The 1,153,433-nt window shown below is 39.6% G+C and overlaps 13 protein-coding genes, 2 long non-coding RNA genes, 4 other non-coding genes and 4 pseudogenes across 60 annotated transcripts; 9 read left to right on the top strand and 14 right to left on the bottom strand.

Moving 5' to 3' along the window:
• The first annotated feature begins 13,707 nt into the window (after positions 1–13,707).
• PARL (presenilin associated rhomboid like) lies at positions 13,708–63,844 on the top strand. Of its 2 annotated transcripts, XM_004001479.6 has the most exons (10): positions 13,708–13,864; positions 26,838–27,033; positions 27,523–27,663; positions 30,280–30,328; positions 42,534–42,629; positions 43,890–44,039; positions 45,718–45,788; positions 59,896–59,997; positions 60,137–60,234; positions 63,517–63,844. In XM_004001479.6, the coding sequence occupies exons 1-10, from the start codon at positions 13,740–13,742 to the stop codon at positions 63,626–63,628; spliced, it is 1,140 nt and encodes a 379-aa protein (XP_004001528.2). In that variant the 5' UTR covers positions 13,708–13,739; the 3' UTR covers positions 63,629–63,844. The 2 variants fall into 2 exon arrangements, with proteins under 2 accessions (XP_004001528.2, XP_011284367.1); XM_011286065.4 differs by lacking the exon at positions 45,718–45,788.
• A 140-nt stretch (positions 63,845–63,984) lies between these two features.
• MAP6D1 (MAP6 domain containing 1) lies at positions 63,985–75,373 on the top strand. Of its 2 annotated transcripts, XR_006585213.1 has the most exons (4): positions 63,985–67,675; positions 72,536–72,653; positions 73,158–73,808; positions 74,762–75,373. XR_006585213.1 is itself a non-coding variant. In XM_023260360.2 (3 exons), exons 1-3 carry the CDS (start codon positions 67,299–67,301, stop codon positions 73,236–73,238), a joined length of 576 nt encoding a protein of 191 aa, XP_023116128.1. In that variant the 5' UTR covers positions 63,985–67,298; the 3' UTR covers positions 73,239–75,373. The 2 variants fall into 2 exon arrangements, 1 of the variants encoding a protein (XP_023116128.1); XM_023260360.2 differs by having other exon boundaries at positions 73,158–75,373.
• Positions 75,374–76,331: 958 nt separating this feature from the next.
• On the bottom strand, positions 76,332–192,038 carry YEATS2 (YEATS domain containing 2). Of its 4 annotated transcripts, XM_023260358.2 has the most exons (32): positions 191,851–192,038; positions 181,832–181,939; positions 169,892–170,009; positions 166,189–166,286; positions 165,549–165,641; positions 162,024–162,269; positions 159,513–159,628; positions 148,777–148,938; positions 143,555–143,666; positions 136,372–136,416; positions 133,473–133,653; positions 128,168–128,407; positions 126,522–126,680; positions 124,791–124,894; positions 123,055–123,162; positions 122,351–122,533; positions 114,259–114,517; positions 111,330–111,491; positions 108,985–109,157; positions 108,046–108,204; positions 104,525–104,701; positions 101,401–101,584; positions 93,855–93,983; positions 93,266–93,364; positions 87,450–87,552; positions 86,470–86,543; positions 84,615–84,694; positions 83,312–83,513; positions 81,546–81,772; positions 80,565–80,639; positions 79,521–79,594; positions 76,332–78,098 (listed from the first exon to the last, which is right to left on the bottom strand). In XM_023260358.2, the coding sequence occupies exons 3-32, from the start codon at positions 169,992–169,994 to the stop codon at positions 77,990–77,992; spliced, it is 4,236 nt and encodes a 1,411-aa protein (XP_023116126.2). In that variant the 5' UTR covers positions 169,995–170,009; positions 181,832–181,939; positions 191,851–192,038; the 3' UTR covers positions 76,332–77,989. The 4 variants fall into 4 exon arrangements, with proteins under 4 accessions (XP_023116126.2, XP_023116125.2, XP_003991918.2 ...); XM_023260357.2 differs by lacking the exon at positions 181,832–181,939; XM_003991869.5 differs by lacking the exons at positions 181,832–181,939; positions 191,851–192,038 and adding an exon at positions 191,657–191,792.
• Positions 192,039–214,644: 22,606 nt separating this feature from the next.
• On the bottom strand, positions 214,645–259,103 carry KLHL24 (kelch like family member 24). Of its 9 annotated transcripts, none has more exons than XM_006936229.5 (9): positions 258,949–259,103; positions 251,777–251,905; positions 249,879–249,941; positions 241,616–242,596; positions 231,670–231,854; positions 230,340–230,458; positions 225,979–226,167; positions 224,463–224,651; positions 214,645–219,750 (listed from the first exon to the last, which is right to left on the bottom strand). In XM_006936229.5, the coding sequence occupies exons 4-9, from the start codon at positions 242,533–242,535 to the stop codon at positions 219,550–219,552; spliced, it is 1,803 nt and encodes a 600-aa protein (XP_006936291.1). In that variant the 5' UTR covers positions 242,536–242,596; positions 249,879–249,941; positions 251,777–251,905; positions 258,949–259,103; the 3' UTR covers positions 214,645–219,549. The 9 variants fall into 9 exon arrangements, with proteins under 9 accessions (XP_006936291.1, XP_044893140.1, XP_006936292.1 ...); XM_045037205.1 differs by having other exon boundaries at positions 258,785–259,081; XM_006936230.5 differs by lacking the exon at positions 251,777–251,905 and having other exon boundaries at positions 258,949–259,092.
• LOC111556482 lies at positions 234,959–235,123 on the bottom strand (annotated as a pseudogene).
• Positions 259,104–284,711: 25,608 nt separating the features above from the next.
• Positions 284,712–502,594, top strand: KLHL6 (kelch like family member 6). Of its 11 annotated transcripts, none has more exons than XM_045037214.1 (10): positions 285,023–285,139; positions 285,575–285,730; positions 285,821–285,884; positions 336,254–336,369; positions 359,275–359,440; positions 374,786–375,235; positions 383,213–383,450; positions 388,566–388,768; positions 390,355–390,568; positions 392,158–393,289. In XM_045037214.1, the coding sequence occupies exons 5-10, from the start codon at positions 359,279–359,281 to the stop codon at positions 392,457–392,459; spliced, it is 1,569 nt and encodes a 522-aa protein (XP_044893149.1). In that variant the 5' UTR covers positions 285,023–285,139; positions 285,575–285,730; positions 285,821–285,884; positions 336,254–336,369; positions 359,275–359,278; the 3' UTR covers positions 392,460–393,289. The 11 variants fall into 11 exon arrangements, 7 of the variants coding, with proteins under 7 accessions (XP_044893147.1, XP_044893148.1, XP_044893146.1 ...); XR_006585214.1 differs by lacking the exons at positions 285,023–285,139; positions 285,575–285,730; positions 285,821–285,884 and adding exons at positions 397,915–398,025; positions 432,541–432,666; positions 501,735–502,594 and having other exon boundaries at positions 335,625–336,369; positions 392,158–392,908; XM_045037213.1 differs by lacking the exons at positions 285,023–285,139; positions 285,575–285,730 and adding an exon at positions 284,714–284,984.
• On the bottom strand, positions 315,161–315,534 carry LOC109503546 (annotated as a pseudogene).
• On the bottom strand, positions 327,144–328,447 carry LOC109503545 (annotated as a pseudogene).
• LOC111556463 lies at positions 389,283–389,386 on the top strand. The gene has a single exon (XR_002735935.1). It is a non-coding gene; the product is annotated as a small nucleolar RNA U13 (small nucleolar RNA).
• Positions 444,967–447,501, bottom strand: LOC109503547 (annotated as a pseudogene).
• Positions 447,950–448,084, bottom strand: LOC111556449. Its single transcript, XR_002735921.1, has one exon. It is a non-coding gene; the product is annotated as a small nucleolar RNA SNORA4 (small nucleolar RNA).
• LOC111556440 lies at positions 448,403–448,532 on the bottom strand. Its single transcript, XR_002735912.1, has one exon. It is a non-coding gene; the product is annotated as a small nucleolar RNA SNORA63 (small nucleolar RNA).
• Positions 448,898–449,077, bottom strand: LOC111556471. The gene has a single exon (XR_002735943.1). It is a non-coding gene; the product is annotated as a small nucleolar RNA SNORA81 (small nucleolar RNA).
• LOC101092708 (60S ribosomal protein L21) lies at positions 461,999–462,553 on the bottom strand. Its single transcript, XM_011286063.4, has one exon. It carries the CDS (start codon positions 462,511–462,513, stop codon positions 462,031–462,033), a length of 483 nt encoding a protein of 160 aa, XP_011284365.1. The 5' UTR covers positions 462,514–462,553; the 3' UTR covers positions 461,999–462,030.
• MCF2L2 (MCF.2 cell line derived transforming sequence-like 2) lies at positions 466,038–736,281 on the top strand. Of its 2 annotated transcripts, XM_023260362.2 has the most exons (27): positions 466,040–466,683; positions 507,070–507,153; positions 516,429–516,543; positions 556,460–556,550; positions 559,099–559,218; positions 579,140–579,256; positions 583,456–583,605; positions 594,166–594,290; positions 594,893–595,007; positions 595,733–595,852; positions 604,259–604,450; positions 606,845–607,036; positions 613,130–613,307; positions 619,866–619,942; positions 634,419–634,504; positions 673,241–673,307; positions 681,353–681,468; positions 682,623–682,692; positions 687,322–687,414; positions 688,412–688,504; positions 692,103–692,174; positions 695,473–695,598; positions 703,057–703,272; positions 704,169–704,261; positions 704,436–704,514; positions 732,630–732,718; positions 733,115–736,281. In XM_023260362.2, exons 1-27 carry the CDS (start codon positions 466,608–466,610, stop codon positions 733,226–733,228), a joined length of 3,066 nt encoding a protein of 1,021 aa, XP_023116130.1. In that variant the 5' UTR covers positions 466,040–466,607; the 3' UTR covers positions 733,229–736,281. The 2 variants fall into 2 exon arrangements, with proteins under 2 accessions (XP_044893143.1, XP_023116130.1); XM_045037208.1 differs by lacking the exons at positions 594,166–594,290; positions 594,893–595,007 and having other exon boundaries at positions 466,038–466,683.
• LOC101096162 (heterochromatin protein 1-like) lies at positions 495,284–499,897 on the bottom strand. Its single transcript, XM_045036442.1, has 4 exons — positions 499,807–499,897; positions 499,453–499,602; positions 496,081–496,230; positions 495,284–495,709 (listed from the first exon to the last, which is right to left on the bottom strand). The coding sequence occupies exons 1-4, from the start codon at positions 499,895–499,897 to the stop codon at positions 495,297–495,299; spliced, it is 804 nt and encodes a 267-aa protein (XP_044892377.1). The 3' UTR covers positions 495,284–495,296.
• On the bottom strand, positions 635,970–656,610 carry B3GNT5 (UDP-GlcNAc:betaGal beta-1,3-N-acetylglucosaminyltransferase 5). 2 transcript variants are annotated; one of them, XM_045037218.1, is made up of 3 exons: positions 656,136–656,610; positions 652,156–652,263; positions 635,970–640,893 (listed from the first exon to the last, which is right to left on the bottom strand). In XM_045037218.1, the coding sequence occupies exon 3, from the start codon at positions 640,570–640,572 to the stop codon at positions 639,439–639,441; it is 1,134 nt and encodes a 377-aa protein (XP_044893153.1). In that variant the 5' UTR covers positions 640,573–640,893; positions 652,156–652,263; positions 656,136–656,610; the 3' UTR covers positions 635,970–639,438. The 2 variants fall into 2 exon arrangements, with proteins under 2 accessions (XP_044893153.1, XP_006936302.1); XM_006936240.4 differs by lacking the exon at positions 656,136–656,610 and adding an exon at positions 655,335–655,471.
• A 35-nt stretch (positions 736,282–736,316) lies between the features above and the next one.
• On the top strand, positions 736,317–787,639 carry LAMP3 (lysosomal associated membrane protein 3). Of its 5 annotated transcripts, none has more exons than XM_045037217.1 (7): positions 736,317–736,442; positions 741,751–742,258; positions 758,762–759,492; positions 760,572–760,700; positions 770,261–770,318; positions 773,688–773,858; positions 777,727–778,855. In XM_045037217.1, exons 2-7 carry the CDS (start codon positions 742,228–742,230, stop codon positions 777,900–777,902), a joined length of 1,296 nt encoding a protein of 431 aa, XP_044893152.1. In that variant the 5' UTR covers positions 736,317–736,442; positions 741,751–742,227; the 3' UTR covers positions 777,903–778,855. The 5 variants fall into 5 exon arrangements, with proteins under 5 accessions (XP_044893152.1, XP_019695628.1, XP_019695627.1 ...); XM_019840069.3 differs by lacking the exon at positions 736,317–736,442 and adding an exon at positions 738,598–738,644; XM_019840068.3 differs by lacking the exons at positions 736,317–736,442; positions 741,751–742,258 and adding an exon at positions 750,837–751,047.
• Positions 787,640–793,995: 6,356 nt separating this feature from the next.
• On the top strand, positions 793,996–851,359 carry MCCC1 (methylcrotonyl-CoA carboxylase subunit 1). 3 transcript variants are annotated; one of them, XM_006936244.4, is made up of 19 exons: positions 794,018–794,293; positions 797,972–798,018; positions 799,505–799,644; positions 803,033–803,128; positions 806,918–807,039; positions 807,581–807,728; positions 807,817–807,938; positions 814,425–814,536; positions 816,308–816,389; positions 824,277–824,404; positions 828,044–828,227; positions 830,810–830,919; positions 834,622–834,838; positions 836,828–836,914; positions 843,068–843,117; positions 846,276–846,413; positions 847,728–847,835; positions 850,159–850,230; positions 851,006–851,359. In XM_006936244.4, exons 1-19 carry the CDS (start codon positions 794,205–794,207, stop codon positions 851,132–851,134), a joined length of 2,181 nt encoding a protein of 726 aa, XP_006936306.1. In that variant the 5' UTR covers positions 794,018–794,204; the 3' UTR covers positions 851,135–851,359. The 3 variants fall into 3 exon arrangements, 2 of the variants coding, with proteins under 2 accessions (XP_006936306.1, XP_003991937.1); XM_003991888.6 differs by having other exon boundaries at positions 794,026–794,293; positions 799,508–799,644; XR_006585216.1 differs by lacking the exons at positions 850,159–850,230; positions 851,006–851,359 and adding an exon at positions 847,131–847,254 and having other exon boundaries at positions 793,996–794,293; positions 847,728–847,825.
• Positions 851,360–853,903: 2,544 nt separating this feature from the next.
• Positions 853,904–854,818, bottom strand: LOC123380007. Its single transcript, XR_006585217.1, has 2 exons — positions 854,505–854,818; positions 853,904–854,383 (listed from the first exon to the last, which is right to left on the bottom strand). It is a non-coding gene; the product is annotated as an uncharacterized LOC123380007 (long non-coding RNA).
• A 20,160-nt stretch (positions 854,819–874,978) lies between these two features.
• On the top strand, positions 874,979–909,653 carry DCUN1D1 (defective in cullin neddylation 1 domain containing 1). Of its 3 annotated transcripts, none has more exons than XM_006936246.5 (7): positions 874,979–875,135; positions 891,110–891,326; positions 892,777–892,945; positions 895,179–895,309; positions 904,872–904,954; positions 905,414–905,510; positions 906,809–909,653. In XM_006936246.5, exons 2-7 carry the CDS (start codon positions 891,152–891,154, stop codon positions 906,886–906,888), a joined length of 735 nt encoding a protein of 244 aa, XP_006936308.1. In that variant the 5' UTR covers positions 874,979–875,135; positions 891,110–891,151; the 3' UTR covers positions 906,889–909,653. The 3 variants fall into 3 exon arrangements, with proteins under 3 accessions (XP_006936308.1, XP_006936307.1, XP_023116131.1); XM_006936245.5 differs by having other exon boundaries at positions 874,990–875,118; XM_023260363.2 differs by lacking the exon at positions 874,979–875,135 and adding an exon at positions 879,530–879,669.
• A 6,738-nt stretch (positions 909,654–916,391) lies between these two features.
• Positions 916,392–922,571, top strand: LOC123380008. Its single transcript, XR_006585218.1, has 2 exons — positions 916,392–918,361; positions 922,299–922,571. It is a non-coding gene; the product is annotated as an uncharacterized LOC123380008 (long non-coding RNA).
• A 29,303-nt stretch (positions 922,572–951,874) lies between these two features.
• Positions 951,875–1,077,424, bottom strand: ATP11B (ATPase phospholipid transporting 11B (putative)). 9 transcript variants are annotated; one of them, XM_023260365.2, is made up of 32 exons: positions 1,077,118–1,077,424; positions 1,048,474–1,048,590; positions 1,043,534–1,043,623; positions 1,041,844–1,041,924; positions 1,035,256–1,035,363; positions 1,034,937–1,035,065; positions 1,033,988–1,034,091; positions 1,031,030–1,031,077; positions 1,028,782–1,028,846; positions 1,025,658–1,025,739; positions 1,012,391–1,012,541; positions 1,011,076–1,011,273; positions 1,006,016–1,006,258; positions 1,005,261–1,005,436; positions 1,004,318–1,004,386; positions 1,002,976–1,003,049; positions 1,002,799–1,002,902; positions 1,000,281–1,000,462; positions 998,928–999,131; positions 993,942–994,095; positions 992,638–992,740; positions 988,523–988,668; positions 986,558–986,617; positions 984,863–984,990; positions 983,663–983,801; positions 976,296–976,319; positions 973,697–973,762; positions 973,059–973,162; positions 971,360–971,525; positions 968,839–968,924; positions 957,724–957,857; positions 951,875–952,908 (listed from the first exon to the last, which is right to left on the bottom strand). In XM_023260365.2, the coding sequence occupies exons 1-31, from the start codon at positions 1,077,142–1,077,144 to the stop codon at positions 957,755–957,757; spliced, it is 3,531 nt and encodes a 1,176-aa protein (XP_023116133.1). In that variant the 5' UTR covers positions 1,077,145–1,077,424; the 3' UTR covers positions 951,875–952,908; positions 957,724–957,754. The 9 variants fall into 9 exon arrangements, with proteins under 9 accessions (XP_023116133.1, XP_044893156.1, XP_023116136.1 ...); XM_045037221.1 differs by having other exon boundaries at positions 951,875–952,947; XM_023260366.2 differs by lacking the exon at positions 951,875–952,908 and adding an exon at positions 965,758–965,883.
• Between the last annotated feature and the right edge of the window lie 76,009 nt (positions 1,077,425–1,153,433).

Raw genomic sequence — 1,153,433 nt, forward strand, 5'->3', positions numbered from 1 at the left:
GCTAAAGCCTCTACCAAAACCCCCATGACTACTAGCACCCCCAAATACCATCCACGTACACCAAAACCACCAAACTGTCTGAATTTCATTGAAGGCTAGAAGAGTATTCTAGGCTACATGTGTAATATTTCAGTTGAGAATGGTTGCTGGCCTCGAGTAGCTCATGCTGCAGTGGGAGAGGAAGTGGTCAAAGAGTCTGGGCATATATAAAAGGAGCCCCAATGTAGAAGCTCCTATAAATAGGTCACTGGTGTGCTACGGAGGAAGGTTGTGCACTGTGGGACTGGGTCCCGGGGGCCACCATGTCCTTCTGTCAACGAGTCCACATCACCCAATGACACCTGAGGACTCTGACACTGCTGGAGACACCCAAAGAAAGGGAGACCTGGTACCCGCCTTTAGGAGCTTGTCATATTGTGGAAAAGATGGCGGAGGCACAAAACGTGGTCAACAGAGCTGAGGAGTCACCCAGAACAAGGCAAGGACCTTAGGTCCTTATAGGTGATGGTTGGCATGTTTAGCGAAAGTGGTGAGGGATTGGTGGGGTTGACTAGAGAAGTCTTCGGAGAGGTTAGTTTCTGAAACAATGTTATGAGGAAGAAGAACATGATTTATGGGAGAAGGGAAGGGAAGTTCTAACAAACAGGTAGCAGTTTTGTGGGAATGGCAGCAGTAACAAATATTGTACAAGCATTGTACATTATCCACACGTAAGGTCTAATCCCCCCATTCTGCCCAGTCCTAGGCAATCACTGATTTACTTTCGGTCTCCATAGATTTGCCTATGCTGGGCATTTCATATGAATGGTATCAATATCTTCTTTGTGACTGGCTTCTTTCACTTAGCATAGATTTTTCAGGTTCATCCTTGTGATAGCACGTATCAGTATTCCATTCCTTTTTATTGCCAAACAACACTCCCCTGTATGATTATACCACATTTTTATTTACCCATTCATCAGCTGATAGACATTTGGGTTGTTTCTACTTTTGGACATTACGAATAATGCCACTATAAACATATGTGTACAGGTTTCTGTGTGCTCATATTATCATTTCTTTTCCGTATATACCTAGGAGATGAATTGCTGGTTTACATGTTAAAACCCTGTAATTAATCATTTGAGGAACTGCTTCCAAAGAAGCTGCACTATTTTACATTCTCTATGGGATCACTCACCCTCCAGCTGCTAATTAGATTGACCGGAGAGTGAAGGAAAAGTGAGGATGGGGTATTTATCCCTACAGAATTGGCATGAACCAGCCGCATTCTTCTATCAAAGGCCAGAGCTCTTGCCAGTGACCCTCTCCACCAAGCTAGGGGCTCCAGGTTCTTCCAACATCCCTTTCCTTTAACTTAAAAAAAAATAGTAGTAAATAAGTCAGTCAGTCAATAAATAAATAAATAAATAAATAAATAAAATCCCTTGGGGCGCCTGGGTGGCTCAGTCAGTTAAGTGTTTGACTCTTGGTATCAGCTCAGGTCATGATCCTGTGGTTTGTGGGTTCGAGCCCTGCATTGGGCTCTGCGCTGACAGTGTGAAGCCTGCTTGGGATTCTCTCTCTCTCTCTCTCTCTCTCTCTCTCTGCCTCTCCCTTACTTGAGCACTCTCTCTCTCTCTCTCTCTCAAAAATTAATAAACTTAAAAATTTTTTAATGTAGTAAAATATACGTAACATAAAATTTACCATTTGAACTATTTTTATGTGTACAGTTCAGTGGCATAAAGTGCATTCACTGTTGTGCATTCGTTACCAGCAACCATCTCCAGAACTTTCCCATCTGCCCAAACTGAAATTCTGCACCCAGTAAACAATGTCCCTTGACTCTTTAAGCCTCAGGTGGAAAAGGCCCTTCACTGTGGCTAGCCCTGAGCACTGCTATGCTCTATGGTTCCCCTCACCCCTGCCCACACACCTTCTTGTAAACCATCTCTTTATTAAACTACCCTCAATTTACTCAACCTGAGCGTACTGTCTGCCTCCTGCTGGCACTGGTACAGGTATAGAGTTCTGTGAGGGCAGTTGGCTTTCTCAGTTGTACAAACGAGCATGCCCAGTTAAACGGAGGCTGCATAACTTGCCTGAAGTCACACACCTAGTAAGAGAAAAGCTAGGATCTAGACCCAGTAGTCCGGCTCCAGGACAGTTGAGACAAAAGCAAAGGCTGCAGAACCTGACGACTGATGAACATGGGGACCCCAGGCAAGGTAAGGGTCCAAGCCAACCAGAGCTTAGAGCTGGGTGGAGCGCGGTGACAGGGGGTGCTGGTGAGGCCTCCAGGGGGCTGCTTAGTGCCTGGTCAGAGGAGAGAAGGAACCACGAGCTCGGGTTTCCTCATAGCAGGAATAGCATATCCTGAAGGGAGACGATGCCACTCCAGGGGCTGCCCCCATCCCTCCCTGAGCATCAGACCCACACAGCCAGCTGAGACTCCCAGGTAGAGGCTGAAAGGAGGCTGACTAGGGTTGGGCTCCATGGGCCAGAGGTGAGGTTACTGTGAGAGTGAGAGTATCTCAACCTGCCTCAGACTGAGCAGCAGGGCCTGAGTGTGACTGGTATGACCAGATGGATTTGCTCCATTGGGAAAGATTCCGGAACTTGAGTCCCTCCACACCAATCCTCCGAGATACCACCGGCTGAGAGCGCTGGCATAAACGCTGAGGTCGGGCAGGGTGGGTGAGGAAGGTGGCCAGAGGGGGCTAAGAAGGAGGCTGGAATGAACTAGAAGCCCTGGGACCAGGAAGCAGAGGGGTGAGGGGAGGTGCAGGTCCGAGATGTAGCCCCTGCTCAACGGGCTGGCTTTACTCACGTTGGCCTCCTGCTCCGGAAACTTGGCACCTTCTCCTGAGGAAGGGCACTTCCTGCTGGTTCCCTCCCCTTCCCATCCTAGGAGACCTGTGGCAGCCAAGCTTTCAGCTGCACCCGGAGACACTGCTCCAGGTGGCAATTCTGTCCTGGATTGGAGGCCCCGAAGGGGTAGGCAGATGAGCCTCCCTCTCTCAGTCCAGGGACACTAGAAGGAAGGAACTGAGGTCAGAAACGTGGGGGTGAATCCTGCGGCCTTGAGCTTCAGTTTCTTCAGGGAGGGGATTGCAAAAGTTGAAGGTTAGAACTGTGCAGAGCCTACCTCCGCGCAGAAAATTCTGAGCTGGTGGAAGCCCGCTGCCCATGGACGTAACACAGCAGGGAAAACCAACAGGATTCTGCTCAGGAGGGTGCCTTTATGGATGGGAGGGATTTTCTGAAAAGCCACGTGGGATGAGGGCACACCCAAGAAACAACTCTATACTAAGCCATCTTCTAGGGTAGATGGATCTCATCGGTTGGAGGGCTTCTGTTATGTTAAGTGGGGTTTGAAATCCAAGCCAGAGGTGAATGGCTGCTGAGAACGATTCCCTTCCCCATGACAGCAGTCAGCCCTTAATCAATGTTGACTAAATACTTTTTAAATTTTTTTTAATGTTTATTCATTTTTGAAAGACAGAGACAGAGCACAAGCTAGGGGTGGGGCAGAGAGGGGGTGGGGTGGGGGGACACAGAATCCGAAGCAGGATCCAGGCTCCGAGCTGTCAGCACAGAGCCCGACACGGGGCTCGAACCCACGAACCATGAGATCATGACCTGAGCCGAAGTCGGATGCTCAACTGACTGAGCCACCCAGGTGCCCCTGACTAAATACTTTTTAAAGATTTGGTGGAGCATACTAGATGACAGACCCAGGCTTCTCATGCAGTGAGAAGAGCACTGCACTGGGAGTTGGCAAACCTGGGTTTTCCGTGGCTCTTATCTTCTGCTTTGTTGTTTGGCCCCTATTTTCTTCCTTCCTTCCTTCCCTTCTTTCTTTCTTTGTTTCTTCTTTCATTATTTTAATGTTTATGTATTTATTTTTGAGAGAGAGAGAGACAGAGACAGAGAGTATGGGAAGGGCGGAGAGGGAGAGAGAGAGAGAGAGAGAGGGAGAGAGAAAATCCCAAGCAGACTCCAACGCTGTCCACGCAGAGCCTGATGTCAGGCTCGAACTCCTGAACCGTGAGATCATGACCTGAGCTGAAATCAAGAGACAGATACTTAACTGAATGAGCCACCCAGGTGCCCCAGGCCTCTATTTTCTAACTCATAAAATGGAGATAATGATACCTACCTCAACACTTACACTTATGGTGGACTCATGTAATGTATGGAAAGTCCACACTGGACACTGAGCCCTGAAGAAAAGTATACTTACAATTTAACATTATCTGTAAAACGGGTAGATCACCTCCCAGGACTGTTGGGGTCCAAACAAGATGCTATGTGTTGAAGTGCTGGGTCCTGGCTATTCTAAGTGCACAGCTGGAACCAATGTGGACTGTGGGTTTGACTTGTGTGAGGAATGGGTTGGGGGTGCTCTGAGAAAGTGCACTTGAACTGAGTGTTGAGTGCAAGAAGGCAGGAGATTCACGCCAAGAGGAAGGTCCCAGGGTTGTTTGGGACCAGCTGGGCTTTCTCTACAGCCCTGGGACCCATGTCTCCACGGGGTTGGCTAAAATGGACATTGTTGTGGGTTCCAGCCTCAGTGTCTGGGCGTGAGGGGTGGGGGCTAAGAATTCACCATTGTGACAGGTCCCAGGCAGGGCTGATACTTCAGGTCCAGGGACCACATTTTGAAAATCACTGTTTAAGAATATCACTCTTGGGGTGGCTTAATTGGTGGAGCATATGACTCATGATCTTGGGGTTTTAAGTTTTAACCCCATGTTGGTGGGGATCACTTAAAAATAAAACCTTAAAAAAAAAACAATACCACTCTTAATGGCTGCATAACATTCCACCAAATGGATGTTTTATAATTCTTAACCCTTATTGGTGAACATTTAGGCTATTTGCAGTTTACGTGCCTTTAGCTTGGTCTGCATTTTGTATTATTTCTTTGGAACTGATTTCTAGTAGAAATGCCTATCTTGTTTTTTTCATTTGATAACAAGGTTAAGATAACAAGCACCAAATCATGATAGAGGAAGAGAGTTGTATCAAAATATTTAGGTCAAGAACACCTACTGTACATGTACATAAAACTTCAGTCTGAGCTTCCTTGGAGTCAAGGCAAAAAAAAAAAAAGAATCTCTAATTAGTTATAACCCTTATTATGAAGATCATTATTCACAATATCCTTTTGAGGGCCAGTGGACAATGTATTGGGTGGTGCCTTAAGTAGGAGTTTTTGAAAGATGCAGAAATATTCTTCAAAATAGTAGCTGCTTTTTATCTTAATACCTTTCAAGAGATAAAAGTTTAACATCAAGTTCAATACATTTCTTTTTTTATGTGTATTTTTGAGAGAAAGAGAGAACAGGTGCATAGAAGGGCGGGGTGGAGGATCTGAAGCAGCTTTGTGCTTACAGCAGCAAGCCTGATGCAGGGCTTGAACTCACAAACCGTGAGATCATGACCTGAGCTGAAGTTGGACGCTCAACCGACTGAGCCAGCCAGGCGCCCCAGTTGAATACATTCCTACATGAAGTCAAAAAATATGTCGTTGAGCTTTGTAGCTCTCTGGCAACCCAGCTTGAGACAGTCTCTATGCAGGTTTCTGACATGGGCTGGACAATAACACAGTGATTCCTGCTCTTTGCCAAGGTGTACTGGGTGCCAAGGGCTTTGCACCCACGATATCATCCAGTCCTCACTAAAGGATATTGAACTGTGCTCGGCAGTAACTGGCCAGCAAGTTCATAGGTTTGACAAATGTCTACTAGGATGTGAGGACAGGACCATGGACCGTGTCCTCAGGTCCTCTTGCTGTTGGCAGGTAGGAGGCCCTGAGCCCTGGTGGTCTAAAAGCTGTGTCAAGTTAGATCAAGTTAAAAAGGAGAGAATCAGAGTTCAGTTGTTTTATGCCACTTGGGATCAGAAATGTCCGTATTAAGAGCTCATTTCTGCCAGTTTCATTCTGGAAATTATTCTGTAACAAGAGCTCCAAGGAGCCATTAATAGCCTGGGATCGATACTGAGCTATTGCAACTTGGGTGGGAGATGCTTTCTGAAAGAGAAATCAAAGCTTGCCAGCAGATCAGTAAATGTTACAGGTATTCCTAAACTGTTTTTAACTACTCCATCAAGCCAAATGATAGCAGCACCAGCACGATCTCTAATACAGGGATGGCATTCAAGCCTGTCTTCTCAGACATTCTATTTGATTATGAGCTCCCAACTGTCATTTCCTGGGAAGAAGCTGACATGGAGTCCACAGGGGGTACCCAGCAGGCAGATGGCTCTGTAATTTGAGCTGCCCTTTCTGTGTACTGGATAGGTTATACTCTGGGGCTGTTCCATGAATTATGATCAGTCACTTTGCAAGGAATCCAGAATGTCACCCAGAACGGGAAATAACAAATTCGGGTGGAAAAGAGTGTCTTGCCAGGGCCCTCTGCATCTAAACATGATTATTAATAAATGTTATAATGCAGAAGTTCCTTCATCCCAGGTAGGGAAAACAGGGGGAAATTCCCAGGGCTGTAATTAAGAAATATATCGCTCACTCAGGCAGAACATATGCCTCCCAACGCCTCTGCTAAAAGCCATAGACCAGCCTGGTGGTTCAGATGGCTGGGGTTGGCCCCCCTCCCTTAAGTCTGCAGTAGTGCAACTTAAAAGAACAAATGAGGGGCGCCTGGGTGGCTCAGTCGGTTGAGCAGCCGACTTCGGCTCAGGTCACGATCTCGCGGTCCGTGGGTTCGAGCCCTGCATCGGGGTCTGTGCTGACAGCTCAGAGCCTGGAGCCTGTTTCAGATTCTGTGTCTCCCTCTCTCTGACCCTCCCCTGTTCATGCTCTGTCTCTCTCTGTCTCAAAAATAAATAAACGTTAAAAAAAATTTAAAAGAAGAAATGAAGGGGCACCTGACTGACTCAGTGGGTAGAGCATGTGACTTTTTTTTTCCTTTTTTAATATTTATTTATTTTTGAGAGAGACAGAGACAGAGCACCAGTGGGGGAGGGGCAGAGAGAGAGAGGGAGACAGAATCTGAAGCAGGCTCCAGGCTCTGAGCTGTCGGCACAGAGCCCAACACTGGGCTCAAACCCACAAACCATGAGATCATGACCTGAGCTGAAGTCAGATGTTTAACTGACTGAGCCACCCAGGCACCCCAAGAGCATGTGACTCTTGATCTCAGAGTTGTGGGTTAGAGCCCCACATTGGGTGTAGAGCTTATTTTTAAAAAGGGGAAAGAAAGAAAAGTGACTTCTGAAAGTACTGTTTACATCGGCTGAATTTCTGCATTCTTAATTTGCTTCTGTTTGGGATGCAGGCATCAAACTGCTAAGTTTTTTGTTTTTGTTTTCAACTCTAAGACACCCTTATTGAAACCAAAAATCCTATGGCTAATCCTCTGGCCTCCACAGGAGTGGCTAATTTAATTCTCGGGTGTTAGTTAAATGAGCTGTGAGTTATGAACCCTTCCTCAGAATCCCTGGAGCTGAGTGTCCCAAGTCCTGGATGCATGACCAACCCCATCCTGGTTCCACTTTGACCTTCCTCTTAGCCCAGGGCCACATGGTAAAGAGCAGAAGTCACCCTGTAGGGACACTTGGCTCCTTTATGCTCCCACCTGATCAGGCTGATTCTCCTTCCAATCACTCCTCCTTTGAGGTTGGAGTGAGGACTAGGCTAGGGTTCAAGTTCTCCTCTCCCCACCCCCCAAAAGAGTTAGGATTAGGGTTAGGGCTAGGGCTAAGTTGGGGTTCATGTTCTCCACTCCCTGGTCCTAAAGAGGGAAGCTTTTTGTCTCATCCCCTTTCCTCTGCCTCATCACTCAGTTTTTCTTTCTCTGCCGTTCTGTTTCTCCCCTCATCTCCCCCCCACCTCATGCTATATTTGTTGCCCTATGCAGAACCTGGTCCTTTTCAGTCATGTCTAACAGCTGCTGGCTTTCTCCATAAGTGACAGCAGTTGTGTCTCTAGATCTGGGCTGGGAGTCTTCAGGATAAAGACAGGTGGCCCTTAGCCAGGAAAGTAAGAGGCTCAGCAACTTCACTGATGTGAGCCTGGACAAAAGAAACCCAGAAAGAGATGCTGCTGAATCTCCTGGAGGCCTCCTGCCCCTGGGTCACTCTCACCAACACAATGGGTGTTCTCACAGCTCATTTAGCCCAGTGTCAGGGGTAGATGCTGGACCAGCTGACGCTCCTGAAGCCACACCAGTGTCTCTCTGCAAAGCACCATCATCTTGCCCAACCTGGTCTCTGTGCTCCTCGCTCCTGAGTGTTGGGAGACACCGCCCCCCCCTCCCCCCACCCACACACAACAGCTCAACCCAGGCCACTTATCAGACAAGGATGGAAACTTCCTGGTCAATGAAGCTTTCCTGCCATTCTCTGCAGATACTGGGCAAAACATTGGGTTATGGGTGGTAGGTACGGGGTGTGATGGAACAGCCACAGAGACAGCTGCCACCATCTAACCTTTCCCTCTGCTTCCAGGGCATCAAGTGTGCCCAAGGGACCAGCTGGCTCAGATGGAGCTCTTCCTGATGTTTGCTACCCTCTTCAGGACCTTTTGGTTCTAACTGCTGGAGGAGCCCAGGGCTCAGGCTGGACTACATTTGGGGCAGTTTGCAGCCCTAGCCCCCGAGGATCTGTGCAGTGCCCCATCCGAGCTGCCCTAGCCCAGGTCCTAGGTGGAGAGGGTCCGTAGCCAGCAGAGGGTCTGGAGACCTGTCCTCCCACAAAGTCCTTCCTCAGTCTCTCTCAGCTTCTGCAAAATTGTAGAAGAAAAGCAGGCTTTTACCCAGCTCAGCTGCTCATGGATCCCCTGATACAGGCTCTATGGAGTGACATTAGAGGGTAGACTTAATAAGGATTCTATAAAAGCTTCAGTAGCTCAGTCTTGGGTTAGTTATGCTTTGGCAGGAAAGGGTTTTACAAGGTTACTTAAGGTTTGGCATTGAATCATTTGACAAGATTAGCTTGGGGAGTCAAGACCCATAAGGTAGCAACTAAATAGGTTTAGAGGGAAAGACATTTGAGAAAAACTAAATATAATGCTGAGGGCAAATACTATGGATGCTGGCCCCTAAGAAGCCAAAGACTGGGCAGTTTATTTTCTGCCCTCTCCTGCCCTCTCCTGACCAAAGGGAAGAAGTGCAGGTCACTGCAGACAGGAGATCTTGTCCGTTACCAGGCAAAACCAGCGACCAATGCCAACTGTTCTCAACAAATTCTCTAGCAAGCACTCTCTTTCCTTCTCCCTAGCCCCTGGCCAAGTTTTGAAACATCGTGTCTCCAGACAAAGGCCTGTTTATTTTAAAAAGATTGACTTATATTAAGTAAATTCAAATTTAAAAAAATTTTTTTAACGTTTATTTATTTTTGAGACAGAGAGAGACAGAGCATGAACGGGGGAGGGTCAGAGAAAGAGGGAGACACAGAATCTGAAACAGGCTCCAGGCTCTGAGCTGTCAGCACAGAGCCCAACGCGGGGCTCGAACTCACGGACCGCGAGATCGTGACCTGAGTCGAAGTCGGCTGCTCAACCAACTGAGCCACCCAGGCGCCCCAAGTAAATGCAAATTAAAATAAAAATGAGATACCACTACACATGCTTTAGAACTGCTAAAAACAAAATCCTGACAATCCCAAGTACTGGAAAGGGTGCAAAGCAACTGGAACCCTCATACTCTGCTGGTGGGAATGAATGGTACAACCATTGTTTTGACAATCTCTTGTACAATTAAACATTATACCATAAAACCCAGCCATCTCAGTCCTAGGTATTTACCCAACAGAAATGAAAACATGTCCACACCAAGATATACTGTATGATTCTATTTCTATGATACTTTGTTTAAATATGAAATTTATTGTCAAATTGGTTTCCATACAACACCCAGTGCTCATCCCAACGGGTGCCCTCCTCAATGCCCATCACCCATTTTCCCCTCCCCCCACCCCCATCAACCCTTAGTTTATTCTCAGTTTTTAAGAGTCTCTTATTCTATGATACTTTTTAAAAGACAAAACTATAGGGACATAAATCAGGTAAGTGGTTGCTGGGGTCTGGGAATGGGGTTATGGGTTGACTGTAAAGGAACATCAGGTGATGAACATCAGGATGATGGAAATGTTCTGTATCATAACTGGTGATGGCTCTACATGGAATGTATTTGTCAAAAGTCATAGAACTATATACCTAAAAGGGTGGATTTCATTGTATATAAATCATGTCTCAATAAATCTGACTTCTAAGAAAGGCACGTCTTTTTTTTTTTCCTCCTTTGAGGTATTTAGAAGATGTACATATGAATTCATCAACATTTCAAGTTAGTAGGATATCAATCGTTGCTGCTACACTGAGCTGGGCGATTCCCATTAGAATTAAGGAAAGTTGATGTATTAATTAGCCTCTGGCCTTTTCGCAAGCAAGCTTACCAGTTCCTCTAGACTTTGTGAAATCTTGAAGCTTTCTCACAGACAACTCATTTTCTGTGTGGAACCATACCTATGGTCTGGAGAGTCCAGACTGGGCCCCACTGAGCATGTTGGGTCCCAGAAAGTAGCAGAAAGACTGAGGGTTTCCTGCCTGGGATGTTCTCCCCCATCCCTTCCTCAAGGTTGGCAGCTGTTTGTGGCCCAGGCAGGCTATAGGGTGGAGGAAACACCTAATCCAGGATCCCTAATCCAATCCCTTTTTGCCTCCCTCTCCTAAGCCTCTGTCAGTTCTTGCCCTGTTAGAGCCCCTCTGGAGTCTCCTGTTTTCTGCCAGCAACCAAACTCATTGGCTTGCAAATAAGGTAAAATGAAATCCCAGACTCGACACCTATGACATAGCCAAAGTGAATTTATTTTAGTTTCTCAAACAAATCATGCCCTGAAGGACATCACAAACACTATTCTCTGCCTAGAACATTGCAGTTCTTCCCTACTTTTGGTCACCTCCATCCGTTTCTCTGGGAAGCATTCTCCCTGCCACCTGTTCCTCCTCCCTAAACTGTGGTATTTCCTCCTTCTTCTAAACTCCCATAGAGCCTTCTGTTTCTTGGCTCATAGCACTTCTTGCAGTGTGTTGTAATTGCCTGTTTATTTACTTGCTCCCTTTTCCACCAATAGAGCAGGATCTCTGGGAGGTCAGAGATAGTGTCTTCCAAAACACATCCTAGTACATTGCCTGGTATACTGAAGGTGTTTAATAAATATGTATTGGATGAATACAGTGTTAGAGTGATAAGCATAAAGCAGTATGAAATCACAAATAGAGGTCATATAACTCAGAGTGGAGGTCTGAGAAATATCTCAAAGGAAGCCAGAATGTCACCCCAAAATATGTCTCTTTGACATAAAAATTATTTTGAGCTGAAGGCAATTAAGAAGAAGTAAATGCAGAAAAAGCTCCCCTTTTTCTGCCTAAAGGCAGGAAATGTCTCCTTTCCTCGAGACAGACTCTTAACAGCCCAAAAGCCAGAGACCAGGGACCGGAGTAATCTGCAAATAAACCTTGTAAAACTAACCCTTATCTTTAGGTGGGAAGGAAGCTAGGTAGCTAGCAACTACCTAGCCCTAGTTGGACTACCTATAATCTGAACTTCATTGCCAATTATTCACAAATTATTGTTTCTTTGTCTAAAAGATATAAAAATTTCCTGGTCTCTCCTTCAGATCTTTGTTCTATTGTGAAGACTCCTACGTACATGTAAAAATAAAATAAAATTTGTATGCTTTGCCTCCTGTTAATCTTTGTTTTTTAAGTTTATTTATTTATTTATTTTGAGAGAAAGAGAGAGAGAGAGCACGAACAGGGGAGAGGCACAGAGAGGGAAAGAATCCCAAGTAGGCTTTGTGCTGTTAGCATAGAGCCTGATACAGGGCTTGATCTTATCAACCATGAGATTGTGACCTTAGCTGAAATCAAGAGTCAGGTGCTTCAGCAAAGGAAAAAACAAAACAAAAAGGCAAACAACAGAATGGGAAAAGATATTTGCAAATGACATATCGGACAAAGGGCTAGTATCCAAAATCTATAAGGAGCTCACCAAACTCCACACCCAAAAAACAAATAATCCAGTGAAGAAATGGGCAGAAAACATGAATAGACACTTCTCTAAAGAAGACATCCGGATGGCCAACAGGCACATGAAAAGATGCTCAACATCGCTCCTCCTCAGGGAAATACAAATCAAAACCACACTCAGATATCACCTCACGCCAGTCAGAGTGGCCAAAATGAACAAATCAGGAGACTATAGATGCTGGGGAGAATGTGGAGAAACGGGAACTCTCTTGCACTGTTGGTGGGAATGCAAACTGGTGCAGCCACTCTGGAAAACAGTGTGGAGGTTCCTCAAAAAATTAAAAATAGACCTACCCTATGACCCAGCAGTATCACTGCTAGGAATTTACCCAAGGGATACAGGAGTACTGATGCATAGGGCCACTTGTACCCCAATGTTTATAGCAGCACTCTCAACAATAGTCAAATTGTGGAAAGAGCCTAAATGTCCATCAACTGATGAATGGATAAAGAAATTGTGGTTTATATACACAATGGAGTACTACTTGGCAATGAGAAAGAATGAAATACGGCCTTTTGTAGCAATGTGGATGGAACTGGAGAGTGTTATGCTAGGTGAAATAAGTCAGGCAGAGAAAGACAGATACTGTATGTTTTCACTCTTATATGGATCCTGAGAAACTTAACAGAAACCCATGGGGGAGGGGAAGGAAGAAAAAAAAGAGAAGAGGTTAGAATGGGAGAGAGCCAAAGCATAAGAGGCTCTTAAAAACTGAGAAAAACTGAGGGTTGATGGGGAGTGGGGGGGGGGGGGGTAGGTGATGGGCATTGAAGAGGGCATCTTTTGGGATGAGCACTGGGTGTTGTATGGAAACCAATTCGACAATAAATTTCATATATAAAAAAAGTCAGGTGCTTAACCCACTGAGGCACCCAGGTACTCCTCCTGTTAATATTTATCAGTTTAATTTTCAGACCTGGCCAGGGACCACAAGAAAATGGAGGAAAACTTTTTCCTCCCCTACAGCCTCCTAGAAAAGATGACAATTGAGGTTGGTCTGAAGGACAAGTTGGTTAGGTAGGTTGAGTAGGGAGAGAAGGGGAAGGTGTTTCAGACAGTGGGAATGGTATATGAACTCTGGAGAAGCAGGTGCCTTTAAGAAACTGCAAATCATACAGTTTGACTGCAGCTAAGGTCGGAGGGCGGGATGGAGTGGCAGGAAATAAAGCTGCCTGACAGGCAAGGTTGACTCATGAAGTTTGTATTTCACCTAGAATCCGGAGTTTCATTTCAGGTTTGGACTTTTTGTTAAAGATCAGAGGCACATCCTCTTAAGTATGTCATAACATGAAACTAAGAGATCAGAAAAAAAGAGAAGTAATATAAGAAAACTTGGGTTGCAATGACGGTTCCTCCACTCCTTTCTGAGCCTCTGTAAACCAGCGGTGATAATGGCCGCCTCAACAGTTTTGCGAGGATTACACGCAGTAACTTCGGTAAAGTCCCTGGTACGTGGCATTACTCAATGAGTGCTAGTTTTTCCTTTTTTCCTCTGGACCTCATGTGCAAACGGGGCGGAGGCCGCGCCGCTCTCCCGAGCGCCCGCGGAACCCTTGGGTGCGCTGGGCCTCCGCTCAGCCGTGCAGGGGCGCTCTAGGCTGCTCCTCGGCGCTCTGTGGTTTTTCCTCCGCCCCGGAAGTGGTTCCGCGGCAGGGGTTCGTAAGGTCGGGCCATGGGGGGGCAGAGGTTGGGAAGATGGCGTGGCGAGGCTGGGCGCAGAGAGGCTGGGGCTGTGGCCGGGCGTGGGCTCCGCCGGCGGGCGGCCGCAGCTACGAGGACCTCACTGCGGCCCTGGCCCCGCCGCGACTGCTCGGACGCAGGTAAAGATCGCCTCTCCTGGCTTCTTTCTCCTCGGTTCCTCAGCTCTGGCCGAGCATCCTCGGGGGTGCAAGCCGTGGGGTCTCTGGAGCTGCCTTCGCTCACCCCCCTCCTCACCCGTCCCTTCCGGTTTCCGTCCTTTCTTCTCTCTCCTCTGTCCAGTGCTCGCTTCTCGCCGCACCACTCTGCCCCGAGCCGGGGTGCACAGTGACCGGCCCTACTCTCCGTGAGCTCGCGCGGGCTGCTCCTTTTCCCATCCGGAAGGACGTGGGGGGAAGGGGAACTAGTCTCTGAGGGCTGAGGGCGTGCAACCCTCATAATCCCGCGAGGAAGTTACTGGTACCATATTTTTAAGTGAAGCGGTGACACAGGTGTTAGAATAGCAGAATTGAGAGTTTATTCTCTGTCAGTCTTTATAAACCTCTGTTCTACAAATTATTTTCTTTAGCGTTAAGAACTGAGGGAAGACGGGGTCAGAAGAGGGCATCCCTTTGCCTTCTACGAAGTCGTAGGAAAGGCTTTTTTTTTTTTTTTTTTTAAAGAATGGAGACCCTGGAATATTTTGTTTTCACATGATTTGGAAAGAAAACTACAGTACTGGTTTTCCCGAGTAGAAGCTGTATGAAGAGTGTTGTCTATCAGTGTTTGCTGCTTTTGTTTATTCACTTCTAAATTAAGAGAAGAGAAAAATCCCTCAGCTGCCCAAGATTTTGACGTGTATTTAACTTGAAATTTGTTCCTGGGTTTTTGTTTGTTTGTTTGTTTTGAGAGTGAGTAGGGAGAGGGGCAGAAGGAGAGAGAATCTCGAGTGGGCTACACGCGCAGCATGGAGCCCGACACCGGCTCGATCCCACTACTCTAGGATCATGACCTGAGCCGAAATCCAGAGCGGGAAACTCAACCACCTAAGCCACCCAGGTGCCCCTTGTTCCTGTTCTTTAATCCAGAGTTTCATCCTTCCCCGTTTGAGTTGGGAGTTGGTTCCAGATGCCTGGAATCCATCTGATTGTTGATAGCAAGGAAAGGTAGAGCGTTCAACAGAGGGGCGGCCAGTAGCAAATATTGAGGGTCCGTACTGGTAGAGCCATTACCCAATTTTAAGAATCACCCGGAGTGCTTGTAGAATGTATTTTCCAGGCGCCACCCCATCAACTCAGAAGGAGGGTAGGGAGTGGAAGAGCCTGTAGTTCTTACAAGGACTGCAAGTGAATCAGGATAGGGCTTTGTGAAAACTTGCATACACACTGTACTTTAACTTCATGATACACCTTAACATGGAGCTTCAGGCACTAATCTTAAACTCCTGGGGAGATGGAGAATGAGAAGGTCAGGTGGAGGTGGTAATAGATTTCAGGGGTCCAGGTTCCATAGTTTATCCCAAATCCCTATCAGAATTGCATGATTTGAGGGGAAAGAAAAATTAATATGGCTATTAGGAAACAACAGGTGTGTTAATATTAAAAATATGTGTAAGGAACGGAAAGTGAAAGACATTTTTGAGAGAGTATGCGTGTGCCCATGTAAGTAGGGAAAAGGGCAGAGAGGGAGAGGGAGAATCCCAAGCAGACTCCGTGCTGTCACTGCAGGGCCAAGGCAGGTCTTGACCCCATGTACTGTGAGCCTAAGCCAAGAGTTGGACTCTCAGCCAGTTGAGCCACCCAGGTACTCCTCATCTTTTTTTTTTTTTTCAAGCTTGCCATTTATTTGCAGAGTTGGAAAAGGACATTTTTATGGTTGTGTAGAAAAATGTGCATTACAAAAGAATATGAGTAAGCCTGAAATAGTATATATGCCTACTCACCTCTGGAAACAAGCACTTTAAAGTTAATAGGAAGAATGAGTTACCTTGTATGTAACTTTATTAGGTCTGCTTTGACTTCTTGTATTTCTAAGATTAGTATACAGAAGAATGAAGCTAGAGGTGACGTTAAAAGGCAGAGTTCTGGGGTTAATCCTTGTGATTCTGTTATGATAGGCCTGAAGCATGGCTGAGAATTTGCACTACAGGTAGTGATATAAAAGTTCTGTAAACTGGCAGGTCTAAGGCGGTCCACCAGCTAAAAATGGTTTCTACATTTTTAAAGGGTTGCAAAGCAAAATAATATGTGACAGATGTTTCTTCAACTAAAATATTTAGTCTCTGTTCCTTTACAGAAAAAGGAAAAAATATCAGGCTCTTCAGAAGGTTTACCATTTTCAAATTTCTGGCAGCACTTCTGAGAAATGGTTTAGTGTTGAAAGAAGCCTGCATGATTTCATTTGTATGGAAGTATCTAAGAGAATAGTTGGTTGTTCAATTATTTTCCCTGTTTAATTTACCATCTGTTAACTCAGGATAGGTTTTAAGAAAACAATTTGGTCATGCACGTGTTTATGTCAAAATCCCCTCTCCCCTAAAAACATTTATTTTTAAGTGGAATGACTTTATTGTGCGTATCCTTGGACACAAGCTGTCTCCATTTGAACATTAGGCCATTTCTACTCAATTTATCCATGAAAATCTTTAATAACATAGACATTAGTGCCAACTTGTACTTATATCCAAGTTGCACTGTTAAAACAACTCACAAGACAATTCATCATTATGCCAACTAATACATAGATAATACTTTTTTCTATTTAAAAGTTATGGGATCACGTTAAAAAATTGAACTATAACAATTATATGACCAGTAGTGACTCAGCTATTCATGAGATCTTCCCACTTTGAGTGCATTAGACTGCTTTCACAAATTACTGGTTATTGGCGGAAGGACCAAAACAGCAGAGCTAAATGGCAGGCATGTCTTTATGAGATGGTATATGCTTCTAATATCCCTCTCCTCCATTCCGCTCTCCCCTCACACCATCCATTTTATCATGTTTTTGTTTTCCGAATTTACTTAAGGTAAGTGATTTATTAAGTCATCTTTTCCATCTTTTGCACCGATGTGAATGGGTAGCACTAAAGAACCTAAGCTTGTAAATATCTCTAACATTTGCAATTGGAGACATTTATCATGCTTTTCCTTCTTGTTGCATTTTAAGAAATTTAACACAAAACTCCCCCTAAGGACAAGTGTACCTTGTCGTATAATGTGTGATGAAGTACTCTATCTAAAAGCATTTTTGTAAAAAAAAAAAAATTTGTACTAACAGAAAACCGTACTCTAACCAATCTCAGTGATTAGGGGAATTTATTGGTTTTTGCAGTTAAAAAAGTCCAGAAGCAGGACTGGTGAAACAAGATTTGGTGTTTCAGATTGCCACCAGGATTCCATTTTTCTTTATGGCTTGGCTCTGCTTCCTAAGTGTTAGCTTTATTCTCTCAGCATGCTGTCTCATTCTCATATCTCAAAATGACTATTAACAGCTCTTGGGACTATATACTTTTAGGTTCACATCCAGCAGAAAAATTTCTCCAGTATTCAAACAAAGTCTTGAAATTGAATTTCACTGGACCAGCTTGGCCTGATTTGAGATACATGCCCATCCTTGAATCCTTTGAAATTGGCAGAGAGTGGGGTGTGTAGGTTAGCTTAAGCTAGTCCGGAGCCTGGGTGCCTCCCCCAACCAAATGGCTAGAAATTCCAGGACACTATTACGAGAGGGGAAAAAGGGCATGGATGCTGGGGGTCAGTGAGGAATGCTCACTACTGTCAGCCCTAGTTAAATTGTTGTGTTTAAATTCTTTGTTACAAATCTGAATTTTTGTTAGTCCTAGTTAAATAGGATTAACCTATACATAACCTTTTTTTAAGCTTATTTTGAGACAGAATGTGCAAATGGGGGAAGGGCAGAGAGGGAGAGAGAGACATTTCCCAGGCAGGCTCTGCACTGATAGCAGAGAGCCTGATGTGGGGCTCGAACCCACAGACCGTGAGATCATGACCTGAGCTGAAGTCGGATGTTTAACTGACTGAGCCATCCAGATGCCCCTGTACATAACCATTCTAATTGAAGTAGAAATATTGTTAGGAGAGGGGGGGTTAGGTTCTAGCTCTTTGCTATTGAACGTGGTTTGTGAACCATGCTTAGGCATCTCGGACCGTGGTGGCAAAATTATTTTGTGAAAGGCCAGATAGAAAATGACCAGGCCACATATAGTCTCTGTCACATACTCTTTCTTTTTCCTTTAAATAACTCTTTGGGCCACCTGAGTGGCTCATTCTGTTAAGTGTCAGACTCTTGATTTCGGCTCAGGTCATAATCTCATGGTTCATAGGGCCCCACCTCAGGCTCTGGACTGACAGCTGAGGGTCTTGCTTGGGATTCTCTCTCTCCCTTTCTTCCCTTACCTTCACGCTCATGTGCCCTCCCCCCCCCCCCCCAAATAAGTAAACTTTAAAGAAAAATCTTTAAAAATTTAAAACTTAGCTGGAGGGCCAAATCCACCCTACAGGCCAAAGTTTGTCCTTTTGCAGGCTTGTTTAGAAATGCAGAATCTGCTATTTTCCTCACCCCAGGCTTACTGATTTGGAATTTGATATTAACAAGATCTCCAGGTGATTTGTATGTATACTGAAGTTTTTCCCAAACCTGTGGTAAATCCCAACCCTGGCTGCACATGAGAATCAGCTGGGTAGCTCTTTAGTGATGCGTTCATGCCACCTCTGGAGACGAATTGGTATGAAGTGGAGCCATGGTACAGTATTTTTTTAAATATTTTCGAGAGAGAAAGAGAGTATGCACTTTTGTGGGGGGGGGGGGGAGCAAAAAGGGAGACAGGATCTGAATGGGGCTCTGAGCTGACAGACAGCCCAATGCATGGTTTGAACTCACAAACCATGGGATCGTGACCTGAGCTGAAGTCAGATGCTTAACTGACTGAGCCACCCAGGCACCCCCATAGTACAATATTTTTAAGAGCTCACTAGGCAATTCTTATGTGTAGTATAGGGAAAGAAAAGCTGTTTTCCCTGTACCAATCTTACGCCCATTGGCTAGGGCCCTGTATAGACTGACAAAAGATGGATTTGCAACAGAAAAACAAGCTTGTGAACATGTGCATTGGACATACACGTGAGGGTACTCCCTGATGAATAACACAAAGTTAGAATCTGGGTTTATATAGCATTTGAAAAACAACAAAGTTTTAGAGAAATGAGAAGACAAAGGACAAGGACTTTTGAGTTTTTAGGACAGCAAACTGTGGGGAAGCAATATATGAGGGAGCTAATGGATATAAGGCTGTTAGTAGATTTTTCTGGTGCTTTCTCTGGGCACATAAGGGTCTAGAGTTGTCTCATGATTCTATTTTTCCTGGTAGAGGATAGTGGGTACACCTTTACAAATTTATATCCTACTTTTAGGCACATGGGGGCAGGGCAGAGTTTTTCTTATATCTGCTTCTCAGTTGCACTCAGCTCAAAACAGTCCTTATGCCATGGTGGCATGTTCTGCTCTTCAGGAGCCGGGATTGAGAATTACTGTTCTGAGACTAAGCTTTCAGTCATCGCTGCCTCTGCCGCAACTGATGGTAGATTGAAAAACATGGCAGCAGTAATTCACAGCTCCTGTCATCCATTTCTCTTATCTATTTCTCTATTTCCTGAAGCTGGGTTGGTCTTGTGATTTGTTCTGACCAGTAGCTTGTGGCAGAAATAATGTACAAGGTCCAGAGTCTGAGCCTTGAGAGGCCTTGCAGCTTTCACCTTTTCCCTCTTAGAACACTCCCAACTGCCATGACAGAAGCCCCCACTAGCTTGATTACTGAGAGACCATTTGGTGAGAGATGGCCAGCCGATAGCCCATACAGGCCCCAGGTGTGGGAGTGAGGCCATATTAGACTGCCCAGCTCCAGTTGAGTGCTCAAAGGACGGGTTGTGTAAGTGACCATAGGTGAGACCAGAAGGACTGCCCTCCTGAGGGCAGCTAACTTAGAAAGTCTTGAGAAATAATTATGGTTTCAGGACAGTTAAGTTTTGGGGTGGTTTGTGATGCAACAATAAACGAGAAAACTGGGGAAGTTGCTGCCAAATCAGGATCTGCTGACCCAAGTAAGAACTATGCTGCCTTCACCATTATTTTCGCTTGCAAATTGATGCCTTATGTCTTGCCTTCTTATTCAGTTTTGACTTCAGGTATTGAATAGGTATAACACTAATCAAAAGGACATCTGGAACCTAACTGAAAGGATACCTGGGAAACACACTTTTTAGGTTTCCAGCCCCTGTGGTGTATGAATATGTGCTGGGTAATAGGAATAGATGTTCAGTGAACCAATACATTGTACTTAATTCTGTCCAACAAGGTCTGTATGTCTAACTGTAATTCCCAATAATATGTTCTTTATGTGTGTGTGTACATGTACACACACATACATACATACACACACTTTTTTTTTTTTTTTCCTTTGATTTTAAATCTACACTCGTTGTCAGGCTCAAACTCACAACCTGAGTTGCATGCTCCACTGACTGAGCCAGCCAGGAGCCTCTGTGTGTATTTTTTTGTTTTTTTTTTTTTGTTTTTTTTTCTGTTTCACCTTCAAGATACATATATTTATTTTTTTTACCTTCTATAATTTATTTTTTATAATTTACATCCAAGTTGGCACTTGGTGCAACGATGATTTCAGGAGTAGATTCCTTAAGCCCCTTACTCATTTAGCCTATCCCCCTGCCCTCAACCCCTCCAGCAACCCTCCGTTAGTTCTTCATGTTTAACAGTCTCTTATGGTTTTGTCCCCCTCCCTGTTTTTGTATTATTTTTGCTTCCCTTCCCTTATGTTCATCTGTTTTGTATCTTAAAGTCCTCATATGAGTGAAGTCATGTGATATTTGTCTTTCTCTGACTAATTTTGCTTAGCATAATACCCTCTAGTTCTATCCACATAGTTGCAAATAGCAAGATTTTATTCTTTTTGACTGCCAAGTAATACTCCATTGTGTGTATGTGTGTATACACACACATCTTTATCCATTTATCCATTGGTGGACATTTGGGCTCTTTCCATTCTTTGGCTACTGTTGATAGCACTGCTATAAAATTGGGGTTCATGGGTCCCTTCGAAACAGCATACCTGTATCCCTTGGATAAATATCTAGTAGTGCAATTGCTGGGTGGAGGGTAGTGCTATTTGTAATTTTTGAGGAACCTCCATACTTTTCCAGAATGACTGCACCAGTGTGCATTCCCACCAGCTGTGCAAGAGATCTTCTCTCTCCACATCCTTGTCAACCTCTGTTGTTGCCTGAGTTGTTAATGTTAGCCATTCTGACAGGTGTGAGGTGGTATCTCATTGTGATTTTGTATTTCCCTGATGAGTGATGTTGAGTATTTTTTCATGTGTCGATTGGCCATCTGGATGTCTTCTTTAGAGAAGTGTCTATTCATGTCTTTTGCCCATTTCTTCACTGGATTATTTGCTTTTTGGGAGTTGAGTTTGATAAGTTCTCTACAGATCTTGGATACTAACCCTTTATCTGATATGTCGTTTGCAAATACCTTCTCCCATTCCATTGGTTGCCTTTTAGTTTTGCTGATTGTTTCCTTTGCTGTGCAGAAGTTTTTTATTTTGAAGAAGTCACGATAGTTCATTTTTGCTTTGGTTTCCTTTGCCTCCAGAGACGTGTTGAGTAAGAAGTTGCTGCAGCCCAGGTCAAAGAGGTTTCTACCTGCTTTCTCCTCGAGGATTTTGGTGGCTTTCTGTCTTACATTTAGGTCTTTCATCCATTTTGAGTTTGTATCTGTGTATGGTGTAAGAAAGTAGTCCAGGTTCATTTTTCTGCGTGTCGCTGTCAGTTTTCTCAGCACCATTTGCTGAAGAGACTGTCTTTATTCCATTGGCTATTCTTTCCTGCTTTGTCAAAGATTAGTTGGCCATATGTTTCTGGGTCCATTTCTGGGTTGCCTATTCTGTTCCATTGATCTGAGTGTCTGTTTTTGTGCCATGTGTGTATTCTTAATATATGTACTCTGCATCTGAATTTAACCCTGGAGCCAACTTGTGTCACATATTCTTGGTGTCCTTGGCCTCATACATATTTCTAAGGTGAATATTATTCTCAGCAAAAGGTCTGAGTTTGCTTCAAGTTTAGATTCCCGACCTGGTGTGTTTGTGTTCCTTTTCAAACATTGCACTTCAGAATTTGAAATAAGTCGATAAGCTGTGGAAGTAATCTTTCATTAGATCTGATTGAGTACGTTTCTTCTATTATACCATTAGAGATACAAAGAAGTCTCATTCTTCATCTTTCTTGGTCTAATAAGAAAAAAAAGTAATGCCAGGAAACAACGCTGGGTTACAACTTGTGGTCTTTAAAGGGAAGATATTCCTGTTACTTTATGTCACATTTTTGTTTTTTGGCCCAAAGTGGTGATGTTACTTTATTTATTAACCTAGCTCTGTGTTGCTTTGAATTGTTTAATAAAAATTAAATCCAGAGGCACCTGGGTTGCTCAGTTGGTTAAGTGTCTGACTTTGGCTCAGGTTATTATCTCACAGTTCGTGAGTTCCCGTCCCAAGTCAGGCTCTGTGCTAACAGCTGGCCTGCTTCAGATTCTTTGTCTCCCTCTCTCTTTGCCTCTCCCCCACTTGTTCTCTCTCTCTCTCTCTCTCTCTGTCTCTGTCTCTGTCTCTCTCTAACATAAACAAACATTAAAACATAATTTAAAAATTCAATTGTAGAGTGTTAACATTTGCCACCTAAAAATATTTTTAGTGTTTTGATTATTTTGAGAAGGAGAAAGAGAGCATGAGCAGCAGCGGGGCAGAGAGAGAGGGAACACAGAATCCGAAGCAGGATCCGGGCTCTGAGCTGTCAGCACAGAGCCTGAGGTGGGGCCCAAACCATGAGATCATGACCTGGGCTGAGGTCGGACGCTAACCAAACTGAGCCACCCAGGTGCCCCAATATTTGCCACTTTAAAGGTGTTGTCATGAATACATTTGACTGTAAGTAAATTTATTGTTTAAATGAGGGGGGTAGTTTGGGGCGCCTGGGTAGCTCAGTTGGTTAAGCATCCGACTTCAACTCAGGTCATGATCTCATGGTTCGAGAGTTTGAGCCCTGTGTCAGGCCCTGTGCTGACAGCTTGAAGCCTGGAACCTACTTCACATTCTGTGTCTCCTTCTCTCTCTCTGCCCCTCCCCCACTCACACTCTGTGTCTCTCTCTCTCTCTCTCTCTCAAAAATAAAATAAAAACATAAAAAAATTAAAAATAAATGAGGGGAGTAGTTTAAGTAGATGGAGGTAAGTGGCTACTGTCTGCTCAGTGGGTCAAAAATGTCAGTATTTGAGGGGCGCCTGGGTGGTGCAGTCGGTTAAGCGTCCGACTTCAGCCAGGTCACGATCTCGCGGCCCGTGAGTTCGAGCCCCGCGTCCGGCTCTGGGCTGATGGCTCAGAGCCTGGAGCCTGTTTCCGATTCTGTGTCTGCCTCTCTCTCTGCCCCTCCCCTGTTCATGCTCTGTCTCTCTCTGTCCCAAAAATAAATAAACGTTGAAAAAAAAATGTCAGTATTCGAATCTCTTGGCATTCAAGATGACTGCCCCGGGGCGGCTGGGTGGCTCAGGCAGTTAAGCACCGGACTTCCGGCTGAGGTCATGATCTCACAGTTCGCAACGGACTCTGTGCTGACAGCTCAGAGCCTGGAGCCTGCTTTGGATTCTGTGTCTCCCTCTTTCTCTGTCCCTTCCCTACTCACGCTCTGTCTCTCCTTCTCTCAAAAATAAACATTTAAAAAAAGATGACTGCCCCAAATCTAGGCATTTACATCCCCATTCAAGGCAAACAGAAGGGGCGAGGGGTGTGACCTTGGAGATATGACAGTTTTTATCAGATAAGCAAAATCTTCCCAAGAGGTACCTAAAAAATTCTTTTTTTGTTTTTTAAGTGTATTTATTTATTATTGGAAGAGGGAGAGTGTGAGCTGGGGAGGGGCAGACAGAAAGGGAGAGAGAGAATCCCAAGCAGTCTCCATGCCAGCAGCACAGAGCCTGACATGGGGCTCCAACCCACAAACTGTGAGATCATAACCTGAGCTGAAACCAAGAGTCAGATGCTTAACCGACTGAGTCACTCTGGGGAACCCCTAAAAAACTCTTCTCTCTCATTTTGTCAGAATTCTGTAATATGGCCACCTTCTGCCATAAAAGATGCTGGAAAAGTGAAGATACTTATCTTTTTTAGTCTCTGCAGAAAAAGGCAAGAGAAAAAGAACTAGACATAGATTTGGGATTAGCTATTTAACAGTATTTGCTAAAGGATATTCATAATTCTGGTAACAGGGCTCTGAAGGAAGTTCAGAGCCAGTCAGGGCAACATTGGCTTTGTTTGAATAAGCTCATCACTTTTCAAAATAGATTTCCTTGAAAAGAATAGCACTTATTTAGAAGTATAAGTTATGAGTTATTAAAGATTTGGAGGTAAATTACTTTATCACTATTGCCCACCCTCACTATGTGACTTCTGAGAAGTTGATTTGTGGAGTGGACTCAGAATTTTGAAAGAGCATACTAGGCAAGTAATAGTAATAATAGTCACTATGCCATTTTTCTGAGTTTCGTTTGTTTCCAGATGCCTACTAGACACCATCTAGGTATCCTACAATGCTAACAATACTTGATGTGTGTAAGTGTTAAGTGTATGGCCCATGGATTGTGGCAAATGTATACACCTATGGAACCATCACTGAAAGATAAACATTGTTTTGCTCAACAGTGTTCCTGAGATTGATCCATAATGTGTGATCAGTAGTTTTTTGTTGAGTAGTACTGCATTGTATGAATATTCCACAGTTTATCCTTTCCCCTTTTGATGGAAATTGAAGTTCCAGTTCTTTGGCTATTAGAATAGAGCTGCCATGACCACAAGCATTTTGAACACTGCCCAACATGGAATTTTTCATGTTTTATCTTCCAGTTTCCTATATTAGTGCTTCTGATTTCCCTTGTCTTGGTGAATACTACCATCTTCCTTTCAGTTATTCTTAATAGAACTAACAATCATTCTTGACCTCCTTCTAATATAATTATTGACCTTTGTTAGGGACTGGGCTTAGTGATAGAGGTACAGTGAATACAGAATTGTCCAGTTGTGGTAGAGGCAATAGTTGATGTAAGTAAAAGAGTCTATACAGGTTGCTTTGGGACTCTAGGAGTCCAAAGGAGACCCCCACTCTGGGCTTCCTGGAGGAGGAGATAAAGGTACCAAAGGGAGGTACCAGACAGAGGAGTAGCCCTGCTGAGTTTGATGGAAGAATGGAAAATTATTGTGGGGTTTAGAGCAGGAGAATGACATTACATTTGTGCTTAATAAAATGTGGAGGATGAATTGGAGTGGGACAATATTAGAAGCAATGAGACCTGTTAGAAAATAGTAGAGTATTCCAAGTCAGAAGGGATGAACTAAGGAGTTGTATTGGAATTGGGGAGAGATTTTTGGCCCTCTGAAGAGGCATTTGAGGAACTGTTGAATGTTTGAGAAAAAGTGGTAGGAGAAAAAACAGTATGTTAAGGTAAAATGTTTGGAGTTAAGTAAGCTGTTGTTGTAATCCAGGCATGAGGTGAGGGACTAAGAATGAAAAAAATATTTTTATTTGACAGAGTTTGTTTTTCATTGGATGGAAAGAGTAAAGGAGAGAGAGAACTCCAAAATGACATCTAGATTTTTTAACCTCAGTGATTGAAAGAACTGTGGTCTCTCCAAAAGATTGAGGATGTCAGCTATTTGCAACTATGTGGATGGAACTAGAGAGTATTATGCTAAGCGAAATTAGAGAAAGACAAATATCATATGACTTCACTCATATGAGAAATTTAAGATACAAAACAGGTGAACATAAGGGAAGGGAAGCAAAAATAATATAAAAACAGGGAGGGGGACAAAACAGACTTAAATATAGAGAACAAACTGAGGGTTGCTGGAGGGGGCTGTGGGTACGGGGATGGTCTAAATGGGTAAGGGGCATTAGGAATCTACTCTTGAAATCATTGCACTACATGTTGCACTAACTTGGATGTAAATTAAAAAAGAAAAAGAAAAAGATTGGGGATGTCAGAAAATGGAGCTGTTTATAGAGGCAGAGTTTTCTTTTAACACATTGGTTTTAAAGTAATTGGGAGCATATCCAAATGGAAATATTCAGTATATGGTTGGAAATACAATATAGAAGATGGAAGTTAAGACTAAAGAAATATATTTGAATCATTTACTTACAAGTCATCCAGGCCACAGAAATACATTAATTCTTCAAAGTTTTGGAAGGCCTTTCAGATTTCTGCTTTCAAGGAGCTTTGAGTCTGGAAAGATGGTATGTTTAGAGTACAATGGGAACAAACAGCAAGGGGATTCTACATTGTCTACTTAGGAGAAGTTAGAGTTTTACAAAAGAAAAAAAAAAACTCTTCATGAATTTGTATCGGTTGAATGGAGAGTGTGTAGAGGAACTATTGGAGCCTTTGAGAATATCTGTCACTAAGGGATAGGAAAAAAGAAGGAACCATGAGGAAAGTGAATTTGAAGAATAGGGAATGCAGTCTTACGGGAACTAGGCAGAGCTGGTAAGTATCATCGATAGTGTCAAATATTTTGAGGTCAAGCTATGAGGACTTAAAACAACAAAACCTGGGTGAGCCTGGGTGGCTCAGTTGGTTGAGCGTCCGACTTCGGTTCAGGTCATGATCTCACGGTTCATGAGTTCAGACCCTATTTCAGGCTCTGTGCTGACAGCTTGGAGTCTGGAGGCTGCTTCGGATTCTGTGTCTCCCTCTCTCTCTGTTCTTCCCCCGTTCATGCTCTGTCCCTCTCTCTCTCCTTCAAAAATAAATAAAAACATTAAAAAAAATAATAAATAAAGTTGCTATATTTTTCTAGAAAGGCACAGTTCAGTGTTTTGACTTAGAATTCTACCTGGGAGTAGGCATCTTGGCTTCTTTGGAGCTACAGAGTGAGAATGAACTAAGATGTTGATGGCAGGCCAGGGGTGAGGCTCATAGAGGTTGATGTTTCCAAGACAGTGCTCTTGGTAATCTCTTATTTTCCCCTTAAAGGTTTAACTTTTTTATTCAGCAAAAATGTGGATTCAGAAAAGCACCCAGGAAGGTTGAACCTAGAAGATCAGACACTGGAACAACTGGTGAAACATACAAGAGAAGTGCTTTGATTCCTCCTGTAGAAGAAACAGTCTTTTATCCTTCTCCCTATCCTATAAGGACCCTTATAAAGCCCTTGTTTTTCACTGTTGGGGTAAGTGCTCATGTCACTAGGAGTCCCCTAACTTGCTGCTGGTGTAGTGTTGAAGTACTGTTTGTCCTATTTGGTCTATCTTAAAGGCAAGTGGAGGAGGATTTAAAGGATCTGGGTATCTGGGGTCATGAATGATTACAGGAGAATGTGAATTTAATAATTACTATTAGAATCTGGTTCATTTATGTAAGCCCTGGAGAAGAAACTTATGGGCCTCTTATTTGGGGTAACTTTTCATGTGATACTAAGTTGATACTTTGAATTTTATTTGAAAATTTCTGGCTGTAAACAGGCTCCAGGGTACTGTGGAGTTAATAAAATGTGGGAACAGTTAAATATTCTTTTCACCTAATAGGTTTTACTGTGCCAGATGTTCCTGTTCCTTCTGTTGCTTTGTAAGAAACAATGAAAATGAAATATTGTCCTTGGAACTATGTGTAGATCTATTTCTCTTTTGAATTTATTTTGTGATATATTAATTTTATGTAGTTTACAGGCTGTGCATTTGGATCAGCTGCCATTTGGCAATATGAATCACTGAAATCCAGGGTCCAGAGTTATTTTGATGGTATAAAAGCTGATTGGTTGGATAGCATAAGACCACAGAAGGAAGGAGACTTCAGAAAGGAGGTAAAGATAAACATGGCTTTCTTCTAGTTGATCATAAATTTTGAAGTCTGGTTATTTGTGAAGTGTTTTTAGTGACTGGCGACCTTTAGATCAGCAAATATGTAGTTAGTGAATTTAATATTCTTCTTTAGAGTCATTTCATTGTGGTGAGTATTTACTTATGCTTTGTATGTCTGGCAATATTGTACTTGACAGTGTTCCAGGAAGTTTGTACCTCTACCCACATGTATCAAAAATCAAGTTGTTAAAAATTAATGTTGTGGTGTCTCTCTCAGCCCTACTAAAGTTGAAGGGCTGCTGTTTTGTATCACCTTGCTGGATTATTTTAGAGTCCATATTAGAATCATAAGCAGTTTTTCAAAACATTTATGCTTCAGGTATAGAAATATTATGTGGATTTTATTTTTAAGTAATCTCTACACCCAGTGTGGGGCTCATACTTACAGCCCTGAGATCAAGAGTCATATGCTCCACTGACCAAACCAGCCAGGCACCCCTATTATGTGGATTTTAAAAAGCTCGGTGACATGTTTACATACCTTTGATAAATACCCTCTGTGGAGTATTTCTAACTGCTCAGGGCATGAGGATGCAAGAAAAGGGTACAAATATAGAGCTTTTAGAACTTTTCATTATTTCACATGTAAGTTGGTGACCCTCTTTCAATTTCTTAACTGTTTTTTTTTGTTTTACAAATACTGCCTTTCAAATAAAATATGTTTATGTCATTTGGCAATACTTATTGAGCACTGAGGCCTTAAGTTAATATGTGGATCCAGGTTCATTTGGTTTTCAAGCACCTTTGGTTTTTTTGTGTGTGACACATGCCTCTCTACTTGGGAGAGAAAGTTGACGTCTGCTTAATTTTCTCCTAATGATAATTCAGCGTTCTTCAAAGGACAAAGAAGTATTCATTCTTTGTTTCCCCATAGACATGCAAGTAGCATGAGCCGTACCTGTTTTAGAGAGGCTGGTGTCAGAAGGACAGTGGGTGTAATATTTGCAGGTGAAAGCTACAATAGTTAACAGTGATTTATTTAGTACAATATGTTTGAGGAGGTAATAACACTGACCTGTTCCATAATCTTGGATTCCTTAAAATGCTATGGGTTTCCAGCACATGGCTGTATTATAAAGTTTTGATGGCCCAGTTGGTTCTTTAGAATGGTGAAAAGTGACACAAGCAATATACATAATCTTTTCCAAAGATGCATTTGTTTATACTAGGTAAACAAATGATAGGTTATAAAATATAAAATCCATGACCATTTAAGGAAATTAGAACGATACATAAATATAACATGGGGAGCAAAAGCCCTGGGAACCCCTGCCACACCACTATATATTGTAGGGAGTAAGGTCTGAAAGCTCATACACAATTGAATTATAAATACAAAAATGGAATCATTGTATATGGATCAGTATACATACTGATCTGTAACTTTTTTTTTTTTAACGTTGGATTTCTTTCTGTACAAAGTATGGTTCAATTTCATAGTTAGAATTTGTTTTTTAGGCGCACCTGGATGGCTCAGTTGATGAAGCATCCAATTCTTGATCTCAGCTCAGGTCAATCATGATCTCATGGTTGGTGAGATCGAGCTCCATGTTGGGTTCTGTGCTGATAGCGCGGAACCTGTTTGGGACTCTCTCTCCATCTCTGCCCCTCTCTGTGCGTGTTTTTTTTTTTTTTTTTCTCTCTCTCTCTCTCAAATAAATAAACTTAAAAAAGATATATTTTTTCACTTTAAAACTTTCGTCATGGAAAAATTTCAAACAGATATAATAAAGAAAAATATAATGAACCCCTGTCATCCATCTTCAGTGATTGTTGACACAAGGCCAACTTTGTTTCCCTTCTCTCCCCACCACAGATTATTGTAAAGCAAATCCTAGGCTTATTTTGATGTGTGTCTTTTTTTCTAAACCTCAAATTATCATACCTTAAAAGGTAATTTTAGAAAATATTCTTGGTTAGGATTCTAAAACTAGATTGGACCTTGGTGAATAATCACTTAAATTTGATACCTATCTACATCTGATAGCATGCTAGGTGATAGCATGCTAGGTGCTTTATGTTATTGATATTTCTCACAACAGTACTGCCACTTGTCTGTTTACTGTCTGCATTTCATATGTCAGATAACAAGTTTAGGAGTAATTTGTCTGATGTCCCAGAGCTAGACAGTCGCTCTGTAGAGAATGTAAGCTAGCTATAAAGCACCTGCTTTTCTGTTTTGCCACATTTATTATGTCTGTTTATTGGTAAGTTTAAAATAGTTTCTTAACGTTTATTCATTTTTGAGAGACAGAGACAGTGCAAGCAGGGATGGGGAAGAGAGAGAGGGAGACACAGAATCCGAAGCAGGCTCCTGGCTCCAGACTCTAAGCTGTCAGCATAGAGCCTGACATGGGGCTCGAACTCAGGAACTATGAGATCGTGACCTGAGCTGAAGTTGACTCTTAACCGACTGAGCCACCCAGGCGTCCCTGTTTATGGGTATTTTTACACATGAGGAATCTTTTTATGCACAAAGCTTTTTCTCTCTGGCTTTTCATTTTTCTAGCCCGAAAGTATTTACCATATGGTGATAGGCAATTTTCCTTCTGTTTTAGATTAACAAGTGGTGGAATAACCTAAGTGATGGCCAGCGGACTGTGACAGGTTTGTGTTAGCTTACACGTTTTAGCCATTCAAGGGAAGAGAAATCAAACCAAAAGGTACAGTATGTCACAGTCAATGGCTTTTGTACTCTGCTCACCAGTGGTTTAGAAGACAGAGTCTCTGTACCTTCAGGCTAATGTAATAATATAACAAGTAGTGTGGCATAATGGTATACATGATGCTGTGGGTCAATTGCTTTCTAATTTTGACGTAGTATGACACTGATCAAATAATCTATCTTTGTTGTAGAATCCTAGCTTGTGTAATAGGTTGTATTTATTACTTCCCTATTAAAGAAATTAAAGGGGATATTGATTAAGCACCTTCTTTATGCAGAATGCTTTATACACATTCTCTCCCTACCTCACAGGGTTGTTTACCGGGTAGTTATCTCCCTTTTTACCAATAAGGAATGGCTTTCAGAGAAGGAACTTTTCCAAAGGTCACACTGCTAGTAAGTAGGAGAGCTAAGTTGCAAAACCCAGGTCTGTCTCATTCTGAAGCTGGTTTTCTCTTTACCATGCTGTTTATAAAATCCTCTTTGAATAAATATAAGCATGCCATGCATGTCACCATGATAATTTAATTTTTGTTCTTTGTAAATTTTTATGACAAAGCTGGCTTTTCAAAGTAACACACAATATTTTATGGACTTAGTTACTTGAGAAATTTGGGGAAATGGATTTGAAAGTTTAACAATTGTACAGATAGGAAAAAAAAATCTTCCTAGAAAAATAGCAAAATACTGCTTTTTCTCAAATACAGTTAGTCTTAATGGTACTCCTAATTTTTTTACCTACCTAAGTGGAGAAAACGTGCTTATTTTCTTCCTTTGGACTCTTTCCTCTGCCTGGAAGGTTTACTTTTTCTGTCTCCTTGTTGGAACCTGAACGGGTTTTTTAAGCTTATGCTTCAGACATTTCTTCTCATAGGAAACGTTACTGGACTGAAGTGGGTCTGCTCCTTGCTGAGCTATAGACCGACTACACAGGTGGAGTTGCCTCACAAGGTTATCCTTATTTGTACAGATAAGGAGACCATGGGGAATAGTTTCCGAAGCCATGACTCTCTGACAGGGGCAAGCAGGCTCCTTTCATCAGGGCTTGAGATGAATATTGAGAAGGCACTTTGTGATTTGTCCGTACAGGCTTCCCCTCACATGTTTCTTCTCCTGTTACAGCAGTTCATTAGTATCTAAAAGATGAAAGTGACCATTAGGCAGAAGCTTCTGGGAGTTTCCTGAGTTCAGGGAGTCTTGCTGGTAACAGAAGTGCTTTCATTTTTTTGAACTCATTGCACTTTTTAATCATTTATAACACAGCCTGCCTTAGTAATTGTGCATGCAGCATCCTAAAGGACAACGGTGAGATTTTTTTTTTTTTTTTTCACTTTTTGTAGCAACTAGCACTTGTCTTGCACACACAGTAAGGGCACTTGATGAAAATCTGTTAAGTGAATGAATGTTAAATGGACTCTTGAATCAAAGGATTGAGATTTTTCAAAAGTATATTGCCATACTGTAGAATTGATTAGTCAGTGAGGTTTAATAAATATGATACCTTTCAAGATAGCTCTATACTAGCACATATCTTTCCATTGGGATTAACAGGAGAGTTTTGGTTTGTTTGCTTGTTCTCTGAAAGTAACCAAAATTAACAGTATTTCCTTGGGATAGCAAAGTTTTGATTTCCTTTGACATTTTCAGATTTTATGCCATTAAATATTTGAAGAAACTTGGGGTCAGAATTTAAAATATTTCTCATGCCAGGGGTGCCTGCCTGGTTGCTCAGTTGGTTAAGCATCTGACTCTTGGTTCTGGCTCAGGTTGTGATCTAGCGGTTCATTGAGCCCATGTTGGGCTGTGTCCTGACAGTGTGGAGCCTGCTTGGAATTCTCTCTCCCCTTTTCTCTGCCCATCCCCTGCTCGCGCATGTGCTCTCTCAAAATAAACATTAAAAAAATAAAATATTTCTCATGCCAGTACATAGCGTATTCAAAGAAATTGGTATTTGGAGATAACTGAAAATCAGAATTTCCCCTAGCTTTTTTCTTTTCTTTTAGTCTAATCATTTATTTGGCACATAGGATGTAGCAGTAGGAAGAGACAGATGTTTTTAATCTAACTAGCAGCTTGTATGTAAAGTATTTTGAACCACATAAACATGAGCAGTCATGCCAAATCCTTATTGTGAAGTTATCTAAGTGACTTTAAAAGCTGAGGAAATGCTCTTTGATCCATTCAGTGTCACCTCAGACTTCTGTTGTAGGAAATAATTATTTTGGTAGCAGTGAGTCTAGCTATACAACATTTGTTAGTAATGTTTAATAAGTTAACTATATACTAAGAGTCTCATGTTTATGTGCTATTCTCACGATTACAGTTACGTCTTGTCTCTTCAGAAGTGTCCGTTCATCCAGCTTCCTTGCTTAGCTCTCCCAGTTGCTTCCTTTGGGCTGATTCTAAATGAGGTTGGCTTAGCTCCTGATTTTATTTGAGGATTGATTTATGGGGTGACAGATGGACTCTGTACCACTCTCTTTCTTGGATAGCACGTGTTTTCTGTTGTTGTTTTGTTTTCCTTTTTGCATTTTGAAAGAACTTGAAAAGTCCTTTCAAAGCTCTTTGAGACCAGTGTGTTTCTTTGCTTTGTAGTATTCACTCCTGGGTAGTGGCAACATGAAAGCTCTGGTAGGTTAAGGATGTCTGATTGTTACATTGAACATTTCACATAAGGACTCCTTGCTGTCTGAATCTAATGAGCTCCTGAATTTGGATGGCAAGATTTTGGATATAGGAAGTTCAGGCACATAGTTGAGGCATAGGAAATGTTTGGTTCCCGAGCTTGAGATAGCAAGGGGTATCTCAGATTTACCCATATCTCTTTGGTTCCTAGGTTTAGATAAGAACAAATCATAAAGGATACCTGTAATTTATTGTTAAGGTAGAGTCCAGTGATGAGGTGAAAAACCTCCCTGCCTTAGAGTTGATGATGTCCAGTTTGGAATCCCTGGTTTTGACTCAATCTCAACCTGTCCCTGGGAATCCCTTTTTCAAGTGTGCTAGAGAACTGGTCTTGCTCCTTGTTTTTCCTCCCTGTTTGGTTATTTTGGGGATTTTTTTTTTTAATTTTTGGTATTAATCTTAATTACTACACAGAAATCTCTCCCCAAACTTCACATTTCTTTGAACAGTTTTTATATGTTCACTTGGTATTTGTAGGTGCATCAGATAGCATTCTTCAGGTTAGACTTGTGCCTGATGCTTTTACACTTAAGCTCTTCTCCTGTTCTGTTGCGTTGATCTGCAAGGCTTTTAAACCTGTACTTGAAGTCCCTAGGCAGCCTCTAAGGAGAGGATTTCCTCTACTTTCTAGCTTTCAGACACTTGCCGGGTTTTCCTGTTAACCCAGCAGAATGTTTACTTTACTATTTGGTAAAACTGAGAGAGAAGAACCTACCAAATTATTGTATCTGATGAAGGAGGAGACAGGAAGGAGGAGGATGGGAAGAGAAGACTGGAGAAAACAGTGCCCCGTCCATATCTATTGTCAGCCCCAAAGTTTAGGCACTGCTACCCTAGGGCCTTGACCCTTCTGCCCCAACTTCTAGAGTCTATTTTTTTTTTTTTTTTTAACATTTGTTTATTTTTGAGAGAGAGAGAGAGCGTGTGCGCGCACAAGCAGGAGAGGGGCAGAGTATAAAGGGAGACAGAGGATCCTAAGCAGGCTCTGTGCTGATGTAGAGAGCCTGATGTGGGACTTAAACTCATGAGCCATGAGATCATGACCTGAGCCAAATTCGGACACTTAACCTACTGAGCTACCCAGGTGCCCCTAAAGTCTGTTTTTCCTTTGCTTTCTGCTTCTACCAGGATTACTTTATTTTTTAGTTTCAATTTTCTTTCCCCTTATACCTTTCAAAGATTTTGAGCTATACTTCCTAGACTAAGGTCTGCTTCCCTGTTCCTGAAGTTGTTCATAAGGCAGTGTTTACTTGGTCTTCTAGTTAATCTTAACCCTTTAATTTGTCACTGTTTTTCCTGAAACTCGTGGTTTCTCAGTCTTCAGACAAGTTATTTTTATAGGGTAAAGAAAAAACTAATGGTTGAGTGCCAGTTAGGCTTCAAGTACTAGGATAGGTACTTTACATACATACTGTTATCCTTATTATTAGTCTTCATTGAAAGAGCCCTGTTAGTGGTGTCCTTATTGTTCAGAATGGGTAACTGAGGGTCAGAGAGGTTAAATAACTTGTCTGATACCACACAGTTTTAGCTGGAGATGGGGAACACACTCCCTTCTTAGTTTAAATAATAGACTTTTGATTACGTCTTTTCACTTTCAACTATAGCAGATCATCACTAAATTACCTTTCTGGTGAATCACACTGCCTACTCCCATCCCAGGTATTTGGGTGTTTATTGACAGCCCAAATTGCAGCAAATTGCCCCGAAATGGCAGGCGGGCATAGGATGGCTGGGATAAAAGGGAGCCCTTTTTTGGCTACTTAGATTAGTCTTTGCCATTGTAAAATGAATAAATGTGCATGTAAACAGATTAAAATAGTGGTAAAGAATATATAAAGTGAAAAATAAGTCTTTCTCACTGTAGACTCCCAGTGATGCAGTTTCTGTCCCCATAACGACCACTCCTTTTTAGTTAAACTTGTATGTTCTATTAAAGCATCTATTTTTTTTAAATTTTTTTCTTTTTAACATTCATTTTTGAGAGGTAGAGCACAAGTGGGGGAGAGTCAGAGAGAGAGAGACATAGAATCTAAAGCAGGCTCCAGGCTCTGAGCTGTCAGCACAGAGCCCAACGCGGAGCTCGGATCCACAAACCGTGAGATGACCTGAGCCGAAGTCAGACGCTTAACCGACTGAGTCACCCAGGCGCCCCAAGCATCTATTTCTAAATAGGCATTTATACTTCTCTGCACCTTTTTTTTTTTTATTCCCTTGATATTTTAAAGGACATTGTATCAATACAAGTAGGTCTATTGCTTCTTTATATTTTATTGAGGTATAATGTGCATAGAAAAACATGCACATTTCAGATGTACAACTAATTTTCACAAACGGAGTACATCCATGTAATTAGCACCTGATCAAGAAATGGAAATTACCAGCACCTTGGGCTCAGAATGTTCTTTTTTAATAACATTGTAGTAACTCATGGAAATGAATATTATGTAGCAAGTCTTTTATTAATGGATTTTTAATAGGTTATAGTCTTCTATATTCACTGCAGTGAATATCCTTATATAGAGATATTTGTACTCTTTTGCAAGTTCATTTTTAGGATGAGTTACTGGAAATAGATTTGCTGGGTCAAAGAGTATTTATGTTTAAAATTTTACGTATTGTCAGAGTTGTCTTGAAGTTGTATACCAATGTAAACATCCTCCATTAACATACAGAGTTTAAGTCCTTTATTTCTAAAAGTTGCTCACAGAGGAGGTTACATATTCTCATCTGCAGGGAGGGTGCAGAGAAATAACCCCTTTTGTGGTTAGTTTGTAAAGGTCTTTGTCTCCCTTATTGTGGATTTGCCCTATTCTTTTCATCTACCCCTATCAGTTTCTATTTGTCTCCCGGCAGGAGGATTGAAGATGGGTGGTCTTTCTGGATTTTCTCTTGACTCTAGAAAGCTGTGGGACCAGTCCTTAACTAGTTTTGTCCATACTGCCCAGGAAGAGAAATTGTAGTCACTGTGTGAAGCCAACAGGATGATCCCTGTGCCTATAGTCCTGGTTCCTAGGGACCCTGAGGTAGGGGCCACTTGAGCTCAGTTCTTTGGTTGTCATGGTTGTATATACGAGTCAGTGTCTGGGCTGGCCAGGTTTAGCTTCCTTCAGATAGAGAAGCTGTGGAGTGGTGAGCTGGCCCACCTCATCAGCAGAGGGGATCCTGTACTTAGCTACTGAACCCCAAGTGGGATAGTGGGTCCTTTTTTAGGAAAAGAGAAAAAAAAGGTTGTACTACCTTCGTTGGGCTAAGGAGGAAAATGGACTGAGATTATTGAACCAAGCAGGATTCCCAAATTAGTATATATTTCTTTTAATCAAGATATTATTCACATATCTTATAATTTGCCACATAAAAGTATGCAGTTCAAGTGGTTCTTATTGTATTCACAGTATTGTGCAACTGTCATCATCCCAGGACATTGTCATCCCGAAAAGAAACTCCATACCTATTAGCAGTCACTCCCCATTCCCCTCCTCCCCTCAGCCCTAGGCAGACAGTAATTTATTTTCTTTCTCTATGGATTTGCCTGTTCTGGACATTTCATATTAATGGAATCACATATGTGGCCTTTTGTGTCTGCTTTGTTCACTTAGTGTAATGTTTTCAAGGTTCACCCATGTTGTGGCATGATGTATCAGTCCTTCATTTCTTCTTGTGGCTGAATATTCCATTATGTTGTTTATTTATCTGTTGATGGACGTTTGAGTTATTTCCATTTTTTCGTTATTATAATGCTGTGGATTTTTGTGTATACGTTTTCGTGTAGACATGTTGTCATTTCTTTTGCTGATATACCTTGAGTGGAATCATAGGGTCATATGGTACTCTTTAACTTTTTTAAATTGTGGTAAAAACAAAATATACCATGTTAGCCATTTTTTTTTAAACATTTATTGATAGACAGCATGAGCATGGGAGGGGCAGAGGTGGGGGAGATACAGAATCTGAAACAGGCTCTGAAAAGTCAGATGCTTTATTGACTGAGGCACCCAGGCACCCCCATGTTAGCCACTAAGTGTATAATTCAATAGTGTTAGGTATGTTTACACTGTTATGAAACATTTGTAGAACTCTGTTTTGTTTTGTAAAACTGAAACTCTATGCCAATTACACGACTTTGCACCCCTCCCTCCCCCGCAGACCCTGGTAACCATCATGCCACTCTATTTTTACAAATTTGATTATATACCTTATTTAAGTAGAATCAAACAGTATTTATCTTTTTTGACTGGCTTATTTCACTTAGCATGCCCTCAGAGTTCATCCATGTTGTAGTGTGTGATAAGATTTCCTTCCTTTTTATGGCTGTTGGGTGTATCTCTTTATTCCATTGTGTGTATATATCACATTTTGTTTATGCATTCACTCATTGATAGACATTTGGGTTTCTTCTACCTCTTGGCTATTGTGAATAGTGCTACTGTGGACATGGATGTGCAAATACCTCTTTGAGACCCTGCTTTTAGTTCTTTGGGATATATACCCAGAAGTGGAATTGCTGCATTATATGGTAGTTTTATTTTTAATATTTTTGAGGAAGTTCCATACTGTTTTCCATAGTGGTTGCACCACTTTACAATCCCACCAACAGTGCATAAGAGTTCTAATTTCTCCACATCCTCACCAGCACTATTTCCTTTTCTGTTTTTTCGATAGCAGCCGTCCTAATGGGTGGGTGAGGTAACACACTGTGGTTTTGATTTGTATTTCTGTAATGGTTAATGATGTTGCACATCTCTTCATATGCTCGTTGGCTACTTGAACATTATATTTGGATAAATGTCTATTCCAGTCCTTTGCCTATTTTTATTTATTTATATTTTAATTTTTAAGTCTATTTTGAGAGAGAGTGTGAGCAGGGGAGGGGCAGAGAAAGAGGGAGAATCTCAAGCAGGCTCTGTGCTCAAAGTGTGAGATCATGACCTGAGCCAAAATCAAGAGTTGGTTGCTTAACCCACTGAACATAATTCAGTCCCTGTTATATTTTTGTTTTCATTCATCTCAAAGTATTTTCTGATTTCCCTTATGATTTCTTCTTTGGACCATTGGTTATTTAGGAGTGTGTTAATCTCTGCATCTTTGTGACTTTCCCTATGTCTTGTTGATTTGTAATTTCATTTCATTGTGATCAGAGAATGTAATTATATAATTTCAGTGTTTTAAAAATTTATTGAGGTGGCTCAGTCGGTTAAACATCCAGTTCTTGATTTTGGCTCAGGTCATGATCTCATGGTTTGTGATATCAAGACCCACTTCAGGCTGTCCTCTGTTGTCAGGCTCGTCTTGTGTTTAGTGTTTTATGGATGTCTATTAGGCGTAGCTGGTTTATAGCTTTGTTCAAGTCTTGTTTCCTTGCCAATGATCTCATCTCTTATTGCAAATACGGTATTGAAGTCTCCAACTATTATTGTTAAACTGTTTATTTCTCCTGAGTTCAGTTTTTACTTCATATATTTTGGGATTCTATTGTTAGGATCATCTGTGTTCTTTTCTTGTTAGGCTTGTGGTGTACAAGATCCCAGGAATATATTGAGGTTTTATAAGCTCCTATGGACATCTCATTCCTCAGCTTTTCCTTTTAAGATTTTTGTTTGGTTTCTTGTTTACTCCAAATATTATCCCCCACTGCAGGTAGCCATGGACTTAAAACACTTGCCTGTAATTGTTTTTGACAAGTGCCCCCTGGAAAAGGAATTGTGTACTTGAGCTCTCAGTCAAGTCAAATATAGACAGCCTTGCAAGTGGGGCTTTGCAGGGAAATATTATAACATCAAATAATAGTTCCTTGGGAATGACGCTTTGAAAGAGTTCCAGCTCCATTGTACTATCTCTAGTGCTTGCTAGGCTGTACGAGAAATGTGGATTGTTTTCATAGCTTATAGCTTCAACTTATAGCTGGAAAGTGGAGGATGGGACCAGGGCAAGCTAAAGTGCCCCAGAGTTGCTGTTCTTCTTGAGATTCAGCCATTTTCCTTAAATGTTGAGTTGCTGCAAGCTTTTAGCTAGTTTCCAGAACTGTGAAAAAGTTGCTTCTGACAGCTTTTTGCCAATTTTTCATTGTTTTGTGAAGGGGAGAATTTTTCAAGGTCCTTACTTCATTATTTTCATTGCCTCCCTTTTGGTAAAGGTAGGTGTTGAGCCAGCAGCAGTCTTAAATCAGCGGTGTCGAGCTTGTTCAAGAGTTGACTGAGTAGGGAGGAGGCAAGTGACACTCGCTCTAAATGGAGATACAAAGACCTTAAGCAGTTCTATTTCTCAAAGGGTAAGGAGGGAACCATTATGTGAGCTTCTGCATACTAGGCACGTGTGGTATTTTGTTTAAGCCTCACTGCAACTTTTGTAAGGTATACGAGGTATTTATCTTCATTTTACAAATGAAGCTGAGGTGAAGGAGATGAAATGCTTCAGACCACAAAGCTCTGCTAAGTGGCTTATGTAGGATTCAGACTGGAGAAGGCTGTTCCCTTTCTACCATAGTTTTCATTTATGGGTTTTCACCGTGTGACTGCTGCATTTAATTGTGCTTTCTCATTTCATCACACTCAACTGTTTAAGGTAGATTTTATTAGCCCTATCTTCCAGAAGAGAAAACTGAGGCTGAGAGGTTAGGGGCCTCTTCCCTAAGTTATAAGTAGGACAGTCAGTTCAGCTAGACTCCTTTATCCATGCCTTTAGGCAACGTGCAGTGCTGCCTCAGGCCTAGGATTACCTCACATCCTGTCCTATTCACTGGCTTCTGGGGACCAACCTGCTGTTTCCTAGATAAAAGAGCCCTTTGATCTGAAATCCTAGAGTGACCAAGGTCAAAAGAAATCCTATTGGCTACCTATGTCTGTGTATAATAGAGCCCTAGATTAGGAATTGTGGCTTGGCCACTGAATTTGGCTCTCTAAAAATTTATATCTCTTACTTAGAGCCTCAGTTTTTTCATCTATAATTGGCCTTCAAAATGGGATGTGCATCAAGGAAATTAACTACATTTTGCTTTTCTCATTTAAAATTTGTTAGTGTATTTTAGAATGAATTACAGTGATTTGTGTACATAATTTGGGTATGTATGTTCAGTTGTTTACTGATGGGATTCTTAACCGTAGACCACAGGTCTATGAAGTGAGAGTTTTTTGTTTTTTGGGGTTTTTTAAAGTTTATTTATTTTTGACAGAGACAGAGTGCGCATATGTCCTGGGGAGGTGCAGAGAGAGAGAGAGGGAGACACAGAATCTGAAGCAGGCTCCAGGCTCCAAGCTGTCAGCATAGAGCCTGACACGGGGCTCAAACTCGCAAACTGTGAGATCATGACCTGGGCTGAAGTCGGACACTTAACCGACTGAGCCACCCAGGTGCCCCTATGAAGTGAGAGTTTTAAGTACAGTGTGTTCTGGTGCTGATATTCTGTCTTAATTTACCAAAAAGGCCTCTTTGGGGTGAGAATTTGGCAATATTAACTCTTCGGCTACTGTTAACCTTGATATCTTTGGTTATCTCTCCCCTTCTCAAGGCTTTTCCCTAGTTGTAATCTCTTCAGCCAGAGACTAGACTCTGCGGTACTATGCTGCTTGCAGTTTCCAGAACTGTCTGCTGTATGTCACTGGTTTCAGAAAGTAGCCTGTGGAACATGCAGAGTAGTTGTTGCCATTTTTCAGCCTAGCAGGCAGGATCCAGGACCCCATTTTGCTTTCTTTGCAGTGTACCACAATTGGAGCAAATTGTATAGCCCCAATTATTTTCATGATCATGGCAGCCTGGGGCCAAACTCTTCTCAGGTCCTCCTTACCCTGAGATACCAGTCACTATGTACAGCAACCTAGACCTTAGAGGATTCTTTGGGTAATAAAGATGTTTAAATAAATCACTGCTCACTTTCATAGAATAAACCTGGTCTGTTCCTCTGTCTTTGGAGACTCCGCCCTTCCTCTCTCCACCTCCCTTGTTCCAGGGTTCCAGGCTCCTCATTGGGAGGTATACATAGTACTCTTACTTGCCTTCTTTATGACCCCTTTTCCCCATCCTTTCATGAATACTGTTCCTCTCACCATCTTTGAAGGAGTTCTAGTTGGTTATTTACTGAAAATGTATAACAGCTGTCAGTCCTCACTAGTAAGACATATGATAAAATTAATGGAATCAATTCAGTTAAATACAACAAAATACCATTTCATGTGCCACGGAGAAAAAAATGTTTCTAGCTCATCTGTGACATACCACCAGTTGTAAGATGCATCCTGATTACATATTAAAAAGGAGATGTCTTAGAATCTAAAAAATAATAGCTTCCTTTCCTACCTCTCAGAAGGGAGAGAAAAACTGGAGAGACTAGTAATGCCAAGGAATAGCTGAGAGCTAAAGATGTAACAGCTGGTGAGGATTATACAATGAATATCTTCTAAAATAAATCCTCTTACCAGAATGTTGCTGGAATCCGTGCTTATTGTCCTTGAAGGAGTTGAAAGGGCTAGTTGCCTGCTAGCAATTCCTTTAATTAATTCAAGTAGATGAGTGCCTACTATATGGTCACGGAGTTGTGGTACATTGCAATTAGTGTGATTTTTAAAGTTCATAGTTTTTAAGAATAACTTAGAATTAACTATTCAGTCACATTTTAGTGAAGAAACTATCATTAAATAATAAACCTCCGTTTAGTGGTAGTTCTAGCAGCATCCGTTCTTGGAGAAAAATGAAACCGTCCTCCAGCTCCTACATGTAAACAGTTTTAAAAGCAGTTGCAAAATTCCAGATTATTCCTGAATTCTTATCTAACATATATTTTCTCAGACAAGTGGATTTTTATTTACCCAGTTGATACGTAGGTGTTTCTATAAGTTTAAGAGGTATTTTATTCCCTATGGAAAAAAGAAGCAGGCTATGTAATAGAGCTTTTCTAGTCTTAGCCAGAGAACCCAATTCTGTACATTAGTTGTCTTTGGCTTGGCCATTTTCAAACAATAATTATAGATCTGATGATTGTTGGGTACAGTGTGAACCATTCTGAAGAAATAAGGGGGAACCTGGATGTCTCAGTCAATTAAGCATCCAACTTTGGCTCAGGCCATGTTCTCACGGTTCGTGAGTTCAAGCCCCGCATCGGGCTCTGTGCTGACAGTTCAGAGCCTGGAGCCTGCTTCGGATTCTGTGTCTCCCTCTTTCTCTGCCCCTTCCCCACTCATTTTCTCTATCTTTCCAAAAATAAACATTAAAAAAAAAAAAAAGTAAAATAAGGATCTGAGCGAAGGAAGTCAGCTTCTAGAGCATTTGCAATTTTCTAGGAATTTTCTGACTATACGAAGGCATAGTTTGATACTTAAAAACATTACTTTCCCTTAGCTCACCCTCTCCCCGCCCCAAGTATATAATACTCTTACATAATTGTGGTAGAAAATCTTATTCAGGTGGACTTTTGATCAGACTTTCCTTATTCCAATTTTTAACCTCCCTAAATTATAAATCTTTATTTTGTAGGTATCATAGCTGCGAATGTTTTTGTATTCTGTTTATGGAGAGTACCTTCTCTACAGCGGACAATGATCAGATATTTCACATCCAATCCAGCCTCAAGTAAGTCTACTTATGACTTTATTTTGAGATAGAGGTAATATGAAAGAAATAAGCTTTGTGTTAACTGAAATGCTATGCAGAGGATGAGTTGCTTGTCAACAGTTGTAAGTAATATCCAGAAAATAGACTATAAGCTCCCTGAGGAAAAGGACCCCATCTCTCTTAGCATTATATCCCAAGTACCTAAAATGTGCCTTGCACATATCAGATAAGTATTATTTTTTTAATGTTTGTTATTTTGAGAGAGAGCACCAGTGGGGGAAGGGGCAGAGAGAGGGAGAAAGAGAGAGAATCCCAAGCAGTGGGATCTGACAGTGCAGAGCCTAATGTGGGGCTCAATCTCACCAACTGCGAGATCATGACCTGAGCTGAAATCAAGAGTTGGATGCCTAACTGACTGAGCCACCCAGGCGCCCCAGTAGATATGTTTTTTTTTTTAAATTTTTTTTTTTTCAACGTTTATTTATTTTTGGGATAGAGAGAGACAGAGCATGAACGGAGGAGGGGCAGAGAGAGGGAGACACAGAATCGGAAGCAGGCTCCAGGCTCTGAGCCGTCAGCCCAGAGCCTGACGCGGGGCTCGAACTCACGGACCGCGAGATCGTGACCTGGCTGAAGTCGGACGCTTAACCGACTACGCCACCCAGGCGCCCCTAGATACGTATTTTTTAATGACGTAAGATCCGTGATCACTACAAGTTCACTCTTTGAGGAGATTATTATATACAACTTTGTACTTGAAATAATTTACTAATTCTTTTTTCTAACTTTTGCCACGAGGACAAGTTGCTTTCATTGAACTGAGAATTTTTATTGGTTGCTTACTAAGTAGAAGAGAGAGATTTAAGATAACTTTTTACCACTTTGAAAAATGCTATGTTTTAAAAATTTTTTTAATGTTTATTTATATTTGAGAGAGATGGGGAGTATGAGCAGGAGAGGGACAGAGAGAGATGGAGACAGAATCTGAAGCAGGCTCCAGGCTCTGAGCTATCAGCACAGAGCCTGATGTGGGGCTTGAACTCACAAGCTGTGAAATCATGACCTGAGCTACAGTCGGACGCTTAACCAACTGAGCCACCCAGGCGCCCCCAAAAATGCTACCTTAAACCATCTTATTTAAGCTTTTGAACTGGCTCTGTTTTTGTTTCCTATGTTTGAGTTGTTTCATAATAATAATGAAAAAAATCAAAATTAGATAATTTTTAGGTCATGGCTGTGTGTCCTATGGTTACCAGACTGTTTTTCTTTCTCTTGTAGAGGTCCTTTGTTCTCCAATGTTGCTGTCAACGTTCAGTCATTTCTCCTTGTTTCACATGGCAGCAAATATGTATGTTTTGTGGAGCTTCTCCTCCAGCATAGTGAACATTCTGGGTCAAGAACAGTTCATGGCAGTGTACTTATCTGCAGGTAATAAGCTTTAATCTCAGGATCTTTTGGAGTACGAGCACGCTAACCTGTCTGGAGAAGGAACAAAGGGAACGATCATAGCTGAATTCTACATATGAGGATTGTATGTAGGGAATTATACATACTGTCTGTAGAGAAGGACATCGCAGGCTGGTGGGGTTGTTGGCTTTCCTGCTTCTTGTTTCGCGATTTCTTCTTAGATTATTTAGGTATGTTTAGTTTTAAATTAGGATAGATGGGTTAAGATTCAGTGGAGAATTTAAGCATGTCGTTTTTATCTCATTAGGCCTTGGCTACTTTAGCTCAGGCCCACCGTTTTATAGATAAGTTCTTCCCAGACTTCCTGGCTGTCTTAATCATCTGGATCTTTGTTAAATAACCTTAGGCTCATTTCCCACAGTGTGTTCAGTTTCCAGAAAGCTTTATTTTAGACCAGAGCTTTGTAATAAGATCGTCAAGAATGAGTTTTTTCTCTTTTCTGAAAGCATATATCTTAGTCTGAAACCACTCCAGTTGTGGTCCTGGGGATATCATCGTTTCCTTATTTCAACTAGGAAGTGGTAGTAAAGGATTCCAGGTTCCTAGATGCTACTAAACTGGCAATTGGTCTGTTAAATTTTACCTCTCTATTTGCAAAATGTATTGAATTAAAAACCACATGGCATGAAAATTCGTTTCTGAAGTCCCTTCGTTTATTTTTTTTTTTATTAAAAATGTTTCTTAAGTTTATTTTTTTTAGTAATCTCTACACCCAACATGGGGCTCGAACTTACAACCCTGAGGTCAAGAGTTGCATGCTCTTCACACTGAGCCAGCGAGGTGTCCCTGAAATCCCTTTATTTAAAAAACAGTACATCATACTGTAGTCATATTGTAGTATGGAAAAAAAAGCACTTGAGAGCTTGAAGACAGAAGACCTAGTTTTACTGGATCTTATTTCTGCTACTTGCTGTGTGATACTGCAGAAAAGACCATAATAACACCTCTTTGAGAATAATGATACTCTCTCATGACAAGTGGTTGTAGAAAGGATTAAATAGACACATCTACCACAAGGCATCAAAAATGGGTGCTTAGTCATTGTTAATTAAATACCCATGTAGCTGGTCCTTCAAAACTAGAAACTGAGCAACATCTTTGGCCTGTGCCAGAAGTGTATAGTTTTTTTCCCCAAGCACTAGTTGTATTGTCGTAGGTTACACATGGGTCTGTTTCAGATGATTAATTCCTGCTCTACAGGAAGTTTTTTAAAATGAGCCACATTCAGCTTAGATGACATTGGAGCCAAAGGGACTTGTAAAAGAGCATCTAGTCTAAATTGCAGCAGAGTCATTTGGCAAGCTGGGTAAAATATAGATTCCCTGGTCCCGTTCCCAAGAATCCGATTTAGTGTTTGGAGTGCAGCCCAGAGGATTCCCTGACAGTTGGTGAGTTTAAAACTAATCTCTTTTATGTTATAGATAAGGAAAGTGAGAACTGAGAGGTAAAGTGAAGGACCCTGTGTCACTCAGTAAGTTGTGTAGTTGGTCACACTTACAAAATATCTGAAGTGCTAGGATAACTATTCATACCTGCACCTTGTACTGATCCAGGTAGAAATCCAACATTGTTAGTCTCTGTGGGGTGGAAACCATTTTTATACTACACTAAAATTATTGAAATGTGACTTATTTCTCAGGCGTTATTTCCAATTTTGTCAGTTATGTGTGTAAAGTCGCGACAGGAAGATATGGACCATCACTTGGTGCAGTAAGTATTTGTAATGTAAATTTTCTTAATTTAGTCTTTAACTTCATTTTGAAATAATTTTAGACTTATGGAAAAGTCCAAAATTATTACAAAGAGTTCTTATATACCCTTTACCCTACTGTTAAGTACAGAACCACAGTAGAATGATCAAAGACAGGAAGTTAACATTGAAACAATACTAACTAATCTGTGTCTATATAGAGTCTTGGGGCACCTGGGTGGCTCAGTCGGTTGAGTGTCCGACTCTTGATTTTGGCTCAGGTCATGATCTCATGGTTTGTGGGTTCGAGCCCTGTGTTGGGCTCCGTGTGGGCAGTGTGGAGCCTGCCTCAGATTCTCTGTTCCCCTCTCTCTCTGCCCTTCCCCCACTTGCGCTGTCTCTGTCTCAAAATAATAAAGTATTTACAATACTTTATTATAATAATAAAAAATTTAAAAAATAGAATTTATGGAGCCTTGTAAACTTCAGGCTATAGCTTTTAACCATTGGTCATTTACATATACTGTACTTACTAGAACAGACTGCAAATCAAGAGCATAGTCAGAACAGTGGGTATCCATTCCTCAAAACCAGACAGCCTAATCGAGCATTGGAAAATTCTCAATAATTACAGATTTGAATCTGGTACTATATCCTCTGTTTAGTCACTATTTGAGTGTCTTCTGTGCAGATTAGACTAGTAGGCACTGTAGTAGAAACTGGGGATATACCAGTGAGCAAGATGATCACAATTCTCTTCCTGAGCTATGTTCTGGATGCTTAAACAGAAAAAGTGTTGTTTTTTGTTTTTGTTTTTTTTTTTTTTAGTTTAATGGAAATTTCTAAGCACATGGAAATCTTTGTATAACATCTCTCTAAAGACTACACATTCATTTTGTACATGTTTAAACACTAATGCACTTAAATATATTCAGATAGAGAGTTTCATATTTAAAGAAACTAAGGTTTTGGAAGAGAAGTTTTGGAAGAGAATTCTTATGTAATCATCCCATAATGTGTGTGTTCCTCAGATTTGTGCATACTTAATTGTCCTTTTTTTATACTTAAATTTCCTAATGAGACCTGTATCTTGTCCTGTCACCTACGTGATTTCTTAAGCCCCTGTTTTTTCCTTCATGGAATGTTTTATATACAAGATTTGGTGCTGGTGTAATTTACATATTTCAAATCTTTTACCTCATTCACCGCCTAAGCACCTGTTATGTGAAGGCAACGAAGACCACGCTAAAAGGGCTGAGTGTTCTCTAGAGGACTTCAGGGGTTCTGAGAGTAGGGATACTTTTTTCATTAAGTGAGAGGATCTTGGAGGGCATTTTGATGTCCTACAGGTGTTATTCTCATTTTGCAGATAAGAAACTAAAGTCCAAGATGAGAAGAGTATGACAGATGGTATTTGGAATTAGGCTGGGTTTGAATCCAGCTCTGCCACTTATCTGTGATTTCTAAGACATATTACCAACCCTCTCTGTTTTTCTGTATAAAGTGGGGACAATACATCTCTTTCTGACCTGCAGTGCAAGTGTGTTTAGATGGCCTAGCATAATAAGGAGCATGTACTAAAAAACGTGGTAGTGGTAGTTCCTATTCAGTCATCAAAATTTTGTAGAGCCATGTCAGAATAAAATTATTATCCCCAAATATTTTCATTCATTCTTAGTTAAAATTAAAGAAAACTAAGTCACCAGGTATAATAATATTTTTAATGAGAAATCTAGAAACAAATACTGTTGGCAAAGTTATGTTAGAAAATATGAAGTATTGGTCTTACTGGCTTCCTCGTAATCCTGTGTTAAAGGATGAAGGGCTAAAGAATATTTGTCAGTTGACATATTGGCATTAGGGAGCAAGAATACTGGATTTTGGTAAGGGTTTTATTTAGTTAGAGCTCTGGATGTTCTGAATCTCATTTAAAAATTGTTTCTTAGTTATTGGTAGGAAGCTTTAACCTGCTTTTAAAAAATTTATTTTCTGTGAAATGTAACCCTTAATTTTGAGATGGCAAAGATCAATGAAATGTTTCCGGTAGGAAACAGCATTTGTTAAAATGTTAGAGATGTGTTTTTTGCTTGACGTATATCACAGGCCAAATTGAAGCTTGCTTAACATACAATAACTTGCTTACTGTAACTTCATTGATTTAAGTATCACTGATTTAACCTGTTCTTAAACTGAATTCTCTAAGGAAAGTATCTTTAGTCTCTTCTTACAGCATTGCAAGTAAAATAAAATGGTCACTAGAATGGATTCATTTGGAATTCCTTTTTTATTTATCTATCGTGTTTGGAGTATATCTCTTGTATAACTTTCTTAGTGGCTTTTCCAATATCTGTACTTCAGTTATCACAGTCTGCTGGTGGGAGTGTCATTTTACCAGTTTGAAGTGAACCTTACCTCCCTTTTCATCCCTGTGTCCTCCCCAAATTATAATATATAATTGTCTTAAATATTTCCACTGCGTGCATTTAGAATATTGGCTACTGTTATTATCATTTGTGCTTCAACCATTAAACATCATTTAGAAAATTCCAAAGGAGGAAAAGTCTGTTGTCTGTATGCATAATTTTTCTTCTTCTCCATTGTTCTTCTTTCTTGATGTTTCAAGATTCTTCCTTCTATCATTTCCTTTTTATTTAGAGAATTTTCTTTAGCCATTCTTTTAGGTAGGTATGACAAATTCTCTTTAAGTTTTTCTTGGAGAATGTCTTGATTTTCCCCTTCATTTCTGAAGGATATTTTCACTGGATAAAAAAGATTCCAGCTGACTTTTCTTTTGGCACTTGAAAAATGTTGTGCCACTTCTTTTTGGCCTCCATAGTCTTTGAAGAGAAATCCTTTGTTGTTCAAATAGCTGGACTGCAGATCATGATCTCACTGCCCCCATCAGACTCTGTGCTGACAGCTCAGAGCGTGGAGCCTGCTTGGGATTCTGTCTGTCCTGCTCATTCTACCCCCCACCTCCCTTCTCTCTCTCACAAGAATAAACAAACATTAAAAAATATATAGGGGGCGCCTGGGTGGTGCAGTCGGTTAAGCGTCCGACTTCAGCCAGGTCACGATCTCGCGGTCCGGGAGTTCGAGCCCCGCGTCAGGCTCTGGGCTGATGGCTCAGAGCCTGGAGCCTGTTTCTGATTCTGTGTCTCCCTCTCTCTCTGCCCCTCCCCCGTTCATGCTCTGTCTGTCTCTGTTCAAAAAAATATATATATAGCTTTTCCCCTGTAGGTAAGGTGGTGTTGATCTCTCTGAAGATTTTTTGCTTTGTCTTTAGTTTTCAGAAGTTTGACCCTGTTGTCATGGATCTCTTTATGTTGATCTTGTTTGGGGTTTGCTCAGCTTCTTGAAACTAGAGGTTTATGTCTTTGGGGAAATTTTCACCTGTTATTTCTTTGAATGCTTTTTCAGCCTCACCCTTCTTTTCTTTGGAACTATGATGACATGATGTTAATATAATCTCTAGGGTCTCTGAAATTCAGTTAATTTTTTTAAGTCTGCCTTTCTGTAGTGCAGGTTGGGTAATTGCTACTCTGTTTCAAGTTCACTGATTATTTTCTTTGTCCTTTCCATTCTATTTGGGCCCTATTGTTTTTATTTAGGTTATTGTATTTTTCAGTTCTAAATTTTACATTGTTCTTGGTATCTTCTGTTTGGGCCTTTCTGTTTCTGTGCTATTTTTTCACTCATTTCAAGCATGCTTGTAACTACTTACTAAAGCATTTTTATGATTGCTGCTTTAAAATACATGTCAGACAGTTTTAGTATCGCTGTGTCATCTTGTTTCTGTTGTCTTATTCAGGTTGAGGTTTTTCTGGTTCTTGGTATGTTGAGTGATTTTTAAATGAGACCTGGACATTTTGGATATTATGAGACTTTGAATCTTATTTAAATCTGTTCATGAGGCTGCCCCTGCCACTGCTTTGATGAGGGGAAGTTTGACCATTACTGTCTGGTGAGGTGAAAGTCCAGGTTCTTTACTCAGCCTCTTTTGATACCTAGGGTACAAGGACTCTGGTTACTAGGAGGCAGGACTTGGAGTTCTGGAAGTTCAGTCTCTTATGTAGACCTTTCCTGGCTAGGAGGAACAGGGTGCCTTGTTACTGCTGCCCACATGACCTCCACTGACACTACCCCGTCAGCGGTATCATGATGCCTTGTTGCCATCTGCAAGGGTAGAGGTCTAGGCTCTCCACTCAGCCTTTGTTGATGGGGATTGGGCTGCAAGCTTTTCTGTTGTTTGGCTGGAGTAGAGTGGTTATTATCTAAAAGCTGACTGTCTTGTTAGGCTACCCTTTCTTGGTCCTTTGGCTAGAGAGAGCATTTTGGGGGATGGGGATAGACCTATTATGTCTGAGTTCATTGGGATTTCCAGGTCATGAGCTTCTCCAGAGCCAAGTCTGAGCTGTATGAGGCCAAAAGAAAACCCAGGGGACTCACCACTGTGTCATTCCTTGGATCCCAGGGTTCCTTAGCCACTCTCCTTTTCTTTCTCAGCCTTTCAGAGTTGTCTTATGTTTGTTTTACATGTAGTGCCAAGGTTTTTGGCTGTACTTATGGAAGCACAAAACCCCTTAGAGTAAATTCATTTAAAATTTATGGTGCAAAAAAAAAATCATACATGTAAACAATGTGATATGAAGATTATATAGATATAGGAAATTATTTATGAAAATTATTTACTTATGAAGCACAAAACCCCTTAGAGTAAATTCATTTAAAATTTATGGTGCAAAAAAAATCATACATGTAAACAATATGATATGAAGATTATATAGATATAGGAAATTATTTATGAAAATTATTTACTTACGAAATAAGTAAAAAAAATTGTAGGCATATATTGATTGCAAGTACATAACCAGTGTACATAAATTGTTGGTGGAGAATAAAAGATCTTCATCTCCAACCAAGGAGGCAGGTGTCTAGAGTCTGTGTGAGTTGGGGTTAATAACTTCCTGAGATTGTACCTAAAACATAAATGAATGTGAAATTTTTCTGAGGAGAAAGGGTCCCTGTTCACTGTATTTTTAAATGCCCCTGACTAGAAAAAGTTTAAAAAAAAAAAAGGGGGGGGGGCACTTGGGTAGCTCAGTTGGTTGAGCATCTGACTCTTGATTTCGGCGGGGGTTATGATCCCAGGGTCATGGGGTTGAGTCCTGTGTCAGGCTCCATGCTGAGAGTGGATATTCTCTCTCTCTCAAAATAAAAACTAGAAAGAAAGAGAGGGGCACCTGGGTGGCTTCATCAGTTAAGTGTTCACCTTTGGCTGAGGTCATGATCTTGGATTTGTGAGTTCGAGCCCTGCGTTGGGCTCTGTGCTGCCAGTGCCTGTCGGGGATTCTCTCTCTCCCTCTTTTGGCCTCTCCCACACTCTGTCAAAATAAATAAACTTGAAGGAAGGAAGGAAAGGAAAAGAGAGAATGAATGAATGAATGAATCTGTGCATGGAGGTAGGCCCAAACATTTGTCGAAAAAGGAAGTTGGGATTTATTCAGATACATAAATGTTTACATTTGTGTAGGTAAAGGTCACTTTGAGAAAATTCTAGGACAATGGGATTGCCTTCTATCTTTAAAATAATGTATAAGAACAATAAGATATAGTTAGAGAAACTGGCTTTACATAGAAATGCACAGTAATGAGAATTTTCTTTCATACTAAAATATCTGTAATGAGCATTTTAGATGGAGAGCATAATCATCTATGGAGAAATAATGTAGAGGCACCTAACAATTTTAATGTTCTTCTTTCACATCAAGCAGTCAAACTCTGTTGACTTCATTTGAGGGAAAGTGTAATTTTATTGGGTTTTTTCCCCTCTCAGAAAATAAGGTTTCAGCTTGATTTGTTTGGAGTTTCATTGAATTGACATTTAAAAAAAAAATTTTTTTTTTAACGTTTATTTATTTTTGAGACAGAGACAGAGCATGAACGGGGGAGGGTCAGAGAGAGGGAGACACAGAATCTGAAGCAGGCTCCAGGCTCTGAGCTGTCAGCACAGAGCCCAACGCGGGCTCGAACTCACAAACCGCGAGATCATGACCTGAGCCGAAGTCGACCGCTTAACCGACTGAGCCACCCAGGCGCCCCTCATTGAATTGACATTTTTAGTTTGTTTAAAAATAAACCTAGGATACTAGAGTTGCTTATATGCAATAAAACCTGGAAGGTGATGAGCTACTGTTCACTCCAAGTTTACAATTCTTAGTGACATTGACATCTACTGTGCTTAATATTAATATAGCACGTGCTGATAGTTTTGGGGGGCGGATATTGATGTTCTAGGCAGAACAGATCTTTCAGAATAAATATAAATATGGCCAGTATAAAATGTTGTACCATGACCCAGCAAGTTTGTGAGGAAATAAACCTGCAATCTTCTGATGTGGTTCTGATATCCTGAAAATTTGCTGTGAACCCGTTTAGGACCTGGAGTAGGGAACCAGGGAAAGGTGAACAAGTTATGGAGGCTGTGTATGTGCATATGTGTGTTTCCATACAACCAGTAATTTCCCTGTTAAGGGAAGTCAGGATTTTGGAAGAACCTTGTGTGTTACAGTTAGACTTGTACAGAAGCCAATTTGGTCCAATATGCAGTAGCAGAGAGTTGATCTTAAATATAGAAAATAGAATGCTGGGAGTGTCTGGCTGGCTCAGTTGGTGAAGCATGTGACTCTTGATCTCAGGGTTGTGAGTTTGAGCCCCACATTGGGTGTAGAGATTACTTAAAAATTAAAAAAAATAAGATAGAATTCTGACTCCTAACCCCTACTACATAATTGCAGGTACCACCACCACCTGCCTTTACTATGCAGTTGAGGTTATTGTTTCCTTGTTGGTCTTAGCACTTTTTCAGCCCAAGGACTAGGGTTTTTTTTTTAATATTTAAATATTTTTATTTAGTTATTTAAATCCAGGTTAACATATAGAGCACTAGGGTTTTGTTTTGTTTTGTTTTGTTTTGTTTTGTTTTGTCTACTTACCTTCACTGAGATCTTTGGTTTTCCTTCCAAGGGATACTCATACTGTCTTTCCATCCTGCAGTTATCCCAGCCCATTCCTGGGAATGCAGCCTGAGCAGGTTTCCCTGTTTGGGTCAGTTGGCAACTGTGTATTAGGGATTTGGGATATCTGGGATCCCTGGGACTCCTAACACTTTAAAATATTAGTAATTACTAAAATGTCACATAATCCTGTGTTTTGAGTCAACCCTTTGTACAAATGGTGGTTAAGAGTGGTAGATGCTAGGGGCGCCTAGCTAGGTAGATGCTAGGTGGCTCGGTCAGTTGAGGTCTGACTGTTGGTTTCTGCTCAGGTCATGGTCTTGCAGTTGTAGGATCAAGCCTCTTGTCGGGCTGTGCACTGACAGTGTGGAGCCTGCTTGGGATTCTCTCTCTCCCCCACTCTGCCTTCCCCCAACAAATAAATATTAAAAAATTTAAAAAAGAGATGTTTTTTTTTCAGAAATAGCATTTTTAATACAAAAATGTAGGAACCTTTCCTTTTATTTATAGGGGTAATCAGTTATAGGACACCTTTTATAAAAATCATTCTTCTCTTAGAGGTCTTTTTTAACATCCTACTTAGAAATTATTTATTTATGTATTTATTTAAAGTTTATTTATTTTGAGAGCAAACATGAGGCAGAGAGAGAGGAAGAGAGAGAGGATCCAAAGCAGGCTATGTGCTGTCAGCACAGAGCCCAATACGGGACTTGAACTCATGAACAGTGAGATCATGACTTGAGCTGAAATCAAGAGTTGGATGCCTAACCGACTGAGATACCCAGGAGCCCCAGAAATAATTCAAATCTTACAGAAAATTTTCAGTACAAAGGACTTCTAAGTCTTTTAAAAAATAAAATCACTAGGGTTTACTGAGGTATAACTGACATGGAAAAAACTGCACATATTTAAAGTTTACCATTTCAGGACGCCTGGGTGATGCAGTGGGTTGAGCGTCTGCCTTCAGGTTATGATCTTGCCGTTTGTGAGTTTGAGTCCCACATTGGGCTCTCTGCTGTCAGCACAGAGCCCTCTTCAGATCCTCTGTCCTTCCCCCTCGCTGCTCGCTCGCTCGCGCTCTCTCTCTCTCTCTCTGAAAAAAATAAACATTTAAAAGATAAAGTTTATAATTTGGAAAGCTTGGACGTGTGGATCAAGATAATGAATACAGTCATCATCCCTGAAAGTTTCCTGGTGCTCCTCTGTAGTCCCTTCTTCCTGCTTCTAACCCCTTCCTGGGCAACAGCTTCTCTACTTTGTTATGATAATTTCATTTGTACTTATTTTCTAGAGTTTAGTATTAATGGAATCATGCAGCATATACTCCTTTTTGTTACTGCTCTGGCTTCCATTACTCTAGTTATTTTGAAATTCATCCATGAAGTTGTGTATATCAGTCTGTTCTTTTGTATTGAGCGAATAATGTTCCATTATTTGGATATGCCAGAATATGTATATCCATTCACCTGGTGGATATTTGGGTTTCTAGTTTTAACTGTTACCAAAAAAGCTGTTGTGAACGTTTGTGTATAACTGTTTGTGTGCTTTCATATGTCTTGGAATGGCCAGATCGTAATGGTAAATAAGTATTTAACTTTTAAGGAATTTCCCAGCAATTTTCCAGAGTGATTATAGAATTTACTTTCCCATCAGCAGCATGCGAGATTTTCAGTTTCTCCACATCCTCACCAACACTTGGAATGGTCAGTCTTTTTAGTTTGTAATCAGTATGTACTGATACCTGTGTAGTTTTAATTTTTATTTCCTGACTCATCTTTTCATGTGCTTACTTGCTATTCATATATCTTCTCTGAAGTGTTCAAATATTTTGCCCAGTTAAAAAAAGATTTTATTTAATTATTTTCCTTTACATAGTCTGGATACAAGTCCTTTATCAGATTTTTGAGATGCAAATATTTTCTTTTAGCCTATATCTTGCCTTTTCTCAACAGTGTCATTTGAAGACTGTAAGTTTTTAATTTATATGAAGTTTGATTTATTAATTTTTTTCTCACGGATCATCCTTTTTGGTCTCATAACTGAAATCTTTGCCTAACTTAAGGTCACAAAGAGTTTCCTCCTATGGCTTCTTTAGAAGTTTTTATTGTAGCTTTCACACTAGGTCTTTGTGTCACTTTGAAAGTGCAGCAAAATGCTCTTGAACCACATTCACCAGTTTTTAACGTATTGTCACATTTCACTTACTGTTTTCTCTATTCACGCTTTTTTTTTTCTGAACTGTTTGCAAGTAGGTTGCATATATGATGCCCTTTTACCCCTAAAATACTTAAGTGTATATTTCTGAGAATATGAATATTTTACTCTTTCCAGTTATCAAGTTCAAGAAATTTAATATTGATATAATACTTTAACTTATTAACATATTCCAGTTTTGTCAATTGTCCCAGTAATGTCCTTTGTAGTTATTTTTCCCCCTCTAAGATCATGTATTACATTTAGAGGTTATGTTCCTCTGGTCTCCTAAAAGCTGGAACATTTCCTTCCTTAGCCATTTTTATTAATTGAGGTATAATTGCCATAACATTGTATTAGTTTCAGGTGTACAACCTAATGATTCGCTATTTGTATATATTGCAAAATGGTCACCAGAGGTAATCTAGTTAACATAGTTAACAGTAAGACTGTCGCTGTGTATAGTTAATAAAATTTTTTTCCTTGTGATAAGAACTTTTAAGATTTATTCTCTCAGCTTTCACATATGCAACACAGTATGAACTGTGGTCACCATGCTGTACATTACCTCTTTGGCTTATCTATTTTAAAATGGGAAGTTTGTACCTTTTGACCCTTTTAACCCATTTTGGTCTCTCCACCCCCAACTCTGGCAACCACCAGTCTGTTCTTTCCATACATGGGCTGGCTTTTTTTTTTTTTTTTTTTTAAGATTCTGTACATAAGTGAAATCTTACAGTATTTGTCTTTCCCTGACTCATTTCAGTTAGCATAATGCCCTCAAGGTCTATCCATCTTGTCACAAATGGCAAGACTTCCTTATATTTTTGTGGCTGAATAATATTCCTCTGTGTGTGTATATACCACATTTTCTTTATCTGCTCATCCATTGTTGGACACTTAGGTTGTTTCCATATTTTGAGTATTGCAAATAACTGCAATGAACATGGGGGTTTATTTACCTTTTTCGGTTAGTGTCTTTGGAGGGATAAGTACCCAGAAGTGGAATTGATGGATCATGATAATGCTCTTTTTAATTTTTTGAGGAACCTTCATAATGTTTTCCCTAGTGACTACACCAGTTTACATGCCCATCAACAGCGCACAAGGGTTTCCTTTTCTCCACATCCCTACCAATACTTGTTATTTTCCTTTTGATAATAGTCATTCTAACAGGGGTGAGGTAATAATCTCATTGTGGTTTTGATTTTCATTTCCCTGATGATTAGTGACGTTGAGCATCTTTTCATGTGTCTGTTGGCCATCTGGATGTCTTTGGGAAAAGGTGCAGATTCTTCCCATTTTAAAATGGACTGTGGTTTTTTTGTTCTTGAGTTATATGAGTTCTTTATATCAGAAATTAATCCCTTATTAGATAGGATTTGCAAATATTTTCTCCCATTTGGTAAGTTGTCTTTTTATTGTGTTGATGGTTTCCTTTGCTGTGCAGAAGCTGTAGAGTTTGATGTAGTCCTACTTGTTTTTGCTTTTGTTGCCTTTGGTCAGCCTTTCTAAAATTTTTCATGGAATTAACAATTTTGGACAGTACAGGCCAGTTATTTTATAGAATGGTCATTGGTTGGGTTTGTCTGTTTCTTCATGATGAGATTCTGAGTGTGTGTTTTTGGTTGGAATGCTACATGAGTGGAGGCAATAATGTCCATTTGTTGACTGGTTGTTATTCAGCTTCTCTACTATAAAGTTACTGTTTTCCTTTACCTTTTAAAGTTAATATGTAATGTGTGAGGGGATACTTTGTGATTTATGTAAGTGTTGTGATCTCGTGATTTATGTAAGTGTTGTGATCTCTTCATCGACCCCTCTCACCCCCCTGAAATAGCATCCATTGATTATTGTAGCTTGACTCAGTTTTTGCTGTGATGGTTGTTACAATGGTGAACGTAACAATGCTGTGATGGTTGGTGGTATAGTACATCTCATTTGTTTTCCCTGATGTTAACATCTTCTATAGCCATAACTTATCAAACCTAGGAAATTAACATTGGCATAGCCCTTTTTTAAAAATTTTTATTTTAGAGAAAGAGTGAATGAGCAGGGGAAGAATGGCAGAGGGAGAGAAAGAATCTTAAGCAGGCTCCATGCCTAGTGTGGAGCCCAACATGGGGCTCTCCCACAACCCTGGGTTCATGACCTGAGCTGAAATGAAGAGTTGGATGCTCAACCGACTGAGCCACCCAGGCGCCCCAGTATAGGACTTAAACCGCAGACTGTATTTGGATTTCCTGTTTTTCCATGATGTTCTTTGTTTTGTTCTAGGATACCGCATTGCATTTAATTATCATGTCTTTTCAGTATCCTCCAGTCTGTGGTGCTTTCTCAGTCTTTGTCTTTCATGACCTTGAAACTTTTGAAGAATAGTGGGAAGATGTTTTGTAGAATAGCCCTCATGGAAGTGTTATATTATTACTTTTTTTTTTAAGATTTTATTTATTTATTTATTTATTTATTTGGGGGGCAGGGGGGATAGGTGGTGAGGGGCAGAGAGAGTGAGAGACAACCCAAGCAAGCTCCCCATTGTCATTGCAGAGCCCTACATGGGGCTTGAACCCACGAACCATGAGATCATGACCTGAGCCAAAATCAGGAGTTAGATGCTGACCTGACTGAGCCACCCAAGTGCCCCTAAAAATTTTATTTTTAATCTGTACACCCAGTTTGGGGCTTGCATTTACAGCCCTGAGATCAAGAGTTACACGCCTCACCAACTGAGCCAGCCAGGTGCCCTGGAGTTTTTTGTTTGTTTGTTTTTGTTCTTAATGTTTTTATTTTATTTTTGAGAGAGAGAGAGAGAGAGAGGCGGGGGGGAGGGGCAGAGAGAAAGGGAGACATAGAATTCGAAGCAGGCTCCAGGCTCTGAGCTGTCAGCATAGAGCCCGATGCGGGGCTTGAACCCATGAACCATGGTATCATGACCTGAGCCGAAGTCGATGCTCAACTGACTGAGCTACCCAGGTGCCCCAGTTTTATTATTTTTAATAAGTGACTGAGAACCGAGAATTTTGGCTGAAGACAAATATATTTAAAGCACCAGCCTCCCTTTGCTTTCCCACTGGTCTCCAGCCACCCACAGGCTTGGTTCAACTTGGTTTTCTGCTTGGAACACTCTTCCCATCTCTTCCCCTTTTACTTCGCCAGCGCCTGGTGACCCTTCCATGCAAAACTTGATGTCATTACGAACCCTGAGCTTCTATCAGCTCTCCCTTCCATGTGTTGCCAGAGCATGCCCTGCTTCATCATCATAGCTGATCATGTTTTGTTGTTACTTCTTCTCTGTAAGCTCCATTAAGGAAGGGATGTGGGTTTTGTTCTTTTCTGTACCCCCAACATTTACATAGTGCCTGGTGCAAAGTAGGCCTCAAGTATTTGGATGAATGATTATTGTGAGACTTAATATTAACTAGGGATTATGATCTAATTTTTCAAGTATTCTACCATTTAGAGGAAGTGGGATCATGTCTAACATTGAGTTTAAATTAGCATTATTTATCAAGATATTTCATAGCCATTATACATTTAAATTATGAAGATTATGTAGCAACCTGGAAAAACACATGATTAAAATAAAAAATACAGCCAGGAGCACCTGGGTGGCTCAGTTGGTTAAGCGTCCCGCTCTTGATTTTGGCTCAGGTCATGATCTCATGGTTTGTGAGTTCGATCCCTGCGTCAAGTTCCATGCTGATAGTGTGGAGCCTGCTTGGGATTCTCATATTTCTCTCTTTCTCTCTCTCTTTCTCTCTCTCTCTCTCTCTTTCTCTCTCTCTTTCTCTCTCTCTTTCTCTCTCTCTCTTTCTCTCTCTCTCTTTCTCTCTCTCTCTCTCTCTTTCTCTCTCTCTCTCTCTCTCTCTTTCTCTTTCTCTCTCTCTCTCTGCCCTTCTCTCACTGTCCCTCTCAAAATAAATAAAACTTAAATTATCATTATAATTTCAGTTATAATAAATGGATGATTGATTGTAAGGTTGTGACAATGTAGACATGTTTGTTTATTTTGGGAGAGAAGGAGAGAATTCCAAGCAGGCTCTGCACTGCCAGCACAGAGCCCAACATGGGGTTCGAACCCACAAACCATGAGATCATGACCTGAGCTGAAATCAAGAGTCAGACACTTAATTGACAGTCATCCAGTCACCCCTAGATTTTTTTTTTTGTAAATAAGTTCTAGGCCCCACGTGGGGCTTGAAGTCATAACCCCAAGATCAAGAGTTGCATGCTTTACCAACTGGCCAGCCAGTCACCCTGACATTTAGATTTTTATTGCCTCATCTGAGGCTGTTGGAGGAAGCGCTTCTCAGGCAGGTGCATGTGTGTCCCTGGAAGGATGCTGTGGGGGGTGGGTCATGCAGAGCCATGGGACAAACATGGCATGCTTTCCTGGAGCAGAACATTTGCTCAAAGGTTTTAAAGAAAACGCTTAGTTTTATTGTGAAGTAGGATGGAAATTTCATGTGAATTTATTTATTTATTTATTTATTTATTTATTTATTTATTTATTTATTTATAAACAGCATTCTACTTGGAAGAAATTCCACACGTCTGGGTTTCTTTGGGCAAATTCATGCACACGCTGGTTGAAATGGCTTTGCTTTGTGGGAATTTGAGAATTTCTTTTATAGTTATTAAATGATGCATAATCATGCTTAACATTGTCCCTGAAGTTCATTAAGCACTCACATGCTGTTTGCTACACACCTTGTTCTTTCCAGGTTAACTGTGTAATGGACTGGAGCCCTTTTGCCTGATACTTTGTACCTTAGTAACTAAAAACCTTTTAAGCTTTGTGCTAACCTAGAAATGTGTGGCTTATAAACTTTCTGGAAAAAGTATTGCTACTTCAGATTGTAGTCACTAAACGGTTGCACATTCAGAGTTTGACCTTTTCACGTGTGTTCATTTGCAGTCAGGCGCTATCATGACTGTCCTTGCTGCTGTGTGCACAAAGATCCCAGAAGGGAGGCTCGCCATTATCTTCCTTCCAATGTTCACATTCACAGCAGGGAATGTGAGTATTTTTATGAATTGAAATGCTGGGGACAGTGGTGATATTTTTACATTCATTGAATTCTTGCCCTTAAATTAGAAATGTCAATGCTGGAGGAATCAAAGTTGTACCAGTTCTGTTCTCTTTTGCTGACTTTCAGGCCCTAAAAGCCATTATTGCCATGGATACAGCAGGAATGATCCTGGGATGGAAATTTTTTGATCATGCAGCACATCTTGGGGGAGCTCTCTTTGGAATGTAAGTTTGAATATAACTGATTGCTACACTGCCTTCTTAGGTGCTCTCCATCCCCCCACCTTAGGAAGGCAGAGCAAGGCAGTTAACTGTGTGAGGGAAGCAGGAGCAGGTAGGGTTAGGAGGGTGAGAAAACTTCAACGTGGTTTGCTTTGGCCTTGCCCACTTTCACCATGTGAGGTGGGAGGAGAGAGGATCGGTCCTGCCCCAGCCTTAGTTGTTGGTAGAGAGACTATGCCTTTACTCTGCCCTTAACCTCAGTTTAGGATTGAGGTGAGTGGTCAGGATTCCTTGTGAGTGGTCAGGATGCCTAGCCCTGCTTGGAGACCGTTTCCCAGCCCCTGGTGTGTGCCGTCCTCTTCTTTCCCTGCTCTCAGGCCTCCTCTCTCCTGCCACCACTCACACCTGCCTGTCGGTGCTGGGCAGACAGAGAATGGACACTCTGCCTGTGGCAAGTGTGTAGGTGTGTGCTGTCTGAATTAGTAGAGGCTGGGGATCATAAGCCAGTGTTGACCACTTACTGGGCACCTTCTTCATGGCAGGCTCTGAGCTAGTGGTTTACATTCCACTGTTACTCCTTCCATTTTACTAATGGGACACAGGCCGGAAGTGATCTTTCCGTGGTCAAACAGCTGGGAGCAGAGCAAAGATTTAAACCCAGATCCAAAGCCCTTCCCGCCCCCGTCACACCAGATTGAGTACAGTAACATTGTGTTCACAAGATCTTCCATTTCTGCTTCAGACCACAGACTTTTGCCTAAAACATAGTAGTGCTGGAGTGACTGTCGCAGAAATTGCTCAGAACTCCTGGGGCCCATCTGACCATGAGAGTAATTGTCTATTCTGATACGGTGGCTCCCCTGATAGACTATCTTTTCCTGCATAAATGTTGCCTTTTGCCCTTACTTGATTTTTATTTTCTTTCATGACAATAGAAAACTGAAGTTTTTTGATTTAAAAAAAAAAAAAAGAAAAAGAAAGAAAAATCTATTCTAAGTGGAGCAGTTTTGCCCAGTAGGCGGTGGAACTAAATGCCATTATGCCATTTATAATTTTCAGTGATGATTAAAGAATAGCATATGTGAGTTCTAGCTTTAACAGCAGCACATTATAAATAGTAGAAACTGACCTGGTATTACAGTATGAGAAACATAAAGAGTTACGAAAAAGAGTTCTGTTTTATGAACTCTAAAATTATCTCTCTGGATCCTCCCATGTATACTTAAAGGATCTTCTCCCCAGCAGGTTTTTATTCTTCTGAACTATAATTAGATGACCTTTTCCGTTCTGAAAATAATTGGATCAAATGTGTTTTAAAGTCCATGATCTGAAAGGCAGAGGAATCCTTTCTCTTTGCTGTTTCTAATTTCAACTCCTTTCGTTTACTAGATCTCAGTCCTATCCAAAATTCATCTTTTCTAACATCTTTAATTAGACTTATAAAGCAAAAGATTTAGAAATCCTTAATAATGGTAAAGATTCCATTAGTTTCATCCTGCATGTTTCCTTGACTCTGTGTCCCTCACCAGGTATTAAGGTCTTCACCTCGTACTTTTATAATAATAAGAGCCAACATCCATTGGCTATTTGCTGTGAGCCGAAACCTAAGGCCTGACTTAATACTCTTAAGTCCTGTGAGGTATTCCATTTTATAGAAGGGAAACTGCTTTGAAGAAAGGAACTGTTGGAGGTCACACAGCTGGTCCTTGAAGAGTGGAGTTTCAGAGTGAACACTAGGCTGTGAGGCTGCCGCAAAACGGGGAAAAAAACCCAAAAACTTAGAAATTAGTCATTTTAAAGTGTTTTCCTAATTTTAATTTAGCCAAATGACCTATTTGAATTTCTAAGTATGATTGGAATAGTTTACCTGTAACATTAAAGTATTTAACTCTCTGCTTGAAATAAGTGGGTTACAGAGATTTGGGAAGACATTTTATTAATGGAGCGTTCCTGACAAATGATTCATTTCTTGCAGGAGTTTTACGATTGCATTTGAATCTTAGGTCATCCTTTTTCTGTTGTTCTAAGTTCCACACAGAATTTGACTAAGTCTGAAAGAATTTTGTAACATTCCTGATACATGTCTTTTTTTTTGTTTTTCAAAATTTTAATGGTGACTATTTTCATGTTTGTATTTTAACTATATTTAGTGAATATTAAGATTCAAGTACTGTATGGTAAACATACTCAGAACATTAAAAAAAATCAAAACATTAAACTGCTATTCTGATACTAATCTAAGCCATTTAAATAGAGCATTTTTTTTAGTCATTTGGGGAGATGCAAAGAACAACACAGTCTGGTCTCTGCCTCAGGGAACATGAAATCTGTTTGGGCAAAACAGGGCAGAAATAAAGGCTTCAGTCATAGTAGCTTTCAGTAACAGCCATTCCACATCAACCCCACCTCCTCCAGGAGGCCCCCTCAGCCTTCCCCTAGCCCAGGAGAAAAGGAGGTAGATGCCCCTGAGTTAGGCTTGCAGCCTGTGCTTCCCTCTCAGGTAGAGCTCCTGGTCTTGTAGTACCTAGGCCCATGGGCGTTTAAAGTCAGGCCCTTTTCATTGGACACTGAACTGTGTGTGCTTGAACTTACAGCAGGTGCTCCCTAGACTCCCCAGCGGTGGTCTGGGTATAGCTTTCAGAGGCAGATTTAGGTTCTCGTCTTAGTTCTGTTGATTGCTAGTTGTGTGGCCTGGGCAAGTTACATTACTAAACCTGTTGGTGCCTCAGCTCATGGCTTCTGGCTGCTGTGTAGGCAGTTTTTAACAGCAGAATGGGGATTGGAGCTATATTTTAAAAGGCGGGCAGAATTTGGATTAGCAGATGACCCTTTGTGTAGGCAGATGGAAGATGATGAGAAGCATTTAAACTATTAAAGCCATCATTAGTGAACTCTAATTCTGACATTTCATACACTTCATGTAGAAAAAAGAGTCCAGGCTTAGAATCTGTGTGACCTTCAGGTGAGTCCTTGATCAACCACTTAAAAGCTGTTAGCCCCTGAACCAGTTGCTTTTTCTGAAAGGAGGTGAGGCTTCATTGCAGTGGTGAATCAAAGGTAGTGTGTGTCACACACAGTCCCATCCCACTTCGACCTTTTACATATTCCATATTAAAGATAAATCATTGATCTCCATCAAATAAATTCATCAGCTATTTTAATAAGCAAGATAGTAAATGATAGTGGCATTCAGTTTTATATGTCAACTTGATGTCATCATTATACTTAACATTTGTATGTCCTACTGTTTGAATGTTGAATCTGGTTTGTTTTTCTTTTCCCCAGATGGTATATTACTTATGGTCATGAACTCATTTGGAAGAACAGAGAGCCTCTAGTGAAAATTTGGCATGAAATGAGGACTAACGGCCCCAAAAAAGGAGGTGGCTCCAAGTAAAACTGGGGTTGGATGATCCTGGTGCATGTGGCCCATGCTGCCTGGAGAGCCCCAGGAATACGTTGGCCCTGGAGTGTGACCACATCTTTGTTCCTGCCTGGAAGACACCCAGCATCTAGCTTTCCCAGTATTTTAAACTGTCCTCAGCACATGTCTTACTAGAAAGTGAATTATGACAAAGTTGTGAAATAAAGGTTTATATCTCTAGTTTGTAAACAGAGGGTGTGTGTCCCTTTAGAAGAGTACTCATGGTGCCCTGGAATCTTTGCTGTTAGTTGTTACAGTTGACATAGTTTAAGCCGTGGACTTGGCAGGAGTGCACAGGGAAAGACATGACATTCACAAATGCAGGTGTTTGTGCTTTGGCCTTCTTGCATTTCTGCTTACTCACCTACCCCTTTCTTTGGTTGGTCTACAGGTTTAAAAAAAAAAAAATGTTAAGAGTATCTCCTGTCTGGCTTGGTCTGAAACAACAGCTGTAGTATTTTCTACATTTTCCCAAGAAAGGTAATGTTTTCTGGCAGTGAGTGGCATATACAAAAAGCTATTTTTAGGCTTTGCTTTCTAGGTTAAAATTGTAGCTAAATTAAGAGTTAGAAGGAACTATCACGGATAACCCAGACTTGAATCTGAGCCTGACTGCATCTTACATTTGAAAACGTACACTCTTGAACTGAAGCATCTTACTGAAATAGACAGTGGTCATTGTAACAGCTTCACTATAGCAGAACTCTTGTTGCCCTCGTGATTGAAAATTACTTCTAAGAAATGCCTTTTGAATTTAAAAGTATTTGTTGAGAAGATTTACAGGAGAGTTTTCAGTCTTTCAGTGGCCTTGAAAGGTAATGCAAGATCTTGCACCTTGCATGGGAGAGGAGCACAGCCATCTGCATTGTGTGGTGCTGGGCATGGAGCATTGGGCTGTAGGGAAAGGAGTGAGTCGTGCCACCTCACGTGGTGTTGAGAGCTGAATGGCAGTATGTGCCTGCACATAGGAATTGTCCAGGATTGGGCGATTCTTTATATTTTTCCCCCAGATTCTTCTATAGTATGAGGTGCCTCTTTTTACCAGGCAGAAAGGATTCTATTCTAAACTAATATCACATCCAGGAGAGAGTTGTTTTTTAACCCAACCCTCATTTTGCCAGGAAGGAACCAGGGTGGCTGCATGTGGGAGCTGCTCAGGGTCACACTGCTGTGCTTTGACATTTCTGACTACATTATGCTAACAACCCTGTGACATACAGATGAGGCAAGAAGCATTTTTCAGAGTTGGGATGGGAGGCTGAGATCACATGGACATTCCATATGGAGTCCACAGTGAAATTTATGTCTTGCTGTGGGAAGGCTAGGAGCACAGGCCATGAAAACCTGTCTCTTCCTGCTTTGTCATGGTTAGGGAAGGAACACTGAGAAGGTCAAGTCCCTTAAATCACTTCTCTGTCCATAACATACCTCAGTGCTGGAGGCTTTGAACAGCCCAAGTGCCATTTTCTCCGTGAATGGCATTGTGAAGGGTCAGAGCCCAGCTCTGGAAGCCCCAGCCTTACTGTCTACAGCTTTGGCGCTGGTCCCTGCTCTTTGCCCACTAGGGTGTTTGCTCACTGTGGCTTCTCTGCTGACATGTGAGCACCCGAAGGCCGTGCTCCACCTGGCTCCTGTGCCTCTCAGGCCGTGCCGCCTCTACTGGTCTGGTAAGTGTGGTGTCCCTAGGGATGCAGCTCTCCTCTCCCTGCACTTCCCCTGGCTTCAGTTTTCTTCATGAGCATGTCTTCTGAGCTCCAGGCCCACAGACCACCTCCGTCCTCAGTACGTGCATCTTCTGCGTGCCAGGTATGGTTTCAGGTGCTGAGACCCCACTGCACAGGCTGGCACCTCAAATATCACTCCTGGCTTTAAGGGGCAGTCTCACCAAGTGGAAGCCAGAGACAGAGCCATTCTAGATTTCCTTCCCTCATCTCTTATTTCTAGAATCCAATGCCCCTTCCATTTCCAGTGCCTGTGCCTTAGTTCAGTCCCTTGTCTCTAACCTGGACTGTTGAGACTGTTCTCCAGCTGGTCTCTAAAATTTCCTTGTGTGTCTCCATCTGGACACATAGTGCTAAAACACTTCCGTCCTTCCCTTGTGTCCCCCGTGAAAAGCTTTAAGTATGGCTCCTGAGGCTTGCCCGGTCCCATCTCTGCTGCCTTTTGCTGAACCTCCCGACCCCCTACCCTGCGTTTCCACCCTGACCCAGGGCCCCTCATTACAGGTGGCGAGGCCAGCCTCCCCACCCTCTTTCCACTTGCCTTAATCCAGTTGTTGTTGCCCTACTACACTTAATCTTCTGGGGGCCCCCAGCATTATTCCAGGCACATAGAAGTGCTCTTGGTTGGTTGATGAATGAAGAAATAGAAGAGCTGCCTTTTTTTTTTTTTTTTTTTCTTCTTTTTCCTGCAGGATGGAATACTGTAGTCACCAAATGTCTCCACTGGCTAACCCCGGGCCCTGGAGCACAGAGGTCACACAGAGACAGCTTACCCCACCCAGGGAGAGCAGGTGTGTAACCTCCCAGTGTCTCCAGTGTGCTTCTCTTCTCTTGGGTCATGGCCTGGTAGGGCAGCTGCCCTGTCACCTGCTGTGACTGGAAGCTTAGAGAGGCGATGGTTTGGGAGAGGAGTCCTGACTGGCCAGGGCTGTACTGCAGTTCTCTTTTCTAAGGTGCAGACTGGATACTGTCCAAGTATATGCTTGAGATGGAGCTGTGGGTAATTCATGCTCTTTCAGTAGCTTAATTAGTCATTGCTCTGCAGTGCACGTTGAGGTCACAGGTCAAATGCTCAGGAAGTCTATTGTGTGGCCAGGGAGTTCGTTCTGATGCCCCGTCATGCTTTAAACAGACTGACCTTTAGCCTGAAGGATTACCCAAACTTTGCTCTGCAATAAAAAAAGAATGCCTGCAGGAGGGAAGAGAGTTTTTAAAGCACAATGATCAAAGATTTGTCGGCAGCTTTATAACACTAAACTCTCTGTTGCCGTGCTTTAAAATTCGGAATTTTAAAATCCAGGGAAAGGTCAATTGAGGGCTAATGCCAGTTCTCAATGAAAATTGAATTGGTTGTTACAAATTTAGCACCGTAAAGGCAAACGGTGACTCACTGGCCGATTCAAACACGTGTTCTCTGGGAAGCATGGCCCCACGTCTGCCCTGTGATCCCCGCATCGTGGCACCTCCGTTCTGTGCGCCCGCCCGCAACTCCCCGCGGAGCAGTCGAACACAAATGCAGGACCGCCACCCTGGCAGGTGCGGACTGCGGTCAGCAAGGCATCGTTGCCACCCAGCCCTCGCTCTCTGCGAAGCCAGGTCCGATTTAGAAGACAGCGTTAAAGGGAACTTGATTAAATTATGAGACCTTCAAGTTGGACGCTGGTAAATTCCTCCAGGCAGTTTCGGTTGCCTCCGCTCTCCCTTAACCCCCTCCCCGTCTCTGCGCCCATCCGACCGTGCTCTTCCGCGGCTGTAGCCCAGGCCAAGCTCTGTCGCCGAGCCCTCCACCCTCCCCGGACGGCCACCCCCAGGCCAGGGGGCGGCGCTGCGGCGGCGCGGGGAGGGCCGCGGGGGCGGGGACGCCGGGCGGGGGCGGTGCAGCCGGGAGCGCGGGGAGCCGAGCGGCGGGCACCGGGGCCGGCATGGCGTGGCCCTGCATCAGCCGCCTCTGCTGCCTGGCGCGGCGCTGGAACCAGCTGGACCGCTCCGACGTGGCGGTGCCGCTGACCCTGCACAACTACTCGGACCTTGAGAGCGAGGAGCCGGGCCCGGGCGGCGGCGCCTCGCGCAGGGGCCCGTCCCCTGCAGGCGCCCGGGACCCTGGCCGGGACGTGCCACTCACTCAGTACCAGCGGGACTTCGGTGTGTGGACGCCCGCGGGGCCCAGGGATGCGCCGCAAGGGCGGGGGCCCGGTGCGAGCGGCCGCAGGAGCAAGCCCCCCACGGCCCCCAGCCGGGGCGTCTACGTGCTCCCCATCGGCGACGCGGATGCGGCTGCAGCGGTGACCACGTCGTACAGGTATGAGGCTGCAGGCAGGGGAGTGCTTGGAGTCGGGACCCGGCGGTGGGAGGAAACAAGCCGAGAGCCTTGAGGACCACGTTGAGTGGGAGGGAGGAGGCGCCTGGAGCCCCCATCGCACACCACTCCGGGAGGCGGCCTCGGAGGCCATCCCCTTTGGTCCCAGAGCACGGGAGGCGTCGCCTTTGCTGCTCCCTGACCAGCCTGAGTGAATGAGCGAGCATCTCTGCTGACAGGGAGCTCACTACCTCGCTCACAGCCCGCTCTCCTCTCGGGCAGCCCTGTCAGAAATACCTGCCTTTGACTGAGTTAAAATCTGCTTTAAGTTCCACCAAGTGGGCCCCACCATAGGCAGGGGGCGTGCAGGCCAACTGCGTGAGCTCCCTCTGGCCAGTGTACTGTGGACTTACTGGTGGTGAGGACCACACGGAGCTCCCAGTAGGTGGTCCCCGGGATCTCATTGAGTGCCCGAGAGCCAGTGACTTGGCTTTCGCTGAGGACAGATCTGTGGGTCCACCCTGCCCCCACCTTAGCTCTGCCCCTGGACAACTGAGGGCTTCCTTTTTTCTTTCTCTTATTACAAAAGTAACATAAACTCACCATAGAAAAATTGGAAATTATAGACATTACAACAAGTTAATACTCCCTTAATCCTACCCAAACTGGTAGTTCTTTCTAATCCTTAACGTTTGAGTGTGTATATCCATCTGTAATTCTTCTATGGTTAGATCCTTACTGTACACATTTTTCCATCTATTTTGGGTGTCTGTGCATGTTACTAGATGTTCTTTTACAACGTGAATTTAATCGATGTGCAGTATTTTATCCTAGGGATATACTATCCACGTATTGATATGTCCAGTTATTACTCTGCTGTCGTATCATTGAATATTTGGGATGTTTCTAATTTGAGACCATTAAAAACAGTTTCTTTGACCCAGTACTTCGTTTCCAGGAGTTTTCCATACAAGTATCCTTGAAGGTGGGGTGGGAGCTAAGGAGTATAAGGTATGTTGCAACATTGTACCGCAGAAGATAGAAACAGTCCCACTGCCCTACTGATGTGTAGGGGCTGGTTAATTATAGCCCAGAGGATGGGCTACTGGGAGGCCTAGAATGTACTGATAGCAGAAGATCTTGGATGGGTATGTGTCAAAAAAACCCACAAAACCCAGAACAGTGTGCTTCTTATTTGTATTTTTAAAAAGGGTATTGATATATACTTATCTGCTCAAATAAGCATAGGTTATCTCTGGATGGATATGTGAAAAAACAGGAATCTTTGGAGAGAGGCAGAGTGGGGAGAAGGAAGGGATGTTGCCAGGGGTGGAAGGGCACTGAGTGACTTTTCATTCTCTGAAGAACTGTTTATTTTTAAACATGTACACATACTACCTTTTAAAAAAGTTTTTTAGAGGAAAAAATAACTTCTGTGATAAGCATCCTTATAGCTGTCTTTACTCTTATCAATTTCATTAGTATAAACAGAATTAAAGGGGCAAAAAGGTATGAACTTTCTCCCCTAGTCTGTTGTTGATTTTGAGAGGGAGACAGAGCGAGTGGTGGAGAGGCAGAGAGGAAGAGAGAGAATCCCAAGCAGGTCCATGCTGTCAGCACAGAGCCTGATGCGCGGCTTGAACCCACAAACTGAGATCGTGACCTGAGCTGATACCAAGAGCCCAGGCGCTTAACCGACTGAGCCATCCAGGCGCCCCAGTTTTATTATTTTTAAAATCAAAGGTGTTAAGGTAGAATTTCCATACAGTAATTTTCAAGATATGTAGAACATTCTGTCTCCCCAGAGGTTCCTTCCTGGGCGTGCAGTTTTTCAGGAACTTAATAGGGGAATGGTAGTTGCAGGATGGGTCTTGCGTTCACTGATGCATGCTCTAGCCAAGCTGCCGAAATTCACAGGGGAATGTCAGGGCAAACACGGAGTCCAGCTCAGGCCCTAGCCAGGCTGTGGATGGTTCTGACTGCTGTGTGCCAGGCCCGGCTGGAGGGGCCTGGATGGTGAGAGGTCTGGAAGGCCAGAGGGCCTGGGTGTGCACCCCTTCAAATGGCTGATGTTCCAGACCTGGAGCAGGACCCGGGGCAGAGCCCGTGGGGAGCTAGCTTCAGCTCAGGGAAAGGAAGAGCTTTCTAATAATTCGCATGGAAGGAGGGTGGTGTGAGCTGCCTCGGGTGTGCTGAGCTCCTCCTCACTGGGAACGTTCAGGCAAAGACTGGGCTTTTAGAAGCGGCCCCTCACTTGTCTTGAGCAGATGGTGGGTTTGGACGTCTTGCTGGGTCTTCCCAGCTCCAGTAACGCCAAAGGTACCAGTCGCTATTCTCTGCTTAGCACGTACCAGGCACCAGGCTCAGGACCTCCTCCCATAGATTATCTCCCCAAGACCTCACCCCCCAGATGTTGCCGCCTCTGAGCCCCTTAGTTTCTTGTGGTGTCCTGCAGTGGTGGAAAGGTATTGCCCGGAGTTGGGACTCACTGGAGCTCTGGTTTCCTGGGGTATAAACTTGGCGGGTCACTTGGTCTCTCTGACCCTTTCCTTGTTTGTAAAACAGAAATAGCCAGAGCTTGGCTCCCTAGGCCCCCATATCCCAACTCTGGCCAAGACCCACGACCACTGCTGAACTTGGTTTCCCCAACACCATGCCAGCTGACCTCTGGGACCCCTCACCTCCCCACTCTAGGGCTTGACGTGTGCAACTCCATCCTGACTCTTCCTTGTAAGATGCATGTTATCTGAGCAAACGGTTTGAAGAAATTCAGTAGGAAAAGTAACAGATCCAGGGAATCCAAAAATACCAGAATATTTGTGGCCACTCACCAGCCCCTGCTGCTCCTGTGAAAGCTGATCTGCCTCACTTGCTTGGCCAGATGGGTGCAGGGAATCTTGCTCTCACAACCAGCCTGGGTCTCTCCTGAGAAGTTCCCAGAGCCTCCCCTCTGGAATTCTCTCGGTGCCATGGGCACCTTTGGCCCAGGTTCTAGCTCCACCCACTCTAGAAGACCTCTTTCCTCAGTCATCCTCCTTTATCCTTCCTTGGTGAGTCAAAGGGCCAACCATTGAAGTGCCCAGCACGAAGTTTCATCATAACCTTGTACACGTGGGTCAGTAGCCTTTTTCATGAGGAAACTGAGGATCAGAGGAACGAATGGCTTTGAAGCCCTGTTGGGCTGAGAACTCAGGGCTCTCGGTGTTGCCACAGGTGGCCCCTGACCCTCAGTGGGACTGCCACCGCCAGGGTCCAGCTGAGGCCCAAACGAGCTGGATGGGAACGGAGCCTGGTCAGGGGAGGCGCACGGTGTATGTGGCTGTGTTCTTATTCTTTGCCAGAGCCATTTCTGCCTGCCTTCTCTCCCAGGCAGTCACCCGGTTTCTGAGGTCCCTTCTCCATCCCACTGCAGTCTTTTCTCACTGGTCTCCAGCACCAGCCTTGCCCCAGGAGCAGCCATGGGCATCACTCTCACTCCTGGCTCTGGTCACTTTCCATGTTGGGACCCCTGCAGCCACCGTAGGGTGGCAGGCTTAGGCTGCCAGGCCCAAGGCTCAGCTCAGTTTGGGGACAGAAGGGCACGCCCAGGGGAGGACCCGTTTCCGCAGGAGAAACAGAATGGCAGATGGCTCAGGCAGCTGGTCTTTGGAACCTTGCAGCTTCAGAAGCCAAAGTGATGTGATAGGACCCTGGCCCCACTTGCCTCCTGGCACCCCCAAGTGCTGACCGTGGCCAGGCGCAGCTGCTCCCTCCATGAGCGGCCTGCCCAGTGGTGCCCAGCTGTGCTGCTGCCACCAAGGAGAAGAGGCAGCTTTGTTGACTTCTGGGCCTGAAACCCAGCCAGGGCTGTGGGTGGGATGAGACAAGAATGGACCCAGCCCACATGTGGGTGCTGCCCCTGGCCAGCTGGACTGTCTCCTATAGAACATTGCCTTGGCCAGGTGCTCCTATGGACACAGGAGGTCTCTGCCTTCTTGAGCTTTCTAGCAGGGGAGTTGATAGAATTAAAGAGGGCTTTTTTGTATGCGGAGGAATTGAGGAATTAAATCTTTATCAAAAAATGGACTCCGGGAACATGGAGCTAATCTGTGCCTGCCTTGTTGCTTCTGTCCTGGGAGCCACCCCCCCAAACTCCCCACCACCTTCCTTCCCGTACGCAGGCAGATGTACCCATGTGCACGGTGCCATGCAAGAGCCAGACCGGCTTGTAGTTTTTTGAGTCACCCTTCCAATCTGTCCTGTCTTTGTAGGAGTTAATAAGACAAATTATTTAATTTTTTTTCAACGTTTTTTATTTATTTTTGGGACAGAGAGAGACAGAGCATGAACGGGGGAGGGGCAGAGAGAGAGGGAGACACAGAATCGGAAACAGGCTCCAGGCTCCGAGCCATCAGCCCAGAGCCTGACGCGGGGCTCGAACTCACGGACTGCGAGATCGTGACCTGGCTGAAGTCGGACGCTTAACCGACTGCGCCACCCAGGCGCCCCAACAAATTATTAAAACATAAACATGATACTCTTGTTTTTCCTTCTCAGTTGGAACCAGGTATGGAAGACTTTTGCTGCGCTGGGTGCTGTCTAGGCTGGCATCCTGTGGATGTAAGGGCCACCAGTGAGCTGGGGACCGACCATCATAGGTTCTGGGTGGCTTGGAGACAAAACAGGAAGCACTGAAGGAAGGGCTGGGATGTGGTTTCTGATGCCCAGCACCTACTAGGTGCTTGCGTCTGGATCCAAAGCAGGATTGTAGCAGTGGAGGTTGGCCAGGGCATTCCAGGAAGCACGGGGCAATGGCAGTGGCCTCTGAAGAGTCAGGAGGGATGACTGACATTGTGCAAGGGGGGTCCGTGTTCTCTGTTGCAGACAGGAATTCCAGGCTTGGACTGGAGTGAAGCCATCGAGATCCACAAAGGCAAAACCCGCCACAGTCCTCACAACCCACAGCTCCGGCTGGGACGGCAGCCCTGGGGTCAGCTTCCAGGTCAGGCTAAACTGGTGCTGTGGGGCAAGGGGCTGGGCTCCCGGCTGCACCGGGTGTGGGAACAGAGGCCTTTTCCCCAGGCTAGGGACTGAGTCAGATTGGATGGTGCAAAATGTCATTATAGCCACGGACAGCACTGAGCACCCAGTCATCCCCCAACAGAGAACCAAGATGGTCCTTTGTTGCCAGCCAGGTGGGCATCTCCCTAGTGCTGGCTTGAGCATCCCCTCCCCTCCTGAATCCATGTTACCCATTACCAGTGAGGACTAGCGATGAGCCTTCCAAGTCCCTAGCGTTTGTGTGAGAGGAGATGGGGAGGGAGGTGATTCAGGCCTCAGCAGAATGGAAAGTCCTTGCCCCCTGCATATGTTTCCCCTTGGACCCTTTAGGTCAGCAGTCTCAACTCTTGGAGGACAGGAGGAAGGAATTTTCTTCCTGGAACTGGGGGAAGAGGGAAAGTTGATGGAAAGGCACACTGATATGGGGCCACATTTCATTTTTCAGGCTACTGAGGGGAGGAAGAAGTTCACCCCTAACCCGTCAGCCATCTTTCATGCTCCTGCGCCCCGGATCCTCAACGTGTGACTGCCACCAAGGAAGAGTGCCATAGTGGAGTCGGAACACAGTGCTGCTGAGATGGGGAATGGGGTGAGATCTTGGGACTGGTCCCCTGCTGTCCCAGGGGAAAGGCCTGTCCTTTGCTGCGGGCACCACTCTCCCCCACTGCCACCCGGACTGCAGGCCTGGTGCAGAGCAGAGGCGCAGATGGACATGGCCCCACACAGCTGGGCTCTGGGCCTCAACCATCTCTTGTTCCTCAAGGCGAGTATAGAAGGCTTCAGATCTTTTTTAAATTGCCTCTTTTGGCCACCCTTCCGTTTTTAAATCTGAAGAACTTAAGGATCAATTCTGAACTGAATTGGTCCACGGGGGCTGAGGACTAGGGACAGAACAGTTGCTCGAAAGAAACCAGTAAGGTCCACCTTCTTGTTTTCCCAGGCTGCATGGTAACTTTGTAACCTATGGCCACCCACAGTACTGTCCTTGGATATTCCTACAAATGGCCCCACCATTCAGGTTGTAGAAGAAATCTTAGGTAATCACCTGCATGTGACTCATGATGATGCTGAGTAACCAGGATGACATTTCCAAAAGGTACAGAGTATCAGTTATATGGTTTCAATTTCAAAGACATATTTTAGGGCGAAGATGACCCTTACATTTTAACAAAAGGTTTCTTGTGCTGAGTGCTTTAAGTACTGAGTGAATGACATTTATCTTGGGGCTTCTGAGCCCCATAGTTTATTACTAATTCCAGTTTTTTTCCCTTAACAGTGGACTAGAAGGGAACATGGTACACACCTGCTAAGCATTGGGAGCTTTTTGGGGGAAGAAGTGTCATTAGCCTTACTCCCTGAGAGACTGTAGAGTGTCATCTCTACCAGCCCCTGGACTCCCACCCTGCTCTCTCAGTCACAGGGAGCTGTGAGGAAGCAGCTGTTGTCTTTGGAAAGCTGCCTCCTTTCCCAGTAAGTCCCAGCCCATGTGGCCACAGGGAGCCAGCCTGGCCCGGGTTTGCACAGCAGGTGGTCAAACCTTCGAAGGGGTTTCTGCCCCTTATAGATTAGGGTGCACAAGGTAATGGCAGTTGTGGGTAAAGGAAACTCAAGGATTTCCCTTTGGATCTTTATCCCGCTCCAGCCCCAAGGGGCTCTGGCGAACATTTACTTAAGCAGCCCGCAGTGGCACTCAGGTTTCACAGCCCCTGAGAGCTGGAGGGAACCTGGTCCCTCAGAGGGGCTAGCTCTGGCTGGCACAGCCTTCCCTCAGTCCTGCAAAGGAGATGCTCTGAATCATTTTAAAGCCAGAACCCAAATCATATGCTTACACAAAGAGTTCCATTATTTCAGACTTCATTGGTTTGCATGTTAAAGGTTTCTGAGGGAAAAGAGACTGCCTGCTGCTGTGCATTCTGTGGGAAATGAACAGATTAACCGTACAATCTGATTTTACTAAAATGAGAAAATGCACTGTTACGGTTTGTTATTTCCTTAATTATAAACATGGAGCACCTTCTCATATGTCTTTATCCTCCTCTTGGTAATAAGGACTTTATCAACTACTGCTGGTTGACCCTTGGAGGCTTGCAAATCTTAGGGACTCCCCCTTGGGACTGCCCTCCACACTGGCGTTGGATGCAGTACCTCACGGAGATCACCACCCTCCCCGCAGCCGAGCCCTGGTGCGGTACCTCAGCGGGGTAACGGGGGGGCCTGCCTCTGGAAAGCATAGTGTGTGCCCAAGGAACCTTTCTGGAATGTACCAGGACAGCTTTTCACAAAACCCCCAATCCAATCATCGTCCTCACCATACTTCATTAGTAGGAGATCTGGGTTCTGAAGAAGGAACTTCCTCCACCCATGCTAGGTCTCAGTAAAGCCTGCCCTCATGTTACTGGAGTGGCCTTCCAAAGCACCTGAGACCGTAGTCTCAACTGTGTGGTGTCAACCCCCAACATATGTCCTACACATCTATATCAACTAGATAAAGATAGAAAAATACATTGGAATACTAATGGTGGTTATCTTCGGGAAGGGGAATTATGGGTAACAAATTTTTTACACCTTGCTATATTTGCTAAAGTTTCTACATAAGCTTTTTTGTATTAATTCTGTAAAGAGCAATGTTTTTAAAAATAAAAAGTTCAATCTGTTAGCTAATTTCAGCCAAAAGAGTTCAGAATCAATGATTCCATAACCAATGTTAGCACTGCCAGCAGCCGCCTTGATCGGCCTTGAGGATGCACCATGAGGCCCAGCCAGAAGGAGGCTCCTCCAAAGTCCTCACCTGCATTTCGATCAAGGTCTGGCCTCTGTTCCGTGGTGCTTCAAAACTCAGAAAAACCCATCGCAAATGGGAATACTCTCACACCTGTACTAACACCAGGATTTTAGGCCAAACTCCAAAAAGCAGCTTTTGAGAAAACCTTGACCCTGCAGCCCACCCTGAGGAAGATGGGGGAACCTCCCCTTTGAGTGGGATCAACTCTGCCAGACACTTCACTTCCCTAGAGGCTGACAGTAAGTGAAGTCTGGTCCCAAGAAAGCTACGTACCTGGACTCCCATCACGTCCTTCCCTTCCAAACTTCTTGCCTTTGAAGAACCAAAGCTTTCAAAGCCCTTAGTTCTTACTAAGGGTGAATGTAAAAAGTGGTCAGTTCTGAAATATTTCTGCATCTTTGGTAATTTTTTTAGACATTCTGATAGCAGATGGTCACAGCAGGACTGTATCACAGGAGTAACTTCTTCCAGACCTCAGCATAGACCAATTCTATCTTTCCGGAAAATCCAGGCTGCTTTGTTAGACAATAGGAGCTGTTTTCCCTCTTGGCCTTGGCTTTGAGGAGGCTCTGAGCTCAATTAGGTAGTTTTCCTTTGCCCCAAAGCTGTCAGAAATAATTACTTCCACAGTCAACATGCATCTTCCAATTTTTTTTTTTTTTTTCAGATTTTTATGTAACTGTAATCCTTTATCTTGAAGAGCTGTAAATTCTTTTTGGAAGGAAGTGGAATAATTAATGTAAACCCACAAATACCTATACCTCTGCCCCATTCCAGCTCTCTCTGACTTAATGTAAGAACCCTACCAAGTGTAGTGTTCAAACTCCGAAGAACCCATCACAAATACTAAAAGATTTATTGCAGACTTCTGTTACACAATTATGTTACATGTTATGATACAAACACATTTGAAACATTAACACATATGGGAACTATTAAATCATTTAATATTTCATTTGCAAAAAGATAATTACTTTAGGCTTCCATACATGTACTAAATGAACCTGTTGCCATTTGGACCAAATCTTCCTGTAAATCTGTCACAGTCCACTGCTGAATAACTCTGTGCACTTGCCCACTCACCTTGCTTGCAGCAGTTCATGTATAGAGTACCTGAGCCTTTACGTACTCAATTTTTTTTTTTTTTTTTTTACTAAGCCTGGGCCTCCCACTGCCTTACCGAATAGATTTCCTTCTGCATCTGCAATCCTCAGATGTTGAATAAAGAAGTGCAGGTTTCTCAGTCACTACCCTGTCTTCCGTTCCTGACCCAAACGCCTACAGAACTCATGAAAATGTGAATTATGTTGGTTGGATAAGTTTGACTCACAGGTTTCAAACTTCCTCCAAGCAAATTCCCAGTAACAGAATAAATTCTTTCCTTTCCTTCGACACAGACTATGCTAGGAAGATTAGGACAGAGTATCTTTAATGGAACTGGACGTCACGTGGGCACTGCAAACCTCCCTTCTTCTATTCACCTCTCCCACCGAGAGGGCTCCACATATGGATACAACCTATTCTCACTGCTTCTGAGCACTGACATTCCTGCCTCTTGGCTTCGGCAGTTATTTCTCTTTAAGGCACTCAGTGTTTCCTTGAAAAGCTTTTCTTCTTTGAAAAGACTGAATGGAAAAGAACAGGACACTAAATCCACTGACAGGACTTATGGTCCAAGCAGGCCTGCCCCAGAGGCTGCCCCCCACCAGGCATTCAACATGGGCTCAGTGGCAGGTGCTCCCACATACCACTCTCCGCCCCGCACGCACGCTCGCAAAGCTGGTACAAGTCTGCCAGGTACCTGGAGTTTGTGGGTGTTCTCGATTACTAACATATTTTAAAAGCTTCCCGACTATAGCAAACCTCTCCCTGACTATGCTGGGATCTGTCTATCCCTGGACAGTTCTCTGAGCCTGGCTGTAGTAATGTTCCTGTGCTCCATGAACAAAGACTTCTGCTCAGCGTGCAGGCTCCCAGACTATCTTATTTTCCACAAGGCATTACTGCTTCCTATAGCTGACTGGGTCCTCTGCACCACGGCCACCGAGTGCCGAAGCCCAGTCTGTCTCCAGAGGTTACCAGGTAACTGCTGGAACTGCCTGTAACCTCAGAAAGGGTGAAAACCTCTGGTGCCAGTCTTATTCTCTGCCTACACTCAAGCCGAAGGTGCCCCTTGACGCCCAGAGGAGAGAAGGACCTGCTACACATGGCCTGGCCCAGCTCTGAGATTCTCTTTACAGAGAGTGAGCAAATGCCAGCTGACAGAGCACACATCCACTCACAACTTCATTCTAGAATCAGGAAACAAGGTTCTGTCCTGAAGGGATTTGACCTGGGACTGAACACTCTGGTGTTACAGAGAATTAGGTGGAGACAATGGTTTGGTAGCCATAATATTCTGAGGCACACAGAAAATAACCTCCTTCCCCAAAGAGGAGACATCACAGTTCAAAGCTTCGGCTACATCTTCAAATCCTGCTTTTCCAAGGGCATCTTCATTGATCTTCATTCAATATCCCCATGTGTTTATTTGTGAGGAAGTCCAGAAAAGGAATGTTGCAAATGGCCTGGTGGATGTTGCTTACTGTGATTTCTTTGGGAATCCTGTCGAAAAAACAAAGGATATTAGGTGCAATTTCCTCAGGCATTTAATAATTGAATTAATCCATTTATCAAGCAGACCACCCTGTACATAGGCCCTACTGGAAGGGGACAATGCTGACACCCGGTTTAGGGCCACATGGGGTGCAGAGAGGCCAGGTGCGTCCTCTCACTTGTTCTCCTTCCCTATTCATTTCTTTCACTTCGGCCAAGACTGGTTTGCCCTCTTCACTGCCAGCCCTCTTTAGGGCTCAAATCTGACTTCCCAGTCACAGGTTTGAGATGGATTTCAAGAACTTGGTTGAGTGGGGAAAAAAGACTGAGGATTGAGGAAAGAGGAAGGAAGTAAAGTGGACAGCACAACAGAATGTTTTTGTAATTCAATCTTAGACTAAAAGCTGAGTCAAAGGACCACAGTACCGTGGGCCCCTGTTTCTGTCTTGGGAAGATGGGAGGTGGAGTCCTGCCAGGCCAGTGTAATGTTAAATGTTCTCATCAACAGCGCCCAGGGTACCCTGTGTCTGCACAGCCAGGACCACCGCAATGAGCAGGGGCCGCAGAAGGCCCTCAGCCCACTCTTGGATCTCATGCCGGGAAAGGAGCATTCCAGGAACTCCCATTTCCCCTTCCTTCTTTTTAAAGACGTCTTCCACACTGCCCCATGCATTATATTCTTGTGATGTCGGACCTAACGGTCCTCTGATCTAGGCCTCTTCATGTCCTCAGACACTCATACATCTGTAAATTTTACAAATTTATGACACGCTTTAAGCATATATACTGGGATAAAATACTTGCTTCCTTTGAAAGGAATGACAGGATGTGGAACAAAGAAAAGCCTGTCTGCCATTCTTCAGGGACTAGGAAAAGGCAAAATTCCGTGTCCTGATCAGTGAAAATTAGGGAGGCAGCAAAGCAGTGGTGAGCCTGTGGGCTTTAGAGCCAGTGAGGTCTGAGGTGAATGTAGGTTCTCTATCACACATGTGCAGGGAAAGGCAGGGAACACTAACTTTCAATGCCCAGATTCCTGACTTCTAAAAACAGGGTTACAGTTCTCCAATGGAAAATAAATCAGGTAACATATGCAATGTGTGACTCCAACATCTGACACATAACAGACAGTATTATTATCTTTAATTGCAAAGAGCTGGTATTTGTTCAACCCTGTAGTGTTGGAACAGTGTGTCTGAAGTAGTGACTGGAAAGATACAGACCTTGGGGAAACAGTGAGCTTTCACAACGAGAGAGTCTCTCAAAATGACCAAGCAGACCCCTGAGCCTGTCTGCCTCTGAGAACGTCCCAAGCACGGCCACCTCCATCTCCAACTGGATTGATTTCAGTAAGTATAAAACCTTTGGATGGGCAACTCAACTGTCAGGAAAGATCTGTAAACCTAGTACCACGGACTAAAGAGGTAGAAGTACCTGTTGTGAGATGCTGTCTGGTATCCAACTGCCAAAGCCTGTCTCAGGATGTCGTTCACCAGCTGCTCTGTGGCCTATGACAGAAGACGTGATTACTTCAGAAACGGCCACCTGCCTGCTGGTAAGAAGGGACACATCTGACCCCGTCCCATACACAAAACTTGGAAAACAACTGTATCTCAGGATCAAAAGTCCTTAAGAAAAAACTCAACGTTCAAGTAACAGACCACGAATATTAGCTCACAAAAATAAAGCCCATGATTCTGAGAAATTTTGAATGGGGATAACGTTCATTAATCAGACACTGTTTTTTAAGGAAAAAACAGGTGAGGGTTATTTGTGAGTGATATCTGCTGCGAGAGGGGTCCATCAGGAAAGGAGCTGCTTCGGGCCAGGTAAGGAAGCAATTTTGTCATCCTCTTGCCCAGGGAGGGCACGGCTGTGGTTATTTCTCTGTTGCTGTGACATGTGGAGAAAACCCAAGGCTTTGCTTTGAGAGCATGCTCACATCAGAACGCTTCAAAAGGCACTAAGTATCATTAGAGTGACACCAGCGCAAAAACTCTTGGAGATGCTTTAACACTCAGAAGACCCATGATTTAGTTCATTTAAAAATCAGGAGGAGGGGGGGCACCTGGGTGGCTCAGTCGGTTGAGCGTCCGACTTCAGCCAGGTCACGATCTCGCGGTCCGTGAGTTCGAGCCCCGCGTCAGGCTCTGGGCTGATGGCTCAGAGCCTGGAGCCTGTTTCCGATTCTGTGTCTCCCTCTCTCTCTGCCCCTCCCCTGTTCATGCTCTGTCTCTCTCTGTCCCCCAAAAATAAATAAACGTTGAAAAAAAAAATTTAAAAAAAAATCAGAAGGAGGAAAAAAAGAGGAAATGTTAAGCCTGAATAAGATGAAAAAACACATCTCCGATGTTCCATTTCTGCCTTTGTCCCTTATTCAAAACAGCCTGGGACCCAGACTATCCTGCCTGGCTGGCACCTCAGTGCTTCGGCCTCTGGAGGCAGCTCATGGGCCCTCTGCTGCCAGCAGGCACCCACCTTTAAAATCATGTCCTCTACCACAGACGCATACACGTTCTTGTGAAGTGCCACGGGCTGCAGGGTGATCCCAATCTGGAAAAGGAGAAGAAAGCCATTTGTTCCTCCTTCTACCCTACAAAGAACATCTCTCCAAACAAGCACACTTCTTGGATACCCAAAGGGATGTCCAGTTGAAAGAATAACTCTCAAGCAATCTGGACAAAACTCAGGGGAAATAACACAAAATGTAACAACTGGAAGAATACGCTATCCTATTTCTCTTTGTTTCTGAGTGGTTGTTAAAAAATACTATTATAATCCTGCTTTTACCCCCAAATCTCCTTCATGAAGATCATGGTCAGAATTGCCACGAATTCTGATAGTAGGATTAAGACACTGGAAAGCCTGGAATCAGACTTCAGGCCCTGTTTGCAAAAGGTGATGAACATATACCTGGAAACTGAGTCTTGCCCCATCTGGCATTTTCTCCTGTAAAGAAAGACTCTTCCCCTCTGGGTCCCAAGTACAGGTGACAGATGCTGAAGAGCAGCTGAGCTCCACCAGAGGAGAGAGAACTCTCTCCAGTACCGCAGGGTAGTGTGTGTGCCACACCCACACCACAGGCAGGGCACGTGGGGGCTATAAGATGTTAGGGCGAGCTGACCCTCTCAAGTACCACTTGGCAATATTACCGCGTGCCTCAGGAGGGAGAGGTGCTTCTATACCGAGGCGAATGAGAGCAAAGATGAAAGTAGAAAGTGTCCACACCTAGCTGCCTCTGCTTCAGTTCCACGGCCAGCAAGCAACCTTTCCACATGTAATTAGTTTTCCTGCCCTGATGTAGCAAAGGGGACACCCAGAGAGCATAACCCAAGTCCATCAGGCAGAAGTGACTCACACATTTGACAGGAAAGTCTGGTTGTCGGTTTATAAAGCTGAGGGTCTGAGCACGAAGCACCTGGTTTGTGACCAAAAAACACAACAGGCCACAGCCCCTACCTTCTGTGTGATGTCACCAATAAATTCAGACCCCAGTGTGGGTGGCAGGTACAACTTCATTTCTTCCTGCTTCTCTTCCTGTTCTTTTTTGACGTTGATCTTTAATGGCTCTGGGAGGCTGAGGATATCCACCTCCTCTTCATTCTCTGGCTCTCTTTTCTGGAACTGCTGTAGGTCCTCCAGTTTCCGGCAGAGGCTGTCCGCAGAGGAGAATGACGACGGGCACTCTAAATGAGAGGTACTTAGTCTTAGGGCAGTTGTGGTGGCAAAAGAAAAGGACTTTCCATCTCTGTTAAGACCAACAGTCTGAGACCCAGAGAAGAAGGGATAAGTATCAGGGGAGCTGACCTTCTCTCCAGTTCTAGAATTCTATGGATCTGTAACTGTGAGAACTAGTGATTCATGAGACAGACAAGCACAGAGACCGGCATCTCGTGTTAACGTGTATGTGATGTGACTGCAATCTAAGACAAAGCAGACACTACACAATTCTGACTTACGCCACCCAAAACTAGGCCATCCCCTCAAGCCCCAAATGCTAATGAGTAACTGATTTTCATATTTTAAATCTGGAAAACTTAAAAGTGCACAGTGAAGAAAATAAAAATCACCCACATGAGCACCTCTCACTGCTCAGAGGTTAAGTACTGTTAACATTTTCATTTTTAGTTAAGTCGATTTACACAAAGTCTAACAAAGAGTATTAGAACTTGAAAGCCAGAAGAGGAGGACCTGGGAATCTTACAATGCATGCCTTTCACTTCAGGATAAGGAAGTGAGGTCCAGACCAGGCACAAGACGGGCTTAGGGGTGCCTAGCAGGGTGGTGGCAGGGCACCAGCTCCTGGCTTATTCTGCTTCACTGACTGAGTACTTACAAATTAATCGGCCATATTAACAGAAAGCATTGTATATGTAAAGTATGGCGCTTCGTGTATGCCACCAATGAGGTATGGAGATAATCAGTATGGTTTCTGTCCTCCAAAGAACTTAGATATTTCTTTCTGACAAACTGTGAAGGTTTGATACTAAATGCTGCTGGATTTCAGAGGAAGGAGAGGTCGTCCTGCATGAGGGCTCTCTGGAAAGCTTCAGGGAGAACACTGAACTTGTGTCTCAAAGGTCTCCCACACTGTCCCTGGACCCCAGTCTCCCTCAGACTGGGAGGTGGCACTTCTGCTTTTCTACACAAGTAGTGTAGAGCTGGGAGGAGAAAACAACCTTTCTTATTAAGGTGAAACTCAAAATATCTTTTATGCCCCGCTCCCACCCCATACAGCACAACTCTTGGTTTCTTTACCATAAAACAATTCATCCTGTCTGCAACATTATTAGTTGTTGAGCCTCCAATGCTGGGTGCTGCACTTCCTAACTAGGCCTGGAAATAAAGTAATGGATAAGGCAGCAACTCCATCTTCAAGGAGATTGGGTAGACTTGTCTATGAGTGGTTGCAAGGTTACAAAGGAAGGAGAAGTCAGTTCTATCTGGAGGAAAGGAGGTGGGTTAGGAAAGTCTTCAAAGAAGAAATGATCTAACTGTGTGCCTGCTGTATGCCACAGGCTGGAACATTCCTGGCTGGGGCAGGGGAGGACAGGACACACAGCTACAGGTGAGCAAATGCTCATGTTCTTTAAGGTGGCTCTTCAAGTCCTCTGGGGTTGAAGTGGTCCAAGAACCGTGGAGGGTGAAGGGATGAGAGCGTGTTCCACGGAAACACCTCTCGGGCTACTGATGATGGTGCCCAGTGAGCCCCACCGAAGGTGTACCTGGCTCACTGTCGATTTGGGTCAGCACATCCTCAATAGAGTCCCCGTCGCTCCTCAGTGTCTCAGGATCAGGTGGGGTGTAGCCATGGCAGCGACACCAGTGAGCAATGTGCTTGGTTTTAAGGGGAGTCAGGTGGTGAAATCTTGGATTCTTCTCCAGTATTTCTTGTAAGACTTTTCGCATTGTCATTGCTCTTTGCCACTTAAAAAAATATTTTTTTGAACCACAATTAATTTCAACTTAGCAATGTGTTAAAATAAATCATCCAACTGTAAATTACCATGCTAACTTGTTAGAATTATTTTTTTTAAATCTGATTGTGCTTTTTAAAAGTTAAAAAAATTTTTTTCTTTAAATGTTTATTTATTTTGAGAGACAGAGCGTGAGCAGGGGAGGGGCAGAGAGAGAGGGAGACACAGAATCCGAAGCAGGCTCCAGGCTATGGGCTGTCAGCACAGAGCCCGATGCGGGGCTCAAACCCACAAGTGAGATCATGACCTGAGCTAAAGCTGGACACTCAACTGACTGAGCCACCCAGGCACCCCTAAAAGTTTTTAAAGGAAGTAAAGGAGGGGCGCCTGGGTGGCTCACCCAGTTAAGCATCTGACTTCGGCTCAGGTCATGATCTCACAGCTCGTGGGTTCGAACCCCACATCGGGCTCTGTGCTGACAGATCGGACCCTGGAGACTGCTTTGGATTCTGTGTCTCCCTCTGTCTTTGCCCCCCCACCCCGCATGTTCGGTCTCTTATCTCTCTCAAAAATGAATAAACATTAAAAAAAATTTTTTTTAAAGAAGTCAAGGAATGTGTATCAAATGTTTATGAAATAACAATGAAACTCCTAGGCTTTTCACCTGGTCTCAACCCATGGTCTCCTACTGCCCTTTTCCCCCAGTCTTCCCCAAACCCATCACACCAACTTCCTTAGAGCATACCTTCACACATGCCAATTTCTCCTGTAACCCCATCATCTGGCATAGGAGCTGCTGCATTGGAAGTACTCAACAAATACCTGGTTTCATTTTAATATACTGAAATTCATATAAGATTTTTAGAAATTTTTACCAATGCAGGATAAACAAGTAGACCTTTCAAAGGCTAGCTCCAAGTGTTTAAAAAATGAGATTTTCAATGGAGGAAAAAAATTCTGCCACTAAATATTTAATAAAATATGTTGCAAATTTTGTCACTGTTCCAGAAGACAAGGTTTATGGAAGCAGCCTGAATGCACATGTGTTCTGGTTATTTTCTTCCCAGACTCAGTGGCAGCCTGTGTAACAAAAAGGCAGGCAAAGGATTACCTCAGCAGCTCTCCTCTTTCCAATGTTCCAGCCGTAATACTGCTCCACAGACTTCGCAGAAAAACAGCTGGCATCCTCACCTAGAATGCACATATCCAGCAAACTCTATGAATAAAGTTGCTATGATTTAAATCAAACCTTATCTGCGAGGGATATGTCCCCAAGTTTCTTTAGACCTATTTATTGGATATACATTCCTTACTGGGCAAAATGGATATACAAAACAACATCAGTCTCTGGGAAATCGGCTTCTTTGGCAGAGCAACCTTCATGGCAGTCGACTACCTATTAAAATCAGTGGAGATGGCACTCCACTAGGAACATGAGGTCTGAGGTCTAGCCCTGGCCTTGCCATGAACTCACTAAGTGGTGTCAGGCATCCTATAGCACCCCTCTGGCTTCAGTTCTCTGATCTGTAAAATGAGACCATTGGGACAGATAGTCTCTAACCTGCCTTCCAGTTCTAGTATTCTATATTTGTATCTAAGTTTTTAAAAAACATTTTTGGGGCACCGGGGTGGCTCATTCGGTTAAGCATCCAACTTCAGCTCAGGTCATGATCTCACAGCCCGTGGGTTTGAGCTCCATGTTGGGCTCTGTGCTGACAGCTCAGAGCCTGGAGCCTGTTTCAGATTCTGTGTCTCCTTCGCTCTCTGCCCCTCCACTCGTGTGCAGTCTCTCTCAAAAATAAACATTAAAAAAAATTTTTTTAAGTAAATATAAAAAACAGATTTCTAATTTTTTTCTGCCAGGCTAGAAAAATGTCCCTGAAAGTTTCCTTTGAACTACCTGAGAATAACCCCCCTGACTTCAACCAAGAAAAAAAGAGGTAATTTCTTTGCTGTTAGAAAAAAATAAGCAGGGCAGGCTGTACTTGGCCTGTCATTTTCATATTCCCATGAATGTAACAATGATAATCTATTTCATCCCTTCCCTATAAATGTCTGCAAGGTGCCTGGGTGGCTCAGCTGGTTGAACGTCAGCTCTTGATTTCGGCTCAGGTCATGATCTCACAGTTCATGAGTTCAAGCCCCGCATCGGGCTCTGTGCTGATGGCACATAGCTTGCTTGGGACTATCCCTCTCTCTCTGCCCCTCCCTCCCTCTCACTCTCAAAAATAAATAAATAAACTTAAAAAAAAAAAAAAAAAAAAAGAAGTTTAAATGTTCGTAGTCATCTTCCCCAAGAGCATACGCCTGAGTATCAACAGGCTATCTGCCCCCTAAAGGCAGCTGATTCTGTCTAAAGAACTGAGAGGCAAGTTTTTCAGTCTTGTTGACGATGGGTAGTGACAGAACAGACTTCACTGTTGGGAGTCTTGACAATTGTGCATTTGTACAAAGTGAGGGATAGTGAGGGATAAAAGATTAATGGCTTTAGAGTCAGACCTAGGTTAGTATCCTCCCTCACTACCCATTGCTAGTGATCTTTGAGTAAGTTACTTAGCCTTGGTTTTCTCATCTGTAAAATGGAGATAATACCACCCATCCCACAAGAGACAGTAAATGTACTGAGCCTGCACAGAGTCTGGCACATTGCAGGCAAAGACTAATCTGCCTTAATAAGCATTAAAAACTAATGCAGTTTTATACAACAGATTTACTAAGATTTACATACAACAAATGTAAAAAATTCCTTCCATAGATCATAGTGTTAACAGTAAGAGGCCAACTGGTTGACCAAGATATTATGAATTCTAAAATCCTGCAAATGAACTATAGTTGTAATTAAAACCTCCTAAGATAACTACTACATCAGTATTAATTTACACTACAATATGATTTAAGTTGACTCAATAAACCAAGTAGTTCACAGCTTTAAAAATGCATCCATATATTCAGTATAATTATCTTACTTTTTGCAGTGATTAAGGGAATCTTCTTTACCACTGCTGTTAAGAGTTGCTGGATAGTCTCTAAATGGTCTATCCTGAGAATAAAAAAAAAAAAGATTAAGGTAGTAAACACACACAGTGGTTTCTAGCCACATATATATATACACACATACGCACATACACATACACACACGAATTTATGTACATATCCTCTTTCCAAGGGAATTAAAACATAACCAATTGTACTAGGCAGGTCTTTCCTTTCATGGATAGCCTTTTAAACATAAACCAGATGAGACCCCAGGAATGGCAAATTACACAAATATGTTTAATTTTATGTTTTAAAATTAAATAATCACATACCTTTTTCAATTCAATGCTACTAGAGCAGAAAATTTTCTATATTCAAATGCCTATTCTTAGGGTTATTACAGCTCTTGCTGTCACCTATCATGTGAAAGTGTCTAAGTTTCTATTGTCCCCAGTAATTTGACATGCTTCAAAATACATGGGCAGAGGTGGGTTCCCAATTTGGAAATTAGAAAATCTCATGAAATGTTTTTAGAAAAAGCAATGACTGTGTATGGCCCATGAAAAGGCAGCTGTTTAAGTTAGGCAGGTGTATGGATACTCAGACATAAAATGTATACACACCTGAGTAATTACCCCACAGAAATTTCATACCCAAGGATTCAGCAAAGAAAGTACATGTTGTCAAGCTCCACTGGAGGGAGATCTGTACCACCTGAGGCTTCCAAGGCAACAAATCCAGTGCCTCCCACCCCTAGGTGACATCAGTGTATTAACTGAAGACTCCTGAGCTGCGCATCAAGCGGTAACACTTGTTCAACTGCACATGGACAGAAGGTCCCACCCATCAAGGGGCTTACTTCTATACACACACAACTCTGCACATACTCAGCTGTCACAGGAACGGGTTTTAAGAAGTATCATAAAAACACCAAAATCACAACTCCCTTAAAAAGGACTGAAATAATTACTTAATGACATAGTTTCCCAGTTCAGAACTTTCTTCTGTTTTCACTGGTGTCTGACCCTCCTGAGAGAGGCAGCCTGGCCCAGGCGTTTCTGGTTCAGTCTTTACTACAAGGGAAGAGCAACAAAAGAGAGCTGTAAGCCTTCAATGACGGAAGGACATGTGCAGGCAGAAACAAAAGCTCTTCCACTGAAACTCAGGGAGGAAACTGCCACAGCAGCTGCTGCAGAGACACAGCCAGGGGACTGAGATGGCACCCATCATCACAGGATCAGCAGACAAGGGAAGAACTGTTACCCTGGGTCTCGGGGGGAGCAACTCTAGGCTCATGACAAGGCGGGCAATAAAATGGCTTTTTATATATTTCTTAAAGGGCCAACCACACCACTATGTGAGATCCACCCCCCCCTTGCGTGCGTGCCCGTGCGCACACGCACATGCGTGCGCGCGCGCACACACACACACACACACACACACATTAAAAAACAATGCTGGCATGTTCTAATATCCTATTGGATATCATCTCTCCAGCTAAGTTTATCAACTTTCAGCATTAGTGTTCTGAGACACAAGGCATAAGCAAAATTCAGATCTGCTGTGCTTGGAAATAACCAAGCCAATCACATTAGGCTTTAATCTTACTAAATCTACTGACAGAAGATAGCAAGGTCTCAGGTGCATGTGTCTCCCTGTATTTCTGCGTCTTTTTGGTCAAAAAACCATGACCACACAGTTTCTGCTTCTGCATCAGCTTCCTTGCCTTCAATCCTTCCCTTTCAACTCACCTTGCATATACGGACCAGAAAATTTTCCTAAGTGACCTTTTTAGTGTCATTTCCATACTTAACATCCTTCAGTACTTTCCTATGTAACAAGAGTCTACAAATGAGATCTACTAATACATCTCTATACATCTCTCTTCCTTTTTATTGATACATAGCTTGCAAAAGATGTACAAATATTAAGGGTATGGTTCAATTACCTATGTCTACACCCATGTACACCACTCCAATCAAGATATAGAGTTATTTCTAGTCCTCAACTAGGCTCCCTATGCTTTTGGTAGTTCCTCCCTGCCAAAGATAATCACCTTTTGTCCACTTTGAATTTCACATAACTGGAATCTTACTGCACATAATCCTTTGCATCAGCATCTTTTTAGCTATTAAAAACAACAATGCAATGGACGTTCCTGTATATGTCTTTTGGTGGATGGACATATGTGTGCACTTCCTAGAAGTGTATTTGCTGGAATGGAGGGCAAATGTAGGAGATTTATTAGTTAGAATCTAATAAGATTTATTAGAAATCTAATCTAATTAGAAATCTAACCTAATCTAATAAATGTAAGATTTATTAGAATCTAACCTGCAGTTTGGCAGATCAGAAAATGTCAAACTGCTTTCCAAAGTGATTATATCAATTTCTAGTCCCACCAGCAGGGCATGTGAGTTCCAGGTGCATCACATCATTGCCAAAACTTGAATGGCCAGTGTTTTATTTGGTAATGTAACAGCATTTCACTATGGCTTTAATTTGTATTTCCTTGATGACTAATGACATTGAACAACTTTGCATATCTTTATGACCTATCTGGATATCCTCTTCAGTGCAGTGTCTGTTCACCGTTCTTTAAAGAAAAGTTAGTGTCCATATTTTTCATATTGATTTTTCGATGGTCTGCGTATGTATACTCTAGCTAGGACTCCTTTGTTAGATGTATCAATCACCACTATCTTGAGTATGTGGCTTGACTTTCACTCTTAATTTTGTACCTCTAATGAAGTGAGGTTCCCAGTGTTATGGACCTTTTCTTTTATGGCTAGTTTTCTTACCTGTTCTGTTTACAAAGCACCTTTGCCCAAGGTCATGAAAATATTCTCTTCTAGATGCTTTATTGTTTTACCTTTCACATTTAGCTCTATATCCAACTCAAATTAATTTTTGTTTATGGTGTAAGATTCAGTGTTTTCCCAAATGGATATATCTAATTAACCCAGCATTACGTATGGTAATGAACATCCTTTCCCTACTGAATGTCATAATCAGGTGACCATATACATGGAAGTCTATTTTTGGGTTCTCTTTTCCATTCCATTATTCTGTTTATTCTTGAACCAATTCAACACTATCTCTGCAGCTTTAAGTTTTTTTTTTTTTTTAATGTTTTTATTTATTTTGAAGGAGAGAGACCGAGCGTGAGCAGGGGAGGAGCAGAGAGAGGGAGACATAGAATTTGAAGCAGGCCCCAGCCTCTGAGCTGTCAGCACAGAGCCCGATGCGGGGCTCAAACTCACAAACTGTGAGATCATGACCTGAGCCGAAGTCGGACGCTTAGCCGACTGAGCCACCCAGGCGCCCCTATCTCTGTAGCTTTTTTTTTTTTAATTTTTTTTTAATGTTTATTTTTATTTTTGAGAGAGACAGAGACAGAATGCAAGTGGGTTAGAGGCAGAGAGAGAGGTAGACACAGAATCTGAAGCAGGCTCCAGGCTGTCAGCACAGGGCCCGACGCGGGGCTCGAACTCACGAGCTGTGAGATCATGACCTGAGCTGAAGTCAGACGCTCAACCGACTGAGCCACCCAGGCACCCCTCGCTGTAGCTTTAAAGTGTATATATATCTGACGTATCTGACGGTCCAAGTTCCCTAGTTTTTTGTTCTTCAAAACTGCCTCAGCTACTCTAGGCCTTTGCATTCCCACGTATATTTTAGATTTAGCTTGTCCATTTTTGGGGGCGGGGAGAAAGGATAACACATCATGTTTTTAGTAAGTTAACATAATTTATCATATTTGTAAGAAATTAGTTGAGGCCTGAACAACTTGCAGGAGTGGAGAGCCAACCCCTCCCCCCCAGTCAAAAATCCATGTGTTTAACTTTTGGCTCCCCAAAAACTTAACTATTAACAACGTACTGCTGACTGGAAGCCTTACCAAAAACACAATTGATTAATACATATTTGCATGTTATATATATTATATACTGTGTTCCCATAATGAAGTAAGCTAGAGACAAAAAAAATTAAGAAAATCATAAGGAAGAGAAAATATTTACAGTACTGTATTGCAAAAAAAATCTGTGTATAAGGGGGCCTGCACTGTTCAAACCTGTGTTGTTCAAGGGTCAACTGTATTTATAACTTATTATGTTTATAATGGAATATCCTCCTTCCATTTATTTAGGTCTTGTTAATTTCTCTCAGAACTGTTTAGTAGGTTGCTAGCACTTAATTTCCACATAAAAATTAAATTTTTATGTATTGACTTGTATCAAATGACCTTGCTAATAATTTCATTGTTGGCAGTATATATTCCCCCACTCCCTAGTGATTTCAAGACTTCAAGAAACAGAAAGGGGGTGCCTGGGTGGCTCAGTTGGTTAAGCGTCTGACCTCCACTCAGGTCATGATCTCATGGTTCGTGAGTTCAAGCACTGCGTCAGGCTCTGTGCTCACAGCTCAGAGCCTGGAGCCTGCTTCAGATTCTGGTCTTCCTCTCTCTCTGCCTCCCCCATTCACACTCTCTCTCTCAAGAATAAAAAACTAAAAAAAAAAAAAAGACACAGAAGGAAGTCTTCAGAAAAAGTTCTAGTTCTACAGGTGCAAGTACACTTATATTAATCTGGCCCTCAAACAACTATAGAATTATACTGTTAGCATTTTTAGGTTGACACAGCTATTCTACTAGAGAAATGAAAACATATGCTCTTAAAAACTTATACATAATAACTGTTAACAACCCTAATGCCCACCAATAGGAGAAAGAATAAACAAATTATGATGTATTCCTACAGTGTGGAATACTATTCAGGTACAATAAATATGAATCTGAAAAATATTATGGTGAGTAAATAAAACCAGACGTGGAAGAATGCATGTGCTCCCATTCATATAAAGTTAAAAAAAAAAAAAAAAAGCAGACACACTATTCTATTCTAAGGGAAATCAGAACAGTGGCTGCCTATAGGGGTTGGAAACTGACTGGAAGGAGCACAAGGTGATGAAAATTTCTGTATCTTGAACAGAAAATGGGTTACATGGGTTTATAATAAAACTCATCAAATGGTATGCTAATTATCTTTGCATTTCAATATACAATATACAATATGCAATTCAATATACAAATTCAATATATAATTAAAATAAAAACAGATGCCCTGACCCCAGTCCAAAATTAACTGAGTCAGGGGTGCCTGGGTGGCTCATTCGCTTGAGCATCTGACTCTTGGTTTCGGCTCAGGTCGTGATCTCACAGTTTCCTGACTGTGAGCCCCATGTCGCGCTCTGGGCAGACAGCATGGAGCCTGCTTGGGATTCTCTCTCTCCCTCTCTCTCTCTGCCCTTCCCCCACTTGTGCTGTCTGTCTCTCTCTCTCAAAATAAATAAACCTAAAAAAAAATTTAACTGAATCAGAATCTGCATGAGGAAGGCCTATGAAATATAACTACTACTGAGGAGAACTACTGGTCCAGACTAATCCAATTCTTTTATTAGCAATCTTTTGATCAGAGGTTGGCAAACTTTTCCTATAAAGGACTAACCAGTAAATATTTTAGGCTCTGTGGGTCATATGACCTCGGGTGCAACTGATTAACTCTGAGGTGGCAGAGCATCCACCGATAATATGTAAATAAATGGGAATGGTTGGGTGCCAATTACTTTTATTTAAAAAACAGGCAGGGGAGGGGCATCTGGGTGGCTCAGTCGGCTGAGCATCCGACATCGGCTCAGGTCATGATCTCACAGTTTGTGGGTTCGAGCCCTGCATCAGGCTCTGTGCTGACAGCTCAGAGCCTGGATCCTGCTTCGGATTCTGTGTCTCCTTCTCTCTGCCCCTCCCCCACTCATGCTCTGTCTCTCAAAAATAAATAATGTTAAAAAAAACCTTTTTTTAAAAACAGGCAGGGACTGTAATCAGCAAATCCATGTTTTAGTTGGTCATGCTGTAAGTAACAAATTCACCTTTCTTCAAGACTACTGTGAAAGATCCAGCATGCCTGAAAAGCAGACCTACTTCAAATTCTGACTACACCGCTTTTTAACTTTCAAGATTTGGGAAGTAGATACTTACTATCTCCAAACTTCACTTTCCTCATCTGTAATACGGGCATAATAGCTATCCTGAAGGACTGTGATAATTAGTGATATATATAAAGTAGCCAGCAAGGTTCCTGGTATCCTTCAGGCTCTTAACACATGGTAGCTATCATTATTACAGATGTTACAGATATCAAAATGTGTTGCTCTAACCCATTGCACTATCTCAATCTACTTAGTAGTCAGAAATGTCCCCCTTGCCAGCCTGCCAAAGTTTGGCCCCACCTAAAGCTCCTTTACAACGATACACCCTAGGTGAGTCCCCTAATTGGTTTACTTCCCCCAAACAAACCCTACTGCTCCCTCAATCTGGCACGCCCCTTCCCCCTCCACAGCTTAACATGCTTCACCCGTCTTAAGTCTAGGTTATAATCCTTGCCCCGCACAAAGTCCTACACCTCCACACCCACTCCACACTCCACCAACCCTGACCAGACATCCTAGACCAAAACACTTCACATTCACATTTTCCAGCTCACTTATCCTGGAGTTATCGATCACTGCCTGCTGTCTACAACTCAGTTCAACCTGATTGTAAGTTCTTGGAGGACAGAAATGCTGCTTTAAACATCTCTGCATTTCCCTCAATGTCAGGTCTACTCTAAAAACACTCTAAGTATTTCTGAAGGGACTGATTCACAGATGCTGAAACTTGAAGGGACCCAGATTATAGTAACACCTTGCACGAAACTTCTGGGCAAAAATACCGTGAGAAACACCTACCTTTTGTAACAGCTGCTGGAACAGAGCTGGGGACAACTGGGTTTGGGGCAGCTACAGGCAGAATGGCAGGTGATTTGCTGGCAGAAAATGACTGAACCACTAATAGGGAAAAAAAGGGAGAGGATGTAAGAAATACAGAAACCATTCTAATGATGATCTAACTCCCAGGTGATGGCCCCATTTTAGACTAAAGGCACAAGAACAATTTCAGTACATTAAAAAGGTCCTTATTAATACAGTGATGTGACAAGGTAGGGTAGGCTGTTTACTATTAGCACCAGGGTAACTGAGCTTTTATTATCTTCCACTGTGGAAATGGGGGCTTGTCACTAAGAAAATAAAAATCCAATTAGCTTGGAACTCTCCTGAACACTTAAAATGTTCCCCTGCTACTCAACTTTAGAAATGGGGAGTTACTTAGAAGCCGATGGGTCATCTGGGGTTTACGGTGTCCCAGAGTTCAAAATGCCAAGGACAACTCTGATAGCTAAAGGGAAGACCATATGGGGAGGGGAGCCTGGGAGCCACCCCCCAGACGCCCCTGCCAACAGTCCTGGTGGCAGCCGCAACCCGTGGGTGAAGGACTCACCTTTATTCACAGGCATCAGTATAGTCTGTACACCTCCAGATGTATTTACACTGAGTGGCTTGAGCTGGCTGGGGATCGTCAGGACAGCCTGCTGGGGATTGGATTGGCTGGAGTGAATCTTTAGCAATCCTAAAATAAGTTGGAAGATAAGGCCAAGCTGAAGATCAGATGCTTTCTGAAAGTCCTGCCTTCTTCAGCATTCACCTTTCCTCACAGGAGGAAGTTCTTAGGACATCTACCCCTTCAGTAAACGGAGAGCTGGAAGCAATGGATGTGACAGATTTCACAATGAAAACAATGCCGTGACAGTGATGATTTATTTTTGCTCCGCAATCATGAAGTAACAAATTTTTGGAAAAGCAACACTAATCAACAAGAGAAAACGTGAAAAAGTATTAAAAAAATTAAAATTAAAAAAAGAGAAAAAGTAGGGGCGCCTGCATGGCTCAGTTGGTTGGCCATCCAACTCTTGATTTCGGCTCACGTCATGATCTCACAGTTTGTGAGTTCAAGCCCCGCACTGGGCTCTGGCAGTATATAGCCTGCTGGGGATATTCATTCATTTTCTCTCTCTCTCTCTCTCTCTCTCTCTCTCTCTCAAAATAAATAAAACAATAAAAAAAGAGAAAAAAATCCCCCAAAGCCCAACCACAGAGAGAACAGTATTAACATTTTAAGACAGTTCTTTCCATGTTTGTTTTCTGTGACAATTTCTGTGTTTTGTATGTAGCTGTGACAGGTACAAACTGAATATAAAATTCTGTATTCTGATTTGGATAACTGTCATTTTCTTACTTTAAAACCTTCTCTGGCTCCTGGCTGCCCAGAGAATGTTTCCAAAATTAGTTTCAAAGTATTCAGAGTCCATTTTAAGCTCATCCCAGTTTATCTGCATCCCCTTCACACCATCCTTATAGATCAAATACTCCTATCTGTGTACTCACCATACCTTCTAATTTCCTACTTGTGTGCAGCTCTCATCTTTCAAACATCAAATATTCTCCACCTATTATTATTTTTAAGTAAACTCTACCCGCAATGGGGGGCTCAAACTCACAACTCCAAGATCAAGAGTCGCATAATCTACCAACTGAGCCGGCCAGGTGCCCCTCCACCTGTCATTTTAGAAAGGATCACCCTCTTCCACTTTCCTTTTAGGCTAAACTTCCATATTCCCATTTCCACTATTCAACTACTGGAGGCATTCAGAGGCCGGTAAAAACAATAGGCAGTTACTGTGAGACAGCACAAAAGACACAACACAAACATGCTGTCACACACTTAAAAACAGCAATAGGAAAAAAAAACAGCTTAGAGGCTAAAGATACTTTAAGACATTGGAAAGCAGAGGGTATGTATGTGTAAAAGGAAAATAATAATCTTAAAACCTTTCTGAAACAAAGCCTTATAAAAATCTTTCTTTGGAACAGATGAATGTCAAATCAGATAGTAAGTTGTTTTTTGTTTTTTTTTTTTTAATGTTTATTTATTTTTAAGAGAGAGAGGGAGGGAGAGCACACACACAAGGAGGGGAGGAACAGAGAGAGAGGGAGACAGGGAATCTCAAGCAGGCTCCATGCTGTCAGCATAAAGCCTGACTCAGGGCTCGATCCCACCAACTGTGAGATCATGCCCTGAGCCCAAACTGGACATTTAACTGACTGAGCCACCCAGGTGCCCCTAGGTAGTAAGTTCATACCGAGATGTACCCTCAAAAGGAACAACAATGATGTACAAAAACAGACACTTAGATCAGTGGAACAGAACAGACAACCCAGAAATGGACCCACAAACGTATGGCCAACTAATCTTTGACAAAGCAGGAAAAGACTATCCAATGGAATAAAGACAGTCTCTTCAGCAAGTGGTGCTGGGAAAACTGGACAGCGACATGCAGAAGAACGAACCTGGACCACTTTCTTACACCAGACACAAAAATAAACTCAAAATGGATGAAAGACTAAATGTAAGACAGGAAGCCATCAAAATCCTCGAGGAGAAAGCAGGCAAAAACCTCTTTGACCTCGGCTGCAACAACTTCGTACTCAACACGTCTCTGGAAGCAAGGGAAACAACAAAAATGAACTACTGGGACCTCATCAAAATAAAAAGTTTCTTCTGCACAATGAAGGAAACAATCAGCAAAACTAAAAGGCAACTGACGGAATAGGAGAAATTATTTGCAAACGACATATCAGATAAAGGATTAGTATCAAAATCTATAAAGAACTTATCAAACTCAACACCCAAAAACCAAATAATCCAGTGAAGAAATGGGCTAAAGACATGAATAGACACTTCTCCAAGAAGACATCCAGATGGCCAACCAACATATGAAAAAATGTTCAACATCACTCATCATCAGGGAAATACAAATCAAAACCACAATGAGATACCACCTCACACCTGTCAGAATGGATAACATTAACAACTCAGGCAACAACAGATGTTGGCGAGGATGTGGAGAAAAAGGATCTCTTTTGCACTGCTGGTGGGAATGCAAACTGGTACGGACACTCTGGAAAACAGTATGGAGGTTCCTCAAAAAAATCAGAAATAGAACTACCTTAGGACTGAGCAATTACACTACTAGGTATTTACCAAAGGGATATGCTGTTTCAAAGGGGCACATGCACCCCAATGTTTACAGCAGCACTATCAACAATACCCAAAGTATGGAAAGAGCCCCCAAAACCATCAATGGATGAATGGATAAAGATGTGGTATATGGAGTATTACTCGGCAGTCAAAAATGAAATCTTACTATTTGCAACTATGTGGATGGAACTAGAGGATATTATGCTAAGCAAAATTAGTCAGAGAAAGGCAAATATCATATGACTTCATTCATATGAGGACTTTAAGATACAGAACAGATGAACATAAGGGAAGGAAAGCAAAAATAATATAAAAACAAGGAGGGGGGAAAAACATAAGAGACTTAAATATAGAGAACAGAGGGTTGCTGGAGGGGTTGAGGAAGGGGGGATGGGCTAAATGGGTAAAGGCATTAAGGAATCTACTCCTGAAATCATTGTTGCACTATATGCTAACTTGGATATAAATTAAAAAATAAACTATTAAAAAAAAATAAACTATTTAAAAAAAGGACAATGACTTGATTTTTCATATTTTTCAAATTCTTATTTTTATCAAAATATTACATGCTTATCAGTTGAAAAGTAAAAAAATGCTGAAAAGGCTTTTAATTAAATATAGTCATCCTTTCCTCCACCTTCCTATCCTCATGTAGTTCCCCAGCAGTATCCACTTTCAACCATTTTGGCCCTGTTTTTTAATATATATGTCAGCATTTTATTTATTTATTTATTTATTTATTTATTATTTATTTATTTATTTATTTATTATTTATTTATTTATTTGTTTATTTATTTATTTATTTTTAATGCTTTTTATTTTTGAGAGAGACAGAATGTGAGTGGGTTGGGGCAGAGAGAGAGGGAGGCACAGAATCTGAAGCAGGCTCCAGGCTCCGAGCTGCCAGCACAGAGCCTGACACGGGACTCGAACTCACAAGCTGTGAGATCATGACCTGAGCCAAAGTCGGACGCTCAACTGACTGAGCCACCCAGGTGCCCCTATATCGCAGTATTTTTAAAAGAAAATGTATACTATAGGCCTTGACTAATTTTGATGTAACATTTTGATGTTACACATTGACTTATTATTAGTGTAGATCTGGGCATTTTAAGACACTTATAACCTTGTCTTTCCCTGTCCACCAAGAACGGTTCCCTACTGATTCAAAGAATACCATACAACGATTCCATTTTGTTCTCTGGTGTTAACATTTCCTCCTTTTTCAGTTGCTTAGCTCTCCTTCAAAATCTTACTAAGTCTTCCCACTTCCCTCAAAAATGCCATAAGCTGCTCCTTTACATAATTCTCCCTGCAGTCAAATCTCTCTAATGGTTCCATTTTTATAAGAGGTATCTTTTCTGAAGAGCTCTGATCTGCTCCACTCTGTTTCCTAGGCCTGCTGCACAGCTGTCATACTGCAAACATTCTTCACCATTACCCTGGGACTTCCCTTTACCTTCCTTCTATATCGGACCCTGTTTCTTCTTCTAAGTCTACACCTCTTCGCTCTGATAAAAAACATGTATTTTAGTAATGTCTTGAGACACGGCACATAGGGAATACATTTAGAACTGTGCCTGTCAGAAAATATTTCTGCCCTCACTCTCCATAACAATCTGCCTGACTACAGAATTCTGAACTGAAAATAATTTTCCCCTAGAATTCTGAAAAGCAGTATCACAACTTCCAGTACTGCTGAGAAGCCCAATGATAATGTAATTTCTGAGTTTTTCTACTTCTTCTTCTGACAACTTGTAAGATTTTCACCTTGTCCCTGGTGTTCTGATTTTGTGAACAAACTGTGCCTCTGTGTGAAGCACCTTTCATTCATTGTGTTGGACACTGTCTTTTGAACTTGGGAGTTTGTTCTTTTCAATTCTGAGATAAACTGTTTCATTTCTTGGATCATTTTCTTCCCACTATTTCCTGTTTTCTTTCTGGAACTCCTTTTAGTCTGATGTTGCCAGGACTCCCTAACACATCACCGAATTTTCCTTCTTAGTGTCTACTTTTTGGTCTGTTCTCTGCTTCTATCTTGTGTCCCACAGTTTAGTCTAAATGCTGCAGCCAGTGATTCTATTGAAAGGTAAGGCAGATAATGTTACTCCTTAGTTTAAAACCCTCCGATGGCTTCCCTTGGTGTAAAAGTCAAAGTTCTTAAGATCTTTTTATTTAAAAAAAATTTTTTTTAATGTTTAATTTTAGAGAGAGAGAGAGCGCACTAGTAAGGGAGAGGGGCAGCGGGATGGAGAGACAGAGAGATTGAGAACCTTAAACAGGCTCCAATGCTTAGCCCGGAGCCCGACACAGGACTCGATCCCATGACCCTGGGATCATGACCTGAGCTGAAATCAAGTGCAGACACTCAACTGACTGAGCCACCCAGACTCCCCTGAAAGTCAAAGTTCTTAAAATGACCTACACAGACCCTATGTGACTTGGCCCCCATCACTCTGACTCCCTTGCTCACTCTGCTCCACTCATAATGACCTTGTTCAGAACAGTCAATGTACACAAAAAATTGAATTAAAAAATTAATAATTATACCTCAGTTACATAAAGAGTCAACACCCAGGGGCACCTGGGTGGCGCAGTTGGTTAAGCGTCCGACTTCAGCCAGGTCACGATCTCACGGTCCGTGAGTTCGAGCCCCGCGTCAGGCTCTGGGCTGATGGCTCAGAGCCTGGAGCCTGTTTCCGATTCTGTGTCTCCCTCTCTCTCTGCCCCTCCCCCGTTCATGCTCTGTCTCTCTCTGTCCCAAAAATAAATAAACGTTGAAAAAAAAAATTAAAAAAAAAAAAAAAAGAGTCAACACCCACACAAAAAATTAATGAGCAGCAGAAAATAGTTTGATTACTTTATGAAAACATTATATACAGCAAATTTCATCAGCAGCATCCCAGGATATAAGAACTTAAAGCAGGAAGATTTCATTTATTTCATGTACAATACTTAATTAGAAAATGGGAGGGCATTTATTTCTCATAATAGCAACCCTCTATTTCTGTAATTTCTACTCCGGGCTTAACATGGTGCCTGCGAACATTCTATGAGCAAAGAACAGCACTCCCTGCACTAGAACTTTGTCAATGGTAACTGGCAGGTAGGTGGAAGTCATGGGAAACTCTACCAGCTTTAATCTTTTGGTCTTGAACTATCCAAAAAACAAAAGGACACAGGGGCTTGGTTTGGAGTTGTGTGTGGAATGTAGTAATAACAGCTATAAGAACAACAACATCCACAATCTTTTATCCAAGGGTACTAAGGTTATGTGTGTGCATGCATGTATTAATGTATATGTGTGTGTGTGTGTGTGTGTGTGTGTGTGTGTGTGTGTGTGTGTGTGTGTGTGTGTGTAACATATATCTCAGCGACAGTTTTTTCTGTCAGTGCAACCCAATAAGCTTTTATCAATCTACAACAAGGCAATACAAAAACTAAGAGTGTTTGGAAACTTTTGTAACATTGTGACATTGCTGTTGACATTTTTAAAAATAATTTTTTCAAAAAGTTTATTTGAGAGAGAGAGAGAGAGAGAGAGCGCGTGCGCAAGTGGAGGGAGGGGCAGACAGAGGAGGAAAGAGAGAGAATCCCAAGCAAGCTCTGTTCTGCCAGCTCAGAGCCCAATGTGGGTCTCAAACCCACGAAACTGCAAGATCATGACCTGAGCTGAAACCAAGAGTTGGACGCTTAACTGACTAATGTCACCCATGCACCCCTGCTGACGTTCTTACAGTATTTTACAGAAGTATCTGTATTAGATTGTAGAAAAACAAGCAGAAAAACTGATCTTTCAAGTTTGAGAAGCAATGCTGTATATTATATCAGTCCCCTGGCATGTGGGGCCACACAGTGTCATCCAAGCACCTTAGTATTTTTGTGGCAAAACACAAATTTTCATTTTAAGTTGCACAAATAGCCTGTCAATGAAGGTCAGATTTCACACTAAAATTAGTTATGCAAACAAAGAAACAAAAAAACACCTTTGGTTTTCACAGCTTTTCAGATCTTAAAATTAAAAGGAATGTGGACTACACAACATTAAACACGCTAATAGCAGCCATTATTTATATAACAGCTACTACATGTCAGACAGCATTCTAACCATTTACATATTAACTCATTTCATTCTCTCAACTGTATGAGGTAGGTATTATTATCAACCTGATTTTCAGCCAAGGAAAATGAAGCAAGTTATTTTAACTAAGGCAACCTGGCTCCAGGATTTATGCTGCAAGTTAACCAAAGAAGTAAAAGACACACTCTTCTGGGACCATTTAGTGCTGGCACAAAAAATATACACCTTACCAGGCCTCATACACATCACTCTAACTCTACCCAGTATACTAACTAATGTTAAAAATCATGACTTGGAGTCATCAAGGGTAATTTATATACTTTGTTTATGAAAGCAAAGAGTATGGATAATGTTTTGTAACATGTTCCATTCAGAACTGATGATGAAACAAAAAAAAAGATAATGTTACTTTAAGGAGAGTAAACTCTCAGTTCTCCACAAAATTACATTATGAAAGCAGCTAAAATACTCCAGAGTTCCAGATGGCTAAAGTTTTATTATGTCACTTAAAAGTTATTATTCAATCCATGAAACCAGCTCAGACTTAAAAATTCACATGTAGATTTTAGTTTATTATTATTATTTTTTTTTAAGTAGGCTTCATGCCCAGTGTGGAGCCCAATGTGGGGTTGAACTCACGACCCTAAGATCAAGACCTGAGCTGAGATCAAGAGTCCAATGCTTAACCGAATGAGCCACTCAGGCGCCCCATTGTGTAGATTTTAAAGAAAAATAAATTATCTGAAAAGCAGCTATGTGGAAAATGTTGCTGGGTTAATTTCTTTTAACTTATACAAAATACTGCTTAAGACCAAAATATTCTAGCGCAAAGAAGGGAGAGAGAAAAAATATTATGATACAACTGACCTGATACGGTGGCTTTTCCAGAGATTGTGTTTGGTGTGGGCACCAGGGACGTGGCACTGATGACAGAGGGAGCAGCAGGCTTGCAGGTTCCCACGGGGGCCTGGCTCACACACACTGGCTGCTGCCCAGAAGTTTTTATTACAGGGCCTACAGCAGATGATGAACTGGGAGCTGCTCCTTCTGACTGCTCACAAACAGGGCCGAAAATAATAGAAATTAAGAAGAAAGCAATGTAACTTACTCAGAACAGTAACTGGCAGATAGCATACTCAATACATGTTATCTATTAGCTATTCTATTACCTACCTATTAAATACCATGCATTTAAAAAGAGCGCCTCTCTAGTTTAGTGTTTCCTAAACTTTTAAAGATTTCACAGACCAGGAAAAGTTAAAAAATTATAAAACAAGGAGGCATCATTGTGTTATCACAGTAAAAAACAAAAAACAAAACAAAAAAAAACCTCAGCACCTACTACGTCACTTTATAAAAGGATATTTCAATACCAAATAAAGGAGGACATAATCTCAGAATATAAAAGTGGAATAAAATGAGCTTTATTAAAAACTCACTATAATGTTTGTCACATTCATTCAACCAACATCTACTTCATGGCAGGCACAGTGTTAAATCCTAAAGCCCAGAGAGAAAAACCCTCAAGGAAAACAGGTTGACTGACGAATGGTATAGTAGGCATAGGTACAAGGCACCATTAAAACTGAGAGGAAAAGAGATGCTGGGTGGCTCAGTTGGTTAAGAGTCCAACTCCTGATTTCGGCTCAAGTCATGCATGATCTCATGGTTCGTGAGAGCGAGTCCTGCATTGGGCTCTGCGCTGATAGTATGGAACCTGCTTGGGATTCTCTCTCCCTCTCTCTCTGCTCCTCCCTTGCCCATGCTCTCTCTCTCTCAGAATAAATAAGTATGCTTTAAAAAAAACAGAGAGGAAAATTACTATTTCTGCCTAGGGATCCCTGGGGAGAGGAGAGTATTGGGAAAAGCTTCATGTACAAAAATGGCACTTTAGGGGGATCTTCAAGATTCAAGACAGGAAAAGGGGGAAATGAATGTTTCATAGCAGAAGATAGTAGGTAGAAAGAGAGGCATGAAAGAACATGGTTATGTTCATGGGACTACATGCAAAGTAGAGTGATAACAGGCATGAGAGGTAGTAGTTGTAGGAGATGAAGCCTAAAAAGCAAGCAAAATCAGCTTCAAAAAAAGTCCCTGGGGTGCCAAGACAATTCAAAAGGGAAACAGACTTTAAATGATGGTAGGCCAATTGACTGTCTACATCCAAAAGAATGAAGTTTGGCCCTTACCTCACACCATATAAAGATTAACTCAAAATGGATCAAAGACCTATATATGAGCTAAAATTATAAAACTCTTAGATGAAAATGTTGGCTTAAATTTTATGATTTTGAATTTGGCAATAGTTTCTTAGCTATGATACCAAAAGCATAAGCAATAAAAGAAATACACTGGACTTTATCAAAATTAAAAAGTTTTGTGGTTCACAGAGTATCATCAAGGAAGTGGTAAGATGGACCACAGAGTGGTAGAAAATTTTTGTAAATCTGGTAAGAGACTTGTATCTAGAATAATAATGGCAAAGAATCTGAATAGACATTTCTCCAAAGAAGATACACAAATGGACAGTAAGTACATTAAAAGATGCTCACTATCATTAGCTATCAGAGAAATGCAACTCAAAGCCACAATGATTACCATTTCACACCCACTAGAATGGATATAACAACAAAAAAGGAAAAGAACAAGTGTCAACAAGGATGTAGAAAAACGGGAGCCCTCACACATTGCTGGTAGGAGTCTAAAATGGTGTAGCTGCCTGAGAAAACTGGCAGCTTCTCATAGTGTTAAACATAGTTTACGATATGATCCAGCAATTCCTTCCTGCAATTAGCCAGAAAAACCAAAAACCTATCATTACACAAAAACTTGAACATAAATGTTCATAGTAGCATTACTGATTATAAGCAAAAGGTAGAAACCACCCAAATGTCCTTCAACTAATAAATACATAAACAAGGGGCGCCTGGGTGGCTCAGTCAGTTAAGCATCCGACTTTAGTTCAGGTCATGATCTCACAGTTCGTGAGTTCGAGCCCCACATCAGGCTCTGTGCTGACAGCTCGGAGCCTGGAGCCTGCTTCGGATTCTGTGTTTCCCTCTCTCACGGCTCCTCCCCTGCTCACACTCTCTTTCTGTCTCTCAAAAATAAAAAAAACAATTAAAAAATAAATGTGTAAACAAAATGTGGTATGGCCATAAAACTGGATATCGACTATTCAGGTATAAAAAAATACTGATACATGCTACAACCTGGATGAACCTTGAAAACACTGTTAAGAGAAAGAAGCCAGACACAAAGAGTAGTTGCCTAGTACTGGGGGTAGGAGGGACTGCTACTGGGTATGGAATTTCTTTTAGGAATGTTAAAAAAATGTTCTAAAATAGAAAGTGGTGATGGTTGCAAAACCTTGAGAATATAATAAAAACTACAGAACTGTATGCTTTAAAATGGTAAATTTTATAGCATATGAATTATATTTCAATTTTTTTATTGATTTTTAATTTTTTTAATTTTTAATTTTTTTTAAAGTTTGAGAGAGAGATGAGGAGGGCAGGAGGAGAGAGAGAGGGAGAGAGAATCCCAAGCAGGCACTGTCAGCCCAGAGCCCAACATGGGGCTTGATCTCATGAACCCTGAGATCATGCCCTGAGCTACAATCAAGAGTTGGACACTTAACCGACTGAGCCACCCAGGTGCCCCTCCAATTTAAAAAAAATTTTTTTTAACATTTATTTATTATTGAGAGACAGAGGAGGAGCAGAGAGAGGAGGAGACACAGAATCTGAAACAGGCTGCAGGCTCTGAGCTGTCAGCACAGAGCCCGACATGGGGCTGGAACCCACAAACCATGAGATCCGGACCTGAGCCGAAGTCAGATGCTTAACCAACTGAGCCACCCAGGTGCACCCCACTCCAATTTTTTTTTTTTTTTTTTTTTTAAGTAGAATATGGCCCACTGGCATACTTGCTAAATACCTTAATACTTTTATGTTTCATTATGGTTTTCTACTGTTGTGCTAATTCTCACCGGCTGTGCAGGACCGTTTGCTGAGAGGGTCACAGCTGGGGAAGTGGCGGTTGTGATAACCCCTCCTGCCACTCTCAGCATTGTGGTTCCAGGCTTTGAGAGTTGTGAAGTGGCTGGTACAGACTTCAGTGTGCTATCAGATATTTTCATTAGTGATGCCTGTCCCCCAGGGGCTGCCTGCAGAAACAAAATTGGTTGAAGTAATAATGTTGCCTTGGTTTATAGGCACAATTTATTCCTTACGTACACAGGCCCCAAGAATTAAAGCACATCCAAGAAAGTCTTGCTAATCACAAACATAGGAGGTGTTTGTGCACCTTTCCAATAAACACTCAAGTTTATGACGTTTTACATACAAATGTTCCTTTACCTCTAATGTAGAACAAGTGAATGAATGCACTTACAAGTCACTATTTGGCAATAGTGACTTCAAAGATACTAGGTCATTTGTTATCAAAATAATGGAGTCTAAAATGCTCTTAAATATATGTGTAATCTTTAAACATGAAAATCTAAACAATATGGGCCAGATTTAAATGGGTAAGTTAAGTGCTCTAGGCTAGTACCTTAGCATTTTGTTATTGTTCAACAAATGTAGTACCATTAACAAATTATAGTTTTAGTGGGTTAAATTAAGGCTCAGCAAACGTTTCCTGTAAATGGCATTAAGCATTTACAGCACTGAAGGCCATATGGTCCTTGTTTCAACTCCTCAACTCTACTGTTACACGGGTGTGGCTGTGTTCCAGTAAAATATTATTCATAAAAATAGGAAGCCTTGGGCACAGTTCACTGACCCGTGGCCTAAATGACTGCTTACTGCCCAAAATTAATACACCCCACAAACAGATACCATTTATCAGTCCCTAGAACTGTGTGTCAGTAATGGCAAAAACACTTTCATGTATCTTATGTCAATGAATCTTTTCATAAACTTTATAGGGGAGATTTTAGTCCCATTTTATAGATGAAGAAGTTAAGCTCAGTAATTTTACCAGGGTCATACAGTTAGTAACTGGAAGCGCCATGATTAGAATGCAGAAGTAGTAGCCATTGGAGCCTGATACATACAAAAATTTTAGTCATACAAAAATGGCTAAAATTAAAAAGGATGACAGTCTCCCATATTGGTGAGAATGAACAGCAACTGTAACTCACATTACTTATGGGAGAGTCAAATGGTACAACCACTCTGCAAACCATTTGTCAGTTTCTTATAAACTTTCTTATTTTTTAAAAAAATTTAAGGTTTTATTTATTTTTGAGTCAGAGTGTGAGTAGGGGAGGGGCAGAGAGAGACGGAGACACAGAATCCGAAGCAGGCTCCAGGTTCCGAGCTGCCAGCACAGAGCCTGACTCAGGGCTCGAACTCACAGACTGCGAGATCATGACCTGAGCTGAAGTCGGACAATTAACCGACTGAGCCACCCAGGCGCCACCTTATAACTTTCTTATTAACATATACTTACCCTAGGACCTAGCTATTTTACAGTACAAAACATCTATACAAGAATGTTCATAATAGTATAGTTCATTAAAAAAAAAAAAAAAAAAGAGGCTATGTTTTAGAGTGACAAATGTTTTGTAACTTGACTGGGACAGTGCTTGCATGAGTTTGTACACTGGTCAACACTCATTGAGCAGTACACATATGGTCTATGCATTATTTTATGTAAATAATACCTTATTAAAAAGCAACAGGTGCGCTTGGGTGGCTCAGTCAGTTAAGCTCAACTCTTGACTTTGGCTCAGGTCATCAATTCACGGTATGTGAGATTGAGCCCCACATCAGGCTCTGTACTGATAGCATGGAATCTGCTTGGGATTCTCTTTCTGCCCCTCCCCCACTCATTCTCACCACCCCCCCAAATAAATATACTTAAAAAAAGAAAAAAAGCAACAGTAATTGTTCTGCAGTGGTATAACAGGAAGAAAGTCACTCCACTAGCTGCAACATAAGCAGGTAGGAAGAAATAAGCTAAGATTTTAAAGAACTGCCTAAAGAATTTTAGGGCCTCATATCGGTTTAAAATAGTGCATCTGACTCAAAGAAATGAAACAGTACTAATATGAAAAATATATGATGGAGAAAAAATTCCTTTTTTACAGACATAACCTACCAAACCTTCCTCAAGGTAAAACAAATAACCTGAATAGTTCTGTACCTACAAATAAACTGAAATTGTAGTTAAAAACCTTCCCAATTAGGAAAACTTCAGGTCATTATGGCTTCACTGGTGTATTCTAGTTAAAGAAAAAATAATACCAATTCTACATAAAATTTTTTACACAAAAAGTGAACGAGAGAAAAGTTTTTGTTTTCTGTTTTTAAGAGGGAAAAGTTTCTAACTCATTCACTTATGTGATATCACAACCAGACAGGAATTACAAAGAAAACCACTGACCAATAACCCTTACAAAAACTCTAAACAAAATTTTATCAAATAAAACCCAGCAATACATTAAAAGAGGATAACATGTCACAAACAAGTGGGGCTTATTCCAGGAATGCAGGGCTGGCTTAACACTTAAAAAAAAAAATTTTTTTTTTAATGTTTTTTAAGTAATCTCTACCCCTCAACATGGGGCTTGAACGCATGACCACAAGATCAAGAACACACGCTCCACCAACAGAGCCACCAGGTGCCCTCTTATGATCTTCTTAGTAACATTTTTTCTCTAGCTTATTGTAAGAATATATAATACATATGACATACAAAATGTGTGCTAGTCAACTATGTTATTGGTAAGGCTCTTGGTCAACTGTAGGCTATTAATAGTTAAGTTTGGGGGGAGTCAAAAGTCGTATGAGGATTCTCCACTGTGAGAGAGGTTGGCACTCCTGACCCCCACCCCTGTTGTGCAAGGATCAACTGTACATGGATACTGTGGATGGCATCACCTACTACACTATTCAGAATCTCCCGTACGAAGTTCCTCCAGAGACATTTTAGAATGAAGTATCAAGAAAACCTCTGTTTCTTCTAAGGAAATATGTAGGTATTGTTTTGCCTCTCACAAACTGAATTTTATAACTGATCATGCTTCTGATTTGCTTTGGCAAATTTTATTAATTATATAGGACATAGCTGTTTGCATATCTAATAACTCTGGCCTTATCTTCTCATTCTACTTGTATTTTCCCAAATTTCAAGATTTTATTCTTATTTTTCTATACTGTTTTATTATCATTTTTTTTTCTTAATGTTTATTTTTTGAGAGAGACAGAGAGATAGACAGAGTGAGAGCAAGGGAGGGGCAGAGAGAGAAAGAGAGACACAGGATCCAAAGCAGGCTCTAGGCTCTGAGCTGTCAGCACAGAGCCCGAAGTGGGGCTCAAACCCACAAGCTGGAGATCATGACCTGAGCCGAAGTCAGATGCCTAACTGATTGAGCCACTCAGGCGCCCCTTACTATTGATTTTTCTTGGGCAACCTTAATTTCTTTGTGGAAAAGGATAAGCTGTAAAAGTTTTAATAAATGCCATAACCACCTTGTATTTGGGGTATGTGTTTACTTACCTGGGTAAACAAAGTGGTTTTTTGTCCAGAGATGACTTTTAATGTTTGTTGCCCTTGTGCAGAAGATGTGCTGACTCCCAGCGTTCCTTGGACCACTGACCCAGTAGTCAGCTGTTTTCCAGATGTCTGGGGTGATGGCTGACCAACTAAAAATGTGCCCTAGAAACAAATAAAGACCTACTCAGTAATTATTAAGTTCAAATGACTTGGCCTGACCCTTTAAATCACAAGGTCCCATGTTACAAGCTACAATGCCCCCCTTGAATTCTCCAACTCAGCCAAAATAATTGTAAGGAACAGCTCTGCTCTCAGGGTCCCTCCCAAAAGCTCTCCCCACTTTTAGAACTCTGCACAGTAGCTGTGGAGCAGGCTGCTTAAAAACTCAAGTTTTACAACCGAGTCTTTAAATCTGGATTTAATTTTCAAGATTCATAACTATCCATCCTTAGTAAGAACACTGAGAACAAAAATTCTTAAAGAGGAGTCAAGACTTTAGCAATGAGGGGAAAGAAAGTAGAAACTTGTTACTAATCATGAATCCAACCTAACTCCAAATACCTTAACTTGATAGTACCTCTTTGGTTACTCCCTTCCAAGAGAAAATTTCCAACTGCACATGAACACTACTCACTAACTCATGGATTTGGAAGGCAAAAGCATAGGAAAAATCTTTCTTTGAGTCAGAAAGATCTGGGTTTAAATCCAAATTCTATCATTGGCTTAGCAGAGACATCTTGGGAAAGTTACTTAAGTCTTTCTGAATGTCTAGGACCTCTTGTCTCAACATAAAACAAGCCCAAAATAATATAGATTCATAACATAGCTAAAATGTTAGTATTGACTCCTGATCCCAGAGATGTAAAGATAAATCCACTATAATTAAAGGCAGTTATTAAGGAACCAAAGGATTTAAAAGACACCAGTCACAAACGATCAGACCTGAGGCGTTTGCTTCAGGATATAAGATGTGTAAGTCAGGTGCTGGGATATCCCTCCAGGGCCTGCAGGGCTCTGAGTTCCTCCTGTTCCTCCTCCTCCACCTCCGCTGCCACCGCCGCTGCCACCACTGCCTCCGCCACTACCACTGCCCGCAGCTGAGCCAGACTGGAGGTCTGAAAATACAATGAAATGACAGCAACATCAGAAAAGGTATTAAGAGGCTTAACAGAAAGATAGATGAGCCCAGAGGGATGTTTCCCTTACAGCGACATTCCTTCCCTTTTCTATTTTCTCCTTTCTTTTCTGTAATGTATCTATTCTGTGACAAGAGTGAGAAGAACATCCTAGAACTGAAGACTGATCTACTTCCAACTGAAGGACAGTTGACTAGTTCAGCTCTCGGTACAATGAAGAACTTAACTTTAATAAGAGTTTTGACTTAGTGTGGGACATCAAGAAAGTGTGATAGTGACATTTCTAACCAAGTGCTGACTGGAATGTGCTCAGAGAAGTGCTTATAAACATTCTGGCATCTCATTTGATTTCAGTGAAACTGCTGGAATTTAGTGTAATTTTACAGTACCTTTTCTGTTGCCCTCTGCCCCAGAAAAAACTGATTTTCTTCACATTTATAATGACTCCAGGGCCCCATTTTTTTTTTTTTCCTTTTAAAATTCTACTTTAAAGCCTTTGAATTTTTTTTACTTACCACTTGGTGACATAATATATACAAACTAAAACCTAAATAGCTCTCTGGGTGAATTGTGGAATACTTACATTGTCCTTTTCTTACATATCTTTTATATACTACAGCTTAAGTAGGAGGAAAAAATGCCAGGGTGAGAGAGCAGAAATCACCCATTATAGTTAGTAAACAAAATGGCGACTAGCTCACACACTACATTTTGGCAAGAGTGGCTAATTTTTAGTGAACCTATTATACCAATTATACTTGGGGGGGAGGGGCTTTTAAATCTTATTTAACATAATTTGTCAAACTGGCTTACATACAACACCCAGTGCTCATCCCAACAAGGACCCTCCTCAATGCCCATCACCCACTTTCCCCTCTTCCCTTGCACCATCAACCCTCAGTTTGTTCTCTGTATTTAAGAGTCTCTTATGGTTTGTCTCCCTCCCTGTTTAACTATTTTTTTCCCCTTCCCTTCCTCCATGGTCTTCTGTTAAGTTTCTCAGGATCCACATATGAGCGAAAACATATGGTATCTTTCTCTGACTTATTTCACTTAGCATAATACCCTCCAGTTCTATCCACAATGCTGCAAATGGCATGATTTTATTCTTTCTCATTGCCAAGTAGTATTCCATTGTATATATAAACCACATCTTCTTTATCCATTCATAAATTGATGGACATTTAGGCTCTTTCCATAATTTAGCTACTGTTGAAAGTGCTGCTATAAACATTGGGGTACAAGGGCCCCTATGCATCAGCACTCCCGTATCCCTTGGGTAAATTCCCAGCAGTGCTACTGCTGGGTCACAGGGTAGTTCTCTTTTTCATTTTTTGAGGAACCTCCACACTGTTTTCCAGAGCAGCCGCACCAGTTTGCATTCCCACCAACAGTGCAAGAAGGTTCCTGTTTCTCCACATCCTCATCAGCATCTATAGTCTCCTGATTTATTCATGTTAGCCACTCTGACCGGTGTGAGGTTATACCAATTTAACTTCTGATTGAGAGGGAAATAATTCCCTTTACCCTTTCCTTTCCAACACCAAATTGTTTTCTCTGTATGTCAAAACAAAAGTTTGTCAATCTAGATAAACCACCTAATTTCCTTGGGGTTTTAAGGCTTGTACACTAAGGCTGACTCTCTATTTCTCTTTCCATCTCCAAACCTAGCAAACTTAACATGCACATCTAAATAATGGCAGGCAGAGACACTTGATTCCACTCCTATTCCTATCCCCTCCAAAATAAATACAGGCTCTCAGCTAACTTCTCCACAGGTGTCACATTTCTAGATATCACTGAAAAGGAAGAACTCTTTTTTGTTTACAGTTCACATGGACAGGTTTCTCTCAACACACCTTCAGTAGCCATACCTCTCCAATGTACTTTGTATCTGATCCCAAACTCTGAGTAGATAAATGCAAAATAACAGTATCACCTCCTAGGACTACGATCATTTAAGCCTACCTCTAGTTAAATTGTATGTATGTTTTAAATCCATGTGGGCAAATACTACCATCATACCATCAAATACTACCATCATACACAGAGCTATGGAAATGCTTCCTGAAACAGGTAAGAGCTGCCCCTGGGTGGGTGAAATGAACATACCCAGAAGCCCAAGAACCAAAGATTTAATGATGGACTAACTAGCATTGTTGGTAGCTCGTAGGATGGCTCCTTGAGGGATCAGCAGCAGTTTTCCTTTTCCTGAAGGGTTCTTGCTGTTCGTTGTAAGGTAGAGTTTGGTGCCAGGAGGCAAATTTGCCAAGTTGGCCAGATTAGTGGCTGGTAGCTGTAATGTTGCCATTACTAAAATGGTAAAGGGGAAAAGGGAAAAAAAAAAAAAAAAAGAGGAAAAACAGTTATGATAAATTTGAACTGAGGTCAATGCTATCTCTAAAATTAAAACGACGTAGTAAGATACTTACTGAAAAACATCAACAGTAAACTCTACAGTTTTCTTAAATACACAAGGTGGACAGTCTTAAATATCTTGCTACCTAAAAAATAATCTGTATACTAGAAGAGCTTGCTGTAAACTAGAAAGGAGTATTTGTACATAAACAGGGTGACCATATGTCCCAGTTTGCCCAGAACAGTTCCAGTTTATAACTGTGTCCCAATGATTATTAATAGTAATTCTTGGGGTGCCTGGGTGGCTCAGTCGGTTAAGCCTCTGACTTCGGCTCAGGTCATGATCTCACAGTCCGTGAGTTTGAGCCCCGCGTCGGGCTCTGTGCTGACAGCTCAGAGCCTGGAGCCTGTTTCGGATTCTGTGTCTCCCTCTCTCTCTGACCCTCCCCCGTTCATGCTCTGTCTCTCCCTGTCTCAAAAATAAACAAACATTAAAAAAATAAAAAATAAAAAATAAAAATAGTAACTCTTTTTACTCTCACAAGTACTATAGTTTAGACAGTCAATGAAATAATCACCTTATTTATGGATGAATATATATTTCCTCCCAATTATTTAAAGCCCCTTCAATCAATTGCTAGTGATGAATGAATCTACTGATTTGAAACTAGACTTCTTATCTCTCTCACTTTCTAAGAACTAAGAAAATGCCACAGTTAACAACTGGCACATATACTATGAAACTATAATTCAGCTTTTTAAAGTCTTACCTATGTCAAAGAGCTTTCGCTTATCCCTTAGAATTTACTTCTTGATGCACAAGGCTGTAATCCTTTAAATGAGATTCTTAAATGGAGACTTACACATCAAAACTTCTGCAAATGCTCTGAATCCAAATCCCCACAAAATGAAGCATACAGAACCATGTGAGTTACCAGAGGCAAAGGACTCTCATGGCCTCCTCCAGCCTGCTGGACTAGTCCTCCTTCTCATTACTACTTCACTGTGCAAGGTTTGGGGAACCAAGAACCTAGAAGCTACCCCAAAACATCAGGGACTGATATTAAAACTGAGTGCCATTATCTCTCCACTACTGACAGAACTAATCCCACTTTACACCATATGCATCTGAGCAAACCTCTCTGGTCTGTCACCCGTACCCGGAAGTCCAGCCCCAAACTGCTCTCCATTCCTGATCTGAGTCCACCTTCTCAGGCCCTCCTCCTCCCCCCATCTCTTTCACCAAGCCCCCAGGAATTCCTGCTGTGGTCAATTACACCCTTTAGAATCTCCACCTCTTTCAACCTTAATGTCTTTTTGTGTACCTAAACACTAAAAGTCCTCTGAAGATAGGACTTCCTCGAAGTCCCTTAGCTAAAAGCTGGTTTTTTGTTTTTTAATCTTACCTCAGTGTATGAGGGCCAGGACTAGAAGAGAAGCCTTTTTGCTCTCCAGTTTGGCTTTCAGACCATTACCACCCCTCATTCCAGAGGAAAAACCTGCTGGCTCCTGTTAGGATCATGCATGGCTCTACCACCTTACCCCTTGCTTTTCTACTCTCATTTACTGAACCCCTAGTCACTTCCCCTCACTTGCTAAAGACTGACTCCTGACTCAGTCTTGCTGTATGCCAACAACTGTCATCCTCAGTGACAGCACTGCAGATGACCTGTTTAATTCTCTGGCTTCTCAGGTACTTCATTTTCTAAACTCCCAAGATCATTTCTTCCAATCTATCTCAAGCACTCTTTTTTTAAGGCCACAAATGGACTTTGTCATCACCAGCAATTCATCACCTCTGAAATCTTTATTTTGGACATCTACTACCTTCTTTTTCTTCTTTCTTATGAATCTTTTATATTTATTTTTTATATTTTTTCAAGTGTATTTATTTTGGGGAGGGAGGGGGGACAGGGAAAGAGAGAGAGAGAGGGAGGGAGGGAGTAGAAGGGAGCAGGAGGGAGGGAGGGAGAGGGACAAGGAGAGAGAGAGAAAGAAAATCCCAAGCAGGCTCCACACTGTCAGGGCAGAACCTGCTTGAACTCACGAACTGTGAGATCATGACCTGAGCCAAAATCAAGGGTTGGTAGTGTAACCATCTGAGCCACCCAGGTGCCCCTATTTTATTTTGAATATATAAAGCTGGTTCTGGAATTAGTTTTGGGTTTTTTTTTTTTAAGATTTTATTTTTACATAATCTCTACACCAAACGTGGGGCTCAAACTCACAACTCCGAGATCAAGTCACATGCTGTACCAACTGAGCCAGCCAAGCACCCCTATTATTTAGTTTTTAAGTTTTCTTTTTTTAATTTAATTTTTTTATTCAAGTACAATTAACATATAGCATGAGCTTCAGGTATACAATATAATGATACATCAGTATCTCAAAATGCTGCTGATAAATGACCATCCCAAGATTTTAAGTCTGAATACAACCCAAAGTGGAGAAAAGGTCAAACAAAAATTTTGTCAGACCAGAAAGCAGTTATCAAGAAAAACCCTCTATTTCTATTACTCTTGCTAAAACACACACACACACCCCTCTTAAACTACTTACAGATCTCTACGTAAAATGTAACATGAAGATTAACATATTTTTATATACTCCTTATAGCACTAACCAACAGGTTTTCTTAGAACCAAACACTGAATAAAATCACTAGCAAAGAACAGTTTAGAAAGAGCTGCTGCTGAAAGGGCCCCGCAACAGTATCAGTTACCTGAACCCTGGGATCCACTCTTCTGAGGGCCGGCGGCAGTGACCTGAGCCTTGGTTAAGGCTTGCACTGGCTGAGCAACAATGGTGCCTCCACCTCCGCTCACAATTGCTTTGGCAACTCCTTGGGTCACAACTTGCTTTGGACCAACAGCTTTGGCAACAGAAGAGCTGGCCTTGGCTACAAGGATTTGGCCGCCACTGATTGCTACAGCCTGTTTCACTGCTGAAGGTAAAGTGGACCCAACTGGCACCCCAACGACCTGTTGAAAATAGAGAAGAATCCAGCAGTGCTTCTTCTCAGTCCTTTCAAGGACTCTTCGAACAGAACAGTCACTCTGTTCTAGCAAAGAACAAAGCAAAGTCCTAGCTATGACTTTAATTTAATCCTCTAGGAATGATACCTATGATAGATGTGAAAAACATTTCTCACATTTTGGATAGTATTACAATAAAAAGCTACAGTTTTTGTCTTAACCCCAGCTACTATCTAGAACTTATTTTATGTGTTTTTAATTAAAAAAAAACTTAGAAAATACAGAAATACAAAGAAAAAATTTCTACTTTTCCAGATATAACCTATTTTTAAATTTTACTTATTTTTATTAATTTTTTTTTTAACATTTATATATTTTTGAGAGACAGAGAGAGATGGAGTATGAGCAGGGGAGGGGCAGAGAGAGCGGCTGACACAGAATCCAAAGCAGGCTCCAGGCTCTGAGCTGTTATGACAGCACAGAGCCCGATGCGGGGCTCAAATCCACAAACTGTGAGATCATAACCTGAACCAAAGTTGGACGCTTAACTAACAGGGCCACCCAGGCGCCCCATAAATTTTATTTATTTATTTATTTTATTTTATTTATTTTTTTAATTTTTTTTAAATGTTTATTTATTTTTGAGACAGAGAGAGACACAGCATGAGCAGGGAAGGGGCAGAGAGAGAGGGAGACACAGAATGTGATGCAGGTTCCAGGCTCTGAGCTGTCAGCACAGAGCCCAATGCGGGGCTCAAACTCACGAACTGTGAGATCATGACCTGAGCCGAAGTCGGACGCTCAACCAACTGAGCCACCCAGGCGCCCCAATTTTATTTATTTTTAAAGTAAACTCTACCCCCAACATGGGGCTCAAAATCACCACCCCAAGACCAAGAGTTGCATGTTCTATCAACTAAGCCAGGCAGATGCCCCAGAAATAACCTCTTGATATTTTTAATGTATTTGCTTCTAACTCTTTTTAATACACATTTTAAAAGATTTTTAAAATATTTATTTATTTTTGAGAGAGACAGAGCATAAGCAGAGGAGGGGCAGAAAGAAAGGGAGACACAGACTCTGAAGCAGTCTCCAGGCTCTAAGCAGTTATGACAGCACAGAGCCCAATGCAGGGCTTAAATTCACAGACCATGACATCATGACCTGAGCTTAAGTCGAACACTTAATCAACTGAGCCACCTGGGTGCCCCTTCTTCCAACTGATTTTTAAGAAAAGTCATCTTTTTCTAAATACTTCTAATGTTTCATTTCCTTAAAGGTCAACATTGGTTAAAAGGTCTAAGCAAGAATATTTTTTTAAAAGACCCAATACCCAAATTATGAAAGTTGAAAATATCTGGTTCTGAAAATATTATAAAGTGAACTCTTTCAAGTAAGAAAATACTACAGAACTCTTCAGACAAAGTCAATAGAGGATGTTAAATTACAAGAAACAATTCAATTAATGGTAAATTGGGGCAGGGTTTCCACTTCCCAGTTCTTTATTTCATAAAAAAGAACTTCTCACCAGGAACTAGTTGCAAAGAGACTTTTACAAGATTAAAAGAATACCCAAAGACCTGCTCTCTAAAAGTGAAAATGAGAAAGCATAAGTCCTTCTCACCCATCAGATTGGAGTCAAAAACTTTAAAGTCTGATAACACCAAGAAGTGGCTAAAGGGTCTGGGGAAATAGGAACATCTATCTGTTCCCTGATGAAAGAAAAGTAAGTTTGTACAGCCACTCCAGAGAGGTACTGGCATATCCACTAAAATTGAAAATTCACATACCCCATGTTGTAACAATTCTACTTTTAGAAATATATCCTAGAGAAATCTTAGACACATGCTCAAGGGAACATAATGTCCAAGATAGCATTATTTATAATTACAAAAAAACTGTCAACAAACTTAATACCTATAACATGTAGCAACATACTTAACGTCTACAGGTAGAGTAATGGATAAACTGTGGTATAAGACAGACAATGGAATAGCATACACTAGAACTACATGTATCAGCATCAACAGACTGACAGTACAAATCCTGAATGGAAGGGGAGCTGAAGAAAAATAGGAGCTGAAGAAAAACAGAATATATATATAAAAATATATTTTACGTAAATCTTCAAAATATACATTACATGTTATTTATGGCTATGGATTTATGCAATACAAAAGTATGAACTCGAAAGCTACACATTCACATTCATGATAGTGTTGCTCTGGGGAAGAACAAGTGGACTTCAACTCTGTCATGTTTTACTAGGAGAAAATATGAGATGAAATAAATATGAACGTGTTAATTTGGGGTGGAGGATACATGGGTATTGATTATATCATTGTATTTTACTGAAATTTTAGCATCTTTTTTCAACTAAAAATAACAGGATTACCTAAGATAAATGATAAACATGCAACTGATGAATGAAACTTTTAAGTTAAATAATTAATAAATCATACATGGTTTCTTTTCAAAGAATGTGAATACAGTAAAACACACTGGCCACATGCTTGGACAGTATGACTGATGTGAAGAAAACGGTCCCCTAATCAAGTGTTATAAATCACCGTGTAACAAAGAACAAAGAGTACAGGACTTTATAAGCAGTCAGACCTGTCTCCCAGTTTTGTTCCACTATTTTGTAGCTGGAAAAGTTATTTAATGTTTGTGAGCTTTAGCCTTAGACAACTCATTTATAAAATATGGATTTAAGATCATGAGGCATAAATGAGGATAAGTTTATCAAATGCCTAGCCAGTATGATGAACACAGTAAATGATAGCTGCTGCTCCCCATGGCACTCGTTATAATTAACTGAAGAACAGTAATCTAAGAGGCTACACGGAGATGCAAAGGATACAGAGTGCCAAATGGATAAGCATTTGGCTAGGGCAGAGGACCTTAGTCTTAAATCCTAGACTCATTTAGTCAAACAGAAATTAAAGTATAGGGGCGCCTGGGTGGCGCAGTCGGTTGGGCGTCCAACTTCAGCCAGGTCACGATCTCGCGGTCCGGGAGTTCGAGCCCCGCGTCAGGCTCTGGGCTGATGGCTCAGAGCCTGGAGCCTGTTTCTGATTCTGTGTCTCCCTCTCTCTCTGCCCCTCCCCTGTTCATGCTCTGTCTCTCTCTGTCCCAAAAATAAATAAACGTTGAAAAAAAAAATTAAAAAAAAAAAGTTAAAAAAAAAAAAAAAAGAAAGAAATTAAAGTATATACCAAGTGGTATCTGCTTTAAAATATCCTAGAAAGAGAAATAAGATTAGCAAAATGTTGATAATTGTTGAAACTGGGTAATGGGCATTACAGGATTCATTACAAAAGTCTCTCCACTTTCATGTAAGTTTAAGGCAGGATGGAAAGGAAGTATGGAAAGGAAGAAGAAAAGACTCAAAGACTCAACGGGGGAAAGCAAGTTAACTTAGAGAAGAAAAATCCTCCCAGCTATACTGGCGTGGTTAAAACAATCCAGATCTCTCTACTCTGACGGTATAAGCCTCATTCTGAATGCAACATGGAGTGTCGCTGTGGCCAGAGCTGGGCATAGTCACTTCCCCTACAGATGTGGAAGTATAAACTCTTTTTATTAATCAGCTTTTTTTTAAAGTTTATTTATTTATTTTGAGAGAGAGCGAGCAAGCACATGAGCAAGCAGGGGAGGGTCAGAGAGAGAGGGAGAGAGAGAATCTCAAGCATGTTCCACATTGTCAGCGCAGAGCCCAAAGCAGAGCTTGAACCCAGAAACCATGAGATCATAACCTGAGGTGAAACCAAGAGTCAGATGCTCAACCAACTGAGCCACTCAGGCACCCCAATCAAGAACTTTTCTGTGTATTTATGGAAAAAAAGTTTCTTAACATAGGAAAACATTTTTGGAATATGGCACAAAGTGCCAGTTGAATCCCAATATCCATTCTTGTTTTCTCTCTCACAGTAAGAGAGCCCCCAGTTTTTAGCTATGTGGACATGGTCACATAGAATATTTCCCAGCCTAGGGCTGGTCTTCTGATTTCTGGCTAAAAGAATAGGAAGAGAAGTGATGAGTGCAAATTTTGGGTTATGCCTCCTTACACCTCCTTTTCTCTTCCTGCTGGCCAGAAATGCAAACATGGTGGCATGAGATAAAATGGTTATCTTATTAGCCCATAACCTGAGAACCAAATTTTGAGAATGGCAGAGCAACAAGACATGAGTGTCTAGATTCTTGATGATTGTCAAAGCAACATACTAGAACTGCCTACTGGTCTTTTATGAGTGAGACAAAAACTTAGGCTTCTGGTTTTTGTATTTCTCTTTTATAGTAGTCAAACTTTTTTTCCCAAGAGTCTTCACATTTCCTGAATATATCAAATTTAATAATTCACTGCATGAACTAAATTACACATCATCTATTTTCATGTTCCTTTTTTTTTTTATTTTTTAAAATGTTTATTATTTTTGAGAGAGAGAGAGAGAGAGAGAGACAGAGCATGAGCAGGGGAGGGGCAGAGAGGGAGGGGAGACACAGAATCTGAAGCAGGCTCCAGGCTCCGAGCTGGCAGCACAGAGCCCAACATGGGGCTCGAACCTACGAGCCTTCAAGCTGTGAGATCATGACCCGAGCCAAAGTCGGCCGCCTAACTGACTGAGCCACCCAGGCGCCCCTATTTTCGTGTTCCTAAACCAACAAAGAAAGCAAAAAAATCTTAAAGGAAAACATATGGATTGGACCGATTTTCTTTTCTAAAACTCCATGCATCTTAACTTGCTTTTCTCAGCTGTACCAACCTCTATTCTCACTCAACGGCTTCAAAATTTCCAGGATATGACATATGTAATCTCTCCCAAGAGCTAAATAAAATGTGGTATCCCAAGTTGGCCACAGGAGGGCAGTTTTGATTAGCAGAGCTTATCCACTAGGAGCATACCACTGGCAAGATTAGCACCCCCCAACTCCCCCCATCTTGTTTGAAAAAAGAGAGAATGAGGAAGTCTGGAATTCTACTGGGGAAAATCCTACTCACAGCTGTCTACAGACATCATAAGGAAGACTCTTAAGTAGGTCACTATAACCTCAAATTAGTTTTTCTTTTTTTTTTTTTTTTAACCAATATAACACTTTGGCCTAGAAGGTGAACTTTTCCCATTCACAACACTTCTCTCTGCATTCCTAACTTCCTTTAGTGTCACAAAGCAGACACCCTTTGTTCTATATTGTTGTAAATATTTCACTTTGATTCATGCTCTGATTCAGTGTTTTTGTTTGTGCTCTGTACAGACCTTTGCAAGTCAGAATTTACTTTAACAACCAGAAAGTAAGAATTCTATGTATGCAATTTTCTCTCCAGACACTGAAGAGTATGGCCAATTATGATTTAGTACTTAATGATAAGTACATGGTATTCCTGCACATTTACATAGGATTTGTCCGTAGTCATTTAAGCTACTATCATTTATTAAGCGCTCGCTCTGTGCTAAGTCCTTCATGTACAATGGTTTCTAATTCTCCTATAACTCTGAAAGGCAGAGAAGGGTATTACTCCCTTTTACTAGATGAAAAAACAAAGTTTAGGAAGACAAACCTGCCCAGGTCACACAAGCAAGGAGTGGCTGAGATCTGGAAAAGGCTCTAACTCCAAAGCTCACATTCTTTTTACTATGCCACACTGGTTCTTTCTCACACGAACCCACTAAGTACTTAGCTGTCCCTTAAAACAGCACCTCTCTACTTTCATGAAAAAAGATAAGCTGTATTTCTATTGTGCCAAAGTTGAATGGAAGGTAAAACAGTATCATTTTGCTCACGCTTCTGCTTTCTGGGCAGGCATAGTTTCTGGGCAGGCACTTCAGCAATAACCAGGGACAGTCTGTACTTGCAGACAGCTCCTTATCTGGAGTCCAAAGCATACACTAAATTTCCTAGGTAAACAGGAAATGTCTTTTCTCATGGTCTTCTGCTTTTGCGCATTTCTTTCACACTCTTCTATGTTTTTTTCAGGTGCCCTTAAACTCTATTCAGGGCATTCTAGCACAAACCCATCCATTTTTTCTTAGTTCTGCATTGCCATTAAGTAGGTGGCAATGTGACAAGAAAGCCAATACAGTTGTTCAGCAACACGGAGGAGTGGATTTGCAAACTGCAAAGTGTAAAAAAGTGAAACTAATTTGCTCAGAGCTTCTGAGCATAAACAGCAATGCTATATTGACTCAAAAACCTAAATCAGACATTCCATGTATCTTTGGTGAAGCAAATTAGATTCTGCAGAACATGTAAAATGTGTCTGAGTAACAAGCCCAAATAATAGTAACAGAAAGGACTTTGCCAAAAGGCTTGCCCCTAAGGCCAAAAAAATGGAGCACTGGGAAGCAGTTGGGGGGTGCCTGTCTTCGTGATTCTGACTAGAGAAGCCCCAAAGTCAAATATGATGCTATAGCTTGGTGGTTCCTAATTTTGCCTAATCACATGAGTCAGCAGGATAGCTTAATAAAAATCCAGATTCCTAGGGCCCCTAAGAAGATTCTGATTCAGAAAGTTTGAGATGGGGGCCTCAGTATCTATATCTATACGTTTTAAAGTTAATTTATTTACTTATTTTGAGAGAGCGAGAATGCGTGTCCATGTGGGAAAGAGGCAGAGAAGGAGGGAGAGAGAATCCCAGGCAGGTTCCGCACCGTCAGTGCAGAGCCCAATGCAGGACTTGAACTCCCAAACCACAAGATCATGACCCGAGCTGAAGCTGGACACTTAACCAACTGAGCGTCAGTATCTATATATTTTAATCATCAGAGGAGTCATGACCAGATAAATTTGGGAAAGTGGTTAATGGATTCTTATAAATTTTAGAACCATACAGATTTTAGAACATGAATTTTTGTCTCAATTCATGTGTAGCTATCTAAACCAAAATATCTAAAACCATTTTTCTATTTTAAAGTACTCTTCTCAAAGCAATTCATCTATCCCTAGATAGGCTGGCTTTCAAGTTGAAAAGCACTTCATGTAATATTCTGGATAGCTTTACAATGTATCTGCCCCCAAAATGAGATAATTTAACTATGTTCTAAAAGCGTGTTTAGGTTCCAGACAATGGCTCACAAATTTTAATTAGCTCTGCAATGGAAGATTATGGAATCAGCAGACCTAGGTTCAAATCCTGTGTCACTTGTTAGCTATATACTCTTAAGGAAGTTGGTTGACCCCTCAGAGCCACAGCTTCCTTGTTTGTAAAATGGGGTTCAGAGTATCCACCTTACAAGGCTGTTTGAGAATTACAGACAGCGTGTGAGAAGAGGACACACACAGGCACTCATAAGCACAACCAATGCAGGAAAACATGAATCTACATGCAATTTTATAGTTCTCTCGATATATTAATTCCTCACATCTCCAAATTATAAAACAAATAAATTCTCTCGAGGGTCAAGAATCAGGAAAAAAAAAAAAAAAGAGTCAAGAGTCTGTAAAGAGATCACACAGCCTGAACATCAGAGGTGTAAACTGTAGCACTTGCCTACCAGAAATAAAGAAAACAGTAGACCTTGGTCCCGTGGCCTTTACACTTGAATCAAGTGGGAAGTTGTGTACATGAAGTCTATCACCTTTATTGTCAGACGACAGTGTCCCTTTGCCTCTTCAACTGTTCTGGGGCCCTCTACAAGACACACCCCTGCTCTCGTCAAAGATTACTGCAAGAGCAGATGGGTTTAACATTGACTGACTTGCTTCTCCAACATGGCTTCCATCTACAGGTTTTCCAGGAATCAGCAATCCTATCACCTGAATCTTGTCAGCACCTGCCTATTATTTAGGCAAATAATGTTCAATTACATAATGACCTCCCCATCCCTACCCAATTCAAACCTTGGAGGGCTGAATCTTTGGTGACTGGGATGTCCCTTCTCCAGCAGTTAGGACCTGTTTTTGAGGGGACACAGCTATCATGTGACCCCCTTTCACAGTCACATACTGAGGGAGTGGTGACTGGCTGGCAGCTCCTGTTGCAGGCACATGAGAGGCTTCACCAGGTTCCTGTTTGATGATTACCTGGCAACAAACATGATAATGACACTGAATAAACATTCCATGAAAAAAGCCACTAATATCTGAATCTATTCAGCTTGTAGGAATGAATGAATGAATGAAGCTCTGTAAAAATTGACCCCACCAGAAGAGTAAAACAAAAACAAAAACAAAACAAACAAAAAAACCCCGCTTAAATATAGCCCACAAGAGCTATCAAAAGGACCACAAGTAGGATTTGGATTTGATCCTGTATTTCTGCAACCTAGTCCATTTGTTCTGGATTTTGGTGGCAAATGGCAGAAGAAACAAACACACACAACGTTTGTGCTCTCTGGAGTTACCATCTTGCTGGACTCCAAAGGCTACCCTGTGGACACTACTGAATAAATGAAAACATGTTGCAGAAGTAAGATCTTAAGAATTAAGGCATACTAAAAAGTAACGTGTAGTAAGGTAGTGTCCGTCAACTCCAATATGCCACAAAAATTATTATGTAACAAAACCATATCAACTCATGGGATAATGCCCTAACAAATACTCACTTTTGTGAAAGCTCCAAGTCCTCCAGTTATAGGCTTGGGACTCTGAACCTTAGGGTGACTCCCAATTGGACAAAGAGGTGGCATAGATGCAAACAAAGAATCCTCCTGCTGTGTATGTAAAAATATACACTGTTCAATTATGATACAATAAGTGATTTCAGATATCCCAGTCACTTATATTTAACATAAATCTGTGACATCCTCTAGCAACATAACCAATACACAAAAGCAAACTAAAAGCTCAAAACTCTTTGGAGTCTTCCAAGCCCCCACACTTGCATTTTAATATTGTCTTAGAAACCAAATGCAAGGAAAGGCTATAACCTGGCAAGAACCTACTCATCTGTGCCCCTCACAGGCTGGAAAGACTCTTATCATACATTTGACTCTTATCTAACATTTGTAGACTCTTATCTACAATGTAGATACAATGTAGACTCTTATCTAACAATGTAGAGTCTTATCTAACATTTGACTGACTCATTGGTGTACATGTCTAGTCCCCTGCCAGGTCGTAAGCCACTGAAGAAGACTGACACTGTACTTTATTTCTTTTCTATCCCTAGAGTCTAGGCACTAAATAAATAAATGTAACAGGTGGTTAGAGTGTTTTAGTATTTATACCCTTTCAATAGTACTTACACAACTTGACTTATCTTTACTCCAAATAAATACCCAACACAGGCAGAAATTTTTCAATAAGTATTTAAAAGACAACAAAAAGAACCTGAAGAGTTATTAAATGCAAAAACAATGAAGGTCAACATTCAAAATTACTGTCACTTGTCTCTAATTCTCAAATACAAATTGTAAATTTCAGAGGCAATTTGCCATAAATTAGGGACAAGTAACAAAGTTAAGAACACTGCTTAGCTGTGTAATGAAAAGATCAACAAACATTAAAAAACAGACTGGCAGAGAATTACAGCCTTCAAGGCAATTATTACAATTTAGGCATTCATGTAACACAGTGCTCACAGACAGCACTGAACTCAGAAAAATGTCACCTTGGACCAGAAAACTATTCAACAGCATCACCATTAACTGCTTACATATAAGCACCATTAACTGCTTAGCACTAGTCACATAGGAGATGATCTCTGAATTCTTAGTTCTTTCTCACACATGAGTTTATACCTCAAAGTCTCTGGGCAGCCATGACCATGATGAGTAAGCTGAATAACTAACCAAACAGTAGGGACTATCTTTGCTAAACAATGAGCAGATACCTAGCACTCTTAGATGAACAAGTCAGAGCATACCTGAAGTTCTAATTTTAAAGGCCTTCTTACTCTGAAGAAGGCGGGGGAGAGGACAAAGAAAAAAAATTGTGGAAAGATAAGAATCATTTTCAAGTAACTACATGGCTGACACCTAGAAAAAAAGTGTATTTACTCCTTATTGGTACAAATATAGGAAGAAAAGACGTATACTGCCAGATGAATAAGGAAAAATTTTATGAGGAGAAATGTGTAACAAAACTGACCCCTCCCCCCCTCAAAATAGCTGCCTCCTCATCATAGTAAGTTTTCAAATAGATACCAACTGTCCAACTGATGGAAGTATTGAGAAAACACTTTCTACACTAGGAAAAGGTCAAGAGTAAGGTAGGGGAGTCTGGAGTAGATGGTCTTCAAGATTCTTACTAGCTTGAAGATTCTACTTAAATTCTTGCTGAGCTTGAACTTACTGTCTTTAGAAACTGGCAAAGTGTAATAATGCAATAAGAGTATTACCTTGACAGTAGATGTTACAAAACTGCTTCCATGAATTTTAGGAATAGGGGAACCTGTTCCTTGGGAGGCCTGAGAAGCAGTAGAGAGCTTGTTTGTAGGACTTCCTGATAAGCAAGGCATATTTAAAAATAAAGCACAAAGTAAAATTTACAAAATGTAACTTTAAAGTATTTTCCACCAACCTTCCCTTTTCTCCCAATATTTTTCATTTTCAAAGGTTGAAAACTCACAACCATGAAATTATTATAGAAAAAACACTTAGAGATTCCTCCTATGAAGTTGACCACCTCGTTAACCTAAAAATAGACAAGAAGCTAGTAAGGACATGTAGAAGAATAAATAAGTAAACATTATATACTCTGCTATTTAAATAGAGACACCAGAACATAATGATATTGGTTATTTAACAATGTGCCAAATGTATGCATTCAAGTGAATGCTGGCTCCATAAAAGTAGTTTCACAGGAGGCTAGACCTGTTCCAAAGTGCTGCCAACATTAAACATTTTATATTCCGTCTGTACAACTGCCTTTAGGTCCTGATAACAGTAAGTCTCATTATCTATAGCCAACAATAAATCAAGACCAAAATGGTATTTGATCACCTGCTCCATTTACCAAACTTGCCTACAAAGACTTTTGGCTGATTCCTAAAACTAAACACCCTCAAAGATTCCTATTTGGCATCTCTAAATACATTCAAAAGGCTATTAAGTAATTTCTGAAAGCCTTTTTTTTTTTTTTTTAAGTTTATTTATTTTGAGACAGAGAACACGCAGGCACAGGGAGCAGGAGGGAGAGAATCTTAAGCAGGCTCCATGCTCAGTGTGGAGCCCCGCATGGGGCTCAAACTCACGAACTGTGAGATCATGCATGACCTGAGCTGAAATCAAGAGTCCGACACTTAACCAACTAAGCCACCCAGGCACCCCTGAAAGCAGCATTTTTAAAGGAGCTCCACAGTTACAATCATGGTTAAAGGACCTAACTTTTCCAAAAAAAGTACCTGGAAAGACCCAACATATATTCATGTGTTAATTATGTTTAAAAAAAAAAAAAAAATCAGTCTCATTGTAGTCACTTCTCTTTTCACTATTTCTCTTAAAGCTACAGAAACTTAGAAGCATGTGTTTACATAGTTTAATTGAAGGGACTACATAAAATAATGTTAATGAAAATACTGCAAAAAAACCTGAAAAGCCCTCTGTAGTTATAGGTTATGGTGACAAACACAATGAATCCAATTCTTATTCTTCCTATCAGAGGTCCCTTTTTAGAACTGCAGAGTTCAATTTCCTTCCCACACACAAAATTTACCTTATTCACAGAAAAGTAGAGATCACTTTTTTACTTGACTGGTGAAACACATACATGGTCCACAAAGGTATTCTTTTTCTAAAGTTTAATTTGGAAAATAACTACATTGCTTGCAGGCCCAAAAAAGAATTATCCTCCAAATAAAAATAAAACATCTTTTTTTTTTTTAAAGAAAATTAATTATGGCCCACTTTTACTCTTTAGAAATTAAAAAGAAAAATTCCTAAAAAATACAACTTATACAAAAAGTACATCTTCCCTCAAAGAAACCGCACTGGAGTTACTATTCCAGATCCCCTCCTCTTTTTATAAAGATTTCATTACTCCATTACATGACTACTAAGTCCACACTAAGATTTCATCTTTACGAAAGACCAAACCTTTGGGATAACACAAAGACTGATCAAACGCACACCTGTACTGGGAGTGGTGGCTCCAATAACCTGCCCTGGCTTGTCCAGGATAACATAGGGATTATTAATGACAGAGCTGGCAGTGCCTTGCTTCACATGGACTGGAGTGGAAGTTGGGGTTCGAGGCAGCGGTGATGGACTTGGAGTTGATATGGGGGAACCTTTATTAATAAAAAAGAGAAAAGAGAAACCAAATAAACAAAAGAGATCTACTCAACCCATCTAAGGTGATGAAGATAATGCAAGAGGGGCAGGGCTACCAGGGAAAAGAGAATGGGACTGTGTATTTCAGACAATGAGCAACAGCAGCAGTGTAGCTGAGGCAAGGATTAGTGTATTTCCCTCTCCACATCTTTGCATCAGCAGGGAGCTTTTGAAAAACAGATTCTGAGATGCTAGCCGAGACCCACTAAATATAAATCTGTACTTTAACAAGATTCTCCCCCATACACCCATCCCAAGGCACATTAAAGTTCAAAAAGCAGAGCTTTATATAACAGCGTGAAACCACTGAATCCCTAAATAAAACTCTTAACAACTTGGGCAGATTGTTATAATTACGGTTACACTCAAAGACACTAAAATTAGAGGAAATAAGTAAGTGAACAGCCAGACTTACAAACCAGGCAGGAGTTTTGATTTACAATTAATTTCCAATAGGTAAATAGGAAATTCACCCACCCAAAACAAGTCTGCCAATACTATGTCAGAGCTACAATCCGGAGATACCTGTTCCCACAGAACACTCTCAAAGGTTACCCACGTATCATTAAATATCCTCAATGGTTTTTGTATCGATCAAATGTGTCATCCATGAATTTCTCTAAACTTCAAACCAATTTCTATGTCAGCCTATTTCACCTCTGAAGCAGCAAGTTCCAAAATGCTTCTAACTTGTAGGTAAAATTATACGTCCTTCACCTTTCATGAATTTCAAAAACTTAGATATTTCTGCTTAGTTGTCTGTTTTTAGCACCAAAGACTCCTTTTCTCTCCCTTCATATACAGAAGGCTCCCACTGCCTAGATATTTCTGCAGACTCTCTTTCATGTCTTTTCTGAAGTGGTACAGTCAAAACCATAAAGTATATTCCTACCAGAAGCCTACCTAACATGAGACTGTCATGAGACAATGGACAATTCAACTTTAGTGAAAGTGAAGGCTCAGAACTACCCACTGATAACAGAAATGAGTAATGTTCTGTGTGGTTAGAGAGTATAAAAGACATTTCAATCCCAAACCAATTCCCACCTTTAAAGCTTTAACTCCACACCAAAAGGCCTCTAATTTTTCTTTTTTATTACTAGTCACTCTGGTTTCTATATATAATCCATAACCTTAATCTCTACCTTAGTTGAAACCATACATCTTAGTAAACATTTTACCTGCACCAATTCCTGGAGATGAAACTTGACTGCTTTGAATTTCATTTCTTTCCTTGTAACTATTTGAATTTCATTTCTTTCCTTGTAACTATTTCCATATGAGATGACTTCTGTTTTTGCTTTGTGACAACTTGCTAATTAACAGCTCACTTGTTAAATTAAAAAAACTCTACTTAAAAGAACTTAAAAAAAGAAAGCCATAATACATTCTGTCATTCCAACAATTTTTATACACATCAACTTGACACACATCACCTATATACCTGAAACAATCTTGCAGCTCATGGTGATGGGTTGGAAGGACTTTCCAGGTGACTCAGGATTAGGAATCTGACTTTGTGGCACAATTTTGCAGCTTGACGCTATTGGCTGAAAAGCTGAATTGCCATGAGAACAAAAGGTAACCTTCTGGGATGTTGTCATTTTGGTGGGCGTCCGTTCCAATGAAGACGGCAAAGAATAAAATGTAGTGTGTCTCTCAGCTTCAGTGTTGGCTGGGAATCCTATTTGAAAGGAAACAGGTCAATGACAAGTCAGAAATTGCTTAGAAATCGTAAAACCTTACTATCGTGGGAAAAGAATGAAACAATAAAGATCCCTTATTTCAACAATCATCTTTTTTTTTTTTATATGAAATTTATTGACAAATTGGTTTCCATACAACAGCCAGTGCTCATCCCAAAAGGTGCCCTCCTCAATACCCATCACCCACCCTCTCCTCCCTCCCACCCCCCATCAACCCTCAGTTTGTTCTCAGTTTTTAAGAGTCTCTTATGCTTTGGCTCTCTCCCACTCTAACCTCTTTTTTTTTTTTTTCCTTCCCCTCCCCCATGGGTTCCTGTTAAGTTTCTCAGGATCCACATAAGAGTGAAACCATATGGTATCTGTCTTTCTCTGTATGGCTTATTTCACTTAGCATCTTTAAATCACTCACTAGTAAAAAACACAATTGGCATATGTACGAACCCTTTATACATTTTTGGATGAAATGTAAATTATGTTTAGAATCATTTTATTAAAATGCTTCTTTCAAAAAATTAGAAAATATTAACTATAAAGCATGTATAATATAAAAAGTACACAAGTGTATTATGTTCTGCCATTTTTTATATGAACTGAAAAACTATAAATTACAAAAAAAGAAAAACTCAAAAGAAAGCATTTGTTGGGGTGCCTGGGTGGCTCAGTCGGTTAAGCGTCCAACTTCGGCTCAGGTCATGATCTCGCGGTCCGTGAGTTCGAGCTCCGCGTCGGGCTCTGTGCTGACAGCTCAGAGCCTGGAGCCTGTTTCAAATTCTGTGTCTCCCTCTCTCTGACCCTCCCCTGTTCATGCTCTGTCTCTCCCTGTCTCAAAAATAAATTAAAAAACGTTAAAAAAAAATTAAAAAAAAAAAGAAAGCATTTGCTTAATCTAATAATGCCCTATTTTGCTAAATGCCCATGAAGAAGATGCAACTGAAATTTAAATAGTTAAAATTTATAAAAAGACTAAATTATTAACATCACATTAAAATATAGGCTGAGAGAGTAAATTGATGCCATTTAGAACCAGTTTTATATAACAGAAGTGATTTAATGATATACTTATATACTTATTAAATGAAAAAATACCGTAGTCAAAATACATTTGCTGATGATATTATATTTTTAATTCCAGTACAGTTAACATACAGTGTTCTATTAACTTCAGGTGTACAATATGGTGATTCAACAACTCTAAACATTACTCAGTGCTCATCACAAGTGTACCCTTAATCCTCATCACCTATTTCACCCATTCCCCTATCCATCTCCCCTCTGGTAACCATCAGTTTGTTCTCTATAATTAAGAGTCTATTGTTTTTGTTGGTCTCCTTTTTTTGTTCATTTGTTCCTAAAACTCCACATATAAGTGAAATCACATGGCATTTGTCTTTCTCGGACTTCCACTTATTTTTTTTTTTTTTATTACTAGTCACTCTGGTTTCTATATATAATCCATAAACCTAATCTCTCCCTTAGCTGAAACCATACATCCTAGTAAACATTTTACCTGCACCAATTCCTGGAGATGAAACTTGACTGCTTTGAATTTCATTTCTTTTCTTATAACTATTTCCATATGAGATGACTTCTGTTTTTGCTTTGTGACAACTTTGCTAATTAATAGCTCACTTGTTAAATAAAAAAAACCCTACTTAAAAGAACTTAAATACTGTTTAGAGCCATCCATGTTGCAAATGCCAAGTTTGAGTCTTTTTATGGCTGAGTAATATTCCATTGTACATATATAGCACATCTTTATCAATTCATCAATGAACACCTGGGCTGCTTCCTAATTTGCCTGTTGTAAATAATGCTGCAATAATACTGTATCTTTTCAAATTCATGCTTTTGTATTCTTTGGGCAAATACCCTGTAGTGGAATTACTGCATCATACATATGGTAATTCTATTTTTTAATTTTTTAAGGAACGTTCATACTGTTCTTTCCACAGTGGCTGCACAAGTCTGCATTCCCCCCAACAGTGCACAAGGGTTCTCTTTTCTCTACATCCTTGCCAACACTTGCTGTTTCTTGCATTGTTGATTTTAGCCATTTTGACCAGTGTGAGGTGATATCTCCTTGTGATTGTGATTTGCACTTCCCTGATGATGGGTGACGTTGAGCATCTTTTCATGTGTCTGTTGGCCAACTGTATGTCTTCTTTGGAGAAATGTGTGTTCATGTCTTCTGCCCATTTTTTTTTACCTGAATTATTTCTTTTTTTTGAGTTGTATCAGTTCTTCATACATTTTGGATACTAACCCTTTATCTGATAGGTCATTTTCAGATATCTTCTTCCATTCATTAGGTTGTCTTTTGGTTTTGTTGATGGTTTCCTTTGTTGTACAGAAGCTCTTATATTGATGTAGTCCCAACAGTTTATTTTGTTTTTGTTTCTCTTGCCTCAGGAGGCATATCTAGAAAAATGTTGCTACTGCAGGTGTCAGAGAAATTACTGCCTGGGCTCTCTTCTACGATTTTTATGGTTTCAGGTCTCACATTTTAGACCCTTAGTCCATTTTGAGTTTTTGTGTATAGTGAAAGAAAGTGGTCCTGTTTCATTCTTTTATATGCTGCTGTCCAGTTTTCCCAACACCATTTGTTGAAGAGACTGTCTTTTTCCCAATGCATAGTCTTGCCTCCTTTGTCAAAAACTAATTGACAATATAAGCATGGGTTTATTTCTGGGTTTTCTATTCTGTTCCATTCATCTATGTGTCTGCTGTTGTCCCAGTACCATAGTGTTTTGATTACACCTTTGTAACAGATCTTGAAATCTGAGACTGTGACACCACCTGTTTTATTCTTTTTCAAGACTGCTTTGGCTCTTTGGGGGTCTTTTATAGTTCCATACAAATTTGGGGTTTGTTCTAGTTCTATGAAAAATGCTGTTGGTATTTTCATCGGGATTGCATTAAATTGCTTTGGGCAGTCTGGACACATTAACATATTTATTCTTCCATCCATGAGTATCAAGTATCTTTCCATTTGCTTGTGTCATCTTCAATTTCTTTCATCAATGTTTTACAGTTTTCAGAATATAGATCTTTCACTTCCTTAAGTTTATTCCTAGGTATTTTATTCTTTTAGTATGATTGTAAATGGGACTGTTTCCTTGATTTCTTTCTGCTTATTATTATTATTGTTAGTGTATAGAAATGTTAACAGATTTCTGTATATTGATTTTGTACCTTGCGACCTTACTGAATTCATTTATCAGTTCCAGTAGTTTTTTGGTGGAGTCTTTGGGTTTTTTTTTTAATTTTTTTTTTTCAACGTTTTTTTTTTTATTTATTTTTGGGACAGAGAGAGACAGAGCATGAACGGGGGAGGGGCAGAGAGAGAGGGAGACACAGAATCGGAAACTGGCTCCAGGCTCTGAGCCATCAGCCCAGAGCCTGACGCGGGGCTCGAACTCACGGACCACGAGATCGTGAGATCGTGACCTGGCTGAAGTCGGACGCTTAACCGACTGCGCCACCCAGGCGCCCCAGAGTCTTTGGGTTTTTTATATATAGTATCGTGTCATCTGCAAACAGTGATAGTTTTACTTGTTCCTTACCAATTTGGATGCCTTTGATTTGTTTTTCTTGTCTGATTGCTGTGGCAAGACTTCTAGTACCATGTTGAATAAAAGTGGTGACAGTGAACATCCTTTTCTCGTTTCTGACCTTAGGGGAATTGAGTAGGATGTTAGCTGTGGGTTTTTTCATATATGGCCTTTATTATGTTGAGGTATGTTTCCTCTAGACCTACTCTGTTGAAGGTTTCTATCAAGAATGATGTATTTTGTCAAAAGCTTTTTCTGCAACTATTGAAATGATATGGTTTTTATCCTTTCTGTTGTTGATGTGATGTATCATACTGATTGATTTTCAAATACTGAACCACACTTGCACCCCAGGAATGAATCCCATTTGATCACGGTGAATGATTTTTTTAATGAATTGCTGGATGTGATTTGCTAATATCTTGTTGAGGATTTTTGTGTCTACATTCATCAGAGATACTGACTTGCAGTTCTCCTTTTTTTTTTTAAATTTTTTTTTTCAACGTTTATTTATTTTTGGGACAGAGAGAGACAGAGCTTGAACGGGGAAGGGGCAGAGAGAGAGGGAGACACAGAATCGGAAACAGGCTCCAGGCTCCGAGCCATCAGCCCAGAGCCTGACGCGGGGCTCGAACTCCCGGACCGCGAGATCGTGACCTGGCTGAAGTCGGACGCTTAACCGACTGCGCCACCCAGGCGCCCCTGCAGTTCTCCTTTTTTTGTAGTGTCTATCTGGTTTCAGTGTGAGGGTAATGTTAGCCTCAGAGAATGAATTTGGAAGCTTTCTTTCCTCCTCTATTTTTTAGAATAGTTTGAGAAGTATAGGTATTAACTCTTCTTTAAATGTTTGGTAGAATTCACCTGTGAAGTTGTCTACCCCTGGACTTTTGTTCGTTGGGCATTTTTTGATTACTGATTCAATTTCACTGCTGGTAATTGGTCTGTTCAAATTTTCAATTTCTTCCTGATTCAGTTTTGGGAGGTTTTATGTTTCTAGGAATTTATCCATTTCTTCTAGGGTGTCCAATTTGTTGTAATAAATAGTTTTCATAATATTCTCTTATAATCCTTTGTATTTCTGTGGTGTCAGCTGTTACATTGTACTTTAAATAATAGATACTTAACATTCAGTTTCTTGTTCACACAACTAGACACACAACCAAAAACTCTTCCTGTAACATATCAGAAGAAACCATTATAATCATCAAAAAATGAACATTTAATGTCTTTTAGTAAGTTTTATATTCTATAAAACATGTAGAACTTCATGAAAAAATTTTTTCTGAGAATAAGGATTTGGCTATTTTCACAACTGGACTGTATAGGTAGAGGCAGCATGCCTATTTATGGAAAACTTATTTTCCATACACTCCTCAGTCTCTACAGGAAGCAGTTCAATATCATATTATGCAAATGAGAGAAAGGAATGCCCCAGAGAGTGATTCCTCTGTACAAGGAAAAATTCATTTCCATACAAGGAAAAATGTATTACCTTTCTCCACACAAGTATCAGGTACTGGCTCATGTGACTGCTTTATCGGTGAGGAAGCTTTCACTGGGGCTGGAATGGTCAAAGGCAAAGATGGTGGGGCATCAGAGATGTCTGACTCGGAAGACTGAGGATAAATGGAGTCTTCTCCAAGAGAATGTCGGTGGAGCTCAACATCCACTACCTACACAATCAGGCAACAATTGGACTCATGAATCCATCATCAGTGTCACAGAAAGCCCCAAGCTTGTCTAAGAACGTGGTACTCTAAGGGATGTAACAAATGATTTTTAATCATACTTCAAAGGCAATTTCAATCTAAGAACTAAAGGACTTACCCCAGAATGTAATCTAGTTTGGTTTAATAGATAAATAACCCAGTGAAACCAATCATATAATTTGGGACTATTTGCTGTTTCTATGCCTTAGAACACTCTTCCCCCACAAATCCCTGTATGACTGCCTCTTTCTCATCAAGTCTCAATCAAATGTCACCTTCTCAGAGAGGCTTTCCCTAACCAACCTAGCTAAAGCAACTCCCTTGTCCCCCAGCTACTCTCTTCTTTATATCACTTATTTCCTTTTGTTTACTATATATCTTCTTCCCATTCTCAACACTATCAAGAATATAACTCTTTAAGAACAGCAGCTATCTCTCTATATCCCCGTTACCAAGACCAGTGTCTCCTATATAGTACATGCTCAATAAGTATCTTTATATCTTCTTCCCATTCTCAACACTATCAAGAATATAACTCTTTAAGAACAGCAGCTATCTCTCTGTATCCCCATTACCAGGACCAATGTCTCCTATATAGTACATGCTCAGTAAGTATCTTTTGATACAACAGAGCACATTTCCCTAAACAGAATAAGGTTTAATTGGCTAATTCTAACTATAATGGCTACTGCTGATATAGCATGAACACTACCAACAACAAAACAAGTGGAAGGAAGGGCATGGGGAAGAAGAACCAAGTTGAAGGTCTCATTTCCAGACTTTAAAACTTATTATTACAAAACTATAGTAATCAAAACCATGTGGTACTAGCATCAAGAAGACATATAGACCACTGGAATAAAATGCCATCTCATATATATGGCCAAATTATTTTTGACAAGAATGCCAAGACCACTGGGAAAAGGACAGTCTTTTCAACAAATGGTTCTGGGAAAACTGGATATCCACATGCATTAGAATGAAAGAAGACCCGGGGCGCCTGGGTGGCACAGTCGGTTAAGCGTCCGACTTCAGCCAGGTCACGATCTCGCGGTCCGTGAGTTCGAGCCCCGCGTCAGGCTCTGGACTGATGGCTTGGAGCCTGGAGCCTGTTTCTGATTCTGTGTCTCCCTCTCTCTCTGCCCCTCCCCCGTTCATGCTCTGTGTCTCTCTGTCCCAAAAATAAACGTTGAAAAACGTTGAAAAAAAAAATTAAAAAAAAAAAAAAAGAATGAAAGAAGACCTTTACCTCACACCATATACAAAAATTAACTCAAAATGGATCAAAGACCCAAACAGAAGACCCAAAACAGTAAAACACTTAGAAGAAAATATAAGGGCAAAGCTTCATGACACTGGATTTGGCAATGACTTCTTGGATATGATATAAAAAGCACAGGCAACAAAAGAAAAAAGAGAATCACTGGACTGCATCAAAATTAAAAACTTCTGTGCATCAAAGGACACGATCAATAGAGTGAATAGGTAATAATACACAGAATGATCTGATGAGAAATTAATATCAAGAATACAGAGAACTCCTAAAACTCAAAAACGAAAAACCAAACACCTGATTCAAAAATAGGCAAAGGATCTGACTAGACATTTCTCCAGAGAACATATACAAGCAGCCAATAAACACATGAAAAGATACTCAACATCAATAATCATTAGGAAAATGCAAATCAAAACCACAACGAAATACCACCTCACACTCATTAGTTTGGCCACTATCAAAATAATAGAAAATAAGTGCTGGAAAACAGGTGGAGAAACTGGAACCATTGTGCACTGTTTGTGGGAATGTAAAATGGTACAGCTGCTATAGAAAGACTGTGGCTGTCCCTCAATAATTAAAAACAGAGCTACCATGGGGCACCTGGCTGGCTTAGTCAGTGGAGTGTACAGCTACTTATCTTGGGACTGTAGGTTCAAGCCCCATGCTAGGTATAGAGATTTCTTTAAAAAATAAAATCTTCCAAAAAAAAAAAAAATAGAGCTACCATATGATCTAGCAATTCCACTGTCTTGGGTATGTACCCAAAAGAACTGAAAGCATAGACTCAAACAGATATCTATACACCCATGTTCTTAGCAGGATTATTCAAATAACCAAAAGATGTAAGCAACTCAAGTGTTCATTAACAGATCACTGGATAAACAAAACGTATACACATACAATGGAATATTATTCAGCCTTTTTTAGGAAGAAAATTGTGATGCACGCTACAACACAGATGAACCTTGAGAACATTTCACTAAGTAAAATGTGCCAATCAAAAAAAAAAAAAAAAAAGAAGACTGCATAATTCCACTTATATGATGCCTAGAGTAGTCAAAACTTCACAGAGACCCAAAGTAGAGGGTGTTTGCCAGGGGTTGAAAGGAAAGGGGAATGGTTACTGTAAATGGGTATAGTTTCAGTTTTCCAAGAGGAAAAGAGTTCTGGAGACGCATGGTAGCAATACATGCACAAAAATGTGAGTATATTTAATACCTCTTAATTGTACAATTAAACATTGTTAAAATGATACTTTATGTGCATTTTAATCATTTTTTTTTTAATTTAAAAAGGGAGAAGAAAAACTCTTTAAAAAATTCAGCACTCATTTTTTTCCAGTTAAAAATGAAGATCAATTTTCATTCTACTTATTCCCAAATAATACTGCAGGAAATACCTACCGTCTCTGCTCCAAGAGTCTGCAGGCCAGTGTAAGTTCTATCCAGCTATTGAAAGAGAAAAGAAGAGTGTAAAGTTTCACTAAGCTTACTTATAAATCTTAGCATACAATCTCATCTAAAACCCCTTTCACCACAAGTCTTCGTAACATAGGATCTATTTTTTCATAATATATCTATTCATCACTTCGATAAAAACCCTCTGAATTGGAGGGATGAGTAAAATTAATAAAAACCTCAACCATATAGTTATTATACCTTTAATATAAACTATATACTTCTAAAAACATTCTAAGCACTATCTAAAAATGGAGGAAGTTTTACACAAAATGGTGTTTACTATAGCCATGAACTGGAGACATAAAAGTCCAGCTATAGAGGAATGCTTAAGTAAATCCTGAACCATCAACTGTGAAGTATTATAGCCATTTAGATGGTGTTTACAAAGATGATGTAAAAAATGTAACATAAACAAAATTTACACCTACATACAAAAAGGCTCAGTTCTTATTCCTGTATTTTATTTATACTATCACTTTAAAAAAATAATCTGTGGCACAAAAACAGACACATAGACCAATGGAATAGAATAGAAACCCCAGAACTAGACCCACAAACGTATGGCCAACTCATCTTTGACAAAGCAGGAAAGAACATCCAATGGAAAAAAGACAGCCTCTTTAACAAATGGTGCTGGGAGAACTGGACAGCAACATGCAGAAGGTTGAAACTAGACCACTTTCTCACACCATTCACAAAAATAAACTCAAAATGGATAAAGGACCTGAATGTGAGACAGGAAACCATCAAAACCTTAGAGTAGAAAGCAGGAAAAGACCTCTCTGACCTCAGCCGTAGCAATCTCTTACTCGACACATCCCCAAAGGCAAGGGAATTAAAAGCAAAAGTGAATTACTGGGACCTTATGAAGATAAAAAGCTTCTGCACAGCAAAGGAAACAACCAACAAAACTAAAAGGCAACCAACGGAATGGGAAAAGATATTCGCAAATGACATATCAGACAAAGGGCTAGTATCCAAAATCTATAAAGAGCTCACCAAACTCCACACCCGAAAAACAAATAACCCAGTGAAGAAATGGGCAGAAAACATGAATAGACACTTCTCTAAAGAAGACATCCGGATGGCCAACAGGCACATGAAAAGATGTTCAGCGTCGCTCCTTATCAGGGAAACACAAATCAAAACCACACTCAGGTATCACCTCACGCCAGTCAGAGTGGCCAAAATGAACAAATCAGGAGACTATAGATGCTGGCGAGGATGTGGAGAAACGGGAACCCTCTTGCACTGTTGGTGGGAATGCAAATTGGTGCAGCCGCTCTGGAAAGCAGTGTGGAGGTTCCTCAGAAAATTAAAAATAGACCTACCCTATGACCCAGCAATAGCACTGCTAGGAATTTATCCAAGGGATACAGGAGTACTGATGCATAGGGCCACTTGTACCCCAATGTTCATAGCAGCACTCTCAACAATAGCCAAATTATGGAAAGAGCCTAAATGTCCATCAACTGATGAATGGATAAAGAAATTGTGGTTTATATACACAATGGAGTACTACGTGGCAATGAGAAAAAATGAAATATGGCCTTTTGTAGCAACGTGGATGGAACTGGAGAGTGTGATGCTAAGTGAAATAAGCCATACAGAGAAAGACAGATACCATATGGTTTCACTCTTATGTGGACCCTGAGAAATTAACAGGAACCCATGGGGTAGGGGAAGGAAAAAAAAAAACAGGTTAGAGTGGGAGAGAGCCAAAGCATAAGAGACTGTTAAAAACTGAGAACAAACGGAGGGTTGATGGGGGGTGGGAGGGAGGAGAGGGTGGGTGATGGATATTGAGGAGGGCACCTTTTGGGATGAGCACTGGGTGTTGTATGGAAACCAATTTGTCAATAAACTTCATATAAAAATAAATAAATAAATAAAATAAAAAAAAAATAATCTGTACACACACACACACAAATATTACTTAGCCATAAAAAAGAATGAAATCTTGCCATTTGCATCAGTATGGATGGACCTAGAGGCTATTATGCTAAGTGAAATAAGTCAGGCAGAGAAAGACAAATACTATAGGATTTCACTGATGTGTAGAATCTAAAAACCAAAACAAATGAACAAACAAAAACCAGAAACAGACCTACAAATACAGAGAACAAACTGGTGTTTGCCAGAGAGGACAGGGGTAAGGTGTTGGGCAAAATAAGTGAAGCAGATTAAGAGGTACAATCTTCCAGTTATGCAAGTCACAGGGATGAAAAGTACAGCATGGGGAATGTACTGTAGTACTTTGTAGTACTGTAGTAACCTTGTACAGTGACTACACTTACTGAGTTTCGTATAGAATTGTCAAATCACTATGCTGTATACCTATAACTAATATAACACTGTATGTCAACTGTATTTCAATAAAGATAAAAATCAGAAAAAGTTTTTGCTTAGCATAAACAATTTGTTACTCAACAGCATTTTTGCTTTTTGCAATAAAGCACTCAAACCTCCATCCTCACCAAAAAAAAAAAAAAAAAAAAGAGGATTTGTGGAGCTTATCAATATAAACATTACACAGTAAGATCAATGGGGGAAAACTATTAAGTTTGGTAAAAAGGAAAGATGATTTACTAATCAATAAATAGAAAACTCTAAGACTTGCAAAAAGTACATTTCAAGTTCTGGCTGAGGTCCTTAGCAGCCAACACAGACATGACAACTCAGTCATGAGAACCAGTTTCATAACAAAAAAGGCAATGCAGGGTGAATTCATACTCGTTCCATGGAGGAGATCTAGAATTTTAATACTTAAACCTTAGCCAACAGTATGACTGTTAAAAGGAGATGGGCGGGGCGCCTGGGTGACTCAGTTGGTGGGACGTCCAACTTTGTTCGGCTCAGTTCATGATCTCATAGTTCATGGGTTCGAGCCCTGCATCTGGCTCTGTGCTGATAGCTCAGAGCCTGGAGCCTGCTTTGGATTCTGTGTCTTCCTCTCTCGGGACCTCACCTATTTGTGCTCTCTCTCTCTCTCTCTCACTCTCAAAAAATAACCATTAAAAAAAATTTCTTTTTAATGACGTGGGCAATTTTAGGCTATGTCCATTTTCTTTTTTTTTTTTTTTTTTTTTAGTTTTTGTTCCTTTTTTGTTCCTATTTTTTTTAGTTTATGTTCATATTCTCCACAGCATGGAAATAATAGTCTCGCTGTAATCTGTAGTGGCCTATGTTTCACTCTTGGGACGATACTTTATGAGAGACATTGATAACCTAGGACTGTTATCCAAATGGCAAGAGAAACTAGAAAGCACTGTGTACAAGGAATGTTATAAGAATAGGTTCTGCCTGGGGGCGCCTGGGTGGCTCAGTTGGTTAAGCGTCCAAATTCAACTCAGGTCATGATCTCGTGGTTCATGGGTTTGAGCCCTGCGTTGGACTCTGTGCTGACAACTTAGAGCCTGGAGCCCGCTTTGGATTCTGTGTCTCCCTCTCTCTCTGCCCCTCCCCTGCTCATGCTCTGTCTCTCTCTCTCAAAAATAAATAAATGTTGGGGCACCTGGGTGGCTCAGTCAGTTAAGCGGCCAACTTCAGCTCAGGTCATGATCTCACAGTCTATGAGTTCGAGCCCCACATCAGGCTCTGTGCTGACAGCTCAGAGCCTGGAGCCTGTTTCAGATTCTGTGTCTCCCTCTCTCTGACCCTCCCCCGTTCGTGCTCTGTCTCTGTCTCAAAAATATATAAGCTTAAAAAAAAAAATTATAAATAAACAAATAAATAAATAAATGTTAAGGGAAAAAAAAAGAAGAATAGGTTCTGCCTGGAAAGGATTTAAGAAGAGCCATGAGGGCCGTCATTAAACATTTTTAGGATTCTTATAAAACAACACAAAGTCCTGTCCTGTGCTATTCTAGAAATCAAACTAGGACAAACTAGGACAGTTTTAGTTAAATTTATGAAAGAATCTTCCAAAAGTTTATTTACAAAATGGATAAAAGGGTTGTTTTGGGAATTACTGTGTTCCATGGTGATGGTTCATCAGGGATTCAGGATGTGGGAATTTCATAGATTCTGGGAACTTCAAATTTTACATACCTCTAATACTTGAGTACTTAGTACATAATGTAATTATTACAGTATCAAATATAGATTGTTAAGCATTCCAGCAGCATTTCAAAATACAGAGAGATCACTATGGGTTTAGTCAGGAAAAGTTACATAGGAATCTGAACTTGAAGAATGGAAAGAATTCAAACAGGCATTATTAAAAACAAACAAACAAACAAACAAACACACAAAAGAAGGAGGCCCAGGGCATTTCTGGGATGTGAATAACTGACCTGGCTGGAGTAGGATGTCCATGCAGGGGATTAGTGTGAGATAATGTAGGAAAAAAAGTGTGTTGAGTCAAAATGTGAGGAGCGCTGAAGAGTCAGGGAAGTCTGAACTTGAGTAAAGGGAATTCAATGAAGGTTTCTCAGAGAGGAACAGCATAATGGTTTTCCTATTTCAGGAAGACTAATCTGATGGTGCTCAGAATGGATTTAGGGTAAAGGAGACAGATTAGAACTAAAGAACTTAATCAGGAGACATTAGAATAATAGCCTTGGCAAGAGCAGGAAAGGAGAAGGGTAGAATCTAAGAAAGATGATGAAGAAAGAATAATAGTCTGCAACTGAACAAATATTTAGAACAAAGAGGGGAGAATCCAAGATGGCTCTGAGATTTAACACAGCAATAAAAGGGAAAATACTCCAATACAAAGATCACATGGTCACAACACAGTGTTTAAGGCCTGAAGGCCTATCAATACATAATAATAAAATTAAGCTTTCCAGAAAAGCCGATAAAAAAACTTAAATACTGTCCTTTTAAAAACACTGTGTCTTGGGGCGCCTGGGTGGCTCAGTCGGTTGAGCATCCGACTTTGGCCCAGGTCATAATCTCATGGTTCACAAGTTCGAGCCCTGCATTGAGCTCCGTGCTGACAGCTCAGAGCCTGGAGCCTGCTTCAGATTCTGTGTCTCCCCCCCCCCCCCCCGCCCCTCTTCTGCTCATGCGCTATCTCTCTCTCTCTCTGTCAAAAATAAATAAACATTAAGAAAAAAAATTTTTTTAAATAAATGAAAACATTAAAATAAAATAAAATAAAATAAAATAAAATAAAATAAAATAAAATAAAATAAAATAAAATAAAATAATACAAAACAAAAACTGTGTCTCAAACTTCCATCAGGACCTCTAAGTGATATGGACAATATAATAGTATAAGAACTATGTAAATAATTCCTTATATTTTAGAAATTAGGGCTGGGCCCAGTGCAATGTAAGATTAGTATGTGCAGTGCTTAAAATAAGATAAAAGGAAAGCAACTATTTTATACCTTCCTCTAATTAAGTGGGACCATATCTTGCCCCTCTGAACAAAGTGGCTGTATGTGCTTGATTCCATTCCAGTTCTTCTGCTAGGTTATAATGCAATCTAATCTTATAGTAATCTCTCAGATATAACTTAAACACAAAGTTTAACAGTGCTGTCACCAATGGAGAGCAAATTTTAGCCTTAAGGTTGAAAAAGTTGTATTTGTAAGGCACCTGGGTGGCTCAGCCAGTTAAGTGTCCAACTTTGGCTCTGGTCATGATCTCATCTCACAGTTTGTGAGTTTAAGCCCCACATCAGGCTCTGTGCTGACAGCCTGAAGCCTGGAGCTGCTTCAGATTCTGTGTCTCCCTCTCTCTCTGCCCCTCCCCAGCTCACACTCTGTCTCTCTTGCTCTCAAAAATAAACAAGCATTAAAAAAAAAAAGAAAGAAAGAAAAAGTTGTATTTGTAGAAGAAAGGGAATTCTGCAGATGTACCGACATTCATTTAGTTCAATTTTGGGAGCCAGTAATGGGAATAATGTGGTAAACCACAAAGTAAAGGTGCTTTGGGAGAAGTTTAATATTAGAATTTTATCTTATGTAGAGAAAATCTACATGAGACTACATAGAGGAACTAGGAAAACATTTTAAAAAATGGTCTTCCAATCATAAAAGTTAAACATGCTTATTATATAAAATTAGAAAAAGACAAAAACAAAAAATAGAAAATAAGGGCAGGAGAAATTGCCCACAATGTCATACTACAATTACTCCAACATTTTGGTGTATTTCTTTTGTGTTTTTTCCACCTATTTAAAATCACAGTTGACTTCATACTATACATACATATTATACCCTGTACTTTTCACTTGCCATAGTTGGTAGTTTTTCCCCAGGTATAGAAAACACGTCATAATATATAACTTAAAATGGCTGCATAATAAACCATGTGGATATATTAATAAGGGATTTCTTAAAATACAAAAGAATTACAACTTTGTACAGTACTTTCAACTTTCTAAAATATGTTCACTCCTGTCTTAATGCTTCCAAGATAAACATATTCTATTCTATATCCTTATGAGATAAACAGGCTTATTATTTGCCTCATTTTACAAAAAAGTATACAGGTTTTTTTTAATGTTTATTTATTGCGTAAGAGAGAGAGAGAAAGAGAGAATCCCAAGCAGGCTCCATGCTCAGTGCAGAGCCCAACATGGGGCTTGATCTAACAAACCAGGAGATCATGACCTGAGCCAAAATCAAAAGTTGGATGCTTAATCAGTCAAGCCATCTAGGCACCCCATAGATTTTTTAAAGATTTCGGTCACTTAGTCTCAGGTAACACAGTAACAGTGAGCTTTGATCAGAGACTCAAGTCTTCTGATTCTCTGACCAGTTCATCTTTTTAAAGAACATACATTCTGCTGTAGTGCAACTGCTCCCCCAACCTTCAGGGAACAAAGGAGTCTTGTAGCAGTATGCATCACACAATCAAAAATATTAATCCTGCTTCCACTGTCCTTAGCTACTTCTCTCAGGAGGCCTAACCCATTGCTTTAAGTAACCAGACACAAAGAGGAACTTCAGGGGTACCTGGGTGGCTCAGTTGATTGAGCATCCGACTCTTGATTTCAGCTCAGGTCATGATCCCAGGGTTATGGCACTGCTTAAGATATTCTCTCTCCCCCCCCCCACTTCCACCCCTCTGTCCCCCCCTCCCCCCAGCTCACACTCTCTAATTAAAAAAAAAAAAAAAAAAAAAAGGAGGTAATTCACTTCTGGGGAACAATGTTTTGTTACAATACCTTCAGATTATGTATGATATCTATCCGTTTGTTCTGGCTGTCTTTAAAGTGAACTTGAACTCTGACAGGAAACTCGCCCCAGCCTCTTCTGGTGAGGTGAAAAGGAGGCTCTCTAGGGAAAAGCAGGTATTAACACATTAAGCCACAGTCAGTCTCTCATTCTAGACAAGAAAATTTTCTCGTATTGGTAAGTCAGAAATTCAGAGCCTCTTACTATCGTTTACATTTCCTCATTTGAAGCTAAATCAATATGAATTTTGCTAAGATGCTAAAAGAAAAACTGAACTCAAACCTACATTAAACTTTCAATTACTGAATAGAGATATTTATAGTATATAATCCAGTATCATTATTTTCACAGACAGTGATTCAAGGTGATTTGTTGGATATCATACAGTAGAAGCCAGAATCTTTGCCTGCTACTTGACAGACACAGGCTGTGAGGTATATGTTCCTTACCCCAGACACTCATATTTATTCCTCCACTCTGGCAAAAACAATAGATCACAAATGCTCATCTGAAAGTGACAATTTATTTGAAACTATCCACTAACCTGATTTAAAAGATCTTATGTTCACAATATGATCTTCCCCAGTGATTATGATTTTAGTGGATAGAGAGAAATGTGTGTGAATGTTAACTGGATTAGAGAATTTTTAGTCAAAACAGAATTTGTGAAAGAAACAAAAAGGAAAGTTGGTGAAAAAACAACTAGCAAATTATTAATTGATGCTGGATATATAAGGGTTCAAGATACTCTACTTTTAAATATGTTTGGAATTTTCCACATAAAAATACTTTAAATTTAACTGAGAGAACTTCATGTACTCAAAAATAATATGGTATAACAGGGGAGAGAGAATGCTTTAAAGTGAAAATGTTCATTATGAATCACTACCTTGGAATTACTATAATGAGAGAAGATGCCAAGATGACAGGGAGGAAGAAACATTCAGCTGGATGTGCTTTTCAAAAACTAAGAAGAGACATGAATTCAGTAAGGGCTGAGTCCAAGAACACAACCTGAAAGGAGTCTAACAACGGATGTGAATTACCAAGCACAAGGCTACCAAGAAAGCTCAAGTCAGGAAAAATCCACGAGTACGAGAGTAGGATGGAAGGGAGAAAAAGCAATAGCTATGTTATAAAACAGAGAGAAAGAAAACTAGAGTGTCCTTGGTGGGAGAAACCAGTTGAACACCAGGTGAGTTATAGTAAGTAAAGTAGCTATGATGTTGGTATAGGTCCAGACAGAAATTAAAAAGTTTACGGTCAGGGCGCCTGGGTGGTTCAGTCGGTTAAGCATCCAACTTCAGCTCAGGTCATTATCTCGTGGTTCATGTGTTTGAGCCCTACGTCGGGCTCTGTGCTGACAGCTTGGAGCCTGCTTCAGATTCTGTCTCTGTCTCTCTGCCCCTCCCCTACTCACTGTCTGTCTCTCTCTCAAATATAAAAAATAAAACATTAAAAAAAAATTTTTTTTTTAAGTTTAGGGTCAAATGAGAAGATTGACTTGATATGGTAATTTGAAAAGGGATGAAGTGGGGCCAAGGCATGGTGAATGTAAGAATAATAATTAAAGTTTTATTGATGACATGTTTGGTCATTTAAATTCCATTAAAGCTAAGTAGATAGCCTAAATTCATTTTTCAATACATCAATTATATTGTTTGTATGCTGAATTTCTCTTACAACGGATATTGCAAATTAGCGGTGTTCCTCAATTTATGTACATTGGCTAAACTCTCATGAATGAACAGGAAGGACTGCTGCCAGAGAAGACAGACAAACAGCATAGAGGCCAGGAAAAAGGAACAATGCTTTTAACAGGAAATTTCTCCCTAACCATATTTTTGGAAGCAAAAAAAGGAACATAAGACTTACCAACAGACATTACCTATAGAAATGTTAAACTTCAAAAGATACACATATCTCACACACAAAAAGACTGCTTCCCTCAAACAGACTTTTTTTATTTCTGGATTCCTCACAGAAGGTGAAATGTATCAATGACCAAGAATGAAAACTCACAGAATACTGGGTTAAAAAAAAAAAAAAATGGCTTTACTAGATATATACAGCATGGAGTACAACTCCTTATCCAAGTAATTAATTCAAATGGTCAACCAGTCTTCCAAGGTCACTTCTAGTGACCTAAAACTCATTATTTAATGAGATTCTCTACCACATTTCTGAACAGTTCCATTATAAAAATATTTCACCTTTCTCCTACATGTTAGATCTACTATATGCCTTTTGCAATCACAAATTCTTCCTCCACATGACCTTCAAAAAACCTAAAACATCCCCTAAGTTTCTCTTTTTAAGATGAACACATTCTATTCCCTGCAACAGCAGCAGACACTTAAATATTTACTATGACCCAATCACTGTTTTAAGCCCTTCGTATCTATTAACTTATCTAATCTTCACAACCACACTATGAAATGTCCCTTCTGAGACACAGTAAGGTTGAATAACTAAGTTCCCCAAGGTCACACAGCAAATATGCAGTAGAGCTGAGATTCAAACTCAGGCAACAAACTCCAGGGCCCACACTTTAACCGCTAGTTGTCCACATCCCTGTGGTGTGAGATCTCCTTACTGTTCAGACGACTCTCCTCCCAGAGGCATAACACCATGGCTAGATATTGTCAGAATGCAGGGTAGAGCAAGTCTGCTTTACCTCTAATAAAACAGCCTAAGACTGAATTACCATGTGAAATGACCTGGTTTCACTTTTTTGGTTTTTACTTTTCAATGTGGCAATTAGAAAATTTTAAATTACTTATGTGCGTCATAATATTAGACAGTGTAGCTCTAAAGAGCGCCTATATTCAAGCTAAATGAAACAGATACAACAAACTTTAGTCACTCATGTACTAGGACCAGAATACTCTACTCAACTTCTCAAAGGAAGGAACCATGTGTTCTTCATCTTTGCAATCCCTGCATCAAGTCCTGGACCTAGAATGCATTTAGTGACTATCTTGTACCTAAAAGCAAAGTTTACTATCAGAGCCTTTAGGAAGCTGGCTAAGGATGGTCGTGGTAACTGAACCAAATGTCAAAAAGATGCTTCTTAGCAGAATCTACAAGTAATGTACTGTGATGAGGAAATTCAGAGTACATGAGAAACACACATTTGCTTATGAGCTACAGGGAAGATTAACCCCAAGAGTCTCCCCTACTCATCAAATTACTTTAGACACCTGATGTGAAAAACATCTTAAGATCCACGTAAAGAACATGAAGAGTTACAATTAAATCTAGGATACATGCTGGGGTGCCTGGGTGGCTCAGTCGGTTAAATGTCCGACTCCTGATTTTGGGTCAGGTTGTGATCTCACAATCCATGGGACTGAGCCCTGCATCCGGCTCTGCGCTGACAACGTGGAGTCTGTTTGGGATTCTTCCTCTCCCTGCCGCTCCCCACTCATGTTCTTGCTCTCTCTCAAAATAAACTTTTTAAAAATAATAAAATCTTTTAAAAATGTAAGGAAAAGATGGATCATTGATACTGGGACAACTATCATCCATATGAAGAAAATAAAAATCCCATTTCCAAGTATTTTCCCTTCTGACCATCTATCAATTCCTATCTTTCCAGCTCCATTCCTAATCCAACTATTGTTTGAACCCACTGGGAATTCCACTTCTTACCCATACCAATTTTCACTACCTCTCACTGCTCTTTATATAATTTCCTTCTCTCTTTACTCAGCCTATATTCTACAGTATACCAGTATCATAATAACCTCATTTAAAAAGTGAGGAAATCAATGAATTTAGAAATTAGGGTTCTGGGTGAACTGTCTACTTCCACGTCAAAGTCCTTGAGAATGACATCAACAGGAAACATCAGGACACTGGCTAAAACTGTCTTTGAAAGAGGGGAGTAACTGGGAAATTAGTAGATGTCTGCAACAAGGAGGACGATACAATGCTCCAAAGGAGCTGAGGGCTTTTAGGCAGAAAAGGGGAAAAGATGATCTAGAAGCCACAAATATGTGCAAGAAAGACACACACCTCACCCCTGGACCTAACGGTACATGGTATAAGAGAGAAAAAACAACTGTTGTTTGAAAGTTGTTCTCAGAAGCAGTGTTCTTAGGAGAGAGCCATGTTCTATTTTATTTATTTATTTTAATTTTTTTTTTTTTGAGAGACAGAGAGCAAGTGGGGAGAGGGGCACAGAATCTGAAGCAGGCTCCAGGCTCCGAGCTGTCAGCACAGAGCCTGATGTGGGGCTTGAACTCCTGAACTGTGAGGTCATGACCTGAGCCGAAGTTGGATGCCCAATGGATTGAGCCACCCAGGCGCCCCAGCCATGTTCTGTTTAAGAGTCAGGAGTGGAGGGACGCCTGGGTGGCGCAGTCGGTTGAGTGTCCGACTTCAGCCAGGTCACGATCTCGCGGTCCGGGAGTTCGAGCCCCGCGTCAGGCTCTGGGCTGATGGCTCAGAGCCTGGAGCCTGTTTCCGATTCTGTGTCTCCCTCTCTCTCTGCCCCTCCCCCGTTCATGCTCTGTCTCTCTCTGTCCCAAAAATAAATAAACGTTGGAAAAAAAAAAATGTTAAAAAAAAGAGTCAGGAGTGGAGAGAAGTTCTGAAGAGAGATAAGGATATAAATTTCACTGATAATAAACCAAAACCACTTCTACAATACATTCACACAATGAATGTATATGTGATATGCAACATCACATAAAGATGTAAAGAATACCTAAATGAAACAAATTTCAGAATAGCATATATATAAAATCAATCCATCTTCGTGAAATAATAATACCAACAATAACAAACTGTACTAGGTTAATATATGTAGAAAAAATATCACTGGGGTTACTTCTGAGAGGCTGAAATCATGGGAACTTTGAAAATTAAGTATTTCTGTAATGTTAGATTCCTACGTTTAATTCTATTATATTCTGATATAAAAAACAGGAAACTTTTACATTTCATCTGTATCTACATAAATAAGTTCAGCTATTTCCAGAAGGGAGGAGAATCCACTAATGTAATTCTGACAGGAGGAAATAGTGCCTTTACAGAGAGACAATAATCTGCATGAAGGAACCACAATTAAAACTACATTGTGACTAAAAGCCAAAACTAAGTAAATTATTAATAATAATTAAAGGGAATTTTCTCAAGTAAAAACACTCTTCTTCCACATCAGTAAATCTGTATTTCCTAAATTAAATAACTTAATTGTGCTTACCTAACTTCCACAAGGTCATTTGGTTTATAGCTGGGATGAAGAAAGAACCAAACTTTCTTGACAAAATGATTAATGCTGGGTTCTCTACGAGACCCTCGGACATATACCATCCACTTGTGGGTTGACTGGTCATTTTCTTCTCTCTTATCAGGAGGTATGTACCTGGAGGAGAAAAAAGAAAGAAGCCTGAACTCTTTTTTCCTTCAAAAACCTAGCAAAACATTTAACTCCTACTTAAAACAAGATTAAAAATCAATTATAAGAAAACAACTGGGAATTCACAAATATATGGAGATTAAAGAACATGCTACTGAACAATCAATGAATCAAAGAAGAAATCCAAGAGAAATCAAAAAATATCTTAACTGAAAATGGAAATACAACATATCGAAACCTAAGGGATACAGCAGGTTTTAAGAAGGAGATTTATAGCAATAAATGCCTACATTAAGAAAGATCTCAAAAGAATGAACAAAGCCCAAAGTTAACAGAAAGAAGGAAATAATAAAGATGAGAGGGGAAACAGAAGAAATGGAGACAAAAAGAGCTATTTTTTTTTAAAGGTAAACAAAATAGACAAACCTTTGGCTAGACTTACCAAGAAAAAAGAGAAAGGACTCAAATAAAATTATAAATAAAGAGGAGATGTTACAACTAATAGCACACAGCTCGTGGATGGCTCAGTCAGTTAAGTGTCTGACTCTTGGTTTTGCTAAGGTCACGATCTCACAGTTCGTGAGTTTGAGTCCCATGTCGGGCTCTGTGCTGGCAGTGTGGAACCTGCTTGGGATTCTCTCTCTGGCTCTCCCCTGCTTGTGAGCTCTCTCAAAAAAATAAACTTAAAAAAAAAACCCAAACAACTAATACCACACAAATACAAAGGATCATAAAACTATGAACAACTATATGGGCACCTGGCTGGCTCAGTTGGTAGAGCATACAACTCTTGATCTTGGGGTTGTGAGTTTGAGCCCCACACTGCATGTAGAAATTATTTAAAAATAAAATCTTAAGGGGCACGCCTGGGTGGCTCGGTAGGTTGGTCCAACTTTGGCTCAGGTCATGAGATCACAGCTTGTCAGTTCAAGCCCCACATTGGGCTCTGTGCTGACAGCTCAGAGCCTGGAGCCTGCTTCAAATTCTGTGTCTCATTCTCTCTCTGCCCCTCCCCCACTTGTAGTTTGTGTGTGTCTCTCTCTCTCAAAAATAAACATTAAAAAAATTTTTTTAATAAAATCTTAAAAACAAAATGTTTAAAAAAAAAAAAACTATGAACAATTAAATACCAACAAACTGGACAACCTAGAAGAAATGGATAAATTCTTAGAAACATACATGCTACCAAGACTGAATCATAAAGAAATAGAAAATTTGAATAAAACAATTACTAGTAAGGAGACTGAAATCAGTAATCAGAAACCTCCCAACAAAGAAAATTCCAGGATCAGATGACTTAAAGGGTGACTTCTACCAAATATTTGAAGAACTGACACCAATCCTTCTCAAACTTTTCCAAAAAAATACAAGAAGAGGGGACACTTACAAATTCATTTTACAAAGTTAGCATTACCCTGATACCAAACACAGACAACAATGCAAGAAATTACAGGCCAATATCCCTGATAAACATAGATGAAAACATCCTGAACAAAATATTAGCAAACAGAATTCAACAGTACATTAAAAGATCATACACCATGATCAAGTGGTATTTATTCCAGGGATGCAACATCTGCAGATCAATCAGTGTGATATACTACATTAACAAAATGAAAGATAAAAATCCTATGATCATCTCAACAGATGCAGAGGAAGCACTTGACAAAATTCAACAGCTATTCTTGAAAAAACTCTCAACAAACTGGGTATAGAGGGGACATACCTCCAATAAAGGCCATATATGACAAGCCCACAGCTAACATCACAATGGTGAAAAATTAAAAGCTCTTACTCTAACTAAAATCAAGGACAAGACAAAGATACCTACTCTCACAACTTTTATTCAACATAGTACTCGAAGTTCTAGCCAGAGCAATTAGGCAAGAAAAAGAAATAAAAAGTATTCAGACTGCAAAAGAAGAAGTAAAACTGTCTCTATCTGAATGGGATATTAAATACAGAAAACCCTAAAGACTCCACCTAAAAACTGTTAAAACTAATAAATTCAGTAAGTTTGTAGAATATAAAGTCGACATAGAAAGTCAATTGTGTTTCTATACACTAACAACAAACTATAAGAGAATTAAGAAAATAATCCCATTTATAATTGCATCAAAAACAATAAAATACTTAGCAATAAATTTAACTAAGATGAAACTGTACACTGAAAACTACAAGACACTGATGAAAAAAACTGAAGACAAATAAATAAAAAGATACTCTATGCACATGGATTGGAAGAATATTGTTAAAATGTTCATACTACCCAAAGCAATCTTACAGATTCAATGAAATCTTTATCAAAATCCCAACAGTATTCTTCACAGAAATAGAAAAAACAATCCTAAAATCTGTATGGAATCATAAAAGACCCCCAAATAGTCTCTTTTCTGATTAAAAAAAAAAAAAAAAAAAAGGCATCATACTTCCCGGTTTCAACTATATTAAAAAGTTATAGTAATAAAACGCTATGGTTTGGCATAAAAACAGACACATAGATAAATGGACTAGAAGAGAGCACAGAAATAAGCCCATGCATATATGGTCAATTAATTTATGACAAAGGCGCTAAGGTATACAATAGGGAAAGGACAGTCTCTTTAATAAATGGTGTTGGGAAAACGGGACAACTACATACAAAAGAATGAAACTAGACCCCTATCCTATACCACGTATAAAAATCAACTCAAAACAGATGTATGACTTAAATTTAGGACCTGAAACCATAAAAAAAAAAAAAAAAAAAAAAAAAAAGACCTGAAACCATAAAACTCCTAGAAGAAAACTTTTAAGGGTAAGAAGAAAGGTTACAGGGGCAAGCTCCATGACAGGTCTGGGAAATGATTTTTTGGATTTGACGCTGAAAGCAAAGGCAACAAAAGCAAATAAACAAGTGGGGCCACAGCAAACTATAAAGTTTCTGCACAAGAAAGGACACTACCAGCAAAATGAAAAGGCAAATGAGGAATGAGGAAAAAATATTTGCAAATCATTTATCTGACAAAAGGTTAATACTGAAAATACATAAAGAACTCACACACAATTGAATAGAAAAAAGAAGTCATAAAAATCTATTTAAAAATGGGCAGAGGAACTAAATACACGTTTTTCCAAACAAAACATACAAATGGTCAACAGGTACATAAACAGGTGGTCAACATCACTAATCATGAGAAAAATGCACATTAAAATGAGTTATCACCTTATACCTGTTAGAATGGCTATCATCAAAAATATGAGATAGCAAGTGTTAGCAAGAACATGGAGAAAAGGGAATCCTTGTGCATTATTGGTGGGAACATAAATTGGTATAGCTACTATGGAAAACAATATGAAGATTCCTCAAAAAAATTAAAAAAACTGCCACATTGCTGTGTATATATGCAAAGACAATGAAAATGGGTTATCAAAGTGCTATTTGCATTCCCATGTTCACAGCAGCATTATTTACAATAGCCAAGATATGGAAACATACATGTCCGTTAACATATGATTGAATAAAGATGTGAATGGACAAAGATGTATACACATATACATACAGTTAATCCTTGCACAACATGGCTTTGAACTGTGCAGGTCCACTTACATGTCATTTTTTTACAATACTGTAAGAGTATTTTCTCTTATGACTTTTTATTTTTTCTTTTAAAGTAAGCTCTACATCCAACATGAGGATTAAACTCATGACCCTGAGATCAAGAACCTCATGTTCTACTGACTGAGCCAGCCAGGCACCCCTTTACGATTTTCTTAATATTTTCTTTTCTCTATTTTATTTCTCTATTACTCGTCACATGCAAGATATGTGCTAATCAATCGTTTATGTCACCGATAAGGCTTCCAGGCAACGGCAGTCTACTAGTAGTTACTTTTGAGGAGTGAAAAGTTTTATGTGCATTTTCATGTGTGGGAGGTTAATGCCCCTAACCCTCACATTGCTCAAGAATGCTAAAGGGTCAACTGAGTGTGTGTGTGTGTGTGTGTGTGTGTGTGTGTGTGTGTGTAAGGGAATGTTATTCGGCCGCGAGAAAGAAGGGAATTCTGACATTTGTGAGAACATGGATGGATCTGGAGGGCATTATGCTAAGTGAAATAAGCCAAACAAATACTAACATAGAGAAAGACAAATACTACACAGTATCACTTATACATGAAATCTAAAAAAGTCAAGCTTGTGAAAACAGAACAGAAATATGGTTACCAGAGGCTAGTGGTAGAGGAAATACAGAAAATTTGGTAAAAGGGTACAAACTTTCAGCTTTGAGATGAATAAGATCTGAAGATCTAATGTATAACATGGTAACTACAGTAGATAACATTATAGAATTTGCTGAGCGAAAAGAACTTAAATGTTCTCACACTCCCCCCAAAAAAAGATAAGTATGTGAGGTGATGGGGCGCCTGGCTGGCTCAGTCATTGGAGCATGTGACTCTTTGAGGTTGTGAGTTCAAGCCCCACATTGGGTGTAGAGATTAAAAATAAAATCTTAAACCTGGGTGGCTCAGTCGGTTAAGCAGCCAACTCTTGATTTCAGTTCATGATCTCATAGTTCTGAGTTTGAAACCCACGTTGGGCTCTGTGTTCGGATCCTCTGTCTCCCTCTCTCTGCTCAGGCCCCACTCACACTTGCTCTCCCTCTCTCAAAAATAAATAAATTCTAAAAAAATGTAAAAAGTAAACATGAGGTGATAATGGATATGTTAATTAACTTGATGGCAGGAATCCCTTCAAAATGTATACTTATATCAAATTATAATGTACACTTTAAATATAATTTTGTCAATTATAGGTCAATAAGGCTGAGACCATTTTTTTTATTGAAGTATAGCTGACATGTTACATTAGTTTCAGTATACTACACAGTGAGTGATTCAACACCTCTATACATTAGGCTATGCTCACTACATCTGTCATCATACAACAGTATTACAATACCATTGACTACATTCCCTACACTGTACTTTTCATCCCCATGACTATTCATTCCATAACTGGAAGCATATACCTCCCACTCCCCTAAAAAATATTTTAACTTAAAATATTTTTAATTCTAGAAAGATTTAATAGCTCTATCCCCTAACCAATCAAAGTGAATCTTTTAAAAGTGTTTATTTATTTATTTATTCTGGTTTCTAAGGAGCATTCCCTTAAAGTTCGTTTTATTTTCTGATTATCATCATCCAATTAAAAAAAAATCAATTTTGCCTTTCCAAGTGGAGGTAGAAATGAGGTAGAAATAAACTGGCATATTTTATTCCTGGGCTAGGGTCTCTCTAGCTTTCGGGCTGATTTCATTTAGGTTTCAGAGTGCTAGAACTCTGAACTCTTCATTGCTGCCACAAAGCTTGCAACTGGTCTCTTGCCTTTTAAAAGCCAAAACAGGGGTGCTTATGTGGCTCAGTCGGTTAAGCATCCAACTCTTGGTTTCGGCTCAGGTCATGATCTCCCATTCGTGGGTTTGAGCCCCATGTTGGACTCTGTGCTGAAAGTGCAGAACCTGCTTGGGATTCTCTCTTCTCTCTGCCTCTCTCCTTCTTTCACACTTTTTTTTCTCTCAAAATAAAGTTTTAAGAAATAAATTAAGAAAAGCCAAAATAAACCATCCCCTTAAGTCCTGACCATGGTAAAACTAGTATCTTTAGCCCTCCCTTTATTTCATGAGGCCTTATTACATTGTTAGAAAATATTGTCATGGCCTTTTTTTTTTTTTTTTTTTTTTTTTGAGAGAGAGAGAGAGAGAGAGAGCGAGTGAGCACGCGCACACAAGCATGAGCAGGAAAGAGGGACAGAGGGAGAGAAAGAATCCCAAGGATCCCCCATGCTCAGTGTGGAGCTCGATGTAAGGCTAAATCCAACAACCCTGGGACTATGACCTGAGCTGAAATCAAGAGTTGGACGCTCAACCAACTGAGCTACCCAGGCACCCCAGTCACAGCCTTCTATACATTTATCTGTGCCTGTGGTTATCCTTAATAATGCAGCGGGCTAAGTTATATTGATTTCTAATGTTAATCCAAACTTGCATTTCTTGATCATGAAGTATTATCATTTCTGTATTTACTGAATTCAGTTTATGATTTTGTTCAGTATTTATGCACTTCTATTCACAACTGTGAATGTCCTATAATTTTCCTTTTCTCATGAACTGTCTGGCTTTATTTAAAAAGTTAGGCTATCCTCATAAGATAGCCTGATTAAGTGTTGTCTCTTTATCCTCAGAAGATTTTGGGGGGCTTTCTGGTTACTTTTTTCTTTTTTATTTTAAGCAATCTCTATACCCAACGTAGGGCTGGAACTCACAACCCCGAGTTCAAAAATTGCATGCTCTACCAACTAAGCCAGCCAGGTGCCCTCTCCAGAAGATTTTGTATACAACTGAAATTATGTGTTCACTCAGCCTGTAAAGCAATCTAAGCCTAGTAGTTTGGTTTGGTTTTGTGATGGGAATGTTTTAAAAATCAGTAATTAAAGTTACTTAGTAGTTGTAAGACTATTCAAAGTTTTTCCTTTCTTGAGTCATAAACAGTATTTTTCTAGGAACTCTCCATTTCACCTAAATTTTTAAATGTACCGGCATAAAGATGTTGGCATTATTTCTTACCTCACAGTACATAATTTGTAGCTATGTCTTTTTTCCTTAATTTCACCAAATTTGTGTATACAGGGTTTTGTTTTTATTTTTATTTTTTTCTAATTTCTTTGCATCATTCTAATTGAGATGGTTAGTTCATTAATTTTAAGCTTTTCCTCTACTGCAGACATCTAAGACTATACATTTCCCTTTAAATATTCCTTCGGTGTTATCCTACAAGTTCTTATTTGAGTATTTAGTTGTGAATATTTTAATGTGATTTTTCATTGACTTATGAATTGTTTGGAAGTGGTTTAAATTTCTAGACATAAAATTTTCTAGTTATCCTACTATCATTGATTTTTTTTCTTTTTCAACATTTTTGAGAGAAAGAGAGACAGAACACAATGAGGGGGGTAGAAAGAGATAGAGACAAGTATCCAGACTCTGAGCTGTCAGCACAGAGCCTGATGTGGGGCTCAAACCCATGAACCGCAAGATCATGACCTGAGCCAAAGGCTCAATTGAGCCACCCAGGCGCCCTACTGTCACTCATTTCTAACTTTACTGTAACAGTGATCAAAAACAGTAGTCTGGGGGCACCTGGTTGGCTCAGTCAGTGGAGCTTGACTCTTGATCTCAGGGTTGGGCTCAAGCCCCATGCCGGGTGTAGAGATTGGTTAAAAACAAATCTTAAAAAAAAAAAAAAACAAAAAACAGTCTGTATGATGCAAGTCCTTCAATATTTGTTAGAGCTTGCTTTATGGCTTATTATGTGGTCATTTTCATAAATGTTCCTTATGCTTAAAGATGTTTCAACTATTACATGTAATAGTCTATGTGTGTATATCAGATCAAGCTTTGTTAACTGACGTTCAAATCTTTTATATTCATATAAATATTTTGCTTGATCTACCAATTACTGAGAGAGGTGCATAAAATCTCTCAGTATACTAGTGCATTTAGAAACTTCTCCTGTGATTCAGTTTTGGTTTAGATACTTTATTGTCTAGTACACTGTTATCTAATATCTCCCTGTTGAATAGAACTTTTTAACATTATAGAATAACTCTACCTTTATGAATACTTTTAGTCTTAAATTCTATTCTCCCTGATATTAATATGCTACACTGGTTTTCTTTTGGTTAGTATCTGCCAGCTAAATCTCACTTATTTGCTTACTTTCAATTTTTCTGTATTTAGATGTGTAACTGATAAACAACAGAGAACTAAATTTTAGATGATTTTATCTCAATATAGTATCTTTTAACTAGATAACAATCCCTAGGCATTTTTTATAATTGATATATTTAGATTTGTTGTTACTAGAGTATTTTACACTATTTGCCTTGTTTTTTTCACTTCATCAAATCCCTCCTCCTGTCCCTGCTTGCCTTCTTATGGAATCAGGGTTTTTTTTCCCTTTTTTCATTCAATTTCCCCACCTTCCTCTTACTACTTTTAAAGTTTAAATCTCTAGGGGAGCCTGGGTGGCTCAGTCAGTTAAGCATCCAACCTTTAAATTTTTTTTTTTTTTTCATTTTACAGAGAGACAGAGACAGAGTGTGAGTGAAGGAGGGGCAGAGAGAAAGGGAGACAGAATCCAGAACAGGCTCCAGGCTCTGAGCAAGCTGTCAGCACAGACCCCAATGCAGGGCTCGAACTCACAAACCACGAGATCATGACTTGAGCCAAAGTCAGTCACTCAATCAACTGAGTCACCCAGGTGCCCTTAAGCATCCAACTCTTGATGTCAGCTGAGGCCTTGATCTCAGGGTCGTGAGTTCAAGCTACATGTTGGGCTCACATGCTGGGCATGAAGTCTACTTTAAAAAAAAAACAACAAAATTATATATATGTATATATACACGTATGTATACATATATATATAATTTTTTTAAGTAGACTTCATACATATATACATACATAGACATACATACATATATATACATACGTGTACATACACACACACACACACACACACACACACACACACACACACACACACACATATGGCTCAGTCTGTTAAGCATCAGACTTCAGCTCAGGTCATGATCTTGCAGTTCATGAGTTCAAGCCCCACACTGGGCTCTCTGCTGCTGATACAGAGCCTGCTTTGAATCCTCTGTCTCCCTCTCTCTCTGCCCCTCCCCTGCTCTCTCGCTCACAAAAATAAACCTTAAAAAATAAATAAAATAAAAACATATGTCTATTCTTTTAGTTATTATCTCAGATTAACAAGCATTCTTAACAAGTCTAAAATAAATCAATAATTTTTCCCTCTTCCACAACAAACAAGGACTTTCCAACTCTCATGTCAACCATTCCCTCTTTACCATAATTAACCATAGTTAACCAGTATTTTAGTTCTAGCTGGTCTTCAAAAGACCCAAAAACATACAAATTAAATGTACTTGTTTGAAATGTCAATGACTGTTTCTCCCAGTCTTCTTGTGGAATGGTGGGTCTATCTAGATTTCCAGTTTTGGACTTTTCTGAGCTGACTGGTCTTGTACTATTGTTAAGCCCCAACTCTTAACACTTCACATGGTGTATCAGTTCCCTTACCTAAATGCATACCCACTCTAATATCATCTATAAAACAGAAATCTAATTGCCTTAATCATATTTTATGCTTCCATTTATTTATTTAATTTATTTATTGAGAGTGAGTTCGGGAGAGGGACAGGAGGTAGGGGGAGGGAAGATAGAAAAAGAGAACCCTAAGCAGGCTCCATGCTCAGTGTGGAGCCCAATGCGGGGCTCGACCCACCACCCTGGGATAATGACCTGAGTCAAAATCAAGAGTTGGACATTCAACCAAGGTACCCCTTTATGCTTCCATTTAAATACTATCACACAGACCATTAGAAATCTTTGTTTTTATTATCCTGAGACTCTTTAATGTACTTGTTTGTTATTTGTGATCCATTAACTGGGGCTTGGAAGACTTCTCCCCCAATCTGATTCCCCCCCCCCCCCCAAAATAATTGCTGTCTGCCTGAATCCTTTATTTTCAATAACTGAATCTAACTACAATTTTCATAAATATATCAACTTATTCAACAATCAAATATTTACTGAAAATCAACTGCTATAAGGTACAAAACAAACAAGACATACTTTCTACCCTAAAGAGATTCCAGTCTGATTTGGGAAAATTATATAAAAACAGAAAATGATTATATGATAAAGATGACAAGAGAGCATAGGGAAAATATACTTCATGAGGGAGGAGAAGGGCAAATAAATACTTCGTGAGGAAATAACATTCTTACACTATTTGAAGATTTATGTCTATCCATTCCTAGATATTTGGCAAAATGATGGTGTTCCCACAAGACACCTTGAGATACTTATATAATCATATATATAAGTATATATAACATATAATCACATATATAACCATAATCATAGTTAAAGAGCTAGCCCCTCAGCTTGGAGAAATTCTGTCTTCAAGACATGCTCTGCAATTTTTTGTTAAAAATTTAAAAGACTTCAATTTGGGCAACAAATATTTTTAGCAATTAGCTAAGGCCCCTGAAAACAGAACTAGTTCATAGATCATAAAAAGTCAAAACTTCTTCCAATTTATCCACACTAACAAACTTGATAAAATACACCATTTGTATATGGGGTGCCTGGTTGGTTCAGGTGGTGAAGCACAAGACTCTTAATCTTGGGGTTGTGAGTTTGAGCCCCAAGTTGGGTGTAGAGATTACTTAAAAATAAAATCTTAAAAAAAAATAACACTCCATTTGTATAAAAGCTCATGTCTTAGAAATTTTTACCAAGCACAATTTTACTCTATGTCAAAGATTAACAGACACCCTGAAGCAAGAGTTTCAAGTCTTTAGACTCAGTTTACTTTTAAAACAACAAAGAGTTTGGGGGGAAAAAAATCCTTAAGGCCTCTTCCTACAGTAATACTATAATAATAAAAGTATGCAAGAGTATTAACATAAATGGACAGCTGAAAATGGGAGAATTCAATTGGATACTTACTTGGACACATTGCCCACTACTATTGTTTTCTTTACAAAAAGACGTGAAGTCTCATCTCCTGTAAGATCAGCATTCCGCTGCTCAGTTTTATGAGAGCCAGTAATACTAGCAATGTCCTGAAAGAAATCACAATCAATGTTTACTTTCAATGTGGACAATTTCCAACAGGCAGAAACCACAAAATCACAGAAGGTATGAATAGAGTAACTCAGATTTTTTTTTTAATTACCACATTCTCTGGCTTTGTGGTACCTCTCAGAGCATTAAAGAGTAGTTTTACTTGATCTTTTGCATAGTTTATGCTTGTTCACTATAACTCCATATGTATGTGTGTTTTTAACAGTCATACACCTCTGCTTCGTATATGCAAATAGGATATGGAAGGATACACAAGAAACTATTACAATGGTTACTCTTGGGAAATGGGAACAGGGAAAGGTCAATGGAATTTACTTTCTTTTCAACCTTTTGTATAATCAAAATTTTTTCAATGAGAAATAACATAGACATGATTAATTTAAACTCTGTAGAGATAGACTGCCAGGGTTTAAATCCTGACTCTTCCATTTACCAGATGTGAAATTTTGTGTAATTACTTCTCTATCAAAATTTCCTCATTAATAAAATAAAGATAACAGGGATGCCTGGCTGGCTCAGTCAGTAGAGAATGAGATTCTTAATCTTGGGGTTGTAAGTTTGATCTCCACATCGGGTATAGAGATTACTTAAAAATAAAAATCAGGGGCGCCTGGGTGGCTCAGTCAGCTAAGCGCCCGACTTCGGCTCAGGTTGTGATCTCAAGGTTTGAGCCCCACATTGGGCTCACTGCTGTCACAGAGCCTGGAGCCTGCTTCAGATTCTGTGTTTCCCTCTCACTCTACCCCTCCCCTACTCGTGCTCTATCTCTGTCTCTCAAAAACGAATAAACATTAAAAAAAGAAAATCTAAAAAAAATAATAAAAAATAAAGATAGCAGTACCTGTGCCACATGATTGTTTTGTACAGTTCTCAGAGAAGTGCCTGGTACATATGTAGTAAACACTAAATATTTGTTACATAAACATGAGCATGTATATTACATACAAGATGTTAAGTTTCTAAATCCTATGACCAGTATTACCTAAATTATTTTTAATTGAAACAAAAAACGGCATCTGACTTCGGCTGAGGTCTTGATCTCATAGTTTGTGAGTTCGAGCCCCATATGGGGCTCACTACTGTCAGCACAGAGCCTGCTTCAGATCCTCTGTCTCCCTCTTTCTCTGCCCCTCCCCCACTCTCCCTCTCTCACAAAAATAAATAAAACATTAAAAAATACACACACACACATATAAAAACAAACAAACAAAAACAAACAAAAAGGGGTGCTTAGCTGGTTCAGTCAGTAGAGTATATGACTTTTGATCTTGGGGTTGTAAGTTCAAGCCCCATATTGGGTGTAGAGATTAAAAAAAATCTTAGAAAAACCACACACATGTACCCAAAAAAAAAAAAATGCAGTATTTGCTCAGAAATAATAGTGGTTAGAAACAAGTAAATCCAAACATTAAGAGTTTTCATTTTTGGGTGGTGGAATCATGAATGACTTTTCTATTGTTTTTTACTTTTCTGTAAATTTTTCAACAATGAACACATACAGATTCACAATCAGAAAATTTTAATTTGATTTTTATCAAAAATAAATCAAATCTGGGGCACCCGGGTGGCTCAGTCAGTTAAGTGTCCAACTTCAGCTCAGGTCATGATCGCACAGTTTGTGGGTTCCAGCCCTGCATTGATCGGGCTCTGTGCTGACAGCTCAGAGCCTGGAGCCTGCTTCGGATTCTGTGTGTCCCTATCTCTCTCTGCCCCTCCCCCATTCGTGCTCTGGCTCTCAAAAATAAATAAACGTTAAAAAAAATTGAAAAAATAAATAAAATCCTTGATGTCTGAGTATGTGAAAAGCAACCTGGAGATTTCCTCTACCACAGAACCCCTGGCTAGGAAAATCATCCAGTAAGGGCTCTATAGCCAAATATTATATATACCAAGAAATTCAGAGCAGTTTGATACAGGAACTCAAATAAGAAACTGGCAGGATCAAAGAAGAATAAATGGTTTTCAATTCTATTTATTATTTGTCAAGTTTCCCCCAGTTTTTAAAGCATTAAAGTTCCACAAAGGAAAATGCTGAAAAGAAAATAAAACATGACAGAATGGAAAGACTTTGGACAAGGTCACAGAATTGCCAATTCCTCAAGGTTTCTCTCATATCTATGTGGATGGCATCTAAGAGTTGTGCGGTACACAGTTCTGATTCAGTTTAATTCTCAGCTTAATTAAGTTTAATTCTCAATTCTGATACTTGTGGGCAAACAGAACTTTAACCTCTTCAAGACGGCTTCCCCATCTCCAAAAGAGATATAATTGACTTATTTCCTAGGGTTCTTATGAAGAGAAAATGAAATAATACATACTTAGAAAATACTAGTTCCCTTCTCCTCTGACTCCCTCCCACCCATCCAACTATACCCTTCCAGTATTTCGACTTGGTCTCTGTTCCATGTTGTTTGAGAGTCTTTCCTCTATATCCATATTGCTGTTATTGTCTTTGTCAGATAAGAAGTCATTGTGTTGAGATAAAGAATCACTTTCTGAATGATTGGCTGATGGTGTTTCTGATCTCTGATTGGCAGGAGAGGATGACCTAGATGGTGATTCCAAAAATTTCTTGATAGCAGGATGATTAAAAACCATTGTATCACATGTTTTTGATCCCTGCAAAAATAAAGCAAGCAAATTAAACTTTTAATCTTTCTAAAACCTTATTTAGGGATCATGCTTGAAATTCTTCAAAGTCTCCCCACACCCATAAAACGAAGTCCAAGCTCCTTAACGTGGTCTGGGTCAACAAAACAAAAACTAGAAAGTGATAAATAATTGTGTGAAGGTCCTAACACTGAAAGTTAAAAATGCAAGTTCTCTGAAAATGAGAAATCAAGGTGAATAGGTAGTAACATATAGAAGGTAAGATCTGACTTTTAAAAAATTAGTCTCACAATGCTTTAACACAAACTCATCAACTGTCTAAATAAAACATTCCTGTAAGAGACATAAAGATTTTTTTAAATGTGTATGTAAAATGGCTCCCACACAGGAGTAAAATGTAGCATAGAATGCTGTAAAATGATTAATACTTACATATATTTGCTATCAGACCAGTACTGAACCCTGGAATATTTTTGTGTATCTTGTTACTTGGATACAAAATACAGTGTACTCTGCTATAATGTGATTCACTCTACAGTTCCTAGGCAGCACAGCTTTTAAAAACCGTGCTATTAAAATCATTTAGTGACAGAAAAGGAGTCAGAGACTAGGATTTCAAAGCAACAAAACTGCTGAATCTCAATTATAAAGGGTATTTTTTAGAGCTGTGATGTATTTTGTTACAGCAAACTAAAAATAATTAAATGGCAGATCGTAATAGACAAAAATACACCTAAATATCCTTGAATAAATCCTAATCAGAACAGCAAAAAAAAAAAAATCAGTGTACTTCTAGACCACCAAATAACAGTTCAGAACTGCTAATGGTTTAAAAAAAAAAAAAAAAAGGCAACAAAACATTAAATGGACAACCACCTCTTCAAACAGAATAACTACAAGCCCCGTACCATGCAGCTGCTAGCTTATAAGAAATGACTTTAAAATCTGCATTGAAGAGCATCTCCCAAAAATTCATATGCACCCTGAACTTTGAAGGTGACTCTATTTGGAAATAGACTCTTTGCAGATATGATCAAGTTAAGATGAAATCATACTGCTTTAGGGCCTACCTAGTTAAGAGGGAAATGTGGACAGAGAGAAACTAAGAAGATACACAAGAGGGAAAATATCCATGTGAAGATATACAGAAACTACAGTGATGTAGCCACTAGTCAAGGAATGCCAAGGTTTGCCAGCAACTGTCAGAAGGTAGGCGAAGGCAAAGAAGGATTCTTCCCTACAGCCTTCAGAGACAACATGGTCCAGCCAACACCCTGACTTAGCACTGCTAGTCTCCACAATCATCAGATAATAAATTCCTCTTGTTTTAAGCCACCAAGCTTGTGTTAATTTGTTATGATAGCTCTAAAAAAATAGCTCAGGGCCCCTGGGGTAGCTCAGTCAGTTAAGGGTCTGACTTCGACTCAGGTCATAAATCTTATGGTTCGTGGGTTCAAGCCCCACGTCAGGCTCTGTACAGACAGCTTGGAGCCTGGAGTCTGCTGTGGATTCTATGTCTCCCTCTCTCTCTGTCTTATCCCAGCTCGAGCATGTGCTCTCTCAAAAATAAACATTTAGAAAAAAAAATTAAAAAATAGTTTAGGCTCTAATATGCATTATGGAAATTCCTAAAGTAGAAGAAACAACTACCTAAGATTAAACTCAAATAATGCTTCAGATTTCTCCAAGACAATGTAAGGAGTACCACCAATGCCAGGTACCCTAAGCTCCACAGGATGACATGAAAGCCAAAACACAGCACCTCTTATCTGTAAAAACCATGGGGAACAATGCAAAGAAAGCAGTATGCCGTCGCACCTTCCCCAGCCCTGCCACCATTCTCACTGAGCCAGTACTGTCCAAGAGAATGATCTGAGAAAACTTATGAAAAAGAAATTTTAAAATGAAAAATGAAAAGCTATGCTGAAATTATCAAACTGTCAAACAAGAACTTCTGTTTCAGTTGAACCCTATCCCCCTTCCTTTATAACTGGACCAATCTAGTGGTAATCACATTAACTAAGTGGTTAAACTTAATATCTTTAACAATAGGACAACCTGATTACTATGTCACCTAATGTGATATAATCATGAGGTATACAGAATCACTTAGGAAGTATTATTGCCAAAAACCTCTAACTTTAATCAAACCTTTAGACCCAACTACCAGTTTGCAAAAAAATAGAGGGAATGAAGGAATAACCCAAGGGGAAAAAATAATAAACCCAAAATGTGGGATATCCTATAAACATAAATGAACTGTTCTCTTCAAATAAGTCAATCTCATGGGGAAAAGGTAAAAGAAGTATTTTAGATGAAATGAGTCTAGAGAAACAAAACGTCCAAATGTAGCCCATGAACCTTAGATCCTGTGTCAAAAACAAGCTTTAAAAGATATTTTGGGGACAGGGCTCCGGGTGGCTCAGTCAGTTAAGTGTTCAACTTTGGCTCAGGTCATGATCTGACAGTTCATGAGTTCGAAACCCGCGTCGGGCTCTATGCTGACAGCTCAGAGCCTGGAGCCTGCTTCAGATTCTGTCTCCCTCTCTCTCTACCCCTCCCCCATTCTTGTGTGTACGTGCACGCTTCTCTCTCAAAAATACACAAGCATTAAAAAAAATTTTTTTTAATCTTTAAAAGATATTTTGGGGACAACTGGGAAAATATGAATATGGACTGGTTATCAAATAATATCAGGAAGTCACAAAAGAATGTCCTTTAGGAAATAAATGATTTAAGTACTTAGGAGTGAAGTGTCATGATGCCTGGAACTTATTTTCAAATGTTCTAGAGAAAAATAAATAAAGCAAAATGTTAAAGTATGGAATCTAAGCATGCATAAACAGGTGTTTATTTCACCTCTTCAGTGTACTTGAAATTTTTCATAAAGACTGGGGGAAAAAAATCAGGGTTTCCTGAATAAGGTATATATACTGAAACTACAAATTGCTGTTCATTAGGAAAATCAATCTACCTATAATTTGCTCCAAAGCCGACCATAACCAAATGAAGAATAAGGCAAGAACAGGGTCTCATTCAACTTTGTATCTGCAAATCCTAGCAACAGTGCTGAATATTAGTTGGAAAAGGATTAAATAAAAAGGAAAAAATGTTACTTGGGATTATTGACAGTTTATGTATTTTCCCAGGAAGGGAGGCGAGGCTTCTTGAATTCTGAAGGCCAATACAAGATACGTTTCAAAGGCAGGAATTTCACATTAACACTGATTTCCCCTTCACACAACAAATATGGATGGCCAGAAATGATTGTATATGAGGAAAACTTACCTCAGAAACTTTTAGAAGGCCTGCAGAAGCATAGTAGTTGGCAACAATGCAGGCACGAAGTTTATCCATCATCCTTCTTGCCTCAATCAATCGCTACAAACAAATGTTAACTCATTAAAAAAATGGAAATGACAGAAGAGATACACTATAAAAATTTTCATAAAATAAGAAATACAAATGACCAAAAGCTCAATTTCTCTAATAAGCAAAGGAAAGCAAAAACATGACTATTTCTACCTATCAAACTGGCAAAGAATTGAAAAGAATGACAAAAGCCAATGTTTGCAAGAGAATATAGACATGTTAATATGAACATCTGTGTGTATATATGCATATTCACTGAGAAACGTCCATAAAGAAACTGGGCACAAGAGCAAAGAGGAATTATGTTTTGGGATGGAATTTCAGGTAATTTTTTTTCATTATGTTTTCCTGCAGTTTCATTTATAGAAAAAAAAAAAATGCCTTTTTTCCAGAATGAGAAAACTCTTTAAAAGAACGGCAAAGGGAAAAAAAAACATAATTTTATCTCAACAGATCTTTTTTAATTCATCATGTATAGATTTTTTTTGCAATAGCTTTGTTGTTTTTTTAAATTTATCACCATTTTTTAAATATATCACCATTATCACCATTATACCTGGTCGATGACTTCAATTTCGTGTTCCTTATTCTTCATTTCAAGTGCAAATTGTTCCTTAATAATAGTCTCAATCTTCTGCACAGCAGCATCTCGAGCTGCAAAAAGAACATAAAATAATCCAAGGTCTAATTAATCAGTGACTGTCTTGATTTAAGTCAGCATGCAACAGAACAAACCCAGAAACTCCTAAGTGGAGAAACCTAGTGGCTATCACCTTAATCAATGATGAAAAGTTAACATCACTAATACAGGGGCAAACTGACCTCATGTGTTTTCTAACATAATGCAATGTCATCACTCTATGCCGTTCTGGTGAAAAATGCTAAATCTAATCACAGGGAACATCAAACAAACCTAACTGAAGGATATTCCACACAGTAACTGGCTTATATGGTTCAAATATTAGAGTCAAGAAAGACAGAAAGGTTGAGGAGATTAGAGATATGACAACAAAATGCACTGTGTGATCCTGGACTGGATCCTGGAGAGGGGAAAACAGTTATAAAATACAATACTGGGACAACTAGTCCCTGTTATTCAAGTGTTGAATATGGACTATAGGTTACACAATGTAATGGATGAATGTTAAAATTTCCTGCTTCTGATAATAGTACTATGATCACATAAGAGAATCTCCTTAGGAAATAACACTGTGTTTACAGGTGTCCAACTTATTCTCCAACGATTTAAAAAGAATGATGTGCATATATACCTGAATGCATGCATTTGTGCGACTGTGTGTGTGTGTGTGTGTGTGTGTGTGTGTGTGTGTGTGTGTGTGTTTGGGGTGGGGGAAAGACTGATAAATAAGGCAAAAATATAAACAACTGGCAAATTAATCTGGATAAAAGACATGCAAGTATTCCTTGCAATTATTCTGTTTGGAATTGTATCAAAATAAAATTACTGGGGGAAAAAAAATGAAATCTATTAAAATTCCAGGAGAAACATTTGTTGACCTGTGAAAAACCACAGTCCAAGGACAAAGAAAATACAGTTAGCTAGAGGGGAGGCAGTCTGTGATATAAGAGCAGTTCATAAAAAGGCATGTAGCTTCCTTCTGTAGAGAAGGATATGGCAAGCAATTCAGCAGTTTCTGATCACAACTACATAAAGGAATAAGCAAATAAAGAATTCAAAAGTAAAGAAAATGCTTCTACTCCTGAAGCTAGTATTACACTATGTGTTAACAGGTATTTAGGGGTGCCTGGGTGGCTCAGTCGGTTAAGCGGCCGACTTCGGCTCAGGTCATGATCTTGCAGTCCGTGAGTTCGAGCCCCGCGTCGGGCTCTGGGCTGACAGCTCGAAGCCTGGAGCCTGTTTCAGATTCTGTGTCCCCCTCTCTCTGACCCTCCCCCGTTCACTCTCTGCCTCTGTCTCAAAAATAAATCAACGTTAAAAAAAAAATTTAAACAGGTATTTAAATAAAAACTTAAACAAAGAAAGAGAAAAGGAAAGAAAAAAAGAAAAGAAAATGCCTCTAAATGTGACAGAATTCAGATGATGACTACTCAAAATAATATGCAACTCAGAGTCTAAAATATCAGATACAAGAGAAAAAAAAAGAGCCAAATGACTGCTTGAAAAACCTGGAATTTGGGGGCAGCTGGCTGGCTCAGTCAACAGAATATACAACTCTTGACCTTGGGGTTGTAATTATGTTCAAGCCCCACTTAGGGTGGAGAGATTACTTCAAAATAAAATCTTTAAAAAGAAAAAAAAACTGGAATTTTGCAAAAGGATTCTGTGTTTATAACATGGAAAAATGATGTTCACCCATGCTTTGAAGTATATGAAAAATTGCAGAGAAAATTTGGATACTCTGATGGCCATATTACTTTCTCATTGTAAAACATGCCATTATATGGCAACTTCAATGTTGCCATTAAACTTCAATGTATACTAGTAATGGAATAAGAGAGCATTCTTGTGGATATGTCTGCATGGAAGCAAATGACTGATATTTCTCATCATGAAAAAGAAAAGTATTTTCTAGTATTATTATATATATGTCCTCGACTGTAGAAACCAGCAGATACTCTTAGGGAAGGCTGAAAAGTCAGAAACTGTGATCACTGAAGGCTATTTTATCATAAGCTCCTCAGAAAGAAACGCTTCTAAATTATCCCTTTCATGGAATAAATAAAAACACAAACAACAAACAAAACAATATAAGCAAAGGGAAGCATCCTACCAAATCTACTTTGAGAAAAATTCTGAAAAATAAAAACATGGCTTGGGATTAGGCAGAGAGTATGGACATCAAAAAGAAGAGTAGCAAACTGTCTTTCAGTAAGAAAAAACCATCCCTGCTTAGGCTGAGTATCTGGGAACTTACACTAGATTTAAACTGAAATTATGATGTTTACTAAAACAATCAGTTTTTCCTACTCTTAGTTTTCTTTAAAAAAAAAAAAAAAGTTATGCCATGTGATGCATTTGAGTAATGGATATAAGTTTCACATTTATTTGGCTTATTACGGAAAGGAAATGACTTTTCCTTATAAATAAAATTACAACTGAATGAGGGGAAAAGTTGCAGTGAATGAAATGGTTTCATTATTTGGAATTCAATTTGATAATTTTTGGCCCACAAAGACTTTCTGTGGTACATATGACTTGACTGCACTGAGAGAGACAGGAATTTTCTTTCACTACTTCAATTCTAGCAGCACTAATCTTTGTGGAGCTACAACACTTTATGACTTGGCTGCTTCTTTACCCAGGTGTAAATGTTAACTTACATGGACTTACTATTTAAATAAATGGTAATGAATTTCAGCAATAATTTAAGAACTCAAATTCAGGGGCACCTGGGTGGCTCAACTGGTTAAGCATCCGACTGGCTCAGGTGACGATCTTGTGGTTTGTGAGTTCAGGGCCCGCATAGGGCTCTCTGCTGTCAGCATAGAGCCTACTTTGGATCCTCTGTCCCCCTCTTTCTCTGCCCCTCCCCCACTCACGCTCTCACTCTCAAAAATAAACATTTAAAAAAATTAAAATAAAATAAAATAACTCAAATTTAGCAACTTTTTCTGAGAGAGCTTAAAACATTCTGGGTAGCTACACACAGTTGATGATTTGCTCTTCAACCAATTATATGATCTTGGGCAAGTAGTTTAATGCCCCTTAACTACTAGCAACTAAGTGCAGGAGTTAAACTAGATCACTATTTCTCAAATGTATATCATTCGTATACCACCTTTAAGTTACCTACACCACATCTGAGAACCCTATGAAACACCTAATTAACATAATTAAATAATATTTTTACATTATTTTAGCCTCATCCTAAGCAAAAGTAGTCACAAAATTACAAGTTTGATGAGACCATCATCTTTCCAATAGACATTAAAATAATATGCAACAATTATAATAAAAAACTTAACCCAATGTACCACCTATAATCATCTACCACACTGCAGTATACATATTATAGGACTTTATGGTTATACCTAACACACAACGATAACTAAAACTTACAGCCAGTCTCATTACTGACACTTCACTGTCTACCTGATTGTCTTCCTGGCCTCTTATGTCACAAATGGCGTATTGCTATTAACAGAGCACTTAACTAATCCCTCTTCAAATTATATACAGCAGTGGAAATGCATTTTGTTTTAGTTTCTGTAAATCTTATAGGGAGGCAGATCTCAACAAAGAAATAAATAATTTCCTAAGGGAGGTGAATTTCTACCTGAATTCTCAATTGCTTTATGCCGCTTATTTGGAAGGGCCACAGATACATCCTCATAATCGGGGTCGGTTTCTTTGATTGTCCGCTTGATTCCAGACATCATGACATTCGTTCTTCACTGTGAAGTAATAATAAATAAACAAGTAACACTGTTTGATGCTAGTACTTATAAATATATGTATACACATATATAAAGGGAATAAATATTACATAATTCTGATAATTCATAAGTCTCTGTAAACACGTACATATCCCTGTTAAAGTCAAAAGCATTAACTACCTTCAAAGGTTCACTTTAAGGAAAAAAGTCATCATCATCTGTTAGAAAGCGTAGGTTTGCCTTTCAAGAGAAAATCCTTTAACAAGGCAGCACACTACTCAGGCTTTTCAAAAGGGGCCAGTCTTTCAATGAAGGGCACTCACAACGAAAGGAAAGAAACCAGACTCTGATGACAACATGGCTAAAGCCCAAATAGCATCTTGGAATTCACAATGCATCCACCATATTACAAAATGAGAGGCACCTGGCTGGCTCAGTCAGTTAAGCATCTGACCTCGGCTCAGGTCATGATCTCACAGTTTGTGGGTTTGAGCCCCTCGCCGGGCTCTGTGCTGACAGCTCAAAGCCTGGAGTCTGCTTCACATTCTCTGTCTCCGTCTCTCTCTGCCCCTCCCCCGCTCACACTCTGTGTGTCGCTCTCAAAAAATAATAAAATAAAAAATTTCTTAAACTTAAAAAAATGAGCAATATATATAGTTAAGCTCTCAATAAATAATTTATCATACAAATCCTCTTTCTGCTACTTAAACGTGCCTGCTACATAACAGGTACTCAATAATATTGATCATTTATCATTATTCATAATAAACACAGACTTATATTAAGACAGCAAGTTTGCAATCTGGTAAACAAGTCCTATGTACACAGGTCTTTGAGTAAAACAATCCCATAAATCTTCCAGGTCTGCACTGTCCCAATACATTAGCAACTACCCATATGTTGCTACTTGGTGTTAAGTAAACTTTTAAAAATTAAAAAAATAAAGTTAGGGGTGCCTCAGTGGCTCAGTCAGTTAAGTGTCCAACTCTTGATCTCGGCTCAGGTCATGATCTCATAGTTTGTGGGTTCAAGCCCCACATAGGGCTCTGTGTTGAGGGTGCAGAGCCTGCTTGGGATTGTTTCTCCTTCTCTCTGCCCCTTCCCCTCTTGTTCTCTCTCACTCTCTCTTTGCCCACCCTCCCCCCACCTCCCCACCACCGCTCAGTCCCTCCCTCCCTCTCAAGATAATAAACATAAAAAAATAAAGTTAATTCAAAATTCAGTTCCTTTCTTCACATTTCAATTTTTCAATTTCAGAACTAGCCACATTTCAAGTGCTCAATAGCTGTCAGTAGTTTAGAGCTACAATATTGGACAGTGCAAATACAGAACATTTATATCACTGCAAAAAGTTCTACTGGACCCTGTTCCCCTTCTAAACTGTGTTTCATTGAGCATTTATTAATATTTCATGAGTTGATTTAGGAAATGCTGTCCACATCAGCACTGTCCAAAAGATATATAATGTGAGCCACGTATGGAATTTAAAATTCTCTAGCAGTCACTTTAAAAAAAGGAAAAAGAGGCGCACCTGGGTGGTTCAGTTGGTTAAGCATCAACCAAGTCTCTTGGTTTCGGCTCAGGTCATGATCTCATGGTTTGTGAGTTCAAGCCCCACATCGGGCTCTGTGCTGCAGGCGAGGAGTCTGCTTGGGATTCTCTCTCCTTCTCTCTCTGCCCCTCCCCTGCTCACTCACTCTCTCAAAATAAATAAACTTAAAAAAAAATTTTTTTTTTTTTAATGAAAAAGAGGGGAGCCTAGCTGGCTCAGTCAGTAAAGCATGCAACTCTTGATTCCGGGGTCGTGAGTTTGAGCCCCACATTGGGCTCAAAGAGATTACTTTAAAAAAAAAAGGGGGGGGGGGCGCCTGGGTGGCGTAGTCGGTTAAGCGTCCGACTTCAGCCAGGTCACGATCTCGCGGTCCGTGAGTTCGAGCCCCGCGTCAGGCTCTGGGGTGATGGCTCAGAGCCTGGAGCCTGTTTCTGATTCTGTGTCTCCCTCTCTCTCTGCCCCTCCCCCGTTCACGCTCTGTCTCTCTCTGTCCCAAAAATAAATAAACGTTGAAAAAAAAAATTAAAAAAAAAAAAAGGGAAAAAGAAATGGGTGAAATTAGTTCTAATAATATTTTTGCTTAACCAATGTACCCAAGTTTTACATTCTTATCTTTGTGCTAAGTCTTTAAAATCCAGTGTGTATTTTACACTTCTAGCACATCTCAGTTTGGACTAGCCACACTTCAAAGGCTTAGTACCACCTGTGCCTAGTGACTCCCTTACTGGGCAGCAAGGGCCTACTGATACAGTATACAGATTAAAAAAAAAAAAAAAAAACAGGTCTAGGGTGGTTACATGAGTTGCCATGTCATAGAGCACAATCCATGACACAGAAAAGAAAGAGCTCCGTGATTTCCAGACCTGTGTTCTACTGCTAATGGTTATTTACCTAACCAAAAGAAAAATACACAATATATTTATTGAGGCAATAAAAAGAGTGTGTTTTTTGTTTTTTGTTTATTTTACACAGAGAGTGTGAGCAGGGGAAAGGGGCAAAGGGAGAGAGAATTCCAAGCAGGCTCCACACTCAGCACAGGGCCTGACGTGGGACTCGATCCCACAGCACTGGGATCACAATCTGAGCCAAAATCAAGAGTTGGATGCTCAACTGACTGAGCCATCCAGGTGCCTTGAGGTAATAAAAAGTTTCAAAGTAAAATTAATAAAAATAAAATATTAACCCAAAGATTTTGACTCAGTTAAAATAGAAATAACAATTTACAAGTTTCTTGGCTTAGGGGTGCCTGGCTGGCTCAGTCAGTGGAGCATTTAACTCTTAATCTCAGGGTTGTGGGTTTGAGTTCCACATTGGGTGTAAAGATTACTTAAAAGTATTTTCCTAAAAAAAAAAAAAGAAAAAAAAGTTTCTTAGCTTAGTCCAGTTCTTTCATCCATCCCAGAGACAGGCTTACTTGAATCAGATGGGAGAGAGACCCATTATGTAATGATATATATTTAAAACCTAGATCTAAGAGATCATTTTTCCTGTAATTGCTACCTTGTGTAATATCACTAAGCTTAAAAATGTTCAAAAATCTTTAGCATTTATAAATATCCTGAATCAAGCCATTTAATGTTTGTTCACTATCATTACATAACTGCTTTAATTTAGGCTATAAATGAATCTTTACTTTTATAGAGGCCCTGAATCCAACTATTATTTTCTGTTTTTAAAGCTTATAGGGGCACATGGTGGTTCAGTTGGTTTAAGCCTCTGACTTCAGTTCAGGTCATGATCTCACAGTTCGTGAGCCCCACATCAGGCTCTCTGCTGACAGCTCAGGGCCTGGAGCCTGCTTTGGATTCTGGGTCTCCCGCTATCTCTGCCCCTCCCCTGCTTGCACTCTGTCGCTATCTCAAAACACAAATAAACATTAACAAAATTAAAAAAAAAAAAGTTTATAAAAAGTGACACATAATGGGGCACCTGGCTGGCTCAGATGGCAAAGCATGCGACTCTTGATTTCGGGCTTGTGAGTTCAAGCCCCACTTTGGGTGTAGAACTTACTAAGAAAAAATAAAACAAAATAATAATAATAAAACATTTCTTTGAAAAGTAAGAAGAAGGTCGCATTTGGTCTGCAACTAGTTTTAGACAACCTGAAAAAAATCTTGGGTCACTACATGAAGAATGCATTCTAGGGGCACCTGGGTGGCTCAGTCAGTTGAGTAGCTGACTTCGGCTCAGGTCACATCTCGAGGTTCTTGAGTTCGGGCCTCAGTCAGGCTCTGTGCTGATAGCTCAGAGCCTGGAGCCTGCTTCAGATTCTGTGTCTCCCTCCCTTTCTCTCCCTCCCTTGCTCATGCTCTCTCTCTCTCTCTCTCTCTAAAACGAATAAAAACATTAAAAAAAATTGTTTTAGGGGTGCCTGGGTGGGGCTCAGTCGGTTAAGCATCCGACTTCAGCTCAGGTCATGATCTCGCAGTTCGTGAGTTCAAGCCCCATGTCCGGCTCTGTGCTGACAGCTCGGAGCCTGGAGCCTGCTTCAGATTCTGTGTCTTCCCCACCCTCTCTGCCCTTCCTCTGCCTGTGCACACACACACACTCTCTCTCTCTCTCTCTCTCTCTTAAAAATAAACATTAAAAATTTTTTTAATAAAAAAAGAATACATTCTAAAAAAAAAAAAGAATACATTCCTAAAAATCAATAAACCTCATTCTTTCTTCTTTAATGCAGACGGGAAAAAACACACCTCCTATTCTTCAATAAACCTAGAAGCACAGACAGACACATCCCAGCAGATCTCCAAATCTGTTTCTGCACCACACCATTTCCTTGGTGACCACCTGTCTCCTACAGCTTGCCAGAGCCTTATGGGATTATTCTGTAAAGATGAGTGAGTCCAGCATCATCTTCACTCATCCATTCTATGGACTTCATAATCTGAATATTCTCCTCCTACTTCCCAAGAGTAATAGCGGCTCCTCCCCAGAAAGGCTGGGGATCCTTGAAGAAAACAATATTTTATTTCACCTTCACTTAAGCGATAAAGCAAAACTCTTTCACTTTTGCTCTAAAACTGGGGAAACAGAAGGGAAAAAAGAGAAGAATTTGTAGAGAGGTTGGGGTGGGTAAGGAAGAAACCCCCAATGAGTTAACCTGTGCTGCCAAGGTTATTCATATTTCATGCAGCCCATGTAAGAAAGCTTTTCCTGTCATATTTGGGCATAAATTTGGGCCTCCAATAACATATTTAGGAAGATTTAGGTCCACACTGGGCACTTTTTAATAATTCAGGTCTGCTTCTGTCTAGCAAGAGCAACACTCAAGTATACACATGCCACATTCAAGTATACACTAGCTAAGCTAGGCACAAGTGCTGAGGCATGCTCTCACCATGATGTAATGATACATGAATGGAATGTGTAACAAATGACCCATGGTCATATTAAGTTTTGGATTCTTGTCTGACTTTGAGATTTATGAAAAGAAAATTATGAACAGTTGCTAGATATTATCAGATTCAACTTAGAAACAAAATGTCCTACTAACTTTCTCTGGTTTTGAATCAGATGAAACTAAAAGAATAAGGAGATGTGAGAAACTAAAAGAATAAGGAGATAATGTGAACTGGTAAAAAAAAAAAATGTGTTACTGTTTATAATTTGACTTTGAGAAAAGATTTTCTCCATACCATGGGACCAACGCCAAACACAGAAACATAGAGAAACATACATAATGCTGATTCCTCTAATTTAGAATTTTTATCTCACTGAAACAGACTCATTATAAAAAGTGAACGTCTTTCCAGCGGGGAGGACCTCTCCATAAGAACATACTCCTCACAAAGGACCTCCTCTACTCATCACTCCTGGAAGAGAGGAGGAAGCACAAGAAGCGCCTGGTTCAGAGCCCCAAGTCCTATGTCATGGATGTGAAGTGCCAAGCATGCTACAAAATCACCATCCTCTTAGCCATGCACAAACGGTAGGTTTTGTGTGTTGGCTGCTCCACTGTCCTTTGCAAGCCTACAGGAGGAAGGGCAAGGTTATAGGAAGTTGCTCCTTCAGATGGAAGCAGCACTAAAAGCAGCCTGAACCAAGATGAGTGGAACACAATCCCAATAATCACGTTTTGTTTTGTTTTGTTTTGTTCTTAAGTAGGCTCTACACCCAGTGCAAAGCCCAATGCAGAGCTTGAACTCCCAACCGTGAGATCATGACCTGAGCTGAGATCAAGAGTCAGAAATCTAGGGGTGCCTGGGTGGCTCAGTCACTTAAGCATCCACCTGTTGATTTCAGCTCAGGTCATCATCTTGAGGTTTGTGAGTTTGAGTCCCACGTCGGGCTCTGCACTGACAGTGCAGCTGCTGCTTGGGATTCTCTCTCTGCCCTTCCCATGTGTGTTCTCTCTCTCTCTCTCTTTCCCTCTCTCTCTCAAAATAAATAAACCTTAAAAAAAGGTTCACAAAAAAAAAAAAAGTCAGACACTTAACCGACTGAGCCACCCAGGTACCTCAACAATAAACACATTTTGGATTAAAAAGAAAAAGGTAAACATTGTTGGGGCACCTGGCTGGCTCAGTTGGTAGAACATGTGACTCATGATCCTGGGGTTGAGTTCAAGCCCCACATTGAGGGTAAAGCTTACATTTAAAAAAAAAAAAAGTGGGGATCTAGGTGGCTCAATCGGTTAAGCACCCAACTCTTGATTTCAGCTCAAGTCATGATCTCAGGGTTCATGAGATCAAGCCCCACGTCAGGGTCTACACTGACAGCACAGAGACTGCTTGAAATTCTCTCTCTCCCTCTCTCTTTACCCCTCCCCCACTTCTACACACATACTCTCTTTCAAAATAAACTTAAAAATATATATACATACACACACACACACACACACACACACAAGTAAATGTTGTCAATTTAAACTTAAAAAAAAAAAATACATATTTTCCCCTACATACAATGTAAGAAAGCAAAACTACCCTATCATACCTGTTCAAATAACAAGTCTGAGTTCTTGAAAAAAGTTAAAGACCAAAAGCAAAACTAAACCTGGTAATGTTCTATCTTTAAATATGAAAGAAAAAATAATTTTAAAATGAAACTGTATAATTAAAAATACAACTATGTAATACAGTCACCAGAAATTCTTAGTAAAAGATCTTAGTTCTTATGTCAGAGTATACTCAGTCCTATAATCCTGTCTTGCAAATAATTTTACAAGATGTGGCCAATTCTGGGGAAAGGAGTAAAATCTTATAAATAAGGTCCTTGAAAAATTTGCAATGTACTTTGTGAGGTATCTTCTCAATATAAAATTCTATGATCCTCATGCATTTGAATCTCATCAGAACCCTGAATTTTGTGCTCACTCAAGGCCAACTTTTCGCATCTGATTTAAAAGGGGAGCCAGGGAGGAGCAGTACAATCATTTTCTACCTGATTCCATACAGACAGATGTTTCTAAGATGTTAATAATGACTTTATCATTCTTTGGCCCTATCCTTTCTAAATTCTTCATTTCAAACAAAATGTTTTCCCCTTTGTAAACAAGACAACCAATGTTTCTTTATTAAGTATCTGAAAGAGAGAATCTACAATCCATTCTTCTCTATTAGCCAAAGAAACATTTGAAAATGTCTGTAAAAAACAAAACGGGGAAAAAAAATTGGAGGGGCACCTGGCTGGCTCAATCAATACAGCATGCAACTTTTTTTTTTTTTTAATGTTTATTTATTTTTGACAGAGAGACAGAGACAGAGAATAAGCGGGGGAAGGGCAGAGAGAGAGGGAGACACAGAATCTGAAGCAGGCCCAAGGCTCTAAGCTGCCAGCACAGAGCCCGACACGGGGCTCAAACTCACAGACCGCGAGATCATGACCTGAGCCGAAGTCGGACGCTCAACTGACTGAGCCACCCAGGTGGCCCAATACAGCATGCAACTCTTAATCTTGGGGCTGTGATTTCAAGCCCCATGTTGGGCATATAGATTACTTAAAAAAAAAAAAAAAAAAAAAAAAAAAAAAAAAGGAGAATGGATAAATAAATTGTGTATACCCAATGAACTCCTGATCTAAGCAAGAACAGAAATGAATCTCAAAATCATCTTGGCAAGTAAAAGAAGCCAGACACAAGAGTACATATGTGAATGATTCCACTTATACGAAGTTCTAGAACAAACTAATCTATGGTGAAAGAAAAGAGAGTAGCTGTTCAGGTGCTGGTGGTGGGGACTGACTGGGTGGAGTAATAAAGGAACTTCTGGTGTGAGAGAAAATTTTTTACCTTAATAAGAGTATGGGTTGCATGGGCATAAGCAATGTGAAAATTCACCCAACTGTACACTTAAAATCTGTGCATTTCACTGTATATAAATTACAGCTCAATTTACAAAAGGGCTATAAAAATATTTAATCATGTCATCCCCTGCTCAAAACCTTCCAGTGGCTTCCCACAACACTTAGAATAAAATCACACTCCTTACCATGACCTACAAGATCTTACATGAATTGGGCCCTACCTCCCTCACCATCCTTCACCATTAGCATCAAGACACACTGGTTTTCTTTCTGTTCCTCAAATACACCTCAATCTTTTCTTAGGGTTTTTAGTTTTGGTTTTGTTTGTTTTTTTAATTTTTTTACGTTTATTTTTAAGAGAGAGAGACAGAGAGACAGAGAGAGACAGAGCATGAGGGGGGAGGGGCAGAGAGAGAGGGAGACACAGAATCTGAAGCAGGCTCCAGGCTCCACAGTGTCAGCACAGAGCCCAACACGGGGCTCGAACTCACCAATCATGAAATCATGACCTGAGCCTAAGTGGGACGCTTAACCAACTGAGCCACCCAGGCTTCTTTTTAAGTAAGCTCTACACCCAACATGGGGCTTGAACTCACAACCCTGAAATAATCATATGCTCTACTGACTGAGCCAGCCAGGTGCCCCTCCTTAGGGTTTTTGGACTTCAGGCTCCCTCTACCTGGAATGCTCTTTCCCCAGGTTAGCTTCACTAGATCTCAGGCTCAAATGCCCACCTTATCAAAGGCCTTCCTTAATCATACTATTCAACACAGCTTTCCCCATGTTCTCCTTCCAAAGTTCCTGGAAGCTCACAATAAATTATTTGCTAAATAAATAAAGGTATAACTTAAATATATGCCAAAATATGAATACCCAAGGGAACATACCTACCAGCCTTCAGTAACTTTTATCACTCTTGCCTAATACTTACAAATCTATTTGATAATGCTACATTTCCAAAGGTATTATAGCTAAATTTTAAAAATAAAGGGATGTGCAAATTTATTATACACAAGCACATCCAGATGAAGAGATAGCTGGCATGGCATGGTTAATAACAAATAGGATCATTTAAGGCAAAAAAACATTTAATATAATAAAGATTATGTTACTACTAAAGGACACAATCACAAAAATGTCATAAACTAACATCAAACATCAAAACATACAAAATAAACCTGAAGTACAAGGACAATTTAAGAAAAATCACAATCATTACAAAATAATCAGAACATATTTCTCTCAGAAATTTAAAAGATCAAGAAAACAACAGATAAAAATACAGAGTATACAGATAATGCAATTTACAAGCCAGATTTAACAGCTACATACAGTTCTGAACACAACAGAGAATACTGTTTAAAATATCTATAAAAATTCATTGAAATTGAATCATAAGATAGAACATAAAGAAAGTCACAATTATTACAAAACATGGAAATGTTATGGGGCACCTGGGTGGCTCAGTCGGTTGAGTGTCTGACTTCAGCTCAGGTCATGATCTCACAGTTCATGAGTTCAAGCCCCACATTGGGCTCTGTGCTGACAGCTCAGAGCCTGGAGCCTGCTTCAGATTCTGTGTCTCTCTCTCCCTCTGCCCCTTCCCCGCTCATGCTCTGTCTCTCAAAAATGAATAAATGTTAAAAACATGGAAATGTTACAGCCATATTCTCTGATCCTAACAAAATTAAATAGGAAATCATTAACAAGAACTCACTATGATATGGAGAACAAGATACTCTTCTAAGTTTGTTTATTTTTTGAGAGAGCGAGAATGAGTGAGCGCACAATCAGGAGAGGGACAGAGAGAGGGAAAGAGAGAATCCTAAGTGGGCTCCGCGCTGCCAGCACAGATTCGCGCATGCACTCACGAATCATGAGATCATGACTTGATCTGAACCCAAGAGTCGGATGCTTAACCAACTGAGCCACCCAGGTGCCCCAACAAGATACTCTTCTAAATAGCTCATGGCTCAAAGAGAAAATTAAAATAAGAGTATTTTAAAATTAGCAACAAAGAGAACATAATATTTCTAAACCTAAGAAGATGTGGTCAAAGGCATCAGCAGCGAAAAATGACAGACCAGTTTTCATTTGTGAACACAGACACAAATCCAATCCAGCAGGGTATTTAAAAAATAGAAAAATATGGGGCGCCTGGGTGGCGCAGTCGGTTAAGCATCTGACTTCAGCCAGGTCACGATCTCGCGGTCCGTGAGTTCGAGGAGTTCGAGCCCTGTGTTAGGCTCTGGGCTGATGGCTCAGAGCCTGGAGCCTGTTTCCGATTCTGTGTCTCCCTCTCTCTCTGCCCCTCCCCCGTTCATGCTCTGTCTCTCTCTGTCCCAAAAATAAATAAACGTTGAAAAAATAAATAAATAAAAATAATAAAAAATAGAAAAATAACTAGACTTATTATTTTTTAATTTTTTTTTAGTGTTTATTTACTTTCGAGATAGGGAAGAGCATGAGCAGAGGAGGGGCAGAGAGAGAGACACAGAATCCACAGCAGGCTCCAGGCTCTGAGCTGTCAAAACAGGGCCAGACGTGGGGCTCGAACTCACCAACCATGAGATCATGACCTGAGCCGAAGCCGGATGCTCAACCGACTGAGCCCCACCCAGATGCCCCGACTTATTTTTTTTTTTTTTTTTTTTTTTAACGTTTGAGAGAGAGTGCTCGTGCACACCCACATGAGCCAAGGGTTGGGGCAGAGAGAGGGAGAGAGACAATCCCAAACAGGTTCCACGCTATCAGTGTAGAGCCCAAGGCAGGGCTGGATCTCATGAACCTGTGAGATCATGACCTGAGCCAAAATCAAAAGTGAGACGCTTAGCTGAGCTACCCAGGCACCCCTAGAAGCTTTCATTACCAGCAATAAACAAAGTATTTAGGAGATTCAGAAGCAAGGTGATTTGCAATGCACATGTCTAATGTTGAACCTTTAGGAATATATTAATGCCACTAACTTTCAGTAATCCAAATATATATGATCCATTTCATAAATTATATATTGGGAATTAAATATAGCAGCTTTTAGGAGCACCTGGGTGGCTCAGTCAGTTGAACACCCAACTCCTGACTTTGGCTCAGGTCATGATCCCAGGGTTGTGGGATAGGGCACCTCATCAGGCTCTGCACTGAGCATGGAGCCTGCTTAAGAGTCTAAAATTAAAAAAAAAAAAAAAAAAAAGCTATACTGAGAAAAATTATTTGCATAAAGTCTTATAAAAAAATCAAAATAAAGGGGCATCTGGCTGGCTCAGTTAGAAGAGCATGCAACTCATATCTTGGGGTCATGAGTTCAATCCCCATGTTGGGTGCTAAAAAAATAAACTTAAAAATCAAAATATAGGGGCGCCTGGGTGGCGCAGTCGGTTAAGCGTCCGACTTCAGCCAGGTCACGATCTCGCGGTCCGTGAGTTCGAGCCCCGCGTCAGGCTCTGGGCTGATGGCTCGGAGCCTGGAGCCTGTTTCCGATTCTGTGTCTCCCTCTCTCTCTGCCCCTCCCCCGTTCATGCTCTGTCTCTCTCTGTCCCAAAAATAAATAAACGTTGGAAAAAAAAAAAAAATCAAAATATATTTCAATGTCAACTTAAATTTTTTCTTCTGAAGATTAGTCATAGAACTGTCATCTCTCACTGACAAAGGTAATTGAAAATATACACAAATAATTTTCTCCCCAAAATCATGTTTTTTTTTTTTTTTTTCCACAATACAAGCAATCTGAAGTAGCTTATACGAAAGACTCAGATCAAGGGAAATCTAAAAGGGAGAAGATTCGGTTCTGATTTTAAGTTGGTACTGACAAAAATTCTGTATCCTAATTGTTCTAAGATCTTTTACACAAGACCATTTGAATACACTCTCATTTCTTGGTCAACATAATTACTGTTTCTTCAACTCATCTGGTATGGGGGCAGGGGGGAAGGTCTTTTAAGTAAAAACGATCACAATTTTACACTGGACCAGAATGGTGGGGAGCTGATGGGAGGTCAGTTCATCGCATCATACTGACATGGGCTATTCCCAGTATAAGGGTCACCTGGCTGGCTCAGTGAGTTAAGCATCTGACTCTTGATCTCAGTTCAGGTCTTGATTTCAGGATCATGAGTTCAAGCGCTGTGTTGGACTCTCACACTCGGCACGAAGCCTATTAAAAAAAAAAAAAAAGAAAAAGAAAAAAAGTCCCTGGAACATGATCTTGTGCCCAGGGATATCTCCCAGTATGACATGTAAAGAGCTGAGCAAAATGGAAAAGCTAGATAGCTGAGCTCAAAAAAAATTATATTATTTAAGTATTATATATTTCCAGGTCAAAAACACATACTTTCCATTAATAAATGAAATTGCTAAAGACCATATAAGTTGCTATAAAGGTCAGCCCCAGGATTCATGCAGGCCAATACTTGGTCTCCAATGTGCAAAGCAATGTGAAAGAAAATCTAGAATAAAACAACTACTCTAAAGTATCCATGCCACTGCTTCTATCCATTAGTGCAACAACTGGAGAGCTGGCCTTAGGAAGCTTTACCCTTCCTTTACTCCAGGACTTCAACATACACTTTCTCTGGACAGAGTGACCTACATGAGCTGTTTAAAGGTTCTGAAATACTTAAAGCAAATTCTTAAGTTGACAGAAGGGAGACACCATATAGGGGTACCTGGTTGGCCCAGTTGGAGAAGCATGTAACTCGTGATCTCAGAGTCACGGGTTCGAGTACATAGTTGGTTGGAGACTGCTTGAATAAACTTAAAAAAAAAAAAAAAAAAAAAAGAGAAAGAAACAAGGGAGGGTACATAACCTTCCAATGACTTCCCTGGTGTCACTTTCAGACAAAGATCACTGGAATAGTCTGAAATGATAGCTGATTTCATATGAGAATCCTGTTTCAATTGTGAAGCCCTAAAAGTTTTTTTTCCAAAAGAAGCAAAAGGAAACAAAGCTGGTCTACAATTCCAGGTTGAAAAAGGAAGGGACTGGACCAGATCAAGATTGTGTCAAACTCTTGGACACAGTCACTAAGAATACATAAACTGAGCCAAATCTTGCACACTTCACTAAGTAGGGATTTTTCACTGGAGTTTTCAAATGGACAACGACAACACATTCTATGGGGATAAGTCTCATGCTTTTCCATGTGAAGCTAAGATTCTTAAAAGGAAACAAGCAACTTAAAAAGGGGACATTTTTTAGAAACTGGTTTTTTCTTTAAATCAACACTCTCTAGTCTAAAAAAACTATCTATTTATAAAAATCTACCTACTGATAAAAATTTTCTGGAACCAGACATAATGATGGCTGCACAACTTTGTGAATCTACTAAAAGAAAAAACACAGAGTTTTACACTGTAAACAGTGAATTTTACAGTATGTGAATTAGATCTCAAAAGTCATTATAAAAAATAACAATGATGGGGCGCCTGGGTGGCTCAGTCGGTTGGGTGTCCGACTTCAGCTCAGGTCATGATCTCACAGTCCATGAGTTCGAGCCCCGCATCGGGCTCTGTGCTGACAGCTCAGAGCCTGGAGCCTGCTTCAGATTCTGTGTCTTCCTCTCTCTCTGCCCCTCCCCTGCTCATACTCTGTCTCTCTCTGTCTCAAAAATAAATAAAAACATTTAAAAAATAATAAATAACAATGATGGCGTACCTCACTGGCTCAGTCAGTGGAGCATACAATTCTTGATATTGGAATTGTAGGTTCAAGCCCCACAATGGGTGTAGAAATTACTTAAAAAAAATAAAATCTTGGGGCACCTGGGTGGCTCAGTCAGTTAAGCGTCCGGCTTCGGCTCAGGTCATGATCTCACGGTTTGTGAGTTTGAGCCCTGTGTTGGACTCTGTGCTGACAGCTTGGAGCCTGGAGCCTGCTTCTGATTCTGTGTCTCATTCTCTCTCTGCCCCGCCCCCACTTGTGCTCTAGTCTCTGTCTCTCAAAAAATAAATAAATGTAAAAAAAAAAAATTAAAAAATAAAATCTTAAAAAAGACAAACCCAGGGGCACCTGGGTGGCTCAGTTGGTTAAGCGGCCGACTTCGGCTCAGGTCATGATCTCGCGGTCCGTGAGTTCAAGCCCCGCGTCAGGCTCTGTACTGACAGCTCAGAGCCTGGAGCCTGTTTCAGATTCTGTGTCTCCCTCTCTCTGACCCTCCCCTGTTCATGCTCTGTCTCTCCCTGTCTCAAAAATAAATAAAACATTAAAAAAAAAAAAAAGACAAACCCAATATATATTAACCTTAAACAAAAATCTATTTACAGATTATCCTTCCCCAAGTACATGAGTGCATGCTATATGTGCATTTACAAAGGGGCAGAGCCATCAGTGGGGTAATCAACATTAGGAAGACTAATGCTCACATCATGCATTAGGAAGCTCCCCTGCTCACACACACACTCTCCCTGTCTCTCAAAATAAACAAATAAACATTTAAAAAAGAAAATTTGTGGGATGATACATGTTTACGATCTTGATTGTGGTGATGGTTTCACAGGTGTATAAATAAGTTGAACCTTCCCAAATTACACATTTTGTGCAGTCTGTAGATGCCAATTGTACCTCAATGACACTTTAAAAACATACAACTTTCGAATACAGTCTGCCAGAAACACACATAAAGTATAAACAATGAGATCCCTCATTCACTGTGGGTGGAAATGTAAAATGGTGCAGCTGCTGTGGAAAAGTTTGGCAGTTCCTGAAGAAGTTAAACAGAACTGGGGTGTCTGGCAGGCTCACCTGGAAGGACATGCAACTCTTGATTTCAGGTCATGAGTTTGAGCCGAACATCGGGTGTAGCGATAACACAAAACAAAAACAATAAAACCTAAACTTAAAAAAAAAAAAAAAAGTGGGGTGCCTTGGTGGCTCAGTCAGATGTCCACTCTTGATTTCAGCTCAGGTCATCTCATGGTTCATGAGTTCCAGCCCCACATGGGGCTCCATGCCCTGCTTGGGATTCTCCCTGCTCCTCCTGCACTCTCTCTCTAAAAATAAATAAACTTTAAAAAAAAAAAATGTTTTTAAGTTAAACAGATTTACTATATGACCTAGCAACTCCATTCTTAGGTATATATCCAAGAGAACTGGAAACACATGTTCACACAAAAAGTTACACCTAAATGTTCATAATAGCATTATTCACAATAGCGAAAAAGTATAAACAACCCAATATCCATGGATTGATGCCTGGACAAACATAATGGGGTATATTCAGACAGGAGAGTATTACTAAGCAAAATAATGAGGTACTGACACATGCTATATCACAGACTGAATGTATCATGTTAAGTGAAAGAAGCCAAATACTAAAGGCAATGTGTTATATGATTCTATTTATATCAAATGTACAGAAACAGGCAAATCCATAGACTCAGTGTGGTTGCCAGGGGATGAGGGAAGAGGGAACAAGGACTGACTGCTAATAGGTACGGGGTTTCTTTCTGGGGTGATGGAAATACTTTGGAATTAGATGGTAGTAATGGTTGCACAACCTTGTAAATATACTAAAAACCATTAAATTATACACTTTAAAATGGTGAATTTTACATTAAGTGAATATGTCAATTTTAAAAAATATATGTAACCTCAAACTAATTTTTTATAAACAAAATAGAGAACAATCACCAATGTATTCATTAACTCAATGACTAAAAACATACAAATCAAGAGTAACTCCCCTTGGCATTCTCCTCACCCTCAGCCTTTATTACCAACACATAACACATCTCCCCCATCCCCATGCACCCCCACAGTTCGTTCTTCAGATAAACAGAATAAACAATCCTTGGCTGGAGAACTAGTTCTACCTCTCTTTGTCTGCAGTCATAAAAGTTCGCATGCCTGAACATCTCACAATTACCTTTCAATGGATTCATATTCACCTCTACCTTCTCTCTTGCTTACTGAAATGCTATTCGACTTTCAAGAAATCCAATTAAATTCCAACTCATCCATGAAATGCACTCCAGCCTTCAGAAACTTTTTTTTCCTAACTCCCACAAAACAGATGTTACAGGCACAATTTGCTTCATAAGCCTTGTTTTCTGAGGGAAAAATGTACCCACCACTTGGTAGCAGTGTGGAAAACAGGATAAAAGGGGGCAAGGTTAAAGGTAGGGAGATGGGGGTGAATTTAAGGATTGGCAGTGAAAATTCAAATAAAAATCTCTGGTTAAATAAGAAGAGAATCCTCTTTCTGAGAAATCTATCCTAAGAAACTGCTCTCAATTTACTCTCATATGTGAGCTGCACTTACAGATCTATAGTTTAAGTGTTAGTTCTCCTCTTCCTGTATATTTTATAATAAAAAATTGGTAGTAGTCGATGGCAAATTATAGTGCATCCAATGAATGAATACGAAGGGTTTTTAATATGGAGGGATATGATCTTATATGTAAAAACCCTAAATATTCCACCAAAAAAAACTGTAATAAATTAATTCAGCAAAACATCAGGATACTAAGTCAACACACAAAAATCAGCTGCATTTCTATACTCACTAAAAAATCTGCCAAGTGAATTACAAAAACAATTCCATTTATAACAGCATCAAAATGAATAAAATACAGTTGACCCTTGAACAATGCAGGCATTGGGGGCACCAACCCCACACAGTCAAATCCATGTATAACTTTTGACTCCCCCCAAACTTAACTACTAACAGCCAACTGTTGACCAGAAGCCTTACCGATAACATTAACAATTAACAAATATTTTGTGTAAGTATTATATGCTGTATTCTCACAATAAAATAAACTAGAGAAAAAACTAAGAAAATCATGAAGGGAAAACACATTTACAGTACTATACTGTATCCAAAGAAGTCCACATGTAAGTGGATCTGCACAATTCAAACCCATGTTGTTCAAAGGCCAACTGTACTTAGGAATTAACCAAGGAAGTCGAAGAGTAATACAATGAAAACTACAAAACATTGCTGAAAGAAATTAAATACAACACAACTGAATGGAAACATATCTCATGTTTACGGATTGAAAAATACTGTTTAAAACTCAGTACTACCCAAAGCCATCTACAGATTCAATGCAATCCCTATCACAATCCCAATGACATTTTCCGCAGAAATAGAAAAACCCATCCTGAAATTCATATGGAATTTCAAGGGACCCTGACCAAAACAATCTTGAACAAAACTGAAGAAGTCACTCCTGATTTCAAAACTTACTAGAAGCTACAGTAATCAAAACAGTTTGGTACTGCCATAAACAGAAATAAACAGACCAATGGAGAAGAGAGCCCAGAAACAAAGCCTTGCATATATGGTCAAATGATTTTTGACAAGCGTACCAAGACCATTCTATGGAGAAAGAATAGTCTTTTCCACAAATGGTGCTGGGAAAACTGAATATCTACACGTGAAAGAATGAAGTCAGACCCTTAACAACACATACAAAAATTAACTCAGAATGGATCAAAGGTTTAAATATAAGACTTAAAACAACAGAACTGTTAAAAGCTTCACAACATTGGATTGCCAAAGATTTCTTAGATATGACACCAAAAGCACAGGTTTAAAAAAAAAAATAGACAAACTGGGCTTCATGAAAATTTAAAAATTTTGTGCATCAAAAGACACTATCAACAGAGTAAAAAGAAAATTCACAGAAAGCTAAAATATTTGCAAATCATACATTCAATAAGGGATCAATATCCAGAATATATAGAGAGAACTAGTAAAACTCAAAGCAACAAAAACTTGACTTAAAATAGACAAGATTTGAATAAACATTTCTCCAAAGGTATACAAATGCCCAATAAGCACATGAAAAGATGCTCAACATCCCTAATATTAGGGAAAAAAGTACAAATCAAAACCTCAGTGAGATTATTACCTCACACCCATTAGGATGACTATCAAAAACAAACAAACAAAAAAACCCCAGAAAACAAGTGTCAGCAAGAATGTGAAGACACTGGAACCCTTGTACAATGTTGGTGGGAATATATGAATATACGTGCAAGCCACTATGGAAAAGTGTGGCAGTTCGACAAAAAACTAACAATAGCATTACTGTATGATCCAACAATTCCACCCCTGGTATATACAAACCAAAAGAACTAAAAGCAGGACCTTGAAGAGGTATCTGTATACCCATGTTCTTAGCAGCATTATTTATAAGAGCCAAAAGATGGAAGCAACCCAAGTGTTCATCGACAGATGAATGGGGAAATAAAATGGGATATAGACATACACTGGAATATTATTCAGCCTTAAAAAAGGAAAGTTCTTTACTAAAAGAAAAACACTGATTCAAAGGGAAACACGTGCCCCTATGTTTATAGAAGAATTATTTATAATAGCCAAGATATGGAAGCAGCCCATGTCCACTGATGAATGAAGAAAATGTGATATATATAAACACAATGGAATATTATTCAGCCATAAAAAAGAATAAAATCTTTCCATTTTCAAGGACATGGATGGACCTGGAGGTTATTATGCTAAGTGAAATAAGCCAAAGAAAGGCAAATACCCTATGATTTCACTCATGTGAAACTGTTAAGAAACAAATGAGCAAAGGGGAAGAGAGGAAGAGAGAGACAAACCAAGAAACAGACCCTTAACTATACAGAACAAACTGATGGTTACCAGAGGGGAGGAGGTGAGGGGATGAGTGAAGTAGGTGATAGGGATTAAGGAGTCACTAGTCCTGATGAGCACGGTGATGTATGGAATTGTTGATTCACTATATCCTACACCTGAAACTAATATAACACTGTATGTCAACTGGAATAAAAATTATTTAAAATAGGGGAACCTGAGTGGCCTCAGTCAGTTAAGTGGCCAGCTCTTGATCTCAGGGGTCCTGAGTTCAGCCCCATATTGGGCTCCAATGCTGGGCATGGAGGCTACTTAAAAAAATAAAAATGATTTAATTAATTAAAATATGTAATTTTCTTTTAAAGGAAGGAAATTCTGACATATGCTACAACATGGATGAATCTTGAGGGCATTACGCTAAGTGAAATAAACCCATCAGAAAAAGACAAATACTGTATGATTCTACTTACATGAGGTACTTAATGTAGTCAAAATCAATCACAGAGACAGAAAGAATGGCAGCTGCTATAGGGACTAGAAGAAAGGAGGAATGGGGAGTTATTGTTTAATGGGGTATAGATTTTCAGTTTTACAAGATGAAAAGTGATGGAGATGGATGGTGGTGATAGTTGCACACTGTTACAAATGGATTTAATACCACTGAACTGCACACTTAAAAATGGTTAAGGTAGTAAATTTTAGGCTATGTGTATTTTACAATTGAAAAAAAAAAGCATATATAGAAGTTAACCATGTATTAACTTGGGATCAGACATGTCTCTCCTGATGGAGCATATATAATAAACTCATTTATTCCCAGAAAGGAAAAATACTTAAGGGGGAAATTCTGCAAGCTCTACGTAAACTACATGTTTTCAATATCTAAAAGAACTCTTGACAATCAATTCCCAAAAGTGATAAACACAAAAAGATACACACAGGACAGAAACAGAAATTCACCAATGACCAATATATGTGAAAAATTTTTCAAACACACTAGTAATCAAGGAATGAAATACTAAACAAGACACCATTTTTCACCTATCAAATTTAGTTGTGGAGCAGATGGAAATAAGGCATCTTGAAGAAGGCCCAAGTTTTTGTAATTCACACTCATTATCTTCACTTACTCAAGCCGCAATCAATTATTCCAATCTAGTTTCCACCTCCTACTTCTAGAACACTGGATAATAATACCAATGACAAAGGGGGGGTGTGGGTGGCTCAGTCGGTTGAACATGTCTGACTTCAGCTCAGGTCATGATCTTGTGGTTTGTCAGTTCCAGCCCCACACCGGGCTCGCTGCTGTCAGTGCAGAGCCAGCTTGGGATCCTGTCCCCCTCTCTTTGACCGTCCCCCGCTTGCAATATGTGTGCTCTCTCTCTCAAAAACAAATAAATGTTTAAAAAATAATAATAATACCAATGACCAGGGGTGCCTGGCTGGTTCAGTCAGTGAAGCATGAGACTCTTGATCTCTGGGTTGTGAGTCAAGCCCCATGCTGAGTGTGGAGATTACTTAAAAATTAAAAAAAAAAAAAAAAAAAAGTAATACCAGTGACCAAACCAACAACTTCCAAAACCAATTAAACATCTCAGAAGCAAGGATGGACCAATTCTCTGTCTTCTGTGAACTTATTTTTCTTGGTTTCCATCACACCAGTCTTTTGCTCCCCTACCTACCTCCCCCACCCCCACCACCTACCTCACTGGCTATTTCTTCTGTCCTGTGTTCAATCTTCTTCCTCTACTACATCTTGAAGTATTGGGGGGACCAAGTGCCAATTTTCACTTCTCTATCTATACTTTTTACATTGGTGATCTCATACAGTCTATACCTTTCGATATCATCTATGTACTGAGTACTCCAAATTTTTATCTAACAGCTCTTGGCTCTCTCTTCCATGAGATCAAAACCTGTTCACCCAATTGCTTCCTCAACTACCAACTTCACAACTGATATGCATCTCACATTTAATACACCCAAAATAGATCTCATGATTTTTCCCACCTCAAACTTCTGTTCCATTCTTCTCCCTCTCAGTAAATGCCACCATTTATCATAATTGCTCAAAACAAATACCAAAAAGCAAAGAATTCTCAGGGAATGCAGCTGGCTCAGTGAGTAGTTGGTAGAGCATGCGACTCGATCTCTCAGGGTCATGAGTTCAAGCCCCACGTAGGGCACAGAGTTTACTTAATTAAAAAATAGATATATATATATTTTAAAAAGCAAAGAGTTCTCCCATTCCCTCATCAATCCACTTCCAAGTCTTGTTCATTCTACCTCCAAAATATTTTCAAATCTTTCTACTCTTCATCCCTGCCATGGACCTAGTCCAAGGTACTGCAAACAGCATCCTAACTGATCTCCCAGCTCCCCACTCTTGCCCTCTTCCTCCACATAGCAGTCATATTATGCTACCTGCCTTCTTAAAACCTTCAAAGGATTCCTATGAAAACTAAATTCCTAATCAGGGCATTATCTGCTCCTATCTTTGAAAGAATATACACAACCAAAAATATACAATAACATCTCTAGGCAGTAAAACTATGAATACTCTTCCTCATTTCGCTTGTATTTTTAAACTTTTCTATGATGAATACTTGCTTATTAAAAGGAAATGATATTGTTGAATACTGTGTATTACATCGCATTTTTACACCTTAAGGAAAAAAAGAAAATGGAAAATTGTAGGTAAACTCTAACTGTAACTGTTACAAGCTTAGATGAAAATACTAGCAAACAAACACTGTTAGAATGATGTGTCAGGGCTATGGGATTATCGGTGATATTTTCCTCCTCTACTTTCTATTTTATAACATAATTACACTCGCAACAGAAAAAAAGATTATGAGATAAACCTCATTCATTGTCTTCTGCAATCTGGCCACAACCCACCGAACCAGTCTTTCTTCCAAGTACTCACTTTCCCAAGCTTTCCACTCTAACCTCGCACTGTCTCACACATCTGGTGCTTTAACTCGGGCATATCCCTGGAAGATCCTCCAACCGTTTTAAATCCCACTCCTGCTTCACAAGGGAGGGGGGCGGTAAGGATGGCGACAGGTTGGAGGTAGATTTCACCGTTCTTGTTGGTAGATCCACAACTTGCTGGTACCGGAGCCAAATCTCATTTCCGATCCCATCACAGGCCACCAAGCTTAACATCCTGAAAGCTCCGGCCACTGGGGCTCAAGGGACCCCCATCCCCGCAGAGAGCACTGTGCCCCTTAGAAAAGGACCCCCCACACAGCCAAATTCCAGGTTGCCGCTTCGAAGACTCCTCCGACAGACACACTCACCGCGGAACCAGCCTGCCCCTCCGGTCCTCTTCTATCCGCAGTCACTCGCTCCCCCCCTCCGCTCCGCCCGGGACCGCGCGGCCAGCCGGGTGGGGGAGGGGAGCGCACGTGCCCGCGCCGCCCCCGCCCAGACAATGCCCGGGAGAGCGGGGCGCGCGCCCGGCCGGCCGGAACCCGCTCCCGCCAACACTCACCCTTGCCGGGTCTCCCGCCGAAGCGCAGGGCCCGCTGGGCGCCGCGAGAGGACACGAGGAAGGTGCGAAAGCGGGCGAAGCTCCGCGGAGCCGCCCCGCCACGAGGCCCCAGCGACCCCAGAGCCCGCGGAAGCACAAGGCTCGGCGGAGCCCGCCCGTCCCTCCCTTTCGGCCCCGCACGTCAGCAGCAGGGGCGGGGCGGGACGCGCGCGGCGGCGGCGCGCGCGCGCGCGCGCGCGGCCCCCGGGGCGGAACTTGCAGAGATGTGGGCGGGGCCAGGACTCCAGCTGGTGCTGGGGCCGAGGCTGGCCGGGCTAGAGCTGTGGTTGGCGGTGGCCCAGATTCTGATCCCGGCCGGTGCTGCCGCACTGCCTGGGGAGTATGGATGTTGGTTCTGGCAAAGGCACCATCATCATTTATCATTTTCCTCCCTAGAAGATGGCAAGTTCCAGCCTCAAGTTTGATAGAATATTCCTTCTGCCGGCATATGTGAAGCTTCTACAGTAGTAACAGTAGCTATGATTTGTGTATGTGTATCATCTTGTACCAAGCTTTGTGCTAGGTGCTAGGGATACAAATAACAATAGTTATTACTAACCTATGATACAGATGCAGAAATTGGGGCTCCAAAAGGTTGGGATTTAACTAGTTTACACAACTAGTGAGTGACAATCCATCAAGTATAGTTTACCTGCTAAATATCTTTTGAGCCCACCTTTTTCTTTCTCCCTGTACCGCCCTACCCCAGACCCCATCATCTCCTGCCCAAGACTGCTGTAGCCGCCCAACCGGTGTCCAGGGATCTGTTTCTGTTCCCCTTCAATCTGTTCAAGTCACTATGTAAAGATTTACCACTGGAGCTGAGGGATAAGTTTAGAGAGAGTTTCCTATATAATTTTTTATACTTTACATATGTTATCAATTTTTAATGTTTCATAAAAATGTTTTAAAGAGTTCACTCCTTTTTCTCCAATAACAAGCCCAGTGCATTGCATGTGGCATGCACTAAAAAAGTACTTGTTGAATGAATGAGTTAATAGGACCAGGAACTGACTCCAAAACTCTGTATGATAAGGAAATTGAGGGATTTATAACATGTCACCCCTGGCCCCCTGACCTTAAAGTCTATCAGGGGTAAAGACAGATTGACAATATTTGTTCAGCAAATTTTTTATTGCGTTTCTGTTCTGGCACTGTCTGCCAAGCACTATGTTAGGCACTGAGGATCAGAAAGGAACAAAACCGTTCCTGCCCTTGTGAAATTTACAGACAATCTGATCTGAAAGGCTAGGAAAGGCTTCTCTTATCCTGAAGCTAAGACCCAAAGAGAGAATAGGAATTGGGGAGGTAAAAAACAAATTTCATAGAGAAAGAAGTAGGGTAAGAGGTCAGCATGAATGGGTCAATATTCCCCTGATTTTGAGGTCTAACCCTGAGAAAGGGGCATAGTAGTGTCCAGCTGACTGGGGATTGGGTGGGGCTAGAAACCCACTTCCCCTAGCCCAGCTTAGAAGGCTGAACAATTCTGGCAAATGTCTCACATTGAGCAGGGCTCAGGAGTAGGGGTATTGGGGAGGGAGAGGATGATGCTGCTAGTTGTCCACACCTTGCAGATGGTGTGCCAGAAACCCAGACTTCTCTCGATGCTCCCTGACAGGCAAAATAGCATGGTTGAGAGCCATGGATGGGACAATGTGCCAGGGACTAGGTGATCCTAAGCCAGGGGCAGTGGTGGATTGAATGGCAGGGAATGGCTGGAGAATGTGACTAAGACCCCAAGGATGAGCAGAGCTGAAGCCTCCAGCAAGAGCAAAAGGGTTCCCAAGTCAGCTGATGAAAGGAGCAGGGATTGGAGGGGCTGGGGTGAGAAAGTGAGACATCTGAATTTCAAGGTGCTGAAGCAATAGATCATGAGCTTGCCAGTCAACAACCTCAGGGCTGTGGTGATCAGGAGTGACTAGGGAGCAGAAGCCAGTGAGGACCCTGGCTACAGCTCTTAACTCTGCACACAGATCTGAGACCCCTCTGGCCACTGCTTCTAACCTTCCCTTTGATCTTGCAGGCCATCTTGGGAAGTCAAGGTGTGGAAGGGAAAGTTCTGGCAGGACTGCAATTTTAAGCTGACAGAATATTTACCTCAAATGAGATCTTTTAAGACCAGATAACTTTAACTGGCAAGTTTAAGTTCAGCCCAGTCCCCAAGAGCAATGACAGCCTCTGAAAAAAAAGTTTGCCTCATTTAATAAGAAATAACATAGCTACAAATTTCTACACATATGCACTCAGTGTGCACATTTTCATGACAGAGATAAGCTCTATAAAGGAAATGGGCATAGTGAAGACAGCACAGCACAGAGGGAGCACATTTAATATGGAGGTAGAAAAGGCCTCCCTGAAAAGACATTAAGTGAAACCCTGAAGGCAGTAGAAGCTGTTTGGGCATGATAATAATGCCTAAGACAAGGTAAGAAGAAAGCCCAGGGTAACTTAAGCAAGAGTAAAATGGCTGGAGATGAGGCTGGGAGCAAGATCACACAGGAGATGGTGTTAAGATTTTGATCTTTGCCATAAGAACAACAGGAAGTCATTAAAGAGTTTTAAGCAGGGTGTAATGTATTTTATTTGCCCTTTTAAAAAGATTGCTTACCTTGGTGAATGGGTGGGGATGACTGGAAGGGTGTGTGAACAAAGAAGCCGCTAGACAGTTAGAAAGCAATTTGAGTCCCCCAGACGAAAAATGAAGATGGCTTACACTGAACAGCAGAGATGGAGGGAAGTAAATAGATTCAAGAATTGTGGACAAAATACCAAGAGACTTGGTAATGAATTGGGGAGAGACTCAACTCTGCTAAGTCAAATGCACGAAGAAAAACCGACCCAATCCTTTAGGCAGACACAGTCCTGTACGCTGGAGGTTGGATTTCAGGCCCCTCCTTAGCCAGGCCTCTTCAGCCCGCATTCACCTGCACAAGTGGAGGTAGGCCTGGGAGGAGAAGATCAGAAGGGAGAAAAATGGAGGGTGGCTCCCAGGTTTCTGGCATTGGCAAACAGTGGATTTGCTGAGATGGCTGAGTGCCATTTACTGAGAAGAGGGGCAGTGGAGGAAGGACAGATTTTGTGTGTTGGGGATTGGGTGAATCAATAATTCCCTTTGGGACATTTTAAGTATTCCCCTGACAAGATGAAACAGGCATCCCTACATAGGACCCTGGGGCTCAGAGGAGAACTGGTGGGTGGTGCTGTCAAAATACCATTTAACAGGTAGTTGGTGAGAGTTGGTGAGATTGCAATGAAAGTACAGCAAAGGAAACAATCAACAAAACTAAATGCAGCCTATGAAATGGGAGATATTCGCAAATAACATATTGGATAGAGGGTCAGTATCCAAAATCTATAAAGAACTTCTCAAACTCAGCACCCAAAAAACAATTAACCCAATTAAGAAATGGGTGGAAGACATGAATAGACATTTTTCCAAAGAAGACATCTAGAAAGGGGCACTCAGGTGGCTCAGTTGGTTAAGCATCCAACTTTGGCTCAGGTCATGAGCTTACAGTTTGTGAGTTTGAGCCCCATATCGGGCTCTCTGCTGTCAGTATAGACCCCACTTCGGATCCTCTGTCCCCCTCTCTCCCTCCTCTCCCCACTTGCTCTCTCTCTCTCAAAAATAAAAGAAGACATCCAGATGGCTAACAGACACATGAAAAGATGCTCAACATCACTCATCATCAGGGAAATACAAATCAAAAGCATGATGAGATACCACCTCACACCTGTCAGAATGGCTAACATTAACAACACAAGAAACAACAGGTGTTAGCAAATATTCGGAGAAAGGGGCACCCTCCTACATTGTTGGTGGGAATGCAAACTGCTGCAATCATTCTAGAGAACAATATGGAGGTCCCTCAAAAAACTGAAAATAGAGCTACCCTAGGATCCAGCAATTGCACTATTAGGTATTTACCCAAAGGATACAAAAATACAGATTTGGAGGGTTACCTGTACCTCAATGTTTATAGCAGCATTATCAACAATAGCCAAACTATGGAAACAGCCCAAATGTCCATCGACTGATGAATGGATAAAGAAGCCGTTGTGTGTTTGTATTATATGTAATATGTATATATAATATATAATGGAACATTACTCAGCCATTGAAATAATGAAATCTTGCCATTTGCAATGACATGGATGGAGCTAGAATGTATTATGCTAAGCAAAATAAGTCAATCAGAGAAAGACAAATGCCATATGATTTCACTCATATGTGGAATTTAAGAAACAAAGCAGACGAATATATGGGAAGGTGGCGGCGGGGGGGGGGGGGCGGGGGGAGAGGCTCTTAACAGTAGAGAACAAACTGAGGGTTGATGGAGGAAGGTGGGAGGAGATGAACTACATGGGTGATGGGTATTAAGGACGGCACGTGTTGGGATAAGCGCTGGGTGTTGTGTGTAAGTAAGGAATCACTGAATTCTACTCCTGAAACCAATATTGTGCTGTATGTTAACTAAATAAAATTTTAAGAAAAGTATAGTTTAGACGGGTTGCGCAGTCATAGCCTACAATGTCACACTTTGCTTTAAACAAGCCAACACTCTGAACGTTGAGAAATTTCACATAATAACCTGGATTTCCCTTTCTGTGAAAAACCAGAAGCTGTATAACCTGGACCCACCTTGGTACAATCAGATATTAGCTAACACTATGTATGTATCAAGCAGTGTTCCAAGCACATCACAAACTTAATCTAGATAACAACTTTCTTCTTCTTCCTCTCTATTAAGGAAGAGAAAACTCAAGCCCAGAAAGGTTGAGTAACTTGTCGGACAGCTAGGAAGTGGAGGAGCTGGGTTGCACACCCAGGCCGTCCGGCACCAGGGTCTGAGAACTTAGCTGCCACGCCATGGATGCAGCTGGAAAGCTGCAGTCCCATTTAGAGAAACCCTATGGCCTTCAGGGGATGGTCCCATCATTCCCCATTGTCTTCCTGCCCGCCCCCATTCCATACTGAGTGTCAGTTGCCCTTTATTGTTTTACTTGCGCTGCTGTTTTCTGATGTTAGAGAATTATTTCTCTATACCGAGTAGAAAGTTAAAAATATTAAAATTGAGATGTCTAACTTCTGTGGGTAAGAATTTAAAAATCATTTGTGAAATTTCTGTATGTTATCTGATCAGATAAAACGGGTAAAAACAGGTTAATATTCAGATTAAATATGTATGAGAAACTCTTACCTATGTTTCCATGCTTCTGATACAATCATACTTCAGAGGTGATCTCTTATTCTCAAGTATATAAGATTAAAATGATAGAGCCACGGCAACTAAAATGTTAAATAAGTTTTAAATTTCAAACAGTTTTATTTAAATCAGGCTGAGATCAGGGAGATCTTGACAATACACTTAAACTTATTTTCAAGTCTCAGAAAAAAATATAGTCAGTTTGGGGTCTTATAGCCTCTCAAGCGGGAAAAGCAAAGGTGGGAAAGGAGAGAGAGAAAGGGAGGTTGGTGGTTTAGGTTGCTCACTGGTCTCTTACTCAGTAAAAGTGTGGGAGGAAAATGGCAGATATGGATGTTTAATGTAAAGTATGAATTAAAAAAAAAAAAACTATTATTGAAGTTTGTCAAGTAGGTTCCAAGAGCATTGACACTGACCCAGGATAGTTGGAGGGGCCTTACTCTGGGAGAAGTGCCAAACAGCTTTGTGCAAGGCTCCAGTGGCAAGGAGCCCTATGGGCAGACTGAAAGCAGCAATCAGGGAAACAAGGAAAGTCTGAAAGGATGGTGAACTCAAAATTCTGCCTGAGGCAGAAGCTGGCTCAGGTGGAAAATTGTTGCTAATTTCTGACCCGGAGATTCAGGTATCCTGGCCTACTCCCTGGGAAATCCACCCACCCTTCCTAAAATTAACATGAGTGGAGCCCCAGAGCCCTTAAGGTAATGACGTTCCCTTATAGGTTGCAGATACTAATTAGACTTCTTAAATGAGAATCCCACTTCTTTACAGCCCCAAGCAAACTGTTGTTAGTGCCTGGGAATTACATTCAGGCAGTTAAAAATAAGTGATTATTGGGCACCTGGCTGGTTCTGTTGGTGGAGTGGGTGACTCTTAATCTCACGGTCGTGAGTTCAAGCCCCACATTGGTGTAGAGATTACTTAAGAATAAAAAATCCTGGGGCGCCTGGGTGACTTAGTCTGTTAAGCATCTGACTTTGGCTCAGGTCATGATCTCATAGTCAATGAGTTCAAACCCTGTGATGGGGCTCTGTGCTGGCAGCTCAGAGCCTGGAGCCAACCTGGGAATCTGTGTCTCCCCCTCTCTCTGCCCCTTCCCTGCTTGCGCTCTGTCTCTCCCTCTCTCAAAAATAAATACACATTTTAAAAAATGTATTTTTTAAAAAATGTGTATTTATTTAAGGAAACTCTACACCCAATGTGGGGTTCGAACTCATGACCCCAAGATCAAGGGTCACATGCTCTTCTGACTGAGCTAGCCAAGCGCCCCAAGAATAAAAAATCATTAATAAATAAAAATAAATAAATAAAGGACTATCCCCAAACAAGAAACCAAATGTCTGGTTGGCCTATTTGAATTTTGGCAAAACTACATCCCATCCTTTTAGATCTTATTGGACCATACCATAACCCAAAAGAAATCAGGTAGTGTGCTTTTTTTTTTTCAAGATTTTATTTTTACATAATCTCTACACCCAGCATGGGGCTCAAACTCACAACCCTGAGATCAAGAGTTGCGTGTTCTACCAATTAAGCCAGCCAGGAACCCTTAGTGCTTCCACTCTGTGTGGATTATGCAGTTACCATGGAATACAAACTTTGGGAATGGGGAAGATGATGCAAGACATGTTTTCATTCATGCAAAAAAAGGAAAAAAAATTTTCTTTTTGCCCTGAAAGGAAACTTTCTATGACTGGAACTGGTGGTTGGGTCCTCTGTGTTTGTTTCACATAAAAATAAAGCCTCTAAATGTGGCTTTACTTGGAACTCTAAATGTGGAGAAATTGGAACTCTCATACATTGCTGATGGGAATGTAAAAGGGTGTGTAGCCACTTTGGCAAACAGCTTGGCAGTTCCTCAAAATGTTAAACACGGAGTTACCATATGACCCAGCAGTTACTCTCCTAGGCAAATATTGAAAAGAAGTGAAAGCATACGTCTACATAAAATTTGTACATGAATGTTCATTGCAAATTTTATTGTATCTCAATAAAGTTTTTTTGTTTTGTTTTTGTTTTTGTTTTTGTTTTTAAAGAAGTCTCTGAGGGGTGCCTGAATGGCTCAGTCAGTTGGGCGTCTTACTTCAGCTCAGGTCATGATCTCATGGCCGGTAGGTTCAAGCCCTGCATCAGGCTCTGTGCTGATAGCTCAGAGCCTGGAGCCTGCTTCGGATTCTGTATCTCCCTCTCTCTCTCTCTCTCTCTCTCTCTGCCCCTTCCCTACTCACACTCTGTCTCTCTGCCTCTTAAAAATAAATAAATATTTAAAAAACTTTTTTTAAGTAGTCTCCGAGCATAGGTTAAAAATTTCTGACAATTACTTGTAAAGGTAAGGCAAAATAAATACAAAATTTCCAACCAACCAATATGAGTCGGTTTAGGTGGAATATAGATCATGTAAAAAGGGGAATGTACAAAATAGTTCTTCTTTTTTAACTTTTTTTTTTTATTCTTGAGAGAGAGAGAGAGAGAGAGAGAGAGAGAGCGTGCATGAGCAGGGGAGAGTCAGAGGGAAAGGGAGAGAATCCCAAGCAGGTTCTGTATTGTCCGTGCAGAGCCTGATGTGGGGCTCAAACTCACAAACCGTGAGATCATGACCTGAACTGAAACCAAGAGTGGGACACTTAACCACCTGAGCCACCCAGGTACTCTGCCAAAATAATTCTACTTGAACCTCAGGGCAAGTTTTTAAAGCCTGAAGACTTCTGGTTTTATTTTGGTTACATTTCCTTGTCTTTAATTAGCTTTTAGGTGTCCAGGTAATACAATACTGAGATATTTTCATTATTGTTTAATGTTTTTGAAATGAACTTCTGTACTACAGCTCTCTGTTATGAAAGATAAATAATGACACTGGTGCTGAGCTTATTTTCTGACAGAATTTTTAATAACCTTTAATTTCCTTGATGATATTGATGTGTATTATCCTCTGCTAGTTTTTATCAGGATGTTTCCTGGCTTTCTATTTTATGATCCATCTGTTCTAGAAATGCCCCCAAATGCCCTTAGTCAAGAGGTGTAATCCTGACTGTAAATAGCCCTCATCCCCAAATATAATAAGAGGCCTCTGGCGGCCTTGCCTGAGCCAAAACAAAGAATATTGCATATATCAGTTTTCAAAAATCAATTGCTGCTGAGAGTGCTATCCTGTTGACCCTGATGTTAGAAGTCTTAATCTGCCTTCACAATGGCAGATTTGGGGATGTTGCCCTTGTAATCAGTTCTCAGTTCCTCCAATGCAAGTGAGTGGGAGATATCAGTTGAGCAATTTCAGAAGAGCAATCTTCTACAAATTGACCTTGGCAGTGATACAAACCACATGGGTAATAACTTTTATTCTCCAAACATCTCCAATCTCTTATGTTGTATGACCATTATGTTTCCCCTCCTATGCTTATAAAATGCCTTATTCATATGTCCAGAGTAAATGCATCCAGATTTGGTGTTCTCCAACTAAGCAACATATAATGTCGGAACAGTCATAAATGTGCCTCGAGAGGAATTGTTCACATTATAAAAGGAACAAAAGGAGGAGAAACTGTCAGGGAATTTTCCCTGCTGTTTTGTATTGTATTCATTGTAGAAAAGACCAAGTGGAGAATCTGAGCAGAGTTTGTGTATAGAATGAATTCATGGCCCAAAATTCAGGCAGTCTGGTTTTTTTTTTTTTTTTAAAGTTTATGTATTTATTTTGAGGAGGGGGGAGGGCGGGAGGAGCTGAGAGAGAGGGAGAGAGAGAGAATGCCAAGCAGGCTCTGAGCTGTCAGCGCAGAGCCCAGCGCGGGGCTCTTACTCATGAATGGTGAAATCATGACCTGAGTGGAAATCAAGAGTTCGACTCTTAACCGACAGAGCCACCCGGTGCCCCCATGCAGTCTGCTTCAAAGTAAAAAAACAAAGCAACAAAACAAAACACGGTAGTATTGGGTATAATAGTTGGGAAAACTTTTCTTTGACCCTTAACTGTACACTGCTTGTACAATGTTTACATTTACATTTTGCACAAAAGATTTATTTATGCAACAACAAAGGCGTAAGAAGCTGTGCCTATCCTCTTCCCCTTTTGTCACCCTGTCTTCTCCTTCAGTAGATGGCATACAGAACAACTTAGCCGACTTCACATTCATTCCCTACCCACAATCCCTTGTCTTCTTCTATAGAAGCTGGAAGGTTGAACACTCAATTTTTTACCATCCCCTGCAGCCAGGAGTGACCATGTGGCTCACTAGCCAACAAGATGAATCCATAGTTCAGTGAATGAAAAGAGACTCCCAAAGAAGGAGGAGAGTTGTAGCTAGTTTTGCCTTTGCCCTTCTGTCCCTCTAAATTTGGATGTGATTCCTGAAGGTCCAGCAGCCATCCTTCAAATATAAGACCTTAAAAATGGTAGCACAGAAAGAAAGCAGGAGTCTGGGTCTGTAATGATAGTATTGAGTCTCTGTACCAGGTCTAGACCGCCAACTTGCTTTGTGAGAAAAATATCATTTGCTTAAACAACTTGTTGCCAGGTTTTCTATTATTTCTAGCCAAGGACATTCCTGTATGACACATGAGATTTCTTCAATGTGTCTCTTTCCTTATTCTCATCAACTTCTTTGATAATTCTTTCTCAATTTCTATCCCAACCTCCTCTTTCTCTGCCAATGCCTAAATACTGAGGTTTCTAGATCTTCTGTCATTGGTCTGTTCTCATTTCTTGAATACGTTTCCCCAAAGGTACAGGTTGAACTGTCCATTACATACCAATGAGTTTCAAATCTTGACCATGAATTTAGGCCTCTGTTCTGAACCTGGGCCATTATTTTCTTAAATATTTATTTTCAAGTACCTTTAAGACATTTCCCCTTGAGTAGCCCTGAAGCAAATTCAGTCTATCCACAGTTTAATTCATTTTTTCACTAACCACTCAGTTATCTAAGATAGAAACTTTGGAATCTACTCTGCATTTACCCTCACAGATCTCATCCAGTTGGTCTCCAGGTGTTACTGAGTCTACCTTCTTAATTCTTAGGCCAGGTCTCTCTTCTTTCCTCCCTCAGCCATCATCCTGGGCCAGGTCCCACTTTCTCTCACCTGGATTCCCACACCTCCTCACTGGTTGTGTTGCCATCTTGCTCTCCTCATCAAATGCATCTCAGCTGCCAAGCCAACTTTCTACAACACAAATCTGACCACCTCACTCTGCCATTTAAGGGGCCTCCCAATGCTTCACCCCCATTACCTTGGGCTAGCAGTTCTCAAATTTTAGCAATCAGCATTAACTGCAGGACTTGTTCAAACACAGATTGGTGGGATACACAAGATTCTCTTGTGTATCTTATTCCATAGGTCTGGGGTGGGTCCTAAAATGTGCATTTCTTTTTTTCTTTTTTTTTTTTTTCTTTCTCTTTTTAACTAGGCTCCACACCCAATGTGGGGCTTGAACTGAGATCAAGAGTCACATGCTCTACCCACTGAGCCAGCCAGCCACCCCCTAAAACGTTCATTTCTAACAAATTGGGGGATGATGCTGATCAAGGACCATAATTTGAGAACCACTGGCCTAGGTTAAAATTAAAACTCATTAGCATCAGGTTTAAGATCATTTACAATCTACTTTCCCAGTTTCTGGCTGCTGCTCACCACATTCCTGAAATTCTTTCCAAAGTCACCTTGCACTTCTATGGAAAGCTAAGGTCTTAACTCATTCTCTCTCCTGCCTGGAATGCAATCTGTCCTCATTCCTGGCAAATTCCCTTACCAGTTCTTCAAGGAAAGTCCAGCTCTGACCATCTATTTTCTTTTTCTTTTCTTTAAAAAAAATTTTTTTTAATGTTTATTCATTTTTGAGAGCAGGGGAAGGGGCAGAGAGAGAGAGGGAGACACAGAACTGAAGCAGCTCGAGGCCCTGAGCTGTCAGCCTGGAGCATGACACGGGCTTGAACCCACAGACTGTGAGATCATGACCTGAGCCAAAGTTGGCTGCTTAACCAACTGAGCCACCCATGTGCCCCAAGGCCTTCTATTTTCTTGAAGAAGTAATTAATTTACTGCTTCCTCCTCTATACTCTTTGGCACTTTATACATAGGGTACTTTATAGTCTTGCTACTTAAACTGGTCCTCAACAAACACTAGGAGCATCACTGGGAGCTTGTTAGAAATGCAGACTCTCAGGCTTCACCCCAGACCTACTGAATCAGAATTTGCAATTTAATAGGATCCTCAGGTGATTCCCATGCCTAAAGAAGTGTGAGAAGCCCTGCTGGGCAGGGCCTCATGCTAGGCGTTGCGATAGATGGTTTGATGACAGTATTTCCTCTGATTCCTTCAGCAGTGCCATGGCTCATTATTATTGCGCACAATTCGTAGAGGAAGTGGAGGTTGGTAGTAGGCAGAGCTGGGATTCAAACATAGGACCATCTGGCTTAAAAAAACCCTGTGCTTGCTGTGCTATACCAATTGTCTGTTACAGGTCTTCACACATAGCATTGTAATTATCCATCCATAGGTCTGTCTCCTTATCCATGTAAGGAAATGCTGAGCAGGGCAAAGTCTCTGGACTTCAAGGATAAAAACAAGGAAGAACCGGGGCGCCTTCGTGGCTCAGTCCATTGAGCTTCTGACTTCGGCTCAGGTGACGATCTCACGGTTCATGGGTTTGAGCTGACAGCTCAAAGCCTGGAGACTGCTTCGGATTCTGTTTCCCTGTCTCTCTGCCCCTCCCCCACTCTCTCTCTCTGTCTCTCTCAAAAATAAATAAACATTAAAAAAAAAAAAAGGAAGAAACTTTCTCACTGTCAACTCTAGTTCTGACAGCAATTTTGGGTAGGATGGGCTTCTCGAAAGAATTTATATAAATTTTAAAAATATGACAGCTTTGTTGAGATGTAATTCATATACCACATAATTAACCCATTTAAAGTGCACAATTTGGTGCTTTTTAATATATTCACAGAAGTGTGCAGCCATCACCACTATCAGTTTTAAAATGTATCATCACCCCCTCAACGAGCTGCATGCCCATCAGCAGTCACTCTCTATTCCCCCCCCACCCTGCCCTGCCCCGGCACCTCAACTCCAGGCCACCACCAATTTACCTCCGTCTCTGTAAATGGATGTTTCACAGGAATGGAATCGTACAATAGGTAGCCTCTGTGACTGGCTTCTTTCACTTAGCATAATGTTTTTATTTTTATATATTTTTTAAGATTTTATTTTTTAAGTAATCTCTACACCCAATGTGGGGCTTGAACTCACAATCCTGACATCAAGAGTCGCATGCTCTATTGACTTAGCCAGCCAGCCAGGTGCCCTAGATAAGAGTAATGTTTTATTATTTATTTAAAGGTCATTTTTTTTTTTAATTTTAGCTTTATTTTCTTTTATTTTTTGAGAGACAGAGAGAGAGTACGAATGGGGGAGGAGCAGAGAGAGAGGGAGACATGGAATCCAAACTGGGCTCCAGGCTCTGAGCTGTCAGCACAGAGCCCGATGCGGGGGGCTGGAAATCATAGACTGTGAGATTGTGACCTGAGCTAAAGTCAGACGTTTAACCAACTGAGCCACCCATGAGCCCCTTTAGGGTAATGTTTTAAAAATCAGCCATGCTGTAGCACGAATAAGTGCTTCCCTTCTCTTTATTCCTGAGTAAAATCTCATTGTATGGATATACCACTTTTTATTTCTCCATTCTTGAGTTTATAGACACTTGAGTTGCTTCCGCCTTTTGGCTCTTATTAATAATGTTGTTATGAACATTGGATGTATCAGTTCTTGTGCGGACATATGTTTTCATTTCTCTGGTTCTATGCTTAGGAGTGGAATTGTGAGGTTATATGGTAACTCTGGGTTTAAAGTTTTGAGGAACTGCCACACTGTTTTCTAGAGGAGCTGCATCATTTTAAATACTCAGCAGCAGCCAGATGAGGATACCATTTTTTCCACATCCTTGCCAACATTTGTCATTATTTGACTTTTTTAAAAAATTCAACTTATTTAAACTAAAAAGAACCTGTCTTTTTGATTATAGTCATTCTAGTAAATATGAAGTACTATATCATGGTGCTTTTGATTTTCATTTCCCTAATAATGAATAATATAATATTGAGCATATTTTCATGTGCTTGTTGGCCATTTGTTTATCTTCCTTGGAGAAGTATCTATTCAAATCTTTTGCCCATTTTTGAAATAACTTACTTTATTTTATTTTTAATTAATTAATTAATTAATTAATTTTGAGATTGATAGGGGGAGGGGAAGAGAGGATCCCAAGCAGGCTCTGTGCTATCAGCATGAAGCCAGACACAGGGCTTGAACCCACGAACTGTGAGACTCGTTGGGCTTGAACTTCCCCACACTTTGTTTAAAATAAAGTCAGTCAGTTTTACAAGCAGAGTGTTGGGCTAGGGTGTTAGTCTCTAGTCTGCTTGGTATGCCTTTTTTGTCATTGAAACTAACATACCATTGGAGGCTGGCTGGTTGAAGGGTGCCTTGACCTCTCGGTGACACTTACCTGGAAATTAGCCTAGGCAACTGGGATGTGGGGGATGAGGAATGCTGGTGACCTGCCCTTCCCAAGAAGATATCCTTGATTGGCAGCTGGGGTGAGCCCCACCTCTTGACCATACCCACTGGAAGTATAGCTTTTGTCTCATTGATTTGGGGGTGGGGGGTGAGTTTGAGAATGAGTGGCTTAAGTGCTACAGAATCTATCTGTTCTTACTAAATTTTAGTAGATTTTCTTGAATAAATGTTTCATCACTTGCTATATGCCCTTAGGACAATTTCCAGAGACTTTAGATGTTGTTGTTTTTCTTTTCTTTTTTTTTTTTAATTTTTTTTTCAACGTTTTTTATTTATTTTTTGGGACAGAAAGAGACAGAGCATGAACGGGGGAGGGGCAGAGAGAGAGGGAGACACAGAATCGGAAACAGGCTCCAGGCTCTGAGCCATCAGCCCAGAGCCCAACGCGGGGCTCGAACCCATGCACCGCGAGATCGTGACCTGGCTGAAGTTGGACGCTTAACCGACTGCGCCACCCAGGCGCCCCAATGTTGTTGTTTTTCTTAATCATTTTTGCCAATTATAGTTGTTTTGCTGGGGTGTGGGTCCACAAAACTCTTTACTATTCTGGGAGTAATTTATAACATTTTGATGAAAATGGGATCATTGCAGCTGTGGGGATAAGGATATTGGGGGGGGGGTAGAGATAGCAGTAGCAGAGTAAGTCAGGAATAGAAGATTGAGTGGCAATCAATTAGGACTTCCAGTTAGCATAACAAGTGAGAGACAGTAGCTGTGAACTAAACCTGGGGCCACTAAAGAATTTTGGAGGCTTTATAACTTCCCTATTCCTTTGCTTTTCAACTTACCCTTTATGCTTCGCATAGTGATTGTCAGTCATACATAAACATTCATTACCTACTCTGTGCCAGGCACTTTGCCAAGTCCTAGGAACAGAGTAAGGTTAATAAAGACAGACTTGGTCCTTGCCCTCAAGGAGAGAAGAATAAATCCCCTTGGAAAATCAGGAAAGGCTTTATAGAAGAGGCAGCATTTGAGCTGGAACTCAGATGCAAGGAAAGGGTTGCTGTAAACCTAAATTTAGACAGAAGCCCAAAACCTAATGATAAGGTCAGGGAAAGTCACTGTTATGTAGGATGTTAGGAAACCATTAGGAACATGATTTAACATATATTGATGAGATTTTTCAGCTCTAGGCAAATTCAAAATAGGTCCTTTGTCACTGGCACTTAACCTTCTTTTCTCTCTTCTCAATTTTCAATGACCTGGGGCTTTCCAACACTACCCACTAAGGCATCTTACCCCAGCTGATCCTTTCCCTTGGACTGGATTCTTGGCTAGATCCTTGGAACTCATCAAATAAGATATCGTTCCTAATTTTAAAGAGTCCATAACCTGGGAAAGGGAGGTAAAGTGTTAAATAGAAAAGTACCATGACAGAGATATATGAAGATGGTAATGGGGATACACAAGAGCTCATCTAACTCAGACTGAGGTGGGAGGAGGATGGTTATGGGAGTTCTCCTGAGGCAATTAAATCTAAAGTCTTTCAGAGAATGAGAGAGATAGCTGGAGGACAGGCATTCCAGGAGAAGAAAGCCAGTTCACAGAGATGGGTAAGCCCATGAAGCATTCCTCTCCGCTACCCCCTGTCCCCCAAGACTTGGGAATTCCATATTGTATTTATTTTGGCAAGTAGCAATGCCTTCCTCTCCCTAAAGAATTCAGATGTTTCTCCCTGGCCCTTAGCAGCCCGCTGGGTGTACGAACCAGTATCAATCAATTGATTGTTTCCACCAAGGATTTCAATCAAGGAGTAAGTGAGGTAAACATAAACCCGTTAGCAGTTGTGTTGGATGGGCAGGGATGTTCTATCCAGATTATTTCTGCTTAAAGATCATTGTTGTGTGTCCTGCTTCATGACTCTTTGGAGCTGCCTCAGTTTCTGCCTATTTTCCAAGTCTGATACTTGGTTCTCTCATTGATTGATTCTGTGAGCTTCTACTGCCTTCTGATAAATTCCTTATTCAGATAGAGTTGGTTTTAGTGATATGCCAACTTTGATCTTAGGCAAATCATTTGGGAGTCTCTTCCACACAAGAGACGATGAAGGCCTGAACTAAGACATTGGTATGGAGGATAGAAAGGTTGATGGATGGATAGATAGATTGAGATATCAAAGAGGTAGAGTTCCTGGCATAAGATAGGTACTCAATTAATATTTGAATGCATGATTGAATAGCCGAAAAAATTACTCCTAGATTTCTGGCTTTGAAATGCAGTCAATTTTGCTGCTATTTGTTGCAGAAGAGGGAATACAAGATAAATGAGTACTTTTGGAGTAAGAGATTCTAGAGTTTCAGTGCTAGTAGTCCCATATTAAGGATTCGGGTAGAATTTTTTTTTTTTAAGTGTTTGTTTATTTTTGAGAGAGAGAGAATGGGAGAGGGGCAGAGAGAGAGAGGGAGCACTGCACTGTTAGTGCAGAGCCTGATGTGGGCTCGATGTCACCAACTATAAGATCATGACCTGAGCCGAAATCAAGAGTCAGAAGTTTAATCCACTGAACCACCCAGGTGCCTCTCAAGTTGAAATTTCTTAAAAAAAAAAAAAAAATTTTTTTTAACGTTTATTTATTTTTGAGACAGAGAGAGACAAAGCATGAACGGGGGAGGGTCAGGGAGAGGGAGACACAGAATCTGAAACAGGCTCCAGGCTCTGAGCTGTCAGCACAGAGCCTGACGCAGGGCTCGAGCTCACGGACCGCAAGATCATGACCTGAGCCGAAGTTGGATGCTCAGCCGACTGAGCCACCCAGGCGCCCCTCAAGTCGAAATTTCTAAAAGACATTTGGATACAAGTAGGGGCACCTGGTTGGGGCAGTTGGTAGGGCACACAACTCTTGATCTTGTGGGGGTAAGTTCAAACCCCATGTTAGGTGAAGAGCTTATCTAAAGTATATATATTAAATTTTTTAAAAAGGCATTTGGGTACAAGTATATTGACTGAATATTTAGATTTAGAAGTCATTAAATACAGTCATTACTAGAGCCATAGAATTTACATTTATAAAATTACCCAGGATAATTATCTGCAAGGTAAGAAGAAATCCTGCTGATTGGGGATTTAGGGCAGAGGTGGAGGAAGAGAACATGAAGGAGAAGTAAAAGGGAAAGTATGACTACAGCCAAGATAGAAAAAATGTAATTAAGAACATCAAATTTATAGGAGTTAAATAAAATAGAGACTTGTGGATTTAGCAACAAAATGTAATTAGAACTCTTAGCAAGTGTGATTTCTGTAGTGGTATGAGCCAGATTGCAGTAAGAAATGAGGCAAAGGAGAGATTTAAATTTTTCATTTTTATATTTTTTAGTAATCTCTATGCCCAACGTGGGGCCTGAACTCACAGCCCAAGATCAAAAGTTGCATTCTCCACCAACTGAACCAGCCAGGCTCCCTGAAAGGAGAGATTTTTTTTTTATTTTATTTTTTATTTATTTATTTTTTTTAATATATGAAATTTATTGTCAAATTGGTTTCCATACAACACCCAGTGCTCATCCCAAAAAATGCCCTCCTCAATACCCATCACAGGAGAGATTCTTTTAAAAAAGAAGGTGTAGTTAGAATGGAATTGAGAGCTGCAGAAAGGATTTTAAATGTTTATTTATTTTTGAGACAGAGAGAGAGAGAGAGAGAGTGTAAGCAGGGGAGAGGCAGAAAGAGAGGGAGACAGAGAATCCAAAGCAGACTCCACGCTGTCAGCACAGAACCTGATGTGGGGCGTGAACTCAGGAGTAGAGAATTCATGACCTGAGCCAAAACCAAGAGTCAGAAACTTGACCAAATGAATCACCCAGGAGCCCTGCAGAAAGGATTTTAAAAACGAGAGAGGCTACAGTATTTTTAAATGCTATGGGAAAGTACTCAGTGAAAGAAGTTGAAAATCAGAGAGGGAGGTAGAGGGAAGTCCCTAAAATGCTGGACAAGGGGGATTCAGGGTTTAGATGAAGGACAGATACCTAAATCATGAAGGAGAGAGGATGGGAAATAAGTCTGGGAGGGCAAGATGTGGAGAGAGATTCTACTTCATGTCTTTCAGTCTTTGAAGGACTTCTTCAGTTGCTGAGAACACAAGTGAAGACAGTACAGTACTCCAGGAGAGTGGGGAATGAGCTGTTGCAAAGGAACAAAGAGAGCAGAGGAGCACTGGTTTGGCAAGAGTATCCTGCTCAGTTGAGGTTGGCAATCACATTTCAGAGGTATTAGTTTGTAGCAAATTGATTTTCTCTATCAGTACTCAGCAGCTTGGGAGTAGGAGCAGAGAAGGCCAATAACTGGGTTGATTTAAAGTGGGATGGGAGATCAAAAGGGTGAGCAGATTTTGAATGCTGGTGAGAGTGATTGGAACAACATTACAACTGTGGAATAGGCTGGGCAGGGAGAGTGGGCAACCCAGGGGCTGCATGAAGAAATGTTGGAAGATGGCGATCTGGAAAAGGTCACAGGAAAAGTCATGGAATGGGAGAGGAAGGAAGGGAAGGCGTGGCAAAAGACAGAAAAGCTTTAGAGGTTAAGGTTTCATAGGAAGAATAATTCTGGTGATGGAACAATCTAAGGCAAGGCTTTGTGAGTTACTGGACTGAGTGGGGGTGAAGATCTATTGACTAGAGGTCAAAATATTGTGAGGTGAGAGCAAAGGGACAGGTTCTAAATGCTGAAATGACCCAGGATAATGGAAAATCAAATGGAAATCAAAACAAAAGAGCAAGACCGTAAGTCAGATGCCAAATTTGCTATAAATAACATGTTGAATGGTAGGTATGTGGAAGCTACAAGTTAAGTGGAAAATGCAACAGATTAGGGGATTAGGGAGCACCGGGTTGGCTCAGTTGGTAGAGCATGAGACCCTTGATCTCAGGGTTGTGAGTTCAAGCCCCATGTTGAGTGTGGAGACTACTTTAAAAATAAAACAAAACAAAAACTAGGACATTAGTGTAATGCTATTTCCCTGTCTCAACAAGCAGCCCTTCCCTGATTGCTATGCATTTTCTCACTTGACAGAAAGCTTCTGGAGGACAGTGACTATCTTATTCGATGTATTAGTCCCTCAGCATCTTTCCCAGTGCTTGGCACAATTGGAAAGAAGAGACCATAAAATCTCTTTACCCTGGAAAATGATGATTCTTTATTCCCATTTACACAGTTCTCAGTAAGTGGAATGTCTGTAACTACCTCTATCACGCTATACAGAATTGATCTGTTCACATGTCTGCCGACCCTGTCAGTCTCTAAACCTTAAGAACAGGGACTGTCGGGGAGCCTGAGTGGCTCAGTTGGTTAAGCATCTGACTTTGGCTCCGATCATGATCTCATGGTTCATGAGTTCGAACCCTTCATTGGCCTCCATACTGACAGTGTGGAGCCTGCTTGGGATTCTCTCTCTCTTTCAATCCCTCTCTGCCCCTCCCCCCACTAGCTCTCTCTCTTTCTCTGTGTCTCAAAAATAAACTTAAAAAAAAAAAAAAAAAAAAAAAAAAAACAGGCACTGCCACATTCATTAATGCAATCCCAGCGAGGAACATTCTGCCTAATCTACATCAAGGATTCCAATGTTTGTCAAATAAATAAATGAATAAATGAATGAATGAAATCTCAAAGCTATTCATTACTAGCATTCCTGATTAAGCACCATTGCCAAGTACTGTGCTGAATGTTTTACATTCTAATTTATTCCTCAAACCAAGCCTAAGTGGGAAGGGGGGAAACCAAAGTTCAGAAAAGTTAAATATCTTACCCAAAGACATACGTGTAGTAAATGTTAAAACTGGCATTTAAACACGGTTGGTTTTAAAATTTTTTTTCACGGGGCGCCTGGGTGGCGCAGTCGGTTAAGCGTCCGACTTCAGCCAGGTCACGATCTCGCGGTCCGTGAGTTTGAGCCCCGCGTCGGGCTCTGGGCTGATGGCTCGGAGCCTGGAGCCTGTTTCCGATTCTGTGTCTCCTTCTCTCTCTGCCCCTCCCCTGTTCATGCTCTGTCTCTCTCTGTCCCAAAATAAATAAAAACGTTGAAAAAAAATTAAAAAAAAAAATTTTTTTTTCACGTTATGTTGCCACTAAGCCTAGTCTAAGTGTACCAACTAGCACTTTTCAGAAAACCAGGCTTAGTGAATGGCTCCACGGTACTAACTTTATCATTAGAGCAATGATTCCCAAGGCACTTTTTTCTATATATGCTAGCCCTGTGTCCTTTGAGAAGATAAGATCAAATAGGCAAAGATTTTAACAAAAACATGCAAGGGAAGAAATGTCCTGTGAGAGAAAACATGGAGAGTCATTAGGTCCTAAAAGCAAGTGAAGGAAAGGGGGAAAGAAGGTTGGATGGAAACATCCTGCATTACCATGCAGTCTAATGAAGGCTGGACAAATTAGAAGGGGAGTCATGGAGGCAAAATCCACCGTTAGGAGAGATCTTTTAGGAACACATGTGCCTCAGTAGCCCTGCCACAAGACATTGGCTGGGCACAGCTGGTGGGAGGTGTGGCCTCAGCACAAATGCAAGATGGATTTCAAAGCCAGCAGCTGTGGCACTATTCGGTCAGTTATGCTCCCTGTGGTTGGAGGTAGGTCAGACCCATTTCCATTGGCTGCCATGCCATGCTAGCAAGCTTCTTGGAAGGTGGCTTTCTGTTTTGTTTTACCTCCTCTGTACATGTGTGGACACTGAATGCATATCAAGCCCTACCATCTTTGGCATCATCCACCAAATCCGAGTAGAAAGGGGTATATGTGCATACTAATAAATAGGATCTTTTAAAATCCTCTTTCCTTCTTCTTCCATTTTACTCACTAAAATGTAAGTCCCCTCTGTGCTGAGCATATAATAATAAACAAGTGATTTGTGAGTCTTAATTTATAAAGGTGACTGGGTGACAATACAGAGAGGTTAATTCTATTGAAATAAAAGTTTAATGTTAGTCACAGTTCCTCTAGAAACGAGAAGCACAGTATGTCACTCAGGGCCACAGGGGAAGCACCAGTGTCAGGAGGCAGAAAGAAATGAGGGGAGAGCATAGTCTAAAGCCTTTCCTGGCTTTTCCATGAGAAAGTCAAGTCAAGGCAGGGCAGGGTATACAGTTTAGGATTGGCTAGTTTGAGTAATTACAGCAAGCTTTGGGACAGAGGAGCTGTTCTCAGTGTCTGCTACCTGGCCCTAGGGTGACTCAGGGCAGGGGAAATATTGGCTTGGTGTGTGAGTTAAAGGAGGTAGTTGGGGGCATGGATGATATATGAAAGGTAAGGCTCACCGACAAGTTGGTTACTGTTTCCAGGAATTAGCTAGTTCTAGGAAGAATAGTCTCTCTCTAGCCAGCAAGGTCCCCCAAAGATGTCAAGAAATTATAAAATAAAACAAAATAAAAAATAAATTAAAAAGATCCCAACAAAATTAAGAGGAAAACCTTGCCTTTTGATTTTCCAAATCTCCATTAATAGTTAACAGCAGAGAAGAAGAAGGCAGGTTTAAATCATTTTTCCCCATTCCATTATGAGTGCAGGTGATTTTTTAAGTAATCTCTACATTCAAAGTGGGGCTTAAATTCATGACCCTGATATTAAGAGTCATACGCTCTACCAACTGAGCCAGCCAGGTGCTCCAAGAGTGCAGGTGATTTTTTTAAAGAGAAAATTGAAAGTACAAGGGGCTTCTATTCTTTACTCATTGTCCATCACTTTCCAATTATAAGCTAACAAATACTTTTAATTTTTTCACCCCCTTCTCTGCTTTTCATATTGCATTTTTGTCCTAAAATAGCTGCATGGAAAAGGAACCAACATTTATGTTCTTTTCTTCTGTGCCAGAACTGTTCACCCTTGGACACACATCCCAGTAGCTCATCTCCTCACAATAAGCCCGTGAGGTGAGTAGCATGACCTTTCCTAAATAAGGGAAAGTATGGTTCAGAGATTAAATAGCTTTATGGAATAGAGCACTGGTTGGAATTAGGTCTGATGAAGCCCACGCACTTTCCAGGTGTGGATACAAAGGAATTGAGTCAAAGAAAACAACTTTAACATTTATTATTTAAGTAGCACGCTAACTTGCCATTTTCTTCTGATGGCACAATTTAAAAACTAAGCATAAAAAGCTAAGCCTTGCATATACTTCTGTAACATATATCTTTTCAAAATTTTACCTTGTTAATGTAAAATCAGACATTGCATCTCCAGTAAATAATATGCCCTCTCCCTGACACCTGAAAGAAAATTTCTTAAGTCCTTTACTCTTCATATTACTACAGGGGTACTTCTGAGAGCCTACTCAAAAAACACTAGAGTGTACATGTTACAAATAACTTTTCTGGTAATTAAAAATTTTTTTGGATAGGTGACTTCCATGTAGTTCAGACTGAAACATCGATTATATGCCTATTTATACATTACATACGATTATGAGTATGCGGTGGCATTTCATTTCTCTTTTTACTTGTTCGTTAGCCACCATTTCCTTTCCTCATATACACCAATGTTTTTAGTTTACCTTTCTAGTTACCTTATGGACATACCAGTAAACACTCGCATATATTAATATGAAATTTCCTCCATTCCTTCTTTTTTTGCACAAGCATTTGGATGTACTTAAAATAAAACAATGGGGCACCTGGATGGCTTTGGTCGGTTAAATGTCCATCTCTTGATTTTGGCTCAGGTCACGATCTCACAGTTCATTAGATCAAGCACCGAGACGAGCTCTGCCCTGATAGGGTGGAGCCTGCTTGGGATTTTCTCTCTTCCTCTCTCTCTCTGCCCCTCCCCCACTTGTGTTCTCACGTGAGCATGTGCACAGGCTGTCTCTCTCAAAATAAATATTGATGGGCATTGAGGAGGACACCTGTTGGGGTGAGCACTGGGTGTTGTATGGAAACCAATTTGACAATAAATTTCATATTAAAATAAATAAAAGAACATAAAAATGAATATTTAAAAATAAAACAAAACAACAAGTTTTTGGTAAACAAAATTTAATACAACTGTATAGTCAAATAATAATGGTTAAAAGACATTTTATTAGATACAACTTTTAAAAAATTAAAGAAACTATGCACAAAGTATATTTAAACAAGACATACACGAATTAATGTGCTACAACTGAATTGAGAACAAAGAAGTACAAAGCATTTTTGTTTTCACTGTGGAGATTCTGGAGCCTCTCACTAAAAGTGAATGACATTTGGCTGCCATAGGTCTGTACAAGTTGGAAAGCATATTATGCTTTTTTTCAACTCTATAATTGTGTTGTCTTAGCTCCAGAAATTCTCAAAGATTTAAATAAAGAAACTATGGGGAGGGATGATGGGGAAAGGAAGAATAAGAACTTTTTCAAGAAAGATAAAAGAAAAAGCCTGTAGGAGGAAAAAAAAAAAGTACATAAGAATGGAACAAAAATAAGTGTGTTTCCATTTTTGACATTAGATGTAGATATCGTAAATGACATTTTACAAAGTTTTAATCAGTGTTAGATGTTTGTCTGAATATCTTAGAAAGCACCTTGGTAACAAAAACAAACAATACTCCCAAATATAATAAAACTCCAAACACTCAACATTTCTTAACATTCTCATTCTGCCAAGCAACCACATGGTGCTCATTAAAAAATTTAAGAAGAAGGGAAGTTTATTTATTCTGTAGGAAACAGATATGAAACTCACTGAAGGTAAGCTTTGTTTAGAATGAAAAAAAAAAACCAAAAAAAAAAAACCCAAAACTGAAATATCACTAGAGAACTTAAGGCACATAAACAAATTCAGATGCAGTTATTTTGAAAACATTAAAACAAATTCTTTTCTTTGGAACAATATATAAAATAAGTTATGACTACTGCTGTTTTTAAAAAAATTATTTATGATGATCTTTAGCACTAAGTAAATTTAATATCTAAGGCCATCACACAAATGTAAAACATTCATAAAAACATTAAAAAATGTCTGAAGTATGTTGAAAATGTCTCTGGAATCATCAATTCACACTCTGGCTCAATGGTTTCTGGTGTCTAGCATTAGATGTGACAATAAGTATAGCTACCTAGTCCAACCTTTTAAAAAGGCCACCAAATTGCCCTCCTTCTGGTTACTTGATATGGTGAATTTATTTATTTAACTACAAAGAATAATGGGGTGAGGTGATGTAAACCTGCCTTTCAAAATAATGCACAAGAAATTCTAATAAGGCCAAAATCGTGTTGAGGTTAACTGGTGTCTTGAGTTTAGTAAAATAAAGGCTTCCACAGGAAGCCTTTAAGAGACATTATCTTAACACTTGGCACCACATAAATAGTTATCTCTTCTCTTTGAAAATACAGTCTGGAGATGTCTTTTCCACATACAAATCTCAAGACACAAAAGGCACACACAACTATTTAACCCCTCTCTTTTCATGTATGGGTTCTCACAGCAATTCTTTAAAAAAAAAAAAAAATCTATTTGCCATATCCAGACAACAGGGAAAAGAAACACACACACCTGGTTTGCATATTGACAAAAGTAGTATAATTGAACCTTTGTCTTTCCTGAGTTTCAAAAGGGTGTATGACAGTAGAGATACATAAACAATTCATATTCACTAAGAGAAAATGTATCAGTCCACAAAACATTTTCATCTTTCTAAATATAAAAGAATGAATGTTCAACCACCGCCTGTGTGAAGCCCCTTAACCAAATTAAATTTACTCTCGAATCATGAACTGAAGGTTATTTAGTTATGGCATTTTAAACACACCAAATAGGCAAAAATGACAAGTTAATACCCTCCCTGAGTATTTACATCATTTTTTTCCTTAACACCTGGTTTAAATGGAGTAAATATCTATATTTCAGTCATCTAGGGGGAAAAAAAGGTTACTGAAAATTCAATAAGCTACTATTTCATACCTGTGCAGTAGTCAGTGGGAAGATTAAAGTAGAAAAAGAAGGTCTTCTGTTGTAAAAATTAGACCACTTTATAGCTCACTCATACATAGGAAAACACATGTTCATGAACAAAAAACAACTATACTTTCCTGTTGATCCACAAACATACACTTGAATTCCTTTTCCCACTGAGGTATCACAGCTGGGTTTAGCAAACTCGTCTCTACCTCCAATTTGTTTTCTGATCTTGTGAAACTTTATGTATTATACAGATTCTGACTGTATGCGATTTATTACACTAACACTCATCATGTACTTTCAAACTCTTTTAAGTAATATCTACACCCAACGTGGGGATTGAACTCACAACCCCAAGATCAAGAGTTGCATGCTCTACTGACTGAGCCAGCCAGGTGCTCCTCATCATGTACTTTCAAATGTAAAAACGAATGATAGAAATGCCCAAATAAAAAAAAATCTTCTGGAATTGAATTTAATAAGGTCAACCAATTTTTACTTTATGTGCTTCTTTCTGATCATCACAAACTGATCAATTTCTTGGTGTTTGTATATATGTGTGTACATAACCATACTATCTATCTATAGACACATGTATATACATACATACTAACCCAAAGCTTATGTGAGCATCTCCTATCAAAAGAAAGCCTGTCAACTATGTGATGACACTATGAATATAATCCGTCACAATTTGGTTTATGAATCCCTTTTGATATTTTGATATACTAATTATACCCTAAAATTCTTTTTTATCAATGCTAACACCATTATTTATCAATAATCACTAAAGAAAGATAAACAGTTAAAGGATATTGAAATATCAGTTGGGTAATTTCAAAAATTGTTAATTTCATAGGATCCAAGCTAAGTTCTTGGTGGCCTACTTAGTTTTAAATCATGTAGAAAAATTAAATGATATTGGTATGAAGTCTATGTTTAAACAAAATTGTTTTCTAGAATTTCATTTCAAATTTAGTACAATAAACACATGGATATTAAAAATAAATGTAAGATGAAGTACAAGTAAATAGTTAACACTTTTACAATAGACAAAAGTACTATGGATACAAGTTATCTTGAGAAGATTTTTTTTGTGTGAAGTGTCTGTATTATGGGCACAACCTTACAAATACACATGAAAATAACAAGTATCATTTGTATAATCCTTAGCGTTTACAAAACACTTTTCTCATACATTATCTCATCTACCGCAAAGAATTTCTGAACTAAAAAATTTCCATTATCTACAAAAGGCATATTGCAGAAGTAGATGTTTTTTCTAAAAATCAAACAAGTGTCCCAATTATATGTACAATTGCCTTTCAACTAAAATGATAGAAAATTGTTTTCTGAATTGCTCTGATAATTATCTCAAAAAGGTACATATCATTTCAAATTATAATTTGAAAAATTAAAATTTCCTAAAAATTTGTAAGATCTTTAGAGCTTTTCTCAGAATTCAGATTCCAGCTAATCACTGAAGTTGATGCCGTATGATTTATTAGAAATCTCTGTATCATTCTAAGATGAGAAAACAAAAGTGGTTTATCAATGTTAGGTTTTTGATTACTAACTTGGTTATAATAGAAATCTGGTGACACTATAGTCACATATTTGCATCATCTCTCCTGTGACAGGAGTATATAATTATGATGTGAGACGACAATAGTGCCTGGGAAGTTGAAATCCAGCAGGCTACCTGAAACATCCCTGGAACGTCCCTCAAATGTTGTAAATTATATCTGTTTACCCAGGAATAACAGTAATCACTTTGCTACAGTTCCTGCCATTCCATTTGCCTTAGAAAAAAAATTTACATTCCTTTCTGAAAACTAGTAAGCTTATAAACTGGATGGAGTTGAAAAATCTAGACAAAGGCAACTTGTTTGTTGTATAGAAGCTTGAGAATGTTGACCAGTATTTTCCACAATGGGTACCAAATGAAAGATTTATCTTAAACTGCAAATAATGCTGCTAGTTTTTTGGATAGCTAATTTTAAAAGAAAAATGGACCCACTGATAGGTGGTCCCTGCTTTATCCTTCAAAGGCAACTTAACAGTGGAGACTCCAAGATTTTTACCTGTTCACAGGAAAGGAGGATAACCAGGGAAGAGGACCTCACCCAAAGCACCATACTAATGAAGTCAAACCCTACTGGGCTAGGGAGAAAATTTGTCCCCATTTTCCACAAAATAATCTTGCAATGTGGATTTCAACTCTTTTGCCGGGTTCAAGAAAAGGTGCTTCCTTAGAGGATTTGGAGATGATACGTAAATACTTTGAGAGCCACAGTGGTCATTTTCCCCTTCAATGGTCTTATATAATTTTTTTTCTTAGGAATAAACCTATAATTTTAATCCCCATTTTAGGGGCATTTGCATTTCTATCTCCTACCCAATGTTCTTCCAAAAATATGTTTAATACAAGACAACAATTCTAAGAAGTAAGTCATGATAATTCAGTACTTTATGATACTCAAATTGTTACTACATTTTTATCAATTACTGAAAAAACTTTCAATAAAATTAATCAGGTTGGATATTCAAAGATTTTTGAAACTGATTTCCCCTCTTAGAATGCATTCTAAGCATTCTAAGCATTATGTGATCCAACCTAAACGAAGCCTAAGTCATGCAGTTTTCTATACATAATATGACAAAGAATATATAGGTTTGCAGATAAACGTACATAAATGAAGAAACCATTCACAAATTCCTAAAAGTTATTCAGGCAGACATTATTTCCGACTCCACATAAGTTTCTTACAAATACTTACAAAGGTACACTCTCAAAACCCAAGCAATAACCACTATTACTTTCAAAAACAACAAAATTTTTTTCCCCAATTACAGGAAAGGCTTTATTACAGTTTGAAAGGTTATTTTGGGGGGAAAGGCACCACAATTATTATCTTTACTTTTTTTGCGTACATGGCACAAAGGAGATATGTCAAGTTCCCACTCTGGAGTTTTTCAAACCTCTCATCTTGGATTGGTGTGGCTTCTTGGGTGAGGTATCCCGGCTTTAGAGCTTAAAGCATTTTTCATTGTATCTATGAATAGTCACACAGCCATGATAGGACACTGGCCTGGGCATTGCAGCTACCCCTGTGATGATACTTGTTGCAGGATCATAACAGAGAATAGTGTCTGTGGCTTCTCCATTTTCCCGTCTTCCACCCAGGATATATATTTTACCATTACACACAGACATACCACAGTTTTCCTGTTCAACCAAATACAAAAAAAAAAAAAAAATTAATTCTTGAAGGTAAGGGATTTAGTAGCAAACTGAAAAATAAGACCTGCTTTAACAGACCAAAAAAAAAAAAGACACATCAAATAAGCTCCCTTTTGCCCAACTCCTGCTGTATGTATGAGTGCCAGATAATTTTGCATGAATGAAATGTTAAGATATGTTATTGGTTGGGGCCAAGATGTGGGAGGTGGAGTGGGGGCTAAGTGGACAGAGAGAAGGGTTTTAACTTAACAGTAGTTGAACAAAAATAGTTTTGAAGAACATGGCTTGCTTCTCCTATTACAGGAAGCTCCCTTATTATAGACAGTGGCTATTACATGACCAAGGAGTAGGAACATTATTCGTCAAATAGGATTACCCCCAAGTTGAATGAATGAATGAGAGAAAGAGTTATAAACAAATTAACAAAGCACTGTTATTAGGACTTTGGCTGGCACATAGAAATTTCCTAAATAATATTTTAACCTTGCACATAATGGGATTCTTAGCTAAATTTTACTCTTTTCTGTCAATAACATAATTACTCTAAAAAACAAATATCATTGACCTAAAAAAAATTCCACAATTTTTCAAAGGATGTTCTTGACAAGAGTTAAAAAGCAAAATATGTTTAAAATAGCAACTTGTAGCTTTTAGGAATCATGCAGAGTCAAGAGGCACGGAAATAGTAAGGAACAGAAAGAGAAAAAGGTTGCATTAGGCCCATTAGGTCTACAAAACAAAGAGCTCGTTTTTTTTTTGTTTTTTTTTGTTTTTTTGTTTTTTTGTTTTTTTTTTTAGCTTTTTTGCTACTTAACATTCTAAGCATTTAAAAAACTAGTCTGACTCAAATAACTGTCTAACATGAAATTACAGCTGATTTTTCCTTTTTCACTGATTAGCGTCAAAAGGGTAGGCAAACAGATGGTTCAAAAATTACCTATTAATAATGTTTACAAATATACACTTAGAAGTACTGGTAGTAAGAATGGACTGAGGAGAAAAAATAATCCCAGAAATATCATTATTTTTTGCTTCAAGAGATTTGATATAGAATACTTGATTTGGACTTCAATGATTTGTCTTTGTCATAATAGATTTAATACACTTCTTATCTAAATGTTTCTTCTTTGAAATTTCCAAAGTCAGATTATTCATTAATTAGAAAAAATGTGCCATGTTTGCCCCGTTGTTTTTTCATAGTTTTATCTCAATCATGTAGTTAAAAAGATATTCATTGTATGTCCTGCATTATACTAGATGTTGGCAATTATCTTCCTAAGTTGTTATCATTTTATATGATATAGCTAAGTTCTGAATGAACAGTTCTTGGTGAAAATGCATTATACTTTAAAATATTCACTTAATAAGCCAATAAATATTAGCTTTGATTAAAACATTTACAAATTAGGGCATCTAGTTGGCTCAGTTGGTAGAGCATGTGACTTGATCTCAGGATCATGAATTCAAGTCCCACATTGGGGGTAGAGTTTACTTAAAAAAAAAAAAAATTTAGGGGCACGTGAGTGGCTCAGTCGGTTAAGTGTCTGACTTTGGCTCAGGTCACGATCTCGTGGTTGTAGGTTCGACCCCATGTCAGGCTCTGTGCTGACAGCTCGCAGCCTGGAGCCTGCTTTGGATTCTGTGTCTCCCTCTCACTCTCTGCCCCCCTCCCCCAAATAAATAAACATTAAAAAAGTTTTTAAAAAATTTTAGAAATAACTGTAAACACTTGTCACACAGGTGAATATGACCATAATATGGGTTCTTATATGGTAAGGCACACTCTTACTTCTACAGAACTGGAGATTGTCCTTTCCAGTAGAGGCCACTGAGCTAGAGAAATGTGATTCATTTTACTTAAATGTGATACAAGAATGATAGATTATATTACCTCTGTACCATGAAGCTGAAGATACTATTATGTCCCTTTCATCAGTTGAGGCAATGTTATTTTGAATACATTACTAATTAGAGACTATACCTCAATGTCAACAACTTAAGAAAAATGGTGTTATACTCAATCCCTATTCATTATATTTATAGTCTATATCTGTTAGGGATATTACATTTAAGACTCTTAAAATTAGGTCCTTTGTTACTTCACTGTCTCATTTTTTACTTATTCAGTAAATATTTACTGAGCACCAATTAATACAAGATACATTGGGAAAGAGAAAAAACAGTATTCTTAAGAAGATGGAATTCCAGTACAGAAATAAACATCGATACTCATAACAGAATATATGACTGCCATAATAGAGGTATAAGGGCAGTGACAGATCAGATCAGATTAATTCTGAACAGGGAAACTTCAGTTTGTTGTAACATGAAGTGGTCCTTGAAAGAAGAGTAGTGTTACAAGTAGAGAAGGTAGAGGGGCGCCTGGGTGGCTCAGTCGGTTGAGCATCCGACTTCAGCTTGGGTCATGATCTCATAGTCTGTGAGTTCGAGCCCCGCGTCGGGCTCTGTGCTGACCACTCAGAGCCTGGAGCCTGTTTCAGATTCTGTGTCTCCCTCTCTCTCTGACCCTCCCCCGTTCATGCTCTGTCTCTCTCTGTCTCAAAAATAAATAAACGTTAAAAAATTAAAAAACAAAACAAAACAAGTAGAGAAGGTAGAAAAGGCATTAGAGCCTAAGAGGATAGCGTGAACCAAGGCAAGAACATGTATGATCTATATTGCAAATGCAAGTTAACAGATACTTAATGTAATTGGGATAAAGTTGCAGAAAGTGAAGCTAAAAAGGCAAGCAGGGCTCAGACAACAGAAGGTCTAGAATGAAGCGGGAAAACTTTTGGATTTTATTCAGTATGTTCCCAATCAGAGGAGGAATATAATAGGATTCGTTGGGAAATAATTGGTGGCAAAATGGGTTAGAGAAGCAAGACATTAAACACTAATTAGAATATTACTGTTTTTGTTGAGGGAAGAACTAATAAGAACTTGAACAAAAGCAGGAACCACAGGAATGTTAAAGAATAGGAAAAACTCTGGGGACACAGAACTGATATGCTGGATTGATTCAATTTAGGAGAAAGTGGGGGAAAATCTAAGAGGTAAGTCTCGGTGTGAAACAGTAGAAAAATATATATTAGTCTCTGCCTCCAGTTCCTGTCACAGAGCTCCTAAATCCCTTGGAATTTCCTGAGTGATAGGAATGTCTTTTGTTTTAATGAGGTGACTATTGGCTGGTTCCTGGATGGGGACTAGTCACCAAAAAGATCATGCCATAATTAGAATCTTGAAACTTTCATCCCCACTCCCTGTTCTTTGGAGAGGGGACAGGGGCTAGAAATTAAATTAATAATTACATAATGAAGCCTCCACAAAAATTCCCAAAGTATAAGATTCGAACAGCTTCTGGATTGGGGGAGGGTGCACCTCAACCCCAGAACAGAAGCTCCTGTGTGCTTTGGACCCTTCTGGACCTTCCCCTATGTGCTTCCTCATCTGGCTGTTCATCTGTATCATTTATAATATCCTTTAATATACAAAAAACCAAATAAACACAAGTGTTTCCCTGAGTTCTGCGAGCTGTTCTTACAAATTACCGAACCCAAGGAGGGGTTATGGGAATGTTAATTCATAGCCAGTGTGTCAAAAGTACTGGGGACAAGCTGGAGCTAGTGGTTGGCGTCTGAGGCAGTGGCAGTCTTGGGGACTAAGCTCTCAACTTGCGGAATCTGACTCTAACTCCAGGTAGATAGTGTTAGAACTGAATTGAATTGTAAGACACTCAGCTGGAGATGGAGAATTGGTTGGTGTGGCACATATCTGGTGCCAGACGTGCTGTGAGTGTGAGTAAGGAAGAAACAATTCTTTTATTTACTAGGTTGCCTGGAAACAGAAAAAGCAGGGTTGGGGAAGATGATGAATTCTGGTTTAAGATTGGAGTCATAGAACATCATAAAAAATATCAAATAGGCAGTTGGCAATTTGAGTCTGGAGCACAAGAGAGAGGTTTCAATGATGATAAAGACTTGAAGTGTATCAGTACTGGGCAATAAATGTGATCACTCAGGAACAGAGTAGAAACTGGGAAGAGGGAAGGGGAAAGAGGCTCAAGGAAAACTTATATGTAAGGGTTGGATAGAAAAAGTAAGAGTATATGAATGAAACTGAGATTATTAGTAATGACCTCTGGCAGTATAACACCTTAGAGTGGTATAGGTAGAGCTAGACTTCCAGCATCAGAACCATCAAGCATTTTGGTGGTAGAAAGAGGGAGGTTGGAGCCATGAATCAAAGGCTGAAGAAGGCTTTTGGGGAGGCACAGGGTAGAGGTGGAGTAGGAGTACAGATAGGATGAAGGAGACCGAGCACAGCCATTTCTTTTATGATAAAAGCCACAGAAGGAAAGAAACCAGTTTGGGAACATTTGTTTTCTTCAAAATACTTAAGAAATAGGGATAAGGACTAGAGTAGATTCTGAAAAAGGTCAAGGGAAAAAAGTCACCAGCTCAAGTACAACAGCTGCTTCACCATGGGATGGTAAAAATTAAGCTATTTCAAAAAAACAATTCTCTGGAAGGAGTTCAAAACGTCATACCATATGCTTAATGTGGAGTTTTAAAAGTTATGAAATAATTCAAGCACACATGAAATATATTAACAGTGAAATTACAGTATATTTATAATGGCCATGTCCTTGGTCCCTCGTTGGTTGATTTTTCTTTTGGACTGTTTTACGTTATTACCTGTCGGCTGAATGTATTCTGTACATGCATCCAGTAATCTTCAACTGGATCATAACAGTATATTGCCTTGGTCAGCCCACCAGCAACATATATCAGGTTGTTTAAGGATACGGCTGTTATACACCGCTTGGCAATTGGGATAGCTGCACGAAGTAGCCAAGAATTGGTTTCTGGATCATAAGATTGAACCTAGTAATGTATAGAAATATTTAATTAAAACTTCTAAACAAAAATGCAAATTTACTTAATAAAAAAGTCTACCGATACATAGAAACATGATTAAAAATCAAATCCTATTTATTAATTTACATTAATTAATTCATGTTAGTTCACAGAATTAAGAAAGGTTAGCTTGATAGGGAAATGTCTGAATTACAAAATTCTCAGATGCAAATTTATTACTATCAAGCAGAACAGAGTAACACACATAGAGATTATTTCCAGGATGACTGGCTAGGCTATCATGGTAAGTTTCTTTACTTATTTCCGTTAAAATTAACAGTTGGGGTGGCTGGGTGGCTCAGTTGCTTAAGCATCCAACTCTTGGTTTCGGCTCACAGTCTGTGAGATCTAGCCCCACGTTGGGGTCTGCACTGACAGTGTGGAGCCTGCTTGGGATTCTCTCTCTCTCTGTCTCTCTCTGCCCCTAACTGGCTCTTTTTCTCTCTCAAAATAAATAAATAAACATTAAAAAAAAGAAAATTAACAGTATAGATTAAAAAAAATTGTGTCCTATAGGATAACTATGCCTCAATTTAAATACAATTTCTTTATACTTTTAGGAAGTCATTTCTTCAAAAGAACACAAGTAAATTTCAATTCAGTGTACTTTGAATTACCACAAATTCTGTATTACTGAATTCTACATATGTAACATTTGACCACATTATATTACAATTCAATTTAAAAAAAGAATTGATTGACAAAATTCAGTAAACAATTGCTAAAGGGATTAGGTATTAGACATTTGTTTCCAGAATAAATACAGTATTTTCTGAGGTGTGAGGATGGCACATGTTCTTTCATCCCAGGAATCCAATGAACTGCAGCAACTTTGAGCTGTCCTCCATTTACGTTACAGAGGTTTCCTTTCCTCCTTTTTGTTCTAAAAAATACTTTTAAAGTACGCAGAGGATGACCCAGTTGGAAGCAGCATAGCTACTGTATCTTACCTACTCTGCTAATTCACTTCCCAACCGTGTTTTGTGTGAATAATTTTTTGATTCTGTAGACTACTGCAGTTAAGAGGTTTAAAACAATTTATTTAGTCTAAGATCCAAACTCTGAAATTAGTCTTATTTCAAAAAAATTAGATAAAGCTTTTTACGGAAAATTGTTAGATATATTAGGATTTCACTTCAGCAACTTGAAACTCAATGTTTTCCCCCAAAAGGATAAAGTACCAATTTTTAAAAGGTTTCTCACAATAAGGGACCTAGCTCTCTATTTGATAAGCCTTATGTAGTTTTCTCCTTATATACATCATTGGTAATTTCTATAAGACGACATGGCTTACCTTATCAGAACAAGTATTGTCATCAGGTCCTCCACCAATCACAAACAATTTGCCTACACAGCTAGTCACGGCAGGAGAACTCACTGCTTCCTTAAGGGGAGCAACTTCAGTCCATCGATTTGAAAAGGAATCATAACATTCCACGCTGCTAAGTCTGTTTTGCCCATCATAGCCTCCAACAACATATACCTAATATGCAAAATACATGGAAAAACCTTAATTGTCAAAAATCTGAATTTTTAAGTAGTTGACTAAGAAATTAAGGGATCTGTCTTTAAAAAGCCCTTGATAACTGTAATTGCAATATATTTAGCTCAGTTTCTGAAACTTTATTGGCACCCTCTTACCACCACCAATGATACTTTTCAGACGTTTTTTCATAATAGCCCCCTCCAATGAAGTTTTAATACCACAGATATATTGTATATCCATTTATGTACTGTATATATATCTGTGCTTTATATATGAAAGAGTACAATTCTTTTCACCCCTAAGAACTGATCTTCACCCCCTTAAGGGTGATACTGCTCATGTTGAGAATTACATGATTGCTTAAATACTCACACTCATAGATAATGAAAATATTTGATTCTTATGAAATAATAAACCTATAAAACTAAAATATTAGGCAAGGATTACTAGACTGTGAGATTACTGAAGGCAGGGTCTATCTTGTTCTTCATTTTAGTACCTACTGTGCCTAGCAAAGTACCTGAGACATAATGAACTCTATACTATATATACATTTCAATAGGTTTCACAAATATGAGGAAGGTAGGGAGAGTAATATCTTTGCGACAGGTGAACTAATCAACAAGCTATTTATTAAATGATCTATATGCAGAATAACCCATTAAGAATCATGAGATACACAAGAAACTTTTAACCTAAAGATGTTCTCCAGTTTAACATCCACAATTCCTTTAATGAACAGTCATTATCAACTCTTCCCTCCATATCTAAATAACTAGTAAGTCCCACTAAGTCTTCTTTCACAGCATCTCACATCTGTCTTTTCCTCTTGTTACCAATTGCCACTATCCTAAGTCAGGGTCCATATCATTTTATACTTCTCAATTAATCTCCTGGTCTACACTATTGTGCTCCCTCAACCACAGATTAATCTTCCTAAAATACCTCATCAATTCCTTTTAGTAGTTCAACAATAGATGCCTAAGGGTCAAGGCCAAACTTTATACACTGACATTCCAGTCTGCCCACAATTTATCTTTCTGTGCTCCTCCAAATTTCCAGAGCAACCAATGCTATTTTGTATTTCAATCTTACACTTCTCACATTATGTTAAAATGATCTCTTGGTGGGTTTGTTCTCTCAACAACATGATGTCCGGAGAAGTTAAGTAATTTACTCAAGGTCACCCAGCTGGAAAGGGTATGGCAACTGTGGCAAAATTAAGGGCATGGCTTTGAAGTCAAGAGAGGCAGGGTTCATATCTAGCATTGCCATGGAATGTAAACCTTGGGCAGTTTACCTACCCTCTGAGATTCAGTTTTAATTTCCTCAATTTAAAAATGTAGACAGTAATAATACCTATCACATATATAATTTTGAGCATTAAACTTTAATATCATTCCCCTTCATGCATAAATTAATAACATATGTTGTGAGCATCAAGATGAAAGGCCTCTAGATTAAGAAAACCTGAGTTTTGTTTTGCCCCTGCTTTATCACTTTCTGTGTAACCTTGGGCAAGTGACTCGATCACTCTGAATTAGGTTTATCAATTGAAAAAGTGACATGAAATATTCTCTAAGATTCCTTCCTATTTAGAGTCTATATTCCAAATCATCCTTACTATCCTACCTTAATAGTGACAATTTATAAATTTAAATAATTTTATAGGTTTGAATTCAGTTTATACTGTAAGTTTTTAGGACAACAGTTTCTATGAGTTGAATATATGCTATGTCAGAAAGACTCCTTTCATTTCTTGATTTACTGCTTCCAAGATTTAGGTAACTTCAAGTCAAGTATACTAACATTGGTCAAATAAATTATTGCTTTCCAATCCATACATGATATTTGAGACATCAATCATTTTCATTTTCATTTGCGTTTGTGTTTCCAGGCTAAATAAGTACAATTTTTCAGTTAGATCTCTTCTCTTTCTACCCCCTTGAATATTTTGGCTGCCCCTTTTCAGTAATATTTTATCATTCTTGACGCATGACTACCAAAACCAATACAGTAAGTGCTGGAGTGCCTGGGTGGCTCTGATGATCTGAGCATGAGTTCGAGTCTCGCATCAGGCTGCTGCTATCAGCACAGAGCCTGCTTCAGATCCTCTGTCTCCCTCTCTCTCTGCCTCTCTCCCATGTTCTCTCTCTCAAAAATAAATAAACATTAAAAAAATAATATAGTAGGTACTAACAAACTAGTGATTTTGGAAAATATTTAAATAGAATTAATATTTTATTTCCATTACATCTATTTCAAGATCCTCAATGTTTCATTGACTGTCAATAGCAGCAGCACAACAGATCAATACCCTTAGGAATAAACAGTAGCTTTCAAACTGTGCTTTGAGAAACTCTAGTATTCTACAGCATATAAATTTCAAGAATCCTCCATGGGGAAATAGGGGGAGGGCACGAGGGTGATGAGAGGCTGAATGGGAAGGGTTCCTGCACCATCTCAGTTTCAATTAGAGCAGTTCTGTTTTCTCATTGGTGGCTCTAAAATGTCTCCACAGGAGGACCTAAGAGGCAGCAATCTTTTTAGAAGGGGGCATCAGGGAACCAGTCAAAACATGAGTAACGGGGCGCCTGGGTAGCTGGGTCGGTTAAGCATCTGACTCTTGGTTTTAGCTCAGGTCATAGTCTCATAGTTATGGGATCGAGCCCTGTGTTGGGTGCTGCACTGGGTGCTTGGGATTCTCTCTCTCTCTCTCCCTCTGCCCCTCTCCTCTGCCCATGCTCTCTCTTTCTAAAAAACAAAACAAAACAAAACAAAAAACAAAAAGAACCCCACAAAACCCAAAAAACCCGTGTAAGCAAGTATGCTGCTTTTGCTCAGATTGCTCGTTAATTTGAGGTAGCTTTGGAGGAGCTGATAGAGGTGGAGGTAGTGAAAAGCTAAAGAGCCCTTGGTATACTGCTGTATTTTTATCTGTTCTACGTAATGGTTTTTATGTTAGATTTAACTTTAAAAAGAGCGTGTAGGCTCAGTCGGTTCAGTGTCCTAACTTTGGCTCAGGTCACGATCTCACAGTTTGTGAATTCAAGCCCCACATTGGGCTCGCTGCTGTCAGTGTGGAGCCCACTTTGGATCCTTTGTCCCCCTCTCTGTACTTCCCCGACTTGCACTCTCAAAAATAAATAAAAGCCTCTGTGCTGACAGCTCAGAGCCAGGAGCCTGTTTCAGATTCTGTGTCTCCATCTCTCTCTGACCCTCCCCTGTTCATGCTCTGTCTCTGTCTCAAAAATAAATAAACGTTAAAAAAAAATAAATAAATAAAAAATAAAAATAAATAAATAAATAAATAAATAAATAAATAAATAAAGTTAAAAAAAAAAAAAAAGAAGATGTAGCTGGTTTAAAAAAGTTTGGAAACCGCTAGTCTATAAGTGTTTCTCAAGTTCCTAAGGACAAAGAAGATAAATTATATACTTTTACTTTTTTTAATGCTTATTTATTTTTGAGAGAGACAGAGAGAGGGAGAGACAGGGTGTGAACGGGGGAAGGGCAGAGAGCAAGGGAGACACAGACTCCGAAGCAGGTTCCAGGCTGTCAGCACAGAGCCCAACACAGGGCTTGAATTCTCAAACTGCTTCAAGATCATGACCTAAGCTGAAGTCAGATGCTTAACCGACTGAGCCACCCAGGTGCCCCCAAATTATATATTTTTAAATATGTATTAGCTACAGTCAATAATCAGTTTTCTTTAAAATATGTTGCTGAATTTATCTTAACACTTACTTTAAACTTTTGTCCCTAACTTGTGTAAAGAAAAAAGATAAAATAACATCACTCTAGATAAATGTATCTCCTCCTGACTGCCAGCCAGCAAAGGAAAATGATTGCTTGGATTAGACATTGGCCTGTTTTTGTACTTGATGTAACTCCTTTATTTTCCAATGCTTCTTAGGCATTCAGACTCCAATGGAGCATAAAAAGAGAAATGTGCTTCACTGCCACAAATTCCAAATTGGGAAAACAAAATATCCATTCAAAAGTACAGTGTCAAATTGTTTATATCTGCAGTTTATCTACTGAGGTTAGAAATGGAAGGAAATACAATTTGAATCCAAAATACCCAGAGAGTGAGTAAAATGAAAGATTCAGCTGTGGTATTTATTTTGGAAATGTACCAGCAATAGTAATAAATAGTGGTTTCTTACTTTACCAAGGAGGACAGCCATTTTGTGACGCCATCTGCCTTTATTTAGAGAAGCAACTCTGATCCAAATATTTAACTGTGAGTTATAAATCCACACATCACGACCATTGATTCTTCCACCTTTAAATGCAAAACAATGTACACACAATAATATATATATCACTAAGGGATTTATGCTCAAGGCATAGATAATTAAAACATAGGATTTATTCAGTCTAAGAATTTGTGAATTCAGTTCAATAAATGAAAGACCCTCTTAAAATTTAATGGAAATAGTTCCACAGAGCAGATTTAAACTTGGCTGATTATCTTGAAAAATAATAATTATAGGCCCCAAATAATAAAATGCAGAATATTAATTTTACAAATGTATGAGACTATTAATTTGAATCAGACTTCAGAAGCACCCAAACAGAATTATTTAAAAAAAGTTTTTTTAAATCATCCATTTTTTCAAAAGCATACTATTGTACAAAATAAAGTATGTATTGTTACATTGTTCAACAGGTAGTAATATAGCAATCTGCAAAGCTGGTAAAATTATGAACCATGAACAGACTTAGGACCATTGATACAGTAGTTATACTTTGTATACGTCTGTCATTTTACGGTCTCTGATTTTAGATGTAACATCACATAAACGAAGTTAAGAATTTTGGGGCACCAGGGTGGCTCAGTTGGTTGAGCTTTTGACTTCAGCACGTGATCACGAGATCAGGTCACGATCTCACAGTTTGTGAGTTTGAGCCCAGTATCTGGCCCTGCTATGACAGCTCAGAGCCTGGAGCCTGCTTTGGATTCTGTGCATCCATCTCTTTCTGCCCCTCCCCCGCTTGCACCCTGTCTCTCAAAAACAGACGTTAAAAAGAAATTAAAAAAAAAAAAAAGAAGTTAAGAATTTTAAGGAAAATCATGTTTCATAAACTTTGGGAGAATTTCAGAAAAGCTGGGTGGATTGGAGATGCTTAATTATATGGGTATTTTTCACTTTGCATACTTTACTGTGTTCCTTAAAACAAAGTTAACAGGTAAAAGTTAAGAAAAATTATACTATATTCTATATGCATTTGATAACATTTAAAATATGATGATTACAGGCATTTTTCTAGTGGATCTCTTATAAATCATTCTAGATCATCCTGAGCTCGTTTTTAAGCGCAAAAAGTCACTCTTGGTTTTATTTGTTGTATAAACTGATCTGCCTAAAGTGGGCATATTCACTTTCACTGTCTGGTTTTTTTTTTTTTTTTTTTTTTTTTTGAGACAGTACTATTGTTTAAAACAGCCAAGCTATGTTCAAATTAAAAGTTGCTACAGTAATAATTCTTTACCTGAAACAAGAATGTCATTCCTTAGAGCACAGACCGCATACTCTGATTTGGTAAATTCTGGAAGCTTAGCCAAAGACTTCCATTCTCCTGTCACAGGATCATAACACTCAGTGTATGGAAGATTAAATCCTCCAACCCGTTCACAGCCTCCAACGACAACAATCACCTCAGAATAGCCAGTTGACCTAAAATAATTATTATAGGAATGTTTAAATAATAAAATACACGCAAGATCATTGGAAACTCTAAAGACATACCATTATCATTAAGAAAGCAGAACACGATTATAAAGTAAACAGTTTATTCTCTGAGCATGTGCCAAATAATACAGGCTGCCAATGACTTACTTTGAGAACGTTTATAAGGGATTTAGTGACATCATTTTCCACAGAAAATTTCTATGGGTACTTTTTTCTATGAGTTTTGCCTCAAAAATTGTAAAGCAGTCTAAAGATCCTACCTAACTCAACTGGAATCCTGGTATTAATAAGGATGATTTTCAAATGCAGTTTTGCAGCAATTCAGATGTGTATAATCACACCAAGGTAAGATAATGTAGACAAATGGTGCTTTTTCATCAGACTGCTAGTTCTAAAAAAACGAATTCATAGTATAAGTACCCTTTAAAGGAGTATGTGTACTTATTCAGAAATTATTTTTTATAATAATCTTTTAAAGTTAAGTAATTAAAGTAATCCAAAGCAAAACACTGAGCAGTCACTAAAAGAGTTTATAACAAAGAATGTTAATGGAAAAAAGCAAGACAAAAATTATACAGAAGGTCTCATCAATACTATGTAAAAAATGTATCTGGAAAGAATATACCAAAGTGCTAACGATAGTTATCTCTGGATAGCGTGGCTTCCTTCTATCAACACAAATTTTCAAGATGATAATGAGCACGGAGAATTTTTAGAGTGGAAAAAAAAATATTTAGAGCACTAAGAGAATCCTAAGGTTTATGTTAGTCACAGGATTCTTTTGTTTTGTAGTTTAAATTTAAGTTAGATACAGGAAAAACTAAAAACTTATCTAAGTTTTTTGTTGTTGTTGTTCATAAGGATCAATAGATAGTTTGGAATTTGAAAGTTATTTGGCTTTTATATTTTTTCACAAATATAACTGAAATGAAAAATGCACCTACATTTTATGGTTGTTATAATTTTAAGTCTCATGAAGCAAAATGCTAACAATCCCTCTTCTATTAACTTAAATATGGAGGGAAGATAGACCACATCAGAACACTGATTTGTAGTTTTAGTCATTACACTAAAGTTACACAATTACACTAGAAAAAAACAAAATTAAGCAATACTGGTATGTTCCTCTAACAGAAATACTCTATTCTAGCTACATTTACTCATAGCTTTTCCAGCTAATAATCATTCTCCTGTTCCATGCCAGCCATATTTTTCCATTATAAAATCAGAAAAATATATTGTAGAAAAGAATCTTGTTCATAGATGGAATAAAAATTACTTTTAGGGACACAGCAAATCATATAACCCTAATCTAGTACATAGTAAAATATTATTGGAAAGATGGAAATATTATTAATACTATTTTCCAAATAATTCCAAAATGAGACTATTAAAGTATTCCAAAATGAATGATTCCAACACAAAACTATTAAAAGTAAAGAGAATAACACCAGATACGTAGTATAACTATTAACTTCTCTTTCTTTCCATAAAAGTATCATTTCCCAAAATTACACTTAAAATACCTCTAAAATAAATCCATGTGATATTCCTCAAAGCCTTATTTATTGATTGATCAAAACAAAAGTTGATAAATACTGTCATTGGGGTCCAACCACTCCCAATTATTTTAATGTAAAATCAATACAACTATTATTACATTATAGAATTGTGCTTTACACTTTTCCTATAACATTTTATTTGTTTTATAGTTTCTCTTTGCTTAACCTTGCTTGCCTTTTTCAAGACTTCTTAGCCTAATAAACATATATTGTATGTTTTTGTACCTTGGGACAAGAGAAAATAGCACAAAAAGCTAATGGCCAAAACAATTAGTCCCACTAAAAAAAAAAACACAAAAACACAAAAAAACAATTAGTCCCAGTAAATAAAGGATCATTTCAGGTGTACTGGAATGTGTTTTTATTTGAAAGGATCAATAAACTAGTAATTTTGCCTGTATGGAAGGTCTTATTTGCAACCAAATGGCTTTTAACTTAGAGACAGGTCTAGTGTTCTCATTATAGAGACTGTTAACCCAATAAAAGTTATTTTTATTTCTTGAGCTTGGAAAACTTTTATCTATGGTAGGGAGATGATAGCCTTAATGGAAATAAGTTACTCCAGCTGATGATGGCAACTAGAACAAAAAGGCATTCAAGATGATACTATAGGATGAATAAAAGTCTGGATATCCAATTCAATCTATGTATGTATTTTTGAGAGAGAGTGTGTGCGAGCAGGGGAGGGGCAGGGGGAGAAGGAAGGAGAGGGAGAGGGGGAGAGAGGGGGAGAGAGAGGGAGGGAGGGAGGGGGGAGAGAGAGGGAGGGAGGGAGGGGGGAGAGAGGGAGAGAGAGAGAGAGAGAGAGAGAGAGAGAGAGAGAGAGAGAGAAAGAGAGGCAGAGAGAGAGAGACAGAGACAGACAGAGAGAGAGAGAATGAATCCCAAGCAGGCTCCACGCCCAGCACAGAGCCCAACTCTGGGCTTGATATCATGACCGTGAGATCATGACCTGAGTTGAGACCAAGAGGAGGACGCTCAACTGACTTAGCCACCCAGGCACCCCTCAATCTAATTTTTAGAGTGAATGTTACTTTATTTTATTAATATTTAATTAATTATTGTTATATATTTTATTAATGCTTTAAAATTTAAATTCTGATTTTTCTGTGATAAAATAACAAATATTTGCTGTTCCTGGGGATGTATGACAACCAAATTATCCTTTTTAAAAATTTACTGTGAGGGGCGCCTGGGTGGCGCAGTCGGTTAAGCGTCCGACTTCAGCCAGGTCACGATCTCGCGGTCCGTGAGTTCGAGCCCCGCGTCAGGCTCTGGGCTGATGGCTCAGAGCCTGGAGCCTGTTTCCGATTCTGTGTCTCCCTCTCTCTCTGCCCCTCCCCCATTCATGCTCTGTCTCTCTCTGTCCCAAAAATAAATAAACGTTGAAAAAAAAATTAAAAAAAAAATTTACTATGATAATTACTGTTAAAAAAATTGTCACCCTCTCTTATGAATTTAAGATCAAATTAGAAGATTACATTCTTTGATTTATGTGAAAGATAAAATAATTATAAATCCATAGGATATTCTCAACCTGATGAACAAAATGTGTAATAATTATCAGGTTCAGTTAAGAATCTTAAAAAGCAAAATACAGGACTTGTCGGCTAAAATAACAAACCTACTTATTATTAATGCCAAATATGCCAGATACTACACTTGATCTTAGCCAAAAAGCCGAGAAGCAATATTGCCAAATATGCCAGAGATAGGTGAACTGCCAAACTAACTCTCATCAACAAAAAAGGGATCAATGGGAATGGTTAATGGTTAATGGGAAGAATAGCTGAACATATTTAAAAAGCACAACAGGAAAGGCAGTGTCTCCATGTAGCAGGACATTGGAAGGGAGAAGGGAAAGATATTAGTAATATAATCTATTCATCATTCCAAGATTCAAAGATATCTGAAAACTGCTCCACCAAACAAAATAATTAACTAAAATAGAGATATGAGACTACATGGTTCTTTAGTCCATAAGGTATGACACTTACTAAACTCAATGTATTAATATATCTAAAAAAAACCCTACATATCAAAAGAGGGGTTTGGTCAGTTATAAAAGCAACAAGTAAATGAATGAAAAAGTATAATAATCACAGAGGCAAACATTTCCTGTGCTCATTCAAGTTATTTCTAAGGGAAAAAGAATCTTAGGTTAGCTAACTTGAACATTACTGGTTCTTTGGTAAGAATATTTTTGTGGTTGTGGAGACTTGCTCAAGCTATACTAGCTGAGAGGATTCTGATTCTAAAGATCTACTAACTCCCTTTGTTTGGATTCCATGCTTGCCCAAACAGCCTTTGAAAACCTTCCCACTTAGTGACCTGTCCGTAGTAAGAGAATACTCTAAACAGACTGACTTAAAGATCTATATGTGCTGATATAGAATAATCTCCAAGATACTTATAAGTGATAAAAACAAGGTGCAGAGTGGAGTGTATAAAAAAAATAGGCAGGTATGTGTGCATATATTCACATGCCCACTTCTATATGCAAAGTATATTTCTAAAGAGTTCAAAAAACTGGCAACAGGTATCCTTTGGGGAGAATTGATATATCAAGGGTCAGGTAGAGGGAGACTTACATGTATACTTTTATGTAAAAATGTTTGAGTTAAAAATAAAGAAACTAACATGGAGAAAAATGGTAAACTATGCATACTATAGTATAACAGATTATTATTCTTAAGAGGGACTGGAAAAAATTGAAAACACTGAATTTTAAAATACTCTTTCTTTTTTCTGTGAGAGAGAGAGAGAGAGAGAGAGAGAGAGCGAGCGAGCACAAGTGGGGGAGAGAGGCAGAGAGTGAGAAAGAGAGATAAACTCCATGCTCAGCATGGAGGCTGATGCAGGGCTCGATCCCACTACCCTGGGATCATGACCTGAACCAAAATCAAGAGTTGGATGCCCAACCGACTGAGCCACCCAGATGTCCCGAAAATACTATTTCTTAAAAACAAACAAAAAAAAAAAATTAAAAGATTTATGTATTTATTTTGAGAGAGACAGAGATAGTGAGAGTGGGGGAGGGGCAGAGAGAGAGGAAGAGAGAGAGAATCCCAAACAGACTCCACGCTCAGCACAGAACTGGATGTGGGGCCAATCTCATGACTGTGAGACCATGACCTGTGCCAAAATCAAGAGTTGGCTGCTTAACCGACTGAGCTACCCAGGCACCACTACCCCCTGCCCAAAATCTTAATCATATCTTTGTCTACTCATTGGTTTCCAACAGGAACTTGAACCTTGTCTTCCTTATGCACATAATTTTCATTATATAGTAACTGATTATTAGGCAAGATAGACAATTATTAGAAAAATACTTAAAACTAATTCCAAACTCAAAATGATAAGTTATTAAATCTTAGCTATCCCTATTCTTCAATGGAATGTGACAAAGAGCATCAAATTTTTCCACAGACATGAACAAACTATGCTTAAAATAAACCACATTAAGCATTTCTGTCTCTCAAACAATACTTCCTATTCTGTAAAAGTATAGCACAAATTTGTATTTTTATTATTCATAAAACAAGTAAAAACTTTTATTGTGTATTTTTGTGTCAAATACGAGCGTATACACTTTTCATATGGTATTTCCAATCCTCGCAATATTACAAAATGGCATTAGGTTTATTTTAGAGAAGAGGAAACTGATAGAGAAGTGAAAATGCTTTGCCTAAAGTCATGGAACTATTTGTACAGAGCCAGATCCTAGACTAAGCCTGATTCTGAAGCCAGTATTCTGAACACATAATGATGCTTGCACTTGTTTATTAAAAAACAGCATTATGTATTAGTACAGAGATTTAAAGTTACATAATATATATTAATAAAAAGACAACTATTCCTAAGCTTTATTCCTATGATTGGTCTCTATTGTTTTTTCTACCAGGGCTTTACAACTCGTAGTACAGATTATCAGAATTTACATGCTCTTAGATTGGCCCATACTTTCTTTCTAAGTACCCCTATCATACTGTTTTCAATATAATGTATGTTGGGGTTTTCTCTCTCATTTGAGAGACACGTGGGTATATATAGGTAGAATATCTAGTATGGATTGAGCTCCAGAGAATACTTGGCACGGATAAGCATTGAAGAAATACTGGCTGATGTGAGGACTATAACCTAACTGTACAGTGGTAGGAACAGACTGTCATCACCCTAATCCAGAGTTAACTTTTGCATCACTAAAGGTGGGACGACCAGATATACTATGTCTCTTAATGTAATGCCATACAATATATACACATTACCTAGGATGAATTCTAGCCAAAAATATTTAACTTGTCTCCATCAAGCTGGAGCTTGTAGAGCTAACTTCCAGTTTCCAGTAAACATAGCTAAATTCAACTAAGTAACACCATAAGGAAGCAACCTAATACAGAAGGTGCAATATTCTCCTGGGCAACTTGCCCATCAACAAGTTAAAATTATGAAAAAGAAACTGTTCTAGAATAAAAGACTTGGTGGAAATAACTACATGCAATGAGTGGTCTTTGACTGGATCAAGGTTCATTATGGAACAGTTTAGGGATTGGGGAAATACAGATATGGACTGGGTATTAGTTAATATGAAAGAATTATTATTGGGGCGCCTGGGTGGCTCAGTCAGTTAAGCGTCTGACTTTGGCTCAGGTCATGATCTTGCAGTTCATGGGTTGAAGCTCCATGTCAGATCTGTGCTGACAGCTCAGAGCCTGGAGATTCTGCTCCACATTCTGTGTCTCCCTTTCTCTCTGCCCCTCCCCCATTGTGCTGTTGCGCGCTCTCTCTCTCTCTCTCTCTCTCTCTCTCTCTCGAAATATAAATAAACATTAAAAAAATTGACAAAATATTTCGGCTCATGACCTGATCTGAAGTTAGACGCTCACTGACTGAGCCACCATGGTACGCCTATGTTATTGCTTTAAAGATGCATCCTGAAGTAAAAATAAACAAACAAATAATTTTTTAAAAATTGGCTGAATGAATGGATGAATAAAAGAAAGAGAGAAGTCTGGGCTGGAGATACAGGTTTGATAGCCAATAGCATATATGGTAATTGAAATGAAGAGAATAGATGAGATAACCTGGGAAGATGTAAAATATAAGGCAAGACAGACAGGTGTGAACCAAGGGGATGATCAACATTTCAAAGATAAGACATAGAACCATCAAATTGGAAAAGAGCAGCTGGAGAAGAAGACCATAAGGAAAATAGTGTTTCAGAAGCTTGTGGAGGAGAGAGCATCAAGAAAAAGTAAAACAATTGATAATGTCAAATCCTAGTGAGAGATCAAGGTGAATAAAGACTGCAAAGAAGCTAACAAATAACAAATAGAAGGTCAGTAATGACCTGATTGAGAGGAGTTTCAGTAGAGGGACTGGAGCAGAAGTCAGAGGAGTGAACTGTACTTGAAGTGGAGACATCACTCCTCTTTCAAAGAAGTTTGGAGTTTCTCAGAAAGATGAGAACCTGTACAAACAACACACATTGTTCAGATAATGAAATTCCTAGTGATTGGTACTAATATGCAGTAACAGATAAGTGAAAGAATATAAAGAACAGGAGGTGATGGTAGAGTTGTAAAATAAAGCATTTCTCTTTATATTCCTCATGTAATGACTACATAAAATAAATATCTTCTATTACATTTACAATATTCTGTAAATTCAATGTAACTACAGTTTGGTTTTTCCTACTTTTCCCTTAAATAAAGATGACATTACAACCTTATACAGATTATTTCACTGTATGAAATGGATTGATTCCCTTAAAAATTGGATGTAAAATACATTTTTACAAATCAAATAATTAAGTGAATTGGAAAATTATCTATTTATATTCTAAGCTTAATTATCCTTAGGCTGCAATTGATTTCATTTATGTCATATTTTTATAATGTTAATAATAAAATAACTTGGTTTGATTTTACAACATATATTCCTTGGTCCCTAATTCTAATCTTATGCGTATATAGGAGATATGCAGGAAAGGTATTATTAACCCTATGTGACCCAAAACCATTCTCTCTGCTATAAGGGCATTCTGTTTAGAAAAATACACAATTTTGGGGTACGTGGGTGGCTCAGTTGGTTGAGCATCTAACTCTTGATTTCAGTTCAGGTCATGATACCAGGGTTGTGGGATCAAGCCCCATGTAGGGCTCCATGCTGAGTGTGGAATCTCCTTGAGATTCTCTCTCTCTCCCTCTGCTCCTCTCCTCCGTGCACTCTCTCTCTCTCTCTCTAAAAGAAAGCACACGATTTTCCCCTTGGAGGGATACTGTGTATCTGGAAAAGTTCTAGAACAGCCCCAAAGCTGTTCAGCGTTTTTTTTTTTTTTAATGTTTATTTATTTATTTTGGGAGAGAGAGTGAGCACAAGCGGGAGAGGGCAGAGAGAGAGGGAGAGAAAGAATCCCAAGCAGGTTCTGCACTGTTAGCTCAGAGCCTGATGTGAGGATTGATCCCATGAACCGTAAGATCATGACCTGAGCCAAAATCAAGAGTTGGTGCTTAACTGGCTGAGCCACCCAGACATCCCCAGTGTTCTTAATTAATACATTGAAGAACCTTGGTCTTTTACATTTTTAAGCTCAGCCCAAGTTTCATAACAGTCCTTAAATAACAGCTTAAAAAAATCAGTATATTATATAATAAAATTGCATGTTCTTGTCCTTTGTTAAAAAACTGAGTAAAATATTTTATATTTCTTTCTTATAAAGCAATTACTTTTCATGAAACTCAGTTGACTTTGAAGAAAAAAAGTGCACTCTAACTCTAATACAAAGAAATATTACATTATTTTTTTGTAGTTTTAATTACCCAATACTGTATCCAAAAAAGTTCAGACTGGGAGTTTTCTTAAAGTGGGTCAGACCTATACTATACTACATAAGTAATAATAACTAATAATTTTTAAGTACTTCTGCACACCACTTCTGATGATGAGTACCTTAAGAGTTATTGCACTTAATAGTTAACTAAGTACTATTTAAATCATCATTCTCATTTTACATATGAGGAAAGAGATTAAATCTTACTATATCCAAACTAGTGTAGATTTTAAAGACATGCTATCTCCTAATTTGCTGAATTTTAATCACATATAAAACAATAATAATCAAAATCAAGTCTAAAAATTTGATTTAAGAGCTATGCTCTAGTAAATTTATAGGAAAAGTGGAGACGCTATGTGAAAATAAAAATAAACACCAGTTTCACAACAATGTGAATATATTTAACACTACTGAGTAGTACACTTAAAAATTGTTATGAAGGTAAACTTACGTTATATGCTTTTTTTACCACAATTAAAAAAAATTAGCTTTGTTAGAAAGATATTAGAAATATTTTTTACTGTAATATTTCTCACAATAGCTGTTTCTTGCTTATTCACAGTTTGGCACATTTAGTATTATTCCTTCAATTATTAAAGCATGGATATTATTTTTCTATAGTTTATGAATTAAAATCTATATGTGCTTTATAAATACACATTATAAGATGATACAAATATAATACTGAATTGAATTCCCACCTCCAAACATAAATTTCTAAATTCTCTCTGATGATACAATTTTTATATTCAGAAAAAAATTTAAAAATTGAGATTGACATTAAATATAGTAACCATGGCAATAAGAAGAGATCTGAAACATGGGTTTTACATCTAAGAATCCACTCAATATATAGCAGCTTATTTACTTCACATTTATATTTCAAGTTGTCTGTTTGGAAAAAAGGGAGTCTGTAAATTGGCCGATTGTTTTTTACATGTAGAGGCAATCCAAGACAGTCTACCAAAGTCTTTAGTCTACTTTATATCCAAAGGCCCTCTGGAAAGAAAAGTGAAATGATCTGGGACCCTATAAATGTTAAGAGAAATAAGTAGAAATATATTGAGATGTGCAGAGTTGTCATACCCTTTCATAGCTCAGAACAATAACAAAAAAATGTTACTGTTGAATCTAGCCTTCACTGGCAGAGACATTTTATTTTATTTTTGGGGGGAGGGGGGCATTTTAATGATTTACATAATCCATAACAAATCTTAAATCATATAAAGCTACATGTAGACAATACATAAAATGACTAACTGAGATTTCACTCAGGAGGTTTAAAAATATTAAACAAATAAAAACTTGTGTTGATTATGTTGTAGTTCATTTACAAACAGTTTTCTCACCTGCGTGGCCTAGTCCTTGGGGACATCATTTCATTCCCAAGTATGTGGTACCGTCTTGCTTCATGCAACAACTGATAACACTCAGGAGAATTCTGGATCAATTGGTCCACCTCAACTGTTTGGACAAAGTAGTTGGGATGCAACAGAGGGAGTCTCACATGTGTCAGGAGCTCATGTAACAGTGGTCTTCTCAGATCAACAGCACGATAGACCCAACGCATGACGGCTTCAAAAACCATCTCCTCTTTACCAATAACAAGTTCATCACTACAAATATAATCAATAAGTTCATCTTTATCAAGCTCAAGAAATTCTTCATGCTGGGACACATCCTCAAAAGTCTGTAATGCAAAATTCTTGCATTTTGTGAAGAGTGTTTTGAGGGAATGCGTATCAGCAAAGCGCTGGATTCCTAAGCAGTTACAAGGATCAAGTTGCTCCTCTAAGAACTTGGCACATGCATCACGGAGAACACTAATCTGAAAGAGGCTTGATGTTTCAAAGAGATATTGTACATTCTCTGTAGTGATCTTTACTTTTCCAGTATAAACATACTGCAAAAAACATTCCATGGCTTCAGCTAAAATACCATTAATCTCAACCAACATTTCTCTGCTTTCTCTGTGGTCGTTACAAAACATAGCTCTGAAATAGCTACTGCAGGCTGAGAGAACAGCTCTATGGCAAGGAAATTCTTTGCCTTCCACACAAATGATAACATCTGTGAATAAGCGGCTGTCTCGGAATTCATTGAATATCTGGAGTATGTTTTCAGCATGGGATGATCCTGAAGAGAAGTCAAAAAACTCACGGCCTGTCAGAGATTTAGGGTCCATTTCAAAAACTTTACGTTTAGTAGCTGGGGAATCACGCACCCCAAGATCCTCTCTGTTTAGTCTTCGTCCCAATATTAGTACCATTGTTACATCAGTTGACTATATAATTGTTGAGAAATGACTGTTAAGTATCTTCTTTATATGGCTACAAGTAAAAAAAAAATGAAAACATTTCAATATATAAACAGCACTCTACATAGTTTCATTTTGATGTAAACACTACGACAAAATCACATGATATATCTTATACAGGACATAGAATATGATCTCATTTTAATAAAAACTGCTAAATAAAAATTTGCATTATGGGTATAATTTGCAATAGTATTCCTTAAGCCCATCCCCTCTAAAAGTATTATGCAGTTTGTGAATTACTAATAACCTCTGTCTCCCCTATTACACAGATGGGTTCCATCTACTTACTGTAGAGTTAAGAAGGAATGCTGCAAGACAAAGAATTTGACTACATTCAGAATCCTAATATAAATGTTTTATTATCTTAATATATAGTATTGCTAGAGGGGAATTCAGCTTTATCTACCAATGGCCTTTAAGAATATGTATACTGGGGCATCCGGCTGGCTAAGATGGTAGGGCATGCAACTCTGGATCTCAGGGTTGTAAGTTCAAGTACCACATTGGGTATAGAGATTACTGAAAAGAAAAAAAAAAAAGGAAACTGTCTGACCATCAAGTCCCTTTCTAGCAATCTATTCTAAAGAAATAATCAGGAATATGTGGAAAGATTTATTTACAGGGATGTTCAATGATGTATTAATAGAAAATACTTAAAACAATCTAAATGCCCTACAATAGGAGATTAGTTAAACCACAGTACATCTTAAGGATGGAAGACATCTATGCAGCCATTTAAAATTATGTAGACTAGGGATGCCCTGGTGGCTCAGTCAGCTGAGTGTCTGATTCTTGGTTTGGGCTCTGGTCATGATCTCACAGTTTGTGGGTTTGAGCCCTGTGCGGGACTCTGCACTGACAATACAGAGCCTGCTTGGGATTCTCTCTCTCTGCTCCTCCCCCACTTGCATGTGTTCTCTCTCTCTCTCAAAATAAATAAGTAAACCTAAAAAACTTAAAAAAATAAAATTATGTGGACTATGTAACAATACGGGCAAGTATTTATTAGGTAGTATGTGGAAAGCAGATCATAAAATATATGCTAAAAAACAGAAAAAAATTATGTATCAGTGGTCTCAGGGAAAGAAAAAAGGAGACACATATGCCAAAAATGGTAAGCAATTTATTTATCTTCTGTTTTTTTCTATTTCCCCCAATTTCAACTATAAATATGTAGTATTTTGTTTTCAGATTTTTATTTTTTATTTATTTTTTATTTTTTTGAATGTTTTTATTTATTTTTGAGACAAAGAGAGACAGAGCATGAGCAGGGGAGGGTCAGAGAGAGAGGGAGACACAGAATATGAAGCAGGCTCCAGGCTCTGAGCTGTCAGCACAAAGCCCAATGCAGGGCTCGAACTCACGGACTGTGAGATCATGACCTGAGCTGAAGTCGGATGCTTAACCAACTGAGCCACCCAGGAACCCCTGTTTTCAGATTTTTAAAACACATGTATCTATGCCCTTCTCTCTTTTGCTAGTAAGAAACATCCCTAAACTTCTCTCAGAAATGACTATGAATAGGTAAACTAATGGATTGAGGCAGGGGGCTGTAGCTATCAATTCTTTTAAATTTTGATTTTTAAGGTGGTTCTTCTACTGCTACTTTTTTTTCACATCTCCATAAGTTAATATGTGATCCAAAATGTATTTGTAATTGGCCTAAGAGCACTCAGAATAACTCTCAACTATTCCCATGCCCTCATAATCTCATACAGAATTCTTTCTTCTTCTTCTTCTTCTTTTTTTTTTTTTTGAGAGAGAGCAGGCTCAAGTGGAGGAGAGGGGCAGAGGGAGGAAGCCGGGGGTGGGGGGGAGAGGGGGAGAGGGGGAGAGGGGGAGAGAGAGAGAGAGAGAGAGAGAGAGAGAGAGAAAGAGAGAGAATCCTAGGCAGGCTACTCACTCAGCATGGAGCCTGACATAGGACTTGATACCTTGACACAGGGATCATGATCTGAGCCTAAATCAAGATGCAGACGCTCAACTGAATGAGCCACCCAGGCACCCCATCATACAGAATTCCTTCTAACGGTCCCAGCTTATTTCTGAAATATTTCAACAGTCAGACATCCAGACCTAACTATGGCATCATAAAGAAGGCTTAAGAACATCAGAGATAACCCCCAAAATGAAATGCCATCCTACTTTCACAAGCCACAAATAAAGTCGAGACTTGAGATTTAACAATCTTAATTTAGGACTGTATATTATATACCCCATCACGTATTAAATTGTACCCCATTTTTAAAATCATGTGACATAACCAAGAAAATATGAAATATCAAAATCAAGAAGCAACTCATCTATTCCATTCTTTTTCATATTCTTATTCTATTTGCTTTCTTTTCTCCATCACTCTAATGACCCACATATCCTAGTTACAATATTCACTAGATGCTTCCAACTTTCATCAACTCGCTCACTGAGTTTTTTTAATTCTGTCAGTTCCATGTCTATTATCATCAACAAATACTTACTGTGTGCCCACCTTTGTCAGGATACTGTGCTACACCTATGGTTTTCAAAGATCTAAAGGTATTACTAGATATTGCTGTTGAAGTTTTTATTTTAAATATAGTTGAGACAACACATATTCACACAAAGATAAATAATAAGGGAGCATAGGCAATATGATGCCACACTGGTACAGACAGCACAGTTCCCACTTACAATGGGAATGTTTTTTACCTCTTCATATAAATTAGCATTTAATCTTCCTGAAGTCCAGATGATAGAATTTTCCCTGGGCAGATGTATGCCAGGCTATTCTGATTGTTAGGAAAAAGTACCTGGTTATAACAACATTTGAAGGACACCTAAACGTTTGCATGTACAGAATCTTTTCTTTCTTTTCTTTTTTTTCTTTTTTTTTTTAACGTTTATTTTTGAGACAGAGAGAGACAGAACATGAACAGGGGAGGGGCAGAGAGAGAGAGGGAGACACAGAATCTGAAACGGGCCCCAGGCTCTGAGCTGTCAGCACAGAGCCCAACGCAGGGCTCGAACTCACGGACCGTGAGATCATGACCTGAGCCGAAGTCGGACGCTTAACCAACTGAGACACCCAGGCGCCCCAAGTACAGAATCCTTCCAAAACGCTCCTCTCTTCATCTCCCAATTTTGCAGGGAAAGTCAGATAAAATTCAAGCAGTTTTATCAGTCAAATGGAATAAAGATGTGAGTAACTATTTTCATTTGGGATCAGCAGGTGGGGATTCAGAGGCAGTAAGCTGATAGGGAAATCCCTGCTGTGTTCACGTAGATTGTGTGGATTTTAAAAGTCATAAAACAACTGAAGAAGGGCCATTTTGGTCCCCTCTAAGAATTCTGGCAAAAACTGAGGAAGTTCTTGGAACTCTATCAGGTTAGGCTGTAGGAACAAGTAAGAGCCAAACCTGTGTAATAATGGTCTATTAACTGGTTTGACAATACCACGGGAGCTATATTTCTTTGTATGCATTAAAAAACAAAACAGAACAACAACACTAATCTTTTTTTTAAACCGCTTGCCATGTGCCTGGCACTTTCTAAATTCTTCATACAGATTTAATGTAATCCTCCTAACAACCCTATGAGGTTGTTATTACAATTAACAAAAAGTTGTTTTATAGCCTTAGGACTTTATATACAGGATTGAGACAGATTTTTCTAAATAGGCAAGAGCTATTTACAAAGTAAGTGAAAGACTGATAGGGATAAACTTTACCCTCACTTCTAAGTTAAAAAACAAACAAACAAAATTTTAAGTATTCAAATATACATGCAATTTATTTTCTAACTGTGTAACAAAGTTTATAATGTAATGAAACACTTATAGCCATAGAAACTGATGTAGAAGGCCTACTTTTTTTTTTTTTTTTTAATTTTTTTTTCAACGTTTTTTTTAATTTATTTTTGGGACAGAGAGAGACAGAGCATGAATGGGGGAGGGGCAGAGAGAGAGGGAGACACAGAATCGGAAGCAGGCTCCAGGCTCCGAGCCATCAGCCCAGAGCCTGATGCGGGGCTCGAACTCACGGACCGTGAGATCGTGACCTGGCTGAAGTCGGACGCTTAACCGACTGCGCCACCCAGGCGCCCCTAGAAGGCCTACTTTTTAAAAAAAAAAATTTTTTTTAACGTTTATTTATTTTTGAGACAGAGAGAGACAGAGCATGAACAGGGAAGGAGCAGAGAGAGAGGGAGACAGAGAATCTGAAACAGGCTCCAGGCTCTGAGCTGTCAGCACAGAGCCCGACGCGGGTCACGAACTCACGGACCGTGAGATCATGACCTGAGCTGAAGTCGGACGCTTAACCGACCAAGCCACCCAGGCGCCCCTAGAAGGCCTACTTAAATAAACAAGTAAAAATAAACCTGAGAAAAATATTTATGACTAACTGGTTTTTGGAGCAATGTCAAATACCAGATATTTAGTCAGTAAAATTAGCTTTTCTTAAATTTGAGAGAATGTTAGTTTACCCACATGTTATAGTCCAAGAAAGCTAGCTTTTGAACTGAAATCTCATTATGCTTTGGAGGTTTCGGGTAACAGATTTGCCTAAGAATAAAATCTTCATTTTGTAAATTCTAATACCTAAATGAATAACATTACATAGGCTTAAAATATTTTATTATCAGTTTTAAAATGTATAATCAAGAACCAAAAAAAACAGGGAGAGGTTTCTTCTATCTCTTTTGAGACTTTCCTGACTAGAGAGTTCACGTTTGCCTCCTTGCAGGTCACACAACTTCTTGGGTTATGGCTGCCCACGCATGTGTGTGCCATCCACGAACCCATGTACATATACATATACATGTACATATACATATACCATGTACATATACATATACATGAAAAACTCACTTATAATACATATAGTCACTTCCAAATGGACAGTAGCACATATCTCGAATATGCTTTTAATCTGAAGTTATCTCAGTATTGGTTCAATACACACAAACCTATCTCCCATAGATGAGAGATCACTACTGTGCCTGAATGCCAATTTTTTGTTGTTGAAACTGAAAAAAGTTCAAAGCATGTAATATCACAAGTGATAACCATTCAATTATGATAAACATAAATACGATATGGAATATAACTTATTTTAATCTTAATGCTTTACCAAGTTAAAGCTTCCCAAATCAAAAATTTATCTATAAATTTGCTTACTTAGTTTAAATTCTTATTGCATTTCAGATTCAAAAAATTCACAAACTGTTGTTTTTGACTGGTGATATAATGACTGGCATCAACGACAACAAAAATCTTGGACTTTATGCCTTTTCTGTTCTACATTTTTGTTCTCTCAATCTTTAAATGAATACAAAAACAATGCAACAGAATGCAAACAAAATGCAAAACAAAATAACACACTGTAAGAACTAAGAATTTCCTTTTGGCTAAAAGGGACAAGAAAAATGAAAAGATACTCTGCTTTCTGTATCTAGTAATCATACTGTATCTGGTATTTGTTAACTGGTATCTGTATCTGATAAATTTAGGGATAGTAGATTGAGTGAGTTAAGTATTAATATAAGGCTGATGTTACAGGAGTTAAGAAGGATTTGTTTTCTTATGCTATTTTCTGCCTCTTATTCTTATAGCTGGTTCCTTGACTGTTGACTGACAAGAGGTCTTCCACTGCTTTCACCCAAGGTAAAACTGAAAATCCCGTATTAGAACAGCTATAAAATCACCTGCTATTACAAAGTATTCAGCAGCAAGAAGATACTTGTTTACTGCTTTGTATGTAAGAGAGACTATCTCATAGATCTGAGCTGTTTGCTTCCAAGAAGTTTTGGCCTGGCTTTTTGCACGTCTTCACTTTCTCTAGACTTTCTGAGAAAGTCTCCCATTAACCAGTCTGCACAACACAAAATATAAATTCTTCCTATTGATGACAGGGTAAATAATTTACACAGGGGTCTTAGAAATATGAGATGCATTACAAAGTGAATCTTTTGGGCTTCCAGGTATACTTTAATAGCTTTTGTTTTCCCATTTTACACAAAGTGTTTCATTTTAACTAGTAATGGTTAAAAATGTAAAGTTACGTTTAATCACATCTCAAAGTAGAGTATCTAATATAGGTTCAAGATTTATAATAAGTGATATAATAAATGAATTCATACACAATCAAGCAAACAAAACATAAATTATAGATTGAATTCTAAAAACTGAGCAAATATCAAAGCATCATCATTCCTTTCAGGAAAAAGCAAGCAGCTAAATAAGCATCGCAGGGCACCTGGGTGGCTCAGTCAGTTGAGCATCTGACTTCTGCTCAGGTCATGATCTCACGGTTAGTGAGTTCGAGCCCCACACGGGGCTCACTGCTGTTGGGGCGGAGCCTGCTTTGGATCTTCTGTCCCCCCACCCACCCCCCTGTCCCTCCCCAGCTCACATGCTTTCTTTCTCAAAAATAAATAAATATTAGAAAAAAAAATAAGCATCTCTAGATAAAATAAGAGGGGAAGATGTTTGTTCCAAAGGAATATAATGACAGGAAGTTTTATCTAGATAAAGGTAGTGAATACAAGGGTGATCAGACTGCCAAGTCAGCAACTGACTGCCAGAGTCACATGATTTGTCTAGAAAAGCTAGATCCCTTTCTTTCTCTCCCTCATTTCTTCAGGATCTTTATTCCTGATGCTACACTTGAGAGACTTTTCTTAACATAAAGATTCTTCTGGTTAAAGGTACTCTAGCGTTGGGGCACTTGGGTGGCTTAGTCGGTTAAGAGCCCAACTCTTGGTTTCAGCTCTGGTCATGATCTCAGGGTTCATAAGTTCAAGTCCCATGTTGGGCTTCATGCTGGTGATGCAGAACCTGCTTAGGATTCTGTCTCACTTCTCTCCCTGCTCCTCCCCTGCTCACTCTCTCACTCTCTCTCAAAATAAATAAATAAACTTAAAAAGAAAAATAACTAAAGGTACTTTAGGGTTTTATTTCCAACTGTAGAACTCATGCATGTTGTAGACCTAGCTCCTGATTGCTAGGTAGATTTAAAATTATGTTTTTGGCCTATGTCACAGAAACATGAGGGGAGATAACTTATTTTAGTATTTGTAAGACTAGAGAAAAATTAGAAGAGGGGCTAAGGATATCAAGGAGGAGCTGAAACAAGTAGATAAATATTTGTTAACAGAAATGACTGTGACACTGCCTTCCTTTGATCTTGAGAATAGATATAATTTGTTCCCCATTACTCTGATTGGCCTAAGTAGTCCCTGGCTAAAGAAAGAAAAATGGTTTAGATTCTCTAATAGCAATGTTTAGGAGTTTATAAATACTATAAATATAATACCTTTTGAGCATTTGCTTGATCAAAGCCCCGGTAAAAATACTTGTGTTATTTTAATTTCCACACCTAAAATAAACAGAGAACAGCAATTTATAAATAAGATACTAATCACATCATGCATAGTTGGCATTATTTACAAATATATTGAGGGGTGCCTGGGTGGCTCAGTTGGTTGAACATCCGACTTGGGCTCAGGTCATGATCTCACCGCTTGTGGGTTCAAGTTTTTAGATTTTAGTTTCTGACTTTCACACAGTTTAAAAGTTTTGCATAGAAAGTCATTACTGAATAAAAATTCCCTAAAACAAATAAATAATTTTGTGCTATTTTACATATGCATTAGTTTCCTTATTTATCAGCTTCCTTACTTGACAATATTATCTTGGAGTAAAGTTTCTTGAAAGATGAGTAAACAAATATTTGTGTCAACAGTAAGCTAACTGGTGGCACTGAGATGACAAAAATATATATCCTGTGATAATTCTGCAATGGATATTTGAAGAGTGTCTGGTAATTGATGTTTCATCTGAGTTTGGGGCCAGTAAATAATAGAGGTGGTCTATCAATATTACAAAAATTGACAGTTTAGGGCTACCTGAGTGGCTTAGTCGGTTGAGTATCTGACTTCAGCTCAGGTCATGATTTCAAGGTTCATGAGTTTGAGCCCCATGTCAGGCTCTGTGCTGACAGCTCGGAGCCTGGAGCCTGCTTCGGATTCTGTGTCTGTCTCGCTCTCTGCCCCTCCCCCGCTTGTGCTCTGTCTCCCTGTCTCTAAGATAAATTAACATTAAAAAAATTTTTTTAAAAACCCAAAAATTGACAGTTTAGTCATTATGTAATATAAAACTATGGCATCAATTTGAGAAAATCAGAAAATTTCTGGTAATTCAGGAAAAAAATTTTAGTTTTTAATCCTTAGTTATCTAGATTATCCATATAGAAACTTAAATAATTATTTTAAAATCTTTTAATACAGAAATACATATTTTTTCTGCTTTGTTAAACCTTATAAACTTAGTACCCGTGGAAACCAACTAATTCAGCACAATTCTTTTTTTTTTTTTTTTTTTTTTGGTGAAGTGAGGGAGGAGAGGAATTTTCTCTTAAGAGAAAATACTAGAACCTTGAACTGTGCATGGAATAGCAATATTATTTAAACACAAGTGGTTCTGGTGTCTTGCCCAGATATCTACAAACAGAACTTGTAAAGTCTTAACAACTTTAGGCAAACAACAAAAGTTGATCATGAAAATGAAGAAATGGACTGTTGATTTATACACACACACACACACACACACACACACACACACGCCTGATTATGTTGTGATTGTGAAGTGAATGTTATTTTGAAGTTTCCTTACTCCCAGAAGTTAGTCTAATTTGTGTGTACCCTTGGTAAAAAATATTTCAACTTGGTCAAATTAGGGGATCATTAATCCTAGCTAAGTTAAGTGTTTTTTCCCAGTGGACAATAAGATCCTGAGCCAATGTTGGGATTTGGGTCAAATGGAGAAAGGTTTCTGAGCGCTTACTCTCTGTCTGGCACTTGAGTTGCAAATACTGAATTGAGATCCAGTTTAAGACTCTGCAGGGTTGTGGTCCCTGGCTGGCTCAGTCAGTACAGCATGTGACTCTGGATCTCGGGGTTGTGAATTTGAACTCCACATTGGGTGTAGAGATTACTTTAATTAATTAATTAATTAAAACAACAACAAAAAAGAACTCTAAGACTGACATTAAAATAGATTCAAATTTTCAGTGTTTCACCAGCAGAAAACACAGGTACAAATTGGAATAGATTTTTCTCATGACTGATCTGGTCTACAATTATTACCTTAAGGAGTAGAATCACAAGGCAATTCACTAGGGCATTTTGAGCAGAGTTTTAAAGTAATACTTACCACCCTAATAAGTAAGGGCAAGGGAAAGAGGAGGCCAATGTAAAGTCGAGAGCAGCTACAATATCACAGTTGATCTAGAGTGTAGCTATGCTGCAACCAAGCTTAATTTTCCTTTAGAATGCAGGAATCCTATACAAAGAAAGAAATTACTATCAGTCTTAAAGATAGTGTGGATTAATGAGGAGCTTTAAAGACTAATAAATACCAAATAGTAAAGGAAACCAATATTTTCACTAATGTGGTCTCTACAACTAGCAGTACTGACTTGCCACATACTATGCTCTACACTACTCCATTTTCTCAAATTTAACTTTGAGTGAAGAAAAACACAGCAGAGACAACCAGAAGACTAAAAAGAAGAGGTTTATCTTTAAAAATATATAAAGTTACAAAGTAAATCCAAAGAAGGAAAGCTTAGCACAAAAACAAACACTCAGATCAATGGAACAGAATAGAGAACCCAAAAATGGACCCACAAACGTATGGCCAATTAATCCTCGGCAAAGCAGGAAAGAATATCCAATGGAATAAAGACAGTCTCTTCAGCAAGTGGTGCTGGGAAAACTGGACAGCCACATGCAGAAGAATGAACCTGGACCACTTTCTTACACCATACACAAAAATAAACTCAAAATGGATGGAAGACCTAAATGTAACACAGGAAGCCATCAAAATCCTCGAGGAGAAAGCAGGCAAAAACGTCTTTGACCTTGGCCATGGCAACTTCTTACTCAACACAGCTCTGGAGGCAAGGGAAACAAAAGCAAAAATAAAAAACTTCTGCACAGTGAAGGAAACAATCAGCAAAACTAAAAGGCAACCAACGTAATGGGAGAAGATATTTGCAAACAACATATCAGATATAGGATTAGTATCCAAAATCTATAGAGAACTTATCAAACTCAACACCCAAAAAACAAATAATCCAGGGAAGAAATGGGCAAGACATGAATAGACACTTCTCCAAGGAAGACATCCAGATGGCCAACCGACACCCGAAAAAAATGCTCAACATCACTCATCATCAGGGAAATACAAATCAAAACCACAATGAGCTACCACCTCACACCTGTCAGAATGGCTAACATTAACAATACAGGCAACAACAGATGTTGGTGAGGATGTGGAGAGAGGATCTCTTTTGCACTGCTGGTGGGAATGCAAACTGGTGCAGCCACTCTGGAAAACAGTATGAAAGTTCCTAAAAAATTAAAAATAGAACTATCCTAGGACCCAGCAATTGCACTACTAAGTATTTATTCAAGGGATATGGGTGTGCTGTTTTGAAGGGGCACATGCACCCCAATGTTTATAGCAGAACTATCAACAATAACCAAAGTATGGAAAGAGCCCAAATGTCCATCAGTGGATGGATGGATAAAGATGTGGTATATACACACAATGGAGTATTACTCAGCAATCAAAAAGAATGAAATCTTGCCATTTGCAACTACGTGGATGGAACTAGAGGGTATTATGCTAAGCAAGATTAGTCAGAGAAAGACAAATATCATATGACTTCACTTATATGAGGACTTTAAGATACAAAACAGATGAACATAAGGGAAGGGAGGCAAAAATAATACAAAAACAGGGAGGGGGACAAAACATAAAAGACTCTTAAATATAGAGAACAGAGGGTTGTTGGAGGGGGATGGGCTAAATGGGTAAGGGGCATTAAGGAATCTACTCCTGAAATTATTGTTGCACTATATACTAACTTGGATGTAAATTTAAAAATAAAAAATTATTAAAAAAAAAAAAAGAAGGAAAGCCAGAAAAGTGCAACATAGTAAATCCATTATTTAAAAATGACTAGAGGGACACCTAGGTGGCTCAGTCAGCTAAGTGTCAGGCTCTTGATTTCGGCTCAGGTCATGATCTCCCTGTTTGTGGCTCTGGGTCTGCCTGGGACTCTCTCTTTCTCTCTCTCTCTGCCCACCCCCCACTCCTGTGTGCTCTCCCTCTCTTTCTCTCCAAATAAATAAACTTAAAAAAAACCAACCGTACACTTTTTATAAATTTCAAATATTTTCACCCTATTTTCTTAAAAGCTTATTTATTTGAACCATTCTATTCAATGACTTGTTAAAAACTATAAATTTACACTCTTGAAATTTTAATTTAAAGCTTTACTCTTGGAGCAGTGAGTGGTTCCTAAACCAACTTTTACAAATCCAGTATTTATTTATTTATTTATTTATTTATTTATTTATTTATTTTTAATCGTTTTTATTTTTTATTTTTGGGACAGAGAGAGACAGAGCATGAACGGGGGAGGGGCAGAGAGAGAGGGAGACACAGAATCGAAAACAGGCTCCAGGCTCCGAGCCATCAGCCCAGAGCCTGACGCGGGGCTCGAACTCACGGACCGCGAGATCGTGACCTGGCTGAAGTCGGACGCTTAACCGACTGCGCCACCCAGGCGCCCCTACAAATCCAGTATTTAAAGCCCAGTCTTAAAAACATTATTTTTTCTTTCTTTTTTTTTCCCCTGAGAGGAGGATAAAGGATTTATTTTACATAACTGAATGAAAAATAATTCAAGAAACAGTAAATAAACAATATATTATTTTCAACATTTCTAATTTCTTTTTTATTCTTTTAAAGTTTATTTATTTATTTATTTGTTAAAGTGTATTTATTTGAGAGAGACAGGAAGAGAGAAAGAACCCCAAGCAGGCTGTACATCCAGTGCAGAGCCCCACACAGGCCTAAACTCCAAAACTGTGAGATCACGTCCTGAGCCAAAATCAAGCGTCAGATGCTTAATTGACTGAGCCACACAGGCGCCCCTTAAAGTTTATTTATTTATTTTGAGAGAGAGAGAGTGTGCATGCAAGTGGGAGAGGGGCAGAGAGAGAGGGAGAGAGAAAGAGAATCTTAAGCAGGCTCCGTGCCATCAGTTCAGAGCCCGATGCAGGGCTTGAACACAGAAATCATGAGATCATGACATGAGCCAAAATCAAGAGCTGAAGCCTAACCAACTGAGCCACCCAGGTACCCCTAGTGTTTCTAATTTCTTAATGGAACCACCAAGAACACATTTACCCACCATAAGACACCAGAAACCAACTAACACTTAAATTTCTTTCTCTAGGTTTATAGCAATTAGGAATTATCCCTTGTTTACTAGAATTCAAATGGTCAATATGTTCTGACTTTGATTAATGAGAGAAAAAAAGTAAGAGGTATCTAATGATGAAAACTTTAGCAGTGCTTAATGTGTCAGACTTAACAATATAGTTCTATAATTAAAAAAGAATACCCTCTTCTCTCAAATCACAGAACAAAAAAATCAGATTTCTCCATTCAGTGTTTTTCTCCCTTGCCTTAAAACTTTTGGTTACTAATATTTCCCAACCCACAAAGGAAAAAAAAAATGCTAATTATCAAACATCACACCTAGGGCGCCTGGGTGGCTCAGGCCTTTAAGTGTCCAATTTTGACTCAGGTCATGATCTCACAGTTCATGAGTTCCAGTTTTTATATATATATATATATATATATATATATATATATATATATATATGTATGTATGTATATGTGTATATATATATACATATATGTGTATATATGTGTGTGTATATATATATACGTATGTGTGTATATATATACGTATATAAGTATACGTATACATACTTATATACGTATATATATACACACATACATATATATATATTTATATATGTAAAATCACACCTGCTATCAAGCTGCCTTATTGAGCCTACTCATGCTTCTCACTAGACTTAACATGTAAACTTAATGTCATTTGGTTTTATCCTAACATGTTTCTTTTAGGTATTTAATGCATGATTTTATTTTGAAATCAAATTAAATCTGCAAGGACCCTACCTACTGCTCTGCCACTCAAACAGGTTTGAGATCCAGTATTTCAAGCAACTTCTCTATGTATAAAAGTACTTGTAAGTTAGCGACTTTTATTTACCTTAGTGGTGACACAAATTATTTACAGAATAAGTTTTAGAAACTATTGAGTACAAAGCCTAATCACTTTTAAACATCAAGTTGGTAGACTTTAGGATGTGCCAAATGCTGAAAAATTATAAGCCCTTGGGTGATGAATTTACAGTGACAAACCCATCAATTAAAGTTAGTTCAGCTATTGTGTTTTTTTGTTTGTTTTTAACTTTATTTACTTTGAGAGACAGCATGAGAGTAGGGGAGGGGTAAAGAGAGAGAGAGAGAGAGAGAGAGAGAGAGAGAGAGAGAGAGAGAGAGAGAGAGAATCCCAAGCAGGTCTCCTGCTGTCAGCACAGAGCTCTATGTGTGTGTGTGTGGGGGGGGGGGGGGGTCCTAACTCATGAACCGTGAGAGCATGACCCGAGCTAAAAGCAAGAGTCAGACACTTGACTGAGCCACCCATGAACCCCAGGTATTGTTTTTAACAGGATAAAGAATAAGGGTTTTAAAATGTCAATAGTTGTCAGGTGGCCACATTTTGTTTTAATCACAACACAATCAGAATCATACAAAACGTATTTTTCATATATTTATATGGATACACTTATGAGGCTATTTTATTTACATTTTTCAGTATACAGTCCATACCTAAATATTTATTGAAAAAGGATGTCCCAAATTTCTAGGTAAAAGTATATACAAAAATAACTGCAGTCACTTAATAGTATTTATTTGTCATAGGCTTGACCTTTGGGTTTTAATGAAATGGCAGAAAAACAAAGAAGTTAAAAGAAAGTTTTCTGAAAAAGGATTAAGGTTTTAGCAACTTGAACAGAAGTCAAGAAAGTTTAAATTAAAGCTTATAGCCCTCACTCAGAATATTTCTTTTTTCTGTTCAGGTATAAGTCACAGGCTTTGTCTAGATATGCAAGCTTTTGAATGCTGATTTAAAGATTGCATTTTGTACTTAGATACGTTAAATGCCCTCAATGCACAAGTGATGAAGAGTGTGGGATTTCAGAAGCTGCCCTTCTGGTGTAGCCATCTCCACTTGAATTTTAAAAATATATTAAGAATGCATAACAAATGAGAACTGTTCATATCCAATTTCTGCTTCAGCCAGGGAACTCAATTTACCTCCTATAGAAATGCATTATTCTTGGGTGAATTCCTATAAACTTACAGGAAAAGAAAACATGATAAAACTCAAGTACCCTATTCATGAAATTAGGCAAACCGCATCTATAATACACTGTGGCTAACGTGATTGTTCTTGGAGATTTTATTATTGTCATCTTAATTTACACTTTTTAATGTTTATTTGGGGGGGGGGAGGCAGAGAAAGAGGGAGAGAGAGAGAGTCCAAAGCAGGCTCCGTGGTGTCCCTCCCAAGGAGGGCTAGATCCCTCCAACCATGAGATCATGACCTGAGCCAAACTCAAAAGTCAGAGGCTTAATCCACTGAGCCACCCGGACGCCCCTAAATTTACAATTTTAAAACAACATATTTGTAATTCACTCAAAATTTTTAATTACAATGGAGATAAATATAGGAGTGTGCCACAGTCCTCTAAACATGGAAAACAATCTAAACCGGGGTATACAAGGCGCTTAACTTTTAGAACGATATCCCTACGCTATCATTTATTTATTTATTTTAAGTAGAATTCTAATTTTAATCTTAGTCTATACCGGGTAGATTTTAAATCTATTTTACATTCCTAATAGAAATCAAGCTCGGGTGGTGGACCTAAAAAGCTGTAGCTGCAAATACTAAAAAGTAATTTTTTAAAAAGCTGCTTGAAAGCAAGTGATTAATCACTAAAATCAACCGTGAACAGTCACTGCCTCAGGGGTGAGTGAGGCATCCTAAAATATGGCGTTATGGTCCTAATTTAGCTACTCATACGTTGTTTACAGAATCAGCAAGCACAAATTCACATAAGGATTTCCTTCCCACCATCTCGGTAATAAGGCGACACTAGTTAAATAGGGCTAATTTTCCGGTCCTCCAAGGGCGCCCGCGCTGCCGTCCTCTGCAGTCCCAGAACTGCCTAAGGCTCTGGCAGAAGCTGCGGCGGTCACCGAGGGACAGTCGTGACCGCCGGGAGGGCTGGGTCTCTCGCTCCAGTCCTTCCGCGCGGGAACGCGCGCCGCTAGCTCCAAAAGGGCCGCAGGAGCACCGAAGCCGAGAGCGCGCGCTCCCGCGCGTCCTCCAGATCACCTTCAAGGGGGCGGGGAAGAGCTGCTTGGGCACAGCGACAGGACAACCGCCAATAAACACTCGGAGCTCGCCCAGTCGTCCCGCCTGCAGGCAGCCGCCGGCGCCCAATCCCAGCTGTGATAACAGTCAAGAGCCCCAAGTGTCCAGAACTTGGGGGGCGGGGACATTAGGAACCAAATTAAGAAACCGAGTCCTGGACTGGTAGGAAGGTGGGGAGGTTAGGCGGGGACTCCGCGGGCTGAACGCCGGCGCCCCCGCCCGCCCCGACTCCCCGGGGACAGTCGCTCCAGGGCTGGGTTCCCGGCGCTGGCTCAGCCGCCATCCGTGGTAAACAAAGGCTCGCGGGGGGTGGGGGTGGGGGCGGGGGTAACGGTCAGGTGACAGTGCCGAGCACATTTCGTAACCGCTTTAATGGGGCTTCTCTGGCCCGTTGCCCTGGGACCCACCTTGACCCCGTCAGTCCTCCCCAACAGGACCAACAGTGGCCCCCACCAAACGAAAAGACTTGACTTGAGACCTTCTCATTCTCAGTGCTGCTTTCGATTGAAAAAGAGCAGCGCCTCGTTCAAAGCCCATCAGCAACATGCGGGGCCCATCTGCCCAGCCCTGTCCGCCAGCTGCTCCTGCCCTCGAGGCGAAGGGGTGACCCACACCTGCTACCCCCAGCCCGGGCGGCCATGCTCCTCCCAACCCGCCCCCGGCGGGGCGCGCCAGCAGCGCCGCGGTTCCGGGAGGGTAGTGCCAGGAGGCGGAGGTGCCCTCCCTTCAGAGCTGCCGTTACAGTGCCGGGATTGAAGACCAACCCCCCCCGCCCCGGGTGCCCTGGAGACGCCGCACCCCAGACAGAGGCCCTGCAATACCAGCCTCAATCTCCCCTCAGGCCCCACGTCTGGCTCCGAGACGCCGGCCAACGCTGGCTTCCTTCTGCAGACACCCCAGTGGTCGCGACCTCGGCCGCCCCTCGGCTCCCGGCTCTGGCCGGTTCGTCGCCTTTCGGCTAGTCCGGAGCTGTCAACCCCGGTACCTCTCGACGAAGGCTGGAAACGGCCAGCAGCGGCGGCCCCTGCGTTCCCTCAGCGGCCCGCGGCGCAGCGCTCTCCCCAGCGCCGGCGTCCCCCTCCAGCCACCAGTGTCTGCTGTAGCTCACAACAAAGGAAACATGTGACCGTCCGGGCCAAAACACTGAGCGTCACCGACCCCTGGCCAATCCGAGTGGGTGCCCCCCGCCCTGGGGCACCCTGGGATATGTAGTTCCCACTCCTGGGGCGCCTTCCGGGCCACTAGGGTTTCCCGCTATGGGGGGGGGGGGGTGTCGGTGCCAAATGTGAGGAGACCCAATTAGCAATCTAAGGGTGCTAATTCGGAAATACTTTGTTTTAGGTAGAAACGGGTTAAGGAAATCCATCCGTGTTAGGAGCCTAGTGAGAAACCCCGAGTCATTTGTTTATTGCCACGTCCCCAGGCAAAAGCGCGTTGCCGACAATTCTCAGAACCTTACAGCGTGGGCCTAGGCATAGAGATCTTTTTTTTGACCCCTGTATACACAACCTGGAAATTTGAGGACCGAAGGGGTGAAAGGGACTAGCTCTGGTTGCTAGACAGGTCAGGGAAACTGCCTTTCTCTGCAAATCTGTTCGTTTCACTCATATCAGTCATATCAAATGCTAGGTTACCTTTTTTTTTTTTAATGTTTATTATATTTTTGAGAGAGAGAGACAGAACATGAGCGGGGGAGGGCAGACAGAGAGGAAGACACAGAATCCCAAGTAGGCTCCAGGCTCTGAGCTGTCTAGCAGAACCCCAGGCAGCTCAAACTTGCCTTAAGATCATGACCTGAGTCCAAGTCCGAGGCTTAACTGACTGAGCCACCTAGGCACCCCTACCTTTTATTTTAAACCTAGTGCAAGTGAACAACGTTGTCACAAATCCTTATTTTCTCAGGCAGATAGATACCTCAAAGGACAGCATTTTCTCCTTTTGTTTCTGCAAATATTTTTTCAACCACCTGATTTTTCAAACATTTAACTAGGTTTTGGCTTCTAATATTGGGATAACTTCTCTCCCTTCTATACTTTATGAATACAGTCATACCTTTTTGTTAAATAATGGAATGTGTTCCAATGACCAGAGGTGGAAATAAATAAAGAAGGCATGTTTCCAGTCCTTCTAAATATACTTTTTAGGCCTCTTTTCCATCTCTTATGAAAAACAAAAATACTCAGGGAGCACCTGCTTGGCTCAATCAGAAGAGCCCAAGACTCTCGATCTCAGGGTCGTGAGTTTGAATACCACCTTGGGTGTAGAGATTACTTAAATTTAAAAAAACTTAAAAAGAAAATGCCTGCAATTTATTATGTTTATATATTAAATATTTAATAAATATTGAATTATATTATTTACTAAGCTTCAGACTCAATGCTATGCACATCACATATATTCTCTAATCCTCATAATAACCCTGCAAAATAGGTGTTACTATTCCAATTTACGGATGAAGAAACTACAGATAGGATAAAGAGTTGTCCCCTGGTCACTCAGTTATTGAGTGATGAAGCTGAGGTTTATACATAGATACTTAAAAAGAATTTTTATTTATATTAATATAGGTACATAATTATCTTTCTAAAAAGCTTATTTACAAAGTTACATATTACAAGGCTAGTGGTAAAACAGCAGTCCCATCTCCCATCCTTTCTACTCCTCATTCTTTAGAAGCAAACCACAATTATTTGAGCTATTCCGGTTATTTGTATCTATATTTTCACATAACATGGCTATGTCTTAATAAGGAAGCTGTCATGCCTGTTCCCGCCATCCTTCTAATATTATAATTTCTGGTTAAATTGTTATTTAATGTTTATGTTATTAAGACTGTGTATTTATTATTCAGTGCTGACTCAAATAATATACAATTTCCTGTCTCATATGGCTTTTTTGTTTTTCCTGGAGTAGGAACCCATGGCTCTCCCTGCCTTTATAAAGTCCCAATTCCCTGGCAATGCATAAAAGATCCTTCTTGATGCACCCTGGGGTCTACCTATGTAGCCTGAACACCAGCTTCGATGAACTACCCACAGCTGCCCAAAGGACTTGCTCTGTCTCCAGGCCATTTGCATCCACAGCTTGCTCCCTATGCCTCTTATGCCACCTCCATTCCTTCACTGGGCTAACTCCTGCCTTTCCTTCCAGGAGTCCTGGGGAACTCTTCTTTCCTCCCCAATACCCTCTGGACTAGTTGTCTCTGCTCTGTCTTTCCACAGCAGCCCTTCCTTACCTCCTTCTTAGCAGTTAACACATTACTTATCCATGTTTATTTACATGTCTTTCTCAACTTAGACCCCTGAGGTCAGGGATCAAGACTTTCCTTTTTTTTTTAGATTTTATTTTTATTTTTTTTTATTTTTTTTAACGTTTATTTTTGAGACAGAGAGACAGAGCATGAGCGGGGGAGGGGCAGAGAGAGAGGGAGACACAGAATTGGAAGCAGGCTCCAGGCTCTGAGCCATCAGCCCAGAGCCCGACGTGGGGCTCGAACCCACGGACCGCGAGATCGTGACCTGAGCTGAAGTCGGACGCTTAACTCAGGCGCCCCTAGATTTTATTTTTAAATAATTTCTATACCCAATGTGGGGCTCGAACTCACAACCCTGAGATCAAGAGTCACATGCTTCCCCGACTGAGCCAGTCAAGTGTCCTAGGCAGGGATCATGTCTTAATTCATTTTGTATCATAGATTCCCTAGTAGATTTTCAACATGTTAACTGATGGAATGAGCTTTACTACTTGAGGTTATAGGGATCAGAGTGAAAAAATTGCATGGGCACCTGGGTGGCTCAGTCGGTTGAGTGTCTGACTCTTGATTTTGGTTCAGGTCATGATCCCAGGGTCGTGGGATGGAGCCCCACATAGGGGCTCTGCACTGAGCATAGAGCCTGCTTCAGATTCTCTCTCCCTCTACCCCCTTTCCCCATTCACTCACTCTCTCTCTCTCTCTCTCTCAAAAAAAAAAAAAAAAGATTTGTTAAAAAAAAAAAATTGCCACCAGACACCCTGGACTCATCTATATACGGAGGTCCTCAGACTCTGTTGCAGCAGTTGTGCAGGGTAATCTAATCAATCAGAGTTCTGAGAGTGGAAGAGATTGAGGGGACCCATAAAATAGGCAGCCCTGTAGACAGGAAGAGGCCTACTGGTGGGTGTGGGAGCTCCTCAGGCAACCAGAATACAGGTAGTTTCAGTATTGGTGGAGGGCCCTGGGAATTACACCTCTCCCACAAATCAATGAGCATGGCTGTCTTTTCCTCAGCTAGGGCTGGAATAGGAGCAGAGCAGAGATGTCAAATCCAGGGGGAATCTACTGAAGTTGAGTAAGATTAAGCTGAAACATGATTTATCTTATACAACGTTTACAATTCAGGTTGGCTTAGTCATTTGAAGGAGGCAGCTACGTGGAGTAGGGGAATCAGAGGGTCTTCAGACCTATTTTCTCTCCTTTCAGGGATATAGCATACTGTGCCATATTCTTTTCTTGCAAATACCCCATTTCCCTCTGTTCTGCTCTCCAGCACATCCACGACAACCTTTAAGGTATGGCCTATCATCCATAGTTCTTCCAGCATTCTTTTTTTCTCTCCAGCCTGCTCCATTTCTTCATGCAGACAACTGTCAGGACATAGTAAATCACCATTCTCTAAATAATATGAAACACTTTCAGACCTTTTTGCCTCCCCTCTTGGCCTCTCACACTTAAAGCCCCTGTGCACTATTGTAGTAGAAATATTGGTCATTGGTTAAGGCTCATCTCTGGTGCTACCTCTTCTGATTGTTTCCTCTCTCCTTGACCCGCTGTGAAGCCGTGAATACCTCTCAGGTCCTTTAGAAGTGACACTCACACTGTGTTTATATCCAGTCTCTGAATGTAGCTGTGTCCTTTGATCTCCCTTGTAACAAATCCCAGTTGCAAAGCACTGATGAATGGAGATTTTACTGAAGGTTTCATAAAGAGAAAATCATAAGGCATTTCACACCACAAAACTCCATAACAATTCCCTTCAAACATCTCTGCTCCCTCATCTTAGCTTCTCTATTGGTATTAGCTACTCCTCTTTTCCCCACCAGGCACCCTCTCTTTGGACCTCTCTCCAACCACAAACTTGGGCTTCCTCCCTTTCCATGTTCTCTGCCAACCTTCCTCCTAGATACACGCCCCCCCCCCCCCCTCCATCTCCTTTTCTGCAATTCGTATTTTCACACTCATCATCTTTCAAAGAGGAGAGTTCCATTCTTCGGAAGACAGAGAATATTGAGGCTCCTGGCTAGCTCAGTTGGAGGAGTGTGAGACTCTTAATCTCAGAGTTGTGAGTTCGAGCCCCACGATGGATATAGAGATTACTTAAATAAATAAAACTTAAAAAAAGCAGGGGGGGTGCCTGGGTGGTTCAGCTGGTTGAGTGTTGGACTTTGGTTCGTGTCATGATCTCATGGTTTGTGAATTTGAGCTTCACATTGGTCTCGCTGCTGTCAGCGTAGTGCCCGCTTCGGATCCTCTGTCCCCGCCTCTCTCTGCCCTCCCCTGCTCATGCTCTCTTTCTCTCAACAAGAAACAAACATTAAAAAAAAAACAACAAAAAAACAAAAAAACAAAAAAACACCTTAAAAAAAAAGACAGAGAATAGCATAAATAACAAACAATCTCTGCCCACCCCACTCCCACCCCATTTTCCTCCACAGACTATTTATTTAACGTCTTAGCAAGTCTATTACACAATACCACCTCGGAGTGTTGAGTGAAGGGGAGAGTAAACACAGCACACTATTTGCTCTTGGCACCTGAGTCTCTCCAGTCTTGAGGCCCACACCTTCCCTCCCTTTTTCTCTGGTGAGGTTAGATGTGACTCATCTCTGAAGTCCTTTGAATGCAGAGATCCGACTCTCCCTGGCTATATAGTTACCAGGAAAGGTTTGAATTGTCCTCTTGAGGTTCTTACTCCAATCCCAACCCAGACAGTCTAGTCCCACTAGACCAGTTAAAACTTAAGGTCAAACATAGAAGCATTAGGATTCCACAAGGAAAGATACAGCTGGAAATTTTTCCATTTTGAGATCTGGGAAAAGAGGTAAGTCTGCCACCTGGTAGGTGAGCTCCCTCTCCCCTTCCCTGAGTTTTCCCCTCATGAGCACAGTCTGCCATAAGGTGTCTTTCCTCAGAGCTGAAGCAAACCCATCTTCTGCTGGTGGGTGGGGTGGCATTCCTTGCTTTGTTCTTGAAACTGTCCCAGGTTGACGTCAATGAGATGCCAAGGGTTGGTGATCCTGTTATCAAACTTGCTACACTAGTGCAGATAAGGGTGACTGGTCACCGTGAGTCCTGGGCTCTGACTTCAGGGGGCTGAGGCATACTTGCACCCTCCCTGCTCTGTGATGCCAGTCCCTACTCTGCTTTTCATTCTATTGCCCTGAGGACATCTGATTTCACCTCCCTTTCTGCTTCCTTAATTCCTCAGTAGTGAGAATTCAGATGTTTCCTTTGGTCCCAGAGGAAACCTGACATTTTGGAAAAGTTTTGTCATAATTACTCCTGCCCTGATTGCCCTAGATGGACCTGATTCTCCAACGGACACCCCCTAGCACCTTTTCACATGACTTGCTGTGAAACCCTCTCAGGTATGAACATATATGAAAAGTGTTTTCTCTTGTTCCTGGCATCTGGTCCCATGCTTAGGCCAGTTTAAAAAATGACTCTTCCCACTTTAAGCTCTGCTCAGCAATCTGTCCCACAGATGACTGTGAGTCCATATAGAATTCCTGCTGCTGGCCACGTGGACTTTGACGCCATCTCCAGTTTCTTGCTACCCTGTGTGACATTTAAGAGGCATATATAATTCCAACTTGATCTTTCTCTGCGGTCCCTAGCACTGCTCTCCTTCCAAATGACTGCAGTTTCTAAGAGTGTCTTGTCCCTTTGTGGTTCCCTTTTGCCTGATTGGAAGCCTTCCCAGGAATTCTTCGGCAGGTATGAAAGGGCTGGACCTGCGCAAGAATATCTGCAGCAGACCATTCCTGTTCTTGAAAGACCCCATCCAGTTTCTTAAGAAATTGCATCTGTTGAGGCTGGCACACTAATCTCCAGCCTGAGAATTCTCACTTTAGTAAGCTCACTTGATGCTTGCTCATCAGATCCTCTGTCTGCAACATTCATTTTGAACAGTGCAACCTTGCCAAAGCTTTAATGCAGATCTCAGAGCAATTCCCACACGGTGATAGATAGGCCAGGGACCACCCTAATTTGTGCTATGCCATTTTTCACTCCTTACATAGGCTTGGCACTTTGCTGGTCATGTCCTCTGTCTCCCTATGAAGACTGAAAATCTAAGTGTTTCCAGTGGGGTTTCAGAGTTGGAGAGTCTAGGTTCAAAATTTATCTCGGTTTCTTAGTAGCTATATATCCTTGAGTAAATTACTTACTCTTTCCCAGTTTCCTCATCTGTAAAAATGAGGATAAAAATACCCACCTCATAGAATTATTATGAAGATGAACTGAGAAAAACAAAAACTATATATAGGGCCTGGAATATAGCAAGTGCTCAATAACAACCAAAGCTGTTACCCACCAATTCTAGCTAAGTCCTATATGCTTTGTCCTTTGATTTAAGATTAGGAGGGGTGGGGGTGCCTGGGTGACTCAGTCCATTGACTCTCTTGATTTTGGCTCAGGTCATGATCCCAGGCTCCTGGGATCAAGCCCCGTGTTTGAGATTCTCTCTCCTGTGCCCTCTGTCCCTCCCCTGTGCAAGTGTGCATCCTCTCTCTCCCTCTTTCTCTCTCCCTAAAAATAAAAAATTAAAAAAATAAATAAGGAAGGGTAAAGACTGAAAGAAAGGAAATGTAAAAGAACTTATAACCTCTGTTATCTATATTTGAAAAACAAGCCAAAGCAGCCTGTCTGAATATTCACCAGGGTCCTGTCCTCTAACTTCTTTTGTCTTTTCCGGTGGGTATTTGGAAGATTAAAAAATAGAAAGAGACTGACTACCAGATGTAGGAAAGCAGTTTGCCTCTGCTTTAAAATATCCACACTCAAAGGCCATGTATTTCCTCTGAGTTGCAGATCAAGGGGCTAGCAGTCAAGGGTTGAGGGAGATCTATGTTTTTTTCAGTAAGTTTTTGACACTAAGGAAAAAAAAAAAACTATGTACATATATACACTTGGCAAATGAAATAAAAATGTTTTAAAAAACACTTGCCTGACAAATGTGATCAAATAAGCTCCTGTGCTCACTACTGCAATCTCCTTTCCTTCCAGCCCCAGATCTCTTTGTAACTGGCCTAGAAACAGCAGGCCTCCTAGGTCACCAGTGCACAGGGACAGATACTCTTGACCCTGCTTGTGACAGCATCGCAAACACATGCCTGACATACCTTGGATAGCCAGTCTGGTTCTATTACTGGTACATGAAAGTTTTGCTCCTGCAGCAAATCTCTAAATTTAGATGCTTTTCAGGATGAACTCTGAATGATCTTTGTCCTGAAGACTAGTAAGGAATTGGAGGGCACCTTGCTTTTTATTTATTAATTCAAGTGCCAGAGTAAATGTTTCATAATATAAAACTTGTGAAGATCGCCATATTAATGGAAAATAAAATAAAACACAGGAAGTATCTAAGATTTCTCCTTTACAGTTCTCATAAAAATTTTACCCTGGCTTCCTTTTTTTTCCCCTTCGCTTGAGTATGCAAAGCATTACCATATTATAGCAATACACTGTAGTAATACTTTGCACACTCAAGTGAAATAAAAATAAGTTGAGGGCGAAAATTTTATCCTGGTAGCTTTATGAAGGTGTTTAGAAATAATACATTTTAGGAATTTAGTTCTCATATAATGTCAAGATGCTTAAATGTTGCCATTTTCATTAAAGAAAAAACAATTTCACTAATGAGAGAACTTTAGAGAATGATGAATTTACTTTAATAAAGGCTAGCCACATCAGAGTATCTTTTTCTTTTTTTGTACAGTCAAAGTATTTTTTAAAATTATTTTTAAATTTCTACTAGAATATATTTGATAATTAAAAATCATATAGGGGTGCCTCGGTGGTTCCGTTGGTTAAGCGTCCTACTTCAGCTCATGACCTCAGGGTTTGTGAGTTTGAGCCCTGCATTGGGCTCTGTACTGCCAACTCAGAGCCTGGAGCATACTTCAGATTCTGTGCTTCCCTCTCTCTAACTCACCTGGCTCATGCTCTGTCTATAAATAAATAAATATATAAATAAATAAATAAATAAATAAATAAATAAATAAATAAATAAATAAATAAAATTAAAAACAAATTGTATATATTTCAGGTATACAACTTCAAGATTTGAAATCATTGTGAAATGATTACCACAATCAAGCTAATTAACATATCTAGCACCTCAGATAGTTACCTTTTTTTTTTTTTTTAAGATTTTGTTTTTAAGTAATCTCTATTCTCAGTGTTGGACTCGAACTCACAATCCTGAGATCAAGAGTTGCATGTTCCATGACTAAGCCAGCCAGGCTCCCACTGTTTTCTTCTTCCTTTATAAGAACATTTCAGAGCTCCCTTCTTAGGAAATTTCAAGAATACAATAAAGTATTGTTAACAATAGTCACATTGTTGTACATTAGGGTCTCAAACTTAATTCATCTTGCAAAACAGAAACTTTGTACTTTGCTAAACATCTTCACATCTTCCCAGCCCCCAGCCCCTGGCAATACCATTTTGTTCTCTGCTTCTACAGCTTCAACTTTTTTTAGATTCCATATATAAGTGAGATTATGCAATATTTGTCTTTCTGTGTCTGGCTCATTCATTTAGCTCATCCAGATTCACCCATGTTGTTCCAAATGGCAGGATTTCCTTCTTTTTTGAGACTGAGTAATAATCCATTATATATATAGTATAGTGTTCACACACACATACACACATGCATCAGGACATTTTTATGGATATTCAAGAAGGTAACTTCAGATTCAGATGGACTGGGTTCAGATCCTGACTCTGCTACCTAACAGGGTGATGGTGGATGGTTTATTTAACTGCTTTGATGCTTTGTCTGAAAATGCATTCTAATAATACCTTTTTATTATGAGAATTAAAAGACAGCTTATAAAAAGCACATAGGCCTCAATAAAGGATGTTATTCAGTCAGGACATAGTGGTAAGCATTATTCGTCAAGATATTATGATAAATCCTATTATGACAGGAGCTAACTTTGTGTTGATGTATCCCGGCAAAGAAAGATTCTTCTTGTTTAACATGGGGTAGTAGAAAACAAATACACAGAAAAAAGAGGGATCATGGGGGGCCCTGCCATACCTTACCCAGTCACCCTGGACAAATCACCTAATCTCCTTGGGCCCCGGTTTCCCCCCTGCTTTTAGAAAAGCCACAGTGCCTTGCACTCATGAGGGCATTTGGCTAAACTGTTTCCAAAGGCTTGTCTAGTTTTTGAAGTACGGGAAGTCTGTGTTTTTCTTTGTTAAAAGGACTTCATTGGAAAAGGTCGTTTAGTTAAAGTAGCACCTAAATCAGAACATACCTGCAGGTACAAAAAATTCTTTGGAAAGGAATTGGTTGGATCAGAGGCTACACATGACCAGAAATCAGGTTCCAGGTCTGGGAGTAGGAAAGCCTGCTTGACAGGCTAATGAGATTGGGGAGGATAAACTGAACGTGGCTCCTCCACTGAACCTTTAAAACGACTCTTCCATTCATGAAGTAGTGCTCCCCACAAAGCCTCTCCAAGCTGCATCCCTGGCTGAGCACTAACTCCTTATGCAGTCCCCACTCCTAAGGGAGAGACTGAGCTAACCTTCCCTTTCTCTTAGTCACCCCGCTCCTGTGCCGAACCCCAGTTTGCCCCGCTCACAGCCTTTCTTGTGGGACTTGTTGCCTCCCCAAATTCAGCCCCCAGCTCTTATTATTTTTAGCTCCCAACTCAGGGACTTTTTAGAGTAAACAATCACATGCACTAGGGAATTTACGACATCACTGGCTTGTGCTCTCCCTCTTACCTTCTCGTTAAAAATCCCTTGCTGTAAAAAGAAGAAATGAATATTTTTTTAAAGTTCTCTTTTTCCCAATTTAAAAGTATTATATGCTGAGTAGACAACTTTAGAAAAGAAAAAGAAGAGATTGCTACCCAAAGATAGCTATTCTTAGCAATACATTTCCAATTTTTTACTTTATGTTTATATTAATACATCTATAGCTATTTATACATAGTTTTAAATATTTGAGTCAATACTATACATACAAAATAAACTCTTATATATCAACATTTAATATTCAGTTTTCTATTTCCTTCTCTCTAATCTGTTTTCATCTTCAACCTCTTGGCAGTCCCAATGACACTGACCTGTAGCCTGGAATTAGCTTGCATCAACATGTTATAACTAAATAATTGAGACCAGTTGGAGTTTTATATGTTAAAAAAAGATGTCTTTCCCCAAATTGAAGGTGATAAAGGCTCATCAACTCTGCAAACATGAAACCCATTTTTATTTTTGATGTTTTTTGAGTCTCCTATCATACAACTACTTTAGTGTTACCTAATATTTTCAGTTTTATTTTTTATTCATCCCTCTCCTTTTCTAGTAAGAGGGAAGTTTGAAATAAGATTAAAATCTTTCATTAAAATATAATTCACAATGTCACTATGCTATCAATACCACTATTTCACATGTATTTCTCACAGGCTCAGCATTTGTTTACATACTTACTATTTTATATATTTTTTTTCATGTAAGACTGTACTGGGAACATTTTCTATGCTTTATTAAGTACACTCAATTAACTTCATATTAGTAATGAAAACAGTAATGGCAACATTTTCTAAGCACTACTCTAGGTGTTTGTTAAATGCTTTACTTAAAGTATCTTGTTCAATCTCCATAACAACAGTACAAGATAGCAACTATTATTAGCTAACCCCATTTTACAAGGGAAAACTGAGAAACAGGAACATTAACTACTTTGCACAAAGGATGAAGTTTAGAAAATCTGACTCTAGGGTCTGTGCTCCTTCTGAGCCATTATATAGTTCTTTGTCCTTCATAATGTGCATTGGTAGCTGTGCCTTACTTTGTTCAATTATTCCATTGTTTTTGGATACTTATATTACATCTAGTTTTTTTCTCCCCCAATTTTGATAATTCTGCAATGGACATCTTTCTGCATATAAACTTTTACTTCTAGTGCAGGATATCCTTATGGTGGATTCTCAGAAATGTAAAAGGGAAAATCATTTCGTCCAAAAATTTTATTCAAGGGGTGCCTGGGTGGCTCAGTCCGTTAAGCATTCGACTTTGGCTCAGGTCATGATCCCCCGGTTTGTGAGTTTGAGCCCAGCATCAGGCTCTGTGATAAGAGCTCAGAGCCTGGAGCCTGCTTCAGATTCTGTGTCTCCCTCCCTCTCTCTCTCTCCTTCTTTCTCTCTGTCCCCTCCCCCACTTGCACACACATACACTCTCTCCCTCTCAAAAATAAATAAATGAACATTAAAAAAATTTATTCAAGAGGCACCTGGGTGGCTCAGTCCGTTGGACACCGACTCTTGATTTCAGCTCAGGTCATGATATATTAATACATCTATAGCTATTTATACATATTTTTTGCATATTTGAGTTAATACTATACATACAACCTTAAGCACATCCTACTTAAGATTCTCTCTCTCCCTCTCTGCCCCTTCCTGGTGAGTGTTTTTTCTCTCTCTCAGGGAAAAAAAAAAAAAAAAAAAAAGACTTGTTCTCTCTCCTTCTGCCCCTACTGCGCCCCCCCCCCCCAAATGTTTTTTTTATTCAAAAGGACCTTATTGGAGGAGCTGTTGGGAGAAGACAAGGAGAATTTATTCAGTTCTTTTGCCACACGCTCTGAGCTGAGCCCCCCAACTTCATAGTGTGGGGTAGGGGACATGGCACTGAGGAATCTTGTCCCTTTGAGGCTGTGCTTGGTGTCTCTCCTGTTACAGGACTTCCTATTGTCAAAACATTTATCACAGGCATTTTAACTTGTTTCATCATGTTACTCCCACTTAAAGAAAAGCACTGTTTGTTTTCCTTCTTTGTACCCAGGACTTAATGTCCTGTACATAGTAAGTGCTTTACAGACGCTTGTCAAGTGAACAAATGAAAAATAGAGAAAGAACTCTCTTAACTGTGAACTCTCAGTTTCAATGAAATTAAACTATGATAGTAAAGATCAATACCTCATTAGGGTATGTATTAAGTACTGAGGTGTCTATTAAGTGTTTTTATTTTGGTGCTTTTGGGGCTTTGCCTGCTAGAAGGTGCTGTCTCTCCTGGGGTTAGCAAATTCCTACAGATAGCAAACAACTCTTTTAGGAGAGTATCTTTTATATGTAAACCAACCAATCTAAGACCTTAACCCAACCAGTGCTTCTCACTGGGCTCTCACCTTTGGGTCATTGTTCCCCTGCCTTCATTGCCCCGGGGCTACGGGGCTACGTGGCTACGTACCTGGCTACTAGAGACAGCCCCAAAGTCCTAGAGTCTGCTGAAATTACTCAAACCACCCAATTCTAAATCTGCGTCCCTGCCTCACCTATTCCTTTCTGTTCTTGGCCATGTTTTTCTCTTGCTTCCTCTGCCTCCTGATGGATTCTAGTGCTTCCGCATGCGGCCCCATGTGGCACGGTGTACCTCCTTTGCTGGGAACTATGAGTAACTATTTTTTCAATGACAGTCAACTGCTCATATGTTGGTCTTGCTATACTTGAATAATGAAATCTACATCTTCCAGCAGAGTAGTAAAATTGACAATGACTGAGATAATGGCTGAAACATTGTGACAATGTAGGGGAACAGTAGGGCTGCAAGATGTAACTGACAGTAATAGTGGCATTGACTACAGGTTACCATGGGTAACAGCCAAGGAGAGGGCATGATAATTATGATAATTAGTAGCAATAATAATTTTATAATCTTACAGAGCACTTCAATAATCTCAAAACATAATAATCTCCCTGCTTTACACTTTCATACATAATATCTAATTTGCTTTTTACAACACGTATCTCCAGGTAATATTATTATCCTGTCTGATTACAGAATAGGCTAGGTCTTCTGGTAAGTTCATAGAACCAGAAATAAAACCGAATATCACCAGAACCTATCTCCTCTTTGTAAAATTGAAGAAACTGAGGCCCACGGAGGGTATGATGGTTAATTTTAAGTGTCAGTTTGTTTAGGCTATGGGTTGCCCAGATATCTGGTCAAACGTCATTTCTGGGTGTGTCTGTGAGGGTGTTACTGGATGAGATTAACATTTGAATCTGTACACTGAGTAAAGCAGAATATCCTCTCTAATGTGGGTGGCCTCATCCAATTGTTGAAGGCCTAAATAGAACCAAAAAGATGAAGAAAAAGAAAATTCTCTTTCTGCCTGATTGTCTTTGAGATGGGACCTTGGTCTTTTCCTGCCATTGGGTCAGACTCAAACTGAAACTATACCATTGGCTCTTCTGGGTCTCCAGCTTGCCAATTGCAAATATTGGGGCTTCTCAGCTTCCATAATTGTGTGAGTTGATTGCTCATTATCTATTTATCTCTCTCTCTTTCTCTCTAATGTACCTACCTACCTACTTTTTCTTATTGGTTCTGTTTCTTTGGGAAACTCAGACTATAACAGAGGGGAGGAAAGTCTGGCTTTGTTTGATTCCATCCCTCTGAATTGTCACCCTAGATGTCTTTTGCTGACTAAGCCTAACTTAAGTTAGGAGCCATCTCAGAGTCTGGCAGGAAACAGGACAAAGCCCTAGCATACAGTGGCTTGGGACCAACTTCTAAGGCTCCCTTCCTGCTGAGGTCTGGCTGACACTCCCTGGTTAGCACCCAAAGTCCATCCTTTTTGCCTTGGGCCAGAGCTGAGCCAAGAGCCCAAGTTGGGTCCTTTCACCTCTGCTCACAACATTTCACAACAGCACACATCACTCCTCTTGAGATGGTACCTGAGGAGGACAAGGCTCTCCTGTAAGGTAACTATCTTCAAGTTACTGGGATGCCAGGCTGGCTTGTCCTTGGGGACCCAGGCGGGGGATCAAGGTCGCTTGAAGTTTTTAAGACAGGGGCTTAGATACAAGCCATTCCCATTCTTGTAGTAGGTTCAGAATGGAAGCAGCCACCAGACTAGGATATAGAAGGCTGAATTATTAGTCCAGGTACCTCAGATTGCCCAGAAAGGAAATTTGCCCTATAGTGTAAGGTTAGGCTGGATTTGCAGCCTAGAAGAGGTAGAGTTTAAAGCACTGCAGAATAGGGAGCTGGGCAGTGCTGCTGGAGACATTTCCTTCTGCTTATTTCATAACCACCCACATTTTATTAAAAGAACCATTGGGGGGCGCTTGGGTGGCTCAGTCGGTTGAGCATCCAATTTCGGCTGAGGTCATGATCTCACAGTTCGTCAATACAAGCCCCAGGGTGGGCTGGCTGCTGTCAGCCCAGAGCCTGCTTCAGATCTTCTGTCCCCTTCTTTCCCTGCCCCTCCCCCGCTCATGCTCCCTCAAAAATAAACATTAAAAAAAAAAAAAAAGAAAGAAAGAAAAGAAAAAAAAGAACCATTGGGAGCTGAGGCATTTAATGTCCATTGATGGATCTGACCCCATTTAGAATCAGAGAACTTTTTTTTTTTAACCAGAGAACTTTTATATGAGACAAATTTAATGGTAGCAGCAAAGCTTGGTGGGAAAAGAGAAGCAGCAGCAAGTTCAGACAAAGAGAAATGGCAAAAATAGAGAGCACTCAAATTGTCTGAGCTGGTTTCTGTGCTATTAACTATAGCCAGGAGCTACTCTGACTCCTGCTGATGTCACCACCAGAAATAAGATCTGACTTCTCCTCTGGATTGCAACCTTCGCTAACGAATGTTGTGTCTATAAAATGTGCTGAAGACATGACCAAGAGCTGCTGCGAGGGTGCTGGCTCGGTTGGTGGCCAGCAGGGGCAGGGAGCAAGGAATTAGTGCCAGGAAGAGAGGCACGGTGGAAGCCAAGGGCTGGGTCAACAGGCTCAGACAGGATCTGGACAAGCGTTGGGCCTAAAGAGGTATCAGGTCAGTAAACATTCAGAGGGAAGCCAGGTTCTCTGGTTTACAAAGAGATTCTGGACCAGAGGAATGGAGAAGGCAGAAATGGAGGCTGGGGGACAGATAGCATCAGGTAATTTTCAAATTTCCCTGAGAGGAGGTCACAGCCCTATAGCTTTGGATCAGGTTTTTAAAAAATGAAATTGAATAATTTTAATTTTTTTGTTGAGAGAGAGAGAGAGAGAGAGAGAGAGAGAGAGAGAGAGAGAGAAGGTGCATGCACGCTGGAGCAAGGGAGGGGTGGAGGGAGGAGAGAGAGAGAATCTTAAGCAGGCTTCACTCCCAGCTCGGAGACTGATGGGGGCTCAACCCCACCCTGGGATCATGACCTGAGCCTAAATCAAGATTTGGGCGCTCAACTGACTAAGACACCCAGGTGCTCCCTGCCTTTTTAAAAGTAATCTCTATATCCAACATGGGGATGAATGCATGACTTCAAGATCAAGAGTCACAGCACTCCTCAGCCTCCTTGCTCTTGCCTGTTGTCATCTCCTCTCTGTGGAGTGGAGAGTCTGAGAGAAAGAAACATAGGAAGAGACTGGAATTTCCTTCATCTACCCTATCTGGTGCTGTTTGGTCAAGAGCCCAGCCCATGTTCTGATCTTGTCCTAATCTTTTATTTATTTATTTATTTATTTATTTATTTATTTATTTATTTTCAACGTTTATTTATTTTTGGTACAGAGAGTGTCCTAATCTTTTAAACTTGAATTCTTTTCCCTGGAAGCAGTAGGCTATAGAAAAATCTTTGGGTTCTGGAGTCAGAAAGAACTGGATTCAAATTCCAGTTCTGCTACTTACTAGCTAAGTGATATGGGACAAAAGTTGTTTGATGTGTCTGAACTTCAGTTTCCATATATGTGGAATGGGCAAGATAATAGGGACGCAGTGAGGATTAGATAAAAGAGAAAATGGTGGCGTGTGGGTGGCTTGGTTAGTTAGGCGACTGACTCTTGGTTTCTGCTCAGGTCATGATCTCATGGTGTGTGATTTCAAGCCCAGCATCGGGCTCTCTGCTGTCAGCACAGAGCCAGCACAGGATCCTCTGTCTCCTTCCTCTCTGCCCCTCCCCCACTCATGACCTCTTTCTTTCAAAAATAAACAAACATTAAAAAAAAAAAACAAAACAAAAAAACCAACAATGTGAAGCATAGGGCCTGGTGTACACAATGTATTTAACAAGTAATAGTCCTTCCCTATTCTTTTTTTCTATCATGAAGGGGTTAGATCGGGTCTGGAGTTGGCATCTCAAACGAGGCACTGGAATCATCTTTCTAATAACTGGAGTATGACTTGTATGACAAGAAGGTTACACATTTTCTCTACGCCTTTGACATTTTGTTCTGCAGCCTAGAACAGTGATTCTCAAACTTTACCAGGAACCAGAATCACCTGGAGGATCTGTTAAACAAATATTGGTGGGCCTGATTACCTAGAATTTCTGATTCTATAGGTCTGGTGAAGAGTCTAGGACCTTGCATTTCTAACAAGTTCTCAGTTGCTGCTGCTGCTGCTGCTGCTGCTCGTCTGGAAACACATTTTGAGAAGTGCTGGCCTAAAACATTTTATTACTCTCCTATCCTTCTGGTTAACTCCTACTCATCCTTTAAGTCTCAGATTTGATTTTTATTACGTCTAGAAAGTACTTTTTTAACTATTTTTTTAAGTAATCTCTATACCTAATGTGGGGCTCAAACTCATGACCCCAAGATCAAGACTCACATGGTCTACCAACTAAGCTAGCTAGGTGCCCCTAGAAAGTCTTTCTTTTTTTTTTTTTTTTTTCAACGTTTATTTATTTTTGGGACAGAGAGAGACAGAGCATGAACGGGGGAGGGGCAGAGAGAGAGGGAGACACAGAATTGGAAACAGGCTCCAGGCTCTGAGCCATCAGCCCAGAGCCCGACGCGGGGCTCGAACTCACGGACCGCGAGATCATGACCTGGCTGAAGTCGGACGCTTAACCGACTGCGCCACCCAGGCGCCCCTAGAAAGTCTTTCTTAAACCTGAAGTCCAAATTAGGCATTTATCCTCTGTACTTTCAAGGCTCCCTGGGCTTGCTTGCTCATAGGACTTATCACAACGTTCTGTAATTGTCTTATTACTTGTCTATATCTGTAATTACTTTAGAAAAGTGACTATGTCCGTCCTGTTCATGGTTGTATCTTCAGGGCCTTGCTCAATACCTGGTACATAATAGGTACTCAATAAATGCTTGTTGCATGGATGAGTGAGCTAGACCCTGGGTAATTGGAACCAGAGCCTAGTGACTCATGAGGGTGAGGCAGGTAAAGGGAATAAGTTCTAGTGGCCAATGGCCAGGCAAGTCTAGGAATTTAGTGCCAGGGAGAGAGGCAGAGCATTGCAGGAATTACAGGTACAAGTACTGGACCTGAGGAGCTTGGTTTACCCTCTGGGATATGGAGAACAGGGCAGAACCCCGTGTCATAGAAGTTGAGCAGGGACTAAAGCTCTATTTCTGATTAAGATGATTGATTTATATATAGATGGACCTCAAGGGTATTATGTGAAATGAAATAATTCAGATGGAGAAAGACAAATACTGTATGACCTCTCTTAAATGTAGAATCTGAAAAACCAAAACCAACAAAATAAAAACCCAAGTTCATACATACAAAAAACAGATTAGTGGTTGCTGGAGGTGGGTGGGGTGGGAAAAATGGGTGAAGGAAGTCAAAAGATAAAAAGAAAAAAAATGTATATATAATATGTGGCCATGAATTTGGACATTGTTATCTGGGACTTGGGACTTCCTATTGGTTTGGGCAAGAGATATTTGTGGTGTATTTTTGTGTTTAACATCATTTAAACTATCCAAAAATTTGTAGTATTTGGCAATTTAATTTTCTGTTGTATAGACAGAGTGACACAACATATGCCTCATTAAACTATGGAATTCCCCTCTCCCCCTAAAAAAGATGCTTGACCCAAAAAGCAGGATTTAAAATATTAGTGGTCCCATTATTGTTTGATAACTCAAACATACGGTCTATCTTGGTGACTGTTTCATGTACACTTGAAAAGAACGTATCTTCTGTTGCTGAGTGGTGTTTTCTACAAATGTCAATTAGGCCTAGTTAATCAATATAGTTGTTCAAATCTTTGATATCCTCACTGATTTTCTATTTACTTGTTCTGTCAATATTTGAGTGGGAAGTATTTATACCTCCAAATATAATTATAGATTTATCTTTCTTCTTTCAGTTCAATTAGTTTTGCTTCATGTATTTGGAAGCTATGTTAGCTGTAGACACATCAAGTATTTTTATGTGTTTTTGAAAAAATTATTACTTTATCATTATGAAATGTTCTTCTTTATCTCATTCTGAGGTTCTGAGGTATAATCTATCTGATTTTAATATAGCCACTCTAGGTTTCTTTTTAAAGAACAGCTTTATTGAGATACAGTTCACATACTACATAATTTACCAATTTAAAATGTACAGTTACTATTTTTCATTATTTTTAGATTGTGCAATCATCAATAAAATCTGATTTTAGGACATTTCATTGTCCAACTCTGTTTTGGCTAGTGTTTCATGGTATGTTTTTAATATTTTGGCTTTCTTTTTGTTTGTTTATTTATTTTGAGAGACAGAGTGTGCAAACAGGGGAGGGGCAGAAAGAAGGAGAGAGAGAGAATCTCAAGCAGTCTCCACACTGTTAGCTCAGAGCCCGACGTGGGACTCCATCCCATGAACTGTGAGATCATGACCTGAGCCGAAATCGAGAGTCAGATGCTTAAATAACTGAGCCACCCAGGCGCCCCTCTTTATTTTTTATTTTTATTTTTTAAAATTCATTTATCTTAGAGAGAGAGAGAGAGAGAGAGAGAGAGAGAGAGAGAGAGAATGCAAGCACAAGCGGGGGAGGAGCAGTGGGAGAGGGAGGGAGAGAGAGAATCCCAAGCAGTTTCCAAGCTCTGTACTAAGCTCAACTCGCAGCTTGATCTCAAGATCTCGAGGTCATGACCTAAGCCGAAAATAAAGAGTTGGATGCTGAACTGACTGAGCCACTCAGGCACTCCAATCCTTTGACTTTCTTAAAAACAGCTTTATCAGCTTTATTGAGATACATCATTTTACTTACAATCATTCTGTATTCTTACATTTAAAATGAGTTTCTTGTAGGTAGCATACAGTTGAGGGTTGAGTCTTGCTTTTTTATCAATGTGATAATCTCTATCCTTTAAGTACAGTGGTAGATAATTTACATTTAATGTAATATTTGATATAGCTGTGCTCTAATTATTTTTAAAGTTTATTTATTTTTAGTAATCTGTACAAAGTGGGGTTCAAACTCATGGCCCTGAGATCAAGAATTGCATGCTTTCCAGGCTGAACCAGTCAGGCGCCTCAGACATAGCTGTGTTTCAATCTACCAATATACCATTGATTTCCTACTTGTCCCATTTGCTTTACTCATTTCCCCCATCTTTTCCTGTTTCCTTTTGGATTAATTGAGTATTTTATTTCCACAATAAGCTTATTATCTACATCTCTTTTCTTTGGCTTATTTTTAGTGGTGTAAGATTTACAATACACATTTTTAATTTAGAACAGTCTATTTTCAAATAATATTACACTGCTTCATGTGTAATGTAAGAAACTTATAACAGTATACTTCCATTTCCCTTTTTTTGTCATTTGTGCTATTATAATACATTTTACTTCTACATGTATTATAAACTCTACAATATCTTGGGGAGTATTTTTGCTTTAAATAGTTAATTATCTTTTATAAGAATTAAAATATGAAAGAGTCTTTTATATTTACCCACATATTTACCATTTTTGGCATTCCTTATTCTTTATGTCAATTTAAGTTTCCATCTGGTATAATTTTCCTTTTGTTTGAAGAAATTTTTTTTTTTTAACATGTATTCTATGACAGGTCCACTGGTGGAAAATTCTCTCAGCTTTTGTTTCTCTAAAAAAGTTTTATTTAACTTAATTTTGAGGGGATATTTTCAGGGTACAGAATACAGAATATAGAATTTCCTGGATACAGAATTCCAGGTTGACTTTTTTTTTTTTTTTGCTTGCCTTTTTATTTTTAAATTTATTTAAATTTATTTTTATTTTTTTAAGTTTATTTATTTATTTTGAGAGATTGCATGCGTATCCATGGGGAAGGGGCAAAGGCAGATTGAGAGAGATAGAGATAGAGATAGAGAGAGAGAGAAAGAGAGAGAGAGAATCCCAAGCAGGCTCTGCATTGGGAGCACATACCAATCCCAAGAACCTCGAAATCATGACCTGAGCTGAAATCAAGAAAGGGACCCATAACCAACTAAGCCACCTAGGGGCCCCTTGCTTTTTTTTTTTTTTTTAAATTGACACACAGCATTACATTAATTTCAGGTATACATAGTGATTCAACAACTATATGCTATGCTTACAAGTATAGCTACCATATATCACCATAAAATGCTATTACAATAGTATTGACTATATTCCCTATGCTGCACCTTTCATCCCTATGGCTTATTCATTCTGTAACTAGAAGCCTGTGCTTCTCCCTTTCACCTATTTTGTCCATTCCCCTACCCCCGCTAACCCTGCAACTATCAGTTTGTTCACTGTATTTATGGGTCTGTTTCTGCTTTTGTTTGTTCATTTGATTTGTTTTTTAGATTCCACATACAAATGAAATCATATGGTATTTGTCTTTCTCTGACTCATTTCACTTAGCAATAATACTTTCTAGTTTCACCTACACTGTTGCAAATGACAAGATCTCATTCTCTTTTTTAATGGCTCAGTAATATTCCATTGTATATATTTACCACCACTTCTTTATCCATTCATTGTTCAGTGAATACTTGGGTTACGTCTACTTTTTGGCTATTGTAAGTAATGCTGCAATAAACATAGAGGTACATATATCTTTTCAAATTAGTGTTTTTGCTTTCTTTGGGTAACCACCCAGTAATGGAATTACTGGATTGTATGAGATTTCTTTCTTTCTTTCTTTCTTTCTTTCTTTCTTTCTTTCTTTCTTTCTTTTTATTTATTTATTTTGACAGAGAGAGAGAGACAGACACAGAGACAGAGACAGAGACAGAGAAAGCGCTCATGAGTGGGGGAGGGGCAGAGAGAGAGGGAGAAAAAGAATCATAAGCAGGCTCAGTGCTGTCAGTGTAGAGCCCTATGCTGGGCTTAATCCCACCAACTGTGATGTCACAACCTGAATGAAATCAAGAGTGGGATGCTCACCTGATTGAGCCACCCAGGCACCCCAAATTACTGGATTGTATGACATTTCTATTTTTCATTTTTTTTGAGAGAGCGAGAGAGAGAGAAAGAGGGAGAGAGAGAATCCCAAGCAGGCTCTGTGTTGAGCACAGAGCCCAACTTGGCCTGGATTTCATGAACTGTGAGACTGTGAGATCATGACCTGAGCTGAAATCAAGAGTTGGACGCTTACCTGACTGAGCCACCCTGGTGCCCCAGGTTCTCTGAAACTATTTTTAGTTCCCTGAACTCTGAAGCAATAGATTCTTTGTTGTCTTCTATGCTTTTTTCAAGCCCAGCGACTAATCGTATGACTATTATTCTAAATTCTTGTTCAGTTATATTGTTTATATCTGTTTTGAACAATTCTTTAGCTGTCATTTCTTCCTGGAATTTCTTTTGAGGAAAATTCTTCCATTTCATCATTTTGGCTAGTTTTCTGTCCCTTATGTGCTTCAAAAGCTTGTTATGTGTCCTGCTCTGCCTATTTTAAAACTGGAGTTGAGGGGCAGCTGACTCAGTAAGTTGTCTTTTTATTTTTTTGGTTTCCTTTGCTGCGCAAAAGCTCTGTATTTTGGTGTAGTCACAATAGTTTATTTTTGCTTTTGTTTCCTTTGCTTGAGGAGACCGATCTAGAAAAATACTGCTAAGGCCAATATCAAAGGGATTATTGCCTATTTTCTTTTTTTTTTTTTTAATTTTTAATGTTTATTTATTTTGGAGATAGAGACAGTGTGTACATAGAGGAGGGGCAGAGAGCGAGGGAGACAGAATCTGAAGCAGGCTCCAGGCTCTGAGCTGTCAGCACAGAGCCTGATGCGGGGCTCAAACCCACCAGCTGTGAGATCATGACCTGGGTCGGAGTTGAATGTTTAACCAACTGAGCCACTCAGGTGCCCCTGATTACTGCCCATTTTCTTCTAGAAGTTTTATGGTTTCAGGTCTCACACTTAGGTCTTTAATCCATTTTGAGTTAATTTTGTGTAGGGTGTTAGAAAGTGGTCCAGTTTCATTCTTTTGCATGTAGCTGTCCTGTTTTCTCAGCACCATTTATCGACGAGACAGTCTTTTCCTTATTATATATTCTTGCCTTTTTTTTTCATAGATTAATTGACCATATAAACATGGGTTTATTTCTGGACTCTCTATTTCTGTTCCATTGATCTATGTGTCTATTTTTGTGCCAGTACCATACTGTTTTGATTACCATAGTTTTGTAGTATATCTTAAAATCTGGGAATGTGATACTTTCAGCTTTGTTCTTCATTTTCAAGATTTCCTTGGCTATTCATGGTCTTTTGTGATTGAAATTGAAGTTTTAGCATTATTTTTTCTAGTTCTATGAAAAATGCTGTTGGTATTAATAGGTTGATTTTTCAAAAAAAATTTTCAGCACATTATAGATGTCTTAGTTTGTGATAAGAAGTCACTGGTCACTCTATTTTTCCCCCCTCTGGATAAAATGTGTGCTTCTTTGTCTACTTTTTATTTTTTATTTTTATATTTTTAAAAGTAAGTTCTACTCCCAATGTGGGGCTTGAACTCATGGCCCTGAGATGAAGAGTCTCACACTTCATGACTGAACCGGCCAAGTACTTCTCTCTACTTTTTTTTTTCTCTCTACTTTTAATATTTTCTTCTTTTCACCTTTTTTCAGCAATTTATGATATGCCTTGCTTTTATATATTTTTAAATGTGTGTGTATATAGGGAGGGGTTACTGTGTGTGTGTGTGTGTGTGTGTGTGTGTGTGTGTGTGTGTGTGTGTATTTGTCCTGCATGGGGGTTTGTTGGGATTCTTGGCTCTGTGAATTTAGAGTTTTCATTAAATTTGGAAAATTTCAGCAACTTTTCCATTTAATATTTTTTCTGTCACTCTCTCACTTTTTCCTCTTGTACTCCTATTATATATATATATATATATATATATATATATATATATATATATATTAGACTACTTGCTATTATAGGTCACAGAGATTCTGTTGTGGTTTTTTGGGGCCTTTTTCTCTCTCTGTGCTTTAGTTTAGATAGCTTTCACTATTATGTCACCAAGGTCACTGATCTTTTCTTCTGCACTGCCTCATCTTTTGTTAATCTCTTTCAGTAAATTTTATTTCAGATATTGTATTTTTCATCTCTAGAATTTCTATTTTGTTCTTCTTATATCTTCCATTTCTCTCTGTATTATACTCATTTTTATTTTAAATACTTGAACATAGCTATACTTGTTTTAGTGTACATATTTGACAAATCCATCCCCTCTGTTATTTCTAAATTGTTTTTAACTGACTGATTTTTCTCCTTGTCATGGTTCAATTTTTTTAAAGGTTTCTTTGCATATCTTGTAATACTTGATTGGATGTTGGACATTTTGACATTTGCTGAGCATGGGATTTTACTTTCTTTCTTTAAAGAATGTTGGTTACCAGCCTTTGTTCTGGTAAGCAGTTGAATTATTGGAAGATCAGTTTGATGCTTTTGAGGCTTATTTTATTTTATTTTTTTCAACGTTTATTTATTTTTGGGACAGAGAGAGACAGAGCATGAACGGGGGAGGGGCAGAGAGAGAGGGAGACACAGAACCGGAAGCAGGCTCCAGGCTCTGAGCCATCAGCCCAGAGCCCGACGCGGGGCTCAAACTCACGGACCGTGAGATCGTGACCTAGCTGAAGTTGGACGCTTAACCGACTGAGCCACCCAGGCGCCCCTGAAGCTTATTTTAAAGTTTTGTTATTATAGGTCTAGAGTAGCCTTTATTCTAGGACTAGTGTAGTTCTGCTTGTGAGATGTGACCCTTTTGGATTCTTTACTGAATGTCTCAGGTGTTCAGTGAGGCTTCTACACCCTGACTGATCAAAACTCAAATGTATCCTGGATCTGGGTAAGCTCTGGCAGTTTTTCAGGTGGTAACCACTGATTTTAATTTCCCAGGATTCTTGAGAGGATTAAATTAAGTTGTGCACATATGAAGACTATTGCAGGGGGTTGTGATTAGGAATGGGTACATGAGGGATTTCTGGAGTGCTAGCAATATATTTTTTGATGTGGGTGATGGTTACATGTTCACTTTATAACTATTTGTTAAACTAAACATATTCTTGCTGTATATTATACATCACAATAAAAATTTAAAGGAATAATGTAATAAAGTGCTGACATCTACTTAGAGCTTAATAAATGTTAGTCAGCCTGATTAAATGAGATAAGATATAGAAAATGCCGGCACAGAATTCAATGTATAGGGGATTCAGGATCCTTTCCTGTAAATAAACTTCTCATGCAGGTAAAACCTATATGAAGACGAGTACACAAAACATAAACACACAACTCAATGAGTTTTTCCCTATGTGAATACACCCAAGTAACCAAGTATGTCAAGAAACAGAACTGAATTGTTAATGTGCAAGGATATGGAATGGAATTTTTCTAGTGTCTCAGAAGTTTGGCCAAATTCCCAAAGCTGTGATAAGTACCTCCCGCTTTCTAAAGAATGTCATTATACATACCTTCAGAGCTTCTTAAAAGAAGACAGAGCTGGTGCTTTGACTATCAGCTCGCCCTCCATCTCCAGCCTCTTAGGAAATCGGGATTTCAAAGGTGGCTTATCTCAGAGTCTGCCTATGAGGGTGTGATGTGATTAAGTGATGGGCTGACAAGTCATCACAGCCCCTGTGCTTCTCGGCAGCCAGAGCTGGAGACTAAGAGAGTTTTGGGGGAGCCTGACATACAGACCCCGGAGTTCAGAGTTTGAGGGGGAGGGTGGTAGTGGGGTTAGGGGTGTTCCTAATGAAATAAACATTGGTGCTTGCTTGCTGCTGGGAGTATTGTGAAAGTAAGAGGCAGGCTAGAGCAGACGGTGATGGAGGGGCAAGGAGAGAGGGCAGCAGTTTGGTGGCATACGGATGTGTAAGGTCCTCGGCCAAACGGAGTGAGCGGAAAGCAGTGGGCTTTGAGCTGTCCTGACGGGGTCCTGTCCTAGAGGGCTATCTGCCAGGACTCTAGGAGTATGACAAAGTGGGGAGGGAGGTTTGCCTCCGGGGGTCAGGAGCCAAGGGGTGGATCACAATAAATTAGAGAGGACCTCATCCACATCAGGGAACCATGCACTGCCAAGGTACCACAGGGCCCCGAAGAACCCACAAACGCTTCCTTGCTAGAAGACCTAGTATTTGAAGTTCTCATCAAGTACTCATGGACGTGACTACGCTCTCCCCGGCTGGGCCTAAGCCACACCACAGGAGAGACGGCCATTCAGGCGAACGGGGCCGCTCTTCTCGCTCTGCCCGCAACCCCTCGCCTCTGCTCCCCGCGCATGGGCAGCCCACGGAAGGGGGGGGTGGGGCTGGGGGTAGGGGGAGCGTGTGGGGAACCCGGCGCCCTCCGCCTCCCCCCCACCTCACCGGGGGCCGTTGTGCTCGTTCGCAGCGCTCTCCCTGGCCTCTAGACCCTATGTCGACCTCCTGGCGGCGTGTGGTGGCGAGGGTCGTGCAGCCACGCGCGCAACCTTGGCGGGGCCGCGTGTTTCTCTCGGCCCTCTGTGGTGACCCCGAGCGCTTCGGGTCTCGGCTCAGGTGCCCCCCCAGCGAACGCGTGGTTTCCTTTTCCCAGCTACCCCTCCCCCAGGCGGCCGCGGCGATGCGGTGTCCGAGCAGCCGGGAGCAGTAAGTAAGGTAGGCACGCCGGTGCCGTCATCTCACTGCGCGCTGGGAGCTGAGGTGGCGGGCGCACCACGTGTCACCTTTGTCGGGTTGCACGCGGCTGTGTGAGCGATGGTGGTGGGCAGAGCCAGCCAAAGATGGCGCTTTGGCCATCTTTGGGAGCTACGGTGTGTGGCCGATATGTGTGTATGGTTCGCTTCCCTTTCTGCCGGAGAAGCGAACTTCCGGGCAACACAGGGTGCTCGGTAAAACTTCGAGGAGACGAGGGAGGCAAAGGGAAGGCCTCTCGCACCACGGGGCATCACGATGCCCTAGGCTTGCTCATACGGCACCCCACCTCCATGCCCTGGCGTCTCTGAATACCTTCCTGCCAGTGGGGGACAATCGGTGGCAGTGACCTGTGTAGTGGAGAGGAGGAGGGAGGGGAGGGGGGGAAGGAAGGGAAGGGTGGAGGGAAGGGGGACCTAACACTTGAATATCGGCTGATGTTAGTCAAGAGATCACAAACTGTACCCTTCTAAGTTAAAAGATCTTTCCCTTTCTCCCCCTCTCTCTGCTCCCCCCCCCCCCCAAAAAACCCCAAATAACTTAAAAAAAAAAAGACCCTTCCCTTTCTACAAGCCAATCCTGCAGGAGCCAGGAGAGGTGGATGAGGTAGCAAGAAAGAGAAATTGCAGACCACACATGCCTTCTTACCCAATGTGGATTCTCCAGCCACAAGTCAGACCTGAGGAGTGGGGAAAAGTATTGAGTTCAATGTGAGGTTTTTTTTTTTGTTTGTTTGTTTACTATGGACTGGATTTTTTTTAAGGTCCTCAAATGAAATTGTTCCTATAATCCTTCCACAGATCCTGGAAAACTTCCAGATCTTCCTGGGATGTTGGTTGTCCAGGGGCTTAAAAAGGAGATCCGGTAAGGCATGTTAAAAGACATTGTTAGACAAAGCCATTTCCTGTTTGTACCTCTTGAGTGCAGTCCAGTGTGTGTGTGTGTGTGTGTGTGTGTGTGTGTGTGTGTGTGCCCTTTGCTTCATCTAGGCTGTGGCAGAGTGTGAATTTCTCCTCCTCTGTTAGATGCACTTTTCCAGAGATTAGAAGTCACTAAGTCATGTTTCTCTCCTGTGGACAGCCCTAGGTAAATGCAGGTAGATTTTTTTCTGTCTTCTTGGATTTATCAATCATTGAAGTATTCTGTATGTGAAGTTTTTCCTGATGACACTGTTTAAAAATATATAGTTCTTTTCCCACCAGTTGCATTTTAAATTCATGCCTTCTCTATAGGGAAGGCATCCTGGGCCCCTTCATAATTGGTGATGCAATTAAATTCATTAGTAACAGATGTACAGGTTAGTGACCACATGATGGCATCATTGGTATTTCTGTATTTATCTCAGGATTTGTAAAATAAAACCCATGGAAACTAAATATTCATTATATTTCAGTAGAAAATAATTAAGTTTAGGGTGCCTGGGTAGCTCAGTCGGTTAAGCATTCTACTCTTGATTTCAGCTCAGGTCATGATCTCTTGGTTTGTGAGATTGAGGCCAGGTTCTGAGGCCAGATTTTGGTTCTGTGCTGACAGCCTCACAGTGTGGAGACTACTTGGGATTCTCTCTCTCCCTTTCTCTCTGCCCCTCCCCCTGCTCTCTCTCTCTCAAAGTAAATAAATAATTTTTTTTATTTAAAAGAATAAAAATTAAGTTTGTTATATGTCATTCTTCTCATCACTCCTGGTATGGCTGCTCCCTTGGATTCAGTCCCCTCTGTCTGGAAAGGTGGGGGGGGCTAGCAGTCAACAGTGGTCTTTTGGAGTTGCCAGATCCACCCCCTTCGGTATCTTTCTGTTCGGTTTAGCACTCAGGAATGGGCCTTCAGGATGACCTATTTCATTAGTTTTGAATTTTCTTTCCCAACTCTGGAGGGATGCACTTGGTTCTCTCCATGGCAGAGAGATTGGCCTCTTTGCAGGGGTCTTAGGGGGGAATGGATGGAAGAGATGAGAGAAGGCAGACTGGCAGGAATTGATAGAACAAGAGAAAGAGTTTGTGAAAAGGGTGTCAAGGAGACAGAAAGAAGATACAGGGAAAGGGTTTGGAAAGAGGACCAAGACAGGTGCATGAAACTTTTGACTGGAAGTGGTGTTACATCAATTAAAACACCAGTATTTGGGTACTTAAAAAGTACAGTGTTGAACATTTATATAATCACAATTGCAAATCTTTCCAGAAAGTTCTCTATAGGTGGCCAGTAATAGGGAATATAATTTTGATTACTGCATCTTTTGGTCTCAAAGGTTTATGTCTTCTGATTTTTTTTAATGAACTTTGGGGTTTGTCATATTTCGATCCTGCAATTCCACGATAAAGTGGAAGGAATTTCTGAAAGGTTTTGAAGTCAGACAGACCTGAGGTGTCTGTCTGCTATTATTAATTGCAAACTTCAGCCCATTTCATAACTTCTCTGAGCCTTAATTTCTCCATCCACAGCTATCTACCTAAGGTAGAAACTATTAAGCAATTAAATGCAAATACAAAATGGAATGCTTAAAAACACTGAGCACACTACCTGGCACATGGCAAATAAGTGCTTGATAGGTGGTTAAAATTGTAAATAGTGTTGTATATAGTATTAGTTTGATTAATTATTTCTGTAGCTGTAGTTTTTGGCATTTCTAAGGTTTTCAAGTCTTGTTTGTCTGAACTATTCAAAACCATACTACTATAAAAGCTTTTGCCCAGAATGCAAATTTCCTTAGTGCTATATTCCTAGAAGTGAAATGATTAGGTCAAAGGTGTAAACAGCTTTGTAGCCTGCTATGGTGCTTAGAGACCTTGGACCAATATGAAATGCAAATGCAATATCTGGGTGTATTTGTTTCCAAAGTCTAGTTGATAATGATACGTTTAAAATATTTAAATTTGTGATAGGTGCTGAAAACTTCTCTCGTATAAAAGATTCAAATCTTCATATTAAAAAAAATTATTTATTTTTGAAAGAGAGAGCGAGCAGGGGAGGGGCAGAGAGAGAGGGAGACAGAGAATCCCAAGTAGACTCTCCTCTGTCAACACATAGCCTGATGTGGGGCTCGAACTCACAAACTGTGAGATCATGACCTGAACCGAAATCAAGAGTCGGACACTTAAATGATGAGCCACCCAGATGCCCCTCATTTTTCTTCAGTAGTCATAAATTTATCTATCATACGTTAAAATAAAAATTTAAAAACATTTGGTTCTCTAACACAACTGCTTTATTATTATTATTTTTTAAAATTTTAACTTTTTTCTGGATTTTTATTTTTAAATTATTCATTTTTTTTTTTTTAATTTTAGCTAGTTAACATACAGTGCAGTATTGATTTCAGGAGTAGACTTCAGTGATTCATCACTTACATACAACACCTGGTGCTCATCAGAACAAGTGCCCTCCTTAAATTTTTTTTTAATGTTTATTTCTTTTTGAGAGCAAGAGAGACAGAGTATGAGTGGGGGAGCGGCAGAGAGAGAGGGAGACACAGCATCTGAAACAGGCTTCAGGCTCTGAACTGTCATCACAGAGCCTGATGAGGGGCTCGAATTCACAGTCCTCAAGATCATGACCTGAGCCGAAGTCGGATGCTTAACCGACTGAGCCACCAGGTGCTCTGCAAGTGCCCTCCTTAATACTCATCACCCATTTAGCCCATCTCCCACTCACCTCCCTCCATCAATCCTGTTTGTTCTCTATAGTTATGAGTCTCTTGTGGTTTGTTTCCCTCTCTTCTCTCTACCCCCTTCCCATATGTTCATTTGTTTCTTAATTTCCACATATGAGTAAAATCATATGGTATGTCTTTCTCTGATTGACTTACTTTGCTTAGCATAATACATTCTAGTTCGATCCACATCATTGTAAATGGCAAAATTTCATTCTTTTTGATGAATGAGTAATATTCCATTGACTATGTACTACATCTTCTTTATCCATTCATCAGTTGAGGGACATTGGAGTTCTCTCCATAGTTTGGCTCTTGTTGAGAATGCTGCTATAAACTTTGAGTTGCATGTACCCCTTTGAGTCTGTATTTTTGTATCCTTTGGGTAAATACCTAATAGTGCAATTGCTGGATCACAGAGTAGTTCTATTTTTAGTTAAAAAATTTTTTTAATGTTTTATTTATTCTTGAGAGAGACAGAGACAGAGACAGAGCATGAGCGAGGGAGGGGCAGAGACAGAGTGGGACATAGAATCCAAAGCAGGCTCCAGGCTCTGAGCTGTCAGCACAGAGCCCAACACCAGCCTCGAACTCACAAGCTGTGAGATCATGACCTGAGCTGAAGTCAGATGCTTAACCGACTGAGCCGCCCAAGTGCCTCTTTTAGTTTTTTGAGGAACCTCCATACTGTTCTCCAGAGCGGCTGCATCAGTTTGCGTTCCCACCAATACATCTGCAGCTTTAAACAGTTAACACTGGGTATTAAAGATTTATTAATCCATTTGCCAAGATTTATTAAATAATGTTTCATTGTGTTATTATTTTGTACGGTTGGTGCTTATGGTCTAGTATTTTGAGTCTATTTCTAGGAGCTTGATTCACTTTCATTTGTCATTTTTTCCCTGATTATACTCCCATATCACAGCTGATTATGATTGTCTATTTAAATGATAATATTCTTTCTAACTTTATTTTATTAAAATTCATTAAGGACTTTTAGTTTTTTGGAATATGATATTTTAATTGTTATCTCCTGCAATCTGTATTTAACTTTGTGTGAATGTTCATCCTATTTTTGTTTATCTGTATGTTCTAATTTTTTCCATAGTGAACATGGAGAAACAGTATACATTTAAAAATAAGAAAAATATGATATAAAAGATCTTTAGTGGTAATGAAATGCAAGAGGGCAGTAGCATGATTGTAACTTCATGACTAAGTGTTGATTTAAATAGGCAGAGAAACGTGGGTCATTGTCTCACTGGTTTCTGTACACAGATTCTCCAAGCTCTCCTGTTTGTTGAGGGCTGGTACATTTTATTGTTAACTACAACTCTCAGAGAATCACATTAAGACTTGCATGACCAGGAATAGTCTTGGCACAGTATAGGTAGTTTGTTTGAATTTGCTAAACACCTAATAATGCCATCTTGGTATTTGTTCTTTTCTTTTATTGTGTTGACTAATAACAAATACCATGAATTAAATAAAAGGGTGATTCTTGTCTGATTTCTTTTTTTTTTTTTTAATATTTATTTTTGAGAGAGAGAGAGAGATGCAGAGAGAGAGGGAGAGTGAGAGAGAGAATCCCAAGCAGGGATTGGGCGTGGAGCCCAATGCGGGGCTAGAACCTACGAACTGTGAGATCATTCCCTGAGCTGAAATAAGAGGCCATGTGCAACTGACTGAGTCACCCAGGTGCCCCTGATTTCTGTTTTTGATTGAAATGAGATGACTTTGCTTCCAGCCATGATAGAGTAAAATAGGGACTAGATTTACCCTCCAGATTTAAACAGCTAGAACTCTGGACAAAATATATAACAGTTTTGGGAACGTGGACAGCAGATAGAACAGATCTGTGATCCCTGAGAGAAGGAAAACAAATGAGATGAATTTTACAATTGACTCAGCATACTGCCTGGATGGACTCAGTGCAGGGAAAAGAAACTCTCAGGCTATAAATATAAATTGGAGTTCAGAGAGGTTAACGCAGCTAGAGTTTTGGGGCTTTGTAAAGGAGAGGAGGATACTGTACAAAGAGAGAGTTCTGAATATTTATAGAGAGACCCCTTTAAGTCTTTGGTTGAGTGGTCTACACATTTGTAAGAGGAAACTACTGAGGCCATGGAAAGGATCACCAGAAAGCAGTAAATCAAACAATTCTTGGAGCTCACATGGAGCTGGTAATAGTTGGTGTTTCAGCAGCCAGAGTAGAAAGATCTCATAATTTCCTTCATGGCACCAGGTAGACATCTCAGAAAGGTATTTCCTTAGCAGTAAGGCTAAATTAGTTAGCCCTAGACTAAGCTAAAGGCTGCTCTGGCTTCAAAGGAAGCTTTGAAAAGAACAAACTGATGCTAAGTAATGTGACTACACCAGAACACAATCCAGAACCAATTGAGGAAATTCAACAAAATCTAGCACTAAAATTCATAAGGTCAGGCATCCAACAACAACAACAAGAACAACAACAACAAAAACCAGGTGGGAAAATATGACTTATAAACAAGAGAAAAGTCAACCAATAAAAACAGTCTCAGAAATGACAGACATGATGGAATGAGAAAATGTTAAAACAGCTTTTATAAATATACTCCATATTTTCGAGAAGGTAGAGGGAAAACCTGAGACAGAAATTTAAGATACAAAATTGAAGTTCCAAATGGAAATTCTAGGGATGAAAATATATAAATGAAAAATATAGTAGATAAGGTTAGTTACTATACAAATAAAATCCGTGAATCTGAAATCATAGTAATTCAAATTCAAAGTGAGGCACAGAGAGAAAAAATACTGAAAATATATGAACAGATTGATTATGGTTTGTGAGATAGTATAAACAGTCCAGCATACATGTAATTGGAAGCCCAGAAAGAGAAGTGGGGAGGGGTTAAAGGAGGAAACAGGAAAAAATAATTGCAGAAACAATGGCTAAAATTTTTCCAAATTTGATGGAAACTATAAATAAACCTGTGTACAAAGAACCCCAAACAGAACAAATGTCAAGAAAACCACACCATGGCATATTGTAATAAAATTTCTGAAAACCAGTGTAAGGAGAAAAAAAAAAAAGCAGTCTTAAAAACTGGTAAAAAGGACAAATTACATAAAGAGGAACAAAGATAAGATTGAGAGTAAAGTTTTTATCAGAAACTATGCAAACTAATATCTGTGTAACTACTTACAAATTTCCTGTTGATCATTCCATTTAATAGAATATAATAGTTCTTCCTAAATTAAAAAAACAAGATTTTCCTTCTCTTTTGTGATTTTACTTACAAAATTCAGCTGACTTTGAAATTTGCTAATTCAAATATTGATGATTTCTATAGTTTTTTATTTCTATAGTTTTAAATTCTACTTTTTCATTTGCCTTAAACATTATTTTTCTTTACTTATTTTGATTTTCTCCATTTCAGTTTTTAAGAATATTTATAAAGTCAGTTTAATAAATTCTTGTTTTCTATTTCTTTTTAAGATTATTTATTTATTTTTTAATTTGTATTATTAAAAATTTTTTGTGTGTGTGTTTATTTTTGAGAGAGAGAGACAGAGTGTGGGTAGGGGAGGTGCAGAGAGAGATGGGGAGACACAGAATCTGAAGCAGGCTTCAGGCTCTGAGCTGTCAGCACAGAGCCTGATGTGGGGCTTGAACTCACAGACTGCAAGATCATGACCTGAGCCAAAGTCGGACGCTCACCCGACTGAGCCACCCAGATGCCCCCAAGATTTTATTTTTAAGTAATCTTTACATACCCAACATAGGGCTCCATCCCACAACCCTAAAATTAGGAGTCACACACTCCACTGACTAAGCCAGCCAGGTGCCCCAATTACCAATTTTTTTTTAAATGAGAACATTTAAGATCTTAGCAAATTTCAAATATAGAATACATAACTATTAACTATGATCATAATGTGCAGTACCTTCCTAGAACTTATTCATCTTACGATTGTATCCTTTGACCCGTATCTCTCCATTTCCCCCAGCTTGAGCCTCTGGCCACCACTATTCTACTCTCTGTTACTGTGAGTGTGGCCTTTTTAGAATCTATAGAAAGTGAGATCATGTAGTATTTGTCTTTCATTTTCTGACCTATTTCACTTCATATAATGCACTTAAGGCCAATCTATGTTGTTGCAGTTGGCAACATTTCCTTCCTTTATATGGTTGAATAATATGCCATTGTATGTGTATGTGTTTGTGTGTGTATGTATGTGTGTAGTGTGTATCTCCATTTTCTTTATCCATTCATTGATCAATGGACATTTAAGATGCTTCCATGTCTTGGCTATTGTGAATAAAACTGCAATGAACATAAGGGTGCGAATATCTCTTTAAGATGGCGATTTTATTTCCTTTGAATATATACCCAGAGGTGGAATTACTGGATCATATGGTAGTACTATTTTTAATTTTTTAACGAACCTCCATACTGTCTTCCATAGTGATGGTACAGATTTATATTCCCAGCAACAGTGCACAATGGTGCTAACACTTGTTACCTTTTGTCTTCTTGAGAATGGACATTTAACAGGTGTGAGGTGATACCTCACTGTGATTTTGATTTGCATTTCCCTGATGATTACTAATGATGAACATCTTTTCACGTACCCGTTGGCCATCTGAATGTCTTCTTTGGAAAAATGTCTCTTTGGGTCCTCTGCCCATTTTAAAATCAGATTATTTGTGGGTTTTTTTTTTTGTGATTGAGTTGTATGAGTTCCTTATAGATTTTGGACTTTAACACCTTATCAGATATATGGTTTACAAATATTTTCTCGTGTTCTATAGATTGCCTTTTCATTTTGTTGATTGTTTCTTTTACTGTGCAGAAACTTTTAAATTTTATGTAAGTCCTATTTGTTTATTTTTGTTTTCATTGTTTGTGCTTTTGGTGTCATATTCAAAAAGTTGTTGCCAAGGCCAATGTCAAAGAGATTTTCCCCTATGTTTTCTTTAGGAGTTTTATGGTATCAGATCACACATTTAAGTCTGGAATACATTTCAAGTTAATTTTTGTGAGTGACGTAAGATAGGAGTCCAGTTTATTTTTTTTGCGTGTGAATATTCAGTTTTCCCAGCACTCCTTATTGAAGAGACCATTCTTTCCCTATTGAGTATCCTTGGCTCTGTTGTCAAATATGAGTTGACTGCATATGTATAGGTTTAGTTTTGGACTCCTGATTTTTTAAAAGATAATCTCTGCACCCAAGGTGGAGCTTGAATTAATGACCTGGAGATCAAGAGTCATATGCTCTACCGACTGAGCCAGCCAGGTGCCCCTGGGCTCCTGATTTTGTTGTATTGTTTTGTTATGCATCTGTTTTTATGCCAGTAAAATGCTTTTTTGATTACTATTGCTTTGTTATATAGTATGAAATCAGGAAATGTGATGCTTCCAGCTTTATTCCTTTTTCTCAGGCTTGTTTTGGCTATTCAGAGTCTTTTGTGGTTCCATATGAATTTTAGGATTGTTTGTTCTACTTCTGTGATAAATGCAGCTGGAATTTTGATAGCGATTGCATTGAATCTGTAGATGGCTTTGGGTAGTGTGGACATTTTAATAATATTAATTCTCCCAATCTGTGAACATAGAATATCCATTTATTTATATCTTTTTCAGTTTCTTTGTTTGATGTCTTATGGCTTTCAGGTCTTTGTACTTTGTGCTGAGCTGTCAGCACAGAGCCTGATGTGGGGCTCAGACTCACAGACTGCAAGATCATGACCTGAGCTGCAGTCAGACGCTTAACTGACTGAGCTACCCAAGTGCCCCTGCAGTTATTTTTTTAAAATACTTTGTCCTTTAACCTTTATACTAGAGTTAAATGGTTAATACATAACCATATTGCCGTATTATTCAGAATTTGACTATATACTTACCTTTACCGGTATGTTGTACATTTTCATATATTTCAATGTTATTAATAGTGTCCATTCATTTCAACCTGAAGAACTCCTTTCAGCATTTCTTGTAAGGCAGTTCTAGTGTGATGAACTCTCTCAGCTTTTGCTTGTCTGGGGACATCTTTTTCTCTCCTTTGTAAGGACAGCTTTGATGGGTAAAGTATTACTGGTTGGCAGTTTTTTCTTTCAGCATGTTGAGTATATCATCCCACTTTCTCCTTGCCTTTACAATTTCTTCTGAGAAATCCACTGGTAGCCTTGTAGTAGTCCCCTTGCATGTGAGGAATTTTCTTTCTTGTTGCTTTTAAAATTTTCTCTTTCTCTTTCTTTTTTTTTTTTTAATGTTTATTTATTTTTGGGAGAGAGAGAAAGAGAGACAGAGTGTGAGTGGGGTAGGGTAGAGAGAGAGGGAGACACAGAATCTGAAGCAGGCTCCAGGCACTGAGCTGTCTGCACAGAGTCCACTGTGGGGCTCGAACCCACAAACTGTGAGGTCATGACCTGAGCTGAAGTCAGACACTTAACTAACTGAGCCACCCAGGCGCCCCAAAATTTTCTCTTTGTTTTTCAAATTAGACTGTTTTGTTATAATATGTCTTGAATAAAATCTTTCTGAGTTGAAATATTTTGGGGACGTATGATCTTCATGAACTTGTATGTCTAAATCTCTCCCTAGGTTTGGTAAGTTCTCAGTCATTATTTATTTGAATAAACTTTCTGCCCCCCCCCCCCCCCCTTTTCTTCTCCTGGGACTCCAGCAATGCACCAAATGTTTTCTTTAACGCTGTTCCATAGTTCACCTGGGCTTTCTTCACTGTTTTTCATTCTTTTTTTCTTTGTTCTTCTCTGTATAATTTCAAATGACCTGTCTTCTACTTCACAGATTCTTTTTTTGATCCAGTATGCTGGTGATGCTCCTTATTGTGTTTTCATTTCATTCATTGTATTCTTTTTAAACATATTTTTTTAATGTTTATTTATTTTTGAGAGAGAAAGAGAGAGAGACAGAGAGAGACAGAGTGTGATCGGGGGAGGGGCAGAGAGAGAGAGGGAGACACAGAATCTGAAGCAGGCTCCAGGCTCTGAGCTGTCAGCACAGAGCCCGATGTGGGTCTTAAACTCATGGACTGCAAGATCATGACCTGAGCTGAAGTCAGACGTTTAACTGGCTGAGCCACCCAGGTGCTTCATCATTCATTGTATTCTTTACCTCTAGAGTTTCTGTTTGTTCTTTTCTGTGATTTCTGTCTCTGTTAAATTTCTAATTTTGTTCATGTATTGTTTTCCTGATTTTGTTGAATTATCTTTCTGTGTTTTCTTATAGTTCACTGAGCTTCCTTAAAACAAATATTTTGAATTCTTTATTGGGCAAATCCCAGTTCTCCATTTCTTTGGGGTCATTTACTGGAAAATTATTGTACTTCCTTTGCTAGTATCATGTTTCCTTGATTAAAAAAAATTTTTTATGTTTATTTTTTTATTTTTGAGAGAGAGAGAGAGAGAGAGAGACAGAGTGTGAGCGGGGGAGGAGCAGAGAGGGAGAGAGAGAGAGAGAGTGAGAGAGAGAGAGACAGAATCCGAAGCAAGCTCCAGGCTCTGAGCTGTCAGCACAGAGCCTGACGTGGGCTTGAACCCATGAACTGGGAGATCATGACCCGAGCTGAAGTCGGACGCTCAACCGACTGAGCCACCCAGGTGCCCCTTATGTTGCCTTGATTTAAAAAATTTTTTTAAACTTATTTATTTTTGAAAGAGAGACAGAGAGAGCAAGTAGGGGAGTTGCAGAGAGCCAGGGAGAGAGAATCCCAAGGAGGCTCTGCACTTTCAACATGGAGCCGACATGGGGCTTGAACTCACAAACTGTGAGAGCATGACCTGAGTTGAAACCAAGAGTTGGGTGCTTAGTGGACTGAGCCATCCAGGTGCCCCTGTTTCCTTGATTTTTTAATATTTCCTGAAGTTTTGCATTGCTACCTTCACATTTGAAGAAGCAGTCACCTTCAGTCTTTACTGACTGGTTTTGGGAGAGAAGTACCTTTTGTCAGCCCTGTTAAGGATTTCTGAGGCTTTCTCAGATCTTTTCTATGGATATCCCTTTATTTTTTATTTAAAAAAATTTTTTTTAAACGTTTTTATTTATTTTTGAGACAGAGGGAGACAGAGCATGAATGGGGGAGGGTCACAGAGAGAGGGAGGCACAGAATCTGAAACAGGCTCCAGGCTCTGAGCCATCAGCCCAGAGCCTGACGCGGGGCTCGAACTCACGGACCGCGAGATCGTGACCTGGCTGAAGTCGGACGCTTAACCGACTGCGCCACCCAGGCACCCCACTATGGATATCCCTTATACACATTTCTTGTTCCCTCTTGGGCTTGGGTGGGATTCTTAAGATTGTGTGCGAAGCCAGGCTAGGTGCTGACAGCCTTCTGTTTGCTTTCCCTGGGGTGGTGCTGAATGCTTAAATTTGTTTGCTTTCACCTAATCCTGCAGAGCTGGCCAGCTTTCTGTGTGTGCTCACTAGCTCTCTGCAAAGGCTCACTCACTGCCCTTCAGGGCACAAACAGAGAGCTGGCCAGGGGGTGTGGAGCTTTGCAGGTCCCTGTGGGGCCAGTTGGGGGGCCTCAGGTGAGGCATGCCCAAGAGCTCACAGGTGGGTTTTTTGATGGAATACATGACACAATTAATAAAATCTCTGTCCCTTTGATGCTCTTCAAGAGCATCTTGTCAGCTGGCCTACCAGCTACTCTCTGATCCCCAGTCATTAGTACTCTTCGGTATTTTGGATGGGTGAGAAAGAAGTGGGACCCTTTAGCAGCATCATGCACAGCTGGGGACTCTGGGCACTTACACACTCACTTTCCCCTGTGGGAGAAATCATGAGCTGAATAGGTCACTCATGACACTGAAATGTGCTGCCTTGAGGGAGGAGTGGTAAAGAGAAACTGTTTCCTCTTACCCTCATCAGTGTGTCCAATACAGATATTTTCTTGCTTCAACCGTCTGTTGGAACTTCTCCATTTGATTCCTGGACTTCCAGAAAGTCACTCTTGTCCATGAGTGATTGTCAGAACTCCACTTCTTTAGAGGGGAGTTGTTAGAAAACTCTTATTTTACCATTTTGATTACTTCACTCTGTGTGTTATGGTTAGAAACATTGGAAAGCATTAGTCAACCTATATAGGTGCTTAACATATCAGAGAAAGAAAGAGCAGACCCAAGAACTCAGCAAGCATAAATTGTGGAAATTTAGTGTTAATTGTTGTTGCCAGTTGCCTTCCATAATTTAATAGGCCTTGAGGGCCTCATGATTATTTGAAAGAAAACTTACTTCAGAGTTCCAGAAACTCCCTCAAACTTGCATAAGCTAAAAACAGACACAAGACTACAAGTGTTTCATAGAACAAAAGGTTTAGAGAGAGCCCCAAGAGGTACCAGGTTGGATTCTGGAAAGCCACCAGAAACCATGCTGTCTCTTCCTCTGTACCTCTCTTTGTGAGGCCCCATAGCCTTTTAGTTCTGTTCTCTTTGAGAGCGTGCTTTGTTCTTTTCTTTCCTTTGCTTTTCTGTCTGCTCAGCCTCCCATCCATCCTCTTTAGTATCCATACAGCCTGATTAGAATGGCTATATTCAATTCCAAGTTTCCATAAAAGAATCTGATCAGCCCAGCTTGGCCAGGTCTCTGTCCTTGGACCACTTAAATGTGTCTGGGAGAATGAAATCAACAAGAACTTACCTATGGAAATTATGCCAATAGGAAAGAGCAGTTCTCAGAGGAGAATTCCCAAAGAAGTCTCTTATAATCATATATCATTGATGTTCATTACAAGAATTTATCATCAAGAGAAAGATCATTACAAAATAATTAATAACTGACTTTTTTTTATTTTAGAGAGAGAGAATGAGTATGTGAGCAGGAGAGAGGGGCAGAAGAAGAGAGAGAGAATCTTATGCCCCCTCCACGCTGAATGTGGAACCTGACATGGGGCTCGATCCCGTGACCCTGGGATTATGACCTAAGCCGAAATCAAGAGTCAGATGCTCAAGTGACTAAGCCACCTAGGTGCTCCAATAATTGCCTTATTCTAAAAAGGGATATGAGGCAGCTAAATCTTAAAGTATGCAAAGATGCAGACTTTAATATAGTAAGCCTGGAAAATACATAAATTTAGTATTAATATGTTTTACTCCAAAATCATTAAAAAGTTCAAGTGTGGCTTAGTTTAAGTTATTGTTGTTTTACTAAAGCCAGACAACTGGGTTGTAAAGTAAAGTTTTGTATTTTGTAAAGTATTGTAAAATAAAGTTTTACTCCCAGTGATTACAGATAAGTGTGGAGATTTTAAAAAGTGAGTGTTTGGCTGGTTTGTTTCTTTTTACTTAAACACAGTCTGTATTTTAGCCAAAATTATATTAGTAAGAAAATGTGATAAAAGGGTGCTGGGATGGTTTAGTTGGTTAAGTGTCCAACTCTTGATTTTGGCTCAGGTCATGATCTCACTGTTGTGGGGTCCAGCCCTGTGTTGGGCTCCCTGCTGGGCATGGAGCCTGCTTAAGATTCTCTCTCATCTCTCTCTCTCTCTCTCCCTCTCTCTCTTTCTCTCTCTGCTCCTCCCCAAGTCAAGTGAGCTGTCTCTCTCAAAAAAAAAAGTGATAAAAATAAGAACTAGTAAATCATTTTGAATTTAACAGAGAGAGCTGGTTTTAGATATTTAAAATATCTTGGTCAATTATAATGTTCTGGTTAACGAATTGTTGAAATTTCGTAAGGAAATGAAACCCAGTTCTCTGGCTTTACCAGGTGTTTCTATATTACTGTAGACTGTGGCTAATCGTACCCCATAGCATGAATATTAAATGGTTTAGGCTACATATCTTGTTTTACTGCCGAGTAGGGGAACTGAAATGCGGAACAGATCATTACTCTGGATAGGAAACAATAAAAAGGCAAATCAACGTTGTTCTTGACTTGGTCCTTTGCATTGTTTTTATACTTTTACTGGAAATGTTTTATAGAAATGCCCTTTTGGATCACCATTTAGTTAATCAGTAAATACATGTCTGATATAGTGCAAGCCCTGCCTGGAACTGAATGTTTCTTTTCCCCTGGGGAAAGGCCTTATAGCCTGAGTTCATTTGCATATGACTTCAGGTGGCTGGGAAAGGGAGAGAGTGCTGCCTTGGGGACCAGGCTTCCCACATTTGAAAGGGACTATATTCTCCAACAGGCAACGGGTGCATGCCCTTTTGTGCCATTATAATTAGAAGGTAGGAACGTTAAGGAAGGAGGGGGTTAAGTAACAACAACTTTATTATAAGCTCAACAAGTTGAGCTGCTTGCAATCGCTGGGTGAGATGGGGCTTACGGGTAGGCTCAGCTTGGGGCATGAACAAATAACTGCAAACTAGGTTCTTGGGTAGCTTAGCCTCTTGGGTCTCTATGTGAGGGGAAGTAAAAATTTGGAGGATTGGCCCTTCCTGGGGAAGAACCACAAGAGGATAAAAAGGTGGGCTCCTGCCAATTTCACTTGAGCTCAGAGTTCATCCTAAAGAGCCCAGCCCTGCAGGGATCAGCCATTGCCTTTTCTCCAGACAAAGAAAGAGCTCAGAGATGGCTAGAGGGATTCTGCCAATAGGGAGAGCAATAGGGAGGGAGCACGCAAGCAGTTATAGTCAGAGAGTAGAAACAATAGTGTGAGAATTGGTGGCTCTTCCTCGCTGGGGCATCAGCAAGATCAGTGAGGGAGACTCCCAGAGTGGCTGCGCATTTTAAGTGAGGCAGCAAGAAGATGCCTGTACCTACAGTTCTGCCCACTCCCCTTTCTACTGGATCATTCCCATCTACTTACAAACTGGGTACAATGTCTCCCATCTTTAAAAAAGTCTTCACTGACTTCTTCATCCCCCATCAGCTGTCAGACCATCACTCTGCCTTTCTTCCCAGAGAAACAACTCAAAAGAGTCACCTACACTCTGCCTTTAGATTTTTACCTTCCTTAAGCCTATTTTTTAATCTTTAGGATGCTTTTAGCATTAAATAACAGAAAACTCAGCATCAACGGAGTATTTATGAGTTTAAATAACAAGAACCCCACAGTGGAGCAAGCTTCAGGCATGAATTCTGGCTCTGCTTTGTGGCAGTTCTTTTGACTTTGCTCTTCTTTTTGGCATTGGCTTTATCCTCAGGCTGGTATCCAGATGGTTTCTGCAGATCTAGGTGTCACATGCAGAAAATGACAATAGCCAATGGAAGAAGAGGAGCTGTCTTTTCCTCATGTCTCTTTTTAAGGAAAAAGAGGCCTCTACAGAAATTCTCCAAAAAACTTCCCCTCACATTTTGTTACAACAGAATGATATCACACGCCCATTCCTAAACATATCATTGCTAGAGGAAAGTAGATTATAGTGTTCGACTTGGACCAGTCAGAATTTACATTGGAGCTGGCCACAGGATTCTGTTTGAGAGAAGGGGAGAACAGATTCTGGGGAAGTATCTAACATGTCAGTTTAGCTCTTGTCCCCAACACTACACTGAAATGGAAGAGCACAAGGCAACCAGATTTCAGTGAGCTTTTCTTTATCTTCATCTTCCTCCACTTTTAGCAACATTTGACTACTTGAGTACACTTTAACCTCTGCTACGTCATGTTATCTTGGTTTTTATTTTCCCTCTAGTTGTTTTTTTCTTGGTTTTCTGGGTCCACCAGATTGTAAAACAGGATTCATCTTTGTCTTCAGCTTTAGCTTCCCCTCACAATCAGATGATTTCAATGTTTCTTTTTTAAAAAGTATTATTATTATTATTATTATTATTATTATTATTATTATTTTAGTGTTTATTTTTAAGAGAGAGGGGTGAGCACAAGTGGAGGAGGGGCAGGGAGAGAGAGAGACACAGAATGCGAAGCAGGCTCCAGGCTCCGAGCTGTCAGCACAGAGCCCCACGTGGGGCTCCAACTCAGGAACCCTGAGACCATGACCTGAGCTGAAGTCAGACACTTAATCGCTTAATTGACTGAGCCACCCAGGAGCCCCAGATGTTTCTGATATTTCAAAGTGAGGAATGAGACTATTAGCCAGGACTTGTAAAGGAGGTGGCTAAGTATGGGCTTTATGTCCATTAGTTGATTACAAATCCAAACTTATAAAAGAGATTGAAGAGACCAAAGTGCATAGGAAATTGGAGAGAAAACTACTTTAGAGAGATCTGCAATATAACTTTCTCTCACAGTAGGGAGGCAGTGGGGATGCTTGGTCTTCTCTGCCAGTTTAGTGAAAGGGGCTTTATTGGGGAGCACTTGGAGAGTGGGGGCACAGAGGACTGGAGTTTAACTGTGGCTGGCTAGCTCCTCTGATAGCAAAGTAAAAAGGTGATGCTGTGTTGGGGATGGCTGCTCTCCCAGAGTTTTGGGCAAATGATGCTCAGGGCTTCCCATAGACCTTATATAGTACATATAGAGAGCAGGCATGGGGTTTTCTTAGATCCTGCTCCAGAGAGCTGCTTGTGGAAAAACACACAAACAAGCAAACCCTGGAAATATACCATTAGATTCTGGGGTGGTGAGGGGAGAGTTTTAAGTGACCAGCCCTAGGAGATGCATTTACTTACAAGGGAGCTGCAAGATTTCCTGAGCTGATGGAGCTCCAAAAAAGCCATAGAATAGTCCCAGGAGATAAAGAATAAGCTCTAAATACCTGCCAAGCCCAAGTAGCTTTGTTTAGTTCGTAAGTCAATTAAGATCTTTCCTTTTCTCCCTCCCCACTCGGCTTCAACCCTGGAGAAAGCAGAAGCAGAGAAATGGGACTGAAGGTTTTAGATGAGAGAAATAAAGAGCCAACTATACCCTTCTCCCACTGGAGGCAGCCAGGGTGGAGCACACCCAAGCTAGGGGGTGGTGGGGAAACTTCAACTCTTCATTGATTTGGAAGTTGTTATTACTTTGGACCACTTGTAATACTTACTGAAATGTAACTCTGTGTGTGTGTGTGTGTGTGTGTGTGTGTGTGTGTGTGTCTGACCAGGGGTAATTTGATGGCTTTTTATTAAGAATGTCAACAAAAGTCACAGAATTGCCTTTGATTTTATTCAAGGAGCAGGGCACAACAAGTCCCACCGAGGGGGGTGGTTTTAACAGGTAGTGGAGGAAAAGAATAAAATGGTTTTCTAATTATACCAAGTGCATCCCTCTTGCTGAATGTGTCATTAAGATAGACTTTTTCCTCTTTTATCCAACCTCTAAATGAGGTTGTGCCCAAGACCTGTCTTGGGTCTTCACCCTGTCTTTGTCTACATTTTCTTAATATGTTATCCCTTTCCATTTTATGGCTTTGACCCACTTTATGCTGATGACTTCCAAATGTGTACCAAATGTGTATCTTCAGCCCAAGCATTTTTTATGAGCCCCAGAATCACGAATCCAACTTGTTGCTTGTCTAATAGGCATTTAACATGCCCCAGATTTCCCTGTCCCATCTCCACCATTTGTTTTTCTCCAGTTCTTTCCTATAATTTTAAAGAGCATCACCTTTCAACCAATTGCTTAACCCCCAAATCTAAAAGTCATTTTGGATTTCCCCTTTTTCCTTATCCCCTACTTCTAGCCCATAACCAAGTCTTATCAGTTCTACCCAAAGAAAAATCCCTAGTCCATCCTCTTCTTTCCATCTCTACCATCATCCCCTCCTCCAAGTTACCGTCAGCTTTTCCTGGACTACTCCAAGTCCTCCTACCTGGTCTCTCTTCTTCCATCCTGTTCCTGTTTGGTCTGTTTTCTACTTCACCAGAGTGAATTTTGAACATTTAAGTCCAATCGTGTCACTGCTGTCCTTTCCTGTTTCATAAAAATAAAATCAAACTCCTAATCCTGGCCTATAGAAGCCTTTATGATCTAGCCTTTGTCTTCCTTTTTAAGTTCATATTGACCACCTCTTTGTTCACTGTGCTGCAGCCACTTTTCCTTGAATGGCCCAGTCTTCTGCTTACCTCAGGTACTTTGCACTTCTTGTTCCTTCTGCCTTGAATGCTTTTTTACTGACTCTGATAAGGCTGGATCTCTCTCAGACTTCATGTCTCTGCTCAAATGTCATCTCTTTGGGAAGGCTTTTCCTGAGCATCCCATCTAAAGTAGCTCCTTCTGAGTCCTCTGTTACTCTCTATCTGATCACTTAATTTCTTGGGGCACCTGGGCAGCTCATTCGGTTGGGCATCTGACTTTGGCTCAGGTCATGATCTCACCTCTCATGAGTTTGAGCCCCATGTTGGGCTTTGTGCTGACAGTTCGGAGGCTGGAGCCTGCTTCAGATTCTGTGTCTCCCTGTCTCTCTGTCCCTCCCCCACTTGCACTCTGTCTCTCTCTCTCTCTCTGTCTCAAAAATAAATAAACATTAAGAAAATTTAATCACTTTATTTCTTGCATCTATGGCACTTAACACAAATTTAAATGATCTTATCTATTTCCTTATTTTATTTTCTAGTTCCTTTACCCACCTGTAAATTTCATGAAGATAGAAACCTTTCCATCTTGTTCACACCCAATACTCTTGGCACCTAGAATAATGCCTGAAAGATAGAAGGTGCTCAATAAATACTCAGTGAATTGATGAATGAAAGGGGCAACACCCAACAATGAGTAGGTGTCCTCTGAAGGAACCAGATGGACCTGCATTAGAAGAGCCTAGAATGAAAGCACAGTGGCCCTAAAGCTTGTTCAGAGGGGAAGATGTTATTTGAAGCTGAGGTGTTTCAAGGTGAGGGCAAGGTGAGGCCACTGCCCCCACTCCACCGTGTTACTTGGAACAAGGGGTATAGTATCCTCATGGTCCAGAGAAGATAGATGTTAGAAGTAATTAGTTTTCTCTTTTCTGCAGCCAGAAGATGATAGAGAAGGCAACTTGAAGCTTGGGCAGACTCTCCCCAAGAAAATCCTATTAGAATGGCAAAAAGGGCAACCTTTTAACCATTCCACCCTGTAATGGTCATGCTGAGTCACAAATCCTTCAGTACAGAGGGTCCAAGTAAAGACCTCCCTCCTTGGGGATGGAGTGCTTGTGTCTTCTGGAGCCCTCAAGACCTCCTAAAGCTGAAAACTTATTTAGTGTGCACCAAACCAGTAGAGGATCCAAGGTGCTCGGATAAGATGCTGGGAGTCATAGAAGTGATGAGAAATTCTGGGATACCATCCTATTTATGTTTAGAACTTCCATCTCCTCCTCCACAACCAAATTCAAATTGCAAATAGCAATAGATGACAATGACCGTGTGACATTCCTGTGTGACAGAAAACACATGAGCATTGTGGGCAGACATCTGGGTTTGAATTCTCTCTCTGTCGCTCACTGGCTTAATGATCTTGGTCAAGTCACTTAATCTCTTTGAATCTAAATTTCTCTATTTAAGGAATAATTACCTTTGTTAAGTTGTTCAGGTTTAAGGGTCTGATACATGGAAAAGGCCTGACAAATAATGGTGTGATCATTATGGTGGGAGATTTTCTGCTTATAGCTCAGTGTGCTAAAACACTTCATAGGCATGATAAAATGCAAAAGCCTGCCTTACCTTTCTCCTACCATCTCTATAAAAAACCTTAGAGGATCTGAGTCTTTTAGTGAAGCTGAATGCTGTAAAGCAACAGTTGATTTCTTTTGGGTCAAGGTTGACATCCAGCATATCATTAGTATATTTTAAGACATGGAGACTCCTGTGATCCATGCTGGAAACAAAAGGCAATCTAATTCCAAGGGATAGGAAGTTGCCAGGAAGTAGCAGGGTTGAAAGGTGGCAGGCTGAATCATGACTTAAAAGATTAAGTCTAAACAAAGGAATGACATTCTAGCCTGGTTCATCTTCTCAGTAGACAAATGTAAACTATTTTCCAAAGGCTGTGAGACTACATTAATTACTCCACATGTCATTCAGGTTCCTCAAAGCCTCTGTTTTCTACCCATTTACCAATGACATCTTCCATATCCCCTCAAGCACTGGCATTGGATAATTGTTTGCCATGAGGGATTAGACAATTGTATATAAATGTGGGTGGTGGTAGCAGTCATGTTTTCTGTCATAAGGATGAAGAAGCTAAAAGAGCCAGTCTGAGAAAAATAATAAATCAGATGTTAAGAGAAGGAATGTTTACTGGTTTATTATCTGCCCTGGAGAGCCTGGGAGCATTCCTGGGCATGGGTTCAAAGTGATCTCTGTGTATCTGTAACAATTTCATTTTTCACACTTGTGTCAATTTGACTTAGGTTTTGTTACTTGTAACAGCAAGAGTACTATTTTTTCCCTCCACTTAAATAGCACTGTTTTATTGGTCCCAAGCGGGTACCATTTTTATAACCATTGTTACAAGTATTTGTAAACACTTCTCAAAATGCATTACAAAAGAGCTATCACATCCATTCTCTAAAATAAGACTCTTCTCAAAGTATCTTGCACAGAACATGCAAGAGTCCTGGGCAGTGCAAGTAAATGACAATGCTTGGTATATAGCAGCAGCTCTCTGACAAAAATGATTGCCATTATTATAACTGTTGCTGTTGGTACCAGTCCATGAAGATCATACCCTTAGCCTCATTGGGGGCATTCCTGAAGCTCAAATGTCAATGTGGTTCTCAGAGATAGTTTGGGGAGGGTGATAAATCCTGGCCCTATTAAATTAAATCCTTGCAGCTGGTTCTACCTGTGGAATAAACCTGTTCCTACCTTTCTCTCTCCATCCATCCATCCATCCATCCATCCATCCATCCATCCATCCATCTATCCATCCATCCATCCATTGTGTCATAAGCTAGGGAAATAATTTCCTTTTAGTCAAATCATCCAAGAAACAGGAATTTTTCAACCTTCCTGAAGGAGACCCCAGCAGAAGCTACTTGGGAGTGAGAGAATGGATCTGGTGGTGGGGTTCTATGAAGGAAGGCCTTGTTAGACCCCTGAAGTTAGAGTTTTCTTGTCTTTGGACAGTGTTTAGATGAGCCATTCCTGTCTGTTAGCCTCTAACAGCAGCTACAGGCTCAGGCTGATCCGTGTCCTGCCTGACCTCACATCAGCTTTCTGGCGTCCTCTGCATTTTCCCTGACTTTAATTACCCTGTAACAGCTGCTGCCTCCTTTCCTGGTGTTGCCCCAAACTGGGCCTGGCTTCCAGCTGGCTTCAGGAGAGCAGGCATCTAAAGAGTTGGAAGAAAATTTCTCCATGTCTCTGCAGAGGGGCGTTTGTCCTGATAGCATGACCTCTTTGAGTTGCAGAGTCTCTTTTTTGTAATCTTTGTTATTAGCAGTGGCATTTTCTACTATTTGAGTTCACTGTTGCCAGAGATAGGTGGAAATGCAGTGCATATCACATAAGGAATGTGTCCTTGGATGTGGATCACTTTCATTAGGCAGGGAACCAAAATGCCACTCAATTCTGTCTCTCCTGAGAGTCACGGTCATGAAAGCATACAATGCATGGAGAGCTAAGCAGCTGCACTGATATGCCAGAAAATGCCCTGCAAAGGCATCAGCGCAGGAAATAGCCCTGGGACAGTGACATCACATCAGCCAGTGCTCAGCCTCCAGGACTGAGGCCTCTTCTTGGACCTATGTCAGCAGCCTTGGGGTGTGGTACTGCTAGTTTTAAGGGGGTGGGACAGGGAACCAAGGAGGAGCAAATGCTCCTGGGCCTGGGACTGTGGATTCCTGGTGGCCTGATGCCATTCTTAGGACTGGAAATAGTCCTACTACAGGAGAGGGGCCAGGGCACAAGGGTCATAGGCAGGTCAGATGGGGGAGAGCTGTTGGCTTGAAGCAGGCTGTTGGCCTGAGCCCAGTGGCCAGGGTGGAGAATCAAAATCATCTCCCAAACAAGTACATAATCAGAACAGAATAAGGCGTGAAAACCGGGTCAAGGAGACTGGCTCAAGATGAAGGCTGTGTACAGCAAGTTTGTGAGGGAGTCCTCCTTCCCTGTGGGGCCTGTGTGATTCTGGGGGTGGGTGTAAGGGCTTGAAATAGCTGTTCAGGTGTACAGATGGAATGCAGAGCCTGGAACCTGGAGGAAGGGGAATCTTGCAAGTTCCTAGGGCTGTAGAACTGTGGGATTGATGGGATTCCTGATACAGTTGGCTGTTCTGACTATAAAGCTTTGTCTTATATGGATCTGTGGAATTTTGTTCATTTCCTTTGTCCATGATATGGACTGTTCTCATAGGAAAGGCACTTATGAAATTTGCAAGCCTATAAATAGCCTCCACTCTTTTAGGTGCTCTCTTTCAGACGCAGGATGAAGGCTTTGGTGTCTCCCATATGCTGAGTTATGGGATGCAGTCTTGCTAGTTTATAGGCAGCCTCTGTCCCCCTATAAACATCAGTGTGGCTTCTGCAGTCTGCTAATTTACAGCTTAGGTGCAAGTTTTTGGTTAAATGTCTTCCATCTTTTCTCTGCAGCTGCTCCCACCATGTCTTTCTGAAGTATTTTTTGTCATGCTGTCTAACCATTTTGTCCTCTACTAGCAGAAAAGGAAGCCTCTGAAAGTCTTAAATGTTTTTAAAAACTTATGCTTAAAAAAAAAAAGAGAGGCAAGTTAGAGAGAGCTGTGATAAACTTGAGAAACATCATATTACACACATTTTGAGGAATAATTAACTATTGGCTAAATCTGAAAAACACTAATGTAATGAAAACAAAGGGTCTAGTAGTAAAGAGGTCTCATTTGAGTCTCCAGTTAACAGAATGACCTCTGAAGTAACTTAGTCTTTTGGGGCCTCATGATCAAATGAGAGAGCGATCAGAGCAGTGCTTCTCAAATGGTGGTGTTACTACCTACCAGGTGGGTTACTTGGGATCTTACTGAAATGCAGATGCTGATTCAGTAGGTCTGGGTGATGAGACTCTGCTGTTCAGATTAGAATAGTTAAGGCTTAGGAGAACTTTACGGAGTTCTCAATCTTGGTTCTATCTCAGGATCTTCTTGGGAGTTTATTTATTTATTTATTTATTTATTTATTTATTTATTTATTTATTGACAGAGAATGTGAGCAGGGGAGGGGCAGAGAGAGAGAGTGAGAGAGAAAGAATCCCAAGCAGGCTCTGCACTGTCAGTGCGGAGCTCAAACTCACAAACTGAACTGTGAGATCATCACCTGAGCTAAAATCAAGAGTTGGATGGATGTTTAACCAACTGAGCCATGCAGGCCCCCTCTTCTTGGGGGTTTAAAAATAGACTCATAGAAACTACAGGTGCCCAGGCCCTACTTCCAATGATATAATTGGTCTGGGATGGGCCAAAGCACCAGTCTTTTTTTAAAAAAAGCTCTTGAGGGGCGCCTGGGTGGCGCAGTCGGTTAAGCGTCCGACTTCAGCCAGGTCACGATCTCACGGCCCGTGAGTTCGAGCCCCGCGTCAGGCTCTGGGCTGATGGCTCGGAGCCTGGAGCCTGTTTCCGATTCTGTGTCTCCCTCTCTCTCTGCCCCTCCCCCGTTCATGCTCTGTCTCTCTCTGTCCCAAAAATAAATAAATGTTGAAAAAAAAAATAAAAAAAATAAAAAAGCTCTTGAGGTAATTCTAATATACTGTCAGGCTTTTCTATTACTATGATGAACTCTAGGAGCCTATGAAAAAATGTATACACACGAACATACACATATATGCATATACACATGTGTGTGTATGGATGTATGTATGTGTATGACTGTACACACACAGTAAGAGTGTTCCTTTTCATTTTTTCAGGAATGTAGAAAATTACAATCTGCCCCCTTTCTGCTTGTTTTTTTTTTTTTTTAATTTTTTTTTAACGTTTATTTTTGAGACAGAGAGAGACAGAGCATGAACGGGGGAGGGGCAGAGAGAGAGGGAGACACAGAATCTGAAGCAGGCCCCAGGCTCTGAGCCATCAGCCCAGAGCCTGACTCGGGGCTCGAACTCACGGACCGCGAAATCGTGACCTGAGCTGAAGTCGGACGCTCAACTGACTGAGCCACCCAGGCGCCCCCCCTTTCTGCTTTTGATGTGTGAGTAGGGATGTCAGGGAAGGATCAGAGGAAAAGGCAAAATGACTGTCAGCCAAAGAAGCTACAAAAGTAAACAAGACCGGCCCTTTGCCTTGAGAAACCCGTCTAACATCTAGGAGTGCATGTGCCACTGTGTGGCAGCATTCCTGAGACAAAGTTTGTCAACCAAAGGGACCTGTCAGATCTTGGGCCATGGCCTGACCAAGATTTCATACTAAAACTCTTTGTCTTTAAGCCTAAGTCGCTAACACAATAAACCAGTAGGGCTAAACCACCTGCCAGTTGGTAATTTGGGAACTTTTTTCTAAGCTTGGAAAATTTGAATGCATTGACCGTAAACCAAACACCTGCAATAAAAAGGGGGAAAAAAGGTTTCCACTGTTTATTCAAGCTGAAGAAGTTCAAGTACCTGATTTCCATTGCATCATTCATTATAAAAGCAAAGGCCAAGAGAAATGGCTCTTTGAAATCACAACTGTCTTCAAGAATGGTGAATGTTGTTAAAAAACAACTATAAGTCAAGGCCTCTGTTCAAAGATTAAATGGCCCCTTTATTCAGTTGAGCCCCTTGAAGGGTTTACTTTAAGTTGGGCCTGGGGTGACTCGGAAGGAGGAGCTGAGTGGCTCACTTCAAACTGTGTGGAGAATCTGGCCCTAGGGTGTGGTGGTGACAGGAAAGCAGGGAGAGGAGAAGAGAGAGAGGCATGAGCAAGGCCAGGATGTCCCTGGCTAGGTGTGAGAAGTGAGATATGTCTGGTGATGAGTGTCCGAGAGACCTTTGAGAACAGGTTGTCTACATGAGTGTCAGCTGGTGTAGGGCAGCCCTGTAACCTCTCCCCACAGCAGCCTTGTGTTCACGTCTCAGGGTTCCAGGTGTAAGTGCTGGTCCCAAGTGAATCATATTAGGGCCAGGGTAAAAGAGCAGAATGCATGGCCGGGGAGGCTGGGAATTAGAGCTGAAGGAGCTATGAGAGCACAGTTCTTCCTGCCCTCTTCCATTTGCAGAAACCTCAGGAGAGCCTGGACTTTTCCACAGGCCCGGGATTGGGGCTTAAACCTGTCCTCTCTAGATCTCAAAGGGGCACAGCTACCCCAGCTGATATTAAGACCACATTTCAAGTAAGGTTTATTGAATGATGTGATGGAAGAAATGATTAAGATTTCGCATTTTCCTTATGCCCGTGCTTTGAACAATTACCCGTTTATGGGCAATTGGAAGTGGCTGAACCCAAAGGATACAAAGAGTGGGTTATTTAATTAAGTCAATTAATTGATTAATTTTTAAAAGTTTATTTTTGAGAGAGAGAGCACACAAGTGGGGGGAGGGGCAGAGAGAGAATTCCAAGCAGGCTCCATGCTGTCAGTGCATAGCCCATCGCACTGAACCATAAGATCATGACCTGAGCCAAAACCAAGAGTCAGACGCTTAACCAACTGAACCACCCAGATGCCCCCAGAGAGTGGGTTATTTTAGTATAATATATGGCTAGAATGAGGGGACTTCTTTTTTTTTTTTTTAATTTTTAAGTTTATTTATTTTGAGAGAGAGACAAAGTGAGCAGGGGCAGGTCAGAAATGAGGGGATTTCTTGACTTGCTACTCGAGAAAAGTGACTTATTGCGAATTTAAGTTCCGAAAGACTCAAAAACTACTAGACTGTACTTCTTTAGTGATTTGACTTTGGCAAGTTGTGGGAACACTGACCTTGATATTTGTCCAGAGAGGTGCAAGGCTTTAGTCCCAAACCACACAACTGGAGACTGTGCTCATTTTCCATTTCTGAATTGCTCAGAGCTCAGTGAAGTCACAGGTTTTGAAGAGTTACAGAGTTACTTGGCAGAAATAAGTTGCAATCTTGGCAAAAGTTTAATGACTTTGAATCATGTTTAACGTTTCCGTGGCTGCTGCATTTTAGGAAAGGATTTCCATACAGTTAAGTAATTTCACAGAAATGCTGTTTTCCTTAGTTATGATGATAATTTAAAACACATATAATATAAAAGCACTAATGCATTTTGCTCCCAGTGCATGGGCTGGGGAGTTGGTAGCAGAGCTTCAGCATGGGACTATGCTGAGGGGGCATGCTGGGATTGAAATCCTGGCTGAGTTCCTCTTACCCAGCTCTGCACCCTGAGCAGGGCTACATCTGCTGGGGAAGAAGGGATGCCTTTTTTAATGTGCCTGCCAAGGGTGCTTCATAAGCAGGCAATTGAAAAACCTTACTTAGCAAATGATACTGCATGACATCCTTGTCTCCCTTAGGCCATTCTGAGATGGGTTATCCCTTTGCAGGTGCCCACATTGAAGATAGGCAAAAGGAAACTTGGATGTACCTCAGAACGGATCCCTTTGGACCGATCAATTCTTAGTTGCCTTGGGAAAATTAAAATAGTTTAGCAGACTTGCTATTTTTTTTAATTAAAAAAATTTCTTTAAAATATTTATTTATTTATTTATTTATTTATTTATTTATTTATTTATTTATTTTAAATATATATTTTTTTCAACGTTTATTTATTTTTGGGACAGAGAGAGACAGAGCATGAACGGGGGAGGGGCAGAGAGAGAGGGAGACACAGAATCGGAAACAGGCTCCAGGCTCTGAGCCATCAGCCCAGAGCCTGACGCGGGGCTCGAACTCCCGAACCGAGAGATCGTGACCTGGCTGAAGTCGGACGCTTAACGGACTGCGCCACCCAGGCGCCCCTAAAATATTTATTTATTTTTGAGAGAGAGAAAGAGAGACAGCGTGAGCAGGGAAGCGGCAGAGGGAGACACAGAATCTGAAGAAGGCTCCAGGCTCCAAGCTGTCAGCAAAGAGCCTGATGTGGGGCTCAAACTCATGAACTGTGAGATCATGACCTGAGCCAAAGTCAGACGCTCCACTGACTGATGCCCCTCCCCCCTTTAAAAAATTTTTAATGTTTATTTATTTTTGAGAGAGAGAGCATGAGTAGGGGAGTGGCAGAGAGAGAAGGAGACACAGAATCTCAAGCAGGATCCAGGCTCTGAGCTGTCAGCACAGAGCCCAACATGGGGCTCGAACTCACAATCCATGAGATCATGACTTCAGCCAGAGTCAGTTGCTTAACCGACTGAGCCACCCAGGTGTCCCTGCGGACTTGTTATTCATTCTAGACAGCAAGTCTCCAGATGTTCCTGAATTAGCTTTGGCTTGCTTTATTAATGTATTGCATTTTTAAGAGCTTACAGATAAAAACGTATTATGCCCATGAGGCATTCTCAGAGTCTTTAGAGTTTCGGAGGTGAGGGGTAGACGCCAGACCATAAGCTCCATGAGGGCATGGGCCTGGTTCTTTCATTTTCAGTGCTGCATGTCTTGCTTTTAACACAGTGCTTACCATAGAGTATGCACTCAATAAATATATTTGGGGCGCCTGGGTGACTCAGTTGGTTAAGCATCTGTTTTCGGCTCAGGTCATGATCTCGCGGTTCGTGGGTTTGAGCCCCGCGTCGGGCTCTGTGCTGACAGCTCAGAGCCTGGAGTCTGCTCCAGATTCTGTGTCTCCCCCTTTCTTTGCCTCTCCCCTGCTTGTGCTGTCTCTGTCTCTCTAAAAAATAAATAAACATTAAAAAAATTAAAAAAAAATTTTTTTGATGTTTATTCTTGAGACAGAGACAGAGCATGAACATATTTTTAAAAATATATGTTTGAGTTAAGTATGAATGGTGCTCTGTGGAGGTAGACCAGGACAAATTTCATACAATGGCTGACCAGAGACAAAACCATATTTATTTGGGGACCCATCTAAAACAATGCCTTCTTTAAAATAACTTTTCAGGGAGCTGTGTTTTGTGTTAGTAAGAAGAGCTAAGAGTCAATAAGATTTTATAGAATTACATGTTTATTTGTATTTAACCCTCAACATTCAAGTGACTTTATTGATGATAGAGCTGCCTGAGAAACATGTGTGTAGGGCATTCACTATTTTATTTATCAGATTTTACTGAATATCGACTGTGCCTGACATGAAGGAGATACAAATATCCAAGACATAGTTTCTGCCCTCATGTTGCATATCAATATGTGTAATACAGGAATGGTTACTGTAATAGATGTTTCTAATAAAGGGTGTCAGGTGCCATGGCAGAAATGCTCCGGGTTCTCTGTGAACAAATTTGAGACACATCTAAGCCAGTCTGAGTAGGATGAAGGAAGGATTCTTGGAGGAAGTGGTGTTTTTGAATTCCTCCCAATATATATGGTTCCTTTGGATTGGGTGGGCTGTGGCTTTCCTATTTTCTCAGTCTTCAAAGGTGTAGTCCCACTAGAGGTTCTGTCCTGGGTTTGGCCACCTCTCTTTCCATGGAAAGCAGCTTACACCTGAAACTTAGACCTGAAAAACTTCACCGCTTACCCCCGCGCTGCGGATGCTACTTGATTTTGTGAAGGAGACCAGAATTGTACTTACATATCTTCTGACACTGGCCAAAATGTGTTGAAAAGAACCTAAGTAACCTTGTACTTAGGGATTTCTGAATGAAAAATAACCACTTATTTAAATGTTTCAGCTATAATGTTTACTGATTCTAAACTGGCCACATTCTTAGATTAAAAAATCGGATTCGATGTTGTAAAGTTTAAGATTCTCTTTTCAAGAATAAAAATTCAAATAACTTGTGTTCCATTCCTTAGTGTTAATTTTGTGAAGAACAGTAAAACAAGATGACACTACAAAAACTGGACCCTCTATCCTTTTTTTTTTTTTTAATTTTTTTAACGTTTATTTATTTTTGAGACAGAGAGAGACAGAGCATGAACGGGGGAGGGTCAGAGAGAGGGAGACACAGAATCTGAAACAGGCTTCAGGCTCTGAGCTGTCAGCACAGAGCCTGACGCAGGGCTCGAACTCATGAACTCACGGACCGTGAGATCATGACCTGAGCCGAAGTCGGCCACTTAACCTACTGAGCCACCCAGGCACCCCATGGACCCTCTATTCTTGGTGGTAGCAAAATAAAGAGCAAAAATTTGATTTGGGTTTGTCTCAATTTAAATAGAGTTTGTAGTATGTATGTAATTATCTATTGGTTGCACCCACGTCCTGTTCTCACTTAGGGTGCATTTTGAAAGGGGAGAAAATTTAAACTTATTGGTTATTAAAACAAGAGGCTAATAATATTCTAGATAGTAGGTGGTACTCAAGGCACTTATTGGTTGATTCATAGCTCCGCTGCTCGGTCAACGGTTGAAATGGAAAAAGATGTGATGGTTTGCAGTTATCTACAGATCATCTCCATCTGGATGACCCCTTTATACTTTAAACCCAACCCTAAACCTATATCTGAGCTCATCAGCTGCTGTGTCAACCCTGCTCTGCCTTCGTGCCCCCTGTCTTGGTAAAGGGTATCACCATCCATCTAGTTGCCCAAAGTAGAAACCTGGGCATTTTCCTTTATTTCTCTCTTTTCTTGTTTCTCTTGCCCCTCACTCCTTACTTCTCATTACCTACCAAATCCTGTTGGCTCTACCTTTCAGTTTTTATTGATTGATTGATTTATTGATTGTTGTCCAGGGTTTATTAAAGATGTTACAGCACAGCAGAAAGAAATAGTTCCATGTGGTATTTTGAAGTCAATTCATCCCAGCTGTGGGCTGGGTGACCTGAAGTTTGGATAGACTGCCAAAGTCTAAGTTTCATTTCCTTTAGTGTCAGGATCTACTTCAATGATTTCCTGATCCAGGACTGAGACCTCAGGAACATAATTACTTCTTTCTCTCTCCTCCTGCTGCAGCTTGATGGAGATACCTGTCACTGGGCCTCTCTGAATCCGTTTCATCAGTTGTGTGACACCAGCCTGCTATCTTGTTGCTGAGCTTCTTGCTGGAATAATGACGATCTCCTCTCACGCACTTGTTGGTGTGGAAGTCATTGCCCAGGCACGTGTAGTACTTCTCCATGATGACCTGGGCACCTTCTTCATGGTTTTGGTGCAAATGCAGCCCATGCTGATGGTTTTGGTAAAAGATCGGCTCTACCTTTTAAATGCTACTTGAATCCATTCATTTTTCTCCACCCTTAGGGATACATCCCTCAGACCTCCATCATCTCTCACTTGGCTTGCTGGCAGGTAGCAGCTTTCTCTTTTCCTTACCTTCCTTTTTACCTCACTCAAAGCCATTTTCCACATAACATCCGAGCTGATCTTCATAAAGTGCACATCTAATTGTCCCTCACTTGCTAAAAGCCTACAGAGGCCCTATACTGCCTCTAGTTAATGTCCAGGGTCCTGTGGCTCACAAAGCCCTGGAGGAACAGGTGCTGGGGGTCTTTTCAGCTTTGTCTGTTGCCCACCCCAATTTCCATGCCACAGTCAGCTTCCTTCTGTTCTTTGAATATTCCTTCCTCCCTCTTGCTCTAGGCTCCTCATGTTTTCCTTATATTTTAAGTGCTTACCAATCTCCTATTTGTGCTTCAGATTTCATCTTAAATGTGGCTTTTTCCATGAAAGCTTTTCCTGACTTTCTCAAGTCTACATCAGGTTTCCCTGTTAGGGGGCTCCTATACTTAGGGGGCTATATGTCCTTGGTCATAGCCCTGGTTGTGTCATCATTGCTTGACTGATTTCTCAAGTAGTTGATGAGACACTTGAAGATGAGGCTGTCTGTGTCTCAGTGTTGTATCTCCAGTAATTACCACATGGTTGGTGCTCAATAAATATTTGTCTGTAGTTCATGGGAATCTAAAAGGGATGATTGCCCTCAGAAAGATTTGATAGCAAATATAATAAAATAATTTTTTAAGGAATTTTATTCTCAACTCCATCTCTATTCTTTATAGTTCTGACCTCCAAATACTGTAAAGTTTTGACGAGTGCATGTAACAGGATAGCCTGCCATGGTAGAAAAAGCCCCAGATGTAGCCAACTTTTTTAAGGCTCTTACAACATGCCAGGCTGTGTCTGTGTTATGCACACTACACATATTATCTCATTTAATCCTCATAACAGCTTTATTGGATAGATATTGTTATCTTCATTTGGCAGATAAAGGAATTGAAGCACAGAGAATCAGACCTCTGTTCAAGTCAATGCTCTGTCACCTATTAGCTGTGTGACCTTGGTCAAACAACTTCTCCTTCTGAATGTTCATCTTCTCAGCCATAAAATGGAGAAAACACTCGGTGACAACTTGGCTTCCAGATTTTTGGTTTTCTTGCACACCGTGTATATTACACCTTGGCCTCCCATAGGAAGGTCACTGATACAGTGCTGGATGTCATTGAACGAATGAATGTGAGCTGCAGCATGGTGATGTTTCAGCCCACCAGCCATCAGGACAGCATTAGCAGCATAGCTAGTATGTTTGCTCAGTTAAATATTTTGTTGCAACTTTTCCTTACTATACTATAAAAATATATGGAAAATGAAAATAAAAGTTCTGATGCTAGTGATTAATAAGAATAGCTAACAGTTATTCAGCACTGTGCCAGTTATTAAGCTATTGGCTCTTAGCCTCAAACCCACTCTTCTATATTCTGCTTTGTGATGCAGGGACTGGGACTCTGCAAGCCACATTTTTCCTTTGCCAGCCGCTTCCTTTTAGGCTCTGTCAGTAAGCGACATTAGAGGGAGATTGCATGGCTAGATGAGGAGGAAGGGACTTACTCTTTCCTCTTTGCCTCTGTTTTTGTTTTTTTTTTTTCCTGGTTGGCTTCCTGTTCCTGACATCAGCATCCGGCAATGCTGCTTCTTCTGCTCTGGCAGAGGCAGTTCATTCCAGAACCAGTTTGCTATGGTTCAACTGTGTCCCCTAAAATTCATATGCTGTAGTTCTAACCCTCAGTATTCCAAGACGTGACCTTATTTGGAGATAGGATCTTTAAAGAAGCAATCAAGTTAACATGAAGTCATTAGGGTGAGCCCTAATCCACTATGACTGATGTCCTTATAAGAAGAGGAAATTTGGACACTGAGATATGCATAGAGGGAAGACAGTGTGAAGAGACATAGGGGGAGGAGGCTGTCTATAAGCCACAGATAGAGGGCTGGAACAGATCTTTTCTTCACAGCTCTCAGAAGGAATGCACCCTTCTGATACCTTGATTTTGGACTTTTAGCTTCCAGACCTGTGATACAACAGATTTTTGTTAGGTCATCCAGTCTGTGGTACTTTGTTATGGCAGCCCTAGCAAATAACATACAGTTCGATCTAGTTTGAGGTTTTACCATCTCACAAAGGCAAACTCATTGTATCTCTGCAGAGACACCAGCTCAGATAGCTGGCACCTCTTTTGGGAAGCCTGGGTCCCAAACCACTGGGGTTCTTCTCCAAGCTTCTGAGTTGTAATAATGACAACCTCTTCCCTTTGTTCCCCAAGCCCTGTGAACTGCTTCCTGCTGTTGCTACCTCTGTGATAGCTGCGTGTTCTTTTTGCCTTTTCATTTACTTAGTTGACAATTATATATTACCTAGTTAAACATTCTCTATTTAAAATTGACCTGCCTCAGGGGAAGGTTTGCTGCTGGCAGAGCCTTGGGGGCACTACCCTGGCCTGGCAGAGCTATGGAGGTGGGGCCCCAGTAGGTCTGGAAGGCCAGGCATCAAGCCTAAGAGGGTTTTTCTCCAGACTGAAGATCTAATGGCATTTACCTTGCTGGGTTTTGTACTTACTTGAAACCTATCCTTCCTTCCTTCTTTCCTGTTCCTCCCTTTGGAATGGGAATGTCTGTCCTATGCCTGACCCATTGTTGTATTTGGGAAGCACATATAACTTGTCTGGTTTCACAGGGTCACAGCTGGAGAGGAATTTTGCCTTGGGATGAATCACAATTCTAATCTCACTTATAATTGATTTAGATATTTAAATGAGAGTTTGGACTTTAGACTTTAGAGTCGATGCTGGGATGAGTTGAGGCTTTGGGGGTTGTTGGGATGGAATGAATGTATTTGGTACCCAATAAGGACATGTTTGGGAGGGGGGCCAGAGGCAGAATGCTATGGACTGAATTGTGTCCCCACAAATTCATATGTTGAAAGCCCTAATCCCCAGTATGGTTCTCACAGAGAGAGTGGCAGAGAGATCTTTCCTGGCACAGCCTTCTGCAGGCTGTATTAGGTAACTTTCCTCTGTTGCTAGAGACGAGAATCAAAGAACTCACAAATTTAGCACAATCGAAACAAAGATGGCAACTCTTAAGCAAACCGAAAGTGATGAATTTTGTTTTCATTTGAATGTTCATTGGACTTAAGCCTACTTGCTGAGAGTTTAATTGTTAAGGAAAATAACTAAACTGCAGAACAAAATAAAATGTTGAAAATATATAAAGATTAGGTCCAAATGGCCCCATAAAATTTAGGGTATCTTATTTTCTCACAGTAGCCTGTATGTTTCATATTCTGTTCAGTTTTCCTCTTCACATGCTGGCCTTATTAGGCTGGGAGCATCTTGAGGGCAAGACTGGGGGCTATTTAGTCACCTCTGTATCTCTTAGTATCCACTTAGTATCCAGCACTGTGGCTGGGCCATGCTTGACATTTAATGCAAATTAATTAAACTTAAACTTCAATTCTGGAAAAGGGCCTGTTTCAACTCCCCATAGCCAGTGTCTTCTCCGACCTGTTGATGACCCAGATCAGAATCCATAGATAAAGGGACAGGCCAGTGAAAGGGGTATACTTTGTCCAATTTAGACATAGAAATGACTTTCCGTTAAGGTGGGTTATTTTGAGAGGGTTAGACATGATTTACATGTCAGTCAGTCAGTCAGTGGCCAAAATGGTTCTCACGTCTGGAGGGAATTTATGTCTCTGCTTTTCTTTACTGAGGTTTTGAAACTTTCGTTACTTAATAATAGTTATCTATTTAGCACTACTGCATGTCAGGTGCAGTGCTGAGGGCTTTACACACTGATCTCTCCTTTAATAACCGCAACAATGCTATGAGATGGTGAAGCCATCTTACAGGTGAAGAATCTGAGGATCTGCAAAGTTAAGCAAATTGTCCAATGCCACACTGGGAAATGCAGTAATGGGGATTAAAATGCACACTAGAGTTTGGACCTTTTCCAGTGGTGTTCTTTGCTGCTCAAGCAGAGCCCCTCACCCCTTAGAATGGGATGATGGATTTCCTGACTCTCTCTCCACACCAGGATCCTTTCTCTAGGCATAAAAACTCAAAATCCCAATTATCCCTCTGAGAAAGTGATGGCTAAATTTTCCAACCCCCAGGTTGAACTGGTTAATACATCTTCCCCTTCTCACATGCCATGCTGGAGGAGGCAGTTTGCAAAGTGGCAGTGTGAGGTTCGGAGTGAGCAAGGACCTTTACTTTGTATGCACCCCGCACCAACATCTGTTGTCATCTCTGTACTTGGAAGGGCTGATATGATGACTAATTATGTTATAGATAGACTGCTGGTTATATAGGGCACATTTAATATTTTCTCTTTTCATTTATATATATCCACAGTGCTGAGCAGCAGCATTGTTAACCCAATACGGGGATCATGTAAAAGTCTTTCCTAAATGGCTTTGGAATGTGTTAAAATATTTCTACATATTTTTATTTAAAATTTTCTTTAAGGTTGATTTATTTTTGAGAGACAGAGAGACAGAGCATGAATAGGGGAGAGGCAGAGAGAGAGGGGACCCAGAACCCGAAGCAGGCTCCAGGCTCCGAGCTGTCAGTACAGAGCCCAACATGGGGCCTGAACTCACAACCCATGAGATCATGACCGGAGCCGAAGTTGGACACTTAACCAACCGAGCCACCCAGGCGCCCCAAAGTTTTAAAGAATCATAAAAGATAAGAGCTACTGGATCATATTTACTGTATCAGGTTTCCAGTATGTTAAGGCTAGAAGAACTTAAGTTAATTCAGAAATCTCTGGATAATGTGGATGATATACCCATAGATATACATGAAAGTTTCCCTTGAAATGGAGATGCAGAAAAAGTAGATTTTATTAATTCAATGTTTTTCTTATTTTTCACCTGTCTAAATGTGTATTGAAATTCTGTAGCTTGAAACTTCAAACAGACTTGATCACATTTCTTTACCCTGGGTGAAGTGTCTTAAGGGTGAGAAGGCCACCTGGCTGTTTCAGAATGACATTGATTGGAAGTCCCCGTTCCCCAACTCCTCTGCCCCAAGCTACGCCTTGTCTTATCATCAGCTTATCAGGTTCACACTTTAATTCTAATGGTATACCCAGAGGTAACCATCTCTGCTGGACTTATTTACTCAAGTTGAAGGTTGTTGTAAGACCGAATCCTTGAGGGAAGCGATGGCATGGGTGTGATGGTGGCATTCCATGCCCTGCCCCAGCAGTATTACTGCTGCCATGCTGCAGCATCCTATGCTTGGAGGGTGAGGAAAAGGGTGTCCTCACAGGCTGATCCTTCAGAGTGATTTTGAGCCTGTTCTTGTCTGCCTCTCAAGCATCATTCTTCTAAGTTGGAGATTTTGTGCTCCCCATACACCCTCCAAACATTTTAAATTTAAAGTATAGAAGAATAGTATGATGAACTCCCATATACTCTTTGCTTTATCTCTCTCTTTCTATAAAATATTTTCTTTTGCTGAACCATTTGAAAGTAAGTGGCAGGTATGATGCTTCACTCTAAAAACCACGTGTATCAGCTGAGTACAAGGACACTGTTCTGCATAGCTATAATGCTATTATCACATGCAAGAAACTTAACCTTGATATAAAATCACTGAGTATAGTTCATGTTTAAATTTTCCTTAGTCCTTAAAACATCCTTTGTAGCTATGTTTTTTGGGCAATGCAATCAAACCTTTAATACCACTTTTGTGCTAAGATGAATTCATACATAATTGGAAATGTCTTAGATTATCTCAAATATCCCAAGACTCAACTTTGATTAATTTTCTATTTCAAACCTAAGTCAATTTTCAATAGTGTTTGATCTAACAATATATTGAAACATGTGACATTTGATGTTAGTACTTTTGGAACTGTGGAATAATGCATGTGCAATATTCTCAATGTGTTAAAACTAGAAAGAAAACTTTTTTTTAGCTGTTTTTGTTGTTCTTGTTGCTTTTTTTTTGTTACCATGTTAACCATTTTTAAGTGTAGAATTTAGTAGTGTTAGATATATTCATACTGTTGTGCACCAATGTCCATAACCCTTCTCATCTTGCAAAACTGAAACTCTGTACCCATTGCAGAGTAATGGCCCCTGTGGGAGCAACACTTCTACTTTCTGTCTCTATGACTTTGACTACTCTAGGTACCTCACATAAGTGGAATCATGCAGCATTTATCTTTTTGTGACTGGCTTATTTCATTTAGCATAGTTTCCTCAAAGTTCATCCATGTTACAGCACATGATAGGGATTTCCTTCATTTTTCAGGCAGCATAATGTTCGATCCTATGTAAATACCACATCTTGTCTTTCCATTCATCTGTCAGTGAACTTGGGTTGCTTCCGCTTTTTGACTATTGTGAATAATGCTGCTGGGATTATGAATGTTGTTTTTCTATTTGAATCCAGGATCCAAACAAGAATTATGCATCCAATATTGTGTTAACAAATTCAATTTCTGCTAGAGATTAGCTGGTGTTGACTTATTGCTAGTCACCAGGGACTCAGACTCTATCCAAATGCACATGGATAGCATAGTATCTTATACGTGATTGAGCTTGATTTAGAAACCTGATGCTAAATACAGTAACTCATAGTGGGTGTTGGTGAGTGTGAGTGCACCTCACTTCTGGTATTAGCCTTTCACCCCTGGCTTTTCTCCATCTGTACATCCTCCCTCCCTCATTCCACCTCAAGGAAAATGGTGAGTGAGGAGTGAGGAGGTAGAAACTGTGTGTGCACGATCCAGAGTCTTCCTCTCCTCTTCCTTTGGTTTCTGGCTATTCTAACATGTTTTGCAATTCTGGGGATAAGATGGTGAGAGTGGGGGGCTGGCTCTGTTTCAGTGTTGCCACAACTGGGTAGATAATCTGTTGACTATACAGTTTGTCTCCCCAGCTTAGCTAGTACACAGGTATTTGGCCCACATCTCCTAACTCTTTGTTTTACTTGTCAGTTGGTTCATCTCCAGTATGAGGGGCAAAATATTTCTTTTTATTGGACTTCTTAAAATGCCTCAGTTATCAGGGGGACACCTGAATACCAAACTCGACCATCTATCTGCATACTGGACCTCCTTCTGTTGTATAAATCTGATTAGGACAACAAGTTACAGTTTGGAAGATGCCTAGATCTCTGTAGACCCATGTAAAAGAAATACGGTATTGCCAAAGAGTTATTAATGTTAAATTAATTTGACTTTCCTCACTCTAGAGACATTCCTGTTGAGGTTACTAATGCCAGTTATGAGAAGTAGAGAACTCCTCTTTGCTACAAGCACAGGGAAAATTTTACTCTTTTTAAAAACTCTGTTTAGAAAAAAAATATTTTTCATTGCTACAAACATGAGAAATGCAGAAAAGTACAAAGAATAAACAAAAGATACAAAAGCTTATCATCCAGAAAGAACCACTTTTCATGTTTTAGTACATCAGTTTTATCTCCAATCCACACTTCTCCTTTGAGCTCCAGACTCTGTATCAAACATCTCACTTGATAGCACATCTTGAATGTCCTAGAGTCCACATTCAGCATGACCAAGAATAAACTCATATTCCTCTCACTCAAACCTGTTCCCCTTAGCACGTTTCCCATATCAGAGTGTTGGTGTCTTCCAGCTGTTCACACTAGAAACCTCAGCCAGTCTGAAAGTTCTTTTTCCTTTACATTCCACATCCAATCCTACGTGAAATTCTGTTGATTTTAATTTTTCTGTAGGCCTCAGATTCTTTACTTGTTTCTATTCTCAGCACTACTCCCCCATCCATGCTGCCATCATAGGCCACGTGGATTATGATCGATTCCACACTGGTTCTTTTCTCTTCTAGCTGCCTCATGCTGGCCCCTCGTAATTTGTTCTCCATACAGAGACAAATATTTTCAAAGTGCAAATCTGATGATATCTTCCATACCCACCCTCACTTGTTTCCCCAGTCCCTCAGCAGTAAAGACTTCTGACCCTGGCATATAATGCCCCACATGACCTGGCCCTATTACCTCTCTAGCCCCACCCCACACCATTCTCTGCCCAGCTTGTTTTACTTCAGCTACATGGCCTTTTTTAAGTTCCTTATACTTGCTGTAGTCCCTCATACCACTGGGCTTTGCCCACACTGTAGTCCCTGCTGAGACAGATCTTTATGTAGGTACTGCACGGTCGTCCATCACAGCTCAGTCACCAGAGAAGCCTTCACTGACCTCCCTAACCAGGTCAAACTGTCCCTGATAAAGGTTCTCCACCAAGCACATCTCCATCACAGCATTTAGAATGTGCAATGTCTGTGTGTGTGTGTGTGTGTGTTTTGTTTGTTATTTAAGCTTTTATTTACATTCCAGTTAGCTGGGGCACCTGGGTGGCTCAGTCGGTTGAACATCTAACTCTGGATTTCAGCTTAGTTCATGATCTCATGGTTCATGGGATCAAGCCCCGTGTGGGGCTCTATGCTGAAAGTGTGGAGCTTGCTTGGGATTCTCTCTTTCCCTCTCTCTGCCCCTTCTCTGCTCACGCTGTCTCTTTCTCTCAAAATAAACTAAAAAAATAAATTCCAGTTAGTTAACGTACAGTGTAATATTAGTCTCAGAAGTGCAATATAGTGATTCCACACTCCATACGTGTGTTTGTTTCTTAATGTAGGTCCTCCCTCACTAGACTGGGAGCTCCTTGAGGGTGGGAAATGTGACAATATTTGCTCACTATGGTATCCTGAACACCTAGAACATACTCATTAAACATTTGAGGAATAAGCAAATGCCTTTCCTTCTGGTCTTCTATATACACTCATATTTGCAAAAATGGAAACATAGTCTATCTACTGTTTTTCCCCCTGCTTAGCAATAAGTGAACATTTGAGGACTATTCTTTGACAAAACCCACTCCTTGGAATTTTTGCTGTTTCCAGTTTATTCTGTGATTCTTCATTTGGAAAGTCTACTTTAGAGTTGGATATGGATAAAGGATCTGAAATAGTACTGGCCACAGCTATGACATCTGATCCTCTTTCAAGGCCCATCTCTGCACCTGGAGACATCTCTGGTCTGTGGAGAAAGATAGGACAGTCGTTAATGTGTGGGATCAGAGAGATGAACTTTACAGCACTGCTCTGCTTCTGTTCCACTGAAGTCCTTTTGGATGTCAGGAACAGTTTCAATAAAGTTACTTCAAGAAAAGTACGATCTAGGCAGAAATCTCTCTAAAACCCAAGAGCAGAGCCCTAACTAGGGCTGGAGGGTGGTTTCAGGATCAGCGTGGCCTCAAGGCTTCAGCAACAGGAGCCTATGACTTTCTACCTAGTTTCAGAGTGACCTGTCTCAGCTTCTCTCTTCATGTTGGCTTCAGTCTTCTCTTCGTACCTTCCAGGTCTTTCTGCTCTCTCTGCTTACTTACCTTCTGCATCTCTTCTGCTTTTCAGAAGTTGGCTTGAAAATGGCTTTAGTTTGGTTCTGACTCTATCATCTGGTATTTCTTTATGCTTCCTTTTACCTCCTATTTATTCTCTCAAATGGCAAACTCTATGTTTCTTATTTCAAATTAGAGAGAGTGTCTCTAATTGTCCTGTTGGATTTTTTTGAGCCAGCTCTTTGTGTCCCTAAACTAATCTCTATATACATTCTCTATGTATACCTTTGGATGGGTGCACCCACTCTAGTCCAAATAGCAAAGGGGAGTAGCAGAGTCACGTAGTACCCTAAATGGCTTCCTGGGCAACATCGGTCTGGGCTAGGAATTTTCTATTAAATTATGGCCTGGCCAAATCAGATGCTATAACTTGACTTCCCTAATACAGCCAGTGTAACTTGGGACAAAGTGCCCAACTTCAGTTTGGAGTCTTGGTTTCCTCAGGTTTAAAAAGGAGAAAATAATCTATTTTATCAAGGCATCAGGATAAAAGGAAATAGGATAACACAAAGCATACAGAGCATTTAGTCCAGTAACATCTTAACAAACGATGCTTTCTATAGTAATAGTGTCATCTATAGTGTATTAATATACAGTTGACCCTTGAACAACACAGGTTTGAACTGCGTGGGTGCACTTATATGCAGATTTTTTACAGTACAGTGCTGTAAATGTATTTTCTCTCTATGATTTTCTTTATAACCTTTCCTTTTTTCTAGCTTGCCTTATTGTAAGAATATAGTGTGTAATACATACGTATTATAATACATATAATATGAAAAATGTGTTAATTAACTATGTTATTTTTGTTTTTACTTTATTTATTTATTTTGAGAGAGGGAGAGGGAAACAGAGAGAGAGAGAATGAGAGCATGAGCAGGGGAGGGGCAGAGAGAGGGAGAGAATTCCAAGCAGCTCCGCATTGGGAGCACAGAGTCCAATGCTGGGCTCAGACCCACAAACCATGAGATCATGACCTGACCCACAACCAAGAGTCCAGACGCTTAACCGACCGAGCCACCCATGCACTCCTCAATGATTTATATTATTGGTAAGGCTTTTGGTCAACAGTAGGCTACTTAGTTAAGTTTTTGGTGGTAGTCAAAGTTATATGTAGATTTTCAACTGCACAGAGTTTGGTGTTCTTGATCCCCGTGTTGTTTAAGGGTCAACTGTATTTGTACTTAACATATATTAATATATTACATATATTAATATAATTGAAATAATATATTTTAAAATTGCCTCTGATTAGACTGGGTTACTTCTGGGAAGAATTTCCCAATGGATAAATTCTTCTAAGAATTGTTGTGACTCTGGGTAGAACAACATTTCTGATGCACAGGGTGGAGTATTGGGAATGTTTATTTCCCTGGGGAGATGGTGGTCTATGGGCCTCTCTACATTGACTATATGGAAATTAGCCAAGATAACATGGGGACAATAGATAGCCTGTAGGTTTTAACAAAGGTCATTGTACTGAAAGAGTTTTTGGTCTGAAGCCAGAAGCCAGATTTAGACTGAAATACACATACTTTCTTTTATATAGAAAGGTTTAAAAAATGTTTTTTTACATTTATTTATTAAAAAAAATTTTTTTTAATGTTTATTTATTTTTGAGACAGAGAGAGACACAGCACGAACAGGGGAGGGTCAGAGAGAGAGGGAGACACCGAATCTGAAACAGGCTCCAGACTCTGAGCTGTCAGCACAGAGCCCGACACGGGGCTCGAACTCAGGGACCGTGAGATCATGACCTGAGCCGAAGTCGGACATGTAACTGACTGAGCCACCCAGGCACCCCTTACATTTATTTATTTTTGATAGACAGAGAGAGACAGAGCACAAGTGGGGGAGGGACAGAGAGAGAGGGAGACACAGAATCCGAAGCAGGCTCCAGGCTCCCAGCTGTCAGCATAGAGCCCGACACGGGGCTCGCACTCACAAACCGTGAGATCGTGACCTGAGCCGAAGTCAGATGCTTAACCAACTGAGCCACCCAGGCGCCCCTATATAGAAAGTTTTGAATAATAATAACTAATGCTTACATAGGGCTTCATATATGTCAGACATTGTTTTAAAACAATCACATATATTCATTCATTTCCCCTTTTTCACAACACCTGGAGGTGGACACTATTGCTACCACCAATGTACAGATAAAGATATTGAGACATTGACCTGTTCTTAAAATCCTTTCAATAAACTGACCTTACTTTAACCTTATGCCTATCTCTAGTTCTTTGTCTTCTGGGTACCACGTTTGGTATTGCTATTCCTTCAGGGCTGGAGTCTTGCCTCACTCCTCCAGCTTATTTCCAGGGCTAATATTCTTCCATAAACTTCAAACCTGAGGGCTGCTGCCAGAGCCCTTAATACCCCCCACCGCCTTTTTTAAAACAGTCCAGAGTTTTATTTATTTATTTATTTATACACCTTATTACGCCATGAATTCATAAGGAATGGGTCCTAGAAGTTCAGGTTCCTTTGTGTTGATTTTTACAAAGTATGCTTCTCTGGTTGGAGCAGGCTGGCATTTTGGCTTGTTGGGGCTCCGGGAAGGTTGTACTAAGATGTGCTACAGAGGCATATTGATTATTCTGAATTGAAGTTACTTAAGAAACAGCCAGTGTGAGAGGAACACTCTAACCTTCTTTTGTCTCCAGAAAGCAGGAAATAAATCTATCATGTGGAAGGTAACTTCCCTGTACCCAGAGGTATAGAGACATCCGTACAGTCAGAGATTGGAAATTGAGGGCCAAGAAGGCTATGTAAGCAAACTCTGTTTAGATTCTCCACTAATTAATAACCAAACCTAAGTTTGCCTTATCAATTCATCAGAAATTTATTTCTTTGTCTAAAAAGTATAAAAGCTACCTGCCTTGGTTACTTCTTATATCTGTGGGATCTCCATACATATGAATTAAATCTGTTTTTCCCCCCTGTTTATCTGTCTTGTGCCAATTTAATTATTACACAAGCCAAAAGAACCAAACAGGCTAGGGATAAAATTTTCCTCCTCCCCGACAAGTTGAACCCAAGTACTTTTCTTTTTGGTTTTCTTCTTTCTCCGATCATACCCCTTCACACATTTCAGGAAGCTATCTTGGCTCTTAGAATGCTTAATTTGCTCAATGTATACATTAATTCTCTTGGCAAGAATCTTGCCCTTAACTTGTTTGCTTATATCAATGCCAGAAGTATGCTGGGTAATATTGTAGACTCCTGCAGTTTTACCATGGGAACATTTGTGGGGCATTCCTTTTTGAGCAGTGCTATTCCCTTAATGTCTACGACATTGCCCTTCTTCTATATTCAGATGTATGTGGCCAAAGGAACAAGTCCATGTTTTCTAAAAAGCTTGGAGAACACATAGTGGGTGCCTCTTTCCTTTTGTGTTAGTCATTTTGGTGAATTATTGGAATATGGTGGTTTGGGGAAAGAAAGAAAGAAAGAAAAGAAAGAAAAGAAAGAAAGAAAGAAAGAACCTCTTAATATCTTGAGCAAATTTGGCCAAGAGGCAAACTGGGACAAAAAACCATAATGGGGCAATGAGTGAGAGGTACATGAAGATAAATCGTTCAAAAATAAGTGTCTTTTGGGAAATTCTCTTTTTGAGAAAACTGGAATTGCCATGAGGGCAGGTGTAGAAGCTAGAAGGTACCAAGTTGGGCTGTAGATGTTTCCATAGTGAGTGCTTGGAGGTGAGGCCCACATCGGAGTCTGTGGAGGAAGGGTGGTATGGTGGTTAGTGTGTGGGTCAGACAGAAGAACATCCTGATATTGCTCTGTTTCTGTCTAAGCAAGCCCATTTGGTTGTAAGGAGCAGAGAGGCTCAATCAAGCTACCTTGAAAAAGGGGGATTTAGGGATATAGAAATTCAGAATTTCTCTGAAATTTGATAATTAGAGTCTTAACTGGAGCTGGAGAGTGGTCCAGATTCAAGGTCACCTCAGGACCTTGAATAGTCTAAAGGGGAAGGTGGTATATGTTTAATAACTGGATTTTAAACAAACAAACAAACAAACAAACAAACAAACAAACAAAAAGCCTCTGGTTTATAACACTTGCCAATTTCTATGATGTAAATACTCCCATTGTGGCCAATTTCAACCAACATAGTATCACTTAACCTGAAGTTGGGAATAAATAGACACAGCTGTCTCTAGTTAGTTAAAGTCTATTCCAGCACACCAAATGTTAACTTTAGTTTTTTTCCTGAACTTTCCAAGTTTTCAAGAAGGTGATTTATTATTGTTTTATTATCAGAAAAAAGTAACAAAAAATATTAAAAAATAAATATAAATATTTGGGATGTGGGCTGGCATATTAAGGACAAACTTCTCCAATTTTGCCATTTGTTGAGGGTCAGTCTTCACTTTTGCTGTTGGCCCCTGGGACCACCTTAGGGCTTGCAGCAGGTTTGGTTGGACTCACAGCTGCCTTCAAGAAGTCACTTCCAAATTTTGACTCCCTATTTTGTGGACATTGTTGCAGAAAGAGGTTACTCAGAACCACCTGGTGGGGTCTCAGGAACCCCTGGCCTTCCTTAAGTTCAGGTCTGCAAAGGACATTCCAGAGTGATGCTCAGGGACCTGGCAAGGTGGCTCTGAATAGAGTTTGGGAAAACTATAACCAATATATGGCAAGTCTTTCATTGTGTTGACTAAAACATACAAATTTAGACTATGGAAAGTGTTTGCTGTATGTGGCATTTGTAACAGAAAATGAAGCCTTGACACAGATCTTTTGAAAATAATCACCTCCAGATTTAAATTATGAAACAGTTGGTTCTGGGCTTGGCCCTGTACTCAGATTTTGGTTTCTGGGCTCCCCACTTAGATCAGCCTTATGTTCCTTCTCATGCAACCTTCCAACTTCCCGTTTCTGACTCCTGCAGCCCCCCAGCTCATTATTCTCTTATGAAAGCATTTATCCTTTGTTACTATTATGCTGGGACCAGGTTGTCAAGAGGAGTTGGCTTGAGGGGCCCAGGGCTAGGCCTCTGATGGTCAGGGGCTAGGGGCCTTGGGCAGCCTTGAATCAGGCAGGGAGGAGAGAGACCAAGCCATAGCGTCTGCAGGTTGGGAGTGGCAGAGACTGGGGTGCACCACCCATAGGCTGGGGATGCACAAGTGAACCTGACCTGAAGTAGAGGCTGTAGGTTCTCTGTCCTCTGGAACCAGAAGGAGATCACAGAACAGAAGGTAAGGCTACTCTTATTTGAGGCATAGGTGGACGTTCCAGTCACCTCCCACTTACAAGCACAAACATACAAAGTCTTGATTGTGCTCCTTGAGCCTGAGGTGGATAAAGCACTGGCTCAGGAGCTGCAAGTCCTGAATTCTTGCCCCATTTCAGCTAATTACTAGCTGACGTTGCCTGAGTCACATAATCATCTGGGTTTATTTCATGATCTGTTGTTTGAAGCAGTTGTAGACCAGCCGGGGATGACGCTAAGGATTTGAGAATTCTTCACATTGGACCCCAAGTGGCCTGCCTGTAACTCTTCTGTTGGGTCTTTCTTGATTCCCTGGAGTCATCCTCTACTTTCTTCCACCTGATGGCCTTCCAAATCCTGTATCAGAGCCCTTCTTTTTCCCTTTGTTAAATACCTACAGAGCCTCTGACAGATTCACATATAACAATGGTTCTCAAGGAATAGACCTGGGACCAGGACCAGCAGCAGCAGCACCACTTGTGGCTTGTTAGAAATGCAAATTCTCAGACACCACCCTTGATCCACCAAATTAGAAAGTCTGGGGTTGGGGCCCAGGTAATGCTGATGCATGCTCCAGTTTCACATTGCTGCCAGAGGGCATGGCTCACTGGCTTGCTCTCTTACTATTGTACCCCATTCTCCAACCCCAACCCCCTCACACACCTTGTCTTCTAGTTCTACCTAATGGTTTGTAGTTCTCCAAATACTCCTTGTTCTTTTATACCTCTGAGTGTGTTCATTCTTCCTTTCCCCTCCCCTTTTTCTCTCCTCACAAATTCTTCTTGTCCTCCTGGGTCAGCGCACACATTACCTCAGCCATGCAGGAACTCCTCTTAAGAGAGCCACTGGCTACCAAGGCAGAGCTCTTGTTCCAGTTTTTGATTATTCTTTCATCCAACCATGAAATCTGTCTATCCGCCCCATATTACTTGACTGAATCATATGTAACTGGGCTTGTGCCAGACTCTGGGATGTAGTACGACTTGACTTGTGTGCTCATAGCTTACTGGGGGAGACAGACCGTGAGCCAGACTAATGACAATACAGTGCTTTAGTGCATCTGCAGAAGCATGAACACACACGCAAGGCTTGCAATAAATGTAGGTATGTTGGGGAAGCTTTAGGAAGACAAGAGAGACATTTATCTTGAAGGATAAATAGGCATTTTGCAGGCAGCAAGGAAAGTATGAAGTCCAGGTCTCCCTTGGTAGCATTTAGACCCTGAAGCAAATATTTCTTTGTTCACTCTGCTGCTATCCTGGAGAAATCAAGTGAAAACGAACTCATGTTAAATGTGTATGTGTGTATATATTTCAGTTTTTTCTTCTGACAGGAAATATGAGGTCTCTGAATCAGAGAAAAGATCATTTATTACTCACAGATCATCTTCTTACCAATTCCCTGCATCCCTATCTCTTTAGATAATGTGCAGTGGGGTTGCACCACAGGAGACGAACACTGAAACTGGAAGACTCAGCTTATATAGATAGCACAGGTGGCGTGTGAGGCCATTTCCTCCTCCTCCTCCTCCTCCTCCTGAGAGAGAAACCTTTATTCTGGAATGTAAACAAATCCTCTCTGGGGAGGGGGCGAGCAGTCTCTACTTTTCCTTTTCTACGTTGGAATATATATAAGTGAGTGGCTTCAGATACTACACTTGATCTTAGCCAAAAGGCCCGAGAAGTGATAAGCAAATGGCTTCAGGAGGAAATAAGTCCCTAAAGCTCCCAGGGGCAATACACCATCTCTAACTTCTGAGGCATGTTTTTTATTGAATCTTCCTTCAGCCTGGTATACCAGTGCTCTTTGCTCAGAAAAGGAAAGAAGGGGTCTTCCCCTTCTCTGGGATACAACAGCAGAAGCAGTGGGTTGTTGGCAGTGGTGATGTTCAAGGAAGTGTGGCCCTGAAAATATGGCAGGCAGAGGCCCAGAGCACTGCAGGCGTAGCTTGTGATGCTTTGGTGCCATTGCAGTTGTGACTATTTCCTAAAAAGGTAAACACGGTCTCAACTGACTTTGTGAAGTCTTTCTGTCAGTGATGAGTTAGGTGCTTGAGCGTTGATTGAGGTGCAGCAGCAGACAGCAGGAGATAGAGCTGACTGGACATTGGTGGGGTTGGTGGAGAGAGACTCTCAGGTCAGGGGACTGGAAGGTGGGGTCCTCTAACTTTGATCAAAGTCACAGTTACACTGAAGTGTTTCTGGGAAAGCCTCTGTTGGAGATTATGATTCTACTGGGTCATTGGGGAACAGTGGAAGGTGAAAACGTTGGGCTTTAGAATCAGCCAGACCTGAGTTCAAATCTCAGCTCTGTCATTCAGTAGCTATGTGTCTTAATTTGTCTTCACCACAAAGTAGATATTAGGCAAGGACCGGCTACAGGTAGTTTATTTGAGAAGCACAGTGACAGGGTGGGGAAGTGAGAGGATGAATGGGTTACTACTATGAGCAACTAGAGCTCAGTGCTCTGAGAGTCTTATGATAGACAGGGTAGAATGCACTTCAGTAGTGTCCCATGAAGAGACAAGGAAGCTAGCGTTTTTATCTACCAACCTCTGGCTTTCAGTTGCAGGTCAGTCTGGGGGGCACCTCTGGTGAGCCCACATGCTCTTGTAGCTGGAAAACTCTCTCAGGCAGAGTGATGCTATTGGTGTGCTTCTGGGAACTTTCTGTGGGTGACCTCCAGGATGTACTGAGGGGCTATGGACAAGATTCTAATTATGTGATCTTACCTGTCTCCATGTCTCCAAAATGGAGTTCATAAAACTTAACTACACTGGATTGGTGGGAAGATTAAGCGCAACAGAGTTCATAAAATGCCTCTCATAGTTCTTGAAGCATAGTCGATACTCTATAAATGAGAGCTTTAGTAGCATTAAGTTAACATGACAGAACAGTGGCTTTTCCTTTGTAGCTGACTTAACACTTGTTTCTATCACGATAAGTTGTGTTAGAGAAGAAAGTTGACTGGGGTCAGAAGGGGCAATCTGTGGTTTTAGGAATAGAGATTTCCATTGAGTGAAGCTACCCATTTGTATGGAGACAGAATCTATTCCTTATAAGCATTATAAAGCCAACTAACTAGCCTAATAAGATATAATTAGATTGTTTTCCCAGTATTAAAGCTTTTGCCAGTGGCTTGTACATTTTGTGGCTATAAAGAATATCTATAAAGAATATTTGTCAGTTAATGCTAAATCTCAGAGCATATCCAGGTTGACATGGATGCCAAACTGGTTGTGTTTTTTTACGTTTGCACTAAATCTAATTGTAGGTATTACCACACCTATAGTACAAGTCTTTGAATACATCCCTACTAGGAAAATGTGGGGTTGGGGAAAAGGTAACAGTTATCTGCTTATGTCAAGGGAATGGGGTGGGTGGACTTGGAAGGTATGTGAAAAATAATAAGGGAGCTTGGTGAACAGGATCCATCATGAATGGAGAATTGAATTTTATTCTTATTTCGTTTTATTTGAGGGGGAGTTGGAATGGAGCTGAATATGGCCAGTGTTGTTCATACTTTGAGAGGTTCTGGGGGACAAGATGCCGTGAGAGAGATTGGGTCATGTGTTGTCCTCAGCTCTACCAGAGGTGGCGGTTGGAGTCATTTGGGTGAAAGTGCTGAGTTCCTCCTAGTTGAGGCCTGCAGGAAGAGTCAAGGTGTGTTCGTCCCTGTGATGGCCACAGGAGGTCAACTATGTACCAGCCCCTCCCTCTCCTCTGTGCTAACAGACCCTGATTTTGTTTGGCTATCAGGTATCTACTCCTTGATCTTGGGGAAAGTGGACTGGAGCCAGCAGATGAATCATGTTTGGTGCAAGCCAATCATGTTATTCCATTCCTATTTCCTAGAGTTTGATCTCTGGTAGTCTAGTGACCCAGGAGAAGCCTAATGGGGATTTTAGGAAATATTTTCTTTGTGGTAAAAAGAAAGAGATGAAGAAGAGGACTTCCCTTCTTCCTGCTTTTGGACTGGTTAGTATTGTGGCAGCTATTATGTGATCATAAGGGGACATCTCCGTCACACTGAGAATGTGACAGAGTGGGAAAATGGAAAAATTCTGTGTCATTGATGACATCACTGAGCTTCTGGATTAACCTGAGACTGCGTACATTTGCCTACTTATAGTGTGAGACTTCTATTGTTTAAACCACTTAAAATTTTTTTCTAATGCTTATTTATTTTTGAGAGAGAGACACAGAGAGCAGGGGAGGTACAGAGAGAGAGGGAGACGAAGGGTCTGAAGTGGGCTCTGCGCTGACAGCAGAGGGCCTGATGTGGGGCTCGAACTCACAAGCTGTGAGATCATGACCTGAGTTGAAGTTGACCCTTAACCAACTGAGCCACCCAGGCACCCCTGTTTAAACCACTTTTGATGGACTATTCTGTTGTTGAAGCCAAAGCATCTTGATTGACAGAGCTCTGGATAAAGCACAAGTCTGGTGGGAGGGGAGATATGAAAGACCCTGACCTTAGGAATAAGTATCTATGGAAGAGAGGAAGAGCTGAGGCAGAACTGGGACCCGTGGAGGAGGCTCAGTCACCACTGACCAGGGCAGAGAATGGATTGGGACTCCCTGTTGATCACGAGGACAGCCAGTGTTCCCCACTGCTAGAAAGTACAGTCAGACCAGAACACTAGTGTTGTCTGTACATGAAAGCAGGAGCCAGACAGCAGAGGCCACTTTGATTAGGTATTGTGGACTGGTGCAACCATGGCAAGCAAGCCCTACCATTCCTTCTGTGGGAGATGCGGGGGTCAGGACTAACATGATATTACAGCTCTGGGTAACCTGATGGTGGTGGAGGAAACAGGGGCTTTGAAGCCAAACAGATCTGGGTCCTGCCACTCACTTGGGCAGAACTTCAGTTTCCTTCTCTGTAAAATGAGGACAATCGTATCTGCCCCACTGGGTTCTTATAAAGGTTAGAATACATTAGAGTGAATTAACTTCTCTAGTCTATAATATAGTGGGAGTTTATTAAAAGATGATTATTATCACTTAATAGAGACCTGCAGAGGTAATGAAGATGCTTCATGGTGTACCACTAGATGCATGGCCAATAGATGCTGAGTGAGATTAGGCCAATTTGAGACTTGCTAGGGTAATCTGGTGTTGACCTACTCTGATAAGTCTTCTAAGAGAGAAGACCCTGGGGATGGAGTTTCTGGAGATCATTTGTTCTCTGTCCACACAGACATATCTGAAACAATAGACTTTCTTGGTAAGGGGGAACATTAATATTTGCAATGACATTGTTTTCCCCTGAGCAGGGAGGAAGACAAAGACAGAACATGTGCAATGCTGATATAAACAAGAATGCCAGCGATAAGTGGGTTTTCCAAAATTCCCAAGGGACTGCGTGGGGGCTTATCATGGGGTCCCACACTCCTGAGAAGAGGGAGGGGGAAGAATGTAGAATGTTCCCCGCACATCCTATCATTGACAACTTGCATTATAAAAGCACCAGAGGTATGAATGTAATAACCAGAATCAGAAGCTTCCTGCTCACGGATATGAGGGGGAGATGGACCAAAATAGCCTCACAGCACTAATAGCAGACTCTGGGAAGCCACCCCTTCTCCTCTGGAGCCCCTTTATACACACCTCTTCTAAGTAATTTCCAACCTTTTGTTGACTCACAAAAAGAAGAAGAATAGAAGTTACTGGCGTTTGTAGTAACAGGATGAGAAAGTACGAGACTTCCTGTTGTGTGTGTGACAGCTGGTGATAAGTGGAGGGCTCTGCACAGGAAATCCGCTCAACTTCTGCAATGTGACCTGCCTGAAACTTGGGCGCTCCTTCAGTCTGGATGTTGATGGCAGGACAGGGGGGCGCCTGGACCATGGGCGATGTGGTAGAGAAGAGTTTGGAAGGGCCGCTGGCACCTTCTACGGATGAGGCCTCCCAGAAAAGAGGAGACCTGGTAGAAATCTTAAATGGGGATAAGGTAAAATTCGATGACACGGGACTCTCCTTAATTCTGCAGAATGGCCTGGACACCCTCCGCGTGGAAAATGCTCTGACAGATGTCATCTTGTGTGTGGACATTCAGGAATTCTCCTGCCACCGCGTGGTGCTTGCCGCGGCCAGCAACTATTTCAGGTCAGCATGCCTAGGATTGCAGTCAGACTGGGTGCAGGTTGTAAGGAAAATCGATATTGATGTGATAACCCAATCTAACTAGTTGACTGTTGTTGCATGTACGTTTTGTGTATCTATTTAGGTTCATGTGTCTATTCCAGATACAAGAAAGGAAGCTGTTAAGCCTTAGATTTTAGATTTGTTTAAGGCATATTAAAAGAGAGATTGGTGTCATTTGGAAGCAATGTTTATATTTATGGTGAATCTTCTGTATATGTATCATTGTTTCAGAGGATGGAAAATTACTGAAGTCATGGGGATTTTTTTCCCCCTTGGTCTGACTAGTGTGTTGGAAACATGATGTTGTCTTTGTTCACCAATGTTGTGGCCCCTCTTTTGGAGTTATCAAATGACTTGCTGAAAATTAGGGGCATCTGGTTGTGCAGAGGGTGGATTGGAAAAGAACGTAGTAACAAAGGTGCTTTAGCAAGGAGAGGCTCCCAAATATAACACACTCTGAGACCTGGGTTCCATCCCTCTCTTCCCTTCCTGACAGTGAGACTTGAGGCAAGTCACTTCATGCTCTGAGTTTCTGTTTTGTTATCTGTACATTGGGGATAATGGTGATTACCTCTCCGGATTGTTGTGATAATTAAATATGGGATGGAAAGGGTCTTACACAGTGCCTAGGGTATAGTGGATACTCAGTATGTCTTTGTTGAAAATCTTCACCTCATTCTGTTTGGTTCAGCTTAGAACCATTTATTGTTTACCACGAGCAAATGCCTGGGATAGGAATGTGGGAAAATCAGGAACACAGTGAGTAGGGCTGGATCCAGAGATCTCCAGACCAATGTAGACATGGTGGGAAACAGTCCCAAAGAGAAATGGGGATGAAGAAGGTATCTAGGGAACTTGAAAAAGAAATACATTTAGAATTTCTTTTTTTTAAGCTAATTTATTTATTTATTAATATTCATTTGTTGTTGAGAGAGAGAGACAGAGTACAAGTGGGGGAGAGACAGAAAGAGAGAGGGACACAGAATCCAAAGGCTCCAGGCTCCAAGCTGTCAGCACAGAACCCGACATGGGGCTTGAACCCACGAACTGAGAGATCATGAACCTGAGCCAAAGTTGGTTGCTCAACCGACTGAGCCACCCAGGCGCCTCTACAATTCCTTTTAATGAGATTCTTCTTAACTCTTGGTTCTGAGGAAAGTAAAAACTATTTATCTATGTAAACATCATGAAAAGTATTTTATCTTTTTACTTTTTCTGAGATGCTTAGAGGGAAATTTTTACTTGGAATTCAAAGAGCAGTGTCAATGGATTGTTGTGGGATTGATTAGGTCCCCTATGTAAACAAGGCAAGGGGACACCTGGGTTTGTGGGAAGTAGCGCCAGCCATGTGCCAGACAGACATAGTATCTGATTTTGTTTTTGCAGCACTGCGGTGAGGTGGCTGATGTCCCCTTTCACAGATGAGGAAATGGAAATCCAACATTACAAATGTAATCGTTGCTGGAGTAGGGATTGGGCACGTTCTAGAAATCCTTGTTTTTACTGCAATAAAAATTGCCACTAAATTTGGGGCTCCATTCCAGAGGAAGTATATAACAGGTAACATGTAGGTACAGCCATAAAGTTGGGATGACAAAGATAAACATTTCTCACCCCACTGGTATTGGTTGTATCTTTCACATTGATCAACAACCACTTTCAGAAGTGAATGAAAGTCAACTTAGCTCAATGTACTTAGTACCCATTTTTAGATTTATTGATTCTCTTTTGAATCACTGGAAAATGGCAGTCATACAAATGTACGCCTGATTAGCAATTTAGTTAGTGGCTCAGCCTGCCTATGGAACAGGACCGCTGGCTGTGTGCTCTCAAGCACATCATTGATTCCTCTAGTCCTTGGGTTTCTCATTCTAAATGGAAGATGTTTAGGCCCAGGTCCTTCCCACCCTGCTGATGTAGGATACTTAGGGAAAGTGTGTACCAGCCCTCAAAGGTGGTGGTGGCCATGAGATGCTGGAGGCACCCACACAGTGTGCATGTGTGCCTATGGTTGAAGACTCTCTTCCAAAACTGCCTGGTCACGTAGGGAAATTCCTTCTTTTCTTCAGAGCAGCAACTTTTGATTCTTATCTTGGTATTTCCAGGATGACTTTCCTTCTATAATGAACACAGTCTTGGAGACAGAATTCTTTTTTCTGGTATTGCTATTAACTGCTATTAATAATAACTTCTGTTGTTGAGCACTTAGTGAGAGCAAAGCTCTGTGCCACCTGTGTCCCATACACCATCCCACGGCAGCCCTGCGGGGTAGGGAATTTTATGCCCATTTACAGATGAGGAATGAAAGCCCGGAGTGTCTCCGTGAATAAAGTGACCGAGTGGGATTTGGATTTCGGACTGACATGAAGTCTGACATTGCCTCACCACCCGTTTTGCTTAGTTTCTAAGGTTTTGAAAGGGCTAGGGAGCCAAGTTCCTCTTATGCTCACACTTAGGAAGGGTAGAGAGCCTACTCTGTCTGAGAGGCTTCTGACACAGCCCTCTTTGCTTTGGAGGGCCTGGAAGCTGGCTATTAAATTTTGTACACTTTTTCTTTATTCATTGAGAACATAAATATTTTCCATGGAGTGACTGAACCACAGTTTATTTAACCAGTCCCCTGTTGACAGACATTTGGATCGTTTCTAATCTTTTTTTTATTATTTTTTTAACGTTTATTTTATTTTTGAGACAGAGAGAGACAGAGCATGAATGGGGGAGGGGCAGAGAGAGAGGGAGACACAGAATCGGAAGCAGGCTCCAGGCTCTGAGCCGTCAGCCCAGAGCCCGACGCGGGGCTCGAACTCACAGACGGCAAGATTGTGACCTGAGCTGAAGTCGGACGCTAAATCGACTGAGCCATCCAGGCGCCCCTCGTTTCTAATCTTTTGCCATACAACAATGTTGTAATGAATAACCTTATACATATGTCATTTTTATATGTGTGCAGGAATACCTGGGAGTGCATTTCTAGAAGAGGGTTTGCTGAGTTAAGGAGAAATGCATCTGCAGTTTAAGTGGATATATATGCCAGATCCGCCTTTATAGGGGTTCAGTCATTTTGAACTCCTGACAGCTTGCCAAAAGAGGACGGCTTCCAACTTCGGGATTTTTCCCAGTATGACAGATGAGAAACAGTATCTCAGTTTTGTTTTAATTTGCATTTCTCTCATTTTGAATAAGCTCAAACGTCTTTTTGTATGTTTAAGGATTGTCTGTAGTTCTTTTCTGTGAACTGTCTCTTCACGGCCTTTCAAATTTTCACGTATATATATATTAAATGTTTATTTATTTATTTTGAGGGAGAGACAGCAAGAGACAGGGAGTGCATGTGTGAGCAGGTGACAGGTAGAGACAGGCGGAGAGAGAGAATCCCAAGCAGGCTCCATGCTCAGCACAGAGTCTGATGTGGGGCTTGAACTCATGAACCGTGAGATCATGTCCTAAGCTGAAATCAAGAAGTCTGTTGCTTAACCGAATGAACCACCCACATACGCCAAATTTTCCGATATATATTTTTTAAAATTAAAATTTATTTATTTATTTATTTATTTATTTATTTATTTATTTATTTATTTTTTCAACGTTTTTATTTATTTTTGGGACAGAGAGAGACAGAGCATGAACGGGGGGAGGGGCAGAGAGAGAGGGAGACACAGAATTGGAAACAGGCTCCAGGCTCCGAGCCATCAGCCCAGAGCCCGACGCGGGGCTCGAACTCACGGACCGCGAGATCGTGACCTGGCTGAAGTCGGACGCCCAACCGACTGTGCCACCCAGGCGCCCCTAAAATTTATTTTTATCAAAGTACTGCATGCAGATAGTTAACGAAGAGTCAAATAGTATTTAAAGACTTATAATGAAAAAACAAAATTTCTTTTCACCTCTTCTACCATTCAGGATTGTTCACCAAAAGTCACCATTTTTTGTGTTTAGCTGTTTCTTCTGGTATTATATTTATATTTCTTCAAAATATGCTTATGCTACTGTTTCTTGATTTCTCAACGTTAGACATCATTTACTGATTTCCTAGTATGTCTGATAAGGACTTAGCACTTACTCCTAGCTCCCTTATCATACACTGACCTTTACTACAATCTCTCAGTATAATATTTTCACATTTTTTCTGGATAAGTTTGTATTAAGAATTTGCATGATGTTCATGAAAACATTTTTCTTGTTGAACCAAGTTGTGTGAAATGATTACATTTTGTTTCATGTAAAGCTTTTTGTCTTTCCTGAAGTTAATAATTCATTGTTTTTTCCATTTGCTTAGTTGTGGGACTATCTTTTGCTCACATCTTCTCACCATGATCTTTCATGTGGTCTAGTGCATCAAAGAATCTACCAGTTCCATTTTCCCCCAGAATCTTCCTCACCGACATCATTTTACACATGTTCTCTGGACCTGCTGCCCAGCTATTGTCTACCTGCATATATAACCATGGTGGCTATAAACAGGGACTATATTAGTAACTCAGACAATGTAGTTCCCTTTGGGGGCCTATTTAGAAGTCTTGAGTGGAATGAGGAAGTTGGGAAAATACATAGAGTTGAGGCTGAGAAAAACGCAAGGGAGAATAAAGCTGAAAAAGTAGCTCGTGACATACATTAAATGTCAACAGCCAAATGTCAAGGTGTCTGAATATTATCCTAGCAGGAAAATCAAGGAAAGCATAATTTAATATTCATAGTAATTGTTTTTTAAAATGTTATAAAACTAGTAGTGTGTTTTAAAAGACCACTAAGGGGCGCCTGGGTGGCTCAGTCGGTTGAGCGTCCGACTTCGGCTCAGGTCATGATCTCGCAGTGTTTGAGTTCGAGCCCTGCGTCGGGCTCTGTGCTGGCAGCTCAGAGCCTGGAGCCTGCTTCCGATTCTGTGTCTCCCTCTCTCTCTGACCCTCCTCCGTTCATGCTCTGTCTCTCTCTGTCTCAAAAATAAATAAAAACATTAAAAAAATTAAAAAAAAAATAAAAGACCACTAAGAAAGCTGCCATTTGTGTTATGCCTTTGGACATGTCCCCAAATCAAAGTCTTTGGAACTGGTTGTGCATCCTACATGCTGAACGCACCTCCCATAGGATCTCTACCTAAACCAGTGGTTCTCGCCATTTTGGGGGGGCAGGGAACAAATCATTGCAGATATGGCACACTCCATAGGTGAGGCTGACCCCTGAGGGCAATTGTGTTGTGATTTCAGGGGTGGCTGAGGGAAGGAGTGGTGATGTAGGGAGGGATCATCAGGCTCCTCATAGTCCTACCAGATGACTGGCCTTCCCACATGAATAAAAGAGCTTCCAGGCTGAGGCTGAGTCGATAGCAAGCTCCTTTGTTGTTGCTGCTGCCCCAAATCTGCCTGGACCTTGGCTCCTGCTTGTACCTCAGTACCTTGGTCTTTGGGTCTGGTTCCCTGAGTCCATGATGAGGGGATTTTGACCACTGGCTACAAAAATCAAGCACAGGTCAGGAATGGGAATGGCATTCTGGGCCCAATCTATTAATATTATTATTATATATTAACTAATTACTGTATGGCAGCAAGTAGGATGAGAGGCTACCCTTTTTTTTTTAATATTTTTTTATTTTTGGGGCGCCTGGGTGGCTTGGTCGGTTAAGCGTCCGACTTCGGCTCAGGTCACAATCTCACACTCCGTGAGTTCGAGCCCCGCGTCGGGCTCTGTGCTGACCGCTCAGAGCCTGGAGCCTGTTTCAGATTCTGTGTCTCCCTCTCTCTCTGACCCTCCCCCGTTCATGCTCTGTCTCTCTCTGTCTCAAAAATAAATAAACGTTAAAAAAAAAATTAAAAAAAAAATTTTTTTATTTTTAAGAGAGAGACAGAGCATGAGCGGGGGAGGGTCAGAGAGAGAGGGAGACACAGAATCCAAAGCAGGCTCCAGGCTCCGAGCCTTCAGCACAGAGCCCGACGCGGGGCTTGAACTCATGAACTGTGAGCTCGTGACCTGAGCCGAAGTCAGACGCTCAACCGACTAAGGCACCCAGGCGCCCTGAGAGGCTACTCTTAAACCATGTGTAGAGGTTATAATCCTTTGCTTTTTCTGCATAATGGTGTAAGGGGTCTACAAGGGAGCAGACAAGCACAGGTGAGAGAGTAAGTGCTAAGGAAAACAAGAATGAGTTAGGGCCATCTGGGTCTGGATTAGAAATCTTGCTAATGGTGAAAGCATTGAGTATTGCTGTTGCCACAGTGGGTATGCCTGATCAAGTGAACTGGTGACTGTACTTCGAGCATTGGGTCCTGCATTTTATGCTTTTAGTCTTGTTCATTTAGTAGAATCAATGTGGTGGTTAATATTTAAGTACTATAGACCAGGACACCTGGGTGGCTCAGTCAGTTGAGCATTCGACTTTGGCTCAAGTCATGATCTCTCGGTTTGTGGGGTCAAGCCCTGCGTCGGGCTCTCTGCTGTCAGCTCAGAGCCGGGAGCCTGCTTTGGATTCTGTGTCTCCCCCTCTCTCTGCCGCTCCCCTGCTCGCACTCTGACTCCCTCTGTCTCTCAAAAATAAGTAAGCATTAAAAAAATATTTAAGTACTATATATCTATAATTTCTTATCAGCAATTCTAAAATCCCCCAAGCGCTGATAAATGAGAAGGTTTTTAGAACTTATTTGGCAGACGAATTTGTGACTTGAGCTGCACATGTCTGATGGAGACATCTGTCCTGAACTGAGAAGAGGCTACTTGGAGTCTGTTTATTCCATTATGCATATATTCATTGCTGGAGTACTAGTGCTCTGGATATAGGAATGCTGGCGCTGCTATATAATATACAAGATATGGTAATATTCAAACAATTCTGAATGTCAGAGCACATCTGACTGCAAGATTTTGGGGACAGGGGATTATGGGACTTTTCTGGTAAAGTTTGTTTTCGTTTAGGTGTTATTATTCTAGTTTCATATGAATATTTTACATACTTGTAAAATTAGTTTAGATACAGTTTTGCATCTTGCTTTGCATCTTGTTTCATTATAATCTTTCCCCTATAGTTTTCATAACTCTTATTTATTTATTTAGCTACCATTTTTAATAGATGCATAATATGAAAGTCATTCTCTCATTGTGAATATAGGTTACTTCTAATATTTTTGTTTTTATAAATGATGTGGTGATAAACATATTTGAAATAAGTATTTCTGCAGTTTGGGATCTGGAAAGGACAATATTTTTTGAGCACTGCATGCCAGGAACTTTGCTGGATTTCCACAATATCAACAATTAGGTAACAACTAGTGGATAGCATTGTCTCCATTTCACCCTGCAAGGAACTCACTTTGATAGCAAGAATGGTTTCCCCATTGGGATTCAAACTGAGAGCAGACCTTTCTATCAGGCAGAAATGTGGCTGTTGGGACATTAACTGTGCAAGACTATTAACTTTCCCTCTCTACCATTCACTAGTATAGTCTATGTAAGCTGTAGGTGAGGAGAAAGTGTAAAAGTTATTGCCTCCATGTGCACGTACACACACACACAGGCAGAACACTATGGGAACATTTCAAGCTAATTTGCATCTGGGGGCTGAGCTGACAGATCCCCGTAGCATTGAAGACTCAGCATGCCTTAGGGCACCAGTCTGGGTCAAAGGATTAAATAAGAAATAAGGAAGTAGGTCAGGATGTGAGGTGAAGAGACAGTATGCTTTGAAAGCATAGGGCCTCAAGAACCTGTAGGACATCAATTGGGGCAGGAACCAGTATCTGCTTGGTATAATGGAAAGAACACCATCTTAGAACCTTGTCACTGGCATTTGAGTCTATACCCTGCCACTTACTGGCTGTGTAAATCTTGGACAAATTGCTTGGCCTCTCTGAGGTTCAGTGCTGTTATACAACACAGTGAAGCTACTGATTTGTGTCTATCCATCCCAGTAAAGTTTGTGAAATACATGTAATAAAATAGATCATTTATGAATTTTTTTGCCTAAACATTTTATGCATGATAACAAGTCAGATTTCTTCATTCTAAGGAAGAACAATCAACTGGCTTTTTTGAAGATTTATGTAGGTAACTCACGGAATCCCTCAGAAGGCCAAACTCCGAAAACAGACAGGAGCCAGGGAGGCCAGGTCGTGGCCAGGACCACAGCTTAAAGCCACCCAGAACCCATCTGGGGAGAATTCCCCCACTGTTGCAGGATCCTGGAGGCCAAGGCTAGCACAGCTCTGGCCACTGGCACTGTCTCCCTTGCAATTCCTGGAAACTGGAGGCTGCTGCTTCCACCAGAATTGGTTCTCCTCTGTCTCTGCTTCTTTGTGTTACCAGCTCCCAGTTCCTAGCCTGGGGTAAGTTTATCCAATTGGTCAAAGCTGAGTTACGCATGTTAATGCAATAGCTGTGACAGAAGTTGGGAAAGTGTGCCTTGGGCCTTTGCAGCTTCTGGATCAGGAAGTGCTTCTGCCACACACCACATCTCATTTAGAGGGAGAATTTGCCATACCTTGGGAGGGTTTCAGATGCTGGGCAACCAAAAGCTGACAAGGATCCATTATATGCAGCTACTATGTGCCTGTCCTGCATTAGGTGCAGAGTAAGGGTTAAGGTATCATGAAAAATATACAGGTATTAGAGAATTCCATGATTCCTGTCTCATAGGCATCAGAGATAATGATCCTGAGATCTTACAGGCAAGAGGACAATTATTTTGCACTTTTACTTCTCTTCTCCCTTCAGACTTTGAGTGGCTCTGGTATACATGTGAGACTGTGTGGCATGTAAGCATCATCCATCATGCATGGTCTAGAAACTGGCCGGGATTGTGAGCTATTGGGAGGGTCCTTGACACCATTGCAATGGCTGACATTCAGCAGACACCTACTACATATTTGATATCCATAAAAACTTGACATTCCTCCTGAAGGTTCAGTCACTGATAGGCAGCATCCTGGTCAGAGCAGGAAGTCCTCACAGAGTTGGGAGGCTATTGCATAACTTTAAAAAAGGGAAGGATGATAAAGCGTGGTCATTATAGGAAAGATTTGAAGGATCAGTTAAAAATCCAGAATGCTTCAGAATGTTGTGGATTCAGCAGGTTACTCACATGACCATCTGGACACAAATGTGCTATGCCTACATAGAGACTCCTGCAGACCATTTTTTGTTGTTGTTGTTTTAGGATTGGAAGGTACTCGGCAGGAATTACTGCCTCAAGGCAGAAGTGCATGTAGGTCCTTTGAATTTTTAATAAAATATCATCTCTGTCATCTCCACCCCTGGTGTCTAGGCCATGTGGGTCTTCTTTCACTCAAGAATAGAAAGTCCATTCTTCTCCTGTTTTGAATAATGCTCCATGGAGCTCTCAACTAAAACACAACACAAATACTCATCATTGACATCTTAAGTTCTGAACTTTACCCCTATGCCAAGTACACAGATATGTAACTGTCCATTCATGAAAATGCCTTTGCAGAGTAGATTCTAATATAGCAAACACTAAACAGTCCATGAGAAGAGCTGCCCATATGAAGAACATGTATGTTTTTGGTAAAACTGCCTTGGAGCTCACCATCCGTCACATTGCTCAATGTTCCTATATTAGTCAGTGTTCTTTTGATGGCAAGGAATAGAATCTGAGGTCAAATCAGCTTTGGCAAAAGAGGAAGGTATTTGGCCACATAGCCAATTCATAGGAAGGGCTGGGATGCAGCAGAGCCCGGGGAGAAGAGGAACCAGGGCTTTGAATGCAGTCAGGGTGCTTTCTTTCGACTCTCACTTGGCTTCTTTCTAAGGTGGGATTTCTCAGATGTACTTCTGCCACATGGTTGGGGGTCTGCTCCTTGGCAGCTCTAAGACTCCCTCCTTTTCAGTTGGTTCCAGAGAGAAACTGAGGGGCTGGCTTCAGTTTGAAAAGCCCCCAGGAAAGACTCTGTTCCATTCTATTACCCAATCCTAGACCAATCATTGTGTCAGGGAGGTGGGGCACAGTGATCAGCCCAGTTTAGTTTAGGAGTTCAAGGTTGGCCAAAAGCAGGGGCGGAGGGCAGGGCAAAGGAGGGGAGATTGGTAAAAAGGTAAGAGCTTCTATTTGAACCACATGATTTGAGTGGGACTTGGGAGAGCATTTCCCAGAAAGGGAAGGCACTAGACAAAAGGAAAAATGAATGTACACTAAAGAGGGCTAATAAATGCTGGTTTACTTTCTTTTCTTAGCTAACTTATTGTACTTCTGCCTTTGCTTTGGCTGTCAGGACGCTTATGCATTAGCTTTCCTTAGCCTAGATTTCAGTGACATAGTCTCCTACTTTAATTACTTAGATCTTATTTTATTACTTTTTGTTGTTACTGTTTTGCATTTTATAATATCTCTGAGACTATAAGCCACCTTAAGTTATTTTGGAGAGGCTTTTTTTTTTTTTCTTTTTAAAGTAAGCTCTAGGCCCAGTGTGGGGTTTGAACCTATGACCCTGAGATCAAGAGTTGCATGCTCTACCAACAGCCAGCCAGGAGCCCCTGGAGAGGCCATTTTTGTGTAAGTCTCCTTTGCTCTGAAAAAAATATCATTCAGGCAACCTACGTATCCTCTGCTGTAAGGGTAGTCATTCTGTTATTATGTTTAACTTTTGTGGAAAGCTTTAAGGCCACAGTAATTATAGGAGTGCTGATATTGTTATGACTTTAAAACACAATCAAACCAAAAGTTGCATTGTAGCTGTTTCTGAGGAGATATTCAAGGATCTATGAAAATTACCTGCTGGCAGGTATGCATATAATAATTCAGGTTCAGGGTCAAGTAAGAGCTTACTGATATTCAGGAGATCATGTGTCATGTAGAGTAAGCTCAGGTTTGTCTGGGGTAGATATCAAGGGAATTTTGGTGTTTGGGGAATTAAGTGAGGGGCAGATGCCCAGTGAATAATTCTTGGAAGGTGGGGTTAGTGGACATAGCACTCAAGGTCAATTGAATGAATGTCCCCACTCTCTACCATGCACTGAGTTTACAAAGATTAATGAGTTCTTGTTCCCTATTGACAACAAAATCACAGTCAGTTAGAGGAGAAAGATAGGCAAATCAATGCTTCAGTATAGGGTAATAATATCAATGTTTCAGTATAGGTAATATGATGGAGTTCTGCTTACAGAAGGGGCATTAAGTCAGACCGGAGAAAAAAGGCAATCAGAGAGGGCTTCCTGGAAGAGTATAGGCCAATCTATGGTAGCTCCTTCTTCACCTTTGGCTTTAAAACTCCTCTCTACTCTCAGCTGGAGGATGTCTTATTTTTTTCCCCCTCTCCCTCTGGATCTGTGTCATAAAAGTCCAAGGAACAGGCCTGGCAGTCCAGATTCCTCTGTGGCAGCCAGTGAAGGGAGAAGTCTGGAACACGTATGTGATCACTTTTGCCCTGTCATAATAGGGATAACTTTTATGCCTCAACATTTGAATACCTTGGGTGAGGATTAGGACCAGTGCCAGTTCACATGTTTCTAAGTGATCAGAACCAGGGAATGCTCAGAAAAATCTCTAAGCCTAGGCTGATCTTTGACTTTTGGTTAATGACATGGAGGTCATAAGGAGGCCAGGATGGGCTCCTGTGGGTTGGGATGGAAAATGTTTGGAAAGGGGTGGTGATAAGGAGCCTTTAGGGAAACAGCCTGGTCAGGATGTGGCAGTGGACAGTGAGCACAAATGCTGACCCTGCTCGTGGCCCAGTGGGAAGTGAGAATCAGAGCAGACCTCATTGAAGAGGGAAGTGGTGTTTTGTTAGGGGAAGCCAGGTTTCGTCTCTGGCAAGGAGATGGAAGATGTGCTAAAGCAAATTAAGGTGGAGAACGACCACCATGTTTTGTACTATAACATCTCAAGTGGGAGGGCTTAGGGTAAATATCATGGGCCCGGGTTACCAATTTGGAGAATCACTGGATAATACAGTTCTCTATACACACACTTCATTTCAGGTCACTGGGTCTTGGAGCTCGTTGTTATTTATTCGCGTGGCAGTTAGAGGAGAAATGTAGATGTGGACAGTATGGTGTAAAATAGGCAAATCCTCTTGGCCTTCAGGACCAGGTACAGGACTGCACTGTATGTGTAGTTTCCTTCTGTCCACTTACCTATCCATCCATCCATCCATCCATCCATCCATCCATCCATCCATCTTACAAATATTAAATCTATACTGTGGGCCAGCAAATAAGAATTGAGAAATAAAATCTAGCCCTTGGCTTACAGAGTCTTATAAATCTAATACAGGAGAAGACTCATTAAAAATATGCTATATAGGGGCGTCTGGCTGGCTTAATCTCCAGGAGTTTTAAGTCATAGAACATACGACTCTTGATCTTGGGGTCATGAGTCAATCCCCACGTTGGGCCTAGATTTCACCTAAAAAAATAAGCTATATAGAGTGTACATAGAGAAGCCTGTCTGGCCCAAGGGTGTTGATGTAAACAGAGGCACACACCGGAAACTGCTAGTTGTTGGGCATAGCTGCTTCAGGGGATTTGGAAGGGGGTATTTAGACCAGACTCTGAGGGGTCTTGTATGGCAATATTGAACGTACATCAACATTTCCTTTTCTGGGCACTTTTAATACAATGTTCTTTAGCATTTCGGCCCATTTGTTATTCATTATTCATTTGTCTAATTGTGTCAGTCAGGACTGTGCACTGCAAATGGTAGCTACTCAGTTCAAACTGGGTTCAAGCATATCAACAAAAGAAGTTATTTGCTCACATTATTTAAAAGTTTAAGAGTATTGACTTTAGGTCTTGTTTGATCCTTGTGTTCAAATAATATCATCAGGACTGTTTCTCTCTTTGTCTCTTGTCTCTGCTTTCCTCTGTGTTGGTTACTCTCTCAGGGAGGATCTTCACAGATGGAGGCAAGAAAATATCCAGCTGCTCCAAACTTTTATTTCTCCCAGCTCAGCAGTTACAGCAGGAAGAGAACTTCTCTTTCCCAGTTGTTCCAGGGAAAGTTCTAGGATTCGCTTTGATTGGACTGGCTTCTTCCTATGCCCATCAGTGAACTGATCACTGTGGCATGGGAGACTAATGTGCCATGGACTGTGCTCACCCATGGTCTAGGATGTGGGACCAGCTCTATTCAAACCTTGCAGACTGAATTTGGAGGAGGGATAGTTTCCTAAAGGAAAATCTGGGCACACCTACTAAAAACATTAGGAATAATAAGAAAAATAAGCAAAAATAAGAACTGCTTATTATATCTTTGTAGTTGAATCATTGCTGAATCCTGGTCATAAGCATTTGCTATGACTGATACTCTATCCTTCTTGATGTAGCAGGACAGAACAAGCCCTTTCTATCATAAATTTGGATGGGCTGAGTTACATGACGTGCTGAGGCCTCAGCAATGGTCCAGTGGAGCTGGGAGGGACACTGGTGCTATAGAAACATGGCTGGAGTTCTGGTCCCCAAAGATGCCTGTGCAGTGTCCTTGAGGAGTGGTGAAATTGGGCAAAGAGCTTGGTAGGAGGCAGTTCTTTCAGGGCTTAATAATGTTTAGAGTCAGGTGGGGGGCAGCTCTGGGGTTCTAGCTCCTCTGTCAGTTTGGAGCAAAGACTTAGTCAGCAGCTGGGGGTTCAGGGAGCTGACTCCAGGCTCCAGATAGAGATAGCAGCATGTGGTTAGTCATGTCTCTTAGAGATGGCCATGAACCTTCAAATCCTTCTCTGAAGACTCCCCTCCAGGTGTGTGAGATTTACATGTGAACTGCGGGTAAGAACAGAGAATTGCACACTGTTTATTATTAATAGGGCTTTGGCACCACATCCTGTTTCGGAACTCCTAGCTCTAATGAACTGTGTTACTTGAATATAAGCTGCAGGGACCCCGTCTATACAGCTAATCTGGAGAAAGACTTATAAGGCCAGGATGAGGCCAGCTTCCATCTGAGCCTGCGTGCCCCACGCCCTACCCGCAGTTTGGGAGGCAGCTTTAGGCTTCATGGAATTCTAGGAGGGCTGAATCTCAGAAGGTGAAAGGGAGAATCTACAGAGAGGGAAGATTTTCAAGGGCATGTCTGCCCCAGCACCATAGCCACTTATTTCTTTGACGTAGAACTGTGTGCAATCTCCTCCTTCTCAGGGTGAGCCATAGGGGCTTGTGTTGGGAAGTGAGGTGACCTCTTCATAGGGCATTGGTACTTGAACATTGGTTTGCCAAAGAATTATGGGTAGGGGTTAGGGGAGCCTAGTAAAATTCATATTTCCAGCCCCATTGCCAGGGATTTTGATTCAGTAGGTCTAGGGTGAGTGGGGTTCAGGATTCTGCATTCTTAACAGCCATCACAGGAATTCCAAATGCAAGTGGTCCAGGGAACATACTTTGAGACCCACTGGCTTTGAGGGTGGACTGTCTGCAGGCCAGAAATGTGGGCAGGACTCCAGCGTTGGGACAGCGTCTATATCGTAAGGCTTAGGGAGCACCTTGAGGTCAGAAATGGGGCTGAGCCAAATGTTTATGTCCTTCCCTTGGTTAGGAAATGGCAGGTGAAAGGTTTTGGTGCCCTCAGCGTAGAGGAGCTGGGGACCATCAGGAGTGTTGTCATCCCATGCTAGGTCACCCCTGCATGTGCTCACTCCCTGCTTTTTTGCAGTGGAGACCCCTTTGACCATCCACATTGGGTTTATATCCAAATAATCTTTTCTTAATAATACTATTCATTGAGCAGCACATGATTACTAATTAAATTTTTTTAACGAATTGTATAGACATTAACATTTATATATATATATATATATTTTTTTTTTTTTTTGAGAGATAAAATGTGTGTGCAGGGGAGGGGCAAAGGGAGAGGAAGAGAGAGAATCTTAAGCAGGCTCCATGCCCAGCTCAGAACCTGACACAGGGCTTGATCTCATGACTGTGAAATCATGGCCTGAGCTAAAATCAAGAGCCAGATGCTTAGTTGACTGAGCCACCCAGGTGCCTCAACATTTATATTCTTAAATAGAATTTACTCAGTTAGTTAACCAATATTAGAGCTATTCAACACAGAGTATGTCACTAATGCAGAGGAGTTAGTTCCTGGTATAAATGGGGTGGTGAGGGGATTAGAGGAAGAACAGAACAGGGGCAGCATGGGTGGACCTAGCCTAGGAATGAAATAGTGGGGATGGTGGGTGTTGGTCTGTAATTGGGTTTAGAGGTACAGGAGGGAGGAGGTGGGTGTGGAGGCTCAGGGAAGGGGTAAGCCATAGTAATGTTGGGCTAGGTGAAAGTTTATGAATTGGTAATATTTAGGAATGGCAGAGGTCTAAGTGGAATGTTCTGGTGTGGCTGTGTCCTTTCCAAGCTCCAGGCCCTGGACTTGGGGGTGTGATGGGAGTTCTCTGTGGAGGTGGAGGGCTTATGAGGCAGGCCTCCTCAGCCTCAGTCTCCCAAGTGTGTTTGGTAATTTTGGAGGTGCTGATTCTTGTCAAAGCCAAACACACAGGGGTTAGGAAGGACATGTCATTTGTTCATTCATTCATTTTCTCCCCAAATATTTACTGAGTCCCTACTAGGCTCCAGGCACCATTCTAGCCCCAGGGATACAGTGGTGATTACAACGCATGCCCTCACTCAGCTCCCGTAGTGGGAACACAATTGTTAAACTAGTTAATTTCAGGTTGTGACAGGTTGTAAAGAAAAATAAAGGAGGTGAAGATGTTAGGGGGTGACTATATTGGGGGCAGCATCAGAGAGGGGCTCTCTGAGGAGACTTCTGAGCAGAGACCTGAATGAAGTGAGGATTAAGGCCGGCAGAACTCAGAAAAGAGTGTGGTCCAGGCTGTGTTTGGGGCCATGCCCTGACTTCATTCCAGAAGACTCTTAGGCCCATGGAAGTTTTCATGGCTATTGTGGGAGACGAGCTCACTTGCCCAGCCTCTATTTTGGGATTGGCACTGACTCACTGCTGAGTATTGGGCAACTGGCTCCCAGCTTGAGACTATTTCTACTGTAAAATGAGGATCTTAATAGCTACCTTTGTTTTACTAGAATCTCATGAGAATTGGTCAGTGTCTGTCTAGAAAGTATTTTTTATTACAAAAAATTGTATTTATCTTGAGTATAAGCTAAGGAGTAAATGGTTAGCAACTAACTCAGTTTTGTTTTTAGAGAGCAAAACTTAGTCCAGTTCACTTAGTGCTCTCACTCAGTTGACCCCCCAATGGTCCCCAATATGGCCTTGAACTTCTGCTGATTTTCTTGGTTTCAGCTCACTGTTCAGCTCTAGAATAAGAGTCCAAAACTAGATTCTGATCTCCATTCTATTACTGACAACCAGTATGGCTTTGGGCAATTCACTTAACTTCTACTTCTATAGTCTTATCACCTATAAAATGGGTATAATAATCAAGGAAGATAAGGCTGTTTGTCCTACAAAGTGCTATAAACATAAACATAAGAGATAACTGTTATTAAAGTGGATATCTAAGGGTGACCCACCTTATAAAGGTTATATACTGTTTATGGGGTCCCAACTTTGCCTCAGTGTTTCAATGGACTGCTCAAGAGAGCAGGAGGAGGCCTGGGAGTTTGGTCTTTAAAAAATATGTAGTTCTCTCGTAGTTTCACCTTGTCTGTATTCAGTATGATTGTGTCCCAGGAGAGTGTATTTAAGTGACAGAAAATCAGTGACAAAGTCTCAGAAGAGAGCAGATAAATGCTGGGATTTGGGGAGCCAAAGCAGGCAAAAAGAGCCTTAGAGAGAGGACTCTGTCTTTAGAGCACTTCCTTTCTCCTACTGTGTGACAGGCACCATGCTAATGTCTCTGGACCAGTCTGTGTGTAGCCCTAGCCTGACTCTATTCTGGAGGGGTTGTGGACAGCAGTGCAGTGACTCTGACACCCACTTACCTGATGATATGCACCAGGCTGAATGCTGGCAAGTCAGGGGTTGCAAGACAGAGTGTGATGGGTCTGCCTACTCCAAGTATCTACCGTCAGCCTGACAAGATTCCTCTGGTCTGGTCCCAAATGCCTTCCCTTAGTAAGTGCTGAGTATTGTGCTAACACCTTGTTTATATTATCTCACTCATTCTTCTCAACAACTCACTGGGGTGAGTTTTTGCTCACTAGTACAAAGTCATGTAGTGAGTTTGTATTAAAGCCTAGACTAGACCACAGCCCCCTTTGCCTTCCAACAGCCAGCACTGCAGGCTCTTCCTACTCCTAGGAAGAGCCCCTTTGTGCACACCCATTCACATACACAGAAAGCCAGAAGTGCCTGAGAATTTTCCTGCTCCTGGGGTGGCCCCTAGCTAAGACTGTCAGGAGGTGCTGGAGTATCAGACCAGCTCCTTCGCCACTTGCTGAGACGGCTCTGGAGTATATATTCTCCAGCCGTACCCTGCAGGGTTAGGCTGAAGTTACTTTCTATCCAACTTTTGTCTTGCTTGGCCTCCTCCCTTCCCCTGTCCTGCTCCTCCTATATCCCAAACACGTCACTAGCTTACAAGGGTCAGCTTCTGGGCAATCAAGATACCCACTCGGGTATGGGCTAAGCTGGAGCAGGATGTTATTCAGTGACTGATTACAAGAAAGAATTCGGAAGCTGTGTCTAGCAGTGACAGCCTGATCAAGAGTCCAGATGATCCCAGAGATCCCAATAATTGTGTCATACACAGAGACTTCAAAAGAGCCCCTCAAAGTGGAAGGCATTGAATTAGGGAATATTCCTATCTTATTTAATATTAAAACATCTATTAGACTTTTCCAGTTTTCATTGGCATGTTTGAGATCATACAGATTCAACAAAGTTCACCTTTTACTAATCTTAAAATCACATTGTACGTGAGGTAGCATTTCTCAATTGCACTTTGGTGGGACTCTGTTGATATATTGCCTCAGTTATGTGAAGCTTTGTGTGACCCCATCATCACTGCCCACCGTCTCCTGCTAAACGTCCTGTTTTCTGTGTATTGATCTACATAACATTTATGTGGGTGACATTTTTTAAAAAAATTTTTAAATGTTTATTTTTGAGACAGAGAGAGACCGAGCATGAGCAGGGGAGGGGCAGAGAGAGAGGGAGGCACAGAAACTGAAGCAGGCTCCAGGCTCTGAGCTGTCAGCACAGAGCCCAACGCAGGGCTCGAACTCACAAACTGTGAGATCATGACCTGAGCTGAAGTGGGACGCTCAACCGACTGAGCCACCAAGGTGCCCCTTATGTGGGTGACATTTACTTCACCCCCTGAGATGATTGCAGATCTGGGTGATACTCTAGAGCAGTGCTATCTAATAGAGTAGCCACTAGCCACATGCAGCTATTCAGCATTTGAGTTATGACTGGTCTGAATTGAGATGTGCTTTTAAGTGTAAAATGTCTATGAGGGATTTTGTAGTCTCTGTGGGAATAAGGATGTAAGTTATCTCATTAATAACTCATTAAAAATATTTATTACATGTTGAAACAACATTTGAGGTGTATTGGGCTAAATAAAAGATATTAAAATTAATTTTATCTCCCTTTACTTTTTAAAACCATGGTTAGTAGAAAATTTGAAATTACACATTTGGCTTACATTATATTTCTATGGGCAGTGCTGCTCTAGGGACTCAAAGAAGGGGAGGTTTAGCAAGTGAAGTTGTCCAAATCCTGGACAGGCTGATCTGGGAAGAAATTGTGTGGATGTTGTGATGGCAGGGTTCTTTATGTGATCAGGAGGCAGCAAGGTGAGTCCTGTGTGACACCACTTTAAAAGGCATGCGGTTCTGCAGATGACCATTCATCTCTGGCTAGGAGGATTTATGGCTGACAAAAATGGCTTTTAAATCGGTCATCTGCCCACATGACATCACTGCCTTTCTGCTTCCAAGTACTCTGCAGAATTTACATTTGTTGTTTTTCTTTCTTGCTGTCATATTCTTGAGGGAAAAGAGGCCAGTTGAAGGAAGAGAAGAGGAGGAGGGAGGGTGGGAGGATTACTGTTGATTAGAACAGGGATGGGGGTGGGGGGTGGGGGGGATAGGACACTAGGAGACCTTAGGGAGAAGATCTCATTGGCTAACACAAAAGGTTCAAAAAGTCAGCTAGTCAAGTGATTTCTCTTTTTCTCAGTCTCTTTCTTTCTGGGGACTTTTGATTTTTGATGTTTATGATTGTTCCTGGGAAACCAGAAGCAGGTACCTTTGTTTTGCAGATTAGGAAATGGGGAAAAGAAACTGATGGGGGATTCCCAGACAGAAATAGGAGGTGTGGAAAAGGGAGGAGGAGCAGGATTTAGGGATCAAATTCTCTCTGTGTTGGTATGGAAGTCCCACTTTGGGGAAGTGCATTCTATCATCAGGGCTCTACACTGGGACTTTCCCATTTCAGTGACTTACTTGGCTGGGAGATAATGATTCTCTAAGGCTCCTGTTCATGTGTCTAAAGCTCAGGACGTCCAGTCACTTAGCAGCATGGTGACTGCCTCAAGTAGTACAGTTTCTGGGACAAGGCTTTGGCACTGTCACAAGCCTCCCGGCTCTGTTTGGGTGCAATTAATGCTTTACTCCAAATGCATCCATCAGCAGCAAACTAAAGTGAGAACACACCTGTTAAAAATGTTCTTTTTGGGGCACCTGGGTGGCTCAGTCGATTAAGTGTCTGGCTCTTGGTTTTGGTTCAGGTCATGATCTCACGGTTCATGGGATCATGCCCCGAGTTGGGCTCTGTGATGATGGCGTGCGGAGCCTGCTTGGGATTCTCTCTCTCTCTCTCTCTCTCTCTCTCTCTCTCTCTCTCTGCCCTTCCCCTGCTCGTTCTCTCTCTCTCTCTCTCTCTCTCTCTCTCTCTCAAATAAATAAACTTAAAAAAAAAAGTTCTTTTTGAGTCCTGCCTCTGTTCATAAACCTTCAGTGGCTCACCATTGCCCACTGAATAAAAAACCTAACTCCTTAGCCTGCCTCTAGTACCTTCCACAGTCAGGACCCAGGTCATCTGTTTGGACTGATCTCTCCCCACCCTCTCTCATCACCCCTGGGCTGCAGCCAAACCATGTGCTTGCTAGATCCTCTGCCTGTCCCACACTCTTGCATCTACTTACCGTGTTTACTACCTGGATGTCCTATCCACAGTTGTCACATAGCAACCTTTTCCTTCTCCATGAGAATCACCCCTTGCCTCCACAGCACTTTATAAGTCTTTCTGACCCTTGTAGACTATTATTTGTGCAGATGTGTCCCTGCTAGATTCTGAACAACTAGGGACTAGGGGAGAGACAGGCTGTATTAGTCAGTCTGGACTTCCATAAAAAAATTGCCATGGACTGGGTGTCTTCAACAATAGAATATTATTTTCTCACAATTATAGAGTCTGAAAGTCCAAGATAAGAGTGTCAGTACGGTCGGTTTCTGGTGAAGACTGGCTTATAGACAGACACTGTATGCTTACACGGCAGAGAGAGAGAGAGAGTTTTGATGTCTCTTCCTCTTCTTTTAAGGACACAAATCCTATTGGATTATGACTTCACCTAACCTTAATTACCTCCTAAAAGCGCTGTCTATGTTGGTGGGTTAGGACTGCAATATATGAATTTTAGGGGGACTCAGTTAAGTCCAGAGACTGCCTGATATTTAAATCCCTTCCAGCTTTAGCCCAGTATTCTATGCAGAGAGGGTGCTCAGTAAATGTATGGCATATTGAAAGAAATTTAATTCCATTGCCTCCAAGTAATTGTTTTTATAAGCTGTGCTGTTCAAGCCTGTGGGACTGCTGGGATCCCACAGCTCCTGGGAGGGCAAGAGGGAGTTAACAGGTTTTTGTGGGAATCAGACTGAAGGAATTGTGTCAGCTATAGCTATTAAGGATCAGCCTCATGAATATACTGTTTCTGGTGGGAATGTTGCAAGGCTCCTGTCCATTCATAAGGGAAGTTCCATATAGTTTTTATGCTGAGAACAATAGTAATTCTCTGAGCATTTGGATTTGTTATATATAAAATTGTGTGATTGTGCACTCAGATATCACCTCACGCCAGTCAGAGTGGCCAAAATGAACAAATCAGGAGACTATAGATGCTGGAGAGGATGTGGAGAAACGGGAACCCTCTTGCACCGTTGGTTGGAATGCAAACTGGTGCAGCCACTCTGGAAAACAGTGTGGAGGTTCCTCAAAAAATTAAAAATAGACCTACCCTATGACCCAGCAATAGCACTGCTAAGAATTTACCCAAGGGATACAGGAGTACTGATGTATAGGGGCACTTGTACCCCAATGTTTATAGCAGCACTCTCAACAATAGCCAAATTATGGAAAGAGCCTAAATGTCCATCAACTGATGAATGGATAAAGAAATTGTGGTTTATATACACAATGGAGTACTACGTGGCAATGAGAAAGAACGAAATATGACCCTTTGTAGCAACATGGATGGAACTGGAGAGTGTTATGTTAAGTGAAATAAGCCATACAGAGAAAGACAGATACCATATGGTTTCACTCTTATGTGAATCTTGAGAAACTTAACAGAAACCCATGGGGGAGGGGAAGGAAAAAAAAAAGAGGTTAGAGTGGAAGAGAGCCAAAGCATAAGAGACTCTTAAAAACTGGGAACAAACTGAGGGTTGATGGGGAGTGGGAGGGAGGGGGGGGTGGGTGATGGGTACTGAGGAGGGCACCTTTTGGGATGAGCACTGGGTGTTGTATGGAAACCAATTTGACAATAAACTTCATATATTGAAAAAAAAATTGTGTGATTATGTAACTGACCAGATGGTCTCTCTTTTGCATTGGTCAAATGGGAGGCCCACCTATAGTGACAGTTCAGTGGCACTCCTAGTCTCATTCATAGACTATCTTCATGTCTCCACTCACATATTTAATCATCTTTACCCTGCTTATCATTTATGCAATCATTATATTTTAGATACCTTTTAAGTTTTCAAAACTCCAGAAACACAGTAGGACTTCAGTACATTTTAAAAATAAATAAAATTACTCATACTTTTCTTGAGAGGAATTGATAATTCAAATATCAATGTCCAGGTAGCATGATAAATTCACATATGAGCCTGGGAGGGGGTAAAAAAAATCTTTGTATTTCTACTTATCTATTAGTTATTGAGAATCCTTACATCAAACTTTTAAATGACTGCTAAAATTCCCATTATAGACGAGAAAGCTGAAGCTCCTGGAGATTAAGTAACATGTCCAAGTTCCGAGTTGGTGGATCTGGTTTTCAAATCTTGGTCCATCCCATGTCAAGATCAACATCTTTTCCATCTGTTCCCCTGCTTCCAGGATAGACACTAAATATCCAATAGTCTAGTCCTGGGGAGGGAATAAGCATAGCCAGAGGTGAGACAGAGTAATGGCCTTGGGGAGTTCTGTCCTATGATAAGGCAATTCGAGGCTCCCAGTTGGGAGACAAGCCATAGACAGGGGTTGAGCCTCTGGAGTGAGAGGTACTAGCAAGATCTCTTGTGTTACTGGAGGGCATTCGGGCCCCAGCTGGCCAGGCCTGGGTGTGGAGGCCAGCTTCCAGGACAGAGGAAGGCTTAAATGAGAACTGAGAACTGAATGAGAAACCCTGTTTTGGGGTACTAGTAGTTGAGAAGGCCTGGGCAGGAGAAGGGTGCTACAATGCTCCCAGAAGACTCTCCAGCACTGTGAGCCATTAAAGTAGTTCTTTGGGCCAATAAAGTAGTTCTAGATCCCACCAGCTTTGCCAGTAGGGCTCCTACTCTTCCTTCAGATCTGGGATTGCCTTAGGGACCACAGCTGGGTACAGCAGAGCAAGACACCTCAGTTAAGTAAGTATTAATTGAATGTCTGGTGTGTTCTGGGTGTTAGAGGAACACAGAACAATCATCCCAGGTCCTGACCTTAGGGACCTCGCTGTTCTGTGGGGGCAGATAGGTGTGAAGGGGGTCTGTTAAGGTCATGGTAGCACTCACATTCACACATCTCTCTTCCAGGGCCATGTTCTGCAATGATTTAAAGGAAAAGTATGAGAAGAGGATCATTATCAAAGGGGTCGATGCTGAGACCATGCACACTCTTCTGGACTACACATACACCAGCAAGGCGCTGATCACCAAGCAGAATGTGCAACGGGTCCTGGAAGCTGCTAACCTTTTCCAGGTGTGTGAAGAAATAGTCTCAGTGCTTTCCTCTGGAGCAGGGGAAAGCAGTGATTCCTCAGAGATCTGTCTGGACTGGCTCTCAGGCCTATACCTGGGACATACATACAACCATTCTCATACCCACACTTAGTTGGGCCTCTACTTACTTGAAAGTCAGAAGATGCTCCTTTGGAAGTTTCCTCAGAGGGGGTGAGATGTGGCATTGACTCCTTAATGCCATAAAGCCAGGGCAGCTTGGTGCCTGGAATCTATATGTATTTCCTGACTGCAGTAACTACAATTTGCAGAAGCCTAATTGGAGCCAGGGGTTCCAGTCACCACTTCATATTCATAACTTCGAATCCTTACTGGGAAGGAAGGGAAGGCAGTTTCTTCTCCCTATTTTACAGGTAGGAAGAGCAAGGCACAGAGAAGGGGGTTATTTGCACCCTGGGCCTTCTGCATCCAGGGGCTACATGCTTGCCACTAGACCCTACAGTCTCTCTGGGAGCAAGTGTCTAGACTTGGGGGGAATGCCCGACCTTGACTGGTCGGCACTTTGCGGTGGGTATGAAAGAAGAGCACTTTTCATGAGGGGTATTGCAGAAGATAAAAGACAACCCTTGGGATTAATTAAGTTTATTCATTTATTTTGAGAAAGAGAGAGAGAGCGTGCGTGCGCACACACACACACACACACACACACACACACACACACACACACGTGGGAGAGGGGCAGAGAGAGAGGGAGAGAGAGAATCCCAAGCAGGCTTTGCACTGACAGTGCCGATGCAGGGCTCAAACTCACTAACCTCGAGATCATGACCTGAGCCAAAATCAAGAGTCTGATGCTTAACCAACCAAGCCACCCAGGTGTCCCTAGGATTAAGTTTTATTGTTTCCTTTTGACTACGTTTGTTTCAATCTGACTACAAGTATATTTAGCTTCATTGACTAATTAGATCCATAGATTCTGTCAGTTGCATCCACAGTTATCATTGGGGCCCCATCCCAAGTTACCATCTTTGCCTAGGTCTAAAAGTACACCTTAAACTTGGTTTTGCCGGGTGAAGACAGACAGAGATTGTCTCACTGAGGATGTTGAGATTTATTGACAAACAGAGTCTAGGGACAAACCGGGTTGTTCCCAGGGACTGAGACAAACATCAAATCTTGTGCATGGTTTGGGACTTGGGGAGGTGGTATCCTTCTGAATCCTCAGTAGGTCAGTGGTTGAGGGGAAACAGGTGGGGAATGAGGGGCCCAGAGTCAAGACCAGGGGCTATGGGATTTTTTTTGTTGAGACTGGAGCCTAGGCAGGATCTGTGGAGTCCAGCAAGGAAGGGAGAGTAGAAAGAGGGAGGAGAGTCAACTATGAAACAGCACTGATGAGTTACAAATAATTGCCAATTTTATTGTCTCAGCTTCCTCAGGGTATTTTAAAGATACAGAGCAAGTTACTTCCATCAGGACTGGTCATGCCTTCTGGTGATGTGTCCAAGTCAGTTACCACCCCCACATACAGCCCTCCCCCCTTTCTCTGTCCTTACCTGCTTACACCTTTAGCCTTACTAACCGGCAGGGAAATACTCATTATGTGGAGTGAGGGACTCAGTAGCTATATTGTATTCCCTCCCTCCCCCCAACTGCTCCAACAATCTGACCTCAGCGAAATCCTTCCCAGGTCAGATAGGGCCTCTATCTAGTTCAGCTTTTACTTGGGGGCTAAAACAGAGCTGCATGTATTCTACAGTGGGTGTGTGGGTGTGGGTATATGTGCAAATCTTTATTTAGCCTCCTTGTTTTCAGTAAGATGTCCTCATGTGTCTTTCTCAGTTTCTGGTGTCCCTGAGTCCAGAACCTCTCTGGTGTGGTTTCTCCAGAGATAAATCTTTTCCAGCAGGAACAAAAAATCTATCTTTTGTTAGGTTATAAGAGGTGGGGGGGAGTCCCAGGAGGCTTAAATTCTTCTTAAACCCACCCTTGTTACCAGCCCCATCTGCCCTGGCCTTGCTATTTCCCTGGGACTTTAATATTTCTGCTTTCTGGGGTTCTGAGGGACAAACTCCTTTGTAGGGCACTTGGTCTGACCTCTCTTCTCTCAAAAAAAAATCACTCTCGAGTCTTCACATTCTGTGGTTTGGGGTTACTGATATCTCCTGGTTTCAGTGAGGATGGAGTTTGTGTTTCTGTTTCTTGTTCTCCTTTTCAGTTTTGGGTGATTTTTATAAAAACTCTTTAGATAGTAAAGACTGTTATCTTTTGTAATAATGTTGCAAATATTTTCCATTGGTTACTTGACTCATGATTTTTAGTAATGACTTTTTTTATATATAAAAGTTTAAAATTAGTGTTTAGTCAGATCTATTGATCATCTTCTTGATGTTTTTTGCCTTCGTTGTATGTTTTTAGAAAGACCTTCCCCATTGCTTACTTATATACTTACTCACTTCTAGTTTCTATTAGTTTTGTTATGTCCACCGCTTTGATATTTAAATCTTTAATGTATCTGGAAATCATTCTGGCATAAAGTTTCTCTGTTGTCTTCATTGTCGTCGTCCTCCTCCTCTGCCTCCTTTCCCTCCTTCTCCTCCTTCATCTCATTTTCTCTCAAGTTGTGAGCTTCAACAGAGATTTTGGTTTTAATGAGAGGTGGAAGGAAGAGGAAGACAGAGACAGGATAGAGATAGAGCACGTTCTGTTTATTATTGATTCCCCTATCCTGGTAATGCCTCACCTCAAAATTTTCCAAATCTCATTCACTTTCTAGGCAAAAAATAGTAAGTTCTCTCTGAGGCTATTTTACTAACTTTCCTAATGAGTGTTGATTCTTACGAAAACAAGAGAAGAGTGCTCTGGGTGTCTGGTTAGAAAGTCTGTTGCTTCTGGATAACTTGCTTTGGAGACTCAGATGTAGAAAACTGAGGATATCTTCATTCCTGAAAACACCACAAAGGACAGAGATTTGTAGGTTGTTGAAATCACTTTGTGGTCTTAAAAAAAAGTATTCTTTTGAATGGATAAAACATACCCTTGTTCCAAATTCAGAAAAACAGAAGGGGAGACAGTGAAACATTTTGCTATCTTCACTTTTAGTAGTATCTTGCTGTCCTTCGTATTCTTTTTTAAAATTTTATTTATTTATTTGTTTTGAGAGAGAGAGCACGCGTGCATGCTCTTGGGTGTGTGTGGGGGGGGGGGGGAAGGGGCAGAGAAAGAAGGAGAAAGGGAATCCCAAGCAGGTTCTGTGCTGTTAGTGCAGAGCATGACACGGGGCTCGATCTCAGAAACCATGAGATATGACCTGAGCCAAAATCAACAGTCAGATGCTCAACCAACTGAGCCACCCAGCCGCCCCTGTCCTTCATATTCTATGCACACCCCAGTGTATATGTGCATATATCATTCCCACTCTTTGCTTCCAGTTTTTAACACAAATATTGGTGCACTATACACTTTTTTTTTTTTGCATCTTGCTTTTTTTGGCTTCACAATATATTTTGGAGATTGTTATAGATCAGTATATACAGAGCCTTTTTGATGGCTGCATAATGTTGTTGGGATCTCCTCAGAAATGAAACATGTTATCTGTAATAGTCTCTTATAAGGCAGAATGGTGGATTAGAAAGAACATGGGTATTGGACTCAGACAGAACCTGGGTTTAAATCCCAGTTCAGTCATTTATTTGCTGTGTGTGTGTGGACAAGTTACTTAGATTGTCTGAGTCTCACCTTTCTTATTTGTGAAATTAGGATGATTATAATACCTACCTTTCAGGGAGAGTTACTGTGAGAATTAAGTGAGATGCTATTTGTAAAATACCTAGCACATAATACATGCTGGGTAGAATTTTCTTCCCATCATTTGTGCGTTAATTTTAACTTTACTTTGGATAATTTGTGCCTTGAATAAACTGACTGACATTGAGCTGTGAGGACATTTTCTTATGCTATCCCCCAAGTTTTGCTTTTTCCTGGATTAGGATTTTAAGAGACCGTGATTTAAAGTTTTGTTTCATCATGTTCATGTAACACTTGGTTAGTAGAATGAATTGGACTGGTGCTATATTTAATTGACTCAGAATTGTAGATGGAGAAAAGTGTGCCAGAGTTGGCATTTTATCTTGTTATTTTAGAACGTGCACAGAAGCTGATACCACCTTTCTTGGATGGAAATCAATGGGAACCAGATGATCTTGGTGTTTTCTACCCCATCTGGTAGTAAAGGGTTTTAGCTGTTACACTGTCACTGTGCATCAGCTGCCCCCTCCCTTTCTACTTCTCTTTTCAAGTCTCTTCCTGTTATCCGTTGATTCCTTCTATGCCAGAATTTCCTAGTCCAGAAAGAGATAATTTGATTGACCAAGCCAGTCACCGCTAATGCTGTTTGAAAAGACCTTTTCATGCAAAGCAACTTCATGAGTTGCTGGCTTCCTGAAGACTGATAACCCTGGGGTCAGCTACCATTACCACTGTCATTGGTCCAGTCAGCTGTGGCACAGGGTGGGACAGTTTCTTTTAGGAGGAAAGTTAGGGTGTGGCAGGTACTAAATGGACTGCCACAAGAGGAACTTTGCAGTCACTTAGCTGTGATTAATTAGCCAATTATGGGGAGAAATATATTTTCTCCAAGTAGTTTCTAGAAAGGTAAGAGTAAGAGAAGCACCTATGAGGAAAGGCCCAAGCGACCCTTCACAATGTGAGGCAGGGTTTTTGAGATGAATGTCATTCAGTGGGGGCTGCAGGGAACTTGCCTTATCTGGAACTTCAGGCTTCTGAGTTCTAGATAAGCAAGGCAGTGAGAAACTGTAGAAACTGTAGGTGTGGGACAATGGCTATAAGAACTTGGTAAGATTTTTCAGTTGTGGAGAACTGCCATGTTAGTTTGGAGAACTTCGTCATATTTGTTACTTTCATTTTTATTATTAAAAACTCATGAAAGAATAAGGGTTTGTGAGCCTATCTGCAGGGTAGCAAAAGATGTGAGGTCAGGGAGACCATGCTTACCCTTCATTTAGTCTTGGGACAGAAGATGGCTAAGATAACAGAGCAGCTGGTTAGAAGGAGCTTGGAAGAGAAAGGGAAATCAGGCTGAGACCTGAGGGGTGATGTGAGGAAAGAAAGAGGGATGCCAGAGTGGTGGCCTGGTCATCTGGCCTGGGGCCGAGAAGACCCAGGTGGGGCCTCCACAACAGCTCTGGGGCTGAGATCTGTATGGATGAGGTAGCCATGTAGTCAGTGGCTGACCCGGATGGCTGGGACTAGCTTCTTGGCTTACTCAATATCTGGATCATAATACATAAATATTTGTTGAATTGGTGAAGGCATGTGTCACTCTTGTCTATTACTAGCTGAATATGAGGACTGCCTCAGAAACTGCTCAATGCCCCATCAAAATTGCCTGACCTCCTTTAAGAGGACACCAAGAAGCCCACTCCTGGCTTTTAGAAATGTTGTGGGCTGGTAGAGGAGGAAGTATTCCACAGGTTCATACTAATAATTGCTTCATTTTTAAGCACCCACTAAGTGCCAGGCACCTAACAAAAGCAGGTCTCACTCATTACATTACGTCATTACAGATGAACTTGTGTTGTCATTGATAGAGACCCACAGACTGTGTCTACCCACCATCGTAATAGCCAGGGGATCCAGGCGAGAAAACCAGCCCAACTATTTCTTTGCTACTGTCTAGAGAAAATCAATCTGTTGACTGATGCATCCTCTCCCATACATTCCCTTTGTCAACCAATGTTGCTGTGTGGCCATTGTAGGTGCTAAGAAATTGGGGTTACTCTCCTGGGTCCGCAGGACAGTAATAGTTGTGCTTCCCAAGCATTCACAATGTGGCAACTGTTTTGCCTACATGGTTTCATTTGAAATGAGGTATGTATTTTTACCCCCAATTTTTAGTGATGTAAAAGATCAAGGTTTCATGGCTAATGAGAGAGGAGCCTGGATTTCACCCCTATCTGCTTATGCTAGCCTGTGTGTTCCCCACTACATACTGCGTGCGTCCCTCAGAGCAAGGCCTGGAGCAAGTCAGGATCCTGAAGGCAGCTGGGGCTGTTGGCATCCTCAGGGAGGGCTGCCCAGTGGAAAATTCTGGAAACCAGTGGGGCCCTGTAATTGTGTCAGCAGGTGAGACTGGCACAGCTGCCACCCCTCATGCCTGACTCCCTCTGGGGAAACCAAATGTCCCCATCTCAACAGTGAGCCTGCTGCTGTCCACACAGTGTCTCTTTAAACACATTTCTGTGTTTAATCTCAATGTTTACTCTTTTTTACTTTTAGGTATAACTTACGTTTAGTAAAATGCACACATCTTAAATGTACAGTTTTTGATTTTTTACACGTGTTTGCAGTCACGTAACCACCACCCAGATCAAGCTCCAGAACATCCTTGGCATCCCAGAATGCTCTCTTATGCCCTCCACAGGTAGTACCTCCCCAGGGAGAGCTATCACTCTGGCATCTGTCACCATACATTAGTTTTGCCTCTCTGAATTGCATATTGTTCTTGAGTTCTAATTAGTATAGAGGATCTAAATCTGAGGCTACAAATGTAGGTGTGCAAAGATAAAAGCATGATTTAACCTATTATTTTTCTAACATTGAACTTAATCTGTTTCCTGAGCTTCCCATTCTATCAGTGATAGAAATTGTAGTCAACCTAATGATATCTCATTTCAGGAAAGCTTCATCAGTTTAGCATCTGGTTTGCTTAAATGGTTCCAAGGGGGTGTTTACAGATTACCAGGACATTATAGAAAGAGGCATCTGGCCCAGGCTTACCATGGTTATTTGCATCATTGGTCTATGCTGGCACCTGCTGGAACATCTGTGTTCCCATTGGTCTCTCTCTGATCATTGACTCCTTCACCCGTGGCATCAGCTGGAAGTCCTCAGGCCCACCTGGTTCAGGCCCTCAGTCTTTGTGGGTCACTGTGCATTCTCTTTGTCCCGTTTGCAAGTCCTCCTCAGGTCTGCCAGTCCTCTCAGTGATTTCTTTGTCCCTCTCAGGAACACACAAGAAACTTCCATTTGCTTGCCTGTGCCAGTCTGGAACTATAGGGAATTTGGAGCAACTGCCATAGGTCCCCTTTGTCTAGAAACAACGCATTCCAGCTTCTCTTCTGCTTCCCCTATACTGGACTGCCGCTTTTCTGATTTCCTTTAGGAAGTCGAGGCACACATCCTTTTGCTCTCAGCTCCACAATCTCTAAGGAGCTTTTTGCTTTTCCTTTACTCTAGAGTTTGGCCTGGGTTGGGAGGCAGGGCATCATCTCAAGGACCCACACCTGCTTCTCACTTTATCGCTAGACTCTCCTCTTTTTTCTTGGCTCCGGAATCATTTTTGGAAAAGCTGGCTGCTACATTATCATCCATTCTCCTACGTCTGTTGCTTTGACATAAACTGTATGCCTAGACTCTTTGGTATTCTGGCTTTTCCAGTTCAAAGGGCCCAGTTATTACTACTAACTGGTGTTTCAAAACTAATTTTCTACTGTAGGTTCTGAAAGTGTATTTAGAAACTCAAAAATCAAAATTGTCTTCTTTTGTCTATCCTATCATTCTTTCCCTGGGTATTCAGCCCTAGTTGCTGCCCATGGGTGGTGAAATACAGGAAGTGGGATATGGGGTTTTTGTTGTAATGAAATTCATGTTACTACCAGATTTTGACTTTTACTTCTACCTAATTTCTACAAATTACTAACTATTTACTACATTCAAGGTACTTTGTAAGAAACTATCGGGGAAATAAAGACAAAAATTATAAATATTGATCACATTTGTTTAGCAATTTATTGTATTCTTTCCCCTGCACGATCCATTCTGATGTTGACAATATTTCTGTGAGTGGGCTGGCCAGGTAATTCCTTCACAATGAGACTGCAAAGTGGGCTTTATTATTCTCAACACTTTCCAGACAAGGAATCTGTGGCTCAGAGAGAGTTCAGCTCATCAAAGAGTTGAAGCCATAATCAGAGGCCTAAACCCAAAACTTCTGACCCCATACCTGCCTCCCGCCACTACCCCCAAAGCCTCAAAAGCAAGGACTCCCACTGAGCTTTCAAACCACAGGGCAATCCAGCCAGACCCCAGGGCAGAGTATAGGGTAGAAAAACGTTCTGGCCCTGAAGGAGGTGGCATTGACTTGGACTTCATAGAATAGGTAGGATTTCAACACGTGGCAGCTGGGTTGGGGGAAAAGTATTTAGGCAGAAGCAAAGACTTAAGTTTCCACTTCCCTACCTGATCCCTTACCTGTTGCAGCTGTCTGCTCATGGACCTGCTTCTCAGGACTTGGCTTTGCTTAGATGCCCTACTGCTTCTGTGCCCTAAATTTGCACGTGCGCGCGCGCACACACACACACACACACACACACATACACACACACACACCATATCCTGAGCATCAAACATATCCCAGACATAGTCATTCCATTTAATCCTCATAGTGGTGTCCCTTCTTGGCCTTCATCGTGTCCCTGGGCTGAGTCACTAAGCTCCAGCACTTGCCCCTTGACTCTTAGTATGGCCCATGTGGCTCCCTCATTGTGTGCTGCTGGCCCGTTGGGGGCCTCACTAGCTCCTCTGAAAATTCAGGGGCTGTCTGTTGCCTGAATCTTGACCAACCTTCCCACACCCTTTCCTTTCTCCCTGATCCCACTTCTGAGGTCAGTGTACCTCTATAGTTGCCTCAGTGCCCCAGAACCTGCCCCACCTTAGTGAGTGGACCTTTTGCAGGTCTTAGCTCCCTTTCCTGCTCACCCCATATAGTTTCCAGGAACCAGCAGACCCCTCAGCCAAGTCTAGAGCAAGGACTGAAAGTTTGGAGCAGAGGACATCCTAGGAGTAGGGGGGCAGCGTATGCCCTTTGGTCTGAAGTAGATTATCATCTGAGAGAGGGGGAAAGGGGCAGGGATGGAAGATTAGGATCAGTGGCAATTTACAAATTTGAAGTATGAAGATCCTTCTTTCATATCAATACACACCCCATAGAAAAGTTTTATTTTTTATGACTATTATCTGAGAAGAAAAATGGTGACAAAAAATATTTACTATGAATTCATAAACAGGGGTGCCTGGGTGGCTCAGTTGGTTAAGCATCTGACTTTGGCTCAGGTCATGATCTCACAGTTCAAGAGTTCAAGCCCTGTGTTGGGCTCTGCACTGACAGCTCAGAGCCTGGAGCCTGCTTTGGATTCTGTGTCTCCCTCTCTCTCTGCCCCTCCCCTGCTCATGCTCTCTCTCTCTCTCTCAAAAATAAACAAACATTAAAAAAATTTTTTAAAATAAATAAACTTAAAAAATGAATTGACACTTTCAAATAAATTTGAAGTTTTTAAATCTCATCAACAAATTATTTGCTCTTCACATACACTGATTTGTTGGGGCTTAAAGGTAAGAATACCAATGTCTTTATACACCCTTTGCAATAACTATAAGGTCACTTAGGGATTGTGGTCAATGGAATTATTGATTTGGGTCAAAATATGGCTTCAGTTTTTCTGGGGTGGATTTGAAGGCACCTCTAGGGAGATGTGGAATTACATTGGTTAAGTCTGTTAAGATCCCAGATTCTGGAGACCCTGAAGGGAAGCAGAGGAAGGACAGTGGAGATGGGGAGCAGGGTGTACATTCTCATTGAGACAGACACTTCTCATGGGAACTGCAGCTATGTCTCAAGTGGTTTCTTTGATTGTATTTTTAGTCCTTGTTCGAGGTCAGGTGCCTGACTGTAACCTTTTGCTCACATGTCCCCTCAAACAGGAAGTTGGCTGTCTGTTGCCATTATCTGTCATCGCTCAGCTTTAATAAACAAGTTCATGTGTCATTTGGACAGGCTGAGAATGAAAATTTACACTAGCATCTTAAATAATCTTGAATATGAAGAAATAAAAAACACATATATTTTAAAGAAAACAATTTCTTGTTCCCATGACTCCCCTGCCCATCAGCAGTTTCTCAGCCATTGGTTAGTATGCTGCTCTATACCCCTCATACTCAAAAGTATTTAGTGAAGCATATTCTGAGGGGAATGTAGACAATTTGGAGATCACCACTACCCTTGTTCTCATAGGGCCTCTTCAGACTCTCCTTGAATTTTGTTAGCTCAACAGTGTGACAGTTACAGAGGCAGTGTGATGCCCAATGAGAAGAGTGAGCTAGCCATGACCTTGAGCATCATCTGTACCACTTACTGGCTGTGTGGCCTTAGGCAACACACTCAACTCTTTGAATTCTCTACTTCTTCCTTTGTGCAAATGGTCTGTGCTAATACCTACCTTATTATTACTTGTTAAATAAAGTATATTTGTTAAAAAATAAAATTTATTCATTAAAAAATGGGTGGGAAAGTGTCTAGCATAGGTCTTGGTACATACTAGGTATCTGAAAACTATTTTCCTCCCCTCTCTTCTTTTTGGCAGAGTTTGTGCTAGGGGCTGTTAGAAATAAAAACACAAATATGGCCCAGAACCTGCCCTTGGGATGCCTGACTGTTGTACAAAGGAGAAATGTAATTGGTGCTCCACAGAGGGTCAAGTGAGTCGCTCAGTGGAGCACAGAGGAGGCAGGGATTGATTCTGTGTTGGGCAACTGAAAAAGCCATGAAGCAGGAAGTGGCTTTTGAGAAAGAACTTCATGAATTGGCAGGATTTCTCCATTTCTTTTCCCTTCCCTTATCTTTCATTTTCCTTTCTTCTTAAGCACATATTGACCCAGAATTAAAAATGTCCAGAGGCAGAGAAGGCTTAAAACACAGTCAAGACTCTCTGGCCTTGTCGTCCTGGCTCTCCTTCTTGTGTTGGCTTTGTCCTCAGGTGCATGGATACTACAGAGCAACTCACAGCATCTCCTGTAAACTCAATTTTCAGAAAACTGCCACAGGTGCAAACAGATGCTTGCACACTGTTGTAGGGGTTCACAGACTCTGGACCTCCTCCGTCAGTCCCAAACTTAACACTCCAAGTGAAAAAAATAACCTGTGTGTAGATGAGGCGATGGCCATGGTACTCCTCCCCCCCCCTTTTTTTTTAAGTTTTATTTATTTATTTGGGGGGGCGGGCAGAGAGAGAGAGAATCCCAAGCAGGAGAGGGAGAGAGAGAGAATCCTCTGTCGGGCTCTGCACTGTCAGTCGAACTCACGAACCGTGAGATCATGACCTGAGCCGAAATCAAGAGTCACTTAACCTACTGAACCACCCAGGCACCCCTCTTCCCCTTTTTTTGAAGTTAATTTAAAAGGGGCCTTCTCAGTTGAAATTGGGGTGAGCTATCCTGATTCCTTTTTTAAACAGTGAAGCTCTGGAGTCAAACTTGCCTGGGCAGGGAGAGCAGGATTTTAACAGAGTGATGAGAGAGGAAGCAGGTTCAGGCTGATGAAACAGCCTGAGCACAGAAAGGCTCTGTGACAGATAAGCTTAGGAATGTTTGGGGAAGGTGAATAGACAGGTCTGACTGTGGAGAGGTTCTATCAGGGAAAGTCCTGGTGACAGTGTACAGCTTGAGGGGTAAGAATAGGGCTGCCTTCACTTTCAAGCAGTGGAATCACCGAACTGTGTTATATAGCATTTATCACAGTTGTAATTTGACACGTGTGTGATTATTTGATTACTGTTTGCCTTCTCCACTCGTCTGTCAGGTCCAATGAGCACAGGCACTGTGTCTCTTTCTGCTCACCTCTGTTGTCCGATACTGACTAATGGCCTACTACATAACAGATGTTCAGTACACATTCTGGAAATTAACAGGTGGATGAATGGGGGAATGAATGGTGTCTGGCTGGGGAGGGACACTCTGGATCAATGTTTCTAACAAATGTGAGCTCCAGTACTTGGTTTGATTCTCCTTCACGGTTTCCTTCTTTGCTTATCAGTAGTCATGAAGCAGGGGTAGGAATTGGCACCTTGTGGGTCAAGCTTTCCTCCAGGCAGATCAGATTACTGGAGCTCTTGTTGGTGAATTGTGCAAATCATGGTTGGCATCTGCCAAGCCCTTGTCCTGTACACACACTGCTCGACCTGAGGAAGCTTGAAGTTGTCTTAAAACATGCATTTTTGGAATTAGATAAGACTGCTTCAAATTTTAGCTCTACCTCTTATTAGCTATAACTGTTTGAGGAAATCCCCTCACTTCTCTGGATCTCCTTTCCTCATCTATAAACCAGGAAAGATAATAAATATCTACTTTATAGTATTGTGAGGATTAAATTAGCTCAGTAATATAAAGGGGCTGGCACATCATAGGTGTTCTTTGTTTTATTTTTTACATTTTATTTTATTTTCTCATTGTGTCCTTGAAAATTGCAAGGAGTATTTCTTTTCTTTTCTTTTTTCTGATTTTAAAAGCAACTTCATGCTCAGTGTAGAACATTTGTTCTAAACAGCAAAGTCTAAAAGAAAAATTAGCAACTGCATTTGAGATAAACACGATTCGCATTTTGATGTGTTACCTTCAAGTGTTTTCGCCATTCATGAGAGACTTTATTGTAAAACAGATAATTCTGTCACATGGTGGACAATGCAAGGGAGGACATAAAGGTAAACAGTGAGAAGTAAGCCTTCCTCCGTACCCAGACCCCAGCCACCAGTTCCCCTCCTCAGAGACAACCACTGTTACCAGGTTCTTAGGTGGCCTCCTAGAGACAGTTTACATATTTAGAAAATCTGTTTTATTTTCATACCATCTTCTTCTTATGCAAACACTGGAATAGTGTATGTGCTATTTACACTAGAGGCTGTCACAAAAGTGAGTTCCCTTTTAGCGCTCATAGATATCTCTGTGGGCAGGGCCACATACGGCTCTGGTGACAGGTTCTGAGGGCTCAACAAGGCTTGGTCTCAGATGTATATTTTTACTCTTTGAACTGAAAATCTGCAGACAACTCAACAGGTGTTAGAGTTCTCAGTCTCAACCGTTTCTACAGTTGCTCATGCGAGGAGTAGATCTGCAGGCCATGGCTGGAGCCAGCTGACAGGGCAGTCTGAGGTAGAATTAAAGCTACTCCAACATTTCATTGAAAATTCAGTCAATTTTCTTAAAGTTTATTTATTGATTTTGAGAGAGAGAGAAAGCGGGGAGGGGGGGGGAGCAGGGGCGAAGAGAGGGAGAGAGAGAATCCCAAGCAGGCTTCATGCTGTCAGCGCAGAGCCTGATGCAGGGCTCGATCTCACAAATCTGTGAGATCATGACCTGAGCCAAAATCAAGAGTTGGACACTTACCCAACTGAGCCACCCAGGCGCCCCTGACCCTCGGTCAATGTTTTCTAAACTGACAATTGGAACGAGAGTTCTGACATGGAAAGGTAATATGTTGCAATTGGGATTGATCCAAAAATCAGGGATGTGTGCCCCCTAGAATGCACTGGACTGAAGACCAAAGCCCAATCATTCTAAGACCAGTCCTGCCCCTGCCCCCACCCTTCAGGCCCCACAACTCTGCTACCCTCAGCTCCTGTCACTGGAGCCTCTTCTCTGCAGGCTACATCCGTCCCAGTGCAGGTCTGTCCCATTCATACTGTCACTGGGCCCTGCCTTCAAATTGGCCCTCCCTGCCAGGTCCTCTCCACTCAGCCTCCCTCTTTCCCTGTTAATTCATCAACACAAGAACACTGAGACCTTGACTCTCCATGGAGCCCAGTGGATATGGAGTGGGGATAGGAAGTTGGATGTGTTCAAAGCTAAGCTCCAGAGAACAGTGAGTAAGAATGGACTGATACATTTGAATATCGTACACTTGAAACTAATGTAACACTGTATGTTAATTATATTGGAATTAAAATTAAAAATGAAAAAAAGAATGAACTGATGCATTTGAGACACCTCATCTGGAAAATGAATATTAAGTAATATAATGGATATGGCAGTGCTTTGTAAAGTGTTAAGTGCTATATAAACATAAGGGACTCATTTTTTTTTAAGTTTTTTTAATTTATCTTGAGAGAGAGAGATAGAGAGTGAGCAGGGGAGGGGCAGAGAGAGGGAGAGAGAGAGAATCCCAAGTAGGCTCCACGCTATCAGCACAGAGCCTGACGTGGGGCTCAAACTCACAAACAGTGAGATCATTTCCTGAGTTGAAACCAAGAAGGGACTCATATTTTTATGAGGATGATGATCATTTAAAACTAAGACACATAAACCAACGATTTTACAAATGAACTTTTAAATTGCAGAAGTGCTACTTCATTTTAGAGGATTTATAAAGTATGTAAAAAAAAAAAAGGAAGAGAAATTCTCAGAGTCTTATTAGAGAGTGTAGTACCTTGTATTATTTATACAGTATATTCCCTTTCTATCCTTATGGGACTGTTGGGAGGATTATTTTTTCCTTGACAACAGGTTTTGCCACGTGACTTACTCTGGCTGGTTAGGTGTGAGTGGAAATGGCATGTGCAACTTCTGAGCTAAAACTTAAGAGCCTTTCGGTAGCTCTGCTGTCTTTTTTCTCCTTCTGTCATAACACTGGCATATATCTCAGTCAAGGGCTTTTCAGTCATCTTGGAATGAAGACTCCTGTAGGACATATAATGTGAGTGAGAGATAATCATTTATTCTTGTCAGCATCTGAGATTTGGGGGTTGTTTGTTACTGTAGCAAAAATTATCCTAAGATACCTGGTCTCCTGAGTTATCATACCTGTTAATATTTTGGTGTACACACTTCAGCCTTTATTTTTATGCCTGTGTCCCATATTTTCAATAAAAAGTGGATTATAACATACCTATGGTTTTGTGAAGTGCTTTTCTCATTTCAGCTGCAAATGTTTTAGTATATATTTCTAAAAGACAAGGATTCTTCTTTAAACATAATCACAATACCATTACCACACTTAAAATGAATAATAACCTGAATTAAGGATCCCAATAAAGTCCATACTTTGCACTAGCTTGATGTGTCTCTTACATCTCTGTGCGTTTTCAGGTTCCTCCTCTCTGTCTCTCTCTCTCAGCCTTGTGATGTATTTGTTGAAGAAATTGAACTGGCTGTTCCGTAAAGTTTCTCACAGTCTGGATTTTGCTGATGGTATATTCCCATGGCATCATTTAACATGTTCCTCTTTCTGCTGTATTTCCTGTAAATTGCTGATTAAATCTAGAAGCTTGATCAGGTTCAGTGAACAAATTTTTAAACTCAGTACATTATGAACATTTTCTATGTCATTTAATATTCTTGTACATACTTTATTAATGACTACAGGGCTGTTGAAAACAAGAATGTACTATCATTTCTTTAGCTATAGTCCCCTATTGTCAGTCATTGGGATTGTTCTAATTTTTTGTTGCTACACACAACTCCCTGATAAACCTCCTTGGGGACTAATGGTTTTCTGGCCTGATTTGCCTCCCTTCTGTTCTCTTAGTTCCTGCGGATGGTGGATGCCTGTGCTAGCTTCCTAACAGAAGCCTTGAATCCAGAAAACTGTGTTGGAATACTGAGGCTGGCAGATACACACTCCTTGGACAGCCTGAAAAAGCAGGTGCAAAATTACATCATCCAAAACTTTGTGCAGATTCTGAACTCTGAGGAGTTCCTAGAGCTTCCCGTGGACACTCTGTACCACATCTTGAAGAGTGATGAGCTGTATGTAACAGAGGAGGCTCAGGTGTTTGAGACTGTGATGAATTGGGTCCGACACAAACAGGCAGAACGACTCTGCTTGCTCCCCTACCTCCTTGAGAATGTGCGCTTGCCACTGCTGGACCCGTGGTACTTTGTGGAGACGGTGGAGGCAGATCCTCTCATCAGACAGTGCCCGGAGGTCTTCCCGCTGCTTCAGGAAGCCAGGATGTACCACCTTTCAGGCAATGAGGTGAGCTGACGATGAGCGACACTAGCTAACCAGTGAGGTAAAGGAGTCTGCGGGCCTCACAGAAATATAGGTGAGGCTGGCTTACAGAACTTTACTTCACGGTGAAGACAATTGCCACACCGTCTACGGTTTGAGTCAGGCAGTTCCAGATGCCCTGGATTTCTGATCTGTGAAATGGGGATGATACTGCATCATAAACAGCTACTGAGAGGATTGAGTGAGATAGGAAATTGCTCAGCACCATGCCCAGCACATCCTTCCTCTACCCAGGGCTTAAGGGTAGAGGTTGGTGGGGGTGACGTACACAGGACAGAATGTGCCCTGTTCAGTCACCATTCCACAGGAGCACAGCTTTCCTAGTTTGCCCGCTCTGGGAACTGCGAGTCTCTTGGATATCCTGTGAATGTTACCTTGGTTCAGACTGTCGTTGTTTCCTTTCCGAATTTCCAAAAATTCCTCAAAACTCACCTTCCTGCCCTCAGTCTGGCCTCCCTCCAATTCATTCACCAGCTGGATAATCTAAAACTCAAGCCTCATCATTGTGTTCTTGGGCTTACCCTCTTCGTGGCTCCCCGTGACTCCCAGGATCAAGCCCACACACTTCCTGCCTGAGCTCCTGTTGCAGGGAGTATGGCCGGAGTCGCAAAAGAGGAGTCCGAAAACAAAATGCAGTTAAGTGAAGTTCCCCATACTCAAGTCGGAATGAGGCCCGACTGCAGAATGAAGCTTCTTTTTATTAGGATAATTGCTAAAGACTACGTGCATAAAGTCAGCTAAGCAAGTGTGTTAATCAGGCTAATGGTTTAGCTTTTTTCAAGGTTGAATTTTGAGTTAATTGGTTTCTATACCACTAGGAAGGGTCAGGTGTGAAGGACGATCTGGCCCTGGACAAATGGCTCTAGGTGTTCCTTAGGAGCCGCAGTCGCATTCAGCTGTGTAAACGTGTCCTAAGCCCTTGCACCTTCTCCAGCCCTTCCCTTTTGAAGTCTCCTCCTTTGAGCCTTCCCTCCTGCATCTCCCACATCTCCCAGAGCCTGGCCCTACACTCTTCACCTCCTGCCCACTTCTCTAGCTCCATCTCCAACCTCTCCCTTTCTGCTACACGCTAATGCTCTGCTTGCAATTCCCCAAAGTGGACGTGCCTTTTCACCCTCTATTGCAGGAGAATGAGGTGCTGTTCAAATGCCTTTTCCTCTCTCCATCTAATTAACTTTTACTCTGGCTTCAAAAAGTTAAAGCATCACCTTCTTCAGAGACCTCTCTCTTCTCATAGTTCCTGGTGCATTGCTCTATCGTAGCGCCAACCACTGCGTGGTAACCATTGTGTTCCTCATCTGTAAATATCTCTATATTGGGAACTTGTAATGGTAGGAAATCTATCTTATGGGACTTTTCATCTCCAGACCTTAGGAGAATCCCTGGTGTAGAGTAAGTGATTGGTAAATGTTTGTTGAATGAAGAAATGAGTACCAAGATGATGAATACATGTATCATTTGGATGTTCCTGGTTCTGCTTAACAAATTTCTGAAGAAATGTTTTATTCAAATCTTTATAAAGACAAAAATAGGCTTAGTGGAGAGGAACAAAACTATCAGGAAATAATACTATAGGGATAGTGTATTTAAAGCTTATATACATGAACACACACACACACACACACACACACACACACACACACACACAGACATATATACCACTGTCCAGTAGATCTGGGATAGGCTACCAAAACTTCATTAGGCCATTGATAGAAATCTAGCCACAGGTGGTTTAGAAATTGTCTTTCTGAGGCCCCTAGGAGCCTCCTTCTTTTCCTGTGTGTCCTCTTCTCATTCTTTGTTGCCCTCAGATCTGCTGTCATTGGTTCACTCTGCAAATATATCCTTAAATGTTTGGCAGAATTTACCAGTGATACTATCAGAACCAGGAGTTTTCTTTGTGAGGTTTTTAGCTATAAACTGTATTTCTTTAGTAGATATAGGGTTATCTATTTCTTCCAGAATGAGCTTTGGTAGTTTGTGTCTTTCAAAGAAGTTGTGGAACTTATTGCCATAAAGTTGCTTACGGTATTCCTTTATTATCCTTCTAATAACTATAGAATCCATAGTGCTGTCACATCTCTCATTCTAGATATTGGTAATTTGTGTCTTCTCTTTTTTTTCCCCCCCCTGATCAGTCTGGTTAGAGGCTTATCAATTTTATCAAAGAAACAGCTTCTGGTTTCATTTGTTTTTATAGTTTATTTCGCTTATTTGTACTCCGATCTTGATTATTTTCTTTCTCTGCTTGCTTTGGGTTTGATTTTCTTTGATTAAAAAAAATTTGTTTTAATGTTTATTTATTTTTGAGACACAGACAGAGTGTGAGTGGGGGAGGGGCAGAGAGAGGGAGACACACACAGAGATCTGAAGCAGGCTCCAGGCTCTGAGCTGTCAGCACAGAGCCCGATGTGGGGCTTGAACCCATGAACCATGAGATCACGGCTTGAGCTGAAGTCTGGCACTTAACCTACTGAGCCACCCAGGCACCCCTAATTTTCTTTGATTTTTTTTTAAGTGGGAGCTGAAGTCCTTGATTTGAGAACCTTCTTTTTTTTTTCTAGTATTGCCAGCAGTGCTATAAATTTCCCCCTAAGTACCACTTTAACAGCATCCCATATATTTTAATAAGCTTTATATGTATGTATGTATGTATGTATGTATGTTTGTATGTATGTATATATTTAGTTATTGTAAATAAGTCCTAAACACCAGCTATTTGCCAGATATGGCCCTGGGCACTACAGAAACAGTTTCTGCCTTATGAAATTGATGGTCTGTCAGCCAAGACAGTAAGCAGATGAACAGTGATGAGTACACAGATGTAGGAGTCTAGGCAACCATATGGGCCCTGCCCTATGCTGGATATGTGGGTCACTGGCAGATGGCTCAGCACCGGGCATTAAAGCTCTCATAAAATTGCAGACTGTGTCAGTCTCTGCAGCTGCTCTCAGTTCAGGGTCTTGATCAACTACACTTCCAGTATTCTAGCTATTTTTATTTCTGCTTCCTGTTTCCTAAGTCCCTGAAATGCAGGTGATAAAGGTTTTCCTCTTCTATAAAATATCTGTACTATGCCTTCTGCAAAATTGCTGCTCTGAAATATGTGCTCTGACTTCGGTGTTTACAGCGTGGGGGAGAGTGGGAGACAGAAGTCTTCTATCTGGAAGAGTTTCCAGTGGCAGGAACTTGGGCTTGCGTTTAGGTAGATCTGAGTTTTAATCTTGACTGTACAACTTACTGACAGTGTGACCTTGGGTAAGCTACCTAGCTGCTTTAAAGCTCTGTCCTGCCCTGTAACGTGGAGATAATGATGTCTACCAACTGATACCAGTTGTTTTGAGAATTAAGTAAGGTAATGAACGTGATGTGGTTAGCAGCGTCCGGCTCATGGTGTAAGACCCCACAGATGAAGACTGTTCTCGTTCTTCTGCAGTTCCTTTATGGTGCTCTGTCTCCCACAACCAAGCATTTTCCTTCTCTGAAGCTAACATTTCTCTTTTCACTGTGTCCTAGGGTTGCTGATTTATTGTCCTAAATCCTCCCCAGGGCACTTTCTCATTCCCATGTTACAGTCTTGCTAGCTGAACCAACCAAACACAGTGATCTTCGAATCAGGGTCTCATTGCCAGATGATTCCCTGAAACTCCCCGTATGTTTGCTGCCTGAATGATCTTGGGTTTACTCCTCAGAATAGTAGTGAAAGCCTGGAGGCTAGTCTCTGAACACACTTCTCCCCTTAACCTTCCTTTTCCAAACTTGAACCCTTCTTGCCCTATCATTATCTCTCCCTTTTAACCTTGTTCCTCCCCTAAGCTCATGGAGGTGGCAGCGGTGGGATATTTTAGAACCCTAAAAGCAGATGTCAATCCACATTTGATTTAGGGGTGGTAGCCAGTACCTTCACTGAGAGAAGTCTTTTGGGGCAGAGAAAGTTTCTCCTGTATTTAATTACCTCCTAAATTTCCTGCGACCACCTTGATCTGTACCAAAGACTGCTCTGACATGTGTGGTGTCATTCATTCCTGAGGACAGAGGGGGCAAAGGCTCAGCCTTGAGGACAGCTTTGTTGAAGCAATATGATCACTTCTGTTGGTCCTCTAGTACAGGCCCTGTTAATGAGTAGTCAGTAAGGTGAAACTGCCTGTTCTATTGAAAAAAATTTTTTAATGTTTATTTTTTGAGGGAGGGGGGAGGGAGAGAGAGAGAGAGAGAGAGAGAGAGAGAGAGAGAGAACGGGGGGAGGGGCAAAGAGAGAGAGGGAGACACAGAGTCTGAAGCAGGCTCCAGGCTCTGAGCTATCAGCCCGACAGGGGTCTCAAACCCACGATCCACAATGTTTAATGTTTATTTTTTGAGGGAGGGAGGGAGAGAGAGAGAGGGAGAGAGAGAACAAGGGGGAGGGGCAAGGAGAGAGAGGGAGACACAGAGTCTGAAGCAGGCTCCAGGCTCTGAGCTGTCAGCGCAGAGCTCAACATGGGGCTCGAACTCACCTGCTGTGGGATCATGACCTGAGCCGAAGTCGGACGCTTAAGGGACGGAGACACCCAAGTTGCCCCTGCCTGTTCTGTTTTTAACAATCTGAAAATAAACTGGTTAGGCCTGATTGTTGCATGCGATTCTTTGGCAAACACTTCTGTGTGTCTGCAACAAAGTTGCACGTCTCTGACTTCAGACAGGCATGTCTCATGCCTTTGGAGTTAATATTTTGCCAAATGTAGCTGTGTTTACAGTTTGATAATAGTGCCACCACTGAGGAGTCCTGCGGTGCCAAGTGATAAGGCAGGTCTTAATACCCAGCAATTCCATCAACTAGATGCCTGTATTAGTTTTCTATTGCGGTGCAACAAATTATCCAAAACTTTACAGTTTAAGACAACAAACATTTATTATCTCACAGCTGGCAGGAATCTAGGCTTAGTGGTTTAGTTGGGTGGTTCTGGTTCATAGTCTCTTACGAAGTTGTAGTCAAGCCATTAGCTGGGGCTGCGGTCATCTCAATGCTCAAGCGGGGTTGGAGGATCAACTTCCAAGCTCATGCATAGGATTGTTGAGAGGTGTCTGTTCCTTGCTGGCTATTGGCTAGAAGCCTCAGTTTCTGCCAGATGGGCTTCTCCATAGCAGCTGGCTTTCCCCAGAGCAAATGGCCCCAGAAAAACTGAGAGAGCAATCAAGATTAAAGCTATAGTGCTTTTGATAACCTAGTTTCAGCAGAGATATACCATCACCTTTGCTGTATTCTGTTGGCCCAGGGACCAACCCTGGAATAATGTGGGGAGAACAACATAAAATGTAAATATCCTGAGGTGGGGATTGCTGGGTACCACTGAGGAAGCTGTTTACAACAGTGATCTAGACTGGAAAAAAATATCTGTATCAGGTCCTGAGTTACCTAGCTCTCCTATTCATTCATTCATTCATTCATTCACTCATTCAACAAAGGTTTATAGAAACTCACAACCTCCAAGCACTGTTCTTGATGCTGAGAATCCATTTAAGAATAAGGGCTGTTCTTGCCCTCAGGGATCTTCTAGTAAATTACAAAGAAGTATGCAAAGTGCTATGATGGGGAAATTCAGGACTGTGGGAACATGTGTGGAAAGTCAGGAGGCACCTGGATGGCTCAGTCAGTTAAGTGTCTGATTCTTGGTTTCAGCTCAGGTCATGATCTCATGGTTTCATGAGTTCGAGCCCTGCATCGGGCTCCGTGCCAACAGTGTAGAGCCTTCTTGGGATTGTCTCCTCCCTCTCTCTCTGCCCCTCCCCCACTTGTGTGCGCGTGTGCGTGCACGCTTGCGCGCGCTCTCTCTCTCTCTCTCTCTCTCTCTCTGGTGCACCTGGGTGGCTCAGTCGGTTAAGCATTTGACTTCGGCTCAGGCCATGATCTCCAGGTTTGTGAGTTCAAGCCCCGCATTGGGTTTTGTGCTGACAGCTCAGAGCCTGGAGCCTGCTTCGGATTCTGTGTCTCCCTCTCTCTGTGTTCCTCCCCTGCTCCCATTCTCTCTCTGTCTTTCAAAAATAAATAAAGATTAAAAAAAAAAAGAAAGTCAAGAATAGGCTCTTGGAGAAAAGGACAATGGGACATTACAAACAGTGCCAATGACTTAAAAGGTAAGTGGATGGGGAAGTGGTGTGGGAAATCAAGGACAAATATTAGGTGGGGATCCCGATAGCAGGCAGAAATGCAGGGGTTTTAGTCAATTGGAGCAGAGTCTTACATAGCCCAGGACTCAGGAATGGGGTACCAGTCTGGGAATCAGGAGTAAGATCACAGTCGAGTCCCCTACTGGCCAGCAGGCTATTGAGGCAGGAAAGCAGTCACTATGAAGAAGATAGGGGGCTTTGGAGGGAGGCTGAGGCATGGCTCTCAGAGCTGGAATAAAGGTCACGTGGGGACCAGTTCTGGGAGGAACCCATTGCTGTCCTCCAAGCATTGCCCTACAATCCCTAATCCTCATGAGAGGTTGTGCTGTGAACCAGGGTAGATAGTTGGAAAGAAAATCACAGAGTGGCAAAAACTGTCTTTGGTGCTCCTCTCTCAGCTCCTGTCCTGCCAGCTTGGTATTCTCATAGTGCCTCCAAGTTCCCAGGACCACCCCTCCCACCTTTATCTCAGTTGTCTTTTCCACTGTCAATGCCCTCAGGTTCTGCCCATTGCCCCACACATCCTCACTTTCTGCTGGCCCCCAGAAGAGAGTCCTGCCACAGACTTTATGGCCATGAATTGAGGATGCAAAATTTACTGTATTTGACTCTTTGGTACAAAAAAAACGAAGTCTGTGATGGACAAGTAGAGGTTGGATTTGGCTGGCCTGATTACTTGTGACCATTGATTGGATTCACCACTTAGGGTGCAGTTTTTGCTACTGTAACTTGTTTGTTGCATCTGTGGTCAAGACTGAAGCTTCATAGTCTGTGTTAGGTCAGCTTGACCTTGCAGGAAAAATCCGCTTTGGTCATCTGGGAAATGGGTGCTGCCTCTCTGTCTCCCATCAACCCACCTGCAGAACCTTCCCCACTGAGCCTAAGGGACAGATGGAACCAGGAGGAGGGAAGGCGTCCCCTTTCCCTAAGAATGCCGATATGACATCTCCAGCTGCTCCTACCACCATGACTACCTGTTAAGGGCTGTGCATGTGCCAGGTGCTCTGCTCATCCCTCTACGTCATGACTTCATGAGTGCTCACAATGACCTGATGGCACAGAAGTGATGACAGGCATTTGCAGAGATTGTGTTGCTTCTCCAAGGTCACATGGCCATACGTGATGAAACCAGGGCCAAACTCTGGTGTGTTTGATTTACAAACCTCTGTTCTTTAAGCTGGGTTCAAATATCTGTGGTGTGGGTGTATTTGCTTGTTCAAGGCTCTGAAGGGTCATATCTTTGGTGTTGGAACCCAGTCCTCCAACCTTCCCAGCCACACCGTGCTCCCTTTTGGTTTTTCCTTCCTAAGTCTCTAAGTGCTCTTAGGTGCCTACTATCAGGACTTCTCTTTCAGAAGAGGTCGGGTGGTGAGCAAAGTCTGGGATATTATCAAGAAATTGAAACCAGGAGAGAGTGGAAGGTGGCCAAAAATGAAATTTCAGGATTCAAGCCCTGGTGAGGCAAGAAGTGCATTTAATGTAAATGGACCTGGATTTCTTAAGACAGCAGCAAAAGCAACAATAGGTAGCCTTTGTTGAGTACCTGTTATACACTAGGCCCCTTTCAGGCCAAGCACACCATGTGTATGATACCATTTAATCCTCACAACAAACCTATGAGGTAGTTACCGCTAAAATTCCCATTACACAGATGATGAAACTGAGGCTCAAGGAGGTGAGGTCACCTGGTCATATGGTGGCAGAGTTGGGAATTGGGCTCTTCTCTGTCTGGCTCCATAGCCTAGTCTCTGAACCTCTGTGTCATCCTGCCTTTATGTACTCCCGTTGCTTTTCCAGATCATTTCTGAGCGCACCAAGCCCAGGATGCATGAGTTTCAGTCTGAGGTATTCATGATCATTGGTGGCTGCACAAAGGATGAACGGTTTGTGGCGGAGGTAACCTGCCTGGACCCCCTGAGGCGCAGCCGCCTGGAGGTGGCCAAGCTCCCCATGACGGAGCATGAGCTGGAGAGTGAGAACAAGAAGTGGGTGGAGTTTGCATGCGTGACATTGAAAAATGAGGTCTACATCTCAGGTAAGCAGGAGCCACATGATGCCAAAGCAAGCCCCAGTGGCACAATGTACTTTCCTGAGTGAGAGCCAGGCCACCATCTTACAAGAATTACTGTGAATGGCAATGTTCTAACTCTGACTGGATCAGCATAGAGAAACCCAGGGGGTCTTATCTGGGAGAGCACATTATTACTTAATGGACACTAACCTGTGAGCAGTATTGTACTAGGATCTGGGGTAGCAGGCAGACAGGTCCAGTCCTTCATGGAAAAGGAAGAAGTAAACTGATACTAGAGTTTATTTGGTGTTTGCTCTAGGTGTAGGGTTCTGAGCTGGTCACTGGGAATACAGTAATGAATAAAAATGTCTGCTCTTCTCCCCAGACCTGAACCTCAGCTCAAGTTTACTGTCATACTTTTAGATGCTCCAGTAGAACATAGTACTTTTTCATTTCACACTTCTTTCTTTCTTTTTTTTTTTTTTGAGAGAGAGAGAGAGAGAGAGAGAACGTGCAAAAGTAGGGGGGAGAGAGGCAGAGGGAGAGAGACAGAGAGACAGAGAAAGAGAGAGAATCCCAAGCAGGCTCCACACTCGGCACGGGGCCTGTTGTGGGCTTGATACAACAACCCTGGGATCACGATGCCAAGCTGAAATCAAGAGTCAGATGCTCAACTGACTGAGCTACCCAGCACCCCTCATTTCTCTCTTCTAAGTTATTGGCTTAATTATTTACAATTACACTATGCCCCATTCCCATTAGTCCTTCACTTCTACAAGAGTCAATACTATATTGTCAGTACCTAGTACTGTGCCTAGCTACATAGTAAATAATAAATATTTATTAAGTGACAAAATCTGTACCATTTTAACAGCACAGTAGGTGAATTTTCACTTTGGTGGCATTTCATCATTTGCCTGTCACACCAACTCTGTCAGGTAGGTGATTTTAATCTCCAAGTTACAAATGGAGAAAATGGAGGCTCTGAAAGATTATGGAACATATCTAAAGACAGGTCATACCTTGGTAAATGTCAGACAGGGTTCCAACCCAGGTTCTGTGAGTCCCACCCTCTCCCAGTGACATCAAAAGTCACCCAGCTCTTCTGGGAGCCCCAAGGAAGGAGACAAGCATACCTTGTCCTCTCTTGGAGGCTTTTTCTAATCTGAACTTGTTTGGGGAAGAGCTTCTTTGCAGAACTGGCTTCCTCCAAAGTCAAGGGCAGGTCAGTTCTTCCCTGGGTATGTTAATACCATAGATTAGATTATAGCTTTCATTTATCTTGTAGAAGTATTTTTTTGATTGTTGTAGAAGATTCAAATAATACAGGGTGTAAAGTAAAATATGGCAGTTTCTCTGTGCTATTACAATCCTATACGTTTTAACTTTTTTACAAAAATAGTTTTATATTGGCTTAGAGTAAGTAATGCCAGCTGCTGTAACAAACACTAAATCTCAGCGAATTATGGCAGTAGTATGTGGGCACGGGGGGGTGTGGACCTCCTTCACTCAGTCATTCGGGGACCGAGGTTCTTTGCATCTTATGATGCTGCTGTTTTCCACACGTGGTCTTCAAGTTTGATGCATTAGAGGAAGAAGGAGACACTGAACAAGTTGAGAAGGCATACCTGCTCATAACAACCTCAGCCTGGACATGAGGCATCAGTCTTCTTGCATGCTATTAGCAAGAACTAGCCACATACCCCCACCCCTGCAGTCCCAGCCCCCATGCGGTGGGCTAGGAAATGTAGTTGAGCTGTGTGCACAGGAGGAAAAGACAGATTTGGGAACCATAGTCAGTCTTTGTCACATACACTACACATGTTGTTCTACAACTTGTCCTTCGCCTCACTTAAACTTGTTGTTGTCTATTTAAAAGCGACACTGGGGGCGCCTGGATCGCTCAGTCGGTTGAGCATCTGACTCTTGATTTGGGCTCAAGTCATGATCCCAGGCTCATGAGATTCAGCCCCTTGACAGGCTCCTTGCTGAGCATGGAGCCTGCTTAAGATTCTCTCTCCCCCCTGCTCTTCTCCCCAGCTCTCACGTGCATGCTCTTTCTCTCTCTAAAATAATAATAATAATAAATGACACGAGCAATACATGAAGTCATGCTTGTTATACACAGTTAAATCACAGAGATTTGTGCTTCAATTAACAGTCTCTTTTGGGCATCATCACGTGTTGACATAAGGGATCTGTCATGTGGATTAAGTGATGTAATATGTATTACATAAAGCACAGCACAATCCCAAGCACATAGGAGAGCTCAGCAGTGCTATTCATCATTATTGGTAGTGTTCTTTCCACCAGCTTCAGGGCAGTCTACTGATTGAATGAAATACAATTTTTTCAGCTTTTATTTTCCCACTGGAAAAAAATGCTGCAATAGGCATTTTAATACACATGTATTTATGAACTTGTGCTGCTCTTTGGAGAGATTCCTGGAAGTGGTCATGAGATGTGTCCATTTAGAATTTTTGTAGATGTTACTAAACTGGTACCAGTTTGCAGTTCAACCAACGTTGAATGACATGGCCCATTTTCTTCATCCTTGCTGACATTTTTTTATTATCAATTACATTTTTTTTCATACCCCAAAATGTTTATATTTACATTCTTGGATCATTAATGATGTTAGCATATTTTCATATATTTATTAGCTAACACTTTATTTTTGAAAATTATCTATTCCTACCCTTTGTTCTTTATTGGTTGTCTTTTTAGTAATTTTTTGCAGTTCTTATTCTATGTCCTTTGCTATTTGTATTGCAAATAGTTTCTCTCAGACTATGGTTATCTTTGACCTTCAATTTATATTTTATATAGTAACTTTCTTTCCTATGTGATTCTGCGTTTTGTGTCATGCTTAGAAAGCCCCTCCTCACCCCAAGATCATCAGCATCTCCCATATATTCTCCAGTTACTTTTATACCATTTACTTTTGAATTTTATTTTAACTATAATGTGAAAGAAGGCTCTAACTTCATTTTTCCCTAAGTAGTCAATTGTTCTAATACCATTTATTTAATGATCCTTATATCTTTCAGTCTGTTCTGTACTCTTGTTTTTCATTGATCAGTTTGTCTCATTTGATGCTAGTACCACACTGCTTTTATTATTGTAGCTTTTTAGTATATTTTAATATTTGCTGGGAAAATCCTCCTTGTTCATTCTTTTTTCAAAAGTTTCTCAGACATTTTCCCAAATTTACTCTTCCAAATGAAATTTAGAATGATCTCTTCAAGTTCCCTGAAAAGTCCTGAAGGCACTGAATGTATTGATGAACTTGGGGAGGGCTGACATCTTTACAGCCCTCGTCTGTCCTCTCGTCTATGCACATGTCATGCCTCCAACCTAATCAGGTCTTCTTTACATCTTGAGGTAAAACTCATAGAGTTTTTGTTTCCTTCTTAATACAGTGTGCATACATTACTTTGAAAGTATATAGTTATTTTATAACTTTAGACGCTGTCACATTGGGATCAATATCACGCACAGTGTTTTTAATAGAGACCTCTAAAATGCACACAACCCGAGGGAAAAATGGTTGAACTATGTGAACAGAAACTTCATGGAAGAAGAAGCTCAGGAAAAACCAAACCATGGTGTTATTTTTCTCCATCAGCTTGCAAAACAAAATAAGCCAAAAAATGCTCTTAATATATGCTGTGAGTGGGGTATAGGGAAAGGTCAACCAGGACAGCTCTGGAAGGCTCTTTGGCAACACCTATAAAAATTCAAGGTGTGCATGCCTTTCCCTTAGAAATCTCACTTCTGGGCTCTACCTTAGAGAAACATTTACCCAGGACACAGAGCATCATCAGTGATACACATTGCCCCACTAGTGCACATTTATAAGTCTGAAAAGTACATCTTTTTTTTTTTTAGATTTTATTTATTTATTTTTGAGAGAGAGAGAGAGAGAGAGAGAGAGCAGGGGAGGGGCAGAGAGAGAGAGGGAGAGAGAGAATCTCAAGCAGGCTCCATGCTCGCAGTGCAGATCCCAACGTGGGTCTCGAACCCACAAACCATGAAATTATGACTTGAGCTGAAATCCAGAGTTGGACGGTTAACCAACTGAGCCACCCAGGTGCCCCTGAAAAGTACATGCTTTGCTTTAAGTAGTTGGTGATACTCTATGCTGATGGGGAATAGAAACACAAAGCTGTTAAAATATTTTTATTAAAATCCCCCCAAAGATCTTGGTCTCTCTCCCTAACTGAATTATGTATTTTCAGAGAGTTGTCTTGAAAAAAATATTTACCATCTCATTCTCAAATTATCTATTGTGAGTATCTAATTCTTTTATAATAAAATCTTTTTTTTTTTTAATTTTTTTTTTCAACGTTTATTTATTTTTGGGACAGAGAGAGACAGAGCATGAACGGGGGAGGGGCAGAGAGAGAGGGAGACACAGAATCAGAAACAGGCTCCAGGCTCTGAGCCATCAGCCCAGAGCCCGACGCGGGGCTCGAACTCACGGACCGCGAGATCGTGACCTGGCTGAAGTCGGACGCTTAACCGACTGCGCCACCCAGGCGCCCCTATAATAAAATCTTTTAACAATAGGACAAACCCTACTTATGTTTTTTATATAGATCAGAGATTTGAACCAAGACAATTTTGTAAGATTTCTTGGTGATTTTCCCAGGTTTGTATTTGTCTAAATAAACAAGCAAACAGAACTTAAGGTACTTCCTAATTTGCCTGCCGGTCAAGGTCCTCCTATCCCCACTGCAGTGGTCCAACCTTACCTGTCCTGCTTTACTTCCTACCCCTTGGCTGCACAGACACTGAGTCCAGGTGCCTGCTGGCCCCCATCCACCCAGGCCACTTGGGTGCCACTTCCCTGGAGACTTCTCTGGACCCAATTCACTCAGCCACCTCTTTCTGAACTCTCACAGCACAGACGTGACACCTAGCACAGTCTGGTACACGATTCACCCCAGCCTCACCTGGCTTTCTCTATTCCCCTATGGTGGCTCGATTTCCCCATCCAGACCACACACACCTTCACGATTTCTTTTGTTTGGGAGTGACCTGGGGATATAGCATTTAAGGACTGTGGGAAATTATGGGGGAAGCTGTGTTTCTGATATATGTGGTGGCTTCTTAAATGCTCTGTATCTCTTCTAGGTGGCAAAGAGACACAGCATGATGTTTGGAAATATAATTCTTCAATCAACAAATGGATTCAAATTGAGTATTTGAACATAGGCCGCTGGAGGCATAAAATGGTGGTATTAGGTGGCAAGGTCTATGTGATTGGAGGTTTTGATGGCTTACAGAGGATCAACAATGTGGAGACCTATGATCCCTTCCATAACTGCTGGTCAGAGGTATAGCAGATTATTTCTATGAGTAATTTTGTATTATTACTTCAAAGCTTTAAAAAAGAAGTATGTGCCAATGTAGGTATATGGCTTTCTGATCTCTCTGCTCCCACTGAGAACATTTTTGGTGGCTCAAAGCTTCCCTCTTAATAGGAGCCATTGCTTCAGCATTGCTGATCAGGTCAGAGAAACAGCTTCCTTCCAGACGGGGAAGCTCTGCGTGGGCACCTGTCTATCCTGGCAAGAAGCCCAGATGTAGAGGGGAGGCTTGGTTCTAACCTCAGTCTGCGTGTCTGAGCTCAGAGTCTGTCTCCTCAGATGCCATCCGCCCTTGTTGTCTCCCCAGTGGGCATACAGAGATCCCTTTCCTACACTGTTTACTGATTCAGAGTCATTTGGTAGTGTTTAGAAGTTAGCCCTTGTAAATATGCTAGGTGAATAAACTCCAGAGATCTGCTGTACAACATTGTGCTTACAGATAACAGCACTGCATTTTATGCTTAAAAAGTTGTTAAGAGATATCCTTTTGTAGTTCATAAGTGTGATGATTGGGTCTTCAAACCATTGTGTGACATGTGCCGCCCTCAAACCTTGTTACAACCTTGGCACATTACCTGTCTGATGTGGAAAAAAAATTTGTTAAGAGAGTAGATCTCATGTTAAATGTCATAATAATAATAATAATAATAATAATAATAATAATAATAATGAGTAAAACAGTTTCACTTCCTGCATTTCCAGGTTATTCTTAATTACAAATTTTCTTTCTCCTTATGAGACTGTATGTCAGAGTATGTTCCATGTGGGGAGTGTAAAACATGGCCATCAGAGGCACAAGCAAAGGTAGCTACATCATCATGGCATCTAACCAAGCAAGACCTGTCAACCTGAAAACTGCTATATAGCCCTTCATATTTTATAGGAGTGTGTCCTACATCTTCTCAACTTGTCAAGTGCCATGACATAGCTGCTCCATGACCCAAGAGGGCCATGTCAAAAGGCAAGAAGCTCTTGGAAGTCCCCTTGAGTGCCCTGGGGTTCACAGGGTAGAAGCACAGGTCTGGCTAAATACCAAAATCTTCATGCTGCCCCAGAGTGGGAGTCTGCTTACCTATGGCCCCCTGAAACCCTTATATCAGCTTTTCTTCCTAGATAAAAGCAATAAGGGCAATGGCACATAGTAGGCACTCAGTAAATATTTTTTGAATGAAGGAACACATGAGTGAATAGAAATATGCATGTTTGAGAAAGTATTTTCCTCCAAATAGTGGCTGGTTTCATCTGTATAAGCACTTATTCCTATGTACACCTTCCCTCCCCTGATAGCTGGACTCTGGGAGAAACAGGCTGGAAACATCCAACACTGAACCCGTTCTAGCCTGTCCAGAGCCTGCAGAGAGGGTGGGAAATGAGTGCTTTGATCTCATGTCTCAAGGGGAGTCAAGCCCACAGGCCTTGTGACTTCAGGCACAGGATGCCCAGGCTTATGTTCTCGAGCTCCTGGCCTGTGTCCTGTGAATCACTGCAGCAGTCTGGGGGCAGTCTGTAGCTGTGTGACTGACAGCTTCTCCTGATGCCCTGTGCCTCTACAGGCAGCACCCCTTCTTGTCCACGTCAGTTCCTTCGCAGCTACCAGCCATAAGAAGAAACTCTATGTGATTGGGGGCGGGCCCAATGGGAAGCTGGCCACAGACAAGACTCAGTGTTATGACCCTTCAACCAATAAATGGAATTTAAAGTCGTCCATGCCGGTGGAGGCTAAATGCATCAATGCTGTCAGTTTCCGGGACCGCATCTATGTTGTTGGTAAGTAAATGAATGGCATCTTATTTATCTGAGGTCCGCCACCCATGCAGCCATGGGGGTAGATCAGATAAGGCCCTCCTGGGAACTCACATGGATTCCTGGGTGATGTGGGTGAGGTTGAAAAGGAAGAGAAGGGATTGGTCCAGGCCTTGGTGGGAATTACCTTGTAGTACTAGACACAGAGACAGCCCACGTTTAGGGTACATACAAAATAGACCGACAGTGGGGCCCAGTGGAGGAGCCAGAAGTTGCCACAGGAACGAAGTGTGCTGCAAACATTAGCAAATGTATGAAAATTGAAGTGTGCCCAGTACAGTAAGTGACCGGTGAATGGTAGCTATCATTATTTCTTATTTTGTGTTCATGGGAATTTTACTCTTCCCACTTGCTCTGGGGCTCTGAAAAGTTTCATTTAGCCACAAGGAAAGCCTGGCTAGCCGTACCACAGTTGGCATGGAATTGTTAAGGACGACGGATCTCAATACCAACTACTCACTAGAATCACCTAGGGAGCTTTTTACAAAAATATGCATGGCTAGGCCCTATTCCAGAGCAATTATATCAGAATGAGAGGGAGCACGTTGGTCTACAGTACAAGGTGTTTCTTTTTTTTTAATTTTTATTTAATGTTTTACTTATTTTTGAGAGAGAGAGACAGAGTATGAGCAGGGGAGGGGCAGAGAGAGAGAGAGAGAGAGAGGGAGACGTAGAATCTGAAGCAGGCTCCAGGCTCTGAGCTGTCAACACAGAGCCCAACGCCGGGCTTGAACTTGTGAACCTCGCAATGGTGACCTGAGCTGAAGTTGGACATTTAACTGACTGAGCCACCCAGGCGCCCCAACAGTGCAAGGTGTTTCTAATGTGCAGGTGACTTTCATGTGCAGCCATGACTGAGAATTACTGATTAAGGAGATGCCAAAAATATGTAACTTCAGCAAACAAGAACTAATCAGAGCAGGCTTCCTGGAGGCAGAATACAGGAACAGATTAAGGAAAACCCCCTTCTCTCTCTTGCTTCAGGTTTCCTGTGTGTTTATGGTCAGCCTCATGACTTCAAAGCTCATCTTAAGATGGGTAACTTGGGCTGGCGTCCCAGGTCATGCTCAGTCTACAAAGAGACGCCACCACCTCTAGTCACTGCCATGTATCGATAGCTTCTGTGTACCAGGCTTTCTGCAGGTGCTTTATGAGCATGGTCCTTCTGACATCTTACAACCACCGCAGCCTCAGTGCTTATGGTTACAGTAAAAAAGTGGCAGAGCTGGGGTTGTGAGCCGAGTGCCCCAGTTGTACCAGGCGGTATTTCTTCTAGGGAGCAGTCTTAGGATACATTTTGGCACCACGTGAAGCCAGTCGTCCTTGAGACCCTGATTAGCGCCTGGCAGCAGAGTTTAAGGGGCTCTGTGAAGTGCTTCCAGCACAGACATGCTGTCCCCAGAATCCATTAGAGCTTTCTGGAGAGCCGTGAAGCTCCTATTTCCATTGGCGAGATGGTAGATTTGACCTAGCAGAAGTGGGCTTTTTGTGGTTAAAGGGGAAGAAACCCAGAAAAACAGTGAGATGCCCACCGTGTTTCCCTTCCTCCTCAGGAGGGGCTATGAGAGCGCTGTACGCCTACAGCCCTCTGGAAGACAGCTGGTGCCTGGTGACCCAGCTCAGCCACGAGAGGGCCAGCTGCGGCATCGCGCCCTGCAACAACCGGCTCTACATCACTGGGGGGCGGGACGAGAAGAACGAGGTCATCGCCACGGTGCTGTGCTGGGACCCCGAGGCCCAGAAACTGACGGAGGAGTGTGTCCTGCCCCGGGGGGTGTCGCACCACGGCAGTGTCACCATCAGGAAATCTTACACCCACATCCGGAGGATCGTGCCCGGAGCCGTGTCGGTGTGACTGCGGGAGGGCGGAGCCACGGGGGCGCGGGGCGAGGTGCCAGGAGACCTCCCTCCTCACCTGTTGCCCGGGTTCGTCCCACTTCAGACAGCAGGCTGGGCTGGAGCTACAGGCCACACACCTGGGTTCCCCGCGGCTCCGCATGGGAGCTCCTTTTGGAAGTCACAGCTTTGGGACACCAGCCAGGAATGTTTGTGCGACCTACCTCAGGAGGGAAGAAGAGTAATATGTAACATTCAGGACAGACCTGTCCCCTGCCAGGTTCTGTGCCAAGCACTTTTGTGTATCAATTTGTTTAACCACCATAATGACCTGGTCACCGGACATTATCACTTCTGTTTTACAGGTGAGGAAACTGAGTTTCAGAGAGGCGAAGTACTTTGTCCCTGCTCACCCAGATTATAAGTAGCTAAGCCAAGAGGCTAACTCCAGGTCTTTTCAATTTCAAGGTCAGTGACGGTTCTGTCATGCTGCCTATTTCTGCATAGGAAAACAACAAACTAAACTGGCTCATTTTTTGTTTCTGACAAGTTTGCTGAAGGATTCACTCAGCAAGGTGGGGAAATAAAGTTTTTTTTTTCTTTCTTTTTTTTCTTATATTTAAACCACATGGAATCCTTGGTGTTAGAGCCTTGGGCTCCTTGTCAAGAGGGTTTCAAGTGTTGTTCCATCTGACAGGACCGGAAGATGGGTCTGGGAAGACCTATATGCTTTGAAAGAGATAAAAAATAACTTCTCACCCATCAAAACCTCTTTTTTTTTTTTTAAATTTTTTTTCAACGTTTATTTATTTTTGGGACAGAGAGAGACAGAGCATGAACGGGGGAGGGGCAGAGAGAGAGGGAGACACAGAATCGGAAACAGGCTCCAGGCTCTGAGCCATCAGCCCAGAGCCCGATGCGGGGCTCGAACTCACGGACCGCGAGATCGTGACCTGGCTGAAGTCGGACGCTTAACCGACTGCGCCACCCAGGCGCCCCCCTTTTTTTTTTTTTTTTTTTAATGATCACAGAGGTGCATTTTGGACTAGAACTCTTGTTGCCAGACACAATTGTACCTTCAGCAGAGTCCAGTGCCCCGGCCTCTCAACGTCCAACACTTGTATTGCAGTGTTACAAGGGGTTTTCCAGAGACTCAGAATACTGTTTTTGTTGTTGTTTTTAATGTAAACATCCCTACCCTGCTGGCCACTTCTTGACAGTATACTTTCTGCTTTTTAGACTGTGACTCGAGTCCATGTCCCTGAGACCCCACCCTCCTGGAACCTTAGTTTTCAGGATCCTTTCAAGCCCTTCTGTTTGGTTTTTGGTTCAGTTTGGCACAATTTTGACTCAAGGAGTGGAGTCTGTCCTTCGCTCTGATAGAGCTTTCCAATGAGCTCACTGGAAATTCATTCTAATCCCCAAGTTGGGGAAACAGATTAAGAGATCCTGTTTCATGTGCTGTACTTAAAGAGCAACAACAATGATAGCAACATAGTAACTGCATTACCCAATGCGTTTTATTTTCATCATATGATTTCAAATCTCTTTAATAGAGTTTTATTTCATGTCAGAGGCAGCACATTGTGCCTGTACTTCTGGAACAGTTTGGGCAGTAGCGGTTTTAGAGTTTATAGTGAGTTGAATTTTCATAGAAAAGTTATGGTTAGAAGAAGCTTAAAGTTCCAAGCTGATAAAAAAGGACTTGGAACATTACAAATGAGATTTCTGTGTATGCTTAGATCATTGAGGATAAATATAAACACATGTTGGTGTGTGAAAAGCTCTGTGCCTTAGAATCAGGTGTGACAGTTCAGCTCCCTGCTACAAAAAGTAGGAAGGGAAAATACAAACATATCTGGGGACATTTAGAACACATTACAGTACGTGATGTACTTACTCATGAGCACTAATAACCTTAACAAAGCTTTCAACTGAAACAAGTTAATCTAGTTCCATTCAGCAGACATTCAAGGAGTTCTTTCTGTTTGTCAAGACTTTGGGACACAAACAGGTAAGATAACCACCCCTGAAACATTCAATAAACAGGTAAACAGGCCACTAGTCAACATTGTAGTTTTTCTTTTCATCAAGTTAGAGAAAAATGATACATCTGCAAAGTTATGAGGTTACCCCCACTTCTTTATTGCCCTTCCAGTGCTCTTCTTGGGAAGCTGTGCTCTTAGGTCAATGGTGCGGCCATCGCTTACATACTTGACTTCCTTTGAGATAGTGTTCAGAAACCATTTATGAGTTATAGGAGCAATCATTTTCTGCAGATGATTTCAGGAAGAACTTCCAAAAAGTCTATCCAATGACAACATCAGTGGCATTTGCAGAGAGCTCCCCTCAGAAAGAGAGAGCTCCTTGTCATCGAGAACTTTTGTTAAGAGCAGTTGACAAATTTTGTGCCCATCAGTGGATCAGCCTTACTCTGGGAAAGTGAGGATTCAAGACCTCTGTGTTATAAATCTGCTTCTAACTGTAGGACCCAAGTTTCAGGACTAGTTCAGAAAATGTAAATGAAGTCAAGGAAAGGATTCTGTGTCATTTTTCATTAAATATTTATTTTTGAGACAGAAAGAGACAGAGCGCGAGTGGGGGAGGGGCAGGTAGAGAGGGAGACCCAGACTCCAAAGCAGGCTCCAAGCTCTGAGCTGTCAGCACAGAGCCAGAGGCAGGGCTCAAACCCACAAACCGGGACATCGTGACCTGAGCCGAAGTCAGATGGTTAACAGACTGAGTCACCCAGGTGCCCCAGCTTCTATGTCATTTTAATGTCACTAGATATGCAGGTCAATTGTAAAATCTCAGATGCCTGGCCCTCAAGAGAGATCCTCAATAATGGCATGGGTTGGCAGACAGATACACCTGTTAAGACGACACAGAGTCCTGCACTTAAGGCTGCCAGTCAGTAGCTTTTAGGGAAATAAGAGTTGAAGTAATTCAGGGAAACTTTATAAGCGTGTCAGGATTTAAGCTTCTAGGCACTAGCCAAGGATGGAAGCTCTTAAAATCTAATTTCCATTTACAGATAAACAATCAATCGAAAAATCTAGTTTGTGTGATTGTCGGACCCATACCACCATCGGGGGATGAGGCAAATTGGCACCAGATGAGTAAGAGGCAAAGGGCCCTAGGACTGAGGAAGGGTGTGTGGAACATCCTGGCATAACACAGTGGATCTTGAAGCAGGTCATGTGAATGGACAGAGCATCCTTGTCTGGGAGGAAAAGGATGAGGTAGGAGGAGGAAGACAAGGTCAGGTTTAAGGATACAGGTCTAGAAAATGATATCATGGTCCCTAGAGTTTGTGAGCATGACTGCATTCTAGAGAAGGGTAAGGGAAGAGTAAGGAACAGAGGTTTCAGGGAGTGGCTTCCAGGAGAAGAAAGGCACAAATGAGAGCAGGACTGGCAGCCAGACCCACTTGTTGGGGGCGGGGGTGCCTCTGAGCTTCGTGGCAGGGTCTTCTATTTTACTGCACTTAAAGAGAATGAGGCCCAGAGGCTCTGATGGGATGGAAACTGTAGGAGAGGTTAAGGGACCCTAGTTCCCACAGCTGATCTGAAATGGGCAGGGAGCTGATCTCACCTGAACATCAACAGATACATGTTCTCTTCTTAGCCTTCCCCACATCTTGCAATCAATGACTTCAGGAAACACACACACACTCACACACTCACATTTTGTCCTTGAACTCAAACCATTTCTCAGGGAAATACAAATATCATTTGCTTATAGCTGTGAAAGTATAGCTTTGCTATTTATAAAAGCACTTGAGGTACTGTTGTTATTTATATATCCTACTTGATTTTGAAAAAGAAAAGTACTCATTAGAATTTTCAGAGTGGGCAAATACTGCTGGAATTTCCTATATAAGGTCCTAACTTGGGATTGAAAGTTCATTTTTTCCTTTAATATTTGATTTGAGTGTTGTATTGGATCTCATAATCTGAAGAGTCAATCTTCATGGAAATCCACAAATATCTCAAGTATGGCTATTGCAAAACCAGTTTTGGCAGGCTGAATATTCATATTTATAGGTAAAAATAGTCAACACTTAGTTGGCTAAGTCCTTCAAGCATTTTGGTTATATGAATCTGTATTTTTTTAAATGATCAAGCTAAGGATATTGTTTATATGTAAGTATACAAATAAAATGTGTATTTATTCAATAACGTGTGTGGAATGGATAAGATTATGTTATATACAATCACTAGGTGAATTTTTTTTTTGCTTGTTTTGGCTGATATGAGTTAGTGGTATCTGAATAGAAATTAATTTATGAGGTGGAAATTTAAAACATTTCAGTTGGTTCAAGAGGGTTTCAATAAAATCATAGGATAGAATTGATCAGAGGTGGTCTATGGAATGGCAAAAATTAGATAGCTTTTACCTCCTTAAAGTCTCGTTGCCTCTGAGCATGCTTTTTACCAACGCACTTGCAAACCATGACTCTTATTTTGCCTGCCTTATCCCTTCTTACAAAAGCCACCTTCTAGGCTTCTGATTTATGACTCTTAACCCTGTCTTCACCAGTGTCACTGTGTTGTTTCTGAAGCCTTAACCAACCTGTGTGTCTCAAATCAGGGCACAGGGAACTTGGCATAAGAGACAGTGAGCTGTACTTTTCGGCCACTGGAGAATTTGTCATCAATTTAGTTTGTTTTGGATTACAACACAAAGATCCTATGCCACTGAAATGAAGAATCTGAAGTTTTAAAGAAATGTGGGGTCACATGAATAGCTTTAGACCGTTCTTCCTGGGCCTCCCAAGAAATAGAGGTTCTGGCTCATCTGCTCCAGGGACTCTGGGTGGAAAACCTTGGGAAGCATAGCCCCATCTCACCGGTGGGGAGTGTTCTAGAGTTAATCCTGGGCAATAGATCTAACAACCAGTGCACCAGCTGTGGGTCAAAATGGAGTTTTGACCTTACATTCACTGCTGATCCCTCCAGTTCCCCTGCTGCGTCTAAGTAAGTGGCAATCTGATGCCTGGGCATCCTGGCCAGGGCCTGGCATCTGCCCAACTCTCCTTGGCTCCTTTCCTGCTCTTGGTGTTCCCTGCTGGTGTGTGGCATCCTCTGGACCAGCCTCCTTTTCACTGGAGATGTGGCCTTCATATAGAATCTCTTCTCCCCTGCCTTCTATGGGCTCATGTCTCATTCTCTGTCCCCTTGGTGCTGGGAACTGATTTGGGTTAGGTCCCACCCACTCCCAAGCTGCCCACTATCAGCCTGCCTGATTACCAGTCACTCTGGTTTTCACTTCCATGTTTGTTTTGAACACCTAGGGATTTCCCTTTTCTTCTTGCATGCTTAGATGGCTTCTTTGTTTTGGTTCCTGCATGGCAGGCTACCTGGACACTCATGCCTGCCCCATCCAGTCATCCATCTGGGTCCCCAACGTGCTGTCTCCCTTGGGGTCTCCAAGCATAGAACCCTCATTACCCTTCTTGTGTTGTCCTCTAGCTATCCCAGCACCAAAGCATCTCTAAGGGTCTCCTGATTTCTGAAGTTTGGACAAAGAGCAAAAGAAGATATGAGACTTCCTGGCTACATATTCTTTGAGACGGTTTGTGGGTAAGGAAACTTTCCTTTTCCCTTAGTAAAACTAACCCGGATCCTCCAAGTTTGGCAGTGGAGGGAGAAACTCCCCGCGGAGACAGAGAGTTGGATCTCATAGTCCCAACTGGTGTCCCTATAAGGAAAGAGTCCTATACATGGCTCTGAATTTCCCAAAGGACATTGCAGACCAGGCTGGAACAGCTGAGTAAGACTTTACTGATGACTGAGAGATGATATAGGGAAATAAGCACAACAAGGAGCAACGCTCTGGACAATGAGGATAAGATTCAGCTGTCCTTGAAAAGCAGTGTTATCCATAGGAGGTGTGTGTGTGTGTGTGTGTGTGTGTGTGTTCGCGTGTGTGTGTACATGCTGTCAACAATAAAGCTGGACATAGTTAAAATGGAAAAAACAGATTTTATACAGTAACTACTGACAGTAGAGAAAAGAGCTGAGCCCCATTCTGATTTGTGCACAGCTGACTAGGTGCTTTAAAGGGAAAATTGAGAAGGGGAGGGGATGGGGAGCTGGTGGGCACCGAAGTAAAGGCCGGGATGTGAAAAATTACAAAACGTTGGTCAGTAAATGTGATTATTCCAGCCGTCTGCTGGCTGGCAGTGTTGAACTTAGGGTTGTATCCTCCCACAGAGACTGGCAGCCAGGGGCCCTGTACTTCCAGATTGTTACATTCAAAGGATGACTTTCAGGTCCTTGAGAAAGACATCATGGGCCATAAGAGATACATACTTATATCTCTCAAAGGAACAGAGGAAGGGTTTACAATCCTAAGCCCTTTTTAGTAAATGCCCTAAGAAAGGGAGGTTCGGGGCCTATCATCAGGTATTGGTTAGAACAGATGGCAAATTCTTTTGACAGTCTTGACCTTTTCCAGACAGATACACAAAAGGAGGGCTGGTTCACCCCGGGGATGTGTTCTTAGGCAGCCATGCTAGGGTTGATCAAGTCTGTTAATGCAAGAGTTTGAATGGAGTGTTCACGTAAAGAATTTTTGCCATTTTCAGTGACCCAGGTATATTTGCTTCATGAAAGAGATACAATTAAAGGAATAGGTGTGCTCACCACTTGTACTGCTGGTGGGGATATTTTAAGAGTGAACTGCCCGTTTTCTACAACTTAACACAAGCCCACTGTGAGACCAGGAGTGCCAAAACCCCTCCTTCTAGAATATTCTAAAGACAACTAAAGAGAAAAATAATACTAAAACTTCTTTCAATGTACATAGGCCAGAGTGGTGTTCTAAAACATTTTGGACTATGTCCCACAGTTTCAAAATGGAAACACTTTCAATATTTTCTGTTCTGTTTTTTAAGTTTTATTTATTTATTTTGAGATAGAGAGAGAGAGAGAGAGAGAGAGAGAGAGAGAGAGAGGAACTCAAGCAGGCTCCACACTGTTAGTGCAGAGCCTGATGTGGGGCTCAGTCCCATGAACTGTGAGATCAAGGGTCAGATGCTCAACCTACTGAGCCACTGAGGTGCCCATATATTCCTTTTTTTTTAAGTTTTATTTATCTATTTTGAGAGAGAGACAGAGCAGGGGAAGGGCAGACAGAGAGGGAGAGAGAGAATCCCAAACAGGCTCTGTGCTGTCAGTGCAAAGCCCAATATGGGGCTTGAATTCACAAACTGTGAGATCATGACCTGAGCTGAAATCAAGAGTCAGATGCTTAACTGACTGAGCCACCCAGGCGCTCCTATTCTATTTTCTCTTAAAATGCTGTTCACAACTTATTAAGGTAATTTCATCACCTACCCATCGGTCACAAGTCACAACAAGACACATCTGAAAAATACAAGGTGTCTAGGCACAAACTTAGACAAAGACAGGGCAGGGGTGAGGGAAGAGGACGTTGACAAACCCTTGGTTTAGCACTTACAACAGATACCAGAGGGAAAAATCTTGAGTGCATGAAGAAACCCATGAGACTGACTTTTGTAGGTAATAGTCTATTCTTTTATAACAAAAGTATAGTAATGGTAGCATCTATTGTGTAATTTCCCAGAAACATGGCACACAGCCAGAAATAGTAGATGAGACTGGGATAGTGACAAAACCAGTCTAGGAGGGAATGATGGGATTTTTTCATGATCAAAGTGCATCCTGGTAGAATGTTGCATTCCCAGAAAACTTCAACCTAGATACCTGGAGGAAAACAATACATTAGGCTTTGTTCTGGCTGAATCATAAATAGACATTGGTTGGAGGAAGTAATGGGGTTGGTCTTTGTGAAACAATGCCGCAAATGTTTATTGAGCACCTACTATATGCCAGACACAATTCTAGGCACTAGGGCTCTACATCCACAAATAAAACAAAGCTTCTGCTCTCAAAAGCTACCATTCTAGTGAAGAAAGGTCACAACAAAACAAGTATATAAGTACACCAAGTAGTGATAAATGCTGGAAAAGCAGGGTAAAGGGTACACCTGCTACTTTAAACAGGGTTAGCAGATGTGCTTTCTGATAGAGACAGTTATGTAGAAATTTGGGTGAAGAGAAACTGCGATGGCTGTGAATATCTGGAGGAAGCATGTTCCAAATGGAAGGAACAGAAAAAAAAAACAACCCAAAAAGCAAACAAAAAAACAAATAGAAGGAACAGCCAGTGCAAAGGCCCCGAGGCAGGAGGCTCAGTGTCTTCGAGAAACAGTAAAAAGGTCTGTGTGGTTGGAGTGAATTCTGAGCGATGATAAGGAGTCTCAAGGCCACTGTAAGCACTTTGTATATGATCAGGTAAGATGATTGGTCACAACACAAGTTTAGAAATACTAAAGATTCACCAATGTTACATACTCAAGCTTGTGGCTTACACATTCAACTGTGCTTCATTTACGGTGGCAGTTAGCAGCTAGGATCTGCTGAACGCACGGTTTTTGTGAATCCAGCAAACATTATGCTCTTTCTCCAAATCCTTGGTCTTTCTGATCCTGCCCTGTGCACTCACATCAAGGTGGGCTGGGCTGACTCTCGCAAATGCCTAGTTACCGGAGCCTGGGGGGTGGGGCTTGGGGAAAGCCACTCAAATAACTAAGATCTTTACCATTCCCTGCATAAATAAAAATGGCAGCACTCATGCATGGACATCCTGGTAAGAAGAAGACCACTGGTGATGATATTGGTGGGGCGGGTCAAGGGGGATGGAAATAAGAACTTTTAAAGTCAGTGGCCCCCAGAAAGCCTAGATGATATTTGAAAACCTCTCATCAGTAGCCCAAACTAATGTGGACTGTGATTCAGCACGTTTAAAAACAAATAAAAATCCTTAGTGGTTAAGTGCAAACCAACAATCTATTTAAAAATCTCTGTAAAATGTGTGGCAATTCACATTTTAGAAGTTAGATGCTAAAAGCATTCTTTCCAGATGACTTTAGAGATTGTGTCTTCCCAGACGGTGGCTGGAATCTTCAGTAGGAACCAAAGCTGGAGATGAGGTGCATTAGACTGTTCCAGTGTTGTCACCAGCCTCCCTGACTCCCAAGGGGAGATATCATAGAGGCTGGGTTTTGCTGGCCTTTGTAACTACAGCATCTTACATAGAACCTGTCGCCTGGCAGAAATAACGTACGGGGTCGGGTCCTGAGGAGTTGTCACCACAGCCGTTACCACCACCATAATGGATCACCTCCCAGACACTGTACACACATTAGAAGTTTTTATTAAAACCACTGATATCTTTTGTTTGGACTGTGCAATATTTCTAAAAATTGGCAACACTGGGGGGCACCTGGGCAGCTCAGTTGGTTAAGCATCCAACTTCGGCTCAGGTCATGATCTTGTGGTTCATGAATTCAAGCCTGGCATCAGGCCCTCTGCTGTCAGCGTGGAACCCACTTTGAATCCCCTGTCCCCCTCTCTCTTTGCCCCTTCTTCGCCTGCTCTCTCTCTCAAAAATAAATAAACATTTTTTAAAAATTGGCAATACTGGGGCCATATTTCTACTTAACAAGTGTCTGGAACAGAACAGGGGATGTTCTCTTTAGAAAGGGGCTGTGTTTTCTAGTTTACCAGACTCCACTGACCCGCTTGGCCCCAGAGGCATTTGAATTTGTAGTTTCTGACATATACTATCTTGTTTAACCCTTGCACCGACTCTGTGAAGTAAATTGGTGCTTTATGGATGTGAAAACAGGCTCAGAGATGTTGAGTAACTTCTCAGGGTCAGGGCTGGACACAGGTCTGTGAGTTTCCGAAGCTGGTGATGCTTCTGCTATGCCCACTGCTGCTTGTGAGGAGGGGCCATATTGAATGCAGTGATGACATGGGACCCATGTAACTCCATGATTGTTTGATTTGAGGATTTAGATCATGTATGTCACAATTCCAGAGTCACCCTGAAAAATATAGAAATCCTTATGGCTAACACACTATGTGGTCTGTGCAAAGCCAGAGACCTCTAACAAAATAACAAGGGATTGGAGATGACTTTTAAGTTGACTTCCAGCCCTGATGGACCTCCCTGCGGAGGAAGGACTGCACTTTTAAAAGGTGTCCACTTGGGGGCGAAATATGATAATGAATTCCTTAGTTACACCGTAGTGATGAGGCACGGCCAAAGACTCCCAGGGTTTATTGTCTCAAAAGGAAAGGTCAGATGGGAACTGCCAAGCCCCAAGTCTCTGTCCTCTCCTTCTAGTTCTCTGCCAGGCGTCCTGCCTCAGAATGAGCTCCCAGAGCGACCATGGCCTGTTCTCTCCTGAAGTCAATGAATCTAACACAATATTGATTGTAAGATGCCTCTTTATTTTAGACTACTCTAACAAAGGAAATATGTTACAATGCTTCAATGATAGAATTTCACACTGATTGCTCACACCAGCTTTTCTTTGCTTTGAAATTTCTTTTCTGTGTCTTCAGAGAAATGGCTGTTTACCCTGCCCTTCACTTGTATTCCTTAACCTAAAATTGGCAATCTTTAGCACATATTCTCAGTACTAAAGCATAACAGCATCATTTCCTTAGGTGTTTTACAGCAGTTGCTTGTTGCTCTGCAAGAAAAATGTGGGAGTGGGGTCAATCTCCCTCTAATGAATATTGATTTCCCTAATATAAAACGTATGTCCCAATGCTCTATTTCCTTGCTTTTCTGGACACGGTAACTTTTTGTTTCCGTGCCAAATCATAGCATTATTATCTTGAAGTCATTTCTTAGAAAAGCCTAGTTGAGATATAATTGGCATACAACAAACTGTACATCTTTAAAGTGTACTATTTGGGGGCACCTGGCTGGCTCAGTCGGTGGAGTGTGCAACTCGTGAACTCACGGTTGTGGGTTCGAGCTCTACATTGAATGTAGAGATGATTTTTAAAAAATCTTTTAAAAAGTGTACTATTTGATGTTTTGACATGTGTATACTTTCATGAAACCATCATTACAAACAAGGTAATAAAACCATCCACCTTCAAAGGTTCTCCTGCCCCTTGGGACTCCCTCCCTCTCACCCATCCCCATCTCTCCATCAACCTGTACAGGCAGCCAGTGATCTGCTTTCTGTCAGTGAAGATCAGTTTGCATTTTCTAGAACTTTATATAAATGGAGTCATACAACTTGTATAAAAAAAAAAAAGCTTTGTTGAGATATTACATGGGACAAAATTCACCAGATGTAAGTGTACAATTCAGTGGGTTTTAGTCCATCTACAGAGCTGTGCAAACATCACCAAAATCTGATTGTAGAATATTTTCATCATCCTAAAAGAAACTTCATGCCTCTTTGCAGTCAGTCCCTGTTCTACCCCAGCCCTAAGCAACCACTATTCTACTTTTGCCTCCATATGTTTACCTTTTCTTGACATTCCATACATATGGAATGATATAATATGTTCTGGCTGGCTTTTTAGATTTAGCATAATGTTTTCAAGGTTCATGTATGTAGTTAACATATATCATGTTTCATTCCTTTTTTTTAATTTTAATTTTAAAATTTACATCCAAAATAGTTAGCATATAATGCAACAGTGATTTCAGTAGATTCCTTAATGCCCCATACCCATTTAGCCCATCCCCCCTCCCACAACCCCTCCAACAACCCTCTGTTTATTCTCCATATTTAAGAGTCTCTTATGTTTTTGTCCCCCTCCATGTTTTTATATTATTTTTGTTTCCCTTCCCTTATGTTCATCTGTTCTGTGTCTTAAAGTCCTCATATGAGTGAAGTCATATGATATTTGCCTTTCTCTGACTGACTAATTTCACTTAGCATAAAACCCTCTAGTTCCATCCACGTAGTTGCAAATGGCAAGATTTAATTCTTTTTGATTGCCGAGTCATACTCCATTTTATATATATACCACATCTTCTTTATCCATTCATCCATTGGTGGGCATTTGGGCTCTTTCCATACTTTGGCTATTGTTGATAGTGCTGCTATAAACATTGGGGTGCATGTGTCCCTTCAAAACAGCATACCTGTATCCCTTGGATAAATACCTAGTAGTGCAATTGCTGGGTCATAGGGCAGTTCTAGTTTTAATTTTTTGAGGAACCTCCACAGTGTTTTCCAGAGTGGCTGCACCAGCTTGCATTCCCACCAGCAATGCAAAAGAGATCCTTTCTCTCTGCATCCTCACTAACATCTGTTGTTGCCTGAGTTGTTAATGTTAGCCATTCTGACAGGTGTCAGGTGGTATCTCATGGTGGTTTTGACTTGTATTTCCCTGATGATGAGCAATGTTGAGCATTTTTTCATGTGTCGGTTGGCCATCTGGTTGTCTTCTTTGGAGAAGTGTCTATTCATGTCTGGTGCCATTTTTTCACTGGATTACTTGTTTTTTGGGGTGTTGAGTTGGATGTGTTCTTTATAAGATTTTGGATACTAACCCTTTATCTGATATGTCGTTTGCAAATATCTTTTCCCATTCTGTCTGTTGCCTTTTAGTTTTGCTTATTGTTTTCCTTCACTGTGCAGAAGCTTTTTATTTTGATGAGGTCCCAGTAGTTCATTTTTGCTTTTGTTTCCCTTGCCTCCGGAGACGTGTTGAGTAAGAAGTTGCCATGGCCAAGGTCAAAGAGGTTTTTGCCTGCTTTCTCCTCGAGGATTTTGATGGCTTCCTGTCTTACATTGAGGTCTTTCATCCATTTTGGGTTTATTTTTGTGTATGGTGTAAGGAAGTGGTCCAGTTTCATTCTTCTGCATGTCGTTGTCCAGTTTTCTAGCACCACTTGCTGAAGAGAAATGGATATTCTTTCCTGCTTTGTCAAAGATTAGTTGGCCAGACGTTTGTGGGTCCATTTCTGGGTTCTCTATTCTGTTCCATTGATCTGAGTGTCTGTTTTTGTGCCAGTACCATACTGTCTTGATGATTACAGCTTTGTAGTATAGCTTGAAGTCTGGGATTGTGATGCCTCCTGCTTTTGTTTTTGTTTTTGTTTTTTTTTCAAGATTGCTTTGGCTATTTGGGGTCTTTTCTGGTTCCATACAAATTTTAGGATTGTTTGTTCTAGCTCTGTGAAGAATGCTGGTGTTATTTTGATAGGGATTGCATTGAATATGTAGATTGCTTTGGGTAGTGTTGACATTTTAACAATATTTGTTCTTCCTATCCAGGAACATGGAATCTTTTTCCATTTTTTTGTGTCTTCTTCAATTTCTTTCATAAGCTTTCTGTAGTTTTCAGTGCACAGATTTTTCACCTCTTTGGTTAGATTTATTCCTATGTATTTTATGGTTTTTGGTACAATTGTAAATGGGATCAATTCCTTGATTTCTCTTTCTGTTGCTTCATTCTTGGTGTATAGGAATGCAACCGATTTCTGTGCATTGATTTTATATCCTGTCAGTTTGCAGAATTCATGAATCAGTTCTAGCACTTTTTTGGTGGAATCTTTTGGGTTTTCCATATAGAATATCATGTCGTCTGCGAAGAGTGAAAGTTTGACCTCCTCCTGGACGATTTGGATGCCTTTTATTTCTTTGTGTTGTCTGATTGCAGAGGCTAAGACTTCCAATACTATGTTGAATAACAGTGCCAAGAGTGGACATCCTTGTCTTGTTCCTGACGTTAGGGGGAAAGCTCTCAGTTTTTCCCCATTGAGGATGATATTAGTGTTGGGTCTTTCATATATGGCTTTTATGATCTCGAGGTATGATCCTTCTATCCCTACTATCTTGAGGGTTTTTATCAAGAAAGGATGCTGTATTTTGTCAAATGCTTTCTCTGCATCTATTGAAAGGATGATATGGTTCTTGTCCTTTCTTTTATTGATGTGATGAATCATGTTAAATTGTTTTGTGGATATTGAACCAGTCCTGCATCCCAGGTGTAAATCCCACTTGGTTGTGGAGAATAATTTTTTTAATGTATTGTTGGAGCCAGTTGGCTAATATCTTGTTGAGGATTTTTGCATTCATGTTCACCAGGGAAATTGGTCTATAGTTCTCCTTTTTAGTGGGGTCTCTGTCTGGTTTTGGAATCAAGGTAATGCTGGTGTCATAGAAAGAGTTTGGAAGTTTTCCTTCCATTTCTATTTTTTGGAACAGTTTCAAGAGAATAGGTGTTAACTCTTCCTTAAATGTTTGGTCGAAATCCCCTGAAAAGCCATCTGGCCCTGGACTCTTGTTTTTTTGGGAGATTTTTGATTACTAATTCGATTTCCTTACTGGTTATGGGCCTGTTCAACTTTTCTATTTCTTTCTGTTTCAGTTTTGGTAGTGTATATGTTTCTAGGAATTTGTCCATTTCTTCAAGATTGTCCATTTTATTGGCATATAATTGCTCACAATATTCTCCTATTATTGTTTTTATTTCTTCTGTGTTGGTTGTGATCTCTCCTCTTTCATTCTTGATTTTATTATGTGGATCCATTTTCTTTTTGATCAAACTAGCTAGTGGTTTATCAATTTTGTTAATTCTTTCAAAGAACCAGCTTCTGGTTTCATTGATCTGTTCTACTGTTTTTTGGTTTAGATAGCATTAATTTCTGCTCTAATCTTTATTATTTCCTGTCTTCTGCTGGTTTTGGGTTTTATTTGCTGTTCTTTTTCCAGCTCCTTAAGGCATAAGGTTGTGTATCTGAGATCTTTCTTCCTTCTTTAGGAAGGCCTGGATTGCTATATACTTTCCTCTTATGACCGCCTTGGCTGCATTCCAGAGGTTTTGGGTTGTGGTGTTATCATTTTCTTTGACTTCCATATACTTTTTAATTTCCTCTTTAACTTCTTGGTTAGCCCATTCATTCTTTAGTAGGATGTTCTTCAGTCTCCAAGTATTTGTTACCTTTCCAAATTTTTTCTTGTGGTTGATTTCGAGTTTTATAGTGTTGTGGTCTGAAAGTATGAACGGTATGATCTCGATCTTTTTGTACTTACTTAGGGCTGATTTGTGTCCCAGTATATAGTCTATTCTGGAGAACATTCCATGTGCACTGGAGAAGAATGTATATTCTGCTGCTTCGGAATGAAATGTTCTGAATATATCTGTTAAGTCCATCTGGTCCAGTGTGTCATTCAAAGCCATTGTTTCCTTGTTGAGTTGTTGTTTAGATGATGTGTCCATTGTTGTGAGTGGGGTGTTGAAGTCCCCTACTCTTATGGTATTCATATCAATGAGTTTCTTTATGTTTGTGATTAATTGATTTATATATTTGGGTGCTTTCATATTTGGCACATAAATGTTTACAATTATTAGGTCTTCTTGGTGGATAGACCCCTTGATTATGATATAATGCCCTTCTGTATCTCTTGTTACAGAAAGTACTTTATTTTAAAGTCTAGATTGTCTGACAAGAGTATGGCTACTCTGGCTTTCTTTTGTTGACCATTAGCATGATAGATGGTTTTCCATCCTCTTACTTTTAATCTGAAGGTGTCTTTAGGTCTAAAGTGGGTCTCTTGTAAACAGCGTATAGATGGATCTTGTTTTCTTATCCATTCTGTTACCCTATGTCTTTTGATTGGAGAATTTAGTCCATTGACGTTTAGAGGAGTAATCAAAGTGATGAATTTATTGCCATTATGTTGCTTGTAGATTTGGAGTTTCTGGTGGTGTTCTCTGGTCCTTTCTAGTCTTTGTTACTTTTGTTCTTTACTTATGTTGTTTTTTTCACCTTTTCTCCCTTCAGAGAGTCCCCCTTAAAATTTCTTGCAGGGCTGGTTTAGTGGTCACAAACTCCTTTAATTTTTGCTTGGGAAATTTTTATCTCTCCTATTTTGAATGACAGCCTTGCTGGATAAAGAATTCTTGGCTGCATATTTTTCTGATTCAGCACACTGAATATATCCCACCTCTCCTTTCTGGCCTGCCAAGTTTCTGTGGATAGGTCCGCTGCAAATCTGATCTGTCTTCCTTTGTAGGTTAAGGACTTTTTTCCCTTCCTGCTTTCATGATTCTTTCCTTGCCTGAGTATTTTGTGAATTTCACTATGATATGCCTTGTTGATGAGCGGTTTTTGTTGAATCTAATGGGAGTCCTCTGTGCTTCTTGAATTTTGATGTCTGTGTCTTTCCCCAGGTTAGGAAAGTTTTCTGCTATGATTTGCTCACATAACCCTTCTACCCCTATTTCTCTCTCTTCCTCTTCTGGGACCCCTATGATTCTGATGTTATTCCTTTTTAATGAGACACTAATTTCTCTAATTCTTAAATTGTGCTCTTTTGCCTTAATCTCCCTCTTTTTTTCTGCTTCATTATTCCCCATAAGTTTATCCTCTATATCGCTGATTCTCCGTTCTTTTTCATCCATCCTTGCCACTGTGGCCTCCATTCGAGATTGCAGCTCAGTTATAGCATTTTTTATTTCATCTTGACTAGATTTTACTTCTTTTATCTCCACAGAAAGGGATTCTAATCTATTTTTGACTCCAGCTAGTATTCTTACTATCATGATTATAAATTCTGGTTCAGACATCTTGCTTGTGTCTGTGTTGATTAAGTCCTTGGTTGTCATTTCTTCCTGCTCTTTCTTTTGGGGTGAATCCCTTTGTTTCATCATTTTGAAGGGAGAAAAGTAATTAATGAGGAAAAAAATTAAAATTATATTAAAAATTAAAAATTAAAAACAAATACACACACACACACATTTGAATAAATGATGCTAAATCCTAGGTGTGTTTTGGTCTGGGTGTTGAAAGGGGCCTGATAGATTAGAGAAAAAAGGGGAAAGAAAAAAAAAGGAAATCGTTTGAAAATTTGAAAAAAATGAATACACTGAAGTAGACTAAAATGAAGTGATGGAAATAAAATAGAATTTGAAAAAATTTGCAGGAAAGTAAAAAATATAGCAGAAAAAATTAAAGAAAATATTTTTAATAAAAACTGAAAATAAAAATGAATTTTTTCTCTTTCTGTATTCAAGAAAAAGAAAATAAACGAAAAAAGGAAAAAGAAAAAAAAAGAAAATTTAATAGATGGACCAGCGAACGGACTGAAATACGACTGAAATTACTTCGTTTTCCCCTAGAAGTCAAACTATGAAGTGCTTTATAGTCCATAAACTAATCAGGTTGAGATATTTGTGTTCCTGAAGAGCGAGGTTGGCCCAGTTGGGCAGGGCTTAGTGTAACTGCTCCGTTCTCCACTAGATGGCTCTGCTTAGCTTACTGGGATAGATTCTTGTGGTGCTTGTAGGTGCGTTTGCTCATGCGTGGGAGCGGTGAAAATGCTACCGGTCTCTAGTATGGAAACTCTACCAGTCGCTCAGCTACCGGTCTCTAGTATGGAAACTCTTATCCTGGATCAGCAGTCGCACACCTGTTCTTTGTCTCCAGCTTCTGTCTACTCCCCGCTTTTACACAGTCCGTGACCGAGCCCCAGGGAGCTCCTCCCTCCTGAGTTTTGTCTCAGATGCGGCTGTTTTTCCCAACCCTTTACTTCTGAGGGACTGCGGCTTTGACCCGTTCTGCCCCTCTGCAGGAGAATCTCACCGAGCAATGGCCAGGTGCCGGCCGCACCCAGGAACATTTGTGGGTTTGTGCTGCTGCCGATGCCCACAGACTGTGGCTGGGTGCCAGCTCCCCCAAGAAAAAATTCACGAGATGGTATAGCAGCAGCGTTTCAGGGATTATGGAAAATCACAACACACATCTGGCACCAGGCTTCACCCTTAATGACCTTGTTCCAGCACCGGTGAATGTGGTTGTCTCCTGGGTCAACTGGGGCCTTGCCCTTGGGGGACCCACACGGCCTCCACCAGGTGTCCTCCCAGCAGGGGAACCATCTCTCCCCGTGTGGCCTGAAGAACCCCAGACCCCACTCTGCTCCTGGGGATTCGCCCTTCCCACCAGAGCACCGCCAGGTATGGGGCTGCAGAGTTGCAGCCTTTGCGCTCCCCTTGTTTACGGTCTTAATGGAATTTAAACCTTCTCCTTTCTCCTTTCTCCCTTTTTAGTTCAGTCCCTGAGGCTGCTTCCACTTTCTCTCCAGCTGCTTTTGGGGAGGGGTGCTTTTCCCATATTCTCCTCACTGTCTCTGTCCTCTCTCCGCACGCAAAGCACCTCCCTGCCCTCCGCGGCTTCTTTCTCCTCAAATTCACCTCTCCGTGCCATGTTCCTGCTGAATTCTGTGGTTCAGGGTATGCAGATTGTTGTGTTAATCCTCAGATCAGTTTTCTAGGTGTGCAGGATGGCTTAGTGTTGGTCTGGCTGTATTTCATGGACGTGAGACACACAAAAAACTTCTATGCTGTTCTGTCTTCTTGGCTCCTCCTTCATTCCTTTTTTTTTTTTAAAGTTTATTTATTTTGAGAGTGAGAGCATGAGCTGGGGAGGGGCAGAGAGAGAGAGAGAGAGAGAATGTGGCAGGCTCTGTGCTGTCAGAGTGACGTGAGGCTTGATCTCACCAACTGTGAGAGCGTGACCTGAGTCAAAATCAAGAGTTGGATGAGGCGTCCTGTCTGTAGCCATGCTGAACTGATCTGCCCAGGAAGTGGATCCTCCAGCCCTCAAGTCTTCAGATGACCACAGCCCCAGATATTGGCTTTACTGGACTCTCAGGAAAGACCCACCTAGAACCACTTAGCTGAGCCACTCGCAGAAACCATAAGATAATAAATGTTTGTTGTTTTAAGCTATGAAGATTTAGGGAACTTACAGCAAGAGATTACAATATATGGAGTGAAATGTGGAGGGCAGCGGAGAAACTGGCTCAGGGAAACTGGCTTCCACTGCCTTCCTCCGGATGTGACTCAGGGACATCTGCAGTAACGCCCAGAGGCTCCTCTTTAGGGTGGTCATTCAACACGATCCCCTGATGCCCAGAGCAGGCAGTGAGGACAAGGAATGGCAGTCTTGCTGAAAGGCTGTAAGGGAGGAATGGAGAAGACTTGCCCTTGACCACCTACCATGGGAACAGAAGGGTTGAGTCTCCAGGGGCTGTGGCCTCAGTGTCCCAGACAAAGCCGGGCCGGCAGGGCTGTGGTGGGTGAAGGGTAGTGGCCAGGGACCCCAGAGCCACCCACTGGGAGGCCAGGGGTGAGGCCGGGCTCTGAGGCCTCTGGCAGCCATGGAGCACTCAGGGCCTGGGGCTGGCAGGGCTGGGGGACAATGTGGGAACTGGGAGACCTGACAGCCAGTTCCAGCCACTCCACAGTAAGTGGCACCTGGGGTAAAGTGATGACCAGGCACTGGTGGCTGCTTTCCTCTCCCTCCTGGGGGCCCTGCCGCAGGGGGACGGGGTCTTCAGCCTGGCGCAGGGCTGGCACAGAGGACCTCTCACACACTTGGCCACACATTGACTGCATTATTTCAGGGTCCTCTGGGCCATTTCCTGCCTCCAGGAAGGATCTGTCTGAGCCTGGAAAGAGAATCCACCCTCCCAGCGCTGACAATATCCAGATACCCCCTCCCTGCTGGGGACTGTCAGCACACAGGGTACCCCAGGTGAGGGTGGAGGACACCCTCAGTTTAGTCCAGAGTTTTCCATACTCCTTAGAGATGCCAACATCACGTCCACACAGACTACATTTCTAAAAGGAAAACTGTTTGTGGAACAATATTACCCTTACAGGTATGATGTCCTCATCTGATCTATGCTATTATTCTATTCTACTTTATTCTATTGTGTTCTATTCTATCCCATTCCATTCTGGGACACAGAGGAGGAGAGGGGCTGTGGAGGTGGTGGGGTCACCCGCAATCCCCTCACAACAAGACCCTTCGAGGGACAGTTTCTTCTGACACAGCCCGCAGCTGCTCTGGGTGAGCCCTCACTCGTCTCCCCCTTGGGCCCTGGGACCTGTGGCAGCAGTGACTATACCCTATTCACCCAGCATCCCCCGCGGCTCCTGGAAGGAGCTCAGAATTCTCAGGACCCGCAAGCCTTGGAGAATGTCCTTCAGTCAAAGCTGGAAATGTGGGGGCCGAAAGTGCAGCTCACAGGATGAGTTTTGCTATATCTTTGTCATTTGCATATTTAATCCCTTCCTCCTGGATCCACTGGCCGTGGGCTCCTAGGGATCTTAGGTACTATAGCGGTGACAGTACTATGGAGACCCCAGAATCTTGGGCTCAGGGTCTGGCAGGTCATATGAGTGAATAAAGGAAAGACCCTCTGTCCAGTGGCAGGAGCAGGGGCTTTGGAGTCAGTGAGACCGAGTGCAGTTCTGACTTTGCCACTCACTCGCTAGCTGTGTGATCTCGGGAAAGCCACTTAACTTCTCTGAGCATCAGTTTATCTCTAAGATGGGGGGTGATACTACCTATTTGCAGGGTTGGGGTGAGGATCCACACTAACTAGAGGGTCTCAGGACCACTCTGGATACTTCAGGTGTGCTGTCATTACTGAGTTTTGGGGGAGATTAGGCTGCTATTGTTTTCATCCTAGACAAAAAGGAAATACTCATAAACACCCAGGGGAGGAAGCTGGTTATGTTTGTCATGAACAGCCTTAGTAATAAAAGGAGAGGAAAAACACACTCAGACACACACACACATACACACACACACACGCACATGCACACACACAAACCAAGAACGTGGGCCCTTGCCAAGCATTTATCCTGGTTGCAAAGGATAGTTGCATCCTTGAAAAATGAACGGAGTGACTCTGATCCTGGCCAGTGTCTGTCCAGCAGTCCGTAGGGAAGACATAACTCTGGTCTCTGGTGGAACTCACAGTCCTCATGCCAGAATAAACACCAAGGGTGCTGATAGAGAAGGACCAGATGAATGAGAATGGTGGGGCATGAAAACTCATGCTGGTAAGACCTGGGGAGCATTCTCTGTTTCCTAGGCAGACCTGTTTCATCACTGTGCAACAGGAAATTCAGCGTTTGGGCTTAATGTTTTAAGTACTAACACTGTCAATTTGCTTTAACTAATTGAATAACATCTCTTAACTAGTGAATATGATAGGAAATTTAAATTATCTTGATCATTTTCAGGGGCACCTGGGTGGCTCAGTCAGTTAAGCGTCCGACTTCAGCTCAGGTCCTGATCTCTTGGTTCGTGAGTTCGAGCCCTGTGTCGGGGTCTGTGCTGACAGCTCAGAGCTTGGAGACTGTTTAAGATTCTGTGTCTCCCCTCTGTCTATTCCCCTCCCCCACTCGCGCTCTGTGTCTCTCCCCGAAATAAATAAACATAAAAAAAATTAGAAAACACATTTTCAGTGAATTAATTGAAACATCATGACTAGGTTACTTTCCTCTAAATTTGTGTTTTCCGTAATTGTCCACTAGATGGCGGGATGAGACCACACTAGATATCACTAGCTCAGCGGCTGCTCTCACACAGTTTTAAAGTGAGGAAAACTATATTTTGGTTCCTTCTAATTTTTTTTTTCCTTTCAGAAAATAAAGGTAAACAATTTATGCACAACTTTTTAAGGACCCTCTCTAACACTTAAAGGGAGGTTTGCCGTTTCCCTGTCTGAAGCTCTAACCTCAGGTATTTTCCTCTTTGAGCAACAAACAGTTGATGGCACCAGTTAGTAATGAGTGAAAGCTTACCCTGAACCGCGTGCTGTGCTAGGAGCTTCATCTCATTTATGCTGCACAGGGAGACTAGAAGGTGTCACTTCCATTTTGTTAAAAAAACTCTATCATTTTGTTGCATGGACGTTGTGTAGGTAAGAGCTCTGATAGGAGAATTTCAAGTGTGACTTCATCAGCCAAATGAAGAATCTGTCTAGTGAACATGACCTCCAGAAACAGACCACACTCTTGGGTGCCATTCCTGGCAGTGACAGCAATGTGTCTTCTTGCACAAAGAAGGAAGAAACATCTGGATAAATGCATCAGCACAAAGCCAGTCCAGAAACAAAAAGCAGAAGCTATAGGACAGAGGAGCCTGTAATTATAATCACTAGAAGCAAAAGGGTTCCTTCCTTTCCAATCTGATCAAGTATCCAAATGAGTAGGTCCTAGGGCCCTTTCTTCAGCATCTACCAGGTGCCAGGCATGGTGCTAGGTGCTTTATTTATGATTTAATCCTCATTTACTCCTTTTTTTATTTTTTATTAAAAATTTTTTTTTGATGTTTATTTATATTTGGGAGAGAGAAAGAGTGCCAGTGCGTGAGCAGGAGAGGGGCAGAGAGAGAAGGAGATGCAGAATCTGAAGGAAGCTCCAGGCTCTGAGCTGTCAGCACAGAGCCCAACTCGGAACTTGAACCCACTGACCACGAGATCATGACATGAGCTAAAGTTGGACGCTTAACCAACTGAGCCACCCAGGCGCCCTGACTCCTTTTTTTTTTGAACAATTATCTATTTATTTTTGAGAGAGAGAGAGAGTGCTTGTGCGTGCACACACACAAACAGTGGAGGGGGCAGAGAGAGAGGGAGACAGAGAATCCCAAGTAGCCTCCATGCTGTCAGAGCAGAGCCCAATGCAAGTCTGTAACTCACAAATGGAGAGATCATGACCTGAGTTGAAATCAAGAGTTAGATACTTAGGGACCCCTGGGTGGCTCGGTTGGTTAAGCAGCCAACTTTGCCTCAGGTCATGATCTCACGGGTTCGTGAGTTCAAGCCCTGTGTCAGGCTTCTGTGTTGACATGACAGCTCAGAGCCTAGAGCCTGCTTTGGATTCTGTGTCTCCCTCTCTCTCTGCCTCTCCCCCACTCACACTCTGTCTCTATCTCAAGAATAAGTAAATGTTAACAAATTTTTTTTAATAAAATCTTGACTGAGGCCAGTGTTATGTCACTGTTTTTCATCTCTCTCGTATTCTAACCATCCTCAAATATTCGGTTCCAATCCCAGCCTTCAGTCAAGCTACCTCTTTAACAAATTCAGCCAGAATCAGTACCACAGACTTGATCTTGTTTCCTGCTCTAAAATAATACAATTCATTCACCAAATATTATTGATTTCCTGCTCTGAGCCACGCATAATTATAGGTGCTTAAGATAGAACCATGAACCAGACACACTCCCAGCCTTTAGTAGATTCTTATCCTAACAGATGAGATGAGAAAAAACTATGATAATGTAGAGTGAGAAGGTGATAGTGATATTTACACAAGATTTTACAGGAGCTGTAGAGACATCTAATTTAGCTAGTTGTTGGGAGTGGGGGCAGACGCTGGCTATGTTAAGTGTGCACAGTTTGAGCAGAATTTTGAGAAAAGCAAGGGAAGGGATCAGGAGGGAGCAAGTATGTCCTGGGCTCAGGGGAACAGCCTGGAGCAGGGAACAGAGGTGGGTGGGAGATGCCCACTGTCCCAGGAGTTCTGAGGCAGGGCTGGGCCAACGATGATAGGTTTATAGAATGATAGAATCAGCTAGAACCTTAAAGGCCATCCAACTCTTCCCCATCTTTTACAGAGGAAAGAACAAAGGCCCAGAGCTGTGAAGTGATTTGTTACAGGCCTAAGGCTTTGGAAAGTTAGAATGGAAATCGAGATGTCCTGACTCTCACTGATTTCACTGTTCTTTTCCCTGATCGTGATGTTTTGGGCCTGTATTGGTGCATATCTGAAATTCTATTTGCTGGCTATTAAATGAAACACAAAATGAAGCTGGTGTTATAAAATACTGAGATTCCCTAGTGTTTCAATTCTGGAACTAACCTACTGGAGAACCTCGAGCTGGTCACTTCTTCTCTCAGGGTCTCAGTTTCATTATGTGTCGAAGAACTGGGATAGATTTTTATGACCCCTTCGCAGTCTAAAATTATTCTATAAATGTATGTCTATTTCTAGAATATTTTACCATGTGGTCTTTGGTCTAATCACACCTTGCTTTTCGTTTCTGCTAGAAATGAAACAACGTTTGTAAGACTGTCAATTCATTCACGTCCTCAAGGGGCTAAATAGCCAGTGTGTAAATGGAAAGTGCACCAGGACAGCAAGGAGAAGGGGAATCAATGTGGGCTGGAGACGTCCTGGAGACGGTGAAATCTGAACTGTCCTCTGTAAGAGGTGAGGGCTTGGCCAGGAAGACAGAGGGCTGTTCCAGGAAGAAGGAAACATGAGCAGCGTCTAGGAGTTCTGGCCACATGTGGGCCTTGTGTGAACCGTGCTGCTGAGGCAGGGGCTGGATGGGGAGTGAAGGAGGTGGTGGTGGTGGGAGGGGCAGATGGAGAAGATGGTTGTCCTGCCGGGCTACACTGTAGACTTGATGCAGGAGCCCAGGGGAAGGTGCAGGAGATTCATTTGGCCTGCAGGGCAGACAACTCTCCAGGAACCCTTTTCATTAGCACAGAATGGGCCCTGAGGGCTCTGACTTAGGAGAAGAGTTTCTTAGTTCGACATCTTTCTTCTGTTTTGATTAGGTGTTCTGTAATTACACAATAAATTCTAGAACTGTAAATGATAGCAACATGGACAATGCAGACCCATACAGTGATCATGTTGAAACCAGTGATTTTTTAAGCATTAATTTAAAAAACCGATTAAGGGGCGCCTGGGTGGCTCAGTCGGTTGAGCGGCGACTTCGGCTCAGGTCATGATCTCACAGTCCGTGAGTTCGAGCCCCACATCGGGCTCTGTGCTGACAGCTCAGAGCCTGGAGCCTGTTTCAGATTCTGTGTCTCCCTCTCTCTGACCCTCCCCCTTTCATGCTCTGTCTCTCTCTGTCTCAAAAATAAACGTTAAAAAAAAGTTTTTTTTTAAATAAAAAAAAATAAAAAACTGATTAATATAAACACTTCCTTGTTTTTAGGAGGCTCACTGTTGAAAGTCTTGCTCACTTGCTCCTGTCATTGGTTCCTTTCCTTCTCTTTTTGTGTCTCATTTTCTGCCTTTGTGATCATTGGACTTGGTCTTATATTCCTTTTTTTCTTTTCCTTTTTTTTAAATTTAAATTTTAGTTGGGGCACCTGTGTGGCTCAGTTGGTTAAGCGTCCAGCTTTGGCTCAGGTTGTGATCTCATGGTTCATGAGTTTGAGCCCCGCATCGGGCTCTGTGCTGACAGCTCAGAGCCTGGAGTCTCATTCGGATTCTGTTTCTCCCTCTCTCTGCGCTCCTCCCCTGTTTGTGCTCTGTCTCTCTCTCTTTCTCAAAAATAAATAAACATTAAAAAAATTTTTTTTTAATTTAAATTTTAGCTAACAAACAGTGCAATATTGGTTTCAGGAGTAGACTTCAGTGATTCATCCCTTACATACAACACCCAATGCTCATCCCAACAAGTGCCGTCCTTAATGACCATCACCCATTTAGCCCATCCCCCCACCCACAACTCTCTGTCAACCCTCAGATTGTTCTCTATTGTTGAGAGTCTTTTGTGGTTTGTTTCCCTCTCTCCTCTTTTTTACCCACTTCCCATAAGTTCATCTGTTTTGTTTCTTAAATTCCACATATGAGTGAAATCATATAGTTGTCTTTCTCTGACTGACTTATTTCGCTTAGCATAATACACTCTAGCTCCATCCACGTCATTGCAAATGTCAAATTTTCATTCTTTTTGATGACTGATTAATATTCCATTGAATATGTACCACACCTTCTTTATCCATTCATCAGCCAATGGACATATGGGCTCCCTCCATAGTTTAGCTACTGTTGAGAATGCTGCTATAAACATTGGGGTACATGTACCCCTTCAAATCTGTATTTTTGTATCCTTTGGATAAATACCTAGTAGTGCAATTGCTGGATTGTAAGATACTTCTATTTTTAGTTTTTTGAGGAAACTCTATACTGTTCTCTAGAGTGGGTGCATTCCCGCCAACAGTGCACCAACAGTTGGCATTCCTACCAACAGTGCAAGAGGGTTCCTCTTTTTCTGCATCCTCACCAACACCTGTTGTTTCTTGTATTGTTAATTTTAGCATTCTGACAGGTGTGAAGCAATGACTTATTGTGGTTTTGATTTGTATTTCACTGATGATGAGTAATGTTGAGCATCTTTTCATGTGTCTGTTAGCCATCTGGATGTCTTTTCAAAAGTGTCTATTCATGTCCTCTGCCATTTCATAACTAGGTTACTTGTTTTGGGGGTGTTGAGTTTGATAAGTTCTTTATAGATTTTTGATACTAACCCTTTATCTGGTATGTCATTTGCAAATATCTTCTCTCATTCTGTCGGTTGCCTTTTAGTTTTGTTGATTGTTTCCTTTGCTGTGCAGAAGCTTTCTATCTTGATGAATCCCAATAGTTCATTTTTGCTTTTTTCCCCCCTTGTCTCCAGCAATTTGTCTAGCAAGAAGTCGCTGTGGGTGAGGTCAAAGAGGTTGCTGCCTGTTTTCTCCTCTAGGATTTTGATGGTTTCCCATGTTACATTTAGGTCTTTCATCCATTTGGAATTTACTCTTGTGTATGGTGTAAGAAAGTGGTCCAGTTTCATTCTTCTACATGTCACCGTCCAGTTTTCCCAACACTATTTGTTGAAGAGACTGTGTGTTTTCCATTGGGTATTCTTTCCTGCTTTGTCAAAGATTAGTTGACCATATAGCTGTTGGTCATTTTCTGGGTTCTCTATTCTGTTCCATTGATCTATGTGTCTGTTTTTGTGCCAGTACCATACTGTCTTGATGACTACAGCTTTCTAATATAGCTTGGTGTCTGGAATCATGATGCCTTCAGTTTTGTTTTTCTTTTTCAGGATTGCTTTGGCTATTTAGGGTCTTTTGTTGTTCCATACAAATTTTAGGAGTGTTTGTTTTAGCTGTGTGAGAAATGCTGGTCGTATTTGGATAGGGATTGCGTTAAATGTGTAGATTGCTTCAGATAGTTTTAGAATGTTTAGAACAAAAATTTTATTTAACAATGTTTGTTCTTCCAATCCATAATCACAGAATGCTTTTCCATTTCTTTGTGTCCTTTCAATTTCTTTCATAAGTGTTCTATAGTTTTCAGACAGATGTTTTATTTCTTTGGTTTGGTTTATTCCTAGATATCTAATTGTTTTTGGTGCAGTTGCAAATGGGATCAAGTCTTTGATTTCTTTTTCTGTTGTTTTGTTTTGGTGTATAGAAATGCAACAGATTTCTGCATGTTGATTTTATATCCTGCGACTTTGCTGAATTCATGTATTAGTTCCAGCAATTTTTTGGTGGAGTCTTTCAAGTTTTCTACAGAATATCAGTCTTATATTTCTAACTTTTTTTTTTTTTTTTACATAATAAACTACTTCAAATGCTCTTTGGAAGTGGGTAGGATATAAATAAATAATTACAATTTCTCTAGATCTATTTTCTTCAATATCTTATTATACTAATAATTATAAAATAGCTCTTCATAGATGTAGCCCTTTTGGACAGAGGACCTGAAGTCCTTCATAAACCCATGTTATTAAACAAAATTCAAATTAGTTTACATTTGTATAGCATTTTAAGGATTAAAAAAGGTGGAGTTTTTCTTGGTGTCCATTATTTTAATTGAGCCCCAATCCTGACAGTAGCTCTTTCATCCCCAGTACCTAGCACAGTGCTTTGACATAGATTCTCCATAAATGCTTATTGAAAAACATGAATGATTGAATTAAGTCAAAATAATTCTGTGAGCCAGAATATGTTCTAGTCATTATTCCTGTTTTACTGAAGAGGAAGCAGTGGTGTGGAGTCAGGACCATCTCGAGAGAGCCAATAGCATATATTTCTTCCCAGTTCAACTACCACTTAATGACTTCACCCCAGCAGCTTGAAAGTGGCCTTGGCAGGAATATTTACACCAATGAAATCAACAAATATTGTAAGTCAGCACCCTTTCCAACCCCCCCCCCCTCCATCCCTTGAGAGCAAGTTTTTACGCATTGGCCAGTGATGAGGGAACAACAGGCAAGTTGAGGGCAAAGCACAAATGAGCACCCAGCAACCTCTCCCCCCAGGTGGCATATGTGTGACATTCCTCAGGCACTCCTGGCTGGCTGCTCAGGAACAAAGGAAAGGGGAAAAACGTGGTTAACTGATAGGGATCACAGACACTCAGGACAGGAGTCTCCATCAGTTTGCAACTGTTTCAATGATTTATAAGAAAAAAGCAATCTTATCAATAGAAAAACCTCCAGAAACCTATAGACTTAATTTCCTCGGACCCTAGCATCACCCTCCCCTCTATAGGATAGAAAATCTTACATAGTCAATTACTCCTCACAGTTATAATGCAGCTCTTTCTGCCCACAGGTCCTGTCCTCGTGGTATAATAAAACCACCTTTTTGCACTGAAAACATCTCAAGAATTCTTTCTTGGCCATTGGCCAAGACAGCACACCACAGAAATCTCAGTTCTTACTAATTCAGTGACTCAACTGAGGTTAGGCTGTGGGCTAAGCAGTCAACTCCAATATCATACATCTGATGCTAATATAACATTTTATGCTAACTACACTGGAATTAAAATAAAAAAAAATAAGGAGGTCAGCTCCACATTCTAAGAAGAGAGACCATTAGGGAAACTGATGAGTCAAGGACAAGGGAGTAGCTAGCCAATGTCTGACTTTACAGCAGAGTTCTGTGACAGGGTCTGCACAGCAAGGTCACAGACAAGCAGGTTAGAGACAGGAGCCTGCAACAAGCACTCACCTGTGTATGCCTAGGATTTAAGGAACCTGGCCTGACTGTCAGAGTCACAGTGCAGCACACCTAAATCCAAACGCAGAACGATGTTGAGTGAGAGAGAGGTTCCTGGCATACCATGGAATACTACAGATGGGAACTATTGGAAAAACTATCGTTGGTTCAACACACAGGGGAGAATTGTGTTGGCAGTCCTTCCCAGCAAGAGTATCCAAGTAACTAAATAATCTTCAATAAAGAAAAACATGCTGAAATCATCAATGTGCTCTCATCTCGATTACGTAGAAGTAAAAGTAGATCCAGTACAAAAATTCTCATGGGTGAAAAACATGACTGTTTAATATTCCAGAAATGTTTAGAAGAGCCTGCTGCCTTTTCTACACCCATTTTCATCTTTATGGACCAGAAGGCAATCTATTATTCTACTAATTAATCCTCTGACTCCCAAGAAAATGTGTAGGGGCTGAGGGCATGCTGCTCCAAAATGTGCCACTTTGGCATAAAGATTCCTTTGAATTAAAAGTCGTAAATACTCAGCAGATGCAGGAAAAGCTCTCTGCCTCCCCCATAACTGCCTAAATTTATTCTGGAAGGCAGAGCCTGCAACAGGAAGGAAGAGAGCTAGTAACAAGAGACTCCCTTTACTTAAAGAACCTATCTGCATAATAGGGCAACCTGTTCTAAACATCTCCTTGCACCTTCTTGCTAAAGAGCTTTCTCCCCTTTGTGTCCTCAGACCCTCCCCCTATCCTAAGCTTTTCTAAGCTTCCTGTTGCCTCCTTGTTTTTGGAATCTCATGTCTGTGTGGATTCCTCCTGTGACCCGATTAAATTGGATTTTCTCCTGTTAATCTATCTCATGTCAAGTTGATTCTAAGTCCAGCAAGAAGGACCATAGGGTGGAAGGTCTTCCTTCTCAACAGGAGGGATACTGTTCACTGTTTCTAACACTGCTTTGCTCTAAATTTGCAGCATCAGTGAGGTGTTGTCATTGTGATTTGGACCATTTGACCAATCAGGACTAAAAAAATTATATTGCTTCAGGTTACTTGCATGTTACTTGTACTTTACTGACTTTTAAGAAGTGTTAGTATAATAAGAATATCTCAATGTGCAAAAAATACTTAACCAACAGTTTATTTTTAAAAACATATACACTATCTCAGTTAAGAAATGGGCAGAAGACATGAATAGGTACTTTTCTAAAGAAGACATCCAGATGGCTAACAGACACATGAAAAGACGTTCAACATCACTCATCATCAGGGAAATACAAATCAATATCACAATGAGATACCACCTCATACCTGTCAGAATGATTAAAATTAACAATGCAAGAAACAGCAGGTGTTGATGAGGATGCAGAGAAAGGCAAATCTTTTTGCACTGTTTTGCTGGGAATGCAAACTGGTGCAGCCACTCTAGATAACAATATGGAGGTTCCTCAAAAATTAAAAATAGAACCACCCTATGATCCAGCAATTGCATTATTAGGTATTTACTCCAAAGATACAAAAATACAGATTCAAAGGGGTACATGTCCACCAATGTTTATACCAGCATCAACAATAGCTAAACTATGGAGACAGCCCAAAAGATCATCAACTGATGAATGAATAAAGAAGATGTGGCATGTACACAGACACACAGACACACAGATACACACACACACACACACACACACACACACACACACACACACTGAAATGGAATATTACTCAGCCATCAAAAAGAATGAAATCTTGTCATTTGCAATGACATGGTTGGAGCTAGAATGTATTAAGCTAAGTGATATAAGTCAATCAGAGAAAGACAAATACCATATGATTTCATTCACATGTGGAATTTAAAAAACAAAACAGATGAGTATATTGGAAAGTGGGTGGAAAGAGATGAAAGGGAAATAAACCATAAAAGACTCTTAATGATAGAGAACAAACAGGAGGTAGGTTGGAATGGGTTAGATGGGTGATGGGTAATAAGGAGGGCACTTTTTGTGGGGAACACTTGGTGTTGTATGTAAGTGATGAATCACTGAAGTCTACTCTTAAAGCTGAAAAATAAAAACAAAAAACAAAACCAACCAACGAACAAAAATATCCACTATAAATTCCAGACAGACTTATAACTGCCATTTGGAATTGTTTTGAGTGGGATTTGAACCACATATCCTCCACAGTGAGTACTTAGTAATTATTAACTACCAAGAAAATGGACATAGAGAATGATATTCTAGTTGTCTCTTAAATATCAGCACAATCAAGCCTAATTAAGTACAAAATTTCTAACACAAATGACTGCATCTGGGCCAAGCATGTAGCACCCCCCCACCCACCACTGTAGCATAGCCAATAACTATTTTCTGAACATTTCCATGCTCTATATTTTTCTTCTTTTCCTCTGTACCACCCCATCACAGGACCCAAGTCATTTTGCTCACTTTAGATAGCTCTGGCAAGGCTGGTGAGTTGTCTTTTAAAATATAAGTGAGGGGCACCTGGGTGGCTCAGTTGGTTGAGTGTCTGACACTTGATTTTGGCTCAGGTCATGATCCCAGAGTTGTGGGATTGAGTCACGAGTTAGCTCCATGCTAAGCATGTAGCCTGCTTGAGATTCAATCTCTCTCTCTCTCTCTCTCTCTCTCTCTCTCTCTCTCTCTCTCTCCCTCCCTTTGCCCCCTTCCCCACTCATGCATGCTCTCTCTCTCTCTAAAGTAAAATAAAATAAAATAAAATAAAAGTGATAACCAGACAGCATTCAAGATCATCCCTCCACAAATGTCACTCATTCACTCAATTTGGATATGCCCTCCTGAGTAGGAGGAGGAGGTGGAGTGAGAGGCAGCCCCTTGGAACTTGCACAGAACCCCATAGGGCCCTGGGAGTGTGCAGCAGGTGTCAGATCTGCAGGTGGGGAGGGGAGAAGGAATGCTGAGCGATCCACTGTCAGGGAGTGGTACTGAGTCACTGTCACAGGGGCTGTCTGAGCATTGGCAGCATGGAGGGAAAACCTGTGCCAACCTCACTCCCACCCCCAATCCTCTCCCCGAATCCTTCCCCCAGTGAGGCTCACCCTATCAGCTCTCCTGGGCCAAGGAAGGGCCCAGAGAGCAGGGCCTGCCTCCAAGACTGTCCCCATCCCTGTGAGGCCCCTAATGAGAGGTAGATGAGCACATGAGAGATGCCCTTGTGCATTGATGTGGAAGGAGATGATCACTAGGGTCAGGGGGTGGGGGAGACTTCCCCAGTGCAGAGGAGGAGAGAAAGGAACAAGATGGATTCTGAGAATGGCCTGGGGATGAGAACTGCTGTGTGCCATCAGTTCCCTTCATCTTCCAGTTCTGGGTGTACCTACAATGGTTTCATCTGCCCGCCGAGGTCCTGGAACTGAGGGAGAATGCTGAATGGTGCCAAACACAGGGGCAGAGGCAAGAGCTTTAGGAAAGGCGCTAGAGTGCCTCCAGTGTCTGTGTTGAGCCTCGATGGCATCTCGGGAGCAGTACACCAGGGCCATTGTGTTGCTTCATCTTCTTGGAATGAAAGTTTGAACATTTGAAGAGTGTGGGATGCTTTAAGCAAAAACTCAACTTGATTGGCAGTTAATACGTATTCGCTCTGTGGCAGGCATTGTGGGAGGTTCTGCAAGGGAACTGGAGATGAGCAGGACATGGTTTCTGTCCTCAAGAGGTCTGAGGACTAAGAGTAGGGAAAGCAGATCCACACAAATTTGTTTACTGAGGAACAGATCACCAGAAGAAGCCAGGGGAAAGTACTTAGAATGTAGAAATTGAGGTAGCATAAATAATTTAGAGGTAATTTTATCTTTCTTTTGCCATCCTTGAACAAGAGTCAAGAATTGTTCTACTTTGGTGCTGCAAGATTAAAAATAAAAGATACAAAGCAGTAAAATTGAGGTTTACTGTGGCTTCCTAGGGGATCCTCATCAGTTTATGTTCATAACTTTTGAACCTGCCACTTTCATGTTTAATACTGATGATTTGAAGTGTTTTGAATATCAGATTGATTAAAAAATTTTTTTTAATTTACATCCAAGTTATTTAGTATATAGTGCCACAGTGATTTCAGGAATATATTCCTTAATGCCCCTTACCCATTTAGCCCATGCTCCATCCCACAACCTCTCCAGTAACCCTCTGTTTGTTCTCCATATTTAAGAGTCTCTTATGTTTTGCTCCCTCCCTGTTTTTATATTATTTTTGCTTCCCTGCTCTTATGTTCATCTGTTTTGTATCTTAAAATCCTCATATGAGTTAAGTCATATGATATATCTCTTTCTCTGACTAATTTCGTTTGGCATAATACCCTCTAGTTCCATCCACATAGTTGCAAATGACATTTAATTCTTTTTGATTGCCGAGTAATACTCCATTGTATATATATACCACATCTTCTTTATCTATTCATACATCGATGGACATTTGGGCTCTTTCCATACTTTGGCTATTGTTGATAGTGTTGCTATAAACATTGGGGTGCATGTGCCCCTTCGAAACAGCACACCTGTATCCCTTGGATAAATACCTAGTAGTGCAATTGCAGGGTCATAGGATAGTTCTAGTTTTAATTTTTTGAGGAACCTCCCTGTTTTCCAGAGTGGCTGCACCAGTTTGCATTCCCATCAGCTGTGCAAAAGAGATCCTCCTTCTCCACATCCTTGCAAACATCTGTTGTTGCCTGAGTTGTTAACGTTAGCCATTCTGACAGGTGTGAGATGATGTCTCATGGTGGTTTTGATTTGTGTTTCCCTGATGATGAGTGATGTGGAGCATTTTTTTCGGGTGTCGGTTGGCTGTCTGGATGTCTTCTTTGGAGAAGTGTCTATTCATGTCTTTAGCTCATTTTCTAATTTTCTAATATTTGTTTTTTGGGTGTTGAGTTTGATAAGTTCTTTACAGATTTTGGATACTAACCCTTTATCTGATATGTCATTTGCAAATATGTTCTCCCATTCTGTTGGTTGCCTTTTAGTTTTGCTGATTGCCTTCTTCACTGTGCAAAAGATTTTTATTTTGATGAGGTCCCAGTAGTTCATTTTTGCTTTTGTTTCCCTTGCTTCCGGAGACGTGTTGAGTAAGAAGTTGCTGCGGCCAAGATCAAAGAAGTTTTTGCCTGCTTTCTTCTCAAGGATTTTGATGGCTTCCTGTCTCACATTGAGGTCTTTCATCCATTTTGAGTTTATTTTTGTGTATGGTGTAAGAAAGTGGTCCAGGTTCATTCTTCTGCATGTCGCTGTCCAGTTTTCCCAGCACCACGTGCTAAAGAGACTGTCTTTTTTCCATTGGATATTCTTTCCTGCTTTGTCAAAGATTAGTTGGCCATACGTTTGTGGGTCCATTTCTGGGTTCTCTATTCCGTTCCATTGATCTGAGTGTCTGTTTTTGTGCCAGTACCATACTGTCTTGATGATTACAGTTTTGTAGTATAGCTTGAAGTCCGGGATTGTGATGCCTCCTGCTTTTTTTTTTTTTTTTTTTTTTTCAAGACTGCTTTGGCTATTCGAAGTCTTTTCTGGTTCCATATACAAATTTTAGGATTGTTTGTTCTAGCTCTGTGAAGAATGCTGGTGTTATTTTGATAGGGATTGCATTGAATATGTAGATTGCTTTGGGTAGTGTTGACATTTTAACAATATTTGTTCTTCCTATCCAGGAACATGGAACCTTTTTCCATTTTTTTTGTGTGTCTTCTTCAATTTCTTTCATAAGCTTTCTGTAGTTTTAAGTGTACAGATTTTTCACCTCTTTGGTTAGATTTATTCCTAGGTATTTTATGGTTTTTGGTACAATTGTAAATGGGATTGATTCCTTGATTTCTGTTTCTGTTACTTCATTCTTGGTGTATAGGAATGTAACTGATTTCTGTGCATTGATTTTATATCCTGTCAGTTTGCTAAATTCATGGATCAGTTCTAGCGGTTTTTTGGTGGAATCTTTTGGGTTTTCCATATAGAGTGTCATGTCTGCCAAGAGTGAAAGTTTAACCTCCTCCTGGCCTATTTGCATGCCTTTTATTTCTTTGTGTTGTCTGATGGCTTAGGCTAAGACTTCCAATACTATGTTGAATAACAGTGGCAAGAGTGGACGGACATCCCTGTCTTGTTCCTGACGTTAGGGGGAAAGCTCTCAGTTTTTCCCCATTGAGGATGATACTTGCGTTGGGTCTTTCATATACGGCTTTTATGATCTCGAGGTATGCTCTTTCCATCCCTACTTTCTTGAGGGTTTTTATCAAGAAAGGATGCTGTATTTTGTCAAATGTTTCTCTGTATCTATTGAGAGGATCGTATGGTTCTTGTCCTTTGTTTTATTGATGTGATGAATCACACTGATTGTTCTGTGGATATTGACCAGCCTGTACCAAATGTACTCCCAGCAGGGGCACTGCCTCTCCCTGTGTGGCCTGAGGACTGCTGGACCTCACTCTGCTCCTGGGGATTTGCCCTTCCCACCAGAGCACTGCCAGGTATTGAGCTGCAAAATTTCAGACTCTGTGCTCCCCTGTTTATAGAGTCTTAATTGAATTTAAACCCTCTCCTTTCTCCTTTCTCCCTTTTTTGTTCAGTCCCCATGGCTGTTTCCACTTTTTCACTTACTCTCCAGCTGCTTTTGGGGGGGGGGTGCTTTTCCCATATTCTAACCCTCTCCCCACCCCCACCCCCACCCCCGCCCCGCCCCATCTCTGTCCTCTCTCTGCAAGCAAAATTAGCTCCCTGTCCTCCGTGGCTTCTCTCTCCCCCAGTTCACCTCTTTGTGCTGCATACCTGCTGAATTCTGTGGTTCAGGTTGTGAAGATTGTTGTGTTAATTCTCAAATCAGTTTTCTAGGTGTGCAGAATGGTTTAGTGTTGATCTGGCTGTATTTCATGCATGCCAGATGCAAAAATACCCACAAAAAACTAGGTTGAGTTTTGATGAAAATACCAGTCTTATTTCCTAATTCATATGAAACTATTCACGCTGAAATAAGAGACCTAAAATATGAGTGTATTTCCATAGAGGGGATTTAGAGACATTAGGAGTGCAGGTTTTATTATAGTGCTTAAAAAAATCTTTTTGGGGGGCATCTGGGTGGCTCAGTTGGTTAAGCACTACACTTCAGCTCAGGTCATGATCTCACAGTCTGTGGTGGGTTGGAGCCCCATGTCAGGTTCTGTGCTGGCACCTCAGAGCCTAGAGCCTGCTTGAGATTTTGTGTCTTCATCTCTCTCTGCCTCTCCCCTGCTCATGCTCTTTCTGTTTCTTAAAAAAAAAATTAAATATTAATTTTTTTAAATTTTAATTTTATTTTTTAAGTTTATTTATATATTTAGAGAGAGACAGAGACCGCATGAGTGGGGGAGGGGCAGAGAGCTAGAGAAAGAATCCCAAGTAGGCTCTGCACTGCCAGAGTAGAGCCCAGTGCAGGGCTTGAACCCAGCAACCTTGAGATCATGACCTAAGGTGAAACCAAGAGCCAGACTGAGCCACCCAGGCACCCCTCATTATAATGCTTTATTTCCCTAACAAAGAGGAATGTAGAGTCAGAATGGAATGATTGAATGACTTAGCATTAAAAAAAACAAACATTTTTTAAAAAATTTAAATGACTTAGTTTTTTTTTCTAATAATCATATAGTATCTCCTACTTATAGTCCTCTAGTCTTCTCTTTGGATGACATCACCTCCTTTGAGGAACTTGGGGGTTGGTTTTTGTTTTGGCAATGATCCCAAAGGAAGAGGATGCCTTTACTGTCGGAGAGAACTTTGGTGCCCTCTACTGGTGGTTTTGGTTTCTTCAAATTGCAGGCCTCCATTTGATGGTTCATGGAATCCATTTAGTGGGTTCTATCAAAATTTTCTTAAAAAGTGAAAATGTAGATTACCATATAGTAAGTATAAATATTTATTTGTGAAACTTTGTTTCCAGTATGTATATGTGAATGCAGAATCCAGGTGATTTCCAGTTAGCAACATTTAGCACCTATATCCAGCAGGATATAGAGTTAGCATGAGGGGAGTGAGGCAGGGTGGAATAAGTGCAGGGTTAGATCCTATCTCTATTTAAAATTTTGAAATTTGGTTTATAATGGGTTTTGTGCATTAATTTTGATTTTAAAAAAGCATTGCTTTACAATAGTATTTATTTTGATTACTGAGCTTTTTGGTGCCCTAAGTGAGTGTCTCGCTTGTGTCTCTCTGACAGTCAGTGTGCTTTATGGAGGGCCTGGAGAAGGTGGGCCAGCCTGTGGAGCCGTGAATAGGAGGCACACGTGGGGATGAGAAGGGACAATGCGTGTGATGTCTTCTTCTGAGGTAGGAGTGAAGCCATCAGCAAAGAGTGAAGGACACAGGCCTCGGAAGAGGGGGAAGATTGAGCATGGCTGATGAGGGGACAGGAGAGGGAGAAGGTCCAGGAGAAGTGGAGGCTGGTCACACAGCATGAAGCCCTCTGCCCACAGCTAGATACTGCCATTGTGGCAACGCCGTCCGCATCTCCGGCAGCCACAGGTGTTGGGGAAGTAGGGAAGACAGGAGGGACCCGAGGTCTGGGGTTGTTGGGGTGGAAGGACAGGAACAGAGAGAGGAGGGCAAAGGTGCCAGGTGATTCTGCATCTGAGACAGGGAGGCAGGCGAGAAGGAAGGTCAGGAGATTGCTGGGTGGGGTGGAGTCTTAGGGAGCAGGCAAGGGGTGGGCAGAGGATTCCAGGTGAATATTAAGAGGCTGCGGTCAAAGAGTGAGTGAACTACAGAGTGAGTGGACTGGAATTCGAAATTTCAGAGGAAATGCAGTTGTAGGTGAAGCCCCTTAAACGACTCTCCCGCTGAGAAGTTGCCTTGAGTGTGTGAGCGGTCACGTGAACAAAATGGTATATACTCGATGACATAAGGGCTCCTGAGACTTCTGAGTATTGCGTGTCTACTAGGTAAGATTTAGAAATATAGTTCCTCTAAAATTAGATGGAATATAGATAATTAGATAATTAGATAATATATTACAACAATGGGCAGAAACAGTGGTCGAGAAACATACAGATAGATGCAAAAAGGGATTCATTTTGAATTCGAACCCCCTGGCTTTCTCTGGCTCACATTCCTCAGCCTCTGGGTCTCGGATTCCCTGTTGCTCCTCCTGGAAGATGACTCCTCTGCTCCACCCACCCCCATCTCTACCCTCCTGGCTCCCAGCATGGCACCCACTCTTTGCCCCATGGCTCTCTTCCCGCTCAGAGCGCCACCATGGGCCTTGTCTGTCCTGCCTTCTGGTGATCGCCCTCTACTCATTTGTTACCCCATCTCAATTTGCAATGAACCAGCCCTTTAAAATAGTTCCTTTTTAGAAGAAATAACTATCTGAAGTTTTACAGAATTTGTACAGTATTCTCTTTCATTCATCAAAAGGTATTATCTAGTCCTTGAATTCAAACCCGTGCACATAAATTGAGAGGCCACATAAATACATGCATGCACGCATACATACATGCATCCAGTAAAACCCGTGCATACCTCCATGCATGCATCCAGTAAAATGAGATGCTTCCTTTCTCTGTGCCTCCTCCTTCTCTCCTTCCCCTGAGTTTGCTCTCCCCCAGGCCTCTCTGCTCCTCTCTCACCCTGGGGGCCCACAGCTCTCCCACAGCCATCTTCCTTGCACTCAGAGTGCCCCCCACTGATCTGCAGTCCCGGCTATCTCAGGCCCCCATTGGACTGCTATATCTGCTGCCTCTCCAGCACCTCATGCTCAACACCAGCCCAAGCCCACATATGCTCCCTCCTCACCCCTAAGTCAGGAAGCCAGTTTCCCCTCAGTTGTCAGTAATGCTGGAAACTAGAATTCACCCCACCCCCACTCCTCCCATCCTAGGCCACTCCTCAGGTACTGCTGGGTGTGTTTTTCTCCAAAGGGTCTCCTGACCCCTGACTTCCCTCCCCACCTCCATCACCCCAGATGAGGCTCTCCTCACCTTATCCTGCTTCAGTACGAGGCCCTCATGGAGCCGGGGTCCAATCTCCACTGTCCCTGCTTCTGCCCTGCATACCACTGCTGCATTAACCCCTTTCACCTAATACATATGGTGAGGTTTTTTGGGGTCATAGTGGGGCTCACAAGGTCTGCAGCTGATGGCCAAGAAAGAATCTTTGAAGATGTTTTGGTGCAAAAAGCTGATTTTATTAAAGCACAGGAACAGGATCCGTGGGCAGAAAGAGCTGCTCTGGGACCATGAGGAGAGACTGGTTACATACTAGGAGATGGGGGAGGTAAAGTCCAGGTTAAGTTTCCCATGAGACTTTCATATGCTAAAGAAGACTCACAGGATACAGGAGGCCTTGACAGTGTCAAGCTAAGGTTTTCCCTCTAGCAAAGCATTAGCATTAAGACAGTAGGGAGTTCCTGGAGAAAGGTTTTACTCTACCTGCCTCAAGTATTTGCCAATGGGCTGCAGGTTATAAGGAAATTTAGTTCTATTTGCCATTTCCTTCTGCCTTTGTTTCCCATATCACTATGGAGGGGTGAAATTGGGGCTCCAGGAAACAGAGTCTATAGGTTTCTGGAGATTAGGCTATTGACAAGATTGCCTTTTTCTTGTGATTTACTAAAATATTTGTAAATAGATGGATCAGGTCCTGCAGGACTATGATCTCTATCAGTTAGCCATTTGTTTTTCCCCTTTCCTTTGTTCTTGGGCAGCCAGGAGTGCCTGAAGAATATCACACATATCCCCCCTGGGGGTGGGGGTGGAGTAGTGGTGCGGCCTGTCCCCTTGCCTTATACTCCCTCATCAGGAGTTATCATTAGAAGCAAAAACAGAAACTCCTGTGACTTCTTGCTGCCCTTAGCACACACTGACTCCTCTGCCTCATTTGCAAAGTTCTCCATCTCCCTGCTTTCAAATAACATGCCTGTGTCTCAGATATTAACCATACTGCAATTCTTTCTTTGGGTGAAACAAACTTTCCACAAATAATGACTCCGTCCAAACCCTTGCACTAAGACTTGACCTACCGTGACTTCTGGAAGCCCAAGTTTGCATCCCTGTGATGACCCAGCCTCCTTTTGAGTTCCTATTTGAAAAAAACTCAAGGAATGCATCGTTTGTCCTAACCAAGACCTGAAGATAGAGCTCTGACACACCTCTTTCTTGGAGCATTTACTAAAATAAGCTTACAGTTGTGTATTTTTCCTCTGTTCCTTTGAAATGTATACATATCTTCTACAACCTGGGAGTGTCTTTCTCAAGGACCCAAAAGCCATTCCTCTGAAATGTAATCCTCAGAAAGGACTGGACCTCTTCTGTCTGCCAGTCTCGGTGGGAGGACAGGATCCTAACTTCATGATTGCCAGCCAGCAGATACAGCTGGGCTAACCATGATTACACTGACACCCACTTCTTGAAAGTTCTCATTTCCCTGCCTCTATTGGGCCCCTGCCCACACCCCCTCCCTACTCTCTCAGTCTCCCTTTGAAAATGCCAGTCAGCTCTGCACAAATTGGGGTGGGCTCAGCTCTTTCCCCAACTGATAGGAGCTACTCAATAAAATCTGTTTCCACCACTTTAAGGTCTCACTTTATCTTTGACACCTGAAGCAACGATTGTGCCACCTCCTGTGACCACCTAAATCCTATTGATCCTCAGCCTCTTCTGAAATCCTGTGACTGATCCCACCACCACTGATCTCTGTTCTCAGGGACCCTCCATTTGGACTGCCATTGGGATCACCCAGTTCCAGCTGACCGGCCATCTGAACCTGACTGAGGTGCCAGTTTTCTGTCATTTAGGATTGAATTCAACTGGTTGTTTTCAATACTTCAAGGTAGAAGACACTCCTACTTTATTATTCTCCTTTGTGCCTAGTATAAATGTTACGGAGCCAGGCTGGAATGCTGGTGGAAAAACCAAGCGGCACTCAGAGATCTTGGTGGATCAGAGATTTATTTAACACCAGCGGGCTCAGAGGAGACTGTTTCTCCAAAGATCTGAGCGCCGAATGCAAGTGGGGAGGGTAATTTACAGTTGTCAGCTTCCATAAGTGTGGAGGTTTTCGTGAGCGCAGCAAACCAAGGAAGAACCCGGAGGAGTGGTCTCTAAGCTAGAGACCAGAGCTTGTTTTAGTCCCGTTGGCCATCTTTGGCGCAGTATTTTATTCATTTCTCTGACATAAGTACTTACATAGAAAGTACTCAAATACTAACAGGATGAATCGAAATACTGGAAATTGTTGTAGTTTAGTGTAAATTAAAATGCAGACCTCGATCACCTTAATTACAACTTCAATGGGTATGGTTGGTTTTGCATATATTTTAGGATCAGAAAGTAGACTCAACAAGGAAATGAGTTACTAGCAGGGGTGAGGCAATAAAGGAGAGGTGACTGTAGTAAACCGGCTTAGTCCAGAAAATATTAAAGGGAACTCGTTTGTGAAGAAATATGTTTTGAATAGTTGTGAAGCATAGCTCCCAGACTTGGGGTGGGGTCTACCACCTGCTTCTCAATATTCCTTTACTCTCCTATTCTCTTTTTCATCCTTCTGACCACTCCCCACCTATTAAAAAAGAGGATAGAGGGGTACCTGGGTGGCTCAGTCAGTTGCGGTTAACTGTCTGACTCTTGATTTTGGCTCAGGTCATGATTTCACGGTTTGTGGGTTCGAGACACATATCAGGCTCTGCGCTGGCAGCATGGAGCCTGCTCGGGATTCTCTCTCTCACTCTCTTTCAGCCCCTCCCCTGCTCTCTCTCAAAATAGATAAATAAACTTTTTTTTTTTAAAGAAGATATAAATCTGTCTCCAGTCCAAACACAAACCCAAGTTATATTCCAAATATTTGCCTATTTCCCTCTAAGCAGTTCTTTGTCCTGTTCTCTCTCATGGTCTTTCTTGTTTCCTATTTCCTGAAGCCATCTGTAATTTTTATATCCCCTCGGTAACAATACATGGACATTCACCCCTGGTTTGCAGATGAAGTCACCAAATCAGAGTGCAGTGAGGGTTGCCCGAGGTTACACAATGAACCTGGCCCCACGTGGGGGTAGCCCTGGAGTTTGCAGCCTGTGGCCTGGTGCCTGAGCTGGAACACGGGCACACAAAGGAAGCTGCAGGCACAGCGTTCTGCTGTGGATGGTTACTGAGCTCACATGCATTATTGGGATCTTTTGTTTCCTGTAAGGCCCAGCATTTTCTTTCTCCAGGTCAGGCAGGCCTGTGGGTTTCTCTGCAGTCTCCTCCCTTGCACTTGGAATACAGAAGCTAGAAGATATGCTTTATCTAGACAAGCTTTAAGATTGTGCAAACCAGGAGCACTGGCGGGGGCTCAGTTGGTTAAGCGTCAGACTTAGGCTCTGGTCATAGTCTCACAGCTCATGAGTGTGAGCCCCACGTTTGGCCTGGAGCCTGGAGCCTGGAGCCTCCTTCAGATTCTGTGACTGTGCAGACCAAAAGAGCTGGCATTGGTAATTTGTGTGAGTTTTTTAATCAGCAAAGCCAGGGTTGGGGCAACATCGTTTAGTTGTAATTAATGAATTTAGACCCTGAAAGTGCTTTTGCTTTTGGTTGGGCAAGCTTGCCTTGTGACTATGTTCAATTTGGGGAAGTTCACGTGTTCTTTTGTTATAAAAGAGAAGCTGTCACCAGCTAGACCCTAAGACCTGACCTTTACTGCCCACCTGCTTGTGCCCCTCAAACTTTCTCCCATAATTATCCTTAAGCTCTTCCTTCTAACTAATCTCTGAACACGGGCAAATGGAAGTCAAAATTGCCCCTCCAGCAATAGTGACTCCTGTGACAAAACCTGCAGCCTGCAGAAGCCACTTAGACCAGTTTGAGCTTTAACCACTGATTTGCACCTGTGCAGATGGACCATGGAGTGACCTGTAGAATGACCAGCAACTACCTCTATTTCATTATAATGCTGAAATCTCTGCCCAAGGAGGAGCACAAGCCTCATTTACATAACACACAATGAACATACAATGAATATGCACATAGGCATGTTTCCTTAAGGTGCATGTGTGACCTTATTCCTGCCCCTATACATGGTGATAAGACTTCCCTACCTACATATTCATCCTAACACTGAATAAAAGGAACCCATCCACCCTTGCTTGTGCAGTTAGACCTCCTTATTAGCTACAGATAAAATTTTTTTGTGTGTCACAACTCAACCTGATGCAGTTTGACTCAACAAGGAGCAAACTCACATTGGCTTGGTTACAAAGCTGGGTACTGCAACAGAGTAGTTAATCTTTTCTAATCTTGCCCTCATCAGATCAGTACTACCAGTGGGGTTTGGTTATAGTTTATGTAAATGGTGCTTCTGAGGATGGGGCATTTGGATTTGAAGACTTCCTAACTACCCTGAACTGAGGAGGGTGACTGTAACTGAACTCTTTTGAGTTTGCTTCTTGGTGAATTACAGGTAGGCACTACACTGGGGGGGTGGGGGTGGGGGGGTGGCGGGAGAGGAGGGTTGTTACACCAAGTAAACTTTATTTGCAGCAATTAAAGAGATCAGAGGAATAACTTCCAAAGCCATAACTCCCTGAGCAGGGGTGAGCAGTTTCCTTTTATTTAGGGTTTAGAATGAATATTCAGAAAGGGGAGCTTTCTCATTGTCTGTAAAGGTTGCACAAGCTTAGAAAACACGAAAGTTATGGTGTGTTAATGAAGCTTGGGCTCCCGCTAGGGCAGAGACTTTAACATTATAGTGAGGCAGAGGTAACTGTCAGAGGAGGGGAAGTGGCTAAGGGCAAGCTCCAAGAGCTAGTATAAATTAGCTGGGGTCTTGGGTTCCTTATCTTGGGAGGGGGCTTTAGGGCCTTGCTTACTTTTGAAATAGCACTGGAAGTTTTAACCACTGATTATTGTCTCTGATACAGTTAGACTATTTTCTTGCCTGGTAGAGACTGTTAGTTTTTGCACTTTCTTTGTTCCCTCAAAGTCCTTAACTGCTGAGGTTTTTGCATTGTGTGTGTGTGTGTGTGTGTGTGTGTGTAATTCTGACAGCTCCTAGGAAGTTCTGTAGGAAGTGTGCTTGGACAAGTAGGGTATAGATGGGGGGTGGAGGACTTGGGGTGGGGGTTGGGGTGGGGGTGAGGGGATGGGGATAGATGGGGGCCTGAAATGACTTCTTTTGTATCAGAAAAGCTGTGTCTTGACTTTCTTTTACTGGAGACCCCTAACTCCTGCTTACAAAACTGGCTGTTCCTATTTACGTAGCACTGTTGAGTTAGCATGGAAAGTCCTGTGTTCTAGGAAACCACTGCCCCAGCACATGAAAAATCCCAGCTTTAGACAATGTACGCTGAAGGTTGGGGAAAATGTATAAATCCATATGGCCAGCCCCCAAGTGTCCCAAAAGCAACACTGCTTTTAGTGTCAAATGGATACAGCATAGATTATCTGTCTTCCAGTGTTGGTGTTGCTGATGTTGGCCGTCATGATTTGCAGTTCACAATAATCGATTATTCATTCATGTATGACTCTAAGTGATGCAACTGAAGTCTGCAATCTCAGTGTGTCCTAAGTGTTCATTAGTTTAAAGAAAGATGGAAGGACACATACAATTGGATTAAGAAATTTAATAACCATCAGTGTTCTATAGTTTTCAGAGTATAGGTCTTTCACCTCTTTGGTTAGGTTTATTCCTAGGTGTCTTGTTACTTTTGGCGCAATTGTAAATGAGATTGTTTTCTTAATTTCTCTTTCTGGTGAAAGAAATTGAAGAAGACACAAACAAATGAAAAGACATTCCATACTCATGGGTTGGAAGAACAAATCTTGTTAAAATATCTATACTACCCAAAGCAATCTACACATTTAATGCAATCCCTATCAAGATACCACCAGCATTTCTTGTAGAGCTAGAACAAACAATGCTAAAATTTGTATGGAACCACAAAAGACCCCAAATAGCCAAAGCAACTTTGAAAAACCAAAGCAAAGCTGGAAGCATCACAATTGCAGACTTCAAGTCATATTACAAAGCTGTAGTCATCAAGACAGTATGGTGCTGGCACAAAAATAGACATACATCAATGGAACAGGATAGAAAACCCAGAAATAAACCCAAAACTATATGGTCAATTAATCTTTGACAAAGCAGAAAAGATTATCCAATGGGAAAGGACAGTCTCTTCAACAAATGGTGTTGGGAAAACTGGACAACAACATGCAAAAGAAAGAAACTGGACCACTTTCTTACACCATACACAAAAATAAACTCAAAATGGATGAAAGGTTAAATATAAGACAGAAAACCATCAAAATACTAGAGGAGAAAACAGTCAACAACTTCTTTGACCTCAGCCGCAGCAACTTCTTACTAGACACGTCTCTGGAGGCCAGGGAAACAAAAGCAAACGTGAACTATTGGGACCTCATAAGGATAAATAGCTTCTTCACAGTGAAGGAAATAATCAACAAAACTAAAAGGCAACCTATGGAATGGGAGAAGATATTTGCATATGACATATCTGATACAGGGTTAGTATCCGAAATATATAAAGAACTTATCAAATTCAACACCCCAAAACCAAATAATCCAATTAGAAAATGGGCTAAAGACGTGATTAGACATTTTTTCCAAAGAAGACATACACATGGCCAGCAGACACATGAAAAGATGCTCAACATCACTTATCAGGGAAATGCAAGTCAAAACTACAATGAGATATCACCTCTCACCTGTCATAGTGGCTCACCCAAGTTCATTCTTCTTCATTATCACTATCCAGTTTTCCCAATACCATTTGCTGAAGACACTGTCTTTTTTCCATTGGATATTCTTTCTTGCTTTGTCAAAGATTCATTGGCCATACATTTGTGGGTCCATTTCTGGGTTCTCTATTCTGTTCCAATGATCTATGTGTCTGTTTTTTGTGTCAGTACCATATTCTCTTAATAATAACAGCAGAAACAGACTCTTAATTATAGAATACAAACTGATGGTTACTGGAGGGAGATGTGTGGAGGGATGGGTTAAATAGGTGATGGGGATTAAGGAGTGCACTTGTTGTGATGAGCACTGGGTAATGCAAGGAATTGTTAAATCACTGTATTGTACACCTGAAACTAATATAACACTATGTTAAGTAAGTGGAATTAAAATAAAAACTAAAAATTAGAAACTTAATAATCAAAAGAGTACATTCTGCCCAAAGATAGAAAAGAATTTGGGATTGGACATTGCTATAGCTTGAATGTTTGTGCTCCCTCCACCCCCCAGCCCCAGCCAAATTCCAAATTCATGTGTTGATGAAATCTTAATGCCCAGTAGGATGGGACTGGTATGTTGGGCCTTTGGGAGGTGATCAGGTCATGAAGGTGAGTATTCATGAATGAGGTTAGTGTCCTTATAGAAGAGAATTGAGAGAGTTTTTTTTGCCTCTTCCACCATGTGAGGATATATATGAGAAGTCTTCAACTAGGAATAGGGCCTTCACCCAACCATTCTGGCACCCTGGTTTGAGACTTCCAAGTTCCAGAACTGTGAGCAATAAATGTTTGTTGTTTATAAGCTACCCAGTCTGTGGTATTTTGTTATAGTTGCTGAACTAAGACAAGTATGGTGAGGAGGGGGATGTGAAGTCATATATGGAGGCTAAATCTCGCAACTTGGATTAGATAGCCAAGTCCCTCTAAATCAATCCAAAATTTTACCATCTGCCAAAAACTATATTTTGAAAATAGTGGCTGCTATATTAGCTTGGATTGAATACATGAACACATGCACTATCACACCTTTGATTGCTTTATGAAACTACATAAAATTACAATTCCTGATTCAGAGGTGCCAACTAAAATGTTTTGTGGGTGAGCAAAAGGGGAAATTTGATAACAGATATCTTGGCCCTTACAATGTGGAGCCAATTTTGTCAGGTCTTACTACAGATGCTTTTTATACTAAATCAGAGAGTATGTCAACTCACAGCAACAACAACAAAAATGTTCCCCCTACTTCCTAGTTATTCGGATTTGAACAATGGAGTTTCAAATGGTCTTCTTGACTTATGTGGATATTTTAACAATGCTGCATAAATAAAAAGAACGTTGATATCTTGTCCAAATACAAACTAGATTTTGCTTATTTATGAACATATTTGGCAGATATTGTACATATAATTTCGGCAAATTCCATTCTGTCTATAAACTTCTTGGTAGAGAAAATGAAAAGATGCTACCTCCCAAATATCCTGCACACCATGTATACAAACACCATTAAAAGGGGTGTCATTGGCTTATTGTGATATTTAATGCAAGTTTTGATCATTTTTCAGTTTTCTCAAAATGTGCTACTAATGCAATTTTTGCCTTATAGAAATAGAAGGAGATAGCCTCTTCAGACACGTATCCACAAGACGGCTATCACTGTTGCTGGTCATATATTAATAGAAACAAAAGACTTGATTGGCAAACAGCTGGTCTACAAAAACAAGTCTGTAGATACAAAGTGAATACTATTGAAGAGCTAAGACCTAATTCCTACAAGTCTGAAAACCTTTTCTTCTGGTTTCTGGCCCAGCATGTAAGAAACTGGAAGTTGCCACTCCATCCTAACAAGAAGTAAAAGGCTGACCAAATTGAAAAATCAGCAACTCTTCTTATCCATGGGAGAAGTGAGGTCACAGGGCAAATAGCTGCCCTCAAATTGGAGAGACCCCCATGTGAATACAGGGAATCACAACTTACCTGACCAGAAGCCCGCAAGCATAGTTCACCATGGGAACCAGTTCCAGGGTAGGGAAACTTCAACTGTAATCGATGAATTCGTGGGAACTCAGTGTGGACAACTCTGAGAGTTAAAACTTCAAGGCGTATAGTTTCATCAATTGTAATACTCTAGTTGGGAATGGTGATAATGGGGAAGGTAAAGGGTATATGGGAAATCTCCACCTTCCCCTCAATTTTACTTTGAATCTAAAAATGCTCTTAAAAAAAGTCTTAATTAAAAAATTTTACTTTTAAACCGAAGAAGGACCCAATCATTGATGGCTCCATACTTTTGTATATTTTACTTCCAGGATTTTTTTTTAAATTTTTAATGTTTATTTATCTTTGAGGGAAACACAGCATGAGTGGGGGAGGGGCAGAGAGAGAGGGAGACACAGAATCTGAAGCAGGCTCCAGGCTCCAAGCTAGCAGCAGAGAGTCTGAAGCAGGGCTTGAACTGGTGAGATCATGACCTGAGCTGAAGTTGGCCACTTAATCGATTGAGCCACCCAGGTGCCCCTACTTCTAGGATCTTGACCAGGTTCTCACAGTGAACACTGAGGGAAAATCTCCTTATGTTTCCAGCAGAAGAGGAGAAAAGTCACCTTTTTGAAATAAGCCAGAGCATTCTGTTCTTTTTAACAAGGCTTCTCTCAGGAAAATATATCTACTCAGAGACTAACTGACCTGGGGGAAGGAAAGTACCCAACTCCAGCTCACTCTAGCTATACTATCACATCAAAGGGTAGGAGTTGTGGGTGGAGGGAACAACTGAGAAACATATGTGAAGTTCACAGCTGAGGGACACAGTCTCACTAAAACACTAAGACCTATTCATAGGATTGTAGAACACTTAAAAAAAAATCTCACCACTTCTTTTCAAAATCATAATGAAATTCCTAGCTAATCCAATAAGAAAAGAAAAAATGAAATGTATACAGATTGGGAAGGAAGATATAAACCGTTTTCTATTCACAAATGACTTAATCATATATGTAGAAAATCCAAAAGAATCAACAAAAAAGCCTTGAAACCAATAAGCAATTATAGCAGGGTTGCAGGAATGGAAGATTAATACACAAAAATCAATTTCTTTCATATATTCCAGTAGTGAATAAGTGGAATTTGAAATTGAAAACACACTACCATTTACATTAATACCCCCAAAATGAAATACTTAGGTATAAATTTAAGAGACTATGTACAAGATCTATATGAGGAAAACTTCAGAACTCTGATCAAAGAAATCAAAGAAAAATATAAACAGAGAGATATTCCATGTTCGTGGATAAGAAGACTCCATATTGTAAAAGATGTTAATTCTTCCCAACTTGACCTATAAATATAATGCAATCCCAATAAAAACCCCAGCATATTATTTTTGTGGATATTTAAAAAACTGTTTTGAAAGTTTATATAGAGAGGCAAAAGACCCAGAATGGCCAACACAATATTGAAGGAGGAGACGGAGTTGGAGGACTGATACCACCTGACTTTAATACATACAATACATCTACAGTAATCAAGATAGTGTTGTATTGGTAAAAGAATAGATGAATAGATCAATGGAACAGAATAGAGAGCTGTGATATTGTGATTTATAATAGGAAATATATATTTGTCTTCCACTGTTCCTGGCACATAGCTCCTAAAACCCTTGTAATTTCCTATATAATAACTATAGGAACATCTTTCATTACGATATTTAGTTTTATTCCCAGTACCCGAAATAACTCCAAAGGATAAAGGTGAAGAAAGTGTCTTTTGTTTTTCTTAATAAGTCCCTTTCAACCACACCAGCGTTTATATTAATGAGATGACTTTTAGAAAGCCCCTAAAGAGGGAGGCTGGTTGCCAGAGGAACCAACCCTGTGGTTACAGGGTTAGAACTTTAAGCCCCACCCTCTGACCAGAGGTTGAATGGGTCACCAATGACCACGGATTTAATCAATCATGCCTATATAACAAAGCCTCCATAAAAATCCCAAAGGACAGCATTCAAAGAGCTTCTGGGTTGGTGAACACGTGGATGTGATAGGAGAATGTTCCTTCCCTCATACCTTGCTCTATGCATCTCTTCCATCTGGCTATTTCTGAGCTCTATCCTTTTTTCTTTTTTTAATTTTTTAAATGTTTATTTATTTTTGAGAAAGAGACAGAAGACAGAGTATGAGTGGGGAGAGAGCAGAGAGAGAGGGAAACAATCTGAAGCAGGCTCCAGGCTCTGAGCTGTCAGCATAGAGCCCTATGTGGGGCTTGAATTCACGAACCATGAGATCATGACCTGAGCTGAAGTCAGATGCCTAACTGAGCTACCCAGGCACCCCTAGCTCTATCCTTTTAAATTGGTAAATTTTCTTGAGTTCTGTGAGCCACTCTAGTGTATTAATCAAACCCAAGAAGGGGGTCATGGGAACCTCCAGTTTATAGCCAGTTGGTCAGAAGCATAAATAACAAGGACTTATATTTGGCATCTGAAATGTTTGGTTAAGGGGTTATTCTCATGGCATCAAACACTTAACCTTTGGCATCTAAACTTATCTCTAGGTTAGATGGTGTCAGAATTGAGTTAAATTTTAGGACAGCCAGTTGGTTTTGCAGAACTGTTTGTGTGGGAAAAGCCCCAACATTTGATGACCAGCAGTGTCAGAAGTGTTGCGAAGAGTAGAGTTTTGAGAGCAGAGGAGAAAAATAGAGTTTCTCTTACAAGAGCCTAGAAGTAGACCCACATAAGTATAGCCAACTGTACTGATCTGATCTTTAGCAAAGGAGCAAAGACAATACAATGGAGAAAAGATAGTGTCTTCAACAAATGTGCTGGAATAACCGGACATCACGTGGAAATAAATGAATCTACATACAGACCTTAAATCCTTCAGTAGAATGAACTCAAAATGAATCACAGACCTAAATGTAAAATACAAAAGTATAAAACTCCTAGAAGATAACATAGAAGAAAATCTAGATGACCCTAGGTTTGGTGATGATGTTTTAGATGCAACACCAAAAGCAGGGAAGCCTTGTACTTTAGACTTTATCCTGAGGAAAAGGAAATCCACTGAATAACTTACATGTTTTATGAGATCATCCTGGGGGTTGAGTGATAAGTGGATCGGATAAAGCAAGACCAAGGGCGGGGAAACAAGTTTGGCGACTGTTGCCAAAGTCTAGATAAGAGGAGGAAGTTCAAGGTAATGGGAAAAGTAGCCCTGGGGCAAAATGAAAAGTTGGGTTTTGAACATGTGGAAGTGCCAGAGTCGTCAGATTGAAAACATCAAGGAGCAGTTGGTCTGATGCTTGGAAGGATATATAGGAAGCCAAAAAGGGTGTGGAGAGGAAGCAGAGGGCCTTGTGCAGAGGAGGAAGAGTGGAAGTGAGGTCCTGGAATGGAAGAAATGTGGAAGAAGGGGCAATGCCTTGTTCTAATGAGTTCAAGAAAGTAATCAAAGGTGTCCTTGGATGGAGGTAACAGACCAGCATGATCCTGAATACAATCCACATTAGACAGGGAAATGAAGGCCTTCTAGTAAGTTTGGTGGTTATACCTTTTCCAAATACAAGTTATGTTTGTTTTTTTTAAATTTTTTTTTTTCAACGTTTATTTATTTTTGGGACAGAGAGAGAGACAGAGCTTGAACGGGGGAGGGGCAGAGAGAGAGGGAGACACAGAATCAGAAACAGGCTCCAGGCTCCGAGCCATCAGCCCAGAGCCCGACGAGGGGCTGGAACTCACAGACCGCGAGATCGTGACCTGGCTGAAGTCGGACGCTTAACCGACTGCGCCACCCAGGCGCCCCAAGTTATGTTTGTTTTGATCTCACCTTTATGCAGTTCTTTCTACCTGCCTTCTAGTCTTGGCAGGGAATGAACATCAGAGTAAATATCATCCCTTCCATCTCATTATTTAGGATTTCCTTTTGCACATTGACTTACTGAAGGCAGTGATGACTTTTAATTGCTCTGATAACTTCCAAGGATTTTAGCCTTTGCCTTATTTGCCACAGCAGCAGTTTTGTGAAAGCAGCAAACTTGTATCAATACTAGGACTGAGGAAGGATGGGGGCTGTTTCCACCTAGAAATTCACCACCATATTCTTTTCTGTGTGATACCAGTCAAAACAACTGGTGGAATATTCACTGCCTATCAGTGGTTCTTTTGATAAATTATGAGCTGTGTTCAACGTAAAGATTGCTCAAGAAGTAATTTGTAAGAAAAGACCGGGATCATACTCGGTTTCAATCCTTCCCTAATAGGGCCTGTGACTCCATGTTATCGTTATGGAAAAAGAGCTTTACTGATTAATTAGCTTATTAACATAGAAAGCGTTGCTGTTAAATAGCTACTTTGCATATACCAGGAAATTTTTGCCACATGAGAAGGAGAAACCTTGCATTCTAATCCTTCTTTTTTGTCAAAGAAGCAGAGGGTGCTTAGCCGATGTTGCTGTTGAACATCTGCAGTTGACCAAGTGACTAGTCTTTGTGCTATGGCCAAACAGCAGCTAGCTTGGAACTATTAAAACTTTTTTTTTTTAATTCTTTTTAACGTTTATTTATTTTGGGGACAGAGAGAGACAGAGCATGAATGGGGGAGGGTCAGAGAGAGGGAGACACAGAATCCGAAACAGGCTCCGGGCTCTGAGCTGTCAGCACAGAGCCCGACGCGGGGCTCGAACTCACGGACCGTGAGATCATGACCTGAGCCGAAGTCAGCCGCTTAACCGACTGAGCCACCCAGGCGCCCCAAGGAACTATTAAAACTTTTAATGAAAAGCAAGGATACAGTGAGTGTATCCTTTGTTTATAATTCTGTAACTAGAATAAAATATTTATTGTAGTGTGCTGTTTTATCTTATCTTGGAAAATAGGCAATTATGGCAAAAAGCATAATTCTTTAAGGAATAAGGACCAAACAACTTTAAAGAAAAAATATTTGTTATTATAATTTATTGAATATTCAATATACAATACGGCAAATTTTCTGGGATTTAACCCTAGGATATGATTGTTGCTGGTGCTTATTAGTAAAAGGCTCCAGTTCATGCTTATGACTAGTAAAATGTTTTACTGTTGGAGAAGTGGATAAAGTACACCAAAGATGGCTGATTGGACTAAAACAAACTCTGGTCTCTAGCTTAGAGACCCCTCCTCCGGGTTCTTCTTTCTTTGTTTGCTGAGCGCCCGAAAACCAACCCCCCCCCCCCCCAAAATATGGAGGCTGAAAACTATAAATTACCCTTCCCACTCACATTCAGGGCTCATCTTTGGAAAAACAGTCTCCTCTGAGCCCGTCAGTGTTAAATAAATCTCCAATCCACCAAGGTCTCCAAGTGCCGCTTGGTTTTCCCGCCAGCATTCCAGCCTGATGCCGTAACATTACAAAGTAAAAACACAATACCATACAAAATGAAATCAAATACTTTATTTAAAAAAAAACATTTTCGAGTTTGTTTTATTCAGTCTAATGACTAACGCAATAAAAGCAGATAAACTAGTTTAATATAATTGGATGCTTTTTTTAAAAAGAGATTTTATTTCTAAGTAGTCTCTACATCCAACCTGGGGCTTAAATTTACAATCTCAAGATCAAGAGTCACATGCTCCACTGACTGAGCCAGCCAGGCGCCCCATAATTGGCTGCTTTTCTTTTCTTTTCTTTTCTTTTCTTTTTTTAAAGTTTATTTATTTTTGAGAGAGAGACACAGTGTGAGCATAGGCAGGGGAGAGGCAGAGAAAGAGGGAGAGACACAGAACTCGAAGTGGGCTCCAGGCTCTGTGCTGATGGCACACGTAACTCGTAACACAAATGGCCATCAGCACAGAGCCCAATGTGGGGCCTGAACTCACAAACTGTGAGATCATGACCTGAGCCGAAGTTGGACGCCCAACCAAGTGGGCCACCTAGGCACCTCAATTGGCTGCTTTTATACAGCACATATTGTCCAGTCCACAATATAGTATTAAATGATGGAGCACACTCAATATAACCATTTTTACAGAACTAGGAAATACATTTCTAAGAATAATTGTTACAACCCCATCTGTCATATCCAACTCCAATATTCTAATTCTGAAGCAGATAAAACCAATGACCATCATATGGGCTCACGAGTAAGAGTAGTGTTACCATCAAAATCTGTATTTTTGATCCGTTATGAGCATTGAGACGAGCTTCAAATATTCCCAAAGAAAGAAGCACAGTGGACGTTATCATCACCTATTCCACAACAGCGAGTGCTCCATTCAAAACTATCTCATCCCAGGAATTAAATAAGGTCAGTCACATTCATTGGCATTTCCTCCACTGTGCTATTGTAGAAGGTCTGAATGTCACAAAGAATCCACTTGTCTTCTTCAATGTTTATGGCCACAGTTTTCCTCCCAAATCAGCCTCCACTGCCAATTCTGAACAAACAAAAATTATTAATCGGAATATTGCTTATCAAGTACAATATGAACTACTAACAATATGAGCTACTTGTTAACCATCAGTGGCTGTTTATTTCCCAAGATTATATATAGAGTGATTCTAACTAGATGCCAATTACAATGTCTAGAGAGAAAAAGGATTTCTTTTGTAGTTAGTGGAAAGGATTCCTTTGGCTGCAAAATCAGATTCTATCAGGCATCTTAAGCATTATTATTTATAAAGCAGATGTTTGTGGTAGTGGGATTAAAGCCCATACCCAAGAGGGCTAGCCAAGAGCAGTTGTTGGCCTGGGACAGATGTAAACACCACAGACTAAACAAAAAGAACAATTACGTAATTCGTCTTGACACACTTTTGGAACTATAAAGTGCAACTATAAACTCTGGAATGTTAGCTATTGTTTAGGACTATGCAGTCTAATACAATAGCCAGTAGCTACATGTGGATATTGGAATTAAAATTAAATAAAATAGAAAATATAGTTAACCGGTTGCATGAACCACACCTCAGTAGCTACGTGGTGGCCTGTCACTTCTGTGTTGGGCAGCACAGATATAGAATATTTTCCTTGCTGCAAAAGTTCTATTGGACAGACTTGGTCTAGGACTTAAAAACTTTTTATAGTGTGTGTGTGTGTGGAAGGAACTTCCAAAGATCTGTCATGATAACCCATACTTATCACCGCTTTCTGCTCAGTTCACCTAAGACACCGTAACACAGATGGCTGAGATATATGTACCACCATGGCTCTATACCAAAACAGATAATACAGCCAATCAAAAATGCCGTGGCTGGAGCAATTTAAAATATCAAATAACCGGAACAAGAAAAAAAATGAATATGGAAATACTGACTCGCTCTTTGTCCAAACTACATGTTGTTTCACTCGTGAAACCATGTCCTAAATTAGGCCAGTGCCATCTCTGAGCACCATCTCATCATCTATTCTTGTTGACTACTACATTTTGTCTTTCTTTTTTATTTTAATGATTGATTTTTTAAAACAAAAGTTTATTCTTAAATGTACAACAGGATCTAAGACACTCCATTCTAGCTATCGGCAGCAACAGGGTTATGACAGGGAATCCAGATGTTTAAACAGGAATGGAATTAAGGATTACCATTGCCTCAGGCACAGGGAACAGTTTACTTTTTGCCAGATTTCTTAATTCTGCCTGTGACCAGGGGGCCCTTCCCTGCGGCCTGGTCTTGGCCTTTTAGCTGCTCCTCTTTTGGCTCCTGCTTGAACACCTTATGTTGGCCATCTCCTCGGCCTACTTCTTGGGCTGCTTCGGGGGCTTCTTCCTGCCCCCTTTGCGGATGGACATGGTGCCTCTATATCTTTTTAAAGTTATTTTTACATTAGTAGCAAGACATAATTTATTTAGTAATAAAACCACTATACCTAAGCCAGTGTCAATGTAAATTGATACCAGAAAATGCTAACAAAATCCCAATTATAGAGGAATCCCCAAGACAGCACAAGATATGAATAACACGACTAAAAAAAAGGACTCACGTGTAAGCTAAGGCAGCCGGATCTAACAGCATTGTTGATTTTTCCTTTGAATATCAATTGTACAAAATCCAAAGTCTGGGCTACATTTCACATGTGTTTTTCTACTATGTTCTGATCAACCATGAATCTCTCCAAGTAGAATTTAAATACATCTTACCATGTTACTAGATGATAAGATTGTTGTCCTCATTCATATACCTGATTTTAAAGGTTGTCTGGCTAACAGAATCACACTTGAACAACAACACATAAATTTATTTCACCAGAATAAAGGCAAATACTCAATGAAGATGACAAATATTCAGTTGAGAATACAGTTTCCACAAGTGGTGGGCGGTGCATAGTTTATAACCATAGATACCATTGTACATAAAAATCATGAGCCTGAGATCACGGTAGTATACGTTCAAGTTCTGATTCAAACAGCAGCTGCTGCACACTCTTCCAGGCCACAAAACGGCAATGAACCGCATAGAAATCATACAGCTCACTGTGGAGTGTGGGCTTTATTTCCCCACATAGCTTGAGCTGACAAAGACTGCTAAAAATCTTCCCCTCAAAACCAACTTTTGGCAGATGACTGTAATTAAATGAGGAATTGAAATACCAGTAAGTTGGCAGTAATCAAAACGTGGTCTGTCCCATACCTGAATTCCTTCCTGATAATGCCTCTTTCTTTTTCTTTTTCTTTTTCTTTTTCTTTCTTTCTTTCTTTCTTTCTTTCTTTCTTTCTTTCTTTCTTTCTTTCTTTCTCTCTCTCTCTCTCTCTCTCTCTCTCTCTCTTTCTTTCTCTTTCTTTCTTTCTTTCTTTCTTTCACTGTCACCACTTGCAAAATATTAATAAGGCTGAATTCTCAACAGTCATTCCTCAAGTCAGTGTTTAACTTGGTAGACATGTCTGAGACCACGCATCCCTGGCTGCTAAGCACCAGGGCAGACAGGGCTAGAAAGGTAACAGTTTTATTTTGAGCAGGGGTAAAGACAAGGCAGCACTTTACAGCTACATTGTAACTACATCCTGCATCAGTTTATTAAGAAAGTAATTAGATATTAACTGTGTCTTAACTGGCAATACTAGGGAAGAACTACTCTTACCACATCAGAGACTGAACTTCCTGGCATGCATTTTCTCAGAAGCCAGTCTACCCTCTGCCTTGTGTTCTGAAAAAGTACAGCCTGTGTACTGGTTGGTCTCTTGTATGCCACAAGGAGCATGTAATTCCAACCCTCCCCTCCCCCCCCCCCCCCCCCCCCCCCCCCCCCCTGGTATTGCAGAGAGGAAAATGTTAATACAGTCAGAAGAAAAAGCCATTTGATTTCTTACTCTCATCCCTGCCATTGCAAGGGGCAAGTTAGAAATTCATTCTATTAATTCTACTTAAATACAGATATTATTGTACCAAATTTTAGAACAAAGTATCCTGGACTTATGAAAGAGATTCAGCTCAGTTTTTCTATTATCTGGTATAGTTGTTTCTCTTCTTTTGTTTACTCTGCTGCTTTATTTATAAATACTAAAACACGGTTACTACTTTCTGTAATTTTAGTACAGAGCTTAAGTAAGAAGGTAAAAAAAAAATTCTGGCCATAATTTTTATGTATATCAACTACAAAAACATTACCCTCTTTCAAAAATATTATAAAATACTGGTCCTTTCAAGGATCAATTCTTCCTTCTTCATTAGAAGTTGAAATGGATTTCTCATGAACTTTTTGATAACTTCCAACATATCGATTGACATTAAGGCAGAAAACAACCCAACCTTAAAAGAAAAGACAGAGATAACTAATTATGTTGACACATCAATTAAGCAGATATAACAGTTTTCGTAATAATACATAGAGAAATGTTTGAGACCAAGCGTCCCTGTCTTACTATAGAATTGAGCTAGACAGAGATTGTAGGAAACAATTGCTTTCAGCAGGGGGAAAGGACAATATAGCACTTCACAGCTATACTGTAACAATTAACCCAACCTGCTAGCTATAGACAAATCACGTGCCCACCTTAATGCTTATATTTAATTTCTGGTAAATCTCATGGATTTGACCTTTAATCCCTTGACTCCACATTTTTATCTGCTTCATCCAAAACAAGCATCTTGACCCATTTTGGAAAGTTAAAAAAATAAATCTTACTTAAATGTGGGTTGTGCATGGGGACTTCCTTCCAAAGACTACATTACGGAAGGGGAGTGTAACTTTATTGGAGAAACCAATGAGGAGTAACTTTATTGGAGAAACCTAACAAACACCACCTCAGCCAGGGGACCAAGGTCAACTCAACAGTAATAATCCTTAATTTAATGAGATGAAAATGGCACTTTACTTCTGTGGTCTTCCTCCCCCAAAACCCATAACCCCAGTCTAATCTTGAGAAAGGCATCAAATTCCAATATAAGGACATCCTACTAAATAGCTGACTGATATCTGACTCCTAAAAACTGTTAAGGTCATCAAAAACAGGGAAAATTTTAGAAACTGTCAGAGCCAAGAGGAGCTTAAGGAGACATGACAATTAAATATAAATTAAATGGGTGGGATACTGGAACCAAAAAAAAAAAAAGGACATTAGGTAAAAACTAAAGAAATCAGAGTAAATTCTGGACTTCAGTTCACAATAATGTATCAAGGTTGGTTCATTAATTTTAACAAATACCACACTAATGTAAGATATGGGAAACTCCTTACAAAGTATATAGGAACTTTCTGAACTATCTTCTCAATTTTTCTGTAAACCTAAAATGGATCTAAAATATAAAGTTTATCAAAGGAAAGTCCTAGTATCATGTCTAGGAATTCATGCATTTGGCTTAAACAATGAGGCAAATTATTTTCCCTCCTGTACCTCAATATCACCAGTTTAAACATGCCCTAAGTAAAATATGGTGATACTTACAAAGATAGCTTCTATTTAACATATCAGACGCTCTCCCTGAAACACCGGTATGTGCTGCTTCAACTGTATGCTGTGCCTTTCACTTGGAACACCATTTCCACAATGCAGGCATGACAAATTGTCTCCTTACAGTACTCAAATGCCAGAATTACCATTTGGATCTAAAAGTTAAAGCTTAAATTATTATGTTGTAGAAATACAGGCTCCACCAAACCATTTCTGAAGCACATGGCTAACTGCTGAACTGCTCATATTTAGAATCTTAAGATTCTGGTCTGCAAACAGCTTTTATGCAGCACAACACAGAATCACTTCTAAGCTTACAATGCAGAATAATCAAACTGCTTCATGATAAAATCCCTTTCAGCATCTCATTTTTATTTTTATTTTTTAAAAATGTTTTATTTATTTTTTGAGAGAGAGTGGAAGTGGGGAGGGGCAGAAAGAGAGGGGGGCAGAGGATCCAAAGTGGGCTCTGAGCTGTCAAGCTGACAGCAGCCAGCCCAATGTGGGGCTTGAACTCATGAACTGTGAGATCATGCCCTGAGCGGAAGACTGATGCTCAACCGGCTGAGCCACCCAGGGGCCCCACAGCATCTCATTTTTGATTAGATTTCTGTGCCTTTACAAACTTGAGATCCTCAGCTTCCTAGAGAAACCAGTTAGATAATTAAAGAATCCAAACAAACATTTCGTACATTATTCTTCTATGTGCAGGATATGTAAGTAGTGAAACAAGTTCTTTATAGCTCCAAGACAAATTGTTGTGTTCTGTAGTCACTGATTATCAGTTACTTTAAAAATAAACCTTTCCAATGGGAAGTTATGCCATATAGCCTTGATCTTAATAAAGCCTACAGCTTGGTTAAGAAAAGCTTTATTTCATAGCTAGTAACAGTGAATTTTTTTTAAACGTGTATTTATTTTGAGAGAAAGGTGGGGGCGAGGGACATAGAGAGAGAGAGAGAGAGAGAGAGAGAGAGAGAGAGAATCCCAAGCAGGCTCTATGCTGTCAGCTCACAGCTGGATGTGGGCTGGATCTCATGAACCATGAGATCAAGACCTGAGCCAGAATCAAGAGTCCGACACTTAACCAAATGAGCCACCCAGGTGCCTGCAGTGAGCTTTGAAAAACAGATAGCGTGCAACAGATTTATTACAAACTACAAAGATTCCCAACTAATTACTGATCATTGCAGTTTTCATGTTGCAAAATTGCATTTAGACTTAACAACAATAACACAAAGGGCATGGATTCTGTCTACCCTGAAACAAAGACAGCTTTAGTTTCTCAGGCTGGGGAGATATAGCCCTGCAAACCATCTCTGCAAACCTAGTTTCTGTTTAATTTGAAACAAGAACTCTGGGATGCCTGGGTGGCGCAGTCGGTTGAGTGTCTGACTTTGGCTCAGGTCATGGTCTTGCAGTTTGTGAGTTCAAGCCCCACACCAGGCTCTGTGCTGACAGCTCAGAGCCTGGAGCCTGCTTCAGATTCTGCATTTCCCTCTCTCTGCCCCTTCCCAGCGCATGCTCTCTATCTCTCAAAGATGAATAAACTTTTAAAAAATTTTTGAGACAAAAACTATATGCTTGCATGTGGACAATAATAGAAAAAAAAAAGGTTCTGAATGGACCACTTTACACCAAATCTTAAGCTATTCTTCACTTTTGTAAAACCTGAAGTATCTGAAAATTTATGTTCCCCTGGGGGACAGCCATTAACCAATGACTGATGGTGCAGATGTAAATAAACTAGTGCTGGCCTCTTTGGTAAGACACCCCTGAGGACTGACTACACTGATCTCACAGTTCTTCTGTGGGATGGAGCCACCTCCAGGGCAACACCTGCTTGAGAGTAAAGCTTGCCCACCTCCGAATGCACTGAGATGAACACAACATCACTTCTGTGCTTTCTCTTCCCCAAATGGATAGCCTGAATCTATTTGGGGAGAAGTGTCAGAAAACAAACAAACAATGGGGGAATATTCTATTAAAAAACTGTCCTCCATTCTCAATGATTGACACCATCCTCTACTCACATATTTTTAGTACGCAGAGATCTCTAAGAGACATAACTACTAAATCCAACATGTGATCCTATATTATATTTTGGACCAGTAAAGAAGCCTTTTTTTTTTTTTTTTTTTTTGGTAAGATGTTCATTAGTTGAACAACTGGTGAAATTTGAATTAGGTCTACAGATTAAATAATATTGAATCAATGTTATTTTTTTATTTTGATAATTGTGTTATGATGTAAGAGAATGCCCTTATTTCTAGATAACACACACTGAAATATTAAGGGGTAAACAGGCATAATGTCAGTGACTTACTGCCAAATGCTTCAGAAAAACATTATGTGAGTATATGTGCAATTGTGTATATATACAGAGAATAAAACAAATGTGTTATAAATAGTAACATTTGAGAAATACAGGTAAAGAATACTGGAATTCTTTGTCCACTTTTGTAACTTTTCTAGAAGTCTAAAATAATTTCAAATTAAAAGTGTAAAATTCAAAATAAGAGTATCAAGCCTATTAACATAATTTACAGAAGAGAAACCACAGAAGTCTTAAACTGGCAGCTCATTTGTTTTCTTTGTTCTGCATAGTGTTTTAAACCCGAATTAGATGCTTTCTGAGGAAATTTCATATGCAAATCCAAATTTCCACCTTTGCATGAAAAGTCCGTAGATTGTAATCCTATTCCTTATCCTTTGGTGGCAACTAATGAGTGGCAACTAATAAGTCTGTAGGTAAACAAACATTCAACCATAGGATGGTAAAGCCAAGAGGAAATAACTCATCAATAAATCATGGGAACTTGAGGGCATCTGAATCTCCAGAGTATGATTTAGAAGGAGAAACCACAAGCCAGCCAGCTAGGGTCCCCGTGGCACAGCTGTATCTCCAGTCCCAGTGTCCAAGGAAGTGGCTGCAGATATGGAGGGCACAGCCAAGAGGACCATGAGGAGGAGCGAGCAAAATAAATTGGAAGGAATCAGCATGGGATGCAGGAAGACCTAGTGTGTGGATGAAAGAGACCCATTTCTACAACGTTAGTGGAATAAATTTAGCCTTTATGAATGCAAAGCTCTAGTTGGTAATAAAACATAACTGCAGAAAATGGTGTCAAAGAAAGAAAAGCAGGTTTAAGTGAGGCTTCAATAAAAATCCTTGACAATCAGAGGAAACAGAAAAGCATTCTGCACCTTGTGTCATGTCTGAACTCTGAAAGCACTGATCCCAGCTTTCTCCTTGAGGATAAGACCCAGAGCTTCCTGGCAGAAAGCTTCTCCAGCTGAAGCCCACAGAGGGGAAATTGATCACTCTGTTGCTAAATGATGTGTGTGTGATTTCTGGCTTCAAACTCTGGATGGCCTCACAGGTGGAGTAAGAAGCCAGTGTGATGTACAGGCCACAATCTAGGAAGAAGCACATCACAGTCCCTAATGAACGGGAGAATATCATTTTCAGGAAAAATGCTTTAGAGTCTGTGCTCTATTACATTACCATGGGACTACAGGACTCCAAAGTGAATTATGATATGACAATGATGACACAGGCAGCGGGGCAGAAACATTAATGTTTGCTGGCAGGAAGCTCAGAACACAGGGATTCTATTTCCTCATTAACATTGACATCATTTGCTGAGAATGGCTTGTGAGGGATGTCAGAGGTTTAAAAAGAATGAAGAGAATCTGATACAGCAGTTGTAGAAAATGAAAGAATGAGATGGCTAGAGAAACGCTATGGGCCTGCTGTGCAGTGCAAAACGACTAGGCAACGTTGACTCCCATGAATTTCTTTTACTATCAAGTCTTCTCAGTGCACAAGTTTCTCCAGCTCTTCTAGGAAGCTTGATGCAGGCACAAAGAAGACAAATAGTTGGATCCATCCACAATTGCAGTTTTCTCGGGTGAATAAATAGCTGGTAATAATTGACAGCATTTATAAACCTTGGGGGTGGAGACTCAGGTTTTTGTTATGATTTTACAAATAATCAAGGATCAGATATGATAAGTGACTTGTTTACAATCACTTGGGTAATAAACAGTAGTTGCTAAGATGAGAACTTCAATCTATGTTCTACATTTCTCTTTAGGTGGTGGAAAGGTTTTGTAGCTTTTTGAAGGAAAACTAGGAAAAATTCCCAAAGGAATATTAGAGAATAGTCTGCAATTAAACTATTTTAACACTGTAAACACTAAGGAAATAAAACAATATACAAAGAAATAAAAAACTCTTGTAAGGCTTGACCTTTGGCTTTTAAAACATACTAAGTCTACCTTACCATAAATAACCACTGAATGTAAACTCATTTTCTAGGTTTACCCATTACCCTGTAGTTATTTTCTCTCCCATAGTGGTTGGTAATGTTTCTTCTGTTTAAAACACAATGAAAATAAAAATAATATAAAATTATGCATGGGGAACAATGAATAAAACTGATACATAAATATTTTTATTAGCCTAGCTTATAGATATTTGATTTGGTAAAATTGGTGTATTACAATCTAAAATACTTGCTTTATCTATTATTGAACAGTACATTTCTTTTCACTGAAACTCAGATATCCATAACATTCTTAATTGTTTGGCCTTTTAAAAATTGAAATAAAAATTTAAAAGTTAAAAATATAGAATGTTATGCCAAAGATTCACTCTAATAGCTAATAGCTAATAGCTAAAATTACTTTTGATGTCCCAGGCACTTGACAATCCTATGAAGTGGGTACAATTATTATCATCTTTATTTTAAAGAAGAGGAAACTGAGGCCCAGAGAGAATATATAACTTGCCTACTGCCATCAAAGTGACAGAACTATGCTTTAAACCCAGGTGTGTTTCATTCCAGAATTCGAGCTCTTAGCCTCTACATGCCAAATGGACTTAATCCCTACTTTTATGCCAATGTATGGATTTTTTGCAATACATATGAGTATAACTTTGTCCACTGACATCAAAGCCAAATGATATGCCATTGTGTAGTCATTATAAAGTATACTTTAATCATCACAGAGCAAATCAATATTCCTTGACAGCTTAATACAGTTACTTCTTCCCTAAAATATAAATGCTGTAGAGGAGAACTTGAATATAAACTTATTCTCCAGCCCTCTGAAGGATAAGTGTGCTTTTGTTAACTGGATTAATTCCAACAATAAGAACGAACTCCCCAGGAGTCTTCTCCTGATGAAGGGCAGCAGAACTAAAATGGGTTTTTAAGGTGTTCTGGCCTCATTACCCACTAGTTGCATAACCTTGGGCAAGTCTTCTTCAGGCTTCTTCAGAACTTGGATTACAACAACACTCCCCACACGGGGACTGCTGTGAGAGCACGCTGTAAATGGTTAGGAGGTGTACAAGTATTAGTCTAGTCTAGGCTTGCCAGATAAAAAACAACATGCTCAGTTCAAAATTTCACTTTATATTGGGGATATATTTATAGGCAAAAATTATTTGTTGACTGAAATTTAAATTTATCCAGTGTCTCGTGTTTTTATTGCTAAATCTGGCAACTCCATGGCGAGGGGAGCATGGAGAACGGCAAGCCTAGCTCCACGGTCCTCCACCCCCCAAATGGAGAAACTGAGGCAGTCAGTGGGCTGAAGGGTGAACGCAGCGGGGGGGGGGGGGGGGGGGGGAGGAGAGGAAAGGGCTAGGTGTAAGAGGATGCCCTTTCGGGGGCGAGGGGTGGGGGGTGGGACTGAAAGCAGATTCCCGGGTCCCTCCAATCCTCCTCCCCCTCCTCACCTCCCACTGCTCAGGCAGGCCAAACATCCCCCGCCCCTGCGCGGGAAAGCAACCTTTACCTCGGCGGCAGCCGCGGGCTCGGGGGGCGCTCCCCTCCGGTTCCTCTCAGTCGCCATCAGCAGCACCAGCACCACAGAGGCCATGGCCACGTCCCCGAAGCCCGGCTGCTTGTTGATGTGCGACTGCGTTTCATATGTCACGCAAATCATCCCTCCATTCTTTCTGGAAGTCTCTTGTCCTCCTCTGGCCACCGTCCAGGTCAGAGCCAAGAAATGGACCAATCCAAGCAAGCAATTCAGGAGGGGGCGTCACCGCTAAAGCCAATCACAGAACAGAGCTGCGCTCCATGGTGGCGATTGGCCAATCGGTTTCTTTGCCCTGTAGGTGGTCTGCCTCGTAGGGAGGTGTCGGCCCTGTTGTCAGCCTTCGTAGGACCCTGGGTGTCGGCTAGGTGGGTCCTCCTGTGGTCCGGGGGATTCTTTCTCTCTCGTAGGCTCTAGGACAAGGAACACCCCACGACCTTTAAGCTTTAGAGCCTGAGGGGAAGAAGGGAAGGGAGCTGGTTTAGAATATAAAGGGATATGGGCTAAGAATACACAATTTTATGTTTTCAAGAATGTGAAAAACATATACTTACAAAAGCCCTCTTAATCGCCTCAAAACTGAAATCACAGACTTTTTAAATAGACTATTTTTTTCTATAATGGTATTTGAAAATATTGTGAAATAAGTGACACATCACATTGTGTAAGTTTAAGCTGTACAGTGTGTTGATTTGACACATCTATACATTGCAATATGATTACCACCACAGCATTAGCTAACACCTCTATCAAGTCACATAATTATTTTTTTGTGCATAGTGAGAACATTTAAGATCTAGTCTCTTAGCAACTTTGAAGTATAAAGCACAGTGTTGTTAACAATAGTTCACTATGCTGTGCATTAGATCTCCAGAACTTACTCATCTTGTGGTTGCAAGTCTATAGAGTTTTTAACAGAAGTTATAGGTTCATAGCAAAATTGACCAGAAGATACTGAGATTTCCTGTGTAACACATTGCCCCCCACATGCATAGCCCCCCCACCTATTATCACCATCACCCACCAGAGTGGTACATTTTTACAACTGATGAATCTACACTGACATATCATAATCACTGAAAGTCCATAGTTTACAATTTAGTTCATTTTTGGTGTTGTACTTTTACGAGTTCAGATGAATTTTTAACCATATATATCCAAGAGTAGTTTTACTGCCGTAAAAATCCTCTGTGCTCTGCATATTCATTCCTCTCTCCCCAATAACCCCTGGCAATCACTGATCTTTTAAATTGTCTTTATAGTTTTGCCTTTTCCAGAATGTCATATAGTTGGAAATGTACAGTAAGAAGTTTACAGCTTTCACGAGGTAATCACTTCTTTCAGATTATGTCTTTCACTTAGCAATATGCATTTAAGTTTCCTCCATTTCTTTCCATGGCTTGGTAGCTCATGTCTTTCTAGTGCTGAATGATATTCCATCGTCTTGATGTGCCACAGTTTACTTATCCATTCACCTACTGAAGGGCATCTTGGTTGCTTCCAATTTGGCAATTGTGAATATAACTGCTATAAATACCCATGTGCAGGTTGTTGTGTGGAAGAGTTAAAGAAGCAATTCATAATTTAGAAAACAGAAATGGGAGTACTAATAAATATAAGATCTGAAAAAAAATAAGAATAGACACTTGGCTAGCCTGAGGAAGTACAATCAAAATAAAAACAAGGTGAAATAACTTACACAAAAAATTCATAGAATTGTATGGGATCATGTTACTCACCTCTGTGTAATAAATTTGAAAATCTGGATAATACAGATGAAATTACAAGAAATATAATTTATCAAAATATCCCAGAAAAGATAGAAGCTAAGTAAACTGGTTACCATAGAATAAATAGATGTTGTCAGAGAACTGTATTTTCCCACACCTCCATCCACAAAAGCATCAGGACTACATTATTTCACAGGAGAATTCTGCTGAGAAACTTTAAGGAACAGATAAGTTGGTTGCTATTGATTCTATCCTGAGCACAGAAATAGAGACAATTCCAAATTCTATTTATGAAATGAGTATAACACTGATAACAAAATCTAATAAACCACACATATATCTGATGCATACACATACACAGCGACCATAGACATTCTTATCCAGTAATCAAGACAGCATGGTGTTGGTGAAATAATAGACTAATAGATCAATTGAACAGAATAAAGTGCCCTGTTATAGTCCCACCCAACTTTAGTCAACTGATCTTTGACAAAAGAGCATTGGAAATTCAATAGAAGAAAGACAGTCTTTTCAACAAGTGGTGATGGAAAAACTGGGCATCCATCTGCAAAATAATGAATCTAGACACTAACCTTACATTTTTAACAAAAATTATCTAAAAGTGGATATAGACCTAAATGTAAAACACAAAACTATGGAGCTTTTAGAAGAAAACATGAGAGAAAATCTAGGGGCACCTGAATGGCTCAGTCAATTAAGTGTCCAACTTTGGCTCAGGTCATGATCTCACAGTTTGTGAGTTTGAGCCCCTTGTGGGGCTCTGCGCTGACAGCTCAGAGCCTGGAGCCTGCTTTGGATTCTGTGTCTCCTCTCTCTCGCTGCCCCTCCCCTGCTTGTGCTCTCTCTTTCTCAAAAATAAGCTATCAAAGCAAAACTAAATAAATAAAACAAAAATTAAAAATTAAAAAAAATAAAAAAGATTTTTTAAAAAAGAGAAAATCGAGGTGACCTTGGGTTTGGTAATGATACTTATTTATTTATTTGTTTATTTATTATTTTTTACTTTAGAGAGAGAGAGAGAGAGAGAGAGAATGGGGGAGGACAGAGGGAGAGAGAGAGAGAGGGACAGAGAAAGAGACAGAGAGAGAATCCCAAGCAAGTTCTATGTTCAGCATAGAGCTTGATCCCATGACACGGGGCTCGATTCCACAACCCTGGGATCATGACTTAAGCCAAAATCAAGAGCTGGATGCCTAACTGACTGTGCCACTGAGGCACCCCTAGTAATGACTTTTAGATACAACAGCAAAAGCATGATCCATGAAAGAAAAAAATTGATAAATTGTTCTTCATTAAAATTAAAAACTTCGGCTCTGCAAAAGACATTGTCAAGAAAATGAAAAGACAAGCCACAGACTGGGAGAAAATATCTGCAAAACACATATCTGATCAAGGACTTGTATTCAAAGTATACAAAGAACTTTTTTTTTTTTTTAGTGTTTATTTATTTTTGAGACAGAGATATAGTGTGAGTGGGGGAGGGGTAGAGAGAGAGGGGGATACAGAATCTGAAGCAGGCTCCAGGCTCTGAGCTGTTAGCACAGAGCCCGACGTGGGGCTCAAACTCACAAACCGCGAGATCATGACCTGAGCTGAAGTCGAATGCGTAACCAACTGAGCCACTCAGGCTCCCCACAAAGAACTCTTAAAAACTTAACAATAAGAAAACAAACACCCTAGTTAAAAAGTGGGCAGACACCTCACCAAAGAAGATATACAGATAAGTGTACAAAAAATTGCTCACCATCATATGTCATTAGGTAGTTGCAAATTTAAACTACTACGACGTATCACAAATACCTATTAGAATGGCCAAAATCCAAAACGCTGAAAATACCAAATTCTGGTTAGGATGTGGACCAACAAGAACTCTCATTCATTGTTGATGGGTATGTAAATGGTTTTACGAGACAGTTTGTAGTTTTGGGACACCTGAGTGGCTCAGTTGGTTTAACATCTGACTCTTGATCTTGGCTCAGGTCTTTTTTTAATTTTTTTTTAGATTATTTTTAATGTTTATTTATTTTTGATAGAGAGAGAGTTGGGGGTAGCAGGGAGAGAGGGAGACAGGGACCTACCGTACTGACAGCAGAGAGCCCTATGCAGGGCTCGAACTCATGAACCATGAGATCATGCATGACCTGAGCTGAAGTCAGATGCTTAACCGGCTGAGCCACCCCAGTGCCCCTAGCTCACGTCTTGATCTTGGGTCATGAGTTCAAGCCCTGTATTGGTTCCACGTTGGGCTCTGCATTGATTGGGCTCCACGTGAAGCTTCCTTAAAAAAAAACCACACACACACAGTTTTAGTTTCTTACGAAAGTAAACATAGTCTTACCACACAATCCAACAATTGCATTCATAGGTATTTATCCAAATGATTTAAGAATTTAAGCCCACATAAAAACCTGTGCTCACTGTTTACAGCAGCTTTATTTATAACTGTCTGCAACTGAATACAACCCAGATGTTCTTCAGTAGGTAAATGAATAAACAGATACCTCTATACAACAGAATATAAGAAATACTATTCAGTGTAAAAAAAAAAAATGAGTTAACAAGCCATAAAAAGACATAGAGGAAACTTAAATGAGTATTGCTAAGTGAGGGTGGTCAGTCTGAGAAGGCTACATACTGTGTGATTCCAACTATATGATGTTCTGGAAGTGACAAAACTATGGTGACAGTAAAAATATTAGTGGTTGCCCCAAATCTGAAGGGAAGGGAGGATGAATCGGTGGAGCATAGAAGATTTTTAAGGCAATGAAATTATTCTGTATGATTATTGCAATGGTGAATACATACATGACATTATGCATTAGTCAAAACCCAAAGAACAGTACAACAGAAAGAGTGAACCATAATGTAAAATACAGGCTTTAGTTAATAATAATGTATCTATGTTGCTTCATCAATTGTAACATATGTGCTAAACTAATAAAAGATGCTAATGAGAAACTACTATGAGCAAGTGGGTTTATGGGAATTTTCAGTACTTTCTGTTCAGTTTTTCTGCAAGCCTAAAACTGCTCTAATAGTCTATTAATGAAAATAATGCATCAAATACACTTTGAAAATTCGAAGTGGTTGTGCCTATGGGTGGTGTAATTATGATCAATTCTCCATCTCTTCTTTTTCCTACCTCTTTTTTTTCAGTTTTCTGTACTTTGCTAATATGTTCTGAAAAGAAAATACATTATTTTGACAATAGATTAAATTTGAGAAAGGACATATATGGGGGAGGAGAGTGGAAGTACAGAGATAGAGGCAGGGGTGCTGTTCCCCTCCCCCTATATGCACTTGCATACTCACACGCTCCCTTGTGCCAGGGGCACCTGGTTTCAGGAGACACAGATGACAGTGGAATGACTGTCAGGATGGTGTGAGCCCAGGTGACTTTTCACTTTTCTTGGGTTCACCTCTCCGGTCAGCTGTGCAGTGAATGGCACATGGTGTGACCCCTTAGGCAAGAATCCCAGTGTGGTCTTATGTATTAGAACAGCTGGGCTCCTAGCGCAGAGAGGTTTATCCTAGCAGGCAGCACTGGGGGAAAGAGGCAACATTGCAATGTTGAGGCAGGTGCAAGTCCTTTGTGAAATGAGAAGCTTTGACTGATGGATGTTCTCTAATTCTGGGCTTGCTCCAGGAACGGGGGTTTACAGAGATGAATAAGGTATTTTCCTTGCCAAGTAGCCCAGGGTCCAATGGGGAAAGTACACTGAAGATCGAGTGGGATGTGGAGGAAGAAGCCTTTAGAGGGGTATTACCTTGAGGCACTTGTGATAACTCCTATCACCTCCCACAGTGCACTTCTCTCTGTCCTCCTCCATCTCCTGTCACCTCCCCACTCTCCTTCCTTCCTCTCTACCATCTCTCTTCCTCTTCTCCCTTTGTTTTCCTCGGCTCTGCCTTAGCACACAATTTTTCAAACAGCTGGCATCAGGGTCATAACAGCAATTGAGTAGGTCCAAACAATCATTCTTTTTTTTTTTTTTTTACAGTCTTGACGTCTTTTATTTTTTTTACATTTATCACGCCATGAATTCATAGGGAATGGGTTCCAACAGCTCAGGCTCCTTTCCATTGGTTCTCACAAAGTGTGCTTCTCTGGGTGGGGCAGGCTGGCGCTTCAGTTGAACCCAAGTACCTTTCTCCTTAGCTTCCTTCTTTTTCTGATCATTTTCCTTCACACGCTTCAGGAAGCTGTCTCGGCTCTTTGAGTGCTTAATGTGCTCGATACGTACATTAATTCTCTTAGCAAGAATCTTGCCCTTAACTTGTTTGTTTACAACAATGCCAACAGCATGCTGGGTAACATTGTAGACTCTTCCAGTTTTGCCGTGGTAACATTTGTGGGGCATTCCTTTTTGAACAGTGCCCATTCCCTTGATGTCCACAATATCACCTTTCTTGTAGATTCGCATGTATGTTGCCAAAGGAACAACTCCATGTTTTCTAAAAGGCCTAGAGAACATATAGCGAGTACCTCTCCTCTTTCCCTTTGTGTTGGTCATTTTGGCGAATTACTGGAAGATGGCGGTTCCGGCTGAAAGGCCCAAACAATCATTCTAAAAAACTTTTTATTATGAAAAATATTTAAACATGAATAAAAGTAAAAAGAATAAATAGTAGTAAAACAACCTATATGCCACCTCAATTTAACAATTATGAACATTTCCCAGTATTTATCTCATTTATTCTCTTTGCTAAGATAGTTAAAATTACAAACGGTGATGTTTCATCCCTAAAAGAACAAGGAGGTGCCTAGGTGCCTTAGTTGTTTAAGTGTCTGACTTTTGATTTCAGCTCAGGTCATGATCTCAGGGGCATGAGAGCAAGCCCAACATTGGGCTCCACGCCGAGCATGGAGCCTGCTTAAGATTCTCTCTTTTGGGGTGCCTGGGTGGCTTAGTCGGTTAGGCGTCTGACTTAGACGCCAGCTCATGATGTCACAGTTTGTGACTGTGAGCCCAGGCTGTCTGCTGTCAGCACAGAGCCTGCTTCAGATCCTCTGTCTCCCTCTTTCTCTCTGCACCTCCCTGGCTCATGCTCTCAATCTCTCTCAAAAATAAACATTAAAAAAAAATTCTCTCTTTCCCTCTCTCTCTGCCCCTCCCCCACTCCTGTGCGCTCTCTCTCTCTCTCTCTCTCTCTCTCAAAAAAGATAATAAAGAAAAGAAAATAAAAGAATAGGGACATTTTCTTACATAACTATAATACCCTGCTTTCCAAATGCAACTTTCCCCAATTTGGGCCATTGTTTTTTAAAAAATGAAGTTGAATAGAAAGTATTTCAGGGCTTCACAAGTAGTAAGGGAAAATAAATTGTTCATACAACTTTTGTTTTAATTATGTGTATATATGTCTACTGTGACATGATGTAAAATTTATGTCACACTGTGGCTTGCAGTCTAAGAAGTTTGAAGAGCCCTGCTCTAGGCCAGGGTGCTCAAAGTCTAGTCCTAGGACCGGCAGCATCAGTTTTCCTGGGGACTTGTTAGAAATTTCTCAGGTTCCATTCCACACTACTGAGTCAGATCTCTGGACATGGGGACCAGGAATCTGTATTAAAAAAAACAAAAAAAACAAAACAAAACCCAAACCTGTATTTTAGGTGATTCTGCTAGCTTGAAAACCACAAGTCTAGACCCAAATGGGTGACCCTGTGAGGCCCAGGCATCCCTCACCCTCATCTGCGTCACCCAAAGTGGGTCATTTTTCTTTCCTCTTCATTGTGAGGTGGTGCTGAGAGTTCACCAACAGAGGTGGAATCTACCTTGGCAGTGCGTGGAGGATGGTTTCTCTTTCCAGGCTTAGGCAAATCTTTACCTGAAGGTAGAGAATGGTCTAGGTTCATAAGATTAGTAACACAGTTTTGTCTTTGTACTAGCAACATCCGTAAAATGAGACTAAAGCCCTTAGAAGGTTGCTTTGAGGCTTGAATGATGTTTGTGAAATGCCTACCATTGCACCAGGCACAGAGTGGTCATTTAGTATATGGTAGTGGCAGTTGCTGTACTGGGCACTACCTATCACAACCCTGGGCATATAATAGATGTTCAACAGATGTGACTGGTTGCTAATTCTTTCACTGGAGGAGGCAGGTTATCCTGGCTTGTTCCTTGATTTTGCCAGTTATGGGAGCAATGCGATTTGTCAGAATCAGGAAACAGATCATAAATAGGAAGGAGAATAGGAAGCTCGGAAAGGAGGATGGTGGACAGGAAGAAGAGAACACGGCAAGAATGTCCGTATTCACAAGAGCAATGGAGACAGTGACCGTTTGTTTTCTTGGGGGAAAGGGGAGGCATTGAACACTATGCGGTCCTATCAATGGTAACTTCTTAGTTACAATTACAGGATTTCAGAACTGGAAAAGGGAACTTGGAGTTCACAGACCCACCTCCTCATAGCCCACATGAAGCAGTTGAGGCCCTGGGAAAGCATGTGTTACACATGAGGGGCAGAATTGGTTTCTGAGGACAGGCACTGCCTGCTACATCTTGCCATAAACTCAGACAACTCATCTCCATGGAAACCTTTGAAGACTGAAGGTACAGATGTGGGAAAGGACAGCAGCACTCTGAGTGTGATTTCTTTTGTATCCCCTTCGTTTTCTCCCTCATTCCTATTCATCAGCTTCTCCTGCCTCCTCTTCCTTAGCCCCTTCCCTATCTCCCTCCTTTCCATGATTCTGACACAGAAGGACCAGGCCTAACCCAGGAAGCTGAGGTCATTGGATCTGCAAAGTCCGGAAAGCCGCACATCATCTGTCTCCTTAGCAATGTGCTTGTTTTTAGTGATCAAAGCTCAACAGCTGGCTCTGACCAGACACCAGGCTCCTGAACCACTATCAAGAAACGCTGCATTTTAGTTCCTCGAAAATACTTGTGACTCTTGAATAGGCGGAAACCACCATGGAAATGCAATCCAAAGCTGCCATACTTCTTTGTGCCTTTAACCTTTTTCTGAATGTCTTGCAAGAAGTTGCTATGAAAATGGTTGCTCTACTTGTGCAGGCGGAGTGTAAAGAGACCACACCTCAAAGGAAAGAGTAACCTTTCACATGAATCGCAGGCCCTAGGTGGACTAACATCTCTTAGACACAGCCCATAGTTGTTACAGAAAGCATTTACAAATGTCCTCAAACCCCTGGGATGAGTGGCTACTACTAGAAATTGGATCCAGAGTGTTTGGGGTCTGACGTTTTACATGTCAAAGAGAAGAGCTGGGCTTCCTGACATCGGCTCAGAACCTGGGATGGTCCTGGCATTCTTTTGACCAGACAATCAGGCTCCCTCATTGCAGAATGGATTGAAGAACAACCTGACCAGATTCGCATTTGCTCAGGCTTTTGCCGTGGAGTTCTGCTGAGCTGGATTAGTCTTTTGCTACCTGTCTGGTAGTATCTGAGGCCACCTGAGGAAACTGCGTGACAGCGATTGCAGCGGGATAGCTGCTCGAAGACGCTCCGGGAGCTGACAGGGAGGAGGGCCCCGCGTGGGACTGGTGCCAGAGCCTTTTTAGGATGGAGCATTGGCGCGCCTCTCTGTGGCAGACGGAGCGGTGGCGCCCTGGAGTAGTTGCACAAAGGAAAAGGCCCACACGGTGGAGATGTGTGTCGCACATGCGTGCCCAGCCCTGTACGCGCACAGCCCGCGCTCCCGGCTCCAAGTGCGAGTGCGCCCAGTGCACGCTGATAACTGCGTGTGACAACCCCTGGGGCGGGGGCGCGAGCAGCAGCCCCTGGCGGGATGACTGCACCTCTCCCCGTCAGCCCTCTTCTCGCCTCGGCCGCTCCGCAGACACCTGGCGGGCAAGGAGAGGGGCCGAGGCCGGCGTTCAGAACCCCGGCACCGGCAGGAGCGCGGAAATTGCTGTCTCCTCTCCCCCACAGCGGCGAGGACAGACCCTGAGTCGCCCCCACTTCAGAGACCGCAGCGCGGGCTCCCGGCAGAGCAAGGGGCGCAGCTTCTCCACCTGGCAACAGATGGTGCTCGGGCGCGTGCGCGCTGCGGCGGGCGGGGAGAGGTGGGCGCGGAGACCCGAGCTCCGGGCGCGCAGCCGGGCGGGAGGCGGGCCGCGCACAGGAGCCGGGGCCTCAGGCAGCCTGTCGCCTACGCTCCTCCGCTGCTCCGCTCTTCCGTCCTCCGCGTGTGCCCGCCAAGCATCCTTCTTCCCGACCTTCCCGAAAGGCGGCGCCGAAGACCCGACCCATCCGGACCGCAAATCCCGAAACCTACGCGCTTCCTCGGCGGGGGAAGCCTGACGCGCGGTTACGGCGAGCTTTGGGGCGACTTGCTTTTCTCACCTCCAAAACTGCCATTTCCCTCTCTCTCAAAGCCAGACGTTACGTTTGCAAAGCTACTGGACTTTAATCTTTAAAACAATACCCCGCAGGGCGTGGCTAGCGGGGCTGGCCGAGCGGCCCAGGAAAGTTGGCCTGGGCTGGGAGTGACTCGTTTTGTGCCTGAAGAGAGAGAGAGGAAGAGTGTGAGGGCATCGCATCCTCGGGAGGAGATGCTTTTGAAACACCATCCGTTAGCAGCCATACAAACACTTTCCTGTTGCTTTGTTTTGTTTATACACTGAGTGGCTTTTCGGTGAAATGCTATTTTGGTTACAGGAAGAAATGGCCCCCCAGGAGCTCAGCCGGCGACTGGCCACAGTGATCACTCATGTCGGTAAATGGAGCTTTTTTTTTTTTTTTTTTTACCCCCCCCCCCTTTGCGTTTTATTAATGGAGGTGGGGGCGTAGTCTCGGGAGCCGGTGTCCTCCCCGCGCTAGCCCGCAGCCCCTGGGCAGCGCCCTCCGTGGGAAGGCCGTGGGGCGCGGGCCCGGCTTCTCGGCCTCGCTGCTGCTGCTGCTGCTGGCGGTGGTGGTTGTGGAGGCGGCTAATGCGGGGGTCATCCCTGAGGTCCCCCACGCCCGGCGAGGCCGGGGCAGGCCGGTGGCAGGTGCCTTCACCAGGCAGGTGCCTAGTCCCCCTTGGGGGCTGCTGGACTCTGAGGATCAGTTACCTGCGCAGACCCGGTCGGGGTGGGGAGTTGTGTAGAGGTTTTACGAGATGAAGAGAAAGGAGAGGGAACTTGAGGAACGAATGCCGGTGCTTTCCAGCAGAAAGTACTGCGAAGCGCCCGAGGCTCATTCCCAAGCTCGCGTAGTGCAACGCAGGTTAAGGTAGAGGGTCGCTGCACAGCCGGGCTCCCGGCCCGTTGGTAGTACCGCCTGGAGGTGTCAGCACACTCCTAGTGAACCCCAATGAGAAGCCTTGCAAGCTTCAAGGGACTGAGCAATGTTAACCCTCTTCTGTTGAGTTAAAAAAGGGCAGCTGAACATGAATGCCTTGCTCCTGAAATAAGGGTTGTGGTGGAAGGACAGGCTCTGTTTAGTAAAGAGGACACTGAGGCAGTTGGTGCGTTGATTCCATCTTAGCCTTTTCTTCCCCCACCCCTTCCCTGGGCCTCCCCAAATAAAAACACATTCAGGTAGAAATCCTTTGGATGTTGATGACTAGAATTATCGGGGTCATTCGCAGTGTTGGTCACTAACTTTGAGATCCTTCCATAATGCAAATTAGTTTTTACTGATAAAGTGAGGAAGTTTTTACCTCAGTGTTCCACTCCTTTGCTAAAAAGCCTTCTTAGCATTTGTATGTTACATATTGCTTCAATTAATGAACTGTCATTGCTCTTCGAGCACCCTAGTCCACTGTATTTAGTGCAATAATGATATACATCTTGAATGATACACATATAGGGATATACTTTGTGAAGATGATTTATCTGGAAAGACCCAGTTTTGATGATTCATTTTAAAATATGTTTCTGGTACCAAGGTGGCTGCTGCACTGGTTTTTCTTTAAGATGAAAGGTCAGTAGAATTCTACTGGGGAAGGTTGAATGTGAAATATTGCTGAAGGCAGGCTGGAACAAACAATTTGGAGTTTGAAATATATTGAATGCTGAAATGATTGTGCTTGAAATGGCACATGTGTGTGAAATTGTGCTGTAAGGAAAGAGCAGTGGACTGGGGGGGGGGGGGTATGGCCATTTGGATTTGAATCCCTCCTGGACAAGTCTTTGAACCTCACACTAAAAAATGGGAATTTTAATAATCCTTTCCCACCCAGCTCAAAGGCTATTTGTAAACTGATGTGGGTAAAATCACCATCTAAACTGTGACTGTGTTATTGGCCATATCCCCATATGCCACTAAAGATCTTGGTCAGATCACTGGGCCTCTCTCAGGGTAAAACTTCCCATTTGTTAAACAAGGAGGTTGACCTGGATGATTATCAAGGTCCCTCCTGTTTCTCTGGATAATGGGATCTTCTCGAAGATCTGGTAGGCAATATTCCTTGGTTAACACAGGCCCCTGGGGTCCAGGCTATGGTATTTTCTTGCCCACCTTGCTCTCTCCCTTTTTCTATACTTAGCTCTATGAAGGATACAGACATGACTTTTTTTTTTTTTTTTTTGTAGTTTCTGCTCAGAGAACTTCTAGCATTTGTGTGTCTTACAGCAGTCTGCATCTTCCTGTGTAACCTCACAAACCTGTGAAATAGATGGAGTATACATTATCATCCCCATGTTACAAATGAAGGAGACTTAGAAAGTTCATCTTTTAAGGTTTCAGAGGTAAAGAATGGCAGGACCAGAAGGCAGTCGTTCAGATCGTCTATTTGGGGATCTCACTGAGGGGGCAACCAGCCCTTACTATCATGGAGACTTACACTGGGTAGCCAGTGAAGCATCTGCTAGGGAGGATTCTGTCCAGGACATCTGGCTCTGTGTTTGATTGTTCTTTTCAGGCATTTTCTTGTCAAGCAGCCTCTGAGCCCTATGGAATTGGGGGAAGGCTGAGAAATGCTTGGAGCAAGACTGTAGGTTAGAACATTCCCCCAGTTCTATCCTAACCACTCATCTGGCTAATAACACTGTACTTCCATATTCACTCTGCCACTCTCAGTCCCCCCGCCAGCCAGTTCCTCCTCCAGCTGGGATTTCTGCTGTTTCCACGGTCCCTTAGATTTGCCAGTTCAGGTCTAGGGTTTGTTGATTCAATTTCTGAAATATCTCATTGGTCTCTCTCCAAACGCCACTGTGACCTTCTTGAGACCTGCTTCGGGACTTCATTTCTCGTAACCATTGTGCAAGCCTCCTGCCTCTCCCATGTTTGCCTCTAACTTATACCAGCAATAAACACCCACACCTATACACAGCATTTGTATCTTCTAACACCTTTAACAGTACCTTTGCATAGTCATTCTCTGTAGCTTAGAATACAAGTTCTTTGTACTTTATTTGGCACCCTTCTAGTTTTATCCCCCAATAATTGATAGTTCTACCTGTATTGTTGGTCAGCTTGGGCTATTCATTTCTTCAGCTTTGTTCCACCATAATGTCTGACTCTGTTTCCACCTCTAAACTTTTGCTTCTGCTTTCCCTTCATCTGGAATGACCTCTTAATATATTTCTCCCCACAAAAATTAGTACACACCCTTCATGCTCAACTCAATGCTTCCTTTTCCAGGTGCCTTTGTCCTGCCAGTGGGAAATAAAGACTCCTGCCTCTGAATTTCAAAGTAGGTTTTATTCTACTCACATGACACCTCTCATTCTCTCCCTTGTACTATGGTTAGTTTTTGTGAGCTTGTCTTAGCTCTGCTCCTAGACTCTACATTATCAATCTATCTATCCTAGGCAGTTACCTAACACAGGGCCTCCTTCTAAGGAAATGCAGAATAAAGTTCATTGAATAAATGAATGATTTCTTGTGCCTTGGAGTGGACTTTGAGTATTGAGTAATACCAGTAAATTGAGTAATACCAGTAAATAAATACCAGTATATATACATATATATAATATACATATATATAAATATAAATATATATAAATATATATAAATATATATAAATATAAATATATATATATATTTAAGGCATTAAAAAAAAGTTTCTTTATTTGTTTTTGAGAGAGACAGAAACAGCATGAGTAGGGTAGGGGCAGAGAGAGAGAGAGAGAGAGGGAGAATTCCAAGCAGTCTCTGCACTGTCAGCACAGAGCCTGATGCGGGCCTGGAACCCATGAAACTGTGAGATTATGACCTGAGCTGAAAACAAGAGCCTTAATTGACTGAGCCACCCAGGCACTCTGGAAATTTTTATATTTTGAAGCACAATTCTGAAGTGTTTGTGGATAACTCTTTTGCCTCCTAAATCCCATTTTTCAGGTAAACATTTAGCTCTTCAAAAGCTCTTCATATGATGTCTTTCACTGTGGAGACTTCCTTCTTTGGATTTTGTTAGTTTGTCAGGTACCCTCAAAAATATGCAGTTCACATGTGAGAAGTGTCCAGGTGTGTTTTACCCATGCAGTACACAAGTAGAACTATCCTTTACCCTTTATTCTGGACTATAGAATCACATTGTTCCTTTATGGAATTTCAGAATCCAGAAAGAGTGAAACACCAGATCACTTCACTGGCAAATTCTATCAAACATTTAAAGAAGAATTAATACCAATTACTCACAAGTCTTCTAAAAAATAGAGGAGCAGGAACATTTCTTAACTCATTTTAAAGGCAAGTGTTACCCAATGTCAAAACCAGACAAAGACATTACACGAAAAGAAAACTACAGGCTAATATCTCTTATGAATGCTGATACAAGAAGCCTCAACAAAATATGAGCACTAAATCCAGCAACATATAAAAAGGATTGCACACCATGATCAAATGGGATTTATCCCAGGAATGCAAGGGTGGTTTAGCCTCTGACAATCAATTGATGTAATACACTGTATCAATAGAATAAAGAATAAAAGGCACATAATCATCTCAGTAGAGGCAGAAAAGGTAATAGATGGAATTTCATACATTTTTGTGATTAAAAAAATACCCAACAAACTAGGAATTGAGAGGAGTTTCCTCAACTTGATAAAGGGTATCTTAAAAATCCACAGCTAACATCAGGGTTAGCTGAATGCTTTCCCCTTAAGATCAGGAACAAGACATGGATGTCTACCCTCACCGTTTCTATTCAGCATTATGCTGGATTCAGCATTACGCTAGCCAGCATTAACTGACTGGCTCAGTTAAGTGCTTGATTCAACTCAGGTCAGGCTCACAGTTTGTGAGTTAGAGCCCTGTGTCAGACTCTGTGCTGACAGCTCAAAGCTTGGAGCCTGCTTTGGATTCTGTGTCTCCCTCTCTCTCTGCCCCTCCCCCACTTGTACTCTGTCTCTCTCTCAGAAATAAGTAAACATTAAAATTTATAAAACAAAACAAACAAAAAACATGCTGGAGAGTCTAGTCAGAACAGTTAGGCAAATGAAGTAAAAGGCATCCAGGTAGGAAAGGAAGAAGTAAAACTATCTGTACTTGCAGATGACATTGTGTAAATAGAAAATCCTAAGGAATACATTAAAAAAGCTGTTAGAATGAATAAAGGAGTTGAAGGTTTCAGAATACAACATCAATATACAAAAACAAACTTTCTAGGGGCACCTGGGTGGCTCAGTTGGTTAAGCATCTGACTTCGGTTCAGGTCATGATCTTGCGGTTCGTGGGTTTGGGTCCCATGTAGGGCTCTGTGCTGATGCTCGGAGCCTGCAGCCTGCTTCAGATTCTGTCTCCCTCTCTCTCTGCCCTTCCCCTGCTTGCGTGGTCTCTCTCTCCCTCAAAAATAAATAAACTTAAAAAAAATTTTTGAAAAAATCCAAAAAACAAACTTTCTAAACATCGGCAATGAATAATCTGGAAATGAAATTACGAAAACAATCCAATTTACAATACCATAAAAAAGTGCAAAATACTCAGGAATAAATTTAATAAGAGGTGAAAACATGTCATCTAAGAACTATAAATCATTGTTGAAAGAAATTAGAAGAGCCAAATAACTGTGAAGACATGCCATGTTCACAGATCAGACTTATTATTGTTAAGATGGCAAGATTCCCCAGGTTGTTCAACAAAGACTCCGAGGTGAAAAATTATATACTGATTTCTTCAGTGAAAATTACTTCTCCTTAGAAGGCCTATTTAAACTAGATTTATTCTTGTGATACAACATGTATAATAGACCATGAACTTTTGTTGTTGGTGTTGTGGGATAGTGTTTTGCTGTTTCATTTATCTGTTTTTTAGGTAATAAACTACTCCAAAACTTAGTGCATTGAAACAGCAACCCTTTAATTATATCTCATAATTCTCTCAAGCTGTTGTAATCAGATGGCAACTGGGGCTGTGGGGATGGTTTAATGTTCCCTCATGTGGTCTCTCTCCATGGTGGCATCTTATCTTCCATGTCCTCTCCATGTGGTCCTTTCTCCAGGTCTTACTTCAAAGCTCAGGTCTCTGATAGGGGTGAAGCAAAAAGCTGCCAGGACTTCTTGATGACTGGGCTTGATGTCCTGTTAAGTCATTTTTTCCAAGTTCTTTTGGTCAAAGCAGTCCCAGGCCCAGCCCAGATTCAAGGGGAGGGGGCACAACTCCTTCTCTCAATGGGAGGATTAGCATGCCCACCCATGAGGCATGGAAATATTGGTTTCTGTATCCATTTTCTACGTGGCTATAACAAATTACCACAAAATTACTGGCTTAAAATGCCACAGATTCATTTTCTTAACAGTTTTGTAGCTCAGACATTGACACATGAGTTCTAGTTTTAACTTTCTGAGGAACCTCCATAGTGTTTTCCAGAGTGGCTGCACCAGTTTACATTCCCAACAGCAGTGCAAAAGAGATCATCCTTCTCTGCATCCTGCTAACATCTGTCGTTGCCTGAGTTGTTAATTTTAGCCATTCTGACTGGTGTGAGATGAGGTATCTCATTGTGGTTTTAATTTGTATTTCCCAGATAATGAGTGATGTTGAGCATTTTTTCACGTGTCTGTTAGCTATCTGGATGTCTTCTTTGGAGAAGTGTCTATGCAGGCCTTTTGCCCATTTCTTCACTGGATTATTTGTTTTTTGGGTAAGTTTGATACTTTTTTAAGATTTTGGATACTAACCCTTTATCTGTTATGTCATTTGCAAATATCTTCTCCCATTCCGTTGGTTGCCTTTTAGTTTTGCTGATTGTTTCCTTCACTGTGCAGAAGCTTTTTATTTTGATGAGGTCCCAATAGTTCATGTTTGCTTTTGTTTCCCTTGCCTCTGGAGACGTGTTGAGTAAGAAGTTGCGTGGCTGAGGTCAAAGAGGTTTTTGCCTGTTTTCTCCTCTAGGATTTTGATGGCTTCCTGTCTTATGTTTAGGTCTTTCATCCATTTTGAGTTTATTTTTGTGTATGGTATAAGAAAGTGGTCCAGGTTCATTTTTCTGCATGTTGCTCTCCAGTTTTCCCAGCATCATTTGCTGAAGAGACTGTCTTTATTCCATTGGATACTCTTTTCTGCTTTGTCAAAGACCCATACGTTTTTGGGTCATTTCTGGGTTCTCTGTTCGGTTCCATTGATCTAAGTGTTTTTGTGCCAGTACCATACTGTCTTGATGATTACAGCTTTGTAATACAGCTTGAAGTCCAGGATTGTGGTGCCTCTGGCTTTGGTTTTCTTTTTCAGGATTGCTTTTGGCTGGTCTTTCTTGTGTTGCCATCTCTATGGTTCTCTCTTTTGCTTCCCTCTTCTACTTTTAAGGACTCTTGTGATTTCATTGGGCTCTCCTTATTTTAAGGTCAGTTGATTAGCACCCTTAATTCCATCTGCAACCTGAATTTCCAGACCTACACAGTATCTGGGCATTAGGATGCAGATATCTTGGGGTAGGGTTAGGGTTTAAGGAGTTTTTCTGCTGTCACAGTTGCCTCCTTGGAGACCAGCTACCTCACTACTTCACCGAGCATTGGTAATGTATGCTGTGACTTATGCCTTTGAGTTGTCCATTTGGGGATGGTGAAGGAGAAGAAGTAGAATTTCAGTTTAATGGTAATTGAATTTACTCAGATATAATGTGGTGCTCTAAAGAGACTGAATGGATATCATTGTCTTTATGGTGTGAAATGCCAGCTTTGGGTGAAGGGTACCAAGCAAGTATTAACCAAAATGTTGTCACGATGATAACAACTATCCATATTATAGAAAATGGTCATTTGTTAAATTAGGATTTCTTAGTGTCTAAATAATATTGATTATGGAGGTGATCATCTTCTATAATGTGGGAAATATCAGTGACAAATCCTGCCTTTCCAGATGTGAACTAAGGCCATGCACAGGCTTTGCCAGAAAACAGCTGTGTAGCCTTTAGCACATCATTTTACCTCTGAGTCATGGCTCCCACATATGTAAAATGCAGATAATAATACTTCACAGGATTGGTAGAAGATGAATGTGTAAATGCTGCCTTGTGAGTCCCTAGTAACTGTTGGAGGGAGAAACTTGAGAAGCAGTGATAGTGAGAATGACTTAAAAAAATTATTTTAAACGTTTATTTATTTATGAGACAGAGAGAGATAGAGCATGAACGGGGGAGGGTCAGAGAGAGAAGGAGACACAGAATCTGAAATAGGCTTCAGGCTCTGAGCTGTCAGCACAGAGCCTGATGCGGGGCTCAAACTCACAGACCATGAGATCATGACCTGAGCTGAAGTTGGACACTTAACCAACTGAGCCACCTAGGAGCCTCAAGAATGACTTTAGATAAAAGGACAGCATCATCTCCTACTTTGTCCTTTGCTCTAGTACATCATAGACACCACCAATATTCTTCTCTTCCTCTTGCACCCCTCTGCTCCTTGTGGAAGTCTGTTCTAGTAGGGTTGAAGGCTAATCCTGAAATGCTGCTTTGGAGAAGAGTTTATGTTCTCCCCACCTGGGGTCACACCTTTGCTTTCTCCTCTGCAGTGCCAAATGCACAACTCAGAAACAGAGCCCAGCTGCCTGAGTGTTGCTGTCTCTTGGCACATGGGACACCCTCAAGGTCTTTCCACTGGTGGTGGCAAGTTATAAAAGCAGAAGAGAGGGAAATATTGCTGGCAACGAGTGTTCTTCCTCCTGGTTTCAGAGAGGACCTCCCACCAATGGTTTCTATTTCCAGTGTGTCCGTAGGATGTGACTGAGCTTATTACCCCAGGGTCTCATCGACTTCCAACAGATGCATTACTAAATCTTTAGTCCTCTAGTTCATTGCTGGCCTTCACACCAGGATTCTTCATTGTCTGCCTTTGAAAAAACCTGTGGAGTTAACCTATCTGAAGATGCAGATTTCAAGCAAGAAACCAGAAAGACCAACATAGATCAGTGGAACAGAATAGAAAACCCAGAAATGTACCCACAGCTATATGGTCAACTAATCTTCAACAAAACAAGAAAGAATATCCAATGGAAAAAAAGACAGCCTCTTCAACAAATGGAGTTGGAAAAACTGGATGGCAATATGCAGAAGAATGAACTGGACCACTTTCTTACACCAGACACAAAAATAAACTCAAAATGGATGAAAGACCTAACTGTGAGACAAGAAACCATCAAAATCCTAGAGGAGAAAGCAGGCAGCAGCTGCTTTGACCTTGTCTGGAGCAACTTCTTACTAGACATGTTGCTGAAGGCAAGGGAAACAAAAGCAAACATGAACTGTTGGGACTTCATCATGATAAAAAGCTTCTGCACAGTGAAGGAAACAATCAGCAAAACTAAAAGGCAGCCTATGGAATGGGAGAAGATATTTGCAAATGACAGATCAGATAAAGGTTTAGTATTCAAAATCTATAAAGAATGTATCAAACTCAACGTCCAAAAAACAACCCAGTTAAGAAGTGGGCAGAAGGGGCGCCTGGGTGGCGCAGTTGGTTAAGCGTCCGACTTCAGCCAGGTCACGATCTCACGGTCCGTGAGTTCGAGCCCCGCGTCAGGCTCTGGGCTGATGGCTCGGAACCTGGATCCTGTTTCCGATTCTGTGTCTCTCTCTCTCTCTGGCCCTCCCCCATTCATGCTCTGTCTCTCTCTGTCCCAAAAAAAAAAAAAAAAAAAAAAAAAAAAACGTTGAAAAAAAAACTAAAAAAAAAAAACTAAAAAAAAAAAAAAAAAAAAAAGAAGTGGGCAGAAGACATGAATAGACACTTTTCCAAAGAAGACATCCAGATGGCTAACAGACAGATGAAAAGATACTCACCATCACTCATCATCAGGGAAATACAAATCAAAACTATGATGAGATACCACCTCACACCTGTCAAAATGGCTAAAATTAGGGTGCCTGGGTGACTCAGTTGGTTAAGTGTCCAATTTCAGCTCAGGTCATGATCTCATGGTTTGTGGGTTCAACCCCCACATCAGGCTCTGCACTGACAGTGTGGAGCTTGCTTGGGATTCTCTCTCTTTCCCTCTTTCCCTGCCCCTCCCCCACTCATGCTTTCTCTCTCAAAAATACATAAGTAAACTTAAAAAAAAAAAAGAAAGGCTAAAATTAACAGCACAAGAAACAACAGGTATTGGTGAGAATGCAGAGAGAGGGGAACCCTTTTGCACTGTTTGTGGGAATGCAAACTGGTGCACCCAGTCTAGAGGATAGTATGGAGGTTCCTCAAAAAATTAAAAATAGAGCTACCTTACAATCTAGCAATTACACTACTAGGTATTTATCCAAAGGATAGAAAAATACAGATTCAAAAGGGTACATGCACTCCAATGTTTATAGCAGCATTATAAACAATAGCTAAACTATAGAGAGAGCTCAAAAGGGTACATGCACTCCAATGGTTATAGCAGCATTATAAACAATAGCTAAACTATAGAGAGAGCTCAAATGTCTATCAACTGATGAATGGAAAAGAAGGTATATATATGTATATACACACACACGCATATATATATATATACACACATACACACATATACATGTATATATGTATATACATAATGGAATTTTTTTAATGTTTGTTTATTTTTGAGAGAGAGAGAGAGAGACAAAGCACAAGTGGGGGGCCAGAGGGGCAGAGAGAGAGAGACACACAGAATCTGAAGCAGGCTCCTGAGCTGTCAGCACAGAGCCTGGCGTGGGGCTCAAACTCATGAACCATGAGATCATGACCTGAGCCAAAATCAAGAGTCAGACACTTACCCAACTGAGCCACCCAGGCAGCCCTGTGTACAATGGAATATTACTCAGGCATCAAGAAGAATGAAATCTTGCCACTTGCAATGATGTGGATAGAGCTACAATGTATTATGCTAAGTGAAATAAGTTAATCAGAGAAAGACAAATATGTTTTCACTCATGTGGAATTTAAGAAAAAAAACAGATGAATGTATGAGAAGGTGGGGAAAAGGCAAGAGAAGGCAACAAACCACAAGAGACTCTTAACAATAGAGAACAAACTGAGGGTTGATGGAGGGAGGTGGGTGGGAGATGGGCTAGACGGGTGATGGGTGTTAAGGAGGGCACTTGTTGTGATGAGCACTGGGTGTTGTGTGTAACTGAGGAATCACTGAATTCTACTCCTGAAACCAATACTGCGCTGTATGTTAATTAACTCAAAGTTTAAAAAAAAAAAAAAGAAAAAAGAAACTAGAAAGTCTAAGAAGAAGCATAAGTGTTTAAACTTTTACCATTTAGGAATATTGGTGGGTAACATTTATTGAATGCTAGGCCTTTCCATATGCCTTTGTATCTTTACAACTCTGAAAAGTAGGTGTTATTACTCTCATTTTGAAAGATGACAAAACTAAGAATAAAAAAAATCAAGTTCAGTAGCATGCTTAAAGCTATAGTGCTACCAAGTGGTAGATATCAGGATTTGAGCTGAGATCTGATTTCAAAGCCAATGTTCTATTATATCAAGGCACAAATTTTTACTACCGCTTGAAAATAATTTTAAAAAGCCTGGATATTTATGTTAATTTGGTACTGGGGAAGGGTTTCTGCCTTACCACCCCATTGTCTGCTCTCTGAAGGCAGGGAGATGTGTGATTCATCTTTCTATCCTTAGGTTTAGCTCAGTACCCAGCACTGTTCATGAAAAAGCTCTTTCTTTTGTTTGCTCTATTTGAATGGGTTGGAAAGCACCCTGTTTTGCCCACGCGCCCTGCCAGCCTCCCTTGGTCCCACTTTCTTCTGTGTAGGACCCATTTGTAGTTCCTTTCACTAGCGACACTCTGCCTGCCTATCTTAATCTCTGGGGTTTAACCTGAAATCTGGCCTCCCTACGAACCCTTTTAGAATGGGCCAAGCAGGCCCAGCCTCCCTCCCTTTTCTGAACACCTATAATAGTTGGTGTTCATCTCATAGACGTTTTTGAGCATTTGATTTCAGTCTAGCTTGATTTTTCTTTCTCTTTTCCAAATACTGATACATTGGTTGTTAGTTGAATGTGTTCTAACGTCTTTTTTAATAACATGACTGTGTCTTACCTAAGGGTAGAAATCCCAACTAATATTGCTTTATGGCCTTGTAGGCTAAATTAAACACAGTATAGGAGATCGAGAATCGCATGTTTAATTGAATGGAAAGACTTTCTTTATTCCCTGAATTTCCTCATCGCTAACATAGGGTGATAATTATGCCAGTCCCTCTGCTTATTTTACAAGTTGGAATGATACTATATAGTGGAAAGTGGTTAAAAAGAAATCCTTTGAGGACTATAGCAAAAGAGACTGTGAGTATAGAATAACTTCACTTGTTTGCCTTATGGACTAGCAAGAGAAGCATGAAAATGAGTATTTTATTGTCCCTCCAATCTAGTCAAGAGGAATATTCTACCAGTAGTCCTCTCATACTTAGTAGAGAATGCAGCATGAGCAGTGCATGCTTGCTCTGTAGGGCACAGGTCTGAAAAAAGGATGGCTTAAATGCCTGCAGGATGAAGCAGTGGGGCCAGCATGGCAGAGGAAGTGAGTCAGGGGTGGCAGAGGACATGAGAAGGCCTCTGGACTCTGGGCCTTTACTGGGGCAGCAGCGGGAATTGTGAAAGGCTGCCTTGAATGAGTGTGGAATAATCTATGTTCCTGCTGAGAATCAGCTACTGCCCTTAATTCTTTCTTTGGAATTAGCCTGGGGTGTCCTGAGCATGCCTCTCACACAGTGCACTTTGGAGATGGTGAAACCATTTCGTGGTTGGGGGCCAGTGTTCAATATTTTATCATTACTGTAGAGATGGGATAAATTCACATGAAGCATCAGATCTGGGGTGTGTTTGCAAGTGCTTTAAAATAATTTGAACCAGATTTTTTGGCAGATCTTCTTTGAGAGAGTTTTCTATGCCTCCCCCAGGAGTAGGGGTGTTTATTTGTTTTCTTTTAATCTTATCCAAGCTGCAGTGTCCAAGCACAAGCTTCACTTGTGCCCTGGAGTCCAGTTAAAGGGTTAGCTGCTTTCCCTCAGCATCTGAAGGCTTTTGTTCATAGGGAGAAATGTGCTTTTCCTGGGCACCTCCCCTCCTCCTGGTCTGCCCCCCGACTCTCTCCAGTCTCCTACCCTATACTCAGTCTAGGGAGAAGAGCCTGAAGGTAGTTGGGAGCTCCCCTTGCATTCTGGCTTATGGTGGCCATACTTAAGCCTTTCACAATTTGTTTAAAACTTTAAGGTGATTTCTTTCTTTTTTTAAAATTTTCAACGTTTATTTATTTTTGAGAGATAGAGAGTGAGCGTGAGAGAGCGAGCGAGCAGGGGAGGGGCAGAGAGACAGGAAGACACAAAATCCAAAGCAGGCTCTAGGCTCTGAGCTGTCAGCACAGAGCTCTCCACACAGGGCTGGAACCCACCAACCGTGAGATCATGACCTGAGCCGAAGGCAGGTGCTTAACCAACAGAGCCACCCAGGCACCCCTTAGGTGATTTCTTTTTATTTGTTTATATAGGTTCTGGACAGGTTATAGTTTTGTAGTTTATCTTTTTCTTGTTGTTAGGGTGAGAGTGAGCCTCTTTCCCATCATTGTGGGTTCCAGGGGAAAGCAGAATGTCTCCTTGGGTTTTTTTTTTTTTTTTTTTTTTTTTTTTTTTTTTTTACCTTGTGTGTATTTCACAGGGAAAATATGCTTCATTTACACAGCTTCTTTCCATTACAGTGTTGTTATAGGCAAGGTACTAGGAACTTTGCAAGCCATATTAGTAAAATGGGTCTCAAAATGTTTTCTTTGTGTTTTGCCAGGTGTTGGGGATCTTGAATGTTAAAAAACTGTAGTTCATGTTTAAGAGTGCTCAACTTGGGGCGCCTGGGTGGTGCAGTCGGTTAAGCGTCCGACTTCAGCCAGGTCACGATCTCACGGTCCGTGGGTTCGAGCCTCGCGTCCGGCTCTGGGCTGATGGCCCAGAGCCTGGAGCCTGTTTCCGATTCTGTGTCTCCCTCTCTCTCTGCCCCTCCCCCGTTCATGCTCTGTCTCGCTCTGTCCCAAAAATAAATAAAAAACGTTGAAAAAAAAATTAAAAAAAAAAAAAGAGTGCTCAACTAGATGAAAATGCTTCCTCCCACCTGTTATCCAGGAACCAGCTAAGCATAGGGATCTCTCATGCCAGAGAGTCATGGATGTTAGGCACAGTCATTGGATGCCTGCCCCCCTAACAGGGACTCCCTTGGCCTGCTATGGCCAAGGGCCTACCTTTGTGCTACAAGGCACGTCTGTGTTTCCTATTTTTAAAAAATGCTAAATAGACTGAAATTTCTGCTGAATTATACTTAATTAATATAGCTAGTGGAAAAAAATCTCTGCCAGGATAGCTGAAATCATTGAGGATCAAAATGGAAATGGCCCTGCTTATCTTGGAACTTTTCCTGAAGGGTAAGGCTATTGTCACATCTGCTTCCCTTTAGATGTTAGTGAGTATGGCTCAGCCAGGGAGGCTTTGAGCCTAGTCTGGCACCATGGAGTAGCTCTTCCCAAATGGATGTAGGTTCTTTTTCTGCTTGTTTCAAGAGGGAGGAATTGATTGATTTTAATGAGTCTAAAAAGGAAGGCTATCTCATTATCATAGACTTACTGAATTCAAGTACTTCTTACTAGCAGGCAATGATGATTATAATAAACTTTAGAGATTTTGGAATTTAACACATTGCTGTTAACAAATGACAAAATAGTTTGTTTTGTAGCACCCTGCTAGTAGTGGCAAGGTCAGGCTTTGAACCCAGGCAGATTTGGCTCCAGAATTTGAGTTCCTGACCACTAGTTCTCAAGTGCTCCACACTCTTTAGGCTGTGGAGTATGGGAACCTCAGAGCAGGAAGCTTCACTGGGCCTCCTCAGCAAGATGTACAGTCAAGAGCTGAGGTGGCTGTTCTCTCCCAGATGTCCTCTAGTCTCTGGTCTCTGCTTCTCTCTGGTGTCTGCAACGTTCTTCTGCTCATCACTGCAGACTGGCCCCCTATTTTTTTATCGGTGAGTATGAACCCAACATGGCCACCCAAACCATATCCCTTTCCCGATCTAGGGACAATCACTAACTGACTCTCAGTCTCTGGGTCTCTCTGTACAAATTCTTTCTCTAGAGAGCCCGATTGGACCAGCTCAGAGGAAACTTAGGCATTTCTGATCATGTCAACTGTGGGTTTAGAATTTGGTTTGGTCTTGGGATGGGGAGGAAGTCCGCAGAGTAGAGGTCTTTAAACTGTGCAGTCACCTATCAGAACAAGTGTAGTAACTTGGAAGGTGCAGGCTTTATGCTTTCAACCTTTAGAATCAGTAAGAGTGTGAATTCTTTGGGCAGTTTTAAGAGCTAGCCCTGGACAAAATAGAAACCATTCCCTGTGTGCAGTGTGCTGCTTCTTTCTTTGGGGTATACTCCAAGGCTCATTGACTATGTGGTCACTATGGTGCTTACACACCACAGCTATGTCAGGATACCAACCGGTCAATGAACAGATTTTTGGAGAGTGCCCACCATGAGCAAAGCTTTGTGCTAGATCTACAGACCATGAGCTGTTAGGGGGCTGAAGTTGTGAGCTTCAGCAATTCAAGAAAGCTGTATATTAGATGTATGATTTGAGCTGTGTTTGAGGAAAGGAGAGGATTTAGGTACGTGGAGAGGGGAAAGCTTTCTCATTGGGCAGAATAAGGGGAATGACCACTTTTGGCAACTGTGTTGGTCTTCCTGTGTTGGTTGTCCTGTTTATTCCATTCTCTGCTCAGACCTCCCTGGTTAGTGGACCTCTCCCAGACAACTAAGAAGCTTTAAGTGTTACCTTGAAAGAAGGAATGACCTCAAGCTAGAAGGCAGATCTATGTCTGGTGTCTCACTTTTTTTCCTTCTTCATTTAGATCCTTCTCTAGGGATTGTAGAGGCTAGAGGATATGGAAATAATATTAAGAGTGATGTTATCATAGCTACCATTTATTTTCTGTCTGTTCAATGTCACATATTGTGCTTTATACAGTGTTGATTTAATTAAATTTAGTTACAAGTACAGTCATTTTTTATGGAGGAGAAATTTGAGGCTTAAATAGATTAGGAAACTTGCCCAAGGTCATACTGAGTGGAATTAAAAGTCAAGTTTGGCTGGCTTCAAGTCCTGTGAGTTCTCATACTCGATTTAATTTCTCATTACAGAAGGGAATATAAACAAGTAAATGATAAATTTGTTATTAGTTTTAAAAATCTTTTGAAAAACCTAATGGAAGCTTAAAGCATTAGTCACCTGAGTGTAAGTATTTTACCAGCCACTTGAAGTGTTCATTTATTAATAGTCACTTTCTTGCAAAGAAAAACTGTCATTTAAAATGTGAGGATTTAGGGACATCTGGTTGGCTCAGTCGGTTGAGCATCTGACTCTTGATCTCAGCTCAGGTCATGATCCCAGGGTTGTGGGATTGAGCCCCACATCCAGCTTTGTGCTGACTGTGGAGTCTGCATAAGATCTCTCTCTCTGTCTCTCTGTCTCTCTCTGTCTCTCTCTCTCTCTCTCTGCCCCTGTCCCCTGTTTGTGCACTCTCTCTTCCTCTAAAATGAAAATAATAATAATAATAATAATAATAATAATAATAATAATAAATATGAGGATTTATTTTACAGTCTTTAAGCAAGCAAAAGTAACAAGCAAAAATAAATAAAGCACTTAGACAGGAATAGGTCTTTGTAAAGAAAGACATTTTTAGGAGTGCTGTCTACTTGCTCTTCCTAAGCTAACCACCAGAGCTTTAGGGGAAAAAAAGCCTAATAAAGTTATAACCCTCAGTCACAATGGCATTTTTATTTAGTATAAAAAAGTCCCTGTGTTTAGAGGACTTTCCTATGAGGGAGATTCAAGCAGAAAGCAAACACAGGTGCACAAACTACAGGTGCCCCAAATGCTTGAGCATGTTGGTCTTACCCGGTCTAGAAGAGTTACTTCTGGATTTCTTTGTCCAGTTATCTAAGCCCAGATGATGGTCAGCCCAGGTTTTGGTTTGTGTGTCTTGTTTGTTTTTATCTGTTATCAGATCAATTTAAGTTCATTTTAGCCCCTTTCTCTTTCTCTACCCAAGGAGGCTAGAATTAATTCAGTCACTGAGGGGAAGTTTCTGCCAGTTTCTCTTTATTTAAGCCCCAGTTTGAGACTAACCACATTTACTGAGGCCTCCACTGCCGGGCAGTAGGCCAGGTGCTGGGGACGGTGTGTGAAGGAGCAGCCATGACCCCTGTGAGGGTCAGAAACCTGTCGCTTCCACTGCTGCAGCCCTGTTGCTGCTCCCCAGATGTACTGGGGTCTGGGAGGAATGAAAGATGTCCTCCTGGAGTTTACAGTTTAATAAGGGAGGCAGATATTCAGCTGTAAGCTCCAGTTTCTCTCTCTTCTCATTGGGCTTCTCTTGTGGCTTTCCAGCCTCTCTGCTTCTTTTTCTTCCACATTTGCTGCTTTGCTTTTGCATTTGGTTGATTTAGTTGTGGAACTCAATTCTCCCTCAATATTTCAAAAGTCATGTACACAGAAGATCAGAAGAATTTTCTGAAGATGGGAGAGGAGATGTTTATGGTCTAGACAAACAGACACTTTGACATGGAGCTGCAGGCATCACTGTTTTTAAAATGTCCTCTTGCCACCCCAGCTCCTAGAGGTTTCACAGGTCCTTTGAGTCACCATTTCACTGGCTCCTTCCCTCCTCCATAGCTTCCTTCTCTTTTCTCTTTTTTGCTTCCTCAGTGGTGCGAAAGCTCTGGTGCAGAGCTAGAAAGATGACTAGACTAGACTAGACTAAACTAGACTAGAAAGATGGTCCTCCTGAGCTCCCTTACCCAAGCCCTCTACTTTTCATTCCATTTTGCTTCCACTGCAGTATCTATCCCTTCAGTAACCCAAAGAAGCTTTGCTTACAAAGGAAGAAAAATCCCTCAGGCCGTAAAGTAGTGCAGAGAAGAGAAGGAAAATTCCACTATTAAAATGTGATTTGCCCTTCAGGTGTGACATGAGCATTTTCTCCCTGAGCACCTGGGGAAAACCAAACCAGAATTTAAAGAGAAAGATAATGTTCATCATTTCCTATGGCTTTGTGGTATAGTCTAAAAAAGAAGCAGAATAAATGAGTGAAAATGAACATTATGTGGTTTTCAAAAGGGCTTTAAAAACTGTTTATAAAAATAATACATAGTCTGTGTTTAAGGTTTAGAAGAGTCAATATTCAGATGTCAGTCCTCTCCAAATTGATCTATAAATTAAACACAACTCCAGTCCTAAGTCTATCAAGTTTGTTTTTGTAGAAATCAATCACAGATTCTAAAATTTACAATCAGCAAAAGGTACTGCGGTAGGCAACGAGAATTATAATAGTAAATCTTTTGAAAAAAGAACAAAGAGGAGGACTCACACTACCTAATTTCAAAATTTACTATCAAGCAAAGTAAGCAAGATGATGTGGTGTTGGTAAAAGGATAGAAAAAAGAATCACTGGAACAGAATAAGCAACCCAGAAATAGTTCCACACAAATATGGTCAATTGGTTTTAGACAAAAGCATGAAGGCAATTCAGTGGAATAAAGTGTAAAGGCAATTTCAACAAAAGGTGCTGGAACAATTGCACATCCATATACAAAAAAAATGAACCTTGACATATACCTCACCCCATATACACAAATTAACTCAAAGTGGACCATGTACCTAAATGTAAAACCTAATGAGAAATCTGTTAGAAAACATAGGAGAAAGTCTTTGTGTTCTTGGTTGGACAAAGAGTTTTTAGGTTGACATCAAAAGTACAACTCATAAAAGAAAAATTTGATGAATTGGACTTCATCAAAATTAAAAGTATTTGCTCTGAGAAAAACACTGTTAAGAGAATGAAAACAAAACATTCAGGGAAAAAATTCTGTGAATCATATATCTGACAAAAGACTTCTATCCAGAATACGTAAAGAACTCTCAAACTCAACATTAAATGAAAACCAAACAACCCAACTTAAAAATGAATTAAAAAAAGTTGAATGGATACTTTCCCAAAGATGAAGCACAGATGAAAATAAGCACATGAAAATATGCTCAACATCATGGAAGTTGCAAACTTATTACAGTAGTTAAAAAAATGGCAATACCAAGTCCCAGTGAGGATGAGAAGGGTCTGTATCTCCCACACAGTATGTTGGTGGGAATGGAAAATGGTAGGGCCACTTAGAAAACAGTTGGCAGTTTCTCATAAAATTAAACATATACTTACTGTACAGTCCTGTAGTCCTACCCCAAGAGAAATGAAAACACGGTCATACAAGAATCTGTGTGTAAATGCTTATAGCAGCCTAATTCTAATCACTAAAAAGTGGAAACAACCCAAATGTCTCTCCCCTGAGGAATGGATAAACAACTTGTGGCACATCTGTACAATGGAATCTTCAACAATGAAAAGAAATAAATTATTGATACACACAACAGCATGAATAAATCTGAAATACATATGCTAAAGAAAGACACCAGACTAAAAAGGTACATACTAAATTATTTCATTTATATGGCATTTGGAAAAGGTAAATTAGGATGGGGTGGTCGCCCGGGGTTAAGGGTGGGGAGGAGGTGCCATGATTACAGGGGATGATGCAACTATTCCCCATCCTGATTGTGGTGAAGGTTAAATGACTCCATGCATTTGTCAAAACTTAGAACTGTATGCTAACAAGAGAGGATTATACTGTATACCAGTTTAAGAATAAATTTTAAAAAGCATTACCAAACAGAAAAATACAGAAAACAAATACATGCTTGTTGCATAATATTTGGAAAAGACAGAAAAGTACAAAGAAGAAAATCAACAATTCCATCTCCTAGTTACAGTCACAGTTACTCTTTGAGCATATGTTCTAGGTTTTTTCCTTTGGCATTTTCACATTCCTTTGGCAATTTGTATCATTTTACATGATATGATCTATCTCTCTTGATATATCTCATACATATTATTTATGTAATTATATAAATTCTATTCTGCTTTTTAAAGCTATACTACAAATTAAACTAAATTATATTACATTTTTTTTTTCAACGTTTATTTATTTTTGGGACAGAGAGAGACAGAGCATGAACGGGGGAGGGGCAGAGAGAGAGGGAGACACAGAATTGGAAACAGGCTCCAGGCTCCAAGCCATCAGCCCAGAGTCTGACGCGGGGCTCGAACTCACGGACCGCGAGATCGTGACCTGGCCGAAGTCGGACGCTCAACCGAGTGCGCCACCCAGGCGCCCCTATTTTTAAATATTGCCCTAGTGTTGGTCAGATAGGTTGTTTCCAGTTTGTCGGTGTTATTTTTTCAAAAATGCAAGAAGAATCTTTTTTTTTTTTAAGTTTATGTATTTATTTTGAGATAGTGTGTGCACTAGCAGGGGAGGAGCAGATAGAGAGGGAGAGAGAAAGAAACCCAAGCAGGCTCCACACTGTCAGCACGGGCCCACGTGGGTCTCCAACTCAGGAACCGGGAGATCATGACATGAGCCGAATTCAAGAGTCCAGTGCTTAACCGACTAAACCACCCAGGAGCCCCAAGGAGCATCTTTGTTCAGAAATCTTTGCACACATTTCACACATTCCAGATTTTTTTTAAAGCATAGAGTTCTAGCAAATGTTATTATTGGATCAATAATAGTATGAGTATGAGTATTGAGTTTTAAAATACATTTTGGTCAAATTACCTTCTGGGAAATTTATACTATTTTAGTGATGCATCAACAGAGTGTGGGGGTTCTTGATTTTACCAGATCTCTTTATCAGCATTTGGAATCATCTGCTTCCTCATATGTCAAATGGGGTAATGAGAGAACTTCTGGTATAGGATTTTGAAGTAATGCATGTTAAGTGCATGGCACAATAGCTGCAATGTAATTGTTAGCCCTTTTTGGTGATATTATTATTATTATTATTATTAATATTATTACTATTTTAAATATATTTTCAATGTTTATTTGGAGAGAGAGAGAGAGAGAGAGAGAGAGAGGATGAGACAGGGAGACAATCCAAAGCAGGCTCCAGGCTCTGAGCTGTCAGCACAGAGCCCAATGTGGGACTTGAACCCACAAACTGTGACATCATGACCTGAGCCAAAGTCAGATACTTAACCGACTGAGTCACCCAGGCGCCTCTAGAAGAGCTAAAAAAGCACTTCCCCCCCCCCTACCTATAATAGTAGTTTCTTGCTGGGGGGTTGGGGGAGGAGATGGGGGAAAATATTCATCTCCCATTGCTATTACTATTGAAATAATCAGCTTTTTTCTAAGAGTTACCTAGTACCCAGTTATTTCAGAATCTGTTGTTCAAAATAAAGAAAATGTAGCCCTTTCTTGGATATTTGATCTTGGTGAAATGATAAAGGTCAGTGCATGGAATATAGGATTTGTAAGATCTGTACAGCTTGTTCATATAAGAGATTCAAATGTAATAAAGAAAATTTCCAAGATTTTACAGTCTACCCTCTCCCTAGAGTTCTGTAAACTGCAAAAAATATAATTAAGGTCATTGCTGGGTGTGTGCAATTGCATTTACACTGCCATTGTGGATTTATGTGGTTAACAAAGATAGCTCTTATGTTCGTAGGTGTTGTGATGCTAGCCAAGCATTCATGGCTATTCATAACTGAATGAATGGGTAAAAAAGTTAATGTAGTAGGAGAAAGAGCCTCCATATGGTGACTCAGGCACTTTCTATATTGTTGGTGGGAATATAAACTGGCACAACCATTTTGGAGGGAAATTTGGCTATATACAACAAACTGTTGCTTAAAAATTGCCTTGTTTGCTGCCCTGTAATTAGGACTTTCAGACTTGGTGTTTAATTGGAGTTAATATATTCACAATACCTAATGGTGGAGAAAAAAAAAAGAGCTTTCATAAGTTTTAGCATCTCAAATTATATTACATTTCTTCCTCTTAATTTTTAGGTATTTTTCTTAAAGTACTTCACATGCAGTTAACACTAATAAAGAATTGGCACAGAGGATTATTAAACAGAGCAGCCTCTAATCTTAAGGGACTTTCTGGTATAACCAATTCAGGAAAACGTTTGGCAGTTTCTTTTTTTTTTTTTTTATATGAAATTTATTGACAAATTGGTTTCCATACAACACCCAGTGCTCATCCCAAAAGGTGCCCTCCTCAATACCCATCACCCACCCTCTCCTCCCTCCCACCCCCCATCAACCCTCAGTTTGTTCTCAGTTTTTAACAGTCTCTTATGCTTTGGCTCTCTCCCACTCTAACCTCTTTTTTTTTTTTTTCCTTCCCCTCCCCCATGGGTTCCTGTTAAGTTTCTCAGGATCCACGTAAGAGTGAAACCATATGGTATCTGTCTTTCTCTGTATGGCTTATTTCACTTAGCATCACACTCTCCAGTTCCATCCACGTTGCTACAAAAGGCCATATTTCATTTTTTCTCATTGCCACGTAATATTCCATTGTGTATATAAACCACGATTTCTTTATCCATTCATCAGTTGATGGACATTTAGGCTCTTTCCATAATTTGGCTATTGTTGAGAGTGCTGCTATGAACATTGGGGTACAAGTGGCCCTATGCATCAGTACTCCTGTATCCCTTGGGTAAATTCCTAGCAGTGCTATTGCTGGGTCATAGGGTAGGTCTATTTTTAATTTTCTGAGGAACCTCCACACTGCTTTCCAGAGCGGCTGCACCAATTTGCATTCCCACCAACAGTGCAAGAGGGTTCCCGTTTCTCCACATCCTCTCCAGCATCTATAGTCTCCTGATTTGTTCATTTTGGCCACTCTGACTGGCGTGAGGTGATACCTGAGTGTGGTTTTGATTTGTATTTCCCTGATAAGGAGCGACGCTGAACATCTTTTCATGTGCCTGTTGGCCATCCGGATGTCTTCTTTAGAGAAGTGTCTATTCATGTTTTCTGCCCATTTCTTCACTGGGTTATTTGTTTTTTGGGTGTGGAGTTTGGTGAGCTCTTTATAGATTTTTGGATACTAGCCCTTTGTCCGATATGTCATTTGCGAATATCTTTTCCCATTCCGTTGGTTGCCTTTTAGTTTTGTTGGTTGTTTCCTTTGCTGTGCAGAAGCTTTTTATCTTCATAAGGTCCCAGTAATTCACTTTTGCTTTTAATTCCCTTGCCTTTGGGGATGTGTCGAGTAAGAGATTGCTACGGCTGAGGTCAGAGAGGTCTTTTCCTGCTTTCTCCTCTAAGGTTTTGATGGTTTCCTGTCTCACATTTAGGTTCTTTATCCATTTTGAGTTTATTTTTGTGAATGGTGTGAGAAAGTGGTCTAGTTTCAACCTTCTGCATGTTGCTGTCCAGTTCTCCCAGCACCATTTGTTAAAGAGGCTGTCTTTTTTCCATTGGATGTTCTTTCCTGCTTTGTCAAAGATGAGTTGGCCATACGTTTGTGGGTCTAGTTCTGGGGTTTCTATTCTATTCCATTGGTCTATGTGTCTGTTTTTGTGCCAATACCATGCTGTCTTGATGATGACAGCTTTGTAGTAGAGGCTAAAGTCTGGGATTGTGATGCCTCCTGCTTTGGTCTTCTTCAAAATTCCTTTGGCTATTCGGGGCCTTTTGTGGTTCCATATGAATTTTAGGATTGCTTGTTCTAGTTTCGAGAAGAATGCTGGTGCACTTTTGATTGGGATTGCACTGAATGTGTAGATAGCTTTGGGTAGTATTGACATTTTGACAATATTTATTTTTCCAATCCATGAGCAGGGAATGTCTTTCCATTTCTTTAAATCTTCAATTTCCTTCATAAGCTTTCTATAGTTTTCAGCATACAGATCCTTTACAACTGTGGTTAGATTTATTCCTAGGTATTTTATGCTTCTTGGTGCAATTGTGAATGGGATCAGTTTCTTTATTTGTCTTTCTGTTGCTTCATTGTTAGTGTATAAGAATGCAACTGATTTCTGTACATTGATTTTGTATCCTGCAACTTTGCTGAATTCCTGTATCAGTTCTAGCAGACTTTTGGTGGAGTCTATCGGATTTTCCATGTATAATATCATGTCATCTGCAAAAAGCGAAAGCTTGACTTCATCTTTGCCAATTTTGATGCCTTTGATTTCCTTTTGTTGTCTGATTGCTGATGCTATGTTGAACAGCAGCGGTGAGAGTGGGCATCCTTGTCGTGTTCCTGATCTCAGGGAAAAAGCTCTCAGTTTTTCCCCGTTGAGGATGATGTTAGCTGTGGGCTTTTCATAAATGGCTTTTATGATCTTTAAGTATGTTCCTTCTATCCCGACTTTCTCAAGGGTTTTTATTAAGAAAGGGTGCTGGATTTTGTCAAAGGCCTTTTCTGCATCGATTGACAGGATCATATGGTTCTTCTCTTTTTTTTTGTTAATGTGATGTATCACGTTGATTGATTTGTGAATGTTGAACCAGCCCTGCATCCCAGGAATGAATCCCACTTGATCATGGTGAATAATTCTTTTCATATGCTGTTGAATTCGATTTGCTAGTATCTTATTGAGAATTTTTGCATCCATATTCATCAGGGATATTGGCCTGTAGTTCTCTTTTTTTTACTGGGTCTCTGTCTGGTTTAGGAATCAAAGTAATACTGGCTTCATAGAATGAGTCTGGAAGTTTTCCTTCCCTTTCTATTTCTTGGAATAGCTTGAGAAGGATAGGTATTATCTCTGCTTTAAACGTCTGGTAGAACTCCCCTGGGAAGCCATCTGGTCCTGGACTCTTATTTGTTGGGAGATTTTTGATAACCGATTCAATTTCTTCGCTGGTTATGGGTCTGTTCAAGCTTTCTATTTCCTCCTGATTGAGTTTTGGAAGAGTGTGGGTGTTCAGGAATTTGTCCATTTCTTCCAGGTTGTCCAATTTGTTGGCATATAATTTTTCATAGTATTCCCTGATAATCGTTTGTATCTCTGAGGGATTGGTTGTAATAATTCCATTTTCATTCATGATTTTATCTATTTGGGTCATCTCCGTTTTCTTTTTGAGAAGCCTGGCTAGAGGTTTGTCAATTTTGTTTATTTTTTCAAAAAACCAACTCTTGGTTTCGTTGATCTGCTCTACAGTTTTTTTAGATTCTATATTGTTTATTTCTGCTCTGATCTTTATTATTTCTCTTCTTCTGCTGGGTTTAGGCTGCCTTTGCTGTTCTGCTTCTAGTTCCTTTAGGTGTGCTGTTAGATTTTGTATTTGGGATTTTTCTTGTTTCTTGAGATAGGCCTGGATTGCAATGTATTTTCCTCTCAGGACTGCCTTCGCTGCGTCCCAAAGCGTTTGGATTGTTGTATTTTCATTTTCGTTTGTTTCCATATATTTTTAAATTTCTTTTCTAATTGCCTGGTTGACCCACTCATTCATTAGTAGGGTGTTCTTTAACCTCCATGCTTTTGGAGGTTTTCCAGACTTTTTTCTGTGGTTGATTTCAAGCTTCATAGCATTGTGGTCTGAAAGTGTGCATGGTATAATTTCAATTCTTGTAAACTTATGAAGGGCTGTTTTGTGACCCAGTATATGATCTATCTTGGAGAATGTTCCATGTGCACTCGAGAAGAAAGTATATTCTGTTGCTTTGGGATGCAGAGCTCTAAATATATCTGTCAAGTCCATCTGATCCAATGTCTCATTCAGGGCCCTTGTTTCTTTATTGACCGTGTGTCTAGATGATCTGTCCATTTCTGTAAGTGGGGTGTTAAAGTCCCCTGCAATTACCACATTCTTATCAATAAGGTTGCTTATGTTTATGAGTAATTGTTTTATATATTTGGGGGCTCCGGTATTCGGCGCATAGACATTTATAATTGTTAGCTCTTCCTGATGGATAGACCCTGTAACTATTATATAATGTCCTTCTTCATCTCTTGTTACAGCCTTTACTTTAAAGTCTAGTTTGTCTGATATAAGTATGGCTACTCCAGCTTTCTTTTGGCTTCCAGTCGCATGATAAATAGTTCTCCATCCCCTCACTCTCAATCTAAAGGTGTCCTCAGGTCTAAAATGAGTCTCTTGTAGACAGCAAATAGATGGGTCTTGTTTTTTTATCCATTCTGATACCCTATGTCTTTTGGTTGGCGCATTTAATCCATTTACATTCAGTGTTATTATAGAAAGATACGGGTTTAGAGTCATTGTGATGTCTGTATGTTTTATGCTTGTAGTGATGTCTCTGGGACTTTGTCTCACAGGGTCCCCCTTAGGATCTCTTGTAGGGCTGGTTTAGTGGTGACAAATTCCTTCAGTTTTTGTTTGTTTGGGAAGACCTTTATCTCTCCTTCTATTCTAAATGACAGACTTGCTGGATAAAGGATTCTCGGCTGCATATTTTTTCTGTCTAGCACCCTGAAAATCTCGTGCCAATTCTTTCTGGCCTGCCAAGTTTCAAAAGAGAGATCAGTCACGAGTCTTATAGGTCTCCCTTTATGTGTGAGGGCACGTTTACCCCTTGCTGCTTTCAGAATTTTCTCTTTATCCTTGTATTTTGCCAGTTTCACTATGATATGTCGTGCAGAAGATCGATTCAAGTTACGTCTGAAGGGAGTTCTCTGTGCCTTTTGGATTTCAATGACGTTTGGCAGTTTCTTACAAATTAAATATACACCTCTCCTTTGACTGAGCAATACCACTTGTAGGTATTTAGCCAAGAGAAATGCAAATGTGTGTCTACACAAAGACCTTTACATGAATGTTCAAAGCAGCCCAAATTGGGATAAAACCTGAATGTCTATAAGCAGGAAAATGGACAAACTGTGACCATCCATAAGACAGGATACAGCTCAGCAATAAAAATAAATGAACTTCTGATACACACAACATGGGTGAATCTGAAAAGCATTATCCTGAGAGAACCTAGACACAAGAGTATACACTATATGGTTACATTATATGAAGTTTTTAAAAAGGCAGGACTAGTCTTTATTGAAAAATCACTTTGATGGTTGCCTGGCAGTTAGGAACAAGGGTTGGCTGGGAAGGGACATGAAGGTACTTTCTATAGATGGAAATGTTCTATATCTTGAAAGGAGTGTGGGTTACATGGATGTATCCATTTGTCAAAACTCATTAAAATGTACACTTCAGATTTGAGTATTTCAATAATATTCAATTTTACCTTCTCCCTAAAAAATAAATATTTATTATTTACTTATTTAGTTTAAATTTTACTTTTTAAATGTTTATTTGAGAGAGAGAGAGAGAGAGCGAGAGAGAGAGAGAGAGAGAGAGAGAGAATGAATATGAGTGGGGGAGGGGCAGAGAGAGAGAGGGAGAGAGAGAATCCCAAGCAGGCTCCATGCTCAGTATAGAGCCCTCCTCGGGGCCCGGTCCCACAATCGTGAGATCGTGACCTGAGTGAAAATCAAGAGTTGGATGCTCAAACTACTAAGCCACCGAGGTGCTCCTATTTATTTTTTATGAAAAGTGTTTCCAGTTTCTCCTTGGCTAGTTGCAAGTCTTACTCAAATTTTATCTTGAAATATACAAATAAAAATTAGAAGCTTATATATAAATTTACTTATCACTTTTTGGATATTTCATATTGTGCCCTTTCCTTAAATCTTGGAGCATAACATTACTAAACAGAAACATTAAGCATGAAGAACCAAGATAAATACATTATGAAAAATCAGGCTCTTTCTGAGTGTACCACACTTGGCATAGCACAGTTCTGAAAGGTGAGCTTGCTTTTCTCCAAGTGGTAGTAAAGGTGGGAGGTCTTAGTCAGATCATGACAGACAAAAAACATCCTTCATTTTAGAATCATGATATTGTACTTGCACCTGATCTTTAGAAGTGGTTCAGGACACACTCTACATTCCTTCAGGACTTGAACACTGATCATTTCCTGTACCAACCCATGTTGCCCGTCTAGATAGTGACGTCTACTGGCTGCAGTTTTAAGTCTCTGTATTTTATTCCTCTGCAGTTTAGACAGGTTGGAAAAGAGGGAGGGGAGGATTGTGGCCTGGAATAATACACCAGTGGCCTGATGTATGTCTCATATTGTGATTCCTCTAAAAAAGAAAAAAAAGATTGATTCTCATTGACTCTAGGATTTCCCTCTCTACCCCACCTCCTCATCCTCCAGTTTCCCTTTGTCTCCAAATGAGTAAATCCAGTAACTATTGGGCCTGTAATCCTGTGAGCACTCACCAATCCAAAGGATAAACTCTTAGCAATGAAATGACCTTGAATGAACTTCAGTGAGATTAGCTCAGAGAAGGGATTAAACACATTCATGTGAGTACAGTGCTGAGAGGAACCAAGAGAGAGCAAAGTGGCACGGTGTCCTGGGATCCAATGGCCTCCTGGTGCAGGAAGTGTGGGCAGCAAGACCCCAGATACTTGCCTTACACCTCTGTGCGGATCACAGAGGCAGAGATGAGGGCTTACCACCATTTCCTGGGAAGTTGCATCAGGCTAGAATATATGGCAAAACAAGGTACTGTGAGAACACTGATGCCTTTCTTTTATTTTTGTTTTGTTATTCATCCTCATTCTCAGTGGAATAATGGTTTAACTAACAAATTTTACATTGAAAACATTTACTTGCAATACTATCTCAAGTTTGCTAAAAGGACTTTTTAAAATGCATTAATCAGCCATTAACAATATTGTAGATGGCTATTTATCAAAAAATTCATATTGAAGAGAGATGACCAAATAGTCTGAAGAAAATCAGGTTGTAATATGCAATGTGTAAGTATGAATCTAGTTTAAAAGCATATATGTCTTTTAAAAGCATAGGTATACATATATGAGATACTTATTTAATTTGGGGTGAAGGAGTGATAAGGAGTTTTATTTTTCTTGCTTTGGTTTAGTTGTATTTTTTATTTTATTTCAGATTATATTTATATTTATTTTATTTATTTTATATATTTATATATTTATATATAAATATATAATATTTTATTTCAGATTATATATACATGTATGTGTGTGTGTGTGTGTGTGTGTGTATATATATATATATATATATATATATATATATATGAAGCAATGAAAACAATTACCGAGCTTCATCTTCTGGGTAAGAATGCCAACTTAGTTTCTCTTCATAAAAAGCAATTGCAATTTGAGGACACTTCATATTTGCCTCTTTTGCCAGCACCGAGTGGACGTCATCTAAATCTTTCCGTTTCATGAGGAACATTAATTCTGCACTGCTGTCTGTGGCACCAATTATTCGTTCAGGATCAAGACCTCTGGTAAAGGCTCTGGGTTTCTCAGCACCATCTCTTTTCTTCTTTGACTTGCTATCATCAGATTCACTGTCAGATAAAGATTTTCTTTTTGTGCCACCTTTTTCTTTACCAGCTTTTCGGGAATTAAGAAATGCTTCAGGGGCGCCAGGGTGGCTCAGTCTGTTGAGTGTCAGACTTTGGCTCAGGTCATGATCTCTGGGTTCGTGTGTTTGAGCCCTGCATCAGGCTCTGTGCTGATAGCTGGGAGCCTGCAGCCTGCTTCGGATTCTGTGTGTGTCTCTCTCTGCCCCTCCCCCACTCATTCTCTGTCTCTCTCAAAAATAAACAACAACAAAAAAGAAATGCTTCAAGTAACTCTGGACAATCTAAATTTTCTTCAGGTTCCCAAGTATTGTCAGTATCTGTAAATCCCTTCCACTGCAGGAAATGCCCCGCCTTCCCATTCATTACAGGTCTGTCCAGTACTTTTTCCACCACAGATTCTTCAGGCTCTGCCTCTTCTACTCTTTCCTTTCTGTTTCATTCCCTTTTTTTTTGCATTGTGGTTTTACTGGAGGCCTTTTTTTTTTTTTTTTTTTTTTTCCAGACTTGAAGGGCTATTATTCACCGCCTCCGAGCTGCTCCGGTCCCGGGTCTGCGGCGTCCCCAGCCCTGACTCCTCAAGCCCCGGCCACATCCGAGGGGGAGGGCCGGGCAGCCGCTGGCGGGGGAGGGGGTGGCACCGCCCGCTCCGGGCGTCTGCGAGGAACCGTATTTTTTACTTTGAAAAATAACAAACATATGTTGCTTTTGTAAAATGAAAATATAAATCCAGGTAATGAAACTCATGGTACTGAAGAAAAGTGTCTGAAAAAAAATATTAAATCCGAAATGCTAAGATTTCACTGAAAACATATGAACTAATAACAGACTGGTGGTTTAAGAGTAGAAAAAAGAAAAAAACACTTCCCTTCAGTGGGCTGGGTGAGAAGGAACAGCATTTCTAAGTATAAGTACGCCTTACACGTATTTGGAAGCCAGTAAGACATTCTCTAAGAGCTGAAGCAACTACTTGTTTCTAAGACTGCTTCTTTTATGGATGGGCTTTTTTTTTTTTTTATAGTTACACCCCCCCCCCCTTTTTTTTTTTGGCCGTGAAAATGTTTATAATACATTCATTCCCCTTGGATCACAGGCTAGGAAAAGTGATTAAACAACTGTCTTTGTCTCCCTCATTACTCTTTACTTATATTTGGAACCTATTTCTTCAAGAGAGGGGAATTACAGAATAGAGATCATCATTGTTGCAGGATACTTTCTGAATTCATGCTTATACTATATACTATACACTTATATAGGATATAATACATATACTGTGTTATGAAAGGCAAGGGGTACTATGTATTTGCTACTTAAGAACGAACAACTTGTTAATCAGATTTTGCTTTCCATTCTTAAAACACATAGGTACTTGCCTGTGCATGCACACAAGTCCCACAGGGCTTGAATTCAAGTGTAAATTATTGCCCTGATTTTGTATTAAGGTTGAGTCATAAGGGCTTTACGGTTTTGTTAGCAGTGAGGAGAAGAAGTAACTTGAAAGAAGATTATGAAGAATTTCTGGATTCTAAACTCACAGCATTACATACACATTGTTGCTTTTCTTTTTGTATCCCCACTGTAAAAGGTTGTGAAATGCTTGCCTATATGCTTTAGCTGTCAATTATTTTATTCTGTCTGTGATTCAAGATAGCAATGAAAATTTGAGTATCTTAATGTAAGTTTTGGGAGTGTCTAACTGGCCTTTCTGACCATTACTGCAGTCTTACATCAATTCATTGGCTGTATTTATTCCATGAATTATCTGTTTTTAGTTTGTGCTTGTTTCATGTGGCTGCTATAACAAGTAAGCACAGATTTAATGCCTAAAACAGCAGAAATTTATTATCTCATAGTTCTAGAGACCAGAAGTCCAAAATTAAGGTGTAGCTTTCTAGGGGCTATAGGGAAAATTTATTTTCTTGTCTCTTTCAGGCTCTGGTGGCTCCAGGCCTGTCTTGGCTTGTGACTGCTGGATTCTAATCTCAGTTTCCATCTTTACCTGGTCTTCTCCTCTGTTTCCCTCTCTTATAAGAATGCATCTGATTGCATTCTGGGCCCACCCGGATAATTCAAAATAGGCACTTCCTCAAGAGCCTTAAGTTAATCACATCTGCAAAGACCCCTTTTCCACATAAGGTAACGTTCACAGGTACTGGGATTAGGACATGGCCATATCTCTTGGGAGGGGGGCACCAGCCAGCCCACTGTTGCTCTTTATGTTCTAGGAAGATAAGCCTTTATTACCACATGTGCTGTGAATTTTCCAATTTGTTGCTATTTTTTTGAGTTTGTTCAAGGTGTGTTTGCCCTGCCAAAGTAGTTTTTAAATTAACTTTATCAGTCTTTTCTTATTGGTATTTCTGTCATACTTTGGTAAGCTGTTCTAATTCCATTATTGTAAAAATACCCTCCTGTATTTTCTTCTAGTATTTTTATAGTTTAATTATTTAATTTGGGTGGGCTTCATATTGGAGTTTATAGTTTCATTATTTAATGTGACTGGAGTTTGTTCTTTTGGCAAGAATGAAATATGGATACACTTAAACATTTTGACAATAAGAAAATAACCTTACATAGCACTTACTATATACCAGGAATTTTTTAAAGCTCTGTAGCTATATTAACTACGTTCTTACAACAGTTATATCAGGTGGATGTATTATAATTTTCCCCATTTTCAGACCAAGAAATTAAGGCACAGGGAAGTCCAGCAACTTGCTTAAGATTAATCGACTGTAGGGGAGCCTGGGTGGCTCAGTGGGTTAAGCGGCCGACTTCGGCTCAGGTCATGATCTTGCGGTCTGTGAGTCCAAGCCCCGCGTCGGGCTCTGTGCTGACAGCTCAGAGCCTGGAGCCTGTTTCAGATTCTGTGTCTCCCTCTCTCTGACCCTCCCCTGTTCATGCTCTGTCTCTCTATGTCTCAAAAATAAATAAACGTTAAAAAAAAAATAAAAAAAGATTAATCGACTGTAAATGACAGAGCCAAGATTTGAACTTAGGCATTGTGGTACCAGAGGTGATGCTCTTAGTCACTAAACTTGATGTCTTTTGGTGGCTAGTAGATTGACCTGACACTACATGTTCAATAATCTCTCCCTGTCCTCATGTGAAATGCCACTTTTATCATATTCTACATATTTATATTTTGACCTAATTCTAATCTCTGTTTTGCTCCTGAGTCCTTCTGAACTCAAAACAAATTCTATCAGACTTATTTCACAGTGAAAGAGGAAGGTCAACAAGGGGAGTTCATGAGCAGAAATTCAAAGCAAACCACCAATGCATGGCAACAACATGGGTGTTTGTGAGAAACCTATTGTGGCATCCTTGGGATCATATAGCTCAGAGGACCGAATGGTAAATTTAATTAGCATCTATTGAATCTCTTATACACAAACTGTTTTCACATGTGATTTTAATTAGTTAAGTTAGAAAATGTATGTAAAACATGTAGCAAAGTGCCCAGTAGTTAAGTGTTCAATAAATGGTAGTATTAATCCTCACAACAGCCCTCCAATTTTTGTTCATTCCCATTTTACAGAGGGAGACCCTGAAGATGGAGGGACTGGGTAGTGTCAGAGCTGGGATGCAAGTCCAGTTCTTTTAATTGTGCTTCCACACCTGAATGAATGAATGAATGAATGAATGAATGAATGAATTGAGAGAGGAAGGAAGGAAATTTTGCCAGAGGTTCCAGGAGTTTTTCTTAAACAAAAATTAAATTGTTTATCCATCCTATTGCTAAAATTTCTCAAATCCTACCATTTTTATTTCTTTGTATTAAGATTTTTTTTTGTCTAGGAGCTTTAGAGGGAAAGTGGAGAAACGTTTGGAAGAATGCTATGTTAAATGATTATTACTCATATCACGTCTTCTCACCTCCTATTGTACCGTATTGTATTGTTTTGCCCAAGACACTGCTTCCAGACAGTAAACTTGCCTGAATCCAGGGATAGGAGCGGGTCAAGAACGAGAGGGTATAGGCATGAAGGAGCCCATCCCGGGCAACGGGGCAGGGCTTGAGGTGTGCTGGAAGGAGAACAAGCACGTTCTCAAGCCAGGGTTGGCTTCTTTCCCAGGGTACAGACCTCACAGTCAGCACAGAAGGGAAAATTTGCACCATCTGGGCCTCAGTTTCAAGAACACTTTCAACACATAGCGATGATTATTTTTATTGAGTGATAAGAGAAGCAGACAGCGAACAACCCAAATAAATACTTTTTTTCTCCTGACCTGCATTTTCAAAAGCATCAGGAAAGGACCAACCATAGTCTAAGGCCTTGGAATCAGTGTTGTGCTTGCTTCTCTGTTGAATCAGCAGCATCAGGAGAGCTTGTTAGAAATGCTTGGCCCTAGGCCTGCTGAATCAGAATCTGTGTCTTAAAGCCCGTGTGATTTATATATTGATTATAATTCGAGAAGCACGGCTGGGGGTGGAGTATTGATTAAAATGCAGGTGGGGGTACTTGAAACCCAGTGGTAAAACAGGAGAGCCTTATGGGAAAAGGAGGGATTAAGTATTTTCACAGATTTTCTGAATTTCCTCCAGGGCCTTGATTGCTTTTTATTCAGAATACCCCAGGCAGCAGAGCCTGGCTCACCTCTCCTCTAGTTATGAAGGGCTACGGGGAAATGACATCTCCAGCTCTTGTTGCTAAGGAAACTGATCACATAGAAACTTCCACCTCTGCAGTGCTTGTCTCCTACAAGGGTACGATGTGAAATGTCAGCAGAAATTAAGGAGTTTTAAAAAAATGTATCAACTTTGTGAGGGAAAGAAAAAGGAGAAAAGGGATTTGGATAAATATTAAAAAACAGAAATGCTATGCTTAGTAATATCTTACCAGTTTTCAAAGTAGTTTTAAACAGGCATTGCCGACAGAGACTGGGACAAGAGTACAAAAGGAGGCCCACGTGCCACAGTTAAATAAAACATGTTTTATTTTCCCACCTACCTTATAAACATACTCTCATAAGAACAAAATTAAAATGTGTAGAAAGCTGTGGTTTTTGTATGAGTAAAATTCAGAAAATAGCAAAGATGAAAAAAATTGAATTATTGTGTTTCTGAGTGTTGCATTGATGGCCCTATGAAATTTGGATGGGTAATGAAGATATCTGTAATCTGTAAATCACTAATTAATCCATAAAATATATATTCTTGCCTTTATGTTAGCAAAAGCACTGTTGTTATAATTGAGATTTTCACATAATTTGAGCTCTGTTGAGAGCAGTGATCTAAAATGTGATCTAAGTAGGGGGCGCCTGGGTGGGTCAGTCAGCTGAGCATCTGACTTTGGCTCAGGTCATGATCTCACACTTGTGAGTTTGAGCCCCACTTTGGGCTCTGCGCTGGTAGCTTAGAGCCTGGAGCCTGCTTCAGATTTGTGTCTCCCTCTCTTTCTGCCCCCCCCCCCCACTCTTTCTCTCTCTCAAAATAAGTTAAAAAATTAAAAAAAAAGTGATCTAGGGGCGGCTTAGTCAGTTAAGCGTCTGACCTCAGCTCAGGTCATGATCTCACAGTTTGTAGGTTTGAGCCCCATGTAGGGCTCTGTGCGCTGACAGCTCAGAGCCTGGAGCCTGCTTCAGATTCTGTGTATCCCTCTCTCTCTGCCCCTCCCCAACTAGCACTCTGTCTCTGTCTCTCAAAAAATAAAATTAAAAAAACGGTAAAAACAAATAATTAATTAATTAATAAAAAAGAACTCTTTTAAAAAAAAGTGATCAAAGTAAAATTTTGTAATTGGATTCAAGGAATTCACATTTTGAATATATGTATTTGCATCATGAAATAGAAAGAAGAAAGAAGAAAGAAGGGGGCCCCTGGGTGGCTCAGTCAGTTAAGCACCCAACTTTGGCTCAGGTCATGATCTCACAGTTCATGAATTACAGCCCTGCGTGGGGACTCCGTGCTGACAGCTCAGAGCCTGGAGCCTGCTTCAGATTCTGTGTCTCCCTCTCTCTCTGCTCCTCCCCCACTCATGCTCTGTCTCTCAAAAATAAATAAAAACGTCAAAAAAAAAAAATTAAAGAAGGGAGAAAGAAGGTTGATGATTGGTAGGACTGGGCAGATATTTCATTATATAAGAATCTACAACATTCACACCATGTGAGAGGGAGGATTTGACATGTTCATTAATTTGTCTTTTCTCTTACCTAAGCACTTCCGCTGCTCCAATCCTCCCAGCACTCTGAAACAGCGTCTGTCCCTGATACGAGCAGTGGCACAACCCACAAACCGTCATAGCATTGGATGCAGACGTCCTTTTGAGGATATAGATCAAGAGATGTGGAGAAGTATTTCCCTGGGTCTCCAGTGGTGTTAAAAGAGTAGATGTGTGGGGCTGCCCTGCCAGCCCCAAGCACTGGATCACGAGTGACAGAGCCACCCATGTGGTCGTTAACACATGTATTTATGAGAGGGAGGGCTGTGGAATGTGGAGCTCCCAACAGTGTGGGGTCTGGGGCAGGGGTCACAAGGAAGCTTTTGGGGTGATGGAAATGTTCCATATCTTGATCTGTTTGATGGTTATGTGAGTGTATATATTTATCAGAATACATGAAACTGTACACTGAGGATCTGTGCGTTGTGCTGCATGTAAATTGTACTTCAATAAAGTCCTATTAGCATAAAAAATAAAGGCTACCAGAGCATATTTTTCTGTACGTAAGCTAAGTGGGTAAGAACAATATGATTCCGTTACTCTAACACAACTATTTCAAGTATTCTTTTCTCATATGCTCACACACATGTGCACAAATACACCACGTACTTTCTTCTTCTTTTTTTAAACTTGTCTGCAGTCTCACCTCACATATAGTTTTTATGTCCTTGATATTATATTTTGAATCTTTTTCTGTGGAGATGGTTTTCACAATTATATAATGAATGCTTTCATCTCTTTACTCTTATAAATAGTATTTCCAGTCTACCTTTTTTATGTATAACATTTTAATTTTACTATTTTCTTGGCCTAAATTTCCAGGTATTAGATGAATGAATAAAAGATTATGAAGATTTTCATGACTGTGTATTGAAACTCTGTATTGCAATGGTTAAGATGTTGGGCTTTGGAGTTCAGAATGAGATGGGTTCAAATTCTGGCTCTGCTTGACCTTGGATGAGCTTGGATGACCTTGATTGATCTTGGATGAGCAAATCTAGTTCAATATCACCCTTAGCATTGTTTTGAGGATTAAATGAGATGCTGCATATAAAGGGTTTGGTATGTAACTACACAATAATCACTGGATAAAATATTGTGAAAACACTTTCTAAAAGGGATCTACCAGCTTCACACCCCAAGGTCATGTACATATATTAGTTTTCCAACAAAACCCCAGGATTGGGTGTTAGAGTCTCAGTTATTTTATGGATGAATGAGGTATTCTATTATTGTTTTAATTGCATTATTTGACTAGTGGGAAATTGGACATTTTTCAGTGTTCTTGCTATTAAAATTCTAGATTTCTCCTTTAAAAAAAATCTTCCATCTGCTTTTCACATGCCTTTTATTCATTGCTAATTTATAGACAAGACTTCAATACTAAGTCTTATGGTTTGGGTTAACCATTGCTCTCATGCAGGGCCCAGTAAAAGAAGGAAAATGGGTTTGTGTTATTTCTGACCTGGCCAATGAGAAAGAGAAGTGAAATGCGTGACCCCGTGGGATGGCCCTTCCTACCAGCCTGGCAACTGATTTCTCAGAGCTGTTGGTCTACAAGTGTTTTCCTGGCAGTCAAGTCTGGTCTAGTTGTGGGGGTGAGAGGGCGGGGTGGGTGGGAGGAGGTTCATTTTAGTGAAAAGGTGCATTCCTTTACTGTCATTATCCGACTGATTAAATGAGTTAATCTGTGAGGTGCATTGTCAGGGCCAGCTCACAGCTGGTGTTCATTAGTATTACTAGCAGAGAAGTGTGCTGCACAGAGACTGAGACTGGGGATCCTGGGCCCATTCCTAGTCCACCTAAGTGGCAGACTCTTCCATTTTTTTCTGTTCACCAGATTCTCTTGGCAAAGTAGAAATGTGGCAAGGTCCGTCAAAATTGGGGCTGCCTTCCCTCTTCGGTCCAGACCACACTTTGTTCCCCTAACTTACTTATTTAGCAATTTGGTTCTTTTTCTCTTCAGACCATACTTTTAAATCCCAGTGTGACTGAACTTTCAGAACAGCCAGAGTGGGAGGCTGAGGGTTTTACTCCCTTTATTCCTGATCAGTTGCAAACTCAGACTGCATAAAGCCGTTATCAGCAGTTCCCTGCCCTCTGCCGTGAGGGTGGGTGCAATCAGTAGGAAAGGTCCTGCCCCAGAGCCTGCATTGCTCTCTCAGACTGGGCAGTGGACGACACAGGGGTGTTGCTTACTGCCTTCCTAAGCTGAGTTTCCATGGGATGTACTAGGCTGTTATTCCACCACCTAGGAGGCTGTTTGTGCAACTTTGATGCCTTCTGCATCTCTGGAACTGTGGGTCCTGGGTAGCATACAATCTCACGCCTGTATACTTATCAGGGATAGAAGAGGGACAAGTTTTTCCCTGATCTATTTGTAACTTTGTGCAGGATAGAAATTGTGTTGATGTTGAATGATCACCTCCCCTTGCCTTATGAGGGTTGAAAGAGATAAGCTTCTGCCTAATCCATGTACATCAAAAATAGCAAGCAGCAAACAGGAAGCCTCCACACAGGACCAAGGGGCCAGGCAAAGTGCATCAGGGACCACCACTTCGGTGGGTTATCACTGCTCAGGCTCAACTGTTTCTAGAGAAGGAAAAGCCATTTCACAACAGAGGACACTGAGACTCAGAGTGTTCTTGCTCTGGCAGCCTAGCTAGAAGTTGGCAGAAACGGCCCTTCCCATGTGGGGGAAGGGCTGTCTGGGTTCTTTCCCACTGCAGAGGAAGGTTTTCCTTTAGACTAAAGAGCTTCCCAACCCCATCTATGCAGCAGTGGAGAGCAAGGCCCTCCAGCAGCAGGCCTGGTTTTTTATGTCTCTTTTGGGGCTGAACCAACCTTGACCCTGTTCCAACAGGCCCATAGATGTCAGGCATCACTAAAAGCTGGGTGTGTCTGAGGTCATCTCCATGCTCTGGGTCAGCCCTGAGTCTGAGAAACTCACATGATCTGTTGCAGCCAGCCAGATGGGGTCATGAAGCTCCTTTGCTGGGAAATCTTCAAGGATAACCCTATCCCTCCCTGGCTGGGGGCCAAGCTCTTTCAGCAAAGGCAAACCAGCTCATTTCTACGCTTGAAAAACAAATTCTAAATTTTAGTCCTGTTCATTTGGTAACCTCAGGTGGGAAAGGTCTCTGTTGAAAGGCTACCCAGACCTCTACAGATTCCCACGATGAGAGACACTAGTTATCCTCTCAGCAGTGGTCAAAGACAGTGCTCTGGAAGACCAAGGGTCTGGGAATCCTATCACAGAAGGCTGAGATTTGCCCTCTTAGAGTCAGGTGATCCCAGGCTGACCCCACCTCCATGCTTAAATTAGATGACCACAGGCAGGGTCAGAATCTCTCTGGGTCTCCATTTCTTCACTTAAAAAATGAGATGGGTTGGGGGATGGTTGGCTTAACTCACTTCTGTTGTCCATTTTCAGCTCTTACCTCCTTAAAATGTCAAAAGCACACCTCAAATATTGAGGTACAATAACGATATATGTTATAATCTTGGTTTTTCTTTGGGGTCATTATCTCTTAAATATGCTCCCTCAGGCATGAAAAAATAATAACTCAGCTCTATTTTTGAATATGCCACTTTCCCAGACCACTGGGAGATTATATTCTGAAAAACTCTTCCATTATGTAACTCCTATTTCTGCTTAAATTTTCTATGCTGGTGTCCATTTGTAACTTACATTTTGTTATGAACAATTTGAAACATATGCACAAGAATTATACAATGAACTCTCATGGACCCATCAACCAACTTCAACAATTATCCACATTTGTCAGTCTGGTTTCATCTCCCCCTCCCCTTGCCCCATACATTTTTGGTAGGGGGTAGTGCCTGAGCATTTTTAATCAGATCTTAGGCTTATGTTATTGTTAAATACTTTAGTTCATGTGTAAAACAGAGAAGGCCCTCCTTTTTTGCCAAGTAGAACTACAGTGCCATTATTGCATCCACCAAAATTAACAGTGAAACAGGAAATTAGTGAATTTTTAGTGAAATCAGGGTGGAAAGACGAAGGAGGGATAAAGGAGCTCTGGCCTGGGTTTACCTGCTTTCCTCCAGAGAGAGTGGTAGAATTCACTGAGAAGGGTCTTGGCATTTAAGTTGGCACTTGCCCCCAGTCTAACAAGACTTTCAGAAAGCATATATGGGAAAGGCCTTTCCAGATCAAGGGATATAACTAGCATTTGCTGAGCATCTACTATGTACATCCCATAAGTGTCATCTCCTTGAACCTTCACACAAAAGCCGAGAAGTGGAAACCAAGGCTCTGGGAGGAGCTTCCCTAATATAACCTTCTGATTGGTCAACATTGTAATATCAAAACGTTACCCCAACTCCAGGCTGAATCAATGGGAGATTCCTATTTAGCATCAGTGTACAAGACTGTTTGACTCATGCCTTAATCTAACTTGATGTTTAACTGCTGTAGAAACAATAACCAGTTCATTTTTTGAGATTCCCTAGGAAACAGTTAAATGAGGATAATAATATCTTAGGCAGTGAGAGTTGAAAATGCCTTTCTCTTTTCAGCCCAGGTGAAGGACTTCCATTCAGTCTTCTCCCTTCTCTAATCTCTTTTTCCCGAATGGATAGAATACAAATCATGGGGCCTATAGATCACTCTTAGGGTTAGAGGACATTTGTAGGTTTGTGCTTGAACGATTTGAATTTTTGCCTTGAAAATACGTACCTCTTTATTCAGTATGGAGCATCTTTAATTAGCAAAATGGGGAAGTGCTTCCTTAAACATGCTTGGCAGTGGGAAGAGTCCCCTTGAAGTATTCTGGAAGGGGAAAAAATAAAAAGGCATGGAAGTAACTAAGGAGGGAGGCAAAAAGGAAGGAATTAGGGAGGGAAGGAAACAAAAGCAAAGAGCCTTCATAAATCTCAGATTGATTTTATGACCCAGCTTGAGATGAACTCTGATGATTTATGTTGTTTGTATTTAAAATGTCCTGCAGACCTAAAGGAGTAGGCAGATACCTGAGTACCTGCCTTGATAATGAGACCATCCTAGCAGGTATATTGTGAAGCTACCTAAGCTTAAACTTCAGGGCCCCTTCCTTGCACTGGTCCCTCCTAAAACCTTGGGAGAGGCTCTAGAAGTGTGCTTCTGTGCTCATGGGTATAAGTTTCAAACCACACAAAACCCGGATCCATTTCTGCATCTCAGGAATCAAGTGTGCAAGAGAATAGTGTGCGTATAACCATATTTTGATAAGTCCCAGATTTCCTGAGTAGTGAAGCTTCCATTTCTTCCTTTTAAACTTCTCTTTGTAATTTACAAGGATTTAACCTAATTTGTATTTCATTTGTGCAGATGAAATCATGCAACAGGAAATCAGGCCTTTGGTGGCAGTGGATATAATTGAACAACTTCACAGACAGTTTGCCATTCTCTCAGGTAAGGGGCAAATTAGTTTGTATTTTAGATTTTGATGTGGGGGCAGGGGTCTTGTCGGGAGGGCCCAGTACATGCAAATCTTAATGAACCCTAATGAACAGTACACCCAAGTCTTAATCTTAAGCCTCTCTCAGACCTGGAATGAACTGAGAAATGTCCATCTGGAGGAGGGTAGATCTCAGAGATATCATTCCTGTTGCTGTTGGGTGTCATTTAATCTTTCCTAAGGGAGTACATTTCTTTGAGGTTGTAAAGAACAGAGCCAAAAAGATTTTGAGGAAGGAAAAAGAAATGGCTATTGATATCAGCTGCCATCATGACATTTTCCCAACATTCTTCTTGGATATTTTTCCAAGATCCAAACTTTAGAGAGTTTGGTTTTGAGGGTTCAAGAGCACTGGTGAGATTATTTGTTCTTTGAGAGATTTGTCTTTTATTCTTAGCTCTTATGGACCTAATTTTAATGCATTGATTTCCGTTGAACATTTGGGAATAAAGAGAGGCTAATGTTCAGAAGAGGCTAGAAATTTTCTGAGCCTAGGCACAACCCTGAGAAGCTGTCATTACCAGAACACTCTTCTTTCTTATTCACTTAGCTAATGGTGACATGACTTTCGTTACTGAAACCGGAGGTACATACCAAACCCTGAATTATATTTAGACCTGTCTTAGAAGCATGGCATGAAATTAGTTGTCCTTAGCACATGTCACAGAGGAATAGATGGCAAGTCACTTTCCTCATCTTTACATCTGTTCTGAAAAAAAGCAACAAAGCCACCTTAGTTCCATTTCGGAGAGTATGTAGTTGGTATGAATTTAACTCTACAACATGGGATGTAAAAAAAAAAGGCGCATTTCTTTCCTTTCGCTAAATCATATTTAATCTGCTCCAAAATCTTTATCCTACCGAGTTTGAGGGAAATGCAGTCTCCATTATTGGGATACCTCTCCCATCCATGAGTCACATCCTGGGTGGGGACATCTTACACAATCCAGACATTCTGGGGAATTCTCTGGTCTTTCCTCCACATTGATCACTGCTCATATGGTTACTGAAAGCTCCATAAGCAGAGTCCTCATTTTTTTAATTTCTTCCTGTATCACTTAGAACAGAGACTGTGGTATAATAAGTGCTCAGTTCAGAATTATCTGAGTGTTGGCCCTGGCGGGAGTGCCTAACCAGCCTCCTGAAGGTGCAGCCTCCTAGCTTCTCACAGTGAGCCTAGGACTCTGAAAAACAAAAGGCAGGGTGGGGACTGCCCTCTGGGTTTTTGGCAACTGCTGCTGTGGTCTTATGGCACAGAAGGCTGCAACGCTAATGGGCATCCAGGTCTGGAATTGATGAAGGCGTGAGGTGAAGTGGATTTCTGTAACCTTACGCCAAAACCCTAATGCCCCAGCACATGATTCTGGCGTAGATAATAGCTCATCTGGGGAAGAAGTCTAGTGACCAATTAATGTGTGCATTTAGTGCTCCAAAGTTACCTCCTTTGAGTGTTACTGAAGTGCTTCTCTCTATTCTTATTTCTTAGGATGACATAGGAAAACATAAATGGGTACCAGACAGCCCTAGATACGGATTTAGGTTCTGCTGTTGACCAGCTGCATCTCTTTGGCAACTTAATTCCTAAGCCTTACTTTCCTCACTTGTATAATGAATGGGTGGGATCATCATAACTTGGAGGATTAAAGATGCAGTGTATGAAAAATGCTTATTAGCATTGCAACTGGCAACTGTATGAGTATTTTCCCTGATATATTTTAATCCCATAAAAATGTTTATTTTAGGATTATATTACAAAGAATAGTTTTCAGTATGATATAGTTTGTATAAGGAACCAAAGCTATGCTCACAGTTGAAGTGGTGTATGATGTCACAACGAAGTCAGTAATAGAGATAATTGTCACTCTTTTAAGAAAAATTTTTTTTTAATGTCTATTTATTTTTGAGAAAGAGAGAGACAGAGCATGAGCGGAGAAGGGACAGAGAGAGGAGACACAGAATCTGAAGCAGGTTCCAGGCTCCAAGCTGCCAGCACAGAGCCCGACATGGGGCTCAAACTCATGAACCGCGAGATCATGACCTGAATCGAAGTCGGATGCTTAACCGACTGAGCCACCCAGGCACCCCTAATTGTCACTCTTTATTTTATTTTATTTTTTTTTAATTTTTTTTTCAACGTTTATTTATTTTTGGGACAGAGAGAGACAGAGCATGAACGGGGGAGGGGCAGAGAGAGGGAGACACAGAATCGGAAACAGGCTCCAGGCTCTGAGCCATCAGCCCAGAGCCCGACGGGGGGCTCGAACTCACGGACCGCGAGATCATGACCTGGCTGAAGTCGGACGCTCAACCGACTGCGCCACCCAGGCGCCCCTAATTGTCACTCTTTAATGTAGAACATTGAACTATAAACACGCGCATTGGACCAAGAGGACACCTCTGCTTTAGGAAAGTCACTTTGACTGTGGCAATGACAATCCTTTCATTTCCTAGCTTCTTTTGTCATGTTGTTGCCTCAAGTTTCCCCATCCTATGAGAGAGAAGCATGGATGAGCTGTGGTAGGATTTGCAGTATTGCAAGTCTGGAAGAATATCAGTAGCCAAGAATATCAAGTTCTCTGAGTCAGCACTTTCTTGGAATGACTAGGCCTGCTTTTCATCGTTACCTGTCAGTGGCAGCCAATGTCAGCAATGAGGCCCTTGTGGGTACCTGTGTAGCTGTAAAACAGAAATCTCTGCACTCAGGTCTTTTCTCAGCCCTGTGGCCACCGAGCTGTGGCCTCTGTTCAGGGTCACAGCAGTTCTCCTGATTCAGGCAAGCAGGGTGAGGATGTCCCAGCTGCAGACTTTGTGCAGATTCCACTGAGCTCTGGAAAGAGCTGGGGCCCCATCAACCAGGAATGGGAAGGACAGGATGGAGCTTCTTCTTCAGTGAGGCCCCAGTTGCCTGGCCTGCCGTGCTCCGTGAGTGTGCTCCCATGGCTGGTGGGAGAGCAGGGACTCACTGCACCATGGATGACCCAGATTTGTGGCCAGATGGTTTGCAGCCTTTGGACGGTGAGGTCTGTGAACAGGGGCCACCAGCAGGAATTGGATAGTGACCAGGGCTGGGCCTCTGCTGGCTCTTGACTTGAAAGACAACTGGCATGTTCCCAGTGAACTTGGGATATTTCTAAATTTAGGGCTTAGCTAGGAAACAAGAGAATATAAGCAGGTTAATGTGGTGGAAACACTCTAGGCTTTGGACTCAGATAATTCTGTGTTCACATTCCAACATGATTAGATTGTTGCTGTGAACCTCAGGCTTCTCATTGGTAAAGTGGGTTCTTTTAAGGAAAGTGTGTCATGTGATATCTGGCTATAAGAGAACCTAGCCTATAGGACTTGTTTGTTTGTTTTCTAAGCCACATAACAGAGGCCCAAAAGTAGAAATTCCTGGTATTGGGCCAGTGGCTCAATGACATTAAGGGTGCATCTTTGTGGTTCTCTCGATGTTTCTCTTGTTTTTAGTCTTAATGTCAAAATGGCTGCTGTAGCTCCACACATCAAGTCTGTGTCCAAAGCAGGAAGAAGGAAAAGGAGCAATGCTGGCTTCTTCTGTCCATTTTGCCAGGAGAACAAAAACTTTCCCAGAAGCTCTTGGTAGACTTCTGATTATGTCTCATCCTGGAATTGTGTCATGTAGCCATTTCTACCAGCAAGGAAGTCAGAAAAGGCAAACATTAGCTTTTAAATGGCTACAGTGGAAGGTGGTTGGGGAGAGGGGGTTGGTTATAAATTAGTCATTCATCAATCTCTACCGTAATACTTGGGATTAAAAGGAATCTAATTAAAAGAAATTACCGTTTTCTTTTTATTTTAATGGTTATGTACCCCCTTGGAATCATTGTCTGAAGTTTCCTCTCTCACATACCATCTTTTAGAAATAATCAATAATGAAGGCATAAAATACTCTTAGGCTTATGGAGTCCACCAGTGGAGCCTAGGGTTGGTAGAGGTGGAGTTCCCAGGGGCAAGTGGGAAATTCTCACTGAAACAATGGAGAATGTCACATTAAGAAACTGATCAGAGTCAAACTTATATCTAAATCAGAGACAGAGTTAGTAACTTGGCATCAAGGAAATGAGAACCGTGCAAGAAGGTGTAGGGGGCAGTATTTTTTAATAGAAACATAATGTGACTCACATATGTGTTTTTAAAATTTCTAGTAGCCATATTAAAAAAGCAAAAAGGAAATTAATTCTAATAGTATTTTTATTTAACCCAATATACTAAAATATTATTCCAACATGTCATCAATATTCAAAATTATTGTTGAGATGCTTTACATTTTTTTGCACTAAGTCTTGGAAATCTAGTTTGTATTTCAACGCTTACAGTTCATCTCAATTTGGGCTGGTCATATTTCAAGTGCTCAACGACCACATATGTCTAGTGGCTATTGTATTGAGCAGTGTAGACTACAGAAATGGTTCTCAATCATGTTGGTCCAAATCCTTCTTTTTATAACAAATGATTTGTATTGCCCCCACTATCCTGAGTTGAAATTTGTGGATACCATGACCTGTGTTAGTTAGGGTGGACTGAACAGCTATACTAAATAGACTCCAAGGTGCATAGTAGTTCAAACAAACACAATAGAAATTTAGTTATTTCTCTTGGAGCAGTTCAACATGTATGTTCATGGTCAGCAGATGATTTCTCTCCATCTTCATCATGAAGATTCCTTTCACTTTGTGGCTTATATTACTATTATCCATTTTATGGCTGTCTTATGATTTGTATCCAGAAAGCAGACAGGGAAAAGAGAGCATACTGCTTCTTAAAAGCCTCAGCTCAACAACAGCGCGCACTATACGCCATTGACTTGAACCTGGATCGCTTACGTAGATACATTTAATAGCATGGGAAGCTAGCAGTGTAGTTTAGTTGTGTGCTCACAGAGGGTGAATAGCTACCCCCTGTTTATGTATATACAGAAAAAAAAAAAGAAAAAAAATGTAAAGGAGAGCAATAAAGGAGAAATAAAAGGAAAATAAACTAGTAAAATAATATGTATTTCAATATGTATTTCTAGCTATACTAGAAAAAAATAATAAAGTAGTCAGGTGCTTGGTTAGCATGAATGTGATAGCTGTAAATGCTGGGGTGTGGTATAGGTGATCAGACACCCCGAGTAGCCTTACTGTAACGGTTTTCTGAAAGGGTAAATAATGGTTGATACAGTTCTGAACAAAGTTGATAAATTCTGAACAAAGTAAGTATTAACTTCCTTGAATGTGTAGGGTAGTTGCATTCTTGAAAAATTTAGTATGTATTAAAACAATATAAAAATAACTTCTTATTTGTGACAACATGGGTGGACCTGAGGGCATTATGCTAAGTGAAATAAGTCAGATAAGGAAAGGCAAATACTTTATGATGTTACTTGTAGGTGGACTCTTAAAAAAATGAACTCACAGAAACAGAGAAAAAAATTCGTGGTTGCCAGAGGTGGGGTGGGGGTGAGGAAAATGGAGGAAAGTGGTCAAAAGTACACACTTTGAGTTATAAGATAACTAAGTTCTGGGGATGTAATGTACAGCATGGTGACTATAGTTAACAATACTGTATAGTGTATTTGAAAAATGCCAAGAGAATAGATCTGAAGAAAAAAAAATTGTAAGGTGATTTGTGAGGTGATGGGTATTAGCTAAACTTATTGTGGTCACCATTTTATAATGTATACATATGTCAAATCATTATATGCATACCTTAAACTAATACATTGTTAATTGTGTCAGTTATGTCTCAATAAAATGGAAAAATATTAAAAAACCCTCTATTATTATGTATAAAACTGGGTTTATAGGATCTGATCACTATAAATATCACTATAAATGGATTTTTCACTTACATAGAGTTTCTATTAAGATATTCAGAAATCACACGGGATGTAGGACAATATTATGTAGGACAGATGATTTGGTATCCCAGGCCCTGAGTTTTCTAAAGTGCCTCCCAGGAAGTGGTATTGCCATTTTCCCAGCTGAAATCTTTTTTTTTTTTTTTCTTTTTTTTTTTGGCAGGGAGAGAAAAGGAAAATGGATATTGGAAGGCAAATAGCATTAACTGCCTCACTCTCTCTTTCATTGTTGGTCTTCATCTTCTATAGGATTTGCTAGCATTCCAAATTCTCCTCTATAGTAGGACAGAAGTCTCCGTGCCAGCCAACACTCAGACCCTCATAGGAACAATTTTATGTCTCTCAAGTACTCACTACTGTTTTCTGCAGTAAACCTAGTCCTCTTCCATTTAGTGAACAGGTAAAAGTTATACCAGGAGTACTGAAATTTATTTTATTTAAGTCACCATTTTACTTCCAAGTAATTTGGTGTTCTTTATTTTCCTTGAATAGGGCTTCTTTGGTACGCTTTCATCCTTTTGCATTTCCACATTTTCTCACAAGGTGGCACCAAATGCCTTGGTGCGGGTGGTCAATGGCTGTCTGGAGGCTTAGCTTTGTTTCCTTGGTGCTTCTGTCACGTTTAATGTTCAACCGCAGGTGGTGTCCCCAGTCAACCTTGGGCCTCTCTGGTGTTCAGTATTGGTATAAACCAAGATACAAGAACACTCCACCTATCTTTCTCCATTTAGGTGTGAAGAGCTTTATTTTATAATCAACAGTAAAAGACAATCATTAAATAGTATAATCATGCCTTAATGAATATTTTTAGGGTGTTTTGATTCCTTGAAATGTTTTAGCCATTTTCTTGGCAAATATTGGCTATGCAATTAGTACAGTGTTATAATGCATTTAAATTTAGCCTTACTGGAGATGTAAATTCTCTTAATTTGCATTCATCTAAGACTTCCTATGGCTGTATGACTGCAAAGAGGAAAAATATGAGGTGAAAGCTGATAGTATCCTGATTTAAGTTGTTTTCAGTCAGCATAATGAGGCATCTTAATCTCCAAGTCAAAGTTTGACAAACATTTAATATGCAGTTAACTGTTTTTTAAAATTTAAAATAAACGCGTAGAATTATTAAGGAGCTACTTCCTGGAGAAGAATGTCTAATCATCAGACAAGTCTCACACAGTTTCATTCCATTGTGATTGGTCTCTGAGAGCCTAATCCTACGGGAACAATACCTAAAAGAGACTGGTATAGAAAACTACAAGACTGATTTAATCTTTTCATGATGAAAATTTTTTCATGATGTGCTTGACAGCACATTTTTTGCCTTGGAAGAAATTTACATGGAAAGTCAGAGTATAATCAGAAGATACTTATCAGGTATGGACTCAGAGCAGCAGAGTGGATTGGATAACCTCAATGGTACTGTCATCTGGTAGACTGGCCTAGATTCTCATGATGGTAGGCCAGGTCCCTCCTTCCTTAGGATAGCATCATTGACAAGACATGACCTGCATTTGCTTCTCTGAGTTGCCCTTTTCTGTAATTTCTTCATTGATCCCACACCCTTCTTAATCACACAATTGTCATTAAGCCACACCCTGCCCTACCTCTTTCATTACATATGTGAAATACATGCAGTCATTTGTAGTTGGCTTCTCTTGGGAGCCATTATTTTTCTTAAAGTGGTTTCCCTCCATAGACATAACCTGGCAGTGCTCTCAGCAATTCAGCTCCTATCCTGTCAGGGAGGGCATAGATTCCCCAATTTACTCAGTTCTTGGTGATTAGTTTTTCAGTCTCAGATGTATATCTCAGTCTATCTTAGTATTTTCACAGTCTGTCTTGGCCAAAAGCAATACCTAACAGTTAAAATCACTTAGTAAGTCTGTATGTCCTAACAGTTTGGTAGCTGTTTGAAAAAATAATACATGTAAATTGAAAGAAAAAGTAATGTTTACATTTCATTCTTAGGTAACTACAATAATCTTGAATCTCGGAATGAGACTGGACATCACCACCTTTGTTTCCTGTTCTATATTAATTTTCATACTGCGCTTGCTTTTTATCTCAGCAGTCACCAAAACGCCAACTTCACAAGGATGCAATGACTTTCAGAAGAATGTAGTGCAATTTAATGTTGAAACTTTGAACTACCTCAAGCTAGTAGCATGCATGTTGTCTGATACATGCCAACTATTGCTGTTTCCCTCAAACATTTAAAATATTAATGATGTTCTTGCGAGTTCACCGTGGTTCCCTGGGTACCTGGGACACAATTTGAGAACCACGGGGCTAGAACTCAGTCATGTAGCTGCATCTAGCTGCAAGGAGATGAGGAAATATAATCCATTTAATTTAATCTAGTGGCCTCTGCTCCAATGGATTAAATACACAAAAACTTTTTAAAAATGTTTATCCAGTTTTGAGAGAGAGGCAGAGCATGAGTGGGGGAGGGGCAGAGAGAGAGGGAGACACAGAATCCAAAGCAGGCTCCAGGCTCTGAGCTGTCAGCACAGAACCCAATGAGGGGCTTGAACTTACAAACAGTGAGATCATGACCTGAGCTGAAGTCAGAAGCTTAACCGACTAAGCCACCCAGGTGCCCCTGGATTAAATATTTAAATATTAATTTTACATTTTTATTCTTACAGTGATGTTTTATACCCCTGTTGGTAAGTTATTGAAGGGCAGGTGGTTATTGCCTCCTTGTAATAATAATAAATATAATATTGCCTCCTTGTAATAATAATAACCATATAATGGTCACTATTTATTAAGCACTTATATGTAATAAGCACTCTACTAATGTGTTTTTCATATATGTTCTCACTTAATCCTCACAATACCTTTAGAGGTAGGTAAAAATATTATTCCTATTATATATGTATATATATTTATGGAAAATCCTATTTAGATGAACTATCTTTGCATGAAGTCACATAGAAATTAAGTGGCAGAGCAGGATTTGAACCAGGCTGACTTTAGGACAAAACTCACTTGACCACCATGCTTTAACTTTGACATTTATTGACTACAAAAATTAAGAACAATATTATATATTTGTATTGACATTACTTACTGTTCCACTTGTGCTGAAGTAATTAAATTAGTACTATCTTTTATACACTAACTGTCTTCAGAGGATTTAAAAATTGAATTCTCACAATATCACTTGAGCAAGCCTGAAGAGGAGACTTGTTCAAAATAGTTCCATGTCAGCCTTCCCACTTTCTAGTCTGAAATAATACAGATGGAAAAGGGGAAGGCCCGTATGTATCTCCCCACTTGACATTAATCAAAGTCGCTTACCTGCAGAGATGTGACATGAAAACATTTTGTTAACATCTTGACCACCCATTTTTGTTGCAGGAGGCCGAGGGAAAGACGGTGCCCCCATCATCACTTTTCCAGAGTTTGTGGGGTTCAAACACATCCCAGAGGAAGACTTCCTGAATGTCATGACCTACCTGACTAGCATCCCCAGGTGAGTTGAACACAGTGTTTTGTTGGCTTCCCAGTCACTTAGTTTATTCTGAATTTCCCATGTGACAGGGCTGGGTTGAGATGGAATTTTTGCTGAGTGCAGCCCATGCTGGTATGTACCGTGGCCAGTTTCTCTTATGTATCCCTCACAGACAAGGGATAGGGGAAGAGGCTAGAAAACAATGTCAGTTTTGGCTATGATTCACACATAGGAAGTACTTAGTAAACACTGTTGAGTGAATGAAACATTGGTTGAACATGCTAATGCTGCATCTGCCCCTTCAGGTTTATTGCAGTAGAATAAGGTGATTCTAGCTTCCTAGGGCCTGTCATCTGGGACATATGACCATTTCTCAAGGAGGTCAAGCCATATTAGGAGTTATTTAGTTTATCTTCCCTAAATAAGGAGGAATTCTCCATATTCAGATGGAGAATCTAAGGCACAGAGCAAGAAAACAAAGGCTGAGAATAAAAACTGTGCTTGTAGGTGAGAATATGACAGAGATGTTTTTGGGCATCTGCTGTTTCTCTAGCCCGAGCCTTACACCTTTATTGAGTTGAGTCAGTCAATACCCAGGCTTCCAAGGGGTGGAGTGTGGGACAGAGTTCATATTGATGAACCATTTTACAGACAAAGATAGAGCTGGGAATGAGGCCCAAACCCAACTCTTTGATAGTGCTGTGTCCAGTCTCCAGCCAGGAAAGGCCCTTCCCTCCATGGGTTTATAGGGCTTATGATGTCATCTCTTACTTAAATTGTTGTGAGGTTAGGAATTTACACAACGGCCATGTGTGTGCTGTTTAGCTTGTCTTCCATCTGCCTCATGTGATTTCGGGGTCAACACCAGCTTTGTCATTGAAAGGCCACTTGCAATTTCATCCCGCCTGTGGAGATTAGGAAGTTGAGTTATTTGCTTTAACCAAAGCCACTCTAAAAGATTTATTTTTGTTTTTGTTTATTACTATTCATATTTCCTCAGAGAGAGCTATGGATTTTATTTTTTAATGCACTTCTTCAAAGTTTATTGCTTAAATTATATGTAACCAATTCCTTTCCTTTCTTCCTTTGATCCCTGAAAATGGTATGTGTTATGCAGATGCGTAAGGATTTGGGGTTTTGTTGCTTTGAAGGAAGGATGCTGTGTGTGTCTCTGGGCTGTGCTCATGTGGTTCTCTCTGTTGAGACCTTTCCCATCCTTCTTGGCCTATCTAACTTCTACACATTCATCAGCCTTCAGTCTGACCTCATTTCTTCAAGGAATCCTTCCCCAGCTTCAGTTTCGCTCTCACAGACTCTTAATTTCCATAGACACCTGAGCTTAGCTCTTATATAACACTGTAGTATATGGAAATTGTTTCTGCCTTTCCCATTAGACTGTGAATGGCTCAAGAGTAGGGACCAAATGCTTTTGTTTTGTTTTCTTCTTTTTTTTTTCTTTTAGCCCTAGCTCTAGCACAGTGTGCCCTGCACATAGTAGGGTATCAGAAGTATTGTTGGTAGAATTTCCAGTTCTGATAGAATTCATTTCAATCAAAAAAAAGAGTATTTGCTATAGGGTGAGAAGGAGGCTGCTGACAGAGAGAGAGGAACTCAGTCCTCACTCCTGCCTTAACCTCCTTGGGTTGTAGGGAGTTGAACCTGGTCTCCCTCTTTGGCTCAATTGCATTGCAAAATAATGACACCCATCAGTTCAGCAACTTCTCCTTCCATGGGGAGCTGCAAAGGAAAGGGTTGAGCAGGGAGGTGGGCAACAGGTGGAAATGCCTCCACCTATTCTTATTATATTTGGTTAAAACTCACTGTTGAATTTTACTGAATCCCCGATGCAGTCATATGCTAAACAAATGGGTTGTTTTTGTCTTGTACTTGTAGCCTTTTCTGAGTCACACTGAGAAGCATACGTTGAGTGCTATTTGGACCAGTGTAGAGAGAAGCATAGAGGGGTAGAACCCCTATCTCCTAGATGTAGAAGATAAGACAAAACAAGGGGCTACTGTTTTTTTGGCTTGATGTCTTTTTTTCTGTTCTATATTCCTTATATAATTTCTGGCAAATAGGAAGTTTTTTAGTTTCCTAGAATGCTGTTTGTTTCTTGAGAAAGAATAGCTGTCTGACCAGTTATTCCCCTTTTCTCTTCTTGGCATTTGCTCATATCCACCCCTCTTTCTTTCAACATAAAGAGCCCCACCCCTCTTTCTTTCCACATAAAACAGAGACAATGGGTAAGAAGGCCCAAAAGGGGAATTTGACACGAACCTTGCTTTCCAGGTTCCACTTCAGGTTCCAGAGAATGAAACCAGCCTTGTTTTTTATGATTCCTATTGTCACAATATGCATCTTCCTAAGTCTTACAGTGGTAACCAGGCAACAGAGCCCTTCCCAGGTTGCAAAATGTTTTATAGGCAGTTGATGGAGGGCTCATGACACAGAACAAGAATTGATGTACTAGAAGAGGAGGATGGCAGGATACACAGGGTGGGGAAAGGATATCTCTGTGGCTGAAATTAATAAGGACCTCTTGTTGTGGCTGGGTTGGGTGAGTGAAGAAAGCTTCCCACGGCAGCTCATTCTTCACTAGATCTTTGCTGAGTGCCAACAGTGTGGTTGGTGTTATTAGGTGCTATAAAGGACCAACAAGGCCATAAGACAATGTCTTGAACCTCAGGAAGCTCATCACATGACTCTGTTGTCATGATAGCTTGTGAAATATGCAAACAAAGTATTATAGAAGATCAGAAGAGAGAAAAGTCACTTCAGACAGGAAAAACAAGGAAAGCTTTAGGAATGAAGGTGAAAATATAGGTAGGATTTCCACAGGTAGATATGCAAGGCAACATTCCAGAAAGAGAGAATAAGGTGGTGTTTAAGAGCTCTGGACACAGCCCAAATCTGGAACACAATCCACATTCTACTGCTCACTAGGTGTGTGATCTGGGGCAAATTATTTGACTTCTATCCAACCCCCCCCTGGTTTTTGAAATCTTAAAAAGACTGTGTTTGGGGAACTTTGGCCATCCAAGTTGATCAGAACAGAGTGAGGCTCCTTTTCAGTAGTGAGGAACGAGAGCTGGAAAGACATCTGGAAACAGACTAGGCAAGGCCTTTCCCACCAAGTTGAGTAGTTTAGACATAATGGGCAGGAAGAGGTGGCTGGAGGTTTTGAGGTGGGGAATGACAACCAGATTAATCTGGTGGTGGTGTGCAGAGTGGATCAGATGGAGCCAAGAAAAGGAGGCAGGAGACTGATTAAGGGCTTCTAGACTCGGATGGGCGCAAAGTGAAAGGGTGTGAGCTAGCGTGTTGACAGGAGGACTGGGTAGAAAGGGATGGACAGAAAGGACAGGCGTTGGGGCCAATTGGGATGGGGGAGGGGGAGAGTGAGAAACTAACGGCTTTAGGAACTGTACTACCAGACAGATCTTACTGCTTGTCTGGGCATGTGGGATTGAGCCCCCATTTTGGTTTTCATTGTCTCATCTTGTTTTATTTCATTACTTTGCCTGGCTCTTCCTTTCCAAAAGTATGCTAGGATGTGGTTCCCATCTTAGCTGCACATTAGCATCACTTGGGGAGTTTTAAAATATCCTGACGTCCAGACCAGACTAAAATCAGAATTTTTCAAGGTGTGACTTGAGCTCCAGTAGTGCTGGAAGCAACTCAGGTGACCCCAGTGTGCAGCCAAGGGTGAAACTCACTGTGCTAGGTGCTGATAGGGAGACACTGTGGTCAAAGGGAAGGAACACTTGAGGTGTGAGGAAGAAAATGCGGACTCAGGCTTAGCTTTTGGATAAGATGCGGTACTGGGGCATGTGGGGAAGTTAAAAGACAGAACGAGAGCAGCACCCAGTCTTCTACGTTTGCCTTTATAGTTCTGTATTTCTTCTCTCTAAATGCAATAAAAGCCAAAAATTCTATTTCCTGAGCTTCCCTGACTCTGGGGTATCTTTGTGAATTGTATGTAATACATAACCATTGAATTATAAATCTTCCCACATGGATCTCATGGTATTAAAATATATATAAAATATAAAAAGTATCATTGCCACATCACCATTATGTTTCCAATAACAACTGAGGGCTCACTTTAGCCTATCAGGTACCATCTGCTATGTATTTATACTACTAAGAGTTTTCAGAATCTATCTTATAACAGTAACAGGATAAACCTAGGAGTCAGTTTCTCAGAGGTATTACTTATGTAAGATATTGTCACTTAAAACATGTTTCCTGTGGCTACAGTTTGTAGCCAAGCAGTTTGAAAAGGCATTAGTAAAAACATTCTGAACAACTGAGAAGGTCAGCTATTTTTAGATCACAGTTGTTTTTCTCAAAATCAATATTTGTATAACTCAGCATGGATTTTTATTACTGAATTACTCTATTTAGTTTCTTTGTTTTAGTCCAATTCTGAGTTCATTATTTGAAAGGGATTGGGGGGGGGCGCCTGGGTGGTTCAGTCCATTAAGCCTCTGACTTTGGTTCAGGTCATGATCTCGCAGTTTGTGAGTTTAAGACCCGCGTCGGGCTCTGTGCTGACAGCTCCGAGCCTGGAGACTGCTTTGAATTCTTTGTCTCCCTCTCTCTCTACCCCTTGCCCACTCAGACTCTCTCTCAAAAATAAACATTAAAAAAAAAAGAAAGGGATTGGAGAAAGTACTTTTATTAGCTAGTACAACAGTCACGTTTCAGAACAGTGGTGAATTTTATGATTATTTACTATTTCTTAAATTTATTAAAAATGTTTATTTATTTTTGAGAAAGAGGAGACACAGAATCCAAAGTAGGCTCCAGGCTCCCAGCTGTCACCACAGAGCCCAAAGTGGGGCTCAAACTCATGAACTGTGAGATCATGATCTGAGCCAAAGTCGGATGCTTAACCAACTGAGCCACCCAAGCATCCCTGATTATTTACTATTTCTAAAGGACCTTTTCTATAATGAATTTGTTGAGAGACCTATTTAAGTTTGAAGAATTCTCCTATGTCCATTTTCCTCCCATAAAGTCTGATTAATAGTCTTTGAGATGAATCAGATCCTCATTTATGATATGCTGTCTGATAGAATGCTGTCTGGCATTTCTACTTTAGGGAAGGAGGGGAGAAGGACATTGCAACTATTTGCCTTGTGAATTATAATGAGAGTTTCTCTTTTGTATTAAAAGACTGAATGGGGCGCCTGGATGGCTTAACCAGTTAAGCATCTGACTCTTGATTTCAGCTTGGGTCATGACTCCAGCATTGTGGGATTCAGCCCTGTGTGAGGCTCCACACTGAGCTGGGCATGGAGCCTGCTTGAGATTTGCTCTGTCTTTCTCCCTCTGCCCCTTTCCCCTCTAAACAAACAAACAAACAAACAAACAATAAATAAATAAATGAAAACACTGAATGAATATAACAATTTGTCAGCTTTAGAAACTAGCCCCGCCAATGAAGTTAGTTCATTCTGGGCCTCTTACTTATGGAGGCAATAGAAAAGCACCTGTTTTTAAATGGCTTTGAATAGCATTAATTGGAAAAGATCTGCTTTGATTGAGTGGCAAGGGTGAGGTATGTTATTTCTTGGGCTGGGTGTGGCATTGCTCCTCAGAGTCAGGGAGATGGAATCATTTCTTTGACTTCTAAGGATAGGGGTCCAGGATGGGGAGTCTTGTTGGCCTGTTGCATTGCTCAGGGTGGGTGGATTTGCTTCAGAGCCCTCAGAAAGGATGCCTTGAGAGACCAGACCTTAGACAGCCAGCCAAGACTTGAAATTTGAGAGCACCCCATGGATTTGTTGTGAATAAATGGTAACACTGGCAAGTAAGTCTTATAGGCCAAGATAATTTGAATGAATTATTTTAGAGGGCAGAAAAAACATTTAATACGTTAGATTCTTCTCCTTCTCTGTGTAAGACTAGGAGTCTGACAGTATTTCTCACCAGTAGGATGAGTTAGTGTGTGCATAATGGCTTTTCTTTGTTCATTTGCTTTAGAATATCTTAACTATCCTGCATTGTGTCACCTGTCCTTTTCAGAGAGGAGCCTACTTTCCCTTTTCCGATATGTTCAATTTAGATTTCTTTAGACATTCAAAGCACAGCCTCTTGCTTGAATTTATGGGTGCTAATGGTTGTAAATATCTGGAATTTGGCCTTATTCAGTGGTATTATCAGTTATAAAGAAGATAATTGCCACAGTCTAACAAATAGGCTCATCTATTTATTATGTGATGTGGGTTGTTTTGGTGATGGGGTGGTCTGAAGAATTGAGATGAAATTGGGCAAGATGTTGGGTGTGGTATTAACTTTAAAATGTGAATGCTGCTTTTTTTTAAGCTTATTTATTTATTTCGAGAGAAAGAGATGGGGGGGGGGGTGGAGAGAGAGAATTCCAAGCAAGTTCTACACTGTCAGCACAGAGCCCGACTTGGGGCTCAAACTCACGAACCATGAGATCATGACCTGAGCTGAAACTAAGAGTTGGACACTTAACTGACTGAGCTACCCAGGCACCCCTGAATGTTGCTTTTTAAAAATCAAGCTTTTGGGGGCGCCTGGGTGGCTCAGTCGGTTAAGTGTCCGACTTTGGCTCAGGTCATGATCTCACGGTCTGTGGGTTCGAGCCCCGCGTCGGGCTCTGTGCTGACAGCTCAGAGCCTGGAGCGTGCTTCGGATTCTGTGTCTCCCTGTCTCTCTGCCCCTCCCCTGTTCATGCTCTGTCTCTCTCTGTCTCAAAAATAAATAAACGTTTAAAAAAAAAATCAAGCTTTTGATGGAGAGCAAGCAGCTCATCATGCCCTCTACAAGTCATTATGTGGTCAGTAATGTTTCCTAAATCTCTGTGAGCCACAGAGGGTGTTGACTTTTGCTGTTTATTTTATTTTTTATACTATTTATTGATTTACCAATTATTACATCGTTCTTTACTATTTATTACTTACTAGTTTAAGGGGTCCTGAGAATGATGGGGTAGGAGGATTCAGTTACTCCATAATACCTTATTAAAAATACCTTATTAAAATATTATTAAAAGACTCTAGACATTATTAGCACAAGTACCTTTCTGATTGAATAATCTTATACAACTTCACTGGGATGGTAAACATTGAATTGCATTTAGTAATGATGTGCACTCAGTATTATCAGTCAGAATATTCTAGGTTGAAGGCCATCAAACTTTTTCTGTAAAGGACCAGAGAGTAAATATTGTAGGTTTTGCAGGCCATATGATCTCTGCCTCAATGACTGAGCTCAGCTGTTTTTGCTGAAAAGCAAATATAGATAATATATAAACCAATGAGTGTGGCTGTGTTGCAATAAAACTTTATTTACAAAATGGGTGTGGAGTGGATTTGACACATGGACTGCAGTTTGTTGGCTCCTGGTCTAGATTAGTTGTTCCCAGACATTAGCATACAGCAGAATTTGGGGGACTTGCTAAAACACAGATTGCTGGTCCCACTCCAAGTTTCTGATTCAGTAAGTTTGGATGAGGCCACATAATTTGGATTTCTAACAAGTTTTCAGGAGATGCTACCACTGCTGGTCTGAGGATCACAGTTTGAGAACTATACATAGCTAGTGAAAAGTAAAGCCTAGGACTTAGATTTCTTGGCTCCTGGCTTGGTGCTATTTACACCAACCATAACGCGAAACTTTTAGATAATATTATGGTGGTGATGTCCATGGTGCTAATTTACATATTTGTTTTTATTTTTTGATTATCACCTTTAGACAATATCTTGTGGTTCTTTGCTATGAAAAGTGAATTTTGCATATTTATGATGCTTCTCTGTCCTTGCTCCCTTTCATCCCCCAATTTTTGTTAGTTACATTATTATTTTTAGATCATACAATGGTTACCATGATAAATTTAAATAACACAGTTAATTCTATCTGGTGATGCAGCAACCTTAGATAATATCTGTTGATTTTTTTACCATATATTTCCATCTTTTTTCTGTCTCTCATCTTTCAAGTTCTTCTACCTATATACCACTTTCTTTCAGTTGGTAAGACTTATAATGTATTTTTACTATATGTGGGTTTTTCTTTGACTCTAGTTGATTCTATACACAGAAATCAGTAAAATGCATTTATACATGTAATATGTTCATACCTCTAGAGTAAGAAATGTAATTCTATGTCATTAAACCTGTGTCACTCAAAGGAGTGCTACACATGTTAAGGTAAATAGGCTTTCTTTTCTAAAAATCCATGCCACAGTTTAATTCATTTCAGACTCAGGCAATGTCTTTTTTTTTTTTTCCCTTTTCCCTTGGCATTTCTTTTGCTTTTTTTTTTAAGTTTATTTATTTTTTTTGAGAGAGAGAGAGCATGTGCACGTGCATGTGTGTGCGACTTACTTTGAGAGAGCATGTGCACGTGCATGTGTGCACAGAGAGAGGGACAGAGAGAGGGGGAGGGACAGAGAGAGAGGGAGAGAGTATCCCAAGTAGACTCTGGATTGCTAGTGAAGAGCCTGACATGGGGCTTGAGCCCAGGAACCGAGATCATGACCTGAGTGGAAACCAAGAGTTGGAAGCTTAACCCACTGAGGCACTCAGACACCCCTCCCTTGACATTTCTAATTGTCTTTTTTTCTTGTTTATACAGTAGCATATACATATATTGCATTATTAATACCTTCCAGATTCTTTGTTATAGAATTTATGTAATACATATATTTTTTTCATGAAGACTTTTTTTGAGGCCCACTGGCCTACCCTTATAATTGTTGTTATCTGAACCTGTTGCCAGATGTCAACCTGGGATTGCTTTTTATCATATCTCTGGAAAGATTGTTCCTTCTTTTTTATTTAAAAAAATTTTTTGGGGGGGATTGTTTGGGTGGCTCAGTTGTTTAACTGTCTGACTTCGGCTCAGGTCATGATCTCAGCCCCTTCTTGGGCTCTGTGCAGACAGCTCAGAGCCTGGAACCTGCTTCAGATTTTGTCTCCCTCTCTCTCTGCTTCTCCCCCACTCACACTCTGTCTGTCTGTCTCTCTCAAAAATAAATAAACATTAAAAAAATTAAAAAAAAATTTTAATTGAAGTATATGTGACACACAATGTTATATTAGTTTCAGGTGTACAGCATAGTGATTTCATTTTCATTGGAAAACTTTCAAGTTGTTTCTTTTTCAGAAAGGGTGTATGGTAAGTGAAATGCACAAGATTTAATTTTTTTAATTTAATTTTTACATTTAATTTATTTTTTCAATTTACATCTAAGTTAGTTAGCATATAGTGCAACAATGATTTCAGGAGTAGGTTCCTTAATGCCCCTTACCCATTTAGCCCATCCCCCCTCCCACAACCCCTCCAGTAATCCTTTGTATGTTCTCCATATTTAAGAGTCTCTTATGTTTTTGTCCCCTTCCCTGGTTTTATATTATTTTTGCTTCCCTTCCCTTATGTTCATCTGTTTTGTCTCTTAAAGTCCTCATATGAGTGAAGTCATATGATATTTGTCTTTCTCTAATTTCCCTTAGCATAATACCCTCTAGTTCCATCCACATAGTTGCAAATGGCAAGATTTCATTCTTTTTGATTGCCGAGTAATACTCCATTGTGTATATATACCACATCTTTATCCATCCATCCACTGATGGACATTTGGGCTCTTTCCATACTTTGGCTATTGTCAATAGTGCTGCTATAAACATTGGGGGCATGTGCCCCTTCAAAACAGCATACCTGTATCCCTTGGATAAATACCTAGTAGTGTAATTTCTGGGTCATAGGGTATTTCTAGTTTTAATTTTTTGAGGAATCTCCATACTGTTTTCCAGAGTGGCTGTACCAGTTTGCATTCCCACCAGCAGTGCAAAAGAGATCCTCTTTCTCCACATCCTCGCCAACATCTGTTGTGGCCTGAGTTATTAATGTTAGCCATCTGACAGGTGTGAGGTAATGTCTCATTGTGGTTTTGATTTGTATTTCCATGATGATGAGTGATGTTGAGAATTTTTTCATGTGTCGGCCATCTGGACACTCCAAAGAAGTCAGAAACTTCTTTGGAGAAGTGTCTATTCATGTCTTTTGCCCAATTCTCCACTGGATTATTTGTTTTTTGGGTATTGAGTTTGATAAGATATTTATAGATTTTGGATAATAACCCTTTATCTGATATGTTGTTTGCAGGTATCTTCTCCCATTCCATTGGTTGCCTTTTAGTTTTGCTGATTGTTCCTTTCACTGTGCAGAAGCTTTTTACCTTGATGAGGTCCCAATAGTTCACGTTTGCTTTTGTTTCCCTTGCCTCTGGAGACATGTTGAATAAGAAGTTGCTGCCAAGGTCAAGGTCAAAGAGGTTTTTGTCTGCTTTCTCTTCGAGGATTTTGATGGCTTCCTGCCTTACATTTAGGTCTTCATCCATTTTGAGTTTATTTTTGTGTATGGTGTAAGAAAGTGGTCCAGGTTTATTTTTCTGCATGTCGCTGTCCAGTTTTCCTACCACCACTTGCTTAAGAGACTATCTTTATTCCATTGGACATTCTTTCCTGCTTTGTCAAAGATTAGTTGGTCATCCGTTTGTGGGTCCATTTCTGGGTTCTCTATTCTGTTCCATTGATCCCATTGATCTGAGTGTCTATTCTTGTGCCAGTAGAAATGTACAAGATTTTAAATGTCAAAAAAATGGCTGCACTTTGTCCTCACACTTGATTGGCAGTTTGTCTGAATATGGAATTTTTTTAATGTAAAATAGCATTGATGCATTGATTTCTAGCAGCCAGTGTTTAGTAATAAGAATGCTGTTCTGTCTCACATCTGAGTCTCATTCCTTCATAGGTAAGCTGTTTCTTTTGTAATGTAGGAAGCTTTTGGGTTTTTTTTTTTTCTTTAGGTTTTGCAGGTTTGAAATTTCATACTTTTTCTTTCATTCTAATGGACCTTAGAACTTGAGGTTCAAGTCTGTCTTAGGCTTAGAATTTTTTTTCTATTTTTCTGTTTTTTTTAAATTATATTTTCCCTCCAAGTCTGTTTTCTAGCTTCTGGAACTCAAATTAGAGGGATATTGTATCTTCTGAATTTCTTTTCTGTGTCTTTAACTTTTCTTTCATATTTTTCATCTTTTATCACTTGACATTTTTTTAATATAATCTCTATGCCCAACATAGGGCTGGAACTCATAACCCCAATATCAGGAGTCACATGCTCCACTGACTGAGTCAGCCAAGGGCCCCATATTTTATATGTATACATAGTCTATTAATGTCTTTGCTCTTTTTTCCATTGAGGTGTTTTCTTTTTTCTTTCTTTTTTTTTTTTTTAACCTTTATCTTCCTCTTCATTTTTAAGAATTCTTTATGGATTAAGGATATTAGCCCTTTATCTGTGATGTATGCTGCATATATTTTCTCTCACTTTTTATTGTCCTTTCACTTTGCTTAGGATGTTTTTGGCCGTGCAAAATTTTTATATCATCAGATGCATCAATGTTTCTTCCATTGCATCTGGATTTTGAATCATTGTCAGAAAACTTTCCTATACCTAGGTTATAGGGGAATTCACCCATGCTTTCTTGTAATAAATATTTCCTTTTTTACAGTCAGCTTTGATGCACTTGGTGTTTATTTTTGTGTGTGATATGAGATATAGATATAAGTTTATCTTTTTCCAAATGGATGTTCAGTTATTCCAGCACCAATAATTTTAAGAGTTCATCTTTGCCTCAGTGATTTGAGAGTTAATTGGTCTGTCTATTCATAAGTGAGTTACACACTATTTTAATTATAGAGAATTTAAGTATGGTTAGCATCTGGTAGGATTAATTCCCTTTCCCCTCCAGGCCCCTTAAGCTTTACTTACTTTTTTCATTTTTTCCCAACTGTTCTTGTTTTCTTTGTATGCATCTTGCTCCATTGAAAAATTAAAAAAAAAAAAAAAAAGCTTGCTGGTCTTTTCATTGGGACTTTGTTAAATTTATAAAGTAACTTAGGGAAAAGTGATATATTTATGGTGTTAAAATAATCTCATCAAGAACATGAAAAGTCTTTCCATTTGTTAGAATCTACTTTTGTGTCTTTAGGAGTGTTTAAAAACTTCCTGACATAGGTTTGTACATTTATTGTTAAGTTTACTCCTAAGTATTTCATCATTTGTTGCCATTATAAATGAGATCTCTCTACCATTATGTCTGTTAACTGGTGATTTTATTTTTGTACTGTTTTTATTAGGTGTAGGTATTAATGTCATTCTTGCTTCATAAATAGTCTTTTGAAGTTTTCTTTCAGTTTTTATGCTCTGAAACAATTTTTGTGGCATTGGGACTTTATGGTCAATGATGATTTGAATTCCCTTCTGAAATTCCTCTGTGGATCTGGGCCTTGATAACTTTCTCTATTTCCTCTATGGAAATTGGTCTGTTTAAACTTTGTATTTCTAATGAGATCAATTTTGGTAAATTATATTTTCCTAGGAAATTATTTATGCCTTGGTTTCTGAGTTTATTTGCATAGAGGTATATGTAAAGTTTCTTGAAGATTTTAAGTTTCCGGTGTTTCAGTGGTTATTTTTCTTTTGCTGTTTCTTAGTTTGTATAACTGTTCTTTGTCCTTTCCTTGCCCTTGATTAAGTTAGCTAATAGCTTATTTATTTTGTTAATTAAAAAATGGGATTCTGATTTATTAGTTAGATCTATTGCTTTCTTTTTCTCTACCTTTTTCATTCTGTCTTTATCTTTAATACCTTCTTCCTTGTGCTTTTTTTTTTGGCTTTTCTTTATTTTTTCTCATTTTTGAGTTGAAAATTAAATTTATTTTCTTTCTTTCATTTTATTGATATAAATGTTTAAGGTTATGAATTTTCTCTGATCACTGCTTTAAATATATTCCATAGATTCTGATATGTAGTATTTTTATTATCACTATATTTTAGAAATTCTGTAACTGTATTTTATATTCCCTCCTACTAAAGAGTTGTTTAATAGAAGGTTTTTAAATTTTTAGGTTTTTTTTTTTTTTTTGTGGTCCATATCATGATCAATTTTTGTGATGTTTCATGTGTGCTTGCGAGGAAGACGAATCCTCTATTACCAGGATATTAAGTTCAACACATATCCCTTAGATCTTACTTATTGATTATATTTGTTAGGTCTTCTATAACCTTTTTGACATGGTGTGTATTCTGTTTTGTGTTCAAACTGGTATATTGAATCCTCCTGTGTAAAATGTATTTCTGTCTCCTTAGATCTCCTATAGTTTCTGCCTTTAAAAAGCTGGTTATTTTTGTGAATGGTGTAAGAAAGTGGTCTAGTTTCATTCTTCTGCATGTTGCTGTCCAGGTCTCCCAACACCATTCACAAAAATAAACTCAAAATGGATAAAGGACCTGAATGTGAGACAGGAAACCATCAAAACCCTAGAGGAAAAAGCAGGAAAAAAACCTCTCTGACCTCAGCCGCAGCAATTTCTTACTTGACACATCCCCAAAGGCAAGCAAAAGGCATTTGCCCCAAAGACATCCCCAATTAAAAGCAAAAATGAACTATTGGGACCTCATCAAGATAAAAAGCTTCTGCACTGCCAAGGAAACAATCAACAAAACTAAAAGGCAACCAACGGAATGGGAAAAGATATTTGCAAATGACATACCAGACAAAGGGCTAGTATCCAAAATCTATAAAAAGCTCACCAAACTCCACACCTGAAAAACAAATAATCCAGTGAAGAAATTGGCAGAAAACATGAATGGACACTTCTCTAAAGAAGACATCCAGATGGGCACAGGCACATGAAAAGATGTTCAACATCACTCCTCATCAGGGAAATACAAATCAAAACCACACTCAGATACCACCTCACGCCAGTCAGAGTGGCTAAAATGAACAAATCAGGAGACTCTAGATGCCGGAGAGGATGTGGAGAAACAGGAACCCTCTTGCACTGTTGGTGGGAATGCAAACTGGTGCAGCCACTCTGGAAAACAGTGTGGAGCTTCCTCAAAAAATTAAAAATAGACCTACCCTATGACCCAGCAATAGCACTGGTAGGAATTTACCCAAGGGATACAGGAGTGCTGATGCATAGGGGCACTTGTACCCCAATGTTTACAGCAGCACTTTCAACAATAGCCAAATTATGGAAAGAGTCTAAATGTCCATCAACTGATGAATGGATAAAGAAATTGTGGTTTATATACACAATGAAATACTACTTGGCAATGAGAAAGAATGAAATATGGCCTTTTGTAGCAACGTGGATGGAACTGGAGAGTGTTATGCTAAGTGAAATAAGTCAGGCAGAGAAAGACAAATAGTATATATTTTCACTCTTATATGGATCCTGAGAAACTTAACAGAAGACCATGGGGGAGGGGAAGGAAAAAAAAAAAACGGTTAGAGAGGGAGGGAGCCAAAGCATAAGAGACTCTTAAAAACTGAGAACAAACTGAGGGTTGATGGGGGTTGGGGGAGGGTGGGTGATGAGTATTGAGGAGGGCACCTGTTGGGGTGAGCACTGGGTGTTGTATGGAAACCAATTTGACAATAAATTTCATATTAAAAAAAATAAAATAAATTGGATTATTTGGGGTTTTGGGTATTGAGTTGTATAAGTTCTTTATATATTTTGGATTCTAACTCTTTATTTGAAATGCCATTTACAAATATCTTGAACCATTCATTTAGCTGTATTTTAGGTCCATTGATTGTTTCTTTCACTGTGCAGAAGCTTTTCATTTTGATGTGGCCTCCAATAGTTTAATATTGTTTTTTTTCCCCTTGCCTCAGGAGACCTATCTAGAAAAATGTTGCTATATCTAATGTCAGAAAAGTTACCCCTGGGCTCTCTTCTAGGATTTTTATGGTTTCAGGTCTCCCATTTAGGTCCTTAATCCATTTTGAGTTTATTTTTGTGTATGGTGTAAGAAAATGGTCCAGTTTCTTTCTTTTGCATGATGCTGTCCAGTTTTCCCAGCACCATTTGTTGAAGAGACTGCCCTTTTCTCACTGGATATTCTTTCCTGCTTTGTCAAAGATTAATTGACCATATAGTTGTGGGTTTATGTCTGGGTTTTCTCTTCTGTTCCATTGATTTATGTGTCTATTTTTGTGCCAGTGCCATACTTTTGATTATGATAGCTTTTTGGTATATCTTGAAATTGGGGATTGTGATACCACAAAGTTTGTTCTTTTTTTTCAAGACTGCTTTGGCTGTCTAGGGTCTTTTGTGGTTCCATATGAGTTTTAGTATTATTCTAGTTCTGTGAAAAATGCTGTTGGTATTTTGATAGGGATTGCATTAAATGTGTAGATTGCTTTGTGTAGTATAGACAATTTAAAAATATTCATTCTTCCAATCCATGAGCATGGAATATCTTTCTATTTGTTCGTGTCACCTTTAGTTTATTTCATCAGTGTTTTACAGTTTTCAGGGTATAGGTCTTTTACCTCCTTGGTTAAGTTTATTTCTAGTACTTTATTATTTTTGGTGTAATTATAAATGGGATTGTTTTCTTAATTTCTCTTTATGCTACTTCATTATTAGTATATAGAACTGCAAGAGATTTTTTTTATATTGATTTTGTAATCCTATGGCCATATTGAATTCATTTATCAGTTCTAGTGGTTTTTTGGTGGCGATTTTAGAGTTTTCTTGATATAGTATCATGTCATCTGCAAATAGTGGAAGTTTTACTTTTTCCTTACCAATTTGGATGCCTTTTATTTCATTTTCTTGTCTGATTGCTGTGGCTAGGACTTCTAGTACTATATTGAATAAAAGTGGTGAGAGTGGACAACTCTGTCTTGTTCCTGATGGAAGAGGAAAGGCTGCCAGTTTTTCCCCATTGAGTATGATGTTAACTGTGGGCTTTTCATATATGGCCTTTATTATGTTGAGATATGTTCCCTCTAAACCTACTTTGTTGAGAGTTTTTATCATGAATGTGTGTTGTACTTTGTCAAATGCTTTTTCTGCATCTATTGGAATGATCGTATGGTTCTAACATTTTCTCCTATTGATGTGATGTATTTGTTTCATTTATTTCTGTTCTAATCTTTATTATTTTCTTTCTTCTACTGGTTTTGGGCTTTGTTTGTTCTTTTTCTAGCTTCTTTAGGTGAAAGGTTATGTTGTTTATCTGAGATTTTTCTCTTGTTTGAGGTAGGCCTGGATTGCTATAAACTTTCTTTTTAGAATCATTTTTGCTGTATCCCAAAGATTTTGGACCATTGTATTTTTATTTTCAATTGTCTTCATGTGTTTTTCAATTTCTTCTTTGATTTCTTGGTTGACACATTCATTTTTTAGTAGCATATTATTTGACCTCCCTGTATTTGAATTCTTTTCAGATCCTTTCTTGTGGTTGATTTTTACTTTCATAGCATATGGTCAGAAAACATGAATGGTATTGACTTCAATTGTTTGAATTTGTTGAAATTTATTTGTGGCCTAATATGTGATCTATTTTATTTTTTTTTATTTTTTATTTTATTATTATTATTTTTTAATATATGAAATTTATTGTCAAATTGGTTTCCATACAACACCCAGTGCTCATCCCAAAAGATGCCCTCCTCAACACCCACCCCTCCCTCCCACCCCCCATCAACCCTCAGTTTGTTCTCAGTTTTTAAGAGTCTCTTATGCTTTGTCTCTCTATGTGATCTATTTTAGAGAATGTTCCATGTGCAATTGACAAGAATGTGTATTCAGCTGTTTTAGTATGGAAGATCCTGAATTTATCTGTTAGGTTCATCTGGTCCAATGCATCATTCAAAGCCACTGTTCCCTTGTTGATTTTTTGTATGGACAATATATCCACTGATGTAAGTGGGGTGATTAAATGACTCCTACTATTATTGTATTCATATTAATTACTTTCTTCATGTTTGTTATTATCTGCTTTATGTATTTAGGTGTTCCCATGTGGAGTGTGTAAATTTACAATAGTTGTTTCTTCTTGTTGGATTGTTTACTTTATAATTATATAGTGTCCTTCTTTGTCTCTTTTGACAGTCTTTGTTTTAAAGTCTATTTTGTCTGATGTAAGTATTTGTACCCCAACTTTCTTTTCACTTCTATTTGCATGATAAATGCCTTTCCATTTCTTCACTTTTAATCTACATGTGTCTTTAGGTCTGAAATGTGTTTCTTGTAGGCAGCATAGAGATGAGTCTTGCTTTTTTATCCATTCAGTCACACTGTGTCTTTTGATTGGAGTATTTAGTCCATTTACATTCAAAATAATTATTGATAGGTATGTATTTATTGCCCTTTTTTTTACTTGTTTATGGTTGTTTTTGTAGTCCTTCTCTGTTCCTTTTTCTTCTCTTGCTGTTTTTCCTCACACTTTCCTGGTTTTCTTTAGTGATATACCTGGATTCCTTTCTTTTTATTTTTCACTTACCTATTGCTGGTTTTTGATTTGTGGTTACCATTAGGTTTGTTTAATAACATCTTCTGCATTTAACAGTCTATATTAAGTTGATGGTCACTTAAATTTGAACCCATTCTTTACTCCTCCCCTTCCCTCCCCCATGTTTTAGGTAAAAGGTGTCATACTTTATATCCTTTTATTTTGTGAATCCCTTGACTGATTTATTTTATAAATTTTATAGATTTTATAGATATATTTAATTTTACTGCTTTTGTGCTTCCTACTTTTCTTACTCCTACATGTGATCTTCCCTTTCCATTCAAAGCATCCCCTTTAACCTTTTTTATAGGGCTTGCTTAGTGGTGATGAATTCCTTTAATTTTTGTTTGTCTGGGAAACTCTTTATCTTTCCTCCTATTTTGAATGATAACCTTGCCAGATAAAATATTTTTGGCTGCAGGTGTTTTTCTTTCAGCACTTTGAATACAGTCTGCTATTCCCTTCTGGCCTGCAAAGTTTCTGCTGAAAAATCAGCTGATAGCCTTGTTTTCTTTTCTTTCCTTGTTTTCTATTTCCTTTTCTCTTGCTGCTCTTAAAATTCTCTCTTTATCACTATGTTTTTCCATTTTAATTACTGTGTGTCTTGGTATGGATCTCCTTGAATTGATTTTGTTGGGGGCTCTCTGTGCCTCCTAGATCTGGGTTTCTATTTCCTTGTCCAGATTTGGGAAGGTTTCAGATATTATTTCTTCAAATACATTTTCTGTCCCCTTTTCTCTCTCCTCTTCTCAGGTCCCTACAGTGTGAATGTTATTACAGTTGATAATGGCACTGAGTTGCTTAGGTCTGTTTTCATTTTTAATTTTTTCTCTCTCCTGTCCAGCTTGATTGCTTTTCATTATTCTGTTCTCCAGGTGGCTGATCCATTCTTCTGCTTCCTCTACTCTACTATTTATTCCATCTAGTGTATTTTTAATTGCAATTATTGAGTTTTTCATCTCTGATTAGTTCTTTTTTATGTTTTCTGTCTCTTTGTTAAGGTCTCACTGAGATCTTCCACTCTTTTCTCAAGTCCAGTGAGTAGATTTATGGCCTCCATTTAAATTCTCTGTCACACATATTATGTATCTCTGTTTCATTTAGCTCTCTTGCTGTGATTTTCTTCTATTCTTTCATTTAGGACATATTCCTCTGTCTCCTCATTTTGTCAAACTCTGCTTCTATGTGTTAAGAAAGTCAGCTATGTCTCCTGCTCTTGAAAGTAGTGGCCTTATGAAGAAGAATTCCTGTAGTGCTCTTCAGTGTAATGTCCCCTATTCATCAGAACCTGGTGCTTCAAGGATATCTTCTATGTGTGTTGTGTGCACCCTACTGTTAAGAATGAGTCACTTTTACCTTTAGTCCTGTTGCCCACAAAGGCTGTCTTGGCCTGTTGTGGGCAGGGTTTGTTCCCTGTGTTGTTAGTGGGCCAGTCTGGGACCATCTTGGGCTTGAGTTGAGTCAGACCAGGTGTTTGCACAGAGATGTGGTGGCATGGAACTGCAGGGTACTTTCCCTATGTTGTTTACTGAGAAGCTTTCATTAGTGGGCAGGGCTTACAGTAAGATCAGATGTCTGCCCCAGCCCACTGCTAAACCTGCAATCTGACTTGTGTGTATGGTTATCGTCCCCTCTCTTCAGGGCAGGAATCACTTTGGACCAGTAGTGCTGGTCTCTGTTGGGACTGCTTGCAAACTTCCAGGCTTGTGGCACCACTTTGGATGGGCTCTAGCCAAGGGTGTATTGGAGGGCACAGGTCCACAGGAGAACACCAAGTTGGAATGTGTGATATTAGCAAGGTTTGCGTAGGTCTGCTGTGGGAGGGGACCTTGAGTGCTTTAGAAATCACCTGTCACATGAGTGGAGGGGGGTAGTCCTTTGGAGAGTGTGTGGGCATGGTGCCAGCAAAGTCCATAGGTCTGCTTTGGAGGCTGGGTTGGAGGGGGTGTGTCTACACAAGTGTGTGGAGGCAGGGGTGCATTGTTAGTGAGCTAGGTAGACAGTGTTGATGCTGCACTCTTTACGGCAAGCGTCTCTGTATCTAGGTTGGCAGGGAGGGAAAGGATGCCCACCAGGTCTTTTGTTCTTGAGAGAGGTCTCTCAATGACCCCTACTCCTCCAGCACATACTCTGAGATTAGCAAATAGATCTCCTTCCTGTATACTCCAGGCATTTTTCTATGCTGCATCTCAGTGGGGCTGTTTGTTGTGCTGTCTCTTTAAGAATGTGGACTCAGTTTCTTATTGCTCTCTCTGTTCTCCCAGAGTTGAGCCTTCTGATTTTTAAAGTTCCAACTCTTAAGCCCCATTGATTATAAGAACTAGTGAAATTATGTCCCTCTGCTTTTCAAAGCCAAGTATTATGGGGATTCATCTTTTCTATGTGGGCTTCCCATGCCTTGGGTGCCTGGTGTGAGGGTCTGATCCTCTTCCCTCTCTGTACCCTAGGTGAACCTCCCTCCTGTGGACAGTCCTGAGGGGTCTGTTCAGCTCCCAACAGTGTCTCCACCTTTCTTACCCTCTTCAGTGTGGCTTCTTCTCTACATTTAGCTGTGGAGTTTGTTTTGCCAGACTTTGGGTTGTTTTCTGGGGTTATTTACACTGATGTGGGTGTTGTCTAGTCGTATCTGTGGGACACAGTGAGCTTCGGGTCTTCCTACTCTACCATCTTTCCCAGAAGTCTCTAGTCCATTTTAATTATTTTTTAATTTTATTTTTTATATTTTTAAATAAATATTTATTCATTTTTCTTTGAGAGATTGTAAGCAGGGGAGGGGCAGAGAGAGAGGATGACAGAAGATCTGAAGTGGGCTCTATGCTGACAGCAGTGAGCCCAATGTGGGGTTTGAATTTATGAACAGTGAGGTCATGACCTGAGCCAAAGTCAGACACTTAACCAACTGAGCCACCCAGGCACCCCAATTTTAAATAAAGACCTTAGTTTTTTCCTACAGAGAAAATGGGAAGCCACTTTCTACTCTTGAGGAGACATCAAAGAATACATAAAAGATGACAAAAGTTGAGGTTCTAGGTTTGAGGAGAAAGGGAAGATATAATGAAGAATTTGATATATTCAAAAGATCAAAATAAATTGTCCCCTATGTGTTCCATCCTTAATTTGAGATTACCTCATAATCTCTTCCAAACTCTAAAAATTATCCACTGAATTTGTACATCCATGGACCCAAGGACTTGAAGCTATTACAGTAAAACCTTGGTTTGCAAGCATAATTTGTTCCAGAAACATGCTTGTAATCCAAAGCACTTGTATATCAAAGCAAATTTCCCCACAAGAAATAATGGAAACTCAGATGATTCATTCTACAACCCAAAAATATTCGTATAAAAATGATTACAATAGTATAACACAAAATAATAAAGAAAATACAAAATATAAAGAAAATAAACAAATTAACCTGCATTTACTTTTGAAAACCTTCATGGCTGGTGTGAGGGAGACAAGAGAGACGAGGGTTATTGTGTAGGATGACTTTCACTATCACTAATGGATGTTGACTATAGGACAGTATTAATAAACTCTTGTCATATATAGTATTCAATGTGACTGGCAATGAGGCAACAGAGGAAATGGTCTATATCTTCAGACAGCCTAACCTAGAATGAAGCAAAGCATTCCTAAGCTTATTCTTGTATGGGAAAGCAAAGGACTGTCCATTGGTGCTTTGAAATGACAAAAATACACTAGTGCCAGTTGTGGGCAGCTTTCAGTGTTCTGAAAAATCACTGATTTCTGCCAAACACCATGGCCTGAGACAGAGCATTCAAGCATGGAAGATGATCACCCACAATCCCACAGTGAGAAAGAAGGAGAGAGAGAGAGAGAGAGAGAGAGAGAGAGAAGAACCATTGGCTCAGTTGTGATCATGTGACATTTGGCATCACATACTACTTGAATTGCAAGACATCGCTCATTTATCAATTTAAAACTTATTAGAAATGTTTGTTCATCTTGCAGAACACTTGCACAACAAGTTACTTGCAATGCAAGGTTTTACTGTATACAGAATTAGAGTCATAGAATGTTAGAGTTGGAAGAAATACTTGAGATGAACTTGTGCCAGCCTGCCATTTTACAGATATAGATGCCAAGAGAATGTTGTCAGGCTGAATGCATTATGAATCCTTTACTTCTGAATTAGAATAATACTTTTCAAAAAATAGGTTAATTATTCTAACTCCATTCAGGAACAACTTTGAGGGCTTCCATTCAAAAGAGAATTTCTAAAACTACTTAAAATCACAGGGTAACTGCCAACAAGCATAAATGGTCCTAAAAAGAAGTTTGATTTTCTCCAGTAAGAAGTCCCATGGGCAGTATGCCAATGGGAAGTCATATGCTTGGAATTAGGCATTTGAGTTAGGGTTACCAAGTTATCTTGGTTTTTCTGAGACTGTCTGTGTTTTAGCACTGAAATCCTGGTTCCCAGGAAGCTATTCAGGACACTGGGATAGTTGGTTACCCTATATTTGACTCAGTTTTTATGGCAATGTGGTAAAATTTCAGTTAACCAAAAATTTTTTATACCTAGCTTACTGAAAAAGGCAAATCATAGGAAAATATATTAACACCAGAGCTTAATTAGGGAAATAAATACCACATTCACCACAAAACTGCTTCAGTATTTTGGGATCAGACCACATTTATCCTAATCTCTTAAACTTATATATTTATATTTAGTCATGTTTAAAATGTCAGGTTTCACTCATTAAAAATTCAGTTCAGTTATATTTGTTACAGAGGAGTTACTAATATTGGAAAATGAAGAAATATAGTGTTAAAATATTTCCATACCAAGAGAGGATGAATTTTGTGGCATGAGCATTGGTTTCAGAGTCTGAAGACTTTGAATCTTGACTGTGTACATGGTGTGTGACTTTGGGCAAGTAATTACTATTTTTTTAAACATCTCTGAGGATTATTTCCTCGTCTTTAACATGGAGCTATTATTACCAACCTGGTTGTGAGGATTATATTGTAGCATTTATGCAGGTGTCTAGCACATCATAGGACCTCAGTGTTAAATAGAACAATGGGGATCAAAACAGCTAAGTGTTACTTAAAGAAATACACTGTCCAGAAACTCCATTTCCTGTGCATTTGGTTTAAGTTGAGGTTTTGGTGCTTTTGTTGAATCAGATAGGGTGGAAAAACAAAACCAAACAATCCCACAGTAGTTAATATAATTGAATGTTGTTTAGCATATTTATCATATGGGAGGACTGTACTCAAAATCATTGTCATGATTTATTATTTCTTCTTTCTGAACTGAGGTCTGTACACAGTTGTGTCTGGAGACACAGCCCATTATGTACACAGGTATTTTCCCAGGAGATCCCACCCTGTTTAATCAGATGCTCTGACCCTGGCACTTGATCTGCATGGAGCTAAGAAGAACCTTGTTGTGGGGCATTTGCTGTCAGTTTGGATGGGGAGGCCACACAGGTATCAGCTGCTTATTTCATAGATCAAAGGACAGTCTGTGTTTATGTGCTGTATGTATTTGCTGAGCCTTTCCCAACTCCACCTGGCTTATGAGCCCTAGATGTTCCCATATAACATTATTACTCAATGACTATTTGGTTTAAAGAAAAGAAAAACACTAGCCACAGCAAAATACACAAAATAAAACTGCCAGGGGCGCCTGGGTGGCGCAGTCGGTTAAGCGTCCGACTTCAGCCAGGTCACGATCTCGCGGCCCGTGAGTTCGAGCCCCGCGTCGGGCTCTGGGCTGATGGCTCAGAGCCTGGAGCCTGTTTCCGATTCTGTGTCCCCCTCTCTCTCTGCCCCTCCCCCGTTCATGCTCTGTCTCTCTCTGTCCCAAAAATAAATAAACGTTGAAAAAAAAAAATAAAACTGCCATAAGAATGTAAGCAGATCATCTATGAGAAAAAATTGAAGGGGAGCAGTGGGATGGGGTTAAGAACATGAATATTGGTATCAGAGAGCTGAGTTTGAAATACAGTTTTGCTAGTGTGATATCAGGCAAGTTATTTTATTTCTATCAGCCTTTGTTTCATCTTCTGTAAAATGGAGATAGCAATATTTACTGCATAAGATTAAGTGAAATAAAAAATAAGTGTGCTTGACAAATAATAGGAGCTCAATATACAGTGGCTATCATTATCTAAATTATTATTTTTGTTTAAGTTTATCTATTTTGAGAGAGAGAGAGAGAGAGAGAGAGCACTGAAGGGGCAGAGAGAGAGAGGAAGAGAGAGAGAATCCCAAGCAGGCTCCACGCCATCAATGCAGAGCCTGATGCAGGGCTGGAACTAACGAACTGTGAGATCATGACCTGAGCTGAAAGCAAGTCAGATGCTTAACCAACTGAGCCACTCAGGTGCCCCTATTTTTGTTATCAATCTCAGGTTTTTTTTGTTTTTTTGTTTTTTTTTGTTTGTTTTTTTTTCTGTACTCTAGAACAGTTTTGGTCATTCTTGTGTCCCCTTTGATCAGTGCTGGACACATGTTGGGCATGTGATAAGTATGGATTTTGTTCTTAGATTTTATAATATTTTTCCTTTCTCACAACTTGAATCCATTTAATTCCTTGTTTCTTTTTTTTTAAACTGAGTTATAATTTACATGTAGTAAAATATATAATTCTCAACTGTATAGATGAATGAATATTTCGCGTGGTTACACACCATGTAACAACCACCAACATCAGGGTTGTACACCATGTAACAACCAGCAAAAACCTTTAACCTGTCAATGTTCCTTTCTGCTTCTTTCCCATCAGTATCTGTAGCCTTACTTGCTCACTTCTTTACCCCCTCCCTCAAGAAAACCACTATTTTTGCTGGTCCATCTATTCAATTTTCTTTTGTCCTTTTTTTCTTTTACTTGAATACAGAAAGAGAAAAAATTATTTTTGTTTTCAATTTTTATTAAAAATATTTTTCTTTATTTTTTCTACTAATTTTTTTACTTTTTTGTAAATTTTTCAAATTCTATTTTACTTCAGTCATTTCAATTTATTCTATTTGATTGTATTCATTTTCTCAAATTTTCAAACGTTTTCCTTTTTTCCCCCTTTTGCCTCTGATCAATCAAGCTCCTTTCAACAACTAGATCAAAACACACCTAGGATCTAGTATCGTTTATTTGATTTTGTGTGTGTGTGTTGTTTTTAATATTTTAATTTTAGTTGTTTTTTACCTTATTAATTCCTTTTCTTCCTTCAAAATGATGAAATGAAGGAATTCACCCCAAAAGAAAGAGCAGGAAGAAACGATAGCCAGGGACTTAATCAACACAGATACAAGCAAGATGACTGAACCAGAATTAGAGTCACAAGAATAATAATACTAGCTGGGGCCGAAAATAGAATAGAATCCCTCTCTCTGGTGATAAAGGAAGTAAAAGTTAGTCAGGATGAAATAAAAAATGCAATAACTGAGCTGCAATCTTGAATGGTTGCCCTGGTGGCAGAATGGATGGGGCAGAGCAGCGAATCAGTGATATAGAGGACAAACTGATGGAGAATAATGAAGCAGAAAAAAAGAGGGAGACTAAAGCAAAAGAGCACGATTTAAGAATAAGAGAAATCAGTGACTCATTAACAAGGAACAACATCAGAAACATAGGGGTCCCAGAAGATGAAGACAGAGAAAAAGGGGTAGAAGGGTTATGTGAGCAAATCATAGTGGAAAACTTTCCTACCCTGGGTAAAGACACCGACATCAAAATCCAGGAAGCACACAGGGTGCCTGGGTGGCGCAGTCGGTTAAGCGTCCGACTTCAGCCAGGTCACGATCTCGCGGTCCGTGAGTTCGAGCCCCGCGTCAGGCTCTGGGCTGATGGCTCAGAGCCTGGAGCCTGTTTCCGATTCTGTGTCTCCCTCTCTCTCTGCCCCTCCCTCGTTCATGCTCTGTCTCTCTCTGTCCCAAAAAATAAATAAACGTTGAAAAAAAAATTTAAAAAAAAATCCAGGAAGCACAGAGGACTCCCATAAGATTCAATAAACATTGACCATCAACAAGGCATATCACAGTCAAATTCACAAAATACTTAGGCAAGGAAAGAGTCATGAAAGCAGCAAAGGAAAAAAGTCCTTAACCTACAAGGGAAGACAAATCAGGTTTGCAGCGGACCTATCCACAGAAACTTGGCAGGCCAGAAAGGAGTGGCAGGATATATTCAATGTGCTTAATCAGAAAAATATGCAGCCAAGAATTCTTTATCCAGCAAGGCTGTCATTCAAAATAGAAGGAGAGATTTAAAAAAAAGTTAAAGATAAACAAAAGTTAAAGGAGTTCATGACTACTAAACCAGCCCTGCAAGTAATTTAAGGGGGACTCTCTGAGGGGAGAAAAGACAGAAAAAAAAAGACCAAAGCAATAAAGACTAGAAAGGACCAGAGAACACCACCAGAAACTCCAACTCTACAAGAAACATAATGGCAATAAACTAATCTTTCAGTATTCACTCTAAACGTCAATGGACTAAATGCTCCAATCAAAAGACATAGGGTAACAGAATGGATAAGAAAACAAGATCCATCTATATGCTGTTTACAAGAGACCCACTTTACACCTAAAGACACATTCAGATTGAAAGTAAGGGAATGGAGGGGCGCCTGGGTGGCTCAGTCGGTTAAGTGTCCGACTTCGGCTCAGATCATGATCTCATGGTTCATGGGTTCGAGCCCTGCATTGGGCTCTGTGCTGACAGCTCAGAGCCTAGAGCCTGTTTCAGATTCTGTGTCTCCCTCTCTTTGCCCCTCCCCCACTCAGGCTCTGTCTCCCTCTGTCTCAAAAATAAATAGACATTAAAAAAAAATTGAAAGTAAGGGGATGGAGAACCATCTTTCAAGCTAATGGTGGACAAAAGAAAGCCAACTAGCAATACTTATATCAGTCAATCTAGACTTTAAAATAAAGACTGTATCAAGAGATGAAGCAGGGCATTATATCATAATTAAGGGGTCTATCCACCAAGAAGACCTAACAATTGTAAACATTTATGTGCCAAATGTGGCAGCACCCAAATATATAAATCAATTAATCACAAACATAAAGAAACTCATTGATAATAATACCATAATAGTAGGGGACTTCAACACCCCACTCACAACAATGGGCAGATCATCTAATCAAAAAATCAACAAGGAAACAATGGCTTTGAGTGACACACTGGACCAGATGGACTTAACAGATATATTCAGAACATTTCATCCCAAAGCAGTGGAATATAAAGAGCACATGGAATGCTCTCCAGAATAGACCACATACTGGGACACAAATCAGCCCTCAACAAGTACAAAAAGATCGAGATCATACCGTGCATATTTTCAGACCACAACGCTATGAAATTCAAAATCAACCACAAGAAAAAATTTGGAAAGATAACAAATACTTGGAGACTAAAGAACATCCTACTAAAGAATGAATGGGCTAACCAAGAAGTTAAAGAGGAAATTAAAAAGTACATGGAAGCCAATGACAATGATAATACCACAACCCAAAACCTCTGGGATTCAGCAAAGGCAGTCATAAGAAGGAAGTATATAGGAATCCAGGCTTTCCTTTAGGAGGAAGAAAGGTCTCAGATATGCAACTTAAACTTATACCTTAAAGACCTGAAAAAGAACATCAAATAAAACCCCAAACCAACAGAAGACAGGAAATAATAAAGATTAGAGCAGAAATCAATGCTATCTAAACCACACACACACACACACACACACACACACACACACAAAGTAGAACAGATCAATGAAACCAGAAGCTGGTTCTTTGAAAGAATTAACAAAATTGATAAACCACTAGCCAGTTTGATCAAAAAGAAAAAAAGACCCAAATAAATAAAATCAAGAATGAAAGAGGAGAGATCACAACCAACACAGCAGAAATGAAAACTATAAAAAGAGAATGTTATGAGAAATTATACACTAATAAAATGGGCAATCTGGAAGAAATGAACAAATTCCTAGAAACATATAAACTACCAAAACTGAAACAGAAAGAAATAGAAAAGTTGAACAGATCCATAACCAGTAAAGAAATCGAATTAGTAATCAAAAATCTCCCAAAAATCAAGGGTCCAGGGCCTGATGACTTTCCAGGAGAATTCTACCAAACATTTAAGGAAGAGTTAACATCTATTCTCTTGAAGCTGTTCCAAAAAAATAGAAATGGAAGGAAAACTTCCAAACTCATTCTATGAAGCCAGCATTACCTTTATCCCAAAACCAGACAAAGACCCCACTAAAAAGGAGAACTATAGACAAATTTCCCTGGTGAACATGGGTGCAAAAATCCTCAACAAGATATTAGCCAACCAGATCCAACAATACATTAAAAAAATTATTCTCCACAACCAAGTGGGATTTATACCTGGGATGCAGGACTGGTTCAATATCCACAAAACAATCGATGTGCTTCATCACATCAATAAAAGAAAGGACAAGAACCACATGATCCTCTCAATAGATGCAGAGAAAGCATTTGACAAAATACGGCATCCTTTCTCGATAAAAAACCCTCAAGAAAGTAGGAATAGAAGAAGCATACCTCGAGATCATAAAAGCCATATATGAAAGACCCAACGCTAGTATTATCCTCAATGGGGAAAAACTGAGAGCTTTCCCCTAACATCAGGAACAAGACAGGAATGTCCACTCTTGCCACTGTTATTCAACATAGTATTGGAAGTCTTAGCCTAAGCCATCAGACAACACAAATAGAAAGGCATCCAAATCAGCCAGGAGGAGGTCCAACTTTCACTTCTCTCAGATGACATAATACTCTATATGGAAAACTCAAAAGATTCCACCAAAAAAAACTACTAGAACTTATCTATGAGTTCAGCGAAGTGGCAGGATATAAAATCAATGCACAGAAAACGGTTGCATTCCTATACACCAACAATGAAGCAACAGAAAGAGAAACCAAGGAATCGATGCCATTTACAATTGCACCAAAAACTATAAAGTACCTAGGAATAAATCTAACTGAAGAGGTGAAAAATCTATACACTGAGGACTATAGAAAGCTTATGAATGAAATTGAAGAAGACACAAAAAAATGGGAAAAGATTCCATGTTCCTGGATAGGAAGAACAAAAATTGTTAAAATGTCAATACTACCCAAAGCAATCTACGTATTCAGTGCAATCCCTATCAAAATAACACCAGAATTCTTCACAGAGCTAGAACAAACAATCCTAAAATTTGTATGGAGCCAGAAAAGACTCTGAATAGCCAAAGTAATGTTGAAAAAGAAAACCAAAGCAGGAGGCATCACAATCCCGGACTTCAAGCTATATTACAAAGCTGTAATCATCAAGACAGTATGGTACTGGCACAAAAACAGACACCTGGATCAATGCAACAGAATAGAGAACCCAGAAATGGACCCACAAACGTATGGCCAACTAATCTTTGACAAAGCAGGAAAGCTATCCAATGGAATAAAGAGAGTCTCTTTAGCAAGTGGTGCTGGGAAAACTGGACAGCGACATGTAGAAGAATGAACGTGGACCACTTTCTTACACCATACACAAAAATAAACTAAAAATGGATGAAGGACCTAAATGCAAGGCAAAAAGCCATCAAAATCCTCAAGGACAAAGCAGGCAAAAACCTCTTTGACCTTGGCTGCAGCAACTTCTTATTCAACACGTCTCCAGAGGCAACAGAAACAAAAGCAAAAATGAACTATTGGGACCTCATGAAGATAAAAACTTCTGCACAGCTAGGGAAACAAGCAACAAAATTAAAAGGCAACGAATGGAATGGGAGACGATATTTGCAAACGACAGACCAGATAAAGGGTTATTATCCAAAATCTATAAATATCTTATCAAACTCAGCACCCAAAAAACAAATAATCCAGTGAAGAAATGGGCTAAAGACATGAACAGACACTTCTCTGAAGAAGACATCCAGATGGCCAACAGACACATGAAATGATGCTCAAAGTCACTCATTATCAGGGAAATACAAATCAAAACCACAGTGAGATAGCACATCACACCTGTCAGAATGGCTAACATTAATAACTCGGGCAACAACAATGTTGGCAAGGATGCAGGGAAAGAGGATCTCTTTTACACTGCTGGTGGGAATGTAAGCTGGTGCAGCCACTCTGGAAAACAGTATGGAGGTTCCCTCAAAAAAATTAAAAACTAGAACTACCCTACGACCCTAGTAGCAATTGCACTACTAGGTGTTTATCCAAGGGATACAGGTATGCTGTTTCAAAGGTACACATGCACCCCAATGTTTATAGCAGCACTATTGACAATAGCCAAAGTATGGAAAGAGCCCAAATGTCCATCAATGGATGAAAGGGTAAAGAAGATGTCGTATGTATATACAATGCAGTATTACTCAGCAATCAAAAAGAATGAAATCTTGCCATTTACAACTATGTGGATGGAACTAGAGGGTATTATGCTAAGGGAAATTAGTCAGTCAGAGAAAGACAAATATCATGACTTCACTTATATGAGGACTTTAAGACACAGAACAGATGAACATAAGGGAAGGGAAGCAAAAAATAATATAAAAACAGGGAGGGGGACAAAACATAAGAGACTCTTGGGGCGCCTGGGTGGCGCAGTCGGTTAAGCGTCCGACTTCAGCCAGGTCACGATCTCGCGGTCCGTGAGTTCGAGCCCCGCGTCAGGCTCTGGGCTGATGGCTCAGAGCCTGGAGCCTGTTTCCGATTCTGTGTCTCCCTCTCTCTCTGCCCCTCCCCTGTTCATGCTCTGTCTCTCTCTGTCCCAAAAATAAATAAACGTTGAAAAAAAAATTTTAAAAACATAAGAGACTCTTAAACATGGAGAACAAACAGAAGGTTACTGGAGGGGGTGTGAGAGGGGGGATGGGCTAAATGGGTAAGGAGCATTAAGGAATCGACTCCTGAAATCATTGTTGTTCTATATGCTAACTAACTTGGATGTAAATTTAAAAAATAAATTAAATAAAAATAAAAAAAAAAAGAAAACACCACAGAAATTGTCAGTCCTGTTGCTGGTCTTGTGAGGCATTTCTCCTTGTCTAGGTAACCACATGCTCCCAGGTTGAAACAATTATAACATAAAGCTTCAGTGTTTATACTGTACATGGAGTCACATGTATAGGGAACAGCTTTTCCTTCTTATACTGCAGTACATTTTATACTACAATGAAAGAAGAACAAATGACTCTAAATCTAAAATTGTAGCTGAATAACAAATAATCCTAAAATATGTGAGGAACCACAAAAGACCCTGAATAGCCAAAATAATGTTGAAAAAGAAAGCCAGAGTGGGAGACATCACAATCCTGGACTTTAGCCTCTACTACACAGCTGTAATCATCAAGACAGTATGGTGTTGGCACAAAAACAGACACACAGACCAATGGAATAGAACAGAGAACTGAGAATTGGACCCACAAATGTATGGCCAACTAACCTTTGACAAAGCAGGAAAGAGTATCCAATGGAAAAAGATAGTCTCTTTAGCAAATGGTACTGGGAGAACTGGACAGCAACATGCAGAAGAATGAAACTGGACCACTTTCTTACCCCATACACAAAAATAAACTAAAAATGGATTAAAGACCTCAGTGTGAGACAGGAAACCATCGAAAACCTAGAGGAGAAAATAGACAGCAACCTCTTTGACCTTAGCTATAGCAACTTCTTCCTCAACATGTCTCTGAAGGCAAGGGAAATAAAAGCAGAAATGAACTATTGAGACTTCATCAAGATAAAAAGCTTTTGAATTGCAAAAGAAACAATCAACAAAACTAAAAGGCAACCAACAGAATGGGAGAAGATATTTGTGAATGACATATCAGATAAAGGGTTAGTATTCAAAATCTATAGAGAACTTACCAAACTCAATACCCGAAAAACAAATAATCCAGTGAAAAAATGGGCAGAAGATATGAATAGATACTTTTCCAAAGAAGACATCCAGATGGTCAACAGACACATGAAAAGATGCTCAACATCACTGATCATCAGGGAAATACAAATCAAAACCACACTGAGATACCACCTCACATCTGTTCAGAGTGGCTAAAATTAACAACTCAGGAAACAACAGATGCTGGTGAGGGTGTGGAGAAACAGGAACCCTCTTGCAAAGTTGTGCAGCTGCTCTGGGAAACAGTGTGGAAGTTCCTCAAAAAATTAAAAATAGAACTACCCTATGACCCAGCAATAGCACTACTAGGAATTTATCCAAAGGATACAGGAGTGCTGATTCATAGGGACATATGTACTCCAATGTTTATAGCAGTGCTTTCAACAATAGCCAAATTATGGAAAGAGCCCAAATGTTCATCAACAGATGAATGGATGAAGAAGATGTGGTTTATATATACAATGGAATATTACTTGGCAATGAAAAAGAATGAAATCATGCCATATGCAACGACGTGGGTGGAAATGGAGGGTATTATGCTAAGTGAAATTGGTCAGTCAGAGAAAGACAGATATCATATGTTTTCAGTCATATGTGCAACTTGAGAAACTTATGGGGGAAGTTATGGGGGTAGGGAAGGGGAAAAATAGTTTCAAACAGAGAGGGAGGCAAACCATAACAGACTCTTAAATACAGAGAACAAACTGAGGGTTGATGGGGAGGGGGGTGGGAGAGAGGGGAAAATGGGTGACGGCCATTGAGGAGGGCACTTGTTGGGATAAGCACTGGGTGTTGTATGTAAGTGATGAATCATGGGAATCTATGTCTGAAACCAAGAGCACACTGCATACAATGTATGTTAGCTAACTTGAAAATGCATTATATTTAAAAAAATAAAATAATAAAAAAAGAAAACCACTATTTTCACTTTTATCACCACTGATTAGAAAAATTGCAAACTATTTGGAAGTTGAGCAACCCTCTCTAAAATATCTGTGGACCAAAGAATAAATCAGAAAGGAAATTAGAAAACATTATCACTAAACAATAACAAAACAGTATATCACTAAACAATAACAAAACAGTATATCAAAATGTAAGTGATATAAAGCTTTAGTTATAAACATTTTTATTAGAAGAGAGGAAGGTTTTAAATCAATGGTCTGATCTTCCACCTTGAGAAATTAAAAAAAAAATAATTACAATTAAACCCAAAGAAAAGAGAAGGAAGGATATTGTGAAAGAAACCTCTCCCCCACCAAAAAGCTAAATGAAATAGAAAGCAGAAAAATAACAGTTCCATTTTAATTCCACAGTGATCAGAAATACACCCTGTACAATTGCAGTCATTTAAAGATTTGTTGAAATTTGCTTTATGGCCTAGGATAGTGAAGTATTTTGATAAATGTCCTGTGTGTATTGGAGAAGAATGAGTGTTTTGCAGTTGTTGAATGTTGAGCTCTTCAAGGTCAAGTCTGTGTCCTTGCTGGCTTTTAGTTACTAAGACAGAAGTCTCTAACTTTATGGAACTTATCTATTTTTCTTTTAGCTTTATTAATTTCAAATTAATGTGTTTTGAAGCAATGTTACTGTATATGTACACCTTTAGGATTGTTATGTCTTCCTGATGAACTGACACATGTTCAGTGTGAATCACATGTCTCTGCCAATACTCCTTGTGTTGAACTGGCTTTCTTATAATTAGTAATTGCATGGTACATCTTTTATCATACTTTTTCTTTCTATGACTGTTCCCATGTTTAAAGCATAATCATTCTCTTCTAATCAAGTATTTTTATTCTAACACTCTATGCCTTTTCAGTGGAGTAATAGAGACCATTTCCACCTAATGTGATTATTGAGATTGGTTGGATTTAAATCTACCATCTTGCTATTTGTACCATTTGTGACTTGTTCTTTATTTCTCCTTTACTGCTATGTTTGTCTGCTCTGGCTACCATAACAGTTTACCATAGACTGGATGACTGAAATAACAAAATTTGTTTTCTCACAACTCTGGAGGCTAGAAGTCCAAAATCAAGGTTTTTAGGAGGGCACTAACCCTATCAGCCTTTATGACCTTATTTAACCTTTATTACCTTCTTGCAGGCCCCATCTCTAATTATAGTCATATTGTGAGTTACAACTTCATAAGAATTTTGGAAGGACACATTTAGTCTACAGCACCTGCTCTCTTTTGAGTTATTCAGATATTTTCAGTATTCCATTTAATCTCCAGTAGATTAAAATCCAATCCAATAGATTGAATTTTAAGCAATGGTTTCTCTAGTGTTACAGTATGTAACTTTTTACATATGTAATGTATTTAGTAATACTTAAATATTGTTTTCACTTTTAATAGGCAATAGTCTTTTAGTGAAAATAAAAAACACAGTTGATAATATTTGTCCACATATGTAATGTTTAGAATGCTCTTCATTCCTTTTGCAGATTTAGGTTACTGTGTGGGATTATTTCCTTTCAGGGACGTTCATTTACCTATTATCAGAATAAGCAACCACCACTTCAAATGAAAGCCTCTTCTAGTATCTGCTCACTATGGAAGTTTTCTTCGTCTTCAGAGTTCTCTAACATCTTTAAGGACAAATAGAAGTTTTTAATTTAGCCAGTTTGTTGTTGTTGCATCAACTGCTTTATAGACACCTATTGTCACACTGCATCCCATTAAATGTCAGTAAACCTCAGTGTTACAATCAATGTTTTGGGCAATAAAGAAAAGTAACTAAACTGAAGAGGACTCAGCATTCATGGTATAGCTCCTAACCTCTGCCCAGCCAGCTTCCATGAAGGTTTTTTTTTTAAGTTTTTATTCAAATTCCAGAAAAGGTCACATACAGTGTAATATTGGTTTCAGGTGTACAATAGAGTGATTCAACATTTCCATACATCACCCTGTGCTCATCACAACAAGTGCCCTTCTTAATCCCCATCACCTATTTCCTGTATCTCCGTCCCCCTCTGGTAACCATCAGTGTGTTCTCTACAGTTAAGAATCTGTTTCTTGGTTTGCCTCTCTCTTTTTTTCTCCCCCTTTGCTCATTTGTTTCTTAAATTCCACATATGAGTGAAGTCATGGTATTTGTCTTTCTCTGACTGATTTATTTCACTTAGCATTATACTCTCTAGTAAATTTTTTTAATAAGAACACACGTCTTACTAATCAGAAGCTGAAACTCCTTTTTAGGCTGTTTATTTTTCTTCCACTTTCATGCTTCCAACTTTATTCAGCCTCGAGGACATCCTTTAATGTTTCTTTTTTTTTTTAACGTTTATTTATTTTTGAGACAGGAAGAGACAGAGCATGAACGGGGGAGGGTCAGAGAGAGGGAGACACAGAATCTGAAGCAGGCTCCAGGCTCTGAGCTGTCAGCACAGAGCCCAACGCGGGGATAGAACTCACGGACCGCGAGATCATGACCTGAGCCAAAGTTGGCTGCTTAACCAACTGAGCCACCCAGGCGCCCCTCCTTTAACGTTTCTTGAAGTGAATGTCTGCTGGCAATAAACTCTCTCAGCTTTGGTTATTTGGAAATGTCCTTATTCCACCTTCATTTTTAAAAATGGATTTACCTAGGAATAAATCTAACCAAAGATGTAAAAGATCTGTATGCTGAAAACTATAGAAAGCTTATGAAGGTAATTGAAGAAGATATAAAGAAATGGAAAGACATTCCCTGCTCATGGATTGGAAAAATAAATATTGTCAAAATGTCAATACTACCCAAAGCTATCTACACATTCAGTGCAATCCCAATCAAAAGTGCACCAGCATTCTTCTCGAAACTAGAACAAGCAATCCTAAAATTCATATGGAACCACAAAAGGCCCCGAATAGCCAAAGGAATTTTGAAGAAGAAGACCAAAGCAGGAGGCATCACAATCCCAGACTTTAGCCTCTACTACAAAGCTGTAATCATCAAGACAGCATGGTATTGGCACAAAAACAGACACATAGACCAATGGAATAGAATAGAAACCCCAGAACTAGACCCACAAACGTATGGCCAACTCATCTTTGACAAAGCAGGAAAGAACATCCGATGGAAAAAAGACAGTCTCTTTAACAAATGATGCTGGGAGAACTGGACAGCAACATGCAGAAGGTTGAAACTAGACCACTTTCTCACACCATTCACAAAAATAAACTCAAAATGGATAAAGGACCTAAATGTGAGACAGGAAACCATCAAAACCCTAGAGGAGAAAGCAGGAAAAAACCTCTCTGACCTCAGCTGTAGCAATCTCTTACTCGACATATCCCCAAAGGCAAGGGAATTAAAAGCAAAAATGAATTACTGGGACCTTATGAAGATAAAAAGCTTCTGCACAGCAAAGGAAACAACCAACAAAACTAAAAGGCAACCAACGGAATGGGAAAAGATATTCGCAAATGACATATCGGACAAAGGGCTAGTATCCAAAATCTATAAAGAGCTCACCAAACTCCACACCCAAAAAACAAGTAACCCAGTGAAGAAATGGGCAGAAAACATGAATAGACACTTCTCTAAAGAAGACATCCAGATGGCCAACAGGCACATGAAAAGATGTTCAACGTCGCTCCTTATCAGGGAAATACAAATCAAAACCACACTCAGATATCACCTCACGCCAGTCAGAGTGGCCAAAATGAACAAATCAGGAGACCATAGATGCTGGAGAGGATGTGGAGAAACGGGAACCCTCTTGCACTGTTGGTGGGAATGCAAATTGGTGCAGCCGCTGTGGAAAACAGTGTGGAGGTTCCTCAAAAAATTAAAAATAGACCTACGCTATGACCCAGCAATAGCACTGCTAGGAATTTACCCAAGGGATACAGGAGTACTGATGCATAGGGGCACTTGTACCCCAATGTTTATAGCAGCACTTTCAACAATAGCCAAATTATGGAAAGAGCCTAAATGTCCATCAACTGATGAATGGATAAAGAAATTGTGGTTTATATACACAATGGAGTACTACATGGCAATGAGAAAGAACGAAATATGGCCCTTTGTAGCAACGTGGATGGAACTGGAGAGTGTGATGCTAAGTGAAATAAGCCATACAGAGAAAGACAGATACCATATGTTTTCACTCTTATGTGGATCCTGAGAAACTTAACAGAAACCCATGGGGGAGGGGAAGGAAAAAAAAAAGAGGTTAGAGTGGGAGAGAGCCAAAGAATAAGAGACTCTTAAAAACTGAGAACAAACTGAGGGTTGATGGGGGTGGGAGGGAGGGGAGGGTGGGTGATGGGTATTGAGGAGGGCACCTTTTGGGATGAGCACAGGGTGTTGTATGGAAACCAATTTGACAATAAACTTCATATATTGAAAAAAAATGGGTAAAGAAGATGTGGTGTAACACACACACACACACACACACACACACACACACACACACACAATGGAATACTACTTGGCAATGAAAAAGAATGAACTCTTGCCATTTGCAACAATGTGGATGGAACTGGAGGGTATTATGCTAAATGAAATAAGTCAGTCAGAGAAAGACAGGTATCATGTTCTCATTCACATATGGAATTTGAAAAACTTAACAGAAGACCACGGGGAAAGGGAAGGAAAAAAAATAGTTAGAAACAGAGGGAAACAAACCATAAGAGATTCTTAAATTCAGAGAAAAAACTGAGGGGTGATGGGGAGGGCAGAGGGGGGAGAGGATAATGGGTGCTGGGCATTGAGGAGGGCACTTGTTGGGATGAGCATTGGGTATGGTATGTAAGTGATGAATCATGGGAGTCTGCTCCCAAAGCCAAGAGAACACTGTATACTCTGTTAGCTAACTTGACAATAAATTATATATATGAAAAAAAACGCAAACAAATAAAAAATAAAAAAATAAGATGAATTTTCAGTTGGTGTAGGATGCTCAATGGGTCGTTTTTTTCAGGTTACTCCTCTAAAGATAACATTCCATTGGATTGTAGCTTCTGTAATTTTTGTTGAAAAGTCAGTGATAATTTTTAACATTAATCTTCTGGACTTAATATTTTTTTTTCACCAAATGCTGGGTTTCTTCTTATCTTTAATTTTGAGCCACTTGGCTCTGATATGCCTGGTGAAGTTTTCTTTGTATTTATTTTGCTTGGTATTAGAAGAGCTGCTTGAATCTGTGAGTTGATGCCTTTGATCAGATATGGAAAACTCTTCATTGTTATTTTTTTAAAATATTGTTTCTGTTCATGTTCTACTTCTCTTTTACATTCTATTACATTATATTCTTTCCTCTTTTCCCCCTCTCTGTGCTTCAGTTTGAGTATTTTCAGTGATGTTTTCAGTTTCACCTATCTGTGCTGTGTTCAAGCTGCTGTTAAACAAATCCAATGAGTTCTTAATTTCAAATATTGGTGTTTTGTAATTTTTTTAATGTTTATTTATTTTTGAGAGAGAGAAGGGGGGGAAGGGGCAGAGAGAGAGGGGGAGACACAGAATCCGAAGCAGGCTCCAGGCTCTGAGCTATCAGCACAGAGCCTGATGCGGGGCTTGAACCCACGATCCACAAGATCATGACCTGAGCTGAAGTCGGACTCTTAACTGACTGAGCCACCCAGGTGCCCCTGGCGTTTTGTAATTTTAGGAAGTTCATTTGATTATTATAGTTCCTGATTCTCAACTGAAATAATGCATCTTTTAATCCATTTTGTCTATGTGTATGGATCATAATTATTTTTCTTAACATATTGATCATAATTATTTTAAAGTTGTTGTCTGCTAAAACCAGGAATATCTTTGAGTCTATAGTTCTTGACCATTTTATCTCTTAATTATTGTTTTCTTCTTGTTTTTTTGGACTTCTATTAATTTTTTAATTTACCCTGGATATTGTAGATGATATGTTGTAGAGGTGTATTTATTTACAGAGAGCATTGAGTTTCAATCTGTCAGAAAGTTAAATTACTGGTAGATCACCTTGATCTTTTTGAGGCCTGGTTTTAGGTTTTCTTGGGGGCCAGTCCATTTCTGCTTTGTCCTTACTCCTGGAGTGTAGCCTTAATCACAATTCCTATGATGTTTCATAGAGTATGGCCTTTCTAGGGTTTCAACTGAAGGCCCAGAGTGCTCATCAAATTCTGTCTATTCTTGTTGGGCCCAATGCCAATTATCTTTCTCCAGAACTATTTAAAGTTTATAACTTTTCATCAGTTCTCACATGTGTAGTTGTTGTTCTCTGTCAGCCTCCTGGAATCTTGCCTGAAACAGTGGGGCCTCGGAGTTGGCCAAGCATTAAAGGAGAACTTCCATGAAGATTTCTGGGGTTCCCTCTCTGAGACTTTCCTTCTTCGCAGCCACCCTCCTAAAGTTCTGGCTACTTTTGCTTCCATAATCGCCAGTCTCTGCCTCTTTTACACACTGAGAACACCCCTCCTCGTACTGTGTCCTGGGAAATGTTCCCAGTGGGAGAACCTGGGTCATAGTGGAACTGTGATAAAACACAAGAAAACTTGTGTTTTCTTACAGTATTTGCTTAGATTTTCTGCCTTATTCACATACAGGCACTTTTTTAGGGTAAAGCTCATTGTTTACCCAATATTAAGAAGTTATTAAAGGTTTACTAGAGACCACCTACTTTTCATGTACTTGATCTCTTTTCATCACCATGACAAACACATAAGAAATAATCATAATATTAGTATAAATACAATGTATATATGCTAAGTACCAGGCATTATTTTGAGCCTTTTATGTATTTTTGTTATATATACTCATTTAATCCTCACATTGGACATACAAATAGGTACTATTTTTGTTCTTACTTTACAAATGGGACATTTTAGAAACTATAGAGGCTAAGTAACTCTTCTCTCCATCCCCATACACAATATATAAATGCTGGAATTCAAGCTTCAAACCTAGGCAGTGTGGCTTCAGAATTTATGCTTTTAATGACTTCATTATTGATGGTGTTATTTCCATTTTACAGAGAGGGAAACTGAGTTTTAGAGAGGTTAGAGGATTTCCCCAATGTCACAGTGCTGATAAGTGGCAGCACTAGGATTTGAGCTACTAGAATCCAATCCTTTGCTCTTTCCTGTATATCATAGTTCCTTCCAAAGGAGAGAGAAGAAACATGTTTTCATTTTTGGGACTTCAGCTTAAAAGAATTTTGTGGGGACTTAGGAGGGGCCAAACAACATCCTTTGGTTCTTAGTGAAGATATAATTTGTCAGTGGATATAATTTGCTGACTGTGTATAACCGGGCATTAGAAAGGGGTTATTTTTCCCACAGACATGCATTATTTCTGAACACCTCTAGGACTGACTCCTATGGAAGCATATTGATAGCTCCATGAATGTCAGTTTTGGGAGTTGGAAAGACAGCAGAGCTCAACCTTGAAGTCCTCAGCATACACTGGGACGTGTGATGCCTAACTGACATGCATGTTCCTTCTGGTATGAGCACATATGCTCCTTGGGTATTTCAGACACTTGCCAACCATAAACAGAGCCCTTGAGAGAGTCTGAGATGCCAAGTGTTTCTGTTTTGTTAAGGCTGCCAGGCTGAGTTAAGGAGAGGAAGTTGGTTCCTTTGTTAGGGAAGGACAATGCGTATGTTTACACATGAGCCAGGAGTGCCAGAGGCTGTAGAATGTTACTACTGAGGGAGCCACCCAGAACCCATGTGTCTCACCAGGTCTCTGATACTGACCACCCTTTTTTTTTGCAGTGTGGAGGCTGCCAGCATTGGATTCGTCATTGTTATTGACCGACGAAGGGACAAGTGGAGCTCCATAAAAGCATCATTGACACGAATAGCTGTAAATATTCATTTTTGTGATGTTATTATAAAAGTAATTTAAATTGTTCAAGTATTTCATGTCAAAGTCACAGGGAAAAGGCAATTATTTTATGCAAAATTTTGGGAAGGTCTCTGTAGCAGAGGCTGTGTGTCACATCCATGTCCCCTCTGCCACCTACCTGCAGGTCACTGCAGACAATTCCTGAGCATGTCCAAAGCTTCCTGAATCTACCTTATTGATCTCTCTGGTCACCTGGAGTGCTGGAAAGTTAATGCCCCAGGAGTGAGCAACTATTGAGTTATGGGAATTGATAGATAAATACCCCAGCTTCTGCACCCCCCCTGAGTGGGACAATTCTGAGATATGTACCACATAGTATCTCAGAGGATCCAGACCTTCTTGCTCACAGCAGTGCCCCCCTTGATACATTGGCTCTCTAGTTATCATGTTCTCATCTTCCCCCACTCCTTCACTATGTTTTCTGGGATCACCTCCTCAATAAACTCTATGCCCAGATCCTTGTCTTGGGATTTGCTTTGTGGGGTGAGGGGTCACCCAGTGTAAGCCAGTCTTCATTTCAGTATTCAGATTAGTTTTTCACATATTGAAAGACATGGGAAAAACCAGACAAAATACGACATGTGCTTGCTTTTGGTATGAAATTGTACAACCTTGGATGAATTTCCTTTTCCATCTAATCAGTCTGATTTTGCTCTCTCTGTGTTGCCTTTCAGCAAGTAGATGTATCCTTTCTCTCCTTAGGGACCTGAGACCAGGGAATTCAACCACATGAGCAGGCAGACACCTCAGAGCAGCCATACCAGCATTTTCACGAAAGCACGGGTTGCCTAAGGCAGTTGGGACTGGATGAAGAGGATAAGATAATAGGGTGGTAATGTGTGTGTAGAGGCTGGGATGAGAGAGGGACATTTGTAACCTCACTTAGGCCTACTTACAAAGGCAGTCACATGTGCAAACATGCACATATTACAGAGTCTCAGATCTAGAGCCTTAGCCAGAAACACAAATAGTGTCTCAGCCCATTTGTCTTATTATGACATAACAAAATAAAAGCTTCTTCTGTTTATGAGCTTGCATTTCTTTTTTTTTTTAATTTTTTTTTAACGTTTATTTATTTTTGAGACAGAGAGAGACAGAGCATTAACGGGGGAGGGTCAGAGAGAGGGAGACACAGAATCCGAAACAGGCTCCAGGCTCTGAGCTGTCAGCACAGAGCCCGACGCAGGGCTCAAACTAACGGGCTGTGAGATCATGACCTGAGCCGAAGTCGGCTGCTTAACCGACTGAGCCACCCAGGCGCCCCTATGAGCTTGCATTTCAAAGATGGGGGAAAGGAAGACTTCCTTCACTTTGTGCACGGATTGTTTTGTTCTTTTGGTTTAGTTTGGCTACAGGATTTATTTTGTGGTCCATACTCTGAGGATTTAGACACCTGACAGTGCCCATGACTATTTTAGAGGACTGACCTCAAGAGAATTCTAGTTTCCCAGGATCCATTGACAATCTTGAATAATCTAATATTTGAGCCTAATTTGTTCAAGAATTACATTATCACTTTATGCCTAAAAGACACTGTAGTTCAGGGATCCCCAAACCTGGCTTCTAATCAGAATTGTCAGGTGCTTGTTGAAAATAGATACGTGAACTTCATCCCCGTTCTAGTGAATCAGAATATTTCAGGGTAAAGACCAGATTATTTTTTTAACAAACACCTTGGGAGGTTGCTTTGGGGAACCACTAGAAGAAAAGGAAGCCACGAGCAATTGGAGACTTGGAATCTCATTTGTGCCATTAAATTGTTATATGAATCTGAGTTATCTTATTTCTTAGGACCTTGCCTCAAGATGAAGGCAATGCTTCCTGAAAACAAGTTGGCAATAATATGCATCAGGAACCATCTAAAATACTAAGTCTTTGAGTCAATAATTCTTTTGGGAAATTATCCTAAGAAAATGTTTCAAATGTGAATAAAGATGTTCATTTCAGTATTATTTATAATGATAAAAGTATGGAAAGGCCTAAATCATTAGCAATAAGGGATTGGTTCAATAAATTGCACACACATGAAAATTAATATTTCCAAAGAATTTTTAATAACAGAAATAAAAGCTCATGGTATAATATTAAGTAAAAAAGCAAGTTACAAAATATGTCTAGTATGAGTTCAACCATGAGAAAGATATTTCAGCAGAGAAAATAGCCTGTAAGTAATTAGACTGAAATATTAAAAATGGCTATGAGATCATGGGTGGTTTTGGTGGTTTTCTTTTCTTAATGTATACTTTCATCGTTTTCTGAATTTTTTCTGTAAGGAGTGTGAAATACTTTTATAATCAGAAATTTTTTGGTTTTTTGATTTGGTATGATTTTTAAGGAGGGGATTGTATTACTTGAATGTTATCTCTTTCAGCTCTGAAATTCTATAATGTATGTTCTAATTCTTTGGCATCTCTGGTGTCTACTTCAACTTTCCTTTCTGTGATCTTGGGCAAAAGGAGACCAATGGATGTGACAGTTGCCCTGACACTTTCCATGATCCTTCCAGGTAGCATTTCCAGGAAATTTGCAGCTTATATTCATCCTTCGTCCATCTCGCTTTATCCAGAGGACATTCACTGACATTGGCATTAAGTATTATCGAGATGAATTTAAAATGAAAGTGCCGGTAAGCATTACTTTTCATCTTGTCTGCTTTTGGTCAGGGCCTGTGGAGAAGATGGCATTTGGGCTGAGTTTCTAAGGAAGGTAGGACTCCACAGGCAGAGAGAGGAGGACATTCTGGGCAGAGGGAACAGCGTGTGTAAGGACATGGAGGCAGGAAGTACACACTTTATGTGAGGTCCCTGGGGAAGCCCCATTTTTGTTGGAATATATATAGGATAAGTGTTTGGAGGGAAAAAAATAGAAAACATGGAATAGGTTTTCAATGTAAGGACAAAAGGTCTGGATTTCATTCAGTAGGCAGTGGGGATCAGCGAAGGTTTTTCAGTTGGGGAGTGACTTGGGTAATGTGGTATTGGAGTTATATAATCTGAAGATGGTGCTCAAGACTGTGGAAAGTGGAAAGAGGAAGGGATATTGTAAGGGTATGGGTAAAAGAAAACAAGGGTCTAATACATGGAGTGACACAAATGTAGTTAACTATAGAATAAAAATAAAACCAACATGTGATACTCATCAAAGGAAAACAAATTAGAATGGCAAGGTTAAAAATTTTACCTGTAATTTTGGCTGAGATATGGGGGAAACAGCCACTTTCATACTTTGCTGATTGGAATAAAGTTGGTAATGATCGATATGAAGGACTAATTGGCTACATTTATTTAAAATTAAAGTGTACACACTCTTTGACCTTCCTATGAAAGTTATTCTATAGATATTCTCACACATATGCATAAATCTGCATATACAATGATATTCATTGCCAAATTGTTTGTAATGATAAATGCTTGGAAACACCATAATGACCAACAACAGGGGAGTGGTTAAATAAATAATGGTCTACACAATCAATTAAATACTTTGTAGCCATCAAAAGTGATAAGTCATGATATAACCCTAGTGAAAACAGGTGGCAACTAACATATACCTAACCTATGACCCAACCAAGAAAAGTGAAAACACATGTCCACAAAGAGACATGTACAAGAATGTCCATCAGCTGGTGAATGGATAAAGAAATTGTGGCATAGTCACATAACGGAATGACATTAAGCAATAGAAAGAATGAAGTATTGATATTTATAACAGCATGGCTACATCTCCAAAATATTCTCTTGAAAGAAAGAAATTAGACACTAAAGGGTGTATGTTCTGTGATTCTTTTTATACAAAGTTTAACAGGAGGCAAACCTAAGCTATAGTGTTAGAAAATCACAATGGTGGCTGCTGTTAGGGGTGAAGGGTAGTGAAAATTGATTGGAAGGAGACACAAGGGAACTTTCTAGGGAAATGTATATCTTGATTGGATGGTATTACATGTGTGTATACACTTGTCAGAGCTAATTGACTTATGCCCTTAAAAATCTGTGTATTTTATTGATGTAAATTATATCTCAATCAAAAAAGGAAAAACAAAAAAAGGGGAAAATAGGTAAGATGAATATACAGTGACAGGGAAGTTTCTAATACATAGTTTTGGTTTTATATTTTGTTTAGTTCGAATAATTTCAATCTCAGAAAAATTTCAAAAGTAAGATTGGGGTGTCTGGGTGTCTCAGTCAGTTAAGCATCCAACTCTTGGTTGAGACTCAGGTTATGATCTCATGGTTCGTGGGTCCAAGCCCTGCCTTGAGCTCTGCACTGACAGCACGGAGCCTGCTTGGGATTCTCTCCTTCTCTCTCTGCCCCTCTCCTGCTTGTGTGCTCTCTCTCTCTCTCTCTCTCTCAATCTCTCTCTGGAAAATGAATAAAATAAACATTTGAAAAAAATAAGATTAGTACAAAGGACATATTATGCCCTTTACCCAGATTCATTCACTTATTTCAACATTTAATCCCCATTTGCTTTATTATTTATTTACTACTTGCTTCTGTCTCTATATTATTATATCTGTCTATAGATATATACACCTCTCGTTTTCTCTCTTTAATATAGAAATATGTATATTTATCTCTATTTGTAATATATAGAGATAAATTTACATATAAAGGTATATAAATGTATGTATTATACATGTATGTGATATGTATATTTGAATTTTTATATACAGGATCTAGTTTAGAATCAGTGTATATAGTTGTCATGTCTCTTCAGTTTCCTTTTATCTGAAACATTTCCACAATCTTTCTTTGTCTTTTGTGACATTAGCATTCTTAGAGAATATAATCCCTTAAAAAATAAACTTACCTCATTTGAGGCTCATGTGATGATCTCTCAGGATCTGATCCAGGTTAGGCATTCCTAGCTCAAATACTACTTAAGTGATGTTATGTCCTTCTCATGACATCACATGTGGAGACACACAGTGTTCATCTACCTCCTCATCAGTAACATTATTTTGACCCCTTAGTCAAGGTGTTGTCCAATTTCTCAAATGTATTATGTTCCCATTGCAACTAATACAGATCTTTGGAGAAATACTCTAAGACCATACAAATATCCTGCTCCTCAAAAGATTCTTCTCTATATTTAATATCTAATATCTACTTAATATTTAATATCTATTGATAATTCTTGCCTAGAACAATATTTATTAAATTGATTGCAAAATAATGATTTCCCAGCTACACTCCCTGAACATGTACTAATCAGAAGTTGGTCTTCTACTATAAGCTAGAACTTTCCCTTCTCCCTTATTTATTATCATTAGACATAACATGTATGTCTTTCTCCCTTATGTACATATATGAATATATGTATTTATTCAAGGAATTAGAGAGTTCACACTGATACCTTAAGTTTTAGGTCATCATCAGTGATCCCATGTGGGGGAAACTTCACATTATTTGCATGTAAAAAATAATTTAATGTTTAAAATTAAAATGTTTGCCAAAACTCAGAAAGCATCCATCATGAATGCAAGATACTTTCAGTAAAAAGTAAGTTACAATAGTAGGTGGCAAAATAAAGAAATAAATACATTTTAAGTCATCTAAGACATATTTTTTCAGTGGGGATAAGAGCAAGGAGAAAACAGTATGGATAGTATACTTTCATTTGAATAAAATAGGAGGGGCATGTATGTAATTGTATTTGCATAGGTCAGCTTGAGAAGGCTGTGTAAGATATCAAGAAACTGGTTGAAGTGGTTGCCTTCCAGATGTAGAACTGGAGGTCTGGAGGTAGGGGTGAGAGGAAGACTATTTTCTATCTAGGTAGATTCTTATTCTGTTTGAATTTATTATCTCATACATATATTATCAGTTCAAAACAAATTAAAAAACCTCTTTAATTGAAATTGCTCTGAGAAAATATTTTATCCATCCCAGTGAAAACTGACCATCTCAGATAAGGGATTTTTCTATTTCTTTTTCTAACTCTCATTTTCCCTCTTTTGGTTTCATTTTGTATTACTAATCAAATTTCCTAAAATACTTTCTCCCTATACTTTGGGTGTTAACCAGACAGAAAATGTATTTCCTGTTCTATTTTAAATACTTATTTTGAAATATTTGAGTATTTAAGAGAACTGTGAGCCATGAGTTTCTTATTCTGTTTTCCTGAACTGAGTAACAATTAACATTGTGGAATAGGTGACTTACAAGAAATGAATGAACTTTTCATAATCCTCATAAGCTTCTTCCCCTTCAGAGATAAAGACTAGTAAATTGTTTCTTGTCACTCAAAAAGGTTTGGAGTTAGGAGCATTTGATCAAATGCCATATGTGTTTCTCTGGTTGTACATAAAATATACCTCTCAAAGAGATAATATGTAAACATATACATATGTGATTTATGCCCTCCTGTTCATTCGGTGCATCTATACTAAGGAGAGAAGGACCATCTACCTTATCTTGATACTATGTCTTAGCTACTTCTGTATGTGATAATGTATGTTGAGTTTTCACCCATCATTCTTTCAATTTTAAACTTAAAATCAACTTTTATTATTTTATTTTATTTTTTAATTATTTATAATTTTATTTTTTTCAAGTTACACCCAAATTAGTTAGCATATAGTGCAACAATGATTTCAGGAGTAGATTCCTTAGTGCTCCTTACCCATTTAGCCCATCCCCCCTCCCATCCCCCCTCCAGTAACCCTCTGTTTGTTCTCCATGAGTCTCATACGTTTTGTTCCCCTCCCTGTTTTTACGTTATTTTTGTTTCCCTTCCCTTATGTTCATCTTCTTTGTCTCTTAAAGTCCTCATATGAGTGAAATCATATGATATTTGTCTTTCTCTGACTAACTAATTTCCCTTAGCATAATACCCTTTAGTTCCATCCACGTAGTTGCAAATGACAAAGATTTCATTCTTTTGATTGTCATTGTGTATATATACCACATCTTCTTTATCCATTCATCCATTGATGGACATTTGGGCTCTTTCCATACTTTGGCTGTTGTCGATAGTGCTATAAACATTGGGGTACGTGTGTCCCTTCAGAACAGCACACCTGTATCCCTTGGATAAATACCTAGTAGTGCAATTGCTGGGTTGTAGTTTTAAAGATCTCTCAGTCACTCAAACTATAGGCACATTTAGTAGGGCATTTACAATTTTTTTAAATTTATTTTTTTTAATATATATATTTTAACGTTTATTTATTTTGAGACAGGGAGAGACAGCATGAACGGGGGAGGGTCAGAGAGAGAGGGAGACACAGAATCTGAAGCAAGCTCCAGGCTCTGAGCTCTCAGCACAGAGCCTGACGCAAGGCTGGAACTCACAGACCGTGAGATCATGACCTGAGCCGAAGTCAGCTGCTTAACCGACTGAACCACCCAGGCGCCCTAAAATTTTTTAAAATTTATTTTGAGAGAGAGAGAGAGAGAGCGAACACACGCGAGTGGGGGAGGGACAGAGAGAAGGGGAAACACAGAATCTGAAGTAGGCTCCAGGCTCTGAGCTGTCAGCACAGAGCCCAACATGGGGCTCAAACTCAGGAACTGTGAGATCATGACCTGAGCTGAAGTCAGACGCTTAACTGACTGAGCCACCCAAGTGGGTAAAGTTGGTACACCCACAGGAGGAAATGAGAAGGAAATGAGATGGGGGTCACTGCATGCCATGGAGAGTCACAGGGGAAGCACCAGGTTTTGGTCAGGAGGCAGAAGCAGGAAGAAGCTAGGCCAGAGACTTTATTGGGGTTTCCACAGGAAAAACAGGGCAGGGTAGGGTAAATAACTTAGGATTGGCTAGTTTGAATACTTCCAGTGGGTTTGGGGGCTAGGGGCAGTCTCTAGTCTTTTGATACTTGGTTCTGGGATAATTTAGGACAGGTGAAATATTGGCTTGGTGTGTGAAGGTTAGATAAGGAAGTAGTTGGGGATATGGGCTTTGGATCAGTTGGTTTGCATACAAAACACTTCCTCCCTCTGAGTCCTTTTTTATTTCTAAGAATGGGCTAGCCCTGGGAGAGACTTTCTCTCTCCATTCCAAAAATGCCAGAGCATTGAGAATGCAGAAAATAAGAAAATATAGTTAATGTAATTGGCCCTGTGATGAAATGATGCCAAATAGACAAACGCAGTAGCTAAGAGAACAGAGAAAAACTACTTTACATGCTCAGTGTTTTTAAAAATTTTTATTTTATTTTTAAAAATTCTAGTATAATTAACATACAGTACTATATTAGTTTCAGGTGTACAATATAATAACTGAGCAATTCTGTACATTTCTTAGTGCTCATTATGATAAGTGTACTCTTAATTCTCCTTTTCTATTTTACCTACCCCTCTACCCACCTCCCCTCTGGAAATCGCCAGTTTGTTCTCTGTATTTAAGAGTCTGGTTTTTGTCTGTCTTTTTTTCCTTTGTTTTGTTTCTTAAATTCCACATACGAGTAAAATCATATGGTATTTTCTTTCTCTGACTGACTTATTTCACTTAGCATTACACCCTTTAAGTCCATCCATGCTGTTGCAAATGGCAAGATTTCATTGTTTTTATGGCTGAGTACTATTCCATTGTGTGTGTGTGTATATATGTATATATATACCACTTCTTCTTATCTGTTTATTTATCATTGGACACTTGGGTGGCTTTCATAATTTGGCTATTATAAATAATGCTGCAATAAACATAGGAGTGTGTATATCTTTTCAAATTAGTGTTTTCGTATACTTTGGGTAAATACTCAGCAGTCGAATTACTAGGTCACATGGTAACTATTTTTAATTTATTGAGGAACCTCCATACTGTTTTCCACAGTGGCTGCACCAGTTTGCATTCCCACCAACAGAGCACAAGGGTTCCTTTTTCTCCACATCCTCACTAATACTTGTTTCTTATGTTTTTGATTTTAGCCATTGTGACAGGTGTGAGGTGATATCTCATTGTGGTTTTGATTTACATCTCTCTGATTAGTGATGTTGGGCATCTTTTCATGTGTCTGTTTGCCATCTGTATGTCTTCTTTGAAGGAATGTCTGTTCATGTCTTTTGAGTATTTTTTAATTGGATTATTTGGATTTTTTTGGTGTTACGTAAATTCTTTATGTGTTTTGGGTATTAACTCCTTACTGGATATGTCATTTGCAAATATCTTCTCCCATTCAGTATTTTAATTTTGTTGATAGTTTCCTTTGTTGTGCAAAAGTTTTTTTGAGACAGTCCCAATAGTTTAATTTTGCTTTTGTTTCCCTTGCCTCAGGAGACATATCTAGAAAAACGTTTCTGTGGTTGATGTGAAAGAAATTATTGCCTATGTTTTCTGTTAGGAATTTTATGGGTTCAGGTCTCACATTTAGGTCTTTGATCCATTTTTGAGTTTAGTTTTGTGTATCGTGTAAGACAGTGGACCAGTTTCATTTTTTTGCATGTAGCTGTCCAGTTTTCCCGTACTATTTGTTGAAGAGACTTTTTCTCCCATTCTTTATTCTTGCCTCCTTTGTGATAGATTAATTGACTATATAATTGTGGTTTTATTTTTGAACTCTACTTTGTTCTGTTGACCTATGCATCTGTTTTTGTGCCAATACCATAGTGTTTGATTACTACAGCTTTGTAGTAAATCTGTGACTGTGATACCTCTAGCTTTGTTCTTTATCAAGATTGTTTTGACTATCTGGGGTCATTTGTGGTTCCATCCAAATTTTAGGATTATTTGTTATAGTTCTGTGAAAAATGTTACTGGTATTTTGATATGGACCTGTTAATAATATTGGTTCTTCCAATCCATGAACATGGAATATCTTTCCATTTGTGTCATCTTTAATTTCTTTCATCAATGGTTTATAGTTTTCAGAATACAGGTCTTTCACCTCCTTGGTTAAGTTTATTCCCAGGTATTTTATTATTTTTGGTACAATTATAAATGGGATTGTTTTACCAATTTTTCTTTCTGCTACTTCATTATTAGTGTGTAGAAATGCAACAGATTTTTGTATATTGATTTTGCATCTTGTGACAATATTGAATTCATTTATTATTTCTAGTGGTTTTTTGGTGGTAACTTCAGGGTTTTCTCTATATAGTATCATGTCATCTGTAAATAGTGAAAGTTTTACTTTTTCCTTACCAATTTGGATGCCATTTATTTCCTTTTCTTGTCTGATTGCTGTGGCTAGGACTTCTAGTACTATGCTGAATAAAAGTGGTGAGACTGGACATCTTTCTCTTGTTCCTGATGTTAGAGAAAAGCTGTCAGTTTTTCCCCACTAAGTATGATGTTAGCTGTGGATGTTTCATAAATGACCTTTATTATGTTGAGGTATGTTCCCTCTAAACCCACTTTGTTAAGAGTTTTTATCATGAATGTGTGTTGTATGTTGTCAAATGCTTTTTCTGCATCTGTTGAAGTGATCATAGGGTTTTTATCTTTTCTCTTATTAATGTGATGTATCACATTGCTTGATTTGGGAATATTGAACCACTCTTGCATCCCCAGAATAAATCCCACTTGATTGTAGGTGAATAACCTTTTATTTTATTTTATTTTATTTATTTATTTTTCAACGTTTATTTATTTTTGGGACAGAGAGAGACAGAGCATGAACGGGGGAGGGGCAGAGAGAGAGGGAGACACAGAATCGGAAACAGGCTCCAGGCTCTGAGCTGTCAGCCCAGAGCCTGACACAGGGCTCCAACTCACAGACCGCGAGATCGTGACCTGGCTGAAGTCGGACGCTTAACCGACTGCGCCACCCAGGTACCCCTGAATAACCTTATAAAATGTAATGTTGGATTCAGTTTACTAATATTTTGTTGAGGATTTTTGAATCTATGTTCATCAGGAGTATTGGTTTGTAGAGTATTGGTTGGTAATATCTTTATCTGGTTTTGGTATCAGGGTAATGGTGGTCTCATAGAATGAATTTGTAGGCTTTCTTTCTTCTTCTGTCTTTTGGAATAGTTTGAGAAGAATCAGTATTACCTCTTCTTTACACGTTTGGTAGAATTCACCTGTGAAGCCATCTGGTCCTGGGCTTTTCTTTGTTGGTTTAAAAAAAATTTTTTTTTAATGTTTATTTATTTTTGAGAGGGGGGAGGGGCAGAGAGAGAGACGAAGACACAGAATCAGAAGCAGACTCTAGGCTCTGAGCCGTCAGCACAGAACCCAATGCAGGGCTTGAATTCATGAGCTGTGAGATCATGACCTGAGCTGAAGTTGGGTGTTTAACCAACTGAGCCACCCAGATGCCCTGGGATTTTTTTTTAAATTGCTATTCAATTCATTGTTAGTAATTGGTCTATTCGAAATTTCTATTTCTTCCTGATTCAATTTTGGAAGGTTATATGTTTCTAGGAATTTATCTGTTTTTTTTTCTAGGTTGTTCAATTTTTTGGCATATATTTTTTTAAATAAATTCTTATAATATTTTGTTATTTCTGTGGTGTTAGTTGCTATTTCTCCTCCTTCATTTCTTTTCTTTTAATGTTTATTTATTTATTTTGAGAGAGAGAGTGTGCATGAGCAGGGGAGGGGCAGAGAGAGAATCCCAAGCTGGCCCCATGCCATCAGTGCAGAGCCTGATGCAGGGCTTGAACACAGGAACTGCAAGATCATGAACTGAGCTGAAACCAGGAGTCAGACACTTAACCGACTGAGCCACCCAGGTGCCCCTCTCCTCCTTCATTTCTAATTTTATTTATTTATTTGAGTCTTCTCTATCTCTTTCTTTGACTAGCCTGGGTAAAAGGGTTTTTTTTTTTAATGTTTATTTCTCTTCATGCAATATGGGACTTAAAGTCATAATCCCATTATCAAGAGTCACATGTTCTTCCAACTGAGCCAGCCAGGTGCCCCAAGTCTGGCTAAAAGTTTAACAATTTTGATTATTTTTTTCAAAGAACCACTCCTCATTTCATTTATTGTTCTGTTCTGTTGTTGTTGTTGTTGTTGTTGTTGTTTGTCTCCATTTCATTTATTTCTGCTCTCATCATTATTTCCTTTCTTCTACTGACTTTGTCCTTTTTCCAACTCCTTTAGTGTAAGGTTTATTTGAGACTTTTCTTGTTTCTTGAGGTATTACTATAATTTCTTTCTTGGAACAGCTTTTCTGCATCCCAAAGATTTGGACTGTTATAGTTTCATTTCTGTTTGTCCCCATGTATTCATGTATTTTTTGATTTCTTCTTTGGCTCCTTGGTTGGCCTATCCATTGTTCAGTAGCAGTTTATTTAGCCTGCATGTATTTGTGTTCTTTCCAAATTTTTTCTTGTGATTGATTTCTAGTTTCATACCATTATGGTCAGAAAAGATACATGATACGATTTCAGTCTTTTTGAATTTATTGAGATTTATTTTGTGGCTAACATGTGATCTATTCTGGAGAATGTTCCTTATGCATTTGAAAAGAATGTATTCTGCTGTTTTGGGATGGAATATTTTGAATGTATCTGGTCCAATGTGTCATTCGAAGCCACTGTTTCCTTGTTGCTTTTTGTCTGAATGATCTATCCACTGATCTAGGTGGGGTGTTGAAATTCCCTGTTATTATTGTATTACTATCGATTTTTTCCTTTATGTCTGCTAATAGTTGCTGTATGTACTTAGGTGCTTTCATGTTGGGTGCCTAAATATTTACAATGTTATATCATCTTATTGGATTGTACCCTTTATCATTATGTCCTTCTTTGTCTCTTGTTACAGTCTGTTTTAAAGTTTATTTTGCCTGATATAATTATTGGTACCCCAGCTTTCTTTTCACTTCCATTTGCATGGTAATTGTTTTTCCATCCCTCATTTTCAATCTGTCTATGATTTTAGTTCTGAAATGAGTCTCCTATAGGCAGCATTTAGATAAGTTTTGCTTTTTTATCCATTCAGTCAACCTATGTCTTTTGATTGGAGCTTTAGTCCATTTATATTCAAAGTAATAGTTAATAGATACATACTTATTGCCATTTTGCTGTGTGGTTTACAGTTGTTTTTGTAGTTCTTCTCTATTCCTTTCTTCTTTAATTGCTCTCTTCCCTTGTGGTTTGATGGCTTTCTTTATTGATATGCTTGGATTCCTTCCTATTTATTTTTTGTGTGTCTATTACAGGTTTGTGTGTGTGTGTGTGTGTGTGTGTGTGTGATTGTGGTTACCATTAGGTTCATAGATAACATCTTATGCATAGAGCAGTCTATATGAAGTTGTTGGTCACTTAAGTTTGAACCCATTCTAAAAGCACTACATTTTTACTCCCCCACCTTTCACATTTTATGTAAAAATTGTTATAATTTACATCCTTCTATTTTGTGAATGCCTTGACTGATTTCTGTAGATATTATTGATTTTACTGCTTTTTTGTTTTAACCTCCATACTGGTTTTATAAGTGATTCATCTACTACTTTTGTTTGCATTTACTTGTGAAATATTTTCCCTTCATAATTTTCTTACTCCTAATTATGGCCTTTTCCTTCCACTCAAAGAATTTCCTTTAATGTTTCTTATAAGACTGGGTTAGTGGTGATGAATTCCTTTAACTTTTGTTTTTCTGGGAAACTCTTATTATCTTTTCTTATGTTCTGAATGGTACTCTTGCTGGATAGAGTATTCTTAGTTGTAGATTTTTTTCCTTCATTACTTTGAATATATCATGCCATTGCCTTATGGCCTGCTTTTCTGCTGAAAAACAAGCTGATAGTCTTATGGAGTTTCCCCTTGTATATAAGTGTTTTCTTTACTCTTTCTGCCTTGAAAATTCTTTGTCACTACTTTTTGCCATTTTAATTAATATATGTCTTGGTGTAGACCTCTTTGGGTTGATTTTTGTTGGGGGCTCTCCGTGCCTCTTAGATCTGGGTTTTTGTTTCCTTCCTCAGATTTAGGGAGTTTTCAGCTATTATTTCTTCAAATAAATTTTCTGCCTCCTTCTCTCTCTTTTCTCCTTCTGGGATCCATATAATGCTAATATTATTATGCTTAATGATGTCACTAAGTTTCCTTAAGCTATTCTCAGCTTTTATTATTCTTTTTCCTTTTTGCTATTGAGCTTGGTTGCTTTCTATTGCTCTGTGTTCCAGATCATTCATCTGTTCTTTTGCCTTCTCTGATTTGCTATTGATAACCTCTAGTATATTAAAATTTTTTTAATGTTTATTTATTTTTGAGAGAGAGAGAGAGAGAGAGAGAGAGAGAGAGAGAGAGAGAGAAAGAATGAGCAGGGTAAGGGCAGAGAGATGGAGACACAGAATCTGAATCAGGCTCCAGACTCTGAGCTGTCAGGACAGAGCCTGATGCAGAGCTCAAATTCACGAGCTGTGAGATCATGACCTGAGCTGAAGTCAGATGCTTAACTGACTGAGCCACCCAGGCGCCCCTCCTCTAGTGTGTTTTTAATTTTAGTTATTTAGTTCTTCATCTCTGATTGGTTCTTTTTTTATTTTTATTTTTTAAGTGTATTTATTTATTTTGAGACAGAGACAGAGAGAGTGAGTGGGGAGGGGCAGAGAGAGAGGGAGAGAGAGACAATCTTGACATGGGGCTTGAATCCACAAACCTGAGATCATGACCTGAACTGAAACCAAGAGTCGGACGCTTAACCGACTGAGCCATCCAGGATCTTCTCTGGTTGGTTCTTATTGATATTTTCTATCTCTTTGTTAAGTATATCAGTGAGATCCTCCACTCTTTTCTCAAGTACAGTTAGTATTTTTATGACCATTACTTTGAATTTCTTATTAGGCATATTATTTATCTCTGTTTCATTTAACTCTTTTGATGTGGTTTTGTCCCTTTCTTTCATTTGGGACATAATCCTATCTCTTTATTTTATCTAACTCCCTGGGTGTGTTTCTATGTGTTAGGAAAGTCAGCTAAGTTTCTTGCTTCTGAAGTAGTAGCCTTATGAAGAGGTCCTGTGAGAGCCCCTGAGAGGGTGGTTGGTGGGTGGGGCTGTCAAACCAGATATCTGCCCCCAGTCCCATCTGCTGGGACTGTAGTCACACTAATATGTGTAGCTATCTTCCCCTCTCCCCAGGGCAGGAGTCACTTTGGTGTGGCACTGGTCCCTGCTAGGGGCTGCTTGCAGGATGTGTCATGGCAGGAGCCATTTTGGAGGGATGTTGTGGAGTGAGGTAGGTTGGATTAGGTGGATCTGCAGGAGAATGCAGGAGTGGCATGTGTGGTATTAGCAAGCTATGGAGGAGTATTTGAGTTGGTTCCCATAGGTGTCTGGCTATCTTGGCTGGGGTAGGGGTTGGGGAGATGGCGCCCACCAGGTCTTTTGTCTAGGAAAAGTCACCTATAGATCTTTCCCCCTCCAGTGCAGGGAAATTACTAAATAAATCTCCTTCCCATATACCCCAGTTGCTTTTCTGTACTGTATCTCAGCTGGGTTGTTGGTTTGATGGCTCTTTAAAGGGTTGGGACTCTGTTTCCTTTTGCCCTCTGTGTCTCCCGGAGCCAAGCCTGCTAATTTTTAAAGTACCTGGAATTAACCCTTACTGATTGTACAAAGTCACAAAGTTAAGCCCCATTGTTTTTCAAAGCCAAATATTATAGGACTTTTCTTCCCAGTTCAGGTCCTCTATGCTTGGGGTGCCTGGTATGGGGTCTGGTCCTCTCTCTTCTCCATGCTTATGGTGTTGCTGCTGATTGTGGTTGACTCCCCTGGGAAATTTGGTTCCCAGTTGCATCTCTGCCCCTCCTACCTCCTTCTGTGTGGCCTCCTCTCTATTAACTGTGGAAGGTCCATTCTGACAGTCTTTGGGTTTTCTGTGCTAGGTACACTGATGTGGCATTTATCTAGGTGTGTCTGTGGGACAAGGTGAGCTTAGAATCTTCCTACTCCACCATTTTTTCAGAAGTTCTCTTGCCCATTTTTTAAAAAAAATTTCTTTCCAGGATTTTATTTAAATCCAAGTTAATTAACATATAGTGTAGTATTTGTTTCAAAAGTAGAATTTAGTGATTCATCACTTACATATAACACCAAGTGCTCATCACAAGTGCCCTCCTTACTGCCAATCACTCATTTAGTCCATTCTCTCAACCCACCTCCCCTCCAGCAACCATCAGTTTGTTCTCTATAGTTGGGAGTCTCTTATGGTTTTCCTCTTTCTCTGTTTTTTTATTTTTATTTTATTTTATTTTGTTTTTTTGTTTTGTTTTGTTTTATTTTATTTTATTTACATCCAAGTTACTTAACATGTAGTGCAATAATGATTTCAAGAGTAGAATCCAGGGGCGCCTGGGTGGTTCAGTTGGTTGAGGGCTGGACTTTAGTTCAGGTCATGGTCTCATGGTTCATGAATTTGAGCCCTGTGTTGGCCTCCTTGCTGACAGCTCAGAGCGTGGAGCCTGCTTTGGATTCTGCATCTCCCTCTCTCTCTGCCCTTCCCCAGCTCACACTCTGTCTCTCTCTCAAAAATAAAAAAAATTTAAAAAAAGAGTAGAATCTAGTGATTCATCCCCTATGTATAACACCCAGTGCTCATTCCATCAAGTGTCTTCCTTAATGCCCCTTACCCATTTAGCCCATCCCCCCACCCACAACCCCTCCAACAACTCTCAGTTTGTTCTCTACATTTAAGAGTCTCCTCTGTTTTGTCTCCCTTCCTGCTTTTATATTATTTTTGCTTTCCTTCCCTTATGTTCATCTGTTTTGTATCTTAAATTTCACATCTGAGTGAAGTGGTTAACTCCCCTGGGAAGTTTGGTTCCCAGTTGCATCTCTGCCCCTCCTAGCTCCTTCTGTGTGGCCTCCTCTCTATTAACTGTGGAAAGTCTATTCTGACAGTCTTTGGGTTTTCTGTGTCAGGTACACTGATGTTATTACCTAGGTGTGTCTGTGGGATGAGGTGAGCTCAGAATCTTCCTACTCCACCATTTTGTCAGAAGTCCTCTTGCCCATTTTTTAAAAACTTTTCTTTCCAGGATTTGTGAAGTAATGTGATATTTGTCTTTCTCTGACTGACTAATTTTACTTAGCATAATACCCTCTAGTTCCACCCAAGTTGTTGCAAGTGGCAAGATTTCATTCTTTATGATTGCAAGTAATACTCCATTGTGTGTGGGTATATATATATATATATATATATATATATATATATATACACACACACACATACATATACCACATCTTCCTTATCCATTAATCTGTTCATGGACATTTGGGCTCTTTCCATACTTTGGAGATTGTCAATAGCAGTGCTATAAACATTGGGGTGCATGTGTCCCTTCAAAATAGCACACCTGTATCCCTTGGGTAAATACCTAGTAGTGCAATTGCTAGGTCGTAGGGTAGTACTAGTTTTAATTTTTTAAGGAACCTCCATACTGTTTTCCAAAGTGGCTGCACCAGTTTGCATTCCCACCAGCAGTGCAAGAGACATCTTCTCTCTCTGCATCCTTGCTAACATCTGTTGTTGCCTGAGTTGTTAATGTTAGCCATTTTGACAAGTGTTAAGTGGTATCTCATTGGGGTTTTGATTTGTATTTCCCTGATAATGAGTGACGTTGAGCATCATTTCATGTGTCTGTTGGCCATCTGGATGTCTTCTTCAGAGAAGTGTCTGTTCATGTCTTTAGCCCAATTCTTCACTGGATTATTTGCTTTTTGGGTGTTGAGTTTGATAATATCTTCATAGATTTTGGATACTAACCCTTTATCTGATATGTCATATGCAAATATCTTCTTCCATTTCGTTGGTTGCCTTTTAGTTTTGCTGATTGTTCCCTTCACTGTGCAGAAGCTTTTTATTTTGATGAGGTTCCAATAGTTCATGTTTGCTTTTGTTTCCCTTGCCTCTGGAGATGTGTTGAGTAAGAAGTTGCGATGGCTGAGGTCAAAGAGGTTTTTTGCCTGCTTTCTCCTTGAGGATTTTGATGGCTTCCTGTCTTACATTGAGGTCTTTCATCCATTTTGAGTTTATTTTTGTGTCTGGTGTAAGAAAGTGGTCCAGGTTCATTTTTCTGCATGTTGCTGTCCAGTTTTCCCAGCACCACTTGCTGAAGAGACTGTCTTTATTCCATTGGCTATTCTTTCCTGCTTTGTCAAAGACTAGTTGGCCATATGTTTGTGGGTCCATTTCTGGGTTCTCTATTCTGTTCCGTTGATCCGAGTGTCTGTTTTTGTGCCAGTACCATACTGTCTTGATGATTACAGCTTTGTAATACATCTTGAAGTCCAGGATTGTGATACTTCCAGCTTTTTCTTTTTCATGATTGCTTTGACTATTCAGGGTCTTTTGTGGTTCTGTACAAATTTCAGGACTGTTTGTTCTAGCTCGGTGAAGAATGCTGGTGTTATTTTGATAGGGATTGCATTGAATATGTAGATTGCTTTGGATAGTATCGATTTTAAACAATTTTAACATTTTAACAATATTTGTTCTTCCAATCCATGAGCATGGAGTATTTTCCCATTTTTTTGTTTCTTCTTTGATTTCTTTCATAAGCTTTCTACAGTTTTCAGTGTATAGATTTTTCACCTCTTTGGTTAGGTTTATTCCTAGGTATTTTATGGTTTTTGGGACAATTGTAAATGGGATCAGTTTCTTGATTTCTCTTTCTATTGCTTCGTTATTGGTGTATAGAAATGCAACTGATTTCTGTGCATTGATTTTATATCCTGCAACTTTGCTGAATTCATGGATCAGTTCTAGCAGTTTTTGGGTGGAATCTTTTGGGTTTTCCATATAGAGTATCATGTCATCTGCAGAGAGTGAAAGTTTGACCTCCTCCTTGTCGATTTGGATGCATTTTATTCCTTAGTGTTGTCTGACTGCTGAGGCTAGGACTTACAATAGTATGGTGAATAGTAATTCTCTTGCCCATTTTTAATTGTATTTTTTTATTGTTGAGTTTCAAGAGTTCTTTATATTTTGTGGATATGAATACATTGTCAGATATGTGATTTGCAAATATTTTCTCCTAGTTTGTGGGTTGTCTTTTTCATTCTCCTGACAGTGTCTTTTGCAGAGCAAATGCTTTTAATTTGGACGAAGTCCAGTTTATCAATTTTTCTTTTATATGTTATGTTTTTGGTGTTGTATCTCAGGACTCTTTACCTAACCCAAAAATTTTCTCCTGATTTTTCTCTTATGTTTTCTTCTCCAAGTTTTATGTTTTACATTCAAATCTCTGATGCTTTTTGAGTTAATTTTTTGTATGAGATGCGAACTAAGGTTCCTTTTTTTTTTTTTTTTTTTTTTTTTGTATATGGACATCTAGTTGTCTTAACACTATTTGTTGAAAATGGAATTATTTCTCCATGGAATTGACTTTGCACCTCTGTTAAAAGTCAGGTTAGTGTGGGGCGCCTGGGTGGCGCAGTCGGTTAAGCGTCCGACTTCAGCCAGGTCACGATCTCGCGGTCCGGGAGTTCGAGCCCCGCGTCAGGCTCTGGGCTGATGGCTCAGAGCCTGGAGCCTGTTTCCGATTCTGTGTCTCCCTCTCTCTCTGCCCCTCCCCCGTTCATGCTCTGTCTCTCTCTGTCCTATAAATAAATAAACGTTGAAAAAAAAAATTAAAAAAAAAAAAAGTCAGGTTAGTGTTTCCCAAAGTTCAGAGATGATTGGGGGTGGGGTGTGACTTTAAAGGATAGCACAAGGGAGACTTTTGTAATGATAAAATGGTTATGTATCTTGATTGTGCTGGTGGTTATGCAAATCTACAGATGTGAGACAATGATATAGAGCTAAACATACACATTACACCAATATCAATATGGTTTTGTACTATAATTATGTAAGATGCAGCCATAGAGGGGAGAGACTGAGTGAAAGGTACATGAGACCTCTCTGTACTGTCTTTGCAAATTCCTGTGAACCCATAATTATTTAATTATCTCATAATTACTATAACTACTATAATTACTTCAAAATAAAGAGTTAAAAAATCACTTGACCATATTTGTGTGAGTCTAGTTCAGAATTCTCTAGTCTATCCCACTGATCTATTTGGCTGCCCTTTGCCATTAACACATTCTTTATTACTGCAGTTTGTAAGTCTTGAAACTTTATTCATTTTCAAAATGGTTTTATCACTTATCAAAATGGTATTTTGCACTTCTGTATAGATTTTAGAATTAGCTTGTCAATTTCTACAGCAAGTCTGCTGTAATTTTGATTGGGATTGCTTTCAATTTACAGATCAATATTTAGCAGTACTGAATCCTCTAATATCTTTCTTTCATTTCTAATTTTCACTTTTAGCTGTCAGTTTAAAATTTCTCTTGGTCCTCTGTAGCTAAAGGTGACATGGCAGAGTCCTAGCAAGCATGGAACACATGCCTCCCTCTCCTGTTCAGTTATGTGGAACAGAAAATGTGCAGCCTAGCAGGATCTGTTAAAACTCCAGGCTATGTGGCAAAGTTATTTCTGCCTAATACAACGTTCCATATTGGTATTAAAAAAAATCCAAGTATTACCGTAGCAGTTGTCTCAAGAAGCAAAATATATTGGCAATTTCTTGTTTTGTGTCCTATAATTTCTAATTTTAGAAAGATATTTTTGCAACTCCTAAAAGTGGTTTACAAGTTTTAAGAAGGAAAGGCATAGATGGATTTAGGTTCCCCCCCCCCAACTTTTCCTCATTTTATAAATGTAATTTTTAAAATTCCCGAGCTCCTGGGTGCTTGGCTGGCTCTGTTGGTGGAGCATGCAACTCTTGATATTGGGGTTGTGGGTTTGGGCCACATTGGGCGTAGAGCTTACTTTAAAAAAACATATAAATAAATAAATAAATAAATAAATAAATAAATAAATAGGTAAAATTCCCAAACTCATTTTCAGAAGAAAAGGAGAAAGGCAGGGTAACAGTGATATGTAGTAACCAAGTCCTACTAAACATGAGTGCCTTGAGGCAGGGCCTGTTGTGCTGTGTTCTCCTTCAGAGCCTGGCAGTTATTAGAAGTTCAATACATATTTGTTGAATGAGTAAATCACTTTTATTTTCACCTATAGGCTTTGGGCCCTAACATATTTTTTTTTAGTTCTGAAGTGGATTTAGCATTTGACTAATACTATATAATAATAGAAGAAACACTATATCCTTTTTTAAAAGATTTTATTTTTAAGTAATCTCTACACCCAACATGGGGCTCAAACTCACAATCCAGAGATCAAGAGTCACATGCTCCATCAACGGAGCCAGCCAGGTGCCCCTGGAAGCCTATATTCTTATGTCCTCTGACCAAGTTTTCAAAATATTAAACAAGGAGTGAAGAAATAGAAGGTCATTAAGTTAAAAGCTTAAAGGGGGACATATTTTAGAAATAGGAGTGAGGAGTCCTTGTTTCTCTTTAGGAGTGAGCAGGGGGTCCCTGAAACAGAGAGCCAGGATGATGTTCTGGTCAGAGCCACTGTAGTGGAGTAAAAAAGGACAACTTGGAATGAGTCAGCTTCCTCTAGGTGTGTGGGCATTTGTTCATCAGCATGGGTTTGTTCATCAGCCACATTGTTAATTTATAAAAACCCACTCCCTATTACATCCAAATCTCCACCATACTGGATACATTGGGGGCACATTAACATTCTTCACGGGAGGCATCAGTGTAGTAAATCTTTTTAATGCATACTTCTCAATAGGTCCTGTATTCTAATTTTATTTTGATATTCACCAGCCTACCCCTTATTGGGCTTCTCATTGCAGAATTTTAGGTCTCAATACAGCACTTGATTTTGTGGCTGAAGAGTAGGCTTTAGCCTGGGAACTTTTGACAAAACTTCACCTAGAGTAAGACCCGACTTCTAAGTAACTTAAAACTGAGTCCCCTGAACCAAGTCACCATTTTGTCACAGATTGTACAACCCTTTGGTATTCCTCACCTAAAGGGGATTAAATATAAAGGGGCTATAAAATGTTTCTCTGCTGCTACTAGGAATTTATACAAAGGATGCAGGAGTGCTAATTCATGGGGGCACATGTAACCCAATGTTTATAGCCCCCCTATCAACAATAGCCAAAGTATGGAAAAAGCCCATAAATGTCCATCAACTGACGAATGGATAAAGAAGACATGGTTTATAAATACAATGGAATATTACTCAGCAATCAAAAAGAATGAAATCTTGCCATTTGCAACAATGTGGATGGAACTGGAGAGTATTATGCTAAGTGAAATAAGGCAGTCAGAGAAAGACAGATACCATATGTTTTCACTCAAATGTGGAATTTGAGAAACTTAAAAGAAGACCATGAGGGAAGGGAAGGGAAAAAAATAGTTACAGAGAGGAGGCAAACAATAAGAGACTCTTAACTATAGAGAACAAACTGAGGGTTGATGGGGGGAGGCGGTGGGGAAGGGAAAATGGGTGATGGGCATTGAGAAGGGCACTCATTGGGATGAGCCCTGGGTGTTGTATGTAAGTGGTGAATCACGGGAATCTACTCCCAAAGCCAGGAGCACACTGTATATACTGTATGTTAGCTAACTTGAGAGTAAATTATATTTAAAAAAATGTTTCTCTGCTATTTGTATTAACTCTTTGTGTATTAAATTCCTGGTCAGGCAAAGTTCAAGTACTGTTTAAATAACAACAGAATCTAGATGAGCTACTGTTTAATTATCTGTGAGGAATATATTAATTTTTCCCCTATAGATCATTATGTTAAACTCTGTCTCTGACCTTCATGGCTACATTGACAAAAGCCAACTGACAGAAGACTTAGGGGGAACTTTGGAATATCGCCATAGTCAGTGGATAAATCATCGAACTGTAAGTACCAACTTATGTGCCCTTTTTATTGTTTTTCCTTATTTTCCAGTAGGCAAGGCAGTTGGAGTTGGGCATTCATTGCCCATGACTATCTAAGATACAGAAGGTTGGTTTTTCTAAGCCACAGGTAGGGGAGAAATGGGGCGGAAGGGAAAAGGCTGGGCTTGTCCTGCTGACTACCTTCACCTCACTTCATCGTCTGGCATGGGGGATTGGGGGAACTTGATTTAGAATGCACCTGGGGAGAATGCAAAATACGAGCACCATGCTAAAGCGGAGAAGTTAATTTGCTTGGTCAGGGATGGGTCTCAGACATTAGTGTTCCACACAACTCCCCAGATGATTCTAATGTGTAGACAGATCAAAATCCACCAAGTCAGAAGGAGCTGTATTTGACTATTGTCACAATTATTTACTGTCTGACTTTGGGTCAGTTATTAAACCTCTTTCAGCTTGTTTTCTCCCCTGTTAAAATGGAACTAACAGTGGTTTTCAGCTGGGGGCGATCTGAGACTTTTTTTGTAGTCATAACTTGGGAGGAAGTGTATTACTGGCATCTAATGGGTAGGAGCCAGGTATGCCGTGAAACCTCTTATAATGCATGAGACAGCCTCCAACAAAGAATTGTCCAGCCCAAATGTCAATAGTGCCAATGATGAGAAACCTCAGACTGCCTGAAAGTTTAACATGAGACCAGGTGATGTAATGTGTGTGAAAGCACCTGACGTAGTATTTTACTTGTCACTCTACTCACTCATAGCAAGGGTTATCATGCTAAACTAGAAGGGTCAGTCATGTCAAGAACAAAGTGGGATTGAAACTCAAATAATAAGTGTTTCTGTATAAATTCCCCTTTCCCCACTCTTCTAGCCCTAGCCCCTTGAAAAGACTGGGTTTTCTGAGCCAAGTCAGAAGCTTCCTTCACCACCCCAGTGACAACTGGCAGTGTCAGCCCACCTCTCTGTGTATCTGGTCACTTTGGAAACATGTTGCCCAATATTTAACCAATGAACACCTGAACTACATTTAATTTGGAAGGAGAATTCACTCTCCTTTAGAGTGTAAAGCTTTGTGATTTTTTTAAAGGAAATTTTAAGAACTAAACAAAAATAGATTTCTAGCAACACATTATATATGCAACATTTATTGCATTTCTAGCAACGCATTTATTTCAAAGCTATGGATTCTGATCCTTCCCTCACTTCTTTGTATGCCATGTAATTTTAAGGAAGACATGACCCTTCCCAAAACCTAAAGAACCTGGGCAAGAACCCTTTAAATTTCTCATGAGTTTTACCACAGTAACTGTGGCTCCTAGAGAATCTCAGGAATTAAAAAAAGGAATGGTGACATTCTTCACAAACATATTATTCTAAATAGGTCTAAATATAAAAGATACGGAGGGAAGCTTATGTAGAATATCACACACAAATAAATGTGATCAGGGTCATCTTATGTTGCAATTTCATTAAACCATATGAAAAGTGAAACTGGAGTGCTTCTAGGCTTCATTTCTTCACTTCCTAGGACTTTATTACATTACTTTAGTAATCAAAAGAAGTTAGTGTCCCACCCAGCCTTACTGCCTAGCTAGCTCTCCCTTTTCCTCTGATTTCTCTACCAATTCTTTGTTTTATTATGTTCTTCATATTTTTTCCAAGTTGCCTCAGATCTTTTCTGATATAACAAAAGTTTGCAGCAAATAAAGAAAAAACACAAATGCCCCTTGATGTCAAAGACTAGAATACTTCTCTACGAACTTAGAGAGGTAAAGAAGACTGAACCATGAACATAGATTATTTAAAGACATAGCATGAGCAGACATGTGCACACACTTTCCCACCCCAAGCCCAGTGCATGTGTTAAATATATTATGGTGAACTTTAAAAAATACAGATCTTTTTTGGGGGAACAGTGTACTTTCTGGTTGTCGGATCATTGAGACTCATTAGAACTGAAAAGAACCTTAAAGATCATTTATTTCAATTACCTTATTTTATAGGTTAAGGAAACTGACCTTCCAAGTAAAGAAGTGACTTATCCAAGGTTATACAGTTGAGTAGTGGTAGAGCCAAGACGAAGGCTAAGCTCTTTTTCATCACCCCATCAGTGTCAGGTCCTTTGTACCATTTCCAAGGTGATTGTTTGCTAATCAGATACCTGGAATCAAGTTAATTTGTTAACAGACTCTCCATAGGAAACGCCTGGATTTCCTCTATTTCCTGTATTTTCCTCTATTTCATCTGCAGGCCTGGCACCTGACTCTCAGGGTTGTTACTGTTATTATTATTACATTTGCAAGGTACTGTACTGTGCCCAAGTCCTTTCACATTTGCTATTCCTTTGATCCTCAAAAAAACCCCTGCAAAAACAGAGCAACCATTATTCCCATTTTTCGGATGAGGACACTAGGACTCAGAGTAATACCTGGCTTACTTAAGATCACACAGTTAGAGATCAGAATCTGAACTCTAATTCAAGTCTGAAACTCTGAAAGCCAAGATTTTTTGGTTGGTTTAATTTTAAATCTAGTTTTGTGAAATCTAGTTTTTATTGCTAAGGGGTGGTGTAGCATATAGTGCTTAAGATGGCTGGCTCTGGGTTCAATTCCAGTTCTGCCACTAATTTTTTATATGACTTTGGGGAAGTTACTTAACCTGAATTCACCTTAGTTTCCTTGTCTATAGATTGTGGTGATAATAGTAACCTATTTGAGATGCATTACAAGAGGTAGTGCATATAAAGCAAAATATTTAATATATTTTCTTATAAGTCTTCTGATAAATTGGATTTTTATATGTTATTCATTATAGGCTATTGGTGAATGACGTTGAGAGAGTATCTTACACAGATATTAGGTTATGTAAAAGTAATAATACTTTGATGTGCTTGAAAGATTTTCATAAAAGTTAGTGGTTGTCTGAATTTCCAGGCCAAAAGAACTATGATGTTCAAGATTGCAACTGTATAAATACTTGTGCTAATAGGGGAGATTCCACCAACAACAATAGGGGAGACTCATTACAGATAAGGAAACTGACCTTCAAAGTAAAGAAGTGACTTATTCAAGGTTATACAGTTGATGGTGGGTGCCTGGTTGGCTCTGGTAGAACATGCGACTTTAGATCTCAGGGTCATGAGTTCGACCCCCACATTGGGTGTAGAGCTTACCTAAAAAAATGGTTAAAGGACAAAGACTTCAGTTTCAGACAGTAGGCGGGGGTGTGCTATGCTCCGGAAGCCTTATAGCTCCAGCCTCAGCTCTGGCCTCTGGTGCAGAAAAGGGCCACCTCATGTCTGGCACATTCTTTATGATGAGCATCTGGGTTTTCAGAAATGTTCTCTGATGATATAAGATCAGAAGTAATTTTTTCCCAAGTGGAAATTAGGTTAGACCTCTTTGCTACTATCAGTTATCCATCTAGCAGCTGTTTATGGGCCATCTATTATGTGACAGGCATAGTACCATTTGCTGGGGTAACAGAGATGAATTGCGCTTGCCCTTCAAGGGCAAAGTTGTCTCAGGAGCAGAGGGAAGTGGGCATAGTAGAACCCATCTGGCTGAGTAGAATGATTTGTGGGATTCTTAAAAGCCACTTACTTTCAACTAAATCTGCTGATGATCAGCATCACTTTTTCTAGGTTAGGCCACATATTTACTGCTAAACTGTACTGAGTAAAATGCAGATATCTCACCTGGGATATGAGGTGTGAAGTTACTCATCAGTTAGTAGGTATTCATTTAATGGCAGAGTAGTGTCCTTAGTGAAAGGTCAATTTTTATAAAGAAGTGACAGGCAGAGGTCCCCAACGCCTTATCACATGTGATAAAAGTAACTCTCTGAAAGGTCACTAGCGACTTACCTAATCACTACATCCATCTTCTCCCTTGGGGTCAAACTTGCTTCCCAAACTTAGTGACCTTAGTTGAATCCTGCCTTCTTTCCTTCCTTACTGCCCAAGCAATACTACCTTGGGCAATTCACTTGACCTGTTGGAGCTTCAGTTTCCTCTTCTATAAAATGGAGATAAAATACCTTCCATTCTGGATTGTTGAGATGATAGACAAATGTATAGCACCAAGTACAATGCATGGCCCGTTGCAGGTACTCAGGAAATGGCAGCTAGTTGTACTGTCCTATTCAGAGAGAATATTGGTGAATGTTAAGCTGTCCTCATTGTTATGTCTGACCTTCCAGGCCATTGAAAACTTTGCCGTGACATTGAAGACCACTGCCCAGATGCTCCAGATGTTTGGGGCCTGCCTAGCCACAACAGAGCTGCCCAGGGGCGTGCTGTCCACTGAAGACCTCCTCATGTCCCACACAGGGCAGCGGGACAAGCTGCAGGTGAGTGGCCAGTGGCCTTGGAGAGAGCCAGGAGCAGAATTAAAAGTGAAGTCCTCTTCTTCCCCCTTTTCTGGTGACTTGGCAGCAGTTGATCATCTTAAATCTTCTAGATAGGCAGTATGTAAAGAGGAAAACCTCTAGAGACTGGTCCATGAATGTAAAAGGATTGTAATTAAGACCTGTGAGAAGCAGCCCTGTAAAGGGAAACTCATTCCACCATGTGAGACAGGTGTGTGAACCTCCTTTCAAGTGCAGCACCCCTATGATCTGTTTGGGACAGAGCAAGATATGATGGATATGACTGCAGTGAATGAAAGAGGGGTGGCAATTGTCTTTTGAGGCATAAGCTTTCCTGAGCCTATTGTGAGGTTTTGGGGCAAACTAATAACTAATAACTTTGGGGCAAACTATTGCTTCACTTTCTCAGGGATGTATCTTTTTATTTGGGGAGTAATTTGAGAAAGAAGACATGGAAGGTGCTCTGAACTGGGTTTAAGGAGAAGCACCTATTAACTATTCATAAAATCATGTCAGAGCCTGCTAAGAATGGAGGCTGGTAGATTCTTTCAGGTCATGCAGTAAAGGGAGGTGTCTTCCTGGGGCTTATAGGAAGGGTTTCAGCTCTTTTCTACTTCCAGAAGCATAAATGGACCAAACCCATCATTTCACCAGAAGACCAGAACACCATTGGGCAGCAAACTGGGGATCAGAAGGTCAATGCATCTTAACATTACATGTATTCTTGCTGCATGGAGCTTGAGAAGAGCTGACCTCTTTTATTTGTGGCCCAAAATTTACAAAAACGCTTTGCTAGGTGGTTGATTTGCTCATTTAGCCAGCATTATTGACCACCTACCACCACACGTAGGCAAAACAAACCAAAAAAGTGCAAACTTAAGGAACACATAGTTGAGTTAGGGGAGTCTCAGGGTCTAGCGGTTAAGGCAAATTAATTCTTCCATGTGTCAGGGAGCACTATTAAATTCTCTTTGGAAGGAGCTGGATATCCAAAAAAGAGTTCAAAATATACTTTCCACATTACTCTGAATAATTAAAAGATCTGGTTTGAAACTGTGAAAACCTGAAAACTTTCTAGAACTTTTCCCTGGAAATGTCTCTGATGACCTTGACAACCGCACACAACCTAGCACACCCTTCCTGTTCCCGTGTGTGCTTTTTACACCTGGATGGAAACTTAGGGCACATCTTCAGAGCACGTGCAGGCAGGTGTCCCAGGCTCTTTTGCATATTGGATCCTTCTCCGAGGAGAGCTTCTACTTCCTAAGTAAGGGTGACTTTGACAGGCTATGAGCTGTCTCTCAGTTTACAAACAGTATGCTGGCACTCACCCTGCTGTCACTAGGACCTTGTCTGTGCAAAGAGGAAATTCACTGAAATTCTATGGACTTCTACGGACGTTCCCAGAAGCGTGTCCCTGAACTCTTTCTGTAGCCTGAATGCTGACAGTAAAAAAAATTAAATACCCCAAATGATTAAGGAGGTTTTCTCTTCATGGGAATGAAAACTCCTTAAGCCCTTTGGACCGTGTGACAACTGGATATCCACGTGAAAAAGAAGGAAATTGGATGCTTACCTCACCTTGTCCACAAAAATTAACTCAAAATTGGTCAGGGAACTAAATATAAGTTCCAAAATTATAAAACTCTTAGGAGAAAATATAGATGTAATTTTTTATTTTTTTTATTTATTTTTTTATATTTATTTATTTATTTATTTTATTTTTAATTTTTTTATATATGAAATTTATTGACAAATTGGTTTCCATACAACACCCAGTGCTCATCCCAAAAGGTGCCCTCCTCAATACCCATCACCCACCCTCTCCTCCCTCCCACCCCCCATCAACCCTCAGTTTGTTCTCAGTTTTTAACAGTCTCTTATGCTTTGGCTCTCTCCCACTCTAACCTCTTTTTTTTTTTTTTCTTCCCCTCCCCCATGGGTTCCTGTTAAGTTTCTCAGGATCCACATAAGAGTGAAACCATATGGTATCTGTCTTTCTCTGTATGGCTTATTTCACTTAGCATCACACTCTCCAGTTCCATCCATGTTGCTACAAAAGGCCATATTTCATTTTTTCTCATTGCCACGTAGTATTCCATTGTGTATATAAACCACAATTTCTTTATCCATTCATCAGTTGGTGGATATTTAGGCTCTTTCCATAATTTGGCTATTGTTGAGAGTGCTGCTATGAACATTGGGGTACAAGTGGCCCTATGCATCAGTACTCCTGTATCCCTTGGGTAAATTCCTAGCAGTGCTATTGCTGGGTCATAGGGTAGGTCTATTTTTAATTTTCTGAGGAACCTCCACACTGCTTTCCAGAGCGGCTGCACCAATTTGCATTCCCACCAACAGTGCAAGAGGGTTCCCGTTTCTCCACATCCTCTCCAGCATCTATAGTCTCCTGATTTGTTCATTTTGGCCACTCTGACTGGTGTGAGGTGATATCTGAGTGTGGTTTTGATTTGTATTTCCCTGATGAGGAGCGACGTTGAGCATCTTTTCATGTGCCTGTTGGCCATCTGGATGTCTTCTTTAGAGAAGTGTCTATTCATGTTTTCTGCCCATTTCTTCACTGGGTTATTTGTTTTTCGGGTGTGGAGTTTGGTGAGCTCTTTATAGATTTTGGATACTAGCCCTTTGTCCGATATGTCATTTGTGAATATCTTTTCCCATTCTGTTGGTTGCCTTTTAGTTTTGTTGGTTGTTTCCTTTGCTGTGCAGAAGCTTTTTATCTTCATAAGGTCCCAGTAATTCACTTTTGCTTTTAATTCCCTTGCCTTTGGGGATGTGTCGAGTAAGAGATTGCTACGGCTGAGGTCAGAGAGGTCTTTTCCTGCTTTCTCCTCTAAGGTTTTGATGGTTTCCTGTCTCACATTTAGGTCCTTTATCCATTTGGAGTTTATTTTTGTGAATGGTGTGAGAAAGTGGTCTAGTTTCAACCTTCTGCATGTTGCTGTCCAGTTCTCCCAGCATCATTTGTTAAAGAGACTGTCTTTTTTCCATCAGATGTTCTTTCCTGCTTTGTCAAAGATGAGTTGGCCATACGTTTGTGGGTCTAGTTCTGGGGTTTCTATTCTATTCCATTGGTCTATGTGTCTGTTTTTGTGCCAATACCATGCTGTCTTGATGATGACAGCTTTGTAGTAGAGGCTAAAGTCTGGGATTGTGATGCCTCCTGCTTTGGTCTTCTTCTTCAAAATTTCTTTGGCTATTCGGGGCCTTTTGTGGTTCCATATGAATTTTAGGATTGCTTGTTCTAGTTTCGAGAAGAATGCTGGTGCAATTTTGATTGGGATTGCATTGAATGTGTAGATAGCTTTGGGTAGTATTGACATTTTGACAATATTTATTTTTCCAATCCATGAGCAGGGAATGTCTTTCCATTTCTTTAAATCTTCTTCAATTTCCTTCATAAGCTTTCTATAGTTTTCAGCATACAGATCCTTTACATCTTTGGTTAGATTTATTCCTAGGTATTTTATGCTTCTTGGTGCAATTGTGAATGGGATCAGTTTCTTTATTTGTCTTTCTGTTGCTTCATTGTTAGTGTATAAGAATGCAACTGATTTCTGTACATTGATTTTGTATCCTGCAACTTTGCTGAATTCCTGTATCAGTTCTAGCAGACTTTTGGTGGAGTCTATCGGATTTTCCATGTATAATATCATGTCATCTGCAAAAAGCGAAAGCTTGACTTCATCTTTGCCAATTTTGATGCCTTTGATTTCCTTTTGTTGTCTGATTGCTGATGCTAGAACTTCCAGCACTATGTTAAACAACAGCGGTGAGAGTGGGCATCCCTGTCGTGTTCCTGATCTCAGGGAAAAAGCTCTCAGTTTTTCCCCGTTGAGGATGATGTTAGCTGTGGGGTTTTCATAAATGGCTTTTATGATCTTTAAGTATGTTCCTTCTATCCCGTAGATGTAATTTTTTATGACCTTACATTAGGCGATGGTTTCTTAGATACCACACCAAAAGCACAAATACCTAAAGAAAATAAATAAAGTAGACATCTCCAAAATTAAGAACTTTTGTGCTTCAAAGGACACTATCAAAAAGGTGAAAAGACAACCCGCAGAATGGGAAAAAATATCTACAAATCATGTATCTGATGAGAGTCTAATATCCAGAATATATAAACAACTCTTGGAGTACCTGGGTGGCTCAGTTGGTTGAGCACCTGACTGGCTCAGGTTGTGATCTCACAGTTCTTGAGTTCCAGCTCCGCATGGGGTTTGCTGCTGTCAGCAGGGAGCCTGCTTTGGATCCTCTGTCCTCTTCTTTCTCTGCCCCTCCCCCACTTGCTCTTTCTCTCTCTCTCTCAAAAATAAATAAAACATTTTTTAAAAAATTAAAAAAATAAACAACTCTTACAACTCAACCTTTATAAAAAGACAAATAACCCAATTAAAAAATGGGCAAAGTAGGGGTGCCTGGGTGACTCAGTTGGTTAAGGGTCCGACTTCAACTCAGGTGGCTCAGGTCATGATTTTATGGTTGGTGAGTTCAAGCCCTGTGTCAGGCTCTGTGCTGACAGCTCAGAACCTGGAGCCTGCTTTGGATTCTGTGTCTTCCTCTTTCTCTGCCCCTCCCCTGTGTGAGCTCTGTCTCTCTCTCTCAAAAATAAATAAGCTTTAAAAAAATGGGCAAAGGATTAGAACAGGCATTAGACAGATAAATGGTTATTAAGCACATGAAGACATGCGCAACGTCATATATTGTTAGGGAAATGCAAATCAAAACTGCAGTGATATACCCACTAGAGTGGCACTAATTAAAAAGGTGGGCCATAATAAGTGTTGATGAGGATGTGAGGGAATTGGAACCCTCATACATTGCTTGTGGGAATGGAAACTGTCTGGTAGGTCCTCAAAAAGTTAAACATAAAGTTACCATATGACCCAGAAATTCTACTTCTACATATGTACATAAGAGATTTGAAAACATGTTTTATATAAAAAGTTACACATAAATGTTCATAGCAGCATAACACCCCAAAAGTGGAAGCAACCCACGTGTCAATAAGCTGATGAGGGGATAAAAAAATGTGGTATATCCATACAATGGAATGTTACTCAGCCATAGAAAGGAAGTACCGATACATGCTTTAATATGTATGAATTTTGAAATAATTACACAGAGTGAAAGAAGCAGACACAAAAAGCAACATATTGTACAATTCTACCTATATGAAATGTCCAGAATAGGTAAATATGGAGAGAAAGGTAGATTAGTGGTTTCCAGGGTCTGGAAAGAGGGAGAAATGGAGAGTGATTGATAATAGGAATGGGGTTTCTTTTTGAGGGTGACAAAAATGTTCTGGGAGGAAAACATGGACTTGTATGCATTGAAAGGGTGAGTTTTACGGGTGCCAGGATGGCTCAGCGGTTGGGCATCTGACTCTTGACTTTGGCTCGGGTCATGATCTCACAGTTCAGAAGATCAAGCCTGGCTTCAGGCTCTCCGCTGATGGTGCAGAGCCTGCTTGGGATTCTCTTTTTCTGCCCCTCCCCTGCTCGCGTGCGCGCGCATGCTCTCTCTCTCAAAATAAATAAATAAAACTTAAAAGAAGGTGAGTTTTATGGTACTATACGAATAATATCTCGATTTTTTAAAAAAGAAAAAGATCTGGGGCGCCTGGCTGGCTCAGTTGATTAAGCGTCCAACTTCGGCTCAGGTCGTGATCTCACTGTTTGTGGGTTCAAGCCCTGTGTCATGCTCCGTGCTGACAGCTTGGAGCCTGGAGCCTGCTTCGGATTCTGTGTTTCATTCTCTCTTTGCCGCTCCCCAACTTGTGCTCTGTCTCTCAAAAATAAATAAATGTAAAAAAGAAATTAAAAAAAAAAGAAACAAAGAAAGAAAAATATCTTTAGGCCTAAAATAATAATAAAATAACCATGAACCCTATACAGGTACGTGCTTTTCATACTGTTTATGATAGCCCTACAGACATTCTTTCTTAGCAAAACAGCTCTTCCTGTTGTCTAATTCCATGTTGGTTTTGGAAGCAGTTCACAGAGGCAGGCAGTCTTCCTTCTGAGTCCCAAAGGAGGTGATTCTCACCTCTTTGAAGGTCTTATTTTGGGGCAGAAACCCCAGGGCCTTGGCCTTATACTCTCAGATACTTAAGTCAACTGACACACTTTACCATGTGTCCAGGTAAATAGGGTAAGACTCTCGTATTTTGTTGTTGTTGTTGTTGTTAAAATAAGAAATCCAACAGGGCCGTAGTCCTTTTTCTCATCATGCAGGAGGAAAGTGCCAGTGGTCCTTTGATTATGTGATAGAGCACTCTTCTACAAATATGAATACTGTTTAGCATTTAGTATTTGTTCCATTCAGAATTTATCCAATTGTGTATTCAGAGATGACAATTCTATCAGCATTTCCAGGGTTACAAATAATCAAGAAGATAATCAGAGTAATAAGTGATTTTTTGTAGGCCCTAAAAATAATTTACAGTCTTAGGAGTTTTTAAAGACCCCTTTGTTCAAATTCTACTTGCAGAGAACATGTTAAAAATGCATAGGCACAGAGGTCTTGATTTTGCAAAGGAAGATGAAATTGCTATTCTTATGAATGTTTTCAGTGTTAATGCCTTAACAAATCAGGGTTTTGAACTAATTTTATACCACAAGAAGGTATCTCTCAGTATCTGCTGAAGAAAGGGGATATATCATCTCTTTTACGGACTTCTTTTTTCTCAATTATGAAGACTTGCATTTTAAAGGCCACATTCTAGAATTCATTATTCAGCATTATAAAAAAACCCAGCATGGTAGAGCTAACGTGTAGTGGCAGAAATGGGGTAATAAAAGCTAAGTAAGGAGTCTAAAGTATTAGTCATTCATATAATCTCTGGGCTCTGATTCATCCTTTAACTTCCTCCCCCACCTCCACCCCCAGCCCATGACACAGCCAAACACAGCACCTGGCATGAATAGTAGTGCTTTTAAATGTATTTTGACAGACTGACTGACTGAATGAATGTCTACATTTAGGCTTACCCTTGTCATAGGAAAGAATTCTCCCCAGAAAATTTAAATTCCTTTGAGCCTGAAGCAATCTGCTTGCCCTATTAAGTGGGTCTTTTGAACCAACTGCTTGTTTCCATAATAGTGGAATTGTAATGATAAGTACACACTGGGACAGCCATACCAGTTGTTAAATATTTATGTTCCACAAGTGCCCAACTTTACCTCTCTGGCCCATTTCCTAGGACCCATGAGACCTCCTCATGTTTCTGGCATCAAAAGGGGTTAACACGTGGACAGCAGTTGGCCTCAGCAATGCTTCAGTATTATATCTGACATCTGTGCTGATTGGTCAATGACTGCTCTAAACAGTTATTAAATATTTTGAATTGTTACTACTATGAACAAGGGAAAACTCCATTTTTGTCCTGGGCAACTTACCTTTTCACTTTCCAAGTATCATAGTTCCTCAATCTTTCCCTGTGTATTTATGGCAGATTTTTGTAACCCTGCTAAAGCTAACCCTGCTAGGCCATATATGGCCTAGTCCCAAAGCAGTAACCAGTCATAATTTTTCCATATATATATATATATATATATATATATACACACACATATATATATGTATATATATATATATATGTATATATATATATAGTTTTTGATACTGTGAAGGGGATACACAGTGAATGACATCGCTTGCTCAGACCCACGTTCTCTCTCTCACACACTTCCTCACACTCTGCACTTCTTTGGGTATATCTGTGTCCCAAGTTTCCCCTTCCAAAAAGTCTCCTTCTGCCCCAGCAATATGCCTCTACTTCTCTGGCCCCTCCACCCTTCCTCCCAATTCTACACACACACACACACACACACACACACACACAATTTAATGGTAATGCCAGAATCCTGCTGGAATTCTGGAATCTCAAGGACATTTAAGAAACTGAGAAAAGCCAAGACTCTTTTTAGAAGGTAGGAAGAGTGAAAGGTAAGAGCACTTGCTAATGAGTGCTTCCCGCCCCCCCTTCCCCTATCATATCCTATTTGTCCTTATTCATTTGCAACCTAATTTCTTTTAGACTATTATTAATTCATCCAACCTACAAATATTTAATGAGCATTGGTGAAATAAGAAGAAATGAGGGCTGATACCTGAGAATGGAAAAGAAGGGATGTGTCTAGTTCCCATGCAGGAGTACCAGCCGAGAGAGTGACTTGGGGCATTACCTGGAGTGGACAGAGCCACAGGGGGTGTCCAAAGAACGTGGGCCAGATCAGAAAAGTCAAATGTATCATCAGCCAAATCCAGGGACAAGTTTGAGGCTTCGACAGCAGAAGCCTGCAAGGGGATGAATAATACAGTGATATTGGAGACCAGGAGCAAAGGCATGAGGGTGAGCAAGCCAGTACTTGTGTGTGAATAGGGTGGAGAAGTATAAAACTCCTGCCACAGGGAACGAGCTCCATACTATGTGAAGGCTGGAGGTGGCTAGGCCTGGAGGAGAGATTCAGGGTTCATGTGCATACAGGATGTGTTTTTGTAACTATGGGCCTATTTTATTGCTCAGGGCACAGTAACCAGCATCCTGTGTGAACCATGCACCAAGCACCCAACTCCTAGAAGCAAAGTTCTCTGCCCGGCTCTGTCCCTTTCACTTATTTTGTGGTTAGCACTCAGGGCATTGACAGAAATGACTTGTGCTGTGTGATTAGAGGATTAGAGCTGTTGTATTTGGCAGGAGATAACCTGACATCTTCTCCAATTACAAAGCCCAAAATCCCATGTAACAGGAGCAGAATAGAGTTGCCTTGGAAGTATGACTCTTTCCATATCAGCCCGAAGTTGCTGCCTATCTACACCAAACTTCAGTAGTTGAGCAAGGCCACACTTTGGGGACAGGTAGAAGAAGAAGCAGGAGTCTATTGACAATACCAGATGAGTTTTTTTTCCTGCTTTTCTATCAATTATTACATTATTATTTCATGGCAGTGTCTAGCTTATTCAGTATCTGTCATTTTCTTGTTTCTGGTCTCTGCCTTGGATTAGAACCAGATTTTGTTAATTTGTTAATAAATTTAAAATTATTAATTAATTAATATAAATAAATAATATTAATTAAAATTATTGGTTTATTACTTTTACTTTAAACATACAACAGCAGCCTGAGATACCCACAAAATTTAAGAGTTGTTGCTTTGGAGAGGAAAAGTGGATGAGCAGAGGACAAAAGACTTATTTTTTCCAGTATATACCCTTTCGTATATTTTGGATTTTGTATCATGTATATGTATTACCTGTTAAAAATAAGTTAATAACCATATGATTCAATAATACCACTACTGTGTATTTACCCAAAGATAACAAAAATACTAATTCAAAAAGATACATGCACCCCTATGTTTATTCCAGCATAGTTTACAAAGTCAAATTAAGGAAACAGCCCCAGTGTCCATGGATAGATGAATGGATAAAGAAGATGTGATACACACACACACACACACACACACACACACACACACACAATAGAATACTACTCAGCCATAAAAAGGAATGAAATCTTGCCATTTTGCAATAACATGGATAGATCTAGAGGGTATGATGCCAAGAGAAATAAATCAGTCAGAGAAAGACAAATGCCATATGCTTTCATTTATGTGTGGAATTTAAGAAACAAAACAACAAAAAAAGAGACAAACCAAAAAGCTGACTCTTTTTTTTTTTCAGTATATGAAGTTTATTGTCAAATTGGTTTCCATACAACACCCTGTGCTCATCCCAAAAGGTGCCCTCCTCAGTACCCTTCACCACCCTCCCCTCCCTCCCACCCCCCATCAACCCTCAGTTTGTTCTCAGTTTTTAAGAGTCTCTTATGCTTTGGCTCTCTTCCACTCTAGCCTCTTTTTTTTTTTTCCTTCCCCTCCCCCATGGGTTTCTGTTAAGTTTCTCAGGATCCACATAAGAGTGAAACCATATGGTATCTGTCTTTCTCTGTATGGCTTATTTCACTTAGCATCACACTCTCCAGTTCCATCCACGTTGCTACAAAAGGCCATATTTCATTCTTTCTCATTGCCACGTAGTACTCCATTGTGTATATAAACCACAATTTCTCTATCCATTCATCAGTTGATGGACATTTAGGCTCTTTCCATAATTTGACTATTGTTGAGAGTGCTGCAAAAAGCTGACTCTTAACTGTAGAGAACACACAGATGATTACCAGAGGGGAGGTAGGTAGGGGGATGGGAGAAATAGGTAAAGAGGATTAAGAGTACCCTTACCATGATGAGCACTGAGTAATGTATAGAACTCTTGAATCACTATATTGTAAACTTGAAACTAATATAACACTTTATGTTAACTACCATGGAATTAAAATTGAAAAAACGAAAATAAATAAGTTAATTAATTTTAAAAAGCTGCAGCTCAACTTCTTTAGCATTTAATTTCCTAAATGAAAGATATACCTGATCTGCCATTCTCTTCACCTCAAATCTACCAAGAATTTGCTTTTGTTAGTTTCTTCTAAGACAAACTATATTTTCCTTTCTCTAGGATGAGCTGAAATTACTTGGAAAGCAAGGGGCCACATTGCTGTCATGCATTCAAGAACCAGCAACCAAAAGTCCCACCAGAAAACTCAATCCCAATCAGCTAGAGAATGTAGCAACCATGGAAAGGTGAGTGAGAGAGGAGAGGATATGTAGAACTCAATGATCAGAAATAACCAAAAACAGATTGGTACGGTTACTACTGGATCTTGCTGGAGTCAGGAAAGAATAATATTTGAGACAACAAAGGCAAAAAGATGGTATCCATCTACAGAGATCTTTTTGTAAGAATGCTGTCCTGCCCCCCCGCCCCGCCACGCTTTGTGCTATAACTTTCATCCCAGGATTTCAAGGGAGATGGTAGTGTTTATTTATCTTTATTTCTAAATAACAGTTCGTTGGGTGCTGTACTTTACACACCTATCGTCTCACCAGTAGAAAACGAAAGGCACATAGGTAAGGTTACCTAGGGACACATTTGAAAGCACAGCAGCTGCATCTGAAGTGAAGTTTCTGCTCCGTTCTGAGGGTATCCCTGACTGAAAAATGGAAAATGTGGGAGCCAGATGAATCATGAAAAAAGTCATAGGTGACAGACATATGTATAATAAGGAGATTCCCACAATTAATATCACTGACTGGAAACATAGGGGCTATCTACATAAGCCTACATGGACTCATGTGGAAATGGACACTAACCACAATATCACTTTCTCATTCTTTCTTGACAGGTTATTACTTCAATTGGATGAGACAGAAAAAGCCTTTAATCAGTTTTGGTCCGAGCATCACTTGAAGCTTAGTCAATGCCTACAACTACAACACTTTGAGCACAATTTTCATGAGGTGTTATTTTCTTGTGTAATAGAACTTCCTTTCATGGTTCAGTGACTTTTGGTTCTCTCTTCCCCCTTGGACTATGGATATTGAGTGTCCTCACTAACCCAGCCCCCTCCTTATATTCTTGCTTCCTCATTGATCATTCTCTTCTTCCTTTTTCAGTGGGGTAGCAATGTTGTAGAATCCCATTTTCCTGTTGACATACATGACATTTTGTGTATGGTTTATCTTCCTTTTTAAAAATGTTTATTTGTTTATTTGTTTGTTTATTTATTTAGAGAACACAAGCAAGCAGGGGGAGGGGCTGAGAGAAGGGAGGAGGGGCAGAGAGAGGAAGAGAGAATCCCAAGAAGGCTCTGCACTGTCAGCATGGAGCCCAATGAGGAGCTCAAATCCACAAACCATGAGATTATGACTTGAGCCGAAACCAAGAGTCAGACATTTAACTAACTGAGTCACCCAGGCACCCCAAGGTTTATCTTTCTTTTTGATTGATAACCTGTAAAGGTGGTTTTACTATTTCATCTACATGTATCTCAACACCAAACTCCCCTTTCCACCCCTGTCCCAAGCTTAATCTAAAAGTTAATGAACTTAAAAAAAAATGTATATGTAGATACATAAAAGTCCTGAATCCTGTTTGGATTTTCAAGTTTTCTCAGAGTATACAAACCTATACCTCCAGAGAGGTGCTCATGGCTTATTTCTGGATGTTCTAATGTGTCTTATAGGTTAAGCGTGCCCTGGACAATTTGTTGGCAGAGCAAGCAGAGTTTACAGACATCGGAGACAGTGTGATACGTGTGGAACAACTTCTTAAGGAACACAAAAAACTGGAAGAAAAAGGCCAGGTTTGTTTTTTGCTGTTTTTATGGACTGGGAAGGAAATTGCTGGGGACAGTGACAGATCATGTCCACTCATGATTGTTGGAAGGTCGCTGAAGGACACAGGAATGCCCAAATCCTACCTTTCCAGTCACCACACTGCCAGGTAGGGGGAGGGTTCCAGTAGACTTGCCTGCTGGTACAGAAGCAACGGGAGGAAAGGTCATAGTGGGCACATTATCTACTGGCAGGATGTAGGGGTGGGAGTTGGTGGTAAGGAGGGGAAACTTGAAAAGGGGAAACCAGAAAAAAAAACCAACTAGTTTTATAACAAGCAGAATGGTGAGAAGGAGGAAATTGCTCCACATCAGTTCTGCTGCTACACAGAGCTGGCAAAGCTTTCTCCTTTCAAATGCCCCCAAAGTTGTCAATATCAAACTTGTAAAAGAATATGTATTTCACAATTCTCATACCAGCATTAGACAGTTTCCCAGATCTGCACACAAGTCAGCAGGTAGGAATGATTCTATTTCAAGTCCTTACAAATTTGGGTTATTACAAATTAAGAAAGCCGAGTCCTCTCTTTCCAGAGAAGTTCTTTTCTGCTATTCTTAAATTAGATTCTCTATATTTTTGTCTCTTGGGGACTATGTCCTTGATGATTAGCACTTCCTTTCTGAGCTAATCTATATGCATGCTTTCCAGATGGTAATTTTGTAATATTAGAGATTTGCTTCAAAAAGTGTGGTCCTCTGGCCAGTGCATAGATGTCACCTGAGTGAGAACTTGTTAGAAATATGGAATATAAGGCACGCCCCCCCACCTCAGAATCAGAATCTGCATTTTAATAAGATTCCTAGGTGATTGACATGCACATTATAGTTAGAGACATACCCCTCCTGCCAAAGGAGAAGTAACAAATACAAACCAAGTTCACTCTGACCCTAAGAGCTATCAGTTGTGGATTCTGAGCTGGGGGTGCTTCTGCACATATGTGAATACATGGACCCACCTGTATACCCAGACTCTCACTCAGGAATCTCATCCTTCCCTGTGAGTACTCCTTCTGTTATCAGTGATCATTTGAAGCTAAACATTTTAGTGCTGTAGGCATGAGTGATCAGAAACATTTCTCAAGCAGTGGAAACATTGAATTTTGTGTATGTAATGACTATGTATCTCAGATTCCCCAAGGCAGTCCCAATTTTATGTAATTTCAGTTCTTTTCAAGAGAACTCATTATTTTACTATGTATTTTCACTTATATACATTCATATATTAGGGGGGAAAAAGCCTCACCAAGCTCAGTCCTTATATTTTGGGTTTGAAAAATATGGTCATAGCATATATATGAATGAAAGTAGCTACTGACCTGAAGGAGTTCATTCATTACCAGGTATTCCTTATCCTAGGTTCCATGGATATGGTGGCAAACCAGGCAGTTAAGACCCTGCTCTCACTGAATTTACATTCTGCTGGAGAGAGAGAGAGAGAGAGAGAGAGAGAGAGAGAGAGAGAGAGAAGTAAAAAGTAATAAAATAAATACTAATGTCAGATAACGACAAATGGTATGAAGAAAATAACAGGATATAAGTGACTGGGGGTGCTACTTTAGCCCAGGTAGTCAGGAAAGGTCTCTCTGAGAAAGTGTCCTTTGAACTGAGCTCTGGATAGCCTTGCAAAGATTTGGGGAATAGCATACAAGGCAGAGAAGTCTCAAGTATGAAGCTTTTGAGGCAAGAATTAGGCTGATGAGTTCAAGGAATGTGTCTGGAACTTAGTGAGCCATAAAGGAACAAGGTGAGAGTGATGATGAGGAGGATTGGGTTTTATTTCAGTGGAATCCATTGGAGGATAGTGTGGGTTGGGCTTTAAATCACTGCTGGGTTGGCTGGATCTGCATGACTGCAACCACTTTCTCTCTTCTGCCTACCTCCTTGGACTTGCAATCTTTGGTACATACTTTAGAGGCCGCTGATTAGAGCTAGGGGAGAAACCTATGGTCATGGGACACAGGAATGCTCTGTGAACCCATGATTCATCTTTCATGGGCAAAGTATCTGAACCAGGTAGACTAACCCACTGCAGATGACCTGCAGAGCCCGGGCACATTCGTTTTACCCATCCTGTGCCTTACTTATCCAGATTTTAACTTATTTTCCAAGGGATACAGTAGACCTATTTCTCTGCCTTTAGATGAACCAAAAAAGCTATCCTATCCTAACCAGGACCTTTTTAACTGTCTTCCCTCAGACTTCTAAGAGGCAGTGTTTCTTCAGATGATAAAGGCTTGGGTAGCCTTTCCATTTGTCCTGCAAAGTGTTAAAGGAACAAGGTGATGTCTGGCTAGTCTACCAAAACCTGCTTGGGTTTATCCTTCACTCAGTACTCAGGGGTCACCTTCCCTCCTGGCATAGCCACTCACTAATATCTGGGTTGTTGCCAACTTCCTTATTCTGTACAGTGATATCATCCTCATGGGTAACCTCTGAGCCAACTCACTGACCAGACTCCTGCCACGTGCTTACTGAACCCATTCTTTTACCTTTGTCTGGTTTGACAGTTTGGTAATCTTTTGAGCGCTCGTTTATAATTCTGAGAAACAGTGGTGGTTTCAGCCCCTACTCTTCTTTAAAAGTAGAATTTACTCCAGGGTTTTGGCTGTAAGGCACGTCGGGGCACTTGGTGGTGGGTCATCAGGGAGCAGACAAGGACAGGACAGGGGAACCAACCTGATTTCAGCCTTGACCTCTCCCCACACATCCAGGGGCCAGCAGTTACAGTACGTGTTCAAGAAGGCTTGGAACCCAGATCAGTAACCTTCTAGGGATATAAATCTAGCTGGAGGGGCATGGCTTTTTTTTTTAATGGAAATTTTCAAACACACACAAAAGTAGATCAACTAGTACAATGAACTCCCATGTGTACGCTCAGTTTGAACAGCCATTAACTTTCTGCCTTTCTTGTTTCATCTGGCCCACTTCTCCATATGTATATTCCATTCCTAGGCCATTATCTGTGGGTTCATTCTGGGTTCCTTGACACAGAGCATCACCCTTTCTCATCATTTTCTTTCACAGCAGACACTTTCATCTGTCATAGCAGTAGAATATGGGGAAAAATAAGCTGTTATTACAATAAGGGTTTCTGAATTATATGCTGCAACTTGACCATCTAGCATTCTGGAATTCTTGGCATCTCAAAGATGACAGGCTGGCTTGTGTTCAGAACACCAGATTTCAGCCATTTCTTTCTCATTATTTCTTTTACTTTGGTGGGTTTTCACCGGATTTTCTTCAGCAGAAGGTGTATAGACTAAAAAGCTGCAATTTGTGTTTGGGGGTGGGTTACAGCAAAGTTCTTTGAAGGCACCTGAAGGATTTAACAGTCATGGCTGTGCAGCCATCATTTATAGCACATGCAAGGAGGCCAAGAGGGCTAGGAGGCGACAAGACACAGGCGTTGGAGCCAGACAGGAGTGGATTAAAATCTTTGCTCTAACAACCACCAGTTGTGTGCCCTTAGTCAAGTTTCTTAGTCTTTCCGAACACATCCCCTCATCTTATAAACTGTTAATAATCATTCCTGTTCCCTGTGAAGATGAAATGAGGTAGAGATTTCATAAGGATTGAGTGCCTGGAGCATAGTAGATGATCAGAACCTGGAAGCTATTATTATTACCCATTCATTTCAGTACAGTGATCTTCTAGCCATCCAGTGTGGCTCCTGAGCTATATGTATGGATCTTTTCCCAAGACCCATCTGGACCTCCTATTCACACCTCTCTTCCAACATCTCAGTGTTTTAAGAACAGTTCTGAAGGGTGAGATGCTGCATGCCAAGCAAAGGGCAGGCTGTGATCAGTACAAAGCACTTGGGAAATTTCCTGTGGCAAAGTTTCCTAGGCCCAGAAAACTTGTGCTATTCTTTTTTTTTTTTTAAATGTTTATTTATTTTTGAGAGAGAGAGAGAGAGGGAGAGAGGCAGAGTGTGAGCAGGGAAGGGGCAGAGAGAGACAGACACAGAATCTGAAGCAGGCTCCAGGCTCTGAGCTGTCAGCACAGAACCCAATGTGGGGCTGGAACTCACAAGTGAGGAGATCATGACCTGAGCCGAAGTCTGAGTCTTAACCGACTTAGCTACCCAGGCACCCCAAATTTGTGCTATTCGTAATAAATTTGGCAGCTGGACTTTAAAAAAAAGGCAACAGACTTCCTTGCAAAGTTTTCACGTTTCTATATTTGACTAGAATCAGACAGGTTGATAAACCCAATGAAAATCAGAATTTGATCAGCCAAATGAGGTCTCTAAGCCTAGGCAGAACAAATGCAGCCATTTTTCTGTGTGTGTTGGTCAGAACTAGATTCTGGAGCCAGACTGCCTGAGTTTGAAACCTGGCTCTTCTCTTTCCTACATGGGTCACTTTGGACCATTTGTGCTTCTACTTCCCTTTTGTTAAACAGGGCCTATGTCAAAGGGTCTGTGGTAAGGAGTAAAAGAAACAGTCAACTTAAGCATTCAGAATAGTGCCTGGCCTATAGTAAGGTCTCCATGAATATTAGCTATTTTCATTAACATCACAGAGGTAGTGGGGCAAACTGTGCTACGGAATGTTTCCTATGTTCAACCTGCAGTGGCTGAGCAGTTCTAGTAAGAGTGTCTCATTCATTCTTCATTCATTTTGCAAATATTTGTTGATCTTCTACTACTATATACCAAGTGCTCTTCTAAGTTATGAGGACACTACAGTGAGCAAAACAGTTAAAAATCACTGCCTGAGGAGTTAGCACTCTGACCTTTTCTATGCAGTGGTGACCATCTGGCCTTTGCTGGGCAGACCAAATGCACTGGGTATTTAAACCTGAGTTCTTTTAAATAGCTACTGCTTGATTTGTGTCACTTTATTCCCATATCATTACTCAGTTTTGTTTTGTACAACAATCATTTATTCCTAAGTACCTAATATGTTCCTCATGGCACGTTTTAGGCTAAATAAGAGCTGGTTCATGCGCACAAGGGTCTGTGGCATTAGCCCAGGCAATAGATCAGTGATCACAATATAGTGAAGTATGTGCTCTGATCAAGAAAGGCACAGAGTGTTATAGGAGCACAGAGGAGAGGCATCAAAATTAAATGGTGGAGTTAGAGAAAGCTTCATGGAGAAGGTGAACTCTGATGGGTGAGGTACAGTTAGCTCCAGAGGAGTGTAGGTGTATCAGGAGGTGAGTTGGGGGGTTGCGGGGTAGTGGTGAGGGAAGGATGGGGCTTTCTAGGCAGAGGGAGCAAGCAGAGAAGGCATGGAGGCCCAAAGCTGCCTGAATATTTGGAGAACTATGAACAGGTCATTAGTTGGGTTACAGTTGGGGGTGAGGAGATGGAGGAGGGAGAGGCACAGGCATGACCAGGTAATGAAAGGCCCTCTGCATTGCTCAGAAGTTTGAACTTTTCTCATGAAGACTGTGGAGATCCAGGGAAGGTTTTGAGATGTTGCAGTGATGTAGACATGATGAGACGCTATAATAGAGTTGCTGTTTCATCAGAATTATGGAGCATGATTTGAAGGAGAGCCTGAAGGAAAGCAAAGAGACCAGCTGTCCTGGTCAGAAAGCAGGAAGGCAAGAACAGACAGTTCTTGCCCTGGAGAAGGGCTCAGAATTCGACGAAGTTGTTAAGAAGGATATGGGTTCTGCAGAGTTTGGTGAATGACTGGCCCAGGAAAGGGGCAGTGTTTTTGAGATTGTTGAAACCATAAACCACTGTAAGTTGAGAGAGGGGCAGGGTCATCACCTGGAGTCATCATAACTCCTTGTGTTACTATAAAAAGTTAAACTAGGGCAAATGCATCTTACTGGAATGCTTAACGTAGTCACGAGGGTGCACATGGCACATGGCACATGGCAGGTCTCAGCTCCTGGGGACCTTTGGAAGCATGGAAGTCATCTGTGTTGACTCACGGGTCAATGTTTTTTCACACAATTCCAGCCAAGTATATCACTATATCTTCTAGTTCACTGGCTAATAACATTTTATTGATCAAATATTTATGAGGTGCTTCTAAGTGTTTTCATGGAACTTACGTATTGGTAGTGGTGGGTGGAGTATGAGAGAATCATATGTTAAAGTAAACAAAGAAGATACTTTCAGGTAGAGGTCAAGTGCTGTTAAAAAAAAAGAAAACGAAGTGAGAGAGAGGGCCTGGGTGGATGTGTTGCCAGGAGTGACTTAGATTCAGTAATCAGGGAAGGTCCTGTGAGGAGGTGAGCCAACCTGGGAGAAGCATCCAAGGGAAGGACCCTGAGACAGGGGCTAGTTTGGTTGCCAGCCTTGTTTAAACCATCCCTCCTACCTGGATTACTACAGGAGACACCAGCTGGCCTTGCTGCTTTGCCTCTTCTCTGCTGTTCTCAACACTACAGCAGGAGCCATCCTTTTATTTTTTTATTTTATTTTATTTTATTTTAAAATTTTTTAAATGTTTTATTTATTTTTGAGACAGAGACAGAGCATGAACAGGAGAGGGTCAGCGAGAGGGAGACACAGAATCCGAAACAGGCTCCAGGCTCTGAGCTGTCAGCACAGAGCCCGACGCAGGGCTCGAACTCACGGACCGCGAGATCATGACCTGAGCCGAAGTCGGCCGCCCAACCGACTGAGCCACTCAGGTGCCCCAGGAGCCATCCTTTTAAAAATATGAATGAGATCCTCTCTTCAGAACCCTCCAGTGCTTCCCACATCATAATGAGTAAAAGCTGAAGTGCTCACAGTGGCAGCAGGGCCCTCCCCAATCCAGTCTCCCTCTTTCTTCTGATTATGTCTCCTACTTCTTTCCTGTTTGCTTCCTCTGTTCCAGGTGGCCTCCTCCTGCTGCCTGAATATGTCAAACATGTCCCTACCAAGTACAGCATGGATTGTTCCTCACCTCAGGCCTTGACTTTTCTGTGTCAGGGGTTCCCAGGGCCACACTCAGACTTGAAGATTTGCTAGGAGGACTCATAGGACTCAGCACATAATTGTACTCGTGGTTATGATTTATTACGGTGAAAAGATACCAAGCAAAATCAACATGGGAAAAGTGCATGGGGCAAAGTCTGTTGGGAATCAGATACAAGCTTCCAAGATTCCTTTTCCAATGGAGTTCCATCAGATGATCCCCCCAGCAAAGGATTGTGACACTATTGTGAAATGTTGTCTATCAGGGAAGCTCATTCGGGGCTCAGTGCCCAGTTTTTACTGGGGGCTGGTCACATAGGTATCTTCTGCCTGGCATATACCAGAATTCTCTACTCCCAGAAAGAAAGCAGGGGTTTAGTGTAAAGCATATTGTTTGTACAAATGGCACAGTGAGCCATTCTTATCAGGGGATGGCAGGAACCCTCCTGACATTCCTAGATGGCACCCAAGGCCTAACCTTACAAACAGGCCTTGCAAGGACAGCGGTCTCTGTCTTGCTATGCTAACGCTTTGGCACCACTTGGATAGCACCTTCTCAGTGAGTCCTTCTCTCACCATCCTACAAAATAACTCCTTACCAGCACTCCCTGCCCTTCTCTCCCGATTTGATCTTTCTCTATAGCACTCATCACCAATTAAGGTATTATATAATCTACGTATCTAATTGTTTATTGCCTATGTGTTCTATTAACATGTAAGCTTCATGAGGGCAGGGATTTTAGCTGCTTTACCACCAAACCCCTAACATGACAGTGTTTGGCATTTGGAAGGTCCTCAGTAATATGTGATGAATGAATTAAAAACAGAAAAACATGGCACACGTGGTTAGAACAAAGCAAGCCATGCAGGGAGAGGTAGGAGGCGTGGTTTCTGGTCAGATGAATTCAGAGCAGAGTGGGATCCTGTGAGTCACAGGAAGGGGTTTAGATAAACATATTTCTTAAAGTTTCATGATCCCTCAGAGTTGTCCAAACCAGATCTTTACCAGTTTCCCAAATTCAGCTAACTCTACTCTCTCCTCATGTCACATGTCTGATCCTTTTACTTTTCCATTTAGTTTACAGGAGAATTCAGAGTCTCCAGTTCTGGTCAGTATAACACTTCATGCTCTTCTGCCAAGAACTTATCACAGTTGTAATAATTGAATTACGGGTATAATTTATTTAATAATCTGAGTTCTCCATTAGACTGAAAATCATGGCTTGTTACCACTAGAGTCTCAGTGCCTCACCCAGAACTCAACAAACATTTGAATGAATGGCTTGCTCTTCTTCAAGGTGCAGGTGACCCTGGACTAGGCTAGACTTCCTGGAGACTTCAAACTGCCACAGAGCTTTCCCAGGTTCCCCAGCTCCGACTCTCAGCTTAAGACCTGAATCAACATCTCCCTAAGTTGTTCCTGATTTGGAGCACACGGTTGGCAGATATCAGCCTCACCATGACCTGGCTTCTGATGCTTGGTTTGGACGTTCACTTCACAGGAGCCCTTGGAAAAGGCCCAGCTGCTTGCAGTAATTGGGGACCAGCTCATCCAAAGCCACCACTATGCGGCAGACTCCATCCGACCCAGGTGTGTAGAGCTCAGGCACCTCTGCGATGACTTCATCAATGAAAACAAGAAAAAATATGACATTTTAGAAAAGTCCTTGGAGTTGCATAGACAACTGGACAAGGTGAGCACAGCAAAGCCATGACCTGATGTTTGCTAAATTTTCTGCAAAACAGTCTTAATCATACTCATCCTCCCTGCCCCACAATATTGCTGAGAGGATAATGTACTTCTTATGAAATAGTGCTCAAGAGGCATTAAAAGCTGTGAAGATTCTAGGTCATAGAGGCATTGGAGGTAAAAGTGCCCCCACCATCCCACCATATTCCATTAGAATGAACTAACATTCATTTTCCTCTGTATAGACCTGGACTTAGAGCGTGTTTTGGCCCATGGGACATTTCTTGATTCCCCTTCAGACAGAGAACCAAGCACTATATTTGCAAAGTGCTTCTCATATATAGGCATCAGATTATTAATCCTTTTGGAGAAACTGAAGTACTAATGACCATTATACACTCCTACCTGCCATTTATTGAGTACCTACTATGTTCCTGCCAGAAGCATAATTATGTCATCTATTTAATCCTCAAGACAACCTGTGAGGAAAGTATTAATGGCATTATTTTACAGAGGCAGAAACTGATATCCATCATGGTGAAGTCAATGGTTCACAACATTTAATACATGAGAATCAGTTTGCTATAATTGCAGATTCTCTAATGTACCATTCTGAAGACTCAGATTCAATAAGTCTAGGCTGATGCCCAGGAATCAGTATTTCTGCCAAGTCCCCAGGTGATTCTGGTGCAGGTGGTACAGGGACAACACCGAGAAACTCTGGGATAAGTGACTGCTTACGACCTACCGGGGGTAAAAATAGGGGATTGCAGATTTGAAGTCAGGACTGCCAAATTCCAAACCCGAGGCTCCCTAGATTAGATAGCAACACTGTGTGCAGAGGGCTCACAGGGAATGGGTGGAGCTCTGGTGCCCTTCAGTGGTGATCTCTGAGGCAGGTGCCCGGTCAGCAGGGGCAGTGACTTCTGGAGCCTTCCCTGTCAGCTGTTTGCAGGCAGCATGTGGCTCATGGCCATGAGTCAGCATGCTCCATTCCCATAACTGTTTCTCTCTGATGGCCAGGGGCACTCGCCCAGGCTGTTTATATCATCCCAATGCCAAAGGGATTTTAGTATCAATGAAATACAGCTGTTCCAGAAGCAAGTGGCTCCTAAGGGCCTGGTGCACAGTCTGTCCTGTGTGCTAAACTCTGCAGGATCAGCTGCTGTTTTTCTCACTCCATATCTGCTCTAGAGATAATAACCTAATGCTGGTGTGTGTGTGTGTGTGTGTGTGTGTGTGTGTGTGTGTGTGTGTGTGTGTCTGGGAGAGCAAGCATCTGCTGTGACTCTGCAGAAGACCCCAGCTTAATGTTTTCTGCAGATCTAGGTATGTTTTAAGAGAAAGTTTTCACATTATATATTAAAGCATGATTTATATTATTTTGAAAATCCAAAAATGTAGGAAGGAGAAGGAAAAAAGTTTCTTATGGGCATCTACACATGCCATCCCCCTCCTTATCCCTACACATTGGTAATCATTAATTTTTAAATATCTTTATTTTGTTTTGTTATTCTAAAAGTAGTACACATTCAGCATAAGGAATTTAGGGAAAAAATATACAAACTTAAGTTGCCTATAATTTTCCCACTTAGAGAGAACTACTCTGGAGTGCTCCCTTTTGTTCTTTTTCCCCCTGTATAGTTATTTTACATAGCTTTTCAGGTCACATGGTAAATGGAAATGCAGATGTGCTTGCACTGGCAGCCTCTTTATACATAAATATTCTGGCAGCACAAGGGTCCCTGTCTTTCTGTTTAAGTCTTTAAAAAATTAAATTGTTAGAATTCATCACCTATCTGACTTCATCCCAGCATTCTGGAAAAAGTTTGAGTATTGCTGTTGTGAGTTACAAAGCTTTGCATTCTTCGATGCTTCCCTAGGAAAGACAAATACCAGTAAATGCAAATGTGGACAGAGAAAAGTAGTGTTTTTGTTAAAAGGGATGTTTCCTTCCCTAGGAAGACGTGTAGAGTCCAGGTCTAATGTCTCATTTGTCACCCTATGGTCTCGTAACCAGTTAGGATGCACAATGAATGGCCTAGAATGTAAACCTGAAAAGTCATTGGTTATATTTCTCCACAGTTAAACCAAACTTAGGAATACCTAACTCTCTCCTTTTGGAGATGTAGCAATTACTGTCTGTGGAAGAGAGAAGAATGTTTATACGATTCTTTTTTACTGACTGGATGACTTTCCTGAAATGTGGACAGATGTAAAATTAGTTTGGGCTTGTCCACCTTGTAGTTGCATTGACAGTGGTTAGACCTCTGAAGTTTATGTTGTCCCATGACAATTTCCTGTTGTCTTAGGATCCTTCTAGACCACAGACGAGCTCAGACCTCCTGAGGGTTGTGGTCAGGCTGACTGCATAGGGCACTGTGTTTCTTTTGAAAAGGTCAGCCAATGGTGTGAAGCAGGAATCTACCTTTTGGCTTCCCAAGCTGTAGACAAGTGCCAGTCACGAGAGGGAGTTGACGTTGCCTTGAACGACATTGAGGCATTCCTGGGCACTGCGAAGGAGTACCACTTGCCCAGCCACATGGAGTTTTACAGCCAGTTCGAGTTGATACTCACCCTTGACCTAAAGGTAATGTTTCTGGGTTATTTTAATCTTGTGGTTGGAAAGAAGCACTGGGGGCCTTTTGACTATTGCTTAAGAAAGTCCGGGTAGGATGTACTGAGCAGGTTCACCAATTCCTGTGTTCTGAGGTGGCCTCTTAGACTCTTGGTCTGTGCTTCCTGGCAAATACCCTTCACGGTCTCACCCAAATATCACTCTCAGTCATTCGTTTCTCTACAAATACTCATCAGCATCTCTGATATACCAAATACTGTGCTGAGGGCACAGCAATAATAGACATTCTTTCATCTCTGATGGAACCTAATAGGAGAGGCTGACATTAATAAATGTCAAACACAAAACATAAGAATGTGTTACAGGTTAAGATAAGTGTTCTGGAGGAGGGATTTGGGATCCTGCTGAGCATGTGATAGAAAAACTTGACCTGGACTGAGAATACTTGAGCCATGGCCTGGAGAATGTGTAGAGATGATGGGGGAGCCTTTCCAGATTAGAAGTAACAGCATGTGCAGAGGACACAGGCCTGGAGGGAGTCTGTTACAAGTGCAGAACCCAAAGGTCAGGGTGACTGGAGTACAGAGAGCAAAGGAAGGGTGTTTGGGGTGAGATAAGAGAGGGGCAGATGAGGTGGGCTTTGTGGGCCATCTTAAGGAGTTTGGTCTTTATTCTAAGAACCGTGGGAAGCCACTGAAGGATTTAAGCAGGGGAATAACTTGATTGGATTTGCATTTTGAGAGGAGCACTCCTCTGTGAAGTCAGCAGAATTCTGTATGGCACACCTTCCTCTGAGATTCCCACCACCTTGTATGTATCTCTTCAGTAACACCTTCTTTACTTCTTTGAGTCACGGGCCTCTTTTGAGTCATGGAATCTGATTCATATACTTTCAGGACCTGCATACTCAAAGTGATTAAAGAGAGTTTGGTATAGGCATTTTTACAAAGATATGGCAGGATTTAGGGAACCCAATAAGGATGGTGAAGGTCCCTGGGGCTAGCAAGAAAATGGAAGCAGTTACCACCCATAAGCCTAAAGAGCAAAGAGGAACCCAAGAAGCACTGTAACTGTGACTGTGACAGGCACCTAGTAAGGGTTGTGGCCTTGGGCAGAGGAATGCAACTATTAATGGAGAAATATATATCCCTACTCTCCTCTCTCCCTCTCTTAGATGTCCAGGTAGTGCTTCCCTTTGGCCAAACCAACTAAAAGCCCATAGGCAAGTGAGCCTATCCAACAGAGTCCATACAGGTCAGCTTCCTGGGACACAAAGCAGGGAAAAGAAGACGTAGTAGAGTGACAAATAGGGAATATCCAGCATATGTATCTTTTATAATTAATTTTATGAGATGCCCTAAAGCCCATCCATGAATTCAGGCTAAGAGCCTTTGCTGTAACATGTTGTATACCACACTACATTCTACTTATTTATTTTAAAAATTAATTAATTTAATTTTAGAGGACAATTAATTTTCCTCTAAATTTTAGCGGGAGGGAGAGAGACAGCCATCAGGGGAGAGGGGCAAAGGGAGAGAGACAATCTTAAACAGGCTCCATGCTCAGTGTGAAGCCCGATGCTGGGCTCAATCTCATGACACTCAGATCATGAGCTGAGCCGAAATCAAGAGTCAGATCCTCAACTGACTGAGCCACTCAGTCATCTCTATTTATTTATTTTATTTTTCTTTAAGTTTATTTATTTATTTTGAGAGAGAGAGAGAGAGAGAGCAGAGAGAGAGGGAGAGAGAGAATCCCAAGTAAGCTCCCCACTTTCAGTGCAGAGCTCCATGTAGGGCTTGAACTCATGAACTGTGAGATTATGACCTGAGCCAAAATCAAGTCGGACATTTAATAGACTGAGCCACTCAGGCTTCCCATCTACTTATCAACAGTGTTGTTAAATAGATATGATGTACCCTTGATATGATGGATGAACATGGTACTTTACTTCCGTGGTCTTACCCCCAAAGCCTGTAACTCCAGTCTAATCATGAGAAAAACATCAGATAAATCCCAGTTGAGAAACATGCTACAAAATATCTGACCAATACTCCTCAAAATAGTCAAAGTCATCAAAAATCAGGAAAAGGTGAGAAATTGACACAGCCAATAGGAGCCTAAAAAGTCATGACAACTACATGTAAGTTGGTATCCTGGATAGGACCCTGGATGGAAAAGTACATTAGGTAAAACTAAGGAAATCTAAGTATAAAGTATGGACTTTTATTTAATAATAATTATAATAATTTTAATTATTATTATTTTAATTATAATAATTTTAATACTGAAAATAACATATCAATAATGTTTTATTAGTTGTAAGAAATGTACCATACTAATGCAAACTGTTAATAATAGGGGAAACTGGATGATCTATATGGGAATTCTCTGTACTATTTTGTAATTTTTTTGTAATTCTAAAACTATTAGAAAAAATAAAATTTATTTCTAAAACACTAGTACTCCATGTCTAAACAGTTGAATCTGTTACATTTAAGACATGGTAATCATCATGGTAAGTGATAAATCATGGTAAATCATGGTAAACTGCTGTTCTTGTAGCAGCCACCTTGTCTGTCTGAGGCTCTTCAAGTGCCTTTCTGCACTATCCTCTTGGTGCTGCTGTTTTGATTTTTCTCCCTCCTTTGCTTTCACTGCCCAGTTTAGGTAATTAAACAATCGCAGTAACAAGTAGTAAAATTCAATTCTTTAAATATTCACTGTGTGGGGCAGGGGGCACCTGGGTGGCTCAGTCGTTTAAGCGTCAGATTCTTGATTTTGGCTCAGATCATGATCTCACAGTTCCTTGAAATGGAACCCAGAGTCAGGCTCTGCACTGACAGCTCTCTCTCTCTCTCTCTCTCTCTCTCTCTCTCTCTCTCTCTCACACACACACACACACACACAAAATAAACAAATTAACATTTTTTAAAAAAGAACAGAAATTAAAAAAAATAAATATTCACTGGGAATCCAGTTTGTGCTTTATTCTGGGAAAACAATAATGAAAGTCACAATGCCCATGATGAAGGTGCTGGCAGTTTAGTGGAAGACAAACGTGTTCCCGCTAAGTGTGTGTTGGTCCAAGAGCATGTGGAATGGAAGGGATAGTGGGGCACGTAGAGGAGGCAAAGGTCAGCTCAGCCTGAAGAAGAAGAAGACATCATAGGAGAAGATGCCTAAATTTGGACCACATAGGAATTTTTAAGGGAGAAAAAGTAGAGGGAGGAAGAAGAGTTGCAAAGGCAGAGAGGCTGGAAACAAGAGCATTTGGTAACTGCCACCCCTGGAGGTGGGAGTGAGGGGTGGGAACTAGTGGAGGTTAGACTGGAGGGAAATCAGGGTCAATTAATGAAGGGCCCAGTGAGGAGTCATGGACTCCTCCATGAGGAGTCTGGACTTTGTCCTGAAGCAGTGGGACGCCCCAGCAGGGCTTTGAAACAGGGAAGTTATATGGTCAGACTTACATCCTGGAAAGATAATTCTGATTGTGGTATGGAAAATGGATTTGCAAGTAAAAAGAGTTAAGAAGAACGGAGGAGATGCAGTTGTTAATCTTGCACCGGCTCCCCTTCACCTGAGTTTAGGAATTTAGGGTCTCGTCTGACCACCTGACCATTTCCAGGGTTTACCCTGGGATCTTCAGGGAGAGATGCAAAAGGGCAAGGGTGATTCAGGTCCTGTCTAGTCCAAGTGGTGAGCCACTGGGCTCCAGCATGTGGCACTGACCTCACATCAGAGCTGTATACCATACATGAACAACTTGACATTCTTTCAGTCAGATTTCTTGATCTTTGTGCAGCAGTTAATGCCTATGTCTCAGTTTCCGTTTCCTCAAGCTTATCATTGGGTTGTCTCATCACCATCCCTCCAAAATGCAAACTGACATTGCTATCACCCTGACATAAAGGGATTTGGTTTCTTTTGGGATCTGGAGTCATAGCTGTGTTGTCAGAACCTCTAGTCCACTGTACAGCAAGCTTCCTGAGGCCAGTCACACGTTCTCTGAAGAGACCTTTTAAACACAAGCCCCACCTTAATTTAGATTGGGGGTCAGCAAACTACTGCCTGTGGGCCAAAGCTGCTTGCCACTTACTTTTAGAAATAAAGTTTCATCAGAGCACAGCCACACTCATTCATTTATGTAGTATATATTATCTATGACAGCTTTTATCGTACAATAGCAGAGGTCAGTAGTTGTAACAGAGACCAGTGTGCAAAGCCTGAAATATTTACTGTTTGGTCCTTTACAGAAAAATTTTGCTGATCCCTAGTCTAGACCAGCACTGTTGAATAGAAATATAACTCAAGCTCTCTACGTGACTTAAGATTTTCTAGGAGCCACATTTAAAAAAGCAAAAAGAAACTAGTGAAATCAACTTTAACAATGTCTTGTTTAACATATGTCCAAAATATTGTTTCAATATATAGTCAATATCAAAGTTGATAATGAGATATTTTACATTCTTTTTTTCATACTATGTCTTCAAAATCCAGTGTGTATTTTACACTGAGCACAGCTCAACTCAGACCAGCCACATTTTACACCCTACAAGGAGTAAGACCGGCACTAGACCTTGGAGTAGACATCAGCCTTGACAGTACTCTGAGGCTACAGCTGTTCCATAGCTGATGTGCCAGTCCTCCCTCAGGGCTCTTGGCTCTTCCCCTCAGAAGATGGCCCAGCATAAAAAAGACAAATGTAAGGGTGCCTGGATGGCTCAGTCGGTGAAGCGTCCGATTTTGGCTCAGGTCATGATCTGACCTGAGCCATCAGATCATGAGTTCAAGACTTCGTAAGTTCAAGCCCTGCATCAAGCTCTGTGCTGACAGCTCAGAGCCTGGAGCCTACTTCAGATTCTGTGTCTCCCTCTCTCTCTCTGAGCCTCTTCCTCTCACACCCTATCTCTCTCAAAAATAAATAAGCATTTAAAAAACAAACAAACAAAAAAGACAAATGTACTATTCCAGTTGCAAAATGTGGCAACCTCCTCCCTGAGTGTGCTGAGTCTGTACTTTCAGAATTAGGCACTCTGGAAGGCTTGTGGTAGTGGAGTTCTTCTAATTCTGGGTCCTTTCTTTGGTGGTTTAAATCATACAGGAGACGGATGTCATGACAAAGACTACCCACTTCCCTTGACCCACCAGAGCTGGAGGGATGTCATACTGGAAGCAAGGCCAGAAGAAACGTATTTTGCAGAATTTAGGCCTTGGTGAAACTCGGAGACCTCCAAGTCTTGTTTTTAGTTCTTTTGAACCTCTGTCTTAGAGCATATAGTCAGTTATGGGAATGTCTGTGAGTTTCATCTTTCCCCTGATTTTTTTTTCAGTTTATTTCTTTACTACTTATAGAGAAGGGGTCATACAGAATAAAATTTAAATGTTTATCCTTGGGTGGTTCCCTTGATCCTGCCTCAGGATGTAGCCAACTCTTTCCTCCAGAACACTTCAACTCTGTTCTCCATCAGGGCTTTTATTCAGGATACACCTCTTATTTTGAAATCCTCCTGTTTAGAAAAGTGGCCCGATGCCCTTCATTCATAGTCTATGGCATCCTCTTCCACTATTTTCATTCTTTTTTCTTAAAATGTTTTATTTATTTTTGAGAAAGTGCAATTGGGGGAGGGGCAGAGAGAGAGGGGAACAGAGAATCCCAAGCAGGATCTGTGCGGACAGTAGTAAGCCTGATATGGGGCTCAAACTCAGGAATCATGAGATCATGACGGGAAGCAAAGTTGGAAGCTTAACAGACTAAGCCACCCAGGTGCCCCTATCCTCTTCTACTATTAATGGACATGGCTTAGTGAACATTTATCTACTCAATATATATTTACTGAGCACTACTCTGTGTTGGGCAGTGTTCTAGGCATGGAGATATGGTGGTGAAAAGGATATGATCATTGCCCATAAGGTGAGAGATTCAGACTCTTAGAAGCATAATTCCGGTGCAAGGCAAGTTGTGCAATGATTTGCATATGGATGGAAGGGTCACCTGAAGGAGGTGGGGTTGGAGGAGGAGGGGAAGACAAGAGAAAGGGAATGCTTCATGTCATCAGACTCAGTGCAGAGTGACCTGGTCATGATTTGCTTTTTTTCCTGCAGGCCAAAGCCCAGGAAGTCCTACAGAAGCTGGGTGATGTGCAGGAAATATTTCACAAGAGGCAAATGAGTCTGATGAAACTGGCAGCCAGACAGACTCGCCCGGTGCAACCCGTGGCCCCTCATCCTGAGTCCTCCCCAAAATGGGTGTCATCGAAAACCAGCCAGCCCTCCACCTTGGGTAGGTTATTTGGAGAGGAAGCTTCGTGCCTTTATGTTTCATCAGTGCTCATGAGGGTTGAGATTGTGATTGCTTAAGATGCATAATGGTTGTTGTTTTGACAAATATTATTTAAAATAAACTACAGATGTGAAATAGTACAGGCATTGAAGACTTCATAGAGTTAGGTAAAAAAACTGAGTGCCTGGATACAAGGAGACCTCACAGTCTAGAAGAGGAATAATATACATGTGTAAACAACATCAGCATAAAATAGTCTTCATTAAGGACCTTTAAAATGCTTATAAGATTCTATTAGCAATGGAGTGGTAAAGTTTGGAAAGATAAAAACAATAGGTAAGTCCTTACACCCATCCTGCATGGTCTTCATTACTATAGCTTACTAGTAAGCCTTGAGATCAGGTAGGGTACATCTTCTAACTTTGTTCTTTTTCAAGACTATTTTGTCTGTTTTAGATTCTTTTTATTTCCATATAAATTTTATTTTATTTTTTTAATGTTTATTTTATTTATTTTGAAAGAGAGAGAGAGAGAGAGAGAGAGAGAGAGAGAGCAAGCGGGTGGTGGGGGCAAAGAGAGAGGGAGAGAGAGGATCCCAAGCAGTCTCTGCATTGTCAGCACAGAGCCTGATGCAGGGCTCGAACTCACAAAACATGAGATCATGACCTGAGCCGAAATCAAGAGTCTGCCCCTTAGGGGCACCTGGGTGGCTCAGTTGGTCAAGTGTCTGACTTTGGCTCAGGTCATGATCTCACCATTCATGGTTTTGAGCCCCGCATCAGGCTCTGTTCTGACAGCTCAGAGCCTGGAGCCTGCTTCAGATTCTGTGTCTCCCTCTCTCTCTGCCCCTCCCCTACTCATGCTCTGCCTCTCAAAAATAATGTTTAAAAAATTTTTTTTAAAGTCTGCTGCTTAACGGACTAAGCCACCCGGATGCCTCCCATTTAAGTTTTAGAAGCACGTTTCAATTTCTGCTGAGATTATGCTTGAGGTTGCACTCATTTTAGAGATCAATTTGGAGAGAACTGTTGTCTTACCAATATTGTCTTCCAATTCATAAATGTTGTTAACTTTCCATTTATGTAGGTCTACTTTAATTTCTCTTGGCAGTATAGTATTTTTTTTTTTTGTTTTTGTTTTTGGTGTGCTTTTTAAAAAGTTTTTATTTAAATTCCAATTAGTTAACATAAAGCATGATATTAGTTTCAGGTGTACAATATAGTGATTCAACACTTCCATGTAACACTTGGTGCTCATCACAAGTGCACCCTTAATCCCCGTCATGTATTTAACCCCCACGTCTCCACCTTCTCTCCTCTGATGACCATCAGTTTGTTCTCTATGGTTAACAGTCTGTTTCTTGGTTTGCCTCCCTCTCTCTCTTTTTCTTCTCCCTTTGCTCATTTATTTTGTTTCTTAAATTGCACATCTGAGTGAGATCATATAGTATTTGGCAGTATAGTAGTTTTGAGTATAGAGGTCTTAGCCACTTTATGGTTTTTTTTAAGTGTATAGTAAATGGAACTTACCATATATAACTATCAATAAGAATATATTTCTGCATAAAATACAATCAGGTCGTCTGTGAATTGGGACATTCTGCCTCTTCTGTTTCAAACTTCATGCTTTTTTCCTTTGCCTTATTATAATGGCTAAGACCTCCAGTACAATGTTAAATAGAAGGGGAGAGAGCAGACAACCTTGTCTTTTCCCAGTATTAGGGGAAATAATTCATTTTTTACCTTAAAGTGTGATGTTAACAGTAAGTTTTTCACAGATGCCTTTTACCAAATAGAGGAAGTTCCCTTCTCTCCCTCATTTGATGAGAATTTTCATCATGAATGATTGTTGACTTTTTCAGATGCTCTTTTTGGTGCATATATTGAAGTAATCATATAGTTTTTTCTCCTTTATTTGTTAATGTGGTGGATTGCAATGATTTGTTTTCAAATATTAAAACAATTGTACATTCCTAGGATAAACTGCTCTTGGATATGATATGTATATCATTCTTTACTTCATGTATTTTGAAACTGTTATTAAGCACTTACATGTTCATAATTGTTATGTCTTCCAGATATACTGGCCCTTTTATAATTAGGAAATATCTCTCCTTCCCTCCTTCAGTAATACTCCTTGTCCTGAAGTCTATTTTGTCTGATACTAATATAGCATTCCGGTTTTCTTGTGCTTAGTGTTTGCATGATATATTTTTTCCTTTCTTCTGTTTCCTTGTTTTTATTTAAAAAATTTTTTTTCAACGTTTATTTATTTTTTTGGGGACAGAGAGAGACAGAGCATGAACGGGGGCGGGGCAGAGAGAGAGGGAGACACAGAATCGGAAACAGGCTCCAGGCTCTGAGCCATCAGCCCAGAGCCTGACGCGGGGCTGGAACTCACGGACCGCGAGATCGTGACCTGGCTGAAGTCAGACTCTTAACCGACTGCACCACCCAGGCGCCCCAGTTTCCTTGTTTTTAAAGTATATCTCTTATAGGCAGCATATAATTGGGTCTTGGCTTAAAATTTTTTTTAGTTTATTTTTGAGAGAGAGAGAGAGAGAGAGAGAGAGAGAGAGAGAGAGAATGAGCAGGAGAGGGGCAGAGAGAGAGGGAGATACAGAATCCGAAGCAGGCTCCAGGCTCTGAGCTATCAGCACAGAGCCAGATGTAGGGCTGGAACTCCTGGACTGCAAGATCATGACCTGAGCCTAAGTCAGATGCTTAACTAACTGAGCCACCCAGACACCTGGGTCTTGACTTTTTAAATTTTTTTTTTCAACGTTTTATTTATTTTTGGGACAGAGAGAGACAGAGCATGAACGGGGGAGGGGCAGAGAGAGAGGGAGACACAGAATCGGAAACAGGCTCCAGACTCTGAGCCATCAGCCCAGAGCCTGACGCGGGGCTCGAACTCCCGGACTGCGAGATCGTGACCTGGCTGAAGTCAGACGCTTAACCGACTGCGCCACCCAGGCGCCCCTGGGTCTTGACTTTTTAATACATTCTGTTAACCTCTGCCTTCTAATTGGAGTATTTAGTCCATTTTCATACAATATAATTATTGATATAGTTGGATTTAGAACTATAATTTTGTTATTTGTTGTTTATTGTCTCATTTTTTTTATTCCTCTGTTCCTCCTTTCCTACTTTCTTTTGCATTAGCAAGTATTTTTAGTGCTCTGTTTTAATTCCTTTATTGGCTTTTTAGCATACCTCTTTGCATTGTTTTTCCCAGATATTTTCCTTAGAGATTATTATGTTCATTTATCACAGTCTACTTAGAGCTAATATTATAGCATCTTATGTAAAATATAGGAAATTTGCAACATTATAGCTCCATATGCTTCCTTCCATGCTCTGTGGTATATTCTTCTGTATAGTCTGTTATATTTTATATATATATAGTCTTTTACATCTACTCTCTTATTCAGGCATTTCCAGTGTTCTTTTTATTCCTTACTGTAGATCTGAGTCATCATTTTGTGTCATTTCTCTCCAGGCTGAAGAACCTATAGCATTTCTTGTTGTGCAGGTCTTCTGGCAACAAATCCTTTTTGTTTCTATTTATCTGAAAATTGTGGGGTCTTCTGATAATTCTCCATTTAGTATGATTTACAGTCCTCTGTCTCCTGTCACATATTCCACGTTTTAGAAGCAAGTCTTGACAACAGTTTGGTGCATTTATTTCTTGAATTTTCTGTGTGCACACACATACACACACACTCATAGACATAAATGCATATGCACACTCAATATACTTTTGCACACATCCTGCTGACACAAACAGACACTCACACACATGGAGTCATCTTTTTGGATAGCTAGAAACAGGACTTGGCTCTCCTTACTTCTCATCTAGGGCTCTTTCCCAAAACTAAATTATGCTCACTTCTATGATTTTTTTTTCCTTTGTCATTGTTTTAAGGGATATATGTTTGTTATAAGCAAATAAAGTGAGAATGACAGCTTGTTTCTCTTTCTTTTTCAAACATAAGGTTTCATAAAAGACAGTGACCCTTCTAGGGTAAACAGACTTTGTCATGTCTGAATGGATATCACTGACCTGGCAACTTGCTCATTCTGCAGAACAATTCTGCACTTTTGTTTTGGATAGTAACCACTGAGTAGGGATTCAAGCAAATCACTAATAGGATTTTCAGACACATTTGTCTGATTCCTTAGTAACTGCGTCTGTTCCAAGATAAATCATTACATTTCACAGTGTAAGGAATGTGAGGGAGCTGGAATCTTGACTGTGACTCTTATTAGCCGGGTGCCTTGGTTACAATATTTAACTTCTCTGAAGTTTATAAGGAATGTGAAAAAATTCTTTTGTGGCTGTAATCATAGCTAAAATTTACTGTTTACCATGATCTAAACACTTGGCATATATTAACTCATTAAGCCTCATAACAACCCTATACTGTAGGCTTTCTCATTATTTCACATTTTATAGACGAAGATGGTGAGGCACAGAGATTACTCTGATAATATGTGTCTTGGACAAGGAATAGCAAGACTTGAATGCCGGCAGTGTGGCTCCTTGCCCCTGCCTTTACCCTCAGCACTTTACTTACATTGTTAAGGGCAGGTACTCCTCAGCCGTGGGTGTTGCCGAATATAAAGTATTATGTGCTTCTAGCATCCAGTTATTATGCCTGCAATCACTCAGCTTACAGGGATCCTGCAGAGAGTGAGGAGCCCAAAGGAGTGTTCATTGTTATGAATTTTCTTCAGTGGTTATAGAACCAGGAGCAGCAAACAGTGTACTTCACTACAGATTTCAATAATATCTGTGAAAAATCCATAGAAAGCCCTAGCGGATTCCAGTTGACTCACAGAACCTGGGGTTGGGAGGAACCTCTGGAGGCCACAGTTTACCACAGATAAGAATCAGGGCGATATATTGGGGGCATTAGATGGATGGTATTTTGGCCATAGGACCTAGAAGTGCTCAAATTCTGTCCTGGGTTAATCACATGTATCCTGTGAGTTTTCCAGGGGAACTCTACACACAAGGTTGTTGACAGTGACAAGAACTCGAAGTACCATTTATTTATTAGCCTTGTAGCCATCATCCCCAGTGCAGCCTTCTGGCAAAGCTGGGTGAGAAAGCCTCAAGGCCTAACCAGGGCTTCTCCTCCACAAGTCCCATTCTTACTGCCAAATGGCCTTGGAGCCTGAAGAAAGGATGTCTCCCAGGTGTCCAAGAGCTCTGTGGAAAGGAGGGGAGGGTGATGGAGTGACAGAGAGAAGAGAACAAGAGCAAGATAGCCCAGTTCTGTCCTGACTGAGCTAACCAATTTTTCCCATGGTTGTCTCATCCACTAACAAATGCAGTTCCATCAGTTCTGGAATCCAACTGGTACATTAGCAACAATTTCTGGCTGGGCAGGCATAGACATCCACTTATATAATCATAGTATGATTATGTGAGTGTGGGTGTGGGGTGGGTGTGTGTGGGTATGTATGTGGAGAGAGAGAGAGAGAGGGAGAAAACATTTTAAAGAAGACTATAAAGTGGCACAGTCGATTAAGCGTCCGACTTCAGCCAGGTCACGATCTCACGGTCCATGAGTTCGAGCCCCGCGTCAGGCTCTGGGCTGATGGCTCAGAGCCTGGAGCCTGTTTCCGATTCTGTGTCTCCCTCTCTCTCTGCCCCTCCCCCGCTCATGCTCTGTCTCTCTCTGTCCCAAAAATAAATAAACGTTGAAAAAAAATTAAAAAAAAAAGAAGACTATAAGGAAATATACCAAATGGTTGTGTTTAAGTGGTAAGATTTCAGTATTTTTCAAAAATTGTCGATGATGAGCACAAAGTACCTCTGTAATGAAAAAATATATGTCCAATAAATGTGGTATTTGGAATTGAATCTGGTCTTTTAATCCAAAACAACATCAACTGCAATATTATACAGTACAAAGATAAATGCTAAAGCAGCAGTGCATAGAAAGATCCATCAAGGGTTTTTAAAAATGTGTTTATTTTATTTATTTTGAGAGAAAGAGAGAGAGAGTGAGCAAGCAGGGGAGGGACAGGGAGAGAGGGAGAGAGAGGATTTAAAGAGGGCTCTGTGCTGACAGCGGAGAGCCCAATGCAGGGCTTGAACTCACGAACTGTGAGATCATGACCTGAACTGAGTCAGATGCCTAGCCGAATGAGTCAAGAATCTATAAAGTTTTAATGTCCAGGAAGACTTCATGAAGAAAGTGACCTTTTTATGGAGACTTAAAAATGGGAATGATGGAAACTCTATCGTTTTTACCACATTGTATTTACTGATTTATTGTGGTTTGATGTTTCATGTGATGTTGTGTGTGACTTTTGTCTCTTTGAATCAAATGTTAAATGCCTGGGGTCAAGAACTATTTCTTTTCTGCTCTCTCCTTCACCTTCAATTTCATCTCCCACCTCACAAATCACCACAGCAGCTCAGTTAAGCTTTGTTAATCAGTTGGCCCCACACAGTCCAGGTGCTTGTCCAAGCCAGGCTATATACTGAGTTATTTATAAGCTGAGTTGACAAATTAATGGCAGGTTTTCTTTGTTTTTCTAGCTCCTCTTCAGAGAACATCTGAGGAACCTTGTACAGGGACAGTAGAAAAAGATGATAAAACTAAACTTGAAGTCAAGGTAAGATCATCTTTCTCTTTATGGATAAAAATTTCTGATATGAAAGAATATTGCTGCCATAATTACCAATAAATCAGATTCCCCTAACCCAACCCCAAAAGATGTGTCCATAAAGGCATGTAGCACAGATTAGTGCTCTCAAGAGCTGAGGTTTTGTGGGATTTCTTTCTTCTTAATTGTGAGTAGAAAAACTGTCTGGCCATGAATGGAATTCTTGGGAGATACTATGTTATTGAGGGAAAAGTCATTTTGTTCTTTCCTATATTCTGACTTCGTATTTAAAATTGGTAGAAGTGTGTGGTTTATGTACAAAAAAAGACAAAATTTCATAGAGCTACACATACACACGTGCATGTCTAACTGGCGAACTCTAAATAGGCTCTGTAGATTGTGCAAGCATCATGTTCTTGCTTTTAATACTATGCTCTAGTTATGGAAGATATCAATATTGGAGGAATTTGGGGGAAGGGTCCACGAGACTTCCCTGTATTTCTTTGCAACCTTATGTGAATCCATAATTATTTCAAAGTAAAAGTTAAGGGGAAAAAAAGCATGAGCTTTGCAATCAAGCAGACTTACATCTATGTAACATGACCCCTCTAAACCTTGGTTTCTCCTCTGTAAAAATGGGGATAACAACAGCTATTGTCTGAAACTAATTTTTAGCAGCAAACAAATATTTGAAAATTGCCAAGCACTGTATAATTGTAAAGTAACATTATATTTAAATACCCAAATACAATGAATTGTGAATATATATTGCTGCAAAAGCAGCCCTAGAAGGGGTCCCTTTTCTTCTGGCTCACTAAAAATGAGTATCTAGCTGATGGAATGGTTCTGAAAGCAGAGGCCAGTAGACCATGGGCTCACACAGTTTGGGTTCATCATCTGTGCCTAATGTGTCTGAATATAGGACCCCACTAACCATTATGAAGTCAGGCAGAAAGCAGGTCTCAGACTTTTCTTCCTAGAAGCAAAAACAATGTAGGAAGTAGAGTTCCCAGCTGACTTTTCTTAGAAAGAGAAAGCTGCATTCTTCTGTTTAGTCATCTTTTGTATTTGGGGCAGATTAGGACATTGCTACAGCTGTTTCGGAATCCCGTGTGGTTGGAGGAATTGCATTACCATATCTTCCAGAGTCAGGAAACCGTTTGCAGTTTCACGCAGTCATGATCAGCCATTTGAAAGAGTAAATAGCAAATTAAAAAAAAAATTTTTTTAACTTTTATTCAGTGTTGAAAGATAGAGCATGAGCAGGGGAGGGGCAGAAAGAGGAGGAGACACAGAATCTGAAGCAGGCACCAGGCTCTGAACTGTCAGCACAGAGCCCGACACGGGGCTTGAACCCATGAATGGTGAGATCATGACCTGAGTCAAAGTTGGCCACTTAACCGATTAAGCCACCCAGGCACCCCAGCAATTTTTTTTTTTTAATGGGCAACTGTAATGAGACTTCGCCAGACTGGACATCCATGAAGTCTGTGGAATTACTTAGTGACATAAAAAGGGTTTAACTGTGATCAACTTTAAAAGTGAGCATCATTCTACCCTTTTCTGTACCTGGGCTTCACAGACTTTTATCTCTGAAGGTGAGAGCTGTGGCAGGTGTACCAAAGCCCAGATCCAGCCCCTGAACTCATATGCTGTTGCCATTAACACACAATGTGATTTGAACTTACCTCATAACTCTGTGATTTTCTCTGCCCATATTGAGACAACATATTTATGGCCTACACACTTTATAAAGATGCCATAGGAGTTGTGTGTACATGGAGGTTCTCGTATAAAAGAATCCAAATTAGGGTGAATTATTTCAACAATTGTGAACAATAAAAATGAGTGCTATTGTTTAATTTGTTGGGGAAGAAAAGGAAATATAGTCAGTAAGCATAAAGCACCTTTTCTCAGGGAAGACCTGAAGATATTTAAGAAGAAACCATAAGCTACATTTATTATTTACTCCGATTTCATATGTTAGTAAAAATAGACAACGCAGGAACTATAGGGAAGGGTAAGAATCAGAAGCCTATAGGGTTGGGAAATGTTAAGTAGAATCCAAGAATCTCTGACCACCAGATTTTTCGTCTCTTCTTTTTTGGTTGTGCTATTTATTTAATCCAGACTCCAAGCACATCCTGCCAGGAGGCTGCCCCCCTTGTGTTTAGGCAGATCACCAACAGCATAGGTACTAGGAAGCCAGCACAATTCCATTTTACAATTATCCTGGGATTTTGTTGTTGTTTTTCCTTACTGTTGCCTTGTTTGTGTATTTAATGAAGGGCTTTTCCTGCAACAATATGCATGTTAACAGTCAAGGCAGTGGAGGAAGCAGGGTAGAAACAGGCTGCCAGACTTCCTCAGTTTGGGCAAACAGGAGCTGGTCGGACTTCTGCTTCTAAACACCAAGAGTATGAGCAGAATCTATACAGTTGTGAACAACATGAGTAGGAAGGAAGAGGATTTATGAACTAAATCCCCAAATGCTAGACTTAAAATTCAATTCAAGACCAATAAATGCAATTGGCATTTGACAAGGTAGGTAATAAAACCAGGGAAATCATCATTTCAAAATATGTAAGAAAACTAGTAGGAAAAGAAGACAGGTTAGGGAAAAAAGTTTAGGGGCGCCTGGGTGGCTCAGTTGGTTAAGCGTCTGAATTTGGCTCAGGTCATGATCTCACAGTTTGTGAGTTTGAGCCCCGCATCAGGCTCTCTGCTCTCAGCACAGAGCCTGCTTCAGATCCTCTGCCCCCCTCTCTCTTTGCCCCTTCCATGCTGGTTCTCTTTCTCTCAAAATAAATAAATAAACTTGAAAAAAAAAGGTTTAGATTCATGTCTGTGTGATCCATGGTTTATTAGAAGGGGGACACAGAGGTTGACTTACGTCAAGAACAATCATTTCTTCATGTGTTTTGTGACCACTGTCCAGGAGAAATGACCAAGATGGATAGCATCTGACTCTAGTGACAATTCTGACATCCTTTTGACCTTAGGCTAGACCTCAAAGATAAAATGAAACCACAGTGCAAATTGTAACATTGTGATAAATGCCCTTCTTTGCCCTCAAGGGTAAATGCTCACAGGCAAAAAAAAAACAAAACAAACAAAAAAAAAAAAACTATAAACCAAAACTGCTTATGATGCACTAGAGTCACTGATACTCACTACAACAAAATCATGCAACAAAATCATGATATGAATTTATCATCATCAGAAAACTCATTTCCAAAAAAGGCATTTCATCTTCTCTGGTGGGATGATCCTTACTTTACCTCTTACAAGGAACTAAGTTAAACTTGACAAGCTGGCTGAGGCTCTCAGGGCCATCTGGCAGCTGTGCGGCCATGTGCTAGACTTGTTAATGTGGTCTAGGAAAGCCTGTCAGTGGAGGAGATTCGCTGTGGTTGCTGGCAGTGGTGATGAGGCTAGTTCAGGTTTTTTACGTCACCAGCTGGAAGCTGAAAGCATGACTCACTGGAGCTGCTTTTATATCACAGCCTCTTTGGAGCTAGAAAGAAGCCAAAGGCTGATGAAAATTCCTTTTTCATGAATGTGAACGCTCAGGATAAAGGCAGAGAGCTACTGGCTGTGAGCACTAACAAACAATGCTCCTGGACACCTGTTAAAGGGGCTTAAAGTAGCAGAGGCCTTTTTTTTTTTTTAACTTTTAAAAAGTTTATTTATATATTTTGAGGGAGAGAGAGCATGGGCAGGGGAGGGGCAGAGAGAACGGGAGAGAGTGAGAAAGAGAATCCCAAGCAGGCTCTGTACTATCCATCTCATGAGTTGTGAGATCATGACCTGGGCTGAAATCAAGAGTCAGGCACTTAACCAACTGAGCCACACAGGTGCCCCTAGTAGCAGAGGTGCTTTTAGGCTTACAAGCAAACAGCCTCCTTCATAAAAATTAAAGAAAAAAAAAAGCCAAGGCTGTAAGTTGCAGAATGGAGAGATGAGGGAAGGGTTGCTAACACATTGTACTGGGTGCTGTATGTACCTGGTTTCATTACAAATTCTCAGTATCTTGAGGAAGATGATGAGGAAGGTGATGTTTCCCTTGTTTTATCCATGATGCTGTGGAGACTCTGAGAGGTTGAGTTTCCATAACGGTCACACAACCAGTAAATGGTGGAACTGGGTTTTGAAGCATGCAGTTTATTTAATCTAACAGTCACTAACATCTAACTTCAGTCTATTTATTTATAACCTGTTAGCTACTTAGTTTACCTAACTACCAGTTTACTTAATCTCTCATATTCTAAATTTCCTCTTCTGCAAATGGGGATAAAGTAATCTCACAGGTGGTTGATTAAAGGAGAAATATATGACTTCAATAATAATAATAATAATAATAAGGGGTGCTTGGGTGGCTCAGTCGGTTGGGTGTCCACCTTTGGCTCAGGTCATCGTCTCATGGTTCATGGGTTCGAGCCCTATGTTCGGGGTTCGTGGGTTTGGGCTGTCAGCTCAGCCTGGAGCCTGCTTCAGATTCTGTGTCTCCCTCTCTGTCTGTCCCTCCCCCACTTGTTCTCTCTCTCTCTCTTTCAAAAATAAATAAATAAACATTAAAAAAAATAATAGTGATAATAATGTCAACAAAATAAAAATAGAAAATTTTTAAAAATGAGAAATACATGGAAAGTATTTATTAGCATTATGCCTGACATATAGCAGGGTCTCGGTAATTTTAGTTTCCCACTTAATCCCATGTTTATAAATAGCATATTCTGTGTAAAAGTTGAAAAGAAGCTGAAGGAAGGTCAGATTCAGGTCTTAAATGGGATAGCTTCTCCTAATCTTGAATGTATACCGTTTTGCTCAATGATAGCAGATCAGGCCCCAATTCTGTTCCTTGCTTTCTCACGCCCACAGTTATCATTTACCTTTCTGATTCTCAACAGGAGAACTGTATGAACTTATAAGCTCATTTCAGTATTCATCCTCTATGATGTTCAAAGTCTAGTCATTCAGAGAATCCACCGAATCCTTGAGGCAGCCCCCAACCAAGCTTTCTGAAGAATTTCTAGAACCAAGGTTGTCATAGTTTCCTATGTATTGCAGCCCTGAGAAGCTTATTAATAATGCAAATTCTCAAGCTCTACCCTCAGAGATTCTGATTCAGTAGGGCTAGAAAGAAAACAAAATGAAAAGTTTATTTATTTGTTTTGAGAGAGAGAGTGAGAGAAAATATGAGTGGGGGAGGGGCAGAAGGGAGGGAGAGAGAGAGAGTCCCAAGCATGCTCTGTGCTGTCAGCACAAAGCCCGATGTGGGGCTCCATCCCACAAATCATGATATCACGATCTGAGATGAAATCAAGAGTTGGAAACTTAACCTACTGAGTGCCCCCAGGAATCTGAAGTTTTAACTTTTAAATTAAAAAAAAAAATTTAATTTGGTAACTAGAATGCAGGTGGTATAAAGATTGCATTTTTGGGTCACACTGGCTTAGAAGCTATATTTATAGGTCATGAAGACTTGGGTTAAAGGAGAACTCATTAAGGTGGATATGGATCTCTTAGGCTAATATAGAGTCCAATACTTAGTGAAGTGAAGGCATGATTATATTAATCTATGAGAATGTATTTTCACTGAGAGAGCTATATGACAAAGAAGATAATAACAGTGAAGGCCACTGTTGACTTTGCTCTTTGACAAATAAAAAACTGAGATGACTAAAATATTTGATTGGTCCAATCTGGGCATCCTATTCAACTTCATTTAATAGATCTCAAAGCAATTGCTATAGGTCGTACGGAAATTATTCTAACGTTGGGGCCTAAGCTTAAGGAACTTACAAGTTTCATGAAGGAAATAATGTATTTCCAGTAATTTATAATGTAGACTAAAATGGCATACCTCCAGGAAAAGGAGTATAACATGTTAGATGGCGGAAGACACAACAGTTCATAATTAGGAGATTGGGGATATTTTTACAGAGGAGATGGCATTTGAATTTAACTTTGAAAAATAAATACAACTTTGAAAGGTGGATAAGATGGAGAAGGAAAGCAAAGATGGGGAAGGATATAAAGTGTCAGAAGTCTGAAGGGCATAGGCTCTTCTGGGAGTGGTTTGAGAAAGATAGACAGATAGACGAAAACAGGTTGCTGAAGGCTTTGGTTAGGAGTTGTTGCCAGGAAGGGCACCTATGTATTAGAAAGATGACTCTGGTATGACAATGAAGAGTACACGGGAAGGCAGGCAGGCAGACCAGCTGCCAGCAGCTGTTACAGTCTAGATGAGACTCTAATGTTGAGAGCCTACTAATGACAGAGAAAGGTAGATGGGCAGAGCTTATATCTGTCAATCTAGATATTCTTCCCAGTGCCCAGAATACACTAGACTGTCAGACAAAGTGTGATGTATGGAGGAGTAGATCAAAGCAGAGAAGAAAGAGAAGAGATTATTTAATAGACAGGGAAAAGAAAGAAGATATTGAAAATACTTTGGGGTTTCCATCTTGGATTCCTCATTGGATGAATTTGTTGACTAATATAGAGCACTCAGAAGGAACAGTAGGAAGTGAGGACTTATGAAAGCTGAGTCCAACATCTGTAGGGTTTTATAGATCTGCAACAGCAACCCACACCTTATCTTTCTATTAGCTGTAGCCCATCCCCCTTCCCACCAATAAGAGTCGGCCAACTGGCCTTAAAGTTATGTGGAAATTATTTGTGAACTAGGTTAGGGACCAAAGATTGGTCTAATAAAGCACTTTACAAACTTTTGGTTTTATTCATGAGTTAAGATTTACAGACATATACAAATTAAGTTACCCTGACATTTATGCATTGAGGTTAAAATCACATGAAATCAAACAGCTTGAGGGGTGCCTGGGTGGCTCAGTCAGTTAAGCGCCCCACTCTTGATTTTGCCCAACTCTTGATTTCCACTCAGTTCATGATCTCACAGCTCATGAGATCAAGTCCCACGCTGGGCTCTGTGCTAACAGTGAAGAGCCTGCTTGGGATTCTTTCTCTTCCTCTATGTCTGCCTCTCACCCATTCTCATGCACACGTATTCTCTCTCCCTCAAAATAAATAAACCTTAAAAAAATTAAAAAGAAACAGCTTGAGAAAATTCAGGATATATGGGCAACTTCTTTTCAATGTCCTTGACACACTTATTTCCTTCACATTTTCTCGGTTTGGGAATGGAAGAAAGGTATCTTGCAACATGTTTCTCAATTTCTGGATATTTTAAACAGAACTACAGACTTGTAAATCATTGTTAAAACAATGTTACAGTTTTTTAAGAAGACACTCTTCCCATAAACAAAATATTATACACATTGTTTAGCTTTAGTCCATCCTTTAAACACCAATTTAAGTATTGAGAACATTGAACTAATTACTAACAAAACTAGCTGGGAAATTCAAGACCTTAGATAAAAGAGATCCTGGAAAATTTTTGAAATAAGAGAAGTTTGCTTTTGGGACCCATTCCCCTATCTTTCTCTAATCATTTCCCATTTCCACAAAGCCTCAGGACTACTCATGCATGTCTCCTCAAGCCTGCCCTTCTCCAAAGGGCATTAGTCTATAAAATGTGCTAAAACCTTCCTCTCCTCTCCTCTCCCTCTTGGAAGCCCCCTCCCAATGTAGCTGATCTGGACTAGAGGCAGGAGAATATCTGAATGAGGTAGTTCATAGCAATGCATGGATGATGAGTGACTGACAGTTCCTTGACTCTTCTGGAAATACTTGCCATTAAAAAAAAAAAAAAAAAAAAAAAAGACTGCCCTGACTGCCCTATTATCCAAAGGCAGTGAGTGGCTTCTTCAGGCAATGAAGAGTAGGAAGATGTGCTGGAAAAGGTCGGTGAGATAGAGCAAACAGGGCAGACAAGCCAGCTAGAAATCTGTTCCCAGGATAGATCTCTAAGTGGTTCCTGTTTTTCAAAAGTTCTTCCTATTCCCTATGTCAGAACCCACTGAATCTGGGGGGGAAAAAAAGACGGGTTCACCTTTCCCCAGAAGTTCCAGCAATGGAGAGGAAAAGGCATAGCTATCCCTTCCGAAGGCTAACGTTTTTCTCTCTGGGACTTTGTCTGTAAGACCACCCTGGACTGAGGCTGGAAGTTGAATGGCCTTTGGAGAGTTTTCCTTTTCCTTTTTCCCCACTGTCCTCCCCTACAGCCTACCATTGTATCATTTTTCAATAATTCTTTTTTTAAATTTTTTTTAATGTTTATTTTTGAGACAGAGAGAGACAGAGCATGAATGGGAGAGGGTCAGAGAGAGAGGGAGACACAGAATCTGAAGCAGGCTCCAGGCTCTGAGCTGTCAGCACAGAGCCCAACGTGGGGCTCGAACTCACTGACCGTGAGATCATGACCTGAGCCGAAGTCGGACGCTTAACTGACTGAGCCACCCAGGCGCCCCCATTTTTCAATAACTCTTACTTGTCCTACCTCTTCATTGATTTTCTCTGGTTTTCATAATGAATTTGTAATGCTGTAAAATGTTTAAATACTTCTTGTAATGATCACTGTTTATGTTTAAACGAAGAGGGTGGTTTAGCCCCTTATCTGCCTTATTTTTTTTCTCACACTGAAGTCAAGAAGCTTCTCTCTCTCTCTCTCTCTCTCTCTCTCTCTCTCTCTCTCTCTCTCTCTCTTTCATATTGGGAGCCCAAGCAGGTCCAAACTCTTGACCCTGAGATCAAGAGCAGAGCTGAGATCAAGAGTCAGATGCTTAACTGACTGAGCCACCAGAGTAGCTTCTCTTTTTAAGAAATGTGATAATACAGGGGCGCCTGGGTGGCGCAGTCGGTTAAGCGTCCGACTTCAGCCAGGTCACGATCTCGCGGTCCGTGAGTTCGAGCCCCGCGTCCGGCTCTGGGCTGATGGCTCGGAGCCTGGAGCCTGTTTCCGATTCTGTGTCTCCCTCTCTCTCTGCCCTTCCCCCGTTCATGCTCTGTCTCTCTCTGTCCCAAAAATAAATAAAAAATGTTGAAAAAAAATTAAAAAAAAAAAAGAAATGTGATAATACAAAAAACAATACTTTCACCTTGAGTTACCAGATAGCACCACTTTTAAAAAGTTGGAACTGAAATTGCTTTCCAAAAATCTCTAAAATCATACAGTGAAATCATTTAACTTCAGGGAAAAACTAATCTGATTCAGTTCAGATTAGTTGCTATCTCTCCTTTGGGGAAGAAAAAATATATTTTAATAATCAATTAAAAATCAACTATTGATACTTTTTTTAAAATGTAGGGACTTTTAAAAAGTTGATTGAGGGGCGCCTGGGTGGCGCAGTCGGTTAAGCATCCGACTTCAGCCAGGTCACGATCTCGCGGTCCGTGAGTTCGAGCCCCGCGTCAGGCTCTGGGCTGATGGCTCGGAGCCTGGAGCCTGTTTCCGATTCTGTGTCTCCCTCTCTCTCTGCCCCTCCCCCGTTCATGCTCTGTCTCTCTCTGTCCCAAAAATAAATAAAAAACGTTGAAAAAAAAATTTTTTTTAAAAATAAAAAGTTGATTGATACTTTTAAAAAGATATATTCTCCAGAGAAATTTAAATAAAGTTTTTAAATAAAATTCTTTCAAGCTAGGCATTTAGCCTATTTTCCCAGTTTTGAAACACATCTTTTTTCAAAATATGGAGGAAACAAATCAATTAGATTACATGTTTGTTCAGAGGACACAGGAAGTCATCATTCAAGGTGCTCCTAAGAGAACCTGTATATGGGTTGGTGTCACTTTGAAAAGAGGAGAGACTGGAGTAGAAATGGGGGTACAGGGAGTGATGTTGTGTCCAGGGCAGTTGGCAACCTGCCTGCCTTTAGTGCCACCCTTTTTCTTCAGAATAAAACGAACATAAATGGAGAGGGGCTTTTCCACCTGATTGGCTCTCTAATAGGGTCGCTAACGGGTCAATTCCCTTTTAAATCTCCAACTGGCTGAGAAAGTTACCCTCTTTGAGATACCCTAGGGGCAACTCCAAGTCAGGGTTGACTGAAGGGAAACAGGATAGGATTCCACAGGAGCTTGTTGCTCTGCTTTAAAAAAGCATCATTTTATAATCCAATGAGGTTCCTAAGGAATCTCTAACAAAAAATATAGCAGCAATGGGTGGGTTGGTCTGTGGTCAATTTTCTTGGTCCATTATTTAAGATAAAAGGAACAAAAGGGCCAATATCTGGGATAAAAAGCAAGCATTTATTTAAATATGTAGTCTTCCTTCTAGAGCTTTCAGGAAGCTTATGTTAATTTTTCTTCTCCAAAGTACTCTGGCTACAATTTAGCTTTCATCTCAAAATAGGAAGCAATAGCACCTATGTTGGTATTTGATATTATAAACAGAGGGATGTTTCATAGCCAATTTACACATCTCCCTCATTTTATACAGAAGAATATAGATGTCCAGGCAGCTTACGTGACTTGGCCAACACCTCCAACCTAGTGAGAAATATGGGGTCTGTATTACATGTGAGCAGGTAGGAACTGCCCAGGAATTACTGCAGGTCAGGTGTGCCTGGTGGTTTACATACATTACTTACTTATTTTAATCCCCACAAAGTACATCTTAAAGAGCTAACCATAAATGCCATTTATCAAGTCTTCTTTGTGCTAAGTACTTTAATTCCTTATCTCAGATCACCACGACGACCCTCTGATATAGATACAGTGAGCCCTCTTTTACAGAGAGAGAATTAAGGTGCAGAGAAGTCTTGCCCAAGGCCACTTTTAAATAAAAAGTAAATCAAGGATTCCCACCCAGTCTACCTCTCACATGAAGAATTTGTGTTCTTTTCACTCTGTAAGAGGTTTTTGAATTACAGGTCACAGTGGTGATAGTTGAACTCAATTTGGTGGGCTCACAACATTTAAAAATAACATTTAAAAATACAGCAAGGATAGCCTAATATAAAAATAGAGTGTATCACATCGGTTCTATGTATGTCTGGGGTGTGTGTGTGTGTGTGTGTGTGTGTGTTTCAACCATTACCAAGCAATTAACTAAATTCTGACACTATCTACCTAGACATAGCATCACATCCCACAAGTTAAGGGCTCAGTCCTATAACATTGCTCCCCCAGCCCCTTCAAAGGCCATTTGAAAAGTCCAGATTGCCATTGGTGCTTCTGACTGACCAGCTATAGATCAGTTTCCCATGACCCCCTCCTTGGGTTCAATTAATTTGCTAGAGTGACTCACAGAACTCAGAGAAGCATTTTACTTAGTAGATTACCAGTTTATCTTAAAAGGATACAATTCAGGAATGGCCAGATGGAAGAGGTGCATAGGGCAAGGTATAAGGAAGGGACATAGAGCTCTTATGCTCTCTGAGCAAACCACTACCCACCCCCTATCTCCAAATGTCCACAGACCCAGAGGCTCTCTTTTTGGGCTTTTGTGGAGGCTTCATTACATAGGCATGATAGATTAAACCGTTGGCCATCAGTAATTGAACTCAATCTCCAGCCCCCCTCCCCTTCCTGGAAGTGGGGGTGGTCAGGGGAACTGAAAGTTCCAACCCTCTGATTACGTAGTTGGTTCTCCTGGCAACCAGTCCCCATCCTTTGGTGCTTTCCAAAAGTCACCTTATTAACATAAACTCTAGTCTGGTTGAAAGGGGTTTGCTATACATAACAAAAGACACCTTCATGGCTGCTGTCACTTAGGAAATTACAAGTTTTAGATTTATACCCAAAACAGGACAAGATCAAATACATATTTCTTATTATAAATCACAATATATGTGATTTATGTATGTATATTTTGATGTTTTTCTTGAGGGGCATGGCCAGTCTTTGAAAGCTACTGCATCAGAACACAACTAATCTGTCTAAACCTTAGCAAAACTTTGGTATACATATAGTTAACTACCTCCCTGCAGGTTATTAAAGCAGTACCCAGATCTGCTGTGGATCCTTCCCATCACATTCTCAATGGCAACAGTGTTATATTTCATCAAAGTTGATTGACAGAGGACTCTTTCTCTACCCTGACACCAGCTGTCTGAGTCTATAAATCAGTAGGACATCATCATTCATTGTAAAAGATGATAGTCCATACCTACACACCTTGGGTCATTGTTATTTTTTGTCGTTAGGTTGTCATGAAATAAAAGACTCTACAGTCTACCACACTTACAATAGACCGAAAGAGTTGGATAGAGCACAGTTCATTTTATAAACAGTAGCAAATATACAGTAAGAGGAAGTTCTGTTAGTAATGGTGGTTACTCTTTATGCAGGTCCTATATTACATGTTGAGGATCCAAAGACAAATAAGGCTAGAGCTCAAAGTCCAGCAGGTGCTTCAGGCACAGTAACGTCACAGGGGAAGAACAAGAAATGGATGCAATGTAACATTAACCACCATAGTAATTAGTTCAACATTATATAGAAAATGTGAAGAAAGAGCTTTGGTAGTGTGGCAAAAATAACTAGATTGGTTTGAATCCAGGGACCGCTATTTACTTCTGTATATTGACTGAAATGAGAAATCTATACTAGTATCTGATCAAATATATGTAATAGAGGGAACTAAAAATTTAGATTCTTAGTGAAATGATATCTTACTTTAAAAGAAGATTCTATTATATATTTTTAATTGTTTAATGTTTATTTATTTTTGAGAGAGAAACACACAGAGTGTGAATGGGGGAAGGGACAGAGAGAGAGGGAAACACAGAATCCGAAGCAGGCTCCAGGCTCTAAGCTGTCAGCACAGCTGTCAAAGTGGAGTCAGCTTGGGATTCTCTCTCTGTCTCTCTCTCTCTCTCTCTCTCCCTCTCCCTCTCTCTCTCTCCCTCTCTCTCTCTCTCTCTCTCTGCCCCTCCCCTGTTCTCTCTCTCTCTCTCAAACAAATAAATTAACTTTAAAAAAAAAACCCAAAATATGAACTTGGAATTTAAGATTGCCCTTGTATTTTAGAGCTGAATGCAAAATTTGTATACCAAATAGTCCATTATTTTTTAGCTTGCTTTCTGGAAAGATTTCTCCCAGATTTGGGAGGACATCTATGAAAAAGATCAAAGATCCATGCTTTTCTTTCATTCATTCAGCATTTTTGAATTGCTGTTTCTGTGGATGGAATTGTGCATAATAATTAAAAAAAAAAAAAAACCCACCTTGACTGTTTTCTGTTAATCCAGAGAGAGACCTCTCTTCTTGCACGGTGAACAACTAGCTGAGAGCCTATCACTCTCACCTGTTTATAAGACTTCTCATCTGTTCCTTAGTCTGGGGAAAACTGTTCATTTTCCAGCTCTAATTTACATAGAATCTTTATGTTTACTCATTAAATTTCCTTGAACAATACTTTTGCAAGAGGGCCCTTTCAAAATCTTTCCCTTTTATGACAGTGTAAAATAATTCATTTAAACAGAACTTGGCAAGCAGGAAGAATTCAAATGCTGGCTAATTATCTACTTGTTTGTTATTAGTCAATACCTTTACGCTACACTGGTTGCTATCAGTATTATACAGATTTGCTTCCTTGTTAAAATGGCATTTTCTTGAAAGCAAAGTGAGTTTTGCCTCTTTTTGACAACTAAAGGTCTAATATTATTCTGAAAAAGAGCCACAGCCCTCTGTGGTGGATAGTGCCATGGGGTCCATGTTGTAGAGGAGGAAATCAAGCCAGAGAGGTTCAGTGAGCTTGCCCAGGGTCTCAGAGCTGACAGGTAGTGGAACACAGTTTCTGATCAGCAGCTGGCTTGGAGCCAGGTGACCAGTCTGCACACCTGAGGAACCACCTGCTTTATGACGCAGTGTGATAGACTGGACCTGCGATTACCAGCCTGTGAAAAGTGGACTCTGGGCTTACCTCATCTCTGTCTTTAAGCTCACTTTCTGGTCTTGGGTAGGTTGCAACTTCTCCAGATCTTGACTTCTTACCCCGAAAGGAAAAAAAAAATGGAGATATTGAGGCAAATGATCTCTTTACTGTTCCCTTTAGCTCAAACTCTGAATCTTTATTGCAAGTCAACTGGGGAGGGGAAGGAGTACAATATTAATGACCATACATTATTAAGGAAAAAGGATACTTGCTTTTGGTAAAGATATTTTTGGGGCACCTGGGTGGCTCAGCCAGTTAAGCATCTGACTTCGGCTCAGGTCATGATCTCGCGGTCCGTGAGTTGGAGCCCCGCATTGGGCTCTGTGCCAACAGCTCAGAGCCTGGAGTCTGCTTCAGATCCTGTGTCTCCCTCTCTCTCTCTGCCCCTCCCCCACTGGCACCTGTCTCTCTCTCAAAAATAAAATAAAAACATAAAAAAATTTAATATATATTAAAAAAAAGAAAGATATTTTTGATGTTTCTAAAGAAAGCCTGAAAGGCAAACTGTAACAGATCCACAGAGGGGTTGAGAAAAACCCAAGAAAGAAAAAGATGAGAGACTGGACATGGTGCCCATCTAGAAAACTCAAAACAAAAACAAACATAACAAATAAATTGGGGGAAAGAAAAACATAGAGCTCCCAAATAAGACAGACTATTTTACCAACGTTTCTTTCACTTCAGAATGAAGAAATACTGGAAAGCAGTCCCGATGGGGCAAACCCTGAGCCAGAGCAGCTTGACGGCCCTGCACATCTTTCCCCCTCCAGGTAAGATTCCAGATCCCTGGTAGGAGTCGTTTGAACCCCTAGAGGTGGTGGGGAAGGAGGGGAGGTATCCTCCGTTTTAAATCTTGTCACTCATTTTTCCCAGATAAAATCACATATAGTTTTCTGTAACCTTCACATGTGTACTGAGAATAAACCCATGGATCTCATAAAAGCAACAAGCAAGAGCTGAAAATGATATAAACCAAGTTCCAAGGATACTCAGTATTTTAAAAGATGAATTATCAAGAAAATAGTAAATGTAAACTAATGTTGATATTGATTGACTTCTTGGTTTCAAAGCATTTAAAGGCAATAGGTTCCCTAAACACACAATTTATACAAATTTAATGCTATGTTTGGACGACAGGAAAGTGTTCACATGTATGTGAATACTCAGCAGTTCAGAAAGCCTAAATTAGGGTGGTAAAGACCAAAAACATCATTTAAAAATATCTTTTTTTATACTCAAAATCCCATCATTAGCTCTATTCTCACAATCATCACATTGTTTATCTCCGCACCATTTGACTTACTGACTTATGAACCACTTTTATCCCTAGGGACTATCATAATGCTTAGCTCTTAGCAGGCCTCCAAAATATGCCTGTAGAATAAATGAACCAATGTCTTTAGGAACTTGCTGCTTGATTAAAGCCCATATTAGTTTAATTAGACTACTTTATACTCTTTCACTTTAAGGTGTACTCAAGGAAACATGTGGGCTTGTACTAATTGAAATGTTATCTCTGAGTTATGGCAAATGGCCCATGTCAGCATATCTGAAAGTATCTTTAGTTGGGTGGTCTCTGAAAAGCGCCAAGTATTGGCAACGTGTTCTGTTGTCCTTAAGAGACAGTACCTCTCTTGGGACGTTTCTATCACTACAACTCATGCCTACTTGTATGATTCTAATTTCCTTTTTCAAAAATTGTAATTTTACTCTTATAAGAATCTTAGTTAAATGGGTCCTTTAAGTTAATTGATGAATTCTTGTATTAATTTACAGTAGACCATTAAAGCATACTTCTAATGGGAAATATAAAGGAAAAAAGTTACAGCATTGAATGAAACAAAAATATCTTTATGATTCTTGCAAAAGAACTTTGAGAAAATGAAAAATTAGCTAGAGGGTTAAGCAGGGTGATAGGAGGGTCTAACATTACACTAATGGTTTTCCTCTACTACCAGCTTTTTATAAATCTTTAAGATCACTACTCTTTGATGCAACAACTGAATCTCTACATATTTTCTTATTCACTTCTGTTTTGTAGATTTGAGTTTTTATGCATAACTCATACAAATTTGTTGGGGTTAGATGATAGGTACAATGTGCCTGACACAGTAAGCACCCAGATTTTGTTGAATGAATTATAAGCTTTTCCAGAGTATAAGTAAAATGTTATACCAGACAGTGTCCACCACTAAGGGCTCTGAATAATTAGTCTCTTTTCGTATTTGGAATGACTTGCCAGAAAAATATTTCTTTATTATAGTTGAAAAATATATAAGAATTTTAAGTACAATGTGATAGCACTACCTTCACAACTTCTATTTTAGCCAGGAAAAAGCACATGAAACAATTAGTAGGTAGCACAATTATATATGTGATAAAGTATATATTTTGGGAGGAGGGCAGGGAGAGATGCTTAATTGAAGAGCACAGTTAGGGTTGGATTTTCAAGATTTCAACAGGAACAGGAGAAATGGTGTTCCTGGCAAGGGAAACCAACTTACACAAGGTATGGTCACGAGTGAGATGTATGATTGACGATAGTGGCAGTGGGGAAAATAAAGCTTCAGAGAATAAAGAAGGAAAGGAAAATTGCATAAGGCCTGGAAAACCAGGTAGAAGAGATTAGATTTGATGCTTGAGACAGTAAGGAGCCTTTGAGGTCTGGAGCAAAAAATATCTACAACCAAAAAATTCAGATGCTTCCAAGTTTTAAAAACATATATAGATTGAATCACACCATATCTTAGACTAAGAATTGAGCAGGAATCAGGTGAAAAGGAGATGAGAACACACTATGTACAAATACACTGAAGCAGCATTCAGACAGAAGCAGGCCTAAGAACATTCCTGGCATTAAAAGACTCGAGCTAAATTTGAGTCTACTTTCTGACACCTCATGATATCACATAAAAGGAAAATATGACCCTTTCAAATGACGTCTTACGGCACCATGGCTATAGTTTCTTATTTCATCCTTTCCTGAACAATCCATTAGAAGAGAAGAATTCCCCCAACTTAGACATTCCAGCATAATTCATTTAACAGACAAAAGAAGCATTTAAGTGTCCATAGCAGAGGACATGATAATCCTCTGTCCTGAGCACAGCAGCAGGTTTGAACAGCAACAGCATTAATGTTGTGTACTACAGGCCTGTCTGACATTAAACAGAACAAGTTGATTATACAGACAAATGGTGTTCACACGGGAGTTTTAAAAGTTTGTGAAAATACACAAACTTTTGGAAAAAGTTTATTGGAAATCACAGATTTATGTTTAAAAACTCACTAATTATTTTTGCCATACAAGAGCAAAATTCAAATAATATAAATATTTAACATACTGGTATAAAATTAATAATATGGAAAAAAGATGCAAACCAACCAAGAGGTAAAAAGTTTTTAGCAATAACACTGTGTACAACCATCATCTACTCAAGTGACCATCCAGGCTGATAGTTTATTTTCCCTTTGTTGACAATTTTTGAGACAGCCTTGCATTAGAGCACCAGAAAGTTTTTTCCTTCTTTTTTAAAAGGCTGGAATCCTTTTATTTACAAATATTCTTTTCAGTACTTTAAGTCTAATGAAGGAAGCATCTAGCAATTTCCTTCTGATTAAAAAAGGAAGTGCCTTCATATTTCCTTTAAATTTAAATTTGTTCCATTCTATTCTAAGCAAAAGATGAACACAGTTGAGGAGAGCTCTTTTGCAAATAAATAATTGTTTCACAAAAGTATTCCTGTAAACAAGATCATTTCAATGGCCAGAGAGACACTTAGTTTTCAACCAATGGAAAATTTAAACGCTGACAAGTATAGATACACAGGGTAATGTATGGCCCAGAGTCAAATGGTTATTAAAGAATCAACTAATAAAAATTAATTATAAAACACCTTTGTCAAAATGTGCTTTTGTTATCTACAGGTTTTAAAATTGGTCAGAAAATTTAAACCGTAATGATCTAAAAACACTGACCCTGCTCTGAAAATTACCTACAAACCTAGAATGGTCAACACTGTAGTTTTGACAGGAGTAAAAATTTTAAATTATCTGAGAAATCAATGTAAACAAGCCTCAATTTTCAAAATAGGAAAAAAAATAACAAAAGGATTTCTGTAAACATTAAAAAGCTGTCTGCAAAACATTACAGTATATGTCATCATCCAGTTGTGTTTACCAAAAATTCTTTTAGCTTTGTCTTCTTTTGCATGTTTCAAACACCATCGAATGAAATGAGACATCTTAGTTTTCCTTAACAAGCACCTCTGCAGAGAGGGGTTTCATAATCAGTTCAACTGCTTTTGCCAGAGTCACCATTTGGGCCTTTGTACGATCCCTCTGACAATAGACACCGTCTAGTTCTTTCTGTAGGGGGGGAGGCAGTCACATCCTGGCCACATTTTTATCCTGCTCTGTAAAATAAATGCAACTTACTCTTTTAGATCTCAGCCACCTGTCTTTGAATATGAAGCCCTTGCAGCTTCCCAAATATCTTAAACCTCATTCTGGTGACCTCTCTATCACTTTCATTCTGCTTTCACATTTGAAAAATTTCCAAGTTGACGATACCTCTGCTAGTTATTTTGATGAAATAATTGATTTTTTTAAGATAGGATAGCTTTGATCTGATGTTGAATACTCTCAATTTTAAAATCTGAACTTGGAACAAAGTCCTGTGGTTCATGAGAACTTCTTGGGGAAGGTTAGGCTAATCTTAGTCATCCTTACAATAATTTCCACACTAAGAATTTTATTTTATAAATTATAGAAAAGGGGAAAACAGGCTTTTAATGTTCTTTCTTTTTGAAGTCTTCTCCATTATTATATTCCTCTGTGCAAACTACTTTCAAATAGCTACCTTAAAAACAGACTGATAGTGAATATTTTAAAACCAGCTGAAAAATTCGTTAAATTAAAATTGGCTTATTTGAATTAGCAATGATTTCTCCCTAGAGAAGGACCCTGTGGGTAACAAGCTGCCCATGATTTGTGTCATTTCTAATAATCAAAAAATCCACATGAAGTACCAGTCAGGGCAGAGCAAATAACTTCTCAAATTTCACATTAAACTTTGAAAGAAAGATATAAATATGTTTTAAATGACTACCACTATCTAGGTAAATTAGCTACACTGATGTGACAATAAGCGACTTGGCTATTTTATAAAGAAATCGTGTACATTTTTCTAAATCTCCTGGAAGAACAGGAACTTTCTTTTACCAGGTTCAAGTATTTTCTCCTATGGCGATCTTCTCCTGCCTCTGTCTCCCCCTAGTCAAGTGCTCTGTAATAAAAACTAACTTGTAAACCTGGTCCAACAATATATTCATTTCTCCGAAATGTGCTATACATTCACTTGGTATTTTCCGAAAGCAGTTATTCTAAAACCAAGGCACCTTAATAACTTTTCTACACTTCAAATATACACGTGGCATGAAGTGAGAACTTGACTTTCCCTTTAGTTTTGTCTTCATAAACCTTTTCTATATATAAATTCCTTGAAATGAATTTAGGCAATGAAGTAGATAAATTCTACTGAATAGCTTCTAGAATCAAAGAAACATTCTGATAGACTGTTTTCAAAATATTTCTTTGTTGTTTTTTTTCATATTCATTTCACCTAAGGTATTGACAAATATCTAAAGGTTTTTCATCCAGGTTTGGCTCAGTGACAGTGAAAACACACAACATTCAAGTACTGTTAGACGAAGGCAGCCCTGCAAGGATACGTGTCCACATAGGTCAATTTGCAAAGGAGAACTATCTTAATTATCCTGCAGTATATTTGACCAAAAAAACCTTTTGAAATCATTTTTACTTTAGGATCTGTAGCATGCTTCCAAAGGTCCTGAAGGTCTTGTACGTGTCCATGAGATGTCATCATTTTATCGTAGATGCAGGGATGATAAGGAGTTTTACCTTCCCCAGAGAAAAACACATGGTGTTGTGGTACAATCCCCATTTTATTGGCACAGATGCCCATGAACACATCGTCTATGTAAAGACTGGACTTAAGTGTCTGTGATGCCTCATGGACTTTGGCGGCTACATCACTGGAGATCACATAGGCGGCTCCAGCAGTATAGTCAGGGTAAGCCGGCCACTGGTACATTTCATAGGGGACATAGTACTTGCTGCGTTTGTCTCTAATGGGAGGAGCACCGCGGTGAACCCGACCAATCCAAAAGTCCTGAACACCAATTTTTTCTAAACTTTGAAGGTATTCAATAAGATTTGGCATATGAATAAATATGTCATCATCAGCAGTCATAAGGAATTTGGCATGTGGACAGAAGCTATTTGCCCAACTGAACTGCAGAAGTAACTTAAGAGTAAGGTTATAGAAAGAATCAGCAAAGTCTTGCTGAATTATATCACTGTACATTTGATCTTCCCAAACCAGTTTTCTTTGCAGTTCTTCTCTTGTCAGTGGGTTAGAAGGTGTTCCTAAAGCAAACAAAGTTTTGATGTTGGCATTAAGTTGAGACTGAACATACTTCTCATTGCCCCATGTTTTTCTAATTGCAGAGCGTCGATCATAGTTTTCAGGAGCAGTCTTTACAAACAGTAAAAGGAGGATGTCTTGTGCTCGACACTTCTCCTTGTGGTTAATCAAGTACCGGTAGTGAGCAGCCCCGTCTGTGCTGTGTTTAAGAGACAGGCTGTCATTCACAAAGTCATAGCTATTTATGAGGTATCTGTAAGAGTAGGACTTCATATGGCTCACAATGTGATTATCAATTGGTCCCCAAAAAAACATGAGGCTTAGTATAAAACAAGTGGCAAATAACTGAACAAATTGCCATTTTTTTACTCTTCTGCCACTAACAAACATTCTGACGTCCACTCAGGTCTGTTTTTATTTAGGATTGGTTTTCAATGGGCGCTTGCTTCTTCGAAACCAGAGAACTTTGTATCTTGTAGAACAGGTGTCCATCTTAATACATGTTAGTCATTAAAAAAGTAGGAGCTTCTTGTTTCACAAAATACTTTCTTTCAATGCCATTTTTTCTGAGATTGTGAAAGAATGGAACACACTGTAGGATGAGGACACTGGTGTGTCAACATTTTTCCACACTGACATCCTTCATTAAGTTAGGTGATTGGCCTCACATGGCCATTCCATGTACTTCTTTTTGTGGAAGTGAAGCGGGACCTATCAGAGTCAGGAAGAGAAAAGATGACAAGTGAATGGGCTACAGTGTTACCAGAAAGAAAGGAACTACTTTTCATTCCTTAAAAACAAAATGTCACCTGCCTGATGTGGACAAAAGGTGAGGAGGCAGCTAGGCTTTAGCAGAGGCATACAGATATTTATTTTGGCTGGGGGGAGTACAAGGAAAGGGAAAGAACCACTCTCTCTACTGTCCTCCCATTCAGAATACGGAGACCCTCTTCTCGACCTTAAAAAATAAAAAGGCCTCCCAAATGGCTATCATCTTCCTATATACTTAAAGTTCAAAATCCCAAATGGGTGTGTCCATTGATTTGCATATTGATTTGCAGTACCGTCAGGAGGAAAGTAGCTGCAGGCACACCTTGTTTTATTGTGCTTCATTTTATTGCACTTTGCAGATACTGCATTTTTTACAAGTTGAAGTTTTGTAGCAACCCTGTGTCGAGCAAGCGTTGTCATTTTCCCAACAGCATTTGCTCCCGTCATGTCTCTGTGTCCTATTTTGGTCATTCTTGTAATATTTCAAACTTTTTCATTACTATATTTGTAATGGTGATCTATGATCAGTTGATTGTGACTCAGTGAAAGCTGAGATGATGGGTAGCATTTTTTGGCAAAAAAGTATTTTTTTAATTAAGGTAGGTACATTTTTTAGACATAATGTTATTGCATACCTAATAAATTACAGTATAGTGTAAACATAATTTTTATATGCACTGGGAAACCAAAAAATTAATTTGACTTGCTTTATCATGGTATTTGTCTTATTGTGGTAGTCTAGAACCAAACCTGAAATCTCCAAGGCGTGCCTGTATATAGTTCAAGGCAAAATAGACGGATGATGAAAAGAAAGTTCATAATAGTTAAAATTCATTAAAGTCTGCCCCAGACAAGGCAGGACTAAGAATAAGACTTTTTTTAATTTAATTATTATTTTATTTTTATTTTGAGAGAAAGAGAGAGCAGGGGGAGGGGCAAAGAGACAGAGAGAGAATCTCAAGCAGGCTTTGTGCTGTCAGCACACAGCCCAACGTGGGGCTTGATCTCAAGATTGTGAGATCATGACCTGAGCTGAAATCAGGAGTTGGATGCTTAACTAGCTGAGCCACCCAGGCGCCCCAAGAGTAAGGTTTTTGTTTTTTTTTTTTTTAAATCAAGGTTCATAATCAAGGAGTCGAGATATGTGTTCAAAAGCATAGTCCAAACTCTCACTAACCAAATGACATTGTGAGCCCCAAATCTATATCGTTATCTTTTTTCTGTTCTTTTTCATTTGGAAATGCCTCAAAGTTAGCATGTTCAAACCAGGAATGCCCTGTCTTTGTAGGCAGGCAATTTGAACACCAAGTCTGGCTCTTTTATTTTCCTGTATCATGTATCTAACCCAGAAGTCTGAAAAACTGGAATAACACCATTTAGCTCAGAGTCTTTATGCAAGTTAAATGGGAATATCCATAGATGTATACATAGAGGGAGGTAGGCAGATAATTACCTGGCACACAGGGGTACTCACATGCCATTTCTAGCCCATTTTTCTGTCTTCTCCACTAAAATCTGCTGTTCCCATTTTCTCTTTCTCTGTCTGACTGCACTTCTTGCATCTATGCCAGATATCTGAAAGTCGTCCTTTTCCTCCACTCCATATCCAGTTCTTTAACCCTGTGAATTTTTTCTGAATCTCTCTTCACCCCTTCATGTCATCATTTCTCACCCAGACTAGTGCAGCAGCCAAAATGATTCCTGACCCACGCAGCCTCTACCCTACAGAGTGACCTTTCTAAAACTCACATCTAACTTAACTCTTTTCCACTCTACTCTAGAGCATCCGGTCCACCATGACCAGCCAAACCAAAAGGTGACGGTACTGATACTGATATATCCTTTAGAGTAGTTAACCCCCTTCAGAAGCTCTCTACTAGTTGTCAGTACCAAAGTGCTGGCTGAAAGCTCAGCCATGCTTGCTATTTCATCCATGGCAGCCTTTTTGCCAGCAGTCCTGTGGCCCGGCAAGCCCTGCTCCCTTGCTAACAAGGCTCATAAGAAGTATACTAGTGCTCACTAATCTCTGCAGGCAACATTCTCTGGGAAACCTGAATTGAGGCCACACCCTCCTCCCACCAAAGATTTTTCTTATCTGTATTACCACAGCAATTCTTGCACCCATCTTCCTAGACTGACTTTTTATTTAACTGCTTCCTCCATTTACACTGTGAATTCCAGGATGTATGGCACGATGTCTTAGATACGCTAGCTTCAGGTCAGTGTCCGACACCTAGGAGGCATTCTCTGAAGGTCAGTGCTAAGAACTGTGGTGGGGTGGAGCCACTTTCACTCAAACAGCTGGTCACTTGGGAAGAACTAAGGTCAGGAGGCCCAGTCAGTCACATGTCCTCCCTTTTCTGACACAACTAGGAGATGGTACCGCCCTTCCTCAAGGACTCTATCCTCCATGCTTATCCAGAAGTAAGACATATCCTTTGCCTGAAGAAGTAGGCTCTCCCCTCAGGGGTGACATACCAGTCTCCTGAACTTTCAACAGACTGACAGGGAAAAGACCACACAAGCCCTGCTCAGTCCAGGCTGGCTGGGTAGCTGAGACCACATCACAAGCCCCAGGGAAAAGGCCCTGCTGTTGTGCCCAAAGGTCTCAATCTCAAGTCCCCTGCCCTTTAGCCCTGAAGTGAAACCAACTGCAGCACCGACAGCACCCTGCCCTGTTGGCCTAACCTTGCCAACTTTAGGCCTTTTGCATCCAGCTGTATTACCTATCTCCCAAGGTTACTTCATTGAGGGGTGATAACAGCAAAGGCCAGGCATGCAAAAGTCCAAGGAAATGGGAGACCAGAGCCAACCCTCCCTGAGACTTTGTCCAGAGATCATCGTCTTATTCCCTAGGGCACAGGTTTTAAAACTTGGGTGCCACTCAAGAAGTCACAACCGGGGTGCCTGGGTGGCTCAGTCTGTTAAGCCTCCAACTTCGGCTCAGGTCATGATCTCTCTGTTTGTGGGTTCGAGCCCCGTGTCGGGCTCTGTGCTGACAGCTCAGAGCCTGGAGCCTGCTTTGGATTCTGTGCCTCCCTCTCTCTCTGCCCCTCCCCTATGTGTTCTCTCTCTCTCTCTCTCTCTCTCTCTCTCTCTCTCTCTCTCTCAGAAATAAATAAATGTTAAGAAGTCACAACCAAGGGGTGCCTGGGTGGCTCAGTTGGTGGAGTGTCTGACTTTGGCTCAGGTCATGATCTCGCAGTCTATGAGTTCAAGCCTCGCATTGGGCTCTGTGCTGACAGCTCGGAGCTGGGAGCCTGCTTCAGATTCTGTGTCTCCATCTCTCTCTGTGCTCCTCCCCTACTCATGTTCTGTCTGTCTCTCTCTCAAAAATAAATAAACATTAAAAAAAAGAAAAAGAAAAAGAAGTCCAACCAATATTTAAGAAAGAAAAAGTAAAAGAAAGAACAAATTAGGAATGGCATAGTGTACTGAAAGTAGTGAGTATAAGTATCATTTTGTGAAACTTTTAAGTTTTATGTATATGTGCCTTCAGGTTGTAATGTAAAATGCATTTTTTGGTGTGTGCTTTACCATCAAAAGAGCAAGAAATACTACTCTAAGGGATAGATCAATATCAATATCAATATCAGTAATTTCCCTTCTTTGTTTGGCTGGTCATGGTGGACCAAATGCTCTAGAGTAGAGTGGAAGAGACCGTGGAAAACATCAGTTTCTGAGGGTGGCATCTGCCTAAACTTGCAAAATCACTTTCATTGGTGGGACAGGGTACTTCCTCTTGGTTTCAACAGTGCTCACTTAGATAAGGGACCATCTATAAAGGCAGATATCCCCTTCTGCCTCCTCCATGATACATATTAAAGGAACTGGAGGCTTAATGCAAAGCAACAGAGAAATCTTAAGGGCAGATTTTAAGACCACATACGTGTTTAAGAATTCTAAGTAAATTATCAATTGAAACTAATCTGCAGTTTCTATTCCAATAGACCCGGGAAAGGAAACAAAGAGGAGAGTAACCTTTGGAACCCCAGGCAAAACTAGCTTTCCATTTCTGAGCCCCTGTACTTGTAATATTTCAATGCCAGCTTGCTTTGTACCTATTCCCAGTTGTTTACAAGTCTGAGCTTCTTGCTAGACAATCAGCCCACAGGCCTAACTCCTCCAGCACCCACATGCACACTTGACTCACAGAGGCCCTAGTATCTCTCCAATGAATGGGGCCTATTACTCATCTGGCTAGTGTATTCTGTTGCTAACATGCATTTTAGCAGCCAGCCCATAGCATGCATTTTATCCCCCTGCTCCCCACCCCCGCCACATAGGTATTTGCTTTATTTTCCTATATTTCTTCAACTGTTCCCAATTGACCTCAAGGAGTCAAAACAGTTTGTAAAACATGACAAAGAACCTGTCACAGAGCCAACAATCCACAGTACTTACTTAGGTTCAGAACAGCCTATGAAATGCTAAAACAAAATTTCTCCAACCTCAGCAGCTTGAATTGTTTAGCCATCATTTATATCAGTCAAAACCAAACTCCATGGTAGTACTGATCTGATGAGGGGAAGATTAGGAGAGGTGAACTACTCTTTTACGGTACCCACTTGTCTTTTATAACAAAAGAGCACTCAAACTCAAACTCAAACTCCTCCAAATTGAACACAGTTAGTAGGCAGTCTCGCCCAACCAAAAGCAAAATGCACCTCCATGGTCTAAATCCATTAATTACAACCAAACAGTGTTGCCCCAGCTCTGGCTTTGCTGATGGATACCACACACATGCAATCGATGCTCACTCTTCTGGTTCACACGGTCTTTTTAAAGATTGTCTAAAGCACATCTTCTAGCTTCTGTATTCCAAGTGCAAGGGAGGAGACTGCAGAGAAACCCACAGGCCTGCCTGACCTGGAGAAAGAAAATGCTGGGCCTTACAGGAAACAAAAGATCCCGATAATGCATGTGAGCTCAGTTTAACCATCCACAGCAGAACGCTGTGCCTGCAGCTTCCTTTGTGTGCCCGTGTTCCAGCTCAGGCACCAGGCCACAGGCTGCAAACTCCAGGGCTACCCCCACGTGGGGCCAGGTTCATTGTGTAACCTCGGGCAACCCTCACTGCACTCTGATTTGGTGACTTCATCTGCAAACCAGGGGTGAATGTCCATGTATTGTTACCGAGGGGATATAAAAATTACAGATGGCTTCAGGAAATAGGAAACAAGAAAGACCATGAGAGAGAACAGGACAAAGAACTGCTTAGAGGGAAATATAGACAATCCCTGACTTATAATTTTTTTTATTTTATTATAGTGTGAAAGCCATATGCATTCAGTAGAAATTGTAGTTCAAATGTTGAATTCTGATCTCTTCCCAGGCTAGTGATATGCCATAGGATACTCTTTCATGATGTGGGCAGCAGCAGTAAGCTGCAGCTCCCAGTCAGCTAGGCAATCATGAGGGCCAATAACCAATTAGACAACCATTCTGTTTCTCACTTTCAATGCAGTATTCGATTAAGTGAGCTCTTCCACATTTCAGCATATAATACACTTTGTGTTAGATGATTTTGCCCAACTGATATAAATGTTCTGAGCACATTTAAGGTAGGCTAGGCTAAGATATGATGTTTCCTAGTTAGGAGTATTAAATGCATTTTTGACTTCCAGTATTTTCTTTTTTTTTTTTTTTTAATTTTTTTTTTCAACGTTTATTTATTTTTGGGACAGAGAGAGACAGAGCATGAACGGGGGAGGGGCAGAGAGAGAGAGGGAGACACAGAATCGGAAACAGGCTCCAGTCTCCAAGCCATCAGCCCAGAGCCCGACGCGGGGCTCGAACTCACGGACCGCGAGATCGTGACCTGGCTGAAGTCGGACGCTTAACCGACTGCGCCACCCAGGCGCCCCGACTTCCAGTATTTTCAATGTACAGTAGGCTTATTGGGATGTAACTCTTTCCTAAGTTGAGTAAGATTTGTATGCAAATCTTTGGAATATAACTTGGGGTTGCTTCTATTTGGATTGAAAAGAAGGAACAGATACCCTTACTATTCTCTTTCCCGATAGAAGTAGTCAGAAGAGTAAAGAATAGAAGTAGAATAGGAACATCAGAAAAGAAGGTTGCTGACCCTACCCCAAATGCTTTTCAGTCTGGGAGCTGTGCCCCACAGTTACTCAAGAATATTTCTTCACAAGACAGCTCTTTAAACTTTTCTGGAAAAAAAGCTACAGACTACAAATTACCCTAAATGACCCCTGATTTTTTTTTTTTTTTCTACTTTGGTCTTGCTGTTAACCCATTTCTTTGTTGAGTCTACTTTAGTGATCCTAAAATATTATGCAAAACCTGATACAAATTTTGAAGTTTTCATCAAGATGGCGGGGTCTGTACTTTAAGTTCGAGTCCAACAACCTCAGTGTTCAATGTTTCAAGAAATCCTACAAGTATGTGAGCATTTGCTATGGAATAGTTATGCCAAGCATGGTGGGAATCATGTATTAGTATTTTATGGCCTCCTATCAGAAAGCATCTACAATATATTTGAGACAAGACTCAGTGCCCACATGAAAACCCAGTTCCCATGGACAACAATCAGCAGATCACAGCAAAGTGCAGACAGTGTGTCAGCGCTAATTTAGACAATACCAACTACAGGCAAAAAGGTGTGTCCCTAATAGTAGAGATCAGTGACAGCTGGATAGGAGGGCCTGAAGATGAACAGGATTTAGGTGGTTACAGGAAGAGAAGCAATCTGTTTCAGGCAAGAAAGGAAAAAAATAACAATATGGCAAATACTTGAGACATAGGCATGTATTTGAAAGCAGAGAGATTGGGGCCAGCTTATGGAGAACCTTGAAAATGAGACAGAGGAGTCAGTGTGTGCCGGGGGCAGCAAGAAGTCACAGGAGTTTCTGTTTTTTGTTGCTAATGGTAACTCTCTTGGCCGTATGTATTAGGCTTTATGTGAAAGAGTTAATGCAGCAGTGGTATGCAGGGCAGAAGCAGGGACAGTGGAGATTGGACCCCGGCTCCATGAGGGCCTCGTACTGAAGCAGGATAAGGTGAGGAGAGCCTCGTCTGGGGTGATGGAGGTGGGGAGGGAAGTCAGGGGTCAGGAGACCCTTTGGAGAAAAACACACCCAGCAGTACCTGAGGAGTGGCCTAGGATGGGAGGAGTGGGGGTGGGGTGAATTCTAGTTTCCAGCATTACTGACAACTGAGGGGAAACTGGCTTCCTGACTTAGGGGTGAGGAGGGAGCATATGTGGGCTTGGGCTGGTGTTGAGCATGAGGTGCTGGAGAGGCAGCAGATATAGCAGTCCAATGGGGGCCTGAGATAGCCGGAACTGCAGATCGGGGGGGCACTCTGAGTGCAAGGAAGATGGCTGTGGGAGAGCTGTGGGCCCCCAGGGTGAGAGAGGAGCAGAGAGGCCTGGGGGAGAGCAAACTCAGGGGAAGGAGAGAAGGAGGAGGCACAGAGAAAGGAAGCATCTCATTTTACTGGATGCATGCATGGATGTATGCATGGGTTTTCCTGGATGCATGTGTGTATGCGTTGCATGCGTTTTAGTGGATGCATGTATGTATGCATGCATGCATGTATTTATGTGGCCTCTCAATTTATGTGCACGGTTTGAATTCAAAGACTAGGTAATACCTTTTGATGAATGAAAGAATACTGTACAAATTCTGTAAAACTTCAGATAGTTATTTCTTCTAAAAAGGAACTATTTTAAAGGGCTGGTTCATTGCAAATTGAGATGGGGTAACAAATGAGTAGAGGGCGATCACCAGAAGGCAGGACAGACAAGGCCCATGGTGGTGCTCTGAGCGGGAAGAGAGCCATGGGGCAAAGAGTGGGTGCCATGCTGGGAGCCAGGAGGGTAGAGATGGGGGTGGGTGGAGCAGAGGAGTCATCTTCCAGGAGGAGCAACAGGGAATCCGAGACCCAGAGGCTGAGGAATGTGAGCCAGAGAAAGCCAGGGGGTTCAAATTCAAAATGAATCCCTTTTTGCATCTATCTGTATGTTTCTCGACCACTGTTTCTGCCCATTGTTGTAATATATTATCTAATTATCTAATTATCTATATTCCATCTAATTTTAGAGGAACTATATTTCTAAATCTTACCTAGTAGACACGCAATACTCAGAAGTCTCAGGAGCCCTTATGTCACCAAGTATATACCATTTTGTTCACGTGACCGCTCACACACTCAAGGCAACTTCTCAGCGGGAGAGTCGTTTAAGGGGCTTCACCTACAACTGCATTTCCTCTGAAATTTCGAATTCCAGTCCGCTCACTCTGTAGCCCACTCACTCTTTGACCGCAGCCTCTTAATATTCACCTGGAATCCTCTACCAACCCCTTGCCTGCTCCCTAAGACTCCACCCCACCCAGCAATCTCCTGACCTTCCTTCTCGCCTGCCTCCCTGTCTCAGATGCAGAATCACCTGGCACCTTTGCCCTCCTCTCTCTGTTCCTGTCCTTCCACCCCAACAACCCCAGACCTCGGGTCCCTCCTGTCTTCCCTACTTCCCCAACACCTGTGGCTGCCGGAGATGCGGACGGCGTTGCCACAATGGCAGTATCTAGCTGTGGGCAGAGGGCTTCATGCTGTGTGACCAGCCTCCACTTCTCCTGGACCTTCTCCCTCTCCTGTCCCCTCATCAGCCATGCTCAATCTTCCCCCTCTTCCGAGGCCTGTGAGCTTCACTCTTTGCTGATGGCTTCACCTCCTACCTCAAAAAAAGGAGAAGACATCACACGCATTGTCCCTTCTCATCCCCACGTGTGCCTCCTATTCACGGCTCCACAGGCTGGCCCACCTTCTCCAGTCCCTCCATAAAGCACACTGACTGCCAGGGAGACACAAGCAAGGCACTCATTTAGGGCACAAAACGTAAAAGTCATAAAAGTAGAACTATAAACTAATGCTTCTTCAGTAAGTCAGTTTAAAAAATGCCTCAATACTTTAAACCTTTTATCTTTAAAGTTGTATTACTTACAGTCCCATGTGAGACAGTTTTGGGGGCCTGTCCATGCATAACTCAAAGGAAAGACATATAACATTTTCTATCTGTCTTTATGTGGCATTTTGTTCTACATTCCAAGTATTTCTTTCCTGGCTTGTTTTGATCATCTAGTCCCTATTAAACAGAGCTAGTACCAATCCTCAAGAGCCAAACTGCCATATAAAAAAAAAAAAAATCAGGCTTAACCCTGAATTTACTAGAAAGGCTATAATTTGATCTTCATACATTTTTCTTAGTTAAATTAGTTCTAGTCATTGGTGATGAATATCACAACTGGGTACTGTTTAGTACTAATTGCCTATTCTATTTGTTCAAAAAAGAAGGAAATAACCCAAAATTTGAATTTATAACTCAGATTTTAAGTATGAAAAATTAAATATTCCCCCACTTGGTATTTTGTTCTTTGACTCATATTTGAATGTTGCCAATACAAAGCTGGTAAAAAAGGAAGAATTCCACCCAATAGCTGCCTTTAGGTGTTTTTGTGACTGTGACTTTAGCTCTATTAAGCTCAAACCATGGGCAAAGACTAGAAGCCATTTGGAATCATTATCCTTTCACAAACAATACATTTACAGAGTTAGTTCTTGATTCAGTGTTAGTCAAAGACTTTAAATCCCAACTTAGCAAGGATGGATGTGGGATAGAGGGAAAAAGTGAGTTGTAAAACCTACAGTGTGAATCCAGTAACAAGCTCCCCACCTATATAAACTAAATTATATGTTCCTTTATAAGTTAAACATGGGTGTAGGTTTCTGTTTCCTGATTATGGGAAAAATAAAGACAAGGAAATATCAAATGAACAAACAAGTAAAGACAGTCCCTAAATAAAAACAGGTCCTAAGGAAACTGGTGATGACGGGCTACAGAGTATTACTATATATTAGAGGAGTTATATGAAAAGTCAGTAAAAATTTCCAATAACAGAATTCGAAACAAACAAAAAAGCAGAAATACAAAGTAGGTCTCAGAGAGGTCAAACACTTTCTCTTCTAAGCTTGGCCTTCTGTATTCATTCCTGAGGCATAGTCATTTATATTGACAGGGCTGCTTGCTCTTTTAAATACAATTCTTGTCAGTTTTGTTTTTGGCTAGTTAAGAACAAACTTCTCCTTTTGCCCACTCTGCTAACTTGGGAGAGTTTACTGTGCTCCTGGCTTTGTTCTGACTGCTTTACATCTATAGAAATGCACAGCAGCCTATGAGGAATAAAGGATCTCCATGGGTTGCAGAAGCAACTAAGGCACCCAGACATAGGGTTAACCATGTAAACTCTGAAATTCCAGACCCCGTGGAAGCTCAGAAGCAGCTGATGGGTTCCAGGTCCCGTCCCTGAGCTCTGCACCTGCCTTCCTCCCTGGCCCTGGCCAGCTGCTTTTCTTGGAGCTCCTTCTGTATGGGAGGGCAGGGAAGCAAGTGGGGCAGGGCCAGGAGACTCTATCCAAGAAGGCAAAGAATCTGCTTCACTTAAGTTTGGAGTCATTCACATTTTACTACCACCTGCATTTTGTCAGAGCCTGTTCTCACTCTCTTTATAACCTACCCCTTACTTAACCTCCCAGCTCAATTTTCCCTCCTTCCTTTTCTTGGTCCCAGTAGCAAGTAGAAAGTAGTAGTAGTAGTAGAAAGTAGATAAAAGTGACCTTGTGAGTTTGTGCCCTTTGGGTACCTAAAGTCATTCCTCCACAAAGAAGATTGGGGGATTTAAGGTGGAGATTCAAAGTGGCAGAAGGGGGTTAAAAATAGGTAAGAAGGACGGAAGGAGAGGAGAGTAAAAAGTCTAGGACTCAGAAAGGATGTTTCAAGCAAGTGTTTGATAAATAAGTATTGGATGAAATGAAAGGTACAGCTGAGGTAAAATTAGGATATGAAAAATAGTGATTTATAAATAGGGTGACAATATAACCTGGTATAAACCTGTTATGTAAGCTAGACATACAAGCTTCTTGTCCAATGGCAGTTCACATGTCCCACTCTAAACATTATATTTGGAAAGAGCATTTGATCAAGGGTTTACAGAGTACAAAAAATAACAGTGTAAAATGTAGGAGGTATATATAATATTTCTGTCTCAGTCTATCAACATTTTTTATAAGTTAACTATCATTTATTAAACACCTACCTATTCCAGCCATTATGCTGAGCAGCCCTGAAAGTAGGTAATGCCTACATTTAATTAACTCAGTGAATATTAGTTTACAACATACTGTGTAGTGTAGGCCACAGGCAGGATGCAGAGAAAGCTTCAGAGATATGTCCAGTGTAGACGGCCTAATGGAGTAAGCACATGTTCCGGTGCAGTCTGGAATCTGGACCTGCGCAAAGCACAAGGGGCGGGGGAGGGGGGACCAAGAGTTTTAGGACATGAACAAAAGTAGACTTATATTCTGTTGTTTCCATTTACTGGTCACATGAGCTTCACTTCTCTCTAAACCATGTACCACACAGTCTTTTCCAAGGATCATTTGAGACCATTTGTTTGACAAAGTAAGGTCCAAATCAGGTGTTCAGTATGCGCTGATTTCCCTTCTCTAGAAGTTGTTCATGCATCCGTACCATGACGGTTTAGTTAGTAGATGACTCGTATTCTTCAGGGGTTATTTTCCTTTCAAAACCCGATAAAAGTTTTTAAAAATACTGACCTGGTTGCTAAGGGCCACTTAACACATCCCAAATACTATTGAGACTGAGAACAGAAGTATCATTACTAATTGGCTGAACATGCCTTTCCATTATCTTTGACAGGAAAGAACAATATGGTTCCCACAAGCACTTAAAACATTTCCACGAAGATGACACAGCCAAAAGATTATAAGACCCTGTAAATTATGACCCTGAGCTGAGTCAACTTTTTAACTTACTTTGCCTATAGCACTATCAAAAAGTTGTAGAAAAAGTTGTAGGAAAAGGAATAAAGAGATAAAATGTGAAATCTTACATGGATCTTAACTTGTGTAATAGTACTTTGAACTTGGACTTTTGGTAGTTTAGTGTCTGCAGACATAGTAAAACATTCCTTTGTGTAGAAAACTGGCTTCTAGGGTTAAAGCTGTCACTATAGAATATAAATCTTAAAAATAAGTTACAGATGAAAGCCAGCCTTTCAATTTCCAGCATTAAAATGTAAAAAAAAAATCACTTTGGTTATTCAGAAGTTTACATTTCACCTGATCAAGTTTCTTATCTTTCAGTATGAAGATTCTTATACTTCCTACCTATATGCATACTGTAAGGAAAATATTCTGGATTTGCACTGTTCTGGCTAAATCTTTGCTGGCAAGGATTCTATGTCAAATGGAAAAGCTCTTGTAATAATTTGCTGTGCCTAAATTTCTGGAACCTAGACACAATATATGCAGCTTTTCACAAGATTATTCTAACAATGGAATAAAATAATGGCTATGGAAATATTCCAAAAAAGGTATTTGCTACAAAATGCAAAGCTTAGATCAATTCAATTAAGTATAAACAAAATTCCAAAAAGATAGGATACATTTTGTTACTTTGAGAAGAGACCATTTCCTTCTGAATTTCTCCCAGTTTCTTCCTACCGCATCCTATGTTCTATTATGTAGATTATAGAGCAGTAGGTCCTCAGAAAGAACTCTACATTTACAATTTGAAAGTCACCAAGTGCAATGATTCTCGCCAAAGTGACCCATTTTAAAAGATGACCCATTTCAAAACCCAGGAGTTCGTATTCAAGCTGTTCTATATTTAAGAATTAGAAAGTTATTTCACTTTCCTACAATCTCCTTATTTGAATCAGTCTTTTATAAAAGGGGAATTTGATCTCCATTTGAATGAAATATAATATGACACTTTTGCTTGCTACAGCCTGCACTTGGTTTTGAAAATTATTCCCTACCTTTTGAGGTTTTGGGGTTTTTTGTTTGTTTGTTTGTTTGTTTTGTTTGTGGGCAAGGTATTTATGTGTAATATCATTTATGCCTCCTAATCATCCATTTCTCATTCCTTAGAAACAGCTTCTCTGAGCATTAGCTTGAACTTTCCCTGTCATAATACTCATTCCCATCAGAAGGTGAGGACGGATGTGAGTTAAAGGGAGTCAGCCTCAGCCTTAGCCTCCCAGTGCTCAATAAATACTCCTGGAGGGTGCCCGTGGGAGCTGGGGAAGGGAGAGAGAGAAGGAGCAAGAGAGAGAAGGGTCATTTTAAGTATATAATGTAAGTATTTCAGGTATTGAATTTATCTTGCTTTAAAATAATAAAGAGTTGACCAAATAAAGCAGTCCCCCTCCCCCATAACAGGATATAAAATCCACCATAAGTTTCTTTGGAGAAAGTTGAAACCTCAGCTGCCAATCACCGGTCTCCCTTTCGAAATTTCAGGAAGGGATCTGTTCAGTGCTACCCCTGCACACCTCTACCTTTGAGCATCCTTTTCTGGGTCAGTTTCAGTTTCTCACATCCCTCTCCCTTCCCCCATAGGGACCAGGCAAAGTTCCCAAAATAAAGGCACAGAGGAACAAATCCAATTCTAATAGATGTACTTTCATTAGAGAATTACCCCAGATATGAGCTACAAGCCACCACCAGCCACTGTGCGGTTACAACATCGGTGTCTCTTTAACATGACCCATAACCTATGATAACCAACACTGGATAAGAAAAAATATGGGCTGTGTAGTTAGAATCGGATGAAAAGTTGCTACTTTGACCTTTATCGAATCTGAGTAAGCAACCGGCTGTCACTTCGGGTTACAAAATAAAATTCGGCAGTCAAAAAAGAGTGGCAAAGACCTACCGGTAGCAAGAGAGGTCTTCTTTCCCAGTTTCCCCTGCCTGCCCACTTCCTTGTCTTCCTCGTCTTCCTACCCAGTAACTCGCTGAAAGTTTCCCCACTCTGGCGGTTTCCTAATTCCCAATCAGATGCAGGCTTTCTACCCGAATTCACCCCTGCAGCCTAGGGGTGGTAGCACGGTTGGGGAACCCCAGCCGGAATCCGGGGACCGCAGGCGCGGCGTTCGCCTGCCGGCTCCCGCGCCCCGACCCGCCTCGGTATTCCCGAGGCGCGGCGACCGTCTCGCCGGAGCTCCCTGGGGAGGAGGAACGCGCCGGGCCCCGGGAAACTTAACCCCAACTGGAGCTCCGGGGCCCCCAACCTACCTGCCGCACCCGGGCGGCCCTTGGCCGGGAGTGTCGGCTGCCGGGCGCCCGCGCCCACCAGCCAGAGCGAACAAAGGCGCTCCGGAGAGGGAACGCGCCCTCCCCTTCCCCACCGCGCTGGCGGGCGGCGGGCAACCCTGCCCCGTGGCGGTTAGGGCCTCCGGAGGCTGGGCCGCGCCCGGTCCGGGCCAGAGCAGCGGGCCGAGGCCCGGGTGTCTGCTCCAGCCGTGCGCCCCAGCCCCAGAGCGCATTCCAACCTGAAGTCCTGGGGCCACCCGTGCGAACCGGCGGTGCCTTCCCCTCCTCGCGGCTCTCTTCCCCTCTCGGCCCTTCAGAGACTTCTCGTGGTCCAGAGAGAGCAAAAGGAGAGTCCGAGTCTCCTTTCCCGTAGCCCGAGAGCTGCTCCGGTGAGGAGGCACGGCGCGGTGGGGCCGCAGTGCCGGGCAGGGGCGGGGCGGAGCGGAGGCTGGGCGGCCCGGAACCCTCTCTGCGGACCGCGGGAGTCCGTCTCCCGTCCCCGGCACAAAGAACCAACCATCCGGGGAGCTGAGATTTATCCCCGCCAAGCGTGCTAGAACTTCCCCCATTCAGTGATCCGGAAGGGAAGACAACATTTCCACCCACAAGGGCCCTCGGCCCCCGTTAGGATGCGGTGGGCTGCAGAGCACTTTTTTAAATCGCACATATTAATTCCATATGAAACAACTGGTCTCAATACACTTTTCACTAGGAAGTAGAATTCGGTAAACTCATGATCCATTCGTGCAGCACACGCAACAGTTATACAACTACGGTGGGTAAGTTTTGACTGAGTTCTCTGTTCATCTTTTTTTCCTTGCTCGAACAAGAGTTCTAAGGGAGGCTAGTTTTTTAAAAGATCTCGTCATGCCACTTATGCCTTGAACTTCTGGGGCCTAAGTCACAAAGGAAGAAAACTCCAATTTACATCAAACTAAAGCTTCACCACAGCAGTTCACCCCGCCCCCCCCCCCCCCCCCGTGATTTTACTTACCTTCAAGCCCAACTCAAATTCAAAGAGAGCTTAAAACAAAACTCACCAAGTCCAAGCACAGCTCCTTAAACCCCCAAATCAGAGGTCGGCTCTCTTGCTGGCATCGGAGCCAAAGTCGGTGGTCTCAAGAACAAAATTTGCCCGCTTTAAACATCGGGCGAGGACTAGGCAGGCAGCGCGCTGGACTCCGCTACCTTCCCCGGAGGGCGCGGGCTGGAGCCGGCAGACCGGGGAGGACCCAATCAGGGGCTCCCGGCGGAGGGCGGGGGCGCGGCAGCCCGGAGCCTCCCCCGAGGCGCTCCCCGAGCGCGTCTCCAGCACCTTTTGGTGTCACTGCCAAAGCCGAGCCTGGCCTGCGCCTCTCCCACCAACACAGCATGTTGGTGAAGGTGATGGGTGCCGCCCAAATCTGTTCTTGTTGGTGCGCGACAACTCCAGGAAGTGCCCACCCCATCACCTCCTCAGTTAATCGAGATCATTTACTCAGATGATGGACTGTGAATCACAATCCTCAGGAATGGCCCATTTGAGTAGTTTCCCCCTTTCAAAATACTCCATGCATGTAACTGGACAAAATCAGGAGAATACAAATTTCTAATAAGGAAAGAGATTATAAAGTATAGGTTTGGTTTCCTGCCCCCCAAATGATCTGGCCTTCTCTTAATAGAACACACATTATCATTTAACAGGTAATATTTTGAAGGATTTTGTAATTGTACATATTTCAGAACACGACAGAAGACAAAAGATTAACCCAAATACTTCTGTAAAATGAAACCTTTGGGTTTTTTATTGTAAAAGGAATAAGACAGGTAATGGGTTCAAAGTAAATTACTGAATCAGAGTTTGAAACTGTACACACAACATTGTATTTGTTTCAAACTAGATTTTTAGGAAGTTTTATAATTGCTTCTTTAAGCCCTCCACCATATTTTCAACCACGCACCTCTTTTCGTATATTACCCATAGAGAACATGGCCCAGCATTGCTAAGAGATCACAGTGTCATATGCATGTCAGACCCCATACAGAAATATTAACATAGTGGATTTGTAAGGGAGTCACTGACAGTGATCCATATATAAGCTGATTGCTGTTATTACAGTGCAGATCACCTCCCTTCTTTATCTATGGGAAATAAAACCCTGAGTGTGTTCCACATACAATCTCTTGCCACCCCCAGCTGGCATATGTGTGTGTTCTATTTGTGCACAAATATTCAATTACCGTTAGATACCTTTCAGGTCATTTGGAGCCAGGCCCTTATACATATGTGTCAACACGTGTGCTCCATGTGTTGAAATACAAACTGACTCAAACATTGAAAAACACATATAAAAATCATATATATCATCCTATTTAGAGATGGACACCCCAGACAGATAAATGACTTCAAAAGTGAGTAGAAGGTTGTTAAGAGGATGTGTGGCTTGAGGTGAGGGCAGGGGAGAGGATGTGGGTGAGAGATGGGGCCCAGCAGAGTGACACCTGCCGTAATCCCCCTCCACCCCCCATACAGGGAAGAGGGCAGCAGCCTGGGAGGTTCTTTTGCCCATCTGGGAGGATTTCCTGCAGCAGGCTGGTTCCCTATCCTACCCCACAGGGAGAGGAAGAGGATGATGAACTTGATGATATAAAACAAAGTATTCATGCTTCTTTTATGAATGCATAAACGAAAATTCTGTGTGAAAATTCTGAAATTAGTTGTAAATAAAATGAAAAGATGCTGATTTGACCAGCACGAAGAAGGACAGTGTCACCACCATGTCCTCAGCGTCCACAATAACTGTTTGTGAACAAAGACCATTATGATTAGATTTATAAATGACTTCCAATCTTTCTCTCAGAAATGTGCTTTACAGAGCACTAGAGAACTATGGAAAATACTGGAAGAAGTACTGTAACATCAAGAAGGTAAACTTGGAAGAATTGCAATTTGCATGTTAGATTTTTTTGTTTATTTATTTATTTTGAGAGAGAGAGAGAGAGAGAGAGAGAGAGAGAGAGAGAGAGAGAATGCATGGCAAAGAGGGAGAGAGAGAATCCCACGCAGGTTCCATTCTGTCAGCACAGACTCCAGACTTGATCTCACAGAACTGAGCTGAAATCAAGAGTCCAACGCTTAACTGCCTGAGCCACTCAGGCGCCCCTGCATGTTAGATTTAGAAGGGGCAAGATAGGGCAGAGATAGTGCAGAGGGGAAGCAGATGTCAGAGAGAGGACCAGCGGATAGGGTGGCAGGGCATTATCATTGGTCACGTGTAGGGAAGACTGAGACGTGCGTTCAAGAGAACCTGGGGCGTGGTACAAGCAAAAGAGACTGGAAGAAGAGATGAGTATCAACTGAAATCACAAAAGCAGAACCATATTTGATAGCTGACTGGCTTAATGCCTAACACGGCTGAAGCATATGGACATATGCCAGGTTTGACTCATTCAGCTTAAATTTGTACCTTCTGGACTCCGTTAGACAGGAAATTTTCTCACAAACGCTATACAGATACTGTCCTGTGAATTCAGACACCCCACAGTCTGTGTGTTCAGAAACCAGCCAGGTTGTGCAAGGCCTGAGCTGCTAGAGAGATGGGGTGGTGTCCTGAATTCACTCCCTGCCTACCTCGGGATCTGAGCAAGTGACTCAACTTCTCAGCACCCCACAGTATTCCTGCTTGGATGGGTCCAGTGAGGACCTAATACGAAAGCAATCACGTGTGAGTGCTGAGCATTGGTCCTACCACCTGTACAGGCTGCCTGGACAGCCGTCATCCCCATACCCACCCCAGGCTGCAGAAAGCCCCTCTCCCACAGAGAACCAGCAGAGGCTCTTCTGGCTGCATCCCATAATCGCTCTAAAAGGAAATGCTTGTTTCCTTGACGTCTTCAGAAACACATTTTCTGTTAATACAACATCACCCATTAAAATAATGCAGCATCTCTTTGCTGCCTCTCCCTCCCTTACTGCCTGCCAGACCCCTCCCACCCCACACATATCCTTCCGGGTTTCTTTTCTCTCAACACTTGCTCCTTGGTGATCCCATCCGTTGCCTTTAATGCCTGATTTATATTTGTAGTCCAGATTCTGGGCTCCGAACTTGGATGTCTCCACTCAAATGTGTTACATAAGTCTTAAGCTAGGCATGTGTGAAATGGAATATCCAAATATATACTAATGAACTGGTGAATGGATGGGACTTGAATGCCCCAAAGGCCAGAATCCTCTTCCCTCCCATCAGTGGACCCAGCCTAATGAGTGACATGTTAATAACAGTCCGAGTGACATGTTAATAACAGTCCATGGCATTTTGTCTCTGTAGAAATTGTGGATCTGTTTTCCCTACTCTTAGTCCTCAGACCTCTTGAGGGCAGAAACCATGTCCTGCTCATCTCCAGTTCCCTTGCAGAACCTCCCACAAGGCCTGCCACAGAGCGAATACGTATTAACTGCCAATCAAGTTGAGTTTTTGCTTAAAGCATCCCACACTCTTCAAGTGTTCAAACTTTCATTCCAAGAAGATGAAGCAACACAATGGCCCTGGTGTATTGCTCCCGAGATGCCTCGAAGCTCAACACAGACACTGGAGGCACTCTAGCGCCTTTCCTAAAGCTCTTGCCTCTGCCCCTGTGTTTGGCACCATTCAGCATTCTCCCTCAGTTCCAGGACCTCGGCGGGCGGATGAAACCATTGTAGGTACACCCAGAACTGGAAGATGAAGGGAACTGATGCACACAGCAGTTCTCATCCCCAGGCCATTCTCAGAATCCATCTTGTTCCTTTCTCTTCTCCTCTGCACTGGGGAAGTCTCCCCCACCCCCTGACCCTAGTGATCATCTCCTTCCACATCAATGCACAAGGGCATCTCTCATGTGCTCATCTACCTCTCATTAGGGGCCTCACAGGGATGGGGACAGTCTTGGAGGCAGGCCCTGCTCTCTGGGCCCTTCCTTGGCCCAGGAGAGCTGATAGGGTGAGCCTCACTGGGGGAAGGATTCAGGGAGAGGATTGGGGGTGGGAGTGAGGTTGGCACAGGTTTTCCCTCCATGCTGCCAATGCTCAGACAGCCCCTGTGACAGTGACTCAGTACCACTCCCTGACAGTGGATCGCTCAGCATTCCTTCTCCCCTCCCCACCTGCAGATCTGACACCTGCTCCACACTCCCAGGGCCCTATGGGGTTCTGTGCAAGTTCCAAGGGGCTGCCTCTCACTCTACCTCCTCCTCCTACTCAGGAGGGCATATCCAAATTGAGTGAATGAGTGACATTTGTGGAGGGACGATCTTGAATGCTGTCTGGTTAGCACTTATATTTTAAAAGACAACTCACCAGCCTTGCCAGAGCTATCTAAGGTGAGCAAAATGACTTGGGTCCTGTGATGGGGTGGTACAGAGGAAAAGAGGAAAAATACAGAGCATGGGAAATGTTCAGAAAATAGTTATTGGCTACAATATGGAGGCTACATGCCTGGCCCAGATGCAGTTATTTGTGTTAGAAATTTTGTACTTAATTAAGTTTGGTTGTGCTGATATTTAAGGGACAATTAAAACATAATTCTCTATTTCTCTTTTCTTAATAGTTAATAATTACTAAGTGCTCATTACCTGCTTTATGGAACATATGGGGATCAAATCCCACTCAAACCAATTCTAAAAGACAGTTACAGGCCTTCCTGAGAATTTTATTGAGTAGTACTTAAAATAAGTGGCCCATTAATTAAGAGTTAGAAATGGTTTTCTTATACTGAGATTTTTCTTATAACAGCACTTCCAAAAGGCCAGTTCTAAAGTCCTTGATAAATCATTAAAAACACAAAACATACATTTCATGAGTTAGTCTTGGTTAGTCTGATGGCATAAGGTCATAAAGCCCAATATCAACACATATTTGACCCTGCAGATATAAGGCTAAGGAATACTGGAAAGAGAGAGCAATATCTCTGAGAGATATGTTTCTATCATATCAAATAAATAAATACATATATACATACATACATAGGGGCGTCTGGGTGGCTCAGTCAGTTAAGCATCCAATTTCGGCTCAGGTCATGATCTCACGGTTTGTGGGTCAACACCTGCACTGGGCTCCACACCGCACCTGCTTGAGATTCTCTTTCTCTCTCTCTCTCTTTCTCTCTCTCTCTCTTTCTGCCCCTCTCCCACTCAGGTTTTCTCTCTCTCTCTCTCTCTCTCTCTCTCAAAAATAAATAAATAAACTTTAAAAAATAAGTAAACAAACAAATAAACCCTCTTTAGAGGAAAGGGATTGAAAGAATAATGGGATATCTGCTAGGGAGAAACAGATAAGGATAGTTCTGCAAAAGAGGTACATAAGGCGGAGAAAGCAGTGTGTCTTTTCTCATTTTTTTTTAACTTTTTGATTTATTTTATACACATGTATTTTACCTTTGGGGATCTCTTTTTTGCAATAGACTTTGCATGAGGTAGAAGCTCATTAGCGGTCTCAGTTTTTGTCTTTACTGAAAATTATTGAGTTCCGTGGATATTCCTATTGAAATTAGTACCAGCACTACCCTTTCCCATGAAATAATCATGGTTTCCTACCAACAGCGTTCCAGGAATCTCCTTCGTGTACCAGAAATCTCCCACAAGATGTCTTGTTATGTTTGGATAGCAGATGTGCCTATGCACCATGGCTCTGAGATTTCTTGAATCTCACACATTAACAGATGATGGCCTGAGCCAACCCTTTTTCTCTAACCTGCTCACCTGTGTCCTCACTGTATGGGCCCTGTCATTTATGGAGCTATGCTGCAGAGTCAGAATATTGGGTACTATTTTAGTGGACTGACATTCACCCTTGGCATATCAGTTCCCCGTTACTGGTTTTAGAGCTAGAGGGCCTGAACTTGACCTCAGTGGCAGCACCTAGCCAGCAATTTGACCTCAATCAAGTCACTTAATGCTCTGAGTATCAATTTCCTCTTCTGTGAAATGAGAATAACAATTAATACCTACTCTTGCTCACAGAATTGGTGTCTGTTCCTCAAATCTACCATTCATCCATTCAATAAACATTTATTGAGAATTTACCTACTTATAAGGCAAGGGGACAAAGATAAATAATACAGGACAAATACCCTGGAGGAGCTCTTTGTCACGTGTTGAATGGATCAAGGAAGGTAAGACACACATTAAGGAAAACAAGTCTACTTCACACCCATTAGGCCACTTAAAAAATAGAAAATAACAAGTGTTGACAAGGATATGGAGAAATTGGAGCTCTGGTGCGTTGCTGGTGGGAATGTCAAATGGTATAGTCGCTATGGGAAACAGTGTGATGTTTCTTCAAAAAGTTAAAAATAGAATTGTCATATGGCCCAGCATTTTCACTTGTGGGTGTGTACCTAAAAGAACTGAAAGCAGAGATTCAAACAGAAAGTTGCACACCAATGTTCATAGCAGCATTATTCACAAGAGTCAAAGGTGAAAAACACCAAAGTATCCATCAACAGATGGAAGGATAAGCAAAATGTAGTATATACAAACAAAGAAAGATATTCAGCCATAAACAGGAATGAAATTCTGACAAATGCTACAACATGGATGAACTTTAAAACACTATGCTAAGTGAAATAAGTCAGGCACAGAAGGACAAACGTTGTATGTTGTATGATTCCATTTTTAAACAAGGTACTCAGGATAAGAAAACCCTTGGAGACAGAAAATGGAATAGAGGTTACTGTGGACTGGGGGAGGGAGGGAGAAATGGAGAGAAATGGAGAAACGGGAATTTTGGGGTGCCTGTGTGGCTCAGTCTGTGGAGCGTCTGACTTCAGCTCAGGTCATGATCTCATGGTTCATGAGTTCAGGCCCCACATCAGCCTCGGTGCTGATAGCTCAGAGCCTGGAGCTTGCTTGGGATTCTGTGTCTCCTTCTCTCTCTCTGCCCCTCCCCTGCTTGTGCTCTGTCTCCGTCTCTGTCTCTCTCAAAAATAAATAAACATTAAAAACAAAATAGATACACAGTTTCAGTTTGGGATGATTGAAACTGTTCTAGTGATGGCTGTGAATGTGATATACATTTTGAATGTACCTAATACTACTGAAGTGTACACTTAAAACGTGTTTAAATGGTAAATTTTAAACACAATTAGAAAAATTATAATCCCTAAAATGCTATACAAATGCAGGATTGTTATCTGGAATTAGCATTAATGAGATTGTGTTTATAATCAGTCTCTCTTTTAAGAAGTGCAATATGTGTGAAATTCCTTTGTCATTATTTATTATGTGATATCGAAGAACAAGCATCCACCCAGATGAACTTTAATAATAATTTATTTATGCCCCATCCTCTTCCAAAAAGAATTTGAGGTAGTATACTCTAAATGCATCAGAGTAATGAGGTCAACTCCAATGGACATAAGAAAAAATATACAAACAGATACAAAGAAGAGAGAACAAATGGCACTCAGCAACAGAGCAAGAGTCTCTCAACTTTTAGCCTTCCAGAAGCCAGGGAAGTGTTTGCATTCATCAGACCTTTTTTTTAATGCTTAAAAATCATTGGTTTCAACATGGTCATTATATGGGTCTATAGCGTCCATGTTGCTACCATTTACAGTTCTGAGAATGTATTGTATAATATGGAACACCTAATCGAAACAGAAGAAAGATGTCGAACTAAGAACATCCTCTCCTAAGTCAGAGCCCTCAGGGCCCATTCTGTGCTAATGAAAAGGGTTCCTGGAGAGTTGTCTACCCTGCAGGCCAAATGAATCTCCTGCACCTTCCCCTGGGCTCCTGCATCAAGTCTACACTGTAGCCCAGCAGGACAACCATCTCCTCCATCTGGGCCCCCCCACCCACCTCCCTTGCTCCCCATCCAGCCCCTGCCCCAGTAGCGTAGTTCACGCAAGGCCCACATGTGGCCAGAACTCCTAGACTCTGCTCATGTTTCCTTCTTCCTGGAACAGCCCTCTGTCTTCCTGGCCAAGTCCTCACCTCTTACAGAGGATAGTTCAGATTTCACCGTCTCCAGGACGTCTCCAGCCCATGTTGATTTGCCTTCCTCTTGCTGGTGCACTTTCCATTTACACACTAGCTATTTAGCCCCTTGAGGATGTGAGTGAATGGAAAGTTTTACAAGTTTTGTTTCATTTCTTGCAGCAATGAAAAGTGAGGTGTGATTAGGCCAAAGACCACATCATACATTTTATTAGAAATGATAATATATTTAGAAAATGATCTTTGAGAGCCAGCAGGGATTCTCAAGATTATCTAATTCAGCCTTTTGACACATAAAGAAATGGGCGATACCCTGGGAAAGAAAGTGACTTGCTCAAGGTCACCATCTATATTTGAGATCGAAATAGACTGAAAAATTTAACATCCTGAAACCCAGTATTTTTACAACAGTATGCTAGTTTCATTTTAAATTTGTGTTTTATTTAGTATTTAGTAATCAAACAGGACTTTGGATATACCCCAAACAGGTGAAGAGAGGTAGCGAAACATCTTGCGAAGAACATTGGCTTCACCAAAGTGGTGGGTCTTCAGCAAGTCACTTTGTGGCTCTGGGCCTCTTGTTTTTTCATCTGCAAAATAAGGATGAATTGGATGGTCTTTAAGCTTATATTTGTTTCTGCATTTTATGAACCTACTAGACTGTTGACCAGCCCCACCAGAGAATTTACAAGTACTGACTGAGCATACGTCTCTCACCTCTGCTTTCTCCTCTATGCTGTTCCCCTCAGCCTGGGACACACTTCTTCCAGACATTTTCCCTTGCTTGCTTTCTTTTTTCTTTTTTTCTTTTTTCTTTTTTAGTTTTTGCTTGCTTTCTTTTTTAAACTCAGCTTAAACATCACTCAACTCAAAATTGGTAGTAGTGTCTCCTGCTACCCTTGGCTTAATTTTGTCCTCTCCTCTGCACTTAACTCTTCTGACTATCCAATACCTTACCACACTGTATTGGAGTCATTGACTTTCTTGTCTCTGCCTCTACACTATGAACTAAGGCCTGGGACCATGGTACATTTCTTGAGCCCAAGTGCCTATAATGGTGCCTGGCTAATAGTAGGGAACTAATAAAGGATTGCTAAATGGATCTAACAGTTTTTGCTTGGGAATTGAGGACAAGACTGTGGCACCAATTTTATATGAAGCTGTTAGAAAGTATTTTCATGGAAAAGGGAGGATTGGAACTGAGTTTTCAAGAATCATTAGAATTTGACATGGCACCTGGGTGGCTCAGGTGGTTGAGTGTCTGACTCTTGATTTCCGCTCGGGTCATGATCCCAGGGTTGTGGGATCGAGCCCTGTGTTGGGCTCTCTGCTGAGCATGGAGCCTGCTTAAGATTCTCTCTCTCTCTCTCTCTCTCTCTCTCTGTCTGTCTCTTTCCCTCCCTCTCCCTCTCCCACCCACTTTGCATGTGTGCGCTGTTTCTAAAATAAAAATAAATAAATAAAAGACTTAAAAAAAAGAATGACTGGAATTTGAAAGGGAATGTAAAGTAATAACACTGGCCTAACTAATGGTGGGGGGAGGAGGTGGCTAAAAGGAGTGGGTCAGATCAGTGTTACTTATTTGAATAGCAAAACATTTGCATTAGATTGTCTGGGACGTTTGTGCAAATTACAGATTCCCCCTATAGCTCCCACCCATTACTCCCCATTCTGCATCTGTAGGTCTGGATTTACCTTTAGAACAAGCTCCCTAAGTAGATTCTTACCACGTGAATGGAGTCTTGAAATCCTGGAAGGAACACTGGCAATTGTGGGCGATTGGAAGGGATTTTAAGTTTTTGAAGAGGGGGAATGGTGGTGTGAAGAAAATGGAGCTTTATGAAAGGCACAGACTAGTGGTCTGCAAAATAGACTGAAGAGGGGGAGACCTCAGAGGCAAGGGGAACTTCCAGAAGTGCACCAAAGTATTTGAAGTGAGAGGAAGGGAGAGCTTGCTTTGTACTGGCCACACCAGAAATGGAGAATAAGCAGTGACTCCAAGAAGCATATTGAAAGATGAAATGATGAGGCTTGGCAACAGATTGAGTATATAAGCAATAATGGTAGGGAGCAGTTTGAAATGACAACTGTGTTTTAGGGACCCTACGAAATGTCAGTTCCGCTGATATACATGCTGCTTCTGTCTAATGAGTTCTGCTTCAGCTTGAGGTGATTGAGGTGTCTGGGAGACATCCAGGGGAGAAGCGTGTCAACTATTGGCAACATGGGCTTGAGCGTAACCACAGGTCTGGGAGGAAGATAATGACATGGGGTCAGTAGCATGAGAGAAGAGGAAGAAAGCCCTAGGAACCTGAGTTTAGACCTTTGGGAGCAGCAACATTAGACAGGAGGAGGAAGATGAAGCAAGCAGGGAATAGAGAAGAAACAGAGAGGTAGGTGGTGAATGAAGAGTAAATAAGAAAGAGAAACCAAAGGAAGAAAAAGGTTTAAGAAGGTGAGTATCCATTATGTCAGATGCTGTAGAGTTTGAGAAGGATAGGAACAGTCCTTTCAGAGTTGCCCAGGTGGCTCAGTCGGTTGAGTGTCTGACTCTTGATTTCAGCTCAGGTCGTGATCCCAAGGTCATGAGATCGAGCCCTGAATCAGGCTCCACACTGAGCATGGAGCTGCTTGGGATTCTCTCTCTCTCTCTCTCTCTCTCTCTCTCTCTCTCTCTCTCTCTCTCTCCTTCTCTTCCTCTGTTCCTCCTCCCCAGCTCTCATGCTCTCTCTCTCTCAAATTAAAAAAAATGAAGAAAAAAAAAGAACATTCCTTTCAACTTGGCAAAAAGGGTTTTAAATGAAAACTAACTTTTAAAATGTGAAAATCTATAACTCTTTCTGACATGTGCATTGTTAGCTATCATACCAGGAGTAAATAAAAACTCTTGATGGCGAATTGTGTTGACAATTAATGAGCAAAAATATATTTCTGACAGGTTGGTTTCCAAAAGGATGCTATTCTATTGGAGATATGGGAAATGGGGAGGTGGGAAATGAAAGGCAATGGTTAAAAAAGGGAAACAGGGGCACCTGGGTGGCTCAGTCGGTTAAGCACCTGAGTTTGGCTCAGGTCATGATCTCATTGTTTGTGAGTTTGAGTCATGTGTCAGGCTCTGTGCTATCAGTGCAGAGCCTGCTTGGGATTCTCTCTCTCCCTCTCTCTCTGCCCCTCCCTTGCATGTGTTCTCTATCTCAAAATAAATAAAAATAAAACTTAAAAAATAGTTTAAAAGGGGGGGGGGAAACAATATTAGGATGCATGGACAAAGAAGAAACTTATCAGGAAATCCTAATAACATTTATGTACTTTAATGATCTAGCTTACAAAAAAGGGTTGCATTGAGCTTTTAAAAATTTTTTTAGTGTTTATTTTTGAGAGAGAGAGAGAGAAGAGAGACAGAGAATGAGTCAGGGAGGGGCAGAGAGAGAGGGAGACACAGAATCCAAAGAAGGCTCCAGGCTCTGAGCTGTTCAGCACAGAGCCTGATGTGGGGCTCGAACCCACGAACCATGAGATCATGACCTGAGCCAAAGTCAGATACTTAACCAGCTGAGCCACCCAGATGCCCCCGCATTCAGTTTTTTAAAAAGGTTCCATTCTTAAGAGCCTAAATGTCCATCAACTGATGAATGGATAAAGAAATTGTGGTTTATATACACAATGGAGTACTATGTGGCAATGAGAAAGAATGAAATATGGCCTTTTGTAGCAACATGGATGGAACTGGAGAGTGTGATGCTAAGTGAAATAAGCCATACAGAGAAAGACAGATACCATATGGTTTCACTCTTATGTGGATCTTGAGAAACTTAACAGAAACCCATGGGGGAGGGGAAGGAAAAAAAAAAAGAGGTTAGAGTGGGAAAGAGCCAAAGCATAAGAGACTGTTAAAAACTGAGAACAAACTGAGGGTTGAGGGGGGGTGGGAGGGAGGGGAGGGTGGGTGATGGGTACTGAGGAGGGCACCTTTTGGGATGAGCACTGGGTGTTGTATGGAAACCAATTTGACAATAAATTTCATATATTAAAAAAAATTTAAAAAAAATAAAAAAAATAAAAATAAAAAGGTTCCATTCTTGCCCCTTGGTTACAGTGTCATCTGAAAAAAACATGAGGTGTCATACAGAATGGAAACAGATATCCAAAGCTCTGTTTTTATGCTAGCTTGAAATATGGCTTCAGAGGGGAAACAGTCCCTTAAAACACATTATCCCTCCTTTTCTTCCTTAAGGACATAGGGGTCAGGGATGGAGGGAGATCCACTTTTAAATGTGAAACAAAGTGCCAGAATATACACTAGTATAGATTACATTACTGCAAGCTGATCTGGCATGGTCAACTCCATTTGGTGCCCTAATTACAGTGCTCCATCCCTGGATAGATATCCATCAGGACATAAATTGCTCTAGGTGTTTAAAGGTTTTTTATTACTTGAGTACCTTCAATGTTTTCTGTTCTTCATCTACATTATATATACTTGATGACTTGAGATGTTAAATCCTTGGGAGTCTTTTCTACAAAGTTATGTGCTTTGGAATAATAAAGCAGGCAATCATCAACAAGAATCATAAATTTTCTCCCATTTTAGAAAGTTATTAAAAAAAACAAAGGAGAGAAAAAAAGAATGGCTTAACAGTGGTGTTGAAGGCTATTTAAAACCAGATCTGAACTGAAATCTGGGCTTATGGTGTTCAGGGGACTCCCTATCACTCTGGTTTTATCCATTGCACTCCAACAAGTAAAATGAAGCTACTGGATGAGATCTCTAGACTGTTTCCAAACTATAAACTGGGACATGACCTGATAAGCGATTTTTTTTTCTTCTGAGTTGTGAATATTTTCTTCTGTCAGGTTCCCCAAAACTCCTAAGAGTCTCTGAGTTCTTACGGAACTGTTGGGTGATTAAAATTGATTTCTGCCCTCCACCTAGTGTTATCTGCCTTCTGACTTCATTTAATTGTCAATACGTCCTTAAACAGACCTGCTGAGTTGTTTAAGCACGGTGCTTCATAAGGGCTTAAGAGACTGGCTGTACTCTGGTTTCTGTGAACGGTTGCTGTGGTCCTACTTAATGCCATGGCTCATGGAATAGATTGGTATTGAGACCTGTATTTCCTTCTGACATAGCAACTGCTGTCATTTTAGGATGACTGTAAAAAGCAAAAGAACCTCTTAGTGACTTTGTTACCTAAGTGTGATCTTAAAGTCTGTATACTTCTTGAAATTGTGTCCTCTGTCAGTGACTATCCTTTTTCAGTCTTGTCTTATAATAAGCATTTATAAATAGATACAAAAATTGTCATTTTAAGAAGAGATCATTGTTGAGCTATAAAACATGTAAATTATAGGTTTTATTTATATCTCTCTACTGGAGTTTATATGTCATAACCTCCAGTAACATTCATTTTAAAATGTCATGTAAACTATTTTTTAATTATAAAACTGGTAAAAAAACTTTTTAAATTAAAGTTTGTAGGGGGGTGTAGAGTAAAAGGTAAAAAAATTTCCTTCCCTTTTTTCTAGCCTTCAGTACAACTCTCCAAAAGCAATCACTATTAACAATGTCTTAAGTTTCTTTGCATGAATTTTCTTCTTTTTTAAAGTTTATTTATTTTGAGAGACAGAGAGAGTGGAGAAGAGGCAGAGAGAGAGAGGGAGAGAGAGAATCCCAGGCAGGCTCCGTGCTTTCAGCTTAAGATCATCACCTGAGCCAAAACCAAGACTCAGATGCTTAACTGACTGAGCTACCCAGGCGCCCCTCTTTGCATGAATTTCCTAAGCATGTACAATTATATATACATATATATATATGTATGTATACGTACTCACTTTTACATAGTAATACCATGTATATTGTTCTTCATCTTATGTTTTTTTAAGTTCACTTAATATACCAGGACTGTGTCATACCAGGATGACTCAGTCAGCCTCATTCTTTTTTTAAAACTGCATGCCATTTCATTATATATCTGTACCATAATTTACTGCTGAACATATAAATAATTTCCAATTTATATCTGGTTGTTGTGGAAGCGCAAATAATTACAAATAATGGACATTAGTAGGAATGAAGTTACTGAATCAAGGAGCACGTGTTTTAAATTTTGATGAGATAGTTCCAGGTCGTCTTGCACACAGTTGCACTTCTGTCAATATTCTCTGAGAGTGTTTCCACATTCTTATCTATCAGTCTCCCTTTGAGATTTGAAATTTCTACTGTTCTAGTAGTTGAAAATTGTAACTTCTTTTTACTATGCCTTTGTTGGATTAGTGTGCATTGAACATTTTTTTATAAGACTAATAGTCATTTTTATATTTGTGTAAATTGTGTGTCCTTTGATTATTTGTCCCTCACCACATCCATTATATGAGAGAAAAAGAAGCCCTTTACTAGGATAGACTACCATTTATTTATTTTTCTAATTTATTGTGGGTTTTTTGGGTTCAGCTCTATTTATTTATTTATTTATTTATTTATTTATTTATTTATTTATTTATATTTTAATTCCAGAGTAGTTGACATACAGTGTTATAATAGTTTCATATGTATAATACAGTGATTTGACAATTCTATACATTACTCAGTGCTCATCATGATAAGTGTACTCTTCATCTAGTCCACCTATTTCCCCCAAGACCTCCCCTCTGGTAAGCATCAGTTTATTCTCTATAGTTAAGAGTCTGTTTTTTGGTCTTTTTTTTCTCTTTGTTCATTTGTTTTGTTTCTTAAATTCTACATATGAGTGAGATCATATGGTATTTGTCTTTCTCTGACTGACTTGTTTCACTTAGCATTATAACTCTAGATCCATCCACGTTGTTGCAAATGGCAAGATTTCATTCTTTGTTATGGCTGAGTAATATTCCATTGTGTATATATCCATCTATCAATGGATGCTTGGGCTGCTTCCATAATTTGGTTATTGTAAATAATGCTGCTATAACATAGGGGTGCATATATTTTTGAATTAGTGTTTTCATATTCTTTAGGTAAATACCCAGTAGTGGGATTACTGGATCACATGGTAGTTCTATTTTTAATTTTTTGAGGAAACTCCACACTGGTTTTCACAGTGGCTGCACTAGTTTGCATTTCTATCAACAGTGCACAAGGGCTCCTTTTTCTTCACATCTTCACCAACACTTGTTTCGTGTCTTTTTTATTTTAGCCATTCTGACAGGTGTGAGGTGATACCTTATTGTACTTTTGATTTGTATTTCCCTGATTATCGATGAGTGATGTTGAGCATCTTTCCATGTGTCTGTTTTCCATCTGTATGCCTTCTTTGGAGGAATGTTTGTTCATGTCTTCTGCCCATTTTTAATTGGATTATTTGTGTTTTTTTGTGTTGAGTTGTATAAGTTCTTTATGTATTTTAGATACTAACCCTTTGTAGGATATGTCATTTGCAAATATCTTCTCCCATTCAGTAGGTTGCCTTTTAGTTCTGTTGATTGTTTTCTTTGCTATGCAGAAGGTTTTTATTTTGATATAGTCCCAGTGGTTTATTTTTGCTTTTATTTTCCTTGCCTCAGGAGACACATTTAGAAAAATGTTGCTATGGCTAATGTCAGAGATATTACTGGGATAGGCTACCTTTTATTTTTATTTATTTATTTTTTTTTAACGTTTTTATTTTTGAGACAGAGAGAGACAGAGCATGAATGGGGGAGGGGCAGAGAGAGAGGGAGACACAGAACTGGAAGCAGGCTCCAGGCTCTGAGCCATCAGCCCAGAGCCCGATGAGGGGCTCGAACTCACGGACCGTGAGATCGTGACCTGAGCTGAAGTCGGACGCTTAACCGACTGAGCCACCCAGGCGCCCTGATAGGCTACCTTTTAATAGATTAACCTACCAACAGTTCACAGGAAACCATAAATATATATATTGTACACATGATCACATGATCAAATGTATATATGGTACACATGATCACCTGTACAAACACTAACTCACTTGGAGGCCTGAAGGAAAGCCGAAAAAAGAAAGCGTCTGAGAAGAGAAAGAGAACAGTCTCTCTGGAGATAGATGTGGGGACTGGCCTCAGTCTTTCTATTAGTTTTCTATTGCTGCATAAAAAAAGACCACAAACTTAGCAGCTCACAGTTTCCGGGGCCAAGAGGTCAGGCACAGCATGACTGGCTTTTTGCTCAGGTCCCACAGAGCTAAAACAGTTAGTCAGCTGTGCACAGTTTCCTCTTCTAAGTTGATGTGGTTGTGGCAGAATTCAGTTTCTTGTAACTGAGGGACCCAAGTCCCAGTTTCCTCACTGGTTATTAACTAGGGGCTACTCTCACTCCTAGAGGCCACCTATGTTCCTTACCACATGGCCTCTTCCATCTCCAAAGCCAGCCAAGGACAGCCTCCCTTGTGTTATATCTTCCTCATTCTTCTAGTCTTTCTGACTTCCAGACCCAGATCTGATGAGTTCATGAGACTAGAAAAGCCCAGCCAGGTAATCTACCTATCTCAAGGTTAACTGATTTGGAACAAAACAGAATGGCAAAGTCCCTTGACAGCAGCACCTAAATTAGTGTTCAGTTAATTAACTGGGAGGAGGTGTGTGTACACACAGAGTCAGGAAACTGGGATGAGCATTCTGCCCACCACAACCCCCACCTGCTTTCCTCAAGGGAAGCAGACAGAGGTCATGTCTGTTGGCTGAGGAAACCAATGCTACTGAAACATTAGATGCCAGAGAAAGAGAGCATAACTGGAATCCATCTAACCTCATGCACAACAAAGTCCACCCATGTGGGTCAAAGACCTTGATCTGAGCAATGAGACAGCAGAAAGCTACAGAGAAAATCTTGGAAATCACACATACAGTGTAGAGGTCAGGTAGGCTTTCCTGACCAAGGATCCAAACCTGGCATTTCTGACTCCACAATCTCTGCTTTCTTGACCCCCACATGATGGCTCACCAGAAGACAGGTCATTCATTGGCTATACAAGTGGATTTACAGTCCTCTAGCCTTGCTTTTTCTTCTTATGCCAGTGTGATTAGAGTGTGGTTTTGTGAGATGCTGTCCTTGGGTGTCCAATAGAATAGAATGAAGTACCGCAATCTGAATAGGTAAGTCACTAAAGGGAACTGTATTGTTGAGAATATTAAGAATTCTAAAAAAACCTCTCTCCCCTCCCTCTCTTTCTCTTTCATATTCCCATCTGCTGCTGTGATCCAGACGCATTATACGTGACTTGCTTGAGACCGAAGAGATTTATATAAAAGAGATTAAGAGCATAATTGATGTAAGTAGATTGGGGGTAGTAGACATTAAGCATGTATTCAAACTAGAGAAGTTCTGTTGCACAAAGAGACTTAAGGTAGTTGCCACATGTCTCTAGAATCCCCACTGAGGGGACAGGTCTTACACTATCACAAGTATCTTTCCAATAGAAATAAGAACATTCGTTTGACTATTGATCCATTTAACCAAATAATTTACAAGGGACTGTGCCACTTCATATGATTCTAGCAGTGCCCAATAGGTTCACCCTATGGTTGTCAACAATGAGCATGATAATTTGAATGTTTTTGATAATTTAATAAAGGGGAATTGTTTCAAGTAGCATTTTTTGCTTGAGAGTGAAAATTAGAATTTTCCTATTTTCCTAAGGAAATAATTTTGAGAAAAAGATTATGTGTACAAAGTTACAATAGAATTTTTTAATAATAAAATATCAGAAGAAAAAATCGCCAATAAAATAGGGGGTGGTTAATAAATTCTGATATTTATGCTAAATGAAATATTATTCAACAGTTACAAAATAATTATTTTGGAGGATCAGGCCAATATGGCCGAGAAGTAGGGGGATCTGTACTTCCCGCATCTCTCAAACAAAGAAGGGCTGAAGCCAAAGGACTTTGAACCCTGAGAGACGGGGAGGAAAAGAGACTGAGTCTAACAGGGAGACACCGGAACAACCTGACAGGCTATAGATGGGTGATTGCGAACTGGAGGAGATAAAATGGGGCCGCGTGGGGCCTTCTGCGAAGAGCCAAGGGGAAGCGAAAGAGTGGCTGGGGAAGTGTAGGACTGCATCTGGACAAGAGAAAAACCTCAGACCCAGACGGAGAGGGATCCCATCTCTAACTGCGGGGCTTTCTTCGGACTGGGGCTGGCTGCCCTGTTCGTGCACCTGGGGAGGAGGGGAGCTACCCCCGGGTTCAGTGGTAGGTCAGGGGCACAGTCACAGTAGGAGAAAGAGGTCACCTCCCCGAAGTGCTGCAGCACAAGACAAAGCCTGGCTGCGTCTGCCACCCCCATGCTCGGTGGCTAGGTCAGGGGCGCAGTCCACAGTAGGAGAAAGCGACCCCCTCCCTGGAGTGCTGCAACATGGAACAAAAACAGCCAGGACCACATATCGGATGGCATAGAGAGGCGCTTCCCCAGTGCCAGGGCGCATGGAGTAGGAGTTTAAATCCCAGCCAATCACTGGGGCACGGGAATTGGTGGAGCGAGAAAGACTGCCCCGTCTGTGCCCATGGCACAGTGAGGATGACTCCAACGGAGTCCACCGGGTCAGAGGAGAGGAGACTGGGGGGGGGGGGGCGGGGGGGCCGGGGGGGGGGGGAGCGTTGCCATTTTTCTCCCCACCACCAAGGCCGGGCCTCAGAGATGGGTCTGTGGGGCTCACTGTGGAGGCGGGACCTGCCTGTACCAAACCACGCCCCTCGCGCGGGGTAAGTGGTGTCTACTGGAGCAGCATAGACCCTGAGGAACCAGACGGACCACTCTTCCAGACCAGTGCTTCCACATTACCTGGATTAATTCTAGGACAATTCTTATTATTTAGATACATTCTACCTTCCTTTTCTCCTTATCTCTTTCCTCCTCTAGGCCGGTTACTCCGGTTCTTGGTTTGTTTAAGCAGACATATTTAATCCATTCTCTTGATACATGTTCTACACCTCCTTCTTTACTTTCCTTTCTCTCTCTCTCTCTGGAATACTCAAGCTGTATAGTTTCTCTGTCTAGATAACTTTATCATCGTTTCTTCCCCCCCCCCCCCCCTTCTTTATTTTCCTTTCTCTCTCTCTGGATTAAGCCATTTAGTCTCTCTGCCTTGTCAGTGTTTATTTTTTCTTTTTCCCCACCCCTGTCATTTCTCTCTTTGTATGTGCTCTTCCATCAGCACCGCCTCCACCCTATTCTTTACTTATAGTTGGTGTTTTTGGTTTTTTGCTTTTGGATTGTTTGTTTTATTTGTCTGTGTGTTTGTGTGTTTTTGTTTGCTGTTTGTTTGTTTGTTTTCCTTTCCAGGGCTACTTCAAGGAACAAATCAAAGCACACCTGGTGGAGGGTCCAAAACATCACTACAAGTAGGGAAATAAAATAACCAAAGTCACAATAACGGAGAGCAAGTAACACCCTCCAAAAAACACCTCCTGAAGGGCCAGACCCTGTATGGTGTATGACCCCCCTTTAATATAGCAGTGCTCACAGGTGCAGAGCACGTAACAAGCTTTTAAAACTCATAAGGGACAGAAAAATTAGCCAAACTGATGACATGGAAGAATTCTCCTTAAAAGAAATTCCAGGAAGAAGTGACAGCTAAAGAATTGATCAAATCAGATATAAGCAATATAACTGAACAAGAATTTAGGATAATAGTCATAAAATTAATTGCTGGGATTCAAAAAGGCACAGAAGACAGCAGAGAATCTATTGCTGCAGAGATCAAGGAACTAAAAAATAGTCATGATGAATTTAAAAATGCTATAAGTGAGATGCAAGATAAAATGGAGGTGGCCACAGCATAGATTGAAGAGGCAGAGGGGAGAATAGGTGAATTAGAAGATAAAATTATGGAAAAAGAGGAAACTGAGAAAAAGAGAGTTTAAAAAATCCAGGATCGTGAGGGGAGAATTAGGGAACTAAATGATGCAATCAAATGGAACAATATCTGTATCATAGAAATTCCAGAAGAAGAAGAGAGAGAGGAAGGGGCTAAAGGTGTACTTGAACAAATCATAGCTGACAACTTCCCCAATCTGGGGAAGGAAACAGACATTGAAATGCAAGAGGCACAGAGAACTCCCTTCAGACATAACTTGAATCAATCTTCTGCATGACATATCATAGTGAAACTGGCAAAATACAAGAATAAAGAGAGAATTCTCAAAGCAGCTAGAGATAAACAGGACTTAACATACAAAGGTAGACACGTAAGGGTAGTAGCAGACCTATCTACTGAAACTTGGCAGTCCAGAAAGGAATGGCAGGAAATCTTCAATGTGATGAACAGAAAAAATATGCAGCTGAGAATCCTTTATCCAGCAAGTCTGTCATTCAGAATAGAAGGAGAGATAAAGGTCTTCCCAAACAAACAAAAACTGAAGGAATTCATCACCACTAAACCACCCCTACAAGAGATCCTAGGGGAGATTCTGTGAGTGAAATGTTGCAAGGACCACAAAGTACCAGAGACATCACTACAAGCATGAAACCTACAGACATCACAATGACTCCAAACCCATATCTTTCAATAACAACACTGAATGTAAATGGACTAAACGTTCTAATCAAAAGACATAGGGTATCAGAATGGATAAAAAGACAAGATCCATCTATTTGCTGTCTAAAAGAAACCCATTTTAGACCTGAGAACACCTTCAGATTGAAAGTGAGGGGATGGAGAGCTATCTATCATGCTACTGGAAGTCAAAAGAAAGCTGGAGTAGCCATACTTAATTCAGACAAACTAGACTTTAAATTAAAGGTTGTAACAAGAGATGAAGAAGGGCATTATATAATAATTACAGAGTCTATCCATCAGGAAGAGCTAACAATTATGAATGTTTATGCACCGAATTCAGAACACCTAAATATATAAAACAATTAATCTCAAACATAAGCAGTCTTATTGGTAAGAATGTGGTAATTACAGGGGACTTTAATACTCCACTTACAACAATGGACAGATCATCTAGACACAAAGTCATTAAAGAAACTGTGGCCCTGAATGATACACTGGACCAGATGGACTTGACAGATACATTTAGAACTATGCTTCAGTAAATCCTGAAGCAGCAGAATTTACTTTCTTCTTGAGTGCACATGGAACATTCTCCAAGATAGATCACATACTGAGTCACAAAACAGCCCTCAATAAATATAAAAGAATTGAGGCCATACCATACACACTTTCAGATCACACTGCTATGAAACTTGAAATCAACCACAGGAAAAAGTCTGGAAAACCTCCAGAAGCATGGAGGTTAAAGAAAAGCCTACTAAGAACAAATGGGTCAACCAGACAATTTGAGAAGATATTAAAAAATATATGGAAACAAAGGAAAATGAAAACACCACAATCCAAACCCGTTGGAATGCAGCAAAGTCAGTCCTAAGAGTAAAATTCATTGCAATCCAGGCCTATCTCAAGAAACAAGAAAAATCCCAAATACGAAATCTAACAGCACACATAAAGGAACTAGAAGCAGAACAGCAAAGACACCCCAAGCCCAGCAGAAGAAGAGAAATAATAAAGATCAGAGCAGAAATAAACAATATAGAATCCAAAAAAAAAAAAAAAAAGTAGAACAGATCAATGAAACTAAGAGTTGTTTTTTTGAAAAAATAAACAAAATTGATAAACTTCTAGTCAGGCTTCTCAAAAAGAAAAGAGACAGGACCCAAATAGAGACAATCACGAATGAAAATGGATTTATCACAACCAATCACTCAGAAATACAAGCAATTAGCAGGGAATACTATGAAAAATTATATGCCAGCAAATTGGACAACCTGGAAGAAATGGACAAATTCCTAGACATCCACACACTACCAAAACTCAAATGGGAAGAGATAGGAAATTTGAACAGACCCATAACTAGTGTAGAAATTGAATCAGTTATCAAAAATCTCCCAACAAATGAGAGTCCTGGACCAGATGGCTTCCCTGGGGAATTCTACCAGACATTTAAAACAGAGTTAATACCGATCCTTCTCAAGCTGTTCCAAAAAATAGAAATGGAAGGAAAACTTCCAGACTCATTCTATGAAGCCAGCATTACTTTGATTCCCAAACCAGACAGACACCCAGGCAAAAAAGAGAACTACAGGCCAAATCCCTGATGACTATGAATGCAAAAATTCTCAACAAGATACTAGCAAATTGAAGTCAACAGCATAAAAAGAATTATTCACCACGATCAAGTGGGATTCATTCCTGGGCTGCAGGACTTGTTCAATAGTCACAAATCAATCAATGTGATACATCACATCAATAAAAGGAAGGCTAAGAACCAAATGATCTTGTCAATAGATGCAGAAAAAGCATTTGACAAAATACAGCATCCTTTCTTAATAAAAACCCTTAAGAAAGTCGGGCTAGAAGGAACATACTTAAACATCATAAAAGCCATTTATGAAAAGCCCACAGATAATATCATCCTCAATGGGGAAAAACTGAGAGCTTTCCCCCTGAGATCAGGAACACGACAGGGATGTCCACTCTCACTGCTGTTGTTTAACATAGTGTTGGAAGTTCTAGCATCAGCAATCAGACAACAAAAGGAAATCAAAAGCGTCAAAATTGGCAAAGATGAAGTCAAGCTTTCACTTTTTGCAGATGACATGATATTATATGGAAAATCCAATAGACTCCACCAAAAGTCTGCTAGAACTGATACATGAATTCAGCAAAGTCACAGGATACAAATTTAATGTACAGAAATCAGTTGCATTCTTATACACTAATAATGAAGCAACAGAAAGACAACTAAAGAAACTGATCCCATTCACAATTGCACCAAGAATCATAAAATACCTAGGAATAAACCTAACCAAAGATGTAAAAGATCTGTATGCTGAAAACTATAGAACACTTATGAAAGAAATTGAGGAAGATACAAAGAAATGGAAAAACATTCTATGCTCATGGATTGGAAGAATAAATATTGTTAAAATGTCAATACTACCCAAAACAATCTACACATTCAATGCAATCCCAATTAAAATTGCACTAGCATTCGTCTCAAAGCTAGAACAAACAATCCTAAAATTTGTAAGGAACCACAAAAGACCCAGAATAACCAAAGTAATGTTGAAAAAGAAAACCAAAGTGGGAGGCATCACAATCCCACACTTTAGCCTCTACTACAAAGGTGTAATCATCAAAACAGTATGGTATTGGCCCCAAAACAGACACATAGACCAATGAAATAGAATAGACGACCCAGAATTGGACCCACAAATGTATGGCCAACTAATCTTTGACAAAGCTAGAAATAGTATCCAATGGAAAAAAGACAGTCTCTTTAGCAAATGGTGCTGGGAGAACGGGAAAGCAACGTGCAGAAGAATGAAACTAGATCCCTTTGCTACACCATACACAAAAATAAACCCAAAATGGATGAAAGACCTGAATGTGAGACAGGAAACCATCAAAGCTCTAGAGGAGAAAACAGGAAAAAGTTCCTGTTTGACCTACGCCACAGCAATTTCTTGCTCAACACGTCTCCAAAGGCAATGTAATTATCAACGTTTATTTATTTTTGGGACAGAGAGAGACAGAGCATGAACAGGGGAGGGGCAGAGAGAGAGGGAGACACAGAATCGGAAACAGGCTCCAGGCTCTGAGCCATCAGCCCAGAGCCTGACACGGGGCTCGAACTCCTGGACCGTGAGATCGTGACCTGGCTGAAGTCGGACGCTTAACCGACTGCGCCACCCAGGCGCCCCATCTGTCCAAAGGCAATGTAATTAAAAGCAAAAGTGAACTATTGGGATCTCATCAAGATAAAAAGCTTCTGCACTGCAAACAACAAAACTAAAAGGCAACTGGTGGAATGGAAAAAGATATTTGTAAATGACATATCAGATAAAGGGTTAGTATCCAAAATCTATAAAGAACTTACCAAACAAAACACCCAGAAAAACAAATAATACAGTGAAGAAATGGGCAGAAGACATGAAGCGACAGTTTTCCAAAGAAGACATCCAGATGGCCAACAGACACATGAAAAGATGCTCAATGACACTCATCATCAGGGAAATACAAATCAAAACCACACTGAGATACCACCTCACACCAGTCAGAGTGGCTAAAATTAACAAATCACAAGACTATAGATGCTGGCGAGGATGTGGAGAAATGGGAACCCTCTTGCACTGTTGGTGGGAATGCAAACTAGTGCAGTCACTCTGGAAAACAGTGTGGAGCTTCCTCAAAAAATTAAAAATAGAACTGCCCTATGACCCAGCAATAGCACTGGTAGGAATTTACCCAAGGGATACAGGAGTGCTGATGCATAGGGGCACTTGTACCCCAATGTTTATAGCAGCACTTTCAACAGTAGCCAAATTGTGGAAAGAGCCTAAATGTCCATTTACTGATGAATGGATAAAGATGTGATTTGTATATACAATGGAATACTACTTGACAATGAGAAAGAATGTAATCTGGCCATTTGCAGCAACGTAGATGGAACTGGAGGGTATTATGCTAAGTGAAATAAGTCAGCCAGAGAAAGACAGGTACCATATGTTTTCACTCATGTGGATCTTGAGAAGCTTAACAGAAGACCTTGGGGAGCAGAAGGGAGGAAAAACTCACAGAGATAGAGGGAGGCAAACCATTAGAGACTCTTGAGTACAGAGAATAAACTGAGGGTGGATGGGGGGTGGGGGAAAGGGGAAAGTGGGCGATGGGCATTGAAGAGGGCACTTGTTGGGATGAGCACTGGGTGTTGCATGGAAACTGATTTGACAATAAATTATATTTTAAAAAATAATAATTTTGAATAAATATCGCAACATTGAAAAATGCTTATAAAAGTAAAAACAATATATGTAGAATTTTACAAGCTTAGCCCAAAATGCATGTGGAAAAACAGAATATGAATTACATGTGATTACTGTGACTACAACCATATAAAATAAGCTTTTAAAAAGTTATGAAGGAAATATAATAAAACAATAGTAATTGTGTTTGGTTGTAAAATGATGGGTAAGTCTTTGGCTTTCACACTTGACTTGTATAACATAAACATTTTAAAAATACATTTTTTTCTTTCTATAAATTGCCGTTTTATTATCATTGCCATTTAACCATCTTCTGAAGATGGACACACGAAGGACATAATATCAAAAGAAAGCATTTGATGGAATGGGTTTCAGGAGATAACTGTCAATCAAGATGAGTCAAGAGCAACAAAGCCTGGAAAACAGCATTTTTCTAAACACCATATTTCCTAATTATTAGGGTTTTGGTCCCTGGAGTAGCTAATTCAGATCATCTCTCATATGTTCCTACCTGTAAAACCTACCTTGTTTCCACCTCTGCAGGGATATATCACTCCAATGGATTTTATTTGGCTGAAGCATCTGATTCCAGATGTTCTTCAGAATAACAAGGAGCTTCTCTTTGGGAATATTAGAGAACTTTATGAATTTCACAACAGGTATATAATAATTTATATTATCAGGAAAAATGGAAAGTAGAAGAACAATGGAAATCAGACTGATGGAATTTGGAGATGAACGTGCTTAGACATTGCTAGGCTTAAGCAAGTAGTTCAGAGTCCGTGGATTTGGTTGGGATGGGATGGGATGAGAGGGAGGGAAGAAGTGCCACAGATCTCTGAGGGAGAAGGGGAAAGGCACCAATGGAGCATGTACCAGGTGTCAGGCATTAAGGTAATATTTTTTGTATGTTCCTTTGCTTATTTATCTATTCATGCATCAGCATTTTATTGTGGACCTGTACTATGTCAGGCACTGTGTTCAGCATTGGGAATACAAAGATGAGCAAGACACACATCCACATACGTACTGCCATAGGGTAGTGCTGGGAGCTAGGGTGTTGGAAAATGCTAACTGGTTAAACAAGTTGTCCTTGTAGCCCAGGGCTGGTTGGGTGTTGAGTTTTAGAGAATTAGAGGAGGAAGGGACTTTAGAAATCATCTTCCCAGCCTTTCATTTCACAGATGATACTGTAGCTCGTTTACTCAATATAGTAACCCCAAATCACACATGTAATTGATGGAAAAGGAAAAGACTGCTTGGTGAATTGAACCACAGTTGCTTCTCAAACACGTCTCCTGTCCATTGGTCAGACACAAAAGTGAAATGGAAATCCCGTTTCTGCTACCTTCTCTGGAAAATTATTCAACCTCTATGTAACTCAGGTTTCAGATTTATGAAACCCTACTTTGCAAGATTTGGTGGATGATTAAATGAGATATTGTTTATGAAGTACTTAGCTTATGCCTGACTTACTTGAAGCTCTCAGTGATATTAACAATAGCAGCGGCAACAGCAGAAGTTCTTATTAATGTTATTATCATATAGCAGGGAGCATCATTGCATCTTGTCTATCTATAGCTAGTGCTTAGAATGATCAGGACAGCTGTAGGTAGTTTCAAGGAATCCTAGTAATGTCACAGAATGTTTTTTCTCCCAAATCGGTGTGTTGAAAATGAGTCAAGAGCAACAAAGCCTGGAAAACAGCATTTTTCTAAAGACCTCTTAAAACCTTATATGATTTTACTTTTAAAAAGTTTTAACCTGATACATGTAAAAAAATTAAAACATTATTATACTTTTCTTTCCCTAGGACTTTTCTAAAAGAATTGGAAAAGTGCACCGAAAACCCTGCACTTCTGGCACGTTGCTTTCTCAAGAGAGTAAGTCTGTGCTCCCAGTAAGTCGAAACAACCATGTGATTAAAGTTAACCCTTAATTTTCTGTGTATGAGGCAAGGGCAAATGGAAATATCAATGGTCTAAAGAGTTACACATGCCTTTTGAGTGCAAAGCAGGAGTCGGATGAGTCCAGTTTGACTAAGCTCATATGACAGGTGGGAGCAACTTACAAGCTTGGCCTCCTGTAAAGCCTGGTGACACGGAAGACTGCCCCCCCCCACCCCCTCCAAAGCAGATGATCCTGCTCTGAATGACTGAGCTGTTTTCAAACAAGAATCACACAGCAGGTTTAAATTCCTCACTAAAGTTGTATTAACACTCTCAAGAGAAGTACTGATGCTAAACTAAAAGTCTCGAAAAATGTATTTTCTTCCATTTTATTTATTTATTTGTTGGTTTATTTATTTACACAACATAGAGGATATACTTAGCACCCAGTTTATGATTTCCTGTCCTACAACACCATACTTCTGATTATTTCCCCTTCCCTGCTGCCACACCTCTTCCCTTTTGCCCTCTCTGCACCCTTCCTTTGGGCAGTGAATAGGCTGTTTGGTCCAGTGGTACTCTGTAAGCTGTCACAGAGAAATGTATTGCCCAGTACCACTCCCCGCCAAGTACTTTCTTCCCTTGGGAGGACTATGCAGATGATCCTCACGCCCTGAACTCTCAAAGTCTCCCATTTCTTCTCTCTCTCTCAACCAGCCCTTCTTTTCATTCCCTTCCTTCTTTTTCTTTGTGTGAGCCTGACACAACAGCTCAAACAGCTTAAAAATGTTTAAACAATCCAAATTATAGCTGATAAGTCTAAGAGCAGTACTTGTGATAAACTGACAGCAAGAAAATAAAAATCCCCAGGTTTCAAGGCCTTTGACATAATGGAGAGGCAGAGCCTTCAACCTTCAGCATTCCTAATGGCTTAGAAGGACCTTTCTTGGCCCGGTATCAGCTTTCCACCACAGCCTCATCATAGGCTTTTCATCAAGTGCCAGAATTCAAGATACACTAAAAATGATTTTGTATTCAATCTGATTAATTTCCTTTTTGAGTTACTTTTATAGCATTATTAGTGTTTTATACTTTTTTGCAATTTTGTATTCATCAAACCACCAATGTGAAATCTAGTTTCATAGTTTAGAAATATTTTATAATTGCTTATGTCATTATTGCAAAGACTTGTTTAAATTGTTGGATGAGAAAAGGCCAGAACCCTGTGGGGAGAAAGTGGATATTATTTTAAAAACTGTCCAAGTATAATGAAATGGTCAGGGAATTGCTGACAAAACATCTTTTCCTAGAAGAATTCCTCACCTAAAGTTTTGCAAAGCCTTCTATAGTCCTCCATTTTGGGAGAAACCTCAGAAATTATTCCATCCAGACCTGCATTTAAATGCTGCATATAATCCTAATGATTTATGATGTTGGAGACAGAATATAGGTAATAAATTCTTCCCAAGCACAAAGTTATTAGTCTGGGACAAATGGAGTAATTAAAAACCATGACCACCTATTCTTTGAGGCTCCTTGAGGGAATTGGCTACTGCTATGTACTTGTTAGCTAATAAGATGGGCCCCTCAACCATTATGTACCACAACAGTTGACCTTTTCTTAGTAGCATTTGCAGAATTCTGTGGAGATGAGTTTTGAAATATTGCTCTGTCCAAGTGTTTTAATCAGACTCTATAGCTTGCAGAATCCAGGAAGATCCTGCCCCAGAGGCCAAGCTCTATGTAGAATAACATTTGTCAGTAGTTTACTTGAGTTCCATTTGCTCTGAGATCTGACATGGCACAAAAGAGCGTGCTTTCAGACATGGCTGAAAGAGCACTGAGGTGGGAGTCAGGAATGTAACTTCTTGTCTAAGTTGAGCCACTTGCTATCTGCATGACCTCACATTAAATCACTTCAACCCTTGGAGTCTCACTTTCCTTCTCCATACAATAAGCTTAATCATACCAATATGTAAAGTTGTTGTGGAGATCTAATAAAATAGTGTATGCAGAAGGGTTCTACAAAGTACAAAGTGCTTTGTCAATAGCTACCATTTATTGGGTATTCTGTATGTTATATTGGGCATTTGCTGAGAAGTTTTAATACATCATCTCATTTAATCTCACAGCAATCATAGTTGACTATTGTCATAAACCCATTTAATACATGAGAAAACTGAAGTATAGGAAGGTTAAGGCACTGAACTTGGGCCATTTGGTTTGTAAGTGACAAAGCCAAGAACTTAATCTGGACACTCCACCACCAGAGGCTCTGTCCTAATGCATAAACAATCATGTGTGAATATGAATTTTTGGTAGCAATTTTTTTTTAGCCTCCTGATTTATTCTACAAAAAGGTGAGGGTAATCAGGCACTTTCTTATGCTGCTGGTTAGTGTATATCCTTTCTTTAAGGAATTTTGGATTGAAGAGCAAATTTAGGTCAACAGTTGTGTTTTGGTGTTTGAAGGCTTATAATGTTCTGCATTGCTCAAAGTGCAGACATAGTACATAGGCATAGGAACACAGGTTTCTGCTCAGCATCCATCAGGAGAACCATCTGCCTCTGTTACTGGGAAAGTTTGGGGAAAGGTGGCTGACTGTGGAGGTTGTTTTACTGAGTGGGGGGCTGGACCTCCAAAATCTCCTCCAGCTTTTAAGAATCCTCTAGTAGTTGGGGCACCTGGGTGGCTCAGTCAGTTAAGCCTCCAACTTTGGCTCAGGTCATGATCTCGCAGTCTGTGGGTTTGAGCCCATCGTTGGGCTCTGTGCTGACAGCTCAGAGCCTGGAGCCTACTTTGGGTTCTGTGTCTCCCTCTCTTTCTGCCCCTTCTCTGCTCTCTCTCTCTCTCTCTCTCTCTCTCTCTCTCTCAAAAATAAATAAACCTTAAAAAAATTTTTAAAAAAGAATCCTTTTGTGGTTAGTGTTGAAAGCAGTGAAACCTTGAATTGTTTTAGGTGCTAAAGGCCAGTGTTTTGTGCTCTGACGGACCCAATGTGGGTGAGATGCCTTTATCAGTTTGTAATATTTTATAAGCCTGACTTTTGGTATGGCACGAATGTTCCCCATGTGTAGGTTGCTCTGCTCTGGAAGCCGTGCCTGGCTTATCAATGGCACTCGGTAGATAGTTCTCAAGTGAATAAATAATGAACATATTGTTAAGCTTGGAGTTATTATTTTAGTTCCTTAACCTGTCTGAACAACATTTCCTCAAGGGTCATCTCCCTTCCATACACACACGCATGTAGTTTTTCCTGGAGAGAGTAGCAAAAGACAGAGTTGCTGAAGTTCTTGGAGTGAAGTGAAATGACCACTTACAATCCATCAGGAGAGGAGAACTACAGAAACAGAAAGCATTCACTACAGCAGTGTGTTTGGAAGTAGAATAGACCTTGGGGTGCCTGGGTGGCTCAGTCATTTGAACATCTGTCTGACTCTTGGTTTCAGTTCATTCAGGTCATGATCTCACAGTTGGTGAGTTCGAGCCCCACATCGAGCTCTGCACTGACAGTGCAGAGCCTGCTTGGGATTCTTTCTCTCTCTCCCTCTCTCTGTCTGCCCCTTCCCCACTCACTCTCTGTCTCTCTATCAAAATATATAAATAAACTTTAGAAGAAGAAGGAGACAGAGAAGGAGAAGGAGAAGGAGAAGGAGAAGGAGAAGGAGAAGAAGAATAGACCTAGCTAAAGCTGTGAGGGAAGAAATAACCTGTGTCCACATGAGGGACATCAAGAGTTGGCCTGAGAAGCATAGGGACACAGAAGTCCATGAGGATGCAGCTACATGGGCTTCTCCAACCAGAGTGGCACAGGCTTTATGACAAGTGCAGCTGCTCTGGGCCAGGTCCTACTGATGGAGTGGATGGAGCTGGCAAGCTGACTCCTTTCTATGTGGGCTGTTGATAGGTATGTGCCCATCTCTCATGGCCTTTGAGGCAAAAAGAAGTAGGCCACACAGCACTTGGAATCTTTCGTCTCTAGCCTTAGGATAGTCGTGTAATTTTTCCCATCTTGGAGTCTGGTGCTATAGGTGGAAGGTGATGTTGGAGGCAGAGCCTGCTCCTCTGAGAATTGCCCAAAGGACTTAGATCTATGTTGCTGTGTCCAAACTGCCATGTTTTCCTCTTGGGGTGTTTGTACCTTTTGGCTGTCTCTTGGGTTTTTTTTTTCCCTCCTAGGTTTGGCTCATGATGATCATAATAGGAAGACAGGGAGAGGGAAAGATGGGGCCATCAGCTACTGGCACCTTTTCTGTCAGTTTTGTCCCTCACTGCAGAGCTATTCTGGGGGAACAGTGATGTCCTGGGTAAAGAGCAGAGGAGGAAGGATGGAGATGAAAAACCTATCCCGGTTTATGAATTAACTGAGTTACCAGAGTCCTGTAGTTGCTCCCACAGCACCCTGTTCATGTCCGTGCTTAGTTCTTATGGCTGTTTAGAGCCCTCTGTTTGCCCTCCCATCACACAGTCACCCCAACGTAAGGTTATCACACACCCCCAGTTCCTCACACCATGAAAATACTCAGGCTTGTTGAATATTCGAATGAATAAACAGTATCATCCTATTCTCTTCCTGAAAAATGCCACCTGATTAATTTTTTCCAATGCTTTTCCTCTTCCAGAAAGAAGATCTTCAAATGTATTTTAAATACCATAAGAATCTGCCCCGAGCTAGGGCAATCTGGCAAGAATGTCAAGACTGCGCCTTCTTTGGGGTAATGTTGAGACCACAAAGTCTCCCACAAATTGCTTTCCCTGAGCAATGTTTGCATGCGCCAAGTCTTTAAAGAAATCAGAAGTATGAACAAGGCAGGGGAATTTGGCATTTGAATTTATATTTATTAAAAGTCTCTCCTGTTTTGAAATTCTGTGTTGGAAGTTTTGATGCTGCCTTGGGTCTCTATGGGACAGGCCTGTGAGGAGCAGCTGTAGCCTGGTGAGCCAACCAGAGCCCTCTTGTAGGATGGGGAATTTATTTATTCATTCATTCATTCATTCATTCATAAATATCATTTACTGTCAGGTTAGCTAACATACAGTGTATATACTGTGCTCTTGGTTTCAGAAGTAGATTCCCGTGATTCATCGCTTACATACAACACCCAGTGCTCATCCCAAGGGCCCTCCTCAATGCCCATCACCCATTTCCCCTCTCCGCCGGCCCTCCCATCAACCCTCAGTTTGTTCTCTGTATTTCAGAGTCTCTTATGGTTTGCCTCCTCTCTGAAACTATTTTTTCCCTTTCCCTCCCCCCATGGTCTTCTGGTAGGTTTCTCAAATTAGGATGGGGAATTTTAAATGGGCTCCCTGGAATGATATTCATCAGTCATCACATAAGTCATCAAGTCTTCCAGACTCAAAATGAGCTGAATAGACAACATCACCCCCAACTCAAACCCAGGCTGCATCTTTTTCAGGATTTGAAGTGCCCCACTGCGTTCTACCAGACTTGCTTCCTAAAAGAAATAAATGGTCCTGCTTCCCTAGTTGCATATACAATTACTAACCAAGCCATCCTCTTTTCCCTTTCTCTCATTTTACATACTGTTCCTGAGGGATCCAACAACTCAACAGCTTTACAAAGCTGGTCAACACGGGTGCACCTCTTTTCCACAAGGAGCCTGCTTCGTTTCTTGTTTTCAAATGTTGCCGCTTTGTTCTCTCTGGGTGTTGTTTGTTTTGTTTCACATTGTTTCTGTTTGGCTTTTAAAGGTGTGCCAGCGCCAATTGGACCACAATATCCCTCTTTTTAAGTATCTTAGAGGACCAAGCCAGAGGCTTCTAAAATACCAGATGCTGTTAAAGGTAAAGTCAATGAGACAGTGCTTTCCTGTGCTGGGAAAACATGCACGTGCTGTGGTGCTCTTTTCCTTAGACATGTAGAGCTATGACTGTATCTTCCCAATGTGAAGATACGTCTATCCTCCAGGCTTTTTCTGTCCTCCAAGCCTAAAGCAGCACACCTCAGTGAGGAGTAAGACCAAAGAATCAGAGAGTTGAAAGGGACCTGGAAGCCTGGCTAATCCGACATGCAGCCCAAGGCATGAATCTCTAAGGAGGCTGGTTTGGGGCTGGAGAGGTTCTTGGGAGCAAAGGGTGAAAGGAGTCCCTCCACACTGCTGGCAGCTGAGAGGGTGGGGAGGCAGCCAGAGCCTCTATTCTCATGTAAGACATCGGCAGGTAAGATATCGTCGGCTCCATTTTACAGATAAGGCAAGGAGCTTCAGAAAAGAGATGTGATTTTCCTCAAAGTCACAATTTTATGTACATTAAAGCAATGGAAGGGAGAAGGCAAAACCGGAGTCTTTTCTCCTTTTGCAACATCCACCTCCACCCCTAGATTAAGAGATCTTTCTCAAGAGCAACATAACAGAATGAATTCTGCTCTGCTGAACAGCTAGGTGGTTCTTTCTCTGACATCAGCACACCTGCAGGAGAGGACTCCCAAACACCCAAACAGGACAGAAGGAGCTGTCAGGCTGCCTCCCCATGTGTGAGCTGAGGGAAAGGTTCAGCCACTCCTCCATGTTGTGTTTTGAGTTAACCTTTATGAGCAGCTCTTGCCCAGTGGTTACCATCTCTTAAAAAAATACAAGCACCTGCTATTTACTGGGTACCTTCCCATATACATTTCTTATTTAATCCCCACAATCAGATGCACCAGAAAGTCTCTGGTGTATGAAGAAACTGAGGCTCAGGGAGGTTAAGCTCATTGCCTAACATCCTGCCCTCAGAAAAAGGTGCCCTTTTCAGTTTGCATCTGCAGCCCCAGCCGAGGCTGGACCAGCTATGCCGTCACCAGCTGTGGCATTACTGGACCTCTTCGGCCTTAGTTTTCTCCTGTGTGAGATACTGGAACCTCCTTCACAGGATTGGTGTGAGGGGCAAGTGGGTAATGCATGAAGAGAGCTCACTCAGTGCTGACCCCTGGGAAGCTTCCGGGAACACATAGCCATTGTTTTATACCCAGAGATGTCACACTGGTGTGGGAATGAGGGTGATGCCCACTGCCTCCCTCCACGAGTGGCATTTGTGAGTGTGTTTCAATAGTGTTCATTCAGGGCTTCACACTCCTGTAACCGTCCCATCTTTACTGTCATCTAAGCTGGACAAGTCTTACCACTGAGCCCCGTGAGGAAGGAGCCAGACAAGTGGGGGTCCTCACCACCTCCGTCTGGGGGCATTGGGTACCGAGGTGCTCAAGTTTTCCCACTGAAGTGATGCTGAGACAATCATGAAGTTCTGTACCATAGCCGGAGGACCACAGGGCACAGTAATTAGAAACCCAGACTGAGGGGTTAGCCATCGTGGGTGTGGATCCAGCTCTGACGCTTCCAGACTGCTTGGACTCAGGGAAATTACTTAACCTCTCTCTGCCTCAGGTTCCTCAACTGTAACATGAAGGTAGTACTAGTACTTTCCTGGTATGTTTCTTGGGAGCATAAGTGAGGTAGTCCAGGTGAAAAGTAATTAGAGAATTTTGTTAGTTCATTTCACTGAGGAAACAAGAGACAGAATCACTGTAAAATATTCCTTGGGGGTCTGCGAGAAACCATGGGAGGTTACTCAAGGCAAACCAGTTTTTCCCATTCGCTGCATGCTGGAAAAACAAGTTCAGACCACTGGCCCGCCTGTGAGGGAAGGAAGAACTTTCCAGTGTTCTCCACCCTGAGGGACAGAGCTCATTCTGAAAGGCCTACCATCAACTTCTTTAAGAACATGGATGTCTGACTGATTGTCTCATGGCTTAGAAAGGATCATGGGATCCTGGTCTGAGAAAGCTTTTCCCTAGTACAAAAATAAGGGAAAGAAATGATAGATTATACCATTAAAAATAGACACCTGAAAAATTGGGTAAAATATCATATAAGCAAGATAGATACATGACAGATGGTCAGCATGTCTAGTAATGAGTGCATAGAAGTTAATAATTTAAAAAAAAAGAACCAAAAAGAAATGATACCTATGAAATAATATCTTTCCTGAGATATTATGAAAATTAACAGTCAAAACAGAGTTTTGAGTACATAATGTACATAATGTCTAATGAGTCATGGCAAACTGATTAAAAATGTATTGTATATTAGCATATATTAAAAATAGATGCATTTAGGGACAACAGAAATTCACTTTTATTGAGCCCATGATTTATGTCAAATAGGCTATGTATGGAAACTATCAAATTTAATGTAGAGAATTTTTCTAGCCTAGATTTTAAGATATATATGATTTGGAAAATGGTGCATTATTTATTTACAGTACATTTTGCTTATTACAGGAAGAATGTTCTAGAATAGGTGGTTGTGCTGATTTCCTGTGTAATGCAAGTCATGCGATAATCATTTTTCTTCTTTTACAAAAATTAAATAGACTACTATTAGAAAAAAGAATTAATAGGGAGAGGCTGGTAAAAGGGTATAAACTTACAGCTTATGAGATGAATAAGGCTTGAGGATCTAATGTAAAACATTGTAACCGTAGTTGGTAACAGTGTATTTTATAATTGCAATTTGCTAAAAGTAGAACTTAAATGTTCTTGCCAAAAAAGAAAAAAAGAGATAAATATGTGAGGTAATGGAGTCGTTAATTAACAAGATGGAGGCAATCCTTTTACAATATATATGTGTACCAAATATATATACCATATATACGTTAACGTTATACTTTAAATACCTAACAGTTTTATATGTCAATTATACTTCCAAGTTGAAATAAAAAAGAAAATAATAAAAAAATGAACAGAGGACATAGGCAGTTTACAAAAGAATAAATGCTAATGGCAAACATGTTTTTGAAAGTTCTAACTCACCTGCTCTTTGAGAAATTCACATTAAAACAATGAGGATTTCTCTGTCGATTGAATTGATTAAATCACTTTTTGATTAAATGTTAATACTCCATGTATGGTGGGGCTAATGAAGCAAGCTTTCATATATGACTGGTGGGAACATAGTCCTTCTGTAAAGAACTTGGAAATACGCATCAAAACTTTTAACATTGACGATTTCACTTCTAGGAATTTATCCTTAGGAAAAATGCACAATGATTATTATTATAGTAAAAATTATTGAACCTAAATGTTTAATAGTAGGGAGATTAATTAATTAGGATTTATCTACAGAATGCAACAGTCTGCTACAATTAAAAAACATGTTTACAAAAACATAATGTCATGGAAAAATGTTTGTGATATGTTAAGTGGGAAAAAATAGGCTCTGGAAAAATGTTTCCAGTATGATTCTGGTTGTGGAAAGAACTCTGTGCCATTCTTTCGCTCTTACATGTGACACACAAACTTACATACATCCTCTGTTGATTTGGCATTTGCTGGAGATTGTTGACATGGTAGATTTAGTTGGCATTTTGCTTTTTAATTTCCAATAAGTCTTTTGGGTTAATGCAGGGTCTGCTGGACTTTGAGACTCCTAAGGATTGGGAGATAGACCCAGGAGACCAGGAAGGAGGTTCGGCTAAGGTACTGTATATTAAATATTAGCTTACATAACTAACTGTCAATGGTATCTGTCTCTGGTTGGAAGGATTTATGGCAATTTTGTTTGTCTTGTTTATGATCTTTATTGTTTATATTTTCTAAAATAGCATATATCCTATAATTTATAGTCACAGAAAAAACAAAACAATTAAAGGCAATTTCAAACTGAGGTTTGTAACAGGACAAGTAGTAATACATTTTCTTTCCTTCACATAGAAATATTTTAACAAGAGGTGTGCCTGGGTGGCTCAGTTGGTCAAGCTTCAACTCTTGATTTCAGCTCGGATCATGATGTCAGGGTCGTGGGTTTGAGCCCCATTTTGGGCTCTGCATTACTGACAGTATGGAGCCTGCTTAGGATTCTGGCTTTCCCTCTCCCTGCCCCTCCCCCACTCACATTCCCTCTCTCTCTTAAAATAAATAAACTTAAAAAAATGTTTTAACAGGAACACGAAATTAAGTGAATGTGTAAAATGCATACATAAAAGACTGGAAATAAATATGATAAAATCTCAGCTGTGTTTTTCCTGCATGGTAGGATTATGAGGGTGGCTCACATGAGGTGTGCCTGGGTGGCTCAGTCGGTTGGGCGTCCGACTTGGGCTCAAGTCATGATCTCGTGGTTCTCGGGTTCGAGCCCCGCATCGGGCTCCGTACTGACAGCTCAGGGCCTGGAGTCTGCTTTGTGGGTTCTGTCTCCCTCTCTCTCTGCCCCTGCCCAGCTCATACTCTCTCTCTCTCAAAAATAAATAAAACATTAAAAAAGAAGAAGAAGAGATGGGAGCCATACCACATACCACATTTCACAGGAAATTTGTGACTTACCAGTGGGGTTTCTTTTAAATTTCCTATAAAATATTCTGGTTTTAACAAGAAAAACATGAGGAGCAGTCATTTGTATGCCCTCCCTGCTCAGAATATATGGTAGGGACCCCTTCAAATTAAGAGAAGCTCAAGATACAGATAATAATTTTATAGCCTGGAGCAAGGGGAGCTAGGCTGAGTTAGTTTAATAATATTTGTAAGGATATTTCTGAGCCCTACATTATGCAATGTAAAAGTAACTACCTGCTGTGTTTGTGGGAGGAGGGTTAGTGGGAAGGAGAGGGAATAGGAGCAGTTGAGTTACGAAAAGGAAGTTGAGGGGTTTTTTTCCTGATGTTTATATACATATATTTTAAAGGTTTATTCATTGTCAGAGACAGAGAGACAGAGCATGGGGGGGGGGGGGGGGCGGGGAGGGCAGAGAGAGAGGGAAACACAGAATCTGAAGCAAGCTTCCAGGCTCTGAGCTGTCAGCACAGAGCTCAATGTGGGGCTGGAACCCACAAGCCATGGGGTCATGACTAAATATATATATATATATATATATATATATATATATATTTTTTTTTTTTTTTTTTGAAAGAGAAATCGCAGGGGAGAGGCAAATAGAGAGGGAGACAGAGAATTCAAAGTAGGCTCTGTGCTGACAGCAGAGAGCACAAGGTGGGGGGCTCCAACTCACGAACTGCTCAAACTCATACACAGCGAGATCATGACTTTGTCTCAAGTCATTGATTGGTCTTGTCACTCAAATCCCTGATCCAAAGAAACTGATCCCCAGTGCTTAGGCAGAGATTAGGAAAATACACAAACCTTTGCTTACACCTTGCTATAGAGGACAAAAAGAGGTGGGGCTATATGGGGGAGGGGGGCAGCAAAGAGCTGTCTGTCCTTTGTTGTAGAAATTGATGTGTTAGGGGTGCCTGGATGGCGCCGTTGGTGAAGCGTCTGACTCTTGATTTGGGCCCAGGGCATGATCTCATGGTGGTGGGATTCAGCCTGCATGTCAGGTTCTGTGCAGAGCCTGCTTGGGATTCCCTCTCTCTCTCTCCCTCTGCCCTTCCCATGCTCACACTCTCTCTCTCAAAATAAATAAGTAAACTTTAAAAAAAAAAAAAAGGAGAAATTGATGTTTTTAAAAAAAAATTTTTTTAATGTTTTTATTTATATTTGAGACAGAAAGAGACAGAGCATGAGCAGGGGAGGGGCTGAGAGAGAGGGAGATACAGAATCCGAAGCAGCTCCAGGCTCTGAGCTGTCAGCACAGAGCTGGGTGCGGGGCTTGAACTCATGGACTGTGAGATCATGACCTGAGCCGAAGTTGGACGCTTAACCTACTGAGCCACCCAGGCGCCCCAGAAACTGATGTGTTTAAAAACAAAAAGGAAGAAACCAAAATCTCTTTGTTGGTATTTACCAGATAACAGATAAATATGCTATGTAGGTAGCAGGGGAATAAAATACTGAAACTGTAAGCAAAAGACTTTCACACAGAAACGGTCATCTCTATTGTGTCCTAAGTGTCATGGTAGTAATAATTGGAACATTGGTCTCTTGAATTAGCAGTTACAATGTTTCCACTTAATGCTGAGACTTTGTGTTTGGGAGGTGCAGACCATGTTGGCTTACCTCTTTCATGTCTTTCATGGTGATAGAATGTGGGAAAGACTGGGGAAGGAGAAGAGGGAGAAAGGGTAGAGCTGGAGGGGGGATTCAATGTGGCAAATCCAACAGTTAGGGCATTTACATGATACTTATTAGTAAGCCTCCACATGGCAGGCAGCTCATTCTCTGCCTCTATGGGAGTTTACAAATATCCTCCTCTGGGATGGTTTTAAGCATAAATTTACCCACAGGAATATGATACTGAGATTGTACTTTTCAATAGGCCCCTGGTGGGATGTAAAACAGGGAGAGCAGCTTATATAAAGGGTCTGGGTTTTTTATGCTCTAAAAAAGGTCAGCATGGGGGCGCCTGGGTGGCTCTGTTTGTTCAGTGTCTGGCTCTTGATTTCGGTTCAGGTCATGATCTCGAGGTTCATGAGATTCTGCCCTGTTTCAGCACAGAGCCTGTGTGGGATTCTTTCTCCCTCTCTCTCTGCCTCTCTATTTCTCTCTCTTTCTCAAAATAAATAAATAAACTTTTTAAAATAAAAGGTCAGTATGTTTCTTATATAGCAGGAATATAATATCCATGATTTTGTGAACGTCATTCTTCATTAGTTCAATGTACAGAAGGTGCGGTTGATTATTTTGCTTGTGTGTTTATCATGTATATAAACCAGCAAGTATCTTTAACCACCATTCTTTGGGAGCAGGGAAAGAGATCCATGTATTTACCTTCTCAGTCTCTGTGCTGGCTGGATTGGTCTCTCCTTATCTCTGTCCTGTTTCCCTTGTTCACTTGGTAGATGGTTTACCTTTTGATTTCCAACAAGGCATTTGGTTTCCACAGAATGGGCCAAAGAGGACCAAGGATTCAGCATTCTTAGCTGAACTACAACAAGCTTTGGCCATGATGGAGGATTTGATCAAGTCCTGTGAGTTGGCCGTGGACCTGGCAGCAGTCACTGGATGTCCGGTATGTGCCATAGCAAGTGTTGGAACATCTCAGCAAAAGGCAGGCACAATATTACAAACATAGGAGATAGCTTATGGCAAAGTTAGAGAGATGACCTGTGGTAAAGGAATTGGACTCTGAAGAAAGTAGCCTAAATTGTTCTACAGATCTGTGCTGTAGGAATCGAGGCAACAGCTTAGCATTTTCAGGAATCTTGTGTTGTATTTCCTGGGGTCTTGAATATTGAGACTGACCCACACTCTGGAAAAGCCAGGAATTCAAGGACCAGAACATATATGGGCGGGGCAAAGTGATGAAGGAGTAATTTATTCTGACTCATGGCACTATTAAAAGATTAAATTTTTTTCCTTCTTGACTCAGATTTTCTTCGTACAAAGTCCTTTGAAAATAGGTCCTAAGTGAAAGTCTAACTCCATTTTCACATCGCAGATCTCAGAAGAGGTCTGACAAGCATATATCGTACATCCCTTAATCCAAATGATTGAAGGAAAATACCTAAAGAAGCAATGCTAAGGAGTTGAACTCTCTCAACCCGGGCATTAGGGTAAACTCCTGAGTAGGTCAATTCGGGGAATTCCAGGCAAGCCATCTTCTGTAAGTGTATGGGTTCCTTAGGACTGGCCCATCACTGGTTTTCCTGGAGGTGCTCTAGATCTTGACTTAGGTGGATTAGTTTTCCATCACTGCCATAAAAACTTACCACCACCTTGGTGGCTTAGAGCAGCACAAATTTATTATATTATAGTTCCACGGGTCAGAAGTACAACACAGTCTCACCAGGCTAAAATCAAGGTGTCTACTTTCCTTTTGGGAGGCTGTGGGAGAGAATCTGTTTCCTTGCCTTGTCCAGCTCATTAAGGCCACACACATCCCCTGGCTCACGGTTTCTCTCTCCATTTCAAAGTTCTTCTCAGATCACATCATTCTTGGACCTTCTCTTCGACTTTCGAGGACTCTTGTGATTACATTGGACCCACCCATTAATCCATGGTATCTCCCCATCTCGAAATCAGCTGATGAACAGCCCTAATTCCATTAGCAACCTTAATTCCCATTTGTCACATAACTTGACATATTCTCAGATTCCAGGGATTAGGACGTGGCCCTCTTTGGGAGGCTGTTATTCTGTCTACCACACAAGGATCAAGCATTCTGAGAATTACATTTCAGACAGATACTTTTCCTTCTTATTTTTATCCCATTTTAACATACTGTTTATTGAAGTCTAGGCAAATGAAATGACCTTTCTTTTCTTTCCTGATCATAAGTCAAACCTTGCAAATTAATTAGGGGCCAGTGTGGTCTTTTTATTTCCCTCCCTCCTGGTATTTCTCTGACCAGCATCTCAGAAGCAGCCCCACTGGGTCCACAGTGATCAGGCAGTGAATGCTGTTACTGTCCCCTGGGACTCAAGAGTGCTCTCTGCTTACTTCTGATGCATGATTCAGAAGGGTATTCACGAAGCACAGCGTATGTGAGGGAGGGGATGATTTTCTTGGTAAAATTTTTTTCCTTCTTCATTTAAGGAAACTCAAGGAAGCAATTTGTTTAATCATTTTGGGACATCCTCCTGTTCTTTTTATCTTTGAACACGTGTCAGCTAATCCTGTTAGTGTCCATCTCCCTGAATCAAATGAATGTCTTGGAAATCATACACAGGGCAGGAAACTCCCAGTTTTATTCTAAGTGTGGGTAGCATAGGAGGAGGAAGTTATGAGAAAATAATTACCAAAATGTGAGTAAGTAGAATTCTAATTTCACTTAAAGGCAGCTTGCATGCAAATGAGATGAAGCAGCTTATAGAATTTTAGGCAGTTTTGCATCAAATGCAAAGAACTTCTTTCTCCCATATGTCCTCGGAATTGTGCCTTTGACATAAACTCTTGGTTTTTTCACTAAGATTTTAACTTGCTTTACGTCTAGTACATTAGCTACTTTACCCTGACAGTTTTATCTAATCCTATTGAATTATAGAAGAGCAGGCGGTGAAATTTTCAGTTTCTGATTCAGGAATAGATCCACGGAAAGAAGAGTTAGCTCACCAAGATTACATTGTGCATCAGCCTGGACTACTTCTTGGACATCTTCCTTCCTGTCCATGGTGCCATTCTCTCAACACTTTGTTCATCTGATTTTGTTTAGCGTTTACTAGCAACTCAGCTACTCCTAACTCAGATCTTAGGACTCTGAGATTCTTTGACTCTGCTTTGTAGAACCTTAGCACAGGGTGTTTACAATCATGTGCTGAGTGTGTGGACAAACCCAGAACTTAACCTGTTAGTTTCACTACTTGGTATCCAATATTAACGTGGTTCTGAAAAGGAAGGACACTGAACTTCAGTGGGTGAATGCATAATTAAAACAACTGAAAATATTCCCTCCTGGTATTTACAATGTTATTCCTGTTGTACACTCAGTTAGTTCTTGGTTTAATTTAATCACAGAAACTAAAAAAAAAAAAAAAATTGTTTTAAGAAAGTTTATTTTGTGGAACACCGAGATGTCATTTATTCCTTCCATTTGCAAAAAAAAAAAAAAAAAAAAAAAGTGTCCCCTCTATTCAATCCAACGCATAAAATAGAGATTTGTATAGAGTCCTTTTAAATCCTGACTTGCCAGGAACAAGTTCCAAAGTTGAGTAGTAAAGGTTATTTTCTGGAACAAATTATGCCATTCAATAAAGGATATATTTTTATTGCAAGTTTTGTGGGCTAAGGCCAAGTATTTTATTTCAGTTCCTACTTTACTTACCGTAGTGTTGGCTGCAGAGATAAGACTGAGTAAATAATCTTAACAACTCAGTGAAATTGCATTGTGCTTCTTCCCACGCTCAAGACACCTGTGTCAAAGGGCGGTTGGTTGTAAGGAGTTAATGAGGATTAAATCATAATAAAAGCAGCTAGCACTGTGCCTGGCAGCTGGTAGATGCTGAAGAAAGGGCCCTACAGCTGACTTCCTTGGGTACTTGATCAGACCGGAAAGGAAGGAACCCCTTTGCTTCTGGTGATTGTATTAAGGGGCTTTTCTGGCCTATGGCTTCTTCTTTTTGTTTCTGGACTGACTTTGTGCTGATGCATTTATCCAGATGTTTCCTATGTCTTTGTGCAAGAAGCATATATCCTTGTCACATTGCTGTCACTGCCAGGAATGGAAACCTGGGCATCCGAAAGTGGTCTCTTTCTTGAGGCCATGTTCAGTAGACACTCTCCCAGCCAGATTCTTCATTTCGCTGATATAGTCACATTTGAAATTCTTCTATCAGAGTTCTTACCTACAAAATTCCACACATGAAAAATGGTAATAGTTACTAGTTTATTTTGCCATCATTTCCCACATGGAGGAGGCCATCTAACTTTTCACGTCATTATTTGTTTTGGGATAGCCCCTGTGTTGTATCTCTGAGTTGATATCCATTAGATGCAACATACCAGAGGTGCCTGGGTGGCTCAGTTGGTTAAGCGTCCAACTTTGGCTCGGGTCATGATCTCACTGCTCGTGAGTTCGAGTCCTGCATCGGGCTCTGTGCTGACAGTGCAGCGCCTGGAGCCTGCTTCGGATTCTGTGTGTGTCTCTCTCTGCCCTGCCTCCACTCATGCTTTGTCTCTCTTTCTATCTCTCTCAAAAATAAACATTAAAAAAAACTTAAAAAATTCAGCACACCAAAGTGATGGCCACAATATTACATCATTACTAGAAAACCTGGTTTGCAGATATATTCATTTCCTAGAGCTGCAATAAAAAAGCTCCACAGTTCTGGAGGCTAAAAGTAAAAAATCAGGGTGATATCAGGACTTTGCTCCCTCTGAAGACTCTAGGAAAGAGTCCTCCTTCCTTGCTTTCACCCCTGGCTTCTAGTAGTTGCCAGCAATTCTCGGCATTCCTTGGCTTATAGCTGCATCACTCCAGTTTCTGCCTGTCTTCATGGAGTCACCTCTATGTGTGTGCCTGTGTCTGCGTCTCTGTTTTCTCTTCTCATGAGGACACTAGTCATTGCATTAGGGCCCACCCTATTCTAGGAGGATTTCCTTTTAGCTAAGTACAACTGCAAAGACCTTATTTCCAAATAATGTCACATTCTGAGGCCCCAGGTGGACATGAGTTTTTTTGGAGACATTGTTCAATCTAGTACTGGGGCATCACCAAATTAGCTTCCTCACAGTGTGGAGCATTTAGTTTCGTATCCCCCCAGGTACTCGTGCCAGTAAACGAATAAATATTATATGTCAAGGGGACATATATCTACGGGAGTTATGCACGTGGTCTCCGGCCCTGGAACCAACTTCAATCTAATTGGAAAGAAAGGATACATATAGTTGAAAAGATGACCAAGGGTCATCTTTGATCTTGCTCAGAGGGATCCCCCTGCCCTTGCCCTTGGGAGGTGGGGTTGCCTCCATGCCAGCATACATCCTCGCTGGTGGTAATACGTGTGCACCTGCTCTTCATCAGCTCTGCATAGGGCACACACCCTTGGCTGCTGCAAGATGGGCCTTGAGCATTGAGATGTCCAATCCCATCACAAGTGTGGTCCCTACAAAGTGTATGCAAATACCTGGATGGCATGCAGCCCTTCTGTTTCAGCTGGACTCAAAAGACCCAGCAGTTCCCTCCATTGACTTCCAGTGATGATGGGCTTACTGGAATAGGTGACCATGAGCCTTGGGAAGAGTCAGAACAAAGAGCCGGGCTCACAGAGGTGGGAATGGGACAATTCCAGGACTCATAGCAGCTCTAGGGCCTTGGCTTGGGAGAAGTGGAGGTTTTCACCTGTGTGCCCTGCCTGTATGTGCCAGATACATCCACACACCTGATGTCTTCTCCTCTCACCACCCACTGACTGGTTCGTTCCCTCTGTCCATGTCTTGTCCTCTTCCTCATAGTTTCTGGTGACTCACTTTATTGCTCTGCTACCTAATTGTATTTTACACCTCTTGCTCTCTTACAACGCATCTCACAGCTACAATTCCTGTGGATTCCTGCCTTAGTTCAGACAGCAGTCAAGTTGGCTGGCCCCTCTCTGAATTTATATCTGTTGGTCAATTGCCTACTAAGGTGCAAACAGCTGTGGCTGCTGAAGGGATGAGGTGGAAAGAGCAGAGGTGATAAAGACAACATCGCCACCTAAAGTTGTCTCTTCAGCAAAGCTATAGACAAGGCAGTATCCTCATGGACTTGGCAGTCACTTTAACTAACCTCACCCAGCTCTCCACAGGTCATTAGAGAGTACACACCTGGACTTGTTCCCCACTCCCCCATCATTCGGGTTTCTTTTAGAATTGCTTTTACCAGCTGTGCTTCGAAGTGATGCCTGCACGTTCACCAAATGTGTTGTCAGAAAACAGCTTTACCTAAAATCCACTTGTCTATTCTGGGGTGTGGTTGAGGACATGTTCAGTATTTGACTCAGTGATTCTTTATTGAGGACCAGGACCCATGGAAGAAATTTCTCTCATATCTCATTAATAGGAATTGCTGTGTGTTTCCTGAACAACTGGTTTGGGTATGTTTTTGGGCATAATGTATCATATAGTGTTTTCCTCTGTACTGCCCACTAGAAGGTCAGAATCTTGTCTGCAACAGGTTTACATGGCTTTATTTTATGGGTTTTATGTACAACTTCTTCATCTTTATTTTAATCTTTTTTTTCACCCTAATTTCCTTGGTTATTTTCTGTCTGCTTGTATTGTATATATTTTTATAAGATATATCATTTTTTTTAATGAGGTGGAATATAAATACATTTTAAAATAGAAACTACCAGGGTGCCTGGACGGCTCAGTTGATTAAGCATCTGACTCTTGATTTCGGCTCAGGTCATGATCTCACAGTTCACGTATTAGAGCCCCGCATTGGGCTCTGTGCTAACAGCAGGGACTGACATGGGATTCTCTGTCTCCCTCTGTCTCTGCCCCTCCCCTGCTTATGCCCCCCACCAAAGTAAAATAAGTAAGCTTAAAAAAATAAAATAGAAACTACTGATTATAGCTGTTCATGTGGCAAATATTAAGCACCTACTTTTGCCAATGGCCTTGATGAAAACGTATTTCCTGCATTATTTATGTGTATATAGTAGAAACTGAATGGGTTTAAAGGAGAATGCAATCACTGCGATTGCCACAGTGGCTCCTGGAAGGATGTGGAAAAAGTGAAGAATTTCTCAGGGGTCCTCATGAACCCATTATCCATCTGTTTTGGAGCCTGGTCAAGCTGAGCCTGTGCAGTCAAAGCAAGAGTGTCATGCTTTCAGGGGCACAGTCCTTATGGCTTGGGGCTCTTTATTCCTTCACTCACCACAGTTTACACGTGTAAACTGTACAAAGCAAAAAGAGAAAAATAGCACCGTAAGCACCATAGAAATGACTAGAGTCTATGTTCTTGAAGTTTTTATTTTAGAATTTCAGAAGTGCAGCAAATCATTTTAATATTCACAGTTTGCTCAATATAAACAATAAATTATAAAAATGCCCAGTTATAAATAATACACATATTTCTAGTATTAACTCTCAGGAATTGTAAGGATTTATGTCAGCTAGACATAACTCAGGGAAAATTCTCTTTCCTGGTCCTTTTCAAATAATTTTCTCCTTTTGGCGTTTTCCTTTAGGGAAATAAATTCTTTATTATCTACCTCAAGTGGTCTAGTTTTTTTAAAAATACAAGATAAAATACAATATTCTTAGCTCATCTCACTCCGCTACCCTTTGGAGACAGCTCAGAGATGGCAGAGTCACTAATTTGGACTTTTAACCAGACACAGGAGAAAGGTGGGTTTGCTAGTGGAGGGATAAGCATCGTAAAATGGTCCCTGAAGCCAAATAGACTTTCTAAAACATTTTGTATTTTGGGGTTATCTTTGCCCCATCCACTCACTCTGAAAAACACAAAGTTGAATGTAATTACTATTTCCATTACAATGTTATGAAGATTAGGGGATACTAAGCTTTTTTCCTTCAGAACAAATCTCACGTTCGCAGCTTCTCATACCCGAGGCAGATGTTAGGATACAGATGAAATGCATGGATTATGATGGAATAGGTCCATAATGCAGCAAAAATTCTGTCACTCCTGAGCATACCTAAATGTGAATCTCTTGCCCTTTTAAAGTAGACTGTCATGTATCAAAAACAAAGAAGAGGAAACAGAATTCTGCTAGCTGAAATTAACTCTAAAGACAAAAATAGCAGAGTACCAGTATCTTTACTTCAAGTATTTCTAACATGCTTTCTGTTTCTTACCTTGCACAGCTGAACTATTTCCCTACATAACTGAAAGGTGCCATGCTCAGTGAAGCTCACGAAATTGTAGTTTTGATTTAGTGACAGATGAGCCTGATTGGCACTTTCAAAATTGTCAACTTCAAATAAGCACGCTTTATAATTTGGAAATAGACCCTTATGGGCTCTTTCCCTGTCAAGAAATGTAACAGCTTATTTTTATGTATGTCTGTGTTTCCCAAAGGATGACATCAGGAAACTGGGCAAGCTGTTGATGCATGGTTCTTTCAGTGTCTGGACAGTTCACAAGGATCGTTATAAAATGAAGGATTTTATTCGATTTAAGCCCAGCCAGAGGCAAATCTATCTTTTTGAAAGAGGAATCGTGTTCTGTAAGATACGAATGGAGCCCAGTGACCAGGGCCTATCTCCTCATTACAGCTTTAAGAAATCCATGAAGGTAAAGGGGTCCTGTTGCATTTGGGAATCAAATTCGACCCTATGGAGAGAAATATCAATATCCTTGTTTTGCAGATCAGGAAACTAAAGCCTAGAGAGGAGAGGTTAACTTGCCAAATGCCACACAACAGAACTAGACTCCACATCCAGACCTTTCTAACTCCAAAGTCAAGCTGGTAATCAGTCACTGAACAGGGTCAGGGCTGGCATTGAGAAAAGAGTGCTAGGTAGAGAAAAGGGACCATATGGCAGCCTGTCTGGACAAATTAATTGGGAAAGTACCCTCCAGGCAGAGGGGTGAAAGACTTGGTTTTTAGAACATGGGCTGGATTTCATCTTTGACTTACCCTTCTCAACCACACATCTTTGCATACAAGCGTTGACAATATCCTGGCTCTGGAGGTGTAGGAACCCACGTCTACACCAAGCATCATCTCTCGCCTGTGTAGGAAATATTTCATAGCTGGTGAGGAGACTCCCCTCCCCCCCACACACACATGCATGTGTGCAACACACACACATTTGTGCTTTTGTGATTAAAGTTGCTAATTGTTCATAGTAGCTTTTGTTATTTATGTTTCTTAGTGGAGACTAATTCAGTTACTATTATATACAGATTTGTGAAATACTTAGGTGTTAAAGGAGAGATGATCTCTTTGCTTAAAGGTTGAGGAGTCCATGAAAAGATACAGTCTGTGTTGTCCCCTGAAACAGAGAAGAGAGATGACACTGTGTGCTTTATGCTCCTTGGGGCCATTAACAGACAACAACAAAACATGTGAAAGGAAGATAGAAGAAGAGAACTACCAAGGGTAGAAAGAACTAGAGTGGCTGACGGGGACAGTTTAAAAATCAGACAACGGTGGTACAGCAGTTTTTCTTCTTTTTTTACAATAGCTGAAGACACTTTCAGTTCGCCAGCTTGGAAGGGGGAGCAGCAGAAAGTTTGAAGTTGCCAACCGAAATGGACTTGAGAAATACATCCTGCAGGTAAAGCTCATGCCTTCCTCACAGGTGTCTGCTACTCTTTCCTTATTGTGTTCCCTGACTTGGCAAGTGTTTTCTATCTCATTATTCTAAAGGTCATCCAGAAAATAAAAACCCTGTCCAATTAATGTTCCATGTGATCTGATACTCAGAGTGTCTTCTTATCTGCAATTGCAGGCAACTTCAAAGGAAATCAGAGATTGTTGGTTTTCAGAAATAAGTAAATTACTAATGGAACAGCAAAACAATATTAAAGGTAAGGTTACCCCTGCTGACTTTAGTCTGCAGAGTTATACTGATTCTAATTTTGTGGTGGGTGTGCACACTGGGGATATTGTTAAAGAAAATGGTTTGCCAGGAAAGTAACTGTGGCCACATTTTCACAGCACCTGGAAGCACCTATGCTTGCTTTAAGTTGTGTGGGGTTTGTATGTGTGTCTGTGTGTGTGTGTGTGTGTGTGGTTGTGTGTGGATGTGTCCCTTTCAACTGTGTTCCCCCTATATACCAAATTGTCGAGGTCAACTTTCTCAACCCCAAATCCCAAACCCACCCAAGATTATGTTATGGGCATTTAAATGGCCAGTACTACTTTCAGAAGCTGTACTGCTTTTTTTTTTTTAAAGCTGAGATATAATTAGCATACCATAAAACGCACTCTTATTAAAGTGTATAGTTCAATGGGTTTTGATCTCTTCACAAGGTTGTGCAACCATCACCAGAACATTTTCATCACCCTCCCCGACAATAAAACCCTGTGCCCATTGGCAATCGTTCCCCATCTTCCTCCTCCCCTCTGACCCTGGCAACTGTGAATCTGCTTTCTATCTCTGTGGATTTTCTTCTTCTGGACATTTTACAGAAACAGAATCATATAACATGTGGCATGTTCTGTTTAGTTTCTTTCACCCAGCAAAATTTTTCCAGTGTTCATCCATATTGTAGCATGTCTCAGTACTTTATTCCTTTCCATAGCTGAGATATAGTACATTGTATGGATATAACATATCTGTTTATCCATTCATAAGCTGATGGATATTTTGGTTGTTTCCACTTTTTGGATAGTATGAATAATGCTGCTATGGAAACTTGTGTATAAGTTTTTGTGTGAACCTCTGGGAAAAAATACATATATATATATTATACATGTATACATGTATAATATATATAAATAATTTCTGGGCCATATGGTAACACTAACTCTATGCTAACTTTCTGAGGAATTTCCAAATTGTTTTCCAAAGCACTACTACCATTTCTTGTTTGCACCAGCAATGTATGAGGGTTCCATCTTCTCCCTTCCCTCACCAACACTTGGTATTGTCGTTTTATTATTACTATTATTATTATAGCCATCTCAATAAATATGAAATGGTAACTCATTGTGGTTTTGATTTGTACTTCCCTAATGCTAGTAATATTGAGCATCTTTTCATGTGTCTATTGACTATTTAAAAAAAAATTTTTTTAGGAGCACCTGGGTGGCTCAGTTGGTTAGGCGTCTGACTTCGGCTCAGGTCATGATCTCACAGATCTCACAGTCTGTGAGTTCGAGCCCTGCATCGGGCTCTGTGCTGATAGCCCCTTCCCTGCTCATGCTCTGTCTCTCTCAAAAATAAATAAATGTTGGGGTGCCTGGGTGGCTCAGTCGGTTGAGCATCCGACTTCAGCTCAGGTCATGATCTCATAGTCTGTGAGTTTGAGCCCCACATCGGGCTCTGTGCTGAACGCTCAGAGCCTGGAGCCTGCTTCAGATTCTCCCTCTCTTGCTCTGCTCCTCCCCCGCTCATGTTCTGTCTCTCTCTCTCTGTCTCTCTCACGAATAAATAAAACATTAAAAAAAATTTTTAAAAATGTTAAATTTTGTTTTAATGTTTATTTTTGAGACAGAGAGAGACAGAGCATGAGCGGGGGAGGGGCAGAGAGAGAGACAGACACAGAATCCGAAGCAGGCTCCAGGCTCTGAGCTGTCAGCACAGAGCCCGATGCGGGGCTCGAACCCACAAACCGTGAGATCATGACCTGAGCCAACCAACTAAGCCACCCAGGCACCCCAACTTATGGCCATTTGTATATTTTCTGTGAAGAAATGTCTATACAACGCTTATGCCCATTTTTAAATTAGATTATCTTTTTATAGTGGTTGTAAAACCTTATTTCTATATTCTGGGTACTAAACTTTTATCAGATATATGATTTACAAATATTTTTTCGCATTCTGTGGCTTGTCTTTTCGCTTTCTTGATCACTTCTTTGTTGAAGTCTAATTTATCTATTTTTTTCTTTGGTTGTTTGTATTTTGGCGTCATATCTAAAAAATCATTGCCTAACGGCGCCTGAGTAGCTTAGTTGGTTAAGCATCCAACTCCTGATTTCAGTTCTGGTCATGATCTCATGGTTTGTGTGATCGAGCCCCGCATTGTCAGTGCAGAGCCTGCTTGGGATTCTGTCTCTCCCTCTCTCTCTATCCAGCCCTCTATCTCTCAAAATAAATAAATAAACATTGAAAGAAAAAAAGAAATCATTGCCTAATCCAAGATTTATACCTGTGCTTTCTTCTAAAAATTTGTTTTTAACTCCTTGATCCATTTTGAGTTAATCTTTGAATTAGGGATCTAAGCTTATTTTTCCACATGTGTATATCCTATTGTCCCTGAACCATTTATTAAAAAGACTGTTCTGTTCTTCACTGAATGGTCTGGGCACTTTTTATGGATTCAAGTGCCTTAACAATGTTTGTATTCCCCCCAAATTCATATGTTGGAACTTTACCCAATGGTAATACCCAATGGTATTAGGAAGTGAAGACTTCGGGAGGTAATTAGGAGTAGGTGAGGTTATAAGAGTGGAGCTGACATGAATAGGATTAATGCCATCATAAATGCCATGAGAGAATTTTCTTCCTATCTCTGCTCTCTGCTATGTGAGGATATAATGAGAAGTCAGCAACCTGCAACCCAGAAGAGAACCCTCACCAGAACACAACCATGTGATCTAAGATTTCCAAACCTCTAGAACTGTAAGAAATAAATTTCTGTTGTTTATAAGCCACCCAGTCTATGGTACTTTGTTATAGCAGTTTAAACTAAGACAACACCCTTGTTGAAAATCAATTGACCATCGATGCAGAATTTTTGGTTGACAGTCTTTTTCTTTAAGCACTTTGAATATGTCATGCCATTGTTTTGTGGCCTCCATAGTTTCTGATAAGAAATCAACTATTAATCTTATTTGAAAATGTCTTGCATCTGACAAGCTGCTTTTCTCTTACTACTTTCAGATTCTTTCTCTTTTGACAGTTTGATATATCTAGGTGTATCTCTTTGAATTTATATTTCTTGGAGTTTGTAGATAATTGGATGTGTAGATTAGTTTTTTCATCAAATTTGGGAAGTCTTCAGCCATTATTTCTTTAAGTATTCTTTCAGCCTCTTTGTTTTTGTCTTCTTCTGGGACTCCCATTCTGTCTATATTGGTGTGCTTGATGGTGTCCTACAGATTCTTAGTGGCTCTATAAATTCTTTTCATTCTTGGGGCGCCTGGGTGGCTCAGATGGTTCAGTGTCAGATTTCAGCTCAGGTCATGATCTCGCGGTTCATGAGTTTGAGCCCCACCCTGGGCTCTGTGCTGACAGCTCAGAGCCTGAAGCCTACTTCAGATTCTGTTTCTCCCTCTCTCTGTGCCCTTCCCCCACTCATGCTCTGTCTCTGTCTCTCTCTCTCAAAAATAATAAACATTAAAATTTTTTTAATTAAAAAAATATTACAAAAATAAAATAAAATAATAAAATAAGTAAATTCTTTTTCATTCTTTTTCTTTTTCTTCCTCAAACTGGATAGTTTCAATTGATCTATATCTAAGTTCTCTCACTCTTCTGCCTGCTCAAATTTGCTATTGAGCCACTCTACTGAATTTTTCTTTTTGGTTATTATACTTTTCAACCCAGAATTTCTACTGGTCCCTTTTAAATATAATTTCTCTCTATTTATTTTCTCAATTTGATGAGTGTTTGTTCTCATACTTTCCTTTAGTTCTTTCTTTCTTTCTTTCTTTCTTTTTTTTTTTTTTTTTTGGTTTCCTTTAATTCTTTGAACATTTTATAAATAGTTGATTTAAAGTCTTGGTCTAGGAAGTCTAATATCTTGGCTTCCTCAGGGACAGTTTCTCTTGATTGCTTTTTTTCTTTTTTCTACATATGGGCCATGATTTCTTGCTTCTTTACATGGCTTACAATTTTTCTGCTGAAAACTGGACGTTTAAAATAATATAATACGGCAATTTTAGAAACCAAAGTCATCTCTATCTCCAGTGTTTTTTGTTGGTATCATTTGTTGTTTTGTTATTGTTTGTTTAGTGATTTTTCTAGTCCTTGCCAGGAGCTCTGTGTGGATAATGGGATACACCTTCAACACATAGACAAGCAGGTGACAGTTCCACCTTAGCTTTCACTTCCTATTTGTACAGAGCCCCAAGATCAACCAGAGATGAGAGCATAAGACCTTCTCAGATTTTTCATGAACATACATACAGACTTGGGTATGTAACATGGTCTTCCAGATTCTAAGGAATATTGGGAGCTTTTGAAAGCCACTATGGACATCTCATTCCCAAGTTTTACCTTTTAAACTTTTGATTAGCCTATTTTTGTCCCAGCTGTTATCCAGTGCCTCGGGCAGCCAACAAGTTAAACAATTGCCTCTAGTAATTTTCTACAAATATCCCCAGGGAAAAGGTTTTTCACACTGTGCAAGCTCTGAATTGGTCTAAGAAAGACAGCCTTGTAAGTAGGGTGTTCCAAAGAACTCCCAAGCAAGTCGAATAATGACAGTTCTCTGGAAATGAAACTTTGATTGAACTCCAACCTCGTTCTGCCTCCTCCTATGGCTGCCAGGTTGTTAATTTTCACCATGACTGCAGGCTGTTGGTTTCCAAAGCTACCATCAAGAGGAGGGGTTGGTTGGGACTAGGGCAGCTAAAATACCACAAAGCTCACTGTTCATACATACTAAGATACTGCCATTTTTCTTGAATAAATATTCCCCTAATTGCTGTAAGCCTTTGCTTAATTTCTAGTGTTCTGAAAGTATTGTTTCTGTTTTTGCCAGTTTTTTCCATGTTTTCATGGAGGAGACCATTTTTTAGGGTTTTTTTTTTCTCCTGAACTATTTTCACAGGTATCACTTGCTGAATGCCTTTTAATAATTAAAACTCATCTTTGAGTAGGCTTTGCTCTTTCACATTTGTTTTTTTCAATTGATCCTCGTAACAGCAGGGATATTTGATAGGAAAAATTCACAATAAGCTTGATCAATTGAGTTCAGATATTTCCTTCAGGTAATGTGAAGGCTAAGAAATACTAGTCTCATGTGGAAAATCTCTCTCCTATCATTTATACTGACAATGGTTGTTGTGTTTGGTAAGGAAAGTTATGTGACTATGAAAAGATAAACTTTGTCCTTAGAGACTTAGCAGGAATGTGACCATTTCACATTCTTTCTGTGTCTTCTCTGACCATTAGGTGGATAGGAAGATGCAAGGGTGAGTATGCATCACAAGATGTAGAAAAAGATAATCTAAGAAGGGTGATTGGAAAACCACCACATCAGTTTTCTGTCACAACAACCAAGTGATGTAAGTTTCTTATTTAAACTTCTGGCCTTTGCCAAGAAATAATACTACATTATGTAGTTTGTTTTAATTTATATAAAGTTAATATGAGGAAAAACTACTTTTGCTTTTGAACTATTAATACTATACTAAATATATGTTAAGGTAATTGAATATGAGAGCTCTGGAGACATAAAACAGGAAGATGTAATAACCCCAGTAGAACAAGTTACCTGTTTTCCCCAGAAGCAACATTCTAGTCGCAAGATTGTACTAGAAATCCTTACCATAGTTTGACAAAGGATGGTTTAGGGATAGCCTGCCTTAGAATTACTTGAAGAGCTTGTTACAAATGCAGGTATCTGGGTCCTATCCTAGAACTGTGGAATTAGGATAGCTGTGGTTAATGACTTGGAATATGCATTTTAGTTTATTAAAGTTTCTGGACAAAGGCCTTAAACTATTATTTTTTAAATGCCTTTATTGAGGTATAATTAACAAAATAAACTGCACATATTTAAAATATACAATCTGATAAGTTTTGACACATGTACACACCTGTGAAAGCATCACCACAGTCAAGATAATGAACACATCTATCACCCCTACAAGATCATACCCCTTTTTATTACCTTTCTCCTGTTCTTCCCTCATCCCCCACTGCTTTCCAGGCGGTCACTGATCTTTTTATCACTAAAGATTGGTTTGAATTTTCTATCATTTCAGAAAGAGAATCATACAGCATGTACTTTTTTTGGTCTGGCTTCTCTCACTTAGCATAATTTTTGTGTTTTTGTGTAACAGTAGTGTATTCCTTTAAGTGCTGTGTAGTATTCCATTGTTTGGATATACCCCAATTTCTTTATCCATTAACAGGTAAATGCATAAATATTTATGCATGAATGCATAAATATTTTTCTTTTTGATATGTCTGGCTAGAGGTTTATCAATTTTATTATTTTTTTTCAAATAACCAGCTTCTGGTTTCATTGATCTGTTCCATTATTTTATTTTTTTAGATTCTTTATCATTTATTTCTGTTCTAATCTTTTTTGTTTCCTTCTTTCTGCTGGCTTTAGGTTTCATTTGTATTTCCTTTTCTAGTTCCTTGAGGTATAAGGTTAGGTGTTTATTTGAGATTTTTCTTGCTTCTTGAGGTAGGCCTGTATTGTTATATATTTCTCTCCTAGGACCACTTTTGCTGCATCCCAAAGGTTGTGTTTTCATTTTCATTTGTCTCCATGTATTTTTTTATTTCTTCTTTGATTTCATGGTTTATCTATTCATTGTTTAGTAACAATGTTGTTTAACCTCCATGTATTATTTGTGGTCTTTCCAGACTTTTCCTTGTAGTTGACTTCTAGTTTCACAGTGTTGTGGTCAGAAAAGGTGCATGGTATGACTTCAGTCTTTTTGTTATTTGTTGAGTCCTGTTTGTGACCTCACATGTGATCTATTCTGGAGAATGTTCCATGTGCACTTGGAAAGAGTGTATATTCTGCTGTTTTATGATGGAATGTGCTGAATATATTTGTTAAGTCCACCTAGTCCAGTGTGTCATTCAAAGCCATTGTTTCTTTATTGATTTTGTTTAGATGATCTGTCCATTGATGTAAGTGGAGTGTTAAAGTCCCCTACTATTACTGTATTATTATCAATTATTTCCTTTATGTTTGTTATTATTTTATATATTTGCATGCTTCCATGTTGGATGCGTAAACATTTACAATTGTTTTATCTTCTTGTTGGATTGTCCCCTTTATTATTATATAGTGCCCTTCTTTGTCTCTTGTTACAGTCTTTGTTTTAAAGTCTAGTTTGTCCACTGTAAGTGTTGCTATTCTGGCTTTCTTTTGACATCCATTTGCATTAAAAATATTTTTCCAAACACGCACTTTTTTTTTTTTTAACGTTTATTCACCTTTGAAAGAGAGAGACAGAGCATGAGTAGGGGAGGGGCCAAAAGAGTGGGAGACACAGAATCCAAAGCAGGCTCCAGGCTCTGAGCTGTCAGCACAGAGCCCAATGCGGGGCTCGGACTCACAGACTGTGAGATCATGACCTGAGCCGAAGTTGGGTATTTAACTGACTGAGCCACCCAGGTGCCCCTTTTTAAAAAAACTTTTTAATGTTTATTATTTTTAAGAGACAGACAGAGCATGAGTAGGGGAGGGGCAGAGAGAGAGAGGGAGACACAGAATCTGAAGCAGGCTCCAGGCTCCAAGCTGTCAGCACAAAGCCCGATGCAGGGCTTGAACCCACGAACTGTGAGATCATGACCTGAGGCGAAGTCGGATGCTTAACCGACTGAGCCACCCAGGCTCCCCTCCAACCACTCAGTTTTAACCTACAGGTGTCATTAGGTCTAAAGTGAGTCTCTTGGAGGCAGCATTTAGATGGGTCTTGGTTTTTTTCTTTATCCATTCAGACACCTTATGTCTTTGATGAGGGCACTTATCCATTTACATTCATAGTAATTATTGATAGATATGTATTTATTGCCATTTTATTTCTTGTTTTGTGGTTGTTTCTGGAGATTTTCTCTGACCTTTCTCGTCTTTCTCTCTTTCATGTTTTGCTGATTTTCTTTAGTGATACATTGGGATTTATTTCTCTTTATTTTTTGCATGTTTCTTAGTGGTTTTTGATATATGGTTGCCATTAGGTTTATATAACCTCTTCTGCAAATAGCAGTCTACTTTAAGTTGATATTTTAAGTCTATATTAAGTTGATAGTCTTTCAAATTTGAACCCATTCCCCTCCCCATGTTTTAGGTATATGTTATTATATTTTATATCCTTTTTTGTGTGTGAGTTCCTTGACTGATTTTTACAGAAATATTCATTTTTACTGCTTTTGTATTTCCTGCCTTTATATTGTCACTTTTAGTATCTCTTTTCCACTCACAGAGTCTCCTTTAATATTTCTTGCAGGGCTGGTTTAGTGGTCATGAGCTCCTTTAGTTTTTGTTTGTCTGGGAAACTCTTTATCTTTCCTTCTATTCTGAATGATAGCCTTGCTGGATAGAGTATTCTTGGCTTTTTATCTTGATGAGGTCCCAATAGTTCATTTTTGCTTTTGTTTCCTTTGCCTCCAGAGACATGTTGAGTAAGAAGTTGCTGCAGCCGAGGTCAAAGAGGTTTTTGCCTGCTTTCTCCTCGAGGATTTTGATGGCTTCTGTCTTATGTTTAGGTTTTTCATCCATTTTGAGTTTATTTTTGTGTATGGTGTAAGAAAGTGGTCCAGGTTCATTCTTCTGCATGTTGCTGTCCAGTTTTCCCAACACCATTTGCTTAAGAGACTATCTTTATTTCATTGGATATTCTTTCCTGCTTTGTCAAAGATTAGTTGGCCATACATTTGTGGGTCCATTTCTGGGTTCTCTATTCTGTTCCATTGATCTGAGTGTCTGTTTTTATGCCAGTACCATAGTGTCTTTATGATTACAGCCTTGTAATACATCTTGAAGTCCGGAATTGTGATGCCTCCAGATTTGGTTTTCTTTTTCAGAATTGCTTTGGCTATTTTGGGTATTATCTGGTTCCATACAAATTTTAGGATTATTTGTTCTAGCTTGGTGAAGAATGCTGGTGTTATTTTGATAGGGATTGCATTAAATATATAGATTGCTCTGGGTAGTATTAACATTTTAACAATATTGTTCCTCCATTCCATGAGCATGGAGTATTTTTCCATTTTTATTTTTGTATGTCTTCTTCAATTTCTTTATAAGCTTTTTATAGTTTTCAATGTATAGAAATTTCAGGTCTTTGGTTAGATTTATTCCTAGGTATTTTATGGTTTTTGGTTGCTTTTGTTAATTTTAATGGGAGTTCTCTGTGCCTCCTGGATCTGGATGTCTGTTTCCTTCCTCAGATTAGGGAAGTTTTCAGCTATTATTTCTTCAAATGAATTTTCTGCCCCTCTTTCTCTTCTTCTGGGACTCCTGTAATACTAATGTTATTACATTTGATGGATACACTAAATTCCCTAAGTCTATTCTCATTTTGTATAATTCTCCTTTCTCTCTTTTGTTCAGCTTTATTGCCTTCCATTAGTTTGTCTTCTAGGTCTTTAATTCATTCATCTGATTCTTCCAGCCTACTATTCAAATTGCATCAACCATGTTTCTAATCTCATTTATTGCACTCTTCATCTCTGATTCTTTTTTAGCTCCTTTATCTCTGAGGTAAGGGTCTCACATGTCCTCTATTCTTTTCTCAAGCCCAATGAGTATCCTTATAATTGTCGCTTTAAATTCTCTATGAGGCTTGTTACTTACATCTGTTTCACTTAGATCTCTGGCCGTGGCCTTATCTTGTTCTTTCATTTGTGATGAATTACTCCATCTTGGCATTTTGTCTAAGTTTCTGCCTTCTTCTGTATGCTAGAAAAGCCAGTTATGTCTCCTGCTGCTGGAAATAATGGCCTTATGAAGAAGAGGTCATGTAGTGCCCTGGGCCTGGTGCTTCAGGGAGTGCCTCCAGTGTGTGCTGCGTGCACTCTACTATGTTCTGGCTGCTATATCCCTCAGGCCAGTCATCTGCAGAGGCTCTCCTTGCTTGCTGTGAGCAGCGTTTGATCCCTGGCCTGAATGTGGCAAGCTTTAACAGAGGTGTGCTCTGGTCTGCTTGTGAAATGAGACCTGTCACCTCCTCCACTGGAACTAGGGCCCTGCAAAACTTTCTGATTGGGCAACATGGTGTGGGAACGGGTTTTTGCTGGTCTTCTGGGGGTGGGGCTTGCCACACTGGGACTGAGGCAGGAAGACTGAGAATAGTAGTGGAAGGGTAGTAGAGCACAGGGGGGTGGGGCTTAGTGTAAGCAAGTTAGGCGGCCCGCCGGCCGTGTCAGCACTATACTGCTTCTCACAGGTGGCTCTGTTTATGCTGAGGGCCTGGAAAAGGAAATAGCCCTAACCAGCTCCTTTGTTCCCAAAGAAATGTGTCTGAATGCTGCTTCTCAAGGACAAGCTCTCAGAAGAGCAAATAATCTCCCCCATTAGTGTGCCCCAGGCACTCTCCAGATGCTTTTTCCAAGCTGTATCCCCCTGGGTTGTTTGCCTGCCTTTTCTCCAGGAATAGCTCAGTGTCCTCCAGCTCTGTCCCAGCCAAGCCTTTAAAACTGCAGGCTTTAAGCCCCATTGGTTGCAAGAACCCATGAAAATTCAGCCCCTCTCATTTTCTAAGTCAATGGCTATAGAAATGTTCTCCTTGTACATTCCCCTGTGTGCTCCTCTCTCTCTCTCTCTCTCTCTCTCTCTCTCTCATCCTTCTCTGTGACCATGACTGCCTCCCCTCTGCAGCAGCTACAACCTGTTTCTCCCCTAAACCATGTCTCTGCATTTGCTACCTTCTTCAGTGTGGCCTCTCAAGCCCTACTCAAGTCCTAACCCTGTGCTCCCTAGGTTGTGACAGGAATGTAAAATATAGATAAGAAGCAGAACCCCACAAGCATTCTCTGGGACAGATCACATGAAAGGTCAAAAACCCAGTTTCAATTAATTTAAGAAGACTGAAATCATATCAGGCATCTTTTCCAACCACAACAGTATGAAAATCAGTTACAGGAAAATACTAGAAGAAACAAAAACATGGAAGCTAAATAACATGTTACTAAGCGACCAATGGGTCAATGAAGAAATCAAAGTAAAAATTAAAAAATACCTGCAGACAAATGAAAATGAAAACACTACAGTTCAAAATGTTTGCAACATAGTGAAAGCTCTTCTAAAAGGAAGTTTATAGTGGTACAGACCAACTTCAAGAAAGAAGAAAAATCTCAAATAAACAATTTAACCTCACACATAAAGGAACTAAAAAAAAATAAAACAAAGGCTAAAGTTAGTAGAAGGAAGGAAGTAATAAAAATCAGAATGGAAATAAATGAAATAGAAACTTAAAAATATAGAAAAGATCAATGAAACTAAGAACGGGCTCTTCATAAAGTTAAACAAAACTGATGAACCTTTAACTAGGCTCAGCAAGAGAATAAGAGAGGACTCCAATAAAATCAGAAATGACAGAGCAGTTACAATTGACACCAGAGAAAAACAAAGGATTATAAGAGATTACTATGAAAATTTATATGCCAACAAATTGGACAACCTAGAAAAAATGGATAGATTCCTAGAAATGTGCAATCTTCCAAGACTGAATCAGGAAGAAGAAGAAAATCTGAACGGACCAATTACTAGTAATGAAATTGAATCAGTAATTAAGGAAACAACAACAACAACAACAACTCCCAACAAACAAAAGTCCAGGACAAGATGGCTTCACAAGTGAATTCTACCAAACATTTAAAAAAGATTTAGTATCTATTCTTTTCAAACCATTCCAAAAAATAGAAGAGGAAGTAATGCTTCCACATTCATGCTATAAGGCCATCATTACCCTAATAGCAAAACCAAAGGTACTATAAAAAAAGAAAAGTATAGATGAACATCTCTGATGAACACAGATGCAAAAATCCTCAACAAAATATTAGCAAGCTGAATTCAAAAATACATTAAAAGGTTTATTCACCACAATCAAGTGGGATTGATTCCAGGGATACAAGGATAGTTTAATATATGTAAAGCAATCAATGTGATATACTATATTAATAAAATGAGGGATCAAAATCATACAGTCATTTCAATAGAGGCAGAAAAAGCATCTGACAACATTCAACATCCATTTATGATAAAATCTCTCAACAAGATAGGTTTAAATTTTTTTTTTCAACCTTTATTTATTTTTGGGACAGAGAGAGACAGAGTATGAACGGGGGATGGGCAGAGAGAGAGGGAGACACAGAATCGGAAACAGGCTCCAGGCTCCGAGTCATCAGCCCAGAGCCTGACGCGGGGCTCAAACTCACAGACCGCGAGATCGTGACCTGGCTGAAGTCGGACACTTAACCGACTGCGCCACCCAGGCACCCCTCAACAAGATAGGTTTAGAGGAAACATACCTCAACATAATAAAGGCCTATATGAAAAGCCCACAGTTAACATCATATTTATTGGTAAAAAACTGAGAGCTTTTCCTCTAACATTAGGAACAAGACAAGGATGTCCATTCTCACCATTTTTTTTTAACATAATACTGGAGATCCTAGCCATAGCAATCAGACAAGAAAAAGAAATAAAAGGCATCCAAATTGATAAGCAAGAAGTAAAATTTTCACTATTTGCAAATGACATGATACTATACATAGAAAACCCTAAAGACTCCACCAAAGAACTTATTAGAAGTAATAAATGAATTCAGTAAAGTCATAGTATACAAAATCAATATACAGAAATCTGTTTTGTTTCTATACACTACTAATGATATAGCAGACAGGGAAATTAAAAATTAAAAGTCCCATTTATAATTGCATAAAATAAAATAATAAAATAAAAGTATTAAATACCTAGGAATAAATTTAACCAAAGATGAAAGACCTGTACTTCAAAAACTGTAAGACATTGATGAAAGACATAAGAGATGACACAAATAAATAGAACAATATGCTATGCTTGAAAGAACAAATATTGTTAAAATGTCCATACTATCCAAAGCAATCTACAGATTCAATGCAATCCCAATCAAAATACCAATAGTGTTTTTCACAAAACTAGAACAAAATATTTTTTATAAAAATTTTTTAAACTTTATTTATTTATTGAGAGAGAGAGAGAGAGAGAGAGGAGCAGATAGAGAGGGAAAGACAGAATCCCAAGCAGGCTCCATGCTGTCAGCACAGAGCCCACCATGGGCTTAAACCCACGAACTGTGAGATCACAACCTAAGCTGAAACCAAGAGTCAAAGGCTTAACCGACTGCGCCACCATGGTGCCTCTAGAACAAAAATCTTCTAATTTTTTTTAAAATTTTTTTTCAACGTTTATTTATTTTTGGGACAGAGAGAGACAGAGCATGAACGGGCGAGGGGCAGAGAGAGAGGGAGACACAGAATCGGAAACAGGCTCCAGGCTCTGAGCCATCAGCCCAGAGCCCGACGCGGGGCTCGAACTCACGGACCGCAAGATCGTGACCTGGCTGAAGTCGGACGCTTAACCGACTGCGCCACCCAGGCGCCCCAACAATCTTCTAATTTGAATGGAACCACAAAAGACCCCCGAATAGCCAGAACAATACTGAGAAAGAAGAACAAAGCTGGAGGTATCACAGTCCCAGATTTCAATATATACTATAAATCTATAGTAAGCAAAAGAGTATGGTACTTGCACAAAAATAGACATAGATCAGTGGAACACAAATGATAGCCCAGAAATAAACCCATGTGGGTTTTTTTTTAATGTCTGTTTATTTTTTAGAGAGAGAGGGAGGAAAAGAGGATCTGGAGTGGCTCTGTACTGACAGCACAGAGCCCAATGTGGGGCTTGAACTCACAAACCGTGACATCATGATCTGAGCCGAAGTCAGACACTCAACTGACTGAGCCATCCAGGTGCCACAAACCCATGCTTATATGCTTAACTAATCTATAAGAAAGGAGGCAAGAACATATAATGGAAGAAAGACAGTTTCCCCCACAAACTGTGTTGGGAAAGCTGGACAGCTATATCCAATAGAATTAAACTGGGCCACTTTCTTATACCATACACAAAAATAAACTCAAAATGGATTAACGACCTAAGTGTAAGACCCTAAGCCACAAAACTCCTAAGACAGACAGTACCTCTTGGAAATCAACCTTAGCAATATTTTTCTGGGTAAATCTCCCAAGCAAAGGAAGCAAGAGCAAAAGTGTAAACTATTGGGACTACATCAAACTAAAAAGCTTTTACACTTTTTAGTGTAAAAGGAAAGGAAAAAAGGAAAAAAAGGAAACCAAAAAGGCAAACCAAAAAGGCAACCTGCTGAATGGGAGAAAACATTTGCAAATGATACATACAATAAGGCATAAATATCCAAAATAAATAAGGAACTCCTATAATCCAGTGCCAAAAAAACACAAATAGTCTGATTAAAAATGAACAGAGGACCTGAATAGACATTTTTCCAAAGAAGACATACAGCTGGCCAACGGACACATGAAAAGATGCTCACCATCAGTCATCATCAGGGAAATACAAATCAAAACCACAAAGAGTATCACCTCACACCTGTCAGGATGGCTACTATCAAAAAGGAAAGAAATAACAAATGTTGCTGAGGATGTGAAGCAAAGGGAACCCTCAAGCATTGTTGGTGGGGATGTTAATTGGTGCAGCCACTATGGAAATGAGTATGAAGATTCATTTAAAAACTAAAAATAAAAGTGCCATACTATCTAGTGATTCCACTTCTGGGTATTTACCCAAAGAAAATGGAAACACCAAATCAAAAACATTTTCCAGGGTGCCTCTGGAGACAGCCAGGAGGAAGGGGCAGTACAGACTCAGAAGGGATTTTGGAAAGGTGCTCCTTATCCCCATCTATGCCTGTCCACTCAAAAATGTTCTCCATCTGTAACTCCTCACCCTGTGCAAGGCACTCAGGAAGTACCTAATAAGTGATTGTTGAATGAACCTGTAATCCAGTTCAGGTACAGTGCCTGCTTAGTTTTCCTAGGCTCCTTTGGCTTGATCCTAATGGAGGCACCCAGGCCCTCAGTCAAAAAGATGATAGAGGTGAGAGGGGGTGAGGACTGTGCTAGACAGAGCAAGTACTCTACTACAGCATCTAATAGGCTCTATTATAATTTTATGGTGTGTTTAACTTTTTCTTCCCATTAGACCACGAATTCCTCTAGAGAATGAAGGTTGTCTTATTAGTTTTAACTTCCCTTAGGCCTCATATTATATAAAGGCCTAGCACTCATAGGTGCTCAGTAAATGTTTAGCAAATAAACAAATAAAAGAACTCATTGAATAATCACATCAGGCTGGCAAACCACTCTGCAAGCAGAGTCGGGGTGATGAGGTTTAGCTCAGGACACATCTCATTCATCTCACACCTCCAGAGCCTAGCAAGTGTTGAGCTAATCTAACCCAAAAGAATTACTATAATAGTTGGCATTTCAGGACAGGGAAGAGAGGAGGAGGGAGCCATAGCGAGCCCATGAAACAGCTTTTACGAGGATGAAAGGGGATTCCTCCTCCTCACCTCTCCCACTTTAAGACTTGTAGCCAGGGGCACCTGGCTGGCTCAGTTGATAGAGCATGCAACTCTTGACCTAGGGATCATAAGTTTGAGCCCCATGTTGGGTGTAGAGATTACTTAAAAATAAAATCTTAAAAAAAAAAAAAGACTTGCAGCCAGTTCGAAGTTAACTGTATAATCCAGCAAATGGTGTCCATTGAACATTCCCTTGTTGACTGTCATGCCCAGAGCCAAGGCAGGTCCTAGACTATAGTGAAGGAGGATGAAGCAGGTCCTTGAAACTTTAGGAGAACCCGAGTGAGCCAGCACCACTCCAACAGGCATAGGGAGGAATGCATGTGCCATTCTTTCCAATGGCTCAACATTCGTGTATATTTCTCTAAAGAAAAGGCAATGGAATGGGATTTGTTCCCTGGATTGAAAATATGGAAACAGCTACCAGCAGTTAGGAAGACCCAGTCCCCGGCACAGATGGGATTAAAGGTAGGACCCAGTGGGAGAGTGGGGGAGTAATGGGGGATACCAGCTCTTTAGAAGCTGAGGAAGACATTGCCTGATTCTCAGCCCCTTCCTTAATTATGTGAATGAGAAGAAAGATATAAAATCGGTTTTCTGCTATTCATTTGTGTGGCTCTAATTAGGCCAGAATTAACAAGAAGGGCAAATGTTTCACATCTAATGTGACTCCCTCTTTGGAAAAGCTGCCCTTTTAAGGAAATGATTGTAGGGATAAGAGATTGCCAGTATGTCTCTGCTTGGAATAAAGACACTGGGTCATGGCAACTTTATTTCTTGCTGTGTCCAGGATTTATGGATTTCACCTCCTCTCAGAGCTTTTCCAGGGAAAGGTTAGGAACACTTGATCCAGGTGCTTCCCCACAAGGCTTCAGCCCTGATTTCTTGGTGTGTCGGTTTTCTGGTGGCTAAAATTGGGTATGGGATCAAAAAGAACAAGTATGGAAGCATTTTATATTCTAATGACATAATAGATTATGGTTTACAGGGCTCTGAATGTGCTGTGTTTGTTGCCATCTTTTCTGTCCTTGCCTGTTTAAATTGAAGATAACCTTTTCCAATAGACCTCCTACTTTATGCTGTTACCACTGCCCATAATTCAAGTCTTGATTTAGTATTTGAGACTCCAGTTTGGGACTATTATGTAATTAATTTCATGGGACATGCAGTATGTATTTAGGCCTACAGTTTATTTAGAAAAGGCATCTGGAAGGAATTTTAGCACAAAATACATTTACTGAGTACCTACAAAGTACAAAAGTCATTGAAGAAATATACACAGACCCCACACCCCAACTCAGAGGCAAAGCTAATTAATGTTATGCTTATTGGTCAGACTTCTAGACTCTTGGATGCTAATGAGCATGAAATGGCAAATTAACAGGAAGATGGTCACATAATAAGTAATTGGATGTGCAGTCTTGGTCAACAAATATTGGTGGCAATGCCTTTAATAAAGCAGTGATTCTCAATTAGGGTATATATGTGAGTTATAATATTTTATATTTGGGGGGTGCCTGGGTGGCTCAGTCTTGATTTCGGCTCAAGTCATGATCTCACAGTTCTGTGAGTTTGAGCCCCACATTGGACTCTGTGCTGACAGTGCAGAGCCTGCTTGGGATTCTGTTTCCCTCTCTCTCTCTCTGCCCCTCCCCTTCTCTCTCTCTCTCTCTCTCTCTCTCTCTCTCTCTCTCTCAAAAATTAAATAAACTTTTTTTAAAAAATCTTTAAAAAACAATATTTTATATTTTGAAAATACAAAATGACCTTGCTTTCTTCTTAGTACAGACCAGGAAAAGTTAGGCTTGAGAAAAATCTTGGCTGGTGAGAGTTTATAGAATATAATGCCTAAATTTGCTTTTCACAATAAGACCTATCTCTCTATAGAATGTAGTAAAATCTCTGGGAGATATGAAATTTTTATGTTTTGTTTTCCATGGAGATTTTATAATGGCTTGTGAAAAACTTTTTAAAAAAAGATAAAATCAGGGACGCCTGGGTGACTCAGTCGCTTAAGTGTCTGACTTCAGCTTAGGTCATGATCTCACAGTATGTGGATCTGAGCCCCACATTGGGCTCTGTGCTGATGGTGCAGAGCCTGCTTGGATCCTCTGTCTCCCTCTCTCTCTGCCCCTCCCCTGCTCGTGCATGTTCTCTCTCTCTGAAAAATAAACATTAAAAAATTTTTTTCAAGGATAAGATAAAATCAGATTTTCATCTAAATAATTAGCTTCATCCCCCAAAACTGTCTCTGATCAAGTTACATCGTGACTTTCTTTTCCATTTTGAAAAGCTAAAATGAAGGCAAACCCCTGGTAATGGACTGTCCTTTCAGCTGGGGCCCTACAGATGAGTAAAATGTGTGTTGAGAATTCCATTCTAGGTTATTTAACAGGTGACTCTTCCGATTATCAAGAACTATTAGAAAATGGACCTTATCCAGCCTTATCTAGTCCTGAAGTATGTTTTGTTTCTTAAAGCATTTAACTCCCTTTTTCATGTGCCAAGATTCTCTCTCTCTTTTTTTTAATGTTTATTTTTCAGAGAAATAGAGAGACAAAGCATGAGTGGGGGAGGGGCAGAGAGAGAGGGAGATACAGAATCTGAAGCAGGCTCCAGACTCTGAGCTGTCAGCACAGAGCCTGATGTGGGGCTTGAACTCATGGACCACGAGATCATGACCTGAGCCTGAGTCAGACGCCCAATGAACTGAGCCACCCAGGCACCCCATGTGCCAATATTCTCTTAAAGAGACTGTTAAAAGACCCTTTGCTTGAAGACATTGGTATACAATCGTCAACAGTGGCATAATCTATAAATTTATAGATATGACTACTTGATAAGTTATAACTCCCTCACCTAAAACATAAGGATGTGGATTGTCCCAGTGCCTTTCTTCTGTCTATTCTGCTAATTCCAAGTGATCAGACTCAAAGGTATGAGATAAGCAGAAGAATGGATAACATTTAGTTAAGTGCGCCTTCGTCTAGACTTGGTTGTAGGCTGTGTGTGTGTGTGTGTGTGTGTGTGTGTGTGTGCACGCTCACAGTTCAATGCTAGGAAAGCAGGCTGGCTTCAGGAGTCAGGGAGATAACAAGGGAATAACCATTATGTCCTGTGAACTTTGACAACTTTTTCACAAGTTAGTTTCACAAAAACCAGTCAGCTCTTCAGAAGACTGGCTGACACCTCAAAGCAAAACATAACAAAACAAACCCAGAAACCAAAAAGCAAAACTCAAGAGTTACAGTGTGAAAAGTAGTATATAGTACACTGAAAATACCAAATGCTGGTGATGGTACAAAGCACCAGGAACTCTCATTCTCTGCTGGTGACAATGCAAAATGGTAGTTTGAGAGTTTCTTACAAAAGCTAAAAATAGTTTTACCATACAGTCCAACAAGCATATTCTGTGGTATTTACCCAAGTGAGTTGCAAACTGTGATTTATCCATACAATGGGAAATTATTCAGGAATAAAAAGAAATGAGCTGGGGCGCCTGGGTGGCTCAGTCAGTTAAGCGGCCGACTTAGGCTCAGGTCATGATCTAACGGTCCATGAGTTCGAGCCCCGCGTCAGGCTCTGTGCTGACAGCTCAGAGCCTGGAGCCTGTTTCAGATTCTGTGTCTCCCTCTCTCTGACCCTCCCCCGTTCATGTTCTGTCTCTGTCTCAAAAATAAATAAACGTTAAAAAAAAATTAAAAAAAAAAAAAGAGCTATCAAGCCACAAAAAGACATGAGGCAATTTAAGTGCATATTGCTAAGTGAAAGAATCCAGTTTGAAGATACATATTGTATGATTCCAATTATTTGACACTCTGGAGAAAACAAAACTATATAGAGACAGTAAAAAGATCAGTGGTTACCAGGGATTTGGGGAAGAGGGGATGAACAGGTTGAGCACAAAATTTTAGGGCCAGTGAAACTACTCTGTATATTATAATGGCAGACACATGACATTGCGCTTTTGTCAAAACCCACAGAACTGGGGCGCCTGGGTGGCGCAGTCGGTTAAGCGTCCAACTTCAGCCAGGTCATGATCTCGCGGTCCGTGAGTTTGAGCTCCGCGTCGGGCTCTGGGCTGATGGCTCGGAGCCTGGAGCCTGTTTCCGATTCTGTGTCTCCCTCTCTCTCTGCCCCTCCCCCGTTCATGCTCTGTCTCTCTCTGTCCCAAAAATAAATAAACGTTGAAAAAAAAATTTATAAAAAACCCACAGAACTATCCAACACAAAGAGTAAACCCTGATGTAATGTGGACTTTAGTTAATAATAATGTATCAGTATAGGTTCACTAATTGTAACAAATGTTCCACACTAATGTAACATGTTAATAATAAGAGATACTATGTAGGGAGTGAGTGTAGAGAGGTTATATGGGAACTCTATTTTCTGCTCAATTTTTCTGTAAACCTAAAACTTCTCTAAAGTCTATTCATTTTTTAATTAAAAAAATCACACACAGTAATGTAATAGAGGCTGTTGACACCTTGCCCACATCCTTTTTACCAGGTGTGTGTACCCACTGTCCAGCCCTCAGCTGACCAGAGCTGTCTAGCCAGGAAATGCCTTAGAGGTTATGGCCTCCCACAGGGGCAGTTTATAGCCAGCCAATGACTAACTGATTCAGGGTACAAAAACCAGCCCTTCTGCCTCAAAGGAGACACGTGTAGCACCATCTATGCTCCAGGGTTTCCTAGGAGATCAGGCTGATGCTAGACTTGAGCTGAGCCCACATCTGCACCTGGCGTCTTCCCTGCCCTGGCTTCTGTCCTCAGTGCTCTTACAGGTTTCCTCTGGAAGCCCTTTCTCCACAACTCTCTTGTGCAATCCGCTTCTGAGAAACCTAAGACACTACCAGCAGAGGTCCTAGAAAGGAAGGATGGGATTCTGGCATTAATAGGTCACTTGCCGGCCTGATGGCAGAGGACTCCATCTCTGTTGGTGGGTGGACTGTTGAAAGCCCTGGTCCCTGGTTTGTGGTAGCAGTTCAGTGGCTAAGATCTTCACCTGCGGTGACACCTGGGGTCAGATATAGGTGGACAGGGATGTACCAGTTGGTGCGATGTCTCTAGTATTTGGGAAGTTTGGGGGAAATATTAAGTATCAGGAGCATAGAAGTGGGAGGCTATTGCTAAGCACCACTGATGCACTGAAGAGAGTGAAGAGAGTGACAGGATCAGATTAACCACCAGTTTAAAGCCCAATATGAGAATGAACCTCCTTGCCAGCATTCAGGCCCTCATCTTCTACAGCATGGCTGTGTGTGGAAGAAGGATGAATTCTCAGCCCAGGCAAGTCTGCTACCTAATCATTTTGGGCTCCTAGTGCTAGTAGATGAGCAAGCAAGTCAGGCCCTGGTAGGGAAAATGTGGGACTCTAAAACTTGTGATGAGGATATCTAGGTATATGCCCCTTGTCCCCCTGGGCTGGCGTAAGTGTCCCACCCCCCCCCCTTGTTGGGAATCAGACCCTTCTTACCCCCAAGATTATGCAGAAGTTGCAGATGAGACATACAAGGCTATGCTTAGCCTTCCTTCTCAGGATGCGTCCCCACCTTCCTTCCAGGATAATGATTAGCATCTAATTATAACATGATCTGACTGGGGAAGAGGCACAAGATCCATAGACTTAAGCTCAAAATGTGAGGATCTTTGTATCATTTTCATACCTACTAGAGAATATCAGTTGCAGAAAAGGTGCCAGACAACTACACCGCCTGGATGACTTGGCCAGCAGGTGTCAGCCGCTTTTTCCTCGGCACCCCAGCACCTGCACGGTGGGCTCATAAGTAGAGAGAAGCCTTTGCAGCAGAGTCAGAAGCTATGCATGGGCCCAGCAGCATGGGCTCCTTGTCATCAAGACTGATGTAGCTCCTGCCACTGTCGACTGTCCAGCCGGCCAGCACAGATTGACGCTGAGCTCCCAGATGGATATTATCCAACTATATATACTATAAAATTATTCCATAACTTTGCTTAGAATGGAGAGACTCAGCTGTGGGCATATGATCACAGGACCGACCTACTGGTCCTACCCCATTTATTTTTTATTTTCTTTTTTAATTTTTTTTTTCAACGTTTATTTATTTTTGGGACAGAGAGAGACAGAGCATGAACGGGGGAGGGGCAGAGAGAGAGGGAGACACAGAATCGGAAACAGGCTCCAGGCTCTGAGCCATCAGCCCAGAGCCTGATGCAGGGCTTGAACTCACGGACCGCGAGGTCGTGACCTGGCTGAAGTCGGACGCTTAACCGACTGCGCCACCCAGGCGCCCCGGTCCTACCCCATTTAGAAGCTGCCAGCCAGATAGAGCCATGGAATAGCCTCTTGAAGGCAAGGATGAGGAATGGTTTGTTTAAGCATGACACTGTGGGGTCGGGGTGCTGATCTTCAGGATGCAGTATGCACCTTAAACCCATGGCCATTTTATGGCACTGTGCCTCAATAGGCAGAATATATGAAATCTGGGAGCCAGGAGGTCAAATGGGTTGTGCCCTTATCATTATCACGCTCTAGTGACTTGCACAAGGTATTTGTCCTCATCTCTGCAACTTTAGTCTCAGTGAGTCTCAAGGCCTGTTCCCAAGGCAGGGAATCTCCACCAGGGGACATAGTAAGAGTCCTACTTAACTTTCATGTGCGCCACCTACTGCTGCAATTGGTCCTTAGGTTGTACTTTTGTCATCCTCTCCCTCCCACTCATTCTACATACCCCTTCCTTCTCCTCTTCTGCTGGTTGCATGCACAGTGGGTGTCCCAGACTCTTGTCTGACTATTGTTCTTTTACTCACTCACTTAGAGTTACAGCTGGGTGTGGAAGTATTGGAGGAGTCCCAGCGGATCACCTAAGCACCAGACACATTCCTCTCTGCCGGTTAGGCAGCCTGATCTCCTAATGATGATTAGGGCCAATTGTTTCCTCCAGTGCAAGCCTGAGGGGTGGAATGCTAGGACTCCTCATGCTAGTAGTGGTAAGGCCTGGACAGGGCAAGGCAGTGAGGTGGGAACCTCTTAGAACCTAAGCAATTTCAAGGTGAGACAGTCACAAAATAGAGGAGTCTGCTTTTTCTGGTGCTATTGGCTAACATAAAGGAGCTAAGCTCCAACAGTATTTTACTAGCCAGAATCACACTGAAATTTTTGAATTCTGAATTCTATTTTATCCCTGATTTTCTGAGTCCTGGACATTGAAAGATATGTAAAATGAGAATAACCATTGTGCCACAAAGGTAACAGAGGTAGAGTCTGTCTGCTAGCCCTTAGCCATAGGCCCCTGTGCAGACATAACTGTGGGTCTGGTTCCCTCAGGGTCTTGGGGTGGAGGGGAGACTGCTTTAATACCTGTGAGCCATTTAGTGTAGTACATAAGGGTTGTTTGCTGATTTGGGGGAATTTCCTTTTAGGCCTAGATAATTGATTATATTATTATTTAAAATTTTTTCATGTACTCTTATGACAAAGAAAATAAGGTATAGCAAACAGTCGTCTCTGGTGAGATTGTGGGTTATTTCAGATAACTGACCAATCATTTTTTTAATTTTTAAAAAATACTTATTTTGAGAGAGAGAGAGAGAGAGAGAGTTGGTTGAGCATCTGACTTTGGCTCGGGTCATGATCTCACAGTTCACAAGTTTGAACCCAGCATCAGGCTCACTGCTGTCAGTGCAAAGCCTGCCTCAGATCCTCTGTCCCCCTCTCTTTGGCACCCCCCCCCCCCACTCATGCTCACTCTCTCTCTCTCTCAAAAATAAACACTTCTTAAAGGTAAGTATTACAAGTTTCATTTTCTGATTATAAAAACAATACATATGTATATTAAACAAAATTTAGAATGTAATGCAGAAAAGTACAAAATGCAAATCACACATAACTGGAAATAACCACTGTAAATATTTTACTCTAAACTTTTTGTCTATAGAAATGCATATTTAAAAAAAAAAATTGGAGCCGTACTACACAAACAGATTAGGGGTCTTTATATTTCAGTCTTCTTGAAAAATTCCTATTAAATTTTTGGTGTAATGGATAAGCCTTGACAAAACCCAACTAGACACATCAGCTCCTCCTACCACCCACCTGTGGGCCTGTTCCAACCCAGAACATCTGATGGCAGCTGATTGCTGAGCTGGGGGTGGTTTCCTTGTTCTGAAGTGTCTTTGACCCCAGCTCCTAGCAGCTCTGAAAGTCCCAAGACAACAAGCTCAGACTGCCCTAGAAGTTGGCAAGGATTCTGACAACAGAAAACACACTTTTAAAACAAAACAAAACAAAACAAAGGTACTTTGAGAATGTGTGCAGCCTGAAAGTAATTAATTGAATGCATAGCAGTGATTTCCTTCCTCTTGGCCAAAGGCAGATTTGCAAAGGAAATGGGCGCTTCAGATACAGACCAACTTCAATGTTTACATAATTTACACTCTGGGCCACCAAGCAGAAAGATCCTAATCCAGCCTAGTACCTGTGGAAACAACCTGGAGATCTCTTCTGTTGTGAGCTGTGGAGAGCAACTGGGATGGTTTAGGCATAAAGTGACCCCATGGGTTAACTCCCAGAAGGCAGAGAAGGAGCTTAGCAGCACAGCACAATGGTTAAGGGCTCACAGCTCAAACCCAGCTCTGTGTCTTTGGATGAATTACTTTACTTCTTTGTGCCCCCAGGTAAAAATGATGTACTTTAGTTCACATGATAGAGGTGGCCCTTAAAAAGTTTTTGCATAATTGTAAGGGATAGGGAAAAATGTAGTTTGAAACAAAATAGAAATAGTTTGCCCATTTGAAATCAATGGGTGAGAGCTGCCTCTGAACTAGTGGGATCTACAATGGTCCCATCGTGCCATCCAGTGGACAGAAAGGGGAAAGGCGTGATTTTATCTTCCAAATTTGTAATTTACCAAAAACATGTATATTGAAGAGGATAATTTCAACTCACCAGTAGATTCACTTGTTAATAAATTTCATTCAATTTTTAGGGTGTGCCTCGGTGGCTCAGTTGGTTAAGCATCCAGCTTGATTTCAGTTTGTACATCATCTCACATTGGTGGGTTCGAGCCCTGTGTTAGGCTTCATGCTGGGCTCCACGCTGCCCATGGAGCCTGCTTAGGATTGTCCCTCTCGCCTCTGCCTCTGCCCCTCCCCCCCAATACATACAAACATACATACATAAATTTTATTCCATTTTTAAACCAAAATAAAAGATCAGAAGTCTAAACACTAAGTGCTAAAACTAAATTCCCAAAACCAGTTAGGATATGTGATGTATGCTAGAAAGATCATCCACTGAAGGAAAACAGAATACACACCAGTCCTTACTAGCATGAATTTTTACAGCCCACCTTCCCCATTCTTCGTATCTCTCTCTCTGCCAACACTCTTTATGCTTATTCTGGTACGTGGACCAGGAGAACCACAGAGACTCAAAGTGTCTTCTCAACACATAACTAGAACTTGGCTGGTACCAGAGCCATTCTGCTCATTTTTCAAGAATGCAACTGTCACTTAAAATTTTGCTGATATCAAATTGAGTATTTTTCAAGGGCCTGTGTGTTTGCTTTGGGTTTTCATGTGTGTGTGTGTGTGTGTGTGTGTGTGTACTCTGTGTTTCCTTTTAAAGCCATTTATTACCTCTATAATTTGTTTCTTCCCCCAGATATTTATGAGGGTGAAGACAATAGCAAACAAATCTCCCCCAAACATGAGTAGTAATAGCATACTTGGAGTACCAAGAGCTGCTCTGAGACCTTCTCTTTGGTATTATTGTAATCACTATTAACAGTAATCATAACAGGTGTTATTTATTAAATTCCTAAGAGGTACCAGACATTTTACTTTATAAACCTTTTTGCTAATCCTTATATCAAAGCTGTGATAGATATTATTATCCCCATTTTTACAGACAAGAAAAGATGCTCAGAGAGGTTAAGTGGCTTACCCGAGATCACATAGCTAGTGAGTGAGTGGCAAAGTCAGAACTGCACTCGGTCTCACTGACTCCAAAGCCCCTGCTCCTACCACTGGGCAGAGGGGTCTTTCCTTTATTCACTCATATGACCTGCCAGACCCTGAGCCCAAGATTCTGGGGTCTCCATAGTGCTGTCACCGCTATAGTACCTAAGACCCCTAGGAGCCCATGGCCAGTGGATCCAGGAGGAAGGGATTAAATATGCAAATGACAAAGATATAGCAAAACTCATCCTGTGAGCTGCACTTTCGGCCCCCACATTTCCAGCTTTGACTGAAGGACGTTCTCCAAGGCTTGTGGGTCCTGAGAATTCTGAGCTCCTTCCAGGAGCCGTGGGGGATGCTGGGTGAATAGGGTATAGTCACTGCTGCCACGGGCCCCAGGGCCCAAGGCGGAGACAAGTGAGGGCTCACCCAGAGCAGCTGCGGGCTGTGTCAGAAGAAACTGTCCCTCGAAGGGTCTTGTTGTGAGGGGATTGCAGGTGACCCCACCACCTCCACAGCCCCTCTCCTCCTCTGTGTCCCAGAATAGAATGGGATAGAATAGAACACAACAGAATAAAGTAGAATAGAATAATAGCATAGAATAGATCAGATGAGGACATCATACCTGTAAGGGTAGAATAGAATAATAGCATAGATCAGATGAGGACATCATACCTGTAAGGGTAATACTGTGCCACAGTTTTCCTTTTAGAAATGTAGTCTGTGTGGACGCGATGTTGGCATCTCTAAGGAGTATGGAAAACTCTGGACTAAACTGACGGTGTCCTCCACCCTCACCTGGGGTACCCTGTGTGCTGACAGTCCCCAGCAGGGAGGGGGTATCTGGATATTGTCAGCGCTGGGAGGGTGGATTCTCTTTCCAGGCTCAGATAGATCCTTCCTGGAGGCAGGAAATGGCCCAGAGGACCCTGAAATAATGCAGTCAATGTGTGGCCAAGTGTGTGAGAGGTCCTCTGTGCCAGCCCTGCGCCAGGCTGAAGACCCCGTCCCCCTGCGGCAGGGCCCCCAGGAGGGAGAGGAAAGCAGCCACCAGTGCCTGGTCATCACTTTACCCCAGGTGCCACTTACTGTGGAGTGGCTGGAACTGGCTGTCAGGTCTCCCAGTTCCCACATTGTCCCCCAGCCCTGCCAGCCCCAGGCCCTGAGTGCTCCATGGCTGCCAGAGGCCTCAGAGCCCGGCCTCACCCCTGGCCTCCCAGTGGGTGGCTCTGGGGTCCCTGGCCACTACCCTTCACCCCACCCCAGCCCTGCCGGCCCGGCTTTGTCTGGGACACTGAGGCCACAGCCCCTGGAGACTCAACCCTTCTGTTCCCATGGTAGGTGGTCAAGGGCAAGTCTTCTCCATTCCTCCCTTACAGCCTTTCAGCAAGACTGCCATTCCTTGTCCTCACTGCCTGCTCCAGGCATCAGGGGATCATGTTGAATGACCACCCTAAAGAGGAGTCTCTGGGCGTTACTGCAGATGTCCCTGAGTCACATCTGGAGGAGGGCGGTGGGAGCCAGTTTCTCCTCTGCCCTCTACCCCTCACCCCACCACTTCTGGGGACTGGAAATTAAAGCAAGTTTGCTGCAATCTGAGAGCACTGTGTCCAGCTGCCTCAAAACCCTCCGGCACCAGGCAGGGTTCCTGGAGGCCTCCAGGAAAGGGCTGCCTGGCTGCTCCCAGTTTGGCTGGCGCGGTCCCCCCACTTCTGCCCTGGGGAGAACCCTGGGCCCCAGAATGCGGCTTGGGGGTCCTCTGGGCAGGTCAGGGAGCTGCCACTTGCACACTTCCTGCTTGCTGACAGAACTGTGCCACTAACTCCAACTGTAGACTCTTCCGCTCCCTCTTCTCATTTCCTGTGTCCAGAATGCCCTCACCCCCCATGCCCTGTCCACGCCCTTCAAGGCCATACCCTAACCCCTGCCCTTGAGTTGTCACCAAACAGAGACTTGGTCCTGCACTCAGATTCCTGCAAGATTGATTATTCTGTTGAAGCTCATTGAGAGGTAAAGACAAGACTTGTAGAACCCAGCTGCAGTGCTTGCAGCCGAGGGAACATGGCCAAGTGATTATTCCTCTTTCATCCCAGTTTCTCATCTGTAAAATGGAGCTAAGGCCCTTAGAGGGCCACGTGAAGCTTAACTTTTGACAAACTGGCATCCCAGCAGGCACAGAGTAGGGTTCAGTGTTTGGTGGAGATTGCTGTTCCCCTCAGTGTCTTAACAGCCCCAGGCTCATGGCAGGTGCACAGTGGTGACTAATCGGTTTATCAGCTCATTGGAAGAGAGAGGCAGGATGTACTCACTCCTCTGATTTCCCATGGGGAGAGCAGTGACAGAGGCTACCAAAGAAATAGGAATCAGGGGCGAGAAAAGGGGGAAAAGAAGAGAGGGAAGAAGGGTGGAGGACAGGAAGGTTGTCAAGCACAAAAAGACTGACCGTTTTCTTGGAGGACCGGGAGTAGGGCTGTGAACACCACGTAGACAGATCTTCTCGGGGTCATGGTTACAAATTTGAGCTGGAAAAGAGAACCTTAAGAGGACAGACCTCCACCTCCCACCCAGGTGAAGCCATCCAGGTCCTGGGAGAGCAGGAGTTAGAGATGGGGAGAAGAGGTTCTTGGGGACAGGCACTGCCTCCTAGGACATCTGGCCACTGGCAGCAGAACCAATCCTCCCAGGCCCTCTCCTGCACAGCAGGTCAAATTCTTCCTCTCTTTCCCCAAGGCTGCTCCAGCAAGGAGTTTACCTCCATGGAAACCTTTGACCATCCCGAAGGTGCAGAAGATATGGAAAAGGAGAACAGTGCTCTGAGTGTAATTTATTTCCTTATCTCCTTTATTTTCTCCCTCAATTCGATTTCATCAGCTACTCCTGCCTCCTCTTTCTCTCCCCCTTCCATGTCCCTCCCCTTTTCGTGATGCCTACCCATAAGGACCAGGCCTAACCCAGGAAGCTGAGGTCACTGGCTCTGCAAAGTGTCTCAGACCCTCCCAGCCTGGCATGTCCCTCATCCCCATCTCCTTCGCATTGCTCTGGCTTCTGATCATAAATGTGGGGCTCCTGCCGGGACCCCAGTGACCCCTTGGGAGAACTAGGGTGGGCCCCAACCCGCCGGCGCCGGCGGGAATCACAGGTCGCGCCTGGCTTGGGCTTGGGCACTCCTCGGCCCTGCTAACTCTGAGGGTTCACCACTGTCCCCTCCCTTCCAGCTGTCCGGACTCTTCCAGTTGGACGACAGTTATGAAACGTGTTCCTCCAAATCTGTCCTGGAAACGGGAGAAAGCGTCCAGGGGAAAAAGGAAAGCGGCGATGAGGACGTTTGAGTGTGAAAGAGAAAGAACAAACAGTAAGCGAATCTGTTAGCCGTTGCTCCTCTGACTTTCTTCTTGGAATTTTAGGCCAACAAACACAACTAAGGAGAGCGCTGCGGTGCCCGCTGCCTTGCTCGGCCCTGCGGGGGACGCGACTAGTTTCCGGGCGAAAGCAGAGCGGGCGAGGGAAGGATGCCTGCGCACCCCCTCCCCCGAGAACTGACACCGGTTCTAGAACACCGCGGCTCCCCCGCTCGGCCGGGCCGCCCCACGCCGCCTCCCGAGGGCCCGGCCCACCCTCCAGCGGGAAAGCAGCCAAGGGGCCGCCTCGGACCCTGCGGATCTGCAGCTGGGGGTGGGGGTGGGGTGAGATAGGACCGCCTTCCAGAAGCCTGAGGAAGGGCCCACGGCCTGCCCGCGGAGGCCACCCTCCCGGCGAGGGCCGCTGAGAACCCGGGAGCTGCTCCACACGCTTCAGCGTTAGCCCTGGGGACTCGGCTCAGACGCCCGCGAACCTCGGGGCTGCTCCCCACGCGCCTGCGCGAGCGTCGGGACTCCGTGCAGACACCCGCGAACCTCGGGGCTGCTTCACACGCGCCTGCGCGGGCGCCGGGACTAGCTGAAGACGTCCGCGAACTTCGGGGCTGCTTCACACGCGCCTGCGCGGGCGCTGGGACTAGCTGAAGGCGTCCGCGAACTTCGGGGCTGCGCCACACCGGCCTACTAGAGAGCCGGGATTTCGTGCAAACGCCCGCGACCCCCCCGAGCTGCTCTACCGCTCCTGCAGAGGTTAGCGGAGCCCAGTGCTGCGGGGTCCTGCCCAAGGTTTCTCAACGTTGGCATTTAGACTTTGGGGGCTGGATAATTCTTTGGGCGGGGTGGGGGGGGGAGGGGGGACTGCCTTGTCAAGTGTTTGGCAGCATCCCTGGCCTCTACCCACAGATGCCAGTAAAACCTCTCTCCCATCCACTCACCCAAATTATGACAATCAAAAATGCCTGCAGACATTGTCAGATTTTTCCTGGTATGGGAGTGGGGAGATTCGTTGAGAATTTCCTTTGCGAACCTTGGAAGAGCAGAAACTACAGAGGCAGCCCTGTGTTCTTCTCCCTAAATCCCCAAAAGAATGTGCCTGTGGTGTTTGTGTTACTTTGTAACGGGATTGTATCCTTTCAGAGAGGGTTGGTTACAAATGTTAACGTCGGAGGCAGTTCGTTTTTAGATTAGTATTTAAATTAGTTTCAGTTATTTTTCATTTTTGCTTTATTATTTTTCGTCTAATTTTACTTTTATTTATAGTTTTCTAGTTATTTAATTTTATAGATTTAAAGTTACCTGTTTATAATTATTTTGTTTTCAGGGTTAGTTTTTGAGTTATTCATTTTCAGTTTCTTATATGCAGTTATTTTAAGTTATACATTTCCAAATTAGCTCTAGAATTATTTTTAATTATCTTTACAATTATTAGTATTTGAGTTATTTACTTTTATAGTTATTCTTTTTTTTAGTTATTGGAATTTTCAAATTATTTTTAGTTTTTTGTTGACTGCTAATAATTCACTGAAAGTTTTAGAATTATTTAAAATTATTTATTTCCAGACAAACTGTGTTTAGTTATTTTAGAGGTTTTTCCCTTGTTAGTTTTAGAGTTACTTATAGTCACACTTATTTTTTTCAGTTTAGATTTGGGGTTGTTTATTTTTACATCCATTTATTTATGTTAGTTATTTGGTTTTAAATTATTTTATTTTCAGCTGTTGCATTTTTGAGCATTATATTTCCTGAATTTTTTATTTTCAGAGATTTGGACATATTTAGTTTTGATTTATTTTTGGTAACTTATTCTCTATTTCTTTTTAGTTACATCTTTGCCATTTAAAAATTGTTTTCTATTTTGTATTTTTACTTATTTTATTTTCAGATTTATTTTCAGAATTATTTACTATTAGAATTAGTCTAGGGGATCCAAACAAGAGAAAGACACAACAGCAGTTATTTTAACAGAGAGAATTTAGTATAAGGAATTGTTACCCAGTTATTGGAGATTTTAACAGGAGAAAACGTGGTAATGTGAGATCATGGAGATGTTAGCCATAAGGAGCAGCTACCAGCCCACTGGCTGAAGGAGCAAAGGGAAGAGGTTGGATGGAGGTGGCCCACAGTCTGAGGGGGAGGTGCTACCCCATGGGACAGGTGTCCCACGAGTCGGAATTTGGTCCAAGAGCTGGATGCAGAACTCTCCATAGAGGGTGCTGCCAGCTGGTGCTGGAGTCTCTGAAGGCGGGGTGATGAGGCTGCTTGTGGAAGTGTTGGGAAAATGGCAAAGGGCAGCTACTGGAACCAGCTGTTGCTCTCAGCGTGAAGAGCAGTTGCCAGGGGGAAGCTGGCAGGAAGTCAGCACACGGGGTCGCTCTCCCCTCCTTGGTCCTCCCATCAGTCTGCCCTGTTGGCCAAAGCTGACAGGGAGCAAGCTGGCAAAGGAGGTGAGTGGCCCTGGGGCCACAAAGCAGAGACTAGAAGGATGGCTGAAAGCTGAGAAATAATGGCAAAAAAGCAACCCACTGAGCTCTGGAGTTGTTTACTTTTAGAGTATTAGTTTTGAATTTAGTTAGTTTGGGAATTGTTGTGGTGATTTGATTTCAACTTTTCACTGGACATGGGATCTAGCTAAGTTTTTGGTCCCCTGATTTGTTTCCAAAATGGAGTGGGAACTTTTTTTCTTAAACACCTGAGGACTGTCTCCCGTGTGACTTAAGAAAATAGTTCTAGAATTCAAGAAAACAAAAATAAGTGTCTCACCGTGTTCATAAAGAAGCCCTTGGACTTTTATGGCCAAAAAAGGGCAGAGACTAAGGGACAGACTATCAGGGAAAGGCTCTTCACAATTGTCCAGCAGAGTGTTCTTTGAAAGTTTTCAGAAAGTTATGTTGTGGAGCTACTCTCTTGTGCCCCTTTCCTAATGACAAAGTATCTTTCTTGATGGAATGTGTTTCAAATTTGTAGACTACAATATTCATTATTTGCACACTAAAATAAAGTTCTTCCCAAATCTATAGGAAATCTTATTTCCTTCTACTTGCATTATTTTCCAACCTACATTGTTCCATTTTGGCTATAAGAACATTTATTTATTTGTTTGTTTGTTCATTCTACTCAACACCTATTTCCTGAGCCCCCCTGTCCTCAAGAAGGTGTTGGCATCAGAAGAGACCACGGAGGTGTGAAGGTGAGTGAGAAACTCTCAGTGCAGTTGAGGGAGACAGATGTGGAAACAGATCATCACAACACAGTGTGACAAATACTATGGGGCACGGAACCCTGCCACTGACTTCCTGATGTAGTCAGGGATGGGCTGACATCTGAGCTGGTCTCCTGGAGCAAGCGTTTTCTCCAAGTGGAGAAGGAGAAGGATATCCTGGTCATGCATAGGCACGGAGGCACGGAGGAGGGATGCATGGCAGAGAGAATGCATTGACAGAGGCCACTGGGCCACAGGGTTCAGAAAGTCCCTGGTGCTTGACAGGTAGGACCTCATTTGGTCCTCACAGCCAGTCTGCAAGAGAGTAGGGAGCGACATCAGGAGTCAGTGCTCTTCCTGATCTTAGGATTCCAACCACAGCTTACAAGATCCTCTGACTTGTCATTCCTGGAATTCTTCATCTCATTCCTGGCTTTATCCTTGGTCCATTCACTCCTTCCCACTCACTCTTGGAGGTGAGTGGCTCCCTCTTCTATCTTTTGATTCCTGCTTCTTAAACATCCGTGGGGAGGGAGGAGGGTTGAGACCAGCCAGCTGTGAAGTGCAGGTGACTCCAGCTGCAGAGGAGGCAGAGCAGAGCAGAGCCCCCGCGGGGTCTCTTAGGGGAGTTCTGCAGACCAGCACCGTGGGAACTGAGCTCTTGTCAAACCAATCGTAGCCTGTAACTGCATTCAGCACCCCTTGAAAGTTTGTGGAGACCCCTTCCCAAAGTGGGGAACCCGCTTCAGATCCAGCCCAAGCTTGTGAATCAATAGAGAGCTTTTTTTTTTTCAACTTTTTTTTTTTTTTATATTTATTTTTGGGACAGAGAGAGACAGAGCATGAACGGGGGAGGGGCAGAGAGAGAGGGAGACACAGAATCGGAAACAGGCTCCAGGCTCCGAGCCATCAACCCAGAGCCTGACACGGGGCTCGAACTCACGGACCGCAAGATCGTGACCTGGCTGAAGTCGGACGCTTAACCGACTGCACCACCCAGGCGCCCCAATAGAGAGCTTTTAAAGCACACAGAGCCCTTTGCTGCATTAACAGCACTGGACATGTCTACCAGGTCAAAAGAAAGTATAGTCTTTCACGATCTGTGATGGCATATTTTCACACTTTTTATAGAACACATTCATTCAGTCAGTCTTGAATACGTTTCTCAGCATACTTCTCTACTTTGCTCTCTCCGGTTGTCTTACCCATCACCATATCCGTTTCTCCGTGAGAACATGTAAGTACTGGGGCTGGACGGAAGAATCTTCTGGATTCTGACTATCAGAATAGTCAGAAAACGCATCACCTGGATCCTCTTAAACACTTTGACCGTTGACGAGCCCACTGCAGAGACAGCCCAAAGCTCTCCCAGTCCTTTGGGCCCCGATCGTTTTCTGTATCTACAAAATCAGCCACCCTCGCTGGTGCTGACAGAGCTCAAAATGCCCAGACCTCCCAGGCCTCACGTGAGGAGCCTCTCCACAAATCCTGCATCACAAGTGGGTGACAGAGGAGCCATTTCAGTTCCGGACATCATTGCTGATGCTGCCCCCAGGTGTTCCATGGTAGCCAGCCGTGACTTTCCACTCTGGCTTCTTTGCCTAAGCCCCACACAGCTGCTCTGCTTATCAGTGTCCTCTGAGAGAAACAAGAAAAAAAGTGGCTCTTTTATGAGTGACACTTATGTCATCTTTCTATTTGAGTCAACGGAAAAGAATTCAAAACCATCAGATAAAATCTTGCAGCCACGTTCCACTAGTTATTCAATTCATTTATAGCTTTATAGTGTTGCCTGTTGCCCACGAGAGGGATGCATTTCAACTTGTTGCTGAGGGGTGGGAATGCTATAGCCCTGGAGGAAAGTGCCCTGGCTGAAACAGTTCACTAAAAGCAGTCTGGGTCTGTGAAACCTGGCTGGAGTCTGAGTCTGCACTAAATACCAGCTGTGCCTTATCAAATAATTAGACAAGTTCGAGATCCTTTAAACCAGCATTTCCCAGAGCATATTTTGCAAAGTAGGCGGAAGAGTGTAAGGGTTCAATGAGTTAATCTCACAATCAAAAAAAAATTTTTTTTTATGTAGGTTTGATGTCCAGCACAGAGCCTAACGCAGGGCCTGAACTCATGATCCTGAGATCGAGACCTGAGCTGAGATCAAGAGTCAGCCACCCAACTGGCCAAGCCATTCAGGTGCCCTGAAAAAAAATTTCTCCAACCTATTTTTAGAACACTACATATTCGATTTCTCATTTGGTTGATACGAGTTAGTGAATTAAAGGAACTGAGAACTCTTTCATGAAGGAAATCTGTACGTTTCTGTTAAACTCATGACTTCTCAGGGTGCCTTGCTGGCTCATTTGGTAGAGCATGTGACTCTTGATCTCAGCTTCATGAGTTCAAGCCCTACGTTGGCCATGGAGCCTACTTAAAAGCAGAAAACAAAAAACACTGCATGATTTCCCAAACTTAGCTGACCATGGAATCCTTCTCTTTGTGGAACATAACTTAAAGAATATTTATGTCTCACGAAACAGTATGGGTTATGTGTGCTCTGCTCTACACAGTCATTTGGCGTCCCAGGTTCCTCCCTTCTGATTTTTCCTTGGGAACCTAGCTGGGAAGCTGTTGCCCAACCACAGCTTTTTTTTTTTTTTTTTTAATGTTTACTTATTTATTTTGAGAGAAAGTATGAGCACAGGGGAGGGACAGAGAAAAAGGGAGAGAAAGCATCCCAAGCAGGCTCCACACGGACAATGCATAGCCTGGCATGGGGCTGGAACTCACAAACTATGAGACCATGACCTGAGCTGAGATCAAGTCAGACGCTGAACTGATTGAGCCACCCACGTGTCCCCCAACTACAGCTTTGACAACTTTGTGTCACTGTCACCTAGCCAGCCTGAAGTAAAGCAGGGACTAGAATCCGTGTCCTCTAACCCCTAGGCTAGGATTCTGTTACCACACTAGCTTTTGCTTACTCAGTCGACATGTTTCAAGTGTCTCTAGTGTTCCAGGCTTACTATCAGAGAAAACAGAAAACACAGCACCAATTCTCTGTAAAATATTTGTCAATTGCATATTTAATCTGGTAGCATTCTTTATGTATGGGTAAACTTTCAAAAGTGGCTATTAAAGTAGCAAAAATTATAGGTTTATATCATAGTATTTTAATTTACCAGAGAACACATACTATGGGAATAAATAAACATTAGAGGAACAGAGTAGAGAATCTTGAAATGGACCGAGATACATCTCAGAATTTAAAGCATGAAAAAAGGCATTTCAAATTAGTTCTGAACAAAGAAGATGAATTGTGTGTGAAAGTGGTGCTGGGACCACTGTATAGCAGTTTGGGGGCGGGGTGGGGAGGGAGGATAAGCCCTTAAAACTATTCATATTGTTCAATTATGTGACTTAAAGAAATCATGCAAGTCAAAACCTTTAAAAATGATTTTGAATAGAGCAAAGCTTTTCTAGGCAAAAACAAAAGCCAGAAGCTACAAAAGAAAATCTTGACAATTCAGACTACATAAGAGGCAAAAACAAATATAGAAAAAAAGAACAATTAAAGATTCAAAACAAATACGTTTTCAAAACATGGGCATAAAACTAATTTTCCATGATATATAAAAAGCTTTTACAAATCAGCAACAATAATAGAAAAAATGAACAAAGGACACAAATATACACAGAAAAAGAAATTCAAGGGCACCTGGGAGGCTCAATCGATTAAGCATCCTACTCTTTATTTGGACTCAGGTCATGATCTCATAGATTGTTGGTTTGAGCCCCACATCTGTGCTGACAGCCAGAGCCTGCCTAGAATTCTCTGTCTCCCTCTCTCTGCTCCTCCCCCCACCAAAATAAATAAATAAACTTAAAAAAAAAAGAAATTCAAAATCCAACAAATACATGAAAAGAAGCAAAACAATGATACTCATTTCTTGTTACCAGACTGTCCAGCATTTAAAACTCTGATAATACTCAGTATTGGAGAAGATACAAAAAAACGAGCACTCTCAGACTGTTGGTAAGAGTGTAAATTAGTACTGGCTTTTTAAAAGACAATTTTTAATAGCTTTCAACATTTTAAAATATGTATATGACTTGATCTAGCAATTCCACTTCTAGGAATTCATTTTAATGATATATTCATACAAATGAACAAGTGGTACAGGTGTTCATTTTAACACTACTTTTAACAGGAAAACAAGCAGTGAGAGATAGGGAACACCCTAAGTGTCTGTGATAGTGTTAAAACTTATCCCCAAATTGATACTCCTGTCTTCAAAGAGCAGAGTCCAATTACCCTCCCTTTGAGTGTGGGCTGTACTAATGACCCTGATAAATAGAATGTGGTGGAAGTGATGGTAATTGATTTTTCACACTGGGTGATAAAAAGCATTTTGGCTTCTTCCTCATTCTCTCTCTTGGATTACTCACTGTGGAAGAAGCGAGCTACCACACTGAGAGGACAGTGAGGCAGCTGTATGGAGAACCCACGTAGCAGGACCTGAAGCCTCCTGCCAACAGTCATGAGCCACCTTGGAATTAGATCCTCCAGCCCTAGTCATGCCTTTAGATAACTGTAGCTCCATGTCTTAACTAAAACTTCATGAGAGACCCAGAGCCAGAAGAATTCAGCTAAGCTGCCCTTGAATTCATTACCAGAGGACCATGAGACAATAGATGTTGTTTTCAAGTGCTAAGTTTTGGAGGGTAGTTTGCAAAGCAAAAAGAGATAACAAATGTATTACATAATAAAAAGCTGGTTAATAAAGTATCATACTGGCATACGAGCAAACTCTATGCAGTTTTTAAAAATAATGTTTTCTGCTTGAGATGTAGGAAACTATAAAGAGCACCATCCTCATACTTACAAGATCAAAAAATCTGGAAAATATGCAGATTCACTTTTCTTGGACCCATGAAAGAGCTCAGTTCATAGGGCAACCACATGACCTGAAATCCAAGAAAAGGCACTCACAAAGAGAGATGGGGCTCAAGCCCTTGCTTACCTGAAGCAGGCACTGCTATACACTAGCAGGGAGAATTTAGTTAATGGCCTAATATGGGCTTGCAAGAGAAAATGAAAACACTGGGGGCCGCAGATATCATGGAAATTTGCATCCACTTGCAAACTTTTTCCAATAACCCCACTGGGCACTCACAAAAATGATTAGCAAAAGTCCTAAGAAAGCAACCCTCCCGTCACAGACCAGGAGAGGGGAATATCAGTTGCTGTAGAAAAGGCATGCAACTATGCTCAGAACCTATTTCCTTATCTTTCCTACAGAACAAAAGCAGAACCAAGTGCTGAAGGAAGGGCAATAAACACAGCCTTAGAAGGCTGATAAATCCAACTGGAACTGAGGAAAGACAACAGAATAAAAACCAAATCTCTGATCCTGAGGGAGAGGCAGGAATATGTGCCAGGTCCAGAACTGCTCATAGGGAGAGGAGAGAAACTGAAGATCACACACAGCCTCCCACTCCAAGACCTGGGGGCATAGTGCCCGCATGACTGAGAATCAGAACAGAGCACTCACTCTCCAGCCCTCACCACCAGGCCGACTGACAAACATTGGCTAACAAGCAACAGTGGGATACTGCAGGAAGAGCCCAAGGTGCATGCTGAGAGAGGCTTTCTGACATATACCAGGGAAGACCTAAACTGAGGGTGAAGTGGACACGTCCATACCCTAAACACAGGTAACACTTGAGGAATTGGAAGTAACTATAGCAACAGCAGACCAAGGATCTACACAGAGGAATGAAAACTACAAGAAATCATAATCACATGAGTAAGTACAAAAGCTTTTTCCCCCTATTATTTATTTCTCTTTAAATGATGATTGATGGTTTAAATAAAAAATAACTATATGTTGTGGAGCTTATAATAAATGCAGAATTGGGGCGCCTGGATGGCGCAGTCGGTTAAGCGTCCGACTTCAGCCAGGTCACGATCTCGCGGTCCGGGAGTTCGAGCCCCGCGTCGGGCTCTGGGCTGATGGCTCAGAGCCTGGAGCCTGTTTCCGATTCTGTGTCTCCCTCTCTCTCTGCCCCTCCCCCGTTCATGCTCTGTCTCTCTCTGTCCCAAAAATAAATAAACGTTGAAATAAATAAATAAATAAATAAATAAATAAATAAATAAATATAAATAAATAAATGCAGAATTAAAATGTATGGCAACAATAGAACTGAGGCCAAGAGGGAAGAAGTTGAAGTATACTGTTGTAAGTTTCTATATTATAGGTGAAGTGTTGTAGAATCATTTGAAGATCCGTTGTGATACCTTAAAGATATATACTGTAAACTCTAAAGCAAACACTAAAATAAACATGCAGAGTTTTAAAAAATAATCCAACAAATGAAATAAAATGGAATTTAAAATATGCAACTAATGCAAGAGTTGGTAGAGAAAGAAGAGAAATGAAACCAAGAACAGACAAGAAAAATAGAAAACAATGGCCAAGATGGTAGATATAAACCTGACTATATCAATAATCATATGGTCTTAATACCTCAATTAAAGAGGAGTGATCATCAGGCATCTGGGTTGCTCAGTGGGTTGAGTGTCTAACTCTTGATTTCAGCCCAGGTTATTGACCCCAGGGTCTTGGGATCACACCCTACATCAGGCTCCATGCGAAGCATGGAGCCTGCTTGAGATTCGTTCCCTCTCTCTCTCTCTCTGTCTCTCTCTCTCTCTCTCTCCCTCTGCCCCTCTCCCTCACTCACTCTCTCTCTGTCTCTCAAATAAATAAGTACTTTAAAAAAAAAAAGAGTGATTGTCAAATGGATATTTAAAAAACAAACAAAAACACCACCCTTGTGGCCTGCTTAAAAAACCACACTAAGTATTGTTAGATTAATTAAACAAGGAGTCCATTAGACTAAGGTGGCTTTAATGTCTTAGTAGCGTAGGCAAGCAAACCAAAACCTATGCCTATAATGCCTCAAGATTAGGAAATTGAAACCTAAGCACAACCAATCACAAACAGCCAACTCAATTTTCTCAAATAATGCAACCAATTAGGCTATAGCCAATCAAATAATTTCCTTGCTTTGCTTCCACCTCTTCGCTATAGACATCTTTCCACTAGTTCCTGACAGTGAGCACTCCTAATCACTTCTGGTTTGTCACTGCCTTATTTGAATTGATTTTTGCTCAAATAAATTTTTTTTAAAATTTTTAACATTTATTTATTTTTGAGAGACAGAGCATGAGCAAAGGAGGAGCAGAGAGAGAGGGAGACACAGAATCTGAAGCAGGCTCCAGGTTCCGAGCTGTCAGCACAGATCCCAACAAGGAGCTCGAACTCACAAACCATGAGATCATGACCGACCTGAAGTCAGATGCTTAACCAACTGAGCCACCAAGGTGCCCCTCAAATAAGCAAAAATTTTAATATGCCTCAGTTTTTCTGTTAGTAGTATAAAGACACAAATAGATTAAAAGTAAAACAATGGAAAAAGTTATGCTGTGTTAGCACTAATCCAAAAAACAAAAACAAAAACAAAGCTAGAATGGCCGTGTTAATATAAAACAAAGTAAGTCTCAGAATAAAGAATATGGCAGACTTCAAGCTGTATTACAAAGCTGTAATCATCAAGACAGCACAAAAACAGACACTCAGATCAATGAAACAGAAGAGAGAACCCAGAAATGGACCCACAAATGTTTGACCAACTAATCTTTGACAAAGCAGGAAAGAATATTCAATGGAATAAAGACAAGTCTATTCAGCAAGTGGTGCTGGGAAAACTGGACAGCAACATGCAGAAAAATGAATCTGGACCACTTTCTTACACCACACACAAAAATAAACTCAAAATGGATGAAAGACCTAAATGTAACACAGGAAGCCATCAAAATCCTCAAGGAGAAAGCAGGCAAAAACCTCTTTGACTGCAGCCGCAGCAACCTCTTAGTCAACATGTCTCTGGAGGAAAGGGAAACAAAAGCAAAAATGAACTATTGGGACCTCATCAAAATAAAAAGCTTCTGTACTGCAAAGGAAACAATCAGCAAAACTAAAAGGCAACCGACGGAATAGGAGAAGATATTTGCAAACGACATATCAGATAAAGGGTTAGTATCCAAAATCTATAAAGAACTTATCAAACTCAACACCCAAAAAAACATAATCCAGTGAAGAAATGCACAAAAGACATGAATAGACACTTCTCCAAAGAAGACATCCGGATGGCCAACTGACACATGAAAAAATGCTCCACATTAAGGGCACCTGGGTGGCTCAGTCGGTTGAGCGTCAGACTTCAGCTCAGGTCGTGATCTTACAGCTCATGAGTTCAAGCCCCGTGTCGGGTTCTGTGCTGACAGCTCAGAACCTGGAGCCTGCTTTGGATTCTGTGTCTCCCTCGCTCTCTGCCCCTAACCCACTCGCATTCTGTCTCTGTCTCTCTCAAAAATAAATAAACATTAAAAAAAATTTTTTTAATGCTCCACATCACTCATCATCAGGGAAATACAAATCAAAACCACCATGAGATACCACCTCACACCTGTCAGAATGGATAACATTAACAAATCAGGCAACAACAGATTTTGGTGAGGATGAGGACAAAAAGGATCTCTTTTGCACGGCTGGTGGGAATGCAAACTGGTGCGTCCACAATGGAAAACAGTATGGAGATTCCTTAAAAAATTAAAAATAGAACTACACTACGATCCAGCAATTGCACTACTAGGTATTTATCCAAGGGATACAGGTATGCTGTTTTGAAGGGGCACATGCACCTGAATGTTTACAGCAGCACTATCAACAATAGCTGAAGTATGGAAAGAGCCCAAATGTCCATCGATGGATGAATAGATAAAGATGTGGTACATATATAATGGAGTATTACCTGGCAATCAAAAAGAATTAAATCTTGCCATTTGCAACTATGTGGATGGAACTGGAGCGTATAATGCTAAGCGAAATTAGAGAAAGACAAATATCATATGACTTCACTCATAGGAGGACTTTAAGATGAAAAACAGATGTACATAAGGGAAGGGAAGCAAAAAAAAAAAAACAGGGAGGGGGACAAAAACATAAGAGACTCTTAAATATGGAGAACAAACAGAGGGTTACTGGAGGGGTTGTGGGAGGGGGGATGGGCTAAGGGGGTAAGGGCCATTGAGGGATCTACCCCTGAAATCATCGTTGCACTATATGCTAACTAATTTGGATGAAAATTTTTAAAAAAAATAAATAATTTTTTAAAAAGAATAAAGAATATAACCAAAATAAAGAAGATTATTAAAAAATGATAAGGTGGTTAATCCATCAAGAGTATATAGCAATCCTAAACATTTACCCATCAGTGACAGAGCTTCAGAATACACAAAACAAAAACAGAACTGCAAAGAGAAATAAACAAATCCATAATTACAGTCAGATATTTCAACTCCTCTCTTGCAAGAATTGATAAAGCAATAGAAAATCAGGAAGAATATAGAATATTTGAATAACATATATCAACCAATTTAACCTAATTAACATTTATAGAACATTGAATACAACAACAGAAGAATACACATATTGTTCTTAAGTGTGCACGGAACATTTAACAAGACAGACCATTGTAATGAGCTGAATTGTGTTGTCCACCCCCACCCCCCACCCCATGTTGTGTTGGCCTTAGCCTAGAAATGCCTGAGGCACTCACCTGAACTGCATTACTCATAGAGAGCCCCCACAAACATTTCTTGCTACAGGGGCTAATATTGTGGTTGGACAGGCCCTTGTGGTTCTTACTATGACTCCAGGATGCACTTCAGCAAGAAACCATCAGGGAACTTTGCAGATTTATTACTCACAAATTCTGGAAGGTACATGGGATACCTGAGAGCCACATGGGATACCTGAGATCATGGGTAGAGAGAGGAAGAGAGCACAAACCTGGGTCTCTGCTTGGGTTAGGGTCCATGGCTGGAATGTCTAGATTCACTCTTTATTTGCTAATTTTAAGCATAAGAGAGAGAATTAGGGAATGGGAAGGGAGAAGCCAAAACAATGTTGAATAGAACAAAGTTGGAGGGCTAACAATACCTGAAATCAAGGTTTATAAAAAAGTTACAGCAATCAAGACAATTTGATCTTGACATAAAATGATAACAGTGGAACAGATACATATGGACAACTGATATTCAACAAAAGTACAAAAGCAATAGTGTGAAGAAAGGATAATCATTTCAATAATTGGATCTGGAACAGCCAGTTTTCTCTATGCAAAGCAATGAATTTGCATCCACATCTCAAACCATATACAGCCCTCAGTAAGATTAATAGATTTCTCATGAGAAATCATTGAGGCCAAAATGATATCATTGAGGCCAAATGAGAAATCATTGAGGCCAAAAGCTGATATATTTAAAGAGCTAAAAGAAAAAGATTGTCAAGTAAAAATTCTATATCCACAAAATTATTCTTCAAAAACTGAAAGAGAAATTATGACATTCCAGATAAAAACTGAGCTAATTTATCACTTGGAAACCTACCCTACGAGAAATAGTAAAAGGAGTCTTTCAGGCAGAAATTCAAGGTTACTTGACAGTAACTCGAATCCATATGAAGGAATAAACCAGTAAATGTAACTACATGGGTAAATATAAAAGACCTAATAAATATATTTTTTGTTGGTTTGTCTTAGCTCTGGCTGCTATAACAATACCATAGACTGGATGCTTAAACAACAGATTTATTTCTCAGTTTTGGAGGCTGAGGAGTCTGAGATCAGGGAACTGGCATGGTTGGGTTCTGGTGAGGGCCTGCTTCCTGACCCATAGACAGCTAGCAACCTTCTTGCTGTTTCCTCCCTTGGTGAAGAACAGAGTGAGGACTAGCTCTCTTCTTCTTCCTGCAAGGACTCTAATCTAGTCAATGGCTCCACCATTGTGACCTAATTACCTCTGAAAGTCCCCACCTCCGAATACCACCATACTGGGCCTTCAATATATGAATTTGGGGGGAACAAAAACAAGATAGCAAGATAGTCTTTTATCTGGTGTAAAAGACAAGCGCATAAAGTCTTTTATCTGGTGTAAAAGACAACTGCATAAAGTAGTCATTATAAGCCCATGATGATGGATGTACGATGTATAAAGAAGTAATTTGTATGGCAATAGCAGCAAAAACTGTGGAGGGAAGGCAGTGGAGCTATATACAAGCAAAGGTTTTATGTGCCATTGAAATTAAGGTGGTATTAGTACTAGAGGGTGAGATGTTCAATATAATATTCAGGGAAATTACTAAGAAAGTAACTTTTAATATATGGTAAATAGGACAAGGGAATTAAAACCGTATACCAGAAAAATCTTTTTAATCCATAAGAAGACAGTAAAGAAGGCATGGAGGAACAAAAAAGACATAGAAAACAAAAGCAAAATGACAGGCATAAATCTTACATTTAATGTAGTCACATGAAATGTAAATGGGTCAAACACATCAATTAAAGTGCAGGTACTGGCAGAATGAATTAAAAAAACATGACCTCATGATATGCTGTCTGCAAAGACACACTTTAGACTCAAGGACACAAATAGATTGAAAATAAAAAGGTGGAAAAAGATATACCATGTACAGAGTAACCAAATGAGAGCTGGAGTACCCGTAGTAATATCAGACAAAATAGATTTTAAAACAAAAATTGTTAATAGAGGCAAAGAAGGACATTGTCTAATTATAAAAGGATCATTCTATCAAGAATATATAAAAATCATTAACACAGAGAAGCCTAACAACAGAGCCCCAAAATATGTTAAGGAAACACTGACAGAATGGAAGGGAGAAATAGACAATACAATAACAGTAATTGGAGTCTTCAGTACCATACTTTCAATAACAGGTAAGACAACTGGACAAAAGACCAAGCAGGAAATAGTCTTGAACACTACAGACAATGGGAATGCTCCAGCCCCAACAAAAGCAGAATACACATTTGTCTCAAATGCACATGCAACATTCTTCAGGATTGGTCATATGGTAGGCCATAACATACTGACTTGTCTCAATAAATCTGAAGGTATTGAAGTCATAGGTATGTTCTCTAATCCTATTGGAATGAAACTAGAAATCAATAACAGAAGGAAATTTGAGGAATTTACAAATCTGTGGAAATTAAACAACAAATTCCTAAATAACCCTAATAATGGGTCAAAGAAGAAATCACAATGGAAATTAGCAAGTAATTTGGGATGAATGAAAATGAAGTCACAACACGCCGAAATTTATGGGATGCATCTGACACAGTGCTTAAGAGTTTCCAGTGGCTTCTGATACACCCAGATGTGGCATCTCTTCTCTAGTTAAAAGCAGGAATCCTGAAAAACAATTCCAAGACTCTGATCCTCTGATCTGCTCAGGAGATTGGTTCCAGACATCTTCCAGCAAATGTTGATTGGATCAACCATTGAGCCTTCTCCCCCAAAAGCCACAGAACCTTTACCATGTGCCAAGCTAACCCCTGTTTTCATGTACAACTTCTTCCTTCAAAATGTTCAGTGGCGCCCATGACCTCTTGGGTTGAGGCGAACTCCTCAATCTGGTGTTTTGGCCTCTCCGAAATGACACTAACTTGACATTTCAACCATACTCCCCACTACTCCCAGTACCCTCTAGTCAGGCTCATAACCACTCGAGAGATTTTGCTCCCTGTGTGCCAGGATACAGGGCACAGATTTCAGGGCTAGGCAGGCCGTAATGCAAATCTTAGCCTATTGTATGATGCTGAGTGTTTCAGTTTCCACATCAGTAAAACTGAGGTTTTAAAAACCTACCTTGAAGAGTGACATATGCATTACACAGTGCCACACACACAGTAGAGGATCCTTCTATAGAAATAAATAATAATTATAATAATATAATTAATAATTATTAATATTAATATTTATTGATGCTATTTATTGGTTGTTATATTAATAATAATAATATAATATATTATTGGTATTCTCCAACTATCCACATCCTATATGACTTTCAAGTCTCTCTAAGGTCTAACAACCATCAGGTCATCTCTGACTATTGCTTTCCTCATCTAGTGTAGCTCTAAGCAGCAAACAATTGGTCAGTCACTCTGGCTACTATTGTATATTAATAAATATTATTTCTCACCTAGGCAATAAGCAACTTGAAAATTAATATCATATTCTAGTCTAGAACACCTCTTCAGCAGTAGTACGACATAGTGCTTAAAATCCTAGACTCTCAAGCCAAACTGGATTCACAACCCAACTTCTTCATTTATTACCTAAGTGACTTTGGTTAACCTCTCAGTGCTCAATTTCCCCATCTGTGAAATGGGCCAGCAATGATAATTGTTCCCAGATAGGGCGGCTGTAGGGCTTAAATGGAGTAAGAAGAGTGTCTGGCATATAGTATCTGCTTAATCATCGTCTGTTGAATAAATTGACTCAAAGTCCAGAATATTAGTCCAAAGTTGCTAAAATTAGATTTACTGATACATATTAATCTTCACCTTCCACCATAAAAATTTCAATTTGGAAACACACCATTCGCTTTGGTAAACTTGCTTGATTAGACTGTTTATAGCAACATAGTAAGATCAAATCATTGTAGCCAAAGTTGTTTTTCAGGAAATTATTTGAGACTAAGCTGAAAGCCCTAAACCTAGTATTCAGGAGGGTATCCTAATATACTTCCTAAATGTGTATTCCTCACTGGGACTCACAGCCCTAAGAGATAAATCATTGTTTTGTCTAATTAGAAGAGAAAGGAGATAGGACATGGGAAGGTTGCCTTTCCAAGATATTGAATATTTTTTGTGTCTGAGATAAAGCACCTGAGAGTAGGCAATATCATGCCTATTGTACAGCAGAAGAAATTGAGGCTCAGAAACATTACCCAAGGTCATACAACTGGTGGCCAGATTCAAACCCAGCTCTCCCTGACTCCTAAGCTTGTACTCCTTATATTCCCTACAAGGTGATATGGCCATGGGCATAGAGCAGAGTTACCTCGGACTTTTTGTGAATACACACAGAGACAGCGCTCTAGACACGGAGTTTGAAGACTCCTGCTCACCTTCATGAATGAGGGGTTGGCTTTCCCCTGGCTGAGAAGAGTCTTTGGGTTTACAGAAATGTACTTAAGATCTTAGAGAAAAATGGAGGCCTAACTTATGAGAAAAAGAAGCTGGCACTGCCACAGGTCCTCCACGTCCTGTGGAGAAATGGTCTCGGATGCCCTTCACCTTGGCTGGAGTAGGGGGAAGGGTGTGATCCCCGCCCCTCACAAACACTAAAGGCAGAGATGAAAGTGGCTGCTTTCACACAAGGGCCACTTCTGGTTTCCTTCCCCACTCAGCGCACCACTTGGGAGGGAGTTTCAGCTACTTCTCATAATGAAAGTGACGTTGGTTTCTCTGCCACAAGTGAATGAGGGCAAAGAGGGGTATCTTCTTTGTTCCTGGAGCCTGCCCTGGAATTAACCTTGTACTATTCAGAAGATCAAGAAGTGCTGAGCCTGGCGGCAGTGCAGCAGCAGGGCCAGCCCTCTCTCTGGCTCCCCAGTCATGCCCTGGCAGCTCTCTGCAGCGGTAGTGTTCTTCGTGTCCCTGGCTGGTGAGTGACCCCCATGGCTTTCTGTGCTGCCTCTGGTCCTATTAAATCCTAATGCATGCTAGTGCCACTGACCAAGGTAAGACAGGAGAGACTGGATATAGCTGCATGGCCTTAGCTACTGTGGTATTTGGTGTGGGACTATCTCCTCCTCAACACAGAGCACGCTTTCATTTTTTTCCTCAAAGGCTTTCACAGCTTGGGCTTGTTGTCCGTGAGTCTAGTAGAGTAGGTGTCAACTCGAGAAGACAGTGACACTATACCTGGGTCCCAAATGGGTTCTGGGCACCTTATCAGGGCAAGTTTGTAGAAATCACTTAGAGTTAAGAGATGGAGAATTGAGCAGGGCTTAGAGATGGGGCTGTTGCTACACTGTCTGGGAAAAGCACATTATGCCTTGCTTTTCCTGTTTATCACGAATGGAAGTGCCGTGTTTATATTATATAAACAGCGAAGTGTGAAGGTGAATGAGATGTGGTCTGACAAATTATGCCATTTCAGAGAGGTATAAACCAAGGAGTCAAGAAATTTTTTTTTTAAGTACTACTATAATTCAGATCAGAGAAACTATCTGGGAAACTGACCTTTTTTTTTTTTTAAGTTTATTTATTCTGAGAGAGACAGATCAAGTGGTGGAGGGACAGAGAGAGGAGAGGGAGAATCCCAAGCAGGCTCAGTGCTGTCAGTGCAGAACCCTACTCTGGGCTCCATCTCACAGAATTGTGAGATCATCACCTGAGCCGAAACCAAGAATTGGATGCTTAACTGGCTGAGCCACCCAGGCCCCTTGGGTAACTGAGCTCTTAATGATTATTTTATGTGCCCACCCTCTGCTTTTATGAAGAGCATTTTGTCCCTTGGACATTGTTATCTACTTGATGGCTAATCCACAATTTCTTCTAGAAGCACTGAGTTGAACACTTGAAGGAACCAATTCTGTCCATATGGCCCTACTAATAACATGCTCACATGAGGGATGCAGAGGCACTTGACTACAACATGAACTGTCAGGAAAGTTGGGTGAAGAGTCAGGCCAGTGTCCTAATCCAGGCTGCTTTACTTCTGCCATGTTTTCAGAATTAGAGTGTCACATTCTTCTGGAGGCAAAAGGCACACTCTAAGCGAATAAAAAAGCAAAAGGTCTCAGTCTAGCAGTAACCCTCCATGACCCGTGTGTGAGCACCTGTTCAGAGAGTGTCAGATGACTGGCAGGGTCAGAAATACAATGAGAGCTCAATAAATTCACAGGCAGTTTCAGAGAAGTGTCTACCCTGCCCTTTCCTCTCTGAGCTGCAAATTCTCTAGGGTGAACCTAGTGAATGAAGTGTGTGAAGGGGCCCCATTTTCCAGATGAGGGTACTGAGGCAGGTTAGGGAATTATCCATAGTCACTCAGCTAACAAGTGGCAGCCTGAGATTTGTATCCAGGAAGCCTGGTGTCAGGGTCCATGCTCTGTACCACTGCACCACACAGCCCTGTATGCATAGGTTCAAGAGATACTTGTTGAACTGGAGATGAGCAAAAACCATTGGACATTTTGGTAGGAGAGACATAGCTTCCAGGTAAACTAGCTCTAATTTTTATCCAGTCCCTTTGCTTCCCTGGTGTCAAATTCTTCCCCCATAAAATGAAGGGATTTAAGTTTGTATCAGTTGTGTTTAGATTCAGCTGCTCATAGGAGACAAAAGATAGCAAAATAAAGGAGATAAATGCTTGTTTCTCCTTCACGTGAAGACAAGTCCAGAAGAATTCACACCAGGTCTGGTGAAGGGCTCATTATTATAGGCCCACCCTCCTATGTGTGATGTTCATTCACCTGCAAGGTCTTTTCATGGTTCTAAGTGTCTGCTGCAGCTCCAACCATCACATACAAGTTCCAGGCTGGTTTGAAAAGGAAAACACAAAGGCAGTAGAGAGGTCTTGAAGGTGACTAAGCAAGCAGCCCTACAAGCAGCCCTCCTGGAAGGCCCATATAACCCTACAACTTCTACTGCTTTGGCTCAAATCCAGTCACATATTCCCACCGAGCAGGAAAAGAGTCTTGGAGGCAGGGTTCTCTATTTCAGGGCATCAAATCCTCAGCTTGAATTTGCAGTTCTGTGACTAAGGAGAAAGGGGAGGCTGGATTTGGGAGTAATTAGCCAGCAGTCTATGCCACAGGACTGGAGCCCCTTCTTTACGAGGATCCTTTTTGAATCTCAAGTCCCACAGGAAAGTAACAGAGATAAGATTTACATCTTTTTGCTAAAACTGAAGTTTAAATTGTGCCAGAAACAGTCTTCCTGCAGCACCCAGCTGGGGCTACTTCTGCTGCCTGGGGAGGTGCCAGAGAAAGTATCTGGGGGCTAAATTCAATTCCCTGACCCTGGATATGGCCACAGGGCTCCATTTACTTGCCAACTGTGTTCCCAACTGCAGACAAAGTGTAGCCTCCAAGACCTGCCAGGCCTATTCCCTCCTGGCCCCTTACCTCATTTCCCTCCTTCCTATGTCCCCACCATACTTACCCCCTTGCTGTTATCCAGACATACCAGGCTCTGAAGACCTTGTGCCTTTGCACATATTTTTCATCCTGCCTGGGATACCACTTACTTTCTTATCTGCCTAAAGAATTTCCCTTGTGTTGGATTCCCCACTGCATCCCATAGCACTCAATACCTCCTTCTATAATAACTCTGGTCACCTCGAGGAGTGTGGTCCAGGACCAGGGGTCCTCACAAGGCTTTGGCCCCCTGAGAACAAAGACCCCATGCCTGGCATGGAGCTTGGCTCAGAAGAAGCCCCTCAGATCCGTTGAATTGGGTGTGGCAGGGAAACCAAACAAATGCTATCTGGGAAGGACCAGCCATCTGGAAAGTACCTAGAGAAAAAGCCCTTGCATGGTCACTGACTTCCCCAGGGCTGGGCTGAAAAGTCATCTCTCAGCTCCTTCTGTGGTTGTAGGGGGTCCCAGCCTTCTCACACCTTTTCTGGCAGGTCATCATCTAGAGGAGTCCAAGCAATGGGTCTCAGTCCTGGGTACCTGTTGGCTGAGACTCCTGAATCCTGGAGAGAAGATGGTGGGGGTTGGGGGTATGAGCTTCACAAATTGGCGTGTGAACTCCAGAGCTGTGTTCTTCTGAGTAGAGGAAGAGTTGACACAGATTCTGAGCTTTGCCTTGCCCTCACCTCTGCCCACTGCCCTCTTGATGGGTCTCAGACAGACTGGTGAAATAAACGAAACCTTTACAGGGTCAGAGGTCCTGTTTCAGAACTGTGACCCAGTTTTGACAAAGATTGGTCATATATGTGTGGTCATATGCATAGATTTTACAAAACAGTGTATTTTCCAGAATATTATTTCTATTAAGTACCTAATAAACATTTGAACTTTCTAGAATATTTTATAATGCACAGCATACCTACTCCTATCAGTTATCCATCTAATTCCTGCCCATCTTTTATATCCCACAGTTCTATGGGGAAATGGGGAAGGGAGAAGCCACAAGGGGAAGGAGAAGACTATTAGAACAATATTTCCCAGTTCTATCCGGGAACACACTCTGGTTCAATCTGTAACACATTCTGACATTTTTGGTCCAGCCACCTGCCAGCCCAGCCTTCTGCCCACCACAAAGCCACACACCATATCAAGACACCATGGACTGCCATCATCTCCAGCCACCCCACAAATACTTCCTGCATACAAAGCACATCTTGATGGGTATCTTGAGTTGTCTGGTCCTGTTTGGGATGCTGTGAATTCATGAATGACCAATGTGCTTTTCCCCCTTGTTTGAGTTCACTCATCACTACTGAGAGAGGACTTTTAATTACAGTATGAGAAAGGCTCCCCCTTTTATAGGGTGTGCTACTCAGTTGAGAAGATTTGCTTTAGCTCATAAGCATAAGCTGTGCACAGTGAGATTTTATCAAGGATCTAATATCTCCCCAAGAGAACAAAAAGAAATGGTTTCCAGTCTCTCAGAATTCTCTGAATCAGTCTTTGCTTATCACTACAAGATATTCCTGGAAAGTACACCTGGGAGTGAATTCTCTTTCTCCATAGTAATAGTATAAACTTAATGGGGTTTCTATCGTGGTCATGACTGAGGAACCAGCAACTCAGGTTTGGCCCAGATGAATTGTGAAAGTAAATCTTCCACAATTGTCAACCTTCATAACAACCTTGAAATGGAAAGTTTTGCTCCAAATTCTACAACATAGGCATAAAAAATAAAGGCTTACAAAGTAAAGCTGCAGTGCATAAAATCCACAACTCTCACATTATTATACATTTCAAATGATCTAAATGAGCATTTTAGATACAAAAAAATACCTTTAATAATAGTCTCACATAATGTCATTAATAAGCCTTTCTAAAAGGTCATTTAAGACAATTTTAACTGATATTTTTGTCTTTCTCATTTTTCAAGCCAGCTGTGCAGAAATATTTCACAAGTGTTTCTAGTAGGCTTGAAGTTAGAATTTTTCTTCTGGAAAATAATCACTATTTTAGCATCTGAGCCTTTGAAAACCTCACCACCAACCGCCATTATGAGGGTTTGGTGAATTGGGGTCACTGGAGAAACACCCTGCTGTTCTTCTCTGTTTTTGTCTCTTCGCTCACTGTTCTTCCCAGTGACACACACACCATCTCCACTAATCCCAAATCCAAGGGCAGGCTTTGGTTCAGACAGGGACTCAAGTCTTGCTTCCAGAACTTACTAGGTGTCTCACCTCCACAATTTACTAGTTGTGGGATTATGGTCAAGTCGATGGGATTTTTCTAAACCTGAGTTTCCTCATCTGAAAGATGGATAAAGATAGAACCCACCAGAGGGTTTTTTGAGGAATTGGTGAAAGATGACCCTTGACCTGAGGCCTGCCATGTAGTTAGTGTCCAGTAACTTGGAGATTTTATTGTTATTATAGGAAAAGTAACCACTTAGAAATGTAGTGAATGAAAGAGCGAGAGAGTAAAGGAATTTATGGATAATTTTGATTAGATGTGAAACACCAGCATAGAGTGATCTTTTTCCTTTTCCCCATGTTTTCCCAAGTCACTGGCCAGCACGGGGGAGCTCCAGCTCCAGTGAGTGTAAATACAATGAGCAAATACAATGAAACCATAGCATTGAAGAGACAAAGCCATCTCTCAGTGGACCTGATCATAAATTCACAAGGAACATCATCTGCATTGTTTTCAGTTTTCTGATTTGCTGTGTGTTTGAGAGGAGGCAAGGATAGAACTTGGGTTGAAAAAGAGCCAGAGGCCTTCTACCCTCAAGAGATGGCCCAGGAGACACTTGTGATAAGTACTGGGTGCTGTACATAAGTGATGAATCACTGAATTCTACTCCTGAAACCAATATTGCACTGTATGTTAACTAAAATTTAAATTTAAAAAATTATATATATAATAAAAAATAAATTGGGGCGCCTGGGTGGCGCAGTCGGTTAAGCGTCCGACTTCAGCCAGGTCACGATCTCGCGGTCCGGGAGTTCGAGCCCCGCGTCAGGCTCTGGGCTGATGGCTCAGAGCCTGGAGCCTGTTTCTGATTCTGTGTCTCCCTCTCTCTCTGCCCCTCCCCCGTTCATGCTCGGTCTCTCTCTGTCCCAAAAATAAATAAACATTGAAAAAAATTTTTTTTTAAATAAAAAATAAAAAAAAATAAATTAAAAAAAGAGAGAGAGATGGCCGAGGAGAGAACCTGTGATAGTAACACACACTACAGGTATGCTTAATGGTCTAGGAAGACTTCACTTAAACCAACTAGTTTGAGCCTCACAATAATCCTAGAAGGTCTACAATGGTATTCAGTGCTGTTATCCTCATTTACTCATCCAGTCATCTGTTCATCCAATTCATATGAACACTTCTCATGCATAGGCACTGGTGGTAAAAAAAAAAATGCACACAATTCCCACGTTGAAGTTACTTTTAATCTTGTGGGAGAGATTCACAGTCAATAAATAAACCAATAAATAAACATATAATCAGGGCTATCATTGTGCTGGTACACACTGTCTGGCCAGGCTTACTGTTAAATGTGTTAATACCATCCCCTTATCCCCTTATATAATTACAGGTTGTGATTAGCCCAGTGCAGGCAATGAATATAGCACTGTGATGTGGAATTGTGGGGTGGGGAGCTATTTTATGTAAGGATGACAGGGAAGACTCTGAAGAGCTGGCATTTAAGCCAAACTATGAAGGATAGCCCACCAAATACGTCAGAGCAATTAGGGCTTAATTTTCTTTCCTGGTTGAGAAAGCCTGGGCCATTCAAAAGGTTAAGCAAACAATAGGAACCAGACAGAAACTGATCTATATTTACAAAAACTGGCAGCAAGGGGTGCTGGGGTTAAGCGCCCAACTCCTGATTTCAGCTCAGGTCATGATCTTACAGTTTGTGAGTTCGAACCCTGCATCAGGCTCCCCGTTGACAGTATAGAGCCTGCTGAGCCTGCTTGGGATTCTCTCCCCCCCACCCTTTCTCTCTGTCCTTCCATCCCCCAAAATAAATATACTTAAAAATTGGCAACAAAATCAAAAATGGAAGGGAAATGAATCTCCTATCATTGGAGGGAATCATGCTTACATTGGATGAACACATGGCAAATTTGTAGGTACAATTCACACATCAGATTAAGGTTTGGACTAGATGATTGTTAAAACTCCTTTCAAACCTGGGATTGTATGATTGTGTGTAAATGAGCATGTTTGGAAAAAATTTAAAAAATCATATTTATCTTTAAAAGATTTCAGGGACGCCTCTTGGTTTCAACTCAGGTCATGATCTCACAGTTCGTGAATTCAAGCTCTTCATTGGGCTCTTCACTGACAGTGTGGAGTCTGCTTGGTATTCTCCCTCTCTGTTCCTCCCCTGCTCAATCTGTATCTCTCTCTCAAAAATTAAAAAATAGGGGTGCCTGGGTGGCTCAGTTGGTTAAGCATCCGACTTCAACTCAGGTCATGATCTTACAGTTTGTGGGTTCAAGCCCTGCATCAGGCTCTGTGCTGACAGCTCAGAGCTTGGAGCTTGCTTCAGATTTTGTGTCTCTTCCTCTCTCTGCCTCTCCCCCTGCTCATGCTCTCTGTCTCTCTCTCTCTCTTTCTCTCAAAAAATAAACATTAAAATTAAAAAAAAATTTTTTTAATGTTTTTATTTATTTTTGAGACAGAGAGAGACAGAGCATGAGCAGGGGAGGGGCAGAGAGAGAGGGAGACACAGAATCCGAGGCAGGCTCCAGGCTCTGAGCTGTCAGCACAGAGCCCGACACGGGGCTTCAACTCACACACCGCGAGATCATGCCCTGAGCTGAAGTCAGACACTCAACCGACTGAGCCACCCAGGCGCCCCTAAAATTTTTAAAAAAAAAAAAAATAAATAGTGGGTGATGGGCATTGAGGAGGGCATCTGTTGGGATGAGCACTGGGTGTTGTATGGAAACCAATTTGACAACAAATTCTATAAAGAAATAAAAATAAAATTAAAAAAGTAAATAATAAACTTAGAAAAGAATTCAAGGTAGAACTACCATGTGATCCAACAGTTACATTTCTGAGTATATGGATGTGAAGGCGACAGAGTCACTATCCCAAAGAGAAAAGTAAGTAAATAAATAAATAAAAGTGTTAATTTGTAGTGAAGAAACATTAAAATGAGGGTGGGGGAGGGACTCACTAATATGAGCTATGAGTGTGGTAACACTTTTGTTTCCTAATTTGCAGTGGTTTTGCATTATGGCAGTCAAATAAGAGCTAAAGTGTTCCCAGAAACTTCGGACTATCAGCCTACAACCGCAACAACAGTGCAGGCCATAGCAAAACCTTTCCTACAACCAACTAACCAAGTACCTCCCAAAACCTCAGCAGTAAGATCAACGGATGGTCATGTCACCTCTCGGAGAGCTGCCACAACCTCCAGCTCTGAACCCCCAATCACACACACAACAATAAGAACTCTAGTAACAACTTCCTTGGAAACTATAAACAGTACCCCATCTACCAGCACCACAGTCCACACCTTAGTCACAACCCCGGCCACACCCAATAACTCACACACAGCTGCTCCAGGCACTGAGGCTTCCATTGGCTCCAGGGCAGCCCCAGGTTCACTGCCAACCACCATCACCCCACCAGCCCATACAACAGGAAACAGCCCCACAACTAGGAAAACCACCCAACCCAGTAACCAGACCACCCTTCCAGCAATGTTGTCCACCTCACCACATAACAGCACAACCAGTCAGAAGTCTACTCAACCCATGCACACCTCAGGAGCCACCACAGCTGCACACAATACCACCCAAACAGCCTCACCTGCCACCATGGCTCCTGGGCCCACTCTGGCACCTCAGCCTTCATCAGCCAAGACCGGAATTTATCAAGTTCTCAATGGAAGCAGGCTCTGTATCAAAGCAGAGATGGGGATAGAGCTAACGGTTCAAGACACAGAGTCGGTAAGTTGGCGCCATAGGACTGCAAAAGTTTGTACTCAAAAAGTTTGAGTACAGTGTGTCTTGGTAAGAATAAACACCCCTCTGCATCTTGTGTCATATTTTAATGAAACAAATAGCTGCAGACTCCTCTTTCTCCAAGGTGCTCCATTAAAAGGTGAAGGGGTGCCTGGGTGGTCAGTCGGTTGAGCGACTGACTCTTGATTTCCTCCTGGGTCGTGATCCCACAGTTCATGAATTCAAGCCCCGCGCCGGGCTTTGGGCTGGCAATAGGGTGCCTGCTTGGGATTTTCTCTGCTCCCCCCCCCCACTCTCTTTCTCTCTCTCTCTCAAAATAAATGAATAAACCTCATATATTAAAAAACAGTGAATCTGTTTTAGAGTACATATAAAAACAGAAACCAATAGTGACTGGATAGAAGAAGGCACACATCCAAATTGTAACCATGCAAACCTCTTAGTTTTAGCCAACATGGGCAGAGTGTTGGGGTAAGTTCAGTGTTGAGCCCAACCTGGCCTTACGCCTCCTGATGACCTCAAGCCTCGGCAACTTTCCTGTGAAGTGAGAGATTTGGATTAGTCTCCATGGTTCTAGCCAACTGTGACATTAGTATCAAAATTCCAGATAAAAAAGATTAGAAGGAGTGGGGATAGGGCTGAGATTATTTGCTTTACTGAAGGAATCACCATTAAAGCAATACTTTATTTTTTGCACAGGTTTTATAAAACTTCCACATTCAGGTTTTCGTTTGAAACTGAAGTACATTAGACAGCAAACGCTTTCTTGTAGTACCTTTTACATGTTTAATTTAACAACAGTCAAATTCCATGTGGTATATTGGGAATAGACTGGCTATAAATTATCTATCAAGGAACTCTTTCTGTAGGAGAACTCCTTTAAAAACTCTTTTGAACATAAAGCAGTTTGGAAATGATAGAGGAGTTTTCTGGGGACTTTGAAACTTTCAAGTGAACATAAACTAGACTTGAGTTTCAGATTCACTTATTAGCCTTTGCGCCTGGTTCCCTAGCTAGAATTTTCTTCTTCATCTCATTGATCTGATCTATTGTATTTTGTTTAGGTTTTTTCAACTCAGAGATACTTCAACATCGACCCCAATGCAACGCAGTCCTCTGGGAACTGTGGCTCTCGAAAATCCAACCTTCTCTTGAATTTCCACGGTGGATTTGTGAATCTCACATTTACGAAGGTGAGGGCTGAGCTCCTTCATACCAAATGGCTCTAGCATTGCTTTCCCTTTCTTTCATTCTGGGGCCCAGTGGTGCAACAACACACTTCACTTTCAGCTCCAAAGGAAGTAGATCTCAGAGCCTTTTGAGATATTCCCTGATAAGAGTGAGGGGTATGGAGATGGAGAAGAGGGAAGTGTCAACATCTTATGTTTGCCTCCTTCCCCCTTCAGCCTCCTCTGTGCAGTCCAAGAAGGGCTTCAATGCCTCTTAGGGGAGGCTTGGCTTTGGGGAATCCAGCCACAGGTGCCCTTTACAAACTACCCAAAGGAGGAAGCTGTACAGATCAACAGACTCATAGAAATTCCCAGTGGGCACACAGAAACAGAATTATTCTAAAACCACAATCAAATGTCACAGTGGGTTCTTTCCAACTGCAGCAGGCAAGATTTAGGTACTAACCTGGCACTGGGTTTCCCAGACCATATTATGAAAAGGGTAGACAACAGAGTGGAGTAGAAATACTATGGATGTGAGGTCAGAGAGTCTTGGGTACAAATTTGACTCTGTCACTCGCTCACCTTGTGACATTAAGCAGGCAACTTAACTTGTCTAAACTTTATTTTCACATTTGAAAAATGGGGGAAAGGAATTAAAGATCACCTCTGTAAAGAGCATTGTCCAATACTTGGAAAGCAGATGTTCACTAGCCAGTAGCTATGATTACAATGACTGAAGTAGGCAAATGTCTTGGGGATACAATTATGGTCATCCCACTCTCAAAGGAGAGACTTGCCCCTGCTTCTCTCAAAGTGTCATTCAAACAGGCCAAGCAAGAGCCTGGGAGGAGGTGCTAAGAAAACCCTTGCTGCTGAGACTTGGTGTGGGCCTCCTTCTTATCTATCAAATGTGACCCCTGAAATTAGAGGGGTATTGGGTAGGAGATCTTGCGGAGGAATGAGTGTAGGCTTTGACCTGAAACAAGTCAAGATTGGCTCTTGGCCACATGATCTTGGACTAGTTGGGGCATGTTTTCTCATCTATAAAATGGAAATAATTACACCTCCTTAGTGGGACCCTTGGGAGAATCAGAAATGGTAATGTGTAAATTGTCTAGCACAGTGCTTGGTACATAACAAAGTTCAATAAAGGGCTGTTGTTGTTAATGATGTTAAGTTGGCGTCAAAAGCTTTATCCTCCATTATCCTCCATGTACATACTTTTCTCCATAGGAAGAGATGCACTTGAGAAGCCAAGAGGTTCCTTTCAGTACTAAATGGTAAAAACATACTCTCTCACACCAGAAGAACATTCAGGGAAGAATCCGTGCTCTACTCTGGGACAACTGAGGTTAAACCTTCAGAGGGGTCAGGAATTCTTTTAAAGTCATTTCAGCAAAAGGGCAGAGGATACAAGCACAAGCACTTATGCTTTAGCTCAAGGCTTGATTCCGCCCAGACTACTGCATGTGTGACTGATTGTCTGAGGGAAAGCATTAGAAAACTCCAGTGTTTGTAGCACTCGGTGGCCACTGCCTTAGACAGGCCATCAAGCAGGGGTTTCTTTGGCACCTTGTAATGTCTCTTTTTGCTCCTTTTTTCTGTCTCCTGATGTCCTCTATGCCTGCCTTTCTAATGCTTTGGGACTGGACTCTGATCAAACTCCACCCGAGTGTTGAGCCTCTGCCTTTCTGGAAATCTCTATGCCTCCAGAGGTGTGGACAGGAAATGAATATAGAGATAGAGCTGGAAGGACAAGCAGTGTGTTTCTCCCTCCACCCATCTCTGGAAGGAGCAAGGAAAACCCCTATCCAAGGCCCCAAGTTGTCAATAGCTGCTTTGCCAGAGTCCCTCCAACCAAATTCACTTTATTCATTTCATTCCCCAGCACCAATTTCTTAAGCAGCTGACCTTAGCTCTACAATAAGAGGAGCAAAGAGGCTTATAGAAAGTAAAGTCCCACCAGCCTTAGTCCTTCAGGAGAATTTCTGCATTTTAGAAGAGAACTTGTTTAAGCCACTCGTAGCCACAAATTCAAGGATCACAGGTGCTAAACAGAACTTAATGAGAGAATAGGCTAGGAAGAATTTTTTTCCGTGAAACAGGCAGTCTTTATTTTTTTATTTTCTCGCATTTGACAAAGACTTCACTTTCCCATGAAGTCTGCATAAGGAAAATGTCGGAGTAATGAGATGACAGAGGCAAGCCTCGGGAGTGAGGCGACAAAAGGGAGAGGTAGAGAGTGCCGTCTTCCCCAGAGGGGCCGCCACTCCTCAGCTCTGCCTGGTGATGCCAGTGGCTGGGCTGGCACCTCTCCCTGGGGACTGTCACTGTCTTTTATGGTGGACATTCATTCTGGATGGTCGGGTCTACATTCTAAGTGGCTTCTGCCTTGCTATACCAGTTGTTCAATAGTTTACATACCATTTCCCTCAGGAGGTAATGAGAAACCAGTGTCATCAGATCTTCTGATTGTTCAAGACAAGGCAGAAATCCAGACTCTTTTATTTTTAAATGTTGGCAGCACACTTTTTGAAAACTTGAACAATGCTGGCCAAACGGAACACAGTTGTAAGCCAAATTTGGCCTGTGGATGCTCTGCCCTAACATGTGGACTGTGTGAAATGCATTTAGGCAGGAAGGCCATCTAGATTCTTCCACAAGAGAAATGGCCTCAACAATTCTGTTGGCCACTTTTCAAACATTGCTACCTTCTAGACCAGTGCTTCTCAGCAGCGGCAGTATTAACATTTGGGACCAGATAAGTCTGTGGTGGGGGCTGTCTTGTGCCTTGGTGGGATACTGAACAGTCTCCCTGGCCTCTACCTACTGAATGCCAGTGGCAACACCCAGCCCCATTTGTGACAACCCCAAATAACTCTAGACATTGCCAAATGTCCCCTGGAGGAAAAATCATCCCTGGTCGAGGACCACTGCTCTAGAGAAAAAGAGAGCCTTGGAAAATAGTTTATGTTCATTGTAACATAATAAATGTTATAAATGAGAACCAAGTTGTAGAATGGCAAATGGATGCTGGTGAGCAAGGCTGAATTAACAGCCTGAATTTACTGAGCACCTACTTTGTCCTGAACACAGAACCAGACATTATAGGAGAAAATAAAAGAAATACAGGCTATAGCTGCAGGTTTCAAGACATGTAAGATAATTCATAAGTTTTTAAATTGAAATACTGCCAATGACAGAAATGTAAAGAAAATTCTGTATCCTGAACTGTCCCTTGATGTTGTTCAATTGGGACTTAAATTATCCATGTCATTTCTACATGACCATGAACAAGTCTCTACCTCTCTTTCTGAGCCTGTTTCCTCCTATGTAAGATGGGGCCAACCAGTCCCTATTTTGTTGGGCTGCTGTGAAGTTGAACGAGGCTAATATATGTGACAGTGCTGAGGGTGGCATCTGGCCCATAGTGGGGTAGGAGAGGTGGGTTTCCTTTCTCATTTCTCTCATTTCATTGTTTAAAGAACTGAAAACCTTTCCATGTCAGTGTCTCATTTGATTAAGGTGACAAAGCTGAAAGTTGTTCAGACCCTTCAGGTGCAAGATAAATATACCTCCCTTCCCCCACTCCCCACAACTTCCTTCCTGTTAGGATAAGTTTGTCTTAGAACATCTTTCAGTAACTTTGTGTAGAGTTTATTTTTCCGTGCTCAACACTGTCTCCTTCTCATCCACCTGGTGGGCAGGGCAGCTCAAGGCTTCCAGCCCTGACTTGGAAGTGGGACATGGGAGAAATCAGTGGCCTGGGGGCAGGGGTACTGAGTCAGGGAGTGTTTTGCCAGCCAAGGTCTGGAAAGTGAATGCCGTCTGCCACCCTGGTGTATACCCAGAGACTTGCAGGAGCATTTGGAGCCCTATTAACTTACAAACTCCTGAGAACTGTTATCAGGGTTCAAATGCTAGTACCCTCAGAATGCACTATTTAGAACTTCCCAAGAATGCTGTACTATTTCATGCCCTATTTTCCCTTATGCTTTTCCCTCTGCCTGGAATGCCCCTACCATCCCTCAGGCCCTTCTGCATTCATGCTTTAAGATGGCTCAGATATCTTCACCCTATGAAATCTCCTCACCCCCCAGCCCCCACCTCCATCCCAGACAAAACTGGGAGACTTTCTTCTTTTGGTTTCCTGACCCCTCATTGGTTGTTCCCTGACCTCCATTAATGCACTTGTTGCACATTTTACTGTCTTGAAGGCATGTCTGTGATTATTCACAGTGCTCAGCCCTGACTTTGTATATAGTATATCTTTAGCAAATGTTTGATGAGGAAATAAATCAATAAAAGGGTGAATCTAAATTTCACAAAGACTCTGGGCCAAGCTGCCAAAAAGTAGATCAGCAGCTCCAAAGAAACAGCCTCTTTGGCTTCCTTTTGCTGTATACAGAGCAAAGGTTTCTTGGTGTAGTCACAACAATGCTGAGCAAAAAAGGTCTGATGGATGTTGAAGACAAAATCCACATCCTGAATATCTGTGACTATGAAACTCCTACAGTGCATTTTGCTGAAGTTAAGGAGAGGACCCAGGGCCTCAAGGTCATTGATATACTGCCTTCCTGAGCAAGTTGATTGGCTAGCTTGCTCTGGACCTGGTCCTTTGCTAAGGAGGATGTTTAGGTCCCTTGAGGAATCAGGACCTCTCTAATGAGGTATTGCAGAGCTCTTAGATACTGGCAATGAGGAGCCACTGTGTCAGCATCCCATTTGTTGAATGGTGAAATGGGACTTCTGTAAGTGATCCATTCAAATGGACACACTGTAAGTACTGAAGTACCACATTTAGCTGTTAAGAGTCCTTAGCCCCCTTTTGTCAATGCTGATGGATACACAAAAGATTTTCACTTTGTTTTCAAGAATCCAGCATGGTTGATATTTGTCACTCTCCAACCTGAACCCCAAATGCAAAAAAAAAAACCCATCTGGCAGAGGATCACTTTGTGGCCATCAAAGGAGAAAGCAGATACTATGAAGTGCATGATGTATAACTTGTAATTTCCCCTGGACTTTGGGTTAAGTCTGCCATCTGCTTGAAGCTCCCAAGCCCTCCAGCCCCTCCTCTGTACCCACCTGACTCCCATTCCCCAGAGCTGAGGTTTCAGCTCTGTTTCTTTAATCAGTAGTACTGTCAAAGCTCACCTCACTTGCTTGTTCTCTATCTGTGGTAGATCTGAGATCTAGGAAATAGACAAAAAATGCTCATTGGAGCGCTATGAAAGAGGTTTACTAAGAAGGGGCAGTTGAATTTATTATTACCCTTGTGAATAACACTGGCTACATTTTTTATTGTTTATTTATTTGGGGGTGAGGGTGGGGGAGGGACAGAGAGGGAGAGAGAGAATCCCAAAGCAGGCTCCGCACTGCCAGTTCAGAGCCTGACATGGGGCTTGATCTCATGAATCATGAGATCATGACCTGAGCTGAAATCAGGAGTCGGACACTTAACCAACTGAGCCACCTAGGCGCTCCTACACTGGTTAAATTTCGAGTGAAGACTCTGTGGTACATTTTTTACATGGATTCTTTCATTTAATCTTCATATCAAACTAAGAGGTAAATCTTGCTATAATTTTCCTCATCCTTCTGGATAAGTAAAAAAATTTTTTTGGAATGTTCACAAAGATTTGACAATTCAAGTAGCTACATGGGAACAAAAAATATTTTTAAATTAGTATTTAAAAATTATTAGCAAAGCTTTGTTCTCCTAAGTAGGAGGTTAACCACTCTCTTTATAACGTTTAATTACCAATTGATTTGTTCTGCAACCTTGTTTTTCATTGATGGTGGGCACCAGGAGTTGACAAGCTGTGGCCCCCAGACCAAATTCAGGCTGCCACCAAAAAAATTTATAGTCTCCAGCCTAAGAATGGCTGTTACATTTTTCAATGGCTTGGGCAGGGGGAGGAGAATATTGCATAGCACATGAAAGTCATATGAAATTCAAATTTCAGTGTCTATAAATGAAGTTCATTTGAACGTGGCCATACTCACTTGTTTATGTGTTGTCTGTGGCTGCTTCTGGGCTACGGTAGTGGAATTGAGTGTCAGCTACACAGAACCGTGAAGTCTAACATATTTACTGACTGGCTCTTTACATAAAAAAGGAAAAAAAAACCAAAAAACTTGCCAACCCTTTATATAAAATAAACTTCAGGGGGACCTGCTGGCTCAGTTGGGTAAGCACCGGACTTCAGCTCAGGTCATAATCTCACGGTTCATGGATTTGAGCCCCATGTCAAGCTCTGTGCTGACAGCTCAGAGCCTGGAGCCTGCTTCAGATTCTGTGTCTCCCTCTCTCTCTACCCCTCCCTCAATTACACTCTGTCTCCCTCTCACATGCGTGCAAAAATAAATAAACATTGAAAAATGTTTTAATAAAATAAAATAAAATAAAATAAAATAAAATAAAATAAACTTCAGGGGCACCTGGGTGGCTCAGTCGGTTAAGCATCCGACTTTGGCTCAGGTCATGACCTCCAGTCCATGGGTTTGAGGCCATGTCAGGCTCTGTGCTGACAGCTCAGAGTCTGGAGCCTGCTTCAGATTCTGTGTCTCCCTCTCTCTTTGCCCCTCCCCAACTCGTGCTCTGTCTTCCTCTCAAAAATAAATAAACACTAAAAAAATTTTTAATAAACTTCAGCCCCACTACCATTCAAATTATGCTAAATTCTGAACTTCTGAATCTAAAAATAAGTGCTTTGCTCTAGTTTAAATAAAAGACAATTTGGGGGCACATGGCTGGCTCAGTTGGTGGAGTATATTAACTCTTGATCTTGAGGTTGTGAGTTCGAGCCACGTATTGGATGTAGAGATTACTTTAAAAAAAAAAGACAATTTTATTTTCTTAAAGTGTCCTATGACACCACAACTGTACAGAAAAAGTGGGCACAATTGTCTAGATAAGACTCATTTGGTATCAGTAGGATAAATTTTATAAAACTAGGAATCTCAAGGATACTAAACATCCTTCTGCCCTTTTGTTTACATGAATTCACCTAACAAATGCTTTTCTTTTATCATAACAATAGACATCAGCTCAGGCCTAGGAAACATTTGGCTAATTTTGACTCAGTCAAAATGGAAGGAAACCTGGACACCAGCTCCAGACTGTCCTGTAACATCATTAAGGTGAACTTAACAGTGAATGTGAGCACTCTGCCATCTGCTCTGGAAGGCCTCACTTTTGGCATTAGCCCTATAGAGCTGGGGAGCAGGAATGGCTCTTCCTGTCAGGGCTGGCTTCATGAGCATGTGACCTGTGCAGTCAGCTGGGCCCCTGCTTGGCTTAAGATTTGCTGTCACCTCCTAAAATTCTTAAATGACTTTTGAACAAGAGATCCTACATTTCCATTTTGTCCTAGGCCCCACAAACTGTGTAGCTGGTCCTGCTTCCAATAGATGGCTAAATATGGACACCTGCATTTCAGGGAATGTGAAAGAAAATTCTTGCACAACGAATTTTTTTTGTCTAAACCCACATATCCCACAGAGGAAAATGTAGGGCAGGATCCTGTAGACCAGATTTTGTTTTGTCTTGCCTACACAGAATGTGAATTAGAGGTAGATGCTTAACTCCTCTGAGCCTCTTTGTTCTCAGCTGCCAAATGGGTTGATAATATTTATTCTCTCTCAGGGGGGTGTTGTGAGGCTCAAAGGAGGCAATGTAGGTGAAAGCATGCACCTAGTAAACTGTGAAGCTTTTATAGAAATACAGCTTTTCCTAATGTGAAAATAGATCAAGCAGATGCCACAGGAAGGGGAAGATTCCAGGAGGTCTCCTGTGGACCTCAGAGCTGGCCTCATCACTGTTCTCTTACTGTTCCTTAAAGCAATCTCACACTGCCACGTAAGCAATTTCGAAAAACAAAGTTATGCTCATGTCAATGTTCTGTTTAAATCTCTTCAAAGGATCCTTTCTGCTCTTAGGATAGGGTAGGGATCTTGTAACAGTGACTTTGAGCCCTGAATTACAGGTCTCTTATATGCTAAAAAGGACCCCAAATAAAGAATAACCTGAGTAGTGGTTTGTGAAAGTGACCCAAGAAAGGCCTGGGTCACAGATGTTTCTCTCTAAAACAAATGGACAGTTCAAGCACATTGTTTACCTTGCCTTTGAGACCTAAGACTGAGTATGTAGAAGGAAGGAACCAGGTCTTCTCCTCCTCCTCTTCCTCCTCCCCCCCCCTCCTCCTCCTTCTTTTTCTATGACCTAGAACAATTCCTGGTGTGGAGTGGATATAAGAGGAATTAAGCACTAGACTTGGAGACAAGAAGCTTGGGGTCATATCTTCCCCTGCCACCCATTAGGGCTGTGACCTTGAGCATGTCAGTAAGCCTTTATTTCTTCTCATAGTTGTTGTGAGGATTAAATAAGGCATGGCATAGAAGTGTCTGCTCCAGTGCCTGGCATAAGGTAAGAAGCCAGTATGTGGTAGGTGTTGTTCGATGAATTATAGGATCTAGAGTTGAATGTGTCAATAGCAGCTAGCTTACCTTACTAAAACAGTTTGTATTTCTGGAAGCCTTATATTGTATAGGGAATCATCATTTCATCTATAAATAATACACAAATGGACTGTAATATAGTCAAGATTATTATTACTAATTTCTTTAATGACTAGACTTGGAACTTCTAAAGGTAACTCCATTTTGGATTCTGATTTTGGTTGCTCACTCTTACTCATGGATAGTTTTCTCATGAATGTTTACAAATAATAACTGTAAATCACCTACTTTAAAGTCCCCTTCCAAAAAATAAAAAAAATAAAAAATAAGAAAACTCAAAACCTCCTTTTTAAACTTACCCTTTCATATCTCAGTTCAATTCCCTTTAATGTCACACCTTTAGTCTCTCAGGAGATTATAGGGCTATTTTTTAATGGTTCATTTTGTTTTCAAACAATTCCTAAATAAATGTGGAACATTGCCTTATGTTTCTGAACACGGTCACTTGGGGTCTTCTTCTAGAGAACACCCAGTGATCTCAGAGGAGATCATTTTTTTTCCAGAATCCCTCATGGTGGCCCTATCTAGCCATTTTGGAGACATGAACCCTTTAATCTATTTAAAGCAATTGATACTCTCCCCAGGAAAATGCACGTAAAATTTTGCACACCCAAAGAGTTTATGAGCCCCATGAAGTCTACCCATGGTAGTCTTTAAGATGAGTGGTCTCAGTTTGAATCTCTACCCTAAGATATTAATTACTAGTAAAAGCTTACTGCATACCCCTCCAACCTCTCCATCTTCCAGATGTGTATGTATTTTAACAAGAAGAAGCTTGGTCCAACTGAAGGGACTCTGGGCTGGTGGAATTTGAATTTTAGGCTATAGCAACAAGTATGAAGTACAGACATTTGGGGGCAAGGGTAAGCCATTACTTATTATTTATTTTGAATAGTTTTTTTGAAGTTTTTTTGAAGTTTTCAAACACAATTATGGCTCCATACCAACATACCCCCAAATCCCCATATCCAGGATTTAATAGTTAAACAAAGTTTGTAAACCAGGATCGTAAACATAAAAACAGATTGCCCAAAGGTTAACACACTGCTGTTTTACAGGATGAAAACTCCTATTATATCAGTGAAGTGAGAGCCTATTTGACAGTCTCAAATCCAGGTAAGTAGTCAGAGAAGGCTATTCCACCAGCTCTGGTGCTGTGCTTCTGGTTCACTCATTTTTCAGTCCATTGAGTTTACTAATCTTTGATGCTGCTTTGGAGAAATAGACTAAAGCAGTAACCGGGAGAACTTACTACATCTTTGTTTGCTTCAGTTTGCTCATCTGCTCACGAAGGAGGTTGGACTAAATTATGTCAGATATCATTAAAGCAGAGATCATTAAAGCAACAATAAAGAGTTTAGTGACTTTTGGACAGATTTGCTATTGATGGTGCAGTTTTTTCTATACTCTTGAGATTATGCATTCATTCTACAAAAATGTAGTTAGTGCCAGCTGGGTGCCAAGCCCTCTAATAGGCAGTAGAAATCCATTTATCCAAACATATAGTCCCTGCTGTCATGGAACTTACGTTCCAGAAGTGAGGAAAGGAACATAAAAAGATCATTAAATTATAATAGTTAAGTAGTATTAAGTTCTATGAGCAAACACAAGCAGGTCCTTGTGGAGCGGACTGGAAAGATATTTTAAGTGAGACCTTTAGGAAGCCCTCTAAGAAGGAAGGCCTCTCTGAAGAGGTGAGGTTTGAGCAGAGAGATACCCCATCTGGGGGCATCTGGGCCTGGGGAAGCTTTTTTCTGGTGGCGGGAACAACAGATACACAAGTCCTAAGGAATGAAGTTGCTCATGTGTTCAGGGGTCAGCAAGAGAGTGAGCAAAGCAGCAGAGAAGACCTGTGGGGCATCCAGGCCAGAGCATGTAGGTCTTGTGGGTAGGGCAAGGTAGGGACTTTGAATTTTAGTCTAAAGTGTGAAGGGATGTCATTGGAGGGTTTAGTATAGAAAAATGATATATCATGTTTATATTTATAAAGATTCAGTCCAGTTGCTACATAGAGAATTGCCCTCAGTGGGGCCATTCGAGAGAAATCCTACAGTGTTCGTGTCTAGAAAGGTAATGCTCCCAGTCAAGTTGGGGGAATTGCTCAGAGGGATCAGATGTTTCTCTGGAAAGCCCAGACTTAGATAACAAACCACTGTTGAGCACCTCTTAGGTGCCAGGTACTGTACAAACAGTTTTCATGTCTGTTTTCTCCTTTTTAAACTTCTATCTTTTGACTGGCTTAAACTTATCTTATTAAGGAGCCTATACTAAAGAAACTTGCCAGGAAATGAAAATGTGGAGAAATGTCTATCTAGAATAGTAGATATATGATACTGATATTGTTCAAGAGGATGTTGTCAATGATTATTGGTTAAAAGTAAGTAAGATGTCATAGTTGACAACTCACTTTCACATAGTAACTCACGTAGACAAGTAAACTCATATAGGCTGGGGAATAAATATTACGAATGCTAACATAAATTAGCTAATGTTATCACTAGGCATGGACCAAATTTTAGCCAGGAATAAGGTAGTGATGTCTCGAGAAGCAAGGGAAGGATAAGTCAGACCAGAAGCTAAGTTAGAAGCTGAGAAAGGGGATAAAAGAATTCTAGGTCCCAATAATCCAGGCTCAGCAGTAGTTGCAGGAGCTATAGTAGTCACAATAATGACAATTTGCACATCAGTGGTGATGGTGATGGAATTAGTAACAGTAGTCAGTTGTACTTACAGTGGTAGTGACTGTTGTAATGTTATTGGGAGTGATAGCAGCAGCAGTAGTAGTGGTAGTAGACAATTACCCTGGGGTATAACACATGGTATAGCAGTACACGTGGATAATTCAGTACATCATGTAGGACATTTGCATGTGCCAATGAAGAGTCTACAGTAAATAGTACAGTAATGGCAGGAGACAGCAATCGGGTAGTGGTTAAGATAGCAAGCTCTAGAGGGGTACCTGGGTGGCTCAGTGGGTTGATCATCTGACTGTTGATTTGGGTACAGATCATGGTCCCAGGGTCGTGGGATCAAGCCCCACATCAGGCTCCATCCACACTGGGCATGGAATCTGCTTAAGATTCTCTCTATCCCTGTGCCCCTCTCCCCTGCTTATGCTCTCTCTCCCTCTCTCTTAAAAAAAAAAAAAAAAAAAAAAAGATAGCAAGCTCTACATTCAGATTGCTTGAGTCCAAATTCCACTTACTAATTGTAGAATCTTAGGCAAATGTTTTCAGTTCTCCAACTCTCCATTTCCTTGTCTGTAAAATGGAGAAAGTAGAACCAATCTCAAATGGTTGTTATGAGAATTAAACAGGAAAGTACACGTAGAATACCTGCACAGCACCCGGCACATAGCAAGCAGACCCTTAATGTGGGATGTTACCTTAGGCACAGGCAACACATACACAGAGACAGAAAAGGAGGGAGACTTTCAAGCTCCCTCATTAACAGCCCATGGGTATTCCCTGCAGGCACAACTTTGGTGAATTCACAAGCTCCCTCATTAATAGCCCATGGGTATTCCTTGCAGGCACACTTTGGTGAATTCACTAAGGTCCATAGTCTGGTCCTCAATCATGAGAGCTGTCAGCACCCCCTTACGTATTGTCTGTTTCTTCAAGGAGGCTGATGTTAAACCAAGGTCATGAAATTGATGCATAAAATCAGAATGCAAATTTGTGCATTTTTCATGCAACTGTTTCTTACACCGTCATGCCAAGGGGACTAGATAGTTGGGTCCCCTGGCCAGTGAACTTTGTCCCATTCAAGAAGCCAAAGTATTATCAGAAGGGTGTTTGATGAATGTAAAATTAGAGCAAATGGAATTAATTATATGATTAAAATGTTTAGCCCCATCCACCTTGAAGCAGGAGTACCTGTCAGGAAACAAACAGGGCCAGTCCTTAAGCAGAACATTCTCTCCCCAGCAGCACTTAAATGGGCAGAGATGGGCCTCTCCCTTCTCTGTTTCCATGTGGATGGATGTAACAACCCTTCCTAATGATGGGATTAGCCTGTCCTCTTGCTGTATTAATATAATCTAGTAATATGTAAACGCTCCACTTGGAGACTTTGAATGTCTATTCTGATTCATTAAGGGTTCATGTGATTGTCACAGAGAGCAATCTTGCTTCTCTTGTTTCTGAAGTTTTTCTGGGCCCTTCTCTGTAGTCCCCAAACACTGACAACAGTCCCCACCACTGCCCCCAATGACTTAAAACAACTGAAGAAAAGTCCTAAAAGTTCTCATTTCAATGTTGTCACATTCTAATTCATGTGACTTTGCCCCCACATGCTACAGAATACAGGAAAAAGTCCCCAAAGACCAGAAGAGTGGTTTTTCATGAGGACAGGGCAGAACCCCTGAAAGCCATATGTAAATGAAGGCCATTTAACTATACATGGGCCACCCAGTAACCGCTGGAACTCATTGGATATATGCCAAGAATCTGATGTGTCTATAATTCATCTTTGTGTTTTCAGAGAAAATTTACCAAGGAATGAAAAGTGCTATGGTGATGTTTGAGACTGTGGTTGGGCATTCCTTCAAGTGTGTGAGTGAGCAGAGCATCCAGCTGTCAACCCAGCTTCAACTGAAAACAATGAATGTCCAATTTCAAGCCTTTGATTTTGAAGACGACCAATTTGGAAATGGTAAGTTAAATCTTCATCATGTCACAAACATAAACTTCAGAGACCCAGGGATAGTATCAAGTTGTTTTTTGTGTGTGCAATTGTCAAAGGGACAAGAATCACATGAGCTTCCTAGAACAGTATGATTCTATAAAGCTTTTAGGGCCAAGTTCCCCTCCTGCCATTCCTCTGAGTCAACCAACCTCAAAATCAGACACCTTAACCCACCCTTGTCCTCCCACAGCAGGATATGTTCTCTTTATATGACTAAAACATGTATTCTGACTCCTCCAACACACACACACACACACACACACACACACACACTCACTGAATCAAAAAGTCAGAAAATACCACCTACAACTTCCTCTTTACAAGCTATTGAGTACTGGTTAACTCAGGTATTTTGAGAGACTTTAAAGATCCTGAGTATTAGTAATATCTAAAATTCAAGATTTCAGAATAGATTCTTTCCCACTTGCGGAGGGAAAAGAGAAAGATGGAATATTTCAAGATAGAAATATACTCTGTCGGGCACCCTGTTTTCAATTATGAACTCAGTTCTCCTGACTAGAGCTTCCTTATAGCTAGTCTTAGTTCCCATGCAACTTCTGCTTTGAGTTTTAACCACCACAGAGGGAAGCAGGTCCTAGGAAGAAGGCCAGGGACAGACCAGGCTGACTTTCTGAAAAAGTCCTTTTTTCCCTGCTGGGAAAATGGGTTACAAGGATTTCTACATATGTGCAGGAATTGAATTTCAGTTTCTAAAACATTCCTTTCATAATAACTAATGACGTTACGACTACCTCTCAATTTTCATAAACAGATTTAGCTGGAAGATTAGCTGTAACTTAAATTTCTGTAATGTGAATCCAACTTCTCTTTGAGTTCCATTATAAAATTGAAGATGTGCCTACAAAAAACTTCTGACATACTTGCTGGGAAGCATTGAGCAGAAGAAGGAATAAAGTGTGGCTTGCCTCAGATCCCCTAATTTCTGTAGGTTTTGTCTGAGTCTTAAAATCTCTGCCTCCATTTTGGACCTTTACCACAGCACCAAGATAAAAATAGTAATATTTCTTAGTAGGTTGGCCCCACTCTGTCATCTTATCTGAAAACTTCCAACCTGGGGAAACTTAAAAATTCATAATGAGGATTTGAAAAGCCTCTGTTATTAATCATGTGACCTTAAATGAGGTACGCATTTGCTCTCCCTCCGGCTCAGAACCTCTGTGAAGCAGGAAGTGAGCAGGTGTATGAAACCTGGTAGTGGCAGAGATGAGAAATAACACCTTTCAGCAACATACACCTGACTTCTATTAGCAGTGCCCAAAGGGAGATGTAGAAAACTATCTTTTCATTTTTCCCCCTCCTTCCCTCACCCTCTCATCCAATTCTCAGCCTCCCACATTCTCAACCCATTTTAGGGAACTAAAATCCCAGAGCCTGAAAATGATTTCTCCAGCCCCAGACTGTCCGGCAGCCACTGTAAGAAGCAGCGTTTGAATAGAAAACTTTGGCCGTGCAATTTGACACAAGTCCCTGTTTCCAGAGTTGGGAAACACGACCCCAGAACTTACTGTGGCTAACAGTTCTGATCCTGACTCTCTAGACCAAACCAACATTTCCCAAAGTTGGATCTGCCTCCCAGCTGCATCGGAATCCCCTGGACCCCACCTCCAACCCATCAAAACTAATTTCCAGGATGTGGGGACTGGGTATCTGCAGTTTAATTTAGTCCTTAAGTGATCACAAGAACTGCACATTTCAGATCATTGTGCTGACCCTATCTTCCTCGTTTTCACCTGTGTGTCTGAGGCAGCAGGTGGGAAGCCCAGCAGCTCCGTCTCTCTCTGGGTTTCCTTCTCTGTCAGGCTGAGGCAGGCAGGGGCAGTATCACTTCCCAGCATTGTGGCCAGCCTGTAACACCTGTTACTCTGACTTCAATTGCAGCGGATGAATGCTTCAGTGACAGAAACAGGAGAGAAATCCCTGTGGCCGTGGGCCTGAGTATCGCAGGACTGCTTGTCGTTTTGCTAACAGCATGCCTGGTGGCCAGAAAGAGGCCCAGTAGAGGATATGAACGCGTGTAAAGCCCCACCTTCTTCAAAGTGTGCAAGGTTAAGGCCTTGGGAATTCTGGCTTCATATTCAGCCTGAAGTGAAGGAATCAGTTCTTCTAGTAGCCTATCCCGCCCTCCCAGTCTTATTAGGAAACCCAACTTTCCCCCAGGGGCCATCTGAAGGCTAATTAAAATGTAGCCACCACTTTCTCCTGTTGGCATAGGGAGGCTGTGCCATATGGGCTTGAATTCCATCTTCCACACCTGGTAATAGAGGGCTGGCTTTGAGAATTAGGGGTAAGAAGCAGGGACATGCTTGGGAGAGGGAGAGAGCAAATACCCAAAGGGAGAATTGTAGAAGGACATTTTCAAACAGCACTGATTTTTCTTACACATTTTGAAGAGTCTCAATATCTAGTTAAAATGTATACATTACTTCTTTAAAAACCAATCCATTTCAAAATAGATTCTAAAGTCATTTAAAACTCCTGAATTGTGCCCAATTCCTGATTTACTTGAATTACAGAATGGTGTTAATAGACTATTATTTTTAAAAAGACATTCTATGCTATTATAATGTGTTATTAGAAAAAAAAACCTAGATAGCTTCCCAACATTTCATTTTTTTTAAATGTTTATTTTTGAGAGAGAGCGTGCGAAACACAGAAGGTGCAGGGGTGGGGGGCAGGTGGCAGAGGATCCAAAGTGGGCTCTGCACTGACAGCACAGAGCACAATGTGGGGCTCAAACTCATGAACCTTGAGATCATGACCTGAGGGGAAGTCGGATGCTCAACTGATGGAGATACTCAAGTGTCCCCCAACATTTCATTTTTTAAAAATAGAAAGCACATATCAAAGATCTTGCCAAACGAAAGAGGATCCAAATTCTTCACCTTCATTTGTTGTCTGCCTTCTTAACGCTTGTTTTCTCTGCTTTATTTTCTTTGATTCTAGTCTATACTTGTAAATTTGTTAATTTGGGCCACAGTAGGGAGGGGATGCAGGCTAAGCATCAAAAATGATCAGGAATGGCAAGCAGAACAGGTAGATCTACGCCAGATTATCACCCACTTTTCCTTTTAAGCAAAGCTTTACCAAGAAAATCATAAACCAGGAGGTTCCTGACTGGACGGGGAAGAAAAATTCTATCAAATATGGCTTGGAATGTTACTTGTGCTTTTCTATTACATTGTTTAAATGGGAGAATCTAGGTTTTCATTTCAGAGACAAGGGGGAGGAATGGGCTTCTGGATGCTTTCAACTGCTTTTCCTAACAGGAAGGTTTGTTTTTCTGTATTTGCCAGAGGTGCCGTTCATTGTTTTGAACAGGAAGTGTATGAAGGTTGGCAACAGCTGTATAACCACTGCTTACCTAGGGCATGTACTGGCTTTCCCTGGAAGGATTTTAGCTGTCTCCACTTTCTCAGAAGTGAGGGTGGGGAGGGCAGAGGTTCAAGAGAGCTTCAAGAGCCCCTGACGACGTTTACCCTTGCCTTTAGTGAGTGTACCTGCTGCTTGCCTGTCCGGCGAGTTTCAACTCCATTTTCTCTTCTGCTGAGGATAGGGCATCGCATCCTGAATTCGCCCCTCCCTCTGCAACCCATCTAGAGATAATGCCCACCTGGAAATAACCATCCATTGTTCATATTGATGTATTTCCCTCTCATGAGTATTGTTTTGCTAACTGGAAGCATACAGAGTACACAATTTGAAATCCTTTGTTACCTGTGCATCATAAGCATTTCTCTATGCTATTAAACTATTAAACTAAACTCTATGCTATTTCTCTATGCTATTAAACATTCCTGTTTCCTTCTTTTAACAGTTGATGTTGATGAAAATCTGGGATGGGAGGACCTGGTGTTTCCCAAAGTAACTGTTTTACCAGCGAGGGCTTGCCTTTGGAGAGATGCTCTCTCTCTCCATCTCCAGCAGGTCCTTCCAGCCGGTCCCTCCAGCCGGTCCCTCCAGAAGTACCCCGTTCCTGACTCCCATACTTGAAAGGTTCTATACTGCAGAGCACAAGCTGCTTATTCACCATGCTCCTCACCGTCCTGTAGAATGACTAAAGGAATGTTCCTCTTCTAGTGTGTGGACATTTCTCCCACAGCACACGGGAAAGAAGCGGAATTAAAATCAAGGAGAGGGGGATAAGGCAGTTCACTTAAGTTCAATTTTCCTTTCTACCATCTTCGGTGAGTTCTTTAGAGTGGCTGCTGCTCAGAGTCCTGTTGTGTACCCCCTCACACACACCCGCCAATTATCTTTTAATTTACTGTGAATTAACATTCTAGTAAGCAAAAAGAGCAAAGCTGTCCTTTGAAAGACTGGTAAATAAAGCCCGGATGCGTTCCGGCCTCTCAGTTCTGCCCACTTTCTGCGCGAGTTCCGGGGAGGGTCTCGGATTGAGAATGCGGCCAGCTGCCTGTTGGAAAGTGGTTCTGTCTCTGCCCCTGGATCCCTCTGGAGCTGCCTCCGAGTCTCCCTATTACGGCTGCAGGTCCAGGGGCCCGAGACTCCCTGCAGAGCGCTGCTTGTCGCTTTCTGGCGTCTGGGCAGGAGGCTGCTACGCGCACCCCGGGAAGCCCTCCCCAGGAGGCTGGGGTGGGGGTGGGGGTGGGGTGGGGTGGGGGTGGAGGGTGCCGGGGCTGGCAGGCGCTTGACCCTTGCCTTTAGTGAGTGTACCTGCTGCTTGCCTGTCCGGCGAGTTTCAACTCCATTTTCTCTTCTGCTGAGGATAGGGCATCGCATCCTGAATTCGCCCCTCCCTCTGCAACCCATCTAGAGATAATGCCCACCTGGAAATAACCATCCATTGTTCATATTGATGTATTTCCCTCTCATGAGTATTGTTTTGCTAACTGGAAGCATACAGAGTACACAATTTGAAATCCTTTGTTACCTGTGCATCATAAGCATTTCTCTATGCTATTAAATTTGCAAAGTGTCATTATTATGGCTGCTATCATGAATATGCTATCAACATTATATAATAATTTACTTAATTATTATGTTTAGAATTGTTATTGTTTTTAGGTTTTCCACAAATATGTGATTAAAGAATTACATACGAATTACAAAACAGACAAGACGTTGATTAACAAATGTGTAGAAATGTCTGCCCAATTTTGGTTTTGCCTCATACAGTAAATTGGTTAAAATGGTTATAATTTATTCTGCAGTACTGATTCTTAATTTTTAAGAAAAAAATGGAAGCAAAAGATATATGTAGGTGATTTAAAATTTGAATACTTAAACAAGTATTTAAATTAAATTCTGTTAAATTTTTAAATTTGTTTTAAGTATTACAGAAATACATAAAATGAAAAAGTAGAGTTAAAATAGTGACTAAATTTTCCCCACAGAATTTTCCTTCCTCATTATCTAGTAGATGGGTGGAAGGGAAAAGGGTGTTTAAAAATCACCAGTAGCAGTGGAAATATAAGCTGATGCAATACACTTTGAAAACTGGTGAACAAAAGAGAAACAAGATTCAGAGGAAGAGTTGAGAGCTCAGCAGGACACCTGCTTCCCTAGCACACACACCAAGAAGCCATATGAGAAAAAAAAAAATCCTGTGAACACATACTACCATTCCTAAAACTGGAGAGAAAAAGCCTGGTCATTTTATCTCTTCTCATCTAGAAGTAGTGAAAATGGCTACTGGGAAAAGGAAGCAGGGTAAACACAGAGACTGATAGAAGTGAACTGGGGAACCAACCCCAAATCCCAGGGTACCCCCAGACTATAGCTAATTCCCAAGGTACAGAAAAGAAGAAAGAATCCAAATAGGTAGTTCAGTGGGAAACATTAACTGATCTCACAATGGGAAGAAATATCCTAATTTACCCAAATGATGTTAAAGGAAATTCAATGTCATGGATGAAATGCCCAAGCATAAGCAAGATGAAACAAGGTACATGACCACTATGCAAAATTATTGCAGCAAAAGAATGTAAGAATAAGACTAGATTAAAATATGGCTACAGAGTTTTAGTTTGGCAAGATGAAAAATGTTCTGGAAATGGATAGTGGTGATGGTTGCACAAACTGTGAATGTACTTAATGTCACTGAAGTGTACACTTGAAAACAGTTAAGGGACACCTGGGTGGCTCAGTCAGTTAAGCGTCCCACTTTGGCTCAGGTCATGATCTCACGGTTCGTGGGTTCAAGCTCCTCGTTAGGCTCTGTGCTGACAGTTCAGAGCCTGTAGTCTGCTTTGGATAATGCATCTCCCTCTCGCTCTGCCTCCCCCCCCAAAGTAAATAAAACATAAAAAAAACAGTTAATTTTATGTTATGTATATTTTACCACAATTAAAGGAGGGAGAGTTAGAAAGGAATATAGTTGATAAAATACAAAGAAAACGTAACTCAAGAAACAGAAATCCCTGACAATTGATTTTGCTGAGAATCACTTAATAAGAGTGTGAATTCCATATAACCAGAACTCAGGGGTGAAATGTTATAATGAAAGAGTGAGGTGAATGGGAGAGTTCATTCCTATGAGTGAACAAATTGAGTACCAAAGCAATGCGCAGTAACAAATAGTAAGAGGCAGAATAGAGCTGAAAAATGAGTTATCTTCAAGAGAAAAGAACTGAAATAAGCATTTAATGCAGATAAAAAATAAGATCATACCATGATAGGGCAGCTGCTAGGCATGGGAGATATTCAGATTGTCTAAAATAAGGATAATTGGTGCCTCTGAAGTAGAGAGTTCAAAAATAGGAAGAAGATAAATTTGATGGTTTTAGAGATTTTGCTTAAGATAAATGTTTGAAGTTGCAGATTGCAAGAGCACAGTGTATCCCAGGAAAAAATAGACACAGAAAGCTTAACATTGGGCACCTGGGGGGCTCAGTCGGTTGAGTGTCCAACTCTTGATGTCTGCTCAGGTTATGGTCTCACAGTTGGGATTGAGTCCTGCATAGGGCTCTGTGCTAACAGTGAGGAGCCTGCTTGGGATTCTCTCTCTCTCCCTCTCTCAGCTCCTTCCCCACTTGTGTGTGCATGCATGTAGAACACACAAGCGCTGCGCTCTCTCTGTCTCTCAAAATAAATATTTTTTTAAAAGAAAGCTTAAAATTAAGATACAGCCAAACTAAGCTATAGAACTTTAAAGATAAAGAATTCTTTAGACATACAAATTCTCCCTCTCCACTAAAAAACCAAATCACCTATAACATTTAAAGCCAGCAAACAACATCTACAAAATCCTAAGGGAAAGAAAGTGTGACTCTGAAATATCATTTACTAAGGTAATAGGCAGGTATCCTTAAACATGAAATAATTCAAGAGATATAACACCAAGGAGCTTTTCTTAAAGATAGTGTTTGACAATGAAATTTGGTAAGATCAGAGAGAAGCCACATTATAAACAATGTGGAATAGAGAAGCCACAGTTTTTTTAAAAAAAAAAGCATTTTATCTATTTAAATAGATAAATGGAAAAAGCATTAAACAACTATGGGTCTGAAAATTTATCATACAGATACATCTTGTATATGAAAACCATGTACATGGTTTTTCATTACGACATTATTTGTAATAGTAAAAGTTTGAAACAAGAGAAGTGTCCATCAGTCTGGAACAGATACATCCAACAACAGAATATAGTTATAAGCAAGAATGAGAACATACATTTTTATGTATGTATAGGAAAGCTACCCAAAATATATTGTTAAATGAAAAAACATAATGCATAATAGTGAGAAAAGGAGGAAATAAAATATATTTTCATTTTTGCTTATACCTGAAACATTGGCAATGTATATGGAAAACCAGTGGTTAAGACAGGGGTAACAAAAAAGATGAGACAAAGGTGAAAGTGGAACTTCTCAACATACAGCATTTTGTATTATTTTGACTTTGAATCAGGAATGTGTGTTATATATTTGAAACATATTTTTTAAAAACTATTGGAATGATAGTTATCAAATAGAATTGAAATGTTATAAACCAGAACAATGATTTAAAAAATAATATATCTATTCAGGGGCACCTGGGTGGCTCAGTCAGTTAAGCATCTGACTTTGGCTCAGGTCATGATCTCATGGTTGGGCGGGGGGGGGGGGGGGGGGGGTGCAGGGTCGTGAGATGGAGCCCCTTGTTGGGCTCTGTGCTGACAGATGGGAACCTGGAGCCTGCTTCCCTCGCTTTCTGCCCCTCCCCCACTTGTGCTCTGTCTTTCTCTCTCTCTCTCTCAAAAATAAACATTAAAAATTTTGTAAAAAAATAATACATTTATTCAAAATTTGAGTTGGGAATAAGAGAGAGAGAAGGGAATCTGTTAGTGCTAATCTTTCAAAACATTATCAATAGATAATGTCTAAATTGGAAACACAGAGTTTAGAAAATGCATACTGTCTCTCACTTATTTCATAACCTCTTAATGCACTTCATAATCCTTTAGTGTGTATTTATAGTCTCTTTTTTGAACCTTAAAGAGATCTTTTATGAAACAATACTTCCTGTGACAAAGTTACATTTATTTGAAGTTTGGTAGTTTTCCCAGTTTTGTTTTAGCTTTTTTCTTCTGTGAGATCAATTAAAATAAGCAATTTTGGTAAAATAGCATTTGTATGATCCTATTTTAATAAAAGTATGTGTATATATTTTTCTACCCATGTCCTTATAGTTGTAAAGAAAGATGCCTGAAATTATATTTGTCCATGTTTTCGCAAGGATAATTTCTGGGTGGGTGGTTTTCAGGTGATTGGTTTTGTAAGGGTTCTGGGGGAGGCAGGCCCAAAATGTACCACAATGGCATACTAATTATTTTGAGTCGAAGCTACTTGGGAAATGGCCAGTGCAAGGACATTCAGACCCTCCTCGGTCACCCTGAAAGCAGGAAATCTCCCATATGAAAGATACCCTCCCTGTAAAACACACAGTAAAAAACACACTGTAAAAAACACATCCTGTCACCAGAGAGAGGAACGTTAAAGCCAAGAAAGCTATAGAAACAAACCCTGTTACTTTTTATTAATCTGCTATCTCAGCCCAAATTCCACTTAGAATTCCTTACTAATTGAAGCTCCCAAACATCTGTTCTCTTTATCCTGTCAAATCCTCACAAATGCAGTATCTCTTTGTTTAAAATGTATAGAAACTGCCTGCATTGGTCATTTCTTTGGGTATCAATTTCATTACTGATGAATTACTGTGCACATATAATAAAACTTAGCGTTTTTTTCCTCCTTTTAATCTGTAATTCTTAAACCAGCTGGAAGAATCTTGGAGGAAAGAAGAAATTTCTTCCTCTCCTACAGTTTTTATTTTTTTATTTGTGCTTTTCTAAATCTTAATTATTTGTAAAGAGAAAAATATCATTTTTTTGAAAATTGAATGATGTTTTGTCAGGCATACACATGAGCAGACACACATACTCATCTATGTACAGAGGAAGCAATTGCCTTCCAAGATTTGCAGTGATTCATTGAAATGGAAGAATTGTGGTGATCAGATCATTGTTTTCTTAGTGTACTTTCCTGCATTTTATTATTATTATTATTATTATTATTATTATTTTATTTTAGAGAGAGCATGTGCATGCACATGTGAACAGGGGAGGGGCAGAGGGCGAGGGAATCTCAAACAGGCTCCACACTCAGCACCGAGTCTGCTGGGGGGGCTCAAGGAGGCTCCACACTCAGCACGGAGTCTGATGGGGGGCTCAATCTCATGACTCTGGGATCATGACCTGAGCAGAAATCAAAAGTCGGTCGCTCAACCGACTGAGCCACCCAGGTGCCCCACTTTTCTGCATTTTAACATTTAAGCTATGTGATATATTTTTTTTAATTTTTTTTAACGTTTATTTTTGAGACAGAGAGAGACAGAGCATGAACGGGGAAGGTCAGAGAGAGAGGGAGACACAGAATGGGAAGCAGGCTCCAGGCTCTGAGCCATCAGCCCAGAGCCTGATGGGGGGCTCGAACTCACGCACCGTGAGATCGTGACCTGAGCCGAAGTCGGACGCTTAACCAGCGGAGCCACCCAGGCGCCCCTAAGCTATGTGATATTAAATACTGTTAAATTATATGGAAAGTGAAGGCTGCTGTCTACTCCCATCCCAGCCCTTCCCCAGCATCTTGTCTATCTTTTCACTTCCGGCATACCTGCAGTTTTTTTGGGGTTCACGCAACGCTCCATGATTTTAGGGAACTTCTCTGTCAGCACACTGAGATCCACCACATTCTTTTTAGTGGCCACAATATCTTCTATTGTATGGATATACCATTTAACATTTTTGATGGATATCTAGAGTGCCCATTTTGCTCTCATAAAATGAGATTATTGTAACATATCTTTGTGTACTTACATGAATAGGTCTTTATAATACCCTATGGTGGAATTATTTTAGCATACGTGTTTCACATTTTGGTCAATAGGTAGGTGCTTTGCATTTTGTTTTAACATTTTTGTATCTTTTCCTAAATCATTCTAATCAAATTAACTTCTTAATTTGTCAACGTTCTTTTTTATCTAAGAAATACATATTTACTAATATACTAAATAACAAAATTGTGTACTCCAAAAGGGCTTATCATGAAAAGTAACATTTCCCTGCCCTTCCTCTAAGAGACAAAGTACTTTTAACTAATTTTAATAATTTCTTATGGTAACTATCTCAATAATTCTTTTTTTAATTTTTTTAAAGTTTATGTATTATTGAGAAACAGAAAGAGACAGAGCATGAGCATGGGAGGGACAGAGAGAAGGAAGACACAGAATCTGAATCAGGCTCTAGGCTCTGAGCTGTCAGCACAGAGCGCAAAGCAGGGCTTGAACTCACAAATGGCGAGATTTTGACCTGAGCCGAAATTGGACGCTTCATCGACTGAGCCACCCAGACACCCCTCAATAATTCTTTTAAAAAATGTTAAAAAGCTTTTCTATTTCTCAATTTATTAGCTTTAAACTTCTTATTATGGCAGATAAGGATTTCATACTCTTAACAACATCCCTTCTGTTGTTATATCACTGTTTTTTGTTAAATCAATAAGGTATATATTATCATCATTATGTAAATATTGTCCACTGCCAAATGAAATAGCATAGGATAAGCACAGGGTGTGTCTTGTACAGATTTTTTGAGTCTCTATCGTTCTGTCTCCCTGGTCCTTCCTGATCCTTTTTTGTCTGACCTCAGGTGAGAATTGATCCTTGGTTTGTTTTGATACTGGTTCATGCAACGATCTCATGAATATATTCTCATATCTATTCTTTTTATTTTTCATGATCTTATGAGATATTTATTCAAATATTTGAAATTTTCATTAAAATTTTTCTTTGCATTTGTCTTAAACTAAGATGATATGACGTTTTACCTTACAAACCCTTGCCCTCACCTTGTTCTTCATCCCGTTCTCCCCTTAGCCATCTATAGGCCATTACTTTTATTGGTTTATCATGCATTTATCCTTCCAGATCTTCTTTAAGTAAATGCAAGAAATATATCTTCATTTCCTCTTTACTTACATAAAACATTGTAGTACTATATGCATTTTTCTCTGCGTTACTTTTTTCCCCTTAACATGTGCTGGAGATTTTTCTTCTTTACTTTTTTTTTTTTATTTGAGTACAGCTGACACACGGTGTTACATTAGTTTCAGGTGGACAAAGTAGTGATTCAACTTCCCTATAGGTTATTATGTTCACCACAAGTGTAGCTACACCTGTCACCATGCACCGCTATTATAATATCATTGACTATATTCCCTATGCTGTACCTTTCATCCCTGTGACTTATTCGTTCCGTAACTGGAAGCCTGTGTCTCCTACTCCTCTTCACTCATTTTACCCGTTCCCCTACTCCCCTTTCCTCCCCATCAGTTTTTTTTTTATGTATTTATAGACCTGATTCTGCTTTTTGTTTATTCTTGTGTTTTCATTTTTTAGATTCCACATAGGTGTGGAAATGATATGGTATTTGTCTTCCTCAATCTGACTTATTTCACTGAGCATAATACCCTATAGGTCCATCCAGGTTGTTGCAAATGCAAGATCTCATTCTTTTTATGGCTGCATTATATTCGATTGTGCGTATATGTGTGTATATACATACATATATCACATCTTCTTTAACCATTCATCTATTGCCTTTTCTCTATCCTTGAATAAGATATAGTTCTCTATACTTATTTGTATTCAATCAAGTTCCCTTTTATCCTCATGGCTCTCCATCTTTCTCCAGTTGAGACTGACTACATTTTAAACAAACAGAATAAATACTCCCTAATGAAATAAAGAAAAAAAATTTATTTTCAAAGTTTATTCATTTATTTTGAGACAGAATGTGCATGTGCGCACAAGCGGGGGTGGGGGGCGCAGAGAGAGAGAAAGGGAGAGAGAGAAACCTAAGCAGGCTCTGCGCTGACAGCTTGAACCCACGAACCATGAGATCATGACCCAAGGGCTTGAACCCATGAACCACGAGATCATGACCTGAGCTGAAACCAAGAGTCGGATGCCTAACCAACTGAGCCACCCAGATGCCTCTAAAGAAAAAAGTTTTGACAAATTTACAAATGTTCATTTTTAAGCTCTCATAAATAATTAGAACTTTAAGTGTAGCAAAAAAATATTTTACAAAGTAGATAAACATCACATGTTTTCAAGAGATTAGGTATAATCTAACAACGATCTCTTGTATGTAAGCACATTCTACTTTTCAGAGAACACACCTGGAAGAAAACATGTCTAACGGTTATTAAGTATCTATTAATTGCTGGGGGTGCCTAGGTGGCTCAGTCGGTTAGGAGTCAGACTCTTGATCTCAGCTCAATTCCTGATCTCAGGATCCTGAGTTCGAGCCCTGCATTAGACTCCATGTTGGTCATGGAGCCTTAAAAAAAAAAAACAAAACAAAAACAAAAAAAAACCTATTAATTGCTGCAAAGATAAGGGTATCTTGTTTAATCCCCCAAGAATCTTATACATTATTTGCTTATTTTATAAATGAGGAAATTGCAAGGTTCAATAACTCATCCAAGTTCACACAGTTAGTGGTGAAATTAAAAGTCAAGCTTGGTGGCATATCAACTATACTTCAATTTAAAAAAAAAAGTCAAGCTTGGATTTGACTCAAAAGTTCATATTCTTCCCACTCTAGTCTGCTTTCTGGTCTGTCCTCACCAAACCTTACCTGCTATATTGTATTTTTTTCTTTCTCCCTCTCTTAGTTGACGAGTGTTCATCTGACTACACAATTGTGCTTCCTGTGATTGGGGCCATTGTGCTTGGTCTCTGCGCTGTGGGTTTGATTGTCTATGGAATCCGCCAAAGACGTGAATCATCTGGATACCAGAGAATCTAATTGGTTCCCAGAGGAAAAGAAAATAATGGAGTTTAGAGAATTCTTTCATCATTTCCAGAATGTTGGGGACTTCCCTTAGCGTGAGTCCTTCTGACAATATAAACCACTATCTTTCACAAAAACTAAGCATTTCTGATTTAAATTCAAGCAACAAATCAATTTCTACATATTTTTTTTATTTTATGAAAGATATAGTGACCTGCTTGAGTATTTTCCAGTTTCCTTCAAAATATTTTAACCATTCAAATCAACATTTGAGATATGTTAAATTAATATAATGCATGTAAAGTGGTATATGCTCCCAAATTATAAACTAAAATGTTAATTGTAACTAATGCTACCTGTGCACATTGGAATTTTATTTTATCCTTCATCTTTCCCAATAAAAAAAAATGCCTCTTCTTTGTCTATAAAATGGACTTCCAGAACTTTTCTTATCCATGTTTTATATGATATACATGTCTGATGATCTGCTTGCCTCCTTTCCACTTTAATTTTTTTTAATCATCAAAAATCCCACTATATCACAGTTTGTCTAGGTTTATGTGACGCCAACAAGAGGAACAAATTAGCTTATACTTTTAATCTTGATGACTCCTCCCGCAGAATCACTAAAGGCTAAGAATTAGGTGGCTACAGACAACAGAATTAAATAATAAGCAAAAAACATAATCCTTAATAGTTGAACACATATATGCCAGACACTTGGCTAAGTTTAGATACATTCCATTTAATCCTCCCAATTTATAGATGAGTAAACTCAGACTTGAGGAAATTGATCACCTCAATGTCACCCAGCTAACAAATGGCAGAGCCAAAATTTGACTGCCAGTTGGTCTGGTGCCAACATCTACGGACTTCACTACATCAACCTGGCTACAAGAACAATGACACTGAATTCTGCCTGAAGCCTCACACCAGCAAGTGCTCCTTTTTTCACAGAGAAAAGGAATTTCTCCAGAATCATAAGAGATAAGCGGACATGAAAGGACTTGATAGATAATGAAATAGGAGATCTTTAATAAGGTTCTCTGCCTCCTTGAAGGAGACTAAGGGGCTCTGCAAAACATCAGTTTCTCATTTTTATGGGACTGTGCAGCTGTGGATCTAAAGATAAAGGAATGGAGGAAACATCTCAACTCATTTTTTATTTCTTTGAAAACAGAAATCTAACCTCCAGCCAACTTTTCTTTCTTGAAGGTAGATCCCCCCCTTGTGGTAACTTGCTTCTTCTGCTCTGTTAGAACCACATTTTCTATTCTAGTACACTTTATTCTGTAGAGCAGCCTGCCAAGAATTGTATTCACTGCTTGTTCTTACAACTAAACAAACGAACTAAGTATACTAACAGAAAAGACCACATACCCCTAGGATTCTTTAGGAAAGGAATAATTTGGGTCACCCCAGAGTACATAATGACTTTCCTGATTTGTTCTCTTATGAGTCAGTAGGCTTGGCAAGGTCCTCAGTTTAGTCTTAATGGAATATGAGTTGAATTAGAAGTTTTTGTAATAAAAACTTATTTTGGAGGTTAATTTATGTCTTTCATTTCTGATAACTCAATTTTCATGCTATAAAAATTTTTACTATGGTAGTGGAGAGTTTTGCTTGAATCAGTAAGTTAAATCATCTTTCTATAATTCGTTTTGTTTTATTCTCTACTACCACTTTATTACCAGGTATGAAGACCTATTTGAAAGAATCTGAATTTTTGAGAAGTGAACCATATTAAAGTTATAAGTTAAATCTCTCAACTCTTCGACCAGACTAGCAGACTGGATTACTGGTTTACTTAAATGCTGCCACGAATTCATCCATCCATTTATTCACTCATTCAACCAATACTGAATAAGGACTTTCTAAATACCATATACTCTGTTGTGGATTGAGATAAATAAGAAGTCCTGTATTAGGTGTATTAGTCCTGTATATCTACTTAACAAGTTAACTCAAAACTTAGCAGCTTAAAACAACAAACATTTATTTTCTCACAGTTTCTGAGGGTCAGGAATCTGACAGCAGCTTACCTGGGTGGTTCTGGCTCAGGGTCTCTTACCAGGTGGCATTTAAACTGCTGACCAGAGTTACAGTCATCTGAAAGTTCAACTGGGGCTGAAGGATCTTCCAAGTTCACACCATGTGGCATATCTATAGGAATGCTCACATCATGACAGCTGACTTTCCCCAGGTGAGTGACTCAAGAGAGAGACACTGACTACCTGTTCCCAAAAGTTACATACCATCACCTGTGCTGTATTCTATTGGTCACACCAACCATCTCTGGTACAATGTGGGAGTAAAGACCAGGAGAGGTGGAAATCAACGGTGACCATCTTGGATGCTGGCTATTCCAGGTCCATTTTCAAGGTTCAATTACTGGTACTTTCTGGGGGGAATTCAGGTAAATAAATTCCAGTATTTACACTAATAATAATGGCTTAATAGGAAACTATACAAAGGGCAATGAGGGCATGGCCCTTTCCAGCCCGCTACCAACTCTATCCCAGGTGTAGCACCTCCCCAGGAAAGAAGCCTCTCAGGCTCTGGTGCTAACAGTGTACGGACCAGCTGCTGCTCAGGCAGATTTGCCTTTTCACAAAGGCTGGTAGTTGGCCCATTGCTCTACAACATTAACTGATAGCTTTGCCTCAGGGATGTGTTAACTCTCCGTCATAATATAATCCAAAGAGATCTGGACCACACAGATACCCCAAAGGACATCACACTGAACCATTATTTTGATGACATTATGCTAATTAGACAAGCACAAAGCGATTATTATGTTGGAGGTCTTGGTAAGAAATATATATTCCAGGAAGCAGGAGACAAACCCTATGAAGATTCAGGGACTGACTAGTTCATTGAAATTTTTAGGGAGCCAGGGGGTCAGGGCCATGCCATATATCCACTTCAAAATAAAATGCAGATGTTTTGCATGTTGCATCCTTTCTACAAAGAAGAAACCATAGGTTCTTAGGTTCTGGAGGCAACATTCCACAGCTAGGAAAAGTCGTCTGCTCATTTACCAGGTGACAGAAAGTTATCAGTTTTGAATGGGGCCAGAACAGGAGAGGGCAGTACAGCAACTCTAGGCCATAATGCAATCAGCCCTACTGCTTGAGCTCTACAATCAGGCAGACCTCAGGGTGTTGGAGATATCAGTGGTGAAAAAGGGACAGTATGGAATTTTTGGCAACCTCCAGCGGGAGAATCATAACACAGGTCCTGGGTGTTCTGGAGTAAGGCTGAGGCCATGCCATTTGCTGCAGAGAAATAGATGCCCTTTAAGAGTCAGCTCTCGGCATGTTACTGGGTCTTGGAACACTTGACTTTGGGACACCAACTTACCCTCTATCCAGAATAGCCCATTTTGAGCTGGATTCTGTCATATCCACTAAGCAATAAAGTCAGATGGGTCTAGCAGTAATCAGTTGTAAAATGGGTAATATGACAGAGGTCAATAAACTATAGCTCATGGTTTGGACATCTGTTTTTGTAAATAAAGTTTTGTGGAGTATAGCTATCCGGGCCCTTTTGTTTACATGTTGTCTATGGCTGCTTTACAACAGCAGAGTTGAATAGTTGTGATAGAAACTGGTCCACAAAATCTACGTGGGGCTGGATCTCACAAACTGGGAGATCATAACCTGAGCCAAAACCAAAAGCTAGAGGCTTAACCACTGAGCCACCCTGGTGCCCCTCATTGTGGTTTTGATTTGTATTTCCCTGATGATTAGAAATGTTGAGTACCTTTTGACATAGGTGTTGGCTATTTGTATGTCTTCTTTGTAAAAGTGGCTATTCCAATCCTTTGATCATTTTTAAGTTGGATTATTTGGGTTTTTTTGCTATTGAGTTGAATGAATTCTTTGTATGTTGTAGGTATTAACCTGTTGGCTTGTAACCCTCCTGGGAGCTTCCCAGGTGTAATCTAAATTTAGCCCCAATACAAGGAGGGCAAGGAGAGACCAAAGGAAGGGGCAGGTCACTCCAGGTTGGTAAGGTGGCAGTTTTAATAAGCAAGGAGAACTTACATATGAAGCTTGTCTTGGGCAGCAGCAAAACAATTGGATCCCCACACCTGCCTGCTAGATCTTAAAAGTTTATAAAGAGGTCCTAATTGGATTCAGTCACATATACCCTCCAGTCATTTTCAACACCACATCACCATCTCAAGGCTGTGTCCTTGGAGCAGCCTCTGGGAGTGGGAAAGGCAAGCAGAACCCACATTCTAAGGATAGGGGAGGGGTGAGGAGCCTTTGAGCACCTGAGTCCAGCTCAAGGATTAATCGTCAGTCATATCTTTTTTGATGACGTTCCCCAACAAAACCTCTTATCAGATATAGGGTTTGCAATTATGTTTTCCCATTCTTAAGTTGCCTTTTCATTTGTCTCCTTTGCTGTGCTGAAGCTTTTTAGCTTGATGTAGTCCCAACTTGTTTACTTTTGTTTTTGTTGCCTTTGCTTTCGGTGTCATATCGAAAAAAATCATTGCCAAGACCAATGCCAAGGAGCTTTTTCCCTATGTTTTCCTCTAGTGGTATACGAGAGAGGTCCAGTTTCATTCTTTTGCATGAGGGCATCCAGTTTTCCCAGCACCATTTACTAAGGAGACCATCCTCTCCCCATTACGTGTATCTGGCACTCTTGTCAACGACTATTTGATCATATACATGCATGGGTTTATTTCTGGGCTTTCTACTTTGTTTCATTGGTCTGCTCATATTCTTTGACAGCTTTCTATTACATTATAGTTCTCTTTTCTTATTTATTTGTGGGAATTATTTATATATTAAGAAAAGTAGCCCTTCATCTGTGATAAGAGTTATAAAATTATTCCCAATTTACTGTTTGTTTTTTCCTAAGTGTGTTTTGCTCTGCATATCTTCAAAAAATTATATAGTTGAATTTATTAATTCTTTTTCTGTTATACTTTGAGTATTGTGTTACACTTAGAAAAAACCTTCCTCTTTTAAAGTCTCCCATGATGTCTTCTAGTTCTTTCATGCTTTCATCTTTTATACTTAATCTCTTATTCACTTGGAACTTATTTTGATTTTAGGTGTTAAGAAGTGATTAGGGGTTCAACTTTTTTTTCTCAGAGAACTAGCCTCTTGTCCAAATATCACTTCTTTAATTATTAAGTCTTAAAATCTAACATGTATGTTCCATTTTATTTATTTATTTATTTTTTATTTTTTTAAAACCTCCTATAAACCAGCTGTGTTTTTTTTTTTTTTTAACGTTTATTTATTTGTGAGACAGAGAGAGACAGAGCATGAACGGGGGAGGGTCACAGAGAGGGAGACACAGAACCTGAAACAGGCTCCAGGCTCTGAGCTGTCGGCACAGAGCCCGATGCGGGGCTCGAACTCAGGGACCGCGAGATCATGACGTGAGCCGAAGTCAGCCGCTTAACCGACTGAGTCACCCAGGCGCCCCTGTATGTTCCATTTTAGCAAGGACCTGTTAAGCATCTATGAACACAGGTTTTTTTTTTCTTTTAAACTATTAGTAAGATTAATTAATTATATTAATATTGAATCATTCTTATATTTCTGGAATAAACCTAAGTCATGGTATATTATTATTTTCACATGCTACCAGATACTTTAATTAATAAAACATTTGGCAGTTTTTACATTGATATTCATAAGTGAAATTGGACTATATTATGTGTGCATGCTATCTTTGGTAATTTTGGTACCAATGACATGTTCTCTTCATAGAAAGAATGAAAGACTTTCTTTGTGTGTGTGTGCTCTAAGACAGAATTAATAGCACTGGAGTCAACTACTATTTACCATTTTGGTGGAACTTCCTTGTGAGAGAAGGTGGGCCACGTGCTTTGGCGGTGAAGGTGAAGGTGGAACTGAAGGTAGTGGAAAGATAGTTCTTTGCTAACATTTTCTCGTTCTTCTATGGTAATCGTTTGATTAGATTTTCCATCTCAGGATCTATTTTGGTACATTGTATTTTCTTGTAACATTATCCATTTTATCCAAGTTTTCAAGTTTATTTGCTTAAAGTTGAGCAAAACTAGTCAAATCTATAATTTGTTTTCTGTATATGACTTTTTCCCACTTATTTTTTTTATCACAGCAAATGTGCATTGCCCCCCCTTCTGGTTAAACTGTTTTGCTGTTGTTAATTTCTTTTCTAACCTCTGGATTTATTAGCCTTTATTACTAGTTTCTTAATTTATTAATTTCTTTTATCATTACCAATTTCTTTATTCTGCTTTCCTATGTTTATTTTCATATTTTTAACCCTTAAATTGGATAATTAATTTACTTCCACTATAAATTTGCTTATGAGCCAGCTTTAACTATGTCCAAACAAGCATCTGTATGCAGTATTTTTATTTTCTAGATATTCTGCAATTTCGGTTTGACTTCTTTTTCCCAAGCCAACTAAAACACTTTTTTAAAAGTTCAAGTAGTTATGACTTTTTTATTTTAGTTGTTTTTTATTTGTTTTTTTTTTTTTCCTTCCCTTTCTTGAGAACACTAGAAAGTTATGTATCTCGCCCTTCACTGCATTTGAGTTTTCCCCCGGGACTCCTCTTCCCCCACTTTCTCGCAACTTTAATGATAAAGATCAAGAGGGAAGTTCTGCTTAAAGCCCGATGAGAACGAGGGAACCCTGCGGGCCAGCAGAAGAGCAGCAAGCCAGACCCGCAGGTCCTTTGGTGAATGAGGGCCAACCCCTGGTTCAGTAGGCGCTGCGCCAAGAAGTAGGCACCACACCTCCGCGGGCTTGTGGACGACTGGCCAATCGTCGCCTCCGAAGTCCTGCTCTGTTCTTTGATTGGTTTTGACGGAGAGGCCCCCACCACGCTTTAGAGGCCTAGCGCCTGACTGGGACCTGGACGGTGGCCTGTGAAGGACAATAGGCTTGCGGAGCGGAGGAAAGGTTTTGCAGGGAGTGGGAAGCAGCTGGCGTCACCAGAAGTCGGAGAGCGACCGGGTTGTGGAGCCATGGCGGCAACCTCTGCGGTGTCGGTGCTGCTCTTGGCGGCAGAGAAGAACCGGTGGCTGCGAGTCCCGAGCCTGCTGCTGCCGCCGAGGTAACGTGAGGCGGAGGGGCGGTGGATCAGCGTCCGGGGTCGGAGGCAGGGGTGGTGTAAATGGACTCCTGCACGCCGAGAGAGGTGCGCGGGGACCGAGGATCGAGCGGGAGGAGGGGAGAGCGTTAAAACCCCAGCCCCTTTCACGGTGTTCTGCTCTGCTTGGCATCGGGAGAGAGACCTGTTCACACCCAGCCCTTCCTTTTCTTCCCCTTGTTCCCCGTATCCACCCTGCAGCCTCTATTTGCCTCTGTTTTTCCATTTTCGGGCAGTGGGGGAGGGGTGGAGCTGGGCCTGCCACATCCCTGCTTCCCTCGCTACAGGGGCAAGAGAGACGCTTGTACCGCTGCTGACCGTTAACATGGTGCTTTCACTGCATTCCCTGTGTGGGGAGTGTTGATGATCCCCGTTCTGGTGAAGCTCAGAGGGGTCAACGACTTGCTCAAGTTTACACGAGGAGTAAGAAATGGAGCCAGGACGCCCCTCGAGCCCCTTTCGGTTCAGCTAGCCCCGGTCAGGTGTCCGGTTCAGAGGCTCTGTGGAGTTCTTTCTCATTGTTGGAATGGATCAAGCTAACAAAAGTAAATTTACCTTCCAGAGGGTGAGAGGTTGGTTTGTTAAAAGTTCTCAGAGGCAAGTTTGAACAAAGCTATGACTCTAACTAACCTGACTCCAGATCAGTTTCAAATTTTGAGCTGTAAGTTTCAATGACAATAAATTTGGTAGTGAAGACATCCTCAGGTCTCCTGGTAGCAGGCTTCTTTACCTTGCTTTGTTTCTTCCTCCTCTTCACCTCCTCCTCTGTTCTGGAAAGACAGGGTAGCTTAGTGCTGAAGGGCACAGACTGTGCTGTCAGAAGCCAGGGTTCTCAGCTTGGCTACTCACTAGCTGTGTGCCCAACCTTGGGCACATTACTTAATATCTCTGTGCTTCAGTTTCCTGACTTAGGAGGAGGTGATGATACTATTCCTAGAGGAGATAATATTAGTACCTAGCACTGTGTGAATTAAATGAATGAATACATCGAAAGAGGCTCAAACAATCTGGTGCATATGAATCAATCCATAAATACAGCCTTTGTTTCAAGGTTTTTGTTTGCTTTTATTTTCCACAAATTACTGGAGAGGTATTTAGATTTGAGTTACTTAATTGTAGAACTAGCCCCAGAGTAAAATAAGACAGTTGGTGAAAGTAATGTTAATGCTCTTTTCTTTCTCCTGGTTTCTCTTTTCTTAGGTTTCCAGGGCTCTTCAGGATATTACACAGACCATTTTCTCTCTCTTCCTTCTCCCTCTCAAATCTTCCCTACTGTGTGTAGAACTGTTCTCAGGTAGCTGTCATCCTGGAAAATGTTACAGTTGTTAATGGCATTAAGGAATTACAAATCTTATCATTATAGAGAGTATTTTCATGTCTTGTATGTCATGATTCTCCAGTAACTCAGAGAAATGAAGTCTAATGGTGGAATTTTAGAAATAAGAGTATACTGGTATAGAATTTATGTTGAATCAGGGTGGGATTATCTCATGGAAGCAACTTCTTAATTTTGTTTGTTTAAGCCATTGTTTTAAGCTATAGCTTGGATAATGGTGAAAAATAGAATAGACCTATCAAAACATCATTGAGATAGAGGATTATGTTAAGTAGTGTGTCTGTATGTGATTGTCGGTCTGTTTTCACTGCAAAATCACAGAGGAAAACTTTAGTTCAGCAATGGCCTTGAAACTTAATCAGGATCTTAAGCTGGATTTACCAAGAAACAGCCATTTTATAGATAAATCTGTCCAGGACAAGCCTTGAATCTTATAAAAAACTTATCTGAAGAATGTGATGGGAAGATGCTGTGAACCAGAAGATACCTTTTAAAGATAAGGAAAAACAGTCTTTCTCCTTGACATTTAAGAGAATGAGGTCAGTCAAATTGGAAAGAAGTGGGAAAGCAATAGCCTCCTGAGAAAGCTGTCCTGTGGGACTCAAGTGCCAAAGCTGTGGGTCTTCCCACCAGCCCTTCACAGATGGCAGCATCTGATTGAGTTTGCATCAGAGGGCAATGACTGTCTGACCTACTGTTATAATCCCGCCCCCTGCACCCCTGCCCCAGTGAAATGCTAGTTCTGTTCAGTTACATAGCTATATGCATAGTGTATACATGCTACACATACATAGTTGCTTAGTATCTAATGTACATTGTGGTTTTTATCGCCCGCTATGTACATGATCTAAAATGATTAGTTCTTTATGACCATAGTTTTACCAAATCTCCCATGTATGGGTGGAAAAGCCTATGGTGGAATTCCTTCTGTAATTTGGTTTTTTCCCAGTGTATTCTTTTTAGCTGATACCAGATAGGCATTATACTTACACTTTTTTGTTCCTAAAGTAAATCTGGCCTGCTTTCTGTTACCTCTGGGTTAAAGTTTTGTTACTTGCTGTATCAATATGTATCATGGAACTTAAAAATTGTTTTAGACCTTAGTAAACTTCTACCTAGTTAAGACACCTCAGACAAGTCATTTAGCCTCCCTGATTTTCCATTTCTTATTAATACAAGGATTCAGCTTAAGTTGTCTACTTTGAAAACTGAGAAGTATCTCTTGGTGTCTCCCGTCCTATGTGAGGACACTGAAGTCTGAGTTGTAAAGTGAAAACTGGGTCCTGAGAGCGAAAAGATCTTAGATGTTACCATAGTTACTATACCCTCCAAGGCTCGACCCCTCCTACAAAATCTTAGTATTTATGTTTTTGCATTAGGGGGCCATAATGAAAAAAGACTGGGGAAACACTGATGTAAAATGACTTGCCTGGTGTCACCAGCAGCTGGTCAGTGGGGGCTCGTCTGGCCCCACAGCCAGCAGTCTTTCTGCTGCCCTTGATCAGCTCCTTCTCTTTACTTCTCTGGGCTTAATTGTTCAAACCTTAATTATCAGGGGTTGAAGAAGATTGGTATTTTTCAAACTGTTGTTTGACCAGCATATTTTATTTAATGAAGTGGAATAGAACAGAAAGTATCAAAACACGGAGAAAATGTTCTGTCACGAAAATTCTGTTTTGTGTGTGTACCAACTTGTGAAGTCAGATACAATTTTACTTTGAGTTGAGTCGAAAGAGTTTGAAAAAGCTGAACTGTATGATCTTGAAGTACCTTGGCTTTCTAATTGTGACTCTGTGGCCATTTGCCAGCCTCTGGAGCAAGCAGGTTAGGTGATCCATTCAAGGACACACAGTGCCAGAGAGAACAGCCAAAACTAACTTCCGGTTTCTAGAGTAATATTCTTCCCTCAAAGAAAGTCTGATTAAGTTACTTTGTAGGCTTCAGGCTTAACTAAGGTCACATCTAGACTTGGTTTCAGGTTTTGAATTAATAGATCATATGGTGACTGAGGGGCGCCTGAAGCCTCCGACTTCACCTCAGGTCATGATCTCACAGCTGGTGAGTTCAAGCCCTGTGTCAGGCTCTGTGCTGACAGCTCAGAGCCTGGAGCCTGGAGCCTGCTTCAGATTCCGTGTCTCCCTCTCTCACTGCCCTTCCCCCTGTGCACTCTGACACACACACACACACTCTCTCTCTCTCTCTCTAAAATAAGTAAACATTTAAAAATTTTTTGATTCTTTTGAAACAACAATGACTGATCTTGTATATCCTGTTTAATTATTATTCCATTTGGATTCATTTGCTAGGAGATGGACTTGGAGGCAGAGAACCATGAAGTATTCAACAACCACAGGTACAGTCTTGATTTGCTTTGGCTTTGCAGATTATGAACTAAGAGAGGGAAATGCTTAATTCCTTAATTTGTGTATATAGAATTAGTGCTCATATATTTTTGAAATTTGGGATTTTCATGATCATTTTCTTAGTACGTATTGAGCCATGGTTTCCACCTCTTTTATGTCAAATCTCCCCTGTTGTTGAGTCTACAATATATACAGAAATAATTGGAAACATTTACATTTATGTCGTTACTTCTGTCTGTTTGATCCCATTCAGTGCCGTGAATTGGAAAGGCATAACTCTGATGGTCTAAATCAGTGCTTTAAAACCGTTCTGATAAGTGGCAGACATTTTTTCAAATAAAATGTTATGCGAATTCCCAACAATAAAACGTATGAAAGTGTAGACACGGTTGATTGGGTGCAGCTTCCTCCCCACAACACACACATGCATACTTCATCCCAGCAGCTCCTGTGACCTGTGACAACTCAGACTCCATAGATCCCCATAGAAAAACATTGTTTTAAGTTATAGAAAACCTTGTTTGTTTTAGAATAATAGCCATTATAAACTGCCCAGGAGCATTTATTTCATGTGTGATACGGAAGTGCATTTTACATATTAACACAGTAACATGTTCTGTGGCACGGATACCAGTGCCCTGGTGCGGCACTCAGTGTTCATGCAAGAGAGCCATACGTCCCTCTGTTTGTGTGCAGAGGGATAGAGGCGATGGAGTTGAGCGACTGCAAGTTCAGATTCTGAGGTGAACCTAACCTGGGTTCAAATCCTGGACGTGCTATTTCTTTTAGCCAGTATACTTTCAGGACAAAATGAGCATAATTTCAGGAAAGTAGTATCTCTTTTAATTGTAATTCCTTTATCTTTAAAATTTATGTAACAATAATAGTATCTATTCCATAGGATTATTGTGAGGATTTAAATCCAGATTGAGTCTTTAGCACAGGACCTGCGGCATAAAAAGTACTTACTAAAGACTAATTATTATGAACTATGAGGGGTTTTTTGGAGCTATTGTAATTTGACCTTTGGCATATCAAAGCATCTTTTCATTTTAAAGTTGAAAAAGCTGAATAATATAAGAGTTTATGTTAATAAGGGTATCTTGGATTTCAGGGGCACTTGGGTGGCTTAGTCGGTTAAGCGTCCGGCTCTTGAGTTTGGCTCAGGTCATGATCTCACAGTTTGTGACTTTGAGCCCCGCATCAGACTGTGCGCTGACAGTGTGGAGCGTGCTTGGAATCCTTCCTCTCTCTCTCTCTCTCAGAGTAAATAGACATTTTTTTAGAAAAGGGTATCTTGAATTTCAGTGAAAGGAAATGCACTAATATTAGTTAAAATGACTATTTGAGACTCTGTTATGCTAATTTTACCAAAACAAATGTTTATCAGCTGATTAATATAATGGAGTCTTTATTTTGCTTTCTCATTCTTTGTTCTCCAGTAACATTTGTGTATGATTTTCATGGTGTTTTAAGCAGGACGAAACATTGCCAAGGTCCTCATTGCAAACAGAGGAGAAATTGCCTGCAGGGTGATACGAACAGCCAAAAAAATGGGAATACAGTCCGTGGCCGTTTATAGTGAGGCCGACAAGAATTCCATGCATGTAGACATGGTATGTTGTTAAAAACCGGAAGTCAAATTTTGTGATTGTATTTGTTTATTATGTTGGTATTTTACTCCTTTATGTTGACATTTTATGTTTGCTAGTGTTAATAGGACGTAAGTGGGTAAGTTCACACTGCTCACTAATTATCCCTGTTGGGATACATTTTCCAAACATAACACCAGTTGAACTGAACAGTGTGTTTTGCTGTGTTTGGTTGACTTACCAGCAAGGTCCTGTCTTATCAAGGGTTGGTTAAAACAGTTCACAGAGTGTGGTCACAGATCATACTTTGAGTGGCACGTATCCAGGTCCCTGATGTACATAAGGATCCAGATCCCAGTCTTAGCAACTACCACATACTGGCCAGGGGATCTTTGACAAGTCATCTGATGTTTCTGAGCCTTGGCTTAACTGTAAAATTATAACTGAAAGGATCCCATTTCCCTGAGGTCTGTAAGTGCTACCAGTTGTTACTAGCTATTATTCACCAGACAGAGCCAACCATGGGTGAATTCAACTACTGGCCTTCTTTACGCCCACAGCAAGATTGAGCAGCGACAAATTCATGGCAACCAGCCTCCGCTCTCTGGGCACTTTTCTCTCTCATTCTGTGTGTTGACCATCTCAAGCCTGCTTTGTGCCATTCTAGCTGGTGACTCTCCCTCCACCCACCTATTCTCAGCAGATGATCTTGATTCACAGGGAAAGCAGAACTGCGCTTCCTGCCGCAGAATCTCTTCACTGCGTCTGTGTCTGTCCTTGTCCCGTTCAAGGCCACTTGTCTTCCTGTGCTCTGGAGTCCTCCTCTTACCTTTTCAAGGATCTTCCATCTTCTTTTCGCACTGTATTCTGTCACTCTACTTCGTCTGCTCCCATGGCTTTGCTAAAGACTTCCGAATTTCTGTTTCTAGCCCAGACTTCATTTTGAGTGTGATACAGGTATACCCAGCTGCCCACTTGACGTCTCCACGTGGATATGTGACAGGTACCAAACTAATATGCCTGACGTGGAACTCATGACTTTGATCTGTGGTGAAGCTGCTTTTCCTGCACACTTCCCTCCCTCAGCAGATGACACCACCATTGCCCCTAAAAACCATAATGCCAGAGATCTGGGAGTATTTGAACATCCTCTGTCTTCCTGCCACTCTACATCCTTCCCCTCCCCCATCTAGACAGTCACCAAGTGCTGTTTATTCTGTTTCCCAAACACTTCTTTCCGCTTCTTTCTGCCCTCTGCCACCAGCACCTTAAGTCGTAGCTGGCATCACCCTCACCGGCCCGATGTGGTAGCCTCCTAAGTGGTCTCCCTACTTTCATCTTGACCTCTCCCACGGTATGTTCTGTTTCATCCAGACTGATTGCCTAAAATCAGATTTTTGATGTTACTCCTCTGCTTTAAATAACTTAAGCCTTTTTATCATCTACCGGACTAGCAAGAATTTAAAAGACGGATAATATTCAGTGTTGGTTAATGTGGTTAGAAATTGGTACATTGATGGAGATGTGTGTTGGTGACACCAGTTCAAGGGATGATCAACCAGGAGCTATTAAAATGTTACATCCTTCACCCAGCCTTGCAAACATACCTCTAGATCTCTGTCCAGAGACATGTTCACATGCATGTGCAAGCAGAGGCATGTATAGGAATGCTGCCAGCATCCAGTTTTTTGCCATTATGACCTAAATGTCTGTTCAGATGTACGTGATTAAATGAACTTTGGTACCTCCATACTGTGGAACCTTATGCCATTGTTATAAAAAATGAGGTAGACATACGTGCACTAGCAAGGAAAGAGCTCCCAAGACCTACTGTTAATGAAAACAACAATTACAGGAGTTTGATCCTGTTTGTGTAAAAACTAAAAACAAAAACTAAAACTATGTGTTTATGTAAATATATATAAATAAATAGGAATATGGATATGGAAAAAATATGTCCCAAAGATCATAGTGGTTTTATCTGGAGGAGTTTTGAAGTGAGGGAGAAGGTGGTGCCAAAAGACCCCTTTGCCTTTGTATTATTATTCACATTATTTTAATTTTTTTTTAATTTTTTTTTTTTAGAGATAGAGAGAGAGAGAAAGAGAGAAAGTAGGGGAGGGGCAGAGAGAGAGGGAGACACAGAATCCGAAGCAGGCTCCAGGGTCTGAGCCATCAGCGCAGAGCCTGACGTGGGGCTCGAACTCACGGACCGCGAGATCATGACCTGAGCCAAAGTCTGATGCCCAACGGACTGAGCCACCCAGGTGCCCCTATTCACGTTTTTTAGAAGGAGAATGGATTTGTGTTTTGTGGAATTAAAGTTTAAAAACAAAAAATGACAACCAAAAAAATGTGTCACCTTAGGAGAAAATCCAAAGCTTTAACCTCCCGTGAGGCCCTCTGAAATCTGTGCTCCCTGGTCTGTCCAGACACATCTCTGGTCCCTGACCCCTTGTGCACTGGGCTCCAACCACCCAAGCTTCTCTGTCAGTCCCTCAAACGGGCCAAGTTTCTTCCCACCCCAGGACCTTCATATATGTTGTTTGCTCTGTTTGGGAGGCTTGCCCCCATCTCCATTCCTGTTCTCAACTCCACATCCTGCACCCATTTGCCTGGCCAAGCCCTGGTCATCCTGGGGGAGCCGCTGATCTTCCTTCCCAGTCTTTCCTTGAGCACCCTTAGGCCTGATCAGTCTTCCTCTTCGCCTGCATTGTGTCCTTTGTTTTTCCTTCATGACCTTTCTCACAGTTGTCATTAAATATATGAATGTGTGTTTGATGTCTGTCTCCCTCTAGACAGGGACATTGTTTACTCTTGTACAGGCAGCTCCCACCTCAAAGCATGGCACCTGGTCGACATTCAGTAAGTCTTTGAATAAATGAATGATGTTTTCCGTCTTGTCTGCTTCAAGGGATGCTGTGATTATGTGAAAGTTTTAAAGGACGGTATAAAGTAGTTCACAAATGGATAGAAAGAGCATTATCATCCTGCCTAAATAATTATATAAACTTCAGTAAACTTCATAATTTTATTTCTTGCTGTATACAACTCTCCTATGTTTTGTGTCTTGGCAGATTGGCAAAGTTTTGGCATTAGATACATTTAAAGTTATTATTGTTACTAATGATGATACTGTGGTTAATGCCTGTTGCTTTTTATCCTAAAGACATTTTATTTCACTCTATCTAGTGTTTATACATAAAAATCAAGTTTGGGCATCCTCTTCTTGCAGAGATTCCAAACTGGCTTATTTTTATAACATAGACATGAGCTGGTCCTTCTGTTTCTTATTTCTTGCATTGTTCTTGGGGAGCCACCCTTTTTATTTATAATAATCAGATGACCCTGAAGCAGTTCTGTCATGTACTAGTGTGTGCTAGCCGTGTAAGCATGTAATATTCCTCAACAGGCAGATGAAGCATATTCTATTGGCCCCGCTCCCTCCCAGCAGAGCTACCTTTCTATGGAGAAAATCATTCAAGTGGCCAAGATCTCTGCTGCTCAGGTAATAAGATCATGCCGGTCTGGCTTAGACTGGCGGGATGGATGGGGGCAAAGGTGGGGCTGATAACACTGCATCCGGTTCACTTCTTTTTTTTTTTTTCCCTAAAGTTTATTTATTTTATTTTGAGAGAGAGAGCGTGAGCGAGGGAGGGGCGGGGAGGGGGTTGGAGAGAATCCCAAGCAGGCTCCACAGCTGTCAGCACAAAGCCCCATGCAGGGCTCAAACTCACCAACAGTGAGATCATGACCTGAGCTGAAATCAAGAGTCGGACACTTAACCAACTGAGCCACCCAGGCACCCCAGTGTTCTCTTCTTTAGAATCAGTTCCTAGACTGAATAACTTAGGCATTAATTTATACACACAGGTATTTAAAATATGTTTGTTTCTAAACTTTTTAGTTATCTCTTGGAGTAAAAAACCCCTAGGAATGTACAAAGATGATACTAATACATGGACTTTATATATTTCCTTAGGAATGCAAGCACTATAACAGAAATAGCACTTCATATGTTTATCACGTGTTTGAACATATATGACATAGTATTATTACCTCCATTTTACAAATGTAAAATCTAATGCACAGAAGGTTACATGATATCCAAAATCATCTAGTCTCGCTAATCAGAGCATGTTCCATGGCATTGTTTGGGAACACTATAGAAATGCAGACTCTTAGGCCTCACCCCAAGCCACTATAGTTTACATTTTTATGCATACTTTGCATTTTTATTAAGATCCCCATATGGAAACCAATTTGTCAATAAATTTCATAAAAAAAAAAAAAAAAAAAAAGATCCCCAGGTGCTTTGAAAGCAAAATTTATCATTGAATGAGACAGGATTAAACAAGAGTCTCCCGACTTCTAGCCCTATATCAGACGAGGCTGAGCAGTAGAACTTCGTTGCCCTGCATTTTGAGAAAAGGGAAGATAGTATTTTCTCAGAAATTTCAGGCTTCAGACACCTGAGTGGCTTACTTGGTTAAGCATCCAACTCTTAATCTCAGCTCAGGTCTTGATCTCGGGGTCGTGAGTTCAAGTCCCACATTGGGCACCACACTGGGTGTGGAACCTATTAAAAAATAATAAATGAGGGGTGCCTGGGTGACTCAGTTGGCTAGGCATCCAACTCTTCATTTTGGCTCAGGTCATTATCTCACGGTTTGTGAGTTCAAGCCCTACATCGGGCTCTGCACTGATGGTGCGGAGCCTGCTTGGGATTCTGTGTCTCCCTCTCTCTCTCTCTCTCTCTGCCCCTCTCCCATTTGCTCTCTCTCTCAAAATAAATAAACGTTAAACAAAAGTAAGTGAAAAAAATAAAGAGTATGACTTGTTCTCTCCACCATGGGAAGAACATATCTCATTTCTGCTTGAAGATAGAGCCAACAGCAACAACTTTGGATCTGTACATACGTTTGAACAAGCGCAGCAGAAAGGTTACAAACTAAAAGCATGGAATAAATTATTTTGGCAGAGATTTAAGGGTAGGAGACAACAGTTTGTATCTTTACTGGTAAAGGCATGTTAGTACTATGGAATGAACGACGTTAACAGGCTTACAATCCTGTGATCCACTAGAGTGAATTGGCGGCTAAATACATACATACCTGATGGCTAGAGAAATAAGCTCCCTGGTTACAGTAGTGTTGTTGAGTTTTCCTTTCCGATATATTCAAATGCTCAAGAATTCTGTGATCTGGATATATTAAATTGTTCTTAATATAAATCAGCTAAAACTTCTTGAGGCCATTCCCATAATGTGTGGTTGGACTTTATTTTTGTAAGGAAACAGCTGCCTTTCTTTTTAGTTATAGAGAAAGAATATTTATCTAGTTCATCAGAGTTCTCTTGAATTAAGTATCTGTTCAAAAGAGAGGAGGCTAGCAACACCTCACCTTGAAAATGAAATTAAGGGAACAGTTATATTCACAATAACATTAGTAAAAATCAGTTAGCAAAATCAGTTGAAGGCCTATGTATAAAAACTATAACATGTTGCTGCAAGAAAAGAAGTTCTAAATAAATGGATAGATGTATCATTGGAAGAATCAATATGTTACGATGGCAGTTCTTTCCAGATTGGTCTGTAAATTTAAGGCAGCCTTTATCAAAATCCCAGTTGGCTTTTTTTTGGTCGATATTGACAAGCTGGTCCTAAAATAGCCCAAAGGTCTAGTATATAGTTAAAAGAATCTTGAAAAGACAATAAATTTGTAGACTCTCAGATTTCAGAATGCATTATAAAGCTACAGTAACCAAGACAGTATGCTATCAGAAGAGTAAATATAGTCAGTGCAGCCAAATAGGAACTCCCCAAATAAACTCACACATATATGGTCAATTCATTTTTTAACAAAGGCGGTAAAGTAATTCAGTGGAAAATATAGTCTTTTCAACAGATTGTGCTGGAACAATTGGATATTTATATGCAAAAAGATAAACCTAAAATCACCAATGAAAAGGAGTGATGTGCTGATACATGCTAAAAAATGTATGAACCTTGAAAATGTTGTGTTCAGTGAAAGAAGCCAGTCACTGAAGACTGTATGTATTATGTGATTCCATTTATACGGAATGTCCAAAATAAGCAGACCTCTAGAAACAAAGTGGATTAGTGGCTCCATAGGCCTGGACATATGTAAGGAGTGGAAGATAACTGCTAACAGGCATGGAGTTTCTTTTTAGGGTAATGGAAAGTTACATTATTAGATCTTAGTAACAGACTATGGTAATGATTGCACAATTCTGAATAATAAAAATCATTAGATTGGCTAAGTTTAATTACATGTCAATGAAGATGTTTTAAGAATGCAGTGTCACAAAAAAAAATAAAAAGAAGAATGCAGTATTACTGCATACACAATAGAAAGGCTAAAATCAAAAAGACTGATAATACCTCTTGATTTTGGCTTGGGTCATGATCTTGTGTTTCATGGGTTCAAGCCCCACGAACTGACAGTGCAGAGCCTGCTTGGGATTCTCTGTCTGCCCCTCCCCTGCTCATGCTCACACTCTGTCTCAAAATAAACAAATTTTTAAAAGCATGTAAAAAATAAAATACAGGTTCTTCTATATGATCAACAATTTCACTTAAATACCTAAAAGAATTTAAAGCAGCGACTCAAACAGGTACTTGTACACCAATGTTCACAGCAGTGTTAGTCACAAAAGCAAAAGGTAGAAACAATCCACACATCCATCAAAAGATGAATGTGTAAAAAAAACTGTGGAATATGCAGTAATATTACCCAGCCATGAAAAGGAATGGAATTCTGACACATGCAACAACATGGAAGAACTTGAAAACATAATGCTAAATGAAATAAGCTGTACACAAAAAGACAAATATTGTACAATTCCATTTATATTAGATGCCTCGATTGGGTATTCACAGAGACAGAAAGTAAAATAGAGGTTATCAGGGACTGTGGAATTAATATTTAATGGGTACAGAGTCTCCGTTTGGGTGATGGCAACATTCTGGAAACGGATAGTGGTGACGGTTGCACAGCATTATGAACGTCCATTAATGCCAATGAACTGTACGCTTAAAAGTGGTTAAAATGGTAAATTTTATGTTGTGTATATATTCACAGTAAAAAGAAGTATAGATTTTTCTGGTTCAGGTAAGTCTTCAGAACTTTAGTATGAACATTTCAGATATGTCTTTGGAAACAGATCCTGATAGTACCCATAGTGTACCTATCACCCGTGTAGGGAGAGGCTTCCTCAGAAATATGACGTCACCTGCATCACAGTGCTAAGTTTGTCCTTCCATTCTCACTTCTAGGCTATCCATCCAGGATATGGTTTTCTTTCAGAAAACATGGAATTTGCCGAACTCTGCAAACAAGAAGGAATTATTTTTATAGGTCCTCCTTCATCTGCAATTAGAGACATGGGTATAAAGAGGTATGAGTTTATATCTTTTAAATATAACCATAGAAAGGTCAATTGAAATGGTGTACCTATAATAGATATGGTAATCCATGTTTGTTGTTATAGGCTTATGTGGTTTATCTGCCACTCCAGTGAGTTACGGAAATGTTCAATTCATTAGCGTTTCTAATCAATATCTGGATTAGTTTGGGGAATTTTTTTTTTTAAATATATTGTCAAATTGGTTTCCATACAACACCCAGTGCTCATCCCAACAAGTGCCCTCCTCCATGCCCATCACCCACTTTCCCCTCTCCCCCAAGTTTGGGGAATTAAAAACAAGGTGGGATGAACTATCACATGAAAAACTGGATTCGTAGTTATCACAAGAAAACTAATATTTTAATATTTGTGTTAATATTTGTTGTCTCAGACTGCAGTCTTTTTTTTTTTTTTACCTCTGGGATATTTTATTTAAAAAGTTCCCTTGTATTTTGTAGATTGGGCTGTTTTGTTCTTCTCTTGTATGAAATAATTCGCAGAATTGAGGCACCTCCTCTCTTTTATTCGAAAGCACATCCAAATCCATAATGGCTGCTGCCGGAGTGCCTGTTGTGGAGGGATATCATGGAGAGGACCAGTCGGATCAGTGTCTGAGGGAGCATGCGGGGAGAATAGGTTATCCTGTCATGATTAAAGCCGTCCGTGGTGGAGGAGGAAAAGTAAGATTGTGCGTGCTCATGCTTTTCATTTCAGGATAGTCTTCTCTGTTTTATTTAGTTTGCGGTCTTAACTATCTTGCCCTCTTAGGGAATGAGGATCGTTAGATCTGAAGAAGAATTTCAAGAGCAGTTAGAATCAGCACGGAGAGAAGCTAAGAAGTCTTTCAATGATGATGCTATGCTGATTGAGAAGTTTGTGGACACGCCAAGGTGGGTTTGGCTTTTTTTCTGAGTCAGATTTTTAAAATTAAACTTTAAAAGAAATGTAGGCAAACTATATGAAATGTAAAGTTCTAGTAGTACATAAGTACATTAAATTCCCCAATCCCACCCCCTGATGTAACCACTTAGTGTAGTATGGTATGCATCCCTCCAGGTATTTTCTAAGTGAATAGAAATACACATACATATACTCACAGAGTACAAACTACATACAGAAGTGCAGTGAGTAGAACCTTACATAGTATTATATGCTAATATTACATCATAGCCATCTTTCTGTCAGTAAATATAGGTCTGCCTTATTCTTTTTATTGGGCTTAATAGTTCCATGATATTGATGTACCATTAATTTATTCAGTCAATTTCTTATTGATGGAGCTTAGGGTTTTTTTCAAAATAAAAAAAAGGGGGGGGCACCTGGGTGACTCACCAGTTAAGTGTCCAACTTCGGCTCAGGTCATGATCTCATGGTTTGTGAGTTCGAGTCCCGCGTAGGGTTCTGTACTGACAGCTCAGAGCCTGGAGCCTGCTTTGGATTCTGTGTCTCCCTCTCTCTGCTTCTCTCTCTGTCTCTGTCTCTCTCTCAAAAATAAACATTAAAATTTTTTTTTAAATTCTTATAAAAAATTAAGTTTTATCTTATAGAACTCTATAAGCATCCATTGAGATTTTCAGAAATAGATACCTAAATTGAATTGTAAGTGATATGTTAACAAGTAATAATACTAACACCTCACCCTTATATTTCACTTACCATAATCTTACCGTCCTAATTCTGATCTAATTCCTGCAACAATCCTGTGGGTAGGCCTATTCCTATTTTGCAGGTGAGGACACTGAGGAACAGAGTGGTCATATGACTTGCTTGAGGTCTCCCAGTTGGGAAGTGGTGAAGCTGGGATTTGAATTCAGAATTCACACTCTAAGACACTGCACTAAACTGCTTCTCTAGGTACTGCTATAACAAATGCCACGTGAATTTCTAATTTTTTTATTTTCTGGAATTTTACTTTCATATGTATTGCTTAAAATAAGATACTGACTATAAAAGCTTCTCGTTTCATAGATTTTGTGGTAATTATATATATGTATATAAAACCTGTTGGTTAAGTGACTCTATAAAGAATAATTCACGTCGGGCTCTGGGCTGATGGCTCGGAGCCTGGAGCCTGTTTCCGATTCTGTGCCTCCCTCTCTCTCTTCCCCTCCCCCGTTCATGCTCTGTCTCTCTCTGTCCCAAAAATAAATAAAAAACGTTGAAAAAAAATAATTATAAAAATAAAGAATAATTCACTTGGGAACTATGTGAAAGGAGAGGGATTTATCTTGAAGGTAATATACCCTGAAGCTTCAGGCCCTTCCCTTGTCTGAGCCTCTTCTAAGATCTTATACCTAACTTTGTATTCTTCTTAAAGATGGCCCCCAAATTGTTTTTGTTTCAAGTGCTACAAAACTGCGAATTGACCCTGAGCATGGCATGCTAAGCTAAATTCATTTAGAGTTTGATAGTAAAAACAAAAGTGAGTTTTAAAATAGGCCAATTGATTAGGAGAGTGCGTCATATGCCACCTGTTAGTGGAAAGTGAGGCAAAACTGGAGGAAATTCCAGGGTCAACTGAGGGCTCCCTTTCACAACACATTTCAAAGGAGAATAGGCTGACTATCCAAATTGACATGCTCTTGAGTTAGAATTGCCGTGGAGCCATCAGCTAGCTATTCCAGTGACCATAACTCAATAACATTTTTCCAAGATGTAAATTCTTTGCATGTGAAATGTTAGCTGTATATTACCTCACATTGTAATTTGTTTCCCCAATAGCTTGGAAGCTCTTGGGAATCAACGACGTGGTAGTATGTTCCTTTTTGTTTTCCCCTATATATCACCTGGCATGCTACTTTCTTCATGACAGGCATCAATAATAATATTTTTTTATAATATAGAAGTAATATAAATATTACTATATTTATACTTATTATATTATTATATATATTATTATAAACAAATATAAATTTCCACATTACAAACATGGAAAATACAGATGATAGAAAACAGTCACTCATAATCTCATTCTCCTAATATGAGTAATAGTATTTCTGTATGTATTTATTCTGAATTTTCTAGTAATATTTTAATGTCATGGTAATTATACTATCGTACTATATAACAATTAATTATAGTAATTGATTAATTAATTACTAAATAATTAGCTGTTGAGTTAATGGAGTCCCGGAAGATTGTCAAGGTGGTGCTTATAACTGAGGAAAGTAGATATCAAGATGTTTTATAAATCTGCTCAGAACTGTTGAGCTTATCTGAAAGGCTGGGATAGAAAACAATCTTCAAAGTGTACTATTTTGGAAGATAAAAAAGAAATCAGGTTCCTTTCTCATTTTATATTCAATATATATTCTAGATGGGTTAAAAATGTAGCTAGGAAAATAAAAACTATAGAACTCTTAGAAAATACCAAGGCGTTCTTGGTCGACTCCAGCTGTCTCTGTCTATGTAGCCAGATCCCAGCAGTGGCTGAATTGGAAGAGCTGAGATTTGGTGCGCCTCCTGGTTCTTACACACTGTGCTGCAGGATCTCTACGTTAGATAAAGCAGCACAGCAAAGGATTAGTTAGAAAAAGGAAAATAACAAAAGCGATCCAAAGACTACAGAAATCATAACAGAACACAGGTCCTCAATTAGTTTCTCTTATAAGCAGCGAAAGGAGTAAGTATTTGCAACTTCTGAGAACTCGGAAAAAAGCTGTGTTGTGCTGCTGGTGTGTGTTCCTTTCAAAACCTGGAGTCCTTGCTACAGTGCCCCTTTCCTGGAAGCAGCTAAAAGAAAAGGGAGTGTCAATAGAAGTAAAATTTTACAGTTGGAATTTGAAAAGCAAACCACTCAATTCCAACACGTAAAGAGTTTGGAAGTTGTCACCCGCATCCGAAAAGCAAGTAAAAATCTGAACAAAATGAGAGTCAGTGAATTTTAGACACACCAGAGAGCTGGGGCCGCAGGGCAGACCACCACCCTGAAATCTGGATGGTGCACGAATACAGCGAATCACAGGCAAGGTCCGCTTGCCCAGAGCAGAAGCCACTGCACCCATAAACTGATAGGAACACTTCTGTGGGGATTCTGGGTGTTGACTAGCTTGATAGTGAGAAACTCCTCAAGGTCCAGTGTTAGGGGAACCCCGAATTTTCATGAGTTTTCCCTCCAAGAACACCACCAGGTTCTCACAGTGAGAATCCAGGAAAAATTCCCTCCTGCGTGGGGACAGAGAGAGGAGAATTGTAACCATTTGAAATAGGCCCAGAGTGATCTGTTCTCCCTAAGAAAGGCCAGCTCTGCAGGGGAAGTTTTACCAGCACCTTTTCTGTCCTGTGAGAAGGGCAGTTAGCCAACCCTCACCCCTTTCCAGCTTTCCTATTTTATGTAAAGAAAGAAAAAAAAATGCTAAGAAACACTAATCGGGGGCTCCTGGCTGGCTCAGTAAGTGAAGCGTGGGACTCTTGATCTTGGCGTCGTGAGTTCAGGTTCCATGTTGGGTGTAGAGCTTACTCTAAAGATAGATAGATAGATACAAAGAAAAAGAAAGAAAGAAGGAAAGAAAGAAAAAAAGAAAGAGAAAGAAAGAGGATGGTGTGTTCATGAGCATAGTCGCCTGTAGTATACAAGGATACAGGCCCAGTAAAAGACTGAGATTTAAGATAGATAGATAGATAGATAGATAGATAGATAGATAGATAGATAGATAGAAAATAAAATCCTGAGATTTAATCATTAGGTTACAGAATCCTTTCTCTCCCCTGCGCCCTTCTACCATGTCACCAGGGCCCCAGTATAATAATGGGGTTAGAACTGCAAGAACTCCAAGGCACAGGCTCTATTTAAGAAGAGTTCATAGTCAAAGACAACAGGAGAAACAAAACAAAACAAGGACCCTAGAGGATACAAGCCTTTGGTACCTACAGCTACTGCAGACATTAAACCCAGTCTCCTAGCTAGGTTAACATTAAACCTTGCATTAAAAGTCTGTTTGCCTTATTAATCATTATGTGATACCTCATGTATGGCTTTTAACAAAAAAAAATTACAAGGCATGCTAAAAGGCAAGAAAAAGCATGGTGCGAGGAGACAAAGCAAACACCAGAACCACAAATTCTGGAATTATCAGATATAGAGGTTAAAGTAACTGATTAATATGTTAAGGGCTCTAATGGACTGAGCAGACCACATGCAAGAACATTTGGGAACTGTAAGCAGAGAGACAGGCACTCTAAGAGAATAGTCAAAAGAAAATGCTAGGAATCAAAAACACTGGAACAGAAATAAGAATACATTTGATGGACTCCTTAGTAGACCGGACACAGCTGAGGAAAGAATCAGCAACCTTGAACATATGTCAGTGGAAACTTCCCAAATAGAAATGCAAAGAGAAATAAGAATGAAAACAAACAGAACATAATGTCTAATGACTGTGTGGGACAATTTTAAAAGAAGTAACATGTGTATTATTTGAACACTACAAGGGGAAGAAAGAAAGCAAGAGAAATATTTGCAGTGATAATGACCAGAAATGTTCCAAAATTAACAAATTTTCTAATGTCCCAAAAACCAAACCATAGCACCAGGAAGCTCAGAGGACACCAAGCAGGATAAATATCAAAACATTTTTGAATACTATTCAGACTGCAGGAAACCAAAGACAAATAGAAAATCTTGGAAAAAAACACAAGGGGTAAGAACCCCTTACCTATAGAGAAACAAGGATAAGTATACCAGGCTTAAGCAAGAATAAGGTGGAGTGAAATATTTATAAAGCGTTGAAAGAAAAAAAAAAAACCCTAATATAGAATTCTGTGTCCAGTGAAACTGTCCTTCAAACATGAGGGAAAGAGAGAGACTTCCTCAGACAAACAAAACTTGACTTGTAGGAAATGATAAGAGAAGTTCTTCAGAGAGAAGGAAAATGATACAGGTCAGAAATTTGGATCTCCATAAAGAAAGGAAGAGCGTTAGAGAAGGAATGAGTGAAGGTCAAATAAAATCCTTATTTTTCTCTTCCTAATTGATCTCACAGACAACAGTTTGTCCAGAGCAGTAATAGCAAGAGATTGTATGGTGACGATAAAGGTAAATGAAAGGGGGAGGAAAACTCACAAAGGCAGATCCAAAAACAAGAAATCACCTATTATTTTGTCAAGAGAATGTGTTGGACAATTTGGAAAATTTTAAATCGAACATTCGGTAGAAATGGTATATCAAGAAACTAAATTCTTCTAAGTGGTTTAATGAAGTGGCTTCATGTGGTGAACAAAAAGGAACAGAAATGAGCTATTGTGCTAAAACAGTACATTTACAAGAACTTTCCTGTTTTTTTTTTCTTTTTGACAATTTTTATTTTTAAAAACAGGAAAAGCACTTGCTGATCACTCATTTCTACATCATGGTGGTGAATATTTGAGGTGAACTACAGAGTGAACATATCAAAATAAAGCTACTGAGAAGAGTGCTTTCATGTTCACCAAATGGTCTGTTTATGCTTATTTTCCATAGTGTTATGTACATCTACTCTTTTTTTTTAAGTTTATTTATTTATTGAGAGAGAGAGAATGAGCAGGGGTTGGGGGCAGAGAGAGAGCAGGAGAGACAGAATCCTAAGCAGGCTCCGCACTGTCAGCGCGTGACATGGGACTTGATCTCACAACCATGAGATCGTGACCTGGGCCAAAATCAAAGTATGCTTAACTGACTGAGCCACCCAGGCGCCCCTGCATTTACTCTTAATATGATTTCTCAAAATTTTACTATGTTAGACTCCACTTTAAAGTGCCTTTTTTGTTTTTATGATATAATGGTCTAATTTTTTTTTAATTAATCATCTATATTACTTTATTTCTTAACCTTTTTACGGATGAGCCATTGTAATTTTTAGTCTGCCTTAGTTTATAAAGTCTGACCATAGGAGTTGATTTTTAAAAATCCCCTGATTGGGGTGCCTGGGTGGCTCAGTCTGTTAAGCATCTGACTTTGGCTCAGGTCATGATCTCGCGGTCCGAGAGTTCGAGCCCCGCGTCGGGCTCTGTGCTGACAGCTCAGAGCCTGGAACTTGCTTCAGATTCTGTGTCTCCTTATCTCTCTGCCCCTCCCTTGCTTACACTCTCTGTCTCAAAAATAAATAAACATTTTAAAAAAAAATTTAAAAGAAACAAAAAATAAAAATTCCCTGATCATAAAAACGTTTTCATTGGCTTTTTGAAAGTGAGTATGAAATGTGTCTATAATTTGTAATTTTGAGGTAGGATTTATCAGTGTTTTCCTTGACAGTTTGTACTTGTGATTTGCCCCTACTCTGAGGTCATAAATATAGTCTCCTATGTTTTCTGTCTCATTTCCTAATCACTTCATGTACATAAATTTTTTTCTAGAATGTTTATTCTACAAATGGAAACTTTTTCATTGTGTTTTTAAATAGGCACGTAGAAGTCCAGGTGTTTGGTGACTACCATGGCAATGCTGTATACTTGTTTGAAAGAGATTGTAGTATACAGAGGAGACATCAGAAGATCATTGAGGAAGCCCCAGGGGTAAGGACCTTGTAAAGACAGCTTCTCTGTAACATAAACCTCAATCGCTCTGATTTTCACATCAGAAATCTGTGAAGTTAGTGTCTGAATAACTGCTTCCCAGTGGTAATATAATGGTAAGGCCCCAATGCAGCATTGAGGATGAGGAGGGAGTTGATATTCTTGGGCTACCATAGAGAGGGCGCACAACAGGGCCGTGATTCTTCTGGATGGTATCTAGGAAGATCTACTCTGATCCAAGTACAGACTGTGCCTGACTTATAGTGATTCAACTTGGAATTTTTTTACTTTACACTGGTGCAAAAGTGATACATACTTAGTAGACATCATACTTCAAATTTTGAATTTTCATCTTTTCCTGGGCTAGTGATACGTGGTGTGATGCTGTCTTGTGATGCTCGACAGTGGCTGCAAACCACAGCTCCCAGTTAGCCACACTGTCATGAGGGTAAAGGACTAATATACTTAAAATTATTCTTATCCGTGCTAGTTCTTACACTCAGTACTCAGTATTCAACAAATAACATGAGATACTCTACCCTTTATTATAGAGTAATTTTTACTTCAGATGCTTCTGCCCAGCTGTAAGCTAATGTGAGCGTTCTGAGCATATTTAAGGTAGACTAGGTTAAGCTATGATGTTTGGTAGGTTACGTGTATTAAATGCATTTTCAACTTCTGATATTTTTAACTTATGATGGGTTTATCCAACATAACCGTACTATAAATTGAGGAAGATCTGTATCTGACTTACAGTGAGCAACTGCATAATGTTTCCATGTAGATTTTAAATTATAGTTAATGGGAATGTTTGAGGAATGGATTGGCCTGGTTCATTGAATGTATTTTTTATGAAGAAGATTCTTTATCTTAACTGCTATTTCAGATGTTCCTAAAATATTTCAGTCCTCTAATATATGCCTTAGAGGTTTCTTGTAGAGGAGAGAGATTTGCTCCTATTTGGCAACTTTTGCCCCCTTGGAATTAATTGTTTACATTTCTTTGACCCTGCCTCTTGATTGATTTGTTACCTCTTCTTCGATTTGCATTTCTTTTGAGCCTGCTATTGTCCCGAGGCCTCTCTCTTGCCCAAGGTTTTATACATGTTTCCTTTTCAGTAGGTACTTCTAGAAGGTCAGGATCTGAGGTTTCTGTTTAATCAGTTTGTTATTCTCACACTGTTTTCAAATTTTAATTTTTGTTGTAGAGTACATTGTATGGTTTGAGGTAAATGTCAATAATAATTTCAGTAAAGCTTTTTTTTTTTCAAATGATAATAGCTTAAATATATGTCTATTTTAAAATGTTGAAACCTTTGCCTACTTTTTAACCTACAGTTCTTTTTGTGAACCTGTCTTATTAACTTGGAATATCAAGGTTTACCGTTATTCTAAGATAATTGTTGGGCACGTGGCCCAGATTGCTCTGTCATCTTTAAACAAAATAGAGATCACTCAGAGTTTTCATATTGGTGCATGTAATTTGAAGCAGGAATATAGTCCTGAAAGTAATGTAGATAAGGAGATAAGTAAGTCATTATGCTGAATAATATCTGCAGTTCATAGAAATTACTCACAGAACCATTAAAGTCTGGTATAGGGACAGTTGACTATGGTATGGGATGTATTTCTTGATGAAATGTATAACATTAGCTATTTATCCTCATTATCTCTTCAATGTTTGATTCCTAGAAACGCAATGTTGGATCTTAATGGAAATTTCTAGTAGGGCAAAGTACTAATCAAAATTTATTTTAAATATTTTTTCACAGCCTGGTATTAACTCTGATGTAAGAAAAAAGCTTGGAGAAGCTGCAGTCAGAGCTGCTAAAGCTGTAAATTATGTTGGAGCAGGTATGCTAAGATTTACTTTGAATAGAGGAGAAGCAACATTTATGTCCAGAAGGCAAAAGAAACATATAACTTTAAATCATCGCCTTTCAAACTTTTACCAATTATATCCACATTAAGAAATACGTTTTGGGGCTCCTGGGTGGCTCAGTCGGTTAAGCGTCTGACTTCAGCTCAGGTCATGATATCACTGTTGGCAGGTTCAAGCCCCGCATCAGGCTCTGTGCTAACAGCTCAGAGCCTGGAGCCTGCTTCAGATTCTGTGTCCCCCTCTCTCACTGCCCCTCCCTCACTCTCACTCTGTCTCTCTCTGTCTCTTGAAAATAAATAAATGTTAAAAAAAAGAAAAAGAAATACAGTTTACATTGAGACCCAGTATATACACATAAGTATTTATGTTTATATACATGTATATTTGAAAAAAAAATTCACTAAACAGTACTTAACCCTAATTATGTGTAATGCTATTTGATATTTTCTATCCTATTTTAAAATAAAATCACTAAAATGATTTCTTTTGCATTTTTTAAAATTAGTAAATAATTTTTTTAGAGCAGTTTTAGTTTCACGGGAAACTTGAGTGAAAAGTACAGAGAGTTCCCATACCCCCATGCCCACACTTGCACGGCCTCCCCAACTATCAACATCCCAGTGATTCATTTGTTACAATGAATAAACCTATAATGACATGTCATTATCATCTAGAATCCATAGTTTACATTAGGGTTCACTCTTGATGATGTACATTCTATGATATTGTTATACATTATACATTTGGAAAAATGTAGAATGACATGTATCCACCATCGTAGTATCATAGAGTACTTTCAATGCCTCTGGTATCCTCTGTGCTCTGCTTTTTATCCCTCCCTGTCTTTAACTCCTGACAACCTCTGATCTTTCTATTGCCTCCATAGTTCTGCCTTTTCCAGAATATCATATAGATGAAACCATACAGTTTATAGCCTTCTAAGATTGGCTTTTTTTCACTTAGTAATAGGCATTTAAGTTTCCTCCATATCTTTTCATGACTTGGTCATTTCTGTTTAGTGTTGAATCATATCCCATTGTCTGGATATACCACAATTTATCCTGTCACCTACTGAAGGACATCTTGGGTGCTTCTAAGTTTGGCAGTTATAAATAAAACAGTTATAGGGGCGCCTGGGTGGCTCAGTCGGTTGAGCGTCCGACTTTGGCTCAGGTCATGATCTTGCGGTTTGTGAGTTCAAGCCCCGCATCGGGCTCTGTGCTGCCAGCTCAGAGCTTGGAGCCTCCTTTGGATTCTGTGTCTCCCTCTCTCTCTGCCCCTCCCATGCTCATGCTCTGTCTCTCCCTGTCTCTCAATAATAAATAAACATTAAAAAAATAATAATAAAAAAAACAGTTATAAAAATCTGTGTGCAGAGTTTTGTGTGGACAGTTTCAATTTATTTAGGTAAATACCAAAAAGTTTGGTCAGTGGATCATATGGTAAGAGTATGTTTAGTTTTGTAAGAAGCTGCCAGACTTTCTTCCAAAGTGGCTGTACCATTTTGCATTCCCACCAGCAATGTGTGAGAGTTCCTGTTGCTCCACATCTTCACTAGCATTTGGTATTGTCAGTGTTCCATTTAATAGGTGTGTAGTGGTGTCTCATTTTAATTTGTATTTCCCTAATAACATATGATGTGGAGCATCTTTTCATATGCTTACTTGCCATCTGTGTTTCTTCTTCACTGAGGTCTGTTCAGGTGTTTTGCCCATTTTTTAAATTGGACTGTTTGTTTTATTATTGAGCTTTAAGATTTCTTTGTATATTTTGGATACCAGTCCTTTATCAGAAGTATCTTTTGCAAGTATTTTCTTTCAGTTGGTGGCTTATCTTCTCATTCTTTTGACATTATCTTTTGCAGAGCGTAAGTTTTTAATTTCAATGAAGCCTGCCTTATCAATTATTTCTTAATGAATCATGCCTTTGCTGTTGTATCTAAAAAGACATCACTATACTCAAGGTCATCTAGGTTTTCTCCTGCTGCCTTGTAAGAATTTTATGATTTTGTGTTCTAAATTTAGGTCTGTGATCCATTTTAAGTTAATTTTCGTGAAGGGTATATAAGGTCTGTGTCTAGATTCATTTTTTTACATGTAGCTGTACAGTTGTTCCAGCACCATTTTTGGAAAAGACTATCCTTGCTCCATTGCATTGCCTTTGCTCTTTCGCCAAAGATCAACTGACTCTATTTATATAGGTTTATTTTTAGGCTATGTGTTCTGTTTCACTGATCTATTTATTTGTTCTTTCCCTAGTACTTCATTGTTTTGAATACTGTAGCTTTATAGTAAGACTTGAACTCAGATAGTGTCAGTCTTCCAACTTTGTTATTCTCCCTCAATATCGAATTGGCTATTCTGGGTCTTTGGCCTCTCCATATAAAACACTAGAATCAATTTTTTGATACCCGCAAAATAGCTTGCTGGGGTTTTGATTAAGATTGTGTTGTCTCTATAGAACAAGTTGGGGGAACTGACATCTTGATGATGTTGAGTCTTCTTATCAATGAACATGGAATATTTTTCCATTTTGTTCTTCCTTGACTTCTTTCATCAGAATTTGTACTCATATAGATCTAGTACATATTTTGTTAGATTTATACCTTTTTCATTTTGGGAGTGCCTATGTAAATGATATTGTGTTTTTAATTTCAAATTCTATTTGTTCTTCATATATAGGAGAACAATTGACTTTTATATACTAACCTTGTATCTTGTAACCTTGATATGATCACTTATTAGTTTGAGGCATTTTTTTGGTCAGTTCTTTTGGATTTTCTACATAGATAAGCCATCTGTAATCAGACAGTTTCATTTTTCCTTCACAATCTGTATACCCTTTATTTTCTTTTCTTGGCTTGCATTAGCTAGGACTTACAGTATGATGTTGAAAAGGAATGGTGAGAGTGGGCATCCTTGCCTTATTTCTGATCTTAGTGGGAAAGCTGGTTTCTCACCATTGAATATAATGTTAGCTGTAAGTTTTTGTAAATCTTCTTTATCAAATTGAGGAAGTTCCTCTCTATTCCTAGTTTGTCAAGAGTTTTTATTATAATTAGGTATTGGATTTCATCAAATGCTTTTCTGCATCTATTGATATAATCTTATGGTTCTTTAGCTTATTGATGTGATGGATTACCTTGATTGATTTTCAAATGTTGGACCAGCCTTGCATTCCTGGGATAAATCCCACTTGGTCATTGTACATACTTATTATTGCACATTGTTAGATTTTATTTGCTAATATTTTGTTAAGGATTACTGCATTCACATTTATAAGAGATTTGATTTGTAGTTTTTTTGTAATCTTTCTCTGGTTTTGGTATTAAGGTAATGCTGTCCTCATAAAATGAGTTAGGAAGTATTCTGTCTTCTGTCTTTTGGAAGAGATTATAAAGAATTGGTATAAATTCTATCTTCAGTGCTTGGTAGAACTCATCAGTGAGCCAATCTGGGCCTATTTTGGAGGTTTTGGAGGTTATTAATGATTATTTCAACTTCCTTAGTAGATATAGGCCTATTCAGATTGTTTCAGAGTGATTTTTTTTCCTTGTGTGACTTTTGGCAGATTGTGTCTTTGAAGGAATTGGTCTGTTTCATCTAAGTTATCAAATTTATGGGCATAAAGTTGTTCATAATACACATTTAATATCCTATTATTGATAGGATTATTAATTTATTATTATTAACAAGACCTATATTGATTTGCTTTCTTTCATTTCCAATATTAATAATTTGTCTCTTCTTTTTTTCTTAAATAATTTGGCTAGAGACTTGTGTATTTTATTGATCTGGTTTTATTGGTTTTCTCTATAGATTTTCTATTTTGAATTTCATATATTTCTACTCTATTATTTCTTTTCTTCTGCTTACTTTGGAATTAATTTGCTGTTCTTTTTCTAGTTTTCTATAATGGAAGCTTAATTTTGATCTTTCTTCTCTTCAAATATATGGATTCAGTGCTATAAATTTCCCTCTAAGCACTGCTTTCAATGCAGCCCACAAATTTTGAAGTTATATTTCTATTTTTATGTATTTTTAATATTTTTAAATTTCACTTGGGATTTCTTCTTGACCCATGTGGTACTTTGTAATGTGTTATTTAATCTGCAAGTATTTGGGAATTTTTTTTCCAGCTATCTTTCTATTACTGATTTCTCATTCAATTGATTTTTAGTTTAATTGTGGTCTTGACAGCAAACATTGTATAATACCTTTTCTTTTAAATTTGTTAAGGTCTTTTCTATGGCCCTGAATGTGGTCTGTCTTGGTGAATGTTCCATGTGAGTTTGAGAACGTGTAATCTGCTCTTGTTGGATAAAGTAGTCTATAGACATCAATTATATCCAGTTGATTGGTGGTACTATTAAGTTCAACTATGTCCTTACTTCTCTGCCTGCTAGATTGTCCATTTCTAATAGAGGACTGTTAAAATCTCCAACTGTATCGGTAGACTCATCTGTTTGCAGTTCTCAGTTTTTTTGACACTCTGTTCTTAGGTGCATACACGTTAAGTCTGTTTCTTTTTGGAGTATTGACCCTGTGTCATTTTCCTTCTCTCTAAAGAACTTCTTTTAACATTTCTTGCAAGGTAGATCCACTGCCAAAAATTCTCCCAATTTTTGTTTATTTGGAACAATCTTTATTTCTCCACAAGAAATAACTGTAACTCCACAAGATACAGAATACTAGGTTGATGATTTTTTTCACTCAACACTTTGAATAACTCACTTCACTGTTCTTGCTTGCCTGGCTTCTGAAGTCATATGTAATTCTTACCCTTTCTTCTTTATAGGTAAGGTGTCCCCCCCCCCCCCCGCCCCCAGCTTCTTTCAGGATTCATTCATTCATTTGTTCATTCATTCATTCATTTTTATTTTCTGTACTTTGAAAATGATATGCCTAGGTGTAGGGGGTTTTGACATTTATCCTGCTTGGTGTTCTCTGACCTTCCAGGCATGTGATTCAGTGTCTTGACATTAATGGGAAAATTATCAGTCATTATTGCTACAAATACTGTTTCTGGTCTCTTCTTTTTTGTTTTTCTGGTATTCCCGTTATACATACGTTACACCTTTTCTAGTTGCCCACGGTTCTTGGATATTCTGTTTGGGTTTTTTTTTCATCTGTTTCTTTGTTTTTCAGTCTTTTTTGTCTTTGCTTTTAGTTTTGGAAGTTTCTGTTGTCATATCCTCAAGCTCAGAAAGTCTTTCCTTGGCTGTGTCCAGTCTACCGATGAGCCCATCAGAGGCATTCTTCATTTCTATTACAGTGTTTTGATTTCTAGCATTTCTTTTCAATTCTTTCTTTGAATTTCCGTGCTTCTGCTTATGTTATCCATGTGTTCTTGCATGTGTCGACTTTTTCCATTAAAGCTCTTAGTGTATTAATCAGCATGTTCTTAAGTTCTTGGTCTGATTATTCCAACATTTCTGTCATTTCTGAGTCTTGTTCTGATGCTTTTTCAGTCTCTTTAAACTGTGTTTTTTTGCCTCTTAGTATGCCTTGTGATTTTTCTTGATAGCCAGACCTGATGTATCAGGTAAAAAGAACTGCAGCAAAGAGGGCATTAGTGATATGGTGGTTAGGTGTGGGGAAGGGGAAGTGTTCTGTAGTCTTGTGATTAGGTCTGAGTGTTTTGGTGAACTTCATCAGTGCCTCTCAGTGTGTTTTTTGTGTACTTGTTTTGATTTATTCACTTCTGTGGGACAAGATGGCTGGAACTGTGTATTTCCCTTCCTCCAGTTACGTTAATTAGGCTCTGATGACACTGCCATAGTTTAGGGTCTAGTGACGTAATTTCTCTTATGGACGAATCTTGTCCAGGACAGAATTCCAGTGTACTTCAGATGGTTCCTTTTCCCCTTCCACTGCTAGAAGCTCAAGGGAGTTTTTCTCTAGTATTCACTGTGAGCACCTGGTAGAACTCCTGCAGGTAAAACTCACAGAAGTTTGGCGGGGCCAGGGGTCGGTTGGGACTGTCCTTGGAGTTTGTAACCCTCAGAGTTGTCCACACTGAGTGTCCAGCAAATCGTCAATCACAGTCCAGTTTTTCCTCCTCTGGTACTTGTTCCTGCAGAAGTTTTGTTTGTGGGTTTCTGCTTCAGTAAGTTGAGAATCTCTGTATTTGCCTGTCTTTCTCTGTAGGTTGAGGGGCAGTGGTTTGCCCTGTGACCTCACGTCTCTGATGGATCTGAGACACATTGTTGATTTTTCAGTTTATTTGGCTTTTTACTGTTGTCAGGTTAGAATGGTGACTTCTCAGCTTCTTCTGGGCCAGAAACTGGAAGACTTCGCTAAGTCTTTGCAAGCCACTAATCAGTTATGACCCACAGTTTGAAAAACAATCTTAAATTATATGGAACTAACTTTCAGCTGAGTGAAAAAAACTCAAACACAAAACACTACACACTACACGATTTCATTTATATGACATTCTAGAAAAGAACTATGATAGAAAACAGGCCAGTGATTGCTTGGAGCCAACATCCTGGGGAAGGGACTGACTGCAAAGGGGAACAAGGGAACATTTTGGATGATGGAAATGTCTTGCATTTTCATGGTGGTGGTAGATGTATGACAGTATTCAAGTGCTGAAACCCAGCATACTGTGCTACACTTTAAAAAGTTAAATTTTGGGGCGCCTGGGTGGCACAGTCGGTTAAGCGTCCGACTTCAGCCAGGTCATGATCTCGCAGTCCGTGAGTTCGAGCCCCACGTCAGGCTCTGGGCTGATGGCTCAGAGCCTGGAGCCTGTTTCCGATTCTGTGTCTCCCTCTCTCTCTGCCCCTCCCCCGTTCATGCTCTGTCTCTCTCTGTCCCAAAAATAAATAAACGTTGAAAAAAAGAATTAAAAAAAAAATAAAAAGTTAAATTTTATTATATGAAATTATGCCTTAATAAAGTTGGGGAAGATATAGCTTTAGTTGCTAAATAATCTTCCAGTGCATCACCAGCGAAAGGACTTTTTTTTTTTTTTTTAATGTTAATTTATTCTTGAGGGAGAGACAGAGTGTGCACGGGGCAGAGAGAGGGTGAGACACAGAGTTCAAAGCAGGCTCCAGGCTTCAGGCTCCAAGCTGTCAGCATAGAGCCCCATGTGGGGCTTGAACCCACCACCAGCTGTGAGATCATGACCTGAGCTAAAGTCAGACACTTAACTGACTGAGCCACCCAGGCGCCCCCCAGCAAAAGGAGTCTTTTTTTTTTTTTTTTTTTTTAATATTTATTTATTTTTGAGAGAGAAAGACAGAGTACTAGCAGGGAAAGGGTAGAGAGAGAGACACACACAGAATCCAAAGCAGGCTCCGGGCTCTGAGCTGTCAGCACAGAGCCCGATGTGGGGCTTGAACTCACGGATGGCCGCTGGCGGGATCATGACCTGAGCCAAAGTTGGCCGCTTAACCAACTGAGCCACCCAGGCGCCCCAGCAAAAGGACTCTTAAAGGAAACCTCCAAAGCTTACAGTCTGGAGGAAACAATGTTATATTTTTTCTACTGGGGGAGAGTGAGATGGGATGTTTCGGTGTGAAGTTCCAGGGGTCTTGGTGCACCGAAGCCATAACACATGGTCCAACCATGTTCTCATTACTGCGACAGTTGAGACTATTCATAGCTTGGGCTACCATTTGCTCAAAACCCCAGACATACTTTTCTATTGCTAGATTTCGTGTGGTTCCCTATTTTTGATTAAGAATCATTTGCTGCTGCAAAATGTAAGATGATTTTCTTCACGAAATGCAAAATTTTAACATTGAATAAAGGTAACAGTAAAAGTTGGTGTAATACATCACGGAAGGTTTTGATTTCTACTTATTATATGCTGTTGAAATGTGACTGTTGTGTTTTATCTTTTAGGAACTGTGGAGTTTATTATGGACTCCAAGCACAATTTCTACTTCATGGAGATGAATACAAGGCTGCAAGTGGAACACCCTGTTACTGAGATGATCACAGGAACTGACTTGGTGGAGTGGCAGCTTAGGGTGGGGACGTTTTTTCTGTTAAAGATCAATCTTGAGAATATGTTACCTGCTGGCCTTCTGAAAGAAGGTGTCCTTTTGGATAGGGGTTCAATTCTTGTAGTTGTCACGAGGACAGGAAAATGGGATATTACAGATGATACTTCATTTGTTGCTGTGACATTATTGTCACTCTATGGACTCATATTTCTAACCTGTCACTTACTATCATTTCTCCTTAGGCAAGGCGCAGGTGAGCTGTTGCCCCTGAGGCTTCCTTGTGACCGCAGTATCTCAATACCAAAGCCTTGTGCTCTGCTTGAGGCCACATTATTCAGGGCCAGGCACTTGATTTTAGAGGCAGGACAGATGCTAGCCACTGTGAAATGGGCTAAGGAAGAGTTGGGAATGAAGAGCCAAAGTAACAGTCTAGACCAACACAGTGAGCCACATGCAATTGCTGACTTGTACACCGTTGTTGGCCTGTGGTGGGATAAGTATATCCCATTCAGAATAAGTGTTTAGAAATTTTTATAGCGTTTTTGCCATTGCTATGTTATTTATGTCTACTGTATGTTACCAAAATATAAGTTAATAATTGTTCCTTTGTTATAAATAGTTTGAGAAGCCCTGGCTTTAACTAGAGTTCCACAAAGCATATTCCTTCAAATGTGAATAATAACTTAGTCTGTTTTTCTCTTATTATTGAAAACAATTGATTTCACAGCTTTTTTAATATGACAAAAAGTTTAAGAAGTGTAAATATTTTTGATCTCTGTAGAATTCTTAGTTCTTTATATATTCTGAATCTAAATTTTTTTTTTGCATGTTGTGATGTTAATGTCTTGATTATTTTCATAATTTGGTCTTTTCAGAACTTCTGTGGCCAATTAATATGATGTTATTTTTTTTGGTTCATTGGGGATGATTGGTGATTTTAATTGAACCATAAGATTCTTTTGGGCCTCTGTAGCCTCCAGGGCTAATGAAAACCAGGCACATCAGACTAGTAAGTGTTAGTAAGTAACAGGAAAATTGTTGTGGATTTAGAAAGTTTTGGAAAGAGTGCTTATGTTTCCAGAATTGAAGGAAAGGGGGAATTTTTTTTTTTTTTTTTTTTTAATGAAGCAGTAACCAAGAGAGTCCAGAATTTTGAAATCATGATGGATAAAATGTTTCCAGGGAATAAGGGAAGAGAAAGCTTTTGGGTATAAGGAGAACTAGTGGACTTTTATTTCTGCATCTCAAGAAATTGTAAGAGGCTCTTCAAAGAGGCTCTTTAAAAAGGGAAGTAGGCTTTTCTTATCTGGGGAGGGATTCTAGAACTTAAGTATACCACTGGACCTCATTTATAATGCTCAAGGTACTTTGGAGTCTGGCTTCCAGGAAGAGGTAACACAAGGGGTCTCACCACTTATTGAGTCAAGACTTCAAGCTCCAGGACCAGCCCCCTTGGACCAGGACCTCCCTAGAATGAGGCTACAGTGATGTGAGCGTCCAGGCTGCAGATGCAATTGGCTAGCCATGTTCAGGGGAAGCTGGAAAAGTATCCAAGGTCCAGGAGTTCCAAAGAGTCAAAGTCTAAGCCTGAGAGAACTCCCATGGCACAGATGTCCAAGTATGCAGAGGCATGGTTAGGGTCTATCTCTTCTGAGCTCAGACAGAAGCCAACTTGAGAGGAAAATAGATAGGCAAAGACAAGCCAGACTGAAATGGGGCTATATAGTCAGAAATAAGATCACATCTTGAAATATGGACACATGGTTATTCTTTTCTTTTCTTCATATACACATACACATACACACACACACGCACATATATATATATATATACATACACACATATATATACATACACCTATATATACATTATATAACGTATATATAATATATATTGTGTGTATGTATATGTGTATACACACACACACACACACACACATTATTTTAGAGAGAGAGGGCATGCACACAAGCAGAGGAGAGGGGCAGAGGGAGAGAGAGAATCCCAAGAAGACTCCATGCTCAGCACAGAGTCCAACGCAGGGCTTGATCCCACAACCCTGGAATTGTGGCCTGAGCCAAAATCAAGAGTCTGATGCCCACCTGACTGAGCCACCCACTCGCCCTCCTTGTTTATATTAAGACAAATGGAATTCTTTATTAAAATATTAAAAAGTAATTCACTATAAAGGATATGAATGAAATGACAATAGCTAACACTTATGTAATGCTTACTATATGTACTTTTCTCTGAGGCATCAAGAGGTTAAGAAACTTGCCCAGAATATGAGTATGCCCAGAACAGAGTTAAGTATAGAGAAAGAATCTGAACCCAGGCAGTATGGCTGCAGAGTGTGGTTCAAAACACCATGCAGTAGGGGCGCCTGGGTGGCTCAGTCGGTTAAGCGTCTGACTTCGGCTCAGGTTATGATCTCGCGGTTTGTGAGGTCAAGCCCCGCGTCAGGCTCTGTGCTGATGGCTCAGAGCCTGGAGCCTGTTTCAGATTCTGTGTCTCCTTCTCTCTCTGACCCTCCCCTGTTCCTGCTCTGTCTCTCTCTGTCTCAAAAATAAATAAAGGTTAAAAAAAAAAATTAAAAAAAAAAAAAAAAACACCATGCAGTAAAGACATTCAATTTGGTTCATTTTCCTTTCATTCTTAACTGCTGTGGTTCCTGATTTACCTTATCTACAGATTTAAAGAGATGAAACCTTTGCCTCTTTTTCAAGCTTACCTGTTTAGTTCCAAGTGGTGCTAAATTACTTAGTTTTCTTCCCCTATATCTTTTGCTTTCTTGGTTTGTCCTTTTCTCATCTTGGAGGAAAACTTAAGGAGGGAGTAAAGAGAGAGAGTGACAGCATGTCTTCCAATAGCCTTTGCAAATGATACTAGTTGAAGAGAGAGAGTCATTGTATTGGTATGTAATAGTCAAAATAATACAATTGTAGTAGTGATAAACAATAATGATCATCCTGTTTATAATCTGGTATCATACAATATATGTTAATATAACAAAATTGAAAAACCATTATGTTCCCCTTTCTGTCTTGCTTTATCACTCTCTTGGTGATGAAGAAGACAAAGATGGGGGTGCCTGGCTGGCTCAATTGGTAGAGCATGTGACTCTTAATCTTGGGGTTGTGAGTTTGAGCCCCACATTGGGTATACTTAAATAAATACACTTTAAAAAAAAAAGATTCAAAGGTGAAAAATGCCACACTTTAGCCATAACTGTGAGTGTAGTCCTAAACACCAACTAATAATTAACTATTAAAAAAAAAAAAAAAAAAGATCGGTTTGGTAACTGAGCACTAAAGTTTTAAATGGAAACTGAGACTATCTTGCCAGTAAGAAATTTTAGTTGTGATTACATTGAAGAAACACAGATTTTTATATTTATGATTTAGTTGTCAGTTCTCCTGCTTTCTCTATTTAAAAACTCTAGAAATCCATTGTAATTAATATATTATTTCCAAACTGCATCTGTTTTTAACCTCTTTTTGCTTTTGCCTAGAACTCGGGTAGGTGGATAAAATTAGTTTTTATTTGGCTTCATTATAAAGCCCAAATATACATTTTCCATAGGAAAAGGCAAGACCATCAACTTCCCACGTCTCATAGGTGCCATAAGGTGGATCTTCACAGAAGCATATACTCTTCTTTTATCAGATTGCAGCAGGAGAGAAGATTCCTTTGAGCCAAGAAGAAATAACCCTGCAGGGCCATGCCTTTGAAGCTAGAATATATGCAGAAGATCCTGACAATAACTTCATGCCTGGAGCTGGGCCTTTAGTGCATCTCTCCACCCCTCAGGCAGACCTTTGCACCAGGATTGAAACTGGAGTGCGTCAAGGTAAAGTGAAATAAAACAAAAAGTCTCCATCTTTTTTTAAGTGCATGATTATTTGTGGACGGCCTCTTTTCCCTGTGTCTTGTGGAAATGTTTTGTATGCTTTAGCATAAAGGATTTAATTTATTTCTCATTAATCTTTATTTATCTTTCTGGAATAGTTATTTTTATTTTTATTTATTTATTTTTTTTCAACGTTTATTTATTTTTGGGACAGAGAGAGACAGAGCATGAACGGGGGAGGGGCAGAGAGAGGGAGACACAGAATCGGAAACAGGCTCCAGGCTCTGAGCCATCAGCCCAGAGCCTGACGCGGGGCTCGAACTCACGGACCGCGAGATCGTGACCTGGCTGAAGTCGGACGCTTAACCAACTGTGCCACCCAGGCGCCCCGAATAGTTATTTTTAAAGAATAGTGTTTTTAAACAATACACCCTTTTTTAAAATGTAGCAGTACTTGTTCATACCTAAATAACAAACATTTTGTGTGTACTGTTTTATATTTTTACTCTGCCTACTTCTAAAAGTGATTAAAGGTCACCGATACCTGCTATGCCCAACACCCTCCAACCTTCAATGGACTTGATATCAAGCTGAAGGATTAATATATCAACTTAGTGTAAATTAAACAATAATAAGAGAAATTAAAAAAAAGTGAAAAAAATAGTAACAGTGCAAAAGCTCTCACAGTTCAGCATATGATTAATAACAATGATCATAACAATTATTTAGCATTTACTATGTACTATGGACACTGTTCTAGGTGACTTTTTTATGCAGGCTCCTTTAACCATGAGAACTACCCTGTGAGTAGGTGTTCTTAGCACCCCCATCTTCCAGATGAGGAAACTAAGGCACAGAGAAGTTAAGTGACTTGCCCAAGGTCACTCTTGGAGCCAAGATTCAGACCCAGTCTTTCTGGCTCCAGAGTCCATGCTCTGAGTTACTACTACCTTGACTTTAGTTGCCAGAGAAGTTTTGCGGATGGTGAATGATGAAAAGCAATTCTCAAGATTAGATGTTATATTAGGCTAGTACAGCCAGGAGCCAGGACACATTCATAAGAGGAAGTCTGGAGTAGATTTTAGTAGGCAGATTAAAGAGCACACAGAAAAGAGAAGAAAGGAGAACTTAGCTAAAGATGTGTTTGAAGAATTGTAAGAAAATAATGTGGCTGGAGAAAAGTGTTCAGGATGGTGAATAGTTGAAGATGCAGGTAGAGATACAGGTTGAGAGCAAATCACACAGGGTCTTGAAAGCCAAAATGAGGAATTAGGACTTCTTGATGACAGATTGGCAGAATTTTGAGAGCTCTGGCTAAACCGCAGCAATATTTGATATTAAATTTTTTTTTAACTTAACAGCAGAACATTTTAGAGAGGAAAAAGAACAGTTGCAATAGAAAAGAAAGAATCTGTGGGGCAAGCAAAACTTGCAGTGTAATGTAATAAAGGTATTCCAAGAATAACAGGTGTAATTCCAAGAAGGACTCCCAGATTTACACCTTAGCGCGGGGAGGATAATCTATTCCAAGAAATTCACCCAACCTTTCTCAACTGCGTTCCCCGAGCCCCTTGTGGATTCATTGGGCCCTTTTCTTATTATATCATTTTACAGTAACCTTTTACTCCTTGTCTAGTTTTCCCATTATATTGTAAGTTTCTTAAGGGAGAGACTGTGTCTTCCATGTTATCTTGCTCAAGCCTGGGCCTAGAAGGTGTTCAATATGTGTTGGTGAGTGCTGGGCTGGGTAGGTGGGTGGATGATGGATAAGGGAGTGTAATCTAACCCCTTGATTATATAGATGAAGCCCCTGGAGTTCAGAGGGGTCAAATGACCTACCCAAAATCACACAGTGGTCCTAGAACAGTATTGTTGATAACACACCACATCCTTTTGACCTGAACCATTTCTAACCAGTGAGATGTGCCTGGTTCGGATTTTTTTTTTTTTTTTATTAACTGTTCCAACCAGCAGCTTGGTTGGCACAAGCTCGCTTACAACTGGGTCTTCGTGTGCATGGCCCTGAACTTACAGGGCTGCCTGGTTCAGATTCTTGTTCTCTAAGACTCTGTCATAGCAGTGATGGGTGCTATTTGTTTATCAGTTCTGCCAGGTATGGCACTTGGCCTTTTTACTGTCAATCCTCCTAAGAACCCTACAGTATAGTTGGATTGTTATCTGTATTTTTCTCATGAGGAGACTGAGGGGTGGAGGGAGGGGGATGCTAAGGGCAGAAGGGATGGTGACAGGAGAAGGTAGAGGCAGTTTGCGCTGGCTTCCAAAATGAGAAGGGAAAACAAGGTTCAGAGGAAGAGAGGATGGGGACAGCCAGCCTGTGTGATGTTGGATCGCTATTTTAGGTGCTCTTGGATAGCCATAATCTCCTTAGACTTGTGGTGAGTTTTTAAAGCCCTGTGAGCCTCATTTCCTCGTGAATGAAACCGTGGTAACGACTACCATGCAAGAGCTCCTGAGGCTTAGGTATGAAGTGAACGTTAAAGCTGCAGCAGAATGTCTTGCATGTCATATTTTATCATGTTAAGTTTGGACTTAGAGTGGCTACTGTGGTTTTTCAATTTCAGGAGATGAAGTTTCAGTGCATTATGACCCCATGATTGCAAAATTGGTTGTGTGGGCAGCAGATCGCCAGGCGGCCTTAACGAAACTGAGGTACAGCCTTCATCAGTACAACGTGAGTGACCTGGGGCCATGTTAGGGACCTTATGATCTGTGTATCTCCACCGCCAAGTATGTCTGTCACGATTGGTCAGCCTTTGTCCCTGTCAGCTTCTTTCCACCAATGCATCAGGAACAAAATGATTTCACATTCCCATGGGTCAAAATAGAGTTTAAGGACTTCTTGATTCAGCTAGAAAAGAAAAATTGCAGGACTAAAACTATTAATGTCAGTGTTATACTTCACTGAAATCTGATATGAAATTCATATTCATCCTGTAGATAAGACTAAGTACACAAGTGTGGCCTACAGTCTGGTATTATTTTCTCCAAAGGAAAATAATTATGTTCAGTTTTACCCATTTGACAGAATTTGTTGCTTTTCTGTAGCACATGAATTTCCTTAGTGCAGTAAGCCCCAGACCACACTGATGTAGCTTCATAAAAGGATTTCATATTAACCTGTGATATCCAGATTGTTATATGTCATTAATTTGATCTAACCTCTGATCTCTGTGTCTCCAACCACACTGGTCTCCTTGCCATTCCCTAGACATACCCAGCATGGAGCCATGTGTTCCTGTTCTCTCTTCCAGAATGTTCTTTCCCTACATGATCACAAAACTCCCTTCTCAGCATCCTCAGCTCCTGTTCACCTCAGAGGTCTTCCCAGGCTGCCCAATTTTTTTTTTAATTGAAGTATAGTTGATACACAATGTTATACTAGTTTTAAGTGTATAGCATAGTGATTCAGTTCTGTACCTTACACAGTGCTCACCACGTTAAGTGTAGTTACCATCTGTCCCCAAAGGTATTCCAATATTATTGACTGTATTGCTTATACTGTACTTTTCATCCCTGTGCCTTACTTGTTTTATAGTGAGAAGTCTGTACCTCCTAATCCCATTCACCTATTTACCTTCTCCCTTCACAACCTTCCCCTCTGGCAACTACCAGGTCCCTGTATATGAGTTCGTTTCTGTTGTTAGTTTGTTTTGTGGTTTAGATTCAACAATATAAGTGAAATCATATGGTATTTGTCTTTGTCTCACTTGTTTCACTTAGTATAATACCCTCTGAGTCCATCCATGTTGTTACAAATGGCAAGATTTCATTTTTTTTTTTTTTTTAAGTTTATTTATTTTGAGTGAGACAGAGAGAGCACAAGCAGGGGAGGGGCAGAGAGAGAGGGAGAAAGAGAATCCCAAGCAGGCTCTGCACTGTTAGTGCAGATTCTGACTCGGGGCTTGAGCCCGTGAGGCTGCAAGATCATGATCTGAGCCAAAACCAAGAGTCAATGCTTAACCAACTTAGCCACCCAGGTGCCCCAAAGATTTCATTCTTTATTTTGGCTGGGTAGTATTCCATCATGTGTATACACCACATCTTTATCCTTCATCTGTTGATGGACACTGAGGTTACTTCCATATCTTGACTATTGTAAATAATGCTGCAATAAACATAAGGTTGCATATATCTTTTCTAATTCATGTTTTCATTTTATATGGGCAAATACCCACTAGTGGAGTCACTGGATCATATATTTCTGTTTTTAATATGGGGGGAACTTCCATACTGTTTTGCAGTGGCTGTACCCAGCATGTCCTTCCTACCAACAGCACACAAGCGTTCCCTTTTCTCCACATCCTCACCAACATTTGTTATTTACCATCTTTTTGATACTAGCCTTTCTGACTTGTGTAAAATGGTATCTCATTGTGGTTTTGATTTGCATTTCCCTGATGATGAATGATGTTGAGCATCTTTCCATGTGTCAGCCATTTGTATGTCTTTGGAAAAAATAAATGTCTTTTCAGGTCCTCTGCCCACTTTTTAATTGGATTATTAGCTTTTTTGGTGTTGAGTTATAGGAGTTTTTTATATATTTTGGATACTAATCCCTTATCATGCATATCATTTGCAACTATCTTCTCCCATTCAGTAGGTTACCTTTTCATTGTGTTGATGGTTTCTTTCACTGTGCAAAGGCTTTTTAGTTTGGTATAGTCACAGTAGTTTAATTTTGCTTTTGCTTCCCTTGCCTCAGTAATCATATCCATAAATATGTTGCTAAGGCTGACATCCAAGAGATTACTGCCTATGTTTTCTTTTAGGAGTTTTGTTTTGGGTCTCACAGTTAGGTCTTTAATACATTTTGAGTTTATTTTTGTGTGTGGTGTGCGAAAGTGGTCCGGTTTCATTCTTTTACATGTAGCTATCCTGTTTTCCCAATATCAATTATTGAAAAGATGGGTTTTTTTGCCTCCTTTGCCATAGATTAGTTAACCATATAAGTGTGGGTTTATTTTCACTTGTTCCACTGATCTTCATTTCTGTTTTTGTTTCAGTCTACCATACTGTTTTTATTACTACAGCTTTGTGGTGTAGCTTGAAACCAGGTGATCTTATTTAAAATAGGACCCTTTGGGGGCGCCTGGGTGGCGCAGTCGGTTAAGCGTCCGGCTTCAGCCAGGTCACGATCTTGCGGTCCGTGAGTTCGAGCCCCGCGTCGGGCTCTGGGCTGATGCCTCAGAGCCTGGAGCCTGTTTCCGATTCTGTGTCTCCCTCTCTCTCTGCCCCTCCCCCGTTCATGCTCTGTCTCTCTCTGTCCCAAAAATAAATAAATGTTGAAAAAAAAAATTAAAAAATAAATAAATAAATAAATAAAAATAATAAAATAAAATAGGACCCTTTGCTGTTCTCGTTCCCCTTAACCAGCCTTATTTTTCTTCATATGACCTGATGTCATATTAGATATTTGTTTATAGATATTGTTATCTCTGTGAGGTTTTGTTCTTCATCATGACCCCAGTACCTGGAGCAAGGCCTGGCACCTAAAAGGTGCTCAGTAAATGGCTATTAAATGAATATATGAATGGACCCAAGGCTCAGATAGCTGGTTTTACCCTTGACCCCATTTATTGGATGGATCTAGGTTCAATGTATACCTTTTTATTTTTATATCAATGTGTAAAATTTGGATTTTAGTGTTGGAAGGAAGCTCCTTTGAGCTCATTTAATCCTGTCCCCTCCTCAGTATAGAAATCCTATGCTCTGTTTTCCTATTTTGTGGGAGTGTTCCGAGCAGCAAGTCTTCAGTATCTTGCAAATAAATCTCATATAAGTTTCTTAACATTTATCACTTACATAGCCTGAGGCAATTAAATGTCTCCACACTACCTAACCTACCATCATCTCTTATGTCCTCTTTATCATAAAGAATAAAATGTAGTTTACTACTTTTAAAATGTGTTGTGGGGCACCTGGGTGGCTCAGTTGGTTAAGCTTCTGACTTTGGCTCAGGTCATGATCTCACTGTGAGTTTAAGCCCCACGTCGGGCCCTATGCTGACAGCTCAGAGCCTGGAGTCTGCTTCAGAATCCGTGTCTCCTTCTTTCTCTGCCCCTCTCCTTTCTCTCTCTTTCTCTCTCTCAAAAATAAACATATATTAAAAAAAAATTTTTTTAATGTATTGTAAAATGTAATTTTAAGTGTTAAGTCCAGATACATAGTGTTGGTGAAGTGAGTTTTTTGTTTTGTTTTGTTTTCCTTACGAGTTGTCCTATCGCCATGTGGTACCTTAGTAGGTTTTTCAGTTTTCTTAAGAGTTGCCCCTGGTGAAATATCTTTAGTACAAAGAACAAATTTCTATGGCAAATTTCTATGGAAAATGTTTTTTTCCCACTCACTGGGGATATGGGCTTTATTCTCTTCCTAGATTGTCGGACTGCACACCAACATTGACTTCCTTCTTAGCCTGTCTGGCCACCCAGAGTTTGAGGCTGGGAACGTACACACCGACTTCATCCCTCAACACCGCAAAGAACTGTTGCCCAGTCGGAAGGCCACAGCCAAAGAGCTTTTATGCCAGGCAGCTCTGGGTCTCATCCTCAAGGAGAAAGCTATGTCTGATGTTTTCAAAATTCAGTCACAAGGTATGGAATGCTTTTCTCTTTCCTCTGCTTGTCAGGATTTTATAAATAATCATCGGAGGTGCTTTTCTTTCTTTATGACACTTTTGTGTCCCTTTTCTTCTCTCAGTGGTTGACACTGTCCTCTGCTAAGTGGTTTTTTAGTATGAAGTAGATTCACGTATCATGGATGCCTCCATAAACACTTTCATTAAATGTAACTTAACTAATTGCCTAATAGTGTTGAGCTGGGGCTCTTTTTTCAACCAAACGCTGGTCCTTCCTGTACCCTGTGCTGACCCCTTCCAAAGCTTTTTTAATTCGCTGCTTCTCAAGGGCCTACTTATTGTATTCTTGTACCTACCGCAACTTCCTTGGTCCTGGGGACTGAACACAGAGCACTGGGGACTCTCATTACCTGTTAATTTATTGTTGAGTTATTTCCTCCTCTCCTTTTCCATTCTGTGATCAAATTTCTGTCTAACTAGAGACCTAGGCACTTCCTCCAATCAGAGGATCTAAACATGGGAAGGAAAATGGCAGAGATTCATCCTGGTTGCCACGTGCACACATCTCTGCTTCAGCTTCCCCACTGAGTTGTTGCCCAACCTCTCCCTAACACCTCAGGAAGCTAGAAATTCATAATAAAAACTCATTAGCTTATTACAGTTTCAGTCAGTTCTCCATTAAAATGTTCTTCCCTCTAAATTGAGCAAAATCTGGGGACACAGGGTGGCTCAGTCAGTTAAGTGTCTGACTCTTGGTTTTGGCTCAGGTCATGATCTCACAGTTCATGGGTTCAAGCCCCGCACTGGGCCCTGCACTGACAGTGCGGAGCCTGCCTGGGATTCTCTCTCTCCCTCTCTCTCTGCCCTTCCTCTACTCTCTCTGTCTTTCAAAATAAATAAACTTAAAAAATGAAATAGATTGCTAATCTGAAAGAATGCAAAACATAAGATGAGATAAGCAAAATCTGAACTCTCCCAAACTTGCTCCAAAATATATACTTTAGGCTAACTCTGAGCTTTGGAGCAAACAGGAAAAAAGAAAAATTAATCCATTTATCTCTTCATTATTTTTAGGATTATTATATTATTATAGGATTTTTTTATTAGGATCTTTAATTTCTAGATTCATTCAAGAAAGTTATATTGAGAGCTTAAAATATATAACTACATCTTTAGGAGATGTGTGCTCTATTCTCATTTTGTCCTTTTACAATTCTAAATGAAATGCCTCCAAATATGCCCATGCAGTGTTCCTAAGCCTGAATATAGCATTGTTACAATCAAGCATCCTCTTACTCTCTCCTTCCTTTTTTTTTTTTTCCAACGTTTATTTTTTATTTATTTATTTTTTGGGGGGACAGAGAGAGAGACAGAGCATGAACGGGGGAGGGGCAGAGAGAGAGGGAGACACAGAATCGGAAACAGGCTCCAGGCTCTGAGCCATCAGCCCAGAGCCCGACGCGGGGCTCGAACTCACGAACCGCGAGATCGTGACCTGGCTGAAGTCGGACGCCTAACCGACTGCGCCACCCAGGTGCCCCTCTCCTTCCTTTTTATAATGTATACTGGCACACACATGAACTTCAGAATAAATTGCTTCAGTTCAGCTATGCCGTAGCTCCTGGATATTGTCCGACAGACACGCCTGTGGGCAGGACAAGTGATGCACAAAGAGGCTAAGTGAAAAGAAAAGTGTGAGTGGTGGAGATTTTGGTGACCTGGAACGCATTTGCCCAAGAAGGGGAGACCACTGTGCGGCTTGTGCCCCCAGAGGAAGAGAGCTTGGGCTGCAAATACTCTGATTTTAGCCAAGCTGGAATTTTTCATATAACCTTTTCTGAGATGTAAATTAAAGTATCTAATTTAAATTTAGAGCAATGAGAAGAACAAAGAAGACACATTTGAGCTGCCAGTGTAGGACAGGTGTTTTATGTTTTCTTTTGAAAGGTATGAAGTCAGGCTTGGTGTTTGTAAATTTGTTGTTGAATTTTAATTTTTTTTCTAGATCGGTACTCCCCTTTTGCATCCAGCAGTGGAAGAAGACTGAATACCTGTTACACCAGAAACATAACTCTCAGGGATGGTAAAAAGAGTAAGTAATGTTTTATTAAAAGAGAAATGTGCTTTACAGAAATATATCACTTATCTGGAAAAAAAAAGATTCAGCCCAGACATGATCGGTCAATTACATTTTTTAAGCTCCCTAGCCTAACCATTGGAAGGAGTACTAGAATTGATTGGCTCAGGTGGTACATTAGTGCTATTTTTCTTCTTTATACTTTTTCTGTATTTTGTAAATATTTGAAAAATATGTCATAAAATATACATAGCAAAATGACTGAAATGAAATATGCCACGATGTTAGTGAGGTTACCATTGGGTAGCAGGATTTAAGGGGATTTCCCTCCCTCCATCCCCACCCGCATCATCCTTCTTTGTTCTCTTTGCTTTGCAGTTTTTCTTCAGCAAGAATGTACTACTTTTAAATAAGAAAAACAACATCCAAAACTACTCCAGTAGGGAGGATTACCCACCACTCAGGCATTGTTTCAGGTGGAAGAGGGTTACTAAGAAGCTATGATTTATTAAGTACCTGATCACATGTAAATTTTTATCTTCACTATAATTTAATTAAGGGGGAATCCCTATCATACCCATGTATGGCTGAGGAAACAGGCAGAGAAGGTGAAGGAACTTACTCAAGGCTAGTGAGATTGACATCCAGCCTTTCTGACCTTGACTCCTGTGCTATTTTTACTTTTCCAGTGGAAAATTGATTTTTGACTGCAAACTAATTTGAGTAGGCTGAGGGTGGGACTGATTTATTGTAATTGAAGCCAGGAGAGGCTAACATCTAAAATTTTAAATTTTTTATAAATTTGTGGCTGGAACAACGTACCAGAGGGATCAGAATCCCATGATAGCAGCATCCCTTCTGCTGCTGGACAGTTTGCATAGGAAACAGGATGGGTGCAGAGTCAGAGCTGAGAGAGCTAGTTAACCTTGAATGTGAGGTGTCATTAAACTGTGAATGCTCCATTATAAAAATGTACCCAGCAGGTAGAACAGAATCTTCTTGCCGCTCATGGGAACCCCCTCCCCCCACCCCCAGACAAAGTAGAATCTTCTTTATCTCAACTCTGTGTAGACATGCACTCAGTTTTTAGCAAATCCCCTTTTCATCTAAATTGGTTGGATTAAAGCTCGAGATATTTTTTCATCATGAACCTAGATGGGCATTACTTTCCATGCACTGAGTACATGGAAAGAAAGTTTGCAAACATCCACTAGTATCTACTAATACCCATTTTATACTAGTGTGTGTATTCATTTCATCCTAAAAACCAAACCCTACAAAATCTGGGATTATCTTACTCTAGACTCCTATATACTGAATGTAAGTATCAGCAGCAGTAAAGTTTCATTGACCTCTTCAACCTAAATTAAACAAAATCACACTGGTGATTAAAATTCAGATGAGCCGACTGTGTTATTTGGTATGGATCTTCACTGAAGCACTTAGCAGTGTTTTGAACTATGCTGGATTTCTTGGAAATTTTTAAATTTTTTAATTAAAAAATAAATACATTATTGAAAACCAACATGATCGCTGTTCACTACATCCTTTTGGTAGTTATTTTTCAATGATAACCCAGGCCTGAATGTAATAATTTTCAGAAATGTTCTGGTGGGTCTCTAATAAATGCTAATTAACAGTAACCATGATTGAATAAGTGAGTACACCAAACAGGAAGTCTTAAGAAGCCAGAAGCATTTATGAATCTAAAGTAGAACTAATTCTTAATGATCTCAGTGAGAATTATCAAGTATTTTAAATATTTAAGGCTTGAAAAATATTCTTACTTGGTTGCTAGTGGCCATGCTTCACAGAATCCTGCCCTACCCTCAGTAGTAACAATAATAGCTAAGATTTATTGAGCTTTTGGTATATGCCAGCTATTAAGTTCTTTCCATGGATTATTTAATTTCCATTTTCAGAACAAGCCAATGAAATTGGTGTTGTTATTAGTGTCAACTTTATAAATGGGGAACCAAAGTTTAGAGAGATTAATAATTTTCTTAAAATCATAACAAAAGTAATTGGTGGAACAGAATTCAAACCCATACTCCAGGGTGTATGCATTTATCTAACACTGCACCATGCTAAACTTCCATACCTTATTAAATACATTAAGAGAATGGGATACCTGATTGGTTCAGTGAGTAGAGCATGTGACTTGATCTTGGGGTCATGAGTTCAAGCCTCATGTTGGGCATAGAGCTGACTTGAAATTAATTAATTTAAAAAATAGGTAAGAGGATGTTTAAAGTTCTCTTGTGGAGGTCTAGAGATAACTGAGGGAGGAATAAGGTCAGTTGCCCTATAATATATGAAAGAATTTATTCTCTTTGATGTAATTGTAAATGGGATTGTTTTCTTTATTTACCTTTCTGCTATTTTATTATTAGTGAATAGAAATGCAGTAGGGGGTGCCTGGGTGGCTCAGTCGGTTAAGCCACCGACTGTTGATTTTGGCTCAAGTCATGATCTCACAGTTCATGAGTTTGAGCCCCTCATCGAGCTCCGTGCTGACAGCAGGGAGCCTGATTGGGATTCTCTCTCTGCCCCTCCCCTGCTTATGTGCTCACTCTCTCTCTCTCATTCTCTCTCTCTCAAAATAAATAAATAAAACTTTAAAAAAATTCAGACTTTTGTGTGTTGATTTGGTATCTTGCAACTTCCTGAATTTACTTATTAGATCTAATAGTTTTTTGGGAGAGTTTTTAGGATTTTCAATATATAGTATCATATTATCTGCAAATAATGACAGTTTTACTTCTTCCTTATCAGTTGAATACCTTTTATTTATTTTTTTTGTCTGATTGCTGTGGCTAGGACTTCCAGTACTGTATTGAATAAAAGTGGTGAGAGTGGACATCCTTGTCTTATTCCTGACCTTAGGGGGAAAACTTTCAGCTTTTTATCATTGAGTATGATATTAGCTGTAGGTTATCGATAGATGAATAGATAAAGAAGATGTGGTATATATACACAATGAAATATTACTCAGCCATAAGAATGAAAATCTTGTCATTTGTGATAACATAGATGGACCTAAATGGTATTATACTAAGTGAAATAAGCCAGAGAAAGACAAATACCATGTGATTTCACTTATATGTGGAATCTAAAAAACAAAGCAAGTGAATAAACAAATAACAAAGAGAGAAACAGACTCATAAATATAGAGAAAAAACTAGTGGTTGCCAAAAGAGGTGGGGGCGAATGAAATGGTGGGGGGGATTAAGAGGTACAAACTTCCAGTTATAAAACAAGTAAGTCATAGGAATGAAAAGTACATGATAGGGAATATAGTCAATAATACTGTGATACACTTATCATGGTAAGCATTTCATAATGGATATCATTGCTGAATCACTATGTTGTATATGCAAAACTAATTTAATATTATGTCAATTATAATTCAAATTTTTTAAAATGTTCTTAAAAAGACTTTTCCTGGCAATGTGTTTACTGTGATTCTATTGGCATTCATGTCAGCTAAATACTTTTCATTTTCATAAATCAAAAAAAAACCCTAATCTGGTGTAAGTGGATGCATTTTCTCTTAAGAAGGATTGAAAGATATTGACAAGACATAGGGTGGAGAAGTTTCATTTACTTATATGTTCATTACAAAGTTTCTGAAAAAATAGATGTTCTGAGTAATGTGAAGAAGAGAAAAAAAAGATGTGTTTGTCCCTACTTTTCTTCCTTAAGGAATTTACCATCTGGCAAAGGAGAAGTGAGTATGTTGGGAAGATAGATGGTGCAGTGGTTCATAATGCAGACCCTTGAGTTAGACTGTTATGGGTTTGAATTCTGGCTCCTCTGTTGTCTGTGACCCTTGGGCAAGTGACACACTCTCTCTAAGCATCAAGTGTCCTCACCCATAAATGGGAATGGTAGTGGTAATTACTTCCTTGGGTTGTTGTGGATATTAAATTAGACAACACATCAAAAGCTCATTGTAGGTCACATAGCAAGTGGTCAATAAACATTAGTTGCCGTCATTATCATCATCATCATTAAACTTGCTACTATTGAAAGACAAAGTGGATATGTATGTCACATGTTAATTAAAAAAAGGTTGGAAAAATAAGTAAATTTTTAAAAGTTGGTTGCAGAACAGTATGTATAAGAATATGTTATTTTTAGGGGCGCCTGGGTGGCTCAGTCGGTTAAGCGTCCGACTTCAGGTCACGATCTCACGGTCCGTGAGTTCAAGCCCCGTGTCGGGCTCTGGGCTGATGGCTCAGAGCCTGGAGCCTACTTCCGATTCTGTGTCTCCCTCTCTCTCTGCCCCTCCCCCGTTCATGCTCTGTCTCTCTCTGTCTCAAAAATAAATAAACGTTAAAAAAAAAAAAAGAATATGTTATTTTTATAAAAGAAAAATACTAGTTTGTGCATTTTAAAAAACTTGAAGGGGCTCATGTGTTAAAGAGTTCAATAGTAGTTATATCTGGGCAGTAGAGAGGACTTTCACATTTTGCTTGATGTACTTCAGTATTTGACTTCTGTGAAGTTTTATTTTTGCAATTTTTAAAAAAACGGATAAAGAGAAAAATTATTCCATCATAAAACTGGATGAGGAAAGAATCATAATGGTGTTCTATATGCAGAAGTCTGTCTAAATGTTCAGAGAAGAGCAACTTCATTCCACATAGACTTTTCCCAAAGACCACGAATGAGCATGATGTCAACAAGGGGCAAGGTTTCAGTTGGGGTGGCTGGGACTGGTGACACAGTGAAGGGGGAGTGGAGCAAAGAGGCACAGTGGGGCGAAGGCTAGAGGCACATATGGAGAATATTAATTGGCCCATGTTCCCATTTCGTTGTAATATAGGGCTGTGTAGAAGAAGGGTGGAAAATACGACTGAGTTCAGGGCCTTCAGTACCAGGCCAAGTATTTTGAATATAGAGGAGACATGCTAGGCAGCATCAGCTGGAAGGGCTGAGACAGGAAGCAAAAAGTTCCGAGAAGACCTCAGAGTCAGCCAGGCCTCTGGCCATCAGCCTGAATCAGGGTTGAGTGATGGGAACGAAAGGAAGAAATGAACAGGACAGGTAGGGAAGGATGTGGCAGCTTTGTAGTGGCTATTGCATGTGGAAAGCAAAGGAGAAGGTAAGGATGACAGGTTTTAAATCTGGATGACCAGGAGAATACTAGTGCCAGTCATGGAGCTCCCAGGGCAGGAGGGAATGCAGGCAGAGTGGGGACATGATTTGATTTATTGGACTTACCATGTTCACTTTAAGGTGCCGATAGAGCATCCAGCTGGGAATGACTAATCAGAGTTCTGGAGAAGGAAGGTCAGGGCTGGAAATAGATGTGAGCTGGCAGCATCAAAATGGTGGTTAAAGTATCAGGAGTCGATGAAGTGACTTTGGTCTGCATTCTCTGCACCACAGAGCTTTTGATTTCCATCTCCTAGCAAAGTCCGTAACCAATTCTGTGTCCACAAAATAATATGAAATATATTGTATATTATATTTATATGGTCGGTTACAGTTTACAAAGCAGTTTCACGTTTATTTAATCACTGTTACATTCTCATACCCATTTAACAGGTCAGAATGGGGCAGAAAATCAGGACTCAGATTTTAAAGGACAGTCAAGATCACAGAGGTGATCACACCACAGGTGGCAAATTTGGGTCTTAAATGAGAATTTCTCTCTCCCAATTCATTGCATTTCCTATTTTAACACTTTAACTTTCCTTGTTTAGAGAAAAATATCTAAAATATCCTACAACATTAAAAGAGCTAAAACTCCCTCTTTAAAAAATTTTTAATCTAGTATAGTTAACGTACAGTGTTTTATTAGTTTCAGGTGTACGATATAGTGATCCAGCAATTCCATATATTACCCAGTGCTCATCAAGATAAGTACACTCTTAATCTCCTTCATCTGTTTCACCCATCCCCCCCATCCACCTCCCCTCTGGTAACCATCAGTTCTCTATAGTTAAGAGTCTGCTAAAAGTCCATTTTTTAAGAAACAAAAGTTTGAAATTCACTTTTATTGGAACTTACCTATAGATTTTTAAAAATCTTGTCAGGGAGTTAAAAGATGTTGGTATCCCTAAAGGCTGGTTATCTTTAGGTTGAAAGAGATTTTTAGAATCCCCGTCTATGATTGTCTTCTAATTTTTCTTCAATTTTCCCCCCTTTTTCATAAAGATGTAGCCATAGCTGTCACATATAACCTCGATGGGTCATATAGCATGCAGGTAAGCCTTACTGGTTTTCTTTGTACAGTTTAGAGCTAATTCTGATCTCTCTCATACAGAGGAGGGTCTTTTTTCACACTCTGGTTTCTCCCAAGCCATTGGACTATAGTTAGGAGAATGTCATGTGTTTTTATTTCAGACCAATTTGGGGAAATTACCTCCTCTACACTTACTGATTGTTTCCTCAGTTTGGCTGTGGTTCCCCTAAGTATGAAAACCTGTTTTAAAAAAATAGCATTGAATTAGACAGCTAACGAATTCCTGAAGTATGTGCATGTATTCACATCTAAAGCAGCCATTCACAAACTTTTTGGTCTCAAAATCCATGGATACCCTTACAAATTACTGAGACTCCTCAAAGAGCTTTTGTTTGTGTTAATTACATGTATTAATACTTACCATTTAGAAAATTTAACTGAGCATATTTTTCTTACTGTTATTTTTAATATATATTTTACAAAAGTATACATAATGTAAAATATACCATTTTAAACGTTTTTGAGTGTAAATACCATCACATTGTTGTACAACCACCACCACCTTCCATCTCTTTTTTCCTCTTGCAAAACTGAAACTCTGTACCCATTTAAACAGTAACACTCCATGTGCCCCCTTCCCCGCCCACTCCCCCCTCAGCCCCTGGCAAACACCAGTGGGCTCTCTGTGTCTATGAATTCGACTACTTTAAGTACTTCATATAAATGAAATCACTCAACATTTGTCCTTTTGTGATTGGATATTTCACTTAGCATAATGTCTTTAAGGTTCTTCTATGCCATAGTTTATGTCCAAGTTTCCTTCCTTTTTAAAGTGGAATGATACTGCATTGCCTCTGTATATCGCACTTCGTTTATTCGTTCATCTCTTGATGGAGACTTGGTTGCTTCCACCTTTTGCCTATTATGAATAATGCTTCTATGTACATGGGGGACAAATATCTCTTTGAGACCCTGTTTTCAATCCTTTGGGACATACACCCACAAACAGAATTGCTGGTTTGTATGTTCATGTTCTATTTTTAATTATTTGAGGAACTACCGTACTGTTTTCTGTAGGGGCTGCACCATTTTACATTCCTACCAACAGTATTGGAGGGTTTCCTTTTCTCCACATCCTCATCAACATTTACTTTCTGGGTTTTTCTTTTTTTTTTCTTTTTTTTTAACAGCTATCCTAATGGGTGTGAAATGTTATCTCACTGTGGTTTTGATTTGCATTTCCATAATGAATAATGATGTTGAGCATCTTTTCATATGCTAATTGTCCATATCATCTTTGGAGAAATGTCTATTCATGTCTTTTGCCTTTTTACAATCAGGTTGGTTTTTTGTTGTTGTTGAGTTGTAGGATAAACTGAGAAAATTTAAAACCTAAGATTACACAAGCACACGTTCATTAGCTATCAGAGTAACATTATCACATGTCCTGCAGTCTCTAGAAAATCCCACTGTTTATTCATGAGAGAATGAGAATTTTTTAAAAAGGCAAATACCATTAGTATTATTATGAAGTAGTTTGATATTGTGGACCCCCAAGAAGGGTCTTGGGGACCCCAAGAGATCCACAGGTCATAATTTGAGAATCTCTAGTCAAAATGTTTATGATAGCCCTCAATGAAAAGAATCCATTACACTGACAAAATGAAATGCTGAAAGGGTTAAAAAAACAATGTGAGAACTCAACCAAATTCCTATATATTAAAGTACAAAATCAGAGACTAGAATAAATCATTTGTAATATGAGCCAAGCAACGTTAAGTCCAACAAAATTGATTGATCAAGGATACTTTGGATCTGCCAATACTATGAGATACCATTTTCTTTCTTTCTTTCTTTTTAAAGCTTATTTATTTTTGAGAGAGAGACAAACAGAGTGTGACTGGGCAAGGGGTAGAGAGAGAAGGAGACACAGAATCCAAAGCAGGCTCCAGGCTCTGCACTGTCAACACAGAGCCCGATGCAGGGCTGAAACTCATGAACTGCGAGATCATGACCTGAGCTGAAGTTGGATGCTTAACCGACTGAGCCACCCAGGCGCCCCTGAGACACCAATTTCTTAAACTGAGATTCAGAAAAACTAGGGGGTCAACGTATTTTAGTATATGAGAGTTGTAACTGATACTCGTACCTCTGGTTTGGGGATGCTTCATATCCCTTGGTAAAGTTAACTCCAGATTGAACTACTACATTTCACAAATTTAGAATGTGCTTGTGTAAATCTTTAAACAAAACTGTTCCCCATCTAACCTTTATGTCCTGAGAATTTCACAAACATTCACATGGCTGTTTTAGTAGGTTACAGAGCACAGTAAAATGTCATATTTAACTTAGGATAGATGAGAAGCAGCATATAAATACTGCACTGTAACCTATTTCACCTTAGCCTACATCGTATATTTGAAAAGAATAGCCACAGGACTTTCACAGTAACCTCATGGGAATTGAAATGAAAAATAGAGAAGATTTAAATGGATTTCCTGTGTGTGAAGGAATTTTTTTTTCTTGGGTGTGTATGTGAGAAAACATTTTTTAAAACAGAAAGGTTTCATGTCCTTTTGTCAGCTTCCTTGAAAGATCAAGTGTGAAGTCTGTTTCTTGGCACTCTCTCCTCAAGGGCAAAAATTGTGGCTGTCTCTAGCTAGTTAATCTTCTTAACTCATAACTCAAACCCATAAATTTTATCTACATCTTGGGGAGATAAAAGATACACCATCTAATTAGGTGGTTCTGGCCTTTTTCTTTACTGACATTGGCATAGTAAAACCAAATTTGACCTCAGGTACTCAGAAATGAATACTTAACATGTAATATAGTCAACCGAATTTTGATAATTTTACTTAATTTGATTTGTATTTCTATTTCACATTTTTATTGTTATTCTTAAATGAACATTTATCTGTAGCATTATGGCACTATAGATATGTTCTCTGGGTTTTTTTTTTTCTTTTAATTACCTTAACTGCTATTTCTATGTAGAGTACTTTGTTTATGAATCTTAGGGGCAAAGTTCCTACAGGGCTTTTTAAAAAAAAATATTTCACCTGTTACCTTTTGAAACTGTTAATAGTAAAGAATTGATTCTGATTTTATTAATTCTGCAGGGTTATTTATTTTTTAAGAATCTTATTTTTCTGTTTTTTGTTGTTATTGTTTTTTCAGATTCAAGATAAAACTTTCCAAGTCCTTGGTGATCTTTGTAATGAGGGAGACTGCACTTACCTGAAATGTTCTGTTAATGGAGTTGCTAGTAAAACTAAGCTAATTATCCTGGAAAACACTATTTACCTATTTTCCATGGTAATGTCCCTCTTTTATAATAACACTGTTGAGGTTTGGGAGAAAATTGCTTGACCGGAGGCATCTCACTAAAAGATTAGAAAGACCTTGCTTCCTTCCATCACTGCCATGACCTTTCCTCTGTGTTTCCTTCTCCACTCTGTTTCTTTGCCACATTTCTGCCTTCCCTAGTTCTTTTGTCCACACATGTTCTCCCTGATAGACACATACCATTTTCTGCCTTTGATTCTGAAACATGCCCTTACATCCTTATTGTCAGAGAGTATCTCACTGCCCATTGGGCAACCTTCTCTCTGAGATTTGATGCCTGAATACTTTGCCCATCCTCCTGGCACTTGGAATTCTGGGGATTTGGGAGGAGGTGACCCTTGAGAGCAAGTCTATGAACTGGATGTTTCTTGTGGGGATGGGGGCAGTCAGAAGGGGTAGTAGTGTCTTGGCAGTCAAAGGATGGTTGATGGTCGAGACAGACTTGGCATATCTTTGGTCAGGAGCTTATTTCCTGACTCATTGCTCTCACGGGCCTGCTGCCTGATGAGCCCATAGTTTCTGCACGGTCAGAAAAGAAAATGCATTATCAAATACACTGTGTCCTCTTCAGAGTCTTCTCACATTTGAAAAACACCTTACAGATCATAGTCCTTTATATTCCAGTAATTAAACTACTGTATACAGAATCAAGGATGATTTCACTTTACTAGGCATTCCTTTCCATAGTTACTGCCGGAACAATATGGTGGTGGAGGCAGTTTGGTGGAGTGGTGATGAGCGGGAGTTCTGGAATGTGAAGCTGCTTTGGTTCAAATCTTGGCTGTACCTCTGAGCAGCTGTGTGACCTATGGCAAGTTAAACTCCCTGGCTTCAGTTCCCCCATCTATAAACAGGAATAATAACAGTACCTCCCTACCTCATAAACTTGTTTTGATGACTATACACACACACACACACACACACACACACATATGTATAAAACTGTTAAGAACAGTTTCTGGCTTAGTCTAAACACTTGATAGTGGAGATACTACTCAAAATGGCTATCAGATAGTGGCTATTTTTTAGCAACAGTTACGTACATTAATTCCTTTAATCCTGTTGTGAGGCATGATGCCCATACTCCTTTATAATGGGAAACCAAGACTGAGAGGAGTTTAGTAATTGCTTAAGGTCACAAAGCTAGATTAGAACCCTGGTATTAAAGATTTAACAAATAGCTTGGAAACAGTCATTACCTCAGGGTACAGTGATTTGAAACAGTGATTCAAAACTACAGCGATTTGAACTTGATTTCAGTTCCAGTTTGTTTTCTGTTTACAGGCGGGAAGTACTCAGATTGACATTCCAGTCCCCAAATACTTGTCTTCAATGAGCTCAGATGGAACTCAGGAAGGTGCCATAGCTCCTATGACGGGTACCATTGAAAAGGTAATCATGTGAATGTATACAGAATGATGTTCAGTAAGGCCCAGTAAATATCTCCATTGAACTTAGTCATATATATTATTTTTCTCTCTCCAATCTCTCTCATTGGGAAGTATCCTCTTGAAGAAAACAAGAGACTGGGACACCCGGCTGGCTTAGTGATCTTGGGGTTGTAAGTTCAAGCCCTGTGTTGGGTATAGAGATTACTTAAAAATAAAATCTTTAGGGGCACCTGGGTGGCTCAGTCTCTTAAGCCTCTGACTCTTGATTTGGGCTCAGGTCATGATCTCATGGTTCATGGGATCAAGCCTGGCATCAGGGTCTGCACTGATAGCATTCAGCCTGCCCAGGATTCTCTCTCTCTCTCTCTCTCTCTCTCTCTCTCTCTCTCTCTCCCCCTCTTTCTCTCTCTTTATCTCTCTCTCTCTCTCTTCTCCCCCCCCACCTCAAAATAAATAAATAAACATTTTTAAAAAATAAAATAAAATCTCAGGGCTCCTGGGTGGCTCAGTTGGTTAAGCATCTGACTCTTGATTTCACCTCAGGTCATGTCATGAGATCGAGCCCCCGCATCAGGCTCCATGCTGAGTGTGGCCCTCTTCCTCTGCACCTCTCCTGTTCGCTCACTCCATAAAAGCAGGCAGGCAGGCAGGCAGGCAGGCAGGAAGGAAGGAAAGTCTTAAAACAAGAGACTATGTGATAGATTGATTTTCTATGTTCAGTCTTCAATGAAAATACCCGTTTACCTAATTTATGATACTGTTATTTTTGAAAGTGGAAATTTCCATCAAAGTATAAATAATCTAAATTTGTCTTTTTATGATTAAAATGGAGCATTCACCAAGCATTACCCAAAAGGGCTATTTTTTAATGTCAAATTTAACACAAACAATTTATCGTTAAATAACATTTTTTTTCCGATGTACATAACTACATGTGTGTTAAAATAAAATTTGAAAGGCTGGTACTGATGAAGAACAACGAGGTTTGGTGTTGAATGCTGTATATATTCAGAATTAAGATCCATGCTGAAGTAACTTCAAATGGTGGTAGATCAGTAGTGTCTTTTTTATATATACACTTGAATATAGTAGAGTTCCTTTAAATGCATCCAAGTCATAAAAATTCAACTCTATATTGTTGGTACCTAAAAAGAAGAAGGAGGAAATAACTATTTAAGTAGTGAAAGTGATTGCACCCCCTGTTCCCCTCTGCACATGTTTGTCCCAGAGGGAGTATGAGCTCAAAGACTTTGATCTGCCTTTAACTCACTCAATCTCACTTTCCATGTACATTCCAAAATGTAGGCATCTCTGAACATCTATAGGGGAAAAATGCACATTTTCCCTATAGCCGCCCCCTAGACCATTGATTTCATCAAACACTGTTATAGCATCACCCAGCATTGGGTGATTTGGGGGCTTTCAGAGGTGTTTCTCATTTCTCACAATTTTGGCTCTACACATTGACTGTGGAACCTAATTCCACTGTGTGATGTTTCTAAAAACTCCTTGATAACCATGTTAACTAAGAAGACAGTGAGACCATATGGGATGTATGAGTTCACTTCTACATGAAAAATGGAAAATAAAGGTTTGTTTTTTTTTTCCCCCCAAGGTTGCCAATAATTTAATTCTTTCACATGAAGACCGTCTATACATTTACCACACAGGGCACTCAAAACTTGGAGCACTATCCTAGACTACCTATAAAATCTAGAAAACCAGGCATGCCCCACTACCCTGCCCATGACATTTAAGTGCATTGGTTCTTCCCCTGTTGGTGGTATGTCTTGTCTGTACATTTATGAAAACACAAAAGGACCTTGAAATATATAAAGCATATTCATCTGATTCAGGGAAAACTAGATGGTTTGGGGTTGGGGAGAAGGAGCTAAGCAGTGCTCCCCACTGACAAGAGGGCCAGCAGTGCAAGATTGATCTGTAGGTCTCTGATTTGCACCTGTACACCTGTCTTTGACAGATAAGACAACCAGACAGACCCATACTTCTACTGTGTACATTTATATACCACCTCTGTGGACCACGAGGGACCTCTGTGTTTAAAAAAAATTTTTTATTGTTTATTTATTTTTGAGAGACAGAGACAGAGCATGAGCGGGGGAGGGGCAGAGAGCGAGGGAGTCACAGAATCCGAAGCAGGCTCCAGACTCCGAGCTGTCAGCACAGAGCCCAATGTGGCACTCAAGCTCACGAACCGCGAGATCATGACCTGAGCCCAAGTCGGACGCTTAACTGACTGAGCCACCCAGGCACCCCGGAACCTCTGTGTTTTTAAATATTAACCAGTCACTCTTCATCTCTAGGTATTTGTGAAAGTCGGAGACAAAGTAAAAGCTGGAGATTCTCTAATGGTTATGATTGCCATGAAAATGGAGGTAATGAAACCATAAGTTCACTTTCCAATTAAACTTAGGGAACTATCAGATCTAATTGTTCTTTTGCCTTATTTTGTAAGCTAATACCCATTTTAAGTATTAAGAGCCTTGGATTGATGAAACATTAACTGCAGGAAACAAAACTAAAACCATCCTCCCCTTAAATATATTTTCATTTTAATTTGGTGAAACTGCACCTGTCAGTTCTGATGCTAAAATCAAAGAAATTGTCAATTCCTTAAATTCAGGCAGTTAGCCAGTTGACTGTTAACCGTTGGTATTTTCTAAGGCCAGACTTAGGATGCCAAGCATCAGTATCAAAGTGAAAGCCTCAATCAAACTAGATTAGCTATTTTAGGTCTTTAGAAATTGTAGGCCAGTAGTTCTCAGCCGGACCACATGTTACCGTCATCTGAGGGGGAGAGATTTGAAAAACTACTTCCCCAGACTGGTTGAATTGGGATCTCCTGGAGTGGGGCCCAAGGATCGTCAGTTTTTAACAGCTTCCCGGGTGAGACTCTACTGTGAAACTTGTTGAGAAGTACCAGCTAGACTAGAGCTTCCCGATTAGCGACCTTGCAGGTGTTACAGGTACGTCAAAGTAGTGACTCCTCACAACTGCAAAGCACACCATAAAAATGTTATTTCCTTCGGGTGCCATGCTTGAGAAACCTCAAAACAATTGGCTTTATTTTTCACTTTCGTCTCCGTTGCCTTACTGTGTGCTCAGTCTTCATTAGTATTACAGCCACGGTCGTGTCTTGTGTCCCTGCAGCTTACCATAAAGGCCCCAAAGGACGGTACAATCAAGAAAGTGTTCTACAAAGAAGGTTCTCAGGCCAACAGACATGCTCCTTTAATCGAGTTTGAGGAAGAGGAATCGGACAAAAGAGAAGCAGAATAAATGCCGTCAAAGAAATGTCCAATTAAGCAGTATCTTAAATATAGTATCTGTACACCAAAAAGAGAAAGTGCCTTCCTGCTTTTCTCGGAGTCTAATAAATATCAGTTTTACTAAATGATTGTACAATTAGGCTAATATTTGAGAATCATGTCCTTGGGTCACAAACACAATAAATTATCTATTTCATACTAATAAATTGAATTATATTTTTTTATTGGAAGCTAATATAGTTTGTTTCTGCCTCAAATTGTATACACTGTAGTGTCTTTTAGGAAGGCGGGCAGCAACTTGATCAAAAGAGAACGATTGGAAGAGAAAAGGTTGTTTAATTATTTCCCATTTACAATCATGATGAAAATGGACGTCTTTCAGAGACGGATGCAAATCTGAAAATATGATTGAGTTGAAAGTAATTTTTCTGGGGCACCTGACTGGCTCGTTTGGAGGAGTGCGCAACTCTTGATCTCCTGGTTGTGAGTTCAAGCCCCATACTGGGCGTAGAGGTTGCTTACATAAATAAAACCTAAGGGGTGTCTGGGTGGTGCAGTTAAGCGTCTGACTCTTGATCTCAGCTCGGGTCATAATCTTGTGGTTTGTAGGTTCTGTGCTGATGGCATGGAGCCTGCTTAGGATTCTGTCTCTCCTCTCTAGCCCTCCCCCATTTGTGCGTGCACTCTCCCCCTCTCTCTCTCAAAATAAATAAACTTTAAAAAAATTAAAAATAAATAGGGGCGCCTAGGTGGCTCAGTCAGTTAAGTGTCCGACTTCAGCTCAGGTCACGATCTTATGGTCTGTGAGTTCAAGCCCCGCGTTGGGCTCTGGGCTGATGGCTCAGAGCCTGGAGCCTGCTTCGGATTCTGTGTCTCCCTCTCTCTCTGCCCCTCCCCCGTTCATGCTCTGTCTCTCTCTTTCTCAAAAATAAATAAACGTTAAAAAAAAAAAAAGTTAAATAAATAAATAAATAATAAATAAATAAAACCTAAAAAAAAGTTATGTGGGAAAACATCAAACCCCAAATTGATCTATCTCCTGGCTGCCAAGAAAGCAATTCCATTGTCAAGAGAGTGGTGAGGAAGTCCCAAATACTAAAATTGGAAATGTGGAGTTCTCAAGTCTGATTACACATCCTAGTTAGAACGTCTATTTTTCCAACAAGGCAGGATGAAACTCAGTATCCTAAGATGTGGGTGGGGGTGAAGACCGATGTCAAGTGACTGGTGCAGAAAATAGGTATTTTAGGGGTTGGGGTGAGAGAGCTCTGTGGGCAGGTGTAATCAAGGCAGACCTCATAGAGGAAGGAGAACCCAGAGCAAGAGTGGGGAGGGGGAACTCGTAGACTAGAAATGAAGAAGCAAGGCTTCACTATTGAACATGAGTAAGGTGTGTTCTATATCCAAGAACAGATCTGCCCAACAGGAGTGGGAGGTCCTTGGGAGGCTATATGAGAAAACCTGTGACATTTAGGTTGGGGCCAGACTAACTGGCATAGAGGAGTAGGTTTGGATTTTATCTTGCAAGGGGCAGTTATATTGAATTATTTTTTAGCAAGGAAAATTTGATTGGGAGAAAATTTGGCTAGTAGAGCCCCTTTGAGAAACTTCGACATTATTTCACAAGGTTGAACATCTGCATACCCTATGACCTGACTTCTAGAAATGCACAAATGCACTTGTGCACCAAGAATGTTCATGGCCACATTACCCATAACACTGGAAGCAATCCCAGTTGGTTGGCAGGAGAAGGGCTAAGTAACCCTGGTATGCCACACAGTGGAATACTATGTAACAACAAAATAAACAGGGTAAGAATATCCACAGGGATGAATCTTGGAATCATAAAGTTAAAGACAGGGTATTTAAAGTATTAGGTGTTGGGCCAGGGGTTGAGATGGGTGAGGCATATAGAGGTGGATGCCAGCGACCGCTAGTGTTCTCGTAGGGATGATGGTTGGTTGGTTATATTTATCAAAGAATTATGCCTCGTATCTAACATGTTACATAGGAACTTTTTATAATTCAAATAGTATTTTTAAAAATTTCATCTGGCAGCAATATGCCAGTAGATGGAGGAAGAGAAGAATAGAGCCTGGAACACCCATTGGGAAGAAGTTCCTGCAGGTATTTTAGCATGGGGTAAAAAAGAAGGCCATCTCAACCAGCGCTTTTTGAAAACGATATTTTTCGCAGCAGAGGCTACAAAACTAAAACAAACAAAACTCTAAAAGCGGGAAAAGCAAAGGCGCTCTGGTAGAAATTTGGGGTTGCTATTTGCCCCCTTTCGTCTCTTCCAGTGGAATAAGATCAAGCTCTCGGTTTCCTTGTTACCTCGCTGTGTTGGTCAGAGGTAATAATGTTCATGGAAGGAATTTAAAGCCAGTTGTACCCACATACTGGTGGAATTCACCGCCTCCTGCGGTGCTGTGTGGACAGAGTTCCTTTGCACCTGACTGCCTCTGTTCCTCCTAAAGACAGCGTGTACCACCATACACACCAGAGCGTCTGGAAACCAAGATGGTAAGAAACGTTTTTTGGTTTTTGTTTTTTTTTTTCTTTTGCCCTTGCCCTAATTAATGGGAAACAGGATCCAGCTGTGTAGAACGCACCGTAATTCATAGCATGATACACCTGTGCACTAGGTGCCACGGGGGCCAGGTGAGCGGCGTCATAAATTCTACTTTGGGTTGGGAAGCTGAGGGAGAGGCGGTGACATTTGAACGGGGCTTTGGAGTACGGCCATTTGCCAGCGGAGAAAGAAGGTAAGATAAGGCCATTGCAGGGAGAGGGACTAGCAAGGGCTAATAATAACAGTAAGGCATGGAAGTGCGCTCAGCGTTCAGGGCACAGAGCGATCCGGCTTGGGCTGGAGCACCAGGGTGCGGCAGGCAGGGGCTGGGGAAGTGGCTGCCCAGCAGGGAAAAGACTTTATTCTGGAGGCAGCTGGAGCCCTGGAGATTTTCAAACAGGCATGTTTTTCAAAGCTGTTTCTGTCCACGGTCTGAAGTACAGATTGGTGAGAGGAGAGAGACTAGAGACAGGGAGTCCAAAACAGGCACCAGATACAGATGCCTGAGCTGGACGGGCCACGTGGAGAAGACAGAGCTTGGTACACATCTCCAGGACTTAAGAGTAGCTTTTCTTTTGGATAACCTCCATTTGTAAGCATGGGTCAAAACCAGAGGTGTATGACTGGAAGACAGCAGTTGGCTACTTTATCTCCGACGGTAGCATTCTGGATGCGTTGTGTTCGGGTCTAGGACAAGGAAGAAAACAACAAAAGTTAAGAGCCCTGATGGCTGCTTTTTAATTGCTGGCGAGGCCACGTAGCATTGTAGTCTAGACAGCCTTGGAAGTTAAAATTCTTGCATTCAGACCCTCTCGCCGCCGCTCGCTGTAGTGTCTCTGGCAAAGTCATTTACACTCCCTGAGCTTCATCTGTCAAGGTGGGTGGCAGTGCTACCTCACCGGGTTGTTGTGGAGATTAAATGAGAAAATGTAGAGGTGGCCTTCAGCACTGTGCCTAGAACATCATTTACACGCAACTGATAGTTAGTATTAATTTTTAACTGCTGTTACTGCTCCAGAGCAATTAAGGAACTGCTCTAAATCCAGCTCAGCTGGTTATCCTTGTCAGCAAAATTCCCGGGTCCTGGGGTGGTGGAAACCTCTACCTGGACACGCATCACTCCGTCCCCTCTCTTCACTCCCTCCCCCCCCCCCCCCCCCCCCCCCCCCCCGCTCTGGTCTGCTCCAGTGTCACCCAGGCACCTGTCAACCACAGGCAGACTATGGTGCCATCTGAGGAAGCCTCCATGGTCCCCTCCCTCTGCGACAGTGGGCTGCCAGGCTGGCGTGTCCTAGAGCCCGCGTGCTAATGGGACAGCAGCACGCCCAGAAGCAGCATGTTTCCTGCATAAAGGACAGGCTGGACTAGCTCCATCTTTTACATACGTTGTGACATGTGTGTGTAGATGGCGCGGGGGGGGGGGGGGGGGGGCTACGTTGTCTGGTTTCAGCCTCTGTGTGAGTGGGTGTCACCACTTCCGTAGGGCGGCGGAGTAGGGAGGTCTCTTCCTTGGCTGAACTCACTGTTTTTCCTCCACGACTGGCTTCTCTTCTCACCCTTGCTCGCTTGCCGTTCTTAACCTTCAAATAGTCCTCTTAGGAATATTAGAAGTTGAAATGTACATCTATGTTCTGTGTACACGTGACACTTGTGGTTAAAATATTTACAGTGTTGATAGTAATACCTTGCACTTCTGTTGCACCTTTCATCAGGGGATCTCCAAAAGCACTCCTAGATTTTCACACCAAGCTTCAAGACACCCAGAAAGAGGAAAATGTGATTTAAACTGTGTGGTGAGAGGGAAGGAGATGGATGTCCCCAAATGCTGTCCTCCAAGCCCAGAGCAGGGAGCCTTGGGTCATTAGTGCCTTCCTGCTAATGACACACTGCTCCCTGAGGGCTGGCCCCAGGGAGCTGCAGCCTTGGGGGTAGCGGTTCTACTCCACCAAACTCTAAGTATAGGGCATCCCAGGAGGCTCGGCCACGCTCCACAGCTCTCAAAGTCGCAGGCTTTGCCTATCCGACTAGGAACAGTCTTGCCTATCCGCCCCCACCCCCCGTGAAGAACCCTAGGTTCCTTCTGGACCAGGGAGTGCCTGGATCATTAGCAGATCCTAGCTGATACCAATGATTACCCTGTCGCCCTGACATTTGTCTCCCACGTGCTGGATGATGGGAATCAGAATGCCCTGTGCCTCTAACTGGCTCAGACTCCTACAGCGAGTTGCAAGTGCAGTGTGAACATTCTCCCCTTAAACCTCCCAAGTCACAGCCTTGGTGTAACTCCCTCCCTCCTAAGACGGCTAACATCATTCTTTGTACATACCACCCCTCATTAGCTTTGTGCTGAACCCTTCTTTTAGATTAGAAATAATTCTCCAAATCCACCACCTCCTCACCAAAAACAAAAACAAAAACACTAACAACAGCAACAAAAGATAACTTGGGACTTCTCTCTCTTCTCGGTTATTGTTACTCCTTTATCATTACTACCTATGTCATCAGGCATGGTGGTTTTTCCCCCATTACTGAAAGCAGGTGTCATGCTAATCACAATTCAGACCGGCATCCCACCTAACTCTGTTCTCCTATTGACCATCTGGCCCCACTTAGAGCTTCCATTTTTGATGTGTCATTCTAAGTAGTCTACCCCATCCACAATGAGTAACACTTGCCCTCAACCTTCCTTACTCCTCTGTAGCCAGACCCACCACACACCCTAACCCTGGAGTCATTCCACATTAATACAATACATCAAGCAATTATTGAAGATCTATATGCAAGACGGGTCATAGGTCTTTAGTTCCTTGGCCATGTAAGTGCCATTAGTCTCTTCTCAGATAAGCATTAATGTTTGAATAGGTAATACATGCCCTTGGTTCAAAACCTAAAAATGTATTTTAAAAGGTATACAGGGAAAATCTCCCTCCTATCCACAGCCCCCACACCCCTGGCAACCTTGAGCCGCTATTGTTTGTTGTGTATCCTTCCAGTGTTTCTCCATGCACTCAAAACCAAATACAACTCTGTGGTCTAATTTCCTACCTTCTACAGTAAAGATCAAATTCTGCACTTTGCTTTTGTTATTTAAACATGTGTCTTAGAGATGCTTCCATAACAATATACAGGGAGTTTCCTTAGTCTGTTTCAGAGCTACACGGTTTTTCCATTTGTTCCATTTGTCCCACTAAATGGACATGACTTATTCAACCAGACGTTTACTGGTGGACATCTAGGTTGTTTTCAAAGCCTTGCTATGACCAAAAAGTGCAGTGAATAACCAGACAATATTTCATTTTGCGCATACACAATTATATCAGTTAGGATAAATTCCTAGAAGTAAATTGCTTGGTCAGAGACTAATAATGAATTATTTAAAAATTAAGCTAAAAACACCTACATTTGAAGGTATTGTTACGGTGCCCGCAATAACAACTCACATTTACAAGGCATTTTATGATGTGCTGATATTTTATCACCAAGGGAGGAATCACCTGTATTATCCTCATAGAAATTTGAGGGAGCTGAGATTGTGAGAATAATTTGCACACAATCATACTTCCCACACCTGTTGGGACCAAAACTGAAACCAGGACTTTTCATTCCCAAATCCTCTGCTTTCTTGTATAACGCTATCTCCTAAAGTAGCAAGACAGAGGGAAAGGCAACTTTACTCATCCAAACTTATATTCCCCTCTTCACATTTTCTAAGAATGTTCCCTCCTTGGCCAAATATCTCCTCGTTCTTTCAGATCTTCACCTGGAGAACTTAATGGTACCGTGGCCCCCATGTTTGACCAGAGAGTCACAGGTGTGCTACTTGCCAAGCCATCCTACTAGAAAACTCAGTGCAACTTACGGTGGAGTTAGAATCTTGGAGATAAAAACCGTTCTTTCAGAATGGGGGTTAACATTCAAACACCCTCCAGACAAGGTGATCTTCGGGTGGTCTCATTTCCAGAACAAGATCATTCTCTTGAAACCTTAAGAGAAATACCATAGCTCAACATCGGTGAGGAATTTGTTAATAAACGGTGGGAGTGGGTTGTAGATGGACAGGGGGCAGGCAATGTGGTCTTTCAGAGATTTGTACTTCACAAAAAGACTTCGGACATCTCTGGTATTTGGGAAAACTTACTCAGCAGGTAGATTCAGTGATCATTTATGTCTTTTAAGCAGAAGGGTAAAACTTTGCCTTTCTTGTGGACAATTGTGGAGACAGATTAAGAGAAAAGATATGACTCCTGAAGGCCAATACTTCATTACAAAAACTGAAAGAATTTGTTAATTTCAAACAATTTCCAGGGGCACCTGGGTGGCTCAGTCAGTTAAGCATCTGACTCTTGATTTCGGCTCAGGTCATGATCTAACAGTTTGTTTTTAAACCCTGCATTGGGCTCTGCACTGACAGCACAGAGCCAGCTTGGGATTCTCTCTCTCTCTCTCTCTCTCTCTCTCTCTCTCTCTCTCTCTCTCTGCCCCTCTTCTGCTTGTGTGTGCACACTCACTCACTCTCTCTCAAAAGAAATAAATAAACTTTAAAAAATAAAGACAATTTCCACAGAGAACAAACTAGTGGCTGCAGGATTGAGTGGGGCATGGGGAAAATGGGGTGAAGGAAGTGGGAGATCCAAGTTTCCAGTTATAGGATAAGTGAGTCACAGCGATCAAAAAACACAGCATAGGGGCGCCTGGGTGGCTCAGTCGGTTGAGCGTCCGACTTCAGCTCAGGTCACAATCTCGCGGTCCGTGAGCTCGAGCCCCGCGTCGGGCTCCGGGCTGATGGCTCAGAGCCTGGAGCCTGCTTCCGATTCTGTGTCTCCCTCTCTCTCTGCCCCTCCCCCGTTCATGCTCTGTCTCTCTCTGTCTCAAAAATAAATAAATGTTAAAAAAAATTAGAAAAAAACAGCATAAGGAGTACAGTCAATGATATTGTAACAGTATTGTATAATGACAGATGGTAGCTACACTTGTGAGCATAACATAACACCTGAAGTCGTCCAGTCACTACGCCCTACACCTGAAACTAATGTGTGTCAACTATACTTAAATTTTTTGAAAAGCAATTTTCTCACCAACTCTCCTTTACAGATTTTATTATATTGTCTGCAGCCTTTTATTTGCTAATGTAATTCTTTCAAAAAATCTGACTTACTTGAATGTACAAAAAAGGTAAAAACTATACAGTAGAATCTACATAAGAAAACTTTATGGGCAAAAGAATTTGCCCCTTCTTCAATCAGAATAACATACACACATGCCCAGAAATTTGATTTTGTTTAAGTGGTTTGATTTCTCAGAGATCAAACAGCTCTAAGAAGAACACACAGAAAAATATATCAACACCTTAATGATGAGTTCTTGATTCACAGTGAAAGGTGTACCTGTGAGTCAAATCAGAATACTCAGATTGATTTGACTGCTGTGTTTCTCCTGGTGTGAAAAGCACAGGGAAGCCACATTATAATGACAAGTGTTCTTGATAGGCAGGGACCCAGATGAAAGGAATCTGGTGCATCTTATACGATCTAACAATTTGATGCATCTCTCCCCACAAAAGAAATGCATACCAGCAGCTAAAGAGCCTCAAACAGTTGAAATCATGCTACCAGTTTTCTCTTCTGGGATTTCCTACTTTTCTACGTTTCACTTGGTCACCCCCATTTTACTAACATGTTCTTTCTTTAGATTTATTAAGTCACCATTGACCTATTCATCCTAAGCTTTCCTAATGATAGGTATCACCTGGAGTACTTAACAAAAATAGATCTCTGAATAAGAATTTCTAAGAGAAAGGTCTGGTGTTCTGTATATTTAACAAACATCCAGGTGATTTTTCCCAGGAGTGTTTTTGAACAGTTAGCTCAGTGTATCTCAAAATGTAACCTTCTGGGGTGCCTGGGTGGCTCAGTGGGTTGAGCATCTGACCTTAGTTCAGGCTCAGGTCATGATCTCCCACAGTCTGTGAGTTGGAGCTCTGCATCAGGCTTGCTGCTCTCAGAGCATAGCCCACTTGGGGTCTTATGACCCCCTCTCTCTCTGTCTGTCTGTCTCTCTCTCTCTCTCTCTCTCTCTCTCAAAAATAAATAAAACATTTTAAACAATGTAATGTTCCTACAAACCACCTGCTCCTGATTCCATCGGTCTGGAAAGGGTCTGAGATTCTCCATTCCTAACAAGCTCCCAGGCCTCTAGCCAGGGGACAGACAGCATTTTGACTAACAGGTGGCAATGGTGCTCAAAAAGCCTTCCTGCACCAGCAGCCTGGGCAAAACCTCAGAACTTCTTAGAAATGCAAATCCCCAGCCCCACTCCACCTACACCTAATGAATCAGAAACGCTGGGATGGGACCCAGAAATCTGTTTTAACAAGGTCTCCAGGTGAGATTTTGATGCATCCTCAAATTCAAGAACCACAGATCTATAGTTATGTTTAGCTGCTTCTCACTGCTTCTGATTGGGAAGTTATTTCATTTGAGATGAACCTTTGCACATTTCTGATTTTATTCATGTTGTATATCGTTAGATAGTTTAACTCCATTTGGGGGGATACCTTATTAGCACCTTTGTAAAGTGCTGAGGAAATATTGGTACCAGAAACTCATCTTGGAATATCTTGGGGGAACCTACTCTTTGTTACCTTTAAATTTAATTTGTATTAATGCAAGATAATAGGTCAGGGTTCACAAACGCCTCCAGGGACCAAGAACTCAGAATATTTTTTTTATTATTTTTTTTAACGTTTATTTATTTTTGAGACAGAGAGAGAGCATGAACAGGGGAGGGTCAGAGAGAGGGAGACACAGAATCTGAAACAAGCTCCAGGCTCTGAGCTGTCAGCACAGAGCCCGATGCGGGGCTTGAACCCACGGACCGCGAGATCATGACCTGAGCCGAAGTCGGACGCTCAACCAACTGAGCCACCCAGGCGCCCCCAGAATATCTTTTAAGTGAAGCAGCAGGGTTTCAGGGAAGAGGGTGGCTTCAGAAAGAAGCTGTCCCTTGGCTCCACCCAGCCAGTGCCAAGGGGTAATGTGGGCTCAGAGGGGTCATGTCTTCCAATTGCTTAAAAGAAGTCAGAAAGCCAACTTTTCACGTGAAATCTCTTGGTTTTTCAGTGTTGGCAAACTCTTCAGATTTGTTGTAAATATTCTGTGTGCCTAACAAGCTAGGCTTCTGTTCGCGACTCCACAGTGGAGGGACTAGTTAGGGAGGTGATTAATTCACCAGCCTTGCTCCCTCGACTTGTGTTACTGTCTCTCAAGAAGAGGAAGCCAGGTCTGGAGGTCCACTGCTGTGAAACCCAAACCCAAACCATTTACCATGTTCTCATGAAAGGCCAGTCAATTCTTCTAAGTGGCTCCCTCAGAAACATGTGGAACATTTCTAATTGGGAAATGGATGGTGTCACATTGTGTGATCCATCTGGAAGCAAAGAACGTCTAATAGTCAGGATTGCTCTGCCTAGGGGCAGATCCAGATTTTGTGAGTCCTGAGGCTTTTACAATTTGGAGGGACCCTATTTAAGAAAAATAGGTGAAGTTATGAATACAAGATGATTTATGAAAGTACAAAGAAATCTTAATCATATGTAGGAAATATCTACTTTTGCAAATTTTTGTTAAGTTTATGTATTTTGAGAGAGACAGTGCAAGTGGAAGAGGGGCAGAGAGAGAGGGAGAATCCCAAGCAGGCTCCACACTGTCAGCACAGAGCCCGACACAGGCTTGAAGCACAGGGCTGGAACTCACATGACCTGAACTGAAACCAAGAGTCGAACGCTAACCAACTGAGCCACCCAGGTGCCCCTATTTTTGCAAATTTAAAAAGAGCAAACGCCCACTGCCTTGGAAGGGCCTATACATCAGGGGCCTTAGAGCATCCTGAGTGTCCCCACACATCTGCCTCTGTCCCAGTGACCACTGGGTTGCGGGCAGGGGTTAGGATGAGGCTGGCAGTGTTGGCATTCTGGGTGCTGATGTTCTGTTTCTTGACCTGAGTGGGAAGGTGGATACCTTTATTTTACAATCTGTTAAGCTGTTCACTTACATTTCTTATAGTCTTACGTATATTTCATAACTTGAAAAATCATTTGGCCTTTCTACGTCAGCAAAAATACTCATTGGGTAAAGTAGTTCTTCAATAAACATTTGTTGAATGAACAAAAAATTGAATGATTTCAAATCTATACAGCTAATATCTGACAAGGGCTTAAATGTGTAAGGATCCTTGCTAGGTACTGTGTTATTAAATACATTATAGTATTTACTATTTAAGTAACAGGAGAGGTAAAATCTAATGAAAGAAATAAAATAGGGGTGCATGGAAGGCTCAGGGTAGAGCATGTGGTTTTTGATATCAGGGTGGTGAGTTCAAGCCCTACATTGGGTGTAGATCTTATTTTTTAAAAAAAAGAAAATGATTTTATTTTATCATATCTTTAAAAGTTTATTTAAGTAATCTTGACACCCAGTGTGGGACTCAAACTCATGACCCTGAGATCAAGTGTTGCACACTCTTTCAATGGAGCCAGCCAGGCACACCTATTTCATCATTTTTAAAAGTTAATCTTGTTCCTTTACTATGTAAAAGTTTTGGGGCTTTTTTGTTTTTTTTTTTAATTTTTTTTTTCACGTTTATTTATTTTTGAGACAGAGACAGAGCATGAATGGGGGAGGGGCAGAGAGAGAGGGAGACACAGAATCAGAAGCAGGCTCCAGGCTCTGAGCCATCAGCCCAGAGCCCGATGCGGGGCTCGAACTCATGGACCGCGAGATCGTGACCTGAGCTGAAGTCGCAGGCTCAACCGACTGAGCCACCCAGGCGCCCCTACTATGTAAAAGTTTTATATATAAAACTAAAAATGTATTATTTTTTATATATAAGCTGAATGCAGACTTTGAAAAGAAAACATCTAAATTTAATGCCATTAACCAAAGTTTTATTATTTTCAGCTTTAAGAAGTTTTAATTTATAATTATACAATTTTGAAAGTGTATTTATTTTGAGAGAGGAGAGGGAGAGAGAGAGCGAGCGCGCGCGCTTGAGTGGGGGAGGGGCAGAGATTGCTTCTACAATCATACAATTTTTTAAAGTGTTAGGTAGAGGGAGCAGAAAAACAACATAAATTGGTATTTATCCAACATATTCTAAAGGCCAGATGAATAATATTTTGAAAAACATGTATGGGGTGCCTGGTGGCTCAGTTGGTTAAGCATCTGATTCTCAATTTCAGCTCAGGTCACGATCTCCTGGTTGGTGAGATCGAGCCCTGTGTTAGGCTCCATGCTGCCAGGGCAGAGCCTGCTTGGGATTCCCCGTGTGCTTCTCTCTTAAAAAAAAAAAAAAAAAAAATCGTGTATAATTCAACCACACTAACATAAACACTCTTATTATTTTGTTTCCTTCAGTCTTATATTTATAGGTACACTTTTTACATAATTAAAATCATAGTGTCCATAAAATTTCAACCCTGATTGTTTTTACGTAACATATCTTAAGCATTTTCTATGTCGCTACCTGGTCTTTATAATTCTAACTTTAAAAACTGCATAATTATTCCTTAGCTATTCCCAGTAAATGGTTGGAATATAATTTATATAACCATGCTTCTAGTCTTAGATGCAGATTATTTTTAATTTTTTCTATTATAAAATAATGCAGCTCTTAGCATTTTGATGTACATAGCTTTCTTTTTTCATATTAGGGTCATATGCCTATGGATACATATGCTTCCATTTTTTTTCCCTATAAAGTCCTCTATCTCATTTGTGCACTTTAAAAAGAACCAGAGGAAAGTGAGAGAGGGAAACAGGTGGGGAGATGGTATGAGAGGGAACATCCTGTGCAGAGATATGCAACATTATTTGCCTTGATTGAATATAAGACGGAACTTCAATTTTTTGCATTAAAATTCATAGAACACATTTTTCTCCTATCAGAGGTGTTCTATTTCTTTGGTCCCCATGGATATTGTGCCAAAACCAACAGAATGGGTCACTCTCTGAAAATCCATCTCTCAAGTTGTCAGAAATTATGACAGCTATCAAGAGAGAGTTTAAGCAGCCAATGTTACAGATTTGCAATTGCCTAATTATGCTACATATGACATTTCATTCCAACTTAATTGCAGAAATTGAGCATCTATATTGTTTCTGTTTTCTGTAGCAAAAATCTGGACAGGTAATGTGGTAATTTTTTTTCTGATTTGTGAATGTAATTACATGAAGAGTCATAAAAAGCTCTTTTATTATACATGTACTTAATTACCTTTTGTGTGAAATCTGGGCATAAGTCTGGGCAAAACACTCAAAGGCAAGCATAAACAAAGCACAGCCCCTCTGCTCAAACAGTTTATAATTTATTAGGAAATCAAGAACATAAACCTGAGTCAATTAACCTTCCAAGTAAAGCTTATGTTCTTAAAAATATGCATAAGACACCCCAGGGAAATATAAATACAAACTGGACACTTGAAGATATTAAGGAATATTGTTAGATTTTTAGTTGAGTTAATGGTATTGTATTTTGTTTTTTAGAGATATGGAAATACATACGAATAAAATGTTATAACATCAGAGATTTGCATCAAAATTATGCAGGCCATGGAAATGGATGGGGCATAAATGAGACAAGGCTGGCCTTGAATTGCTAATTGTAGAAGTTGGGTGATGGGTACGTCTGGATAATTTGGTCTACTTGTGTATATATTTGAAAACTTTTGTAATAAATTATTACACCTTACTTAGTTTTCCTTTGATTGCGAAATCAAAATACTAAGTATGACTGGAGCCTCCGTGACCCACCACACACAATAGTAATACTCTCTCCACCTTTCTATCTACCCAGCCAGCCTGACTTTTCATACCCAGGCTTCCATCTGACTAAAATGGCCAACTCTCAGTATCTGCCCTGCATTACTTTGAGGCCCCTACCTGGAAGGGAGATGTTGACAAAGAAGCTTGCTTCATGAGAAATCGTGCTTATTTGACCTCTGCTTGAACTTGAAAATCTATGTTTATTTGGGAATAAAACAGAAGTGATTCATCTTATGAATTTCCTCAGGGCCAGTGGAATCCTGAATTTCCTTGGATGAGTTTATTCATTCTAAGCTCTAATTGAAACCACAATATGGAAACTGGCTGGCTCTTCTCTTATATATTCTATCTGCTAGAAGCAGCAACATCTGCCAGCATCTCAATTCCTACTTCCTTGGCATTGGGTTGAATTAATCAATAGACTATATAACTAACACAAAAAAAAGCCAAATAAAAAATCTTCCAGTAAAGCAAATGGAAAATTACAAAATAAAAGCTTAATTTTCTGTAGTTTTTCAAGTAAGGTAAAAGTGATTCATTTTTCTTTTGATTTGAAATGTTTTGAAGGAAAATTGAAATTGATAGTATAAACCTGGGGTACTCTCAGGAGCCATTTCCTTTGTTTTATTCCCTCTTTGTTGAAACTGTTCTCCCTTAACTCATTGAATTATATCACTGTAATTACCCAAGTCACTGTTATTAAGTAGAAAATCTGATGCCACCATTTTCATAGTCTACAGGATGATCCCATCAACAAGAAGGGAGTACTCCAAAAACCATGAAATACCTGGGAATACATCTAACCAAAGAGGTGAGAAATCTATACACTGAAAACTATAGAAAGCTGATGAAAGAAATTGAAGAAGACACACAAAAAAAAGGAAAAATATTCCATGCTCCTGGATAGGAAGAACAAATATTGTTAAAATGTCAATACTACCCAAAACAATCTACATATTTAATGCAATCCCTATCAAAATAACACCAGCATTCTTCACAGAGCTAGAACAAACAATCCTAAAATTTGTATGGAACCAGAAAAGACCCTGAATAGCCAAAGCAATCTTGAAAAAGAAAACCAAAGCAGGAGGCATCACAATCCTGGACTTCAAGCTGTATTACAAAGCTGTAATCATCAAGACAGTATGGTACTGTCACAAAAACACTTAGATCAATGGAACCGAACAGAGAACCCAGAAATGGACCCACAAACATATGGCCAACTAATCTTTGACAAAGCAGGAAAGAATATCCAATGGAATAAAGACAGTCTCTTCAGCAAGTGGTGCTGGGAAAACTGGACAGCGACATACAGAAAAATGAACCTGGACCACTTTCTTACACCAGACAAAAAATAAACTCAAAATGGATGAAAGACCTAAAAGTAAGACAGGAAGCCATCAAAATCCTCAAGGAGAAAGCAGGCAAAAACCTCTTTGATCTTGGCCACAGCAACTTCTTACTCAACACATCTCTGGAGGCAAGAGAAACAAAAGCAAAAATGAACTATTGGAACTTCATCAAAATAAAAATCTTCTGCACAGCGAAGGAAACGATCAGCAAAACTAAAAGGCAACCAACGGAATGGGAGAAGATATTTGCAAATGACATCAGATAAAGGGTTAGTATCCAAAAATCTATAAAGAACTTATCAAATTCAACACTCAAAAAACAAATAATCCAGTGAAGAAATGGGCAAAAGACATGGACACTTCTCCAAAGAAGACATCCAGGTGGTCAGCTGACACATGAAAAAATGCTCCACATCACTCATCATCAGGGAAATACAAATCAAAACCACAATGAGCTACCACCTCACACCTGTCAGAATGGATAATATTAACAACTCAGGCAACAACAGATGTTGGCAAGGATGCGGGGAGAGAGGCTCTCTTTGCCCTGCTGGTGGGAATGCAAACTGGTGCAGCCACTCTGGAAAACAGTATGGAGGTTCCTCAAAAAACTAAAAATAGAACTACCCTACAACCCAGCAATTGCACTACTAGGTATTTATCCAAGGATTACAGGTATGCTGTTTTGAAGGGGCACATGCGCCCAAATGTTTATAGCAGCACTAACAACAATAGCCAAAGTATGGAAAGAGCCCAAATGTCCATCGAAGGATGAATGGATAAAGATGTGGTATATATATACAATGGAGTATTACTCGGCAATCAAAAAGAATGAAATCTTGCCATTTGCAACTATGTGGATAGAACTAGAGGGTATTATGCTAAGCGAAATTAGAGAAAGACAAATATCATATGACTTCACTCATATGAGGACTTTAAGACACAACAGATGAACACAAGAGAAGGGAAGCAAAAATAATATAAAAACAGGAAGGGGAACAAAACATAAGAGACTCTTAAATATGGCAAACAGAGGGTTACTGGAGGGGTTGGAGGAGGGGGGATGGGCTAAATGGGTAAGGAACATTAATGAATCTACTTCTGAAATCATTGTTGCACTATTTGCTAATTTAGATGTAAATTAAAAAAAGAATGCTTAATATTTTGAAGGCTCAGTTTCTAATATCTATTCTAATATAAATATCCAGTTTTATGGTTCTCAACCTCTTTACCCTTTCAGATTCTTATTTTTATTAACAGGGATTTTTGTTTTAAAACATTTTTTTCCCTAACAAATGATGTGTATTTATTAACAACTCATCAAGTAACTTCCTCAATTTTAAAATAATCAAAGAACACATATAATTCATAATGAGCTTAGAATAATATATATTACCACCCTGAACTCAAATAGTTCCAGGTAAGATGGAAGAATTGCAACTTGTTAGCAGTAGAAAGCTTTTATTTTTTCTTTAGCCAAGCCATTTCTGTTAGACTTTTTTACATACTGAAAATGGTCTGTGATCTATGTTACAACCTTTGTAAACTGTAGTTGGGATAATAGCTCTACTCATTATATTATTCGGAGCTCCTATAAAAGAGCCTTGGTAACAAAAAAAAAGGGTTTTTTTAAAGATGATTTTCCCCCTTCTCATTGATAGGCATTATTACACATAAAATTGCACGAACTAGTAAATAATCTCTTGGGTATACGCTTTCTTATATTCTTTCCTTTCTGTGTTTTCTTGCTGTAAAACCAACATCCCTGGCTCTTTGCTGGAGAGAAGAGGCGTCCTAAGGCTGCCATGTGGACATGAGCTCACCAGGCAGGCAGGTGGTAAAACAAGTGGTTTATTTTGAAGCTCTTCATCTCCCTACCAACCATCTCTTCTCCCCCTGGAGTTTTCAGTCCAGTTTCAGCTCATTGTTAGGCCAGTAGAAAATACTTTAGGAGACCTAAAAATGTATGACACGTGGTCTCTGCCTTTGAAGGATGCACAGTCTAGTCATTAGTAAAGGGAAAATGACGTGGGCAGAAATACCTAAGATGAAAGGCAAAATGAGCCAGGTGCTCTAGGGATTCCAAACAGCCTGCTCGGGCTGCACAGCTCTGTGTGTGTGTGTGTGTGTGTATAGGGAGGTGTCCCTTCTAGCCATGGGGCTGGGGAATTGATAGAAGAACTGGGTATTGAAAGAAGAGGAGGCCCGTGGAGGGTAAAGCTAGGGAGATGGGGACAAGGGTGTTCCTGACAGAGAAACAGAACCACTAGGAGATCTATCTTGTCTATGGTTACAGGTAATTAGTCTTACACAATCGTGTGAGATGGTTAAGCAGTCTCTATGAGCTGTTGTCTCCATGTCCAGTGTTGGAGCTTGAAGTCCATGGTGCATGCAGTCAGGAAGTGATAATGGATGTCAAGTAGGGAGATCGAGAGAAAGCTGGAAACCACAAGCGTGAGAGAATTCCACAAGGACAGACTGAAGTTTGTGTCTGTTCTTGTGACCTCTGACCTTGGTGTCAAGGCTACTCTGTAGAAGCTAGGACCCTGTGTCATAGAGCTGAATGCAAACACCTGGCTCCAGAGTTGGAGGAGCTGAAGGGAGGATCCAGGATCCAGCCTGTAGAAGAGAAGCTACAGGCTTAGTTGCTGCTTCGTGCCGATGAGGTGAATTGGCACACTGTGTGTGTGAGTCACAAAATGGCTGCTTCCCTTCTGCCCTCCAAATCTCTGAGAATCTTCCCTATGGCCCACCCTAATAGAAAACAGACAAGAAAGGGAATTCAGGGAAATATAGGTCAGATACATCACAGGCCATCCACCACAAGTTGTATCCAGAGTATGGAGCTTCTGAAAATTAAAGAATTTGGATAATATCGATAAGAAGTAGCTTTTGAGCCAGAGAAACAAGAGTAAAGCTTAAGGACAATAAAGTGGGGGAGCAGGACAGGTTGGAGGGCCTAACTTTAGGAGCTGAGAATGCTGGTGAATGATAGCAAGGGGGTTCAGGAAGCTGGAGTAGAAAGGGAAGTGGCAGGGCCATGCCTAGAAATTTTGCTGCTCTGGCCAGTGCACAAAGCTTGCTTTTGTGTGTTTGGGGAAGACAGCAGATCTACATACAAAGCATTGCCTGCTCTGGACATTGATGTATTTCTTTCTCCTATCCATTTCCTTGAGCCTTAAAAAATTTCAATGCCCTGGGTCAAAGTCCCAAGTTTGTGACCCCAGAAATTTGTGGTCCTGAAAAGAGAATATCAGTGGATATTTGTCATGTTTTATGACACCCAACAATAGCAATTGAAAATCCTTTCTGTGTTTGGGGAATTTTCCATATTAAGGATCCTCCTAGAAGCCAGTACATCACTTTCTTAGCTTGCTTTTAACTAAGGAGACTCCAGTTTATAAGAGAACAGGAAGAAGCAAGGGCCAAACAATCACTTTTTTATTACTGAGTAGTATTCTGTTATATGGATATACCACATTTTCTTTATCCATTCACCAACTGATAAACATTTGAATAGTTTCCAGTTTTTGTCTATTATGTACAATGCTGCTATCAACATTCTTGTACACGTCTTCTGGATAAACATCTAGTAGTACCGTTCCTGGGTTATATGGTAACATTTAGTTTTAAGAAACTGCCAGACTATTTGCCAACAGTTTCTGTTCTATATTTCCATCAGCAATGCATGAGGGATCAGGTTTCTCTGTATGTTCACCCAAACTTGGGAAGGTCCATCTTTTTAATTGCAGCCATTCTTGTGAATGTGTAGGATTATCCTGTGGTTTTAATTTATATTTCCCCAATGACCAATGATGTTGAATTTCCATATAAATTTTAGGATCAGCTAATCAATTTCACAAAGCCTACTGGGATTTTGATGGGGATTGAACTGAATCTATACAACAATTTAGGGGAGATTTGCCATGCTAAAAATATTGAGTCTTTCAATTGATGAACATGGGATAGTTTTCCACTTACTTAGATCTACTTTAATTTCTCTCAGCAATGTTTCGTAATTTTCAGTGTACAAATCTTTCACTTCTTTTGTTAAACTTATTCCCAAGTATTTTATTATTTTTTGATCCTATTGTGTTTTAGATTGTTGCTAGTATATAGAAACACAACTGATTTCTAAAGTATCGATCTTGTATCTAGTGGCCTTGCTGAGCTCATTTTTTACTTCTAGCAGTTTTGGGCAGGGGGCAGGGGACTCCTTAGAGTTTTCTATGTATAGGACAATATCATCTGAGAATAAAGAGAGTTTTACTTCTTTTTTCTAATCTGGTACCTTAAAATTTTTTTCTTATCGAACTGGCTACAACCTCAGTTCAAGGTTAATTAGAGGTGGCAAGAGCAGCTATCTTTGCCTTGTTCCTGTCTTAGGGAGAAGCATCCAGTCTTTCACCATTAAGTATGATATTAGCACTAGTTTATTTTGTTTTGCTTTTTTTTTTTTTGTAGATGCACTTTATCAGGTAAGAAACTTCCCTTATATTCCTAGTTTGTTGAGAATTTTTACTGTGAGTGGATGTTAGGTTTTGTTAAATGCTTTTTTTGCATTTACTGAGATGATTGTGTTCTCCTGTCTTCATCCTATTAATATGGTGTGCTATATTAACTGATTTTCAACTATTAAACCAACGCTGCATTTCTGGGTAAATTTTTCATACATGATTGAATTTGGTTTGCTAATATATTAAAAGGCTTTTGCATTTATGTTTTTGCATTTATATATTAGTCTGTAGTTTTATTTTCTTTGATACCTGTTTTTAGTTTTGAATCAGGAAAATACGGGCCTCATGGAATTGATATATCTGCATTGCTTCTACAGACACATAAATAGAATTTATTGTAATTTTTGCATTTATTTGTTTCTTTTTCCTTCTGAGAAACAAGTCGTATAGGTTATTTTTAAAACAGAAACTAGATCTTACCTACTGGTAAGATTACTAAAACTTAATCAATGTTTCATCTGAGAACCTGTGCGGGGCCCTCTATTCAGACTGTTTGTTGCAGACATGGACAGAGACAGATGGCATTCCAGGACCTAAGTACCTCAAAGTCAAATTTCCCAACTGATCACAGACAGAAGAGGAAGTTGCCACCTTATTTTTCTCCCCTGTGGTGTAGAGGGATAGAAAAATGTCTCCTGAATATCCATTGACCATTGTTGTAACTTCTTATAGCCCCTTGATATTTGGGGAAGAAATGTGATAATTTTGTATACATAACCAATCAAGCTGGCTGCACTGGTCAGTGTTTCTAGATGCCAGAGCCACAACAAGTGTCAGAAGAATCTGTGTGTTGATACAGTGATTGGAAGGAAATATCCAGCCAGTGTTTCCCTCATCATGTAACCTTAATATTTGTTACGATCATGGCTGATTTGGGTTATTTTTCAGTGTTTGAAACATAAAGAACAATCACAGTGCCCTCCTTGAGGGTGCCTTTTGGTCAAAGAGGCATCCAAATGTCACAGGAAAGAACTGCTTTCTACCAAACATCACTTTAAATGACTCTCTCCTTAAAACAAACCAGGTCGCCTCAGCTTGAGACTCACTGCTATTCATTCTGTAGAAGTCCATTCATATGTTACCTCTTCTAGATTGAGCAAGTGCCTACCACAGCATTACATATGCTGTCTCATTTACTCTCTGCACAGTACTCTGAAGTAGGTATTTTATGGATGAAAATGCTAAGAAATATGCCAACATCACCTTTTTTTTTTTAATTTTTTTTCAACGTTTATTTATTTTTGGGACAGAGAGAGACAGAGCATGAACGGGGGAGGGGCAGAGAGAGAGGGAGACACAGAATCGGAAACAGGCTCCAGGCTCCGAGCCATCAGCCCAAAGCCTGATGCGGGGCTCAAACTCACGGACCGCGAGATCGTGACCTGGCTGAAGTCGGACGCTTAACCGACTGCGCCACCCAGGCGCCCCCAACATCACCTTTATAATAAATGGTAGAGTCTGGTTGCAGCACAGATCTAGGTAACATGAAGCCCATCCTCTCCTGCTACACACAGCCTCCCCTCTGCCCATAGTCCTGCTGGGCTTCTCAGATGCAGTACTTACACAACCATCTCAGAGACTCTTTTCCCACCTCCCATAGTTTCCATATCACCTGATTCTGATTTCCTAGGTAGGTGCGCAGGGATGCCCGGACCGTTCGGCTTGTTCTTTGTATTTCTAGTACCTCTTACTGTGGCTGATACGTAGGTGTTCAATGAATGTTGAAATACATGACTGAATGAGAACAATTATACTTCCTAGACTTTTGAAGGAAGCTCAGATTTGAAGCTGGAAGGAAATTAAGGATTTATCGAATCTAAACTCGCCAGTCAGAGGAGTTGAGGCTCCAAGAAGACAGGTGTGATTTGCCCAGTCATATGGAGATAGACAATTTAGAACACAGTTGTCTTAGGCCATGAGTCTCTCATATAACCCCTAGGCCTATTTCCAAAGTTTCAAAGCTGATGCCACTCCTCAGTTTGTAACTTACACAAAAGAAATACAAATGTAAGCAATAATAACAAGGGATCTGAATTTTAAATAATGTAAAGATAACATTGCCGGAAAAAAATTCTGACTGCCGTGACTTCATAAAGGACTTAACAATATTCATTACTTCTTTTGAGAAATCATCCAGCTGAAGGCATTAGAAACAAATCTTAGACTCTTCTCAGATAAAAAATCAAATGAAACACCTGGCTCTGGGCTGGTGGACTAAGACCTGGGCTCTGAGCCATACACTTCACCCGAGGTATGTCACATATGCCCAGCCTAGGGGAGGTATTCTCTTACACGTTTCACAGCTATGTTGTTACTCTGTAGGGCTGTATCCTATCGATCAGGAATGAAGATAATCCCTGCCTCTCTCCTAACCCCTCCCACTGGCTGTTCTTTCCAGCCAGACCTGATCTGCCCATTGTGCTGTCACCAGCGCTAGCCCACCAGGCCTGACCCTAAGCCCTCGTGCTCCCTGCCTCCCCACTCAACCCCCTCCCCCCTTCCCCACACCCCTCTATCAGGTCAGGCTGTCGACAAAAATTGAGGGACCTCTTCAAATTCTCTAAAATTCATTATTTTGTTTCAAAGTGCTGATATGCCACCACAACGTTTTCCTTTCTGTCGGTTGAGAGTGGCCACGTCGCATTTTCTCTCTAAAGAATTTTGCCTAATCATCTACTTTCCCAAATGTCCTGAAGGGGGTTCTCCCTGGTCTCTCACAGCACATTAACTCATTTGGGCTTCACTTGTAGACTCCTTCATTGACTTCCTCTTTCTGTATATTTATTTTCAAAATGATAATCTCACAACTTAGCTTTTTGTTATTTGTATGTTTTCTGTTTTGCAGCGCTTTAGGCTACTCTGACCCTGATACTAATATTTAAAAAACTTTACACTATTTGCACACAAATCTTCCCTTTCACCAACTCTTCTCTCTTCATCCATCCCAAATAATTTCTTTGAAAAGGGTGACCTATCTTAATGGAAATGGAGAAAATGGCATTAACTTACTAGATACTGTTTTGCTGGACAGCCCTGAAAAAAGCCCTGAAAACTCTAAAGTGGCTGTGATGTGTTTTAGTGTTTCATATGTCTTATTTTGACTGAAAAAACCTTGTACACAAATCACGTTTAACAGGATGACACGGTGAGAGTCAGGCAGATATGGGTGTATGGTAGACATTTGCAAATTTGTACAGGTGACTTTCCTAGTTTGCTATATATACTGAAAATGTTACATATATATAATCATGTATATTATTAATTCACTTATTATTCATATATTTATTATTTTTATATATTTACAGGCTTCATATTGCCCTCTTGCCAATTTTTTTTCCCAATTGAACTACCTTAGCTTCCCTAATACTAAATATTTTTGTACTACTATTGGATATATATAGATATTTCAGGTTTACTTTGGTTTTTATTTATTTCCTGGAAGTAAGAGTGCTTATTTCTCCCACTTGTGAAGCATCTATTTCCAGTGGCCAGACACTGTGTGGGCCTGTGCTGGCCAATATAGTAGCCATATGTGGCAACTGAACACTTGAAATGTGACTAGTCCAAATTCAGATGCACTTTAAGTATAAAATACATATCAGATTTTAAAGACTTGCCATGAAAAAAAAAGAACGTAAACTACCTCAGTGTTTTATATTGAGTACATGTTAAAATGCTGATATTTTGGATATCTTAGGTTAGATGTTAAAAACAAAATAGGTGAAGCCTGTTTCAGGCTTTTAAATGTCACTACTAGAAAATTTTATTTTTTATTTTTTCTAATTAAAGTTTATTTATTTGTTTTGAGAGAGACAGAAACAGCGTGAGCAGGGGAGGGGTAGAGAGGGGAGAGGGGGAGAGAGAGAAGAGAGAGAGAGAGAGAGAGAGAGAGAGAGAGAGAGAGAATCCAAAGCAGTCTCCATATTGTCAAGTGTGGAGCCCGATGTGGGGCTCGAACTAACAAACTGTGAGATCATGCCCTGAGCTGAAACCAAGAGTCAGATGCTTAACCAACTGAGCCACCCAGGTGCCCCACTACTAGAAAATTTTAAATTTCATACGTGCCTCATATTTGCAGCATGCATTATACCTGCCATACAGTGTTATTGTAGGTATTTCATACACTTAGAAATGAATGAATGAGTGAATGAATGAGACAGGCTTTGTGGACAGCTCATAATAGCGGACCAGGAAGGAATCAAACAAGCATAGGGTTTGATTGAAACTTTTTACAATTCAACCCAATCTTTTTATTTTGTAATTGAGAATACCAAGTCCCAGGGAAATGTGTATGCCTTCCGTACTATCCACTGAATAAAGACAGGAAAGCAAGGTGTTGGTTCCACACCAGCATTTCCACTAAGGCACACGCCTTTGTGAGGATACCAAAAGTATCAAGGGATAAACACTCTGGATTCTAGAGGACCATCTACTGTACTACCTGTAGAATTGTTTCAGTCTTTATGATTTTAACAAATTTACTCTCTGCAACTGACCAGAGCTGTCCAAGACAGACACCCAGGCTGAGCTGCGGTCTCATGTAGGAGGGACCAAGCGGGGCTGGGCAGGGAGGTGCAAGATGGACACCTCAGGACAGTGGGACATTGTGACATCATCAGTGATGGTCTCAGATAGTTTCCCATCACTGGCCCTCCAGTCTCAGCTGTTACTACAAGTCCATTCCTCTACCATGAGTGTGGAGCAGCTCAAATCAACAGATCCACATGTACCTTGAGGTGACAGACTGGCTCTGGTGAATACCCCCTTTTGTAAATTTAGAGGTGACCCTTTTGTTGGCTCTTTTGTGTGAAGGGGTCAGTGGTGTTCATTTTTCTAGGGACAGTCCTTAAGTTTCCTCCTTTTGTTCTGATTAAGGATTCATTTTTAAATAGTTCAGAATGTGGGGGAAAAGTCCTAGGCAGTCGGTCATCTCTTTGGCTGCTCTGAAAATGCTTACCAGGGAGGGAGAGTCAAAAGGCTTCCATCTCTTCCCCCACTCTGATGAGTTAGGCGTTAATTTGCAACCATGGCTCTTATATTAGACTCTTTGCAACTACAACCAGGGCCCATCCCTGCCCCTGAGGCCTCATCTTGTCTGCTTCACCCTTTAAAATATTATAATTCTGGATCAATAAGACCTAAAGGCCACGTTTTACTCAAATAGGTTGTATTGGTCAGTCTCATTTACTCTTACATATTTATAAATAGGCGAGCTTGAATTCAATAAGCACATTTATGTAAATGTTGGGCAAAATTGAGTCCACCCAAGTTAAGTGTGGGAGGGTGGTGGCTGTGCGTCCCAGACTAGTGCCTTTGAACTGTAACTATGTATACATAGTTACCCTGCAGGCTTAATTTTAGCTGGATGAACTACCAGAAATGTTAGCAATCTGTCTTTTCAGATTACTTTTGCTCTTTCTCTTTGCTAAAAGACAGATTTTTAAAGTATGGAACCCTGGTTTCACATGTTTCTTTAAACAGAACTGTAACAATTTTTATCAGCGAATATATATATATATCTTAACGTGAATTTTTAAACATCTGAGGCAATTCATTTTCAAATACTTGCATGTTTTACCTTGAAAAATTATACCATCTACAGATATTCTATATTAGTCTACGTAGCTATAGATGTACAGTGAATATATATTGTGCGTATACTTTCTCTGTGTGTATGGATGTATACATATATATACACATACACACCATATATGTGTGTTATATATATAGATGTGTGTATACACATACACACACACACAGGGAAGGAGGATAGTGGATTTCAGCTAGATGGTTCCATCTTATTTGTATTGAGATTGTCACTTTGAAAAAAATCTTTACAAATTCTGTTCTTAACAAAAACCCTCAAAATCTTAAAAATTTGAAAGCTCATGACAAAAAAGTAATACAAACATGTTAATGAATATGATCAAATATTGTAATTTATACTTTATCTTCAGGACATTTCCATTTTAAAAATAATCAGGACAAGTTTAACAAATATGTTTTTCTCAGTAATGATGACTGAGTAATAATCCTCCATTTCACATTCAGTACTGTAGCTTGTAAGTGCAGTAATGGGTACAGTTGCTACTACATTTACCATCTGACCGTATGCTATAACATACATCTGCCAAGGAGGACAGACATTCCATTACAATAATAAACAACATAGGCATAGTCTTAAGGCAAATCAACAGATATCAGATATCTTCTTTCTTTTAACTGTTATGTAGCACATACATCTGTCATATGTGTCAGGCACTTGCTTTGACACTGAAAAAGATGTATGCAACTGGGTCTCTCACCTGGAGGAGTCAGGGGTGGTGGTCATGCAGATAAATGATTATCATATGATGTCAAGATGTCCTAAGTGTAAAAGAAGTGTATACAAGGTGTCATAGAAGTGCAGAATGAAAAAAAACAATGCCTAACTGCTGGAATCCAGGAATGAGGTCAGGAGATAATCACAGAGAAGATGGTTTTTGAATTGAGTATGAGGTCTTGGTAGGAAATACAGAGTGGTAGTTAAGAGAATAGTCTGTGGCTAGACTATATGGGTTTAAACTCCAGCTTTACTACTTACCAGCCAAGGAAACTTAGGCATGTTATTTAACCTTTCTGTGCTTCAGTTTTCTCCTCTGTAGAATGGGCATAATCACTGAGCATAGCTCATAGGACAAAAGTGAGGATTATGTGAGTTAGTTATGTGCCATGGGCTTAGAACAGTGCAAGGCATGACTTGGAAAGTCAGAACATGGCAGAACATGGAAAGCCCTTAATCAGTGTTAGCCCCTATGCCAGGGATAGCAGAATAAGAGAAAGCAAGGAGACACAAAGTAGTATGGCAGGCTTGGCTTGTTAAAACTGAAATATGAGGTGTATTTGTGTGGAAGGAGGTGGGAAATGACAAGATAGGTGGACAGATTAAGGGGAGAGAGCCTCCTATGTCACACCAACGAGGCTCACGTTCATGGAGCCAGTAGAGAATTTTAAGGAACAAATTAGGTTTTGTATTATAAAGAGATAACTCTGGAGCAATGGGGAATGTATAGAGGTCAGATTAGCTAAGAGATTATTGATGAGAAAAGATACAATAACGGCTCTGCTGAGGGGTGGAGGATAGAGTGGAGATTCTAAGTTATATTTTTGAGGTAAAATTGATGAGAGTTGTTAACCGATTAGATTAAGGGAGATGAAGTAGAAGGAGTTGTGGATGACTCTTGGACTTCTAGTTTGGGTGATCTGGTAGAAAGACTGGAAGAAAAGCAGGCTTGGGGATAAGGTTTTGGATTTGTCAAGATGGATGGGCCTATGATGTGACCAAAATTTAGTGTTTAGGCCTGCCACTCAGGAGCTGGAAGTCAAGATTCAGTACTCCTGAATCCTGAAGATCTAGGTAGCAGTTGACATGTGGGAATGTGAGTGAGTGCATGACACAGGTTATACACAGGAAGAGATTCAGGGATGGTTCTGGAACATTGTACAGCCAAAGAAAGCTGAGCCAGCAAAGAAGAGCGGTCACAGAAAGAGGAAATGTAGAAGAAAGTGGAAACATGGAAAATGACGGAGAAGGAATTCAAGGAAGAAATGTTCAATTGCATGGGAGGAGTCAGAATGAGAACTGAGAATTGTACTTCAGACTTGGCAAATAGGAAAAACTGAAGAAAACCTGTGAGCTATTATCATAGTGAAGTATAACAGCATAGGAAAGAGATACAGTGACTCCTCTTCATTAAGACCCTAGATGTTAATATTTCCTCCAATCTAGGTGAATACCTGGAGAACACCCTTGGGTGTGGTCCGGCTTCAGGCTTGGTGCATGAGGCAGATCTGGCCTGTCTTCACCAAGCTGTTTACCCAAAACCTAGCAAGGAGCTGTGGTGGCCAAAGATCTGCTTTGGTAAGAGTTCTGGGAGCTCCTGATACATGGCTGGCTCCAGGAAGTGTTAAGTGGCCCTGGGAAGTTGCCAAAGAAGTTCTGATGCTTTGATAAGAACTTCAAAACTGTGAAGTTGCAGGGTTGATCTGGTAGCTTATGCCTGTGTTGGGGGGACAGGGGTGTTGGTGAGGATAGTGATAACAGGTTGATTCGAGTTGGTTCTTTTCTGAAACACATCCAAACTCTTGGCTCAGTCTTAGATGTGATTTTCTGATTATGTTTGTTTCATTACCTGTTTTCTTATTTCCTTCCTTCATGTGTGAAAGTGTCTCATCTCTCCAACTGGACAGTCAAATTCTTAAGGGCAGGGACCACACTCCAAAGAGTGTTTTGAACTCCCTTCAAGCACATTCCCGTATTTGACCCCCAACTCAGAACCCTGGTATTCTCAGCCTCACCTGACTTAGTGCCAAGAATAGGTCAAACCTGGACAGTCCACCTGGAGTGACGTCAATCCCCTCCCCGCCCCCCGTCAAAAAAAAAAAAAAAAAAAAGTTCCACAGTTACCTCCCAAAATTTATCCTAGTAAGGTCGAACTGAGGGAATATTTAGAGCAAGCAGTAGATGTTGATACTGCAACTTCTGCCACTAGTTGCATGCATGGGGCCTTCTCAGCCCTTCTGGCTGAGAGCTCCAAGGCCACTCCACTGGTTTCTCAGCGGACACTTAGGTCTGGGAAGAACCTCTGTCATAAAGGACATTACCGCTCCCATGAGGCTAGACTAAGTGCTCCTCTCCTCTCGTATGTCCACATGGGGGACCTGATACAGTCCAGGGGCAACTGTGGGGCAAACAGGAAAATACGAGGTGGAGGTGTTTTCACTATTTTCTTCCCTTTTGAGGGGTGGTCTTGATGGGAAGCGGTGGTTTGGGATGGATCTAGCCTAGCCCCTCAGTCCTATCCCTTCCAGTCTCCCCCATCTGCTCAAGTTACTGAGCAGCGCTCATCCTCTCCTCGAGTTGGTGTACCGGCGCCGTCCGACGGCGGAAGGAGCGCGTAGGAAGCGGAGGTGGGTGTCCTGCGGCCCCCCACCCCGCCGGAGACCGCCAGGCGCGGCGGGAGGATGTCGGCGCGCGGAGGGCGTGCGTCGCCCCCCTGCCCCGCCCGCGCCCCCCGCCCCGGGGGACCCCGCGCCCCGGGGAAGCCCCGCGCGGGGTGCCGGACGCCCGCCCCAGTCCCTCCGCCTCCCCGAAGCCCGGGGCTGCCTCCTCGGGCCGCGCCGGGGCCGTCCCGCACTGCGCATGAGCGGGAGCCCGGCAAGCCCGTGAGAGGAGCCGCCGCTGCCGCCGCCGTCCATTCGCTGCGGAGCCGGAGGAGGAGGGGAGAGGCCTGGAGGACACCAACATGGTGAGGCACTGCGGCCGCCCGCCCGCCCGCCCCGCCGGCTGGGGGCCGGCGCAGCTGCGCACCCCCGCCCCGCCGCCCTCCGCCCCGTGGCGACCCCGCCGCCCCGAGCCTCCGGCCCGCGGCCTCCGTCCGCTCTCCGGCGGGGCTCTCCTCCCCTCCTCTCCCTTCCTCCTTCGCCCCTTCCCGCCCGGGCGCCGCCGCTACGCGAGAGCCGAGGAGGCGGAGCGGAGCTGGGCCTAGTCGGGAGCCCCGGGAGTTTGGGGCGCGGGGAGAGGCCCCCAGTGCCCCTCGCCGGCCCGGCGCGGGTGAGGGAGGCGTTGGGGCGGGGGGAGGGGATGGGGCAACGGCCCTGCCCTTGCCGGGCCCCCTCGCCGGCTCTATTGTGTCTGACCGGGGTCCGGGGTTCCGGGTGAGGAGCCTCCCCCCGCCCCGAAGCCGGGGCTTCCCCCTCCGCCCCGCCGGCGAGAAGGAAAGACTTTCCCGGCGCTCCTCTCCCTCCTCCGCTCCCAGCTCCAACACCCCTCAAGTCTCCAGGCAGTTTCGCTTGGGGCGGGGTATTAGCCCTTTTCCTTTCTGCATCACCTCTTGATGCGCCCCGTGCTTTTGGAAAAGGAGAGTTTAACTGGCCAGTTGGTAGAGGTTATAGGCGCCTCTCCGCTGAGAACATGAGAAACCGCTGAGCTTAGGGGACGTGGGGGGGGGGGGCGGGGAGTACGGAAGTGCAACCTGTTCTCGTTTCATGAAATTAGGAGAAACAGACTTGCTACCTTTTGAGCACATGTTTTATTTGCTTGGGGTGGGAGGAGTAATTGCTTTATTATGCCAGTTAAAGACATTTGTGATTTTTTAAAAAACAGTTTGTCAAGTTATTCCCCCTCTTCTTTTTTTGTTTGGAGAAAAAATCGTCTTAGCTTGAAGAAGTGGTAGTCAAGTTATCTGTTTACATTTTGGTAATCATGTAAATAACTCTGTCTCGTTCTCTGTTTTTTAGAAGTGAGGTTTGGCATTATAGTCTGAGCATGAGTCGAATTCCATGCAGGTTACTGTATGAATAGACAGTAAAAATGATATTGTTGTCCTTTTGCTCCTGGGGAACATAAAGGCCTCTTTGAGGAGGGCGTATGTGTGTGTCTGTGTTAAGGGAATGCCCCAGTATCTTTGCTTTTAGTTGGTCTTATTTCTTTTGAATGACACTTATCTAGCCCCAGCCTCCAACTTAGCAGAATTTTGGTATCATGTACGGATATGTGGTTATAGTTTGTCATATATTCAGAGGTAAGTTTCATGAAAATTTGCCATTTGTATTTGTAAGAAAACTTTGCCGTGAAGTCCAGGTTAACGTTTAGAGTGATACTGCAGTGTTGAAAGATCTGCTGGGGCATCTGAACAGTTTCTAAGATTTTTAAAGTATTTTGATGGTCACAGACGTTACTCCTGAAGTTTCCAGGCTCTTGGCATGTAGATGAGTAGTAAGTTTGAAGTAATGAAGTGTAATTGCCCGGTAAACACTCTGAGAGAGCACTGACATGTGCTCTGTTCATAATACTCTGTAAATCATCAGCATCCTCTGGAAACAGCTCTTGATAATGCTCATCACCTGTTCAGGAATTCAGGATTCATGTGGTTCATGCAAGAGTTCAGCTTGGATTGGAGCTCTTAAGCTTCTCTCCTTTTGTTAATATTAAATTAGCTAGTTTTGGAACTTAGCCATAACTCATCTAATTATACCAGTAGTGGCAACGTATCACTAATTTAAAACACTTTCTGTGGCTGAACTCCGATCATGTCACTAGAGTTGTCTTGGTATGCTCTTGTTAGTTAGAAACGAAATCACCATGTTCTCTAATAGAAGTTAGGCCGTAAGAATTTTGTAGTTAAGTTTTCATCATAAATATATAATTGTTTCTTAATAGTTTTTGGGCTATTGTTTTTCTGTGTATTTAGCTAGGCTTATTTCTAGAAGGCATATCGTCAGTTCTAGGGCAGCTTAAATGATGGGATATCTGAAATATTTTGTATAAAAAAATTGTTCAGTTAACCTGACTACTTAGACCAAAAATAACCCCAAAACTAGACAATATTCTATTACTCCTGAAAATATTTTTAAAAGTATTCAAAACTTCTAGGTTGTTTTCTTATTTGTAAGATGACAGGATTGAATTTGATGATTTCTAAAGTTCTGTTCAGCTAAAAATTTTTATTCTAATTTCTGTTAGATGTGTAAAAAGTATGTACTTTGTAACCTACTAAATTTTTATAGATTCACGGCATCATAGTAGGAGTCAGAACTGGTTCCAGAGATCATCTGTTTTACTCCTTTTCCCTTCTACAGAAGAAGAAATTGAGGATCAAGGAGGTTTTGATTTTTTTGTTTGTTTGTTGCAGAACTGAAACTTTGTTCCTGGTTTACTGTTTCCCCCAGTATTTGTAGTATATGTAATCTTTTAACTCACATGAAATCTAGAGAAATTGTGAAAACTGGATTTGAAATTAAATTACATTATTCATTTAAGCAGAGGAAAATCCATGTATTATTAATGAATATGTTAAATAACAAAATTCAAATGGATGACTAATGGATGTTAATTACAGTGCTTTTAATGGCTTTCTAAAAAATGTGTGGACTTTGAAATTTAAGATTATATTTTCAATAAATACAGAGTTTATGAGTCCAAATGAATGTAGCCCTGGTTAAGGTGTCTGTTTAGAACTTGTTTCGCATTGTTTTGCATAGGCACAAGTAAAGGAGGGTCTTAATTCATTTCAGTAATTATTTATTGAAACACTGTGTGCCAACCACTGTTCTGGGAACTGGGAGAGAGAGAGAGAGAGAGAGAGAGAGAGAGAGAGAGAGAGAGAGAGAGAGAGTGTGTGTGTGTGTGTGTGTGTGTGTGTGTGTGTGTGTGTGTGTCTTTCACTGAAAAGATGAAAATCCCACCTCTTGAGAGGGCTACATTTTAGTAGGAAGACACAAATAATAAACATAGTATATCTTTTTCTTCTATGTTAGAGGGTGTTAAGTGCTATGGGAGAAAAGCAGTGTTAAGGAGGGGAATTGGGGGCACAGGGGTAGTGGTGTCTGCACCAGTGATGAGGTGAATTTTGAGCAGACTAGGAGAGGAAGGATTAAGCCATGAAGAAATGTGGTAGAGAGAATTTGAGGAACAGTGAGACCAGTGACTGGAGCATTGTGTATGGAGGAAAAGGGCATATTGGGCATTGGAGCTGATGCGATCTGAGCAGGAAGGGGTGGAAATGGGCATGGTTGGGAATTGTAAGGATATTGGGTTTTTACTCCAAGAGAAATGGGAAACCGCTGAGAGATTTTGAGTGGTATGATAGACTATTTCTGTTCTCCCATAGTGTCGGATTACAATATTGTAGATAATTATTTTTTAAAGCAACCCTTATTTTTTTAAAACAACCCTTTAAAAAATAACCCTTATTATAGTTTTCTTTACCATGTAGCTTCTGTGTAGAGGGTTTTGAATTCTGTTTAAGATGACTGTCTCATCTTTAATAAAAACTAGTTGACCATTGAGTTTACCTAACCATGCTAGTTAATAAAAACGAAACCTCTTCCGTAGATTGTTTTAGAATGTGTTCTAGTAGTTTGTACGAAGTTTAATAACTATATGCAGAAAATTGGACCTTTGGGCAGAAAGGACATTAACATTTATTAAGAACATTGTGTCTGCTAATCAGACAATTTACAACTTATTAATCTCCAGTCTATGAGGTGGATACTCTTACCTCCTTTTAATGTATCTGGAAATGGAGGTTTACTGGTTCTAAATTATTTGACCAAGGTAAAGAGCTAGTATGTGGCAGAGCATGGTTTAGACGCCTGGTCTCTGATTAACATACTTTGTTTAACCCTCCTTTTTTTTTTTTTTTTTCTTTCTTTTCTTTTTTTAAACTTAGCAGGCACTCTTTCAGTATAGTTGTGAAATTTTTGATTAGTTTCATTCTTGTTTCTTCCCTATCATATTTTGTAGTGACCTAGTTTTTTTCTGTATCAAATGAAATGATCTGATGTAAACATCTAAGTAATTGAAAAATTCACTCTTTTGGTACATACAGTAAAAAAGTTGAAAGTAAAATTAACTCTCGTGGTGGTGGTTTTTTGTTGTAAGTTTTAAAAAAGCTGAGCTTATTTTAGTCAAGTGGCTGTTTCCATTATTGCCTTATAGGTTGGGTCAGGCATAATGAAAATCTGTGAGAAAACTTCCTTTTAAATTTCAGTGTGTGGTGTTCAAGTTGTGATAGCATTAGCCATGACATTTGATGAAGAGACATAGTTCCAAATAGGATTCAGTTGCTTTGTGGACACAAATAAGCTCTTGAATAACCTGCTGACTGTCTAGTTTACCTACTCATTTTAGGTGTACACACCCCACCTAAGAAAAAGCAAAAACAGAAGAGAAAAGTGCCAGTAAAGCATTTTTCATCATTTTATTGAATCCATTTTTAAGTAGTTGATACCTAATCACTAACAGTGCTTAGACTGCTTGTTTGTATTGTAAAATTTTAAGAGAGATCTACTTTTAGAGTTCTTTAAAGAATTCTGTTGCATTACACTTTTGAATCCCTCAACACTGAACATGGCATTCAGCAGCAGATAAATTGCTGAAGCTCATGGCCCATATCTTTGTTATATTAGTGTATTTTCATTTCAGTAAACATTTAGAGTGCTCATTTATTATTCATAGGATTCTAATATTTTTGGATTTAGGATTTGAATAGATACCAGATCTTAGAATTAGGAGATTTCATTTTTCAAGGATCATTTATTCTCTTTATGAAACAAATATCACATGACTTTTTAATGCTAGTCATTATTATAAGTTATTTAACTGTGGAACTTTTAAAATCTTATTTAATTCATTCTTTGTTCTTTTGTTTTGTTTTTGCCTGAGTAATCTTTTTGTTAATTCGAGATTTCTTTAGAGAAGATGTTTATGGAGAGGAGAAGTAAGTTTAAATTAGCTACCTTGACTGCTTGTTAGAAATTCCAGTAATAAGATTGGGAGAATCAATTGAAATATGATGGCTAACACAAGTATTTTAAGGGTGTTATTTCTATCCTGTTCTAGATAATCAGGATTTAACAAAAATAACTTTTTAATAGTCAAAACAGTTGCTAAAATCAAAACATTTATTCCATTTACAGTGGAAGTCATCTTTTGAATAATCTATTAATTCTTAGGTGAGGAGGAGAAAATCCTTTAAATTTATATATTAAAAAATAATTTTTTTTTTTTTTAATTTTAAGTAGGCTCCACCCCCAGTGTGGACCTTGAACTCACAATCCTGAGATCAGGGGTTGCATGCTTGACTGAATGAACTAACCAGGAGCCCCCAGAATACTTTTTTTTTTTTTTTTTAATTTTTTTAACTTTTTTTTTTTTTTTTAATTTTTGATAGAGACAGTGTGTGACCAGGGGAGGGACAGAGAGAGAGGGAGACACAGAATCCAAAGCAGGCTCCAGGCTCCAAGCTGTCTGCACAGAGCCTGATGCGGGGCTTGAACCCACTAACTGCGAGATCATGACCTGAGCTGAAGTTGGACACCCAACCAACTGAGCCACCCAGGCACCCCAGAATACTTTCTAAAAACCTATGAGGAAAATCATATAGAACCAAACAAAATTTAGCAACATACAAAACCAGTTTGAATCTTACAAATGTACTTTCTGAAATACTCTTTACAGTGACTTGCTATTATTTGAAACATCATTGACTACAGTATTACATAGTATATTATTCCATGTTTGATTTAGCATTGGTATAAGCACCTCTTAGAGAAGAGTTTGTCATTGAAAGTACAGGAAGGTTTTTGGATGAATGGTAAGAGGCATAGGCCTAACCATAAATAATTATTCTAAACAGCAGATTATAATTTAAAATAATACTGGTTTTTGTTTTGCTGAATATTTGAAATTGTACTCATTTGCTTATATTTTGGGGGCATAACCTATACGTGTATTTGTATTTTCTCTGGGTTTCAAGCCTTGTCATTGGAAAAGGAAATCCTGAGTTTCAGTGCCCCCCCCCCCCCATTTTTCCATCTTTGTACATTTAAAGCTGTAGATTGTGGTTATCTTTAAAAATAGACTATGACATGACAATAAACATTTTTCTTCCTGTTGAATTACTTTTTTAAAAAAATTAACTTTTTCATTAACTAATTCATTTAAAAAATAACCCATCACCCTCTTCTCCTCTCCTTAAAAACTTCTAAAAGGGAAGTTTCATCCCTAAATTAGCCTTTTAGTTAGGTTGTGAGGGAATACTTAATGGACAGTTTTTTAGTCAGAATGCAAATTGTTTACATTAGAATGGGGAAAGGTCAATTGATTACTTATTTAACTTTTCCATAAAAATAGGTGAAGAAATCCAGCTCACAATTCCCTTCCTCCTTCCAGTTCACACATAATTAGTCAGTGGTTGCACTTTTGCACTTTTTGTTTTCTCTTTCACTTGATGATAATATAGAGTAAATGGAAAGACTGCAAGCCTTTGAAGCCAGGCACCATGGTTTCATTCCTGGCTCCACTACTTTTTATAGAAGTCTGTCCTTAGATAAATTGAACTCTGAGGCTTAGTATTCTCATTGGTAAAATGGAATCAGTGATAACGACCTTGAAGGATTGTTAGTAATTTAAATGCCTAGCACAGTGTTGGCACCCACTAGGAACTCAAATGTTAGTTGCTAGTTTTCTGATTATGATTGTTAATCATATTTTTCTATTTGCATACAATTATTATTTTTTCTCTGGAGTATTCTTCATGGACTTGAAAGGACTCCTTACCATATATGTGCCAGGTACAGTTCTAAGAGTTTAGCCTGAATTTATGTAACCTTCACACCCTGTTTACAGATGAGGAAATTGAAGCACACAGAGAGAGGTTAAGTAATTTTCCCAAAGTCACACAGCAATTAAGAGGCATAGGTGGGATTAAAATCCTGCCAGTCTGGTTTGAGAGTCTGCACTACTCTACACTAATCATATGTTGCCTCTCTGTGCAGGTAGAGGGGAAGAGGATTTCTAGCTTCTCCTACCTAGATTCTTAGTCTGGCTTTCCTGCAGAACTTTGCCCCTAGGTGAAAGTCTTCTCCAGGAGTAGGTAGTCTCATAAGTTGAATTGATTTTTTTCCTTGCACTTTTGACTTCAGACCTGTAATTTTATGGAAAAGTCTTTCATAGATGAATGGTTTGGGATATGGGTAACGTTTGGTTATATCTGCTGAATACTGTGTATCATACATGGAAGGTATGGTTTTTCTGGACTTAAAGTAGCTCTTCTAAGTTTCAGGTGAAGTTAAATTGTTAATCAGATAGTAAACCCATGAGAAGCTATACACAGCTGTTAGAACTATGGGTGATCATTACAGTGTTTTGATTTTTTAAAGCATGGTCTTTGGGAGCTAGGTTCATCAAATCCTGAGAGAACTAGAATTGAGTTAGAAAACTAATTCATTTAAAATATAAAGACCTTGGTATTTTTCTTTTTGGAGTTCAGACTGAATTTGAAACTTTAAGGGTGAGAAGTTGAAAATTCAGAATAATAGATATAAATGTGTTTTAATTTTTTGCTTAAAAAATATTGCTTAAAAGCATTTCCATTTTGGAATTGTTAGGACTTAGTTGACTAGGAAATACTTCTACATGTTCATTATTTTTATTCGTGGAAATAATAATAAAAATTCGTGGAAATAAAAATTTTTATTCGTGGAAATTCGTGATCATTGTTATTTTTATTTGTGGAGCATTTCTGTCTCCATTCTTCTATCACTATAGACTTTATAGGATCAGTGGTAAGATGTACTTGACTACATGATAACTTGGCTACGTCCAGAGTATTGTGTTTATTGTTTTCCAGATAAACTGTTATTTTAAATGTGATTCATAAATTTCTTAAAAAATTTTTTTCATACATTGAGTGAAAAAAATTGCAGACGTGCTGGATTTAAGTATTAAACAATATGTGTTGATTACCACATTTTTTATTTTGGAAAGATGAGCAAATAAGTGCTTTTTACTGTCCAGATTATAGTAATATTTCTAACTTTGGTAACCACATACAATTGTAATTAACTTTCTGTTACAAAAGACAACACTTCTTTTTTTCTATTCCCCTCCCCTTTCTCCTCCCTGCCTCCATTCTCTCTCTTTTTTTGCTAGAATTAAAAATAATCAGAATATATCCTATATTTCATACATTTTACTTATTTCAATCTTGAATTTCCTTGAAAATTTGACAATATTTAGATAATTTTCATATTTGAGTACTGAAGATTGTATTGTCTCATCTTATTTAATGCTTTATCTAGTGTGTTCCTTTTAAATAAATCTTAAAGTGAATGACATATACTTATGAGTGCTGAATCATTGTAGTTGTCACATGTTTTTGCTCTTAGGAAGATCCCCACTGCATTTGTAGTAGAAACAGAGAAAATCCATCTGTTTTTTTCTTTTTCAGTTTTCTGTCCACCCTCTTATCCCCTATGAAATAATTTTCTTTTTGCTGGCTAAATACCCTTTTTCTCTTCCTTAAGTTGATAGAAATTTAAATCTTTGATGCCATACTCAAAATCAGAAAACTTTGCCTGGTACTCCCATGTAGCCTGGGAAAAAAAGTAGGAGTGTTAGAGGGCTCTAGAGATGTGGGAAGGGGCAGCTGTATGTAGTACACTTTAGCTTTACTCTAAGACAGCCTTTGAGATTACGGAATTGAGTGGATCTTCCCTAGTAGAGGGGAAACACATGCTTAAGATTGATTCTAGGCACAGAGAACTGAGAGAAAAATGGTAAGAGTACATTTTAAGTACAAAAAGGGAGGGTACTTACCAGACTTTGCAGGAATGGAATTGCTTATTGCTTCTTGGCCTATCAGGAACCCATCCAGTCAGTTCTACACCAGGTATCATTCATTAGCCTTTATGGTGTTGAAAGTGGATAGCTGCAGCCCTTTTTCTTAAAATGTATTGATATTGCCCCACATACTAGAAATTTAAACCAGTTAAAATAGTTTAATTTACATGTAGGCATAATTTATTACATATACTTTTTTTTCAAATAAGATATGCAGTTAAATGATTCATTTGTATAATTTTGTTACTAGTTTGTGTGGGTAAGATGATGTTTTATCTTTGTTCCCCCAATTTTCTAATATCTGGCACTATGGCAGGAAGTCATTATAAGCTGAACAGTTCTTTTTGGCTTGCAGAAGTGACTTAAGCTATAGTTCTCCTTGCTCTCTTCAACAAAAATGTTTCAAATTTCAGAGAGCAGAACACTGAATTTAATACTGTATGATGAAACTCCAAGTAATCCTGATTATTTTTCTGCCTCCAACTTTTAGGAGAATGGGAAAAAGTTAATACAGAGAGGTTAATTCAGGCTTAATTAAAAAGCAATTTCCTGGATGTGGCCTGTGTACTTCCAGGTTAATTTCCCAACACTTTGTACAACATTATACAGTGGTCACTGATGATCGTAGTGACCGTCAGATACTTCTCTGTTCTTCAAAGAAGGATTAAAACATATGTCAGTATAGTATATCTCTCAAGGGAAAAAAGCATACTCATTTTAAAAATAGTTTTTAATAACAAATCAACGTGGTTTCCTATAAGACTGGTATCTTCCTTGGCATTTGATTTCATTGTGGGTTTGTTGCAATTGAATAATAGATCACGAGGAGACATTTTTCAAAAGCAAAGAATCCTAGACATCTGAGAGATGGGTTGTATAATGTGGTACAAATTATCTGATCTCCAGAGTTACTACTAAAGTTATACTAAAGTTATTTATTAGAGTTATTACTAAAGTAACAGGAAGTTAGTGAATTGTAGTTTCTTTAATGGAGAACAGAGGTTGAAATTTTAATCTGTAATCCTAAACAATAACATATTTACAGAGAGAGAAGAGTGTGGCTGACAAATCAGACTCCAGGGCATAAACAGTTTTAATACTGCAAGACATGGGGTTGGTTTTCATATTTGATTTTACATATTCTTATTTTTACTCTGTAATAGGTGGAAATATTTTGCAGGAATGGAATTGCTTATTACTTCTTGGCCTATCAGGAACCTATCCTGGGTTTAGACTTTGGTAGTCTTTTTCTTGAAAATCTCAAAGGGCTTATAAATATGTACAGCATGCAGTGTGGTTTATGGAAAGATTACCAAGACTCAGATTCATGACATCTTTCTGTTCATGTCCCATTTCTACTAATAATAACCTGGGTGATTTTTGAACAAATTCCTTAACTTTCTGGGTCTCTTTTCTCATCTGTACAATCAGGGGATTGAGGTTTGTGATCTATCAGTTTGGGCTAGATCAAAGATTCTGGGGTTCTCAGATGTGTTGCTTCATCTACAGAACAGTTTCTATCTATTAATGTGTGTCCTACTCATGTGCTTTTTTCCCCTTCCAGTAGTAGCTCGGCAGGAACCCAAGTATTTTGCTGAGAGATGGTGTTAAGGACTTGGTAGGGGGGAGAATAATAGTGAGGAGGCTAAAATTGCACAGGAGTAGACCAGATTGGGGTGGGAAGGGAGGGAGAACATAGTTCTTGATACTGGGAGAGTAGTGGGTCTAATTGCCCTGCTTTATTTTGCTTAGGGTTCAGGTCAGATGAGAAATGAATCTGTGTCAACATAAGGCAAGTGAGAAGAGGTTATTACAGTATAGAGGCTTTTTGGAGAGTGCCTCTGCTAGGCTCAGGCGGAAGGAAAGAGGTGATTCTTTCAGGGGCAAAAAGGAAGAATTCTGTTAAAAATTACCTTCGTTGGAAGGATCCAGGGTACTTGTTCATATTTCACTGCTTTCTATTTGAATGCAAATATGAGGAAATTCTCTTGATAATTATCTTGGTTCCTGAACACCGCCAGGAGAAATGTAGGGTACTCATATTTCGTTGCTTTTTCACATTTGGTAAAATAGCAAGAAAACAAGGGGGCGGGGTTGGGAGAATTGTACCCTCTATCCTTTATAATGGGTTTTAGGACTGCAGCTAACACCTGTTAATCTCATTGTTCCCTGGGGTCAGTGACTGTTCTGGCTGGCTAGATAATGTCACTTTCTTCCCCAACACTCCTTCTGTATCCCTTTAGAGCTTTGTGCTTGGTCAAGATTGTGAGAGTTAGCTGTACTTCCCTTCTAGAGCCTTTATATGTGTGATCAGGATCCACCTTTAGGAGAAATGTAGGTGGTTGAATTTCCTTTACTTTTTAATTTTTTCTGTAAAATAATACCAAATTTTGCATTTCACATTAAAAAATTTGTCTTTTTGATTGACAGATCAAAAATAAATCTCAAAATATTTTAATATTTTATGAGGAAAAGTATTACTAAGAATGGTCAGCCATATAGAAATATTTAGTCATCTGTGATTTTACGTAGAGTTTCAATTTATTTTCTGGTTTCAATAGAACAAGTTGAAATCATCGCAGAAGGATAAAGTTCGTCAGTTTATGATCTTCACACAATCTAGTGAAAAAACAGCAGTAAGTTGTCTGTCTCAAAATGACTGGAAGTTAGATGTTGCAACAGACAATTTTTTCCAAAATCCTGAACTTTATATACGAGAGAGTGTAAAAGGATCATTGGACAGGAAGAAGTTAGAACAACTATACAATAGATACAAAGGTGAGTGCTTATGACTAAATGTTTTGAACCAGGTTTTCCACAGTTGCATGCTTCTTGTGAGGAATCAGACATACATAGAATATAAATTGGGTGGATGTGTTCTACAGAGCTCTGTAGATCTTAGAATTACTTCAAGAGATCTGAGAGAAATTACTTTCTTCTTTTCACTAAAATTTCTTCTTAGCCTCTTTATTTCTTCTTCCCTTATCTTCCCTCTTTTTTTATCCCCCATGATCCAATTTGAAAATAGTGACTGGGGGCCTGGATTTTCCCCCTCATTTTTATAAAACTCAGCTGAACCAATTTTAAGAAAACCTGCATAATAATTTTAACAACCTTTGAAGAATTATATTCACTTTTAAAAAGTTAAACAACATATAATGAATAAAGAAAAAGTTAATAGTTTCCCCTTCTTTATTTTCCTCAGGGAACCAATATTTAATAGCCTGGTGTAGGTCCTTCCACGTCTTTTATGTTTATACAGAAATAGTGTACAGTTTCTTTCAAAAATTTTCCAAAAGTGGGATTATGTTTTATCCTTAACTCACCCCCCAGAGTCAAAAGATATGCGTGTTTTTTATTCCTAGAGATGTTATAAAATCACATACAACTACACACTATATGAGTGCCTCTTTCTCCTTTTATTACGTTAAAAATTTTTGCTGTCTGATGAGTAAATATCGATAATTGAATTTTTTCTTTAATTTGGACAACAGATGCGTATATTGTTGAGATTGGGATTGAATTGCAGAGTTTACGGTTTTTCTGATTTTCTCTTAAGAAATGATTGTCATAGTAAATGAACTTTGCTCTAAGAAAACAAATTCTGTACATGACAGTGTTAATTTATTGAAACAATTTTTGTTAATGTTTATTTTTGCAAATGAGCAAGCGAGCAGGGGAGGGGCAGAGAGAAAGGGAGACAAAATCCCAAGTAGGCTCCATGCCGTCTGCACAGAGCTCTATGCAGGGCTCGAACCCACGAACTGTGAGATCATGATCTGAGCCGAGACCAAGGTCAGAGATGCTTAACCAACTGAGCCACCCAGGTGCCCCCATAAGTGTAAACTTAGAATGCCTACTTAAACAAAATATGAATATGTTCAGAAAAAAATCCTTTTTTCCTGTACAGGAGCATCTGATTTTCTGAATGTGTGTGAGTATGGGAGGGACATTCTTTCACATGATTAAATGAATCAGTGAATAAGTGGAACTTTTAAATATCAAATGCCCGTGTGTGTGTGTGTGTGTGTATCCATCCTCCTGTTCATCTTAAGATTGCTAATTAAGGGACAAACTGGCTTTAAATAATATAGGGGGAAAATATCTGTTAGAATATTATCATTTCATATCTCTGATCTATTGTGATTTTTTTTAATGGAATAAAAAGCATTACTTTTTCTGGTTATAGGCATAACACTAATTTACTATTGCACTGTTATTTTTAAAGATCCTCAAGATGAAAATAAAATTGGAATAGATGGTATACAGCAGTTCTGTGATGACCTGGCACTCGATCCAGCCAGTATTAGTGTGTTGATCATTGCGTGGAAGTTCAGAGCAGCAACACAGTGCGAGTTCTCCAAACAGGAGTTCATGGATGGCATGACAGAGTTAGGGTGAGTATATTATTACCACAGGAAATTAGGTATATTACTATGAGAATTACTATGTAGAATTGAATTGTGTTGTGAATTTTTAAATGTCAGTTTTAAAATTTACCAGCCTACAAACATTGGTATAAATATACTAGTTCCTTTCCATGTTACATAGTTTTCTGGGTTTGTCAAGTTATCTGTGTAGTTCAGCCTATTCCACTTGCATTATACTTTTATCATTTGTTTGTAAGGGGGAGGTTCATTAGCATTAAAATAAATCACTATGCTTTAATATTTAACATTCATAAGTGAAATGAGCAAGCTATAATTCATTTCTCAATGTGAGGTTCTGTGAACTCTGAATTTATAAACAAACTCCTAGAATGTAAAATCTTGGGAGTTATAATCACTTTTTGTTCCACTTATACCTTGACAGCTGATTAGCTAAATGTCTTGGGACCAATACATTAAAAGGTCTTGGGTAGAGATTTTACTTACGGTGTCTAGTTGTCTCTATTTAATGAGAATATGAAAAAGTATTCAGTCTATGGATGGGTAACAGGCTGCCCTTTCTGTTTTTAGTGGATGATGAGTAATAATGGCTAACATTTGTTGAACATTCATTTTATTTCAGGAACTAATGCTAAGTTTAGTATTTCACCTGCCTCCTCACAACAATTTTGTTAGAGAAGTTGTGTTTATAGACCCATTTTAGAGATGAGGAAAGTGAGGTACAGAGAAATTATAGAATTAGGTAAGGATCTAATTAAAGATTAGAGTCAGGATTTGAACCCAGGCATTCTGATTCTTGAGCCTGAGGGACATTGCAATCAGTCAGGGGTCCAGACAACACAAAAACCATGGCAGTAATTTGAACAGAAAAATTTTTTTAAATCATTGTATTGTGTAAAAGGGGTAAAAAGAAAACTCAAAGTAATAACAGCGGTGGCAGTTGCAAGAAGCTGCTGCCATCCTTGTGGCTGAGGGAAGTGAACTAGGAAGGAACCTAGAAATCCCTGCAAGGCTGAGGTTCAGACCTCCAGAGGAGAGGGTGTGGCTGCTGCAGGAACACGGTGCCTGTGATGCTTGCTTTGCCTGCCACTCTGGTAGAGAAGAAACTGGCTAGAGGCCACTTGCTGCGGAGCCCTGTGAGTTGCCACCATTGGGGAACACTGCTGGGAGCTCCGAGCACACTCAAACCCTTGCTCTCTGCAGAAAACAAGCTGGGATAGGAAAAGGTCCTTCTTCTTCTTCCATCCATTCATCGCCCTCTATTGGTAGAACCTACCAGTGAGCCAGCTCTAAGAAAAACTGTCTTAACGATTAGTAGTCGACTGCAGATAGTCATGAAATAGGGCAAAGAAGGGTAGGTTTAAAGCTGAGGAGCAATAAATTAATAGCTGGCCTAGACACTGTGTTCTACCTCCCAAGCCAGTCCTATCCTGAACTTGTTGGAATTTTCTATGCTAGGACAGGTTTCATTAGAACTCCTTTTCCATTTGAAACTGAATTCACATAAAATGTAATGAACTTCCAAATCAGAATTGTCATCTACAAACTAATGAGCTGGAAGGTGTTCTAAAGAACATAGAAGGGAAATAAAAGCAGAAATGATTAGAAGGAAAATGGGATGATGGGTTGGTGGAATTCATACAGAGTATTTTTGCCCTCAGGCTATTTTATGGAAAGTAAGATGGGTACAGAGACCCTTTCAATTCCTTAGAAATTGAACGCAAGTGTAGAAAAAGCTTAATACCGATTTGAGATAACCAGTTGGAGATGGAAGGGGGCTCAGCTGATACTTACTATTAGGCTTTGTATAACAACGCATTTTCAAAGGAATGCTTCCTTCCTCACTTAAGCAAGTGGTGAGGACTTGGACTCGTGACCTGTTACCATGTAAAGAGTATCCGCTACAGTTTAATCTAATGATTGTTACGGTGATTACCGTACATTCTCATTTGTTCACTGCAGCTGACTCCTACAGTTTGGGTGTGTTGGTAGTCCAGTGAATTACATAATTGGAAGTAATAGCTCATTTCTTTTAAAAATAGTAATTCTGATATTGAATCACTCCGGACCTTTTCTTCCTCTAGCTAACCCCATTCTTGTTTATGTAATGTAAAAGGATGAAACTTCAACTAACTGATTTTTTTAAAAAGTTCTGTGAAATATAAGCTGTCATAGGAGTAAATTTAGTCCTTAATTTATAGTGAAAAAGCTTATCTTTTGTACTCTTAATTTTACAATGTAGATGTGACAGCATAGAAAAACTAAAGGCCCAGATACCCAAGATGGAACAAGAATTGAAAGAACCAGGACGATTTAAGGATTTTTACCAGTTTACCTTTAATTTTGCAAAGAATCCAGGACAAAAAGGATTAGGTAAGAATTTTTAAGAATTATATTGGTGTCTCAAATATATTCAAATACATTGATGGTGTCACTTTTGATTTGTAGTAGAAAGTTTTGTGTTTTGAGCATAAAGTCATTGTGAAAATACCAATTATTGGAAAACAGAAACAATGAACTTCTAGTTAATCAGAAAATACCATGGACATTCAATAATAAGTTACCCTGGATACCATATCTGAACTACTGATTTTTTTTTTTTTTAAGAACTGCAATATAGAAAATAATTGTTAAAATTCTGATATACATTTGTACATTTATCTACTTATATATATTTTATATATTATCTAGAAGATCTTATAGGATCATAGGATCATAAGTTATTTCAGCGTGGATCTGTAGAAATGGCATTGTAAGATTTCTGAGTCATAGAGTGCCAGAGAAATCTATTCTTTTTGGTTAGGACTTATTTAGAAGCTATAAGAAAGAATAAAAGTGATGATTATCATTTATAATCTTATCCAGAAATCTTATCCATAATCTTCCACTGTTAACAGTTTAGGTCAATCAATTTATGCTGTATGTAATATCCATACACTTGCTTTGGGGATGGCTAGGGGGTATGGAAGTAAAAGCTACAGTGTAATTTACAGTTTACCTAGAAAGATTTAATGATAGGTAAGACACAATAATAAACGTGTGTGAGAGTGTGTTAGGTAAAAGAAGAAATGAGTAAAAGGAGGAATGGTTGGGAAGTGCTTCCTGGGCAAGATGGGATGTTAAACTAAAGGATATGGTATTTGGCTAGGCAAGGGAAGATAAAAGGTGCTTGAGAGGATGGTTAAGAATGAATGTCTCAAACTTGAGAAATAAGCTTGGCCTCTTTGTAGAAGAGAGAAAACACTGATGTGATGTTAGTGGGAATGCTTATTTGGAGATTAAGTTGGTGAGATGTAAGGCTCGATAACCAGAGGCTTCTTTTATAAACAGGACAGAAATGTTTAAATTGGAATTTGTGGACAATGAGGATGCACTGAAGATTTTGACGATGGCAGTATCTTCCATTGAATGTGCACTTGCAGTGTGCCTGGCAGTGTGCTAAGTACACACGCTTCTTCATTTCATGTTTAGCGGTTTTAAGAGTTATTCTTTCATTCAGTAATTCACCACCTGGCATGTGCCTGCCAGATACATACTCATGGAGTGCAAGCCATTTTTTTATCCTTGTTTTACAGATGAGGAAACAGGCACAGGAAGGTTAAATTACTTACCCAGGGATGGAAGTGAGTTTCCTTTTGATTTTGAAGATACAGTAGTTGGAGAGGCTAATAGGGGCCTCTTGTACTAATCCTTCTTTATATTTTAAGTTAGAGGGAAAAAGCATTGAGAAAAGGACTATGTGAATAGGGATTATACCGAGGAAGTGGTTGAAAGCTAGCGAAGAAGGGATAAATGTGCAACATTAGTGTTGGAGAATTGGCCTGAAGAGTGACTGAACATGATTGAATTGATTGAAGATTTACAAAATATCTGTAAAGCAAAATGACAGATAATGAGCCTCATTTCCAACTGATTCTTCAGTTTAGGTTGAATTTTCTTCTTGCAGGAAACTACCTAATTTTGTAGGCAAAATAAGCTGGATGGTTAATATGTAGGGTTAGTTTCTTTATTATCTGTGACCATCAGTTAACCGGGCTGTTTTTTTCTAGTTTCCTCCTTCCTTCCTTCCCACAAATCAAAACTGATTACAGGTTTTGAATTTACATGTATACACTAAAATAATTATTTTTGTTGTGTTTAGAAAGGTAGCATAATATTTTGATAAGATTAAACAAAATGTTACAAATATAAAATGTTGACTTAAATGGGCTGAATCTATTTCGTTAGTTATGTCCCCAACCCTTATTGGAGCACGGAAATAATGATATTTTGGAGTGAATATATAGTTTTGATACTGAATCTTAGTTTTTATTGTATGTGGTAAAAATAAAGCAAAAAAATTTTTTACTAGATATTGGATATATTAACATGGTAGTAAATTGGAATTTTGGATTCTAGGGAAAATTGCAAAAAAGACTGTACAGAATGAGATTTAAAAATTTATTTTATTACCCAATAAGTATTGAGCTTAAGAAAATTGTATTAATTGTTTAATGGGTGTGGAGTTTCATTCTGCAGAAAAAAGAGTTCCATTAATTGGTTGCACAACAATGTGAAGGCACCCAACACTCCTGAACCATACGCTTAGAAATGGTTGAGATGGTAAATTTTGTTATGTGTGTTTAATCCCACATTTAGAATTTAAAGAAAAAATAGAATATATAACACAGAGTGAGTCCATGCAAAATATGGACTTTAGTTAATACTTGTATATCCACATTGGCTCATCAGTTGTAAGAAATATACCACACTAAAGCAAGATGTTAAAAATAGTGGAAAACGGGGGGTGTGGAGGTATACGGGAACTGTCTGTACTTTCTGCTCAATTTTTTTCTGTAAGCCCATAACTAAAAAATTCTTAATGTAAAAGAGAAAAAAATGTAATAGACAAATCGTAATTTCTCCCTTTGTTTTGCATTGGTGTTGTGTGTCAGGAAATGTAATGACTTGCTTAGTTGAAGAACTTAATTAAAAAGAAAACAGTTTTCTTGACAGCCTTTCTAAGGGCTCACAGGACTCTTAAATTACAGTACTTGGCAGGGAAGAATTAGAAGATCATAGGAGAGGAGGTGAGGCCCAAAACAAATTGGCAGAGTGACAGTGACAGCACTGTGGTTTATTTATAAATAGCTGTGCTAGTTATAATGAGAGCTGGTGTTTTCCATATTTCCTCATTTTCCTTGACACCTGATTTCCTTTGACACCAGGATAGGGTGCTTCCTCTGTCACCGTCTGCTTCAGTCACCTGCCATTTCTGGTAGTCTTCTGAATCTTAAATTAGACAATTTATGAAATACCTTTCAAACCTATCCAAAGTTGCATCCATAGCTGATGCTCATTTAGTTTCTACTTTGGACACACATTGTTTTAGGAAGTGGTCCATTCTTGTCACAGAATACTCCTACTTCTTACCACACAGTTCTTCCTTATGAAGTGAACATCTTTCTTCCACTGCGCTTATTTGTCCTCCCCTGCAGTACGAGGAAGTCTGACCATCGAAAGATTGCTGTCACTTACCCCTTCTTTTTCTTCCGGGTCAACATTCCAATTACTTTAACTGTTCTTCATTTGAGAAGAGCTTTGTTATTCATGTTACTATCCCCTCTCAGGCACATTTCCAATTTGTCAGTTTCTCTCAAAATAGACTCTTACTTAAAGCTGAACGTAAGTAATACTCTTGAAGGAGGTTGTTTGTAATAGAGAGCACCAGGACTCTGTTCTTTTTTGTGAGACTGTCCATTCTGTTTAGTCAGAAATTACATTTGTTCTTTAGCAACCATGTCATGTTTAGGACACTCCTGAACTTTTATTAGACTAAAGTTCATAGGTTATTTTCTTGTGAACTGTGGTTCAGCTAGAATCTTATACCTGTGCAGTTGATTTAAAACATTTTAAGATTATTTGCTAGACATTTACTTTATTATTTAGAAATACTTTTATAGAGTATTTTTAAAGCACATTTTCATCTATATAATCCCATTTAGTTCTTGTAAAAGCCGTTTGAGCTAACTGAAAACCTATTATCCTTTTCATTGTAAAGATGGAGAAATTCATGGTCAGAGAGGCTGACTTATTAAGTTAAGGTCACTTAACTTTAGAGTTGGTAGAACTGGGACTCAGTCTCTGATCTTCTGACTCCATATTCTATATTCTTTTATATTATGTTGTGCTACCTGAAGATATTTCTAAGTAAACAAAGACATTGTGAATAGGATTGCTAATCACCATTCCATCCTCTCATGAGTTGGCAACATTTTGTTTCCTTTACAGACAATGTTTGGATCCAGTCTCAGTTCATTTCCATGTTCATTCAGACTCAGTTCATCACCTTTCATGAAATTCCACATTGCCCTTGTGGATTTTGCTTGACACTGGGATTACCTCTGTTTGCAATTTTAATTTTACTTTAAAGGGCTTAAGAATTCATTCTGCAATATCTCAGTTTTAGGCAATGCTGTTATTTGCTTGTCTCTTTTTCTCTGTCTTTTCCTTCTAACTATTGTTGTTGCTTATTACCTAATTGCACACTTTGCTCTTTTCCTATACTGCTTCAGAATCTATAAGACTACTTTTAAAAATTATTAAAAATAAATAATAGTGATAGTAAGGATTCCTATATTTATTTCCCAGGCACTGTTCTCATTTAATTAACTCATATTAACTCGTGTAATCCTTACAGCAGCCCTGTGAGAATAGGTACTATTACCTTTATTTAAAAACAATTTTTTTAATGTTTGTTTTCGAGAGAGTGAGAAAATGAGAGAGCAGGGGAGGGGCAGAGAGACAGAGAGACAGAATCTGAAGCAGATTCCAGGCTCCAAGCTGTGAGCACAGAGCCTGACATGGGGCTCAAACTCACAAACTGTGAGATCATGATCTGAGCCGAAATCAAACGCTTAACCAACTGAGCCTCCCATGGGCCCCCTATTACCCTTTTTTTAAAAGAAAAATTTCTTTTTTTAACGTTTATTTATTATTGAAAGAGTCAGAGTGTGAGCAGGGGCGGGCAGAGGGAGAGGGAGACACAGAATCCAAAGCAGGCTCCAGGCTCTGAGCTGTCAGCACAGAGCCCGACGCGGGGCTCGAACTCACAAACTGCGAGATCATGACTTGAGCTGAAGTCAGATGCTTAACTGACTGAGCCACCCAGGCGCCCGTACCCTTTATTTTAAACTGAATTGTAGAGAGGTGAACTCAGTTACCCAAGTTGCCTTAGCTAGTGGTAGAGTTGGGATTTAAGAGGCTCAACTGTAAACTCCTATTTTAAACCACTTCTCTTTAGCTAGGCTGTTCTCTTTGTCACTCAGGCAATTCTATCTGAAGGACAGTTTTTCCTATACTTGTGGCAACTGACATTTTATCCCTGTACAATCTTTTTCTTTTTTTTCTTTTCTTTTTTTTGAGAGAGAGCAAGTGGGGGAGGGGCAGAGAGAATCCTAAACTGGCTCCGTACTGTCAGCTCAGAGCCTGATGTGGGACTTGAACTCACGAACTGTGAGATAACCACCTGAGCTGAAATCGAGAGTTGGATGCCTAACTGAGCCACCCAGGCGCCCCAAACTTACTAAATCTTTTCAGGTATTCCCTTTTCATTGGAAAATATTTTTATCGACTTGTTAGTCTGTGAGCATGAAGTCAGGAGCATTTTAAGTCTGTCTGGGTGAGTTTGTAAGAAGTTCACAAAAATGATTAATTTTTGAGTCTTGAAGAATGAGTGTATGTTTCCAAGGCCAAAAGAAAAAGAAGCCACGTCTGTTGTGGAGAGATGGGCAACTTCAGTTGTTCAGAGGTGAGCGACATAGCACCTTTGAGGAACTGCAAGTAAATTCATTTAACTGGAAGTTGTAGATTTTATCTAAAGGCAATAGAAAAATAATCACAGAGTTTAAAAAAATTTTAATAGACTTTATTTTTTTAGCTGCTTTAGGTTTACAGCAAAATTCAGTAGAAGGTACAGAGATTTTTCTATATACCCTCTGCCCCCACACATTATATAGCTTCTCCCATTATCAACATCCCTCACCAAAGTGGTACATTTGTTACAGTGGTACCTATTTTGACACACCATTATCACCCAAAGTTCAAGTTTACATCAGGGTTCACCCTTGATGTTCTACATTCTGTGGGTTTGGACAAACATAGGATGACCTGTATCCATGATTATAGCATCATGCAGAGAAGTTTCACTGCCCAAAAAGTCCTCTGCTTTGCCTGTTCATCCTTTCCTCCCTCTTAACCCCTGGCAACCACTGATCTTTTTAGTGTCTCCATAGTTTCCCTTTTCCGGTATGTCCTATGGTTGGAATCATGTAGTGTATAGCCTTTCCAGACTAGCTTCTTTCACTTAGCGATATTAATATGCATTTGTTTTCCTCCATGTCTTTTCATGGCTTCATGTCTTATTTTGTTTTAGCATTGAATAATATTCCTGTGCCTGGGTGCACCAGAGTTTATATAATCTGTCTACTCAAGGACATCTTGATCGCTTCAAGTTTTGGCAATTACAAATAAAGCTGCTGTAAACTTCCATGTGCAGGTTTTTGTGTGGACATAAGTTTTGAGTTCATTTGGGTAAATACCAAGGAGTGGCTATTGCTGAGTCGTATGGTAAGAGTATGGTTTAGTTTTGTAAGAAACTGCCAAGCTGTCTTCCAAAATAGCTGTGCTATTTTGCATTCCCACCAGCAATGAATGAGAGTTCCTGTTGCTTCACATCCTCGCGAGCACTTGGTGCTGTCAGTGTTTTGGATTTTGGCCATTTCAGAAGGTGTGTAGTGGTATCTCATTGTTTTAAACATTGAAGAATTTTAACATGGAAGTTACACCACAAATTTGTATGTCTAAAGGTCCATATGAAAACACTGTGGTTCTTTAAAAGGAGTGGAGGCAGGGGCGCCTGGGTGGCGCAGTCGGTTAAGCGTCCGACTTCAGCTAGGTCACGATCTCGCGGCCCGTGAGTTCGAGCCCCGCGTCAGGCTCTGGGCTGATGGCTCAGAGCCTGGAGCCTGTTTCCGATTCTGTGTCTCCCTCTCTCTCTGCCCCTCCCCCGTTCATGCTCTGTCTCTCTCTGTCCCAAAAATTAAAAAAAAATAAAAAAATAAAAAAAAAATAAAAGGAGTGGAGGCAGAACAAGAATGATTGGTTATGAAGCTGTGTGGTGATTTAGCTAAGACACGAAGAGGACCCTCACGTTGGCCCTGCCAGTAGGGATGGGGAAGAGAGAGATTTAAAAGGTACTTAGAAGCCAAAATGAAAGAACTCTGACTGGAAGTGTGTGATGAGGAAGAAAGTAGTTTATCAATTCCGAACACCTTTAGGGGACATTTGGAACTGTGTAGGGGTGTTTTTTGGTTGTCATAATGACTGAGGGTTTCTTCTGGCATTAGATGGGTGCTAAATGTTCTTCAGTGTATAGGGCAGTTCTTGACAATGCGAAATTGTGTTTCATTGAGAAACACTGTAGGGTGATGACATTGAGAGAAGAAATAAGCAGGTCTGTAGAGGAAGATAATGAGTTCAGTTTGAGCTCTGTTGAATTTGAGCTGTTTATGGATACCCAGTTGAAGTTGTCCATAGGCAATTAGATATATGGATCTAAAATATAGAGATACAAGTTTCAAGATTTAGGAGTTGTTAAAGACAATTAAGTGTCTAATGTGAAAAAAGGCAAGGGTTTGAAAAATCTACAGGGATTATAAGTGGTTCTTGCTGACACACGGTATCACAGAACACCAACATCAAGTGGATGAATGGAAGAAGGGGACCCAGTAAAAGAGAATGAGAAAGACAGGACAGAGGGAAATAATAGAGTGCTATCATTAAAGCTGAAAGAAGTGACCTTTCCATCTAGGAGGCATATTCAATTTTGTCTAATATGGCAGACAGCCAAATCAAGGAATAAAAGTGTTTATTTGGTAGAGATTACTTTCAATCTAGTTTATGGAATTAAAAAGTGTGTGGGAGGTTAGGAAATGGGCAATGAATGTAGATTACAAAAAGTTAACCTAAACCTTCATACATGATACACATACACTTCTACCCTTGGCAGATTCTTTCCTTAGTGTATCACCTGACAAATGGGCATTTATAGGGTGTCTCATGGTTTGTAGTTATTTGATTATGTCTGTTGTTTCTTATCCTTATTTTGTGAAAATTTGTTGAAAAGGAAAAAAATGCTAGTACTAGTAATAAGCTTAGTTCTCATAAATTTAGTGCATTTGAAGTGAAGAAGGAAAGCATTAAGCATGCTAATAGCCATTTTACTGCACCTGAAGCAGACAATTACATGTTTAGTTGGTAGAGAAAAGAACAAAATTAAAGACCCTGGAAAGAATATTGTCTATAGAGCTTTGAAGTCTGCAGAGATTAAAAAGGTATTATGGTTAGGAATTGGTGGCATGTTTCTAGTTTTCTTAATACCTGGGGATCTGAATTTGACTTTTAGACATGCATTCAGAAGCACATTATGTATATAAGAGTAGAAGACTCTACTGTTTCAAGATTTTCTGTGAAGGGAGGGAGAAAGAGGGTAGCTAGTTAAGGGGATGAGAGTCCCCAAGAAAGTTCTTTTTAAAGGGAGGAGCTACAACCTGAGCTGTTTCTTTGTGAAGCAGGAAAAGGCAGAAGACAAAGCAAAGTTGAAGATGTAGGGAGAGAGTAAAACTAATCAGTAGACAGGATTATTGAAGAGGCAGGATGTATTAAGAACAGTGGTGTTAGGGGCTTATCCTTGGATAGGAGAAAAAAGTGCCACCTTTTCCACTGAGTTTGAAGGAAGACATAATGATGGATTTGAAGGTAAGTAGTATATTTGCACATGGAACTGTAGGAAGTTCATTCTTTCAGCGGTTTCTGAATGCCTACTGTGTGTTTCAGTCTACTAGTTTGGGGATATTTTGTCCCTATCCTTGAAGAAGTGAAGGTCCAGTGAAGAAGGGGAATTTTTTGCTTTATGGTCTTTATATTGTTTTTTGAGGTAAAATGTGAACCTCTTTGGAGTCTTTACTAGTCTCATGGTTCTTCCGATTATCAGGAGTGTTTTAGAGATCATTATCTAAAAGGACTTTTACTTGGGATATGATTTTTTCTGACCCAGAGATGTAAATTTACTCATAAAAAGCTTGATACTTTATCTTAATTGGTGTAATTCCTTGAAAGTGATCATAGGTCTTTCTGTCATGACAGGTATGGTACTTTCATGTGGCAGTATGGTTTCACTCTGTTCCACATGCAGTTAAATAGCCATTTATATCATCTTCATCAAACTTTTAAAAAAGCAAATCTTAGTTGATTAATTTTTAAATCAATATTCTTAATGGTCTCTGAAATCCAGGATCAGTCATTGTAGATAGCAGTCCTTTGCATTACAGCCTGAAGATGTACATCAGTGGTTCTCAACTGGGAGCAGTTTTGCACCCCAGGGTAGCTTTGGCAATGTCTGGAGACAGTTTTGGTTGTCACCACTGGGAGTAGGGTGGAGCTTTGGGTAGAGGCCAGGGATGCTGCTAATGTCATATAGGACAGTCCCCCACATCAAAAAATTATTTGGTCCCAAATGTCAAAAATGCTGAGGTTGAGAAACATCGATGTACGTTAACATTTTAATACTTACAATCTAGTCAAGTATGCTTCTCTACATTATCTAATTTAAACTTCAGAACCCCACCCCCCACCCCCATGAGGTAAGTGGCATTCTTTTTGCCCTGAAGGGTTGTTCATTGGTGAGGGACACAGGATACAAACCTTAATCTTATCTCTGTATGAAAATTTGAAAACCTAAGTATTTAGGAAAAAAGCTATTTATTCATTCATTCATTCATTTTATTTATTTATTTTTTATTTATTTATTTGGCTATCTTTGGTCTTACCTGTTTTTTTTTTGCAGGGATAAATATTCATGGAATTTGAAATACATAATTTATTTTTAATATTACAGATCTAGAAATGGCCATTGCCTACTGGAATTTAGTGCTTAATGGAAGATTTAAATTCTTAGACTTATGGAATAAATTTTTGTTGGTAAGTTCATGTTTTCTGCAGCTCATCTTTTCTCTGCATTTTTACTTTGAAGATAATTAATATTATTTATTTGTTTTTAATATTTATTTATTTTTGAGAGAGACGGAGTATGAGCGGGGGTGGGGCAGAGAGAGAGAGAGACACAGAATCCAAAGTAGGTTCCAGGCTCTGAGCTGTCAACACAGAGCCTGACACGGGGCTCAAACTCACGACCGTGAGATCATGTCCTGAGCCGAAGTTGGATGCTTAACTGACTGAGCCACCTAGGCTCCCCTAAATTAAAATGTTTTTTAAAGCATGACTAACTCAGAGCATGTAGTAGACACAGAATGAGAAATTTGATTATCATAGCTTGATTACACAGGTGGTTCTGCATTCTTGAATTTAGCATTGTTTAGACTGATGTTTTGAAACTTTTTGGTGATTTGGATGTTATTTGCTTATTTTTTTTAAAAATAGGAACATCATAAACGATCAATACCAAAAGATACTTGGAATCTTCTTTTAGACTTCAGTACAATGATTGCAGATGACATGTCTAATTATGATGAAGAAGGTAATGAAAGTTTTTCCTTAATTTTTTTTTTTTAATTTCTTTTATCACACACTCTTGACCTTCTTGTCTACATCTGTTTTTCTTAGAGTTGGGATTTCTGTCTTCTGATTTTTTGTGCTCTTATGAACATATAAAATGCCTTTGTCCTCTTTACCAATCTCTATTCTATTTCTTTAAATACCAACTCAGTACTCCTGTCTTCCAGAAAGGCAGAGTAGTTTTCATGCATGTTTTAGATTTTCAGTTTACTCATTACTCTTCTTACTGTCCTTTCTATTTTTGTGTTTTTTATTATCTGTCTTGTCTTTGAATTTGATTGTAAACTCAAGTTTAGTGACTTTGTCTAATTTGCAATGCACTTCAGCTGTCTACCATAGTACTATTGACATTCAGTAAATGTGATATTTGAATCCTATCAATTGAATGCTTTTCTGATATTTTGTCATGTGTATAAAAGATGGTGTTACCATCTACTACAAGTGATGTGCTTTTGTCTTTTGAGAGGTGGCAGTGATCTGATTTCTTCACATATACTTATGTAGCCTCCCTTGAGAATTAGCAGGATGTGTTTTTGAGACTGTTAAATAGAGGTAGTCTTTGAGAAATCTCCAGTGACCTTGGCCTCCTTAAAAGTGTCCTGGAACTATGTAGTCTAACCAGAGATAATATTATTTTTTCTCTTTGTTTTCATTATGATGTCTAGTTTTTACTAATAAGTGAGAAATGTCTAATCTGGTGATAATTGTGCTTTCTGTTAGGCCTTACACAAAACTGGAGAACTTTCTGATTTGGAGGTTGGCATGTGGATGTGTAGAGGCATGCATATCTGCAATTTAAAATCTCTTAGCAATTTATTGTCCTGAAATAGGATAGAGTTTGAGACTTGCTGTTAATTTCCCTTGTAAGTTTGCCACAAAATGCCTGGAAACTTTTTTCTTCCTACCTAACTGAGCTCTCAGTGCTGGCAGCATGCCATTATAGCATGGCCATTTCTTAGGCTGCCAGTTTGGGGGCCTTCAGAAAACCATATTATTCATTGATTACTAGGAGAGTTATCATTTATTATTCAGGGGCTGATCAAGTGTTGGAATAATAGAGCAGAGAGAATACAAGAAGTATGTTAGGTAGGAACTCTAAAAAGCTAGAATTTTGGGAGTCTTCTCAGTGGGAATATTTGTAATGACACGCTTTAACTGTTATAGGGAAGGCATTTTAAAAGTAAAGGATTCTCTTAAAATGTTAGCCCTATTTCTGCTTTTCTTTCTTTCCCTTTCCCATACTTTTTTTTCTTTTTCCAGGAGCATGGCCTGTTCTTATTGATGACTTTGTGGAATTTGCACGCCCTCAAATTGCTGGGACAAAAAGTACAACAGTGTAGCACTAAAGGAACCTTCTAGAATGTACATAGTCTGTACAATAAATACAACGGAAAATTGCACAGTCAATTTCTGCTGGCTGGACTGAACTGAAGATCAATCCTCACAATTCAGACTGAGGGTTGTGTCAAAACTTTAAGGATACATCTTGGACCATATCGTATTTCATTCTTCTAATGGTGGTTTGGGCTTGTCTTCTAGTCTGGGCCGCTCTAAACATTTATAATTCCAACATTGTGGATTTCATCTTATATCTGTGGACCATCCTAGTTTATTCTCCCATAAGTCTTAGGAGCTTTATGGTGATTATTTTGAGGTTTCCATTCTTGCATAAAGCACAATGCTGTCTTCATCAGAAAACAGTTTGGCATAAGAATTAAACATATGAACATCACAAACAATTTATAAAAACTTCTTAAATATATGCTTTGGGCTAGTTGCAAAGACTATGCTGATAGCACTTCCAATGAGAGTGATATATTTAAGTGTACCGGATCTGGAATGGTGTTTTGGTTTGGGGGGATTTTTTTTTTCCCGGGCAAATCACATGTATTGTTGATGTGAGTAGAGTAACTGATGTCAAAATAACCAATGTGAAAAATTTTTAGGATAACTTGGTGTGCCTACCTGAAAAATTTATTGTGTTTCAGACCCTCGATTTCAAAAGGTTCCACAGAACTAGTCTGCACTTACCTTACCCATGTTTATATATAGTTGTCTTAACAGGGAGCTTTTATTTAGAAAATGTCTGCATAATGTTAGATTCTACTCCTGTCTACATTATGCACTACATAATTGGATTTCATTATGATTTTGAAATGCTTATATGCCTGTCGAATAAGTTAAACTATTTAATTTGTTTTGAATGTTTTAGAGTGCTACACAATACAATATTCTAAATTTAGGCATGAGGGTTTTATTTTTTGTTTTGTTTTTTGGTTTTTTTGTCAGCGCACTATGGAACACAAATGAAATTCTCTTAATTTATAAGAAGATAGTAGGAATTAAATTTTGAAAATGGTTGTGATGAGCCATGAAGTTCAATCCTTATAGGTACTGCTTTCAGACAAATAGTCCATTTTTGATGACTTCTTATTTTGTTGAAATTCCTTTAACTGCTGATCACTGTGGTTGCCAAATACTTCAGGAGCAAAAATTTTCAAGCAAGCATGTACTTGATGCAAAATACCAATCTGGCTTTTATTTTCATAAATTAGTTTCTTCACCTTTTTTTGTTTTATTCAAATAAGCTCAGTTTTCACGTCAAAACAGAATTCTCTCTTGTGTGTATTTTTTTCATTACAAGACCCGTGAACTGCTTTCATGCTGAAGATGCTCATTTCTCTGTTCACTTCCTGACATGTGAAGGGTTTATTGCTTTCTTAAACATTTCTGTAAGGCAAGTAAAAAAATGGAAAACTTCATATGTTGGATGACTTTGGTCTCTAGCAGGAAAAGATTTTGCTTGGTATATCCAGGCAACTCTATAAGGTCCAGTGTTGAAATTATCAAAGGAATGTACTTCAGAACAGCAGTACATTTTATGTAGATGTGGAAATGATTTTAAGAAACAATGACATCTTACTACTACTTTTTATTTACACAGTTCTGAAACTGACTAGAAAGCTTTCCCCATAGATATTATATTAATATTCCAATCATAACTTTAACTCAAGAATATAATTCTACCAAAAGAATATTTTGAAAATTTCTATTCAGTTTACTGGAATTGGTTATTAAAAAAAAAAAAAAAAAGAAAAAAAGAAGAATCCTGCTGCTTTCAGTATTTCCTGACTTCATGTTTGTAAATATAAAGACGAACTTCAATTATGAAAAATTTAAAAAGATATATATATATGTACTATTTTGTTTTTGTCTGGAAGATTTTGAGTTATGGTATTGTTTTCAGATTGATTAATTTGAGTATGCTGTGTTTTAAAATGAGATCCCATTAGCTTTTTTTTTTTTTCCAATAGAAAATTGTTTTCTTCAAAGTCTGATATTGGTTCATGGCTTAGTGCCTTGGGTTTACAGACTTTTCCTTTTAAATGCAAGACCTTTTTCAACAAAATAGTGTTTGTCATCATTTTGGTACTAAACATTTATAATTACTGTGTAATTATAAACAAAAAATACATAAAGCTTTGAATATAATTATGTAGCATAAAAGTTAAGGTTGTTCACTCTATGACGGCATCTTAGAATTAAACAATACTATTACTAGGGCTGAAAAGAGAAGACTGGTTTAATGTGGTGTGATTATTTTGAGGATAAATGCCTGGTTACAGGGAATATTTTATATTAAAACAATGCTTATGCATATGGCCATGTATGTGTGTGCATGTGTGTGCGTTTGTGAGAGAGATTGACAAGAGTGAGAGATTGAAAGAGACATGTTGACACACACACACACACACACACACACACACACACACACACACACACACCTTGAAATGCTTTAATTCATTAGTGTTTCAGTCTTCATTTTGGTAAACTCCCCAGGCGGATTCTTTGTTTTAAATTGAACCATAGGTACAGTTTCCTTTTTGCCAAATGTCAAAACAGGTACACATTTTAAAATGTACTGCTTTTTAAATAGTAAAGTGTATAAAATTAGAAGTGCCCACATCTAAAAAATACTTGAGATCAAGATTATCTTTAGTGACTATCATCTGCATATCTCTGTAAGTTCAAATGTGCTTCTTACAATCCCTGTCATATTACCAACAGAGGCAATAAAAGCTTCAGTGAAATTGCCATGACTAAATCTTTTCACATATTATTTCAGTGTAATATTTTTAAAGACTAAAATATACCTTAAGACTTTTCCAGGAAGAATAATTATTCATGGAAAGAGCATTGTAATGGCAAGTTTTGGGAAGAAAAGACATGCCAAGTCTTGTTTACTACATTTTTGCTACATTTTAAAAATGTTTACAACTATACTGGGCTGCTTTATTTAATTAACAGTACTGTAGTTGTGTAATATGGCATTATAAGTGTGTTCATTAGACTTTTAAAAAGTTTTAATGAGAGAAAGAACTTAATAAAATAACATGGGATATCTTTTATATAATATCCTACTGGGGAATTCTTATTTAAGCAAGGTTATACTATTTTTTTTTCCCTCAGAAAGATTTAAGTGATGAAGTGTTCATCTATTTTTTATTTGATGATAATCAAGAAATTGAGTAGTTGTAGCTAGTTTAATGTGCACTTTGCTTAGATTTTTTAAAACCTGTTACTATTAAGACTTCGTATTGTAAACCTTCTGTAACTTTTATCTATGAATGACAGAAGAAAGTTCAACCTAATGAAAGAATTTTGGAATGAAAAAGGAAAGTGGTGCTGGGGAAATTTATTATAGTTCCCAGAGTATGCCTTTGTAAACCTGAATCAACTTTTAGCAAGAATTAATTTATGTAGTTCTAAATGTTAAGTTGTATATTTAATAGAAAATAATCATTTGGCACCTCAGCAGTTTTCTTTAAATGTTACTTTATAAAACTTTTAACAATATGATTTATATTGAATACATAGATGTTTTGATAAAATTTTATCAAATTTGATTATGTAATGATAAAATGTTTTTAAAATGTGAACTATTTAACATATATCTTAATAACTGAGGACACAATACCTGAATTGTGATTTCTACTTAATGTGATAACTAGGGTTCAAATTATGGCTCATCATTTAATTGATTATAAACAAGTATATTTCTAAACTCTTTACTTGCCTCCATTTTTACAGTCATAATAGCAATAATTTCTATTTTTATTTTATAGAAATGTGATGAAGTTACGTATCATGATACCTTTACCTTTTATTTCTGAGGGGAAAGGGGTTTATATTTTGTAGTTAATACAATCTTGATAATTCTTAATAGTACTAATCCCCTTGTCCAGGTTTATCCTTAGTATTTGTCACCATTTTGGTTGAATATTTGCTTGATTTGTATCTGATTTCTGGAGGCAGATAGTGCTGGTTGATTTTTGTTTTGTTTTGTTTTTAACTTATAATACAGATACAGAAATGGTTTTACCAGAGCATTCTTGCCATCTTATTTTCTTTACTGCCTGTTGGGTAATTGGCATTTCCTGCTGACCAATTCATTTATTTAACAACTCAATGTATAGTGTTAAGTGGCTTTGGGCTTTTCTGCGGTTGATCTTTTTTAATTTGTCATAAATAAGGAAATTAAGATAAACAGTACACAACCTTTGTAGTAGGTAGAATTCCTAAAAAGTAATGTCTTTATTTGCGGAGTTTTAAAGACAAATTATTTGGGGAATCATTTTATGGTTATCCATTTAAAAAATTGAGATTCTAAAAAGTATTTTTTAATTTACTTCCAAGTTTTTCTTATATGTATTGTTTAAATATTTTCAGTTTAATTTTTTTGTATTCGTGCTATGCAGAAATATGACTTGTAATGTAGAGCATTGGTTTTAAGCCATATCTCGAGGCTGCTGTGTTCCATGAGGTTGGGTCACAGCAGGCAGCAGGGTGCCTCTTCCACTTTATCCACAACTTTCTACTTTGTGTCCTGTAGGTTAATGGCATTTCATAGGAAATTTGGTTTGGAGAAAAATGGTTAAGAGAAGTTTTTTTAAAAAAAATGTCTGGCTTATCAGAAACATTACCACTTTGGCAGATTTTTCAGTGGAATGGGAAGAGATGAGTCAGACCAAAGTTAAAGCAGGTCTGATCATAGAAGACAGCACTGCTTTGAAAGAAGAACCCATCAAATTAAGCTTTTAAAGCAAGGAAGGAGGAATTTTGAACCAAAATAGTGAAAGCAAAGCTTGATTTGTTTGAAAAATTTCATTGTTTGAAACAGTGAAGAGGCAGTATGTGTAAGTGGCTTAATGATGAAACAAAAGAAAACGATAATAGAATGTATACATGTAGAAAGCATGTTCAATATAAATATTAAAATTTTCCTGCAAATTATGAAATACTGTAAGAAAACTTTGTATTTAATAGAACACTGGGCAATAGCAAGATTTTTACAAAAGGGAATAGTGTAGGATGTAAGTTTAGGGGGAAAAATGGCTAAGAGAAAATGGTAATGTAGGCTGTAGACAACGATTTTATCTTATAGTTAACATGACACATAGCTACAAGAGAAATACTTGATCAGTAAGGTTTAGAGATGTATGTATGTACTTGGAATCCTTTAAAAATAGCATGTTGAGGCTTCAAGCAAATGCTAAAAGTGTTCTTAATCCTGGTAATAGATCAGAACTCATTGTTTTGAAATTATATGAAATGAATTAGGCTGTCAGCCAGAGCTTTAAAATAGTCACTTCTAAGACTGGTGTAATGGTACTTAAAAAAATAGCTTTATTGAGCTATAATTTACACATGATAAAATTCACCCATTGTAAGTACACAATTCCGTGGATTCAGTAAATTTACACAGTTGTGCAACCGTTATCGCAGTACAGTTTTAGAACATTTCCATTAGCCCATAAGAGTTCCCCGCATTGTCCTTTGCAATTGATTCCCTCTCTGTCCCAGTCCTCGGTAGCCACTTAGCATCTGTTTCATAAATTTACCTCATCTACAGATTACACATAAGTAGAATCATACAACTTGGAAGTCTTGTATCCAGCCTGTTGGCATGTTTTTTTAGGTTCATTCATGTTGTAGACTGTGCCGTACTTAGTTCCTTTAATTGCTACATAATATTTCATTGTATGGCTGTACTAATTTTGTTTATTCACCGGTTGATGGACGTTTGGATTGTTCATATTTTTTGGTTATTATGAATAATGCCATGAACATTCATCTATATATCTTTGTGTGGACATATGTTTTCATTTCTCAGGTAGATTTCTAGGAGTGTAATTATTGGTTTGGTTGGAAAATTTTTGTTTACTTTTCTAAAAAATTGCCAAACTCTTTTCCAGAGTGACTGTACTGTTTAAAAATGTTCCTACCACAATGCATAAGGGTTGCAATTTCTTCACATCCTTGTGAATACTTGTCTTTTTTTTTTTTAATTATTATAGTCATTCTGGTGAGTATGTATTTTAACTGTGTAAATTATACCTAGCATCCTAACTCGTGTCCATTGATTGGGTATGCAATTTGGGTGAGTATAAGGTGGCCTAAGGGATCGCTGTAAAATTACTTACTATAGACATGTACTTAGCTGAAGATAGTATTTTCTGTAGCCACAGAGGAAAGTTACAAGCTTCCGGTGGGAGTTCTGGTCCCTCAGAACTCTGCTGAGGAGATGAAATGCATAGGTGAGTAGTGCTGATGGCTGGTGTTTGGTGCTGTTGTGCATATCATAGTTGATAAAGCTAGCTAGTTAGCCTGTGACTTGGTGGTAATTAAAACATTGTAGAAACATTCTGCACAGATGTGTTACAGTCCTTTTAAGTTTCCCAGAGCTCTTTCGCTTTGAGATAACTGGGAATTTCTTAAATTTGTAACAATTTAGTCACCGCCAGCTACTTGTGCTCTTCTACATAATGGGCATTAGTGTTTTTTCTTTTTTTAACAGAAAATTTCAGACCTACACGAAAGTAGAATAATTAACCTACTTCAGCATGATCAATTTATGGCCTATCTTGGTTTATCTGTATATCACCCATCCTTTGCAATGCTGACCTATTCTGAAGCAAGTCCCACTTAGCAAATAATCCTGTTTGTATCTCAGTATTTATGTGTAAAAGGTAAGGACACTTAAATATAACCACTATACCATTACCCCACTTAACAAGTTCTTAGTAATTATCCAGTCAGTAGTTTAAATTGTCTCAATTTTTTTTTTTCCAGTTCAAGTCAGAATTCAAATAAGGTCCACCATACATTGCATTTATCTCTGTAAATCTTTTCAGCTGTGGATCCCCATATACATCCCCATATATAGTAACCCCCCTTGGCTTGGAAAACATTTATTTGAAAAAGCAGTGGTTGCTTTAAATTTGTAAATATTCATGCAATTTATATTTAAGGTGACATTTGGTGTGCTTAAAGAATGTATTTTACCTTGAAAATATTTTGGAAGTTAATGAAGTGTGGTATAAAAAGTATAATATGTTTCCTTAATTTAAAAAATATAATGGGACTTGTATTCAGAATATATAAAGAGCTCTTACAATTTAACAATAAAAAGACAGCCCATCTTACAAATGAGTGAAGAATTTGAATAGACATTTCTCCTAAAAAGATATACAAATGGCCACTATGCACATGAAAAGATGTTCAACATCATTAGTCATTAGGGAAATGCAAATCAAAACCACAATGACCTATCACTTCATAGCCACTAGTATTGTTTTAATCAAAAAGACAATAGCAAGTGTTGATGAAGATGTGAACAAATTGGAACCTTGTACATTGGTGGGAATATAAAGCAGTGCAGCCAGTTTGGAACACAGTTTGGCTGTTAATAAATGAAACCTAGGTTAGCATATGACCCAGCAGTTCCACTCCTAAGAAGGTAAGAGAATTGAAAATATGTATTCACTCTCCAGCCCCTGGAAAACACCCTTTTACTTTGTGAATTTGACTATTTTAGATTCTTCATATAAGAATAACACAGTAATTATCTTTTTGTGATTGGCTTTTTTTCACTTAATGTCCTCAAGTGTCATCCACGTTACAGCATGTGACAGAAATTCCTTCCTTTTTAAGACAACAATATTTCATTGTAGATATATACAACATTTTTGTCAGTGGACATTTGGCTATTGTGAATAGTGCTGCTCTGAACCTACGTGTGCACATATCTACTTTTAATTCTTTAGGATATATACACAGAAGTGGGATTGCTGGATCATATGGTAGTTTTATTTTTAAATTTTTGAGGACCCCCCCATACTGTTTTCCATAGCAATTCTACCATTTTACATTCCTACCAACAATGCACAAGAGTTCCAATTTCTCCACATCCTCACCAACACGTTTTTTCTTATATGTTAGCTATTCTAATGGTGTGAGGTGATATCTGTGGTTGTGGTTTGCATTTCTCTGATTAGTGATGTGGAGCATCTTTTCATATATACTACTTGGCCATTTGTATATCTTTGGATAAATGTCTATTCAAGTTCTTTGCCCATTTTTGAACTGAGTTACTGGATTTTTTTGTTGTTGAAGGAGTTCTTTTGATATTCAAGGTATTAACCATCTGGTTTAACATGTTAAGTCCAATGTTCCCTTACTGATATCCTGTCTGAGTTATCTGCCCGTTGGTGAAATTGGGGTATTAAAGTTCCCTACTATTGTACTGCTGTCCATTTCTCCCTCTGTCTTTGCTTTTTTTTTTTTTAAGTGGTTTTTTTTTTCCATGTGGCATCTTTGGATTTTCTACATAAAAGATTATTCATTGCAAACCAATCATTTTACTTCTTCCTTTTCAATTTAGTTGCATTTTTTTCTCATATTTTTGCCTACTTGCTCTGCTAGGACTTCCAATGGCATACCGAATAGAAGTGGCAAGAGTGGGCATCTTTGTTTTGTCCCTTTTCTTAGACGAAAAGTTTTACATCTTTCACCATTGAATATAATAGTAGTTGTGGGCTTTTCATGTATGGCCTTTATTATGTTGAGATAGTTTCCTTCTATTTTTAGTTTAAGTCAGGAAAGGGTGTTGAGTCTTGTCAACTGCTTTTCTGCATCAATTAGCTAGATAATGTGGCTTTGTCCTTCAATTAATGTGGTTTATCAGAATGATTGAATTTCATATATTGAACCATCCTTGCATTGTGGGAATAACTCCCACTTTGGTGTGGTGTAGAATTCCTTAATGTGCTGTTGAATTTGGTTTGCTAGTATTTTGTTGAGAACTTTTGTATCAATATTCTTCAGGAATATTGGTCTGTAGTTTTCTTGTAGTGTTTCCTTGTCTGGCCAATTTAGTATCAGCATTGCTGGCCTCACAGAATAAGTGTAGAAGCATTCCCTTTTCTTCCATCTTTGGGAAGAGTTTGAGGAGGATTAGTATTTAAATGTTTGCTAGAATTCTCCAGTGAAGCCATCTGGTCTTGGACTTTTCCTTGTTAGGAAGGTTTTTTTTTTTTTTTTTTTTTTTTTTTTTTTAATTACAGATTCAATTTTCTAACTAGTTATTGGTCTGCTCAGTTTTTCTATTTCTATAGTATTTAATTTGAGTAGGTTGTATGCCCATTTTTATATTGAGTTACTTTTTACATTGTTAACCTGTATTTTCTATATATTCTAAATACTAGATCTTTACCAGATATATGATCTACAAATATTTTTTTTTTTTAATTTTTTTTTTCAACGTTTATTTATTTTTGGGACAGAGAGAGACAGAGCATGAACGGGGGAGGGGCAGAGAGAGAGGGAGACACAGAATCAGAAACAGGCTCCAGGCTCTGAGCCATCAGCCCAGAGCCCGACGCGGGGCTCGAACTCACGGACTGCGAGATCGTGACCTGGCTGAAGTCGGACGCTTAACCGACTGCACCACCCAGGCGCCCCTATACAAATATTTTCTATTCTGTGGATTGTCTTTTCACATTCTTGATAGTTCCTTGTGACACAAAGTTTAATTTTAATAAAGTCCAATTTATTTTTTTTTCTTTTGCTTATACTTGAGATATCAAATCTAAGAAACCATTGCCTAATCTGATGTCAGAAAATTTACACTTAATGTTTTCTTATAAGAGTTTTATGGTTTGAGCTCTTACCTTTATTCCTTTGACCTATTTTGAGTTAATTTTTATATATTGCATGAAGTAGGGGGCAAATTAATTCTTTTGCCTGTGAATATCCAACTGTCCCCTTACCATTTGTTGAAAAGACTATTCCTTCCTCCATTGAATGGTCTTGGTACTCTTGTTGAAAACCAATTGCCCATAAATATATGGGTGTATTTCTGGATTCTTAATTCCCATCAGTCTATATGTCCTTCCTTATGCCAGAATCACATAGTCTTGATTGCTGTAACTTTGTTAGTTAAGTTTTAAAATCAGGAAATGTAACTCCTCTGACTTGTTTTTCAAAAAAATTTTGGCTATTTGGTGTCCCTCACATTTCCATACAAATATTAGCATCAGCTTGTCAATTTCTGCAAGAAAATGCCGCTGGGATTTTGACGGTTGTATAGAATTTGTAGATCAGTTTTGGAATATTTACAAGTTTTGCATCACTATTTTATGTGTCCATATGATATATTGACTGCCTTTAAGTTTTCATCCTGGATTGCCTAAGTGCTTGCTGTGGCTTCCTATATACCTTTAGTCTACTTTTCTTCCAACCACTTTTTCTTGCTGTTACCTGGATGTCTTATCTAAAAGGCTTAATTAAGATCCTTTAGTGACTTCTCAGAGCTTTCAGAATTAATTCACTCATTCAAATGTCTCTAATCCCTTAATGTGTCAGATATTATCCCAGGAATATAGCAGTGAACAAAAAAATAAATGCTCTCGTGGAGCTCAAGTGTGGGGAGATGTAATAAGTAAAATATATATTGTGATATATAATGAGAAGTGCCAGGGAGAGGGGAAAAGCAGGGAAGGGGACAGGAGAATGTGCAATTTTAAAAAGGGTAATCAAGGAGGGCTTCATTGAGATAGTTGAGTACCTAAAGAAGTAATAGGCTGTGCATACATCTGATGAAAGCTTGCAGGCATAGCAAATAGCAACCATAAAGGCTCTGAGTTGGCAGCATGTTTGAGGAACATCAAGGAGGCTAGCAGGCTGGAGATGAGGGAGTGAGGAGAGTAATAGGAAGTGAGATCAAGGGTAACAGGTAGTAGGGTGCCTGGCTGGCTCAGTCAGTATAGCATGCAACTCTTGATCTCGGGGTTGTAAGTTTGAGCCCCATGTTGGGTGTAGAGATTACTTAAAAAATAAAATCTTAACAGCAAATTGTGTGTGGTCTTATGGGCCATTGTTACTGCTCTGGTTTTTATAGTGAGGTGGGAAGTCATTGGAGAGTTTGAGCAGAGAAATATCAGTTCTGTACCTGAGATTTAACAAAAGTGCCTTACCTGATAGGTTGGGGAAAGACTGTGTATGTGTGTGTGGGAGGGATAAGGTGAAAGCAGGAGACGAGTTGTAGTAGCCAGCCTCTAAAACATCTCCAATGATCCCTGCCTCATGAGATTCACACCCATGTGTAATCCCTTCCACTTGACTGTGGGCTGGACCTAGTGACTTGCTTCTACTGAATAGAGTATGGCAAAGTGATGGGATATCATTTCTGAGATTGTTATGGTCTCCATTTTGCATGTTCTTTCTTGCTCTCTCACTTGCTCACTGTTGGAAGCTGGCTGCCATTTTGTGACGTGCCTTTAAAAGAGGCCCACGTGACAAACTGAAGGTGACCTCAGGCCAGTGAGGACCTGAGGCTCTTGGTCCAACAACCCATAGAGAGCTAAATATTGCCAACAACCACATCAATTAGCTTGGAAGCTGATCCTCTCTCAGATGAGCCTTCAGATGGGACTACAGTTCTGACTAACAGCTTGACTGTGGCCTTGTGAGGTACCCACATTGAATCTGCATTTAGATTCTGGATCCCCCAAAACTGTGGGGTAATGCTTGTTATTTTAAGATGCTGAAGTTTTGGGATAATTAGTTACAGCAATAGATCATTTATAAGAAGTCAACTAAGAAGTTAATACAATTATCCTGATGAGAGACGATGGTAACTCAGGCCAGGGTGGAAACAGTGGAGCTGACAAAAAGATATATTTTAAAGGTGGATCTAACTGGATTTTCTGAGGAACTAGGTATAAATGAAGGGAGGAGTGATGTCATAGAGGAGGAGGGGTTGTCCTAGCGAAGCAAGAAAGAGCTCAAAGATTATTCCAAGGTTTTTGGCCTGAGAAATTGGACGGGTGGAATTGCTATTCATCAAGATTTAGAAGATATGGGAGCAACAGGTTTTGTAGAAAAAGATTAGGAGCTCAGTTCAGGGTACGTGTTTATGATGCCTATATGAGCCAATGAAATTCTGAGTAGGTAGATGAGATCACCAAAAATGAATGTGGACAGAAAAGAGAAGTTCAAAGACTGAGCCCTGAGACAACTCTAATGTTAAGAGATCAGGTTAGTAGGGGAGGAAATAGCACAGAAAACAGATGAGCGACCAGTGAGGTAGGAGGAAAAACAGCTAAGTGTTGTAGGAGCCAAGTGGAGAGATTATTCTGAGGAGGAGGGAGTGATAAACTGTCAAAGGCTGCAGATAGCTCAAGAAAAACAAGAATTACAAATTGAATATTGGGTTTAGCAATATGAAAGTCATTGTTGACCTTGATGAACAGCTTCGCTGGAGTAATGGAAAGAGAATGCTTGATTGAAGTGCATTCAAGGGAGAATTGGAGAAGAGGAGTTGGGATAGTGAGGACAGGCAACTCAAGTAGTTTTGCAACAAAGAGGAGCAAAGAAACAGTGTAGTAGCTGGAAGGGGAAGAGTAGATTTTGTAAAAATCGGAGAAATTACAAAATGGTTGTATGAGAAAGATGCAGTAGGCAGAAAGATGGATGCTATAGGAGAGGGATTTGCTGGTGAGTTGTCCCTGAATAAACAAAGTTCTTACCATTTAATTTAGTTAAACCAGCACCCTCTACACACTACTCTCTGCCTGCATCCCAGTTCATGTGCACCCTTTGTGTAATTGGGTTTTTGCACCTTGAAGGCTTTTCATGTATTTTCCTTAGTGTGCATTTTCCACTTTCTGTACCCTTTACTTTAAATGATTCCTAGTAGTTTTAAAAATAACAACAGAACAGCTTGGGTGTCATCAGCCTGGAAGGCTTTCTCTGATGCCTCAATCTGATTTAGATGGTTTTCCTCTGTGCTCCTGTACCCTTTCCTTCTATTTATTCTTTTTATAGCACTTACTACAGTACATGGATACTACTTGTCTATCTCCAATTAGACCACAAGAACAATATTGATAACAAGGACTGTGGCTTATTTGACTCTGAATCCTTGGCACTTAAGTGTTTCACACATAGTGAATATACACTAAATCTTTGAAAGAAGAAATTTAAGAATCCTCTAAGTTTCTTTAGTTCTTGTGGTAGATAAAAGCTCTAACATGCAAGATTGTTTACTTAGATTTGAAAATTATATTGATTAATCAATTAAGAAGAACATTAATAGTTCTGATTGTGGATTCTGTATTTGTGAATTTGCCTACTCACTAAACTCTATTTGTAATCCCCACATCCATACTTGCAATACCTAGGCAGTCATTTTATGGCCATGTACAGAGTGGCAAAAATTTGAGTTGCCTGTCACGCACATTCCTACTTGAGGTCAAACAAGGCGATGCTCTGCTTTCATGTTTTAGCTCTCATACCTTATACAAATGTCCTTTTCTTGATATATATGGTGCCACGGTTTTCATATTTTATGCTTTTTGGGGGGGGGGGGTAGTGATTTTGCTGTTTAAAATGGCCACAAGTGTAGTGCTGAAGTGCTGTCTTGTATTCTAAGTGCAAGAGGCCGTGATGTGCCTTATGGAGACGATGCATGCATTAGCTAAGCTTCATTCAGGCATGAGTTATAAATTCTGTTGGTTGTGAGTTCAATGTTAATGAATCAATGATACATATTAAAAATAAAAATTGAGGCACTTGGCTGGCTCAGTTAGTAAAGCATGCAACTCTTGATCTCGGGATCATGAGTTCAAATGGGTGTAGAGCTTACATTAAACACACACACACTATATATAATATATATATATATATATATATATATACACACACACATATATATATACTTTGTATATATACATACACTTTATATATATAGTGAATATATATAGATATAGATGTACATTATATATATGTTAAAGTGTCTTTAAAGAGAAACACACAAAAAGCAAGGTTATATATTGATTGGTTGATGAAAATGTAACCAGAGGCTGATTTCTCTAGGAACAATGGTTCAGTATTTGCAGCACCTTTATAACTATGAATGAGAATTTACTGCACTGTGGCCTCATTCTGAAGTTGCTGGTGAGATTCTTCCCACTGCTTTCTACAGATGGGAAGTAGGTGAATTTAGTCATTTGTAAAGTAAGCCTAATCAAAATGACTTTTTTTCATAACTTCCTATTATGAAAATCTGGTCTGAAGCTACCCCACTTGGTCTGAGTGGGAAAGACAGTACAGTAATTCCAAGGAGATCTATCATCCTGGAGATAGGTTGGGTAGCCATGAAGTTCTCTTTTTACAGGTGGATCAGACATTCGTGCCTAAGATGTTCCCAAGACTGTACAGTTGCCCATAAGTTGTGGTTACCTTTGGCTTCCCAGACCCTAGAAATCTGGAGGCATTTTATGCTTGATAAATGAATTGGTAATTATTTTCTCATAAAAAGAGAATTAGTGTTGTTGCTGAGATTTTGAAAAACATTCCAAGTGTTAAAAATGTAGCTTTTTTTTGTTGTTGAAATAGCCCTCCTCTTTTGGGTTTTGCCTCCATTTTTTGAGCACTCACTAAGCTTTATATTGTGCCATGCACTTTATTGATACTTTACTGTCCAATCTTCACAACACTATGAAATGCAGGTATTAATTCCAAGACCATAAACAGTTACAGTTTTTCAGTTTGTAGAACCTGGTTTCTATCTTTACAATCAACCCTTGAATGAGAAGTCTTAAAAATATTGAAAGAACTAGAACTCTACTGCAGAATAGCTAATTCATATTGCATTTTATGTGTAATTATTAAATCTTCAGTACTTTTAAAGCAAGATTATTGGAAAAGAATGGATGGATTTTACTTCTTATCATTAAGATTTTTTATGAATTCAACACAGTGAGAACACACTGCTTTTGATATGTAGAATAGAGATATCACAGGATGCTTTCAACTATGTCCCATAAACAGCTTTAGAGGTGGTTCTATGAATAGCCAGTTTTTTAATGTGTACATCTCAATATCAGTTTAGAGAGGTGGCAGTGTTGAAACTGAAGATGTGGTTGTATTTCCACGGTTGCATTCTGGTAAGTATCAGAAAAACAGATAGGGCCTTGATTCCACTACTGACCATTGTAAACTTGAGGGTAAGTGTGTTTCAATTCAATCTGTTTTTACATCTGTCAAATGAGGGTTCCTTCTATATCAACAATCTCTGATTCCATAATGCCTTCATGTGAAACATAGGCAACAAACTATCTCCAATCTGTTGGATCGTTCTCTGGTGGAAGAGATGTTATTGAGTAACCTGAAGTGTTAAATAAAACCTAGCTCCACATACACTGTGGCAAAGTCCATCAAAATCTGTTCTTCCTACTTCCATAGTTCCTTGTAGTTGGCTCATGGTTACCTGTCTGGGGACGTTGCTTTGTGTAGATACATAACTAATTTCTTACCAATAGAATAATCAGATATGATGTGTCTTAGTTCTGGATTAGTGCCTTAACATCATTATTTTTCCACATTTTCTCTTCCTGTCAATTAGAACCCATGTCAACTCAACTTCAGCCATGCAGGTGGTGATAATGTCCCAGGATGGCAGATCAACAGGATGAAAAATGTGGATCCCTGAATGACTTCATGGAACAGGGCTAGCTGCTGACTGGAAGTCTCCACAGATTGTAATCACAGAATGTTATACCTCTTCTCTTTAAGCCTCTTTATTGTTGTTGGTGGCCGCTCCAGTGGCCTTATATAACCACTGTCTGCACTGAGTGTGAAAGACATTTTCCTAAAGGAAAAACAATTTTGAATTGGATACTCATATGCTTATTTCTAGATTTATTAACAAATCCGTAACTTGCTTACAGACACGAGGAAAAGAATGCTTAGTTCACTGGCTCAGATTCGCTGTATTTGAATTTTTTAGCTTATTTTTAATGTAACCGCTTAGTCCTACTTCTAGAGATTCTGAATTGTTCGGCAGAGCTGGAGCTCCAAAAGAAAAGGAGCCAGCCACATGAAGACCTAGCAAAGAAGAACATTCCATGCAGAGAGAACAGGACTGCAAAATCCTTGAGGGATGAATGGATTTGGTAAGTTTGAGGAACAGAAGGGAAGGCAGTAATGTGGCAGCTCATTAGGTAAGAGAGAGTGACGTAAGATGAGAACAGAGGGGCAGGCAGGATACACATCACATATTATGATTTTGTGAGCCAGCACAAGGAGTCTGAATTTCAAAGTCCATCGGGATGTCTTCTGAGATTTTAAAATAAGGAAGGGAAGCATTTGAGTTTTGCTTTTAAAATATGACTCTAGGGACATCTGACTGGGTCCCCTACAGTGTGTGACTCTTGATCTCAGGGTCATGAATTCAAGCCCTATGTTGGTCAAAGAGCCTACTTAACGAAAAGTAAAAGAGGACTCTGTTTCCTGTGTGGAGAATGGTTCCCAGGTTGATAAGAGATTAGTGTCTAGACTTGAGGTGATGCTGGTTTGAACTGATGTGATAATGGTAGAAGAGAGGTGGGCAGATTAGGGATATATTTTGAAGGTGGGATCAGAGAATTTAATGATAGATGACTGACTATGTCAGGGGAGAGAAGGAAAGACATTCTCAAGTGGTTGTTTTTGTTGTTGTTTATTTTGAGAGCGAGAACACTCGCAGGTGAGGGACAGAGAGAGAGGGAGAGAGAGAATCCCCAGCAGGCTCCATGCTGTCAGCACAGAGCCTGAAGCGGGGCTTAAACTCATGAACCATAAGATCATGATCTGAACTGAAATCAAGAGTTGGATGCTTAACCAACTGAGTCACCCAGGTGCCCCAGGAAAAAAAATTTTTAATTGGAACAGTTGTGTGGATGATGCTGTCATTAACTGTAATGGGAGAAAACTGGATTAGAAATGGGGAAAAAAATCAAGAATTCTGTTAGGGTTAGACATGAAATTTCTTATTCTCTCAAAACAAGTCAAAATAAGTAATGCCTCAAAGTATAGCCAGATCTTTTTCATGTTTCTTGTCTGGATTCTGTGAGCACTTTTGGGCAGGACAATTCTGTACTGGATCTGTACATTTTACCCCAGGAAGTGAATTATCAGTAGATTCCTTCCTCCCCAGTGTGACAATCAAAAATGCACACATTTTACTTTATTTTTTTAAAGCAAGCTCTGTGCCCATCATGGGGCTTGAACTTGCAACACTGAGATAGAGAATCACGTGCTCTACCTACTGAGCTGGCCAGGCACCCCACAAGATGCACACATATTTTTTTTCCTTTTTTTAAAAATATAATTTATTGTCAAATTGGCTTCCATAAAACACCCAGTGCTCATCCCAACAGGTGCCCTCCTCAATGTGCATCACCCACTTTCCCTTCTCCCTCACCCCCTATCAACCCTCAGTTCTCAGTATTTAAGGGTCTCTTATGGTTTGCCTCCTTCCCTCTCTGTAACTTTTTTCCCCCCTTCCCTTCTCCCATGGTCTTCTGTTAAGTTTTTCAAGATCCACATATGAGTGAAAACATATGATATCTGTCTTTCTCTGACTGGCTTATTTCACTTAACATAATACCCTCCAGTTTCATCCATGTTGCTGCAAATGGCAGGATTTCATTCTTTCTCATTGCCAAGTAGTATTCCATTGTATATATAAACCACATCTTCTTTATCCATTCGTCAGTTGATGGACATTTAGGCTCTTTCCATAATTTGGCTATTGTTGAAAGTGCTGCTATAAACATTGGGGTACAAGTGCCCCTATGCATCAGCACTCCTGTATCCCTTGGGTAAATTCCTAGTAGCTCTATTGCTTGGTCATAGGGTAGTTCTATTTTTAATTTTTTGAGGAACCTCCACACTGTTTTCCAGAGCAGCTGCACCAGTTTGCATTCCTACCAACAGTGCAAGAGGGTTCCTGTTTCTCCACATCCTCGCCAGCATCTACAGTCTCCTGATTTGTTAATTTTAGCCACTCTGACTGGCATGAGGTGGTATCTCAGTGTGGCTTAGATTTGTATTTCCTTGTTGATGAGTGATGTTGGGCATCGTTTCATGTGTCTGTTGGCCATCTAGATGTCCTCTTTGGAAAAGTGTCTATTCATGTCTTCTGCCCATTTCTTTACTGGATTATTTATTTTTTGGGTGTGGAATTTGGTGAGTTTTTTATAGATTTTAGATACTGGCCCTTTATCTGATATGTCATTTGCATATATCTTTTCCCACTCTATCAGTTGCCTTTTAGTTTTGTTGATTGTTTCCTTTGCACACATATTTTAAAATGCATTTGGCAGGGTAGTTCTATTCCAGGTTGTACCTTTTGTGTACCTTTGTTAGTGCAAGTGGTCTTTATATTCCTATGTGTGTGTTTTCTCAAGCAATGAACACTAAAAGTACAACTTATACTATAAGTTCTGTAAATTTTTTTTTACATAAAAGTTCTTATAAAAGATTTTGCATTATGCATATGGGCACTTTGTCCAAGCCAATTCATTCTATTATTCTCATTGTTAATTATCTGTCTTATACCACCACTGTGAGTCCACAATTACAAGACACCTAAAATATTAGAAAAGGTACCATATAAAAATCACAATCTAGTGACATTTGCTAGTCTTTTTGCAAGTACAGACTTGGAAGGAATTCAAACTGCTAGAAATGATAAATGTAAATAAATATAAAAAACTTCTTAAAATATTGATTTCTTAAATTGTTTAAAGAAAAAAAATTTTTTGGGGTTTATAAAAAAAAGTAAATACATAACAATAGTACAAAGGATTGGAAGAAAGGTAAATGGAATTATACTGTTGTAAAATTCTTACATTATTGATGAAGTGGTATAATTAATCAAGATAGATTGGTTCAAAGTAAGGATGATGTATATAAATCCTAGGAGTAACCTCTGAAAATAGAGGTAGAGCTAAAAATGCAAAAGAGGAGAGTGAATGGTAAAAAATAATAAATCCAAATGAAGGTAGGAAACGTAGAGACCCAACATAGAGATGGAACAAACAGAAAATAGGAGCAATGTAGAAAGTTTAAAGGCAAGTATGTCAATATTTATACCGAACATCAAGGCTAAACACTAATTCAAAGAGATTGTTGGAGCAGATAAAAAGCAAGACCCAAGTAGATGCTTATATCTGAGAGTCACGCTTTTAATATAAAGACACAGATGGGTTAAAAGTAAGAGGATAGTAAAAGATGAACCATGCAGGGGCTCCTGGGTGGCTCAGTCGGTTGAGCGTCCAACATCGGCTCAGGTCATGATCTCATGGTTCATGAGTTTGAGCCCCATGTTGGGCTCTGTGCTGACAGCTCAGAGCCTGGAGCCTGCTTCAGATTTTGTGTCTCCCTCTCTATCTGCCTCTTCCTCTCACGCTGTCTCTCAGAAATAAAAAAAAAAGATGAACCATGCAAAGAATAAGCATAACAAAACTAGTGTGGCTATATTAACATCAGATAAAGTAAAAAAGGACATTTCATATTGATAAAAGGAACAATTTATCAAACCATAACAATCCTAAATGTGTATGTATTTAATAAAAGAACTTCAAAATGTATGTAGCGAAAATTGCAGAAATGGGCAAATCCACAGTTACAGTTGAAGATTTTATCACTCATCATTCAGTAATTGATAGAATTGACCAAAAACAAATCACAAAAACAAACAACCAAAACAACAAAAAAACTAGTATAAATATAGAACTGAAAATCACTATTAAATCAACATAATCAATGTTTATAGAACATTACATTCAACACCTGTAGAAAACATATTCTATAGCTGGTATTTTCTACACATTTTCTAGTGCACTTGGTAAGATTTTCACTGGGATTGCATTGAATGTGTACGTCAGTTTGGGAAGAACGGACATCTTGACAATATTTATTATTCTCATTCATAAACATGCAATATATATCCCATCTATTTAGTTCTTTGGTTTTGTTCATTAGAGTTTTGTAGTTTCCTCATTTAGATCTTGTACATATTTTGTTAGATTTACATCTAAATACTCCATTTGTGTTCATCTAAATGGTGTGTTTTTAATTTCAAATTCCACGTGTTCATTGCTGGTAAATAAAGTAATTGACTTTTGCATGTTAACGTTATATTTTGCAAGTTTTCTATAATCACTTATTAGTTCCAGAGGTTTTTTGATCGATTCTTTCAGATTTTCTTCATAAATAATCATGTCACCTGTGGACAAAGACAGTTTTATTTCTTCCTTTTCTTAATGCATTAGCTGGAACTTCAGTGCAATGTTAAAAGGAGTGATGAGAAGGGACGGCTTTGTCTTGTACCTCATCTTAGTAAGAAAACTTTGGTTTCTCACCATTAAGTGTGTTAGCTGTAGGTTTTTTATAGATATTCCCTTATCCAGTTGAGGAAAGTTTTTATCATGAACGGATGTTGGATTTTGTCAAATGCTTTTTCTGCATCTGTTGGTAAGATCACGTGATTTTTCTTCTTTAGCCTGATGATATGATGGATTATGTTGAAACTTAAAGGGAAAAGAAAGAAAATTATTAAGATATAACTGACATACAGCACTGTATAAGCTTAAGGTGTATAGCATAATGATTTAACTTCATTAATTGATTTTCAAATGTTGAACAAGCTTTGATATTTGGGGTAAACATTATATTTAATTTGCTATTTTTAAAACCACTTTTATAAGCATTTATTTGAATATATTTACATATAACATTGTATAAGTTTAAGGTGATACATTCATTTGTATATATTGTAATATAATTGTAACTGTAGCAATCATTATCACATTATATAATTATAGCACAATATTAATGTCTATATTCATTATACTGTACTGGCTTATTTACTACTCATTTCAAGTTTGTACCCTTAAACACCATCAGTCTTATCCCCCCCCTTTTTTTTTTACAGGTTTGACTCTTTTTATATTCCACATATAAGTGATACACAGTAGTTGTCTTTCTCTGACTTCTCTCACTTAGCATAATGTTCTCAAGGTCCATCCATGCTGCTGCTGATGGCATGTTACTCTCCTTTCTCATGGTTGAATAATAATCCATTGCATAAATGTACTGCTCTTTTTTATTCATCTGTTGATGGGCATTTTGGTTATTTGCATATCTTGGCTATTGTGAATAATGCTATGGTAAACAGAGGAGTGTGTATATCTTGCTGAAATCCTGTTTTCATTTCCTTTGGCAATTGCTGGATTATATGGTAGATCTATTATACAATTTTTGAGGACCATTCATATTGTTTTCCTTAGTGATTGGACTGATTGACATGCCCAACAACAACACGAGGATTTCCTTTTTACTGCGTCCTTGCCTGCACCTGTTGTCTCTTTGTTTTCTTGATGATAGCCATTCTAACAGGTGTGAGGTGACATCTCATTGGATCGTTTTATTTCTTTTTCTATTGGGATTTGATGTTCATTTCCCTGATGATTAGTGATGCTGAGCATGTTTTCATGTGCCTGCTGAAAATTCTGATGTCCTCTTTGGAAAAATATCTATTTAGTTCTTATGTCCATTTTTAATCAGATTGCTTTTTGTTAAGTTGTATGAGTTCTTTATATATTTTGGACATAGACCCTTTAATATATAGTTTACAAAAATGTTCTCCCATTCTGTAGGTTGTCTTTTCCTTTTGTTAATTGTATCTTTTACTGTGAAGAGGCTTTAGAGTTTGAAATAGTCCCATTTGTTGATTTTTGTTTTTGTTGTTTGTGCTTGTGGTGTCATGTCCAAAAAAATCATTGCCAAGACCAATACTGGTGAGCTGCTTCCTTATATTTTCTTAGTAGGAGTTTTATGGTATTACATCCTATGTTTAAGTCTTTGATTCATTTTAAGTTAATTTTTATGAGTGGTATGTTCAATTGCATTGTTCTGCGTGTGTTTCTCTAGTTTTCCCAGCACCATTTTTTGTTTCTTTTTTAAATTTTTATTTAAATTCATGATGTGGCCATTTTTGTACCTATAGATGTGCAGTTTGTTCTTTCAGTTCTCAGATTGATTTCTTGGGTGTTCAGAATGATTTGATATTTATCTAGCTGTGTTCGAGGGACCAGGCAAGCTCAGGGTCCCCCTCCTCCTCTGCCATCATAAGTTCAACTCACACTTCTTTTCCCCAGCACCATTTTTGAAGACTTCAGACTATCATTTTACCACTGGGTGTTCTTGATTTCTTTGCTGAATATTAGTTTACCTGCTGGGATTTAATTCTGGGCTCTCTATTCTGTTGCATTGGTTGAAGTGTTTCTTATTGTGGCAGCATCATACTGTTTTTATTAGTATGGCTTTGTGTATGGCTTGAAATCTGGAAGTGTGTTACCTTGGACTTTGTTCATTTTTCTCAGTGTTGCTTTGCCTATTTGGGGTCTTCTGAGGTTCCATACAAAATTTAGGGTTATTTCTTTAACTTCTGTGAAAAAGCCTTTGGTATTTTGATGGGGATTGCACTGGATAGAAGAGCCATTTTAACAATTCTTCTGATCTGCGAACATGGGTAACTTTCCATTTGTTTGTGTCGTATTCCATTTCTTTCAGCAAAGTCTTGTAGTTTTCACTGTACAAATCTTTTACTTCCTTGGTTAACCTTATTCCTAAGTATTGTATTGTTTTTGATGCTATTGTGAATGAGATAGTTTTGTTTCTTTTTCAGATGTTTCATCATTAGTGTAATGAAATGCAACTGATTTCTGTACGTTGATTTTGTGTCCACTTTACTGAAATCACCGATTAAATCCAACAGTTTTTGGACTGACTCCTTGGGATATTCTATATATAAGGTCTTATCAGCAAATAATGACAATTTTACTCCTTCTTTTTGGTTTGTATGTCTTTTATTTCTTTGTCTTACCTAGTTGTTCTAGCTAGTACTTCTAGTACTATATTGAATAGGAGTGGTGAGAGTGGGCATCCTTGTCTTGTTCCTGATCTTAGAGGAAATGCTTTCAATTTTCCTCCATTGAGTATAATGTTAGCAGTGGGTGTGTTGTATGTAGTCTTTATTATGTTGAGGCAAGTTCCTTCTATACCCAATCTGTTATGAGTTTTTATCATGAAAGGATGTTATATTTTGTCAAATGCTTTTTCTGCACCTATTGAAATGATCATGTGATTTTTCTTTTTCTTTTATGTGATACATTACACTTACAGATTTGCATATCTTGGACCATCCTAGCATCCGAGGGATAAATCTCACTTGGTCATGGTGTGTAATCCTTTTAATGTATTCTTGAATTTGGTTTGCTAATATTTCGTTGAGAATTTTTGCATCTATATTCATCAGGTCTATTGGTCTGTACTTTTTTTGTGGCATCTTTATCTAGTTTTGGCATCAATGTAATGCTGGCTTCATAGAATAAGTTTGGAAATGTTCCCTCCTTGATATTGTGGAAGTGTTCGAGCAGCATTGGTGTTAATTCTTTCAGTAATTCTTTGTAGAATCCTCCGGTGAAGCCATCCGATCCTGGAGTTTTCTGATTACAGATCCAATTGCTTTACTATTGGTCTGTTTGGTTTTTCTATTTCTTCCTGATTCAGTCTTGGTAGGTTGTACATTTGGAGAATTATATCAATTTCTTCTAGATTATGTAATTTGTTGGCATATAATTGTAGCTAGTAATGATCCTTTGTACTTTTTTAGCACCAGTTGTAATGTCTCCTCTTTCATTTCTGAGTCTTCTCTTTTTCTTAGTCTAGCTAAAGGTTTGTCAATTTTATCTATCTTTTCAAAGTACTAGCTCTTAGTTTCATTGATCCTTTTTATTATTTTTCTGGTCTCTATTTCATTTATTTCTACTCTGATCTTTAATTTCCTTCTTTGTTCTTTTTATAGTTCCTTGAGGTGTAAAGTTGAGATCTTTCTAATTTCTTAATATGTGTTTATTGTTGTGAAATTTTAGAACTATTTTTACTGTGCCCCATATTTGATATGCTGTGTTTCTATTTTCATTTGTTTAGATATGGATTTTTCTTTTTTCTTTTTTTTTTTTTAAGCAGGCTCCACACCCAGTGTGGAGGCTTGAACTCACAACTCCAAAATCGAGTCAGCATGCCTCCTACTGAGCCAGCCAGGCATCCCTTATTTCCCTTTTGATTTCTTTGACTCATTGGCTGTTTAGAAGTGTGTTGCTTAGTTTGTACATATTTGTAGATCTCACTTAATTTCTAGTTTTACACCACTGTGATGAGAAAAGATAGTTGCTATGGTTTCAATCTTCTGAAATTTGCTAAGAAACGTTTTGTGTCCTTTCTATCCTAGAGAATATTCCATGTGCACTTGGGAAGAATGTGTATTCTGCTGCTGTTGGATGTAATGTTATGTATATGTTAAGTCCATTTGTTCTAATGCGTGGTTCAATTCTAATATTTCTTTGTTGATTTTGTCTGCTTTATCCATTGCTGATAGTGGGGTATTGAAATACCCAATTATTATTATAATGTGTATTTATCTTTTAAGATAGGTTAGTATTTGCTCAATATATATTGGTGTTTGGGTGTTGGGAATGTATATATTTATGATATATCTTGATATGTATTGACCCCTTTATCAGTATATATCAGTATATAATGACCTTCTTTGTTTTTACCCTTTTTGGCTGGAAGCCTATTTTGTTTAAGTAAGACTATGCCTACCTTCTTTTGGTGGAATGTCATCTTCTATCCTTTCATTTTGAGCCTATGTGTGGTTTTAGAGCTAAAATGAGTCCATTAGGCAGCATGTAGTTTAAATATATCCAGCCACCCTGTGCCTTTTGACTGGTGAGTTCAATCCATTTACAGTTAGGGAGCTTATTGATAGGTAAGGATTTAGTACTGCCACTTTATCTTTTCCCTTCTGGTTATTTTATTTCTCCATTTTCCCCCTTGTTTCTACTTTTGTTAAGTTTATGGCTTTCTATGGTAATTTTCTCGGTCTCCCCGAGACCGAGTGTTTCTACACTTTGCGGCTACTGTGAGGTTTATATAAAACACATCATAGATATAATAGTCCTCTTTTGGCTGATAGCAATTTATCTTCACTTCCTTTTTTCATCCTTTAACTCTTTCCCTTTTATTTTTGTTGCCACAAATTATCTCTTTTATAGTGTGATTTTATTACCACGTTGTGGTAGTGATTTAAAATTTTTTTTTAATATTTATGTTTTTGAGAGAGAGTGTGTGAGCAGGGAAGGGACAGAGAGAGAGGGAGACACAGAATCCAAAAAAGGCTTCGAGGTCTGAGCTGTCAGCACAGAGCCCAACGTGGGGCCAAGCCCACGGACCACAAGATCATGACCCGAGCCTAAGTCGGATGCCTAACCGACTAAGCCACCCAGGTGCCCCAGTGATAGTTATTTTAAATGCTCTTTTCCTTTTACCTTTGTGTTATAACTGTTTAATATACTATTCTAAAAAAGGACTATGGCTTTATAATTCTATCACCTTAAGCAGAGTTTTGGGTACTTTTATTTTTTCATTTCAGCTTGAAGAGCTTCTTTCAACATTTGTTTAAGACAGGTACTAGTTGTTGTGAACTCGCTTAGGTTTTGTTTGGGAATTCCTTTATTTCTTCTTCAGATATGGAAGATGACTCACCAGATAGAGTACTCTTGGCTGGAAATTTTTAGTTTTCAATACTTTGAATATATCATTCTACTCTTGCCTGGCCTATAGAATTTCTGCTGAGAAATCTGCTGATAGCCCAGTGGGTTCCTTTTAGCTTAGTGTCTGTATTCCCCTGCCTGCTTTTAAAATTCTTTATCGTGGACTTTTGACAGTTTTAATTTAATGTATCTTAGAGGTCTTTTTGTACTGAGATGAGGTTTTCTATTAGCTTTATGGACTCGTATATCCAGTTCTGTCCCCAGGTTTGAAAAGTTCTCAGCTATTATTTCTTTAAATATGCTCTACTCCTTGTTGCCTCTTTTCTCCTTCTGGTGTACCCATTAATCTTGTGTTGGCTCTTCTAATGGAGTCTGAAAGTTTTCCTAGGATTTCTTCATTAAAAAAAAATCTTTTTCCTCTGCCACTCTAAACATTTCTATATTCTATCCTTGGGCTTATTCTCTTGTCCAACTGATCTGCTCTGTTTCCAATGCTTTGTAATGCATTCTTCATCTCATGTGCTGGGTTATTTAGCTACAGGATTTTTTTTAATAGCATTTCAATCTCTTTAGTTAAGTATTCCTTCAGCTCATTAATTTTATTCCTTAGATCATTGTATTGCCTTCTGGATTTTCTTGTATGTTGCTGAATTTCTTGGTAACAGCTATTTATCAGATAACAGTATTCCATGTTTTTGGGTTCAGTGCTGAAAAAGTCATTTTCTTTTTGTGATACCATTAGTGTGGTTTTTCATGGTGTTTGATGCAAAGTTCCTCTGCTGCCACATTTGAAATAGCAAACACCATTCATACTTATGTAAGGCTTTGATTCTAACAGTTCAACTAGTTGGCAACTAGGAGCCTTCCCTTTGTTTTCCAGAAGGTGGCATGATAGCACAAGTTTTCAGTTTCTCTTACTAGAGCTGACTTGTTGCTAAGGTTGGGAGCTGCAAGTATTTAAAAAAAAAAAAAAAACAAACTGGTGGGGAGAAAGGGAAGAAAAAGGGTGGCAGCAGAATCAGGGGAGGTGTGTGTTTGACACTTGGGGCTTTGGGTGTGCCCACAGCCCCTGTGGGGATCTTCCAGTAGTGGGGATTCTCAGAGGCTCACTGGCAGTCCTCTTGCCATAAATTCCAGGGCAGACAGCAGGAAACACATTTCTCTCAGTTGTCTTTGTCATCCTCCCTTTCCTTTCCCCTTCCCAACCCAGTCACCATAATCTCTTCTCAGAGTGACAAGTTTCTCCAGCTGAAACATGTATGGCCTGGTAGACCCCCTACTCACCACTTTCACTTCCCACATCTGCTAGAAAGGCTGTACTGGTCTATTGCTGTGTGTGCAGACCCCCTACTAACCCCTCCCCCCTTTTTTTTTGGTTATGGATGTGTGTCATTAGTTGTAAATTGACAGGGAAAGAAAAAAGGAAAGACTCATGCTGCTATGAAGTGGACATTACCCTTCCTGATTTGCTAAAATTTTATCAGAGGACATCTCTGTGGCTCAGTTGGCTAAGCATCTGATTTTGGCCTAGGTCATGATCTCACAGTTTGTGAGTTCGAGCCCTGCATCAGGCTCTCTGCCCTTCCCTAGCTCGTGCTCTCTCAAAAATAAATAAAAACAGGGGCTCCTGGGTGGCTCAGTCAGTTGAGCGTCCAACTATATAGCTCCGGTCATGATCTCACGGTTTGTGGATTTGAGCCCCGCATCAGGCTTTGTGCTGACAGCTTGGAGCCTGGAGCCTGCCTCGGATTCTATCTCCCTCTCTCTCTGCTCCTCCTCCACTTATGCTCTGTGTGTCTCTCTCTGCCCTTCCCTTACTCGCAGTCTGTCAAACATGAAAAAAAAATTTTTGATTTTTACACATATGTTCACGCGAAATATTCCGTAACCTTTTTCCTATAATGTCTGTAATGTCTTTGGTGTGGTATTGGGGTAGTGCTGGGCTCCACAGTATGAGTTAGGAACTATTCCCTCTGCTTCTATCCTTTGGAAGAGATTATAGAAAATTGGTATTTCTTCCTTAAATGTTTGCTCTAATTCACCCACCTGGGCCTGTTGCTTTGTTTCATATAGGTCTCTTCAATTGTCTATTTCTTGTGTGTGGTTTGGCATATTGGGTCTTTCATGGAATTGGTCCAATTTCATAAGGTTATCAAATTTGTGGGCATAGAGTTGGTAATATTCCTTTATTATCCTTTCAACGTCCTTGGGATCTATAGTGATATTGCCTCTTTCCTTTCTGATATTGGTGATCTGTGTCTTTTTTTTTTCTCCTTAGCCAGGCTAGAAGCTTACCAGTTTCATTGATCTTTTCAAAGAACCAAATTTTGGCTTCCTGAATTTTTCTCTGTTGATTTCTGCTCTAATTATTTCTTTTCTTCTGCTTACTTTGGATTTAGTTTGCTCTTTTATTTCTAGTTTCCTAAAGTGGAAACTTAGATGATTGATTTTAGGTATTTCTTTTTAATATATGCAATGTATACATTTCCTTCTAAGCATTGCTTTCATTGCATCCCACAAATTTTAATAAACTTTTTTTAATTTAGCTAAAAATATTTTTAAATTTCTCAAGATTTTTTCTTGACCCATGTGTTATTTATAAGTGTTGTTTAATCTCCCTGTATTTTAGGATTTTCCAGTTCTCTGTTACTGATTTCTGGTTTCAATACATTGTGGTCCAAGAGCAGACATTATAGGATTTCTATTTTAAAAAATTGGTTAAGGTGTGGTTTAGGGCCTAGAATGTGGTCTCTCTTGGTGAATGTTCTATGTGAGCTTGAGAAGAAATTTTTTTTTTTTTTTTTTGCTGTTGGGATAGAGCATTCCATGTTATCTCCATTATATTCAGTTGATTGATGGTGTTTAATTATATTCTTCCTGATTTTCAGCTTGCTGGATATCTCCATTTGATAGGTGGATTTATCTATTTTTGTATCACACAGTTTGATGCTCTGTTGTTAAAATTGTTACATCTTCTTGGAGAATTGACCCCTTTATCATTATGTAATACTCTTCTTTATCACTAATTTTCCTTGCTTTGAAGTCTGTTCCTTTGAGAATCATATAGCTGCTCATGTTTTCTTTTGATCAGGATGGTATATTTTTCCCTATCCATTTGCTTTTAATCTGTCTTGTTTTAAAAAATTTTTTAATATTTTTGAGAGAGACACAGCATGAGTGGGGGAGGGGCAGAGAAAGAGCGAGGGGGAGACACAGAATCTGAAGCAGGCTTCAGGCTCTGAGCTGTCAGCACAGAGCCTGATGTAGGGCTTGAACCCACTAACTGTGAAATGGTGACCTGAAGTCACGCTTAACTGAGCCACCCAGGTGCCCTGATTATTCACTTAAAAAAAAAAAAAGTATTTCTCCTTCACTTTTGAAGGATAGTTTTGCAGAGTACAGAGTTCCAGGTTGTTGACTTTTTTTTCCCTCTCAACACTAATCTACTTTCTTCTTGGTTACAATTTCTGAAAAGTTGGATGCAATCCTTATCTTTGTTCCTTTGTAGCTAAGATATTTTACCCTCTGGCTTCTTTCAGGATTTTATCTTTGATTTTCATTTATCTTCCTTGGTATCCTGAGTTTCCTAGATCTTGATTTGTTGTCTGCCATTAATTGGGGGAAAATCTTAGTCATTATTAAAATTTCTTTTCCTTTTTTATTTTGGTATTCCGATTACATGTGTCATCCCTTTTGCAGTTGTCCCACAGTCCTAGGATATTGGGTTTTTTTTTTTTTAGTCTTCATTCTCTTTGCTTTTGAGTATTCTATTGATATGTCCTCTGGCTCAGAGATGCTTTCTTCAGCAGGGTCCAGTCTAATAAGCTGATCAAAAGCATTTTTCATTTCTGTTAACATTAACTCTAGAATTTCTTTTTAGTTCTTCCCTAGGATTTCTTTCTGCTTATATTGCCTACCTTTTCTTGTATGCTGTCCATCCATCAGAACCCTTACTATATTAATTATAATTTAAAATTCCCAGTGTAATTTCAACACCCCTGCCATGTCAGGTTCTGAGGGTTGCTCTGTCTCTTCAAATTGTGTATTTTTTGCCTTATAGTATGGCTTGTAATTTTTTGACAGCTGGACATGATGTACTGGATAAAAGAAGCTGTTGTAAATAGGCTATTAGTAATGTGCTAAGATGTGGCGGGAGAAGTGTTCTATAGTCCTATGATTAGGTCTCACTCAGTCTTTTAGTGAGCCTGTACCACAAGACTATGAACTTTACAAGTGTTTTTCAGTACCCCCCTCCCTGCTTAGGTGGGACAGGATGGCTAGAGTGAGTTAGAGTTGGGTATGTCCCTTCCTCTGTGACAGGTCCTGGATAACTGGTTTCATTTAAGGGCAGGCCTTCTTAAGAACGGAACACTGTGGCATATTTCAAAATTGTTCCATCCATCTCTCCCCCATCACACGCACATCCTGGAAGCACAATGGAGTTTTCCTCTGATATTTACTGTGAGAAGCTATTCAAGCTCCTGAAGGTTAATCTCACAATATTTATGGGGCCCCATTATGATAGGGCTCCTTGGAGTTTAATTATCAGATTTGTCCACACTGAGCCTCTAGCAATTTACCAATCACAATTCAGGTTTCCCACCCTACATTGGTTTCTGCTACTGCATTTTTGCCTACAATCTGTTCAGCTTTTTACTTGTTGGTAGTTTGAGGTGGTGACTTCCAAGCTCTTTAAATGTGGAACCAGAAACAAACTCTACAGTGCACTTGGAATACTCACCAAGACAGATCAAATGCTGGGTTTTTTATATATTCTTAAGAACTGAAGTCATACAGAGGATGTTCTTTGACTATAAAAGAATTTTAACAGGTAAAAAGAAGTCCCCCAAATACTTAAAAATCAGTTTAAAACACATTCAAAGCTTATTTAAAGCTTAATTATTATAAAAGTTAATAGAGCTAGTTATAGAGCTAGTATGAAGGTTGAAAGGCAAAAGTAGTAAAAAGGAATATGCGATAAAATATAAAAATTGGCATCAAAACCAGAATGGGGTAGGAAGAGAGTAAAAATGTAGAGCTTTAAGAATTCATTCAACCTCGTTATATGTAAGCCTCACAATAACCACAAAACAAAAACCTACAGTAGGTAAAAGAGAAAGGAATCTAAGTATACCACACACACAAAATCATCAAATCACAAGTGAGTACAAGAAAGGAACACAGTAACTACAAAACAGCCAGAGAATAATTTACAAAATGACCATGAGTACATAGTTATATCAGTAATTACTTTTAATATAAATGGACTAAATTCCCTAATCAAAAGACACAGTGGCTGAATGGATTAAAAAAACAAGATCTATATAAGTCCTACAAGAAACTCACTTCAGATACAAGAACACACACAAACTGAAGTGAAGAGATAGTAAAAGCTAGTCCATGCAAATGGAAACCAAATGAAAGCCAGGATAGCTGTACTTATTAGATAAAATAGATTTTAAGGCAAAGACTAATAAGAAATAAGAACATAATTATGAAGGGGTCAATCCAAGATGACATCACATTTGTAAATATGCACCCAATATAGGTATAGTTAAATATATAAAGCAAATATTAACAGATCAAAAGGGAGCAATTTACAGTAGTACAGTAACAGGGGACTTTATTACCCCATTTTCGTCAATGGGGAGATCATCAAGACAGAAAACCAAATGGCCTTAAGTGACCCACTAAACCAAATGGACTTGGTAGAGGTATACAGAACATTTCATCTAAAAGCAACAAAATTCTTCTTAAGTGCACATGGAACATTCTCCAGGATAGATCACATATTAGGCCACAAAACAGATCATAATAAATTTAAGACTGAAATCCTATCAAGCATATTTTTCAACCACAATGGTATTAAACTGAAAATCAACTACAAAGAGAAAACTGGAACAATCACGAAAATGTGGAGATTAGACAACATGCTACAGAACAACTAAGGGGTCAAAGAAGAAATCAAGAAATCAAAACTACCTGCAGTAGGATGAAAATGGAAATACAACATACCAAAGCTTTGGGATACAGCAAAAGCAGCTGTAAGAGGGAAGTTTATATTGACAATTATGTTAAGAAACAAGAAAAATCTCAAACAAGCAACCTAACTTTACACCTCCACTACAAAAAGAAAAAAAACGAAGCCCAAAGTTAGTAGATGGAAGGAAATAACAAAGATGAGCATAGAAATAAATGAAACAAAGGCTAAAAAGACAGTAGAAAAGACCAAAGATCAATGAAACTAAGAGCAGTTTCCATGAAAAGGTAAAACTGACAAACCTTTAGCTAGACTCACCAAAAAACAAAGAAAAAAATCCCTCAACATCAGAAATGAAAGATGTTACAATTGGTAACACAAAAATACAAAGGATCGTAAGATACTCAGAACAATTCTATGCGGACAAACTGGAAGAAATGGATAAATTCCTTGAAGTATAAACCTACCAAGACTGAATCAGGAAAACACAGAAAATCTGAACAGACCATTTACTAGTAAAGATATTGAATCAGTAATCAAATACCTCCCAATGAACACAAAATCCAAAACCAGGCAGCTAGCTTCACACTGGTGAATTCTCCCAAACATTTAAAGAAGAATGAGTATCAATCCCTCTCAAATTCTTCCAACAATAGAAGAGGAAGGAATGCTCCTGAACTGTTTTCATGAGGTTGGCATTAGCCTGGTACCAAAATTAGATAAGGACACCACAAGAAAATAATTACAGGCCAATATCCTTGATGAACATAGATGCAAAAATCCTTAAATTATCAAACTAAATTCAAGAATATATTAAAAGGATCACACACCACAATCAAGTAGAATTTATTCCAGAAATGCAAAGACAGTTCAACATTTACAAATTACACGATACACCACACTAACAAAATTAAGGATAAAAATCGTATCAATAGAGAAAAAACATTTGACACAATTCAACATCCTTTTACAATAAAAACTCTCAACAAGGTGGGTATAGAGAGAATGTACTTCAACATAATATAGGCCATTTATGACAAGCCCACAGCTGACATCATATGTAATACTGAAATTCTGGAAGCTTTTCCTTGAAGATTAGGAACAAGACAAAGATGTTCACTCTCACCACTTTTATTCAACACAGTATTAGAAGTCCTCATTATAACAGGCACAAAAAAGAAATAAAAGCCATCCAAGTCAGAAAGAAAGAAGTAAAATAACTATCTGCAGATGACATACTGTATCTATATTTATATATAAAATATATATATAGAAGTGCTAAAGACTCTACCCAAAAACTTACAACTGATAAATTCAGTAAAGTTGCAGGTACAAAATCAATATAAAAAAATTGTTGCATTTCTAATAACAAAGCATCAAAAAAGGAAATTAAGAAAACTATACCATTTACAATTGCATCAAAAAGAATAAAATAGAAGTAAATTTAAGCAAGAAGGTGAAAGACTGAAAACTATGATATTGATGAAACTGAAGACACAAATACATGGGAAGATATTTCATGCTTATGGATTAGAAGAATTGATATTGTTAAAATGTCCATACTACCCAAAGCAATCTACAGTTTCAATGCAATCACCATTAAAATTCCATAACATTTCTCACAGAACTAGAATAATCCTAAAATTTGTATGGAACCACAAAAGACCCTGATATACCAAAGCAATCTTGCGAAAGAACAAAGCTGGAGGTATCAAACTCTCTGACTTCAAGCTACATTACAAAGCTATAGTAATGAAAACAGTATGCATTAAGGCAACAGAGTAGAGCACCCAGAAATAAACCCATGTATATATATATGGTCACTTAATTTACAACAAAGGAGCCAAGAACATACAATGGGGGAAGGATAGTTTCTTAAAAAATGATGCTGGGAAAACTGAACAACTATCTTACACCATACATAAAAACTAACTCAAAAGGGATAAAAGTCCTGAATGTGAAACCCTAAACTGTTAAACTCTTAGAAGAAAAAAAAAAAGGCAGTTAACCTCCCTGACATCAATCAGTTTTGGATTTGACACCAAAAGCAAAGGCAAAAATAAACAATGGGACTACATCAAACTAAAAAACTTCTGCACAGCAAAAGAAACCATCAAGATGAAAAAGCAACCTACCAAATGGGAGAAAATATTTGCAAATCATATATATGATAAAGGGTTGATATCCAAAATATATAAGGAACTTCTACAACTCAATAGCAAACAATCTGATTTAAAAAGGGGCAGAGGATCTAAATAGACATTTTTCCAAAGAAGACATACACATGGTGAAAAGACACATGAAAAGATGCTTAACATCACTAATCAGGGAAATGAAAACTATAATGAAATGTCACCTCACCCCTGTGAGAATGGCCATTATCAAAAAGACAAGAAATAACAAGTGTTGGTAAGGATGTGTAGGAAAGGGAAACCTTGTGCACTGCTGATGAAAATATAAATTGGTTCAGATTCCATGGAAAACAATATAGAGGTTCCTCACAAAATAAAAATAGAACAACTATATGATCCAGCAAGCCTGATGAGGGAGTGTGGGGCAAGCTGAGGGCAAAATACAGGCTGGCACACCTCCCCTCAGGTGCAATATGTGTGATATTCCTCAGACACTCCTGGCTACCCAAGAACAAAGGAAAGGGGTTTAAGTGCTTGCCATGGTAATGTGGGAAACTAAGGCAAATGAAAAATTCCCTTACTGCCTATAGCCCACTGACAAGTTCTTGAAACATGCAGAGTGACCTTCTAGGAGATCAGCTGTCTCCTTGACACTTTGCTAGGGGCAAAAGAGAACCTTAGCTTAACATTATCCCAACCTCGATGATCCTATAAGTCAACTTACTTTATCTCAACTGCCCCAAGATATATGCTGGCAATCATACTCCAAGCTTATGGCTCCCCCCACCCCTGATATACATCTGAAAGGTCTCATGTCTGGGGTTTTATTAAATGGTAATAAGTGGTTATTTCCCTAGCAACAGCTAGCCTCTCAAGATCCTGGAAACCATGCTTCCAAAATTCCTTAGAGACTTTATCCCTGACCCCTCCCAATCTGAGGGTATATAATGTAACTCATTACAAACCCCATGCAGCTCTTCCTGCCCATGGGTCCTTTCCCCATGCTTTAACAAAATTGACTTTTTGCACCAAAGACGTCTTCAAGAATTCTTTCTTGGCTGTCGGCTCCGGACCCCACGAACCCCCCCATCACCCCAAAACTTCATCAGTCCACTTCAGGGTATTTATCAGAAGAAAACAAAAAACACTGACTTTGGGGCAGATGGCAGAGTAGGAGGACCCTAAGCTCATCTCATCCCACGGATTCAACTAGATAACATTCACATCAGTGTAAATAACCCCGAAAGCAACTGGAAGACTGGCAGAACAAACTCTTCAAGCTAAATATAGAGCAGAGGTGGCATGAAAGGGTAGAAAGGGCAGAGATGCAGTTGGGAGCTAAATGGACCTGTGGGACTGTCCACAGGAGGGAGGGGCGCTGTGGGCTCGGGAAGGGGAGTGAAACAGACTCTTACACCAGGAAGCCCACACAGGAAAGATGAATTCCTATAACATTTGGCTCTGAAAACCAAAGAGGCTCAATTTCATGAATTCTTACAATCAATAGGACTTAAAACCTGGAACTTTAAAAAATCAGTGGCCTTGGCTCTGAGAGAGCCAAGAGGGAGGGAGGAAACTGAACCCCTGATCTTAAAGGGACAGCACAACAGTCTTAGGGAGATCCAGCATAGAAGCAGCAGTCTGAACAATGCCGGCGGTATGCCATGCCGGAGGGAGATCTGTTTACTAGTCAAAGCACCTGCTAAAGGGGCAAGGGATCACTGGGAGACTTCTCCAGGAACAAAGGAGCTGGCAGGCACCATTTCTCTCTCCCACTCATCAGCATAAACAGCCACCTGTGAGAACTAAGTGCTCGGTGGACGTGGCCCCTCCAGACAGGCCTCTGCTGCAGGTCTTCTCCCACAGCTGACCCATGCAGAACTTGCTAACACCTCACATCTGGCCCTGTGCATTTCTGCGGATCTGCTCCAACACCCTCTTCGCTGGAGCCCATCCAAAGCAGAGTCACAAGCCTGATAGTGTGCAAGCAGCCCTGATGGGAGCCAGCACCATTCCAAAGTGACTCCTGCCCCCCAGGGAGAGGAAAAGAAAACCACACACAACAATCAGACTGTGGACCCAGCAGTGTACTGCAGGCTCTGCCCACCAAGTTCCCTGCAGTTCTGTGCTACTGCATCTCTGCAAATGCCTAGTCTGACTCAACTCAAGCCCAAGGTAGCCCCAGACTGGCCCAATAACAGCATGGGGACCAAACACTGCCCGTAACAAAGAGAGTCACTACAGATGACTGAAGAAAAACTGGCTGAGCCACAACAAACTGGACAACCTGGAAGAAATGGATAATTTTCTACAAACATACTATTTTCCCAAACTGAACCAGAAAGAAATAGAAAATCTGAACAGATTACAAGCAACGAATTTGAATCGGCAATCAAAAAACTACCAAAAAATAAAAATCCAGGACTAAATGGATTCACAGGGGTATTTTACCAGACGTTTAAAGAAGAGTTCATGTCTATTCTCCTCAAACTATTCCAGAAATTAGAAGATGAAGGAAAGCTTCAAATACATCCTACAAGGCCAGCATAGCCATCATACCAAAACCAAAGATACCACCAAAAAGAAAACTACAGGCCAATATCCTTCATGAACATAGATGCAAAAATCAACAAAATATTAGCAAACTGAATCCAACAATACATTAAAAAGATCATTCACCTCGATCAGATGGGATTCATTCTGGGGATGCACAGACATTTTGATACTCTTAAATCAATGACCATCATATATACCACATCAACAAAATGAAGGATAACGATCATATAATCATCTCAATAGATGCAGAAAAAGTATTTGACAAGTTCAGCATTCATTCATGATTAAAATCCCACCAAAGTGAGACCCTCAACATAATAAAGACTGTAATATAAAAAACCCACAGCTAACATTATACTCAATGGTGAAAAACTGAGAGGTTTCCCTCTAAGGTCAGGAGCAAGGCAGAGATGTTTACTCTTACCACTTTTACTCAAAATGATACGGACAATACTACACACAGAAAATCCTAAAGACTCTACCAAATAACCATGAAGTAATAACCAAATTCAGTAGTGGCAGGATACAAAATTAATACTCAGAAATTAATAGCATTTCCATATACTAATAATGAAGTATCAGAAAAAGGAATTAAAAAAAAAAGCCCACCATTTACAATTCCACCAATAAGATTGCTGTTAGTATAAAATGCTGTTGGTATCAAAATTTTAAGATTTTGATAACAACAGCATTTTTCACAGGACAAAAACAGCCCTCAAACAGCCAAAGCACTCTTGAGAAAGTGAGCACAGGCAGTAATTTCTCCGACATCGGCTATAACATTTTTCTAGATACGTCTCCTGAGGCAAGAGTAACAAAGGCAAAAATAAATTATTGGGACTACATCAAAACAAAAAAGCTCCTGTATGGCAAAGAAAATAATCAATAAAACTAAAAGACAACCTACTGAATGGGAAAAGATATTTGCAAATGATATATCTGAAAAGGGGTTAATATCCAAAATACATCAAGAACTTATACAATACCAAAAAATAAAAAATAAAAACAAAAACCACCAAAGAAAACAAAAAACTCCCAAACAATCCAATTAAAAAGTGGGCAGATGGCCAGAATAAACATTTTTCCAAAGAAGACATACAAATGGCCAAAGACACATGAAAAGATGCTCAACATCACTAGTCGTCAGGGAAATTCAAATCAAAACCACAATGCCTACATTACACCACCTTACACCAGTTAGAATGGCTAAAATAAAAATGATAAGAAATAACAAGTGTTAGCAAGGATGTGGAGAAAAAGGAAAACCTGTGCACTGTTGGTGGGAATTTAAATTGGTGAATCCACTATGGAAAACAATATGGAGGTTCCTCAAAAAATTAAAAATAGAAATAACATATCCAACAATTTTACTATTTACTCAAAGAAAACAAAATCAACTAATTTGAAAAATAGCATCCCCTGTATTTACTGAACCATTATTTACTAAAACAAAGATACTGAAACAACCTAAGTGTCCATCAATAGACAAATGGATAAGAAAAATGTGATTGATACACACACACACACACACACACACACGGAATATATGCAGCCATAAAAAGGGTTTGTCCCAATTGAGACCACGTGGATGCCTCTGGAGGATATTATGTTAAAAGTAGTAAGCCAAATACCATATGATTCCATTCATAAGTGGAATCTACAAAAAGAAAGAGGAAAAAACAAAAGCACAAGCAGACCTATAAATACAGACAACTGATGGATGCCAGGAGGGAGGTGGGTGAGACGGCAAGTGGGTGAAGGGGAGTGGCAGAAACAGGCTTCCAGGTATGGAATGAATAAATTTTGTGAATGAAAGGGACAGCATAAGGAATACAATGTAATGGAACAGATGGTAGCTATACTTGTGAATATAGCACAACATATAAACTTGTCAAATCACTAAGTTGTACACCTGAAACTAATGTGTCTACTAAAAAAAAAAAAAAACAAAAAAACACACACACACACAAAACTCTTACACCTTAATTTTACTCCAGTGAGACTTCTGTCAGACTTCCAACCTACAGAATTTGGAATAAGTTTGTGGGTTTTTATTAAAAAATGTTTATTTATTTTTGAGGGAGAAAGAGAAGCACAAGCAGTGGAGGGGCAGACAGATGGGGATACAGAATCCGAAGCAGGCTCCAGACTCTGAGCTGTCAGCATAGAGCCTGATGCGAGGCTTGAACCCACAAACTGCAAGACCATGACCTGAGCCCAACCTACTGGACCACCTAGGTGTGCCTAAATTTGTGTTATTTTAAGCTACTAAGTTTGTGGTAATCTGTTGCAGCAATACTAAAAGGTAATGCCTATTAAGAACATTCCCACAAATAAAAAAATTCTAGACCAGGATGACTTGAATGGGGACTTCAAAATAGTAAAAGAAATGATATAAACCTTACATAAACTCTTTCAAAAAAGAGGCCAAGAGGGAATACTTCATAAATTGTTTTATGAGGCCAGTATAACCCTAACACCAAAACCTGATAAAGACATCATAAAAAAATGAAATTACATATCCTATATCCTTTATAAGCACAGATACAAAAGTCCCTAACACAAGATTACCATACCAAACAGCAATATATAAAGAATAACATTTCATAACTAGATTTATTTCAGGGATGTAAAACTGGCTTAACGTTTATTTGAAAATAAACTGAGGTAACTTACCATATTACCAAACTAAAACATTTTAAAAAATGATCATGATAAATGGAGAAAAAGCATTTTAAAAATTCAACACCTATTCACAGTTCCCACCATCCCTATTCAATTAACATTGTGTAGGAAGTTCTAGACAGTGCAGTAAGGCAATAACAAGAGACATAAAGCATGAAGATTGGGAAAAAAAATACTGAAACTGTTTCTATTCTCAAACGATATGACTGTGTATGTGAAAACTAAAAGATTCTACACAAAATTCAAAACATAAACTAGAATGTTGAGCAAGGTTGTAGGTTACAAGGTCGAAAGTACAAAAATTGCATTTTTGGATTTTAATAATGAATAATTTGAAAATGAAAAAACAATTCCACTTACCATAACATCAAATAACATACAAATTTTAATGTAACAAAGATTTGCCAGATGTTTACATCAAAGACTATAGAACGTTCCTGAGAGAAATTAAAGACCTAAAATAAATGGAGATAGATCATGTTTATGGATTAGAAGACCCAATATTATTAAGATGTCACTTGTCTTCAAAATGATCTATAGATTCAGCACAATCCAAATCAAAATCATATCATTTTTAAAATAAACATTTTAAAAATGTTTATTTCTTAGAGAGAGAGAGGCAGGGAGGGAGGGTGTGTGTTTGTGTGTGTGTGTGTGTGTGTGTGTGTGTGTGTGTGGGTGGGTGGCGGGGGAGGGACAGCAGAGAGAAAGGGAGAGAATCCCATGTAGGCTCCACTCTGTCAGCACAGAGCCTGATGCAGGGCTCGATCTCATGACCCTGAGATCATGCATGACTTGAGCTGAAATCAAGAGTCAGATGCCTAACCAACTGAGCCACCCAGGCACCTCAAAATTATATCATGATTTTTTGTTTCTAGAAACTGATCATCAGCTGATTCAAAATTTATATGGAGATTAAAAGACCTATGATAGCCATAATAATCTTGATAACAAAGTTGGAGAACTTACATTACCTAATTTCAAAGTACAGTATAAAACTATAGTAATCAAGATAGTGTGTTACTAGTGTTAAGGATAAATGAATAGAACAGAGAGTCCAGAAGTAGATCCACATTTATGGAGTCTGTTAATTTTAAAAAGGGGCACCAAATGAATTTAATAGAGACAGAATATTTTCAACAAATGGAGCTAAACCAAACAGCCTTATGGGAGTTAGGAGGAAGATGCTTAATCCTTGCCTCACACCATACACATAAATGAATTTGAGACAGATTGCAAACCCAAACATAAAAGTGAAAGCTATAATGCTTTCAGAAGAAAACACAGGAAAATATCTTCATGACTTTGGGTTTGATCGGCTATTTTAGATAAGACACAAAAAACACAAAACCATAAAAAGAAAAAAAATTGGACTTCATCAAAATAAAACACTTTTGCAACCCAAAATCACCACTTAGAAAATATCCATGAAAAAACATAGGGGTTAGGGGTACTGGCCCCCTATACAGTTGAAAATCCACTTATAACTTTTGATTCCCTAAAACTTAACTACTAACAGCCTAACTGTTGGATAGGATAGCCTTACTGATAACATAAACTTGATTAACACATATTTTATATGTTATATAATATGTTGTATTCTTACAATGTTAAGAAAATCATAAGAGAAAATACATTTATAGTACTGTGAAACATCCATATATAAGCTGACTCATGTATTTCAAACCCATGTTTTTCAAGGTTCGACTTTATACAAGCAAGCTACAGACTGGAGGGAAATGTTAGTAATACATTCACCTGGCAAAGGACTTACATTCTTCTATAAAGGATTCCAACCATTCTGTAATGAGACAGTCTAATGAAAAAATGGCTACTTGAACAGACATTTCATGAAAAAAAAAAACCCAAAACAAAAAACTGCCAATAAGCATATAAGGAGTTAAACATCATTAGTCATCATGCAAATTAAAATGAGATCTAATAGAACTGGAACTCTCATAATTGCATACAAGTGCTCATGAAATGGCATATACAATAATTTTGGGAAACTTTTTAGCAGTTTCATATAAAATTAAACATAAACCTACCTTGTGATCCAGCAATTACAGCTATTGCATAAGAGAAATGAAAACATGTTCACAAAGAATGCTCATAGTAGCTTTATTTATAATCACACCAAACTGTAAGTAACTCAAAGGTCCATAAACAAGAGAAAGGATAAATTGTGAGATGTTTGTGAAATGGAACACTACTGAGTAGCTAACAGAAACAAACTGTGGATATATGCAACAACATTGATCAATCTCAGTCTTTTGAGGAACAAAGCCAGATGCAAAAGTGAACATGTAAAATTTCATTTATATAAAACTTAAGAACAAGTAAAATTCATCTATGGCAATAGAAAATAGAAAAATGGTTACAAGGGCAGAAAGGGAGGAATAAATTCATTGGAAAGTGGCATGAGGGAACTTTCTAAGATGGTGGAAATGTTCTTTATCTGGGTTGGGGTAAGGATTACACATGTATAGATTTGTCAAAGGTGACAGCATGTTAACTCTAAAATCTATGCACTTCACTGTCCACCAATTTTACTTGAAGACAAATCATTTTCCCTTAAAATTTAGAGTAAAAAATCGGACTCATCAGAGGGCCATCCACCACTTCTGAAAAGAGCTGTTCAACAGAGACATGTTTACTTCTCTCCATTTAGAATAGCTTTGTCCTTTGAGTCAGCTCTTCAGGAGAAAACTTGAATTGTTTCTGGATTCACTAATTTTTTTGGTGAAATGCTGCTCATTTTTTTTTTCCAAAATTTCTAGTTCAGTAAGAACATTACTCATCATATTGTACCACAGAAGTTACAGTCTGAAGTTACCCTAAAGATAGTCCAAACCCTCAACTACTTTTTAAATAAAAACAGATGCATGCCTAGATAACTTGACTTGCCCTGGGTCGTATTCTCATTTCATTTCAGAAATAAAAATACACAGATCATACATTGTCACCCTCTGCATATGCTAACACTTGGGCAAATACAACAGCATACCTTTTTAATAAATGTAGATTAAACCTTCACATGTGCTTTAACTGGCAACTGAGAAAGCTTAAGGAATAATTATTGTCATTAGGTTAGATTATATATATATATACACACACACACACACACACATATATAATATATATACATATATAATATACATACATACACAATATACATACACATATATAATATATATACATACATATATATGTATATATATACACATTACATCAGTTATATATTTTTAAAAAACACATATTTCATTTCCAAATTCATACTGGCTGGCTTTTCATGAGTGGTGCAATTTCTAGTTCGAAGTGTGTTGGTCTTTACAGCTGGTACATTTCTATCACACCACTTTTCAGGAGCTGTAGTGATGATCTATAAAATCTGGGTAAACCAAAAACTTCTGGATTTTTGAAAACTGGAGTCAGTGAAAGGCATAAAAGCATTACTGTACTATAATGGAGGGTAAATGTAATAAAATTTCATCGAAAAAATTTTTGGCTGGTTGTAATAAGCAGAGAGAGGCTTAAAATGCACAAATAATGGAAAAACTTTTAATTATGTAGGAAAATTTTATTCAATAAATATAATTTCATGAACTTTAAAAAATTACTGAGAGCTTATACAATAAGTAACTACATTTCCTAGCAATGCAGAGAAATTTTAAAGGATTTTATTAGACAGCCACAGTGTCTGAGGTCCTCAATTTTAAACTAAAGTGTGGCTACAGTATTTCCAGCTACTAATTCCCCATAAAAATCTAACAATCGCCATTACTACAAACGTATCATTAGTTGTGATCTATTTTTTTTTGTAGGAAAATCATTCAAGTGTTCTCACATAAACAGCACTTTAATAATGTTCTATTTTTATGAAAATAGATGACTCATTTCAAGGTAGAAATAAAAATGTCTCTGAAGGGGGACCAAAATTAATGAAACATGTTTTACACAACTCTTTGTTGTGTTTGTTTTTTTAATACCTGCTTATATCATCCCCCAAAATGATCTTTACAGGAAAATACAAACATGGATGATTTTCCCATTTCCCCTGCTCCTGACAACTTTTCAGAGTAGCATATTTAAATTTTTTTTGGTATTAACTGTACGTGTTTTTAGGGGCCTTGACTCCTGCCTATCAAATAGGAATCTTAAGTTTTTCTGAGAAGCCCAATTTCACAATCTTACAGCAGAAACAATCTGGTTAGAGCAAAGCAGTTTCCTAACATGGTGATTTGCCTAAGTTTAATCTCCTATTCAGGACAGTGCCAGTTTCGATTACGTCTGGGAAGTCTTTGGGTATCATGGAGACTGAGACCCAAGGAGGAGGGTAGTTAAGAGAAATTCAGACTGTAAATTCTCCCCTTCTTTCTTCTCAACTCCACGGCAAGCTTGGTAGCTGTAGTTCTCCTGGCCCATACTTTATTCCTACCACGAACCTACTGCTTGCTAAAGCTGAAGCAGGGTGCTGAGTCACCTTTTAGAGCAGCTGGTGGGCAATTCTGAAAACTGTCTTGGTGCCTGCTACTATCTTCAGGGATATGGCCTTCAGACTAGGTAGGCAAAGGTAAGAAAGTGAGGCAAACAGATCTGAGATCATCAAGTAGCAAAAACACGCACAGAATCTTATTCTGGTTTTGGCAGGTTTAAGAGGAAGTTAATTGCCAACATCGTACTTTCCAAACAATTTTAAAGAAATATGCAAAGGGGAATTTTTTGTGATTACCAGCTATGTACTGTTTTAAAATATGAGTAATAGCACTAGAAAACTATTTAAAGCTTGTAGGCAACACTGTTACTTTCTTAAATAAATGAAGAAAACTTTTCTTACAATTGCAAGATAATTTTCTTTTAAACAGAGGTTTTGAACAGAGTAGGATGAACGTATCAGTGGATACCATTTATGTTTCTTTGATGTACAGTTCTTAAATAACTTCAAATGGGGAATGCAGACAGTTACTTCACTCACACCTTAAGCACCACATAGGCTAGCTGACCTCCAGCATTGCTGCAGTTGGTCAGACTGCTTGATGGCTTTGTAGTCCTCGAGTGTCGGCAGTTTAGTGTCGGCAGTTTGGCTGACGGCAAACAGACACTGTAAACTGTAAGGTAGATGCGATGCAGGACTATTAAATGTCATTTTGTTATATAAATATTTTATAAGGCATTCTAAGAAAAAGAAAATTCTGTGTTATCTTCCATTAAACTACCCTCACTGAATATTTCTCAATATTTCCTCTTCTGGAACATGAATTGGAAAGTGTATATACTGTACACTGTATTATCCCTTTAATGTATTTTTGGAATAACAGTATATTGCTAAACTCGGTTTTGGAATATCTGACTTAAAGAATGGCTATTTATGAAAATTAATATTTAAGCTGAAATTCATAACCTCGTATCTTGCACTACTGAAACAAACATTATATTAGCAAGAAAATAAAAACTCAAAAAAAAAATAGTTCATCAGCAAACATGGTAAAGTCTTAATTCTTGACTCTACCATTCTTTCCCTACCAGCCCAATTCCAGAAATCTGATATTCATGAAATGGGAAAGTGGTGGAAGGTTGCAGAATGAATCTACAAAAAGGAATTATTATATTCTCAAAAGAAAATTTTGGAAAACCTTATTTAGCCATTTCCATACAATTTTAAATGTGTATGTACACATCATGTGCTCACAGCTGGGTAAGTTCTTTAACCAATAATCATTTCCAAATTTTAAAATGACATTACTTTTTATCAAAACAAATGACAACACTGATCATATGATAAGCTTGGATGGAAATGAAGTACTGAAGTACAGTGAGTTAATTCAGCAGTATGTACCTGATTAACCATTCTTAGTATTTTAATTTATCGCTGCCATTCCATCCTAAGATTTAGCATTTTAAACTTTGTTTTACTTACATTCTGTAGCCATGCCTGAAAATTTACCTTGTAATGGGGCACTGGACAGATTTCACTTTACATGGTAGTCTACCGTAACTTAGATAACGTATATTATCCTACAAATAACAGGATTCTTATCTGAAATCCTTTATTCTATAATCTAGCTTACTGAAAGTCAAGAGCAATTCTAAATTAGCCATAGAAAGAGGCTCTTATCTTTTTGTTGATTTAATTACCCTAATATTTTTATTTATATAATTAAAAATAGTTGCAATATTTAAATACTGTCCAAACTTGTTTTTTATTGATATAGTTGAACTTTACAACAGTGTCAGAAAATACTATAAACAGAGCCTTCTTCAGAGAGGGGAAAAAAAAGCAAATTTAAATATATTAACCAGATTAAAGCATGCAAAAGATCCAATGATAAACACATTAAATAATATGCTAATGGTATGTAATTTACCCACTACAGGTTCTTCGTATTCTGTCACAAAAATATAGTAAACATCAATTTGAAATTTGGTGAATGGACTTGATTCCTGATTTATATATATAATATACCCTTTGCATGTATGTGGTTAATTTTACTGGTTGTGTTACAGTATTTAGAGAAGTTTGGTACTGGTATATAGTTACTACCCATAATGCAGTAAATAATGGTGGGAAATGCATTCTCCTAATTTGCTCTGTGAACTTAGAAAGCACTAATGAATTAACAACATGGGTCACTGAGCGACCAAAATTCCTTTCTATTCACATTAACTTTTCGCATGAAAAGCTTCAAATATAACTCTAATAAAAAAATAGAGTTTTCAAGGCAAACTTTTCAGCATAATTTACAGAAGCAGATCTGAATAGAAGACTCAATAACCAAGCTAATACTAAAAAATACAATTGACTAGGAATTACCTCCCTTTTCTACCTTGATATTAAAATATAGTGGCCTTAGCAAGAGGCTGAAATGCCATTAGGAGTCCCATAAGCACGAGGAACAACCCAAAGAGATGGAAAATATCTGTTTCACGAATTGTGACATGTTCAGATTTAAATTAGGGGAGCTGAAAGGGGTTTGTGTTAATGCTTTTTCTTTGCCATTATAACTCTGAATGAGTATGAAATATTTGAAATTTCAGAAAGTAATTCTGCAGAACTAGTGTGGCCATTATCACGGTGATCACACTGAATTTTAGGAAAGGAGTTGAAATGGTTCCCACAAAGTACTACTGCCCCTTTAACAAGTAGAGGAGTCCATTGTGGAGAGAGTCAAGATGCTCCTGTCGTTGGTATAGAAAGGATCCGATGCACTCCATGATCTAAAGTAACAATAAGAGAAAAGTTTGGCTCACCAGGACCTATGTTTTAAGTGAGAAAAAAAATTTACTCTAAAATGCAATTTGAATATTAAAATAATCACTTATTGATTTGTTTTTAAATGTTAAAGAGAAATTATTCATACTAGCACCGAATCAGTCTATTTATATTGTACAAAAACTTGGAAAAAATAATGCTCTAGTCATTATATAAAATATTAGCCAAAATTCAGACATCCATTAGCCTTAAAACAATTCCTACAGGTAGTAAAGCATGAGATGCTCTTAAAATCTTCACAATTCAATAAGAAAGAAGTATGTTACTAAGAGTTATGCACATTCAGTTTTACTAAAAAGCAACTAGGTTATATTTTGACATTACAGAAGCAAACAAACATCCCACTTACCAAAAGCTTTGGAATGAAATAGTAATATGTTCATATTACATAATTTCTTTTCAACTATAAATCCTATTCTAAAGATTTTAGTGTAATTAGCTTGAACGCAGTAAATGGTTTATTCAATAGATATCAAAGACAGCTGTAACTCAGTAGGGTTTTCACTTAACTGAGAATAAACCTGTAGTGGTCTGGAAAAGTGAACTACTGTCTGAATGATAAAACCTAAAAGCAATTAATTACTTTATTTGCAGCTCTATTAATTTAAGCTAAAATAACTCTAGACCCAAACTAGCCTTCTAGGCTTAAAATAGCCTAACCTATATTTCAAGTTCAGTACCAGGATTACCAAGCCAAAGGTGGCTCTTCTTAGAAGACTAAAAGCACTAAACAATAAATCAATACATTTTATGTAACTTTTTTCAGGGTTCTCACTTTCCTTAAAAAAAAATGTTAGAGGAAGAGACCAACATTTAAAGTGGCTATTAAACTCAGTCTTATCAAATATCCACTGTTTCCTAGAGATTCTGTTATTTAAATCAATTAAGCAAGTACAGTCATAATGAAGTTTGGAACCTAGAAATTTTACAAAGTTGCCAAAGAGGAACACAAATAAGCAACAAAACCATACTGGTAATTTACAGGTTCTCTAATTTTATTAGTTTCCAGAAAACCTTAAACACCTTAGTTTAAGGAAGGGCTTGTTCACCACCCTCTGTCTAGTACCTAAACTGCACCTGGCACATAGTAGACACTCAGTATTTGTAAAATAAATGAATGAAATGAGATTATTAACATTTCTTAGAGTAAGTATTTATCCAAGAAAAGGCACACTTAGACACACAAGACAAAACATAACTGCCAACACCCTAATTATCGGGAGTCAAGATTCCATTCCCAAATTGCCAGTACTTTATATCAGGCTTTCCTCTTTCCCAACCATTGCTTACATAGAAGAATTTTATTAGGTAAGGCTTCCTTTGTTTGATCTTTTCAAAGCACACATGTGCATTCAGATGTTAAATATCCTATTTGACAGAACATTAAATACTGGAGCTACATATTAACTCCTTTCTATTCAGAAAATAGTTTAAAAAATTATTTTTAAAAATGTTTTTATTTATTTTTGAGACAGAGAGAGACAGAGCATGAGCAGGGGAGGGGCAGAGAGAGAGGGAGACAGAATCCAAAGCAGGCTCCAGGCTGTCAGCACAGAGCCTAACACGGGGCTCAAACTCACGGACTGTGAGATCATGACCTGAGCCAAAGTTGGACGCTCAACTGACTGAGCCACCCAGGCGCCCCGAAAATAGTTTTGATTAGGGTAAAGTAACTTGGTAAAATGCATACAGAAAATCATTTATTGCTGAAGTACAGCCCTTTAGTGTACAAGATGGTATATCCTTTGTAGAGCACCATGATGCTACATTTGAAACCAAGCTTGCAATATGGCATATTCCTTTGAAAACATTAACTAATAAAATGTAAGAATTTCTGTGCCTGGATGGTAGAAGTTTAATCAGCTGAATAACATGTCATATGAAAGCACTAGTTGTATTTCTTAAGTGATGCTCATTACCTTTTATGTTTAATAGGTTAATGGAACAAATATCCAAGGGATTCTACAATTTGTAACAGAAGTATCAGCCTTGCTTTACCTTTTAAGTTAGATATGAAATAGAAATGTAGAATAGAGGCTATTCCAAAATCAAAACAGAAATGTCGAACATATTTCACTAACACAATTATGTAAAACAAAAACAAAACTCTACATATCAAAATGACTTTCAAAGTTTAAATCTAATGTTAATGGATCTAAGGCAATTTTCATATAGTCCTTTGAAAAGCACCAAGTGGTTTTCTCATACTGTATCGATTTTTATCCACTAGAAAATACAAACAGATTTCAAAAGACTTTTTAGATTATTTGTTTGAAGAAAAAAGGGGGATAATGACAGTACTAACCAATAACATAACCTGAGATGTTAGACAAAAGTATTTTGGAAGTATTTGGAAAAGCATTTATAGTCTGTCAAATAAGATATTACTGTTAAACATTTTATTAGGAAAGTAAAAAAAATAGTCTTACAAAAGAAAATATTATGATACAATTTTAAGTGAGAAAAAGTACAGATGATAACAGTCACCTTCATGTGCCGAAATAAGTCCCATAATTCCAAGGGCAGGTTCAAAGGGATAATGCAGTATAAAAATGGCTACGTAAAGAAAAATGGGGGCATATTACCTGAATTACTGGTATACAAAAAAGTCAGTACATAGAGCAAAAAAATATTTTTGGCTTATTTAAAATTAATTATAGTTTTAAAATATTTATTTATTTCTGACAGATAGCACAAGCAGAGGAGGGGCAGAGAGAGAGAGAGGGAAACACAGAATCTGAAGCAGGCTCCAGGCTCTGAGCCATCAGCACAGAGTCTGATGCGGGGCTCCCAACAAACTGTGAGATCATGACCTGAGCCAAAGTCAGACACTTAACTGACTGAGCCATCCAGGCACCCCTGATTTTAGTTTTTCAATAGTGAAGATGTATACTGTCATTAAAGAGAACTTCCTGCTGAAATAGAAATTTAAAAAATTATGTGGAAGTTCTATAGTTGTCTCTTAGTCTAACTCCCACCTTAGTTCTGTATAGTAAAGCTGTCTTAATAAGTAAAATAATATTGTAAAGTGGGTCTTTCGGGAACTTCTTTTGGAAAACTTGGTGGCTTGGGTACATAACAGAGCTTCTTTCTTGTAATGCACTTTACAATACAATTGTGGAAGTCATAATACAGAAGTGCCAGTAAATTTAACTCTTCGTAGTAATTCTTTTATGTGGAATAAAATGACTACAAAATGATACCACAGCATTGTGGAAATATTTTTGATCACATGTTATAATCAATAAATGGAGACTGAAACCACAGACATTATATTAACATAAGAATGCTATTTATAAATGCAACTGTACCATAAAGACATGGCCATTAACTAAAGGCAAGATGGGAACTAGTAAGTTCACCAGTAAATGTTACCTGAATTTTATGACATATGAATGGTATTTATTCATTTTTAAAACACAAGGCTAAGCAAATATGAAAAATTATTTTATTAGATTATAGGGCCTCCTCCATCCTTTATTCCCTGCTCCTGCGGTACTTTCCAACCTTTTCCATGCCATGGCACATGTAGAAAGTGATTATTCGTGTGGTGCATGCTGGACAATGGAAATCGCCGTCTGTCTACCCCTGCCCATCTATAACTCCTCATGCGTACAAGTGCATTACTACTCTCATTTTAGGACTATGATATAATTCACATTAAGAATACCTAAGTGTGAAAAAAGTTACTTCTACTTTTTAATATCACCTAAATAGTGTGTCTCTCGGGAAAATTTATGAAGAAAATTTATGAATCCATTTCACTTTTAAATAAATTTAAGTGGCACTTACCAAAAAAATGGCATTTTTTGTTACGATCCACAAAAGCGAGCACTGATAAATCTAATTGAAGAAACAGATTTGGGAGGGGACAGAAATGCTAAGATTCTTCTACACCATAATTTAAAGTGTCTAACTTATCAACTTAAAAAAATTTTCTTTAACATTTATTTATTTATTTTGAGAGAGAGAAAGCATGTGAGAGAGCGAGCATGAGTGGGAGAGGGGCAGAGAGAGTGAGAGAGAATGAGAGAATTCTAAGCAGGCTCGTGCTGAAGGCTCAATTGCATAAACTGTGAGATCATGAGCGGAGCCAAAACTAAGAGTCAGATGCTTAACCAACTGAGCCACCCGGCATCCCTAACTTATCTAAACTTTTAGTTAGACCATGAATACCAAGCAAAAAAAAAAAAAGCAAAAACAAATCACAACTCATTTAAAAAACCTCATCACAGAAAGAGAATGGTATAGGAGAGCAGTAATACAGCCTTTGTGTTTATAAACACCTCAAAGTCTCAAATGACTGACCAGAAAATATACATGAAGAGTAAGAGAAGCAAAATCCTTCGATTTCACTATTATATGTAGACTATTTTGTAAATACAAAAAACAAACAAAAAACAAATACAGGAAATAAAACAGTAATATAAGGTCTAATAAAAAAAAGAAAGTTATAAAAACCAAATAAGAGTACCATACCTATTCAGCACATTTTAAAAAGATTGTAAAGCAAAATGTTTCGTTCATTAGATGAAGTCTCTTCAAAGGTGCTTTCTCTTCCTTTGTTAGCGAAAGAGCCCCCTACCCCAAGGCCACAAAGTGAAATCTACCATCAAAGAATGCTAATAAATAGCACACTTCCCCGCCTCAGTTGGTAAAACCAGCGGCTGATTTATTAGGTATCTAGAGATGCAGGTTCATCCTGTTCCAGTTTATAGGATACTCATCTGCAGCAAAGGCTACTTAAAGAAATTTCACACCTGCTGACATGGGTCGGACTACATCTTCCTACTACTCGTTCCAGCATTCTTCCAACAGATGCGCACGCTGTTTCTCCTTCTGAGAAACAGCACATGGAGTCCAAGCACTTGATACTTGAATTTGCTTTAATAAGCTGGAGGAGTTGAAGCAGAAAAAAATTAAGTTATTTACAGATTTGGATTTCCAAAAAGCATTAAAAAATTACAACAAGCACTTTAAAACCAAATGTAATGTATATACATATATGTTTTCTATAACATGGAAATGGATGAAGGGCTCTAAGAGTAATATTCAAAAATGCTTAAAAGGCACTGTGATCTAAATTAGAAGTCAAACAAAATAATTATATAAAAATAAGTGGCTGGATATTATTTAAATATGCAAAGATTTTGGATTTTATATCTTATTTATTTTAGTCAAAATGATTTACATCACTCATTCAAATTGAATGAATTCGAATTCTTCTTTGAGTTTTTGTTTATGTGAAATGCTCCTGTAATTTCAATTACAAATGTCTAGCAATTGAGAAAAGTGGAGTGTGAACCATTTTGAAGACTGGGAAATAACAACCAGGCAGGACCTAACCCCAATCTTCAACAACAACAATAGTAGAAAATACGTAGTGTTTACTATGTGCCAAATTCTAAGCACTCTATATATATGCACTCCATAATTATCCTTGAAGAAAGCATCATTTACCTTAAATTTGCTAAGCAACTAATAAGAGCCAATCATGCCCCTAATCAGCTTATCTTGCTTTAAAAAAATTAATGGTAGATGTACTAAAATCTCTTAAACAAGTGACTTACTACTATTAGGACTTTTATTCATTTCTGAAGGTATGCAAGATTTATACTGATTCAGGCATAAATAACCCAGCAAAATAACTTAAAGCCATTACTACTACTAATTTTAATCCTGTTAAAATGAGGGGAAAAAATGGTATGACCACATAGCCCAATGAATCCCAACCCTGGTTTTGACACAGACAAGGACACTCCTAAATTTCTCAGGGGTTATTATTTTAAACAAACTTATTTTCATTCACTTTCCTTTACATATATAACAAACTGTACAACAAATCTTTGGAAAGTATAGAGGAGGGAGAACAATGAAAATACATTTATTAGAGTGTTGCAATTCACAAAGGTTGGGAATCACCAAGTGTTGAGGGTAGGCATGGCAACAGGGGACAGACAGGGGACAGACGCTCACGATGGACAGAAGACAAATATGATGGAACATAAATAACCTGGCACTCTGACCATAAGCAGTGGGTGAGGTCTGCAAACTCGCTGCTCAGAGTAATTCTGCCAGATAGCAGGCATTGTGAGACAACACAGTTCCTGTTTGGCAATTACCTGATTGCACCAATGTCCTAGGATCTGCTAAGCACTGAGAAGTAGCCAAGTTTTACTTGTTCTTTCATCACAATACCCTTGGTTTAGGACTGTTTATGGTATTGTTTCTTAACCTGTGTTTTGAGAGATGTTTTACAGATGTTTCATGAAAAAAAGTTCCATGGCCTATTAAGTTTGGGAAACAGTTCAGTGATGGTCTAAATAGACTTATTGAGCAAAGCGTTGTCAATAAGTCAGGATGTGTGGTCAATCTCCAGGGGGAGAGCCAGACATAGTGCGAATTCTCAAACTTGTTTTTTTTTAAGTAAAACCTTTCCCCCACACCCGCCGCCCCTGGGAATCAGTCAACACTAGGAAGAATATTAATATTCAGAGGAACAGTTTAGGAAATGTTGGTTTAAGTAATAAGATTTCATTAGTCTCTCAGTTTCCTCCTTGGGCTCTGTTTTCCTCCATCTCAAAATCACCCTCTACAGGAAACAGGATTCTAAAGCCCCCACATGCTCAAAAAATTACAATACAACAAGGAGGCCTTAAGGCCCTTTGTAACCTGACCTCAGGCTACCTTTCCTGCTCAACTTGCCAATGCTCCTGTACAGTCTTCACACAGCCAACCTATGCAGTGTTCCTTGCCTCTGGGCGTATGTCAGGGCTGGTCACCAAAGAGTCAGAATGCTGACTCCTACACCCAGTTCAGTTTAAATATTATCATCTCCATGAAACCTCCCTCACCTCTCCAGCTATCAGTAGTCTCTTTCTGGATTCTATTCCACTGCTTGCTTGTGTAATTTAAATAGTATAAGCACTTAAATTAAACTTTTACTTATTGAACAAGGCACTGTACTGGTTCTTATAGGAGACAGCAATCTAGTGAGTTAATAAGTTAATAAGGGAAAAAGGTGGGAGATAAGTCAGGAAAAAATAATAATGGCAGTTCCATTAATGGAATACTTACTGTGCATGTGCCAATCACTATTAAGATGCTTCTCATGGATTATTCTCATTTAAAACTTATAAGAAACTTTAGGGATAAGCACCATATTCAGAAACATTTTACAGATGAGGAAACAGAGAAGCTAAGAATTTGTTCAAGACCACCCTGCTGAGGCTTGATTCTTGGTTTCTTTAATTCCACAGCCCACAACTCTTTATCATGCTCTTATGCTGCCTTCTTATAATTATGGTATGAGGCAAACTACAAATACTAAAAAAGAGGAGGAAAGCTGTCGTTGCTGGTATTGGTGGGAGGGCATGAAAGATTTGATGGAAAAGATAGCATCTGGAACACATTTTGAAAACTGGGCGGGATTTCAGTAGCTGTTAGGTGAAGAGAATGAGTAACTATGTGTGGGTAGAAAAGTATGATGTGTATTCAGCACATGTTTAGTCTCAGTGTAAGAAAGTAGCTGTTATGCCTGCTTCCTTGCAAAGAGACCAGTGCCACTCAAAGTGTGATCCATGGATCAGTGTTGATTGGGGAAAACATTTTTTACTGGCCTATGAGGAGGTAAGTGTTTCAGATCTGTAAGAATAAGAGGTTAAAAAATTTTATGGCAATTTGACAGAATACTTTTATAACTGCTGAATCTAATAATAATTTTAAAATCAAGGCTTATTTTATTTATCTTTTAAATTTCATTTCCTAGTACAGTTGACTTTGAACGACATGGGTTGGAACTGCATGGTCCACTTACACATAAATTTTTTTTCAATAAGTACATGTACAGTACTGCAAATGTTATTTTCTCTTCCTTGTGACTTTTTTCTCTAGCTTACTTTACTGTGAAAACATTATTGTGATACATAATATCTACAACATACAATATGTTAATTGGCACTTCATGCTGTTGATAAGGCTTCCAGTCAACAGTTTGCTATTAGTTAGGTTTTTGAGGAGTCAAAAGTTACATGTGGATTTTTTACTGCATGAGGGGTCAGTAAGCCTTAACCCTCACATTATTCAATGGTCAACTGTAACTAATTTTTATTGCATTTTACGAAAGTATTGGTCCGTGATAGATTGGAAATTAAAAACAACAAAGCAAGAAAACAAACCGGTCTTTCACATTTGGCTAGGGAACACCAAACTAGACTAGAAACTAGAGAGAAACGAGGAGTCTGCCTGGTATTTCTTAATATAACAACTTGTGTTTTGCTTATATAGCTGATATTCAACTGACAAGGATTCACTGAACAGGACATCCATAATGTCAGCAGCATTTGAGTGCTCCATATGTGTAGAATACTGCTTAAGCCAGGATCTAACTTTAGGTAATAATCTTATTTTGTACTCATAACCTTTCACTTTAAAATCTAAGAAAAGGTATTAATACATGGACAATCCCAGAGAGAGTAAACATCTTGAAATATCAAAAATGTTATAAAGAAATGACTTCTTCAGATCACCTTTTGAACTAAGCTAAAATATATATATTTTATATACATTACATATATAATATATAATATGTATAATATATACAAACCCTGGCTGCTTTAAAAATGCTGAATGCTGGTTAGTTGTGTAAAGCTGCTATCTATATAAAAAACTACACTGTTCTCTAGCAAACTCCCAAGCTCTACCACTTTCCCATATATATATATATCTTTGATCTCATATTCAGGATCTGGGAGCCCAGCCAGAGTACATGCAGCCACAGCTGCCAGTATAACTAACGGGGGGTAGGAAAAGGATGGAGCATTTAAATCTCATTTCATTCAAAGTAAGGACAGGCAATTATTTCTTTTTTCGGACAGCTTATAAATACAAGAAAAGAAAAAAAAGCAAAGTAATGGGAGTGAGACTCTACCTGGTGGCATTTTATTTTACTAGAAATTTTGATTTATTGGTAAGACACTCTCTATTGCACTTGCTTCCCAGGAATGGCCACATACCTTAAAGCTAGAAGGCTGCCCAGCAAAAAACTATGGGCATTCAATATGACTATGTACGATTAAGAAAAATTTTCATCTTTACAGAACTTGCCTTTTGAGATAAATTCTGACTCACTGCTCTTATTCCATTATTTTCATGTCAGTGATAGTAAACATTTAAAAGTTTCTCTTAGTGCTTCTGTTTCTATATATCTTCTTTCTTTCTTGACTCTTCTAAATGTTAGAAAATTGTCATACATCTCTAAATTAGTCATTTCTATGCTATCTTACCTATCAAGTCAAATAGTTTTTTAAAGTTTAAGTAAGAATTAGTAAACTATTAACCGTATATGTTCTGTTGCCTTTAAAACAGTTTTATAATAAATATATAATCAAAGTGAGAATCTTGTAAAGTCTTAAAGGAGATACTTGGAAACTAATTATGAAAAGAAAAAAGGTTGTGTTCAAGGAAATGTTTTTCTTTTTAATGTGAAATCAAAAATCATCCAATATTACTAATTTCCAAATTTGGTTAAGAATAATAAAACCCCTAATGGGGCGCCTGGGTGGCTGGGTCGGTTAAGCGGCCGACTTCGGCTCAGGTCATGATCTCACGGTCCGTGAGTTCGAGCCCCGTGTCGGGCTCTGTGCTGACAGCTCAGAGCCTGGAGCCTGCTTCAGATTCTGTGTCTCCCTCTCTCTCTGCTCTGCCCCTGTTCATGCTCTGTCTCTGTCTTAAAAATAAATAAACATTAAAAAATTAAAAAAAAAAAAAGAATAATAAAACCCCTAAAACAAATAATGGCTTCACCTCATTATTCAGAATTGCAAGAGCTGTTTGGTGATGGCACTTGGAAGACTGCTGTCTCTTACTCAAGGCCTGTTTCTCCATAACATGCCTCAAGCTCCCGTTCACTCCTCTATGCTCCCTTCCCTCTTTTCCTTTTCCTCAAGTAAAACAAACAGCTTTGGGTGGTTATAAATTTAAATACCTCCATACTGTCCTTTAGGTATCTCCAGAAAGGAGATTTACATCTGTATGTATTGCCTAAATTTAACTATTAAAATAAGCATACGGTAAGAATTACATCTATCAGGTATGCTTATTTTAATAATTTGGTTTATTCTAGTTTCAAAAAGACTGAGCCCCCTTTATTTTAATGAGGTGGCTGCAACATAAATAACAGTATCTGACTAGGAATTTGAAATTTAAGTGAAGAAGAGTATCTGGATCTGTAAAAAATGGAAAAATCACCAATTTTCATGGAGAGGGTAAATCAGAATAGCACTAATTAATGAACTAAGCCATGGTACAGCTGATGTTAAGGATTCCGTTTTCTAAGTATCAATCATCCAGAGAATGTCAGAGGATAACTGTTTGGTAGAAATAATGTCAACGCTAATATTTTTCTTCATTTCAACCTCCAGATGAAAAAGTTGCTCGAATAAGTCAGCACAGATTTGAAAATAACATTAATTTTGTGAAGTGTTGTACTTATCAGGTATGCAGCCAGGTCCTGCTACTCATGGCAGCCTTAGTATTATTTGTTTTTTAAAATGTTCAATTCTATTTCCTCACAGAAATTTTACTCAGAAAAGTGTAGCTTTTAGTGGCAAACAACTGAATACAGGCCATTAAGGTTTTCTGTTCCTTTGTAGTTCACTTCTTTGTTAATTAAATGAGACAGTGCTAGAAGCATCTTTGTCACAGAAGAGGAAGGTGACTTGTTGGCTGAAACTATTTAAAATGTTTTTTTGTTTGGGGTGGTGGCAGGTTTCAGGCAGGGGCTTAAGCATCCAGGTGCACAATGAGAAAGGTCAATAGTCCTAACATCCTGTTGACATCCTTACAGCACAGCTGGAAAGAGAGCATCCAGAACAGGCCAGGAATCCAGTGACAGAGAAATGACAAAACAATGGAAGCCAAGGAGGCAGGTGACAGTGGAAGGGAGGGAGATGATTAGAAAGCCCTAGCCCATGACAACATTTAGGGCTCAGCATCATCCTCTGCCTGATCTGACAAAGCTGACCAAATTTTGATTAGAGGAAAACAACTGCTATTTCAAGGCAGAAAAAACAGAAGAGGGATATTATATAATACTTATTTTTTTGAAGTGATTTTTATCTCAAAATACGTGCCAAAGGCAGAAAACTATATAAGAAAAATATTCAAGGTATATTTCACTCAACAATGAAAGTGATATGCAAAAAAAATAAAAATAAAAATAAAAATTGCAGATCAGGGTAATACCCCCAGCAATTTTACTAAAATCATATTCACTGAAACTGTGTTCTTCTATCATCTTGTTTATTCACTGAAACAGGGTTCTTCTATCATCTTGTTTACAGGAAGAAAGACCAACTATCACAGGATGATGAGAAAACTCACTTATCACCCCTTTGTAAAAGAAATCATAACAAGGCCCCTGTTATTAGGGCATTCTAAGAACTCAACTCTCAACTGTATCATACATTTTAATGGACATATGAAAGCAAAGCAGACTAGATCCATGTCTCATGAAATATCCACTTGAACTTGAACCTTTGGGGAACTTTTATCACAAAGGACAGGAATAATTTTATAGTTTTAGTCTAATCAGGTCCCTCGTGGATTATCTGTTTTGTAGATTATCTAGGACATAATATAAATCCAAGCCAGCTCCACCTCTTTACCCAGAGACCTCATCAGCTGAGTTTTCCTTGTGGCTCAATCAGGGCATATTTTAAAAGTTAAGAATTTTTCTGTATTTATCAAAGCAGAATACCAGATAAATATATACCAAAAATAATTATATAGAGCATCCCAAAACAAAAGTTGAGAATTGTTTTGAATTTCTTTTCAATTAATAGTAATAACAATGAAATAATTAATCAACATTTTTCATTTAGAGCAGTTCACTAATCTAACTTTAAAAATATGTCTCCCAGAATAATTCAGATTTTTGAAATTACGTACTTGTTCTATGGTCTGATTCCATGGTACAGTTAAGATTTATAATTTTCAAGTAGCTTTGTTTTAAAGTTTCACCATTTATGAGGTTTTATCCCAAATGAGACAATAGTACCTTCTTGACCAATAATTATAATATATAAAAGGCAAATAACCCAAGTAAAAATATAATTATTAGTAGTGAGAATTTTTATCCTCCATAATTACTACCAATCAAAATATTCTGCATATCCTAATTAGGTCTAGAAGTGGTTGTCAGGATTTACTCCTCAAGAGGTGAATGAATCAAGTCCTCATAAATTTATACTTTTTTAGGACAAAGATATAACCAGGAAAGTTTATGAAAAGAAGTGAGAATCTGAGGACTATCGGTCAACAGAAAATTATTCAGTACCTCTAAGCACTCACTCATCTGATCATTTAACTCCAGACCTAGACAAGTAATCTGGTGTCTAACTATATTAAGATGCATAAAATGGTGCACAACTACCACTTCAAATGGGAAAACTGATTTCAGAAATAACAGAAATAGCATGACATACTTTCAAAAGAAGTAAAAAGGAATAGTTTATTGAATAGGTTGTGAGAATACCTTACTAGGTTAGAATCTGAGGTGAAGTAGGATTTAACACTGTAACTCCAAAGAGAGACTAGTAAAATATTCAGAGATGGACATAAAAAAATGTAAAGATCACAAAAAAGGAAGACAAGTCAACGAAAACAGTAAACACATGAGGAACAATGAAGGATTAGTGAAATAAAAACTAGGAGTCAGGCCAGTTCTCCCACAGCATGCCCCAAGCATGAGAACTTAGCGGATATGTCCCCAGGCAGGTCCAGCGCAGTACTACCTAGTGCACGCAAGAACTGTCCTGCTGGCTGCAAGCCTCAGCTAGCAGGTGCCTACTGTCCTCCCCTCTGTGCTTGCTTTCAGCAAATTCATATGCTGAGCTGACTGAACCCTTATCTTCTTCCATCTGGAAGGACAGAAAAGCAACAAGTCTCATATTACAGAACAATACTCTCACTGTAGAATAGGTTTAGAATCAAAACAGCAAGTTGGGGTCTGCAATCTGCGAGGCACAAATGAATGTTCATACAACACCGCATTCATTTATCGTCACAAAAGAGAGCTAATGGCAGCTTCTTTAGGGGAATACAACAAAGCACACAAAATTAAGCCATGATTTTCCAGTGCACAAAATTAATTTAAAACCAGATTTCCTTCACTGAAATTCAACTCCTTCTATTAAATTCCTTGTCACCAAGATTTAGGGTTCTTATTGCAAAGGTATGTATGCCCACTTTCACAACCCTTATGCTCCCTTCTTAAAAGACTTTTCTACTCCAAGTGAACGTCAGCAGAGTAGAAGGCTCATTCACATGGCCTTCAAATGTCAGACGTGTGGGTAAGGGGCAGGGGGCTTGATTTAATTTTTTAACAAAATTAATTTAATCTTTAATTTGAAATATATATTTTTTAGTGAGTGCTAACTAATTTACACAAATTTTTATTCTTTGCTGTTTCTATATTCTTCTCAGGAGTATGTGCCTATAGCCATGCTAATTTTATTCTTTTTTAAATTACAAGATGTCCTCAATGAATAAAAAACAAAATTTTCCTTATTTCTATGTGTTTTCTCAGTCTTAGGACTGACCAATAATTATTTCTGTGAAAAAAAAATGCTATGGTGAATGTCTTACATATATAAAAAATGAAGCAGAAGTCCTTGGTTTCAAGAGTACAATAAGCTTACGTAAAGACGGCTTATTATTATTATTATAGCTTTGGCTATAATATAAGGGATGGGAAAATACTCAAAATGAGTTTTCTTTCATTAAAAAAAGTTAATAGTTTCGTATTAATGGTTCTTAAGAAGTACTAACTTGATTAAAGATTTGAAGGCTCTTAAAGATATTTTATATCTGCACAACTTTTCTGTCACAACAGTAAACAATTAAGCTACCATGGATCACACCCAGAAAAACTATTTAATGCAGTTCAAGAACAAGATGCATTCAAAATTCACAGGATGCAGCAGCAGATAGATATATATGAACACTTGTTCTTCATGCAGCTAGGAGCGAATGCCCACGTAGTGGTCACTCACTGCTCATTTAAACACCTGGTATTTCTGCCTGGCCTTTGGTTGAGCATAGTATTTCTTTTTGTTTTCTGATGCTGACAATAAGTAAACAGACCACAGTACATAAAATGATCATCTGACAGGTAAAGGACCTGGAGACTCAGAGATGAACTAATTAGGTTAGGACACATAAGCCGCAGTGCCAAGGGCATCACTAACATCCAGGGCTGCTGTCTTCCCAACAGGGCTCTTCCTTTTGCTACACCATCTGACTGGAGAGTGGCTTGCAGCAAAGGCTACCTGATCATATACCTGCTCTCACTGTGTTCTTTTCATAGATGAATGTTAAGTTGACTACCCTGGCACATTGTTACAGAACCTGGGATCTCTCTAATTTATGATATCCTTAACCAATTGTTTTTAAGTCTATTATTGCTCAAAAACAAACAAACAAACAAAAACATGGCTTGATTTAAGCCAACATGATATGTGAAAATACGATTTCATAAAAATGGCAAGATTATTTACAAAACAAAACTTATCTTTACTTAACAAAAGAGTTTGTCAGAGTGTTCTTTTAAGTAACAAGCTCTCCTACTGCCTTAGAGTTAAATAATTAGATGTTCAAAAATGTGATAAATACCCACTGTTTTCAGAAAGGCACATATGGATAACATGTGTTATACATATTTGACTCAACCAAAGGTGAAGGCAAATCTTCAAGTTTGTTTTGATTTTAGTTCTTGTTTTAAACATAAAATTTAGGTGACTACCACTTAAACACCCATTTTTATGTTCATGTACAATTATTACACCTTTGTAATTCAAAGTAGAATATATCAAAATCTGGAAGATAATAAAAATAAAATCAAAAAGTTTGATAAAACTTTAGAACAGCTCAAAATTATGAACTCAGAGTTATAAAAGCCATTACTTAAGCATTGCTTTGTCAAAGCCATTTGCTTGATCAAATGAACATCGATTAGAAACTTTGAGAATAAAAAACAATTAAAAAAACATATTAAGAATACACAAGATACTGACGGCGAGAAACTGAAAAGTGCCAAAAGTAAAAAAAAAATTTTTGTTTTAGTTATTAGTTATATTACTTTTTCTCTTCAAATCAGACTGGAGTTAAAGTTAATAAATAGTTCTGGTGACTTAATTATCAAAAGTTTCAGGATTTAAAACTTTCATTCTCTTCTATAAAAAGACATCTATATTATTATTTTTGTGGTAATGGACAGAATGGATCTGTCTGTGGAGATAAATATATGTATCTCATATATATATATATGAGATACAAAATATATTGTGCAATTTATAGATGCACTAAACAGTAGCAAGGATATGAAATGTTTCAGCAGCCATTACAGTGTACAAAGACAAACACACACATGTATTTACAGCACAAATTAAGGCAAGATAAAAAATGGGCAACTCTCAGTTCCAAGTAACTGAAACTTAAAAAAACTTTAAACTTTATGATGAATTTCTGTAGCTTAAATTACTCAACATGCAGGAGCATCCTTAATTATGAAAATAATATGACAAGCAGAAGCATCAGAATTGTACTATAAAAGGTAGTTAAGGTGTACAATAGATAACAAGGTACAGATCTCTGTCCTGTTATGCTGAATTTTCATCTGAATTTTCAGTTCAAAGAAGAAATGGATATATATTTTAAGTTTTAATATACATATTAATAAAGGTCAAATTAGAGACAGAGCTGTGCTAACAAAAATGCCCCACTCTTATTTCATGCCTCTGCCCATCTTTTGAATATTGTTTAATTGACCTTTAGCATGCAGAAGAGTTAACAAGGTTCTACTCCTCCTACTCTACCTAAGTTTGCTCAGCTGATTCCTGGCCCTCGACAATGGCTGCAGTGCGATGAACTCGTCACTTAAAGCAACTGTGTTGGAGTACATCTATAAGTGGACAGAAAAGGGATGGTACATACAACAAGTCAGTGAGCTGTAATCATCACCTAAGAGACAGACACAGGACAAACTTTGTAAAGACATCTGTTCCTCCAAGAATAGGAAATATACATGGTACACATACATGACTGACATTTGTAGGGCTGTTGGCTCTGCAATCAAGAGAATTTATTCTTCATTCTTAATACCACATGGTTATTCTGGAGAAAAACAAAGCTCAAAATAAATGCTGACAACTCTTTTCTTTTTTTTTTTTTTATGGTTTTTTTCTTCTTGCTACTTTTGGCAAACAATGAAGTGTCTGACAATTTTCTAACCATTTCTTCATCATTTGAAATCAGTGGTAATGGTATAAGTCTGAAATAATAAAGATTACTGCTTGTAGCAAAGGAATAATGTCACACATAGGATGTGAATAACCATATACTGTTTCAGCAAAAACAAAACAAAACAAAACAAAAAAAACACAAAACCCCCCAGCAGGTTAGAAGACCTCTGAATGGAAGTAAGCATTTCCTCTTTGGGTTGGACCCCAATAGAACATCGGGTCAAGTCATTTAAAATTAAGTTTAGCGATGCAAAAGGGAGATTGTACTAGATTACACACCCATTTAAAATAAGTTTAGTTTACCCTACGTTCCATTTTTAATCGATTTTAACCTATGGTAAAAGAACCAAAATATATATAAAATACTTCTAGCTTTTTCTAGTGTAAAGGTCTACTTATAGGTGACAAATATTTCCTATATAATCCTTTAAAAAGAGGCCATAGAAAAGGTAGCAAGAATATCACTTTTTATTATCATAAGAAATCTCTATAAATACACATATTCTCATGTATCTAAAGATAAATGTAAATAAATCTGATTACTTTTATAAAGAATTAAGTTTTAAAAGTGGTGTCGTTAATATATTTTGGTGAAATATAACTTTATATAGGCCAAGAGGGGAAGACAAATGTGTTATCCATAAAGGTCTAGAAAAAGTGTAATAGACAATGTATTTAATACACTTAATACATTTAATACTTTCTTACTATAAATATTTATGTCTGAAGATTAGAAAAAAGATACACAAACCTTTTTGATATATATTTAAGGAATATACTGCAGAATAGAAAAGTTTCTCCATGCTGATGTAACTATGTGAGCACAGAGTAATCAATTATGCAAATTTCTCCAGCCCCATTTGGAAATTAGTATCACAGAGCAACAGCTTCACTGTCCTGATAATTGTGATGCTTTTACTGAGGACTCACTATGTACAGGCCCAGGGTTAGGTGTTTTATATTATCTCGACAATCATGTAAGGTAGTAATTATTATTCTGATTTTACAGAGGAGGAAATTGAGGCTTAGGGATGTGACTTGATTAGGGACACACATTTTATAAATGGTTAAGATGGTATTTGAATTAAGTCTGTCAGGCTTCAGAGGCCTATGCTGTTTCAATGGAGTTAAAATGTATATTGGCTATGACTTAGTTACCAAAGCAAAGAAATGCTAAAGAAATGTTGATATGATCAACTGAAATTAAAGCTAATACATCATTTAGGAACCCACCTCAGATCACTATATACTTAGGGAGCAATTATTCTATTTTTGAATACACAACTAAATTTTCAAAATTTAAACAAAATTTGCTTAGTGGGTAGCAAATATGCAGAAAAAGTCTCAACCATGTACAAGTCAAATATACAAAATGGCACATTCAACCAAATAGCTATTATTTCCTGAGCATCTACTATGTTATTGATTATTTCACTTAATCCTCATTATAAAGGTAATGAAATAGATAGTTCTATCATAATTTTACTACTCATGAGGAAAGGGAGACTTAAAGTTACAGAGCTACCGAGTGGTAGAACTGAGTTCTGAACTGAGAATTATCAGGCTCTAAAGACTATATTCTTAAACATCATGTAACACATTGTTAATATTTATTAATATGCATTTAGTAAGAAAATATATTTTATAAAAATCCATTCTGTAAAAATTATTTAGGTTAAAGAACTTATTTCAGACTCTTGTTGAAAACAAAGTAATGTGAAAAACTGATACTAGAATTCTAATGTGTATCTAAAGACATGGATTTATCCCAATTATAGATCTCTGATAGAATGCCGTAATGTTATTTAAAACATATTTATTATGTTTATCTGGACATAACTTGATAGTCTTCTATTTAAATCTAGAGCTCTGTTAATAAACAGTATAATTTAAGAAAATTTTAATTTGCCAGGAGTCAAAATTAATAGAAATAAGAAACAACTAAAAAATATCACATATAATAATATTTATTTTGCGAAATACTTGACACAAGAATGGATAATTTCCTATTCTGTGATATAAGCAAATTATAATGACAGCTATTCATCATTACAGACCTCTAATTAAAAAGGTATTGTATATAAAAAGTGGTTACCTGTGCCTTTTCAGTATTTGTAGGATGGAGCTGTCGTTCAAATACTTTCTTCACAATATCAAGTAGTAGACATGTAACAACCATAAGTATTATGGCAAACCAAGCAGAACCACTTGATAGGAGCTGAATAAATACAAAGTACATATTCTGGGAGCCCAAAAATGGCCTGCAAAGAAAGAAGGTAGGCTTAATAGAAATAGAAAACTGGGTACCTGGGTGGCTCAGTTGGTTAAGCATCCAACTTCAGCTCAGGTCATGATCTCATAGTTCATGAGTTCATACGCTGTGTCAGCCTCTGTTCTGACAGCTCAGAGCCTGGAGCCTGCTTCAGATTCTGTGTGTCTCTCTCTCTGCCCCTCCCCTGTTCATACTCTGCCTCTCTCTCTCTTTCAAAAATAAATATAAACATTTAAGTAGAAAACTGGTAAGACAATTTCTTAAATCAAAGCATCATGTAAATCCGCTATATGTGAACATCATAATTTTAAGATTACTCCAGGAAAATGGTCAAAATTTGGAATTAGTATAATTAGCTGCATATCTAATAAAACAAGAGAGACTTTAATTGTTAAAAATGAAATCCAATTTAATTACTTTCAATGACAACTATAGTTTTTATTATTAGGAGGGTGACAAGTAGCTGACTAGGTAACTCTACCTGAGCAGTAGGATATCGAAAGAATTATGCAGTAATACAGACTTATGAGACCAAGAATAGCAAGGAAAAGTATGTAACAAAATACTTTCCACTAAGCAACTACATACTGATTACTCAAATCCTAGGCTGAAAAGCTCTTCTTAGAAGTTCTTCTCTAAAAATGTATTTTACAATAAATACACTCACAATTACAAATTCTACATAGTAATAGGTATAGTCGACATACTCTTTTTGGAATTTTTGTATAGATCACTTCAAAAGAATATGGGGAAATACAGAAAGAAATGGAAAAATAAAGAGGATTAAAATTAAACATTCTAGATGATAATAAGGGTATCCTTGTATGATCCTAAATGGAGGTTAATATTTAATCCAAGATGTTTTGGCTACTTTGTGTAGTTTTCTGCCTGACACTGGCATCAAAGACACAGCGGGCAAATGTAATTCTCCAAAGGAGAGATTTTAGATTCTCACTCACTAAAGAGTCTTAGGAGAGGCATTAATTTTCTCCAAAGGAGAGATTTTAGATTCTCACTCACTAAAGAATCTTAGGAGAGGCATTAATTTTCAATCTATCAGAGTGACAGAATATCTGATTTTACCAATAAAGACGAAGCATATTATTTACTTTTGAAAAAGAAGTTAACTCATTCATAAAAATAATGGTTCTATGTGACTTATATTATGTACACTGATAATTTAGAGGTAATATGGTTAGTGTAATTTGAACACTAAGTGTACAGTAAAACAACTGTGGTTTAAACCCTAGCTTTGCTACTTCTTAACCTTTGTTATCTTGGCTTTCAGTTTCCATCTTGAAAGAACAGAGATAATAATATCTTAAGTTAAAACCACTAGAACATAGTATATATTCAGTAATTGTTAAATTTGCTTCTCCCTATCAGTAAGATCAACTGAAAGAAGCAAATTTATTACCGAATAGGGTCTCAAAATTACTCTGAGCAGAATTTGTTCATAATATAACCTATCATAATAAATAGAGTTGAAGCAATATAATTAAAATATAATACAGTTACTTACCAGAGAATCCCTCCATAAAACAAAGAAAATACAAAATAGAATATAATAGATCCCCAGGTAACAAGATGGTTGATCCAGGTCCAAAAATGAGTTTCCAAAGCCATCTAAAAAAAATTTTTTTTAATCTTTAATACAAAATAATACTTACTTAAATTAAACCTCATAGATGAAATTCAAGAATAAAATGCCTAAGGTTCCTACGGCAAGTCCCTCAGAAGATAAATATTAATGAAAGGGTCCATATGAAATTGAATAATTTCAAGTTTATAATGTTTTTCTTCTATGAGGAAGTAGCACTGAAATTTATTGAATACTTTATTCTCTACTCCATGGACTAAAACAACCTGGGTTATTTAACATTATATATAGGGAAGTGAAATTTCAGAGGTGAATATTGTGAGGTTAACCTTTATTTGACCATAAAAATCAGCTGAGGCTTTCCAAAATAACAAACTTAAATGTTTTTTAATAAAAATTAAAATGAAATATTAAAATAGCAATCAGTGAAATTATTCCTGACTAAAAAAAGGAGAAGTTAAAAGGGAAACATATCAACCTACAGTTAAAAAAAAAAAGACAATTAACTTTGAATTATACAGATACAAAATGTGTCCATGTTTCTAATTTCTGCACCATACCTTGACTGTGACTGTAATAACCATGACTGTGAAAACCAAGGTGCCAAATGTCCAGTTTCCAAACATCTAAACAGAAAACAAAACAACAAAAACCAGAACCATTACTCCATTAAGTATTAATAGGATGCTAAATCAGATATAAGGAAAAAGAAAAAAGCCACATAACTTCATTCTTTACTAAAAATCACTTGCATTATGTAGGCCAGGTACATTTGAAATCTGTGACTACATTTGTAAGGTTAAAGCAGGTTATGAAAGGTTAAAGGTTAAAGGTTATGAAAAAAACAAAGCATTATTATGTTTATTACCGCCATGTAAAAATGATCCTTTGGGTAACATTATCAGATTAGAAACCCAAAGATGGCTTTGAGATTGTGTGACACAGGATGTTTTTAGTTAGAATGATAGTTATTAGTGACTATTCACGTCACACAATAAAAATGATAACTCTTCAATCACAACTGTCTTCTGAAACCATTCCAACCAGAGGTTATGGCAGATCACTTGACACTGTATTTCTGGACACAGCGTAGGTGAGCAGGCTCATAGGGTAATTCTATTTTTAAGTTTTTGAGGAAACACCACATTGTTTTCCAGAGTGGCTGCACCAGTTTGCCTTCCCACTAACAGTGCAAGAGGGTTCCCGTTTCTCCACATCCGCACATCTGTTGTTTCCGGGGTTGTTAATTTTAGCCACTCTGACTGGTGTAAGGTGGTATCTCAATGGGGTTTTGATTCGTCTTTCCCTGATGATGAGCAATGTTGAACATCTTTTCATGTGTCTTTTAGCCATCTGTATGTCTTTGGAAAAGTGTCTATTTATGTCTTCTGCCCATTTCTTCATTGGATTATTTGTTTTTTGGGTGTTGAGTTTGGCAAGTTCTTTACAGTTTTTGGACACTAACTCTTTATCCGATATGTCATTTACAAATATCTTCTCCCATTCCGTCAGTTGCCTTTTAGTTTTGTTGATTGTTTCCTTTGCGGTGCAGTAGCTTTTTATCTTGATGAGGTCCCAATAGTTCATTTTTGCTTTTAATTCCATTGCCTTTAGAGACGCATTGAGCAAGAAATTGCTGTGGCTGAGGTCAAAGAGGTTGTTTCCTGTTTTCTCCTCTAGGGTTTTGATGGTTTCCTGTCTCACATTTAGGTCTTTCATCCATTTTGGGTTTATTTTTGTGTGTGGTGTAAGAAAGGGATCTAGTATGCTAGATATGTTACCAGTATGCTACTGGTATCTAGTGGGTAGAGGCTAGGCATGCTGCTTAACATCCTACAACTCCTAGGATGAACCCCTACAATTAAAATTATCTGGCTCAAAATATCATTAGTGCAGAAGGTGGGAAGCCCTGATTCTGAGGGTAGGAAGAGAAGACTGAAGAGGAATAGTCAGTAAAGAAGCCAAAGTAAGTTACAGAAGCTGAGAGAAGATAACGGCAGGTAGGAAGGCTTTGTAAATTGTGCCCAGTGGTTGAGTTCATAAGGGCTGGGAAATGCTCTTGGATTTAACAATGTAGGGGTGGCTGGTGACCATAAAGAACACGGTTTTGACAGAGTGCTGGGAGCAAAAGCCCCACAGGAGTATGTTCAAGGGAGAAGAGGAAACAGGAAGTAGAAACAGCAAAAAAAGATAACTTCTTCAAATTTTGCTCTGAAAATACACAAAAAATACAGCAAACGCAATCTGTAGCTCAAGGAACTGTGGTTTTCATTAGAAGATGGGAAATATTAGAACATGTTTGTATGGTGACTAGTATGATCTAATAGAGGATGACAGATTGATGAGAAGGAAGGTGAAAAGATAATTGCAGGAGTAAAGTCCCAGGTTAGGCAAGAAGGGGTTTAAGAATAAACAAAAGATGAAAACTTTTTGTATTAGGTTTAACTATACAGAGATCTATAAATGAATTACCTTCCCTAATCAGTTGTTTAGTTCTCCAATACAAACTCTCTTTAGTATAGATTTTAAACATTTGATCAATTGTTGGGTGATATGATAAGAAGCGAAGTATATTTTTCTTAAAAAAAAATTTTTTTTAATGTTTATTTATCTTTGAGAGACAGAGTGCAAGCAGCGGAGGGTCAGAGAGAGAGGGAGACACAGAATCTGAAGCAGGCTCCAGGCTCTGAGCTGTCAGCACAGACCCCGTCCTGGGGTTTGAACCCACACAGTCCGATGCAGGGCTCTAACACATGAACTGTGAGATCATGACCTGAGCTGAAGTCGGATGCTTAACTGACTGAGTCACCCAGGTGCCCTGCAAAGTGTATTTTTCTGTTCTCTTCTAATGTACACTAAATTTCATTTTCTATCAATTGCCTGGAGTATTACCAGTGCTTTCAATATTTGTCTCATGAATAAGTGAACATACAGGGAAATTCTTTAATGAACTAGATAATCAAAGTTGTATTAATCATAAAATGCTTTATTCAAAGAAATCTGTATCTACTTATAGGAATTAATTGCATATGTGTTCTTGAATGACCTGACTGGTAATTACAGTGGTTAAATCATTTAAATTGAAATAAAAGATACTGTATTCACTGTGGAATACAGATACAAAATGACATATTTCTAGTCTTAACACAGAGCTCTTACCATTTGGTGGTTAGGTTTCAACAGCTGATGACATGTATAGCATGAAAGAGAAATTAATTAAGGATAGGAAATAAGGGGAGAAATCATTATAATTTCAAGAAAAAATAGTGAACAGTATAAAAAAGTTTATTTTTCTCTTTCAGAATTACAACCTGAAATTTCATCTCTTTAGTCTACCTTGAGTTGCTAATTAATCTGGCAAATGGTCCAGACCTAGAAGGTTTGATGAGGGTGAATTACTTTTTCTTCCTTAATATGTTATATCTCATTAAATTTTTAATGTGGTGGAATAGTGTACAAAATGTATCTTAGAATGGTACTGTGGCTCTGATAATTCCAAAATCTCCACTGGAGAAGTCTAACTAGAATTAGAATACTCTAAAAACTTTTCCCTTTTTTTCCCAATCCTATATATATTTTTGTAATTTCAGTTATTTTAGTTTTTAAAACTGGGTACAATTTCATAAGGACACAAATCATTAATGGTAGACATTTTCCTTTTAGTTCTTGCACACTTCAATAGAACAAAACCAAAACAAGCAAATTTAAAAAAACCCTTATTTGGGCCAGATCTCATTTTAAATAGTTGCCTAGTTTGTCATTTTCATATCAGACCATTGAGAATGAGTGGAGTAGGTATTAGCATTTGAATTCCTGAGTTAACAGGAGCTGTTTTTCTTTAATCTTCTTTCTTATGAAGCCTTTGGCTGAAACCACCCAACAAGCAAAATGTCATGTAGGCTTATGATGGGAACTCAGCTACCTCTAAAACTCTTCTCCTGATTATTTTCCTCCCTATATCATCTTGGTTTTCCATTCTCACCATATGACTAAAATTCCCTCCTTTCTGTTTCCTTCATTGTAGTGTTTTAGTCTTCTAATGTACTCTTACCCAAGCTGACATGCCTTTGCCTTTGCATCCTACAGAAGTCCACTTTATTGGAGGTGAACTCTTCAAATCTGAATTGCTTTTCTACCTTCTTTCTTATCTATAATCTTAAGTAGCATCTTCCCCATCTATGATTTTAAATAGCTTTTTCCCTGAGAATGTTACCTTGCTGAGATCATAGGAAGACAATACAAGCTATTTCCAAAAATATTCCAAACAGCAACATTGTCAGAATAAGTGTGTTCTAAGATGAGATTACTTACTCTGCAGAGATCAAGAGAGGGGGAGATAAATTCTTCTTTTTTCAAAAAGACAGTCATTTGTTTTTAGTACCTCATACTTTACTGAAATAAACATTCTTCATTGGTGTTTACCTCCCAATTATTTAGCTTTTCAAAAAAAAAAAATGATTTCATAGATAGTCATGTTCTTAGAAACAGAAAGCAGAATTGATTTCCAAGGGCTGAGAAGAGGGAGAAATGGGTAGTAGTTTATAGAGTTTTGGTTTTCCAAGTTGAAAAAGTTCTGACGATTTTATTGTACAACAATATGAATATACTGAACTGTACTCTTAAAAATGTTAAGGTGGTTAAAAAAAAAAGCATCACATTCTTTTACAAAGCAGGAAAGAATATCCAATGGGAAAAAGACTATCTCTTCAACAAATGGTGTTGGGAAAAATGGACAGCAACATGCAAAAGAAACTGGACCGCTTTCTTACACCATACACAAAAATAAATTCAAAATGGATTAAGACCTAAATGTGAAACCTGAAACCATAAAAATCCTAGAAGAGAACACAGTCAAGAACTTCTTTGACAACAGCCTCAGGAGCTTTTTTTCTACATGTGTCTCCTGAGGCAAGGGAAAACAAATGCAAAAATAAACTACTGGGGCTGCATCAAAATAAAACTTCTGCACAATGAAGGAAACAATCAACAAAACAAAAAGGCAATCTATGGTATGGGAGAAAATATTTGCAAATGACAAAGCCAATAAACGGTCAGTATCCAAAACATATAAAGAACTTGTAAAACTCAACACCCCAAAAACAAATAATCCAATTAAAAATTGGGCAGAAGACACGGACAGACATTTCTCCAAAGAAGACATCCTGAGGGCTGACTCAAGAAAAGATGCTCACCATCACTTACCATCAGGGAAATGCAAATCAAAACTACAGTAAAGTATCACCTCACACCTATCAGAATGGCTAAAATCAGGTGTTGGCGGGTATGTGCAGAAGAGAACACTTGAGCACTGTTGGTGGGAATGTAAACTGGTGCAGCCACCGTGGAAAACAGTATGGAGGTTCCTCAAAAGGTTAAAAACAGAACCACCCTGTAATCCAGCAATTTGCACTACTGGATATTTACAAAGAGTACAAAAACACTAATTCAAATGGATACATGTATGTTTACAGCAGCATTACTTACAAAGTATGGAAGCAGCCCAAGTGTCCACTGATTGAAAAATAAACAAGAGGTGGTATATATACACAATGAAATATTATTCAGCCATTAAAGGAGAATGAAATCTTGTCATTTGCAACGATACAGATGGAGCTAGAGAGTATAATGCTAAGTGAAATAAGTTAGGGAAAGACAAATACCATATGATTTCACTCATGGGGAATTTAAGAAACAAAACAAACCAGCAAAGGGAAGAGAGAGAGAGAGAGAGAGAGAGAGAGAGAGAGAGAGAGAGAGACAGAGAGAGACAGAGAGAGAGAGAGAGAGAAAAACCAAAAAACAGACTCTTAATTACAGAGAACAAAGTGATGATTACCAGAGGGGAGGTGGGTGGAAGGATGGGTTAAATAGGTGATGAAGATTAAGGAATACACTTGTGATGAGCACTGGGTGACATAAGGAATTGAATCACTGTATGGCACACCTGAAACTAATAGAACACTGTATGTCAACTAACTGGAATTAAAATAAAGACTTTCTAAAAAGTATCAAATTATCTATTTTTAAATATGTGCAGTTTACTGTATATCAAATACAACTCAAGGTGTTTTTAAAAAATGATTTAATGGAAATCAGTTTTCATTATTTTTGGAGGACTTAAAAATTTTTTTAATTCATTTTTTTATATTTCTCAGTAACCTGTACACCCAACGTGAGGCTCAGACTCACAACACTGAGATCCAGAGTTGCATGCTTTACTGACTAATAAGCCAGCCAGGTTCCCCTGGAGGGCTTAAAAAAATTTTAATTTATATTAAGATCTGACTGACTTATTTCGCTTAGCATTGTAATTTCACTCATACATGTAATTTAAGAAAGAAAACAAACAAGCAAAGGGAAAAAGAGAGGGAGACAAATTAAGAAATGGATGCTTAACTATAGAGGACAAACTGATGATTACCAGAAGAGAGGGGAGTGGGGAGATGGGCTGAATAGATGATGGGGATTAAGGAGGGCACTTGTTGTGATGAGTACTGGGTGATGTATGGAATTGGTGAATCACTATATTGTACCCTAGAAACTAATATAACACTGCATGTTAACTAACTGGAATCAAAACAAAATCTTAAAAAAATAAAACTAAAGTTTTTGTCAAACATAAAGTTACATCAAGATCTCTAACAAATATTCTATAACCATTTTAACTTTTGTCAAAACTCTTTAAACATAAAAGAAATGGTGATTGTGCTTTTCCATGAAGCATGTTTAAAAACACCAAAAAAGTTGATTCTGTTGGATTACAGCAATACTTTAAAGTTTTATGTTAAGCTCATTTTTAGCTTTGAAAATAAAATGAAAAGATTACCCATGCAATATAGCCACCAAATTACTAATCTGTGACTTCTGGACAAATGTTTGTGATGATACCACTGCACTGTAAGATAAGCTCCAGGTTGTAACTCCAAGCACTAGGAGTATCTTAAGCCTGCATAAGGCTAGGCAAATTTTACATGAATTTAATTCTTCTACTACTTTGGAGAAAAATAATTAAAAATTAGTCACTATGTCATTTTTAAATGGTGCTGTGAAGGTAAAGATCTGCCCACAGGAAAGCAGTTTTTAGACACACACACACAAACAAGCATTCAGCCATGTTATATACATTACTCTTTCCAAATCTCAGAGAAAATTTTATCAGGGTGCTTGTATTTACTAAAGAAAGGAAGTCCTGTTAAAAAGATCTGAGAAAAATGAAAAATGAGTAATTCTTTCCTAAGTTAAAGAGAAATTAAGAATGAGTGAATACTTCAAAAATATTTGTCGAAAATTCATACTTATAATATTCATGATACTGCTAGACCCTTATACAAAAAATGGGAGTGGAATCTTCTCCTGAACTGTCCTGCTCTACCTGGACCCCAAACTATTTCAACTCTTTCTCCTGCTCCTCTGTCAGGGTCACTGATTTGCATCAACTTCATCCTTATCTCCAGCTATTCCTCTTCCCAGTACTTCCCCCTAATAATGTTTTCTACTTCAGGCTTTCAACTGTTGGTAGATTTGTTGGGCACACAAGAATAACTAACTGGAAAACAGAAACCATTCAACATATCCAGTGTTGAACAATGGGACATGAGCTAGATGTCTAAAAAGATTTTCAGTATAGGAAGACGTAAGAGAGGGCTGGAGTAAAGGACAGAGGTCTGTGGGCTTAACCCTAAGGAACAGATGGTTCTAAGACTTTGGGGAAAAAAGAGTCAAGAGATGAAATATAACAATGGCTTGGAACTAAAATGAGCACATTCTGAGACAGTCAGCAAGGACAGTTTAACATACACATTTAAAGAGGAGAGAGATTTAAAGAGGAGAAGTTGATCAGATGGGATTGGGAAGGCAGGGTCTTCAAAATACTTATTGGATGGTAAAAATAACAACTCTGCTAAGACTGATTGAGTACTTGTACATGCTAGCCACTATGCCTAATGCTCTTTATATATAATAATCCTCACTGCAAACCTAGAAGGTAGGGATTCTGCTCCTATATATAATTTTGTGGGTGAGGAAACTGAGTCTTAGAGAGGTTAACTAACTCATCCCAAATCACTCAAATGGTAACTTCAGGTGTCAGGTTGTGGAGTCATTTCACCTGATCCCAATGGGTGCTTCTTTCCCACCATACCTAGTATTGGTGGCAGGGAGTAGTAGATTAGTTTCTAATGGTATATATCTGAGTGATAGAACAATTAGGCTAAAAGAGGAAAGAAGTTAATGATTTACAAATTGAGTTACCAAAAAAAGGGAAACCAACAATTCATACATGGTAATGAAAAAATCTTCATTAAGATTTTATCTTTGTATACAGCATGCTTAAAATTTAATTTTAAGAGTCACTAAACATAAGAAACAAATTTAAATTATCAAGGGAATACTTAAATTCTGACATGTAATAAAATACTATGTAGCCATGAAAAAATATTTTTGAAGCATTTTTAATAACATGGAAAATCACTTAGGCTATAATAAGGGAAGAACTATAATAAAGCTATCATTGGGGCGCCTGGGTGGCTTGGTCAGTTAAGCGTCCGACTTTGGCTCAGGTCATGATCTCACGGTCCGTGAGTTCGAGCCCCGCGTCGGGCTCTGTGCTGACAGCTCAGAGCCTGGAGCCTGTTTCCGATTCTGTGTCTCCCTCTCTCTCTGCCCCTCCCCTGTTCATGCTCTGTCTCTCCCTGTCTCAAAAATAAATAAACGTTAAAAAAAAAAAAAATTAAACAAAAAGCTATCATTGAGACATAGGGGGATATAAATTATGAGGTTAATGGAAAATAGCAAAAAATAAAAAGGAATGGGTGAAAACATGTTAAAATCATAGAAGTAATTATACTTAGGTAAAAGGACAACAGGTGATTTTTTTTTTTTTTTAAAGATTAAAACAATTATTTTAGTAACCTCTACACCTACTGTGGGGCTCAAACTTACAACCCCAAGATCAAGACTAGCACACCCTCTGACAGACTCAGCCAGGGGCCCTGGTGATTTATTTTCTTTATATTTTTTCCTATGTATTTCAAATTTAATGGACACATACAACTTTTAAAATCAGGAACAAAGTACTAACCAGCAACAAAAAAATTAATTTCCTTTTATGGATGACATGTTCCTTCTACTTTTCAAACCTTCTGTCCAGTTTTCACCCTAATATTTCAGGTAGCAATGGGCATACTATCTGTAAGTTTGATGGTCCTTGCACAGGTGGCACTATTATGCACAAAGGCACTGGGCTAATAACTTGTTTCTCAAAGGAACTTAGGATCATGGCTAAGCACACAGCCTTTGAAGTCACAGAGATCTGAGTCTGAATTCTGTTCTTGTAATTTGTGACCTGAGGCAAATTTCTTAACCTCTCCAAGGTTAATTTTCTAATATGCAAAAAGTAATGATATTTTCCTCACAGAGTTATTATAATTTAATAAGCTACCACACACAGTTGGCACAAAGAAATAACTCAATAAAAGGTAGTATTTGGGAAGTGCTGTAATCTTTATACTGTACAAAATAAGATCATATTTTTGTCCAAATCAGGCTAAACATGTCCTCAAAAGTGAATGTATGTATGTTCCTGCACTACATCTTAAAGGAATGGCTAAAAAAAACCTCTCTACAATTGAAATCCATTTCCTTCATTGCACTTGGATATTTTATTTGCATATTTTTTGTATCTCACACGACTCTATGCTCCATGACCAAGCATGTTTAGTTAATCTCACATATCCAGAACCTAGTAGAGTACACAGTATGCTTGGTCCTTAATAAATATTTGCCAAACAGATAAAACTTCATATTCTCCCAATTGCGAATCTTGTATCACTGTGTCTCAAAATATATTCTGCAATGCTTAATTAAGTACTGCCAGTGGGAAAGGGAAACTAAAGGCGACAAGCATTTCCAATTTACCACAGTACCACTGCTGTCACTTCCTTTCCTCATAACTCATTTAGCTAAGCCTACAAAGAGAGGCCTAATTCAGCCAGAAGTCAAATAAGCTCTCCAATCAGGACACAGTAACAATGGCCACTTCCTAAGCATACCAAAAAAAAAAAAAAAAAAAAAAAAAGAAAAAGAAAAATTCACATGATTAAAAGCAAAAAACTAAACACCAAGTCCTCATTTCTCATATGAAAAATGCAGGTCACAGTATCTCTCCAATAGGATTATCGTGACAATTAATGGAGATGGAACATGTAAAACTCTTAGCAAAATAGTAAGCACTAAATAGACAGCAATTATTATTAAGACACAATCCTAAAGTGAACAGCATGCAAGGATATATCCCCTTGCGTGAATTAATTTAATAGCAAAACTGCCTACTAACTTGAGTTTCATATTAAGACTATAGTGTAATGCTTTTAACTTTTGAAATCTTTATACAATTGCATTTTAACTTAATACCTACAATTTTATAATTTGAATTGAATTTTACTTTTATTTTTTATGAGAGAAAGTTATCAGAGATCAGACTAAATGAAATTATTAACAAATATTCTTTAAAAAATGATATATTTTACCTGGCCATTTCCAAGCAGAGATATATCTTTTCCAATTAGAAAATAGGATCCAAAAAAGAAAATAAAGGCATGACTGAAACCCAGGATGGTCCAATAAAGAAATGTTTTAATGCTTAGTTGACGGTTTTTACTAATGTCTCTGTATATTTAAAAAAAAAAAAAAAAGAGAGAAAAAGGAACATGGTAGGATTCATGTTTATTATTTCCATACTAAATTATTGTTACAAATTCACAATGAAAAAACAAGACGGATATTTAATTTAAAATTGCTTAAAAATATTAGCAGAAAGTATACACCTGAATTTACAAATCACTGTTTATAATACACATCTGTGTAGCAGCTTATAGTTCATGTAATATATTTAAAAACATTTTCTCATTTAGAAAAAAAAACATGATATAGGCATAATAATTCAGCTTAATTGTTAAAAGTTGATCTATCTGCAGTATATTCTGTTGTGAACAGTCACTCTGCTATGACTATCTGTTTTTAGTGGAGTCATTTGAGTTTGGTTCAGCATTGAGGCTCCTAATCGATTTCATATCCACCAAAGGCTGGAAGGAAGAGCAGTTTGTGGTAATCTTAGGTCAAGCCCAGTCCTAGATATCCTGGGAAATCAAAGTGAGTTATTGCCATTTCTGGATGACTGAATACCTCTGTAAGAGTGGACATCAGGTTAACTTGGGAACCATAAACTGGTCTTCAGGAATAGTTCCACATCTCTGTGATTACTTACTTGGTTCTGGGCAAACAGGGACAACCCAGAAGATCTGGAATAGGAATTAATGTCCTCAACCCTGCATTTTGCATTGATTATGACTTATTAATTTGTCAATGCTAGAAAATAAACTAATTTTTTAGAAACTCTGGAGACAACCAATTACTAAATAACTTCTTTTGTGCACATAAAATGGAGTATTACTGGTTTGCAGCAGTAAATGCAAATTAAACAACTGCCCAATGCATTCCTAGTACAAAAGTGTTCATTTCTAAAAACACTGGAAAAGTTATTAAGTTTTTCTTTGATATCCAATAACTATAAACCATAAACTAAAATACTTCCTTAGTAAAATATTAATCACCGAGATACTGCCTAATATATTTGCTTATTTATAGGATGCTTTCAAAAATTGGTAACTATGTAACACACTTTTTATACTCAGAAGTGTTATGGACATTTAATACCGGAAAATACTTACCGATAGAGGGTAGGCTTGTTCTGTAATACGTGAGGGTCTATATGCTGTTCCAACAGACTATATATCAGTATAGGTAGGGAAGTAAAACAAATATTGTATAAAGTCAGGTACACGCTGTCATACAGTGTCTAGAAAGAGAAATTGGTGGGAATTTTGAGATTCTAAACTGTGTATTAGTTATGTATATGATCACAAAGAAGCCTACTAGAAATAAGCATAAAAATTATATAGCTTTCTCAATTTACACAAAAATCCAATTTAGTAATTCCAATTTGTTTCTTATATAGACACAAACACATAATATTCCTAGATTTATATTCTTTGTGGGAATTGGAACATTTTGTTATGTCAAGTGATCTGGAATTACAGTGAATTGGAGCTACACTTCAAGATTCTCCACAACTTGGTCATTGAGATGTCGTTTTTACACAATTCTCCTGCATGCATCTTAGGCTTTTTACTATTCCTTTGGTAGGGAAAACATACAGTTTTGCTTTTATGACTCTGTCTTCCCATCTAAGTCCTACATTTCCTTTAAGGTATGATCCATGAAACTTTAAACATTGGCTCAAGTTCTTGATGATCAAACGTCCTCTTGTAAACAGCTGTCTGTGCTACTATTGGTACTAAATGCCTCGCACTTTGCCTACACTTCATTTATTGTTTTTATTGTTATTAATACTGTCTCAAATTATACTGTAAATTCCCTGAAAACCTAATCAAAATAGATTAGGTCTACTTATCATATGCTCTTACAGCATTCTCTAATTCATTCAAGTAAGCAAACATTATTACTGGCAATCGATGCCCAAGCAGATATTTGAAATTTAGAGCTACAGGTTGTAAATGGAAGCAAAAACAGGATTAAGGATAGAGACAGCTAAAGAAAAACCTAAGATAATCAGGCTCTTATTATTTCAATAAATTAGAACAAATATCTTAATTAGAGATGTGTAATGTGGTATGTAAAAAGGGTGCTCAATTAGTCAAAAGCAGTAGATCCTAGTATGGTTTAGTTATTAACTTCGTAGCTATGTGATCATGGCAAGTTACTTAATTTCTGTGGATTTCAATTTCATTTTCCATAAAATAAAACAGAGTAGATGGCAAATATGTGACGTGTGTACAACCAAAGACCCACATGTGCTCATTATAGCTAATACTACCTGATTACAGGGTTTCTCTTTGAGCCTATAGCTTCAGAACACTTTTCAAAGTAGCATTCCTGGTGGCTCTATCAATTATTTACAGTTCATTACTGAGATAAAGTCTATATGTCATTCCTGGACTCAATCACTAAACTTCCTTCCCAATCCAAAAAAACTCTGTGAGTCAAAAAATAAATAATGAGGTAATCCCCCAATAGTTACTCTAACATGGCTTAATATAGAGCTTACAGAAATATTACATGTAAATTGAAAAAGTTACCAAAATTCTCTCATAAGCTGTTAAGACTTAATACTTATTTTTTAGAAAACATCTAGAATTAAAATATATTTTGGTATTAACATTCACTTCAAACTGAAAATCAGAATAAATATTATCAATTTTATACTGATCAAATACACTAATTAGGGAAGTTTTGTCTATTTATTCATAGGACTAGGAAAAATGTAAAAAGTCCCTCCAACTATCAAAAACTGAATACACACACCTTATTCTAAAAGGATAAATCAAAAGCTTCTATTTACTTACTTGTTGAGAAAACAAACAGTAGAACTGATATAAAAATTGGGGTGTGATAAAGCACACATTCTGAAAAACAAGATTAAATGGAAATAATTAAAATATTTGGGTCTAAAAGGGAAATGATTTCTAAGAATGGTTATTAAAGAGTCCAGAACACAATTTCTGAAATGGTAAGTGGAAGATCTACTCATAGGAACTTGTTCCCTTATTTAAAATTTCTAAAAGAATTCTAAGCAGTACTTCAAATGTCAGAATGAAAATCCCTTGGGCTCTTATTGCTAAACAATGCCATAATTTTGAATTTACAGCCTTCCAGCTATTATTCAATACTTTTCATATATAATACAATAAGTACAGTTTATTTAAACTATAGGGTTATGGGGCACCTTGGTGGCTCAGTCAGTTAAGCATGCAACTCTTGATTTCATCCCAGGTCATGATCTCAATGGTTTGGGAGTTCCAACCCCATATCAGGCTCTGTGCTGACAGCACAGAGCCTGCTTTGGATTCTCTCTCCCTCTCTCTCTCTCTGCCCCTTCCCTGCTCACACACTCTCTCTCAAAAATAAATAAAATAAACATTTAAACCTTAGGGCTTAATAGCTTTAAAATAAAAATATTTAAAATAATAAATGGAATTATGAAAACATCTTTCCATTTCAATATACAGTATAAAACCTTGGATTGTGAGTAACTTGGTCTGCGAGTGTTCTGCAAGATGAGGAAACATTTCTAATAAATTCTTTTTTTTTTTAATTTTTTTCTTTCAGCGTTTATTTATTTTTGGGACAGAGAGAGACAGAGCATGAACGGGGGAGGGGCAGAGAGAGAGAGGGAGACACAGAATCGGAAACAGACTCCAGGCTCTGAGCCATCAGCCCAGAGCCCGACGCGGGGCTCGAACTCACCGACCGCGAGATCGTGACCTGGCTGAAGTCGGATGCTTAACCGACTGCGCCACCCAGGCGCCCCTCATTTCTAATAAATTCTAACTTGATAAATGAGCAATGTCTTGCAATATGAGTAGTATGCGATACTGAATGTCATATGATCACAACTCTGCCAATGGTTTTTGAAATTTGCTTTGATAAAGTGCTCTGGATTACAAGCCTGTTTCTGGAATGAATTATGCTCACAAACCAAGGTTTTATTGCACTTATATCATAGCAAAAGCTATGATAAGATAGAAAAGCTATAATAAGGTAGCCATCATTTATTAGCAATATGCAATCTACCTGTGTTCTTTCATTGGCTTATAGATATTATTTATAGAATATATGCAATATAGAACACTATATATTGTATTAAATATCTTGGTATTCAGGAGCTCCTAACATGGGTTCCCTTGAAGTATACCTTCCCAAAAAGGGTTAAGAGAGAGAATGGTATTTCAACATAATTAGTTTCCTTGTAATCCGAAAATGTATCTTATTTTATGCAAATAAAACCCCTCTAATGAGTAGTTTATACATCTTACTAGACTACCAAAAGGTCATTTTTGCCACAAAAAGGATGAAGAACCTCTGCTTGAAACCACTGTACTGGACCTAAATTAAAACTTATTACTTGCTCAGGAAAAAATAACATGAAAGAAATCAAATTAAGTATGTTTCAATTTGCAGAGGATAAAATGTATCAATTTTAAGTGTGAATTTTGATGCTAACAAATTTATGCACCCAAGTAACCACCACCACAATCAAATTAGAGAGCTTTTTCTATCATGCAAAGTTCTCTTATATCCCTTTCCAGTCAGTGCTATCACCTGCACCCCTGGCCTCAGGCAACCGCTGATTTTCTTTCTGTAGTACACATTAGATTTATGACAAAATAATCAAAGTATATCCCATAAACTGTTACTTCTACTTATAGAAACAATTTTTAAGAATAATTTGAATGGCAATCACATACCTTAAATTAAAACCTCAAATTACTGTCAGTAAATGGTTATATATATATCTCCATGAAACTCACCTTATAAAAAAAATACTGTACAAGGGTAGCTATTCTAATATAATAAAAATGACCATGAACAAAAAGCAATTTGGAGAGGAATTTAAATCTAGCTATTGCATAGTCACTGTTTCTTGCAGCTTGTCTTCCTTCTTTACCCATGATTCCTGTAATAAAGAAGACAAAAAGGCAAGTTCATTGATAACTGAGAAGTGCGATTTTGATAATTTAACTACAAATATCTTAATTATCTATAGCAGTTGAACCTGGGCTTGGGAGCACTATTTCCCAATATAGAGTGGATAGAAGATTCCCAAAAGGTTGCTCCACTTAAATCAAATACATAATTAAAACAAATCTACAATACATACCAGGTATGTAACATCAAGTGTCAAAGACTCAAAACAGAATAAAATACAATGAATATAAAAATAATACTGAAAGTTAACGATCTAATAAGAACATCAAGTTTTACACTAATAGACACAAAGTACTAGTTAACAGATTTCTAATGGAGAAAGTGCTATAAAACAGCTTTAACTTTGTTAATTTCCAATGAACAAAAAAAAAATCCAAATTGAAAGATTAGAACCTAGCAAAAATGAGCATTAAGTTTAATGGTTTTAAAACTTTCGCACATAAGTCAAACAAAATGTGCTCTTTAGTTATTGATTGAACTTGATTATTTAAAATGGAAGCCCTGATTTTATTACTGGATTCAAATGGCATGAAATATTTCAATAAATATAACTAACAAACATTACACAGAGCAAATGAAGACTTAAAAAAGTTGTATGCATTGAGGGCATCTGGTAGGCTCAGTGAGTAAGCATCAGACTCCTGATTTTGGCTCAGGTCATGATCTCACAGTTCCTGGAATCAAGCCCCTTGTCAGGCTCCATGCTGATAGCGCAGAGCCTACTTGGGATTCTTTCTTTCCCTTTCTCTGTGCCCCTTCCCCACATACACGCTGTCTTTCTCTCTCAAAATAAACTTAAAAAAAAAAAAACAACTGTATGCACTGTTTGCTGAAAATTCTTGCAAAGGTAATTAATAGTGAGAAAAAAAAGCTAGCACACTCACAACTTCTTACCTTTCTACTACTGCATCTAGATAAAAGTTACGCATGAAATAGCAATTCACCAGATTATCTATGTGCACATTTTGAACAAATGCCAAGTATATAAATATTTTAAATGTTTAATGTGACAATCTTGCTCCCTTTGTTAATTTATCTAATCTAGGCTGGACAAAATGTGCTTTTTAAAATAAGTGTCCACAATATCACTTGAAATCAGTACATAATTTTATCTGATAAATATGAGTACATTTTTAAGGTTACAGTAATCCTTTAGGTTTCAAAAGAGTTCTTGCCAAGTTTGTTTTTTCAATCTGGAAACAGCTTTGAAAAATCATTTTTCAAAATTATAATTTTTTATTTTTGTAATAAAAAAAAAATTTCCAAAATGGCTAGGTATAGATAATCACTTACATTTATAACATCTAGAGAAGACCACTATTTTTGGTCTATATCCTTTAAGAATTTTTCCTTCTGCACTTTTTGTGTGTATTTAATATATACACAAACAAATGTACAAAACGAGATTATTTGTTTTATAATCTGTTATTGTCACTTAATACATTATGGACATTGTTTTTTATAACATCTAACTATGTTAACTATTCATTTGTTAAAAATGTTTTTAATTTATTTTGAGAGAGAGAGTTCGTGTGTGTGGGTGAAGGGCAGAGAGAAAACCAAGCAGGCTCCACACAGTGTGGAGCCCCACGTGGGGCTTGATCTCAAGAACCTCAAGATCATGACCTGAACTGAAATCAAGAGTTGGACGCTTAACCAACTGAACCACCCAGGCGTCCCTTTATTCATTTTCTTAAAAGAAATTCCTAGATGCATAACTGCTAGGTCAATAGGCACACATTTAAAATTCTATTATACATAATAATGCAGGGTATACCAATTTACACTCCCCCTAATACTGTACATGAGGATTTGCTAATTCTAACCTTTGCCAATTCCAAGTTTTACCCAACTTTGTAATTTTGCCAATCTGATAGGTAATTTTAAAACTTGGATTTTTTTTGAGTGAGCTGAACACTTTTTTTCATGCATTTAATACTCATCTTAATTTTAAAAAAAATGTTTATTTTATTTTGAGAGAGACAGAGCACGTGTGCATGAGAGTTGGGGAGGGAGAGAAAGAGAGAGAGAGAGAGAGAGAGAGAAGGAGAGAGAGAAATCAAATCCCAAGCAGGCTCTGCACTGTTAGCACAAGGTCTGATGCAGGTCTAGATCCCACAAACCATGGGATCATAACCTGAGTCGAAATCAAGAGTCAGAAGCTTAACTGACTGAGCTACCCAGGCACCCATGCAAATGTTCTTTATTAGTTTCATGTTTCAAATTTGAATTTGGGTATATTTACTTCTGCCAGACATACTGATCATTCCCTTTACAATGCCTTTCTTTTCTTTTTTCTTTTCTTTCTTTCTTTCTTTTTCTTTCTTTCCCTTTCTTTCTTTTTCTTTCTTTCTTTCTTTCTTTCTTTCTTTCTTTCTTTCTTTCTTTCTTTCTTTCTTTCTCTTTCTCTTTTGTTCTTTTTTTCTTTCTTTCCTAAAAATTAGATCTTTCTTTCTTTCTTTTTCTTTTTTGTTCTTTCTTTCTTTTTCTTTCCTAAAAATTAGATCCTTCCATACCTCAAATTACAAGATTATTCATTAAATTTTTTTCTTCCATTCCTTTTTGTGGTCTTTAAAATTTTTTAAATATATAATCATTCTGGTATTTGTTTGGCTCTAAGCAACAGAAAGAGACCCAACTTTTTTTTCCTCCCAAATAACCAAATCAGTTATATTAGTATTTTTTTTTTATCAAATAACTTGTTTCCCCTACTTATGTGAAACATCTCCTTTTTTTAAAAAACTAAATTTCCAGATGTTTGCATCTATCCTACTCACTGGTCTTTCTGTTATCATACTAGAATCAAATTGTTGTAACTACTGTAGCTTTTTATGCCTTTAATAGGAAGGTATAGGAAGTTATCATCAAATTGTTATGGAAATTTATGGTAAACAACAGTACACAAACTAGAAAGAAAATTGAGTTTTCAAAATGAAAAGTGAAGAATTGATTTGAGAGCTAACTGGAAATATTAGACCTGAGAACTACCTATCACAGGACATTACAGAGGTTATTCCAGAAGAGGAATTAGCCTTTTTTCTAACTCTAAAATTTTATCCTTCATTAAAAAAACCTCCATACTTTTCTCCTTTGCTTTTGTATTTGCATAATAAAGTTATTTAGGAAGGCAGCTCAGAATATGGTTTAAACAGTAAATGATAATTTAAATATAATAAAATGGTATTAGTCTAAATAAAACAAAACTTTTAGGCAAAAATAGAAAAGAAATTAGAACAAAGTTTATTAAGTTAGAAAATTATTTGAGGGGTGCCTAGGTGGCTCTGTCAGTTACGGTCCAACTTTGGCTCAGGTCATGATCTCACAGTTTGTGAATTTGAGCCCCACATGGGCCTCTGCTGTCAGTGTGGAGCCTGCTTTGGATCCTGTCTCCCTCTCTCTGTCCCTCCCTCACTCGTCCTCTCTCTCAAAAATAAATAAACATTTAAATAAAAAGGAAAACTACTTGAAAATATATATTATAATGGTTTGATATAATTTATTATTTCTAAAATTGTCATTAGAATGAGTTACAGAATCTTTAGACTGGAAAAGACAGGAAATAATAACAACACTCTAAAAGAATTGCAACCATGAGGGCAACTACATAAATTACAAATTTAGAGCTTAAAAATTATAGAATAATGTGAGAAAGTACTTTAAAAGGTACAACACGGCAAAATAAGGCTACTTTATTATGAAGGAGAACTGGCAAAGATAAAATCCACCAACATGGTATTTATGTCCTTGAAACTTTGTAATTAAAATATCCTAAATATTGGGCTTAATTATAATGGGCTTCTTCTGATGCAGATACAGTGATACATTACCACATTGCATTCATATATTTGATACTGCATTTTAGCCTACAAAAGGAAAATTCAAAATCACCAAATAATTATACCAATTTTAAAAATTCAGGGAAAAAAAAAGCAATCACCTATGCCAACATGTGCTTCTTGTATCATGCTTACATCATTAGCACCATCACCAACAGCCAATGTTATAGGTTTCTCAGGTGAGATTTTTATCAGTCTTATTACCTGAAAGACATATAACTAATTAGTTATTATAAAATTTCAATTTTCTTGTATTTATATAGTCATTTAGCTGAAATGACTGTTACAAGAACAGTTGAATAATGAAAAAAGTCAATTTTGTATTAGACAGTAATTTTCAATGGAGTTCATTTTTTGAGGAGATGTTAGGAATGTCTTTTAGAAATTACATAGCAAAAGAGAATATTATCTTTGGATTTTTTGAGGGGAAGCAAGTCTCTTCTAAATACAGCTTAAAAGTATAAAAAACTTAATTGTGTTAAAAAATAATTACACTTAATTGAACTTTGTCAGGCAAAATTTTCTCTTTCTCAAGTAACTATTCTTTTTATTTGATAGAGGGAAGGTAATTATTTTCTCTTGTCATAAAATTTAAGAAATTTAAAAAGGCAATCAAGATTAAATTCAATAAAATTAAAAGAAAGGTTTCTTTGGAATTCTTGAACACACATTTATAAAGAACCTAGGCATTAGCTCTATTTGGTCTCCAACTGTAGTCTCCACAGGCTGGGTATGTGAACTACAATAATATAGGCATTTTAATAAAATTCCATTAAGTAAAACAATGCTGGATGTCATTAGACCCATATGAGGAACAATCAGTGTGTAGGTGTGCAATTCAGAAGATATTTGTGAAAGATATAGTATAAAAACCAAATTTTGAATCAAGTTATAAAAAATATTTGTATAGCCTTTCATTTGTTAGCTAACATTTTAATATTTCCTGTATATAGCTTCAAATCATAAGATAATTGGCTTTTAAACTTTTCACTAAAGTTTTATCACTTAATAGCCACTTTGAACAGAAAATTATCACTTTGGGAGAGTGCAAGAATAAGCCGCGCTCCATAGAACAACCTGAAGTTGCAGAACAGAAGTCTTCCAGACCTCCTCACCAGCTAAGTAACTAACTTATGAAACTGTAGTTATCAAAGTTCAGTTTGTGTCTCAGCAAAATCACAAACTGCCACCCATAGAAGACTCTGTAGGTCACTATGAATAGCTGAAACTAATATTCACTTTGAAAATTTCAAAGGTCTAACGTACATGGTTAAAATTCATAATGTGAGAAGTGACTAAGAGTCATATGCTGCATACTACCAAATAGGACTAGATAAGGCATTAACCTTAAAGAGTACTTTTAGATCTCAGTATCTTTATGGAACGTTTTACAATACAAACATACCTTTGCTTTTTGCAGTGGTGCCATACGACAGCACAGTACAGCTGAACAATTTCTGCAAACTTCCATAAATAGTTTTTCATGCTCCCTGAGTGCAAGAGACAGGCTAGTCCCATCTACCACCAGCCCATGCTGAATCACATGATCCTCTTTAATTCTACAAGAAAATAATTATATTCTCTGTAAAATACTTTGAAACCATATTATTTATATACATCTAGTAAACAAAAAATTCTTACGAAAAGATGGACCATTTACCCGCAGACTTTATTGTTACAAAACTGATATGTCAGGGAAGAAATGGAGTTATATTACCTGAAAGCTGAGATTAAGCAAAACTGAGAGTGACTGATATGATGAATAAAACATATGATATTCAATTTTACAATGACCTGATAGAGTATATTTTCTAAAATGGGAATTATAAAGCATATAATTCTTAGGATATTTTCCTGAAGTGTAGAAAAATCTTACAAAAATATAAAATTATTAGTTATACATTTAGGAAGTCCTAATTTAAAAAAGTAAATGAAATCAACAATGTTCAGGAAAATTCATGAGATAGATTTACCATGTGAGCAAGAAGGAATAAAGGAATCATAACTGTCTTTTGATATTAACCCATACATTGGATTCTACGTAATGCCAGATAGTACTATGGTGGAACATGGATAGCATCACCCTGTGAGCATATGCTGTATGAGTACATCTCCATCCCCTCATGTAATTATCTTTTTGTTTTTTTGTTTAAAAAAATTTTTTTTAATGTTTATTTATTTTTGAGACAGAGAGAGACAGAGCATGAACGGGGGAGGGTCAGAGAGAGGGAGACCAGAATCTGAAACAGGCTCCAGGCTCTGAGCTGTCAGCACAGAGTCCGACGCGGGCTCGAACTCACAGACCGTGAGATCATGACCTGAGCCGGAGTCGGCCACTTAACCGACTGAGCCACCCAGGCGCCCCTAATTATCATCTTTTTGTGTGGTGACAAATTTAAGATCTACTCTCTTAACAATTCTTAAGTATATAATACAGTACTGTTAATTATAGTTACCATGCCTTATATTAGAATTCCAGAACTCATTCATCTTATATGTAAGCTAGAAGTTTGTACCCTTTGACCATCATCTACCCATTTTCCCTACACCCTAGCTTTGGAAACCACCATTCTACTCTGTTTCTATGAGTTCACCTTTTTTAGATTCCATTTGTATTTGTCTGTCTCTGCCCGACTTATTTCACTTAGCATACTGCTCTCAAGGTCCATCCATGTGTCACAAAAATATTTCCTTCTTTTTTATAGCTGAATAATATTCCTGTGTGCGTATTTACATGAGTTTACATAGACACACATTTTCTTTATCCATTCATCCGACAACAGACATTTAGGTTGTTTCCATTCTTGGCTATTGTGAATAATGCTGCAATGAACATGGTGGGGGGGGGGGTGTAAATTTCAGATAGTGACTGCATTTTCCTTGAATATATTCAGAAGTGGGATTGCTGGATCACACAGTAGTTCTATTTTTAGTTTTTGAAGAACCTCCATATTGTTTTCCACAGTAACTGAACCCTCCATTTTTACCTTTTTTTTTTTTTAGTTCATTTATTTTGAGAGAGAGTGGGTGCACACGTGCAAGTGGGGGAGGGGCAGAGAGAAAATCCCAAGCAGGCTCCTCACTATCAGTGCAGACACTATCACAAGGGACACGGGGCTAGAGCTCACTAACTGTGATATCATCACCTGAGCTGAGATCAGAAGTCAGATGCTTAACTGACTGAGCCACCCAGGTGCCCCTGTACTCTCCCTTTTTAAGTGAGAAGTGAGAAAACTATCAAATGAGCAGCAAACTATAAAAACTAAATATATATTGATAGATTTTAGTCTTACAAAAAAAGCTTTTATAAGTCAAAATGATGTCTTTCACAGTATGCCTAATCACTACTGTGTTGCACTGTAACTAATAAGTGGTAAACAATTATCTTTTACAACATAAACTTTTCAAAAATGTATTTTTCTTTATTAATTGTCATGTACCTGAAAGCAACACCACACTGACTGTTTTTCCTCCCTATTGGCCAAACTTTATTTAGCAACCTTTGCTGCTTCCAATGTGTTCAGTCTAAGTACCGCCTGAGCCCATGACTCAGAACAAAGGGTAGCAGCCAAGAGTGGGAGAGATCAGGTTTCCTCTGGAAACTTCTTAAGCACACTAAATTAAGTTTCCTCTTTATAAGTCACCATATTATCTCACAATCCATGAGATAATATTTATGGAATATGGGAAAGCACCTCACAGATCCGGCACATAGGTAGCATCTGCTCATCTCTGTAGCCTCATGTCTTAATACCGCCTATACCCTCTTCCCATCTACTGCATTCTATGGCCATACTTCACTACTGTCAACTCCTTGAATGAATCCATCTCTCAGTTGTGGAAATTTGCATATGTTGCCCCTTTTGTTTGCTGGGGTTACTCTCTGACCAGTTAACATTTCTTTTAGGAGACAACAATCTTGAGTTTTTCTACAGAGCTCTGCTGTCTAGGCTAAGCTTCCCTCTTGTGTCCACCGACAACTTTCTGTTCTTACCTGTTACAATCCAGTTGTGATAGATCTATCACAATATATTTATTTCTGTTTTTCCCATAGAAAATAAAGTATTCTGAGAGTAAACAACACACCTTACATGACTTGTGTTCCAAATTCTAGACAGCAGACCACCAACATGTGAAGGAATGGTAGGTTTGTGAAGGAATGGGTATACAAAATAAAGCTTTCAAAGGAATGGAATTCTTTGCTCCACCAAAAATTTTTAGAATAGACATGAACTGGAAGTCTGTAAATCAAAACCCTATTGACTTATATGGTTATCTCAGAAAACATATTCTACCAAAAAGATGGTATCTCTAAAATAAAATATAAATTTCACATAGCAAGCCTTAAAAAAGACCAGAATGTTCACTTTGTAATACAGCTTTTGTACAAAAGGAAGATAAACAATATCCATAATCTTAACAGATTCACTAAGAGCACATATATAGAAGACTTGAAGAATAAAATACAAATAATAATTACCTTTAGATGGCTGTATTATGGTATATTCCATTATATATTCATCATTTTCAGTATTTTTTAAATGGACACTTGTTACTTTTCTACAGGATTAATATTTTAGAAAGTATATATAAAGTAAATGATTCTGAATAATTAATTTCTACGGGTTAGGGAGTTCTCGTTGATATTATGGTACTTAAATGTTTAAGCAGCCACAATGGTGTTGTCACTACTCCCAAATTATAGTCTAATTACCTAGATCAATTGCTTTTTTGAACTCAAGCAAGGAACCTTCTGAGAGTTGCACTGTCTCTTTAAAACATCCCTTAAGTTTTTCTTTGATGAAATCCAGAGTTCAGTACTATATCAATGCCTGTATAACAAATATGAATAAAGCTCTGAAAGTACACTGAAAACTGTGGCACTATCTTTTCACATCTGTTTTTCTGTATTAGCAGAAGGCTGCAAATGACAGGTACCTGTGGGAGACCAGAACAACCCTAATGCTTACATTGAAGTAATCCTTAAATCACTGTGAAAAATGAGATCGTTAAAGGGGCTCCTAAATAAAGTTGACCTGTCTATAAAAAACAGATTTAGAAAAAAAAGAATGAATTTAGAGTATAAATACTTATGAAATTATCTCTGAACAATAAAATGTATATTAATTTCCTAGTTTAGTCATATGAACTAGATCTGGATTTGGCAAGTGTTTTCTGTAAAGAGACAGAAAGAAGTAAATACTTCAATTTTAGATTTTAGATTTTGTGGGCCAAGAGGCTAAACTGAGAATATAATGCAGGTACTTTATTAAAATAGAGGAGACAGATTTTGACAAAAATTTTTATGGACTAAGTAAAAAAACTTAATAATAGTAATTGAGTACAATTTTTCAAGTAATACAAGTCTACCAGTGAGAAGAAATGGAAATCTTTTCTTTCGGGGGAGGAGGCAGGGGAGATAACATTTTGCTTAATTCAGGTTTAACGTTCCCCGTCATCAAAATCAATTGCAAAAGTCTACCTTTTAATGCTGATCTGCAATGAGATTTTATATTTTAACACAACAGAACTATCTGTATTGAGATTTTATATTTTACCTTTGAATATGTCTTTTCAAACAGGTAGCATATTAAAGTGTCACTGAGTAATAAACAGTGCTGTGACTCCTAATTTGGTAATAAAATAATCAACACTACATTGTGCATGAAAAGTTTGATATTAAAAGTCCATTTTTCTTGGGGCGCCTGGGTGGCGCAGTCGGTTAAGCGTCCGACTTCAGCCAGGTCACGATCTCATGGTCCGTGAGTTCGAGCCCCGTGTCAGGCTCTGGGCTGATGGCTCAGAGCCTGGAGCCTGTTTCCGATTCTGTGTCTCCCTCTCTCTCTGCCCCTCCCCCGTTCATGCTCTCTCTCTCTGTCCCAAAAATAAAATAAGTGTTGAAAAAAAAAAAAAAAAAAAAAAAAAGTCCATTTTTCTTTTCTTGTTTGGACACGATGGATAAATACTACTAATAAAAATATAGTAAAACATCATAGGGCAGTATGTGTGGCACTCAAAACACTACTGAGTTACAATGGTGTCACTGTGATCTGTAGTAAATCAAGCAGCAGTGAGAAATGATAAAAGTGCTTCCTAATGGCTCTGTCGCAACTACCTAACTGTCCTGAAGTGCAAAAACTTTTTATTGATGATATGTAAATGAATGACTGTGGAACTGTTACAATAAAACTTTATTTATAGGATTTAAATTTGAATTTCATAAATTTTTACATCAAAATATTTCTCTTCTTTGGATTCTTTTTCACCCATTAAAAATATAAAAATTATTTTGAGCTCACAGGCTATAAAAAACAGGCAGTGGGCCATCTTGGACCCAGAAGCCATAGTTTGCTGACCCCTAAACTCATGATCCAGATAATTACATTCTTACCTTCGGGCAAGCTGCCTCAATTGTTCAGCACATTGACTGTCTGATTTCTGGTTTATAAGTTCAAGGATGTTCATGGTTCTGTGAAAATGTCCACATGATAAACTCACACTAACAGCTGTTTCATGTTTATCTCCGGTTAGTACCCATACTTTGATACCAGCCATTCTTAATCCCTCAATAGTTTCTCGAACTCTATCTTGTAGCCTGAAAATAAAAGAAACAACATTAGTAGTGAGAAGAATACTTTTTGACTATTTCAATTATAAACCACCTAGTACATATAAGGTAAATTCTAGACTCCCTGACTTAAAAATGTTATAGTACAGTGATATAATTGATTTTTTCCCCCATTTGGGAAGAAACAGGAAAAACCAAATTAGCCATCATCTAGTTAACATAACATCCACAACTTTATATCTTACGAGTATATCTTCAAAGTTGATTTTTATAGAACTAAACTAAGTATACAGTCTTCATAAACTCCTATTTATTAGAAAATATTAAATTTGAAGTTAGAAGATTTTTCTCTTTTTTATAAGAAAATTTCTCACATCAGTAGTTCAAAAATCAAATTGTGGACAACAAAGGATGACATAACCGCAGGTGAGTCTTAGAAATCTCATGAGGACAACTGAAAAGTAAATGAAAACCTAAATTTAAAAAAATGCAAACACTTACAGAGACAAGTGATGAGGAACAAACACTAAATAGGCCTCAAGGAATTCACAAACTAATAGAGGAGAAAGTCTTTAAAGAAATAATTTTACTGCCACAAGAACAACACAGAACTACCTACAAAAAATGGATACTTCACAAAGGAGAGGTTTTTAATCCGGTTAGGGGTAAAGAAAGGTCTTACTGGAGTGGGGGTACCATCTGAGCTATATCTTATAAAGATATTCACAAATGGGTAAGGGGGAAATTATCCAGGCACAACGTACAGCCTTGCCACAGAACAAAGGCACAAAATAGAATAGTTTTAACTAGAGCTGTTGTTCAGAGAAGTACAGACGGTTTGGTACTGTTGAAGCATAATGTGGAAGCAGGCAGTGGTGGGAAGTGAAGCTGGAGCATTAAACAGGTGCTTAAAGCTTTTGTATGCCATACTGAGTAGTAGTCTACAAATTCAAGCCTATAGGGAAAGCTACATAGCTGAGTTCATTCATCTATTTAAGGTATTTGGCTAGAATAAGTGTTGTATCCGCTGAATGGGAAAAATTACCCATTTATTTTGATTTTAAATATATTATTATAGGATGTTAATAAATGGAATTTATGTCATAAATTAGAAACACTTGGCTAGGAAAATTCTTATGAGTAAAAACGGATATTGCCTATTTGTCTGATATTTACCTGTCTTCCACTGCTGTAGCTCCAAGTAATATCAGATTTTTCTCTATGAACTGGAAGACATCTGCCAATTTCTCTTCCCGTTGTTGCAAGGCAGTTCTGGCTTCAAAGAGACGTCTATCTATTTCCTCATACTCTTTAGATGTCAACTGTTTATAGGCCATACACAGAGTTCTTAGCCCTTTCTAAAACAGAAAAATTAAAGACAAAAATCGAACCAAAATAACTAATGGGAAATCAAGAAGTCACTGAAATAAACTGAGGATGCCTTACCAAAAGTCAATTACAAACAACTTAAAAGTACTATCATCTAGTAACAGGATATACATGAAGTGTCACAAAGCCCTAGTGATCTGAGTTATGGGACACACATTATCAGAGCTTTTATAATTTTTGATGAGTTCTTAAAAAGTTGCTCAAAATACTTAAGGTTTTTAATATCAGAGCCTAGACAGGATCATAAAGATGATCTTACTGTGGTTTTAAAACTGTTTTACCTGGAAAGCCAGACACTTCTATAAGGGTATCTTCAGGCTGTCAAGAGACAGGCAGCCCGGGTTCTATTCTCCTGTTTTAACCATTACAAATCCATTTTATAAGAATTCTTTTTAAGCAAAGAAGACCATAATTTCCTGAAGGTGCACAGTATGACGAATTTACAGTTCAAATAACGAAGTCGGTAAGGTGGCCCTCATCCAATAAACAATTCTTTCTAGAGCCACCGAATGATTTTAAACTGTATCATTATACATCTTCATTGGTGAAACGGAGTTACACAATACTTAGGAATACATATTTGATTATCCGATTCTCCTGGGCACAAATTTTTCCTATGGTGTTACTATTTAAAAGTTGGTACCTATATCCAAAAGCTTATAAAAGTTCTTGCCGTACATTTTCCTCAGAAAAACCCAAATATTCTAATAACAGAACTTGGAAAGGGTACATTTTAAAATACTATATGACATTATTTAGATTTCTAAATACTCATGTTCTTGATTTACAAATGACCAACACTTAGGGGTGCCTGGGTGGCTCAGTCATCCAACTCTTGATTTCGGCTCAGGTCATGATCTCATGGTTTGTGAGTTCAAGGCCTGCATCAAGGCTCTGTGCTGACAGTGCAGAGCCTGCTTGGGATTTCCTCTCTCTCTCTCAAAAATAAACAAGCATTAAAAAAGACAACAACCAAAAAAACCAAATGACCCACACCTATAAATGTTTTTCTTAAATAATAGTTAAGAGGCCATGAGAGTTACTAGTATATGAAAGTAATTCACTTTACAACAAATACTTATTGAAATGCTAACTATGTGCCAGCATTGTTCTGGATATTAAAATGAATGTTAAGCAGAAGAATGTCTTTGTTCTCATGGATGTTACAGTGTGGTAGGTGAACTACATCATAAACAATTAGGAAACAAGCAATGGGAGAAAATAAACCATAAAAGGGAGGCAGTTGAGCAGAGATGAGTATGGAGCATACATTTATAGAAATGCAGAAATAAGAGATCATGAGTTCCTAAGACTGAAAGAGAGCTGCTTAAAAATCTTCCTCTTCAGATGAAGTGTGGCACTTTGTTTTTGTAAGATTCTCCTACACTCTTCTAGTAAGAGACCTAATTCACAAACCATAACATTCATTCCTTTAAAGAGTACAATTTAGTGGTTTTTAGTGTATTCACAGAGTTGTACAATCATGACTACTATCTAATTACAGAACATTTTCATCATCCCTAAAAGGAATCCCATATTCATTAGCAGACACTTCCTTTTTACCCCTTCTTCCAGACCCTGGCAACTAGTAACGTGCTTTTTGTCTCTATGAATTCCATTAATCTGGATATTTCATATAAATGGAACATGTGACCATTTATGACTAGCTTCTTTTACTAGGCATAACCTTTCCAAGATTCATCCATGTTGTAGCATATAAGTATTTCATTCCTTTTAATGGCCAAATAACATTCCATTATAGGGAGATGACGCATTGTTTAATCCATGCATCAGCTGATGGAATTTGAATGTTTCCACCTTTTGGCTATTTAGCAAAAAAGCTACTAAGTTTTTGTGTGAACATGTGTTCAGTTCTCTTGGGTGTATAACTAGCAGTGAATGGGTTATACAGTTACCTTTATTACTCTATGTTCTGTGAGAAACTGTCAAACTATTTTCTAAAGTGTTTGTACCATTTATATTCTCACCAGCAATGAAGGTGCCAGTTTCTCCACATCCTTGGGATTCCCCTATATTCTTTTAGTAAACTCCTCTTTTTAATGTATTAATTTGAATGGTCTTTGTAGCCAGAAATACCCTGATTGTAATAGGTTCAAAGAGAAGACTTGAATTTTAGCAGGTTAAAAGTCATTTTATAACCAAAGAATGTGGAAGACAACACATACTGTAACAGAACTGCAGAATGTCTACAATTTTTTTTATAAATTACTAATGCAAAAATGAAGCCTTAAATCTTTCATATGTATATCTTCTAGTTTTATATATTTTAGAAATCTCCACTCACCAAAGCAAATTCATCTACATGAATTCTGGTTTTTTCTATTTCTCCACCTACACAATTAGGAAGAATTGATGATTCAGCTCCTTTAGCAAATAAAAACTTCTCACCTAAAGAGAAAAATCAGTTATCAGATTCTTAATATTAGATAAATAAAAATTCATAAAAATTTAGACAGGTTACCTGAAGGTGCCTGAACAATCACACTCATTCTCCTACGATCTGAGTCAAATTCGAGAATATGAAGCAGTTTGTACCTAAGGAAAAAAAAAAATAAGATAAAAAGTCTACTTTTTTTGAATAGTAAGTGAATCTTTGACAAGAACCCCTATAAAAGATAAAATGGTTGATTTAGAATAAGAAATTAATCTCAAGTACATTTTCAAGATGATGGGTTATGAATCACTAATAATAACACAAGATAGAAATAGAAGGAACTGACATTTATTGAGTACTTACCAAATGCCATGTACTTTACCTACCTTATGTCATTTAATACCCATGAGAACCAAAGAAGGTAGGTCTTATCTCATTTTACAGATGAGGACTATTAAACTCAGAAAGATTAAGTAATTTTCCTAAAGTCAAATAAGTTTGTGAGTGGCACAGCAAGGATTGGAATCCAGATCTGCCCAGCTCCACGTTTTTCTAAAAAAGGTAATTGATTCTCAACCCTTTTCTCTGCCCAAACACACCTGAGAAATACAACACACTGACATTAGTAACAGAGGATCATTACAGCAGTGATTCTGAACCTAGGACAGTGTACGTGAGTACAGGTAGGGAAACAAATGCCTTTATAGGGAGCAGTAAAAGAATTTGTGTGGATGGGTCAGGTGTGGCTTGAAGTTTTGGGGATGGATTTATATAATGATGTTTATATGAAACGTTTTGTACATCTCAAAGAAAAACACTGAGTGGGATGATGGTTTGTAAGTTGATGAAATGAGCTACATAGGCTTCTACATGAAATTAGCCAAAAAATGGCTCTATTTTAGTTTGGAAAACCATAGTTTGGCAAGGGACAGCTACAGTTGAGATATAATTGGAATTGATAAAACAATGGAAGATATGACTAGAACAGGAATGGACTAATTTATAAAGCAGTGTAAATATAAGGAAGGTTTTCTTTATTCAGTAAGAACTTATGGAACTCATTACCCCAGGAGTGTATAAAAATAAACATATGAGTAAATTCAAGAACCATTAAGCTAAAATACAAATGAAAGATTCACAGAATGTTATTATTACTGTGAAAAAGTACAATGGAGTATTAACATCATTCTAGAGCAGGGGTCAGTAAACTTTTTCTGTAAAGGTCCAGACAGTACATATTTTAAGCTTTGCAGGCTATATATGGTTTCTGTTGCATTTTTTTTTTAAAACAACAATCCTTTAAAAGCGTAATATAGCTTGTAGACTGTACAAACCAAGCCATAGACCAGATATGGCCTATGGGCCACAGTTTACAGATTCCTATTCTATACTAAACACACAGAAGATTACAATATAGAAAAAAAATTACCGTTCCAGTTTTCCAAGTGTTTTAACTTCCATAGTTTCTTCAGAATTGCCAATAAATACAATGCCAATTCTAGGGATTAAAAGAGAAGAAATACAGGATTAAAAAATTTTTTTTCAAATGTTTATTTATTTTTGAGTGAAAGAGCACATGAGAGCAGGGTGGGGGCAAAGAGAGGGGGACAGAATATCTGAAGTGGGCTCTGTGCTGACAGCAGAGCCCGATGTGGGGGGCTTGAACTCATGAATCATGAGACCATAACCTGAGCCTAAGTCAGATGCTTAACTGACTGAGCCACCCAGGAACCCTAAGAAATGTAAGATTTAGAGACGCTATTTCATGTTTCACAATATGTCATTATAACTTAGCCTGAATAAAAACATTTAAAATACACACTTAAGATGCATTTAAAAATATTTCTTTGAGGGGCACCTGGGTGGCTCAGTTAAGTGTCTAACTCTTGATTTCGGCTCAGGTCATGATCTCATGGTTCTTTGTGCGATGGAGCCCCAGTTGGGCTCTGCACTGACAGCATGGAGCCTGCTTGGGATTCTCTCTCTTCCTCTCTCTGCCCCTTCCCTGCTTGCATGTGCTCTCTTTCTCTCCGAAAAATAAATAAAAAAAATTAATTTGAATATGGCATTATTTTTAAGAACTTGAAGGATCAGAGTAGGTCCAAAACAATACATTCACAAGTATTTCTCACAAATTATATTATTCATATTTTACAGTAACCAGATTTTTAAAAATCTCTTCAAAATATGATTCAATGCAAGCTTGTCAACAAAATTAATGACACATATAAAATTCTCCTTTATGTGTTTATGAATTCTACCTTTATGCATTTATGAATTTTGTCTGACAATTTAAAATAATTTTCTAGTATTTGTAGTTGTTTATTTAAAAGATGTTTTTCTGAAGATTTGAAAATTAGACTAAACTATACCTTGCAGCAGCTTCCACTAGAGCTTTTTCATCTGGTGAAGATGCATAGTACTCCAACTGGGAGGGTGCAAGGTTGGATTGCCAGGGACCATCACCAATGCCATCAGTCTGAACGTTGCTTATCTGTACAGTGTGACAGAGACTGACTGCTTTAAAGAAGAGATCATGTTCTTTAATCTGTAGAAAAATAATATTCACAATAAAAATACCATCCCCAAACAACATTTAGAAAACCATAAGCAGAATTCTAAAAAATGACAATAAATACTGTTAATAATTGGTTATCTTAGATTTACAACAAGAGTGCTATAATCTTGAACTGCCTGAATACTAGCTGGTTGCTTCTGACTCCAAAAAGTAAAATGTTACATTTGCTTATGACCTTTCAACATAGGAGTATCTTTTGGGAGGCACCGCCAAATTGTAAGACCTCTTAAAAAGTGAGGTCTCAAGAAGCATTAAATAAATGTAAGCTCTATTTCTTAGCAAAGTCTCTTTACTTCTTTACTTCAAGGCATAGGGTTCTTCTTAATTTAGTCTCATCTACCCAGAGAACTAAGGCAGACACACATTAATTGACAAGTTAAACTGGGTTATCACCACAAATTCTCCGTGTTGAATCAAAGGATATACATTTCAAATATATATTTTTTGTCCCACTAACACTTAAACTTTTTCTCCTTCAATCAATCGAGCAACTACCAGAGAGAATTATTTCAAACGAAATTCCAATTTATTAACTTAAAAGTTACTTACTAGTTCAGTTTCATTTTCAGGACTGGTCCTAAAAGAAGAACTAGTTGGAAGATGGGATAAGTTGTTAAGATGGGATAAACTATTAAGATAGGATAAGTTTCCATCTGAAGAGTCTGGTGTTGGTCCTTCAGAGACAAGTCTACCATTGATTTCTTGGTATTTTATGCCATTAATTGAACACTCCCGAAACTGCATCTCATTTTCTGTCAATGTGCCAGTTTTATCTGTAAACACATATTCCACCTAGAGATGAAAGATAAAAGAAAAAAAAAACTTTTGTGTTTATGGTCCTATGTTAAACAAAAAAACCTTGTCGGCCACCTCCTAAAGTCAAGCTTACCTATTAACATTGGCATACTGATGCTGAGATTCCTTTAATCCAAGCACAATAATTAAAGATACCCAGAAACAAAACAGGGTAACATAAAATAATTTCAGTCTATATACACATACACTTTGAAGTTTGTGGCATTTTTACATGCATGCTCATCTATAGAGCTGACTGATAATGTGGTATTAATAGTTCTTTTTCCTCTCCTGGATAAGGTATTTTGAAGTAGTAGGATTAAGAATGATCTTTGAGCAAGGGTGGAAGGGATGCTTAATAACCTAGAATGTGAAAGGGTATGTGATCCAGAAGAAATGGTACAGAGCTGGGAACAGGAACACAAAGTCATAGCAACACAAGAAGTCAGAGATAGAAAGTTATCTAACATAGATAGACGGGGGAAATTGAAACCAAGGGTAGGAGACAAACTCAGGGAAAAGGAAAATGTTTAAGTGAAAATATTTTATTTTTTTAATTTTTAATTTTTATTTATTTAAAAAAATTTTTTAATGTTTATTTATTTTTGAGAGAGACAGAGAGAGACAGAGCTGGGGAGGAACAGAGAGAGAGGGAGACACAGAATCCGAAACAGGCGCCAGGCTCTGAGCTGTCAGCACAGGGCCCGATGCGGGGCTCAAACTCACAAACCGCGAGATCATGACCTGAGCCGAAGCCAGACGCTCAACCGACTGAGCCACCCAGGCACCCCTAAATGAAAATATTTTAAAAAGGTAAGACAAATAATTGTATTACTCTTGGAGACTAATTTTGGAAAATTAACCCTAAAAGAAGGTAGGTCCAAAAAGAGAAGATTAAAATAGTTAAATCTTGATACAAACTAGGATCACGGTGAGGATTTAATTAATGCAATGATGATTTGAGAAAGTCATCATTTAAAAAGCGAGGTAGACATCATAAGGAAAAACAATAACCACAGACCAATATCCCTTATGAACATAAACACAAACCAAATCTACAACAATATAAAAAATACACACCATGAACATGTGGGATTCATCCCTGGAATGCAAAACTGGTTCAACATCAATTAATCAATGAAACCCACCATAATAATAAGTTGGCACTTGTTCTTTATTCTATTATTAAAATGATCATCTCAACAGATGCAGAAAAAGTATTTAACAGAATCCAATACCCTTTCATGATAAAAACATTCAACAAATTAGGGACAGGCTATTTCCTCAACCTGATAAAATATGTCTACAAAACCCCATAATTAGCATTTGATGAAGAAAGACTGAATGCTTTCCCTTAAACTAAGTTCAGGAATAAAGCAAAAATGTCTTGCCACTTTTATTTTATGATACAAAATATACCAGCAAACAGAACTAATACTCCAAAAGTGATTAGAATAGACAGAGATCTGTCAGTCATGGAGGACTTTTTAGAATTAAAAGATTAGATAGAGATGAATAAAATAAATCAATTTTGATTTTTAAAAATTTGTATAAAATCAAGAAGTTTTAACTTTAGTGATAAAGAGGGCACTGTACACCACCCTAAGAGTAGTTTCTTTAACAGTATGGAAATTTAAGGACATAGGAGAGTGTGAAATAAAGTAGATTTCACTGGTATAAAAATAGGTAAAGGAATATAGGCAATAAAGATATTATGAAATACTTGCAGGCTTAAAAGTAAAAAGAAAGGCTGAGATGAATTAGAAATTTTACAAAGTTATCACTTAAAGTTTATTAAAAAGAAAACAGATATGGATATGCATAGTGTGAAGTTTCAGAAAAACAACATTCTAACATGAAGGAAAGAGGAAGAGAAGAAAATTGGGATAGAAAAGGTCAAAGGAAAGAAAAAATGGGAAAAAATGTGTTTGGAGAAGTAAAAGCAGGCTCTGTTTTTAGGTCCTGAATATGTGATACATAATTAAAGAAATGTGACATAAATTAATATTTAGCATAAGTTACTACAGCCTCCTAAATGTTAAAAATAAATGGATCAACTTCTGGTTAAAAATGGCAGGCTGAGCAAGTACAATTATCTCTGCTCCTCTTGAAACTTCACTTAAGTAAGAATAGAGGAATAAAAAAAGAACAAAAATAATGGTAGATGAGACAACATGAGAAGGGAGATATAACCAGTTTGGAAGATGGAAAGGAGCTGAATGAGTGGCAAGTGACTTAAGAGAACACAGAATATGAAACCTAAGCAATGGGGGCAATCCTTTCCCAGAAACTCGCAGAAAATGGAGGTATCAGGAACAGTCTGGAACCTGAAATCACCTCATAATTTGCAAACCTGAGATTGCCTTACATCTATCTGAGCAACAGCTGGAAGGTTTATTGTCTAAGGAGGAGCCTGAACCAGAGAGAATCTGAACCCTGTGGAAAGCTGAAAACAGGTGTGAGGCAGCTAAAAACAGGAGTGCGGCAGTACACTAAAAACGGAGATTTCTACTGGATGGCCCTAACAATCACAAGCAGCAGAAATACTAACTGGAGTAATTCTCTCTGGGGAAACTGAGAAAAGACCAACACTGATGTCTGGGGATGTGCCAAAAAATAGCTGGGCTGCTAGGGTTTTCTATGGAAAACTTTTAAGCTTGTGAAGAAAACCAAAGATTAGCATTCATTTGAGGATCACTCCTTAAAAGAAAGGTAGAGTCTAAGACAAATTAGACAGTTTGCTACAACAAGGTCATGAAAACATGAACTTATAACAATATGACTGATATATAAGGGAACAATTTGAACATAACGTGCACTTTGCATTTGGTTATGCACAATTTCCTTTGTGAGAAACACCAGCAAACTGCCAAGCCCAGAAGGAACACGTGAAATGTGCAAGCCTCAAACAGGTACCAGTTACCTCAGGTCACCATGGGTGTTATAAGCCACACCCATCCACTTCTGTTTTCAGATAACCTTCCTTTTTATACTTTACAATGACACACAGGTAGCAATACTTCGATGATGGTCACTTCTACAAGAAACCTTCTGGTCTATTTCAAGATAAAATGCCACATACATTACAGTACTTATGCATTTCTTAACAATCTATTTTAAATGTGTCATTGACAAAGTTTTTGTTGTACTCCTAATCCCATTAGTCCTGTGGCTTTTACTAAGTAATTTTAAGTAGCACAATAAGTTTTAGGAATGCATATGCCATATTGTAGTAGAACAGACTACTGAGAAAGTAACTAGGGGCAAAGAGAAAATGCAAGGAGCACAAGGCTAAATAGCCATCATTAATATCTTCAGAGAGCTAAAAGAATAGATTATATTCAAGAAAAGGAATATGATGCAATTACAAAAGATTATTCAACTATACTAGAATATTAGAAATTAAAAATATTATAACAGAAATAAAAGAAATGAAAAGATAGGTAGAAAGACAGAGTTGACAAATTCTTCCAGAATTATAAAAACAAACAAGTAAAGGAAAACTGAAAGTCAAAGAAAGAGAATTAGAGAATCAAGATAAATGGTCTGATATCTAAATACTAAATTAAAAAAGACATGTTATCAAAGAAATTATGTAAGAAAAATTCTAGAATTGAAGTACATGTATTTCCAGACCGAAAGGGCTCACAGAGCTCACTGTCCAATGAAAGCATAAAAAAAAAAAAAAAAAAAAAAAAGACTGACACCAAGGTACCTCATCATGAAATTTCAGAATCATCACATTAAGAGAAGATCCTAAAGACTTCCAGAGATAAAATAACAGATCACACACAAAGAACTCGGAATCAGAATGGCATTGCATTTCTTAACAGCAACATTGGAAGCCAGAAAAAAATGGAGAAATGCTTTTAAAATATGGAAGAATGATAATTTCCAACCTGGGATGCATTACACAACTAAATTACTAATCAAGTGTAAAAAAGGAATAAAGAATTTTCACACATCCAAAGTCTCAAAATATTCTCCTCTCATGCATCCTTTTTCAGGAAGTTATTAGAAGATGTGTTCCACCAAAATGAGAGAAAAAGACACATGTGGGGTGACACGGGATCCAGGAGACAGAAGATCCAAAACAGGAGAGAGGCAAAGGAATTTCTAGAGTAATGGTAAAGGGAAGTCCTGGGTGACAGCTAAGAAGCAGGCCCAGAAATAAGTCCAAATTGAAGCAGAAAGACAAAAGTCTTCAAAAAAGCTGCCACCATAAAAAGAAAGAGAAAGGAAATCCTAGATTACTTGATATGTTTGAGTATGTAGAGAGATATTTCAAATATTAATCATATTAATCAGAGACTTGTTTGTGGCATACAGAAATTAAGCAAATGAAAAAACAGAGCAATGAACTCTAGGGAAAATAACATATAAAAAAGAAAGTGTAATTATAGTATCATAGGATACACATAAAGAACTAAGAATTAGTGAGCAATACTAAGAGTCAACATAATGTCAATAACATTTACTGAATCCCTAATTGTGATATAACAATATTAGAGGGCTATAGGGAGGCAAAGTGGGTATGTATCTGAGTATGTGTGTATAAACAGCAGCATAAGAGTCTATCTTTATATTCCGTAATAAATAATGTCTAAAATTTAAAAATCAAGAAAGAACACTATATACAGTAGTGCTAAATAATGGGAAAAACGATTTCAGATTTAAAAATGAGAAACAAGAGTTAGGTGTGGAGCAAAGTAGGGCTATTTTTTGGTATAAGCCTCACAGTATTTTTCTTTGTATATGTATTGTTTTGATAAAAATAAAATATTAGCAAAACAAAATAAAACGATCTTTTTTACCTGTCCAAGCTCTTCATTCAGATCAGAAGTATTGACTTGAGCTTTCTGGTCTGATTCTTCATGATAGAGATCAAGATCCCAGCCAATAAAAAATGATCCAAGAAATTTTTGCATTTCGACTGTCACATATAATGAAATTGGAATGATGAAATTGTAGAGTACCAAAAAGGCAAGGAAGTCTGAAATGAATCTCAGAATCTAGGCAAAAAAATGATTGATACAAGAATACATATGAGAATTTCCTCAGTATGACTGGAGAAAAATTATCAGGAAGTTTCATGTCTAAACAGACCATCAACTATATTCTGAAGCAGAAGTTTCATGAATTGAAATTCATTTGTTGAATCATTTTTTTAATACATTTCTTTTGGTTGTTTTATTGCTCATTAGAATCTTGAACAAAACGAAAAAAGAAAAGGTTAAATTCAAACTACTTGTTACTTTTTAGAAGCTACCAAAAGGCCTGATGTGACTCAAATAACCTTTAGCAAAATATTTAATAAATAATCCCTGAAGTATACTTACTCTTCTACTTCTACCTTTCAAAATCAAAGATAACTAAAAATTGACTATAATTTAAAATTTATTTAAAAATTGGTAGACTAGAACTGCTGTAAATTAAAACTCTTACTTACAGATGATATAGTAATAGCCTACTTCAATGGCACAGCAGTTATCACATTTTGACATGCATTCTGTGAAAGGTGAAATACTAATTATGAATGATATGGAAAATATGTTCCTGTGATCTGCTTTGTGGTTTCTTGAGATCCACATCTGTCTTGCAATAGTTGTATTTTAATCTAATGTGAAATCTGGAGACAAAGTTACCAAAATTGCCGATTAAATTGTCTTGGTAGTCCATATTTATTGTTTAAAACATTATATGACAAATTTTGTATCAATACTTCATCTTATCAATGGACTGACAGTAAGACTCCTTGAATTATTCTGACAGAATTGAAAATAAGTCAACTAACTCTTTAATTCACTTACAGCATACAGTAAATAAAATAAAAAACTGAATTTGTAGTAGTGAAGGGGAATGCCAACACAGATGATTTAAATTTTTGTGATCTCTTATAATTATTCAAGTCTTGTCTTAGGAAATACAATTGCTTATGCCTTAAAATGCAAAAAGTATACCAGTATAAACATAATGGCCACTCTGACTTGCAGTGTCTTTCTGTCACCCTTCAATAGTAATGGTTTTAGGAGATCACAGTGGTCACTCCTATCAGAAGTCATTACCAAATCATCAACTGTGCCAAAGAATAGTTTCCTTTATAGCAGAGTCAAGAACACCATAAAATACCTTACTACTATTTCTTTGATGTTCTGTTTTTTGGTTATACCAAGGTTCATCCCATTTTTCTTCAGCTTGCCATGTATATTTCAAGATAGTACTGATGATGGCTTCAGAAATAAGGATTATTAGATAAATTATCAAAAATGTATTCATTGACCTGGAATGAGAAAAAAAAGCATATGAAACATATCAATTATGTGTTACTATATTCAAATGCCTGAAAATTTTATACTGGTATTAAATAAAATATAAAAATATATGAGATATCATGTAGCTATTTAAAGGAAACAATCTTTGTATTTTAAGAAATGACCATTCAATAGAATCTGTTTACCAAGGGATAAAATAGCTAATACAGAAGATTATAAGCCTATTTGAATTGGTTATATTACTGTTCAAATGCTTACAGTAAATGACAGTTTTGGCCAATTACTCTCACCATAAGTAGCTATTCTAAGATTTTTTACATTTTTAGCATCTAGTGTTAAGTATAAATATAACTAACATTTATATAGCATTAAAAGTTTTATAAAACTTTGTCACATCCACTAGCTTGTCAAATCTTCGTAAAACCTCTGGGAGGAGATCACACCCTTTTTAAGGATTAAGACCAAAGCCTAAATAAAAATTATCCTGTAAATTTACAAAAATCACATAAGTCAGGAATTAACTTTAGAATCCCTGTTCTTTTCTCCAGGCAAGATTGACATTACAATATTTCACGAAGCAAGCTTAATATCACATCTTTGATTCTTTAATCAGCACTAATTTCAGTTTCTGTCGGTGTTTTCTTTACTAATGTTAACTATCTAGTGCTGTGATGGTTAATCTAAACTTGACTGGGCTAAGAGATGACAGCTGGTAAAACATTATTTTGGGGTGTGTCTGTGAGGGTATTTATCTCTTCCAGAGATTAATATTTGATACTACTATTTGATACTATAAATACTATATCTTCCAGAGATTAGTATTTGATAAAACAGTCTCAGTACAGAAATATGCCCTTACCAATGTAGGTGGGTATCATAACTGAGGGCCCAAATGAAATAAAAAAGGCAAAGGACGAATTTTTTTCTTTTCTTAAGTTGGGATGTCAGAGCTCCAGGTTCGTATCAGGGGCCATCCTCAGGCCTTTGGATACTGACTGCATCATACCATCGGCTTTCCTGTTTCTCCAGTTTGCAGACTGCAGACTGTGGGATTTTGTGGCCTTCACAACCACATGAGCCAACTCCTATAATAAATCTCTTACATACATCTACGTATATTCCTACTGGTTCTGTTTCTCCGGAGAACACTAATACAAGTGCTATAAATTTCTCTCTCAGCACTGCTTTAGCTTCATCCTTCAAAATTTGATACACTGTATTTTCATTAACTTCTGGATATTAAAAAAAAAAGTTCTTTAAAATTTTCTCTGTGACCCATAGAATATTTAAAAGTAAGAGTTCTAGCTGCTCCATGTCCTAGCCAATATTTGGAACCTTTAGATTTTTAATTTTTGTCATTCCTCTAAGTGTATATTGGTATGTACCTCTTTACAGTTTTAATTTGCATCTTTCTCATGACTAATAACATTGTACACTTTTTTGTATGTTTACTAGCCTTTTGTACATTTCTTTGTAAAAATTTCTCTGCTCCAGTCTTATATCCATTTTTTTCATTGCATTGTTTTTATTATAGACTGAGAGGAGCTTTTAATGTATCATTATATATTCTGGATACAAATCCTTTGTCAGATAAATGTTTTATGATACCATCACCCAGTTTGTGGCTTCCTTGATCATTTCCTTAATTGTGTAGTCTAAGAAGTTTTTAATTTTGCGGAAGTAGAGCTAGCCAATTTTTTCTTTTGTGGTATTGTTTATTTATCCTACAAAATATTTACCTATCCCCAGGTTGTGAAGAAACCTTCCTAAGTTTTCTTCTAAAAGTTTTATAGTTTCGGGTGCCAGGGTGGCTTAGTCACTAAGCATCCGATTTTGGCTCAGATCATGATCTCACAGTTTGCAAGTTCGAGCCCTGCATAGGGCTCTGTTCGGACAGCTTGGAGCCTGGAGCCTGCTTTGGATTCTGTCTCCCTCTCTTTCTGTCCCTCCCCGGCTTGAGCTGTCTCTCTCTCAAAAATAAACAAACATTAAAAAAAATTAAAAGTTTTATACTTTTAGCCTTTCCATTTAGGTATATGACCCACCTTCAAAAACTTTCTGGAGTATGAGGTAATATAGGAATTGAGGTTTATTATTTTTTTCCCATATGGATATCCAATTATTGTGGCATCTTTTAATGAAAAGACTATCATTTTCCTCACTGAATTTACTTGATGCTTTGGTTGAAAATCAATTGACCATATATGAATGGGTCTATTTCTCAACTCTAGTTTATTCCAATGAAATGTCTTTTTTTGCTAATACCATATTATATTTACTATAGCTTTGCACCCACTCTCTATTGTATACTTTTTATTTACAACCTGAAATTCTTTATTATTATTATTTTTTAAATATAATTTGTTGTCAAATTGGCTAACATACAGTGTGTACAGTGTGCTCTTGCTTTTGTGGGCAGATTCCCGTGATTCATCACTTACATACAACATCCAGTGCTCATCCCAACTGCCCTCCTCAATGCCCATCACTCATTTTCCCCTCTACCCCCCCCATCAACCCTCAGTTTGTTCTCTGTATTTAAGAGTCTCTTATGGTTTGCCTCCCTCCCTCTCTGTTTGTAACTATTTTTTTTACCCTTCTCTTCCTCCATGGTCTTCTGTTAATTTTCTCAAGATTCACATATGAATGAAAACATATGATATCTGCCTTTCTCTGACTTATTTCACTTAGCATAAACGTTCCATCCACGTTGCTGCAAATGGCAGGATTTCATTCTTTCTCATTGCCACGTAGTATTCCATTGTATATATAAACCACACCTTTATCCATTCATCAGTTGACAGACATTTAGGTTCTTTCCATAATTTAGCTATTCTTGAAAGCACTGCTATAAACATTGGGGTACATGTGCCCCCATGAATCAGCACTCCTGTATCCCTTGGATAAATTCCTAGTAGTGCTATTGCTGGGCTATAGGGTAATTCTATTTTTAATTTTTTGAGGAACCTCCACACTGTTTTCCAGAGCAGCTGCACCAGTTTGCATCCCACCAACAGTGCAAGAGGGCTCCCGTTTCTCCACATCCGCACCAGCATCTGTGGTTTCCTGATTTGTTAATTTTAGCCACTCTGACAGGTATGAGGTGGTATCTCAGTTTGGTTTTGATTGGTCTTTCCCTGATGATGAGTTACGTTGAGCATCTTTTCATGTGTCTGTTGGGCATCTGGATGTCTTCTTTGGAATACTGTCTATTCATGTCTTCTGCCCATTTCTTCACTGGATTATTTGTTTTTTGGGTGTTGAGTTTGATAAGTTCTTTATAGATTTTGGATGCTAACCCTTTATCTGTCATTTGCAAATATCTTTTCCCATTCCGTCAGTTGCCTTTTAGTTTTATTGACTGTTTCCTTTGTAGTGCAGAAGCTTTTTATCTTGATGAGATCCCAATAATTCATTTTTGCTTTTAATTCCATTGCCTTTAGAGACGTGTTGACCAAGAAATTGCTGTGGCTGAGGTCAAAGAGGTTGTTTCCTGTTTTCTCCTCTAGGGCTTTGATGGTTTCCTGTCTCACATTCAGGTCTTTCATCCATTTTGGGTTTATTTTTGTTTATGGTGTAACAAAGGTATCTAGTTTCATTCTTCTACATGTTGCTGCCCAGTTCTCCCAGCACCATTTGCTAAAGAGACTCTTTTTCCATTGGATACTCTTTCTAGCTTTGTCAAAGATTAGTTGGCCATGCATTTGTGGGTCCAATTCTGGGTTATGTATTCTATTTCATTGGTCTGTGTGTCTGTTTTGGGGCCAATACCATACTGTCTTGATGATTACAGCTTTGTAATAGAGGCTAAAGTCTGGTATTGTGATGCCTCCTGCTTTAGTTTCCTTTTTCAACATTACTTTCGTTATTCTGGGTCTTTTGTGGTTCCATACAAATTTTAGGATTGTTTTTTCTAGCTTTGAGAAGAATGCTAGTGCAATTTTGCTTGGGACTGCATTGAATATGTAGATTGCTTTGGGTAGTAATGACATTTTAACAATATTACTCTTCCAATCCATGAGCATGGAATGTTTTTCCATTTCTTTGTGTCTTCTTCAATTTCCTTCGTAAGTTTTCTGTAGTTTTCAGCATGCAGGTCTTTTACATCTTTGGTTAGGTTTATTCCTAGGTATTTTATGGTTCTTGGTGCAACTGTAATTGGGATCGACGTCTTTTTTTTTCTCTTTCTGTTTCTTCATTATTGGTGTATAGAAGTGCAACCAACTTCTGTACATTGATTTTGTATCCTGTGACTTTGCTGGATTAATGTTTCAGTTCTAGCAGCTTTTTGGTAGAGTCTTTCAGGTTTTTCATGTAGAGTATCATGTCATCTGCAAAAAGTGAAAGTCTGACTTCTTCTTTGCCAATTTTGATGCCTTTTATTTCATTTGCTGTCTGACTGCTGATGCTAGGTCTTCCAACACTATGTTAAACAACAGTCATGAGAGTGGACATTCCTGTCGTGTTCCTGATCTCAGGGGGAAAGCTCTCAGTTTCTCCCCATTGAGGATATTAGCTGTGGGCTTTTCATATATTGCTTTTATGATGTTTGGGTATGTTCTTTCTATTCCGACTTTCTTGAGGGCTTTATTAAGAAAGGATGCTGTTATTTTGTCAAATGCTTTTTCTGCATCTATTGACAGGATCATGTGGTTTTTATCTTTTCTTTTATTAATGTGATGTATCACATTGATTGATTTGTGAATACTGAACCAGCCCTGCAGCCCAGGAATGAATCCCACTTGATCATAGTGAATAATTCTTTTTATATGCTGTTGAATTCAATTTGCTAGTATCTTGTTGAGAATTTTTGTATCCATGTTCATCAGGGACATTGGCCTATAATTCTTTTTTTTTGCTGGGTTTCTGTCTGGTTTGGGAACAAAGGTAATGCTGGCTTCATAAAATGAGTCCGCTTTTGTTTCTGTTTTTTGGAACAGCTTGAGAAAGATAGGTATGAACTCTGCTTTAAATGGCTGGTAGAATTCCCCTGGGAAGCCATCCAGCCCAGGACTCTAATTTGTTGGGAGATTTTTGATAACTGATTCAATTTCTTCACTAGTTATGGGTCTGTTCAAATTTTCTATCTCTTCCAATTTGAGTTTTGGTAGTGTGTGGGTGTCTAGGAATTTGTCCATTTCTTCCAGGTTGTCCAGTTTGCTGTTATATAATTTTTCATAGTATTCTCAGATAATTGTTTGTATTTCTGAGGGGTTGGTTGTGATAAGTCCAATTTGATTCGTGATTTTACCTATTTGGGTACAATATCTTTTCTTTTTGAGAAGTCTGGCTAGGAGTTTATCAATTTTATTTTTTCAAAAAAACAACTCTTAGTTTCATTGGTCTGTTCTACTCTTTTTTTTTTTTTGATTCTATATTGTTTATTTCTGCTCTAATCTTTATTATTTCTCTTCTTCTCCTGGCCTTGGGGTTTCTTTGCTGTTCTGCTTCTAGTTCCTTTAGGTGTGCTGTTAGATTTTGTATTTGGGATTTTTCTTATTTCTTGAGATAGGTCTGGATTGCAATGTATTTTCCTCTTAGGACTGCCCTTGCTGCATCCCAAAAGGTTTGGACTGTCATGTTTTCATTTTCATTTGTTTCCATATATTTTTAAATTTCTTCTTTAATTGCCTGGTTGACCCATTCATTATTTAGTAGGATGTTCTTTAACTTCCATGCATTTGGAGGTTTTCCAAACTTTTTCCTGTGGTTGATTTCAAGTTTCATAGCATTGTGATCTGAAAATGTGTACAGTATGATCTCAATTCTTTTATATTTATTGAGGGCTGTTTTGTGACCTAGTATGTGATCTATCTTGGAGAATATTCCGTGTGCAGTTGAGAAGAATGTGTATTCTGCTGCTTTTGGATGAAAAGTTCTGAATACATCTGTCAAGTCCATCTGGTCCAGTGTATCATTCAGGGCCATTGTTTCTTTATTGATTTTCTGTCTACAAAATCTGTCCTCTGCTGTAAGTGGAGTATTAAAGTCCCCTGCAATTACCACATTTTTATCAATAAGGTTGCTAATGTTTGTGAATTATTTTATATATTTGGGTGCTTCCAAACTGGGTGCATGAACATTTGTAATTGTTAGCTCTTCTTGATGGATAGACCCCACAATTATGATATAAAGCCCTTCTTCATCTCATTACAACCTTTAGTTTAAAATCTAGTTTGTCTGATGTAAGTATGGGTACTCCAGCTTTGTTTTGACTTCCAGTAGCATGATAGATGGTTCTCCATCCCCTCACTTTCAATCTGAAGGTGTCCTCACGTTTAAAACGGGTCTCTTGTAGACAGCAAATAGATGGGTCTTCTGTTTTTTAATCCATTCTGATACCATATGTCTTTTGATTGGAGCATTTAGTCCATTTACATTCAGTGTTATTATTGAAAGATATGGACTTAGTGTCATTGTATTATCTGTAGGTTTCATGCTTATAATGATGTCTCTGGTCCTTTGCAACATTCCAACAGTCTCCCTTAGGATCTCTTAGAAGGCTGGTTTAGTGGTGATGAATTCCTTCAGTTTTTGTTTGGCTGGGAAAACCTTTATCCCTCCTTCTATTCTGAACAACAGCAGCCTTGTTGGATAAAGGATTCTTGGTTGCATATTTTTCCCATTCAGCACATTGATATTTCCTGCCACTTCCTTCTGGCCTGCCATGTTTCAGTAGATAGGTCTGCTACTACTCTTATGTGTCTACCCTTGTAGGTTAAGGCCCGTTTGTCCCTACCTGCTTTCAGAATTCTCTTTTCGGGGCGCCTGGGTGGCGCAGTCGGTTAAGCGTCCGACTTCAGCCAGGTCACGATCTCGCGGTCCGTGAGTTTGAGCCCCGCATCGGGCTCTGGGCTGATGGCTCAGAGCCGGGAGCCTGTTTCCGAGTCTGTGTCTCCCTCTCTCTCTGCCCCTCCCCCGTTCATGTTCTGTCTCTCTCTGTCCCAAAAATAAATAAACGTTGAAAAAAAAATTAAAAAAAAAAAAAAAGAATTCTCTTTTCATCTTTGTGTTTTGCCAGTTTCACTATGATATATCGTGTAGAAGATAGATTCCTATTACGTCTGAAGAGAGTTGTGTGCCTCCTGGATTTCAATATCTGTTTCCTTCCCCAAATTGTGAAGTTCTCAGCTATGAGTTGTCCAAGTACACCTTCTCTCTTTCTCTCTCTCTCTTCTTCTTCTGGACCTCCTATGATATGGATATTATTACATTTCATTTCATCATTTAGTTCTCAAATTCTCCCCTCGTTGTCTAGAATTTTTTTTCTTTTTCTCAGCTTCATCTTTTTCCATAATTTTATCTTCTATTTCACTTATTCTCCCCTTTGCCTCTTCAATCCTGTCAGCACATCCAGTTTATTTTGCACCTCATTTACAGCATTTTTTAAATTTGTCATGACTATTTTTTATTCCTTGATCTCGCAGCAATAGATTCTTTCCTGTCTTCTATGCTTTTGTCAAGCCCAGCGATTAATCTTATGACTATTATTCTAAATTCTTGATCAGATATATTGTTTATATCCGTTTTGATCAAGTCTTTAGTTGTCATTTCTTCCTGGAATTTTTTTTTTTGAGAAGAATTCTTCTGTTTCATCATTTTGGCTAGTTTTCTGTCTCTTATGTGTTTTAAAAGCTATTATGTGTCCTGCACCTGTGAGCACTGTCCAGGACCTGGCCCTTCAGGAAGTGTTTTTTGGAGTGTGTTACTTGCTCTTTGTTGTTGTGACTCTGGTTGTTTTACCTCCCTACTCGTAGTGATGTTTTGGACCCTCCACCAGATGTGCTTTGATTTGTTCGTTGAAGTAGCTCTGGGAAAGAAAAACAAAAAACAAACCTACCACCATCACAACAACAAACAACAGTGTTGGGGGATAGGGCAGTGTTGGTGGAAGGCCTTATCCCATACAAAGAGAAAAATGACAGGGGCAGGGAAAAAAAATTGACCAGGCAGAAAAACTATATGGCTTAATCTAGAGAGAGAAAGGAAAATAAAGAAAGAGATATAGAACAGGTATAAGTAGAATGGAATAAATATGTCTGCTTAAACAAACCAACAACCAGAACAACCAGACTAGAGGAGGGACGAAATAAGAAGGAGAAAAGGAAGAAAACTGCCCATGAATTAAATCAGAAAATGCAAAAACTGGGTGTCTCAAACCACTCTGTTCACAGAGTGCCTCATAGTACTATGCTGGCACAAGTGGGCCTTGTTTTTTTTCCACTCCACAGTCTCCCACGCCTCCCTGGGGCTTGTCTGGGATTCAAACCCAGATGTCTTAAAGGGTCCTGCTCTGCACACCCCAGTTCCAGGGATGTGCCACTCCACTCCACGGATGGAGGGCCTCCTCCCAGTGACGCACTGGCATGGACTAGGTGGTTTGTCCTGCTCTGCCAACTCCTGCACCTCCCTGGTGCTCAGCTGGGATTTAAACCCCAATGTCTTAAAGGGTCCCACTCCGTGTGTCCTGGTTCCAGGGAAGTGCCGCTCCACACCGTTGATAAATGGCCTCTGGCTGGTGAGCACAGGCAGGGTCTCTTGTCCTTTGAATGGTTATATACCTTCTTCCCACAGCACTCGAGGGAGGGAATCGCTTTCTCCCACTGCAGACTGCGCCTCTGAACTAGTTACTGAGCCTGGGGCTAGCTCCCTTCCTCCCCAGGTGCGTGAACTGGGCAGCCAGCCCCAGTCCAAAGAAAGCCCCACAGTTAGCGACTGGCTCTTTCTCCGTCCCCAGTCCATTGTTTTTTCTCTTGTCCAAATACAGTCCTGCACTTCCACAGCCTCTCTTTTTCTTCCCTTTGTCTGCAGAAGGGGATCTCTCCCCTCCGTGCCTACACTGCACATTTTATCTCTCCCAGTTTGCAATCACGCACGTATGGCCTGCCAGGTTGTCCCCACGGACATGTCTCTGTCACTCTACAGCCCAGACTCTTGGAATTCAAAGTCCCTTGCCCTCAACACTGCTGTGTTTGAGAGGGAACTTCAGGTTCCCCTACTTCTCTGCCATGTTGGATATCCCCCTCTACTGTATACTTTCAATCAACAGTTTTTCAGACTAAACGCCAAAATCTTCTTTACTAAAACCTGGATCCTCCTTCTCGACATCCTCTAATTCCCATTGAGCTCTCACTCCAGACAGATAGACATCTACTGTGCCTGTCTTCCGGTAAGGTATTAGTTCCCTTAATCTGAACTCATTTTCCATATCCCATCTGCCTTCCACCCCTTCAACCCTGGTCCCTTCACCAGCTTTATAATAAGTCTTAAAGTCAGGGAATATAAATCCTACAGCTTTCTTTTCTTTTCAATTTTTAAAGTTTATTTATTTATTTTGAGAGAGAGAGAGAAATAGAGCACACGAACAGGGCAGGGGCAGAGAGAGAGGGGGAGAGAGGGAATCCCAAGCAGGCTCCATGCTGTCAGCACAGAGCATAATATGGGACTTGAATTCACCAACTTTGAGACCATGACCTGAGACAAAGTCAAGAGCCAGACATTCAACTGACTGAGGCACCTAGGCATCCCCTACAGCTTTCTTTCAAGGGACTATTTTCTTTATGTATTCTATGTATGCATTTTAGCCAGTGTATTTCAATATTCATTTTAGAATCATCTTGTCAATTACCACAAAAAAGTTTGCAGGGATTTTAACTAGGATTGAAACAATCAAGACATCACCTGACAGCTTAACAATACTCAGCCTGCCAATCTATTAGTGTGATTTCGTCATTTATTTAATGGATAAATCTTTAATATCTCTCACCATGTTTTGACCTTGCTAAAACTCACTTATTAGTTCCAATAGTTTTAATTTTGAATGCATACAGCTATGTGACAAATCATGTGTCCTCCAGTAAGGACAATTTTAGTTCTTACTTTCTAATACTGATGCCTTTTATTTCTTTGGTGACACTGAATAAGGCTTCTAGAATAATGTTGAAAAGAAGTTGTGAAAATGCATATTCTGGATAGGAGTCCTTTACAAAATATGTGCTTTGTAAGTATTTTTCCTAGTCTGTGGCTTGTGTTTTCATTTTTTCAGCAGTGTCTTTTGAAATACAAGCATTAATTTCTTTTAACATTGACATACAATGTCATATCAGCTTCAGATATGCTGAAGTTTTTAATTTTGATGAAATTTATCAATTTTTGGTTTGGTTTTCGGTTCCTTTTTTGTATGTTTCCCATCAAACAAATGTTTCCTTAACCCAAAGTCACAAGTATTTTCTCCCATGTTTTACAGATTAAGTTCTTATGTATAGGTTTTATTTTGAGTTAGTTTTTGTATGTGGTGAAGAGAAGGGTGAAAATTTGGTTTCTGGCATATGGATGTCTAACTGTTCCAGAATTGTGTGTTGAAAAGACTATCCCTTTGTGTGGACATATTTTTTTTATTTTTATATATTTTTATATAAATATATATTATATATTTTATATATATTATATTTAAAATATATAATATATATAAAATATATATATATTCATCATATTTCTTTATCTGTGGATAAAGTGACCACAGTAGGTAGGATCTGTACTGTATTGTTTTTCATTCTTGATGTTGGTAATTTTTTAGTTTTCTCTCTCCTAATACTTCTTTTTTCCCCTTTAATCCCTCAATCTAGATTGCGAAAGTAGAGATTTATTAATTTTGTTATTATTTCCAAAGAACCAGTTTCAGCTTTGTTAATTTTGTCTATTATTTGTTTTCTCTTCTATTGGTTTTAGCTCACATCTTTTAAAAAAAAATTTTTTTTTTAACGTTTTTATTTATTTTTGAGACAGAGAGAGACAGAGCATGAACAGGGAGGGTCAGAGAGAGAGGGAGACACAGAATCAGAAGCAGGCACCAGGCTCTGAGCCATCAGCCCAGAGCCCGATGCAGGGCTCGAACTCACAGACCGCGAGATCGTGACCTGAGCTGAAGTCAGACGCTTAACCGACTGAGCCACCCAGGCACCCCAGCTCACATCTTTAATATCTGTTCTCTTTCTTCTCTGATTGGGTATAATTACTCTCTTTATCTTGCTTCCTAAGGTAGAAACTTAGATGACTATTTTAAGCTTTTCTTCCTCTCTTATGTAAACACTTATAGCTCGAAATTTCTCTTTAATTTAGGCTTTGCCTTGAGTCCACAAATTTTGATTTGCTGGATTTAAATTACCACTGTGTTTTTTCAAATTCAAGAAATTTGCCATTATTATTTTTTCAGATATTTTTATTCTGCCCCTACTGTTCTCTCCTCTTTGGGGAAGGACTCAAGTAGAATTATGCTAAATAGCTTAATATTGTGTAGTCACATGGTTCTGAAATTCTGTTCCTTTTTTCTTCAATCTTTTTTCTCCCTGTTCTTCAGACTGAATAATTTCTATTGCTTTTTAAAATTCACCGACAATTTCTGCTGCCTTCCTCAATCTGGTATTGAGCCCATCTAATGACATTTACATTTCAGTAATTAGATTTTCAACTCAAGAATATCTGCTGAATTCTCTTTATAGTTTCCATTTCTTTTTTTTTCCCCTCAAATTCTTATTTAAATTCCAGTTAGTTAACATACAGTGCCACACTAGTTTCAGGTATAGAATTTAGTGATTCATCAATCACATACAACACCTGGTGTTCTTCACAAGTGCTCTCTTTAATAACCATCACCTTTTAACCCATCCCCCACCTCACTTCCCCTCTGACAACCATCAGTTTGTTCTCCATAGTTAAGAATCTGTTTCTTGGTCTGCCTCTTTTTGTTCCCCCCTATGTTCACTTGTTTCTTAAATTCTACACGTGAGTGAAATAATATGGTATGGTATTTGTCTTTCTCTGACTTATTTCACTTAGCATAATACTCCATAGCTCCATCCATGTTACAAATGGCAAGGTTCATTCTTTTTGATGGCTGAGTAATATTCCAGTGTGTGTATATACCATACATACATACATACATACACACTCCATATCTTTATCCAATCATCAGTTGGTGCACATTTGGGCTCTTTCCATAATTTGGTTATTGGTGATAGTGCCAGCATAAATATCAGGGGGCATGTATCCCTTCAAATCAGTGTTTTTGTATCCTTTGGGTAAACACCTAGTAGTGTAATTGCTGAATCACAGGGCAGTTCTACTTTTAACTTTTTGAGGAACCTCCATACTGTTTTCTGTAGTTTCCATTTATTTGCTGATATTTTACATGTGTTTAGTCACATCTTTTTTTAGGCCCTTAAAAATACTTGTATTTTTATAAGTATTTGCTCTAAAGACCTTGTCTGTTAACTGCAAGATACAGAACATTATGAAGACAATTTCTATTGAATGCTTCTTCTCTTGAATATAAATTACATTTTCTTCATATGTCTACTTATTTTTGATTACATACTAAATCTTATAAATAACAGGTTGTAAAGACTGTACTCTTTTATGTTCTTCACAAGAATGCTGATTTTCATTCCAGCAGGAAGTTAACTTGGCTAGGCTCAAACATCAAACTCTGTTTCCACTGCGATAGACAACAGCAAAATTCTATGTTCTGTTCTTCCCGCCTCCTGATACTGTTTTTCTGCTAAGCCCACCAGGGTCTCTCTTGCACATATATAGGTCTAATAGTCAAAGATTTGGGCATAATTTACGTACAGAGTTCATTCCCTTCTGTGGCTCCCTCCCCTACACAGTTTTACCTCTGTCTAGTTGTTTTTCTAGCTTTAAACCTTGTCCTCCAACACTTAAATCTTGTAAAGCTCAGGCTCTCTGATGCCCTATGCAGCACATGAATTAGGGAGTGCCTTTAGGCAAGAAGTTACGGGAAAATACTCTCCTGTATTTTCAGATACTTGTTTATGTAAAAAAATTTTTGTCCAGATTTCATACTTGCTATCTGCAGGAGGATTAGTCTGATCAAGTGATTCCATTATTATCCAATAGTATTATTTTAAAGCTGTTAATTTAAAGTCATAATCTAGCACCTACTATATGCCAAACATTGTGCAAAATGCTACATGTATACATCCCTATCCTCAAGAATACCATCTTTTGTTGACTGACATGTATTTTTATATACATAGTATTTTATACATATATGAATACATAGACATATTCATGTGTAAATAAATGAAAATAGACAACTTTCTTACTTTTCTACTGCAGATCGTTTCTGTGACTTGCTCTTGTAATTTAATGCCATCTTTGTTTCCATTCCAGTGTATATAGCAACACCTGCAAAACAAAACACTCTTTAAAAATAATCTAGCATATTTCACCAAACAGATGTACTCACTAGCATGAAAGGGAGTGTAGTGTACTGTCTAATTGTTGTTACAATTTGGCTTTCTTTAAGTCTTTCTGGAGTTTTTAAAAGGCTTTCCAAGTCCAATTTTGAAGAACTCCAGTCACTTAACCTGCTGGAAGGGGAAGGCACAGGGATTCCATTTCTGAGTTATAATTAATATATCTGAATGAGAGATATTATTAGAGCTGGAACCGATGGAAGAAAAGGATTTGAAAACGTAAAGATGGCAGGAAAGGCCATTATAGATAGAGCAAAAAGTGTTAACAAAGACAGAAATGGAAAAGTGCTTTCTGTTAGGTTTTCATGAACAATGGAATGAGGTCAGAGTTCGAAAGGCTCTGAATGCCGGAATCTGTGAAGTCTAGACATAATTTTCTACCACTAGAGAAATAATACGGAAATCTGTCAGAAGAAGTTAAGTAAACAAAAGGAAAGTACTATTTTAAAAACGTGTGCCTACTGGGGCACCTGGGTGGCTCGGTCGGTTAAGCAGCTGACGTTGGCTCAGGTCATGATCTCATGGTTACTGAGTTCGAGCCCGTCGGGCTCTGTAATGACAGCTCAGAGCCTGGAGCCCATTTTGGATTCTGTGTCTCCCTCTCTCTCTGCCTTGCCCCACTCGCACTCTGTGTCTCTCGAAAATAAATAAATGTTTAAAAATAAAATAAAATAAAAATGTGTGCCTATGTGAATGACTGGGATGAGCAAAAATGATAGTATTAACAGCCTAAAATTGGGAAGTAGATGAAATTAGGTAAGACCAGTTTTATAACAAACTTTGTAGTTAGACCTTGATTTGAGTGCTGCCTCTGCCACTTACTAGCTCTGTGTCCTTGGGCAAGTTATTTGATCTGAGTCTGTTTCCCTCCCCATCTTTAAACAGGAAAATATACCTCACAGAATCGTTGTGATATTTGTATGACAAAATAGGAAAATGCCTAGAAGCAGAGAGATGATCAATATTCACACCCATCCTTATATAGTGAAAGCTGAGAAGTAGTATAGGATTCATCATGCCTTTTTCCTAAATATTTGTCCTGGAATTTTCACCATTCTTTAAAGGCAGGGATTATAACGCAGATGACAAAGGGTACTGAAATTACAGAAATGTGAGAAATCAGCCAGAATGATGTAAGAGAGAGAGGTGGTGCTGCAGCAGATACCAGTAGACCCAACTAAAGGCAAACACACATTTTAAGAATGTGAAAGGCGTTCCTGCCAGGGAGATGTGTTAAAATACAGCATTACATGAGAGGGCCTAAAAGCCCTGAAGGTTTTCTCTGGCTTTGGCCATCAGAACATCATTATGGTGTTTGTTTGTTTGTTTTTAACTGTGGTAAAAATATACATAACATACAGTTTACCGTTTTAATCATCTTAAAGTGTACAATTCGGTGGCACTCAGCACAATCACAATGTTGTGCAACCCTCACTAACTTGAAAACACTTTTATTACCCTCAAAGAAAACCCTGTACCCATTAAGCAATCATGCCCCATTCCCCTCCACTCCTCAGCCCCTGGGAACCACAAATCTATTCTCTGTGTCTGTGAATTTGCCTATTCTGATTATTTCAAGTAAATGGAATCATATACGCCTTTTGTGTCTGGCTACTTTTACTAAGCATGTTTTCAAGGTTTATCCATATTATAGCATTCATCAGTAGAATTCATTTTTTATGAGTGAATAATATTTCATTATATGAGTATCCTACACTTTGTTTATCCATTCATTAGTTGATGGATATTTGTGCGGTTTCTACCCTCTGGCTGTTGAATATTGCTGCTATGAATATCTTGGACAAGTCTTTGAACAATTACTTTCAATTCTTCTGGATACATATCTAGGAGAAGAACTGCTGGGTTATATGTAGAATTGCTGGGTCATATGATAATTCTAAGTTTAACAGTTTACTGAGGAACTGCCACACTATTGTTCACTGGCTGTGACATTTTATATTCCCACCAGCACTCAAATGAGAGTTCCAAGTACTCTACATCCTCACCAACACTTTCTATTTTCCGTTTTCTTTTCTTTTTAAGTTTTAAAGCTTACTTATTTTAGAAAGACAGGCAGAGAGGGACAGAGAGAGAGGAAGAGGGAAAGAATCCCAAGCAGGCTCTGCACTGTCAGCACAGAGCCCAACGTGCAGTTTGAACTCTTGAACTGTGAAATAATGACCTGAGCTGAAATCAAGAGTTGGATGCTTAACCGACTGAGCCACCCAGGGGCCCCTATTTTCTGTTTTCATAACTATATGCATTTCTTTATCAGAGAGCCTCATACTGAGTGATAAGATATAACACAGTTAATAGGAAAGAAGGGAGTGAAGAAGAGAACCTCAAAAGCTGTAAACATTCAGTGAATAACACAGGCTGGGCAGTATATGAAGGGCCATTCCCAAAATGGGAGGAGATAGTTGACAGCTAAAGATTATCAAGACTTCACGATTTGCCTAGAGTTGACTCAGAACATGTGAATTAATTTAGATCTCCAACACCAGAGCACTATTTATTTGGCCTTTTGATTCAGTCAGTATACATTCCAATAATACCTGCCATATGGTCACAGGTCAATAAAAATTTGTTGAATGGATGAAAGAATGAGTCAGCAGTTGAATACAATCTAAGAATAATAATGGAATTATACAGGTGGTTTACTGAACCATGATGTCAGATTACATTGGTTCTCAACCACCATTAACAGAACTGCCAGAATTATCTTCTTAGCAGTGTTTCACAAGTATCCACAAACAACAGAGCCAGGTTCTAGTCTGTTATTCAAAAATAGGAATCAACAACAAAAATATACAAAATTATTTTTACACAATCTTTGTAAGAAAATTATCATAGACAATATTTGATTAAGTAAATTATCCAACCAAAAGACCACAAAAGCTATGTTTTAAAAAATATTTTATATAAAGCATCAACACGAATCCATAATTAGAAATTTTCAATATATACAAACCAAAAATTTCCTTTGTATTTTTTAACCTGGCTCCACGAAGCAAGAGACTCTCTGGCCCCAGAGGCCTAAGGGGGATTAAAAAAAAAAAAAGTTGAATATATTAAAAATTCAATTACATTCTAAAATGGCCATCTTTAGCAGAAAATACCTGAACACAGTTATAACTCTGCTTTCATATAAAACCAAAATCTCAGTTACTATAAAGCAGTTTAGGTCAATTATGATGTTAGTGACCATAACAACAAATACCTGCTTTAGCATTTCAGTCACTTTAAGATCAGTGGCTCAGAAATAAGATTACCCCTGTAAATAAACTCACAAAGCCATCAGTTTCAAGATTTTTAAACATAAAACACAGCAAAAGATTAACCAATGATTAAAAATGTTTAACATGATGAAATTTTAAATTTATGAACAAAATTAAAGGTTCTAAAAGGCAATATAAACATGAATTATAGTATGATTTGTGTATAAATGCATCAATTCTGCATAATTAAAATTATACTGGATTATAAAACAAAGTAGTAAGTGAGTTAGTACTTTTTCTAGACAAGATTAACTATAACTTGACTACTTGCATTGCATACTTCTTGGAGCACAGGTCTTCTTGCTGTTTGAATTTCTCTCCATAAAGGAGAAATAAAACGAGAAGGAATAACTAGAAAGGAAATTGTATTTTCTTAGTGATAGAAAAATGATAAGACTGTTATGGATAAGTAAAAAAGCCTTATTTTTGTTGATATTCCTTATGTTTTTCTGAAACATACATATCCAGTTACCCAAATCAAACAGAATCTGAACCAATTCTGAAGATGTCTGCAAATCCAAACACTCTAAAAAATCTAATGAACCAAAGAGGTTCACATTTTGGGACATGGTTAACAAGTATGATTTTATTAGATAGTCATATTTGGAGCACACTCCATGGATATTCCAAAATCAATTATTAAGGAGGCATAAAATAGCCTTTTCCCACTTGGTACTGGTTCCAACAATGAACAGAAAAACTTTGAGCTCACACTGGCATATAAAATTGGAATATAATGATAAAAAGCTTCAAATTAAAAGATAATTCCATCAACTCACTCAGGCTGCTTCAGCAAAGAACATGGCTAATCTTTTTAACCATTTTAAGGGCTGGGTAATATAACTGATCTTTTGCTTTACCAGCCACAATATCTTAATGCAATTCAGATATGTATCCACATATATATCCCACTATGTCACTCTAGAAATCAAAATAAAAGCTAGTTATAGTTATCCAGCAGGGGATCCTACATTTACAAAGACCTTGTTAAGGAGTTTACTGAATGTGCTACTATGTTAATGTTTATTAAAAATGTGAACTGGTGCCCAGGCATCATGATACTTTTTGGTGGCTTGTCTTGAGGATTTCATTTAAAAAATGCTTACCTTTTCATGTCAGCAACTTATTTCATGCAGCCAGTATTAACTGAACATGTCTTTAGAAAAGAGGTACAATGCTAATTGGATTAGAAGTTCAAGGGCTGATTCCAAGATTTATTCTAAATTTGGCTTTGTGGTCATGAGTAACAATGTAATCTCAATGTATCAGCACATTTCTGAAATAACTTAAAAGCCTTTCATGTAGGGGCCAGAAATTAACCTGAATATTGAGGGCAAACACACCAACACAACCAACTAAAAAAAATACCAATCAAAAGAGTAAATAAGAAGATTTATATTGGCCACTAAATACTGTAGTTCTTGCTGAATAATTCTGAAGTGAAGAAGACAATATTTATACTTGTCAAACATTATATAAAACATTTTTTGTACTCTAGACTTCCAGTGTGGTGGGTTTAAAGGTGTAAAAATTTGAATAAGAACGGCTATTTCCTTTTATGTTACTACCTAACACTGTAAGAAAAAGAAATACAAGTACACAAATAATCTTGCTAAACTATTTTTACATCATTTCATGGGATTTGTTTTATCCTTACTTTTTCTGCTACAAATTATTAGATGAAATGCTAAATGTTTTTATTTATTTTTATTTTTAATTAAAAAAAAATTATTTAAGTAATCTCTACACCTAATGTGAGGTTTGAATTCATGAAGCTGAGAACACGAGTTGCGTGCTGTTTGGACTGAGCCAGTCAGGCTTCTAAATTAATCCTTTTCCATGATATGCTGCCCAATTACCTATTCTCCTTTTAATTTGATTTTAGTCCCTCCCAACACACTGTCACATAAAAGTAACTGGATAATGCAAATGTATTCTTACCTTACAATTTCTTCCATTTGCTGAGTTATTATCATTCTTCCCATGAATCTATCAAAGAATTCAACATGTTACAAAAAAGCCAATGATATATTACCTATGACACCAATGGGTGAAGCGTTTTTGACAGTTTTGGCATTATTCTTACACATAAAACTAACCTTTTGTATATAGGAATGGTCCATTATTTCTGTTAGAGATTACATAAGTAAATACTTATCAGTCATTAAGCTTTAAAAAACTGAATATCTTGCCATCTCTACTCCAGCTATGAATAAGGTAAATGAAAAACAGTTTTCAAAATGATAATGCAAATTTCACATATTACTAGTTTAGTCATCATGAGAATTTATAATTTCTATACAAAGATGAATGTATTATCTAGCCCACAATGAATGCTCACACATTTTATCACAGTTTATTAAATAAGTCTACTGTGATTAGAATCATTCATTCACTCACTCACTGACTCATGCATCACTGAATAGTCACTGAACAATGACACTGTGTGAGTTAAGTGGTGGGGATAGAGTAGTAAGCAAAAACCTATCCGTGCACTCCAGACCTTCTTTAACTTTTGGTTGCCTGAAATCTAGAGTGAGTGGCCTGGTCTGTTATCATAATGGATTTTCACAGCTTGGCTTTTCAGTTCCAACTTCCACAACCAGAAAAGCTCCACAGCATAGTCAATTCAAGGATGCAATCACTTTCTACTATAGTGAGGCAAATTCTAAGTTGAAACAAACTGTAGACAGAGCTTTCATGTTAATCGTTTAAACAAAGAAATTGGCAGTCCTTTCTAAATGTCCCTATTATTACTGCCTCCACCCCCCCCCCCCCCCACCCACTTCCAAGTCACAGATGCTTGCAGACTTTGGCTTTATTGTTTCTTGCTAATCTCCTACTTCTATCTACTTCCTTCAGCACCCTGTATCAGGGAGTTTTTTTTTTTTTTTTTTTTTAATCTCCACTTACTGGAATTTTATGTAGTCCTGATTTCAGCCTTAATTTTGGATTTAGATTCAAAGAACCAATTCAGCTGCCATTTCCCTGGGCATCTTTCAGAGATGATGTGTGATGAGCTCAATTTTGCTGCGTTAAATTCCAACAACAGACCTATTTTCCTTAATTTCATTTGTCCTGTTATCCTTGATTCTAAGGTACTCCTATCTATTTATGCCAGTTACATACTGGATTAACTCATTTTGCACTTTCCTTAGCCATTTCTCCAAACCCACACTTAAATTTGATTCAACATAGAAATAGCTGCATTACTCTCTTTTCTGATTATAAAGACTACATACATTGAAACACACACATTTTATAAAATGATTCAGACAATTTAAAAAGACATCAATAGGGAAACAACAATGACTGGTAATCCCACTACTCAAATATAAACACTGTTAATGTTTTGGAGTATGTTTTCCACTTTTTTTTCATCCGTATATAGACACATATATATATTTTAAAAACAAAATGGTATCATGCCATAAGTACTGCTGGTAACATTTCCTACCACTTAATACGTCCTGTCAAAAACATAGATCTACATAATGATTTTCATTTCTTCCAATTTTGTATTTAAATTGTAGTCAGTTAATATATAATGTAATATTGGTTTCAGGAGTAGAATTTAGTGATTCATCACTTACACACAATACCCAGTGCTCATCATAACAAGTACCCTCCTTAACACCCATCACCCATTTAGCTCATCTTCCATCCATCAACTCTCAGTTTGTTCTCTATCATTAAGAGTCTCTTATGGTTTGCTTCCCTTTCTTTTTTTTGCCCTTCTCATATGTTCACCTGTTTTGTTTCTGAAATCCCACATATGAGTGAAATCATATGGTATTTGTCTTTCTCTGACTGACTTATTTTGCTTAGCATTATACACTCTAGTTCCATTCATGTCATTGCAAATGGCAAGATTTCAATCTTTCTGATAGCTGAGTAATATTCCCGTGTGTGTGTGTGTGTGTGTGTGTGTGTATACACACTACATCTTATTTATTCATTGATCTATCAACAGATACTTGGGTTGCTTCCATGTCTTGGCCACTGTAAATAATGCTGCCATAAACATAGGGGTGCATACATTTTTCCAAATTAGTGTTTTCATTTTCTTTAAATACCCAGGAGTGGAATTACTGGATCATACAGTATTTATATTTTTAACTTTCTGAGGAATTTCTATACTGTCTTTCCACAGTGGTTGTGCCAATATACATTCCTACCAACAGTACATGAGGGGGTTCTCTTCTCTTTATATCCTTCCCAACATTTGTTACTTCTTGCCTTTTTGATACTAGCCATTCTGCCTGGTGTGAGGTGATACCTCATTATGGTTTTGGTTTGCATTTCCCTAATGATCAGTGATGCTGAACATTTTTTTCATGTGCCTGTTGACCATCTATAGGTCTTCTCTGGAAAAAGGTCTATTCAGGTCCTCTGCCCATTTTTTAAGTTCTTTATATATTTGGATATATTGTGCATATATATACACAACTGCTTACTGTATATATTATTTGCAAATATCTTCTCCCATTCATTAGATTGCCTTTTTGTTTTGTTGATGGCTTCCTTTGCTGTGCAAAAGCTCTTTATTTTGGTGTAGTCCCAATAGTTTATCCTTGCCTTTTTATTTCCCTTGCCTGAGGAGACATATCCATAAATATGTTGATAGAGAGGATGTCCAAGAGATTACTGCTTAAGTATTCTTTTAGGAGTTTTATGGCTTCAAGTCTCACAGTTAGGTCTTTAATCCATTTTGAGTTTATTTTTGTGTATGGTATAACAGTGGTCCAGTCATAAATGTCTACTTTGCTCATGACAATAAAAATTAGTCCAATGCTTTTGTAATGTCTGAAAGGTCAAATCCTATTAGGGCTTTAATCCAATAATTCTACTTTTGCAGCTCTGTCTTTTCTTAGGGAATAATCCAGTACTATGCCATACCTGTACAAGTCTGCTTCTGGTTGCTGACATTCTATCACAGCTACAAGAGTGTCCAAACTGGCAACTGTTTGTAATACTGCTGTTTCTGGAACTGCCACGTGTGTCTGGGAAAATAAAAAAACCAAAAAGGATTACACTACAGTTTCAGGATCCAAATAGGAACTTAGATATCATCTATGTCAAATCTCTTTTCAGATGAAATTGTAGCATACTGCACTTGAGATCACTTAGGAGAAAGAAGATTGTAAAATAGTAAGTAGCAAAAGGAGCTACTGAGGTTACCTATCTAGAGAAGCCATTTGGATATAAAAAAATTAAGTGTGGGGGTGCTTGGGTGGCTCAGCTGGTTAAGCATACAACTGCAGCTTGGGCCATGATCTCATGGTTCATGGGTTTGAGCCCTGCGTTGGGATCTCTACTGTCGGCACAGACAGAGCCTGCTTTGGATCCTCTGTCCCCTTCCTTCTCTGCCCCTCCCCTGCTCACACTCTCTTTCTCTTAAAAATGAATAAACATTTAAAAAAAATTAAAAAAAAATTAAATGTGTTAAGTCATTATCGCTCAAAGTTTATTATGAAGCAATAGGGAAAAATGTGAATTTTCACTTTTATACTCTGAAAACAGAAAAATTGAAATGTGTCCCTTATCTAATTTTAGTATATGTGCTGCCGAAGTGAGCACATCCCTTATCTAAAAAAGTACCAGAATATTAAAGGATTACATTTTTCCTAAAAACACTTTCCACTTTTCTTTAACTTGCCTAAAACCAAATGAGGCTACCCTTGAAATAAATACATACTATTATTTCTTTTTTAAAAAGTTACCATTTTTAAAGTTTCAGTGATTTAAAAAATTTTTCCCTTAGCAGGTTAAACAAAGGAAAATATCACTATAACCCAAAAACATTCTGTTCACCCAGGGCAACACTCAAACATAAGAATGTACAAACCTTCAGGTTAGTTTCTCCATCCAAACTAGCAGTTGTAACGTGACAAGAACCATCAAGCCGATCTGAGGACAGAAGCACCAAATCTGCAGGGAAAATTTCATCTTTGGCTATTCGAACAATATCACCCACCTATAAGGAATTATGGGGGAAAAGTGAATATATAGATTTTAAAAGGCAAAGACTTATTTTTACTGATTTCTAAACAGATGGCCTATCAATATTTTAATACAGGAAAGCAAGCTTTTAACTAAAATATAATAGATTAGAATGTGTGATACCAATATATATAATTGATTTCTATTATTTACTAAAGGCATACCCGAATGTTTTTTGATCTAGTTTTTACAAGGCCACCACTTCGAACAACATAAACAGGAGCTCCATTTACTTCATTATCTGAGTTATGTCGTAACCAATCTTCATATCCCTATTAAATATTAAAGAACAAAAAAATACCCTTTTTAATATAATTAGAAGATACTCTTATCAAATGAGAAAACAAAACATAAAAACTTATCCAAAACATTTTATTCACCAGAATTATATTAGGCTAATCTGATGCATATACTCATAGGTATTTGACATTCATTCTTACTAGAAACATTCTTTTTCCTTGGTGTCATTACACATATTCCTGGTTTTCATAGTACCTCTCTAGTTACTCCTCAATTTCCTTACAGGAGGCTCCTTCTATGTCACCTTTATGGATCCCTTTTTCACCCTTCTCTTTCTACTACAAGATTTCTTCTATCTCTGTGTCTTCCAAAAAATCCTGAAATTTGTCTCTCTAGCCTATATCTCTTTTCTGGACTCTAAACTTGAATATCTGCATTCTTAGTATCTCCATTTTGATGCCATAATAAGCATTTCGAAACTAAATTGATGATGTCATCCCCCAAATCTGTTGCATTTCCAATGTTTCCAATCTTGATAAATGGCATCACCATCTACCAAGTTGCTCTAAGAAGAAATCTGAGGAGTAATTCTTGATTCTTACCTTTTCCTAACACCTATTCAGTTTAGAGTTTCCATGGCTTCTATGTAAAAATGATATTTTAAAATTTATTTATTTATTTATTTGGGGAAAGAAAGTGTGGGTGTAAGCGGCGAAAGGGCAGGGAGAGAGAGCAAGAGAGAGAATCCCAGGCAGGTTCTGCGATGTCAGCATGGAGCCCAACATGGGGCTCAAACCCATAAACCATGAGATAATGACCTGAGCCGAAATCAAGAGTCACTTAACTGACTGAGCCACCCAGGCACCCCTAAAAATGATATTTTTAAATCATAAAATATAAATTCACAGAGCATTATTATATACAACAGCAACAAAAAAAAAATGAATAGATTTTGAAACTGAGGTTGAGTTCTTTCACCTTCTTAACCAACAAGCCAACAGAATTATAATATGTATTTCAAAAAAAATATGGTAGGCTAGGGGTACCTGGGTAGCTCAGTTGGTAGAGCGTCCAACTCTTGATTTTTACTCTGGTTGTGATCTCACTGTTGTGAGATTGAGCCCTGTGGGCTTTGTGCTGGGTTTGGAGCCTGATTAAGACTCTCTCTCTCCCCCTCTCTCCCACAGAAACATGTGCATGCTCATGGGCTTGCTCTCTCTCAAAAAAAAATATGGTAGGCTACATGCATCATCATTAAAAAGGGACACAGACAGGGGCGCCTGGGTGGTGCAGTCGGTTAAGCGTCCGACTTCAGCCAGGTCACGATCTCGCACTCCGGGAGTTCGAGCCCCGCGTCAGGCTCTGGGCTGATGGCTCGGAGCCTGGAGCCTGTTTCCGATTCTGTGTCTCCCTCTCTCTCTGCCCCTCTCTCGTTCATGCTCTGTCTCTCTCTGTCCCAAAAATAAATAAACGTTGAAAAAAAAAATTAAAAAAAAAAAGGGACACAGACATAAGCATTTCAGAAAGAATCCTTTGATTAAATATTTAAGGAGTGGTAATTTTTTTTTACTTTATTTTTTTAATTTATATCCAAGTTATTTAGCAAATAGTGCAACAATGATTTCAGGAGTAGATTCCTTAATGCCCCTTACCCATTTAGCCCATCCCCTCTCCCACAGCCCCTCCAGTAACCCTCTGTTTGTTCTCCATATTTAAGAGTCTCTAATGTTTTGTCCCCCTCCCTGTTTTTATATTATTATTGCTTCCCTTCCGTTGGGTCATCTGATCTGTGTCTTAAAGTCCTCATATGAGTGAGTCATATGATATTTGTCTTTCTCTAATTTCACTTAGCATAATGCCCTCTAGTTCCATCCACGTAGTTGCAAATGGCAAGATTTCACTCTTTTAGATTGCCAAGTAATACTCCATTATGTGTGTGTGTGTGTGTGTGTGTGTGTGTGTGTGTGTGTACACACATCTTCTTTATCTATTCATCCATCGATGGACATTTGGGCTCTCTCCATACTCTGGCTATTGTTGATAGTGCTGCTATAAACATTGGGGGTGTGTGCCCCTTCAAAACAGCATACCTGTATCCCTGGGATAAATACCTAGTAGTGCAATTGCTGGGTTGTAGGGTAGTTCTAGTTTTAATTTTTTAAGGAAGCTCCATACTGTTTTCCAGAGTGGCTGCACCAGTTTGTATTCCCACCAGCAGTGCCAAAGATATCCTCTTTCTTCGCATCCTCACCAACATCTGTTGTTGCCTGAGTTGTTAATGTTAACCATTCTGACAGGTGTGAGGTGGTATCTCATTGTGGTTTTGATTTGTATTTCCCTGGTGACGACTGATGTGGAGCATGTTTTCATGTGTTCGTTGGCCATCTGGATGTCTTCTTTGGAGAAGTATCTATTTAGGTCTTTTGCCCATTTCTTCATTGGTTATTTGTTTTTTGGGTGTTGAGTCTGAATAAGTTCTTTATAGATTTTGGATGCTAACCCTTTATCTGATAGGTCATTTGCAAATGTCTTCTCCCATTCCGTTGGTTGCCTTTTAGTTTTGCTGATTGTTTCCTTCGCTGTGCAGAAGCTTTTTATTTTGATGAGGTCCCAATAGTTCATTTTTGCTTTTGTTTCCCTTGCCTCTGGAGACATGTTGAGTAAGAAGTTGCTGTGGCCAAGATCAAAGAGGTTTTTGCCTGCTTTCTCCTCAAGGACTTTGATGGCTTCCTGTCTTACATTTAGGTCTTCTTTCCATTTTGAGTTAATTTTTGTGTATGGTAAAAGGAAATGGTCCAGGTTCATTTTTCTGCATGTTGTTGTCCAGTTTTCCCAGCACCACTTGCTGAAGAGACTGTCTTTATTCCATTGGATATTGTTTCCTGCTTTGTTAAAGATTAGTTGGCCATACATTTGTGGGTCCATTTCTGGGTTCTCTATTCTGCTCCATTGATCTGAGTGGCCATTTTTTGTGCCAGGAGTGGTAATTTTTTTTTTAAGTGGAAAAGACTTCTTGTGCTATTTCGGAGAAAATTTAAGAACTCAACGGTGTAGCATAAGTACAGATAATGGAATGATATCCAAGAGATAGGAGGATTAAGTGATCAAAATAAGATATAGAATGTGTTGTGTTCTATGCTATTATTTGTTTAAAAAAATGCCTATGTGAACACTCTGCATGGATATTGAGACTAATGTACAAATACATCAAGGGAGGAAAACTAGGAGGGTGGGGGGTTAGGAATATAAGAGGCTTTTACTATATGCAATTTTGTACTGTTTCCGTTTTTTAAAAATATATACACATCAATTACCTAAAAATATTATAACAGTATAAAATATAAAGCAAATATTAAAGATTGCTTTGAAGGTCTATTTTTTTTCCCAGGAAGAAACCTTTTGGAAAAGCATTTTTAAGCTACTCAAATTACACTGACCCCAGTTAAGATGTGGTATGTCAATTACAGGGAAATTTAACTGAGGGTCAAAATATCTTTTCTGAAACTGTCAAAAAGCAAAATTCCTTTTACAGTCAGATGACATTAATAGCTGAGCAACAATGATAAAAACATTATCTTTTAAAACACAAGTTCACAAATTCTAATTCATCCCACATATTACAGCCAGATTCTTTCCAAAACATCATTTTAATTCACTACCTTGTTCAAAACCCCCTCAATAACTCTCAATGCTTACAGGAAGGAATCTTCCAGCCTACATTTCCAGTATTATCTTTTAATACTTTCCTCTACAGGGTCAAACATTTATTCAGACATGTCATTCCCCAAAATAGGTCTTGGCTTTTCTTCCATTTGGGCCTTTGTTTAAATTGTTTGTTTCTATTTCACCTTCTTCACCAACTGTTATTTTACTAATATTCCAAGTCTCATTTCTATTTATTCCACAAAACCTTCCTTGATTATCTAAATGAAGGGTTCCATCCTTTCTCTGAACACCTACCGCTCATTAGCTCTTACTAGTACCTTATTAAACTGTAATTGTTGTTGTGTTTGGTCCTACCTTCCCTACTTCATAGATTTTAAGTTCATAGAGGACAAAGACTATGACACCTACCATAGCACTATATCTTGCATTATACAACTAGAGAGAAGACTTAATATGTAAATATGTTTGGAAGAAGTTAAAAAAAACAAAGTAACAATTTAATCCATATTAAAGTGTAAATAACTGATAATAAAGCTTTTCCTATTTTGATAAAAGTACAAACGCAGACTAAAAGGGGGAGAAGTAAGGAAGGTAAGAACATAGTAACTTTCACTTTTATAATTTTTCCAAAATTTGTTCTACTAATCTATAGTGATGGATATATAAACCTGAACGATACACTCTGGTATGAGTGTGTTTCTTAAATGAACAAAACTTAGGAACAGAAAAAACTCTTGAGTTCTGAAATCGTTTCTGAAAAACGGAGAAAATCTTTACAGATCAAATTTTCTCTTTGAAAATTATGACCTTTCATATTTCCTCTTTTGCCTTAGTTGTCAAGATGTGTCAAGAACTTAACTGCAATAACCATACTCACACAGGTTTGAGGTAGTCTTCCTACTTTCTATCTTTAGATTTCATGTGTTTTTAGTTAACTCATTTTTGGAAGAAGGCTGGTTGTCAATTATTATTATAGTAAACTCTCTTAATTTGCAGATATAAATTCACCAGCATTCTCAACTCAGTTAGTGGTATCACATTTCAATTAAACCCAGTCTCTATTTGGTCAAATATACTGGAAAATCAGGGCCATAAGTATCACAACATTTTACACTGCTTTAAAAAATGTTCAATGAGGCGGGGGGGGGGGGGGGAGTCTGGATGGCTCAGTCTGTTAGGCATCTGACTCTTGATTTTGGCTCAAGAGATTGAGCCTCGTGTCAGGCTCCATGCTGTTAGCATGAAGCCTGCTTAGGATTCTCTCTCTGTCCCTCCACCAGCTTGCGTGTGTACACATGCGTGCGCGCTCTCTCTCTCTCTCTCTCTCAAAATAAACATTAAAAAAAAATTCAATAGGTTTATTCATTCATTTATTCATCTATCAAACAAATGCTTTTTGAAGGTCTAATACGTACATGACTTTGTTCTGGTCTTTGGAAATAATCTGGTATATAAAACAAAGTCTATGCACTCACAGAGCTAAACATTCAAATGAGGGCCAACAGATAAAGTAATAAATATTTATTCAACAGAACAACAGGTAGCAACAAATGATATGAAGAAAAAAGACCAGACCAGAAAATGAGAGAGTGACATGGTGGTCACGAAAAGCCTAAGATCTCCAAGTGGAAATGTTGCATGAGCATTTGTATATGTGTAGCTGGACTTCAGGGAATAGTTTCAGGATACATATCAATTTGAGAACCATCAACATATAAATGGTACTATAAACCACTAGACCAAAAGAAATCACCTAAAAGGAAAATATATATAGAAAAGATGTCCTAGGGACAAATACATGTTACTTTGATGAAATAAATGGCATCTACAAAACCAAGTAAATATGTATCTGTATGAAGTGATTTGGATGCTCAATGAGTTGCACAAATTCTAGCCTCCAATAGAACAGTGAAAGGAACTCACACTTAGTGAAAGTAGCACCATGATATTCTGACACCCTAGATATATAACGTAACTACTATAGTTTCCTCTTATCCTTCTCTGTAATAAATAATATACTACATCTCAGAATTACAGAACGTTTGTCAATTTTATTTCCATGTCAATTTGAATCTTATCCCTAAATCTTATAAAGTGGAAATTTATCATATTTACACAAGAAAATTCAATTAACTCTCTTTCAGGTAGAAGGAATCATCTATTTAACTGGGCCCCTGGCAAGATTTTTTGAGAAGTGATAGCTATACAGACATGACATTTCTATGAATTTCTTTTATTTCTTACTCAGCATGTGTATCTAGTAATAATCTTACTTTTCTATACCTACATTTTATTTTTTTTTTTAATTTTTTTTTCAACGTTTTTTATATACCTACATTTTAATATCAATTCAAGATTTGGTTGAAGCTATTTCCCCTATGGTATTACTTTATATAAAAATCAACATCACCAGAGAAAGTTGTAGAAAGTAAGAAAAGACCATACAATTCTTATTCAAAATGGAAATGTCAGAAGTATGTGTTCCACTCCCTATAAATATATCCCTTTTGAATTATATTTCCTTTAAATATTGTAAAACCTACAAAGATGATTATAATAATGTACTTCATATATAAATTAGTTTGTAGATCTAAAATGCTTGTTTTTGGATGCTTCCTAGGAGTGTCAAGAGAACAACATATTTTAACTATATTCTGTGAGTCCCTAGGTACCTGAAATATAATAGAGTGACTTAACTCAGTTTAATTTTACCATATGCAGTATCAAACAAATTTGCTGATTTCTTATGGAAATTACTTTCACAACAATAAATGTTAGTGTGAAGTGTAAATATTTAGCAACTTCTAAATGACCTGGGGAGAAGACAATAGAAAGTATTTTCATACCTGCTTTATGGCGGTTACTGTTATCACAAAGAATAATGGAAGTCCACTGGTAATTGGACTGGTAGGTGTATCAATCATAAGCTAGATTTACAACAACAAAAAGAACCGAGTATTATATTTTTATATTGTACACGTCACACTATTAACATCTAAAATCTCGTATTTATTGGGAATTCTGAGAACACTATATAAAGTGTATATGATTGTCCAGAGTAAAAAATAATCATGCATGTAGTTTAGTTCACAGTTTCACCAAGTTCATTTTGTTGGCCATTATATGAAGTGAGTAGAATATCTAAATCTATTGCATATCCACAAATATTGCTAGAGTGAACTCAGTCACTTCACCTTTTAACACAGCGTACATAAGGTCTTCCTCCTCAGTATTTGTTAGAAGCAGACCTACAGCTGCTCAGAATCTCATTTTACATTTCTTTGCCCATCCTGGTAAATGCTGAAAAGTCTGTCAGCAATTTTAACCCTAGAATTTGGAATAATTTCATCACTTAAGAGAATAAGGAATAGGGCTAGGAAAAGGATTTTTTTTTTCTACAGGGATTTTGTTACATCTACAGAGCCAGAGGGGTACAGCTTAGAAAACGATGCTGTAATTATGATCTAAATCATACAACTGAGGTTTCAACAAATTGGGGAAGTAATTTTTGCAGTAATTATGTTTGGTTAGTTAAAACATGGACCCAATGGTTTATTAATGTTCCTTTACCCTGGATAGGCCAATCAAATTTGTTTTATTCCACAGACCAGCTGAATTCCTGACCTTAGCTAGTAATTTCACAAATGCATGTGATGTGGACATGGTTAGTATAAATTTCTCACTTTTCCAAGAAAACCAAGCTGATGTTCTATTGATAAAAACTCAGAAGTTTCTTCTCTGTTCATGAAAGAAAGCAATTTCTTTAAAATATAAGTGTTTCTTCAAGCTTTAAAGTGACTACTTAACAAGTTTTTTTTTTCACTGGAATTCCAGGTTCTATGAGAGTAAAGTTCAGAGTTTATACAAAAACCCAATGCCACACTGAAAGATACTGCTCGTGTATTATCAGAAGAAAATAACCCCTTTAAAAGAAAATGGCAATCACTATTTTTAAATTTTGACTTATACTCAAATTTTATAAGCTATTCTCTTGATACTTTGATATTAGAGAAAAAAAAGCACAATGTGAAAATTAAGAAACTATCAAAGAGTTTATCATGAATAGACTTAAGAAAATGGTTCCCATAATAAAAATCTATATTCATGGGGATTCTTAAAATTAGAAAAAATTTTTAAATAAAAGTAAAATTTAAATTCAAAACAAAGGAAAAGTCAAAGAAAGATTTACTTGGACAAAGATCATTCCGTAGGCAGAAATGTGCCAAAAACATGTGCTATATAAGTCAAAATATTTATGTTCTGATGCAGAGCAAGTGAAATGTAAAATTGGCTTTGATTATAATTATCAGCACCATAGCACATCAGTAATGAAACAATATAAAATTAATCTTAAAATTCACAAGCTATTTTTTAGAAATCTGCATGTGGTTTAAATAACTACATTCACTGATTACAATGGGGAAGCTATGCAGGAAAAAACTGATCCCATAGTCAAATGATTTAGAATGCAATATAACTTTTCCCTAAACATAGAAGTCATTATATAAATTTAATCCATTGAGTGATAAAGCTTACCTGAACCAAAAATATAATAAGAAAATAAAAGTTTGCCACTCTTCTGAATTGTTCAAATAAATTTTTTGGAACAAAATTCCACACAGTATACTAAAAAAACAGAGAGAGAAGGATAAATTAACACTTAAAATAATATATACGATATCAATGTAATAATAAGGAAAGCAAAATAAGACTTATGAAATCCTTAGACAAATTTATGTAACTCTTGATGCTATAAAAACTATATCGTTTTTAAGAGTTTCAGAACTTTTATTCTATTCTTTTTTTCTTATACTATTTATTGGCAATTTTAGTGTAATTTAAAAAGATGAGATAAATTGGAATCTACCAATTTTGTTATTAAATTCTTGATTTTTTAGAAGTTGGAGAAGGCAAATCTAAAACAACATTTAATAATTTATTTTGGTCTTTGGTTACACAAAACTAAGTGTAAAAATAAACAAGAGCTGATACAAATGCTGATCCCAGACACAATTTATTTTCCATTTTATTTAGCTCAGTATCAGAAGCAAAGGAAATGGTGTAACTATTTTATTATTCTTTGTTAAGTACAAAATATGGAAAAATAACCAAGAATGTGAAAAAGATTAAAAAACACTTTACATAAGTGGTGGTATAACCACCAAGACAATCTCATAAAGGACACGAAAATCTGTCACAATGTCAATTTTTAAAGTAAGACTGTCACTAAATGACCTTGGACTAATCTCTCTGCACCCTACTTTGTGCCTCTATAAAATGAAGACAATAATAGCCCTATTTTATAGGGTTGTTATAAGGCTTAAATAAGCTAATATATTTATGATGCACTTAGGACAGAAACTGGCTCATACTAATTGCCATGTGTCTATTATATTATTAATCAGCATATAAGCCTATAATGCTATATTATAAGGGTAATAATATGCCAAACATTATAGCACTGTTACTTCACCCTATATACTCTCTCAGTAGAATGTAAGATCCCTGAGGCTAGGGACATTGTTTTACTTACTGCTCAATCTCCAGCACTTACCACTACTACTCAGCACATAGGTGGAGACCAAAACTTTAGAAGAATAGATGAATAAATAAAGAAATACATACATACATACATTAGGTAGAAATGAATTTTTTTCAGATGATTATTCGGATGTCAGGCAAATGAAGTCTTAGTGGTTACTGATCCTATTCAAAATTTCTAAAGAGGCAGTTTACTTAATTTTCTCTGGTGCAATGTAAGATGGTTCTAATTTCTGAATTTTCTTACTTCAAAAATTCACTTCTTAATCAGCTGAGATCTGAAATGTCCTTCCCCACATAAACAATTAGGGTTAAGTTCCCAGGAAAGCCCACAACAGTCTCTATGACCCAAGGATATATAAATAGTACAATACCTAACAACATTTCTTTCAGGTCAAATTATAATTTCAGTTCTAATCTGATACCTGAAACACATTTTCTTGTGGTAGTGGTAGCACTAGTGGCTCCAGAATCTGGGACTGGGGACTATGTTCAGGGCTCTGGAGAGAAGAGAGGTAGATGCTTTCCAGTCACTGCTCAATGTGTATCTCTGAGATGGTAACTTTGGGTCATATCATCTTCAGGTGATCTTAACTGGAGTCCCTTAGTTACCAAATTAAATGTGTAAAACTTTTTAAGAATCAAGTTGGCAATGTCCTAACTTCACATCAATCTTTTAAAATCATAACAGAATGTATTTTTGTCTTCCAAAATCTTGAAAAGAACAATTACATAAATTGGCAATAAGGTAACTGGTTTCAGGATATTTTCTTTGGCTAGTTCAATAATACATGGAAAAACTCAGAATAAATAAAAATTTCTTATGAAAACCAGCTTACAAATATTAGGAATTGTTTTTTCCAGGTTTTCTAAAATACAAAATACATTAATAGACTGAACAAGTCTATAGTCTGTGCTTATCCTATCATATGTAGAAGAGAAACTATAGGATAAATGTTAAATAATATAAAAATATTTTAAGAAAAATAATAATTATGCTTTAAAGTTATTTTATTATTATGTAATAATGGTCAATAAAATTAAATTAGAAGTATAACTTCTTTTTTAGCTATGTATATGACTATACAACTGATCTTTTTTCTTCAAGTTCTGATATTAGTAAGAAAACCAAATCATAATTATGAAATTACATCTTTCGTAAAGTTTAAATAAGGTAGTTACTATGGTAAATTAAACAAAGATGTATCATGCACCTACAATGTATAAGACTCTTGTGCTGTAAGAGGAACAAAGAAGCTTTCATATTAGAAGAAATTCAGAATAAATATCAATAGCTATATTGAAAGGTAAAGTAAATGAAGGAATATACAAAGAATTAAAATGAAAAGCAGTCAGTGAGAGAAAAATTTAATGAGGAAGGTCATATTCAACATGGGCTTTAACAGGGCAACATTCAACAGGCTGAAAATAGGGGGCAAAGAGAGGGAGACCATTTCAGGAAAAAAGGACAGCATGAACACAGGCAGAGAAGAGCAAAGTTCATCATGACTTTGTGGGACAGAAAATAATACAGTCCAGAAGAGTTTAAGGGAATAAAAAGGGAGCAGAAAGGTAGTACAAAGGGAATTTTTTAAAAAGCCTCATTTATGGTCAAGAAAAAAATGGACATTGTATATAAATACCCACATTCCTGAATCTGTGGTCAAGAACATGAATTTTCTATTTCCATAAAAACATGAAATTTATAACCTCTGCAAAAAATATAATCTATATTTAAAAAGAAGTGGTTAATCACATGAAATCACAGCAAAGGCACAGTAGTAGGGAAGTTCAACATGGGTTTATGGAATAGCAGGTAATCTGGTTTGGAAGGGATGTGAGAAATTACTAGTAGAATAAATAAGGGAATAATGAGAGAGACAGTCCTTATATGCTTTTAAAAAAGCAATGTTTATTTAAATATCTATATTTTTAAAACTGTGGTCAAAAACATGAACCGTAATACTGCTGCATATAAATACGATCATATAAAGATATTTAATCTCTCAAATTTTCCAGGACACTCAGCTTTCAATACTGGCAGAGGACTAAAGTGGTCCTGTTACTCACAGCAGATGAGATTACAAAAACTAGATTTTAAAATGGATCCTGGAAAGTATCCAAAATTTAGATAGAAACTAGAAGAGAGTTTAATTTTTAAAAAGTGCAAATGAAAGGAATATGAATATGAATTGTAAACTATGGCTTCTTAACCTGGAGACACTATCCAACTCTCACAGCTATGGCAGCAAACAGTAGGGAGAAAAATTATACCCTTATCACAAAATATGACAGATTTGAATTCAGGGCTGGAAAACTAGATGGAAATTTAAGGGGGAGAAAATACTGGTAGTGAAAGAACCAGGCAAGGAAAATGACCCAAATTCAGAATGTAAACTATCCAAACCCAGGATGATAGCTAAACTCTACACCAAAAAGGAGTGAACTACTGATATATGCAACAACAAAGATCAATCTCAAGATTACTGTTACATGAAATGAAGTCAGAGAAGACTCATACTACATGACTATATTTATGTGATATTCTAGAAAAGGTGAAACTATAGTTATAGAAAACAGATCAGTGGTTGCTAGTGCTAGAGATGAGGAGGAGGGGGACTGGCTGCTAACTTTTTACTTCTGTATATACTCTTTATCTTGGTTGTGGTGGTCCCATGATGCTATACATTTGTCAAAACTCATCAAATTGCACACTTAAAATTGGTGAAATTTTACTATATATAAATTATACACAAAGTTAAAAAAAACTTAAAATTTTCAAGGACTTTTATTTCTTGCATGATTTACTAAGAACTGTGTCATTAATCTAAAGCTCTTCTATTACCCTAGATTCTAACATTTTCCCTTCCTGCCCCCTGCTTTAGAACCACTGTCCAAAATGACAGATCTCACTAATGGGTATGTTGCATCTGTAAATAATGTGAAGGATGAGAAAAGGGGCAGAACAAAGAAACCACTGACCTAAGACAATACTCTTGGGAAAGAGGAGATCAGGATGACAGAGATACAATTAGTTACTCTGGAAGGCAGAGAAGGAGCAGTACAAAGACGCTTCTTAAAGTGGTCTATCAAACAATAGCAATGATCTAAGGAAAACTTTACTCTTAGTCTGATTCACATCCTAACTGCACTTTCCAATAGGTAACCAGTAGTTGCATATGGCTCCTGACACTTAATCGAAAATAAATTAAGATTTAATTAAAAATTGTGTTTTTCAGTGGCATTAGCCATATTATAAGGCCTAACTAGCCCTAAACAGCTACTGGTTATCATAGTAGCACAGAAAACGTTTCCTTCATCATGAGAAAAGTTTACTGGGACAGCATTAACCTGTAATCTTCAGTTTCAAAATAAACAAAGACATCTTAAAAATGTTATAGAAAAAAATGAAACAAGGAAGAATACGTGAGTGAAGCAGTACCTTGGTACTATATATGTAAATTTCTTGTTTACAGAAGAGTGATAAAATTAGAGGAAGTCAGGCTTTAAAGTCACACAGAACTGAGTTCAAACTCCAATCTTGTCATTTAGTGTGCAACCCTGGGTAAATTATTTCCCAACACTTTAATTAAAGACACAAATATAAAATGAGTATAACACTTTGTAAAAGCGATCTCAGAGTTGCTGTATGAATTAAATGATATGAGATGTACCTAACATAGTACCTGGCACACCGTATAAATATTTAGTTCCTCAGTTTAATTGCAACTAGGGATAATTTTTGGCATGTTAGTTACCTGGTATTAGCAACTGGCAACTCCTTTTATTTTACAGTTCACAATTTTGGGTAAGATCTATTTACCAAACACCATTTCCTTGAATTTTTAAGGATATAAATGTATACTGGAATAAATAAATTACTTTTCAAAACAAAATGGAACATATCTATAGTTTTAATAAGTGTTAATCCTTACCTTAGATGAAATGATCCGGTTATCTATAAATTTCTGAGGTGTGTAAAGGCCATTCTGAGGAAACCTGTTGGCTATGTAAATAGTTCTTGTGTCACTTTGATGAGGTGGGTCAAAACCCTAAGACCAAGCAAAAGAAAAATAATGACTAAGAAGGTTAGTTGTTATGATTCTTTATTGCTGGTTTTATTTAACTGACCAGATTGCACATATTATTACTGGCCTTGAACTGCATATAGGCTCAATCTAATTACTAGCAGAGTTAAGGCATATACATTTTTCTTTCCCAGGTAAACTAACATATTATCTTCAAATAAACACTTAGGTAATACCTCTGATAATGAAAAATAATCCATACTGTTAGAAATGCTACTGTAAGGGGGGAAAATCATGTAGAAGATCTACAGAAGCATTTGAGGACAGTATTTCTTTCCTTCCCTTTCATTCCTAGGGGTTCCTTGCCTTTCTCTTAAGATGGATTCCTACTCAGTGATGTGGAAATTCTGTGTACCTATAGCCTAATCAGCACCTACTACATCTGATGACAGAGGTTTATATTTTACTTCTTCCACACCCAGATCAACTTGGTTTCAAAGAACTTTGATCCCACGAGACTCACAATGCACTGGTAGGGTCCTGCCCAGATTCACTCCACATAATCATCTCTTTGTGGTAGTCTTATTATCAATTGAGTCCCTGAAATGTGGAGATGTAATTCTGGCCTCAAATTTAGGAAACCATTTCTCAAGGTACATTTATCAATGATCTCTAATGTAAAAGTTTTCACTGGGACAAGAATGCTGATACTTTATTCCCACAGTATTTTACTATTTTCCTAGGTGGCAAGTGAGTCTTCAATACTCTTTTGGCAGATCTTGGCGATCCTATGACAGGATGAAAGCAACCAACAAAAGCAAGACCTTTGTTTGTGGCTCTACTATTGCTACTAAGTTATGAAAAAGTTAACTAAAGCTGGTATTTGTAATTACAATGATCTACTTGTAGCCATTAAGGACTCTAATTTAGTAATCTACTAAGTAAGTAATGTGGCTGCCATTTGATGCTTGGCATCCTTGTAAAATTTCCATTAAGTACATACATACACAGATAGTGGAAATTCCCATATTACCTAGAGGTATATTTTGTTTAGCACATCAGAATATTAACAGTGCTATGTATAGATTTCAACTGCTGTCATTCTTGGTTTAAAAATTTTTATTCTGTGATCTTAGAAACAGCTACTACAAGACTGTGAAAATTAAATGCATTTGTATGCTCCATAAAAAAACCATGAAGTTTCATTTTATTTGCTTATGCTATTTATAGTGATGACCACATTTTGTGGATGTGAATGTGCCATTATGTGTCTGATTTCAAAATCAGTTTCTTCAAGGATAAAATATGGCATGCATATTTATCTTCTTCCTAAATTTTCCTTTAAACATTTCACAATTTTTCCCTATAATAACTTATGGAGGGGGGGAAAGGCAGGCCTCATAATCAGAGTTGGAACTTACTGCTCTATCTAGAATACTGCAATCACCTTAAAGATATGTGCTATTTATTCATTCAACAAATATGTATTGAGGTTAAGTACTATGCTAATCCATGTAGGATTATGTGATTTGTTAATTACTCAAGCAAATCATAATATGCCCTAACTCAACAAATAAATGAATAAAGAGTTTGCATGCTACTGCTATAGTCCATGCCTGTATTTCTCAAAGGGGGTTCACAGGAAGTTTGAAAATAAAGTTCATAAAGTTATATAAGAGGGACACACTGGTAACTGAAACATTAGACTACATGAAGCATATTTATTCCACATCCACTTTGAAACCATGTAAAAATAACAGTAAGTTACATACCATGTATGTAAGCTTCTGGAATAAATTAAAGAAAAAAGAAAGTACATTTGTGGGTCTGAAAGAATACATAAATCTTTAGGAAGATGTCAAGACAATTGAGACTAAGAACCAGTGATACAGAATTTTATTTTTTACTAAATTCCACCAAGACTGGAATTTATTACTAAGTACATCTAAAGAAACAAAGTGAAAAACAAAGACTCCCCTACAATATGTATGTTATTTATATATGTTACTATTGCAACATCTCATTCATGACTTCCCAGGATGCAAACATCCTTCTCCATTCATCTCTACTGACTGTACCAGTAATCACATACTAAAGTTTGAAACTCCTTAGATTCCTACAATTATTTCAAGGGGATATATTGAAATGTTCCAAAAATAAAACCAATTTTAAACTGAATTTTAAGTGCAAAATCAGTATATTCCAAAATATAGTAATTTAACATTAGATAATTCCAAAAGGAGGTTGAGAAGTTTTTCCTTAATTCCCAAAGATGCTACAAAATCCACCTAGGTATTTTGAGTTTTTTTCAGTTGTAATTAATTCACATGATCTCATTCAATCATTTTATAATCAATGGCATGTATATATGTGTGGATGTTATTTTTTCCACAAAAACGGTTAAATTTTATATTTGTGACTGCAGTATAAGTACACCTAGCTGTCCCTTATCGAAATCAAACCTCTAACTTCAGTTCATTAGCATTGCCTTCTCTGCAACAAATTAAGCCAGCCACAACTAAATAAAAGAATAACACTGTCCAAAAATAAAGAAAGTGACTTAGGGCAGGATCCATAAATGGACTTCAGGTCTGTGAATCTCTGAAACTGTATGCAGATTCACTTAACATGTGTATTTTTCCAATGAGAGTGAGCATAGGTTTCATCGGTTTCTCATGATGTAAAGAAGCTTAAAACCACTTATCTAAAGTCTTGCTTTTGTAATCAGTTCTTCATCTCAACATTGCAGGTTTTAAAAACAACACAAGAGAATCTTTATGTTTCAATAACACCTCTACTCTTTAACAGGAGCCAAAACAAACATGTGACCAAAATTAAGTGTATAACTATACTGTTAGTGTGAAGTTCAAGTACAGTTTCACACTTTTCTAGCAAGCATTAATAGCAAGTCATGGCACTAAGAAAGAAATACAGTCTGAACTTCCTAATCACTTGGTCAAGGCTACATGCCAAGGTTGGCACACATCACATTTTCTGCTGTCATCTCAAACTACCCATTCACACCTTCAACCCCTTGATGCTAGCCTGCTCCTTTTTCCTCTGATTCACCTTGCCCTAGGGAAAGGAATTTAGATAGATTAATACTATTCTAGCCATCCTAATTTTATTTTAATTCCTGCTAAAAAGTAGGATACAAGCTTTGGAAACACACAACTGTAAATAATTTAAAAATAAAAAACTCTCATATTCTATAAAAGTATGAAATTCAAAACCTCTTTTCAGTCTGGATTTGTGAGCATACGTTAAATTCATAGGTATTTAAAAAGAAAAAGCAGGTAAGGTAGAAAAAATCTCATGACGGCATCTTGGGAACAAACTGACAACACATAGGAATGGTTTTAAAAGAGATTCCTTTTGTAACCAAAAACTGATGAGATCTAGGGAAACCAAACCACTAAATAGCTTTATAATTTTTAGAAGTTGGTCTCTGGCACACAGCAGTACTTGGAAATGAATCACTACGTTTTACATTTTCATACCAAATATACCAGCCTCTCCGTAATCTTAAAATCCCAAAGATTTTAGGAAAATTACAAATATTACAAATAAAACGCTAACAATGGCTAAAACTGTAGTCCTATAATTAAAACTGTTACACTTCTTTACAATAACTAAGAAAATATCATCTTTGGAGTTCACAGTGATCAAAGTAAATCTGTGCTTCTTATTCTTATATGTGATCTATTCCCTCTAAAACATAAAGAAAAAGCTTCAAGACAAACCATACACCAAAAAACCCATCCAAACTCAAAAAAAACCAAAAAGCTGCAGAGTCAACACTGCAATACCACTGTTATTAAAATAAATGAACAAAAGCTTTAATCACATGCTTCATATGACAGAAAGTAATTTTTGTTGGCTGTATGCTCCAATGTACACAGGCACATGAAAATGGCCTAGTAAAAATATGATGATTCTGGGGAAGAATGATTTAGTGTATTTTACCAAATCTATAAACTTAATTGTGAATTATTATTTCCTGGACATAGACTTTAAATAAAATATACCTATATGAAGGTACTGTAAGGGCAAGATAATTTTACACTGTTAACAAAGGAAGGTGATAGAGAATAAATTAAAATACTTGTAAACAAACACAATAATTAAACATTTTTGTTTCCTATTACATAATTTTCATTTTAGGACTTAAGGTTGTTCTCCATCTATCAAACCAGTCTGGGCTTCCAGGAAGTTGGCTTAAATGCAGGGGTAGGTTAGGACTGACTAACTACAGGATATAAAATTTAGAGTGACCTTTGACTCCAAAATTCTTTTTTTTGTTGTTTTTTTGTTTTTTTTATATGAAATTTATTGACAAATTGGTTTCCATACAACACCCAGTGCTCATCCCAAAAGATGCCCTCCTCAATACCCATCACCCACCCTCTCCTCCCTCCCACCCCCCATCAACCCTCAGTTTGTTCTCAGTTTTTAAGTGACTCCAAAATTCTTAAATCATCTGTCAATGCTTTATTACAGGAAGCTCATCTCTGATAGATTATATTACTTCCCAAACTTGATTTTTCTGTGCCAACATTTACCTCCAGCAAAAGCCTCTTCATCCTTCAAGTTTCAGCTTAGGAGGTTCCTTCTCAATAGAGCTTTCCCTGACACTTCTTTTTCCCCAGAAACAAAGGAAGGCATTTGTTATTATGCCCAACAAACCTTTTATATACTCTCATTATAGATTTTATTACACAGATTAGTAATTACTCATCTGTATATCCAGCTCCCCCTCCAGACTGTAAGATTTTTTTTTTTAAGTTTATTTATTTATTTTGAGAGAAAGATTGTGCAAGCAGGGGAGGGGGAGAGAGAGAATCCCAAGCAGGCTCTGCACTGTCAGCATGGAGCCCGATGTGGGGCTTAAACTCAGGAACCAGTGAGATCACGACCTGAGCCAAAATCAACAGTCAGATGCTTAATTAACTGAGCCACCCAGGTGTCCCCAGACTACAAGATCCTTAAAGATAGTATGTGCTAATTATTTAATGAATAATTACTGAAATTAATGAATAATTTACTGGATACAATAAATTCTGTAGTTTTGAGGTTCTAAGTTTAGTTTTTAAATATTTTTAACAATAACTTTTCTACCAAATTGAGTTTAAATTCAATGATATTTAAAAGAAAAAGGAAAAACTTTAAAAGTGATCCTGTAGAGTGAAACCCATCATTACCAATGAAAGAGAGGCTAATAAGAAGCTTTTCATTCTGCTGTTCTTAGATTTATCTTATTCTCATCAAAACCATTTATTATAACTTTACAGTTGGTTGGGGTTCATTTCTGGATGTCAAAGAAACCAAGTTCTATTAGGGATATGCAAATCAAAACCATGAGGTACCACTTAGCCACCCACTGGGATGGCTACTATCAAAACAAACCAAAACAAAATAATTAGTATTGGCAAGGATATGGAGACATTAGAATCCTTGTATACTGCCAGTGGAAATGTAAAGTGGTACAGCCTCTGTGGAAATATTATGGAGACTCTTCAAAAGAAGTAAACACAATGATCATATGATCCATCAATTCCACCTCTGGGTACACACAAAAAATGTAAAAGCAGAGACTTGAACAGATATTTGTACACAGATATATTGAATAATACGAGTATTATTCACAATAGCCAAAAGGTGGAAGCAACACAAATGTTCATCGACAGATGAATGGATAAGCAAAATATGGTATATACACACAATGAGCTATTACTCAGCCTTAAAAAAGGAAATTCTGACACATGCTACAATATGGATATACCCGGAAGACATGCCAAGAACAAATGCTGTATGATTCTTTATCAAGAGACAGCCAAATTCAGTTTGCCAGATGTTTAGTGAACAGGGGAACAGGGAGTCTGTGTTTAATGGGTACAAAGTTTCAGTTTTGGAAGATGAAAAAGTTCAGGAGATGGACGGTGGTGATATGCACAACAGTGTGAATGTACTTAATGCCACAGAACAGTAAACTTGAAAATGGTTAAAATGGTAAATTTTATGTTACATATATTTTACCACCATTAAAAATATCAATTTTAGCCATTTGAAAATTTCCCATGGGTTTTCTGGATTAGAAGAGTCCTATTCGATCACAATTCAACCATAATATTTAATTTCTTTTGTTTGTCACGCTGGTGTTTTCCATGTATGGCAACAGAGACATTTATGACAAAAAAATAAATGTGTGAGGCTGTTTTAGTTTAGATCAAGTTTAAAAATCACAAAGAACGCTAAATTTTTATTTATTTATTTATTTATTTATTTATTTATTTATTTATTTATTTATTTATTTATTGCTGTTGTTCTGCCTATCAGGTTGAACACTGGCTGGACAAGAAGTGAAACTGGTAAATCTTCTAACTGTGGTATCCAAATTAGAGGTAACTACGTAAAAAATTTCTACCCAGTTTTTCAAATACTTTTGAACCTTTACCTTCTCCCCTCACAATCGTACACAGCAATGGCAATGAAGATGGTTTTGTAGGTCCTAATTAGAATAACAGAAGCAATGGATTACAACTCTGAGGAAGGCTAGAGACATGTAGTCAATCAAAAACCGTATCTTTTACACAGTATATACAAGGTTTAATATTTAAAAATACCAAGAACAAAGACACAACCACAAAATTCTAAATAATAGCATGAAAAAGCATCTTCAAGTCAAAGGACAGAGACAGAGGGTGAATCCTATTCAGTTACTTTGGCAAAAACTGACACAAAAAGTCGGAAAAAAAAGTAGGGTGGAAGAAAGATACACAATTGCCTCATTAATTTTATATATAGAAACCTGATTTCAGGAATGCCAGAACCAAGAAACTGCTACCAAATAAACAACAAGAGCAGAAGCAACAATAAGAAAACCCAACAATCCTGTACTTCCTACCAGTCCCACTTTCCTTAATCTAGATAATTTACCTTTCACTTGCCCTAATTACAAAAAATTTTAATATTGCTCAAAATCTGTAACACTCTTGCTCTTACACAGAATGAAAGCATATGCTGTCCCTGTTATCAGATAGATACAATGTAATACCAAGCATTAACATTTAGTAAATCAACCAAAATAATACTGTTACTGAAATAATGTTTCCCAATGACCATATACTTTTCTACTCATCTATTTTTTTCTGATTGACTGTTTAAGTGTGCTTCTTATTCTTACTCAAAGAACTATATGTAGTAGCTCTCTATTACTGCTAAAAGATTATATGACTCAAAGTCAAAACTCCTCTTGGGGAACGAGCCTAAGAAAAGGAAGGAAAACTTCCAGGAAGCATTTCAGAAGTAAGTATTGGTATTGATTTTCACAATGATTGGGGGAGGGTCTACTGAATTAGTAGGTGGATGGACAGATGGGTGGGTGGGGCAGAGATATCAGACATTCTACAGCGCATTATAGAGTCCTGCCAACAAAGGAATGTCCCGTGAGACAACTTTCAAATGCCCTGCTTGATATCTGCACTGATAGAAAATCTCTTTAGAATAATAGGAATCTCTATTTAAAAAATACCTTGCATGGATTTATTAATTTTTCAAGAATGCAACTACCACATATACTGAAGGAAGATAATAGTTTGATTTCTCAGAACTTTGTAAACAGTTGGTTCACTGTTTCAGGAAATTATATCACCAAAGGAAACGTCACTTGAATTTGAGTCACCAATACAGGCATACCTATTTTATTGCATTTTGCAGATACTGTGTTCTTCACAAATGGAGTTTGTGGCAACCCTGTGTCAACAAGTCTGTTGGTACCATTCTTCCAACAGCACTTGCTTACTTCACATCTCTGTGTCACATTTTGGTAATTCTTGCACTATTTCAAACATCTTCATTATTGTTGTATTTGTTATAATGATCTGTGATCAGTGATCTTTGATGTTACTAGTGTAATTTTACCGGGCACCATGACTCTACCTAAAGATGGTGAAGTTCATCAATAAATGCTATGTGTGCTCTGACTGCTTCATTCCCCATCTCTTTCTCTCCTTAGGCCTCCCTATTCCCTGAGACACAACAATATTGAAGTTAATAACCCCACAAGGACCTCTAAGTGTTCAAGTGAAAGAAAGGGTCACATGTCTCTTACTTTAAATCAAATCTAGAAATGATTAAGCTTAGTGAAGGCATGTCAAAAGCTGATATGGGCCAAAAGCTAGGCCTCTTGTACCAGTTATTCAAGCTGTGAATGAAAAAAATTTTTTTTTCCTTTTTTCTTGAAGGAAATTAAAAGTGTTGCTCCAGTGAACACACCAATGATAAGAAAACAAAACAGCCTTATTTCTTACATGGAGAAAGTTTTAGAATGGCTTAGACAGAAAATCAAACCAGTTATAACATTCCCTTCAACCAAAGCCTTAGCCAGAACAAGGCCCTCACCCTCTTTAATCCATGAAGACTGAGAGGAAAGGAAGGTGCAAAAGAATAGTCTGAACCTAGAGCAGATTGGTTCATGAGGTTTAGGGGGAAAAAAGCCACCTCCGTAACACAAGTGTTCAAGATGAAGCAGCAAGTACTGATGTAGAAGCTGCAGCAAATTATCCAGAAGACAGAGCTAGGATAATTAATCATGGTGGCCACACTAAACAACAGATCTTCCATATAGACTAAACAGTCTTGTATTAGAAGAAAATGCCATCTAGGACTTTCATAGCTAGAGAGGAGAAGTCAATACCTGGCTTCAAAGTTTCAAAGGACAGGCTGACTCTCTTGTTAGTAGGGGGCTAATGCAGCTGTAGCCACTTTAAGTTGAAGCCAATATGCTAATTTACCATTCTAAAAATCCTAAGTCCTTTAAGAATTATGCTAAATCTACTCTGCCTGTGCTCTAGAAGTAAAACAAGGCCTGGATGATGGCACATCTGTTTACAAAAATGGTTTATTGAATTTTTTTAAAGCCCACTGTTGAAACTTTACTGTTCAGACAAAAAGCTTTCTTATAAAATACTGCTGCTTATTGACAATGCAACTAGAGCTCTGATGGAGATGTACAACAAGATTAATGTTATTTTCATGTCTGCTAACACAACATCCATTCTGTAGCCCACAGATAAAGGAGTAATTTTGACCTTCAAGACAAATGCTGTTGGGAAAACTAGACAGCAACATGCAGAAGAATGAAACTGGACCACTTTCTTACACCATACACACACACACACACAATTCCAAATGGATTCAAGACCTAAATGTGAAACAGAAAACCATCAAAATCCTAGAGGAGAACACAGGCAACAACCTCTTTGATATTGGTCATAGCAACTTCTTTCTAGACATGTCATTAGAGGCAAGGGAAACAAAAGCAAAAATGAACCCTGGGACTTGATCAGGATAAAAAGCTTCTGTACAGCAAACAATCAACAAAACTAAAAGACAATCTTTGGAATGGGAGATGATATTTGCAAGTGATGTATCTTATAAAGGGTTAGTATCCATAAACTATAAAGAACTTCTCAAACTCACCACTCCCAAAATAAATAATCCAGTTAAGAAATGGGCAGAAGACACGAATAGACATTTTTCCAAAGAAGACATCCAGATGGCCAACAGACACATGAAAAGATGCTCAACATGACTCATCATCAGGGAAATACAAATCAAAACCACAATGATATACCACCTCACACCTGTCAGAATGGCTAAAATTAACAACACAGGAAACAACAGATATTGGTGACGATGTGGAAAAAGGGGAATGCTATTACACTGTTGGTAGGAATGCAACTGGTATAGCTACTCTAGAAAACAGTATGGACATTCCTCAAAAAGTTAAAAAGTGTAACTACTCTATGACCTAGCAATTGCACTATGAGGTATTTACCCAAAGGGTACAAAACTACTGATTCAATGCGGCACATGCACCCCGGTGTTTATAGCAGCACCATCAACAAACAACCAAACTACGGAAAGAGTGCTTCAATTGATGAGTGGATAAAGAAGATGGGGTATATGTATACAATAGAGTATTACTCAGCCATCAAAAAGAATGAAATTGTGCTATTGCAATGGCATGGATGGAGTTAAAGTGTATTATGCTAAGCAAAATAAAACACAGAAAGACAAATACCATATGATTTCACTCATATGTGGAATTTAAGAAACAAAGTGGATGAACATAGGGAAGGGGGAAAAAGAGACAGACAGGGAAACAAACCATAAGAGACTCTTAACTATAGAGAACAAATAGGGTCGATGGAGAGAGGTGGGCAGGGGATGGGCTAAATGGGTGGTGGGCATTAAGGAGGGTACTTGTCGTGATGAGCACTTGGTGTTATATGTAAGTGATGAATCACTAAATTCTACACCTGAAACCAATTTTACCATAGTTAACTAAAATTGAAATAAAAACTTGAATCAGTGAGAAAAAAAAAACTTTTCATAAAGCTATTGCTGCCATAGAGAAGGATTCCTCTGATGCATCTGAGAAAAGTAAACTGAAAACCTTCTGGAAAGAATTCACTATTCTGGATACCATTAAGAACATCTGTGATCCATGGGAAGAGGTCAAAATCTCAGTATTTGCAGGAGTTTGGAAGACATTGATTCCAACACTCCTGGATGACTTTGAGGGGTTTAAGATTTCAGTGGAGAAAACAACTGCAGACGAGGTGGAAATAGCAAGAAAACTAGATAGAATTAGAAAGTGAAGCCTGAAGATGTGGCTGGATTGCTGCAATCTTATGATAAAACTCTAATGGATGAGGAGTTGCTTCTTATGGATGAACAGAGAAAGTGGTTTCTTGAAAGAGAATCTACTCCTAGTGAAGATGCTGTGGAGACTGTTGAAATGACAACAAAGGATTTAGACTATTACATAAACGTAGTTGATAAAGCAGTGGCAGAGTTTGAGAGGATTGACTCCAATTTTGAAAGGAGTTTTAGTATGAGTAAAATGTCATCAAGCAGTATCACATGCTACAGAGAAACTATACCTTCATGAAAGAAAGAGTCAACTGATGGAGCAAAGTTCCTTGATGCCTTATTTTAAGAAACTGGCACAGCCACCCTAACTTTTAGTAACCATCACCCTGATCAGTAAGCAGCCATCAATATCCACGCAAGACCCTCCACCAGGAAAAGATTATGACTTGCTGAAAGCTGACATTATGGTCAGCATTTTTTAGCAATAAAGCGTTTTTAAACTGAGGTATGTGCATTGCTTTTTTAGACATAATAATGTTGCAAATTTAATATAGTGTAAACATAAATTTTATATGCCCTAGGAAATCAAAAAATTCATTTGACTTGCTTTGTTGTGTTACTCACTTTATTGCATGCAGCGCTCTGGAACTGAACCCACAATATTTCCAAGGTATGCCTTGGAAGTATACACTATACTTTCAGCAGTCTGCATTAGTGGCCACGGATTCACAATGATTATAATATCTGATCTTTATGTCTACTGAAGTTATGACTGCACACTTACCTTCTGAAATAGAAATTACTTAATATAACTGTATTTCTCTATTCTTCATGTAACAACTTCAGTTTTGATGTTGATTTTTTAAAGAAGTTATTAGTGTAGGCAGGTTGCAGATTTAAATTTTATCACTGGATAAGAAGGGATGTAGCGTTCATAAAATATTTGTTAGGGTCTGACAGGGCTGAAAAGCAACTAGATACCTGGAAGACCAAAATATAAGTTACAAATACTCACTGTCTTGGGTCTATAACAGAATCCCTCAAGGAAGAAGCTGCTGCTTTTACCATAAGCAGTACTGCCAGTATTCAAACCAGGAAACCACAACAAATATTTTCAAGTCTAGATTTAAACAAGCTAATGTATTAGGTAAAAAATTATAAAAACAACATAAAAATATATTGAAATTAAAGAACAGACATGCTGAGTGAATCCTATTTAGTTATTTAGGCAAGAACTGAAACAAAAAGTAGAAAACAGCAGGGTGGAAAAATGATAATTGTCTTATAAATTTTATGCACTGGGAATCTAAAAAACATGCTTTGGAAGAAAATAAAACATATATGTACAAGGTTAAACAAATAGGACCCAGCAAATCCTAAACTACTGGTACAAAAAATTGAAAATTAAACCTCAAGCAGAAAAATTATTATTTAGCAACATTGGGTCAAACTGACATAATTCTAAAAATGTATTTTTAAAAGAGACAGACGACTATTTCCACTTCTTCCAGGAAGCAAGTTGTTCATTTACACTGCATAATGACTATTAAAATTGTACGGCTGATCTAGTTCTTGACTTCTACATGTAATGAAAAGAATTTCCTTTAGCAATCAATCAAAGGGTATTTACTGAGTACTTTCTACGTGCTTTGTAATAAGCTAAGGACTAGTGGTGATATAAAGAAATAGATGACTTAATCCCTGCCCACCTGGAGTTGATAAAACTTCAGTGATTTAGGCCTTATTTACCTTACATATCACCTAATTTCCTATTTCCACTCACATATTTAAGATCAAACTACAATTATTTTCTCATTTCAATGTGGGACACCCAGCATAGATATTTAGAAAGCAAGTGGGTATTTTTGTTTAGATGTTAGGAAAGAGGGTTGGACTTGGGATAGGAACCCAGCAAGCATAAAGATGATAGTTAAAATCAAAGAATGTATAAGACTGCCTGTTATGAGCGCACAGTGGAAGAAGAGAAAAAGGGCAAGAGAAGGAATTCTCAAGGCTATCATTTAAGATACATGTGGGAGAAAAGGAATAAGCAAAGGAGAAAGATCACCAGAGAGAAGGAAAAGAGAGGAGAGGTGTGGCAGAAACACAGGAAGAAGTTGCAAAAAAGAATTATTTCATATGCTGTAGAGAAAGATGAAAACTGAAAAAAAGAGTACCGAATTTAATAATTAGGAAATCACTGGTGACTTTGATCAACACAGTTTGAATAAAATTAAAAAGGCTATAATGGATTGATTAAATAGGGGTAAAGAAGAGAGCGGGGAAGTAGGGATAGTAATTACAGCTGAATCAAATAAAATATATGTATTTTTTAGTGTAAGCGAATCATATTTTTAGGTTTGAAATGAAGCACCTGGTAAAGAGGGAGAAAAATCAAGTTATGAGAAAGACAAAATTATTGAAGGATCAAGGAATCATTAAATGTAATGTGTTATGCCAGATGGAGTTTTGAAGCAGAAGAAAGAACACTGGTGAAAAACTAATATCTGAATAAAGTATAGTGTTTAACTAATAATAATGTATTAATATTAGTTCACAGTGTAACAAGTTTAACCTAGTAATGTAAAATATTAGTAAGAGAAACTGGGTGAAGGGAATATACACGAATTCTTTGTATTATCTTTCCAACTTCTCTGTAAATCTGAAACTATTCTAAGATAAAAAGTTTATTTTTTAAAAGTTAAAAAAATAGTCCTTAAAAACAAGCACATCTACAAACTGAAGCAAACACACACACACACACACACACACACACGGGCATTACATTGACCTAGTTTTTCTTATTTTGCATAGAGTAACTGAAAACTTTATCTCAATCTATGGGAAACATCATCATTAGGGAACTCATGGTCTAGGAGACAGTATAAAGATTATCAAAACCATCTATGATTACTTAAGAATTTTGACTTTCAGGGGCACCTGGGTGACTCAGTCAGTTAACTGTCCGACTTCAGCTCAGGTCATGATCTCAGGGTTCATGAGTTCAAGCCCTGCATTGGGCTCTATGCTGACAGCTCGAAGCATGCAGCCTGCTTCAGGTTCTGTCTCTCTCTCGCTCTCTCGCTCTCTCTCTCTCTCTGTCTGCACCCACTCCTCTAAGAATAAACATTTTAGGGGCATCTGGGTGGCTCGGTCAGTTAAGCCTCCGACTTCGGCTCAGGTCATGATCTCACAGTTCATGAGTTCGAGTCCCATGCTGGGCTCTGTGCTGACAGCTCAGAGCCTGGTGCTTGCTTCAGATTCTGTCTCCCTCTCTCTCTGCCCTTCCCCAGCTCATTCTCTCTCTCTCTCTCTCTCTCTCTCTCTCTCTCTCTCTCTCTCTCAAAAAAGAAACATTAAAAAAAATAGAATAAACATTAAAAAAAATTTTAAGAATTTTGACTTTCACTGTCCCCTAATAAATACCTAAGTTTTTAAATTTTTTTGTTTTGTTTTCAAATTCTGCAAATATATGCTGGAAAAAAGGTTGACAACACTAGCAGGTAAGCAATGTACCAATTTCCTTTAAAGTTGCATAAAGAATTGGAACCACAAAGGGCGGGAGGGGAGGAGTCTCCTGCATATCTAAGTTAGAGGCCTGTGCCTTCACATTTAAATTTCAACAGGAAAACACATTAGAGAACCATTTGCCAGTTTTTCAATAGTAAAGAATCAAGTCCACCCTTATACCTTTGTTAGCATTTTTCAAACTTGTATATTAAAGAGCACAGTGGAGAACTGAGATAAGCAAATATATCTATATTCCCTTTGTAGCTCAGGAGATATAAGAGTGAAGAAACAATTTCCTATGTACATATGATTAAGATGAACTGACTACAACTACTTACGCTTTATCTGCCAACTGCACTCATTGCAAAGGACTCTTTCTTCAAAGCAAAATCTTAGAATACCAATAAGTAACACAAGTATTTATTGGAAAAGATGTGCTTGATACAATGTGAGGCACTGTACCAAATGTGAGTAAAGACATCTGAGCATTCTGAAATATCAAACTACTTAGTATGTCCTTTATTAAATTATCCTATTAATTTTTAAAAAATACAATTTATAAATATTATGAGCACAGACTATATACTAGGTAGTATGCTTGGTACTGTGGAAATACCAAAATGAGAAGTCAGGGTCTCTGTTCTCTTTATTTATTTATTTATTTTAATGTTTATTTACTTTTGAGAGAGAGAGAGAGACACAGAGTATGAGCAGGGGAGGGGCAGAGAGGGAGACACAGAATCCCAAGCAGTCTCCGGGCTCTGAGCTGTCAGCACAGAGCCCGATGTGGGGTTTGAACTCACGAGCTGTGATATCATGACCTGAGCCGAAGTCAGACACCCAACTGACTGAGCCACCCAGATGCCCCAAGGGCCTCTGTTCTACATAAAACTTCATTTAGAAAAAATAAGGCCTCTTAAACACACAAAAAAACAAAATATCAAGTAAAGTGAGTAAAATTTTAACTGAAATAGCAGTAACTCCTTAGATGACTCACTTTTTTCCCTTTAGAAGATTATCAAATACATCCTTCTTAATAGAGTTAAATGTGACATAATTCCATTACAGGTGTAATAAGAGTTATTAATTAAAATGGACAACCATCCTATCTCTTTTCATCATTTCTAATATCTATTTCAACATCACAAACTTGTCAAACTTCAAAATAAATTTTTGATCTCGCCAGGTTCAAGACAAAAAGGAAATTAAAAACATGAAAACTGTAAAAAAAAAAAAATTGCCATGCTGTTCAAAATCAATTTATATATATTGCATTTTATAGTAGATAACATTTTCAAGAGGATATACACTAAGGTACAAGCAAATTCTAACAACTTCTGGTACCTAAAATATTGTGTCAACTTGAGAATGGCTATAGCTGAATAACTACAGGAACTCTCCACCACTTCTCTCCTCTTCCTCTACAAACCTGTCACTGTGTCTCCAGAGTACCACCGTTGCCTAGAAATTTCTTCTCCTAACTCATTCCCTAGTGTTGCCTCACTCTTGAGCAGATTTAAGGTGGCAGGATTGGGAAAGAGAGATACAGGGAAAACTGCTGCTACTGCTAATTCTCTCCTACACTGCTAAACTCTCTGGAAAAACTCTCTAGGTTCAAGTCTTGCTGCTGATATTAGTTATTGGCCTTGGAAAAGTCCATACTGTGAGCTCTTCCCTTTGCTTCACAAAAGCAAAGATGTATAAAATACCTGTTTTTCTTTAATTAAGAAGACTTGGGCTGCCCAGGTGATTCAGTCAGTCAAGCATCCAACTTCAGCTCAGGTCATGATCTCCAGGTTCACGGGTTCAAGTCCTGCATCAGGCTCTGTGCTGACAGCTCTGAGCTTGGAGCCTGCTTCCAATTCTGTCTCCCTCTCTCTCTCTGCCCCTCCCCTACTTGTGCTCAGTCTCTCTCGAAAATAAAAACATTTAAAAATTAAAAAGAAAAGACTTAGCTAAGTTTAAAATAAGATAATCATTTCTGTAATCAGGGGTTGAGCCTTTGGGACTCCATGTCTAGAAACAGGCAGTCTGAAGTTCAAATCCTTTGACATGATAAGGATTAATAGCATCCCTTTGTATCTGGGTCCTAGAGTCAGGTTCAACTTAAAGGAAGCTGAAAAAAACTTGTGTACCTTTAAATATGTATAAAACCTCCAAAGAGATAACAATAATATCTCTTTTTTTAAAAGAAAATATTATGAGAAAAACCACACAGATATGCATCAAAAACAGACAAAACTGAAAGAGGTCCAATAAATATGGAAATTAAAAAATCAGTTAAATTAAATATTCAGAAGACAGTATGAACTCTAGATTGGACACAGGTGTGAGAATTAGTGAACTGGAAGCTAGAACTAAGGTATTCACAGTGAAAGCAACACAGAGAGAAAATACATGAGAAATATGAAAAAGAAGTTTAAAAGCCATAGAAGACAGAGTAGTATCAAGCAAGAGTTCTAGACTGAGACTATTAGAGGCTGAGAAGCAGTATGTATGTATGTATGTATGTATGTATGTATGTATGTACGTACGTACGTATGTATGTATATGTGTATGTATGTATTTTTAATATAATTTATTGTCAAATTGGCTTACACACAACACCTAGTACTCATCCCAACAAGTGCCCTCCTCGATGCCCATCACCCACTTTCCCCTCTCCCCCACCCCTCATCAACCCTCTGTTTGTTCTCTGTATTTAAGAGTCTCTTATGGTTTGCCTCCCTCTCTGTCACTATTTTTCCCCTTCCCTTCTCCCACGGTCTTCTGTTAAGTGTCTCAAGATCTACATATGAGTGAAAACATATGATACCTATCTTTTTCTGACTGACTTATTTCACTTACCATAATACCCTCCAGTTCCATCCATGTTACTGCAAATGGAATGATTTTATTCTTTGAGAAGCAATATTTAAAGAAAAAAAAAGCTGAAAAAATTTCTGAACCATATTAATAAGAGCCTTCAGCCTGAAAGCACACACAAGTGCAGAGTAGGAAAAACATGAAAAAATATTATAGATACAGCACAATAAAATTACAAAATATCAAGGACAAAGAGATAACCCTAAAATCCATGTAACACAGATTACTAACAAAGTAATGGCAATTAGATTAAAAACATACTTTATACCAGGAATTATAAATGTCAGAAAGCAATGGAATAAGTAGTATCTTCAATATTGAGTGAAAGTAAATGTTAATCTAGAATTCTGTACCTAAATTAGTGTTCAATAATAATTATGAAATAAAGACATAAAAACTGAAACAGATCACCCCTACAAAAGAATGTATTTCATTAAAAATAAAAGTAAATCCAAAGGGAAGAGGTGGTATGCAAGAAACAATGGTAAGTAAAAGAAATCATTAAATTTTAGTAGAAAATAAAAATGAGTAACTGCTAAAAAGTTGGAAAATGTTTGAGTTTAAAAACAAGCAGAACTAGAACACACATTATGGGGGAAATATTTGCAAATTATTTATTTGCTAAGGGTCTTGTATCTAGAGTAAAAAAAACTCTTAGAACTCAATTAAAAGTATTCTAATTTTATGAGAGAGAGAGAGAGAGAGAGAGAGAGAGAGAGAGAGAACGCACAAATGGGGGAGAGAGGCAGAGAGAGAAAGAATTTTAAGTAGGCTCAACTCAGTACAGAGCCCAACGTGGGGCTCGATCTCATGACCCTAGGATTATGACCTGGGCTGAAGTCAAGGGTCAGATGATCAACCAACTGAGCTACCCAGGTGCCCCCTTCAAAAATTTTTTAATGGACAAAAAGATTTGAATAGGCATTTCTCCAGAAAAGGTGCAAATGGCTAACAGGGACATGAGAAGATGTTTGAAATCATTAGTTATTAGCAAAATGTAAATCAAAACCACAATGAGGTATCATTCCCACCATGATGGCTATAATTACAAAGACAAAACCAAGAGTTGACAAGGATATGAAGACACTGGAACACTTAAATACTGCTGGTGGGAATGTAAAATGGTGCAGCCACTTTGGAAAATAGTTTGGCAATTCCTCACAAAGTTAAAAATAGAGTTACCATATGATCCAGTAACTCCACACTTTAGGTATATACCCAAGAGAAATGAAAATATATATGGATGCAAAGACCTGTCCATTAGAGGTCAAAGTAGTGTTATTTCTAGCCAAAAGGTGGAAACAAACTAAATGTCCACCAACTGATGAATAGATAAACAAAATGTACTATATCCATACAATGAAATGTTATTTGACAAAGGAATGAATTACTAATATGTGCTATGATATCAATGAACCTTGAAAATATTATGCCAGGTGAAAGAAAACAGTCATAAAATACCAAATACTGTATGATGCTATTTATATGAAATGTCCACAGCAGGCAAATCGATAGAGACAGAAAGTAGATTAGTGACTGATTAGGGCTGGGGGCTACAGGTTTGGAGGAATGGAAAGTGAGAATTACTGGGAACATAGTCTCTTTTAGGGGTATAAAAATGTCCTAACATTGGAGTATGGTGTTGGCTGCACAATTCTATGAATATACTAAAAAAATTGAAACTTTAAATGGGTAAATTGTATGGTATGTGAGTTAAATCTCAATAAGGCTGGTAAAAGGGAAAAAAGTAGAGCTAAACTATTATGTAATAGTAAAGTGAAAAGTGAGAGTGGAAATACTTGAGTTAAAATGTAAATCCCTATATTATTTGTAGGCAGATAGAGATACTCAATATATAGGTATAGCTAGAAAATAATAAAATACAATCCATAGCGTCTACCTCATCAAGAGAAAAATATGAAAAGAAACTTAACAAATTAAATGCAAAGTCAATCAAATTCCTAGAATGATTCTCCACAGAAGTAGGTAAACTGATTAAAAATAGCATATGGAAGGGTAAAGATCAATGCAATTCTGAAAGAAAAAAAGGATTGGGGGGTCTGTTCAGCCAGATATCAAGACTTTATAAAAAAAATACTATAATTAACACAGTGCATAACACCCCAGTTACATTAATGAATAGATGATCTAAACAGAAAATCAACAATCACATATCAGGCCACAAAATAAGTCTCAACAAATTCAAAAAGATCAAAGTCATACCATCTTTTCTGACCACATGCTATGAAACTAGAAATCAACCACAAGAAAAAGCCTGGAAAGCTCACAAATACATGGAGGTTAAATAAATGCTACCAGACAATGAACGGGTCAACCAAGAAATCAAAGACAAAATAAAAAAAAATACACAGAGACAAATGAAAATGAAAACACATCAGTCCAAAATCTTTAGGATACAGCAAAAGTTGTTCTAAGAGGGAAGTTTATAGCAATACAGGCCTACCTAAAGAAGAAAAAACCCAAATAAACAGCCTAACCTTCTACCTAAAGCATCCGGAAAAAGAAAAACAAATGAAACCCAAAACTAGTAGAAGGAAATAATAAAGATTACAGCGGAAATAAATAAAATAGAAACTAAAAAATAGAACAGATAATAAAACCAGGAGTTGGTTCTTTGAAAATATCAACAAAATTGATAAACCTTTAGCCAGACTCATTAAAGGGAGAGGGAGGGAGGGAACACACTCAAATAAAATCAGAAAGAAAAAGGAAAGGAGAGAAATAACAACTGACACCACAAACTACAAAAGATTGTAACAGAATATTATGAAAAATTATACGCCAACAAATTGGGATAACCTAGAAGAAATAGATAAATTCATAGAAACATACAATCTCCCAAAACTGAATCTGGAAGAAATACAAAATTTGAACAGACTGATTACCAGTGATGAAACTGAATCAGTAATCAAAAAACTCTTAACAAACAAGTCCAGGACCAGATGGCTTCATAGGTAAATTCTACTGAACAAAATGACCTAAAGAAGATAAAGGGGCACCTGGGTGAATCAGTCAGTTAAGCATCCACCTTTTGGTTTTGGCTCAGGTCATGATCTCATGGTTTGTGAGATCGAGCCCCGTGTCCAGTTCCACGCTGACAACACAGCCTGCCAGGGATCCTCTGTCTTTTCTCTCTGTCCCTCCCCTTCGCACATCCTCTTGCCCTCCTTCTCTCTCTCTCTCAAAATAAACAAATAAATAAACAAACATTAAAGAAGACATGATATCCATTCTTCTCAAACTATTCCAACAAATAGAAGAGGATGGAAAACTTCCTGATTCATTCTATGAAGCCAGCATTATCCTGATACCAAAACCAGATACAGAAACTACAAAAAAAAAAAAAAAAAAAAAAAGATAGAAAGAAAGAAAAAAAGAAAACTACAGGCCATATCTCTGATGAACACAGATGCAAAAATCCTCAACAAAATATTAGCAAACTGAATCTAATGATACATTAAAAAAAAATCATTCATCATGATCAGTGGGATTTATCCCTGAGATGCAAGCGTGGCTCAATATTTGCAAGCGTGGCTCAATATTTGCAAGTCAATCAATGTGATACATCACACCAATAAAAGAGATAAAAACCATATGATCATTTCAATAGATGCAGAAAAAGCATTTGACACAGTACGACATCCATTCATGATAAAAGCCCTCAACAAAGTAGGATCAGAAGGAACATACCTCAACATAATAAAGGCCATATATAAATCTACAGATTTAATGCACTCCCATCAAAATACCAACATTTTTCACAGAACTAGAACAAGCAATCCTAAAATCTGTATGGAACCACAGAAGACCCCAAATAGCCAAAACAATCTGGAAAAGAAAAACAAAGCTGGAGGTATAACAATCCCAGACTTCAAGTTGCACTACAAAGCTGCAGTAATCAAAATGCTATCTATCATACTGGCACAAAAATAGGCCCATTGTTCAATGGAACAGAAGCCCAGAAATAAACCCACATTTATATGGTCAATCTTTGACAAAGGAGGAAAGAATATGCAATAAGGAAAAGATAGCCTCTTCAACAAATGGTGCTGTAAGAACTGGATGGCTACATGCAAAAGAATGAAACTGGACCGCTGGCTTACACCATACAAAAAGATAAAGTCAAAATGGATTAAGGATCTAAATGTGACCCCTGAAACTATAAAAATCCTAGAGGAGAGCACAGGCAGTATTTCTCTGACTTTGGACATAGCAACTTTTTTCTAGGTATGTCTCTGAAGGCAAGGGAAATAAAAGCAAAAATAAACTATTGGGACTACATCAAAATATAAAGCTTCTGCACAGTGAAGGAAACAATCGACAAAACTAAAAAAGACAACCTGCTGAATGGGAGAAGATACTTGCAAGTGACATATCCATAAAAGGTTAGTATCCAAAATAAAGAACTTATACGTCTCAACACCCATAAAACAAATGATCCAATTAAAAAATGGGCAGAAGACACGAGTAGACATTTCTCCGAAGAAGAATTACAGACGCTCAACATAATTCATCATCAAAGAACTGCAAATCAAAACTACAATGAGACATTACCCCACACCTATCAGAATGGCTAAAATAAAAAACACAAGAGGGATACCTGGGTGGCTCAGTCAGTTAAGCATCCGACTTCGGCTCCGGCCATGATCTCGCAGTTCATGAGTTTGAGCCCTGCATCAGGCTCTGTGCTGACAGCTGAGAGCCTGGAGCCTGCTTTAGATTCTGTGTCTCCCCCTCTCTCTGCCCCTCCCATGCTCATGCTCTGTCTCTTAATAATAAATAAACGTTAAAAAAATTTTTTTTAAAAAACAACACAAGAAACAAAAGGTGTTAGGATGTGGAAAAGTAGGAACCTTTGTGTCCTGCTGGTGGGAGAGCAAACTGGTGTAGCCGCTGTGGATAACAAGCAGTTCAAAAAGTTAAAAATGGAACTACCCTATGATTCAGTAATCACACTACTGGGTACTTACTCCAAAAATACAAAAACACTAATTCAAAGGGATACATACACCCTCATGTTTAGAGCAGCATTATTTACAATAGCCAAATTATGGAAGCAACTCATTTTATCAATAGATAAATGGATAGGAAAATGTATATATGGAATGTTACTCAGCCATAAAAAGGAATGAAATCTTGCCATTCACAAGTATAATGAAAATACAGTATTAGCGCATAGAATGCTAAGCAAAATAAGCCAGTCACAGAAAGACAAATACCATATGATTTCACTTATGTGTGGAATTTAAGAAACAAAACAAATAAGCAAAGGGAAAAAGAGGAGAGAAAAATTAACCAAGAAACAGACTCTTATCTATAGACAACAAACTGATGGTTACCAGAGTGGGGATGGGTGAAATAAGTAAAGGGGATTAAGAGTACACTTATAATGATGAGCACTGAGTAATGTATAGAATCACTGACTCACCAGATTGTACACCTGAAACTAATATAACACTGCACGTTAACTACACTGGAATTAAATGAAAAACAATAAAAAAGTGCATTACTGGCGCACCAGATCAACAGATGAATTAAACTGAAGATAGAACTTAGGAAGAGAACAAGATGCATGAAAGAGAATGCTGGTATATGACAGAGAAGTCAAACAACACTGATTAGTGGGGGAAAAGATGGCTCATTCAATAAAAAGTACTGGGACAAATAACTCCATATGGGAGAAAATAAATTCTCTATTTCATACACAAAAATCAATTCCTAAATGTTGAAAAACTAAATCTTAAGACAATTTGAAGAAAACACTAGAAAAACAGCTTTATGATCCTGGTGTATGAAAGGAATATCTGAACAAGTAATAAACTTGTTTATTATAAATAAAATCATTAGTCCTAATACGTTTACCTACAAATAGCTTTAAAATTTCTGTGTCAAAAAAAAGACACCATCGACAAAGTTAAATACATACAAGGGAGGATGAACTGGAAGAAAATATTTACAACAAACACAATAAAGAATTAGAATACAGATTATTGAAAGAACTAATAAGGAAAAGACAAACTATCCAATAGAAAAACAAGCAATATATTCATATGAATGAAATACAGGACACTTGAATCTCACTAGCAATCAGAGAAATGCAAATTAGAAAATAAAATACAATTCACATCCATCAAATTGGTAAATTTTTTCATGTCTGACAGTACAAAGTGCTGATGAAGATATAGGGAAAGAGGAACTCACATATTTTGGAAAATAATTTGGCAATACATGCTAATAGTTATAATGTATACACCCCATTACCCAACAATTCCACTTCTAAGTATTCCAATTGAAAAAAACCCCACAAAAACATAAATATGATCACTGCAACATTTTTGTAATAGGAAAAAATGACAACAATCCAAATATCCATTTTAGAAGAAGAGCCTCCTAAAAGACTGGGTAGGGCCAAGGTTGCTTTATTTTGTAGTATGAGAGCCTAGCAACAAGCTATCACAGATTAGGTGTTCAGAAAATGTTCAAGTGAATAAATAACTAAATGAGAAAGAAATGGTGTTACTGAAAAGTAGATAAAGAGTTGAGAAAATTTTTGCTATGTGGAGAACTAAAAATAGACAAAAATCCTTGCCTTCATGAGATAAATGAGACAAATAAATAAATTACAGAGTATGTTAAATAGTGTTAAGTGCTTAGAGAAATAAAAAAAGGGCTGGGGAATAGGGAAGTATTGGGAAGGTTTACAGTTTTATAGTGAATGTCCAGAAGAAGCCTGATAAGTAACAATTGAATAAAGACTTGAAGGGAATAAGGGAGCCAGCGGATGGCAGTGTGGGGGATTGGCATTCCTAGAAGAGGTAATAGCCAGGACAATGATCTTGAGATTGAAGTATGTCTGACCCTTCTGATAAATTGCAAGGCAGCCAGTGTGGATAAAGCAAAGTGAGGGAAAAGTGACATGGGATTTGAGAAGCAGTTTGGGGGGGGGGTCAAAGAAGGGGGAGGTTGCACAGAGGGATACAGATCAAGCAGTCCTTATAAGGTTTTAAACCTTATAAGGACCTTATAAGGACCTTATAAGTCCTTATAAGAAAGCAAGTCCTTATAAGGTTTTAAACACTGAATTACATGATCTAATGTGTGTTTTAATAAAATCATTCCGGCTGCTAGATTGAAAACAGACTGCAGGGATTGAAGGGATATTTAATGACAGTAACGGCAATCATAAGGTTCTTTTGGAGGATCTAAGCAAGGTCCCTACTTCAGTGCTGCTGGGATATTTCGTATTCCTCTAATGCTTGACCTCCCTAATCAAATGAAAAACTGGGTGTCTAAGAATATAGGTCTAAACACAGAGATAAAAGAAGCAAATATTCAAAGATCTAGGTTCTTAAACACTAATTCCTGAGATTAAAACTTACTTAGCCATACCAAAATGATACTACCATAGCCTGTGCCTCCTTTTCTACTCTTAAGAGAAAGGCAAAGAACACAGCTACTTCTAAACTGATGCTGAAATAAATCTGATAATCATTTATTCAACCAACATTTGGTTGGTGAGTATCTATTATGAATGGGCCAGCTGTTGTCTTGAGTCCAAGGGATATAAAGATGAATAAGATATGCCCCTACCCTAAGATATTTACAGTCTAGTGAGTTATCCAGGCTTATATCATGTGCTATACAGAAACACAAACACACTTTTCGTGTTATACAGCAACACTAACAGAAACACTATAACATAAGCCACAAATGCAAGCTACATATACAATTTTTAAATTTCTAGTAACCACATTAGAAAAATAAATAAAAAGAAACAGGTAAAATTAATTGAAATAATATATTTTACTTCACCCAATATATCAAAAATACCATTATTTCAACATGTAACCAACATAAAAAATTGGGACATTTTACTTTTTTTTTTTTTTTTTTTTTACTGTTTTCAAAATCCTGTATTTATACTTAAGAATATCTCAATTCTAGCTACATTTCAAGTGTACTGGACAGCACAATTATATAGATCTATTTTCTAGAAAATTGGAAATAATTTGACAGCCACAAGTACACGACAAAGTAAAATAGAGGGAGACTTCAACATGTTTACTGGTTAAAGGAAAAGAGTTAAGACTAAACATAGTATAGATAATTGATAGGGCATGTGGAGAGCAAGATCAAAGACAGGATCTAGAGCACAAGTAGATCAGTTAGTTTGGAAAGGAGGACAGTCACACCTTTCTTTGTGACAGGTGGAAAGGGAAGAATTAAATACAGGTATAAACAAGTTTGGTAAGTGTGAGAGAACAGAAAGTTGAAAGAGTTTAGTTTAGCTTCCCATTTTTCTCAGCAAATCAGAAGACCATCTCACCAGGCCTTTTACTACAGCCAAAATCTGAAGGCAGAACAATTTAAGAAATAGTATCCTGGCATGACAAGATTAAGTTGGATTTTTGTAAAATTACAGTAGTTTTCTAGTTTTCTTCTGGAGTGGTCAATCTTGAATTTTGTCATTTTATCTCTAAACACAGAAGCAATAACTCTGGACTGATTCTTTCCTTACCTATTCATTACTCAGCATACATGTAGCCAATGTCTACTTCATGTCAAGTACAGTGAGTCACTGAACATACAAAGATGAATAAGACTTACATTTGCATCCCCAATATTTAGCATATTATAATGTCTGCACACAGTATGTGCTTTAAAAACATAGCATTATATTGTTCTGTAAAGAAATATTACATATCAACTAAAATATGTATTAGCAAAGACTTTAACTTAAAAGTCTAAGGAAGCGCTGTTCAATAGAATTTTCTGTGATAATGAAAATGTTCTACTCCGAAATGTCCAATATGGTAGCTAATAAGCACATGAGTTTTTAATTTAATTAATTGGATTTTAATTTTAATAGCGTATGTGGTTAATGGCTACCATCCAAATCCAAATATTAGAATACAGTGAGTAGCTAATGGCATTTTCACTATTGTAATCAAGGTGCTGTCATCTCTAAAGGGTTAATACACATAATATGCTGTTAGAAATGAGTATACTATAATACTAATTGTATCAGAAAAATATCATAAGATATTCTACTTAGAATTCTCTTTGTATAAAATAACTTCAGCACTGTGAGCCAGAAAAGAACAAAAGAAAAAGAAAAAAGATATGCCAATTTTTTCTTTTCACTCTACTTCCTCAAGAGGAAAACATCAACTTGAGTTTTCTCATTGTGTCAAGTAGTGAAAATACTGTGTGGAGACAAAGAGTCAAAGATTTCTTAAATTAGGAATTATTAGAGCATAGGAATTATTTTTGTAATGAAATAACAAGAAACTTTTTTGGCAAGACAACATAAGTTGTTAAGATCAGGATTCATATAATGAATTGTTTATAACTCAAAAAAACCCATTCTTGTGATTTGCTTATTAATGTCCCCAAGTTTGTCCCACTTACCTGAATTTTTAAAGTGAACCTACTGCTAAAAGACATTCAATCCACAGAGTGAATGGAAGTATAATCTACACTAGACTTTGAGTTGAATAATTTCTGGCATAATAACTAAAATAGCTGTTTAGGCCTGGGATAGTAAAATGAACTTTTATGACTCTGTGTATCCACGATCCATTATGTATAATTTAAGTGACTGCATACACTTAATCAGAGATACAAACTCCCACACTGGAACAGATCTGATTACATACTTAGATCTGATAACTTAAGAGTAAAACCAGTGAGGTGTGCAACTAGATGTCAGAGATAGCATTTTTTATGCACAGCAACTTGTTCAACTTGTTAACTACCCGGTAAGGCAGTTGTCTTGTAGATTAACTACACAACTTCCTGCCTTTCCTTTTAGTTGTGTTCCTCTGAAGCCATTTTAAAAAACATTACCAGATTGCCTGTCTTGAAGATGAGAGTGGTTATACAACCAAGATTTTATTCAGGTTAACAGAAATACCTAACATTTAGGTGCAGTGTCTTAATCTATTAGAAAAGCTTTAAGAAAACCACTTTATAATGATCTTCCTACCACACAAAAACAGCATCAGCTAAATAAATCTTCTAAATACAAAGACTGGCAAATCAAAAGCATGAGATCAGATCTGTAATCATTAACTTCCAGAGTCAAGTTGTGCTATGGCTTATTGCAATAAAGCCAGGGTATTACAACAATACCGTGTTATAATGACATCATTAGCTTAGTTTCCTAACAAGGCATATATATGAATCTACAATTAGCTAAAAATAGGAAGCCAACACTTAAGTGGCTGGCAGTTCCAGTTAATTTGTAAGATATTTTTCTAGTAATATATTTCACGATGCCTTTTGCAAAATGAATTAAGAGACGGCTGGCTCTGAAAACAGATTTAATATTAAAATGCTGTTCTAGAGCAGGGAAAAAGAGGTATCAATGCTTTAGTCCCACAAAATCTTTATAGTGCCACAAAAATCGTTTTTGCTGCACTGCCTTTTGAAGTAGTAAATGAAAAGACTGAGTTGTAGCAGCATTAATTAATGCGACTTAGAAATTAGGCAGCAGCCAGCAAAAGACCTCAACCTAGAGATAAGATTAGACTTCTTCAGCCAGGACCAATTTCTGTCCTCATTGTCACTGTTGCCTTAGTGCTGTATTTTCTGGGCTGTAGTTGCCAAGAGGCAGGAAAGATTTTTCTCTCTGAATTAATTCTGAGAAAGGTGGCGCTTTTTATATGCTTTAAATCACCCTTTTCTAAGATTTTTTTTTTTTTTCTCCAGATGTTGCAGTAAAACTGCAAAGTTAACCATTGGTTCCAAACCTGTCTCGTTCAAACTGCCTTGAGAGAGTGGAAAAAAGTAAGGTTCACATTCCAAAAGTTTGACTTGAGGTGGGGTGAGGACAGGGTAAGAAGGAAAACATAGTTCTTCTTAACTTTCGTCCAAATCTTTTCCGAAAGTAGACGGGGTGTTGGAATATTTTCTTTCCCTCACCCAGGCCTTGAGTAAAATTTCTTTCGAGGCGAGGTGGTTACATGAGATACGGTAACTCCTCCTCGATAACCAACTCCAACACTGAATCGTGACACCCCAACTGCAAACAGTGACAAGACGGGGCTGAAGATTAAGTCCTTCCCCTCCCCTTCGCTCAAATGTGTCCCAAATCGTTAAGGGCAGGAAACACAAGCCTCTTGGCTCTCCCCAACACTCAGTCTCTCTCCGTACCCTCGCCCTGTTTCCTCGGGGGGGGGGGGGGGGGGACGCAGAACCCGCTCCGGACCCCGGCTCGCGGCCGCGGCGCCAGGAGCAGCGAGAAGGGAGGAAATCAGAAGCGCGGGGAGGAAGCAGCCGCCTCCGGCCGGCCGCGAAGTCCGGGGCTCGGAGGCGAGACGCGTGCGGGGGCCGTGAGGGGCTTTCCGGCTCCGGCCCCGCGCGCGTCTCCGTCGCGGCCTAGCCCGGCGCCCGAGCCCCGGCCTCGCGGCTCCGCGCCGCCAGCCCTACCCCGCCATCAGGGCCCAAGAGGCCGCGCGGCGGCGGACGTCCGGGAGGGGAAGAGGCACTTACCAGCTGCTGCCGAACCCAGCGCCACATGCCCCCGCCGTCGCCGTCCCGGTCCCGCGGCACGCGGGGGCCGAGGGGCTGCAGGTGGAAGCTGACGAGCCAGAGGGGGAAGCGGGAGTGCCCCTCTGGCTGAAGTTCCGCTCGCCGCCGCCGCCACCTCACTCCCCGCGCCGGGTCCCCATCTCGCCGCGCCGGCCCTGAGGTCCTACAGGCGCGGCCCCGGCGCCGCCCCCGCCCGGCGCAGCTGAGCCGGCCGCCACGCCGCAACCACCTTCATTATTGACCGCTGTCACCCGGAGCACCACCACCACCCCACCCTCCCTGCCCGGCCCCCCAGCCGCACCCGGGCCCGCCCCCGGCTCCCGGGCCCGCCCCCGGACGTGACGAAAGGGGCTGTGCGGACCCTGGGGCCCGGCGCGCCCGGCAGCGTTCGGGAACTAGAGTCAGCCGGTGGGCGGGGCCAGCCGCGAGTGTGGCCAGGTGCAGCTTCTGCCCTCTGTCTCCCTGGCCCCCATCCCAGGGGTAGGATTAAATCGCGCCTGTCTCTCCCCAGAGTCTGCAGCTTCTTGCCGACTCCTCTTTCTACCTCCTGTGGCTGTCTGCCTTCTCTGGTACCCCCGTCCCCCAAAACGCATACACACAATCTCGGGTGTAACGACTGAAGGTTAATTCCCAGAGGTCTCAAGTTTAGGTTTAATTAAATTGTCAAAGTCTTTGTCTTAATGCATAAAGCAGCTCCCTTCTTAAACAAATGACTGAGCTGGGGCTAGGGGAATCTTGATCACTGCCTTTAAGTAATGTTGAGAAGAGTTGCAACTCCCCTGTGCCTGGTCCACTCTAGACCACTGTTTCCGGGAGAATGGAAGAGATACTCTGTTTTGCCTTGCCAAATTGAACAGGTTAGGGGAAGAATATTTTCTATGGGAAGGTAGTTTTTTTCCTATAACTCCTGTAATCAAAAACACTCAGAAGTAGCAAGACCCAGGTAAGATAAGGGTATGGATAAAGGTAAGGAAGAATATAAAAGCCACTAGAAAAGCCAAGGCTTTGACTTGGAAGACTGAAATGAAGTGCCAGGTCTCGTTTTCTTCAAAAGTAGCCGCATATACATCTTGAGTGTTATATACATTTATTGTGCGCAGTATTTTTGCTGAATTAAAGCACACTTCACGAACGTACAGGTGTTTGCGGTTAAAACAATTCTTTCCTTCCCTTTTCTTTTCTTTTTGAGAGAAAACAGAAATGAGAGTAAATGACCAGGCAAGCTATTGCATATGTACATAATATTTTCCTTTCTATAAACATTCCTTACTATATAATGAGTATCCCGCGCCACAGATAGAGCCTTTCCTTAGGGATGTTTATGACGTATAAAACCAGCAGCGGAATATTATAAGTAATCCAACTATAGAAATTAGCTAGATATTTAAAGGAAAAAATAATCTCACTTTTGTTCTTATGATTGAACCTTGCTTTTTGACCCTAAAAGGAAGTTTGAGATACATTTACTTGTTGTTATACTAATAAAATATTACTACCATGCATGGAGCACTTGTGTGTCACAGGCCCCATACTATGCTCTTTACTTGCATGGTCTAATTTAACTCTCCTCTATCCTTTGAAGTTGATATTATTATTTCCATTGTATGGATGCAGAAATGGAGGCTCAGGTTAAAAATTTGCTCAGAGTAAGGAACTTGGCAAAGCTGGGATTCAGACTCTGGATGGTCAAGCAACAAAACTTTGTGTGCTAAAGATATGTAGAGAAACAAAAATATGACCATACCTGCTTAGCATACCTACTTTTCATCTGCAAGTGGTCTGATTAAAATTAGGCCTGGAAATTTTTATATATATGCCACTAACACTTATCAAGACAATGTTGTATTGATTCTTCTTATGTTAGAAGTAGAAATCTAGAGGATACTTTGTGCATTATTTAACAGTGTCCTAAATTTCAAAAGGTAGAAGTGGGAAGAGGACTTGATTCTAAATGCTATGGTGGGATGTGGTGAGGAGTGATCTTAAGATAACTATAAAGATCATAATTGTAGCTCAGACTGTCAGGAATAGAATGAACCCTCAAAGCAGTATTTTGTTCTCAAATCACTTTTCAAGAGCAATATTATATACCTCATATTAATCGAAAAAGCATAGAGTATTTTTATACTGTAGAGTATAACCCATTAGTGGTAATGAAATCAACTTAATATGTCATGATCGGCATTAAAAAAAATAGAAACAGAAAAATCAGAATATATTGCCTAGTGTAATATGTATTGTTTTGTGAAACTTTTGTTTCAGGTCTGTGTGTGTGCTTGTAGACACATGCATAATATTAAGGCCACAATATAAAAAGAATTTCTTCCTATTGGTTTAGTTGGAAAGGTTTAAAAAACAGTGACAGGGGAATACACAGGACGTAAGGCAGGCACCAGCTGTAAAAGAGAGAGGGGCGCCTGGGTGGCTCAGTTGGTTAAGTGTCCGACTTGGGCTCAGGTCATGATCTTACGGTTCATGAGTTTGAGCCTCGAGTAGGGCTGTGTGCTGACAGCTTGGAGCCTGGAGCCTGCTTCAGATTCTGTCTCCCTCTCTCTCTACACCTCCCCCACTCATGCTCTGTCTGTCTGTCTCTCTCTCCCAAAAATTAAAAAAAAAAAATTAAAAAATGTGTTTGGAGTCCGTAGTAATTTATTCATTTCACAGCTATTTCTTAAGTAGTGAGCACCAAATGTATGCATAACAATGGCCTAAAACTAGGAGAAGACACAAATGCAACTTTTAAGGTGACCCCTTCTTTCAGGGTGGAGTTCACAACCTACTTGGAAAGAGAAGTTACAGAGACGTATCAGTTAAATAACTGCAGGAACAAATACTCAAAGAGTGGAGAAAGCTCAAGGTGTTTGAGTTACGGCTAATAAGAGTAATAAATAGTAATAAGAGGTGGGGGTGGGTAAGGATAAGCATAGCGCTGGGGGAGTTTCCAGCTAGTCACAAGAGTTTACAGGAGATGGGCAATCCCTGGAATTTTCTGAACAAGGAAATGACGGGATGAAATCAGAATGCTATTCCATAGACACTATACGTGATAGGTAGGAGAGAGAAGAAAGGTCAGATATGAAATTACTGCTAGAGTGAAGCACTGAGTTCAAAAGTGCTAGACTGGCAAAGGGCCAGAAGTAAATAAAGCATGTTGTAGGAAGCTGTGTTTGGTGACAGACAAGGAAACCTGAAACTTAAGCCATTCCCAGTGAGGTGACAGACCTTCCAAGAGAAAAAGTTTACCAGCATCATAACAGCCACTGAATTCATGAGAAATGGTTCTTTTTCTTGAGTAAACTTGTTAATATAATTCTGTGCTAGTTACACTTGTGAGATGTGTTTAATCCCAGGGGGAAAAAATACATCTCTTGGTTTAGTGTGACAGGTATAACAAAGAACAAAACGAAGAAGGATATTTTTCTTGATTGTCTTGGACGATCAATAGAAAGCACAGGGTATGTGCTTGTTAAGGTCAAAATTTCTGGCTCATTCATTTCGGTACCCATAGTGTCTATAGGGTACTCAATAAATGTTTGTTAAATAAATCAGTTAATCTGATATCATTTACATATCAGTTTACTTATATGTAAATGAGTAGTTAAGGAAAAAATACCTAGTGCAGGAATATCAAAGTAATATAAAGCAAAGCATACTGAATGATTTCAGTAGATCCCAGGCTATGCAGTAAGACCAGTGGTCATCATCCATTGGACTCAGGCCACTCTCTGTTGTGTGCCTCTTAGAACTCTTCAAGGGTCAGTCTGATTGGAGGACACAGAGTCTTACCAGTGTTTGGCCTTAATGCCTTAATTATTTCTTCAGCAATGGGAGCCATTAGATGCCCCCTAGAATCTGCTGTTTCTCATTTTTTAAAAGGACAACTTTCTACCTTCTCAAAATCATAAATCTAGTAGATTATACATTATTCCACTTAAAAAGTGATTAATTATCACTTCTGGTAATTTTCTGATTAATTATCATTCCAGAATTTCTAGATCAGCTTTCAGGCAGAGAGAAAACAGACTTCAAACAACCTTTTCCAGCACTGACCAGGATTATATATTTATCACCTTGTGAAGAAATTCATTAAGAACAATATCACATTACATATTTGCAGATTTTCTTGAAAATTTCCCAAACAAGTATCAATTGTGGACTAAGTTACATAAACAGTTTTAATTTTTGGCTATTTATGCTTATATAGAACTGAAACTTAAAACCACTATGAAGGTTAGAATACAGAAAAATGACTCTTTCTTGGGGCACCTGGGTGACTCGGTCAGTTGAGTGTTTTACTCTTGATTTTGGCTCAGGTCATGATCCCAGAATTGTGGGATGGAGCTCTGTGTGGGCCTCTGTGCTGAGTGTGTCCCACACACTTAAGATTCTCTCTCTCCCTCTCTCTCTTTCTCTCTCTCTCCCTCTCTACCCTCCCTCTCTGCCACTCTTCTCCATTCTCTCTCTAAAATTAAAAAAAAAAATTGACCTCTTTCTTGAAGAGCTAAAGTATGCGAACATAAATATGGTCAGCACCTTCCTTCTTGCTTATTTTTAAGTTGCCCTTTAATAACTCAGTAATACTACTTTTGCATGAACAAGATGCAGCATTCTATCACCTCTCTTGTAAAACATAGAAAAATGAACCTGTATACTTTTTTTCACTTAGTTTTACTTGTCATAAGAGGGGAGACACTCAAATAGACAAGAGTCTGTGATTGAATTACCAACAGAAAGAGTGATAGCCTCAGGTCAGCTGCAGCAAAACCAAAGCCACCGTTGTTAATTGACAGTCTCTAAACCTAGCCAAGTTTTGTTTAGTTGCGCTACACAATAGATTAAATTATTTAGCCATCTAGAGGCATTAGTTTTGTCATATTTTAAGTTGTGAGCTTCATGAGGAAATTTCATTGCTTGGTGTAAGATATTTTATGAGTATTTTTCTTTCTGATTAAGATGACTGCATTAGGGGCACCTGAGTGGCTCAGTTGGTTAAGCTTCTAACTTCAGCTCAGGTGACCATCTCATGGTACCTGAGTTCGAGTCCTGTGTTGGGCTCTGTGCTGACAGCTCAGAGTTGGAGCCTGCTTCGAATTCTGCATCTCCCTCTTTCTCTGCCCTTCCGCGGCTCTGTCTCTGTCTCTGTATCTCTCTCTCTCTGAAAAACAAATAAATATTTTTTAAAAATTATTTTTAAATGACTGCATTAGGTTGAATTCAGAGAAGATAGAATGGTGGTTGCCAGGGGCTGGAGAGAGGGGAAAATAGGGAGTTTAATGGGTACAGAGTTTTACTGTTACAAGATGAAAGGAGTAAAAAAAAAAATAATAATAAAATAAATTTTCAAAGAGGTGGAAAGAGTTATGGAGATGGATGTTGGTGATGGTTGCCCAACATTATGAATATATTTACTACCACTGAAATATACACTTAAAAATGGTTAAGACCATAAATTTTATGTCTGTTTTACCACAACTGAAAAATGGGGGTAAATGACTGCATTATCTGTATTAGAATGGATCCACAATTGTTTTCTGAGGAAAATCTTGGCTTAGTTCACAAATATTTCCTTAGGTCCCCTCTGTTTCCTTAAACTTTTATAAAACAATATTAGCCCTAGCCCCAGTTCTGCTGAGCGCTAATGGAAATGAATATGCCCTAAACTGCCAACATATCTGTCTGCTTTGCGGATATCAGAAATGCTCAGTTGGGAGCAATAGTGTTAATGGAAGATTTCCTGAAGACCATTCACTCTATTTGGGTGATCTAAATTTTATCTTTAGATTAAAGAAAAGTGATCAGAAATCTGTTTGGAAAGTCTTGTTTTAGCTTGTCCAGTGATTATTTTTACTGAAGTTTAGGGAGATATGAACAGCTGGAGTCTGGGGACCATAGAGAAGCAGCCTGAGGAATCCCACAACTGTTCTTACTGTGGAGGTGCAGGTGAGAATGCTGTTCATCATGTTCTCTTAACAAGAACCAGCAGAAATTCATTACCACAAATGACTGTGCTTCTCTTGAGCAACAGTTTGTTTTATAATCTTCTGGGCATTTTGAATTATGTAATGAATGTGTTTCCTTCCATCATGTATTCATACTTTAAAAATTCAGAGGCTTCCTTATGGCAAGTACCCAGACTACACTATACATTTTGTGAATTACTTTTATCCAGAGTTTTTACTTGTCTACTCTTAGTTTCCCGTTGGTTGGTTAGTTCACTTCCCTAACATCTTACTGTAATACATGTATTTCATAAGACAAAAGATTGTAATTTCAATCTTTTCTGAATAAAAGGAATAAAGGAAAGTATGACATAACCATTCATTATAAAGATTAGATTATTTTTTTTGTTTTTTGTTTTCATAAAGATTAGTTTTAAGATGAGACAATGAATCCCAGATACAGTAAAACCTTTATTTGCAAGAAATTTCTTTCCAGAAACGTGCTTGTAATCCAAAGCACTTGTATATCAAAGCGAATTTCTCCATAAGAAATAATGGAGGGGTGCCTGGGTGGCTCAGTCGGTTGAGCGTCTGACTTCGGCTCAGGTCATGATCTCGCGGTCCGTGGCTTCGAGCTCCAGGTCGGGCTCTGTGCTGACAGCTCAGAGCCTGGAGCCTGTTTCGGATTCTGTGTCTCCCTCTTTCTCTGACCCTCCCCTGTTCATGCTCTCTCTGACTCAAAAATAAATAAATGTTAAAAAAAAAAAAAGAAATAATGGAAACTTAGATGATTCATTCCACAGCCCCAAAATACTCATATAAAAATGATTACAGTACTATAATACAAAATAATAAAGAAAATACAAAATATAAAGAAAAATAAACAAATTAACCTGCACTTACCTTTGAAAATCTTCATGGTTGGTGTGAGGGAGACAAGAGAGAGGAGGATTATTGTGTAGGATGACTTTCACTATCACCAACCGAATTACTGCTGTCTATTGGCTCAATGGAATCTTTTTCTGCACAGGAGTCATTGTATACATTTGCACAGATGTTGACTATAGTATTAATAAGCTCTTGTCATATACTGTATTTAATGTAACTGGCAATAAGGAAGCAGAAGAAGGGGTCTATGTCTGCAGTCAGCCTGACCTAGAATGAAGCAAAGCATTCCTAAGCTTACTCTCGTATGGAAAAGCAAAGGACTGTCTGTAGGTGCTTTGAAGTGACAAAAAAAATACACTAGTGTCATTTGTGGGCACCTTCCAACCTTCTGAAAAATCACTGATTTCTGCCAAACACCATGGCCTGAGACTAAGCATCTGAGCATGGGAGACGATCACCCACAATCCTGCAGTGAGTAAGAGAGAGAACCATTGGCTCAGGTGTGATCATGTGATGTTCAGCATCACATACTACTCCTATTGCAAGACATCGCTTATTTATTAATTAAGTTAATTAATTAACTGAAGTTAATTAAGTTAAAATTTATTAGAAATGTTTTCTTGTCTTGCAGAACACTTGCAGAACAAATTACTCAAAATCCAAGGTTTTACTGTAATCTAATCTGAAGATTATGGGATTTCCTTTACCTCCACAGCAATTACATATGTATTTTCACTACTTTACAAGTGACTATCAATGCTAACTTGTGTGTGTAGCAGGTTGACTGGAAGCAATGAGTAAACATTCAGTGAGTAAAAGCTGAAGCTAGGTAAGGCAATATATGAAAGGAGAAAAAAAAATGTGAGCGAGAATAAAACATGCTGAGTCAAAGAGAAATTAAGAACAATGTTTGTTAAGATTGCAACAACTAGAATGGGTTGGAAGTTGAGTATTGAGAAATGCTAGTTCAAAGAGACATCTGTATGGGAAACAGGATGAGAGTAGCTACTCGTTGAGGGGCTAGCTTGACCAGCTGATTTTGGTAATAGTTTACCACTAAGGAAGGGTATAAGAGATTCACACAAAGGCAAAAAGCCTGTTACTTCCTTAGTGGAGAAGGACTCTGGGATGAACTAAGACAGAGTCTGCGTTGGTTTGGGATTATAGTAGATAGGCTGCTGGGGCAGAAACAAAACATAACCAGCAGAAACCATACTTCTCAGGGAGTCAAGTGAGAGGAAGATCTCAGCTGGAAATAACTGAAGTCTGGCAATGGATCCACAATAACCTAGAGCAGCAGAAATCCTTGGGTGTCCCCAGCATTTAACCTAAGGCCTGGGACACAATATGTATTCAAATTTTTTTTTGTAGGGGCACCTGGGTGGCTCAGTCAGTTGAGCGTCCAACTCTTGGTTTTGGCTCAGGTCATAATCTCATTGTTGTGAAATCGGGCCCAGATCGAGCTTCATGCTCAGCTCAGAGCCTGCTTGGGATTCTCTCTCTTCCTCTCTCTCTGCCCCTCCCCTGCTTGTGCGTGCATTCTCTCTCTCTCTCTCTCTCAAAATAAATAAATAAACATTTAAAAAATGTTTTGTCATATAAATAAAGCTGGACAAATTAAACCCTGTATCTATGTTACTGTGATTGCACATTTACCTGTGGTTAATGTCCCAACATGGTTCTCATGGCAAGGAGGCCTTCCAATGGCTCCCTACAGAAGAGAGGAGATAGATGAATGCAGCCAAGACTGTGTCTCAGGCACCCTGGATCATTTCACATTCTACACATACCTTCTATTTGGAAATCTCTTCTGATATCCTCTACTTTCTTCTTACTTGGCTAATTCTTCGTTGTTTAAGTCTCAGCTTAAAAGTTACCCTTCAGAGGTTAGGTTCCCTTGCAGAGAGGGGACATTTATAAACGCTAAGCACTTAAAAGATTTTGTTGACTCCTCCCCCAAAACACCTAAATATGAATTCAAACACAAAATAAAAGTGTGAAACATGTACTTTTTTTTTGAAATGACATACAACACAATGTATACATATTCAGAATAACTTCTTTCTAGATTTTCTTCTGATTCAGATTATCTCCCTCTTTCTCTCACACATGCTGCCTTATATGTGCTTGTGCTCCCTCTCTTTCTCTCTCTCCCTCTGTCTTTCTTGAGCCTTTGCTGGTGCCTCAAACAAGTGCCAAGTCAGCTGTCCAGGTAATTCTGCACAGTCCTCATTAAATATTCCCACAGTGTCCCATACCTGTGCAAATACTTTGCACGCTGGTAACCATGTAAGTTTTTACTGCAATCTGCTTAATGTCTGTCCTCCCTGTGACACAGTATTCTTCTGTAGGGCAGGGACACAGTTTGTGAAGTTGAAGAACTCAAATATTCATTTGCTTGACCACCTAGCCTGTAAAATGTTAACTTTTAAGTGACCAGTGAAGAAATCAGGGAATGTTCTAGAATAGTAAATTGAATTTTTATGAGTTCAAGGGAGATAAACTAAGATGACTCACTAGGAGAGAAGAAAAAATGAATTAAGTGGTGTTATCCTGCACAATATTGATTTAATCAAAGACTTCACAGACTATTGTTGCTATTCCAGTGAAATAAATTGATTTCCTCTAGAGAATTCCTAGACTAAGCTATTGTAAATCTGTCATTACAATCAGTCTGTTGACAGTTTTAGAAGGTCCATTCACAAAATTATACCAGTGGCTTTGCTATTCTGATCCAGAGGCTAGATTCTGGCTCTCTTCCTCCACCCTCACCTCTTCTGTCACCATTCAGTTATTCAACAAATATTTGTTGAACATTCAGGGAATGTTAGCTGTTGTGCAAGGTGCCTGTGGGCTAACAGTTCCACATACTCGCCCTCAAGGAGTTCATAGTTTAAGACCTGGGGTACTGTCTTAGAATTAAGTTGTTAAAAGTGGCACACTTTTATATTTGTCATCTTGAATATAATATGAAAATAATATATGTTGAGAGTATTCAGAGATTTACTGACTGTACCTATGTAGGACATTACAGGTAAATAGAGTAAAGAAGGTCCATAGGAAGTTAAAGTTTAGAAATTTCTTAGTTCTGTCACCTCCAACTTAAGACCTGCTTGTTCACTGACCAGATCCTCTGAGTCAGTGGTCACTTTTCTAGATGGAGCAATATTTCTTGCCAATCAACATATGTACACTTAGTGACCTTGCATGAAGAAACATCCTGTCTGCAGAAAAGAAGATTGCAGCTTATCTGTACAAAGCAGGAGTAATGTTGTTGTCCGTGTGTGTGTGTGTGTGTGTGTGTGTGTGTGTGTGTGTGTTTATGCATGCATATGAAGACATGGGAAGGTGATGTGTGTATGTTCTACTAGCTCACTTGATTTTTATCCAGAATTATTAATGAATGTAAAATTGTAGTCTCAAACCTCAGAAGTGGTTGTTAGCTTTACACACAGGAAAACTTGTCCCATGACCATAGCTTGCACTTTCAGCTCCAAAGTAGGACAAGAAAGAGCAGGTAACTCAGTGGAATCATGAGCATGAAATGACCAGAAATTCAATTCAAACATCTAATGGTGGGTCAATATTATCACTGTAAACAAAGAGGAGATTACTGTTAAATACACCAGTCTGTGACTTTCCACTGTAGTGTGGGAAAAAAGAGGAAAAAAAACACTCACAATCAAAACAGGGAAGATAAACAACTTTTCAAACACATACATATATGTGCATATTTTACTTATATTATTTTTTTAATGTTTATTTTTAAGAGTGGGCAAGCATGTGCAGGGGAGGGGCAGAGAAAGAGGGAGAGAGAGCATGAACTAATGGGCAGAGAGAGAGGGGGACAGAGGATCCGAGGCAGGCTCCAGGCTCTGAGTTGTCAGTGAAAAGCCTGACATTGGGTTCGAACCCATGAACTGTGAGATCATGATCTGAGCTGAAGTCAGATGCTCAACTGACTGAGCCACCCAGGTGCCCCTACTCAGTATTATTAATTTTTTATTTTATTTTTAATGTTTATTTGTTTTTGAGAGAGAGACAGAGTATGAGCAGGGGAGGTGCAGAGAGAGAGAGGGAAACACAGAATCTGAAGCAGGCTCCAAGCTCTGAGCTGTCAGCACAGAGCCCAATGCAGGGCTCAAACCCACCATCTGTGAGATTATGACCTGAGCCAAAGTCAGAGGCTTAACTGACTGAGCCACCCAGGCACCCCTCATTATTATTTTATATATGTTGTTTTTATTTATGTACCTGTATAGGAAGATGCAAATACAACTTAACCTTGAAAATGTGAATCTGAATTCTAATTAATGGGCCTTCATCCAACTCCGTAATTAATGAATGTGAGAGCTCCACAAAATTGCATTAGAATTCTGAATAGCATCTTGTTTTTACTTTATTGAGTTGTTTTGATATGTCAGACAAGAAAATGCAAAATTTTCTCCATGTTAATTAATTAAATGGTATACTGGGAGAAATGCCAGTTTTTAGGTTGCACTCAATTTTGCTCCATCTCTTGGGTTTTATCAAGTTGCTATTTAAACTCTGATGCGGTACTTAGGTTGTAGTTTTAATATTGTCCTATAGCTTCCCTAAAATGATTACTCTATTACCAACTCCTAAACAAGATCTTATGCTTCTCAGCAGCAGAGTAGGTGCAGTGGGTCAGTACCAAAAAGAACCTGTTCTTATTTGAGGCCAGATCATGGACATACGAGTGTCTCAGAATCTTAACAGTTCTCATTGGGGCTCTTTGTAGAACATATAGATGGGATTTGTCTCCAGTTGAAACCTGGAATTCTCTTCTTCCTGGATTTCCATTCTTCCTCTTGTCCCTCAGCCCTTCCTCAGAAACCTAGTTCCCAACTTCTCCCTGGCCCTCAGATCAGAGTCGAAGGAGATGCATCATTGAATCCAACCTGGGAGAATGTCAAAAAGTACTTGCATTCTTCAAAGTGGGGCATTTGCTGCTATCAGTCACCTGTTCTAATATAACTTGGATGATTTTTAAATATTAATATTTTATTTAACATTATTAAGAATAATTATCAGAGCTGAGCAAGTATAGCCTGCTCTTTAATTCCTCTTTATTCACCTGGCTTGAATTTCTATTGATTAAATGTTAGACGAAGAGTTAAAGTATATTTAATTAAATTACATTTGGCTACTTACAGAAATATGCAATTTACCTGTGATGCAATAATCACACTATTAAACATTATACATTCTTGCAACTAATATGGAAGTTTTCTTCATAACCAATTAATTATTAATAAATAGCAGGTTTTCCCCCCAATAAGCAGAGAAAATAATTATGGCGTAAAAGATATATCCTTTGTGGATACACAGTGTGTGTGGGGGAGTGTTCAAAGTCAGTGTTACTTCTCTATACTTTTGCCTTCAACGATATCATCTTTGTGGATAAGAGTAGCTCTTCAATATCTTGCTCTCACCTTTTTTTCTCTATAGCCCCAATTGGTTTCAGCATCCTCTGCAAGCAATTGCCTTTATTTCGTCCTCCACATAGAGTGAACCTTTTGAAAGCTAGTGAATCAGCAGAAGCCAGAAAATTACATATGCACACTGTTTATTTAATAATGAAGTACAGTCTGATTACTGCGAGTACAATTAAAAAAAAAATTCTGTTTAAACAGAGTTTAGGTGGTAGCAACCTCGGTTCTCTCAAGATTGCTTGAGGGGTGCCTGGGTGGGTCAGTCAATCGTCTGACTTTGGCTCAGGTCATGATCTCACGGTTCATGAGTTCGAGCCCCGCCTCGGGCTCTATGCTGACAGCTCAGAGCCTGGAGCCTGTTTCAGATTCGGTGTCTCCCTCTCTCTGCCCCTCCCCCACTCACACTCTGTCTCTTTATAAAAATAAATAAACATTAAAAAGCTTTTTTTAAAAAGATTGTTTGAGTGGAAAAATCCCTTTAAGGCTGTAGCAGAACTTGTGGTATGATATTGACTAATAATAATTAGCTTTGAGCTTATCATCAAAATGAGAAAAACATAACTTTGAATCACAATTGAGAGTAAGACCCTCAGTTCGGCTCTGGGCTTCATTAGGTGGTTGATGTTCTCAGACAAACCTCCTGTAGAACAATGGTGAATATTGTTACCTTATGGAGTAACAAAAAATAATTTGGTTGACCTTTGTATCATCCTGAAATAGTCACTAAGAAGAAAATACTGTTAATTTCAGTTGTCAGTAAGTTCAATAGAGTTTCACTTCATCTCACCCACATTTTCCAAACCGCTAGACCACTAACTGTTCACTGGAGTCTTTAAGATCATTGTAAAATGAGATAGCAATTTGGTAATTAATTGATTTACTATTGAGTGCCAAGACACAATTGAGGCTCAAAACCCACAAACCCAAAATCTATTAAATTACCCTGTTTTGAATGTCGATTTTAGGAAGAACAGGCAGATGATTTTAAAGTAGCTATTTCATTTTGCATAACCACCGTCTGAGAAACTATTAAATCACATAGTCTGAGAAAGCTTTCAGAAGGCTCTCAAGATTTGAGCTGGTGTATTTAAGGAAAAAATCATTACCTGTTTGCTAATTTAGCCAAAAATATGATTTATGTCTGATATAAACTTCCAGAAATGGAAACAATATACCATCAAATTTTAAATTACCAATAAAAATTAAAATTTAAGTTGCTTTGGGGCGCCTGGGTGGCAAAGTTGGTTAAGCGTCCGACTTCAGCCAGGTCATGATCTTGCGGTCCGTGAGTTCAAGCCCCGCGTCAGGCTCTGGGCTGATGGCTCGGAGCCTGGAGCCTGTTTCCGATTCTGTGTCTCCCTCTCTCTCTGCCCCTCCCCCGTTCATGCTCTGTCTCTCTCTGTCCCCCAAAAAATAAATAAACGTTGAAAAAAAAATTAAAAAAAAAATTTAAGTTGCTTCTAGTATGTTAGAATTGATTCAATCATTTTGTTACTTCCTTTTACATGTTGCTGTCTGGGTTTATAGTAAACAATTTGTCAAATGCAATTATATTTATGAATTTAATTTTCTTTTGTCCTGTTTGACAAACTACATATATTCTCAGAAGATGTTTTGTAAGAGTTACTCTTTTTTTTCCTAAAATTATTCACCAGTTTTTTCATATTATTTCCCACAACCTTATAACCTGAGTGCAGTCATCATTTAAAGCTTTGATATGTGCAATATTTGCTTGATCCTGTGGGTCTTTTAATCCACTGCACCCAGTTTAGCCCCCACACCACACATTACATAATAACACTAATAGTAAAAGAAATAAGAACAACAGTAACAATGCCTACTATATGTTAAGAACTTACTAAGAGCCAAGCCTTGAACTAAATAACATGTTTTCTTATTTAATTCTCACTGTAATCCTGAGTTTGGTATTATTTTATTCCCATTATGGCACTATTATTATTATTATTATTATTATTATTATTTTATAGCTACCATTTATTGAACTTAATACATGCTGAGTATTTTACCTATATTATATCATTTAATCCTCACATTAATTCTGCATAATGAGGATACACAGCCAGATGGCCAAACTTGTCCTTTAACTGGTCCTTAAAACATATTTCATACAGACATATGAAATACTTCCATAGTGGACTGTGAAGAGTTGTGCCCTAAATTCCCCAAATGCCCTCTCAACCATGTTTCTGTGGTTGCCCAGCTCTTCTGGGGTCACTCAGCCTTGCCCTTTTTAAATGTAGAAACTGAAGAGGTAACACTGGGCACAGTAGGAGCTCTTCAGGACCTTGCTCCAGGGCCAAGGCCAAAGTCTATCTGACCAGTTGGTGCTCAAGCTGTACCAGTTGTTCCCAAGCTGTACCAGTTAGTTAAATATTTTGACTCTTAGCAGACATGTATGTATTATCGTTCTCATTTTGTAGGTTGGAAAATTCACATAAGTCCATGAAAGTTAAGCTACTGGCCCAAGATCACCCACCTAGGGAGTATCAGAGTCAGGATTCAAACCCAGGTCCCCCTCAAGCTAAAAGTCCTGCTCTTAATTTCTACAGTGTACACACACACACAAATGGAGAAATCCAGCTGATTTTTAAAGTTTATTTATTTATTTTGAAAGAGAGAGAGTGTGAGCAGGGTGAGGGCAGAGAGAGAGAGAGAGAGAGAGAGAGAGAGAGAGAGAGAGAGAATCCCAAGCAGACTCTGTGCTGCGAGCACACAGCCCAACACGGGGCTTGATCCCACAAACTGCAAGATCCTGACCTGAGACAAAATCAAGAGTTGGACACTTAAACCGACTGAGCCACCCAAGTGCCCCTCCAGCTGACTTTTGATGTTAACTTTCCAGTGTGAATAGCTTTGGAATTCTGTGCTCTATGTCTGACAACTTGTACGGTGAATTTTAAATTTCACAATATTTTTAATATTTACCTTGAAGCTGTGAGAATATTGTTCTCCTGAGTCCCAGCAATAATAATAAGCATGTAAGTACCAGGATGATGGGTATTACTTTGCATCATTCTGCAAACAAGTGAATATATTCACTGATTTAGCCAATGTTGTATTTGCAGTCATCTCTCTAGAGGTAAAAGTTATTTTATTCATTTTATTACTGGCTTCCCAATTATAGCAACCTTGGTATTCAGCGTAACCAAAAATTGAAAGTTACAAAAGTAACATTTTTATAAACTTTTAAACTGTATACTTTATTCTGATATTATTTTAGTGTCCAAAGTCCTAATACCAAAGGCTGAAAACCACTGGCATTAGACTCTGCTTCTCTACTTCTGTGTCATGTGTCTTTCTCCATTTCTGATAAAAATGTAGCCTCCAATTTAGCATACAAAAATGTCCATGTCACTTAAACAACCCCCATCCTTAGTATTAAAGAAAAGTTGAATGCTGTTATAACAGCGCTATGTATCTTTTAAAGGCAGTTACTCAGCACCGACACATAAATCAACAAATCTGCCAACTACAAAGTTCGCTTTTATTTAACAAAACGTGACAAGCCTTCCAGAATTGGATATGCCACATCCACACACCCAAACAAGAAAATCTGACTAGAGGAAAGCAGAAATGATGTGGAGAAATAGTACATTTCATCCCTATGTGGCACTCAGGGAATAAGCAGGAAGAACTCTGGCAGGTATGTTCGGCACCAGGGGCGGGGCCAAGAAGTTTTCTCAGTGGAGGCCTCACTCTGGCTTTTTGGGACAGCAGCCTGTGCCTATCTCTTGCTGTAACGTTCCAGTTCACAGTGGGGCTCTGGCTCTATTTGAAACCCCTGGGACCAATAGAGAAGTATCCTGTAGCAGCACCAAACAACCTCACCCCAAAGCAGCAGCAGGAATAAGATATTATCTCTCCTGGGCCCTGAGCAACACCTGGAGCCTTAAGGCTGTGGACACACAGCTCTACGGTGATGGTTAATTCTGGGACTTTCAGTAGCATTTAGGAAGGGATGCAGCCGACCACATGGTCTCCTTTCCACAGGTTTAAGGTGGCTGTGGGCAGAATCTGAGCTCAGGAGTTGTAGGAACACACCTAAACCTGGAGTTATTCTTCACTACGCAGGGAGATTGGGATTGGTGGGGAGCAGCTAAGGGAGGAGCTATCGTGGTTGCCGAGGGCCGGAGAAAGGAGGCCGTGGGGATCCCCTGGGACCCTGATGGAAGACAGAAGGGACCTGGAAGGGGAGGGCCGAATCTCTAGTGGGTACCCTGGAGAGGGCCTTAACTGGTGATGATGGTGTTATCTTCATTTCTTTGCTTTGATTCCCCCACCCCACCCCCGCCGGAATCTGAGGAGTGTCTATTAAGAAACAAGTCACCCAAGTTGTGGGCAGTTCTACTGTCTTTAGGGCCATACTCTGAGACTAAATGTTCCATGCACACAGTCATGAAAATACTCCAAGAATGGCAAGCTTTCTCTTATCCTTTGTGAGAGAATCAACCATGCACAAGAGTAGCCATCATTTTAACACCTGTTATGGAGGTCCTCAGATGTGGAAGGAGCTCTATTTGCCACTGTATAGTTCAAAGGAGATGGAGCAAGTGAGATCTGTTTCACCTGAAGGAGAAAGAAAAGCTAACTTCTGGATGTCATCCCTATGCATCCGCCATTATGTTTACATTCTGTAGCTGAAGTGTGACCTGGAGTGCACCATGCTCACTAGTAGGGGTGTAGACATTTTGGAAAAGAAAAGGTTTGCTTGATATTCATCGATGTGGAGGGGATTACTTGGTGAAGACTTAGAGAACTAACTTACCATAGAGCCTGCTCCAAATACCACAGATTGGAAAATGTTTCATCAATAGTTGAAATTGATCAGCCTGGGTGGCTCAGTGGGTTAGGTGACCGACTCTTGGTTTCAGCTCAGGTCATGATCTCACAGTTCATGAGTTCAAGCCCCAGTCAGACTCACTGCTATCAGGGCAGAGCCCCCTTGGGATCTTCTGTCCCCCTCTCCTTCTGCCCTTCTCCTGCTTGTACCCTCTCAAAAAGAAAGAAATATATATAGTTTTAATTTTGAAATTGATCAAAATGGGGATGCTCAATTTTGCAAACCTCCCAGAGGACTGACATATGAAACCAGAAAGGTACTTTATTAATTTACAATGAGAAATCAAACCTTTAGGGATCAGGGAACCTACTGTTTAATTTTTTTTCCGTTTATTCTCTGAACTGAAACCCCAGAAGAATCTAAACTATTAGCTTATACCTTGAGGGGCATAAGCTTAGAAGATGAGGTACTTGTAAGGGACTTAAATTTAATGGCATTACGTTAAGAGAGCCCAAGCACGCATTTCTGCTCTAAGGAAAAACCTACCAGGCAGACCCGATACTTAGAAGCTGGCTTGGTTTCCTTTCTTCAAGACAAATTAACTGGGCTCTGCAAACATTACACGGTGAATCTCGTTTTCCTGTATTTTGTGGCAGACCATGTTTCTCTACCTTTCTTACCTTTACTATGTTAATTATGTGGCAGGCTATTTCATTTCTGAAAGGTGCATCTCAGGGTTAATTTTCAGTTTAACACCCAGAGGACAAATTTATTTCCCATTCTTTGAGAATATCTCCTTATCCATGTGCTACTTAAAAGAGTGATTATGGAACTTCTGGCTACTATTTATTTTGACATAATTTCCAGGTTTACATTAGTTTCAGAAATGGAAGAAATAGTAAGCATGGAGATAGAGGGCATCATTGACAAGCTAGGTTTAAAATTAGGATTTCCTAATGCCTAACCCTTTGATACATTCACTAGTTTTCAAAAGTTAATTATATGTTATTGCTATTCTAATTGCTCATTATTTAATCGGGCACTAAGGTGCCAATTAAAAGAAGAAAAGTCCACCATAAACTAGGGAAAACAATTGACGTAAATTTCCTAGAAGTAAAATCCATTAGAGATATAAAATATTCTGCAAAATCATTGTCACCTGGGCATTCTCTCACTGTGATTTTGTCTCCGGTTCAAGGAGATTGCGAAACCAAAATGTTTAAGCAAAAATCCCTGTCAGTTTTAAATAATTTAATAGTTAATTTAAATAATTTAAATTAGTTAAGTTTATAATTTATAGTTTAATTTAATATTTAATATAATTTAATAGTTAAGTTAAATAATTTAAATAGTTAATTTGAGTACACGAGGTCTATCTAACCTGCAGCCAAGTCCAGCCAGCTACTCTGTGCACGTCTTCTTCAGAGCCTTCTCCTCTTCTTGCTTCTCTGAATTAGGCCAGGACCAGGGTCCAGCTTGGAAAGTCAGTTTCTCAGGAAAGCAGACACCACGCTGACTTGTATCTGGGTGTTCACACGATTGGTTGTTAAATCCTCTGGGTTTTCTGATGGAAAAAACAAACAAACAAACAAAAATCAAACAACAATAACAAAAAAAAGAAAACAAAAAAACAAAACAAAAAACAAAAAAACAGGAGAATATGTCATCATTTATTCAAACCCTCAGGGAAGCTTCTTTCTCAAAACAGTACTCCCTGCTTCCATCGTCAAGAAACCCAATGTACTAATTACTATTTGCTAAATAAATAGATTTTTTTCATAAGAATTGGTTTTTAAGGAACTTTTAACTTATATCTATTCTCTTCCACCCCCCACCCCCCCACCCCCCGCGCCAATAGGAATATAAGAGGCAAATAGTTCTGTTATTCAGAGAAAATTCCTGATCCCAAGTTCAGTGATATAACTGAGTGTAATAAGATTCAGGATTGCTTTTGGAGTAACGTTTCTTTTTGTAATGCTACCTTTATATTTTAAAGTCATACTTTAAAAAATATTTAAAATAATGACTAGATACTCTACTTTAAAAAAAATTTTTTTTAACGTTTATTTATTATTGAGAGACGGACACAGAGCAGGAGCATGGGAGGGGCAGAGAGAGGAGAAGATACAGAATCCAAAGCAGGCTTCAGGCTCTGAGCTGTCACCACAGAGCCCAATGCGGGGCTCGAAATCACAAACCGTGAGATCATGACCTGAGCCGAAGTTGGACGCTTTACTGACTGAGCCACCCAGGCACCCCGATACTCTCTTTTTCATAACATTTGAAGTATATAAACTCACTGAACAACCTTCTTTTGCAGTTAAAGTATAATCAGCCCAACTTTCCAAAAAAGTAAAAATCAGAAATATTTATATCTATTCCTAGGAAGCCAAATTGTGAAAAGAATTCACCAGATTCTGCAATTCCGTGCTCCTATTGTATAGTTATGTTATTCAGACATGTCTTTTAAAAATTCGAGAAAAATATCCCTTCTACCTAAGAGGAACTACAGTTAGTAAGCAACATGGAAACTACATGGGAACTAACATTCATCCTTGATAGTAATAAAAGAAAAATGCCAGTGAAAGCAACTTTAAGATAGCATTTTATATCAACTAATATAGCAAAAAAGTTTAACTTAGAACATTTTTTTAAGCTTATTTATTTATTTTTGAGAGAGAGAGAGAGGGAGAGAGAGAGAGCAGGAGCATGAGTGGGGGAGGATCAGAGAGAGAGGGAGAGAGAGGCAATCCCAGCAGGCTCTGCAATGCCAGTACGGAGCTGGATGCAGGGCTTGAATTCACGAACTGAGATCATGACCTGAGCTAAAATCAAGGGTCTGATGCTTAATGGACTGAGCCACCCAGAAAGTTTAACTTTTTATTATAAAGTTAATTTTATTATAAAGTTAACACCCCCAAAAAGTTTAACTTTTTATTATAACAATTGTCAACATCGAAGTGAAATTATGAACTCATTCTTAATGGCACTGTAAGTTACTACAATCTTTAGAAAGGAATGTGGCAATAAAGAACAATAGACATAATCAAGTCCTTTGTTCTTTTGAGAAATAAAAAGATGAGTACATTCATTATGTCTTTATTCAGAGTAAAACATTATTGTAAAGTAAATAATCAATTTTAGGGGTATAGATTAAATTTTGGTGGATCATCTTTAAAAACGAGGTACCACATTTTTTCATCAACCTTAATTGAAAATGAGTGTTTATTTCATGATATAAATGTGTACTACACAGACTACAGACACAATCCAGCAGCTGACAGTGGTGAGAAATGATTGATTCTGCAATATAATGTCAAACTTATAACATTTAATTATTAAAATTGTAATGAAACTATAGTTTCAATCATTGACGGCCCAATTATGACCTGTACCTCACAATGACCTAATAGTAATGAAGGAAGGTTTCTCTTTTATAATATTATAGCCAAAAAGTTAGGAAGAAATGATAGAATGAGAATGTCATTATAGAGGCATACCTCAATAATGCCCGCTCGCATCCCAGGGAGACAACCAGATGTATACATTCTGATGGAAGTATACTAATATCTAGGAGGTAGTTTGTCCCCTAGCAAAAAGAAAGAAAGAAAGAAAGAAAGAAAGAAAGAAAGAAAGAAAGAAAGAAAGGCGAAAAAAATCTTAAAAAATGACCATCTTAGAGTTTAATTTACAGAAAATACACAGGCTAAAGGAATGTGTTCAATGAGTCCATGGATATTCAATTAGCAAAATCGAGACAGTGAGGCCGTTTGTGGGACTGTGACATTTTTCTTCAACATAAAATAAAAGGAAAAAACCCCAATAAAATGCAATTAATAACAATATATGGACCTTGTCTGTATCTAGATTTGAACAAACCATTTTTTAAAATGTTTTAAACAAGGAAAATGTGAGCACTAGGCATTTATAGTATTAGGGAATTTTTCCTGATTTGGGAGAGACTGATAGTACTGAGGTGATTTTAAACAGGAAGTCCTTCCCCCCCCCCCAAAGATGCATATTGAAATATATGTAGAAGAAATGATATGATATCTTGAATTTGCTTCAAAATAATCTGGAGTTTCTTCAAATAGAACTCACACCAATTTACTTATGTGCCTGTGGAATGCTACACGTGTGCTCCAGAACTTTCCATTTATAAATACATTTATTCCTTTGAAGGACCTTATCTTTTTTCACCAGAGCCTGTTGAGAGCTTATTTCTGCTTCATGGATTTTGTCTAGCTTCCCCTGCTACTTCAATAGCATATGAAATATTTTCCACATTTGTTTCTTTAAAAAAACAGGAACACAAATTCTGTTATTAAAATGTAGTCTTGCCCCTAGCATTCTCTTCATAAAAGGCAAGTCATAGAATCTGAGACCAATTAAACCCATTAATACTTATCAGATGTATATGATGGATTAGGCATGGAGGGTGATTGAGAGAGATTAAAACTAAATTCTCTGTCTAGAGAAATTGATCATTCAATTAGGGGAGAAAATCATGTGGAAATAACTGGAACAATAGTGAACATTTATTGACCTCTTACTCTATGCTTAGTACTGAACTAAGTGCTTTACATGCATTTGATTTTAATCCTTATAATGACTTCATGAAGTAGGTACTAATCATTACTATTATTATTTATTTTTTTATTTCTAAAATACAAACGAGGAAATTGAAGTGTGCAATCTTGAGATAACATACTAAGTGTCACCCAGATAGATTAGCGTAAAAGGGGCTGAAACTCAGGTCTCTATGAAGCAAAAGCCTATGCTATGCACAATTACACAAAACTAGCAATAGTCTATTCAGTTGACATTTACGCCAAACCTACAATATGCAGACTAATAAACAGTGAACACTGCCACATTCCTGTTATGATGGTAAATCTTCTCTGTCAAATTGACTGGGCTGTGGGGTGACCAGATACTTGGTCAAACATTATTCTGTGTGTTTCTTGAAGGTGTTTTTGGATGAGATTAATATTTTTAATCAGTAAAGAAGATTGTTCTTTGTAATGTGAGTGGGCCTCATCCAATTTGTTGAAGACCTGAATAGAGCAAAAAGACTGACCCTTCCACAAATAAGAGGGAATTCTTCAGCAGACTGTCTTTGGAATTTATCTGCACAGAAAGTCCTCCTAGGTTTCTCTGCCTGTCAGTCCACACTGCAGATTTGGACTTGCCAGTCTCCATAATCACATGAGCCATTTCCTTAGAAGTCTCTTTCTCTCTGGAGAGTCCTATTACTGATGTATTTCAAAAAACCCAAATAGCAAGAAGCAGTGTTTAAATTACCAACAGACTTTGCAAAACTGACACCATGATTATATGTGAAAGTGGTCTTTTCTTCCAGTGAATTGTGTTCCTGAAAATGTGCCTTTAAAAGTCATGAACAGATGATCCCACTTGCTATGTTTGATTCTCTCTTAGAGAAAATACTAAAGGAGACAGGTTTTAGTTTTCTCATCATCATTTCTTTCCAAATCATCCCATTGGTAGAAGTGTTGACCTTATATTTGTCTTGTACTACTAATTTATGGAATAAACTTACTAATTAATTCAATATACACTGGCAGGCCCCATTCCACATACTGAAAATCCAAAGATAAAATAGTCCCTGACCCCAAGTAGTTTATAATCTTAGTTAGGAGCCAGATAAGCTAAAATCATTACACTGTGATGATACCTGCTATATCAGAGGTGCGTCCCAACAGCAATGGCTGCAATGAAGCAGTGCCTAAATGTTCAAGAGACTCAAGAAAATTTCCCAGAGTAATCATTTTAGTAACTAAAAAAATGTATTTTGTTAGGTCATCACAGACTGATTCTCCTTTAAGATCCTCATTTAAGGCAAGATCTGTATTATATCAACATAAAAGAAATCCTGGTCCTACTTTTTTCTTGCTGAAAATTTCTTACAGAATGTCCTTCTGTACCTAGTTCTACAGTTAATAAGGGTCTACCTTAATATCCACAGGGGAGTTATGCTTCCCTAGTCAATTTCATTTTTTTTCTCTTTCTGTCTTCTAGAGAGTCCTGGAAGATGAGTTTCAGAGCAACATTATGCTAAATGAAATTATGCATGTCCAAAATGGAGTTGCAACCCTTTTTCTCTTGTATACTCCAGATCAATAATGTCACCTTCTGACTCCACTAGTAGACCGGTGGAAAGAAAGATTCATTTCCCCGTTGGTTTTCTACTCTCAAATGCAATTAAGGATTTTGAAATTGTTTAAAATAATTAACAGTAAACTCTACTAATATCCTTCCTTCCCTGTATTAGTTTTCCTTGTGAGCCATCCCTGGAAACTTGTACTTGAGAGCCAGATCTTTGTTGATGGTGATGAGACAAAGATTACCTTTCAAGCGGCCCTTTATGCCTCCTTGTTTAATTGAAAACAAATTTAAGTATGGCATTGCATGCTGCAACTTAGACAATGCTCTTAAATTAGATCTTTTGCCAGCTTGTGTCTCCTAGTGACTTTCTTGAGCTAATTGGAATCTTTACATTAGAATACATTTTCACATCCATTGACAAGAGACTAGAAAATAATGGTCAGATTTTAGGCAAACTTCTATTATTTAAAACTGACTTTAGTATTATTATTATATATGTTAATTATAGATATAATTATATGTAATTAATTGTAATATATTATATATTAACATAATTATATAATAGTTATTACATAATTAAATCAGTTGTAAGTATATATTACATACATATATATATATATAATATAAAATATAGAGAGGCTAGGTATATTTAATTATCATAGAAGGGTTTCTGTCCCTGCTCCCTCTTTCCCTCACAGAATGGCATTCTGAATGATAACACTAAGAAACGAGGGAACATTTTGAGCTGAGACGGATTTTGACTTCCTGGCCGGGAATATACCAACTAGGAAGCATATGTGGTGTTTTGCTCAGTGGAAGGCATACAGCTTGATAATATCTTGTTGAGGGTGGATTGGTGGCATGAAACAAAGTTCAGTTTATTTCATGCAGGCATCAGTGGCTAAAGGGGATCTGATTTGAAGGGGAAAAGCAGGAATCACTAGTTCTAGACGTTCTCAGGCCCAAGACTGTAAAGCAGAGAGGTGTGTTTGTGAGGAGGTGAGGCATACCATGGGCTGGCCCTGGAAACTGAGCCCGCAGCAGCCAGGAGACAATGAACACCCAAGCCAGCTCATTGGGATCCAGAGCTGGGCTCCAATCCTATAGAGGTTTAGGAGGGAGGTGTGATCGGGCATCAAGAACCAGCTGTGAACCCTGGTGAGTTTCAGCGAAGCTAGATAGGAATAAGGGTCCTTGGTATGCATGTGGCATCCACTACTGGCTTTTCACAGTGGGGAGCTCAGAGGAGCAGATGAGCATTATCCCCAGCAGGGTGGGTGGTGGTGGGAGGGGTGGGCAGGCAAGAATTAAGTTGGGGCTGAGGAAGGGTAAAGGTTTCAGCTAGTGATGATGGAGTTCACAGCTAGAGTTCGGTCCAACTGGGAGTGTCCTGACCACTATGAATCAGGGACTCGGAAGAGAGGCCAATGAGTCAGGCTGACCACACTGGAGAGATGGCTGTTAATACTTCCCAAAGTCCCATGTAACCTTTCCACTTACCTCTCACTGTCCAGACTTTAGACATACAGCCACAATTAGCTGCAAAAGTTTCGGAAACAGACTTTTATTCCAAGTAACAGTGCTCTCAGGTAAAAATTGGGATTCTGTGAAGGGAGAAGAGAATCGATATAGGGAGGCAAATCACCACTTTCTACCACAATCTCCATACCCTCTGTGAGAGCACTGTCTTTTTTCTTTTAAAATCTGGACTATACCACTTGCCAGTAGTATGACCAAGAGCAAGTTAGTGAATTTATCTCCACCTCAATCCTAGTATCTATAAAATGGGCATATCACTACCTAGTTCACAGGTTTGTGAAGATGAAATAAAGTTAACATATGTAGATGGTACTAAATACATGTTAGTTTCCCTTGTCAGAAAGCTGGTTCTGCTTTTCTCTCGACCATTTCCTTTTACCATTTTCCTGGTATTATTTTGGTCTCTTGATCAAGATTGGCCTGGGGATCATTTACCCAGATCTTATCCATTGAAGACAAGGCGGCAGACTCATTCAATGCAATTCCTCTCCAGTCCAACACCCTCAATGAAGGGAGCTGGTACTGTACTAAAACACATCATTTTAGTTCTTGGCATTTAATGATTATAGGTGTCATGAAAACTTTTAAAGAAATTTACCAGTTTAGGTCAATTTAGGTTAGAGTTTATTGAAATAGTTCTATTTTGGGGGTCTGCCCTAGATAGAGTCCGCACTTTATGGAACCTAAACACTTCAACACTTGCTGCCTTACAATAAGACATTTATGGCAGTACGTTTTTCTTGTCATATGAATGTCACCTGCTAGACCTCGTTATATTCATAGACTCATTCCTCTGGCTCCAGCTTGTGTTTGCTAGGGCAATGTTGAACTTTAGATTAGATATGAACTGTTCGCTAAACTTGGTGGTTGGAAAGGTCCCTTCAGAAGTGCAGTACTTGATTGTCCTCCTTTTGACCTTCTCTTTGAATTTTCTTTCTTATCTTGGTAACCATAGAAATAACTAGGAGAGGGGCACCTGGGTGGCCCAGTCGGTTGAACTTCCGACTTCAGCTCCGGTCATGATCTCACTGTTCTTGAGTTCCAGCCCCACACCAGGCTCGCTGCTGTCAGCCGGTCAGCGCAAAGCCCGCTTCAGATCCTCTCTCCCCCTCTCTCTGCCCCTCCCCCACTTGTGTTTTACCCAAAAATAAACAAATATTTTAAAAAGAAAAAAAAATGTTAAAAAAAAAAAAAAAGAAAGAAAGAACTAGGAGAGGTGAAGTTGGTCCAGATCCACCCCTGCACCACGTGGAAGGTGATCGTTGCACTAGTGTTTTGTCAATGATGATTTGACAGAAAAGGTGAAGGGTTGAATCTTGAACAGCAGCTATGCTGGCTTTTGAAGGAGTATGGGAGACAGAGGGACAGTAAAGGGTACTGAACTTGCACTCTTATCTCTGCTCTCACCATTAAATACACTCACAAGTCCCAGAAGTCCCTTCATTTTTCCCTCTACAGGTCACTGCTGCCCACCCCTGTTTGGCTGTTCTCTCCCACTTAGACTCATGTGTCCTTACCTCCTTCTGTTGATCTGTCTGATCTTCTGTCCTCTCTCAAGGTGTATAGTCAATGTGAGCTTTAGAATTACAAAGATCTCCTATGAGCTAGTGTACCTGATCCTCAACTTCCGGCTCTGTCAAATAGTAATAAAACCTACTTCTCAGAGTTATTTTGAGGATTAAACATATATATCCACTGCATGTATTTCTTTTTTTTAGTTTTTTTTTTTAAGTTTATTTATTTATTTTTGAGAGAGAGACAGACAGACAGAGAGGGAGTTTGGGAGAGGCAGAAAGAGAGAGACAGAGGATCTGAGGTGGGCTCTGCACTGACAGCAGAGAGCTCGATGTGGGGCTCAAACTCACAAACCAGGAGATCAGGACCTGAGCCAAAGTCAGATGCTTGACTGACTGAGCCACCCAGGCGCCCCACTACTGGATACATTTCTAAGCATATGGTAGGGATTTTGTAAATGTTGGTTACACATTGATCTTTCTCCTTTGACCGTGTCCATGTTTTTACCTCTAAAACTTTACTTCTCAAAAACGCAGTCCCAGGACCAGCAATATTGGAAATGCCGAATCTCAGGCCCCACCCCAGACATACTGAATCAGAATCCTTAGATGCTTTGTATACATGTCAAAGTTTGAGCAGCACTGCTTTAAAGCAAAGGCTACTGTCTTTATCCTTTTTGTAAAGGGAAAGAACAATGGGCACCACTGGTTTCGTGCCTACCCTGTGTCCGGTGCTGGTTTCTTGACTGCTGTTTCCCTCATTGTCACTCTGTGAGGTTGGCACTGTCATGTCCTCTGACCTGTGAGGAAATGGAGATGAAAGGAAGTTAACTGTCCAGCCCAAGAGCAACTAGGAATGGCACAGGTGAGATTCAAACTCAAAATTTTTTTGTCTTTTTTTGTGCTACATCAAAACCACACAGGCCTACTGGCTTTTATTGCTGGAGAAGAAGACTAAAGTGGGAAAAAAGTAGAAAAGGTACACAAAACAAAACAAAAAGAGAGACCTGAAGACATTAAAGATAACCTTGAGTTTCATTGAAATCAGTAGAGAACCACTTTCCGATGACTGGTTCCAGCTGTCCTCAATTCTTTCTCCAGGTTCCTTGCTCTTTATTTGATATTGACATACATTTTGGCACCTGATAAGAGCTGATAAACAATTCCACAAACACGAAATGGTTATTTACTTTTCAGCCTGTTTAGTGAAATAACATATCAGCTGATTGTGGCATGTGACTGTGTTGCTTTGTTCCTGATTTTTATTTTCAGGTGTGTTTTTTTTTTTTTTTTATCTCAAATAGATTATAAGATTGTGAAGGTAAGACAACCTGCCCCTTCTTTCCTTTCTCCCTCCCTTCCCTCTTTTTACCCTTCCCTCCTTTTACCCTTCCCTCCCTCACTTCCATCTTTCCTTCTTTCCTTTCTTTCTTTATTCTTAATGGAGAAAATACCATAGTATTTATGTTTCCAGAATGTGAGATGAAATTCAATATCAGGTTTTTAAATAATTTTAGTTCATCTGCAATTAACAGATTACATGTTATTATTAATGATTCTCCTGATTTGAGCAAGGAATCCATGCTGATCAGTATCATTTTAGACCAAGAGATGGTAACTTATATCTTGTCTTTTGCACTAATCTCAATATCTTAAATTTCTTGTTATGTTAATAAACTCCCTTACTATGATTTCTGAAAATAAAAAGGCATGAAAAAATTAACTAATTGAAATATTTTATTTTCCAATATAGATTTTAATAATTACACCAATGAATCCATATGGACCAAAATAAATAAAATATAAAAATTGACCCATGAAGGTGCCTGATGGCTCAGTTGGTTGAGTGTCTGACTCTTGATTACAGCTCAGGTCATCATCCCAGGGTTGTGGGATCGAGCTCTGCATCAGGCTCTGCATTGAGCCTGGAGCCGCTTGAGATTCTCTCTCTCTCCTTCTGCCCCTTCTCCCCCCTTCTCTCAACAAAAATAAAAAAATAGGGGCGCCTGGGTGGCTCAATCGGTTAAGCGTCTGGCTTTGGCTCAGGTCATGATCTCACGGTTTGTGAGTTCGAGCCCTGTTTCGGGCTCTGTGCTGACAGCTCAGAGCCTGGAACCTGCTTCAGATTCTGTGTCTCCCTCTCCCTGCCCCTCCCCTGCTCATGCCTCTGTCTCTCCCTCTCTCTGAAGAGTAAATAAACATTAAAAAAAATTAAATAAAATAAAAAAATAAAACTTGACCGATGTAGCATATACCTTACATTCCTTTGTAAAGTTATTTAGCAATAAGAGGTATGGTGAAAACAGAAACTGGATTTTTAATCTTTTGGAAGGATCTTTCTTAGAAGCCAATATTTTACCTTTATAATGTTTTTAAACAAGTCTCTTGAAGAGCCCATGATACATACTGTAAGTATAGACATATTCCATATTTGAGCTATCTAAACTGTATCAAATTACCATTTTTTCCATACTTTGAATTCTAATTCACTAGAGAGCATTCCCTAACCATTCAGAAGTGGGATGATAATTGCTCCCAGTAATTTTAAAAAACCTCTCCACTCCACTTATTTATTTAAACTTGTTGAAATATAATTCTGTAAGAGGGAATGATTATCTGAATTTATTTCCTTTGGTCACCAAAACTGTGTCTGTGAAAGTCAGGTGATGCTATCCATCCACTCCAGATACCTATCTATTGTGAGAATGAATTTCAAGTCACAAACAGCTATGCAGGAAATATCACATTTCTTTATTTTCCCTCAACCAACTGAAATCTGACTCTTAGCCCACATCCTGTAGAACAGGCAGAGAATTCACTCACTGTCTTGATTGTCTCTGGCTACAGGACAGTGCAAAGGTTCTGGGGAGATACTGACTGGTCTGATCAGTGATAATGGCCCACCCTGGTTTCTGCTGGCATGCCTGTGTCCCATCAGCCTGGTCTGAGGGCTTAGCTGCTTCTGGACCATTCCTGGAGAAGCAGAATCTTGGGGGAGTCTTTGGTCCTCTGGGCACAGGGCCTGTCCTCCTTAGGAGCACTATAAATCTTTCCTTCGGAGGTCTTGCCTAGTCCTGTGGACCCAGCTATCAAGCTGTGCCACAGGTCTCAGGAGCTCCACAGAAACCACTGACTTCTGTCCCCTATCTAATCTCCCAGAATCTCAGCTCACTCTCTCTTTTCTGATTTTAAAAATGCTTTCCTCTCTCTTCTTCCCCTCCAAGACATCCAAGGTTATGTCTTCTGTGGACTTAGTTTTTTTTCAAAAGACCGGAAGACCTTCTGACTCTCTATGTACGTGTTTTCAGCCTGGTAAAAATTCCTGAGCAGCAAGTTACAAAGGATTTTCCTTCTTACGTGAGACTGGAAGAAGAGAAAACAGGAGCAACGGGGAAAACTAGAAAAACAAAATTATCATGACACAGATCTATACCAGTCCCTCAAAGAGGTTTTTACCTTGGTGATTCCATGAAGACAATAAAGGTATTTATGTTTGATTAAATCTACTCTGGAATGAAAACTCTATACACTTTATTGTAAAGTCCATTAAAGATAATATACAATTCTGGTATAGATTTCCAGTGCCTCCTGGAGCTATTTGTAGACCGGATTTAGGTCTGCTATGTGTTCCTTTGTGGCATTTCCTCTTTTACTTCATCTCATGGAGGCATTTCAAACTTTATATATACACATACATATGTCATCTTGTTTTTTGTTTCATGGAGTCAATAGTTTATCTTTTTCCTTTGAAGATGCAAATCGTAGTCTTTTTGAAATTTATTTTTACCCTGTAGCATTCTCTAGCACAGGAAACTATGTTTTACATATATGCATCTCCAAATAGGTGATTATATTTTAAATTATATTTTAGTTTTGTGTTTCAGGTATATTAACTAAATATCAACATATAGATTGATTTAAAGGTATTTAACTAGATAACTTAAAGGTAAAAATCATTTTAAAAGGAGAATAATATGTTATTTTTCCAGAGTGAACAAACAAATAACAATTTTATGCAAATTATGTGCTCCTGAGATGTGTGATAAAGGATTTTATAAGTTATATCTTATTTTAAAAATATTAGGATATGTTGGTAAAACCATCCTTGGAAACTCATTTTGGAGTGAAGAGTTGACTGAGAATTTATCTCTTTGCACCATGCTGAGATGGTTAATAATATGGGGTCAGAAATCATACTGCAGTGTTTTGAATCCTGCCTTCACAACTTCTGTGGAGAGTTGAGCAAATTACTCAATCTCTCAGAACCTCCATAAACCTCCATAAAAAGTCGGTAATAATAGTATCTACTTAACAGGGTTAAGAATGAAAAAGTGAAAAAATACAAGTAAAGTACTTAGAACTATGCCTGACATATTTAGTACTTTGTAAACATTAGCTATTATTACTATTTTATATAGAATGAGGAGGTGCCACTGTAAATGATTATGGTATGTAATCGATCCTACCAATTACTGATGGGTCACTGTTACTTATTCTTTAGTTAAAAAGTATTGTATATGATACAGTTGACATCTTTATTTCTTGGAAAATTCCCCACGTGTTATCCAATGTGATTGCCTTGAAGAGCTATTAAGTGTGATCTCAGTCATCCGAGTGGAAAAGCTTTACTACAAATCACATGGAACTCTGCTACGAGACTTTCTGACACACATCTACCTCCTAAACACCTACACACTCACATATACTCACATAAACTCAAAGTTACTACTTGCCCGAATGATTGCATGCAAGAACAAGAAATCTGTGTCTCCAAAATAAAATGTTAACTTTTTATTGCCAATATAGGTACTTATTGTTTTGGGGAACATCATTTGGTAAGCAGGCATTAGAATTTTACAATTGGTTACTGAAGGTACTATATTTTAACTCTGCATCAATCTTTGTGATGTATTTTCTTCCTTCTTTAATATTTGTACTAGTATCAATGGTACCTAACTGCTAATTAAGTACTATTTGACTGACTACCACATGCCTGTGCTTTCTTTGTTTTAACCGGCAACAACCCGATGAGCTGGATACTTGTTATTCCTATTTTTTTAAGTTTATTTATTTTGAGAGAGAGAGAAAATGAGTGAGGGAGGGGAGAGAGAGAGAATCCCAAGCAGGCTCTGCCCTGGAAGCACAGAGCCCAATGAGGGGCTTTGAACTCATGAACTGTGAGATTATGACCTGAGCCAAAACCAAGAGTCCACCGCTTAACCAACTGAGCCGCCCAGGTGCCCCCTCATCATTCCTATTTTAGAGATGAGGCACAAAAGTTTGAGTAACTAACTTGCATAAAGTTAACAGCTAGCAAGTGGGGGAGCCAGGACTTGAACCATACAGTTGGCTCTAGCACCAACACACTTTACCGCTATCCCATACTGTAAACACACTAAGGTATGTATTTGCAAATTAAATGTATAACATTCTACAAAGTGCTGGAGTAGGGTTTGCATTTGCCATGGGGTTGACTTTAAATCAAGTGAAAATCATAAGTGTTACTCTGGGACGATGTTACAATGAACTTTTATAACATTTTAACAGAATATTTTATATAGCAATATACCTTATCCAGTTAGCATAGATTTTGTTCTTTAGGTTCTAAGTTGGTTATTTAAAATGAAAAAAAAAAAAGGTTCTATAATGAAATTTACTTTGTCAAGGAATGTGCTGAATGAGACTGTGAAAATAATAAAAATGGCACTTTATATTTGTCTAGTGTTTTATTTTTAAAATGTTCATAGGTGTTGGCTTTGCTATTACAGGAGGAGCAATTCTTTACTTTGCAAAAAGATCCAGCATTTTCTAAGAATTACATTATCACATTCATTTAACTAATGAATTCCCAGAAGTTTCACAAATACTATGCACTCTCCTCTAGCAGTAAAAGGGGAAAAAATATGTCACTGTTACTGGCTTCAGGAATGGTCGGCTGATAGGGAAGAGTTTATTCTCTTGTTAATTTCAAGGAGTTTTTAAAAACCAATGGTGTAGGTGTTACTTACTGGGATTAGTCTCATCCTTTGTTTCATTAATCAGAGCTCCATTTGGTGGAAAACTTTGTCCTGTGAAGCTGAGCCCTGTTGAAAAGTCTTTAAGGTGCTCACTTTGATATCTCAAGCCATCTATGTAGACTCAAAATGGTTAAAACATCTATTTGATGCTTGAATTCCCCTTTCAATTATCCTTATCAGAGATCTGTACTCCTGTCCTGTCCTTTCTAGAATAGCTCCACTGACACGTGGATGCTCATTGCTTCTCAAGGCAGCCCCCAAATCCTTCCTCTGTTCTTTTCTTTCTCCATTTCCTCCTCATTTCTTCCCTCTTTCTTTTTACTCATGCCTTATAATGTCCACCCATTGTTGTTGTTGTTGTTGTTGTTGTTGTTGTTGTTGTTGTTTTTATTTTGAAGTGGGGGGGAGAGAGAGAGAGAGAGAGAGAGAGAGCGCACTTGAGCAGGGGAAGAGCAGAGAGAGGGAGAGAGAATCCCACGGGGCTCCATCTCAAAAACCATGAGGTCATGACCTGAGCAGAGATCAAGAGTTGGATGCTTAATGGACTGAGCCACCCAGGTGCCCCATATCCACTGTTTTTTTATTCTTCCTTCAGGGATACTCGAAACAAATCCATCCCCTCAACCCGATAGTCATACAACTAACTAGAGGCAATGATTACCTTTATTCACATCCTTCCACCCAAGATTAAAGAATTTAATTAATATAATTAATTTAATTTAATTTAATATAATATAATTCTTTATATTAAAGTGGATAGACCCCTTCAAGCATTCTTTAGAAGCCAATTTTAGCTAAAATTTATTGAGTGCCTACTATGTGCCAGGTACAACACATTTCTAATCCTTTCAACCTTGTCAGGTGAGTTAATGATAGCTAATACTCACACAGCCTTTATCATCAACTCATCTAGGTATGATAGACACAAGCCCTTATAATAGTGGTTGACACATAGTAACATTCTATAAATGTTACCTGTTTTTATCTTCTTGTACTTCTGCAAGCATCTGGAGAACTTTTGACTCAACTACAGTGTTCTACATTTATCTTTTTTCCTTTTTTTTTTTTTTTTTTTTTTGCATTTAAACCTGAAAGAATTAACCTGAGGAAGCATTTTGGCTCCTTTTATTAGTTCACTATTTCTCCCAGCTTTGTATTAACCACATATTTTGGTTCTTAAAGTTGTTCAAAAGGATGATCAAGGATCAAGGATGGAAGTCTGCAGTTTTCAAAAACTTCAGGTTATTCTGGGCCAGGATTTCATTTACACAGTTGAGTTCTGTTTCTTCTGTAGGAGGAGCACACTCTCCCACACACGGAGAAAGGCACCTAAAAGTTGAGTTTCAGCTCTCATAGGAGAACACTAGAAACATAGCTCTAGTTTCCTTTTCATATATTAAAATTCATTTTGGGGAAAAAAGCCCCCCCTCCTTTTTTCAGCTCAGTGAACCAGAAGGGGAGTTGATGCCCTTGGTGATCAGGTGTGGGGTGGCTGGTGTCAGCTGTCATCATAGCCTGAGAACTGGTTAATGTAAGCATAGGATACTATATCTTAACACACCATTACTCTTTTGCTCTACAAGCAACAGCTCGGATATTCTGGCCAATCTCCTTGGATTCACACTTCTTTGAACTGGGAAGGGCTCATGGAACTGGTGTAGGTGGTTAGACAAACCTTGGCAGTTGGGACACCTGTGGCTGCTGATCTGGAATTCTCCCCTTTGGGAAGGGAGGTGCTCTGCAGTGAAGAGTGCCTGGGCAGATTTAGGGAGTATAAGAAGAAACTGGCTAGAAGGAGATGTAGGATTTGGTTTCTGGGTGTCACACTGCCTGCCCCACCCCAATCTCAAGAGGAGTTGGAAGTTTTCTTACCCTGAATATGACTGTGTCAGTTCCCCAACTCCTGCTTTTCTCTTTGGCTTCTACCTTAAAACTTCAGCCTGACATAGAGTGCATTCAGCTGCCTTCCAAGGCACCCAAGTTTACCTCTGTTCACAAAATGTCAGAGCCAGAAGCAGAGCTGGAAATGTATTTAGTGAAGATACAAGATGTATTTAGATGGTTCACTGTCACTTCCATGGGTAAAGTTATTGCTAGCCATACCAGTTTAGGAAATGAAGTAGCTTCTAAGAATATTCCTGTCAACCTCTGTGATGACTCACTCCCTGAACTCTCCACGCAGAAGTCCAAGGCCAGATTCTTATCATGAGATGTGTGTGCTCCACAGACAACAGTACCATAGGCTGTGTGTTGTGGAGGACCAACAAGTTTTAAAATATAAAGAGCCAGAAGCTAGTCTGTGGAAAAAAATTTCTAAGTACTATACGTCATAAATAGAAAAACGTTTGATGATAGGGCTTTCCCCAAATTTGGCAGCATCTGAAGTATTTATATGACATTACCAAATATAAGCTGTGAAGCTGAAATAAGTCTTGTAATGTATCTGTGATAAAAAGCAAAAAGCCTCAGGATAGAAGAAATACTACATTATCTTTCTGTTTTTTAGTAAAAGTACTACAAAATAATCATCAAATGAAGAGCTGACCAAAGAGTACACGGCCCAAAATGTACCACGCAGGTATTATAGAGATGTTCCAGGCAGTTAATTAATTAAAATATTGTTGCTTTTTGGATCTTGTGATTTTGTGACATGTCAACTTTTCAAAATTTGTAATTAGTCGTAATTTATTGGATCTTGTGATGTTGCAACATGTCAACTTTTCAAAATTTGTAATTAGTTGTAATTTATCTTCTCATTCTAAATATATATGTATATTTGTACCTAATTTTTCTGTCTTCACCAATCTTTTGGGTAATTCCCATAATCTGACAATAGACATTATCTCTTACCTCTGATTTTTGAGTGATATCTATTTGGTCAGGCTTATAGTCAATAAGTGTTAATTGAGTGAATAAAATAATAAATGGCTGCAATCTGGATGGTTAAGTGGATCAAAAAAAGGTTGGGCTAATCTTGGTTTTGGAAGATAGATAGAATGTGAAAGAGTGATGGGGTAGTGGCATTAGCAAAAATGGAGACACAGGAAGACTATGGAGTTATCAGAGGATAACAAATAGCTAAGATAGGTTCAAAAAATCATAACTATATGAGGTAACAGATATGTTAACTAACCTTTTGCGGTAATCATTTTGCACTACATACCTGTATAAAATCACTATGCTGTACGTCTTAAACTTAAACAGTATTTATTATATGTCAATTATATCTCAGTAAAGCTGGGAAAAAAGATTGGCTCAAGGGAAAGCCTTGTACTGAATAAGAGATGAAAAAATAGGAAAGGAAGTTTTAGACCACATTAGGGGACAAGAGTCTAGAATGTCAGACTAAGGGAATTTTACCATATTACACAGTCATGAGAGAGTGTATTGCACATCTGTTGCCTTTGCCCACCCCCTCATCTTGCATAGTACCTTATTTTCTAAAGGAACCGTGCTTTTCCCGTTCTGAATCTATGGAGGCTGGCTGGATTGACAACACCCTGGGCTCTAAGGTTGCTCTCAGTGTTAGGACTTCTGTTGGAGAACTGAGAAAGCATATTCCCTTTCTGCTAGTCATTCTACATTTCTTCGGTAGAAACCTGCAGAAGGTGGTGGCTATTTTGTCCAACTTAAGAAGAGTGTGCTTGACAACACAGCCAACCTATAGCCAAGACATGGAGGTAGAAAGATTCCTAATGACGATGCTTGAGTATCTTAGATCCAAGCATGTTTGAAAGTAGGCACCCTTGGCCTTTTTTGGTTGGATGTGTGCCAATACATTTCTTTTTTCTTTTTTCCAATACATTTCTTTTTAATTTGTCAGTTTGAACTGAGTTTTTAACTTGCAATTGAAAGGCAACAAATGTTCGTGAGCAGGGTTTATGAAGATTAGTAGCAGACAGGGTACAGAAATCAAAGATGCTGGTAGTAGAAATAGAAAGGGAAGAAAAGAAAAGTATGGAGGAATAAAAGGTGGCTCAGTCATTTAAACATCTGACTCTTGGTTTTGGCTCAGGTTATGAGATCTCCTGGTTTGTGGGATTGAGCCCTGTGTCAGGCTCTGTGCTGACAGTGTGGAGTTTCCTGGGATTCTCTTTCTCCCTCTCTCTGTGCCTCTCCCCTGCTTGCACGCACTCTCTTTCTCTTAAAATAAATAAATAAATAAATAAATAAATAAATAAGAAGAGGGCTTGGTAACTAGAACAGGAAGAGGAAGCAAAAATGACTGGAAATTTGAGACTAAGTGAATAAGGGTACCATGGGCAGAAATTTGTGAGTCAGAAAGAATACCATATTCCCTCAGGGGTAAATACACTTATTATTAGCTTTAAGTTTGAGCTGATGATAGGAAAATCAAGTGGAAATATTTAGGAGATAGTTAAAACGTAGAATTAAACCTAGGGAGAAACCTCAGGATCCACGGTATAAAAAGTGAATGTGCTGCTAAAGTGGAACCATGTGATGAGCTGCAGGGATAGGGAAGTCTGAAACAGTAGAATCAGCAATGGGCTGATGGACAGCGATGTCAAGGGCAACAGCGCTAGGAACAAATGATGCCTTTTCTCCCTGCTGGACATCTAGTCTCCACCTGCAGCTGTTGAAGAAGTGAAGTTTGTGAAACAGGGACATGCCACTTGGGTAGGCACAGCTGCTTACGAGTGCCCCGCAAGGCTAGAATCAAGCAGTTGAAGACCTGAGGGTATGGAGGAGATTTCTGGGAGTGTGGTAAGAAAATGGTGAGTACAAGGAAAACAGAGACAAGAGCACTGATTAGAAAACTGTCTTGGAATTCAAAGAGAACCTTTGAAAAAGGGGATGGTTAGCAGTGGAGAATGGCAGAGACAAGGTGAACATCACTGGAGAATGTAGATTCACGGAACTCCGGAGGTGGAACTAGATTAAATTGAGTGGTTGATACCCAAGTGGAAACAGCAGCTGGAAACCAGAAGTTTGGCAGAGAAAGGAAGATCAGGAACAGAGTAGTTTACTAATGGAACAGCTTAGTCAAGGTCTTTTGTTTGCTTTGTTTTATGACTAGGACAGAGGAGGCTTGTTTCAGAGGGTAGACGGAAGCGAAGGGCCAGGGAATTGGAGGGGAGTGAAGATGCCAGAGAGAGAGGGTTCTGCTGAATAAGGAGGAGGCAAGAATGACAGTGGCAGAAAGAACAAATGGGAAAGGAAGCAAGACGTCCCCCATCTGAGCCTGGTGGAGAGGATGAAAGAAAGGGTGTAAAGAGAGATGCTTGCAGGCAGAATGGAGAGGAGACGAGGCATCTATCCTGTGTTTCCAGGATCGATAAGACAGTAACATGAGGTGTCTGCTGCATTCAACAGGGGCTGTGAGTCGAGTTACAGTGGGGATGTCCAAATTGTTTCTCTCCCCATGAGACTTCACAGAAGATTATGTTACTGTAAACCGATGTTTGAGCTAGGAAAAAAATAAAAAATAAAAGGAAACACAGTCTGCCACATACTTTAGCTTTGTAGCTTTCAGTGAAAATGGGGCAATTGTCTGTCTTGTCATGACAAGAAGCAGACAATGCAATCTCATCATGCCATGATACATAACCACTTGTCGTCACTTATGTAAAGCAAAAGTGCAGATGTAATTGGAGGTGACATACATTTCATAACTGTGTGCTGTGAAATATGGACTCCTTTTTCTGGGAGGATCCCAGAGAAGCCAATTATCAAGTTTGGTGGCTATGGCTTACTTTGGTGAGTAATAATTCATGACAACAAGACGGAAGACTTGCTATGAATCAGAGGCAGAGCCAGGAGGTAATCCATCCTTGGTTCTTTCTTACTATCAGATCAAACTACCCAACACCAGAAGAGCTGGTGAAACCTGCTGGGCAGGAGCCAGTCATCGTGCCTTGTCTGATAAAAGTTACTGCATTCCCATACCCCCCACCCCCACCCCATCTCTCCCTGACAAAACCAGGCTTTTCTTCAAGCCAACGCCCTCTGCCCTGAAAAAGTAGCTTGTGCCGATAATGTAATGGTGGTGATAGCCCCTACCCAAATTCTCCTTTTTTAGAACCAATCATTTGTCATACAAGCCCCTCTAACCCTGTCCCTTCCTGGCACTGTGCTCCTGGACACATCCCTCCTTCTGGCTATGTAAGAATATAAAAAGCACAAGTTGGTGGCAGAACTGGGAGGGCAGGTGAGTGAAGTGGGACAGGACTCTCTTATTAAGACTTGCTAACTTAATGACACTTAATTCAAAGAAGTGTGAGCCCAAGGAAATTGGCTAGAAAGTCCAAGCTGATGCTTGTAGGGCAAAAGGGTGTGGGAACACATTTTTTTCTTGCAAAATAAGTAGCTGGAACCATGTCAGTATTATAGACTATTGATGACATAATGGAGTTAGATTATATGACTATGACAGATGAGATTCCCCAGAATCAAGGGAACCTAATAAGTGTACAACTTGTGGCTCTTTGGTAGGACGAGACAACATTTTCAAATGGGTGTTTGAAAATGTGAGGGGGTGTTTTTGGTTGTCACAATTATTGGGGGTTCCCCTGGTGTTTAGTGGGGGTAGGGGGCAGGGATACCGATGTCCTGTACTGACTGTACAGATTGCACAGCACAAAAAATGATCTCACCAAACATTCTGATATCACCCTGTTGAAACACTGAGTCATGGATACCAGAGAATGCTCATTCATGGCATTAGACTTCACAGCTTTTAATTTAATGGATCAGTTCTTTGAAAACAGAATCCAATTAAGTTGGGTGTTTTAGACATTGATTAATTTCAATGGCATTTTCAAATATAAAGGATGGGTACCAAGGGATGGACCCTCAGTTGATGGAGAATGAATAAAGTTGTTTGCATCTTCAAAATAAGCTATAAATGGAACGAGGGGTGGGGAATTAGTGTTAATTGGGTATAGAGTTCAATTTTGTAAGATAAAAAGTTCTAGAGACCTGTGGCATAACAGCATGAATATACTTAGCACTACTGAACTTAAAAAAGGTTAAGATGGTAAATTTAATGTTATTATTTTTTTACCATAAAAAAAAAGAACATCAGCAAAATAGTAAGGAAAAAGATATAAATGGCTTGGGAATTTCTCAGACCCCTCATTTTAAACCTTTGAGACAAAACTTCCATCTAGAAGGGTGAGATGCAGGCAAGTCAAGGAGTAGGAGAAGTTTGTATTTAGGGTCCTGAGCATCAGCCTCTTGACCAGGAGGAATCTTCTCTGCCATAATTCTTAGCCTGGTACAGTGTGTTATAGTAGAGCAATCCTTTGCACTTCTACTGTCTCATTCATCATCTTTGATTCCTCCCTTCCCTTTGTGCATGACCTGTCCTTCACCATCCAGCCTCAACCAAGGCTCAGCCATCATTATCTCTCTGTTGAAGTCAGCAAGAGCCTTCAATCTAGTCTCCTGGGTTCCTGCTGCCTCTTTCCTCCACCCTGATCCATTCTCCACAAACCAGCCATAAAGACTTTTAAAAATTATTCAGATCATGTCAACCTTAGCTCAAAACCCTCTAATACCCCCCTCCTTTGGATTTAAAGTAAAAACAACCACTTTACATGCATCACTCCTTCCTCATTTCTATCTCTTGACGCTTGCTCACTGTTCTCCAGCCACACTGACCTTCCTTTGCTTCCTTGGACATGCTCAGCTCATTTCTACCTTGGGACCTGTTCCCTTTTCCTGGAAAGCTTAAATGGATGCCTGCTTCTCATACTTTAAGTCTCTGATTGAATGTCACCTTTTCCAGATTCCTTCCTGGTCCTCCCGCCCCCCACTCTCATCTAAAATAGCCTCCCTCCTTGAGTCGCTTACTCTTGTTTACTGCAGACACAATACTTATCTCAACCTGAAATTATCTTGTTTATTTGTTCACATTTTTGTCGTTTGTTTTCTTCCATTAGAATATAAGCTTTGTGAAGGCAGGGTCTTACCTATTTTGTTCACCATTTTATTACTGGCATTCAGAACAGTCCCTTTCACACATTAGACATTCCACAAGTATTTGTTCAATGGTAAAACAAATGGATGAATAAATTTGATTTTCCTAACAGTTCTGTGAGACAGGCAAAGAAAATATTCTCAATCTTATTTTACAAGTATATTTTACAGAGTATCTGTACTTGCCAAGGTCACATCAGTGGTGGAGCCAGGGTGGAGTCAAAACACAGAACCAGACATATAAATAGAGAACAAACTGGTGGTTTTCAGAGGGGAAGGAGGTGGGAGGATGGGCAAAATGGTTGAAGGGGAGTGAAAGATACATGTTTCCAATGATGGAATGAATAAGTCATGGGAGTAAAAGGCAAACATAAAGAAAATGGTCAATGATATTATGATAGCATTGTATGGTGACAAATGGTAGCTACATTGTATGGTGACAAATAGTAGCATAGCATAATATACAAACTTATCAAATCACTATGTCTTACACCTGAAACAAATGTAACATTTTGTGTCAAGTACACTCAAACATTAAAAAAGTGAATAAAAATCTCTTTAAAAAATTTTTTTTAATGTTTCATTTATTTTTGAGAGAGAGAGACAGAGCATGAGCGGGGGAAGGGCAGAGAGACAGACAGACAGAATCTGAAACAGGTTCCAGGCTCTGAGCTGTCAGCACAAGGCCCAATGTGGGGCCCCAACTCAGGAACGAGATCATGACCTAGGCTAAAGTCTGATGCTTAACCAATTGAGCCACCCAGGCGCCCCTTTTTAACGTTTATTTATTTCTGAGAGAGACAGAGTGCGATCAGGGGAGGGGCAGAGAGAGAGGGAGACACAGAATCTGAAGCAGGCTCCAGGCTCTGAGCTGTCAGCAGAGTCTGATGTGGGGCTCGAACTCATGAACCTTGAGATCATGACCTGAGCCAAAGTCAGTTGCTTAACGAACTGAGCCATCCAGGTGCTCCCCAAAAAGTGGTTTTCAAGTGGCTTTTGTAAGGGGCACCTGGGTGGCTCAGAAGGTTAAGCGTCCAACTTTGGCTCAGGTCATGATCTCACAGTTTGTGAGTTCCAGCCCCGTGTCAAGCTCTGTGCTGACAGCTCAGAGCCTGGAGCCTGCTTTGGATTCTGTGTCTCCCTCTCTCTCTGCCTCTCCCCTATTCGTACTCTGTTTGTCTTTCTGTCTGTCTCTCTCAAAAATAAATAAACATTAAAAAAAATCTAAAGTGGCTTTTGTAAATATGAAATATAGGGGAAATATGCTTTTTAAATATAAGACAATGTACAATATATAATATTCTGATAAACTTGTAAAAATATAAAATACACAGTTCTAAATAAATATATTAATTATCATTGAATATTGGTACCTAGAAGAGAATAAAACATCACAAACTAGTAAATTAAGTCCCCTACCCCATGTGTTATATTGTAAAAGCAAATAATGAGGCTATATTTTATTAAATTTAGTAAATCCTAGTACTAAAAAGAGAATTACGATACAAAATACATTATAATAACTTCCTGCATAGTTTATACAGACAGATTAAATATTTCAATAAAAATGGGCACAAAGCAAATAACAACATAACACACATTTCAATAGACTTCTATAAAGGAGTCACAACACATATAAATAGCCAAACAAATATCTCAATAATAACTACCACAAAATACAGGGGCATTGGGTGGGAAGGAATGCCAATATCATGGTCATGTGTGCAGTTAAATCAAATAGTGTGTTCACTATCAACTCAATGCTTCTCGTTTTGTTTTCAAGTCTTTAAATTTTCTTGGTTGTTGCAACTTCTGACCCATTTGTGGTCCAGGAGAAAAAACAGTCTTGTTAGTGGGGTCATGCTGTGAGAACCAGCTTCTCTCTTTAGCTCAGACAAGCCATGGAGAAAGGGTAACTTACAAAGACATTACAGAGAACCTTGTCACTCAGGGAGGAAGGCTTGGGACATCCCAAAAGCCAGACAAACCCAGGAGCTGCTTGTTTCTGACAGAAAACATCAATTAGACTCAATGAGGGTAGACAGTGGATGCTATTTTGTGACTGAATAATTCTATACAATATAGAAATAAAGATTTGACCTAATCCCCACCCCAGCTTCAGGGCATGTTCTTCATGACCAAAGTTTATTCTATAGTTTATTCCTCAGTTCAGGATCTTTTTTAACACATATTAACTATGGAAATCAGAACATTTAGGAAGGAGCTAGGCAAATGTGCCCTGGGACCAGGGAGTGGCATGGGCATGGGATCTGGGAGGGTTCTGTTTAGCCACCTGGAAGATTTTATAGAGTCACCTGAGATTCCTAGCTACAGAAGTAGTAATCTTTAACTACCTTAAGGCATTTCTAACCATTGCTGTGGTTTCTTAGATGTCAATGAATAAGTCTTGGTCTATAGCAGTGGCTTTGTATCTCAATAGTAATGTGCATGACAGTAGTTTTCTAGGTGTACTTGAGTTCCTACAATGATGCAATAATTGCAAACTGACCCATCTGAATATGGAAAGAAAACATTAAAACCTCTTTTGGAGATCCACAGCCAATACCTGTCACTCAGCTCCTAATAGAGTGCTCTTTCCACTTCTAAACCCTCTAACATCTGTTCCTCATGATAATAAATTAATTTCTCACACACATTGCTCCCTGCCACAACACTGAAGGCCAAACATTTGAAACCTTAAGCCCAATTTGCTGAGCATGTCTGTTTCTCCTGTTTTACTCCAGTCCACACATTGATCTTCTATCATGCTTTTGTTTCATCCTGCCTTCCAGACTATGTCTCCTTGCTGCTAACTACTTAAACTTTTTGGAATGACTTTCAAACCCTCCAAAATCTATACTAACAGCTACAGTTTAGCAGGTACTTTCTGTTTGTCAAGTGCCACAGCAAGAGCTTTATACATATTAATTCATTTGATATACTTACCAACTCTATACACACTACTATTACTGCGATCAGTCCCACTTTATAAAGGGGGACAGATGCAAAGCTAGCCACATACCTAGTGAGTGGCAGAGCCAGGGTGTGAACCCATGCAGTCTGCCTCTGGAACTTTGCAGGTTCCATCTCATGTTGGTATGACTCTACCTGTTAAAATCCATCATACAACACCCACCACCATCTCCACCCCATCCTAAAATCCAGATGGAATCACAAAGAAGCAACTAGCTTGGTTTTTCTCTCATTACTTGCCTACATCTTAGACATCCAATAATTTGTGTGTGTGCCAAAGACAAATGTAGGACATTTTCAGTTTTTTTCTCACCATCTGGCCTCCTAAAGAAGTGCTTAGAGTCACTTAGACCTTGTGGCCAAGTCATTGGAGAAGTTGACATTGAAGTTGAAGGTCTACTCCTAGTGTCCACATCTCTCTTATCCTGTTGTTACCCATGGTACAAGGCATGGTATATTCTCCTTGGAACACATGCCCAGTGAGTCCCCAAGTCACAAGGCTTTTATTTATTTCCTTAGCATGAGCTTGCTTATTGGCCCATTCTGTACTGCCTTTCTACACAATGGACAAGACTTCTTAAATTAACTTGAACTAAAAGCAACAAAGTGCTAATGGTTAAATTTTGGACGGTTTCTTTTCTTTTCCTTTTTAAAACTTAAAAAACTTTAAATTGTGGTATTATTACGAAAACTGGTCTGGATCACCTGCCAGAAGAACCAAGCAGCACTCGGAGATCTTGGAAGGAAGGGGGTTTATTTTACACTGGTGAGCTCAGAGTAGATCATTCTCCAGAGATCTGAGTGCCGAATGCAGGTGGGAGAGGTAATTTATAGCGTCATCTTCCGCATTCGTGACAGCTTTTGCGTGCATGGCAAAAAGGGCAGGAAGAACCTGGAAGATGAGTCTCTACGCTGGGAACTAGAGCTTGTTTTAGTTCCGTTGGTCATCTTATGGTGCAGAACTTTACTTATTTTCCCAACAGTAGTAATTTGGCGCCTGAGGCAAGCAGGGTGGGAACAAAAATTTGGAAGGGAAGTCTTCAGGCAGGGACTGAAATTCCCTTCTCAGTCCAGTTGGCCATCACATAACAGATTTTTCCCTAACAATAAAATTACACATAAGAGAATAGCCAAAGAAGATGGCGGTGTAGGAGGCCGCAGGGCTCACCACATCCTGCTGATCACTTAGATTCCACTCATATCAGCCTAAATAACCCAGAAAACCGCCGGAAGTCTAGCAGAATGGATTCTCTGGAGCCAAGTGTAGACAAGAGGCCCATGGAAGAGGGTAGGAAGGGTGGAGAGGCGGTGCGTGCTCTGCGGACTGGTGGGAGGGAGCTGGGCAGTGGAGGGGCAGCCCGCTGGGCAAGGGAGAGCCCCCAAGTCTGGCTTGCAAAAGTGGAGGGGCCAGACTGCGTGAGTTCTGACAGCCAGTGGGACTTAACACCTGGAATGTTAAAAGTCAACAGCTCTGCTCGCATCTGTTGGGCGAGAGGATGCTGGGAGGGAGAGTTGTTGAACCTGGGAAGACAGGGCTCAGTTCATTGGGGGAACAAAGGTGCTGGCAAATGCCATCTCCCTCTCCCATCCCCCAGTTGAAATTCCAAAGGGAACAAGTTCCTGTCACTGAACTTGCTTGCACCATGCAAACGCCCAGCACTGTGCTCCTGTGGATCCATCCCTCCGATGGGTCTGCCTCCCTCCCAGTGCTGCAGGGCCCCTCCTTCAGGGGACCACCAATGGCAAAGCGAGCTAAGCCTACCCCTCCCACCCCTGTGCACCTTGTGGATCCACCCCAGCTAATACGCCCTTGGCCAGATCCCATTGAAGCAGCACCACAAGCCTGGCAGTGTGCAAGCAGCCCAGATGGGCCACACCACTCCACAGTGAGTCCTGCCCCTGGGAGAGGGGGAAGATAAGGTACACACCAGTCTGACTGTGGCCCCAGCGGTGGACTGGGGGCAGACATCAAGTCTGACTGTGGCCCCACCCACCAACACAAGTTACTCCAGACAGCACAGGGGAAGTGCCCTGCAGTTTGGAGCTACTGCAGGGATTAGCCAAAACGATGAAATGGAAGAATTCTCCTCAAGAGAAACTCCAGGAAGTAGCAACAGCTAATGGATTGATCAAAACCAACTTAAGCAATATAATGGAACAAGAGTTTAGAATAATAGTTATAAAATTAATTGCTGGGCTTGAAAAAAGCTTAGACGACAGCAGAGAATGTATTGCTACAGAGATCAAGGGACTAAAAAATAGTCATGAGGACTTAAAAAATGCTATAAATGAGGTGCAAAACAAAATGGAGGTGGCCATAGCATGGATTGAAGAGGCGGAGGAGAGAATAGGTGAATTAGAAGACAAAATTATGGAAAAAGGAAGCTGAGAAAAAGAGAGATAAAAGAAATCCAAGAGTATGAGGGGAGAATTAGAGAACTAAGTGATGCAATCAAATGGAACAATAGCCGTATCATAGGAATTCCAGAAGAAGAAGAGAGAGAGAAAGGGGCTGAAGGTGTACTTGAACAAATCATAGCTGAGAACTTCCCTGATCTGGGGAAGGAAACAGGCATTGAAATCCAAGAGGCACAGAGAACTCCCTTCAAATGTAACTTGAATTGATCTGCACGACATATCATAGTGAAACTGGCAAAATACAAGGATAAAGAGAAAATTCTGAAAGCAGCTAGGGATAAACGGGCCATAACAAACAAAGGTAGACACATAAGGGTAGTAGCAGACCTATCTATTGAAACTTGGCAGGCTAGAGAGGAATGACAGGAAATCTTCAATGTGATGAACAGAAAAAATGTGCAGTCAAGAATCCTTTATCCAGCAAGTCGGTCATTCAGAATAGAAAGAGAGATAAAGGTTTTCCCAAACAAACAAAAACTGAAGGAATTCATCACCACTAAACCAGGCCTGCAAGAGATCCTAAGGGGACTCTGTGAGTGAAATGTTGCAAGGACCACAAAGTACCAGAGACATCACTACAAGCATGAAACCTACAGATATCACAATGACTCCAAACCCATATCTTTCAATAATAATACTGAACGTAAATGGACTAAATGTGCCAACCAAAAGGCATAGGGTATCAGAATAGATAAAAAAAAAAAAAACAAGACCCATCTATTTGCTGTCTACAAGAGACTCATTTTAGACCTGAGGACACCTTCAGATTGAAAGTGAGGGGATGAAGAAATATCTGTCATGCTACTGGAAGTCAAAAGAAAGCTGGAGTAGCCATACTTACATCAGACAAACTAGACTTTAAAGGTTGTAACAAGAGATGAAGAAGGGCATTATATAATAATTACAGGGTCTATCCATCTGGAAGAGCTAACAATTATAAATGTCTATGCACTGAATACGGAAGCCCCCAAATATATAAAACAATCACAAACATAAGCAACCTTGTTGATAAGAATTGCAGGGGACTTTAATACTCCATTTACAACAATAGATAGATCATCTAGACACAGAATCAATAAAGAAACAAGGGCCCTGGATGATACATTGGATCAGATGGACTTGACAGATATAGTTAGAACTCTGCATCCCAAAGCAACAGAATATACTTTCTTCTCGAGTGCACATGGAACATTCTCCAGGATAGATCACATACTGGGTCACAAAACAGCCTTTAATAAGTATAAAAGAATTGAGATAAAACCATGCACACTTTCAGACCACAATGCTATGAAACTTAAAATCAACCACAGGAAAAAGTCTGGAAAACCTCCAAAAGCATGGAGGTTAAAGAACACCCTACTAAAGAATGAATGGGTCAACCAGGCAATTAGAGAAGAAATTAAAAAATATATGGAAACAAATGAAAATGAAAATGCAACCATCCAAACGCTTTGGGATGCAGCAAAGGCAGTCCTGAGAGGAAAATACATTGCAATCCAGGCCTATCTCAAGAAACAAGAAAAATCCCAAATATGAAATCTAACAGCAGACCTAAAGGAAATAGAAGCAGAACAGCAAAGACACCCTAAGGCCAGCAGAAGAGAAATAATAAAGATCAGAGCAGAAATAAACAATATAGAATCTAAAAAAACAGTAGAGCAGATCAATGAAACCAAGAGTTTGTTTTTTGAAAAAATAAACAAAATTGATAAACCTTTAGCTAGGCTTCTCAAAAAGAAAAGGGAGAGGACACAAAGAGATAAAATCATGAATGAAAATGGAATTATTACAACCAATCCCTCAAAAATACAAGCAATTATCAGGAAATACTATGAAAAATTATTTGCCAACAAACTGGACAACCTGGAAGAAATGGACAAATTCCTAAGCACCCACACACTTCCCAAACTCAAACAGGAAGAAATAGAAAATTTGAACACACTCATAACCAGCGAAGAAATTGAATCAGTTATCAAAAATCTCCCAACAAATAAGAGTCCAGGACCAGATGGCTTCCCTGGGGAATTCTACCAGGTATTTAGAGCAGAGATAATACCTACCCTTCTCAAGCTGTTCCAAAACATAGAAAGGGAAAGAAAACTTCCAGACTCATTCTATGAAGCAAGCATTACTTTGATTCCCAAACCAGACAGAAACCCAGCAAAAAAAAAAAAAAAAAAAAAAAAAAAAAAAAGAACTACAGGCCAATATCTCTAATGAATATGGATGCAAAAATTCTCAACAAGATTCTAGCAAATCGAATTCAACAGCATATAAAAAGAATGATTCACCATGATCGAGTGGGATTCATTCCTGGGCTGCAGGGCTGGTTCAATATTCACAAATCAATCAATGTGATACATCACATTAATAAAAGAAAAGATAAGAACCATATGATCCTGTCAATCGATGCAGAAAAAGCATTTGACAAAATTCAGCATCTTTTCTTAATAAAAGCCCTCGAGAAAGTAGGGATAGATGGAACATACTTAAACATCATAAAAGCCATTTATGAAAAGCCCACAGCTAATATCATCCTCAATGGGGAAAGACTGAGAGCTTTCCCCCTGAGATCAGGAACACGACAGGGATGTCCACTCTCACCGCTGTTGTTTAACATAGTGTTGGAAGTGCTAGCATCAGCAATCAGACAACAAAAGGAAATCAAAGGCATCAAAATAGGCAAAGATGAAGTTAAGCTTTCACTTTTTGCAGATGACATGATATTATACATAGAAAACCCAACAGAATCCACCAAAAGTCTGCTAGAACTGATACATGAATTCAGCAAAGTCGCGGGATACAAATTTAATGTACAGAAATCAGTTGCATTCTTATACACTAATAATGAAGCAACAGAAAGACAAATAAAGAAACTGATCCCATTCACAATTGCATTAAGGATTATAAAATACCTAGGAATAAACCTAGCCAAAGATGCAAAAGATCTGTATGCTGAAAACTATAGAAAGCTTATGAAGGAAATTGAAGAAGATATAAAGAAATGGAAAAACATTCCATGCTCATGGACTGGAAGAATAAATATTGTTAAAATGTCAATACTACTGAAAACTATCTACACATTCATTGCAATCCCAATCAAAATTGCACCAGCATTCTTCTCAAATCTAGAACAAGCAATCCTAAAATTTGTATGGAACCACAAAAGACCCCGAATAGCCAAACTAATATTGAAGAAGAAGACCAAAGCGGGAGGCATCACAATCCCAGACTTTAGCCTCTACTACAAAGCTGTAATCATCAAGACAGCTTGATATTGGCACAAAAACAGACACATAGACCAATGGAATAGAATAGACTCCAGAATTGAACCCACAAAAGTATGACCAACTAATCTTTGAGCAGGAAAGAATATCCAATGGAAAAAAGACAGTCTCTTTAGCAAATGGTGCTGGGAGAACTGGACAGCAACATGCAGAAGAATGAAACTGGACCACTTTCTTACACCATTCACAAAAATAAACTCAAAATGGATGAAGGATCTGAATGTGAGACAGGAAACTATCAAAACCCTAGAGGAGAAAGCAGGAAAAAACCTCTCTGACCTCGGCCGCAGTGATTTATTACTTGACACATCTCCAAAGGCAAGGGAACAAAAGAAAAAATGAACTATTGGGACCTCATGAAGATAAAAAGCTTCTGCACTGCAAAGGAAACAATCAACAAAACTATAAGGCAACCGAAGGAATGGGAAAAGATTTTTGCAAATGACATATTGGACAAAGGGCTAGTATCCAAAATTTGTAAAGAACTCACCAAACTCCACACCTGAAAAACAAATAATCCAGTGAAGAAATGGGCAGGAGACATGAATAGACACTTCTCTGAAGAAGACATCCAGATGACCAACAGACACATGAAAAGATGCTCAATGTCACTCCTCATCGGAGAAATACAAATCAAAACCACACTGAGATATCACCTCACGCCAGTCAGGGTGGCTAAAATGAACAAATCAGGAGACTATAGATGCTGGCGAGGATGTGGAGAAATGGGAACCCTCTTGCACTGTTGGTGGGAATGCAAACTGGTGCAGCCGCTCTGGAAAACAGTGTGGAGGTTCCTCAAAAAATGAAAAATAGATCTACCCTATGACCCAGCAATAGCACTGCTAGGAATTTACCCAAGGGATACAGGAGTGCTGATGCATAGGGGCACTTGTACCCCAATGTTCATAGCAGCACTCTCAACAATAGCCAAATTATGGAAAGAGCCTAAATGTCCATCAACTGATGAATGGATAAAGAAATTGTGGTTTATATACACAATGGAATACTATGTGGCAATGAGAAAGAATGAAATATGGCCTTTTGTAGCAACGTGGATGGAACTGGAGAGTGTTATGCTAAGTGAAATAAGTCATACATAGAAAGACAGATACCATATGTTTTCACTCCTATGTGGATCCTGAGAAACTTAACAGAAGACCATGGGGGAGGGGGAGGGGGAAAAAAAGAGTTATAGAGAGGGAAGGAGGCAAACCATGAGAGACTTCTAAAAACTGAGAATAAACTGAGGGTTGATGGGGCGGTGGGAGGGAGGGGAAAGTGGGTGATGGGCTTTGAGGAGGGCACCTGTTGGGATGAGCCTTGGGTGTTGTATGACAACTAATTTGACAATAAATTTCATATTAAAAAAATACACAAAACATAAAATTTACCATTTTAACCATTTTTTAAATGTATAGTTTAGTACTGTTAAGTATATTCACATTGTTATGCAACATATCTCCAATAGCTAAACACTGTTGAAAAAATGAAGCTCTGGTGGATATCATTGTTTTGTTAGAGAAGAATAAAATACCCAAATGCTGTGAATGTTGCCAACGTTGGTACTTCTGCCAATATTGGTACAATATTGGTACTTCTGACAGAAAGAGGGAATTTGGGAGGTTGACATATTGGGAGGGGTTAATGGTTATCTCTGGGTTGTGGCATTATGGATGATCATCTTCTTTTAGTATTTAAAATTTGATGGCTTCCCTACATTGTGTATGTACTATTTTTGTTTACTAGAAATGAAACCAAAGAAACAAAGGGAAAACAGCACAGCTTCCTAGCAGGTGTCAAACATGTGTGCCCTAGTTTAATACTATCAGTACAACCAAAGGTTGCTTTTAAGCAAACTTGTAGAGCAACTTTCCTGGTCTCACCCAAGATTAAGCAATTTCAGAACTTTGGGCACAGAAAATTCAAGGAAGCTGCTGAAAGCTGAGTTTCCTTTGGGGGATGCCCAAATTAACTTGGAAGCTCTTTCTGTATACTAGACTAGCTATACAGCCAAATAGCTCGACTTTCTAGCTGGAATGGAACACCTTGTCCCATGTGTAGAACCACAGATTAAAATATCCTTTGGCGCCACCTTATGCTAATCAAATGAATTGCACCTACCTCGTGTGGTTTCATTCTAGTTAGATTTAGTTATAATTCTCCATGGATTAGAGAGGTAAGGAACCTATGTTTGTAATTATACACTGTTAATTTCTTTCCTTTTAAAAAATTTACTATTACATAATGTTATACTTGAATTGTTTGATTATAGAGAATCATGATTCAGTTAAACACTTGTTTGGACAAACATTTGTGTGGAATTCATATATATTTGTATCAGGTTTTTGTTGTTGTTGTTGTTGTTGTTGTTGTGCCACAAGGATGTCCTAAGACTTGCTTGGGATGATGCACCTGACAACCCTTTGAATATGGCATGATCTCCAGAAGACAGAGCTAGGGAGTCATGGCCAAATTGAAGGAAGAAAGTGCTTTATTTTTATTTGTTAAGAAATGTTTTCATTCTATGTATTTTAGAGAAAGAAAGAGTGAGTGGAGGAGAGGGGCAGAGGGAGAGAGAGACAATCTTAAGCAGGCCCATGCTTAGTGTGGAGTCTGACGCTGGAATCATGACCTAAGCAGAAACCAAGAGTCAGGCAATCAACCAAATGAGCCACCAAGGAGCCCCGGAAAGTGCTTTATAATAATGGTATGACCAGTCATTAATAACAACGACAGTTGACATTTATATGGTGCTTATTATGTGCCAGGCCTGATCTAAGCACTTTTTATGCATTAATGCATTTAATCCTCTCAACAACCCTATGAAGGAGATAACAATCACTATCTCCATTTTAAAGACCTGGAAATGGAGGCACAGGGAGATTTAGTAATTTACTCAAGGTAACTCAGACAGTAAGTAGCCAAACCAAGATTTGAAGTTTGAACCCATGCATTTTGGCTCCAGAGTCCATAGTCATTAAGCAATACTGCCTCCAGCATTAAGATAGCAGAAGTAACAGTTTCCATTTATTGAACAATTACTGTGTGGCTAAGTGCCCCACCTGCTTAAACTTATTTCATCCTTGTGCTAACCCTATGAGGTACTTCTCATCTCATTTTAGAGATTTGGGACCTAAGCCTGGCCTAGCTAAGTAACTCGTCCAAAGTCATCCAGCTCTTAAATGAGTCCAGATCCATCTGATTTAGAGCTCCAGTTCTTAACTACACAACTACATGGCTTCTTAGAGTGCTATCTAATCACAATGTGCAGAGATGAAAAAAATTACTACAATAAAATAGTGGTTTGGAATAGGTGAGATACACTCCCTCATGCCCTCAGTTTTCAACATGAATCTTGACTATGTTTTAGTGGGACTCTTTTTATAGTGTACTACACGTTTCCTGCCCTTTTTAAGAAAACAATTTAATTTTTCTTCATCTTTAAGGGAAATCATTATGCACTTCAGCTGTTGTATATCGTGGTCATGGCATAATTGAAAACCGTAGTGCCATTTGCCCATAAACAACATGAAACCAAGCTGCCATATTTTTTTGAGATATTACATCTGTATTTTCAAATTTTTACTCTGGTCTCTTGATGTCAGACCGTTGTTTCTGGTTATTTCCTATGTATTTCATATGGTAGTCCATTTTTCACTCCTAATGTCAGTATGTTGTATGTAAGTATGAAATAAAAAGAATAAAGAGAAAAGAGAATCAAGAGAAATATGAACAAACTAGGAGAAAAGAAACACTAATAGAGGGTGCTGGGGCTTGCCCATGAAGAAAAGATGTGGCTCTTAGTGAAAAGACCCTGTTAAATCTATTTGAGTTCTTTTTTTTTTTAATTTTGTTTTAATGTTCACTTATTTTTGAGAGACAGAAAAAGTGTGAGCAGGGGAGGGGCAAAGAGAGAGGGAGACACAGAATCTGAAGCAGCCTCCAGGCTCTGAGCTGTCAGCACACAGCCCGACGCAGGGCTGAAAGTTAAGAACCGTGAGATCATGACCTGAGCTGAAGTCGGACGCTTAGCCGACTGAGCCACCCAGGCGCCCCAAATCTATTTGAGTTCTTTGGGTCATTTTGGTCTACTACCTTTCTTATCTGCATGCTGGATAGCTGATGTAGCTAGATAGCTGGAATCTGAAGAGATGAAATGTTACCCGACATGAGAATAAAATGGCTAGTTTGACTTCATGGTCCATTTGGATATGCTATATTTAATACTTGTTCATGCACATAATCTGGGAATGGGAAACCACTTTCTTTAGAATTGTTACCGTGAGCATTTGCTTTCCTACCTATCTATGCCATCGTTGCTTTCCTCCTACTTCATTTTTCAAAAGTGGCCAGAAAACTTGTCTGTGAGATTTGTGCCATCTATTAGTTTGCTGTCTCCATGGCAGAAGGATTGACCAGGTATCCAGCTACTATCCAGTGGTTACCTATTTTGTGCGATCTGTAATTGTTTTATCGTTGCTTGATCCCTTTCCATTCTGTGAACACCTCGAGTGACAGAGGTGACCTCAAGTGAAGCAGTGGGTGGCCTCCCCCTAAGAGGATGAAGCAGGGAGAAATCAGGATTGGTGATCTAGGTTGAAAACAGGACCTTGATTGTTTCAGGGGAGGATGTGGTTCTTAGAACAGCATGGGGCTGGGGCTGCAGCACTTTTCTCAGCTCTCTTGCAGTAGGTGTGGCTGTATCATGGAAGAAGCAGTCCCCTGGGGAGGCCAGACCCAGGAGAGCTGGACTTGAGTCCTACCTACCAAGCATAGTTAGATTCCTAGCCTGGAACTGAATACGGGTCTTCCCCCATCTTTTGCTAAGTCTAATGAAATCGCTCACGTTGCTCTGCAGCCCCTCTCTGGTTATGTTACTTACGTTTGGTTTTGTTTTATGACTGTAGCAAATTTCAGAGGGAAAAGGAATTTATTGAAGTGTGTTAAATCAGAATCAGAGAAAAAGATCTACGGCTTTTCCATACAGCTTCCAGAGCAATTTAATACAAGTCATTTCAAGCTTCTCTCTTACTCAAAACACACCAAGAGCTTTTCATGACATCTAGAATAAAACCTTACCAGGCCCTATGCCATCTCGCTTTTGCTTTGGCTACCCTGACATCATCTCTGCTACCCTCATGTTACTCAGTCTGCTCTAGGTATCCCCCCCACCCCACCCCCTGCTGTTCTGAGTACCAAGCTCTCTTCTGCTTCAGGGCCTTTGAACTTGTTTCAACTGCTGAAGAAACTTCCCCAGGATTTTATATATTTCACCTCTTCACTGTATTCAATTATATTTACTTGTTTATTGTTTCTTTCCCCAATTAGAATGTCAACTCTATGAGAACAAGTCTTTACTGCTAAATTTCCAGAACAAGGCTTTACTCTTGAATTTTCAGTCACATAGGAGGCTCTCCATAAGTACTGGTTAAATGGGTAACCAGGTTATAAATAGCTCTAGAACCCTCAGTGGCAAGAATTGAAGGGGTAATCTCTGAGGCACAGGAATGAAAGAACTGAATGGAATACACTAAACTTTTTTCTAAAAAGCATTGAGGAGCAAACAATATAGTGTGAACCACTACTTGACTGAGTAATGCAGTATAGCAGAAGTTGGGAGCTCAGAATGTGAATACATTACTTGATCACTTTTGCTGCTGATTCAGAAGAGGCAGCCATGGGGCTGAGCCAAGGTCTCACTGAGCCAGGACTTGTGGAACTATAATCCAGGGCATGCAGAGTGTGTGTCCTGATAAATAACACCCTCCCCTCTCTCCTTGGACTGGGAAGATAACACTAAAAATGAACTGGAATAAGTCAGATCTTGTATGGTCTACACCCCTCCAGTCACATAGGCAGCCCAGATGACCCCCGGCAAGGTGATCCTAACTGCCTAACTCCCACTACTGCCTCCAGGTATGTGAATGAAGCAAATAAAAACAACACCTGCTATAGCAGACTTTGAGTCTGGAGTTCTTTCTTGTCCAGCAAGAGAGTGGATGTAGAATTGAATATGACAGAGGCTAATGTCTGGGAGGAGACAAGAGCCCCAAACAGGCGTTTTGTCTATTTATTGAGCTCTCAAGGTTTTACATATGTGGTGAACGTGCAGAATAAAACAATAATATAGTGCCCATTAATTTGTGTGTGTAAGAAGCAAAAGGTTTGGGGGTGAGGGGCTTTAGAAGTTGAGATTGAAGCACAATGATATATTGGCACCAGATGCCAGGTGGACAGTGTTTCTCTGTGGGGGATACAGCCAAGTAGCTGTTATCTCCAAAGTCGAAGATTGCTGGAGCATGCTGCCTCAAGGCTAACAAGGCACCCTTTTCACTAGCTAACCTTGGGCGCTTTTGCCCTGTAGCGGCTTTCTGCCTCTAACTGTTCTCAGATGCTTTCCTCCTGTGGAGGAGGCTTTCTGCCCTAAGACTTGTTTTACTTAATGACTAACCTTGGGTGCTTTCACCCTGTGGCAGTTTTCCGCCCTAAGCCTTGTTAACCCATTGGTGCAGGCGTAAAGAATTCTTAAACTTATTTCCCACAACCTGGAAGATTATAATTTTACTTTTGGCCTTAAAATTATTTCTACAGATGATTTTTCAAAGTACACCTATCTTTATAAGTTTAATCTTTGTAAGTTCTAGAGGACTCACTAAAAAACAAAGTAAAATGACTAAAACACAAAGTAAAAAACAAAGCAAAATTGAAACTAATAGGGAAAATAGCACACACAGAAAAACCACTACACAAGAAGGTAAGAGAGGAGAGAAAGAAAAAGGAACATATTGCTGGTAGGCAAACAGAACACACACAGTGAGACAGTAAATATGACCCCAAAGACAACAGGAATTACGCTGAATGTAAATCAACTAAATGCTCCAGTTAAAGAATTATGTGTATGACAAACTTTTTTTCAAACAATATAACTCAATGATAAAGATGATAAAGTAAGACAGGAAGTCAAATATTCAACCCCCTTGCCCAGTTTATTTCAAAACGGAAACAACTACATAAATATCAGACAAAACCGAGGTTGAAGTTAGGGAAAAAGCATTACTAGAATTAAAGGACATTGCTTCATAATGATGAAAGTTCCACCTCATGAGGGAGATACAGCAATTCTATATTTGCATGCTCTGAATATGATAACATCAACATATGTAGAGCAAATCCAGGTATAACTACAAGGAGAAACAAATTCACCATCACAGCAAAGATTTGAAGACATCTTTTTCACTTATTGATAAAGCAGGGAGATAAAAAATCAGGAAGGATACAAATGACTTGAACAATATGATAAACACATTTGACCAAATATATTCCGAGAGCATTGCAACAATAACTGCATGCTGCACACTTTCCAAAGTCATACAGGATATTTACAAAAACTGACACTATACTGAGCTGTAAAGAAAGTCTTACCATAGTTAAAAGAGCTGAAATCTGGGGGCACCTGGGTGACTCAGTCAGTTAAGTGTCTGACTTCAGCTCAGGTCAGGATCTCACAGTTCATAGGTTTGAACATCACATCAGGGTCTGTACTGACAGATCAGAGTCTGGAGCCTGCTTTGAATTCTGTGTCCCCCCTGCCCCTACCCTGCTTGTGCTCGCTCTTGTGTTCTCTCTCTCCCTCTCAAAAATCAATAAACACTAATAAAATGAAACAAAAGAACTGAAATCATGCAAAACATGTTCTCTAACACAGTGTATTTATGCTAGAAATCAATAACAAATGGAAATAAAAATCCTCATATGTTCAGAATTTCATCATTGTGCATCTAAACAACCCACAGGTCTGAAAAGAAATCACAACGGAGATTAGAACATATTTTTTACCTGAATAATAGTGAAGGTGCTACAAATTCAATATTTTTTCAAGTTTACTTATTTTTATATTTAGAGAGAGAGTGGACGTGTACACAAGTAGAAAAGGGGCAGAGAGAGGGAGAGAGAATCCCAGGCAGAACCTGATGAGGGGTTCAAACTCACGAGGCATGAGATCATGAGATCATGATCCAAGCCACCCAGGTGCCTGTACATGTTCAATATTTTAAGATAGGGTTAGATCCGTACTCAGCAGAAAACTTATGGCCTTAAATGTATATACTAAGAAGGATAAAAAAGGGCTGAAAACTACTTAGCCATACATCAATCTCAAGAAGTTAGAAAATAACAGAAAAGTAAATCCACAAGAATTAGAAGGTAGGAAATAAAACAGATGAGAATATGAACTAATGAAATAGAAAACAAATACTGAAATATTGAAATATTGAAAAGACTAATAAAATCTATTAACTTCTGGTGGAACTGATCAAGAAAGAAAGAGAGAAGGAATAAATCCATCAATGATTAATATATAAAAAGATTATATGAGGGTATGAACAACCTTATGCCAAAAAAAAAAAAAAAAAGAAAATTCAGATAAAATGTTGATTCCTAGAAAAGCAGCAAACTTAACAAAACTGACATAAGCTTACCAATTTACTAAAACTGACACAAGAAAACATAGAAAACTGAAATACTTCTATAATTAGTAAGAAAATAAAGTCTCTAATTAAAGTTCATCCTGCAAAGAAGATCCTATGTCTGATTGGCTTAACTGGAGAGTTCTACCTAACAAAGGGAAAAATGTCAACATTCCATGGATAGTTTCTTGGTATAGAAGAAAAAGTTATACTTTTCAGCTAATTTCAGGAAGCTAGCTAACATAATTCTATGCTAATATCCAATAGAACCTTCACACACAAAAAGAACAAAATATAGACCAATTTCACTTACGAATATAGTTGCAAAAATTTTAGCCAAGTGTTAAAACACTAAATCCAAAAATACATAAAAAAGAATACATCATGACCAAATTGGGTTTATTCTAGGAAATAAAATGTAGCTTAGCATCAAAAGTTCAATAAATGTAAATGTTTATATTGGCAGATTATACGAGGGAAGTCATATAACCATCTCAATTGATTTAAGAAAAACATTTGATAAAATTCAATGTCTATTTATAATTAGGAAAAAGTCGTGTTGGCAAACCAGGAATAGAAAAGAACTTTTTAAGTATAAAGGCTAAAGAATATCTAAAACAAAACAAAGACAGAACTAGTCAAATGTTGGAATTTTTCTCTTTAAGACCAGTGTATTGATCATGTTTAAAATTTTCTATATCTTATGATGTTTTGACATCTTTCTGGTCAAAGAAAGGCTGGCCTCCCAGAGCCAGCTGATTCCTAAAATTAGTAAATAATTTACATGGGAGACAGCCTCTCGTGTGCAAGCTAACCACCTCCTTTACCTAACACTAAGCCAATATTTCTCCTGGCTGAAACCATCCCTGGGCCAAGTACCAGGAAGCTAGAGACTACCCCTGGATCCCAAAGCCCACTGTTTAGTATTCAAACTAGCCAATCCTAAACTGTTTTTTCTGCCCTGTCTTTTTCACCGGGAACTCCAATAAAGGTTCTGGGCCTTTTCCCAGAACCTCCTGGGCTTTTCCCTCCTTTCTATCTGCCTCCTGACCATACCTGGTGGTCCCCATGGGGTCCCTGGTGGTCCCCATGTAGGAAGTGTAAGTATGGTAAAACCTTGATTTGCGAATATAATTTGTTCCAGAAACATGCTTGTAATCCAAAGCACTTGTATATCAAAGCAAATTTCTCCATAAGAAATAATGGAAACTCAGATGATTCATTCCAAAAATATTCATATAAAAATGATTACAATATTGCGACATAATACAAAATAATAAAGAAAATTCAAAATATAAAGAAAAATAAACAAATTAACCTGCACTTACCTTTGAAAACCTTTATGGCTGGTGTGAGAGAGACGAGAGAGGAGGGTTACTGTGCAGGACCACTTTCAGTATCACCAATGGAATCACTGATATCTATTGACTCAGTGGAATCCTTTTCTTTTCCTGCAGCTTTAACAAGGAACTTATCCAATGATGCTTGCTTTTGCCTTCTTTTGAGGATTTCACAGAAATGTGACATTGCATTGTCATTAAATAGATTCATTGCTCACAATGCTACAGCCTTATTTGGGTGGTGCTTTTCTACAAAATTTTGCACTGTTTCCCACATTTTACACATCTCCCTAATCTCATTTGAACTGAGGGTTTCCTCTGCCTTTTTCTCCTCCTCCTCTGCAGCCAAGATCTCCTCCATAACCTCTTGTCTTTGCTTGCGACGCCAACAGTCAGATGTCAGTTGTGGGGACCTTCCACTGTTCTGAAAAATCACACATTTCTGCCAAACACCATGGCCTGAGACTGAGCATCTGAGCAATGGGAGACGATCACCCACAATCCCGCAGAGAGCGAGAGAGAGAAGAACCATTGGCTCAGTTGTGATCACTGTGACGTTTGGCCTTGTCTTGCACGACATGGCTCGTTTATCAAGTCAAAGAAATGTTTGCTCATCTTGTGGAACACTCGCAGACCAAGTTACTCACAATCCAAGGCTTTACTGTACTAAGTTCTTTTTTCGATGGCATTAACCTCTTTATGTCATCACTTGGTACCTCCATAAATTCACATCCTGCAGGTACAAATGAGAGAATTAGGAAAAGTAAAAGGACTCCTGCTATTACTATTTCCATTTAGAATTTTAGCTCAGTCCCAGTTAGAGCAGGTAGATGAGAAAAGGGAATAAGAATTATACGGATTGGAAAGGAAGAAACAAATTGTCATTATTCTAAGATGATATGATTATGACATAGAAAATCCAAAAGGACCTATGAATACATTATTAAAATTAAACTTATTGCAAAACTATAAATTATTATTAATAATAAATATACATTATTAAATTTATTACCAAATTGAGCAGTGTGTATACAATCATTATAAAAATTAATTGCATTTCTATATACCAGTAATCGATAGAGAGGAAATAAAAAATGCCACTCAAAAAGCATAAGTGGTTGTGTACCTAGGTATAACTCTGAAAAAAAGCGTGCAAGACTTTTGTGAAGAAAACTACAAAACTAAGAAAAGAAAATAAATGCAACTTAAATAAATGTACCATGTTTACAAATTTGATGACTCAAATTTTAAAAAATGTTCAGTTTTTCAAATTAATCTACAGATTTAGTATCATCCCAATCAACATTGCTCTCCTGTGCGTGCGTGTGTGTGTGTGTGTGTGTGTGTGTGTGTGTGTAAAACTTGACAGGCTAATTCCAAAATTTATACGGAAATGCAGACGGTAAAAAATAGGAAAATCTAGAGGAAGAAAACCAACATGAGTAAACTTGCTCTACCTGATAGTGAGACTTAAAACCATTAGTAATTAAGAAGCATCATTTTGGTTCAAGGATAGACAAATAGACAAATGATAGAATAAACATAATAGTTTAAAACCCATACATATGTTTATGGATTGGTTACATTATTTATTTCAAGGAAGGCAATACAGAATAGTAGAGAAAGGAATATCTTTTCAACAAAATGTGCTGGGACAAATGAGCCATAAATGCAAAAAGAATGAGAAAAGAAAGAAACTGGACTCATAATTAACACCGTGACAAAAGTAACTTTTAGGTGGACAGTAGATCTCAATGTCAAATGCAAAACAAAGTGTTTTGAAGGTAATCTAGGAGAATATGTTCATGCTAATGGGCTAGGAAAAGATATTTTTAAATAAGGCATGGAAAAGGATTGCTAAATTTTACTACATGTGTCAGAAGACACATTAAGAGAAGGAAAGGAAAGTCACTGAGAAGAGAAAACACTTGCAACACACCTAACAGACAGAGGGTTCACATGTATCCATAAAAATCATCTACAATTCCTTCAATTTCCTTCTAAGGAAAAAACCCAAACAGCCCAACAGAAAAATATAAAAGACTTGAACAGACAATTTGCAAAAGAGGATGTCCAAATGGCCAATAAATATTATGTAAAGGCATTGAGACTCACAAATGAGATCATGCAAGTTAAAACTACAGTGAGGTGCAACTACATACCCATCAGATTACGTGAAATTAAAATTCTAACCCTAAGAAATGTTGGCAAAGATGTGGAACAATAGCAACTTTCAGACACTGTTGGTATTATGGAGGGTAGTAAACTGACTCAACCATTCCGGAAAACTATTAGACACCATTCTGTAAAGTTGTAGATTTGCATAGCTTATAACCCAAAAATTCCTCTCCTAAGTGTATATGCTAAAGAAATGTGTGCTGATGTTCATCAGGATACATGCCCATGAATGTTTATAGCAGCACAGCAGTGTTGCAGGATTTTTTACCTCAACGCCTGGGGTTTGTTGTCTCACCGCTTCGAAGAATGAAGAGGTGGACACGGAATCAAATGAGCAACAGGCAAAGTTTACTAGTGTAAGATCAGAAAGTAAGAATACTATGAAAGCTCTCTAAAGAGAGAGGGGTCATTGAAAAGTGAATGCCCATGACTATAGGAGGGACTTTGTTTTATAGGGTTTGGTCAGACCCTATCTTTTCCCCCTTGGTCCTTCTTAGATTCTACCCTTATTGGCTTGATAACTCTAGGTGTTGGGTTGTTCATTCTTGATTGGCTCATAGTCAGACTATGTCATACTCTCCCTCATACGACATGAGTTTTATGACTTACTTGTTTTAGTTAGGTATCTTGATTGTCAAATTCCTGAGGGGAACCTGAGGTGGTGAGAGGAGGTGGTGTCTGGGGGAGCTTGGGGTGGGCTGTGAACAAAGCGCAAGCTAGCGCACCACCCCCCTCCCAGGGGGATGTGTGTGATATTCCTCAGGCACTCCTGGCTGCCCAAGGACAAAGGAAAGGAAAGAACACAAATGGCCAACTGATAGAGATCACAGTAATACAGGACTTGGGTCTCCTTCAGTTTACAAATATCTTAGTAAATTACAAGAAAAAGGCAATCTTATCAATAGCCTAATCTCCAGAAACCAAAAGACTCCATTTCCTGGAGCCCCAACATCACCCCTCCACAATGATATGGGGAACAAAGGCAGAGGGAAATGGTAGGTAAAATTAAATTTCCTCATAACCTGCAGCCCAGCGACAAATACTTGAGGCAAATATAGAGTATAACATTTCTCCAGGAACTCCCTACCTTCCTAATGTTAATGCCTTACTAGAGGGAAAACAACCTTAGCTTGACAATAGCAAGGCCTCAGGCATTTTAGGAGTCCTCTTTAGCATATCAAAGTCCTTCTGGAGGCCTCCCTTATGACTCTACCTCCTTCAACTCCATAGTATAAAACCAGCCATTCTTCACAACCACACTGCAGCAATTTCTGCCCACGGGTCCTGTCCCTGTGCTTTAATAAAATCACTTTTTTGCACCAAAGACATCTTCAAGAATTCTTTCTTGGCGGTCCGTTCCAGACCCCACAACCCCCCCCCCCATCATCCCAAAACCTCATCTGTGTCTGTTACATTAAAAAATTTTTTTTCTCTTTAATGTCTATTTTTGAGAGAGAGAGAAACAGAGCACGAGCAGGTGAGGGGCAGAGAGAGGAGACACAGAATCCAAAGCAGGCTCCAGGCACTGAGCCTGACATAGCCTGACAGGGGCTCGAACTCACAAACCAAGAGAACATGACCTGAGCTGAAGTCAGATGCTGAACCAACTGAGCCACATTAAAAAAAAAAAAAAAAAAAAAAAAAAAAAAAAGTTTATTTAGTTGTCTGTTACATTCTTGAAAGGGGCCTTATGCCTGAGGGAGTTTGCTCCTGGTCAGATGCTCTTAGCATTGTTTTAAAATATGTGTTTCCTCACCCAGAGACCTCAGGTCCTAATCTTTCCCTCTCTGCCTATTTATTCTACCTTTCCCTAATCATAGCAGCATTCATTGAAATAGCTTTAAACTGGAAACAACTCAAAACCCATTAACAACAGAAGGGTTAAATAAATCATAGTATCACAAAATGAAATACCATACAGTAAGAAAAACATGAAGGAACAACAACACACAAGCACCTGGATGAATTTTATGCATACAATTTTGAGTAAAAGAAGCTAGATGGGAAACAATACATACTTCATAAATATTCTATTTAAACAAGGTTCAGAAGTGGTCAAAACTAAATTATATTGGTTAGGAAACTGTACTTAGGTAGTAAACTATAAAGTAAAGCAGGCAGCAAATTGTTTGGGGAGGGCTGGGGGCATTCTTAGGGTTTGTCCCAGGTCAAGAGGGTAGTGAGCTGAATCCAAACAATTCAACATCTCTAAATGGTGTGGGATGGAATTCTCTTTTGCTATGTAGATTTGAAGTAAAACTTTGAGGCAATGAGATTCCGGACAGGTGAGGCAAGAAGGATGAATAGGAATAATGTGGTACAGGCAGGATTCCTCTTGGAAGGGCAGAGGGCAGCTGAAGAGGCCCTGTCCAATCAAGAATCCCATGAGGGTCTTGAATGGATAACAAGAATGGGGTTACTGTGTTGGTACTGAGTAAAACATTTCACAATTTGTTCTCAGACTCATCTTGCACAGGAGTTAGTTGTACAACCTAGATATTTCAGGAGACTCTACATTCCAAATGCGCATGTGTTACCCGTAACAGATATATTGCTCACTGAATTATGTACACGTGACCCTCGACAACGTGGGATTGAATTGTGGGGGTCCACTTATACATGGATTTTTTTTTTTTTTTTTTTACCGATAAATATAGTACAGTGCCGTAAGTATATTTTCTCTTAGGATTTTCCTAATTGCATTTTCTTCTCTTGCTTGCTTTATTGTAAGAGTACATTATATAATACAGATAGCATAAAAGATGTATTAATCAACGGTTTGTGTTAATGGTGAGGCCTCTGGTCAACAGTAGGCTAAATTTTTGAAGAGTCAAAAGTTATATGGGAATTTTCGATTGCACTAGTGGGTAGCAGTTTGGCACCCCTAATGCCCTGTTGCTCAAGGTTTAACTGTATTTATTTTGTTTATACATATTTTGTATTTCTCTTCATATGATGTATAATAAAAAATGATTCATGAAATGTGTACATAAGTGAGATTTATGTGTATCTTTTAAATAGTTTCCAAATAAATCAATTCGCACTTGAGAGGACATTTTTTTTTTTAAGTTTATTCATTTATTTAGAAAGAGACAGAGACAGCATGAGCGGGGAGGGGGAGAGAGACAGGGCGAAGAGAGAGAATCCCAAACAGGCTCTGCACTGTCAGCACAGAGCCTGATGTGGGGCTCAAACTCACAAACCTGTGAGATCATGGCCTGAGCTGAAACTGAGAGCCAGACGCTTAACCGACTGAGCCATCCAGGTGCCCCCCGAGGAAGTTTTTTTTCAGAGACCAGGCATTTGATGGTTGGTGCAGGGACTTTGATTAACTGTCACCACAGCTCTGAGTATCAAGACTCTGGTCTCCTCATACAGAGCAATTTCCTCAGCGTGGGTGGTGAAGCTGGGGTATGTCAGGTCTTCACAGCCGCAAAGGGGCGGAAGTTCATGCACACGAAATTTTGGAACCTGCAACTGTGCTGTTTATAACCTAAGATTAAGTGAAGGCCTATACTTTGCTGTGGGCCTCAAAATGACAGTAAGAAATAATTTGGTGTTACCTGGGTGGGTGGATGGTGGTGGATGGTGTAGACGTGAAAGCAAAGAAGAACGTGCTCGCCTTGACACGGATGTTGCCGCAGCTCAACTCAGAAAAAGTGATAGAAATCATGAGGAAAATAAGAGTGGCTTTAAAAATGATTTGGCAGCAATTTTATTTGTTGTGCAATGAAATGGCTGGCCTGTGGCTGTATATGTAGAGTTAGGAGTAAACTTTCAAAGCATGCTCAGGAGGCATGCATGGTAATCCTATTATCTGATAACAGGATTTGTGCACATACCTCCCACATGCAGCATCAGTAGCCCACCCTTTTAGGATTGCTGTGAAATGCAATTTGTGCGCAGATGAAAAGTTTACAGCACATGGGCCTGTGCCATGAAGCTCAACAAAGCCAGCGCACTGTGTGGCGAGGTTTCTGAACCCAACCCCTGTTGTTCCTGCTGTCTCCCTCCTTATTGATTTCTGTCCCTTGGCCAAGCGGGCTGTGTGATAGTCTGCACCGACCCAGAAACTTGCAAAATGAGCTAATCAAATAGGTGCAGCAGAAACCAACCCTGGATTTCTAGGATGCTTCGGACAGGTGCCATACATAGGAGGTGGAGACAATATTGGGTCAAATAAATGGTGGTAGACATGTAAGGGATGAGGAGGCCAACCAACAGGAATTTTTGTTAATTATTTTACAGAAACATTCATAGAAATAGGGTAAGCAACGGGCACCTGGGTGGTTCAGTGGGTTAAGTGTCTGACTTCGGCTCAGGTCATGATCTCGCAGTTTGTGGGTTTGAGCCCTGCGACAGGCTCTGTGCTGACAGCTCAGAGCCTGGAACCTGCTTCGGATTATGCGTCTCCCTCTCTCTCTGCCGCTTCTCTGCTCACGCTCTGTCTCTCTCTCTCAAAAATAAATAAACATTAAAAAAAAATTTTTTTTAAAGAAATAGGGTAAGCAAGAACTAGAGGCAAATGCTTGATGGATCATGTCTCAGTCCACCAGCGCTGCCATAACAAAATACCACAGACCCGATGGACTTAAACAACAGGAGTTTATTACCTCACAGTTCTGGAGGTTGGAAGTCCAAGATCAAGGTGTCACCAGGCTTGGTTTCACCAGGTCAACCTCTCTCCTTGGTTCACAGATGGACACCTCCTCACTCTGTCCTTACATGGACTTTTCTCACCAGACCCCTTGGTGTCTTTTCTTCTTCTTATGACACCAGTCATATTAAATTTCAACCCCACCTTATGACCTCAATTAAATTTAACCTTACCTATCTATCTTTCAGAATAGTCACACTGAGGTTTCAATATGTGAATTTTGGGGGAATGCAGCTCAGTCCATAACAGAAAATGACATAGACAGTGCTTTTAAAACGTCTTGCTATTCACATTTTAAGGTTTTTGTTCACACCTATCTTCCTTTTTGATAGAGCTTACAATAACTGATGTATCTATCTTCATGGAAACATCATATGACAAGCAGCAAATGTCAGTGATAGAAACTGCTGGGAAAAATATAGAAAAGAATACACTCATTACTTCCATTGCTTATGAGTGAGAAAGTATAGATGCATCCTTTTATTTTCTAGAAAAAGGGTTATATGGTAAATTCACACATTGATATATGAATTTCTTGATTCTTTCCAAAAAGTCAATCAAAATGGGAAACTTATTTTAACAGAATGTATTTATGTCGACCACTGCTCTTAATAAAATGTGATCGTATATTGTTTAAGGAATGGACAGCCCTTCAATATGCAATAGATACAGCACTCGATATATGGGACAAACAGATTTGGTTAGGGAAAACTCTAACCCATAAGATGGGTATAGGAACTCTGATGGTGGCTGATGGGGAAATAGGTTTTTCTAGGTCTTTTTCTTTTCCATATAAATTTTGGAATCAGCTTGATTATTCCTATAAAAAAGTATGCTGAGATATTGATTGGGAACGTATTGAATCTGTAGCTCTCTTGGGCAAGAACTGATATCTCACAATAGTGAATATTCTGATTCTTTGGAATTCAGTACATTTATTTAATTCTTTAGTTTTTCTTAGCACTGCTTTATACTTTTCAGTGTACAGCTTTTGCATTATTTTGTTAGACTTATCCCCAAGCCTTTCATGTTTTTTGATGCTATTGCAAATAATTCTGCTTTTCAATTTCAATTTCTAATTATTCGCTAATAGTATATAGAATTACAACTGATATTTTTATATTGATCTTACATTCTGCAATCTTGCTAAACTTATAGGTTAGTCTTTTTAAAAAGATATTCTTTGGGATTTTCTACATAGAAAATTAGGTCTTCTACAAATAGAAGCAGGCTTGTTTCTCTATTTCCAATATGTATTCCTTTTATTTTTTTTTTCTTATTTTATTCCATTGGATCTCCATGATGATGTAGAATAGCAGCACTGAGAATGGACATCTTTGTCGTGTTCCTAATCTTAGGGGGAAAGCATTTAGTCTTTTATTATTAAATATGATATTAAATGTAAGTTTTTTTTTTTTTTAACATTTATTTATTATTGAGAGACAGAGAGACACAGAGCCTGAGCAGGGAAGGGGCAGAGAGAGGGGAGACACAGAATCCAAAGCAGGCTCCAGGGTCTGAGTTGTCAGCACAGAGCGGACGCGGGGCTGGAATTCACAGACTGCGAGATCATGACCTGAGCTGAAGTCGGACACCCAACTGACTGAGCCGTCCAGGCGCCCCTTAAATGTAAGTTTTGTTGTAGACGTCCTTTATTGATTTCCACCTTAAGAAACTAGAAAAAGAAGAAAAAGAGTCAAGCCCAAAGTGAGCAGAATAGGGGGAAAAATAAAGATAGCAGAAATCAGTGAAGTAGGAAACAGAAAATAATAAAGTCAATGAAATAAAAAAAAAAAACTGGCTATTTGGAGAGATTTGTAAAATTGATACACCTCCAGTTAGACCAAGAAGAGAAGAGACAAGACATAAGTTACCAATGTCAGGGGTGAAAAGGGAATATAACTACCAAGCTCACAGTGCTTACTCAAGAGGTAACAGTGTGTTACTTGAATCATTAAGTTTCTATGTAAATTAGGATTTTTGCTATTTCCTATTTAAAATTGATTCTCAAATTTAAGCATACATAAGAATTACCTTGAGGGTTTGTTAAAACACAGATTGCTAGGTCCTAGGTTTTTACTTAGGAGTTTTGAGGTCAGGCCTGAGAATTTGCATTTCTAACAATTTATTAAGTGATGCTAATATTGCTGACCTGGGGACTACACCTGGAGAGTCACTGTCTTAGTTTTAGGACACTTTGGATCTACTTATTTCTGTCTTGACTTCTGTGTCATCACTATAATGTATATATTTAACACCCTGTAAGGCAATAGTCTTCTTGTTTATATAATAAATATTCATTTATATTTACCCCCATATTATCCTCTCTATTGTTCCTCATTTTTTCTTGCACCTTTGAACTTTCATCTGGGATTATCTGCCTTTCTGCCTGAAGAACATCTTTCAGTATTTCCTTTAATGCAGGTCTGCTAGGGATGAATTCACCCACTTTTTTTGTCTGAATCTATTGTTATTTTGCTTATATCTTTGGAGAATATTTTTGATGGATATGATACTTTGGATTCCAATTATTCTCTTTCAGCACATTATCTTCTGACGTTCATAATTCCTGTTGAGAAGATGGCTATTCATCTTACTCTTGTCCCTTTGAAGATATTATCTTTTCTTTCTGGCTGCTTTTAAAATTTGCCCCTTGTCTTTGGTTTTCAGCTCTTTTACTCTGATGTGCTGGTTATGCTTTTCTTTGTATTTATCCTGATTAGGAGTCATAGGACTCCTTAAATGTGTGGCTTGAAGTCTTCCATCAAGTTTCTATCATTGTCCCTTGACTTCCCCACTGTACTGTTGCCAAAGAATACAGTCTTTATGATACTGATTCTTTGAGATGTGTTGATACTTGATTTATGGCCAAGTGGTTGAGTTTTATTTAAAAAAAAAATTTTTTTTTTTCAACGTTTATTTATTTTTGGGACAGAGAGAGACAGAGCATGAACGGGGGAGGGGCAGAGAGAGAGGGAGACACAGAATCGGAAACAGGCTCCAGGCTCTGAGCCATCAGCCCAGAGCCTGACACGGGGCTCGAACTCCCAGACCGGGAGATCGTGACCTGGCTGAAGTCGGGCGCTCAACCAACTGCGCCACCCAGGCACCCCGAGTGGTTGAGTTTTAAAAATGTTGCTTGTGGGCTTGAGATGAGTTGTTAGGTATGTAATTTTAAATATGTTAATTATTGCAATTTTGTGATATATATTCTTTAAATATTCTTTATCTATATTAATTTTGTTTTCTTTTAGAACATCAATAACTACTAGAGGTGTGCTAAAATATCCTATGATGATTCTGAGGCAATTTTATTACCTGCCTCCAAGTTTAAAGTTGTTATAATCACATAGTGAATTGAAAACTTTTTTTTTTTGAATTGAAAACTTTTATCATTATGTAGTGACTTTTTCTATTCCCAGTAATGGTTTTTTGTATTACATTCTATTTAACTAATATTAACATAGTGATCTCTGCATTATTTAGGTATTTGTCTGGTATTTATTTTTAATCTTTATATTTTTATACATTCTATATCTTTGTATTTTAGATGTGACTATTATAAATAGTATAAACAATATTTTTCTTTTAACTTGTGCTTAATTCATCTATATTTACTGTTATTATTGTTATATTTGAACTTGTTTCTATCAATGTGAAATTTCTCACTTCACTCTTGCTTATTTCCTTCCCTTGCCTTCTTAATTTTTGTTTATTTAAAAAAAAATTTTTTTTCAATGTTTATTTATTTTTGGGACAGAGAGAGACAGAGCATGAATGGGGGAGGGGCAGAGAGAGAGGGAGACACAGAATCGGAAACAGGCTCCAGGCTCTGAGCCATCAGCCCAGAGCCCGACGCGGGGCTCGAACTCACGGACCGCGAGATCATGACCTGGCTGAAGTCGGACCTCAACTGACTGCGCCACCCAGGTGCCCCAATTTTTGTTTATTTTTAAAAAATGCTTATTTATGTTGACAGAAAGTGTGTGAGCGTGCATGAGCAGGGGAGGGGCAGAGAGAAAGAGAGAGAGAGAGAGAGAGAGAGAGAGAGAGAGAGAGAGAGGGAGAGAATCCCAAGCAGCTCTGCACGGCCAATGCAGAGTCAGATGCAGGGCTCAAACCCATGAACTGTGAGATCAGGATCTGAGCAGAAACCAAGATTGGATGCTTAACTGACTGAGCCACCCAGAAGCCCTCTGTTCCCCTTGCCTGTCTAAAGTTAATTCAGTTTTTTAGTTTTTTAAAAACCAAACTTCCTCCTCTACTAGTTAAAATAACACATTACTTTCTTTTAGTAACTAACACTGAAATTCTATCATATAGATTAAATTTAAGTAAGTTTACTTGAAACTAACATATTAAATGTGCTCCTGAAAAATACAAGGATCTTAGAACACTTTCCATCAGCTACTCACTTCTGATTTAGATATTACTGGAGGGGTGCCTGGGTGGCGCAGTCGGTTAAGCGTCCGACTTCAGCCAGGTCATGATCTCGCGGTCCATGAGTTCGAGCCCCGCCTCGGGCTCTGGGCTGATGGCTCAGAGCCTGGAGCCTGTTTCCGATTCTGTGTCTCCCTCTCTCTCTGCCCCTCCCCCATTCATGCTCTGTCTCTCTCTGTCCCAAAAATAAATAAACGTTGAAAAACAAAAAATTAAAAAAAAAATAGATATTACTGGAAGCTAGAATTCTAGTTTTATGCTCTATTTTCTAAACACTGTAAATTAGATCTCCTCTCCTCCCTTTCTTTCTCCTTTTCCTCTTCTTGTACTTTTCGTTCTTTTTTTCATACATATGATATCATTTTAAATTTATCTATATCTTAACCAATTCATTCACTACTCTTTTGCATTTCAAATTTTCCCTTAGCAATCATTTTTTTTTTTTTACTGAAGCACATTCTTTAGAAGTTCCTATGGTGAAGATCTGTTGGTGGCAAACTCTCTAGGCTTTTGCTCAACTAAAAATGTCTTTATATTTTTATTATTTTTGAAAAGATAGTTTTGATAAACATATAATTTTAAGTTGATAGTTAATTTCTCTCAACATTTGGAAGTTATTATTGCCTTTCTTTTGCTCTCTATTTTCACTGTTGAGAGTCTAAACATCATTCCTTTTCTCTTACGTTGCTTTTAAAATATTTTTGTGTCTTTTGTGGCCTGCAATTTCATGGCAATGTGTATCTTTGTGGATTTCTTTTTACCTTTCTTATTATATATTGACTTCCTTCACCTGTGATTTTATGTATCTTATCAATCCTGGAAAGTTCTTGGTCCTTTTGTCCTCAAATACTGCAGTTCCTCCATTCTCTCTATTCTCTTGTCTAGGACTCTGGGTGTATATTAAAGTCTTTTATTTTATTTTCCACATTTTTCAATATCTATCTTAATGTCCATCCTTTTTTTTTTCTTTATACTGGATCCTAGCTATTTCTTTCAGTTATATCTTTCAGATATATTGTCCAATTCACCAATTCTTCCTTTATTAACATCTACCCTGCAATCATTTTTTTCTGATCTTCAATTTAAAGTATCCGTTTTCTTTCTCAATAGTCATACATTTTTGTTTCCAAGAGGTTTTTGTTTTTATTTTTCAAATCTGCAGAATAGTTTTGACAGTCCCTTATTCAATTTTTGAATATCTTTATTTAAAAAGTGTATACACAGCAATTTTCTATTCTGTATCTGACAATTCCAAAGTATGAGTTCCTTGGGGACTTGAATCTGTTTGTAACTACTGACAATTTGTAATAGCAGTGTCTTCTTTCTAAAAGCTTCGATACTGGCTTTTGCCTTCAAGACAGTCTGCCTTTCTCTTTCTACTACTGCTTACCACCCTGCATTTTTAAAATTTATTTTTGGAAAAAAAATTATTTTTGGAGAGGGTATCTCGAAGATTTTTCCTCTTGTTTACAAATACAGAAGTGCAATACAGGATGGTTTGTCTAGGGTCTAATTTATTTATTGTCAGAAGACCTCACAGAATATTTAGTTCTTTTTGCTGCCAGAAGTGGAACTCTGAGGCCATTTTTGTTCAAGTGCCTCTTTAATAAGGTTTAACATATTTACAACTAGTTCTTCAGCTGAGTTTTAAAAAGGTGTCAGACAACAAAACCTATCTTACTCATCACGATCAAGCCGTGTTCCTCAGAGTTCCAGTTTTATGATCTTCCCACTTACTTTATCTTGCATGTGGAATGTAAACTTGCCACAGAAGGCTAGATTTAGAATGTTCAAATGAGCAATTATCTTTTAACACCAACACCAGTCATGCATACAATTTGGCAGATTGAAGATTACATACAGAAGAGACTTGAAGTTTCTTTCAAAACAAATAGAGGAGTGAGAACATTAAGTGAAAGCCAATGAGCTCCATCTCTTTGGAAAGTTAAATAAAACTTTTTATTTATTTATTTATTTATTTTTACAATTCATTAGCTTGACATTAATGAGATTGACAGTCTTTAAAAATTTATAAAAATTTTCGGGGTGCCTGGGTGGCTCAGTCGCTTAAGCGTCCGACTTCAGCTCAGGTCATGATCTTGCGGTGCATGAGTTAGAGCCCTGCGTCAGGCTCTGTGCTGAGAGCTCCGAGCGTGGAGCCTGCTTCAGATTCTCTGTCTCCTCTCTCTCTGCCCCTACCTGTTTGCTCTCTCTCTCTCTTTCTCCAAAAACAAGCACTACATTTTTTTTTTTAATTTATAAAAATTTTCTCCTAAACCATCATACATATCCTGTGTATTCAAAGATTTTCTGTGAATGCAGCAATGTGTAAATTTGTTTTCAAGTGTAAGGTTGACTGTAGAAGATTCATAGGCATTTCCGAATCCTATACTTAAAGTTAAAAACGGATAGTATAAGGTGGAATACCATGGATACATCAGCTGTAGTCTCATCCTAAACAATAATCTTTGTGAAACCATGAGCTTGATATACTAGTTATTTTTTCCTACAATATTCTATGTATCCTTTGCCATAGTGTATCTCAGTTCAGAAAATACCATATTCAGGCAAGGGGAAGCTGTGGGTATCAGAACAAAGTGAGCTTACTTTCTGAAATTGCACCACAGAGTCCTCATTGGGAGGCCTGGCTGGTCTGGAGTGATTGAAGCTCTGTGCAAGACGCTGATTGGCAGGTATTGTTTTTTGACAAATAAACAAGTCTGGGCAGGCAGAGTCTTGAGTCCCCTTCACATTTTAAAGTGTCTAGTTAGTTCTCAAGAAATGAAGTGTATGTTCACTCCCATCTTTGGCCTTGGTTACTTCTCAGTACCCCACAGAGGCAGGATCAACTCGTCTTTAAGGTTTCTCCTAACACATTAGTCTTGTGCAAAATGTGAGTCTTGGGCAATGTGTTGGCATTCACCACGGCCTCTTCTTACTACCACGCTAATTACTATAACAAACCAAAAGAGAAAACAGGTCCCTCCACTGTGAACCTCAACAGGCTCCCAATAAGGAAAGTATTTTTTTCTTTAAAGACTGCTTAATCTACAGATTATGTCATGAAGAAATATCTTGATTCAAATGACTCAGTCACTTTCATCTGTTATTCCTTCTTAGAGAACATTCAGTTCATACAGCTTCTTCATACAGCTAAGACAGTCTTGGTGATTTTATTCATTCACCCCTAGGGTGAAGCCAATGCCTGGAAAGATAGAGTAGAGAAATGGGAAGAAACTAACACTTTTGGTGACTCTATTGGAGCCTCTAGATCAACCTCTGCTTGAAGCTTTAGTCGGAATCTTCAGTTATATAAGGCACTGCAATATCTTCATTGTATAGCCTTCCTTGATTTACGATGATGTTACGTCCTGATAAACCCAATGAAAGTTGAAAATATCATAACTTGATGATGCATTTAATACACCTAACCTACCAAATATCATAGATTAGCCTAGCCTACCTTAAATGTGCCCAGAACAGTTACATTAGCTTACAGTTCGGCAACACAAAGCCTATTTTGTAATAAAGTGTTGAATATCTCATGTAATTTATTGAATACTGTGCCGTGGGTTGAAAAACAGGAAGGTTGTAAGGGTACAGAATGGGTGTGAGTGTATCAGTTCACCGTCATGACAGTGTGGCTGGCCCTCAAAACTGTGGTTTGCTGCCATTGTTTAGCATCGTGAGAGTATCATACCAACTGTTGCTAGCCCAGGAAAAGATCAAAATCAAAATTCAAAATCTTAAGTTTTGTTCCTATTGAACATATATCACTTTCACACCATCATAAAGTTGAAAAGTCATTTTGAGCCATCATAAGCTGGGGACTGTCTGTATAAGACAGATAACAGATTTTGGTTACTAGCAGTTAGAGGTATCCCAATGAAAATACCTCCATTTAGAGTATAACTTGAGGGAAACCAATGTTCTAGGTCACACTTCCTGCGTTAAGAAAACCAATTCTACAAAAACCCAGATTTATGAAACAGTATATTACTTGCATCTTAAAAGGAGTTTAAAAAAAATTTATGGAGGTTTTACTACAAGGTTTCATTATTTAGCCAGTTTCTCCAATGAACCCAAAATGTGGCTCATGAGATATATATACTTTTTCAGGGACATATCATTTACATAAAATGGAAGCACACCTATTCTGGGCTCCTGGGTACTTAAATGTCCCTCTGTGCTCAACTTCAGAGGGTCCAGTGGTAGGCAACCTAATGTAGCAGTTATCTAAGTTTCCTCCAGGAGTTAGTGGGAAGCTTGCACAGTCTGGGATTTGTAGTTAGACATATCTGTTGTCAAGCAAACAAGGGTGAATTGAACACACACTGTTTGTGAAGGACGTTTGTTGAGGGGAATTCAGGGAGATGTGAGTTTAGCAGGTATGTGGTTACTCAGTTGCTCATTATATTCTAGGAGTGCACGGTGACCCTGCCCTTAAACTTTAGGGTTTACAAGTAGGGTGACCACATGTCCCAGTTGGCTCAGGAGAACCCCAGTTTATGCCACCATAATTATTAACACCCCCCTCTGTTAGTTTCTACTTATAAGCTGCATATTGGGGGAGCACGAGCAGATAGAGGTACACAGATCAAAAGGAAGTTTGAGGAATAGGACAGCCTAAGGATGGAATGGGTCAGCATTTAGAGAAACAGGGCAGAGGCTACAGCAATAATTTATTATCACATAGATAAGAATGGGATTTATTGTTAGGCCCAGTGAATGGGATAGGATGAGTACACTGTTTTGACTTTTGAGATGAAAACAAAGACTGAAATAAATTAAACAAACTCACTGACAACTAGCCAATGGCTAGTGCTGTTATATATCAATAATACAGGTTTCTGCTCCTCCGGTACTGAGTGATTAGCTTCCCTCCTGCATCTTGCTCACTCCTCACATCAACCTTACCTTCTGAACCCCAACCTGGCCCCATATCCTTCTGTGGCAGCCGCTGCCAACTGTGAGAGCTGGCACATGAGATAACACTTATTTGTGCTTGTCACATCATTCTATCTGCTCCTGAATGTCAGAGTGGGGACTAACACAGCTATGGGTTTTGCGAGAAAACAAACGATCTCGAGTTTTATCAGCTGGAAAGCTTTGTGAGGAGACAAAAGAATTCATTCATTCATTATTTTCAATAAATATTTGTTTCCATGGAAGAAAAGGGATGAGATTCATCTCACGGATGTTTGTTAATGGCAAAGTAGCATCAGACCTCATGGTGTGCAGAGAGAGGTAAAGGACCACGAGGTTCCCGAGACAGCAAGCAGCAGCAAGCACGTACTCACCTGTAAGGAAGCAACTGTAGCATTCATCTTCTTCCACAGAGGGGCACTCCAAGCTCATCACTGAAAACGCCCGCTGCGCTGTTTCAGAGAGCGGTTGGAGAACCAGCGCTGGCGAGCTTTTCTCCACACCTAGGGATTATTAGCGAGTGGAATTAAAAGTGCAGTGGCAGAGCTGTGTGAATGAGGCAAAGCTATTTGAGTTTCAATCCTTATGGTGTTAGCAACCTAACCTACTCTAAATTGAGTCACAATGAAAAATGGAACAGAAGTGTGCTAAATTTCATTTAAGATCTGTTTTGGTCTCCACTATACACAGATGAAATAATTATACAAAAGATGGTATCATTTGGGGGGCAATAGAATTCTCAGTTAAAGCTACAGCATGGCTTATCAGAAAACTCTAGGCAACTCTACCTCAAACGCTCACCCTTCATCAGAATGGGCAACACAGAATTCAAATTACATCTTGAATAAACCGAATTTTAGATATAACTTAAGTCCCAGCACATAGTCAATACCTTTAACCCTGTGTCTGGGACAAAAATCTTTTAACATTTCCAAAGGCCCGATAGCATTTCCAAATCAGCAGTGGATGAGGGTGGGACTGGTGGCTCTGATGATGCAGATATAAGTGGATGGGGGTGGCCCTTATATTTGTTTTTCACTTTCTTCAATGGAATCTTCAAAGGGGCGACGCTTACCTTTCCTAGTAAGAAAAAGAAAGACTTTGAAGACCAAAGCCGGGAACGCCGGCGCAGGTGCCGCCAAGCGCTCTGGCCCGCGTCCTCCTAGCAGAGGCGCGGCGGCGGGGAGCGCAGCGCTGGGGGCCCACGCGTTTCCGCGGGCGAGGGGCGCGCGGGCGGCTTGCCGCTCTCCACCAGTCGCCCGGGTGTACGGAAAGGGCTAATTGCTTTGCAACTGAGCAGCGAGTTTAAAAGGAAGCACGGAAAGCCCAAGGGATCACAGTCCAGATTGTGGAGCAGGCAGAGCTTTGA

The sequence above is a fragment of the Felis catus genome, chromosome C2 (genome assembly GCF_018350175.1).
Source record: "Felis catus isolate Fca126 chromosome C2, F.catus_Fca126_mat1.0, whole genome shotgun sequence".
Lineage (NCBI taxonomy): Eukaryota > Metazoa > Chordata > Mammalia > Carnivora > Felidae > Felis > Felis catus.

Excerpts from the sequence above, each read along its gene's own strand:
- DCUN1D1 (XM_006936245.5), top strand. Across the intron at positions 895,310-904,871 it reads TCCAGGACAAAAAGGATTAG|ATCTAGAAATGGCCATTGCC; the intron begins GTAAGAATTTTT and ends TTAATATTACAG. Across the intron at positions 904,955-905,413 it reads TATGGAATAAATTTTTGTTG|GAACATCATAAACGATCAAT; the intron begins GTAAGTTCATGT and ends TTTTAAAAATAG.
- PARL (XM_004001479.6), top strand. The coding sequence starts at position 13,740 with ATGGCGTGGCGAGGCTGGGCGCAGAGAGGCTGGGGCTGTGGCCGGGCG. Across the intron at positions 27,664-30,279 it reads AAGGAGACTTCAGAAAGGAG|ATTAACAAGTGGTGGAATAA; the intron begins GTAAAGATAAAC and ends CTTCTGTTTTAG. Across the intron at positions 60,235-63,516 it reads GGGGGAGCTCTCTTTGGAAT|ATGGTATATTACTTATGGTC; the intron begins GTAAGTTTGAAT and ends TCTTTTCCCCAG.
- KLHL24 (XM_006936229.5), bottom strand. The coding sequence starts at position 242,535 with ATGGTACTAATATTGGGACGAAGACTAAACAGAGAGGATCTTGGGGTG. Across the intron at positions 226,168-230,339 it reads TGGCTGTCCTCCTTGGTAAA|GTATATGTTGTTGGAGGCTA; the intron begins GTAAGAAACCAC and ends TTTGCATATTAG. Across the intron at positions 219,751-224,462 it reads AGAATACATTCAGCCGACAG|GAAAACTGTGGTATGTCTGT; the intron begins GTAATAACGTAA and ends TTGGTTGAACAG.
- LOC101096162 (XM_045036442.1), bottom strand. The coding sequence starts at position 499,897 with ATGCTGCTGATTCAACAGAGAAGCAAGCACAACACTGATTCCAAGGCC. Across the intron at positions 499,603-499,806 it reads TGATGCTTTTGAAAATGCAG|CACACCTCAAGCCCTGCCCC; the intron begins GTCAGGAGAAAA and ends TTCTCCTTCCAG. Across the intron at positions 495,710-496,080 it reads GGTGAATAATAGCCCTTCAA|GGGCTCAAACACACGAACCC; the intron begins GTCTGGAAAAAA and ends GAGCCTGATGCA.
- B3GNT5 (XM_045037218.1), bottom strand. The coding sequence starts at position 640,572 with ATGTTTGTTAGTGGCAGAAGAGTAAAAAAATGGCAATTTGTTCAGTTA.
- KLHL6 (XM_003991872.4), top strand. The coding sequence starts at position 336,077 with ATGTTGATGGCAGGACAGGGGGGCGCCTGGACCATGGGCGATGTGGTA. Across the intron at positions 388,769-390,354 it reads TCCATAACTGCTGGTCAGAG|GCAGCACCCCTTCTTGTCCA; the intron begins GTATAGCAGATT and ends GTGCCTCTACAG. Across the intron at positions 390,569-392,157 it reads GGACCGCATCTATGTTGTTG|GAGGGGCTATGAGAGCGCTG; the intron begins GTAAGTAAATGA and ends CTTCCTCCTCAG.
- LOC101092708 (XM_011286063.4), bottom strand. The coding sequence starts at position 462,513 with ATGACCAACACAAAGGGAAAGAGGAGAGGTACTCGCTATATGTTCTCT.
- MAP6D1 (XM_023260360.2), top strand. The coding sequence starts at position 67,299 with ATGGCGTGGCCCTGCATCAGCCGCCTCTGCTGCCTGGCGCGGCGCTGG. Across the intron at positions 67,676-72,535 it reads GCGGTGACCACGTCGTACAG|ACAGGAATTCCAGGCTTGGA; the intron begins GTATGAGGCTGC and ends TCTCTGTTGCAG. Across the intron at positions 72,654-73,157 it reads GCCCTGGGGTCAGCTTCCAG|GCTACTGAGGGGAGGAAGAA; the intron begins GTCAGGCTAAAC and ends TTCATTTTTCAG.
- MCF2L2 (XM_023260362.2), top strand. The coding sequence starts at position 466,608 with ATGCTATTTTGGTTACAGGAAGAAATGGCCCCCCAGGAGCTCAGCCGG. Across the intron at positions 687,415-688,411 it reads AAGACTGCGCCTTCTTTGGG|GTGTGCCAGCGCCAATTGGA; the intron begins GTAATGTTGAGA and ends TGGCTTTTAAAG. Across the intron at positions 695,599-703,056 it reads CAGCAGTCACTGGATGTCCG|GATGACATCAGGAAACTGGG; the intron begins GTATGTGCCATA and ends TGTTTCCCAAAG.
- MCCC1 (XM_006936244.4), top strand. The coding sequence starts at position 794,205 with ATGGCGGCAACCTCTGCGGTGTCGGTGCTGCTCTTGGCGGCAGAGAAG. Across the intron at positions 807,729-807,816 it reads TCCGTGGTGGAGGAGGAAAA|GGAATGAGGATCGTTAGATC; the intron begins GTAAGATTGTGC and ends TTGCCCTCTTAG. Across the intron at positions 846,414-847,727 it reads CTATTTACCTATTTTCCATG|GCGGGAAGTACTCAGATTGA; the intron begins GTAATGTCCCTC and ends TTCTGTTTACAG.
- LAMP3 (XM_019840068.3), top strand. The coding sequence starts at position 750,999 with ATGCCCTGGCAGCTCTCTGCAGCGGTAGTGTTCTTCGTGTCCCTGGCT. Across the intron at positions 759,493-760,571 it reads CGGTTCAAGACACAGAGTCG|GTTTTTTCAACTCAGAGATA; the intron begins GTAAGTTGGCGC and ends TATTTTGTTTAG. Across the intron at positions 760,701-770,260 it reads TGAATCTCACATTTACGAAG|GATGAAAACTCCTATTATAT; the intron begins GTGAGGGCTGAG and ends GCTGTTTTACAG.
- YEATS2 (XM_023260357.2), bottom strand. The coding sequence starts at position 169,994 with ATGATGTCTGGAATCAAGCGGACAATCAAAGAAACCGACCCCGATTAT. Across the intron at positions 136,417-143,554 it reads ATATCATACATAATCTGAAG|CTGGATAGAACTTACACTGG; the intron begins GTATTGTAACAA and ends CTCTTTCAATAG. Across the intron at positions 78,099-79,520 it reads CAGACAGCATCTCACAACAG|GATTCCCAAAGAAATCACAG; the intron begins GTACTTCTACCT and ends TTTTTTCGACAG.
- ATP11B (XM_023260368.2), bottom strand. The coding sequence starts at position 1,077,144 with ATGTGGCGCTGGGTTCGGCAGCAGCTG. Across the intron at positions 1,035,066-1,035,255 it reads CTAGATCAAAAAACATTCGG|GTGGGTGATATTGTTCGAAT; the intron begins GTATGCCTTTAG and ends AATTCCTTATAG. Across the intron at positions 992,741-993,941 it reads CACCACTGCAAAAAGCAAAG|GTAATAAGACTGATAAAAAT; the intron begins GTATGTTTGTAT and ends TATGTCTTTCAG.